Source organism: Ranitomeya imitator, chromosome 5, assembly GCF_032444005.1.
Source record: "Ranitomeya imitator isolate aRanImi1 chromosome 5, aRanImi1.pri, whole genome shotgun sequence".
Classification (NCBI taxonomy): Eukaryota; Metazoa; Chordata; class Amphibia; order Anura; family Dendrobatidae; genus Ranitomeya; species Ranitomeya imitator.
In genome coordinates this window covers 89,161,487-90,216,770 of record NC_091286.1, presented here as the reverse complement: position 1 = coordinate 90,216,770, position 1,055,284 = coordinate 89,161,487, and the positions used below count along the sequence as shown (strand labels likewise).

The following is a 1,055,284-nucleotide window of genomic DNA, read 5'->3' as shown; positions in this document are numbered from 1 at the left end:
GGGCAGGTATGGTATTTTTCAACCCTTGACCTTACAAAAGGGTATTGGCAGGTGCCCCTAACAAAGGCAGCTAAGGAAAAAACGGCCTTTGTAACGCCCGAAGGGCTGTTTCAGTACTGTATAAGGTATTACCCTTTGGTTTACATGGTGTGCCGGCGACGTTTCAATGGTTAATGGATATTGTTCTCCGTCCCCACCACCATTATGCCTCAGCCTATCTTGATGATATTGTTTTGTACAGTGCAGACTGGGAAAGTCACATACCCAAGGTACAGGCGGTGATAGATTCCCTCCGACAAGCAGGGCTAACAGCCAATCCAAAGAAGTGTTCCATAGGGTTAGAGGAAGCTCGGTACTTGGGTTATGTCATCGGGAGAGGAGTCCTTAAGCCCCAAATAAACAAGGTGGAGGCAATTCAGAACTGGCCCCGTCCCCTCACAACAAGGCAGGTAAAAGCCTTCTTAGGCTTAGTGGGTTACTACAGGCGATTTGTTCCCAACTTTGCAACTTTGTCCGCGCCTTTAACAAACTGCTGCAAAGGGAGGAAGTCTGTGATGGTCCAATGGAATGATCAGATAGAAGAGGCCTTTGTAAAGTTAAAATCAGTACTGTGTGGTACACCCGTTCTGATTACACCTGATTTCAAAAGAGAGTTCATCGTGCAAATCGATGCCTCTGAGATAGGTCTTGGTGCCGTGTTGTCTCAAGAAATTAATGGAGAAGAGCAGGGGTGTCAAACTACATTCCTCGAGGGCTGCAAACAGGTCATGTTTTCAGGATTTCCCTGTACTGCACAGGTGATAATTTAATCACCTACACATAATGATTGCAGCACCTTGTGCAATGCTAAGGATATCTTGAAAACACACATGGTTTGCGGCCCTCGAGGAATGCAGTTTGACACCCCTGGAGAAGAGCATCCCGTTAGTTTCCTGAGCCGGAAGCTTACCACAGCAGAAAGCAGGTACAGTATTGTGGAGAGAGAGTGCCTGGCCATTAAATGGGCACTTGAGTCTCTTCGCTATTATTTGCTGGGGAGAAAATTTCGCTTGGTGACAGATCATTCCCCTCTTACATGGATGAGTCAAGCTAAGGAGAAAAATGCACGAGTCACCAGGTGGTTTCTGTCCCTGCAAAATTTAAAATTTTCAGTAGAACATCAGGCAGGCAGACTACAGGGGAATGCAGATGCCCTGTCCAGAGTCCCCTGTATGTCATGTGTCCACCCCCATAGGGTTGAACAAAGGGGGGAGGTATGTGGTGCAGTAAAAGGTGTAGTGCTGGACGGAAGATATATTTCTCCCAGCAGGATAAGTTTTGGCCTGTTATTTTCCTAAGGTTGAGGACCTGCAGTGATGTCACGATCACGTGATCAGCCCATGTGATGGGTACCTCACCTGTGGGTGTGGCTATAGGCTATGTAATGGAGTTTATTCTGTTTGGCACATGTTAGTCTGGGTGTGGAGCTAGGCTGGAACGAGCCTGAACTGTTTTCTCCTCCACACATGTCACAAAGGATGGTGACATGACTGTTAGCAACCCTGGGAATGGCACCTGGTGGAAGCCGCTGACCTGGCAGCGGCTTAGTTAAGCCTGTCCCGTGTAAGGGTGAGTCTGAGACCAGTGGTTCTCCAAGCTGGAGTATGTTTGTTTTCTTTTCTCTTACTTTCTGTCTCGGACTGTTTAAAGTGCCAATAAACCACTGAAGTTTGGACTGGAAGCCTGTGTGTTGCCTCATTACTGCGGCCCTACCATTGCTCATCTGAGCTAATCTCCACAGTATGTACCAGAATGACAAGTCCCGCACCACACCATATCATCCTCAGGGAAATAGCACCTGTGAGTGATTCAATTGAACGTTAATTCAAATGTTGAGAACCCTGGAAGAAGATCGGAAAGCCCGTTGACCTGAGAATGTATCAGATTTGGTATGGATATACGATAATCGAGTGCACTGAACCAAGGGTTATACCTCTTATTCTCTCCTATTTGGTCAGACTGGAAAGGGAATTGCCAAGTTAGAATTGGATCCAGAAGAGGACTACCCACGGACAGGTGGGTCCTCCTGGGTTCGAGAACATCGTCATCGCCTGCAGACTTTGCATCGGTTAGTACAGACCAGGCTTCGGGAGTCAGAGCATGCTGAGAGGACCCCACAACGGGCGACAGATCTTCAGGTTGGGGACAGTGTCTTAGTGCAAGAAAAATGTCCTTGAGACAAACTACAAAATCAATGGGAAAAGGGTTAAGCGACGAGTCTGCTCTGAGGGGCCTGTGTATGAGATTCAGCCTGAAAGAGAACAGAGCTCTCCCACTCCGATAGTTCATCGGAACATGCTTCAGCCTTGTCTATCAAAAGACCCAGTAAGAGCAGAGGAAACCCCAGAGACCCCTAAGCAAGTTCCTACAATGGTAGAGAAAGAAGAAGATGAAGAAAGTGAGGAACCAAGACTTGGGCCCTTGAACAATCTGATCCTGAGAATACAGATGCACCAGTGCCCCCTTCTGTACAACCTGATACTACCACTCAAAGGGACTCCACTACTCCTTCCAATTTACGATGCTCCGAACGAGCAACAGCAGGCAAACTCCCCAATCGTTTTGATCAGGAACATTTTATTTGGCAGCAAAATATACCAAAGAGAAGATGGCAATTTGTTTCGCAAGAACCATCGCCCGTGGAATGGCGAGCTAAAGGAGTGGGGGAATGTAGGAAGATGGAGCAGAATAGTGGTCTCTCTTGTGTGTCTGGGCCGGAACTGTCAGGACTGTCATCAGTTTTGCCGGGGGAAGTACTTTCTGACCGGAGTAGACCTTTTCACCTGACTGCTGGGGGCGGGTGGGAACGGCGCATACAGACTGTGCATCTCCAGAGACTACCTCCCCGTTAACCGCCGATCCAAACAGCACTAACCGGTCGGTGCAACGGACATCTGCCGACTCTCTTTGCAACGCTAATCCGGCATTGCACGAGGTTTGCAGCGGTGAGACTGTGGCCTCCACTTCGGGACTTTGTACTTCTTTGGCTGTGCAGCAGATCTTTTCCCATTCTGCACCTTGTTCCAAGTACACAAGACCACGTGTAAGAAGACAAGGATACTTTGCCGCTGTACAGAGACAGTGCTTCACTGTTCTCCAGGACTGGCTCAGAGAAGTCACACGCCACCTACGGCGCCATCGTGGGATTTTCCAGCCACCATCATCCAGGAACCTGAGACTGATAAGTTAACCCGTTATTTAACCCGTTGCAGTTACTTTATTGCTTTATACACATTGTGGGCCTGTATGTTTACACCTCCTTTCTCCCTGCGTAGAGTATTTACTGTCGAGACATTTATATATATAAAACCCGTTAACTCTTGCTCTGCCTCCTGCTCGTTACTGCATCCCACGTTCCTACTAGAACCTTACATATGCACACAAATCACCTATTAGTTGTTTTATTGTATTATGCACACACAATGATCAGTTGTTTTATTAATTCAAGCATAATACATAATGGCAGACTATTCACATACCAAATTGTGACTAAGGCTACTTTCACACTAGCGTCATACTCGGCCCGTCGCAGTGCGTCGGGCCGATGTACCGACGCATACTGTGGAAGCGCCGCACAACGGGGGCAGCGGATGCATTTTTACAACGCATCCGCTGCCCCATTGTGAGTTGTGGGGAGGAGGGGGCGGAGTTCCGGCTTGCGACGTGTGGCAATGTGTCGCAATGCGTCGTTAATGTTAGTCTATGGGGAAAAACGCATCCTGCAGCCAACTTTGCAGGATGCGTTTTTTCCCCAAAACGATGCATTGCGACGTATGCAAAACAACGCTAGTGTGAAAGTAGCCTAATAGAAGGATTTTTTCAGAGAAAACACACACCTAGACAGACGAGTCCCTTATTTTTAATGAGCAAAATTGAAATCAATATATGGGGTGTGTAAGGATATATACTTTGTTAAACTAAATAAAAATAGTTATTCTGTCAAGGTAGCATAACAAGAGGGTAGTCATAAAATAAACATATGTATATACAAGGTATAGTTGCCTGAAGATACAAAGCCCAGGGGGACCCACCACACCAGAAGTGCGTTTCGCGTTTCACCCCTGGACAAAGCATTTCCAAGTGAAATGCATGTCGGGTGTGGTGGTCCCCACAGGCTTTATATCTTCAGGTAATTATTAGTGATGAGTGAGTATGCTCATTACTCAGATTTCTCCGAGCATGCTTGAGTGGTCTCCGAGTATTTTGGCGTGCTTGGAGATTTAGTTTATGCCGACGCAGCTGCATGATTTGCAGTTGCTAGACAGCTTGAATACATGTGGGGATTGCCTATTTGTTAAGCAACCCCCACACGTATTCAAGCTGTCTAGCAGCCGCAAATCATGCAGCTGTGTCGACAAACTAAATCTCCGTGCACGCAGAAATACTCGGCGACCACCCAAGCATGCTCAGAGAAATCTGAGTAATGAGCATACTCGCTCATCACTAGTAACTATACCTTGTATATGTTTATTTTATGACTACCCTCTTGTTAAGCTATCATGACAAAATAACTATTTTTATTTAGTTTAACAAAGTACATATCCTTACACACCCCATACAGTCATGGCCAAAAGTATTGACACCCCTGCAATTCTGATAGTTAATACTCAGTTTCTTCCTGAAAATGATTGCAAACACAAATTCTTTGGAATTATTATCTTAATTTAATTTGTCTTAAATAAAAAAACACAAAAGAGAATGAAGCAAAAAGCAAAACATTGATCATTTCACACAAAACTCCAAAAATGGGCCAGACAAAAGTATTGGCACCCTCAGCCTAATACTTGGTTGCACAACCTTTAGCCAAAATAACTGCGACCAACCGCTTCCGGTAACCATCAATGAGTTTCTTACAATGCTCTGCTGGAATTTTAGACCATTCTTCTTTGGCAAACTGCTCCAGGTCCCTGATATTTGAAGGGTGCCTTCTCCAAGCTGCCATTTTTAGATCTCTCTACAGGTGTTCTATGGGATTCAGGTCTGGACTCATTGTTGGCCACCTTAGAAGTCTCCAGTGCTTTCTCTCAAACCATTTTCTAGTGCTTTTTGAAGTGTGTTTTGGGTCATTGTCCTGCTGGAAGACCCATGACCTCTGAGGGAGACCCAGCTTTCTCACACTGGGCCCTACATTATGCTGCAAAATTTGTTGGTAGTCTTCAGACTTCATAATGCCATGCACACGGTCAAGCAGTCCAGTGCCAGAGGCAGCAAAGCAACCCCAAAACATCAGGGAACCTCTGCCATATTTGACTGTAGGGACCGTGTTCTTTTCTTTGAATGCCTCTTTTTTTCTCCTGTAAACTCTATGTTGATGCCTTTGCCCAAAAAGCTCTACTTTTGTCTTATCTGACCAGAGAACATTCTTCCAAAACATTTTAGGCTTTTTCAGGTAAGTTTTGGCAAACTCCAGCCTGGCTTTTTTATGTCTCGGCGGGGTGAGAAGTGGGGTCTTCCTGGGTCTCCTACCATACAGTCCCTTTTCATTCAGACGCCGACGGATAGTACGGGTTGACACTGTTGTACCCTCGGACTGCAGGGCAGCTTGAACTTGTTTGGATGTTAGTCAAGGTTCTATATCCAACATCCGCACAATCTTGCGTTGAAATCTCTTGTCAATTTTTCTTTTCCGTCCACATCTAGGGAGGCTAGACACAGTGCCATGGGCTTTAAACTTCTTGATGACACTGCGAACGGTAGACACAGGAACATTCAGGTCTTTGGAGATGGACATGTAGCCTTGAGATTGCTCATGCTTCCTCACAATTTGGTTTCTCAAGTCCTCAGACAGTTCTTTGGTCTTCTTTCTTTTCTAAATGCTTAATGTGGTACACACAAGGACACAGCACAGAGGTTGAGTCAACTTTAATCCATGTCAACTGGCTGCAAGTGTGATTTAGTTATTGCCAACACCTGTTAGGTGCCACAGGTAAGTTACAGGTGCTGTTAATTACACAAATTAGAGAAGCATCACATGATTTTTCGAACAGTGTCAATACTTTTGTCCACTCCCTTTTTTATGTTTGGTGTGGAATTATATCCAATTTGGCTTTAGGACAATTCTTTTTGTGTTTTTTTATTTAAGACAAATTAAATGAAGATAATAATACCAAACAATTTGTGTTTGCAATCATTTTCAGGAAGAAACTGAGTATTATCTGACAGAATTGCAGGGGTGTCAATACTTTTGGCCATGACTGTATATTTCAGTTGTGCTCATTAAGAATAAGGAACTCATGTGTGTCTAGGTGTGTGCTTTCTCTGTAAAAAATCATTCTATTAGTCACTATTTGATATGTGAATAATCTGCCATTATGTATTATACTTGGAATAATAGAACAACTGATCATTTTGTGTGCGTAATAGGATAAAACAACTAATAGGTGATTTGTGTGTATACATATCTTGTGTATGGTTGTGAGGATTTTTTACAGTCCTGGACAAACCCACCTTTTTTCCTTGTATCTGTGGCAATTGTCTCACGGTTTTAACATATATTTTTTATGAAGTTCAATAATAAAAATTTCTATTTAATCAATATATGGCTGTGTGTAAAGCCTTTTGCTTTTTGGTGTAATATCATGCTTCTGCTTTATGGCCTCACTGCAGTGGCGTAGGAAGGGGGGTGCGGGGGGGGCGGTCCGCCCCGGGCGGCACAATGCTGGGGGCGGCCGGCGCTGCAGAAGAAGATAAAAAAAAAAAAAAAAAAGACGCCCCTTTAAATCTTCGGGCGGCGCCGTCCGCCGCCACGACCAGGGCCAGCTCCCCCCACCCCCGGGTCCCGCCCCCGCCCCCGCCCCCCGCTCTATACTCACCTCTCCTGGTTCCTGCGGCGCCGGCAGCTGCAGCCTCCTCTGACTCTGCGACGTCTCAGAGCAGAGGGCGCGATGACGTCACTACTGTGCGCGCCGCTCTGCCTCTCTGTCCTGAGCGTCGCAGAGCCGGAGAGACGCTGACTGCACCGGACCTGCGCTGGGAACGGGAGAGGTGAGGATTTTACTTTTTTTTTTTTTTCTTTATTTCTGACTGTCTGGGGCTGGGGCAATGCTGGAGACCATGGGGCAGAATGCTGGACACACTGGGGCAATAATACAGGAGACCATGGGGCAGATTGCTGGACACACTGGGGCAATACAGGAGACTATGGGGCAGATTGCTGGACACACTGGTGCAATACAGGAGACCATGGGGCAGATTGCTGGACACACTGGGGCAATACTGGAGACCATGGGGCAGATTGCTGGACACACTGGGGCAATACAGGAGACTATGGGGCAGATTGCTGGACACACTGGGGCAATACAGGAGACCATGGGGCAGATTGCTGGACACACTGGGGCAATACAGGAGACCATGGGGCAGATTGCTGGACACACTGGGGCAATACAGGAGACTATGGGGCAGATTGCTGGACACACTGGGGCAATACTGGAGACCATGGGGCAGAATGCTGGACACACTGGGGCAATACTGGAGACCATGGGGCAGAATGCTGGACACACTGGGGCAATACTGGAGACCATGGGGCAGAATGCTGGACACACTGGGGCAATACTGGAGACCATGGGGCAGAATGCTGGACACACTGGGGCAGTACAGGAGACTATGGGGCAGAATGCTGGACACTCTGAATACTGGAGACCATGGGGCAGATCTCAGGACACATTGAGGCAATGCTGGAGACCCTGGGGCAGACTTCTGGACATACTGGGGCAATACTGGAGACCATGGGGCAGATTGCTGGACACACCGGGGCAATACTGGAGACCATGGGGCAGAATGCTGGACACACTGGGGCAATACAGGAGACCATGGGGCAGATTGCTGGACACACTGGGGCAATACTGGAGACCATGGGGCAGAATGCTGGACACACTGGGGCAGTACAGGAGACTATGGGGCAGAATGCTGGACACACTGGGGCAATACTGGAGACCCTGGGGCAGATTGCTGGACACACTGGGGCAATACTGGAGACCCTGGGGCAGATTTCTGGACACATTGAGGCAATGCTGGAGACCCTGGGGCAGACTTCTGGACACACTGGGGCAATGCTGGACACTGGGGCAGATTGCTGGACACACTGGGGGTAATATACTGGACACACTGGGGCAATGCTGGACACTGGGGGTAATATGCTGGACACACTGGGGCAGACTGCTGGACACACTGGGGAAAGGCTGGACACTGGGGCAGATTGCTGGACACACTGAGGGCAGATTGCTGGACACACTGGGGGTAATATGCTGGACACACTGGGGCAGATTGCTGGACAACATGGGGGTAATATGCTGGACACACTGGGGGCAGGACTTGAGGCATGGGCAGAATGTAGATACGGGGCATGATTGGAGACACGGGGCAGGATTGGATCATGGGGCAGGACGGATACGATGGAGGCTGGTGGGGCAGGATGTGGAGATCATATGGGGTAGAATGGATACTCATGAGGGCAGGATACGACAACATATGGCTGGAGCCAGGAATGAGATAAACGGGGCCAGGGTGGGGAATATTATTACCATAGGGGATAATTAAGGGATATTGTTACTGCAGTGATGTATTTATTTTATTTTTTGAGTATACTGTTTTAAATGGGGGGGGCGGTCCTGTTACTGTGCAGAGTGACACTATATCACCTTTTTTTCTTCATGTGGTGTAATGTAGAAGTTGTGAAAAATTAAGTAATGTGTTCTGCAAGCGGAGCTCGAGATAACTGTGTTATTTCCTGCAGAAACGAGTCCTGGCTGGAAGGAATGATGGCGGTCTGTGCTGGATAAAAGATGAAGGACTTCACCTAGAGACGTCACTGGTGAGTCAGTGTTACCTATACACTGACACTATACACTGTATACTATATAGAGGTCCTGTGTATAATGTCACCAGTGATCTCTGTATTACCTCTACACAGACACTGCATACTAAGTACAGATCTCCTGTGAATACTGGCACTTATGGTGATAGTATTGTGGTTTTTTTTTTTATTACTGATCAGTATTGTAGTATTCAGTCACTATGTGGTGGTAATATGTGGTCTGGAAATGGTGCGGTGGTATTTGTCCCTTGTATGTAGTATTATTCGGTCACTATGTGGCCTGGTCATGGTGTGGTGGTATTAAGTCACAGGTGTGGCATGTGGGGGTGACACCATTAGGCCCAGTTTAAGTTCTACAAAACAGGAAAACCATTTTTGGTAACCTTTGTGTGTATTGAGCTGGGGGGGGGGGGGGGGGGGGGGGCGCCAAACTCGGGAACAGCCCCGGGCGGCAAAAGCTCTAGCTACGCCTCTGCCTCACTGTGCAGGATAATAGTCGGTGTATGCGTGAGCGTCCCCCTTACACATGCATGTGGTTAAAGACAACCCACAGGTTCCTGATATGTCCATTTTACATAATATTTGCATTTTATATGAAATTAAACTGCAGGAGAATCATGTCCCTGGTATTCCTCCAGGAAATGCAAGAATAAAGAGACAACTTTGTATTAACATTCCTTTCTTAGTATGTTTCCCTTCTCAATGAATTCTGACTCTGCCCAGTCAGACCTGACAATACCAGATTCTGTAGACACATAGTCCATTGATAAGAGGAATGCTATTGCCTTGTTGTCAATTTATTTATAAATTTCCAGTATGAGCAACACTGGGACAACACAATGTAGGATTTTAGGAAAAGATTCTATAGAATTTTTACTTATTAAATTAATTGTAAGTTTGGATCTTATAAGCTTTTAATTGAATTGGCATATTGTCACGAGGGTGTCAGGTCTCCCTGGAAGACCAAAGTTAGACTGTCATGTCAGGTAGGAATCAAAGGTCTGTAGAGATGGCGTGATTGTGTCCCATAGTAAATGGATTAAGTTTCCTCTGGTGCTGAAGAGGTTAACAACCTTTTCTATACTGGTAAGAAACATACAGTGCAGCTCTATTTCACTGCTTCTTATCTAGTCATTACCTCTTTCTATAATAACTGGTCAGACCTTCTTGTCCCTGCCAGTGAAAAATTCATCTTCCTGTGCTGTGTGCTAAAGCTAAGTGGTTGGAGTAGGGTTGTTGTACTTGTGTTGTGTTTTGTTGTAGTATGTGTGTGTTTATCTCCAGGTCCCTGTTCCCATTTAGTTTATTCCTCCCTGTTCCTATCCTCCTCCTTATTGTTGGTAAGTGCTTTTGTACAATAGAGGTTTTCTGTTATCCCTGTTTTGTCTTTGTGTCTTGTTGTACATTTATGTCCAATGCTTCATGGGGATGGGGAATGGGACAGATCAGGGTTTAACAGGATCATAGTAAGGTTGGAGTTTCAGCCTCTGTAAATCCCCAGGTTCCTGGTTGTCACAGTGGCACTGCTTTCCTCATGGGGAGAGTGATGTCCCTCTTGGAAGCGAGGAAGGATCTTCTTTATCAGTTAAACACAAGCATGCAACATGTTCACACTCCAGGCCAGAAGGGGGAGCTCTGATCCAGCTTGTGGGTGGCTCCCCTATATATACTCTGGTCTGGAGGGAAAGTCAGCCAGTCTGAGAGAGAGTTCCTGTCAGAGAGACAGAGGAGAAAGGAGCAGAGCGGCCGTGCAGCCACGAGAAGTGCTGCAGCTCCTAGGGAAAGAGAAAGACGAATGGATTGTAGAGAGCGTGTTGGAGAAAGGAAGGGCAGGAGAGTGAGAACTGGGAAGAAGAACTGCAACTGGGCTACCTCCCTACAGAGCGGAGACACCAGTAGCCGGAAGACCAAGGTTGTGAGGGACTCCAAGACTCGCAGCAGAAACCGGCAGGACAGCTGGACTACACGTCACCTGTCCACCCTAACACCTGGAGACACAGTGGCGCATAGAACCCTGGTCATGATAGAGACCCTGTAAAAAAGCTCAAGCCACCAGTCATAGGGGTTTGTGTCCCACCTTTAAGGAGGACAGAGAGAACAGTGAGGACCTTGATGGAAGCCACAGGCAGCAAGGGACTACACTACAGTGCTAGTAGGAAGGCTTCTAACTCCACCAGGTAAAGGGGACTCTGAACTCGCTTCCAAGCTGGCCGAATCCTGCCTGTACTTGTGATCTGGTGCCCCGAACTATGGCTGCCTGAAGTTTTCAGTAAACCAGGTAAATAGACTGCAAACCTGTATCCTCTGTTTTTTTCTACACTACCCACCATCTCCATCTACACACCGGGAGTCCTGGGGACCCAGCTTCATCTGTGGGATGTTATACCATCTTAGTTGCCATAACATCACCCCTTTAAGCAGTGTCGGTCACCTCTGACCGAGAACCACAGGTGGTGTCACGAACACAAACTTTATTCCAAACTCCTTTTAGGACATTCCCTTTTACTTGGGCGCCCAGAGCCACGGACCGGGTCGCCACCACCGTGACATCCCCTTTAAGTACCGGACCCGATACCTAGTATCCCAACGGCCCTGTTGGCTTTCCACCTCTCTACCTTTAAGAATACCCCCTGGACAGGCATAGTTAGGGTCCCAGTTCCAGGGACACTTGAGGCTGCCCTTCCTTACCGAAGATCGTCACAGTGTGACACATATTATGTTATATATGTGCTTAGCTATACACGGGCACTATTTTAAAGGGAACCTGTCACCCCCAAAATCAACGATGAGCTAAGCCCACCTGCATCAGGGGCTTATCTACAGAATTACAGAATGCTGCAGATAAGCCCCCGATGTAACCTGAAACATGAGAAAAAGAAGTCAGATTATACTCACCCAGGGGCGGTCCTGCTGCGGTTCGGGTCCGATGGGTGTCGCTTTCGGTCCAGGGCCTCCCATCTTCTTACGATGACGTCCTCTTGTTGCATTCACACTGCGGCTCTGCCGCAGGCGTACTTTGTCTGCCCTGTTGAGGGCAGAGCTTAGTACTGAAGTGCACAGGCGCCGGGAAAGGTCAGAGAGGCCCGGCACCTGCGCACTGCAGTACTTTGCTCTGCCCTCAACAGGGCAGACAAAGTACGCCTGCGGCGGAGCTTGTTATGAAAGGTAATTCAGTACCACAATGGACATAGAGGTCAGCAATAACCCAAAAAACAAGAACGAGCTCTGAGACGTGGGAACTCTGTTGACCGCAATCCCTAATCCTCTCCAACCACACTAAAGGCAGCCGTGGATTGCGCCTAACGCTGCCTATGCAACTCGGCACGGCCTGAGAAACTAGCTAGCCTGAAGATAGAAAATAAGCCTACCTTGCCTCAGAGAAATACCCCAAAGGAAAAGGCAGCCCCCACATATAATGACTGTGAGTTAAGATGAAAAGACAAACGTAGAGATGAAATAGATTTAGCAAAGTGAGGCCCAACTTTCTGAACAGAGCGAGGATAGGAAAGGTAACTTTGCGGTCAACACAAAACCCTACAAAAACCACGCAAAGGGGGCAAAAAGACCCTCCGTACCGAACTAACGGCACGGAGGTACACCCTCTGCGTCCCAGAGCTTCCAGCAAGCAGTAAAAAACAAATTGACAAGCTGGACAGAAAAAAACAGCAAACAAATAGCAAAGAGGAACTTAGCTATGCAGAGCAGCAGGCCACAGGAACGATCCAGGAGGAAACAGGTCCAATACTAGAACATTGACTGGAAGCCAGGATCAAAGCACTAGGTGGAGTTAAATAGAGAAGCACCTAACGACTTCACCACATCACCTGAGGAAGGAAACTCAGAAGCCACAGTACCACTTTCCTCCACCAACGGAAGCTCACAGAGAGAACCAGCCGAAGTACCACTTGTGACCACAGGAGGGAGCTCTGCCACAGAATTCACAACAGGAGCTGCAGCATGAATGCAAGAAGAGGATGTCATCGAAAGAAGATGGGAGGTCCCGGATCGGACTGCGACCCGTACCACAGCGGGACCTCCCCTGGGTGAGTATAATCTAACCTCTTTTTCTCATCTTTCAGGATACATCAGGGGCTTACCTACAGCATTCCAGAAAGCTGTAGATAAGCCCCTGATGCTGGTGGGCTTAGCTCATCGTCGATTTTTTTGGTGACAGGTTCCCTTTAAATATTAGATGCATCAGTTCTTAAAATGTAGATATGAAAAGGCAAGATTGTATTTTGCGCAAATGGAATTTCTCACATTTAACATGCGGACTCATCTATTAGAAGAATTTTATAGAACTGCACCGATTGATACATGGGTTTGTTGCACAACATACATTATAAATTGTAATAGATTCATTGAAGTTCTTTTTTAGCCGGACATCAATTTTTTCTATCTTCCTAGTCAAGTAGGCTGTCTTAATCAGTAATTGACAGCTATCTCTGTATGCACACTTTTACTTGGTAGGTTTTCAATCACTGAGCAGGATGACCGATCTGACTGCTAAATCAAGAATGAGCAGAGATATCAATGAATGAAATAAAATTTATACTGAATCTTTTCCCACAAACCCTTGCCTCAATCCGTTCAGCTCATCTTGCTCTATAATATTAATTACAAATAATTTATAAGCTCACAGGTTTCCTTTACATTTATTGCACACCCTCAGATGCTGGCATTGACAATAAATAGACTCTGGGCAGCCAACTATACTGTAAACTAGAATATGATATGACAAAATATTGAGGATTTATTTTTCCCAAAGTGTCATATAGGGGACGAAGCTGCATAAGGCAGCGATACGCGTGGGGCTATTTTCACACCTTCTTCCCTCTTAGACCAGTCCCCATGGGCGCTCTTTATCAAAGGCTTATTTGATTCAGGCTGCAGCAATCTGAGCCTCATACAGCTTCTTTGACTCTAGGGCACTTTTGATAGCATCATACACTATTTTCTGCTGCTCAAAGACAGGTAGTATATTTCTCTCTGTTATATCGATACCCCGTGCGGGTTTGTAGATACGCTACCGCACAACATACATGCTGTCCTAATATTCTTACTGCCCCTGGGTCTTTTGCTTTGTACCTATATGGGTTTCTGTATCCGAACTTTATACCGATTTTCAGATTGGAGGGTCATTGTTACTTGGGAATTGTGGGCATTTATATATGCACATTCCACAAACCCAGTTGTTGGTACCCCATGGGGCCACATGCATTTCACTTTTGGACTTAGCAGTACATATTCTCGGTATGGGTCATGCTTGGAGGGTGTTCCATCATTGTGACAGATCTTTGCTACTTTGCTACTGTCCTTTTAAATGTTTTTAATGTTTGTAGTGTGTCTTTTTGGTGTTCAAATAAACTTTTTCTACATTTGACAATTTATCAGGTGTGCACACCGTTATTTGTTTTTTTCATTTCTCCTCTTCACATTGTTTCAGCTATCCAAACAAGGTGATGCACCCTATTAATATTCTCATGGTTTTGTTATATGCTTCTTGAATCATTAAGGTGAAAGTGCGCCCTATTTTTCTCTTAGGCTCGTTAAAGGGTTGACATTGACTGTTAGGATTGCTACCTCCAATAGGTGGCACTAGAGTTCTAGTCCTCTTCCTCTCTGAAGAGACAATTGCATATTTCCCAGAGGAGCATTGCGGCTTTAAGTCTCCTCATTTCGACGTGCTTGACATGTCACTCTCCGCAAGGAGAAACGATACTTCTTGGATCCTGGTCAGATGCCTCTCAATCAGCCAAACCAGATCTACACTTTGCACTGACGAGGGGCAGTACCCCGAAACACAGTGTCTGCAAATTAAGATTCTGGTTTGGCTTTTATCCTAAGTCATGTGACAATGCTCGTTAAAGGGTCGACATTGACTGTTAGGATTGCTACTTCCAATAGGTGGCACTAGAGTTCTAGTCCTCTTCCTCTCTGAAGAGACAATATACACATGGGCAATAAAACATATATTTAAACCTCTGCATTAGCTACAAATCCTCCCCTCACAGCAATTTGGGTATTGCTTTACAAGCATTTTCTTTGATATGTTCTTCATGCCTGCTGCAATATTGTACATATCATCATAATTGCAGCAATACCTATTTTGCATAGTTGTTTTTTGTTCCATAAAAGTATTTTTTATTGTTTTTTTATCTTCATTTTTTACTATTTCCACTTCAGTCAGTTTTTTAATGATCATTATTGTTTTTTGTAGCTTTTATGTCCCAGCATTGGATTTGACTATATTTGATTGCTTATATTTTTTCTCCAATCCATTAATTTTTGTAATGATTCTTTTTTTCTGACACAGTGAAGTGTGGCATGTAATTCCCATTATAGCAAATGACTGTTGGAGAACGAAGTAATTCAGACCTAGGAGAATGGCATTTACATTTCTAAACCCTTTTCACTATTAGCAATTATGTTTTAAAAAAGAATGAGAAATAATAGTTTGATTTTGATTTTTTGTTTATTTATGTGTAATACAGTATTGCCATGATTGCTGAAAAATTTACTTTTGTTTAATTCATTCAGTTTGTTTTTAGTGATGAGCGAACGTGCTCGCCACTACTCGTTACTCGCCCGAGTATCGCTATGCTCGGCGTACTCAGTGAGCAGCGAGCATTTCCGGGATTATTCGGGGGTAACTGCAGTCTCCACCCAGCAGTTTTGGTGGACTTTAGAGACCCAATCACCTTGAAGGGATTGTCTGCCAGGCCATGAAACGCCGCAGCCATCTTTGCTGTTGTCGTGCAGTGATTGGCTGGGCCGCACAGCATCATCCCGAGTATAAGAGACCTGGCGCCGCCATGCTCGCCGCATTCTGTTCCTGTTTCAGCGAGAGTAGGGAGAGCTGCTGCCAAGATAGGGTCAGAATCGTGGTTTTAGAGTTAGTGTAGGTCTGCAACTCTTACATCCACAACTCCTCAGAAACCAAAAGTCTTTTTTAGGGCTAATTCGTGGGTCCCAATATTGCAGCGCTAGGCAGGCAGAGCACAGCATATCCACATCAGTGCAAGGGCTGCAGGCACTGTATGTGCGTCCATTGCTCCCACTGCATCCTTCCCAAAGCTCCATAACTGACTGCTGCTACTGCAGCTTATTTACTGTCTATATACCTTTTTTTTCCCAAAAATTCCCCCCCCCCCAAAAAAAAAAAAAATACAGTCTATTCTGTCAGACTGAGGCCTGTTGAAAAATTATAGTTTGTCAGGCATACGTAGCATAGTTGTGTGTGCTCCTCTTGTGCCCCCCCTTTTTTATTTGGTGTTTTAAATTCACCGAAAAGGCCTCATATATCTGCGTCATCCAAGTTTGGTCATTGGGGGCCGCTGTATTTTTTGGGGGGCTGTCTGATAGCCAAATTCTATACAGCACTATTTCACCTAAAAAAAAATTGAAAGGCCACAGATTTGCCAGTGTGGTATTTCTGTTACAGCCGTCATATATCTCAACCAAGTTTGGGCATTGGAGGCTGGTGTACTTATTTTTGGGCTGTGTGAAACTCAAATTCTATACAGCGCTATTCAGCCTAAAAATTTTGAAAGGCCACAGATTTGCCAGTGTGGTATTTCTGTTACAGCCGTCATATATCTCTGCTCCAAGTTTTAGCATTGAAGGCCGGTGTACTTATTTTTGGGCTGTGAGATACTCAAATCCTATACAGCGCTATTTTGCATAAATTAAGAAAAAAAATTGAATACAGTCTGTTAGGTCAGGCTGAAGCCTGCCTAGTGTTTGGGTTTGAAAAATCGTAGATTTGCAGGCATACCGATCACATATTATTTCGCTACTAATAAAGACATTTGTGTTGAGCATTTGAAATAGTGCAGTAGTCCATTTAAAATGGGCAAGGCAAGGGACAAGGGACGGGGAAGTGGAAGGACGAGGCCGTGGGCAAGATGAAAGAGGGCAAAAATAAAGACCCACATCTTCACGCTCGACCTTCCTGTCCCATTTTCTTGGGGACTGCAGCACACCACTATTAAAGCCAGAGCAGTGTGAAACGGTTGTTGGTTGGGTAGCGGATAATGCTTCCAGTCACTTAGCCGCCACCACCACCTTGTCTTCCACAGGGTCAAATCTGAGTAGCCGTGAGTGTGGCCAGGATATTCCTCACCCTGATCCTCCTTTCTCCCACCGTGCCGAGTGCCCTGAGACAACTGATCCCACTCTTGGACACTCTGAAGAGCTGTTCACTTTTCCATTTCAAGATTTAGAAATCTCTGCCGGTCAACTTGAAGTGGGGAAAGATGAGTAGAGCTGCCCAAAGCTTTGAACAGCCCCGGTCACACGAAGGCTATGGTGGGAAAGTGTCACAATAGGTGGACGATGATGAGACACAATTGCCAGAAAGTCAGGAGGAGCAGGGTGTGGATGTGGAAGACGAGCTGGTGGATGACGTAGTGACTGACCCAACCTGACATGCATAGCGAGGACAGCAGCACAAATGGGGAAAGAGGCATATCCCCCCAACAGGCAGGAAGAAGCAGTGTGGTGGCCACAGACAGAAGGCGTGCATCCGATCCCCGTAACACCAACATGAGTGAAATTCCCATTCCACCTGTGAGATTTTCCCGAGTCTGGCTATTTTTTAAAGACTCTACTGATAACCCCAAACAGGCAATTTGCAGCACCTGCCATGCCCGCATCAGCAGAGGTAGCAAAACAACCAGCCTGATCACCACCAGCATGATCAGGCACATGTAAGCAAAGCACCCGACTTTCTGGGCCAAACCCCAGGCTCCAGGACCACTGTCTGCTGGTCACACCACTGCTTCTTCCACTGTTTTGCATAGAAGCCAATCCCTGTACACCATGCATGTGAAGATGCCTCTAGCCCTGCACCTGTTGTGGCCCACAGTCCAGCAGCACGATCAGCTAGCGTGTCCATGTCCTTGTCCCAGCACAGCGTTCAGTTGTCTGTAACCCAGTCTTTGGAACGCAAGCGGAAATACCCAGCCAAAGCCCCACAGGCCACAGTCCTCAATTTTAATATTTCTCTTCTGCTTGCGCTAGAAATGCTGCCTTTTAGGTTTGTTTTTACGGAAGCTTTCCGCAACCTGATGGCGTCGGCCGTCCCAAGGTACTCGGTCCCCAGTCGCCACTATTTCTCCCGGTGTGCCGTACCGGCATTACACCAGCATGTGTCCTACAACATTAGCCATGCCCTCAACAATGCTGTTACCGGGAAAGTCCACCTAGCCACGGACACATGGATAAGTGCTTGTGGGCAGGGACAGTACATCTCAATGACGGCACACTGAGTTAAAATACTGGAAGCCGGGACCCAGTCGGACCTTGGGATGGAACACATTCTCCCCATGCCTAAGATTGCTGGCCCTACGTCAATAAGGGTTATCTCCACAGTCTACAGCTCCTGCACCTCCTCCTCCTCCTCTTCATCCTCCATCTCTGAAATCAACACATCAGTCAGAAGCTGGAAGCACTGCAGCACTGCCTCAGCCAAGCGGCAACAGGCTGTGCTGAAGCTAATCTGCATAGGTGACAAGCCGCACAATGCAGAAGAGTTGTGGACAGCACTGAAAGAGCAGTCAGATGTTTGGATGACACCGCTGAACCTACAGCCAGTCATGGTCGTGTGTGACAATGGCCGTAACCTGGTGGTGGCTCTGAGGCAAGGTGAGCTCACACACGTACCTTGCTTGGCCCATGTGCTTAACCTAGTGGTTCAACATTTTCTGAAAAGCTACCCGAAGCTGGCGGATCTGCTAGTGAAAGTACGCCATCTGTCTGCCCACTTTAGAAAGTCAGCTACAGCTTCAGCCACCCTTGCCGTGCTACAACAGCGGTTTCAGCTTCCAGCTCACCGACTGTTGTGTGATGTCCCCACGCCCTGGAACTGTACAATGCATATGTTGGAAAGGATTTGTGAACAGAAGAGGGCCGTTGTTGACTACCAACATCAACAAGGCCATCGAATTTCAGGTCAGACTCCACACATAAGACCTCAGGAGTGGAAATGGATGTCAGACATATATAACATCCTCCAAAACTTTGAGGACTGCACCAAGATGGTGAGCGGCCATGACGCCATAATTAGCATCACCATCCCGCTTCTCAGCATTCTGAAAACTCTCTGCTCCCAATCAAAGAGGATGCATTGCAGGCAGAGCATGAGGACATGGAGCAAGGAAACATACAGAGGGATTACACACAGCCCAGCCTCTTGTCTTCTCAACATGGATTGGTAGGCAATGAGGAAGAGGAGGAAGAACAGCAGCTACTTTCATGCGCTATAGGCAGTACTACAAACACATCTGTATTAGCTTCTGTTCAGCGGGGATGGCCTGAGGACAGGGAGGAGGAGGAAGAGGACAGCATGGTCGGTCGTCCTTTTGGTGAGGACACAGAAGTCTTGCCTGTTAGCAGTCTGGCAAGCATGGCTGACTTCATGTTGCGCTGCATTTCACGTGACCCTCGGATTATCAAAATTTTGGGTGACACTCATTACTGGTTGGTGACACTTCTAGACCCACGCTACAAGGAGAACTTTCAATCTCTTCTGCCTGAGGCAGAGAGGTGTACAAAAATGTTGCAGTACCACAGGGCCATTGTAGCCGAATTAGTTAGAATATTCCCATGTGAGAACGCTGGCAGCAGATGTCAGAGTTTGTTGTGCAACCAAGGGCTCCAAGCGAGAGAGACAGAAGTACAATCCAGCTCAGGCAGGGGAACAATGGCCAAGTTCTGGGACAGTTTTCTCAGACCCTCCCATCGTGGCGGCACAGAGGCAAGGGGTGCTGTCACAAGAAGTGCAATGTTTGGGAAGATGTGAGGGAGTACCTTGCAGGTGGTACAAACGTCCTCCGTGATTCCTCTGTGCCTTTTAATTATTGGGTATCCAAGCTGGACATGTGGCATGAACTGGCTCTCTACGACTTGGAGGACCTGGCCTATCCTTCTGCTATCGTTCTGTTAGAGAGGGTTTTTAGTGCCGCTGGTGGAATTATAGCAGATAAGCGCATCCGCCTGTCAACTGAACATGCTGACAGACTGAATCTTAAATGAACAAGGTCTGGATTGGGAAAGACTTCTGTACACCACCAAGTGAAAACAGCGAAATATAAACTCAATACATTCTCTCTTTTGGGGAGGTGTATTCTCATGCACCTCTTCACAACCACACATAGGTATACGCATCCAGATTTGGTCTGTTTGTTTTTATCCTCCTTCTTATCCTCATCCTCCTCATCCAGAACCATTATATCACCAGGGTGAACGTTGTCTGTACGGTGCATTTTGGCCACGGGTGCTGTGATGGCACTCTTTTATTTTTTTTTTAAATTACAACACATTGGGGAATTGGGCATGACATTACATTGGGCCCACTTCTTAACTCGGTCTCCTGCAATCTGTCCTGTACCTGCCAGTAGATCACCAGGGTGAACGTGCTCTGTACAGTGCATGTTGGCCAAGAGGCCTGTGATGGCACTCTTCTTTTTTAAAAATAAATTTTACATTGGGAAATTGGGCATGACATTACATTGGGCCGACTTCTTAACTCTATCTCCGGCAATCTGTCCTGTACCTGCCACTAGATCACCAGGGTGAACGTGCTCAGTAATGTTATAGGTCGTTTAAGTTTGGGCTAAGGGCATGCGATGGCACTACTGTATTTTTAAAAAAGGTACCCCCATTGGGAAATTGTTTGGCAGATCACGTACTGCATTAAAATTCTCAGAGACCCACACCACTACATTGGCCATAATTCTTAACTCTGTCTCCTGCAATGTCTCTTCCTTATCTCCGACAGCATGATCAGGGTGCACATGCTCAGTACTGTTATAGGCCGGTGATTTTGGGGCATGGGGGCTGTGAAGGCACTATTTCATTTTGTAAAAACAGGACCCCACATTGGGGAATTGGGCATTACATTACATTGGGCCTACTTCTTAAGTCTATCTCCTGCTATGTGTCCTTTAACTGCCACTAGATGACCAGGGTGAACGTGGTCTGTATGGGGCATTTAGGTGTAGGGGGCTGTGATGGCACTATTTTAATCAGTCCAAAAAGGACCCCACATTGGGGAATTGGGCTTGGCCTTCCATTGGGCCTACTTCTTAACTCAGAGTCCTGCAATGTCTCTTGTTTAACTGCCACTAGATCACCCGGGTGAACGTGCTTTGTACTGTTATAGGCCGGTGAAGTTTGATCAAGGGGGCTGTGATGGCACTAGTCTATTTTTACAAAAGGCACCCCCCATTGATGAAACCACATCCTTGTTGGAAAACACTTCATAAAATTTGTGTACCTTAAAGAGCTCACTTGAAAAGCTCCTTTTTGTGTTGCCTGGTTGCTAACATTGGACACAATACACTTCATATAAATTTGATAAAGCAATGCTGTTACTTTGCCTCAGTAGCTCATTAAAAATATAGCTTTGTCCACTATATGTTTCTCTCCTTGTGAGCCTTAACTTTGTCTGCCTCAAATGTACAAATGGAGAATATACAAATGATGATTTGTAAACAAGATTGAAATACTGTATACCGAATGCATTTAGACAATCACATAGCTACATTTCTTGTAAAACATTTAGAGATGTGACAGACAATGCTCATAGTGACACAATCTTGATAAATGTTTGTTTATTTACTTCACAAACAGTTCTAAGCCTCTATATGTTTGCTGTTTGTCATTATAAAACATTAAGGTTTACTCAAACTATGCTGGTGGTGGTTTGATCTAAATCCTTGTGGCTTTCATTTTCTACGGGTTTATGGCCCCTCGTCTGATGACTCCATGATATCTCAGTTTCATCCAACCTTGAAAAGTGGCCTCTTGAAGGTGTGGGTGAAACTAGAGTTACTACATAGTGTTATTCACTATATACAGTGGGGCAAAAAAGTATTTAGTCAGTCAGCAATAGTGCAAGTTCCACCACTTAAAAAGATGAGAGGCGTCTGTAATTTACATCATAGGTAGACCTCAACTATGGGAGACAAACTGAGAAAAAAAATCCAGAAAATCACATTGTCTGTTTTTTTAACATTTTATTTGCATATTATGGTGGAAAATAAGTATTTGGTCAGAAACAAAATTTCATCTCAATACTTTGCAATATATCCTTTGTTGGCAATGACAGAGGTCAAACGTTTTCTGTAAGTCTTCACAAGGTTGCCACACACTGTTGTTGGTATGTTGGCCCATTACTCCATGCAGATCTCCTCTAGAGCAGTGATGTTTTTGGCTTTTCACTTGGCAACATGGACTTTCAACTCCCTCCAAAGGTTTTCTATAGGGTTGAGATCTGGAGACTGGCTAGGCCACTCCAGGACCTTGAAATGCTTCTTACGAAGCCACTCCTTCGTTGCCATGGCGGTGTGCATTGGATCATTGTCATGTTGAAAGACCCAGCCACGTTTCATCTTCAATGCCCTTGCTGATGGAAGGAGGTTTGCACTCAAAATCTCACGATACATGGCCCCATTCATTCTTTCATGTAACCCGGATCAGTCGTCCTGGCCCCTTTGCAGAGAAACAGCCCCAAAGCATGATGTTTCCACCACCATGCTTTACAGTAGGTATGGTGTTTGATGGATGCAACTCAGTATTCTTTTTCCTCCAAACACGACAAGTTGTGTTTCTACCAAACAGTTCCAGTTTGGTTTCATCAGACCATAGGACATTCTCCCAAAACTCCTCTGGATCATCCAAATGCTCTCTAGCAAACTTCAGATGGGCCCGGACATGTACTGGCTTAAGCAGTGGGACACGTCTGGCACTGCAGGATCTGAGTCCATGGTGGCGTAGTGTGTTACTTATGGTAGGCCTTGTTACATTGGTCCCAGCTCCCTGCAGTTCATTCACTAGGTCGCCCCGCGTGGTTCTGGGATTTTTGCTCACCGTTCTTGTGATCATTCTGACCCCACGGGGTGGGATTTTGCGTGGAGCCCCAGATCGAGGGAGATTATCAGTGGTCTTGTATGTCTTCCATTTTCTAATTATTGCTCCCACTGTTGATTTCTTCACTACAAGCTGGTTGGCTATTGCAGATTCAGTCTTCCCAGCCTGGTGCAGGGCTACAATTTTGTTTCTGGTGTCCTTTGACAGCTCTTTGGTCTTCACCATAGTGGAGTTTGGAGTCAGACTGTTTGAGGGTGTGCACAGGTGTCTTTTTATACTGATAACAAGTTTAAACAGGTGCCATTACTACAGGTAATGAGTGGAGGAAAGAGGAGACTCTTAAAGAAGAAGTTACAGGTCTGTGAGAGCCAGAAATCTTGATTGTTTGTTTCTGACCAAATACTTATTTTCCACCATAATATGCAAATAAAATGTTAAAAAAACAGACAATGTGATTTTCTTGATTTTTTTTCTCAGTTTGTCTCCCATAGTTGAGGTCTACCTATGATGTAAATTACAGACGCCTCTCATCTTTTTAAGTGGTGGAACTTGCACTATTGCTGACTGACTAAATACTTTTTTGCCCCACTGTAAGACCAGAGAAACATGACTAAGACAGGTGCCAAAACTGGGGTACCTGCACATGTACAGTGTGCTGATACCTGCATGATTGGGGATGCCCATGCAGTGTAGGTAATCTCCCAGGGGTTCTCTATCTTGGTGTTGCTTCTCTGATATTCCAGATGGATGATGTTTGAAAGCCTCTTGGTGATGATCTAACTATACTGTATGTAGTTAATCCTCATATATACGTAATCACTATATTTATTTAATCCTTATATGTACCTATTAACCTGTGTAACCTGTGTATGTTAACACATACAAAAAGTGTACGCACTCACACTATTCAATCATATTATTCCTTGAATTTTGTAGTTTGCAATAAAATTGCCTTGTATTGCAAGTATTTGCCTTTTTTAAAGCCGTGTCTGAACCTTAGTGTTAAAAACATGTCAAATAAAATTGCAAAATTCTCCTGTAAATAATTGTGCAAGGAGGGAACCACCATACCATTAAAAATTACGAGTGAATTTTCCAGGGCCCATCCAGTATGTGGGTTCCAAAGCCTAATGGGATGTGTTGTGGATTCTGTTTTTGGGCTCCCTCTGGTGGTTACAGATGGTACTGGGTGACTTGTGTTCTCTGCGGTCTCTGGTGTCCACCTGTTCTATCAGGATATGGGAGTTTCCTATTTAACCTGGCTTTCTTGTCATTTCCTCGCCGGCTATCAATGTAATCAGTGTGTCTTGTTTCCTCTGCTTCCCGCTTCTGTAATCTTCAGGACAAGCTAAGTTTTTGATTTTCCTGTTCCACGTTTTGCTTAATTTTTGTCTTAGTCCAGCTTGCAGATATGTGATTCCTTTTTGCTGGTTGCTCTAGTGGGCTGATATTACTCCTCATGTTCCATGAGTTGGCACATGAGTTCAAGTAATTTCAGGATGGGTTTTTTGTATTGTTTTTCGCTGACCGCGCAGTTCACTTTTGTATCCTCTGCTGTCTAGCTTTAGCGGGCCTCATTTTGCTGAATCTGTTTTCATAACTACGTATGTGCTTTCCTCTCATTTCACCGTCATTACATGTGGGGGGCTGCTATTTCTGTGGGGTGTTTCTCTGGAGGCAAGAGAGGTCTGTGTTTCTTCTAATAGGGAAAGTTAGTCCTTCGGCTGGCGCGAGACGTCTAGGAATCATCGTAGGCACGTTCCCCGGCTACAGCTAGTTGTGTGTTTAGGTTCAGGATCGCGGTCAGCTCAGTTTCCATCACCCTAGAGCTTGTTTTGTTTTTTGTGCTTGTCCTTTTGTGATCCCCTGCCATTGGGATCATGACAGTATAGCCGGCCAAAAAGTGGTAATCGTATTGGCTCAGAGTTTGCTGCCTAGCCTTAATTGCAGCCTGGCTGCGTCTTACCTCCTCTTAATCCTTGAATGGCTCTGACCTCAGCTGTTTATCATGGACGTCCAGAGTTTGGCTTCCAGCCTGAATAATCTTGCTGCTAAGGTTCAAAATATACAAGATTTTGTTGTACATGCTCCTATGTCTGAACCTAGAATTCCTATCCCAGAGTTTTTTTCTGGAGATAGATCTAGTTTTCTGAATTTTAGGAACAATTGCAAGTTGTTTCTTTCTTTGAAATCTCGTTCCTCTGGAGACCCTGCTCAGCAAGTCAAGATTGTTATATCTTCCCTGCGGGGTGACCCTCAGAATTGGGCATTTGCATTGGCACCAGGGGATCCTGCGTTGCTTAATGTGGATGCGTTTTTTCTGGCATTGGGTTTGCTCTATGAGGAACCTAACCTAGAGATTCAGGCTGAAAAAGCTTTATTGGCTCTCTCTCAGGGGCAAGATGAAGCAGAAATATATTGTCAGAAATGGTCGGTGCTTACTCAGTGGAATGAGTGCGCCCTGGCTGCAAGATTCAGAGATGGCCTTTCTGAGGCCATTAAAGATGTCATGGTGGGGTTCCCTGCGCCTACACGTCTGAATGAGTCTATGACTATGGCTATTCAGATTGATCGGCGTTTACGGGAGCGCAAACCTGTGCACCATTTGGCGGTGTCTTCTGAACAGGCACCTGAGACAATGCAATGTGTTAGAATTCAGTCCAGAAGTGAACGGCAAAACTATAGGCGGAAAAATGGGTTGTGTTTTTATTGTGGTGATTCAGCTCATGTTATATCAGCATGCTCTAAACGCACAAAAAAGGTTGATAAGTCTGTTGCCATTAGTACTTTACAGTCTAAGTTCATTCTGTCTGTGACTCTGATTTGTTCATTATCAGCCATTTCCGTCGATGCCTATGTGGATTCAGGCGCTGCCCTGAGTCTTATGGATTGGTCATTTGCCAACCGCTGTGGGTTTAGTCTGGAGCCTCTGGAAGTCCCTATTCGTTTGAAAGGAATTGACTCTACACCTTTGGCTATGAATAAACCTCAGTACTGGACACAAGTGACCATGCGTATGACTCCCGTTCATCAGGAGGTGATTCGCTTCCTGGTACTGTATAATTTACATGATGTCTTAGTGCTTGGTCTGCCATGGTTACAAACTCATAACCCAGTCTTGGACTGGAAAACGATGTCTGTGTTAAGCTGGGGATGTCAGGGGGTTCATGATGATGCACCTCCGATTTCTATCGCTTCATCTACTCCTTCTGAGGTTCCTGTATTTTTGTCTGATTATCGGGATGTTTTTGAGGAGCCTAAGCTCAATTCGCTTCCTCCTCACAGGGATTGCGATTGTGCTATAGATTTGATTCCTGGCAGTAAATTTCCTAAAGGTCGTTTGTTCAATCTGTCAGTGCCAGAGCATACTGCTATGCGGGATTATGTTAAGGAGTCCTTGGAAAAGGGACATATCCGTCCATCTTCGTCCCCTTTGGGAGCAAGTTTTTTTTTCGTGGCCAAAAAAGATGGTTCCTTGAGGCCTTGTATAGATTACCGTCTTTTGAATAAGATTACAGTCAAATATCAGTATCCTTTGCCATTGTTGAGTGATTTGTTCGCTCGCATTAAGGGGGCTAAATGGTTCACTAAGATTGATCTTCGGGGTGCGTATAATCTTGTGCGGATAAAGCAGGGTGATGAGTGGAAAACCGCATTTAATACGCCTGAGGGCCATTTTGAGTATTTGGTGATGCCTTTTGGACTTTCTAATGCTCCTTCTGTCTTCCAGTCCTTTATGCACGATATTTTCCGTGAATATCTGGATAAATTTATGATTGTGTATTTGGATGATGTTTTGGTTTTTTCGGATGACTGGGAGTCCCATGTTCAGCAGGTCAGGAAGGTGTTTCAGGTCCTGCGGGCCAATTCTTTGTTTGTAAAAGGTTCAAAGTGTCTCTTTGGAGTCCAGAAGATTTCTTTTTTGGAGTATATTTTTTCCCCTTCTACTATTGAGATGGATCCCGTCAAGGTTCAGGCTATTTGTGACTGGACGCAGCCTACATCTCTTAAGAGTCTACAGAAGTTCTTGGGCTTTGCTAATTTTTATCGTCGTTTCATAACTAATTTTTCTAGTGTTGTTAAGCCTTTGACGGATTTGACTAAGAAGGGTGCTGATGATGCTGATTGGTCTCCTGCGGCTGTGGAGGCCTTTCAGGAACTTAAGCGCCGGTTTTCTTCTGCTCCTGTGTTGCGTCAGCCAGATGTTTCGCTTCCTTTTCAGGTTGAGGTTGATGCTTCCGAGATTGGAGCGGGGGCGGTTTTGTCACAGAGAAGCTCCAATTGCTCAGTGATGAAGCTGTGTGCGTTCTTTTCTAGAAAGTTTTCGCCCACTGAGCGGAATTATGATGTTGGTAATCGGGAGCTTTTGGCCATGAAGTGGGCATTTGAGGAGTGGCGTCATTGGCTTGAGGGTGCTAGACATCGTGTGGTGGTCTTGACTGATCACAAAAATCTGATTTACCTTGAGTCTGCCAAGCGTCTGAATCCTAGACAGGCTCGTTGGTCACTGTTTTTCTCCCGTTTTGATTTTGTGGTTTCATACCTGCCAGGTTCAAAGAATGTGAAGGCGGATGCTCTTTCTAGGAGTTTTGTGCCTGACTCCCCTGGAAATTCTGAGCCCACTGGTATCCTTAGGGATGGGGTGATTTTGTCGGCTGTCTCCCCAGACTTGTGACGTGCTTTGCAGGAGTTTCAGGCGGATAAACCTGATCGTTGTCCGCCTGAAAGACTGTTTGTTCCGGATAATTGGACCAGTAGAGTCATCTCCGAGGTCCATTCTTCTGCGTTGGCAGGTCATCCTGGAATATTTGGTACTAGAGACTTGGTGGCCAGGTCTTTTTGGTGGCCTTCCTTGTCGAGGGATGTGCGTTCTTTTGTGCAGTCTTGTGAAGTTTGCGCTCGGGCTAAGCCTTGCTGTTCTCGGGCCAGTGGATTGTTGTCACATTTGCCTATCCCGAGGAGGCCTTGGACGCACATTTCCATGGACTTTATTTCGGATCTCCCTGTCTCTCAAAAAATGTCCGTCATCTGGGTTGTGTGTGACCGCTTTTCTAAGATGGTTCATCTGGTACCCTTGCCTAAGTTACCTTCCTCCTCTGAGTTGGTCCCTCTGTTTTTTCAGAACGTGGTTCGTTTGCATGGGATTCCGGAGAACATCGTTTCTGACAGGGGATCCCAGTTTGTGTCTAGATTTTGGCGGACGTTCTGTGCTAAGATGGGCATTGATTTGTCCTTTTCGTCTGCATTCCATCCTCAGACGAATGGCCAGACGGAACGAACTAATCAGACCTTGGAAACTTATTTAAGGTGTTTTGTTTCTGCTGATCAAGATGACTGGGTTACCTTTTTGCCGCTTGCCGAATTTGCCCTTAATAATCGGGCTAGTTCTGCTACCTTGGTTTCTCCTTTCTTTTGTAATTCGGGGTTTCATCCTTGTTTTTCCTCTGGTCAGGTGGAGCCTTCTGATTGTCCTGGAGTGGACATGGTGGTGGATAGGTTGCATCGGATTTGGAGTCATGTGGTGGACAATTTGAAGTTGTCCCAGGAGAGGGCTCAGCAGTTTGCTAATCGCCGTCGCCGCGTGGGTCCTCGACTTCGTGTTGGGGACTTGGTGTGGTTGTCTTCTCGTTTTGTTCCTATGAAGGTCTCTTCTCCTAAGTTCAAGCCTCGGTTCATCGGTCCCTATAGGATCTTGGAAATTCTTAACCCTGTGTCGTTTCGTTTGGATCTCCCGTCATCGTTTGCTATTCATAATGTGTTCCATCGGTCGTTGTTGCGGAAGTATGAGGTACCTGTTGTTCCTTCGCTTGAGCCTCCTGCTCCGGTGCTGGTGGAGGGAGAATTGGAGTATGTTGTGGAGAAGATCTTGGATTCTCGTGTTTCCAGACGGAAACTTCAATATTTGGTCAAGTGGAAGGGTTATGGTCAGGAGGATAATTCTTGGGTGGTTGCCTCTGATGTTCATGCTGCTGATTTGGTCCGTGCATTTCATAGGGCTCATCCTGGTCGCCCTGGTGGTTCTCGTGAGGGTTCGGTGACCCCTCCTCAAGGGGGGGTTGTGGATTCTGTTTTTGGGCTCCCTCTGGTGGTTACAGATGGTACTGGGTGACTTGTGTTCTCTGCGGTCTCTGGTGTCCACCTGTTCTATCAGGATATGGGAGTTTCCTATTTAACCTGGCTTTCTTGTCATTTCCTCGCTGGCTATCAATGTAATCAGTGTGTCTTGTTTCCTCTGCTTCCCGCTTCTGTAATCTTCAGGACAAGCTAAGTTTTTGATTTTCCTGTTCCACGTTTTGCTTAATTTTTGTCTTAGTCCAGCTTGCAGATATGTGATTCCTTTTTGCTGGTTGCTCTAGTGGGCTGATATTACTCCTCATGTTCCATGAGTTGGCACATGAGTTCAAGTAATTTCAGGATGGTTTTTTGTATTGTTTTTCGCTGACCGCGCAGTTCACTTTTGTATCCTCTGCTATCTAGCTTTAGCGGGCCTCATTTTGCTGAATCTGTTTTCATAACTACGTATGTGCTTTCCTCTCATTTCACCGTCATTACATGTGGGGGGCTGCTATTTCTGTGGGGTGTTTCTCTGGAGGCAAGAGAGGTCTGTGTTTCTTCTAATAGGGAAAGTTAGTCCTTCGGCTGGCGCGAGACGTCTAGGAATCATCGTAGGCACGTTCCCCGGCTACAGCTAGTTGTGTGTTTAGGTTCAGGATCGCGGTCAGCTCAGTTTCCATCACCCTAGAGCTTGTTTTGTTTTTTGTGCTTGTCCTTTTGTGATCCCCTGCCATTGGGATCATGACAGGGATGCATATGACTATGCAGCAGGGCTCGCCTTTTTGCAAATGTATAAAACAAAGGAGTATGGAGCACAAAATGCATATTGTGAAATGGATTTTCATGGGCACATCCAGTATGTGGGTTCCAAGGCCTAATGGGGTACATATGACTGACTATGCAGCAGGGCAGGCCTTGCTGACAATGTGTAAAACCAAGGAGTACGGGAGTACAACAAGCATATTGTGAAGTGGATTTTCATGGGCCCATCCACTATGTGGGTTCCAAGGCTTAATGGGATGCATATGACTGACTATGCAGCAGGGCTGGCCTTGCCGCCAATGTATAAAACAATTGAGTATGCAGCACACAATGCATAATGTAAAGTGGATTTTCATGGGCGCATCCACAATGTTGGTTCCAAGGCCTAATGGGATGCATATGACTGACTATGCAGCAGGGCTCGCCTTCCTGCCAATGTATGAAACAAAGGAGTATGTTACACAAAATGCATATTGTGAAGTGGATTTTCCTGGGCCCATCCAGTATGTGGGTTCCAAGGTCTAATGAGATGCATATGACTGACGACTATGCAGCAGGGCTCGCCTTCCTGCCAATGCATAAAACCAAGGAATATGGAGCATAAAATGCATATTGTGAAGTGGATTTTCCTGGGCCCGTCCAGTATGTGGGTTCCAAGGCCTAATGGGGTGCATATGACTGACTATGCAGCAGGGCTTGCCTTCCTGCCAATGTATAAAACTAAGGAGTACGGGGTACAAAATGCATATTGTGAAGTGGATTTTCCTGGGCCCATCCACTATGTGGGTTCAAAAGCTTATAGGGGTGCATATGAATTGGTAGCAGGTCAGGCCTTGAATTCAATGCAACAATTTTTCAGGAGTCCCCCCTAAACATCTTATGACAGAGGTATTGTGGTGCGTCGTAATTCTTGGCAGTCCATCCACTCACAGCATAGGCTGCAACAGCTTAGGAGACCCACTGTTTCATAATGGCCCTTTAAGAAGATTAATTCCGCCTGATGCACCAGTAAAAATAGGCTCTGTGACTTTAAGAGTCCCTCCTTCGTAAATTAAACAAGATGGGTCAGCTTATGTGTCACACACCACATGGCCACCTAGGGTTGTTAAATGTTACAATGACATTTCCCAGTGAATGCATTTGTAGTGGTTGAAAGCAATGTTAAAGTTGAAAAACGCTTCAAAAACGCAGCATCTGAACTAAGCCTAAGTGGGAGAGGAAATTTTCGGTCTGGGGTGAAATATTTGGCCTTACAGGCAAGTCATTAACCTGCAAAGGATGTACCTTCACATACAGTTAGGGCCAGAAATATTTGGACAGTGACACAAGTTTTGTTATTTTAGCTGTTTACAAAAACATGTTCAGAAATACAATTATATATATAATATGGGCTGAAAGTGCACACTCCCAGTTGCAATATGATAGTTTCCACATCCAAATCGGAGAAAGGGTTTAGGAATCATAGCTCTGTAATGCATAGCGTCCTCTTTTTCAAGGGACCAAAAGTAATTGGACAATGGACTCTAAGGGCTGCAATTAACTCTGAAGGCGTCTCCCGCGTTAACCTGTAATCAATGAAGTAGTTAAAAGGTCAGGGGTGGATTCTAGGTGTGTGGTTTTGCATTTGGAAGCTGTTGCTGTGAGCAGACATGCGGTCAAAGGAACTCTCAATTGAGGTGAAGCAGAACATCCTGAGGCTGAAAAAAAAGAAAAAATCCATCAGAGAGATAGCAGACATGCTTGGAGTAGCAAAATCAACAGTTGGGTACATTCTGAGAAAAAAGGAATTGACTGGTGAGCTTGGGAACTCAAAAAGGCCTGGGCGTCAACGGATGACAACAGTGGTGGATGATCGCCGCATACTTAATTTGGTGAAGAAGAACCCGTTCACAACATCAACTGAAGTCCAGAACACTCTTAGTGAAGTAGGTGTATCTGTCTCTAAGTCAACAGTAAAGAGAAGACTCCATGACAGTAAATACAAAGGGTTCACATCTAGATGCAAACCATTCATCAATACCAAAAATAGACAGGCCAGAGTTAAATTTGCAGAAAAACACCTCAAGAAGCCAGCTCAGTTCTGGAAAAGTATTCTATGGACAGATGAGACAAAGATCAACCTGTACCAGAATGATGGGAAGAAAAAAGTTTGGAGAAGAAAGGGAACGGCACATGATCCAAGGCACACCACATCCTCTGTAAAACATGGTGGAGGCAACGTGATGGCATGGGCATGCATGGCTTTCAATGGCACTGGGTCACTTGTGTTTATTGATGACATAAGAACAGACAAGAGTAGCCGGATGAATTCTGAAGTGTACCGGGATATACTTTCAGCCCAGATTCAGCCAAATGCTGCAAAGTTGATTGGACGGCGCTTCATAGTACAGATGGACAATGACCCCAAGCATACAGCCAAAGCTACCCAGGAGTTCATGAGTGCCAAAAAGTGGAACATTCTGCAATGGCCAAGTCAATCTCCAGATCTAAACCCAATTGAGCATGCATTTCACTTGCTCAAATCCAGACTTAAGACGGAAAGACCCACAAACAAGCAAGACCTGAAGGCTGCGGCTGTAAAGGCCTGGCAAAGCATTAAGAAGGAGGAAACCCAGCGTTTGGTGATGTCCATGGGTTCCAGACTTAAGGCAGTGATTGCCTCCAAAGGATTTGCAACAAAATATTGAAAATAAAAATATTTTGTTTGGGTTATGATTATTTGTCCAATTACTTTTGACCTCCTAAAATGTGGAGTGTTTGTAAAGAAATGTGTACAATTCCTACATTTTCTATCAGATATTTTTGTTCAACCCTTCAAATTAAGCGTTACAATCTGCACTTGAATTCTGTTGTAGAGGTTTCATTTCAAATCCAATGTGGTGGCATGCAGAGCCCAACTCGCGAAAATTGTGTCACTGTCCAAATATTTCTGGCCCTAACTGTATTTCCAAGCAAAACCCGTTTTGGTTCCTTTTCATGTGTTTTTTGTGGCATCGGGAAAAATGGCATGAATCTCGGAAAAAAATTAAGATTAAGGCTGTGAACTAGTAGTCAGGAATGCTTCCAGGGGCAATCTCCATGAGGTCCCTGTGTCATTTGAGCAGTGTTTCCCTCATTTTCAGACATTTTTGGAGTATAAAAGGATCCCCGGGGGGATCGCGGTTAAATACTCGGGTCCCGAGTACCCGAGTATTCCAATTTGCTCAACCCGAGCAATGAGCACCCGAGCATTTTAGTGCTCGCCCATCACTATTTGTTTTCACAAATCAAGAGTGTGAATAAAGATAAGAAACTTTTCTAATATAACTTGTAATTATAACTTAGAGAAGCATGCCTCTTTCTCCTCACCAACCAATCATTCACTTTTAATTCACTGGTAAAATGTGTTTTCAGTAAAGACCAATAATGTTTTGAGCAATTTTACATAAATGAGCAAATTGTATATAATTTTTATCCCTTTTGCTCCCCAGAAAAAACATATTTTGTGTTTGAACAGCAAATTAGGGAATTGTGACAGTGCTTAAAAGGAATGTCACATGTTCAGCTTGAATGCCCAATAAATTATAAGGCACAGAGGAATCACAGAGGACTTTGGTACGGTCAGCAAGGTTCTCCCTCAGCATCTTCCAAAACTTTGCACTCCTTGTAAGAGTACCCCGTACCTCAGGGCCAGTACAATGTGAGGGTCTGAGAAAACTCTATCAGAACTTTTCCAGTATTCCCCTGCCTCTACTGGATTAGAGTTGTGTCTCTCTCACCTGTACTCCTTGGTTGTCCAATGAACTGTGGCCTCTGCCGCCAGCGTTTTCAGATGGAATTTTTTAAATAATTCTGCAACAAGGGCCCTCTGGTACTGCCCCATTTTTGCAGACCTGTCTGCCTCTGGGATAAGAGATAGAAAGTTCTTCTTGGATCATGGGTCTACAAGTGTCACCAACCAGTAATGACTGTCACCCAAAATTTTGAGAACGCAAGGGACACTGGAAAGGCAGCGCAACATAAACTCAGCCATGTGTGCCAGACTGCTAACAGACAAGACTTCCGTGTCTTCACCAAGAGGACGACTGACCATGCTCTCCTCCTCCTCCCTGTCCTCAGGCCATCCACGTTGTGAACAGACAGTATGACAGTTGAGCTTGTAGTACCGTCTATAGCGCATGAAAGTAGCTCCTGTTCTTCCTCCTCCTTCTCCTCCTCATTGTCACCCAATCCACATTGGGATGAGATGAGGCTGGGCTGTGTGTAATTGCCCTGTATGGTTCCTTGCTCCATCTCATTGTGATCTGCCTGCAATGCATCATCTTTGATTGTGAGCAGAAAGAGTTTCAGATCACACAGAAGTGGGATGGTGATGCTAATTATGGTGTCATCGCTGCTCACCATCTTGGTGGAGTCCTTAAAGTTTGACTGACATCCATGTCCACTCCTGAGGTCTTATGTGTGGAGTCTGAACTGAATACTGATGGACTTGTTGATGCTGATAGTCAGCAACTGCCCTCTTCTGCTCACAAATCCTTTCCAACATCTGCAGTGTAGAGTTCCAATGTGTAGGGACATCACACAACAGTAGGTGAGCTGGAAGCTGCAAATGCTGCTGAGGCACGGCAAGGGCTGCGGAAACTGTAGCTGACTTTCTAAAGTGGGCACACAGGTGGCACACTTTCACATGCAGATCCAGCAGCTCCGGGTAGGTTTTGAGAAACTGCTGAACCATGAGGTTAAGCACATGGACTAGGCATTGTACATGTGAGCTCGCCTCCCCTCAGAGTTGCCAACGGGTTCTCGCCATTGTCACACACGACCATGAATGGCTGTGGTTTCAGTGGTCAGCCACAGATCTGCCTGCTCTTCTTTCAGAGCTGTCCACAACTCTTCAGCACTGTGCAGTTTGTCACCTAAGCAGATTAGCTTCAGCACAGCCTGTTGCCACTTGGCTGAGGCAGTACTGCAGTGATTCCAGCTTGTTACTGATGTGGTCATTTTGGAGATGGAGCCTGAAGAGGAGGAGTAGGATGATGTGGAGGAGCTGTAGAGTCTGGGGGCCACTCTGATTGACGTAGGGCCCACAATCCTGGAAGGACATGTTCCATTCCAAGGTCCGACTGGGTCCTGGCTTCCATTATGTCAACCCAGTGTGCCGTCAGTGATATGTAGCATCCATGCCCACAAGCACTTGTCCACGTATCCGTGGTTAGGTGGACTTTCCCAGTAACTGCTATGTTGAGGGCACAGTTAATGTTGTGGGACATGTGCTTGTGTAATGTGGGGACGGCACATTCGGAGAAATAGTGGCGGCTGGGGACCGAGTACCGAGGGACTGCCACGGACATCAGGTTGTGGAAAGCTTCCGTCTCCACGAGCCTAAAAGGCAACATTTCGAGCGCAAGCAGTTGCAAAAAGTGTGAATTTAGTAGTGTGGCCTGTGGGGCATTGGCTGCATATTTGCGCTTGCATTCCAAGGACTGGGGTATGGACAACTGAATGCTATGTTGGGACAAGGACATGGACGTGCTTGCTGATGGTGCTAGTTGAGTGTGTGTAACGACAGGCAGGATCGCCATCAGGGCATTACTGCCTGGACTGGTGTACAGGGCCAGATCAGAAGTGGGGGCCTGCATCGGACCCTGTCTCTTCTGCTCTGGGCCCCAGGGGTAGGATTCTGCCAGTGCAGTAACTGAATAGTTAAAGCTGCCAGCCAATCGGAGGCTCGAGGCTGATGTCAGCGTGCACACCACTGGCATATGAAGTCATTGTCAATCGCCGGCGAGTGCGTGCTTGAAACGGCTGGAGGGATCATCACAGCAGGAGCGCGGCAAGGTAAGGAGAAAGTTTTATTTATTTTTATTGAAAGCAGCAAGCTGCAATATGTTTCACCAGCTTGATGGAAACACATGGACCATGGGAGCAGGATTGGAGACACGGGGCAGGATGGAGACACAGGGGCAGAATGGAGACAAGGGGCAGAATGGAGACATGGGGCAGGATACGAGACACGGGGGCTAGGATGGGAGACACAGGGGCAGGATGGGAGACACAGAGGCAGGATGGGAGACAAGGGGCAGAATGGAGACACGGGGCAGGATGCGAGACACGGGCTAGAATGGAAGATACAAGGGGCAGGATGGGAGACACAGGGGCAGGATGGTAGACACGAGGGGCAGGATGTGAGACACGGGGCAGGATGGGAGACATTTGGGCAGAATGGAGACATGAGGTAGAATGGAAACATACGGGCACGATTGGAGACACGGGGCAGGATGGAGACACGGAGGCAGGATGGGAGACACGGAGGCAGAATGGGAGACACAGAGGCAGGATGGGAGGCAGGGGGAAGGATGGAGACATGGGGCAGGATGGAGACATGGTGCAGGATGGAGACATGGTGCAGGATGGAGACATAGTGCAGGATGGAGACATAATGCAGTAGGGAGACAGATGAGGCAGGAATATGGGGCAGGATGGAGACAGATGGTGCAAGATTATGGGGCAGGATGGAGACAGATGGGACAGGAATATGAGGCAGGATGGAGACAGATGGTGCAGAATCATGGGTCGGGATGGAGACACATGGTACAGGATCACGGGGCAGGATGGAGACAGATGGTTCAGGATCATGGGGGAGGATTGATACGATGGGGGCTGATGGGGCAGGATCATGGGACAAATGGGGCAGGATCATGGGACAGATGGGGAAGGATGGGGAGATCATATAGGGCAGGATTGGACATCAAATGGGAGCAGAATGGATACTCATGAGGGCAGGATTGGAGAACATATGGGGCCAGGATGGGAGAACATATGGCTGGAACCAGGAATGAGACACACTGGGGCCAGAATGGGGGATATTATTACCATAGGGGCTAATTAAGGGATGTTATTACTGCAGTGATGTATTTATTTTTTGAGGATTCTGATGTCCTGTTACCGTGCAAGGCGAGACTGTCAACTTTTTTTCTTCATCTGGTGTAGTGTAGCTCTCGATAACTGTGTTGTTTCCTGCAGAGATGAGCCCTAGCTGGAAGAAGTAACAACGGTCTGTGCTGGATGAAGATGAAAAGCAAAGATGAAGGACGTCACCTAGAGACATGACTGGTGAGTCATTGTGTTACCTATACACTGACACTATACACTGTATACTATATACAGCGGTCCTGTGTACAATGTCACCAGAGATCACTGTATTACCTTTACACTATACACTATATACCGAGCTCCTGTGTATAATGTCACCAGTGGTCACTGTATTGCCTGTACACTGACATTATCTACAGAGCTCCTGATGTTAATATGTGGTCTGGTTATGGTGTGGTGGTATTTGTCAGTTGTATGTGATATTATTCCATTACTGTGGTGGTAATATGTGGTCTGGACATGGTGTGGCAGTATTTGTTCCTTGTATGTGGTATTATAGGTCACTGTGTGGTGGTAATATGGTGTCTGGTCATGGTGCGGTGGTATTTGTCCCCTGTATGTGATATTATTGGTGATTTAAAAAAATGAAAAATAAATAAAAATATACCTAAATTGTATTGGATATTTCAACAAATGTTTAATAGGTTAGAGCAGAGTAGGACCAGGACAAAAGAATCTACCTTGCTGTGGTGGCAGCTTAAAAAATCTTTTGGCCAAAACAAAAGCTCCTGGCTATGTGTGTGATCTGGTAATGTGAACTGTTAATGTGTGATTATTGAGAAGTGGAGTTTTTCCAAGAGAGAGCAGTGGGACTGTGGACAGTTCGAGGGGTGGAGGTGGGGCTGAGGTGGAGCCTGAAAATTTTTGCCAGCATGGGGCCCCGAAATTCCTAATGGCAGCCCTCCAGGTGCAGGGCAGGAGGCATCTTTGCAGGCATGATGAACAGGGGATTGTCTTGCATGCACAACAGCGGAAGAAACAGTGGTGTCACCCTCAGCCACTGTTCCTGGACCCTGGAGTTCGGCCCACAAAGTCAGGTGCTTTGCTGCCATGTGCCTTATCAGGCTGGTGGTGGTCAGGCTGGTAGTTTTGCTACCCCTGTTGATGCTGGCCTGGCAGGTGGTGCAAATGGCCTTTTTGAGGTTATTGGCAGAGTCTTTAAGAAACCAGACTCGGGAAGACCTAACAGTTGTACTGTCAACTTCCGTCGTGTTGGTGTTACGGGATCAGTTGCCCGCCTTCTGTCTGCCGCCACCACACTGCCTCTTCCTGCCTTTTGGGATGCTACGCCTCTCTCCCCCTGTGTGCTGCTATCCTTGTTTGGCATATCCTCTTGCCAGATTGGGTCACTTACTCTATCATCCACCACCTCATCCTCCAATTCTGCACCCTGGTCCTCCTCCGGACTTCCTGGCAATTGTATCTCTTCATCGTCCACCTCTTTCCCACTGTCGGCTTTGTGTGGCCATGGCTGCTTAAATATTTGGGCATCGCTACATGTGATCTTCGCTTGCCCCACTTCAAGTGAGAGTGAGATGAGAGGCCCGAATCTATAAATGGAAAAGTGAACAGCTCTTCAGAGTGTCCAAGTGTGGGATCAGTTGTCTCTGGGCACTAGGCATAGTGGGAGGAAGGAGGATCAGGGTGATGAATATGCGGTCCAGACTCACGGCTACTCAGACTTTACCTTGTGGAAGACAGGGTAGTGGCGGCAAAGTGACGGAAAGCATTATCCTCTAGCCAACCAACAACCTTTTGACACTGCTCTGGGTTCAATAGTGGTGTGCTGCGGTCCCCTTGTAATTGGGACACGAAGGTCGGGCGAGAAGATGTGGGTGCTTGTTGTGGCACAATTTCAGCTTGCCCACAGCCTCGACCTCTGCATGCACTATCACCATCATGTCCACTTCCCTGTTCCTTGCCACGCGCCATGCCCATTTTAAATGGAGTACAATATTTTCAACGTTCACTATAAATGGCTGAATTTGGAGAAAAATTATATCCATGTGAGGGGAAAACCCTAGTTTAAAATATCTGGCCTGTAGATAACTATTTTTTTCAGCAAACTGGTGTCAATAATTTGCCTAAGACACTGCAACAAAATTTAAATTGAGGCCTGAAATGGCACAATTTTGACCGCACTGATATGCGATCCGTGTGGTGAACAAACCCCAGTGTAATATATCTGGCCTGTAGGTAACTACTTTTTTTCAGCAAACTGCTGTCAATAACTTGCCTAAGACACTACAACAAAATTTACATTGATGCCTGAAATGGCACAATTTTTACCACACTGATATGTGATCCGTGTTACGGACAAATCCCAGTTTCAAATAGCTGTTTTATTACCGCTGTAATATGGAAGGGATCTGGCTATATTCTGCAGTGCCAACAAGCAAATCAAGCAGAAAAACTCTGGATTGCTTTTAAAACAAATAATCAGGATAAAGATAAAAAAATATATATTCCTGACACCTGATACCTGGGGCTATGTCTATAAATATCTGTGATAGGCAGCAGCAGGAGCAGCAGCAGACAGAACTGGAAAGGAGCCTATTGCTATATGCACTGCAGTCTCCACATACACTGCCTGCCTGCCTAGCACTGATATCTATGCAGCTATTAGTCCTCAGAAGGACTGTTAGTTGAGAGGGATATGTGCATTATATGTGGTATACCAATACCCACACTAACTACGAAGCAAACAAATCTCTCCCTAGCTCAGCAGAGTGTGACGAGCAGGGCAGCGCCAGGTCTGATATAGACCTGATGATGCTGTGCGGCCAGCCAATCACTGTAATGCCACAACCAACATGTCTGTGGTATTACTGTGTGTGGCACACAATCTCTGCATGTTCATTGGCTCTCTAAAGAGCGCCAAACATGCAGGGTGGAGACACAAGCTCCCGCCGAACAAAGCTTCGAGCATCACGCACGATCACCGAGTAGTGGCGAGTATGCTTGCTCATCCCTAGATAAGATACATGGCTCAGAGGACTATATAACCTATCATGGGATTAAATACATGGCTCATCAGACTTACACATTATATACACTCAGTCAGTGTAAAGCCTCATTCAGATGTCTGTGATGCAGGTGTAGAGTTTTGCAGGAACACGGGATGTCACCATGGACAGGAGACAGATCAAGAGTTAAAGTATTTATTAAACAGGGAATGTACTCCATGCAGGGAGTGAGGAATTGTAGAGTGATGGTAAGGAATGGGGCAGAACTGGGAGAGTGGCAGGGTAGGTCAGGGACGAACGAAAGTTCAGTAATAAAGAGGAAAAACTTAGCAGTCTGTAGTCTTCTTGGGTGCAGTTCATCAGGGTTCCAACAGTGACACCGACAACAGCAGCACGTGACGTCTCGATGAGGTCTGTAACAGGCGGGGATCCAACAGTGGCACCGACAACAGCGGCATGGGGCTTTGGCCCAGTCACCTGCTCATCACTGCGCTGCGCGCGCGTTAAAGCCTCTCTCTTCTAAGTTGAGTCACCTCCTGGCGTGACGGGTGGCGGTACGCTGTCAGTCTGTTGTCCACCTCCAGTGGACCTATACAGTATATAAAGGGTCTGTCAAGTATGCGGTCACTTTTGGGCAGCGCATGTGCGGTACTCACTGTCTCATAGTGTACGGCACCAGGCTTAGCTCCGCATGGCTCCACGCAGCTCCGCTCTGCTGGCACGGCTCTGCTGGCTTGGCTAATTCCCCCAGCATTACAGCTCCTATCCTGGACTGCAGCACGGCATGTCACAGACCCAGCCCTCTCAGGTGGGGGAAGCAGAGAGTGCTGCTCACCACTCAGCATGCTGCACTTACTAGGCGCCAACCCCTCCTGCAGCGCGTGCTTTTCCTTCTTATAGTTCTGTGGCTGCGCACTCTTTCTAGGCTCTCCCAGCCCCTCCTGTCAGGAGGAAGTTCAGTCTCTCTCCTCATTCCCTCCTGCAGCAGGGGAAGTTCCGCCTCTCTCAGGCTTCCCCCCGGAAACAGAGGATGCAGCCTTTTTAGTTCCGGACCCGGCATGCAGGTACCCACGGTCCGGTCAACCTCCTTACACAGGGATGTCTGCTTTTTCTGCAAAGTACATCAGAGGAGATGACTTTCCAATGCCCTTTGCAGATGCAGCAATAAATCCTCATTCAGATATCCCTGCATTCCAGATGTCTGCATGACATTGGTATTGTTGACTACCGTGAATAAGTGCCTCCCCAAGGGGTCTCTGACCTCCCTTCCTTCCCAACCTCCGAATAACGACATAAGTCTCAAGTTGGATATAATTGGCAACAGCAGCCTTTATTATAAACAAACAAAACATATAACCGTAACTTGAGCTGGGAAGGGGCCCTTGAAGCTAAAAGTCTGGTGTTAACCATAGTTTAAACAAGTGGACAAGAGACCAACCGTAGATTACTCTCAGCTGTTACCCCACAGGCTTGAGAGCACCAAAATACCCCGAAGGGTTACCATTGTCCACTTCCAACTTAGGAATCTGGCCCACCGTTACCAAGATTCCCCCAAATCACCAGACCCGCAACCAAAACTTATACCAACTGGAGAATCTGTATCCCGACGGACCTCCCAGGCCAATTTAGCACCAACTCCAAGGACCCCTCCCCCCACCACCACGAGGATACTTGACCCCCTTAAGTACCCGAGACCCCACCAACCTTAACCGCTATGGCTCGTTCAATTCCAGATTGCAGCCCCAGGGCCCACAAATCAATGCCCACCGCGTTCAGATGAACACCATCACCCAAAAGAAATTGGTGACCACCACGTTCCAACTCAAAATGACGCACGGCCAAGCCCCCATTCCGCACAACAAAACCAGACACGGCTCGATTCACCTTGATGCGGGCTTTATTAATCTTGTCCCTGACCTAGCGTGCCTCCAAGATTTCTGTGGAACAATCTCCGACTACACAATAGACATTTCCCGAAAGGAAACCCATAACCGTAGCAAGTCATGTTTAATGTCCCAGATCAACTCACGACAAGGACTAACTCCCAAGTCGTTTCCCCCGACGTGTAAAGCCAAAATATCAGGAGGCCTGTCCAATCGAACGCCATTGTGTACTTCCTGCAGGACTCTGTTCCAACCTAAGCCCCGAAACCCCAACCACCTGATGACGGCCACGTCCCTGGAAAAGCCGAGCTGTCTTCCATCCTGTCGGACGTCTGCCCGCCTTGCGCCCCAGTACACGTAAGAGTGGTTGACAATCCATACCAACAGCGAGGATGAACCTGAAAAACATAAACAACTTAGACAAGCGCCAACAACGGGTAAAATGACCGAACAGTCCCCAGCTGCTCAAGGCCTCACATAACTGCGATAACGGCCGGACTCCCACCACCCTATCCTCTGTACCACCGCAGGGTCATTCCGTTCCACGCTGCCTCCGTAGCGGCCCCGATCCGAAAAGAATGCGAGGCGAACCTGGAAGAATCCACCCCGATGGCCTCCAAAGACTGCCAAAAAAACGCTACAAACTGATATTTAGACAGAAAAGACCCGTCCTCATGACGCAACAAAGGCCCATCACCACGCGGGTGAAGCCTATCAAAATCCTGCCAGCAACGGACAGGACACATAAGGGAACCGGGAACGGCGCCCAAAACCACCTTTTCACCCCATCCCGTCTGATCTGCCTTAGACTTCCAAATCCAAAATTGCAGCGACCCCTCGGAAACAAAAAAGTCCCCAGCTTAAAGGCCCCCTTGACGAACCGTAGTAGGAGACACTAGCTCCCCAACCCTAAAAGCTCCATAAAAGGCCAGTGAAAAAGCTAGGAGAAATAGCGCAACCTCGAAGCAGGATATATCACCCAGACATACCCCCAACCGCTCCAACATCTCAAAAGACACCGGGTGCCTGCGATCGCCTCGGCTATCTGATCTTCTCAACCCCTTCGCAGCTTGCTTTACCAAAAAAGACTTCGTCAAATCCTGTAGGCCCCGGAGCCTGAAACCAAAAGCTAAAGCCGCTATAGTCCTATCAACCTTCGCTGCCGACCATCCCTGATCCGCCCCATATCTCATCCATAACAACAACACCCCCACCTGGTCCCGACCAGTACCCGCAACACCACAAGCCGCCAACCAGCTCTCCCAAGTGCTCCATACCGCCTGATAAACAAACCACGTACTCGGCGCCAAGGATGCTTGAATTAAAAGTTCTGCAGCCCGGACACCACGCTCCAAACCTCCGCCGGGCATTCCAGCCCCGTCTCCTCGGTATCCGGCGCCAGTGACCAAAAACGCTCCCACTGGAAACGAGACAGAGAATCGGCAATGCAATTATTAACACCGGGCACATGTGATGCCGTGAAATAAGCATTGAAGGATAAACAAGACAAAACCAACTGCCGAAGAACTCTGATCACAGGGGAAGACGCTGTCGTCAAACTGTTAATGGCACACATGACCACCATATTATCACAATTAAAATAAACCCTTTCATTTCGAAAATCGTCGCCCCGAAGCTGCACCACCACAAAAATTGGAAAAATCTCCAACAAAGTAATGTTCCGTACCAACTCTGTTGCAAACCAGGCTTCCGGCCATCTAGCAGCACACCAACGGCCCCCGAAAAAGGCCCCAAATCCAATACCGCGTGACGCGTCGGTAAACAAATCTAAGTCAGTGTTACCCACTGCTTCCTCCATCAACAAGGAACGCCCGTTGTAACAGGACAAAAAACAGTCCCAAACCTCCAAGTCAGCCTTGTGTTCGGCCGACAAACGAACAAAATGATGTGGGGCGGTAATCCCGGCCGTAGCGCTAGCCAATCTACGTGAAAAAATCCTCCCCATTGGGCTAATTCAGCATGCAAAATTCAATTTCCCCATAAGCGACTGCACTTCTCGCAGCGGCAATTTCTTCAAACGTCTAGCACGGGCCACCTCGTCTCTCAAGCCCAACACCTTGTCAACCGGCAACCTAAACCCCCACTTCACGGAATCGATGACAATACCCAAAAAAGACAGACTCGGTGTTTTGGGCTGTTGGCCCTCGTCCGTGTCTGCGAATTGAGATACTGATTTGGCTTTAATCCTAAGTCATATTGCACGACTCGTTAAAGAGTTGATTGTGACTTGTAGGATCGCTACTTCCAACAGGTGGCGCTATAGAGTTTAAGTCCTCTTTTTCTCAGAAGAGGCAATTTGCATATTTAATTTCCCAGAGGAGCATTGCACGGCGAATAAGCCTCCTTACCTTGACAAGCCAGAGATGGTATGTCACTCTCCACAAGGAGAAACGATAGCCCTTAGACCCCAGTCCAGAGCCTCTCACCTAGCCAAATCAGTTCTCATGCTTCACACTGATGAGGGCCAACAGCCCGAAACACCGTGTCTGCGAATTGAGATACTGATTTGGCTTTAATCCTAAGTCATATTGCACGACTCGTTAAAGAGTTGATTGTGACTTGTAGGATCGCTACTTCCAACAGGTGGCGCTATAGAGTTTAAGTCCTCTTTTTCTCAGAAGAGGCAATTTGCATATTTAATTTCCAGGACGAGCATTGCATGGTGAACAAGCCTCCTTACCTTGACAAGCCAGAGATGGTATGTCACTCTCCACAGGGAGAAACGATACCCCTTAGACCACAGTCCAGAGCCTCTCACCTAGCCAAATCAGTTCTCATGCTTCGCACTGACGAGGGCCAACTGCCCGAAACACCGTGTCTGCGAATTGAGATACTGATTTGGCTTTAATCCTAAGTCATATTGCACGACTCGTTAATGACTTGTAGGATCACTACTTCCAACAGGTGGCGCTATAGAGTTTAAGTCCTCTTTTTCTCAGAAGAGGCAATTTGAACACATGGTGATAAGCATTCAGGTTCTTTTTTTATTAAATTTGCAAAAATTTCTATATTTCTGTTTCTTTCAGTCAAGATGGGGTGCAGAGTGTGCATTAATGTGAAAAAATTAACTTTTTTGAATGTACCAAGTGGCTGCAATGAAACAAAGAGTGAAAAATTTAAAGGGGTCAGAATACTTTCCTACTTTCCATACCCACTATATATATATATATTTATATATATATATATATATATATATATATATATATATATACTGCTCAAAAAATAAAGGGAACACTAAAATCCCACATCCTAGATATCACTGAATGAAATATTCCAGTTGTAAATCTTTATTCATTGCATAGTGGAATGTGCTGAGAACAATAAAGCTTAAAAATTATCAACGTAAATTACAGCTAATATCCTACGGAGGTCTGGAGTTGGAATGATGTTCAAAATCAAAGTGGAAAATGAAGTTACAGGCTGATCCAACTTCAGTGGAAATGCCTCAAGACAAGGAAATGATGCTCAGTAGTGTGTGTGGCCTCCACATGCCTGTATGACCTCCCTACAATGCCTGGGCCTGCTCCTGATGAGGTAGCAGATGGTCTCCTGAGGGATCTCCTCCCAGACCTGGACTAAAGCATCCGCCAACTCCTGGACAGTCTGTGGTGCAATGTCACGTTGCTGGATGGTGTGAGACATGATGTCACAGATGTGTTCAATCGGATTCAGGTCTGGGGAACGGGCTGGCCAGTCCATAGCTTCAATGCCTTCATCTTGCAGGAACTGCTGACACACTCCAGCCACGTGAGGTCTGGCATTGTTCTGCATTAGGAGGAACCCAGGGCCAACCGCACCAGCATATGGTCTCACAAGGGGTCTGAGGATCTCATCTCAGTACCTAATGGCAGTCAGGTTACCTCTGGCGAGCACATGGAGGGCTGTGCGTCCCTCCAAAGAAATGCCACCCTGCACTATTACTGACCCACTGCCAAACTCGTCATGTTGAAGGATGTTGCAAGCAGCCAATCACTCTCTACAGCATCTCCAGACTCTGTCATGTCTGTCACATGTGCTCTGTGTGAACCTGCTTTCATCTGTGAACTGCATAGGAAGCCTGTGGTGAATTTGCCAATCCTGGTGTTCTGAGGCAAATGCCAAGCATTCTGCACGGTGTTGGGCTGTGAGCACAACCCCCATCTGTGGACGTCGGGCACTCAGACCATCCTCATGGAGTTGGTTCCTAACCGTTTGTGTAGACACATGCACATTTGTGGCCTTTTGGATGTCATTTTGCAGGGCTCTGGCAGTGATCCTCTTGTTCCTCCTTGCACAAAGGCTGAGGTAGCAGTCCTGGGTTGTTGCCCTCCTATGGCCCCCTCCACGTCTCCTTGTGTACTGGCCTGTCTCCCGGTAGAGCCTCCAGCCTCTGGACTCTACGCTGACAGACACAGCAAATCTTCTTGCCACAGCTCGCATTGATATGCCATCCTGGATGAGCTACACTACCTGAGCCACTTGTGTGGGTTGTAGAGTCCGTCTCATGGTACCACAAGTGTGAAAGCACAACCAACATTCAAAACTGACCAAAACATCAGCCAGAAAGCATTGGTATTGAGATTCTGTGGTCCCCACTCCCCACCTGCTGAACCACTCCTTTATTGAGTGTGTCTTGATAGTTGCCAATAATTTCCATCTGTTGTCTATTCCATTTGCACAACATTATGTGAAATTGTTTGTCAAACGGTGCTGCTTCCTAAGTGGACAGTTTGATTTCACAGAAGTTTGATTTACTTGGAGTTATATTCTGTTGTTTAAGTGTTCCCTTTATTTTTGTGAGCAGTGTATATATACATATATATATACAGTATATATATACACACATATATATATATATACTGTATATATATATATATATATATATATATTTATATATACACAGAATATATATATATATATATATATGGTATATATATATATATATATATATATATATATATATATATCTATAATATAACGCTGGGAGCGTCACTCTGTCCGAAGCCTTTATAGACTGCGCAGGCGCAAGCGCCGGCGCAGTCTGGCCCCCACAGAGTGACGCTCCCAGGAGATCGCGGTATGCGTAAGCACTGAACGCATACCGCGATCTCCACCGGAGAGTCAGGGACCGTGGACGCGCCAGGAGGGAGGGTAAGTATATTCACCTGTCCTCCGTTCCAGCGCTGCGTGCGGCTCCGTCTCCCGGCTCCTCTGCTGTGACAGAGTCCAGTCACAGGCAGAGGAGCCGGAATGTGTGTTCAAGAAAATGGCGCCGGAAAGCGCGGACTGCGCCGGAATCGGCGCCTGCGCAGTCCGCGCTTTCCGGCGCCATTTTCTTGAAGACACACTCCGGCTCCACTGCAGGTGTGTCTTCAAGATAATGGCACCGGAGAGCGCGGACTGCGCAGGCGCCGATTCCTGCTGCCGGAATCGGCGCCTGCGCAGTCCGCGCTTTCCGGTGCCATTTTCTTCAAGACACACCTGCAGTGGAGCCGGACGATAGGTGAGTATGGTATTTTTTTTTTATATGGCAGCAGCATACGGGGGCATACACACTGGAGCGTCTTATGGGGGGCATATAATACAATAGTGGCGCAGGATGGCAGCAGCACATGACAAAACGGGCGCAGGATGGCAGCAGCGCATGACAGAACGGGCGCAGGATGGCAGCAGCACATGACAGAACGGGTGCAGGATGGCAGCAGCACATGACAGAACGGGCGCAGGATGGCAGCAGCACATGACAGAACGGGCGCAGGATGGCAGCAGCACATGACAGAACGGGCGCAGGATGGCAGCAGCGCATGACATAACGGGCGCAGGATGGCAGCAGGATGGGAGCAGCACATGACAGAATGGGCGCAGGATGGCAGCAGCGCATGACAGAACGGGCGCAGGATGGCAGCAGCACATGACAGAACGGGCGCAGGATGGCAGCAGCACATGACAGAACGGGCGCAGGATGGCAGCAGCACATGACAGAACGGGCGCAGGATGGCAGCAGCACATGACAGAACGGGCGCAGGATGGCAGCAGCGCATGACATAACGGGCGCAGGATGGCAGCAGGATGGGAGCAGCACATGACAGAACGGGCGCAGGATGGCAGCAGCGCATAACAGAACGGGCGCAGGATGGCAGCAGCACATGACAGAACGGGCGCAGGATGGCAGCAGCACATGACAGAACGGGCGCAGGATGGCAGCAGCACATGACAGAACGGGCGCAGGATGGCAGCAGCACATGACAGAACGGGCGCAGGATGGCAGCAGCGCATGACATAACGGGCGCAGGATGGCAGCAGGATGGGAGCAGCACATGACAGAACGGGCGCAGGATGGCAGCAGCGCATGACAGAACGGGGGTGCAGGATGGGAGCAGCACATGACAGAACGGGCGCAGGATGGGAGCAGCACATGACAGAACGGGCGCAGGATGGCAGCAGCGCATGACAGAACGGGCGCAGGATGGCAGCAGCGCATGACAGAACGGGCGCAGGATGGCAGCAGCACATGACAGAACGGGCGCAGGATGGCAGCAGCACATGACAGAACGGGCGCAAGATGGCAGCAGCACATGACGGAGACCATATACCAATATAAATGCTCGCCACCCGGGCGTAGAACGGGTTCAATAGCTAGTATATATATATATATATATATATATATATATATAATACCGAGCCCAGGGTTTAGTAATGAACAGGTGACAGCCAGATCACCTCATGATTCAAAACGATACATAAAGAGCTAAATAAAGACACACACAGTCACAAGCCTATGTAGGAGTATTAGCATAATTAACCTACATATGCTGTAACAAAACAGCAACTGACAGAAATCTACGTGAAATGCAATATCTGTTTATTTTTCAAAAAATGTAACAAAAAAATTGCGTGGGCTCTCGCATCATTTTCATAACCAGCAGAGGGAAAGCCGACGGCTGATGATAATATTCTGGGAAGGTTCCCAGGCTATTAATATCAGATCACAGCTGTTTGCTTAGCTTTTACTGGCTAGATTACAGGGGAACACCAGAAAAAAATTGTCATGGGGTCCCCTTATAAAATCGAACCAGCAAAGGCTAAGTAGACAGCTGCAAGCCAATATTCACACTTGCCCTGTAGCGGTGGCAAGTGGGGATCATATTTGTGGGGTTGATGTCACCTCTGCATTGTCAGGTGACATCAAGCTCACAGGTTAGTAATTACTATCTGTTACTAACCCCATAGGGATATTGTATAAAAAATGCAGACACCCAAAATAAAGTAATTTATTTGAAATAATCACACAGACTCCTTTATTGAATCTAAATTTACCATACTTACCGAACGCCTGATCTCTGACGCCTTCGTCTCCTGCAAACAGTCAAAAAATAATAGACCAGCATATAATACTATCCTGTCCGACGTAGTCCATTTAATACCAAGTGTCCCACGGCGATTTCATATATAGAACAGTCACAACAGTCACATCAGAAAATGTGACTGCTCTACCCGGCCTCCGGCAATAAACTGACAGGAGGCAATCACTCCCACGGTGTATCAGGAAGCTGCCATGTTGAAGAAACTTGGGCAATATATGCGTACAATTGCAGCATGCTGCAATTTCACTCACACGCTGAAGACGCCCGAGAAAAAAAAGCGGTGATAGAGTAGTTGCCCCAAAGATTAAGACTGGTCCGAGTGCTATGCGATGTTTTCTCACATAGCATTCGTCTGTATTCTACGCTAGTGTGACCCAGGACTCATATAACATTTCTAAAGGTAGTAGTGACATTATATTTGTCCTCTAGTTAGAAGAGTAGTGCAACATTTTATTAAATTAATTATCAGATGATCATTATTTCAACACTTGCAACCAAATGAAAAGATTGACCTTGGGCAAATGACATTTTCTTTCATTACTCGGTTACTAGACTGAGAAATGTCCTGTATGTTGCTTAAAAACAAACAGTAGAACAGAGTAATCACATCAATATTACATGTATTTCCATTCAAGTATTTCAGAAGACATTTCTGCATCAAAAATAAGAAAAACTGCATAAAAATGAGCATTTTTGCTGTGTTTTTACATCTGTATTGGATGTGTTTTTTCTCATTCATTAAAATGGGTGAAAATGCAGAAAAAACGCTGAAAGAATTGACATGCTAAAGATAAGACACTGCTTCAAATTTGTAAATAAAAAATAAGCAACATGTGCATGAAATGTCTTTAACTTTGTTGGGATATTAATATGCTGCATTTTTTGTTGCAAAAACAGAAAAAAAAAGAATTCCCTGTCTATAAGGCTAATTTCACACAACATTTCGTGTGCAGTTGGATGGTATGAACTGATCCTTCTGCGTATACAGTAAAGAGACCTATATGCACCTGTATGCCTTTATAGGTGCATAAATCTGCCATAAACTGTAACAAAAAGTACATGTGCTGTTTACACGGAACAGAATGATATGTTGCTGAGTACAGTGGTTTTTAGGCAAGCTTAAAAATCATTTCACAAAACAATCTACCATTTTACTTCTTTGTTGGGTGATTATTGGAAAATTAGTGATTTTAGGACACAATTTCACAATAGTCGGCTAAAGGATAGCACTGTCATCATGACATCACCACTGCAGCCAAAATGACATTGACTAGACAACATTTGGAGTTCACCTTATTAACCCCTTCCCGACCTGTGACGCCACGTAGGCGACATGAAAGTTGGTGCCAATCCGACCTGTGATGCCTATGTGGCTTCATGGCGGGATCGTGTCCCTGCAGGTTGGGTGAACGGGTTAACTGAAATGTCACCTGACCCGACCCCCCGATCGCTCTGGTGACGTTTTTTGTCACCCCTCCAGATCTGATTGGAGCTAGCGTCCATGTGACGCTATCTCTCCAATCAGATGTGGAGGGGCGGAGAAAAGCGTGACAGCCGTTCTCTCCAGCTTCATCCCTGCCGCCGCCATCATCAGGTACTCCCCTCTGCTCCCCCACAGTCCAATTCCACAAAACCTGCCCCGGTGATCACTCCCTGCCCCCCGCGGCTGCCGACTCCGCCTGCATGTCCTGCATCTCCTCAGCCCGCTCCTGCCCCACGCACCTGACAGCCCTTTCCTGCCCCCGGTGATCACCCCGATCACCCCCTGCCCCCCCTGATCCCCCCTGCTCCGCTGATGGCCCCGCTGCCGCAGCAATAACTCCTTGCCCCAGCGATCGCCCCCCTGCCCCCTGATTACCCCCTGCCCCCCTGATCGCCTCCCAGATCACCACCTGCCCCCCTGATCGCCCCCTGCCCCACTAATGGCCCCACTACCCCACTGATCGCCCCTGCCCTGGCTATGGCCCCTCTGCCCCATTGATGGCCCCCTGTGAGGGGTTTCCACTGTTTAGGCACATCAGGGGCTCTCCAAATGCGACATGATGCCCACAGATCATTCCATCAAAGTTTGCATTCCAAAACGTCACTACTTCCCTTCCATGCCCTGACGTGTGCCCAAGCAGTAGTTTTCTCCCACATATGGGGTATCAGCATACTCAGGACAAATTGGACAAATTTTGGGGTCAAAATTCTCCTGTTACCCCTGGGAAAATAAAAAATTAGGGACTAAAAGATCATGTTTGTGGAAAAAAATATGATTTTTTTTATTTTCATGCCCGGGCGTAAACTTTAGTGAAACAGCTGGGGGTTCAAAGTTCTCACTACACATCTAGATAAGTTCCTTCGGGGATCTAGTTTCCAAAATGGGGTCTCTTGTGGGGAGCTCCAATGTTTAGGCACATAGGGGCTCTCCATACGCAACATGGTGCCCACTAACGATTGGAGCTAATTTTCTATTCAAAAGTCAAATGGCGCTCCTTCCCTTTCCGAGCCCTGCTGTGCACCCAAACAGTGGTTTACCCCCACATATGAGGTATTGATGTATTCAGGAGTAATTGCCCAACAAATTTCAGGATCCATTTTATCTTGTTGCCCATGTGAAAATGAAAAAAATTGAGGCTTAAAGAAAATTTTTGTGAAAAAAAGTACTTTTTTATTTCCAAAATGGGGTCATTTGGGGGAAGTTCCAATGTTTAGGCACACAGGGGCTCTCCATACGCGACATGGTGTCCCCTAACAATTGTAGCTAATTTTCCATTCAAAACATCAAATGGCTTTCCTTCCGAGCCCTGCCATGCACCCAAACAGTGGTTTATGACCACATATGAGGAATTGGTGTACTCAGGAGAAATTGCCCAACAATTTTAGGATCCATTTTATCCTGTTGCCCATGTCAAAATGAAAAAATTGAGGCTAAAAGAACATTTTTGTTGGAAAAATTTAAATGTCCATTTTTTATTTCTACGTTGCCTTAGTTCCTGTGAAGCATCTGAAGGGTTAATAATCTTTAATAATAGTTTTGAGTAGCTTGAGGGGTGCAGTTTTTGGAATGGTGTCCCTTTTCGGTGTTTTCTGTATTATAGAACCCTCAAAGGGACTTCAAACGTGATGTGGTCACTAAAAAAATGGTTTTGTAAATTTTGCTGGAAAAATGAGAAATTGCTGATAATCTTTGAACCCTTATAACTTCCTAACAAAAATTTTTTTTTCTCCCAAAATTGTACTGATGTAAAGTAGACATGTGGGAAATGTTATTTATTAACTGTTTTGTGTTACATAACTCTCTGGTTTAACTGAATAAAAATTCAAAATTAGAAAATTGCGAAATTTTAATAATTTTTGCCAAAATTCAGATTTTTTCACAAATAAACACAAAAATTATTGACCTAAATTTACCACTAAAATGAAGCCCAATATGTCAAGAAAAAACAGTCTCAGAATCACTAGGATTCGTTGAAGCGTTCCTGAGTTATTACCTGAGTTATTGTCAGAATTGCAAAAAATGGCCAGGTCATTAGGATCAAAATAGGTTGGGTCATGAAGGGGTTAAGACATTGGTCACATCTCATTTATTGGACCCATTAGGTGTTAGAGGTCAAGTTCCTGCCTCTGCACAGGGGGAATCTCAAGCCATCTCCGCTGCATTTTCCCATTCTTCTCCTGCCGCAGTGGAGCCTGCTCAGCAAAGGCGTCGGTCCCAGCGTCATGCTCGGTCTGACACTGGGTTACTGCTGTCCATCCAGCATCTGCCATTGTAGCCAGTACTGGTCAGCAGCGAGCAGACGTCTTTGGGACTAAGTCCTACTTTTCCCCTTCTGAGCATGCCCAGGGTAAGATCTCTCATTGGAGATCAAGGGTCACATGCTCAGGTACTGCAGCAAATCCTATTGGTCCTCTAGGAAGGTCCTGAAGGTGTTCAACATCTGTGGCAGCTTCTCATTGGTCCTTCTAGGAAGGTCCTGTACTTGCTGCAGCTATAAGAGGGGCGCATGACCGCACGGCCATACGCTAGTATCAATTTATGTATGAGCTCAGTGCCAGTGTGGTCATGTTTGTATGCAGTCAGGGACCTGGCTGAAATAAGCCCCTAGAATGCTGGCACCTCCGGCAAGGAGTTTCATGTTTGCATTTGACTGCATGACCACCATCTGCTCTACTAAGTAGCTGTGTTCCTCTGTGAGCCAAACAGGGCACAGCTTTATCTTTGCTTACAGACTCTGTGAAGTACTATATCGTACCGCCATATCTAGCTGCAGGTGCTTTCCTGCTCGGTGGACCCCGGGTTGCGAACGCACCAACTTCTTCTAATAAATATATATTCGGTGCGTTCCGCCAACCCTAACAATAGGTTTATGAACATTTCAGTATATATTGACGCAATATAAAAGATGAATATTGGATAGCATGCTTTATCTACGCAGTGTAAGTCAATGGGCAACATATGTCGATGTAATGTCATTCACTGCAGCCTTCCATCAGAGGTATATATCAGGAAATACTTCTGGCATATAACTCAGACAAAAGGAAAAATAATTACATGAAAGGAGCCTTAAATACAGAATGAGATCCCAGTTATTTATGTAAAAATATATGCTGCAACCTTTTCATATCCTCTAACAGTTGTTAATTAACTATGATTAATAGTTTTTACACTTCCATTCATAATACACAGGGGACCATTTCAGTTCATTAAGAATTATCCAGTTCCAGTGGTGTAACAAGAGTTTGATGGCCGCAATGCAAAATTTGGACCTAGACCTCCTCCCTCTACATTGGTTAGATGTATTGTAGCGTTCTAAATCCTAAAAGGGCATACATGTTGTCCTCCATGCCTGTACTAATATCCCTCATCCTATATATAGGTCTCCTATCCTGGGACCCATCCCAGCATATATGTCTATCATCCTGGTATATATGACCCTCATCCTGATAAATATGACCCTCATCTTGAGCCCTTCATGGCCACCATCCAGGGCCTATCCTGGTATATATGTCAACCATCCTGGGCCCATCCTGGTATATATGTTTCCCATCTTGCGCCTCTTACTGGTATATACAGCTCTGACAAAAATTAAGAGACCACCACATCAAAACCCTGTCAAGGGCAGCCCAATCTCCAGGTCTGAACCCCATTGAAAACCTCTGGAATGTAATCAAGAGGATGATGGATAGTCACAAGCCATCAAACAAAGAAGAACTGCTTACATTTTTGCTCCAGAAGCAGTGTGAAAGACTCGTGGAAAGCATGCCAAGATGCATGAAAGCTGTGATTAAAAATCATGGTTAGTCCACAAAGTATTTATTTCTGAACTCTTCCTGAGTTAAAACATTGTCAGAAGTTAATAGAATAATTTTTTTTTTACATTTTACTCAAAAACATACCTATAAAGAGAAAAATCAGACTGAACATTTTGCAGTAGTCTTAATTTTAACCAGAGCTGTATGTCCCCCCTACTTGTATATATGTCTCCCGTCATGGTATATATGTCCCTCATCCTGGTATATATGTCTCCATCCTGGTATATGCAGTTATAGTCGAAGTGTTGACACCCTTGAAATTGATCAAGAAAATTAAGTACTTCTTACAGAAAATGATTGCAATTACACATTATTATACACTTGTTTATTGCCTTTGTGTGTATAGGCACAACACAATAAAACTCCCAGAAAAATACGCAAATTGGACATAATTTCATACAAAACCCACAAAATGAGCTGGACAAAACTGTTGGCACCTTTCCAAAAATGTGGGTAAGCAACTTTGTTTCAAGCATGGGATACTCTTTCAAACTCCTATGGCAGGTAACAGGTGACAGCAATATGAAAATCACACCTTAACCCCTTAGTGACAGAGCCAATTTGGTACTTAATGACCAGGCCAATTTTTGCAATTCTGACCACTGTCACTTTATGAGGTTATAACTCTGGAACGCTTCAACGGATCCCGCTGATTCTGAGATTGTTTTTTCGTGACATATTGTACTTCATGTTAGTGGTAACATTTCTTCGATATTACTTGCCATTATTTATGAAAAAAACGGAAATATGGCGAAAATTTTTAAAATTTTGCAGTTTTCAAACTTTGTATTTTTATGCCCTTAAATCAGAGAGATATGTCATAAAAAATAGTTAATAAATAACATTTCCCACATGTCTACTTTACATCAGCACAATTTTGGAAACAAAATTTTTTTTTGTTAGGGAGTTATAAGGGTTAAAAGTTGACCAGCAATTTCTCATTTTTACAACACCATTTTTTTTTAGGGACCACATCACATTTGAAGTCATTTTGAGGGGTCTATATGATAGAAAATAATGAAGTGTGACACCATTCTAAAAACTACACCCATCAAGGTTCTCAAAACCACATTCAAGAAGTTTATTAACCCTTTACGTGCTTCACAGGAACTGAAACAATGTGGAAGGAAAAAATGAACATTTAACTTTTTTTTGCAAACATCTTAATTCAGAACCATTTTTTTTATTTTCACAAGTGTAAAAACAGAAATGTAACCATAAATTTTGTTATGCAATTTCTCCTGAATACGCCAATACCCCATATGTGGGGGTAAACCACTGTTAGGGCGCACCGCAGAACTTAGAAGTGAAGGAGCGCCGTTTGACTTTTTCAATGCAGAATTGGCTGGAATTGAGATCGGACGCCATGTCACGTTTAGAGAGCCCCTGATGTGCCTAAACAGTGGAAACTCCCCACAAGTGACACCATTTTGGAAACTAGACCCCTTAAGGAACTTATCTAGATGTGTGGTGAGCACTTTGAACCCCCAAGTGCTTCACAGAAGTTTATAACGTAGAGCCGTGAAAATAAAAAATCGCTTTTGTTTACACAAAAATGATCTTTTTGCCCACAAATTCTTATTTTCACAAGGGTAACAGGAGAAATTAGACCACAAAAGTTGTTGTGCAATTTCTCCTGAGTACGCTGATACCCAATATGTGGGGGTAAACAACTGTTAGGGCGCACCGCAGAGCTTGGAAGAGAAGGAGTGCCGTTTTACTTTTTCAATGTAGAATTGGCTGGAATTGAGATTGGACGCCATGTCGCGTTTGGAGAGCCCCTGATGTGCCTAAACAGTGGAAACCCCCCACAAGTGACACCATTTTGGAAACTAGACCCCTTAAGGAACTTATCTAGATGTGTGGCGAGCACTTTGAACCCCCATGTGCTTCACAGAAGTTTATAACGTAGAGCCGTGAAAAAAAAAATTGCATTTTTTCTACAAAAATGATCTTTTTGCCCACAAATTTTTATTTTCACAAGAGTAACAGGAGAAATTAGACCACAAAAGTTGTTGTGCAATTTCTCCTGAGTACGTCGATACCCAATATGTGGGGGTAAACCACTGTTTGGGCGCACCGCAGAGCTTGGAAGAGAAAGAGTGCCGTTTTACTTTTTCAATGTAGAATTGGCTGGAATTGAGATCGGACGCCATGTCGCGTTTGGAGAGCTCCTGATGTGCCTAAACAGTAGAAATCCCCCACAAGTGACCCCATTTTGGAAACTAGACCCCCCATGGAACTTATCTAGATGTGTGGTGAGAACCTTGAATGCCCAAGTGCTTCACAGAAGTTTATAATGCAGAGCCGTGAAAATAAAAAATATTTTTTTTTTCCACAAAAAAGATTTTTTAGCCACCAAATTTTTATTTTCACAAGGGTAACAAGAGAAACTGGACCCCAAAAGTTGTTGTCCAATTTGTCCTGAGTATGCTGGTACCCCATATGTGGGGGTAAACCACTGTTTGGGCGCACGGCAGAGCTCGGAAGGAAGGAGCGCTGTTTTGGAATGCAGACTTTGATAGAATGGTCTGCGGGTATTATGTTGCATTTGCAGAGCCCCTGATGTACCTAACCAGTAGAAACCCTCCACAAGTGACCCCATTTTGGAAACTAGACCCCCCAAGGAACTTATCTAGATGTGTGGTGAGAACTTTGAATGCCCAAGTGCTTCACAGAAGTTTAGAATGCAGAGTCGTGAAAATAAAAAATATTTTTTTTTCCACAAAAAAGATATTGTAGCCCCCAAGTTTTTATTTTCACAAGGGTAACAGGAGAAATTGGACTGCAATAGTTGTTGTCCAATTTATCCCGAGTACGCTGATGCGCCATATGTGGCGGTAAACCACTGTTTGGGCGCACGGCAGAGCTCGGAAGGGAAGGAGCGCCTTTTTGGAATGCAGACTTTGATAGAATGGTCTGTGGGCATTATGTTGCGATTGCAGAGCCCCTGATGTACCTAAACTGTAGTAACCCCCCACAAGTGACCCCATTTTGGAAACTAGACCCCCCAAGGAACTTATCTAGATGTGTGGTGAGAACTTTGAATGCCCAAGTGCTTCACAGAAGTTTAGAATGCAGAGTCGTGAAAATAAAAAATATTTTTTTTTCACAAAAAAGATTTTGTAGCCCCCAAGTTTTTATTTTCACAAGGGTAACAAGAGAAATTGGACCCCAGAAGTTGTTGTCCAATTTATCCCGAGTACGCTGATGCCCCATATGTGGGGGTAACCCACTGTTTGGGCGCACGGCAGAGCTCAGAAGGGAGGGAGCACCATTTGACTTTTTGAGCGCAAAATTGGCTGTCGTGTTTGGAGACCCCCTGATGTACCTAAACAGTGGAAACCCCCCAATTCTAGCTCCAACCCTAACCCCAACACACCCCTAACCCTAATCCCAACCTCATCCATAATCCTAATCACTAACCCTAACCATAATCACAACCCTTACCCCAAGTCAACCCTAACCATAACCCTAATCAAAACCCTAAATCCAACACACCCCTAATCCTAATCTCAACCCTAACCTCAAACCTAACCCTAATCCCAATACACCCCTAATCACAACCCTAACCTTAACCCTAATCCCAAACCTAACCCTAATCCCAAGCGTAACCCTAATGCCAACCCTAACCCTAATACGAACCCTAATCCAAACCCTAACCCTAATCCCAGCTCTAACCCTAACTTTAGCCCCAACCCTAGCCCTAACTTTAGCCCCAACCCTAACCCTAGCCCTAGGGCTACTTTCACACTTGCGTCGTTTGGCATTCCGTCGCAATCCGTCGTTTTGGACAAGAAACGGATCCTGCAAATGTGCCCGCAGGATGCGTTTTTTGCCCATAGACTTGTATTGCCGACGGATCGTGACGGATGGCCACACGTCGCGTCCGTCGTGCACTGGATCAGTTGTGTTTTGGCGGAGCGTCGGCACAAAAAACGTTCAATGAAACGTTTTTTTGTACGTCGCATCCGCCATTTCTGACCGCGCATGCGTGGCCGTAACTCCGCCCCCTCCTCCCCAGGACATAGATTGGGCAGCGGATGTGTTGAAAAGCTACAGCTGCTGCCCACGTTGTGCACAATTTTCACAACGTGCGTCGGTATGTCGGGCCGACGCATTGCGACGGCCCCGTACCGACGTAAGTGTGAAAGAAGCCTAACCCTAAGTTTAGCCCCAACCCTAACCCTAAATTTAGCCCCAACCCTAACCCTAAATTTAGCCCCAACCCTAGCCCTACCCCTAACCTAACCCTACCCCTAACCTAACCCTACCCCTAACCCTACCCCTAACCTAACCCTACCCCTAACCCTACCCCTAACCTAACCCTACCCCTAACCCTACCCCTAACCTAACCCTACCCCTAACCCTACCCCTAACCTAACCCTAACCCTACCCCTAACCCTACCCCTAACCCTACCCCTAACCCTACCCTACCCCTAACCCTACCCCTAACCCTACCCTACCCCTAACCCTACCCCTAACCCTACCCCTAACCCTAACCTAACCCTACCCCTAACCCTACCCCTAACCTAACCCTACCCCTAACCCTACCCCTAACCCTACCCCTAACCCTAACCTAACCCTACCCCTAACCCTACCCCTAACCCTACCCCTAACCCTAACCCTACCCCTAATTTTAGCCCCAACTGCTGTTCTCCTGCCGGCCGGCAGATGGAGACAGATGGCGGGCGCACTGGGCATGCGTCCGCCATGTTCTGCTGCCGGCGGCCAGGAGGAGCAGCAAGAGGATCCAGGCACCTAGGTGAGTATGCTAGGGTCCCCGAATCCCCCTATTTCTCTGTCCTCTGATGTGCGATCACATCAGAGGACAGAGAATTACACTTTACTTTTTTTTTTTTTTGCGGTCGCCGGTAAACAGTTAATTACCGGCGATCGCAAAACAGGGGTCGGTAATACCGACCCCGATCGTGCTCTTTGGGGTCTCGGCTACCCCCGGCAGCCGAGACCCCAAAGATTCTCCCGGTGCCGGCCGGCGGGCGCACTGCGCATGCGCCCGCCATTTTGAAGATGGCGGCGCCCACCGGGAGACACGAGGAGCATCGGGGGAGCTAGGTGAGTATTGGGGGGCCACCTGGGACCCCTTTTCTCTGTCCTCCGATGTGCGATCACATCGGAGGACAGAGAAATTAAAAAGAGATCGCTTTTTTTTTTCTTTTTTTTTGCGATCGCCGGTAAACGGTTAATTACCGGCGATCGCAAATGCGGGGTGGGTTAAAAACCCCCCGAATCATGTTCTCTGGGGTCTCGGCTACCCTCGGCAGCCGAGACCCCGGAGAAAATCGGCCTCTGGGGGGCGCTATGGACTTTTTCCACAGCGCCGTTAATTAACGGCGCTGTGGTTTAAGTACCCTTAGCGGCCGCCGTTAAAAGGCGTATCGGCGGTCGCTAAGGGGTTAAACCAAATAAAAAGGGGAGAAGTTGACTCAATCTTTGTATTCTGTGTCTGTGTGTCCCACACCAAGGATGGAAAAAAGAAAGGGAAGAGAAATGTCTGAGGACTTGAGAACCAAATTTGTTGAAAAATATCAACAGTGTCAAGGTTACAAGTCCAGCTCCAGAGAACTTGATGTTCATTTGTCCATGGTGCACAACATAATGAAGAAGTTTACAACCCATGGCACTGTAACTAATCTCCCGAAAAGCAGATGTTACAGAAAAATTAATGAAATGTTGCCTCACTGGGTAATCCGGATGGTAGATAAGAAGCCCCAATTAAATTCCAACAAAATTCAAGCTGTCCTGTAGGCTCAGAGTGCATCAGTGTCAGCGCAAACTATTTGTTGACATTTGAATGAAATGAAACAGTATGGCAGCAGACCCAGAAGAACCCCACTGCTGACACAGATACATAAAAAGCTAGACTGCAGTTTGCTATAATGTACATAAGCAAAAAGTCTTCTGGGAAAGCATCTGGTGGACAGATGAGACTAAGATAAAGCTTTTTGTTTTTTGCTTTATAGCTTTAAAGCTTTTTGCTTTATAGCACATCATACTACTGTTTACCAAAATAGTAATGAGGCCTACAAAGAAATGAACACAGTACCTACAGTCAAATATGATGGAAGTTCAAAAATGTTTTCAGTTTGTTTTACTGCCTCTGTCACTGAGTGCCTTGACTGTGTACAAGGCATCATGAAATCTGACGATTACCAAATTATTTTGGCCAGTGTCAGAAAGCTGTGTTTGCATCCTAGGTCATGGGTCTTCCAGCATGAGAATGACCCCAAGCATACTTCATGAAGCACTCAGAAATGAATGGAAACAAAGTGCTGGAGAGTTCTGAAATGGCCAGCAATGGGTCAGAATCCAAATCCCATTGAACACCTGTGGAGAGATGTTGAAATTGCTGTGACAAGGCGCCCTTCAAATATGAGTGACCTGAAGACGTTTGTAAAAGAATAGTGGTCCAAAATTACAATTAAGAGGTGTATTGTAAATATATTATTGATGATTATAAGGAGCGACTGATTGCAGTTATTATTCCAAATGGTGTGCAACCAAATTTTAAGTTGCGGGTGCCAACAAATTTGTATGGCCCATTTTTGGGGTTTAGTGTGAAATTATGTCCAGTTTACCTTTTTTCTCAGTTTTTTTGTGTTGTTCCAATATACACAAAAGAAATAAGCATGTGTAATTACAATCATTTTCTGAGAGCAATACTTCTTTTTCTGGAACAATTTCAAGAATCCCAACAATTTTGGAAATGACTATCCTGAAATACATGACCCCCCATCCTGGTATATATGTTCCCCACCCTGGTACATATGTCTCCTACCCTTGTATATATGTCTCCCATCCTGATGTATAGGTCAACTATCCTGGGCCCATCCTGGTATACATGTCCCCCATCCTGTTATATATGTCACCTCTTCTGCCACTGTTCTTAAACACATAAAAAATTATTCTGCCTACCTTTCTCCATCCCAATAATGCACAGTGTCCTCAGCATGCAAGCGATGGGCAGTTCATGACGTCACTGCTATGCTCCACCAGTAACGTGCACCATGACATCAACTGCTGGTCTCTGATTGGCTGGTGGTATGGATTGTGGTACAGGGACAATACAGTTCAGCTTAATGTGCATCCAAGGATGAACATGCAACTGAAATATGTGCTGGTGTCAGTGAGCCCCCTCTTGCACAGGTCCGGTAATAGTCGCAATCATTAAGCCCCTGCCTAATTATAAAAGTAGGTACCGTTTCACAGAGCAATTATCAAATAGTGAATGACAAATAATGAATATCATCATTAGTATACACAGAAGAAAGGGGACCACAAAGAAAAAATAAAATGTTCCCTGCCCCATTATTGTGCTAGGCTTTGACAATGTGGACAAAACAGCCTGATGTATATTGCCTCTGAACCACCATTTGACACCAGGGACCAATTCCACATCAAGTTGCTTGCTAACTAGGGGCAGACATACCGCCGATGCAGCTGCATCAGGGTCCATGTATGGTGGCTAATAATGAGCACAATCTGGCCTGTTTCTCCAGCCTCCGGGGGCCCATGGCCAAATTGCTCTCATTCACGGCGGGCAGGTGGCGATTCCTGCAGCTCCACTGCCTACAGGAGAAAATAGCAGTGGAGCGGAGCTGCAGGGATCCATCTTGTTTCCTTGCAGCACTTCTTGTCTAACACAGATGCCCGACTGGATCAGCATTCAGCGCGTACCTGTGTCAGAGAGTGGAAGCTGCCGGTGATGGTGATGTTGCGGCTGCAGGGAAACGTGCAAGGTGAGCGGTGCTGTGTTTCTTTCTCTTAACAATACATTGAGGGGGGTGGAGAGGGCAATGATGGAGGTGGGGGAGAAAGCAATGATGGGATGATGGGGAGAATGCAATGATGAGGGTGGTGGGGAGAAGGAAATGATTGGGGGTGGTTGAGGAGAAGGCAATGATGGGGTGGTGGAGGAGAAGGCAATGATGGGGGTGGTGAAGAGGGCAATGATGGGGGTGGTAGAGAAGGCAATTATGGGGGTCATGGAGAGGGCAATGATGGAGCTCGTGGAGAAGGCAATGATGGGGATGGTGGAGAGGACAATGATGGAGGTGGGGAACAGGACAATGATGAGATGCCGGGATTGGGATGGAAGTAAGGGGGACTTATAATGGACTTATGAACAGGAGGAGGGGGAGGATGATGTTAGATATGGATGTAAAATGAAATGGGTGGTGGAAGAGGGTGCTAAGCCCCTGATGGCATACTTATTATACAAAGAGATGCATCAGTGCACTGAATTGCTAAGGTGATTATTGAACATATGAATTTTACCTTTGTGTTCCCATCTTGACTCCAGGGTCAGATTCTGCTCCCTTCCCATATAGCTACCATCCTGTCCTGTACTCTACATTGGGATTCACTACTTGCGGAGTGGCTCTCTGACATCGTCTTTTGCTTTATGAATGGTTATTTAGAGACTATTCACATTATGCTGCAATCATCTCTGCATTATCTTGTTCTTTCTCCAACTTGTGTCAACTACTCATCAAACCTGCTAGTTAACTCATTGTTTGCTGTAAGAATTAAAAACTGTTATTTAGAGACTCTTCATGTGATGCAGCAATCATCTTTGAATTTTCCTTTGGTTTCCACACCATATATCTTCTGCTGCTCAGATCTGCTGTTTAACCCATCATTTTCTACGGTATACAGTCATAGGAGCTTGCGCCTGTTTACAATTTCTTTATTCTGTTAGAAGGTGCTTGTTGGTTTTTTCTTTTTGCAGTATACAATTGGATGTGGTAACTGTCTCTACATCTGAGTAAGTACTCCTCCTCCCATTAGACCAGGGCTAATTTTAATTAATGCTGGATCCAACCTGTCCTTTAGTCTGGGAGATGCATATTTGATAAATATTAGGTTTAGTGTCCCATCAAAGTAATATACCCTTTGTCATGGCTGGTGGGCTCACATGAATTGGTCAGTTTGTGCAGTAATGAAGTTCACTTTTCATATATTCATTGTTTGCCTTCATCTTAGTTCTTACAGAGTGCGGCACCATTCTATTATTTGTATACTTGCTGGAGGCATTGTGAAATGTTTTGAGAGACTTCACAGTTCTCTTTAACCATCTCTGCTATATTCTCTGACTTTCAGTATGTCTTGAACTGCTTCATGACTAGCTTTCCAGCATAGCTCATTGTCCAGGAACTCACTGCTGTGCCGTAGCGTAACCCTCAGTCTGCGTGTACACCTTGACCTGCGGCTTAGGCTATGTTCACATGTCAGCAACAATACATTGACAAAAAATTGTGCAGACACAACTTATTTACCCGTTTTCAAATACTAATCTCTGCTGGATCCTTTTTTTTAACATTGAAATCAATAGACAACGGATTTGTTTTATTAGCCTTCCGTTGTTATCCCATTTACCCCTTTACGACATGCGCCGAGTACGGCGCATGTCGTGTCTCCCCCTTTGCTGTGGGGTCCGGTGCTGAGCTCACATCAAAGTCGTGACATGTCAGCTATTTCGTACAGCTGACATGTGCGCGCAATAGCGGCAGGTGGAATCGCAATCCACCCGCCGCTATTAACTAGTCAAATGCCGCTGTCAAACGCTGACAGCGGCATTTAACTACCGCTTCCGGCCATTGGGCCGGAAATGCGCGCATCGCGGGGGTCAGCGATGTGTCGGCATGACAACCTGAGGTCTCCTTGAGACCTCTATGGTTGTTGATGATGGCCTGCTGTAAGCGCCACCTTGTGGTCAGCGCTCATAGCAAGCCTGTAATTCAGCTGCATAGGAGTGATCTGATGATCGCTGCTATGTAGCAGAGCCAATTAGGCTATGCCAGTTCCTAGCCTCCCATGGAAGCTATTGAAGCATGGCAAAAGTTAAAAAAATGTTGAAAAAATATGAAAAAAAAATATATAAAAGTTTAAATCACCCCCCTTTCGCCCCATTCAAAATAAAACAATTAAAAAAAACAAACATACACATATTTGGTATTGCCGTGTTCACAATCGCCCGATCTATCAATTAAAAAAGGATTAACCTGATCCCTAAACGGCATGGCGAGAAAAAAATTAAAAACGCAAGAATTACGTATATTTTTTGGCGCCGCGACATTGCATTAAAATGCAATAACGGGAGATCAAAAGAACATTTCTGCACAAAAGTGGTATCATTAAAAATGTCAGCTCAGCATGCAAAAAATAAGCCCTCACCTGACCTGAGATCCCGAAAAATGGAAACGCTACGGGTATCGGAAAATGGTACAATTTTTTTTTTTTAGCAAAGTTTGGAATTTTTTTTCACCACTTAGATAAAAAATGACCTAGACATGTTTGGTGTCTATTAACTCGTAATGACGTGGAGAATCACAATGCCCGGTCAGTTTTAGCATTTACTGAACCTAGCATAAAAGCCAAACAAAAAACAAATGAGGGATTGCACTTTTTTTTGCAATTTCACCACACTTGGAATTTTTTAACCGTTTTCTAGTACAAGACATGGTAAAACCAATGGTGTCGTTCAAAAATACAACTCGTCCCGCAAAAAATAAGCCCTCACATGGCCATATTGACGGAAAAATAAAAAAGTTCTCAATCCATTAGAAATGCAAGACAATTGATGATAATTAATGGATCTGTGATGCCCCAGGGTCCTGGTCATCACAGTGGCATTGCTTTCCTCATGGGGAGAGTGATGCTACGTTTGGAAGCGATGAAGGATATCTGTTATCAAATAATCACCATACACACAACATGTTAACACTCCAGATCACAAGGGGGAGCTTTTGATCCAATGTCTAGGCGACTCCCTTGCATATGCATATATATTGTGGTTTAGAGGGAAGTTAGTCAGATTCTGTCAGAGGACAGAGGAGGGAGCAGTCAGACATGTGTTGGAAGGACTGAAGGAGCTGTGCAGCCAGAGTCGCTACAGCTCCTAAAGAAAGAGAATTAAGAAGGAAAGGACAGCTTGTGGAAAGTGTGCAGGAGAGTGAAGCACAGGAGAGTGATATCAGGGAGACCAGCTGCGAACGAGCTGCCTCTCTCTGAAGTGCAGATAACAGGTAGCCGGAACATTGAGGTTGTAAGGACTCTACGACTTACAGCAGAGACCGGCAGGACAGCTGAACTGCAAGTTACCTGTCCACCACACACACCTGAAGACACAGTAACACATAGAACCCAGGGCGTGATAGAGTCCCTGTAAAAAGGCTCGAGTTACCTGTCATACAGGTATTGTCCTATCCTATATGGGGGACAGAGAGAAGAACTGTGAGGATCTCATCTGAAGCGATAGGCAGTAAGGGACTACAACACCACCGTGCTTTGAGGATGGCTTTTCTCCATCTGGTAAAGAGGACCCTGGATTCGCTCCCAAGCTGGCCGGACCCTGCCTGCCTTGTGATCTGGTGCCCTGGACTGTGGCTGCCTGAAGTCTTCAGTAAACCAGGTAAAGAGACTACACACCTGTGTCCTCATTCCTTACTGCGCCATTCACCATCTTCCATCTACACACCAGGAGCCCCGGGGATATACTTCACATGTGGGAAGTTATACCATCTAGCTGCCATAACATCGCCCCTTAAAGCAGCGTCGGTCCCCACTGACCGATTACCACAGGTGGCGTCACAAACATAAACTTTATTCAATTCCCTTTTTTCATGGGCGCCCAGGGCCACGGACTGGGTCGTCACCATGACATCCCCCTGTGAACACTGGACCCGGTGCCGGGTACCACACGGCCCTGGCGGGCGACTCAGATCCGTTGTCCATAGACTTAAATGTAAAAAAAAGGGATCCAGCAGTTTGTAAAATGGGGTCACTTGTGTGTGTGTGTGTGTGTGGGGGGGGGGGGTTCTGCTGTTCTGGCACCTCAGAGCCTCTTGCAATGGGTCATGGCACCCACAAGACATAAAGTAAAATTTGCACTATCTCTTTCCCTGCTGAGCTTTTCACTGTGCCTGAAAAATAGTTCCGGATTACATGTAGGGTATTGGCGCACTCAGGAGAAATTGCACAACAAACTGAAGTCCATTTTTCCCTATTTGCCCTCAAAAAAATTAAAAACTTGGGGCTAAAACAACATTTTAGTGGTAAAAATTTGATAATTATTTTTTCACCGCCCAGTGGTATAAAATTTTGTGAGTCACACGTGGTATCAACATGCTCACTGCACCCCCAGATGGGGAGTGTAGTTTTTAAAATGAGGTCACTTAAGGGGGGTTCTGCTGTCCTGACACCTCAGGAGCTCTGTTACGGCCGCTACCGCTACTCACAACTCCTTGTCTGGGTCCCGCCGCGCTGTCCCCGCTTCTTCTTCTGCTGTCGCCGCTGCTCCCCTCGGCCGCTCGTCCTCCAGGTCACGGCGCGCTGGTCCGTCTTCCTCCTTTGCTGCTCGTTCCTGCAGCCCGGCTTCCAGTGGGCGGTACGCTCGTCCTCGGCGAGCCCCTCCTCCACGTCTTAGACGTGCTGCTCCTGCGCAGGCGCGCAGGATCCTGCGTTAGGCATTCCTATCCTTCCTGGTTTCCTGATACCGGATGTGAGTCTCCGGTGTGCTGCAGCCAATCCAGGTAGAGTGCCTACTATTTCAGGCCGCCTCCTTTGCTAGGAGGTGCCTGAGTGTCTTTAGCTTTAGCTTTTGCCTCCGGTCACATTGCTGCTGTGTCTCAGTGTCTCGTGCTGGTTTCCCTCCTTTCCCTTCAGCTCCGTCTTTGCTCTCCTTCTGTTCCAGTTCATCGCTCCCATTTTTTGCTCATCATCTCTCCTCTCTCCCTACAGCTCCGTCTCTGGTATTCCACTGTTCCAGCCTGTCATTTCATCCCCGAGTCCTCAGCCTCTGGTCCCGTAGTCCTCGGTTCTGGTTTTCTGTTTTGCCCTCATCCTCTGTTTTCTCCCTTTCCTGAGCCGTCCCTCTTGGTATCTGCTACCGTGGATAGGAGACCTCTGGGCCTGCTCCTGACAGCCCCTGTATAGGGGTTGGTTAACATCTGGTCTACTCGCCCAGGGGTAGGTCTACCACGGTCCAGAGGGTCCACTCTCGTTCTTGCCCCTGAAACGTTATAGTACACTCAGGCCATGGACCCCGCAGGTGCCGCGTTCTCTTCTCAGAAGGAGCTAGCACATCTGCGTGAAAATCAACAGCGCATTATGTCCTTCTTAAAGAACATGGAGTCCCGCCTGACTTCTTTGCAAACTTCCGACCCAGTTATCGCTTCTCAGATTGCAGGCCTGCAGCAAGAGCTTTCTCAGCAGCGAGATACGCAGGCACGTATGCTGTCTTATATGGCTTCCATAGATGACCGCTTATTTAATTTGCAGTCTGTTTCCGCGGCTTCTGCTCAAGGTACGCAAGACTTTAATCTTGCTCCTTCATCCCATCCGTCACCTCATCTTGGCAAACCTCCTAGGTTTGGCGGAGACCCCAAGCTTTGTAGGGGATTTCTTAACCAATGCCGTCTCCACTTTGAACTCCTCCCCTAACAATACCCTACCGATCGGGCCAAGGTGTGCTTCATGGTTTCGCATTTAGAGGGTGAGGCTTTGGCTTGGGTCAATCCCCTGTGGGAGCGGGATGATCCCGTAGTCTCCCAATTAGCCTTTTTCTTGAGACCTTCCGCTGGGTTTTTGATGAGCCCGGGCGCCTAGCCTCCACGACCGAGTCGCTTTTCAACCTGCAACAGGGCTCTCTTACTGTCGCTCAGTACGCCATCCGCTTTCGCACCCTAGCCTCTGAGTTAGGGTGGAACAATGAGGCCCTGGTTGGCGCTTTCTGGCGAGGTCTGTCTAGTCGGATAAAAGATGAGTTGGCAGGACGGGATACTCCAACCTCGTTAGAGGATCTCATATCCCTGTCAAAACGCATTGACCTGCGCTTCCAGGAGCGAACTCGTGAGTCCACTAGAGAGAGGAGGTCTGTTCGTTCTTCACCATCTGTCCGTAGGTCGGGGAGTCCGCGGCCTTTGTTGTCCTCTTCGGTGTTTGTACCAGAACCTATGCAGGTAGATCGGGTCAAGCTGGCTGAGCAGCGTCGTCGGGAGAGACGTTCCCAGGGACTCTGCTTTTATTGTGGTAGTGCTTCCCATCTACTGCGAGCATGCCCCGAGAGACCGGAAAACTCCTCCGCCTAGGACAGGTAAGAGAGGCCTCCCTAGGTGATTCTGATTCCTCTCAACCCTTGTGTCTGTCTGTCCTGTTTGTTCTTGATCAGAGACGATTTTCTGAAGTAGCGTATGTGGATTCGGGCGCAGCAGGCAATTTTATCAGTCTTGAGGCAGTTCGGAGGCTTCGCGTTTCAGTTCTCTCATTGGACTCTCCTCGTCTGATCGCTTCTGTGGATGGAAGACCCTTGCAGGATGCCATTACCTTGGTTATGGAAGAGATTGAATTATGGATCGGGGCCCTACATCGTGAGAAGATCACTTTCTATGTTCTCCCTAACCTCGCTCATGCTTTGCTTCTAGGGTTGCCTTGGCTCCGAATGCATGAACCTACTCTTGACTGGCGGTCTGGTGACGTACTCCGTTGGGGATCTACGTGTCAAAAACAGTGTCTATTGTCTGTTAGTCCTGTGGCTCCACCCTCTGCAGTTTCCGTTCCCTCTGGTTTACCCTCTCCATACTGGTCCTTCATAGACGTTTTTGATAAGAAAGAGGCTGAGACTCTTCCTCCGCATCGTGCCTACGACTGTCCGATCGAACTTCTTTCCGGTTCCACTCCGCCTAGAGGAAGAATTTACCCACTCTCTCCGGCTGAAACTAAAGCCATGTCCGAGTATATCCAAAAAAATTTGTCCAGAGGATTTATCCGAAAGTCATCTTCTCCCGCAGGTGCGGGATTCTTCTTCGTCAAGAAGAAAGACGGGTCACTTCGTCCTTGTATCGACTACAGAGGTCTGAACAACATTACGATCAAGAACAAGTATCCTCTGCCGCTCATTCCGGAACTCTTTGATCGACTTAGAGGAGTGCGAATTTTCACTAAATTAGATCTTGGGGTGCTTACAACCTTGTCCAAATTCGAGCCGGTGATGAATGGAAGACCGCATTTAACACTCGAGACGGTCATTATGAATACCTAGTCATGCCGTTCGGTCTCTGCAACGCTCCTGCAGTCTTCCAAGAATTCGTTAATGACATCTTCCGTGACCTTCTCTACTCCTGTGTTGTGGTGTATCTAGATGACATCCTGGTCTTTTCTGTAGACTTACCGTCCCACAGAAGAAGTGTTCGTTTGGTTTTGCAACGTTTAAGGGAGAATCGCCTTTATGCCAAGTATGAGAAGTGCCTCTTCGAACAAACATCTTTGCCCTTTCTCGGATACATCATTTCGGATGCCGGTCTCAAGATGGATCCTGAAAAGGTGAATGCCATTCTCCATTGGCCACGTCCCTATGGAATAAAAGCCGTTTAACGGTTTCTTGGATTCGCTAACTACTACAGGCAATTCATATCCCATTTCTCCTCCATAATTCGGCCTCTCTCTGCTCTCACCCGCAAAGGTTCCAACCCGAAGACTTGGACCACGGAGGTCGAGAATGCCTTTGTACTCCTGAAGAAGTCCTTTTCTTCCGCTCCAGTACTTCACCATCCAGAGGTTAATAAACCATTCGTTCTCGAGGTGGATGCCTCTTCCACGGGTGCCGGAGCAGTACTCTCCCAAAGGTCTCAAATGGGTCGATTAGTTCCGTGCGGTTTCTTTTCTAAAACGTTCTCTGCTTCTGAATGTAATTATAGCATTGGGGACCGTGAACTTTTGGCCATAAAACTTGCTTTGGAAGAATGGAGGCATCTTTTTGAAGGAGCTGTTCATCCTTTTGTGATTTTCTCTGACCACAAGAATTTGGCTTACCTTCAAACTGCGCACAGACTTAATCCACGGCAAGCTCGATGGTCCCTGTTCTTTGCTCGCTTCGATTTCGAGCTTCGTTTTCGGCCTGGTGACAAGAATGTCAAGGCAGATGCACTGTCCAGACTTTCTCAGCCAGAAGACATTGACGAAGAACCTGCGCATATCCTGGATCCCTGCAAAGTCGTCACGGTGGCTCCTCTTAAGATGATCCGCCCTCCGCCGGGTAAGACACTAGTAACGGAGGATGACAAGATGAGAGTGCTTCGTTGGGGTCATTCCTCTAAATTGGCAGGTCATGCCGGAATAAAGAAGACCTTCCTTCTCATCTCTCGCTACTACTGGTGGCCCTCGCTACGTCAGGATATCAAAGACTTTGTCGCCTCTTGTCCCTCCTGTGCTAAATACAAGGTGCCAAGACAGTTACCTCGTGGGAGTCTGCTTCCCCTTCCCGTACCTTCCTGTCCGTGGCAACATATCGCCATGGACTTCATTACTGATTTACCAAAATCCTCTTCTTGTACTGTCATGCTAACGGTTGTAGATCGGTTTTCTAAAATGGCTCATTTTGTTCCTCTGCATGGAATACCCTCGGCTCCAGAGTTGGTGAAAATTTTTATTTCCAATATTTTCAGACTCCATGGTTTTCCTCAAATCATCGTGTCTGACCGAGGAGTTCAATTTACGTCACATTTTTGGAGGTCGTTATGCAAACTCTTGAAGGTATCGCTGGATTTTTCGTCTGCTTATCACCCACAAACTAACGGTCAAGCGGAACGTACGAATCAGATTGTGGCTTCCTATCTTCGTCATTTCGTCAACGTCCACCAAGATGACTGGGTCAGCCTTTTGCCTTGGGCCGAGTTCGCCTATAATAATCACTCTAATGAGTCCTCTGCTAAATCTCCTTTTTTCATTGTCTTCGGTCAGCATCCGAATATGCCCCTCCCAATTTCTTCCGTGTCTGGAGTTCCGGCAGCAGATTCTTTATCTTCTAAATTGTCTGCTATCTGGGGTGAAGTTGAAGAGGCTCTCAATTTGGCCTCTGCTAAGATGAAGAGACATGCCGACAAGAGGCGTTTAGATTCTTCTCCATTTTCTCCTGGCGATAAGGTCTGGCTTTCCTCGCGTTATATTAGGCTCAAGATTCCATCCTATAAACTTGGTCCCCACTACATCGGTCCTTTTGAGGTTCTGAGTCAAGTCAACGATGTCGCCTACAAGCTGAAGTTGCCTGCCTCGCTCCGTATTCCCAATACTTTCCATGTGTCCCTGCTCAAACCTGTTACTCTTAATCGCTTCCATCCTTCTTCTGGTACCTCTCCTCAGTCTGTCTGCGCCGATAACATTTTTGAGGTGAGGGATATTTTAGCCATGAAGAGGGTTCGTGGGAGAGATTTTTTCCTGGTAGATTGGAGGGGTTTTGGTCCTGAGGAGAGATCGTGGGAGCCTCGGGAGAATATCAATTCTCCTCGTCTTCTTAACAAATTCCTCTCCGGGATTGGGAGAGGGGATTTTAAGGAGGGGGGTACTGTTACGGCCGCTACCGTTACTCACCGCTCCTTGTCTGGGTCCCGCCGCGCTGTCCTCGCTTCTTCTTCTGCTGTCGCCGCTGCTCCCCTCGGCCGCTCGTCCTCCAGGTCACGGTGCGCTGGTCCGTCTTCCTCCTTTGCTGCTCGTTCCTGCAGCCCGGCTTCCGGTGGGCGGTATGCTCGTCCTCGGTGGGCCCCTCCTCCACGTCTTAGACGTGCTGCTCCTGCGCAGGCGCGCAGGATCCTGCGTTAGACATTCCTATCCTTCCTGGTTTCCTGATACCGGATGTGAGTCTCCGGTGTGCTGCAGCCAATCCAGGTAGAGTGCCTACTATTTCAGGCCGCCTCCTTTGCTAGGAGGTGCCTGAGTGTCTTTAGCTTTAGCTTTTGCCTCCGGTCACGTTGCTGCTGTGTCTCAGTGTCTCGTGCTGGTTTCCCTCCTTTCCCTTCAGCTCCGTCTTTGCTCTCCTTCTGTTCCAGTTCATCGCTCCCATTTTTTGCTCATCATCTCTCCTCTCTCCCTACAGCTCCGTCTCTGGTATTGCACTGTTCCAGCCTGTCATTTCATCCCCGAGTCCTCAGCCTCTGGTCCCGTAGTCCTCGGTTCTGGTTTTCTGTTTGGCCCTCATCCTCTGTTTTCTCCCTTTCCTGAGCCGTCCCTCTTGGTATCTGCTACCGTGGATAGGAGACCTCTGGGCCTGCTCCTGACAGCCCCTGTATAGGGGTTGGTTAACATCTGGTCTACTCGCCCAGGGGTAGGTCTACCACGGTCCAGAGGGTCCACTCTCGTTCTTGCCCCTGAAACGTTATAAGCTCTGCCACTGTGACATGTCAACTCAAAAAATACCAGTAAAATCTGAACTCCAATATGGCGCTTCTTCCCTACTGAGCGTTGCACTGTGCCTCAAAAGTAGGGGTACTAAGTAGAAATTGCACAACAAATTTTTAGGCCCGTTTTTTTCCTATCTTGGTGAAAATTAAAAAAATTGGGTCTAATTGGGTCTATATTGATTTAATTCCTGTGAAGCACCTCATAGGTTAATAAACTTCTTGAATGTGGTTTGGAGCATTTTGAGGGGTGCAGTTTTTAGAATGGTGTCACTTTGTATCATATCGGCTCTCTAAAGTCACTTAAAATGTGATGTGGTCCTTAAAAAATGGTTTTGTAAATTTTGTTGGAAAAGTGAGAAATTTGTGATCAACTTTTAACCCTTCTAATTTCCTAACAAAAAAATATGTTAAAAAAAATGATATAGATATAAAGTAGATATGTGGTTAATGTTATTTATTAACTATTTTGTGTGACATAATGCTCTGATTTAAGGGCATAAGAATTAGAAGTTTGAAATTTTCAAAATGTTCCCGCATTCTCGATATTTTCCCAAATAAACAAAAGTCATATCAAAATAATGTTACCACTATCATGAAGTACTATATGTCACTAACCAAGCAAACAATGTCAGACTCACTGGGATCCATTGAAGTGTTCCAGAAGTACATATTGCCACGTAAAGTGACACTGGTTAGAATTGTAACATTTGGCCTGGTCATGAAGGTGAAAGCTGGCTTGGCAGGTTCAGGGGATAAAGCAGTCACTATTTTGAATGTTTAAATAAGACAATCCAAATGATGGATTATCCAAAAACATCAATCAATTCTGAAACGGTACCATGGGTGTAGCACATGTGAACCAATGTAAAGGTCAGTTCTGTGTGGCATTTGTTCAAGAGTTGGCTGACACACGGTAGAGCAAGGAAGAACTATACAAGATCCTTGAATAAAATGATACATCTAGACAAAATTGTCTAGGTTATGTGGTGCTCATTATATATGGGAAACTGGACAATTAGGTTAAAGATCTACTATATAAAGCTGAACGTGTGTGTGTGTGTATGTGTGTGTGTATGTCCGGGATTGGCATCTGCACCGTCGCAGCTACAGCCACAAAGTTTTGCACAGTCACACGTCTGGACCCTGAGAGCGTCATAGGCTACGTTGTAAGGTGAAATTTTAACCCCGCGCTTTCCAATTCACCAAACAATTTTGCCTCTATCTACATAATGGGGAAAAAAGTGAACGGAAAAGTGTTGGAAGCGTCGCAGCTACAGCAACAAAATTTTGCACAGTCACACGTCTGGACCCTGAGAGCGTCATAGGCTACGTTGTGAGGTGAAATTTTAACCCCGCGCTTTCAAATTCACCAAACAAATTTGACCCTATCTACATAATGGGGAAAAAGTGAAATGAAAAGTGTTGGAGGCGTCGCAGCTACAGAAACAACATTTTGCACAGTCACACGTCTGGACCCCGAGAGCGTCATAGGCTGTGTTGTGATGTGAAATTTTAACCCCGCGCTTTCCAATTCACCAAACTATTTTTCCCCTATCTACATAATGGGGAAAAGTGAAAGGAAAAGTGTTGGAGGCAAATTGACAGCTGCCAGATGTGAACAAGGGGGACTTAAAGAGTGAGAGCGATGGCGCCAAAGAGTATATACCGTACAGTTGCTAAGGTGGGGCCCCGACATGGGATACTCACCACACACGGGGATATGAACACACACACAAAATGCGCCACACACTACCACGTGCTTGAACACATATACCACCCTCAGCACACATTTCACCACACATACAGCAACCTCGCCACATAAAAGTCGAAACACAAAAGTCGCCGCTCAAAACTCACCACGCGCAAAACTCGCCACATGCAAAAAAATAGGCTCATGCAAAACTCGCCACAAGAGCAAAACTCACCTCATGGAAAACTCGCCACACGCAAAACTTGCACATGCGAAAAATATGGCCACATGCACAAAATTTGCAACACATGCAAAAGTTGCCTCACACAAAACTTGCACATACTCAAAAGGCACCAGACATAAAACTCACCACGCGCAAAACTCGCCATGCGCAAAACTTGCTGCACACAACTTGCTACACTAACCTGTCACATGCAACTCGACACACAAAAAGTTGCTACACGCATGTTGCCACACAAAACTCATCTCACAAAAGTCGCTACATGCATGTCGCCACACACAACTCAACACACACAACTTGACAAACGAAACTCGCCCTAAAACACACACAAGTCTGGTATTAGCCTTCAAAAATAAAATTCTGATTAATAAGCAGACAAACTACAAGAGCAACAAATGTACCATATAGGAAATACGGCAGCTGTCAGTCACATGACCTGTCTATTATGTGTATGTGTGAGCTAATATATACTGCCAGGGGGAGGGCTTCTTGTTGGCTGGGGATTTATCAGGCTGCCAATTTATCTTACAAATACTGAGGTAAAAATACTGAGCAAATAACGTGTTAACGAGGTCTAATACAGGAGATCACACAGGTATATACTATATACAGGGGAGATGACACACAGATAAATACTATATACAGGAGAGATGACACACCACACAGGAAAATACTATATAAAGGAGGAGATGACATACAGGTACATACTATATACAGGAGGAGATGACATACAGGTATATACTATATACAGGAGGAGAAGACACACAGGTATATACTATATACAGGAGCAGATTACCTACAGGTATATACTATATACAGGAGGAGATGACATACAGGTATATGCTATATATAGAAGATGACATACAGGTATATACTATATACAGGAGGAGATGACACACAGATATATACTATATACAGGGGAGATGACACACAGTTATATCCTATATACAGGAGGAGATGACATACAGGTATATACTATATATAGAAGGAGATGACATACAGGTATATACTATAAATAGGAGGAGATGACATACAGGTATATACTATATATAGGAGGAGATGACATACAGGTATATACTATATATAGAAGGAGATGACATACAGGTATATACTATATACAGGGGAGATGACACACAGCAGGTATATACTATATACAGGGGAGATGACATACAGGTATATACTATATACAGGAGATGACATACAGGTGTATACTATATATAAGGGAGATGACAAACATGTACAGTGGGGCAAAAAAGTATTTAGTCAGTCAGCAATAGTGCAAGTTCCACCACTTAAAAAGATGAGAGGCGTCTGTAATTTACATCATAGGTAGACCTCAACTATGGGAGACAAACTGAGAAAAAAAAATCCAGAAAATCACATTGTCTGTTTTTTTAACATTTTATTTGCATATTAAGGTGGAAAATAAGTATTTGGTCAGAAACAAAATTTCATCTCAATACTTTGTAATATATCCTTTGTTGGCAATGACAGAGGTCAAACGTTTTCTGTAAGTCTTCACAAGGTTGCCACACACTGTTGTTGGTATGTTGGCCCATTCCTCCATGCAGATCTCCTCTAGAGCAGTGATGTTTTTGGCTTTTAGACCTCAACTATGGGAGACAAACTGAGAAAAAAAAATCCAGAAAATCACATTGTCTGTCTTTTTTAACAATTTATTTGCATATTATGGTGGAAAATAAGTCTTGTGAAGACTTACAGAAAACGTTTGACCTCTGTCATTGCCAACAAAGGATATATTACAAAGTATTGAGATGAAATTTTGTTTCTGACCAAATACTTATTTTCCACCTTAATATGCAAATAAAATGTTAAAAAAACAGACAATGTGATTTTCTGGATTTTTTTTTCTCAGTTTGTCTCCCATAGTTGAGGTCTACCTATGATGTAAATTACAGACGCCTCTCATCTTTTTAAGTGGTGGAACTTGCACTATTGCTGACTGACTAAATACTTTTTTGCCCCACTGTATATACTGAGGTGAAAATGAGAGGTGTGAGGTGAAAATGAAAAGGTGTGAGTGCAAAATGAGAGGAGTGAGGGAAAATAGTGTAGTGATCGGAAAATGACAGATGTGAGGTTGAAATGACAAGTGTTAGGGGGGAATGAGAGGAGTGAGGGAGAAAATGAGAGGTGTGAGGGAGAAAATGAGAGATGTGAGGGGGAAAATTAAAGATGTGATTGGGAAAATGAGAGGCGTGATGGGAAAATAAGAGAAGTGATGTGCTATAACTAACCACAGATATTTACTATGCCCAGGCAACGCCGGGCTCCTCAGCTAGTCTACTATATAAAGCTGAATGTGTGTGTGTGTGTGTGTATGTGTGTGTGTATGTGTGTGTGTATGTCCGGGATTGGCATCTGCACCGTCGCAGCTACAGCCACAAAATTTTGCACAGTCACACGTCTGGACCCCGAGAGCGTCATAGGCTATATTGTGAGGCGAAATTTTAACCCCGCATGTTCCAATTCACCAAACAATTTTGCCCCTATCTACATAATGGGGAAAAAAGTGAAAGGAAAAGTGTTGGAAGCGTCGCAGCTACAGCAACAAAATTTTGCACAGTCACACGTCTGGACCCCGAGAGCGTCATAGGCTACGTTGTGAGGTGAAATATTAACCCCGCGCTTTCCAATTCACCAAACAATTTTGCCCCTATCTACATAATGGGGAAAAAAGTGAAAGGAAAAGTGTTGGAGGCGTCGCAGCTACAGAAACAAAATTTTGCACAGTCACACGTCTGGACCCTGAGAGCGTCATAGGCTACGTTGTGAGGTGAAATTTTAACCCAGCGCGTTCCAATTCACCAAACAATTTTGCCCCTATCTACATAATGGGGAAAAAGTGAAAGGAAAAGTGTTGGAGGCATCGCAGCTACAGCCACAACATTTTGCACAGTCACACGTCTGGACCCCGAGAGCGTCATAGGCTATATTGTGGGGCGAAATTTTAACCCCGCGCGTTCCAATTCACCAAACAATTTTGCCCCTATCTACATAATGGGGAAAAAAGTGAAAGGAAAAGTGTTGGAAGTGTCGCAGCTACAGCAACAAAATTTTGCACAGTCACACGTCTGGACCCTGAAAGCGTCATAGGCTATGTTGTGAGGTGAAATATTAACCCCGTGCTTTCCAATTCACCAAACAATCTTGCCCCTATCTACATAATGGGGAAAAAAGTGAAAGGAAAAGTGTTGGAGGCGTCGCAGCTACAGAAACAACATTTTGCACAGTCACACGTCTGGACCCCGAGAGCGTCATAGGCTGTGTTGTGATGTGAAATTTTAACCCCGCGCTTTCCAATTCACCAAACAATTTTGCCCCTATCTACATAATGGGAAAAAATGAAAGGAAAAGTATAGGAGGCAAATTGACAGCTGCCAGATGTGAACAAGGGGGATTAAAGAATGAGAGCGATGGCGCCAAAGAGTATATACCGTACAGTTGCTAAGGTGGGGCCTCGACATGGGATACTCACCACACACGGGGATATGAACACACACAAAATGCGCCACACACTACCACGTGCTTGAACACATATTACCCTCAGCACACATTTCACCACAAATACACCAACCTCGCCACATAAAAGTCAAAACACAAAAGTCGCCACTCAAAACTCGCCACGCGCAGAACTCGCCACATGCAAAAACTAGGCTCTTGCAAAACTCGCCACAAGTGAAAAATTCTCCTCATGAAAAACTCGCCAAACGCAAAACTTGCACACGCGGAAAAATTGCCACATGCACAAAAGTTGCAACACATGCAAAAGTTGCCTCACACAAAACTTGCACATACTCAAAAGGCACCACACATAATACTCGCAACGCGCAAAACTCGCCATGCGCAAAACTTGCTGCACACAACTTGCTACACTAACCTGTCACATGCAACTCGACACACAAAAAGTTGCTACATGCATGTTGCTACACAAAACTCATCTCACAAAAGTCGCTACATGCATGTCGCCACACGCAACTCAACACACACAACTTGACAAACGAAACTCGCCCTAAAACACACACAAGTCTGGTATTATCCTTCAAAAATAAAAATCTGATTAATAAGCAGACAAACTACAACAATTGCACCATATAGGAAATACGGCAGCTGTCAGTCACATGACCTGTCTATTATGTGTATGTGTGAGCTAATATATACTGCCAGGGGGAGGGCTTCCCGTTGGCTGGGGATTTATCAGGCTGCCAATTTATCTTACAAATACTGAGGTAAAAATACTGAGCAAATAACGTGTGAACGAGGTCGAATACAGGAGGAGATGACACACAGGTATATACTATATACAGGGGAGATGACACACAGATATATACTATATACAGGAGAGATGACACACAGGTATATACTATATAGAGGAGGAGATGACATATAGGTACATATATATACAGGAGGAGATGACATACAGGTATATACTATATACAGGAGGAGATGACATACAGGTATATGCTATATATAGAAGATGACATGCAGGTATATACTATATGCAGGAGGAGATGACACTCAGATATATACTATATACAGGGGAGATGACACACAGGTATATACTATATACAGGAGGAGATGACATACAGGTATATGCTATATATAGAAGATGACATGCAGGTATATACTATATGCAGGAGGAGATGACACTCAGATATATACTATATACAGGGGAGATGACACACAGGTATATACTATATACAGGAGGAGATGACATACAGTTATATACTATATATAGAAGGAGATGACATTCAGGTGTATACTATATATAGGGGAGATGACACACAGCAGGTATATACTATATACAGGGGAGATGACATACAGGTATATACTATATACAGGAGATGACATACAGATGTATACTATATATAAGGGAGATGACAAACATGTATATACTGAGGTGATGAGGTGAAAATGAGAGGTGTGAGGTGAAAATGAAAAGGTGTGAGTGCAAAATGAGAGGAGTGAGGAAAAATAGTGGAGTGATCAGAAAATGACAGATGTGAGGTTGAAATGACAAGTGTTAGGGGAGAATGAGAGGAGTGAGGGAGAAAATGAGAGATGTGAGGGGGAAAATGAAAGATGTGATTGGGAAAATGAGAGGCGTGATGGGAAAATAAGAGAAGTGAGGTGCTATAACTAACCACTAGTGTTGAGCATTCCGATACCGCAAGTATCGGGTATCGGCCGATATTTGCGGTATCGGAATTCCGATACTGAATTCCGATACTTCCCGCGTATCGGATACCGGAATCGGAAGTTCCCAGAATTCAAATTGAACGCAGCAGCCAATGAGGAATGAATGAAAGTGTGGGCACATCCTGTTTAGCATGGTGGGCATGTAAGTACTGGCAAGGCTTGGATTGGCTGCTGAAATGATGTCACTCTGCACTATAAAAAAGCGCTGCCGCCATTTTGCGCTCACTCTGCTGTGATTTCAGTTAGGGACAGGACGCTGTGTTCTAACTGAGGGCCAGTTGAGCTTGCTAATTGCTTTATTTTCCTTTCCAAAGGCTAATTTAGCAAAACGCTGTGTGTTCTTCACTGTTCACCTTGCTCTTGCCTTGCAGCGCTGTTTTAACAGCGTTCTGCAAGGTCTCTGTGTGTGTGTGTGTGTGCAGCTCACTCTGTAGTCTGTGTGCAGCCATATACCCGGTTGTATTCAGCTCAGGGGGGGTTCACACTGCCTCACACAGTTGTTCTTTTTTGCTCTTAGTGCAGCCTGCTGCACATTTTTTCTCAAATTTCCTATTAGTGTTTTTCCACCAGTCTCCAGCTCTATTGTGGAAAAACACTACATAGGATAACCTAGAGGGGGGTTTTTGGGCCTTGCAGCGCCGTTTACGGCTGTCTGCACGGTCTCCGTGTGAGCCCAGCTCGCCCTGTAGTCTGTGTGCAGCCATAGCCGGTTGGATTCAGCTCAGGGTTCGTTACTGGCTCATACCTTGAGAAAAATTTTCCTTTTTTTCAAATAGTGCAGCCTGTTTAAAATTTGAAAAAAAAAATTCCTATTAGTGTCTTTCCACTCGTATCCAGCTAAATAGTGGAAAAACACTATATAGGATAACCTAGAGGAGGGTTTTTTGGCCTTGCAGCGCCGTTTACGGCTGTCTGCACGGTCTCCGTGTGAGCCCAGCTCGCCCTGTAGTCTGTGTGCAGCCATAGCCGGTTGGATTCAGCTCAGGGTTCGTTACTGGCTCATACCTTGAGAAAAATTTTCCTTTTTTTCAAATAGTGCAGCCTGTTTAAAATTTGAGAAAAAAAAAAATTCCTATTAGTGTCTTTCCACCAGTCTCCAGCTCAATTGTGGAAAAACACTACATAGGATAACCTAGAGGGTTTTTTTGGGGCCTTGCAGCGCCGTTTACGGCTGTCTGCACGGTCTCTGTGTGAGCGCAGCTCGCCCTGTAGTCTGTGTGCAGCCATAGCCGGTTGGATTCAGCTCAGGGTGCGTTACTGCCTCATACCTTGAAAAACAATTTCCTTTTTTTCAAATAGTGCAGCCAGTTTAAAATTTGAAAAAAAAAATTCCTATTAGTGTCTTTCCACTTGTATCCAGCTAAATAGTGGAAAAACACTATATAGGATAACCTAGAGGAGGGTTTTTTGGCCTTGCAGCGCCGTTTACGGCTGTCTGCACGGTCTCCGTGTGATTTAAACTAGCTCTGTAGCCCGATCTGCACCAAAAAAAAGGTTAAGTTCACCAAACACAACTTAACACTTGTGTAGGCCACATTTGAAAAATAATAAAGTTTAGTCCACAATTTACAACATTAGTGTTTCTTACACCTGTTAGGAGGAGCATTACAGGAATAAGCACACTAAGGCCTTAGTACTTTTCTGCTTATCTTTATCTGTCAACCAAGATGAAGAGGGCAGGGAGTAAGGCACGTGGGCGTGGGCGCGGAGCAGGGAGAGGAGCAGGGAGAGGATGTGGTGATTCTGTGCCTGCTGCGGGCGCCGGTGACTCGTCGTCACTCAGTTTCAGCAGGGAACAGTCCTTCATGCGCAGCTTTGTCGGAGAGCGCCGTGCACCGCTGCTGCGTGAAGACCAAATTGAAGCCGTTGTCGGGTGGATGGCAGCTAACGCCTCGGCATCGACTTCAGTTAGTGCCACATCCTCTCAGGCACAGAGCACTGGAGAGCAGCCATCTGTCTCTTCACCACCTGCCAAATTGGCCAGGCAGTCAGAGAGCCCAGGACAGGAGCCGTCTCTACTTCTGTTCTCTGAATCTCTTGGCTTGGAAACAGGGGGCCAGCCAAGCAGCATTGGAGAAATGGAAGAAGAGGCAGTGTGCAGTGATGCCCAACACCTTTTTCTCTCTGACTCTGAAGAGGCAGGTGGGCCAGTGCCTCCGGTGACCACAGCGCAGTACGCATCTGATGATGAAACTCAGGTGCCGCTTTCTCGTGCGTACTGTGCTGCTGAGACTACCCAGGAGGAGCAGTTGGTGGCAGAGGGTAGTGGAGATGATGAGGTCCTTGACCCATCGTGGCGTGAGGAACAGGAAGGTGGTGGGAGCAGCTCAGAGGAAGAGCTTCCTCTTACGGGCCAAAGAGGGAGAGGGAGGGGGAAGACTGCGGAGCCTGTAGCCTCCACTTTGGCACCCGTTAGGAGCCTGTCTCTTTCCAAAGCCAAAAAGGGCGCTCCCAAGACTTGCAGTGCCTGGTCCTTTTTTGACACAGTTGCAGATGACATTTGTTTTGTCAAATGCAAGCTGTGTCATCATAAAGTAAAAAGAGGGAAAAATGTCAGCAACCTCAATACCACAAATATGTGGAAACATGTGCGGACCAGGCACGCGGTGGAGTTACAGAAACACACTGAAGATGTAGGCCAACCAACAGCGGCAGCTACCACCTCTTCAGCTCGTGTTGCCTCTTCCTCCAGCTCACGCACAGCTGGTTTGGCTTCCTCCCAGAGACCTTGTGTAATTCCACCCACAGCACCACCTTCCCAGTCATCCTCACACTCCCAGTCTACTCTACAGCCATCGGTAGTACAGGCATGGGAGAAAAGGCGGGCATTCTCGGCCAACCACCCCCGAGCACAGGCTCTGAATGCAGGCATTGCCAAACTGTTGTCCCTGGAAATGCTCTCGTTCAGGCTGGTGGAGACTGACAGCTTCCGTGACTTGATGGCATTGGCAGTCCCACAGTACAAGGTGCCCAGCCGCTTTTACTTCAGCAGGCAAGCTGTCCCTGCCCTGCACAGGCATGTTGAGGCAAACATAAAACATGCGCTACTGAACGCCGTCAGTAGCAAGGTCCACCTCACCACCGATGCGTGGACCAGTCAGCATGGACAGGGGCGATATGTTTCCCTCACTGCCCATTGGGTTAATGTTGTTGAGCCAGGTACAGATCGTGCGAGTGGCGCAGGACGTGTCCTGCCCACTCCAAGGATTGCAGGAATCCAGTCTGTACGCATCGACTCCTCCTCTTACACCAGTTCCTCTGATTCCTCTCTGCAGGATCCGTCACAGTCCACCCCCACATGGACCCGTGAACGTTTACCTATGACCGACATGAGCACAGCCGTGGCCAAACGTCAGCAGGCCGTCTTGAAACTAGTTTCATTGGGGCATCGAAGCCACACAGCGCAGGAGCTCTGGAATGCCATAAAGCAGGAGAGCGATGTGTGGTTACTGCCAGCGAATCTCCAGCCAGGCATGGTAGTGTGTGACAATGGCCGAAATCTGGTGGCAGCTTTGGCCCTTGGCAACCTCACTCACATCCCATGTCTGGCACATGTGCTCAATTTGGTTGTGCAGAGTTTTCTGAGGGACTATCCGGATCTTGATGCCCTGCTGCACAAGGTCCGCCTAGAGTGTGCTCACTTGCGGCGTTCCAGCTTGGCCAGATCCCGCATTGCTGCTCTGCAGCGCCGATTCCGCCTTCCGGAACACCGCATCATATGTGACCTACCTACCCGGTGGAATTCCACGTTACATATGTTGGAGCGGTTGTGTGAGCAGCAGCAAGCAGTTATGGAGTACCAGCTGCATCAGGCGCAAAGAAGTCGCAGTCAGCGCCGATCAGACTTCACAACCACAGAGTGGGCCACTATGAAGGACGTCTGCCAGGTTTTGCGTCCTTTTGATTATTCCACGCGGATGGCAAGTGCAGATGATGCACTAGTCAGCATGACTGTCCCCCTTATCTGCCTGCTTCAGCAAACTTTGCAAGGGTTAAGGGATGATGTGGTGGAAGAGGTGGAGGATGAGGAGTCACCTTTTCCATCAGCTTCTGGAGAGTCAGCGCCACGTGGTTCCTCACAAAGGGGTACGCAGGGGCCAATTTGTGAGGAGGATGAGGAGGAGTCAATGGAGGAGGAAGAGCTCCGTCCAGAGGAGGGAGCGACACAATTGTCCAGTGGTCAGTGTGTACAGCGAGGGTGGGGTGATGACGAGCGGGCAGAGATCATGTCTCAAGCAGGGGACAGCGTTTCTGGGCCGGTTGGCACTCTGCAGCACATGGTGGATTTCATGCTGCAGTGCCTGAGAAACGACCGCCGCATCGACCACATTCTCAACATGCCTGATTATTGGGTGTTCACCCTCCTCGATCCTCGCTACCGGGACAACGTCCAAAACCTCATCCCTGCGTTGACCCGGGAGCGTAAATTGCGGGAGTACCACGACACACTGGTGAATTCCATCATCTTCTCCTGTCCAACTGAGAGGAGTGCTGCTAGTGCTTTACAAAGCAGCTCAGTGCGTCGAGGCAGTGGGGGAGGCTCTGCCCAAAGAGGGAGCAGAAGCAGTGCCTCTGCCCAAGGCAAGCCCAGTATGGCACAACTCTGGCACACTTTTGTGTGCCCGCCCCAAATGTCTACACCATCACCGGCGGCTCCAGTCAGCAGGAGGCAACGGTTCCGTCAGATGGTGACAGACTACATGGCTTGCCCTCTTACTGTACTCCCAGACGGCTCTTCCCCGTTCAAGTTTTGGGTCTCTAAGCTGGATACATGGCCAGAGCTAAGCCAGTATGCATTGGAGGTGCTGGCTTGCCCTGCGGCTAGTGTCTTATCGGAACGTGTCTTTAGTGCCGCAGGTGGTGTACTAACAGACCGTCGCATGCGACTATCCTCCGATAACGTTGACCGGCTTACTTTCCTGAAAATGAACCAGGCCTGGATCTCGCAGGAATTTGCCACTCCTCTGCCTGATTAAGTAATTGGGTGTCATCCAGGTCTCCTGCTGTGTTCATCTTTCTACCACCTGAACTGCTATTCCTGGGCTCCAACACCGCCAGTTGCGGCTCAGAAGTGCAGGCTGCACAGTAAAAACATACGACCCAGTGTTATTGGGTTTCAGTAACGTCAGCTGATCCCCAGCTGTGTAGCCGGCAATGTGTCCTGCGACCGCCACGCTGGCACAACAACCTAAATGTAAGGGAACCTGTCCCCCCCCCCCCCGTCGTTTGTTACTGAAAGAGCCATCTTGTGCAGCAGTAATGCTGCACAAGGAAAAGGTAGCTCTTTTTTTTTTTAGCTCTTTGCACACGCAGAACTTAACACTTATAAAATGTGTTCACTGATACCGTTATACCGTCCCGGAGCTGGGACTTTCCTTCGTAATGTGACGCAGCACAGCCGTCATTCCTACCCCCTTGGTGCCATGCGCTGCCTCCTCAGCGTTGTTTTAAGCTGTCACGGAGCCTGCGCTGTTCTGTTATCCCTTGGGCTTGCCCTATTTGTGCTGCCTGTCTTCTGACATAATTTGGTGTCAGGCTGGCTGCGCCTGTGCGGCCGCGGTGCCCGAGATCCCGCCTCGCAGTGTCTTCTGATTGAGTCACACTGCGGGCCTGGGATCCATGGGCATGCGCAGTGCATATCTTCCCCTCGGGCTCTCGCTCATTTCCCTCCGCCTTCTTTAGACTGTGCGCCGTCAGCTGATCCCTAGCATGCCACGGCCGTGACACCGCACAGTCTGAAGAAGAGGGAAGGAGGGGAGTGAGAGTCGAGGTTATGCACTGTGCATGCCCATGGTTCCAAGGCCCGCAGTGGGATTACGTTAGATGAGACTGCGAGGTGGGATCTGGAGCAGCGTGGACGCACAGGCACTGACAGCCTGACACCAAATTATGTCAGAAGACAGGCAGCGCTAATTGGGCATGGCCAAGGGCTAACAGAACAGCGCAGGCTCCGTGACAGCTTAAAACAACGCTGAGGAGGCAGCGCACGGCATCAAGGGGATAGGAATGACAGCTGTGCTGTGTCCCATTACGAAGGAAATTCGCACCTCCCGGAACGGTTTAACGGTATAAAGGGACACATTTTTAGTGTTTACTTCGGTGTTTGCAAGGAGCATAATTAAAAGAGCAACCTTTTCCTTTTGCATCCTTAGTGCTGCACAACATGGCTCTTTCAGCTACAAACGTCTTGGGGGGGGGGGTTAAAGGTTTCCTTTCAACTTGCTCCAATCAGGCTTCGGCCTACACTCTGTTCCTCTGCTCCTCCTGCTGTCCCTGGGCTCTAACACCGCCAGTTGGTGCCTGGAAGTGCTGTGTGCACAGTCAACAGTCGCTCCTCTGTTATTGGGGTTCAGTAACGTCAGCTGATCCCCAGCTGTGTGTGCGGCAATACCTCCAATCTGCTCCTCCTGCTGTCCCTGGGCTCTAACACCGCCAGTTGGTGCCTGGAAGTGCTGTGTGCACAGTCAACAGTCGCTCCTCTGTGATTGGGGTTCAGTAACGTCAGCTGATCCCCAGCTGTGTGTGCGGCAATACCTCCAATCTGCTCCTCCTGCTGTCCCTGGGCTCTAACACCGCCAGTTGGTGCCTGGAAGTGCTGTGTGCACAGTCAACAGTCGCTCCTCTGTTATTGGGGTTCAGTAACGTCAGCTGATCCCCAGCTGTGTATCCGGCAACGTGTCATGCGACCGCCACGCTGGCACAACTAAAATGTAAGGGGACCTGTCCCCCCCCCCCTAGGCGTTTGTTACTGAAAGAGCCACCATGTGCAGCACTAATACTGCACAAGGGAAAGGTCGCTCTTGAAATTATGCTCCTTGCAAACGCTGAACTACACACTCATGTAATGTGTCCCCTCACACCGTCCAACCGTCCCGGAGGTGGGACTTTCCTTTGTAATGTGACGCAGCACAGCCGTCATTGCTACCCCCTTGGCACCGTGCGCTGCCTCCTTAGCGTTGTTTGATTCCGTCATGGACCCTGCGCTGTTATGTTATCCCTTGGCCATGCACAGTTTGCGCTGCCCGTCCTCTGACATCATTTGTTGTCGTCCTGGCTGCGCCTGTGCGTCCACGCTGCCCGAAATCACACCTCGCAGTGTCGTCTAATGTGATCCCACAGTGGGCCTGGTATCCATGGCCATGCGCAGTGCATATACTAGCCTCTCACTCCCCTTCTTCACGCTTCTTCAGACTAGGCGGCGTCAGCTGATCCCTAATAGCATGCCACGGCCGTGACGCCGCACAGTCTGAAGAAGCAGGAAGGAGGTGAGTGAGAGGCGATGATATGCACTGCGCATGACCATGGATCCCTGGCCCGCAGTGGGACTACATTAGATGACACTGCAAGGTTGGATCTCGGGCAGCTTGGACGCACAGGCACTGCCAGCCTGACACCTACATGATGTCAGAAGACGGGCACCGCTAACTGTGCATGGCCAAGGGATAACATTACAGTGCGGGCTCCGTGACAGAACCAAACAACGTTGAGGAGGTGGTGCCCGGCACCAAGGGGGTTGGAATGACGGCTGTGCTGTGTCACATTACAAAGGAAAGTCCCACTTCCGGGATGGTTTGACGGTGTGAGGGGACACATTATATGAGTGTGTACTTCAGCGTTTGCAAGGAGCATAATTTTCGGAGCCACCATTTTCCATGTGCAGTATTACTGCTGTACAAGATGGCTCTTTCAGCAACAAATGCCTGGGGGGGGGGTTAAAGGTTCCCTTTCAACTTGCTCCACTGCAGGCTTCGGCCTACACTCTGCTCCTCTTTGATTCCCTGGGTTTCAACACTGTCAGTTGCCACCTGGAAGTGTTGTCTACACAGAAAAAACACTAGGTGATGTGTCAGTGGGGTTCAGCACCGCCAGCTGTTCCCCTGCTGTGTAGTCGGCAACGTGTCCAGCACAAGCCACGCTGGCACAACAGAACAAAAGCTGCCACCAGTGCAGGCTTCGGCCTACACTCTGCTCCTCTCCTCCTCCTGCTGACCCTGGGCTCAAACACCGCTAGTTTTTGCCCGGAAGTGCTAGCTGCACAGAGAAAAACACCAGCCAATGTGTTAGTGGGGTTCAGCAACGCCAGCTGTTCCCCTGCTGTGTAGCCGGCAACGTGACCTGCAAACGCCATGCAGGCACAGGAACTGAAATTAAAAGGGAACCTGGCCCCACCCCCCCAGGTGTTTCTATGTATAACAGCCACCTAGTACAGCAGTACTGCTGCATTTGTACAAGGTGGCTGACTTTTTCTCCTTGCCCACGTGGAACTCAACACGTACAAAATGTGTCTCATTGAGACCATTCCACTGTCCCTGAGGTGTGACTTTCCTTTGTAATGATACGCAGCACCCCCCTTGGTAGCGTTTCCCGTCTTTTGTCATCATGGTTAGCTGGCTGCGCCTGTGCATCCGCCCTGCTAGAAACAACGCCCCTCGTTGTCATATTTATTTTGTCAGCGAGGGTGTGGTTTATGGGCACGAGCAGTGCATATGTTCGCCTGTCTTAACTCATCTCCTTCCGCCTTCTTCAGACTGTGCGGCCTCCTGGCCGTGGTAGGCGATAAGGGATCAGCTGAGGCCGCCCAGTCTGGAGCAGGTGTAAGGACATGTGTAAGCGGCAAACCTATTTACTGCACAAGGCCACGAATCCCAGCCACGCAGTGTGATTTTTTGAAAACACACTGTGGGTCTGGGATTCATGTCCATCGCTAACCGCAACGGCCGACATGAAATGAGGTCAGAAGACAGGAAGCGCTCACAGCGCATGGCCAAGGGATCACAATAGCGCAGACTCCTGTACAGCAAATAACAACGCTCAGGAATCTGCGCCCAGTACCTAGGTGCAAATTTTGACACCTGTGCTGCGTCTCGTTAAAAAGACAAGTCACGCCTCCACAACTGTTTGACAGTATAATGGGCTAAATAGTGTACGTGTTTTAGTCAGCGTGTGCAAGGAGCAAAACAAATAGAGCAACCTTTTACTTGTGCAGCATTAATGCTGCACAAGGTGTGGCTCTTGTACCTTGCAACACCTGAGGGGGGGTTAAAGGTAACCTTTGAAATTGGTTCAACTAGGCTTCGGCCTACACTCTGCTCCTCTACTCCTCCTGCTGACCCTGGGCTCAAACACCGCTAGTTTTTGCCCGGAAATGCTAGCTGCACAGAGAAAAACACCAGCCAATGTGTTAGTGGTGTTCAGCACCGCCAGCTGTTCCCCCGCTGTGTAGCCGGCATCGTGTCCAGCACAAGCCACGCTGGCACAACCGACCAAAAGCTGCCACCAGTGCAGGCTTCGGCCTACACTTTGCTCCTCTCCTCCTCCTCCTGCTGACCCTGGGCTCTAACACCGCTAGTTTTTGCCCGGACATGCAATCTGCACAGAGAAAAACACCAGTCAATGTGTCAGTGGGGTTCAGCAACGCCAGCTGTTCCCCTGCTGTGTAGCTTGCAACGTGACCTGCAAACGCCACGCAGGCACATGAACTGAAATTGAAGGGAGCCTGCCCCCCACCCACAGGTGTTTCTATGTATATCAGCCACCTTGTACAGCAGTACTGCTGCATTTGTACAAGGTGGCTGACTTTTTCTCCTTGCCCACGTGGAACTCAACACGTACAAAATGTGTCTCATTAGAGACCATTACAATGTCCCTGAGGTGTGACTTTCCTTTGTAATGACACGCAGCACCACCCTTGTTAGCGCTGCCCGTCTTTTGACATCATTGGTTAGCTGGCTGCGCCTGTGCATCTCCCCTGCTCGAAACAACGGCCCTCGGTGTCTTATTTTTTTGGACAGCGAGGGTGTGATTGATGGGCATGTGCAGTGCATATGTTTGCCTGTGTTCACTCATCTCCTTCCGCCTTCTTCAGACTGGGTGTCCTCATGGCCGCGGCAGGCGATAAGGGATCAGATGAGGCCGCCCAGTCTGAAGCAGGTGTAAGGACATGTGTGAGCGGCAAACATATTTAGTGCACCAGGGCACGAATCCCAGCACCGCAGTGTGATTTTTTAAAAACACACTGTGGGTCTGGGATTCATGTCCATCGCTAACCGCAACGGCCAACATGAAATGAGGTCATAAGACAGGAAGCGCTCACAGCGCATGGCCAAAGGATCACAAGAGCGCAGACTCCTGTACAGCAACTAACAACGCTCAGGAAGCTGCGCCCATGCAAAAAGGTGTTGTTTTCGACACCTGTGCTGCTTTTCTTTAAAAAGACAAGTCACGCCTCCACTACTGATTAACAGTATAATGGGCTAAATAGTCTACGTGTTGCATTCAGCTTGTGCAAGTAGAAAAATTAATAGAGCAACCTTTTACTTGTGCAGCATTAATGCTGCAGAAGGAGTGGCTCTTGTACTTTGTAACACCTGAGGGGGGGTTAAAGGTAACCTTTGAAATTGGTTCAACTAGGCTTTGGCCAACACTCTGCTCCTCTACTCCTCCTGCTGACCCTGGGCTCAAACACCGCTAGTTTTTGCCCGGAAATGCTAGCTGCACAGAGAAAAACACCAGCCAATGTGTTAGTGGTGTTCAGCACCGCCAGCTGTTCCCCCGCTGTGTAGCCGGCATCGTGTCCAGCACAAGCCACGCTGGCACAACCGACCAAAAGCTGCCACCAGTGCAGGCTTCGGCCTACACTTTGCTCCTCTCCTCCTCCTGCTGACCCTGGGCTAAAACAACGCCAGTTTCTGCCCGGACATGCTAGCTGCACAGAGAAAAACACCAGCCAATGTGTTAGTGGGGTTCAGCACCGCCAGCTGTTCCTCTGCTGTGTAGTCAGCATCGTGTCCAGCACAAGCCACGCTGGCACAACTGACCAAAAGCTGCCACCAGTGCAGGCTTCGGCCTACACTTTGCTCCTCTCCTCCTCCTGCTGACCCTGGGCTAAAACAACGCCAGTTTCTGCCCGGACATGCTAGCTGCACAGAGAAAAACACCAGCCAATGTGTTAGTGGGGTTCAGCACCGCCAGCTGTTCCCCTGCTGTGTAGCTTGCAACGTTTCCTGCAAACGCCACGCAGGAACATGAACTGAAATTGAAGGGAGCCTGCCCCCCACCCCCCCAGGTGTTTCTATGTATAACAGCCACCTTGTACAGCAGTACTGCTGCATTTGTACAAGGTGGCTGACTTTTTCTCCTTGCACACGTGGAACTCAACAAGTACAAAATGTGTCTCATTACAGACCATTACAATGTCCCTGAGGTGTGACTTTCCTTTTTAATGACACGCAGCACCCCCATTGTTAGCGCTGCCCGTCTCCTGACATCATTGGTTGGCTGGCTGTGCCTGTGCGTCCCCCCTGCCCGACACAACGCCCCCCGTTGTCTCATATATTTTGACTGCGAGGGTGTGATTGATGGGAACGAGCAGTGCATATGTTCCCCTGTTTTCACTCCCCTCCTTCCGCCTTCTTCTGACTGTGCGGCCTCATGGCCGCGGCATGCGATAAGGGATCAGCTGAGGCCGCCCAGTCTGAAGCAGGTGTAAGGACATGTGTGAGCGGCGAACATATTTACTGCACAAGGCCACGAATCCCAGCACCGCAGTGTGACTTTAGGAAAAGCCACTGTGGGTCTGGGATTTATGGCCATCGTTAACCGCACCGGCCAACATGAAATGAGGTCATGAGACGGCCTGCACTAACAGGGTATTGCCAAGGGATAACACAAGAGCGCAGTTTCCTGTACTGCAAATAACAACGGTAAGGAATCAGCGCACAGCACCTAGGTGTAAATTTGTACACCTGTGCTGCGTCTCCTTAAAAAGACTAGTAGTCACGCCTCCACTACTGTTTGACAGTATAATGGGCTAAATAGTGTACGTGTTTAATTCAGCGTGTGCAAGGAGCAAAATTAAATAGAGCAACCTTTGACTTGTGCATCAATAATGCTGTTCAAGGTGTGGCTCTTGTACCTTGCAACACCTGAGGGGGGGTTAAAGGTAACCTTTGAAATTGGTTCAACTAGGCTTTGGCCAACACTCTGCTCCTCTACTCCTCCTGCTGACCCTGGGCTCAAACACCGCTAGTTTTTGCCCGGAAATGCTAGCTGCACAGAGAAAAACACCAGCCAATGTGTTAGTGGGGTTCAGCACCGCCAGCTGTTCCCCTGCTGTGTAGTCGGCAACGTGTCCAGCACAAGCCACGCTGGCACAACAGAACAAAAGCTGCCACCAGTGCAGGCTTCGGCCTACACTTTGCTCCTCTCCTCCTCCTGCTGACCCTGGGCTCAAACACCGCTAGTTTTTGCCCGGAAATGCTAGCTGCACAGAGAAAAACACCAGCCAATGTGTTAGTGGGGTTCAGCAACGCCAGCTGTTCCCCTGCTGTGTAGTCGGCAACGTGTCCAGCACAAGCCACGCTGGCACAAGAGAACAAAAGCTGCCACCAGTGCAGGCTTCGGCCTACACTTTGCTCCTCTCCTACTCCTGCTGACCCTGGGCTCAAACAACGCCAGTTTCTGCCCGGACATGCTAGCTGCACAGAGAAAAACACCAGCCAATGTGTTAGTGGGGTTCAGCACCGCCAGCTGTTCCCCTGCTGTGCAGCTTGCAACGTGACCTGCAAACGCCACGCAGGCACATGAACTGAAATTGAAGGGAGCCTGGCCCCCACCCCCAGGTGTTTATATGTATAACAGCCACCTTGTACAGCAGTACTGCTGCATTTGTACAAGGTGGCTGATGTTTTCTCCTTGCCCACGTGGAACTCAACACGTACAAAATGTGTCTCTTTGAGACCATTCCACTGTCCCTGAGGTGTGACTTTCCTTTCTAATGATACGCAGCACCCCCCTTGGTAGCGCTTCCCGTCTTCTGACATCATTGGTTGGCTACTTGCGCCTGTTCGTCCGCCCTGCCTGAATAAAATGCTCCTCGTTGTCTTAATTATTTTGACTGCGAGGGTGTGATTGATGGGCACGAGCAGTGCATATCTTCGCCTGTCTTAACTCATCTCCTTCCGCCTTCTTCAGACTGTGCAGCCTCATGGCCGCGGCATGCGATAAGGGATCAGCAGAGGCCGCCCAGTCTGAAGCAGGTGTAAGGACGTGTGTGAGCGGCCAAAATATTTACTGCTCAAGGCCACGAATCCCAGCACCGCAGTGTGGCTTTATGAAAAGACACTGTGGGTCTGGGATTTATGGCCATCGTTAACCGCACCGGCCAACATGAAATGATGTCATAAGATGGGCAGCGCTAACAGGGCATTGCCAAGGGATAACACAAGAGCGCAGACTCCTGTACAGCAAATAACAACGCTCAGGAAGCTGCGCCAAGCACCAAGGCGTTATTTTGGACACCTGTGCTGCGTCTCATCAAAAAACCAAGTCACGCATCCACTACAGTTTGACTGTAGAATGGGGTAAATTGTGTATGTCTTTCATTCAGCGTGTGCAAGTAGACAAATTAATAGAGCAACCTTTCACTTGTGCAGCATTAATACTGCACAAGGTGTGTCTCTTGTACTTTATAACACCTGAGGGGGGGGTTAAAGGTTTCCTTTGAAATTGGTTCAACTAGGCTTCGGCCTACACTCTGCTCCTCTCCTCCTCCTCCTGCTTCAACACGGGCTCTAACACCGCTAGTTTTTGCCCGCAAGTGCTAGCTGCACAGAGAAAAACACACGCCATTGTGTTAGTGGGGTTCAGCAACGCCAGCTGTTCCCCCAGTGTGTAGCCGGCAAAGTGTCCTGCAAACGCAACGCAGACACAAAGCTGCCTCCAGTGCAGGCTTCGGCCTACACTCATCTCCCCCTGCTTACCCTTTGCTCCAACACCGCTAGTTGGGGCTCTAGGAAGACAATCTTTAATAGGCAAGGCAACGCATCTGGGTTCCAGCACCGCCAGCTGGTTCTCGGCAGTGTTCTTGTCACAGGTACTCCCTCGTGCCAAGCCTGGTTTCAGCACCGTCAGCTGTTTCCGGGTTGTGTCAACTTCACTGAGACGCCTATGCTTGCCCCGTCGTGGTGCGGTCGAGTTAGCCAACTCCAGGGTGCCTCCAGTTTAGGAGCTTCCTATGTGGGCTGCGTGAACTGGTAGTCAAGGCTGGTTCTGTAGTGCCAGTAGGCCCAGCTCCCCCTGTAGGACTGTTGGGGTTCGGTAACTGCGGCTGCCTCGCGGCCTAGCTGTTCTCTCCTCTCCTGTGGGCCTTCGGGTCCACCACCTGGTTCCAGCACCGTCAGCTGGTTCCGGGCCGAGCCTTTGGCTTAGGTGCCTCCTCCTGGGTATCCGAGTTCCGCCAACGCCAGGCGGTCCTTGGTAGTGCTTTTAAGCGCGGGCACCTACAGCTTAGTAACCGGGTTCCAGCACCGTCAGCTGGTCCTCGGTCGTGCCATTGGCTCTTGCACACTGGGGCAACGCATCCGGGTTCCAGCACCGCCAGCTGGTTCTCGGCAGTGTTCTTGTCACAGGTACTCCCTCGTGCCAAGCCTGGTTTCAGCACCGTCAGCTGTTTCCGGGTTGTGTCAACTTCACTGAGACGCCTATGCTTGCCCCGTCGTGGTGCGGTCGAGTTAGCCAACTCCAGGGTGCCTCCAGTTTAGGAGCTTCCTATGTGGGCTGCGTGAACTGGTAGTCAAGGCTGGTTCTGTAGTGCCAGTAGGCCCAGCTCCCCCTGTAGGACTGTTGGGGTTCGGTAACTGCGGCTGCCTCGCGGCCTAGCTGTTCTCTCCTCTCCTGTGGGCCTTCGGGTCCACCACCTGGTTCCAGCACCGTCAGCTGGTTCTCGGCAGTGTCTTTTGCTCTTGTACCTTCTGCTCCCCATCCTGGTTCCAGTACCGTCAGCTGGTTCCGGGCAGAGCCTTTGGCTTAGGTGCCTCCTTCTGGGTATCCAAGTTCCACCAATGTCAGGTGGTCCTTGGTAGTGCTTTCAGGCACGGGTACCTCCTGCTTAGTAACCGGGTTCCAGTAACGTCAGCTGGTCCTTGGTAGTTCCATTGGCTCTTGGACATTCGGCTACCCATCCGGGTTCCAGTACAGTCAGCTGGTTCTCGGCAGTGTCTTTTGCTCTTGTACCTTCTGCTCCCCATCCTGGTTCCAGTAACGTCAGCTGGTTCCGGGCAGAGCCTTTGGCTTAGGTGCCTCCTTCTGGGTATCCGAGTTCCGCCAACGTCAGGCGGTCCTTGGTAGTGCTTTTTAGCACGGGTACCTCCTGCTTAGTAACCGGGTTCCAGTAACGTCAGCTGGTCCTTGGTAGTTCCATAGGCTCTTGAACCTTCGGGTAGCCATCCGAGTTCCAGTTCCATCAGCTGGTTCTTGGCATTTTCTCAGCCTTCTTGTACCTTCTGCTACATTTCCAAGTTGAAGACCCTAACGTCGACAACCCGGAAGACCACCCCGATGACGACGACCCGGAAGACCACCCCGATGACGACGACGACGACGGCGGAGACGACGACGGCGGAGACGACGACGGCTGAGACGACGACGGCGGAGATGACGACACTGGAGACGACGACCCTGGAGACGACAACATGGAAGACCGAGAAGCAGAAGAACAAGAGGCTGCAGAACAAAGAGCAGAAGAACATTAAGCATAAGACTTAATATCAGAGCAAAAGATATTATCTAAATTATATGCAGAAGAAGACTAAGCAGTGTATGGGGGTGAGTCCGTTCCTCCTCGTGGTGCCCCTGGATAAAGCCTGATGCTGCAGGCCAAACTGAACGCGGACAAATGTAACTTTTGTGACTGGCAGAACGGAAGGTGTAATCTTCCAACTTTTATAGATAACAACTACGGGAATGCCTGTCACAAATGAGAATATGATGAAGAAGTAGAATAGGAAGAATAATAACAGTGGAATAAAAAGAATATGTAGAATAGGAAGAATAATAATAGTTGAAGAAAATGAATATGAAGAATGTAATAAAAAAAAAAAAATAGGTAGAAGATGAAGAAGAAGATGAATAAGGTGAAGAAGTTGATGTCAAAGATGCTGATGATGATGAAGATGAAAGTGTGGGAAAAGAAAAAAAAAAAAGAAAAAAAAGAAGGGGAAGGGCGTGGAATAGTGAAACATCAATATCTGACAAAATAAAAAAAATTTACATAGTCAATTTTTCAATCCGAACGTCTTTAAAAAAAAAACAAAACATGCTATTCTATTTGATTGGACTAATCCTCATTGCCTTTAATGTCTCCGCCACCTCCCCCATACATCCTACATTATTCTTAGTTGTTTTCCTTCATGTAGAATGAACCTACAAGGAAAGAAAGGGTTTATTTTAATTCCGATATTTTGGTCCCATTGACTTGCATTGGGATCGGGTATCGGTATCGGCGATATCCGATATTTTTTGAATATCGGCCGATCCAAACCGATACCGATACTTTCCGATATCGGAAGGTATCGCTCAACACTACTAACCACAGATATTTACTATGCCCAGGCAACGCCGGGCTCTTCAGCTAGTTAATAAATATATTGGTGCTATTGAACTTTGTTGTACAGTGTAGAAAACCATATGGTTCCTGTAGTAACTTTCTGCTCTTTGTGTTTTACTGCACCCTGATGCCAAATGGCTTAGCTCAATGACTTCGCCATTGACAGCTTGTTTAAAAAGAATCAGACTTTGCCTAAACCTAAAGTTCATGACTCCTCCTAACTACTTTCAGTATTTCCATTGTTTGGTATTTCTCTCTTCCAGTTACGAGCTTTGCTATGTCATGTTCTGAACCTCACTTCTGGCTTTGTCCTTTGAATTTATTCCTCCTGGTAACTTCTCTGTTGAATTCTCTGATATCTAATACAATTCTGTTTCTTGTTATGGCTTGGATCATGGGAGGAACCTCTACCTGTGTCTAACCATATTGTGATGTTGACCTTGGCTATCTAGACCTACACATCACTATATTATCCCACATCTCTGTCTGATAGCCTGAGCCTTACATCTTCAAGCAATTGATGACTAAGCGAGGGTAATGCATTATGAACTGATGGGGCAAGTATTTACCTCTGTCTTTGTGGTTTTCTAGAAAACAAGGCTTGCATAGTCTGCTTTTATGTGCTGTGTGCAGAAAAAAAGGACCTAGGTCATATAAAAGAAGATAAATCTTCAGCAAAAGACTTAATGATCCAATCTGGCTTTGTGATTTCACTGATTATTTATTATTCCAATTCCGATTTAGGAATACAGATACATGAATTTGACATTTCGACCAATGAGGTCTGTTTCAAGATTGCAAGTAAATATAGTAATGACGTCAGAATATGATATAAACATATTTTTTATCATATAATTACAAATACATAATATTGCAAGAAATAGTGTCCAATCAATTCATCAGAAGACACAGAAATAACCACGATGTGATCCGACAACAGATAAACGGACAATAACTTTCCTCTATCTCATAAGGTTCTGCAATGCCTGCACATGAGAAAAGAGAATCAGAAAAACTATACTACATTTCTAATTGGAGGTATTTGCTGATATTATTATTATTACACCTTCTATATATTGGGATTAGACTCTGGTGCTACAAGCCATTATTCACTGACTAGCCAGAGAACAAAGGTTTTCTTCCTACATTTTTTTTGTTAACATAAACAGATTGTCCATTTGTAAAAAAACAAACAGATAATGGTAAAAAATGCTAAACCTTACTTACCCTGTAATGCCCCTGCTCCTGTTTATTAAGACATCTATAAACCGCTAAGGATAACAAAATAAAAACATGTTTCCCATCACAAAGTGACAACACAAAGTAAATAGTCCATACAGGGGTGCGGGTTCACCCGCTTGGGTTAGTGTCCAAATCTTCAGTCCTTAGCAAAGATGAGCAGCACAGGAGGTCTCCACACACAAACACTGAATGAGACACTTGGTCTCCTTTTTACCTGCCATGCCACGCCCCACGGGTGGAATATGTGAGCAACCAGTACCACCCATTTCTTTGCTCGTAAACCAGCTCTGATATGCCCTATTAACTATTTCAGCACAACACTGCTTACCACGGCTTACATCACCGAAGTTACAAACTTTTTCAAAAGTTACACACTGGGAACGAAACGTGGCCCTGGCATGATGGGTCAATAAAACACCATATTTTGGATTTCTGGAGTGCTGCCTTCATCTATTCTGGATATGTTTGGTTTTGCCTGGTAGGCTTTGCATTCATTTATAATCTTTTGCCTTGCAGGTGTCTCACCTATATTTTGCTATCTATCTATCTATCCATCTATCTATCTATCTATGGCTGATGGGTACTTAATGGGTAATCTTTGTTGTTAATTTGAAAGAAAAACTAACACATTATATACTACCAACCTGATTTTCTGGGATTTTTAGTGTTATTTTGTTGGCACCATTAAACCTGTGATATCATAACATTTCTTTCAACATCTTTTTTCAAGTCCTAAAAGAAAGTTAATTGTGTCAAGAAATGTGTATTTTGTAGGTAACTTATTGTTTATTATAGTAGACACCCGGCTGTAATTGCTGGGATATATTTTCTCACTGAAGGCTCTTGATGCATGAGGTGGATCATTCTAGAATACATATTTTCCAAAGTAATCCAACCTTATTTTATTAGTAAGTCAATTTTCTATAATTTGAATTATTTAAAATACAAAATATATTACAGCCATTGTTAAGCACATTGACACACCCTTCATCTGTATTAAATCTTCACAATTAAGTAATTTATAATGTTTTAAGCTTTAGCACATTGATTCAATTGCACGTTCTTTATATGTAGAAGATTTAGTGCAAGGCAGCTATGGCCTTATGCCACAGATCTCTTTTTATTATTTATCTTAGCTTCAGGCCTAAGAACTAATGGCAAGTTAAGTAGGCCATTACCTAAATTTGCCCACCACCTATACTGTTACCCCATGACATGAATTTAGTGAATACTACCCTTCTGCATTAACAATAACTGGATTTTAATATTCTGTTTTTTAAACGGTTGTGTACATAAATACTGACAGTGTACAATCATAACATAGTACCAGACTGTGTAGGGACACATCCTATTGACAAGGGAACTAATACGCATTTGCTAATTAGCCTATTGCAATATGGGAGACATTTTGAGGTGCAAACATATAGTAGGTGATGCCAGTGCAGGTGGACTGGTCGCCTGCAGGGTAAGCTTATTGTGGCAATCTAGCTTGTTACTTGGAGACCAAGGCTCCTGGGAGCCCACGGACAGATTACCCCCATGATTTGAAGATGGCAGCTGAGCTGCAGAAAACCATCCTCAATTTCCTGCCAAGCACTTTCTCTATGATGCAACTTAGTGCATGTGATGTGATGAGGTCAGCGTGCCCCTACATCATTTAGAAAGTACCTGATGCTTTGTAATGAATTAGGTGAGATAGTAGACTATATAAAGACCAAGGTCATCCCGGCTGGGAACGGAGCTTCAGTGATGTCACCACTAATCACTGAGGCTGTGCTTGCAGCTGTTCATTCACCAGTGGTTTTCAGCCTGGACGGTCACATCTTGGCACTGTCCAGGTTGAAAACTAATTATCCCCCAGACATGGATTACAGCGTGCGACAGAATTACAGACAGGTATGGTATATTGTTGTTTTTTAATTTTATTTTTATTACAGGAGATTGAGGGCTTCGCTGGAGTTAGGCGATGCAGTAAGTATGGTTTAATTGAGAATATTAGAAGAGTCTGTGTCATTTTTTTCAATTAAAGGATTTTATTCTGGCTGTGTCTTTATTTAACATACATTATAACTATAGGATTAGTAATGGAGAGGTGTCTTATAGAAACCTCTCCATTACTAAGCGGTGGGCTTGATGTCACCTGACAATACAAAGGTGACCTCAACCCCACAAATATAAACCCCACTTGCTACCGCTACAGGGCAAGTGGGAAGAGCCGGGAAAAGCGCAAGAGTTGGCGCATCTAATAGATAATAGATAGATATCTATTTTTGATAACCAGCCAAGCAAAACTCACAATTGCTTTAAATAATTAGGTGCCTCGACTTCTAATCGGGTCAGCTTATACTCGGGTATAAATTGTACAGAGAAAATAAGACACACATTAACTGCCAAATATTTGAGAAGAATCAAACATAAAGCGACCAGGAACCAATTATCTGTCAGTGCTGTCATATTCCAGAACTGCAACCTCCCTTGAGTGCCCCGAAGTACACGATGTTCAGTGCTAAGAGACATGGTCAAGATAAGGAGGGCTGAAATCTGACCACCATTCAACAAGGCACATACAGTAAGTTGAAATGTCAGGACTGGGTCAAGAAATATCTGAAGACAGATATTTCAAAGGTTTTATGGACTGATGAGATAAGAGTGGCTCTTGATGGACCAAATGTATAGGCCCATGGCTAAATCTTTAATGGTCATAGATCTCCCCTTAGAATCAGACATCAGCAAGGTGAAAATGTGGTACTGCTATTGGCTGGTATTATTGGATCTTTCCAGGTTGAAATGGACTCAAAATCATCAACTCCCAAAGCCACTTGCCGTTTTTGGAAAGGCACTTTCTTCAAGCAATTGTACAGGAAAACGTCTGCTTCTCATCTGACCTAAACCCAATTGAGAACTTGTGAGTCCTTCTTAAATGGGAAATTTATAGTGAAAGAAAACAGTCACCTCTCTGAACAGGTCTGGTTGGTGCTGTCCAAAAAGTTGATCGCCAATGGATTAAGAAACTGACAGTCTCCATGGATGGAAGACTTATGATTGTTATTGAAAACAAGGGTGGCTATATTGGTCACTGATATTTTTTTTAAATGTCAGAAATGTATTTTTGTTTATATTTTGGGCTTTTTGGTTATCATTCTCACTTTAACATTCTTACTTTATAATGTCACTCACCCCGGCCATTAAGTCCAGCTTAGGTGTCAAGATGCCTGAGAGTTCAGGTAATTGGCATCCTCCACTAATTCACCATATTATTTTGTTTATTCTTCTTAATAAATCTTATTGACATGTTGTTGAAAATTTATATGCTGATATTTTTCTGCGGTGCTGATTTTAAAATTTTTCATGTTTCCGTTCTGTGTGGGAAATTTTATGTGTATTTCATGCTTTGAAATGGAATGAGGAAAATCTGCAGCAAATTTGCAAAGCATAAATTTATACCAAGTGCGGCTCTATCATTATGTCTAGCAGGTCCAAATGCACAGCGATAACAGAGAACAGAGATCATGCACATAGTGATATCACAGTGCAAGGATAATCAACTCAGTATAGGTACAAGTGAGGAATCTTACAAAGATGTCACAGTGTGTAATAATGTGATCAATAATGATATGATGGTACAGCGATAATGTATGGTGATATTAATGCATAAAACCAGACCAAATAGTAGTGCCCCATTATGGGAACAATAAACAAGGCACTGTTAATGTATATTTCAATACTCCATGTTGAAGTATTTCATGTTCAGTATTCCATTCTTCTCCATCAGCCAAAATTCACACAAATGGTACTTTGCCTTTAAAATGTATCTGTCACCAGATTTCACAATACAAGTTGTAGGATTCCATGCAGAAAGACCCGACACAGACAACGGCAGCCCTGGCACACTATGCAAACACGCTTTCTTCAGCGCTGCTCAAGGTGTGCAGAGCGGCAGTGGAGAAAATCTCTCTTAGCAGAAGACTTCATCCACTATAAGTTCATGCTCAAAACCTATAACTCGGCCCTTTCTCTGGCCAAACAATCCTACTTCACCACCCTCATCACCTCACTATCCAACAACCCAAAACGACTTTTTGAAACCTTAAACTCCCTCCTGAAACCTAAAGTACAGGCCCCCATCTCCAATCTCAGTGGTGAGGATCTGGCCACTTATTTCCTAGAAAAAATCAACCACATCCATCAGGATATCTCAGCCCAATCTCCTCAGTGCCTGGATCCCCTTCCCTGCCGCACCTCAAGCTCACTAGACATCTTTGAGCCTGTTTCAGAAGAAGAAGTTTCCAAGCTCCTTGCTTCTGCTCGGCCTACAACCTGCAATAGTGACCCCATTCCTTCACCTCTCCTGCAGTCTCTCTCACCAGTGGTCACCACTCACCTGACTAAAATATTTAACCTCTCTCTTTCCTCAGGCATCTTTCCCTCCTCATTTAAACATGCCATCATTACCCCTTTACTTAAAAAGCCATCCCTGGACCAGAACTGCACGGCTAACTAAAGACCTGTCTCTAACCTTTCCTTCATCTCTAAACTCCTGGAACGCTTGGTCCACTCCCGTCTTATCCGCTATCTCTCGGATAACTCTCTTCTTGACCCCTTACAATCTGGTTTCCGCTCTTTACACTCCACTGAAACTGCCCTCACTAAAGTCTCTAATGATCTAATAACAGCTAAATCCAAAGGTCATTGCTCTCTGCTGATTCTCCTGGATCTCTCTGCCGCATTTGACACTGTGGATCATCAGCTCCTTCTCACCATGCTCCGCTCCATAGGCCTCAAGGACACAGCCCTCTCCTGGTTCTCCTCCTACCTCTCTGACCTTCACTGTATCTTTCGCCGCCTCCTCTTCCTCTCCTCGTCCCCTTACTATCGGGGTTCCGCAGGGCTCAGTCCTGGGCCCCCTCCTCTTCTCTCTATACACTGCCCCTATTGGACAAACAATCAGCAGATTTGGGTTCCAGTACCATCTCTATGCTGATGACACCCAATTATACACTTCTTCCCCTGACATCACCCCTACCCTAATTCAAAATACCAAGCATTGTCTGTCTGCTGTCTCTAACATCATGTCCTCCCTCTATCTGAAACTAAATCTCTCCAAAACTGAACTACTTGTGTTTCTCCCTTCTACTAACCTCACTCTACCCAACATCGAAATTACCCTGGAGGGTTCAACCATAACTCCCAAGCAGCATGCCCGCTGTCTTGGGGTGATATTTGACACCGAACTTTCCTTTACTCCCTATATCCGATCACTCACTCGCTCCTGTCACCTGCATCTTAAAAACATCTCCAGAATCCGACCTTTTCTCACCTCGGAAACTGCTAAGACTCTTACTGTCGCTCTCATTCATTCCCGTCTAGACTACTGCAACTCTCTTCTGATCGGTCTCCCTTTTTCCAAACTTTCTCCTCTCCAATCCATCTTAAATGCGGCAGCCAGGGTCATATTTCTGTCCAGCCGCTTCACTGATGCCTCCATCTTGTGCCAGTCATTACACTGGCTACCCATTCGCTGCAGGGTCCAGTATAAACTCATCTCTCTCACCCACAAAGCTCTCCACAGTTCTGCACCGCCTTATATCTCCTCTCTCATCTCAGTCTATCGCCCTACACGTGCCCTCCGTTCTACAAATGACCTAAGACTAACATCCCCCATTATCCGAACCTCGCACCTCCGTCTTCAAGACTTATCTCGTGCTGCGCCAGCTCTCTGGAATGCACTTCCCCAGATGATCAGACTGATACCTAGCCCCAACCTATTCAAGCGCGCTTTAAAAACCCATCTCTTCAAACAAGCCTACCAAATCAACTACTCCGTAAACTAACTTTGTCCTGTTCCCTCCTTCCAAATATTATCTGCATGTGAATCTGCACCCTACCATTCATCTGTCTCCACACCCTCCATGCACATGATAACTGCACTTGATGCTTGACTATTGCACTTAAACACACGGGCTGATGACCGGATCATGCAGCTTTATATGAAAATCCCTATTTATTATAATTGCCAGACCTGAAATAACACGCACTTTTCACCTATTGTGTCCACCCAATTCCTTGTAGATTGTAAGCTTGCGAGCAGGGACCTCACCCCTAATGTCACTGTTTAAATTGTCTTAACTTGTACTGAATTTGTCTGTACATGCCCCCGCTTAATTGTAAAGTGCTGCGGAATTTGTTGGCGCTATATAAATAAAAATTATTATTATTATTATTATTATAGGATTACGCTTCCTATGATCTACATGCCCATATAGATGGTTTAAGAGGATTGGTCCTACTGACTGATCCCTTTAAAGGAAATTTAGGGTTTCTTTTTAAATTGCTAAATGAGTAGGATATTTGATACATTATTTGAGAACCTGGCTGAAGATTACTTTTTAACAATCTTGAACTTCCTCATGTATTCTCTGCTGCATGTGTCATCATGAAATGGCTAGTCAACGCCTTCAAAATTACCCATTTGTGTACATGATAATGGATTACTAGAATGCACTCAATTAGGATGTTTTGGACATTCTAGACCATGCCTATATTCTTATCGGCTGTTTCACATGTGTATAGTTGAACAATTAATGTATAATTAAAAGAGGATTTCTTAAAAATAAACATTTTTATTGTCTTTACTTTGTATTATGGTGTGAAAGAGAAACTTCATAAAAAATGCACCATGGTGTTGTCTTCATTCATAGTTCACTTGACTTCTTCATGTCATGGGTCCCGATGGGTATTTGCATCCATTAGGCCTTGTAGTCTCATAATGTTTTAAGTCTTAATGGGCTCCAGAGGTACTGAAGACCCAATGGCATCCATAACATGAAGAAGATTGGCTGCCTATGAATGAAGAATGGACACGAAAGATTATTTTTTTTAACTTTTTTATCCCCTTTCCACCCTTTTTTAATCCATCAAAATGATGACTGATGAGATGAGTCAACTCTGTCAAAGCGCATTAGATAACTCAGAATAATGGAATAACATACTTCCTTTTAGTCAGTTCTAACAATGAATCATTGAACAAACTCAGTTGGACTCTTAAAGAAGATTGTGTAAGATTTCTGGCTCTGAATTAAATCATAATAAAAATGTTGATAAATAGAAGTTGGAAAATGTTATGAACGTATGAGATTATCCAAGCCAGCCCTTACAATCACCCACAGAAGTGCCATCAATCACAAGGAGATTGTGCATGACAGAGACACAATGATGTAAGAAGGTCAAGACATACCAAGGAGGCTAATGAACATGAGGAGATAATGGAGTTTGGAAAATATGACAAAGAAGTTGAAAAAGACAAGAAAAATATTTGCTGGCCTCTTGAGAAAACATATTGTGTATATAAATTGACTACAGAATGTTTTAATCAAGCCCTATCTATAGAATCTGAAGGTTGATTTGATGATTTTTCAAAATAAACATTTAATCTGTTACCATGTACTGCAAATTTTCGCTCCATGCAGAACTGCATTATCAGCCACTGCCCGTAGACAAGAGTGGTGCAGTTTCTTGAATAAAGTAGACATCTATTCAAGCACTAACTAAACTATGTACAGTATACAAGGTAAGGGGCATTGCCTACTCAGTCAAGTCATGAGGCTGTGTAAGTATCTTTTTATGTATAGTGTACATGTAAGGAGGGTAGAAGAAGCAATCATCCCCCCAAAATCACAATAGTTTATGACCAGTATAGAATAGTGTAGTAGGCTATGCTTCTCAATATATTGGTACACTTCAGAGCACCATAGTACTTTAAGTGTGACAGGCAGCATACCTCTCAGGAATCTTTTAATAAGAACTGTTCATTAGCTTTTAGAAATGTGTCCATTAAACCAATACTGAAATAGCCAAAGGGTATCAAAGGATACAATTGACCAAAGTCATACAATGGAAGAATAAAGTCATCTAGTCACTTATACCGCATGAGGAAAGGCATAAAAAAGAAATAGAACCAATTCTTGACCTACTACTGATTTTTTCATTCTGTATCCTAACGATCACAGTAAGGCTTGGCTCATATTTCTCCTGCACGCTACACTGAGCACTTACACAGGGGTTTCCATGTAAATCTTTGAAATACATGATTCAGATGGAACAGCCGGTGAAGATTCCCTAGAATGAGGCAGATGGGGATACTGAATGCCATCTGGCCTAGGATCCGGCGGTATCTGTCTTTTTTGTTGTGCAGAAAAGCGCTGTTGGCCACAGTTTTGTGCACTACTGAAAAGAAGGACAACGTTGATCAGAGGCCAGACTGAGTTCATAGTAAGTCTGCTGCCTCATGGGTTGCTGCTGTGAATGGGTCCCTCGGAGGTTTCATCTGAATCACGTCACTTGGAGATTTAGATGTAAACCCCAAAGTAAGTGCTTAGCATAGAGTGCAGGATAAATGTGATCCCAAACATTATGTAAAATGTTCCCAATAAAAGCTTCAACTCAATCCACAAAAAAAATAGCCACTTAGGTTTATCATCTGTTAATGGAAATATAGGGGGCCTCCATGTTACTGGTAGTACAAAGTATCTGGAAAAGTGAAATGGCTCGTAATTCCACAAAAGAAATTCAGTAAATTCTGCTCTCCCAAATCCAAATGCTACTTCCCTTCTGAGCCCCAGTGTGCCTAAGCCACATTTAGCGTCTGCATGTTTGACATTTCTGTAGCGATGAGAGCCCACCTAATTTATGGGCGCATGTCTCCAGCATGAGCTGGGCACTACCACATAATGGATACTACAACATACTGGTGAGTACAGTATATTGGGCACTACAATTACTGTTTGCAATTTTCACACAGCGGCAATGAGCTGCTTGTTTCTGGAAAACACCCATGAAGTCAAAATTGTCATTACGCCTGTAGATAAATTCCCAAAGGGGTATAATTTCCAAAATGGAGTCACTTGAGGGGGAATTCAGCTATTCTAGCACTTAGGGGCTCTGTATATAGAGTCTTCAAACTATTCAAGGGAAATCTGCACTCCAGGGGGCAAATAGCGCTCCATTCCTCCCAAGTCTTGCTGTATGGGTAAGCAATACTGTATAGCCACATATGTGGTATTTCTACATTCAGCAGAATTTGTGGGACAAATTTTGGTGCCATTTTTACCCATTTGTAAAATATGAGGCTAAAACATAATTTTGGTGGTAAAAATTTATTTTTTCTTCACTGCCCAATGGTATAAAATTCTGTGACATCCCTGTGGTATCAATATGGTCACTTTACCCCTAAATGAATTCATTGAGAGTTCAGAGGTGTAGTTTGTAAAATGGGGTCACTTATGGAAAGTCTGCTGTTCTGGCATTTCAGGGGTTCTGTCAATGTGACATGGCACCCTTAAACCAGTCCAGCAAAATCTGAGCTCCAATATGGCACTCTTTCCCTTCTGAACTGTACACTGTGCTTCAAAAGTAATTTTTGATCACTTATGGGTAACGGTGTGATCAAGAGAAATTGCACAACAAATTTTGAGGTCCATTTTCTACTGATATCCTTGTGAAAATGACAAAATTTGGGGCTAAAACAACATTTTTGTGGGAAAAACAATTTGTTCTCACTTTCACAGATCGACGTTGTAAAATTCTGTGAAGCATCTCTGAGTTCAAGGTGCTCACCACCCATATAAATAAATTCTGTGAGAGATCTAGATTCCAAAATGGGGTCACTTCTGGGGGTTTCCACTGTTTAGACACATCAGGAGATTTTCAAACGCGACATGACACCATCAAAGACTATTCCATTAAAGTCTGCTTTCCAAAATGTCACTACTTGTTTTCTGAGCCCTACCACATGCCCAAACAGTAGTTTTCCTCTACATATGGGGGAAATGTGTACTCAGGAGAAATTGCTCAACAGATTTTGAGTCCATTTTCTCCTGTTACCCTGTGAAAATGCAAAATGTAGGGATAAATTAACATTTTTGTGTGGAAAAATGTGTTTTTTTTTATTTTCACTTCTCAATGTTATAAACTTCTGTGAAGCACCTCGGGGGTCAAGGTGCTCACCATAAATCTAGATAACTACCTTGAGGGGTCTAGTTTCCAAATGGGCTCTCCAAACACAAGATGTAATCCGCTCATTATTTCAGAAAATGTTGCATTCAAAAACCCGTGTAAGTCTTCTTAGCTGGGAGACCTCACACCTCATGCAACACCTCCAATTTTTTTTCTTTTATTCCAGCGACACTTAGATTTCACAAACATCAGTTTCATAGTTTCATAGACTACTGTTGATTAGTGTTGAGCATTCCGATACCGCAAGTATCGGATATCGGCCGATACTTGCGGTATCGGAATTCCGATACCGAGTTCCGATACTTTTGTGGTATCTGGAATCGGTATCGGATCCATATTAATGTGTAAAATAAAGAATTAAAATAAAAAATATTGATATACTCACCTCTCCGGAGGCCCCTGGACATCACCGCTGGTAACCGGCAGCCTTCTTTGTTTAAAATCAGCGCGTTTAGGGACTCTAAACTCCTCATTCTAGGAATTTAGGACCTGAGAATGACGTCGCGGCTTCTGTTTGGTCGCGTGGCGGTCACATGAGCGGCACGCGACCAATCAGAAGCCGCAACGTCATTCTCAGGTCCTAAACGCGCTCATTTTAAGCAAAGAAGGCTGCCGGTTACCAGCGGTGATGTCCAGGGACCTCCGGAGAGGTAATTATATCAATATTTTTTATTTTAATTCTTTATTTTACACATTAATATGGATCCCAGGGCCTGAAGGAGAGTTTCCTCTCCTTCAAACCCTGGGAACCATCAGGATACCTTCCGATACTTGGTGTCCCATTGACTTGTATTGGTATCGGTTATCGGTATCGGCGATATCCGATACTTTTCGGGTATCGGCCGATACTATCCGATACCGATACTTTCAAGTATCGGACGGTATCGCTCAACACTACTGTTGATAGAAAAATGTAAGAACAGTAACACAGGTAGTTGACTGAAAGTAAGTGCAGGCCTTCTTGTCTGGGAGTCCTACTTACACAGGCAATCCATCAGATGGAGAGTGAACTTTGAGTCTCCAAATTTCAAAAAATAATTGTCACACAGCACTAAAGTGGCATCACTCAGTAGAAACAGTATAACAGGCCTCTGAAACACCTTCTACAACAGGTAACCCACCAGATGGACACCCAACTTTGAGTCTCCCATTTCATAAAATTGATTGTAACATCAACAGCAGTAGCAGCAGCAAGCACAGAAGACACCACAAAGATGGCACAGACTTAAATAACACGAGATCAATACATGACACTAAAAACTACACCCTCGCCTAGTCTGTCCAAACTACGACTGGGGTGCAAAAGTCATCGGAGATCCATGACTTCTTCGTTTTTATGAAATTTAGGCTGTCTACACTTTGAGGGGACACCATTAGCAGCACTGAAGACACGTTCTGAGAGAACACTGGCTGCTGTGCATGACAAACCGCCAGGGCATGACAAGTGAGCTGTTGTGTATCCATCACCTTATTCTCCTCAATTTTTTTCCTCGGCTCCTTCATCTTCAGTAACAGTTTGTATGGTTCCATGTGTTAGGTGTTGAGTTCCCGCCAATGCACAGGGGGAATCTCGAACCATGACTGCTGCAGTCTCCCATTCTACATCAGTCGCAGTGGATCCTGCTCAGTGGAGATGTCGGTCCAGCGTCTCGCTTAGTCTAATACTGTGCAAAGGGTTACTGCTACCTTTCCAGGCTCTGCTTTTGTGGCCAGCACTGTTCAGCGGCGAGCAGGCTTTTCTGGGACTAAGTCCTGCTTTGCAGACACTGAGCATGCCCACAGGAGGACCTCTCATTGGAGGTCGGGGGTCACACGCTCAGGCCCTGTAGCAGCTCCCATTGGTTCTCCAGGAAGATCCTGAAGAGCTGCAACTATAAAACGTTTGCATGGCTGCACGACCATGCGCTAGTATTAACCTATGTTATGAGCTTTGTTACCTTGTGGTCATGGCTGTATGTGGTCAGGGTTGGCTGAAATAAGCCCCTAGAATACCGACACCTCCGGTGAGGAGTTTTGTGCGTGTGAATTCAGGGCTGGCGTATAGCCACTAGAATTCCGGCTCCACCAGAGAGGAGTTGTTGTGTGCTATGCTGACTGCATGACCACAGTTTGCTTTCGGCTCTATTAGGTTGCTGTGATCCTCTGTGAGGTTAACAGGGCACAGCGTTTTCCTACCTTGCGATTCTGTGAAGTAACAGACTTCGCTTATACCGCCATATTGTGCTGCCTTTTGTTAGCAGCAGGTTTCTCTCCTGCACGGTGGACCCCGGGTTGCGAACGCATCCATTATTACATATACATATAAATATACATATATATATATATATATATATATATACTCGGTGCGTTCCGTCAACCGTAACACCATGTGCCTCCCTTGATCGTTTTAAGGCACCCTCCCATGGCACCCGCCTGTGCAACAAAATTTAAGATATTGTTATCTCTTCTGCATCGTCCTCTGCTTCCAGCTCTTCCTCTGGTACCATCACCTCCTCACACTGACTATTCAAAGTGTGCTCCAGCATGTAGATGACTGGAACAGTGATGCTGATGAAGTCATCATCAGCGCTAACCATCTTAGTAGCCATTTCAAAATGGTGAAGAAGGGTGCAGAGGTCCTTCATCTGTGCCCACTCTGCAAGTGTGATTTGCGCCACATCCGGACTGCATTGGCCCAGGCTATGCAAAAGGACATACTGCACCAGGGCTCCTCACTTCTGCACAGCTGCTGCTACATGCACAGAGTGGAATTCCACTGTGCCTAAAGACCTCTGTATCGATGCAAGTTGATGACCTAAAGGGTGCGATCATCGTAAGTGAGCACACAGCGACCATGCTTTCTGCAGCAGCGCATCCAGGCTGGAATAGTGGCAGAGATATTGCTGTACCACCAGGTTGAGGTCGTGAGCCATGCAAGGCAAGTGTGTGGGGTTGCCCCCTTGCTTAGTAGAGACAGCCATTGCTCTAACTCAGCCTGAATACCTGTTCACAACTCTTGAGCTGTAGGACTGCGATCTCCAAGGCATATTAATTTAAACACTGCCTGATTGCAGTGAGCCATGGCTGCGAAATATGGAGGTGGGGAGATTCCATCTGCACTGTTGGAACATGTGTCTGATAAAGGGAGAAGTTGAGGGCACAGGTGGGGGCCCTAGAGAAGGTGGAGAAGGCAGAAGCAGTGGAGGAACTGTTAGATACAGAGGTTTGTCCCACAAGCCTTGGGGATTCAAAGACTTGTGGAGCAGCCCCTTGACCACCTGCCCCCACAGCCACCAGAGTCACCCAGTGCCCAGTCAGTGAGATGTAACGCCCCGGCCCATGATTCTCAGTGGTGAAATGCACCCTAGCAGACATAGATTTTTTCGGGGAATGGGTAATGTTGTGCATGACTGCTGAGACTGAGGGGGCTGAGAGGCTGACAATGCAGTGCTTATCATGGTTGTGTCACTTTGAGTCTGTGTGGGAAGCTGCTACGTAACATCCTCATTTTCCTCCTCCTCCATTTCCTCTGCTGAGATACTCAGCTGTGTACCTCTGGGTTCGCACCAAGTAGGATCTACAACCTCATTTTTATCCTCGGTTCTCACACTCCTTACCCTGAGAGTCACCCTCCTCATCTTCCTGCCCTGACACCACAGTACAGCACTGGTATCTGAGTCTCATCAGGATCACCTCCATCCTTGGTGGTTAACGTTTGGTGATGAGGGTGTGGATTTTGCTCGAACCCTACTTCATACATTTTTCATGTTAAGCAGGATACATGGTGTAATAGTGGCTGCAGAGCAGAATAGAACTTTTTTAAGGCCTCATTCACACATCTGTATTTTAACACAGACTTGACAAAAATGGTACCATGTCATTAGTGTTTTGGGCCAGTGTGTCATCAGTTTAGGGGTCAAGTGTTCATTTCCACAATAGGTGTGTAATTAGTGTTTAACAAGGATGGAAAAATAAATCGCAATGCTTCTATTATCCTTCGCAATGTTAAATACGGATAACACATGGATGGTATGAGGATGGCATTCATGTGCTGTACGTTTTTCACAGATATATCTGTGAGTTTTGCACAGAAACACAGTCCGTGATAAAACACAGACATGTGACTACCACCATAGATTATAATGGACACGTGTTTTATTGGTAAAAAAATGGATAACGGGTATGTGCAACACAAACGTTTGAATAAGGCCCAATTTTGCAACTTTGCTGTGGATATATTAGCAATCAAAATAATTGGCACATAATAAATTAACTTTAGTTAAGATCAAGTAGGTGTTGACTGAGGATGTTTACTTCTTCTCTTTGTATGAGTCGCTATCTGATAACACGTTCTTAATTAAAGTGGACTTGATACCTGGCAAATACTTTGATTGTTAATGTCCATGCAATGTAGAGGCAAAATAAAAAACAAAATAGATTTTTCTGCTCTGCAGCCACTATTATATTGTGTAATCAGTTCAACATGGTGAAAGGTCCTCTTTTTTTTTTTAAAGAAAAATATTCTCCCTTTCTCTAAAAAAAAATGGAACAAAAAAATGCAAGAACTCACTACAGTCCCTTGAGACTACCAAGTGCACCCTCTTTGACAGTTTCTAGATTTTTTTAAGTAAAAAAAATATTTGTGCTGGTTTACTGTTGCGTTTTAGTGCATTAATAATGAAGAAAAAATGTGTATTGTATTTTTTTGGACAATAAGACGCACCGGATCATAAGACGCACCCCAAATTTTGGGGAGGAAAATAGGTAAAACAAGACTTTTTATAAGCTGGAGGTCCGTCTTGTAGTGCGAACTTAAAATATGTTACCTGGGGGGTGGCGGCGGTGGAGTGTGGTCACCCAAGGCATGGTCCCTTCCTCAGGAAGCCAGCTCCAGCAGAAGTGGAGCAATGTTGTAGGCCCTGGGGAGGAGAAGTGGGTGTCCCACCGGTGCGATGCTGAGGGCCCAGTGCTGGTGGTGAGGGAGAGTAGAGTGCATTGCTTTCCCAATGGCCGTTGTCCTGAAGCCATGGGCCACTGGAGGATGTGCATGTGCAGACTAGGATCTTGGCCTGCTGTGAGTTTCAGGGAAATGGCCGCCAGAAGCGGCGCTTGCGCGAATTGAGATCGGCTGAGCCAAGATCCCAGTTTGCCCAGCGGCCCACGGCTTCAGGACAATGGCAACTAGGAAAGCAATGCACTGCACTCTGACACTGGGCCTGCACTACTGCACCGCTTTTTACACCACCAGATTCCTGACAAAGGGACCTTGCCTTCTGTGATCCCGCTCTACCACTGCCGCAAATCCTCTACCCCCCTGTAAGCTACATTTGGACTATAAGATGCACCGCCCTTTTCCCCCTCAAATTTGGGGGAATAAGTGCATCTGATAGTGTGAAAAATACGGTAATTCAAATGCAGCAGAAGAAATGTCAGCTACAGCAAATGCCAGCTACAACCTCTCCTATCGCTTTCCCCACTATCAATTACATCTCTGTTTTATTCACAGACTATTACACTCATCCTATTCAGTGCTGCAGTTTTACAACACAACACTGTCTGAGGTCTTTGTCCAAAATAAGTCTATCTCTGCCCATGGTTTTGTATGAATACAAAAAATAATATGATCAAGAAAGATCTCTTATCTTTCTCTGTCCATATCAATTGAATCTCTGGCCAGTATCACTTTATGAGGTAATAACTCTGGAATGCTTCAACATATCCGAGTGATTTTGATAATGTTTTTTCTTGAGATGTTGTGCTTCATGTTAGTGGTAACTTTTTGTCGATATGATTTCAGTTTATTTATGAAAATATCAAAAATGTACCAAAAAATGTAAACATTTGGAAAATTTCAAACTTTGAATTTTTATCTTAAACCAGATAGTAATACCACACACAAAATACTTTGTGGCGGTGGCGGGGACCCTCAGTTGCTCCCTCTCTCCTATATGCTGGGTTTGAGTGCCCTGTACGGTGCCCTGATAGTTTGCCTACATTCCACTGTTTTATTAATGTTAAGTGTACTGTGTGATGTTTACCTCACTTCATGTCTTTGTATTATATTGCACTGTATTGACCATGACTAGTTCAGAAACCGTAAGGATTAACAAAAAGTGGCTGGGTTAGCAGCCTGGAAGAAGCAGCAATTTCCTGCTTCTGCAGCAGAGCTGGGCAGGTTTGCCCGTGGTAAGATGTGGGCAGAATACATTTCTGGAGGGAAGAAAGGACTGCCACCGGAGTACCGGACAGTAGGAACAGGCACTAGGACTGAGGAGGTGCCCTCCAAGAGACTGTTAGCTCCCAGGAGCCGATTGAGAGCTGATGCTTCTGCTGCTGCTGTTGCCGATGGAGCAGCTTCTTTGAATAGGGACAGCTCAGGAATTATCTTCTTTACTTAACCGTTATTAAACAAGTTTGCCACTGTTGGAACCGAAGTGTGACGTGTGGTGCATCCAGAGGATGCCGTTCCCATATGGAGAGCAACCGTGTGACAGAGGTAACCAACTGTGACCTAGGGCTGGGACTAGAACTGTCTTTTCATGTGCAAGGGGCCGGGGTGCTCACTTACTATGACCTAGTGGACTTACCCATAATTACCTCCCCTTGCCACCTTGTTACATTAGCATAATTTGAGATATACTTTTTTTCTTAGAAAGTTAGAAGGGTTAAAATTAAATCAGTAATGTTTCCAACAAAATTTACAAAACCTATTTTTTTAGAGACCTCATCACATTTCAAGTTACTTTGAGCGGCATATAACATTTTACAACTGCACCCCTCAACGTTCTCAAAACCAGATTTAAGAAGTTTATTAACCATTTAGATGCTTTATAGAAACAAGAAATGTAGAAGGAAAAAAATGAAAATCTTAATTTCTCCCACAAAAATGTTGTTTTGCCCCAAATTTTTATTTTTCAGAAGGGTAACAGGAAAAAATAGACCATACAACTTGCTGTGTAATTAATGTCTGTGTCCCATCCCCTGATGATGCCACACATAAGGTGAAACACGTTGGGGGGACTAGTACTTTAATATTGTCTGTCCTATTGTGCCATACAAGTGCTGGCATCCCGGGGTATCATCCTATGAATACTGAGTGAATGATTAATCAAAGGCAGATTAGGGATATTTTAGATATAATCTTAGACAAAATCTAAGGCAGATTAGGGATACATTTTTATACCCGTAGTAGTATTTTAAATGTATACTCATTAAAAGTAAAATTAAAAGTAACATTTTATGGTTTGATAGAGAGGGATTTTTGGGGAGTTCTCCCCAATTTGTTAATAACGAACCCACAGATGTGTCACAGAATTATATAACATTATATAACATTTTGGGTTGAAATTCATGGAGGGAAAAATGGTAACAAAATTCTCATTGGGGTCTGTTACAAACCCCCAAATATAACAGAAAGCATGGAAAGTCTACTTCTAAAGCAGATAGATGAAGCTGCAACCCATAATGAGGTCCTGGTTATGGGGGACTTTAACTACCCGGATATTAACTGGGAAACAGAAACCTGTGAAACCCATAAAGGCAACAGGTTTCTGCTAATAACCAAGAAAAATTATCTTTCACAATTGGTGCAGAATCCAACCAGAGGAGCAGCACTTTTAGACCTAATACTATCTAATAGACCTGACAGAATAACAAATCTGCAGGTGGTCGGGCATCTAGGAAATAGCGACCACAATATTGTACAGTTTCACCTGTCTTTCACTAGGGGGACTTGTCAGGGAGTCACAAAAACATTGAACTTTAGGAAGGCAAAGTTTGAACAGCTTAGAGATGCCCTTAATCTGGTAGACTGGGACAATATCCTCAGAAATGAGAATACAGATAATAAATGGGAAATGTTTAAGAACATCCTAAATAGGCAGTGTAAGCGGTTTATACCTTGTGGGAATAAAAGGACTAGAAATAGGAAAAACCCAATGTGGCTAAACAAAGAAGTAAGACAGGCAATTAACAGTAAAAAGAAAGCATTTGCACTACTAAAGCAGGATGGCACCATTGAAGCTCTAAAAAACTATAGGGAGAAAAATACTTTATCTAAAAAACTAATTAAAGCTGCCAAAAAGGAAACAGAGAAGCACATTGCTAAGGAGAGTAAAACTAATCCCAAACTGTTCTTCAACTATATCAATAGTAAAAGAATAAAAACTGAAAATGTAGGCCCCTTAAAAAATAGTGAGGAAAGAATGGTTGTAGATGACGAGGAAAAAGCTAACATATTAAACACCTTCTTTTCCACGGTATTCACGGTGGAAAATGAAATGCTAGGTGAAATCCCAAGAAACAATGAAAACCCTATATTAAGGGTCACCAATCTAACCCAAGAAGAGGTGCGAAACCGGCTAAATAAGATTAAAATAGATAAATCTCCGGGTCCGGATGGCATACACCCACGAGTACTAAGAGAACTAAGTAATGTAATAGATAAACCATTATTTCTTATTTTTAGTGACTCTATAGCGACAGGGTCTGTTCCGCAGGACTGGCGCATAGCAAATGTGGTGCCAATATTCAAAAAGGGCTCTAAAAGTGAACCTGGAAATTATAGGCCAGTAAGTCTAACCTCTATTGTTGGTAAAATATTTGAAGGGTTTCTGAGGGATGTTATTCTGGATTATCTCAATGAGAATAACTGTTTAACTCCATATCAGCATGGGTTTATGAGAAATCGCTCCTGTCAAACCAATCTAATCAGTTTTTATGAAGAGGTAAGCTATAGACTGGACCACGGTGAGTCATTGGACGTGGTATATCTCGATTTTTCCAAAGCGTTTGATACCGTGCCGCACAAGAGGTTGGTACACAAAATGAGAATGCTTGGTCTGGGGGAAAATGTGTGTAAATGGGTTAGTAACTGGCTTAGTGATAGAAAGCAGAGGGTGGTTATAAATGGTATAGTCTCTAACTGGGTCGCTGTGACCAGTGGGGTACCGCAGGGGTCAGTATTGGGACCTGTTCTCTTCAACATATTCATTAATGATCTGGTAGAAGGTTTACACAGTAAAATATCGATATTTGCAGATGATACAAAACTATGTAAAGCAGTTAATACAAGAGAAGATAGTATTCTGCTACAGATGGATCTGGATAAGTTGGAAACTTGGGCTGAAAGGTGGCAGATGAGGTTTAACAATGATAAATGTAAGGTTATACACATGGGAAGAGGGAATCAATATCACCATTACACACTGAACGGGAAACCACTGGGTAAATCTGACAGGGAGAAGGACTTGGGGATCCTAGTTAATGATAAACTTACCTGGAGCAGCCAGTGCCAGGCAGCAGCTGCCAAGGCAAACAGGATCATGGGGTGCATTAAAAGAGGTCTGGATACACATGATGAGAGCATTATACTGCCTCTGTACAAATCCCTAGTTAGACCGCACATGGAGTACTGTGTCCAGTTTTGGGCACCGGTGCTCAGGAAGGATATAATGGAACTAGAGAGAGTACAAAGGAGGGCAACAAAATTAATAAAGGGGATGGGAGAACTACAATACCCAGATAGATTAGCAAAATTAGGATTATTTAGTCTAGAAAAAAGACGACTGAGGGGCGATCTAATAACCATGTATAAGTATATAAGGGGACAATACAAATATCTCGCTGAGGATCTGTTTATACCAAGGAAGGTGACGGGCACAAGGGGGCATTCTTTGCGTCTGGAGGAGAGAAGGTTTTTCCACCAACATAGAAGAGGATTCTTTACTGTTAGGGCAGTGAGAATCTGGAATTGCTTGCCTGAGGAGGTGGTGATGGCGAACTCAGTCGAGGGGTTCAAGAGAGGCCTGGATGTCTTCCTGGAGCAGAACAATATTGTATCATACAATTATTAGGTTCTGTAGAAGGACATAGATCTGGGTATTTATTATGATGGAATATAGGCTGAACTGGATGGACAAATGTCTTTTTTCGGCCTTACTAACTATGTTACTATGTTACTATGTTACTATTGAGCTGTGAAAATGAAAAGATATATTTTTCCTGCAAAACTGTTGCTTTAGCCCCAATTTTTTCTTTTTCGCAAGGGTAACAGGAGAAAACTGACTTCAGTCTGTGTTGTGCATTTTTCCTGAGTACACCAATGCTCTTTATGAGGTGGAAAACTACTGTTTGGGAACACAGCAGGGCTCGGAAGGGAAGGAGCAGAAATTGAATTCTGGAGCTCAGTTTTGGCTGGAATAGATATCGGATGACATGTCACATTTGAAGAGTCACTGACATGTTAAAATAGCAGAGGCCCCCACAAGTGACTCCACAGAAGAAACAACACCTCTTGGTGAATTAATCTAGGGGTGTAATAGGCACTTTTAACCCTCAAACGATTCACAGAATTGTATCACACTGGGCTGACTAAATGGAAAACTACAATTTTTTCCAAAAAAAGTTGCTTTTGCCCTAAGTTTTCTAAATTTCAAAAGGGAAAATAGGAGAAATTACATAACAAATTGTACCATTCATTTTCTCCTGAGTGTGCCAATATCCCATATATGTTTGATAACTATTTTTGAGGCACTGTGCATAGCTCAGAAGTGAAGAAGCCCCATATTGGAAATCAGATTTTGCTGGAATGGTTTGAGGGTGCAATGTCACCTTAGCAGAGCCCCCTTAGGCGCAAAACAGCAGAACCCCTCCATAAGTGACCCCATTTTACAAACTACACCCCCTATGAGTTCATCTAGGGGTGAAGTGAGCATTTTGACACCACATGTGCCTCACAGAATTTCATACTTTTGGGCGGTGAAGAAAGAATAATTACATTTTTACCACTGAAATGTTGTTTTAGCACCAAGTTTTTAATTTTTATAATGGCTAATAAGAAAAAATGGAACTCACAGCTTGTTGTGTAATTTTTCCTGAGTACACCAATACCCTACATGTAATCGGGAACTACTTTTCAGGCACAGTGGAAAGCACAGAAGGGAAAGGAACGCCAGTTTATAGTGCAGATTTTGCATTTATGGTTTACAGGTGTCATGACCCACTGAAAGATTCCCTGAGGTGTCAGAACAGCAGAATCCTAACATAAGTGAACTAGTTTTACAAATTACACCTCTCAATGAATTCATCTAAAGTTGCAGTGATCATATTGACATCATGGGTGTGTCACAGAATTTTGTACCATTGGACAAGGAAGAAAAAGTAATGACATTTTTACTACAAAAATTTTGATTTAGCCCCATATTTTACATTTTCATATGGGTAAGGGTAAATGGGTAAAAATGGCACCAAAATTTGTCACACAAATCCTTTTGAACGTTGCACTACCCCATATGTGGCTGTACAGTACTGCTTAGCCACATGGCGAGACCCAGAAAGGACGGAGCGCTATTTTTTTCTTGGAGAACAAATTATCTTTGCTCAGAAGGGAGGGGGCATTTGAATTTGGGAGTGCGGAATTCGATTAATTTCTTTTGGTGGCCATAGTGCTTTTCCAGAGCCTTTGTGGTACCAGTAAAATGGAAACCCCTATATTTTCACTGACAGCTGACAAACCTGAGTTTACAGAAAATTCTTTCCATTCTCAAAAACAGAGGGTTTTTAATTTTTATTTGATTACTGCTCACTGCCTAGGTTATAGATCACTGTTGCAGTATATCAGACATGGTCTTTCACCAAGTCAAGGAGTGCAATGCTTACAGGTACTTTCATATAGATCTTGTAATCACTGTTCAGAAGCATGCCAGATTACTGGAGAACAATGCTAGATCCTGATCTGGCCAACTTCAGTGTTTCAGTGCTCCTCCAATGCTGAAGAAGCTACCTCTGCTTTAAGCGTTGGTGAACTCATGATGCTCAAGAGCCCATTGTCAATCAATCATGAAGTTTGGTGTCTGGTCACTGGTGTGCTTCCTAGCAAAAAGAGGAACAAATACCCCATTTAAAGGGGTAGATTCAAGGGTTGCTTTACTCCAGAAACAGTTCCACACTAGTCCATGAGTTATGTCTTGACACTATTGATCTGAATGGCGTTGAGCTTCAATACCATAAGAAGCTTATGGACAGGTATGACTATGTTTTGCAAGAAAACAACCATGTTTTTCCAATTCTTGGCAGTCACCGTGATTTATATTCAACCCCCAAAAAATGTATTTTGTATATTGAAATGCTGTTTCATCACAATCTATCGTTATATACCTTTAATTTCATATATAGTAGATTTGATTACACAATGTTATTTGATAATTTAAAAAAATGTTAATCGAGTATTTTATTCATTTATTTTTTATTTATTTAGCATTGTAGAATACATGAAACATGCCTACTGGACTTTCATACACAATTACAAAAACTCATTTTAAAATTTTACATTTTAAAATTCACAAAAATGGAAGATTTATAAATAAAATGTTGTTAGATTAGATGCTGAAGGCAATGCATTAGGAACTGATGGCAATTGATCATCATCCAATCAGTTCCTGATGCAGTATCTACGACATCAAAATAAGAAAAAAACTGATTTGTTACTTCTATATACTGTACATAATAAAATAATGTACAAAAATATTTGGCCCCCATAGAGACAAGACAAGTGATCAGAGTTTCCTTAAATTCCTATTATATTCATCAACCTTGCTAACTTATACCTTGTTTTGTACAATTAGTATGCACCCTCTTCTCATGAACAGACACCCACTGATTTTGTGGGAATTTGTTTCTGAAATCTCTCAGGCCCATGCTACATACTTAAGAGGGTCTGTGTGGTAATTATTATTATTATTATTATTTATTATTTATTGTCATAGCGCCATTTATTCCATGGCGCTTTACATGTAAGGAAGGGTCTACATAATAAAAACAAGTACAATAATGTTAAACAATACAAGTCACAACTGGTACAGGAGGAGAGAGGACCCTGCCCGCGAGGGCTCACAATCTAGAAGAGATGGGTGAGAATACAGCAGGCGAGGATAGAGCTGGTCATGCAGCGGTTTGGTAATGGGGGTATGACACATAGTGCCTCATATGAAATTGAAGGGGACCAAGTTAGGAGCAAAGTTTGGCTAATGTAGACTAAATAAAAAAGGTTTTATTGGAGAAACTTTGGAGCTGCTAAATAGTATGTGGCGAGTCGGTGACAGCCAAAAGATCCATTTGTCTCCCTTACTTGCTTGGGCCCCTAACAGCAGTCCTCCCTAAAAGTTACCCTTTCTGGAAACATGGGCTAAGCTATATCTGTATGAACTGCAACATCTTCTAGGCGCCCCAGTGGGCAACTCTTTGCAGTTCTGTAAGTCGCTGCTCTTCTTCTCTAGTGCAGAGGCACATGCACTTTAGATGGGTATGGGGAATAGCACATACACTTTAGGCTACTCGAGATGCATGGTATAACAGAGGATCCCCTGAAGCTCCAAGTACCAGATGAGATATACTCTCTTTCAAGCAATTCGTGCAGCATACAATAGCTCTATAATATGGTGTCTGATGAACATGCACATTTATTTTCTCTCCTTCTTGAGTGAAACTGTCAAGTTCTTCCCAGCTTTACTGGACTGAAGATGGCTGTTAAGTTTGACATGTCTTTCTCTAGACCTACATATATGCTAGCCACCTTAGGGAGAGACCCAAGTTGGGCTAAATGTAGCGGGACGAAAGAGACCGAAAAACCCTCTACTTAAAGGAAATACATAGTGGATGCTTTCCTGAAACGGAAAGTACTTGCAAGCAGCATAAGGCCGGGGACACATACAACGTATAAAAAAACGGACCGTTTTTGATGGACGAGAATGCACAAATGTTACCAAAACATTGATCCGTGTGCAGTGCGAGGATGCGATTTTCTCGCATCAAATGATCCGTGTGACATCCGTGTGACATCCGTATGGCATCCGTACTGCGTGTTTTTATCGCATTGCACTCGTCCGTATTACGGTCTAGTGTGACCCCGGCCTAATACAAAGAATAGCAGGTTTACCCAGAATCCTTTGCAGTAGGCGGAGCTATGCAAATCATCTCTTTCCACCCCAGTCTAATCCACAGCGCTTAAAGATGATTTGCATAGCTCCGCCTACTGCAAAGGATACTGGGTAAACCTGCTATTCTTTGTATTATGCTGCTTGCAAGTACTTTCCGTTTCAGGAAAGCATCCACTATGTATTTCCTTTAAGTAGAGGGCTTTTCGGTCTCTTTCGTCACGCTACATTTAGCCCAACTTTGGTCTCTCCCTAAGGTGGCTAGCATATATGTATCGCTTGCTCACCGAGCCCCACTCCATACAGCCAACCAATTCCAGCCCTGTGCTGATGAGGGCCTAAAGCCCGAAACACGTGTCCACAGGTAGGAATTGGTTGGCTGTGTAAATTTAGAAACTAATCCGCAGCATTGCACGCTTGGCGGTTCCAAGCGCTGTGGATTAGACTGGGTTGGAAAGAGATGATTTGCATAGCTCCGCCTACTGCAAAGGATTCTGGGTAAACCTGCTATTCTTTGTATTATGCTGCTTGCAAGTACTTTCCATTTCAGGAAAGCATCCACTATGTATTTCTCTAGACCTAGCATTCTCTGATTACACGAGGACATGCCTCAATTGCTGCCCCTTAACCATTCTTTTTTAAGATAACAGAAGATGAATATTTGGCTATTTTTTAAGTTTAGAATTTGTTACTTTCAACCACATTCTTCTTCTTCTCTAGTGCACAGGCACGTGTACTTTAGATAGGTGTAGGGAATAGCTCATACAATTTAGGCTTCTTGTGATAAACCTTATAACAAAGGATCCCCTGCAGCTGCAAGTACTAGGTGAGATATTCTCTCCTCCAAGCAACGCATGCAAAATACAATAGATGTGTGATATCTGTCTGATGAGCACGCACATTTCATTTCTCTTCTGCTTGAGTGAAAGTTGTACCCAACTTTGCTGGACTGAAAGTGGCCATTAAGTTTGGCATTTTTTTCTCTAGACCTAACATTCTCTGATTACATGAGAACATGCCTCAACTGCTGCCCCTTACCCATTCATTTTTAAGATAGCATTAGTTTTTTTTAAGGTTATAGTTTGTTACTTTCAACCACATAAAGTTGCATATTTTAAAACAATAAAAACACGAGCGAAAAACAAGCATGAACCCATTAACATTTCTAAACAAGCCAGCAGATGAATAAACTTGACCAATTACTGCAGGCAGTCATTAATCTGCATACCGTTTAGGCTTTTTACGGCTCCGCAACCTTTGATTGAGGTGATGCTTCAGACCTATTGATCCATAAAAGCCAGGGAACTGCAGTGTTTAGAATAATCCCAGAGACCACTGTGAGATAATTTATTAACTGATCACAGTTGCCAGCTGAGATTAAGCCAATTCACAGCCACTTAGGTTATCCCTGCAAGTGTGTTCTTGTCAGAAGCGTTCCTCTTCTAAATTCCTCCTTTACTCGGGATGGCTCCATTCCACACATGAGAACACCTGGCGACTGAAACCATTTTATATATCAGAAAGATGTTGATAATCCCAAAGGCTACAACATAAAAAAATGCTATTTGTAACTGGACGTACGCTTAATAATAAAGTACTTTTCTATTTTCAACAGGATCATTTTTCTTTCCCTTTGTTATACAAAGCTAAAAGTTACAAAACTAAAAAGAAAACTTTTTTCTTAATTGTAGGGGTAAGTTCACACAGGGCGTTTTTGCTGCGTATTTGGTGCTTTTTTTGGTACTTTTTTTGGTGCGTTTTTTTTTCTTTGTCCATGCTAATGTCCTTGGATTTTCAGCAGCAAAAACGCAGCAAATAATGCGTTTTGTGTTTTTGCTGCATTTTTGCTGCATTTTTTTCAACACCCAAGTCAATGGGTGAAAAAACGCAGCAAAAGCGCTGAAAGAAGAGATTTGCTGTATGTCCAAAAAACACAGCAAAGCACAAAATACTGATAAAAAAAACCAATGTGTGTGCATGAGCTTTCTGAAATCTCATAGGTAGTGTTGAGCATTCCGATACCGCAAGTATCGGGTATCGGCCGATATTTGCGGTATCGGAATTCCGATACTGAATTCCGATACTTCCCGCGTATCGGATACCGGAATCGGAAGTTCCCAGAATTCAAATTGAACGCAGCAGCCAATGAGGAATGAATGAAAGTGTGGGCACATCCTGTTTAGCATGGTGGGCATGTAAGTACTGGCAAGGCTTGGATTGGCTGCTGAAATGATGTCACTCTGCACTATAAAAAAGCGCTGCCGCCATTTTGCGCTCACTCTGCTGTGATTTCAGTTAGGGACAGGACGCTGTGTTCTAACTGAGGGCCAGTTGAGCTAGCTAATTGCTTTATTTTCCTTTCCAAAGGCTAATTTAGCAAAACGCTGTGTGTTCTTCACTGTTCACCTTGCTCTTGCCTTGCAGCGCTGTTTTAACAGCGTTCTGCAAGGTCTCTGTGTGTGTGTGTGTGTGTGTGCAGCTCACTCTGTAGTCTGTGTGCAGCCATATACCCGGTTGTATTCAGCTCAGGGGGGGTTCACACTGCCTCACACAGTTGTTCTTTTTTGCTCTTAGTGCAGCCTGCTGCACATTTTTTCTCAAATTTCCTATTAGTGTTTTTCCACCAGTCTCCAGCTCTATTGTGGAAAAACACTACATAGGATAACCTAGAGGGGGGTTTTTGGGCCTTGCAGCGCCGTTTACGGCTGTCTGCACGGTCTCCGTGTGAGCCCAGCTCGCCCTGTAGTCTGTGTGCAGCCATAGCCGGTTGGATTCAGCTCAGGGTTCGTTACTGGCTCATACCTTGAGAAAAATTTTCCTTTTTTTCAAATAGTGCAGCCTGTTTAAAATTTGAAAAAAAAAAATTCCTATTAGTGTCTTTCCACTCGTATCCAGCTAAATAGTGGAAAAACACTATATAGGATAACCTAGAGGAGGGTTTTTTGGCCTTGCAGCGCCGTTTACGGCTGTCTGCACGGTCTCCGTGTGAGCCCAGCTCGCCCTGTAGTCTGTGTGCAGCCATAGCCGGTTGGATTCAGCTCAGGGTTCGTTACTGGCTCATACCTTGAGAAAAATTTTCCTTTTTTTCAAATAGTGCAGCCTGTTTAAAATTTGAAAAAAAAAAAAATTCCTATTAGTGTCTTTCCACCAGTCTCCAGCTCAATTGTGGAAAAACACTACATAGGATAACCTAGAGTTTTTTTTGGGGGCCTTGCAGCGCCGTTTACGGCTGTCTGCACGGTCTCTGTGTGAGCGCAGCTCGCCCTGTAGTCTGTGTGCAGCCATAGCCGGTTGGATTCAGCTCAGGGTGCGTTACTGCCTCATACCTTGAAAAACAATTTCCTTTTTTTCAAATAGTGCAGCCAGTTTAAAATTTGAAAAAAAAAATTCCTATTAGTGTCTTTCCACTTGTATCCAGCTAAATAGTGGAAAAACACTATATAGGATAACCTAGAGGAGGGTTTCTTGGCCTTGCAGCGCCGTTTACGGCTGTCTGCACGGTCTCCGTGTGATTTAAACTAGCTCTGTAGCCCGATCTGCACCAAAAAAAAGGTTAAGTTCACCAAACACAACTTACACTTGTGTAGGCCACATTTGAAAAATAATAAAGTTTAGTCCACAATTTACAACATTAGTGTTTCTTACACCTGTTAGGAGGAGCATTACAGGAATAAGCACACTAAGGCCTTAGTACTTTTCTGCTTATCTTTATCTGTCAACCAAGATGAAGAGGGCAGGGAGTAAGGCACGTGGGCGTGGGCGCGGAGCAGGGAGAGGAGCAGGGAGAGGACGTGGTGATTCTGTGCCTGCTGCGGGCGCCGGTGACTCGTCGTCACTCAGTTTCAGCAGGGAACAGTCCTTCATGCGCAGCTTTGTCGGAGAGCGCCGTGCACCGCTGCTGCGTGAAGACCAAATTGAAGCCGTTGTCGGGTGGATGGCAGCTAACGCCTCGGCATCGACTTCAGTTAGTGCCACATCCTCTCAGGCACAGAGCACTGGAGAGCAGCCATCTGTCTCTTCACCACCTGCCAAATTGGCCAGGCAGTCAGAGAGCCCAGGACAGGAGCCGTCTCTACTTCTGTTCTCTGAATCTCTTGGCTTGGAAACAGGGGGCCAGCCAAGCAGCATTGGAGAAATGGAAGAAGAGGCAGTGTGCAGTGATGCCCAACACCTTTTTCTCTCTGACTCTGAAGAGGCAGGTGGGCCAGTGCCTCCGGTGACCACAGCGCAGTACGCATCTGATGATGAAACTCAGGTGCCGCTTTCTCGTGCGTACTGTGCTGCTGAGACTACCCAGGAGGAGCAGTTGGTGGCAGAGGGTAGTGGAGATGATGAGGTCCTTGACCCATCGTGGCGTGAGGAACAGGAAGGTGGTGGGAGCAGCTCAGAGGAAGAGCTTCCTCTTACGGGCCAAAGAGGGAGAGGGAGGGGGAAGACTGCGGAGCCTGTAGCCTCCACTTTGGCACCCGTTAGGAGCCTGTCTCTTTCCAAAGCCAAAAAGGGCGCTCCCAAGACTTGCAGTGCCTGGTCCTTTTTTGACACAGTTGCAGATGACATTTGTTTTGTCAAATGCAAGCTGTGTCATCATAAAGTAAAAAGAGGGAAAAATGTCAGCAACCTCAATACCACAAATATGTGGAAACATGTGCGGACCAGGCACGCGGTGGAGTTACAGAAACACACTGAAGATGTAGGCCAACCAACAGCGGCAGCTACCACCTCTTCAGCTCGTGTTGCCTCTTCCTCCAGCTCACGCACAGCTGGTTTGGCTTCCTCCCAGAGACCTTGTGTAATTCCACCCACAGCACCACCTTCCCAGTCATCCTCACACTCCCAGTCTACTCTACAGCCATCGGTAGTACAGGCATGGGAGAAAAGGCGGGCATTCTCGGCCAACCACCCCCGAGCACAGGCTCTGAATGCAGGCATTGCCAAACTGTTGTCCCTGGAAATGCTCTCGTTCAGGCTGGTGGAGACTGACAGCTTCCGTGACTTGATGGCATTGGCAGTCCCACAGTACAAGGTGCCCAGCCGCTTTTACTTCAGCAGGCAGGCTGTCCCTGCCCTGCACAGGCATGTTGAGGCAAACATAAAACATGCGCTACTGAACGCCGTCAGTAGCAAGGTCCACCTCACCACCGATGCGTGGACCAGTCAGCATGGACAGGGGCGATATGTTTCCCTCACTGCCCATTGGGTTAATGTTGTTGAGCCAGGTACAGATCGTGCGAGTGGCGCAGGACGTGTCCTGCCCACTCCAAGGATTGCAGGAATCCAGTCTGTACGCATCGACTCCTCCTCTTACACCAGTTCCTCTGATTCCTCTCTGCAGGATCCGTCACAGTCCACCCCCACATGGACCCGTGAACGTTTACCTATGACCGACATGAGCACAGCCGTGGCCAAACGTCAGCAGGCCGTCTTGAAACTAGTTTCATTGGGGCATCGAAGCCACACAGCGCAGGAGCTCTGGAATGCCATAAAGCAGGAGAGCGATGTGTGGTTACTGCCAGCGAATCTCCAGCCAGGCATGGTAGTGTGTGACAATGGCCGAAATCTGGTGGCAGCTTTGGCCCTTGGCAACCTCACTCACATCCCATGTCTGGCACATGTGCTCAATTTGGTTGTGCAGAGTTTTCTGAGGGACTATCCGGATCTTGATGCCCTGCTGCACAAGGTCCGCCTAGAGTGTGCTCACTTGCGGCGTTCCAGCTTGGCCAGATCCCGCATTGCTGCTCTGCAGCGCCGATTCCGCCTTCCGGAACACCGCATCATATGTGACCTACCTACCCGGTGGAATTCCACGTTACATATGTTGGAGCGGTTGTGTGAGCAGCAGCAAGCAGTTATGGAGTACCAGCTGCATCAGGCGCAAAGAAGTCGCAGTCAGCGCCGATCAGACTTCACAACCACAGAGTGGGCCACTATGAAGGACGTCTGCCAGGTTTTGCGTCCTTTTGATTATTCCACGCGGATGGCAAGTGCAGATGATGCACTAGTCAGCATGACTGTCCCCCTTATCTGCCTGCTTCAGCAAACTTTGCAAGGGTTAAGGGATGATGTGGTGGAAGAGGTGGAGGATGAGGAGTCACCTTTTCCATCAGCTTCTGGAGAGTCAGCGCCACGTGGTTCCTCACAAAGGGGTACGCAGGGGCCAATTTGTGAGGAGGATGAGGAGGAGTCAATGGAGGAGGAAGAGCTCCGTCCAGAGGAGGGAGCGACACAATTGTCCAGTGGTCAGTGTGTACAGCGAGGGTGGGGTGATGACGAGCGGGCAGAGATCATGTCTCAAGCAGGGGACAGCGTTTCTGGGCCGGTTGGCACTCTGCAGCACATGGTGGATTTCATGCTGCAGTGCCTGAGAAACGACCGCCGCATCGACCACATTCTCAACATGCCTGATTATTGGGTGTTCACCCTCCTCGATCCTCGCTACCGGGACAACGTCCAAAACCTCATCCCTGCGTTGACCCGGGAGCGTAAATTGCGGGAGTACCACGACACACTGGTGAATTCCATCATCTTCTCCTGTCCAACTGAGAGGAGTGCTGCTAGTGCTTTACAAAGCAGCTCAGTGCGTCGAGGCAGTGGGGGAGGCTCTGCCCAAAGAGGGAGCAGAAGCAGTGCCTCTGCCCAAGGCAAGCCCAGTATGGCACAACTCTGGCACACTTTTGTGTGCCCGCCCCAAATGTCTACACCATCACCGGCGGCTCCAGTCAGCAGGAGGCAACGGTTCCGTCAGATGGTGACAGACTACATGGCTTGCCCTCTTACTGTACTCCCAGACGGCTCTTCCCCGTTCAAGTTTTGGGTCTCTAAGCTGGATACATGGCCAGAGCTAAGCCAGTATGCATTGGAGGTGCTGGCTTGCCCTGCGGCTAGTGTCTTATCGGAACGTGTCTTTAGTGCCGCAGGTGGTGTACTAACAGACCGTCGCATGCGACTATCCTCCGATAACGTTGACCGGCTTACTTTCCTGAAAATGAACCAGGCCTGGATCTCGCAGGAATTTGCCACTCCTCTGCCTGATTAAGTAATTGGGTGTCATCCAGGTCTCCTGCTGTGTTCATCTTTCTACCACCTGAACTGCTATTCCTGGGCTCCAACACCGCCAGTTGCGGCTCAGAAGTGCAGGCTGCACAGTAAAAACATACGACCCAGTGTTATTGGGTTTCAGTAACGTCAGCTGATCCCCAGCTGTGTAGCCGGCAATGTGTCCTGCGACCGCCACGCTGGCACAACAACCTAAATGTAAGGGAACCTCTCCCCCCCCCCCCCCCGTCGTTTGTTACTGAAAGAGCCATCTTGTGCAGCAGTAATGCTGCGCAAGGAAAAGGTAGCTCTTTTTTTTTAGCTCTTTGCACACGCAGAACTTAACACTTATAAAATGTGTTCACTGATACCGTTATACCGTCCCGGAGCTGGGACTTTCCTTCGTAATGTGACGCAGCACAGCCGTCATTCCTACCCCCTTGGTGCCATGCGCTGCCTCCTCAGCGTTGTTTTAAGCTGTCACGGAGCCTGCGCTGTTCTGTTATCCCTTGGGCATGCCCTATTTGCGCTGCCTGTCTTCTGACATAATTTGGTGTCAGGCTGGCTGCGCCTGTGCGGCCGCGGTGCCCGAGATCCCGCCTCGCAGTGTCTTCTGATTGAGTCACACTGCGGGCCTGGGATCCATGGGCATGCGCAGTGCATATCTTCCCCTCGGGCTCTCGCTCATTTCCCTCCGCCTTCTTTAGACTGTGCGCCGTCAGCTGATCCCTAGCATGCCACGGCCGTGACACCGCACAGTCTGAAGAAGAGGGAAGGAGGGGAGTGAGAGTCGAGGTTATGCACTGTGCATGCCCATGGTTCCAAGGCCCGCAGTGGGATTACGTTAGATGAGACTGCGAGGTGGGATCTGGAGCAGCGTGGACGCACAGGCACTGACAGCCTGACACCAAATTATGTCAGAAGACAGGCAGCGCTAATTGGGCATGGCCAAGGGCTAACAGAACAGCGCAGGCTCCGTGGCAGCTTAAAACAACGCTGAGGAGGCAGCGCACGGCATCAAGGGGATAGGAATGACAGCTGTGCTGTGTCCCATTACGAAGGAAATTCGCACCTCCGGAACGGTTTAACGGTATAAAGGGACACATTTTTAGTGTTTACTTCGGTGTTTGCAAGGAGCATAATTAAAAGAGCAACCTTTTCCTTTTGCATCCTTAGTGCTGCACAACATGGCTCTTTCAGCTACAAACGTCTTGGGGGGGGGGGTTAAAGGTTTCCTTTCAACTTGCTCCAATCAGGCTTCGGCCTACACTCTGTTCCTCTGCTCCTCCTGCTGTCCCTGGGCTCTAACACCGCCAGTTGGTGCCTGGAAGTGCTGTGTGCACAGTCAACAGTCGCTCCTCTGTTATTGGGGTTCAGTAACGTCAGCTGATCCCCAGCTGTGTGTGCGGCAATACCTCCAATCTGCTCCTCCTGCTGTCCCTGGGCTCTAACACCGCCAGTTGGTGCCTGGAAGTGCTGTGTGCACAGTCAACAGTCGCTCCTCTGTTATTGGGGTTCAGTAACGTCAGCTGATCCCCAGCTGTGTATCCGGCAACGTGTCATGCGACCGCCACGCTGGCACAACTAAAATGTAAGGGGACCTGTCCCCCCCCCCCCCTAGGCGTTTGTTACTGAAAGAGCCACCATGTGCAGCACTAATACTGCACAAGGGAAAGGTCGCTCTTGAAATTATGCTCCTTGCAAACGCTGAACTACACACTCATGTAATGTGTCCCCTCACACCGTCCAACCGTCCCGGAGGTGGGACTTTCCTTTGTAATGTGACGCAGCACAGCCGTCATTGCTACCCCCTTGGCACCGTGCGCTGCCTCCTTAGCGTTGTTTGATTCCGTCATGGACCCTGCGCTGTTATGTTATCCCTTGGCCATGCACAGTTTGCGCTGCCCGTCCTCTGACATCATTTGTTGTCGTCCTGGCTGCGCCTGTGCGTCCACGCTGCCCGAAATCACACCTCGCAGTGTCGTCTAATGTGATCCCACAGTGGGCCTGGTATCCATGGCCATGCGCAGTGCATATACTAGCCTCTCACTCCCCTTCTTCACGCTTCTTCAGACTAGGCGGCGTCAGCTGATCCCTAATAGCATGCCACGGCCGTGACGCCGCACAGTCTGAAGAAGCAGGAAGGAGGTGAGTGAGAGGCGATGATATGCACTGCGCATGCCCATGGATCCCTGGCCCGCAGTGGGACTACATTAGATGACACTGCAAGGTTGGATCTCGGGCAGCTTGGACGCACAGGCACTGCCAGCCTGACACCTACATGATGTCAGAAGACGGGCACCGCTAACTGTGCATGGCCAAGGGATAACATTACAGTGCGGGCTCCGTGACAGAACCAAACAACGTTGAGGAGGTGGCGCCCGGCACCAAGGGGGTTGGAATGACGGCTGTGCTGTGTCACATTACAAAGGAAAGTCCCACTTCCGGGATGGTTTGACGGTGTGAGGGGACACATTATATGAGTGTGTACTTCAGCGTTTGCAAGGAGCATAATTTTCGGAGCCACCATTTTCCATGTGCAGTATTACTGCTGTACAAGATGGCTCTTTCAGCAACAAATGCCTGGGGGGGGGGGTTAAAGGTTCCCTTTCAACTTGCTCCACTGCAGGCTTCGGCCTACACTCTGCTCCTCTTTGATTCCCTGGGTTTCAACACTGTCAGTTGCCACCTGGAAGTGTTGTCTACACAGAAAAAAACACTAGGTGATGTGTCAGTGGGGTTCAGCACCGCCAGCTGTTCCCCTGCTGTGTAGTCGGCAACGTGTCCAGCACAAGCCACGCTGGCACAACAGAACAAAAGCTGCCACCAGTGCAGGCTTCGGCCTACACTCTGCTCCTCTCCTCCTCCTGCTGACCCTGGGCTCAAACACCGCTAGTTTTTGCCCGGAAGTGCTAGCTGCACAGAGAAAAACACCAGCCAATGTGTTAGTGGGGTTCAGCAACGCCAGCTGTTCCCCTGCTGTGTAGCCGGCAACGTGACCTGCAAACGCCATGCAGGCACAGGAACTGAAATTAAAAGGGAACCTGGCCCCACCCCCCCAGGTGTTTCTATGTATAACAGCCACCTAGTACAGCAGTACTGCTGCATTTGTACAAGGTGGCTGACTTTTTCTCCTTGCCCACGTGGAACTCAACACGTACAAAATGTGTCTCATTGAGACCATTCCACTGTCCCTGAGGTGTGACTTTCCTTTGTAATGATACGCAGCACCCCCCTTGGTAGCGTTTCCCGTCTTTTGTCATCATGGTTAGCTGGCTGCGCCTGTGCATCCGCCCTGCTAGAAACAACGCCCCTCGTTGTCATATTTATTTTGTCAGCGAGGGTGTGGTTTATGGGCACGAGCAGTGCATATGTTCGCCTGTCTTAACTCATCTCCTTCCGCCTTCTTCAGACTGTGCGGCCTCCTGGCCGTGGTAGGCGATAAGGGATCAGCTGAGGCCGCCCAGTCTGGAGCAGGTGTAAGGACATGTGTAAGCGGCAAACCTATTTACTGCACAAGGCCACGAATCCCAGCCACGCAGTGTGATTTTTTGAAAACACACTGTGGGTCTGGGATTCATGTCCATCGCTAACCGCAACGGCCGACATGAAATGAGGTCAGAAGACAGGAAGCGCTCACAGCGCATGGCCAAGGGATCACAATAGCGCAGACTCCTGTACAGCAAATAACAACGCTCAGGAATCTGCGCCCAGTACCTAGGTGCAAATTTTGACACCTGTGCTGCGTCTCGTTAAAAAGACAAGTCACGCCTCCACAACTGTTTGACAGTATAATGGGCTAAATAGTGTACGTGTTTTAGTCAGCGTGTGCAAGGAGCAAAACAAATAGAGCAACCTTTTACTTGTGCAGCATTAATGATGCACAAGGTGTGGCTCTTGTACCTTGCAACACCTGAGGGGGGGGTTAAAGGTAACCTTTGAAATTGGTTCAACTAGGCTTCGGCCTACACTCTGCTCCTCTACTCCTCCTGCTGACCCTGGGCTCAAACACCGCTAGTTTTTGCCCGGAAATGCTAGCTGCACAGAGAAAAACACCAGCCAATGTGTTAGTGGGGTTCAGCACCGCCAGCTGTTCCCCTGCTGTGTAGTCGGCAACGTGTCCAGCACAAGCCACGCTGGCACAACAGAACAAAAGCTGCCACCAGTGCAGGCTTCGGCCTACACTTTGCTCCTCTCCTCCTCCTGCTGACCCTGGGCTCAAACAACGCCAGTTTCTGCCCGGACATGCTAGCTGCACAGAGAAAAACACCAGCCAATGTGTTAGTGGGGTTCAGCACCGCCAGCTGTTCCCCCGCTGTGTAGCCGGCATCGTGTCCAGCACAAGCCACGCTGGCACAACCGACCAAAAGCTGCCACCAGTGCAGGCTTCGTCCTACACTTTGCTCCTCTCCTCCTCCTCCTGCTGACCCTGGGCTCTAACACCGCTAGTTTTTGCCCGGACATGCAATCTGCACAGAGAAAAACACCAGTCAATGTGTCAGTGGGGTTCAGCAACGCCAGCTGTTCCCCTGCTGTGTAGCTTGCAACGTGACCTGCAAACGCCACGCAGGCACATGAACTGAAATTGAAGGGAGCCTGCCCCCCACCCCCCCAGGTGTTTCTATGTATAACAGCCACCTTGTACAGCAGTACTGCTGCATTTGTACAAGGTGGCTGACTTTTTCTCCTTGCACACGTGGAACTCAACAAGTACAAAATGTGTCTCATTACAGACCATTTCAATGTCCCTGAGGTGTGACTTTCCTTTTTAATGACACGCAGCACCCCCATTGTTAGCGCTGCCCGTCTCCTGACATCATTGGTTGGCTGGCTGTGCCTGTGCGTCCCCCCTGCCCGACACAACGCCCCCCGTTGTCTCATATATTTTGACTGCGAGGGTGTGATTGATGGGCACGAGCAGTGCATATGTTCCCCTGTTTTCACTCCCCTCCTTCCGCCTTCTTCTGACTGTGCGGCCTCATGGCCGCGGCATGCGATAAGGGATCAGCTGAGGCCGCCCAGTCTGAAGCAGGTGTAAGGACATGTGTGAGCGGCGAACATATTTACTGCACAAGGCCATGAATCCCAGCACCGCAGTGTGACTTTAGGAAAAGCCACTGTGGGTCTGGGATTTATGGCCATCGTTAACCGCACCGGCCAACATGAAATGAGGTCATGAGACGGCCTGCACTAACAGGGTATTGCCAAGGGATAACACAAGAGCGCAGTTTCCTGTACTGCAAATAACAACGGTAAGGAATCTGCGCACAGCACCTAGGTGTAAATTTGTACACCTGTGCTGCGTCTCCTTAAAAAGACTAGTAGTCACGCCTCCACTACTGTTTGACAGTATAATGGGCTAAATAGTGTACGTGTTTAATTCAGCGTGTGCAAGGAGCAAAATTAAATAGAGCAACCTTTGACTTGTGCATCATTAATGCTGTTCAAGGTGTGGCTCTTGTACCTTGCAACACCTGAGGGGGGGGTTAAAGGTAACCTTTGAAATTGGTTCAACTAGGCTTCGGCCTACACTCTGCTCCTCTACTCCTCCTGCTGACCCTGGGCTCAAACACCACTAGTTTTTGCCCGGAAATGCTAGCTGCACAGAGAAAAACACCAGCCAATGTGTTAGTGGGGTTCAGCACCGCCAGCTGTTCCCCTGCTGTGTAGTCGGCAACGTGTCCAGCACAAGCCACGCTGGCACAACAGAACAAAAGCTGCCACCAGTGCAGGCTTCGGCCTACACTTTGCTCCTCTCCTCCTCCTGCTGACCCTGGGCTCAAACAACGCCAGTTTCTGCCCGGACATGCTAGCTGCACAGAGAAAAACACCAGCCAATGTGTTAGTGGGGTTCAGCACCGCCAGCTGTTCCCCCGCTGTGTAGCCGGCATCGTGTCCAGCACAAGCCACGCTGGCACAACCGACCAAAAGCTGCCACCAGTGCAGGCTTCGGCCTACACTTTGCTCCTCTCCTCCTCCTGCTGACCCTGGGCTCAAACAACGCCAGTTTCTGCCCGGACATGCTAGCTGCACAGAGAAAAACACCAGCCAATGTGTTAGTGGGGTTCAGCACCGCCAGCTGTTCCCCCGCTGTGTAGCCGGCATCGTGTCCAGCACAAGCCACGCTGGCACAACCGACCAAAAGCTGCCACCAGTGCAGGCTTCGTCCTACACTTTGCTCCTCTCCTCCTCCTCCTGCTGACCCTGGGCTCTAACACCGCTAGTTTTTGCCCGGACATGCAATCTGCACAGAGAAAAACACCAGTCAATGTGTCAGTGGGGTTCAGCAACGCCAGCTGTTCCCCTGCTGTGTAGCTTGCAACGTGACCTGCAAACGCCACGCAGGCACATGAACTGAAATTGAAGGGAGCCTGCCCCCCACCCCCCCAGGTGTTTCTATGTATAACAGCCACCTTGTACAGCAGTACTGCTGCATTTGTACAAGGTGGCTGACTTTTTCTCCTTGCACACGTGGAACTCAACAAGTACAAAATGTGTCTCATTACAGACCATTACAATGTCCCTGAGGTGTGACTTTCCTTTTTAATGACACGCAGCACCCCCATTGTTAGCGCTGCCCGTCTCCTGACATCATTGGTTGGCTGGCTGTGCCTGTGCGTCCCCCCTGCCCGACACAACGCCCCCCGTTGTCTCATATATTTTGACTGCGAGGGTGTGATTGATGGGCACGAGCAGTGCATATGTTCCCCTGTTTTCACTCCCCTCCTTCCGCCTTCTTCTGACTGTGCGGCCTCATGGCCGCGGCATGCGATAAGGGATCAGCTGAGGCCGCCCAGTCTGAAGCAGGTGTAAGGACATGTGTGAGCGGCGAACATATTTACTGCACAAGGCCACGAATCCCAGCACCGCAGTGTGACTTTAGGAAAAGCCACTGTGGGTCTGGGATTTATGGCCATCGTTAACCGCACCGGCCAACATGAAATGAGGTCATGAGACGGCCTGCACTAACAGGGTATTGCCAAGGGATAACACAAGAGCGCAGTTTCCTGTACTGCAAATAACAACGGTAAGGAATCTGCGCACAGCACCTAGGTGTAAATTTGTACACCTGTGCTGCGTCTCCTTAAAAAGACTAGTAGTCACGCCTCCACTACTGTTTGACAGTATAATGGGCTAAATAGTGTACGTGTTTAATTCAGCGTGTGCAAGGAGCAAAATTAAATAGAGCAACCTTTGACTTGTGCATCAATAATGCTGTTCAAGGTGTGGCTCTTGTACCTTGCAACACCTGAGGGGGGGGTTAAAGGTAACCTTTGAAATTGGTTCAACTAGGCTTTGGCCAACACTCTGCTCCTCTACTCCTCCTGCTGACCCTGGGCTCAAACACCGCTAGTTTTTGCCCGGAAATGCTAGCTGCACAGAGAAAAACACCAGCCAATGTGTTAGTGGGGTTCAGCACCGCCAGCTGTTCCCCTGCTGTGTAGTCGGCAACGTGTCCAGCACAAGCCACGCTGGCACAACAGAACAAAAGCTGCCACCAGTGCAGGCTTCGGCCTACACTTTGCTCCTCTCCTCCTCCTGCTGACCCTGGGCTCAAACAACGCCAGTTTCTGCCCGGACATGCTAGCTGCACAGAGAAAAACACCAGCCAATGTGTTAGTGGGGTTCAGCACCGCCAGCTGTTCCCCTGCTGTGCAGCTTGCAAAGTGACCTGCAAACGCCACGCAGGCACATGAACTGAAATTGAAGGGAGCCTGGCCCCCACCCCCAGGTGTTTCTATGTATAACAGCCACCTTGTACAGCAGTACTGCTGCATTTGTACAAGATGGCTGATGTTTTCTCCTTGCCCACGTGGAACTCAACACGTACAAAATGTGTCTCTTTGAGACCATTCCACTGTCCCTGAGGTGTGACTTTCCTTTCTAATGATACGCAGCACCCCCCTTGGTAGCGCTTCCCGTCTTCTGACATCATTGGTTGGCTACTTGTGCCTGTTCGTCCGCCCTGCCTGAATAAAATGCTCCTCGTTGTCTTAATTATTTTGACTGCGAGGGTGTGATTGATGGGCACGAGCAGTGCATATCTTCGCCTGTCTTAACTCATCTCCTTCCGCCTTCTTCAGACTGTGCAGCCTCATGGCCGCGGCATGCGAGAAGGGATCAGCAGAGGCCGCCCAGTCTGAAGCAGGTGTAAGGACGTGTGTGAGCGGCCAAAATATTTACTGCTCAAGGCCACGAATCCCAGCACCGCAGTGTGGCTTTATGAAAAGACACTGTGGGTCTGGGATTTATGGCCATCGTTAACCGCACCGGCCAACATGAAATGAGGTCATAAGATGGGCAGCGCTAACAGGGCATTGCCAAGGGATAACACAAGAGCGCAGACTCCTGTACAGCAAATAACAACGCTCAGGAAGCTGCGCCAAGCACCAAGGCGTTATTTTGGACACCTGTGCTGCGTCTCATCAAAAAACCAAGTCACGCATCCACTACAGTTTGACTGTAGAATGGGGTAAATTGTGTATGTCTTTCATTCAGCGTGTGCAAGTAGACAAATTAATAGAGCAACCTTTCACTTGTGCAGCATTAATACTGCACAAGGTGTGTCTCTTGTACTTTGTAACACCTGAGGGGGGGGTTAAAGGTTTCCTTTGAAATTGGTTCAACTAGGCTTCGGCCTACACTCTGCTCCTCTCCTCCTCCTCCTGCTTCAACACGGGCTCTAACATCGCTAGTTTTTGCCCGCAAGTGCTAGCTGCACAGATAAAAACACACGCCATTGTGTTAGTGGGGTTCAGCAACGCCAGCTGTTCCCCCAGTGTGTAGCCGGCAAAGTGTCCTGCAAACGCAACGCAGACACAAAGCTGCCTCCAGTGCAGGCTTCGGCCTACACTCATCTCCCCCTGCTTACCCTTTGCTCCAACACCGCTAGTTGGGGCTCTAGGAAGACAATCTTTAATAGGCAAGGCAACGCATCCGGGTTCCAGCACCGCCAGCTGGTTCTCGGCAGTGTTCTTGTCACAGGTACTCCCTCGTGCCAAGCCTGGTTTCAGCACCGTCAGCTGTTTCCGGGTTGTGTCAACTTCACTGAGACGCCTATGCTTGCCCCGTCGTGGGGCGGTCGAGTTAGCCAACTCCAGGGTGCCTCCAGTTTAGGAGCTTCCTATGTGGGCTGCGTGAACTGGTAGTCAAGGCTGGTTCTGTAGTGCCAGTAGGCCCAGCTCCCCCTGTAGGACTGTTGGGGTTCGGTAACTGCGGCTGCCTCGCGGCCTAGCTGTTCTCTCCTCTCCTGTGGGCCTTGGGGTCCACCACCTGGTTCCAGCACCGTCAGCTGGTTCCGGGCCGAGCCTTTGGCTTAGGTGCCTCCTCCTGGGTATCCGAGTTCCGCCAACGCCAGGCGGTCCTTGGTAGTGCTTTTAAGCGCGGGCACCTACAGCTTAGTAACCGGGTTCCAGCACCGTCAGCTGGTCCTCGGTCGTGCCATTGGCTCTTGCACACTGGGGCAACGCATCCGGGTTCCAGCACCGCCAGCTGGTTCTCGGCAGTGTTCTTGTCACAGGTACTCCCTCGTGCCAAGCCTGGTTTCAGCACCGTCAGCTGTTTCCGGGTTGTGTCAACTTCACTGAGACGCCTATGCTTGCCCCGTCGTGGGGCGGTCGAGTTAGCCAACTCCAGGGTGCCTCCAGTTTAGGAGCTTCCTATGTGGGCTGCGTGAACTGGTAGTCAAGGCTGGTTCTGTAGTGCCAGTAGGCCCAGCTCCCCCTGTAGGACTGTTGGGGTTCGGTAACTGCGGCTGCCTCGCGGCCTAGCTGTTCTCTCCTCTCCTGTGGGCCTTGGGGTCCACCACCTGGTTCCAGCACCGTCAGCTGGTTCCGGGCTGAGCCTTTGGCTTAGGTGCCTCCTCCTGGGTATCCGAGTTCCGCCAACGCCAGGCGGTCCTTGGTAGTGCTTTTAAGCGCGGGCACCTACAGCTTAGTAACCGGGTTCCAGCACCGTCAGCTGGTCCTCGGTCGTGCCATTGGCTCTTGCACACTGGGGCAACGCATCCGGGTTCCAGCACCGCCAGCTGGTTCTCGGCAGTGTTCTTGTCACAGGTACTCCCTCGTGCCAAGCCTGGTTTCAGCACCGTCAGCTGTTTCCGGGTTGTGTCAACTTCACTGAGACGCCTATGCTTGCCCCGTCGTGGGGCGGTCGAGTTAGCCAACTCCAGGGTGCCTCCAGTTTAGGAGCTTCCTATGTGGGCTGCGTGAACTGGTAGTCAAGGCTGGTTCTGTAGTGCCAGTAGGCCCAGCTCCCCCTGTAGGACTGTTGGGGTTCGGTAACTGCGGCTGCCTCGCGGCCTAGCTGTTCTCTCCTCTCCTGTGGGCCTTGGGGTCCACCACCTGGTTCCAGCACCGTCAGCTGGTTCTGGGCCGAGCCTTTGGCTTAGGTGCCTCCTCCTGGGTATCCGAGTTCCGCCAACGCCAGGCGGTCCTTGGTAGTGCTTTTAAGCGCGGGCACCTACAGCTTAGTAACCGGGTTCCAGCACCGTCAGCTGGTCCTCGGTCGTGCCATTGGCTCTTGCACACTGGGGCAACGCATCCGGGTTCCAGCACCGCCAGCTGGTTCTCGGCAGTGTTCTTGTCACAGGTACTCCCTCGTGCCAAGCCTGGTTTCAGCACCGTCAGCTGTTTCCGGGTTGTGTCAACTTCACTGAGACGCCTATGCTTGCCCCGTCGTGGGGCGGTCGAGTTAGCCAACTCCAGGGTGCCTCCAGTTTAGGAGCTTCCTATGTGGGCTGCGTGAACTGGTAGTCAAGGCTGGTTCTGTAGTGCCAGTAGGCCCAGCTCCCCCTGTAGGACTGTTGGGGTTCGGTAACTGCGGCTGCCTCGCGGCCTAGCTGTTCTCTCCTCTCCTGTGGGCCTTGGGGTCCACCACCTGGTTCCAGCACCGTCAGCTGGTTCCGGGCCGAGCCTTTGGCTTAGGTGCCTCCTCCTGGGTATCCGAGTTCCGCCAACGCCAGGCGGTCCTTGGTAGTGCTTTTAAGTGCGGGCACCTACAGCTTAGTAACCGGGTTCCAGCACCGTCAGCTGGTCCTCGGTCGTGCCATTGGCTCTTGCACACTGGGGCAACGCATCCGGGTTCCAGCACCGCCAGCTGGTTCTCGGCAGTGTTCTTGTCACAGGTACTCCCTCGTGCCAAGCCTGGTTTCAGCACCGTCAGCTGTTTCCGGGTTGTGTCAACTTCACTGAGACGCCTATGCTTGCCCCGTCGTGGGGCGGTCGAGTTAGCCAACTCCAGGGTGCCTCCAGTTTAGGAGCTTCCTATGTGGGCTGCGTGAACTGGTAGTCAAGGCTGGTTCTGTAGTGCCAGTAGGCCCAGCTCCCCCTGTAGGACTGTTGGGGTTCGGTAACTGCGGCTGCCTCGCGGCCTAGCTGTTCTCTCCTCTCCTGTGGGCCTTGGGGTCCACCACCTGGTTCCAGCACCGTCAGCTGGTTCCGGGCCGAGCCTTTGGCTTAGGTGCCTCCTCCTGGGTATCCGAGTTCCGCCAACGCCAGGCGGTCCTTGGTAGTGCTTTTAAGCGCGGGCACCTACAGCTTAGTAACCGGGTTCCAGCACCGTCAGCTGGTCCTCGGTTGTGCCATTGGCTCTTGCACACTGGGGCAACGCATCCGGGTTCCAGCACCGCCAGCTGGTTCTCGGCAGTGTTCTTGTCACAGGTACTCCCTCGTGCCAAGCCTGGTTTCAGCACCGTCAGCTGTTTCCGGGTTGTGTCAACTTCACTGAGACGCCTATGCTTGCCCCGTCGTGGGGCGGTCGAGTTAGCCAACTCCAGGGTGCCTCCAGTTTAGGAGCTTCCTATGTGGGCTGCGTGAACTGGTAGTCAAGGCTGGTTCTGTAGTGCCAGTAGGCCCAGCTCCCCCTGTAGGACTGTTGGGGTTCGGTAACTGCGGCTGCCTCGCGGCCTAGCTGTTCTCTCCTCTCCTGTGGGCCTTGGGGTCCACCACCTGGTTCCAGCACCGTCAGCTGGTTCCGGGCTGAGCCTTTGGCTTAGGTGCCTCCTCCTGGGTATCCGAGTTCCGCCAACGCCAGGCGGTCCTTGGTAGTGCTTTTAAGCGCGGGCACCTACAGCTTAGTAACCGGGTTCCAGCACCGTCAGCTGGTCCTCGGTCGTGCCATTGGCTCTTGCACACTGGGGCAACGCATCCGGGTTCCAGCACCGCCAGCTGGTTCTCGGCAGTGTTCTTGTCACAGGTACTCCCTCGTGCCAAGCCTGGTTTCAGCACCGTCAGCTGTTTCCGGGTTGTGTCAACTTCACTGAGACGCCTATGCTTGCCCCGTCGTGGGGCGGTCGAGTTAGCCAACTCCAGGGTGCCTCCAGTTTAGGAGCTTCCTATGTGGGCTGCGTGAACTGGTAGTCAAGGCTGGTTCTGTAGTGCCAGTAGGCCCAGCTCCCCCTGTAGGACTGTTGGGGTTCGGTAACTGCGGCTGCCTCGCGGCCTAGCTGTTCTCTCCTCTCCTGTGGGCCTTCGGGTCCACCACCTGGTTCCAGCACCGTCAGCTGGTTCTCGGCAGTGTCTTTTGCTCTTGTACCTTCTGCTCCCCATCCTGGTTCCAGTACCGTCAGCTGGTTCCGGGCAGAGCCTTTGGCTTAGGTGCCTCCTTCTGGGTATCCAAGTTCCACCAATGTCAGGTGGTCCTTGGTAGTGCTTTCAGGCACGGGTACCTCCTGCTTAGTAACCGGGTTCCAGTAACGTCAGCTGGTCCTTGGTAGTTCCATTGGCTCTTGGACATTCGGCTACCTATCCGGGTTCCAGTACCGTCAGCTGGTTCTCGGCAGTGTCTTTTGCTCTTGTACCTTCTGCTCCCCATCCTGGTTCCAGTAACGTCATCTGGTTCCGGGCAGAGCCTTTGGCTTAGGTGCCTCCTTCTGGGTATCCGAGTTCCGCCAACGTCAGGCGGTCCTTGGTAGTGCTTTTTAGCACGGGTACCTCCTGCTTAGTAACCGGGTTCCAGTAACGTCAGCTGGTCCTCGGTAGTTCCATAGGCTCTTGAACCTTCGGGTAGCCATCCGAGTTCCAGTTCCATCAGCTGGTTCTTGGCATTTTCTCAGCCTTCTTGTACCTTCTGCTACATTTCCAAGTTGAAGACCCTAACGTCGACAACCCGGAAGACCACCCCGATGACGACGACCCGGAAGACCACCCCGATGACGACGACGACGACGACGGCGGAGACGACGACGGCTGAGACGACGACGGCGGAGATGACGACACTGGAGACGAAGACCCTGGAGACGACAACATGGAAGACCGAGAAGCAGAAGAACAAGAGGCTGCAGAACAAAGAGCAGAAGAACATTAAGCATAAGACTTAATATCAGAGCAAAAGATATTATCTAAATTATATGCAGAAGAAGACTAAGCAGTGTATGGGGGTGAGTCCGTTCCTCCTCGTGGTGCCCCTGGATAAAGCCTGATGCTGCAGGCCAAACTGAACGCGGACAAATGTAACTTTTGTGACTGGCAGAACGGAAGGTGTAATCTTCCAACTTTTATAGATAACAACTACGGGAATGCCTGTCACAAATGAGAATATGATGAAGAAGTAGAATAGGAAGAATAATAACAGTGGAATAAAAAGAATATGTAGAATAGGAAGAATAATAATAGTTGAAGAAAATGAATATGAAGAATGTAATAAAAAAAAAAAATAGGTAGAAGATGAAGAAGAAGATGAATAAGGTGAAGAAGTTGATGTCAAGGATGCTGATGATGATGAAGATGAAAGTGTGGGAAAAGAAAAAAAAAAAAAGAAAAAAAAGAAGGGGAAGGGCGTGGAATAGTGAAACATCAATATCTGACAAAATAAAAAAAATTTACATACTCAATATCTTTTTCAATCCGAACGTCTTTAAAAAAAAAAAAAAAACATGCTATTCTATTTGATTGGACTAATCCTCATTGCCTTTAATGTCTCCGCCACCTCCCCCATACATCCTACATTATTCTTAGTTGTTTTCCTTCAGGTAGAATGAACCTACAAGGAAAGAAAGGGTTTATTTTAATTCCGATATTTTGGTCCCATTGACTTGCATTGGGATCGGGTATCGGTATCGGCGATATCCGATATTTTTTGAATATCGGCCGATCCAAACCGATACCGATACTTTCCGATATCGGAAGGTATCGCTCAACACTACTCATAGGCTTTGCTGGTATTGTAAAAAGCAACTGAAAATTAGCATAAAAAAAGCAGCAAAAAAGCGCAGCAAAAACGCCCTGTGTGAACTTATACGTACATGTGCATGTAGTTATATGTATATGTACTGTATGTATACATAACTGGGTGTATGATAGAAATGTAAGGTAGGTGCTGATATACATAGGTATAATAACTTTTTTCATAAAGTCATAATAAGGCTGCCATAATTGTACATGGGCCTCTACATTACCTCCACATGCCTCAGACTTCATAGTGAGGCATGCAGAGGTGTTTTCTATTGGATACAATGTGAAAATATATGACATGATGCATTCAGCTATCCTCAGCCTTATTCTTCCCTAATTTAGCTTCCAGGGAAAATATCTTGGTGCATAAGGTACATGTGAGGTTATATAGCAGAATGCCTCCAGGTATGCCGGTCTGCCATGTGCAGGAGCCCTAAAGATCTGTACACACACTACTACTGTTCAGTGACCCTTCTGGGATTTCAGTAGGGTTCCCATCACTACGGAAGCGGAGAATTGCATAGGATGCTGCACTGTCATTGCTGTCAAAATGACTGACTTCTAAAGGACCTGATTACAACTAAATAAGGCTGCATCAAGTTGGATGAAACACAGAAGGCAGCACTGTTGGAGTAAATCGCTTCTTCGACAGTGATAACGATAAAGGTCTTTTTATCCACAACGTGTGTCAGCGCCATACCAGTCTCTATATCAAGTCGAAAAAACAAATGACATTGTGAATTAAAAAAAAACTTTCATCATTGTTGAAGAATTGATTTACTCCAGCAGCGCAGCCCATCTTACGTGTTTCATCCAGCTGGATCCAATATCTCCTGGAGAATTAATCCACCCGCCATGGCGCAGCATCAACTGTTTTTCTTCATGCCTACATGAAACACAATCCTGCAGCCAGACTCGATTCATGTTGCCCGTAGATGGGTCAGCAATGCATGCATCAAACGTCAGGTACCCTTCAATTGGATTGGTATAGCACATAAGCTTTTGCTATTTTATACAAGTACTTATACTTACTATGTATATCTTACCGGATTCAGCTTTTTTTTGTCAGGTTTAAACATTGGACAAGTCAGGTATTTTTTTTTTATATAAAACTAGTTCAGTGCAATTAAATAAATATTAAAATGATACATTTACAGTCGTTTATCCACAAAGACTAATAATCTTGCAATTACAGGACAGAACTAAATAGGTTGTCGAGCTCATGTTTTGAATAGTAGGATTTTTCTAGACATTTATGTTCATAAACAAGATTTTGTTTTGGAGTCCCAAGGGACTGCAAGCAGAAAAATCAATAGAGAGAACAAATTACAAATGCTCTGGTGCCATCTAAATCGGCATCACTGTTGAGCATAGTGATTGGCTGCAGCAGTCACGTGATGACGATTTGACAGATCAACAAAGACTGGAGGCAGAAATGTGTAGACAGCACTGGAGCATCAGTGAGTAAGTACAACTATATTAATTTTTATGCATAAGATATTAAATCTTTAAAGTGTACCTATCATTGTTTTTGTAATATATTGTATATTTTACCCCTATTATACATCATGCTCACCCAAAAAAAAACATTTTTCAAAAAGCTTGAAGAAATTACAAGTTTTTTAATAGAACTCAAATAATGTTTTCATGTTTGTGGACTAGTTTTTGTAAATTATGTTTCAAGACTCATGCTAAGGATCATATTGTTCAAGGCCATATTTTAAATTCTTTAGAAATTGTGATGAATTTTTAAGACCTGCCACAACAAGCTTAAATTACAGTGATAAAACAAGCAAATTAAATCACAATGTAATAGAGCTAGCTCAACAATCAAAGAACGACTGAACTCACCAGACTAAGGTCATTCAACTGAGCATGTGTATGCAAGCATATGAATTGTAGCTTCTACAGTATGCAAAAAATGAACTGATTACATATCTGTATTATGCATCCATATTTTCAGGCTCCATTGATTTTTATCCAAGGGCATATTGGATATTGATAAATACCAACTTTGTAATGCTAACAAATGTTCTCAGCCAACATTTTGTAATTAACGCAACAAATTTTATAAACAATCCCATTTGTATTGCAGAAAACTTGAGAATTATACTGAACTAGCACGTGACAGACAGCTGAAATTCGACAAAAGCAAGGACAATTAGGTCATTTTTACCCATTTAAAAAACACAAAAAAAAGGAAAACAAAAAAGGCTACAAAGTAAAAAAAAACAAGGAAGATCACCTGCCAGGCTTACCTGCTTAATTTTAAAAGTCTTCAACGTAGGCTGTAGAAGTAACATGCTTTTGTACTCTACCCACAAAAAATTACAAGGGTATTTCTTTAAAGATCCATGCAACCACAGACAGTGGCATAGCGAGAGTTGACAGGATCTTGGGCAAGGCAAGTACTTTGCCCCCTTGTGAAAACCTGTATAATACTTCCTGAGTCCCTTCTACCAGTCTAGTATTAAACACCTTATTCCATAAATAGATGTATTGGTATTTTAAGAAAATAGAGATGTAATTATAGCTTGCCCTTTAATTCTGAAGTTATTTTCTTCTTTTTGGGAAACCTAACATAAAATTTTAAAACTAAAAGATATGCATTGTTGTATATAGTTTTTACTTATTATTTTTTTATTACATTTGTGTGCTATTAATGTAATTATTTTATAATTATAGCCCTAACCCTAGCACTATATTTTACCCTGTTCCTAACCCTAACTCCAATGCTAATCTTAGTCCTAACTCTAAACCTAGCACAAATGCGAACCCTGGTCCTTTAACTAATGCCAGTCCTAACCCTAACTTTAGAGCTTACCCACTCCTAACCCTAATCTTAGTCCACAAGAGTTAGAAAAAGGTTATTATAATATTAGTGATCTTTTTTTACAGAGGACACTTAAAAATAAATAATACAACAACTCCCCCAGTAGGTCTCTATCTTTCTTTTCACAAAATTACAAGTGATAGGCAAGGTGGGGAGCTGTAGGCCAGCTAAGTTGCAGGAATGCCATCTCATTTGCTGCATCTATAACACGTTGTAAACCAGATATTGTTGAGATGGAGTACGGTGTGGGACAGTATTGCTTATCTTCACTTCGGACAGGTGAGGGATATTTATTATTTTCTGTATTTTACAGGGGACAAGAGCTTCAATGGAATAGGCGTAAGGTGAGTATAACTTTGTTTTTACTTTTAAACAAATGTGTAAAAAATGGTGTTTTGTTTTATTTCAATTAAAGGATTTTATTTTTGCTGTGTGTTTATTTCCAAACTAGCTATGTAGCTAGTACTGGTGGAATCTTCTAAACACCTCTCCATTACTAGCTCCTGGGCTTGATGTCAGCTGACAATACAAAGGTGACATCAAACCCAACCCTATTACACCACTTGCCACTGCAACAGGGCAAGTGAGAAGAGAGAACTAACTACCAGATTTACTGAATCTTATAGGGCAGCTGAGGGCTGATGTTGGTAACCAGGGGGGCAATATCTCTGACCCCTTTCCAGGCCATTATTATCAACCCACATCTGTCTGTTTAGTCTTTGCTGATTTCAATTTATAGGAAGATCCTGCTTAATTATTTTTCTGGGGTCACCCGTAAATTCACCAGAAAAGGCTAAACAAACAACTGTGAGCTGTTATTAATAGCCTGGCAACCTTTTTGAATATTGCCCTTTTATACAGATTATTAACATCAGTTCCCAACTGTGGGCTTTCCTTCTACTGGTCATGAAAATTGTGCAGGAGCCCACACCGTTTTTTTTAATTTAATTCTTTATTTTTAACAGGAGTTACACAGCTGCTGCTGAATACAACTCCTATCTTTTTCGCCTGATCGCACTGTACAGAAATCACCAGGACGTGTGAAGGAGGCCTAAGCCACGTTTTTGTCATTTGCTGTACTTGTGGTTCTCCAGATGAAGAAGTGAGTGCATTTCAAAACACCTTGAGAATAAAACTGCATTATCTGTTCTAATTTCTGGACATCTGTATTTATTGAGAGTCCAGCAGCGCAGCATATCCGCTTCTCCATATCTATTCACTGACCACATATTTGACTTTATCCATGCTTCTATTAAGATAAAGCAGGACACAACATACAAAAGATGGTAATTTTTTAAGCAATTAACCTTTGCTCAGGGAAATAGACATTTTTGTGTGAGGTATAGAGGCACAATAAACCTTTCACATGTCATAAGATTAAAAAATGATCACAAATACACGCTACAGCACATTCACATACCATGATATTTATGCAGCCTTTTTTCTCGTGAAATTTAAACATGTGACACACACTTTTGTTGTGCTTTCAAGGCCCTTTTTTTTCCAAACACAGTAGGCTAAGCGTGTGGCATTTTTTTCAACAGGCTTTTCTAAAGGAAAAATGACTGTTAAAATGTACGAACACAAAAAAATACCATCAAAAATCAGTTGTAAAACCACAAAACATTTAATGCGTTTGACAATCTAAAGGAGCTATAGCAAAGATTTGTCAAGCAAGTCTTCTTACATGTATCTGACATGATCATTCTCTAAATTGAAAAATGGATTAAAGCTGAGGAATGTTGGGAGATGCCACATTTTTGGCATAATTCCTTATGGGCAGATATCCACTTGTCAAATTGAGATAGAAGCCAAGTCAAGCAGACATATACTTGCTGGAAAGCAGTAGAAAGTATGTAATAAGCAATGTATACTGTATTCTAAACCTTAGAGGTGCTATACTCTCTGAAGGTATTTAGCTGTAACCGGCTGGCGTACCCATTAAACTTCAGATATTTCCATCACATTCCATGCTTAAATGTGCTTGGGAGAAGATAAGCAAAATATTTGCTGTGTGATGAACAAGTATGTAAGAAATGCCGAGGATTTAATAACCATTTTGCTTCTGTGCCAGTAGTGAGTACAAAGCTCAAATTGGTTATGTAAAAATATGAGAAAGGGTAGAAAGCGAGACTATTGATGCATCATAAAAAATAAGTACTAGAGATGAGCGCATCTTTTGAAATTTGAATTCACTTGGTTCGCCGAATTTCCCAAGAAATTTTGATTTGTGGCGAATAAATTTGCTTGAATCTCAATACTGGAAAGCTTGTAATTGCTTGCAAAATAGACATGGAGGACAGGAGAGAGAGGACCCAGCTGACCAGAAGAGCTTACATGCTATGCAGTAGAGAGAGAGAGAAGAGCCTGCTTGCTGACCATAACAGCTTACATTCTACAGTAGACAGAGAGGACCCCACTGACCATAAAATCTTACATTCTACATTAGAGAGAGAGGAGCCCGCTGACCATAAAACCCTACATTCTACAGTAGAGAGGACCCCACTGACCATAAGAGCTTACATTCTACAGTAGAGAGGGAGAGGACCCCACTGACCAAAAGAGCTTACATTCTAAAGTAGAGAGAGAGAGAGAGAGAGAGAGAGGACCCCACTGACCATAAGAGCTTACATTCTACAGTAGAGAGGATCCTGCTGACCATAAGATCTTACATTCTGCAGAAGAGAAGGAGAGGAGCCTGCTGACCATAAGAGCCTACATTCTTCAGTAGAGGACCCCACTGACCATAAGAGCTTACATTCTACAATAGAGAGGGAGAGGACCCCACTGACCAAAAGAGCTTACATTCTACAGTAGAGAGGATCCTGCTGACCATAAGATCTTACATTCTACAGTAGAGAGAGAGGACCCCACTGACCAAAAGAGCTTTCATTCAACAGTAGAGAGAGAGGACCCTGCTGACCATAAGATCTTACATTCTACAGTAGAGACAGGAGCCCGCTGACCATAAAACCCTACATTCTACAGTAGAGAGGACCCCACTGACCATAAGAGCTTACATTCTACAGTAGAGAGAGGACCCCACTGACCATAAGAGCTTACATTCTACAGTAGAGAGGGAGAGAGAGGACCCCACTGACCATAAGAGCTTACATTCTACAGTAGAGAGGGGACCCCACTGACCATAAGAGCTTACATTCTACAGTAGAGAGGATCCTGCTGACCATAAGATCTTACATTCTACAGAAGAGAGAGGAGCCTGCTGACCATAAGAGCCTACATTCTTCAATAGAGGACCCCACTGACCATAAGAGCTTACATTCTACAGTAGAGAGGGAGAGGACCCCACTGACCAAAAGAGCTTACATTCTACAGTAGAGAGGATCCTGCTAACCATAAGATCTTGCATTCAACAGAAGAGAGAGAGAGAGAGAGAGAGAGAGAGGACCCCACTGACCAAAAGAGCTTACATTCTACAGTAGAGAGGATCCTGCTGACCATAAGATCTTACATTCAACAGAAGAGAGAGAGGAGCCTGCTGACCATAAGAGCCTACATTCTACAGTAGAGAGAGGACCCCACTGACCATAAGAGCTTACATTCTACAGTAGAGAGAAAGAGAGAACCCTGCTGACCATAAGGGCTTACATTCCACAGTAGAGAGAGAGAACCCCACTGACCATAAGAGCCTGCATTCTACAGTAGAGAGAGAAAGGACCCTGCTGACTGTAAGAGCTTCCATTCTACAGTACAGAGAGAGGACCCCACTGATCATAAAAGCTTACATTCTACAGTAGAGAGGGAGGACCCTGCTGACCATAAGAGCTTACACTTTTTAATAGAGAGCACTCCGCTGACTATAAAAGCTTACACTCTTTAATAGAGAAGACCCTGCTGACCAAAATAGCTTACATTCCTTAATAGAGAGGATCCTGTTGAGCATAAGAGCTTAAATTCTACAACAGAGAGAGAGAAGACCCTGCTGACCAAAATAGCTTACATTCCTTAATAGAGAGGACCCCGCTGACCATAAGAGCCTACATTCTACAGGAGAAGAAGCAGGAACTAGAGCATGGAGGAGGTACATTATTATGACACGCTTAATATGTTGTGCTCATGACAACCAACTTTAAAATTTGGTAGGTATGCGTTAAGTGTAAAGCTGCATTTACACAGCTCAACCATAGCTGTTAAACAACCACCAATCAACTGGCAATCTATGTGCACAGAATAATCTTGAATACAGTTATTCTGTGCACATAAAGTAACACTGTTCTTGGCAGCACATGTCCTGTTTAGGATGAGGATGAGGTGCTGCCAAGAATGATAATTTTTAAGCAAACTTAAAATAATTTCACTTGATGAATGAGCGTTTTCTTGTCCGTCATGCGGTTAACAGCTTGTTTATTCAGACCATTTACTGGGAATCACGTGTGTCTTGGAATACTTGTTCCCGATAAGTGGCTGCACTAAATGCACCCTTAGGGCACAGTCACATGGCCCTATAATTTAGACCAAAATCAGAACACAGTGCAAGGACTTGCTGGAGGTTTACCCGACCTGAGTGTTTTAGCGTTATAGAAATATATGAAGCTGTGACGCTTGGGGCTGGAGAGCCACCAGACAGTCCGTTGATTGTAGTCCAATCTCACTCCGATTTACCTGATTGCACCATTAGTCAAATATACAACCTAATTTAAAGCACCTATTTTGCCAGGAAACTGGAGTAAATTTAACTGTGCCTGACACATGAGCTTACATACCCACCTTTACCATTTACACCAGAGGATACATTCTACAGGGTGGGCCATTTATATCAATACACCTAAATGAAATGGCCCATGGGAAAGGAATGGTTGGTGACCCAGATCGGCGCGCTGAATTTGCAGAATGGGCAAAACAAAAATTGGAACAGGACCCTCAGTTTACACAGAACATTATGTTCAGTGATGAGGCAAACTTTTTTGAGTGGGCCATTTATATGGATACACCTAAAAAAATTGGGAATGGTGACAGTTTTCTTCCATAGGGTGTCTTGCATTGAAATCTGCTGCAATGACCCGGGTACTGCGTTCACCAGACATCAACACAATTTCTATCCGCTCCTCATGTGTTCACCTCTGCGACATGTCAATGGCTGTAAACAAAGAGCAGTGCACGGGGCAGCACGGTGGCGCAGTGGATAGCACAGCAGCCTTGCAGCGCTGGAGTCCTGGGTTCAAACCCCACCAAGGACAACACCTGCAAAGAGTTTGTATGTTCTCTCCGTGTTTGCGTGGGTTTCCTCCGGGTACTCTGGCTTCCTCCCACATTCCAAATACATACTGATAGGGAATTTAGATTGTGAGCCCCAACGGGGACAGTGATGATAATGTGTGCAACCTGTAAAGCACTGCGGAATATGTTAGCGCTATATAAAAATAAAGATTATTAAAAAATAAAGATTATTATTAAAGAGAAACTTTTAAATAACTCATGAAAAAATAAAGTTATGTTAAAACCAAGCACACCATTGTTTTGCTTGTGAAATTCTCAATAAGTGATGGCCCTCTTCACATTGAAAAAAATAAAGTTGGATCCAAAATGGCCAACTTCAAAATGGCCGCCATGGTCACCACCCATCTTGAAAAGTTTCCTCTTTCCATATACTAATATGCCACAAACAGGAAGTTGATATCACCAGCCATACCCTTTTTATTTAGGTGTAGCCATATAAATGGCCCACCCTGTACAATACATGCATACTTACACAGGAAATACTTCCACACTTCAGGTCCAGATATCGAAAAATTTAAATGGTTTAAGTGCCATATACTAACTGCAGTTAAAGAAAAGGATTTCTGATACTTACCAGGCATTTTTAATGTGCACTTGATGGGGTTGTCTAGCATAAATGACTTATGAATCCCCCGACTATGCGCTGTGAGTATTCACCGATTTCTGAGCTGGGAATGGCTGTTACATATGCATTATACATACTCTTAGACAGAGCCAGTCTAGCGGGTGTGACCTCGCTCCACACACTTGTATGGAGAGAGGCTGCGACCTGTCTAGTCACGGGGCCATCGAGTGGGCTTGGCCTTGCTGAATACAAGTGTATGGAGTGAGGCTGCACTCACTGGATGGGCTCTGGCTGGGAGTAGGCATATCACATATATCTCCACCATTCCAGGTGCAGAAACCAGCAAAACAGTGCATGCACTGGGAGGATTCAGTAGTCTGCGCCACACAGATTGACTACAGACTTATCAATTTAGGCTGGACAACCCATTTAATACTTACATGTTTTCCAATCAATAATATGGTTTTCTACATGCACCAGGATTGAGATCTTAGTCTGTAAAAAATGAATCAACATTTTGGGTTAAACTCAATCACTTTAATTTTCCAAGTGTCTTCACTTTTATTGTATATTCATTAAGTTTCTGATCTTTAAAATGTTTTCATATAAACTCAGGCAAAATGAATTAAAATTCAAATTTCAATTACTGCTGCAATTGTGTGAAAACCGAAACCTTCAATTACTCAGTTCATATGCGATAAGTAACTGCACCTTAAATGCTAGAAGTATACAAAGCACAAATGCGACAGGCATTTACGGTAAGTCAAACATTCCTATAATTTTATATCAATTTTTAACATTCCTGCTGAAAGGAAATCTGTCAGTCGGATCAACCTTCCAAAGCTGTCTATATTGGCAAGTAGGTCATAGGAACCGGACTAAAATGAAACCTTGATATCTCTGGAGGTAGATTCTCGTGCAGATAATTGTCCGGCCTATAGCCCTGAACAACGTATTTACATATAAGAAAAACATGGATTTCTTTGGAATAAAACATTGGATTTGAGATAGTGTATAATTTTCAGAAATTTTAAATTAAGGCCACAATTCGTCAAAGTGTTTACAAACCTTGAAGAGTAGCCACAGATAAGCTGCGCCAAATTAATTAAGTGGCATCCGCCTCTTTGTGAATTCATCGTATTTTACTCCTACACGCCCCTCATTACAACTGGCATAAGAAATGCCAGTATTAATGAATCAGGGTTGACTAGCTTCTTCTCTGCAAATGAACTATTACTACCCTTCAACAGGGACACCTTTGAAGCATAGCACATGCCATAGTATTGGCCATCAAAATAATTCCTGGTCACAATGCTGAGACAATATTCCTTGTGCCCTGAATATCCAGAAATAGTGACTAGAAGGACACCTTAATTGTTTGAAATTATAGTTCTCTTGGCGAATGGTGTCCTCGCTAGCTCATCAACACACACTGTGGCACCAATATTAGGCATTCCACACTGTGGTGCTCGAATCAGAATTGTAAAGTCCACTAAGACACGGTTTCCCCAAAAATTAGACCTACTACAAAAATAAGTCCTAGCATGATTTTTCAGGATGTTTGAGTATGTTCAAATTATAAGCCCTACTCCAAAAATAAGCCCTTGTTACAGTTCATCAAAAAGTCAATTTAAATAGTGTCCAGGCAGCTACACGCCTAAAATAGTAAACTCAATTGGCAATAGAATGCCGCAGGACAGATATGCCTTTCACCAAAGAAAGCAGACACCCCTAAATGAATCTCACTCAAAAGACTCTACGAGACCCAAAACAAGCGCCAAGCTCTCACACATAGATCGGGTAGTCTCGCTAGCATCACTCCAGTCCCGAGCACATTATATTAGATCGTTATGGTTGTTTCTGGGTCACCAGGGAGAGACAACCACTACACTTGCCGGCAGTGGAACATGGAAGAGAGTGGCTGGAATGCCAAGGGGCCCAACAGCACATAACTCTCTTATGACAGGAGTGATGCCAGCATGATTACCCGATCTGTGTGAGAGAGCCCAACACTTGCCAACCCTTATTGCTTAAGATCTCATGGGGTCTTTTGAGATAAATTATTTTGGGAGTGCTGATATTGGGGAAGGGTCTATCTACCATTTACTATGGTACATCAAAAGTGTGCAAAATGAAAGAGCTATTCTTTCTAGTACAAGAAAGGAATTGTGGAGGACTCCCACGGCAAAAATCAAACTTCATTTTTCAAAGAAAAGATATTCGATATCCGAACAGTCTGAAAATGTCAGTCAGTCAACAGGTGTACAAGGGAAATGCTAAGAAGCACAAATGTGGATTAGGCCTGCAACCATTATTTCCTGAGGTGGAAGACATAATTTACGACTGGGTTGCTGTCAGGAGAGCAAAGGCTTTTGACATGACTATATTTGAATAAATGTTGAAATTTAAAAAAAATAAAAATAAATGAAGATTGTTATTTATGGAAAAATAAGACATCCTCTGAAAATAAGCCTTAATCCATTTTTGGAGCAAAAATTTATATCTGACCCTGTCTTATTTTCGGGGAAACATGGGTAGTATAAATTTGGCAACCCAGATCAGTGAGTTTAAAATAACTATTCATACATTAGACAATAAAAGCTAAACTCTGGAGAATTCCATCAGAGAAGTCCTTCAATCAGGATTTAAATGAGACATTACATTACAATGTAAGAATCAGGCAAGAAGTCAGTTAATCCATCATAAGGGTTGAAATCAGCAATCACATGGAGAAGGCATGCCAGCCACATGTGGTTACCTGGATATATAATCAGAATGATATACATTGGGAACATGTTACTATCATTAAAAGGCTCTGGAAAGAAATAAGCAAAGTGGTAGCAATTGAAGAAGACATGCAACATACGTATGAATGTATAAGAAACTATGTGTAATGGCATTATTGTTACTCTGGAAACAAATCAGTCTTTCATGACTATCATGTGAACCCTTTCCATTGCAAAGCATTTTTTAAAATCTATTTATGTTATGTAATAAATGAGATTCCGTTATCAAAATTCTTTGGATGTTCAGCTCCTTTTCTTTAGCCACCGCTACAGGGCAAGTGGGAAGAGCCGGGCAAAGTGCCAGAAAAGGCACATCTAATAGATGCACCTTTTCTGGCCAGCTGCAGGCTGCTGTTTTTAGGTTGGTGGGGGACAATATCCATGGCCCCTTACCAGCTTGAGAATGCCAGCCCCCAGCTGTGAGATTTAGCAAGGCTGGTTGTCAAAAATAGGGGGACCCCACGCCTTTTTTTAATTATTTATTTAAATAATAAAAACAGCAGCCACTTAGGGTACTTATTCCCTCAATGCCATTTTCAAACAGCGATCGAGAATAAGGCTGCAGTGCCCCTAAGTTTCGGAAAATCTACTGGCGGTAGCTTAGACCTTTAAGAACATGATCAGGGCCAGATTTTCCAGTGTCCGATCACGTGATCGCCGTTATTTAGTGAATATTCAGACCCTATCACAGTGATCAAAATAAAAAAAATAGTTCATCCATCCCCCTTTATCACCCCTTTAGTCAGATAAAAATCATAAAATATTTTTTATTGTATTTTTTCCAATCTTTGCAGCTGGGCTTAGGGTTGGGGTTAGGGTTAGGGTTGTGTTAGGGTTAGGGGAGTGTTGGGGTTAGGGTTTGGGGTGTGTTAAGGTTAGGGGTGTGCTTTCCAAAATGGGATCACGTGTGGGCGGTTTCCACTGTTGGGCACCTCAGAGGCTCCCCAAATGTGACATGGCGTCTACTAATTATTCCAGCAAATTTTACATTCAAAAGTCAAATGGCGCTCCTTCCTTTCAAGCTCTGCTGTGTGCTCAAACAGTAGATTTTCCCTCATCAATAAGGTATTGGCGCATTCAGGAGAAATTGCACAACAAATGTTGGGGTTTATTTTCATTCTGTGCCCTTGGAAGTGCGATCAGCCTGTCTAAACAAGCCATGAAACAATCAATTTATATGTCTGTAATCGGTAGTCATTTACCAGCTGCAGATTGGCCTTCCGAAAGCATTAATTGCATGACAAAGTGTGTGTGCTTGATTTAACCATCTACAGTATTGTAAATGCAATGTGTATACTCATAGTTTTGGGTTTTCTTAAAATAGTTACATTTATTCTCGATATTTTAAGCAATCAAAGTTTTTATAATCTCCCAGATATGATTAAATTATAGCATAAAATGCATCTACAGCTCATATCCTCTCAGACTGGTATCCTGTGAAAACTGTAGATACAATCCTCATGGCGGAAACTATTGCAATATATAAGGGAATATTTAAAGGAGGCATAACTGTACAATATACAACACACAAATTACTATGACAGGAGGTATATGAAATTGGATTGCATAATTTCATTATAAATTCTGTAAAGTGTTTAATTTCTATATGCGACGTAGATAAACAGCTAACACATGTGTGATTTAATCATGCTCTTCTCTGCAAAGATGGCTATTCACTGGTATGATAATGCCTTGGGAATTGGGCCAAATTGAATTTTGTTACATTTTTATTATATTTTATTAGTTTCTTTTTTACTGGGCAAGATGCCCAGATTCAAAAAATATGGATGATCACAGCTTTACCTGCAGTCAAAGCCAAGGCCGCACAGGCATATTTAGTTTGCTAGTGAAATCTGATATAATCAGTAGATAAAATGTGCAGTTCTTTAAACTTTAATATACTGTATAATCAATAGGGCTAATAAGTTGGTGACTGATAATATCTGTGCTTCTTGGCGATCATTACACTAAGGCTTAGTTAACATCTGCATTGGACGTTCCGTCATAGAATCTATTATAAATGCTGGAAAAAAAAACACTCGAGCAAAAACCTCTATTTTTGTCCCTAACAGCGCTGTTGATGTTCATCATTTCATAAATTCGACACTGCTGTCAATTTCCTTGTTTGCTTTTTAATTTTTCTTTGCCGAAATAGAAAAAATTAAATAACACTCGGAGGTGAGAACCTAGCCTAAAATGAGGTTAATTACACAGAAGTTAACTAAACTCCACTAAGCATTATACATTTATTATAATTGCATACTATTGTTTTCTTAAAGCACCACTCCAGCAATTTTTATTTTTATTTCACTGCTGGAGGGGTGCTTAAAATTCAAGTCCCCTGTCCCCATCTGATACTTACCTTCTGGCCTTTTCATGTTTTTCAACATCGCTTCAGTCCACCTCCTGCAGTTTGTGGCCGACCTGCCAGCTGCTCCAGTGTTTCGTGGAGGAGCTGAAGGTCACTAATCAATGTAAGTCTATGGGAGGCTTGTTCTGACCTTGTTCTGTCTCTCATAGAATGGCATTAGAAGCCTGTGATGTAGCTTCTGAGTTACAGCCAGTCAGTAGCTGTGTTTACTAGATGGCACCACTGGATCGGACTGGCGATGAAAAACTATGAAGATGCTGGAGGGTAAGTATATGATCGGAGCAGAGGACTTACACTTAAAGCACCACTTCAGCAGTGGAAAAAAAACTGCTGGAGTGGTGTTTTAATTATTCCAGGTTCAAGATTCAAGATCAGATTCAATGGAGCAATCAGTTACCCACAATTGCCAGACAGGTAGCTAAACAGCCCATCATTTTTCTATTATAAAACAAGGTTAACAAAATCTTTAACCCCTTAACGACTGCCGATAAGCTTTTTAATGGCTGCAGTTAAGGGACCTTTTTCCTCAGCGCTGCTTTTTAACAGCAGTGAGAAATAAGGGTATAGCACCCCCTAGGGTCAGAAAATCTCTGGGGTCTCAGTTAGCAGGGTAGCTGAGACGCCGGAGAACATGGTTCAGGTCGGATTTACCATCCCCAGTCTTGTGATTGCCGTTATTCACCAAATAACGGCGATTGCAGAAAAAGCCTGATTTCCCATTCATTTCTCTCTCCTATGATATGATCTAGTATACCAGAGGAGAGAGAAATGGGGTCCTCCCCGGTACCCCGGTACCAGTAGGGTTAGAGTCGGGGCTAGGATTGGGGGTAGGGTTAGTGATGGGGTTAGGGCTAGGGTTAGGGTTGGGCTAGGGTTGGGGGTACAGCGAGGGTTAGAGTTGGGGCTAGTGTTAGAGTTGGGGCTAGGGTTAGAGCTAGGGTTGGGGTTACGGTTGTGTTGGGGTTAGGGTTGTGGTGTTGGGATTAGGGTGGTGTTGGGGTTAGGGTGGTGTTGGGGTTAGAGTTATGGTTGTGGTTAGGGTTGGGATTATGGCTAGGGTTGGGATTAGGGTTGGGGTTAGGGTTGTGATAGGATTGGAATTAAAATTGGGAGGTTTCCACTGTTTAGGCACATCAGGGGGTCTCCATCCTGACATGGCACCTGCCATTGATTCCAGGCAATTTTGTGTTCAAAAAGTCAAACAGTGCTCCCTCCCTTCTGAGCCCTGCCATGCGCCCAAACAGTAGATTTCCCCTACATACGGGGCATACTCATGAGAAACTGCACAACAAATTTTGTAGTCCGCACCTTTTGATCCCTCAGCGTCCTCTCTGCTCAGCCTTACTCCATTTGGGGACTCCGTCAGCCATTTCGCACCGGCTCTGAGGGTGCTAGCCCATGCAATAAGCTGCCACATGATGAGCGACCTACCCATACTGCTTAGCCTTCTCTAGCAACTGCAGCCAACTAACACTGCACTGTTAGCTCTGTTGCTGTTGCTTCTTCTGATGAGATCCTGGTCAGGGATGTTAGATGGCTGAGCATTAAACTTCTTCAACATTGTGTGGCACGATGTAGCCCGGGGCTAGCTAGCCCAAGTGAGCTACACGGGTGCCCCGGCCCCAACTGAGATCAGTCAGGAAGTCCCCTCTGCCTTATCCACCTTGCCCCTCCTATGTTAACTAATTACAGTGGTATTTATTTAACTTATGATGTACCCCATCTTGTGGCCAAACTTGAGTACTACATTTTCCCTATGACACTTCTTATACAGAGCAGCAGTAAAATATATGTACAATATGACACATATGATAGCAGTAGACATAGGTAAAACATTATATTATACATAATTATCTACCAGGACAAACAGGAAATGCAAGGACATAGTTTACCCCCTTCCATTTCCCCTTCCTTTTAACATGGTTGCCCGCAACCATAAATTTTTTTTAATATCTACAAACTACTTCACACAGGAAGGAATACAATAAATAAAACAGAGGTACAGTGTTAGACTCAATACGAGCCAAGTCCATGAGTCTCCAATGGAAGTTGGACCCCTTCCTTTAAATGTGGCACTACAGTCCTTAGTTCTGCTTTACAGCAGAAAGGGTGCAACGAGCGCAAAAAAAAAAAGAAGAGTCCATATTTGAACAGAAACGCCTGGCTCACTGTCCTCCAGGTCAACTAAGTTATTTATCCAAGGCATACTTATTTAGATGCATACATTTCTCTCCTGGGAAGTGAAAAGGGCTTCCCCCTGCTATGGATCACGCAGAACAGTCCTTCAGGAAAGGTCTCCATGCAACGAGCACAACCATGTTCACCAGAAAGTTTGTTCAGTTTTTTTTCTTTTTACCTCACTGGCACGTGTCCCGTGGCGCTCTACTGGACCCATCAAGCTCCTGTGAATGGGTTGGAGGGGACTCTGCAGCTGCAGAACCCATAGGCTGCCAAGACGCAGCAGAAGCAGAACCATAGGCAGAGGTGGAGGGAGCATGGGGTACCGCCGGTTTGCATCTCTGGCCTAGTCTCTTTTTTGAGCCGTCATCCTCGGTGCACAAAGCTATGGCCACCGCATAGTAGCCTCGGGGTCATTTTACCTTATTAAAAGAGACTCGGACCCCCCCACATAGGGGTTTCCCAAATTTCACGGAGGCGGCATTGATATACACCTTGTCACGGGTGTCATCCTCCGGTATGAACCCAAATCCCTGATCAGTTGACATTAAGTGCGGCATTCCACTAAGGCACCCTCCCCACCTCCCCATACTGCTGCAGCTGGGCACAGATTTCTTTTTCCCACTGCTTTTTGCCCGCAATCACGTCCGCTATCCAAGCTGACTGCTCAGGTGTGAGAAAAGGCCCTCCTCGGTGGGACAGCAAGATGAGGTGCCCAGCGCTATATTTGCATCGGAGGGGGACCAGGCCTCTCGTCCATGATGGCTACAGGAAAGATGAAAAGGCTCAGTCACGGAAGAGGAAGACCAGTGGTTGGTCTGGCTAGGTGAAATAGAGGGACGCAGCGAAGGGCAACCTTTTGGGGTCACAGGCCACAATGGGCTCACCACGGTGGAACTCGGTAGTCCTGTCGCTTCCATCCCGTGTATGATGTATCCGTCCGCAGATGCTGCGAGACCTTCTAACTCTCGATGATGCAGTTCTGGACAGATCATCTCTTCTGGGTCAGGCTCCGCTGGGGCTGTTGCTGAATCGGGTCCCTGTCAATGCTGCAATGCTGGCACGAGGCACATAGGTTCTGGCTCTCCAAATTGTTCTGGTTGTCTCAGCTCCACGTGCTTTAGTTCTCATCAAATGAGTTCCAGCTCGGCTCGACTTCGCAGCTCTGGTTTTCACAAAAGATGTTCTGGCCCTGGCAGCAGCCAGGGACCTTCTTCCACAGGTACAGTATGCACTTCAGCTGCTTCATCCCACACTCTTCCTCCTGCCGCCACTTCCATTTGATGCAGCCTACTTCCTGGGAATGGAGGATGCAGGAGTGATCCATCGCCACCAGAACTGTGTCTCGTATTGGTGCCGCGCAGCTGCACCCGGAGTTTTCTTCTGGGCCCCACCCGTTCCAGGATGGGGTCGCTTCCAGCCACTCTGCCCATTTTCTTTCAAGCTGTTTCAGGAAGCACGGTGCTCCAACCGGTGGCAGGACGGGGTTGCCTGCCATCTCCATGCTGTCACACCCATGAAGAGAGATGTCATAGTGGTTGTCTTCTCTATTGGTGCCATTCTCCTCCATCTTCATGGCCACCATCTTGGTCACATTCAGGGTGTCAAATTTGTCATACCAGTCACATTTAGAGGGCCAGTCTCTTCAATGTCATCTCTCGCAGCATTCCCTCGCTGCACGGTTTTGGAATCCTGCCAACTATGCCAAGTGTGAGGGTGGGCCAGAGTGGTAGTTTTTGCTGAGAGTAATCCCTGTATAACATCCTGGCCTCTCCCCACAGTACAGTAATACCTTTCCTTCGGCATACCTGTGTTCTGGTTCTTCATGTTATCAGGGTCCACCCTGGACCGCCAGTGGTTCTTTGTAGACGGCAGCTTAACTTTAACAACAACAGCTTTACTTGGTTCTACACACAGCATATCCACATTCTTTCCAGCATCAACATCAGGTTTCACTATGCACAACTTCTCTTCTGCCTCTGTCCTTTTCTCTCTGTCGCTGAGCTCGCTTCCGGGACGGACTGTACCTTTCAATCCCTCAGCATCCTTTCTGCTCAGCCTTACTTCGTTTGGGGACTCACTCAGCTGTTTTGCACCGATTCTGAGGGTGCTAGCCCACGCAATAAGCTGCCACATGATGAGCGACCTGCCCATACTGCTTAGTCTTCTCTAGCAACTGCAGTGCCACTAATACTGCACCCCTAGCTATGTTGTTGTTAGTTCTTCTGATGAGGTTCTGGCCAGGTATGTTAGATGGCTGGGCCTTAAACTTCTTCAACATTGCGTGGCACGATGTAGCCCGGGGCTAGCTAGCCCAAGTGAGCTGCACAGGTGCCCTGGCCTCAACTGAGATCTGTCAGGAAGTCCCTAGTGCCTTATCCACCTTGCCTCTCCTATGTTAACTAATTACAGTGCTATTCTGGAACTTATGATGTACCCCATCTTGTGGCTAAACTTGAGTACAACACTTTCCCTATGACGTTTCTTATACAGAGCGGCAGTAAAAGATATGTACAATATGACACATACAATAGCAGTAGACAAAAGTAAAACATTACATCTAATATATAATTGCCTAGAATACTACTTCCTGCAATTTGTGCCAACTTCCGTGGCTTTGTCCGGAGCTAATGTCTGGAGCTAATGTCCGGAGCTAATGTCCGGAGCTAATGTCCGGAGATAAGTGACGTCAACAGTGTCCAGTGTCTGATTGGTTGCCGCCTGCTGCGAGCGACCAATCAGAAACGTGCCGTACTGTGACACACTCCGCCCGCCATTTTGGTGTGATTTTTGAATTTTTACCTCACAGCAAGTTTCTACTGCGTGGAGGCGGGCCCAGTGACGTTGCTCTTCAAGCTCCTGCCGAATTTCGTCAAAAAAATGATAATACCATTTACCAAAACTATATATATTTAGTTGTGAAGTGGTTCAGTGACATTTTCACACCAATTTTGAACTTTTGTTTGGGGGTTTTCTCCATATACTGCCTATTATTTTTGTTCTTTCTTACTATTATTTATTAATTGTATTATTCTTACATTTGAATAAATAAAGTATATATGGATTCTAGACTCCCGATTCTTTAGAATCGGGCTGCCATCTAGTTATACATAATCATCTAGAGGGACAAACAGAAAATACAAGGACATAGTTTACCCCCTTACAATATTACCAAAAAATAAAGTAGCACTCTGTAGTGCTAGAGCATGAAAACATGAAAAAAAAATTAGAAAAAAAGTCAAACCTATTTATTACTATGTGGATGGAGAAAAAATTGTGGTTCCTCAAAGAACGGAAGGAAAACATGTCGATAAGTAAAGGTTAATATCATCTGAAGTAGAAATAAAAAAAAAATCAAATGTTCTGCAGGCCATGTCACTAACATGTAGATAATGTTTGTCCCCTATGTTGTATTTCCCTTAGGGCTGGAGTCTGTATTTTGGACATGTATGAACAGCAACGTATATTCTTCATGGAGCCGTGACACAGCTGTATGCATGAGCCCTGAGCAGCTGGAGGGTTTTTCTATACTAAAGTCATGGAATAACCTTGTGACCACGGGCTGCTGTTCTATTCCTTGTTTCAATAGATCGACACATGCAGTACCGTTGTTATCTGCTTCTAATCTGGGTTGTCAATGTCATTGTAAAAAATGTCATTTGCATTGCAACAATGTGAACTGTCACTTGTCCTTGAGTGGCTGCCCACAATGGTTGTTAAATAGCATCTGGCACGTGTCTTTTGTAAACCACGGCTAGGGCAAAGACCACCCATAGCTTGGCTACAGTTTCTGTAGCAACAGTTGAGCAGCACGCGCTTCATTATTTCAACAATGCTGCCCCCTCCGCCTCTGCAGGTGTGAGTCATGTTTCTTCAGAAGAGAGGTCATGGGTTTTAACTTGTGCGTGTTCTCGGGTATTTTGGAGAACAGCGGTTTAATACAGATCGAATTATAAAATTCACTTTCAGATTTGTAACTTTGATGCTTCTCCTTTCTTAAAGGAAAAGGAAATTAATTCTCTAAAGTCGTTATAAAGCACACAAGAAATCTAATGATTTTTTCTTACTTTTCTCATCCTTTTTTTTAACGGACATTCAATTTGTGAATTATATTTTATCACTTACAATGCAAGGTTCAGCAAAGGAGACAAAGTTTATTACTTCAAGTGCACTAAGAAAGTTGTATAAATTAAAGGGAGTGCCTCAAGACGACTGTAGAAGGTTTGTTTGGATTAAAGTTGGTTCAGCGTTCATATGATCATCAGGGACCAGCTTCAAAAACTGCTGGGGACATTAAAGCTTCCTCTAGTCTGATATAAAAAACTAGATGGTGGCTCGATTCTAACATTTCGGGTATTCTAGAATATCTATGTATATAGCAGCCACATAGTATATAGCACAGGCCACGACATATTCTTGAATACCCGATGCATAATACAGGCCACGCAGTATATAACAGTGGCCACGCAGTATATAACACAGCCCAAACAGTAAATAACACAGGCCACATAGTATATAGCAGCCATGCAGTATATAACGCAGCCCACACAGTATATAACACTGCCCACATAGTATATAACATTACCCACATAGTCTATAGCAGCCATATAGTATATAACGCAGCCCACACAGTATATAACACTGCCCAAGTAGTATATAGCAGCCATGTAGTATATAACGCAGCCCACACAGCATATAACATTGCCCACATAGCATATAACACTGGCCACATAGTATATAGCAGCCATGTAGTATATAACGCAGCCCACGCAGTATATAACATTGCCCACATAGTATATAACACTGCCAACATAGTACATAGCAGCAGCTATGTAGTATATAACGCAGCCCACGCAGTATGTAACACAGTCCACGTAGTATATAGCAATGTGGGCACTATATGCGTGGTTAAAAAAGACTTAAAATAAAAAATAAACATATACTCACCTTCCGAAGGCCCCTTGTAGTCCTGGCACCTGTGTGCGGTGCACACGGCAGCTTCCGGTCCCAGGGTTGGTATGAGCGCAGGACCTGTGATGACATCGCGGTCACATGACCGTGACATCATGGAAGGTCCTTCTCGCATAGCATCTTTGGAACCGGAACCTGCCGCTTGCACTGCCGAGGACAGCGCCCACGTCGGAGGGTGAGAATAACCTTTTTTTTTTAATTATCATTATTTTTAATATTAGATCATTGTACTATTAATGCTGCATACGCAGCATCAATAGTAAAAAGTTGGTCACACAGGGTTAATAGTTGCGTTAATGGAGTGCGTTACACCGCGGTCCATTAACGCTGCCATTAACCCTGTGTGAGGGCTGACTGGATGACTGGAGGGGAGAATGGAGCGGGCACTGACTGCGGGGAGGAAGGAGCGGCCATTTTGCCGGCAGACTGTGCCCGTTGCTGATTGGTCGTGGCAAATGGTCATGGGCGTTTTGCTACGACCAATCAGCGACTTGGATTTCCATGACAGACAGAGGCCGCGACCAATGAATATCCGTGACAGACAGACAGAAGGACAGACAGAAAGACGGAAGTGACCCTTAGACAATTATATAGTAGATGTTAATATATAGTGCAAAAGTTTTCAACAGATGGGGAACAAATACTGCAAAGTAAGAAAGTTTTCAAAATAGAAGTATTAAGTGTTGGCCACTTCTGGGGTCATGCTACTTATTTTTTTTGTTTGCAATTGATGTACACTACAAATATTGCACCATTTTGCTTTTACAGGTTCTTTGTTTCCTTCACACTCAACTTCTATGTAGTTTGTGGTCATAAATCAGCTGAGAGGAGCTCAGAAAGAGACAGATAATACTTTGTATTTGGTCAGTATTTTACATCAGTATTTTTAAGGTAAAACCAGGAGTGGGTGAAAAATGCAGAAGTGGTGACGTGTTTCTATTACACTTTTCCTCTGATTTTTCCACTCCTGGTTTTGGCTTGCAAATACTAAACGTGTGAACATGTCCTTACAAACTTTCCTGTTAGATGGTCATAACGAACTTACAAATGGATTCTCAGATAAAGGGGTCGGCCATTTTCTCTTGTTCGCGCAACTTTCCTCACAAGCTGGCCAGAACTTCAGTCCATAAAATATTTGATGATGGAGGAGCACGTGACCAGACCTGTCCATCAGCCTCCTGCAATCGTAAAAGCTCCTTACATGGGAAAGCTACTTCTCTATTGGAGGTGGCTGATGGACAAGTCTTGTTGCATGCTCCTCCATCATCAGACATTGTATGGACAGAAGTGCTGGTCAGCTTGTGAGGAAAGTTACACTAACATGAAAAAGTGATCAAGCCACTGTATCTGTCAGTTAGCTCATTCTCCAGCTCTTTAGTGAACAAGCTGTCTTCTGTTACAGCAAAATATTTCACATTTTTCTCATCAGTCCAGAGCACCTTTTGCCATTTTTCTGCACCCCAGTTATTATGGTATCTTGCATATCTGAGTCACTTGGCTTTGTTTCTATATTGAAGATATGGATTTTAGCTACAATAATTTTACAAAGACCACTTCTGGCCAAACCTTTCAGAACAATAGATGGCTGCAGCTGGGTCCCACTTGTTGCTGCCAGTTGTGAGCTGAGGGAACTGCTACACATCTTTCAATTTTGAAGGGGTTAGTATAATGTCATTCATCTACTGCTCTAAAGGTACCTTCACATTAAGCGACGCTGCAGCGATACCGACAACGATCCGGATCGCTGCAGCGTCGCTGTTTGGTCGCTGGAGAGCTGTCACACAGACCGCTCTCCAGCGACCAACGATGCCGGTAACCAGGGTAAACATCGGGTAACTAAGCGCAGGGCCGCGCTTAGTAACCCGATGTTTACCCTGGTTACCATCCTAAAAGTAAAAAAAAACAAACAGTACATACTTACCTACAGCCGTCTGTCCTCCAGCGCTGTGCTCTGCACTCCTCCTGTACTGTCTGTGTGAGCACAGCGGCCGGAAAGCAGAGCGGTGACGTCACCGCTCTGCTTTCCGGCTGACCGACGCTCACAGCCAGTACAGGAGGAGTGCAGAGCACAGCGCTGGAGGACAGACGGCTGTAGGTAAGTATGTACTGTTTGTTTTTTTTTACTTTTAGGATGGTAACCAGGGTAAACATCGGGTTACTAAGCGCGGCCCTGCGCTTAGTTACCCGATGTTTACCCTGGTTACCAGTGAAGACATCGCTGGATCGGTGTCACACACGCCGATCCAGCGATGTCAGCGGGAGAGCCAGCGACGAAATAAAGTTCTGGACTTTATTCAGCGACCAACGATCTCCCAGCAGGGGCCTGATCGTTGGTCGCTGTCACACATAACGATTTCATTAACGATATCGTTGCTACGTCACAAAAAGCAACGATATCGTTAACAATATCGTTATGTGTGAAGGTACCTTTAGTTTCCGTGGCCAATCACTTAACATTGACCATTTTTTGGTATCCTTAAAGCAGAGAAATACAGGCAGATACTTATCCATAGTGCAATACAACCATATAGGCATCTGATTGTCTCCAAATGTATTCTGCAACATGAAAACATACAGCCAATGTCAATAAGAACTATCTTCAGTGTAAATAAGAACAATGAGTACTAGAAGTGATGAAATGGCCCCATCTCATAATCAATGGACCTGAACTCATACTCATCAAGTGTTTGTAGGATTACATAAAAAGGCAGATGGATTTACACAAGTCTACATCTACAAAAGATCTGTGGTTCATTCTTCAAGATGTTTCGAACAACCTCCCTACCGAATTTCTTCAAACACTGTTCATGTACCTATAAGAGTTGATACTTTAATGTTGTTTTGAAGACAAATAGTGGTCACACCAAATATTCATCTCATTTAGATTTTTTTTGTTGATCACTTTGTATTTTTTTAGAGAAACTATTAACACATCTAGTTTTGAAAGCATTCTTTTATTTCAGCATTTTTTCTCCACCTGCCTAAAACTTTTGTACAGTACTGTGCATGTTAGAGATATAGTCAGAATATCTAGTGACCTCCTTATGAATGACTGTGCTGCACTAGCAATAACTGGTTAAATATCTATATCTTTCAAAACTATATGCCAGTGTCTCATGAAGAAGAATTATGAGACTTACCTTCTCCGTTGCCTTCTAATCCTATCTGGTCCTATCAAAATGCTATTAAATAAATCCCTATCCATGGTCCTCTTGTTTGGGTAGATAGTGGGTGTAAAACCCTCACTATCCATGTGCCGTAATAGGGAGGATTGGCAATAGTTGCTCTGACTTTACAGCCTTTTTAAGAAGAGTACATAATAATAATAATAATTTTATTTATAATAATAATTTTATTTATATAGCGCCAACATATTCCGCAGCGCTTTACAAATTATAGAGGGGACTTGTACAGACAATAGACATTACAGCATAACAGAAATCACAGTTCAAAATAGATACCAAGAGGAATGAGGGCCCTGCTCGCAAGCTTACAAACTATGAGGAAAAGGGGAGACACGAGAGGTGGATGATAACAATTGCTTTAGTTATTCGGACCAGTCATAGTGTAAGGCTCAGGTGTTCATGTAAAGCTGCATGAACCAGTTAACTGCCTAAGTATGTAGCAGTACAGACACAGAGGGCTAATAACTGCATAAAGTGTATGAGAACATGTTGCGAGGAACCTGATTGTTTGTTTTTTTGTGTGGTTTTTTTTTTTTGAATAGGCCACACAGGGATAGTTAGGTTAATGCGTTGATTTGTAGGCCAATCTGAACAAATGAGTTTTTAGGGCACGCTTAAAACTGTGGAGATTGGGGATTAATTGTATTAACCTAGGTAGTGCATTCCAAAGAATCGGCGCAGCACGTGTAAAGTCTTGGAGACGGGAATGGGAGGTTCTGATTATTGAGGATGCTAACCTGAGGTCATTAGCGGAGCGGAGGGCATGGGTAGGGTGGTAGACTGAGACCACAGAGGAGATGTAGGGTGGTGCTGAGCCATGGAGTGCTTTGTGGATGAGGGTAGTAGTTTTGTACTGGATTCTTGAGTGGATGGGTAACCAGTGTAATGACTGGCACAAGGTAGAGGCATCGGTGTAACGGTTGGAGAGGAATATGATCCTGGCTGCAGTATTCAGGACAGATTGGAGCGGGGAGAGTTTTGTAAGAGGGAGGCCAATTAGTAGAGAGTTACAATAGTCCAGACGAGAATGAATAAGTGAAACAGTAAGAGTTTTTGCAGAGTCGAAAGTAAGAAAAGGGCGAATTCTAGAAATATTTTTGAGATGCAAATAAGAAGAGCGAGCCAGTGATCGGATGTGGGGGGTGAATGAAAGCTCGGAATCAAGTATGATCCCAAGGCAGCGGGCATGTTGCTTTGGAGTAATGATGGACCTGCACACGGAGATGGCAATGTCAGGCAAAGGTAGGTTAATAGAGGGAGAAAACACGAGGAGTTCAGTTTTTGACAGGTTCAGTTTCAGATAGAGGGAGGACATGATGTTAGAGACAGCGGTAAGACAATCACTGGTGTTTACTAAAAAGGTCGGCGTGATAACAGGAGAAGAAGTGTATAATTGGGTGTCATCAGCATAGAGATGGTACTGGAAACCAAATCTACTGATTGTTTGTCCAATAGGGGCAGTATACAAAGAGAAAAGGAGGGGGCCTAGGACTGATCCTTGAGGAACCCCAACAGTAAGGGGAAGGTGAGAGGAGGAGGAACCAGCAAAAGATACTGTGAAGGATCGGTCAGAGAGATAGAAGGAGAACCATGAGAGAATGGTGTCCTTGAAGCCGATGGAGCGGAGCATAGTGAGGAGGAACTGATAATCCACAGTGTCGAATGCTGCGGAGAGAATCAAGAGAATTAGCATGGAGTAGTGACCATTAAATTTAGCTGTTAGTAGGTCATTAGAGACTTTAGTGAGGGCAGTTTCAGTAGAGTGTAAAGAGTGGAAACCATATTGAAGAGGGTCGAGAAGAGAGTTATCTGAGAGATAGCGGGTAAGACGGGAGTGGACTATGCGTTTGAGGAGTTTAGAGATGAAGGTTAGAGACAGGTCTATAATTAGTGGCACAGTTTTGATCGAGGGATGGTTTTTTACGTAATAGGTGTATGATGGCATGCTTAAATGAGGATGGAAAAATACCGGAAGTGAGAGAAAGGTTGAATATTTTTGTTAGGTGAGAGGTGACAGCCGGGGAAAGGGACTGGAGGAGATGTGACGGAATGGGGTCACTGGTGCAAGTGGTTGGGCGAGAAGATGCAAGGAGCCTGCTTACTTCTTCTTCTGTAACTGGATCAAAGTCAGAGAGTGAACTAGGTGCAGTGGGGGAGGGAGGACAGTGCATGGTATGAAGAGATTGGGAGATGATTTCCTGTCAAATGTGGTCAATTTTTTCTTTGAAGTAATTGGCCAGATCGTCAGCGCGGAGATCTGTGGTTGGGGCCTGCACTCTTGGGTTAAGTAGGGACTGGAAAGTGTCAAAGAGACGTTTAGGGTTATTGGACAGTGAGGTGATGAGGGTGTTGAAATAGGTTTGTTTGGAGAGGTGAAGGGCAGAGTTGTATGTTTTTAGCATGATCTTATAATGGATGAAATCTTCAGGTAGATTAGATTTTCTCCACAGACGTTCGGCGCACCTGGAGCACCGCTGCAGGAAATGTGTTTGCATCGTGTGCCACGATTGTTGCCGTCTGTGCTGAGTTGTTTTATGTATAGGAGGTGCAGCTTCATCCAGAGCACTTTGCAGGGTTTCATCGTAATGCTACATAATAGAATAAAAATTACTATTCTGTTTTAAGAAAGAAGGGGGTGCAAGATCGATTAAAAAGAAGAAAAAATGGTCAATAGGCAATCAACACATTGCAGGGAAGTGGGACAATTTGGCAAACATGGGCAACCCTAAGCCAAAACTGATTAGGAGAAAAATAATATAGGCATGATTAGATCGAAGTTATCCACAAATCCATAACAAACTAAAGAAACTACTATTACAAAAAAGTACAATAATTAAAAAGGCAAAATGTGTTTACACTGAGTATGCTGAAAATACCAGGAGTGATTTGGAATTACCACCAACATAATCTACAAGTCTATTTAATTGTGTTTATCAGCGTCTTCATTAGGGTCAGTTTAAAATCTTGCTCTTTGTCTATGTAAAGCATGGACAATGAGCCAACACACTTTTTCAATTACAGTGAGTACAGAACGTAACATCTTGATTCACCCCCCGCCAGCATCCTTTGTGCAAGTCAGATTCTAGGAGTTAGTCATCAAGGGCGTACTCTGCTTGTAACTGTACTCTAGGTCAGTAAACACTTGGGGGGACGAAAAAGGAGATAATATTTGCAACTATTTACAGAGAAAAGGAAAAAACAATAAAAATGAAGTGCAAGTCATTCATTTAAATTTGTATTGTGCCAATTTTAGAAGTTAATTAATTGAAAAAAGAGAGGGGTCATCACTTTTCATTTACATCGAATAAATAACATTGAAATGAATATCCATATGAGAAAATTATGTCTGCTGGACTAGTCAACCAGATGGCACCAAAAATATTTTGCCATTTTGTTTATAAAAGTTAGCACAGAGCCCAGAAGACCCCTATTAAATTCTGAGGCTTCTCAATAAGGGCTTGAAAAGGCAGATGGAGAGTACTCCTCAATAATACAGCAGACACATTAATCTACTGTATCCATGTTTGTTTACTATTGTGAAAAATGGAACAATTATTATTGAGATATTTGGTCTGATAGTCCGAGGGGTGGTGGAGGGGTCTATCATTACACAAAACTACTTTTAAAAAGGAGATACTATATTGGGTGGGACAAATAAGCTTAAACTTTGATAGCAGTTTTCCTTTTTCCTGACAGAAGGGAAATAAGACACAGAGTGGAGCTAGGGTAGTTTACTGTATGGAAAAGTGCCACCATAATGCCAAGGTGCGTTAGCATCTTGGTGGTGGCTGCCTCCATATTGGTCACACACTCTCCTCCCCTGTCCAAGACTATATAGAATAAAACAAGTTCCTACTTAAATTAGGCCTTTGCCCAAGAGATAGGTAAAGTCTACTGTTTAGAACCCGTATGAGTGAGGTCACTTTGAGGGAGGAGAATCACACAATTTCATCAACATCAAAAATGTGCTGTAATAAATATTAACATCAGTGCAACTGAACATAATACAAAATATTACATTTGCCTATGTCTTGGCTTCTGCTTGACTGTTTTCAAATTACGGTCACATCAGATTTGTACCTGCCCAATTATTTACCTTTGTTAGAAGGTGCTTATTAATTATGCATTTTGCTTCCTTATCCTTTATCTTCTTTATTGATACTGGAAACTTCATGTGGAAAGGGTCACCTAAATGCATTTACAAATATGTCCCATACATATTATTAAATGTAATGGAACTGCCATTATAGGGATTGTGCCATCTTCTTTCTGCATGAGCGCACTGCTCCCCAGCCTTTCGACTTTCTATTTGCCAGGTAGTGATGTGCTCCAGAAGACTGACAGTTCCTATCAGTGGCATGATCTCGCCGCTGGTCAAAACTGAGTGCTCTTCTATGAAGCAAGTTGAGGCATATTTGCCTCTCAATCATGGAAGAAGCTCAGTGACATTGAAGCTGGCAGTGATCCATCCAGCTTCAAGTTTCACTTGTAGGCTCTAAAGCAAAGAGAGTGAAGAGGAATTGAATAAGTCAGTGGAAAAGTTGCTTGCTTTTAGTGAAAATAGTATGGGCAGCACAGTGGCTCAGTGGTTAGATCTGCAGCCTTGAAGTGCTGGGATCCTGGGTTCAAATCCCACCAAGGACAACATCTGCAAGGAGTTTGTTTGGTTTGTTAAGTGTGTTTCCTTCGGGTTCTCCAGTTTCCTCCCACACACCAGTGCCTATAATGTCTGTAAAGTGCTGTGGAATTAATGTTGCTATATAAGTGAATAAAATAAATAAAAATCAACACATAAGCAATGGAGCTTCAGTCATAACATATAACTTGCATGTAGAGGAGCTGCGGAGACACCATCACGTGTTTCTCAACGCAGGCAGTGAATAGCCAGGCCTTTCCCCGGGAAGGAACAACCAAGGGAAGGGCAGCATCCAATAAAGGAAAACATCCAATAAAAGGAAAACCACCTATGCCAAGCATGTGTGACGCCCAGGAGACCGGGATACCCAGCACCGGACCAATGGGGTCTGTCTCTTAAGGGGGATGTCACGGGTGGCTTGATCCGGTGCTGTGGCCTCAGGCGATGCACAGTGTAAGGGGTATCGTGAGGGGACAGACACTTACTTGATCAGCAGCAGGTTCTCCCAGCGGTGACGATCCCGATCCTGGATAGGTGGCTATTGTCCAAATGAAAGACTGAGGCACTGAAACGTTTAACCAGTTTACTTTAACATCAAAGGATTTACAACCAGTCCTGTCACCGGAGTCTGTATGGGAACTCTGAGTTACTTTGACCCTGCCGGGGTCTTCGCCTCTTATTGTGCGCAATTTCTGTGTGGCCCTGCTGCTGTATGTGAACTGGCTGCCGGCCCAATCTGTCCCCTCCGGGTCCTGGTTCGACGGGCAACCCGAGTCCTTTTATCGGCTTACGCCCTCCGGGAGTACCGCTGAACTCTGTGTCTGTTGCTGCGTCCGGCCCTAGTGAAGCTGATATCACCTCGCGTTTTTCCGGTTGCTGTATTATATAAAATGAATACAGCCACGGATCCAGTATCCGTCTTTGTGCCTGTTCTGGGTAGTGATTAATGCTACCCGGTTCTCACAATGTCCCTTTTCTCTATCCCTCTTCTCCTCAGGCCGGTGATTTGGGCCTGGAAACCGTCATAGGGCTGTTAGAAATTCAGCTGCATGACCTCTCACTATCAGCTCCTTAGCCCAACTGCCATTTCTTCTCTCAGACCAGAATGGATCAAGGGGAGTCTCTGGAGCTCCCCCTTCTGGCCGGAGGTGGTAGTGCAGTCTTGCTATTTTAGTATTTGCATTTACTGTCAGTAACTATTTTTGTGGCAAATACCCCTAGGGGTGCCACACATGGTATCCATCCACAAAACAGATGTTTTGGTCTCCACGAGGTCAATCATCTGTGCCTTTATAACATATAACTTCACACACTCATAAAATAATGAAAACTATTTGCCCCAAGTGTTTTGGAAGCTTTATGCAATGCTCTTGGAGTTCTCCTTTAAAATAAAATCAGCAATAAAATATGAAGGCATTAAAATGCATAACTGACTTTTGCAATGCTGTCTTTGTCTGCAGGTGATTTACAAATCTGCATACAGGAAAGATATATATCTTTGCACCATGTTAGCCAGTAGACAGAAAAATACAAGACGCCTGAGTAGTCTCGAAAGCTTGCAATTTGTTACCATCTTTTCAGTTAGCCATTAAAAGGTATCAACCACTGAGGACTCTGAATTCTAAATATTTTTAAATCTGCATAGAAATCTGTTCGTTATATAAGCATAGCAAAAAGCAGATTGCAAAGGAATCTAAAGGCCAAGGATTAGGAATGTCAATTAGCCAGGAGATGTGGGTATGGAGGACTTAGAACTGTTTTAATGATTGTATCTGACACACTATAGTTAATTGAGCTTTTACATATTCAATATGGAATGAAAAAGTTACAGAACGGATTTCTGCCATTTTACAAGAAAGTATATCACTGAATGCTTTCCTGCTGTCTTTTACTGTACCCAGAGGGAGTATAAATAATCTCCTATTTCCTGCATGACGTTCTCCCATTGTTTATTACATGCACACTAGAAGTAGAGATGAGCAGATCTTTTGAAATTCAAATTTGCCAACTTTTCCAAGTTTTTCTCAAAATTTTTATAAATTCATGTGGAACTCAATACTGAAAAGCTTCTAATTACCGTATATACTCGAGTATAAGCCGACCCGAGTATAAGCCGACCCCCCTAATTTTGCCACAAAAAACTGGGAAAACTTATTGACTTGAGTATAAGCCTAGGGTGGAAATGCAGCAGCTACCGGTGAATTTAAATAATAAAAATAGATCATTATTTCCCCATAGCTGTGCCATATAGTGCTCTGCGCCGTTCATTATTGCCCTATAGCTGTGCCCCATATAGTGCTCTGCACCATTCATTATTGCCCTATAGCTCTGCCCCATATAGTGCTCTTGCACCGTTCATTATTGCCTTATAGCTCTGCCCCATATAGTGCTCTTGCACCATTCATATTGCCCCATAGAAAGCTCTGCCCCATATAGTGCTCTTGCACCGTTCATATTGCCCCATAGAAAGCTCTGCCCCATATAGTGCTCTTGCACCGTTCATTATTGCCCTATAGCTCTGCCCCATATAGTGCTCTTGCACCATTCATATTGCCCCATAGAAAGCTCTGCCCCATATAGTGCTCTTGCACCGTTCATATTGCCCCATAGAAAGCTCTGCCCCATATAGTGCTCTTGCACCGTTCATATTGCCCCATAGAAAGCTCTGCCCCATATAGTGCTCTTGCACCGTTCATATTGCCCCATAGAAAGCTCTGCCCCATATAGTGCTCTTGCACCGTTCATATTGCCCCATAGAAAGCTCTGCCCCATATAGTGCTCAAAAATATTTCCCGGATCCGTGCTTTCCTTGACCGCAACACTGCAAAAACGCTAGTGCATGCCCTTATCATCTCCCGCCTCGACTACTGCAACCTCCTACTCTCTGGACTCCCCTCTAGCACTCTGGCACCACTCCAATCCATCCTACACTCTGCTGCCCGACTAATCCACCTGTCCCCCCGCTATTCCCCAGCCTCTCCCCTGTGTCAAGCCCTTCACTGGCTTCCTATCGCCCAGAGACTCCAGTTCAAAACCCTCACACTGACATACAAAGCCGTCCACAACCTGTCTCCTCCATACATCTGTGACATGGTCTCCCGGTACCTACCTACACGCGACCTCCGATCCTCCCAAGACCTCCTTCTCTACTCCCCTCTCATCTCTTCTTCCCATAACCGCATCCAAGACTTCTCCCGTGCTTCCCCCATACTCTGGAACTCTCTACCCCAACACATCAGACTTGCGCCTACCATAGAAACCTTCAAAAAGAACCTGAAGACTCATCTCTTCCGACAAGCCTACAGCCTGCAGTGATCCTCAACCTACTGAACAGCCGCACAGCCAGCTCTTCCCTCTCCTAGTGTATCCTCACCCACCCCCTGCAGACTGTGAGCCCTCGCGGGCAGGGTCCTCCCTCCTTATGTACTCGTGTGCCTTGTTATCTGCTCATGTTTAATGTATTTGTCTATATTTGCCCCGTATTCACATGTAAAGCGCCATGGAATAAATGGCGCTATAAAAATGTATAATAATAATAATAATAATAATAGTGCTCTGCGCCGTTCATATTGCCCCATAGAAAGCTCTGCCATTGTCGCTGCTGCTGCGGCTGCAGTAAAAAAAAAAAAAAAACACACATACTCACCTCTCTTGCTTGCAGCTCCCGGCGTCTCGTCCCGGCGTCTCTCTGCTCTGACTGATCAAGCAGAGGGCGCCGCGCACACTATATGCGTCATCGCGCCCTCTGACCTGAACAGTCAGAGCGCAGACGACGGGAAGATGGAGCGACGCCGGGAAGATGGAGCGGCGCCCGGCGGCTGGAACGCGGACAGGTGAATATTACATACTTACCTGGTCCTGGCGTCCTGCTCCTTCTCCAGACAGCTGTCTTCGGTGCCGCAGCTTCTTCCTCTATCAGCGGTCACCGTTACCGCTGATTAGAGAAATGAATAGGCGGCTCCACCCCTATGGGAGGTGGAGCCTCCTATTCATTTCTCTAATGAGCGGTCCCACGTGACCGCTGATAGAGGAAGAATTGCAGCACCGAAGACCGTGGGACCGCAGGGGGAGCGTCAGGATCGCTGGAAGCAGGTAAGTATGCCTCAGCGCCCTCTCCCCCTCACCCGCCGACCCCACCGCTGACCGTGACTCGAGTATAAGCCGAGAGGGGCACTTTCAGCCCAAAAATTTGGGCTGAAAATCTCGGCTTATACTCGAGTATATACGGTACTTGGAAAATACACATGGGGAGAGGAGAGAGAAATAAAGATAAAAATAATCCAGTTGATCATAAGAGCTTACACTCTACAGGAGAGAGAGAGAGGGAGAGAGGATGCCACTGATCATAAGAGCTTACATTCAACAGGAGTGAGCGACGGAGAGAAGATGCAACTGATCATAAGAGCTTACACTCTACAGGAGAGAGGGAGAGAGGATGCAACTGATCATAAGAGCTTACACTCTACAGGAGAGAGAGGGAGAGAGGATGCAACTGATCATAAAAGCTTACACTCTACAGGAGAGAGGGAGAGAGGATGCCACTGATCATAAGAGCTTACATTCAACAGGAGTGAGCAAGGGAGAGAAGATGCAACTGATCATAAGAGCTTACACTCTACAGGAGAGAGAGGGAGAGAGGATGCTACTGATCATAAAAGCTTACACTCTACAGGAGAGAGGGAGAGAGGATTCCACTGATCATAAGAGCTTACATTCAACAGGAGTGAGCGAGGGAGAGAAGATGCAACTGATCATAAGAGCTTACACTCTACAGGAGAGAGAGGGAGAGAGGATGCTACTGATCATAAAAGCTTACACTCTACAGGAGAGAGGGAGAGAGGATGCCACTGATCATAAGAGCTTACATTCAACAGGAGTGAGCAAGGGAGAGAAGATGCAACTGATCATAAGAGCTTACACTCTACCTGAGAGAGAGGGAGAGAGGATACTACTGATCATAAAAGCTTACACTCTACAGGAGAGAGGGAGAGAGGATGCCACTGATCATAAGAGCTTACATTCAACAGGAGTGAGCGAGGAAGAGAAGATGCAACTGATCATAAGAGCTTACACTCTACCTGAGAGAGAGGGAGAGAGGATGCTACTGATCATAAAAGCTTACACTCTACAGGAGAGAGGGAGAGAGGATGCCACTGATCATAAGAGCTTACATTCAACAGGAGTGAGCGAGGGAGAGAAGATGCAACTGATCATAAGAGCTTACACTCTACAGGAGAGAGGATGCAACTGATCATAAGAGCTTATACTCTACAGGAGAGAGGGAGATAGCTCATATGATCAGTTGCATCCTATCTCCCTCTCTCCTGTAGAGTGTAAGCTCGTATGATCAGTTGCATCCTAACACTCTACAGGAGTGTTAGTTCTTATGATCACACTCTACAGGAGAGAGAGGGGGAGATAGGATGCCACTGATCATAAGAGCTTACACTCTACAGGAGAGAGGGAGAGAGGATGCCACTGATCATAAGAGCTAACACTCTAAAGGAGAGAGGGGACCCAACTTATCATAAGAGTTTACACTCTACAGGAGAGAGGGAGAGAGGATGCCACTGATCATAAGAGCTAACACTCTAAAGGAGAGAGGGGACCCAACTTATCATAAGAGTTTACACTCTACAGGAGAGAGGGAGAGAGGATGCCACTGATCATAAGAGCTAACACTCTAAAGGAGAGAGGGGACCCAACTTATCATAAGAGTTTACACTCTACAGGAGAGAGTGAGGAAGTACACAGATGACCATAAGAGCTTACACTCTATGGGAGTGAGAGAGAACCCTGCTGACCATAAGACCTTACATTTTACAGAATGCAGACGAATGGAAAGATGGATCTGAAATCACGCTGCCAGTCTCCCACCAGACGATAAAAGAACAGTGAAGGGTATTTGGAAACAGTTATTAATTGTTAACGCGTTTTCAAAGCATACAACACTTCTTCATCAGGACAGACCACTGATAGTGTATGCTTCAAAATGCGTTGACAAACAAAAAAGACTTCACTGTTCTTTCACCCTTCACTGTTCTTTCATCGTCTGGTGGGAAATTGGCAGGGTGATTTCATATTTCCATTTGTCTACAATTTATCTGCCTTGTTGGATCCGTAGCAGACTTCTGCTCTTCCAAACCAAGGCTAAGTTCACATTAGCGTTTGAGTCCACAGCGTGGTGCTGCGGACTTCTTTCTTAAGCTCCGCCTACTTCCACATGCATCCTGCGTACCTTTCTTTAACATTGGGTACGCAGGGACATGCGTTGTATGCGGAGGCATCCACGTGCGTCATTTTGACGTACCCACTGAACGCAACATGTTGCATTTTCTTGTGTGGTGTCACAACCCCACAAGGTGAGCATAAACCATTTTTCTGTTTTCTCTCTTTTATACCGGGTAAAGACCTATTTGTGCTTCATTGCCTTCAGAGCCTATTTTTATCTGTGCATTCTACAGAAAAGAGAGAGGACTGTACTGACCACAAGAGCTTACACTTTAAAGGAAAGAGAAAGAGGGTCCTGCTGACCTTAAGAACTTACACTACAGGCCAAAGACAAATCTTAAAACCTTATATTTTGCAGAAGAGAGAGAGATTTACCATTGACTCTGGAGATGGAAAGTAACTGCCTTACAAACTGTGCTCCACTGGGAACCACTGATCCTTGATGGTCCAGGAAGTGACCACCACTGTACAAGGTATGATAATCCATAAGATGTCATAGCTGCAGGGCATTATGGGGAAGCTTGCCTTCAGTGTAAAATTATGTTACCCCTCTGATGGCAAATGGAGCCGGGCAAGTTTTTTTTTTCTGAACCATGAATCGAATCTCAAAATAATTGAATTAGCAAGAAACCACAAATTTCTGGACATTTGACTCAAAGACTACAGATCGATCTGCTCATCTCTAACTGGAAACCATCTTATCATATGTGACCAGCATTATGTGAAAACTATATCTGGTGTAGTATGGAGCTCCTGGAGTCCTGGACTGATATTGCTACAACTGTTTGATGTGTTGTTGAAACTAGTGTGTGTCCATTGCTGCTGGCTTCAATATATACAGCTCGGGACTGCCCCTGGGTGAGTATAATCTAACTTGTTTTTCTCCTCTTTCAGGTTACATCGGGGGGGGGGGGGGGGGCTTATCTACAGCATTACAGAATGCTGTAGATAAGCCCCTGATGACGGTGGCGGCAGTTTATAGGGCCAAAATGAGATGACAGATTCCCTTTAAGGCTTTATTCAAACGTTAGTATTTTTACATCAGTATTTCACGTTATTATCTATAGCATTATTTGCATAAATAAATTGTTATGTTTGTTACATTATGTCACTTCATGACTAACAGAATTTGAAGAAAAAAATATTTTGATAAAAATGGTGTTTGTTATAAAATAGGTGTCTTATCAGAGGTACGGCGGCATTGAGCTGATGCCCTGCTCTACAGAAAACAAATGTTTTTGTCAGGGGAAATCTTGTCTGGCCAGACATTTGCTCTGTAGATGAATGGTAACATATGGACTTTTCAAATTAGAATAGGCAACTGTTTTCTATTTTGGATCTCTATTCTGACACTTGAAGAGAGGTCCCAAAGTGTGGATACCCCTCTATGATGTCCATGAGCCTTAATAGGCCATATCGACAGGGGTTCATTAGCCCCTGTAAGTATTATATTTCTAATATCGCTTTGTTTTATCATATTGACACCAGTATTGTAAATTGTCCATAGATATAACCAGCACATTAAATAAAGTTAGAGAAAAACAGAACACGTCAATAAATTCAAGCCAGCTGTCATTCACATATGGCTTGTGTGAGAACACCCACATTATGTTTAATGATTTGTTACTAGCTAATGTACTAGTGTTGATTTGGCTTGAAACTAGAGAAACTCCCATTGACACATTTTAGTGAATAATTCATTCTAATTGAAATTTGACTCATGCTTCCCATGTTTAATATGGATTAGCACATTGTCCTTCTGATCCTAAACAAGGTTCCTTATGATGCATCTGAAGCACCATTCTGAAATATTTTTTCGCCTAAATGGGCAGTGTTGTTTCTAACTGTCATCGAAGCTCGATTGATGTCCTACAGGGAAAATATTTGGCTGTGATGGAGAATGATAATTAACCCGATCGATGATGGCTAAAAGTCATTTTAACCTGGCTATCCATGGAAAATCTCATAGACATGGTTTATTTTCATCTCATGGTTTAATAAAATGAAAATCCAAATAAAACCATGTCGCCACGATAACTATGATGATCATCATTGACTTTTTGAGCCTCACCAATTCTCAAAGTAAAAAGCTCAAGCTTTATTGTGAGCGCTATTCTGAGAATTCCATACAAAAATCTTAGATGAAAACCCAGAGATATGACATTTTGTTTTAAGAATAAGAGGGGGTTCAATGTCATGGACCTCCATCAGTGTCGAAATCGGATGATTTTAGCTATAAAATATTTCCTGCAATCATCTGATATAAGATAATACAATTTCATTATTGTGCATCCCTAATGTTCTACCTGATTTTCCATTATCCAGAAAATGGTTAATGAAACAAAGTATACAGTAAATTAAATGGTAAAAAGTTGAGCTCAATGTTGCAACTAAAATTATATCTCTTCCAAGTTTCTGATGTAACTTTCACTATTCTCAAAATCAAATAAATCTATTACTGCATTTTCAGGCAATATAATGGTCTAGTTGCTTTCCCCTAAAACTAACAGTCTATTAACTTCAATAGAGCAGCATAGCAGGTCAGCTAGATATTGGGGAACTAACAAAAAAAATGAGATTGTCATATCCAGTCCAAACCTCTATAGAACATTTTTAATGAAGGTCTGTCACCAGATTTCACAAAATAAACTGCATACCTTATTATATAGCACTCCTAGACCTGATGAGACTTGTGTGCCTACTTTGAAAATCCATGTCAGAATGGCTGTATAATCCTTATAATAAAATTGGCAATTTATGAGTTAAGATAATTTTTTTAGAAGGCATATCATGGGTCCAAATGTATTCAACCTCTGCCCACCTAGCCTGACTGCAGCAGCATTGTAATTCCTGTGGGTTTGAACCCTTGAGCCTGTATTGGACTGTCAGCTTCTTTGTCCGCTGATCACTGGAGACACACTTTTTCTTTGGGTGTTTTAGTTCCGTATTTTTGGCTGCATTCTGTTTAGCATAGCACAGGTGGGTTTTTTGTCTGTCCTATCACCATGCAGGAGTGGCTTTATATTTTGCCCCCCTGCTGGCATTTCCTGATGGTGATAGTGTGAGATAGCAGGAATGCGGGATACATTGATGAGCAGGAAGCAGAACAAGAGTTAACAAGTTTATCACAAAGATTACTCCATGCAGGGAGAGAAAGGGTTCAGGGGGAAATAAACGTGGGTTTTGTATCAGGGTATGAACAAACGGTTAGGAAACTGGTAAACTTATCAGTCTCATGGTTTCCAGGCTGTGGAAGCTTGAAATCCCATGGTGGCACCATAGATGATGCGTGAAGTCTCTGGCCTGTTCTTGGAGGAAGGTGAAGCACTGTCTCCCAAGGAAAACGACGTATCCTGGCTCTCTCAGGCAAGGTAGTGGGCTACCAGGACGATGTCCACTATGTGTCGCAGCCTCTGCCTCCACTGGAAGATGTCTCTGAACAATGCTGGTGCCGGGGATGTAGTTATCGGGTTCTCGACAATCCACCCAGTCAGATCTAGGTCGCACACTCACGGCCGGTAGCGGAGTAGTACTGGTCAGAGCTCCGTAATCAGAATGGACGGACACACCACCTCACGTCCCTCATGGTCAGTCAGCACAAGGTCTGAGGTACTGCAGAGTGGGCCTGTGCTGTTGCGTAGCCCTGCAGAGAGTGAGTCAACCTTCTCCTGCTGTGTGCTCTGTCTTCCCTCCAAATGCTCTGCTTTCCTGTGCACCGCCCCTTTTATACCTGGCACGCCCCCTACAGTTAAGTGCAAAGGTCTGTCCAGGTTGGAAAGCTTTCCCCCCCAGCAACAATGGTGACAGTCCCGATAGTTCCAGAACCGGCACGAGAGACACATCACCGGCCTGGTCCATATTCCTAGTCAATGAAATTCCAGCAAAGGTTTTTCTCTTGTTTCTGTGCTTTACTCTGCACCTATCTTTTGTTGGTTTCTAGGAAGTAGGCTGCATATTATCTAACAGTATGTACTTTATACTTTATTTTGTATTTCATTGTTTATTCTACTCACTTTGGAATCTTCCCCTTTTTCAGCCCACTTTTCCTTTTGTAGGTAATTCACACTCTGGTCTGCCCTCCGATTCTTTTGGAGGAACATGAAGCAACTCGAGTTGCCATCTTCTAGTTTGTGGTTTGGGCATCTCTGCTCATGCAGGAACCACTAGGAACTGCGGGGTCAGGATCTTTAGTTTACACACAGGAATCAGAAGGGTCAGCTGCAGCTTTTAGCTTTGCCTATTATCCTGAGTGAGTTGCTACACTAGCATAACAAGCTGGTACTGAGCAATGTGAGCTATCAGCAGCAGGGAGAAGGGATACTGAGGAGCTGTCAAACAGACTACATGAGTGGATGTTGAGTCTAAACTTTCAGTTAAGATTATACAGACTTTATGATATAGATTTAAGTAAGTACACCAGTACTGTAAGTACACCTGTCTCATTAGGTCCAGGATAAGTAAGTACACCAGTGTAAGCAGATCCAGAAAAACTAATGATATATGCCGGTGTTATTGTAATATTTCATGACAGATCAGCTTTAAGTGACTGTTATCTATTCAAAACGTTTACTGGCACAGCTTCTTTAGAATTCATGTCCATTTCATGTCGAGCAAACACAATGGTTTCTAGTTACAAACACAGTGTACCTGGTTATTGCGTCTAACTCACTGGTGACGTTTTCGTTCTCTGTTGAAATGGCTTGCCCCCGCATCATCACAATGAAAAATGCCTGTGATCTAGCTATCTACTGTAAAAGTTTTAATGGCCATAGTATTTTAATGGAGAAATGTATTGTTCCTGGTAAACTAGTGGTATTATGTGCAGTCAGGCACTGGTGATCTAGTAACTTTGATTTTTGCAAAGTGATTTAGTGGTTACCTTTCCAGCTTTCCTTTTTAAACAGTAACATTATTTATCCAGTAATTCAGGGGTTAACATTTAGTGTTCTAATATGTTCTTAGGATCCTGATAATTAGTGTTTTATATGTAGTCCCTGATGTCTAGTGGTTTAATAAACAGTTACCTGAATCATTTGTGAAAATGGTTCTTCAAACCCCTGTTCCTTCTGTTACTAACAGAATTGTTATAATCTAGAGTAAATGATATAAGCATCGCTTGCAGTAATCCAGGGTATAGTATATTTTTCTTCCTAATTATATCAATCGTGGACAGTATATTTTGCTGGCAATATGTATTTTATCTTATTTTCAAGAAATCACCAGAAAAAGTTTGCTTTTCTCTTGATACTTCACAATTTGCTGAGCTTAAAGGCATTCTATGAAATAATAGCTCCCTCTCCTGTTACATTATAAATAGCCCACTAGCTAATGAATAGTGGAAATTATCTAAATACTGTAACTACATTGTGCAAAAAGTAATATTTCCCTCTTGTAACCTTGCAGAAGAAAATATTAGGGTCAAAAATAGATGTTTTAAAGAGAATCTGTCAGCAGGATTTTGCTTCCCTATTTATTTATATACACATGTAGCTCTTTGAATGAGAAGTCCAGCAAAACGTAAAGGCTGTGTGCACACGTTTAGGATTTTTCGCAATATTTTTTTTGCTTTTCTTCACTATAAAAACGGGATAAAACCGCAAGAAAAAGCAATTATTAGGCATCCTATTATTAGAATGCAATCCGTAATTTTTTGTGCACATGTTGTGTTTATTTCCACAGTGGAATCGCATTCTGGAAAAAAAGTAGCATGTTCATTCCTTGTGCGGAATCATGGGGATTCCGCACACATAGGAATGCATTGATCCGCTTACTTTCCGCATGTGGCTATGCCCACCATGTGGGAAGTAAGTGGATCATGTGCGGTTGGTACCCAGGGGGGAGGAGAGGAGACTCTCCTCCAGGCCCTGGGAACCATATAATTGTTAAAAAAAAAGAATTAAAATAATAAATCGTGATATTCTCACCTTCTGGCATCCCTCGCAGCGTTCCAGCTCCTTGCGATGCTTCCGTTCCCAGTGATGCTTTGCGGTAATGACCTGTGATGACGTGGGTCTCGCGAGACCGCTACGTCATCTGAGGTCATTGCCGCTAGGCATTATTGGGAATGGGAGCATCGCATGGAGTGGGAAGAGTGGTGAGAATATCACGATTTATTTATTTATTTTTTTAACATTAGATCTTTTACTATTGATGCTGCATAGGCTGCAGCTGCTACAGATCGCTTGGAAAATGCTAGCATTCTGCAAGCCAATTACGCTTGTAAAACACTTGTGTTTAGCGGGAAAACGCATTCCAATTCCTCTTGCGTTTTACCCATGGCACAGTTGCGGAATTGCCGCGGAAATTTCAGCGGCAATTCCGAACGTGTACACATAGCTTTATACTTTCTGTCCTTTCTTCCATTACTGAGAAATCGGTGTTTGAATCTCTATATGCAAATTGCCTCTTCTGAGAAAAAGAGGACTTAAACTCTATAGCGCCACCTGTTGGAAGTAGCGATCCTGCAAGTCACAATCAACCCTTTAACGAGTCGTGCAATATGACTTAGGATAAAAGCCAAATTGGTATCTCAATTCGCAGACACAGTGTTTTGGGCTGTTGGCCCTCGTCAGTGCGAAGCATGAGAACTGATTTGACTAGGTGAGAGGCTCTGGACTGGGGTCTAAGGGGTATCGTTTCTCCTTATGGAGAGTGACATACCATCTCTGGCTTGTCAAGGTAAGGAGGCTTATTCGCCGTGCAATGCTCCTCTGGGAAATATAATATGCAAATTGCATCTTCTGAGAAAAAGAGGACTTAAACTCTATAGCGCCACCTGTTGGAAGTAGCGATCCTACAAGTCACAATCAACCCTTTAACGAGTCGTGCAATATGACTTAGGATAAAAGCCAAATGAATATCTCAATTCGCAGACACGGTGTTTCGGGCTGTTGGCCCTCGCCAGTGCGAAGCATGAGAACTGATTTGGCTAGGTGAGAGGCTCTGGACTGGGGTTTAAGGGGTATCGTTTCTCCTTATGGAGAGTGACATACCATCTCTGGCTTGTCAAGGTAAGGAGGCCGTATGGCTCTTTACAAGAGAGACACGTTGCCCATATTGCTGTCATATACAGTATGTTTCAGTGAGCACTGCATGAATGGATACATTCAGCCTTACATATAATGATTGAGTCTAATGCAGAATATCCCTGCATCAGATGGAACATAGCATGAATTTTTAAACAGGTCACAGGTGAGGATGTTACCTTTAGTAGCCATTCAAACCCATTTGTGTCAACTTCTGTGCATGTTATCAGGCCAAAATCGCCAGGGTATGTAAACTTTTGATCAGGGTCATTTGGATGTTTTGGGTCGTCATTATGATTTAAAAAGAGAAAACACAGTAGTTTGACAATAAATGGCTTCACCAGATGGGATATGTTACTAATATTACCCTAGATGGAGGAAAGGAAGATTTTCTACAAGACCAATATGGACATTCCTGCAACTTCCGGAGCTCAAGGCTCAATACAGGTACTACAAAGAGTGACTTATCCTCTGGTGTACAGGGAAAGATGGACATGGAACCGTGTGAAGGAAAGGTAGCTGATCCCGGGTGTACTGCGGACTGGACAAGAAATCCCTGTGGCTGACAGGAAGAGTAGATGTAGGGATCGTCCAGGAGAAATGGATAGTAATGCTGAAAACGTACTGTATTAGGCTGCCGTCACACTAGCAATATTTGGTCAGTATTTTACATCAGTATTTGTAGCCAAAACCAGGAGTGGAACAATTAGATGAAAAGTATAATAGAAACATATGCACCACTTCTGCATTTATCACCCACTCCTGGTTTTGGCTACAAATACTGATGTAAAATACTGACCAAATACTGATAGTGTGACGGCAGCCTTAAGAAACAAGGAATAAGAAGTATTGTGCCCAATAATGCATGTAACAATCTGATGAACTTAAAATATCCAGTAAACTTTTGTTTATTGAAATGAACTGAGTGTCCGCTGAGTTATGTGCGGTGGCTTCTGAAAATGGAGGAATGGAGACAGCGTAGGCCTGCGGCTTACAAGTGAGTGTGATGCACCCCACACCTGACAGAACATTGGGACTGGGACACAATTTTCTTGTAAAGTGCCAGGGCGTTATGGTGCAGAAGCTCGACCACTGCTCCTGTCCTCGGTCACTTTACACAAGCCATGGAAATCCAAGATCTGTATATTTTTCATTTTATTTGAAAACATGAGCATGTGGGAAATAAGAATGTTCCTTGTCTAGCTGTGTTAACAGCATCAAAAGGGGCTTTGCTTTGTCATAACAAATTGTGTATCAAAATCAGGGTGAGGGGGCAGGGTGACGCAAGCTTCCACTGGCATAAAAAATTAACAAATGTGGCTTTCCATGCCATCTCTGTACTGATAATATCCAATTATATACTATAAAATTGTGTTTTTCCCACCTTCACTAACCTTATTAAACTTGATATTTGCATTTCTGTGTGTGATACTATTATAACTTAAAGGCGGCATGCTCACTAACTTGGGAATATTTTTGTCGCAGATCTTTCTTTATCTCTCTTTCTTTATTCAATCACTAGCACACTAATGTCACATGAAGTTCAATAACATCTCCAGAATTTAATCTTTTCTTACCCCAGAAGTGTAAAACTCCTACTGTCACACTGATTTATTATTGCCTTGACTACTGCAATTCACGAAAATTGGTCTTTAATCAATCTTGAATGCAGCAATGAGGCTCATATTTATTTCCAGCAACTACGCTGATACCTCCACCACGTGCCAGTCATTGCAGTGGTTGCCCATCTAATATGAGGAGGTGGTGATGGCGAACTCAGTCGGGGGGTTCAAGAGAGGCCTGGATGTCTTCCTGGAGCAGAACAATATTGTATCATACAATTAGGTTCTGTAGAAGGACGTAGATCTGGGGATTTATTATGATGGAATATAGGCTGAACTGGATGGACAAATGTCTTTTTTCGGCCTTACTAACTATGTTACTATGTAACTATGTATGTTACTAATATAAAATACAACTTTAACTTATCACATTCACGCACAATGTTATTCACAGTGCTGCACATCTACATCTTCTCTATCATCTCTGTCTACTACTCAACCCTACCCATCTATGTTTTTCTGATGCTATAAGACTAAATTTCTCTATACTCTGAATCTCCCATTCACATCTCCAGGAGTTTTCCAGTACTAGACCAGCTCTCTGAAATACACTACACCATACAATTTGGTTAACTACCAGAATTTACAGTTTTAAGCATACCTTAAAAATACATCTATTTAGGTAGATCTGGCACACTCACATTCATCTAAATATTCATCAGTGTTTTTGTAGCAGTGGTGGGGACTGATGGTTTGCTCCCTGACACTTCAAGGGTTAAATGTATTTGATGTAATGATACCCATTGGAGATGCAGTTAGCTTAGACAAGATTAATTGTAATGGACAGCCCATTGTGGGATGGGGAACTGAGAGTTAATGTCAAGTTCAGGAAGAGACAGAGTCAGTGAGAGTGCGGAGAGCATTGTATGAAGTATCAGGCCTAAATTAGAGGCTGCTAGGGACAGCGTGGACCTAATACTCGGTGCAGTGGATTACCAAAAATAACCTTCTGTGTGATTCTGTTTAATTGCCTGGGCCAACCTCGAGATGGACGTCGGAGGCGTGGGGCGCATTCAGCCTGTGAAGCTACAGTGAAAGATGGAGTCAGACTACATGGGGTGGAAGGTATTGCAGTCTGAATATACTGCTAGTGGTGAAGAAGATTCCTTAGAGCTAGAAAAGTCAGTGAGAGGGACATTCTACCGATACTGAGAACCAGGGCTGAAGTTGTATCTGGTACCTGTGGGAAAGATTACAACCCATTGGGCCTTATCCTCTACATCTGCCTGTAAATACTGCCATTCACAAAAAGTTTGGCTGTTTTTCTGAATCTCGTGTCTCCTGGATTAATTGCTGCCCTGGTTCCAGAAGAGAGATTCCTGGACAGAGAAGAAGAGGCCTGCAGCCTTAAAGTAAGTGTGATGACACCTCACACATAGCAGCACTCCGGGACTGGGACAAGAGTCTGTAGGATGCCAAAGCGAGTGGGAACAGAAGCTTACCAATGATTACCTCATTTGGGCATCTTACATTCTCATTCTACATTTTCCCTCAAAACCTGATCCCCTTCAACAGTTGCCCTACACTCTGCATTCAGTAGCACATGTACCTAAATAGAAACTATCTGTTGACTGGCTTTACATGAGGGACCTTATTTATTCAGGTCCATGTTTTACAAGACTTTTTACCTATTTGTATCACTCTTATTTCCTCATAGGCTGTTAACTCTTGTGAGCAGGGCTTTCACTGCTTTTGTTAGAATTGTGGAACTATGTGTTACATAGTAACATAGTAACATAGTAACATAGTTAGTAAGGCCGAAAAAAGACATTTGTCCATCCAGTTCAGCCTATATTCCATCATAATAAATCCCCAGATCTACGTCCTTCTACAGAACCTAATAATTGTATGATACAATATTGTTCTGCTCCAGGAAGACATCCAGGCCTCTCTTGAACCCCTCGACTGAGTTCACCATCACCACCTCCTCAGGCAAGCAATTCCAGATTCTCACTGCCCTAACAGTAAAGAATCCTCTTCTATGTTGGTGGAAAAACCTTCTCTCCTCCAGACGCAAAGAATGCCCCCTTGTGCCTGTCACCTTCCTTGGTATAAACAGATCCTTAGCAAGATATTTGTATTGTCCCCTTATATACTTATACATGGTTATTAGATCGCCCCTCAGTCGTCTTTTTTCTAGACTAAATAATCCTAATTTCGCTAATCTATCTGGGTATTGTAGTTCTCCCATCCCCTTTATTAATTTTGTTGCCCTCCTTTGTACTCTCTCTAGTTCCATTATATCCTTCCTGAGCACCGGTGCCCAAAACTGGACACAGTACTCCATGTGCGGTCTAACTAGGGATTTGTACAGAGGCAGTATATTGCTCTCATCATGTGTATCCAGACCTCTTTTAATGCACCCCATGATCTTGTTTGCCTTGGCAGCTGCTGCCTGGCACTGGCTGCTCCAGGTAAGTTTATCATTAACTAGGATCCCCAAGTCCTTCTCCCTGTCAGATTTACCCAGTGGTTTCCCTTTCAGTGTGTAATGGTGATATTGATTCCTTCTTCCCATGTGTATAACCTTACATTTATCATTGTTAAACCTCATCTGCCACCTTTCAGCCCAAGTTTCCAACTTATCCAGATCCATCTGTAGCAGAATACTATCTTCTCTTGTATTAACTGCTTTACATAGTTTTGTATCATCTGCAAATATCGATATTTTACTGTGTAAACCTTCTACCAGATCATTAATGAATATGTTGAAGAGAACAGGCCCCAATACTGACCCCTGCGGTACCCCACTGGTCACAGCGACCCAGTTAGAGACTATACCATTTATAACCACCCTCTGCTTTCTATCACTAAGCCAGTTACTAACCCATTTACACACATTTTCCCCCAGACCAAGCATTCTCATTTTGTGTACCAACCTCTTGTGCGGCACGGTATCAAACGCTTTGGAAAAATCGAGATATACCACGTCCAATGACTCACCGTGGTCCAGCCTATAGCTTACCTCTTCATAAAAACTGATTAGATTGGTTTGACAGGAGCGATTTCTCATAAACCCATGCTGATATGGAGTTAAACAGTTATTCTCATTGAGATAATCCAGAATAACATCCCTCAGAAACCCTTCAAATATTTTACCAACAATAGAGGTTAGACTTACTGGCCTATAATTTCCAGGTTCACTTTTAGGGCCCTTTTTGAATATTGGCACCACATTTGCTATGCGCCAGTCCTGCGGAACAGACCCTGTCGCTATAGAGTCCCTAAAAATAAGAAATAATGGTTTATCTATTACATTACTTAGTTCTCTTAGTACTCGTGGGTGTATGCCATCCGGACCCGGAGATTTATCTATTTTAATCTTATTTAGCCGGTTCCGCACCTCTTCTTGGGTTAGATTGGTGACCCTTAATATAGGGTTTTCATTGTTTCTTGGGATTTCACCTAGCATTTCATTTTCCACCGTGAATACCATGGAGTAGAAGGTGTTTAATATGTTAGCTTTTTCCTCGTCATCTACAACCATTCTTTCCTCACTATTTTTTAAGGGGCCTACATTTTCAGTTTTTATTCTTTTACTATTGATATAGTTGAAGAACAGTTTGGGATTAGTTTTACTCTCCTTAGCAATGTGCTTCTCTGTTTCCTTTTTGGCAGCTTTAATTAGTTTTTTAGATAAAGTATTTTTCTCCCTATAGTTTTTTAGAGCTTCAATGGTGCCATCCTGCTTTAGTAGTGCAAATGCTTTCTTTTTACTGTTAATTGCCTGTCTTACTTCTTTGTTTAGCCACATTGGGTTTTTCCTATTTCTAGTCCTTTTATTCCCACAAGGTATAAACCGCTTACACTGCCTATTTAGGATGTTCTTAAACATTTCCCATTTATTATCTGTATTCTTATTTCTGAGGATATTGTCCCAGTCTACCAGATTAAGGGCATCTCTAAGCTGGTCAAACTTTGCCTTCCTAAAGTTCAGTGTTTTTGTGACTCCCTGACAAGTCCCCCTAGTGAAAGACAGGTGAAACTGTACAATATTGTGGTCGCTATTTCCTAGATGCCCAACCACCTGCAGATTTGTTATTCTGTCAGGTCTATTAGATAGTATTAGGTCTAAAAGTGCTGCTCCTCTGGTTGGATTCTGCACCAATTGTGAAAGATAATTTTTCTTGGTTATTAGCAGAAACCTGTTGCCTTTATGGGTTTCACAGGTTTCTGTTTCCCAGTTAATATCCGGGTAGTTAAAGTCCCCCATAACCAGGACCTCATTATGGGTTGCAGTTTCATCTATCTGCTTTAGAAGTAGACTTTCCATGGTTTCTGTTATATTTGGGGGTTTGTAACAGACCCCAATGAGAATTTTGTTACCATTTTTCCCTCCATGAATTTCGACCCATATGGACTCGACATCCTCATTTCCTTCGCTAATATCCTCCCTTAAAGTGGACTTTAGACAAGACTTTACATAGAGACAAACCCCTCCTCCTCTCCGATTTTTACGATCCTTTCTAAACAGACTGTAACCCTGTAAGTTAACTGCCCAGTCATAGCTTTCATCTAACCATATCTCAGTTATTCCCACTATGTCAAAGTTACCTGTAGATATTTCTGCTTCTAGTTCTTCCATCTTGTTTGTCAGGCTTCTGGCGTTTGCGAGCATGCAGTTTAGAGGATTTTGTTTTGTTCCAATCTCCTCGCTGTGGATTGTTTTAGAAATGTTCTTACCTCTCTTCTGAGTATGTTTTCCTGGGTCTTCTTTGTTCAAGTCTAATGTTTTTCTTCCCGTCCCCTCTTCTTCTAGTTTAACGCCCTCCTGATGAGTGTAGCGAGTCTTCTGGCGAATGTGTGTTTCCCAGGTTTGTTGAGGTGTAATCCGTCTCTGGCGAGGAGTCCATCGCACAAGTAATTCACACCGTGGTCCAGGAATCCGAATCCTTGTTGTCTGCACCATCGTCTTAGCCAGTTGTTTGCATCAAGGATCCTGTTCCATCTCCTGGTGCCATGCCCGTCTACTGGAAGGATAGAAGAAAAAACTACCTGTGCATCCAGTTCCTTTACTTTCTTCCCCAACTCTTCAAAGTCCTTGCAGATTGTCGGTAGGTCCTTCCTTGCCGTGTCATTGGTGCCAACATGTATCATGAGAAATGGGTGGACGTCCTTGGAGCTGAAGAGCTTTGGTATCCTATCGGTCACATCCTTGATCATCGCACCTGGAAGGCAGCATACTTCTCTTGCAGTTATGTCCGGTCTGCAGATGGCTGCTTCTGTGCCTCTCAGTAGTGAGTCTCCCACCACCACCACTCTTCGTTGCTTCTTGGCTGTACTTTTTGCTGTCACTTGTTGCTGTGTGCCCTTTTCTTTTTTGCTTGCTGGTATTGCTTCATCCTTAGGTGTGCCATCTTCATCCTCTACAAAGATTTGATATCGGTTCTTCAGTTGTGTGGTTGGTGATTTCTCCATGGTCTTCTTGCTTCTTTTGGTCACATGCTTCCACATGTTAGGCGGAGGTCACACAGCCGTCAATTATCTTGTGCGAGGGAATCGGGCTTATTATGCTAATGACACTCTGTTAGGGTATGTTTCCACATGCAGGAAACTGTTGTGGACCTGGTGGTTAGGAGCACCCGGAACGACCTGATGGTTAAACTCACACAGAACAAGCTCTGGGAAGTGGGAGCTCTGCCGACCGCAACCCCTAATCCTATCACACAACTAGAAATAGCCGTGGAGCGTACCTAACACGACCTAGACGCCTCTTCACAGCCTAAGAGCTAACTAGCCCTAAAGATAGAAAATAAAGCCTACCTTGCCTCAGAGAAATTCCCCAAAGGAAAAGGCAGCCCCCCACATATATTGACTGTGAGTAAAGATGAAAGTCACAAACACAGAAATGAAACAGGTTTTAGCAAAGGGAGGCCAGACTTACTAAACAGACTGAGGATAGGAAAGGTATCTTTGCGGTCAGCACAAAACCCTACAAAAAGACCACGCAGAGTGTGCAAAAAGACCTCCGCACCGACTCACGGTGCGGAGGTGCCACTCTGCATCCCAGAGCTTCCAGCTAGCAGGGCAAGATCATGATAGCCAGCTGGACAAGGAAACAATGAACAAATAAATAACTAGCAGGGACTTAGCTTCTGCTGGAGTAGACAGGTCACCAGAAAGATCCAAGAGCGAACTGAACCAGTACAAGAACATTGACAGCTGGCATGGAGTAACGATCTGAGTGGAGTTAAATAGAACAGCCAGCCAAAGAATAAACTACGTCACCTGTGGAAGGAACCTCAGAAGCAGCAGCTCCACTCACAGCCACCAGAGGGAGTCCATGGACAGAACTCGCCGAAGTACCATTCATGACCACAGGAGGGAGTTCGATAACAGAATTCACAACAGGAAATGCTGCGTGTCTGACGCTGCATAGAGCCGCAGCGTCAGACACGCAGCGTCCAGATGTTACAGCATAGTGGAGGGGATTGAATGAAATCCCGTCTCCACTATGCGTGGCAACACGCACGCGGCGGCCCTGCGACTCCGGACATGCTGCGCGTCTTTTCAGATCGCAGCATGTCCGTATATCTTGCGTCGCCGCTGCGTCGCCGCAAGATATAGCACAGGGCCCTTTGCGATGGGTGCGATGATGCCAGATGTGTGCTATGAACACATCCGGCATCATCGCGTCCCAGAAGGGGGCGGGGCTTACCGCAGAGCGGCAAAGCCGCTCCGACGATACCGCCTGCCATCCTGAAAGTGGACACATACCCTCAGAGTCTGAGCTAAGTATCATATTACTGTGATCCGATTCTCTAGCATGTTAGAGTATTACCACAGAAAAACAGGCAAAGGTGCTTACCTGTCTAGGCCTCAAATCAAATGCACTCTCATGGTGCAGTGGGCCCAAGTAAAGATGGTGACTACACAGGTGTGATAATACCAAATAAGACAGCCAGCCTACAATCAGGGAATGGCTGCTTGGCACACCAGTGCAAATAAATAATCTGCAGCAGTGTTCACACAGAGTATGCACAGCAACTGGATCCTAGCCTATTAGTAACGCCATGTGGCGGGCTGACCGGCGCTAACTGTAATGTGTCCCGTGGGTTGCCAGCTTATGTATTGTGGCCATAATATTAACTAATACCTTACATATTTTGATATGTTCTTGTGCACTTTTTTTACTTTTACTTTTTGAGGTGCAGTTGGGCTCTGATGGCTTTGTTAGTTGTGGCCTCTGTTCACATGGGACGCATTACAGTTAGCGCTGGTCAGCCCGCCACATGGCGTTACTAATAGGCTAGGATCCAGTTGCTGTGCATACTCTGTGTGAACACTGTTGCAGATTATTTATTTGCACTGGTGTGCCAAGCAGCCATTCCCTGATTGTAGGCTGGCTGTCTTATTTGGTATTATCACACCTATGTAGTCGCCATCTTTACTTGGGCCCACTGCACCATGAGAGTGCATTTGATTTGAGGCCTAGACAGGTAAGCACCTTTGCCTGTTTTTCTGTGGTGTTTTTTCTAGAATAGTGGAGGTTTTTTCCTCCTTTTTTTCCTCCTGTTGTAGTTTTTGCTGTTAGACTAGGACTGGCAAGCGTGAGGACCCGTGACGTGGGTCGCCAGCTTATGTATTGTGGCCATAATATTAACTAATACCTTACATATTTTGATATGTTCTTGTGCACTTTTTTTACTTTTACTTTTTGAGGTGCAGTTGGGCTCTGATGGCTTTGTAAGTTGTGGCCTCTGTTCACACGGGACGCATTACAGTTAGCGCTGGTCAGCCCGCCACATGGCGTTACTAATAGGCTAGGATCCAGTTGCTGTGCATACTCTGTGTGAACACTGCTGCAGATTATTTATTTGCACTGGTGTGCCAAGCAGCCATTCCCTGATTGTAGGCTGGCTGTCTTATCTGGTATTATCACACCTGTGTAGTCGCCATCTTTACTTGGGCACACTGCACCATGAGAGTGCATTTGATTTGAGGCCTACACAGGTAAGCACCTTTGCCTGTTTTTCTGTGGTGTTTTTTCTAGAATAGTGGAGGTTTTTTCCTCCTTTTTTTCCTCCTGTTGTAGTTTTTGATGTTAGAGTATTAGTAGTAGTAGTAGTTTTGCCCAAAAGCATGTTAAGCAGGTCCATTACATTCACTAATCAAAATTTTCAAAGTTGCTCTCATTCTACATTTTTGCTCAGAACTTACTCCCCAATTCTGCATTAAAGGGGGTTGTCATGTTTATCAATGGTTAAATTTGCAAAGTGCTTGGAAAACCAAGCAACTTTGCAACTTACTTAAAAATCCTCTATTTTATCAAGAGCAGAGGAATTGTTAGTTTTATATTTGACTGCTTGTTGCCTAGGTTATATGCCACTCTAACCCCTTGACGCCACAGCCCTTTTTCCTTTTTTTCGTTTCTGTTTTTTGCTCCCCTTCTTCCCTGAGCCATAACTTTATTTTTCCATCAATATGGCCATGTAAAGGCTTGTTTTTTGCAGGATGAGTTGCACTTTTCTATAACACTATTGGTTTTACCATGTCGTGTACTCGAAAATGGGAAAAAATGTCTAAGTGTGGTGAAATAGCAAAAAAGTGCAATTCCACACCTGTTTTTTGGATTTTTTTGACCAAATGCTAAATCTGACCAGCTACTATGATTCTCCAGGTCATTACGAGTTTGTAGATACCAAACATGTATAGATTGTTTTTTACTTAAATGGTCAAGAATTTGTTAAAAAAAAGGTTGCCTTTTTACGAGACCCGTAGCGTCTCCATCAATCGAGATCTAGGGCTGGGTGAGGGCTTATTTTTTGCATGCTGAGCTGACATTTTTATTGATATAATTTTGGTGTGCATTTGATTTCTTGATTGCCCATTATTGCATTTCAATGGAATATTGTGGCGACCAAAAAAATGTAATTCTGGTGTTTTGACTTTTTTTCGCTACGCCGTTTACTGATCGGATTAATCCTTTTTATTGCTTGATAGAATGGCGATTCTGAATGGGCAATATCAAATATGTGTATATTTAATTTTTTTAAATTATTTTATTTTGAATGGGGTGAATGGGGGGTGATTTGAACTTATATATATATATATTTTTAGATATTTTTATAAAAAATTTTTTTTACTTTTTCCATGGGAGACTAGAAGCTGCAGTTGTCCGATCGCCTCTGCTACACACAGGCGATGATCAGATAGCCTGTATGTAGCAGAAATACTCACTTGCTATGAGCACCAACCACGGGCGACGCTCATAGCAATCTGGCTGTGACGACGATTGAGTTCTGCTGGAGACCTTTGGTTGTCATGACGACCCATCAGTGACCCACGATCATAGAGACGCACTTTTGTCGCGATCACATTAAATGACGCTGTCAGAGATTAACAGCAGCATTGAAAGGGTTAACAGCCGTGGGTGAATCGCAATTTCACCCACGGCTGTCGCGGGCACATGTCAGCTGTTCAAAACATTTTTTTCTCATTAATGTACACTCTGCACCCCAGCTTGACTAAAAAAAAAATGTAGAATTTTTTGAAAATTTATTAAAAAAGAAAAACTGAAATATCACATGGTCATAAGTATTCAGACCCCTTGCTGAGACACTCATATTTAAGTCACATGCTGTCCATTTCCTTGAGATGGTTCTACTCCTTCATTGGGGTCCAGCTGTGTTTAATTAAACTGATAGGACTTGATTTGGAAAGACACACAGTGCACACCTATCTATATAAGACCTCACAGCTCATAGTGCATGTCAGTCCAAATGAGAATCAAGAGTAGAGTTGAGCGACCTTGACCTTTTTAGAGTCGAGCCGGGTTTTGCGAAACCCGACTATGTCCAAAGTCGGGTCGAGTGAAATCGGCCGATTATGACGTAAAGTCGGGATCGACCGAAACACGAAACCCAATGCAAGTCAATGGGGCAGCATAGTCGGCAGTGAGTGGGGGCCAGGAAAACACCTAGAGTGCCCATTTTAATGTCAAAACCATCCATTCTTCTTAATGAAGCTTGTCAAGCGTAATTTACCTTAAAATAATTGGAAGGCATTTGAAATTGGGGGTCATTTGGCTAAAGTTGTGGGGGGTAGGGCTGGTTCAAGTAATTAGTGGGCCCAGTAAATCTGGACCACGTCACGGCAGTGGAGCAGGGAGAGGTAAGTATTTCAACTTTGCAAGTGCTGTGATCCTGAGCAAGCAGGGGGGGCCCACTCGTTGGCATTGGCACTGGCACAGGGCCCCTCAAAGTACAGCGGTGTGTTTGCACGGCGGGGGCGCCTCCCACCGGCAGCAACACTTTTGCGTACTATGAGAGGCCCTGTGCCAGTGACGTCGCCAACTAGTATTCCTCCCCCCACCTGATGAAGGAACCTGCACTTTCATCTGCACCTTCCTCTTTGTCCCCGTGTAAGGTGGTATGGTATGCGGGAAGAGCAACCTGACTTTCAGCAGGGTCACAATGTTGTTGTGTAGCGTGCACGGGGAATGTTGCGTTATGGGTCAATGTACCAGCAGACTCATCTATCACTGGCTGGGCAATGGGCACGATGAAGTGGAAACACAGATATAGGCCCAAAGAATAAAGTGGGCTAAATGCAGTTCAAAATTGGTAACACAGGAATAACCAGGGGGCATTGCAGTGGAGGACAACTGGAATGAGAGGCTGACACAGAGAGTAGGGCCAAATCAGTAAGTAGTCGAAATGCAGTTCAAAATTGGCAACCGTAGTAAACAGGCGGCACAGCTTTGTTCAGTGGAGGAGAACAGCAAGGAGTGGCAGACACCGATAGTAGGCCCCAACCCAACTAGTAGGCCAAATGCAGTCTAACATTAACAACTACTTAACGAGAGGCTGAAAATGGAATTTCAGGACAGGAAACCAGGAGAACAGCAAGGAGTGGCAGACACCGATAGTAGGCCCCAAACCAACTAGTACGCCAAATGCAGTTGTTCCATTCAACCACAATTTAATGAGAGCCTGAAGATAGAAGCTCAGGAAAGGCAACCTGGGGAACACCTTGGAGTGTAACACACCATCTCTCTCCACCCCATACCCATTTTGTAGGCCTAATGCTGTGTACTTTTCTACAACTACTAAACGAGAGTCGGAAGACCGAAGCAATGGCAAGGAAACCTGGGGAACACCTTGGAGTGTAACACACCATCTCTCTCCACCCGATACCCATTTTGTAGGCCTAATGCAGTGTAGTTTTCTACAACTACTAAACGAGAGTCGGAAGATCGAAGCAATGGCGAGGAAACCTGGAGAACACCTTGGAGTGTAACACACCATCTCTCTCCACCCCATTCCCCATTTTTTAGGCCTAATGCAGCCTACTTTCCGACACCTACTAAACGAGAGCATGAAGATCGAAGCTCAGGAAAGGCAACCTGGGGAACACCTTGGAGTGTAACAACAACCTCTCTCTACACCACGGAAGGGCTGATTCTTAGGAAGGAAGGCTGTTGTAAATAAGCATTGCGCGTCCGAGGGTGATTATATTCTTATTCGGTATCTACTCACCCTCGGACGCGCCATGCTTCTTGATTTGTAATTAATGTTTATTTGCAATGTGCTTTTGACTTACTCAATTATTTTTTTAATTATTGATTTTATTAAATTAATAGTTTAACATCTTATTGGAAATAATTTAAAGGAGACGCGACAGGACAACACTCGGTGGATGCCATATCTGTGTTAACAACTCCAAAAAACTTTCAGTTAACTTCTTGCAGGAGAAAGAAATTGTAGCTGTTGGACCTTTGTAGTACAGTTCCAGATATTTGTTGTGTGTTTGTTTTGATTGTTAAAATGTCTGCATTTGAGATCTCAACACGATCTTATTTTTTATAATCAAATTAATTTTTTAAATATTTTATTAGGTTGGTTCAAGGGGTACACGGGCCGCAGTAGACAGGTCAGTGGAGGCCTAGTGGAAGGAGGGACCGCAGATGCGCCACTGTTTCACCCATACACAATTAGTAGGCCTAATGCAGCGTAGTTTCCAACAGCTACTAAACGAGAGCCGGAAGATCGAAGCTCAGGAAAGGCAACCTGGGGAACACCTTGGAGTGTAACAACAACCTCTCTCTACACCACGGAAGGGCTGATTCTTAGGAAGGAAGGCTGTTGTAAATAAGCATTGCGCGCCCGAGGGTGATTATATTCTTATTCGGTATCTACTCACCCTCGGACGCGCCATGCTTCTTGATTTGTAATTAATGTTTATTTGCAATGTGCTTTTGACTTACTCAATTATTTTTTTAATTATTGATTTTATTAAATTAATAGTTTAACATCTTATTGGAAATAATTTAAAGGAGACGCGACAGGACAACACTCGGTGGATGCCATATCTGTGTTAACAACTCCAAAAAACTTTCAGTTAACTTCTTGCAGGAGAAAGAAATTGTAGCTGTTGGACCTTTGTAGTACAGTTCCAGATATTTGTTGTGTGTTTGTTTTGATTGTTAAAATGTCTGCATTTGAGATCTCAACACGATCTTATTTTTTATAATCAAATTAATTTTTTAAATATTTTATTAGGTTGGTTCAAGGGGTACACGGGCCGCAGTAGACAGGTCAGTGGAGGCCTAGTGGAAGGAGGGACCGCAGATGCGCCACTGTTTCACCCATACACAATTAGTAGGCCTAATGCAGCGTAGTTTCCAACAGCTACTAAACGAGAGCCGGAAGATCGAAGCTCAGGAAAGGCAACCTGGGGAACACCTTGGAGTGTAACAACAACCTCTCTCTACACCACGGAAGGGCTGATTCTTAGGAAGGAAGGCTGTTGTAAATAAGCATTGCGCGCCCGAGGGTGATTATATTCTTATTCGGTATCTACTCACCCTCGGACGCGCCATGCTTCTTGATTTGTAATTAATGTTTATTTGCAATGTGCTTTTGACTTACTCAATTATTTTTTTAATTATTGATTTTATTAAATTAATAGTTTAACATCTTATTGGAAATAATTTAAAGGAGACGCGACAGGACAACACTCGGTGGATGCCATATCTGTGTTAACAACTCCAAAAAACTTTCAGTTAACTTCTTGCAGGAGAAAGAAATTGTAGCTGTTGGACCTTTGTAGTACAGTTCCAGATATTTGTTGTGTGTTTGTTTTGATTGTTAAAATGTCTGCATTTGAGATCTCAACACGATCTTATTTTTTATAATCAAATTAATTTTTTAAATATTTTATTAGGTTGGTTCAAGGGGTACACGGGCCGCAGTAGACAGGTCAGTGGAGGCCTAGTGGAAGGAGTGACCGCAGACAGGCATCGAAGGCCTAAAATAATCACACATGGCTGTAGGCAATTTTAAATTGGTTCCAGGGGTACACGGGCAGCAGTGGTGTGGTCAGTGGAGGCCTAGTGGAAGGAGTGACCACAGACAGGCATCGAAGGCCTAAAATATTAACACATGGCTGTAGGCAATTTTAAATTGGTTCCAGGGGTACTTGGGCAGCAGTGCCCTGGTCAGTGTAGTAGTAGTTGAAAGAATGGACCGCAGACAGGCATCGAAGGCCTAAAATAAAAAAATTGGGCTGGCTGTAGGCAATTTTAAATTGGTTCCAGGGGTACACGGGCAGCAGTGGTGTGGTCAGTGGAGGCCTAGTGGAAGGAGTGACCGCAGACAGGCATCGAAGGCCTAAAATAATAACACATGGCTGTAGGCAATTTTAAATTGGTTCCAGGGTTACACGGGCAGCAGTGGTGTGGTCAGTGGAGGCCTAGTGGAAGGAGTGACCGCAGACAGGCATCGAAGGCCTAAAATAATCACACATGGCTGTAGGCAATTTTAAATTGGTTCCAGGGGTACACGGGCAGCAGTGGTCTGGTCAGTGGAAGTCTAGTGGAAGGAGTGACCGCAGACAGGCTTCGAAGGCCTAACATAACAAAAATGTCAAAACAATGGTATTGTCAGTGCCAGGCATTGAAGGATGTCAGCGCCTAGACTACACATTGGTGAAGCTGTGAGAGATAATTTTGCTAGTGGTAGAGCACTGTTTGAGCTGGGGGGGGGGAACTGGCTTGTGGCCGGCGGTACAGGCACAGGGCCCCTCATATTACAACGGTGAGTCTGACGTTGGGTGCGCACCACCACCGCCAGAGACACTTTATTGTACTATGAGGGACCCAGTGGCAGTGCCGTCGACCAAAAGCGGCCACACCCACCTCTTCAGACAAACAGCACTCTCAAGGGTCCAAGCGCAAAGTGGCGATAGCACGACCCCGTGTGGGGAGTTTGGCCATTTCGTGAGGTGGAAACATGTCGTATGCTGGACAATCAGGTGAAGAAAATTACGAGATTGGAAAAGTCATTCAGAATAGTCCACAGGCAAGACCTTTTCATAGGAAAGCTAGGTGTCAGCCGGGCAGGGTGGGGCAAAAGATTTTGAAATCCAGTTGTGGTTCATTTTAATGAAGGTTAGATCATCTACATTTTGGGTAGCCAGACGAGTCCTTTTTTCTGTTAGTATTGAACCTGCAGCACTGAATACTCTTTCTGATAGGACACTAGCTGCCGGGCAAGCAAGCTCCTGCAATGCATATTCTGCCAATTCTGGCCAGGTGTCTAATTTGGATGCCCAGTAATCAAATGGGAATGACGGTTGAGGGAGAACGTCGATAAGGGATGAAAAATAGTTTGTAACCATACTGGACAAATGTTGTCTCCTGTCACTTTGAATTGATGCTGCAGTACCTGTCCTGTCTGCGGTCATAGAAAAATCACTCCACAACCTGGTCAGAAAACCCCTCTGGCCAACGCCACTTCTGATTTCTGCCCCTCTAACACCTCTGGTCTGCTGGCCCCTGGAGCTCGTGTGAGAACGATCACGGGCGCTGTGTGCAGGGAATGCCAGAAGCAAACGGTCAACAAGAGTTGATTGTTTTGTTGCTAATATTAGTTCCAAGTTCTCATGTGGCATAATATTTTGCAATTTGCCTTTATAGCGAGGATCAAGGAGGCAGGCCAACCAGTAATCGTCATCGTTCATCATTTTTGTAATGCGTGTGTCCCTTTTGAGGATACGCAAGGCATAATCCGCCATGTGGGCCAAAGTTCCCATTGTCAAATCTGCGGTTGTGCTTGGTTGAGGGGCAGTTGCAGGCAAATCTACGTCACTTGTGTCCCTCAAAAAACCAGAACCCGGCCTTGCCACGCCACCAATTTCCCGTGCCCCCGGGAAAGCTTCCTCATTAAAAATATACTCATCCCCATCATCCTCCTCATCCTCCACCTCCTCTTCGCCCGGTACCTCGTCATGTACACTGCCCTGACCAGACAATCGCTGACTGTCATCAAGGCTTTCCTCTTCCTCTGGTGCAGACGCCTGATCCTTTATGTGCGTCAAACTTTGCATCAGCAGACGCATTAGGGGGATGCTCATGCTTATTATGGCGTTGTCTGCACTAACCAGCCGTGTGCATTCCTCAAAACACTGAAGGACTTGACACATGTCTTGAATCTTCGACCACTGCACACCTGACAACTCCATGTCTGCCATCCTACTGCCTGCCCGTGTATGTGTATCCTCCCACAAAAACATAACAGCCCGCCTCTGTTCGCACAGTCTCTGAAGCATGTGCAGTGTTGAGTTCCACCTTGTTGCAACGTCTATGATTAGGCGATGCTGGGGAAGGTTCAAAGAACGCTGATAGGTCTGCATACGGCTGGAGTGTACAGGCGAACGGCGGATATGTGCGCAAAGTCCACGCACTTTGAGGAGCAGGTCGGATAACCCCGGATAACTTTTCAGGAAGCACTGCACCACCAGGTTTAAGGTGTGAGCCAGGCAAGGAATGTGTTTCAGTTGGGAAAGGGAGATGGCAGCCATGAAATTCCTTCCGTTATCACTCACTACCTTGCCTGCCTCAAGATCTACAGTGCCCAGCCACGACTGCGTTTCTTGCTGCAAGAACTCGGACAGAACTTCCGCGGTGTGTCTATTGTCGCCCAAACACTTCATAGCCAATACAGCCTGCTGACGTATGCCAGTAGCTGCCCCATAATGGGAGACCTGGTGTGCAACAGTGGCAGGTGCGGATGGAGTGTTTGTGCGACTGCGGTCTGTGGACGAGCTCTTGCTTCTGCAGGAGGACGAGGAGGAGGAGGAGGAGGAGGGGGTGCGAACGGCTACAGACAACTGTTTACTAGACCGTGGGCTAGGCAGAACTGTCCCAAACTTGCTGTCCCCTGTGGACCCTGAATCCACCACATTTACCCAGTGTGCCGTGATGGACACGTAACGTCCCTGGCCATGCCTACTGGTCCATGCATCTGTTGTCAGGTGCACCTTTGTGCTCACAGATTGCCTGAGTGCATGGACGATGCGCTCTTTAACATGCTGGTGGAGGGCTGGGATGGCTTTTCTGGAAAAAAAGTGTCGACTGGGTAGCTCGTAGCGTGGTACAGCGTAGTCCATCAGGTCTTTGAAAGCTTCGCTTTCAACTAACCGGTAGGGCATCATCTCTAACGAGATTAGTCTAGCTATGTGGGCGTTCAAACCCTGTGTACGCGGATGCGAGGCTAAGTACTTCCTTTTTCTAACCATAGTCTCATGTAGGGTGAGCTGGACTGGAGAGATGGAGATCGTGGAACTAGCGGGGGTGCCGGTGGACATGGCAGACTGAGAGACGGTGGGAGATGGTATTGTTGCCGCCGGTGCCCTAGATGCAGTGTTTCCTACTACGAAACTGGTGATTCCCTGACCCTGACTGCTTTGGCCTGGCAAAGATACCTGCACAGATACAGCAGGTGGTGCGCTAAATGGTGGTCCTACACTGCCGGAAGGGATGTTGCGTTGATGACTAGCTTCATTGGCCGAGGGTGCAACAACCTTAAGGGACGTTTGGTAGTTAGTCCAAGCTTTCAAATGCATGGTGGTTAAATGTCTATGCATGCAACTAGTATTGAGACTTTTCAGATTCTGACCTCTGCTTAAGGAAGTAGAACATTTTTGACAGATGACTTTGCGCTGATCAATTGGATGTTGTTTAAAAAAATGCCAGACTGCACTCTTTCTAGCATCGGATACCTTTTCAGGCATTGCAGACTGAGCTTTAACCGGATGGCCACGCTGTCCTCCACCAGGTTTTGGCTTTGCCACGCGTTTTGGGCAAGATACGGGCCCGGCAGATGGAACCTGTGGCGATGTTGATGCCTGCTGCGGCCCCTCCTCCTCCTCTGCTTCAGAACTGCTGCCGCCTGCACCCTGTTCCCCCAATGGCTGCCAATCGGGGTCAAGAACTGGGTCATCTAATAACTCTTCTTGTACCTCCTGCGCAACTTCGTCTGTGTCACCGTGTCGTTCGGTGGTATAGCGTTCGTGATGGGGCAACATAGTCTCATCAGGGTCTGATTCTTGATCAGCACCCTGCGAGGGCAATGTTGTGGTCTGAGTCAAAGGACCAGCATAGTAGTCTGGCTGTGGCTGTGCGTCAGTGCACTCCATGTCAGATTCAATTTGTAATGGGCATGGACTGTTAACTGCTTCACTTTCTAAGCCAGGGACGGTATGTGTAAAGAGCTCCATGGAGTAACCCGTTGTGTCGCCTGCTGCATTCTTCTCTGTTGTTGTTTTTGCTGAAGAGGACAAGGAAGTGACTTGTCCCTGACCGTGAACATCCACTAACGACGCGCTGCTTTTACTTTTACCAGTTTCACGAGAGGAGGCAAAAGAGCTAGAGGCTGAGTCAGCAAGATAAGCCAAAACTTGCTCTTGCTGCTCCGGCTTTAAAAGCGGTTTTCCTAATCCCAGAAAAGGGAGCGTTCGAGGCCTTGTGTAGCCGGACGACGAACCTGGCTCCACAGCTCCAGACTTAGGTGCAATATTTTTTTCCCCACGACCACCTGATGCTCCACCACTACCACTACCCTCATTACCAGCTGACAATGAACGCCCCCGGCCACGACCTCTTCCACTAGACTTCCTCATTGTTTTAAAAACGTAACCAAACTAACGTTATTTGTTGCAGTCACACAACTTACACGGTGAGCTATAACTTCAGTATGATTTAGCTACCCCTTTACAGGTTGGTGAGACCACCGCGAAAATCAGGCACAATGTTACACACTCTTTTTTTGGTGGCTGCAAATTAGAGAGATGCCCCACACGCAGGACTGTCACTGAAGCACAAATGTTAATATTAATGTCACACTATTATTTGTTTTTTATTTTTATTTTTTTCAGGAACACTTTAGAAACCCCCCCCCAAAAAAAAAATTGATTTTTGCAGGGAGAATTTAGAAAACAAATGTAACAAACTATATGCTTTCTATGGGCCACTGAGTGAGAGATGACGCACACAGGAATCAGGAGTGGCACACAAGCCCAGAGGCCAATATTTTTCTACCAATGATTGATGGAGTTATTTTCTCTGGTAGATTTTGGAACCCAAATCAAGGAAAAAAAATATAGGCTTTCTATGGACCACAATTGGAGAGAGAGAGAGATGGCACACCCAGGAGTCAAGACTGGCACACAAGCAGAAAGGCCAATATTAATCTCCCACTGTTTTTTTTTTTTTTTTTTTTTTTCAGGGAGACTTTAGAAAAAAAAATAATAAAAAAAATATGATTTTATCAGGAAGAATTTAGAAACCAAATAAAATAAAATGATTTTTTCAGGGAGAATTTAGAAAACAAATAAAACCAAAAATAGGCGTTCTATGGCCCACTGACTGAGAGATGACGCACACAGGAATCAGGAGTGGCACACAAGCCCAGAGGCCAATATTTTTCTACCAATGATTGATGGAGTTATTTTCTCTGGTAGATTTTGGAACCCAAATCAAGGAAAAAAAATATAGGCTTTCTATGGACCACAATTGGAGAGAGAGAGAGAGAGAGAGAGATGGCACACCCAGGAGTCAAGACTGGCACACAAGCAGAAAGGCCAATATTAATCTCCCACTGTTTTTTTTTTTTTTTTTTTTTTTTCAGGGAGACTTTAGAAAAAAAAATAATAAAAAAAATATGATTTTATCAGGAAGAATTTAGAAACCAAATAAAATAAAATGATTTTTTCAGGGAGAATTTAGAAAACAAATAAAACCAAAAATAGGCGTTCTATGGCCCACTGACTGAGAGATGACGCACACAGGAATCAGGAGTGGCACACAAGCCCAGAGGCCAATATTTTTCTACCAATGATTGATGGAGTTATTTTCTCTGGTAGATTTTGGAACCCAAATCAAGGAAAAAAAATATAGGCTTTCTATGGACCACAATTGGAGAGAGAGAGAGAGAGAGAGAGAGAGAGAGATGGCACACCCAGGAGTCAAGACTGGCACACAAGCAGAAAGGCCAATATTAATCTCCCACTGTTTTTTTTTTTTTTTTTTTTTTTTCAGGGAGACTTTAGAAAAAAAAATAATAAAAAAGATATGATTTTATCAGGAAGAATTTAGAAACCAAATAAAATAAAATGATTTTTTCAGGGAGAATTTAGAAAACAAATAAAACCAAAAATAGGCGTTCTATGGCCCACTGACTGAGAGATGACGCACACAGGAATCAGGAGTGGCACACAAGCCCAGAGGCCAATATTTTTCTACCAATGATTGATGGAGTTATTTTCTCTGGTAGATTTTGGAACCCAAATCAAGGAAAAAAAATATAGGCTTTCTATGGACCACAATTGGAGAGAGAGAGAGAGAGAGAGAGAGAGAGAGAGATGGCACACCCAGGAGTCAAGACTGGCACACAAGCAGAAAGGCCAATATTAATCTCCCACTGTTTTTTTTTTTTTTTTTTTCAGGGAGACTTTAGAAAAAAAAAAAATAAAAAAAAATATGATTTTATCAGGAAGAATTTAGAAACCAAATAAAATAAAATGATTTTTTCAGGGAGAATTTAGAAAACAAATAAAACCAAAAATAGGCGTTCTATGGCCCACTGACTAAGAGAGAGAGAGAGAGATGGAACGCTTAGTACTGGCACACAAGCCCAAAGGGCAATATTAATCTCCCTTTTTTTTTCCAGGGAGAATTTCTAAAACCCCCCCCCAAAAAAAAATAGGCTTTCTATGGCCCACTATTTGTGAGAGAGATGGGATGCTCAGGACTGGCACAGATGGCACGCTCAGGACTGGCACAGAAGCCCAGAGGCCAATATTAATCTCCCTTTTTTTCTGGGAGAATTTATAAAACCAAAAAAATATTTAAATAGGCTTTCTATGGCCCACTATTTGTGAGAGAGATGGCACGCTCAGGACTGGCACAGATGGCACGCTCACAACTGGCACACAAGCCCAGAGGCCAATATTAATCTCCCTTTTTTCAGGGAAAATTTATAAAACCAAAAAAAAAATTAAATAGGCTTTCTATGGCCCACTATTTGTGAGAGAGATGGCACGCTCAGGACTGGCACAGATGGCACGCTCACAACTGGCACACAAGCCCAGAGGCCAATATTAATCTCCCTTTTTTCAGGGAAAATTTATAAAACCAAAAAAATATTTAAATAGGCTTTCTATGGCCCACTATTTGTGAGAGAGATGGCACGCTCAGGACTGGCACAGATGGCACGCTCACAACTGGCACACAAGCCCAGAGGCCAATATTAATCTCCCTTTTTTCAGGGAAAATTTATAAAACCAAAAAAAAAATTAAATAGGCTTTCTATGGCCCACTATTTGTGAGAGAGATGGCACGCTCAGGACTGGCACAGATGGCACGCTCACAACTGGCACACAAGCCCAGAGGCCAATATTAATCTCCCTTTTTTCAGGGAAAATTTATAAAACCAAAAAAAAAATTAAATAGGCTTTCTATGGCCCACTATTTGTGAGAGAGATGGGACGCTCAGGACTGGCACAGATGGCACGCTCAGGACTGGCACAGAAGCCCAGAGGCCAATATTAATCTCCCTTTTTTTCTGGGAGAATTTATAAAACCAAAAAAATATTTAAATAGGCTTTCTATGGCCCACTATTTGTGAGAGAGATGGCACGCTCAGGACTGGCACAGATGGCACGCTCACAACTGGCACACAAGCCCAGAGGCCAATATTAATCTCCCTTTTTTCAGGGAAAATTTATAAAACCAAAAAAAAAATTAAATAGGCTTTCTATGGCCCACTATTTGTGAGAGAGATGGCACGCTCAGGACTGGCACAGATGGCACGCTCACAACTGGCACACAAGCCCAGAGGCCAATATTAATCTCCCTTTTTTCAGGGAAAATTTATAAAACCAAAAAAATATTTAAATAGGCTTTCTATGGCCCACTATTTGTGAGAGAGATGGCACGCTCAGGACTGGCACAGATGGCACGCTCACAACTGGCACACAAGCCCAGAGGCCAATATTAATCTCCCTTTTTTCAGGGAAAATTTATAAAACCAAAAAAAAAATTAAATAGGCTTTCTATGGCCCACTATTTGTGAGAGAGATGGCACGCTCAGGACTGGCACAGATGGCACGCTCACAACTGGCACACAAGCCCAGAGGCCAATATTAATCTCCCTTTTTTCAGGGAAAATTTATAAAACCAAAAAAAAAATTAAATAGGCTTTCTATGGCCCACTATTTGTGAGAGAGATGGCACGCTCAGGACTGGCACAGATGGCACGCTCACAACTGGCACACAAGCCCAGAGGCCAATATTAATCTCCCTTTTTTTCAGGGAGAATTTATAAAACCCAAAAAAAAATAAAATAGGCTTTCTATGGCCCACTATTTGTGAGAGAGATGGCACACTCAGGACTGGCACACAAGCCCAAAGGCCAATATTAATCTCCCACTGTATTTTTATCAGGGAGAATTTATACACCCCACAAAAAAAAATACAGAAAAATGAAAAGGCTTTCTATGGCCCACTATGTGAGAGAGATGGCACACACAGGGATGGCACTCTAGCAGAAATGCCAAATTGCCAATCTTAATCTCCCACCAAAAAAAAAACAAAAAAAAAAACAGGGAATGTCCTACAATTACTATCTCCCTGCCTGCAGTAATCTCAGCCAGGTATGGCAGGCAGCTACTATCTCCCTGCCTGCAGTAATCTCAGCCAGGTATGGCAGGCAGCAATAAGGAGTGGACTGATGCACAAATGAAATAAAAAGTGTGGACAAACAAAAAAGATAGCTGTGCAGAAAGGAAGGAACAAGAGGATTTGTGCTTTGAAAAAAGCAGTTGGTTTGCACAGCGGCGTACACACAGCAATGCAGCTATCAGGGAGCCTTCTAGGGCAGCCCAATGAGCTACAGCGCTGAGGGGAAAAAAAAAACAAAAAAACTTCCACTGTCCCTGCACACCGAGGGTGGTGTTGGACAGTGCAAATCGCTGCAGCACAAGCGGTTTTGTGGTTAATGGACCCTGCCTAACGCTATCCCTGCTTCTGACAAAGCGGCAGCAACCTCTCCCTAAGCTCAGATCAGCAGCAGTAAGATGGCGGTCGGCGGGAACGCCTCTTTATAGCCCCTGTGACGTTGCAGACAGCAAGCCAATCACTGCAATGCCCTTCTCTAAGATGGTGGGGACCAGGACCTATGTCATCACGCTGCCCACACTCTGCGTTTACCTTCATTGGCTGAGAAATGGCGCTTTTCGCGTCATTGAAACGCGACTTTGGCGCGAAAGTCGCGTACCGCATGGCCGACCCCGCACAGGGGTCGGATCGGGTTTCATGAAACCCTGACTTAGCCAAAAGTCGGCGACTTTTGAAAATGTTCGACCCGTTTCGCTCAACCCTAATCAAGAGGTCAAAGGAACTGGCCAATGAGTTCAGAGAGAATTGTGGAAAGGCACAGATCTGGCCAAGGTTACAAAAGAATTTCTGCAGTACTACAGGTTCCTAAGAGCACAGTGGCCTCCATAATCCTTAAATGGAAAAAGTTTGGGACCGCCAGAAGTCTTCTTAGACCTGGCCGCACAGCCAAAATGAGCAATCGTGGGAGAAGAGACTTGGTGAGAGGTAAAGAAGAACCCCAAGATCACTGTGACTGAGTTCCAGAGATGCAGTAGGGAGATGGGAGAAAGTTCCACAAAGTCAACTGTCACTACTACAGCCCTCCACCAGTCGGGGCCTTTATGGCAGAGTGGCCCAATGGAAGCCTCTCCTCAGTGCAAGACATATGAAAACCTGCATAGAGTTTGCTAAAAAACACATGAAGGACTCACAGACTATGAGAAATAAGATTCTCTGGTCTGATGAGATAAAGATAGACTTTTTTGGTGATAATTCTAAGTGGTATGTGTGGAGCATCATGCTATGGGGGTGTTTTTCAGCTGCAGGGACATGACGACTGGTTGTCATTGAATTAAACATGAATGCAGCCAAGTACAGAGATATCCTGGATGAAAACCTCTTCCAGAGTGCTCTGGACCTCACACTTGGCCAGAAGTTCACCTTCCATCAAGATAACGACCCTAAGCACACAGCTAAAATAACAAAGGAGTGGCTTCAGAACAACTCTGTGACCATTCTTGACTGGCCCAGCCAGAGCCTCGACCTAAACCCAATTGAGCATCTCTGGAGAGACCTGAATATGGCTGTCCACCAATGTTCACCATCCAACCTGGTAGAGATGGAGAGGATCTGCAAGGAAGAAGTCAGAGGATCCCCAAATACAGGTGTGAAAAACTTGTTGCATCATTCCCAAGAAGACTCATGGCTGTACTAGCTCAAAAGGGTGCTTCTGCTCAATACTGAGCAAAAGGTCTGAATACTTATGACCATGTGATATTTCAGTTTTTCTTTTTTAATAAATTTGCAAAAATTTCTACATTTCTGTTTTTTTCAGTCTAGATGGGGTGAAGAGTGATCAGTAATGAGAAAAAAATGAACTTTTTTTAAATTTACCAAATGGCTGCAATGAAACAAAGAGTGAAAAATTTCAATGGGTCTGAATACGTTCAGTACCCCTGTATATGGTTTCATCCATTCATTTAGGAGGAAAAATACATTTGTCAAATAGAGTAAATAAGATGACCATTTTCTCAGCTTTTTTGTAAGGTTTCAGAGTGACTAACATTTTATGCAGGTACAACCATTTGCAGCGACAGTCACTCTGACTCCTTGCTTTAAAAGCCTACTTGACCTCCCTAGAGTAATCATAGGTGACAGTATATTTGTTAGCACAGAAAGCATATTATAACTCTAAAGTTAAAGTAGCCCTCACAAGAAAACTTTTATTTCCTTTAAAATGTGTATAGTGTAGGTGTATAAAATATTTATTGATCACTGTATTTTTCAGATTCCAGCACCACTCTGATCCTCATCTGTTTCATGTGACTTCAAACCTGACTCATGGATCACACAGGAGTTTATGTGTAAACTTAGAAGTCAGAATTGAAGTAATTTGAGTCACAAGAATCCGAAAAGGACAGGAGTGGTGTTGGAAACCAGTTAAGAGGACAATTAAAAAATATTTGAATGCACCTACACTGCACCACAACACACACAAATGTAGGCCTCTTTCACGTGTCCTGATAACTATCTTTGTCCATGTATACTTGCGTGGCATCAGTGTGCCATATCAGTGTCACACGAACTGGAACAGAATGCAGAATAGAAATGACAGATGTTTCCCACTTACAAAGAATGGACATGGTAATGAGGTTGGACTGTGATTGATTCAGTGTGTGGACAGGTGTCTTTTATACAGGTAATGAGTTCAAACAGGTGCAGTTAATACAGGTAATGTGCAAAGTAGCAGGCTTCTTAAAGAAAAACTAACAGGTCTGTGAGAGGTAGAATTCTTGCTGGTTGGTAGGTGATCAAATACTTAATTCAATAAATGCATTTTAGTTATTTCAAAATCATACAATGTGATTTTCTATTTAACTTTTTTTTAAAGACTGTGTCTCTCAGAGTTGAAGCGTACTTACAATAAAAATTACAGACCTGTCCTTTTCCTACTCTCTTCTTTGTAGGTAGGGAAACTTGCAAACTCAGCAGTATATAAAAGACGAATTTTCTCTGTAGTGCATAAAGATGAGTATTATGGTTGTTTATTATTTTCTGCTTTTTACAGGTGACATGGGCTTCAGTGGATTAGGTGTAACGGTGCTTTTTTGTTTTTATTTAAAATAAAAATACACAAAGACAAATCAGACAGTAAAAACACAAGTGGCTTCCTTAGAAAGTAGCCATGTACAAAATAGTATTAGTCATAGGCGTAAATCATTAATATGATCCTCAACTTACCCATAGTGTATGGAGATGGAACGCCCCACACTGCCCTGACATGAGTTTCAAATTCTCAAGGGGAGGTGCTTGGAGTATTGAGAAAATCTGAGTAGCTTGTAGTTTTTATTTACATAGGCACACCTATGATCACTACCCCTGATCTTTCCTTTACTCTCCTGATCTCTTATGTGAATCACAAATTCCATGTGCTTTTTACTCATGAACTTCTAGTCATCTACAATTGTCACCTATTATCTATGTATGTCATTTCAGTACTTGGTAATTCATGCTCCCATGGTATTTTTGAAGGTCAGGAACACCCCTTTTCTTATTGTTCCTCCTTTGCTATAAGACCTATTTTGTAATGCTATTTGATTTTTTTATTATGTTCTGCTAAATAAACTTTGTCTTTTTTTAAAATTTTGATGGTTATTCCATTTGCCCGTTTTTGTTTGCAACACCTCAAAATTGTCCAAAGTTGTTTTTTTGAATTCCTAGAAAGGTGGCAGCTTTTGGAGGAAAACCATAACTGGCCATTGGACCCAGGGCCGGCGTCAGCACCCGGCACAGCGGGCAAATGCCGGGGCCCTGGGGAGAGAGGGGGGCCCACTTAGCTGTCATAGATACAGCTGGGAGAGCAGAGCAGGAGATAACATGCTCTCTCCCCCCACAAAGTCACTGCTGGCTGCGTTCTCTTAACCCCTATGTGCCAGCTCTGACACAAGCATCTTCTCACTCAGTCAGTGCAGCCAGGCAGGCACACATAGGGGTTAACAGAAGGCAGCCAGTGTGACATTGTGGGCGGAGAGAGCACCTTCTCTGCTCTCCCCCCTGGCTGGCTGCAGACAGTGCTGAAGTTTATCAGGCAGATTCCAAGGAGCTCCGTCCTACTAGTGCCTGAGTGCAAAGGTATCTTGCAGTTGTGGCTCAGTCTGCTGCTGTCTGTCTCCGCTGCCTAAAAATGTGGGTGATGTCTGGAGGAGAAGCTGGTGGGGTGCAGCCTGTAGCCGCCCAGCTCACCCAGAATACATGCATGCTGCACCAAACCTGCACCAGTGGGGTAGGAAGAAGCTTAACCCCTTCCCATCTGTATGAAGGTTATTGCTGAACCTTAAAGATAACAATCCGACCTGCATAAATGGGGTTAACCAGATGCCAGGAGGGAGGGGAGCTGCTGCCATGGATAAATCTGAGCTGTGGGCTGTAGGTTGGGGCCCCGTTGCCCCAGGCTGGTGACTGGAGGGACTCTGCCCAGTGCTGGCATGTGGGTGATTTCTGCTCCGGAGTCTCAGCTTCTCTCCTCCAGGTCACACTGTGCAGTCACAGCAACATTGGTTGTCTCTGTCCAGGTCCCAGCAGCTGCCACTGCTCCCACCACGGACATGGCATCACTTAACCCTTCCCCTGCAGCCACCGGCAACAAATCCACATTATTCCTTGATTAAATCAGGTTCCAACCCAATAGAGGAGCAGACATTTCCTGCTGCCATTAGGGTCCGGGAAGGGGTGACCTGTGACATTGGTGTCCTGCTACTCTGTAGTGGGGGGTGAAAAGTGTAACATGGGGTAACGATGACGGAGAAATGCACAGGATAATAGTGAGCGCGACAGAGGGCAGTGTATGGTATGGAGCAGTCAGGGGGTGGGCTGCAGGATCCCCCCATACTGTACATGACTGCTCGGGACAGGGAGGCGTTTAATGAGCTTCTAATGAGAGGGCACTAATTGGGTCATTAGGGTTTGTGGAAAGGATTCAGCATCAGGTCCCTCATTAATGCCCGAGCCGCCTGTTACTTTGTAGCACAGATCTGTTGGGGCCGCAAAACCAAACAACGTTGTTTATGTAGAAAAGTCTTTGTTTCATAGAAAAACTCAAAACAGAAATGCACCTCTCCTGTATATATACACTGCACAGCACCTTTCCTCCTGTATATATATACACTGCACAGCACCTCTCCTGTATATATACACTGCACAGCACCTTTCCTCCTGTATATATACACTGCACAGCACCTCTCCTGTATATATACACTGCACAGCACCTCCTCCTGTATATATACACTGCAGAATCTACAATAGCTGTCACTCATGTAAGAAGTGAAATCTGGCATTGTATTATACATTTCTCTGCCATATCTGTGCATCATAAATCAGGGTATGTGTTAAAGGGGGGGCCCACTGAGACTCTTTCGCCCGGGGCCCTCGAAAACCTGGAGCCGGCCCTGATTGGACCCAAAAGAATAGCACTCAGCTGAGTCACCAGCAACACACTCTCCACCTCCAGTGCCAGCCACCCAGAAGACACAACCACCTTCTCCAGTGCCAGCCACCTGGAAGCCACCACCACCTCCTCCAATGCCAGCCACCCAGCAGCCATCACCACCTCCTACAGTCCAACGATCTTGGCACCCAACAACCCCCTCAACACAGTGTCTCAGATGAAGAATATGGTGATGTATTATTTTTTTTATTCATACACTAATAACTAGGAAAAATAGGGTCATGAGTATTTATTTAAAATAAAGAACTTTGTGTGTTTCTTTGAAATAAAGGACTTTATTCTGTGTGTTTATTTATTACATTTTACTATGGGGCTAGTATTGGGGGTGTTTTATAGAATCCTCTCCATTACTAACTCAAGGGCTTGATGTCAGCTAGCAATGCAAAGCTGACATCAAGCCCAATACTATAACGCCACTTGTCACCACACGAGGGCAAGTGGGTAGATGGATAGTAAAGTAGACAGCTGTGAGCTGATTTTAATAGCCTGGGAAGCTCCATGTTTATTATCCCCTTCCCAAGCTATAAACATCAGCCTCCAGCTGTCAGCTTTCCCTAAGCTGGTTATTAAAAATGAATGGGACCCCACACCATTTTTTTCATTTACGTTTACATTTTTAATTGTGAGATAAATACATGTACAGTAAGCTGCATTGCAATGATTATATATCTCAGTTACATCTATCTATATTTGTTTCTAATATTGTTTTATTAGTTACTAAACTAGCTTGAAATGACAGAATTCATATACTGTATGTAGAAGCGGATTGCATACGCATGTCATACGGATGCTAGGTCAGCATTGTTCTTGCATCACGCTCATCCCACTTTTTAGGAACAACTTCAGACCGATTTTTTTTTAAAGCTGATGAGTGTAAGCCCTTAGAGCTGAAAAATGTTGTATGCTTTTGGCATGGAATAAACCTTTCCACCTTTTTGGTCAAGCTACAGAATCTGGCCTCTAATTCTTACATATGAACATAAATGTATACAAGCGTATAATCCAAGTAGGTCATATACATATTATATATATACTGTATATATATTTATATATATATATATATATATATATATATATATATGTAATGCTTTTTCCATATGTGCTTCTTGTGTACAATTTCTTACGTGATCTTACATATTACATATGTATACAGTATACACACATATACAATGAACTGACTGTTTAGAATTATAATAAGAAATAAATAATCTTCTCAAATTAGTGGTTAAAAAAAGAAAAGTTTGCAAGAAGCTAAGGAACAAAAAAAGGCAACTATGCAAAACAATCAATAATTTAAAACATATTTATGTATGTTGGCTTTACTTATCATCTTGTTAAAAAAAAAAACATTATAGCACTAAATGTATCCAGGTGCAGTTACAGGTGCTGCAAATCTAAAAGAAAATTATCTATCTATCTACAGTATATATTATCTATCTGTTATCTATCTACCTACCTATATATTATCTATCTATCTATCCTCACAGGGCAGGTTATAAAAATTACAAAGGCCATTTAAAGTGCACGTTTCTGTAGTCAGAATAACATTTTCTTCTCCGCACTTGTTACTAAATTTGCTTTACAGTCTTGTTGTGTTACCACTTCATTAGACAAGGCTGACAAAACAATTGTTAAAAGAAAAAGCCGTACGATACCTTTTGTTGCTATTTTCCCATTTTCTGCCACTATTCAGGGATGTGTCTAGAATTTCATTTGGACACCGACACTTGGATCAGATGATAAGTGCTGCATGCATAAAACATATCTGGAAATGAAAGGCAGAATCTTTCAAGTTTAGTATGTGAAATCAACTGCCAGGCTATACTTTGTTATTCAATTGGAAGACAGAGTCTTTTTGACAGTCCTAACATTCTAAGCCGTGGCCCTGCTGGGCACAGCAGGAGTCAAACGCTGAGTACCATCTGTCAGAGATTTAGACTTTTTTTTGCAACCACACCTTTACTACAAGCTGTAAAAAAGACACTCAAAGAAACCAACGCTTTCTAGTTTAATAGTTGATCAGAGCGATACAATATTATATTGATTGTGTAAAACCTCTGCTGTGAATGTGGACGTCAGGTTATGAATTACGGTACTATCAACTGTGTGCGTGTCACCGAGTGTTACCGCAAAGCACAAATGAGCTCATGATAAATGGTTTCCTTACATCATTTCTTTTAATTATGATAATAAAATGTATTTTTTAACCCATTCCTTAGTTTTAGTTTGTTTTTCATCTTTGTTTTCCAAAAACCATAAGATTTTTTTCTTCTTTTTTTTGATGGACAAAGATTGGAAAACACCAAAAAAATTATTTGTGGATTGCAATTGTATAAAAACTACAATTTCCCGATTGTATTTTGTGTTTAGTTTTTATGATGCTCCCTGTGTAGCAAAAATAGTGTGATAACTTTATTCGAAGTGTGGTGATAGCAATATTCTTAAGGTACCTTCACACTGAGCGACTTAACAACGATATCGCTAGCGATCCGTGACGTTGCAGCGTCCTGGATAGCGATATCGTTGTGTTTGACACGCAGCAGCGATCTGGATCCTGCTGTGACATCGTTGGTAGGAGCAGAAAGGCCAGAACTTTATTTCGTCGCTGGATCTCCCGCAGACATCGCTGAATCGGCGTCTGTGACGCCAATTCAGCGATGTCTTCACTGGTAACCAAGGTAAACATCGGGTTACTAAGCGCAGGGCCGCGCTTAGTAACCCAATATTTACCCTGGTTACCAGTGTAAATGTAAAAAAAAACAAACACTACATACTTACATTCCGGTGTCTGTCGCGTCCCCCGGCGTTCTGCTTCCCTGCACTGTCAGCGCCGGCCGGCCGTAAAGCACAGCGGTGATGTCACCGCTCTGCTTTACGGCTGGCGCTTAGACAGTGCAGGGAAGTTGACGGCGAGGGACGCGACAGACACCGGAATGTAAGTATGTAGTGTTTGTTTTTTTTACATTTACACTGGTAATCAGGGTAAACATCGGGTTACTAAGCGTGGCCCTGCGCTTAGTAACCCGATGTTTATCCTGGTTACCCGGGTACTTCGCATAGTTGGTCGCTGCAGCGATCGGCATCGTTGTCTAGATCGTTGTCTAGATCGCTGCAGCATCGCTTAATGTGACGGTACCATTAGGCTATGTTCACATTTGCGTTGTGCGGTGCAGCGTCGGCGATGCAACGCACAACTCAAATGTGAACGCATGCCCAACGCAGCATTTTGTGATGCATGCGTCCACTTTTGCATGGTTTTTGGCTCAGAAAAAACTGCCCTGACGCATGCGCCACAGTGACGCATGCGTCACAAAATGCAAGTGCAACGCATGTCCATGCACCCCCGTGTTAAATATAGGGGCGCATGATGCATGCGTCGCCGCGGCTGTGCCCGATGCAACGCTAATGTGAACGTAGCCTTACAGACATTTTGAGTATTAGCACCTTTGAAGTAGAAAAAATGTTAAAATAAAAATGTAGTTTGTGCCGCTAAACTCACTTTTTTATTTTTCTAACACTAGGGCTTTATGAAGACTATTTTTTGTGATTTGTGGCTTTTATTGGCATTATTTTGGGATGTACAAAATTTTTTGGTAATTTATTATTCTATTTATTAGGAAACAAAGAGTAATCTCATCCAAAAAAGTAAAATGCAATTCAGGCATTTGTATTATTTGTTTCACCGTATGTGATCAATGATGTGATATATTATATCAGTTCACAATGTTTTGGATACGCCACTAACAAATAAGAGTAAATATATATTACTAGATGGTGGCCCGATTCTAACGGGTATTCTAGAATATGTAGGTAGTATATAGCACAGGCTACATACTATATTGCACAGTGGTATAGTATATAACACAACCGAAGTAGTATATAACAGAGTTACATAGTATGTAACACAGCATACGTAGTATATAGCAGAGCTACGTAGTATATAACACAGTCTCGTAGTATATAACATAGCCACGTAGTGTATTGCACAGGCACGTAGTATATTGGTCAGCCACGTAGTATATAGCAGAGCCACGTAGTATATAACATAGCCACGTCGCATATCGTAGTATATTGCACTGCCACGTAGTATATAACAGAGCCACGTAGTATATTGCACAGTCAACGTAGTATATAACAGAACCAACACAGCCACATAGTATATTGCACAGCTACGTAGTATATAGCACAGAACACGTAGTATATTGGATAGTCACGCTGTATATTGCACAGTCACGTTGTATATTGACCAGCGACATAGTATATAGCATAGAGATGTAGAAAGAAGTAGCGGACAAAAATAATAAATCAGATAAGTGAAATAGGGCAAAAATGAAAAAACAAAAAAACTGAAAAAATATATATATATGTCCAAGTGAGACAAAAACCACTACTTAATGGATGAATGGCAGACCATTCGGTAAATTAATACAGTATAGAACCCTATGTATGGAAACCAATACCAATATACAAAATGAAAAGAAAAAAATATATATAATAAAAATATATAATATATATATATATAAATAAAATAAAAAATAAAAAATAAATAATATATATATAGAGATGGAGAAAAATATATATTATAAAAAATATATGGAGACCAAAAATATAATATGATAAAATGCCTTTATTCAAATATATATATAATGGGCAATAAATGGTAACAACAATATGTGCCTGTAGCTGGAGGAACACATATACAAAAATTATACCAGCAAAAAATAGCAATAAAAAATGGACGTACAAGTAGGGTAAGTAAATACAGGATTAAAATGCCATACAATGATTGGAGATAGAAACGCTCTGCATAGGTTATACGGAATACGACAAAAAGTTCATATAGGTCATGTATGTATAATAAATATATATGTGAAAAGGTGTAAAAATATATATATACAAAAAAATGGACATGTGCTGTATATATACAAAAACTAAATATATGTGTAAAAATTAATATGTGTAAAATAAGTGATAAAATAAGTGTGCAACCTAATATGTGAGAACTGAGCTAAAATAACTCGTTAATATAAGGTGGGCTGTGCAAAAATAAAACCAAAATGAGCTGTGCAAAATTTGTGCAAAAAAATATATACAGCTCCTAAGAACCAATGTGAAATACACTGTCCATGTAAAAATTAAAAGGAAAATATATATATATATATTTACATATATGAATGCAGTAATAAAATATGAGCGTAGTAGCAAAATATATTGCACAGCTAACTATATGTAACCAAAGATGTGGGACCGGCACACAAGTGTAAAGTGTGCAGTGTGCACAGTCCAGATCCATTTTGATTCTAGTCTTGCCAGTGGTATACTTATTCTCCCACCCCTGGAGGTGGGTTTAATGGCATCAATACCAATGACTCATAGCAGGGAAGCATCTGATGCATGGTGTATCCTAAAATGCTTCAGAAGGGTCTTGAGCGTGGATAGATCTTCAATGTCCTTGGCAGCGGTGATGCCAAGAACGTGTTCTCGAACTCTGATTTTAAGTTGGCGGGTAGTTAAACCGATATAAATCAGAGAGCACGGGCAGGTGGCATAATAGATCACCGCCTTAGTAGTGCACGTTATAGAGGACCCAATTTTGAAGGTATTTTGACCATCAGAGCTAGTGAAATTCTGATCCCTCCCCACATTTGGGCATGCTACGCACTTTCCGCATGGACGACAGCCTGTTAATGGTTTAAAATCAGATAGAAAGGAATGAGATTCATTGATATAGTGGCTTTTGACCAATTTGTCGCCGAGATTAGTGGCCCTTCTAAAGGTGATACTGGGTTTAGGCCCAATATATTGAGATAAAATAGGGTCTGTTTGTAAAATAGGCCATGATTTTTCCAAATATTTCCTCATCAGCTCCGTCTGTCCGTTATACTGCGTAATAAATCTGACTGTTTGGTTTGGTGTGATGGATCTAGGGGAGTATAGTGCCTGATGACTGGTGGTATTTTTGGCACGGTTATAAGCTCTCTTGATTGAGCGATGGCTGTAGCCTCTTTCCAAAAACCTCATTTAAAGATCCTCAGCCTGTTTGTCAAAGTCTTCATTGGTAGAACAAATCCTGCGAGGCCGGTTCCTCCTGTACATCACCCCCTGACGAAGGACACAGTCCGAAACGCGCGTCGGGGTGCTCTGTACCTGGAGGACTGGACTTTTTTAGGAGGAGGTAATCATTTATACTTTTGTATGGAACTCTGCATTTGGCCCCATTGTCTCTGGCTTATGCTGTATCACTAATGGTCGCCATTGACCTGATATATATGCACACTGCACACTTTACACTTGTGTGCCGGTCCCACACCTTTGGTTACATATAGTTAGCTGTGCAATATATTTTGCTACTACGCTCATATTTTATTACTGCATTCATATATGTAAATATATATATATATATTTTCCTTTTAATTTTTACATGGACAGTGTATTTCACATTGGTTCTTAGGAGCTGTATATATTTTTTTGCACAAATTTTGCACAGCTCATTTTGGTTTTATTTTTGCACAGCCCACCTTATATTAACGGGTTATTTTAGCTCAGTTCTCACATATTAGGTTGCACACTTATTTTATCACTCATTTTACACATATTAATTTTTACACATATATTTAGTTTTTGTATATATACAGCACATGTCCATTTTTTTGTATATATATATATATATTTTTGTATATATATATTTTACACCTTTTCACATATATATTTATTATACATACATGACCTATATGAACTTTTTGTCGTATTCCGTATAACCTATGCAGAGCGTTTCTATCTCCAATCATTGTATGGCATTTTAATCCTGTATTTACTTACCCTCCTTGTACGTCCATTTTTTATTGCTATTTTTTGCTGATATAATTTTTGTATATGTGTTCCTCCAGCTACAGCTATTTTTTATAATATATATTTTTCTCCATCTCTATATATATATTATTTATTTTTTATTTTATTTATATATATATATATATATATATATATATATATATATATATATATATATATATATATATATATATTATATATTTTTATTATATATATTTTTTTCCTTTCATTTTGTATATTGGTATTGGTTTCCATACATAGGGTTCTATACTGTATTAGCATAGAGATGTAGTATATAACAGAGCCCATGCAATATGTAACACAGCCCACATAGTATATAGCAATGTGGGCACTATATGCGTGGTTAAAAAAGACTTAAAATAAAAAATAAACATATACTCACCTTCCGAGGGCCCCTTGTAGTCCTGGCACCTGTGTGCGGTGCACGCGGTAGCTTCCGGTCCCAGGGTTGGTATGAGCGCAGGACCTGTGATGACGTCGCGGTCATATGACCGTGACGTCATGGCAGGTCCTTCTCGCATAGCATCCTTGGCACTGGAACCTGCCGCTTGCACCGCCGAGGACAGCGCGTGACCTCGGAGGGTGAGAATAACCTTTTTTTTATTATTCTTATTTTTAACATTAGATCGTTTTACTATTAATGCTGCATACGCAGCATCAATAGTAAAAAGTTGGTCACACAGGGTTAATAGCTGCGTCAATGGAGTGCGTTACACCGCGGTCCGTTAACACTGGCATTAACCCTGTGTGAGCGCTCAGCGCTGACTGCAGGGCAGTAAAGCAGCGGCCATTTTGCTGCCAGACTATGGCCGTTGCTGATTGGTCGTGGCAATGGTCGTGGGCGTTTTGCCACGACCAATCAGCGACTTGGATTTCCATGACAGACAGAGGCCGCGACCAATGAATATCCGTGACAGACAGACAGACGGAAGTGACCCTTAGACAATTATATAGTAGATTTTTTCATTATGTAATCAATGTGAAAAGATGGTGATGTATATTTTTAGATTTTGTGCTTTCTAGTAATTTTTTTTAAGTTTTCAAACTTGTTTTAACATCTTTAAAGAGATTGTGTCAACAGAAAATGACTTATTGCTTAAATGAGTTTTTCGTGATCAACAAATTTTTTGTCAATGTTTTTTTTACCATATCACAATCTATATTAAATGTAAAAATAGAAAAATATTGCCATTATCACAATGGCTACTTGGGCATTTTTTTTAGACTCATTTTTTTTTTCAGGACATGAACATGTAGTTTAGCAGCAATAGACTGACTCATACCCCATGTGTTTGTATGGAAGCATCTAACGAGCATGTGCAAAGGTCCTTGTGAAGTCAGGGGGAGCAGAGACAGCTGTGACATTGCCTGTTGTGATTGGTGGATCCTTATTTTTATTGGCAGTGTATAGAGGTGTTACCTCTAACAGCTCTTGCTGAAAACTCTTCCTGAAAGAACAGGAAGTAGGAGTTAAATAGTCCCAATGCACAGTGTGAGAATTGATTAGTAATGCATTTTTAATACAGATGGTTAGATGAAAAAAAAATATTGTCAAAGACATTTTAAAAATACGTGCAACTCCAAAAAATCAGATTTAGACAATAGGCAATTTTCTGATTGCACGTCACCTTAATGTTTCACTACGGGACATAAACCTCTGGTTAGTCGCAGGTACAATACATACTTCCGTATTGCAGTGTAATGTGTCTTTGGCACGACCTGACGAGGGCTGCAATAAGCTCCTGTGTAGCATTATTATCTAATCCATGCTGTCTATGAAATCTCTCCATGACAGATATACCTCAATTTAACAACAATACCTTAAAAAGAATTTATGATGTTGATGAACTGATTATTGTTGATCTGGTTTGTGATCACCTGAAAACACTCATTAGGGGTGTGTAGGGTACCTACAGTCGTGATGTAGAATTACAAAATGTCTGTCTATTATGGACATTGACAATCCTGAACGCTAACAAAAGAATTGTGCTAGGTATTAACCTGACTTTAAGGATATTTCTCTTGCTACATCAGCTTATTTATTGTGAACTCTGCCTTTTTCAGTCTTCAAAATTCTCACAATTCTCTCCATAGAGTTTTTAGACTGTAATTTGAGCCCTCAGAGAAAACAAATATGAGCATTTTTTTGTTAGAGGGAATGATCAGAGCAGAAAGAGTGGGGTGCTGGGGTGAGAAGTGACTGATAAGTGGAGAAAGTGGCATTTCTCTGCATTAAGATATACTAGTAGTTTTTTTTCTTTTTTTTGACTTATGTTGCTGTTGCATCACAGGATGTTCTAGAATAAGGCTAGGTTCACATTGCGTTAGTGCACTCCGTTCAACGCATATGTTAAACGGACTGCGCTAATGCAAGTGCCGACTTTTGCACAGCGCTAGCGCAGATGGAGCTTCTGCTAGCTCCATCTGCGCTAGCGGTGACGGACCCGGAAATACTGCAGCCCGCGCCTCGGGTCCGTCACTCAAATGACGGCACATCGCTAGCACACGCCCATTGTGGGCATGTGCAAGCGATGTGTCCGACATTGAAGTCTATGGCGGCGTTAATGGACTACGTTACACCGCGTTATGCCGCGGTGTAACGTAGTCCATTAAACGTTGAGCCATAACGCAATGTGAACCTAGCCTAACTAGTTTGCTCCTGCCTCAAGCTCAGAGACAGGAAGCCACACTATGTGGCTGGGGAGACTTTTTAGCCTAAAATTAGGTCAAAACAAAAAGTTTGGGCAGGGGGTAAATGTTACATTTTCTTAATTACATATATTTGTAAAATATCAAAATGACCAAGAATGCCCTGAGGGCTCATGCAAACCGGCCTGAGCATGGACCTCAATGCAATGACAAGCTACATCTCTTCAGACCTGAGGACCACAGCCTCACAGACATATATGAAGCTGTGACTCTTGTTTCAGGAGACCTACAGACATTGCAGACCCATTGGGGCCTATAAGTGTGGAGAACGGTGAATATTCATTACCTTAATGAGCAGGGGACACATGATCGCTTGGTCAGAAGAACTGCTGGCACCGGAACGAGATGTAGAAAGGGCGCGCAGGGAAGGTAAGTAGGATGTGTGCTGGAAGCCGGAGGCTGCGGCTGTAACTGTGCACGCTATAAGAGAAATGAAGATTCACTGTCAGCGCAGTGAATATTCATTTCTCTTTAGCAGCAGGCACAGGCTTTAACCGCAGCTGCTGGCTCCTGCCTCTGTGACCCGCCACTCCCCCTCCCCCGCCGTCTTTCTGGTACAATGACTTGTGTATAAGCCGAGGGGGCGTTTTCAGCACAAATAAACGAGTATATGCGGGACCCTCTATGTACTCAGGTGTGATTGCTACCTTGGTACACTATTGTTATATCATTCTGGGCCGCAGATGTAATAACTGGTTCTCTAGCAGTTTTCCTGAACCAAACCTAGGACGCCGCGGCAGTAGTATTACAGCTGTGTGTAAACCAGCGTAAATATGTTGTTCGTGCTGTAATCAGTGCATTAATGAACATGTGCCAATGTTCTTCAATTTACGCATTGCCAACATTTTTTTCACAGCACTTTTTTTTACATTCTGGAAATTAAAGTCACTAACTGATTTGTTATAAAATTTGGAGTTCAACTAACACTATGTGAAATCTTGTCAGGTCACATAACTTTTTGGGTCCTTGTGTTGTTTTAGTTAGTGTTTTGAAGAATGACAAATTCTTTTTCAGTGTGTCCCAATGATCATTGCAAGGCCTAATAAACCTTACTATCGGTGCCACTGTAGATGACAAGCTAAAGCACCTGTTCGCTGCTGTTCCACCTGCCATTGGCTGCTAACTGCTGTTACTGAGGTCTCTGGAGGCGTCTATTTGCCATGTAATGGAATAAAAAAAAAAGCTGAGAGTGTGGCAGTTGATGTAATTCTGCAGATGTTCACTTTCACAGCAGTGGTCCTTCAATTTAGCAGAGCTTTAGTTATTGTCAGGTTCTTGCAGCCTTCTATAGATCAGATATTAACAGAAAACTGCAAGCTTGCAATACATGTATGACACAGGCTGGGAAACTTCCTCACTAATGAACTATATGAACTTTGGGTTCAATTTACCTGTCAACGATCGTTTCATTAAATAAGTATTTTACAGGCTCTATAAAAGCTACAGCTAAAGTTCTCTTGGTTTACACTTTTACATAAAAGTGCTGCTCATAGTTCTATGTAAAACGTGGAGAAAAAGATTTGTTGGAAAAGTCTAAACCTACATAAACATATTAAACATATACACATATGGCAAAACTATTCTCCACTTGTACAGTATGTATAAAGTCTACGTGTTAGGTTAAAATTTTGGAAAATAGATTATTTTGCAGTTGTAGTTAATTAAAATAAAGGTTGCTTTTGAAAAAGATATATATGAAACATATCAAAACATATGTTTCATATAGTATTTTTTGGGGGGAGTGGGGTGCTGCCTTATACACAGGATCTGCCTATTGGGGGGGGGTGCTGCCTTATATACAGGATCTGCCTATTGGGGGGGTGCTGCCTTATATATAGGATCTGCCTATGGGGGGGTGCTGCCTTATATACAGGATCTGCCTATGGGGGTGCTGCCTTATAAATAGGATCTGCCTATGGGGGGTGCTGCCTTATATACAGGATCTGCCTATGGGGGTGCCGCCTTATGTAAAGGATCTGCCTATGGGGGGTGCTGCCTTATATACAGGATCTGCCTATGGTGGGGCTGACATATACTACAGGATCTGCCTATGGGAGGGTGCTGCCTTATACTACAGGATCTGCCTATGGGGGTGGTGCTTAATACTACAGGGTCTGCCTATGGAGGTACTGTCTTATACTACAGGGTCTTCCTATGGGGTGCTGCCTTATACTGCAGGGCCTGCCTATCGGGTGCTGCCTTATACTACAGGGTCTGCCTAAGAGGTACTGTCTTATACTACAGGGTCTGTCGATAGGGGTGCTGTCTTATACTACAGGGTCTGCCTATAGAGTGCTGCCTTATACTACAGGGTCTGCCTATGGGGTACTGTCTTATACTACAGGGTCTGCCAATAGGGGTGCTGTCTTATACTACAGGGTCTGCCAATGGGGGTGCTGATTTATACTACAGGGTCTGCCTATAGGGGTACTGTCTTATACTACAGGGTCTGCCTATGGGGGTGTTGCCTTGTACTATATTGAGGACTATCTGGCACAATATACTATATGGAGGTTATATATGTGGCCAACATACAGTGTGGGGATTACAGTGAAGGGGCATCATACAGTATGGGGATTACAGTGAGAGGGCTATCATACAGTGTTGAAGCCATCAAACAGTTTGGAGGCTAATAATGGGTCAGTATACTGTGTGGGTGGTACTATACAGTTAGGGGGCATTATACTGTGTATAGGGGAGCTGTACAGGGGGGAGACTCAGGATATTATTAAATGTAAAGTGGGCACTTATTGTTATAGGGGAACTCAGGTTGCTGTGACTAAAGGGGCACACAGGGCAATATTACTTTCTAGGGGGCAACATGTGGGCACTGTTTTCTAGGGCACTTGCACCTGGCATTACTTTAGAGGGTACAGAGAACCACACAGCAGATGCAGTAATAGGGACACATACGGCAGCAGCGGCTCAGTATTGGGGTAGCAGTTGCAGTAATAGGACACATGGCAGTAGTGGCTCAGTATTGGGGTATCAGGTGCAGTAATAGGGACACATACGGCAGCAGCGGCTCAGTATTGGGGTACAAGGGGCAGTAATAGGGACACATATGGCAGCAGCAGCTCAGTATTGGGGTATCAGGGGCAGTAATAGGGACACATACGGCAGCAGCGGTTCAGTATTGGGGTATCAGGTGCAGTAATAGGGACACATACAGCAGCAGCGGTTCAGTATTGGGGTATCAGGGGCAGTAATAGGGACACATACGGCAACAGCGGCTCAGTATTGGGGTACAAGAGGCAGTAATAGGGACACATACGGCAGCAGCGGCTCAGTATTGGGGTATCAGGGACAGTAATAGGGACACATACGGCAGCAGTGGCTCAGTATTGGGGTATCTGGTGCAGTAATAGGGACACATACGGCAGCAGTGGCTCAGTATTGGGGTATCAGGGGCAGTAATAGGGACACATACGGCAGCAGTGGCTCAGTATTGGAGTATCCGCAGGATAAGGAGTTTGTGTAGGTTGGGAATAGATGGTGATGGGGCTGGAATATTAGAAGTGAAACGTGTCTTTGTTGTAATCTCTGCAGACGAGTCCTGGCTGGAAGAAGTTGTCATGTCGGTCTGGGCCAGATGGAAAAGATGTGAAAAGTGAACGATTCCATCATAAAGGACATCAGCGGTAAGTCATTATCTGTAACTGTGCTTTGATCTCTTACATGTTCTGCAGGGTTGGTATCTACCACTGACCATATGGCAGTAATATCCATGTTGGTCTTTATATAGAGATTATCTTCAGTAACAGCGCGGTCATCTGCTGAGGTTCTCCTCCACTATTAGAGTGCGTCACCCAGTTATAATCAAGGTTACCTGGTTAGGGGCCCACTCAGAAGCTTCGCCCCCCTTTCCCCCCTGAACTAAAACCCTAGCTACGCCTCTGCCTATATATATACAATTGTCTTGTTACTCTTTGATTTAAAGAGCTTTTTTTACCCTAAAATAATAAAAAAAAAAGAAAAAGAATAAACACTTGACAGGTTTTTGAGTTGTTCTCTTCTCGATTATTAGAGCAACGTGGTCACTGATCTAATGACCTACACTGACAGCATCACGGAATGACACTGTCAGCTCAGGTCATTAGACCTGCAATCGCGCCAGCACTCGCAGAAATGTGTCCATAACACACTCGTCTGAAAATGGCCAAATGGTTTAACTCAGCTATTTTAGTTTCTTGAATTGTAAATTTGCCAACTAATGTAGCCAATTACGGGGTCAATAACTGTAACTCAAAAGGATTGAGAATTTGAAAGATGTAACCTGACAATGGAGCTAAATGTCATATCTCTTAAATATTATCTCCACATTTTTATTCCATAAATCAACAATATAAGTGAAAATGAGAAACTTTATGATGTATATATGTATCCTTCACACATCCGTATGAAGCAAATACTGTATGTAAAAAATCGGTACTGGTGTCATCAGTGTTTTCGATCAGTGTGTCATCGGTGTGACATCAGTGTTTGGTCTTTTTGTGTGTGTCGGAAAAATGAACATGTCTCTGTGTGTTTTCCATGTACACATAGTTTATTTAAATACAGACATGTGAACAGCAGCTTAGCTTATAATGGGTACATATGGTATCTGTGAAAAAATATATACTACATGTAGTGGAAGCACAGATGTGTGAAGGGGTCTCAGAGAATTAGGTCTCTTAACTAGTGTTGAGTAATACATTCCGGTATTTGAAAGTATCGGTATCGGATGGTATCGGCCGATACCGGCAAAATATCGGATCTCGCCGATACCGATACTCGATACCAATGCAACTCAATGGGACACAAATATCGGAATGTATCCTGGATGGTTCCCAGGGTCTGAAGGAGAGGAAACTCTCCTTCAGGCCCTGGGATCCATATTAATGTAATAAATAAAGAATAAAAATAATAAATATGGATATACTCACCCCTCCAAAGGACCCTGGCTGTCACCGCTGCAAGCGTCTGCCTCTGTTCCTGAGAATTGCAGAGAGTGAAGGACCTTCTATGACGTCGTGGTCACGTGAGCGGTCACCTGACCGGTCACCTGACTGCGACATCATCGAAGGTCCTTCATTTTCTGATGAGTGGGGAGTTGTTGTACTGGGTCACGAAAATAAGGGAGGAGTTGGTAGAGCAGTTGGTAGTGCCGGGTCCATATAGACGGAAGGTGTTAGACATGGCCCATTCACACATCTTGGGTGGACACCTAGGGGTGGAAAAAACACAGGAATGGGTTGTGCAGAGATTCTATTGGCCTGGGTGTCACCGGGAAATAGTGAACTATTGCAGGTCCTGCCCTACATGTCAGCTAACTGCTCCCACTCCTCATTTCCAGAACCCCCTTCCATTGCCCATTATTGAGGTGCCGTTTGAGAGAATTGCCATGGACTTGCTCAGTGCCTTAGTTAAATCAGCCCAGGGCCATCAGTATATATTAGTCATCATGGACTATGCCACACGCTATCCTGAGGCAATTCCCTTGAGAAATTCTTCCTCGAAGAGTATAGCCCGCGAGTTGGTCCATGTGTTTTCCTGGACGGGTCTGCCGAAGGAGATCCTGACTGACCAGGGTGTTGTGAATTCTGCTCTTGGGTTCCCTCCGGTGGTTGAAGGTGGGAATGCAGTTGTCTCTGAGTCACAGTCCTGGCCAGGTGTATTTGATAATTACAATTCGGACTGGGATATTTAGGTGTGCAGGATCCTTTAGCCCTTGCCAGTTGTCAATGTTACTTGTGAAGTGATGGATCACTTTCTGGCTTCTCCTGCCTGCTGCCAAATTCAGCAAAGATAAGTGTTTGGTTCTTTCTATTTGTTGCACACTGCTGTGTGCTTGTTTCAGTTTTATTCCTGCTCTGATTGTAGGATTCACTGGAGTTGCAGATTTACGCTCCTACATCTATTAGTTAGATGTAGGAAGTTTTTGTAATTTCTGTCGTGGATGTTTTTGAAGGGTTTTATACTGACCGCACAGAACTCTGTCCTATCCTGTCCTATTTAGCTAGAGTGGCCTCCTGTGCTAAATTCTATTTTCTGCCTGTGTATGTTTTTTCCTCTCCGACTCACCGCCAATATTTGTGGGGGGCTGTCTATCCTTTGGGGATTTTCTCTGAGGCAAGATAGTATTCCTCTTTCCATCTTTAGGGGTAATTAGTCCTCCGGCTGTGACGAGGTGTCTAGGTGTGTTAGGTACACTCCACGGCTACTTCTAATTGCAGTGTTAAGTTCAGGATTGCGGTCAGTACAGTGGCCACCATCTCCAGTGAAAGTTATCATGCAGCTTCAAAGTCACCAGTTCATAACACCAGGGGACACCTTTTATGAGCAAGGTGATGAGGGAGTTATGCAAAGTCCTGAAAATCTCCCAGTTGAGGACCTCGGTGTACCATCCCCAGTCAGATGGCCTTGTTGAGAGATTTAACAAGACACTGAAGAGCATGCTGAGAAAAGCTATAGAGAAAGACGGTAGAGACTGGGATTGTCTCTTACCATATCTGATGTTTTCCATTCATGAAGTTCCACAGGGTTCTCACCGTTTGAGCTGCTATATGGCCGACATCCGCGAGGACTCCTGGATATAGCCAAGGATACTTGGGAGGACGAAGTCACACCCCACAGAAGCGTCATTGAGCATGTGGCCCTGATGCAGCAGAGGATTGCAAAGGTGATGCCTGTCGTGAAAGAACGCCTCCTCCAGTCACAATAAGCTCAGGCCAGGGTCTACAACCGGTCTGCAAGAGTTAGGCAGTTCAATCCGGGAGACCGAGTTCTTGTGCTAATTCTGACGGTGGAAAGCAAGTTCTTGGCCAAATGGCAAGGGCCATATGAGGTCGTCGAGAAACTTGATGAGGTAAATTATAAAATTCACCAACCAGGAAGACGGAAACCATTCCAAGTTTACCATGTCAACCTCATGAAGCCGTGGCAAGATAGAGAGCAGGCAGTAATTCCATCTTTGTTAAGCAACCCAGAAGGTGAGGTTGGAGCAGTTACTATAGTGGAGACGCTATCGAAGACCCAGAAACATCAGTGCCAGGAGTTACTCCAGAAAAACAAGGACCTGTTTTCAGCGTTGCCAGGATACACGAAGGTCATAGAGCACGAGGTCCTAACAGAGCCACATGTGTGGGTGAACGTGAAGCCCTATCGTATCCCTGAGGCTCGTCAAGAAGTAATCTCTAAGGAGGTGGAGTGTATGTTGAAGCTTGGAGTCATTGAGGAATCCAAAAGCGGTTGGTCGAGTCCAATTGTCCTGGTCCCAAAACCTGATGGAGAGTGGAGGTTTTGCAATGATTATCGGAAGTTGAATGAGGTCTCCAAGTTCAACACTTATCCCATGCCCCGTGTTGATGAGCTTATTGAAAGGCTTGGGCACTCCAGATATATAACCACCTTGGATTTGACGAAGGGGTATTGGCAGATCCCCATGGCACAGGAAGCCAAGGAGAAGACGGCGTTTTCTACACCAGATGGATGCTTCCAGTATGTCTGGATGCCGTTTGGCCTACAGGGAGCTCCGGCAACCTTCCAGAGGGCTATGGATAGAGTCCTTGCACCCCATAAGCCATACGCTGTTGCGTACCTGGATGATATCATCATCATTAGCCCGGACTGGGAGAGTCATCTGGAAAAAGTCCAAGCGGTGTTTAATGCTTTAAGAGAGGCGGGGTTTACAATAAACCCAAAGAAATGTGCCTTGGGTAAGGAAGAAGCTAAGTACCTACGCTATATAGTGGGTCGTGGAGAAATAAAGCCTCAAATCAGGAAAGTGGAGGCAATCCAAACATGGCCAAAACCACTCTCCAAAAAGCAAGTTAAAGCCTTTCTGGGAATCGTGGGATATTACAGGAGGTTCATCCCGAACTTCGCTACAGTGGCTGCGCCTCTGACCGATCTGCTAAAGGGGACAAAATCAGTGATGGTTAAATGGTCCGAAGAGACAGAATCAGCCTTCCAAGAATTGAAAGGGGCTCTATGTAAGCAACCCGTTCTGATGGCCCCAGATTTCAAGAAAGAATTTGTTCTTCAGACAGATGCCTCAGATGTTGGGGTAGGAGCAGTCCTTTCCCAAGAGCTACATGGGGAGGAACATCCTATTCTCTATCTGAGTAGAAAGCGGTCTTCATCTGAGAAGAACTACTCAGTTGTAGAAAAAGAGTGTTTGGCCATAAAGTGGGCGGTGGACACGTTACGGTAGTATCTGCTGGGACGTAAATTCAGACTAATATCAGACCATGTCCCACTTAAGTGGATGAGGGAAACAAAAGGTAGAAATGCTAGGGTCACCAGTTGGTTCTTAGCCCTTCAGGACTTCAGTTTCCATGTGGAACATAGGGCCGGAAAGCTGCACGGTAATGCGGATACCCTATCAAGAATCCCTTGTTTAGTGGTGGAAAGTGCCAAACCCTACGGCTTTAGGCAGAGGGGGGAGGTATGCAGCATGGCTAAAGGGTGTGTAGTCGACGGGAGGTATGTGTCACATAGGTGGCTTGTCGCTGTGATGTAGCCCAGAGTGTTTTCTTTATTTCACATAACTATGTATATATATGTATGTGTTGCAGGACCTGTGGTGATGTCAGACCACATGTCTAATCATGTGATGGGTTCCTGGGTGTGGTTAGCTCTATATAAGACAGGCTAATGCTTTACACAGCAGATATGTGTGGAGGTGAAACCCTCCAGAGTGTGTTAAGGCTCCAGGACTGAGCCTGAAGAACTGGACACTTGTTTTTCTTTCCTGAGCAAAAGGCTATTTGTTTTCTGTTATTCTTGCCATGTGGTTTATGAGGCAATAAACCCTGTGAACTTTTAAAGGAACGTGCCTCCTGAGTATCCGCCGTCGCACCTGAGTGAGTGAAATCCCTACAATACACTTATCACTTCATTCTAACAAGTCACCTATAACTGCTGTTACACTTTAGTTTCTAAATGTAAAGAAGTCTACCTAATAAAGAAAATATAATTTTAAAGTTATTTTATACTAGCTGAAGAGCCCGGCATTGCCCGGGCATAGTAACTAACTGTGGTTAGTTATAGCACCTCACTTCTCTCATCTTCCATCACGCCTCTCATTTTCCCACTCACATCTCTCATTTTCCCCCTCACTCCTTTCATTTTCCCCCTCACACCTCTCATTTCCCCCTCACACCTCTTATTTTCCCCCTCAACACCTGTCATTTTGACCTTACACCTGTCATTTTCCAATCACTCCACAATTTTTCCCTCACTCCTCTCCTTTTGCACTCACACCTCTCATTTTCACCTCACATCTCTCATTTTCCCCTCAGTATATACCTGTGTGTCATCTCCCCTGTGTACAATATATACCTGTGTCATCTCCCCTGTATATAGTATATGCCTGTATGTCATCTCCTCCTGTATATAGTATATACCTGTATGTCATCTCCTCCAGTATATAGTATATACCTGTATGTCATATCCTCCTGTATATGGTATATACCAGTGTGTCATCTGCTCCTGTATATAGTGCATACCTGTATGTCATCTCCCCTGTATATAGTATGCACCTGTATGTCATCTCCTCCTGTATATTGTATATACCTGTATGTCATCTCCTCCTGTATATAGTATATACCTGTATATCATCTCCCTGTACATAGTATATACCTGTATGTCATCTCCTGTATATAGTATGTACCTATATGTCATCTCCTCCTGTATAGTATGTACCTGTATGTCATCTCCTACTGTATATAGTATATACCTGTGAATCATCTCCTCCTGTATTAGGCCATGTTCACACATTATTTGGTCAGTATTTTTAACTCAATTTGTAAGCTAAAACTTGGAGTAAAACAATCAGAGGAAAAGTACATTAGAAACACGTCACTACTTCTGTATTTTTCTCCCACTCGTTGTTTTGACTTATAAATACTGAGGTAAAATACTGACCAAATACTGAATGTGTGAATGTGGTCTGATACACAGCCTCCACCTGAGTGTCACACTCTTCTCTATACACAGCCTCATAGTGCAGCAGCACCACACTTCTCCCATTTTCCCCATGACATCTCTTATTTTCCCCGCCACATCTCTATCCATGAGGCTCCTCCCTTTCCATTGACTTCATACCTCACAGAAGTAACTCCATTCTAGACATGACAGAGCTAGATGTGGCATGTGCCTCCTTTGCGGAGTGGGCGTGGCTATGTGGAGTAGTCGTTTCTCGATACATACACACACAAAGATACACTCAACTTTATATATATAGATTAAGGTACTTGGAAAATAAAAGAAATAAACCATAGTCAATCCTTTTAGACTGTTTTATTTCATACATAGGCCCCAATTCATTAAGATTAGCATTTCACGTGCCAGTCTTTATGGTGGACGTGAAGGAATATGAGGTGCCAAATTCATAAAGAGGCACATGCCATTTAATGAATTTGCCATATATTATCAGTAACATGCACCTCCATTTCGCTGCCTGTTTAAAAACAATGTTTTACCTCACAGAAAAAAAATGTTTTATCTCCCTGAAAATATAATCTGTGGGCCTGTGCTGTAATATCTGTATACTCTTTTGCTTCCTCCACTGCCCAGTAGCTGTGGTATTATCAGACCATGTTCCTGCACAGTCAGTCAGACACGGCCATTACACAGTACACAGCAGGGGCGCATTTATAAGATTATTTCAGCACAGGAACATGTTTTTTTTTAAACACTTACAATTGTGGACCTTATTTTTAATCCGAAATCTATTGATTCAAATCCATTTCGCTTGTGGGAAAACCCCTTGAATAGACGGTCACGTAGCACATATCCAAGCTTAGGTCTTTTCTGCTATGGCTATAAAGAAGAGGGGGTTTGATGTTTTAATAATGCATATGGGAAGAGGTATACCTATAATTCATAAAAGTAGTTCCTTTAATTTACTTTTCTATAATCGACATTAGCCTCTTTTCATGACTAGTTTCCGTTTCTGCATTTTTGTTTTTTCTTCTCCTTCTAAGTTTTAACTTTTTTTTATTTTTCTGTTTATATTGCCGTATGAGGGCTTTTATTAACAGTGTTCACTAGGTGTTAAAAATTACCTCACAATATGATTCTCCAGGTCCGTACAACTGCGGAGATACGGAATATGCATAGGTTTTTTTTTTCTTTTTTTTTAAGCTTAAGTGGTGATTGACGGTGGCAGTGAACAGGTTTACAGCTCCTCTCCATGTACACCTGTTGGAGGCAGACCATAGCTGGATATTACAGCCATAATTTGCCGGCAAAGAAACGGCCTCAGATCCTGAGCCGGCATCAAAGTCAGAAAATCGGCATGTGACTTAATTATATGTGGGTAAGGGGTTAATGAAACTAAAACTCCTAATATAATTTTTTCCATAAATGACTAAAACTTGCTTTAATGATTCATTTATTCTAATTTGTCATAATTTGTCATTGTTCCTGTTAATCAAGATTTTTCATAAAATGCTAGATTGACTTCCATCGTACATGTTCTTGAATCAATCTTTTTTTCTTGTGTCATTGAGTTTATTCATAGTATTATTCATCTTCCTTGGCAAGATGTGAAATATGCATTGGATAATGATACATTCCCGTGATGAAAATTTTATAGCAATTAAGAAGTGAAATCCTTGCCAAAAAGCAGCACCTTTTGACCAGTTAGTGGAACAGACGCGCTGATAATTCTGCAGCCTGTGGGATTTTAATGGGCCAATAATTTAATTTATAATCTATTCCTATAATATATTTCTTATTACTAAAACTGCTCAAAGGTTGCGTAAGGTGGCGGCAAGCCAGAAGGATTTGACTGTGCAAAAATCTGAATCCCATGAATGAATTCATAGATACAACACTGGGTATATTCTGCTGATCCTAAAACTCATTTCATTATAATGATTGGGAAAACAGGAAAGGATATGTTAATTCCAAGTCTAATATTATTTACAATGCATATAATTCTGCGCATAATGAAGGTTTCAACCTCTTGAATTCTGGGGCATTTTTTAATCTTGAGCTTTTCTTTTTTTTCCTCCTTTTTTTCCGAAGGGTCCTTCTTTTTTACATTTTTCCATCAACATAGCCAGCAGTGAGGGCTTGTTTATTGCTACAAATATTGTAGTTAAATACGCTATTAATTTACCATGTAATATACTGAAAAAGTTGGATGAAATTGTAAAGAAAAAAAGACATCAATTCCTATGTGTTTTTGTTTACACGCTGTTCACCTTTTGGTAAAAATATGACCTGGGTACCTTTTTCTGTCTACGGTAATACCAAAGTTACATAGATTTTTTGCTTTGTTTTAGTACTTAAAAAATAAAAAAACATGCCGAAAGGACTTCAGTTAAGATATTCTTAGAGACATAACTTTTTAATTTTTCAATCAATAAAGTTGTATTACGAAGGAGTAATTTAATGGTAACATTTTGGGTACATCTGAATTTTTGATATCTTTAGATTCTTTTGATTGGGCGGTGACATAAATAAACTATAGCAATTCTGCCACTTTCTAATGTTGGTGTTCACCTTATGCATTGTCACCAAGATTTTTAAGGCAGATCACTCTAGGAGCAACATGAAAGAATGCTAAAATATTCTTAGACCTGCTCTGTTCTATCTGTAGTGTAGGGCATGTCAAGCAAAAAGATTGTGTAAGCAATAATTTATCAGGTTTTTTTTCTATTAATGTATGTGTATAGGGCAGAGATTCCCTTTAAAGGCTCATCCTCATGGTGTTTTTTTCATATGCGAGAAAACAAATATTAGTTGCATGAGAGTTTTATGAGGGCTTGGTCTGAGTTCGGCAGGTGTTTCATCAATTTTTTTTACTAACTTTTCTGCAATATTTTTTTTAGGTGGCTTTTTTCTTCAAATTTAATGTTTTTCATGCATGTTTATTCCCGTAGAGGAGCATATCTGAATTTGCACTTAAAAAATGCCATACCTAGCGTATGCTACATAGAGCATGCTTTTTGGAGAAAACACGGAAGACCGCAAAATGCTTCAATCATTGAAGTTGTCAGTTGACTAAAGACAAAGATGAATAGTAAAGTGTTTTCTTTATTCTTATCTTCCTTTTGGATCTACCTTTGCTTTTGGCTACTTTAGTTTGTGTTAAAAATGACCAAAATAAGAAGAAGCAATCCATAATTTTTGCAGGCTGCTTCATGTTCTTCCATTGACTTCCAGCATTTGGTAACTGTATTCTTAGGGACAAAAAATGTCCAAAATGTCACCACTACAAACCCTACAGAAAACTAACCTACGTATATAAATTTAAGATAAAAGTGTATCTCTGGTTTTCACCATCTTCTGACGAGTTATTGAGACTCATCAGAAGATGACACTGACATTAGTTGGCATTCATACAAGATTGTGGTAGTCCAGACTGTTAGCTAACCGATGTAGTCTGATCATCCACATAAATAAACTCCACCTCTAAATTTGATATCAAGTGCCTATTTGAAATAAAAGAAAAAAGTATAATGATAATGAACAATTTCTCTTTCGGATATTTTGACATCATGTAAAGCTGGTCATGTCTTAATGCCATGTCAGAAAACGTGCAGCATGACCTGAACTACCACGAACATGGCCATTGTAAACCTTGTTCCAAAATTATGGATAATAAATAAAGCGATTGATTTACATTACTAATAAAATACAAATTTTCATTTGAAAAGAAATTAAAATTAATTTTAATTATAAATGACAAGCATACGCAAATAAAGTAATAAAACTAATACCATGATGGACAATAGACATGAGAAAAAATATACATCTTTCAATATATAGAATAGTTATTCATACGCACATGTTTTTCCTTCCAGTTTCTTCTCTGTGGTCCGTCTGGTGTAAAGTAAAATCATGGACTGTGTCTTCTGTGGAAATCCAAGCGGTAAATGAAGAGAGAATAGTAAAACTAAACATAGAAAGTTGGTTAATAACAACCCTCCAACTGACCCGCCCATTACCCTCTAAGGCAGCAATCCTTTATCAGAGTCTGATTATTGATTTCATTCCCCTGGTTGTCCCTTGATAATTAACCATTCATATTATCTGCATTTGATTATAGCCTCTTGAAGAGTTGTCACATTTTGTATGACCTTTTAGATATTAACGCCTGACTAGCTCCAGTCCATCTAGACATTTATATATTTTATGTTATCTATTACACATGCAGACTTTTTACTACCAATTATTAGGTCCGAGTACTTGTCATACTTGTTATTATGCATTGTTTCTCTCACACATATTTATTGTCCTGTTTTTTTTTTAATTTATAGCAATTATAGGACTTTGAAGCATTTTTATAAACATGACGGAAGGTCTTTTCTTTCAGTTTTACATGAATTTTAAGATTTCTAATGTACAATAAAAAAATTATATTGTGGTGTCGTGCTAGTCAGAAGAATTGATTTAAATACTTTTATGCCCAAAAATGACAAAAGTATTCTTAGCTAACCAGAAAAATTACCGTATTTTGCAGTATATAAAACACACCCCAAATTTTGAGAAAAATAGGAAAAAAACCTGTTTTTAATAAAATGGTGGTGCTTCTTACAATCCATGCATCTTATTGCTTACCGAGGGGTTGTGGCTACAGTGAAGCAGGGTCCCAGGGTCACTGCTGGCAGAGGCAGGTATGGGGCGATGCTGTGAACCCAACAGTGGGAGTGTTAGGTGTCGAGTTCCTGCCTCTGCACAGGGGGAATATCAAACCATCTCCGCTGCGGTCTCCCATTCTTCTCCAGCCGTAGTGGAGTCTGCTCAGAGGAGATGTTGGTCCCAGCATCTAGCTGAGGCTGATACTGGATGACTGGTTGCTACTGCCCTTCCAGGCTCTGTTCTTGTAGCCAGCAATGTTCAGCAGTGAGCAGGTCTTTCTGGGACTAAGTCCTGCTTTTCCCCTTCTGAGCATGCCCAAAGAAAGACCTCTCACTCTCAGTGGAGGTCTGGGGTCACATGCTCAGGTACTGCAGTAGCTCCTATTGGTCCTCTAGGAAGGTCCAGAAGTTGCTCAGTTACTGTAGCAGTTCTCATTGGTCCTCTATGAAGGTCCTGAACTTGCTGCAGCTATAAAAGGTCCGCATGGCTGCACGGCCATGCGCTAGTATACATTTGAAAACGTGTGTGTTGATGAGTGCAAGTTGTTTTTTAATCATCCCCTCCCTTGTGTATGACTGCTCGCGTAAGGTGGATGTCTGCTATCTAGCGCCCGCCTGAACTATCAGCAATTAACACACGAAACAGCGTCTAATTGCTGTGCCCGCCAGTGCGGCGCGGAGCGCTATTAGAACGCTTTCCAATCCCAAGTCTGGGTGGTTAGTGGCGTCCGCCAAAGCGGCACAGCACGCACTCTTGTGCATTTAAGTTAGATTTTCTGTTTCTCTTGATACCCCAGTTGCGGTGTCGAGCTCAAGTGGTCTGAACGTACTCTAATCCTGTGTCTTGGGATAGAGTCCTGAGACTCCATGCTTGCACTCTTGATGCGGTACCGTGGCCCTGTGACGCAACAAGGTTTGCTTCCTTCACACAGGGTGAAGTTAACCTGTGTGTGTATCCACATTGTACCGCCATATAGTCTGTCATTACTCAGCAGCAGGTTCCATCTCTGCACGGTGGACCTTGGGCTGCGAACGCACCTTACACCATCTCTCTTAGAATTTGGTGCGTTCCGCTAGCCCTAACAGGGTGTTCCTGCGGGTGTTCCGTAGTGTGGGGGCTCTGCCACGTTGCTGCAGGCCACAGGCTGGGATGAGGGGGTGTTTTGGAGGTGTGACACTACAGGTGTTCTGTGGTGTGGGGGCCCCACTGACATTTTTTGAAAGTCTAGAGCCCCTGTACTTCCATGGTTTACTTTGCGGTGGACTCCGGGAAAATTGCTGCTGGGGGCGGAGCATGCACAGATCTTGGTGCCTGTGATCTAATCTCCCGAGATCTTGGTGCCGAGATCTCCATCTGTGCATTGTTTGCCCCTGCAGCCATTTTCCCGGACTCCACCGCATAGTAAACCATGTAACTGCGGGGGCTCTGGGCTTTCACAAAATGTCGGTGAGGCCCCCCACACCACAGAACACCCGCAGTGTTGCACCTCCAAACACCCCCTCATCCTAGCCTGTGGCCTGCAGAAATGTGCCACTCTTGCCTCCTCAAGCAGCGAACCTGGGACCCTGCTCCACCGTGGCCGGTAAGGTATATTCAAATTATTAGACACACCCTCATTTTCCCCCCAAATTTTGGAGAAAACGTGCGTCTTATAATCTGAAATATATAGTATATTTTCAAACTTTCAGAGCACAGAGGCTCCATCTTCAAGTAATATCATTTTTCTGGTTAGCCAATAAAGGTATCACTCATTCTGAGCATAAAAATATATAAATCAAAAAGACTTTTAAGGAAACTTATGGAAAAAGGCATGGAAAACTCCATATTTGACCAATGCATGTAAAAAGGTGAAATAAAAATATCAGAAAAAAAACTGCACTGTTTGTTGTGATCTTGACATTTACCTATTGCCTTTAAGCTAAACATCTGGCTGGAAGAATTTTTGTAAAAAAAATAAAAATTGGAAAAGCCCAGTTTACTTTGGACTTCAGGGCTGAAGTAACATTTTTCAAATCTGAAATGTGTTATTTTTTGTGGAAGTTTGGGTTCACATGAGTGTGAAAAAAATGGTCACAGTTTTATTCAGAAAACTTGGATGATTATTTTCTCAATCATCATTGTGCAATCCATCTGCACTCAGTATGCAATACAATTTTTTTACATTTTTAAATTTTTTACAGCAGCAGTTAATCATTTACAAGACCATTAACAGTTTTCTATGTTACAGAATGGCAATGTAACCATAAAAATCGGATGCTGTATGTAAGGAATTCAATTTTTTTCGGCACACAGACTTGAATGGAGGAGTCTCATACCACATATGGAAGAAACTAGTCCATGCTGAGTTTTTTTTCACATGCACATTCGGTCAGTGAAAAAAATCGCTCATCTGCACTGTCCCATTGAATAACATTGGTTTGAGTGCTGTCTGTTTTTTTCTTGGTCACCACTTGGACCAAAATTTTGCTCTCGTGAGCCTATCCTTAGTACATTATTTGAGTAATAGTTTGCAATTTTCTACCATTCTGCAGCTATTACATCATGTTACCAAATCAACATGTACATTTTGCAGTGGGACAGAAATCCAAAAATCATACCGGGGGCCTCTACACACACACACACACACACATATATATATATATACACACACAGTGGATTGCAAAAGTATTCACCCCTTGGCATTTTTTTTGTGTTTTTCTACTTCACAACATGTGGAATTTTAATGGATTTTTTTTAGGTTTACATCAGTTCATGTAAAAAACATGATACAACTATGAACAATTCTTTTTCTTTTTTATTGAGAAGCAAACAAAAAAATAGGACAAAATAACTGAAAACTTCAGTGTGGATAACTAGTCACCCCTTCATTTTGTGGCAATTACAGCTGCAAGTCGCTTTGGATAAATCTCTATGACCTTTCCACATCTTGCCACTTGGATTTTTGCCCATCCCTCAAGGCAAAACTGCTCCGGCTCCTTCAAGTTAGATGGTTTTCTGTGGTAAACAACAATCTTCAAATGTGACCACAGATTCTCGATTGGGTTAAGGTGTGGACTTTGACTAGGCCACTCTAAAACATTTACACATTTTGTCTTAAACCACACCAGCTTTGCTTTAGCAGTATGCTTTGGGTCTTTGTCTTGTTAGAAGGTGAACATTAGTGCCAATCTCAAATCAGTGACAAACTGAAACTGGTTTTGCTCAAGAATATCCTTATATTTTGCACCATGCATCTTCCCCTGGACTCAGACCATTTCTGTGTCCCTGCTGCCAAATAACATTCCCATAGCATGCTGCTGCCACCGCCAAGTTTCACTGTGAGGATGGTGTCCTTGGGGTCAGGAGCTGTGTTGGCTTGGCACCAGACATATCATTTACCTTGGTGGCCAAAAAGTTCAATTTTGGGCTCATCTGAGCACAGCACCTTACTCCATACATTTCGGGAGTCTCCCACATGTCTTTTGGCAAACTCAAAACAAGCCTTACATTTTTTGTGTGTAAGTAAAGGCATTTTCTCTGCCCACTCTTCCATAAAAGCCACGTCTATAGAGTGTATGGCTTTTTGTAGTCAAATGGAAAGATACTCCAGTTTCTGCTTTGGAACTCTGCAGCTCCTTCAGGGTTGTCTTTGGTTTCTGTGCTGCTTGAGAGTTTTGGTGGGTAGCCCTCTATTTGCAGGTTTGTTGGGGTACTGTGTTTTTCTCATTTGATGATAATGGATTTGATGGTGCTTTGGATGATCATCAGAGATTGGGATTTCTTTTTTGTATAACCCAACCCTGACTTGTACTTCTAAACAACCTTTTCCCTGATTTGCTTGGTGATCTCATTGGCCTTCATGGTGTTGTTTGGTTTGTGGTGCCTCTTACTTATTGTTATTATTATTGGTGGTGTTGCCACTTCTGTGGCCTTTCAGAAAAGGTGTGTATATATTGACAGATCATGTGACACTTAGGCCGGGATCACACACAGCGAGATACGGTCAAGTCTCGCAGGTTAAAAACAAGCTCTGGTTCCGGCACTCCAGAGCGGAGCGTGCAGCCGCATAACAATACATGGAGCTGCATGCTGCGCTCCGGAGTGCCGGTGCCAGAGCTTGTTTTTAACCTGCGAGACTCCGCCGTATCTCGCTGGAGTGTTACTCCAGCCTTAGATTGCACACAGGTGGACTTCTTTTCACTAAGCATGTGACTTATGAAGGGAATTGCTTGCATCAGAAAGTTTTAGGGGCTTCATAGCAAAAGAGTGAATACCTATGAGCATGCCAATTTTTAGTTACTTGATCCCATAAATTAAATTTATGCCTATATTTTTCTAACATCATAACTTCAGCAACTTAGATTATTTAGTGCTGATGCATCACACACAAATCAGATTACAAAAAGTATTTAAAAACATGTTGTAATGTAATAAAATAGTTAAAAAGCCAAGGGGGTGAATACTTTAGCAAGCTACTGTATATAAATAATTATATATATTATCATTTAAATTTTTAATAAAGGCAATACTGTTACATATAAGTTATTACTTGCAGTGTAGAGGTGAGCGGATCTGACATAATTTGAATTTGCCAAATCGTGTGGAATTTCCCTGGAAATTCGATTCATTGAGAAGTTATTCTAAATGACTTAAATGTCCTTTAATAGGTTCTGGGGTCTCACCAAAGCCCAAAGCATAATAAATGTAAGATCTACAAAGAAAACCTCATACTCTCCTCACTGCTCACCAGTCCAGGCCCTCTGTTGCTCCCTGACCGTTGTCTGGTTCTCTTCACTTTGTAGTGCAGTATCTCCAGCCCAGAGTTTAGTATAGGATGGGACTTCTGACAATGTGCTGACACCAGGCATGTGCAATGATCTTCTGTGGCATGTTTGCAACCAGAGGTAGACACCAAGCCAGAACTTCAGACCCCAGGCCTAGAGTGAATATGAAGCTATGGCTTCAGGGCTTTGGCCTGGGAGGTTGCTGTGCATGTGCAGTGTACTCTGGGGCCTGTTCATGGCTGGAAGTTCATGCTCCAAATGATCACCGCTCCAGAGAAGCAGCATGATAAAGGTGCAGAAAAATGGACACTGAGCAGGGAACATCGGTGGTGACTGGAGAGATGAGTGATGAGGGAAGTATATTGGTTTTTTTTTTACCCTTTTGCTGATTACATAAAAACCCTATTCTCCAGAATGCAGATTTTTATACAATTTGAGCAGAATTCACTTCCACTAAAATAAATTTGCTCATTGATATTGAAAGGGTTTCAAGTCCAAAAATGTCGATGCCCTTTATCCTCCTTAAAAAGAATGCAGATCAGTTTCCAAGACCGCTAAATTAATTCAGACCCCAGAAAATAACACAGAATAATATCAAACTTTAGACCAGATCCAAACATTAATACAAGACAAGACCAGACTCCTAAATAAAGCCCTCAGAATAGGCTCCAACATTAATTTAGACGCCCGAAAATAATTCAACCCCAAATTAGATCCAGAAAAGATACAAACATAAATCAGATGCTTGACCAGATACTAAAATGAAAGGACTGGGTCACTCTTGGACAATCCCTATTTAAATGCAAAATGCCCCAGATAAAAGCAAAAAAACATAAAAATGACCATCCGGACTGTCACCACTCCCTACAATGTCGGTTCTGTCTTCTCACATGACAGTTAATCTAGACCTCTTAATAAGGTTAAGCGTGGATAACTTTTACTCAAGTTGTCCGGATGAGATGCAACAATTGCTTTACTTTGTTTTCAATGCAATTATAAAGCCTCAGAGAGAATTGGGTCATTTTCCAGAAAGACTCTTAAGGTACCGTCACACATAACGATATCGTTAACGATATCGTTGCAACGTCATGCTTTTGGTGACGTAGAAACGATCCCGCTAACGATCTCGTTATGTGTGACAGCGACCAATGATCAGGCCCCTGCTGGGAGATCGTTGGTCGTTGGGGAATGATCAGGACCATTTTTTGGTCGCTGATCACCCGCTGTCATTGCTGGATCGGCGTGTGTGACGCCGATCCAGCGATGTGTTCACTTGTAACCAGAGTAAATATCGGGTTACTAAGCGCAGGGCTGCGCTTAGTAACCCGATATTTACCCTGGTTACCATTGTAAAAGTAAAAAAAAAACAGTACATACTCACATTCTGATGTCTGTCACGTCCCCCCGTTGTCCACAGGGTTAAAACTGCTTTCGGCAGGAGCGCTGCTAATGTGTCAGCGCCGGCCGTAAAGCAGAGCACAGCAGTGACGTCACTGCTGTTACTGCCGGCGCTGACAAGTCAGTGCAGGGAAGCTCTCGGCAGCAGCTCGTGCATTAGCAGCGCTCTTGTCGAAAGCAGTTTTAACCCTGTGGACGCCGGCGGGGGACGTGACAGACATCAGAATGTGAGCATGTAGTGTTTTTTTTTTAACTTTTACAATGGTAACCATGGTAAATATCGGGTTGCTAAGCGCGGCCCTGCACTTAGTAACCCGATGTTTACCCTGGTTACCCAGGTGCTGCAGGGGGACTTCGGCATCATTGAAGACAGTTTCAACGATGCCGAAGTCTTTCCCCTGATCGTTGGTCGCTGGAGAGAACTGTCTGTGTGACAGCTCCCCAGCGACCACACAACGACTTACCAACGATCACGGCCAGGTCGTATCGCTGGTCGTGATCGTTGGTAAGTCGTTTAGTGTGACTAAAGCTTTAGACAACATGGTAAACAATTTTGTAATCCAACATGATCATAAGTTACTTTTATGCACTAAGTAATGCATTTAAAAAACTGTAATACAATTCTTTGTAGAGTGAAATGAATAAAAATAAAAACCTGTAACTAAACTCTGCAATTTTGTGGATTTTTTTTCATTAGGATGTGTATTGTTTAGATAAAAATATTATCCTGGGGATCAGATTATGTTGATGCTAATGCTTCGTTATTTAGTAGACATTTTTTTAATTTAGTTTTTGTCATCATAGTCTTTATATTATAGTAATAAATAAAATGTACATACAACACAAACAAAAGAAATACCTGTAATTAGATTCACGTTTAGTATTAAGATGACTAATTATAACATTTTACATATGGAAATTGAATTGAATGCAGGGAAATAGTTATTAGTCCACATTAAATTTGATTATGGAAAGCAAAATTCTAAAGTATTAAAAAAATGTGACTTTCCTAGTCCTCATACCTTTACACAGAACGTTTGAAGAGATCATTGACCAAACACGCACTTTTCTTTATCTTCAGCAGATGGTGATTTCCCTCAGGTTCTCAGCACATGCATTTTGTGTGTTTTATAACAATATCCAAGGACCTTTTAAGGGAAAGATAGAAGGGTGAAACTCATTTGCTGCTGTCAGATGAATGATTAATGAAATAATTGTGTTAAGAATATATATATATATATATATATATATATATATATATATATATATATATATATATATATATATACACACAGTATATATGCACATAATTATACAGTTATAATATATTCCACATTTAAAAATGAAATGTAACATCCACAAAAGTAAATAGGATTATGTTTACGTATAAAATATTATTATCACCATATTCAGGGATCATATAATATTCACAAATATGTGATACGTAAGAGACTAGTTCACATGATAAACTAGAATTTTTATATTAAAAACAATCTATAATTAATATTTATTCAGTTTTGATCCCATATCACCTAAACTAGTTTTTAACTATATTATTGGGAATTATTCATTTATTTTATCCCCATGTTTTTGGGCCAAAATACATTTTAGAATTGATTATGGGGTACAAGGCTTTAGACTTTTTTTTTACAGTATTCACCTTGCAGGATAAGTATTGTGATCACTCTGTAGTCCAGGTCATTTCCGATGCTTTGATGCCAATTATGTATAATTTTTTTACATTTTTGCACAATACAATTTTAATAGTAAAAATTAGGGATGAGCAAACATGCTCGGTGTTACTCAGTTATCACTCGAGTATCATGGTTTTTGGATGTTCTCGTCACTGGGTCGTGCACTATGTAAAACTCAAATCCCCGCCCCGCATCTTTGGCGCCTGTTACACTTTGCCTGCGCGTCACTGTAATGCCGTAGCAATCTTGGTTGTGGCATTACTGTGATTGGTCGACCATATGACATCATCATTGGTTATAAAAGAACAGCACAATAACATCATTGCACAGCTCTGTGCACTTTGCATTAGAGGGAGAGAGTGCTTATCTAGGCCTGTGTGTGCACAGTATAAGGAATCAGAGGCCTTTTTGTGTTGATACTGGTGCTGAAGCTGAGCCATCATACTAACAGCCATTCTAAGTGCTAATCATTTGCTTTGCTGTTTGTATCACATACAATCTACATTTAGTGTAGGAAAGAAGAGAGTCACAGGAGCAGGGACAGTGGAAGAATACAGTCTGTATACATGGATTAGGACAGTGCATTTGCTTGCAAAATACCAAAATATATAGCTACAGCTTTTTTTCTGGGGGGAGGGGGGAATTGAACGTACACTGCTCCAAAAAATAATGGAACATTAAAATACAACATCCTAGATATCACTGAATGAAATATTCCATTTTCAAATCTTTATACATTACATAGTGGAATGCACTGAGAAAAATAGAACATAGAAATGATCAATGTAAGTCAAAACTAATATCCCATGGAAGTCTGTTTTTGAAATGTTACTCAAAATGAAAGTGGTATATCAAATTACAGACTGATCCAACTTTAGTGGAACTGCCTCAAGATAAGAAAATGATGCTCAGAACTGTCTGTGGCCTCCATGTGCCTGTATGACAGTTCTAGAATGCCAAGGAATGCTTTTTATGAGGTGGTGGAGGTTCTTCTGAAGGATCTCCTCCCAGGCCTAGATCAAAGCATCGGTCAACTCCTGGACAATCTGTGGTGCATCGTGGTGTTGGTGGTTTGAGCTAGACATGATGTCCGAGATGTGCTTGACTTGATACAGATCCGGGGAATGGACAGGCCACTCCATAGCATCAATGCCTTCATCATGCAAGAACTGCTGATACACTTCATCCACAGGAGGCCTAGCATTGTCATACATTAGAATCAACCCACAGCCCAGTGCACCTGCATATGGTCTCACAATTGAGCTGAGGGTCTCATCCTGGTATGTAATGACAGGGTCTCTCTGGCTAGCACATGGAGGGCTTCATCTTGCAGGAACTGCTGACACACTCCAGCCACATGAGGTCTGGCATTGCCCTGCATTAGGTGGAACCCAGGGCCAACCGCACCAGCATATGGTCTCACAAGGTGTCTGAGGATCTCATCTCGGTATCTAATGGCAGTCAGGCTACCTCTGGCAAGCACAAAGAGGGCTGTGTGGCCATCCAAATAAATGCCTCCCCACTCCATTACTGACCCACTGCCAAACTGGTCATGCTGGAGGACGTTGCAGGCAGCAGAATGTTCTCCACGATGTCTCCAGACTCTGGCATGTCAATATTGCATAAGCCAATCTTGGTGTTCTCTGTCAAATGCCAATTGCCCTGCACGGTGTTGGGCTGTGAGCATAACACTCACTTGTGGATGTTGAGCCCTCATACCACCATTATGGAGTCTGTTTCTGACAGTTTGAACAGATATATGGATGTTAGTGGTCTACTGGAAGTTATTTTTCAGGGCTCTGGCACTGCTCTTGCTGTTCCTCCTTGCACAAAGGAGGAGGTACCGGTTCTTCTGCTGGTTTGTTGCCCTCCTATGGCCCCCTCCACATCTCTTGGTGTACTGGCCTGTCTTCAAGTATCTGCTTCATGCTTTGGACACTGTGCTGACTGACACATCCACCCTTCTAGCCACAGCTCGTAAAGTTGTGCCATCCTGAATTAGAGGCACTAACTGAGCAACTTCTGTGGGTTGTAGACACCACCTCATACTACTGTACATACATCTAGGCGTGAAAGCAATGAAAAAACACAAAAGTGACCAAAACAACATTCAAAAAGGATAATAACAAGGAAATGGTCTGTGCAAAACCACTGCTTTAAAGGGGATGTCTGGCAAATTGCCTATAATTTCTACCTGTTGTCTGTTCCATTTGCACAACAGCAGGAAAAAGTGATTCACAATCAGTGTTGCTTCATAACTGGACAGTTTGATTCCACAGAAGTGTGATTGACTTGGAGTCATATTGTGTTAAGTGTTCCCTTTATTTTTTTTTTAATGGTGTAATTTGATCCTTTATTTTTTTACTTTTTTGTGTTATACAACACTCCAAAAAAATTGTTGAAAATTTTTCCTAAGTTAAATTTCTTACTCATACACTATTCTGTGTTCTGGGCTAATTTCTTTTTATAAAACACTCCACAAATAGCATTTAAAAATTTGTCAGGCTTAAATTTCTCACTAATATACTATTCTGTGGTGTGAGGTACATTTCTGTGATATCTAACACTCCAAAAAAGAAGCATTAAACAAATTTGCTGGATTACATTTCTCACCCATGCACTATTCAGTGGTCTGGGGTACATTTCTGTGATCTATAAAACTGAAAAAAGCATTAAAAAGTTCTTCAGTGTTAAATTTCTGTCATACAGTATTACGTACACCACTTCTGAAGCCAGAGCAGTGTGAACAGGTGGTGGGTTGGATAGCAGATAATACTTCCAGCAGGCTTGGCAGCACCACTAAGTCTTCCACACGGTCTAGTCTCACCAGCCTTAAGTCTGGATCACTTAACCTTCACCCTGATTCTCCTTCCTCCCACCATGTTGAGTCCCAGGTAACTAGTAATCCCACACTAGGACACTTCACGAAGCTGCTTACCATAACATTTCATGATTGTGACATCTGAAACTGCGTGCTCCAAGAGGAACAGGATGGCATGTTGCTTAATGAACCACAAAAATTAGAGCAGCCACAGCCACAAGAACATGTTGGCGGGGAATGGCAATTTTGGGATAAGGTGAAAGATGATGATGAGACACAGTTACCGCTGTATTGTTATTTTTAACTCACAAAGTCAGGAGGACCAAGATGCGGTTGTGGAAGACGAGGTGGTGAATGATGAAGCCACCGACCCAACCTGTGAAGCTGGCATGCAGAGGGAGGCCAGCAGTGCTGAGGGGGAGAGATTAGCATCAGCAAAAAGACAGGAAGAGGCAGTGGGGTGACCAGAGGGAGAAGGTGAGCAACTGTTCTGCAGAGCACTGACACTTCTGAATTTCTCTATCAAATAGTTCTGGGACTTTTTAAACATAGTTCTGAATTAAACAAAATGCCATTTGCAACCTGTGCCATGCAAAGATGAGCAGGGGCCTGACCACTAAGAACCTAACCACCACCATCAAGATCAGCCACATTTCATCTAAGCATCTGACTTGGGGGGCAGAACTATTGGGTCCATGAGTGGTGCCATTGGCTGACACCACTGCCTCTTCCCCTGTGCTAGGTGCTTCACAATCCCCTCTCCACAATACTGACCCAAATGCTAGGTCAAGTGTCCCCTGCAGCCAATCGCAGTTTGCTTCACTCTCCTCTCCTTCAGACATAACTGACATCTGGAGAAAGTGAGAACTGCAACTGCTCTCTCACTTCTTCCAGATGTTTCATTTATCTGAAGGAGAGGAGAGTGGAACAAGCACTGACTGACCGCAGGTATTGCATGGTACAAAAATGTCACTCGCGCCCCAGGAGAGCCAGTGCAGACACCGCAGGAATAGCTCAAGCGCCGGAGGTGAGTATATGTGTTATTACAGGTGTGTCTCACAAAATTAGAATATTATCAAAAAGTTAATTTATTTCAGTTCTTCAGTGAAACTCATATATTATATAGAGTCATTACAAACAGAGTGATCTATTTTAAGTGTTTATTTCTGTTAATGTTGATGATTATGTTTTACATCCAATGAAAACCCCAAAATCATTATCTCAGTAAATTAGAATACTTTATAACACCAGCTTGAAAATTGATTGTAAATCCAAAATGCTGGCCTACTTAAATGTATGTTCATTAAACGCACTCAATACTTGGCCGGGGCTCCTTTTGCATCAATTACTGCATCAATGCGGCGTGGAATGGAGGGGATCAGCCTGTGGCACTGCTGAGGTGTTATGGAAGCCCAGGTTGCTTTGATAATAGCCTTCAGTTTGTCTGCATTGTGGGGTCTGGTGTCTCTAATCTTCTTCTTGACAATATCCCATAGATTCTCTATAGGATTAAGGTCAGGCGAGTTTGCTGGCCAATTAAGCACAGTGATACTGTTGTTTTTAAACCAGGTATTGGTACTTTTGTCAGTGTGGACAGGTGCCAAGTTCTGCAGGAGACTGAAATTTTCATCTCCTAAAAGCTTGTCAGCAGAGGGAAACATGAAGTGCTCTAAAATTTCCTGGTAGATGGTTGTGCTGACTTTAGTCTTGATAAAACACAGTGGACCTACACCAGCAGATGACATGGCTCCCCAAACCATCACCGATTTTGGGTGGGAACTTCACACTAGACCTCAAGCAGCTTGGAGTGTGTGCCTCTCCACTCTTCCTCCTGACACCGGGACCTTGATTTCCAAATGAAATGCAAAATTGACTTTCATCTGAAAACAACTCCTTGGACCACTAAGCAACAGTCCAGTTCTTTTTCTCCTTGGCCCAGGTAAGATGCTTCTGGCATGGTCTATTGGTCAAGAGTGGCTTGAAACAAGGAATGCGACACTTGTAGCCCATGTCCTGCATACTTGAAGCAATGACTCCAGGAGCAGTCCACTCCTTGTGAATTTCCCCCAAATTTTTGAATGGTCTTTTCTTAACAATCCTTTCAAGGCTGCGGTTATCCCGGTTGCTTGTGCACCTTTTTCTTCCACACCTTTTCCTTCCACTCAACTTTCCACTAATATGCTTGGATACCAAAGCAGTGAGCAACCCTTTTTAAAAAAGGACCAATCATCTTTTCAACATGTCATATTTTTAGCTAATATTTGAATTCTTCAAGAAATATCAATTCTACAGTGTAATGTTCTCTGTTTTTCTTCTTAGAAGTTTCCTGAATAAATTATAGTTGTATATTGTGGTGGTCTAATCAACATATAAAATGCAGTGTTTCCCTAATCCCGTCCTCACAGCCCCCAACAGATCATGTTTTCAGGATTTTCTTAGTATTGCACAGGTTCTCTCACCTATATGAATGGTGGTAATACTGAAATCCAGCTTCCTCAAGTGTTAAAAAAGTTGCCCATTTGCATTTATTTTTAAAAAATCCGTTGGTTTCCCATTTATGAAAATACAGCTGTAATTCCCCACTGATTTTCCAGCCCTGGCTGTCCACTGCTGTTTCTGGTCATGACTCTGGACAGGATGTCTCCGCCTCCATCCTGGTCAGCTCAGGGTTAATTCAGTCCACCTCTCTTTGGTTTTGGGGCGGTTATTTAATGTTCGCAGTACCTGCATTTAGTGTTGTTGATACTTCCGTATACTGGATTAGTGGTTGCTGACCCAGGTAACTCATCTTAAACGTGTGCGTCTGTGCTTGTGTGCCTTGCTCTGTATGATTTGGTTTGTCCCCTGACTTCTGCCTCTGTATCTTGCTTTTGTACTGCTCTGTCTCTTCTGGTTATCTGACCCCCTTGACTTGTCCCCGTTTACTCTTTGTCTTGTCCCTTGGTACTGCGCGTTTGTCTGGTTTCTGACTCTCAGCTCTTCTTGACCACGTTTACTGTCTTTGCCCTGTGCTCTGCATGCTCAGTGTACTTCCCTGCACTCACGTGTGGTGGCTTCGCCCCCCCTGGTCACGTTATCGCTCAGTGCCAGGTCCTGTGCTCACTACTCATACAATTTTTCAGGGTGTTTTTTGTGTGTGTTTTCAATGGAACTGCTGTGTGCTCTGTCAGATAAGGTATCTAACCTAACCAAGATGATGCAGAACCTATCTGTTGAGCAAAGAGCGCTGGTTTCTTCTCACAAATAGGTACAGAGGGAATTGGCGAATAGCATTGATGCTGTTCGGGGTGCCTCTTCCGCATCTGGCAGTGGGGAGGGTATCATGTCTGATCCATATCTGGTCCTTATCCTCTCCGGAACCCTCTGTCAAACTTCCGGATACTTTTTCTGAGGATAAGAAAAAATTCTGGGTATTTAAAGAGAGTTTTAAATTACTTTTTTCTCTGCATCCTCAGTCCTCGGGTCATGAGAGCCAAAGGGTGTTATTTCCCTGTTATGTGAGGAGCCGCAATCCTGGGCTTTCTCCCTATCTCCTACCTCTCCTGAAAGAATCTCTGTGGAGCGGTTCTTCGAGGCCTTGGGTCTTATATACAATAAACCTGATCAGGTGAGATTGGCAGAGGACACGATGCATCTTACCCAGGGAAAGCGCTCAGCTGAGTGGTACTGTTTCAAGTACAGGCGATGGGCACCCGAAGTTTCCTAGAACAACTCGGAACTCAGGGGGATATTCCGACAGGGTCTCTCCGAGCATCTAAAGGATGCCTTGGCCCTGCACCCACCGCTCGACTCTCTGGAGGAGCCTATGACCCAGGCCGTCTGTATGGACTGCAGTTTTAGAGAAAGAGGTGTTGTGCAATGAGATGCTCCTCTGTTGCTAGTGAAGTCAGAGTCTTTGGCGTCGGTTGAGCCCATGGAGGTAAGGGCTGTCTCCATGAAGGAAAAGGAGAGGAGATGTCGCAGAGAGAAAAAACTCTGCTTCTATTGTGGAGAGTCGGGTCATTGGATAAAGGACTGTCCCTCCTGCCCCCCGGATTCCAAGGTCTTGGGAAACGACTAGGTCTGGCTAACTGCCGAGGAGGTTATCCAGACCCACATGTACTTTTTCCTCAGTCTTCAAACTATTGTTAAAAGTGGAAGTTGGTGTGAACAATTGTTTTTTTTTCCTCTTCTGCTTTTGAGGATTGCGGGTCTTCAGTGAACTTGATTGACCCGAGGTTGGTGGCCCACTGTGAGATAGAGACAGTCAGCTTGGACCAACCCATGAGTTTGGTGGCTATTGACTCAACCCTGTTCACCAAGGATGTGATCCACTCTGTTACTAAAGAATTCATCCTTAAGGTGGGGTCTGTTTATTTGGAGCAGATAGCCTGTTTCGATCTGGAAAACCTCCCTGCTAGTTTCGTCTTGGGATTTCCTTGGTTGCAATGTCATAATCCAGTCATTGACTGGGAGGCCTGGGAAATTGTTACATGGTAGTCTGTTATGACCTGGTGGTTAGGAGCACCCGACCTGATAGTTAAACTCATACAGGACAAGCTCTGGGATGTGGGAGCTCTGCTGACCGCAAGCCCTAATCCTATCGCACACACTAAAAATAGCCGTGGAGCGCTCCTGACGCTCCCTAGGCACCTCGTCACAGCCTAAGGACTAGCTAGCCCTAGAGATAGAAAATAAAGCCTACCTTGCCTCAGAGAAATTCCCCAAAGGAATAGGCAGCCCCCCACATATAATGACTGTGAGTAAAGATGAAAGTCACAAACGCAGAAATGAAACAGGTTTCAGCAAAGGGAGGCCAGACTTACTAAATAGACAGAGGATAGGAAAGGTAGCTTTGCGATCAGCACAAAAACCTACAAAAGACCACGCAGAGTGTGCAAAAAAGACATCCGGTGCGGAGATGCCACTCTGCATCCCAGAGCTTCCAGCTAGCAAGGCAAAATCATGATAACCAGCTGGACAAGAAAACAGAGAACAAATAATGACTATCAGGAACTTAGCTTCTGCAGGAGAAGGCAGGTCACCAGAGAGATCCAGGAGCGAACTGAACCAATGCAAAGACATTGACAGCTGGCATGGAGTAACGATCTGAGAGGAGTTAAATAGAGCAGCCAACCAAAGGATAAACCACGTCACCTGTGCAAGGAACCTCAGAAGCAGCAGCTCCACTCACAGCCACCAGAGGGAGCCCATAGACAGAACTCGACGAAGTACCATTCACGACCACAGGAGGGAGTTCGACAACAGAATTCACAACAGTACCCCCCCCCCCTTGAGGAGGGGTCACCGAACCCTCACCAGAGCCCCCAGGCCGATCAGGACGAGCCAAATGAAAGGCACGAACAAGATCGGCAGCATGAACATCAGAGGCAAAAACCCAGGAATTATCTTCCTGACCATAACCCTTCCACTTGACCAGGTACTGGAGTTTCCGTCTCGAAACACGAGAATCCAAAATCTTCTCCACCACATACTCCAACTCCCCCTCGACCAACACCGGGGCAGGAGGATCAACGGAGGGAACCATAGGCGCCACGTATCTCTGCAACAACGACCTATGGAACACATTATGGATGGCAAAAGAAGCTGGAAGGTCCAAACAAAATGACACAGGATTAAGAACTTCAGAAATCTTATATGGCCCAATGAAACGAGGCTTAAACTTAGGAGAGGAAACCTTCATAGGAACGTGACGAGATGACAACCAAACCAAATCCCCAACACGAAGTCGGGGACCAACACAATGCCGGTGGTTAGCAAAACGTTGAGCCTTCTCCTGGGACAATGTCAAATTGTCCACCACATGAGTCCAAATCTGCTGCAACCTGTCCACCACCGCATCCACACCAGGACAGTCCGAAGACTCATCCTGCCCTGAAGAGAAACGAGGATGGAAACCAGAATTACAGAAAAAAGGAGAAACTAAAGTAGCCGAGCTGGCCCGATTATTAAGGGCGAACTCAGCCAAAGGCAAGAAGGACACCCAATCATCCTGATCAGCAGAAGCAAAGCATCTCAGATATGTCTCCAAAGTCTGATTAGTTCGTTCGGTTTGGCCATTAGTCTGAGGATGGAAACCCGAAGAAAAAGACAAATCAATGCCCATCTTAGCGCAAAAGGACCGCCAAAACCTCGAAACAAACTGGGAACCTCTGTCCAAGACGATGTTCTCTGGAATGCCATGCAAACGAACCACATGCTGCTGGAAAAACAATGTCACCAAATCAGAGGAGGAAGGCAATTTAGATAAGGGTACCAAATGGACCATCTTAGAGAAGCGATCACAAACCACCCAAATGACCTACATCTTTTGAGAAACAGGGAGATCAGAAATAAAATCCATGGAAATATGCGTCCAGGGCCTCTTCGGGATCGGCAAGGGCAAAAGCAACCCACTGGCACGAGAACAGCAGGGCTTAGCCCGAGCACAAGTCCCACAGGACTGCACAAAAGAACGCACATCCCGTGACAAAGAAGGCCACCAAATGGATCTAGCCACCAAATCTCTGGTACCAAAAATTCCAGGATGACCAGCCAACACTGAACAATGAATCTGAGAGATAACTCTACTAGTCCATCTATCAGGGACAAACAGTTTCTCCGTAGGACAACGGTCAGGTCTATCAGCCTGAAACTTTTGCAGCACACGCCGCAAATCGGGGGAAATGGCAGACAAAATTACCCCTTCTTTAGAATAACCACCGGCTCCGGAACACCCGGAGAGTCAGGCACAAAACTCCTTGACAGGGCGTCAGCCTTCACATTCTTTGATCCCGGAAGGTATGAAACCACAAAATCAAAACGGGAGAAAAAGAGCGACCATCGAGCCTGTCTAGGATTCAACCGTTTGGCAGACTCGAGATAAGTCAAATTCTTGTGATCCGTCAAGACCACCACGCGATGTTTAGCTCCCTCAAGCCAATGTCGCCACTCCTCGAATGCCCACTTCATGGCCAACAACTCCCGATTGCCCACATCATAATTGCGCTCAGCAGGCGAGAATTTTCTAGATAAGAAGGCACAGGGTTTCATCACTGAGCCATCAGAACTTCTTTGCGACAACACAGCCCCTGCTCCAATTTCAGAAGCATCAACCTCAACCTGAAAAGGGAGCGAAACATCTGGCTGGCACAACACAGGGGCAGAAGCAAAACGATCCTTCAACTCCTGAAAAGCCTCTACAGCCGCAGAGGACCAATTGACCACATCAGCACCTTTCTTAGTCAAATCAGTCAACGGTTTAGCAATACTGGAAAAATTAGCGATGAAGCGACGATAAAAATTAGCAAAGCCCAGAAACTTCTGCAAGCTCTTCACAGATGTCGGTTGAGTCCAATCGTAAATGGCCTGAACTTTAACAGGGTCCATCTCGATAGTAGAATGGGAAAAAATGAAACCCAAAAATGAAACCTTCTGAACTCCAAAGAGAGACTTTGACCCCTTCACAAACAAGGAATTCGCACAAAGGACCTTGGAACACCATTCTGACCTGCTTCACATGAGACTCCCAATCATCTGAAAAGACCAAAATGTCATCCAAATATACAATCATGAATCTATCCAGGTACTCTCGGAAGATGTCATGCATAAAGGACTGAAACACAGATGGAGCATTAGAAAACCCGAATGGCATAACCAGGTACTCAAAATGGCCCTCGGGCGTATTAAATGCTGTTTTCCATTCATCACCCTGTTTAATTCGCACAAGATTGTATGCACCACGAAGATCTATCTTGGTGAACCAACTAGCCCCCTTAATCCGAGCAATCAAATCAGACAGCAGCGCCAAAGGATACTGAAATTTGACTGTGATCTTATTACGAAGGCGGTAATCAATACAAGGTCTCAAAGAACCATCCTTCTTGGCCACAAAAAAGAACCCTGCTCCCAATGGTGACGACGACGGACGAATATGACCCTTCTCCAAGGATTCCTTTATATAACTCCGCATAGCGGCGTGCTCTGGCACAGATAAATTAAACAGACGGCCCTTAGGAAACTTACTACCAGGAATCAAATTAATAGCACAGTCGCAATCCCTATGAGGAGGTAGGGCACCAGATTTGGGCTCTTCAAATACATCCCGGTAATCTGATAAAAACTCAGGGACTTCAGAAGGAGTGGAAGGCAAAATTGACAGCAATGGAACATCACCATGTACCCCCTGACAACCCCAGCTGGACACAGACATAGATTTCCAATCCAACACTGGATTATGGCAACCCCAAAACGACCACATCATGCAGATTATGCAACACCAAAAAGCGAATATCCTTCTGATGTGCAGGAGCCATGCACATGGTCAATTGAGTCCAGTACTGAGGCTTATTCTTGGAAAAAGGCGTAGCATCAATTCCTCTCAATGGAATAGGATACTGCAAGGGCTCCAAGAAAAAACCACAGCGCCTGGCAAACTCCAAGTCCATCAAAATTCAGGGCAGCGCCTGAATCCACTAATGCCATTACAGAATAGGACGACAGAGAGCAAATCAGAGTAACGGACAAAAGAAATTTAGACTGTACCGTACCAATGGTGGCAGACCTAGTGAACCGCTTAGTGCGCTTAGGACAATCGGAGATAGCATGAGTGGATTCACCACAGTAAAAACACAGCCCATTCCGACGTCTGTGTTCTTGCCGTTCAGCTCTGGTCAAAGTCCTATCACACTGCATAGGCTCAGGCCTATGCTCAGAGAATACCGCCAGATGGTGCACAGCTTTGCGCTCACGCATGCGCCGATCGATCTGAATGGCCAAGGACATAGACTCATTCAGACCAGCAGGCATGGGAAATCCCACCATGACATCCTTAAGGGTCTCAGAAAGACCCTTTCTGAAAATTGCCGCCAGGGCACATTCATTCCACTGTGTTCTGCCCATTCTAGCGAAGGTCAGGGTTCGTATCTAGCTTTAAAAAGGTTTAATACCATAGTTTTGGTTTTGCTGTGTTATAGCACCACCCAGTGGTGGTTAAATTTATTACCTGTGTTTTTCAGTAACTATTAGAGTGTTGCATTCTGGGATTCACCAAGGTATCATGGGAAGGGGAAACTCCATTTTCTCTCTGTGTATTTCCCTGGACACACGTGTTAATCTGCTGTGTTGAACTACCTCACTTACTTGCCATTCCGGTTAAGATTATCCGGTAAGACCATTATCCCTGTTCTTGCTATGTAATGTTGTACAGAGTGTGATTAACTGTATAGCAGCCAGTACACAGGAAATGTGATTTCAGTTACCTGCTGTATGTAGTTATTATAGAAGTTGCATCATCCTGTATGCTTTCCTTGTTAGTTGCAGTCATGTTACTATTTGCACAATACTTATACAAATCATTTGTATTCTTATAGTTTTACCGCGCTCATGTTTACCAATAAACAAGTTAGACTACAGAGAACAGTCTGCTTATTTGGGAGACAGAAGTGGTTTATGCCGTATGTCGGATCACACACCGTATCAACGTGTATGAAGACAGAACAGTAAAACAGATGCTATACCCCAGTGGAGGCCAGTAAACGCAGGCTAGATACCAGAACAGTAAAACGGATTCTTGATGCCAGCTTGGCCAGTAAAACGGATTCTAGATACCAGCGGAGGCCAGTAAAACGCAGGCTAGATACCAGCAAGCAGTAAAACTGAAGCTAAATACCAGCGGAGGCTAGCAAAACCAGGCTAGATGCCAGCAATAACAAGACCACTTACACAGCCGCTTGTACCTCACCGCCCAGCCTGCAGATACCGCAGCGGCCGCCATATTGCCCACCAAGCGCTACACGTCTCAGTCTACGCTGAAGTCATTCCTACCCGCTCTGAGACGTCCTACAGCCTGCAAACGGACACACGATGTCTGCAAGTCGAGCATCCTCAGTCAGGACGAGGTCTCAAACAAGCCGCTCTAGCAAGTCTTCCTCGAAAAGGTCTGTCACCCTCGCCCGAGCAGAAGCTGAGGCGGCGAAGGTAAGATCCTCCTTCGCTGCACAAGAGATGCAGTTAAAGTTAAGACAAGCAGAGCAAGAAGCAGAAAGAGCCCGCCTGCAAGCAGATAGAGAAGCAGAAAGAGCCTGCCAAGAAGCAGAAAGAGCCCGGCTGCAAGCCGAGCAAGAAGCAGAAAGAGCCCGCCTACAAGCCGATAGAGACGCAGATACAGCACGCCTGCGAGCGACCTTGGAAAGGCTTTCCGCCGAAAAAGAAGCAGCAGCCGCAATAGCCAAAGCTGAGTTCTTAGAAGCCGTGGAGTTTCCCGAATCTGAGCGTGACAGCGATGTACGTGGACCAGACCTTGATCGTCAGGACCCTGCTCAACGCGTCTCAGAATATGTCCACCAACATCCCGAAATTGAAGACAACTCTGATCCGTTACACCAACCAGCCTATACAGATTACCAGAGATCCTTCCCCCAAACACCATACTGGAAGCAGGAAGGTATACTGCGAAACGACGTCGACCACCACTATCGTCTTACAGAACAGAAGGTACGGCCTCCTCCCAGACTGACAGGGACACCCTTCGCTTCAGAACGGTTTTATACAGACTTTCCTAAGCCAGAAGCTCCTACCAGGTATGAGGATGCACCACACACACTGCATGACAACAGCACACCAGCTCATGTTGAGACTGACTCAGCCACTATGAACTTTGCAAGGTTCTTTACCCGCCGGGAGCTGGTGACCAAGGGACTTGTAAAGTTCACCGATCGAGCTGAAAGCTACAGAGCATGGCGAGCCTCCTTCCAGAATGCCATCAGAGACTTGCGTCTTTCCAGTAGTGAAGAGTTAGATCTACTGGTTAAGTGGCTTGGGAACGAGTCAGCTGAACACGCCAAAAGAATCAGGAACATTAACATAAAGTACCCACACACAGGACTTCGCATGGTGTGGGAGAGACTCGAAGAATGTTATGGGTCAATAGAAGCTATAGAAAATGCTTTGTATAAAAGAATTGAGGATTTCCCCAAGATAGCAAATAAGGGTTATCAAAAGCTCAGGGAACTGAGCGACTTGTTAATGGAGGTACATGCTGCTCAGGCAAAAGGTGACCTACCAGGGTTGGCATTCCTGGACACTGCCAGAGGTGTCAACCCGATTGTCCAAAAGCTCCCTTACAATTTACAAAAAAAGCGGGTCAGTCACGGGTCCCGTTACAAACAGGCTCATAAGGTGCCATTTCCTCCTTTCAGGGTGTTTGTAGACTTTGTTGCTCAGCAGGCTAAAGTTAGAAATGACCCCAGTTTCGATTTCACTATGTCATGTACCACTGCCTCCGGTGTAAAACCCAGTAAAACACCAGTGGCAGTACACAAAACTAATGTTACCTCCACAGGTTTTCCTTACAGGGCAAGTAAGTCCTCTCCAGAGGACAAACCTCAGGATCTCAGCAAACACTGCCCCCTACACAAGAAACCTCATCCTCTACTAAAATGTAGAGCCTTCAGGGAGAAGCCTCTAGAAGACCGTAAGAGCTTCCTAAGGGAAAACAAGATATGCTTCAGATGCTGCGCGACTACCTCACACTTCGCCAAGAACTGTGAAACCAGTGTGAAATGCGCAGAATGCAGTAGTGTGGAGCACAACACGGCTTTACACCCTGGACCACCCTCAGGGGTATCGTCACGAGTAGAAGAGTCTGCCGAAAAACAGACGGACACTGACATTGACACCCCAGTGGTCACTTCTCAGTGTACAGAGATCTGCAAGGAATTTGTAGCAGGGAGATCCTGCTCGAAGATCTGTCTTGTCAAAGTATTCCCAGTAAGCCAACGGGAAAAGGCAATCAAGGTATATGCAATATTGGACGATCAGAGCAACAGGTCTCTAGCTAAGTCCTTTTTCTTCAACACCTTCAACATTGCTGGTCCCGGCTCTCCGTACTCCTTGAAGACATGTGCAGGTACTGTCGAGACGGCGGGGAGAAAGGCGACCGGATTCAAAGTAGAGTCTATAGACGGTCAAACCTGCTTATCCTTGCCATCGATACTGGAGTGCAATCAAATTCCCGACAACAGGTCGGAGATACCTACACCAGAGGTAGCAGCTCATCATACCCACTTGAAATGTATAGCTCACCTGATACCGGAGCTTGACCAAGGAGCTCCTATCGTCTTACTCCTCGGAAGAGACATTTTACAGGTCCACAAGGCTAGAGGACAGATCAACGGCCCACAAAACGCCCCATATACTCAGAGACTTGACCTAGGATGGGTCATTTTGGGAGACGTCTGTTTGGGTGGAGCACACAGGCCGACATCAGTCAACAGCATGCTCACCAATACCCTCGAGAATGGATGCCCGTCTCTCTTCCAGCCATGCGAGAGCAGTTTCCTGATTAAAGAATTGCCACACAACACCCCTCCATCTTGTCCGTTAGCTGATCCCTCCTGTGAAGACCATGCATGCGACGGTGAGCAAGATCATATAGGGTGCACAGTTTTCCACAGGAAAAGAGAAGACAACCAGGTAGCAACGTCCATAGAGGACAGACTGTTCTTGGACATCATGGAGCGAGAGATAGTAAGAGATGAATCAAAGAGTTGGGTCGCACCTTTACCATTCAAACCACAGAGGCAACGCTTACCCAACAACAGAGAACTTGTGTACAGTCGATTTGTCTCCCTTACACGCAAACTGCAGAAGTCACCAGAGACAAAAGAACACTTCTTTACCTTCATGGAGAGAATATTCCAGAGTGGCCACGCGGAAATTGCACCTGTACTTCAAGATTCCGAGGAATGTTGGTACTTACCTATTTTCGGCGTGTATCATCCGAAGAAACCTGGTCAGATAAGAGTGGTATTTGACTCAAGTGCCAGATATGAAGGTGTTTCTTTAAACGACGTCTTTCTATCTTTTCCAGACCTCAACAACAGACTTCTGGGAGTACTTCTTCGTTTCCGCAAAGATGCAGTAGCATTTATGGCCGACATACATCAGATGTTTCGCTGCTTCCTTGTTAAAGAAGAACACAGAAACTACTTGAGGTTTTTCTGGTACCGCGATAATGACCCCTACAAGGACATCGTGGAATATCGTATGAAGGTACACATCTTCGGGAACAGCCCTTCCCCTGCTGTCGCTATCTATGGGCTTAGACATTCAGCCAGAGAGGGTGAAGCAAAGTACGGATCGGATGTAAGATCTTTTGTGGAAAAGGATTTCTACGTAGATGACTGCCTGAAATCCACACCCACAGATGAGTCGGCAGTCAGTCTCCTGAAAAGGGCGCAAGAAATGCTCGCTTCATCCAATTTGAGGTTGCACAAAATTGCTTCCAACAGCCAAAAACTAATGGCAGCCTTTCCCTCTCAAGATTACTCAACCGATTTAAAAGACTTGGATTTAAGCACGGACTCCCTCCCTATGCAGCGGAGCCTGGGTTTACTTTGGGATTTGAAAAGGGATGCATTCACCTTCCAGATCAGCGAAGAAGAGAAACCTTTCACGCGTAGAGGCGTCCTGTCCGTTGTGAACAGCTTGTACGATCCTCTGGGATTTGTAACTCCTGTAACTATCCAAGGTAAAATGATGTTGAGAGACTTCACCCAAGAGACGTCCGATTGGGATGATCCGCTTCCCAGTGAGAAAAGAGACTTGTGGGTAAAATGGAAGAACTCGTTAGAAGCCCTGTCAAGTCTCTACGTTGCACGACCATATGCTTCTGTGCCATCAACAGAAATCAAGATGCAAAGGCTTTGTATCTTCTGCGATGCCTCAACCAAAGCAATTGCAGCAGTGGCGTATTTGAAAACTATTGACATCAACGAACAATGCTACGTGAGGCTTGTTATGAGCCGGACAAAACTGGCCCCGCTCCGTGAACACACAGTACCCAGACTGGAACTCTGTGCAGCTGTGTTAGCAGTAGAGTTAGCTGAGCTTATCTCAACAGAAATGGACCTGGAGGTCAAAGAAATCGAGTTCTACACTGACAGCAAGGTAGTGTTGGGGTACATTTGCAATGAAACTCGTCGTTTCTATGTCTACGTCAGCAATCGGGTGCTAAGGATCAGGAGATCCACCGACCCTAAACAGTGGCATTATGTGTCCACAAACCACAACCCTGCGAACCACGCAACCAGATCCATTGAAGCAAGACACCTTAAGGACACAACCTGGTTTACTGGCCCAACATTCTTATACCGTTCGACGCCATACACGGACGAGTCAAACATCTTTGAGCTGGTAGATCCGGAGGCAGATAAAGAAATCCGCCCTCAGGTATCCGTCCTACGTACGGTGACTAAAGACAATCACCTCAAATCCCACCGTTTCAATAGGTACTCAACTTGGAACTCGCTTGTTCGTGCCCTCGCTTGTTTAATTCATGCGGCTCGATCCTACAAGTCAACGTCACCCGCCATCCAGGAACCTTGCAAAGGTTGGCACCACTGCAAGCTTGCCTTTACCGTTCCAAACATGGAAAATGCCAAGAACGTTATAATTCGTACCATACAACGTGAATGTTACGCCAAAGAAATAGATAACCTCAATAAAAACCAACCTGTCTCTAGAGACAGTGTCTTGAAGAAGCTTGATCCAATCATCGACCAAGATGGGCTGTTAAGAATTGGAGGTCGTCTTCAAGAAGCTGAAGTGGAATTTGGGGAGAAACACCCTATAATAATTCCTGGACATCATCATGTCACGACCCTGCTTGTGCAACACAACATGGCACGCAGAATCCTTGACTCCATCTTCTTGCAAGCAGGTAGCGCAAGACTCACACATGAAAGTTTGACCACATTCCTGGCAGAAGTTTCGGCCATTATTAATGCTAGACCATTGACTTCACTTTCTAGTGACTCTGAGGATCCGACCATTCTCACTCCTGCCATGTTACTTACTCAGAAAGCCAGCGTTCTCAGCGCTCCACCTGGAGAATTTAGCAACAAGGACCTCTACAGACGACAATGGAGACAAGTCCAAAGTCTCTCCAATACCTTCTGGGACAGATGGAGGAAGCAGTACCTCTCTACCTTACAACCCAGGAAGAAGTGGCAGACCGACAAACCAAACATCAAAACCGGTGATGTCGTTCTCATGAAAGACAGCCAGTCTCACCGTAATGAGTGACCACTACGCCTCATCACTTAGATACTCCCAAGCAAAGATGGGAAGGTGCGTAAGGTCGAGGTCAAAGTAGGCAAGTCCGGGGAGAGTAAACTATTCCTCAGACCAGTTGCGGAACTTGTCTTACTGTTTTCGCCAAAAGAACCTGTGGGTGGCATCGGTTGATGCCAAGCGGGGAGTGTTCTGCCGATTCTAGTGAAGGTCAGGTTTCGTATCTAGCTTTAAAAAGGTTTAATACCATAGTTTTGGTTTTGCTGTGTTATAGCACCACCCAGTGGTGGTTAAATTTATTACCTGTGTTTTTCAGTAACTATTAGAGTGTTGCATTCTGGGATTCACCAAGGTATCATGGGAAGGGGAAACTCCATTTTCTCTCTGTGTATTTCCCTGGACACACGTGTTAATCTGCTGTGTTGAACTACCTCACTTACTTGCCATTCCGGTTAAGATTATCCGGTAAGACCATTATCCCTGTTCTTGCTATGTAATGTTGTACAGAGTGTGATTAACTGTATAGCAGCCAGTACACAGGAAATGTGATTTCAGTTACCTGCTGTATGTAGTTATTATAGAAGTTGCATCATCCTGTATGCTTTCCTTGTTAGTTGCAGTCATGTTACTATTTGCACAATACTTATACAAATCATTTGTATTCTTATAGTTTTACCGCGCTCATGTTTACCAATAAACAAGTTAGACTACAGAGAACAGTCTGCTTATTTGGGAGACAGAAGTGGTTTATGCCGTATGTCGGATCACACACCGTATCAACGTGTATGAAGACAGAACACACTGAGTAAGGACAGACCACTTTCTAAACTTCTGACAGTACACCTCCGCTTCTTCCTGACCCTGATACAAAGCCAGCAAGATTTTCTCTGCCTGATCCACTGAATTTGGTTCATCATAAAGCAATCCAAGCGCCAGAAAAAACGCATCAGCATCACGCAATGCAGGATCTCCTGGCGCAAGGGAAAATGCCCAGTCTTGAGGGTCACCACGCAACAAAGAAATCATTATTTTTACTTGTTGAACGGGGTCACCAGAGGAGCGGGGTTTCAAAGCTAGAAACAGTTTACAATTATTTTTGAAATTCAAGAACCTAGATCTATCCCCAGAAAATAAATCAGGAATAGGAATTCTAGGCTCTAACATAGGATTCTGAACCACAAAATCTTGAATGTTTTGTACCCTTGCAGTGAGATGATCCACACAAGAGGACAGACCTTGAATGTCCATATCTACACCTGTGTCCTGAACCACCCAAAGGTCTAGGGGAAAAGAAAGACAAAACACAGTGCAAAGAAAAAAAATGGTCTCAGAAGTTCTCTTATCCCTCTATTGAGATGCATTAATACTTTGGGCCAGCTGTACTGTTATGACCTGGTGGTTAGGAGCACCCAACCTGATAGTTAAACTCATACAGGACAAGCTCTGGGATGTGGGAGCTCTGCTGACCGCAAGCCCTAATCCTATCGCACACACTAAAAATAGCCGTGGAGTGCTCCTGACGCTCCCTAGGCGCCTCGTCACAGCCTAAGGACTAGCTAGCCCTAGAGATAGAAAATAAAGCCTACCTTGCCTCAGAGAAATTCCCCAAAGGAATAGGCAGTCCCCACATATAATGACTGTGAGTAAAGATGAAAGTCACAAACGCAGAAATGAAACAGGTTTCAGCAAAGGGAGGCCAGACTTACTAAATAGACAGAGGATAGGAAAGGTAGCTTTGTGATCAGCACAAAAACCAACAAAAGACCACGCAGAGTGTGCAAAAAAGACCTCCGCACCGACTAACGGTGCGGAGATGCCACTCTGCATCCCAGAGCTTCCAGCTAGCAAGGCAAAATCATGATAACCAGCTGGACAAGAAAACAGAGAACAAATAATGACTATCAGGAACTTAGCTTTTGCAGGAGAAGGCAGGTCACCAGAGAGATCCAGGAGCGAACTGAACCAATGTAAAAACATTGACAGCTGGCATGGAGTAATGATCTGAGAGGAGTTAAATAGAGCAGCCAACCAAAGGATAAACCACGTCACCTGCGCAAGGAACCTCAGAAGCAGCAGCTCCACTCACAGCCACCAGAGGGAGCCCATAGACAGAACTCACCGAAGTACCATTCACGACCACAGGAGGGAGTTCGACAACAGAATTCACAACAGTAGTCCAACTGTGAAAACAAATGTCTGAATTCTGTGTCTGTATCGTTCGTCGGTCTGGAGGGTATTCCAGAGTACCTGAAGGTCTTTGAGGACGTGCTCTCCGAAAGTCAGGCCAAGGGGTTACCATCGCAACGCCCTTTTGATTGTGCCATTGACCTGATTCCTGGGGCTAAATTGCCAAAAGTCTGATTGTTTAACCTTTATGGTCCCGTGCAGTCGCCATAAAGGAGTACATATCTGAGAGTCTCCGCAAGGGGCATATCCGCCCTTCCGTGTCTCCTGTTGCTGCAGGGTTTTTTAAATAAAAGACGGTGGTCTCCGCCCATGCCTTGACTTGTGGGAACTAAATAAAATTACTGTAACAAACACATATCCCCTCCCTCTCATTTCCGATTTGTGTAACCAATTGTCCGGGGCCAAATGGTTTTAACATTAGATTTGCGGGGGGCATACAACCTCATCCGAGTGCGGGAGGGGGATGAGTGGAAATCTGCGTTTCTCACTTCAGAAGGGCTGTTTGAAAATTTAGTTATGCTGTTTGGTCTGACCAATGCCCCTGCGGTTTTCCAAAACTTCATCAATCATGTGTTTTTTATTTTATTGGGAAGTTTGTGGTTATATACTTGGATGACATTCTGGTTTATTCACTTGATAAGCAATCACATATTGGTCACCTTCAGGCAGTTCTTCAGAGACTCAGGGAGAACCAACTTTTTGCCAAGCTAGAGAAAAGCTCATTTTTCACACAGAACTGCCTTTATTGGGGTTCATTATCGCTAGTGAGGACTAGTCTGATGCCTTACCTTTAGCAGATTTTGAGTTTAATAACTGTGTTAACCACTCCACAGGTAACTCCCTTTTATTCTGTAACTATGGGTTTAATCCACACTTTGGGGAGTATTCTCGCCTGGACTACAGTTGCCCGGGGGGCTGATATTGCTGTACAGCAGTCACAGAATTTATGGCGGGAGGTCCAAAAGAATATTTATTGCGGAGGCTCAGAGGAAATTTAAGCTTTTTGCAGACAGGAGACAAACTGTGGGACCCACCCTTCAGGTTGGGGATAAAGTGTGGCTGTCCACCAGGAACATTAAACTTAAGGTTCCTTCGGCTAAATTGGGGCCTAAGTTTATTGGCCCTTATGAGATCACGGAAGTGGTTAATCCAGAGGCGTTTCGTTTGCATCTTCCAGTGTCTTTTAAGATACCCAATCTATTCCATAGGGCCCTGCTGAAACCATTGGGGGTTGTAGAAGAAGCGTCATTGGGTCCCTCACCACCTTTGTTGGTGGATAGTCAGGAGGAGTTAGAGGTGGAGCGCATCGTGGGGTCCCGGGTGGTCCCCTGTTCCCTCCAGGATCTTGTGCACTGGAAGGGGTATGGTCCTGAGGACCGATCCTGGGTTCCTGCCCGATCAGTTCATGCCGATCGTCTGGTGCGCTCCTTTCATGCCCGCTTTCCTGGGAAACCTGGGGGTCCGGTGGCCCCCCTGTAGAGAGGGGGGTACTGTCATGACTCTGGACAGGAAGGTTCTGCCTCCATGCTGATCAGGTCAGGGTTAATTCAGTCTGGCTCTCTTTGGTTTTGGGGCAGCTATTTAATGTTGGCAGTACCTGCATTTAGTGTTGGTGATACTTCCGTATACCCGGTTAGTGGTTGCTGACCCAGGTGGCTCATCCTTAAATGTGTGCCTCTGTGCTTGTGCCTTGCTGTGTATGATTCGGTTTGTCCCCTGACTTCTGCCTCTGTTTCCTGCTTTTGTACTGCTCTGTCTCTCCTGGTTATCTGACCCCCTTGGCTTGTCCCCGTTTACTCTTTGTCTTGTACCTAGGTACTGCACATTTGTCTGGCTTCTGACTCTCGGCTGTCCTTGATCACGTTTACTGTCTTTGCCCTGTGCTTTGCATGCTCAGTGTACTTCCCTGCACTCACGTACGGGGGTCCGCCCCCCATGGTCATGTGATCACTCAGTGCCAGGTCCTGTACTCACTACACTAGTCTAAGGTCCTTGTGCACTGCATGTCTTCTGCCTGCACTCCCTGCACTCATTCACACGCCCCCTGAAAGTGCCACCTGGGCTGCACCAGTGACACCTTAGGTGTCATTACATAAGATGTTTAAAGCTTTGAGATGTGACATTTATAAAAAGATTTCCACATAATCACAAATATTTGTCACCCTTCCAGTATCATCTTGAATTGGCTTGCACTGTAGAAGGAATATGATGACATATGGTTGACAATTTTGTCACCACTGCCAACATCATTTAGCCAACTTAATAACTTAGAAGTTTTATTAACATGGATGACATTTCGCTATGCCGGCTACGTGGAGACTGGTTGCAGATCAGTAAGTAATTGCCATGGTTGGTGACTATATGGAAAGGTTCATTATCTTTATACTTTAAAGAACATCCCTCATCAAGAAAACCCCGGTCTAGCTACCCTATTAGGGCACATAAACATCACAGAGGTGGATTCTTCATTTTGGAATCCCTTGAGGAGCCAAACTGTAGAGCCATTCTGTGACATCGCCTTCATACACACTTTTGTTTATGCCGTTTGAAATTAATGTAAAAACTGTAATGCGTGTTGCAGATTTTTGACAGACTATTTTTACAATTTTTTTAAGTTTTATTCAGATTTTTCTATAATTACTTATATGTGTAGTACCTTTAAATGGATACTGTATTGGGGTATTGTTTGAGCACTACATGGCAATTTTATTGCATATGGTAAAATTCTCAAATATAACTTTTAACATAAATAGTAGAATATTTATTATATCAGTACGGTAGAATAAATAATATAAAATAATATTTTAATCAGTATAATAGTTACCAGCTTAAGTATAAAGCATGTTAAGGTTCCTAGGGAAACTATATTCTGTCGCTTTTTCTCCGTTTTTAAAAGTTATGCCACTTCAAGGTTAAACTTCATCCTCTACAAAGAACTTATATGTGGCAATGGTTGCATTTACTCATGATTAGTCACTTGCACCTGTGCAAATGCCACTCACTTATGGACATGTATCCTGCCAGGAATTATTCAACGTCCCTTATGCCTAAACACCACTAAAAATATTTGTGTGAATGGTTTGCGGCTAGTAAAAATGTCAAAAAATGTTAGAGCTTGGAAACATATACAATACTCTATGTTTGCTGTTTAAGAAAGTCCATAATTCAAATACATTTGAAGAGGGAAGTCTTTTAACCCCTTTACCCCTGAGGGTGGTTTGCATGTTAATGACAGGGTGAATTTTTACAATTCTGACCACTGTCCCTTTATGAGGTAATAATTCTGAAACACTTCCATGAATCCCGGTGATTCTGAGAATGTTTTTTCATGACATATTGTACTTCATGATAGTGGTAAAAAAAAAATTGATATGACTTGCGTTTATTTGTGAAAAAAAACGGAAATTTGGCAATTTCCCAATTTTCTAACTTTGAATTTTCATGCCCTCAAGTCACAAAGATATGTCACACAAAATAGTTAATAAGTAACATTTCCCACATGTCTACTTTACATCAGCACAATTTTGGAACCCACATTTTTTTTGTTAGGAAGTTATAAGGGTTAAAATGTGACCAGCGATTTATCATTTTTACAATATTTTTTTAGGGCCCACATCACATGTGAAGTAACTTTGAGGGATGTATTTGATAGAAAATAACCAAAAATGACACCATTTTAAAAACTGCACCCCTGAAGGTGCTCAAAACCACATTCAAGAAGTTTATTAACCCTTCAGGTGCTTCACAGGAATTTTTGGAATGTGTTTTAAAAAAATGAACATTTAACTTTTTTTTTTTTACAAAAAATTTACTTCAGATCCAATTTTTTTTATTCTCATAAGGATAACAGGAGAAATTGGAACCTGAAAGTTGTTGTGCAATTTGTCCTGAGTATGCTGGTACCCCATACAGTGAGGAAATAAGTATTTGATCTCTTGCTGATTTTGTAAGTTTGCCCACTATCAAAGACATGAACAGTCTATAATTTTAAGGATAAGTTAATTTTAACATTAAGAGATAGAATATCAAAAATAAAATCCAGAAAATCACATTGTATCAATTATATACATTTATTTGCATTTTGCAGTGAGGAATAAGTATTTGATCCCCTACCAACCATTAACAGTTCTAGCTCCTAAAGAACAGTTATGCTCTCCTAATCAACTCATTACCTGCATTAACGACAGCTGTAAACCACTGTTTGAGCCCATGGCAGAGCTCGGAAGGGAAGGAGCACTGTTTGACTTTTTCAATGCAAAATTGGCTGGAATTGAGATCAGATGTCATGTGGCATTTGGAGAGCCCCTAATGTGCCTAAACAGTGGAAACCCCCCATAAGTAACTCCATTTTGGAAACTAGACCCCCAAATAACTTATCTAGATGTGTGGTGAGCACTTTGATCCCCCAAGTGCTTCACAGAAGTTTATAATGTAGAGCCGTGAAGTTAAAAAATCATATTTTTTCCACTAAAATGATCTTTTCATCCCCAATTTTTATTTTACCAAGGGTAATAGGAGTTGTTGTGCAATTTGTCCTGACTCCTGAGTATGCAGATACCCATATGTGGGAGTAAAGCACTGGGCGCACAGTTCTAGCTCCTAAAGAACAGTTTTACTCTCCTTTCTTTCAATGTTCTTTTTATTGAAAATTTTAAGCATAACAAACAAATTCAACAGAAGTGACTATAACATAGTTCAAAGATTTAAAAGTATAACTGGTACATGTAGCTCTAAATGTTTCAATTATCATAAGTACTGTTGATGTCAGAGTTATACAGTCACCTTACAACAATTAAAGAATTAAAGAAGTATCTTCTCAAGATTTATATTGAAAGGAAAAGGAAAAGAGAAAGGGATAGGAGAGTCTAAGTGTTAGGCTACTTTCACACTAGCGTCATGCACTGCACGTCGCAATGCGTCGATTAGGAGAAAAAACGCATCCTGCAAAATTGCTTGCAGGATGCGTTTTTTCTCCATTGACTAACATTAGTGACGCATTGCGACGCTTTGCCACACGTCGCAACCGTCGTGCGACAGTTGCATCGTGTTGTGGCAGACCGTCGGCAGCAAAAAATGTTACATGTAATGTATTTTGCTGCATTGTGTTCGCCATTTCCGACCGCGTATGTGCGGCCGGAACTCCACCCCCACCTCCCTACAACTCACAATGTGGCAGCGAATGCGCTGGAAAAATGCATCCGCTGCCCCCGTTGTGCGGCGCTTGCACAGTATGCGTCGGTGCGCCGGGCCGACGCAGCGCGACGGCCCCGTACCAACGCTAGTGTGAAAGTAGCCTTAGGGGAGAGAAGGATGAGATGGGGGAATTAAAAAGGGGAAGGTTATCACGGCATTATTGCCGTGTAGAATGTATGCAGTGTCCTATATTGGGTCCAGGACTTCCAGATATGATTGAAGTTATCAATATTGAAATTGACTCTTGCAGCTAATTCCTCAATGTGATATAATTGTTCTATTTTGATATGTAGTTGGTTAGCAGTCGGTATTGTCTTGGAGTTCCAGTTTATCGGGATCAAGGATTTCCCCGCTGCTATAATGAATTGAGCTAATTTGTTAGCAAACCTATCATTTGACCAGATTGGAACATTTAAAAATACATTTTCTGGTTTCAAGGTAATACGTTTATTTACTATCTTATGTATGGTAGAATTAACCTCGCTCCAGAAGGGAGCGAGCATCGGGCAGGACCACCATAAATGTATGTGGCTACCTTCTCCGGTTCCATATCTCCAGCAGTTAAGGGATGTAGCGTGATGCCATCTTTGGACTTGTTTGGGCGTAATGTACCATCTAGTGATAATTTTAAAATAATTTTCTAGGCTCCGCACACACTTTGAGGGACCGTGTGAGTATCTGTAAATATGTTTAATTTGTGAAACTGTAAGGGAGTAGCCTAAGTCTTTTTCCCATCTGGTCAAATAAGCTCACTTCAGTGTCGTGTCTATTTTAAGTAAAGATTGATATATAGATGATAGAATTCTTGTAGGAGACTCTAACCTTGCGCATAAGGTTTCATAAGAGGTTAATGGTCTATTAAAATCGACCGGGTTGTTTCTGTTGGTATAGGATGTGGGAGAGTTTTCTGTGCTGTAGAAATGTTAGGTCTGAGAGACCAGGGATTTTGTGTAGTTCTTTCAGTGAAATAAGTGCTCCATCCTCAAATATAAGCTCTAATGGAATTTATGCAGCTCGGATAGGAAGTGAATCTAGTAAGTCCATGACTTTAGTCAATGGGGATAGAGGGGGGGGGGGACTAAACTTTGGCAACATTTTTTCCATATTTCAATTGTGGCTATAGTGTGAATATTTTTTATTTTAGCCAAGATTGGATCAACATTTTGTCCAAGTAATATGGAGCATAGAGGGAGAGGTGACATTTCTTCTTCTATATTTAACCATTGTTTGTCTTTGGAGTTTCTGATCCAATTAATTGTTCTTGAGATGTGTGCTGCTTGATAATATTTTACTATATCTGGAGCACCCATCCCCCCCATATCTTTTGGTAAAGTAAGGGTTTTAGAGTTGATACGCGGTTTATTCTTTTGCCAAATTTAATTGAAAAATAGAGAATGTATCTTAGTCAGGAAGGAGGAAGGCAGTTGAATTGGGAGCATGTTAAAAATGTAGAGGAATTTTGGTAGGATTAAGCTTTTTAGGGTATTTTTCCTTCCCATCCATGACAGATATGTATCCTTCCAGGAGTGAAGGGATTCAGTTGCGCTTCTTAATAATAGGTTAAAATTTAGTGCAAATAGGTCCTTGTCAGACACACACAACTGAATGCCCAGATATTTTAAGGCTACTTTCACACTAGCGTCGGAATCTCCCCGTCGCAATGCGTCGGGCAGAGATTCCGACGCTAGCGTTTAACGCACTGCACAATGGAGGCAGCGGATGCATTTCTCCGGCGCATCCGCTGCCCCAATGTGAGGTGCGGGGAGGTGGGGGCGGAGTTCCAGCCGCGCATGCGCGGTCGGAAAAAGCGGTCCGTCAGGAGCAAAAAACGTTACATGTAGCGTTTTTTGCTCCCGACGGTCCGCCAAAGCACGACGCATCCGTCGCACGACAGATGCGACATGTGGCAATCCGTCGCAATGCGTCGTCAATACAAGTCTATGGGGAAAAAACGCATCCTGCAACCACTTTTGCAGGATGCGTTTTTTCTGCAAAACGACGCATTGTGATGGATTGCAGTTAACGCTAGTGTGAAAGTAGCCTAAGCTTTTCGACTGCCAGGAGAATGAAAATGTAGATTTGAGCTTATTTACTGTATGTATTGGCAGGCCAAGATTTAATAGTTCGGATTTTGTTTCATTTACCTTGAAATTAGAGACTTGCTACATTTTTCCAGGATGTATAGTATGGCTGGAATGCTCTTTAGGGGCTTAGATATTACAAGCAGAAGATCATCTGCAAATGCTGCTGTCTTTTAGTGGGCATCCTGGATCTGCAGACCTGTAATGTCCGTACTTTGCTGAATAGCTTGTAAAAGTGGCTCAAGAGTTAAAACAAATAACAGCTGAGATAAGGGGCAACCTTGTCCTGTACCGTTATAAATTTGAAATGTGTCCGTCAAAGATCCATTGAGTTTAATTCTAGCTGAGGGTCTTGAGTACATTCCCATGATAGTAGATATTGCTGATGGGGGAAAGCCAAATTGTGACAATGTTTCTTGTAGGAAAATCCAGTCAACCATATTGAATGCCTTCTCAGCATCTATACTGATCAGTGCTATTGGGATTTTTCTTAGTTTAGCATACTGCATTAGATGTAGAATTTCATATGTATTGTCTTTCCCCTCCCTTCCTTTCACAAATCCAGATTGATTTAAGGAGATTCATTGAGGTAGCACAGCTGCAACTCTGTTCGCCATCATTCTCGCATATAGTTTTAGATCCGAAATCAACAATAATATAGGTCTGTAACTGCCACATTGTTCCGGGTCTTTTCCTTCTTTATAGATCAGTGAGATTCTGGCTTCCAGAAATTGCCGGGGAGCTACACCACCTCCCTGAAGAGTATTACACATGTTGAGAAGTTGGGGGAGTAAGAGCTCGGAGTTAGCGCTATAGTAATAGGCTGAGAAACCATCCAGGCCTGGGGCTTTCCCCTTGGGGCACTTCAACAGAGCCGACAGGAGTTCCATTAGAGTAAATGGCTAAATCAATTGTGTAGTTATACTCTCCTAATCAACTCATTACCTGCATTAACAAAAGCTGTAAACCACTGTTTGGGCGCATGGCAGAGCTCAGAAGGGAAGGAGCGCCATTTGACTTTTTCAATGCAAAATTGGCTGGAATTGAGATCGGACGCCTTGTCGCGTTTGGATGGCCCCTGATGCACCTAAACAGTGGAACCCTCCACAAGTGAAACCATTTTGGAAACGAGACTCCCCAAGGAACTTATCTGGATGTGTGATGAGCACTTTGACCTCCCAGGTGCTTCACAGAAGTGTATAACGTAGAGCCGTGAAAATAATAAAATCATATTTTCCTCACAAAAATGTTATTTTAGCTCCAAATTTTGCATTTTCATAAGGATAACAAGAGAAATTGCACCATACAATTTGTTGTGCAATTTCTCTTGAGTATGCCGATACCCCATATGTAGAGAAATACTACTTTTGAGGCACAGTGCAAAGCTTAGAAGGGAAGAAGCATCATATTGGAGTTCAGATTTTGCTGGAATGGTTTGAGGGTGCCTTGTCACATTGGCAGAGCCACTGAGGTGCCAGAACAACAGACACCCCATATATGTGAACTAATTTTACAACCTACACTCCCCAATGAATTTATCTAGGGGTGCAGTGATCATATTGACACCACATGTGCCTCACAGAATTTTATACCACTGAGCGGTGAAGAAAGAACAAATTACATTTTTACAACTAAAATGTTGTTTTAGCCCCAAGTTTTTAATTTTTCTAAGGGCTAATAAGACTTATTTTTTTTTACAACAAACTGAGGTCCATTTTTTCTTGAGTGCTCCAATGCCTTACATGTAATTTGGAATTATTTTTCTGGCATAGTGTAAAAGCTCAGAAGGCTTTGACCCCATTTTACAAACTACATCTTTCAATAAATTCATCTTGGGGTGTAGTGATCATAACTATTTAGAAGGGAGGACCGAGCTGTCAGGGCTGCTGAAGCGCTGGGTCCGGAACTGCTGAGGCCGCACCTCCTGTTCCTTGGGGGAACGAGATTGCAGACGGAGCCAGGGTAAAGGGGATGTAGGCAGGCAAAATGAGGTAAAAGGGGTTGCGCGGGAACTGAGCAGGGCTTCCTGCCAGAATGCTGAGTAGGAGCGGACCACAGCTGCAGCGAGGAGAGGGGTAGGCCTCAGCGTGTAGAGACAGGACGGCTGCGTGAGAGACTCACCCATATCAGCGGGTGCGCAGGGGAGCACATGTGAGACATGTCGCATCCTAAGGACAAACAGTCCTTAGTTGGATACATGCTGGCGTGAGCAGGGGGACCATGCTTGACATGCAGGATTTTAATCCATGATTGCATAGTGTGTTACTAACGGTAATGTTTGAGACTCTGGTCCCAGCTCTCATCAGGTCATTGACCAAGTCACTGACCTGTGTAGTTCTGGGTCTTTTGCCACCATATTTTGCCTTCTCATGAAGCTGGTTGCCTATTGTCGTGTAGGCCATCCCAGCTTTGTGCAGGTCTACAATTTTGTCTCTGGTGTTCTTAGACAGCTCTTTGGTGTTGGTCATGGTGGAGAGGTTGGAGTGTGATTGATTGAGTGTGTGGACAGGTGTCTTTTATGCAAGTAATAAGTTCAAACAGGTGTGGAGCGCCCGCTAGAACTGTGGGATACTTGGTACCGGGTCGGCATAGTTCTTAAAGGGGTGATCACAGCAGAAGTGACACGGTCCGTGGCCCTGGGCGTCCAATTAAAGAGGACAAAGTGTAGTGGCAAATAAAGTATAATGTAGTAATGTTCGTGACACCACCTGTGGTGCTCGGCAAGGGATGGTCGATGCTACTTAAAGGGATCTGCTGGGGCCGATGGTAATGCAGCTTAGATGGTTTTGCTCCCCACAGGTGGAGCGGATGCCCCTGGGCTACCAGGACAGTCTATGAGGTATTGTAGATGTTGGGGTGCAGGAAATAATTGGAGGACACATGATTTGCAGTCTCTTTAGCTTTTACTGGTGAAATTGCAGTCCAGGGCACAGATTACAGGTGATCATTGAAATCCAGGCAGCCTGGAAGCGGTTCGGAATCCCCCTTGCCAGGTGGAGTTGGAAGCCTTCCTTTCTGCACTGAATTCTGGGTTCTTGATGCTTTAGCTCAAGTACCTCTCTCAATCTATAGCTCAGGTGGAACACTACTCCTATGGCAGGCAGCTCGAGCCTTTTTGCAGGTGTCCCTCTCTCGTTTTGACTCCGGGTTCTATTTTGCTGCTTTGCCTTTGGGTGTCAGTTGTGGCCAGGAGACCTGCAATCTCCTGACCTCCAGTTTCTGCTGTGGGGAGTACAGTTCCCACAAACCCTCGGACCCTAATGTACAGTTTTTAGCGCTTAATCCTGGGAGTGAGCTCAATCGCAGTATCACTCCCAGTTTCTCTCTCCTCACATGCTTCCTCTCACTTCACTGTCTCACAAAAGACTGCCCTCTAACTTCAGACCAGAACTTATAGAGAAGCTACCCTGAAACCGGCTTTAGTGTTCCCCCTTCTGTCCTGGAGTCAGGAAAGTGTTGTATGCTAGTGTTACCTGCTAAGGGGACTCCTTCTCGCTTCCAGGCAAGGCATCACCCTCCCCGGGAGGCCGGCATTACCACTGTGGCATTCAGATTCCTGAGGTCCACAGGTACAATTAAAACGGGTAATGAGTGTAGAGTAGGAGAGCTTCTTAAAAAAACAAATAGATCTGTGAGAGACAAAATTCTTGCTGGTTTGTAGATGATTAAATACTTGTTTCATATAATAAGATGCAATTTCATTATTTGAAAATCATACCATGTTGTTTTCTGGTTTTTATTTTTCAATTTTGTCTCTCATGGTTGAAGTGTACCTACGATAAAAATGACAGACCTCTCCATTCTTTGTAGGTGGGAAAACTTGCAAAACCTGCAGCCGGAGCTATGCTATGTAACTGTATTGGCGTGCACAGCAACGCCTCACCAACGCTGGAGCTCCTGCAACCCCCAACCTACTGTCTCCTTCCCCATAATTCTGTAGAATGTAAGCCCGCAATGGCAGGGTCCTCGCCCCTCTGTATCAGTCCATCACTGTTAGTTTGTTTACTGTAAGTGATCTCTGTAACTTGTATGTAACCCCTTCTCATGTACAGCACCATGGAATCAATGGTGCTATAGAAATAAATAATAATAATAATAATAATAATAATAATGTTGGTCTGGGCCAGATGGAAAAGACCGGAAAACTGGACAACTCCATCAGAAGGAACGTCAGAGGTAAGTCACCATCTGTAACTGTGCTGTGATCTCTCCTCCACTATGCGTCACCCAGTTGTAATCAAGGTTACAAGGTTAGCGGCCCACTCAGAAGCTTCGCCCCCCCTGAACCAAAACCCTAGCTACTAGGGCTGAGCGACTTTTAATTTTTTAGGGTCGAGTCAGGTTTCGCGAAACCCGACTATCTCTGAAGTCGAGTCGAGTGAAATCGGCCGATTATGGCGAAAAGTCGGGGATCGACCGAAACACGAAACCCAATGCAAAGTCAATGGGATTTTTTTTTTTTTCTCTCTCTCTCTCTCCTCCGTCCCTGAACAGAAAAGCTGGTGTTACACATTTCAAATCGCTACAGCGCACAAGCGACAAGATGACGATAGGCGTCCACGCCCCTAAGACCTATGTCATCACTCTGCCCACGCTCCTTCATTGGCTGAAAAAATGGCTCCAAGCGTGTCATATGAAACGCGACTTTGGCGCAAAAGTCGCGTACCGCATGGCCGACCCCACACAGGGATCGGGTCGGGTTTCATGAAACCCGACTTTGCCAAAAGTCGGCGACTTTTGAAAATGAACGATCCGTTTCGCTCAACCCTACTAGCTACGCCTCTGCTCCATTGAATGCAACTAACAGTGGTTTTACTACAGAAATGAAAATATTTAGCAAGGACTGTGGTTTTAACAGTGCAGCAGCAGTATACAAGTACTGCAATAGCAATATTAAACCCAGGCCGGAATGTCTCTATTCTGAGACTTTCTTTCCTCTGAACGCAGGTAACAGTGGTTTTGCTACAGAAAGGAAAATATTTAGCCCTGAAAAGGACTGTTGTTTTAATGCTGCAGCAGTGGTATACAAGTACTGGAATAGCATTACTGAACCCTGACAATATCCCTGTTCTAAACTATGCTCTCCCTCCAATAACAACTCTCCCTGAACTGCTTTCTCAACACAAAACCCTGGATGGAACCACTAACTTATGAGGCAGATGGAGTCACTTTGGAATGGTGTCTAATACAGTATTGTCACTTTTTTTTAGGTGTCTTTTTAGTACACAAGTGTGGGTTACCACGGATCTGTGCACATCTAAAAAGATGCAAGCCATCGGAGCAGACGCCAAACGGAGTATGAAGTGTCTCCATTTGCCTCATTATGGTAGATGGTTCCGTTGCGGTTTTGTCTGAATTGTATTTTTGTGAGATTTACATGGAAACCCTGACATAAGTGCTCAAAGTAGAAAACAAGAATGTGATCCCAGCCTTATTCTGGAAGTAATCAAAAATTATTATGTAGCCCAAAATGTTACCAATAAAAACCCTAATTTATCCCACACAAAACCAGCCCCACTCAGGTCAAAACTATAGGGGGTTCCAGCATTATTGGTAAAACAAATACTCTGGAAAAGCAACATGGTGTCCTTTTCTCTTATTATTATCCATTGTGAAAATTACAAATTTGGGGCTAAAACAACATTTTTGTGAAAAAAATGAAAATTTCCAATATGACGACCTAATGTTATCAAATGCTGTGTAGTACCTGTGAGTTCTAAATGCTCACTATACCTCTGGATATAATCCTTGAATCCTTGAGGGGTGTAGTTATCACAATGGGGTCACTTGTGTATTTTTTCACTGTTTAGGCACATCAGGGGCACTCCAAATGTGACATGACGCCAACGGACCATTCCATCAAAGTCTGCATTCCTAAATGTCATCCCTTGCTTTCCGAGCCCTGCCGTGCACCTGAACAGTGGTTTTCCTACCACTAGGTGACTCCCCACATATATATGGTAGCTTTGGAGGGAAAGGAAAGAACAATTCTTGCCAGGAAACAGACTGGAGCAGTCTGAGGCAGAAGAGGGTTTACGGAGCTGTGTAGCCACAGTGCTGCAGCTCCTGGAAAGAGACTTACAGAAAGCCGAATATATTGCAGGATTCCAGTGGGAGGCTAGCCATGAGCAGGCTGCCTCCTTCTGAGGCGCAGAGACCGGTAGCCAGAACACCGAGTTGTAAGTGCCTCTATGACTTACATCAGAGACCGGCAGGACAGCTGAACTTCAAGTTACTTGTCTGCCTTAATACCCAGGAGACACGGTGACACCTTTAGAGCCCGGGGTGCGTTAGAGTCCCTATAAACAGACTCAAGTCACCAGTCATATGGGTTATGTCCTCTCCTATACGGGGGACAGAGAGAGAGAGAACATCTGTGAGGACCTTATCTGAAGCCATAGGCAGTAAGAGACTACAACACCACGGCGCTAGAGGAAGGCTTTGATTTCCTCCTGGATAAGGGGACTCCTAACTTGCCTCCAAGCCGGCCGGACCCTGCCTGCCCTGTGATCTGGTGCCCTGGATTGTGGCTGCCTGAAATCTTCAGTAAACAAGGTAAAAAGACTGCAAACCTGTGTCCTCATTCTTTACTGTGTCATTCACCATCTTCCATCTACACACCGGAAGCCCTGGGAATATACTTTACCTGTGGGAAATTATACCATCTAGCTGCCATAACATCACCCCAGAGGACCCCTTAAAGCAGCGTCAGTCCCCACTGACCGAATACCACAGGTGGCTTCACGAACATAAACTTTGTTCCCTTTAACATGGGCGACCAGGGCCACAGACCGGGTCGCCACCGTGACATCCCCCTGTGAAACACCGGACCCGATACCGAGTACCCCACGGCCTTGGTGGGGCGACTCATGCCCAAACAGGGGATTTCCCTGACATATGGGGGATCGGCATGCTCAGGAGAGACTGCACAACAAATATAATGGTTCATTTTCTCTTGTCACCCTTGTGAAAATAGCAAATTTGGAGAGAAAGTAAAATTTTTGTGAAAAACGATAAAACGTTCATTTTTTTTCTTTCACATTGCTTTAGTTCCTGTGAAGCATCTGAAGGGTTAATAAACTTCTTGAATATGGTATTGAGTACTTTAAGGGGTGCAGTTTTTAGAATGGTGTCACTTTTGGGTATTTTCTGCCATATAGGCCCCTCAAAGTCACTTCAAATGTAATGTGGGCCCTAAATAAATGTTTTTGTACATTTTGTTGGAAAAATGAGAATTTGCTGATCAACTTTGAACCCTTATAACTTCCTAACAAAAAATATGTTTAAAAAATTATGCAGATCAAAGTAGACATGTGGGAAATGTTATTTATTAACTATTTTGTGTGACATAAACTTCTTATTTAAGGGCATAAGAGTTAAAAAATTTTAAATTTTCAACATTTTCGCCAATTTCCTATATTTTCAGAAATCAAACAAATGTTACCACTAATATGATGTACAATATGTCGCAAAAAAAAAACCTCTCTCAGAATCAGTGGGATCCGTTGAAGCGTTCGTAAGTTATTACCACAAAGTGACACTGGTCAGATTAAAAAAAAATTCACCTGGTCATTAAGGTCAAAATTGGCTCGGTCATTAAGGGGTTAAAGGCAAGTAAAACACTTCTATAAACAATGAAATGAGCATAGGTGTACATGTATAGTCATGGTCAGAAAGGGCAGTGGCCCACATATAAAGCAACATGGTGTTTAAAGCTTGCAAAAAAGCAGTCACCCCAAAGCCCTGATATTTGCAGGGTCCAAAGGCTCCACTGCCATATGAGAAGATACCAGTATTATAAAAGGCGTATGGTGGGTTGGGACCTGTAACAGATTCAGAATTTGGTCATTTTGCTGCTTCAGAGTGTCTTTAAGTCCTTTATTTAGCTGTGTGCTCTGCGAAAATGTTATGAATCCATCAGAACTCTTGATCATTTCCAATCACTCTCTCTGCTCCCCCTTTCCTTCTTTTAGTGTTAGTGATAGCAGCAGGGAAGGGGAGAGAGTTTTTAATAATCTCCACAATGTGGACAGGAAAGAAAGTATCTACATTCTCTGGGACAGCAGAGAAAGCAGGCAGTAGAAAAAAGCTGTACAAATGTAGGATCTAATGAAGACATCAGTAAGGAATGCTAATATGCAATACAACCTAAGGAAGGCAACAGCAGCATAGAAGCTATATTGATACATGACTTCATGAAAACAACATTACTCTGCTCACCGCCCTCACATCCAGCATTTAATAAATGGGAGAAAAACCCCAACAATGGAAAAATCTTGGATGAGGCTGAAAGCTCCATATCGAGGGGTCAGGAATGCAGATTGCAGACTGAAAGGTGCAATTTTAACCCCTTCACGACATGTGCCGTACTAGTACTGCGCATGCCGTGTCACCCCCTTTGATGTGGGCTCCGGCGGTGAGCCCACATCAAAGTCGCGACATGTCAGCTGTTTTGTACAGCTGACATGTGCGCGCAATAGCGGCGGGTGAAATCGCTATTCACCCGCCGCTATTAACCTGTTAAATGCCGCTGTCAAACGCAGACAGCGGCATTTAACCGGCGCTTCCGGCCGGGCGGCCGGAAATGATGTCATCGCCGACCCCCGTCACATGATCAGGGGTCGGCGATGCATCAGGAAGGTAACCATAGAGGTCCTTGAGACCTCTATGGTTACTGATGCAGGTCTGCTGTGAGCGCCCCCCTGTGGTCGGCGCTCACAGCACACCTGCATTTCAGCTACATAGCAGCGATCTGATGATCGCTGCTATGTAGCAGAGCCGATCAGGCTATGCCAGCTTCTAGCCTCCCATGGAGGCTATTGAAGCATGGCACAAGTAAAAAAAAAATGTTTTTAAAAATATGAAAAAAATATAAAAAATATAAAAGTTTAAAATCACCCCCCTTTCGCCCCATCCTAAATAGAACAATTAAAAAAATAAAAACCTACACATATTTGGTATCACCGCGTTCAGAATCCCCCATTCTATCAATCAAAAAAAAAGCATTAACCTGATCGCTAAACAGCGTAGCGAGAAAAAAATCCGAAACGCCAGAATTACGTTTTTTTGGTCACCGTGACATTGCATTAAAATGCAATAACGGGCGATCAAAAGAACATACAGTGGGGCAAAAAAGTATTTAGTCAGTCAGCAATAGTGCAAGTTCCACCACTTAAAAAGATGAGAGGCGTCTGTAATTTACATCATAGGTAGACCTCCACTATGGGAGACAAACTGAGAAATAAAAATCCAGAAAATCACATTGTCTGTTTTTTTAACATTTTATTTGCATATTATGGTGGAAAATAAGTATTTGGTCAGAAACAAAATTTCATCTCAATACTTTGTAATATATCCTTTGTTGGCAATGACAGAGGTCAAACGTTTTCTGTAAGTCTTCACAAGGTTGCCACACACTGTTGTTGGTATGTTGGCCCATTCCTCCATGCAGATCTCCTCTAGAGCAGTGATGTTTTTGGCTTTTCGCTTGGCAACACGGACTTTCAACTCCCTCCAAAGGTTTTCTATAGGGTTGAAATCTGGAGACTGGCTAGGCCACTCCAGGACCTTGAAATGCTTCTTACGAAGCCACTCCTTCGTTGCCCTGGCGGTGTGCTTTGGATCATTGTCATGTTGAAAGACCCAGCCACGTTTCATCTTCAATGCCTTTGCTGATGGAAGGAGGTTTGCACTCAAAATCTCACAATACATGGCCCCATTCATTCTTTCATGTACCCGGATCAGTCGTCCTGGCCCCTTTGCAGAGAAACAGCCCCAAAGCATGATGTTTCCACCACCATGCTTTATAGTAGGTATGGTGTTTGATGTATGCAACTCAGTATTCTTTTTCCTCCAAACACGACAAGTTGTGTTTCTACCAAACAGTTCCAGTTTGGTTTCATCAGACCGTAGGACATTCTCCCAAAACTCCTCTGGATCATCCAAATGCTCTCTAGCAAACTTCAGACGGGTCCGGACATGTACTGGCTTAAGCATTGGGACACGTCTGGCACTGCAGGATCTGAGTCCACGGTGGCGTAGTGTGTTACTTATGGTAGGCCTTGTTACATTGGTCCCAGCTCTCTGCAGTTCATTCACTAGGTCCCCCCGCGTGGTTCTTGGATTTTTGCTCACCGTTCTTGTGATCATTCTGACCCCACGGGGTGGGATTTTGCGTGGAGCCCCAGATCGAGGGAGATTATCAGTGGTCTTGTATGTCTTCCATTTTCTAATTATTGCTCCCACTGTTGATTTCTTCACTCCAAGCTGGTTGGCTATTGCAGATTCAGTCTTCCCAGCCTGGTGCAGGGCTACAATTTTGTTTCTGGTGTCCTTTGACAGCTCTTTGGTCTTCACCATAGTGGAGTTTGGAGTCAGACTGTTTGAGGGTGTGCCCAGGTGTCTTTTTATACTGATAACAAGTTTAAACAGGTGCCATTACTACAGGTAATGAGTGGAGGAAAGAGGAGACTCTTAAAGAAGAAGTTACATGTCTGTGAGAGCCAGAAATCTTGATTGTTTGTTTCTGACCAAATACTTATTTTCCACCTTAATATGCAAATAAATTGTTAAAAAAACAGACAATGTGATTTTCTGGATTTTTATTTCTCAGTTTGTCTCCCATAGTTGAGGTCTACCTATGATGTAAATTACAGACGCCTCTCATCTTTTTAAGTGGTGGAACTTGCACTATTGCTGACTGACTAAATACTTTTTTGCCCCACTGTATCTGCACCGAAATGGTATAATTAAAATCGTCAGCTCCGCACGCAAAAGATAAGCCCTCACCCGACCCTAGATCACGAAACATGGAGACGCTTCGGGTATTGGAAAATGGCACTTTTTTTTTTTTTTTTTAAGCAAAGTTTTGAATTTTTTTTCACCACTTGGATAAAAAATAACCTAGACATGTTAGATGTGTATGAACTCGTAATGACCTAGAGAATCATAATGGCAGCTCAGTTTTAGCATTTAGTGAACCTAGCAAAAAAGCCAAGCAAAAAACAAGTGTGGGATTGCACTTTCTTTGCAATTTCACCGCACTTGGAATTTTTTTCCCGTTTTCTAGTAAAAGACATGGTAAAACCAATGGCCTCGTTCAAAAGTACAACTCGTCCCGCAAAAAATAAGCCCTCACATGGCCATATTGACGGAAAAATAAAAAAGTTATGGCTCTGGGAAGGAGGGAAGTGAAAAATGAAAACGCAAAAAATGAAAAATGTCCGCGACTTGAAGGGGTTAATAAAGGGTTTTTCCGAGAGATCACACATTTTTGCAGTCACTCTGTGACTCAGATATGTGAATCCTGACCGTGTGCCATGTGCACACTCTCAGAACATCCTCCTGTTATCAGGTACAGCAGTCATCGCTTGACTACAAGTTTGCGATTTGCATGATAAGATTTGGATATTTGCAGTCACATAAAATCACTCATTCTCTTTCCTTGTTAAAAGTGTCAAAGTCTTTCAAGTTACACCTCTATTATTTATGTGTAAAAAATTGACAACAGAGAATTACAGTGCTTCCTTCAGCCTGTGACCTCATTGGCCTTGGAGACTTGTAAATTCGGGAACTGTCCGCAATCATCAAATACATCTGCATATGATATTCCATAATTGTTTATGCAGTTTTACCCACCCATAACTGCTGTACTATAGTTTGTGTGGTATGTATATACATTTATGTACTTATCGTCTATCAATGCTGTTGTGTCATACTATTGTTAATCTTTTGAGACATACTGCTTCCACATTATTCTTTAGTTACTCACTCATGCGTAAAAAATATATCTCATTACTGCCACCTGGCATACTTTATTAGTATTGCACTTAAAACTTGCAAACAAAAGAGTACGAAAATTTCCCATGACACAATGATTAATGCTGCAAAAACACCCTACCTGAAAACTATTAACTTTGTCAAACAATACCACTGTTTATTTTATGATGGATACATTAATTCTTCTTTAGCAACTAGATGTCAATTTAATTTAAGCAAGGTATTATCCCAATAGCCATGGGATCTTCTTAGCGACACAGACCGCGATTACAAAGCTCGCTATTTGCAAACACTCCCTCATCATTCTGTCTGTAAGATTGACCTATTTTCTTCCAATTAAGCATGAGCATGATGTGCTTATTATTACTAAACCAGCTTATGTACGGTTTACTTTTCACATTTTGGACGGAGCTAATTATTTTGGAGATCATGTCTATTTTTATCTAGTAATTAGGGATAGCAAAAATAAAAAAAAGTTTGCATAATATGTAAAAAGTTGGTAATGATTATTATCTTGCAGAACATTTTAAATCACCACTCCAGAGTTCTTTTTTTTAAGTTTAGCGTTGAAGTGGTATCTCTAATCTATGTTCCCTGCCCCTAGCAATACAATTAGCAGCCACTGTCTTCAGTTGTTCTGGGCGCCGCTTCGGTCCAGATCCGCTACCTTGTGATCTAACTGATCGGAAGACAAAGGTAACCGTCACAAACTCTCAATGTAAGTCTGAGATCCTCAGTCTTGCGGTCATAGGCCTACACTGAGAAGTGACTTTCAGGTCACCCAGAAAACACTGAAACGATCCAACAGGTCACAAACTGCAGGAGATCAACCGGAGCGGTGATCATAACAGAAGAAAGCAGCAGGTAAGCGCAGCAGTGTGAAAAAGTGTTTGCCCCTTCCTGATTTCCTATTCCTTTACATATTTGTCGTACTTAAATATTTCAGATCACAAAACAAATGTAAATAATAGACAAAAATAACACAAGTAATCAAAAAATGCGGTTTTTAAATGAAGGTCTTTATTATTAAGGGAAAAAGAAATCCAAACCTACAGGGCCACGCGTGAGAAAGTGATTGCCCCCTAAACCTACAGTTTTACTACTTACAGTTTCTTTCATTGCAGCCATTTGGTAAATTCCAAAAAGTTCATTTTTTCTCATTAATGTACACTCTGCACCCCATCTTAACTGAGAAAATACATAAATGTAGTAGTTTTTGCAAGCACACAGTTAAAATAAAAAAGCAGTGGCTTCAAAACAACTCTGTGACCATTCTTGACTGGCCCAGCCAGAGACCTGACCTAAACCCAATTGAGCAACTCTGGAGAGACCAGAAAATGGCTGTCCACCAACGTTCACCATCCAACCTGACGGAACTGGCGAGAATCTGCAAGGAAAAATGGCAGAGGATCCCCAAATCCAGGTGTAAAATACTTCTTGCATCATTCCCAAGAAGACTCATGGCTAAACTAGCTTAAGAGGGTGCTTCTACTCAATACTGAGCAAAGGGTCTGAATACTTATGACCATGTGATATTTCAGTTTTTCCTTTTTTAATAAATTTGCAAAGATTTCTACATTTCATTTTTCCATTATGGAAACAGAAACACATGGGCTACTTGCACAGTGAACAAGTTTCATTTTTTCCAGTCAAGAAGGTGTGCAGAGTGTACATTAACCCCTTCACGACATGCGCCGTACATCTACTGCGCATGCCGTGAATCCCCCTTTGATGTGGGCTCCGGCGGTGAGCCCACATCAAAGTCGCGACATGTCAGCTGTTTTGTACAGCTGACATGTGCACGCAATAGCGGCGGGTGAAATCGCTATTCACCCGCCGCTATTAACCTGTTAAATGCCGCTGTCAAACACAGACAGCGGCATTTAACTACCGCATCCGGCCGGGCGGCCGGATATGACGTCATCGCCGACCCCCGTCACATGATCGGGGGTCGGCGATGCATCAGGAAGGTAACCATAGAGGTCCTTGAGACCTCTATGGTTACTAATGCAGGTCTGCTGTGAGCGCCCCCCTGTGGTCGGCGCTCACAGCACACCTGCATTTCTGCTACATAGCAGCGATCTGATGATCGCTGCTATGTAGCAGAGCCGATCAGGCTATGCCAGCTTCTAGCCTCCCATGGAGGCTATTGAAGCATGGCACAAGTAAAAAAAAAATGTTTTTAAAAATATGAAAAAAATATAAAAAATATAAAAGTTTAAATCACCCCCCTTTCGCCCCATCCTAAATAAAACAATAAAAAAAAAACCAAACCTACACGTATTTGGTATCGCCGTGTTCAGGATCGCCCGATCTATCAATTAAAAAAAAGCATTAACCTGATCGCTAAACGGCGTAGCGAGAAAAAAATCCGAAACGCCAGAATTACGTTTTTTTGGTCGCCGCAACATTGCATTAAAATGCAATAACGGGCAATCAAAAGAACGTATCTGCGCAAAAATGGTATCATTAAAAACATCAGTTCGGCACGCAAAAAATAAGCCCTCACCCGACCCCAGATCACGAAAAATAGAGACGCTACGGGTATCGGAAAATGGCACTTTTTTTTTTTTTTTTTTTTAGCAAAGTTTGGAATTTTTTTTCACCACTTAGATAAAAAATAACCTAGACATGTTAGGTGTCTATGAACTCGTAATGACCTAGAGAATCATAATGGCAGGTTAGTTTTAGCATTTAGTGAACCTAGCAAAAAAGCCAAACAAAAAACAAGTGTGGGTTTGCACTTTTTTTGCAATTTCACCGCACTTGGAATTTTTTTCCCGTTTTCTAGTAAAAGACATGATAAAACCAATGGTGTCGTTCAAAAGTACAACTTGTCCTGCAAAAAATAAGCCCTCACATGACCATATTGACGGAAAAATAAAAAAGTTATGGCTCTGGGAAGGAGGGAAGCGAAAAACGAACACGCAAAAATGAAAAAGGGCCGCGACTTGAAGGGGTTAATGATAAAAAAATAATTTTTTTTGAATTTACCAAATGGCTGCAATGAAACAAAGAGTGACAAATTTAAAGGGGTCTGAATATATTCCGTACCCACTGTATAAATCTGTATGAGCTTGAATTAGTGACCAATATAGCCACCTTTCTTTATGAAGACACTCAACAGCCTTCCATCTATAGATTCTGTCAGTTGCTTGATCTGTTTACGATCAACATTGCGTGCAGCAGCCACTAGTGTTGAGCATTCCGATACCGCAAGTATCGGGTATCGGCCGATACTTGCGGTATCGGAATTCCGATACCGAGATCCGATACTTTTGTGGTATCGGGTATCGGTATCGGATCCATAGTGAGGTGTAAAATAAAGAATTAAAATAAAAAATATTGATATATTCACCTCTCCGGCGGCCCCTGGACATCACCGCGGGTAACCGGCAGGCTTCTTTGTTTAAAATGAGTGCGTTTAGGACCTGAGGAATGACGTCGCGGCTTCTGATTGGTCGCGTGCCGCCCATGTGACCGCGACGCGACCAATCAGAAGCCGCGACGTCATTCTCAGGCACTAAACTCCTCATTCTAGGAATTTAGGACCTGAGGAATGACGTCGCGGCTTCTGATTGGTCGCGTCGCGGTCACATGGGCGGCACGCGACCAATCAGAAGCCGCGACGTCATTCCTCAGGTCCTAAACGCGCTCATTTTAAACAAAGAAGCCTGCCGGTTACCCGCGGTGATGTCCAGGGGCCGCCGGAGAGGTGAATATATCAATATTTTTTATTTTAATTCTTTATTTTACACATTAATATGGATCCCAGGGCCTGAAGGAGAGTTTCCTCTCCTTCAGACCCTGGGAACCATCAGAATACCTTCCGATACTTGGTGTCCCATTGACTTGTATTGGTATCGGATATCGGTATCGGCGATATCCGATACTTTTCGGGTATCGGACGATACTATTTGATACCGATACTTTCAAGTATCGGACGGTATCGCTCAACACTAGCAGCCACCACAGCCTCCAGGACACTGTTCCGAGAGGTGGACTGTTTTCCCTCCCTGTAGATCTCACATTTTATGAAGGACCACAGGTTCTCTATGGGGTTCAGATCAGGTGAACAAGGGGGACATGTCATTATTTTGTCTTCTTTGAGACCTTTACTGGCCAGCCACGCTGTGGAGTAGTTGGAGGCATGTGATGGAGCATTGTCCTGCATGAGAATCATGTTTTTCTTGAACGATACCGACTTCTTCCTGTACCACTGTTTGAAGAAGTTGTCTTCCAGAAACTGGCGGTAGGTATAGGAGTTGAGCTTCACTCCATCCTCAACCTGAAAAGGTCCCACAAGTTCATCTTTGATGACACCAGCCCATACCAGTACCCCACCTCCACCTTGCTGGCATCTGAGTCGGAGTGGAGCGCTCTGCCCCTTACTGATCCAGCCTCTGGCTCATCCATCTGGCCCATCAAGAGTCACTCTCATTTCATCAGTCCTTAGAACCTTTGAAAAGTCAGTCTTAAGATATTTCTTGGTCCAGTCTTGACGTTTTATCTTATGTTTCTTTTTCAAAGGTGGTCGTTTTTCAGCCTTCCTTACCTTGGCCATGTCCCTGAGTATCGCACAGCTTGTGCTTTTTGTTACTCCAGTAACGTTGTAGCTCTGAAATATGGCAAAACTGGTGGCAAATGGCATCTTGTCAGCTTCACGCTTGATTTTCCTCAATTCGTGGGCAGTTATTTTGCGCCTTTTTTGCCCAACACGCTTCTTGAGACCCTGTTGGCTATTTGCCATGAAACGCTTGATTGTTCGGTGATCACGCTTCAAAAGTTTGGCAATTTCGAAGTCTGCTTTCCTCCCTCTGCAAGACATCTCACAATTTTGGACTTTTCAGAGCCCGTTAAATCTCTCTTCTGACCCATTTTGACAAAGGAAAGGAAGTTGCCTAATAATTAAGCACACTTTATATAGGGTTTTGATGTCATTAGACAAAACCCTTCCTCATTACAGAGATGCACATCACCTGATTTACTTAATTGGTAGTTGAACAGCTTGGAGTAGGACAACATGTATAAAAAGTATCATGTGATCAAAATACAGCTTGCCTAATAATTCTGCACACAGTGTATTTGCATTTCAAGCTGCATTACAGCCATTTTTTTCATAGTTGCTCTATTTTTCTTTCATCTGAAATTGACAATAATAACTTATGATGTGAGCTCATGTTGTGTGCAGTAATCACTATTTTGGGCTATGTGGAGTCACAAAGCAAATTAACAGTTTTGTGAGACCGTATATAAAGTGTTCGAGAAGCAGAGCTGTAAATGAAGCAATAATCGTACTTCCCTGATCTCATTTCCATTCCAGCCCACCAGCATTCATATTAGTAATGATAATAATACACTATGCTGGAATTGTCTGTATCGCAGGAGATCAAACTGGCAAGTACTTTTGCAATAACATGAAGTTAAAAATCTGCTGTTCATCAGGATCTCCTCACTTAATGTCACTTTGCCAAGATGGTTGGTAATCAGTCACTTACTGCTCAGTGCTTTGACCAACATGCATTAGCCAAGTACTTAAGAGAAACCCTGAGGCACAACAGACATCAACTCCATTAACATGAGAACATCAGTCACTGACCTATGGGGGGATATGTTATTAGACCACTTTGCAAGCATGACCTTACTTCTTAATATTTAATATCTAGAGAAACATTTGCAGGAGTGGAAGCTATTCTATTGTTCGATAATACAGATGATGCATCAAGGTGCCATAAAGTTGTTGAAAGTCATGCAGTATACATACCTCAGTTCTTTTCATCCTTGTACAACATATATAATATATTCAATACCACCTCAAATAATCAAACTTTGCCCTGATTTATGGGATCATGATCAAATTTTGGTTATCGTCTTTCGACTTTGTGCGGTTTATTTTGAGGCGCAGTTACCTTTCATTATTATATTTCTTTTTCTGGATCGTTATAATATGTGCAGCGGTGAAAATAATAAATGGAGTTTGTAAAAATGAAAATAATGCCCATACAAGTTGTGGCCAAGAGTTTTAAAACTGACACTAATTTTGTTGTTCACAATGTTTGCTGCATCATTGTTTTTAGATCGTTTCATCAGATATTTTTACGAAGTACAATTCTAAACATTTCATAAGTTTTAAAACTTTTATCGACAAATACATCAAGTTTATGCAAAGACTCAATATTTACAATGCTTACCCTTATTTTTCAAGACTTCTGTCCTTCCTGACATTATCAGCTTTTGGGTCAAATCTTGACTGACAGCAACTCAGCAACTTTGCAACGAGAATGACAACGATCCGTGACGTTGCAGCATCCTGGATAGCGATCTCGTTGTGTTTGACATGCAGCAGCGATCTGGATCCCGCTGTGCCATTGCTGGTCGGAGCTAGAAGTCCAGAACTTTATTTGGTCGTCAGGTCGGCGTGTATCGTCATGTTTGACATCAAAAGCAACGATGCCAGCAACGTTTTACATGGAGCTAACAACCAGCGAGAACGATAAGTGAGTCGCCGTTACGTCACTGGATCGCTCCTGCATCGTTCTGGAGTTGCTGTGTTTGACGTCTCTACAGTGACCTAAACAGCGACGCTCCAGCGATCGGCTCGTTGTCTATATCGCTGCAGCGTCGCTGAGTGTGACGGTACCTTCAGAGTATGTTCCCATGGTCAGTAAACGCTGCAGGTTGGACACTCCACAATGTCAAACCCACAATGACCAGAAGTTACAGCATAGTGTAGAAATAGTAAGAAATAGTAAGAAATCCCATCTCCACTATGCGTGCAAGGATGCGGAGACGGACATGCGGCACGTCTTTCCAGACTGCAGCATGTCTATTTATCTTGCAGAGACGCTCAGTTTCTGCAAGATAAATATCACCAGTGCAATGTATTGGGCGTGGTGATTTCATACGGTTCAATGAACACATGCGGAATTACCTACGTTCAAAAGTCGGAAGCAATTTTGACAGAACGAACATGTGCTGCGTCCAAAGCACTGCCGGTTACTGACCGTGGGAACATAGCCTTATTCTTTTCTAATTAGTTGTCACAGGGTTACTGCGACAGTGTGGAGCCAGAAGACCGCAAGAAACTGATTGCTCCTACTCTGGCACTGAGAAGAAGCCCTTCTCCATCATTTTAAATGTGTTTAATTCCTTCTGGCAGAACATGGGTTAATCAGCCATATTGGAAATCCCTGTGCTTACAGCTCTGCTTGGTTAGCCTCTCCTTTCCCCTGTATAATCTGGGCTCTTATACAAATCCTTGTCAGAGCTAGCTTTATTGCTGCATGGCTATCTGAGGGAAAGGAGTTCTTATGACAAGGAGAGTTGGAGGAGTTATTAGTGACAGTTTCTTGGTTTGTATCCATGGTTATTACCTTATCCTTCTCTATTTTGGTTTATTCCCCTACCTTCACACTCCGGTGCATTCCTCTGTTATATGTGAGAGAATAATTTGAATGCCTGGAGTTTTCTGTTGACCCTTGTTTGTGTTGCCTTGTTTGATGGGTTGGTGTACTACGGTGCACAGTAGCGCCCATCTTCCCTGGGTGGGGGAAGACAGCAGACGGAGGGCTAACTCCGGAGATAAGGCAAGGGTGGAGGCCCTGGCATCTTCACCTTCGGAAGTATCTCGGAGTAGTGCGAGCTAGGGCGCCCCCTAGTGTTAGAGACAGGGAAGGAGCCCGTGGTCAAGGATCACCCGACAGCTGTGTTGTGACATTAGTGCTTGGAGTTTATCACAATTTATATATTCTTGTTTGTCTACCCCCTTTTTAAAGATTGACCATAGACTCTCAATGGGATTGAGTTTTGGAGAGTTTCCTGCCCTTGGACTTAAAATGTCAATGTTTTGTTCACTGAGCCCTTAGTTATCACTTTTGATTTGTGACATGGTTCTCCATCATGCTTTTAAAGGCACTGTTCATTACAAAATTGTTCCTGAATCTTTGGGAAAAGTTACTTTTAGAAGATGTTTAGTTACCATTCTTTATTCATGACAGTGTTCTTAGGTAAAATTGTGAGTGAGCCCCTTCCCTTGGATGAAAAGCAACCCCACATATAAGTGGTCTCAGGATACATTACTCCTGGCAAAAAACAAGACTAATGGTAGCGTTCACCTTTTCTTACAGATAAAGGCGGCTTCATCAGGGAAAATTCCTTTCCCCTTTCCCCTGCAGTCGAATCCCTGTACTTGCTGCAAAATGTCAGTCTGTCCTGTATGTTTTTCTTCAAGATAAGTGGCTTTTTTGGTGCCCTTCTCGATATCAGGAAAGCCTCCAGAAAGCTTTGCCTCACTGTGTGTACAGATGCACTGACACTTGCCAGCTGCCATTCATCATCAAGGTCTACACTTGAGTTAAACTGATTCCATAGCTGAATTCTGGTTATGAAACATCCTAGCACTTACTGAAGTTTCATGGGCGCTCTGAAGGATTCTTCTCAACAATTGAACTACTCTTTTAGAAGTGATTGATAATCCAATAAATGGCTGATTTACGGGCATTCTTAAGGTACCTTCACACATAACGATATCGTTAACGATATCGTTGCTTTTTGTGACGCAGCAACGATATCGTTAAGGAAATCGTTATGTGTGACAGTGACCAACGATCAGGCCCCTGCTGGGAGATCGTTGGTCGCTGAGGAAAGTCCAGAACTTTATTTCGTCACTGGCTCTCCCACTGACATCGCTGGATCGGCGTGTGTGACGCCGATCCAGCGATGTCTTCACTGGTAAGCAGGGTAAACATCGGGTTACTAAGCGCAGGGCCGTGCTTAGTAACCCGATGTTTACCCTGGTTACCAGCGTAAACGTTGAAAAAAAAAACACTACATACTTACCTTCAGCTGTCTGTCCCCGGCGCTCTGCTTCTCTGCACTCCTCCTGCATCCTGTGTCAGCGCCGGCCAGCCGGAAAGCACAGCGTTGACGTCACCGCTCTGCTTTCCGGCTGACCGGCGCTGACAGTGCAGAGGAAAGCAGAGCGCCGGAGGACAGACAGCGGAAGGTAAGTATGTAGTGTTTGTTTTTTTAACGTTTATGCTGGTAACCATGGTAAACATCAGGTTACTAAGCGCGGCCCTGCGCTTAGTAACCCGATGTTTACCCTGGTTACCGGGGACCTCGGGATCGTTGGTCGCTGGAGAGCGGTCTGTGTGACAGCTCTCCAGCGACCAAACAGCGACGCTGCAGCGATCGACATCGTTGTCGGTATCACTACAGCATCGCTTAGTGTGACGGTACCATTACAAGCAACAATGTTATTGCATGTAAAGCCTTTTAGATGCCAAGCAATGATGATTGTGCATGTTTCCTTGGAAAAAAGCATGGTTAAGAGAAGAAGTCAATGGTTTCAGAAACCAGTCTCTTTTTGAAGCAGTCTGCTCTTAAAATGCAGAGTGAAAACAGATGCGTTGTCCTCCTTAACACTTTCTCCTGAGCTGACAAGAAGATTATGGAAATAATGTACGCAGGTCAATTTGTAGCAGGGCTGAAAATCAGTGGAACTAGGTTTTGTTGGATTTTAGCTTTCATGGAAAGGAATGACTGAAAGTTTTAGCAATTCACTTGAATATTCTTCTGTAAGATGGCCACCAGATAGATCCTCGAGGGGAGATATGTATCATCGCCATGGGTAGTTTCAGTGATATAAGCTCGGGAAAGCATGCTCAAGCACATATAGTGCTGATAGAGTTAGTAGGACGTATCAGGGCTGGGTTTTACAAGCAGTCACTGGAGATGGATTTGGAATGATTGCTCACATATCCCCACCCCGTGGGCGTGATTTGGCAGGTAAAATATAGACCAAGTGTCTCATGCAGTGTCTGTGATTGGAGGTGTGGAGGCCTCCAGTGTGTTTCCTGAAGGACACTGACCTGACCTGAGCGCTCTATTTTCTTTTTTTTTTTCAATTTGTGCCAGAAAAGGCTTTTTTTTGTTCGCTTATGCTGAGCGTGGTTCATGCAGTTCTAATAAACCTATCTGGACATTTTAATGAAACTGCTTCCTCTGCCTACCTCAACCACAGCTGACTGAGTACAAAGCCTTGCATTTCATAATAAACTAGAGTTATTTAAAACAAATTGCTGCTTTAAAAATTAAATCAGGAACCTTTGTGAAAAAAACAAATTTTTGCCTGTCTTGAAACTTTTCGTCATGACTGTTTTTTAATGGATACAAAGGATTGTGATGAATAAGAAATGCTCACACAAGAACTGAGTAGACTAAATTGAATTTACTTAATAAATACATGTGTGGCAAAACAAGCATTATTCATACACTAGATGGTGTCTCGATTCTAACGCATCGGGTATTCTACAATATGTATTTATCTATGTATATAGCAGCCACATAGTATATAGCACAGGCCACGTAGTATATAGGAGCCATGTAGTATATAGCAGACAAATACTACATGGCCTGTGCTATATACTATGTGGCTGCTATATACATACATATTGTAGAATACCCGATGCATTAATACAGGCCACGCAATATATAACAGTGGTCACGCAGTATATAACACAGCCACGTACTATATAACACTGCCCACGCAGTATATAGCAGCCAGGTAGTATATAACACTGCCCACGCAGTATATAACAGTGGCAACGTAATATCTAGCACAGCCCACGCAGTATATAGCACAGCCCACGGAGTATACAGCACAGCCCACGCAGTATATAAGACTGCCTATATAGTATATAGCAGCCACGCGGTATCTAACACAGCCCACGTAGTATACAGCAGTGTGGGCACCATATCCCTGTTAAAAATATAATTTAAATAAAAAATAGTTATATACTCACCCCCTAGGATCCACCGAAGCTTCGGCGATACGTGCACGGCTGCAGCCATCTTCCATTCCCAGGATGCATTGCAAAATTACCCAGATGACTTAGCGGTCTCACGAGACCGCTAAGTCTTTTGAGTAATTTCGCAATGCATTGCCGGGAACGGAAGATGGCGGCCGGCTCAAGTGGCTCGGCGGACTACGGAGGGTGAGTATAGCAGGTTTTTTGTTTTTTTTTCTTATTTTTAACATTACATTTTTTTACTATTGATGCCGCATAGGCAGCATCAATAGTACAAAGTTGGGGACACACAGGGTTAATAGCGGCGGTTACGGAGTGCGTTACCCGCGGCATAATGCGGTCCGTTACCGCCGGCATTAAGCCTGTGTTAGCGGTGACCGGAGGGGAGTATGCGGGCGCCGGGCACTGACTGCGGGGAGTAAGGAGTGGCCATTTTCTTCCAGACTGTGCCGGTCGCTGATTGGTCGTGGCTGTTTTGCCGCGACCAATCAGAGACTTGGATTTCCATGTCAGACACAGGCCGCGACCAATAAATATCCATGACAGAAAGACAGACAGACAGAAAGACAGACAGACAGAAAGATGGAAGTGACCCTTAGACAATTATATAGTAGATTACATTATTATGGTAGAAGTCCATCAGGCTGTCTCTGTCTCTGCATGTCACATCTCCAATCTCTGCTGTGTGTGTCTATGATCATCAAGGAAGCAAGAACCAGACCAAAGCACATCCTAGTATATTTATGTGTCCAGCTAAAAGACAATTCACATCAGGACTACAAGATACCAGGTACTTTCAGCTGCATCACTTCTAATGTGGTGTACCTAATTATTTGTACTAAATGACCATCTGGGGGTCTGTATGTGGCGGAGACAGGGCAAAAACTGAGGACAAGGATGAATTCTCACCGCCATACAATAAGAGAAAAAAGAATGGATCTACCTGTGGCAATACATTTCTGTCTCCCGAATCATAACATTATGGACATGAAATTACATGTTTTAAAAGGTAACTTCAAATCTCAAAGAGACAGAAGAATATGGGAATATAAACTGATGATGACCTTTGACAGTCTTAGTACAGAAAAGAATGTGTCGCATGGATTTATGTCTTTTTACATCAACTAAGGAACTAAGAAATTTGGCCTTCAGACCATGTAGGGTCATCACAACAGAACCAGACCCCAATCAGAGGACAATAAAACATTCCCTATCTAAGAACTGCTCCAATATTTATGGACATAACTGTTTATCACCCATGGTAATTCTGCTTCATGTCACCTGTCTTATCCATTTTTTTTTTTCCGTGATGTTTTATGCATAAATATGTGATTCTCCAGAATTTCTTTTAGTCTATGCCGATGAAGAGGCCTGAGTAGTCTTGAAAGCTTGCAATGTGTTATTATCTTTTCAGTTAGCCATTAAAAGGTATCAACCACTGAGGACTCTCAATTCTAAATATTTTTCCAGCTAAAAGAGGTGTGTCCAGCCCACGTGTGGGGAATGATGTCACATGTCTATTGTCCACCGGCTAATGGTACATCCCCTCAGTCCTGAATGAAACCTGTTTTACCAGCACATGGCAGAATACAGCAAGCTGGAGGAGGGGGCCTCATGTGGAACACATGTTGGGGAATTATATATATATATATATATATATATATATATATATATATATATATATTTATCTTGAGTGAAACCATATCAATAATTAGTAAAATACTTAGAGTGTTGAAACCATTAAAAAATAACTCTTACTATACAACGACTAAACTGTATGTATAAAGGCATTTATATTAAAAAATAGTCCCTCACAAAAAAAGACAAGGAAAGCTTTGTGTGCTCTGATCAGTATACCCTCTGCCTCCATTCCACGGAAGAGACGTCGACTCACTCATTGTTGTGACCCCACACTTCTTCCTTCCTCTCCTGCTGCTGATGTTTGGGGCATGTGCACAGCACACAGATCCCTAGACACTGTGCTTAGGGTGCGCACATGCCATCCTTCTTAAAGGGGCTGCACATGTACCATCCTAAAATGTCACCAGCCAAAGGCTGGGAGACAAGTACTATTTAAGGCACCTCCACCTTCATGGAGGTGCCTATACAATCTAGTTTGTTTCTAATACACTTGCTAGTTCTCTGGTTCCAGTGCTCATATCCCAGTATACATGCCCTGTACGTCAACCCACCTCTCTATCAGCCATGCCGGTCTGCACCCGCTTGCCAGGATATCAGTCATGCCCGTCAGTACCAGCCTGCCTGTGTGTCTATCATGCCAGTTACTATAACAGCCATGCCACCAGTACTTGCTAAATTTAACATTTCTGTCTGTTCCTGCCCCCTGTCCTTTGAAGGTCAGCTGCCATCTACCAGAGGTCAGTCCGGGTGTAGCACCTGGTTCCTTCTGTCTCCCTCGTCCCTCCTCAGATTGCAATATCACCAGTTGACATGTATTTGAGGTAGGACTTGGTTAGGCACCTAGTCACGCCCCTCTAGGCTCTCCTCAGATCATGGCACAGTTCAGTAATGGACATGGCATTCAACTTACCGAAATGGTAGTATTCTTTAAAGCATATCTTACATTTCAGGAAACTTTTAAGACTAAGCTATCATAAGTTTGTACATGAGGAATATCACGTATCGTATTTGTGGCTATTGTATGCCATATATATCCTGCATTTTTCACCAGTTTTCTCCTCTGCATTCCATAGATCTAACTTTTAGTTCTCTCTGATCTGAACTTGTTTTATGGGAAACATCAATTCATAGCATCTAATTTCCACACAAGTCCTCAGAAATAGAAGAATGCCACAGAAACTGCAAATACATGGAGGACATTATACAGCAGTACTGACCTATGTGACTGTGAATCCAGTACTGTTGAGAGGTAAAAAGGTTGCTTAAAGCTCCCTATTGATCAATGTGCTGAGTGCTTCTCATTATGCCTCCCCATTTCCTCTCTACAGTGTATAATAGGAGATCTAACCTGACACCTCACTAACTTGTGATAATTTTTTGCATTCAAAAAGATGGATGTCAGCTATTTTTATGAGTGGATGGTGAGATCAAGATGTGGAGAAGTGGCTCACAGGTGGAGTAATATGCATATTTTTCTGCTAAATAAATTACAAAGTTTCTTATAGTTGCTTGTATTATTGATTTATGCAATGTTTGGTGAAATAACAGTGACTGTGAAGACACAAGGGTTAGAGGGTGCTCTCTTCCGCTGGCCCAACCGTCTTCAGAAAGACCGCACAGGCCGCGGCTCATCCCACTGAATGCCCATACTCCTTCTTCATGGGCAAAACACTACGTAGACAACACAGGGTGAGGGTAACGCATTATAGCAAGACTTTATTGGGTTACCAACAGTTCTAAGCATGTATTACATTCCGATCAAGGACACAAAATGCTGCAAATGACAGAGTATCACCCTTCTGCTGGCTCGCTGGGGATTAGAAGCACCGTGACTATGGAGCATCCAGCACCAACTACCCCAACCAGCAGCACCTTACTTTTGGTGGGCACCCACTGAGAGTGAGTAGTGGCAGGCTTAGGAAGTTGACCAAGAACAGCGATATATGTGGCCAAGTGACCTGATTGTCCCAACCGGAGTTATCCAAATGACTTTGTGTGCTCAGTGTGTTGGCAGTGAAGCAGATCCGTATTCCACCAGCTGGAACCATGGTCCCTGGGCTAGCGATCTAAAATCACACTGGTCATTGAAGCAGGGCACTTTTATAACCCTCAGCACCAATTTCAGGGCATTGTCCCACAGGATTGGGGTGAGGTAGTCATGGCTGTTTTTCCCTTAAAAATTTTCCTCCAAGTGGTGCAGACTACTACACTGCAAGGGGTTGATGCAATCCATAATCAGCAGGCATTCCACCAATTAGCATGCAAAAGGCGTTGTCGTACAGTCTCACATTAAACAATGGTTCATGTCCCTTGACTTACTGAACAAAGAATAGAACATCTGCCATAATCAAAAATAATTCACCCCCGCACAAGTGGACAGATTGATACCCTAAGCCACCAGGAAAGCAAGCATTAATAGGTCTTCTATCCTAGACCACCAATAAATCATTCAGGGGTTTCTTCACTACCCTAGACAAGTGATGAGCGAGTATACTCGTTACTCAAGATTTCCCGCGCATGCTCGGGTGGTCTCCGAGTATTTCGCGTGCTCGGAGATTTAGTTTAAGTTGACGCAGCTGTATGATTTGCGGCTGCTAGGCAGCTTGAATGCATGTGGGGATTGCTTGTTTGTTAGGAAATCCCCACATGTATTCAAGCTGTCTAGCAGCCGCAAATCATGCAGCTGCATTGACAAACTAAATCTCAGAGCAGGCCGAAATACTTGGAAACCACCCGAGCATGCTCGGGAAATCTCGAGTAACAAGTATACTCGCTTATCATTACCCTAGACCACTAAAGACACAAGCATGAACCCCTTCCCTCCACTATTTGACACTTTTGAAATTGCAAAGAAATTGGTTCGTGATAGCAGAACTATCAAAAGTTTTGCTGCAAAGTCAACAGGGCTGCAAAAAATATGCTTAGGAAAAGAGATGCACATTAAGGCCAGTTTCACATGTCCATTTATTTCCGGTACCAGAGATATCCATGCCCATGTGTTGTAACTGTAATACTTGCAGCACACAGGTGGCAACCGTGTGCCGCTCGTGTGCCGCATCAGTACCACATGGATTGCCACTGGGGAAGAAGTACTACAGTAAGTGCTGTTCCCCGGCGGCAGGTGCTGAATATTGCTTTTATCATTCTCATCTACTCTGCCGGCGATCAGCATGAGCAGAGCAGAATGATAAGAGTTATAGTAAAGTCTGAACGATGACAGCAGGTGGGGCATTTTGGGACTATTACTCCCATCTTCCGACATCTGCTGCCACTAATAGCAGTGACAACAGGAACGGATGATCGGGGGATATTCCTCAGCCGCCTCCTGCGATCTAACGAAATAAATGAATGAAAAACCGACGTGGGTTCCCCCTGTTTCCTTGAACCAACAAGGCAAAACTCACAGCTGGTGAGTGCAACCCTCAGCTGTCAGCTTCAGCAAGGTTGGTTATCAAGAATAGAGGGGTCCCCATGCCATTTTTTAAATTATTTAAATAGATAATTAAAAAACGGCATGGGGTCCTCCCCATTTTTGACAATCAGCCTTGCTAAAGCTCATAGCTGGGGGCTGGTATTCTCAGGCTGGTAAGGGGCCATTGATATAGCCTCCCAGCTTAAAAACAGCAGCCCACAGCTGCCCAGGAAAGGTGCATCTATTAGGTGTGCCAATTCTGGCACTTTGCCTGGCTCGTCCCACTTGCCCTGTAGCGGTGGAAAGTGGGGTTAATATTTGAGGGGTTGATGTCACCTTGTATTGTCAGGTGACATCAAGCCCATGGCTTAGTAATGGAGAGGTGACTATAAGACACCTATCTATTACTATTCCTATAGTGATATGTTAAATAAAGACACAGCCAGAATAAAATCCGTTAATTGAAAAAATTACACAGACTCCTTTATTAATCTGCAGTTGCTACAGTTTCTTGCATCTTCGCCCTTTGAAAATGTCCTGAATTTATGGTGATGGATGCTGTGGGAGAGGTGAGTGCAGCGCTGGCAATCTTCTTCTATATCCACCATATCTTCTAACTGTGAAACAAGACGTTGTCAGGCAGTGGAGATAGAAATAAAAATTGATACAAATTGCGCAATAATTGTGCACACAGTGTATAAACACATGTTTTGGTTAGGAGACAACCTCATCCAAGAAAAGAATGATTTGTAAAATCAAATGTGTAAAATCAGTTTTAAGATGGCCAATGCTGATTAGTTTTTTGATTGGTATCAATTTAGTTTAACTTGGCAAAGAAAAAGAGGGAGAACGAATATTTTTAGCACTGCTCAATGAAGGCAGTTTCTCGATCAACTTACCCAAAATCCTATAATGATATTCTTCAATTATTTTATACATCGTTTGAAAGAACATTTTTCTACAAATTTCCTCTTTAGAGAAAACTTAACAGAGTAACTAAGCATTTTGCCATAAGAAAAAAAATCCAGCCCCTGGTGTGTTTGGTAATTAATTTTAGACACTTTTAAGGGAAAAACTGATAGACTGCTGAAACTGTTTAATGATTTCAGGAAGGGCAACAGATGGTAATCTTCAGGAGAAATGGCTTATGTTAAAATTATACTTAAGAAGGGCAAGCAACCTGTCACCTGGGTCACATAGCCCAATTACCTTGATAAATCAAGATCGGAAATCTTTCATATCAATTCTAGCAGACAAGTTGCCATGCAGAATTCTTTTAGCAAATAGAAGAATATGATTTATTATTAATAGCACATAATCTTTATTTTAATCTGGCCTCACGATTTGGAAAGTCACAAACAAGTAAAATGTCAACTATTCAAAATGAATGAGTGATTAAACAAAAGCAAAGAAATCCCTCCCAATGGGAATTTAGTGATAAGAGATAAGAGAAATTGCACAGAAGACAGATGATGCAAATTTTGGCAACAGAATTAGGGTACCGTCAGACTATACGATTTACCAACGATCGCGGCCAGCGATACGACCTGGCCATGATCGTTGGTAAGTCGTTGTGTGGTCGCCGGAGAGCTGTCACACAGACAGCTCTCCAGCGACCAACAATGCCGAGGTCCCCAGGTAACCAGGGTAAACATTGGGTTACTAAGCGCAGGGCCGCGCTTAGTAACCCGATGTTTACCCTGGTTACCAGCGTAAAAAAAAACAAACACTACATACTTACATTCCGGTGTCCGTCAGGTCCCTTGCCGTCTGCTTCCCGCACTCACTGACTGCCAGCCGTAAAGTGAAAGCACCAGCACAGCGGTGACTCACCGCTGTGCTCTGCTTTCACTTTACGGCCGGCAGTCAGTGAGTGCGGGAAGCAGACGGCAAGGGACCTGACGGACACCGGAATGTAAGTATGTAGTGTTTGTTTTTTTTTACGCTGGTAACCAGGGTAAACATCGGGTTACTAAGCGCGGCCCTGCGCTTAGTAACCCAATGTTTACCCTGGTTACAAGCGAACGCATCGCTCGATCGGTGTCACACACATCGATCCAGCGATGACAGCGGGAGATCCAGTGACAAAAGAATGTTCCAAACGATCTGCTACGACGTACGATTCTCAGCAGGGTCCCTGATCGCTGCTGCGTGTCAGACACAGCGATATTGTAATGATATCGCTGGAACGTCACGGATCGTACCGTCGTAGCGACAAAAGTGCAACTGTGTGACGGTACCCTAAGTCCCCTGTTTTAGCAACAGGAATATGACTATAGCTTCATTCAGATGTCTATTTTTTCGCAAGTGTGAAAAAAGACATATTTTCAATAGTATTTTGTGTCAGATTTTCATCAGTGTAGAGTTAATGTGGAAGGTTTTCATTCAGTGTTTCATCAGTAATTATCTTGTATGCTCCCCAAAAAATTGCAAAAGTTTTCCTACCCATTGCTATGTTAAAATGGACGGTGCACAGATTGCACATGGATGGCATCCGTGGACTGTTTCTGATTGTCAGAGACCCATAGATTTGAACGTGTGCAACTAATCCATGACTAGAATCAAAATCAGACATGCCTTCGTGAATTTTTTTGCAAAGACATGGTCGCAAAAAAAACGGACATGTGAACACCCTCATAGGCTATAATTGGTAAATGTTCTATTTGTGAAGTGTGTAATTGTAATTCAAATACAGCAGAACAGATAACAACTACAATATTTAATTGGTCAATCACGCTGAGTTTGCTTGCACCTCATCTGTTTATCTTATTCTTATTGGAATGTGCACATTGTAGATTCAGACTGAAGACGGCAAAACCATAAAAGACACTTATGGAACAAAGGGGCAAATAAATCGTTGAAAGAAGCCAGCATACAGTATGTGTTGAACTTTAAATTTCCCATTTTATTCTGATGACAAATTTACACATCCTCGACGTTCTCTCAAGCAACTTTATCGGTAGACAACTGTAAGGGTATGTGCACACGTCAGGATTTTTTCCTGACAAAATCCTGAGAATTCTGCCAGAAATCCGCGTGCTTTTATCGCGCAGATTTCTCGCGGAGTTTGCACGTTTTTTGTGCGTTTTTTGCGCTGATTTTTTGCGGAATTTTTGCATTTTTTTTTTTCCGGAATGTCCTTTTTGATAGGAAATCCGCAAAAAATCCTGAAAAAGATATAGCATGTCCGGATTTTTTGCAGTATGCGTTTTTTTTGCGGAAAAAAACGCTAACATCTGCACAAAAAATGCAGAATGGATTCTAAAACATAGGATGCATAATGTTAGCGTTTTTTGACCGGATTTATAGTGTTTTTATAGTGAAATTCCGCAAAAAAAACGCTAAAAATCCTGACGTGTGCACATACCCTAATGGCTTTCCAACAGTCTTGAAGAAGTTCCCAGAGATTATGAGCACTTGTTGGATGCTTTGCCATCATTCTGTGGTCTAACTCATCCCAAACCATCTCAATTGAGTTGAGGCCATGTGAGTGTCTAGGCCATGTCATCTGATGTAGGACTCAGTCCTTCTTAATCAGCTTGCAACTCCGTCTGACATCACTATTACATCAGACAGATCACGTAATGCGATCTCCCCACTTTCACCAACGTGATGTTCTGCATCTCTTGGGGACACGTAAAGTCAGCTTGATACAGTTTTACAAAGATGCCCCCTGTCCACACGGGCCCAGGGAGGCACGGGGAGTGAGAGGATGTGACCCACACAGTCACAGACAACACTCTTGCTCACAACCCTGACAGAGTGAGAGGCCCCTTTCACTAGCACCAGTGACACAGAGAGCTGCCAAGCAGTAGTACTGCCTCCAGTTCCTCGTTAGATAAACGCCAGGTCTGTTAATAGGATTATATTTGGAAATAAACAAGCACTGATAGCAAGCAAAGTTAAACTGAGAAATGGTTATGTGGATTTGTGGATTGAGATTAAAGAGTAGCCTAAGGCTAAATTATATATTTAATCGCCTTAAGCTGAGTGATTCAGGGAGAAGCCACCTGGGTTTTCAAACTACACCTGGATGATGTCGTGTGTCATGTAGCCAGGCTCTGATTGATGCTGCCCACAGTTTGAGGAGCATGAATAAGTGACAGGTTTCCTTTAAAGGGGTTATCTTAGTAAATATTTTTATAACAAACTTAAAGCTGTTATTAACTGTTTCAGAGTAATTTGCAGCTTTTCTAGCATAGTAAAAAATAACCTTTTCTATGTAAAAAAAATACAAATACTCATTTGTAGAAAATCTATTGTGCACTGCAGGGATATATTTGGGACAGTATTGGCCTCCTGCTATGCCATCCTACTGCACACTCTGTTCTTCCCATGCATTTAATACATATTAAATGGAAAGGGGGGGGCATATCTAAAGAAAAATATAATGCTGTTTGCGGGAAATGCAGGGCAAGTATTAGAAGAGCTAAAGCCAGTAATGAAGCGAGGCTTGCAAAAAAGCAAAAGAAAAGTCAAAGATGCTTATAGGATTTTTACAGGATGGAAAGGGTGAAATAGTCAAAAGTGATGTTGAGAAGGCCGAACTTTCAAATTCATATTTTGCATCTGTGTTCTCTAAGAAAGCAATTGTAATGTCAATTGATCTTTTCGATGCTATTGACAGAATAAAATAATCTACAATCTTCAAAACAGGAAAGAAGATGGAGCCAGGAAATTACAGGCCAGTGAACCTTACTTCAATATGAAGAAATATCTTTGAACAATTATTAAACAGCATGTATGTAAGTACTTGGATAATAATACAGTAATTAACCAGAGCCAGCATGGGTTTGTAGCAAACAAGTCATGCCAGACTAATCTAATTTCCTTCTATGATGGAATCACTGACTGGGTGGATCAGGGAAATTCTCTATTATAGCCTGACTTCAGCAAAGCATTTTATAAAGTATCTCACACTATCCTTATTGAAAAAATTACCAAGTGTGGGATTGACAAGGCTACGGTTAGGTGGATTCATAACTAACTGTTTCAGTGATCGTGGTTGCACATCTAATTGGAAGAGTGTTTCAAGTGGGCTCTGTCCTGGCCCCAGTGTTGTTCAATAATTTTATAAATGATCTAGAAAAGGGAACTGAAGATAAATGAAATTTGCAGACGATGTAAAGTTAGGAAGGATAGCTAACACTAGAGAAGACAAAGAAAGGATTCAGAAGGATCTAGATAAGCTTGCACAATGGATAGCAACTAACAGAATGGCATTTAAAAGGGAGAAATGCAAGATTCTACATCTGGGCAAGAAAAACAAAAATTAGATCTAAAGAATGGGAGGAATAGAACTAAGCAACAATATGTGTGAAAAATGCTTGGGTATACTAATAGATCACAGACTGCACATGAGTCAACAGTCTTATGCAGCAGCAAAAAGGCAAACACATTGAGTCTAGATCACGTGAAGTAATTATCCCCTTCTACTCCTCCTTGGCCAGACCTTATCTGGAATACTGTGTTCAATTCTGGGTACCACATTTTAAAAAAAAGACATTGAAAAACTGGAGCAAGTTCAGAGAAGAGCTACCAGGATGGTGAGCGGACTACAAAGTATGTCCTACAAGGAATGGTTAAAGGATCTTGTTATGTTTAGTTTGCAAAAAAAAAAGGCTAAAAGGAGATTTAATAACTGTCTGCACATATCTGAAAGGATTTCACAGTGTAGAGGTATCATCCATATTCTTATTTGCACATGGAAACACGAGAAGCAATGGAATGAAACTGAAAGGGAGAAGATATAGATTAAAAAAAACATTTTGACAGTGAGGGTGATCAATGAGAGGAACAGGCTGCCACAAGAGATGGTGAATTCTCTTTCAATGGAAGTCTTCAAACAGAGGCTGGACAGGCATCTGTTCGAGATGGTTTAGTGAATCCTGCAATGAGCAGGGGGTTGGACACAATGACCTCTATGCTGAGAATTGCTTATGGTAAAAGTGAATGATCTTGCAAGTCCACCAGCACGCAACCTACCAGACTGACCTGGACTCTGGTATATACTGTATGTGCTACCGAACAGGTGCAATAACAGTTATGTCACACAGATGGCACCAAGAGCATTTGATAAGGAAGGATGTCTGTTGTAATACATTACTAATCAGTAGAAAAAGCAAAAAAGCAAATGGTGTAGGTAAAATTTATAATTACAGTGGTATGTAAAGGTTTTGGCACCCCTGGTCAAAACTACTGTTGTGAGCAGTTAAAGGGAACCTATCACCAGGTTTGGCCGATATGAGATACCGCAAAGTGCTGCAGTACGCAGGGGCAGGGAAAGGTCAAAGAGCCCCAGCGCATGCCCTCAAAAGGAAAGAGAAGAACTCCTGCGCAGCAGTGTAATGCCGTGGAGACTGTCTGGATGATGCAGGGATGTGTCATCTACATGAAGCAAGAAGGAGGGAGGTGCCGGCCCAAGAACAGCGACACCCCTCAGACTGGACAGCCCTGCAGGTTGCAGGTGAGTATAATAAAAGTTATTGTGGGAGCTGAAATGGGAGAGGGGAACAGGGCACTGGTGGGTGAATGTGAGACCATGGGGTTATTGTGGGGGCTGATGTGGAGGTGGGTGAGCGGTGGAAGGGTGATGGGGGGCTGACTTTTATACTGTCTTGTTATGAGATTATATGTACTCCATCATATGTAATAATTGCTGTTTGGGGAGGCTGGAGATGGGGAGATAAGGGGCCTTTTAAACTTACCAGCTGGGTCTTTTACAAGTATTAGTACAACAAGATCCCATACAGTAAGCGTGATCTGCATTTAAAGCACCACTCCAGCATTTCACCACTTGGTGCCCAAACTCCAAGTCCCTTGCCCCCTGTCTGGTACTCACCTTCCAGCATTTTTATCTGTTTTCCCCGCCGCTCCATCTCCTGCAGTTTGTGACCTGTCCGCTGCTCCAGTGTTTCATGGACGTCTCTAATCATTGTAAGTCTATGAGAGCCTCACTCTGGCCTCTTTCTGGCCCTGTCCTAGCCTCACTCTTGCTCTCATAGACTTGCATTCAGAGCTTGTGACATAGCTTTTAACTTCTGGAAGTCAGAAACTGTGTTCACAAGATGGAGCCATGGGACTGGAGCGATGCCAAAAAATGGTGAATAAGCTGATTGATGAGTATATGACTGGGGCAAGGGACTTGCACTTAAAGCACCACTCCATTGGTGAAACCCCCCACCGGAGTGCTGCTTTAATAACTTAATAATAAGTAATTTATTATTATAAACATTTATAAAGGCTTGGAATATATGTCTGCAGTCACTTTATGTGACTGCAGACTGCCAAATCCTGACAGGGAGAGTCTGCTGTCATGAGTTCCCAATATCACTGGCATTATCAAGCGGTCATGCAACCACACGTTTGCTATGCGTATGTGTTGACTAGAAAAGGTTGGCTTCTCTCGAAAGAAGAGAATAGAGAGAAGCCATAAGAGTCGTTACATGACCGCCTGCTCGAATCTGTGATACTTGGGCCATTATTACTGCACATGGGGGACTAGGAAGACATTATTACATGTTAAGTGGGCACTTAAGAAGCATTTTTATTTATAGGGCACCAGTAGTGCAGCTACCTGGTGGTAGAGGCTGCTGAGCCGGCTGTCAGTCAGTGCCGGGGCACGGTTACAGCTGCTGCTCTCTATGCACAGAGCGGTGACTGAACCCATGCCAGTGTCGCCCCTATGACTGGAAAAGCGAGGCTGCCAGGAGGAATAAAGTTAATTTTCTTCTGGCACAGAGGCTCTCAGTGCGGGTGCCGCAGTGTGTCAGAACGTTATTAACTATTATACTGTGTTTTGGGGGAGCAGTGGGGACATCATTCTATGTATAGTGGAACTGGTTATCAACAAGAGCTGTGTGCCCATCCTGCTGTGTATAAAGGAGCTGTGGGCCCACCATACTGTGCATAGGGGAACTGTGAAGGCATTATAATGTGCATAGGGGAACTGTTGGCCCATTCTACTGTATATAAGGGAGTTCTGGGGGTCATTATACTTTCTATAGTGGAGCTCTGTCAGCATTATACTGTGTAAAGGAGAGCTGTGAGCTTATCATACTGTATTTAGGGGAACAGTGGAAACATCATATGGTGTATAGAGGAGCTGTGGGATCATCACACTGTGTAGAGGGGAGCTGTGGGCTCATCATACTGTGTATAGGGGACCTGTGGGCCTATCATACTGTGTATAGGGGTGCTGTGGGCGCATCCTAATGTGTATACGGGAGCTGCGGGTTCATCATACTGTGTATAGGGGAGCATTGGGGACATCATATGATGTATAGGGGAAATGTGGGATCATCATACTGTGTATAGGGGAGCTTTGGGCCCATCATACTGTGAATACTGGAGTTGTGGGCCTATCATACTGTGTAGAGGGGAGCTGTGGGCTTATATTACTGTGAATAGGGGAGCAGTATGGACATCACACGGTGTATAGAAAAGTTGTGGGATCATCATACTGTGCATAGGGGAGTTGTGGGGGCAATATACTATGTATAGAGAAGCTGTGAGCCCACCATACTGTGTATAGTGAAGCTGTACAAGGGATAACTTAGGATACATTATTAATTGTTAAGTGGGCACTTAAAAATGATTGTTACAGGGGCACTCAGAGTATTGTGACCATCAAAGTTGCATATGGGGTATTGCTACTTTCTAGGGACAATATGTGGAGGGCACTAGTGCAGGGCATTAATATTTACTAGGGGGCAATTTTACTATCTCGAGAACACAACAGAGTAATTATTACTATGGAAGGAGCACAGTGGTGGCATTACTATGTGGGGGGTGAAGAGGAGCCATAATTGTACCACACAGTAGGTGCAGTAATAGAGACACATATGGCAGCAGCGGCTCAGTATTGGGTATCAGCAGGATGAGGAGTTTGTGCAGGTTGGGAATAGATGGAGACGGGGCTGGAAATGTGAGAAGTCAAATGTGTCTGTGCTGTAATCTCTGCAGCAAAGTTCTGGCTGGAGAAATTGTCATGTCAGTCTGGGCCAGATGGAAAAGATGGCAAAAATGAACAATTTCATAAGAAAGAACATCAGCTGTATGTCACTGTCTATAACTGTATGATAATCTTATATGGCCACCATATGGTGGTAATATCGGTGCTCGCCTTTGTATATAGATTTATTTTCAATAACTGAGCGGTCATTTAACTGACCCTAGACTCACAGTTAGGTGACACCACCGTAACTGAAACAGAAATTGCAAAAAAAGTGCAATTCCACAATCTTTTTTTTTTTATTTACCATGTTCATTATAGGAGTACACAGATCCCAAACATGTGTACTTTTCTTTATTTTACTGTTTTTTTGGTTATGTTGCTGTTTGGGGACTTATTTTGTTGCGCACTGAGCTGAAAATGTTTTTTCTGGTACCATTTTGGCACCAAAACATTTTGATCGACTCTTATTGCCTTTTATTGCAATGTTGCGGCTGCCAAAAAAACGTAATTCTGGTGTTTTAACCTTATACCTTATTACGCTGTTTACCGATCACATTAATTGTTTTTATATTTTGATAGATCGGACTTTTCTGATACCAGATATGTGTTTTTTAATTTGTTTGTAATTGCTTTATTTTCAGTGTGGCCAAAAGTGTGTGATTTCAATTTTTGTGTTTTTTTGTTTTTTTTTTCAGAATTTTTTCTTTTACTTTTGTTTTCACACTTCTTACTTGCTTCAATAGTCCCCTTAGGAAACTTGAAGCAGAAATTGTCCAATTGCCTATGCTACACGTAACAGTGCATCAGCCATATTATAGCAACCTCTATGGCTGTAGTAATGATAGTTAACCTCCTAAATCTGGTTGAAAAATTCATTAATTTATAAAATGAATGCATGAACATTAAAAAGCATCCAATGAACAAACTGATATACATGTTGTCTGTAATCTCTCTTCCAGTTCCAGACATCATTTTACAGAGGAAATCCAGCAACCCAATGGCTTAATACTATCAGAATAAAGCAGGTAAAACCATGATGGACCTATCTAGGCTTGCACAAGAGCGATTTTCCTATAGAGCGTTCATCTATCAAGTGGCCATTGCTATTTGTGGGTTGTTGTTTTTTTTAAGTCTTGTGGTTTTTCTTGCCACTTATATTGCCAAATTCTTCTAAATGACACCCGCGGGTTCATGACTTTTGAGCAAAATAAAAATGCTCATTGTTTTTGTATTTTAATTTTGCATTTTTTATACCCTTTTAGTGAAAAACGTCACATGATCTGTTAAAATGTCATACTCAACTAACATTTTTGCATACATTTCTGCCATACAAAAAAAAATCACCCCAGTCCATTTGTGCAAACATTTAGTGACTTTTTAAAATGTTGCAAATAATAAATTCGTGTCACATTGATGGTTGTTGAACCACTGTGCCACGGACCAGGGAGAGCCTGGAGGGGCATAACTAAGTGACCACTTAGTTCTTTGCTAGAGTTCTTGATGGTGTGGTTAGGCTTGAGCCGCAGGTGGATGCCAGGTACCACTACAGTGTGAGGGCAGCCAGGGCCATAGTTGTGGCTGAGAATATCTGCTTATCCGCACCCTGGCCTCCTGCCACATGAAAACAGTATCCCTTTTCTTGCATACCTTCTGCTTCACCCTCTGCACCATCAGTGTCCCATCGGGGTTGCTGAAGTTCTGCTACTGGCTGTGTTTCGCATATAGAGACAGAGTCAAATTCAAACTTTAATTGTAGAACTTTACTTGGTTTTAATCGTAGCACATCCACATCACTTACAGCAGCGACATAGAGTTCACATCCTTTACTTTCCCTGTGCTCTCTTCTATGTCTTTCACTTTGTACCCGGTCCGTCCCGCCCTGACTGGTACTGCAGCGTCCTCCCTGTTCAGCTTGTCTACTCTTAGAAGTTCCCTTGTCTGTTTCACAACAGACAGGAGGGCATCAGCACATGTAAAAAGCTGCCACATCTTGGAGTGATCTGCATCCTTATCCTGCTGCAATCCTTTTGCTGTAACCTTCTAGCCCACTGACACTGGACGGATGGGCCCTTTTCTTAAATGTTGCGGAGCTGCTGTGCTGTTCCAGGCTCTAAAGCCCCACAGGACACCTGGGGCTCCTTGGCCCCTCTGAGCTCTTCCAGCTCCCTGGCTTCACTGAACTCAAATCAGGAAATCTTCCTATCTTACCCTCAACAGGCTCCTCCTATTAGTTAACTATTTACTATACTGGGGTACCCGATCTAGTGTCGTAATTGAGGCACTGCACTTTTCCTAAGTCATTATATGTATAAAGACAGTATACTGTATATATACAGTACAGACCAAAAGGTTGGACACGCCTTCTCATTTAAAGATTTTTCTGTATTTTCATGACTATGAAAATTGTGCATTCACACTGAAGGCATCAAAACTATGAATTAACACATGTGGAATTATATACTTAACAAAAAAGTGTGAAACAACTGAAAATATGTCTTATATTCTCGGTTCTTCAAAGTAGCCACCTTTTGCTTTGATGACTGCTTTGCACACCTTGGCATTCTCTTGATGAGCTTCAAGAGATAGTCACCGGAAATGGTTTACACTTCACAGGTGTGCCCTGTCAGGTTTAATAAGTGGGATTTCTTGCCTTATAAATGGGGTTGGGACCATCAGTTTTGTTGAGCAGAAGTCTGGTAGATACACAGCTGATAGTCCTACTGAATTGACTGTTAGCATTTGTATTATGGTAAGAAAAAAGCAGCTATGTAAAGAAAAATGAGTGGCCATAATTACTTTAAGATGGTCAGTCAGTCCGAAAAATTGGGCAAACTTTGAAAGTGCAGTGGCAAAAACCATCAAGCGCTACAAAGAAACTGGCTCACATGAGGAGCGCCCCAGGAAAGGAAGACCAAGAGTCCCCTCTGCTACTGAGGATAAGTTTATCCAAGTCACCAGCCTCAGAAATCGCAGGTTAACAGCAGCTCAGATTAGAGACCAGGTCAATGCCACACAGAGCTCTAGCAGCAGACACATCTCTACAACAACTGTTAAGGGGAGACTTTGTGCAGCAGGCCTTCGTGGTAAAATAGCTGCTAGGAAACCACTGCTAAGGACAGGCAACAAGCAGAAGAGACTTGTTTGGGCTAAAGAACACAAGGAATGAACTTTAGACCAGTGGAAATCTGTGCTTTGGTCTGATGAGTCCAAACCTGATCTTTGGTTCCAACCACCGTGTCTTTGTGCGATGTAGAAAAGGTGAACGGATGGACTCTACATGCCTGGTTCCCACCGTGAAACATGGAGGAGGAGGTGAGATGGTGTGGGGGTGCTTTGCTGGTGACACTGTTGGGGATTTATTCAAAATTGAAGGCATACTGAACCAGCATGGCTACCACAGCATCTTGGAGCAGCATGCTATTCCATTCGGTTTGCATTTAGTTGGACCATCATTTATTTTTCAACAGGACAATGATCCCAAACACACCTCCAGGCTGTGTAAGGGCTATTTGACCAAGAAGGAGAGTGATGGGGTGCTACGCCAGATGACCTGGCCTCCACAGTCCCCAGACCTCAACCCAATCGAGATGGTTTGGGGTGAGCTGGACCGCAGAGTGAAGGCAAAAGGGCCAACAAGTGCTAAGCATCTCTGGGAACTCCTTCAAGATTGTTGGAAGACCATTTCCGGTGACCACCTCTTGAAGCTCATCAAGAGAATGCCAAGAGTGTGCAAAGCAGTCATCAAAACAAAAGGTGGCTACTTTGAAGAACCTGGAATATAAGACTTATTTTCAGTTGCTTCACACTTTTCTCTTAAGTATATAATTCCACATGTGTTAATTCATAGTTTTGATGCCTTCAGCGTGAATTTACAATTTTCATAGTCATAAAAATACAGAAAAATCTTTAAATGAGAAGCTGTGTCCAAACTTTTGGTCTGTACTGCATATATATATATATATATATATATATATATATATATATATACAGTTAGGTCCATATATATTTGGACAGAGACAACATTTTTCTAATTTTGGTTATAGACATTACCACAATGAATTTTAAACAAAACAATTCAGATGCAGTTGAAGATCAGACTTTCAGCTTTCATTTGAGGGTATCCACATTAAAATTGGATGAAGGGTTTAGGAGTTTCAGCTCCTTAACATGTGCCACCCTGTTTTTAAAGGGACCAAAAGTAATTGGACAATTGACTCCAAGGCTATTTCATGGACAGGTGTGGGCAATCCCTTCGCTATGTCATTCTCAATTAAGCAGATAAAAGGCCTGGAGTTGATTTGAGGTGTGGTGCTTGCATTTGGAAGGTTTTGCTGTGAAGTAAACATGCGGTCAAAAGAGCTCTCCATGCAGGTGAAATAAGCCATCCTTATGCTGCGAAAGCAGAAAAAACCCTTCCGAGAAATTGCTACAATATTAGGAGTGGCAAAATCTACAGTTTGGTACATCCTGAGACAGAAAGAAAGCACTGGTAAACTCATCAATGCAAAAAGACTTGGGCGCCCACGGAAGACAACAGTGGTGGATGATCGCAGAATAATCTCCAGGGTGAAGAGAAACCCCTTCACAACAATCAACCAAGTGAACAACACTCTCCAGGAGGTCGGCGTATCAATATCCAAATCTACCATAAAGAGAAGACTGCATGAAAGTAAATACAGAGGGTTCACTGCACGGTGCAAGCAACTCATAAGCATCAAGAATAAGAAGGCTAGACTGGACTTTGCTAAAAAGCATCTAAAAAAGCCAGCACAGTTCTGGAAGAACATTCTTTGGACAGATGAAGCCAAGATCAACCTCTACCAGAATGATGGAAAGAGAAAAGTATGGCTAAGGCGTGGTACAACTCATGATCCAAAGCATACCACCTCATCTGTAAAACACGGCGGAGGCAGTGTGATGGCGCGGGCATGCATGGCTGCCAGTGGCACTGGGTCACTAGTGTTTATTGATGATGTGACACAGGACAGAAGCAGGTGAATGAATTCTGAGGTATTCAGAGCCACACTGTGTGCTCAGATCCAGCCAAATTCAGCCAAACTGATTGGTCGTCGTTTCATACTACAGATGGACAATGACCCAAAACATAAAGCCAAAGCAACCCAGGAGTTTATTAAAGCAAAGAAGTGGAATATTCTTGAATGGCCAAGTCAGTCACCTGATATCAACCCAATTGAGCATGCATTTCACTTGTTAAAGACTAAACTTTAGACAGAAAGGCCCACAAACAAACAGCAACTGAAAACCACCGCAGTGAAGGCCTGGCATAGCATCAAAAAGGAGGAAACACAGCGTCTGGTGATGTCCATGAGTTCAAGACTTCAGGCAGTCATTGCCAACAAAGGGTATTCAACCAAGTACTAAAAATGAATATTTTATTTAAAATTATTGAATCTGTCCAATTACTTTTGGTCCCTTTTAAAACAGGGCGGCACATGTTAAGGAGCTGAAACTCCTAAACCCTTCATCCAATTTTAATGTGGATACCCTCAAATGAAAGCTGAAAGTCTGAACTTCAACTGCATCTGAATTGTTTTGTTTAAAATTCATTGTGGTAATGTCTATAACCAAAATTAGAAAAATGTTGTCTCTGTCCAAATATATATGGACCTAACTGTATATATATATATATATATATATATATATATATATATATATATATATATAGATATATATACACAGCAGCACTTGACATGGCATATTAATACAACAATACTTACACAGTTAACTGGGACATGTTTAAAGAGATGGGGGCATAAACCATTCGCTGTCACCCCTTACAACAAGACAGGCCTAGGAGCCGCAGCAACTCACCCCAAAGGGGCAAAGGGGCAGAGATGAACTCGGAGAGTCAGACCAGCTAGAAACTGGTTCACAGAATAGATGGATGAGGAATGGCTGGTTGACAGGATGGATATCGGAACTGGTACAGGCAGGGCAGGTTCAAGAACACAGAACAGACTCAGGTACAGGATCTCAAGTGCTAGTTCAGACTGGACAGGAGAAGAAAAAGGTAAAGATGGGGACAAAGAGGATCAGGATTAGGTACAGGCAGGACAGGTTTAAAGGGAACCTGTCACCTGAATTTGGCGGGACTGGTTTTGGGTCATATGGGCGGAGTTTTCGGGTGTTTGATTCACCCTTTCCTTACCCGCTGGCTGCATGCTGGCTGCAACCTCAGGCGTGTACTATGGAGAACAGAGAATTAACTTCAATCCAATATTGCAGCCAGCATGCAGCCAGCGGGTAAGGAAAGGGTGAATCAAACACCCAAAAACTCCACCCATATGACCCAAAACCAGTCCCGCCAAATTCTGGTGACAGAGTCCCTTTAAGGTCAGGTTCAGACAGGATGGACTGGATCAAATTTAGGTAGGATGGATACAGAGACCATACAAGTAGGTAAGAAGTGTACACACTAAACACTAACACTGCTCACTCATCTTCCTACAGGGGATGGTGCCTTAAGTATTGATGTCTCCCAGCTATTGCCTGGGAAACATTTTCTGAAATGCACGCGCTGCCCCTTTTTTCAAAATATATCTTGAAAAAAATCCCCTTCTGCAGACAGGCGCCTGCACTGCAGCGTGATCGTATATATAATGTGTATGTAATCCTTTTCTTTCATGTTATCCATATGCTTCTAGAATAAAAAAAAAATCAGTTAGAAAATGGCGCCAGCCTCGACGGTGCAGTAGCAGCTATCGACGATCCAATAGCTTCTACTGTGCAGGTGGCACCATCTTGCTAGAGAAAAAAGTTCCTCTTCCAAGAATTTCCTCCACCAAGGATCGCAGATAGTTGCTACTGCGCAGGTGCCAGCGGTGCCATATTAGTGGAGACAATTTTTTTTGCATATATGATATTCATTATATAAACTATGGTGCAGGTCAGTGAGAGATCAGTGACCTGTCAGCAGTCTGCATTATGAATAGTTAAGCAGAGCACCACATAAAGCCCCGCCAACAGGCCGCCCCGGCCCCTGACTATATCATTAACTCAAAACTGAAAATAAAGATTAAACAGCAACCACAAGATGGATTTCATCAACCAAGGTATCATTTTAATCAGTATAACGGCGCCAACCTGATACTGTCTGTAGGTTACTTTGCACAATCCTGCTGACAGTTTCCCTTTAAAGCCTTTTTTTATCCCTTTGTTAGGGATAACATATGCAAATGCATGTAATTACATATTCACCATTCAGCATCTTTATCTGTTTTCAGTTCCATTCCAGTCCTCCAACACTATGTAAAGGCTTTTGTAAGCTGTCGGATGCATGCGTGTTCCACAAGTCACTTTTCTCAATATAAGCCTATTGGACTCAGAATGAGGTTACAGAGCCTAGTTCTGAATTCCCATAGACTTGCATTATGAAGATTTTAAAAAGTGACTTTTGCTTCACACAGAAACCACTGTGTTATTTGGCAGGTTCCAACTGCAGTCGTGTGGTGCTGGAACGGGGTTGAAAATTCACATACAGTGCATGATACCTAACAAAGGGATTAAAAATATATATATGAAAAAAAAAGAGTAGCATTTTAAAACAGGAAAAAATAGACAACAAATTAGTACAATTGCAATTATAAATTGAGCCCATTCTATTTATTTTTTTTGTACAAAAGAATTCCTACAGCCACAAGTATTATGAAAATCAATAAAGAAATATTAAAAGTAGCATAAATCCTTTAGGTATAATGTTTTCTCACCCATATAGCGCTATTATTTTTTTCATGTTTCAATACGTCTTTGTGTGTTTTGTGTTTTTTGAGGGGGTGTTTTTGTTCTAATATTTAAATTAAAATTCATGTGATTTTAAGAGGAATCTTGGTAATCAATGGCATAAAAATCTCATGACTTTTAGGGTATGTGCACACGTTGCGGATTTTGCTGCGGATCCACAGTGGATTGGTCGCTGCAGATTCGCAGTAGTTTTCCATGAGTTTACACTACTATGTAAACCTATGGAAAACAAAATCCGCAGTGCACATGCTGCGGAAAAAAAAGCGTGAAAACAGTGTTGCTTATTCTGCAGCATGTCAATTCTTTGTGTGGTTTACACCTGCTCCATAATAGGAATCCGCAGGTGCAAAACTGCAGGTGGAATCCGCACAAAATCCACAAAAAATTGCGGTAAATCCGTGGTAATTTCACAGGAAATCCGCAGTGTGGTTTCCTGCGGATTTACCGCTTATTACAGTAATGAATATGCGGCTCCACCCCTATGGGAGGTGGAGCCGCATATTAATCACTGTAATGTGCGGCACCACGTGACTGCTCATACAGGACAAGCAGCGACGCTGAAAGGATGTAAGCGGCGAGGGAGCTGGGTAAGTATTTCAATGCCAGCCGGGGGGGGGGGGGGGGGCAGATTACCGGCTACTTTATTTTAAAAACAAAAATAAGTAAAAAAAAAAGATTATTCATTCCTTCTTTCCAGCAAACGCTGCTGGAGAGAAGAAATGAATGGGGCTTCAGCACCACACGTGGGGGGGACAGCACTTACAGTAGCACTGTCTCCTGCACGGCACACGGACTGCACACGGACAACTTCCGTATGCGGTACGTGTTTTACACAGACCCATTGACTTTAATGGGTCCGTGTGATTCGTGCGCTCCCACGAACACTGACATGCCTCCGTGTTTTCCAAACGGACACACGGTCCGTGAAAACACGCTGACATGTGCAGAGACACATTGATTTTAATGTGTCTACGTGAGTCAGTGTCTCTGGTACGTGAGAAAACTGTCACCTCACGTACCGGAGCCACTGACGTGTGAAACCGGCCTCACAGTGATGAATATGCGTATATTCATCACTGTAATGAGCGGTACCATGTGACCGCTCACACAGGACCTGCTGCCGGCGCTGAGAGCATACATCGCAGGAGCTGAGTTAGTATAACCTTGATTTTTCATTCCTTCTCTCCAGCGAACGCTGCTGGGGAGAAGGAATGAATGCCGACTTCAGCACCACAAGCAGGGGACAGCGCTTAACTGTAGCGCTGTCTCCTGCATGGTCCATGTGGTCCTCAGTCGGCACACGGGCAGCACACGGCTGCTGCCCGTGTGCCACACTGATGTGCTGCGTGAGCACATGGACACACGGACACGGATAACTCCGGTACTGATTTCTCCGGTACCAGAATTATGTGGACGTGTGAAAGAGGCCTTAAAGGGTTGATTGTGACTTGTAGGATCGCTACTTCCAACAGGTGGCGCTATAGAGTTTAAGTCCTCTTTTTCTCAGAAGAGGCAATTTGCATAGTGATTTTTTGACACTGCTTCATTTTGCTGCATCAAAAAAATCAGCATCTTTGGCTATGTTGTCATGATGGGTTTTTGGTGAGTTTTTTACGCTGCATATTTTTGAAAAAATGTAAGTAACCTATTTTACTTATGGAGTGCAGAAAATCTACAATGTCAAATACTCATCAAAAGCTCATCATGGGAACGTAATCTTACAGTTCCAGAAATCTCAGGCCCACTGTGATTTTTATTTACTCATTGTAAACTGACCTGCAGTGCTTGTTTCAAATTTGCAAATCTGGAGTTTTGTGAGCAGATTTTTCCCCATAGAACTTCACTAGATGCAGAATATCCGCAGGTAAAAAACAATGTCATCAGTACATGACTGCATCAATAGAGGGTAGTCAAAGCCCAATACCAGGAAGTATCAAAACAAAGCAGCTTTATGTAAAACTAGATGGTGGCCCGATTCTAATGCATTGGGTATTCTAGAACAGGGGTCCCCAACTCCAGTCCTCAAGGCCCACCAACATGTCATGTTTTCAGGATTTCCTTAGTCTTGCCCAGGTAATAATTGCATCAGCTGTGCAATGCAAAGGAAATCCTGAAAACATGACCTGTTGGTGGGCCTTGAGGACTGGAGTTGGGGACCCCTGTTCTAGAATATGTATGTCCATGTAGTATATTGCCCAACCACATAGTATATTGCCCAGCCACGTAGTGTACTGCCCAGTCACGTAGTATATTGCTCAGGCATGTAGTATATTGCCCAGTTACGTAGTATATTGCCCAGTCATGTAGTATATTGCCCAGCCACATAGTATATTGCCCAGTCACGTAGTATATTACACAGCCACTTAGTATATTGCCCAGTCACGTAGTATATTGCCCAGTCATGTAGTATATTGCCCAGCCACGTAGTATATTGCCCAGCCACATAGTATATTGCCCAGCCACGTAGTATATTACACAGCCACGTAGTATATTGCCCAGTCACGTAGTATATTGCCCAGTCACGTAGTACATTGCCCAGTGACGTAGTATATTGCCCAGTCACGTAGTATATTGCCCAGTCATGTAGTATATTGCCCAGCCACGTAGTATATTGCCCAGTCACGTAGTATATTGCCCAGCCACGTAGTATACAGCACAGAGCCATGTAGTATATTGCCCAGTCACGTAGTATAATGCCAAGCGATGTAGTATATTGCCCAGCGACGTAGTATATTGCCCAGTGACGTAGTATATTGCCCAGCCACATAGTATATTGCCCAGCTACGTAGTATATTGCCCAGCCACGTAGTATATTGCCCAGTCACATAGTATACAGCACAGAGTCCCATGTATACAGCACAGAGCCACGTAGAATACTGCCCAGTCACGTAGTATATTGGGCAGTCACGTAGTATATTGCCCAGTCACGTAGTATATTGGCCAGTCATGTAGTATATTGCCCAGTCACGTAGTATATTGCCCAGTCACGTAGTATATTGCCCAGTGAGGTAGTGTATTGCCCAGTCACGTAGTATATTGCCCAGCCACGTAGTATACAGCACAGAGCCATGTAGTATATTGCCCAGTCACGTAGTATAATGCCAAGCGACGTAGTATATTGCCCAGCGACGTAGTATATTGCCCAGTGACGTAGTATATTGCCCAGCCACATAGTATATTGCCCAGCCACGTAGTATATTGCCCAGTCACATAGTATACAGCACAAAGTCCCATGTATACAGCACAGAGCCACGTAGAATACTGCCCAGTCACGTAGTATATTGGGCAGTCACGTAGTATGCACCATATCCCTGTTAAAAAAAGAATTAAAATAAAAAATAGTTACATACTCACCCTCCGGATCGAAGCGGCCGGTTACGGATGCTCGTCGCTCGCTTCGGTCTGAAGCTTGCATTGCGGTCTCACGAGATGATGACGTAGCGGTCTCGCGAGACCGCATGTCATCATCATCTCGCGAGACCGCAATGCATGCAGCGGTCACCAGGGCGTCGCGAGGAGCATCCGTAACCGACCACTTCGATCCGGGGTCCACCCGGAGGGTGAATATGTAGCTATTTTTTTTTTTATTATTATTTTTAACATTAGATATTTTGACTATTCATGCTGCATAGGCAGCATGAATAGTAAAAAGTTTGTCACACAGGGTTAATAGCAGCATTAACCGAGTGCATTACACTGCGGTCAACGCTGCCATTAACCCTGTGTGAGCGCTGACCGGAGGGGAGTATGCGGACGCCGGGCACTGACTGCGGGGAGGAAGGAGCGGCCATTTTCTTCCGGACGGTGCCCGTCGCTGATTGTCGTGGCTGTTTTGCCATGACCAATCAGCGACTTGGATTTCCATGACTGACAGAGGACGCGACCAATGAATATCCGTGACGTACAGAACGACAGACAGACAGACGGAAGTGAAGTGACAATTATATTTATAGATATGACATACCAACAAGAAAAAAAAACGTGATAACGAATGTAAATAAACACAGTCAAAAATATAAGGAAATAATTAAGTAACCTAATTTACATAGTAGGTGCAGAAATGGCCACAATGAGTTTTTGGTGCGTTTTTGATGCTGCGTATCTTCACTACTTCAGAAGCAAAGATTCCTTCAGTTCCAACAGAGTGTTTGGGATTTACAGAAATCTCATGCCCGCTGTGTTCTTATTTATTATTTTTTACTCATCATAAATTGACCTGCGGTGCGTGTTTCACATCCGTGGCATGTCAATCTATCTTCCGGGTATGCCGAGTTTTCTGTGCAGATTTTTCCCTTAGAATTGCAGTAGATGCTGAAAATCCATAGGTAATAATTCTCATGTGTTTTTAGTGCGTTTCGGCCGTCGAAATGTATCAAAAATGCTTGCAATCCGCATATGACTGTATCAATAAAGTTTTTTCAAAGCTAAATACCAGGAAACCAGGAGAGGGTGAAAAATGAAGAAGTGGTGCATATATTTCTACTAGGGTATGTTTCCACGGGACATTTTGGCAGCGCTTTGGATGCAGCGGATACCCCACTCCGCCCAAAGCTCTGCCCCCTTTCGTACACGCGGTGATTCCGCATGTGTTAATTGAGCCATGTGGAATCACCGCATCCTGTACATAGACTGTGTTATTTATCTTGATGGAGATGGAGTGTCTCTGCAAGATAAATAGACGTGCTGCGGTCTATAAAGACGTGCCACATGTCCGGTTACACAAGGTCGCCTGTTGTGAATTCTGTGGCTGAATTCACTCCTGTGGTCACAAGTGGTATTGCAGCCTCTGGGCTTCCTCCCTCAGGTGTTTTGGTGAGCTCGTTGGCTGCCTTGCTATTTAACTCCACCTGAGTCTGTCTTCCTTGCTCCTTGTCAATGTTCCAGTGTTGGATCTGAGCTACTGCATCTTTCCTGTGGCCTGCTGCTCTGCTAGATAAGTGTTACTTTGTTTTTGTTTCCGTTTTTTCTGTCCAGCTGTGCTATTCTCTTTTGCTGGAAGCTCTGAGACGCAAAGGGTGCACCGCCGTGCCGTTAGTTCGGCACGGTGGGTCTTTTTGCTCCCCTTTGCGTGGTTCTGCTTTAGGGTTTTTTGTAGACTGCATAGTTCTCTTTGCTATCCTCGCTCTGTCTAGAATATCGGGCCTCACTTTGCTGAATCTATTTCATTCCTACGTTTTGTCTTTTCATCTTGCTAACAGTCATTATATGTGGGGGGCTGCCTATTCCTTTGGGGTATTTCTCTGAGGCAAGTCAGGCTTGTATTTCTATCTTCAGGCTAGTCAGCTCCTCAGGCAGTGCCGAGTTGCATAGGTAGTGTTAGGCGCAATCCACTGCTGCTTTTAGTTGTGTGAGGATAGGTTCAGGTATTGCAGTCTGCAGAGATTCCACGTCTCAGAGCTTGTTCTATTGTTTTTTGGGTTATTGCCATATCACTGTATGTGCGCTGATTACTGCACACTGTGTTGCCTGATAGCACAGCATAACAGTACAAGGAGCCAAACCAATGATTCTCAATAGAGGGAAAAAAGAAGTCCTGACATCATTTTTTTTTCCTCAGCTCTGTCTTCAGTTTTTTTTTGTTTTTTTTCCCCTAGACATTAGAGTGCTTCAGGACACAGCTGTGGACATGGATATTCAGGCTCTGTGCTCCTCAATGGATAATCTCGTTATAAATGTACAAAAGATTCAAGATACAATTGATCAGAAATCTATGCTAGAACCAAGAATTCCTATTCCTGATTTGTTTTTTGGTGACAGAACTAAGTTCCTGAGCTTCAAAAATAATTGTAAGCTATTTCTGGCCTTGAAACCTCATTCTTCTGGTAATCCTATTCAACAGGTTTTGATTATTATTTCTTTTTTGCGCGGCGACCCACAGGACTGGGCGTTTTCTCTTGCGCCAGGAGACCCTGCATTGAGTAATGTTGATGCATTTTTCCAGGCGCTTGGATTGCTTTACGATGAGCCTAATTCAGTGGATCAGGCTGAGAAAAATTTGCTGGCTTTATGCCAGGGTCAGGATGATGTAGAAGTATATTGTCAGAAATTTAGGAAGTGGTCAGTACTCACTCTGTGGAATGAATCTGCACTGGTGGCTTGGTTCAGAAAGGGTCTCTCTGAAGCTCTTAAGGATGTCATGGTGGGATTTCCTATGCCTGCTGGTTTGAATGAGTCTATGTCCTTGGCCATTCAGATCGGTCGTCGCTTGCGCGAGCGTAAATCTGTTCACCATCTGGCGGTATTGTCTGAGAGTAAACCTGAGCCTATGCAGTGCGACAGGACTATGACTAAAGTTGAACGGCAAGAACACAGACGTCTGAACAGGCTGTGTTTCTACTGTGGTGATTCCACTCATGCTATTTCTAATTGTCCTAAGCGCACTAGGCGGTTCGATAGCTCTGCCGTCATTGGTACTGTACAGTCCAAATTCCTTCTGTCCATTACCTTGATATGCTCTTTGTCATCGTATTCTGTCATGGCGTTTGTGGATTCAGGCGCTGCCCTGAATCTGATGGATTTGGATTATGCTAAACGTTGTGGATTTTTCTTGGAGCCTTTGCGGTGTCCTATTCCGTTGAGAGGAATTGATGCTACACCTTTGGCCAAGAATAAGCCTCAGTACTGGGCCCAGCTGACCATGTGCATGGCTCCTGCACATCAGGAAGTTATTCGCTTTCTGGTACTGCATAATCTGCATGATGTGGTCATGTTGGGGTTGCCATGGCTACAAACCCATAATCCAGTATTAGATTGGAACTCTATGTCGGTAACCAGCTGGGGTTGTCAGGGAGTACATGGTGATGTTCCATTTTTGTCTATTTCGTCATCCATTCCTTCTGACATCCCAGAGTTCTTGTCTGACTTTCAGGATGTATTTGAAGAGCCCAAGTCTGATGCCCTACCTCCGCATAGGAATTGTGATTGTGCTATCAATTTGATTCCTGGTAGTAAATTCCCTAAGGGTCGTTTATTTAATTTGTCCGTGCCTGAACACACCGCTATGCGCAGTTATGTGAAAGAATCCCTGGAGAAGGGACATATTCGCCCATCGTCATCACCATTGGGAGCAGGGTTCTTTTTTGTAGCCAAAAAGGATGGTTCGCTAAGACCGTGTATTGATTACCGCCTTCTTAATAAGATCACTGTTAAGTTTCAGTATCCCTTGCCATTGATATCTGACTTGTTTGCTCGGATTAAGGGGGCTAGTTGGTTTACTAAGATTGATCTTCGTGGTGCGTATAATCTGGTGAGAATCAGGCAGGGAGATGAATGGAAAACGGCATTTAATACGCCCGAGGGTCATTTTGAGTATCTGGTGATGCCGTTCGGACTTGCCAATGCTCCATCTGTTTTTCAGTCTTTTATGCATGACATTTTCCGTGAGTATCTGGATAAATTCCTGATTGTTTACTTGGATGACATTTTGATCTTCTCAGATGATTGGGAGTCTCATGTGAAGCAAGTCAGAATGGTTTTCCAGGTACTGCGTGCTAATTCCTTGTTCGTGAAGGGATCGAAGTGTCTCTTCGGTGTGCAGAAAGTTTCATTTTTGGGGTTCATCTTTTCCCCTTCTACTATCGAGATGGATCCGGTTAAGGTCCAGGCCATCATTGATTGGACTCAGCCGACATCTCTGAAAAGTCTGCAGAAATTCCTGGGCTTTGCTAATTTTTATCGTCGCTTCATCTGTAATTTTTCTAGCATTGCCAGACCATTGACCGATTTGACCAAGAAGGGTGCTGATTTGGTTAATTGGTCTTCTGCTGCCGTGGAAGCCTTTCAGGAGTTGAAGCGTCGTTTTTGCTGTGCCCCTGTGTTGTGTCAACCAGATGTTTCTCTTCCGTTCCAGGTCGAGGTTGATGCTTCTGAGATTGGAGCAGGGGCGGTTTTGTCACAGAGAGGTTCTGGTTGCTCAGTGTTGAAACCATGTGCTTTCTTTTCCAGGAAATTTTCTGCTGCTGAGCGTAATTATGATGTGGGCAACCGAGAGTTGCTGGCCATGAAGTGGGCATTCGAGGAGTGGCGTCATTGGCTTGAGGGAGCTAAGCATCGCGTGGTGGTATTGACTGATCATAAGAATCTTACTTATCTCGAGTCTGCCAAGCGCTTGAATCCTAGACAGGCCCGTTGGTCGTTATTTTTTGCTCGTTTTGATTTTGTGATTTCGTACCTTCCGGGCTCTAAAAATGTGAAGGCGGATGCTCTGTCTAGGAGTTTTGTGCCCGACTCTCCGGGGTTATCGGAGTCGGCGAGTATCCTCAAGGAAGGAGTCATTGTGTCTGCCATCTCTCCTGATTTGCGGAGAGTGTTACAGAAATTTCAGGCTAATAAACCTGATCGTTGTCCGGCCGAGAAACTGTTCGTCCCTGATAGGTGGACTAGTAAAGTTATCTCTGAACTTCATTGTTCGGTGCTGGCTGGTCATCCAGGAATCTTTGGTACCAGAGAGTTAGTGGCTAGATCCTTCTGGTGGCCATCTCTGTCACGGGATGTGCGTGCTTTTGTGCAGTCCTGTGAGATTTGTGCTAGGGCTAAGCCCTGCTGTTCACGTGCCAGTGGGTTGCTTTTGCCCTTGCCGGTCCCGAAGAGGCCTTGGACACATATTTCGATGGATTTCATTTCTGACCTTCCCGTTTCTCAAAAGATGTCGGTCATTTGGGTGGTCTGTGATCGCTTTTCTAAAATGGTCCATCTGGTGCCCTTGGTTAAATTGCCTTCCTCCTCTGATTTGGTTCCTTTGTTCTTCCAGCATGTGGTTCGTTTGCATGGCATTCCTGAGAATATTGTTTCTGACAGAGGTTCCCAGTTTGTCTCGAGGTTCTGGCGAGCCTTTTGTGGTAGGATGGGCATTGACCTATCCTTTTCCTCGGCCTTCCATCCTCAGACTAATGGCCAGACCGAACGAACCAATCAGACCTTGGAAACATATCTGAGATGTTTTGTTTCTGCTGACCAGGATGATTGGGTGTCATTTTTGCCGTTGGCTGAGTTCGCCCTTAATAATCGGGCCAGCTCGGCTACCTTGGTCTCTCCATTTTTCTGCAATTCTGGGTTCCATCCTCGTTTCTCTTCAGGACAGGTTGAGTCTTCGGACTGTCCTGGTGTGGATTCTGTGGTGGACAGGTTGCAGCAGATCTGGACTCAGGTAGTGGACAATTTGACCTTGTCCCAGGAGAAGGCTCAGCTTTTCGCTAATCGTAGACGCCGTGTGGGTCCCCGACTTCGTGTTGGGGATCTGGTTTGGTTATCTTCTCGTCATATTCCTATGAAGGTTTCCTCTCCTAAATTTAAACCTCGTTTTATTGGTCCGTATAGGATTTCTGAGATTCTCAATCCGGTGTCTTTTCGTCTGACCCTCCCAGACTCCTTTTCCATACATAATGTATTCCATAGGTCGTTGTTGAGAAGATACGTGGCACCTATGGTTCCATCTGTGGAGCCTCCTGCCCCTGTTTTGGTGGAGGGGGAATTGGAGTATATTGTGGAGAAAATTTTGGATTCTCGTGTCTCTAGACGGAAACTCCAGTATCTGGTCAAATGGAAGGGTTATGCTCAGGAGGATAATTCCTGGGTTTTTGCCTCTGATGTCCATGCCCCAGATCTTGTTCGTGCCTTTCATGTGGCTCATCCTGGTCGGCCTGGGGGGTTCTGGTGAGGGTTCAGTGACCCCTCCTCAAGGGGGGGGTACTGTTGTGAATTCTGTGGCTGAATTCACTCCTGTGGTCACAAGTGGTATTGCAGCCTCTGGGCTTCCTCCCTCAGGTGTTTTGGTGAGCTCGTTGGCTGCCTTGCTATTTAACTCCACCTGAGTCTGTCTTCCTTGCTCCTTGTCAATGTTCCAGTGTTGGATCTGAGCTACTGCATCTTTCCTGTGGCCTGCTGCTCTGCTAGATAAGTGTTACTTTGTTTTTGTTTCCGTTTTTTCTGTCCAGCTGTGCTATTCTCTTTTGCTGGAAGCTCTGAGACGCAAAGGGTGCACCGCCGTGCCGTTAGTTCGGCACGGTGGGTCTTTTTGCTCCCCTTTGCGTGGTTCTGCTTTAGGGTTTTTTGTAGACTGCATAGTTCTCTTTGCTATCCTCGCTCTGTCTAGAATATCGGGCCTCACTTTGCTGAATCTATTTCATTCCTACGTTTTGTCTTTTCATCTTGCTAACAGTCATTATATGTGGGGGGCTGCCTATTCCTTTGGGGTATTTCTCTGAGGCAAGTCAGGCTTGTATTTCTATCTTCAGGCTAGTCAGCTCCTCAGGCAGTGCCGAGTTGCATAGGTAGTGTTAGGGGCAATCCACTGCTGCTTTTAGTTGTGTGAGGATAGGTTCAGGTATTGCAGTCTGCAGAGATTCCACGTCTCAGAGCTTGTTCTATTGTTTTTTGGGTTATTGCCATATCACTGTATGTGCGCTGATTACTGCACACTGTGTTGCCTGATAGCACAGCATAACAGTCGCCGGATGCGTGTTTACATGTGTAGTGGAGACGGAATTTCATAAAATCCTCTCCACTATGCTGTAAAGTGTAGCAAAAAAAAATTTAAGAAATTGCAACAAAAGCATAAAATATAAAAGAAAAAATGCAAGCCTTTTTAAATTTGCTTCTTAGGCCAGAAAAAGGCTGCCAAAAGTGTGTGTGAAGATAGCCCTAACGTAAATATTTCTGTGTTGCATACTGTATATGGGACAGAATTGAAAAAAAAAAAATGTTTTTCTTCTTTATTTCAATGATGAAGTAAGTTTAGACAAACACATTTCTACATAAATGTACAGTTTATTGTACAGCTGTAATATCTAAGTAACCAGTTGTGTGTTAGTTTACATTTTAGCTATTTGTAAGCATTGTATTTATCACCTTTAGTGACAATTTACAGAATATTTCATCTGTCATTTCCATATGATCGGGGTGACAAATTATTGGATTTTATGCCAGAACACAAAGCGATTTGTCACTGGACGTTCATACAGAATATGTCCTGGCTGACCACTGCAAATGGAACATATTTCTACAGCTAGTTATCATAAAGGGGTTTACTTAAATTACAATGATTTTCTTAAAATTACGAAAAAAAACCCTGAGAATCTCCAGAAATTATTTATGTTCAAATAAAAATAATGCTTCAACATCGAATAATATCTACAAAATAATAGCTTGCTTTTCAATAACGCTAGAAAAAAATTGATTTATCCAAATGTGATAAAAACATCATCTAAACAAAAACACACAAAACAATAACAAAAGCAAAGCAATTATGTTTTTTTTAAGAAACTGGCAAAAGACAATTTGGAAAATATGAATTGCCAAATTCTTATCGATTGTAACAAATCCAAGCACCTGATGTCCTTACCAGTTAATAAAGGGCAGCTTAACATTTTTTTTATTGTTTATCCGCATTATTTTATACATCCGTGTTCTAAAGTTTCAACGATCCATTTTTCTTATGACTACTGGATCGACATTGATGCCTCTAAACACATGAAGTACAAAGGCCGAATATGACATTCCTTTTGATCTTCAATTTCAGCAGTACAATCTGATACCGGTGTATACAGCACATGCATAAAAGAGTTAGATAATAAAGAAAAATAAAATAAAGAAAAATTAAAAATACCTTAATCCTTTTGTGTGGCGTGAAATGTAACTATATTCCGTGGGCTTGTCTTGATGATTGCCTCTCCTTTGTAGAATTCCATGCTGTCGTTTATCGAATCCTGTTGATTGACTGGTTTTCCATGAACTATCCCTTGTACATCCAAGGCCTCTGAAATCAGGGTGGAGGTCGCTCCAGGAGAACACTCAGTGACCGCAGACCGTGCATCATCTCGTTACGAACTGTTTCTTAGTTTTAATGGAGCTTCCATAATTTAGAACCAGGGAAAACGCTGAGCCACCATATAATCTGAGATTATTGTAAGGTTTCCTCCTGGTATTAGCAGTGTTGTACGAAAGGGAAATAATCTGACCGGTGAAATAATGACTGCAGTCCATCTTACCCCGATACCTCTCTGCTTCTCGCTCTTTCTGTACGAGGCCCCAGCTGATTCAGCCTGCATTCGTCCATACATAAATCATTCCCCTTATTCTATTGGTTACATGGTACATGGCAAGTATTGATTTTTTTTTCCCTTGCAGGAAAACCTATGATTTTTTTTTTTTTTTTTTTACCCTAAGGAAACAAGTCGAATTTCTATGAAGAAATGGTTTTGTTAGATCTATACTAATGACATTAAAAATACATTTTCTTTCCTAACCCTGCTGTTTACCGAGGCTTTGGTACACGCCGATATAAATATACCATCAAAGAATTAGTAATAAAACTGTATATTTGGAAACATTTCTATTAACATTGCTAAGAAGCAAAAACCGTTGATTAAAAACTGGGGTTTTGCAATATGGTATTTTGGCATGTATCCCGTAACTTAATACTGTTATATTCATGATTTCACTTTATATTTTAAGTACTGTGCACAAGCAAGTGCAGATAATCCTCTCCATGTGCCTTAGACTTCATGTACAAAGCCATATTTCAGCTTTGCAGAATATCTGAGTTATTATTATTATTATTATTTATTGTTATAGCGCCATTTATTCCATGGCGCTTTACATGTAAGGAGGGGGAGAGTTATATGGAGTTGCATTATGGCACCCAACACAATTTTTGCCATCATCATATCAGATGCATAAATGCATATAAAGCAAAGTTCATAAGTGACCATGATGTGACGGTTTAGCTACATGATTTTTTTAGGACAGGTAACATCTCCTGACATGTCTGTGCTAGTAAATGCTTGTATTCTTCATGATGCAACAATGCTAAGTCATAGGTTATTCTTTTTTTTCGTTCTTCTGTTATCCCTCCTACAAATTTATTAATACATTTACAGCCCAGTTGGTGTTTTTTCCCTACTTCGCATCCCTTTGACTAAATAAATGTTAAAGGGAATCTGTCACCTCATTTCAGCTACTGTATCTGAAGTGAGTATGATGTAGGGGAAGAGACACTGATTCCAGCGATGTGTCACTTACCGGTCTACTTGCTGTCATTTTGATAAAATCATTGTTTTATCTGCTGCAGATCTACCAGTTCTGTGAATGCTGAGCTCTGCATAACCCCGCCCACATCAGTGATTGGCAGCTTTCTGCCCATGGACAGTGTAAGCTGCCAATCAGTTGTGGGGGCGGGGTTATACAGAGCTCATGAATGCGCTTGACTACCTGGCAGCACGTTTACCAGTCCTCTAGTGATAATCGTCAGCTGATACTTTATCATTATATTCCAAAGACATACTGATAGGGATTTTAGACTGTGAGCCCCATCGGGGACAGCGATGATAATGTGTGCAAATTGTAAAGCGCTGCGGAATATGTTAGCGCTATATAAAATAAAGAATATTATTATATTCACTACAAACTAGATATTTTACATTGTACTCGTCTCTACACTCTGAGCAGAATTTGATCATAGTGTGATCTGATTCTTTCGGATAAGGAGATGATGGAGAATCAATATTTCTCCATCTTCTCCATTCTGTCAGTCTTTGGAAATCGGACTGCACTCAGATGTCATCCGAGCGCAGTCTGAGGGTTTCCACAGACTGACTTAATTACATGGCCGAGTGCAATCCGAATATTGGATCAAACTCCACCATGAAACGACTTTTTCCTCTAACCGTCTTGGTGGGAGGAATAAAATATGACATGCATGACCTCATAGAGTAAGGCTGGTCTTAGTGCGATCTGATCTTTTGTCGGATCACGCTGAACATACATATATGTGCATGAGCCCCGATGGAAAAATCTGTCTGCCACGAATACAAATTTTACCTATTAAAGATGAATCCAGAGGAGAATGAAGCTATTTTTTTCTGATAAGATTTACTATAAAGTTGCTTATTTTTTATATGTATTAAATAAAAATTAAAACAACAGTCACTCTAAGGCCTCTTTCACACGTTCAGATAATTCCGGTACCGGAGAAATCGGTACTGGAATTATCCGTGTCTGTGTGCTCATGTAGCACATCAGTGTGGCACACGAGCGGCAGCCGCGTGCCGCCCGTGTGCCGACTGAGGACCACACGGACCGTGCAGGAGACAGCGCTACAGTTAAGCGCTGTCCCCTGCGTGCGGTGCTGAAGCCGGTATTCATCCCTTCTTCCCAGCAGCGTTCACTGGAGAGAAGGAATGAAAATTCTTTTTTTTTACTTTTCCCTTAAAAATAAAGTTTGTGCGTCCCCTCCCGCCTCCCATGCCCTGTGCGCCCCTCCCCCCCCTGCTTGCCAGGAAATACTCACCGACACCCAGCTCCAGCAATGTCTCCTCTCAGCACCGGCAGCAGGCCCTGTGTGAGCGGTCACGTGGTCCCACTCATTACAGTGAGGAATATGCGCATATTCCCTTTCTAGCAGCCGTAAATCATGCAGCTGCAGCGACGAAAAGTAAATCTCCACGCACTAACAAATACTCAGAGACCAACCTGAGCAACGAGTATAGTCGCTCATCATTAGTCCCTACTAGTGATGAGCGAATATATTCGTTACTTGAGATTTCTCGATCATGCTCGGGGGTCCTCCGAGTATTTTTTAGTGCTCGGAGATTTAGTTTTTCTTGCTGCAGCTGAATGATTTACATCTGTTAGCCAGCTTGAATACATGTGGGGATTCTCTAGCAACCAGGCAACCCCCACATGTACTTATGCTGGCTAACAGATGTAAATCATTCAGCTGCGGCAAGAAAAACTAAATCTCCGAGCACTAAAAAATACTCGGAGGACACCCGAGCGTGTAATATACTTGAGTAACGAGTATATTCGCTCATCACTAGTCCCTACACCTCCACAAAAAATGGAATAAAAAGAGATAACACAAGTCCTACTTATTCCAAAATAGGCACTAAAAAGCCAACAGCTTGCTCCCCAAATAAGAAGCATGTACCATATTTTTTGGATTATAAGACGTACTTTTATGGCCCCTAAAATTAGAGGGAAAATGAGGGGGTGTCTTATAAACCAAACACTGTTGTGACCGAGGGGTCAATGCTGAGGGCCTGGAGCTGGGGGTGTTGTGGTGGTGTGGTGGCCCTGCGGAGTGCGGTGGTGGTACAGTGGCGAGCGGTGGTCCTGCGGTGGTTGTACGGCATCAAGCAGTAGTGGTACTGCAGCGAGCAGTAGCCCTGCGGTGTCATATGGTGGCCACCATTCTTCTTTCAGGGTCCAATGTCCATCTTCTAAATCGGCACAGACGCCGATGAAGAAAAGCCGAGATCTACGCGATGTCTCCAAGAAAATGACACCAAAATCTCCATCTGTGCATGCGTCGCCCCGGCAGCCATTTTCTCGGAGTCCACCACATAGTAAACAGTGTGGGGGCACTGGGCTTTCACAAAATGTCAATAGAGCCCCGCACCACCGTACACCCGCAGCGCTACTCTTGCCTCCTCCAGCAGCAACCTGGGACCCTGCTCCACTGCGGCCTGCACCACTGAACAACAGCAGTGACGCTGAGACCCCAGTTCACTGCAGCCACCACCCTCAGTAAGCAATAAGATGCCTGGATTGTAAGAAGCGCCACCATTTTATTAAACAAAAGTTTTGTTCCTATTTTTCTCCTCAAAATTTGGGGTGTGTGTTATAATCCGCAAAATACGGTACTTGTGTTTTCCCCAACTCCACTCTTCAAAGAATGTATTCATGTTTGTAGTGCATTATATGATAAATTAAATCTACAACTTGTCATATAAAAAAAAACAAGCCTTCATACTTCTATATCACTCGAAAAATAAAAAAAAGTTACTGCTATCAAAGGAAAGGGAGGAAAAAACAAAATTGAAAAAAATGGCTGCTGTGGGAAAGGACTAATGGAGCTGTAGAGGAAAGATGAGACAATAATAATAAAATAATCTTTATTCATATAGCGCTATATTCTGCAGCACTTTACAACTCAGAGGGTATATGTACAAAAAGTATCAGACAGTAACACATTGTCCAACAATTCAAATAGGAGGAGATACCAACTTGCATGAGGATATAGTGGCGAAACATAAAGTTAAAAAGGTTTGTTAGGTCCAGAGTCACCTTTAGGCTATGTGCACACGTTGCGGATTTGTGTGCTGATTTTTCCACATTTTTTTGCAAAATCCGCAAGTAAAACGCACTGCGTTTTTCCTGCGGATTTACCGCGGATTTCCTGCGGTTTTTGTGCAGATTTCACCTGCATTTTTACACCTGCGGATTCCTATTGAGGAACAGGTGTAAAACACTGCGGAATCCGCACAAAGAATTGACATGCTGTGGAAAATACAATGCAGCATTTCCGCGTGGGATTTTCTGCACCATGGGCACTGCAGATTTGGTTTTCCATAGGTTTACATGGTACTGTAAACTGCATGGAAAACTGCTGCGAATTCGCAGCGTCAAATCTGCAACGTGTGCACATACCCTGAATAATAAATAAGGTTAAACTGTACATGCTAAAAATGAAAAAGAGGGAGGCAGGCATATTGTTTGGATGCCACTGCATCTTTTGTAGCTTTTGGCGAACATACTCGACCCTCCCTGACAAGAAACAAAACAATAGCAGCAGTTCAACATGGCTTATGAACAGATGTTGTTTTGCCCAACAGTGGTTCATGGATCCACTATGACACAGTCCCAGGTCTGCCTAGGAAGGGGCGTAGCTAAGCGACTACTTGGTGTTCACTTGATCTCCTGATGGTGACAGGCTTGGCTGCAGGTCGTCACCAGATACTACTCTTAGGCAGAACCTGGTACTTCAGTTACTGATCCCAGGGGTCAGGTTCGCTGACACTGTTTAAGGACTAGGGCTCTGTTCAGACTAATAAGTTCTGGCTCCTCTACAGAATGGTTACTGACATGGATTCGGGCTATGTTCAGACTGAGCTGAGAGAACTGGCTGCACATGAACCAGGTGAGCAGTTTCAGGCCCTGTCCAGGGGAGCAGGTTCAGACCACAACCGCACATGAACCAGGGGAACAGGTTCAAGCACTGGCCACACATGGACCAGGCGAGAAGGTTCAGGCTCTGGCCGCACATGGACCAGGTGACCTCACAGGTCACTAGTAGGAGAAACAACACACCCATAAATATTATTGCTTTGGTGACTCTCTAAAGGGAAAGGAGTTTTTCATACAAGATGCCTCCCAGCTATTGAGTGCAAAACACCTTACAGGTGTAATCTGATACTAAATGCCTCTCAGCTATTGGCTGGGGGCATTTGACCTTGTGCATGCTGCCCCATTAAGAAGGAGGAAGTGCACTCGTATGAAATATAGGAGCGCTGTCAGGAAGTGCAGTGTGCACAAGCAGGAGATATGCCAGCAGTTGAGGACCACACTCCGTGGCCAGAGCTGTGAGTATGCCAGTGTTCCTGCATGTAGGGGAAGGGGAACCATGTAGGGGTACTGGCAAAAGGGTAACAGATGTCCATTCTCAGATGCACCTGGGCTTGTAGGTCCCTCAGACACTTGTTGCATTCACTAGACTTGTCAGTCACTCACTGACAGTATCAAAGTCTTGTTGCTTAATACTCTAGGTATCATAGCTCTGTTGTCGGGTGTCACAAGACCAGGAGCACTTCTGATGGTGAAGATGCCGGGGCCACGTACCTTGCCTTAGTTCCTAAATCCGACCTCAGTCTGTACCCTTCCCTCACCCAAGGAAGAGGAGAGTAGTAGTGTACCGTAATACACCAACCACACTAACAAGGTAATACAAACAGGGATAAAGCAAAATACCAATCATACAAATATACACAAATAAAGAATAGCAACAGTCTCAGATAAATCCACCAAACGTCTTCTCCGATAACAACCACTAACAACCTCTCTGTCAATGAGTGCTAGCTAGGATAAAGGTTTATATAGGAGATTGTTAACAATGCACAGCTGAGAGTCTCAAGATAGGATAGCTTCCAGGAGCTCCCAACAGAGCAGATTAACCCCTGCACTGCTAAAATAAATTTACACCATTTAATATGAAGGCGAAATGCTTATAATCAGTGCAGGAGTAGGATAAATCAACCATTGTTGTCTTCTATCTCCACTCTGTCTTGGTAAACCAGTGACACTATGCCACTCTGTGATGCTCACACTCACACTAGTACTTTTTACCCTTTCACTCCAAATCTCGATTTTATCTCTGCCTCTACAGTTCACACTTTCATACTTACAGTGCCAGTTTGGCAACATTTCAGAGCTTGAACTTTGTAAAAACATCTAAACAGCCTACTTCCACTCCATGATCAGTTGTGTGCCTGGGCTTGCACCACCACCTGTTTTCTGCCTCACCCTGTCACAGCTCTCATCACTGGTCTTTGTGAAGCTCAAGCTCACATCTGTTACTTCTCGACAGGCTCACATACAACTTGGGTCTTCTCTTTCTGCTAACATCTCCCAAACAGTTTCAAAGGGCTTTTGTTCACCACTCATGTGGTCTCGAGACTTCTATCTCTTACCAGTCTGAGGCTACAACTGTCATCTTGCAAAATAGTCTTTAGTCTGGAAGTAAAAGACATCTGAGTGTTTGAAACTATATCAGAGTCCTATTTACAGATAGTCGATCTCCTATGACTGGGACAGCAACAGAGGCAATCTCCCCTCTGTCACTGCACAATTCTATATTTATCCACTACTCATGTATTAGACACATCTTCAGTACCTCTGCTTCACTTCCCATTCTCCCGACAACTATGTGGAAACAAGACCTCTTTCTGTCACCCACACTCTCTACCTTACTTCTCTGGTCTCCAGAACAACATACTCTAAACTGATTCAAAATCAGAGGTTTTTGGAATAACATTTTAAGAGAAATGTGACCATGGCTATATTATGCATGTCAGGACTTCCTCAGGACTAGGATCTGTGGAGTGGATGGCACTGGCACCCATGATATGCCACTGGTGGGTGATAAATGTTACTCATTCACCATCCCCTCTAATTCTAGGACATGATCAGTTACATCTAATCTTTATGATTAAGTCAGTTTATTGGCCAGATTCCCACATTTGTCGATTCCAGAACATGTTAAATAAATAAGGCAGCACACTGCAGCGCTAGAACATACAAACTTGAAATACGAAATTTGAACTGCATTACTGCACTAGAAATATGAAAAATGAGAGCGTTTAGCGCATAAAAATGGCCAATTTTATGTGTACCTGGTACAGGTTCCAGAACATGGACCCCCAAAGGTGTATGGACCCCCTAAGGTGTTGTATAAATTAAAACAAAATTTAATTTTCATATAAAGTTGTCTGCAAAACTATCAACCTGCTCTTATTAGGCTGCAGTTGCAGCCTACTGAATCTCAATATTTGATCCAGTCATAGGAAAGAAATATTGCTCCCCAAACCCCTGAATCATGCGCATTTTAGTGCCAATTTTTAAGTATTCCTTTCAAAACCCAAAATAAATGCTTGCCAAAATAAGTTGAGCTTATTGTGCACACCTCCTTGCAAATTAGCCAAGCAATCTGAGTCCCAAGTCATGCAGCAGTCTCTTCTGTTTTTCATGACTATGCTGACTGGCATTCCATGAACCATTCACTTGGCCCTGCGGCAGAAGTGGAAGAGACTGAGTGCACTGTTGCCCAACCACTTGTTATGTTGGAGGATGAGTTATGTGTGAATGCTAGTGTACACGGTCAGTGGACCACCGCAGCACATCTCAGAGATGACGAAACACAGGTGCCAACTGCTACGTCTTTATGCAGTGTATAGACTGGCAAGAAGGGCAGAGTTGAGGGTTGGATGAAAGGTGATGCGAGGATGATGAGGTTCAAGACCCCAAATGTATCGAAGGCCATCCTAGTGATATGCACGATTTGGAGGAAAAGGAGGTGGTCACACTGCCCTAGAAGCATAGCAAAAGAGGGAGAAGGGTGCAAAAGTATCGTGTGCGGCCTCTAGCCAGAAAGCTGGCTGCTACTGCCCACTGCACTGAGGAAATGAGCAAACCAAAGCCAGCTCAAAGGAGCCTCCTGGCATGGCATTTCTTCAGCCAATGAGCTGACGGCAAGACACTGGTGGTTTGCACGCTGTTACATCAGAGCCTGAAGCAAGCATAAGTATTCTGAACCTGAGCACCAGCTGCATGACAAGGCATCTGAAATCTGTGCACGAGGTTCAGTGGAGTAAAAACCTTAAAAAGCCTCCTCCTGCTCCCTCTTCTGCTATGGTCTCGTCCTCTTCCTCCTGCTCACAAACAACAGGGCAACCTTTGGCAACACCACCAACACCAGCAGTGTCACTGAGCATCTCCAAACCATCCCATAGAAGTATTCAGCTCTCCACCTTCAAAATCCTCATGAGAGAGAGGAAATCCCCCCTTCCCACCCACGAGCCATGGCCCTGAATGACAGCATTTCCAAATTCCTGGTGTTTTGAAATGTTACCATTCCAATTGTTGGAGATGGACAGTTTTAAAAAAATTGATGGTGATGGTTGTCCCGTAGTATGTTGTTCCCAGCTGCCACTACTTTTCCCGGCCAGCCATCTCTGCCGTGCACACACATGTTGTGGACCAAATCAGGTGAGCACTGCACAATGCCATTAGTGGCAAGGTCCACATAACCACTGATACATGGACCGTTAAGCATGGTCAGGGACATTACATCTCCCTAACTGCCCACTGATAAATATTGTGGAGGCTGGGATAGAGACAGAAGGTATTCTAGCACATGTCCTACCACAACCGAGGATTGCTGGATGTTTTTCTGTCCAGGTTGCCTCCTTCTAACACTCCACTTCCCCTACCACCTCCTCATTCAGGGAGGTAATAACAGGTCCAGGAGGAAATGACAGCAGGCTGTCATGAAACTACTCTGTTGGGGACAAATCCCACACCACGCAGGAACTGTGGAAGGGGATCAAACAGCAGATAGATGAGTCATTGGTGCCGGTGAACCGCAAGCCAGTGGTGTGCAATAACGGATGAAATCTTGTAGCAGCTCTTGGCATAGTTGGTTTAATGCACATCCCTTGCCTGGTTTATGTGCTAATTTTTGTGGTGCAGAGCTTCCATAAAATTATCTACATATGTCAGAATTGTTGATTAAAGTGCCCGCAGTGTTTGCTCACTTTTGACATTCTCATCCTGCTGCTGGTTGCCCACTGCCTCATGTACAACGTGCCAACAAGATGTAACTCCACCTTGCATATGCTGGAGAGACTGTGTGAGCAGCAGCAGGCGATAGTGGAGCATCAGCTACAGTACGCACGGGTGAGTCGCTCTGTGGAACAACACCACTTCACTACCAATGATATGCCTTATTGCGGTGCTTCTAATACTCCACCAACATGGCAGCGCTGATCACACCATCATGAGAGTTACTATACCACTCATGTCATGTGCCTGCTGGAAAAAACACTCGAGGCGATGATGATGAGGTGGTGGCACAGTAGGAAGAGAAGCAGGAGAAACAGTGCCAACCGTTATCAGGCCTGACATCCACACATGGCTCGGAGGGTGTGTTCCTATACCAACAGCTGTCAGGTGCACAACTGTCCAGTCAGGGGACAGTTTTAGAGGAGGAACCAAGTTCAAAGGAGGTTGGCACTCAAAGCAGCTCACGGGCATCACTGGAGCATGGCTGGGGGGATACAGAGGACACAGACCATATACCTCCTGTCTAGGACAGCTTATCATTGCCTCTGGGCAACCTCGGACACATGAGCCAAAACAGGCTACTGTACCTGCGCAACGATCACCGAGTTGTCCGGATTGTTACCACTGCTGGTTACTGGGTTGCCACCCAGCTGGATCCACACGACAAGGACAGCATACCATCGTTACTTCCATCACTGGAGTGTGATCGCAAAATGTGTGAATACAAGCGCACGCTGGTAGTGGCACTACTGATGGCATTCCCACCTGACATTGGGGGCTCAGTGGAAAAGCAAGGCAGAGGAGGAGGAAATAACCAACGCAGCTGGGGCACCGCCGCCACCTTGGAAGGCAGGTTTGGCATGGCAAAAATGTGGCAAAACTTTCTCAGCACGCCACAGCATCCAGCTCCACTATCTGAAATGGTCCTTATTAGCAGGAGGCAGCATTACAGGAACATAGTGGAAGAGTATGCATCCATATGTTTCTCCGTACTAACTGATGGGTCTGCCATATTTAACTTCTGGGTCTAGAAAATTGGGCACATGGCCTCAGCTTGCACTTTATGCCTTGGAGGTTTCTGGCCTGCGCTGCTGCAATTGTACTGTCAGAACATGTGTTTAGCATGGCAGGAGGTGTGATCACAGGACTTGTTCATACCTTTTGGCTAAATTTAGAAGTATACCAGCCTCACCCAGCCATTATAATAGTCTATTTGTCATTCTTTTAATTTTGGTGCCTCCCTAACTTAAAACAAAACAAAAACCAAAACTAAAAAAAACAAAAAAAAACACAAGAACAATCTTGGCCACTAGAGTTGAGCGACCTTGACCTTTTTAGAGTCGAGCCGGGTTTCGCGAAACCCGACTATCTCAAAAGTCGGGTCGAGTGAAATCGCCCGATTATGACGTAAAGTCGGGATCGACCGAAACACGAAACCCAATGCAAGTCAATGGGGCAGCATAGTCGGCAGTGAGTGGGGGCCAGGAAAACACCTAGAGTGCCCATTTTAATGTCAAAACCATCCATTCTTCTTAATGAAGCTTGTCAAGCGTAATTTACCTTATAATTATTGGAAGGCATTTGAAATTGGGGGTCATTTGGCTAAAGTTGTGGTGGGTAGGGCTGGTTCAAGTAATTAGTGGGCCCAGGAAATCTGGACCACGTCACGGCAGTGGAGCAGGGAGAGGTAAGTATTTCAACTTTGCAAGTGCTGTGAACCTGAGCAAGCAGGGGGGGCCCACTCGTTGGCATTGGCACTGGCACAGGGCCCCTCAAAGTACAGCGGTGTGTTTGCACGGCGGGGGCGCCTCCCACCGGCAGCAACACTTTTGCGTACCATGAGAGGCCCTGTGCCAGTGACGTCGCCAACTAGTATTCCTCCCCCCACCTGATGAAGGAACCTGCACTTTCATCTGCACCTTCCTGTTTGTCCCCGTGTAAGGTGGTATGGTATGCGGGAAGGGGGACCTGACTTTCAGCAGGGTCACAATCTTGCAGTGTAGCGTGCACGGGAAATGTTGCGTTATGGGTCAATGTACCAGCAGACTCATCTATCACTGGCTGGGCAATGGGCAGGATGGGGAGGAAACACAGATATAGGCCCAAAGAATAAAGTGGGCTAAATGCAGTTCAAAATTGGTAACACAGGACTAATCAGGGGGCATTGCAGTGGAGGACAACTGGAATGAGAGGCTGACACAGAGAGTAGGCCCAAATCAGTAAGTAGTCGAAATGCAGTTCAAAATTGGCAACAGTAGTAAACAGGCGGCACAGCTTTGTTCAGTGGAGGAGAACAGCAAGGAGTGGCAGACACCGATAGTAGGCCCCAACCCAACTAGTAGGCCAAATGCAGTCTAACATTAACAACTACTTAACGAGCGCCTGAAAACGGAATTTCAGGACAGGAAACCAGGAGAACAGCAAGGAGCGGCAGACACCGATAGTAGGCCCCAAACCAACTAGTACGCCAAATGCAGTTGTTCCGTTTAACCACAATTTAATGAGAGCCTGAAGATAGAAGTTCAGGAAAGGCAACCTGGAGAACACCTTGGAGTGGAACACACCATCTCTCTACACCCCATACCCAATTTGTAGGCCTAATGCAGCGTAGTTTCCAACAACTAGTAAACGAGAGCATGATGATCGAAGCATTGGCGAGGAAACCTGGGGAACACCTTGGAGTGGAACACACCATCTCTCTACAGTGGAATACACCATCTCTCTACACCCCATACCCAATTTGTAGGCCTAATGCAGCGTAGTTTCCAACAACTACTAAATGAGAGCCGGAAGATCGAAGCAATGGAGAGGAAACCTGGGGAACACCTTGGAGTGTAACACACCATCTCTCTACACCCCATACCCAATTTGTAGGCCTAATGCAGCGTAGTTTCCAACAACTACTAAACGAGAGCCGGAAGATCGAAGCTCAGGAAAGGCAACCTGGAGAACACCTTGGAGTGGAACACACCATCTCTCTACACCCCATACCCAATTTGTAGGCCCAATGCAGCGTAGTTTCCAACAACCACTAAACGAGAGCCGGAAGATCGAAGCATTGGAGAGGAAACCTGGGGAACACCTTGGAGTGTAACACACCATCTCTCTACACCCCATACCCAATTTGTAGGCCTAATGCAGCGTAGTTTCCAACTACTACTAAACGAGAGCCGGAAGATCGAAGCAATGGAGAGGAAACCTGGGGAACACCTTGGAGTGTAACACACCATCTCTCTACACCCCATACCCAATTTGTAGGCCTAATGCAGCGTAGTTTCCAACAACTACTAAACGAGAGCCGGAAGATCGAAGCAATGGAGAGGAAACCTGGGGAACACCTTGGAGTGGAACACACCATCTCTCTACAGTGGAACACACCATCTCTCTACACCCCATACCCAATTTGTAGGCCTAATGCAGCGTAGTTTCCAACAACTACTAAACGAGAGCCGGAAGATCGAAGCAATGGAGAGGAAACCTGGGGAACACCTTGGAGTGTAACACACCATCTCTCTACACCCCATACCCAATTTGTAGGCCTAATGCAGCGTAGTTTCCAACAACTGCTAAACGAGAGCCGGAAGATCGAAGCTCAGGAAAGGCAACCTGGGGAACACCTTGGAGTGGAACACACCATCTCTCTACACCCCATACCCAATTTGTAGGCCCAATGCAGCGTAGTTTCCAACAACTACTAAACGAGAGCCGGAAGATCGAAGCTCAGGAAAGGCAACCTGGGGAACACCTTGGAGTGTAACAAACCCTCTCTCTACACCACGGAAGGGCTGATTCTTATTATTATTTTGTTAAATAATGATTTTATTATTTTCATTGTTTTGCATCTTCTTGGCAATAATATAAAGAAGACGCGACAGGACAACACTCGGTGGATGCCATATCTGTGTTTAAAATTGAAAAAACCTTTCAGTTAACTACTTGCAGGAGAAAGTTATTGTAGCTGGTGGCCATTTTTAGTACTGTACCAGATTTTTGTTGTATGTGTTTGTTTTTAATGTTAAAATGTCTGCATTTGATATCTCTCCAGTATTTTCTTTTTTATAAGCAAAATACTTATTTTTATATTTTCTGATGTTGGTTCCAGGGGTACACGGGCAGCAGTGGTGTGGTCAGTGGAGGCCTAGTGGAAGGAGTGACCGCAGACAGGCATCGAAGGCCTAAAATAATAACACATGGCTGTAGGCAATTTTAAATTGGTTACAGGGGTACACGGGCAGCAGTGGTGTGGTCAGTGGAGGCCTAGTGGAAGGAGTGACCGCAGACAGGCATCGAAGGCCTAAAATAATAACACATGGCTGTAGGCAATTTTAAATTGGTTCCAGGGGTACACGGGCAGCAGTGGTGTGGTCAGTGGAGGCCTAGTGTAAGGAGTCACCGCAGACAGGCATCGAAGGCCTAAAATAATAACACATGGCTGTAGGCAATTTTAAATTGGTTACAGGGGTACACGGGCAGCAGTGGTGTGGTCAGTGGAGGCCTAGTGGAAGGAGTAACCGCAGACAGGCATCGAAGGCCTAAAATAATAACACATGGCTGTAGGCAATTTTAAATTGGTTCCAGGGGTACACGGGCAGCAGTGGTGTGGTCAGTGGAGGCCTAGTGGAAGGAGTCACCGCAGACAGGCATCGAAGGCCTAAAATAATAACACATGGCTGTAGGCAATTTTAAATTGGTTACAGGGGTACACGGGCAGCAGTGGTGTGGTCAGTGGAGGCCTAGTGGAAGGAGTAACCGCAGACAGGCATCGAAGGCCTAAAATAATAACACATGGCTGTAGGCAATTTTAAATTGGTTCCAGGGGTACACGGGCAGCAGTGGTGTGGTCAGTGGAGGCCTAGTGGAAGGAGTCACCGCAGACAGGCATCGAAGGCCTAAAATAATAACACATGGCTGTAGGCAATTTTAAATTGGTTCCAGGGGTACACGGGCAGCAGTGGTGTGGTCAGTGGAGGCCTAGTGGAAGGAGTCACCGCAGACAGGCATCGAAGGCCTAAAATAATAACACATGGCTGTAGGCAATTTTAAATTGGTTACAGGGGTACACGGGCAGCAGTGGTGTGGTCAGTGGAGGCCTAGTGGAAGGAGTGACCACAGACAGGCATCGAAGGCCTAACATAACAAAAATGTCAATACAATGGTATTGTCAGTGGCAGGCATTGAAGGACGTCAGCGCATAGACTAAACATTGGTGGAGCTGTGAGATAATTTTGCAAGTGGTAGAGCACTGTTTGAGCTGGGGTGGGGGGAAACTGTCTTGTGGCCGGCGGTACAGGCCCAGGGCCCCTCATATTACAACGGTGTGTCTGACGTTGGGTGCGCACCACCACCGCCAGAGACACTTTATTGTACTAGGAGGGACCCAGTGGCAGTGCCGTCGACCAAAAGCGAGCTCACCCACCTCTTCAGACAAACTGCACTCTCACGGGTGCTGTCGCCAAGTGTCGATACCACGGCCCCGTGTGGGGAGTTTGGCCATTTAGTGAGGTGTAAACATGTCGTATGCTGGACAATCAGGTGCAGAAAATTACGAGATTGGAAAAGGCATTCAGAATAGTCCACAGGCAAGACCTTTTCATAGGAAAGCTAGGTGTCAGCCGGGCAAGGTGGGGCAAAAGATTTCGAAATCCAGTTGTGGTTCATTTTAATGAAGGTTAGATCATCTACATTTTGGGTAGCCAGACGAGTCCTTTTTTCTGTTAGTATTGAACCTGCAGCACTGAATACTCTTTCTGATAGGACACTAGCTGCCGGGCAAGCAAGCTCCTGCAATGCATATTCTGCCAATTCTGGCCAGGTGTCTAATTTTGATGCCCAGTAATCAAATGGGAATGACGGTTGAGGGAGAATATCGATAAGGGATGAAAAATAGTTTGTAACCATACTGGACAAATGTTGTCTCCTGTCACTTTGAATTGATGCTGCAGTACCTGTCCTGTCTGCGGTCATAGCAAAATCACTCCACAACCTGGTCAGAAAACCCCTCTGGCCAACGCCACTTCTGATTTCTGCCCCTCTAACTCCTCTGGTCTGCTGGCCCCTGCAGCTCGTGTGAGAACGATCACGGGCGCTGTGTGCAGGGAATGCCAGAAGCAAACGGTCAACAAGAGTTGATTGTTTGGTTGCTAATATTAGTTCCAAGTTCTCATGTGGCATTATATTTTGCAATTTGCCTTTATAGCGAGGATCAAGGAGGCAGGCCAACCAGTAATCGTCATCATTCATCATTTTAGTTATGCGTGTGTCCCTTTTGAGGATACGTAAGGCATAATCCGCCATGTGGGCCAAAGTTCCAGTTCTCAAATCTGCGGTTGTGCTTGGTTGAGGGGCAGTTTCAGGCAAATCCACGTCACTTGTGTCCCTCAAAAAACCAGAACCCGGCCTTGCCGCGCCACCAATTTCCAGTGGCCCCGGAAAAGCTTCCTCATTAAAAATATAATCATCCCCATCATCCTCCTCGTCCTCCTCCTCCTCTTCGCCCGCTACCTCGTCCTGTACACTGCCCTGGCCAGACAATGGCTGACTGTCATCAAGGCTTTCCTCTTCCTCAGCTGCAGACGCCTGATCCTTTATGTGCGTCAAACTTTGCATCAGCAGACGCATTAGGGGGATGCTCATGCTTATTATGGCGTTGTCTGCACTAACCAGCCGTGTGCATTCCTCAAAACAGTGAAGGACTTGACACATGTCTTGAATCTTCGACCACTGCACACCTGACAACTCCATGTCTGCCATCCTACTGCCTGCCCGTGTATGTGTATCCTCCCACAAAAACATAACAGCCCGCCTCTGTTCACACAGTCTCTGAAGCATGTGCAGTGTTGAGTTCCACCTTGTTGCAACGTCTATGATTAGGCGATGCTGGGGAAGGTTCAAAGAACGCTGATAGGTCTGCATACGGCTGGAGTGTACGGGCGAACGGCGGATATGTGAGCAAAGTCCACGCACTTTGAGGAGCAGGTCGGATAACCCCGGATAACTTTTCAGGAAGCACTGCACCACCAGGTTTAAGGTGTGAGCCAGGCAAGGAATGTGTTTCAGTTGGGAAAGGGAGATGGCAGCCATGAAATTCCTTCCGTTATCACTCACTACCTTGCCTGCCTCAAGATCTACAGTGCCCAGCCACGACTGCGTTTCTTTCTGCAAGAACTCGGACAGAACTTCCGCGGTGTGTCTGTTGTCGCCCAAACACTTCATAGCCAATACAGCCTGCTGACGTTTGCCAGTAGCTGCCCCATAATGGGAGACCTGGTGTGCAACAGTGGCAGCTGCGGATGGAGTGGTTGTGCGACTGCGGTCTGTGGACGAGCTCTCGCTTCTGCAGGAGGACGAAGAGGAGGAGGAGGGGGTGCGAACGGCTACAGCCAATTGTTTCCTAGACCATGGGCTAGGCAGAACTGTCCCAAACTTGCTGTCCCCTGTGGACCCTGCATCCACCACATTTACCCAGTGTGCCGTGATGGACACGTAACGTCCCTGGCCATGCCTACTGGTCCATGCATCTGTTGTCAGGTGCACCTTTGTGCTCACAGATTGCCTGAGTGCATGGACGATGCGCTCTTTAACATGCTGGTGGAGGGCTGGGATGGCTTTTCTGGAAAAAAAGTGTCGACTGGGTAGCTCGTAGCGTGGTACAGCGTAGTCCATCAGGGCTTTGAAAGCTTCGCTTTCAACTAACCGGTAGGGCATCATCTCTAACGAGATTAGTCTAGCTATGTGTGCGTTCAAACCCTGTGTACGCGGATGCGAGGCTAAGTACTTCCTTTTTCTAACCATAGTCTCATGTAGGGTGAGCTGGACTGGAGAGCTGGAGATCGTGGAACTAGCGGGGGTGCCGGTGGACATGGCAGACTGAGAGACGGTGGGAGATGGTATTGTTGCCACCGGTGCCCTAGATGCAGTGTTTCCTACTACGAAACTGGTGATTCCCTGACCCTGACGGCTTTGGCCTGGCAAAGAAACCTGCACAGATACTGCAGGTGGTGCGGAAAATGGTGGCCCTACACTGTCGGAAGGGATGTTGCGTTGCTGACTAGCTTCATTGGCCGAGGGTGCTACAACCTTAAGGGACGTTTGGTAGTTAGTCCAGGCTTGCAAATGCATGGTGGTTAAATGTCTATGCATGCAACTTGTATTGAGACTTTTCAGATTCTGTCCTCTGCTTAAGGTAGTTGAACATTTTTGACAGATGACTTTGCGCTGATCAATTGGATGTTGTTTAAAAAAATGCCAGACTGCACTCTTTCTAGCATCGGATACCTTTTCAGGCATTGCAGACTGAGCTTTAACCGGATGGCCACGCTGTCCTCCAACAGGTTTTAGCTTTGCCACGCGTTTTGGGCAAGATACGGGCCCGGCAGATGGAACCTGTTGCGATGTTGATGCCTGCTGCGGCCCCTCCTCCTCCGCTTCAGAACTGCTGCCGCCTGCACCCTGTTCCCCCAATGGCTGCCAATCGGGGTCAAGAACTGGGTCATCTATTACCTCTTCTTGTAGCTCGTGTGCAACTTCGTCTGTGTCACCGTGTCGGTCGGTGGTATAGCGTTCGTGATGGGGCAACATAGTCTCATCAGGGTCTGATTCTTGATCAGCACCCTGCGAGGGCAATGTTGTGGTCTGAGTCAAAGGACCAGCATAGTAGTCTGGCTGTGGCTGTGCATCAGTGCACTCCATGTCAGATTCAACTTGTAATGGGCATGGACTGTTAACTGCTTCACTTTCTAAGCCAGGGACGGTATGTGTAAAGAGCTCCATGGAGTAACCCGTTGTGTCGCCTGCTGCATTCTTCTCTGTTGTTGTTTTTGCTGAAGAGGACAAGGAAGCGACTTGTCCCTGACCGTGAACATCCACTAACGACGCGCTGCTTTGACATTTACCAGTTTCACGAGAGGAGGCAAAAGAGCTAGAGGCTGAGTCAGCAAGATAAGCCAAAACTTGCTCTTGCTGCTCCGGCTTTAAAAGCGGTTTTCCTACTCCCAGAAAAGGGAGCGTTCGAGGCCTTGTGTAGCCAGACGACGAACCTGGCTCCACAGCTCCAGACTTAGGTGCAATATTTTTTTTCCCACGACCAGCTGATGTTCCACCACTACCACTACCCTCATTACCAGCTGACAATGAACGCCCCCGGCCACGACCTCTTCCACCATACTTCCTCATTGTTTTAAAAACGTAAACAAACTAACGGTATTTGTTGCTGTCACACAAATTACACGGTGAGCTATAACTTCAGTATGATTTAGCTACCCCTTTACAGGTGAGTGAGACCACAACGAAAATCAGGCACAATGTTACACACTCTGTTGTTGGTGGCAACAAATGAGAGAGATGCCACACACGCAGGACTGTCACTGAAGCACAAATGTAAATATTAATCTCCCACTGATTTGATTTTTTTTTTTTTTTTCAGGGAGACTTTAGGAAAAAAAAAAAAATAGAATAAAATGATTTTTTCATGAAGAATTTAGAAACCAAAGAAAATAAAATGATTTTTTCAGGGAGAATTTAGAAAACAAATAAAACAAAAAAAGGCTTTCTATGGCCCACTGAGTGAGAGATGACGCACACAGGAGTCAGGAGTGGCACACAAGCCCAGAGGCCAATATTTATCTCCCACTTTTTTTTTTTTGTTCCAGGGAAAATTTATAAACCCAATAAAAAAAATAATAAATAGGCTTTCTATGGCCCACTATCTGAGAGACAGAGAGAGATGGCACGCTTAGGACTGGCACACAAGCCCAAAGGCCAATATTAATCTCCCTTTTTTTTTTAAGGGAGAATTTATAAAACCAAAAAAAATTAAATAAATAGGCTTTCTATGGCCCACTATTTGTGAGAGAGATGGCACGCTCAGGACTGGCACACAAGCCCAAAGGCCAATATTAATCTCCCACTGATTGATGTAGTGATTTTTTCAGGTAGATTTTATAACCCAAATCAAGCAAAAAAATAAATAGGCTTTCTATGGCCCACTGAGTGAGAGATGACACAGACAGGGATGGCACTCTAGCAGAAATGTCAATCTTAATCTCCCACAAAAAAAAAAAAAAAAAACAGGGAGTGTCCTTCAATTACTATCTCCCTGCAGTAATCTCAGCCAGGTATGGCAGGCAGCAATAAGGAGTGGACTGATGCACAAATTAAATAAAAAGTGTGTACAAACCAAAAAGATAGCTGTGCAGAAAGGAAGGAACAAGAGGATTTGTGCTTTGAAAAAAGCAGTTGGTTTGCACAGCGGCGTACACACAGCAATGCAGCTATCAGGGAGCCTTCTAGGGCAGCCCAATGAGCTACAGCGCTGAGGGGGAAAAAAAAAAAAATGTAGCTTCCACTGTCTCTGCACACGGAAGGTGGTGTTGGGCAGTGGAAATCGCTACAGCACAAGCGGTTTGGTGGTTAATGGACCCTGCCTAACGCTATCCCTGCTTCTGACGAAGCGGCAGCAACCTCTCCCTAAGCTCAGATCAGCAGCAGTAACATGGCGGTCGGCGGGAACTCCCATTTATAGCCCCTGTGACGCCGCAGACAGCAAGCCAATCACTGCAATGCCCTTCTCTAAGATGGTGGGGACCAGGACCTATGTCATCACGCTGCCCACGCTCTGTGTTTACCTTCATTGGCTGAGAAATGGCGCTTTTCGCGTCATTGAAACGCGACTTTGGCGCGAAAGTCGCGTACCGCATGGCCGACCCCGCACAGGGGTCGGATCGGGTTTCATGAAACCCGACTTTGCCAAAAGTCGGCGACTTTTGAAAATGAACGACCCGTTTCGCTCAACCCTATTGGCCACCTTTCTCCGCTTCTTCTGCCTACTCCACCTTCTCCTTCACATCCAACTCTATCTTCTCCACTTGGATTTCCATCTCCTGGTCCTAGATTGTTATTTTTTATGTTTTTAAATTCTATGTTCTTTTAAGTCAGTTCCCTAACAAAAACAAAACAAAAAAAACATAAAGATTCTAGATTGTTATGTTTAATTTGTATTCTGTTATTTTAAGTCATTTTCCTATACACATTTGTGTGCAGGACTGCTCTTGCCCCCATTTTGCAGCCCCCTAGCCCTTACTATGACAATTTTACCATCATTTTAAAGCACCAAAGTTCAGGTCCCCAGTGACTTCTACTAGGTTAAGGTTCAGAGTCAGCAGAAGTCATATGGCAAAGCTCATAAAGGGTTGATAATAACTTTTAGGATTGCTACTTCCAAGAGGAGGCACCAGAGTTCGAAGTCAATTTCCTCTTTGAAGAGGCAATTTGCACATGTTAACTAGACTAGCTTATGCTCATTAAGTGTCCACCCAAACCATATCATATGGCTATGTACTGTATATGTTGAAAATGTAAAAGGCTGCTTCTTAAAGAGCAATTTCCGCAAAAAAAATTATACCCCATAAATGGATTGAGGATAACTTTTGGGTCACTAGGGAAACAGACTACTAGGATTCCCAGAGATCCCTAGAAAGGCCCTGAAATCTCAAGAAAGGGGCTCACAAGTCCTATCTTGAATGGGATAATTGTGCACATTCTCAACCTGTGATACACTCATTGCCAAATACACTGTTGGAGAAATCTGATGTCACGAGTATGTCACACCAACCTGGGAGATCTGGGGTTAAAAGGTCATTGCATATTATGAATCGCAGAGCTTCCATTTAGCCAGTGTATTTGGATCCCATATTAAGGGGGACCTTACGTCATTTTTTGGCCGGGTCCTATGTTTTAATAGCCAGTAAAGGCTAAGCATACAGCCATTCCTCAACCAAGAATCTTCAAAAACCCTAGTCCATGCCCTCATCATCTCTTGCCTTGACTACTGCAACCTCCTGCTCTGTGGCCTCCCCTCTAACACTCTCGCGCCCCTCCAATCTATTCTAAACTCTGCTGCCCGACTAATCCACCTGTCCCCCCACTATTCCCCGGCCTCTTTCCTATCTACTGGCTCCGCATTGCCCAGAGACTCCACTACAAAACCCTAACCATGACGTACAAAGCTATCCACAACCTGTGTCCTCCATACATCTGTGACCTCATCTCCTGGTACTTACCTACACACAACCTCCGATCCTCACAAGATCTCTTTCTTCTCTACTCCCCTCTTTTCTCCTCTTCCCACAATCGTATACAAGATTTCTCTCGCGTATCACCCCTACTCTGGAACCCTCTACCACAACACATCAGACTCTTGCCTTCAAAAAGAACCTGAAGACCCACCTCTTCCGACAAGCCTACAACCTGCAGTAATCACTGATCGACCAAACCGCTGCATGACCAGCTCTATCCTCACCTACTGTATCCTCACCCATCCTTGTAGATTGTGAGCCTTCGCGGGCAGGGTCCTCACTCTTCCTGTACCAGTCGTGAGTGACTTGTATTGTTTAAGATTATTGTACTTGTTTTTATTATGTATACCCCTCCTCACATGTAAAGCGCCATGGAATAAATGGCGCTATAACAATAAATAATAATAATAATAGCTATGAGCTGATATTAACAGCCTGATAAGCTAAATGGGTATTACCTCCTTCCCAGGCTGTAAACATCTGCCCCCAGCTGCCAGCTTTCCCTCTGCTGTTTAAGAAAATTAGGCGGGAGCCCACGCCATTTTTTTCAGAAAAATAATCTTTTAATAATTAAATACATGTCCAGTAAGCTGCACACGTACCGTATTAATTATATATATATCACTGACACCTGTTTAACTATCTATTCTATGTGTATATATTGTATGAAATCCATCTATTTTATCCTGATGGGTCCTGCAGTGACTTATATATGTGTTTTGTAGAATATTTCCTTTGAAAACTGTAACTGTTAATAATCTATAATGTCCCATGACGATCTTGATAACTTGATAAGACAGTCTGCTATACACTGACACAGAAGGTAATCGCTCAGTGTATAGCACTGAGCTACGGTGGGAAAGTTCACCGGAGTTTATCAGCTGATGAGCTCTGGTGATCTCCTTATGGCAGCTCTGTGGGAGCGATGATTCCAGTGTATCACTGGCGGCCGGTTAGAGCAGTTACATCTCCCAATGTGACTGTTCTACACATGAGATCACCGTGAGTCACTTACGATTACGTGTACTATGGCAGACAGGTGAGTATATAGTGGTTCATTATTTTTTATTTTTTTTTATAGGCGACATGGACATCGGGGATTGGGCATTAAGGTGATTACATGTTTTTTATTTTACATTTTTTATAGGAGACATGGACATCAGGGATTGGGTGTTAGGTAGGCATGTTTTTTTAATTTTTATTTGAAAATGTATTTAATTAATTTGCATGTTTGGTTTTTTTAACTTGAAGCGCAGGCTCCAGCTGACGAGAGACTACTTCTCCCATCAGCGGCTTCTGCTATCACTTTTATCAGTGACAGCAAACGTAGCCTAATGTTGTAATTAAGCCTAAGCTTTTTACCATAGGTCACTTCATCTCTGAGGGGTCACGGTGACATCTGGCTCAGAAATGCTATGCTGGTGTTTCCCATGCTGTCACACAGGATGGGAAACACCAGTGTTTGTGCTGTGTATGGTGTTCGGCTATATTCAATGATTAAATCGACGATTACATTGGCGAATATTGCAAATTCATGATCTGAACCGAATATTGAAATATTCACTTATCTCTAGTTGGAAGGGGACAGGTTAGGGTGCTTATAGGAGCATACTAAGATCAGAGACTTGGGCCTCTTTACCTTCAAGAATATCCCCGGGATAGGGATAGTTAGGGTCCCAGCTCCTGGGATAGTATGAGGCCCCTCTACCTTACTGAAGACGGTCACAGCATGACATCCAAGTACAGAGGCTAGCTAATTCTTCAATCAAACAGAAATTAAATGAATGAATGGAGTGGAAGCTGAGCATGTGCACCTGCACTCCTTTCCAGATGGTGCTTCCGAGCCTGTTATTGGGATTCCAGAGCCACTTTCTCATGATCGGTGGGGATTCCAGTGGTCAGACCCCTAGCAATCAGCAAATTATCCTCTAAACCATATGAATAAATTGTATTTTTTGGGGGGTGGGAATAACTCTTTAATTACTGTTTCCTACAGAATAATAACTTAAAAAACAGACAAACGTAAACTTAATTTATCATTCATATCTAACAATTTGATGTCAACTGATTTAATGACACTGTCTCATGTAATGAGAAGAGCAAAATCAAATCTTTCATCGCTTGCACAGGACAACTTATCTCAAAATTGCTTAGCAACCAATATTCTGCCTCTCCGTAATTATTTTCTGCAAGTAACCTAGTAACTGACTATGGAAATAAGAACATGGACATGCAGAAATCCATGCACCCATTACCATGAGGATGATGACAGACGCGCACATTATATGACAGATAGCGTCTGCCAACAAATGTCTATATTTTATTTAGCAGCTGAAGGATATTACATTTGTAAGTGTCACATGTAAGAGTTCCAATTAATCCCTGAAGACATCCATAGGATAAATGACTGGAAAGGATAACATACAAACCTCTGATAAATAATAAATAATATAATCTTGTACATAGCTCCTGGAAAATAAGAATATATTGTTCGTTATGACATGCATCATATATCTTTAGCAAAACAATGTTGTTTGTAAACCAGAATTACTTGGGCACTCATTATACAGTGTCACTTTCTTTTTCTGCTTTTTCCTTGAAAGAAAAATAATTGACCAAGGACAGAGAATAAAAAAAAACTAATCTCAACTTCTAGTGTGTGTGCGTGTGTGTATACATACAGTTGAAACCAGAAGTTTACATACACTATATAGAGCTCCAAGAAATATCGTATCAGCGTAAAGACAAGAAGAGGACGTCATCATAAGAAGATGGGAGGCCCCGGACCGGACCGCGATGCCCATCGTACCGGGACCGCCCCTGGGTGAGTATGATCTAACGACTTTTTCTCATCTTTTAGGATATATCGGGGGCCCCTGATGCTGGTGGGCTTAGCTCACATTCGATTTTGGGGGTGACAGGTTCCCTGTAATTGATATATTGTGGTTTCTTATTATAAGGGGTCACTGTACTATTATTCATTGATCATTTTTTGTCTTTATCCCTTATTTTCACCACTTTTTCATCGCTTTGCTCGGCATCCCCTTTATGGCATTTCTGTTTTTGTCCTTACATTGTGGTTTTAAATGGATTAAATAAAAAAATTAAATTATTATTTTATTACCTTGCTGTATCTCTTCTTGTACCCTTATATTTATGCTATATGTGGGATTTGTTGTTTTATAATTAAATATACCGTACATATAAAGTCATCAGTCCACAATATAACAGTTTATCGCAACAAAGTTGTAGCTCCGGAATCACTGCATGCTTCCTCCCTTCCCCAGCTGGGATGACGACTTACTCACCGCTGCAGCCCCCTTCCCGCACTTTCTCCTCCTGCTTCTGCTGCCTGGGGTTAGTGAACTGCTCAAAGATCCATGGGCACTGTGCTTACAGAGCACGCTCCAGCCCTCTTAAAGGGACAGTGTGCAACATTCTAAAGTGTCCCCAGCCAATGGCTGGGAGATGCTTATTATTTAACTAGTGATACCAGGCTGCACCTGCCATGCTCAGCTGTATACTAATCGTACCAGCCTGAATCTGCCATGGCTGCCTGTATACCAGCGGCACCAGCCTGCACATGCCATGCTCACCTGTATACAAGTCTGCACCCTCAGTGCTCTCCTGCATACCAGCCATACCACTCTTGCACCTGCCATGCTCACCTGTATACCAGCTTACACCCGCCAGTACCTACTTGTATACCAGTTGTTATTATTATTATTATACATTTTTATAGCGCCATTTATTCCATGGCGCTTTACATGTGAATACGGGCAAATATAGACAAATACATTAAACATGAGCAAATAACAAGGCACACGGGTACATAAGGAGGGAGGACCCTGCCCGCGAGGGCTCACAATCTACAAGGGATGGGTGAGGATACAGTAGGAGAGGGTAGGGCAGGTTGTGCGGTGGTTCAGTAAGTTCAGGATCACTGCAGGCTGTAGGCTTGTACCAGCATGCACCTGCCAGTGACTGACTGTATACCAGCCGCACCAGACTGCACCTGCCAGTATATGCCTGTATACAAGCCATTCCCACCAGCGGTTCCTGTGTTCCTTGCATGCCTGTACCAGCTGTACTCTCCTTCTGGGCCATTCCAGCTTCCTGCCCCTTGGGGATCAGCTATTGTGTGTCTGTGATCTGCCCCGGTGTAGCACCTGGTGTCCATCTGGAGCCAAGTCTAAGCCCACCATCGTGGGGGTTGGTGAAGAGTCAGATGTTTACCTAGTTATGCCCCTCCAGGCTTTCCTTGGACCACGGTACAGCGGTTCCACCACTCCCATTGCAACAGTCATACTAATTATGACTACACAAGCAATCCCTTCTCAATTGCTATATTCCCTTGTATAATGTAAAAACAGTCTACACTCACCTCCGATTACAGTGCCCTTTCTGTGATGTCAGTGTCGAGTCTCCCAGGGATTGTGTGATTTTTTTTATGTCACATGAGCCCTACAGCCAACCAGTGACTGCTAATGGACTGATTTACTTTCATTTCCCTTGGACAAAACTGACACTCAGAAGTGACAGTTACTGCTTCTCTCTCTCGTTCTCTGAATGTCAGTTACATGTTTTCTCTGGTCACACTTGATCGAGAATATGTTCATCTGAATGAGCCCTTAGGATTTTTAAATTAGTGCTGGATAGGATTGAGCGAAACGGATCGGACAAATTAAAAAATCGCCGACTTTCGGCAAAGTCGGGTTTCATGAAACCCGACCCGATCCTAGTGTGGGATCGGCCATGAGGTCGCCGATCTGTGTGCAAAAGTCACGTTTCGTATGATGCTTTCAGCGCCATTTTTCAGCCAATGAAGGAGGACGCAGAGTGTGGGCAGCGTGATGACATAGGTCTCGGTCTCCACCATCTTAGAGAAGGGCATGACAGTGATTGGCTTGCTTTCTGCAGCGTCACAAGGGCTATAAAGGGGCGTGCACGCCGACAGCAATCTTACTTCTGGCGATCTTAGCATAGGGAGAGGTTGCTGCAGCTTCATCAGAAGAAGGGATATAGTTAGGGAGGGAAGATTAACCCCCGAAAGTGCTTGTGCTGTAGCGATTTCCACTGTCCAACACCACCATTTGTTTGCAGGGACAGTGGAGGCTATATTTTTGTGCATCAGCTCTGTAGCTTATTAGGCTGCCTTATAAGGCTCCCTGATAGCAGCATTGCTGTTTGTACGGTGCTGTGCAAACCAACTGCTTTTTTAAGAGCAAAAATCCTGTTGCTCCTTTCTGCACAGTTATCTAGTTTATTTGTCCACCCTTTTGTGTGCAGCAGTCCTTTTTATGCCATACTTTTCCTGAGATCATTGTAGGGAGATTGAAATTGTACTACACTCCTTGTATTTTTTCATATATCTTCCAGTCACTTTCTGCCACTTTCATTGTGTTGTTTTATACACTGGGCCTGAGTTTGGGTTCAGTCTCCCAAAAAAAGTGAGATTCAAATTCTCACAAAGTGGATATACTTCTGTCCTATTAGTTTGTCGTATATCAGCCAGCCACTTTCCGCCGCTTAAATTGTGTTTTTATATACACTGGGCCTGAGTTTTGGTTCAGTCTCCCCCCATAAAAGTGAGATTCAAATTCTCACAAAGTGGATATACTTCAGTCCTGTTAGTTTGTTGTATATCAGCCAGCCCCTTTCTGCCGCTTAGATTGTGTTGTTATATACACTGGTAGGGTTGAGCAAAACGGATCGGACAAATTGAAAAATCGCCGACTTTCGGCAAAGTCGGGTTTCGTATGATGTTTTCAGCGCCATTTTTCATCCAATGAAGGAGGACGCAGAGTGTGGGCAGCGTGATGACATAGGTCTCGGTCCCCACCATCTTAGAAAAGGGCATGACAGTGATTGGCTTGCTTTCTGCAGGGTCACAGGGGCTATAAATGGGCGTGCACGCCGACCGCCATCTTACTTCTGCCGATCTTAGCATAGGGAGAGGTTGCTGCAGCTTCATCAGAAGAAGGTATATAGTTAGGGAGGGAAGATTAAGCCCCGAAACTGCTTGTGCTGTAGCGATTTCCACTGTCCAACACCACCTTTTCTTTGCAGGGACAGTGGAGTTTATATTTTTGTGCATCAGGCCTGTAGCTTATTAGGCTGCCTTATAAGGCTCCCTGATCGCTGCATTGCTGTTTGCACGCCGCTGTGCAAACCAACTGCTTTTTTAAAAGCAAAAATCATGTTGCTCCTTTCTGCACAGTTATCTTGCTTCTTTGTCCACACTTTTGTGTGCAGCAGTCCTTTCTATTGCTGCCATACTTGTCCTGAGATCATTGTAGGAAGATTGAAATTGTACTACAGTCCTTGTATTTTTTTATATATTTTCCAGCCACGTTCTGCCACTTACATTGTGTAGTGTAATACACTGGGCCTTGAGTTTTGTTGCAGTCTCCCCCCCAAAAAAGGGAGATTTAAATTGGCACAAAGTGGATCTACGTCAGTTCTGTTTGTCGTATATCTTCCAGCCACGTTCTGCCACTTACATTGTGTAGTCTAATACACTGGGCCTGAGTTTTTTTGCAGTCTCCCCCCAAAAAAAGGGTGATTTAAATTGGCACAAAGAGGATCTACGTCAGTTCTGTTTGTTGTATATCTTCCAGCCACGTTCTGCCACTTACATTGTGTAGTGTAATACACTGGGCCTGAGTTTTGGTGCAGTCTCCCCCCAAAAAAGGGAGATTCAAATTCTCACAAAGTGAATATACCTCTGTCCTGTTAGTTTGTCATATATCAGCCAGCCACTTCCTGCCACTTACATTGTGTTGTTTTATGCACAGGGCCTGAGTTTTGGTTCAGTCTCCCCAAAAAAAGGGAGATTTTAATTCTCAACAAGTTTATATACACCTTCTACCTTGTTTTACAGTACCATATAATGGTTGTTATTTTGGTTAGATTTTCCAAAAAATGAGGAAGTCTCGTGGAAGAGGCCGTGGGCGGTGGTTGCCAGCTGGTACTGATGGTGGTGGTGGTGCATCTGGTGGTAGTGGCAAAAGTACAATAGCACCTAAGGCTGGAGGTGTTGAGCCAGCATCATCGTCTGGCTACACAAGGCCTCGAAGGCTCCCTTATCTGGGAGTAGGAAAACAGCTTTTAAAGCCTTAGCAGCAGGAAAAGGTTTTGGCTTTCCTTGATAGCTCAGCCTCTAGTTCTTTCGCCTCCTCTTCAGAAAGTTCCAAATATAAAAGAAGTGAGTCATCAGTGGATGCTCCCGGTCAGGAAGAAGACGTTTCCTTGTGTCCTTCACCCAAACCAAAAGTGAAAGATGCGGCAGGCAACACTACAGGTTACTCCATGGAGCTCTTTACACATACCGTGCCTGGGTTAGAAAGGGAAATTGTTAACTGCCCATTATAAGATGAATCGGACATGGAGTGCACTGATGCACAGCCACAGCTAGATTATTATGCTGCTCCATTGACTCAGATCACTATATTGCCCTCGCAGTGTACGGAGCCAGAATCTGACCCTGATGAGACTATGGTGCCCCGTCCCGAACACTGCAGCACCTTACACGGTGACACAGAGGAAGGTGCACATGACATTGAAGAGGAGGTGATAGATGACCCAGTTGTTTACCCATATTGTCAGCCATTGGGGGAAGAGGGTGCCGCTGCCAGTAGCTCAGAAGTGGAGGAGGATGATCCGCAGCAGCCATCTACATCGCAAAAGCTGTCATCTGGCAGGCCCGTATCAGGCCAAAAACGTTTGTCAAAAACAAAAACAGTTGTAGGACAGCGTGGCAATCCGGTGAAAGTAGCACAGCGTGCAATGCCTGAAAAGGTATTCCATAGTAGGAAGAGTTTAGTGTGGCAATTTTTTAACCAAGATCTGAATGATCAGTCAAAAGTTATCTGTAAGAAATGCTCAAAGACCTTTAGCAGAGGGAAGAATCTTCAAAATTTAAATACAACGTGCATGCTTAGACATTTAACCAGTATGCACTTGCAAGCCTGGACTAACTTCCAAACGTCCCGTACCATTGGTGCACCTGCTCAGAATGAAGATAGTCAGCAACGCTACATTGCTTCCCTAACTGTAAGCCCACCGGTTAGGACACCACCAGCTGCAAATGTGGAGTGTTATGAACTGGTGGTTTAGGAGCAACATGGGACGAGCTCTGAAGGAGGTGGTACCTGTACTGACCGCAGTCCCTAAGCTCAACACAACACTAGAAGTAGCCGTGGGATGCACCTGTCACTCCCTAGGCACCTCATCACAGCCTGAGAATTAACTACCCCTAAAGATAGAAACAGGAAAACTATCTTGCCTCAGAGAAAATCCCCAAAGGATAGATAGCCCCCCACAAGTAATGACTGTGAGTGGAGAGGGAAAAGACATACACAGAATGAAACCAGGATGTAGCACAGGAGGCCAGTCTAGCTAGATAGATAGGACAGGATAGAATACTGTGCGGTCAGTATTAAAAACTACAAAAATCCACACAGAGTTTACAAAAATCTCCACACCTGACTAAAGGTGTGGAGGGTAACTCTGCTTCCCAGAGCTTCCAGCTTAACTGAATTAATCCATACTGACAAGCTGGACAAAACATAGAATGCACGGAACGAATAAGTCCACATCATGTGGACAGAAAAGAGCAAAGCAAGGACTTATCTTTGCTGAACTGGTCAGGATATCAGGGAAATCCAAGCAAAGATGTGAATCCAACCAGGAACCATTGACAAGTGGTACTGGCTGAAGGGAAGAGCCAGGCATAAATAGCCGAGCAGAAAGACAATCAGTGGAAGCAGCTGCAGACTGCTAAATCCAAGGAGCAGCCATTCCACTAAAAACCACCGGAGGGAGCTCAAGAGCGGAATTCACAACAGTACCCCCCCCTTGAGGAGGGGTCACCGAACCCTCACCAGAGCCCCCAGGCCAATCAGGACGAGCCAAGTGAAAAGCACGAACCAAATCGGCGGCATGGACATCGGAGGCAACAACCCAAGAATTATCCTCCTGGCCATAACCCTTCCACTTGACAAGATACTGAAGCCTCCGCCTCGAAAAACGAGAATCCAAAATTTTCTCAACCTCATATTCCAACTCTCCCTCAACCAACACCGGGGCAGGAGGATCAACCGAGGGAACAACAGGCACCACATATCTCCGCAACAAAGATCTATGGAAAACATTATGAATGGCAAAAGAGGCTGGAAGAGCCAAACGAAAAGACACCGGATTGATAATTTCAGAAATCTTATAAGGACCCATAAACCGAGGCTTAAACTTAGGGGAAGAAACCTTCATAGGAACATGACGAGAAGACAACCAAACCAAATCCCCCACACGAAGCCGGGGATCAACACACCGACAGTGGTTAGCAAAACGTTGAGCCTTTTCCTGAGACAACGTCAAATTGTCCACCACATGAGTCCAAATCTGCTGCAGCCTGTCCACCACAGAATCCACACCAGGACAATCAGAAGGCTCAACCTGCCCCGAAGAAAAACGAGGATGAAAACCAAAACTACAAAAGAAAGGTGAAACCAAAGTAGCCGAACTAGCCCTATTATTAAGGGCAAACTCGGCCAACGGCAAGAAAGCCACCCAATCATCCTGATCAGCAGACACAAAGCATCTCAAATAGGTTTCCAAGGTCTGATTAGTTTGCTCAGTTTGGCCATTAGTCTGAGGATGAAACGTCGAAGAAGAAAAAAACAAATCAATGCCCATCCTAGCACAAAAGGCCCCCCAAAACCTAGAGACAAACTGAGAACCTCTGTCAGACACAATATTCTCCGGAATGCCATGCAAACGAACCACATGCTGAAAAAACAATGGAACCAAATCTGAGGAGGAAGGCAACTTAGGCAAAGGTACCAGATGGACCATTTTAGAGAACTGGTTACAAACAACCCAGATAACAGACATCCTCTGGGAAACAGGAAGATCCGAAATAAAATCCATGGAAATATGCGTCCAGGGCCTCTCAGGGACCGGCAAAGGCAAAAGCAACCCACTAGCGCGGGAACAGCAAGGCTTGGCCCGGGCGCAAGTCCCACAGGACTGCACAAAAGAACGCACATCGCGCGACAAGGAAGGCCACCAAAAGGACCTAGCAACCAAATCTCTGGTACCAAAAATCCCAGGATGACCAGCCAACACTGAACAATGAACCTCAGAAATTACCTTACTTGTCCATCTATCAGGAACAAACAGCTTCCCCACTGGACAGCGGTCAGGCTTATCAGCCTGAAATTCCCAAAGCACCCGCCGCAAATCAGGGAAGATGGCAGAAAGAATCACCCCTTCCTTAAGAATGCCAACCGGCTCAAGGACTCCAGGAGAATCAGGCAAAAAACTGCTAGAGAGGGCATCAGCCTTAACATTCTTAGATCCCGGAAGATACGAGACCACAAAATCAAAATGGGAGAAAAACAGGGACCATCGAGCCTGTCTAGGATTCAGCCGCTTGGCCGACTCGAGGTAAATCAGATTCTTATGATCAGTCAAGACCACAACGCGGTGCTTAGCTCCCTCAAGCCAATGTCGCCACTCCTCATACGCCCACTTCATAGCCAACAACTCCCGATTGCCGACATCATAATTGCGTTCCGCAGGCAAAAACTTTCTGGAAAAAAAAGCACACGGTTTCATCAAAGAACCATCAGAATCCCTCTGAGACAAAACGGCCCCTGCCCCAATCTCAGAAGCGTCAACCTCAACCTGAAAAGGAAGAGAAACATCCGGTTGACGCAACACAGGGGCAGAAGTAAATCGGCGTTAAAGCTCCCGAAAGGCCTCAACAGCCGCAGAGGACCAATTCGTCACATCAGCGCCTTTCTTCGTCAAATCAGTAAGGGGCTTAACCACACTGGAAAAGTTGGCAATGAAACGGCGATAGAAATTAGCAAAGCCCAAAAATTTTTGAAGGCTCTTCACAGATGTGGGTTGAATCCAGTCATGAATAGCTTGGACCTTAACAGGATCCATTTCCATAGACGAGGGAGAAAAAATAATACCCAAAAAAGAGACCTTCTGAACTCCGAATAGGCACTTAGACCCCTTCACAAATAAAGCATTTTCACGAAGGATCTGGAATACCATCCTGACCTGCTTCACATGAGACTCCCAATCATCGGAAAAAATCAAAATATCATCCAAACATACAACCATGAATTTATCAAGATAATTGCGGAAAATATCATGCATGAAAGATTGGAACACAGATGGAGCATTAGAGAGCCCGAATGGCATCACGAGGTATTCAAAATGGCCTTCGGGCGTATTAAATGCAGTTTTCCATTCGTCACCCTGTTTAATACGAACAAGATTATATGCCCCTCAAAGGTCAATCTTAGTAAAACACTAGCCCCCTTAATCTGAGCAAACAAATCAGAAAGCAAAGGCAAGGGGTATTGGAATTTGACCGTGATCTTATTAAGAAGACGATAATCTATACAGGGTCTCAAGAAGCCATCCTTCTTAGCAACAAAAAAGAAACCCGCTCCCAATGGTGACGAAGACGGCCGAATATGCCCCCTCTCCAAAGATTCCTTAACATAACTCCGCATGGCGGCATGCTCTGGCACAGACAGATTGTAAAGTCGGCCCTTAGGGAACTTACAACCTGGAATCAAGTTAATAGCACAATCACAGTCCCTATGTGGAGGAAGGGAACTGGACTTGGGCTCATCAAATACATCCTGGAAATCCGACAAAAACTCAGGGACCTCAGAAGAGGGGGAAGAGGAAATTGACATCAAAGGAACGTCACTATGTACCCCTTGACAACCCCAACTAGTCACAGACATAGTTTTCCAATCCAGCACCGGATTATGTTCCTGTAACCATGGAAAACCCAGTACAACAACATCATGCAGGTTATGCAACACCAGAAAACAGCAATCTTCCTGATGTGCTGGAGCCATGTACATGGTCATCTGCGTCCAGTACTGAGGTTTATCCTTGGCCAATGGTGTAGCATCAATGCCCCTCAAAGGAATAGGGCTCTGCAAAGGCTGCAAGGAAAAACCACAGCGCCTAGCGAATTCTAAGTCCATTAAGTTCAGGGCAGCGCCTGAATCCACAAATGCCATGACAGAAAAGGACGACAATGAGCAAATCATGGTCACAGATAAAAGAAATTTAGTCTGTACAGTACTGATGGTAACAGACCTAGCGACCCTCCTAGTACGCTTAGGGCAATCAGAAATAACATGAGCAGAATCACCACAGTAAAAACACAGCTTATTCTGACGTCTGAATTCCTGCCGTTCTGTTCTAGTCAAAATCCTATTACATTGCATAGGCTCAGGACTCTGCTCAGAGGACACTGCCATATGGTGCACAGCTTTGCGCTCGTGCAGACGCTAATCAATCTGAATGGCTAGAGACATAGATTCGCTCAAACCAGCAGGCGTAGGGAAGCCCACCATAACATCTTTAAGGGCTTCAGAAAGACCTTTTCTGAAAATAGCAGCCAGAGCATCCTCATTCCATTTAGTGAGCACAGACCATTTCCTAAATTTCTGGCAGTATAATTCTGCCGCTTCCTGACCTTGACACAAGGCCAACAGGGTTTTTTCTGCATGATCCACAGAATTAGGTTCGTCATACAATAATCCGAGCGCTTGAAAAAATGCGTCTACATTCAGCAATGCCAGATCCCCTGATTCAAGGGAGAATGCCCAGTCCTGAGGGTCACCACGCAGCAAGGATATGATGATTTTAACTTGCTGAATGGGATCACCAGAAGAATGGGGTTTCAAAGCAAAAAACAATTTGCAGTTATTTTTAAAGTTCAAAAACTTGGATCTGTCCCCAAAAAACAAATCAGGAGCAGGAATTCTAGGCTCCAAAGCTGGAGTCTGGACAACATAATCTTGGATACTCTGTACTCTTGCAGCAAGTTGATCCACACGAGAAAACAAACCCTGAACATCCATGCCAGAGCATAAATCCTGAACCACCCAGAGATCAAGAGGAAAAAAAGACAAAACAGAGCACAGAAAAAAAATGGCTCAGAATTGTTTTTTCCTTCTTTTGAGATGCATTTAATTCATTTTTGGCCACTTGTACTGTTATGAACTGGTGGTTTAGGAGCAACATGGGACGAGCTCTGAAGGAGGTGGTACCTGTACTGACCGCAGTCCCTAAGCTCAACACAACACCAGAAGTAGCCGTGGGATGCTCCTGTCACTCCCTAGGCACCTCATCACAGCCTGATAATTAACTACCCCTAAAGATAGAAACAGGAAAACTATCTTGCCTCAGAGAAAATCCCCAAAGGATAGATAGCCCCCCACAAGTAATGACTGTGAGTGGAGAGGGAAAAGACATACACAGAATGAAACCAGGATGTAGCACAGGAGGCCAGTCTAGCTAGATAGATAGGACAGGATAGAATACTGTGCGGTCAGTATTAAAAACTACAAAAATCCACACAGAGTTTACAAAAATCTCCACACCTGACTAAAGGTGTGGAGGGTAACTCTGCTTCACAGAGCTTCCAGCTTAACTGAATTAATCCATACTGACAAGCTGGACAAAACATAGAATGCACAGAATGAATAAGTCCACAACATGTGGACAGAAAAGAGTAAAGCAAGGACTTATCTTTGCTGAACTGGTCAGGATATCAGGAAAATCCAAGCAAAGATGTGAATCCAACCAGGAACCATTGACAAGTGGCACTGGCTGAAAGGAAGAGCCAGGCATAAATAGCTGAGCAGAAAGACAATCAGTGGAAGCAGCTGCAGACTGCTAAATCCAAAGAGCAGCCATTCCACTTAAAACCACCGGAGGGAGCTCAAGAGCAGAACTCACAAAAGTGCCACTTACAACCACCGGAGGGAGCCCAAGAGCGGAATTCACAACAATGGAGGTATCGTCGCAAGGCCAAAGGAGTCAGGGAATCACAAGTTTATTGGTAGGAAACACTGTATGTAGGCCAACATCAAGAATACCATCACCAACCCTCTCTCAATTCGCCATGTCCACCACCCCCGCTAGTTCCACCATATGCACCTCTCCAGTCCAGCTCACCCTACAAGAGACTCTCGTTAGGAAAAGAAAGTACTCATCCTCTCATCCGCGTACACAGGGTTTGAATGCCCACATTGCTCGACTAATCTCGTTAGGGATGATGCCCTACCGGTTGGTTGAAAGCGAAGCTATCAAAGACCTGATGGCCTACGCAGTACCACGCTATGACCTAACCAGTCAGTACTTCTTTGCGAGAAAAGCCATCCCAGCCCTCCACCAGCATGTCAAAGACCGCATTGTCCATGCACTGAGGCAATCAGTCTGTAGAAAGGTGCACCTCACAACAGATGCATGGACCAGTAGGCATGGCCAGGGACGTTACATGTCCATCACGGCACACTGGGTTAATGTGGTGGATGCAGGGTCCACAGGGGACAGCCATAGTGGGACAGTTATGCCTAGCCCACGGTCTAGGAAACATCCCTCCTCCTCCTCCTCCTCCAGAAGCGAAAGCTCGTCCACAGAGTGCAGTCGCACGACCACTCCATCCGCAGCTGCCAGTGTTGCACACGAGGTGTCCCATTATCGAACAGCTAGTGGTAAGCGTCAGCAGGCTGTGTTACAAATGAAGTGTTTGGGTGACAACAGACACACCGCGGAAGTACTGGCCGAGTACTTGCAGCAGCAAACTCAGTCATGGCTGGGCAGTGTACATCTTGAGGCAGGCAAGGTAGTCAGTGATAACGGAAGGAATTTTATGGCTGCCATAGCCCTTTCAGAACTTAAACACATACCTTGCCTTGCCCACACCTTGAACCTGGTGGTGCAGTGCTTCCTCAAAAATTATCCGGAGTTACCAGCCCTGCTCCTGAAGGTGCGAAGACTTTGCTCGCACATCCGCCAGTCACCCGTACACTCCAGCCGTATGCTGAACCATCAGCGATCGCTGAATCTTCCCCAGCACCGCCTAATAATCGACGTTGCAACAAGGTGGAACTTCACACTGCGGTTCAGAGGCTGTGCGAACAGAGGTGTGCTGTAATTAATTTATGGGATATACACACACGGGCAGGCGTTGGATGACAGACATGGAGTTGTCTGGTGTGCAGTGTTCGAAGCTCCAAGACCTCTGTCAAGTCCTTCAGTGTTTTGAGGAATGCACACGGCTGGTAAGTGCAGACGACGCCATCATAAGCATGAGTATCCCACTAATGCGTCTGCTGATGCAAAGTTTGACGCACATTAAGGAGCTGGCATCTGCAGCCGAGGAGGAGGGGAGCCTTGATGACAGTCAGCCATTGTCTGCTCAGGGAACTCTCCTGGACTAGATGGCGGACAAAGAGGAGGAGGAGGATGATGGGGATGAATATTTATGGGAGGATGCTTCTCAGGGGCCAATAGAAACTGGTGGCGTTGCAAGGTCATGTACAGTTTTTTTGCGGGACACAAGTGATGTTGATTTGCAAGAAAGTGCTCCTCAACCCAGCACAAGCAGTGAATTGACACCTGGAACATTGGCTCACATGGCTGAGTATGCCTTGCGTATCCTAAAAAGGGACCCCCGCATTATCAAAATGATGACCGATGACGATTACTGGTTGGCCTGCCTCCTGGATCCACGATATAAAAAATTACAAAATATCATGCCACATGAGAACCTTGAGTAAATATTGGCTACCAAACAAGCAACTCTTGTAGACAGGTTTGGTTCAGGCATTCCCAGCACACAGCGGCGGTGATGTTTCTCACACGAGCTGTAAGGGGCAACATGGCAGAGGTGTTAGATGTGCACAAATCCGAAGTGGCGTTGGACAGAGGAGTTTTATGACCAGGTTGTGGAGTGATTTCGCAATGACTGCTGACACGACAGGTACTGCTGCATCGATTCAACGTGACAGGAGACAGCATTTGTCCAGTATGGTTACGAACTACTTTTCCTCCCTTATCGATGTTCTCCCTCACAGGTCATTCCCCTTTGATTACTGGGCATCTAAAATAGACACCTGGCCTGAATTGGCAGAATATGCATTACAGGAGCTCGCTTGTCCTGCTTCTAGCGTGCTATCAGAAAGAATCTTCAGTGCTGCTGGTTCAATACTGACCAAAAAGAGGACACGTCTGGCTACCCAGAATGTTGATGATCTAACCTTCATTAAAATGAACCAATCATGGATTTCAAATTATTTTGCCCCACCTTCTCCTGCTGACACGTAGCTTGCCTGAAAAATGTCTTGCTTTTGGCCTCCTCTTACTGACTTCTCCAATTCCTCCATTTGCAGCTGCTGAATGTCCATGTCATGCCGTTGCTGCCTCCGGCTCTTCCCACTGCAGCTCGCCGGGTGCGCGCGCGCTGCATTCAGCTCTGCGCGTGCGCACATCTGATTCCTCTGTTGGCGCTCTTTCCTGTCCTCTCTGTCATCCTGGAGGACTGTAACCCGGAAGTAGCTCCCATGCTGCTATGTAAACTGCTTCCTGCTGCTTCTCTGTGCCTGATGTTCATTTGTGTTTACAAGTGCTTCTGGCCACCTGTGGTCTCTGAGCGTTCCTAGCTCTCTGACTTTGGGTCTCCTCCGCCCTCTGCAGTGCCTGCCTGTTTCCTGTGTTCCTGCCTTGTTCCTTCAGTTCCTTTTCCTCTGCAGTACCTGCCCGGCTCCTATATCTTTTCCTTGCTCCCGTCAGCCTCGGTCTCTCCATATTGTCCTGCCAGTCTCCGTGCCTCTGTAGCGTTCCCATCTTCTCCCTTGTCTCAGTATTTCCTTTCTGTTCCCTCTTTCCCTTTGTGCCTGCTGTGTTCCCATCTGTTCTCAGTCGACCCTCCAGCTTCCGTGGCGATAGTCCCTCACGGGCCTGCCCCTAACTCTCCCTGTATAGGGGGCGGTCCACCTGGTCAGCTCGTCCGAGAGGGGTTCGTCATCACGGTCCAGTGGGTCCACTCTCCGTTTGAATATACATGCTCTAATCGGACTGCACTCGGGTGACATCCGAGTGCAGCCAGATTCTTACAGCATCACAGTAACATCAGGCCATGGACCCCGCTGGAGTCTCTGCCACTCAAAAGGAGTTACTCTTTTTGCGTGAAAACCAGACTAGGATCATGTCATTTTTAAAGAATATGGAGTCTCGCCTAGCGGCTTTACAGCCTTCTGATCCTGGTATTGCTCCGCAGTTGGTTGCCCTTCAGCAGGAGCTAGGTCAACAACGGGACACTCGGTCCCATATTTTGAATTTTATGGCCTCCATTAATGATCGGCTTCGCTCCCTCCAGAATGTGGCCTCTGGTTCCACTCCTGTCTCTGCGCCACAACCCTCTCCCCGACTTGCTAGACCTCCTCGGTATGGTGGGGATTCTAAAGCGTGCCGTGGCTTTCTTAATCAATGCCAGTTGCATTTTGAATTGTCTCCGCTACTTTATCCTACCGACCGAGCTAAGGTTGCTTTTATAGTATCCCATTTGGAGGGTGAGGCTTTGGCATGGGTTAATCCCCTCTGGGAGCGTGATGATCCTTTGGTCTCCCAACTCAATCCGTTCCTGGATACCTTCCGTAAGGTTTTTGATGAACCTGGTCGTCTGGTCTCTACCACTGAGTCCCTCTTTAACCTTGACCAGGGTACTCTCTCAGTAGCCCAGTACGCCATCCGTTTCCGGACTCTGTCCTCAGACCTTGGGTGGAATAATGAGGCTTTGGTTGGAGCGTTTTGGCGTGGTTTGTCTTCACGGATTAAGGATGAGTTGGCGGGACAGGACACTCCCACCTCTTTGGATGATCTTATCTCCTTGGCCATACGCATTGATCTGCGCTTTCAGGAGCGCACTCGTGAGCTTGCCAGAGAGAGGAGACCTCTTCGCCAGACCACTGTTGCTCGAGGGACTTCCTTTTCTCAAGCAGCCCCGGTGGCTTCTTCATCTTCTCCTGAACCCATGCAGGTCGATCGCCTTAAGTCTTCTGAGCAACGCCACAAAGAGAGACTCGCACAAGGTCTTTGTTTTTACTGCGGCAGTGCCTCTCATCTCTTACGCGCGTGTCCTCAGAAGTCGGGAAACGCATCCGCCTAGGACAGGTAAGAGAGGCCTTCCTAGGTGGTTATGATTCCTCTCCGCCTCTGGTTTTGTCTGTTATTCTTCATTTAGGTTCCCATCACTTTTCTCTGGAGGCTTATGTTGATTCAGTAGCGGCTGGGAACTTTGTTCAGCTCGAGGTTGTTAACAGGCTTGGGATACCTGTTAGACCCTTGGAGACTCCTAGACAAATAGCTTCTGTCGATGGTCAGCCTTTGCGGGAGACCGTCAACTTGGTTACGGAGGAAGTCGAACTTCAGATTGGAGCACTTCATCGTGAGAAACTGGCCTTTTATGTTTTACCTTCTTTGTCTCATTCTTTCCTTTTGGGTCTTCCTTGGTTGAGAGATCACGAACCCACGCTGGACTGGCGTACTGGAGATGTTCTACGGTGGGGACAGTCTTGTCTGAACAGGTGCCTGCTTCCCGTCAAGCCTGCGTCCTCCTCTTGGTCTGCTTCGGAATCCATGGGAATTCCTCCTGCCTATTGCGCTTTCTCGGACGTCTTTAACAAGAAGGAAGCGGAGATTTTGCCGCCGCACCGTTCTTATGACTGCCCGATAGACCTTGTTCCTGGTTCTACTCCACCTAGGGGTCGTATTTATCCATTGTCTCCTACCGAGACGCAAGCCATGTCCGAATATATTCAAGAGAATCTGGCCAGAGGCTTCATTCGAAAGTCTTCCTCACCTGCAGGAGCTGGGTTCTTCTTCGTTAAAAAGAAGGACGGTTCTCTTCGCCCATGTATAGACTACCGGGGTCTCAACACCATCACGATCAAAAACAAGTACCCACTTCCTCTCATACCAGAACTCTTTGATCGTCTGCGTGGAGCACGAATCTTTACCAAATTGGATCTCAGTGGAGCTTATAATTTGATCCGTATCCGTTCTGGTGACGAGTGGAAGACTGCGTTTAATACCAGAGATGGTCATTATGAATATTTGGTTATGCCCTTCGGTTTATGCAATGCACCCGCAGTCTTCCAGGAGTTCGTAAATGATGTTTTTCGGGATCTACTCTACACCTGTGTTGTAGTGTACTTGGACGATATCCTTGTGTTCTCTCCAGATCTGTCTACTCACAGAAGAGATGTACGGCAAGTACTTCAGCGTTTGAGAGAGAATCGGCTGTATGCAAAACTGGAAAAATGTGTCTTCGAACAGTCATCTCTACCCTTCTTGGGTTTCATCATTTCCGACGCTGGTTTGTGTATGGATCCGGGAAAAGTTTCTGCCGTGCTCAACTGGCCGCGTCCTCTTGGAGTGAAAGCAATTCAGCGATTTCTTGGATTTGCTAACTACTATCGGCAGTTTATACCTCACTTTTCCTCTCTTTCAGCTCCAATCTCCTCCATGATTCGGAAGGGTGCCAATCCTCATCTGTGGTCGTCTGAGGCCGAAGAGGCTTTCCGGTCCATCAAGCAAGCCTTTGCCTCAGCTCCTATTCTTCATCGTCCAGTGGCCAATAAACCCTTCATCCTTGAAGTAGATGCTTCTGCAATTGGAGCTGGAGCTGTGCTCTCGCAGAAATCCTCTTCTGGTCGTCTTGTGCCTTGTGGTTTTTTCTCAAAGATCTTCTCCTCCTCGGAAAAATATTATTCCATCGGTGATAAAGAACTGTTGGCAATCAAGTTGGCATTAGAGGAGTGGCGGTACCTCTTAGAAGGGGCTTTACATCGTTTTATAATCTACAGCGATCACAAGAATCTGGTGTATATTCGTTCTGCGCAAAGACTTAATCCTCGGCAGGCCAGGTGGGCCTTGTTTTTCGCCAGGTTTGACTTCGAACTTCGTTTTTTGCCAGGAAATAAAAACTCCAAAGCCGACGCTCTGTCTAGGTCATTCCAGGTGGTGGATTTGAAGGACGAGCCTGCACACATCATTGATCCTGCCAGAGTCATCACAGTTGCTCCAGTCTCTCTTACTTCGTTGCCTCCGGGTAAGACCTTTGTCGCTGAAGGGAACAGGAGACGTGTCTTACTTTGGGGTCACGCCTCCAAACTGGCTGGACATGTTGGTTTCAAAAAAACCTTTCATTTGATCTCTCGTTTTTACTGGTGGCCAACGTTGTCTAAGGATGTCCAAAGTTTTGTCGCCTCTTGTCCTTCCTGTGCCAAGAATAAGATTCCCAGGCAACTACCTTCTGGGCTTCTACATCCTTTGCCAGTACCTTCCTCTCCGTGGCAACATTTATCTATGGATTTCATCACTGATCTGCCTCATTCTTCTGGTTCCACCGTCATCTTCGTGGTCATGGACCGTTTCTCCAAGATGGCTCATTTCATCGCTCTCCCAGGTTTACCTTCTGCTCCCGAATTGGCAAAGATTTTTGTTCACCATATTTTTCGTCTTCATGGTCTTCCTTTACATATTGTTTCTGACCGAGGTGTTCAATTCACCGCCCGCTTCTGGAGATCCCTCTGCAGATCTATGAACATTTCGCTTGATTTTTCTTCGGCCTACCATCCACAGTCCAATGGCCAGGTGGAACGTACTAATCAGACCTTGGTAACTTATCTCCGCCATTTCTCCAATTCTCATCAGAATGATTGGTCTGACTTACTGCCATGGGCTGAGTTTTCTTACAATAACCATCCCAGCGAAGCTACTAACAAATCTCCATTTTTTATCGTCTACGGTCAACATCCTGGTCTTCCTCTTCCGGTTCCTCCTGTCTCTACTGTACCAGCGGCTGATCTTCTGTCTAGAGAGTTCTCCAGGGTCTGGCAGGAGACCAAGTCCGCCCTTGAGTTGACTCAAGTTAGGATGAAGAGACATGCGGACAAAAGACGTCTTGATTCTCCTATATTCCATCCTGGGGACAAGGTTTGGGTTTCTTCTAAATTTATCCGTCTCAAAATCCCTTCACATAAGCTGGGTCCTCGCTATATTGGTCCATTCGAAGTTTTGTCTCGTATTAATGACGTTTCTTACAAACTTAAGTTGCCTGCCTCTCTGCGTATTTCTAATTCTTTTCATGTGTCTCTCCTTAAACCTGTAGTTTTTAATCAGTTTCATTCTTCTAACCTTTGTTCTCCTTCGCCTGTTTCCGAGGATGATGTCTTTGAGGTTAGGGACATCTTAGCCATGAAAAAACTTAGAGGGAGAACTTTGTTTTTGGTTGACTGGAAGGGTTTTGGTCCTGAGGAGAGGTCCTGGGAGCCTCGAGAGAACATTCGGGCTCCTCGTATTTTGTCCCGGTTTCTTTCTAGTCTTAAAAAGGAGGGGCGTAAAGGTGGGGGTACTGTCATGCCGTTGCTGCCGCCGGCTCTTCCCACTGCAGCTCGCCGGGTGCGCGCGCGCGCCGCATTCAGCTCTGCGCGTGCGCACATCTGATTCCTCTGTTGGCGCTCTTTCCTGTCCTCTCTGTCATCCTGGAGGACTGTAACCCGGAAGTAGCTCCCATGCTGCTATGTAAACTGCTTCCTGCTGCTTCTCTGTGCCTGATGTTCATTTGTGTTTACAAGTGCTTCTGGCCACCTGTGGACTCTGAGCGTTCCTAGCTCTCTGACTTTGGGTCTCCTCCGCCCTCTGCAGTGCCTGCCTGTTTCCTGTGTTCCTGCCTTGTTCCTTCAGTTCCTTTTCCTCTGCAGTACCTGCCCGGCTCCTATATCTTTTCCTTGCTCCCGTCAGCCTCGGTCTCTCCATATTGTCCTGCCAGTCTCCGTGCCTCTGTAGCGTTCCCATCTTCTCCCTTGTCTCAGTATTTCCTTTCTGTTCCCTCTTTCCCTTTGTGCCTGCTGTGTTCCCATCTGTTCTCAGTCGACCCTCCAGCTTCCGTGGCGATAGTCCCTCACGGGCCTGCCCCTAACTCTCCCTGTATAGGGGGCGGTCCACCTGGTCAGCTCGTCCGAGAGGGGTTCGTCATCACGGTCCAGTGGGTCCACTCTCCGTTTGAATATACATGCTCTAATCGGACTGCACTCGGGTGACATCCAAGTGCAGCCAGATTCTTACAGCGTCACAGTCCACCATAGGCCATTTTTTATACCTAAGAATAGCTAGAGCCTGTACACAAACTGGCCCCGTCTCTATCCTTAGGAAAAATACAGGAATTAGCTATGGAGGATATCCACTAGATTAAAACATAACCTTTAATAAATGTTGCTTAAAAACTCGGATCCTAATAAGACACATATAACAGCAAAAACAAAAGGAGTCCTTTTAAGGGTTTACAGGGAAGATAGCTGCGGTGTACCCTTCCCTATCCTTGGCCCTCATTTATCTGGAACCACCACCCTCATGGACTATGAGGGACTGTTTCCATATGTCCGTCTGAATTGGTAAGACCGATCCAATTTTTACTTTGAGCACTGGTTCACCTGAGCACTTTTTGTTTTTGCTGTTATATGTGTCTTATTAGGATCCGAGTTTTTAAGCAACATTTATTAAAGGTTATGTTTTAATCTAGTGGATATCCTCCATAGCTAATTCCTCCATTTTTTATACCTCCCTAAATGGGCTGACTACCCCCACAAGGGCCGTGGTCACCACCTGGCGCAAGCCCCCGTGCGAGTGCCGTTTGCCTGGACAGGTGGGTGCGCCCACTCTTGGGCGACGGCACTGGCACAGGGTCCCTCATAGTACAATGAAGTGTCTCTGACGTTGGTGGTGCACAACCAACGTCAGGCACACCATCATAATATGAGGGGCCCTGTGCCAGTACCGCCGCCCACGAGAGAGTGTTCCCCCCCAGCTCGACCAGTGCTCTACCACTTGCAATACTTACCTCTCCCTGCTCCACCACTGTGTAGTCTGTGCTGTTAAATCCTTCAATGGCACTGCCAATACAAATTTGTTGAAATAATAGATGATAGTTAAAATATACAGGGGCCCTGGCCTCCATTTAGACCAGTTAATACTTTGCGCCTACTACCACTGTCTGCTACTCAGCAGAGGAGCCCACCCCAGTAACTAGCTATGCCACCTGTTTATTTATGAACTATTTTTTGGCAGACATTTAGCCCACTTTATTATTTGGCAGCACACTGCAGCGCCAAAACATGCAAACTTGAAAACACAAAATTTGAACTGCATTACTGCACTGAAAATATGAAAAAATGAGAGCTTTTAGCGCATAAAAATGGCCAATTTTATGTGTACCTCGTAGCCACGATAAGGCATCTCTCTTATACGAGGCCCTACGCTTGACCTACCTCTCTGAGAATAAACGTCTCCATCTGAATGGGTACATGTGAAACCTCTCCTTGGACTCAAATTCTCTCTCACTGTGGAGGGGTATTGGACCTATTATAATTAAAACACCTGAAGCTAGGAGGCGGGGAGTGCACGATCAGAAGGCTAGAGAATACATTTCAAAAAACCTGATCTGCACATCCAAACATAGACACAGTGTGAACAGGTGCTGAACCCAGAGTCGCCAACTCGTATATGTTTAAGTAAATAGGGCAGCACACTGCAGCGCCAAAACATGGGTTCAGCACCTGTTCACACTGTGTCTATGTTTGGATGTGCAGATCAGGTTTTTTGAAATGTATTCTCTAGCCTTCTGATCGTGCACTCCCCGCCTCCTAGCTTCAGGTGTTTTAATTATAATAGGTCCAATACCCCTCCACAGTGAGAGAGAATTTGAGTCCAAGGAGAGGTTTCACATGTACCCATTCAGATGGAGACGTTTATTCTCAGAGAGGTAGGTCAAGCGTAGGGCCTCGTATAAGAGAGATGCCTTATCGTGGCTACGAGGTACACATAAAATTGGCCATTTTTATGCGCTAAAAGCTCTCATTTTTTCATATTTTCAGTGCAGTAATGCAGTTCAAATTTTGTGTTTTCAAGTTTGCATGTTTTGGCGCTGCAGTGTGCTGCCCTATTTACTTAAACATATACGAGTTGGCGACTCTGGGTTCAGCACCTGTTCACACTGTGTCTATGTTTGGATGTGCAGATCAGGTTTTTTGAAATGTATTCTCTAGCCTTCTGATCGTGCACTCCCCGCCTCCTAGCTTCAGGTGTTTTAATTATAATAGGTCCAATACCCCTCCACAGTGAGAGAGAATTTGAGTCCAAGGAGAGGTTTCACATGTACCCATTCAGATGGAGACGTTTATTCTCAGAGAGGTAGGTCAAGCGTAGGGCCTCGTATAAGAGAGATGCCTTATCGTGGCTACGAGGTACACATAAAATTGGCCATTTTTATGCGCTAAAAGCTCTCATTTTTTCATATTTTCAGTGCAGTAATGCAGTTCAAATTTTGTGTTTTCAAGTTTGCATGTTTTGGCGCTGCAGTGTGCTGCCCTATTTACTTAAACATATACGAGTTGGCGACTCTGGGTTCAGCACCTGTTCACACTGTGTCTATGTTTGGATGTGCAGATCAGGTTTTTTGAAATGTACACTTTATTATTTGGGCCTACTAACTGTGTCTGCCACACATTACAGTTGTCCTCCACTGTACAAAGCAATGCCGCCTGTTTAGTGCTGTTATCATTTTTTATCTGCATTTAGCCCACTTTCTCATTTGGGCCTACTAACTGTGTCTGCCACTCATTACAGTTGTCCTCCACTGAACAAAGCACTGCCGCCTGTTTATTCCTGTTACCAATTTTTAACTTCATTTAGCCCACTTTATTACTTGGGCCTACTAACTGTGTCTGTCACTCATTACAGTTGTCCTCCACTGAACAAAGCACTGCCGCCTGTTTATTCCTGTTACCAATTTTTAACTTCATTTAGCCTACTTTATTACTTGGGCCTACTAACTGTGTCTGCCACTCATTACAGTTGTCCTCCACTGCATAATAATAATAATCTTTATTTTTATATAGCGCTAACATATTCCGCAGCGCTTTACAGTTTTCACACATTATTATCGCTGTCCCTGATGGGGCTCACATTCTAAATTCCCTATCAGTATGTCTTTGGAATGTGGGAGGAAACCGGAGTACCCAGAGGAAACCCACGCAAACACGGAGAGGACATACAAACTCTTTGCAGATGTTGTCCTTGGTGGGGTTTGAACCCAAGACTCCAGCACTGCAAGGCTGCAGTGCTAACCACTGCGCCACCGTAACGCCACTGAACAAAGCAATGCCGCCTGTTTAGTCCTGTTACCATTTTTTACCTGCATTTAGCCCACTTTCTCATTTGAGCCTACTAACTGTGTCTACCACTCATTACAGTTGTCCTCCACTGAACAAAGCAATGCCGCCTGTTTAGTCCTGTTACCAATTTTTAACTGCATTTAGCCTACTTTATTACTTGGGCCTACTAACTGTGTCTGCCACTCATTACAGTTGTCCTCCACTGAACAAAGCATTGCCGCCTGTGTAGTCCTGTTTCCAATTTTGAACTGCATTTAGCCTAATTTATCATTTGGGCCTAAATCTGTGTTTCCTCCTCATCCTACCCATTGCCCAGCCACTGCTAGATGAGTCTGCTGGTACATTGACCCAGACCACTACATTCCCCTTGCACTCTACACAGCCTGAATCTGACCCTGCTGAAAGTCAGGTTCCCCTTCCCGCATACTATACCACCTTACATGGGGACAAAGAGGAAGGTGCAGATGAAAGTGCAGGTTCCTTCATCAGGTAGGGGGGCATACTTGTTGGCGACATCACTGGCACAGGGCCCCTCATAGTATGCAAAAGTGTCTCTGGCAGTGGGAGGCGCCACCCGCCGTCAAACACACCGCCGTACTATGAGGGGCCCTGTGCCAGTGCCAATGAGTGGGCCCCCCCTGCTTGCTCAGGATCACAGCACTTGCAATGTTGAAATACTTACCTCTCCCTGCTCCACTGCCGTGACGTACTCCGCATTTCCTGGGCCCACGAAAATCTTGAGACAGCCCTACGCCCCCACAACTTTACCCAAATGACCCCTAGTTTTCAATGCCTAACTATTATTATAAAGTAGATTAACATTGACAAGCTTAAGTAATAAGAATTGATGTTTTTGGCATTAAAATGGGCACTGTAGGTGTTTTCCTGCCCTCCACTCACTGCCGACTTTGATTCCCCATTGACTTGCATTGGGTTTCGTGTTTCAGTCGGCCCCCGACTTTTCGCAATAATCGGCTGATTTCACCCGACCCGACTTTTGACAAAGTTGGGTTTCGCAAAACCCGACTCGATCCGAAAAAGTAAAAGTCGCTCAACTCTAATCTAGATGTGTTGTGGGAACTTTGAACTCCCAAGTGTTTCACTACAGTTTATAACGCAGAGCTGTGAAAATAAAAAATAATTTTTTCCACACAAATTATTTTTTAGCCCCAAGTTTTGTATTTTCCCAAGGGTAAGAGGTGAAATTGGACCCCAAAGTTGTTTTCCAATTTGTCCTGAGTACACTGATACTCCATATGTGGGGTAAACTACTGTTTGGGCGAATGGTAGAGCACGGAAGAGAAGGAGCACTGTTTTACCTTTTCAACACAGAATTAGCTGAAATGGAGATCGGATGCCATGTCACGTTTGGAGAGCCCCTGATGTCCCTAACAGTGGAAACCCCCCAATTCTAACTGAAACCCTAACCCAACACACCCCTAACCCTAATCCCAACCCTAACTATAACCCTTACCACACCCCCTAACCTGAACATGCCTCTAACCCTAATCCCAACCACACTCCTAACCCCAACACACCCCTAACCCCAACACACCCCTAACCATAATCCCAACCCTAACCACACCTGTAACTCCAACACACCCCTAACCCTAATCCCAACCATAACCTTAAGCACACCCATAACCCTAATCCCAACCCTAATCCCAACTGTAAATGTTATCCAAACCCTAACTTTAGCCCAAACCCTAACCCTAACTTTAGCGCCAACCCTAACCCTAACTTTAGCCCTAACCCTAACTTTAGCTCCAACCCCAACTGTAGCCCCAACCCTAACTTTAGCCCCAACCCTAACCCTAACTTTAGCCCCCACCCTAACCCTAACTTTAGCCCCAACCCTAACCCTAACTTTAGCCCCAACCTTAACCATAACTTTAGCCCCAACCCTAACTGTAGCCCTAACCCTAACTTTAGCCCCAACCCTAACCCTAACTTTAGCCCCAACCTAACCCTAACTGCAGCCCCAACCCTAACTGTAGCCCTAACCCTAACTTTAGCCCCAACCCTAACCCTAACTTTAGCCCCAACCCTAACCCTAACTTTAGCCCCCACCCTAACCCTAACTTTAGCCCCAACCCTAACCCTAACTTTAGCCCCAACCTTAACCCTAACTTTAGCCCCAACCCTAACTGTAGCCCTAACCCTAACTTTAGCCCCAACCCTAACCCTAACTTTAGCCCCAACCTAACCCTAACTGTAGCCCCAACCCTAACTGTAGCCTTAACCCTGACTTTAGCCCCAACCCTAACCCAAACTTTATAAAGAAATGTATTTATTGGAACAATATATATTTTTTCTTTATTTAGGATTTTTTTTTACACAGGCTTCTCAGACGCTCCCCAGGTCCCCCGCTTTTCAGCGTTGCCGGAATATACAGGTATCCTTGCCGGCGTTTGGAACAGCCGCACAGAACAACGCTGGAAGGCGGGGGACCTGTGGAGCGTCTGACAAGCGCAGTGCGCATGCCCAGGAATCCCAGCCCCGCACTGTGCATACTGCATAACACAGTGCGGGGCGGGGATTCAGTAACAGGCTGGCCGCACTGACCGCACAGGGGCAGAAAGGAACCCGGCACCAGCGCTCAGACGGATAATGCTCTATGCGCCTGCGCAAGGCAGAAGAGCAGAGCGCAGGCGCCGGAATTCACACAATAACAGCGCTGAGGGGGCGGCGAAAATCTACATAAGAGATGACTGACGGCAGTTGGGCGCTTCTAAGAGGAGGCTTCAGTCCCGCCTCCATGGACAAAGATAGGTATTTCAGCAGAATCATAAATACATTTATTGTGGGAATAACAGTAACAAAAACTAAAAGAGCCACCATTACTGCTGCACAAGGTGGCTCTTTTAGTTTATAACGGCTGGAGGGGGGTGACAGTGGCCCTTTAAGTCCCAGGTCACCTCGACGGGATAGTACGTCATATGGGATTAAGGGGTTAAAGCCCAAAGGACTGCTTTCTATCTACATTTTTTTTCTCTGAGCAATATGACCTACTCTCATTAATCTTCAAAAGACAGACTTTTATTGTCTGAACATGATTAATTAATTTAGCGCATCCCTTCCCAGTCTAAACTGAATGACAGCGTTATCTTGCTGCCCAACAACCTAATGGTATTATAAACCATGACGGCTCAATCATTAGTTCATGGGAATCATTGAGATAGTTGAGTACATCACCAAAGAGGGTCTCCTGTCTTTACAAATCAGAAACAGCACTGAGGCTAGATGGACCTCTGCTGACATTGTGGCGGATTGGCCAAAAATAATACATTTATGTTAGGGTTACATGGCGGCATGTGTCTGGTGACATTTGGATTGTGCATCTTATTGCAACATAAAATCTAATGGTTTGTTATGGCATTGCATTGCAATTTGCAACCTTATACTATTTATTGTATTTATATTATTACTATTGGTATCATCACAATCACAATATTATTATAGTTATCACTAGATGGTGGCCCGATTCTAACGTATTGGGTATTCTTGAATATGTAGGTAGTATACAGCACAGGCTACGTACTATATTGCACAGTGACGTAGTATATAACACAACCGATGTAGTATCTAACATTGCTACGTAGTATATAACAGAGCTAAGTAGTATGTAACACAGCGTACGTAGTAAATAGCAGAGCTTAACACAGCCACTTAGTATGTAATATAGCCACATAGTGTATTGCACAGGTGTGTTGTATATTGGTCAGCCACGTAGTATATAGCAGAGCCACGCTGTATATAACATAGCCAGGTAGAATATTGTAGAGCCACGTAGTATATTGCATAGCTATGTAGTATATTGCACAGCCACGTAATATATAACAGAGCCACGTAGTATATTGCACAGTTGACATAGTATATAACAGAACCGACACAGCCACATAGTATATTGCACAGCTACGTAGTATATAACATAGAGCACGTAGTATATTGCACAGCCACGTTGTATATTGCCCAGCTACAAAGTATATAGCAGAGATGTAGTATACAGGTCCTTCTCAAAAAATTAGCATATAGTGTTAAATTTCATTATTTACCATAATGTAATGATTACAATTAAACTTTCATATATTATAGATTCATTATCCACCAACTGAAATTTGTCAGGTCTTTTATTGTTTTAATACTGATGATTTTGGCATACAACTCCTGATAACCCAAAAAACCTGTCTCAATAAATTAGCATATTTCACCCATCCAATCAAATAAAAGTGTTTTTTAATAACAAACAAAAAAACCAACAAATAATAATGTTCAGTTATGCACTCAATACTTGGTCGGGAATCCTTTGGCAGAAATGACTGCTTCAATGCGGCGTGGCATGGAGGCAATCAGCCTGTGACACTGCTGAGATGTTATGGAGGCCCAGGATGCTTCAATAGCGGCCTTAAGCTCATCCAGAGTGTTGGGTCTTGCGTCTCTCAACTTTCTCTTCACAATATCCCACAGATTCTCTATGGGGTTCAGGTCAGGAGAGTTGGCAGGCCAATTGAGCACAGTAATACCATGGTCAGTAAACCATTTACCAGTGGTTTTGGCACTGTGAGCAGGTGCCAGGTCGTGCTGAAAAATGAAATCTTCATCTCCATAAAGCATTTCAGCCGATGGAAGCATGAGGTGCTCCAAAATCTCCTGATAGCTAGCTGCATTGACCCTGCCCTTGATGAAACACAGTGGACCAACACCAGCAGCTGACATGGCACCCCACACCATCACTGACTGTGGGTACTTGACACTGGACTTCAGGCATTTTGGTATTTCCTTCTCCCCAGTCTTCCTCCAGACTCTGGCACCTTGATTTCCGAATGACATGCAAAATTTGCTTTCATCAGAAAAAAGTACTTGGGACCACTTAGCAACAGTCCAGTGCTGCTTCTCTGTAGCTCAAAAGTGGCTTTACCTGGGGAATGCGGCACCTGTAGCCCATTTCCTGCACACGCCTGTGCACGGTGGCTCTGGATGTTTCCACACCAGACTCAGTCCACTGCTTCCTCAGGTTCCCCAAGGTCTGGAATCGGTCCTTCTCCACAATCTTCCTCAGGGTCCGGTCTCCTCTTCTCGTTGTACAGCGTTTTCTGCCACATTGTTTCCTTCCAACAGACTTACCATTGAGGTGCCTTGATACAGCACTCTGGGAACAGCCTATTTGTTGAGAAATTTCTTTCTGGGTCTTACCCTCTTGCTTGAGGGTGTCAATGATGGCCTTCTTGACATCTGTCAGGTTGCTAGTCTTACCCATGATGGGGGTTTTGAGTAATGAACCAGGCAGGGAGTTTATAAAAGCCTCAGGTATCTTTTGCATGTGTTTAGAGTTAATTAGTTGATTCAGAAGATTAGGGTAATAGGTCGTTTAGAGAACCTTTTCTTGATATGCTAATTTATTGAGACAGGTTTTTTGGGTTATCAGGAGTTGTATGCCAAAATCATCAGTATTAAAACAATAAAAGACCTGACAAATTTCAGTTGGTGGATAATGAATCTATAATATATGAAAGTTTAATTGTAATCATTACATTATGGTAAATAATGAAATTTAACACTATATGCTAATTTTTTGAGAAGGACCTGTATAACAGAGCCCACGCAGTATGTAACACAGCCCACGTAGTATATAGCAATGTGGGCACTATATGCGTGGTTAAAAAAGACTTAAAATAAAAAATATACATATACTCACCCTCCGAAGGCCCCTTGAAGTCCTGGCGCCTGTGTGTGGTGCACGCGGCAGCTTCCGGTCCCAGAGTTGGTATGAGCGCAGGACCTGTGATGACGTCGCGGTCACATGACCATGACGTCACGGCAGGTCCTTCTCGCATAGCATCCTTGGCACCGGAACCTGCCGCTTGCACTGCCGGGGACAGGGCTCCACGTCAGAGGGTGAGAATAACCTTTTTTTTATTATTATCATTTGTAACATTAGATCTGTTTACTATTGATGCTGCATATGCAGCATCAATAGTAAAAAGTTGATCACACAGGGTTAATAGCTGTGCTAATGGAGTGCATTACACCGCGGTCTGTTAACACTGGCATTAAACCTTTGTGAGCGCTCAGCGTTGACTGCAGGGCAGTAAAGCAGCGGCCATTTTGCTGCCAGACTATGGCCGTTGCTGATTGGTCATGGCAATGGTCGTGGGCATTTTGCCACGACCAATCAACGACTTGCATTTCCATGACAGACAGAGGCCGCAACCAATGAATTTCCGTGACAAACAGAAAAACAGACAGAAAGACAGACAGAAAGACAGACAGACAGAAAGACGGAAGTGACCCTTAGACAATTATATAGTAGATTACTATCATTACTCTGTTATTATGAGATCCCTAAAATTAAATCTGTTGATCCAGAAGAAGGTAAAAACCACTTAACAACACATTAAGCCTGTTTGTGTCAAGTGGAAAAATTTCCTTCTTGATGCCAGGCAAAAGCAATCAGTCGTGATACCTTGGATTAATCTTGCTGATGCCTAATAATGTACTATGCTATTACTATACTGTTTCCGATATTACTGGATCGCCCCCAGACACAGGGCCACGAGTTCTCGGTACCGGGCCTCTCTGGTTTGGTTCTGAGGCTGTCACGGTGGCTAGACCCGGTCCGCGACCCTGCTAAGGAGCGTCCAATAAAGGTGGTGCAGTCTGTCAGGGGTTTGTGACGCCAACTGTGGTGTTCGGTTAGGGTGACCGATGCTGCTGTGGGGTCCGCTGGGGTGATGGAATGGCAGCTGGATGGTATACCTTCCCACAGGTGAAGTATGTCCCCAGGGCTTCCCAGTAAGGTGAATGGTGATGGTGTGAGGTGCAGTCAATAACGAGGACACAAGGTTGCAGTCTCTTTACCTCTTTACTGTAGACTTCAGGATCCTCAATCCAGAGCACGTTTAACAGGGCTATCAGAGACCGGCCAGTCCGATGGGCACTTCCAGAGTTTCCCTCGCAGATGGAAATCGTTGCCTACCACTATCGCCTGTGTGTTGTAGTCCTACCCTGCTGAGCATTCGGAATAGTCCTCACAACTGCTGTTCTCGTACGTCGTTCTCTACAGCTCTCTCTCTCTTTAGTTCCAGATGTTGCTAGTTTCTCGTCCCCCAGTATGTTTTGGCTAGGACGCACCCGTATGACGGGAAGGCCTGGAGGTCTTCCGGGACCCTAGAGACGCCCCTCTCCCACTGTTGCCCCCTATGTCTTCTTAGGAAATTTAAGGTAGACAGCCAACCTATAATTAACTGTGCTGCGGAGTTCGAAGTAAGGCCTAGAGTCAGTTACTCCCGCGGTGTTCCGGCCACCGGCTATGCGCCTCAGTAGGATGTTGCCTCGGTCTCACGGCACAACTCCTACTGGCTCTCCTTTGTGCTTGATCTCGTTTACACTGTTCCACAATATCCTTCCCTTCGTGTCTCTTTCTTAGGATACCGCCGCAAGGTAGTGCAGGCGCGGTTCCGTTACGTTCTGTTCTGTTCGCTAGGCACCTGCCAGGTTCCCACGCCTGACAGGGACCCCCTGTGTCTTCTCCCTGCAACACCCCCTGCCACGGGATGTTGCCTGAATCCAACCCAGTCAGCTTCTGACTAACTTCCTTCCCAACCCCTAGTTTTACCAGTGTGAGGAGTGGCCCAATAAATAAAGCCTTTTTCTCCCCCTAGTGGCCGGAGTGTGAAGTGTAATGTGTTCTGGTGATACCTGGTCAGGGTAATTCCTTCAGTGCCATCAGACGTACCATCACTCCCCTTAGTGGCAGAGCGTCATACTGCAACGGCCAGATCTTTGGGGCGCTGCATTACTATACTATTATAATTTATTTACTATTTTATTACTATCATTATTAAAAAAAATACTATTTCTATTCTATTTACTTACTCTTACTAATACTATGATGATTATTGTTACAAATTTTTCTATTACCTCTCTATTTACTATTCATTAGATCCTATTCCTAATGCTGTTAATCTAGAAGATTGGGTTAGTGATCACATATCACTTGCTCTGTATATTATTGTGTTACACTGATTAGTGCTGTGTTCATCACCAAATCTAGTGTTATCTGAATGAATCCAATCTTCTTTGGGTCCATTTATTGTGTCCATATATTTCGGTTCTCCTCCTAGGGTACAGACACACACATGATACAGTACACACACACACACACACACACACGTATGCACACACACTAACATACTCTTAAACACACACTCTTTAAATCATACTCTAGCTAAATTACCGTACTCAAAATTTATACACGTGTAACCTCATATTTGGAAGTTTTTTGGGCACCAATGTGCACATATACCATCTTACCTTATTTTAGTGCGCCACCTAGTGGTATAAATTCAACAGTTCTGAAAAGTGATTTATGTCTTAAAAAGGCTGATCACAAATTAAATTTGTTTTATTAAGAATGGCACATGCAAAGACAAAGTAACAAATACTCTAATCAACAAATGTAAATGTAAAAAAAGTGATAACTTTATATGTGTAAGTTACTTTTTCCACTTTATTAAAGCACACATGCATACACACACATTCATAAACACAATGTGCGAGGTCCACGTCATCCCCCAGATTCATCTTTTGCATGTCTTGTCTTACCGATTTCCGGATGTATAAGTCATCACCTGGGGATGTGGAGCAGACTGCCGACCTCCCATGAACCACCTCTGTGAGGAGCTCCAACTGTCGCGTTAGTGCCTCTTGTTGCTGTCGCTGCTGTTGGAGCTGCTGTTCCAACAGTTTATTTGTTTCCTGTTGTGCCATTTGCTGCTGTTGAGTGGCCAGCTGTTACTGCTGTTGGACCTGGACCAGATGCTTGACAAGCTCGTCCATGCTCCATGTCTCGTGCTGGATGACAGATTTTACCCAGGACATGTCCTTTCTGGAATAACAGAAAAACAAAAGATAAATCACAGCAAGTCCTTATTTCTGATGGGTTCACCCGCTCAGACCACCATATGTTTTCAGCTACTCCTGGAGCCATGTCTGGAGTCTCTCCTCTCCAAACACAGAGAGAAAAAACAGTGGCTGCATATTTAACTCCCCAGCCACTCCTATGAAGTGGCGATATGGTGAGTAGGCATCCCACCCATGTCTCACCTACTCATTGAAAACCCAGCCTCGGATAATGGCTTGTTAACACCTTCAGCACAAAGCATGCTGGAGAGAAACTTCAGGGTTTCAGTACCTGTTGTTTTAGAGGTAAACAAGATATCGATAAATGTACCCCACCTTTAAAAAGTGTTCTCAGCTGTTTACCCTTTACAAAAGTCAATTTCCTTTTATACATTCCTCCTACAGTATTATGGGCACCACATAGTGCTCCATACAGTATTATGGGCAACACATTGTGCTCCATACAGTATAATGTACCCCATATATTGCTCCATTCATTATTTTGAGCCCCTTATATTGCTCCATACAGTATAATGAGCTCCATATATTGCTCCATACAGTATAATGAGCTCCATGTATTGCTCCATACAGTATAATGAGCGCCATATATTGCTCCATACAGTATAATGAGCTCCATATATTGGTCCATACGGTATAATGAGCCCCATATAGTGCTCCATGAAGTATAAAGAGCCCCATATAGTGCTCCATTTAGGATAATGAGCCCTATAAAATGCACCATACAGAATAATGGGCCCCATATAATGCTACATACAGAACAATTGACCCCACATAATATGCCATACAGAAAAATGAGCCTCATATTATATGCCATACAGAATAATGGGCCCCATATATTGTTCCATACAGAATTATGGGCCCCATATATTGCTACATACAGTATATAGGACCTCATATAATGCTCCATACAGAAAAATAGACCTCTTATAATGCTCCATACAGAATAATGGACCCTATATAATGCTTAATACAGAATGGGCCCCAAATAATGCTCCATACAGAATGGGCCCAATATAATGCTTCATACAGAATAGACCCTATATAGTGATCCATAAAAAATGGGCCAGATATAGTGCTCCACACTGAATGGGACCCATATAGTGCTCCATACAGAATGGGCCCCATGTAGTGCTCCATACAAAATGGGCCCCATATAGTGTGTCATACAGAATGGGCACCATATAGTGCTCCAGAGTGGGCCCCTTATAATGCTCCATACATAAAAAAAAATAGACAAATAATTACCTCTCCTTCTTCCCTCGCTGCTGCGGTCTCCTCAGCATCTTCTGACTCCCTGCACTGCTCAGCGCAGAGGGCACATTGTAGTGACGTCATCAAGCCTTCCGTCCTGAGATGTCAGCGAGTCAGAAGACGTGGAAGACATTGGATCTGTGGAGGCACAGTGAGAGGTAAGTATGTGGGGGGCCAGAACTGTACCCCAAGAGCTTTAATTCTGAGGTTAACAAAGAGACATATGCTAAAAATACGTTAAAAATATTATTTTTATTGAAAATATATTTAAGAATACCATAAAAAGCAGGGGAAAACCTGAGCTACCTCACAAGATGTGGAGCAGTACATAAATAAAGCAGTATGGTACAATGCCTTGCGAAAGTATTCGGCCCCCTGGAACTTTTCAACCTTTTCCCACACATCGTGCTTCAAACATAAAGATACCAAATGTAAATTTTTGGTGATGAATCAACAATAAGTGGAACACAATTGTGAAGTTGAATGAAATTTATTCAATTTTAGAGGAAATGCAAAAACTAAAAAGTGGGGCGTGCAATATTTTTTGTCTCCTTTAACTTAATACTTTGTTGCACCACCTTTTGCTGCGATAACAGCTGCAAGTGGCTCGGGGTATGGCTCTATCAGTTTTGTAAGTCGAGAGGCTGAACTTCTTGCCCATTCTTCCTTGGCAAACAGCTCAAGCTCAGTGAGGTTTGGTGGAGATCGTTTGTGAACAGCAGTTTTCAGCTCTTTCCACAGATTGTCGATCGGATTGAGGTCTGGACTTTGACTTGGCCATTCTAACACCTGGATATGTTTCTTTGTGAACCATTCCATTGTAGATTTTGCTTTATGTTTGGGATCATTGTCTTGTTGGAAGACAAATCTCTGTCCCAGTCTCAGGCCTTTTGCAGAGTCCAACAGGTTTTCTTCAAGAATGGTCCTGTATTTGGCTCCATCCATCTTCCCATCAATTTGAACCATCTTCCCTGTCCCTGCTGAAGAAAAGCAGGCCCAAACCATGTTGTTGCCACCACCATGTTCGACAGTGGGGATGGTGTGTTCAGGGTGATGAGCTGTGTTATCTTTAGGCCAAACATATTGTTTGGCATTGTTGCCAAAAAGTTCGATTTGGGGTTCATCTGACCAGAGCACCTTCTTCCACATGTTTGGTGTGTCTCCCAGGTGGCTTGTTGCAAATTTTAAGCAACATTTTTTATGGATATCTTTGAGAAATGGCTTTCTTCTTGCCACTCTTCCATAAAGGCCAGATTTATGCAGTGTACAACTGTTGTCATATGGACAGACTGTCCCACCTCAGCTGTAGATCTCTGCAGTTCATCCAGAGTGATCATGGTCCTCTTGGCTGCATCTCTGATCAGTCTTCTCCTTGCTTGAGATAAAAGTTTAGAGGGATGGCAGGGTCTTGGTAGATTTGCAGTGGTATGATGCTCCTTCTATTTCAATATGATCGCTTGCACAGTGCTCCTTGGGATGTTGGAAATCATTTTGTATCCAAATCCGGCTTTAAACTTCTCCATAACAGTATCACGGACCTGCCTGTTGTTTTCCTTGGTCCTCATGATGCTCTGTGCTTCAAACAGAACCCTGAGACTATCACAGTGCAGGTGCATTTATACGGAGACCTGATTAGACACAGGTGGATTATATTTATCATCATTAGGCATTTAGGACAACTTTGGATCATTCAAAGATCCACAATGAACTTCTGGAATGAGTCTGCTGCACTGAAAGTAAAGGGGCCGAATAATATTGCACTCCCCACTTTTCATTTTTTGAATTTCCACAAAAATGTAAAATAACCAATAAATTCAACTTCACAATTGTGTTCCACTTGTAGTTGATTCTTCACCAAAAATTTACATTTGGTATCTTTATGTTTGAAGCATGATATGTGGGAAAAGAATGAAAAGTTCCAGGGGGCCGTATACTTTCGCAAGGCACAGTAGTTTAAAGGGAATTTGTCACCCCTGGGATGCATTTAAGCTATTACTATGGGCATATTGCTGAGAAATTGAGTTTTAATCTTTAATGTTAATGATTTCTTCTAGGCTTTACAGTGTGCGGTGCTAGTATACTACTATGCAGTCTAGTTGTTTAGAAATTGAGTTTTAATCTTTTATGTTAATGATTTCGTCCAGGTTTCGGGGCGTGTGGTGCCTAGAAGAAATCTTTGTCTCCTGTCTTCATTATTAGACCATCTCCCTCCCATGCACGTCACAATGCCCTGTGACGTGCCGCTGTGGCGCTGCAATCCCCCGAATGTGCTGTGCACTTACACAATTATCTGCACCTTATCTGACTTTGTATGGGCAGTGTCTCCATCCTTCTTCTGACATGCGCATTTGAGTCCCTGTTACTGTGTAGTCACTTGCCGTTGCCTGCACAGAAGAAGGATGAAGACACTGCCCATAGACAGGTGGAAAAGGTATGGGATAATCAATGGTAAAAATGTTCAGCTTCAGAAATTCCATAAAGATTAATTTTTGTTGAAAAATCTTAAAAATAATAACAAAGAGCATAATAGTCACAACTCCAGGACGCGAGAGATCACACTGGCAGACTCGTTTTAGTCATTGCATCCCATAATGACCTACATATCGACCTTATATACTGCTTATTGTCTGAAGCACCTGATGTTTTCTAGTCAATCCTATTAGACTGCAATGCATAAATTAAAAACATACAATTCATGATGAATAAGATATGAAAGCGATATTGGATCATGTGTATTAATTGAGTATAGAGAAAACGAAAAACTTGTGATAACATCATTATTCATAATGGTAGATACTGTAAGATCATGTTTGACATTTATACCTAATAGAGCCCTGGTCTGCAGCAGGTATATCCACCAGGACTACTAATTAAGGCGTTTCCTATGGTGATCACCTCCTCTCGGTGGTTTAATGACTCGCACTATACCTGTAACTCTACATTCTGAATCGTCTCCATCATGATATATATAGAAGTATTTTGAAACTGCTGAGTAGAGTTGAGCGACCTTGACCTTTTTAGAGTCGAGCCGGGTTTCGCGAAACCCGACTATCTCAAAAGTCGGGTCGAGTGAAATCGGCCGATTATGACGTAAAGTCGGGATCGACCGAAACACGAAACCCAATGCAAGTCAATGGGGCAGCATAGTCGGCAGTGAGTGGGGGCCAGGAAAACACCTAGAGTGCCCATTTTAATGTCAAAACCATCCATTCTTCTTAATGAAGCTTGTCAAGCGTAATTTACCTTATAATAATTGGAAGGCATTTGAAATTGGGGGTCATTTGGCTAAAGTTGTGGTGGGTAGGGCTGGTTCAAGTAATTAGTGGGCCCAGGAAATCTGGACCACGTCACGGCAGTGGAGCAGGGAGAGGTAAGTATTTCAACTTTGCAAGTGCTGTGAACCTGAGCAAGCAGGGGGGGCCCACTCGTTGGCATTGGCACTGGCACAGGGCCCCTCAAAGTACAGCGGTGTGTTTGCACGGCGGGGGCGCCTCCCACCGGCAGCAACACTTTTGCGTACCATGAGAGGCCCTGTGCCAGTGACGTCGCCAACTAGTATTCCTCCCCCCACCTGATGAAGGAACCTGCACTTTCATCTGCACCTTCCTGTTTGTCCCCGTGTAAGGTGGTATGGTATGCGGGAAGGGGGACCTGACTTTCAGCAGGGTCACAATCTTGCAGTGTAGCGTGCACGGGAAATGTTGCTTTATGGGTCAATGTACCAGCAGACTCATCTATCACTGGCTGGGCAATGGGCAGGATGAGGAGGAAACACAGATATAGGCCCAAAGAATAAAGTGGGCTAAATGCAGTTCAAAATTGGTAACACAGGACTAATCAGGGGGCATTGCAGTGGAGGACAACTGGAATGAGAGGCTGACACAGAGAGTAGGCCCAAATCAGTAAGTAGTCGAAATGCAGTTCAAAATTGGCAACAGTAGTAAACAGGCGGCACAGCTTTGTTCAGTGGAGGAGAACAGCAAGGAGTGGCAGACACCGATAGTAGGCCCCAACCCAACTAGTATTCCAAATGCAGTCTAACATTAACAACTACTTAACGAGCGCCTGAAAACGGAATTTCAGGACAGCAAACCAGGAGAACAGCAAGGAGCGGCAGACACCGATAGTAGGCCCCAAACCAACTAGTACGCCAAATGCAGTTGTTCCGTTTAACCACAATTTAATGAGAGCCTGAAGATAGAAGTTCAGGAAAGGCAACCTGGAGAACACCTTGGAGTGGAACACACCATCTCTCTACACCCCATACCCAATTTGTAGGTCTAATGCAGCGTAGTTTCCAACAACTACTAAACGAGAGCATGATGATCGAAGCATTGGCGAGGAAACCTGGGGAACACCTTGGAGTGGAACACACCATCTCTCTACACCCCATACCCAATTTGTAGGCCTAATGCAGCGTAGTTTCCAACAACTACTAAACGAGAGCATGATGATCGAAGCATTGGCGAGGAAACCTGGGGAACACCTTGGAGTGGAACACACCATCTCTCTACAGTGGAACACACCATCTCTCTACACCCCATACCCAATTTGTAGGCCTAATGCAGCGTAGTTTCCAACAACTACTAAACGAGAGCCGGAAGATCGAAGCAATGGAGAGGAAACCTGGGGAACACCTTGGAGTGTAACACACCATCTCTCTACACCCCATACCCAATTTGTAGGCCTAATGCAGCGTAGTTTCCAACAACTACTAAACGAGAGCCGGAAGATCGAAGCAATGGAGAGGAAACCTGGGGAACACCTTGGAGTGTAACACACCATCTCTCTACACCCCATACCCAATTTGTAGGCCTAATGCAGCGTAGTTTCCAACAACTACTAAACGAGAGCCGGAAGATCGAAGCATTGGCGAGGAAACCTGGGGAACACCTTGGAGTGGAACACACCATCTCTCTACAGTGGAACACACCATCTCTCTACACCCCATACCCAATTTGTAGGCCTAATGCAGCGTAGTTTCCAACAACTACTAAACGAGAGCCGGAAGATCGAAGCTCAGGAAAGGCAACCTGGAGAACACCTTGGAGTGGAACACACCATCTCTCTACACCCCATACCCAATTTGTAGGCCTAATGCAGCGTAGTTTCCAACAACTACTAAACAAGAGCATGATGATCGAAGCATTGGCGAGGAAACCTGGGGAACACCTTGGAGTGGAACACACCATCTCTCTACAGTGGAACACACCATCTCTCTACACCCCATACCCAATTTGTAGGCCTAATGCAGCGTAGTTTCCAACAACTACTAAACGAGAGCCGGAAGATCGAAGCTCAGGAAAGGCAACCTGGAGAACACCTTGGAGTGGAACACACCATCTCTCTACACCCCATACCCAATTTGTAGGCCCAATGCAGCGTAGTTTCCAACAACTACTAAACGAGAGCCGGAAGATCGAAGCAATGGAGAGGAAACCTGGGGAACACCTTGGAGTGTAACACACCATCTCTCTACACCCCATATCCAATTTGTAGGCCTAATGCAGCGTAGTTTCCAACAACTCCTAAACGAGAGCATGATGATCGAAGCATTGGCGAGGAAACCTGGGGAACACCTTGGAGTGGAACACACCTTCTCTCTACAGTGGAACACACCATCTCTCTACACCCCATACCCAATTTGTAGGCCTAATGCAGCGTAGTTTCCAACAACTACTAAACGAGAGCCGGAAGATCGAAGCTCAGGAAAGGCAACCTGGAGAACACCTTGGAGTGGAACACACCATCTCTCTACACCCCATACCCAATTTGTAGGCCCAATGCAGCGTAGTTTCCAACAACTACTAAACAAGAGCCGGAAGATCGAAGCAATGGAGAGGAAACCTGGGGAACACCTTGGAGTGTAACACACCATCTCTCTACACCCCATACCCAATTTGTAGGCCTAATGCAGCGTAGTTTCCAACAACTACTAAACAAGAGCCGGAAGATCGAAGCTCAGGAAAGGCAACCTGGGGAACACCTTGGAGTGGAACACACCATCTCTCTACACCCCATACCCAATTTGTAGGCCTAATGCAGCGTAGTTTCCAACAACTACTAAACGAGAGCCGGAAGATCGAAGCAATGGAGAGGAAACCTGGGGAACACCTTGGAGTGTAACACACCATCTCTCTACACCCCATACCCAATTTGTAGGCCTAATGCAGCGTAGTTTCCAACAACTACTAAACGAGAGCCGGAAGATCGAAGCAATGGAGAGGAAACCTGGGGAACACCTTGGAGTGTAACACACCATCTCTCTACACCCCATACCCAATTTGTAGGCCTAATGCAGCGTAGTTTCCAACAACTACTAAACGAGAGCATGATGATCGAAGCATTGGCGAGGAAACCTGGGGAACACCTTGGAGTGGAACACACCATCTCTCTACAGTGGAACACACCATCTCTCTACACCCCATACCCAATTTGTAGGCCTAATGCAGCGTAGTTTCCAACAACTACTAAACGAGAGCCGGAAGATCGAAGCTCAGGAAAGGCAACCTGGAGAACACCTTGGAGTGGAACACACCATCTCTCTACACCCCATACCCAATTTGTAGGCCTAATGCAGCGTAGTTTCCAACAACTACTAAACGAGAGCATGATGATCGAAGCATTGGCGAGGAAACCTGGGGAACACCTTGGAGTGGAACACACCATCTCTCTACAGTGGAACACACCATCTCTCTACACCCCATACCCAATTTGTAGGCCTAATGCAGCGTAGTTTCCAACAACTACTAAACGAGAGCCGGAAGATCGAAGCTCAGGAAAGGCAACCTGGAGAACACCTTGGAGTGGAACACACCATCTCTCTACACCCCATACCCAATTTGTAGGCCCAATGCAGCGTAGTTTCCAACAACTACTAAACGAGAGCCGGAAGATCGAAGCAATGGAGAGGAAACCTGGGGAACACCTTGGAGTGGAACACACCATCTCTCTACACCCCATACCCAATTTGTAGGCCTAATGCAGCGTAGTTTCCAACAACTACTAAACGAGAGCCGGAAGATCGAAGCAATGGAGAGGAAACCTGGGGAACACCTTGGAGTGTAACACACCATCTCTCTACACCCCATACCCAATTTGTAGGCCTAATGCAGCGTAGTTTCCAACAACTACTAAACGAGAGCCGGAAGATCGAAGCAATGGAGAGGAAACCTGGGGAACACCTTGGAGTGTAACACACCATCTCTCTACACCCCATACCCAATTTGTAGGCCTAATGCAGCGTAGTTTCCAACAACTACTAAACGAGAGCATGATGATCGAAGCATTGGCGAGGAAACCTGGGGAACACCTTGGAGTGGAACACACCATCTCTCTACAGTGGAACACACCATCTCTCTACACCCCATACCCAATTTGTAGGCCTAATGCAGCGTAGTTTCCAACAACTACTAAACGAGAGCCGGAAGATCGAAGCTCAGGAAAGGCAACCTGGAGAACACCTTGGAGTGGAACACACCATCTCTCTACACCCCATACCCAATTTGTAGGCCTAATGCAGCGTAGTTTCCAACAACTACTAAACGAGAGCATGATGATCGAAGCATTGGCGAGGAAACCTGGGGAACACCTTGGAGTGGAACACACCATCTCTCTACAGTGGAACACACCATCTCTCTACACCCCATACCCAATTTGTAGGCCTAATGCAGCGTAGTTTCCAACAACTACTAAACGAGAGCCGGAAGATCGAAGCTCAGGAAAGGCAACCTGGAGAACACCTTGGAGTGGAACACACCATCTCTCTACACCCCATACCCAATTTGTAGGCCCAATGCAGCGTAGTTTCCAACAACTACTAAACGAGAGCCGGAAGATCGAAGCAATGGAGAGGAAACCTGGGGAACACCTTGGAGTGTAACACACCATCTCTCTACACCCCATATCCAATTTGTAGGCCTAATGCAGCGTAGTTTCCAACAACTCCTAAACGAGAGCATGATGATCGAAGCATTGGCGAGGAAACCTGGGGAACACCTTGGAGTGGAACACACCATCTCTCTACAGTGGAACACACCATCTCTCTACACCCCATACCCAATTTGTAGGCCTAATGCAGTGTAGTTTCCAACAACTACTAAACGAGAGCCGGAAGATCGAAGCTCAGGAAAGGCAACCTGGAGAACACCTTGGAGTGGAACACACCATCTCTCTACACCCCATACCCAATTTGTAGGCCCAATGCAGCGTAGTTTCCAACAACTACTAAACAAGAGCCGGAAGATCGAAGCAATGGAGAGGAAACCTGGGGAACACCTTGGAGTGTAACACACCATCTCTCTACACCCCATACCCAATTTGTAGGCCTAATGCAGCGTAGTTTCCAACAACTACTAAACGAGAGCCGGAAGATCGAAGCTCAGGAAAGGCAACCTGGGGAACACCTTGGAGTGGAACACACCATCTCTCTACACCCCATACCCAATTTGTAGGCCTAATGCAGCGTAGTTTCCAACAACTACTAAACGAGAGCCGGAAGATCGAAGCAATGGAGAGGAAACCTGGGGAACACCTTGGAGTGTAACACACCATCTCTCTACACCCCATACCCAATTTGTAGGCCTAATGCAGCGTAGTTTCCAACAACTACTAAACGAGAGCCGGAAGATCGAAGCAATGGAGAGGAAACCTGGGGAACACCTTGGAGTGTAACACACCATCTCTCTACACCCCATACCCAATTTGTAGGCCTAATGCAGCATAGTTTCCAACAACTACTAAACGAGAGCATGATGATCGAAGCATTGGCGAGGAAACCTGGGGAACACCTTGGAGTGGAACACACCATCTCTCTACAGTGGAACACACCATCTCTCTACACCCCATACCCAATTTGTAGGCCTAATGCAGCGTAGTTTCCAACAACTACTAAACGAGAGCCGGAAGATCGAAGCTCAGGAAAGGCAACCTGGAGAACACCTTGGAGTGGAACACACCATCTCTCTACACCCCATACCCAATTTGTAGGCCCAATGCAGCGTAGTTTCCAACAACTACTAAACAAGAGCCGGAAGATCGAAGCAATGGAGAGGAAACCTGGGGAACACCTTGGAGTGTAACACACCATCTCTCTACACCCCATACCCAATTTGTAGGCCTAATGCAGCGTAGTTTCCAACAACTACTAAACGAGAGCCGGAAGATCGAAGCTCAGGAAAGGCAACCTGGGGAACACCTTGGAGTGGAACACACCATCTCTCTACACCCCATACCCAATTTGTAGGCCTAATGCAGCGTAGTTTCCAACAACTACTAAACGAGAGCCGGAAGATCGAAGCAATGGAGAGGAAACCTGGGGAACACCTTGGAGTGTAACACACCATCTCTCTACACCCCATACCCAATTTGTAGGCCTAATGCAGCGTAGTTTCCAACAACTACTAAACGAGAGCCGGAAGATCGAAGCAATGGAGAGGAAACCTGGGGAACACCTTGGAGTGTAACACACCATCTCTCTACACCCCATACCCAATTTGTAGGCCTAATGCAGCATAGTTTCCAACAACTACTAAACGAGAGCATGATGATCGAAGCATTGGCGAGGAAACCTGGGGAACACCTTGGAGTGGAACACACCATCTCTCTACAGTGGAACACACCATCTCTCTACACCCCATACCCAATTTGTAGGCCTAATGCAGCGTAGTTTCCAACAACTACTAAACGAGAGCCGGAAGATCGAAGCTCAGGAAAGGCAACCTGGGGAACACCTTGGAGTGTAACAAACCCTCTCTCTACACCACGGAAGGGCTGATTCTTAGGAAGGAAGGCTGTCGGAAAGAAGCAGGCCGCGTCCGAGGGTGATTATATTCTTATTAGGTATATACTCACCCTCGGACGCGCCCTGCTTCTTTATTTGTAATGAATGTTTATTTGCAATGTGGTTTTGACTTACTCTATTTTTTTGGTAAATAATGATTTTATTATTTTCATTGTTTTGCATCTTCTTGGCAATAATATAAAGAAGACGCGACAGGACAACACTCGGTGGATGCCATATCTGTGTTTAACCCCTTAGTGACAGAGCCAATTTGGTACTTAATGACCGAGCCAATTTTTGCAATTCTGACCACTGTCACTTTATGAGGTTATAACTCTGGAACGCTTCAACGGATCCCGCTGATTCTGAGATTGTTTTTTCGTGACATATTGTACTTCATGTTAGTGGTAACATTTCTTCGATATTACTTGCGATTATTTATGAAAAAAACGGAAATATGGCGAAAATTTTTAAAATTTTGCAATTTTCAAACTTTGTATTTTTATGCCCTTAAATCAGAGAGATATGTCACGAAAAATAGTTAATAAATAACATTTCCCACATGTCTACTTTACATCAGCACAATTTTGGAAACAAAATTTTTTTTTGTTAGGGAGTTATAAGGGTTAAAAGTTGACCAGCAATTTCTCATTTTTACAACACCATTTTTTTTTAGGGACCACATCACATTTGAAGTCATTTTGAGGGGTCTATATGATAGAAAATAATGAAGTGTGACACCATTCTAAAAACTACACCCCTCAAGGTTCTCAAAACCACATTCAAGAAGTTTATTAACCCTTTACGTGCTTCACAGGAACTGAAACAATGTGGAAGGAAAAAATGAACATTTAACTTTTTTTTGCAAACATCTTAATTCAGAACCATTTTTTTTATTTTCACAAGTGTAAAAACAGAAATGTAACCATAAATTTTGTTATGCAATTTCTCCTGAATACGCCAATACCCCATATGTGGGGGTAAACCACTGTTAGGGCGCACCGCAGAACTTAGAAGTGAAGGAGCGCCGTTTGACTTTTTCAATGCAGAATTGGCTGGAATTGAGATCGGACGCCATGTCACGTTTAGAGAGCCCCTGATGTGCCTAAACAGTGGAAACCCCCCACAAGTGACACCATTTTGGAAACTAGACCCCTTAAGGAACTTATCTAGATGTGTGGCGAGCACTTTGAACCCCCAAGTGCTTCACAGAAGTTTATAACGTAGAGCCGTGAAAATAAAAAAATCGCTTTTGTTTACACAAAAATGATCTTTTTGCCCACAAATTCTTATTTTCACAAGGGTAACAGGAGAAATTAGACCACAAAAGTTGTTGTGCGATTTCTCCTGAATACGTCGATACCCCATATGTGGGGGTAAACCACTGTTTGGGCGCACCGCAGAGCTTGGAAGTGAAGGAGCGCCGTTTTACTTTTTCAATGTAGAATTGGCTGGAATTGAGATTGGACGCCATGTCGCGTTTGGAGAGCCCCTGATGTGCCTAAACAGTGGAAACCCCCCACAAGTGACACCATTTTGGAAACTAGACCCCTTAAGGAACTTATCTAGATGTGTGGCGAGCACTTTGAACCCCCATGTGCTTCACAGAAGTTTATAACGTAGAGCCGTGAAAAAAAAAAAATCGCATTTTTTCTACAAAAATGATCTTTTTGCCCACAAATTTTTATTTTCACAAGGGTAACAGGAGAAATTAGACCACAAAAGTTGTTGTGCAATTTCTCCTGAGTACGCTGATACCCAATATGTGGGGGTAAACCACTGCTAGGGCGCACCGCAGAGCTTGGAAGAGAAGGAGTGCCGTTTTACTTTTTCAATGTAGAATTGGCTGGAATTGAGATCGGACGCCATGTCGCGTTTGGAGAGCCCCTGATGTGCCTAAACAGTAGAAATCCCCCACAAGTGACCCCATTTTGGAAACTAGACCCCCCATGGAACTTATCTAGATGTGTGATGAGAACCTTGAATGCCCAAGTGCTTCACAGAAGTTTATAATGCAGAGCCGTGAAAATAAAAAATATTTTTTTTTCCACAAAAAAGATATTGTAGCCCCCAAGTTTTTATTTTTACAAGGGTAACAAGAGAAATTGGACCCCAAAAGTTGTTGTCCAATTTGTCTTGAGTATGCTGGTACCCCATATGTGGGGGTAAACCACTGTTTGGGCGCACGGCAGAGCTCGGAAGGAAGGAGCGCCGTTTTGGAATGCAGACTTTGATAGAATGGTCTGCGGGTATTATGTTGCATTTGCAGAGCCCCTGATGTACCTAACCAGTAGAAACCCTCCACAAGTGACCCCATTTTGGAAACTAGACCCCCCAAGGAACTTATCTAGATGTGTGGTGAGAACTTTGAATGCCCAAGTGCTTCACAGAAGTTTAGAATGCAGAGTCGTGAAAATAAAAAATATTTTTTTTTTCACAAAAAAGATTTTGTAGCCCCCAAGTTTTTATTTTCACAAGGGTAACAGGAGAAATTGGTCTGCAATAGTTGTTGTCCAATTTATCCCGAGTACGCTGATGTGCCATATGTGGGGGTAAACCACTGTTTGGGCGCACGGCAGAGCTCGGAAGGGAAGGAGCGCCTTTTTGGAATGCAGACTTTGATAGAATGGTCTGTGGGCATTATGTTGCGATTGCAGAGCCCCTGATATACCTAAACTGTAGTAACCCCCCACAAGTGACCCCATTTTGGAAACTAGACCCCCCAAGGAACTTATCTAGATGTGTGGTGAGAACTTTGAATGCCCAAGTGCTTCACAGAAGTTTAGAATGCAGAGTCGTGAAAATAAAAAAATATTTTTTTTTTTCACAAAAAAGATTTTGTAGCCCCCAAGTTTTTATTTTCACAAGGGTAACAAGAGAAATTGGACCCCAGAAGTTGTTGTCCAATTTATCCCGAGTACGCTGATGCCCCATATGTGGGGGTAACCCACTGTTTGGGCGCACGGCAGAGCTCAGAAGGGAGGGAGCACCATTTGACTTTTTGAGCGCAAAATTGGCTGTTGTGTTTGGAGACCCCCTGATGTACCTAAACAGTGGAAACCCCCCAATTCTAGCTCCAACCCCTAACCCTAATCCCAACCTGATCCATAATCCTAATCACTAACCCTAACCATAATCACAACCCTTACCCCAAAACAACCCTAATGTCAACCCTAACCATAACCCTAATCAAAACCCTAAATCCAACACACCCCTAATCCTAATCTCAACCCTAACCCTAATCCCAATACACCCCTAATCACAACCCTAACCTTAACCCTAATCCCAAACCTAACCCTAATCCCAAGCGTAACCCTAATGCCAACCCTAACCCTAATACCAACCCTAATCCAAACCCTAAACCTAATCCCAGCTCTAACCCTAACTTTAGCCCCAACCCTAGCCCTAACTTTAGCCCCAACCCTAACCCTAGCCCTAAGGCTACTTTCACACTTGCGTTGTTTGGCATTCCGTCGCAATCCGTCGTTTTGGACAAGAAACGGATCCTGCAAATGTGCCCGCAGGATGCGTTTTTTGCCCATAGTATTGCCGACGGATCGTGACGGATGGCCACACGTCGCGTCCGTCGTGCACTGGATCAGTTGTGTTTTGGCGGAGCGTCGGCACAAAAAAACGTTCAATGAAACGTTTTTTTGTACGTCGCATCCGCCATTTCTGACCGCGCATGCGTGGCCGTAACTCCGCCCCCTCCTCCCCAGGACATAGATTGGGCAGCGGATGCGTTGAAAAACTACAGCTGCTGCCCACGTTGTGCACAATTTTCACAACGTGCGTCGGTATGTCGGGCCGACGCATTGCGACGGCCCCGTACCGACGTAAGTGTGAAAGAAGCCTAACCCTAAATTTAGCCCCAACCCTAACCCTAAATTTAGCCCCAACCCTAACCCTAAATTTAGCCCCAACCCTACCCCTAACCCTAACCCTACCCCTAACCTAACCCTAGCCGTAACCCTACCCCTAACCCTAACCTAACCCTACCCCTAACCTAACCCTAGCCGTAACCCTACCCCTAACCTAACCCTACCCCTAACCCTACCCCTACCCTAACCCTACCCCTAACCCTACCCCTAACCCTACCCCTACCCCTAACCCTAACCTAACCCTAACCCTACCCCTAACCCTACCCCTAACCCTACCCCTAACCTAACCCTAGCCCTAACCCTACCCCTACCCTAACCCTACCCCTAACCCTACCCCTAACCCTACCCCTAACCCTACCGCTAACCTAACCCTACCCCTAACCCTACCCCTACCCCTACCCCTAACCTAACCCTACCCCTAACCCTACCCCTAACCCTACCCCTAACCCTACCCCTAACCCTACCCCTAACCCTAACCCTAACCCTACCCCTAACCCTACCCCTAACCCTAATTTTAGCCCTAACTGCTGTTCTCCTGCCGGCCGGCAGATGGAGACAGATGGCGGGCGCACTGGGCATGCGTCCGCCATGTTCTTCTGCCGGCGGCCAGGAGGAGCAGCAAGAGGATCCAGGGACCTAGGTGAGTATGCTAGGGTCCCCGAATCCCCCTATTTCTCTGTCCTCTGATGTGCGATCACATCAGAGGACAGAGAATTACACTTTACTTTTTTTTTTTTTTTTTTTTTTTGCGGTCGCCGGTAAACAGTTAATTACCGGCGATCGCAAAACAGGGGTCGCTAAAACCGACCCCCGATCATGCTCTTTGGGGTCTCGGCTACCCCAGGCAGCCGAGACCCCAAAGATTCTCCCGGTGCCGGCCGGCGGGCGCACTGCGCATGCGCCCGCCATTTTGAAGATGGCGGCGCCCACCGGGAGACACGAGGAGCATCGGGGGAGCTAGGTGAGTATTGGGGGGCCACCTGGGACCCCTTTTCTCTGTCCTCCGATGTGCGATCACATCGGAGGACAGAGAAATTAAAAAGAGATCGCTTTTTTTTTTTTTTTTTTTTTTTTGCGATCGCCGGTAAACGGTTAATTACCGGCGATCGCAAATGCGGGGAGGGTTAAAAACCCCCCGAATCATGTTCTCTGGGGTCTCAGCTACCCTCGGCAGCCGAGACCCCGGAGAAAATCGGCCTGTGGGGGGCGCTATACACTTTTTCCACAGCGCCGTTAATTAACGGCGCTGTGGTTTAAGTACCCTTAGCGGCCGCCGTTAAAAGGCGTATCGGCGGTCGCTAAGGGGTTAAAATTGAAAAAACCTTTCAGTTAACTACTTGCAGGAGAAAGTTATTGTAGCTGGTGGCCATTTTTAGTACTGTACCAGATTTTTGTTGTATTTGTTTGTTTTTAATGTTAAAATGTCTGCATTTGATATCTCTCCAGTATTTTCTTTTTTATAAGCAAAATACTTATTTTTATATTTTCTGATGTTGGTTCCAGGGGTACACGGGCAGCAGTGGTGTGGTCAGTGGAGGCCTAGTGGAAGGAGTGACCGCAGACAGGCATCGAAGGCCTAAAATAATAACACATGGCTGTAGGCAATTTTAAATTGGTTCCAGGGGTACACGGGCAGCAGTGGTGTGGTCAGTGGAGGCCTAGTGGAAGGAGTCACCGCAGACAGGCATCGAAGGCCTAAAATAATAACACATGGCTGTAGGCAATTTTAAATTGGTTCCAGGGGTACACGGGCAGCAGTGGTGTGGTCAGTGGAGGCCTAGTGGAAGGAGTCACCACAGACAGGCATCGAAGGCCTAAAATAATAACACATGGCTGTAGGCAATTTTAAATTGGTTCCAGGGGTACACGGGCAGCAGTGGTGTGGTCAGTGCAGGCCTAGTGGAAGGAGTGACCGCAGACAGGCATCGAAGGCCTAAAATAATAACACATGGCTGTAGGCAATTTTAAATTGGTTCCAGGGGTACACGGGCAGCAGTGGTGTGGTCAGTGGAGGCCTAGTGGAAGGAGTCACCGCAGACAGGCATCGAAGGCCTAAAATAATAACACATGGCTGTAGGCAATTTTAAATTGGTTCCAGGGGTACACGGGCAGCAGTGGTGTGGTCAGTGGAGGCCTAGTGGAAGGAGTGACCGCAGACAGGCATCGAAGGCCTAAAATAATAACACATGGCTGTAGGCAATTTTAAATTGGTTCCAGGGGTACACGGGCAGCAGTGGTGTGGTCAGTGGAGGCCTAGTGGAAGGAGTCACCGCAGACAGGCATCGAAGGCCTAAAATAATGACACATGGCTGTAGGCAATTTTAAATTGGTTCCAGGGGTACACGGGCAGCAGTGGTGTGGTCAGTGGAGGCCTAGTGGAAGGAGTGACCGCAGACAGGCATCGAAGGCCTAAAATAATAACACATGGCTGTAGGCAATTTTAAATTGGTTCCAGGGGTACACGGGCAGCAGTGGTGTGGTCAGTGGAGGCCTAGTGGAAGGAGTGACCGCAGACAGGCATCGAAGGCCTAAAATAATAACACATGGCTGTAGGCAATTTTAAATTGGTTCCAGGGGTACACGGACAGCAGTGGTGTGGTCAGTGGAGGCCTAGTGGAAGGAGTGACCGCAGACAGGCATCGAAGGCCTAAAATAATAACACATGGCTGTAGGCAATTTTAAATTGGTTCCAGGGGTACACGGGCAGCAGTGGTGTGGTCAGTGGAGGCCTAGTGGAAGGAGTGACCGCAGACAGGCATCGAAGGCCTAAAATAATAACACATGGCTGTAGGCAATTTTAAATTGGTTCCAGGGGTACACGGGCAGCAGTGGTGTGGTCAGTGGAGGCCTAGTGGAAGGAGTGACCGCAGACAGGCATCGAAGGCCTAAAATAATAACACATGGCTGTAGGCAATTTTAAATTGGTTCCAGGGGTACACGGGCAGCAGTGGTGTGGTCAGTGGAGGCCTAGTGGAAGGAGTGACCGCAGACAGGCATCGAAGGCCTAAAATAATAACACATGGCTGTAGGCAATTTTAAATTGGTTCCAGGGGTACACGGGCAGCAGTGGTGTGGTCAGTGCAGGCCTAGTGGAAGGAGTGACCGCAGACAGGCATCGAAGGCCTAAAATAATAACACATGGCTGTAGGCAATTTTAAATTGGTTCCAGGGGTACACGGGCAGCAGTGGTGTGGTCAGTGGAGGCCTAGTGGAAGGAGTCACCGCAGACAGGCATCGAAGGCCTAAAATAATAACACATGGCTGTAGGCAATTTTAAATTGGTTCCAGGGGTACACGGGCAGCAGTGGTGTGGTCAGTGGAGGCCTAGTGGAAGGAGTCACCGCAGACAGGCATCGAAGGCCTAAAATAATAACACATGGCTGTAGGCAATTTTAAATTGGTTCCAGGGGTACACGGGCAGCAGTGGTGTGGTCAGTGGAGGCCTAGTGGAAGGAGTCACCGCAGACAGGCATCGAAGGCCTAAAATAATAACACATGGCTGTAGGCAATTTTAAATTGGTTCCAGGGGTACACGGGCAGCAGTGGTGTGGTCAGTGGAGGCCTAGTGGAAGGAGTGACCGCAGACAGGCATCGAAGGCCTAAAATAATAACACATGGCTGTAGGCAATTTTAAATTGGTTCCAGGGGTACACGGGCAGCAGTGGTGTGGTCAGTGGAGGCCTAGTGGAAGGAGTCACCGCAGACAGGCATCGAAGGCCTAAAATAATAACACATGGCTGTAGGCAATTTTAAATTGGTTCCAGGGGTACACGGGCAGCAGTGGTGTGGTCAGTGGAGGCCTAGTGGAAGGAGTCACCGCAGACAGGCATCGAAGGCCTAAAATAATAACACATGGCTGTAGGCAATTTTAAATTGGTTCCAGGGGTACACGGGCAGCAGTGGTGTGGTCAGTGGAGGCCTAGTGGAAGGAGTCACCGCAGACAGGCATCGAAGGCCTAAAATAATAACACATGGCTGTAGGCAATTTTAAATTGGTTACAGGGGTACACGGGCAGCAGTGGTGTGGTCAGTGGAGGCCTAGTGGAAGGAGTGACCACAGACAGGCATCGAAGGCCTAACATAACAAAAATGTCAATACAATGGTATTGTCAGTGGCAGGCATTGAAGGATGTCAGCGCATAGACTAAACATTGGTGGAGCTGTGAGATAATTTTGCAAGTGGTAGAGCACTGTTTGAGCTGGGGTGGGGGGAAACTGTCTTGTGGCCGGCGGTACAGGCCCAGGGCCCCTCATATTACAACGTTGTGTCTGACGTTGGGTGCGCACCACCACCGCCAGAGACACTTTATTGTACTAGGAGGGACCCAGTGGCAGTGCCATCGACCAAAAGCGGGCTCACCCACCTCTTCAGACAAACTGCACTCTCACGGGTGCTGTCGCCAAGTGTCGATACCACGGCCCCGTGTGGGGAGTTTGGCCATTTAGTGAGGTGTAAACATGTCGTATGCTGGACAATCAGGTGCAGAAAATTACGAGATTGGAAAAGGCATTCAGAATAGTCCACAGGCAAGACCTTTTCATAGGAAAGCTAGGTGTCAGCCGGGCAAGGTGGGGCAAAAGATTTCAAAATCCAGTTGTGGTTCATTTTAATGAAGGTTAGATCATCTACATTTTGGGTAGCCAGACGAGTCCTTTTTTCTGTTAGTATTGAACCTGCAGCACTGAATACTCTTTCTGATAGGACACTAGCTGCCGGGCAAGCAAGCTCCTGCAATGCATATTCTGCCAATTCTGGCCAGGTGTCTAATTTTGATGCCCAGTAATCAAATGGGAATGACGGTTGAGGGAGAACATCGATAAGGGATGAAAAATAGTTTGTAACCATACTGGACAAATGTTGTCTCCTGTCACTTTGAATTGATGCTGCAGTACCTGTCCTGTCTGCGGTCATAGCAAAATCACTCCACAACCTGGTCAGAAAACCCCTCTGGCCAACGCCACTTCTGATTTCTGCCCCTCTAACTCCTCTGGTCTGCTGGCCCCTGCAGCTCGTGTGAGAACGATCACGGGCGCTGTGTGCAGGGAATGCCAGAAGCAAACGGTCAACAAGAGTTGATTGTTTGGTTGCTAATATTAGTTCCAAGTTCTCATGTGGCATTATATTTTGCAATTTGCCTTTATAGCGAGGATCAAGGAGGCAGGCCAACCAGTAATCGTCATCATTCATCATTTTAGTTATGCGTGTGTCCCTTTTGAGGATACGTAAGGCATAATCCGCCATGTGGGCCAAAGTTCCAGTTCTCAAATCTGCGGTTGTGCTTGGTTGAGGGGCAGTTTCATGCAAATCCACGTCACTTGTGTCCCTCAAAAAACCAGAACCTGGCCTTGCCGCGCCACCAATTTCCAGTGGCCCCGGAAAAGCTTCCTCATTAAAAATATAATCATCCCCATCATCCTCCTCGTCCTCCTCCTCCTCTTCGCCCGCTACCTCGTCCTGTACACTGCCCTGGCCAGACAATGGCTGACTGTCATCAAGGCTTTCCTCTTCCTCAGCTGCAGACGCCTGATCCTTTATGTGCGTCAAACTTTGCATCAGCAGACGCATTAGGGGGATGCTCATGCTTATTATGGCGTTGTCTGCACTAACCAGCCGTGTGCATTCCTCAAAACACTGAAGGACTTGACACATGTCTTGAATCTTCGACCACTGCACACCTGACAACTCCATGTCTGCCATCCTACTGCCTGCCCGTGTATGTGTATCCTCCCACAAAAACATAACAGCCCGCCTCTGTTCACACAGTCTCTGAAGCATGTGCAGTGTTGAGTTCCACCTTGTTGCAACGTCTATGATTAGGCGATGCTGGGGAAGGTTCAAAGAACGCTGATAGGTCTGCATACGGCTGGAGTGTACGGGCGAACGGCGGATATGTGAACAAAGTCCACGCACTTTGAGGAGCTAGTCGGATAACCCCGGATAACTTTTCAGGAAGCACTGCACCACCAGGTTTAAGGTGTGAGCCAGGCAAGGAATGTGTTTCAGTTGGGAAAGGGAGATGGCAGCCATGAAATTCCTTCCGTTATCACTCACTACCTTGCCTGCCTCAAGATCTACAGTGCCCAGCCACGACTGCGTTTCTTTCTGCAAGAACTCGGACAGAACTTCCGCGGTGTGTCTGTTGTCGCCCAAACACTTCATAGCCAATACAGCCTGCTGACGTTTGTCAGTAGCTGCCCCATAATGGGAGACCTGGTGTGCAACAGTGGCAGCTGCGGATGGAGTGGTTGTGCGACTGCGGTCTGTGGACGAGCTCTCGCTTCTGCAGGAGGACGAAGAGGAGGAGGAGGGGGTGCGAACGGCTACAGCCAATTGTTTCCTAGACCGTGGGCTAGGCAGAACTGTCCCAAACTTGCTGTCCCCTGTGGACCCTGCATCCACCACATTTACCCAGTGTGCCGTGATGGACACGTAACGTCCCTGGCCATGCCTACTGGTCCATGCATCTGTTGTCAGGTGCACCTTTGTGCTCACAGATTGCCTGAGTGCATGGACGATGCGCTCTTTAACATGCTGGTGGAGGGCTGGGATGGCTTTTCTGGAAAAAAAGTGTCGACTGGGTAGCTCGTAGCGTGGTACAGCGTAGTCCATCAGGGCTTTGAAAGCTTCGCTTTCAACTAACCGGTAGGGCATCATCTCTAACGAGATTAGTCTAGCTATGTGGGCGTTCAAACCCTGTGTACGCGGATGCGAGGCTAAGTACTTCCTTTTTCTAACCATTGTCTCATGTAGGGTGAGCTGGACTGGAGAGCTGGAGATCGTGGAACTAGCGGGGGTGCCGGTGGACATGGCAGACTGAGAGACGGTGGGAGATGGTATTGTTGCCACCGGTGCCCTAGATGCAGTGCTTCCTACTACGAAACTGGTGATTCCCTGACCCTGACTGCTTTGGCCTGGCAAAGAAACCTGCACAGATACTGCAGGTGGTGCGGAAAATGGTGGCCCTACACTGCCGGAAGGGATGTTGCGTTGCTGACTAGCTTCATTGGCCGAGGGTGCTACAACCTTAAGGGACGTTTGGTAGTTAGTCCAGGCTTGCAAATGCATGGTGGTTAAATGTCTATGCATGCAACTTGTATTGCGACTTTTCAGATTCTGTCCTCTGCTTAAGGTAGTTGAACATTTTTGACAGATGACTTTGCGCTGATCAATTGGATGTTGTTTAAAAAAATGCCAGACTGCACTCTTTCTAGCATCGGATACCTTTTCAGGCATTGCAGACTGAGCTTTAACCGGATGGCCACGCTGTCCTCCAACAGGTTTTGGCTTTGCCACGCGTTTTGGGCAAGATACGGGCCCGGCAGATGGAACCTGTTGCGATGTTGATGCCTGCTGCGGCCCCTCCTCCTCCGCTTCAGAACTGCTGCCGCCTGCACCCTGTTCCCCCAATGGCTGCCAATCGGGGTCAAGAACTGGGTCATCTATTACCTCTTCTTGTAGCTCGTGTGCAACTTCGTCTGTGTCACCGTGTCGGTCGGTGGTATAGCGTTCGTGATGGGGCAACATAGTCTCATCAGGGTCTGATTCTTGATCAGCACCCTGCGAGGGCAATGTTGTGGTCTGAGTCAAAGGACCAGCATAGTAGTCTGGCTGTGGCTGTGCATCAGTGCACTCCATGTCAGATTCAACTTGTAATGGGCATGGACTGTTAACTGCTTCACTTTCTAAGCCAGGGACGGTATGTGTAAAGAGCTCCATGGAGTAACCCGTTGTGTTGCCTGCTGCATTCTTCTCTGTTGTTGTTTTTGCTGAAGAGGACAAGGAAGCGACTTGTCCCTGACCGTGAACATCCACTAACGACGCGCTGCTTTGACATTTACCAGTTTCACGAGAGGAGGCAAAAGAGCTAGAGGCTGAGTCAGCAAGATAAGCCAAAACTTGCTCTTGCTGCTCCGGCTTTAAAAGCGGTTTTCCTACTCCCAGAAAAGGGAGCGTTCGAGGCCTTGTGTAGCCAGACGACGAACCTGGCTCCACAGCTCCAGACTTAGGTGCAATATTTTTTTTCCCACGACCAGCTGATGCTCCACCACTACCACTACCCTCATTACCAGCTGACAATGAACGCCCCCGGCCACGACCTCTTCCACCATACTTCCTCATTGTTTTAAAAACGTAAACAAACTAACGGTATTTGTTGCTGTCACACAAATTACACGGTGAGCTATAACTTCAGTATGATTTAGCTACCCCTTTACAGGTGAGTGAGACCACAACAAAAATCAGGCACAATGTTACACACTCTGTTGTTGGTGGCAACAAATGAGAGAGATGCCACACACGCAGGACTGTCACTGAAGCACAAATGTAAATATTAATCTCCCACTGATTTGATTTTTTTTTTTTTTAAGGGAGACTTTAGGAAAAAAAATAATAGAATAAAATGATTTTTTCAGGAAGAATTTAGAAACCAAATAAAATAAAATGATTTTTTCAGGGAGAATTTAGAAAACAAATAAAACAAAAAAAGGCTTTCTATGGCCCACTGAGTGAGAGATGACGCACACAGGAGTCAGGAGTGGCACACAAGCCCAGAGGCCAATATTTATCTCCCACTGATTGATGTAGTGATTTTTTCAGGTAGATTTTGGAACCCAAATCAAGCTAAAAAAAATAATAGGCATTCTATGGCCCACAATTGGAGAGAGAGAGAGAGATGGCACACCCAGGAGTCAAGACTGGCACACAAGCAGAAAGGGCAATATTAATCTCCCACTGATTTGTTTTTTTTGTTTTTTTTTCAGGGAGACTTTAGGAAAAAAAAAATAGAATAAAATGATTTTTTCAGGAAGAATTTAGAAACCAAATAACATAAAATGATTTTTTCAGGGAGAATTTAGAAAACAAATAAAACAAAAAAAGGCTTTCTATGGCCCACTGAGTGAGAGATGACGCACACAGGAGTCAGGAGTGGCACACAAGCCCAGAGGCCAATATTTATCTCCCACTGATTGATGTAGTGATTTTTTCAGGTAGATTTTGGAACCCAAATCAAGCTAAAAAAAATAATAGGCTTTCTATGGCCCACAATTGGAGAGAGAGAGAGAGATGGCACACCCAGGAGTCAAGACTGGCACACAAGCAGAAAGGGCAATATTAATCTCCCACTGATTTGTTTTTTTTTTTTTTTTTTTCAGGGAGACTTTAGGAAAAAAAAAATAGAATAAAATGATTTTTTCAGGAAGAATTTAGAAACCAATTAACATAAAATGATTTTTTCAGGGAGAATTTAGAAAACAAATAAAACAAAAAAAGGCTTTCTATGGCCCACTGAGTGAGAGATGACGCACACAGGAGTCAGGAGTGGCACACAAGCCCAGAGGCCAATATTTATCTCCCACTGATTGATGTAGTGATTTTTTCAGGTAGATTTTGGAACCCAAATCAAGCTAAAAAAAATAATAGGCTTTCTATGGCCCACAATTGGAGAGAGAGAGAGAGATGGCACACCCAGGAGTCAAGACTGGCACACAAGCAGAAAGGGCAATATTAATCTCCCACTGATTTGTTTTTTTTTTTTTTTTTCAGGGAGATTTTAGGAAAAAAAAATAGAATAAAATGATTTTTTCAGGAAGAATTTAGAAACCAAATAAAATAAAATGATTTTTTCAGGGAGAATTTAGAAAACAAATAAAACAAAAAAAGGCTTTCTATGGCCCACTGAGTGAGAGATGATGCACACAGGAGTCAGGAGTGGCACACAAGCCCAGAGGCCAATATTTATCTCCCACTGATTGATGTAGTGATTTTTTCAGGTAGATTTTGGAACCCAAATCAAGCTAAAAAAATAATAGGCTTTCTATGGCCCACAATTGGAGAGAGAGAGAGAGATGGCACACCCAGGAGTCAAGACTGGCACACAAGCAGAAAGGGCAATATTAATCTCCCACTGATTTGTTTTTTTTGTTTTTTTTTTTCAGGGAGACTTTAGGAAAAAAAAAAAATAGAATAAAATGATTTTTTCAGGAACAATTTAGAAACCAAAGAAAATAAAATGATTTTTTTCAGGGAGAATTTAGAAAACAAATAAAACAAAAAAAGGCTTTCTATGGCCCACTGAGTGAGAGATGACGCACACAGGAGTCAGGAGTGGCACACAAGCCCAGAGGCCAATATTTATCTCCCACTTTTTTTTTTTTGTTCCAGGGAAAATTTATAAACCCAATAAAAAAAATAATAAATAGGCTTTCTATGGCCCACTATCTGAGAGACAGAGAGAGATGGCACGCTTAGGACTGGCACACAAGCCCAAAGGCCAATATTAATCTCCCTTTTTTTTTTAAGGGAGAATTTATAAAACCAAAAAAAAATAAATAAATAGGCTTTCTATGGCCCACTATTTGTGAGAGAGATGGCACGCTCAGGACTGGCACACAAGCCCAAAGGCCAATATTAATCTCCCACTTTTTTTTTTTTTTCCAGGGAAAATTTATAAACCCAATAAAAAAAAAAATAAATAAATAGGCTTTCTATGGCCCACTATCTGAGAGAGAGAGATGGCACGCTTAGGACTGGCACACAAGCCCAAAGGCCAATATTAATCTCCCACTGATTGATTTATTGATTTTTTCAGGTAGAATTTAGAACCCAAATAAAGCAAAAAAAAAAAAAAATGGGCTTTCTATGGCCCACTGAGTGAGTGAGAATGCACACAGTAGTCAGGAGTGGCACACAAGCCCTGAGGCCAATATTTTTCTCCCACTGATTGATGTAGTGATTTTTTCAGGTAGATTTTAGAACCAAAATCAAGCAAAAAAATAAATAGGCTTTCTATGGCCCACTGAGTGAGTGATGATGCACACAGGAGTCAAGAGTGGCACACAAGCCCTGAGGCCAATATTTTTCTCCCACTGATTGATGTAGTGATTTTTTCAGGTAGATTTTATAACCCAAATCAAGCAAAAAAAATAAATAGGCTTTCTATGGCCCACTGAGTGCGAGATGACACAGACAGGGATGGCACTCTAGCAGAAATGTCAATCTTAATCTCCCACAAAAAAAAAAAAAAAAACAGGGAGTGTCCTTCAATTACTATCTCCCTGCAGTAATCTCAGCCAGGTATGGCAGGCAGCAATAAGGAGTGGACTGATGCACAAATTAAATAAAAAGTGTGTACAAACCAAAAAGATAGCTGTGCAGAAAGGAAGGAACAAGAGGATTTGTGCTTTGAAAAAAGCAGTTGGTTTGCACAGCGGCGTACACACAGCAATGCAGCTATCAGGGAGCCTTCTAGGGCAGCCCAATGAGCTACAGCGCTGAGGGGAAAAAAAAAATGTAGCTTCCACTGTCCCTGCACACCGAAGGTGGTGTTGGGCAGTGGAAATCGCTACAGCACAAGCGGTTTGGTGGTTAATGGACCCTGCCTAACGCTATCCCTGCTTCTGACGAAGCGGCAGCAACCTCTCCCTAAGCTCAGATCAGCAGCAGTAACATGGCGGTCGGCGGGAACGCCCCTTTATAGCCCCTGTGACGTCGCAGACAGCAAGCCAATCACTGCAATGCCCTTCTCTAAGATGGTGGGGACCAGGACCTATGTCATCACGCTGCCCACACTCTGCGTTTACCTTCATTGGCTGAGAAATGGCGCTTTTCGCGTCATTGAAACGCGACTTTGGCGCGAAAGTCGCGTACCGCATGGCCGACCCCGCACAGGGGTCGGATCGGGTTTCATGAAACCCGACTTTGCCAAAAGTCGGCGACTTTTGAAAATGAACGACCCGTTTCGCTCAACCCTACTGCTGAGCATTTGAAAATTAATTTATTAGCAGCATCTGACAGGTGGCCTCTAATTCTTATTTTTAACCCCTTAGCGACCGCCGATACGCCTTTTAAAGGCGGCTGCTAAGGGTACTTAAACCACAGCGCCGTTAATTAACGGCGCTGTGGAAAAAGTCCATAGCGCCCCCCAGAGGCGGATTTTCTCCGGGGTCTCGGCTGCCGAGGGTAGCCGAGACCCCAGAGAACATGATTCGGGGGGGTTTTAACCCACCCCGCATTTGCGATCGCCGGTAATTAACCGTTTACCGGCGATCGCAAAAAAAAAAAAAAAAAAAGCGATCTCTTTTTAATTTCTCTGTCCTCCGATGTGATCGCACATCGGAGGACAGAGAAAAGGGGTCCCAGGTGGCCCCCCAATACTCACCTAGCTCCCCCGATGCTCCTCGTGTCTCCCGGTGGGCACCGCCATCTTCAAAATGGCGGGCGAATGCGCAGTGCGCCCGCCGGCCGGCACCGGGAGAATCTTTGGGGTCTCGGCTGCCGGGGGTAGCCGAGACCCCAAAGAGCACGATCGGGGTCGGTATTACCGACCCCTGTTTTGCGATCGCCGGTAATTAACTGTTTACCGGCGACCGCAAAAAAAAAAAAAAAAAAAAAGTAAAGTGTAATTCTCTGTCCTCTGATGTGATCGCACATCAGAGGACAGAGAAATAGGGGGATTCGGGGACCCTAGCATACTCACCTAGGTCCCTGGATCCTCTTGCTGCTCCTCCTGGCCGCCGGCAGCAGAACATGGCGGACGCATGCCCAGTGCGCCCGCCATCTGTCTCCATCTGCCGGCCGGCAGGAGAACAGCAGTTGGGGCTAAAATTAGGGGTAGGGTTAGGGTTAGGGTTAGGGTTAGGTTAGGGTTAGGTTAGGGGTAGGGTTAGGGGTAGCGTTAGGGGTAGGGTTAGGTTAGGGTTAGGGGTAGGGTTAGGTTAGGGTTAGGGGTAGGGTTAGGGTTAGGGTTAGGTTAGGGTTAGGTTAGGGGTAGGGTTAGGGGTAGGGTTAGGTTAGGGTTAGGGTGAGGGGTAGGGTTAGGTTAGGGTTAGGGGTAGGGTTAGGGGTAGGGTTAGGGGTAGGGTTAGGGGTAGGGGTAGGGTTAGGGTTTGGTTAGGGTTAGGTTAGGGGTAGGGTTAGGGGTAGGGTTAGGGGTAGGGTTAGGTTAGGGTTAGGGGTAGGGGTAGGGTTAGGTTAGGGGTAGGGCTAGGGTTGGGGCTAAATTTAGGGTTAGGGTTGGGGCTAAATTTAGGGTTAGGGTTGGGGCTAAACTTAGGGTTAGGCTTCTTTCACACTTGCGTCGGTACGGGGCCGTCGCAATGCGTCGGCCCGACATACCGACGCACGTTGTGAAAATTGTGCACAACGTGGGCAGCAGCTGTAGTTTTTCAACACATCCGTTGCCCAATCTATGTCCTGGGGAGGAGGGGGCGGAGTTACGGCCACGCATGCGCGGTCAGAAATGGCGGATGCGACGTACAAAAAAACGTTTCATTGAACGTTTTTTTGTGCCGACGCTCCGCCAAAACACAACTGATCCAGTGCACGACGGACGCGACGTGTGGCCATCCGTCACGATCCGTCGGCAATACAAGTCTATGGGCAAAAAACGCATCCTGCGGGCACATTTGCAGGATCCGTTTCTTGTCCAAAACGACGGATTGCGACGGAATGCCAAACGACGCAAGTGTGAAAGTAGCCCTAGGGCTAGGGTTAGGGTTGGGGCTAAAGTTAGGGCTAGGGTTGGGGCTAAAGTTAGGGTTAGAGCTGGGATTAGGGTTAGGGTTTGGATTAGGGTTCGTATTAGGGTTAGGGTTGGCATTAGGGTTACGCTTGGGATTAGGGTTAGGTTTGGGATTAGGGTTAAGGTTAGGGTTGTGATTAGGGGTGTATTGGGATTAGGGTTAGGTTTGAGGTTAGGGTTGAGATTAGGATTAGGGGTGTGTTGGATTTAGGGTTTTGATTAGGGTTATGGTTAGGGTTGACATTAGGGTTGTTTTGGGGTAAGGGTTGTGATTATGGTTAGGGTTAGTGATTAGGATTATGGATGAGGTTGGGATTAGGGTTAGGGGTGAGTTGGGGTTAGGGTTGGAGCTAGAATTGGGGGGTTTCCACTGTTTAGGTACATCAGGGGGTCTCCAAACACGACAGCCAATTTTGCGCTCAAAAAGTCAAATGGTGCTCCCTCCCTTCTGAGCTCTGCCGTGCGCCCAAACAGTGGGTTACCCCCACATATGGGGCATCAGCGTACTCGGGATAAATTGGACAACAACTTCTGGGGTCCAATTTCTCTTGTTACCCTTGTGAAAATAAAAACTTGGGGGCTACAAAATCTTTTTTGTGAAAAAAAAAATATTTTTTATTTTCACGACTCTGCATTCTAATCTTCTGTGAAGCACTTGGGCATTCAAAGTTCTCACCACACATCTAGATAAGTTCCTTGGGGGGTCTAGTTTCCAAAATGGGGTCACTTGTGGGGGGTTACTACAGTTTAGGTACATCAGGGGCTCTGCAATCGCAACATAATGCCCACAGACCATTCTATCAAAGTCTGCATTCCAAAAAGGCGCTCCTTCCCTTCCGAGCTCTGCCGTGCGCCCAAACAGTGGTTTACCGCCACATATGGCGCATCAGCGTACTCGGGATAAATTGGACAACAACTTCTGGGGTCCAATTTCTCTTGTTACCCTTGTGAAAATAAAAACTTGGGGGCTACAAAATCTTTTTTGTGAAAAAAAAAATATTTTTTATTTTCACGACTCTGCATTCTAAACTTCTGTAAAGCACTTGGGCATTCAAAGTTCTCACCACACATCTAGATAAGTTCCTTGGGGGGTCTAGTTTCCAAAATGGGGTCACTTGTGGAGGGTTTCTACTGGTTAGGTACATCAGGGGCTCTGCAAACGCAACATAATACCCGCAGACCATTCTATCGAAGTCTGCATTCCAAAACGGCGCTCCTTCCTTCCGAGCTCTGCCGTGCGCCCAAACAGTGGTTTACCCCCACATATGGGGTACCAGCATACTCAGGACAAATTGGACAACAACTTTTGGGGTCCAGTTTCTCTTGTTACCCTTGTGAAAATAAAAATTTGGTGGCTAAAAAATCTTTTTTGTGGAAAAAAAAATTTTTTTTATTTTCACGGCTCTGCATTATAAACTTCTGTGAAGCACCTGGGCATTCAAGGTTCTCACCACACATCTAGATAAGTTCCATGGGGGGTCTAGTTTCCAAAATGGGGTCACTTGTGGGGGATTTCTACTGTTTAGGCACATCAGGGGCTCTCCAAACGCGACATGGCGTCCGATCTCAATTCCAGCCAATTCTACATTGAAAAAGTAAAACGGCACTCTTTCTCTTCCAAGCTCTGCGGTGCGCCCAAACAGTGGTTTACCCCCACATATTGGGTATCGACGTACTCAGGAGAAATTGCACAACAACTTTTGTGGTCTAATTCCTCCTGTTACCCTTGTGAAAATAAAAATTTGTGGGCAAAAAGATCATTTTTGTAGAAAAAATGCAATTTTTTTTTTTCACGGCTCTACGTTATAAACTTCTGTGAAGCACATGGGGGTTCAAAGTGCTCGCCACACATCTAGATAAGTTCCTTAAGGGGTCTAGCTTCCAAAATGGTGTCACTTGTGGGGGGTTTCCACTGTTTAGGCACATCAGGGGCTCTCCAAACGCGACATGGCGTCCAATCTCAATTCCAGCCAATTCTACATTGAAAAAGTAAAACGGCACTCCTTCTCTTCCAAGCTCTGCGGTGCGCCCTAACAGTTGTTTACCCCCACATATTGGGTATCAGCGTACTCAGGAGAAATTGCACAACAACTTTTGTGGTCTAATTTCTCCTGTTACCCTTGTGAAAATAAGAATTTGTGGGCAAAAAGTTCATTTTTGTGTAAACAAAAGCGATTTCTTATTTTCACGGCTCTACGTTATAAACTTCTGTGAAGCACTTGGGGGTTCAAAGTGCTCACCACACATCTAAATAAGTTCCTTAAGGGGTCTAGTTTCCAAAATGGTGTCACTTGTGGGGGGTTTCCACTGTTTAGGTACATCAGGGGCTCTCTAAATGTGACATGGTGTCCGATCTCAATTCCAGCCAATTCTGCATTGAAAAAGTCAAACGGCGCTCCTTCACTTCTAAGTTCTGCGGTGCGCCCTAACAGTGGTTTACCCCCACATATGGGGTATTGGCGTATTCAGGAGAAATTGTATAACAAAATTTATGGTTACATTTCTGTTTTTACACTTGTGAAAATAAAAAAAATGGTTCTGAATTAAGATGTTTGCAAAAAAAAGTTAAATGTTCATTTTTTCCTTCCACATTGTTTCAGTTCCTGTGAAGCACGTAAAGGGTTAATAAACTTCTTGAATGTGGTTTTGAGAACCTTGAGGGGTGTAGTTTTTAGAATGGTGTCACACTTCATTATTTTCTATCATATAGACCCCTCAAAATGACTTCAAATGTGATGTGGTCCCTAAAAAAAAATGGTGTTGTAAAAATGAGAAATTGCTGGTCAACTTTTAACCCTTATAACTCCCTAACAAAAAAAAATTTTGTTTCCAAAATTGTGCTGATGTAAAGTAGACATGTGCGAAATGTTATTTTTTAACTATTTTTTATGACATATCTCTCTGATTTAAGGGCATAAAAATACAAAGTTTGAAAATTGCAAAATTTTAAAAATTTTCGCCATATTTCCGTTTTTTTCATAAATAATCGCAAGTAATATCGAAGAAATGTTACCACTAACATGAAGTACAATATGTCACGAAAAAACAATCTCAGAATCAGCGGGATCCGTTGAAGCGTTCCAGAGTTATAACCTCATAAAGTGACAGTGGTCAGAATTGCAAAAATTGGCCTGGTCATTAAGTACCAAATTGGCTCTGTCACTAAGGGGTTAAAGGACCCGTGGTGTAGCCGACGTACTGGATATTGAAAGACAGACAAGTCAGTAAATATATAATATATGTAGAATTACAGTTAATAGAGTTATTAATTTTATAAAATTGGTTTGTAGTTGAAGATGTAAATTGAGTAGTGTTCTCTATATGTTTACAACAGTATTTTTCGGTTTATCACTCTGATTAAGGTATAAACTTGGAGCTAGTATATTACTGAGTGTAGGGGCATTTTTGGCTATGTATCTTATGGGATTACTAAGAATGTTTTAAGTTTTTTTATTTTAATATAACATAGGAATATATTTTTGCATGATTTTTTAAATCTCTGAAAAGTGCAGACTAACCTGTAAGACAAAGGAAATCTGATAATGGTCCTTAGTAATATAAATGTTTTTTTTATCATATCCTGTTGGTTAATTTGAGCACCACATATATGGCTCAATTCACCATCCATTGTGAGTATCTGAGTTCTCTTAATCTATCATTGACTTAGGGAAACTTCTTGTGTGACATCTGAGGTGGTATTTCTTCTGGTGTGGATAAGTTCACCCAATTTTAATCGTTTGTTTGGGCTGACAGGAGGTGGCAAAAAGTGTTGAATTTGTTGCAGAACTTTTTCTAAAAGGAATAACTTGTACCCCCCGTTGGTGAGTACACTAATGAAATATCCAAAAAATCCATTTTGGTATGAGGGGTATTAAATGTGCATCGTAAATTCATGTAATTATGATTTAGGTAAAGCACAAAATCTGCGGCTGACTCCTCAGTCCCCTCCCATATCTGAAGGAGGTCATCGAAATAACAGCCATACCACCTGATATGGGAGCAGAGGTCGGAGGCAGATTATTAAACTGCTCCTCCCATATAGACATTTATATATTGGCTATAGAACGCTGCCCCCATCGAATCCTCTTGTTTTTGGATAGAAAATGAACCATTAAACAAAAAATAGTTTTCGAGATAACAAACTCTGTTGCCATTAGATTGAATTGCTTGATAAGTGGAGTGTAATTATTGAAATATTGTAAGATACTGGGATATAGACCAATGACAACTCATGACAACCATATGCACTGTATCTAGGGAGGATATAACATGATGTGTCCCGTAGATAGCTGGGAATATTTTTTTACAAACAGTTGTAGATTCAGATCTAACCAGGAGCTGAATTTTTCTCCCAAATCTCTTATGCCCGCAACAGTGGCGGCTTTGCTGCCCCTCTGTAAGTCATTTTCATCGCAGGAAGGATCTGAACCTGATGGGTCTAATCTTCCTTGTTTTAGGGGTTGGGACATGCTGGATAAAGACTCTAATAGTCCAATAAATTATAAAGAATCCATAATTGTCTTTATGGCTATAAGTATTGTGAATTACAATTTCAGAATGTGATGGACACCCAAATAGACCTGTCTATGTTTGATAAAATCCATTAGGCCCCACAAATTCCTAAAAATCATAAATTGACTTTACTGTATAAATATTGGGTCATTTGTCATTGCCCGTATGCTAGTTTTCTGCTTTTAAAAATTCAAATCTATCCAAAAATATGCAGGGTTCAACATAATAAGAAGGTATATATATATATATATATATATATATATATATATATATATATATATATATATATATATATATATATTCATTTTTGTTAGATAGTATTTAAAAGTCAATATAATAAACATACAAAGTAAGACATTAAAAATACTATTGATAGGTTGGCAATGACATCATCCACCCAATTATGAAAAACAATGGATCAAGTAGAAAAAATATTGAAGTTGATAAGTACAGTCTCTACATTGAGGACAGATACTCAAATGAACCGAGCCATAAAATGATATATACCAAGCACACAGTTATTAAAAGTCAAAGAAAAAAAACAATAATGAAGAAGTTGGGTCACATAGTAGTAAAAATGCACTATGGCATTAAAAATTCACTTTAAAGTCGCATTAAAGACAGCTGCTTTACATAGTCACCTTTATAAAAGACTCCTGTCCACAGACTTAATTATTCAGTAAGACTCTAACCTCTACAACATGGGCAAGACCAAAGAGCTTTCTAAGGATGTCTGGGACAAGATCATGGATTTGCACAAAGCTGGAATGGGCTAAAAACCATACATAAGATGCTGGGTGAGAAGGAGACAACTGTTGGTGCAATTGTAAGAAAATGGAAGAAATACAAAATAACTGTCAATCGACATCGATTTGGGGCACCATGCAAAATCTCACCTCGTGGGGTATCCTTGATCATGAGGAAGGTGAAAGATCAGACTAAAACTACACGGGGGAACTTGTTAAAGATCTCAAGGCAGCTGGGACTACAGTCATCAAGAAAAATATTGCTAACACATTATGCTGTAAAGGTTTAAAATCCTGCAGTGCCCGCAAGGTCCCCCTGTTCAAGAAGCCACATGTGGAGTCCTGTCTGAAGTTTGCCAATGAACACTTGGATGATTCTGTGAGTGATTGAGAGAAGGTGTTGTGGTCAAATGAGACAAAAATTGAGCTCTTTGTCATTTAATCAACTCGCCGTGTTTGGAGGAAGAGAAATGCTGTCTATGACCAAAAGAACACTGTCCCCACTGTTAAACATGGAGGTGGACACATTATGTTTTGGGGGTGTGTCTCTGAAAATGGCACAGGACTACTTCACTGCATCTATGGGAGAATGGATGGACCCATGTACCGTAAAATCCCAAGTGACAACCTCCTTCCCTCCGCCAGGACATTAAAAATGGGTAGTGGCTGGGTCTTCCAGCAAGACAATGACTCAAAACATACAGCCATGGCAACAAAGGAGTGGCTCAAAAAGAAGCACATTAACGTCAAGGAGTCACCTAGCCAGTCTCAAGACCTTAATCCCATAGAAAACTTATGGAAGGAGCTGAAGCACCAAGTTGCCAAGCGATAGCCTCAAAATAATAATGATTTAGATATGATGTGCAAAGAGGAGAGGACCAAAATTCCTCCTAACATGTGCGCAAGCCTCATCATCAACTACAAAAAAGTCTGACTGCTGTGCTTGCCAACAAGGGTTTTGCCACCAAGTAGTTAGTCTTGTTTGCCAGAGGGATCAAATACTAATTTCTCACTGCAAAATGCAAACACATTTATATAATTTATACAATGTGATTTTCTGGATTTTATTTTTTATATTCTATCTCTCAATGTTAAAACTAACTTACCTTTAAAATTATAGACTGTTTATGTCTTTGTCAGTGGGAAAACTTACAAAATCAGCAAGGGATCAAATACTTATTTCCCCCTCTGTATACTCTCTTAATATGTTGAGCCCTGCAAATTTTGGCGGAGGTTTTGTTAAATTTATTATTCTTATTGACTCTTTACTTGCCGTTCACAGTACTTATGTAGGTTTGTTTTTGTTTTCAAAAATATTGAAAATTACAGCACACACCATGATTTGCATCTTGCATTTTTCTAAAAGGTGAATGGAGCATAATGAAAGGGGTGTAGCACCCGCACAGCCCCAATTTTAAATAATTTATGCCAGAAAATTAAGTAAATTTTGAACGCAGAGGCAGCAAGGTGTGTGTCTCTTAAAGGGAATCTATCCACAGGTTTTTGCTATATAATCTAATGGAAGCATATTACTAGGCAAGAAAGCCTGATTCCTAGGATTTATCACTTAGTGCATTGCTTGGTGTAGTTTTCATAGACTAGAATTATAACTTCTGCAATTGTATATAACTCAGCTCACACTTCTGACTCGTAGCTTCCTGTGTACACTTTCCAGTGTGAGCAAACTGCTATTCAGTGGTGGTTATGGGGTTACAACATTAGCCTGACTGCTCGGCTTGTGATATGTTGCCAGTAAAGTGTTAGTATCCTGCTGGTAAAATGCTGATTGCATTAAAACTACAGCACACAGTCCAATAAGTGACACATCACTGGATTCAGGTTTTTGTGTCCTACGCTGATTTCAGATTTAATAGCAAAATCCTGCTGACTAGGGTTGAGCGACTTTTCGTTTTTTAGGGTTGAGTCAGGTTTCGCGAAACCCGACTATCTCAAAAGTCGAGTCGAGTGGAATCGGCCGATTATCGCGAAAAGTCAGGGATCGACCGAAACACGAAACCCAATGCAAGTCAATGGGGGAGCATAGTCGGCAGTGAGTGGAGGCCAGGAAAACACCTACAGTGCCCATTTTAATGGCAAAAACATCCATTCTTGTTACTGAAGCTTGTCAATCTTAATTTACCTTATAATAATAGTAAGGCATTGGAAATTGGGGGTCATTTGGCTAAAGTTGTGGGGGGTAGGGCTGGTTCAAGTATTTAGTGGGCCCAGGAAATCTGGACCACGTCATGGCAGTGGAGCAGGGAGAGGTAAGTATTTAAACTTTGCAAGTGCTGTGATCCTGAGCAAGCAGGGGGGACCCACTCATTGGCATTGGCACTGGCACAGGGCCCCTCAAAGTACGGCGGTGTGTTTGCACGGTGGGGGCGCCTCCCACCGGCAGCGACACTTTTGCGTACTATGAGGGGCCCTGTGCCAGTGAAGTCGCCAACGAGTATTCCCCCCCACCTGATGAAGGAACCTGCACTTTCATCTGCACCTTCCTCTTTGTCCCCGTGTAATGTGGTATAGTATGCGGGAAGGGGAACCTGACTTTCAGCAGGGTCACAATCTTGCTGTGTAGCGTGCACGGGGAATGTTGCGTTATGGGTCAATGTACCAGCAGACTCATCTATCACTGGCTGGGCAATGGGCAGGATGAGGAGGAAACACAGATATAGGGCCAAAGAATAAAGTGAGCTAAATGCAGTTCAAAATTGGTAACAGGACTAACCAGGGGGCATTGCTTTGTTCAGTGGAGTGCAACTATAATGAGAGGCTGACACAGTGAGTAGGCCCAAATCAGTAAGTAGGCTAAATGCAGTTCAAAATTGGTAACAGAAGTAAACAGGCGGCACTGGTTTGTTCAGTGTAAAAGAACATCAAGGAGCGGCAGACACCGTTAGTAGGGCCAACAAAACAAGTAGGCCAAATGCATGGTTATATTAAAAACAATTTAACGAGAGCCTGAAGATAGAAGCTAGGGAAAGGCAACCTGGAGAACACCTTGGAGCGGAAGACACCGTTTGTAGAACCCATACCCAACTTGTAGGCATAATGCAGTGTTGTTTCAACAACTACTTAACGAGAGCTTCAAAGATAGAAGCTAGGGAGATGCAACCTGGAGAACACCTTGGAGCAGCAGACACCGTCCGTACAACCCAGACCCAACTTGTAGGCCAAATGCAGTGTTGTTTCAACAACTACTTAACAAGAGCTTGAAGATAGAAGCGAGGGAGAGGCAACAGAACACCTTGGAGCGGAAGACTCAGTTTGTAGACCACAACGAAACTTGTGGCCCCAATGCAGTTTTATAATTCTGACAAGCTGAAAATCAGCCTTTTTTTTTTTTTTTTTTTAGAGGACAGCTGTATTAAGTGGCACAGACAGACACTGCTGGTAGGCCTTACACCACAAAGTAGGCTCACTGCAGGAAGGAAAAAAGTTACATGGGTACACGGTCGGCATTGGTGTGCTCAGCAGAGGACAAATGGAAGGAGGGACCACAGACAGACTTAGTAGGCCTAAAATAAAAAAATTAGGCTCATAGCAGTTTGAATTATCTTGCAGGGGTACACAGGCAGCATTGGTGTGGTCAGCAGAGGACGATTGGAAGGAGTGTCTGACACAGTTAGTACTCCCAAAAAATAAATAGATGTTAATGTCTTGCAAAACAACAAAACCAAAAAACAAAAGGGTGGCATACTTAGGTACAGGGGTGGGCTCCTCTGCTGAGTTTCAGACATAGTAATTTGGCGCTATGTATTTACTGGTATCAATATAGGACACTGACCCTGACTATTTTAACTAGCATCATACATGTCAACAAATTGGTATTGTCAGTGCCAGGCATTGAAGGATGTCAGCGCATAGACTAAACATTGGTGGAGCTGTGAGAGATAATTTTGCAAGTGGTAGAACAGTGTTTGAGCTGGGGGGGGGAACTCTCTTGTGGCCGGCGGTACAGGCCCAGGGCCCCTCATGTTACAACGGTGTGTCTGACGTTGGTTGCGCGCCACCACCGCCAGAGACACTTTATTGTACTATGAGGGACCCAGTGGCAGTGCCATCGACCAAAAATGGGCACACCCACCTCTTAAAACAAACGGCACTCTCACGGGTGCTTGCGCCAAGTGGCGAGACCACGGCCACGTGGGGGGAGTTAGCCCTTTTAGGGAGGTGTAAACATGTCGTATGCTGGACAAACAGCTGCTGCAAATTATGAGATTGGAACAGTCAGTAGGACCAGTCCACAAGCGAGACCTTTTTATAGGAAAGCTAGGTGTCAGGCGGGAAAGGTTGGGCAAAATAATTTGAAATCCATGAGTGGTTCATTTTAATGAAGGTTAGATCATCAACATTTTGGGTAGCTAGACGAGTCCTTTTTTCGGTCAATATTGAACCAGCAGCACTGAATACTCTTTCTGATAGCACACTAGCTGCTGGGCAAGCAAGCTCCTGCAATGCATATTCGGCCAATTCAGGCCAGGTGTCTATTTTGGATGCCCAGTAATCAAATGGGAATGACAGTTGAGGGAGAACATCGATAAGGGATGAAAAATAGTTAGTAACCATACTGGACAAATGTTGTCTCCTGTCACTTTGAATTGATGCTGCAGTACCTGCCCTATCTGCGGTCATTGCGAAATCACTCCACAACCTGGTCAGAAAACCCCTCTGTCCAACACCACTTCTGATTTGTGCACCTCTAACACCTCTGCCCTGTTGCCCACTGCAGCTCGTGTGAGAACCATCACCGGCGCTGTGTGCTGGGAATGCCTGAATCAAACGGTCTACAAGAGTTGCTTGTTTGGTTGCTAACATTTGTTCGAGGTTCTCATGTGGCATGATATTTTGCAATTTGCCTTTATAGCGAGGATCAAGGAGGCAGGCCATCCAGTAATCGTCATCGGTCATCATTTTAATAATGCGTGGGTCCCTTTTGAGGATACATAAGGCATAATCCGCCATGTGGGCCAAAGTTCCAGTTGTCAAATCTGCGGTTGTGCTGGGTTGAGGGGCAGTTTCAGGCAAATCTACGTCACTTGTCTCCCTCAAAAAACCTGAACCCGGCCTTGCAACGCCACCAGTTTCTATTGGCCTCGGAGAAGCTTCCTCATTCAAAAAATACTCATCCCCATCATCCTCCTCGTCCTCCTCCTCTTCGCCTGCTACCTCGTCCTGTAGATTGCCCTGACCAGACAATGGCTGACTGTCATCAAGGCTATCCTCTTCCTCGGCTGCAGACGCCTGCTCCTTTATGTGCGTCAAACTTTGCATCAGCAGACGCATTAGGGGGATGCTCATGCTTATTATGGCATTGTCTGCACTAACCAGCCATGTGCATTCCTCAAAACACTGAAGGACTTGACACAGGTCTTGTACCTTCGACCACTGCACACCTGACAACTCCATGTCTGCCATCCAACTGCCTGCCCGTGTATGTGTATCCTCCCACAAATACATAACAGCACGCCTCTGTTCGCACAGTCTCTGAAGCATGTGCAGTGTGGAGTTCCACCTTGTTGCAATGTCGATGATTAGGCGATGCTGGGGAAGGTTCAAAGACCGCTGATGGTTCTGCATACGGCTGGAGTGTACGGGCGAACGGCGGATATGCGTGCAAAGTCTGCGCACTTTGAGGAGCAGGTCGGGTAACCCCGGATAACTTTCAGGAAGCACTGCACCACCAGGTTTAAGGTGTGAGCCAGGCAAGGAATGTGTTTCAGTTGGGAAAGGGCTATGGCAGCCATAAATTTCCTTCGGTTATCACTCAATACCTTGCCTGCCTCAAGATGTACAGTGCCCAGCCATGACTGAGTTTCTTTCTGCAAGAACTCGGACAGAACTTCCGCGGTGTGTCTGTTGTCGTCCAAACACTTCATTGTCAATACAGCCTGCTGACGCTTGCCACTAGCTGTCCCATAATGGGACACCTCGTGTGCAACAGTGGCAGCTGTGGATGGAGTGGTTGTGCGACTGCGGTCTGTGGACGAGCTCTAGCTTCTGCAGGAGGACGAGGAGGAGGGGGGGCGAACACCTACAGCCAACTGTTTCCTATACCGTGGGCTAGGCAGAACTGTCCCAATATTGCTATCCCCTGTGGACCCTGCATCCACCACATTAACCCAGTGTGCCATGATGGACACGTAACGTCCCTTGCCATGCCTACTGGTCCATGCATCTGTTGTCAGGTGCACCTTTGTACTCACAGATTGCCTGAGTGCATGGACGATGCGGTCTTTTACATGCTGGTGGAGGGCTGGGATGGCTTTTCTCGAAAAGAAGTGTTGACTGGGTAGCTCATAGCGTGGTTCAGCGTAGTCCATCAGGGCTTTGAAAGCTTTGCTTTCAACTAACCGGTAGGGCATAATCTCTAATGAGATTAGTCTAGCAATGTGGGCGTTCAAACCCTGTGTACGCGGATGCGAGCATGAGTACTTCCTTTTCCTAATGAGAGTCTCATGTTGGGTGAGCTGGACTGGAGAGCTTCAGATCGTGGAACTAGCGGGGGTGCCGGTGGACATGGCAGACTGAGAGACGGTTGGAGATGGTATTCTTGCTGGTGCCCTACATGCAGTGTTTCCTACTATGAAACTGGTGATTCCCTGACTGCTTTGGCCTGGCGACGAAATCTGCACATTTGCTGCAGGTGGTGCGGGAAATGGTGGGCTTACAGTGAGGGAAGGGATGTAGAGTTGCTGACTAGCTTCATTGGCCGAGGGTGCTACAACCTTAAGGGACGTTTGGTAGTGAGTCCAGGCTTGCAAATGCATGGTGGTTAAATGTCTACGCATACAACTTGTATTTAGACTTTTAAGATTCTGACCTCTGCTTAAGGTAGTTGAACATTTTTGACAGATGACTTTGCACTGATCATTTGGATGTTGTTTAAAAAAAATGCCAGACTGCACTCTTTTTACTATCGGATACCTTTTCAGGCATTGAAGACTGAGCTTCTTTAACCGGATGTCCACGCTGTCCTACAACTGGTTTTGCCACACATTTTTGGCCAGACACGGGCCTGGCAGATGGAACCTGTTGCGATGTTGATGCCTGCTGCGGCTCCTCCTCCTCCGCTTCAGAGCTACTGCCGCCTGCACCCTGTTCCCCCAATGGCTGCCAATCGGGGTCAACAACTGGGTCATCTATGACCTCCTCTTCTATCTCGTGTGCAACTTTGTCTGTGTCACTGTGTAAGCCGGTGGTATAGCGTTCGTGACGGGCCACCATAGTCTCATCAGGGTCTGATTCTTGATCAGTACACTGCGAGGGCAATGTTCTGGTCTGAGTGAAAGGAACAGCATAGTAATCTGGCTGTGGCTGTGCATCTGTGCACTCCATGTCTGATTCAACTTGTAATGGGCATGGCCTGTTAACTGTTTCACTTTCTAACCCAGGAACGGTATGTGTAAAGAGCTCCATGGAGTAACCCATTGGGTCGCCTGACACATTCTTCTCTGTTGTTCTTGGTGAAGAAGACAAGGAAGCGACTTGTCCCTGACCGTGAACATCCACTAACGATGCGCTGCTTTTATATTTAGCAGTTTCAGAAGAGGAGGCGAAAGAGCTAGAGGCTGAGTCAGCAAGGAAAGCCAAAACTTGTTCTTGCTGCTCCGGCTTTAAAAGTGGTTTTCCTACTACCAGAAAAGGGAGCATTCGAGGCCTTGTGTAGCCAGACGACGAACCTGGCTCAACAACTCGAGACTTAGGTGCTATATTGCTTTTCCCACGACTACCTGATGCTCCACCACCACTACCATCATTACCAGCTGGCAATGACCGCCCACGGCCACGATCTCTTCCACCAGACTTCCTCATTGTTTGAAAAACGTAACCAAACTAACGGTATTTGTTACTGTAAAACCAGTTACAAGGTGAACTCAAACTTCTGTTGGATTTATATATCCCTTTATAGGTTGGTGAGACTGCAGGGAAAATCAGGCCCAATGTATAACAGTACACAGCTTCAGTGGCAGACAGATATGCCACTAACAGGACTGACGCTGATGCATACACTACCAATAAAAATCTCCCCCTTTTTATTTTTTCTGGGAGAATATTGAAGAAATGTGGCCCACTCTTATACAGTATATGTTCTGTGGCACAAAATTAGAGACAGATGCAACACACAGCACTGGCAATGAGGCAGAATTGCCAATCTTAATCTCCCACAAATTTTTTTTTTTCAGGGAGAATTTAAAATAAATCTGGCCCAGTATTACACACTAGGTTTAATGTGGCACAAAATTTGAGACAGATGCCACACACAGCACTGGCACTGAGGCAAAATTGCCAATCTTAATCTCCCACTATTTTTTTTTATTTATGGGAGAATTGGCAAGAAATCAGGCCCACTGTTAGACTGTATGTTTTCTGTGCCAGAAAATGAGACACAGATGCCACACACAGGACTGCCACTGATACAGATTTGCCAATTTTAATCTGCACCCTTTTTTTTTTTTTTTCCTTCAGGGAGACTAGTGAATAAATCTGGGCCACTGTATTAGAGTATATTTTCTGTGGCAGAAAGTGGCTTGCAGAGATATAACGAAACAAAGAAAAAAAAGGGACTGTCCTACAATTACTATCTCCCTGCAGTAATCTCTGCAAAGTATGGCAGGCAGCAATAACAAGGAGTGGACTGCTGCACAAAAAAGTCAAGTGTGGACAAACAAACAAGATAGCTGTGCAGAAAGGAAGGAGCAACAGGATTTGTGCTTTGAAAAAAGCAGTTGGTTTGCACAGCGGTGTACAAACAGCAATGCAGCTATCAGGGAGCCTTCTAGGGCAGCCCAATGAGCTACAGCGCTGAGGAAAAAAATGTAGCCTCCACTGTCCCTGCAAACAAAAGGTGGTGTTGGACAGTGGAAATCGCTACAGCACAAGCGGTTTGGGGGTTAATGGACCCTGCCTAACACTATCCCTGCTTCTGACGAAGCGGCAGCAACCTCTCCCTATGCTCAGATCAGCAGCAGTAAGATGGCGGTCGGCGGGAACGCCCCTTTATAGTCCCTGTGATGCCGCAGAAAGCAAGCCAATCACTGCAATGCCCTTCTCTAAGATGGTGGGGACCAGGACCTATGTCATCACGCTGCCCACACTCTGCGTCCACCTTCATTGGCTGAGAAATGGCGCTTTTTGTGTCATTGAAACGCGACTTTGGCGCAAAAGTCGTGTACCGCATGGCCGACCCCACACAGGGATCTGGTTGGGTTTCATGAAACCCGACTTTGCCAAAAGTCGGCGACTTATGAAAATGACCGACCCGTTTCGCTCAACCCTACTGCTGACAGATTCCCTTTAATAAATTAGGCCCATCTTACTCTAGCGCACGTAGTATTAAGACCTGCGTAAAGAAATCTGGTCTTAATAAATTACCACCATTGTGTCATGTACTTTATTTTAGGTTTAAGCTACAAGTCCAATCTATAGTATACTTCCAACCAAACCTTTTTAAGCAAAATGTTTTCAATTAAACACTCCAAATTAATGAACACATCTATTACAGCTGAAGAGCAATTTGCATTACTTCCATTAACTGGCTATTTGCAAAGATTTCTATCCGTATTAAACAAAGAGTGCAATTATGACTAACACTAGTGAATATAATAGCTTCTTTATCTACTGAAAATACCATTGTATCTTTGGCTCTCCAGTTTTCTATTTTAAATATTGTTTTATAATTTACTAAATAGTTTAATTTCTTTTCACTGCCAAAATGGTATTGGGCGCATCCTACCATTTCACATATGTCCTTTCAATGCTTTATTAACATTTTTACTAGTACTCACATAATAATAATCTAGCACAGCTTGACGTACATATGTTTCAACATCATGAAATGAAGATCTAAAGCTTGTGACCTTATTTGAATATCATTTTATGGTTAATATTAAAAAATAATTTAAGGAAAATTCAGTGATGTAGTAAATGTGGTTCATTACTTATATATATATATATATATATATATATATATATATATATACATATATATATATATATATATATATATATATATATATATATATATATATATATATCTGCGCAGTAGGTTCCAGAGAAGAACAATTAATAAGAGAATTTTCTGCATATACTGTCCATCATAAAATGTATCCACAATTACATAGTTGGGGATTATTAATGCGTTATTAATGCGTTATCTATCATGCATATAAGATGTTGATAATTACCGGGTATATCGCAGTCAAGGTCTCCTGAATAGGTGCACAACGGTAATGTATTCAACCGCTTTACTTCCAAAGAATATGCGAGGAAAGGGTGTAAAAAACCTGTCCCGGCCGGTGACAGTCACCCCCTACCTCACCGATGGTACTTCTGGGTCTTCAGCGTGAGCCCGCGCTCCCACACGCTAGTTGCCGACGAGGTGCAGTGAAGCTGCAGGACCTCGCGTGACGTCACATACACGTGATGTTTCACGTGAACGGCTAACGGAGTGCACACAGTACCAAAAAGGATCTATCCAACGCGTTTCGGAGTCGGCGGACTCCTTCCTCAGGGATGGTCCGGTGCATGTCAGGAATGCTCTTTATATCATATAGCGAGTGGAAGCGCTGGGTCCTATTTGTTAAAAGCAAAGAGTTCAATTTCGCTGTTCAGCCCATTTGGAATCAATGTATTCATTTCGAAAATCCATTTGCTCTCCTCCCTTGACATCTGATGGATGAAGTTACCCTTCCGCCAATTCTTTTTAACTATTTTAATCCCAGTAACTACAATGTCTTTTATAGAGCCCTCATGGTATTCTTCAAAATGTTGTGATAAAGGGTGACCCGCAAATTTTTTATTGATGTTGCGTAGATGTTCCCCTATACGTACACTCATAGGGCGTATAGTACGCCCTATATATAATTTATCACACAGGCATTTAATGCCGTAGATTACTCCTCGGGTGGAACAGGTTATGAAGTCCTTAATCTCTACTTCATTGTCTTTGTAGATAATACTCGATTGCTTTTTTGTATTTAATTTTCTACACGGTAGACATTTTTTGCATGGAAAAAAGCCAGACAGGGTTTGTGGTATAAGCGATAATTTTGGCGACACAGGTTTACGAACAGATGGGGCTATGATGTTACCCAAATTATTCGCCCTCCTGTAGACAAATCTTGGATGTTCTGTTAGTGCATCCCCGATCACCCTATCTTCCTTGAGTAGACTCCAATGTTTATTTACAATTTTTTTTAAAAAAGTGACTATTAGAATTATATGGCGTTATTATCGGTATCCCTTCATTTTCCATGTTATTACTATTTTTCTCTTTTGGATTAAGTAATTTTATATATATATATATATATATATATATATATATATATATATATATATATAAATATATATACATATGATCGTTGGTGTTTTTTTCACTTTACATAGGACATTTTCGGTAGTTATGTCCGTTTATCTGCAGCAGTAGAATTACCAGTACAAATATATATTTTGTGTGCAGCGCCCGTAGTCGCTTTTTCATTGTGGTTCATTACTTACCTTTTACTATTTTTCATTAAAGCTGAACAAACAATCTAGCCTTCTACTAATGAGGTACACTCCATCTGCAAGTTGGCATGAACAGCTTTACAATAATTGTCAATTTCTTAGGGTATGTGTCCACGTTCAGGATTGCATTAGGATTTGGTCAGGATTTTTCATCAGTATTTGTAAGCCAAAACCAGGAGTGGAACAATTAGAGGAAAAGAAAAATATGAACATATGCTCCACTTTTGCATTTACCACCCACTCCTGGTTTTGGCTTACAAATACTGATGAAAAATCCTGACCAAATCCTGATGCAATCCTGAATGTGGACGCATACCCTTATGGTGAACTGCTCAGTTTCTTATGGTGAACTGCGCTGAACTCATTGAGGTCAGTGCTGCACCATGAGACTTTTAGGTCACCGCAGTTCATCACCATGGCTCACAACGAAGTGAGAAAACGCAGCCTCATTAACCTGCGGTAATTTCAATGATGTCACCGGTAGTCACTGATTCTGTGCTGGCAGAAGCTCATTCTCCCATGGTTTACAGCCTGGATGGTCGCATCTTGGCAATGTCCAGGTTGAAAACCACTTATCGCAGATATGGATTATGGTGTAGGACAGTATGTCGGACAGGTGAGGGATATGGTTGTTCTTTTATTTTTATTTTTTTTACAGGAGACCAGGGCTTTTGGAATGGGTGTAAGGTGAGTATTATTTATTGTTGTTTATTATTTTCTGGGGTTTTTTTTTACAAGGGACTAGGGCTTCAGTGGAATTAGTGTAGGGTAAGTATAAATTGCGTTTTTCATTTTTAAACAAAAAAGTAAAATAGTGTGTATTTTTATTTTGAATAAAGGACTATTCTGGCAGTGTGTTTATTTACAATATAACTAAAAGATTAGTAATGGATCGGTGTCTTATAGATTCCTCTCCATTACTAATTTGTGGGCTTGATGTCAACAGGCAATACAAAGGTGACATGAACCCCACAAATATTAACCCCTTCCCGACCTTTGATGCATACGCTGCGTCATGAAAGTCGGTGCCATTCCGACCCATGACGCAGCATATGCGTCATGGAAAGATCGCGTCCCTGCAGGCCGGGTGAAAGGGTTAACTCCCATTTCACCCGATCTGCAGGGACAAGGGGAGTGGTAGTTTAGCCCAGGGGGGGTGGATTCACCCCCTCGTGGCTACGATCGCTCTGATTGGCTGTTGAAAGTGAAACTGCCAATCAGAGCGATTTGTAATATTTCACCTAAAAAAATGGTGAAATATTACAATCCAGCCATGGCCGATGCTGCAATATCATCGGCCATGGCTAGACACACTAATGTGCACCCACCCCTCCAATCGCCCCCCCAGCCCCCCGATCTGTGGTCCGCTCCCCTCGGTCCTGTGCTCCGCTCCCCCGTCCTCCTGCCCGCTCCCCCCGTGCTCCAATCACACCCCCCGTGCTCCAAACAAACCCCCCTGCACTCCGATCCCACCCCCCCGCACAGCGATCCCCCCCCCGCACAGCGATCCCCCCCCGTGCTCCGATCCACCCGCCCGCACAGCGATCCCCCACTCCGTGCTCCAATCCACCCTCCCGTGTTCCGATCCACCCCCCCGTGCTCCGACGGCCCCCCCCGTGCCCTGATCTCCCCCCCTTATACTTACCTGGCCTCCCGGGGACCGTCCGTCTTCTTTCCTGGGCGCCGCCATCTTCCAAAATGGCGGGCGCATGTGCAGTGCGCCCGCCGAATCTGCCGGCCGAATCTGCCGGCCGGCAGATTCGTTCCAGAGTGAATTTTGATCACTGAGATAGGTTATATCTCAGTGATCAAAATAAAAAAAAAAAGTAAATGACCCCCTCACCCCTTTGTCACCCCCATAGGTAGGGACAATAAAAAAAAATATATATTTTTTTTTCCACTAAGGTTGGGGTAAGAACTAGGGTTAGGGTTAGGGTTAGGGGTAGGGTTAGGGTTAGGGGTAGGGTTAGGGGTAGGGTTAGGGTTAGGGGTAGGGTTAGGGGTAGGGTTAGGGGTAGGGTTAGGAATGTGCACACATATTCTGGTCCTCTGCGGATTTTTCCGCTGCGGATTTGATAAATCCGCAGTGCTAAACCGCTGCGGATTTATGGCGGATTTACCATGTTTTTTCTGCGCATTTCAATGCGGTTTTACAACAGCGATTTTCTATTGGAGCAGTTGTAAAACCGCTGCGGAATCCGCAGAAAGAAGTGACATGCTGCGGAATGTAAACCACTATGTTTCCGTGCAGTTTTTCTGCAGCATGTGTACAGCAATTTTTGTTTTCCATAGGTTTGCATTGAACTGTAAACTCATGGGAAACTGCTGCGGATCTGCAGCGTTTTCCGCAGCGTGTGCACATACCTTTAGAATTAGGCTATGTGCACACGGTGCGGATTTGGCTGCGGATCCGCAGCAGTGTTCCATCAGGTTTACAGTACCATGTAAACATATGGAAAGCCAAATCCGCTGTGCCCATGGTGCGGAAAATACCGCGCGGGAACGCTGCGTTGTATTTTCCGCAGCATGTCAATTCTTTGTGCGGATTCCGCAGCGTTTTACACCTGTTCCTCAATAGGAATCCGCAGGTGAAATCCGGACAAAAAACACTGGCAATCCACGGTAAATCCGCAGGTAAAACGCAGTGCCTTTTACCCGCGGATTTTTCAAAAATGGTGCTGAAAAATCTCATACGAATCCGCAACGTTGGCACATAGCCTTAGGGCTAGGGTTGGGTTGGAATTAGGGTTGTGGTTAGGGTTAGGGGTGTGTTGGGGTTACAGGTGTGTTGGGGTTAGGGTTGTGATTAGGGTTACGGCTACAGTTGGGATAAGGGTTAGGGGTGTGTTGGGGTTAGTGTTGGAGTTAGAATTGAGGGGTTACCACTGTTTAGGCACATCAGGGGGTCTCCAAACGCAACATGGCGCCACCATTGATTCCAGCCAATCTTGTATTCAAAAAGTCAAATGGTGCTCCCTCACTTCCGAGCCCCGACGTGCACCCAAACAGTGGTTTACCCCCACATATGGGGTACCAGCATACTCAGGACAAACTGCGCAACAATTACTGGGGTCCAATTTCTCCTGTTACCCTTGTGAAAATAAAGAAATGCTTGCTAAAACATCATTTTTGAGGAAAGAAAAATGATTTTTTATTTTCACGGCTCTGCGTTGTAAACGTCTGTGAAGCACTTGGGGGTTCAAAGTGCTCACCACATATCTAGATCAGTTCCTTGGGGGGTCTAGTTTCTAAAATGGGGTCACTTGTGGGGGGTTTCTACTGTTTAGGCACACCAGGGGCTCTGCAAACGCAATGTGACGCCCGCAGACCATTCCATCAAAGTCTGCATTTCAAAAGTCACTACTTCCCTTCTGAGCCCCGACGTGTGCCCAAACAGTGGTTTACCCCCACACATGGGGTATCAGCGTACTCAGGAGAAACTGGACAACAACTTTTGGGGTCCAATTTCTCCTGTAACCCTTGGGAAAATAAAAAATTCTGGGCTAAATAATTATTTTTGAGGAAAGAAAACGTATTTATTATTTTCATGGCTCTGCATTATAAACTTCTGTGAAGCACTTGGGGTTCAAAGTGCTCACCACACATCTAGATAAGTTCCTTTCGGGGTCTAGTTTCCAAAATGGGGTCACTTGTGGGGGGTTTCTACTGTTAAGCCACATCAGGGGCTCTGCAAACGCAACGTGACGCCCACAGAGCATTCCCTCAAAGTCTGCATTTCAAAACGTCACTACTTCACTTCCGAGCCTCGGCATGTGCCCAAACAGTGGTTTACCCCCACATATGGGGTATAAGCGTACTCAGGAGAAACTGGACAACAACTTTTGGGATCCAATTTCTCCTGTTACCCTTTGTAAAATAAAAAATTGCAGGCTAAAAGATCATTTTTGAGAAAATAATTTTTTATTTTTATTTTCATGGCTCTGCGTTATAAACTTCTGTGAAGCACTTGGGGGTTCAAAGTCCTCACCACACATCTAGATTAGTTCCTTTGGGGGTCTAGTTTCCAAAATGGGGTCATTTCTGGGGGATCTCCAATGTTTAGGCACACAGGGGCTCTCCAAACCTGACATGGTGTCCGCTAATGATTGGAGCTAATTTTCCATTTAAAAAGCCAAATGGCATGCCATCCCTTCCGAGCCCTGCCGTGCGCCCAAACAGTGGTTTACCCCCACATATGGGGTATCAGCGTACTCAGGACAAACTGGACAACAATATTTGGGGTCCAATTTCTCCTATTATCCTTGGCAAAATAGGAAATTCCAGGCTAAAAAATCATTTTTGAGGAAAGAAAAATTATTTTTTATTTTCATGGCTCTGCGTTATAAACTTCTGTGAAGCACCTGGGGGTTTAAAGTGCTCAATATGCATCTAGATAAGTTCCTTGGGGGGTCTAGTTTCCAAAATGGGGTCACTTGTGGGGGAGCTCCAATGCATAGGCACACAGGGGCTCTCCAAACGTGACATGGTGTCCGCTAACAATTGGAGCTAATTTTCCATTCAAAAAGTCAAATGGCGCGCCTTCCCTTCCGAGCCCTGCCGTGTGCCCAAACAGTGGTTTACCCCCACATATGAGGTATCGGCGTACTCGGGAGAAATTGCCCAACAAATTTTATGATCCATTTTATCCTACTGCCCATGTGAAAATGAAAAAATTGAGGCAAAAAGAATTTTTTTGTGAAAAAAAAGTACTTTTTCATTTTTACGGATCAATTTGTGAAGCACCTGGGGGTTTAAAGTGCTCACTAGGCATCTAAATAAGTTCCTTGGGGGGTCTAGTTTCCAAAATGGGGTCACTTGTGGGGGAGCGCCAATGTTTAGGCACACAGGAGCTCTCCAAACGCGACATGGTGTCCGCTAACGATGGAAATAATTTTTCATTCAAAAAGTCAAATGGCGCTCCTTCCCTTCCGAGCCTTACCATGTGCCCAAACAGTGGTTTACCCCCACATATGAGGTATCGGCGTACTCAGGAGAAATTGCCCAACACATTTTAGGATCCATTTTATCCTGTTGCCCATGTGAAAATGAAAAAATTGAGGCTAAAAGAATTTTTTTGTGAAAAAAAAGTACTTTTTCATTTTTACGGATCAATTTGTGAAGCACCTGGGGGTTCAAAGTGCTCACTATGCATCTAGATAAGTTCCTTGGGGCGTCTAGTTTCCAAAATGGGGTCACTTGTGGGGGAGCTCCAATTTTTAGGCACACGGGGGCTCTCCAAACGTGACATGGTGTCCGCTAAAGAGTGCAGCCAATTTTTGATTCAAAAAGTCAAATGGCGCTCCTTCCCTTCCAAGCCCTGCTGTGCGCCCAAACAGTGGTTTACCCCCACATATGAGGTATCAGCGTACTCAGGACAAATTGGACAACAACTTTCGTGGTTCAGTTTCTCCTTTTACCATTGGGAAAATAAAAAAATTGTTGCTAAAAGATAATTTTTGTGACTAAAAAGTTAAATGTTCATTTTTTCCTTCCATGTTGCTTCTGCTGCTGTGAAGCACCTGAAGGGTTAATAAACTTCTTGAATGTGGTTTTGAGTACCTTGAGGGGTGCAGTTTTTAGAATGGTGTCACTTTTGGGTATTTTCAGCCATATAGACCCCTCAAACTGACTTCAAATGTGAGGTGGTCCCTAAAAAAAATGGTTTTGTAAATTTCGTTGTAAAAATGACAAATCGCTGGTCAAATTTTAACCCTTATAACTTCCTAACAAAAAAAAATTTTGTTTCCAAAATTGTGCTGATGTAAAGTAAACATGTGGGAAATGTTATTTATTAACTATTTTGTGTCACATATCTCTCTGGTTTAACAGAATAAAAATTCAAAATGTGAAAATTGCGAAATTTTCAAAATTTTCGCCAAATTTCCGTTTTTATCACAAATAAACGCAGAATTTATTGACCTAAATTTGCCACTTACATGAAGCCCAATATGTCACGAAAAAACAATCTCAGAACCGCTAGGATCCGTTGAAGCGTTCCTGAGTTATTACCTCATAAAGGGACACTGGTCAGAATTGCAAAAAACGGCAAGGTCTTTAAGGTCAAAATAGGCTGGGTCATGAAGGGGTTAACCCCACTTGCCACCACCACAGGGCAAATAGGAATAGCCAGGCAAAGTGCCAGAATTGGTGGAGCAAATAGATGCACCTTTTCTGGGGCAGCTGCGGGCTGCAATTTATAGGCTGCTCTATTGTGCAGATGACAGTGTGGCAAACAATGGATGTTTGGGCTCCCCATTCATCTGAATGGGGTCCGGGTGTTTTTTAGCTCTTCAGTCGAACCCACCGGACCTGAACATCCAGAGGTTCGCCCATCACTAGTCTATTAGTGGAATCTTTGTATTGCAGTATCTATTCTGAAAATGTCTAGTACTTATATCAAATTCATGCTTTTTCTAAAAGTCTTGCTTACTTGCTTTTTGGCTCTTTATTTCTGATCTTGAAACATTCAGACCTTGTGTAAACACTGATCTTTCCTGCAAACCCAGAAAATATAATCCCCTAAGGGTGACAGGTTAACCAAATTAGTCTAAAAAAAATATGATCTTCACAGTCTGATGTATGTGCGCTTTTCAGGATTACTCCTGGAGCATTACAGGAAAAACAGTTTGGAACAACTACTTTTCTTGAGAATAAAGTTTGGCTTTGGCTATTTTTCTAAAGTTGCTTACTTACTGAAATTTTCCAATATTATTTTTTATTTAAATAATTGGATAGCAGTAGGAGGGATTTTATCGGGTGTGTGATGACATAAATTGGCTGATAACCAGCCTTAAAAAGCAAGTGATTTTTTTAGGAAAGTTTACCTACAAATGTGCTTATGGTGGCATGATTTCTCATGCGGACTGCTGAACAGAACAATTTTGCATGATTATGTTTTACTTGTCTTTCAGGATCCTGTCTATCACGCTTATATTTACATGCTACTGTATAAACTGAAAATGCAAAAATGAAATGTACCTGAAAAGACAAGTTGATGTTAGAAATCCAAAGCATTGTGTTCAGAGATAATTATAGTGTAGCAGAGGTAACTTTTGACAACCAAAGTGATATTATCTCTGTTTCTGATGACATTTTTTTTGCCTGGACAAAGATGTTTTTTTGTTTACAAAAATATCCCTGATTAACGTTTCATACTAAATTGCCAAAACCATGGAGTGATCTATTGCCAATAACACAATTCCTACAATACAGACACAGGGAAGCTAGCAACTGTGTCTAAATCCACATATCTAGTATTATCACTATACACCTTCCAATAGGAAGGTCCATCAAAGAAGGTCATATATATGGGATCTTTAAGGGTTCAACCTACCATTATAGTGTATAGGGGCTTTGGGCATTTTTTAGTATTGTGATAGACAAGTCATAAATGTTTTTAAACAATAAATTTTATTGAAATTTGCAAATATGGTACAGAAAAAGAAGGAACAATTATATTTTCATCAATTACATTGCACCATAAAGAAGGGGTAACTGATCTTCATTTATGTTCCGGTAAAATAACAGTAAACTCAACACAAGTAACAACAAAAAAAACACAGGGTGGGAAACGAGGGTCGGGAAGGGAAGGGATGGGAGACCCGAGGAGAGATTATTTTAGATCCTTTCCCAATTGGGTAAGTTAATCAGAAGCCTGAGGACTAGGATTGGACAGCCGAGATACCGGTATGGCAAAGGGGGTATGGCTTGCATAGTCCGCCCATGGAAGCCAAATAAGTTCGAATCTGTCCACTTTGTCGGTAAGTATGGCTGATAGTTTTTCGTTTACCATGTACCATGATAGACGAGATATTTTTAGCAGCTAAACAAACTATAGCTTCGGCTTGGACAAGTCAAAATTTTGACTCTAGGCAATATAAGGAACCACAGTTGCATCCTTACTTTTGTGGCTGTTGTAGACATGTAAAAAAAAAATAAAGAAGTAGAGTCACTTCATTTACTACTACGGTGCTGTGGAGTAAGCACATTGATGGATCTCTGCCAAAACATAGTATTAAGAATTATTATAGAGATACAATGAACGATCTTCCCTACAAAGATTCACAGTTTCTTCAAGTTGACAGCAGCTTATTTCCTTATGTCAGTATTTGAGCACTGTTCCTTTTTGTACACAGGACCTGATGAATCTATTAACTTATTGAAGTAAGCAGACATTTATGCAGACAACCTGTTATCCAAATATATGTAACAAATAAGCGAATCAATTCTGCAGAAATTGGATTGAATTTACCCACGTTTGCAGATTCTAGAAAATCCAAATATTTGGGAGTTCGAGTTGCACAAATTCAGCAAAATGATGGTTACCACAATTCTATCCCTACTTGAAAGACTAGGCGTGGACCTGTAGTATCTAGCAGCGGCCACTGCACAATTGATCAAGCTAAGGAACCTCAGTACAAAAGGAGCGGAACACCACTTTCAATTAACAAGATTGTGTAAATTGATTGACATGTATGTGTTTTACCCTGTGCAGGAATTGAGGAGGTGGTGTATGGCACAGAAAATAAAAAAAATTATCAAAAGTAGAAATCCCTCTCTCAACCACTTTCCTAAACATCATTCATTGCACAAAATTCCTTAAAATGGCTAATCTATTTCTTGAATTTTTCACAAAATCAAAACTACTTTTTATTTTTTACCTTTTAACCTTTTTGCGACTTTTTAGTGCACAAAGTCACGTGCTGTGATAAAGTGTTGTAAAATAAAGTACCGTATATACTTGAGCATAAGCTGAGATTTTCAGCCCAAATTTTTGGGCTGAAAGTGCCCCTCTCGGCTTATAATCGAGTCATGGTCGGCGGTGGGGTCGGCGGGTGAGGGGGAGAGAGCGTGTCGCATACTCACCTATTCCCGACGCTCCTGGCGCTCCCCCTGCCCATCCCACGGTCTTCGGTGCCGCAGCTCTTCCCCTGTTCAGCGGTCACATGGTACCGCTCATTAAAGTTATGAATATGGACTCCACTCCCATAGGATTGGAGCTGCATATTCATTTCTCTAATGAGCGGTAACGGTGACTGCTGGCAGAGGAAGAGGCTGCGACACCCGGAGACCAGCTGTCTGGGGGAAGGAGCCAGGGACGCCGGGAGCAGGTAAGTATCTCATAGTTACCTGTCCGCGTTCCACCTGCCGGGCGCCGCTCCATCTTCACATCCTCTTGCAGTGACTGTTCAGGTCAGAGGGCGCGATGACGTATAGTGTGCGCGCCGCCCTCTGCCTGAACTGTCAGTGCGGAGAGACGCCGAGACAGGACGCTGAGGAGCTACAAGCAAGAGAGGTGAGTATGTTGTTTTTTTTAAATTGCAGCAGCAGCAGCATTATATATTGCACAGATTTATGTGGAGCATCTATGGGGCAATAATCAATAGTGCAGAGCATTGTATATGGCACAGCTTTCTATGGAGCATCTATGGGGCCATACTGAACGGTGCAGAGCATTATATATGGGGCACAGCTTTATGTGGAGCATCTATGAGGCCATACTGAACGTTGCAGAGCATTATATATGGGGCAGCTTTATGTGAAGCATCTATGGGGCCATACGAGGACATGTTGCTTGTCACATGTGATGTGGAGTCCCTCTGCACGAGTATCCGACATTGCGATGGACTTCAGGCCGTCAGACACTATCTTTCTATGACCACGCTATTACAGGATGAAATCACATTTTTGTTACAGTTGTTGGAATTCCTCCTAACTCATAATTTTTTTACTTTCAATGGGTCCCTCTTCCTGCAGCTCCAGGGAACAGCAATGGGGGCGGCATGTGCACCATCTTATGCAAATCTGTTCCTGGGGCTGTGGGAGAGGGACCTGTTCTCCGCAGATCAGTGTTCGTCGATGGACCGGGTCATTCTTTGGACCCGGTACATCAACAACATTTTTCTGATCTGGCGGGGGACACCAGACACTTTGGAAAATTTCTTTAAGGACCTCAATGAAAACGATCAGAACATAAGACTGACATACAAATATCACACCAGTCAGATCGAATTTCTTGACGTTATGATTAAGAAGGATGATTCTGGTTTCTTGCAGACGGACATTTTTCGCAAGGAAACGGCCGTAAATGCCATCCTTCATGCTACCTCCTCTCATCCGCACATGTGGTGAGATCAATCCTTGTCAGCCAATTTTTAAGGATTCAACGAATTCATTCCACGGATGGCAACTTCGAAAGGCAAGCAATTGAAATGAAGAAATGATTTTGTGAACGAGGGTACAGTAAACGCTCTATAAAACATGCGTATAATAGAGCTAGAAATACAAACCGCCATGATTTGCTGTATTCTAAAATGGAAAAACCAAAAATGGACTCTACGAGGATGATAACTCAGTACCACTCCCAATGGCCAAAAATGTATGAAGTTATGAAAAAGCATTGGCCTATTTTACTGGCAGATAGGACCTTGAGGCAATATATACCCCCGGCACCCGCCATTACAGTAAGACGATGTGAGAATCTGCGAGACCACCTGGTGAGAAGTTTCTACACGCCCACCAATCAACCACAGATTTTCACAGGTAAATAAACAATTAAAACCTGGGAGTGCAAGCCATGTGGGAAGTGTATCGTGTGCCCAAACATAGAGGAGGCGAAGGAATTTCTTTCATCTGACAGGAGAAAGTTTGTTATTACCCATGCCATCAATTGTTCAACTCAGACAGTTGTGTAGTATGCAAAGTGCCCTTGCTCACTGGTGTACGTAGGACTCAAAGTTAGAGTGAGGGAACATGTTCATGGGATCCTTGCGGCTACTAATGAAAGTGACTTGGAGCAGTTAAAAACTATTCCAAGCACTTTAAAGAATATCATTCCTGTGATCCGTCAGGCTTAAAAGTTAGGGGAATTGACCACATAAAAACCAACCTTAGAGGTGGCAATCTTGGCCGTAGTCTGGCCCAACAAGAGGCCAAGTGGATTTGGACTCTTCGGACAGTACAACCAGATGGTCTGAACGAAACACTAAGTTTTGCTCCTATTATTAACCCCTTAACGACCGCCGATACGCCTTTTACCGGCGGCCGCTAAGGGTACTTAAACCACAGCACCGTTAATTAACGGCGCTGTGGAAAAAGTAAATAGCGCCCCCCAGAGTCGGATTTTCTCCGGGGTCTCGGCTGACGGGGGTAGCCAAGACCATAGAGAACATGATTGAGGGTTTATTTTTACCGACCCCGCATTTGTGATCGCCGGTAATTAACCGTTTACCGGCGATCGCAAAAAAAAAAAAACGTGATTTCTTTTTAATTTCTCTGTCCTCTGATGTGATCGCACATCAGAGGACAGAGAAATGGGGTCCCAGGTAGCCACCCAATACTTACCTATCTCCCCCGGTGCTCCCCCGGTATCTCCCCTGTTTTGCGATGATCGGGGTCGGTTTTACCGACCCCTGTTTTGCGATCGCCGGTAATTAACTGTTTACCGGCGACCGCAAAAAAAAAAAAAAAAAAAGCAAAGTGTAATTCTCTGTCCTCTGATGTGATCGCACATCAGAGGACAGAGAAATAGGGGGATTCGGGGACCCTATCATACTCACCGGTGTCCCTGGGTCCTCCTGCTGCTCCTCCTGGCTGCCTGGAAAAAGAAAATGGCGGGCGCATGCGCAGTGTGCTCGCCATCTATCGCTATCTGCCGGCCGGCAGGAGAAGAGCAGTTGGGGCCGAAATTAGGGTTAGGGTTAGGGCTAGGGTTAGGGCTAGGGTTAGTATTAGGGTTAGGGCTAGGGTTAGGGCTAGGGTTAGGGCTAAGGCTAGGGCTAGGGTTAGGGCTAGGGTTAGGGCTAGGGTTAGGGTTAGGGTTAGGGCTAGGGTTAGGGTTCGGGCTAAATTTAGGGTTAGGGTTGGGGCTAAATTCAGGGTTAGGGTTGGGGCTAAATTTAGGGTTTGGGTTGGGGCTAAATTTAGGGTTAGGGTTGGGGCTAAATTTAGGGTTAGGCTTCTTTCACACTTATGTCGGTACGGGGCCGTCGCAAAGCGTCGGCCCGACATACCGACGCACGTTGTCAAAATTGTGCACAACGTGGGCAGCGGATGTAGTTTTTCAACGCATCCGCTGCACAATCTATGTCCTGGGGAGGAGGGGGCGGAGTTACGGCCACGCATGCGCGGTCAGAAATGGCGGACGCGACGTACAAAAAAGTTACATTGAACGTTTTTTGTGCCGATGGTCCGCCAAAACACAACTGATCCAGTGCACGATGGACGCGACGTGTGGCCATCCGTCACGATCCGTTGGCAATACAAGTCTATGGGCAAGAAGCGCATCCTGCGGGCACATTTGCAGGATCCGTTTTTTTGTCCAAAACGATGGATTGCGACGGATGCCAAACGACGCAAGTGTGAAAGTAGCCTTAGGGCTAGGGTTAGGGTTGGGGCTAAAGTTAGGGCTAGGGTTGCGGCTAAAGTTAGGGTTAGAGTTGGGATTAGGGTTAAGGTTTGGATTAGGGTTGGTATTAGGGTTAGGGTTGGCATTAGGGTTACGCTTGGGATCAGGGTTAGGTTTGGGATTAGGGTTAAGGTGAGGGTTGTGATTAGGGGTGTATTGGGATTAGGGTTAGGTTTGACGTTAGGGTTGAGATTAGGATTAGGGGTGTGTTGGATTTAGGGTTTTGATTAGGGTTATGGTTAGGGTTGACATTAGGGTTGTTTTGGGGTAAGGGTTGTGATTATCGTTAGGGTTAGTGATTAGGATTATGGATCGATTTGGGATTAGGGTTAAGGGTGTGTTGGGGTTAGGGTTGGAGCTAGAATTGGGGGGTTTCCACTGTTTAGGTACATCAGGGGGTCTCCAAACACGACAGCCAATTTTGCGCTCAAAAAGTCAAATGGTGCTCCCTCCCTTCTGAGCTCTGCCGTGTGCTCAAACAGTGGGTTACCCCCACATATGGGGCATCAGCGTACTCAGGATAAATTGGACAACAACGTTTGGGGTCCAATTTCTCCTGTTACCCTTGTGAAAATAAAAACTTGAGGGCTACAAAAAATTTTTTGTGGAAAAAAAATATTTTTTTATTTTCACGACTCTGCATTCTAAACTTCTGTGAAGCACTTGGGCATTGAAAGTTCTCACCACATATCTAGATAAGTTCCTTGGGGGGTCTAGTTTCCAAAATGGGGTCACTTGTGGGGGGTTACTACTGTTTAGGTACATCAGGGGCTCTGCAATCGCAACATAACGCCCACAGACCATTCTATCAAAGTCTGCATTCCAAAGCGGCGCTCCTTCCCTTCCGAGCTCTGCCGTGCGTCCAAACAGTGGTTTACCCCCACAGATGGCACATCAGTGTACTCGGGATAAATTGGATAACAACTATTGCGGTCCAATTTCTCCTGTTACCCTTGTGAAATAATAAATTGGGGGCTACAATATCTTTTTTGTGGAAAAAAAAAAAATTTTTATTTTCACGACTCTGCATTCTAAACTTCTGTGAATCACTTGGGCATTCAAAGTTCTCACCACACATCTAGATAAGTTCCTTGGGGGGTCTAGTTTCCAAAATGGGGCCACTTGTGGAGGGTTTCTACTGTTTAGGCACATCAGGGGCTTGTGATTGGTCGTGTGACGCCCATGTGACCGCTCACGCGACCAATCACAAGCCGCAACGTCATCGAAGGCCCTTCAGGCACTGATTCTTAGGAAGGAAGGCTGCCGGTGAGAACCAGGGCGCGTCCGAGGGTGAGTATATCAATATTTTTTTATTTTTATTCTTTATTTTACACTTAAATATGAATTCCGATAATGATTCCCGATATCTTAAACATATCGGAACTCGGTATCGGAATTCTGATCCCAGATCAGAAGATCGCCGACCTCATGGCCGACCCCACACAGGGGTCGGGTCGGGTTTCGTGAAACCCGACTTTGCCAAACGTCGGCGACTTCTGAATCTGGCCAACCCATTTCGCTCAACCCTACTCAGGAGAAATTGCACTACAACTTTTGTGGTCTAATTTCTCCTGTTACCCTTGTGAAAATAAAAATTTGGGGGCAAAAAGATCATTTTTGTAGAAAAAATGTGATTTTTTATTTTCACGGCTCAACGTTGTAAACTTCTGTGAAGCAAATGGGGGTTCAAAGTGCTTACCACACATCTAGATAAGTTCCTTAAGGGGTCTAGTTTCCAAAATGGTGTCACTTGTGAGGGGTTTCCACTGTTTAGGCACATCAGGGGCTCTCCAAACGCGACATGGCGTCCGATCTCAATTCCAGACAATTCTACATTGAAAAAGTAAAATGGCACTCCTTCTCTTCCAAGCTCTGCGGTGCACCCAAACAGTGGTTTACCCCCACATATGGGGTATTGGTGTATTCAGGAGAAATCGCACAACAACTTTTGTGGTCTAATTTCTCCTGTTACCCTTGTAAAAATAAGAATTTGTGGGTGAAAATAAAATTTTTGTGTAAACAAATGCGATTTTTTATTTTCACGGCTCTACGTTATAAACTTCTGTGAAGCTCTTGGGGGTTCAAAGTGCTCACCACACATCTAGATAAGTTCCTTAAGGGGTCTAGTTTACAAAACGGTGTCACTTGTGGGGGTTTCCACTGTTTAGGCACACCAGGGGCTCTCTAAACGTGACATGGCGTCCGATCTCTATTCCAGCCAATTCTGCATTGAAAAAGTCAAACGGCGCTCCTTCACTTCCAAGTTCTGTGGTGCGCCCAGTGGTTTACCCCAACATATGGGGTATTGGCGTATTCAGGAGAAATTGCATAACAAAATTTATGGTTACATTTCTGTTTTTACACTTGTGAAAATAAAAAAAATGGTTCTGAATTAAAATGTTTGCAAAAAAAAGTTAAATGTTCATTTTTTCCTTCCACATTGTTTCAGTTCCTGTGAAGCACGTAAAGGGTTAATTAACTTCTTGAATGTGGTTTTGAGCACCTTGAGGGGTGTAGTTTTTAGAATGGTGTCACACTTCGTTATTTTCTATCATATAGACCCCTCAAAATGACTTCAAATGTGATGTGGTCCCTAAAGAAAAAGGTGTTGTAAAAATGAGAAATTGCTGGTCAACTTTTAACCCTTATAACTCCCTAACAAAAAAAAAAATTTGTTTCCAAAAATTGTGCTGATGTAAAGTAGACATGTGGGAAATGTTATTTATTAACTATTTTTCGTGACATATCTCTCTGATTCTAGGGCATAAAAATACAAAGTTTGAAAATTGCAAAATTTTAAAAATTTTCGCCATATTTCCATTTTTTTCATAAATAATCGCAAGTAATATCGAAGAAATGTTACCAATAACATGAAGTACAATATGTCACGAAAAAACAAACTCAGAATCAGCGGGATCCGTTGAAGCGTTCCAGAGTTATAACCTCATAAATTGACAGTGGTCAGAATTGCAAAAATTGGCTCGGTCATTAAGTACCAAATTTGCTCTGTCACTAAGGGGTTAAACTCCCTCTTCGTGCAATGTTTCTGTTTGTTTTTTTCGGTATCATTGTAAATAGCGAGTGTATGATTTTAAATGTCTCTGTTTTTAATTTGATATTAACATCTGTTACCCTTTCATGCTCCTTAGTGTTATGATGATTACCAATGGAGGGTTTAATACATACCTGTCCCGTATCTGGCGGCTTTCTCCTTGTTTCTTTATCCTGGTTGACTTGAAGAGCACCACAGTATGAAGAATGGAGAATTTCTGGAACATGGAAAGTCACATTACTAATCTATTCGGTGGACTTATAAAGAAAAAGACTATGGACTATATCAGTGGGGACATATTTATGTCTGCCCATTTTTTACATATCTATGTCCGCCTATTTTTTATTTGTTTTTTATTCGTTTGATTTATGTGGAGAAGAAATGAAGGAGGTCTTTTCTTCCTTTTAGTGTACTGCACTTTTTTATTTGCACTAAATGATGTTTCAGTAATATACGAGCTTTTGCTTGTTGTTGTTATTTTTTCTTGTATATGTTTAGTAATGCCTTTTGGGCAATACATATTAACTATGCACTTACACTTACATAATCCATATATCAGGGCCTCTTTTAATTGTTGCTGCCCTTTGGGCTTTCTGCACTGTTCACATATTATGGACCTTTGTCCGGTGCTTTCAACTTATATTTTTAATTTGGTCAATTTTTTGACCATTATTTAAATTTCAATAATCATTCTTTTTGTAAGCATGGGTCACTCACACTACATGTAGGTTCATGCACACTTTTTATATACTTACACTATTTATGCTATTTGTTATTGATTACACTTCCTTCCTTCGTTTCCATATAATCTTACAATATATTTATGTAATTGTCCAGTTATGATCGGGTGTGATGTTGTTTTGGTGCCTTTTCTTTGTCTAAACAGGGAGATCTCTGCAATTATTTATAGCACTCTTTGTTTGTATACTTACGGCTGAGATTTTGGTACTGTGTTGTCTTTCATGGCCGGTACGCTTGCGCACTGATGTGCCGGGGGTGAGTCTGGCCGCGGCGCACGTCGTTGGGGTGGGCGGGTTGCTGGGCTGGGTCTCCTTCCGTGTGGGCCGCGCAGTTGGCGGCTTGTGCCCAGCACGTCGCTCGCCTCTGATGACGTGTGGGCGTGCCTTTCCCCTCTATAGGGATTCAGGTGTTGCGTGCGCCGACTCATATGTATACATAGATCCGGGACTACATGTAACGGCATGCAGTTCATCTGAAGCGCATTTCCTGACTATCGGACAATGGGTTATCCCCATTGGCTGATCGCATCTTAAAAGGAGCATGTTGGGAGTATGATGCCACTCCCCCTGACGAAGGCACGGCACTGAAACACGCGTAGGGGCTGTGGCAACATCTCCTGAGCTCTGGTAAGACCCTGTTATTCGGTTATATAATGGTTGCTGCAAGTACAGACGTGTGTTTTCCTGCTGTCTATTATATTTTTGTGTATGACGACTCTGACACGCCATTATGGCTATATACTGTGGCTTTTAGCTGTGGATATTTTGTGGGTTGCTGTGATCCCCCTTGCAGGAGTCCCGTCTCATATAGCAATATAACACATTACTATGGTTCACTAGGTCTTGCCAGATTAGCTGCTCAGTAGTGGTGCCACTTATGTTTTTTGGCTCATCAACCTGTGGGTACTACTTTTAGATATGTGTTTGTCTGTTTTTATTCTAATAAAGATTGTTATACGTTGTTCAAAATACGCTTCAGTTTCTATATGATTCTATGGGGCCATAATGAACGGTGCAGAGCATTATATATGGCACAGCTTTATGTGGAGCATCTATGAGGCCATAATGAACGGTGCAGAGCATTATATATGGGGCACAGCTTTATATGGAGCATCTATGGGGCCATAATGAACGGTGCAGAGCATTATATATGGGGCACAGCTTTATGTGGAGCATCTATGGGGCCATAATGAACGGTGCAGAGCATTATATGTGGGGCACAGCTTTATGTGGAGCATCTATGGGGCCATAATGAACGGTGCAGAGCATTATATATGGGGCACAGCTTTATATGGAGCATCTATGGGGCCATAATGAACGGTGCAGAGCATTATATGTGGCACAGCTTTATATGGAGCATCTATGGGGCCATAATGAACGGTATGGAGCATCTATTTTTATTTTTCAAATTCACCGGTAGCTGCTGCATTTTCCACCCTGGGCTTATACTCGAGTCAATAAGTTTTCCCAGTTTTTTGTGGCAAAATTAGGGGGGTCGGCTTATACTCGGGTCGGCTTATACTCGAGTATATACGGTATGTGCAAAAAATTGATCTATCCACGTTGAGAAACGTTAAGTCTTAGATACCACCAAGAAGCTTTTCATACAATCAAATCAGATCTCATACTTTGCACTGATGAAGGGCAATAACTCAAAACATAGGTCTGTAAATTTAGATTCTGGTTTGGCTTTTACCCTAAGTCATATTGCAAGCCTCGTTAAAGGGTCGATAATACATTTTAGATTACTACTTCCAATAGGTGGCACTAACGTTCAAGTCCTCTTTCTCTATGAAGAGGCAATTTACTTATTTAGTTTCCCAGAGGAGCATTGCATGGCTTATAAGCCTCCTTACACTAGCATGCCAGACTAGGTATGTCACTCTATACACGGAGAAATATCACCCCTTAAACATGCATAAAATCACTCCATGGGGAGACTAAAGTACAAAAATGTAGCAACTTTTTAAAAAGTTGCAGTTGATGAATCAGCCAAAAATAAAAAGAAAACTCCAAAACGTCCACAATGATGAACATAAAAAAACACATAATATAGATACTTAACCCCTTCATGACCTTGGGATTTTTCATTTTTCCGTGTTCGTTTTTCACTCCCCTCCTTCCCAGAACCATAACTTTTTTATTTTTCCATCAATTTGGCCATGTGAGGGCTTATTGTTTGTGGGACGAGTTGTACTTTTGAACGACATCATTGGTTTTAGCATGTCGTGTACTAGAAATTGGGAAAAAAATTCCAAGTGCGGTGAAATTGCAAAAAAAGTGCAATCCCACACTTGTTTTTTGTTTGGCTTTTTTGCTAGCTTCACTAAATGCTAAAACTGACCTGCCATTATGATTCTCCAGGTCAGTACGAGTTCATAGACACCTAACATGACTAGGTTATTTTTTACCTAAGTGGTGAAAAATAATTCCAAACTTTGCTAAAAAAAAAAAAAAATTGCGCCATTTTACGATACTCGTAGCGTCTCCATTTTTCATGATCTGAGGTTGGTTGAGGGCTTATTTTTTGCATGCCGAGATGACGTTTTTAATGATAGCATTTTGGTGCAGATACATTCTTTTGATCGCCCGCTATTGCATTTTAATGCAATGTCGCGGCGACCAAAAAAACATAATTCTGGTGTTTCGAATTTCTTTCTCGCTACGCCGTTTAGCGATCAGGTTAATGCTTTTTTGTAATTGATAGATTGAGCGATTCTGAACACGGCGATACCAAATATGTGTAGATTTGATATTTTTTATTGATTTATTTTAATTGGGGTGAAAGGGGGGTGATTTAAACTTTTATATTTTTTTATTTTTTTCACTTTTTTTTCACTTTTTTTTAACTTTTGCCATGCTTCAATAGCCTCCATGGGAGGCTAGAAGTTAGCACAACACGATCGGCTCTGCTACATAGCAGCGATCTGCTGATCGCTGCTATTTAGCAGAAATGGAGGTGTGCTGTGAGCGCCGACCACAGGGTGGCGCTCACAGCTACCGGCGATCAGTAACCATAGAGGTCTCAAGAACCTCTATGGTTACCATTCTGAAGCATCGCCGACCTCCGATCATGTGACGGGGGTCGGCGATGACGTCATTTCCGGTCGCCCGGACGGATACGGTAGTTAAATGTCGCTGTCTGCGTTTGACAGCGGCCTTTAACTAGTTAATAGGATCGCAATTCTGCCCGCGCCTATTACGGGCACATGTCAGCTGTTCAAAACAGCTGACATGTCCTGGCTTTGATGCGGGCTCACCGCCGGAGCCCACATCAAAGCGGGGCTTCTGACCTCGGACGTACTATCCCGTCCGAGGTCAGAAAGGGGTTAAAAAAGGTGCAATGTAAAAGAAGAATATGGCACAAATGAAAAATTGAAGAAAATCTTCAAAAACGAGGCAAAAAAGTTGCAATTTACTAGTTTACATGAACTCCACACAAATGTTTGAGAATGAACATTTTTACACTATATGCATGCTTCTTGAAAGTAAAAAAAAAACGTAATAGGGGTTTTTCACTGAAAGTAAGACATACTGGGAAAGTAATAGATATATACAGAAAAATTGTTACCGTAATTTTTTAAAGTGTGAATAAAATATCACAAATAATTTTAAAGAAAAATAACTTATACAACTTACAGATATGCCGATATGCTGAAAGAAAACAATGCATAAATTTACTGTTAAAAATGCTTCTGGCACTATCCTGAAATAGTTGTGACCTTATCTAGTTGAAAAACTGAGCAGTAGCATATTGTGAATTTTGCAGTAATCAGTTTCTTTGAAGTGACGAAGGATCAATGCAGACCGCTGAAGATGTCATCTGAGGAAAAGCTGAGATTTACTCTGCAGATGACATTATCATGGAAATATTCTAAAGTGCAAATTTATTCAAGACCAAATCAGTTGATTTTACTGTAGCTCCAAAGCAGATGCAACAAAACACACAATTTTCATTATCCAGAGTGGAAATGTTACTGTTATTACTGTACAGCAGTATTCTCTAACCCATGGCTGAAAACTACAATCATCAGCATGCCCTGACATTTCGTGATAGGAACTGTAGTTTATCAACAACTCTTGTCTTTAGTAATTGCTTGGGTGACAACGTTGTCAAGGAATATACAATTAGCTTTTAAAGGATATTGGCACCATCAGAGGATATTTTTTTTCTTAAACGCGTGTAATTTGGGCTAAAAATAATTTTTGTTAATGGTTTGCTGTTATTTTGCTTATGCCAACATCTAATATATAATTGCCTAGAATACTACTTCCTGCAATTTGTGCCAACTTCCGTGGCTTTGTCCGGAGCTAATGTCCGGAGCTAATGTCCGGAGCTAATGTCCGGAGCTAATGTCCGGAGCTAATGTCCGGAGCTAATGTCCGGAGCTAATGTCCGGAACTAATGTCTGGAGCTAATGTCCGGAGATAAGTGACGTCAACAGTGTCCAGTGTCTGATTGGTTGCCGCCTGCTGCGAGCGACCAATCAGAAACGTGCCGTACTGTGACACACTCAGCCCGCCATTTTGGTGTGATTTTTGAATTTTTACCTCACAGCAAGTTTCTACTGCATGGAGGCGGGCCCAGTGACGTTGCTCTTCAAGCTCCTGCCGAATTTCGTAAAAAAAATGATAATACCATTTACCAAAACTATATATATTTAGTTGTGAAGTGGTTCAGTGACATTTTCACACCAATTTTGAACTTTTGTTTGGTGTTTTCTCCATATACTGCCTATTATTCACTGACTGTTATACTGAGAGACTGCCGTTTATTAACCTCTTCTTTGCCACATTGGGTATATTGCTCTATTATTTGCCACATAAGGACATTGTCCATTATTGCCCAGCAATTTCTCTGCAATATAAACTGCCTATTTATTAATATCTGCATTCCTGCAAAGAACTATTGCCTATTATTAACTGGCTATTTTCCTACTACCTGACACTGCCCACAACACGCAAAGTTGTCGTCTGATGTCTTTCATCCCTCCCCTCATAAGCATGTTCATGGATCCTGTGTAACTGTACCTTAAATAACAAGAATTGTCAAGAGCTGGTGAGTGCAGCCATTTTTTGTTCTTTCTTACTATTATTTATTAATTGTATTATCCTTACATTTGAATAAATAAAGTATATATGGATTCTAGACTCCCGATTCTTTAGAATCGGGCTGCCATCTAGTTCTTAAATAAGGAATTTATAAAAAAAAAAGAATGTCAACTATTTGGCTTTAGTGAGCTCATGTTGATACGGAGATTGTAACAATTTTATCACTTTTTTCACTCCTTTATACTGATTTATAACCAAAGACCCTTGTAATGCGCTAGGGCGTTTTAAGGCATTGTGGCAGCGACATAAGCAGACACAGTCCATATAAAAAAAAGTGTGGGGCTTTATTTTCAGCCAAACAGGTAACAAACAATAAAGAAACAAAACCCAACTAAGACTTGCCCTTCTAGGCGCTAACTAAAATACCATACCGCTACCAGGGATGTATGCAGGCTTGACTTTCCAGCAACTCAGCAATTAACACATAACTGCACTTGATACTTGACTATTGCACTTAAACACACCATGCAGCTTTGTATGAAAATCCCTATTTATTATAATTGCCAGACCTGAAATAACGAGCACTTTTCACCTATTGTGTCCCCCCATTTCCTTGTAGATTGTAAGCTTGCGAGCAGGGACCTCACTCCTAATATCACTGTTTAAATTGTCTTAACGTGTACTGAATTTATTGTCTGTACATGTCCCCGCTTAATTGTAAAGTGCTGCGGAATATGTTGGCGCTATATAAATAAAAATTATTATTATTATTATTTAATCACTGTGCATTTCCTCCTCAAGAAGGCATCATGTCAGTCCAGAGGCTGTGTGTCTCAAGCTTTTCCTTCAGCCTTTTCCGTACCTGTAGTCAGACGATCTCTTTCAGTTGAGCTGGCTAAGCCTCCTGCAAAACCTGTACTGGAGTGGGAGTGGGAGTGATTAGTCCCACCACTAAATCCACCTCATCGCTCCAATAAAATTCACCCCAGAACTTTCATAAATAAGACAACTCAGCATCTAAGCTGCTGCACCAACCAGTACCACCTGGCTTTTAATATCTTGAGGGTATCAGAGACTTTTGAAAAAAAGGTATGTAGCTGCTAACATAGGCAACTACCTGCCTATTGCACCCAGCGACGGTCACTGACCGCTCCTGCCAGAGATTCATCTACTTCTTGTCAACAGAGCAGCAGTTTCTCTTCCAGTTGACAGGGCGGGGGACTACTGGTGTCATGCTGATTGACAGCCTGTACTCCAGCGCCTAATGGAGGGAAGCCAGCTGTCAATCAGCATGATGCCAGTTGTCCCGCCTTGTCAACAGGAAGAGAAACTGCTGATTTGCTGACAGGGAGCAGTTGAAACTCTGGCAGGAGCAGTCAGTGACCGGCACAGGGTGTAACAGGCAGGCCTCTGTTAGCAACTACATGCCTTTTTTATTTTAAAGTGCCAAATCATTCAACATTTCTAATGAAACTAAAATAAAAAAAAACATTATTTTGTGCACAAATACATGAATTTAAAGGAAAAATATAATCAGAAAATGACTACTGTTTAGATCAGGTTTTATGTTAAATACATTTTTTTTTGCAATCTTTTTCCTCCCATATCACAAGGCATATTAAAAAGAATAGTGTTCTTGTGTTTTTCACTCTGGCAAATGTAGCTTCTTTACACTTTAATTTCACTTTTATAAACGAAACAACAGATCTACAATAGATACAATAAACAGTCTCAGTTTCACACATACTGTACATTATTAGCAATACATGCCCTATATTTTGTATTAAAGCAGGAAATGAGCTTGTAAAAGGTCAAAGTGAAGGTAGCAGAGGCTGATATCAGCTGTGTATGCCTGCCATTGTAATCCTGTCCATTTACATGAATGCAGCACCAGAAATGCCATCAGAACATAAAGGCAGCACCAGAACCACCATCAGTACATGAATGCAGCACCAGAGCCACCATCAATCAATCAATCAATGCAGCAAAATAAATACTGTCAGTACATAAATGCAGTGCCAAAAGCACCATCAGAACATGAACACAGCACCCAAACTACTGTCAGCACATGAAGACAGTGAAAGAATCTCAGTACGTGAATGCAGCGCCAAACTTAGTACAGTGATCAATTGTAATGTCAGGTTAGACCCATATACATTTGTATTTGTATTGTATGAACGTAAAGTTCCCAGTATGTCCTTAACAATGGTAAGGAAATGCTGGGAGTTGTTGTTACCAACTATCATCAAACTGCGGACAATACAGGAACCACAACACTGGTGAGTCATACTCAGTATCACTAAAAACATTTACTTCCAGGTACCTGATACCTGACATTTACTCTGATTGGAGACATTCCCATCCATTTTGTTTCCATGCAGCACACACGCTGTGATGAGATTTCATGCCCAGAGCTTCATTCTTCACACTTGAATCTTCTTCGTCTTCAGCAGCAAATCCTGAATACTGCCCTTAAAATAAAAACATTATTATACTACTCAATAAATAAAAATATCTCCCATTATATGCCCAAGAATTGCTAATTTCCTCTCACTGTGCTTCCTGCACAAAATACTCCCCCAAACACTGCCCTTCTCCGAAATATCCCCCCTCACTGCCCTTTTCCAAAATATCCCCCACTCCACTTCCATATTTCCCCAAATTGCCCCTTTTTAAGTCTCCCATCTCCTTTTAGGGATTGTTTTTTACTTTGGGGATTTTAATTTTTCTTATAAAAAATATAAGGTTATTTAAGTCGCCAGATGTCATAGTCTACAAAGCAAAGCAGAAAAGCTACAGAACATTGGGTGGTGAGATTAATACAAGATATTCTGTATTTGGGTAAAAAATACCCCCCCCAAAATATATGCTTAAAATAATCACACAACTTGAAAAGCGAAATAATTAGTTCTTTTTTGATGAATCTTTCCCTCTACAGTCTCTATGTTGTTTGCAGCTTTACTCACTGAAGTGACGATCATTAGATAATGCTGATGGAAATCATTTGCGCACACGTTCAGGTCACTGATTAAACACTACAATCTATCCTCTAGACAATTATTGTTCAAGAGCAGTAATTCATATGAATTATGTTTTTTGAGATATTTTGCAGATGAAAATAATTTTAATGTTTGCAAATCTCTTGTTACATATGTATATTTGACCTCCATTAAGATTAAGCAATGAGAGCGATCATACAGTACCACGGACAGGATATTGACGTAGCGTAAAGCTTAAAAAAATCAATATGTACACAAGACAAAACATGTACATACAGAGGTAGATCCATATTCTGAGTCATTTCTCCATACGATAACTGGATTTCCTGCTTGTGAATGAGGCACAACAGAGATTACATTACTTAATGCAGATAACTAATGCAGATAACTAGATTTTTTTTTCTGATTGGCGCTATTTATTATGAGTATATTGCAAAAATTCCACAAGACTAATAGAGTTTCATAGAGTCCCACAGGTCACCGAGGTGATAACAGCACTGAATCAATTAATTACTTGATTTTTCATGGCAATTAAATGAATCTGAACCGTGACCACATAGACTTACCACTGCATAATGAACTGAGGTTTAGCATTTTACTTAGATAACAAATTATATTTTCATTTTAGTTAGTTATTTTCTGCCTTCGCTAAACATGGGAGGTGTTAAACATGTGAAAATGGCAAAGCTGTGCTTTTGTTGGAGACCTCATGTTATGGCTTTTAAAAACTTAACCTTATACTGACATGTAATGTACAATTACATCATATGCCGGTGTAAGGGGGACGACCAGACCACAGGTATCTGCGTGCCAGGTCCGGAACTGGCTGCATTCCCTGTTCCCTGGGGGAAGCTTGAGGGAGGCGGACATTCCTCCTGACCGACGCGGGGCGGGATGGAATAAAAGGAAAAAGCACGTGCAGCAGCGGAGTTTGGTGCGAACAGAGGGCAGCACGCAGTTAGGCGACCAGCGTGCTCCGCTTCCCCTCCCCATTGAGTACTGGCACTGCAACAGGGCCCCACCGTCTTCAGAGGGACCGCTGCTGGGAAAGAAGCCAGGTGTGCTGCTGCTGCAGTTGAGAGACAGGGACCGCTGTGCTGAGGGAAGCTGGGAGCATCAGCAGCAGCCAGGGAGAGAAGTGCTCCGGCCTGGGAGCATCAGCATTGTGCAGGCCAGCATCCACCATCTCTCGCGAGGGACGTACAGTGTGTGCCTGGTGACTACAGAGAGAGGTGCAGCGTGCCGGTAACTACAGAGAACAAGGTGCCAAACGCTTTGTGTCCGTGAGTATAGTGCACATGCCACATTAGAGGGACTAAATACGGGACTGACACTTGTGTCCTGAGTTTAGCCAGTTTATATTTGCTGAGCCACGTTGGGCCCATACAGTACTGTGGCCCGCACCCTTATCAGCCACTGTAGCATATGGACTAGGCTCAGTGAAAGGTACTGGAGACTGACCGCTGCTGCCAGAAGACGGGGCATTGTTGCCCATAGGACCCTATTGGAAAAGACACCGCGCCAGCCGTTGTCGGCGCTATTCACTTCATGAACTTAGGAACCACTGACTTTCATCCGAACTGCCGTCATCTGAACCGTTGTTCTTCAACTTACAATATCCTTTGCAGTTTGAACTGTTTAATCCCCTGTTTAACCCTTTACCGCCCTGCATGGAGTATTCCCCTATTATTAAACTTGTTAACCCTTGCTATGCTGCTTACACTGGCTCCCTGACTTTGATGCAGGTTCAGGAACCAAGTCCACATGTTTGCCTGCACATGATGCCAGTATTTCTTCAGCTATCATCTGCCTCTAACAGCTGGAGCTAAACTCTGCCGGTTGTTAACCTGTTAAATGCCGCTGTGACAGGGACATTTATAGCGCCTGTCCCAGGGTATGCACTGTTCTAGACACCCAGTGTGATACATGAGTTGTTGTGATAGCGGGAGGTCTGCTGAAGACCCGTTGCCTTTCATGACGGTACTAATGTAAAAGTCAGCCCATGAAAGGAGACCTTGATTTTTTTCTATATACAGCAATAAAAAATACATGGACTAACAAATACAAGAAAAGTTTTAAAACATGTTTTAAAAAATGAAAATAAAAGTGTAACTCACCCTCCATTTCCCCCATTAAAAATTAAAAAATGGATAAAAATACAAAATACCCATGTGGTATTTCCACAATCAAAAAAGTCCAATCTATCAAAATATAAAATGAATTAAACCAAAGGTAAAGTCATAAGAGTCCAAAGTAAAAAGCCAGAGTGCTTGATGAAATACAGCTAATGAAGGAATTCAGCTGTATGGCAAACTAACCCGCAAGATGGAAGCATGAAAAAAGGTTGAGAAGTAGTGGATACATAACCTGTGTGAGCAGGATGAACCCCTTCATTAGGCCAGTTTCACACGTCAGTGGCTCCAGTACGTGAGGTGAAAGTTTCCTCACGTACCGGAGACACTGACACACGTAGACACAATAAAATCAATGCATCTGTGCAGATGTCATTGATTTTTTGCAGACTGTGTCTCTGTGTGCCAAACACGGAGACATGTCAGTGTTCGTGGGAGCGCACGTATTACACGGACCCATTAAAGTCAATGGGTCCGTGTAAAACACATTGTCCGTGTGCAGTCCGTGTGCCGTGCAGGAGACAGCGCTCCAGTAAGCGCTGTCCCCCCCACATGGTGCTGAAGCCACGATTTATATCTTCTGTGCAGCAGCATTTGTTATAAAGAAGATATGAATAATCCATTTTTTAGTGGTTTTTCATGTTTAAAATAAAGCTCCATGTCCCCACCCCCTGTGCGCCCCCCTCCCCCCCCCCCCCCGCTGTTCTGAAAATACTCACCCAGCTCCCTGGTTGGCTGTCGCTGCTTCCTGTCCTGGCCGCACCTTCTACTGTATGCAGTCACGTGGGGCCGCCGATTACAGTCATGGATATGCGGCTCCACCTCCCATAGGGGTGGAGCCGCATATTCATTACTGTAAATGAGCGGAATTATCTGGACGTGTGGGACTGCCCTAAGGTGTATTTCAGCAAGCACTCTGGCTTTCTACTTTGGACTCTTATGAATTTACCTTTATTTATCTGCAGTTGATATTCGTTGGCACATAATTAGCACATTGCTGCAAAGTATGCCATATCATTAAGTGTATTTTATTAAGCACTCTGGCACTTTATGTTGGATTCTTATGTATTTATCTGCAGTTGATATTTGTTGGCACATAATTAGCACATTGGTGCAAAGTATGCTATATTATTAATATCTGCTCACTTGTATATTTACTCAGCACTTGGCACTTTAATTGTGAAATTTTACATATATTTGCACTATTTTGAATGGTCCACACCTTTGATGCAGGAGTTCTAGGTCTAATTAATTATATAAAGTAAGCACATTGGTGCATAAATATTTATCTATTATTTTTTCACCATTGCTATGGCTGATACATTGTGTATGAATCCATTATATTTTGTTAAGAGTCTGAAATGTTGAATGAGTAACGGAATTCACATAGGCGGCACATTATTCTACCATACCGGGTCCTAGTAAAGGGATTATTTCTATATACAGTTAGGGCCAGAAATATTTGGACAGTGACACAATTTTCGCGAGTTGGGCTCTGCATGCCACCACATTGGATTTGAAATGAAACCTCTACAACAGAATTCAAGTGCAGATTGTAACGTTTAATTTGAAGGGTTGAACAAAAATATCTGATAGAAAATGTAGGAATTGTACACATTTCTTCACAAACACTCCACATTTTAGGAGGTCAAAAGTAATTGGACAAATAAACATAACCCAAACAAAATATTTTTATTTTCAATATTTTGTTGCAAATCCTTTGGAGGCAATCACTGCCTTAAGTCTGGAACCCATGGACATCACCAAACGCTGGGTTTCCTCCTTCTTAATGCTTTGCCAGGCCTTTACAGCCGCAGCCTTCAGGTCTTGCTTGTTTGTGGGTCTTTCCGTCTTAAGTCTGGATTTGAGCAAGTGAAATGCATGCTCAATTGGGTTTAGATCTGGAGATTGACTTGGCCATTGCAGAATGTTCCACTTTTTGGCACTCATGAACTCCTGGGTAGCTTTGGCTGTATGCTTGGGGTCATTGTCCATCTGTACTATGAAGCGCCGTCCAATCAACTTTGCAGCATTTGGCTGAATCTGGGCTGAAAGTATATCCCGGTACACTTCAGAATTCATCCGGCTACTCTTGTCTGCTCTTATGTCATCAATAAACACAAGTGACCCAGTGCCATTGAAAGCCATGCATGCCCATGCCATCACGTTGCCTCCACCATGTTTTACAGAGGATGTGGTGTGCCTTGGATCATGTGCCGTTCCCTTTCTTCTCCAAACTTTTTTCTTCCCATCATTCTGGTACAGGTTGATCTTTGTCTCATCTGTCCATAGAATACTTTTCCAGAACTGAGCTGGCTTCTTGAGGTGTTTTTCTGCAAATTTAACTCTGGCCTGTCTATTTTTGGCATTGATGAATGGTTTGCATCTAGATGTGAACCCTTTGTATTTACTGTCATGGAGTCTTCTCTTTACTGTTGACTTAGAGACAGATACACCTACTTCACTGAGAGTGTTCTGGACTTCAGTTGATGTTGTGAACGGGTTCTTCTTCACCAATTAAGTATGCGGCGATCATCCACCACTGTTGTCATCCGTGGACGCCCAGGCCTTTTTGAGTTCCCAAGCTCACCAGTCAATTCCTTTTTTCTCAGAATGTACCCAACTGTTGATTTTGCTACTCAAAGCATGTCTGCTATCTCTCTGATGGATTTTTTCTTTTTTTTCAGCCTCAGGATGTTCTGCTTCACCTCAATTGAGAGTTCCTTTGACCGCATGTTGTCTGCTCACAGCAACAGCTTCCAAATGCAAAACCACACACCTGGAATCCACCCCTGACCTTTTAACTACTTCATTGATTACAGGTTAACGAGGGAGACGCCTTCAGAGTTAATTGCAGCCCTTAGAGTCCATTGTCCAAATACTTTTGGTCCCTTGAAAAAGAGGACGCTATGCATTACAGAGCTATGATTCCTAAACCCTTTCTCCGATTTGGATGTGGAAACTATCATATTGCAGCTGGGAGTGTGCACTTTCAGCCCATATTATATATATAATTGTATTTCTGAACATGTTTTTGTAAACAGCTAAAATAACAAAACTTGTGTCACTGTCCAAATATTTCTGGCCCTAACTGTACATATTAATTCATTGGAATGTTGGAACAACAATGTTATGCAACCCACTTGGAATTGTTAAATTTTAATGCCTATGCTTATCGGTACCTATATTGGTAAAATCTTGACTTTAGCCTCATTGACCCATTTTTTTTGCTTTTTGACACATGTTCTGTGTTTGCATTTTTGTGTCTGTATTCCTTTTATATGTATTGATTTTATGTGTTATGTAATTTGTGGTTGAAATCAAATTTATATAGTTTTCTAAATCAAAAAGCTTCAATTGTATTAGAACAGCTGCACTCGGTAATCTAAGTGGTACATTGTTGGAATAAGTGTCTCTTTGCCTGCATCATGCTGTTCTCAGTTGAGATGATTAACAAAGACTGACATCACGGATATCCTTATAACATCTAGGATTGCATTACGCAATAAGAGTCACTCCTAATGAGAACATAATGCCTACATAGGAGAAAGGAGCTAAAGACTCATATAACTACACAGGGCCAACCACAAATCTGATAAAGTGCAAATTTTATTAAATTCAGCATACACATAAAATTCAAGGACAAAAACACAAAGGCCCAATCTATATACAAAATACAATGGACGAGTGTCTGAAAGGGGATGAAAGAGCAAAAAATAGTATGCACAATGGCTGCAAGAAATCACCACTGAGGAATGGGTCAGGGAAAAGATTTAAACCGCTAGCATATAAACCCTGTACCCGCAACAGAAAACCGCAAGGCCAGAATATACCTGAGTGAAATTTAAGGTCTAGTACAGAGACCTGGATCTCTACAAACATATGGCCACTCGTAAGTAAATGGAGTAGTACTCATACCATCCTACAAAAAGTGCTTGTGCTAAAGTGCAATTGCATAGGACAGCAGCAGTGAGGGGCAAAACTTACCCATGTCAAAGGGCGATAGCGCAGTCACTGTGCATACAACATGCCCCGACGCGCGTTTCGCACTGCCCCCCGAAGAAGCCCGCAACGCGAAACGCGCGTCGGGGCATGTTGTATGCACAGTGACTGTGCTATCGCCCTTTGACATGGGTAAGTTTTGCCCCTCACCGCTGCTGTCCTACGCAATTGCACTTTAGCACAAGCACTTTTTGTAGGATGGTATGAGTCCTACTCCATTTACTTACGAGTGGCCATATGTTTGTATAGATCCAGGTCTCTGTACTAGACCTTAAATTTCACTCAGGTATATTCTGGCCTTGCGGTTTACTGTTGCGGGTACAGGGTTTATATGCTAGTGGTTTAAATCTTTTCCCTGACCCATTCCTCAGTGGTGATTTCTTGCAGCCATTGTGCATACTATTTTTTGCTCTTTCATCCCCTTTCAGACACTCGTCCATTGTATTTTGTATATAGATTGGGCCTTTGTGTTTTTGTCCTTGAATTTTATGTGTATGCTGAATTTAATAAAATTTGCACTTTATCAGATTTGTGGTTGGCCCTGTGTAGTTATATGAGTCTTTAGCTCCATTCTCCTATATAGGCATTATGTTCTCAGTTGAGGTAGCAAAATCACGTTGACGAATTCCCTTTAAAAAGTCTTTCACCATAACCTAGGATAACAAGCCAAGCCAGAAACTCAATTTAAGGACATGATGAGGTGTTTGCCCCTCATCAGTACAAAGCAGGAGAACTAGTTTGGCTGGTTGAGAGTCCCCTATCAGAGTGCAAAGTTGATGAAGAAGAAGGAGAAGAAAATCATTAGACTCAAACAAAGAAGACCCAGGAAAACATACTTAGAAGGGAGGTAAGAACATTTCTAAAACAATCCACAGCGAGGAGATTGGAACAAAACAAAATCCTCTAAACTGCATGCTCGCAAACGCCAGAAGCCTGACAAACAAGATGGAAGAACTAGAAGCAGAAATATCTACAGGTAACTTTGACATAATGGGAATAACCGAGACATGGTTAGATGAAAGCTATGACTGGGCAGTTAACTTACAGGGTTACAGTCTGTTTAGAAAGGATCGTAAAAATCGGAGAGGAGGAGGGGTTTGTCTCTATGTAAAGTCTTGTCTAAAGTCCACTTTAAGGGAGGATGTTAGCGAAGGGAATGAGGATGTCGAGTCCATATGGGTCGAAATTCATGGAGGGAAAAATGGTAACAAAATTCTCATTGGGGTCTGTTACAAACCCCCAAATATAACAGAAACCATGGAAAGTCTACTTCTAAAGCAGATAGATGAAGCTGCAACCCATAATGAGGTCCTGGTTATGGGGGACTTTAACTACCCGGATATTAACTGGGAAACAGAAACCTGTGAAACCCATAAAGGCAACAGGTTTCTGCTAATAACCAAGAAAAATTATCTTTCACAATTGGTGCAGAATCCAACCAGAGGAGCAGCACTTTTAGACCTAATACTATCTAATAGACCTGACAGAATAACAAATCTGCAGGTGGTCGGGCATCTAGGAAATAGCGACCACAATATTGTACAGTTTCACCTGTCTTTCACTAGGGGGACTTGTCAGGGAGTCACAAAAACACTGAACTTTAGGAAGGCAAAGTTTGACCAGCTTAGAGATGCCCTTAATCTGGTAGACTGGGACAATATCCTCAGAAATAAGAATACAGATAATAAATGGGAAATGTTTAAGAACATCCTAAATAGGCAGTGTAAGCGGTTTATACCTTGTGGGATTAAAAGGACTAGAAATAGGAAAAACCCAATGTGGCTAAACAAAGAAGTAAGACAGGCAATTAACAGTAAAAAGAAAGCATTTGCACTACTAAAGCAGGATGGCACCATTGAAGCTCTAAAAAACTATAGGGAGAAAAATACTTTATCTAAAAAACTAATTAAAGCTGCCAAAAAGGAAACAGAGAAGCACATTGCTAAGGAGAGTAAAACTAATCCCAAACTGTTCTTCAACTATATCAATAGTAAAAGAATAAAAACTGAAAATGTAGGCCCCTTAAAAAATAGTGAGGAAAGAATGGTTGTAGATGACGAGGAAAAAGCTAACATATTAAACACCTTCTTCTCTACGGTATTCACGGTGGAAAATGAAATGCTAGGTGAAATCCCAAGAAACAATGAAAACCCTATATTAAGGGTCACAAATCTAACCCAAGAAGAGGTGCGAAACCGGCTAAATAAGATTAAAATAGATAAATCTCAGGGTCCGGATGGCATACACCCACGAGTACTAAGAGAACTAAGTAATGTAATAGATAAACCATTATTTCTTATTTTTAGGGACTCTATAGTGAAGCGGTCTGTTCCGCAGAACTGGCGCATAGCAAATGTGGTGCCAATATTCAAAAAGGGCTCTAAAAGTGAACCTGGAAATTATAGGCCAGTAAGTCTAACCTCTGTTCTTGGTAAAATATTTGAAGGGTTTCTGAGGGATGTTATTCTGGATTATCTCAATGAGAATAACTGTTTAACTCCATATCAGCATGGGTTTATGAGAAATCGCTCCTGTCAAACCAATCTAATCAGTTTTTATGAAGAGGTAAGCTATGGGCTGGACCACGGTGAGTCATTGGACGTGGTATATCTTGATTTTTCCAAAGCGTTTGATACCGTGCCGCACAAGTGGTTGGTACACAAAATGAGAATGCTTGGTCTGGGGGAAAATGTGTGTAAATGGGTTAGTAACTGGCTTAGTGATAGAAAGCAGAGGGTGGTTATAAATGGTATAGTCTCTAACTGGGTCGCTGTGACCAGTGGGGTACCGCAGGGGTCGGTATTGGGACCTGTTCTCTTCAACATATTCATTAATGATCTGGTAGAAGGTTTGTACAGTAAAATATCGAAATTTGCAGATGATATAAAACTATGTAAAGCAGTTAATACAAGAGAAGATAGTATTCTGCTACAGATGGATCTGGATAAGTTGGAAACTTGGGCTGAAAGGTGGCAGATGAGGTTTAACAATGATAAATGTAAGGTTATACACATGGGAAGACGGAATCAATATCACCATTACACACTGAACGGGAAACCACTGGGTAAATCTGACAGGGAGAAGGACTTGGGGATCCTAGTTAATGATAAACTTACCTGGAGCAGCCAGTGCCAGGCAGCAGCTGCCAAGGCAAACAGGATCATGGGGTGCATTAAAAGAGGTCTGGATACACATGATGAGAGCATTATACTGCTTCTGTACAAATCCCTAGTTAGACAGCACATGGAGTACTGTGTCCAGTTTTGGGCACCGGTGCTCAGGAAGGATATAATGGAACTAGAGAGAGTACAAAGGAGGGCAACAAAATTAATAAAGGGGATGGGAGAACTACAATACCCAGATAGATTAGCGAAATTAGGATTATTTAGTCTAGAAAAAAGACGACTGAGGGGCGATCTAATAACCATGTATAAGTATATAAGGGGACAATACAAATATCTCGCTGAGGATCTGTTTATACCAAGGAAGGTGACGGGCACAAGGGGGCATTCTTTGCGTCTGGAGGAGAGAAGGTTTTTCCACCAACGTAGAAGAGGATTCTTTACTGTTCGGGCAGTGAAAATCTGGAATTGCTTGCCTGAGGAGGTGGTGATGGCGAACTCAGTCGAGGGGTTCAAGAGAGGCCTGGATGTCTTCCTGGAGCAGAACAATATTGTATCATACAATTATTAGGTTCTGTAGAAGGACGTAGATCTGGGGATTTATTATGATGGAATATAGGCTGAACTGGATGGACAAATGTCTTTTTTCGGCCTTACTAACTATGTTACTATGTTGCTATGTAAGAAGTATAGGCCAAGAAGAAATTTAAATATGCAAATAGGCTCTTTAGAAAGGAAGACTACAAAAACTCTAGTACCACCAATTGGAAGTAGAAATCCCAACATCAATATTGATCTTTTAAAGGACCTTGTCACGTGACTTTTTATCCTAAGTCATGATTCAGAGGCCTTTAAAGCACTCCAGCATTTTTTTTAAATTTATGTTGGAGAGTCATTTCTAATCAAAGGTCCCTACCCCTGCTTTCATACTAACTTGCCTCCGTCTTTCACTTGTATTGCCACTGCACCCTGCTGGATCACTCTCATGTTTCATGGAGAGAGCCAGGGGTCACAACTCAATACAAGTCTGTGGAGTCTCGTTCTGCCTCTCATAGACTTGCATTGAGAGTTTGTGATGTAGCTTTTGACTTCCAGTCAGTCAGAAGCTGTAGTCACAAGATGGCGCCGTAGCGCCGCGGGACAAGAGCAATGCTGAAAAAAGGTGATGCCAGAAGGTGAGTATAAGACTAGGGTCAGGGTCCTTACAGTAGAAGCACCACTACAGCACTGAAGAAAGAATAAAAAATGCTGGAGTGGTGCTTAGAATAGAGGGTCGATACAGACTTTTACGATTGCTACCTAAAATAGGTGGCACTAGATTCATTCTTCACTTCCTTACTGAAAAGGCTATTTGCACATTTAAATTCCCCGCATTGAGTATGTCATAATATATGCAAAATTAGAGGCTCACTTGAGTGCAGTTAGACCCTATGCAATGCTACACATGCTGAATATATGAATGAATATTTCAAGGAATATATTGCATTAATTCCCTTCAAAGTATGTATCCTCTTTTTTTTACCTCTGCATTTGGGGGAGATTCGAGAGCCACCATATACATGAGATTATTGGCTGATGCAGCCAGGATTTTCAATTATCTTTTATCTCATAAGTAATTAGTCTTAAGGCTCACTTACGCATTAAATAGCTATCGGCTGAATGATTGTCCAACAGCCACCAGATATCTCTCCTGACTCCATCATACACAGGAATGCATGGTTCACCCAAGAGTTTCCTTGCTCTTTATGGGAGAGCATAAAGAAGAAGAGCGTAGTTAGATCCCCATATTCCCACCACTATCGGCGAGTTTGACTGAATTTAGCTTAATGTATATTGGGAATCTCAAAAGTACATCATGTAGATTTTGCACATTCTTCAGAATTTCTTAAATAAAGGAGAACTTTCTCCATTCCAGAACAGAGACAGAGACAGGGATTGGTTTGTGACAGACAGAGATTGGGACCATGATGGAGACCATGGGAGAGATCATAGTAAGGATCACAGACAATAAAGTTATCTCAATGTTTATTATACTTGATTATGAATTATAGTAGAGTAGGAGTAAACTTTACTGCTTTTAATAAACTTTATTAAAACCATATACCAACATATATGGTTTTAATTAGCTACTACAGGTAAAAATACGAGTTATGATTAGCACTAACCCAACATTTATTAGTAGCAGCTGCTCATAATATTTAACCCCTTTTCGACATTGGGCGTAAAATTACGCCGATGTCAGACTCCTTGCCACATCTTTTCCGGCGCATGTCAGCTGTTTTGAACAACGACATGTGCCTCTAACAGCCATGGGTGTATTTGCGATCCATCCGCAGCTATTAACTAGTTAAATGCTACGGTTAAACTCTGACAGCGGCATTTAACACACGCTTCTGGCAAGCATGCCAGAAATCCCACACATCAGCGCCCGAGTCACATGACCGTGGGTCGCCGATGGGTTGGCATGACAACTAGAGGTTTCCAGCAGACTACTATGGTTGTCACTGCCGGATTGATATGAGCGCTGCCCGATGGTCAGCGTTCATAGCAAATGAGCAATTCTGCTACATATAGGCGATCTGATCATCGCCTGTATGTAGCAGAGCCGAATGGACTATGGCAGCTTCTAGTCTATTGAAGCATGCAAAAAGTAAAAAATAAAAGTTTTTAAAAATAAAAAATATATATATATATATAAAATATATATATATATATATATATATATATATATATATATATAAATATACACACACAGTCAAAATTGTTGATACCCCTCATTTAATGACAGAAAAACCCACAATTTTCACAGAAATAACTTGAATCTGATAAAAGTAATAATGAATTTAAACAAAAACAATAAAATGAACAAATGAAAGTCAGACATTGCTTTTCAACTATGCTTACACAGAATTTAAAAAAAAATAAAAGTCATGAAATAGGCCTGGACAGAAAGGATGGTACCCCTGAAAATAATGTGACAAAAGGGACATGTTAAATGAAGGTGTGTCCACTAACTAGCATCACAGGTGCTTACAATCTTGAAATCCGTGAGTGGGCCTGTATATAGGGCTACAGATACTCACTGTGCTGTTTGATGATATGGTGTGTATCACACTCAACATGGACCAGAGGAAGCTTAGGAAAGAGTTGTCTCAGGAGATTAGAAAGAAAATTATAGACAAACATGTTAAAGGCAAAAGTCATAAGACCATCTCCAAGCAGCTTTATGTTCCTGTGACTACAGTTGCACATATTATTCAGAAACTTTAGATCCATGGGACTGTAGCCAACCTCCCTGGACGTGGGCGCAGGAGGAAAATTGGTGACAAATCAAAGAGAAGGATAATATAAATGATAACAAAAGAGCCCAGAAAACTTCTAAACAGATTAAAAGCGAACTTCAAGCTCAAGGAACATCAGTGTCAGATCGCACCATCCATCGTTGTATGAGCCAAAGTGGACTTCATGGGAGATGACCAAGGAGGACACCATTGTTGAAAAAAAAGCCAGACTGGAATTTGCCAACCTACATGTTGACAAGCTACAAAGCTCCTGGGAGAATGTCCTATGGACAGGTGAGACAAAAATGGAACTTTTTAGCAAGGCACATCAGCTCTATTTTCACAGATGGAAAAATGAAGTATATCAAGAAAAGAACACTGTCCCTACTGTGAAACATGGAGGGGGCTCTGTTATGTTCTGGAGCTACTTTGCTGCATCTGGCACAGGGTGTCTAGAATCTGTGCAGGGTACAATGAAATCTCAAGACTATCAAGGGATTCTATGAAGAAATCTGCTGCCCAGTGTCAGAAAGCTTGGTCTCAGTCGCAGGTCATTTGTCTTGCAACAGGATAATGACCCAAAACACACAGCTAAAGACACCCAATAATGGCTAAGAGGAAAACATTGGACTCTTCTGAAGTGGCCTTCTTTTAGCCCAGACTTAAATCCTATTGAGCATCTTTGGAAAGAGCTGAAACATGCCATGTGGAAAAGACAACTTTCAAACACGAGACAACTGGAGCAGTTTGCTCTTGAGGAGTGGGCCAAAATAACTGTCGAGAGGTGCAGAAGTCTCATTGACAGTTACAGGAATAATTTGATTGCAGTGATTGCCTCAAAAGGTTGTGCAACAAAATATTATGTTAAGGGTACCATCATTTCTGTCCAGGCCTATTTCATGAGTTTTATTTTATTTTTTTAATTCTGTGGAAGTATGGTTGAAAAGCAATGTCTGTATCATGCAGCTGCGGTGCAGTACAGTGCAACCTCCACCAGGGGGAGCTTGATATGGAAGCGGGACTGCACACACAGAGCAGCTGAAAAGATGCCCTCTAGTGCCGAGAGCGAGGTCAGGAAAGCCAAGACAGAGCACAAGATAGCACAACAGTACAAAAGGATTTAGACAGAATGCTTAGTCAGGACATAGCAAGGGATCAGTAAGCCAGGACGGGCAAAATATGGTACAATAGGGACAAACTGAAACGGAGTCAAAAGCCAAGCGAGGAGGTCAGAACCAGAGAGTCAAGCAGATCTACAGGCAAACAAAGAGACGCTGGGAAAGGGCAGGCAGGGGGAGATAACCGACAAAGGACAAGTCAGGGTTCCCAGTAGGACAAATCAAGGGCTTCCAGAGTCAGGTTCACACGCCGAAGGCAGAGCTATAGCTGACACCACCCTCAGCATACCTGGGAGCTAAATAGCATACCTGAGCCCAGCATGAGGCAGAGCAAAGTTAACCCTTGACATGATCCACCCAGAGAAAGAGCAGACAGGACTAAACTCCGGGCTGGATCATGACAGTATCCTCCTCTCAAGGGGGAGGTTTTCCAGAATAACATGCATGAAATGCCCAAACCAGTCGATTAGCATGGACAGATCGTGCTGGGACCCAAGATCGATCCTCAGGACCGTAACCCCTCCAATGGACCAGGTACTGAATAGAACTACGAACCATGCAAGAATCCACAATCTGTTCCACTTCATACTCGGTCTGACTATCCACAGAGACAGGAGGCGGAGGGGATGGAGGCCCTGCAGAAGATGGTACAAATGACTTCAGAAGGGACTTATGGAACACATTGGGAATCCGAAGCCACGGAGGAAGTCGTAAGCGAAAGGCAACTGGTTTGACCACCTCAATGATCTCGTAAGGACCAATATACCTGGGACCTAGCTTAGCCAAAGGAACCTTGAGACGAATGTTCCTGGTAGACAACCACACTTTATCTCCTACCAGGAATATAGGTCCCACAGACTGTCGCTTATCTGCAAACAGTTTGTTTGCCCTGAGCCTCTCCGATGTTCTTCTGGACCTCCCTCCACACCTTCCCCAATCATTGCACTGCCGTATCAGCCCCTGGACATCCTGAATCTAGCCTAGAAAATTTGCCAAAATGAGGGTGAAAACCATAGTTACAGAAGAATGGGGAGGTGCCCGTGGACTGTTTAATCCGATTGTTAAATGCAAACTCAGCGACGAGCAACAAAGAACACCAATCATCCTGCCGAGATGTAGCAAGACACCTCAAAATCTGTTCAAGAGACTGATTGTCCTCTCCGTCTGACCGTTAGTCTCAGGATGGTAAGCAGAGGAGAAGGTCAAACAAATACCCAATATTTTACAAAAAGCCCTCTAAAATTTGGACACAAATTGTACCCCTCTATAAGAAACCACATTCAAAGGCACACTATGCAACCATACAATATGCTCAATAAACAGCTCAGATAATGTTTCAGCATTAGGCAAACCTGCCAGAGATACAAAATGTGCCTGTTTACTGAATCTGTCAACCACTATCCAGATTACAGTTTTGCCATTAGAAGAAGGGAGGTCAGTGATAAAAATCCATGGACAAAAGGAGTCCAAGGTCTATCTAGAATTGGCAATGGCACCAATTCCCCGTCCGGCCGGTTATGGGAGCTCTTAGCACGGGCACAGGTATCACAAGCAGACACAAACACAGTGGCATCAGAGGTCATGGAGGACCACCAAAACAGCCTAGCAATGGCTTTCAGGGTGGCAGAGATCCCCGGGTGTCCACTGAGAACAGAATCATGGAACTCCTGGAGAACCCTCAATCGGTATTGAACTGGGACAAAGCTTATTGTCAGGCAAAGAGGGAGGAGCAAGAGACTGAGCCTTTTGAATCTCCTGCACCAATTCAGAGGATATCCCCGCAACAACCACCCCGTGCTGAAGAATGGAGGAAGGAGGTTCTGGGGGTGATATCGGATCAAAACAGCGAGATAAGGCATCAGCCTTGACATTCTTGGAACCAGGCCGAAAAGCGACAGAAAAATGAAAACGAGAGAAAAAAAGCGACCACCTAGCATGTCTAGGAGTTAACCATTTGGCAGTTTCAATATAAGACAAGTTCTTGTGATCAGTAATCACCGTAATCCGATGAACCGCCCTCTCCAAAAAATGCCTCCATTCTTCAAAAGTCAATTTTATGGCCAATATCTCCCTGTTTCCAACATCATAGTTCTTCTCTGCAGAAGAAAACTTCCGGGAGAAAAAGGTACATGGTCTTAAATTGGTCAAAGTAACGGGTTCCTAAGACAACACCGCCCCTACTCCCACCTCTGATGCGTCCACCTCTACAATGAATGATTCAGATGGATCGGGCTGAACTAATACAGGAGCAGTCATAAAACACTTTTTTAATGTAATAAATGCTTCAACTGCCAAGGATGACCAAATTTGAGATCAGCCCCTTTGCTAGTGAGATCAGTGAGAGGCTTGACAACCTGAGAAAACCCAGAAAACGCTGCAACCTCTTGAGGTCTCTGGGTTGCACCCAATCAACAATGGCCTGTACCTTTCCAGGATCCATCCGAAACCCATTCGCAGAAAGGATGATCCCCAACAAAGAAAGGTCCTGGACACAAAACAAACATTTCTCTGGTTTAGCGAACAGAGAATTTCCCTGTAACCTGTGAAGAACAGCACGTAAATGACCAATGTGGGATTCCTTGACAGGCGAGAAAACAAGGATATCATCCAGGTATACAACCATAAAGCGCCTGATAAAATCATAAAATACATCATTCATGAAGTTTTCAAACACCGCAGGCACGTTAGTGAGACCGAATGGCATGACCAAGTTTTCAAACAGACCCTCGGAGGTGATATATGCCGTTTTCCACTCATCCCCCTCCTGAATACGGATAAGGTTATATGCTCCCCTAAGATCCAGTTTCTAAAACCACTTAGCCCCAGACAATTGGTTATAGAGATCAGGAATGAGTGGGAGAGGGTAGGTATTTCTCACCGTAATTTTATTTTGTTCCCGGAAATCAAGGCATGGGCGTAAACCACCATCTTTCTTCTTGAGGAAAAAAAATCCCGCGGCCACAGGTGAGACAGAGGGACGGATGTGACTAGGGTTGCTCGATCCGATCATGTAAAATCGGAATCTTTGCGTAGACTATCAGATATATAGTTTTTCATGGCAGTACGATCTGGCCCAGAAAGATTGTACAAACGGGCTTTGGGCAATTTAGCACCCGGAATAAGATTGATGGTACAATCATAAGGACGATGGGGTGGTAAGACCTCAGCCTCTTTTTCAGAGAACACATCCCCAAAGTCCTTTAGGTACTCCGGAGTACCCTCCAAACTAATGGTGGGCACAAACACAGCAGAAAGACAACCATTGGAACAATTAGGACCCCATTTAACAATATCACGAGATCCCCAGTCTGTAACAGGATTATGCCTCTGCAACCAGGGGAACCCCAACACCAGTCCTGCAGGAAGGTTATTCATAACATAACATGAAATTCGTTCCTGGTGCAAGGAACCCACCTTGAGGAGGAACTCCTCAGAGACAAATTTAAGGACATTTTGAGCCAACGGTGTCTTATCAATGGTAACGATATGGGAGTTTCTAGCCTAACTGTCCCTAACTTTAATTTGGACCCCAGTCTAGAGTCAATGAAGTTCATGGAAGATCCACAGTCCACAAACGCTGAAGTGGATGCAAAACTACCTCCAGAACACAGTTCCACCTCTAACACAACTTTTTGAAATGGCAAAAATGGTACCTGAAAGTCTGGATGACCTCCTAGACCATCACCCAGACTCGGCAGCTTGTTACTCGATGGACAAGAGGGGCAGTCCTTCTTCCAGTGTCCTGGATCTCCACAATAAAAACATAATTTCCCATCACGTCGCCGTTTCCTTTCCTTCTCCTTGAAATTGGTGGCACCAACTTCCATAGTCTCTTTGAATGACATCACCTCAGACTTGGCAGGCAAAACAGGAATCTCACGCTGGATAATTCTTCTCTCCCGTAACCTCCGGTCCATACCAATGGCCTGGGTAATGGCCTTTACCAGGGAACTGGGTGGGATATGATGGGCAGTGCATCTTTGAGATTATCAGAAAGTCCTCTCTAAAACAGGCACCTCAGAGCAGAGTCACCCCAAGACACCTCAATGGACCACCGCCTAAACTCAGAACAATACTGTTTAGCAGTGAGATCATTCTTGGCGAGACTCATGATCATGTCCTCTGCTACCCTAAAAAGGAAGAAAAAAGAATGGACCAAAACAGGCCTGCACAACCATATAACAAGATAACAAAGCATGTTTATTGAACACCACAAAAAACACATAAAAACACTTAAAATACAACCATGTATAAAACACCCCAATGTATCCTGGTAGAAAAGCAGCAATCTATATATAATATATAGCGTCAGACCATCCCAAATATCTAATCACATATGCCGATAGACCTAAATGTACCATAGAAAAAAGAGATCAATACAATAAGATGTCATATATAAACAATGGTACATAGAATATAGACTCCTAAATCAAAATACAGTACCTAAGCCCAGGGATAATAGTCAAATGCATATTTTATATCCACAAAAAATAATAATAACCGGGCTCAAGATACATAAATAACCAAAGAGTGGCCAAGATGGAATAAAGCCTGAATGATTATGGAGATGGCATGCCGCTGAATAAATACTCAGCTGGTTTGTAGCAGATGATGAAAAAATCGAACCAGAGGATCAAAAGATTAGAATGGTGCTGCAGAGCCACATGCCATAAATGGCCAGCCAGTGATCAGGAGGGGGTGTAAAGACCGGACCCCACGCGTATCGCCACCGCAGCGGCTTCGTCAGGGGAAGTGAGGTATGTGGTGTACAACCCACGTATAAATAGAGGCATAATTGCATACCGGTGTGCCGCTCCATAGGAAAGGGAGGAGGGGGCGGAGATGACATGCAGCCGCATGTGAAACAGGAGAAGATATACGGAGGCCTCCGTAGGACAAAAGACGGCGCGTGCGCAGACGCGGCTCCATGATTTGAGCCGCACTGCGCATGCGCCAAGAGAGCAGACGCTCTAATAGAACGGGCAAAGCGCCAGAGTACATGGGAAGATGTATGGTGTGTGGGAGAACCCCCCGGGGGACAGAGAAAAAGGGGAGAAATAATCCCAATAGACCCACCATACCACTGAAGTGGCGCCCCTAGAGAAAACCTGTTAGACAGGAGATAGAGGGCATAAGGAGTGGACAACAGATTGTCCCATATGGAGACCCGTGGACAATGGACCGGACCTAGAAAGAAAAAACATGTAACCAAAAAACACACACATCTTATTATGTTAAACAAAACATTACAAATAAATACTACATGTTGATGAAAAAGAACTCAAAATCTGAGTCCCGATTGTCACTTATGTGGATCCATGAATACAGTTCTTCCCATACGTAACTGTCCATCACCAATGACGTAGAAAGAAAACATCCATGTCCTTTTTCGCTTTCACCTCGCAGATAGTAAGCCCCCAAACACTTCAATGAGGATTCTAGGTATAGTAAGTGTCCCGAAATAACCCCAGGTCATGCACAGGAGAAATCCGATAGATGGAAATGATGAAGATAGCTTGATGCAAATAGATCCGCTCTAGACATCACGTTCCATGTGGAGTGAATCCAATGGCTATGGTCCCCTTTCATAGAGAAGTCTAATATAAGTCCATCCTTGGTCCATGGTAAATGTGCCTCCTAGATCACCCTTACTCCAATATGATGAAAAACAGGGAGGAACAGTGTCCATGTTCACTTCAAAAACCCATAGGGCAGGAACGAACGGATCAGGTCCCGATAGATGGCTAGAGGCAAAAAACAGGCGGAAGTAAATAGAGAGCAACCATATCTTTAAAACACTAGACAAATCCGATGAAATGGAGAAGAAAAAATATATATGTATGGTTAGTCCGACTCTAACTCCATGGATAAACCTACTGTCCCAGGAACCCCGTAAAAAGGAGTTCCTCATTTAAACCCGCAGGGGCCACCGTATGTAACTTGAAGATCCATTTGGACTCAATTTGGAGTAGGAGATTACGTTTATCACCCCCTCTCTCATTGGGGGCAAGTTTCTGCAGACCCACCACCTTCAAATTAGCTGAGGAACCTCCATGTTTGACCAAAAAATGATCGGCCACCGGGGTAAGAGCCCTGCCCTTTTTCTGATCTGATGCTGCCAAATGTATTGTAGAGATGTGTTTCTGGGCCCGCTTCCTAAGTTCTTGGGTGGTCTGCCCAACATAAACCATCCTACAAGGGCAGATAAGGGCATAGATCACATCCCTAGATCTACAATTGATGTAAGACCTAAGGGAGTGTCTAGTGAGAAGGATGGGGTGAATAAAAAGGTCGCGGGTTGAAACCATGTGGGGACAGATGTTACAGTCCCCACATGGGAATGACCCCCTCAGAGTAATACCCCTATTCAGCTTGACCGTCGGTCTTTTGAAATGACTCCGGGTAAGGATGTCCCTAAGATTAGGTGCCCGTCGTGCCGTAAGAAGGGGTCTATCACTGGTGACCTCTGAAGTCTGTATATCTGTCCGAAGGATCTGCCAGTGTTTAGACAAGATGTCACTCACCTGTTTCCAATTGTTATTAAAATCGGTAATGAACCTAGTCTGTCTCTCTTGATTCTGCCTGTTAGAAGATAGAAGCGACCTCTGATCCTGCGCCCTTGCCCTTTGGTAAGCTGTGGAAATAATACGCTTAGGGTAACCCCTATGTCGGAACCGATCCGAAAGTTCGCGGGCCTGAACCGAAAAATCGGTGTCAAGGGTGCAATTACGTCTGGTGCGTAAAAACTGTCCAGTAGGGACACCCACCTTGGTATGCCATGGGTGGAAGCTGGAAAATTCCAAAAGCGAATTCGTTGCCGTGGGCTTTCTGAAAAGGTCGGTAGCCAAATGTTGCTCATGTGAAAATACCCTCAAATCCAGAAAGGTGGTATCACTGGCGGAAATAGAAAACGTAAGAAAAATATTAACAGAATTGATGTTTAACTCGTTAAAAAACATGACACATTCCTTCTCCGTACCCTTCCAGATGATAAAGACGTCGTCTATAAAGCGATACCAGGCGTGGACGTGGGCAGCGAATGATGGGGAGGAATAAACAAAAGTTTCCTCCCACCAGCCCAAAAAGATATTAGCATAGGCTGGTGCACATTTCGCGCCCATCGCCACGCCTGATCGCTGTAAATAATAGACTCTGTCGAAAAGGAAAAAATTATGATGAAGAACAAAGGACATCAAATCGAGGAGAAAGGAATCATGGCCTCTATCCAAGGAAGTCTTCTTGTCGAGGAAATGCGCTAATGCCCCTATCCCGTCCTGATGGCCAATGTTCGAATAAAGTGATTCCACATCACAGGTGACTAACAAAAAATTAGTGGGAAGTACCACCTGGCTACACATGCTGATAAAGTGTGAGGAATCCCGAATGAATGAAGGAAGAGATGAGGCAATAGGCTGCAGAAAAAAGTCTAGGTACTCACCTGCCTTCTCACACATGCTGCCAACGCTTGACACGATGGGTCTGCCGGGGGGTCTAGTACTGTCTTTATGGATTTTCGGCAACATATAAAATGTTGCCGTTACTGGATTCGCCACCCATAAGTATTGTTTCTCTTGCGGAGAGATGATACCATGCTGTAACGCCCTGCAAAGTAGTTGTTCATATTTTAGGAGAAAAATAGAGGTAGGGTCCGAGGGAAGCTTCTGATAGTATTGTGCATTACCCAGCTGTCGTTTGGCCTCAGTTTCATAAAGATGGATTGACCACAAAACCACATTGCCCCCTTTATCTGCCTCCTTGATGGTGAAATCCCCATTATTTTGTAGGGCAGTAAGGGCACGTTTTTCCTCCATATTTAAATTGGATGGTCCACTTACCCGAATAGGCATGGCCATAATATCTCTCTTGACCACCTCAAAGAATATCTTTATGGCTGGCACCAGGGAGAAGGAGGGAGTTTTGAGAGATTTGTTTCTATACGGAAACCTCCTTCTGTTCGAACTTGATTCGTTTTCCTCTAATAGTTCCAATAAATCCTGGAAGGTTTGACGTTCATCACTGGGCATCGTCTGCATAATGTCGGGTCTCCTGTACATGACCTGGAATGTTAACTTTCTGCAAAACAAATATAAATCCTTAATAAGGGTAAATGTGTCCGCGACATGTGTAGGGACAAAAGATAAACCCGTTCTGGTTCATCATAAATCAGTCCCAAAGCCTCAAAGAATCTGTCCACAGACACACGTTCAGGGGCAGAAGCAGGTAAAGAGAAAGCCCATGACGGAGGTCCCTCCCGCAGTAAGAAAATGATTATCCCCACCTGCTGACTCACATCTCCAGACGATCTGGGTCTAAGAGAAAAAAAAAGCTTGCAACTCTCCTTAAAAGTAAAAAATCTCTCCCTCCCCCCAGAGAAGGTATCTAGGAGCGTGACTGTAGGTTCAGGAGAGTGCAAAGAGACATCAACAGTGTCAGAGCACTTACAGTCAGTCTGCAATGATTTAACTGTGTCAAGAAAGCTGCCTTTGCAGGTGGTTATGATACGAGGACAAAGCCCTCTGTTCCTGACTCCTGAAACGGAGTCAAAAGCTAAGCTAGGAGGTCAGAACCAGAGAGTCAAGCAGATCTACAGACAAGCAAAGAGATGTTGGAAAAGGGCAAGCAGGGGGAGATAACAGACAAAGGACAAGTCAGGGTTCACAGTAGGACAAATCAAGGGCTTCCAGAGTCAGGTTTACATGCTGAAGGCAGAGCTATATCTGACACCACCCTCAGGATACCTGGGAGCTAAATAGCAAACCCGAGCCCAGAATGAGGCACACTTGACATGATCCACCCAGAGAAAGAGCAAACAGGACTAAACTTAAACTCCGGAACGGATCATGACAGTCTGACTTTCATTTGTTCATTATCATAGATTTGTTAGCTATTATTACTTTTGTCAGATTCACATTATTTCTGTGACAATAGTGGGTTTTTCTGTTATTAAATGAGGGGTACCAACAATTTTGACCACATGTGTATATAAAAGTTCAAATCACTCCCATTTTGCCCCATTCAAAATAAACAAAAAAAAACTTAACATACACCTATTTGGTATCGCCACATTCAGAATTGCCTGATTTATCAATATAAGAAAAGAATTAACCTGATCGCTGAACAGCGTAACGAGAAAAAAAGTCAAAATGCCAGAATAATATTTTTTGGTCACGGCAACATTGCATTAAAATGCAATAACTGGCAATCAAAAGATCGTATTTGCATCAAAATGGTATACCGTGTATACTCGAGTATAAGCTGACCCGAGTATAAGCCGAGACCCCTAATTTTGCCACAAAAAACTGGGAAAACTTAATGACTTGAGTATAAGCCTAGGGTGGGAAATGCAGCAGCTACTGGTAAATTTCAAAAATAAAAATAGATGCCAATAAAAGTAAAATTAATTGAGACATCAGTAGCTTAAGTGTTTTTGAATATCGAAATTGAATCAGGAGCCCCATAAGAGGCTCCATATTAATATATGTCCCATATAATGCTGCACAAAGGTTAATAATGACCCCATAAGATGCTCCATAGAAATATTTGCCCCATACAATGCTGTATAAAGTTTGATTATAGCCCCATAAGATGCTCCACAGATTATGTCCCATACAATGCTGTGTAAAGGTTGATTATGGCCCCATAAGATGCTCCATAGATTATGCCCCATACAATGCTGTATAAAGGTTGATGGCCCCATAAGGTGCTCCAAAGATTATGCTCCATACAATTCGGCATGAAGGTTGATGGCCCCATAAGATGTGCCATAGATTATGCCCCATAAAATGCTCCATAGATTATGGCACATAAGATGCTCCATAGATTATGCCTCATAAAATGCTCCATAGATTATGCCTCATAAGATGCTTCATAGATTATGCCCCATAAGATGCTCCATAGATTATGACCCATAAGGCAGAGGACGTGGAAGAAGGAGCGGTGCCCGGCGGTGGAACGGGGACAGGTGAACATCGGAATGCTCACCCTCTCCCGTTATACTCACATGCTCCGGACGCGGTCCCTGGCAGCTTCTCACTATCAGATGGTCTCCGGGAGCCGGCCGCTTCTTCCTATGTTCAGCGGTCATGTACCTCTCATTAAAGTAGTGAATATGCGTCCATATTCATTACTTTATTGAGCGGTACCATGTGACTGCTGAACACAGAAAGAGCTGCCGGTGCCCGGAGACCATTGGAGATGCAGGGACCGCACCAGGAGCAGGTGAGTATGTGACAGCCGCTGCTCCCCCTTCCCCCCCGACTCCCTGGGACAACGACTTGAGTATAAGCCGAGAGAGGCACTTTCAGCCTAAAAAAATGGGCTGAAAATCTCGGCTTATTCTCGAGTATGTACGGTAATTAAAATCGTCAGCTTGGCGCACAAAAAATAAGCCCTCACCCAACCCAGTGTCATGAAAAATGGAGACACTATGGGTATCGGAAAATGGAGCAATTTTTTATTTTTTTATTTTTTTAACAAACTTTGGAATTTCTTTTTGCCATTTAGATAAAAAAAGAACCTAGACTTTCCTAGAAATGAGACTGAAAATCTGCCATGGATCCTACCTAACTCCACAAAAGGGTCATAGAATGGGACTGTTCACAACTTCCAAGTGTTTTAAATGTCTCTCCCCAGAGGCCAACCTGTTTCATTGCCTGTGTGCCCATTTTGGGAGAGAGTATGGCAATTTACCACTACACTGCTGTCAAATTTTGCTCCTGACAAACCCCTATGGGCCATATTTGGATATTTAAAGCCAGATACATACTCATGCTCTCCAGGTGCCCGTAAACTACTGTACTTGGTGGTGTGGCACCCCAGGAGTTCGGGTACCACAGTGATATTGCCTTCCTCTCGGGGAGGGTGATGCCATGCCTGGAAGTGAGGAGGATCCCTTTAACAGTTAGAACATACATGCAACATGTTCTGACTCCAGGCCAGAAGGGGGAGCTCTAGACCTGGTTTGAAAGAAACTTCCCTGTATATGTTCTGGCTTGGAGGAGGAGTTAGATTAGTCTGCAGAGAGAGTGTGAAGGAGGAAGCAGCACAGGAGAAGTGAGGAGCTGGAGGGGAGGTGCAACTGGGCTCTCTCCATGCTGAAGTGCAGGAACCGTACACCGGGAGCCCGAAGCTGTGTGGGACTATATGCCCCACAGCAGAAACTGTAGGGCAGGAGATTAAAAGTCACTTGTCCACAACTAGACCTGAAGGCCCAGCAGCATAAAGAGCCTGGATTCACCGCAGTAGGGACACCTGTAAAATGGCTTGCGCAGCCTGCCATGCGAGTACTGTCCTAGGACAGAGAGACAGAGAGAGGACCTTGTGAGAAGCCTCAAGCAGCAAGGGACGCACATTGCAGCGCAGTAAGCAAAGCTCCCAATCCCACCTGGCTAAGGGGATTCCTAATCGTTTCAAGGCTGCCCAGACCTCACCATCACCTGTGATCCGTACCCTGGACTGTGTTTGTATACCACCAGTAAAAGGTAAAGAGACTTCAGCCTTGTGTCCTCTAATTCTTTCTGGCACTACACAGTCTGTCATCCTTACCAACTACACCGGGAGCCTGGGGGATCAAGCTTCACCTGTGGGAAGCCATACCATCCCTGCTGCAGTGCCATCATTCCCAGCGGACTTCTTTAAGCAGCATTGGTCACCCCTGATCGAATGCCACAGGTGGCGTCACAAACATTCTTTATTCCAAACAACCCCTTTAAAGACTTTCCCTTTAACTTGGATGCCCAGGGCCACGGACCAGGTCACTGCCACCGTGACTACCCCTTTAATGACCACTGAACCTGGTACAGAGTACCCCTAGGCTCTACCGGGCGCTCCAGTGGCGGCTAGAAACACTGTCGTTTCTGCTTCAGATGGATTGGATCGAGGCCTGTTTAGATAAGGAGGGAAGGGTACAGACCTTTTTGAAACTTGGGAAAGCTTCATCTCTATGCTTCCACAATGCATTCAGAGTGATATTAAGACTTGTTTTCAGCTGACGGTCTGGTATCAAGAGCAGCTACCACTGGGGGAGACACCTGTACAGTGATGTCCTTGAGTGAGCCACTACGGAGCGACACTTCTAGGTGTTGGGGATGATGTACTTTGGTGCCGGTGGGTCCTGAGCTTAAAGTTGGGCACATATGTTGAATGTCTAATGGGTAAAAACTATACCTGTTCTGACATGCTTTCCTCTCCCCTTCTTTCCCATCTCTTTTCCCTCTCCCCGGTTTTGTGTTTGTTTTCACCTATTGTCCTGTGTGCCAATGCAATCTCCAACATAGCGGTTTTGATATATATGTCTTAAATAATGCCTGCATAGATATATGTATTGAGATGCAGTGACCCCTGTTACAGGTAGGGGGCGCTGCATGGTCTCCCCAGAATACACATGGAGGCATATTGAGGCCATAGGAATGCATGGCAATCGCATGCACAACTGTGGTGATGAGACTAGGTCCGGCATTATTGTGAATTGCCGGTATGTGTGTTGCAGAGGAAGATACTCTGCACTGTCAGCCTGAATAAAATAAACACAACAGTGACAGCCTATGGTATTATATAGAAATTATCAATTCACTCAAAGTTATATATATATAAAAAGGGGTTAGATACCATAGTGCCACCGTGATGTGCAGACAGATAAGTGGAACCCACTCAAAGGATAAAAACTAATCCGTGCTCCAAATTAGATGCAACCAAGGACCATCAAAGCAGAGAGTATATACATTTGGATATAAAGAACACTGCCTCTCATGCCCGTCCTTCATGAAGCACTCGATACCTATTATCGCCCATATCATGCCTCTGGTGGTGCGCATGCACGTTCGGTGCCCTGTCGTTTGGGCCGTGGTGTCCTTGTGCCCTTGGCAATGCTGGGGACTGATCCCCTGCGTCTGGTCACATGGCACGGCGGCTTTCACGTCTGGGTTTCACGGACGGCTCATGCGTCATCTACATCAGAGGTCACTGGTATCGGAGCCCATTTTTAATCTTTTTGTGTATAAAAGCCCACCGATCTTACCTAGAATTACCTCCTGACGAAGGAATCTTTATTCCGAAACGTGTGTCGGGGTGTGCAGTGTCTGGACTTGGCGATATTTAAAGGTATATTCCCCCCTTTTCTAAGCATCATGTACTTGGCACTTTATAATGCTTACTATATAGCACCTTGCTTATGTCACATGCCTGTGCACTTGATTTTTTGAGCCTCTTTTTAGCTTATAAGTGTCCATAGTTGCACATGTTGTACTATCACCTTGATCACTTTTTTATATGAGTATGTTATACACATCTACACATATAACAATTTTTGGTTTATAGATTGAAAAAATCATTTATGTGGATATTTTTATATAATAATCTAATTCTGATACTGTTGTTTTAATACACAGGTGTGATTCACTTTTTGTGCTTACGTATTGGAGGTATAATATGATTACACCGTTATATTATAAAGTTATGATGCTTATAATTCTTAGGGGTGATATAATATAAATGAGATATATATATATATCCTAGTAAATATACCCTATCTGCTGTTAGGGGTCGAGTTCCCACTTCTGCACAGGGGGAATCTCGAGCCACCTCCGCTGCGGTCTCCCATTCTTGTCCAGCCGCGGTGGAGCCTGCTCAGCAAGGACATCGGTCCCAGCGTCTCACTCATTCTCACTCTGTTCTGAGAGTTACTGCTGCTTCTCCAGTCTCTGCTATTAAAGTCAGTGCTGGTCAGCAGCGAGTGGACTTCTCTGGGACCAAGTCCTTGTCTGCACGTACTGAGCATGCCCAGGGTAAGATCTCCCGTTGGAGATCGAGGGTCATGTGCTCAGGCTCTGCAGCACATTCCATTGGTCCTCTTGGCAGGTCTTGGAAGGGCAAAGGTGCTGTGGCCACTTCCTGTGCTGCAGCTATATAAACTGCGCATGACCGCACTGCCATGCGCTAGTATTGTCTTACAATTGCTAATGTGTGTATGTCGTCCTTGGATACCCCTACCCTATTGAATGACTGTTCGCGGAAGGTGTATGGCTGCTACCTAGCGCCCGACTTATCCTACAGCACTAGTGACACATTATAGCGTCCAGTTGCTGTGACCGCCAGTACGGCGCCGTGCACTTCCTCTGTGCTTTCCTTACCCAAGCCTGGGTGGTTAGTGGCGTTCGTCAGTGCGGCACTGCATGCACTCTTGTGCCTTAATATTGCTCTTTAGTTTCCTTACACACCCAGTTGCGGTGTTGTGCCAGCAAGGGTCTAATCGGACTTCAATTCCTGTTGGGGTTGAGTTCACTGACTACTTGCTCGCGCTTTAGGTGCGGTACCGCGGTCCTGTGCCTTAACAGGATTGCTTCTTTCACGCTGGGTGAGGTTAACCCACGCGTGTATACTTTAGTGTACCGCCATATAGTCTGCTAATTGCTAGCAGCAGGTTTTCACCTGCACGGTGGACCCCGGACTGCGAACGCATCTATACCATCTGTCTTGGTGCGTTCCGCCAGTCCTAACAGAATACTAGCGCCAGGGTCTGGCTAGTAAAATGGCGGATGACCAGCGTTTACAGCAGTACATCCAGCAGCTGGAGGGAAGGTTGGCGGCTCTTGAGCGTTCAACCTCAGCTGTGGATGTTACTGCTGTCGCTGTTCAGGCTGCAAGTGTGGCTGCAGCTACCTTGTCCACTGCCGCCCCTGTACCGACGCTATCTCGCCTCCCGCTACCAGAGAAATTTTCTGGTGACAGTAAGTCCTGTAGGGGTTTCGTGAGTCAGTGCTCAATACATCTCGAGCTTCTGGCTTCTTGTTTCCCTACAGAGCGGGCTAAGGTGGGCTTTATAATTTCCTTATTGTCGGACAGGGCATTGCAGTGGGCTACGCCACTGTGGGAGCGTGGCGATCATGTGGTGCAGAGTGCTCCGTTATTCCTGAGCACTCTGAAACAGGTCTTTCTAGGACCTCGTGTCACCCATGACACGGCGCTCCAACTGTTGGCACTGACTCAGGGCTCGTCCTTGGTCAGCCTTTTTGCCGTCCATTTCCGCACTCTAGCATCTGAGCTGGAGTGGTCGGATAAAGCCCTTATCCCTATATTTTGGAGGGGGCTGGCTGACCACGTTAAGGATGCTCTGGCCACTAGGGAGATTCCCGCCACACTGGAAGAGTTAATAACAGTATCTACTCGCATTGACCTCCGTTTTCACGAGCGGAGGTTAGAGCGAACCCAGTGTAGGCAGAGGTTTCGGCTGGCTCCCACCTTCGCCAAACCTTTGGAATCTCCAGTCCAGGCTCCTGAGTTCCTGGAACCTAAGGTGGTGTCACGAGCGGGATCTAAGTCCCAGACCGCTCGTGCACTCCAGGGTTGCCATGTATGCCAACAGTCAGGACATCTTGCCACCAGATGTCATCAGCGGTCGAGGAAACGTCAGCGTCTAGTGGTAGTAGGTGGAGGTGCACTAGACACTGCGACGTTTGCCTCCAAATTGTCCTTTAAGGGGACAATTACCTTTGGCTCATCTTCCCACTCGGTAGACCTCTGCGTGGATTCTGGGGCGGAGGGCAATTTTATGTCTTCTGCTTTCGCCCAACGTCACGCAATTCCCCTGGTTATGCTATCTCAACCAGTAACGGTACGAGTGGTGAATGGGTCGACACTCCCCGCACAGATAACACATCAGACCATCCCTGTTACTCTGTCCATGTCGCCATCCCATCAGGAGATTATTTCTCTGCTCATCATTCCTGAGGGTATTGATGAGGTCCTGTTGGGGATACCTTGGCTACGGTACCACTCTCCTCACATCGAGTGGTCCTCAGGCAGAATTCTGGGATGGGGTGAATCATGTGGGGGTAGGTGTCACCGAGAGTGCGTTCAGGTTGCTACTACTGAGGTACCCGCAGATCTCTCCTCTCTCCCTAAGCAATATTGGTCTTATGCAGACGTGTTCTCCAAAAAGGCAGCGGAGACTCTTCCGCCCCATCGCCCCTATGACTGTCCTATTGATCTCTTGCCTGGTGCTGAGCCTCCCCGGGGTCGAGTCTATCCATTATCTCTCCCGGAAACGGAGGCAATGTCTCAGTACATACAAGAGAATCTGGCAAGAGGGTTCATCAGGAAGTCAGTGTCACCTGCTGGGGCAGGGTTCTTCTTCGTGCAGAAGAAGAATGGAGAACTACGTCCATGCATAGACTACAGGGGTCTTAATGCTATCACAGTTAAGAACAAGTACCCTTTGCCGTTGATATCTGAGCTTTTCGATAGGCTTCGGGGAGCTAGAGTGTTTACTAAACTAGATCTGCGGGGTGCTTTTAACCTGATTCGCATCCGTGAGGGGGACGAGTGGAAAACGGCATTTAACACCAGAGATGGGCACTATGAGTATCTGGTGATGCCCTTCGGGCTCTGTAATGCACCTGCCATTTTTCAAGACTTTGTCAACGACATCTTCCGGGATATGCTTTCCACCTCGGTTGTAGTCTATCTGGATGATATTCTCATCTTTTCTCCAGATATTGACTCCCACCGGAGAGATGTTGGCAGAGTCTTCGACCTCCTACGGGCAAACTCTCTTTACGCAAAGTTGGAGAAGTGTGTGTTTGAGCAGGAGTCCTTACCTTTCCTGGGCTATATCATCTCCGCCCAGGGATTGGCTATGGATCCTGCCAAACTACAGGCTGTGATGGACTGGCAAGAGCCCCATTCTCTTAAAGCGGTGCAGCGCTTTATGGGGTTCATAAACTATTACCGCCAGTTCATTCCCCACTTCTCAACTCTGGTAGCTCCCTTGGTAGCCCTCACCAAGAAGGGAGCGAATCCCAAATTGTGGTCGGAAGAGGTCTCCAAGGCCTTCACTTCTATTAAGTCCCACTTTGCTAGCGCTCCCATCTTACATCGTCCCGATGTGGATAAGCCATTCCTACTGGAGGTGGATGCCTCGTCCGTTGGTGCTGGAGCAGTCCTCTACCAAAAGGATGCTCAAGGTCGGAAGCATCCATGCTTCTTCTTCTCCAAGACCTTCACGCCAGCGGAGAGGAACTACTCCATCGGGGACAGGGAGTTGCTAGCAATGAAGTTGGCCTTTTCGGAGTGGAGACACCTTCTGGAAGGTGCGCGGTTTCCCTTCCAAGTTTACACGGACCACAAAAATTTGGTCTATTTGCAGACAGCTCAGCGGCTAAATTCTCGCCAGGCCAGATGGTCCCTGTTCTTCTCCCGGTTCCACTTTTCCCTTCATTATCTCGCCGGGGAGAAGAATATCCGTGCTGACGCTCTCTCTCGCTCCCTTATGTCAACTGAGGAGGAGGAAGAGGAGCCTCGGCTTATTGTCCCTTCCGAGAGCCTGAGAACCGTGGCGCTGGTTTTGCTAGAGTCTGTGCCTCCGGGCAAGACTTTTGTGCCCATTAATTTGCGACCGGAGGTTCTCTCTTGGGCTCATTCGTCCAGGGTGGGTGGACACTTTGGGACAAAGAGGACATCTGAGCTACTGGCGAGGACGTACTGGTGGCCGCATATGGTCCGGGATGTCAGGGATTATGTTCTGGCGTGTGTCTCCTGCGCCAAAAATAAATCTCCGCGTCAAAGGCCAGCTGGTTTGCTCTATCCCTTGCCGGTGGCAGATAGGCCCTGGGAGATGGTCGGGATGGACTTTGTTGTGGGTTTGCCCAAGTCTCGCGGCTGTACCATCATTTGGGTCATCACCGATCATTTCTCAAAAATGGTGCATTTGGTGCCGCTGCCGCGGTTACCTTCTGCACGGGCCTTGGCAGCGTTGTTCATTGACTACTTGCTCGCGCTTTAGGTGCGGTACCGCGGTCCTGTGCCTTAACAGGATTGCTTCTTTCACGCTGGGTGAGGTTAACCCACGCGTGTATACTTTAGTGTACCGCCATATAGTCTGCTAATTGCTAACAGCAGGTTTTCACCTGCACGGTGGACCCCGGACTGCGAACGCATCTATACCATCTGTCTTGGTGCGTTCCGCCAGTCCTAACAATCTGCCACATGAGAAATTGGTCCTTTTGTATATACAAAAAACTTTTTTAATTATTTTCTATGTTTATTTGGATGAGAGCACATTTACTGTATGCTTTTCTATTGTCTTAATTTAATATATGATAATATAAAAATATATATTTTTATTATTATATACTCTCTGCTTTGATGGTCCTTGGTCGTATCTAATTTGGAGCACGGATTAATTTTTACTGTCAGCCTGAAGTAAGGTTGTTCTGGGACCTGTAGTCCCACAAGTAATTGTGTTGTTTTAGAGGGAGACTGGCAGGGCTAGTTCGAGAGCTGGACGGGTCAAACTAGCCACACACACACACCACCCATCTATGGGAGTGAATAGTCTATGAAGTGGAAAATGTTGAATTTATTTTGCATCCAGACACAGAACTAATGGTTCTTTTCGCTCCAAAACGGACCTTCCTCAGAACAATTCCGTTTATCTAATACAAAGATGTTAATAAAGAGGAAAATTACAAAAAAATGTTTTTTAGTGTCTGTCCGTTATCACATATTACATTATGTAAACAATATTTATAGATTATAGTTTACATATGTCACAATTGAATGGTATATAGGTAGCTAAAGCAGCATTAAACATGTCCAAAGTGTTGTAATCTATAAATATTGTTTACACAACGTAATATGTGATAACGGACAGACACTAAAAAAAATATTTTTGTCATTTTCTCCTTATTAACATCTTTGTATTAGATAAACTGAACTGTTCTGGGGAAGGTCCTTTTTGGACCGAAAGCGTTTAACAACCATTAGTTCTGTGTCTGGACGCAAAATAAATTCAACATTTTCCACTTCATAAACTATTGAGTGCCAAGTTATTGTCAATATTTGTACTTTGGGTTGGATACCCTACTTGAGCACCAACTCCTACATCATCACAGAGTGCCGTGTTCATGCTAATACATCTATGGGAGTGGTTACAGCTTGATAATGTGACCAGGGTGTGGGTCACATGGTTCCTGTGTATGGACCTGAATGGTTCTTGGCTGGAAGGTCCTGTGAGAGGAAAGGCCTGTGTGTTGGGAGTTCTAGAGTGTGGACTGGATCCCTGAAGAGCACCTGGTGAGGCCGTGATCCTGAGTGGCCTCTGTGTTGGGAGGTCCTGTGTGTGGACCAAATCCATGGAAAGCATGAGGTTAGTCCAGGGATCTGCAGAGTCGGTGACAGCTACTGTGTGGGGGGAAGCTACCGTCCTTCAGTGGGTCTGGAACTGACTAATGTGTGCCCATAGGCAGCTTCTTCAGAGGTCAGGCCAGCCAGTGAAAACCTGCAATGCTGACAAGCAGGTAAACCAGACTGTGTGTGTTTGGCTCCAGAGTGAGCCTGAATATTGGACTCTACCAAGAGTGTATGGTCAATGTCCTCATGGAGCAGAGTCATTCTATGAACACTGTTACTTTGTTTTGCCATGCTATGAAGGCTGTTACTTTGTGCCACTGGGGTTTATGGAGTAATAAAACCCAGCAGAACTTTTGAAGAAATACGGTCTTGTTGTGTGTTATATCGCTGCCAAGCAAGTATTCCCCAGCGCATTAGTGAGTGCTATCTCACAGTATGTAAGACAAAATTTTTGTATTCAATAAGAGCAAAGTTTAAAAAAAAGAACCTAGACATGTTTGGCGTCTATGAGCTCATAATGACCTCGAGAATCATAATGGCAGCTTAGTTTTAGCATTTAGTGAACATGGTAAAAAAAAGACTCAAAAACAACTGTGGATTTGCACATTTTTTGCAATTTCACAGCACTTGGAATTTTTTTCCCATTTTCCAGTACACAATATGTTAAAATCAATTATGTCGTTCAAAAGTACAACTCGTCCCACATAAAACAAGCCCTCCCATGGCCATATTGACCAAAAAACAAAAAAAGTTATGGCTCTGGGAAGAAGGAGAGCAAAAGACAAAAACGCAAAAATGAAAATACCTCCGGAGTTAAGGGGTTAATTATACTCTACTGGAAATAAGATTAATATAATATACATGTATAAATATAATAATAATTAATACTAATAATTATTACAATATTTATAAGAACATTAACAATAAGTAATTAATATTGAGCAGGATTATATTCATCCTGTTGGTTCAGCCCGTCGCAACAGTTGCTTGGTCTCACATAGTCCTTTACGAAATTAAATTGCCCATACTTAATCTAATGGAATAACAATATAAAGACAGTGCTGTAAACAAGAATATCATCTATGTCTTCCTACCAGAAAACAGCTAAATGGAAACATTCTTTGTATAATATCACATCACATGTGATCGAAAATTCAGAGCCTTCATCAAATTGCTTGGTTTATTGACATTTTTTGAGACAAATTTCTGATTATCATGTACTTTGCTAAATAAAAAAACATTTTTTATTTAACTTCCAGTCAAAATGATCATTAAGTAGAAGTTATTTATTCTTCAGTGTCATAAAAACACAGAAAAAATGCGTAACAGAAAATTATTACACAGAAGCCTCAACACCTAAATATAGTATCTCATTGTTCAGTATGTCATGTATCCACTCTTCCCTTTTATTACAGCTTCCAATCTTTGAGCTTTTTCAGACCATTCTATGGAGATGCCTTTGTCACTTCTTGTGAACTCCTTCAATGTACAGTCTTACTGGATAATGTTTTTTTTTTTATAATTCCGACAGTCTAAAGCTACGTTCACATTAGCGTTGTGCGGGGCAGCGTCAGACGCAGCCGCAGCGACGCATGCGTCATGCTCCCCTATATTTAACATGGGGGGGCACACAGACATGCGTTGTCTTGCGTTTTGTGATGCATGCATCATTTTGGCGCAACTGTCAGGGCGCAGAGGACACTGCATGATGCAGTTTTTTCTGCGCCAGAAATCATGCAAAAATGAACGCATGCGTCACAAAACGCTGTGTTGTGCATGCCTTTTTGCCAACGATGCCGCGCACAACGCTAATGTGAACGTAGCCTAAACCGTCAATTAATGGTGTTGAGGTCAGGTATCTGAGATGCTGGTCCATTATTCTGAGACCAAAATCGGCTTCTTTGTTGAAATAGTCTGTCTTCGTCATCATGGTTTAGAGCTTGGAATCTGTATACCTAAAGGCTGATAATCGGTTAAATGAGCCTTCATAGAAACACTTGTTCCCGATCAGTGCCCAGTGTAAACACGCGAGCAATGAGCCGACAAACAAGAAAACTCTAATTTGTTGGCTGATTGCATTTTTTATGAAAGCATAAAAATCATTTGTCGACAGCAATTTCTTGCTTCAAACCAGTTATAACTAATGCAAAGAGAATCTGAAAGTAATAGTGCCACACATTGTATGAACTGATATAATTTTAATTACTATAACTGCTAATAATGGTCCTACCTGCTATAGTCTCTCAAACACTATAGTCCACTGTGTCCGTGAAAAACAAAAGAAATCTAATGTGTCCCCTTATTATTCACATCTAATGTGCCCTTTAAAATGAATAAAATTTCATCTCTACGCCCTGAAATGAAAAATAATGACACCCCTGAAATAAATAAAACATTGCCCCCAAAATGAAAAAAAGCCCTTTGAGCTCTTAAAAAATATAGTTTCCCCATAAATAAATAATAAAATAATAAATATAGTAATAACAATAACTTGATTTCTGAATTAGAAAATAATTGTATCTCTGGAAATAAATAATACTGCCACCGTGCACACCATAGTAATTATTAATGGCAAATGAACTCTCTAGTAAAAAGTAACTGACATTTTAGCTACCGTATGTTACCTGCAAATTGTCTCTTCAGAGAGGATGAGGACTAGAACTCTAGTGCCACCTATTGGAAGGTAGCAATCCTAACAGTCAATGTCGACCCTTTAACGAGCCTTGTCACATAACTTAGGATAATAGCCAAACCAGAATCTCAATTTGCAGACACTGTGTTTCAGGGTACTGCCCCTCGTCAGTGCAAAGTGGAGATCTGGTTTGGCTGATTGAGAGGCGTCTGACCGGGATATTATCCTAAGTCATGTGACAAGGCTCATTAAAGGGTCGACATTGACTGTTAGGATTGCTGCTTCCAATAGGTGGCGCTAGAGTTTTAGTTCTCTTCCTCTTTGAAGAGATAATTTGCATATTTCCCAGAGGAGCATTGCGGCTTTAAGTCTTCTTACCTCGACATGCTTATCATGTCACTCTCCGCAAGGAGAAACGATACTTCTTGGATCCCGAGCTATGTTACCTGAAATACATATTGTGTCATGCTGTGACATGGGTACATCCGGCGGATGACAGGACCATACAACTATGACAAGATGTAAAAATGGAAAGGCAGTGCCTAAAGGTAGGGAGCGAGGGATGGGACAGGTCCTGACATCAACCTGTGTCCGCCCTATGTGAGTCCTTCCCCATGCTGCCATCATGTGCCTAGTCCCTGATTGTCTCCTCAATGTACCTTGGCTAGTGCACTGGCCGATAGGGGCGCTAGCCTCACCACTACAGATAGTAAAACACAGGGGAGAGACAAAGAAAAAGGGACAATATACTCAGCTTCAAGGTCTGCTGCCAAACTACACAGCAGCAAAGAAAACTGCACCTGGTATTCTGTACTCCCACAGCTGAAGCAAAACCACTGACACAGGAGAGGTCCTCACTAAGCTGGTCTGCATAGAATAATTCTATTACCGATGATCAGCTGATGGATCATGTGACTATTTAAAGGATGGTTGGAGTGGTTACTGACCATCCTAAAAGCAGCTGTCAGCAACTCTTGCTGGACTAAAAGGTCAAAACAACATTTAAATTACAGCAGAATCAGAGCTGCCGTGAATCCCATAATGAATTGTGACATATTGTCATTGTACTGCTTGACAGAGCTCACCTATTCCAGATCCTGTGCTGCTACAGAAATGTAGCCTGATTTGGACAAGCAAGACTCACTACTGCAGGAGAAGGCATGTGGTGCAATTCCATCATCGCACCACCTTCATCCCAGCTCCATTGCCCATGCTTGATTATTTATTTGAATCTGTGATGCCACTACTCATTACTCACAGACTAGCCTTCAGACAGGGTAGACAGGATGTCCGAGGTCAGATACCAGAAGGGTTCGTAGGGCAATGTAAAGTGTGGTCAAGTAACAGTCTGGGGTCCAATGCCAGGCAGGTACGTCAAGATAAGGGGATAAGACAAATGTCAGTGGTCAGGTATCTGAGGTCATAGAGCATCAAAAGTACAAGGGATAACACACAAAAAGTTACAACAAATCTTAGGTCTGGCAACAAGATCAGGGAATCAGACAGAGCAAAGCAAACACATCACAGAGCAAAGCTACAGATGACAATGGTCTGCTCATTGCAAGCCAGCTAAATAGCTAGCAAATAATCAAGGATGAGAGGCACCTGGGAAGAATGCCCACAGGCTAGGCCAGATTGAGCAGATTGAGCAGCAGGGCTGTCAGTAAAAATGCTGACAGCCCTGCATGCCCCAGCATCAGATTGCATGGCAGGGCTGTCACTCACAATACTGAAAGTCCAGCACACTCCAGATCCTATAAGGCGACTAAGCTGTCACTCACAGCATCTATAGGCCACACAAAATGATAAACCGTGACAGTACTGCCTCTTCTATGGGGACCACCGGACCCCCAGACTTCCCATGAAATCTAGAATAAAAGGCCCTGACCAGTCGATCGGCCTTCACAGATCGGGCAGGAACCCTGGATCTCTCATCCAGTCCATATCACTTCCAATGGATAATGTACTGGAAGAAATTTTGGACCCTCCCAGAATCCACAATTCTCTGCACCTAATACTCAAAACTGTCATCGACAAAAATCGGAGGAGACGAAGACGTAGTCGACACCACTGAAGGGACAAACTTCTTCAAAGGGTATCTATTGAAGATGTTAGGGATGCTGCGAGATGGAGGAAGCATCAACCTAAAGGCCACCTGATTGACCACTCCCAAAACCTCAGTGACCAATGAACTCTGGACCCAACTTCGCTGATGGTACCTTAAGTTTAATGTTTTTGAATGACAGCCAAACCTTATTGCCTACTTTAAAAAAAAAGGAACCGTGGAATGTCTTCTATCAGCTTTCCATTTTTTATGAACTTGGGCAACCCCAATATTCTTCTGAACCTCCTTCCAAGCATCCCAGAGCTTTGGTATGGTGACTTCCACCAAAGGACACTCAGAACATTTCCTGGAAAACTCACCAAAATGAGATGAAAAACCATAATTAAAGAATAACGACAAGGTTCAAGTGGATTGATTGATCCAACTGTTAAAGGCGAACTCTTCCAGATGTTGGAATGATGACCAGTCCTCCTGTTGAGCCATAACAAAACACCTCAAAATTTTCTGCAAAGATTGATTTTTTGTCTCTGACTGTTGCTTTCAGAGTGATAGGCAGAGGAAAACATTAAGTCAATCCATAGTTTCTTACAAAAAGCTCTCTAGAACTTGGAAATAAATTGCACTCTCCCATCGGACACAATGTTAAGATGGATTCCATGCAACCTCACCACATTATTATTAATTATTATTATTATTATTATTATTATTATTATTATTATTATTCTAACACCCATTTATTCCATGACACTTTACATGTTAAAGGGGTATACATAATAAAAAAACAAATAAAATAATCATTAAGAATACAAGTCAGCCAGGATGAAAGTGTAGATGGAGAATGGAAGAGGTCCTATAACTGAACCTTGGGAGACACCAACAGGGAGGGGGTGAGATGAGGAGGCAGTGTGTGAGTGGGAAATGCTGTATGTCCAGTCTGTTAGGGATGAAGAAATAAAAGATAGGTCCAAGTCTGTGATGCCAAGAAATGAGAGAATCTGTAGTAAGGGGGAATGTGTCAAAGGCAGAGGACAGGTCCGCGAGGAGGATGACAGGGTAGTGTTGCTTGGCTTTGGTGGTTAGTAGGTCATTGGTGACTTTAGTTAGGGCAGTATCAGTTGAATGATGCGGTGGGAAGCCTGATTATAATTGGACAGAGAGAGAGAGCAGGAGGATAGGTGGGAGGACTGTTTGAGATAGACAAGCTGTTCCAGTAATTTTGAGGCATAGTGGAGAAATGACATAGAGCGATAGGGGGATACAGCGGATGAGTCAAGAGAGGGCTTTTTGAGGATGGGTGTGATCGAGGTATGTTTAAAGCAAGAGGGGATGACACCAGTTGTTATTGATAGGTTGAAGAGATGGGTTAGAATTGGTATGAAGACTGTGGTGAGGTTTGGGATGAGGTGGGACGGGATTGGGTCAAGTGCACAAGTGGTGAGATGTGATTTGGAGAGTAGGGAGGAAAGTTTATCTTTGCTACTGGTGGAGAAGCTAGTTTTGGAGGAAGAGGAAAGAGTAATGATGAGGAGGGGATGGGGGAACTATAGACCAAAGTTTCCTCTAATGTTGTCAATCTTCTCCTTGAAGAATGAGGCAAAGTCTTCAGCTGAGATGAGAGAAGAGGGAGGAGGTACTGGGGGCCAGAGGACAGAATTGAAAATGTTGAATAGCTATTTAGGTTTGTGAAACAGGAAGGATATGAGAGATGAGAAGTATGTTTGTTTTGCAGCAGTGTGGACTTGAAATTGGTAGGGGCTGTTTGTGTGTAATAAAGTACTCTTTGGAATAGGATGTTTTCCATCTCTACTAAGCAGCCCTGGAAGCCCGCCTCAGGCTGATGTGCCAGGGTTGCCTGCTTATTGGTCAAGCATTGGTATGTATGAGGGGGGCAACCGATTCAAGTGTTGTCACTGTTGTGGTGTTATGTAAAGCGGTGGCAGCACCTGCATCATGTAAGGAACCTATGTCTGGCAGAGGGAGAAGGGACTCAAAAAGCGATTATAAATCAAGATGTTTGAGATTTCTGTAAGGGTGTGCAAGCTTTTGGGGTGGGGAATGTGCACATGGAAAAAAGAGAGAAGAGAATGTGAGTAGGTTGTGATCAGACAGAGGGAGAGGTGAGTTAGACAAGTTAGGGATCAGTTTCGGGTGAAGATGAGGTCCAGTGTGTGGCCATGTTTGTGAGTGGCTGTGGAGGACCAGTGAGTGAGGCCAAAGGAGGAGAAGAGTGCTGAATGGGAAGTGTCAATGGGGATGTTGAAGTCACCCATGATGATAGTGGGCATGTCAGTGGAATGGAAATCAATTAACCTGGTGGTAAAGTAGTTAAAAAAGGTGGTGTTTGGTCAAGGTGGGTGGTAAATGACAGCCAGTTAGAGGTTGAAGCGGTAGTAGATGCAGACCGAGTGCATCTCAAAAGAATGGAGAATAATGCAGAGTGGCAGTGTAATTGGGGTTAAGGAGCAGTTATCTGACAGGGAGAAAACCAACTCCTCCACCATGCTTGCAGCTGAGGCCATAAGAAAACACAACTGGAGAGGCTGAGTCAGAGGGAGTGAGCCAAATTTTGGTGATGTCAAGGAAGGAAAGTTTGTTGGTGATGAAAAGATCATGGATGTAGGAGAGTTTGTTGCAGGCAGAGGGAGCGTTCCATAGAGCTCCTGTTAGAGGAACTGGGGAACTGGGGGCTGCGTAAATGGGCTTAACCCCTTAATGACCGCCAATACGTCTTTTAACTGACCTGAGATATAAGAGAATAGCATCCCCATACAGGTGACAATCCAGCAGCTGTCGGCTGTCCATTATAGCTGACAACTTGCTGCATCAGCCACAATCAGTGTTTGCACCATCCAAATCTGTTTAACCCCTTAGATGCTGCTGTCAATAGTGACTACATCATTATAAATGGTTAACAGAGTGTGGGGGCTTCCTCTTTATCCCAATTGGTGCCCTCACATCATGATTGTGTGGTCCTGATGTTTGCGGTGGCAATTCACGACCAAATAGCGGCCTTGGAGTCTGACGGCTGTTGTAACGTGTTCAGAAGTTAGAGGCATTTAGGTGGTAAAAATGAACATTTTCATTTCTGTCACGTCACTTTGCATTAATTCCTGAAAAGCACCTGAAGGGTTAATAAACTACCTGACAGCAGTTTTCAATATGTCAGGGGGTGCTGTTTTTAAAATGGTATAACTTTTGGGGGTTTCCCAATATATGGGTCCACCAAAGGCACTTTAAAAATGGATAGGTCCCTAAAAACATAAATTTTGTAAATTTCCATGAAAAAATGAAAAATTACTGCTACATTTTTAAACCTCCTAAAATGCTAACAAAATAAAATAACATTTTACAAATGGTGCTGATGTAAAGCCGACATGTGGGAAATGTTATTTATTAATGTTTTGCTGTGGTATGACTATCTGGATTAAAGGGATAATCACCCAAAGTTTGAAAATTGCAAATTTTTTAACATTTTTCTAAAATTTCTGATATTTTTTATAAATAAACACAAAACATATCGACCTAAATTTACCATTATCATAAAATATAATGTGTCACGAAAAAAGAATCTCAAAATCACTGGGATTTGTTGAAGTATTCCAGAGTTATTACCACATAAATTGACACTGGTCAGATTTCAAAAATTTGGCTCCGTCACTAAGGGGTTAAGGTTAGAAAGGTTTTGGAAATTTGTGATGGATTGTGGATGGGAGATAGAAATGAATGTGGAGATGTGATGAGTAGGCCCAAGATTTGGAGAGATATCACCTGGAGTGAGGAGGAGCAAGGAGAGTATTGTAGATGGGAGCAGAAGAAGGCATGAGGTTGCTGTTTGTATTGGGAGCCAAAGGATTTTATGTTGAGGAACAGATATGAGGAGGAAGTGAAATGAATGAGGAGGATGTAGAGAGAAATAAACAGTTCATTATTAGGTGTAGGGATCAGGGAGTTTAGTAGGAAGTTGAGGGCTATAGGGATAATAGTGGAAACAAAGAGAAACATTGTTTACAGTGAATATTAGAGATGAGTGAGAACTAAAATGCTTGGGTGCTTGTTTCTCAAATGAGCAATTCCTAATACTCCAATGCTCATTGAGTGAAGTCAATGGTGAAGAATTCAGGGCAAAAACGTACAGAAAATTGACATGCTGTAGATTATTTTCTGCACCAAATCTGCAAGTCAAAAATACTCAACATGTGCATGGCATGCACCTAATCTGCAATGTGTGCACACAGCCTAAATTTTTGAACAAGTTTTTGAGGCTTTTGATGTGTGTGCACACGTTGAATAACATTTCTGTATTTCTGCACCATTTCTGCATCTCTTGGCAGGAAAATTGAAGCTGCAAAAATATGCATTTTTGGTGTGTTTTTAGAGAGTTTTTGCCTGTGTTTTTACCTGGCATTTTTGATTGATTTGAGTGAACACGTTATATTGTGTGGATGAGCAATATAATACCAACACATTTTTTGATCAGTTTTTGAAGGGTTTTATACCAATGAAATGTACCCAACAAGATGTAATACCTTATAAAATGTGTAATATAATATTAATAAATTTTTAAGCAAGTATTTTAATAGTTATATACCAACAAAATGTGTAATATAATACTGATACATTTTTAAGCAAGTATTTTGATGGTTATATAATGTACTCCAGATCATGGAAGAGTCTGTGGGTGAGCATTATAGCATTATAATACCGACAAAATTTAGAACAAGTTTTTTGAGGCTTATATAGCAACAAAATCTACCCGAGTTTTTTGAGAGCTATATGCAAAGGAAATGTACCCAAGAACACAAAATACTGTATGGATGGGCAATATAATACTGATTAATTTTTGAAAAAGTTTTTAGAGGCTCAGATAGCAACAAAATGCACACAAGAAGACATAATACCCTATGGGTGAGCAATAAAATATCGAAAAACTTGTAGACAGGTCTTTTGAGGGTTATATAGCAATGAAATGTACCCAAGAACACATAATACTGTATCGTAGAGAAATGTACCCAAGCAAAATTTTGGACCTTTTTTTAATGTTATACTGTATATCACAAAAATCTATCCCAAATCACGGAATAATGTATGGGTAAGAAATGTAAACAAACAAGCCAAATTTGTAAACACTTTTTTGAGGTGTTAAATACCCCCAAAAATGTAAGAGAAAGCACGTAATACTCTATAGATGAGTAATTTAATCCTGAAATATTCTTCTACACTTTTTGTAAGTTTTACATAACACCGTAATGCAACAATAACCATGTTAAACTCATAAAGGATTTGCATGGACTCTTGAAAGGCAACAACAGGTCGGCCTCATTCAAATATTTTAAAAGTGTACTTGCTGTACTCTTACACTCATAAATTTTTTGCACAAAGTACAGAGCCAGGAAAAGATTATAAGTATGGATGATCATCCATAGACCCCTGAAAGGCAACAACTGGCAGACCTCATTCACATGTTTTAAAAGTGTACTTGCTGTAATCCTGCACTCATAAAAGCTTGCACAAAGTATAAGCATGGAAAAAATTATAAGCAGGGAAATACATTGATCTTCAGGTGCTTGGTTATTCTTCTCCTTCCTCTTGAAGCTGAGTGTGACTGCCTCCACCTGCTTCCTAGAGCCTGATTCCAAGGTGCCTGGGATGTAACTATGTTACTATACATAGACTATGTTACTATACATAGAAGAGGATTCTTTACTGTTAGGGCAGTGAGAATCTGGAATTGCTTGCCTGAGGAGGTGGTGATGGCGAACTCAGTCGAGGGGTTCAAGAGAGGCCTGGATGTCTTCCTGGAGCAGAACAATATTGTATCATACAATTATTAGGTTCTGTAGAAGGACGTAGATCTGGGTATTTATTATGATGGAATATAGGCTGAACTGGATGGACAAATGTCTTTTTTCGGCCTTACTAACTATGTTACTAACTATGTTACTATGTAAGTGATCCGGTTTCAGGTAGTGCTGGAACTCCCAACATATAGAAATGGGCAACAGCCCCGTGTGTCACCTGCACCAACAGCTGCTCATGCATAGGAGATGGGGAATCTCAAGGACAGTACGATCTCTCGGGGGTGGTAGTAGCCCTGTCTTAAGCCACTTCAAGGGGACTCAACCAGGCCCTTTCATTCCTCAAGAAGGGTTCCTCATTCTTCCTTCCTTCTGGGTTCAAATTCACAGCATACCAGAGATGTTGCCCCTCCAATTCAAGGAATGTGACCCTATTTCCATCCGTCAGCTCTTGCAGCCTTAAAGGCAAGTGTTCCATCTCTACTGTTCGATGGTTGAACGAGATGTAATGATGGGTCACAAACTCTTCAATGGACCCTCTTCTCTGCTAATGGTTGCACATATCTACCATCCCCGGGATGCCAACTCTCAGTACCTTACAGCTTTCGGGCTCAATAACATTTGTCTAGACCTGGTCCTGGCTTACCTCTTTGTCTCTTCTGACTAACCTAGGCCCCATACTCCTTTCACCAGTTCATGAATGCTGGCTCTCCCATCTGCCGTCTGCAGGAAGCCCAGCAGCCTGGGTTCGGGCTTTGGTGTGTCCAGGATATTGGCCGGATCAGGAAAGCAGGTTCCTGCCACCTCTGATGTTGCGCCAGCTTCCTTTGAATTTGATATTCCTCCATTCACACATTTAGAAGTCTAGCATGCTTCTGCCACCTTTGCCTCCCACTAAGAGTGCTATAATTCACAGAAATGCACCCCAGACCATGTAATATTGTATGGCTGAGAAATGTAGCCCTACAAAATTTTTAAACACTTTTCCTCAGTTTTATAGATCATAGGAAATGCACCCCAGACCACAAAATAGTGTATAGGTGAGAAATGCAATCCAGCTAATTGTTTTTAACACTTTTTGAAGTGTTTGATAATATCACATTAGAGTTCTAGTCCTCTTCCTCTCTGAAGAGTCAATTTGCATATTTCCCAGAGGAGCATTGCGGCTTTAAGTCTGCTCATGTTTATCATGTCACTGTCCGCAAGGAGAAATGAAACTTCTTGGATCCCAGATAATATCACACAAGTTTACCCCAGACCATCAAGTAGTGTGGGTTAGAAATATAATGCAGCTAATTTTTTAAAGCTTTTTTGGAGTGTTAGGCTACGTTCAGACTAGCGTTGTGCGCCGCTGCGTCGGCGACGCGACGCACAACGCACCGAAAAACGCGGCAAAATGCACGCAAAAACGCTGCGTTTTGCGACGCGTGCGTCGTTTTTTGCCAAAAATCGGACGCAAGAAAAATGCAACTTGTTGCGTTTTCTTGGTCCGACGCTTGCGGCAAAAAAGACGCATTTGTCGCAAAACGCAAGAAGCAAAAACGCATGCGTCCCCCATGTTAAACATAGGGGCGCATGACGCGTGCGTCGCCGCTGCGTCGCCCGACGCGGCGCCGACGCACACTAGCACAACGCTAGTCTGAACGTACCTTTAGATATCACAGAAATGTACCACAAAACACGTGAAACTGTATGGCTCAAAAAGTTAAGACTGCAACATTTTTTAATGCTTTTTTCGGTTGTGTAGATCCAAGGAAATATACCCCAGACCATGGAATAGTGTACTGTATGGATGAGAACTGTAATACAGCCAAATTTTTTTAATGCTTTCTTGTAGTGTTAGATACTGTAATATAACAATTTTTTCCCCAGACCATGGAATACTGTATGGGTGAGATATATCATGCAGATAATTTTGTATTGCTTTTTAGGAGTGTTATATAATATCACAGAGATGTACCATAGACTACAGAATATTGTGACAAATTTAACCCAGAAAAAAATTTAAATGCTTTTTTGGAGTGTTATACAACCCCTGGCAAAAATTATGGAATCGCCGGCCTTGGAGGATGTTCATTCAGTTGTTTAATTTTGTAGGAAAAAAGCAGATTACAGACACAAAGCTAAAGTCATTTAACCCCTTTACCCCCAAGGGTGGTTTGCATGTTATGGAGCGGGCCAATTTTTACAATTCTGACCACTGTCCCTTTATGAGGTTATAACTCTGGAACGCTTCAACGGATCCCGGTGATTCTGACATTGTTTTCTCATGACATATTGTACTTCATGATAGTGGTAAAATTTCTTTGATATTACCTGCGTTTATTTGTGAAAAAAACGGAAATATGGCGAAAATTTTGAAAATTTCGCAATTTTCCAACTTTGAATTTTTATGCAATTTAATCACAGAGATATGTCACACAAAATACTTAATAAGTAACATTTCCCACATGTCTACTTTACATCAGCACAATTTTGGAACCAAAATTTTTTTTTGTTAGGGAGTTATAAGGGTTAAAAGTTGACCAGCAATTTCTAATTTTTACAACACCATTTTATTTTAGGGACCACATCTCATTTGAAGTCATTTTGAGGGGTCTGTATGATAGAAAATACCCAAGTTTGAAACCATTCTAAAAACTGCACCCCTCAAGGTTCTCAAAACCACATTCAGGAAGTTTATTAACCCTTCAGGTGTTTCACAGGAATTTTTGGAATGTTTAAATAAAAATTAACATTTAACTTTTTTTCACAAAAAATTTACTTCAGCTCCAATTTGTTTTATTTTACCAAGGGTTACAGGAGAAAATGGACCCCAAACCTTGTTGTACAATTTGTCCTGAGTACGCCAATACCCCATAAGTGGAGGTAAACCACTGTTTGGGCGCATGACAGATCTTGGAAGCGAAGGAGCGCCATTTGACTTTTTAATGCAAAATTGACTAGAATTGAGATGGGACGCCATGTTGCGTTTGGAGAGCCCCTGATGTGCCTAAACATTGAAACCCCCCAGAAGTGACACCATTTTGGAAAGTAGACCCCCTAAGGAACTTATCTAGAGGTGTGGTGAGCACTTTGACCCACCAAGTGCTTCACAGAAGTTTGTAATGCAGAACCGTAAAAATAAAATATCATTTTTTTTCACAAAAATTATCTTTTCGCCCCCAATTATTTATTTTCCCAATGGTAAGAGAAGAAATTGGAACCAAAAAGTTGTTGCACAATTTGTCCTGAGTACTCTGATACCCCATATGTGGGGGTAAACCACAGTTTGGGCGCATGGGAGAGCTCGGAAGGGAAGGAGCGCCGTTTGACCTTTCAATGCAAAATTGACAGGAATTGAGATGGGACGCCATGTTGCGTTTGAAGAGCCACTGATGTGCCTAAACATTGAAACCCCCCACAAGTGACACCATTTTGGAAAGTAGACCCCCTAAGGAACTTATCTAGAGGTGTGGTGAGCACTTTGACCCACCAAGTGCTTCACAGAAGTTTATAATGCAGAACCGTAAAAATAAAAAATGATTTTTTTTTACAAAAATTATCTTTTCACCCCCAATTTTTTATTTTCCCAATGGTAAGAGAAGAAATTGGAACCAAAAAGTTGTTGTGCAATTTGTCCTGACTGCGCTGATACCCCATATGTGGGGGGGAACCACCGTTTGGGCGCATGGGAGGGCTCGGAAGGGAAGGAGCGCCATTTGGAATGCAGACTTAGATGGAATGGTCTGCAGGCGTCACATTGCATTTGCAAAGCCCCTAATGTACCTAAACAGTAGAAACCCCCCACAAGTGACCCCATATTGGAAACTAGACCCCCCAAGGAACTTATCTAGATGTGTCGTGAGAACTTTGAGCCCCCAAGTGTTTCACTACAGTTTCTAATGCAGAGCCGTGAAAAAAAAAAAAATTCCCCCCAAAATTATTTTTTAGCCCCCAGTTTTGTATTTTCTCGAGGGTAACAGGAGAAATTGGACCCCAAAAGTTGTTGTCCAATTTGTCCTGAGTGCGCTGATGCCCCATATGTGGGGGGGATCCACCGTTTGGGCGCATGGGAGGGCTCAGAAGGGAAGGAGCGCCATTTGGAATGCAGACTTAGATGGAATGGTCTGCAGGCGTCACATTGCGTTTGCAGAGCCCCTAATGTACCGAAACAGTAGAAACCCCCCACAAGTGACCCCATATTGGAAACTAGACCCCCCCACGAACTTATCTAGATGTGTTGTGAGAACTTTGAGCCCCCAAGTGTTTCACTACAGTTTATAACGCAGATCCGTGAAAATAAAAAATCTTTTTTTTTCCCACAAAAATAATTTTTAGCCCCCAGTTTTGTATTTTCCCAAGGGTAACAGGAGAAATTGGACCCCAAAAGTTGTTGTCCAATTTCTCCTGAGTACGCTGATACCCCATATGTTGGGGTAAACTCCTGTTTGGACACACGGGAGAGCTCGGAAGAGAAGGAGCACTGTTTTACTTTTTCAACGCAGAATTGGCTGGAATTGAGATCGGACGCCATGTCGCGTTTGGAGAGCCCCTGATGTGTCTAAACAGTGGAAACCCCCAAATTATAACTGAAACCCTAATCCAAACACACCCCTAACCCTAATTCCAATGGTAACCCTAACCACACCTCTAACCCAGACACAACACTAACCCTAATCCCAACCCTATTCCCAACCGCAAATGTAATCCAAACCCTAACCCTAACTTTAGCCCCAACCCTAACTGTAGCCTTAACCCTAACTGTAGCCTTAACCCTAGCCCTAACCCTAGCCCTAACCCTAGCCCTAACCCTAACCCTAGCCCTAGCCCTAGCCCTAACCCTAGCCCTAACCCTAGCCCTAACCCTAGCCCTAACCCTAACCCATGCCCTAGCCCTAAGCCTAACCCTAGCCCTAACCCTAATGGGAAAATGGAAATAAATACATTTTTTTAATTTTTTTTTATTTTTCCCTAACTAACGGGGTGATGAAGGGGGGTTTGATTTACTTTTATAGCGGGTTTTTTAGCGGATATTTATGATTGGCAGCCGTCACACACTGAAAGACGCTTTTTATTGCAAAAAATATTTTTTGCATTACCTCATTTTGAGAGCTATAATTTTTCTATATTTGAGTCCACAGAATCATGTGAGGTCTTGTTTTTTGCGGGACGAGTTGACGTTTTTATTGGTAACATTTTCAGGCACGTGACATTTTTTGATCGCTTTTTATTCCGATTTTTGTGAGGCAGAATTACCAAAAACCAGCTATTCATGAATTTCTTTTGGGGGAGGCGTTTATACCGTTCCGCGTTTGGTAAAATTGATAAAGCAGTTTTATTCTTCGGGTCAGTACGATTACAGCGACACCTCATTTATATCATTTTTTTAATGTTTTGGCGCTTTTATACGATAAAAACTATTTTATAGAAAAAATAATTATTTTTGCATCGCTTTATTCTGAGGACTATAACTTTTTTAATTTTTTGCTGATGTTGCTGTATGGCGGCTCGTTTTTTGCGGGACAAGATGACGCTTTCAGCGGTATCATGGTTATTTATATCTGTCTTTTTGATCACGTGTTATTCCACTTTTTGTTCGGCGGTATGATAATAAAGCATTGTTTTTTGTCTCTTTTTTTTTTTTTTTCTTAGGGTGTTTACTGAAGGGGTTAACTAGTGGCACAGTTTTATAGGTCGGGTCGTTACGGACACGGCGATACTAAATATGTGTACTTTTATTGTTTGTTTTTTTTATTTAGATAAAGAAATGTATTTATGGGAATAATATTTTTTTTTTTTTCATTATTTAGGATTTTTTTTTTTTTTACACACTTGAAAAAATTTTTTTTAACTTTTTTACTTTGTCCCAGGGGGGGACAATACAGATCGGTGATCTGCCAGTTTGCACAGCACTCTGACAGATCACCGATCTGTCTGAAGGCAGTGCAGCGTTACCAAGTGCCTGCTCTGAGCAGGCACTTGGTAAGCCACCTCCCTCCCTGCAGGACCCGGATCCGCGGCCATCTTGGATCCGGGACTTTCTGCAGGGAGGAAGATAGGAGACCCCCGGAGCAACGTGATCACATCGCGTTGCTGCGGGGGTCTCAGGGAAGCCCGCAGGGAGCCCCCTCCCTGCGCGATGCTTCCCTGCACCGCCGGCACATCGCGATCATGTTTGATCGCGGTGTGCCGGGGGTTAATGTGTCGGGGGCGGTCCGTGACCGCTCCTGGCACATAGTGCCGGATGTCAGCTGTGATAAGCAGCTGACACCCTGCCGCGATCGGCCGCGCTCCCCCCGTGAGCGCGGCCGATCGCCTATGACGTACTATTCCGTCCGTGGGAAGTAAAGCCCACCCCACATGGACGGAATAGTACGTCTAATGGCAGAAAGGGGTTAAAATGGCAACATTCTGGCTTTAAGAAACACTAAAATAAATCAAGAGCAAAGAATGTGGTAGTCAGTAATGGTTACTTTTTTTAACCAAGCATAGGGGAAAATTATGGAATCACTCAATTCTGAGGAAAAAATTATGGAATCATGAAAAACAAACAAAAAAACTCCAACATATCACTAGTATTTTGTTGCACCACCTCTGGCTTTTATAGCAGCTTGCAGTCTCTGAGGCATGGACTTAATGAGTGTCACACAGGACTCTTCATCAATCTGGCTCCAACTTTCTCTGATTGCTGTTGCCAGATCAGCTTTGCAGGTTGGAGCCTTGTCATGGACCATTTTCTTCAACTTCCATCAAAGATTTTCAATTGGATTGAGATCCGGACTATTTGCAGGCCATAACATTGACCTTATGTGTCTTTTTTAAAGGAATGTTTTCACAGATTTTGCTCTATGGCAGGATGCATTATCATCTTGAAAAATGATTTCATCATCCCCAAACATCCTTTCAATTCATAGGATAAGAAAAGTGTCCAAAATATCAACATAAACTTGTGCATTTATTGAAGATGCAATGACAGCCATCTCCCCAGTGCCTTTACCTGACATGCAGCCCCATATAATCAATGACTGTGGAAATTTGCATGTTCTCTTCAGGCAGTCATCTTTATAAATCTCATTGGAATGGCACCAAACAAAAGTTCCAGCATCATCACCTTGCCCAATGCAGATTCGTGATTCATCACTGAATATGACTTTCATCCAGTCATCCACAGTCCACGATTGCTTTTCCTTAGCCCATTGTAACCTTGTTTTTTTCTATTTAGGTGTTAATGATGGCTTTTATTTAGCTTTTCTGTATATAAATCCCATTTCCTCATTTGTTGTGCATTTCCTGTTTTGGAAACATATTGCTTTAAGTTTCTGGTCTTGACACTTTGATGTCTTCCTTGGTCTACCAATATGTTTGCATTTAACAACCTTCCCATGTTGTTAGTATTTGGTCCAGATTTTAGACACAGCTGACTGTGAACATCCAGCCTCTTCTGCAACATTGCGTGATGATTTACCTTCCTTTAAGAGTTTGATAATCCTCTTCTTTGTTTCAATTGACATCTCTCGTGTTGGAGCCATGATTCATATCAGTACACTTGGTGCAACAGCTCTCCAAGGTGTGATCACTCCTTTTTAGATGCAGAGTAACGAGCAGATCTAATTTGATGCAGGTGTTATTTTTGGGTAAGAAAATTTACAGGGTGATTCCATAATTTTTTCCTCAGAATTGAGTAATTCCATAATTTTTCCCCTATGCTTGGTTAAAAAGTAACCATTACTGACTACCACATTTTTTTGTTCTTGATTTATTTTAGTGTTTCTTAAAACCAGAAAGTTGCCTTTTGAAATTACTTTAGTTTTGTGCCATATCTGTGATCTGCTTTCTTTCAACAAAATTAAGCAACTGAATGAACATCCTCCAAGGCCTGTGATTCCATAATTTTTGCTAGGGGTTGTATATAAAAAAAAATAATCCAGTACACAGAATAATGTATAGATGAGAACTGTAATCCAGCTAATATTTTTAACGCTTTTTGGGAGTGTTAGATAGCATCAAAGAAATTTACCCCAGACCACAGAAAAGTGTATGGGTGAGAAATGTAACCCAGACAATTTTTTGCAATGCTTTTTTGTAGTTTTAGATAATATCACAGAATTTTAACCCCAGACCACGGAATAGTGTACGAGTGTGAAATGTAATGCAGCTAATTTTCTAACACTTTTTTGGAGTGTTAGATATCAAATAAATGTGCCACAGAACACATGAAACTGTATGGCTGAGAAATTTAAGACTGCTACAGATGGATCTGGATAAGTTGGAAACTTGGGCTGAAAGGTGGCAGATGAGGTTTAACAATGATAAATGTAAGGTTATACACATGGGAAGAGGGAATCAATATCACCATTACACACTGAACGGGAAACCACTGGGTAAATCTGACAGGGAGAAGGACTTGGGGATCCTAGTTAATGATAAACTTACCTGGAGCAGCCAGTGCCAGGCAGCAGCTGCCAAGGCAAACAGGATCATGGGGTGCATTAAAAGAGGTCTGGATACACATGATGAGAGCATTATACTGCCTCTGTACAAATCCCTAGTTAGACCGCACATGGAGTACTGTGTCCAGTTTTGGGCACCGGTGCTCAGGAAGGATATAATGGAACTTGAGAGAGTACAAAGGAGGGCAACAAAATTAATAAAGGGGATGGGAGAACTACAATACCCAGATAGATTAGCGAAATTAGGATTATTTAGTCTAGAAAAAAGACGACTGAGGGGCGATCTAATAACCATGTATAAGTATATAAGGGGACAATACAAATATCTCGCTGAGGATCTGTTTATACCAAGGAAGGTGACGGGCACAAGGGGGCATTCTTTGCGTCTGGAGGAGAGAAGATTTTTCCACCAACATAGAAGAGGATTCTTTACTGTTAGGGCAGTGAGAATCTGGAATTGCTTGCCTGAGGAGGTGGTGATGGCGAACTCAGTCGAGGGGTTCAAGAGAGGCCTGGATGTCTTCCTGGAGCAGAACAATATTGTATCATACAATTATTAGGTTCTGTAGAAGGACGTAGATCTGGGTATTTATTATGATGGAATATAGGCTGAACTGGATGGACAAATGTCTTTTTTCGGCCTTACTAACTATGTTACTATGTTACTATGTTACTATGCTACATTTTTTACACTTTTTTTTTCAGATTTATAGATCACAGGAAATGTGCCCCAGGCTATGTAATACTGTATGGGTGAAAAATTTAGCCTTGCAAAATTTTGAAATGCTGTTTTGGAGTGTTATATACAGTATATAACAAAAAATAATACAGAACACAGACTCTCTCCCTTTCGAGGCAGAATGTATGTAATGTAAACAGCAAAGCAAACAATTAGCCCTTAGAAGGGCTGTTAGTATGATGGCTCAGTTTCAGCACCATTATCAACACTACAGACCTCTGATTCATTATACTGTGCACATAGGGCTAGACAAGCACTCTCTCCCTCTAATTCAAAGTGTTACAGAGCTGTGTAGGGGTGTCAGTGTGCAAAGCGGGCAGCACCTGTGTAAGCCCTGATGATGTCACATGGCCAGACAATCACCGTGATGCCGAACCAAGATGGCTACGGCATTGCAGTGATGAATAGGCAATCCTCACATGCGTATTGATTGTGTAACAGGTGCCAAAAATGCGGTGTGCGGATTCAAGTTTTACATAGAGCACTGCCCATTACTCACCAAGTAACAAATACATCCGAGCACCGTGATACTCGAGTGATAGCCAAGTATCACTGAGCACATTTGCTTATCCCTACTATGTATCCAGTTACCTTCAGTTCCTTTCCTTCTGGTTCAATTCTAGTCTAATTAATTGCAGTTTGACTTTTATGCTGCACTTGGATGATGCACTGAGTGTTTCTGCAGTAAGTAACCCTGATAAAGGGATAAAATGAACTTGTTTACTGAATCGGTACACCACCACCCAACTAACAAATTTCCCATCAGACATAGATCATATTGGGTTTGTACCATCATACTTTGTTGGAGGGCTGTGAGGGATCATACTGTGGGGACATCATTCTCTGTTTCATCCCCTGGCGATTTTCCATCTTCCGTTTTTGTTTTTTTTTCCTCCCTTTCTTCCAAGAGTCATAATTTTTTTATTTTTCCATCAATATAGCCGTAGGAGGGTTTGTTTTTTTGCGGGATGGGTTGTAAGTTTGAATGACACCATTGATTTTCCCATATAGCATACTTGAAAATGGAAAAGAAAATTCCAAATGCAGTGATGTTGGAAAAAAGTACAATTTCACAACTGTTTTGGGGGGTTTTCATTTACCATGTTTACTAATTGCTAAATCTGACCTGTCAGTATGATTCTCCAGGTCAGTACAAGTACACCGATACTAAACATGTATAGTGGTAAAAAAAAGCACAAATTTGTAAGGAAATTTTTTTCCTATGTCACCATTTTCCGAGACCCATAGCGTCTCCACTTTTTGTGATCTGGGGCTGGATGAGGGCTTATTTTTTGCAACCCAAGCTGATGGTTTTATTCAAATCATTTTGGGGTAGATATGATGTTTTGATTGCCTGTTATTGCATTTTATTGTAATGTTGAGGCGACCAAAAAACTTAATTCTGATTTCTGGCATTTCGACTATATTTCTGGTTATGCCATTTACTGATCAAATTAATTTAATTTATATTTTGATAGATCAGACATTTCTGAAAGGCAGGGACATGGGGACATGATTGATGACGTACCTATGCATCATCAGTTGTGAAGGGGTTAATGACTGTGGGGACCATCATATAGTGGGCTGTGGCAGCAAGCACACTGTTTGGGTGCTGTGATGGGCACCATAGTGTGTTGAGATGAGGGTGATCATTATGAATATACAGAGCTTTAGGGGATCCTACCGTGTGGGTGTCATCATTCTGTGTGTAGGATTAGACTTTTTGGGAGGCCGTAGGGGCCATCATACTGTGTTGGGGACTGTCAAAGATCATTTTGTGGTTGAAAGATCATACTGTGTGAGGGACTTTGTGAGAAATCAGTCTTTGGGGGGCCATCATACTGTGTGTTGCATCATACTTTTTGGGGTGCTGTGAGGTCCAGTATACCGTTTGGGTTGCTGAGGGACTATCATACTGTGTGTGAAGGATGTGGGGAGGTCATACTGCTTTGGGGTACTTTTGAACATAGTATTCGGCTGGAAAACAGGAGCAGTATGATTTACTGCTTTTTAGAAACTTTATAAAATCAGTAAATTACAGTATATGGTTTTGATCTTCTCAATAATATGCAATAAAATTACTTTTAGTTTAATATAATACAAAATTAATGTTAAAGGGAACCTGTCACCCCCAAAATCGGGGGTGAGGTAAGCCCACCGGCATCAGGGGCTTATCTACAGCATTCTGGAATGCTGTAGATAAGCCCCCGATGTCACCTAAAAGATGAGAAAAAGACGTTATATTATACTCACCCAGGGGCGTTCCTGCTGTTGGTCCGGGTCCGGCGCCTCCCATCTTCATCAGATGACGTCCTCTTCGGGTCGTCACGCCGCAGCTCCGGCGCAGGCGTACTTTGCCTGCCCTGTTGAGGGCAGAGCAAAGTACAGCAGTGCGCAGGCGCTGGGCCTCTCTGACCTTTTCCCGGTGCCTGCGCAATGCAGTACTTTACTCTGCCCTCAACAGGGCAGGCAAAGCACGCCTGCGCCGGAGCTGCGGCGTGAAGACCCGAAGAGGACGTCATCTGATGAAGATGGGAGGCGCCGGACCCGGACCAACAACGGGAACGCCCCTGGGTGAGTATAATATAACGTCTTTTTCTCATGTTTTAGGATACATCGGGGGCTTATCTACAGCATTCCAGAATGCTGTAGATAAGCCCCTGATGCCGGTGAGATTACCTCACCCGCGATTTTGGGGGTGACAGGTTCCCTATAACATTGAAAAGACTGAATTTCAACATATTGGTTTGGCCCTCTGTAGCAGTCAAGGCCTCTTGTGTGGTCCCTTGGGAAAATTAATTGCTTTAGATTAAATCAATTATTTATTTTTTTCCCTGTATTTTGTAAAACACTTAAAACAATTTTACTGCAAAACTTAAATTGAATTGTTTTAAAGTCATCAAACCATGCCACATTTTATGGATAATATTGAATAATAAAATTGTAGTTGAAGATCACATTAAAGAGGGCAACAGTTATTGCCAATATATGCAGCCAAATAAACATTCAATTGTCAGCAGTCATTTGGGACAAGATGGCAAAATATCAAACAATTTTGCTGATAGTTGAAAATGTTGACAGTAAGTTGATTCTTTATGAGGCAGTTTATGCCAACCTTGAAAATCAACATTCCTAAGGTTAGTGAAGGACAGAAAGTAGATGCTACCATATCAAATCTTTGCAAATTGGCTCCTTACTGCAATAAGTTCAAACAGGAACTCAATCTTTAAGCTAATTACAATGTTACTGTAGCAGCGTCCCAGCAGCAGGCTTTATGCATGGCTCGATTCAAACTGCCCTGTCACATTACCTCAGTAACTGGCATTGCTTGATCGTGTCATCAGCAGCAAGCAATTGAAGTCTTACTTAAACTTGTAATGTTTGAGCTCTAGGGATTTCCAGAGTTAATAAAAAAAAGTCCTCAAAAAGCAGGAATAGTAAAAATTACTACTGTACTCACCATGCAATCCTTAGGCATTCTGGCACTTTGTATGTCTAAACAGAAGACTAGCGAGATGACCAGAGATGCAGGTCTAGAACGGCAGGTATAGCCTTTATGGCATTTTTTAAATATATTCTTGACACATTTTAATCTTGTCTAACATTGTCTAACATTGTTTCCTCAGAGTTATCACAGTCTTTATTAACTTCCAGATTCATAACAACACTGACTTCATGTCATTACCTATGGTGTGATGTGAGCCCTGCCGGGCTTTGTGGAATGTTCTCCGGGATGAGTTTATACCCCTACCCACCTTGGACATGTGGATTGGAATTGCGGAAAAATTCTGGAGTGTGTGTGATTTCCCCAACTGTTTGGGAGTGGTGGATGGAAAGCACATCCGCATTATCAAACCAGCCAGAATATTTTTCTGTTGTGCTCATGGCAATAGCCGATGCGGACTGTCGCTTCATCGCCGTGGACATTGGAGCTTTAGGCCGTGGCAATGATTTCCAGACTTTTAAAGGGAACCTGTCACCCCGTTTTTTCAGTATGAGATAAAAATACTGTTAAATAGGGCCTGAGCTGTGCGTTACAATAGTGTATTTTGGGTACCCTGATTCCCCACCTATGCTGCCGAAATACCTTACCAAAGTCGCCGTTTTCGCCTGTCAATCAGGCTGGTCTGGTCAGATGGGCGTGGTGACATCGCTGTTTCTTCCCCCAGATCTTTCATATCTTTCTGTTGGTGGCGTAGTGGCATGCGCATGCCCAACAGGCGAATGCACTGCGTAGCTGAAGGAAAAAAGCGCGATCAGCGCTATTCAGCCATTTATCGGTGGGCGCGGCCATCTTTGTGAGGTCGGACGTGCGCAGATGGTACTGCTCGGCTTCCCGGGGCTTCAGGAAAATGGCCACGGGATGCTGCGCATGCGCAGATGGAGATCGCGGTGGCCATTTTCCTGAAGCCGAGTTCGCATCTCGGCTTCAGGAAAATGGCCGCCGCGATCTCCATCTGCGCATACGCAGCATCCCGTGGCCATTTTCCTGAAGCCCCGGGAAGCCGAGCAGTACCATCTGCGCACGTCCGGCCTCACAAAGATGGCCGCGCCCACCGATAAATGGCTGAATAGCGCTGATCGTGCTCTTTTCCTTCAGCTACGCAGTGGATTCGCCTGTTGGGCATGCGCAAGCCACTACGCCACCAACGGAAAGATATACAAGATCTGGGGGAAGAAACAGCGATGTCACCACGCCCATCTGAGCAGACCAGCCTGATTGACAGACGAAAACAGCGACTTTGGTAAGGTATTTCGGCAGCATAGGTGGGGAATCAGGGTACCCAAAATACACTATTGTAACGCACAGCTCAGGCCCTATTTACAGTATTTTTATTTCATACTGAAAAAACGGGGTGACAGGTTCCCTTTAAGAACTCTGATATGGGCCGCCGTGTGTATGGCAAAAATTTTAATTTTCCACGTCCACGACCTCTCCCCAACACTTAAGGTCCACCAATGCCATTTGTTATAGTAGGTGATGAGGCCTTTCAGATGTGTGAAAACCTACTGAAGCCATATTCCAGTCGGAACTTAAACCACACTAAAAGGATTTTTAACTACAGACTAACCAGGGCCCAAAGAACAGTAGAGTGTACCTTTGGGATTCTAGTCTCCAAATGGCGCATTCTTGCAACAGCCATTAATCTAAATATGGAGACAGTCGACGAGATGGTCAAAGCCTGTGTGGTTCTGCTCAATTACATAATGGCTAAGGAGCGACCCAACATTTAACTGGATGAACCAATTGCAAACCCATTGCCCGATTACCAGCATCACCCGCTGCGGTCAACTGCTGAAGTTGGCCACATGTGGGACCAATTTGCTGCCTTTTTTAATCAGATATTGGACGTGTGTCATGGCAGGACAATGTTGTGTAAATGTTCTGTTGGGATTTTGTCTGAACCAGTTATTTTCTTAAATGTTACTAATATTTGTTGTTAATAAACTTTATTTTTTGGTATCTTGACCGTGTCTCCTATGTATTTCCTTTACAAACCAAGGCTGCCCTCACAGTAGCAGTATTTGTTCAGTATTTTATATCAGTATTTGTAGGCCAAAACCAGGAGTGGGTGATAAATGCAGAAGTGCTAAATATGTTAATATTATACTTTTCCTCTAATTGTTCCTCTCCTGGTTTTGGCTTACAAATACTGATGTAAAATGCTGGCCACATACTGCTAGTGTGACGGCAGCCAGGTTGTTAGTGGTAACGTTGTTGAAGTCATTGCATCCTGATTTTGTTTTGCAGTATCCATTGAATGCAGACTGAAGAGACAATGGCTGTTTAATGCAAAACAGATCTTTACTCATTAAGTCAGGTGTCAGAAGTAATGAATTCATGATACACATATAACAGCCTCATTAATCTACTATTTCTGACACATGTCCAGGTGAGCACATATAAAAACAGGTAGGCAACAGTACATCCATGGAGCTAACAGAAAGGCGTATAATATCAGAGGGAAAAAGGGGGAGAATGTAGGCCATATCATACATTGCAATGTGTATAGTAAGATGGGAATAGAGGCGACAACTATGTGCTCAAATAATCTCAGTTCTCTTCCATTATGACCTAATCAGTATATAGACAAGAAATATATAAATGAGCACACAATCATCCTTAAAATTATAACAGGTAATGCTGATGGATGTAAGTTGAAAGTAATAAACCTGTTATCCATCAAATAATATGCCTAAACGTTGCAATGGAGTCCAGATGCGCTTTTTGCTATGGCTTCCTCAGGGGGCAGTGTGTTCTGTGCTGTGAGTGTCGTTTAATTATCCCTTGACATCCTCTCATAGCCAATAGTGACAGGGAGAGAGAATGTATCTAACCGCATCCAGTAAGCCCATGAGGGCGGCGCTTCCACAGCCAAGACGTCACTTCTGGTATCACAGCAGCATTACATATCAGGAACAAGTGTTCCAGTGACGTCAGTGAAATGCATCGTTCCATGTAGATACCTTCCATACTGAAGGAGGATTGGAAGAGTCGGTATGATACGCTATCCGCAGTAAAGCACCCCATGGTATCATAAGATATCATGTGGGATGAGAGTGGCGGCCATGTTGAGTAAGAGCATAGTGATGGGCAAGACCCAAAGTTCGATAGTTAGATCCAAATCTCCCTATGGAAAAGTTGAACGGTATATAATAAAATAGACCTTTATTGTACAGGGTTCAAGTACTAAGGTTTCTATACATAGTGATAAAGCTAGGTGGAAGGAATATGTTACAATATAACAGTACAGTATTACAATGTGATAAAGATGCATACAATATCCATTTTAAACATAAAAAGAGACTACGGCGTCACCTCTCATGCCCTTAATTTGGTTGACATGCTAATCTAGGAGTCTTCCAAAGGAATATTCTTATGATGGCTAAAATGCCAGAAAATAAAGCTCATAGTCCAATGCTGGGTCGCCTTCCGCTACTAAAATACGTGAAGAACACAAATAGCACACAAATAAAATCAAATATAAAAATATTCCAGAGGTTTAGATTATTCTGAAATTATTGAAACTTAACTTATAAGAAGGATGAGAAGCTCAATTTAACATTAAGTAAAGCAAAGTAGTCATTGTTCCCGGTTTCACTATCCATTGACACTCAAGCTGCGCCAGCCTGGATTTAAGATCACTCCCCTGATACCACCATGGATCCGATTGATTCCACGTATTTCTAGTAGATCAGGATTGCAGGCATGTTGCAGCTTGAAGTGGGGGTCACCTTTAAGGATGCAATGTCATCAACGGAAAGGGATGCCTTAATGTCCCAGACATGCTCACTTGTAAATATCCGCAGCTCCCGTGACGTGAGGTATACATAAACAAAGTTTGTTTCCTATCAGATGAGAAAAAAAGAGCGACTCGTTCAATGTTCTGACATGCCAAACATGACCCACACAGCAAGCAGCCCTAGTGTGGTTTCTCTGTGTAGAATGGAAGGGAGGGTTGAGCCATATAGTGGCTTTTCACCATTAAGTTTTAAACTCCTTAAGCCCCGAGGGTGGTTTGCACGTTGATGACCAGGCCAATTTTTACAATTCTGACCACTGTCCTTTTATGAGGTTATAACTCTGGAACGCTTCAGCGGATCTTGGCGATTCTGACATTGTTTTCTCGTGACATATTGTACTTCATTTTAGTGGTAACATTTATTCGATATAACTTGCGTTTATTTGTGAAAAAATCGGAAATTTGGCGAAAATTTAGAAAATTTCGCAATTTTCCAACTTTAAATTTTTATGCCCTTAAATCACAGAGATATGTCACGCAAAATACTTAATAAGTAACATTTCCCACATGTCTACTTTACATCAGCACAATTTTGGAACCAAAATTTTTTTTTGTTAGGGAGTTATAAGGGTTAAAAGTTGACCAGCAATTTCTCATTTTTACAACACCATTTTTTTTTAGGGACCACTTCTCATTTGAAGTCATTTTGAGGGGTCTATATGATAGAAAATACCCAAGTGTGACACCATTCTAAAAACTGCACCCCTCAAGGTGCTCAAAACCACATTCAAGAAGTTTATTAACCCTTCAGGGGTTTCACAGGAATTTTTGGAATGTTTAAATAAAAATGAATATTTAACTTTTTTTCACACAAAATTTATTTCAGCTCCAATTTGTTTTATTTTACCAACAGGATAAAATGGATGCCATACGTTGTTGTACAATCTGTACTGAGTACGCTGATACCCCATATGTGGGGGTAAACCACTGTTTGGGCGCATGGCAGAGCTCGGAAGGAAAGGAGCGCCATTTGACTTTTCAATGCAAAATTGACAGGAATTGAGATGGGACACCATTTTGGAAAGTAGACACCCTAAGGAACTTATCTAGATGTGTGGTGACCACTTTGACCCACCAATTGCTTCACAGAAGTTTATAATGCAGAGCCATAAATATAAAAAATCATATTTTTTCACAAAAATTATCTTTTCGCCCCCAATTTTTTATTTTCCCAAGAGTACGAGAAGAAATTGGACCTCAAAAATTGTTGTCCAATTTGTCCTGAGTACGCTGATACCCCATATATGGGTGTAAACCATTGTTTGGGCGTATGGCAGAGCTCGGAAGGGAAGTAGCGCCATTTTACTTTTCAATGCAAAATTGACTGGAATTGAGATGGGATGCCATGTTGCGTTTGGAGAGCCCCTGATGTGCCTAAACATTGAAATCCCCACAAGTGACACCATTTTGGAAAGTAGACCCCTTAAGGAACTTATCTAGAGGTGTGGTGAGCACTTTGACCCAACAAGTGCTTCACAGAAGTTTATAATGCAGAGCCGTAAAAATAAAAAATCATATTTTTTCACAAAAATGATCTTTTCGCCACCAATTTTTTATTTTCCCAAGGGTAAGAGAAGAAATTAGACCACAAAAGTTGTTGTGCAATTGGTCCTGAGTGCGACGATACCCCATATGTGGGGGTAAACCACTGTTTGGGCGCATGGCAGAGCTGAGAAGGAAAGGAGCGCCATTTGACTTTTCAATGCAAAATTGACTGGAATTGAGATGGGATGCCATGTTGCGTTTGGAGAGCCCCTGATGTGCCTAAACATTGGAACCCCTCACAAGTGACACCATTTTGAAAAGTAGACCCCTTAAGGAACTTATCTAGACGTGTGGTGAGCACTTTGACCCACCAATTGCTTCACAGAAGTTTATAATGCAGAGCCGTAAAAATAAAAAATCTTATTTTTTCACAAAAATGATCTTTTCGCCCCCAATTTTTTATTTTCCCAAGGGTAAGAGAAGAAATTAGACCACAAAGTTTGTTGTGCAATTTGTCCTGAGTGCGACGATACCCCATATGTGGGGGTAAACCACTTTTTGGGCGCATAGCAGAGCTCGGAAGGGAAGGAGCGCCATTTGACTTTTCAATGCAAAATTGACTGGAATTAAGATGGGACGCCATGTTGGTTTGGAGAGCCCCTGATGTGCCTAAACATTAAACTCCCCCACAAGTGACACCATTTTGGAAACTAGACCCCCTAAGGAACTTATCTAGATGTGTTTTGAGAGCTTTGAACCCCCAAGTGTTTCACTACAGTTTATAACGCAGAGCCGTTAAAATAATTTTTTTCTTTTTCGCAAAAATTATTTTTTAGCCCCTAGTTTTGTATTTTCACAAGGGTAACAGAATAAATTGGACCCCAAAAGTTGTTGTCCAATTTGTCCTGAGTACGCTGATACCCAATATGTGGGGGGAACCACTGTTTTGGGCGCATGGCAGAGCTCGGAAGGGAAGGAGCGCCATTTGGAATGCAGACTTAGATGGATTGGTCTGCAGGAGTCACGTTGCATTTGCAGAGCCCCTGATGTGCCCAAACAGTACAAACCCCCCACAAGTGACCCCATATTAGAAACTAGACCTCCCAAGGAACTTATCTAGATGTGTTGTGAGAACTTTGAACCCCTAAGTGTTTCACTACAGTTTATAACGCAGAGCCGTGAAAATAAAAATTCTTTTTTTTTTTCTTCACAAAAATGATTTTTTAGCCCCCAGCTTTGTATTTTTACAAGGGTAACAGAATAAATTGGACCCCTAAAGTTGTTGTCCAATTTGTCCTGAGTACGCTGATACCCCATATGTGGGGGGGAACCACTGTTTGGGCGCATGGCAGAGCTCGGAAGGGAAGGAGCGCCATTTGGAAAGCAGACTTAGATGGATTGGTCTGCAGGAGTCACGTTGCATTTGCAGAGCCCCTGATGTACTCAAACAGTACAAACCCCCCACAAGTGACCCCATATTAGAAACTAGACCTCCCAAGGAACTTATCTAGATGTGTTGTGAGAACTTTGAACCCCTAAGTGTTTCACTACAGTTTATAACGCAGAGCCGTGAAAATAAAAATTCTTTTTTTTTTTCACAAAAATGATTTTTTAGCCCCCAGCTTTGTATTTTTACAAGGGTAACAGAATAAATTGGACCGCTAAAGTTGTTGTCCAATTTGTCCTGAGTACGCTGATACCCCATATGTGGGGGGGAACCACTGTTTGGGCGCATGGCAGAGCTCGGAAGGGAAGGAGCGCCATTTGGAATGCAGACTTAGATGGATTGGTCTGCAGGAGTCACGTTGCATTTGCAGAGCCCCTGATGTACCCAAACAGTACAAACCCCCCACAAGTGACCCCATATTAGAAACTAGACCTCCCAAGGAACTTATCTAGATGTGTTGTGAGAACTTTGAACCCCTGAGTGTTTCACTACAGTTTATAACGCAGAGCCGTGAAAATAAAAATTCTTTTTTTTTCACAAAAATGATTTTTTAGCCCCCAGCTTTGTATTTTTACAAGGGTAACAGAATAAATTGGACCCCTAAAGTTGTTGTCCAATTTGTCCTGAGTACGCTGATACCCCATATGTGGGGGGGAACCACTGTTTGGGCGCATGGCAGAGCTCGGAAGGGAAGGAGCGCCATTTGGAATGCAGACTTAGATGGATTGGTCTGCAGGAGTCACGTTGCATTTGCAGAGCCCCTGATGTACCCAAACAGTACAAACCCCCCACAAGTGACCCCATATTAGAAACTAGACCTCCCAAGGAACTTATCTAGATGTGTTGTGAGAACTTTGAACCCCTAAGTGTTTCACTACAGTTTATAACGCAGAGCCGTGAAAATAAAAATTCTTTTTTTTTTTCACAAAAATGATTTTTTAGCCCCCAGCTTTGTATTTTTACAAGGGTAACAGAATAAATTGGACCCCTAAAGTTGTTGTCCAATTTGTCCTGAGTACGCTGATACCCCATATGTGGGGGGGAACCACTGTTTGGGCGCATGGCAGAGCTCGGAAGGGAAGGAGCGCCATTTGGATTGCAGACTTAGATGGATTGGTCTGCAGGAGTCACGTTGCATTTGCAGAGCCCCTGATGTACCCAAACAGTACAAACCCCCCACAAGTGACCTCATATTGGAAACTAGACCTCCCACGGAACTTATCTAGATGTGTTGTGAAAACTTTGAACCCCCAAGTGTTTCACTACAGTTTACAACGCAGAGCCGTGAAAATAAAAAATCCTTTTTTTTCCCCACAAAAATGATTTTTAGCCCCCCAAATTTTTATTTTCCCAAGGATAACAAGAGAACTTGGACCCAAAAACTTGTTGTCCAATTTGTCTCGAGTACGATGATACCCCATATGTTGGGGTAAACCCCTGTTTGGGCGCACGGGAGAGCTCGGAAGTGAAGGAGCACTGTTTTACTTTTTCAATGCAGAATTGGCTGGAATTGAGATCGGACGCCATGTCGCGTTTGGAGAGCCCCTGATGTGCCTAAACAGTGGAAACCCCCCAATTATAAATGAAACCCTAATCCAAACGCACCCCTAACCCTAATCCCAACTGTAACCCTAACCACACACCTAACCCTGACACACCCCTAATTCTAATCCCAACCCTAATCCCAACCGTAAATGTAATCCAAACCCTAACCCTAGCCCTAACCCTAGCCCTAACCCTAGCCCTAACCCTAACCCTAGCCCTAACCCTAATTGGAAAATGGAAATAAATACATTTTTTTAAAATTTTATTATTTTTCCCTAAGGCTAGGTTCACATTGCGTTAGGGAAATCCGTTTAGCGTTAGCGGATTGCGCTAATGCAATGTCTTTTTAGGTGTCATGTTTAGTGGTCGCGTTAACGTCCCCGCTCTGGAAGATCGGGGATCGGACCTCGGGCGCACCGCGGACGCTGCAAGCAGCGTCTGAGGCGCGCCACAAAAGAACGGCACCTTGCTAGCGCGAGCCGAAAATGGCACGCTCAAGCGATGCGCTACACCCGAAAATCACATTGCTGTCAATGGGTGTGCTAACGGACCCGTTGCACGGCGTTAATTGTGACATTTTCGCCGTGCAACGCTGTCCGTTAGTGTTAACCCATTAACGCAATATGAACCTAGCCTAACTAGGGGGGTGATGAAGGGGGGTTTTATTTACTTTTATAGCGTTTTTTATATCGGATTTTTATGATTGGCAGCCGTCACACACTAAAAGACGCTTTTTATAGCAAAAAAGTTTTTGCGTCTCCACATTTTGAGACCTATAATTTTTCCATATTTTGGTCCACAGAGTCATGTGAGGTCTTGTGTTTGGGGGACGAGTTGACGTTTTTATCGGTTACATTTTCGGACACGTGACAGTTTTTGATCGCTTTTTATTCCGATTTTTTGTGAGGCAGAATGACCAAAAACCAGCTATTCATTAATTTCTTTTGGGGGAGGCGTTTATACCGTTCCGCGTTTAGTAAAATTGATGAAGCAGTTTTATTCTTCGGGTCAGTACGATTACAGCGATACCTCATTTATATCATTTTTTTTATGTTTTGGCGCTTTTATACGATAAAAGCTATTTTATAGAAAAAATAATTATTTTGGCATCGCTTTATTCTGAGGACTATAACTTTTTTATTTTTTTGGTTATGATGCTATATTGCAGCTCGTTTTTTGCGGGACAAGATGAAGTTTTCAGAGGTACCATGGTTATTTATATCCGTCTTTTTGATCGCGTGTTATTCCACTTTTTGTTCAGCGTTATGATAATAAAGCGTTGTTTTTTGGCTCGTTTTTTTTTTTTTTTTCTTACGGTGTTCACTGAAGGGGTTAACTAGTGGGCCAGTTTTATAGGTCGGGTCGTTACGGACGCGGCGATACTAAATATGTGTACTTTTATTGTTTTTTTTGTTTTTTTTTAGATAAAGAAATGTATTTATGGGAACAATATTTTTTTTTTTCTTCTTTATTTAGGAATTTTTTTTTTTTTTTTACACGTGTGGAAATTTTTTTTTTTACTTTTTCACTTTGTCCCAGGGGGGGACATCACAGATCACCGATCTGACAGTGTGCACAGCACACTGTCAGATCGGTGATCTGACATACAGCCGGGCAGGATTAGAGCTGCAGCTGCAGCCTGATCCTGACCCGGAAGTGCTCCCTGCAGGACCCGGATGCAGCCCGGCGGCCATTTTGGATCTGGGGACTGCAGGGAGAAGACGCTCGGTACACGGTGAGTACATCACCGTGTACCGATCGTCTCAGGGAAGCCCGCAGGGAGCCCCCTCCCTGCGCGATGCTTCCCTGCACCGCCGGCACACCGCGATCATCTTTGATCGCGGTGTGCCGGGGGTTAATGTGCCGGGAGCGGTCCGTGACCGCTCCTGGCACATAGTGCCGGATGTCAGCTGCGATAGGCAGCTGACACCCGGCCGCGATCGGCCGCGCTCCCCCCGTGAGCGCGGCCGATCGCATATGACGTAATATCCCGTCACTGGGAATTAAGTCCCAGGTCACCTGGACGGGATAGTACGTCATATGGGATTAAGGGGTTAAGGTTGCTGCTTCTACCTGCTGTCAATAGGGAATTCTCAAGAAGGGAAGTAATTTTCCAATGTCTGGTTCTGTCCTCAGAATTGGCCAGTGTTTATTAACGATGTTAAGAATAGAACCCCACTGATTATTATATGTGGAGATACACCTAATTTGATGTGGCTCATCTGGTTCTTTGCTGGAGCTGGACAGGAGCTGGCCACAATCAGACGCTTTCGCCTGCTGGTATCCTTGTTTAATACATTGTCTGCTGTACCCCCGTGCACTGAACCTATCCTGAAGGTTCATTGCCTGCCTCTCAAAAGGTTCATCCATGGAGCACAAACGTCTGATTCACAAGAACTGATCTATCGGGATTGCCTGTACAGTGGACTGAGTTTGTGCTGATGAGGCATGCATATCTCTTTGAGCTCTATCAGCATCGGGCACACAAATCTGGATATCTAAAAATTCAATCTGTTTCTTGTGGAACTTATGCGTTAATTTTATATTATAATTATGTTGGATTGCATGAGTGAATTCAAAAAGGTCATCTGCAGAGCCCTGCCAGATGACCAGCAAATCATCAATATAATGGTACCAACATTGTACCTGGGTGGTGGCATGCGCATCATCCCCGAGAACCTCCCTCTCCCAATACCCAAGAATAAGGTTAGCATAGGACAGCGTGCATGCCGCACCCATGGTAGTACCTAGTTTCTGTTGAAAAAAAATCTTTAAATGTGAAAAAATTATGAGTCAAAATAAATTCCAGTAGTTCCAAGATGAAAAACTGTAATGACACATCTAGATTGCTTGTGCCTAGGAAAAATTAAATTGTCCTCAGTCCATGCTCATGTTGAATGCAGGTGACTCGACATACGCCATTACCAGCATCATGTCCCGCTTCAGGATATGGCCATCCTGTCTCCTAAGGATATCAGTAGTGTCTCTGATGTAGATAGGCAGCGTCTCAACCAAAGGGTGTAGATAGTATTCTATAAATTTACAAATTGAGTCGCATAGCCCTCCTATGCCAGAGACAATAGGACAGTTCAGAGGATCCTTATGTATCTTTGGTAAAAGATAAAAAGTTGGTATAACTGGATTTGGATAAGGAGACCCACAAAGACTTTTTTTTAGTAATTATTCCCTGATATAGTGCCCCATCAAGAATCTGGAATATTTCCCTCTGAAATCCTGAAACTGGATTATATGAGAGGGGAGAGTATGCCTCCTGGTCCCTGATCTGTCTAACGACCTCCTGCTTGTACATCCTAACAGGTAAGATCACCACGTTCCCCCCTTTGTCTGCAGATTTAAATACAACCTCCTTGAGAGATCTCAATTCACAAAATGTTCTCCTCTGAACCCCACTTAAATTGTCATGTATCCTACCAATAGGAATTGACTAATTTGCAAAATATATTGACTTAGGGACACAGAGAGAAAGGTGAGAACGTGGTGGATCTGGGAAGGATAGATGTAGGGAAGTTAGCTGTGGAGGTCGCCGAACTTTCCCTTCCTAATTCCTCAAGAATTTGGAGAGCCTCTTCTTCTTCCCTGCTGTTAAGGTCCAGATGAGAGTGGGTCTTTGAGTGCAGTTTTTTCAAAATGATTTTCCTTGAGAAAAGGTATAGGTCCTTCACTGTGGTGAAAATATCAAAGTTGTTATTAGAAATAAATGTTAAACCTAATTGTAAGACCTTACGATGGATATCTGACAGAGTATTTGAGGTCAAGTTGATTACCTCTAAATTGTTGGTTTTTCCATGGATTGGGGTGGAGTTAACCTGCATTTGTTGAATGACTTCCCCTTGTACATACTGGTGGATCTAGCTGGACCAAATCTCTCATTCAAATTAGTGCTGGTACTAGTCCCCAATAATGGTTCCTCGTCCATAGGTGAGGTAGAGAAGATGGAATTTCATCGGCTTTGGGACAGGGGTCTATTATGACTTCTTGTAGCCATATTGCACCATCTGTACACTTTTTGGGCTTTGTAGTTGTTGAGATCCCTCTGATAAGTTAATCTTTTACTTAACAATAACTTTGTGGGATTTATGTACAGTAGGTAGAGGGTACACAACTTTAGGAAAGTTTCCTTCACCATACAGAGCATCTTTAATCACAGTTTCTATTCCTTTCTCTTTATTCGCTTAGGGTATGTGCACATGATGCAGAAAATGCTTCGGATCCGCAGCGTTTCTGCAGCTGCGGATCCGCAGCAGTTTCCCATGAGTTTACATTACAATGTAAACCTATGGGAAACAAAACACGCTGCACACATGCTGCGGAAAAAAACGTGTGGAAACGCAGCGGTTTACATTCTGCAGCATGTCACTTCTTTCTGCGGATTCCGCAGTGGTTTTACAGCTACTCCTATAGAAAACCACAGTTGTAAAACCGCAGTGAAATCCGCAGAAAAAACGCGGTAAATCCGCGATAAATCTGCAGCAAAAATGCAGCGTTTTTGCCCTGCAGATTTATCAAATCCGCTGCAGAAAAATCCGCAGTGGACCAATATACGTATGCACATAGCCTTACTCTCTATCACTGTTTCACTCTACTTCACCACAACCCAGCTCAGTACCACAGTCCAGTTAGCAAGAGTTCTATCCTCAACCCTCAGTTTTGTATCTTCGTTCCCCTCAATGGAATTATGTTGCCAATGTGACTGGTACTTAAATTCTCTGTCAGTCAGTGGAACTCCCACCTGAGACATTCTCGTCACCTCACGTACTATGTCCCATCTTGGCCTGTTATCTCTCGGAGTTATAAACTCTGGGCCGTGCTGCTAAGCATCCTCTCCCTGGAGCCATCTCTGATCGATCACTATGTCTTTTGGTCACTTCTCTCCTTCCTTCCACTAGGATCTCACTATTCTTTGTCATGGTCTCCTCTCACGTGAGGGACACCCATGTCATGCGGCACTGCTCACTGATCAGACCTATTCACATTGGGTCCTAACTGAGATTCGGACAGTAAACTGCCTCTGTCTCTTCATGTGATCCCCTTCCACTCTGGGGCGGGCTAGTCTCAATCTCTAACATTCCCTTCTGTCGAGCAACTCACAACATAACACGATTAACACTTGTCACAGTTCATATTACGCAACACAATAATACACTTGTTCTTCAAGAGGGAATGTGGGCAGTATGTCCATTTCCTTATATCCTCATAGAAGTTACTTTTCAGTATGTGCAGACACATTGGTACTGCCCACGGCCACAAGAAGTTGACAAAATTGACTTGTAAGAAGAATTAACATTCTTGAAAGAAATATTATGATGACATGTTCTGTGTTACCAGATTGTTGATTAAAGTTGTTATTACATTTCAGAATTTCTGAAATGTAGGGTTAGGAAGGATGTAGAAATTATATTTTGGTAAATTCTAGGAAAACCACAGATAAAAATGACAATGTTTTTCATAAATGGAAATGACATGTTATATTCATATTGACAATATACCTGAAAGCGCGTCAGATCTGATGTAACATTAATAGAATTAAAAAGATTTCATTTATTTATTTATACAATAGAATCATACCCTTTCAGTCTTTCAGTTCATTTGGTGATTTTACATTTGCTCTTTTGATTATGTTTTTTAAGACAAAGAGAAGACAGTAAAAGGCTGAAATCTCTAAATAGAGCTTCATCTGAGAGGTTTTGCAGAAGCCACTTCATTCAGCAGTTCCCAGGGAAACCCTTGCCTTAAAGGTAACTTATCAGATCCCCAAATATTTTTAAAGGGAATCTGTTACACCCTGGGACACTTTTCAGCTATTACTATGGGCATGCAGATAATAGAAATGTTAATTATTATTATTATTATTTATTTATATAGCACCATTATTTCCATGGTGCTGTACATGAGAAAGGGTTTACATACAGGGTTATAGATATCGTTTACAGTAAACAGGTTTACAGTGACAGACTGGTACAGGGGGGAGAGGACCCTGTCCTTGCGGACTTACATTCTATGGGATAGTGGGGAAGAGACAGAAGGTAAGGGTGAGGCGGCGGCTCTGGCGGCGGCTCTGGCGGCGGTGAGGCGGCTGCTCTGATGGCGGTGAGGCGGCAGCTCTGGCAGCGGTGAGGCGGCGGCTCTAGCGGCGTTGAGGCGGCGGCTCTGGCGACGGTGAGGCAGCAGCTTGGTTATTGTAGACTGTAGGCTTTCCTGAAGAGATGGGTTTTCATGTTCCGTCTGAAGGATCCGAGGGTGGTGGATAATTGGACATATTGAGGCATGGAATTCCAGAGGATGGGGGATATTCGGGAGAAATCTTGGAGGCGGTTGTGTGAGGAATTAGTTCAGAGATATAGGGAGGGGACAGGTTGTGAATGGCTTTGTAGATCAAAAACGATAATGTTTTGAATCTATCTTCTAGATGTCTGACTGATGACCAACTCTCGGTTTTGTCTCTGGGTTTGAACTTCTTTTTCCAATCAGACTTTTGATTTATTTACTACCCTTCTTGACATCAACAAATTTATTCGCAATCTTACCATCAAAAAACAATTTTTAAATCATGATGATAACAATGAAAATTGTGAACAGAATAATATTAATTTTGCATATGTCAATGAATATCAGGGTATGGACTTTTCAGAACAAGTCTCACTAGTTGCTTTGCAATCTTTGAGTGAGAATGACACTTCCAACCGTATCGGCATTGATCAATCTCACAAGCTTGAACTAAAAAATCCTTACTTCTATCCCATCCAAACTAGGTCCGAATGCATGGATCGTTTTCAAGAAGTAATGGAACGGTAATTGAAGATTTTAAATAATGACATTATTTCCCATAGAATAAAATTCAATAGCAATTTTTCAAGCAAACAGTGGGAGGCCAGTGACCCAGGGGGTGACAGATTCCCTTTAGCCTTTAGAAACTGGCTCAATCTGCAGTCCAATAGTGCTTGAAAGCTGTGCAGTTGCTGCATCAAAAGCCCAGCTACCAAGAGGAAATTAACATTATTCCTTGTGCCAGCCAACTGCTTTTAGTCATGGCGGCATGCCTTCAGTCACCACTCAGTACGAAGAGAGCGGTGGCTGTAACCTAACTGACAACTGGCTCAGCACTTCTGTTGAGCCAGCAATGAGTGCTAGGGAATGGTTACAGCTACTATTGTACACAGTGAGTGATGGTTGTACCTCGCCTACCATAAGTATACAGCGGCATTGACTGACAGCCGGCTTAGCACTAATGAACTGCTGAGCCGCCAGCTGTCAGTCAATGCTGAGACGTGGCTACAGCCACTGCTCATTGTGTACTGAGTGGTGCCTGAAGCTGCACCTCTGCACCTCTATGACTAGAAGCCAGAGGATGCTGGTGGGAATAAGAGTAATATCATCCCGAATGCTAAGCTTTCAGTGCAGTGACCACACAGCTTTAGAATGATATTAACATGCAGACGAACCCCTATATCTGCAAGTAAACAGCATTTTTAAACAATACAGTGCCTACAAGTAGTATTCAACCCCCTGCAGATTTAGCAGGTTTAATAAGATGCAAATAAGTTAGAGCCTTCAAACTTCAAACAAGAGCAGGATTTATTAACAGATGCATAAATCTTACAAACCAAAAAGTTTTGTTGCTCAGTTAAATTTTTATAAATTTTAAATCTAAAAGTGTGGGTCAATTATTATTCAACCCCTAGGTTTAAAGTTTTGTGGAATAACCTTTGTTTGCAATTACAGCTAATAATCGTCTTTTATAAGACCTGATCAGGCCGGCACAGGTCTCTGGAGTTATCTTGGCCCACTCCTCCATGCAGATCTTCTCCAAGTTATCTAGGTTCTTTGGGTGTCTCATGTGGACTTTAATCTTGAGCTCCTTCCACAAGTTTTCAATTGGGTTAAGGTCAGCAGACTGACTAGGCCACTGCAACACCTTGATTTTTTGCCTCTTGAACCAGGCCTTGGTTTTGTTGGCTGTGTGCTTTGGGTCGTTGTCTTGTTGGAAGATGAAATGACGACCCATCTTAAGATCCTTGATGGAGGAGCGGAGGTTCTTGGCCAAAATCTCCAGGTAGGCCGTGCTATCCATCTTCCCATGGATGCGGACCAGATGGCCAGGCCCCTTGGCTGAGAAACAGCCCCACAGCATGATGCTGCCACCACCATGCTTGACTGTAGGGATGGTATTCTTGGGGTCGTATGCAGTGCCATCCAGTCTCCAAACGTCACGTGTGTGGTTGGCACCAAAGATCTCGATCTTGGTCTCATCAGACCAGAGAACCTTGAACCAGTCAGTCTCAGAGTCCTCCAAGTGATCATGAGCAAACTGTAGACGAGCCTTGACATGACGCTTTGAAAGTAAAGGTACCTTACGGGCTCGTCTGGAACGGAGACCATTGCGGTGGAGTACGTTACTTATGGTATTGACTGAAACCAATGTCCCCACTGCCATGAGATCTTCCCGGAGCTCCTTCCTTGTTGTCCTTGGGTTAGCCTTGACTCTTCGGACAAGCCTGGCCTCGGCACGGGAGGAAACTTTCAAAGGCTGTCCAGGCCGTGGAAGGCTAACAGTAGTTCCATAAGCCTTCCACTTCCGGATGATGCTCCCAACAGTGGAGACAGGTAGGCCCAACTCCTTGGAAAGGGTTTTGTACCCCTTGCCAGCCTTGTGACCCTCCACGATCTTGTCTCTGATGGCCTTGGAATGCTCCTTTGTCTTTCCCATGTTGACCATGTATGAGTGCTGTTCACAAGTTTGGGGAGGGTCTTAAATAGTCAGAAAAGGCTGGAAAAAGAGATAATTAATCCAAACATGTGAAGCTCATTGTTCTTTGTGCCTGAACTACTTCTTAATACTTTAGGGGAACCAAACAGAATTCTGGTGGGTTGAGGGGTTGAATAATAAATGACCCTCTGAAAAGACTTTTCACAATTTAAAAAAAAAATAAACAAAGAAATAACATTCTTTTTTGCTGCAGTGCATTTCACACTTCCAGGCTGATCTACAGTCCAAATGTCACAATGCCAAGTTAATTCCAAATGTGTAAACCTGCTAAATCTGCAGGGGGTTGAATACTACTTGTAGGCACTGTAGATTCCATTTAATCTTCCAACCCCTATACAAGGACCTGTCCATTTGCAAAGCTCCCAGTTACATGTCCATGGAGTGTCTGCTGGCCGGTGGAGCGAGGCACCAGAGACAAGAGAGTTCAAGTCAAGTCATATCCAGAAGGTCCAAATCAGGAACAAAATCAAGAAACAGTTGTGCAGTTAAATACAAGTTGAGGTAAAGGACGCAAACACAACAGTAAGAATCACTGCTGGATTATAGGAGTATGAACCAGGCTAAGGGCAACTTACAACTGGCAGCTAGCAGTTCGCTGGTGGGAGTGTTCCTGTCCATGGCACACAGTAGAGAACTGATTACAACAGATTATCAGCACCCTGAGTGAAACACATACTCCATATCTGGGTGAAACCACAAGTTCCAGCCAGACTAATGTAAAATAGGACCATACCTGAATCCCACCATGCAGTCGACAGTGTAAGTACAGCGCAGCCTGGCTACATAACTCATAGAATAAGATTTAGACAGGAGGGTAATTTTGTAGAAAAAAAAATCTACATTAGTTTTTCTTACATTTTTTTAATCCCTTCCCAGTTGTTATCATAAAAGCTATAAAAACAAATTCCTGATTTCACTAAATGTGAAATAATCCTTCTAACTTTCCATGTTGAGCCAAATTCATTGTATTTAAAAGCGAAATGAATAACAGTGGCCAGCAGATGGCGTAGATAAGCCTATATCCGAGACCAGTCTGCACATTTGTCAGCAAAGAAGAAAGGGAAAGGGTCAGCTCACTTGGGCTGTATTATCAGCATCAGCAACAGCAGCCGGAGTGTCTTGTGTCTGCTGCAGGCAATGGAACTCTTTTCCAAGTCAAAAGCACTGCAGCCCAGCGGAGAGCATCCACAGAGCCATGCCGGCAGCTGCATCTGCATGCTCCCATTCATTCTACTGCAGTAAAACCCATAGCCATGAGGACATGAGAGGAGCCTGCACATGCTTTGAAGTAAAGTAATTGATTCCTACAAGCTGCATTTTCTGATCACTATGGTATTTTTATTATAGGTTTTCAATCTAATGTTTTATGGATTTGTTCTTTGCCTACAAAAGAATTGATGGCAAAAAAACAGCCGGTGAATAGAATGGCTTGGAAGAAGATTGACTTTCTAGAGGGGATCCTTTATTTCTTGCAAGACCTAGAAGTCACCAAGGGATCTGCTGGTCTCTGTTGAGAACAATCTTGGGTTCCTCGAGTAGCACACTATTGGGAAATTAAGCCGGGAGTCACAGTTTGGGTTTTATTTAAAAAAAAAGTGGAGAAAAAGTGATAAGCAAAAATGTCAAAGGTTGTTGGGGAAAGTTCAGTGGAAGACCTTGCCAAGGTTTCTGATGAGGAGCTAATGAAGTGGACTAAGGAGGAGCTGATTGTCCGGCTCCGAAGAGCAGAGGCTGACAAGATGAGTGCTATGTTGGATCACAGCAATCTGATCCGGGAGGTGAATAGGAGACTGCAGCTACATCTAGGGGAGATCAGAGGGCTAAAGGTAAGGGGCTGGAGAACAGTGATGTTCTGATATAAATACATAATACCTACATATGTACACCTTGTCTATGGTCCTCTCACTGTACACCACCACAGACTATGTTGGTGCTACTGTGCTTAGTAAACACTGAATGCCATCTTGGATAGAGATGACAAAATTGATTCTCCAGGTTTGAGATTCACAACTAAAAAGCGATGCTGCCCCTTTAAGAAAAATATTAAACATTTAAGTGGTTGATAGCTTTCAGTGGTTAACTGAAAAGATGGTAACAAATACCAAACTAGTAGCCATTAAAAAGTATAAATCACTGAGACTCTCAAATTTTTCTATTTTTTCTATCTCCTGACTAACATGGTACAAATATATGTTTTCCCTGCCTCTTTAAGAATCAGAATAATTTTTTTTTTAATCATTTTCTTATCAGGCTTCATAACTCTAGGTGAATCCGTCCTTCATCTAATTTCACTGCTTTTTCTAGAGAAGCAATTTCATTCCTGAAGCCCCTAAAGAGTTAAAAGGATTCACTTGCAGTCTAAAAATACAGCATCTTAGTGACTCTCACACCTCCAGCCCTGTCTGATCATTACGTAATGTGTCAGGAGCACATTGGTACAGTGTGGCGGAGGGGCAGGATTCATTGGGGGCTTTCTTCTCAAACCCAATGACAGCTAAAAGAATGAAATCAGTTTCTGGTGTGAAGGTGTCTGTGCTGTCAGATAATCCAGAGATAGAATGAATGAGAACAAAAAAAATACAGTTCAAGCTCAGTGCAAAGTGCAATTGTCAGCCCTTATCTCTGTGTTATATATATATATATATATATATATATAACTCAATGTATATCCTTAGGTGCCAGGCTGTCATCGCTAGCATCTGATGTGGACTTACTGTATATCAGTTGAATCAGATTAGTTTCCTGATGGTAACATTAGCCAGGGTTGAGTGGTAGCTTCCTAGCAGCTATTGCAGTGATGTAATGATTCCCAGAGTAACTGTTTCAGTGCTACAGTCTTCTCCAACATCATGTATGAGCAGCCCTGCGATATGCTTCCTCTGATATTAGATCATGTATCTTGATTAGGATCTTTGATGATAAAGTCGCAATTTACGTATACTGCAAAATGTATAAATATTTACATCTGCATTTCTAGAACATTTGAACCAAAGTAATTTTTTTTTTAACTATGAAACAAATATAATTGTATCAGTTAAAAAAAAAATCAAAACCATAGTATTGAGAAAATTAGAGTGCCAATTTACTAATTAAAAAAACAACGTGAAAATGAGCTCTAAAGTTGTGGCTTGATTTCCTCTCCTCAAACATCTCATCTTCCACCCACTAATCTCTGAGGGAACTGCAGAAATCAAGAAGATAAGTATGGGTAAATATTACACCGTGGGCGGCACGGTGGCTCAGTGGTTAGCACGGTAGGTTGGCTCAGTGGTTAGCACTGTTGCTTTGCAGCACTGGGCACATGGATTCAATTCCCATCAAGGACACCGTCTGCAAGGAGTTGGTATGTCCTCCCCGCGTTTGTGTGGGTTTTCACCAGAAACTCTGTTTTCCTCCCACACTCCAAAGACATACTGATTGGGGCTCGCAATCTAGATTCCCTATGTGGACAGTGATAATAATGTCCATGATGGTACAATATAAATAATTATATATCTTATAATGCCCTGGTGATCATTGTTCGTTGGTACCATAAAGTTCACTGAAGATTGTATGCCAAGTAAGTGTTGACACCATTTCTAGGATCAAAGATAAAAGGTTAAATATCATATAATAGTCTCTATTAAATGAATCCAGTAAAGCGCTTTAAAGCCACTTGGGTCTTTCCTATGGGTATTGCACTCTGACTCGAAAGATGTTCTGCCAGTTGCGAGCAGATGAAGAGCAGCAGGTTGCCCACCAGTGCCCGTCATCAGTTCAGACTGGAAGGCAGGTGGAAATAAGTGATATCTGCTCTCCTGCAGTAATTAGAAGAAGGAGGTTCCAAGATTTGATGATCTAGAAGATAAAACCATGGGGGTTGCACACTTTTGTAGGTCATTTATGATAAGCTTCAGCTTAGAGTATTTTTTCTCCATGTTTCTCTGCCAAGTACCCTCATCGAAAATGAATTACATCAAAGCACTCCTTAGGCTATTATTAAACACTGCGTTGCTATTAAAAGCGTAGCAGGAGTACAATGTGAGACATGACATGACCAATATGTTGGCAGCCTAGATTTATTTTTTAACATATTTTGTTGGTGCAAATGAGCCGTAAGTTAAACACAAAATTCGCTGTGGTTTCAAAAGTGTGGTCTGGTCAGTAAACCCGATTTCATATATCCTACTAAGGATTCATGAGTTACGAGAAGGAGATATTAGATGGCTTCCCCCTATTTAGGATATAGCAGTAAGAGCATAGAGTTGCCACTAAAATCATCACTTTCCCTTTTTGAGGATATGGATGACTTGTGCTTTATCAACATCTTACTGCTAATTTCTGAGGGTCCCGGTTGAGGGACAACCTGTCATATCTTTATTTTCTAAGGATCTTTTGGGAAAAAGCCTTCATAGTCAAAGTTCTACCATTAAAGTGGTTGTCTTGCCTTAGGGAACAAGTCTGCAGTCACTCTGTGTCAACAGACTTGTGAGTCCTCACACAGTGTGCACTGCGCTGTAAGGATTATACAGTGCAAGCGCTGTAAGTGTGCGATCATGTGACTGCAAGTATGCAGTTTACATATTTCTTGCCACATTCAGACTAGACTGTGTCTCACTCAATACAATTGCATTAAGCAAGGATGCACCCATCTAGTTGGCACGTGACTGCATGTCTGCAAATCACATACTTGTGGTCAAGCGCACACCTTTCCCGTCACCAGAGAATGCTCACAGCACACAATGTATGCAATGTGAGGATCCACAAGTCTGTACTCACATAGACTGACTGCAGATTTGCACCCTAAGGTCGGGGTCACACTTGCGAGTGCAATGTGAGAAACTCGCGCAAGTCTCTTCCATCAATACCCGGCACTGCTGCCAGAACTCAGGACCGAAGTGTGCGGCTGCATTTGTTTCTATGCAGCTGAATGCTCTGGTCCCGAGTGCCAGCGGCAGTGCCGGGTATTGATGGAAGAGACTTGCGCGGAGACTTGCGTGACTTTCTCAGATTGCACTCGTAAGTATGTCCCGGGCCTTAAGCTGAACAATTCCTTTAAACAAAATAAGGATCTACTGGGGTATAAACACTTTGATATCCTTTGATTTATATGTGTAAGATTGATTTATGATATTCATCTTCAAAGTCTTCCCTACTGGTATTTAAGCCAGGTATATCTTTGGGGAATAACAGCTTCCCAAATACATTTTTAAGTATTCAACCAGTTATTGAAGAGTGACATACCAGCTTTGGCATGCCAAGGTAAGGAGGCTTATTCGCCGTGCAATGCTCCTCTGGGAAATGTAATATGCAAATTGCCTTTCAGAGGGGAAGAGGATTTGAACTTTATAGCGCCACCTGTTGGAAGCAGCGATCCTACAAGTCACTATTGACCCTTGAGCCTCGCACCTAGCCAAATCAGTTCTCACACTTTGTACTGATGAGAGCAATATCTCGAAATACCGTGTCTGCAAGTTGAGATTCTGATTTGGCTTTTGTCCTAAGTCACATTTCAAGGCTCGTTAAAGGGTCAACAGTGGCTTGTAGGATCGCTGCTTCCAACAAATGGCATTATAGAGTTTAAGTCCTCGTCCTCTCTGAATAAACAATTTGCATACCAGTTATTGAAAGCTTTCTTGTGCTTTCATACAGAACTTGCAGAAAAGCATAGGTGGCTCCACTCATTCCGTACAAGTTAAAAATTGGGGAAAAATAATAGTGTATTATGTGAAGACACTCTTCCAATTCTTACAGCCTGCAACTTGCTATGCAATTATTTTGAGTATGCTGTTTCTTTTACTCGGCACTCTGCAGCACTATGGATACATTGCATGCATTGCTTCTTCCATTGTCAAATAACTTTCTGCTGCTCCATGTAAAAGCTAGCCTCTCCATTGGGACTGTATGCAGATGGACTCACAAGAGCAAAGGAGCAAAGAGACAAAGACCCTCCCCCACTTTCTGTAGTCCATCTTTGTGCCTCTGCTGCTAAAGAAGGATTACACTTGACAACAGGCAATGGACAGCAAGTTAGACAGAAAAGAGACACCTCCTTGCTGGCAAAAGACCTTATTTTTAAAGTGATCTACAAATAGTTAATGTAATAAATAAGCAATCAAATGGCATCCAAGGTGTTCAGATAAGTTTCCTAAGTGTCCAAATACAGAATAAATAGACAATTTTTAATATTTATGTTTCCAAAAACATTTTTTGATTTGTAGATTGGATAATAAAAGGCTATTGAGACTTTGGCTAAGATGGGTCTCTTGTTTGCAGAAAGTTATTGATATTTAACATAGAGTTTGGTGTTTTACTTCCCTGCAAGAAATGATGCTTGGGTGGTCAAGTATGACTGGGTGCCATTATGTGGGCGGCGCATGACAAGAGATAGTAATGTGGAGGGCTATTCTCTTGATGCTGGTCCCGCAGGACAGTGACATAAGAACAATGTCCACATGGCCTTATTGACTTATTGAGTGGTCTTGGACTCTTTTTGTGAAAGTTGAAGAATGACCCAGACAAAATGTTTTTTGATCCTTCTGTGTTCTCGCAATTCATTGCCGGCAGGATCTATAGTACAAGGATGAAGACCTTGTTCCCAAGTATGTGCCTGTCTCTGCTCAGCTGTTTTTTTGCTCCGATGTATCAAAGCCAGAAAAACTAGTGTGAAAAAGCTTTGAGAAGTTGCATATGTTTTACACAACTCAGAGTCGAGTTTAGCGACTTTTGTTATTTTAAAGCCAGTTTTGCCTAGCCTGGCCAACATGGGTAGAGCTGGTGAAGGATGGAAGCACGATGGGGGCTTGATGCTACAGCTCGTCTAATTCATGACAAGCTGTGGTGTTCCTTATGCCAGAAATCTTACTCCAGCCAAAAACTGGAGTAAGATTTGTGGCGTGGCACATGGAAGCCCACACCACTTGATGTGCATCTCGTAATGAATCAGGTGCATCTGACTCCACCAGTTCTCTCATCTAGACTGTCGTATGAATGAATTGGGACCATAGTTTTTTTCTGAAGGCCACAAGTTTGTGTCATATAGACATGACATTTATAAAGATATTTACCATGGCTATGTGCACAAAGCCTTATCCTTTATAAATTAAATTACAAAGCCATGAGAACTGGCTGCTTTAGACCCCCGTGAATTTTATGTCGTATTTGCCTGAAATGTTATAAGAGTTGAAAAAGCCTCTTTAACCCCTTACCGGCATCGGACGTACTATACCGTCCGATGCCGGCTCCCCTGCTTTGATGCAGGGCTCCGCGGTGAGCCCGCACCAAAGCCGGGACATGTCAGCTGTTTTGAACAGCTGACATGTGCCCGTAATAGGCGCGGGCAGAATCGCGATCTGCCCGCACCTATTAACTAGTTAAATGCCGCTGTCAAACGCAGACAGCGGCATGTAACTACCGCATCCGGCCGGGCGGCCGGAAATGACGTCATCGCCGACCCCCGTCACATGATCGGGGGTCGGCGATGCTTGTGAATGGTAACCATAGAGGTCCTTGAGACCTCTATGGTTACTGATTGCCCGTCGCTGTGAGCGCCACCCTGTGGTCGGCGCTCACAGCACACGTGCAATTCTGCTACATACAGTTAGGGCCAGAAATATTTGGACAGTGACACAATTTTCGCGAGTTGGGCTCTGCATGCCACCACATTGGATTTGAAATGAAACCTCTACAACAGAATTCAAGTGCAGATTGTAACGTTTAATTTGAAGGGTTGAACAAAAATATCTGATAGAAAATGTAGGAATTGTACACATTTCTTTACAAACACTCCACATTTTAGGAGGTCAAAAGTAATTGGACAAATAAACATAACCCAAACAAAATATTTTTATTTTCAATATTTTGTTGCAAATCCTTTGGAGGCAATCACTGCCTTAAGTCTGGAACCCATGGACATCACCAAACGCTGGGTTTCCTCCTTCTTAATGCTTTGCCAGGCCTTTACAGCCGCAGCCTTCAGGTCTTGCTTGTTTGTGGGTCTTTCCGTCTTAAGTCTGGATTTGAGCAAGTGAAATGCATGCTCAATTGGGTTTAGATCTGGAGATTGACTTGGCCATTGCAGATTGTTCCACTTTTTGGCACTCATGAACTCCTGGGTAGCTTTGGCTGTATGCTTGGGGTCATTGTCCATCTGTACTATGAAGCGCCGTCCAATCAACTTTGCAGCATTTGGCTGAATCTGGGCTGAAAGTATATCCCGGTACACTTCAGAATTCATCCGGCTACTCTTGTCTGCTCTTATGTCATCAATAAACACAAGTGACCCAGTGCCATTGAAAGCCATGCATGCCCATGCCATCATGTTGCCTCCACCATGTTTTACAGAGGATGTGGTGTGCCTTGGATCATGTGCCGTTCCCTTTCTTCTCCAAACTTTTTTCTTCCCATCATTCTGGAATAGGTTGATCTTTGTCTCATCTGTCCATAGAATACTTTTCCAGAACTGAGCTGGCTTCTTGAGGTGTTTTTCTGCAAATTTAACTCTGGCCTGTCTATTTATGGTATTGATGAATGGTTTGCATCTAGATGTGAACCCTTTGTATTTACTGTCATGGAGTTTTCTCTTTACTGTTGACTTAGAGACAGATACACCTACTTCACTGAGAGTGTTCTGGACTTCAGTTGATGTTGTGAACGGGTTCTTCTTCACCAAATTAAGTATGCGGCGATCATCCACCACTGTTGTCATCCGTGGACGCCCAGGCCTTTTTGAGTTCCCAAGCTCACCAGTCAATTCCTTTTTTCTCAGAATGTACCCAACTGTTGATTTTGCTACTCCAAGCATGTCTGCTATCTCTCTGATGGATTTTTTCTTTTTTTTTCAGCCTCAGGATGTTCTGCTTCACCTCAATTGAGAGTTCCTTTGACCGCATGTTGTCTGCTCACAGCAACAGTTTCCAAATGCAAAACCACACACCTGGAATCCACTCCTGACCTTTTAACTACTTCATTGATTACAGGTTAACGAGGGAGACGCCTTCAGAGTTAATTGCAGCCCTTAGAGTCCATTGTCCAATTACTTTTGGTCCCTTGAAAAAGAGGACGCTATGCATTACAGAGCTATGATTCCTAAACCCTTTCTCCGATTTGGATGTGGAAACTATCATATTGCAGCTGGGAGTGTGCACTTTCAGCCCATATTACATATATAATTCTATTTCTGAACATGTTTTTGTAAACAGCTAAAATAACAAAACTTGTGTCACTGTCCAAATATTTCTGGCCCTAACTGTAGCAGCGATCAGCAGATCGTTGCTATGTAGCAGAGCCGATCGTGCTATGCCTGCTTCTAGCCTCTCATGGAGGCTATTGAAGCATGGCAAAAGTTAAAAAAAAGTTTAAAAAAATGTGAAAAAAATAAAAAAAACATAAAAGTTTAAATCACCCCCCTTTCGCCCCAATCAAAATAAATCAATAAAAAAAATATCAAATCTACGCATATTTGGTATCGCCGCGCTCAGAATCGCCCGATCTATCAATTAAAAAAAAGTATTAACCTGATCGCTAAACAGCGTAGCGGGAAAAAAATTCAAAACGCCAGAATTACGTTTTTTTGGTCGCCGCGACATTGCATTAAAATGCAATAACGGGCGATCAAAAGAACGTATCTGCACCGAAATGCTATCATTAAAAACGTCATCTCGGCACGCAAAAAATAAGCCCTCAACCGACCCCAGATGATGAAAAATGGAGACGCTACGAGTATCGGAAAATGGCGCAATTTTTTTTTTTTTTTTTTTAGCAAAGTTTGGAATTTTTTTTCACCACTTAGATAAAAAATAACCTAGTCATGTTTGGTGTCTATGAACTCGTAATGACCTGGAGAATCATAATGACTGGTCAGTTTTAGCATTTAGTGAACCTAGCAAAAAAGCCAAACAAAAACCAATGTGGGATTGCACTTTTTTTTGCAATTTCACCGCACTTGGAATTTTTTTCCCGTTTTCTAGTACATGACATGCTAAAACCAATGATGTCGTTCAAAAGTACAACTAGTCCCGCAAAAAATAAGCCCTCACATGGCCAAATTGACAGAAAAATAAAAAAGTTATGGCTCTGGGAAGGAGGGGAGCGAAAAACGAACACGGAAAAACGAAAAATCCCCCGGTTATGAAGGGGTTAAAAGGGAATTCCCATTTCAGCCAATCATCTCTGAAATACCTGTCTATTTCCAGTGACTGGAGGTGGATGAGACCATGGAAACGGCTGAACCGGCTGTATTGTGCTGTTTCTGTATCTCTATGTGAGTGTTCTATCGCAAGGCTGTGCTTATCATTCTGTCTACCTCCAGCCATCACATATACACAGGGATAGCTATGGTGTTTCCCTAAGTTTACTTTTGCCTTAGGTGGAGGTGGACCAATTTTTTGTAAAAGCCAAGCGGACAATGATATGTTCTTACTGTAACTTTCATAGAAGTCAGTAGAAGTTTTGCTAACAATGCAGAATAGGTTATGTCCATAACGCCATCCAGCTCTGTCTGCCTCATATAGACAGGTATAGCCATGATGTGAGTGTACAATGTCTATAACTAGTGATGATGAACGAATATACTCGTTACTCAAGATTTCTCGAGCATGCTCGGGGTCCTTCGAGTATTTTTTAGTGCTCGGAGATTTACCGTAGTTTTTCTTGCCGCAGCTGAATGTTTTACATCTGTTAGCCAGACTAAGTACATGTGGGGATTCCCTAGCAACCAGGCAACCCCCACATGTACTTATGCTGGCTAACAGATGTAAATAATTCAGCTACGGCAAGAAAAACTAAATCTCCGAGCACTAAAAAATACTCGGAGGACCCCTGAGCGTGCTCGAGAAATCTCGAGTAACAAGTATATTCGCTCATCACTAACTATAACTTGAGAGATACACTGCTTCTGTAAATCCAGTTAAGCTCTATGGGAAGAGGCTAGGGTCCCACGACAGTTTTCTCTCCATCTGACAAAACCGGTCTGATTACGCATCAGCCACTGATCAGAGATTGATCAGAACGAGATCCAACTTTCTTGGGGGTGGGGAGAAAAAAAAAAAGTTTCTAAAAATTCTCCATGACATCAGTGTGTGAAAATCAGATGTTGTCCGCGCGCAGTTGGATTTTTTTTTCACTGACCCAAAGACTTGAAAGGGAGAGTGATATCTGATTCTTGGAGGCAAATTGTGCACTCCGCCATCTTTTTCCTCGAACCACTTGGTCTGACGAAAAAATCAGACATGGGCGCAGGCCCATAGAATAAAATGGGCATGAGTGCTAGCCATCAAAACCATGGATAGCATTGGTCTAATTTATACGGTCATGTGCACGAGCCCAAATACAGGCACAATGTTTTAGTAATCATGTCTACTTCTGGCCACCTCCATATAGACATGGTCATGATATTATATATCAGGCTTACTAGGCTGAAGCATCTTGGTCCCACAGGAAATAGGGGTCAGTCCATTTCTACTAAGGCACTGTTACCTGCCCTGTAGAACTCCAATGGTTAACTTCCTACAGTAGTAGATATGTGACGTAATGTCATTATGGAAGCAACATTACTGAGCCCTAGTGAATACACTGATCCAGTGTGGATCAACATTGTGCGATGTGATAAAAATGGGCGAAAAACTGGATGAAATGAAAATGTTTTTTTTTTATTTATTTTTTCTATGTGATTCAACACTGGACCTGGATCCAAGTGGTCACGTTTCTCCTTGTGGAGAGTGACATGTCAAGCATGCCGAGATGAGGAGACTCTTAAGACGCAATGCTCCTTAGGGAAATATGCAAATTGTCTCTTCAGAGAGGAAGAGCACTAGATCTTTAGTGCAACCAGTAGAAAGTGGTAATCCTAACAGTCAATATCGACCCTTTAGCTCTGTGTTTCGGGGTACTGCCTCTTGTCACACTTTGCACTGATGAGGGGCTGTACCCCGAAACACAGAGCCTGCAAATTGAGATTCTGGTTTTGGCTTTTGTCCTAACTCCTATGACAAGGCTCATTAAAGGGTCGATATTGACTTTTAGGATTGCTACTTCCTATAGGTGGCGCTAGAGTTCTAGGTCTCTTCCTCTCTGAAGAGACAATTTACAGTACTGGACCTAAAACTATTGCTTTTCCTTAACATTATGGTAACATTAATGCAACAATGTTCTATAGAAAACGCCTGCCTCCTTCTTGTACTTTCAGCAGATGGTTGGAAGCTGGGATTTATATCTGCCCTTTGATACAATGCCTTTTTGACAGTTTGATAGAAGTGTCTCTAGTAACCTATCTTAGATCATTTATATCTTCAACTGAAATGGAGTGCCAAGGAAGTATGCAGAGGCTGGACGATTCTCAAAAGATTATTAATTGCAATACAGGTCCTTCTCAAAAAATTAGCATATAGTGTTAAATTTCATTATTTACCATAATGTAATGATTACAATTAAACTTTCATATATTATAGATTCATTATCCACCAACTGAAATTTGTCAGGTCTTTTATTGTTTTAATACTGATGATTTTGGCATACAACTCCTGATAACCCAAAAAACCTGTCTCAATAAATTAGCATATTTCACCTATCCAATCAAATAAAAGTGTTTTTTAATAACAAACAAAAAAACCAACAAATAATAATGTTCAGTTATGCACTCAATACTTGGTCGGGAATCCTTTGGCAGAAATGACTGTTTCAATGCGGCGTGGCATGGAGGCAATCAGCCTGTGACACTGCTGAGATGTTATGGAGGCCCAGGATGCTTCAATAGCGGCCTTAAGCTCATCCAGAGTGTTGGGTCTTGCGTCTCTCAACTTTCTCTTCACAATATCCCACAGATTCTCTATGGGGTTCAGGTCAGGAGAGTTGGCAGGCCAATTGAGCACAGTAATACCATGGTCAGTAAACCATTTACCAGTGGTTTTGGCACTGTGAGCAGGTGCCAGGTCGTGCTGAAAAATGAAATCTTCATCTCCATAAAGCATTTCAGCCGATGGAAGCATGAAGTGCTCCAAAATCTCCTGATAGCTAGCTGCATTTACCCTGCCCTTGATGAAACACAGTGGACCAACACCAGCAGCTGACATGGCACCCCACACCATCACTGACTGTGGGTACTTGACACTGGACTTCAGGCATTTTGGCATTTCCTTCTCCCCAGTCTTCCTCCAGACTCTGGCACCTTGATTTCCGAATGACATGCAAAATTTGCTTTCATCAGAAAAAAGTACTTGGGACCACTTAGCAACAGTCCAGTGCTGCTTCTCTGTAGCCCAGGTCAGGCGCCTCTGCCGCTGTTTATGGTTCAAAAGTGGCTTTACCTGGGGAATGCGGCACCTGTAGCCCATTTCCTGCACACGCCTGTGCACGGTGGCTCTGGATGTTTCCACACCAGACTCAGTCCACTGCTTCCTCAGGTTCCCCAACGTCTGGAATCGGTCCTTCTCCACAATCTTCCTCAGGGTCCGGTCTCCTCTTCTCGTTGTACAGCGTTTTCTGCCACATTGTTTCCTTCCAACAGACTTACCATTGAGGTGCCTTGATACAGCACTCTGGGAACAGCCTATTTGTTGAGAAATTTCTTTCTGGGTCTTACCCTCTTGCTTGAGGGTGTCAATGATGGCCTTCTTGACATCTGTCAGGTCGCTAGTCTTACCCATGATGGGGGTTTTGAGTAATGAACCAGGCAGGGAGTTTATAAAAGCCTCAGGTATCTTTTGCATGTGTTTAGAGTTAATTAGTTGATTCAGAAGATTAGGGTAATAGGTCGTTTAGAGAACCTTTTCTTGATATGCTAATTTATTGAGACAGGTTTTTTGGCTTATCAGGAGTTGTATGCCAAAATCATCAGTATTAAAACAATAAAAGACCTGGCAAATTTCAGTTGGTGGATAATGAATCTATAATATATGAAAGTTTAATTGTAATCATTACATTATGGTAAATAATGAAATTTAACACTATATGCTAATTTTTTGAGAAGGACCTGTATTAATCAAATTTAAAAAACAGAAAAATTGACAACCTTATATTGAGAAGGTTTTCCCAAATATTAACCTTTTAATAAAATATTTGCATAATATTGACTAGGTTAGAACAGTATTTTGTGTCCCATAGCTGCTCCTCCTATGTTGGGCTGAGACAAGAAACTACAATTATTTTCAGTCATATTAGAGGCTACACAGAACTTGGCTTTTATGGGGGACAAAGTGTATGGTTTAAAGTGAAGGCTACTTATGGTCCTTTTTTAAACAATTTTTGGTTTATATATATATTTTTTATTTTGCTACAGTTCACATTTTACACCAAGTAACCTGTTGAATGAATACTCTAGGTTATTTCAGTCTTTTAGATAACTTTTATGTGAATTTTTTTTATTACATAATGGGGTGTTCACGCACCTGTGAGTCTTCGGTGTCTGAAGCAATCTATTTGCAAGCTGAATCCTGTGCTCACGTGGAGGTATGTGAGAGTTGTTTAGTTCCGGTTATCCATTTTCTCTCGCAGTATTGTTGTTTACTTAGACTGAAGGTTTTATCACCTTTTGATTATCATTGTCTGAACTACAGAAGCTTGTGAGCTCTGATCCGACTCCACCCACTTCTGTGATAAGCAGCACACTGTCTATAGCTATGTACATACAGAGCCTAATCTAAAAACTCTGATTGCGTCAGAACTGCTACACTCTGTAAACTAAGTGATACGCCATTGGATTAATGGTCTTTTTGCCTAAATCAGGCTGCAGTCAGATGAGGTAGCAAAAACCTGCTGACAGATTCCCTTTAACCCTTTCACGCCACAGCACTTTTTCATTTTTGTGTTTTCGTTTTTCACACCTTTTCTTCCCAGAACCATAACTTTTTCATTTTTATGTCAATATGGCCATGTGAGGGCTTGCATTTGCAAGATGAGTTGTCCTTTTGAACGACACCATTGGTTTTACCATACTGTACTCGAAAATGGAAAAAAAATTCCAAGTGCGGTGAAATTGCAAAAAAAATTCTGCAACTGTCTTTGGATTTTTTTTTACAGTGTTCAACAAATGCTAAAACTGACCTGCCATTATGATTCTCCAGATCATTACAAGTTCATGGACACCAAACCTGTCTAGATTGTTTTTTTGTTTTTTTATTTAAATGGTGAAAAAATTCCAAAGTTTGTTAAAAATCATTGCGTCATTTTCCGAAACCCGTAGCAACTCCATTTTTCATGATTTTGGTCTGGGTGAAAGCTAACGTTTTTATTGATACCATTTTGGTGTGGATACAATCTTTTGATCACCCATTATTGCATTTTAATGCAGTGCTGTGGCGAACAAAAATGTAGTTCTGGAGTTTTGACTTTTTTTTCGCTACGCCGTTTACCGATCTGATTATTTTTATAGCTTGATAGATCATGGTGAAACCAAATATGTGTATTTATTAATTGTTTTATTTTGAATGGAGCAAATGGGGGGTGATTTGAACTTTTATTTTTTTTCAGTTTTTTAATATTTTTAGCAACATTGTTTTTTACTTTTTGCAGGCTTCAATAGTCTCCATGGGAGACTAGAAGCTGCCGTTGTCTGATTATCTCTGCTACACACAGGCGATGATCAGATCACCTGCTATAAGCACCAGCCGCTGGGTGGTGCTCATAGCAATCCGGCAATGACAACTGCATACCCATACCTCCTGCAGACCCACGGTGAACCGTGGTTATGTGACACGGGCGCCGATGTGCGGGATTAGTGATGCGCTTCCGTTGCGATCACATTAAATGCCGCTGTGAGAGATTGACAGCAATATTTAATGGGTTAACAGCCTCGGGTAGAATGCGATTCCACCCGTGGCTGTTAGAGGCTCATGTCAGCTGTTCAAAAGAGCTGACATGTGCCGTGAAAGATGTGGGCTTAGCTCCAAAGCGCACATCCAAGGGAGGGAGATGACATGCTCAGTACTTCTACGGCGCTTGTCGTGAAGGAGTTAAACAGTTTTCCTGAAACTTGGCCAGGAATTCTACAAACAATAGGTGTAGCTGGGTGTAGTTGGGTCCCACAGGTTGATGCCTGTTCTTTGAGATTGGACATCTTCTGATATTGAAGGGAAATAAGCATGATATTCTTACATATTTTGCAATGTTTCCTTAGCTGACCACTGAATCTATGTCCCTAAACATTGCCTATTACATTGCCCATTGCATTGATGTTATTATCCAACACCCAAGATCTTTCTTCTGGCTCATACATAACCCTTCTAATGTGAAAAGTATTGCAAGCACCCCTTAATAATATCCATTGATTAAGGATTATTTGAACTTCATACTCCAGACTTTCTCTAACCAACACAGGATGAGCAGGAAAATTAGCAAAGTGCATTGGCAATACGTATGTTTAAGAAGGGATTTGTAGAAAACATTGGAAATCTGGAAGGAGGGGAGAAGTTTTAAACAGAAGGCAACTGGATTGGTATCCTGATGTGTCTCATATGGACCAAAGACACCAAAGATATTGCTCGAGTACTTGAATAGGACATTGAGTCTGACCATTGGTCTCTGTGTGATAAGCTGATAAAAAGGGCAATTCATTATCAATCTTATTGCAGAATGCCGAGTTTTAGAAACATACTGAGTTCCTTGATCTGAAACAATATTTTCAGCAATCCTTTGTAGACAGACAATGTGTTTAATAAATGACTTACTATACCTAAGGTTTGAGAGTTAGCAACCTAGAAAGAGAATCAAAATCATACTGTTTGCTAAATCAACCATTACCTACAGTGGCTTTCGAAAGTATTCATCCCATTGGCATTTTTCGTGTTTTGCTAACTTACAACCTGGAATTTCACAGTTTTTTTTGAGGGTTTGCATCAGTAAATAACATGCCTACAGCTGTGTAAATTTGTTTTTCTTTTTATTGTGCAGCAAACAACAAATAGGACAAAATAACTGAAAGTGTGCATAGCTATTGAGCCCCCTAAAGTCAGTACTTTGTAGAGCCGCCTTTTGCAGCAATTACAGCTGCAAGTATCTTCGGATAAGTCTCTATGAGCTTTCCACATCTTGCCACAGAGATTTTTGCCAATTCCCCAAGCCGAAACTTCTCATGCTTCTTCAAGTTAGATGGATAGATGGTTTCCTCTGGTGAACATCAATCTTCAGGTCTGACCACAAATTCTCAATTGGATTAAGGTCTGGGCTTTGACTAGGCCACTCCAAAACATTTGCACATTTCCCCTTAAATCACTTGAGTGCTGCTTTAGCGCTGTGCGTTGGGTTATTGTCTTGTTAGAAGTTGAATCTCAATCCCAGTCTTAAGTCCCTGACAAACTGAAACAGGTTTTGCCCAAGAATATCCCTTTATTTCACATAATCCATCTTCCTTTCAGCTCGGACCATTTTCCCAGTCTCTGCTGATGAAAAACATGGTGTTCTTGAGGTGATAAGTAGTGTTGGTTTGGTCCCAGACATAACGTTTACCTTCGTGTCTAAAAAGTTCAATTTTGGTTTCATCTGACCACAGCACCTTGCTCCATTCATTTAGGGAGTCTCCCACATGTCTTTTGGCAAACTCAAAGCGAGCCTTACAATTATTGTGTGCAAGTAAAGGTTTTTTTCAGCCCACTTTTCCATAAAGTTCACCTCTTTGGAGTGTATGGCTTATTGAGGTCATATAGACAGATACTCCAGAATTCTGCAGTTCCTTCAGGGTTACCTTTGGTCTATGTGCCTCCTCTATGAGTAATGCCCACTTGCCAGGGCTGAGTTATGGTAGGCAGCTCACTCTTGGCAGGGTTGTTGTTTTACTGTGTTCTTTTCATTTGATGATAATGGATTTGATGGTGCCCCGAGGGATCATCTGAGATTAGGATATTTTTTTAAAAAAATTGTCCCTGACTTGTTTGGAGATCTCCTTGGTCTTCATAGTGTGGTTTGGTTAGTGGTGGCCCTTGTTTAATGGTGTTGCAGCCTCGGTGGCCTTTCGGAAAAGGTAATATATGTATATACTGACAGATCATGTGACATTTATATTGCACACAGGGCGACTTACTTTCACTAAGGGTGGTTTCACACTTGCGTTTTTGTCTGCAGCGTTTTTTTTCAAAAAAACGCATGCGTTTTTTCCCTATATTTAACATTGAAAATGCATGAGTTTTTGTTTGTACGCGTTTGGTCGCGTTTTGAAACGCATGCGTTTTTTTTCTGCATGCGTTCATGTTCAGAAATGCAACTTGTAGTATTTTTGAGAGGCATTTTTTGGACCAAAAAAAACGCATGCGTTTTCATGCGGTTTTTTTGGGTCAAAAAATACATTGGAGTCAATGGGGACACATGCGTTTTTTTGTGCATGCGTTTTTTTGCGTTAAAAACGTATGCGTTTTTTATTAAAAAACCAGAAAACACACTGATATGCCACCCCCCAACATAAAGGTGATAAAGGGATCCTAACCCTAACCCTAACCCTACCCCTAACCCTAAGGGATCCTAACCCTAACCCTACCCCTAACCCTAAGGGATCCTAACCCTAACCCTACCCCTAACCCTAACCCTACCCCTAACCCTAACCCTAAGGGATCCTAACCCCAACCCTACCCCTAACCCTAACCCTAAGGGATCCTAACCCTAACCCTACCCCCTAACCCTAACCCTACCCCTAACCCTACCCCTACCCCTAACCCTAACCCTAACTATTTCTGTTTATAGTGTTTTTTTTACTTTATTTTGATGATTGGCAGCTGTCACACATTTCTCAGCATGCGTTTAAAAAACGCAAACGCATGTAAACGCGTCAAAACGCCGCGTTTTTTCACCACATACAAAAACCCACGCGTCAAAAAAACGCAGCGTTTGCACGTGTTTACATGCGTTTTTTCACCATGCGTTTTTTTGCGTTTTTTACCGCAAAAACGCACCCAAAAAAACGCAAATGTGAAACCAGCCTAAGCATTTGACTTATGAAGTTAATTGCTTGCATCAGAAATTTTTAGGGGCTTCATAGCAAAAGGGGTGAATATATATGTGCATGCCAATAATTAGTTATTTGATCCCATAAATATAATTTTGCCTATATTTTTCTCACTTCACTTCACCAACTGCATCACACAGATCGGATTTCAAAAATATTTAAACACAAGTTGTAATGTAACAAAATAGGTAAAAATCAAAGAGGGGTGAATACTTTCCCAAGCCACTTTAAATAACAGTGTTCACTTTGGTGAATGGGATTTCAGTAATGAAGTCTATGGAGAGGTTGGTCCAAGGACTTTTTGGAGTGGGTAAGGTTGGATTTAGGATGTTTTTGCTTTGGCACAGATTTCTGTCATGGTTAGGACAAAATTAATGTCCTGTTCTCTCAGGGTTAATGTTGTTAGCCTCTCTTTCAAGATGAGAGGGCTATTTATGCTCGCTACTAACCTGGCATCTTTGTCAGCTATAGGTTTTCTGCAGTCTGTATGCTTGACCTCTGAAGTGTGTGCTGGCTTGCATAGTGTCTTGCTGTCACTTGCTTTATTCGTTTTCCTGGATTACTACTTCTGGCTTCGCTTCTGACTATTCCCTGAATCTCCCTGCTGGTATCTTGTAATCTCCTGGCTATGACCTCTGCTTGTTTCACTATTCTTTTATGCTTATCCCTTCTCTGTTTCCTGGTGTCTGGCTCCGCCCCCTAATCACCTCCCACTCTGTCACATGGTCTAAGGTCCTGCTGCTTTACCTAATCGCTCTGTCACATGTGTAAAGTTGGTGATCAGGTTAGTACTCGGCGTCTAGTCCAGCTCCGTTGCTGCTGGGTGCAGTTTCCCCTGCAGCATTAATACCCAGGTATCGTGACATTTCACAAGCAATAGTATGTTCCTTGCAATCCTGAACAATGGCCACCAACAACCTTGTTTCATGTCAGATAGTTTTGTTAATTCCACGGTGACCTGCAAAGACAGAATCATGAGACTTGTAGAGTAAGGCCTCATGCACACATTCAGTATTTAGTGAGCTCCAGAAATGGAGCGGTCAGAGGAAAAGCATAATAGAAACATTTACACCCCTTCTGCATTTATCTCCCACTCCTGGTTTTGGCTTACAAATACTGGGATAAAAAACTCACCAAATACTGAATGTGTGCATGAGGCCTTATCATAGACATACCTAGGGAAGAACAAATTATTTTTTGGGAAAGATTATTGTCAGGTCCAAACTCTTGAGATATACAGATGTCTTTAACAGATGCAAAGAAACCTAGAACATAACTATGCCCTCCGCAAGAATGAGCACTAGTTCAGAGTTCTCGGTTTGAGACAGACAGAAACTATGGGAAAGCATCTTAACAAAAGCCAGTGTTATAGTGATAAATAATGAAGCTGCAAACAGGCAGGGAAAACTGTAATAATATACTTATCACTGCTGGAACAGCAATGATCAGTCTTCTCAAAAAGTTCAGGGATGTGCTTGAAAGCCACGCATATAATAGCACTTGTTGGTCTTTTTCTTCAGTAAGCAGTGAGTTATCATGGGATCTCACTATTTAGGGAGGAAAGAGAAACCAGGAAGTATTCCCATAAGTACGGCTCCCGGTGACAACGCTGAACTCTTAGACCAACCACTGCCGCTCCCGCAGCGGTGAGTATATTAAAGTTGTCCATTCCTGCCAGCATCTTCTCTGTCCATCATTATCACGCTGGTCTTTGCTCTGATCAAAGCATTTTCACTCCAATCAGAGTACAGATGAGTGTAGCGATGGTAGATAGTGAAGCTGCAGACAGGCATAGATAAGTCTTCTAATAAAGCAGCAATGTGTCCCCGGGAGCTGCACACACTCCCTCCACAACACTGTAGATGGTATCTGCTCTGAGCAGTGAGAGCATGCTACTACCAGCAGATACATCACATCCATGCTGTGGAGTGGTGTAGCACTGCTCGATACAGTATAAATAACATGTGTAACTTAATTGACACTGTTTTGCTAAAAAAAAAAGCATAAAAGCCATCCCAGTGTGACAAACTGTACCCAATCAGGACGGTCCTACTCTGCTCCCGTATATTGAGGCCTACTAGCACATAGAGAAGTTTAATACTAGAGATAGGACCATCCTGATTGGGTACACCTTGCCACGGTAGGATGGCTTTTATGCTTTTTTTTAATCAAAACAGTGTCAACTAAATATCCTATGTTATGTATATACTGTATACTGTTTCTGTTTACTTTCAGCATGGCATTTGCTCATTTTGTTTGTATCGTAAGTTATAACTGTATTGGAGGCAGGGACTGCAGTAGTACCCATGCCCGGGTGCCTATGGGGCTCAATTGATTAATTTGGCTGTATGGAAAAACCAATATTACTAAAATCCTGAAAAAAAATTTGCATTGGGACAAATGAGCTTTAAGTTATGCCACTGTCCACATTGAATCCTGACTAAGATTTTTTTGGACAATTTGTAGATTCAGACATTTCATCTTTAACGTTAATATAGTAATTTCTGCCAAAATCCTCATGAAATGTCAAACCCTACAGTTCTTAGTCTTGAAAATAACATTTCTTACCTGATAAATGTATCAAGCCAACCTTTAACTCAGTCATCGTGACATTTTCTAGATATCCATAAATCTGGTGGACCTGACTCAAACTGCTGTTAGCACCAGGACTGTAAAACCTTCAATAATGCACAGTGAATGGTGAAATTATAGAAAATCATCTTTGGAACAGGCTGTACCCTTCGACTGGCAATCTCACAAACAGTAAAACAAAAAACTAACATAAAACTAAAAAGAGTGCTATTTCCAGGGCGTCGTAAAATAGAAGCGTTTGTTCTATTGCTGTTCGGCTTGTACCTGTACTGATAAATTCATTTAGCAATTTAGAATATCACAAGGCATTAATGCTGCTGAATAATTCATAATGAGAGTTTGAATAACATTATAGTTCCCTCTCAAAACAATATTTTGTACGAAAATGCTTTCTTAATGTAGCCAAATTTTAAATAGAACCTCCAGGGCATCTGAACGCTTCTACATAAGCAAATGGTCATATTGTCTAAATAGGCTGGTGTTATAAATGCAGGTGAATTGGTAGAAGCAATCATAGAACATTATTCAGATTTACTATACAATGCAGCTTCTGGAGAACAGTCATTCCAGCATAGAAAAAAGAGCAAATAATTTTCAGCAGCCTTTATGCTCTTGTCTATATTAGATTGAAAGGGTTTAAATATTAGAATTTCTTTTCTAATGGAGCATACCTGAGTGTTTTCTCCTTTTTACTGCACCTCTTCAATCACTCCACGGCATGTCTTCTTATGTCACATAAATGAGAGGCTGCAAATACGAGGAGACACATTAAATGGCTTGGTTGTTTTGTTTGGTGGATGCTTATTTAAATTCCTCTCTGGTGCTTTGGAAGGTTTACTGAACATCACCTAAATAAATCAAGTGTGAAAACTTTGAAAAGTCTATGGATTGATCATTAATGGTATTGCATAGCAATTCTGCAGCCGAAGAATAAAGCCCTGGTAGGTCGCATGCATATCAAATGGGCAGCACAGTGGCTGAGTGGTTAGCATTTGAGCGCTGGGGTTCTGGGTTCAAATCCACCAAGGACAACATCGGCAAAGAGTTTGTATGTTCTCCCCAAGTTTGCGTTGGTTTCCTTCCACACTCCAAAGACATACTGATATGGAATTTAGATTGTGAGCCCCGTTGGGGACAGTCATGATAATGTATGTAAAGTGCTGCGGAATATGATAGCGCTATATAAGTAATGCATAATAATAAATAAAATAAATCTTATACTATCTTGTCGTTTAAAAAAATTAGGTGGATGGCATGTAAAACATCAAAAGTTCACACGGTGTCCAATTCTTCACTAACTCCTTATTAATTGATGCCACGTAAGATTTTTTTCCATGATGACAAAATTCTAGGTGCACACCTAAATGCATATTATACTAGCCATCAGGGAGTGTGTAAGGCTGTGTGCACACGTTCAGGATTTTTCGCAGTTTTTCCACGGTTTTCCACTATAAAAGCGCAATAAAACCGCAAAAAAATGCATACATTAAGCATCCTGTTATTAGAATGCAATCGCACTTTTTGTGCACATGATGCATTTTTTTCCGCGGCCGAATCGCATTCCGGAAAAAAACGCAGCATGTTCATTGTTTGTGCGGAATCGCGGGGATTCCGCACACAGGAATGCATTGATCCGCTTACTTTCCGCATGTGGCTATGCCCACCATGCGGGAAGTAAGTGGATCATGTCCGGTTGGTACCCAGGGTCGAAGAGAGAAGACTCTCCTCCTGGCCCTGGGAACCATATAATTAGTAAAAAAAAGAATTAAAGGTGATATTCTCACCTTCCGGTGTCCCCCACAGCCTTCCCGATCCTCGCGATGCTCCTGTTCCCAGGGATGCTTTGCGGCAATGACCTGTGATGACGTAGCAGTCTCGCATGATGCTACATCATCGGGGGTCATTGCTGCGAGGCATTATTGGGAACGGGAGCATCTCGAGGAGCGGGAAGGCTGCCGGGGCCGCCAGAAGGTGAGAATATCACGATTTTTTTATTTTTTTATTTTTTTAATTATTTTTAACATTAGATCTTTTACTATTGATGCTGCATAGGCAGCATCAATAGTAAAAAGTTGGTCACACTTGTCAAACACTATAGTTCGACAAGTGTGACCAACCTGTAAATCAGTTTTCCAAGCGATGCTACAGCATTACGCTTGTAAAACACTAGTGTTTAGCGGGAAAACGCATGCCAACTCTGCATGCATTTTACCCGTGGCACAGTTGTAGAATTGAAGCAGAAATTGAATTGAATTGAAGCAGACATGTGCCTTAGAGTCACACCAGCTAATGGCCTTGGTCTAGACTTAGGAGTATATCACCTGTCAACAAGGATTTCAAGTCTTGGCAAAACACTAAAATAGGAGCCTATGAAAAGACAATTTTACCATTTTGGCAGAAAATAAGCCCTGAGGCCTTTCATCAAAATCAATTTGTACCTGCTAAGAGGTCTACTGGTAGATTATGACCAACATATAATAGATTGATCAGTGCCTTTGTCTTTGACAGCGCAGGTCCTTTTTGCACAGGATCATGTGCTGCTGAGAATGATGATCATTTGGGCAAACCAAAAGATCATTTCACCCAACAAAAGGGAGTATTGATCTTTGTTGGGTGATCGGTAGTCTTTTTAGAAGGCATAATCATTGTGCATTCCTGAGATCCCTTACTCATATTTATCTCGCAGCGTAAATGGATCTGTACTGAAGTGCATGCTGAAATAAGATTCACGTCATTTGCACCAAAAAAACTGTCTTTTATAACTTGAATCATATTTATTTTGTGTTTCAGACATTTATATTTTCCTTAAACTAAGATAGAAGCAAAATGAGCATATACCCTGCTGTAAGTAAGTAACTAAATAGTAACAGTGCATGTAAATAACATATGGCACTCAGGAAACACTGTTTTTGATCAAAAAAAGTGTCAAAACAGTTCCACCACGACCAGGTGTACCCCACTTGGGAAGGTCCTAGGCTCCTAGCCTATAGTATTAATATAAAACTTGTCTTTTATGGTTTGCACCATATTTATCTTACATTTCAGAGAAGGGGGAGTAGTTTACCAGAAAGGTGCGTGGCCTAATGTGTGACTTCATGTCTCAAAAGTTTGGTGTAACTTTTTGTCAGAAAGTAAGCCGACTAATAACTGGTTTAAAATTAGACCAGACTGTCTTAAAATATGCCATATTTATCAAACCGGAACCACTTTGATAAATTTAACCCATTTTATGCTGTCTAGTCTAAGTTTGCATTAGACAGTATTGTGTTAACTCTTATCTATTTTCTATTTTTCCTGCAAAAACCTGGTAAATTCAAAGACAAGCGTCGCGACAGTTGATAATCTACCCCTTCTGATATTTTCATTCTTCGCTGTAATGCATTGATAATAAGCATGTACTTTGTGGTTAACATGGCAGTAAAAGCTTAGGATTGTCCCAGCAGTGGAACAGTCTGCAATCAGCTTTACCCTAGAGGGTCACAAAAGGGGTTGCCCATATGAGATAATCTTTTTAAGACCCAATATTAAAGCTTTATAAGATTACTCTGTACATCTACATACATAATATTGTGTACAATAAATCTAACAAGAAGAATAACCGTGTAGAGCCTTACTTTTCACATTGAGAGCTACATGTACCTTACTGATGGGTGGATAAGTTAGCTGGTACACATGCCAGATTCTGATAATTGTTCAAAACTGAAATTTGACCCTTTCTGCATCCTGTCTATATATTCAGTTCAAGGTTATGATCAGGAACTGCTGTGGGTTTGATGCTGCGTATTTATGCATCGTCAAACCCACAGTGGCCAAATGTGACAGCATAGTGGAAGGGATTTCTAGAAACCCCATGTCCACTATGCCTGCGGATCATCCGTGGACACTGACATGCAGCGCATCTTTCAAGACCACAGCATATCAATGTCTCTTGCAGAGTCGCTAGTCTCCGCAACAGAAATTACATCAATAGAAATCTGTTGAATGGTGTAAATCCACTCGGTCCAGTGAACACATGCGGATTTACCTAAGTTCCATAGAAGGCAGCACTTTGTACGCAGCAGCAAACATATGCTGTGTCCAAAGCGCTGCTAGTTCCAGATCTTGAGAACCTGGCCCAGCACACAATAGAGATGCTAGTAAATAGACACAAGTAAATAGATAGCTGTGTATATTCATGTCAAATGCTACATAGAGGACATGGGCACGTTCCCAAATACAGTTCTTTCTCTACCATTAAAAGACTGATTAAAGGGAACCTGTCACCCCGTTTTTTCAATATGAGCCGTTTTCGCCTGTCAATCACGCTGGTCAAATGGGCATGGTTAAATCCCTGTTTCACTCCTCGGCACAGATCGTGCTCTTTTTTGAAGTTACGAAGTGCATTTGGCTCTTGCGCCTAAGCAGTATGCTTTGCCCAACTGCGGGCAAAGCCAAAAACCGTTAGTGCGCATGCGCCGGGGCACTATGTCCCAGAAGTATTTTGTTGTTCCGGGACATAGTGCTCCGGCGCATGAGCACTAATGGTTTTCGGCTTTGCCCGCAGTCGGGAAAAGCATACTGCGCAGACGCAAGAGCCGAATGCACTGCGTAACTTCAAAAAAAGAGCACGATCTGTGCGTTTCACAGATCGACTTACGTCAGACACGCCGAGGAGCAAAACAGGGATTTAACCACGCCCATTTGACCAGCATGATTGACAGGCAAAAACGGCGACTTTAGTAAGGTATTTCGGCAGCAAAGGTGGGGATTCTGCGGACAATAAAGGCACTATTGTAACGCACAGCTCAGGCCCTATTTAACCCTATTTTTAGCTCATATTGAAAAAACGGGGTGACTGGCTCCCTTTAAGGGGGCCTGTCACTAGATCAAAAGTGGCAAGGTATTGCTATTCTTTTATTCCCAGTGCTCTTCTGCGTATTCAATATTTTTGTTTGTTTTCTTAAATCTCATACTCGGTTCCAAAGATGTCGGCCATGGGGGAGTTGTTCCAAGGGTAGTAATATAAAGAAGCGAAAAAACATGCCCCTGAAGAATCCCGTGAGCAATGCCTCCTTGTTAAAACAATAAAAAATGAGTTCTAAACAAAATGGCCAATTTCACTGAAATATTGGATTTAAAAAAAAATACTCAGGGCTCAGGAGAGCAGTGGCAATAAAATAAAAGCAATAACTGGTCATTTATGACCTGGTGACAGGTCCTCTTTAACTTCCTTAGACTTCATTCAGACATCCTTTTTTCCTGAATGTGCTGGATCGGATATTCAGCAGTGAGTGATCAGTGTTTTCATTTTCTACCATCAGTGATTGACAAGCATACACAGCCAGGGACAGATCCCACCCGCTGTTATCTTCTTGGCAAGGTTACACAGCTGGAGGGGTGAATTCCCGCAGAGCCACCTGCTGTTACCTTTTTGTCAGGGAATGCAACTCCGCTGCCTCCTATCATCAGGGCAATTATACGATTGTCTGATAAGTGATGGACGAGACTGCGACTGCTTACACTACTAGTCAGTTAATGGGGAAATTGCAGTGAGGATATGGTATATATTGTACAATGCTGATTCCAACGCATGAACTATATGTATATACCCCAGTACAGTCACTGCCAACTTCACAATAACCAAGGAAACTAATCGCTGCCACCACCAATCATTTATACAGGCCAATTGGACACCTGTTACAGGTAGCATATAGCTTTAGGGGTGCGGTTTACAGAGCAAGAAGAACAGAGCTACTACATTTCATATTTAACCCAGAAAGATAGGCAGTGTTTATTAAAAAAAAGAAAAACAAGATTTTATAAAAGGGACAAAGCAATACAGCATATACAATTACATAAAATAAAAAGGAATGATAGAAAGTCACTAAACCTAATATCACGGAAATAGCTCAGATTTATGGAGGGAAGCACGCCGGCAAAATTGTCAGGTGAAAATGTGGGTCATTCCTACACAGCAATGAATCTTCCTGGCTTTGAACAAGGATCATAATTGGCATTGGCTTATTATTAGCACATGTTACACCCACATGCCTCCCCTATGGTGACTCATAACAGGGCTGGACTTCAGAGAACTATAGGATGTGTCTTAGTTATAAAAAAATATGAGATTCTCAGATTTTATGATATTTTTGCTCCTTAAGGTCTCAGATGAAAAACATTACCATAATCTTTCCTATCATAATTTCATCTGTTCACACATAGGAGACATGGCATAGATATCTGTCATCTATCTGGCTGATATTGATTTGGTGGCATGCCAGCCCTTGTCCAGCAATCTGAAACCATGCTTTGCGTTCGTCATTTCATCACGTTTCCGAAAATATGACTTTCCTATCTATTATATCAAAGCAGTTCATGAAAAGCTAATTTCATGATTTCTACAAAGCAGAAAAAAGGGATTTTACATTTTTTCTCTAGCTTATCTCTATCGGTCGTAAATCTGCCCGTCTCCACATTCCTGTGCATACTTGTGGGTCCAGCTAAGCCTTGCCTCACATTTGCTAACCATTAGGATTTTCCTTAATTGCCTGTTTCCAAAGCTGCTAAAATGGGTTATGTGAAGGTGACTTGTTAAATTGCAAACTATGTCTCACTTTCCTGGAGATGTTTGTAAGGATTTTAATTTTTTGTCTATGACAGAAAAATATTTAAAATTGAGAGTCCTCAGTGGTTGTCTATGACAGTGATTTTATCACATGACCCTCCCCCCAAAAAATTTAAAAGTTTTCTCCTATCCATTAGACTTCTATGGGGAATTTTGATTAGTCACTATGATCAAAAATAAATACATCTGTCTAATTACCATATTTTGTGGACATACAATATGCAGAAAGCAGTCATTTGAACAGCATCATAGAGTTTTCTGCAGAGATAATAAAAGATCAAACAATGAAGGAATTCCAAAAAAGCATCACTGATATTCCATGTTACAGTAAAAATGTAACAAGGAAGCAGGAGCCTCTGAGCACGCCAACATTTTTCAGTAATTAATAGTGATGAGCGAACGTGCTCACCACTACTTGTTACTCGCCCGAGTATCACTATGCTCGGTGAGCACCGACCTTTTCCGGGATTATTCAGCGGTAACTGGTGTCTCCACCCAGCATTTTTGGTGGACTTTAGAGACCCAATCACAGTGCAGGGATCATAGGAGTCGAGTTTCCTCTGCTGCACAGGGGGAATCTTGATCCGTGTCTGCTGCGGTCTCCCATTCTGCTTCAGCCGCAGTGGGCTCTGCTCAGCGAAGGCGTCGCTCCCAGCGTCTTGCTGGGACTGATTCTGTGCAAAGGGTTACTGCTGCCTTTTCTGGCTCTCCTGTTGTACCCTGCACTGATCTGCGGCGAGCGGGCTTCTCTGGGACTAAGTCCTTATTTGCACACACTGAGCATGCCCAGGGCAAGATCTCCCGTTGGAGATCGAGGGTCACATGCTCAGGTACTGCAGCACATCCCATTGGTCCTTTTGGCAGGTCCTGAAAGGGCAAAACTTCTGTAGCTGTTTCCTGTGCTGCAGCTATATAAACTGCGCATGACCGCACGGCCATGCGCTAGTATTGTCTTGATAATGTGTGTGTGTAGATGGATGTATGTCGATGGATGAAAGCTCCTAAGTATCCCTCCCTGGAGTTGTTGACTGCTCGCGGATGATGGTAGCTATCTAGCGCCCGACTAGCCATCTGCACGTAACACACATCACAGCGTCCTGTTGCTGTGCCCGTCAGTACGGCGCCGTGCACTTCCTCTGCGCTTTCCTTACCCAAGCCTGGGTGGTTAGTGGTGTCCGTCAGTGCAGCACCGCACGCACTCTCGTGCCTATAGATTCTATTTTATAAGTTTCCTTACACACCCAGTTGCGGTGTTGTGCCAGCAAGTGTCTAATCGGACTTCAATCCTGTGTTGGGGTTGAGTTCGCTGACTTCTTGCTCGCGCTCTATGTGCGGTACTGCGGTCCTGTGACGCAACAGGATCGCTTCCTTCATGCAGGGTGAAGTTAACCCATGTGTGTATACTTAGTACCGCCATATAGTCCGTCTTACTAGCAGCAGGGTCTTTTACCTGCACGGTGGACCTCGGACTGCGAACGCACCTAGTTTCATATCATCTATACTTGGTGCGTTCCGCCGGTCCTTAACAAGGGATTGTCTGACAGGCCATGAAACGCCGCAGCCATCTTTGTTGTGGTCGTGCAGTGATTGGCTGGGCCGTACATCATCATCCCAAGTATAAGAGACCTGGCGCCGCCCTGCTCGCCGCATTCCGCTCCAGATTCAGCGAGAGTAGGGAGAGCTGGTGTCGAGATAGGGTCAGAATCGTGGTTTTTAGAGTTAGTGTAGGTCTGCAACTCTTAAATCCACAACTCCTCAGAAACCAAAAGCCCTTTTTAGGGCTAATTCGTGGGTCTCGATATTGCAGCACTAGGTAGGCAGGGCACAGCATATCCACATCAGTACAAGGCCTGCAGGCACTGTATGTGCGTCCATTGCTCCCACTGAATCCCTCCCAAAGCTCCATAACTGTCTGCTTCTGCTGCAGCTTCTTTACTATATACCTAGTTGCATTTTGTTTTTCCAAAAATTCCCCCCAAGAAAACAATAATATACAGTCTGTTCTGTCAGACTGAGGCCTGTTGAATAATCATAGTTTGTCAGGCATACGTAGCATAGTTGTGTGTGCTAGCCTTGTGCCACTTTTCTTTTTTTGTGTGTTTTAAATTCACCGAAAAAGGCCTCATATATATTTGCGTGCTCCAACTTTGGGCATTGTAGGCCCGTGGACCACTTTTTTTGCTGCATGATACTCTAATTCTGTACAGCGCTATTTTGCATTTAAGAAAAAACAGGCCACATTTTTGCCAGCGTGGTATAACCATGATAGCCCTCATATCTGCGTGCTCCAAGTTTGGACATTGTAGGCCAGTGGACCCTTTTTTTGCTGTTTGATACTCTAATTCTATACAGCACTATTTAGCTTCCAAAGTTATAAAAAGGCCACAAATTTGCCAGTGTGGTATTTCCATGACAGCCCTCATATATCTGCGTGCTCCAAGTCTGGTCATTGTAGGTCAGTGGACCCCTTTTTTTTTGCTGTCTGTTACTCTAATTATATACAGCACTATTTTGCATTTAAAAAAAAACAGGCCACATTTTTCCCAGTTTGGTATATCCATGACAGCCCTCATATATTTGCGCGCTCCAAGTTTGATCAATGTAGGCCGGTGGACCCCTTTTTTGCTGTTTGATATTCTAATTCTACAAGGCACTTGTTAGCTTCCAAAATTATAAAATGGTCACATATTTGCCAGTGTGGTATTTCCGTTACAGCCCTCATATATCTGCGTGCTCCAAGCTTGGTTATTGTAGGCCGGTGTACCCCATTAATTCTATACAGCACTATTTAGCTTCCAAAATTATAAAAAGGCCACATATTTGCCAGTGTGGTATTTCCGTGACAGACCTCATATATCTGCGTGCTCCAAGTTTGGTCATTGTAGGCCGATGGACCCCTTTTTTTGCTTTCTGTTACTTTAATTATATACAGCGCTATTTTGCATTTAAAAAAAAAACAGGCCACATTTTTGCCAGTGTGGTACATCCATGACAGCTCTCAAATATCTGCGTGCTCCAAGTTTGGTCATTGTAGGCCGGAGTACCACTCTTTTTGCTGATTGCTACTCTAATTATATACAGCACTATTTTGCATTAAAAAAAAACAGACCACATAATTGCCAGTGTGGTATTTCCATGTGGGCCGGTGGACCCCTTTTTTGCTGTCTGATACTCTAATTCTATATAGCACTATTTAGCTTCCAAAATTATAAAAATGCCACATATTTGCCAGTGTGGTATTTCTGTGACAGCCCGCTTGCATCTACTTGCTCCAAGTTGGTCATTGTAGGTCGGTGGACCCCTTTTTTTTGCTGTCTGATATTCTAATTATTTACAGCACTCTTTTGCATTTAAAAAAAAAACAGGCCACATTTTTGCCAGTGTGGTATTTCCGTGACAGCACTCATATATCTGCGTACTCCAAGTTTGGTCATTGTAGGCCGGAGTACCACTTTTTTTTGCTGTCAGGTACTCTAATTATATATGCAACTCCCCAGGGTCCTGGTCGTTGCAGTAATGTCATTCTCCACTAGGGGGAGTGATGTTATGTTTGGAGACAATAAAGGAGATCTCACTAACAGGTAACACCAACAAACAACACACTTCATACTCGAGTCCACCAGGGGGAGCTATGCTCCTATTTATTAGGGCACTCTTCACAATTAGGTAAAACTGGTGGTCTGGATAGAAAGTTAGGGAGATACTAGCTGGGCTTCGGCTCAGGATCCCGGTAGCCGGAACACCGAGGGAGCAACAGTCCTGTATGCCTTGCTCCAGAGACCGGCAGGACAGCTAATTTCACGTTACCTGCCCGCCCTATACCCAGGAGGCACGGTGGCAACTTGTGGAGGCTGGGGCGTGCTAGAGTCCCTGTAAAAAGTCTCAGGCCACCAGTCATACGGGTTTATCCTATCTATCTGGGGGCCAGAGAGAGACACAACTTCTAGAACATCTACAACAGTTGTGAGGACCTTATGGGAAGCTCAGCAGTAAGGTACCACAACACCCAGGTGCTAGAGGAAGGCTACTGATTTCCACCTGGATAAGGGGACTCTGTATTTGCCTCCAAACCGGCCGGACTCTGCCTGCCCTGTGATCTGGTGCTCTGGACTGTGGATGCTGAAGCCTTCAGTAAAAAGGTAAAGAGACTGCAACCTTGTGTCCTCGTTTTTCACTGCGCCTCACACCATCCCCATCTACACACTGGGAAGCCCTGGGGATACACTTACACCTGTGGGAAGGTATACCATGTAGCTACCATAACATCACTCCAGTGGATCCCTAAGCAGTATCGGACACCCTGACCGAATACCACAGGTGGCGTCACGAACATTTCCCCATTAAAGACCTTTGCCTCCATTTACAACGGACCTCCCGATGGCCACGGATCGGGTCAGCCACCATGACATCCCCCACTGAGAACTGAAGGACCCGGTACCGAGTACCCCACAGCCGAACGGGGGCGATCCATATACAGCACTATTTTGCATTTTAAAAAAAAGTTTACATTTTTGCCAGTGTGGCATTTCCGTGACAGCCCTCATGTATCTGCGTGCTCCAAGTTTGGTCATTGTAGGCCGGTGGACGCCATTTTTTTGCTGTCTGATACTCTAATTCTATACAGCACTATTTAGCTTCCAAAAATATAAAAAGGCCACATATTTGCCAGTGTGGTATTTACTTGACAGCCCTCATATATCTGTGTGCTCCAAGTTTGGTCATTGTAGGCCGGTGGACCCCTTTTTTTGCTGTCTGAAGCTCTAGTTCTATACAGCACTATTTAGCTTCAAAAAATATAAAAAGGCCACATATTTCCCAGTGTGGTATTTCCGTGACAGCCCTCATATATCTGCGTGCTCCAAATTTGGTCATTGTAGGCCGGTGGACCCCTTTTTTTTCTGTCTGATACTGTAATTTTAAACAGCACTATTTCACTTCAAAAAATACAAAAAGGCCACATATTTGCCAGTGTGGTATATCCGTGACAGCCCTCATATATCTGCGTGCTCCAAGTTTTGGCATTTTAGACCGTTTTGCCACTGTTTCTGGTATCTGTTACTCTAATTATATACAGCACTATTTGGCATTTAAAAAAAAACCAGGCCACATATCTGCCAGTGTGGCATTTCCGTGACAGCCCGCACATATCTGCGTGCTTCATGTTTGGTAATTGTAGGCCGGTGGACCCCTTTTTTTTGCTGTCTGATACTCTAATTCTATACAGCACTATTTTGCATGAATTTACTTCACAAAAAAGCCCCCCAAAATTGAATACAGTCTGTTATATCATATCATACATACCCCCTGACGAAGCAACAGTGCGTCTGAAATGCGCGTCGGAGTGCACCATATCAATCAGCAGTCCTTATAACGAATCCCATATATTGTAAGTAAGTGACTCTGCATGCTATCTGTGCATAGCACCTTATAGATTGCAGATTTTTTGCACTACATGCACTTTTTAGTGTTTTTTTTACACCTGATTAATTGTTGATGTATGCACAGTGTATGCCCTTTTTATATAATATAAAAAAGCAGTCTTTTGCTTTTTGTTCACAGCACTTTTTTTTACTCATATGCTATATAGAGTGCTGGCTAGGACAAATATATACAGTCCTTACGGGTATTATATACTGTATAATATGCCAGCCATGTGATATAAGTTGATATGTGCACAAACAGTTTTTTTTTAGTATATACATACTAATATTATCTTGATTTTACATGTTTTTATATTAATGGTTTGATATTTTGCCACTAAATAAATAAATATTAATGCACTTGCAATATTCTCTGTTGTGATCGTCTTTGGTACGACTGTGTTGGGAGCATGATTCTTTTAGCTTTTTGTGGTGCTCTCACCACACTATTGGCACATTTAGTGATTTTCGGGTACTGCAATATAATCTATCAATAATTCTATATATCAGTAATTTTTTATGATGCCTTGGTATCACTAGTGTGTTTTATTAATCATTTATATCAGGCTGAGGCCTGCCTGGTGTTTGGGTTTTAAAAATCGTTGATTTCCAGGCATACTGATCTGATATTATAAATATATTTGTTTTAAGCAATTTTATAATAGTGCAGTAGTCCATTTAAAATGGGCAAGGCAAGGGGCCAGGGATGGGGAATTGGACGTGATGATGATGGTGCATGCAGAGGACGAGGCCGTGGCCAAGGTTAAAGTGGGGAACAACAGAGACCCACATCTTCTCGCTCGACCTTCCTGTTCCAGTTTCTATGTGACCGCAGCACACCACTATTGAAGCCAGAGCAGTGTGAAATGGTTGTTGATTGGATAGCCGATAATGCTTCCAGTCACTTAGCCACCACCACCACCATGTCTTCCACATGGTCAAGTCTGAGTAGCCATGAGTGTGGCCCGGATATTCCTCACCCTGATCCTCCTTCCTCCCACCATGCCGAGTGCCCTGAGACAATTGATCCCACACTTGGACACACTGAAGAGCTGTTCAGTTTTCCATTTCAAGATTCTGAACTCTTGGCCGGTCAACTTGAACTGGGGACAGATGAGATCGCATGTACAAATGCCCAAAGCTTTGACCAGCCCCGGTCACAGAAAGGCGATGGTGGGAAAGTGTCAGAAGAGGTGGACAATGATGAGACACACTTGCCAGAAAGTCGGGAGCTGGGTGTGGATGTGGAAGACGAGGTGGTGGATGACATAGTGATGGACCCAACCTGGCAGGAGGACATACAGAGCGAGGGCAGCAGCACACATGGGGAAGGAGGCATATCACAACAGGCAGGAAGAAGCAGTGTGGTGGCCGCAGACAGAAGGCATGCATCCATTCCCCGTAACACCAATCTGAGTGAAGTAGCCATTCCAACTGTGAGATCTTCCCAAGTCGGGTTATTTTTTAAAGACTCTGCCGATATCCCAAACTGGCCATTTGCAGCACCTGCCATGCGTGCATCAGCAGGAGTAGCAAAACAACCAGCCTGACCACCGCCAGCATGATCAGGCACATGGCAGCAAAGCACCCGACTTGTTGGCCAACCCCAGGCTCTAGGACCACTGCCAGCAGGTCACACCAATGTTTCTTTGACTGTTTTGCGGAGAAGCCAATCCCCAGTACACTGTGCATGTAAAGATGCCTCTAGCCCTGCACCTGTTGTGGCCCACAGGCAAGCAGCACCATCATCCAGCCCATCCACATCCTTGTCCCAGCACAGCCTTCAGTTGTCTATAACCCAGTCTTTGGAACGCAAGCAGAAATACCCCACCAATGCCCCACAGGCCACAGTCCTAAATTCTAATATTTCTCTTCTGCTAGCGCTAGAAATGCTGCCTCTTAGGCTCGTTGAGATGGAGCTTTCCACAACCTGATGGCGACGGCCATCCCAAAGTACTCAGTCCCCAGTTGCCACTCTTTCTCCCGGTGTACAGTACCGGCATTACAGCAGCATCTGTCCCACAACATTACCTGTGCCCACAACAATGCTGTTACAGGGAAAGTCCACCTAATTATGAACGTGTGGACAAGTGCTTGTGGGCAGGGGCGGTACATCTCACTGACGACACATTGGGTTAACATAGTGGAAGCCGGGACACAGTCGGACTTGGGATGCAACACATCCTCTCCACGCGCGAGGATAGCTGGCCCTACATCAACCAGGGTTGGCCCCACAGTCTACTGCTCCTGCACCTCCTACTCCTCTTCATCCTCCATCTCTGAAATCAACACATCAGTCAGAAGCTAGAAGCACTGCAGCACTGCCTCAGCCAAGCGGCAACAGGCTGTGCTGAAGCTAATGTGCATAGGTGCCAAACCGCACAATGCAGAAGAGTTGTGGACAGCGCTGAAAGCAGTCAGATGTTTGGATGACACCGCTGAACCTACAGCCAGGCATGGTCATGTGTGACAATGGCTGTAACCTGGTGGTGGCTCTGAGGCAAGGTCAGCTCACACACGTACCTTGCTTGGCCCATGTGCTTAACCTCGTGGTTCAACGTTTTCTGAAAAGCTAGCCGGAGCTGCCAGATCTGCTAGTGAAAGTACGCCATCTGTCTGTCCATTTTCGAAAGTCAGCTACAGCTTCAGCCGCCCTTGCCATGCTTCAGCAGCATTTGCAGCTTCCAGCTCACCGGCTGATGCGTGATGTCCCCACGCACTGGAACTCTATGCTGCTTATGTTGGAAAGGCTTTGTGAGCAGAAGAGGGCAGTTGTTGACCACCAACATCAACAAGGCCGTTGATATTCAGTTCAGACTCCACACATAAGACCTCAGGAGTGGACATGGATGTCCGACAAATGTACCATCCTCCAAAACTTTGAGGACTGCACAAAGATGGTGAGCGGCGATGACGCCATAATTAGCGTCACCATCCTGTTTCTCAGCATTCTGAAAACTTCTCTGCTCACAATTAAAGAGGATGCATTGCAGGCAGAGCATGAGGACATGGAGCAAGGAACCATACAGGGGGATTACACCAGCCCAGCCTCATGTCTTCTCATTGTGGATTGATAGTCAATGAGGAAGGAGGAAGAACAGGAGCTACTTTCATGCGCTATAGACGGTACTACAAACACAGCTGTCTTACCGTCTGTTCAGCGGGGAAGGCCTGAGGACAGGGAGGAGGAGGATGAGGATGAGGAGGAAGAGTACAGCAGGGTCAGTCGTCCTGTTGATGAGGACATGGAAGTCTTGCCTGTTAGCAGACTGGCACGCATGGCTGACTTTATGTTGCACTGCATTATATGTGACCCTCACATTATGAAAATTTTGGGTGACACTCATTACTGGTTGGTGACACTTCTAGACCCACGCTACAAGGAGAGCTTTCAATCTCTTCTACCAGAGGCAGAGAGGTGTGCTAAAATGTTGCAGTACCAGAGGGCCCTTGTAGCGGAATTACTTAGAAAATTCCCATGTGAGAATGCCTGCAGCACACGTCAGAGTATGTTGTACAACCAAGGAGTCCAAGGAATTGAGCATTACATTACATTGGGCCTACTTCTTAAAGGGAACCTGTCACCCCCAAAATGGAAGTTGAGCTAAGCCCACAGCCATCAGGGGCTTATCTACAGCATTCTGGATGAGTATAATCTAACCTCTTTTTCTCATCTTTCAGGGTACATCGGGGGCTTATCTACAGCATTCAAGACTGCTGTAGATAAGCTCCTGATGCCGGTGGGTTTAGGTTAACTTCCATTTTGGGGGTGACGGATTCCCTTTAACTCTGTCTCCTGCAATGTCTCTTCTTTAACTGCCACTAGATCACCAGGGTGAACGTGCTTTGTACTGTTATAGGCCGGTGAAGTTTAGGCAAGGGCCCTGCCATGACACTAGTCTATTTTTAAAAAAGGTACCCCCATTGGGGAATTGTTTAACAGCTCATGCACTGCAAGTCTCAGAGACACACACCACTACATTGTGCCTACTTCTTAACTCTGTCTCCTGCAATGTCTCTTCTTTAACTGCCACTAGATCAACAGGGTGAACATGCTCTGCATGATGAATTTTGGGCACAGGGGCTTTGATGGCACAAGTTTATTTAGTAAAGAAAGGACCCCACATTGGGGAATTTGGCATTACACTAAATTGGGCCTACTTCTTAAGTCCGTCTCCTGCAATGTCTCTTCTTTAACTGTAACTAGATCATCAGGGTGAATGTGCTCTGTACTGTTATAGGCCGGTGAAGTTTGGGCAAGGGGCCTGCGATGGCACTAGAATATATTTAAAAAAGGTACCCCCATTGGGGAATTGTTTGGCAGCTCATGCACTCCATTTTAAGTCTCAGTGACCCACACCACTACATTGGGCTTACTTCTTAACTCTGTCTCTTGCAATGTCTCTTCTTTAACTGCCACTAGATCACCAGGGTAAACGTGCTTTGTACTGTTATAGGCCAGTGAATGTTGTTTAAGGGCCCAGCGATGGCACTAATATATTTTTAAAAAAGGTACCCCACATTGATTAAACCACATCCTTGTTGTTAAAGACTTGATAACATTTGTGTACCTTAAAAAGCTCCTATTTGTGTTGCCTGGTTGCTCACATTGGACACAATACACTTCATATAAATTTGATAAAGTAATGCTGTTAGTTTGGCTCAGTAGTTCATTACAAATATTTCTTTGTCAACTATATTAGTTTCTCTCCTTGAGAGCCATAACTTTGGCTGCCTCAAATGTACAAATGCAAATATACAAATGGCGATTTGTAAACAAGATTAAAATACAGTATACCGAATGCATTCAGACAATCACATAGCTGCATTTCTTGTAAATCATTTACAGATATGACAGACAATGCTCATAGTGACAGAATCTTGATAATTTTTTGTTTATTCACTTCACAAACCGTTCTAAGCCTCTATATGCTTGCTGTTTGTCATTGTAAAACATTAAAGTTTACTGAAACTATGCCTGTGGTGGTTTGATCTAAATCCTTGCGGCTTTTATTTTCTAGGAGTTTATGGCCCCTCGTCTGATGAGTCCATGATATCTCAGTTTCATCCAACCTTGAAAAGTGGTCACTTGAAGGTCTGGGTGAAACTAGAGTTACTATTAGTGTTGAGCATTCCGATACCGCAAGTATCGGGTATCGGCCGATACTTGCGGTATCGGAATTCCGATACCGAGATCCGATACTTTTGTGGTATCGGGTATCGGTATCGGATCCATAGGGATGTGTAAAATAAAGAATTAAAATAAAAAATATTGATATATTCACCTCTCCGGCGGCCCCTGGACATCACGCTGGTAACCGGCCGGCTTCTTTGTTTAAAATGAGCGCCTTTAGGACCTGAGAATGACGTCGCGGCTTCTGATTGGTCGCGTGCCGCCCATGTGACCGCCACGCGACCAATCAGAAGCCGCGACGTCATTCTCATTCACTAAACTCCTAATTCTAGGAATTGAGGACCTGCAAATGACGTTGCGGCTTCTGATTGGTCGCGTGGCGGTCACATGAGCGGCACGCGACCAATCAGAAGCCGCGACGTCATTCGCAGGTCCTAAAGGCGCTCATTTTAAACAAAGAAGCCGGCCGGTTACCAGCGTGATGTCCAGGGGCCGCCGGAGAGGTGAATATATCAATATTTTTTATTTTAATTCTTTATTTTACACCTCACTATGGATCCCAGGGCCTGAAGGAGAGTTTCCTCTCCTTCAGACCCTGAGAACCATCAGGATACATTCCGATACTTGATGTCCCATTGACTTGTATTGGTATCGGATATCGGTATCGGCGATATCCGATATTTTTCGGGTATCGACCGATACTATCCGATACCGATACTTTCAAGTATCGGACGGTATCGCTCAACACTAGTTACTATATAGTGTAAATCACTTTATAAGGCCAGAGAAACATGACTAAGACAGATGCCAAAACTGGGGTACCTGTACACGTACAGTGTGCTCATCTATATATATAATTGTCTAAGGGTTTTTCCGTCTGTCTGTCTTTCTGTCTGTCTGTCTGTCTGTCTGTCCTGGAAATCCCGCGACGGGCACAGTATCGACGTAGAAACCCGCGTCTCTGATTGGTCGAGGTCGCCAGGCCTCGACCAATCAGCGACAGGCACAGCGACGATGATGTCATAAAGGACGTAGACATCCCGCGTCTGATTGGTCGAGGCCGCCAGGCCTGGACCAATCAGCAACGGGCACAGTATCGACGTAGATGTCATAATGGTTGCCATGGCGACGATGATGTCATAAAGGTTGCCTCGACTAATCAGCGATGGGCACAGTTCCATATACTATGGGGACATGCATATTCTAGAATACCCGATGCGTTAGAATCGGGCCACAATCTAGTACCTGCATAATTGGGGATGCCCATGCAGTGTAGGTATTCTCCCAGGGGTTCTCTGTCTTTGTGTTGCTTCTCTGATATTCCAGACGGATGATGTTTAACCCCTTCATGACCCAGCCTATTTTGACCTTAAAGACCTTGCCGTTTTTTGCAATTCTGACCAGTGTCCCTTTATGAGGTAATAACTCAGGAACGCTTCAACGGATCCTAGCGGTTCTGAGATTGTTTTTTCGTGACATATTGGGCTTCATGTTAGTGGTAAATTTAGGTCAATAAATTCTGTGTTTATTTGTGATAAAAACGGAAATTTGGCGAAAATTTAGAAAATTTCGCAATTTTCACATTTTGAATTTTTATTCTGTTAAACCAGAGAGATATGTGACACAAAATAGTTAATAAATAACATTTCCCACATGTTTACTTTACATCAGCACAATTTTGGAAACAAAATTTTTTTTTGTTAGGAAGTTATAAGGGTTAAAATTTCACCAGCGATTTGTCATTTTTACAACGAAATTTACAAAACCATTTTTTTTAGGGACCACCTCACATTTGAAGTCAGTTTGAGGGGTCTGTATGGCTGAAAATACCCAAAAGTGACACCATTCTAAAAACTGCACCCCTCAAGGTACTCAAAACCACATTCAAGAAGTTTATTAACCCTTCAGGTGCTTCACAGCAGCAGAAGCAACATGGAAGGAAAAAATGAACATTTTACTTTTTAGTCACAAAAATTATCTTTTAGCAACAATTTTTTTATTTTCCCAATGGTAAAAGGAGAAACTGAACCACGAAAGTTGTTGTCCAATTTCTCCTGAGTACGCTGATACCTCATATGTGGTGGTAAACCACTGTTTGGGTGCACGGCAGGGCTTGGAAGGGAAGGAGCGCCATTTGACTTTTTGAATCAAAAATTGGCTCCACTCTTTAGCGGACACCATGTCACGTTTGGAGAGCCCCCGTGTGCCTAAAAATTGGAGCTCCCCCACAAGTGACCCCATTCTGGAAACTAGACGCCCCAAGGAACTTATATAGATGCATAGTGAGCACTTTGAACCCCCAGGTGCTTCACAAATTGATCCGTAAAAATGAAAAAGTACTTTTTTTTCACAAAAAAATTATTTTAGCCTCAATTTTTTCATTTTCACATGGGCAACAGGATAAAATGGATCCTAAAATGTGTTGGGCAATTTCTCCTGAGTACACCAATACCTCACATGTGGGGGTAAACCACTGTTTGGGCACATGGTAAGGCTCGGAAGGGAAGGAGCGCCATTTGACTTTTTGAATGAAAAATTATTTCCATTGTTAGCGGACACCATGTCGCGTTTGGATAGCTCCTGTGTGCCTAAACATTGGCGCTCCCCCACAAGTGACCCCATTTTGGAAACTAGACCCCCCAAGGAACTTATTTAGATGCCTAGTGAGCACTTTAAACCCTCAGGTGCTTCACAAATTGATCTGTAAAAATGAAAAAGTACTTTTTTTTCACAAAAAAATTCTTTTCACCTCAATTTTTTCATTTTCACATGGGCAGTAGGATAAAATGGATCATAAAATTTGTTGGGCAATTTCTCCCGAGTATGTCGATACCTCATATGTGGGGGTAAACCACTGTTTGGGCACTCGGCAGGGCTCGGAAGGGAAGGCGCGCCATTTGACTTTTTGAATGGAAAATTAGCTCCAATTGTTAGCGGACACCATGTCGCGTTTGGAGAGCCCCTGTGTGCCTAAACATTGGAGCTCCCCCACAAGTGACCCCATTTTGGAAACTAGACCCCCCAAGGAACTTATCTAGATGCATATTGAGCACTTTAAACCCCCAGGTGCTTCACAGAAGTTTATAACGCAGAGCCATGAAAATAAAAAATAATTTTTCTTTCCTCAAAAATGATTTTTTAGCCTGGAATTTCCTATTTTGCCAAGGATAATAGGAGAAATTGGACCCCAAATATTGTTGTCCAATTTGTCCTGAGTACGCTGATACCCCATATGTGGGGGTAAACCACTGTTTGGGCGCACGGCAGGGCTCGGAAGGGATGGCACGCCATTTGGCTTTTTAAATGGAAAATTAGCTCCAATCATTAGCGGACACCATGTCACGTTTGGAGAGCCCCTGTGTGCCTAAACATTGGAGATCCCCCAGAAATGACACCATTTTGGAAACTAGACCCCCAAAGGAACTAATCTAGATGTGTGGTGAGGACTTTGAACCCCCAAGTGCTTCACAGAAGTTTATAACGCAGAGCCATGAAAATAAAAAAAAAAATTATTTTCTCAAAAATGATCTTTTAGCCTGCAATTTTTTATTTTCCCAAGGGTAACAGGAGAAATTTGACCCCAAAAGTTGTTGTCCAGTTTCTCCTGAGTACGCTGATACCCCATATGTGGGGGTAAATCACTGTTTGGGCACATGCCGGGGCTCGGAAGTGAAGTAGTGACGTTTTGAAATGCAGACTTTGATGGAATGCTCTGTGGGCGTCACGTTGCGTTTGCAGAGCCCCTGATGTGGCTTAACAGTGGAAACCCCCCACAAGTGACCCCATTTTGGAAACTAGACCCCCAAAGGAACTTATCTAGATGTGTGGTGAGCACTTTGAACCCCCAAGTGCTTCATAGAAGTTTATAATGCAGAGCCGTGAAAATAATAAATACGTTTTCTTTCCTCAAAAATAATTATTTAGCCCAGAATTTTTTATTTTCCCAAGGGTTACAGAAGAAATTGGACCCCAAAAGTTGTTGTCCAGTTTCTCCTGAGTACGCTGATACCCCATATGTGGGGGTAAACCACTGTTTGGGCACATGCCGAGGCTCGGAAGTGAAGTAGTGATGTTTTGAAATGCAGACTTTGATGGAATGCTCTGTGGGCGTCACGTTGCGTTTGCAGAGCCCCTGATGTGGCTTAACAGTAGAAACCCCCCACAAGTGACCCCATTTTGGAAACTAGACCCCGAAAGGAACTTATCTAGATGTGTGGTGAGCACTTTGAACCCCCAAGCGCTTCATAGAAGTTTATAATGCAGAGCCGTGAAAATAATAAATACGTTTTCTTTCCTCAAAAATAATTATTTAGCCCAGAATTTTTTAATTTTCCCAAGGGTAACAGGAGAAATTTGACCCCAATATTTGTTGTCCAGTTTCTCCTGAGTACGCTGATACCCCATATGTGGGGGTAAACCACTGTTTGGGCACATGCCGAGGCTCGGAAGTGAAGTAGTGATGTTTTGAAATGCAGACTTTGATGGAATGCTCTGTGGGCGTCACGTTGCGTTTGCAGAGCCCCTGATGTGCCTAAACAGTAGAAACCCCCCACAAGTGACCCCATTTTGGAAACTAGACCCCGAAAGGAACTTATCTAGATGTGTGGTGAGCACTTTGAACCCCCAAGTGCTTCATAGAAGTTTATAATGCAGAGCCGTGAAAATAATAAATACGTTTTCTTTCCTCAAAAATAATTATTTAGCCCAGAATTTTTTATTTTCCCAAGGGTTACAGGAGAAATTGGACCCCAAAAGTTGTTGTCCAGTTTCTCCTGAGTACGCTGATACCCCATGAGTGGGGGTAAACCACTGTTTGGGCACACGTCGGGGCTCAGAAGGGAAGTAGTGACTTTTGAAATGCAGACTTTGATGGAATGGTCTGCGGGTGTCACGTTGCGTTTGCAGAGCCCCTGGTGTGCCTAAACAGTAGAAACCCCCACAAGTGACCCCATTTTAGAAACTAGATCCCCAAGGAACTTATCTAGATATGTGGTGAGCACTTTGAACCCCCAAGTGCTTCACAGACGTTTACAACGCAGAGCCGTGAAAATAAAAAATCATTTTTCTTTCCTCAAAAATTATGTTTTAGCAAGCATTTTTTTAGATTCACAAGGGTAACAGGAGAAATTGGACCCCAGTAATTGTTGCGCAGTTTGTCCTGAGTATGCTGGTACCCCATATGTGGGGGTAAACCACTGTTTGGGCACACGTCAGGGCTCGGAAGTGAGGGAGCACCATTTGACTTTTTGAATACGAGATTGGCTGGAATCAATGGTGGCGCCATGTTGCGTTTGGAGACCCCTGATGTGCCTAAACAGTGGTAACCCCTCAATTCTAACTCCAACACTAAACCCCCCCACACCCCTAACCCTAATCCCAACTGTAGCCATAACCCTAATCACAACCCTAACCACAACCCTAATTCCAAACCTAACCCTAAGGCTATGTGCCCACGTTGCGGATTCGTATGAGATATTTCCGCACCATTTTTGAAAAATCCGCGGGTAAAAGGCACTGCGTTTTACCTGCGGATTTTCCGCGGATTTCCAGTGTTTTTTGTGCGGATTTCACCTGCGGATTCCTATTGAGGAACAGGTGTAAAACGCTGCGGAATCCGCACAAAGAATTGACATGCTGCGGAAAATACAACGCAGCGTTTCCGCGCGGTATTTTCCGCACCATGGGCACAGAGGATTTGGTTTTTCATATGTTTACATGGTACTGTAAACCTGATGGAACACTGCTGCGAATCCGCAGCGGCCAATCCGCAGCCAAATCCGCACCGTGTGCACATAGCCTAATTCTAAAGGTATGTGCACACGCTGCGGAAAACGCTGCGGATCCGCAGCAGTTTCCCATGAGTTTACAGTTCAATGTAAACCTACGGGAAACAAAAATCGCTGTACACATGCTGGGGAAAAACTGCACGGAAACGCAGCGGTTTACATTCCGCAGCATGTCAATTCTCGCAGTTGTAAAACCGCAGTGAAATGCGCAGAAAAAAACGCGGTAAATCCGCCATAAATCCGCAGCGGTTTAGCACTGCGGATTTATCAAATCCGCAGCGGAAAAATCCGCAGAGGACCAGAATACGTGTGCACATACCGAAACCCTAACCCTAGCCCTAACCCTACCCCTAACCCTACCCCTAGCCCTAGCCCTAACCCTACCCCTAACCCTACCCCTAACCCTACCCCTAACCCTAGCCCTACCCCTAACCCTACCCCTAACCCTAACCCTATTCTAACATTAGTGGAAAAAAAAAAATTCTTTATTTTTTTATTGTCCCTACCTATGGGGGTGACAAAGGGGGGGGGGTCATTTATTATTTTTTTTATTTTGATCACTGAGATATAATCTATCTCAGTGATCAAAATGCACTTTGGAACGAATCTGCCGGCCGGCAGATTCGGCGGGCGCACTGCGCATGCGCCCGCCATTTTGGAAGATGGCGGCACCCAGGGAGAAGACGGACGGGACCCCGGCTGGATCGGTAAGTATGATGGGGTGGGTGGGGACCACGGGGGGGGGATCGGAGCACGGGGGGGGGGAATCGGAGCGCGGGAGGGGTGGAACGGAGCACGGGGGGCGTGGAACGGAGCACGGGGGGCTGGAATGGAGCACGGGGGGGTGGAATGGAGCACCGGGGGGGTGGATCGGAGTGCAGGGGGGGTGATTGGAGCACGGGGGGGTGATTGGAGCACGGGGGGAGCGGACAAGAGCACGGGGGGGAGCGGAGCACTGGACGGAGGGGAGCCGGAGCAGTGTACTGGCCAGATCGGGGGGCTGGGGGGGCGATCGGTGGGGTGGGGTGGGGGCACATTAGTATTTCCAGCCATGGCCGATGATATTTCAGCATCGGCCATGGCTGGATTGTAATATTTCACCAGTTATAATAGGTGAAATATTACAAATCGCTCTGATTGGCAGTTCCACTTTCAACAGCCAATCAGAGCGATCGTAGCCACGAGGGGGTGAAGCCACCCCCCCTGGGCTAAACTACCACTCTCCCTGTCCCTGCAGATCGGGTGAAATGGGAGTTAACCCTTTCACCCGATCTGCAGGGACGCGATCTTTCCATGACGCCACATAGGCGTCATGGGTCGGATTGGCACCGACTTTCATGACGCCTACGTGGCGTCATGGGTCGGGAAGGGGTTAAAAGCCTCTTGGTGATGATCTAAGTATAATTTATGTTGTTAATCTTCATACATATGTAATCACTATATTTATTTAATCCTTATATGTACTTATTAACCTTTGTATGTTAACATATACAACAGTGTACGCACTCACACTATTCAATCATACTATTCCTTGAATTTTGTAGTTTGCAATAAAATTGCATTGTATTGCAAGTATTTGCCTTTTTTAAAGCTGTATCTGAACCTTAGTGTTAAAAACAATGCAAATAAAATTGCCAAATTCTCCTGTAAATAATTCTGCAAAGAGGGAAGCATCATACCGTTAAAAAATATGAGTGGATTTTCATGGGCCCATCAAGTATGTGGGTTAAAAAGCAAAATGGAGTGCATATGACTGACTATGTAGCAGGGCTGGCCTTGCTGCCAATGTGTAAAACAAAGGAGTACGGGAGTACAAAATGCATATTGTGAAGTGGATTTTCCTGGGCCCATCCAATATGTGGAGGCGTAATGGGGTGCATATGACTATGCAGCAGGGCTGGCCTTGCTGCCAATGTGTAAAACAAAGGAGTAAGGGAGTACAAAATGCATATTGTGAAGTGGATTTTCCTGGGACCATCCAGTATGTGGGTTCAAAGGCGTAATGGGGTGCATATGAATTGCTAGCAGGGCAGGCATTGAATTCAATGCAACACTTTTTCAGGAGTCCCCCCTGGACAGCTTATGAAAGGAGTATTGTGGTGCATCATAATTCTTGGCAGTCCATCCACTCACAGCATAGGCTGCAATAGCTTAGGAGACCCACAGTTTAATAATGGCCCTTTAAGAAGATTAATGCCGCCTGATGCATCAGTAAAAATAGGCTCTGTGACTTTAAGAGTCTCTCCTTCATAAATGAAACAAGATGGATCTGCGTATGTGTCACACACCACATGGTCAGCTAGGGCTGTTAAATGTTACAATGACATTTCCCAGTGAATGCATTTGTAGTGGTTGAAAGCAATGCTAAAGTTGAAAAACGCTTCAAAAACGCTGTATCTGAACTAAGTCTAAGTGGGGGAGGACATTTTCGGTCTGGGGTTAAATATTTGGCCTTACAGGCAAGTCATTTACCTGCAAAGGATGTACCTTGACATATTTCCCAGCAAAACCCATTTTGGTTTCGTTTTAATGTGTTTTTTTGGCATCGGGAAAAATGGCATGAATCTTGGAAAAAAGTGATTAAAGTTGTGAACTAGGAGTCAGGAATGCTCCCAGGGGCGATCCACATGATGTCCCTGTGTCATTTGAGCAGTGTTTCCATCATTTTCATATGTTTTAAGACCTTAAAAGGACCCCCGGGGGGGAGGGCATCGTGGTAAAAATACTTGTGTCTCCCATAGACTTACATTGGGCTTGTTTTTCTGGCCGAGTACCCGAGTATACCAATCTGCTCGATCCAAGCAACGAGCACCCGAGCATTTTAGTGCTCGCTCATCGCTAGTAAACCTTAGTGATGGCTGAGTGCAAACTCCTAGACTCCTTCATACCCTTTTATAATATTGTTATAAATAAAAAAATAACTTAAACATGTTTGCTGTCTAGGAACTCATAATGACCTGGAGAATCATATTGCCAGGTAAGTTTTAGTATTTAGTGAACATGGTAAAAAGCAAACAAAAACAACTGTAGGATTGTACTTGTTTGCAATTCACTGCACTTGGAATTTTTTTCCCATTTTTCAGTACAAAATATTTTAAAACCAATGAAGTAGTTCAAAAGTATAACTCGTTCCACAAAAAACAAGCCCTTACATGGCCATTTTGACCAAAAAGTAAAAAAGTTATGGCTCTGGGAAGAATGGGAGCAAAAAATGAAAATGCGAGAACAAAAATACCTCTGGTCATTAACCCCTTAATCCCATTGGATGTACTATCCTGTCGAGGTGGACTTAATTCCCAGTGACGGGATAGTCTGTCCAGCGCGATCAGCCATGCTCACGGGGGGAGCGTGGCCAATCGCCGCTGGGTGTCAGCTGATTATTACAGCTGACATCCGGCACTATGTGCCAGGAGCGGTCACGAACTGCTCCCAGCACATTAACCCCAGAACACTGTAATCAATCCTGATCCCAGCGCCACAGGGAAGCATCGTGCAGGGAGGGGGCTCCCCTGAGACCCTCGGAGCAACGCGATGTTATCGCATTGCTCCTAGGGTCTCCTACCTCCTCCTTCCTGCAGGCCCCAGATCCAAAATGGCCACGGGGGGGCCTTCCGGGTCCTGCAGGGAGGTGGCTTTCAAGCACCTCCTCAGAGCAGGTGCCAGGAAGGCTCCCTGCAGTGCCTGTCAGATCGCTAATCTGACACACTGCTTTGCAAAGTGTCAGATCAGCAATCTGACACTATAGTATGATCCCCCCCTGGGACAAAGTAAAAAAAAAAATTACATGTGTAAAAAAAAATTATTCCTAAATAAAGACAAAAAATATATATATTGTTCTAATAAATAAATTTCTTTATCTAAATAAAAAAACAATAAAAGTACACATATTTAGTTTTGCCACGTCTGAAATGACCCGACCTATAAAACTGTCCCACCAGTTAACCCCCCTTCAGTGAACACCGTAAAAAAAAACGAGGCAAAAAGCAACGCTTTATTATCACACCGCAAAACAAAAAGTGGAATAACACGTGATCAAAAAGACAGATATAAATAATCATGGTGCCGCTGAAAACTTCATCTTGTCCCGCAAAAAACGAGCCACCATACAGCATCATCAGCGAAAACATAAAAAAGTTATAGTACTCAGAATAAAGCGATGCAAAAATAAATATTTTTTATATAAAATAGTTCTTATCGTATAAAAGCGCCAAAACAAAAAAAAATGATATAAGTGAGGTATCGCTGTAATCGTACTGACCCGAGGAATAAAACTGCTTTATCAATTTTAGCAGATGTGGAATGGTATAATTGCCAACCACCCCCCCCCCCCCAAAAGGAATTCATGAATAGCTGGTTTTTGGTCATTCTGCCTCATAGACTCTGTGGACCAACATATGGAAAAATTATAGCTCTCAAAATGTGGAGACGCAAAAACTATTTTTTGCAATAAAAAATGTCTTTTAGTGTGTGACAGCTGCCAATCATAAAAATCCGCTAAAAAACCCATTATAAAAGTAAATCAAACCCCCCCTTCATCACCCCCTTAGTCAGGGAAAAATAATAAAATTAAAAAAAATATATTTATTTCCATTTTCCCATTAGGGTTAGGGTTAGGGTTGAGGCTAAAGTTAGGGTTAGGGCTAAAGTTAGGGTTGGGGCTATAGTTAGGGTTAGGTTTGGGGCTAACGTTAGGGTTGGGGCTAAAGTAAGGGTTAGGGCTACAGTTAAAGTTGGGGCTACTGTTAGAGTTGGGGCTAAAGTTAGGGTTAGGGTTGGGGCTACAGTTAGGGTTAGGGTTGGGGCTAAAGTTAGGGTTTGGATTACATTTATGGTTGGAATTAGGGTTGGGGTTAGGGTTAGGGTTGGGCTAAGATTAAGGTTAGGGTTGGGGCTAAAGTTAGGGTTAGGGTTGGGACTAAAGATAGGCTTAGAGTTAGGGTTGGGGCTAAAGTTAGGGTTAGAGTTGGGGCTAAAGTTAGGGTTTGGATTACATTTATGGTTGGAATTAGGGTTGGGATTAGGGTTAGGGATGTGGTTAGGATTATGGTTAGGATTAGGGTTAAGGGTGTGTTGGAGTTAGGGGTGTGGTTAGTGTTGGGATAGGGTTAGGGGGTGTGTTGGAGTTAGGGGTGTGTTGGGGTTAGGGGTGTGGTTGCGATTAGGGCTAGGGGCATGTTCGGGTTAGGGGTGTGGTTAGAATTATGGTTAAGGTTGGGATTAGGGTTAGGGGTGTGTTTAGGTTAGGGTTTCAGTTAAAATTCAGAGGTTTCCACTGTTCAGGCACATCAGGGGCTCTCCAAACGCGACATGGCATCCAATCTCAATTCCAGCCAATTCTGCATTGAAAAAGTAAAACAGTGCTCCTTCCCTTCCAAGCTCTCCCGTGCGCCCAAACAGGGGTTTACCCCATCATATGGGGTATCAGAGTACTCAGAACAAACTGGACAACAACTTTTGGGGTCCAATTTCTCCTTTTACCCTTGGGAAAAAACAAAACCGGGGGCTAAAAAATAATTTTTGTGGAAAAAAAAAGATTTTTTATTTCCACGGCTCTGCGTTATAAACTGTAGTGAAACACTTGAGGGTTAAAAGTTCTCACAACACATCTAGATAAGTTCCTTGGGGGGGGTCTAGTTTCCAATATGGGGTCACATGTGGGGGGTTTCTACTGTTTAGGTACATCAGGAGCTCTGCAAATGCAACGTGATGCCTGGCGACCTATCAATGTAAGTCTGAATTCCAAACGGCGCTCCTTCCCTTCCGAGCTCTGCCATGTGCTCAAACGGTAGTTCCCCCAACAAATGGGGTATCAGCGAACTCAGGACAAATTGGACAACAACTTTTGTGGTCCAATTTATCCTGTTACCCTTGGGAAAATACAAAACTGGGGGCTAAAAAATCATTTTTGTGGAAATAAAAGATTTTTTATTTTCACGGCTCTTCATTATAAACTGTAGTGAAACACTTGGGGGTTCACAGTTCTCACAACACATCTAGATAAGTTCCTTAGGGGGTCTACTTTCGAAAATGATGTCACTTGTGGGGGGTTTCAATGTTTAGGCACATCAGTGGCTTTCCAAACGCAACATGGCGTCCCATCTTAATTCCAGTCAATTTTGCATTGAAAAGTCAAATGGCGCTCCTTTCCAGCATCCGGACTCTAAAAGAAGTTCATGAAAAACAGAAAAAGGTAGATGTTGCGATATGTCACCAACTTGTTCACTCCATCCCTAGAAGACTTTGTGTAGTCTTTAAAATTCACGGAGTCCATGCAAAATACTAGCTGCAGCAATTTTTATGTGAGGTTTATATATTTTTACATCAACCAATTTTAGTACAAATGAATTGTTGCTGGAATAGAGAAAATGGTGAGGCGACAAGGATATTCTGCTTGTAAAAGGACACCTGGGTCCAGGGTAGGTCCGGTGCAACTGTAATTGCAGCCCACAATCCAAAGCGCAGGTGCGCCGGACCTACCCTGGACCCAGATGTCCTTTTACAAGCAGAATATCCTTTATACCGTCCAGTGAACCTTGCCAACAGCGACTATATGAATAAGACCCTATGAGGGTCAAAACGTTATGTTCTTATTGCCTCACCATTTTCTCTGTCCCTGCACCAATTCCTTATTCATGAATTGTGTTATTGCTGCATCTATAACTTGCGTCGATGAACTCATTGAGAGGCTTGGACCTGTGGGGTACATTACCACCTTTGATCTGACAAAGGGCTACTGGCAAATCCCCATGTCCCAGAGTGCCAACGAGAATATGGCCTTCTCAACACCTGATGGGTGCTTTCAATATGCCAGAATACCTTTCAGACTATAGGGTACCCCAGACACCTGCCAGAGGGTCATGGATCGGATCCTAGCTCCCCATAAGAAGTATGCCACAGCTAACCTCAATGACAGTGATCTTCAGCCCAGACTAGGATAGTCATCTACCAAATGTACAGGCGATTCTGGTTGCTATGAGGAAGGCGGGATTTACCATTAATCCAAAAATGTGCCAACGGGAAGGTAGAGGCCAAGTGCTTAGGATACATTGTCGTGAGAGACAAAGTCAAGCCACAAGTAAACATGGTCAAGACGATCTAGAAGTAGCCTCAATCACTTCCCAAGAAGCAGGTGAGAGCTTTTCTTGGAATTATGGGATATTACCAGCAATTTAGCCCAAATTTTGCCATGATTGCTGCGCCACTAACAGATGTCCCTAAAGGCATCAAATCAATGAAGGCCAAATGGACTGCTGAAACAGAAGTGGCATTCCAAGAACTGGTCTTATGTATACAGCCGGATCTGGTCATACCGGACTTCAGTAGAAATTTTGTGGTCCAGACGGAAGCTTTAGAAGTCGGGTTGGGAGTCATGCTGTCTCAAGAGAAAAATGGTGAAAAGCATCCCACCTGTATCTGAGTAGGAAGCTCCCTTCCTTTGAAAAAAATTATGCCATTGTCAAGAACGAGTGCTTAGCCATCAAATGGGCCATTGATACACTGAAGTAAAACCTACTAGGTCATTGGTTTAAGCTAGTATCGTACCATTTACCTCTGAGATGGTTAAGAGAAAAGAAGGGTAAGAATGCCCGGGTGACTAGATAATTCTTAGGCCTCCACGACTTTAATTACCATGCAAAACATAAACCCAGGAAGTTGCATAGTAATGGTGATGCCCTCTCCAATGTCACCTAGTAACACACAAGAGCAAGCGTATTCATCACAATAGGGATCACCACAATATATTAATTAATAGAAAACAGTCTTTATTCAAAAGGACAACGTGTACAAAAACATTTAAAAACATTTAAAAACAAATACACTACATTATTGGGTCCTCCAAAATAACACAATAAGTATTGACAAAGATTGTGCAACCCACACAGCTAGTACAAATATTAAATCTCTATAGAGTATAAGTTACCATAAGTACCGATACCGCACCCAATGCCCGTGTACACCTAATAACTATAAAGGTCTCTCAAGGTACTGGGCAAGAGCATAATCCTAAATGGGACACAGGCGAGCGTAGTACCCTAACATGAATCTCTACCTAATTGGAATCTACCTCCAGACATACATAAGGCACAATAGTTACCCCACTACGTCCTCCTGAGGGTCCACAGTGGTATATCACCCAGTCCCAGTGCCAGCAAACCTAAAGGCAGTGTAGAGCTAACAGGCCCATCAGGTCGGATCAGTCAAGCTGTGTGGGTGCTAAGACCCACGCGTATCGACGCTCAAGGCGTCTTTCTCAAGGTCCTGTTTGGTGTTGGAAGGTGCCAAAACCCCCAATTTGGACAAAGGTTGAGGGATATGTGAAAGAGTCACTGGCAATGTCAGTGAGAGGATATATGTACCATGAAGGTTGCTTTGCCAGAAAGGCCATGATTATATTGTTGAACCCTGCAGTGGTTTATGCCATGATTTAGATAAACTATCAGAAGAAACATTCAATGATGTGGTTCAAAATTACAACTTATTCAACAAAAATACAAATCTAGTACAGTCAATGGGAAAATAAAAAATATAGTTCTTGGAAAAAGGGGAAGAAAAAAAAAAGTTCATAAAAACCCACCCATTCAGGAAGAATTATTTTTTTTTATTCAAGACCAAGATAAGTTGGACACCCATCACCCCCATATTCAGTTGGAATAAACATTGACGGTGGCTGGAAGTAAGCAATGTATGGAGTGGAAAGCTGCAGCTCGATGGCCAATGCTAAATACTGCTGTTTATCTTCTTGTACATCCAGCTGCTGCTGGAGTAGATTTCAGTTGATCATTGGGGTGTTTCCGACCAATCCCATATTGATGTATAGATCATCTATTGTTTAGTCTCAGGCAACTTGTCTAGGAATTCCACTCTCAAGGACCACAGACTTCTAACCATGCAAAATATAAGTGGCATCTCCTTAGAATGAATCACACATCACGCTGTGTAGATTCCTGTAAAATAAGGTCTAGCATTTGTTTGAATCCAATTTAGTATGCTGAGAATACTGTGCATCCAATTTTCAAAGAACTCTTTAAAGTGCTATACTCTCATCAGCTCCCATGTGTAAACACGATTTCCATAGTCAAAGGCATTTAGGAGTTGGTGTTTAAATTCAGTAGTTTCACTTTTGTGTTTTACATAAATAAGAATAAATAACAATTAACATATATTCAATTCAAATTGAATGAGCGCTGATTGTAGATAAAAGAAAACATATATTATGCTGTGAGGTCTCCTAACCCCAAAACATTATAAATAGGGGGATCGAGAAGGAGTTAAAGAACAATAAAATATCATTCTCATATTACATCTCTCTTGTCTCAGCCTAAATTACCTTTCCATCAGGTCTCTGCCAGCTTTCCAATGCATCTGCTCCCATTTTCTCTTCACTTTTCTCCTGTGCCTTCTGCACCAAGTATGCTTTGATGGATGTTCTGAAGCCATGATGTGTGTCACTTCTTGTGGTCAAATTACCCCATAGACCACTTGAGGTGATGAATGTTATATGTCAAGATATCATAATCTATGTCAATGCCTAGCTGACACGCAAAGTATCATCAAAGATTGAGGAGAAGAGCCAAGTCGGAATGGGTGCCATTTTAAGTTAGCAGAGGACCGTTGGGGAGCTGCAGCAACAGAGACAGGTTGCGAGTAAATACAATATTTTATTATTTTTAACTTCCTCCTGGCCCATATAAATTCAGCAAAGTGTGGCCACCATTTTTCTAGATTTATGCAAATCAGATTCCCCCAAAGAATCTCATTCAGAGTCCACGATTTTAGGATATTTATTAGAGTCAATTAGCTCATCCTTAGGACATGCACAATGTCCAACAAATTTTAGGCATGCAGTGGATTTTCATATCCGCATCATGCTCAATTTGTCACCGTAAGGCTAAGGTCACATGACAGTATTTTCTTTCATTCAAAAAAATTGGACTGATTATTCTAATGACACTCTGATCAAATTCTGATCAGAGTTTGATCACCATGTGATTCGATTTTCTCAGATGAGGAAAGGTGTGAAAAAAATATTTTCCATTCTGTTAGTCATCCAATGTTTTCCAGGCTCAATGACTTGCATGGCCGAGTGCGATCTGATAATCGGATCCAACTCGGACATGCTGCAATTTTTTTCTTCGACCATGTGCACAACCCCATAGAATAACTTTGGTCTGAGTGTGATTCGTTGTTTTGCCGGATTGCATTCTGACCAGAAATATGGTCAAGTGCACAAGCCCTATTGCTGCTGATTTTCTCCCCAAGTTTCATTCATTTGCTGTGAATTAAGCAAAATCTTTACTAAAACTGCCTAAAACACTGTAACAGATTTCAAATGACCCTTATTTGTCACTATAAAGGGGCTGAAGATCTTAGTGAAACATTTTTTTTTCTACACAATTTTGCCGTGATATGGGCTTTTTAGATCTAGTGCACCCAATCTGCCAATTTCGCCAACAGCTAGGGGGTAGAAGCAGAGATTCTTATTGGTACGCATTTACTTATTCCTCTATATGATACTGCACAATCATATGAAAGCAACTTCATAGAGGTGTAAAAAAAAGTCCACAGAGAAGGTCAAAAACAGGTTTGTAGCATGATCTGATCTGGTGAGATTTAATTTATGAAGATCACTACATGAGTAGTGTTTGTCACATAAAATGCTCTAGATCTACTACAGGGATCCGGGAATAAGAAGATTGGATTTATTCATCACCAACCTGTTGTAGGTCCAGCTGCTCCTTCAATAATTTTCATGGCTCTGGAACCCTCAAATTGCAGCTTTCCTCTTCTGGCTCTGCAATGACAGGATGCATGATTAAATGAAATACATACAGTTTTAGCAAATCATTCTGAAAGTGCCTCTTTTTGATCTTTTCTATGGGCATTTACTTTTTTCTACTCTATGAAGTTGCCTTCATATAATTATGCAGCGTCATAGAGGAGAAAAAGTAAATGCCCCAGAACCCCCTTCCCCCCTGTTATTTTCACATTGATTGAAAAGGTAATCTGCATATTGGGGACCATGAATGAAGCAAGTCATATATGAGATAGGTCTTAGAGAACCGCTATTTCTCTTGACTCCATCATACACATATAGACTTGGCTGTTTGGACATTTTTATTTCTGTCAGTGGTTCATTTCCCTTGAGAACAAAGGATCAGGCTTATTTGAATTTGATGTTCAAATCTACTGTTGGCGAATTCTGCTAAAATCACATGACATAGTTTGGCCAAGTGCAAATTTTCTGTGTATTGTTAGCGTAAACAGGCTGTCCTACAAAACAAAGTACACTTGAATCCATAAATTTTGGAATAACAAAAATTTCCACAACTGAGATAATCTTATAACTGTGCTCCTGCTGTGTGCTTGTGTGCTGTTTAATGGCTGTGTCTTACCATGCAGGAACATGGTGTGATCATGCTTCAGCTCCTGGGTATGGGAGAAAGCAAAACAAGAGCATACAAACAGTACAACATGGGATCACATCTGCTGCTTTTTGTGAGGTAAAACATTTCCCTGCCTGTTTAAAAACTTGTTTTTTCTCACAGAAAGATTCAGTTATTATCCGCCACTGTAATGCCTGTACACACTTATGCTTCCTCTCTTACCCAGAAGATGTGGTACTTTCAGACCATGTTCATGCACAGTCAGATACATCCTTTACACAGTACACATCCTAAGTAGGGATGAGTGAACTAGAATGGTAAAGTTCGAGGTCCATACCAAACACCTAGTGTCCATGCATGGACCCTGAACTTGTACTTCTCCCTGAAGTCCATGTGACAATTCATTTTCAGAAGCCATAACATCCAGTGAATCCCATACTGTCATCTGTGTGACAGAACAAGAAACACCGGCTCTGATAGGCGGAAAGTTCATTAAAAAGATTACCGCCAGTCATGGGAGTCGGATGATGAACTCTAGTTACCTTTTGACGTCAGCACTTGGCACTGAAGCAGAGTTCTTGGGCTCAGCTCCATGTCTCCTGGATTCACGGCTGAATGATAGCATCATGCCAACGCCCAGCCATGCAATCCAGATGAAGCAGAGATGGCCTCTTTATGGGACAAATGGGTTGTCGTCAGACAGGTGAGGAATATGGTGTTTTATTATTTTTAATTTTACATTAATAAATGGGTAAAAGAGGGTGGGGAGTGTTTCTTTCAAATAAGAGTCTGTTTTTATTTGAAATAAAGGACTTTTCTTTGTGTCTGTGTTATTATTTCATTTGACTACGGGGTTAGTAATGGTGGTGTCTTATATACGCTTCTCCATTACTAACCTTTGGGCTTGATGTCAGCTGACATTATAAAGCTGACATCAACCACAGAAATATTACCCCAGTTGCCATTGCACTAGTCTGAGAAACCATCCCCCAGCTGTCTACTTCAGCTTGGCTGGTTGTCAAAAATTGGCAGAAGATCACGCTTTTTTTTAATGATTTATTTAAATAATTTTAAAAAACAGCATGGGGATACCTACATTTCTGATAACCAGCCAACATAATGCTGACAGCTGAGGGCTGCAGCTGTTGGTTTTGCCTGCACTGGATAGAAAAAATAGAGGGGACTAAACATAATTTTTTTATTTTATTTATTGCACAGGCTCCGGCTGATGAATTCTCTCATCATCGTACGCCTGCTCTCGCTCCTATTGGTGACACCGGGCATATGATGATAAGAATAGTACTCTCATCAGTGAATGCCTTCTGACCAGTGGTAACCTTTTTATAACCAGTAACAGCTGCTGGCTGACACACTTTCATCTGTATGATAGCATGGGAACCAAAGCGCTCAGACTGTCTGTAATGAACTTACCGCTGTCTGTAATGAACTTACTGCCACTAAGAGCCTGTGTTTCTCGCACTGTCACACACATGACAGTGTGGGAAACATCGGATGTTTGGCCCCCCATCCATTTGAATGTTGTTTGGATTCCGGTTTGAGTTTGGATACCATTCTCGTACTCAAACCACACTTTTTTTTAAATGTTCGGCCGAACCTGACAGACCCGAACATCCACTGGTCAACAATCCAAAGATCTAATAATTAAAATGTACTTTGTTCTTGGGACAACCCCTTTTAAAAGGATTGTATCAAGAAGAGCATTCCTGTTCATACGCCCTGATACGGATGACATAGGATGGACAAGTCTCTTTTAGCTTGAATGGAGAATTTCTAATGTCTGCTATGAAATTAACAACTCTATAGATGTTTTCCGTATAGGCAAATATGGCAGTTAAAAGATCTCTGTAACATAGGAAGGTGGCTATTTTGCATCCAAGAATCTATAAGTAAGATTATTAAGGGTTTCAAAGTTAATAATGATCCAAGAAGTATCGTTTCTCCTTGCGGAGAGTGACATGATAAGCATTTCGAGGTGAGGAGACTTAAAGCTGCAATGCTCAAGGTTAATAATTGTAACTAATGGAAACAGAGGCACAGATGAAGAAGTTCACATTCGTATTTATTAAGGTTTGATGTGGAACCACTAGACCACAGTCCGGGGGGCTCCGAAGGGGGCGTTACTGCGTGAGCCCCAGACACCCGTAGTAAGTCCCCTCGAACAGGGACAGAATGGAATGCCTGGAGGACACGGGGGCTACCTTCAGTTAGACCTCGTACTCGTGGCGGCTGTCCCAGCGGAATAGACGGGCCAGCAAGGTTAGCGGGTATTGCAGAGTTCACTGGAGGATACCGGGTGTAGAAGCTGGTGCCCGTGGTACTGGCATGGTCCGGAAGTGAGGCTGGTGGACTGGCAGGACTAGACGGGTCCAGATTAGCCGGGTAACTGGTAGCAGAAGATCTGTGTAAACAGACAGAATAAGCGGAGTTCCTTGCAGATACTTCAGAAACAGAAGCGCAGAATAACAGGAACCGGAAGTTAGCAACAGTAGACACTTGTTGCTCCGGCGCCCTCCCTATGGTGGAAGGGCTAGAAATAATAGACAAACACACGCCATTGGTTAGGGGCAACATTTGGAATATGCACACTGTCTCTCTAAGACACCCTGCTAAGACCTAAGAACCCTGCTAGGGAACCTGCTGGCCACACGCCAGGAAGCAGGAGAGGAATGAGGAGTGGGGGCTGGGTCCAGACAGCGTGAAGCCGGAACAGAGCAAGAGTCCTGACGGAGACCCCCTGGAGGGACAGTAAACAGACCGGGTGTAACAATAATGAGCAAGGTTAATAATGATGATTTATTTTCAATTCTATTGAAAATGGTAATTTAAAAAGAAAAAAAGTGATTGATCTATATTATTGTCAGTCCTTACTTTCAATGTGATAATTGCCTAGACATTGCATTTTCCCTGCATATGTATCTACGGGTATATTAGACTTTTATAGATATAGTTGGCTCATGTCAGTTCTCATGTCTAAGGCTTCTAAAGCCGTTGGGATTTCACTGGCAAAGGTTCATCAGCTTCTTATCGATCTAAAAGAGGTTCTTGTAAACAAGAAATTAACTGGTGTCTGATACTAGGATGAAACTAAATTGCATGGATGATGATCAGGGATTTCCTGTTGGAGAGAATGCTGTATGAGTAGATGCCTAAGAAATGAATGAAAAGCACTAAGCAAAAGTGAACAGGAAAATGAATGATGGGTTCATATTTGTTCATTCTAAAGTTGGCATTAGAACAACAACCTATCTATCTATCTATCTATCTATCCATCTATTTATCTATCTATCTACCTATCTATCTATCTATCTACATTTGTGCTCAAAAGTTTACATACCCCGGCAGAATTTTTGGTTTCTTGGCCTTTTTTCAGAGAATATGAATGATAACACCAAAACTTTTTCTCCACTCATGGTTAGTGGTTGGGTGGCACCATTTATTGTCAGACTACTGCATTTTCTCTTTTTAAATCATAGTGACAACCCAAAACATCGAAATGACCCTGATCAAAAGTTCACATACCCCATTTCTTAATACCGTGTATTGCCCCCTCTAAAACATTAGTCACAGCTTGAAGTCTTTTGTGGTAGTTGTGGATGAGTTTCTTTATTTTCTCAGATGATAAAGCTGCCCACTCTTTTTGGCAAAAAGCCTCCAGTTCTTGTAAATTCCTGGGCTGTCTAGCAAGAACTGCATGCTTGAGCTCTCCCCAGAGTGGCTCAATGATATTGAGTTTAGGAGACTGAGATGGCCTCTCCAGAACCTTGTGTTTTGTTTAGTTGTCATGTTGGAGCATCCAAGTACGTCCCGGGCTCATGAGTGCAAATTTATCTCCAGTATTTGCTGATAACGTGCTGCATTCATCTTTCCCTCAACTTTGACCAAGTTTCCTGTGCCATTGTAGCTCACATATCCCCAAAACATCAGCTATCCACCTCTGTGCTTTACAGTAGGAATGGTGTTCCTTTCATCATAGGCCTTGTTGACCTCTTTCCAAATGTAACGTTTATGGTTGTGGCCAAAAAGTTCAATTTTTGTCTCACCACTCCAAATTACCTTGTTCCAGAAGTTTTGAGGCTTGTCTTTGTCTCTATACTGTTTTGCGTATTGTAGGCGAGATACTTTCAGGAATTTGTGCAGTAATGGCTTTCTTCTGGCGACTTGACCATGCAGCCCATGTTTCTTCCAGTGCCTCCTTATTGTGCATCTTGAAACAGCCACAATGCTAGTTTTCAGAGTCCTGTATTACATCTGATGTTATTTATGGGATTTTCTTTGCATCCTGAACAATTTTCCTGGCAGTTGTGGACGACATTTTTGTTGGTCTACCTGATCGTGGTTTTGTTTTTACAGTGCCCCTGATTTTCCATTTGTTAATCACAGTTTGAACGCTGCTGACTGGCATTATCAATTCCTTGGATAACTTTTTGTATCCCTTTCCTGTTTTATATAGTTTAACTACCTTTTCCTGTAGAGCTGTTGACAATTCTTTTGCTTTCCCGATGACTCACAATCCATATATGTCAGTGGCTGGATGAAAGAAGCGCGAGTCTGTCTGGATCCCAGAAACTCACTCAGTTTTTATGCACACACACTGATTACAAGCAAACAGGTCACATGTGAGGATGTTACCTTTAGTAGCCATTCATTTGTGTCAACTTCTGTGCACGTTATCAGGCCAAAATCACCAGGGTATGTGAACTTTTGATCAGGGTAAGTTGGATGTTTTGGGTTGTCATTATGATTTAAAAAGAGAAAACACCGTAATTTGACAATAAATGGCTTCACTAAACCACTAACCATGAGTGGAGAAAAGGTTTTGGTGTTATCATTCATATTGTCTGAAAAAAAGGCCAAGAAAGCAAAAATTCTGTCGGGGATGTAAACTTTTGAGCACAAACTCTATCTATCTATCTATCTATCTATCTATCTATCTATCTATCTATCTATCTATCTATCTATCTATCTACCTATCTGTCTATCTATCTATCCTGTAGACATATCTGGAATAAGGTCACTGGATGCTGACCATTTTTATCCTTAGTATGATAAAAATGGAATATAGAGAAAAAAATACTAGAATATACTGTAGTTGCAGAATATGGTCCCTTACTTAATCACAATTTCCATTTTAAGACAAATAAAGTATGTGAACACTACAAAAACACTGTACATCTATACAAACTGTATATGAATATACAAATTTACTAAATGTAAAATATGCTCTTACTAATCCACTATTTCACACGATACAGTACTCTCCAATTGTTCAACATAAATTAGTGTATGTTACATCATGGTTGAAACCGTCCTTTGAGACATTCAAAAACAAACAAGTATAGCGCCCTTTTAGAAAACCTCTCCACCTCAGGAAGGAAAGATGAATGTAATGCGAGAGTCCCGAGAAAGACATAAAGTTGACCATATGTGCCCAGCTCCATACAGCCGACACTTCCCTGTCTCCACCATGATGATGACTCTCCATCTCCTCCTCCCTTACTTCCTCTCATTCCCATCCTCAGTCCATCCATATAGGAGAGACGGGACTAAGGTTGTGTGGCTAATAGCCTTTGTTGCGCTATGCATTAGCTGCTGTTCCTCCTCTTCCTCCTCCTCAGTGATCTCATTGATACCCAATCCATGCTGAGCAGATGAGATGAGTCTGGACTGCCTACAATCTCTCTGTGTTTTGTGTTCCTACATCCTGAAAAGAAGTAAGCTTTTAAAATTTAACTGCCCATGACAGTTATATAATATTGTCACATCTCTTCCGGACCTGTTTCTGTAATGTTTGCTTGTGTGCAGCGAATGCAAGGATACTTGGATGGCTGGGGCCTTTAGATGTGTCTGTTCTGGAAGTATGGGTGCGTGCTGTTCAGCATTAGTTACCAGTTCCCTGTCTTGGTCAGGTGTCCACAGAAAGAATAACTTTATAAAGATGATGTTGTGCAAAGCCTAAAAAGCCTAAAAAGCCAACGTGAACAGATAGGTCTGGTGAGACAGGACATGTACAGCATAGCTGGGTTGGGCATAAATCTTAATGGTTATACACTTTGATGTAGATACCTGCCAGTTATAGCAAATTAGCACAGATGCAATGCGCTTACACAGAAGTTCACAGAAGCTCAACAAAAAAATTCTCATCCCACAGTAGACTCTATCAAGTCTTAGTCTGTAGCTGCAATTGATTGTGTTAATTAATTTTCACCCATCATTGACACCTCTGCAGTGAATGTATGCAACAACTTAGGCTACGTTCACATTAGCGTTGTGCGGGGCAGCGTCGGCAACGCAACGCACAACGCATGCAAAAATGCATGCACAACACGGCTTTCTGTGACGCATGCTTTCACTTTTGCATGACAGTTGCGCCACAGTGACGCATGCGTCACAAAACGCAAGAGCAACGCATGTCCATGCGCCCCCCATGCATCGCCGCAGCTGCCCCCGACGCAACGCTAATGTGAACGTAGCCTTAGACAGTATACTGTACAGGGTGCTGAATGAGTGATGATAAGTAATTACTGGCTGGCCCCAAAAACTCATAGGATAAAAAGGGACTCTTTCTTTTTAAAGACAAATGCTGTAAGGCCCAAGAAATTTTCACGGGTCACTCTTGTCACCAACTAACATGTTATCTCAGTCTAGACATGATAACAGAATTTTGTAAATCAAAACATGTTAATGGCATACCTCATACTATACAATAGCAATTCAACATTGACATGTAACACACTATCATAAGAGCAATGCCATAACAACTTTCAGCAAAATATTACTGGTATATTCACTTCAAGTGCCCCTTAGTGTATACTGTTATGGCAAGGCTATCATATATTCTCATTTAGTCATATTAGGTATTTCCTTTTCTTTATATTTTATATGTTTTGCTCATAAATACAGCAAGGAAGGGTATTATCTTACAGGAAACTCTTGCAAGGCTTTGAAATGCCATATAGGCATTGGAGAGACAAAGCATTGTATCCTAATTAACCAGCTGACTATTTTTAGCAAGCCTGAAAGAATAGGCTGTTATAGATATGTTGACTTTTGAATGTAAGCATTTCTTTCTGGCTGGTCAAAAAAACAGACTTTTGTTTGTGTAAGCCTGTAATATTGATTTGTAAGCTGATATTTCATATAACATATTGTGCTCTTATCCTTGATGACTAGTGATGTTTTCTGATATGTTAATTATGCATTGTTTTATCCAGCCAGTTTGTTGACTTTGAAAACAGAGGAGGAAAAACTGTGTAAATATATAAAATTATCAAGTAATGCTACTTGATCTCATGTCCATTCATATCTTTATGCAAATACTTTATGAAGGACCCTTGTTAAGTATAAAAATAGGTTACATGCCTATGTATACTCTAACGGAAACAGAGAGAGAGAGACAGCCAGAGATTCTACAAAGACATCGAAATATCCAGGGGACCCTACAGGACTGCTGCCAATACATTATGGCTCAATCACGAGGAACACGGATCTATCATCCTACAGTAAGCAACCTAGGTGAACTCGGCCCCAGTTGGAGGAAGAATACAGATCTGCTCCATTGACCATTGCTGAACCATGGATACGTTTGGAGAAAGCCAGGATTGGGACCCGCTGATTGTCTGGCTACATGGAGTTGTTTGGAGAAGCCAGGTTGTGACCCTGGGGTCAACTGGCCTTGTACTTGAATGGACTGTCATCTTCCTACACTTGTTGTTACCTCCTCTCTGTGTGCATGCCACAGGTGGGGTAGTCGACCCTGGGAGCTCTGAAGTAACAGCTGCCAATATCCCGGCAAGTAAGTGAAAGGGTGAGGCTCTGTAATGTGCACTATCTTGGGGTATTTTGCTGGGACTGTTCTACATCTTATCTGCCTGTTTTGTGGTTCAATAAAGCATTGCCACACTGTTTTACCATCACCCAGCGTTGTCTGAGTAGCGTTACGCCCACGTTAAAAGGAGAGTGGGCATTCGGCTGGATGATCCCTGGTCCATGCAGTTCCAGCTAGAGGACTTGGGTGCCCGCCAATGCCCCATGTCCATATACAACTCTTTTTCTCCAGACACACCCGGCCGCATCATGTGCTATCCTGCTCCCACCTTCTAACGCTCTGTCTGATACTCCTCATCTCTGGTGATGTATCCCCAAATCCCAGCCCTCCTCCCTTATTTCTGCTGAAGACTTTGCCTCTTTCTTTAAACAGAAGATCGATACAATCAGAGAAAGCTTTGGCCCACAGAACCCAACACCCATCTTAGCTGCTCAACGCTGTTCCTCAAAAACCAGCTTTTCCACAATGGAAGAAGATCAGCTCTCCACCCTTCTGTCAAGATCACACCTCACCACCTGCACGCTTGACCCGCTCCTATCCCACTTCATCTCTAACCTTCCCACAGTCTTCACCACAACTCTAACACACCTCTTCAACCTCTCACTCACAACAGGTGTCTTCCCCTCATCCTTCAAACATGCCAAGATCACACCCATCCTCAAAAAGCCGTCCCTCGACCCATCCTCTGTGTCTAGCTATTGCCCGATATCTCTTCTCCCTTATGCCTCAAAATTACTGGAACAACACGTCCATCTTGAACTGTCCACTTGCCTCTCCTCATGTTCCCTCTTTGATCGGTTACAATCTGGCTTCTGACCACATCACTCAGCTGAAACTGCCCTAACTAAAGTCACCAATGACCTACTAACTGCCAAGAGCAAGCGACACTACTCTGTCCTCCTTCTCCTGGACCGGTCTTCTGCCTTTGACACTGTGGACCACTGCCTTCTCTCATCTCTTGGCATCACAGCCTTGGACCTATCCTGGATCTTGTCATATCTGTCAGACCGAACATTCAGTGTCTCCCTCCCCACGCCACCTCCTCACTTTGCCCCTTGTCTGTCGGTGTTCCTCAAGGCTCTGTTCTAGGACCCCTACTCTTCTCCATCTACACCAGTGTTTCCCAAACTCCTGTCCTCACGGACCCCCAAAGGTCTTATTATCAGGATCTCATTAGTATGGCAAAGGCACGAGAACTTGTGATCATTTCTGATGCCTTGATAATAATTCCATCACCTGTGCGATACTAAGGAAATCTTGAAAACATAATCTGTTGGGGACTGTGAGGATTGGAGTTTGGGAAACTCTGATCTACACCTTCGGCCAGGGACAGCTCATAGAATCCCACGGTATGCAGTATCATCTTTACGCCGATGACACGCAGATCTACCTATCCGGACCTGACCTCACCTCCTTACTTACAAAAATCCCACACTGTCTGTCTGCTATCTCAGCCTTCTTTTCTGCTCGCTTTCTAAAACTGAACATGAACAAAACAGAATTCATCATCTTTCCCCATCTCACTCTACCCTTCCACCAGACCTATCATCAATGTCAATGGCTGCTTACTTTCCCCAGTCCCACACACTAGGTGCCTCGGGGTGATCCTTGACTCTGCCCTCTCTTTCAAGCCACATATCCAAGTCCTTGCCTCCTCCTGCCATCTCAAACTCAAAAATATTTCCCGGATCCGCGCATTCCTTGACCGTGACACCACAAAAACACTAGTGCCTCAAAATTACTGGAACAACACGTCCCTCTTGACTCCCGCATCTCCCGCCTTGACTACTGCAACCACCTATTCTCTGGCCTCCCCTCTAGCACTCTGGAACCCCTCCAATCCTCCTACACTCTGCTGCCGGATTAATCTACCTGTCTCCCTGCTATTCCCCAGCCTCTCCCCTACGCCAAGCCCTTTACTGGCTTCCTATCACCCAGAGACTCCAGTTCAAAACCCTTACAATGACATACAAAGCCATCCACAACCTGTCTCCTCCATACATCTGCGACATGGTATCCCGGTACTTACTGTTCCTACATGCAACCTCCGATCCTCTCAAGATCTCCTTCTCTACTCCCCTCTCATCTCTTCTTCACACAACCGCATCCAAGACTTCTCCCGTGCTTCCCCCATACTCTGGAACTCTCTACCCCAACACATAAGACTCTCACCTACTATAGAAACCTTCAAAAAGAACATGAACACTCACCTCTTCTGACAAGCCTACAGCCTGCAGTGATTCTCCACCTACTGAACCTCCGCACAACCAGCTCTACCCTCTCCTAGTGTATCCCCACCCATCCCCTGCAGACTGTGAGCCCTCATGGGCAGGGTCCTCCCTCCTTATGTTCCTATGTCCCTTGTTTTTTGCTCATATTTAATGTATTTGTCTATATTAGCCCCCTTTTTCACATGTAAAGCGCCATGGAATAAATGGCACTATAAAAATGTATAATAATGATGTCTCCACAAGCAGAAATTATTTACTTGTTTTTGCTAAGCAAGAACTTTCTCCTTCCTCTTTTAGGCAATGATGTAATATTTCCACTTTCATAGCTACTTAATAAAATTCTCTGTCTCTGGAAGAAAGACAAGCTTAGTACACTGACACTGTGTGAATTTCTTGTCTTCGATGCATCGTTCCTTAATTCATTGATGGCAGACCAAGATACTCCTTGTGTCTCCCCCTAAAGCTCTTCCAGAAAGGGGTTTCTGCCACAATACGCATTGTCAAATTTGTTACACCCTCTTACTTAGGTGATCATCTATTATACGAACAGCACTTCACATATCAAAAAAACGGAGAAACATCAGTTAGAGACTTTTGGCAGTGCCTGTATCTATGTGTAATCTTTACCTTTTATAATTGGTTGCATAATAATAATAATAATAATAATAATCTTTATTTATATAGCGCCAACATATTCCGCAGCGCTTTACAGTTTAACAGTTTCAAACACAACAGTCATAAGTAACAACGTTAACAATACAATAAAGCAAAATAAGACGACCCTGCTCGTGAGAGCTTACAATCTACAATGAGGTGGGGGAGATACAAAGCACAGGTGTGTATTTGTATTAGGTGTGCATAGAATATTAGTACCCTGCTTTTCATACAGGAGTAAAGGTAAATGGAACCTGTCACCCTGAAAATCGCGGGTGAAGTAAGCCCACCGGCATCAGGGGCTTATCTACAGCATTCTGTAATGCTGTAGATAAGCCCCTGATGTTACCCGAAAGAGGTGAAAAAGACGTTAGATTATACTCACCCAGGGGCGGTCCTGCTGCTGGTCCGGTCGGATGGGTGTCTCTGGTCCGCTGCGGCGCCTCCCATCTTCATTCCAAGACGTCCTCTTCTGATCTTCAGCCACGGCTCCAGCGCAGGCGTACTTTGTCTGCCCTGTTGAGGGCAGAACAAAGTACTGCAGTGCGCAGGAGCTGGAAAGGTCAGAGAGGCCCGGCACCTGTGCACTGCAGTACTTTGTTCTGCCCTCAACAGGGCAGACAAAGTACGCCTGCGCTGGAGCCGTGGCTGAAGATCAGAAGAGGATGTCTTGGAATGAAGATGGGAGGCGCCGCAGTGGACCAGAGACACCCATCCGACCGGACCAGCAGCGGGACCGCCCCTGGGTGAGTATAATCTAACGTCTTTTTCACCTCTTTCGGGTAACATCGGGGGCTTATCTACAGCATTACAGAATGCTGTAGATAAGCCCCTGATGCCGGTGGGCTTACCTCACCCGCGATTTTCGGGGTGACATGTTTCCTTTAAGGCGTATTATTATATTTAATATAATTATTGTTATCTCTCTATGTCACACAAGCCTATTATTTGCAAACAAGTTATTTTTGTTTCTTAGTAACCATATGAGTAATATTTCTCCAGAATGTCCTGTATCTTATGTGGATCTTTCTGAGTGGCTCATTCTGTTATTTATGTGCTAGCTTTCATCCATTCTGTTGCTAGTCATTCTTTCCCTCTTTTGCTTTGCTCATTGAACTCTGTCATCACGTAAAATCTCCAAATTGTAACTTAAATATGGTCATTTAAACATAAGATAATATTCCAATTAAAGACATATGTCATTTGCACAAGAAGTGCCATATTTGACCAATAAGTGCTAGTACCACTCTAGTGTGCTCTGCAATTTTTAAAATTCCCATACGAGAAAAGGCATGAGATAGAGCCTTATTCTCAAGAGGTGGGAACTACCTTTATTGAACATTTATGATACAGTATATCTTGAGGATAAGTTACAAATGTCCAAAATGGGAAAAACTCCTTAAAATGTAAGAATAGATTGGATTTCGTCAACAACCCACTTGCATGTTATTCTTTCTCAGTAAAGGTCTTTAGCATCAAGGCACAAAATACATCAGACCCTCTTCCCATTCCGCTTAATCATTACACAGATTTTACACTCCCTAAGGAGATAGTGAAATTATCTCAGCCTAATATGTTCTGATCTTTGTTTTGTAGAAGATTAATTATAATTTTAAGTCGTCTTCTTTTATATTTCTAGTTTTCCCCTATAAATTTATGTGATTTCTCAGTTACAGTTGAAAAATTACAGTTGAGTAATCGTATCCAGTAGTGAGAAAATGAAGACTTCAAGCACTTATGACATCTTTTGTAGTGTGGTCGAGATATTAATATTAAAGTAACATGTTTCAGTGCTAAACTAGAATTTAAATCACACAATTAAATGACTGATATTATCAACTATCCTGGATGGCAGCAATTATGTTTATTCTCCATTTTCTGGATTACTAGTCAGTAGTCACTTTTCAAGTGGTGGTGATAAACAGCATCAACCGGTCAGGAGAAACTGCATCTCTCAGGAGAAACTATACTTTCATGAATACATTGGATTACTAAAAAATTATTTATTTTCAGATAAGTGGCATAACAAATCAGTTTGCCTGTCCCTTCTAGGTGTTATCCTCCTACAGGATACTATACAGTAAATATGATGATAGTTTCCTTTCAAACACTGGCCAAAAGATGCACAAATATTGCTCGGACAGGGCAAAGTGTTGATCATTTATGACATATTTATTATTAGTCAATAAAAAGATTTATTTGGAGTCAGTATTCTTGTACTTCATTTAGAGCATTATTTTTTTTATTTATTGCAGCTGAGGATGGACAAAATAACCAAATTTATACCATGAGCACTCTATCCAAGTATGGAATCTGTTGTTAAATATTTTTTTTTAAAAGGCCAACAGATCTGATGGATTTTTAACATTTTTAACATTTTTGCACATCACTCAGCTATAAAAAAAAGATTTAGACACTCTGCAGCAGCAAAATGGTAGAAATGTTTTAGTAAAGACTATTTAGAAAGTTTGCAAATATATAGCACTCAAATATTATGTGCAAACTACTTAAAGGTGTCATCTAGTCAAAAATACAGTATTAAAGCAGTCCACTTTTTACCCTCTATCAGTTAGCTAATCAGTTAAGAGCAGCTATAAAGGGAATCTCTCTCTGGAGGTCCCACAAAAAAACAAAAGACTGGCCATCACTTCCAAACCAAAGACGTGTGTGCAGGTGCAAACTAAGTGAAGCCAAATAACCAACAAATAAAGTAGCACTCTGTAGAACTTTAACATGAAAGCATGAAATATGAATTGCATTACTACTGTAGAAAATAGGAAAAATTGATAGTACTTAGCTAATAAATTGGCCAATTCATGTGTACCCGGCATCCTCGATAAGGTGATTATCATTGCTGGGAACCTACCTAATGTGAATCCTCTCCTAGGCTGATGCCTGCATTTATGTGGGCAAAGAGGCTGATGGGTGGAGTGCTCAGTCAGAGAACCAATGTATATAAATAACAAAATACTGACTGTCACTCCCAAACAGAAGACAGGTGTGTACAGGTGCAAACTAAGAAAAGCCATCTCCTTATACAGTAAAACCAACAAATAAAATTGCACTCTATAGCGTTATAGTATGTAATCATGAAATATGAATTGCATTGCTGCAAAATAGAAAAAGTTGAGAATATTTAGCGCATAAATTAGCCAATTCATGTATACCTCTCTCTTGAGGTCCTGACATACTTGTGCCCAATGTAGAATGCCCAATGACTTTAACTCCTTTACCCCCAAGGGTGGTTTGCACGTTATTGACCGGGACAATTTTTACAATTCTGACCACTGTCCATTTATGAGGTTATAACTCTGAAACGCTTCAACGGATCCCGGTGATTCTGACAAGGTTTTCTCGTGACATTGTACTTCACGATACTGGTAAAATTTATTTGATATTACCTGCTTTTTTGTGAAAAAAACGGAAATTTGGCAAAAAATTTTGAAAATTTAGCAATTTTCCAACTTTGAATTTTTATGCAATTAAATCACAAAGATATGTCACACAAAATGCTTAATAAGTAACATTTCCCACATGTCTACTTTACATCAGCACAATTTTGGAACCAACATTTTTTTTTTTATAGGGAGTTATAAAGGTTAAAAGTTGACCAGCAATTTCTCATTTTTACAACACCATTTTTTTTAGGGACAACATCTCATTTGAAGTCATTTTGAGGGGTTTATATGATAGAAAATAACCAAGTGTGACTGCATTCTAAAAATTGCACCCCTCAAGGTTCTCAAAACCACATTCAAGAAGTTTATTAACCCTTCAGGGGTTTCACAGGAATTTTTGGAATGTTTAAATAAAAATGAACATTTAACTTTTTTTCACAAAAAATTTAATTCGGCTCCAATTTGTTTTATTTTACCAAGGGTAACAGGAGAAAATGGACCTCAAAAGTTGTTGATCAATTTGTCCTGAGTACGCTGATACCCCATATGTGGGGGAAAAACCACTGTTTGGGCACATGGCAGAGCTCGGAAGTGAAGGAGCGCCATTTGACTTTTCAATGCAAAATTGACTGGAATTGAGATGGGACGGCATGTTGCAATTGGAGAGCCCCTGATGTGCCTAAACATTGAAACCCCCACAAGTGACATCATTTTGGAAAGTACACCCCCTAAGGAACTTATCTAGATGTGTCGTGAGCACTTTGACCAATTAAGTGATTCACAGAAGTTTATAATGCAGAGTCGTAAAAATAAAAAATCATATTTTTTCACAAAAATGATCTTTTCGCCCCCAATTTTTTATTTTCCCAAGGGTAAGAGAAGAAATTGGACCCTAAAAGTTGTTGTCCAATTTGTCCTGAGTAGCTGATATGTGGGGGGAACCACCGTTTGGGCGCATGGGAGAGCTCGGAAGGGAAGGAGCACCATTTGGAATGCAGACTTAGATGGAATGGTCTACAGGCGTCACATTGCATTTGCAGAGCCCCTAATGTACCTAAACAGTAGAAAACCCCCACAAGTGACCCCATATTGGAAACTAGACCCCCCAAGGAACTTATCTAGATGTGTTGTGAGAACTTTGAACGCCCAAGTGTTTCACTACAGTTTATAATGCAGAGCCATGAAAATAAAAAATCCATTTTTTCCACAAAAATTATTTTTTAGCCCCCAGTTTTGTATTTTCCCAAGGGTAACAGGAGAAATTGGACCCTAAAAGTTGTTGTCCAATGTGTCCTGAGTACGCTGATGCCCCAGATGTTGGGGTAAACCCCTGTTTGGGCGCATGGAAGAGCACGGAAGGGAAGGAGCACAGTTTTACTTTTTCAACGCAGAATTGGCTGGAATTGAGATCGGACGCCATGTCGCGTTTGGAGAGTCCCTGATGTGCCTAAACAGTGGAAACCCCCCAATTCTAACTGAAACCCTAATCCAAAAACACCCCTAACCCTAATCTCAATGGTAACCCTAACCATACCCCTAACCCTGACACACCCCTAACCCTAATCCCAACCCTATTCCCAACCGTAAATGTAATCCAAACTCTAACCCTAACTTTAGCCCCAACCCTAACCCTAACTTTAGCCCCAACCCTAACTGTAGCCCTAACCCTAGCCCAAACCCTAACCCTAACATTAGCCCCAACCCTAACTGTAGCCCTAACCCTAGCCCCAAACCTAACCCTAGCCCTAACTCTAACTCTAGCCCTAACCCTAGCCCTAACCCTAGCCCTAGCCCTAACCCTAGCCCTAACCCTAGCCCTAACCCTAGCCCCAACCCTAACCCTAGCCATAACCCTAACCCTAACCCTAGCCCTAACCCTAATGGGAAAATGGAAATAAATACATTTTTTTATTTTTTAATTTTTCCCTAACTAAGGGGGTGATGAAGGGGGTTTGATTTACTACTTATAGCGGGATTTTAGCGGATATTTATGATTAGCAGTCGTCATACACTAAAAGACGCTTTATATTGCAAAAAATATTTTTTGCGTTACCACATTTTGAGAGCTATAATTTTTCCATATTATGGTCAACAGAGTCATGTGAGGTCTTGTTTTTTTGCGGGACAAGTTGATGTTTTTATTGGTAACTTTTTCGGGCACATGACACTTTTTCATCGCTTTTTATTCCGCTGTTTGTGAGGTGGAATGACCAAAAACCAGCTATTCATGAATTTCTTTTGGGGGAGGCGTTTATACCGTTCTGCGTTTGGTAAAATGGATAAACCAGTTTTATTCTTCGGGTCAGTACGATTACAGCGATACGTCATTTATATCATTTTTTATGTTTTGGCGCTTTTATACGATAAAAACTATTGTATAGAAAAAATAATTATTTTTGCATCGCTTTATTCTGAGGACTATAACTTTTTTATTTTTTCGCTGATGATGCTATATGGTGGCTCGTTTTTTGTGGGACAAGATGACGTTTTCAGCAGTACCATGGTTGTTCATATCCGTTTTTTTGATCGCGTGTTATTCCACTTTTTGTTCGGTGGTATGATAATAAAGCGTTGTTTTTGCCTTGTTTTTTTTTTACTGTGTTCACTGAAGGGGTTAACTAATGGGACAGTTTTATAAGTCGGGTCGCTACGGACGCGGCGATACTAAATATGTGCACTTTTTTTTTATTTAGATAAAGGAATGTATTTATTGAAACAATAATTTTTTTTATTATTTATTTAGGAATTTTTTTTTCACACATGTAATTTTTTTTTTTACTTTCTTACTTTGCCCCAGGGGGGGACATCACAGTAAAGTGACAGATCGCTGATCTGACACTTTGCTGTGCACTGTGTCAGATCAGCGATCTGACATGCACAGCAGGGAGGCTTCCCGGCGCCTGCTCTGAGCAGGCGCTGGTAAGCCACTTCCCTGCCGGACTCGGATGCAGCCCCACGGCCATTTTGGATCTGGGCCTGCAGGGAGGAGGAGGTAAGAGACCCCCGGAGCAACGCGATCACATCGCGTTTCTCCGAGGGTCTCAGGGAAGCATGCAGGGAGCCCCCTCCCTGCACAATGCTTTCCTATACTGCCGGAACACTGCGATCATGTTTGATCACAGTATGACGGGGGTTAATGTGCCGGGGGTGGTCCGTGACCGCTCCTGGCACATAGTGCTGATGTCAGCTGCGATAGTCAGCTGACACCCGGCTGCGATCACCGGTTGATCGCTCTGGGCATACTATTCGGCCTTTGGAAGTATGGCCCACCCCACATGGATGTAATAGTACGTCCAATGGTAGAAAGGGGTTAAAGAGTACTATGTAATGCAAAATTCTCCCTGTGGTGGTGGCGCCACTGTGTTCCCAGCAGAATACAGTTCATTGTTATGGCCACAGCATAGGAACAACATGTGAACATTTAATTTTTTAGGTACCTTTCTGTCAAAATTTATTACACTTTGTAATTTTGTCATTCATTACTGAACAGTCATCATAATAGAACTTAAAAGAAAAAGTAATTTGCAAAGATATAATAACTCCCAGTTACAATTATACACCCTATGATATCTACTCATGCATTGACTCATTATAAATGAGTGATAACTTGAATCCCATTTGGTAATTATTCACTTTTTGTGAACAGAGCTGATAGTTACGTAAGTTTTAAAAGATAATTATTTGCCATAGATATTTTAAAATGTGAACATTTTAATCCAGAAAATTCATTTGAGCTGGTAAATGTGCTTTCATTTGTTATCAAGTCAATAAGAATATAAAGATAAAAATAAAATATTATTCACACTGAAGAGTTTAATATAAATCTGTCTATGCCTGAATGTATAGTATTACCCTTTCAACTAAATTTATATTCTCTTTTTTTTGTGTCTTTCTGTGTTGGAAGTTTTCCATCAGTATTATTAAAGCCCTTAAGTCTTTTATAATACAGCTCATTCACTTCTGAAAAATATTCTCCAACTGTTTTTTTATTATTTGCAATAAATTTGTGCAAAGCAATACTTATCTTAGTATTTTTCTTTACCCTGTGATCCATTGAGGCTGAGCATATTGCAGTAGGCTGTTTTACTGAGGTTATGTATTAATATCACATTCAAGTTACAGTTTGATATAATTAGCTGTTAGAATCTAGATGTTAATATTTTGGCATCCCAAGAAATATGCACTAATGAATGTAAAAAAAAGTACCATGCTTGAAGATCTCTCTCCTATTCCAAGTTTAAAGGTGAAACCAACTGATAAAAATATTTATAAAAGGTGTAAGAAGGCCACAGGTCCATGTGGGGAGATATGTATCAATGAGGTTGGTACCTTCGTTGATGTAAACCTGGGAAGGATTTTACAAGCAGTGAAAGAGGTGGGTGGGACTGACTGCTCACATATCCCCACCATGGGGGTGTGGCATGGCAGATAAAATGAAGACCAGTTGTCTCATTCAGTTGCTGGGTATGGAGATGTGTAGATCTCCAGTGCGCTGGTCTTTGCTAAGGACTTAAGAACTGGACAGTAGGGTTGAGCGAAACGGGTCGAACATTTTCAAAAGTCGGCGACTTTTGGCGAAGTCGAGTTTCATGAAACCCGATCCGACCCCTGTGCGTGGTCGGCCATGCGGTACGCGACTTTCGCGCCAAAGTCGCGTTTCAATGACGCGAAAAACGCCATTTCTCAGCCAATGAAGGTAAACGCAGAGTGTGGGCAGCGTGATGACATAGGTCCTGGTCCCCACCATCTTAGAGAAGGGCATTGCAGTGATTGGCTTGCTGTCTGCGGCGTCACAGGGGCTATAAAGGGGAGTTCCCGCCGACCGCCATGTTACTGCTGCTGATCTGAGCTTAGGGAGAGGTTGCTGCCGCTTCGTCAGAAGCAGGGATAGCGTTAGGCAGGGTCCATTAACCACAAAACCGCTTGTGCTGTAGCGATTTCCACTGCCCAACACCACCTTCGGTGTGCAGGGACAGTGGAAGCTCCTTTTTTTTTTTTTTTCCTCAGCGCTGTAGCTCATTGGGCTGCCCTAGAAGGCTCCCTGATAGCTGCATTGCTGTGTGTACGCCGCTGTGCAAACCAACTGCTTTTTTCAAAGCACAAATCCTCTTGTTCCTTCCTTTCTGCACAGCTATCTTGTTTGTTTGTCCACACTTTTTATTTAATTTGTGCATCAGTCCACTCCTTATTGCTGCCTGCCATACCTGGCTGAGATTACTGCAGGGAGATAGTAATTGAAGGACAGTTCCTTTTTTTTTTTTTTTTTTTTTTTTTGTGGGAGATTAAGATTGACATTTCTGCTAGAGTGCCATCTCTGTCTGTGTCATCTCTCACTCAGTGGGCCATAGAAAGCCTATTTATTTTTTTGCTTGATTTGGGTTCCAAAATCTACCAGAAAAAATCACAACATCAATCAGTGGGAGAAAAATATTGGCCTCAGGGCTTGTGTGCCACTCCTTACTCCTGTGTGTGCCATCTCTCACTCAGTGGGCCATAGAAAGCCTATTAATTTTTTTGCTTGATTTGGGTTCTAAATTCTACCTGAAAAAATCAATAAATCAATCAGTGGGAGATTAATATTGGCCTTTGGGCTTGTGTGCCAGTCCTACGCGTGCCATCTCTCTCTCTCTCAGATAGTGGGCCATAGAAAGCCTATTTTTTTATTATTTTATTGGGTTTATAAATTTTCCCTGGAAAAAAAAAAAAGTGGGAGATTAATATTGGCCTCTGGGCTTGTGTGCCAGTCCTGAGCGTGCCATCTCTCTCACAAATAGTGGGCCATAGAAAGCCTATTTATTTTTTTGGTTGATTTGGGTTCATAATTCTACCTGAAAAAATCAATCAATCAATCAGTGGGAGATTAATATTGGCCTTTGGGCTTGTGTGCCAGTCCTAAGCGTGCCATCTCTCTCTCTCAGATAGTGGGCCATAGAAAGCCTATTTATTATTATTTTTTTTATTGGGTTTATAAATTTTCCCTGGAAAAAAAAAATGGGAGATTAATATTGGCCTCTGGGCTTGTGTGCCAGTCCTGAGCGTGCCATCTCTCTCACAAATAGTGGGCCATAGAAAGCCTATTAATTTTTTTGCTTGATTTGGGTTCCAAAATCTACCAAAAAAAATCACTAAATCAATCAGTGGGAGATTAATATTGGCCTCTGGGCTTGTGTGCCACTCCTGACTCCTGTGAGCGTCATCTGTCACTCAGTGGGCCCTAGAAAGCCTATTTTTTGTTTTATTTGTTTTCTAAATTCTCCCTGAAACAATCATTTTATTTTCTTTGGTTTCTAAATTATTCCTGAAAAAAATCATTTTTTTGTATTTTTTTTTCTCTAAAGTCTCCCTGAAAAAAAAAAAAAAAATCTGTGGGAGATTCATATTGCCACTTCTGCTTGTGTGCCAGTCTTGACTCCTGGGTGTGCCATCTCTCTCTCTCTCCCCAATTGTGGGCCATAGAAAGCCTATTAATTTTTTTGCTTGATTTGGGTTCCAAAATCTACCAAAAAAAATAACTAAATCAATCAGTGGGAGATTAATATTGGCCTCTGGGCTTGTGTGCCACTCCTGACTCCTGTGTGCGTCATCTGTCACTCAGTGGGCCCTAGAAAGCCTATTTTTTGTTTTATTTGTTTTCTAAATTCTCCCTGAAACAATCATTTTATTTTCTTTGGTTTCTAAATTATTCCTGAAAAAAATCATTTTTTTTGTATTTTTTTTTCTCTCAAGTCTCCCTGAAAAAAAAAAAAAAAAAAAAACTGTGGGAGATTCATATTGCCCCTTCTGCTTGTGTGCCAGTCTTGACTCCTGGGTGTGCCATCTCTCTCTCTCTCCCCAATTGTGGGCCATAGAAAGCCTATTAATTTTTTTGCTTGATTTGGGTTCCAAAATCTACCAAAAAAAATAACTAAATCAATCGGTGGGAGATTAATATTGGCCTCTGGGCTTGTGTGCCACTCCTGACTCCTGTGTGCGTCCTCTCTCACTCAGTGGGCCCTACAAAGCCTTTTTTTTTTTTTTTTTTCCTAAATTCTCCCTGAAAAAATAATTTTATTTTATCTGGTTTCTAAATTCTTCCTGAAAAAATCATTTTATTCTATTATTTTTTTTTTCCTAAAGTCTCCCTTAAAAGAAAAAAAAAATCAAATCAGTGGGAGATTAATATTTACATTTGTGCTTCAGTGACAGTCCTGCGTGTGTGGCATCTCTCTCATTTGTTGCCACCAACAACAGAGTGTGTAACATTGTGCCTGATTTTCGTTGTGGTCTCACTCACCTGTAAAGGGGTAGCTAAATCATACTGAAGTTATAGCTCACCGTGTAATTTGTGTGACAGCAACAAATACCGTTAGTTTGTTTACGTTTTTAAAACAATGAGGAAGTATGGTGGAAGAGGTCGTGGCCGGGGGCATTCATTGTCAGCTGGTAATGAGGGTAGTGGTAGTGGTGGAGCATCAGCTGGTCGTGGGAAAAAAAATATTGCACCTAAGTCTGGAGCTGTGGAGCCAGGTTCGTCGTCTGGCTACACAAGGCCTCGAACGCTCCCTTTTCTGGGAGTAGGAAAACCGCTTTTAAAGCCGGAGCAGCAAGAGCAAGTTTTGGCTTATCTTGCTGACTCAGCCTCTAGCTCTTTTGCCTCCTCTCGTGAAACTGGTAAATGTCAAAGCAGCGCGTCGTTAGTGGATGTTCACGGTCAGGGACAAGTCGCTTCCTTGTCCTCTTCAGCAAAAACAACAACAGAGAAGAATGCAGCAGGCGACACAACGGGTTACTCCATGGAGCTCTTTACACATACCGTCCCTGGCTTAGAAAGTGAAGCAGTTAACAGTCCATGCCCATTACAAGTTGAATCTGACATGGAGTGCACTGATGCACAGCCACAGCCAGACTACTATGCTGGTCCTTTGACTCAGACCACAACATTGCCCTCGCAGGGTGCTGATCAAGAATCAGACCCTGATGAGACTATGTTGCCCCATCACGAACGCTATACCACCGACCGCCACGGTGACACAGACGAAGTTGCACACGAGCTACAAGAAGAGGTAATAGATGACCCAGTTCTTGACCCCGATTGGCAGCCATTGGGGGAACAGGGTGCAGGCGGCAGCAGTCCTGAAGCGGAGGAGGAGGGGCCGCAGCAGGCATCAACATCGCAACAGGTTCCATCTGCCGGGCCCGTATCTTGCCCAAAACGCGTGGCAAAGCCAAAACCTGTTGGAGGACAGCGTGGCCATCCGGTTAAAGCTCAGTCTGCAATGCCTGAAAAGGTATCCGATGCTAGAAAGAGTGCAGTCTGGCATTTTTTTAAACAACATCCAATTGATCAGCGCAAAGTCATCTGTCAAAAATGTTCAACTACCTTAAGCAGAGGACAGAATCTGAAAAGTCTCAATACAAGTTGCATGCATAGACATTTAACCACCATGCATTTGCAAGCCTGGACTAACTACCAAACGTCCCTTAAGGTTGTAGCACCCTCGGCCAATGAAGCTAGTCAGCAACGCAACATCCCTTCCGGCAGTATAGGGCCACCATTTTCCGCACCACCTGCAGTATCTGTGCAGGTTTCTTTGCCAGGCCAAAGCAGTCAGGGTCAGGGAATCACCAGTTTCGTAGTAGGAAACACTGCATCTAGGGCACCGGTGGCAACAATACCATCTCCCACCGTCTCTCAGTCTGCCATGTCCACCGGCACCCCCGCTAGTTCCACGATCTCCAGCTCTCCAGTCCAGCTCACCCTACATGAGACTATGGTCGGAAAAAGGAAGTACTTAGCCTCGCATCCGCGTACACAGGGTTTGAACGCACACATAGCTAGACTAATCTCATTAGAGATGATGCCCTACCGGTTAGTTGAAAGCGAAGCTTTCAAAGCCCTGATGGACTACGCTGTACCACGCTACGAGCTACCCAGTCGACACTTTTTTTCCAGAAAAGCCATCCCAGCCCTCCACCAGCATGTTAAAGAGCGCATCGTCCATGCACTCAGGCAATCTGTGAGCACAAAGGTGCACCTGACAACAGATGCATGGACCAGTAGGCATGGCCAGGGACGTTACGTGTCCATCACGGCACACTGGGTAAATGTGGTGGATGCAGGGTCCACAGGGGACAGCAAGTTTGGGACAGTTCTGCCTAGCCCACGGTCTAGGAAACAATTGGCTGTAGCCGTTCGCACCCCCTCCTCCTCCTCTTCGTCCTCCTGCAGAAGCGAGAGCTCGTCCACAGACCGCAGTCGCACAACCACTCCATCCGCAGCTGCCACTGTTGCACACCAGGTCTCCCATTATGGGGCAGCTACTGGCAAACGTCAGCAGGCTGTATTGGCTATGAAGTGTTTGGGCGACAACAGACACACCGCGGAAGTTCTGTCCGAGTTCTTGCAGAAAGGAACGCAGTCGTGGCTGGGCACTGTAGATCTTGAGGCAGGCAAGGTAGTGAGTGATAACGGAAGGAATTTCATGGCTGCCATCTCCCTTTCCCAACTGAAACACATTCCTTGCCTGGCTCACACCTTAAACCTGGTGGTGCAGTGCTTCCTGAAAAGTTATCTGGGGTTATCCGACCTGCTCCTCAAAGTGCGTGGACTTTGCTCACATATCCGCCGTTCGCCCATACACTCCAGCCGTATGCAGACCTATCAGCGTTCTTTGAACCTTCCCCAGCATCGCCTAATCATAGACGTTGCAACAAGGTGGAACTCAACACTGCACATGCTTCAGAGACTGTGTGAACAGAGGCGGGCTGTTATGTTTTTGTGGGAGGATACACATACACGGGCAGGCAGTAGGATGGCAGACATGGAGTTGTCAGGTGTGCAGTGGTCGAAGATTCAAGACATGTGCCAAGTCCTTCAGTGTTTTGAGGAATGCACACGGCTGGTTAGTGCAGACAACGCCATAATAAGCATGAGCATCCCCCTAATGCGTCTGCTGATGCAAAGTTTGACGCACATAAAGGATCAGGCGTCTGCAGCTGAGGAAGAGGAAAGCCTTGATGACAGTCAGCCATTGTCTGGCCAGGGCAGTGTACAGGACGAGGTAGCGGGCGAAGAGGAGGAGGAGGACGAGGAGGATGATGGGGATGATTATATTTTTAATGAGGAAGCTTTTCCGGGGCCACTGGAAATTGGTGGTGCGGCAAGGCCGGGTTCTGGTTTTTTGAGGGACACAAGTGACGTGGATTTGCCTGAAACTGCCCCTCAACCAAGCACAACCGCAGATTTGAGAACTGGAACTTTGGCCCACATGGCGGATTATGCCTTACGTATCCTCAAAAGGGACACACGCATAACTAAAATGATGAATGATGACGATTACTGGTTGGCCTGCCTCCTTGATCCTCGCTATAAAGGCAAATTGCAAAATATAATGCCACATGAGAACTTGGAACTAATATTAGCAACCAAACAATCAACTCTTGTTGACCGTTTGCTTCTGGCATTCCCTGCACACATCGCCCGTGATCGTTCTCACACGAGCTGCAGGGGCCAGCAGACCAGAGGAGTTAGAGGGGCAGAAATCAGAAGTGGCGTTGGCCAGAGGGGTTTTCTGACCAGGTTGTGGAGTGATTTTGCTATGACCGCAGACAGGACAGGTACTGCAGCATCAATTCAAAGTGACAGGAGACAACATTTGTCCAGTATGGTTACAAACTATTTTTCATCCCTTATTGATGTTCTCCCTCAACCGTCATTCCCATTTGATTACTGGGCATCAAAATTAGACACCTGGCCAGAATTGGCAGAACATGCATTGCAGGAGCTTGCTTGCACGGCAGCTAGTGTCCTATCAGAAAGAGTATTCAGTGCTGCAGGTTCAATACTAGCAGAAAAAAGGACTCGTCTGGCTACCCAAAATGTAGATGATCTAACCTTCATTAAAATGAACCACAACTGGATTTCGAAATCTTTTGCCCCACCTTGCCCGGCTGACACCTAGCTTTCCTATGAAAAGGTCTTGCCTGTGGACTATTCTGAATGCCTTTTCCAATCTCGTAATTTTCTGCACCTGATTGTCCAGCATACGACATGTTTACACCTCACTAAATGGCCAAACTCCCCACACGCGGCCGTGGTATCGACACTTGGCGACAGCACCCGTGAGAGTGCAGTTTGTCTGAAGAGGTGGGTGAGCCCGCTTTTGGTCGACGGCACTGCCACTGGGTCCCTCCTAGTACAATAAAGTGTCTCTGGCGGTGGTGGTGCGCACCCAACATCAGACACACCGTTGTAATATGAGGGGCCCTGGGCCTGTACCGCCGGCCACAAGACAGTTTCCCCCCACCCCAGCTCAAACAGTGCTCTACCACTTGCAAAATTATCTCACAGCTCCACCAATGTTTAGTCTAAGCGCTGACATCCTTCAATGCCTGCCACTGACAATACCATTGTATTGACATTTTTTTTATGTTAGGCCTTCGATGCCTGTCTGCGGTCACTCCTTCCACTAGGCCTCCACTGACCACACCACTGCTGCCCGTGTACCCCTGGAACCAATTTAAAATTGCCTACAGCCATGTGTTATTATTTTAGGCCTTCGATGCCTGTCTGCGGTCACTCCTTCCACTAGGCCTCCACTGACCACACCACTGCTGCCCATGTACCCCTGGAACCAACATCAGAAAATATAAAAATAAGTATTTTGCTTATAAAAAAGAAAATACTGGAGAGATATCAAATGCAGACATTTTAACATTAAAAACAAACACATACAACAAAAATCTGGTACAGTACTAAAAATGGCCACCAGCTACAATAACTTTCTCCTGCAAGTAGTTAACTGAAAGGTTTTTTCAATTTTAAACACAGATATGGCATCCACCGAGTGTTGTCCTGTCGCGTCTTCTTTATATTATTGCCAAGAAGATGCAAAACAATGAAAATAATAAAATCATTATTTACCAAAAAAATAGAGTAAGTCAAAACCACATTGCAAATAAACATTCATTACAAATAAAGAAGCAGGGCGCGTCCGAGGGTGAGTATATACCTAATAAGAATATAATCACCCTCGGACGCGCCCTGCTTCTTTCCGACAGCCTTCCTTCCTAAGAATCAGCCCTTCCGTGGTGTAGAGAGAGGGTTTGTTACACTCCAAGGTGTTCCCCAGGTTGCCTTTCCTGAGCTTCGATCTTCCGGCTCTCGTTTAGTAGTTGTTGGAAACTACGCTGCATTAGGCCTACAAATTGGGTATGGGGTGTAGAGAGATGGTGTGTTACACTCCAAGGTGTTCCCCAGGTTTCCTCTCCATTGCTTCGATCTTCCGGCTCTCGTTTAGTAGTTGTTGGAAACTACGCTGCATTAGGCCTACAAATTGGGTATGGGGTGTAGAGAGATGGTGTGTTCCACTCCAAGGTGTTCCCCAGGTTTCCTCTCCATTGCTTCGATCTTCCGGCTCTCGTTTAGTAGTTGTTGGAAACTACGCTGCATTAGGCCTACAAATTGGGTATGGGGTGTAGAGAGATGGTGTGTTCCACTGTAGAGAGATGGTGTGTTCCACTCCAAGGTGTTCCCCAGGTTTCCTCACCAATGCTTCGATCATCATGCTCTCGTTTAGTAGTTGTTGGAAACTACGCTGCATTAGGCCTACAAATTGGGTATGGGGTGTAGAGAGATGGTGTGTTACACTCCAAGGTGTTCCCCAGGTTTCCTCTCCATTGCTTCGATCTTCCGGCTCTCGTTTAGTAGTTGTTGGAAACTACGCTGCATTAGGCCTACAAATTGGGTATGGGGTGTAGAGAGATGGTGTGTTACACTCCAAGGTGTTCCCCAGGTTTCCTCTCCATTGCTTCGATCTTCCGGCTCTCGTTTAGTAGTTGTTGGAAACTACGCTGCATTAGGCCTACAAATTGGGTATGGGGTGTAGAGAGATGGTGTGTTACACTCCAAGGTGTTCCCCAGGTTTCCTCTCCATTGCTTCGATCTTCCGGCTCTCGTTTAGTAGTTGTTGGAAACTACGCTGCATAAGGCCTACAAATTGGGTATGGGGTGTAGAGAGATGGTGTGTTACACTCCAAGGTGTTCCCCAGGTTTCCTCTCCATTGCTTCGATCTTCCGGCTCTCGTTTAGTAGTTGTTGGAAACTACGCTGCATTGGGCCTACAAATTGGGTATGGGGTGTAGAGAGATGGTGTGTTCCACTCCAAGGTGTTCTCCAGGTTGCCTTTCCTGAGCTTCGATCTTCCGGCTCTCGTTTAGTAGTTGTTGGAAACTACGCTGCATTAGGCCTACAAATTGGGTATGGGGTGTAGAGAGATGGTGTGTTCCACTGTAGAGAGATGGTGTGTTCCACTCCAAGGTGTTCCCCAGGTTTCCTCGCCAATGCTTCGATCATCATGCTCTCGTTTAGTAGTTGTTGGAAACTACGCTGCATTAGGCCTACAAATTGGGTATGGGGTGTAGAGAGATGGTGTGTTCCACTCCAAGGTGTTCCCCAGGTTTCCTCGCCAATGCTTCGATCATCATGCTCTCGTTTAGTAGTTGTTGGAAACTACGCTGCATTAGACCTACAAATTGGGTATGGGGTGTAGAGAGATGGTGTGTTCCACTCCAAGGTGTTCTCCAGGTTGCCTTTCCTGAACTTCTATCTTCAGGCTCTCATTAAATTGTGGTTAAACGGAACAACTGCATTTGGCGTACTAGTTGGTTTGGGGCCTACTATCGGTGTCTGCCGCTCCTTGCTGTTCTCCTGGTTTCCTGTCCTGAAATTCCGTTTTCAGGCGCTCGTTAAGTAGTTGTTAATGTTAGACTGCATTTGGCCTACTAGTTGGGTTGGGGCCTACTATCGGTGTCTGCCACTCCTTGCTGTTCTCCTCCACTGAACAAAGCTGTGCCGCCTGTTTACTACTGTTGCCAATTTTGAACTGCATTTCGACTACTTACTGATTTGGGCCTACTCTCTGTGTCAGCCTCTCATTCCAGTTGTCCTCCACTGCAATGCCCCCTGATTAGTCCTGTGTTACCAATTTTGAACTGCATTTAGCCCACTTTATTCTTTGGGCCTATATCTGTGTTTCCTCCTCATCCTGCCCATTGCCCAGCCAGTGATAGATGAGTCTGCTGGTACATTGACCCATAACGCAACATTTCCCGTGCACGCTACACTGCAAGATTGTGACCCTGCTGAAAGTCAGGTCCCCCTTCCCGCATACCATACCACCTTACACGGGGACAAACAGGAAGGTGCAGATGAAAGTGCAGGTTCCTTCATCAGGTGGGGGGAGGAATACTAGTTGGCGACGTCACTGGCACAGGGCCTCTCATGGTACGCAAAAGTGTTGCTGCCGGTGGGAGGCGCCCCCGCCGTGCAAACACACCGCTGTACTTTGAGGGGCCCTGTGCCAGTGCCAATGCCAACGAGTGGGCCCCCCCTGCTTGCTCAGGTTCACAGCACTTGCAAAGTTGAAATACTTACCTCTCCCTGCTCCACTGCCGTGACGTGGTCCAGATTTCCTGGGCCCATTAATTACTTGAACCAGCCCTACCCACCACAACTTTAGCCAAATGACCCCCAATTTCAAATGCCTTCCAATTATTATAAGGTAAATTACGCTTGACAAGCTTCATTAAGAAGAATGGATGGTTTTGACATTAAAATGGGCACTCTAGGTGTTTTCCTGGCCCCCACTCACTGCCGACTATGCTGCCCCATTGACTTGCATTGGGTTTCGTGTTTCGGTCGATCCCGACTTTACGTCATAATCGGCCGATTTCACTCGACCCGACTTTTGAGATAGTCGGGTTTCGCGAAACCCGGCTCGACTCTAAAAAGGTCAAGGTCGCTCAACTCTACTGGACAGTAATCCAAGCAGGCAAAACCGCAATACTGTTTGCACAATTAACTATGTTTTTTTCATTCTATTTCACTCTTTTGTTTACTTATGCTGAGCGGTTTATAAAGTTTGTAATAAACCAGCCTGGACATTTTGATCAAACTGCTTCCTGTGCCTACTTCAACCACAGCTGAGTGAATGGAAACCCTACAAGTGGTTTCATTTTTCTCAGTGGGAGAAACAAAATATTATATATATTTATATCTGTATTTTGCAGATTATAAGACGCACCGGATTATAGAATGCACCCCAAATTATGAGGAGAAAAATAGGAAAAAAAACTTTTTTTAATACAATGGTGATGCTTCTTATAATCTATGCATCTTATTGCTTACTGGGGGTGGTGGCTGCAGTGAAGCGAGGTCCCAGGGTCACAGCTGGAAGAGGCAAGAGTGGAGTGTCGCTGCAGGCCGCAGACTGGGATGAGGGGGTGCTCGGATGTGCGCCGCTGTGGTTGTTCGGTGGTGCCAGAGCTCTGCCAACATTTTGTGGAAGCCCAAATCCCCTGCAATTACATGGTTTACTATGTGGTGCACTCCGGCAAAATGGCTGCGGGGGGGCAGCGCATGCACAGAGGGAGATCTACATATTTTCAAAAGTTGCCAGATTCTTTAATGAAATAATTAATGTTTTGACCTCTTGAAATCAAATCCAACAATGAAAATTTTTAGTTTACTCTGGTTTATATAGTATCAAAAAGTTTTCTCTTTACTGCTACGTATAATTAATGAATAAAAGCTTGAGTACTTTAAAACAATATTTTTTCAAATATAAAATGTAGAACATTTTGTTACGACAATTTTCTGATATTTGCAACATGCACCATTTATATATGGCACTGCTGGAGCTGCGTTCCCGCAAACTGAGGTATATATATGGCGCCATCATAGCACGGGCTCATATTGAGTGCTGCCGCGATTGAGTGCAGGTGTCAGCTCTGTTTGAGAGCTGACACCTTGCAGCAATGCTCACAATTAGTGCTAGCAGCGATCATGTGCATTTAACCAATGTGATGCCACTGTCAATAGTAACAGCAACATCGTGGGGCATCACAGAGGGAGGGAGCTCCCTCTGTACTCCCATCGGCACAACGCTATGCAATCGTATTATGCCGATGGTCTCAATGGTGACCCCAGGCTAAAAGATGGCCATAGATAATGGACTGTCAGCTCATACTCAGAGCAGGAGCTGAAATGTCTCCTCCCTGCATGTCAGATGCTGCCCTAATGCTCTGCAGTACAGAAGCATTGCAGACTATTAAAACTGTGATCTGTCAGTTTGAAGTTGATGGGACAATGTACAAAATTAAAAAAAGTTAATAAATTTTTTTTAAATATATAAATGTGAATATTTTTCTGCTCAATGATGACAGTAGTACTCTAGGAGTGATACCTTTATTGGCTAACCAGAAAATATTATGTTTGTAAGCTTTCAGAGCACAGAGGCTCCTTCTTCAGGCAAGATTACAAATAGTATCTATTTGTAATCTTGCCTAAAGAAGGAGCCTCTGTGCTCTCAAAGCTTGCAAACATGTTATTTTCTGGTTAGCCAATAAAGGTACCACTCCTAGAATACTTCTGTCATCATTGGGAAGAAAAATATTCACATCGATTTTTCTTGCTAACACGCTACCACGATACAATTTGTTATTTTACATCATTAAAATAAATAAAAAAATCACAATATAAAGAACGAAAAAAAATGTAATAAGAAAAAATATTAATCAAATAAATACATTTATTTATGCAAAGCAAATAAATAAAAAAGTAAACATATTTGATAAAGCCACATCGGAAATGACCCGACCTATAAGACTGTCCCATGAGTTAACCCCTTCATGGTACACCGTTAAAAAAATACATAAAAAAAGAAGCAAAAACTATGCTTTATTATCATACTGCCGAACAAAAAGTGGAATAAAACGAGACCAAAAAGACCAATCTAATTAAAACTGTATCTCTGAAAACTTCATCTTGTCCCACAAAAACCAAAATGCCATACAGCTCCATCAGAAGAAAAATAAAAGTTATAGCTCTCAGAATAAAGCCATGCAAAAATAATAATTTTTTTAATAAAAGTTTTTATTGTGCAAAAGCGCAAAGACATAAAATAACTATATAAATGTGGTGTCACTGTAATCATCCTAACCCGATGAATAAAGTTGCCTTACCAATTTTACCACACACGGAACAGCACAAAAAACCCCTAAAAAATTATTAGTGAATTACTTGTTTTTGTTCATTCTACCTCCCAAAAATTGGAATAGAAAGCAATCAAAAAATGTCATGTGCCCAAAAATGGTACCAATAAAAACGTCAACTCTTCCCGCAAAAAAAACAAAACAAAAAAAGTTCTTGCATGACTATGTCAGCCGAAATACGGAAAATTATAGCTATCAATATATGGCGCTGAAAAGCTAGTTTTTGCAATAAAAAGCATGTTTTAGTGCGTGACTACAGCCAGTCATTAAAAAGAGAGGAATTTGTCATCGCTGTAATTGCACCAACCCGAAGAATAAAGTAATTTAATCGCTTATACCACATGAAGAATTGCGTTAAAAATAAATAAAAACAATTCTTCACCTTCGCAGTAAGGCTCAGTTCACATTTATCCTGCCATCAACTTTGAACGCTTACTCCGAGGTTTAAGTGTAAATCGCTGAAAAATGTAATTCAGACGGAATCCTGGTGGAAGATTCCCTGTGATCCGGCTGTGACCGTCTTTTTAGGCGTGCATAAAAGTGCAGTCGACCACAGTTTTGTGCAACTCTGAAAGGGTTTAGATGTCAGATGGAGTTCAGAGAAGCTCTGCTGCTGCATTATAGTGAATGGATGCCTCTGGGGTCCCATTTGAATCACGTCACTTGGAGATTTAGATGTAAACCCAGTGGCGTAACTACAAAGTGAGGGGCCCCGATGCGAACTTTCAAATGGGGCCCCCCCGCGCCAAAATATTTCCCACCGAAATTCACATTTTCCCTATTCATTTCGCACACTATAGTCGTGTTGCAATGTTGTGTAGTCTGACCTAATACTGCCCTGTACTCGCTGAGAAAAATGATTTTATAACTAACATGTCCCTATAGTAATATGTCCTCCCTCGCTCTAATTCCAAGCGCACTCCCGGCGTTTGAACTCTGTGTGCTGTTTCTTCCTGGTATGACGCTGCAGTGCGTCATTTCCAGACCTGTGCAGTGTGGGGGTGTATTGGGTGTACTGGTTGGCTCTGGAGCATACGCACTGCACATTCTGACACTGGCAAGTACACGCAATACTCCCCCACAGTGCACATGCTGGGCTCAGCCCACAGCCGTGTACAGCCCGTACACACACGGCTTCGCTCCGAGAACCCGTACACACACGGCTCCGCTCCAAACACCTTGTACACACACGGCTCCGCTCCGTACACCTTGTACACACACGGCTCCGATCCCTACACCTTGTACACATGCGGCTGCGCTCTTTACACCTTGTACACACGCGGCTCCGATCCCTACACCTTGTACACACGCGACTCTGCACCGTACACCTTGTACACACGCGGCTCCACTCCTTACACCTTGTACACACGCGGCTCCGATCCCTACACCTTGAACACACGGCTTCGCTCCGAGAACTCCGTACACCTTGTACACACGCGGCTCCGCTCCCTACACCTTGTACACACGTGGCTCCGCTCCCTACACCTTGTACACACGCGGCTCCGCTCCCTACACCTTGTACACATGCGGCTGCGCTCTTTACACCTTGTACACACGCGGCTCTGCACCGTACACCTTGTACACACGCGGCTCCACTCCTTACACCTTGTACACACGCGGCTCCGCTCCATACACCTTTTACACACGCAGCACCACTCCATACACCCCATACATACACGAATCCGCTCACCTCTTTCACCCACGGCTCAGCTTTGTACACACCTGACTCCGCTCCGTACACCTTGCTCCACTACATACATACACGGCTCCGCTCTGAACACCTTGTACACACACGGCTCTGTTACATAAACATCCCCTCATTCAGCACCATGACAATCAAGCACAGCAGAGTCCTGCATAGTGCATACACTGAGGCCACTGATCATGTGACCCCTGACTCCTCCCCTCCTGTGACCTCATCACAGGTCTTGTGCGCATAGAACAGGTAGGTGTGTGTGTGTGTGTGTGTGTGTGTCAGGTGTAAGCAGCACATCACTCACCAGCTAATGCCTGCCATCTCTCCAGCTTCAGTCAGTGACACGCACAGCCCTTCTGCTAGGTCACATGTCCTTCACGGACACGCCCACTCGCCGCACACTGCTGAAAGTCTGGGGAAGCTGTGGGCGTGGCCAGCAGGATGCGTGCGTGACTTGTCTCCTTCCCCTGCTACTTGTTTGCTGGACTGGGCGGGCCCTGAAAACACTGTGGGCCCCGTCGCAGTCGCGACCCCTGCGACCGCAGTTGTTACGCCCCTGTGTAAACCCCAATGTAAGTGCTCAGCGTAGAGCGCAGGATAAATGTGATCTCAAATGTTATGTAAAATATTCCCTACAAAAGCTATAAATCAATCTACAAAAAAGTTCCAGCTCAGCTCCATCATCTTTTAACAGGAATATAAGGGGCTTCCACGTTAGTGGTAATACCAAGGCTCTGGAAAAGCGTAATAACTCCTCACCCCCCGAAAAAATTCAACAAATTCTGCAGTCCCAAATCCAAATGCCCCCTTGCTTCTGATCACCCCAGTGTGTCGAATCCGCATTTAATATCCACATGTTTGGCATTTCTGTAGTGTTGACAACCTGCCTAATTTACAAGTGCCTGTCTCCAGAAGCATGAGCTGAGCACTACCACTGGTGACTAGTAGTACCTAATAGGTACTAGTAATACCTAATAGGAATATACTCACCCTCGGAAGCGCCCTGCTTCCTTCCGACAGCCTTCCTTCCTAAGAATCAGCCCTTCCAGGACCTTCGGTGACGTCGCGGGTGACGTCGCGGCTTGTGATTGGCCGCGCGAGCGGTCACATGGGCGGCCGCGCGGCCAATCACAAGCCGCGACGTCACCCGCGACGTCACCGAAGGTCCTGGAAGGCTGATTCTAAGGAAGGAAGGTTCCCGGTTAGTACCAGGGCGCGTCAGAGGGTAAGTATAAGGATATTTTTTATTTTAATTCTATATTTTACACTTAAATATGGATCCCAGGGCCTGAAGGAGAGTTTCCGCTCCTTCAGACCCTGGGAACCATGGAAACCCAATGCACTGCATTGGGTTTCGAGTTTTGGCCGACCCCGACCCCGACTTTTTTATAGGATCGGCCGATTTCACTCGACCCGACTTTTCCAAAAGTCGGGTTTCGTGAAACCCGACCCGATCCTATAAAAGTGAAGGTCGCTCAACCCTAGTGACTACCATATTGTCACGACTTTGTTGTTAGGTGTTCAAGGACCAGGGGCTCCTTCCCTGTCCCTAACGCTATGGGCACCCTAGCTCGCTCTGCTCTCTGGATTCCTTCTGATGGTGAAGATGCTGGGGCCATGTACCATGCCTTAGCTAGTGAATCCGCCCACAATCTGTACCCTTCCCCCACTCAGGGAAGAGGGTAGTAGTAATGTACCATAGTACACCAACCAGACTAACACGGCAATACGTACAGGGGTAATAAAAAATATGAAACATATATAACAATGGAATGCATCGGGAAGTTGAGCATGGGGTTAAACCAAAGTAGGAGAAGAAAGGGAATTATCACACACTTAAAACCTAGTAACAGTCACAGATAAATTCATCAAACACCTTCTCAAATGATAACCAACAACAAACTAGAGCCATTCAGCATAAGTTAACTCTGACAATGAGTGCTAGCCAGGATTCAGTTTATATAGGAGATGGGAGTGACTAACAGTGCACAGCTCCAGGAGCACTCAACTGAGCAGATTAACCTCTGCAGTGGCAAAATAAATTTACACAGTTTATTATGAAGGTGAAATGCTTCTAACCAGTGCAGGAGTAGGAGGAATCAGCTGCCGTCTTCTGGTACCCACATCCTCTCTTCAGGACCATATCCCGACCAGTGTACCAGATACTGATCAACGAACTAAGCAAGTATCAATGATCTTGGCTATGTGAAATTCCAAATTTCCATCCACAATGACTGAAGATGGCAGTAGCTGTGATGGTGCAGAGGACGCAACTTATTTTTTGAGTAGAGATAGATAAAACACATTATGGATCCTAAAAGTGATTGGCAAAGCAGTTCAGAATGCTACCGGATTGATGATGGCCACAATCAAGGACTGATGATTCTGGGAGCCAGTTTCCAAGAGAGAGCATTCAAACTAATGTTCCTTCCAAGTCACCAACACACAGGTTTGAACCCAGCAAATGTCTCCGATCAGCCAAACTCTAATGTTTTGACCCCATCTTCCTCAAATTATCAATAACCCCTTGCCACACAGATGTAATTGATGATGAAAATCATTCTTCAGGAATTCCAGAAGAACGATTCCTATTAAATGAGCTGAACTGAGGATGAAATCTGTATGCCCCATAAACAGAGATACCAGTAGACTTGGGACAACGATTATTTACCTCAAATTCAGCTAGAGGTAAGTTGGTAACCCAATTCTCCTGATTCTCAGACACAAAACACCTGAGATAAGTCTCAAGATTCTGGTTAACCCATTAAGTTTGCCCATTAGACTGCGGATGAAATGCTGAAGAGAACAACAGATGGATCCCCAAACGAGTGCAAAACGCCCTCCAAAATTTGGAAATAAACTGCACCCCTCGGTCAGACACAATATCGGTAGGGATCCCATATAATCTTACAATCTCACTGATGAAAATTTGCGCCGAGGTCTTCGTGTTAGGTAAAGCGGATAGCGCAATATAATGTGACATTTTACTGAATTTGTACACCAACACCAAAATTTCAGCATTACCTGTCAGCACAGGTAGATTAGTGATAAAATCGACCAATAAATGACTCCAAGGTTTACTGGTAATGGCCCAGAGGGATGAGTATGATGGGTTTTAGAATGCGCACAGACACTGCAGGCAGCTACATACTCCCAGACATCCTGATGTAGCCCTGACCACCAAAATCGCTGAGTAAAAAGATCTGTGTTGGCTTTGTTACCGGGATGCCTGACCAAGACCGAATCATGATTTTCACTAAGAACTCTCACATGAACATTCCCAGGCATAACCAGTTTACCTAATGGACATGCAGCAGGTGTGTCTTCCTGAGCATTAACAACCTTTTTTTTAAAAAATGGAGGAGAGGCCAGAGCTCACCTGTAACACTTTGAAGGTGCCCAATAGGCTGCGTTCTTTCATAAAGCGTTTTCATTTTCAGCACTGCAATTGGTGTCCTGATGAACAAGCGCATCAGTCTGTCCCATAAAAGTGTAGACCGCCTAACTTTTATCAAAATGAGCAAGTCATGGATCTCAGATAACTTTTGCACCCCAGTCACACCCCAGTTGCAGACTGGGCAAACTAGGCGATGGTGTAGTTTTTAGTATGCTGTATTGATCTCGTGTTATTGCAGTCTGTGACATCTTTGTCATGGCTTCTGTGCCTATTGTTGCTATAATTATTTGAAATGTCGAGGCTCTAAGTTGGGTGTCCATCTGGTGGGTTGCCTGTAGTTAATGGGGTGTTGCAATATACTGTTTCTACTCTTGGGAAATTGATGCTACTTTAGTGGTTTGTAAATATTTTTTTTAAATGTTTGGACTTCAATTTGGGTCTCTTTCATGCGTGTTGCTTGTAGCATTAGGGCTCCTAGACCGGCAGGCTACCCGTTTTACTATCCATACCTTTTTCTAATAATAGTAGTCTACGAAGCGGATATTTGTACCACCTTAGTGTGGCTGAGCAGAAAATCAGCTTGAGCTGTTACATGAGGTATCAGGGCACCCTACACAGCAGCCCTGCACTAGTCTTTCACCCACCTTGTCTGCTGACTAAGACCCTGATACCTCATGCATGGCCCATGACTGACTGCTGCTGTGCAATTGTCAAATTTCTACTGTGGGACAATTGATGCCACTTTTCCTGGCGTCTGACCCTAATCTTAGGAAATGTTTGGACTTCAAATCGGGTCTCTTTTATATCTGTTGCCTGAATTTGGAAGGGTTCTCATCACCAGGCCTACATCTGTCACTAATCCACCTGTTACTGATCAATGTTTAAACTAGAAATGCTGCTCCAAGACCAGTCCCATGCATCCATGCTGCGCAATTATACTATTTGTACTCTGCATCAATTGATGCCACTTTTCCTCATGTCTGCCTCTAATTTTAGCTGTTTTGGCAGGTTTTTGGCCCCCCTGAAGGTGTTGGGACATTCACCGTACAGAATCAAACCTCGAAAGCTTTACTCATTTCTATTCAACTGCCACCATCTGCGCTATTAATAAATAAATATAAAAAATTATGCAGGGTTCCCCTGTATTTTTGATAACCAGCCAGGACAAACTAAGAGCTGAGGGCTCCAGCCCTCAGCAGTCAGCTTTAGCAAGGCTGGTTATTATGATCAGAGGGGTCCCCACACCATATTTTTTAAATCTTTAATTAAATAATTAAGCCAAATATGAGGTCTCCCCCACAGTCAAGCTAAAGCAGAAAGCTGGGGACTGGTATTCTCAGACTGGTAACGGGCCATGGATATTGGCCCCTCAGCCTAAATATAGCAGCCTGAAGCCGCCTCAGAAAAGGCTCTCCTATTATGTCAGTGTGAGCACTGTGGGAAAGTTGTAAAGGTGCTCACGCTGAGCATTGGCTGTGAATTCCCAAGACATTTCTGGCAGCACTGCGTGCGTGAGATTTTTCTTATAGACACCTCTCCATTACTAACCTCTGGGTTTGTTTTCAGCTGACTATACAAAGGTGACATTAACCCCATAAATAGAAACCCCACTTGCCACCAGCACAGCGCAAGTGGGATGAGCCAGGAAAGTGCCATTAAATAATAAAAAAAAGCATGGGGACCCCTCTATTCTTGATAACCAGCCATGCTAACACTGACAATTGAGGGTTGCAGCCCTCAGCTGTCAGTTTTGCTTGGCTGGTTATCAAAAATATAGGGGAACACAAGTCAACTTTTTTTAAATTATTTATAGCGCAACTGATGAGCCAATTGATGACACTTTTTCTGGTGTCTGCTTCTAATTTAAGCTGTTTTGGCAGCTTTTGGGCACCCCTGAAGTTGTCTATGTGTTTGGTTTTACCCCCCATTGATTTCAATGGTTTTCGGCTAGGTTCGGCGAACTGCTCGGCAAACTGTTCGGTGAACATCGGGAAGTTCGGCGAACATAGCTTAAGTCATCTAGTTTCCAAAATGGTGTCACTTGTGAGTGGTTTCCACTATTTGGGCACATCAGGCGCTCTCCAAACACGACATGGCGTCCGATAATTATTCCAGCAAATTTTATATTCAAAAAGTCAAATAGTGCTCCTTCCCTTCCAAATTCTGCTGTGTGCCTATTCAGTGATTTTCCCCCACATTTGGGGTATCAGCACAAAAAATTATGGGGGTCATTTTTTCCTTTTACCCTTGTGAAACTAAAAAAATGGGGTCTAATGGGGTGGAAGGCAAGAGAAGTATGCTGCCTTCCAGGTGCGATGATCAAGGATGTGACCGATAGGATACCAAAGCTCTTCAGCTCCAAGGACGTCCACCCATTTCTTCTGATACATGTTGGCACCAATGACACGGCAAGGAAGGACCTACCGACAATCTGCAAAGACTTTGAAGAGTTGGGGAAGAAAGTAAAGGAACTGGATGCACAGGTAGTTTTTTCTTCTATCCTTCCAGTAGACGGGCATGGCACCAGGAGATGGAACAGGATCCTTGATGCAAACAACTGGCTAAGACGATGGTGCAGACAACAAGGATTCGGATTCCTGGACCACGGTGTGAATTACTTGTACGATGGACTCCTCGCCAAAGACGGACTACACCTCAACAAACCTGGGAAACACACATTCGCCAGAAGACTCGCTACACTCATCAGGAGGGCGTTAAACTAGAAGAAGAGGGGACGGGAAGAAAAACATTAGACTTGAACAAAGAAGACCCAGGAAAACATACTCAGAAGGGAGGTAAGAACATTTCTAAAACAATCCACAGCGAGGAGATTGGAACAAAACAAAATCCTCTAAACTGCATGCTCGCAAACGCCAGAAGCCTGACAAACAAGATGGAAGAACTAGAAGCAGAAATATCTACAGGTAACTTTGACATAGTGGGAATAACCGAGACATGGTTAGATGAAAGCTATGACTGGGCAGTTAACTTACAGGGTTACAGTCTGTTTAGAAAGGATCGTAAAAATCGGAGAGGAGGAGGGGTTTGTCTCTATGTAAAGTCTTGTCTAAAGTCCACTTTAAGGGAGGATATTAGCGAAGGAAATGAGGATGTCGAGTCCATATGGGTCGAAATTCATGGAGGGAGAAATGGTAACAAAATTCTCATTGGGGTCTGTTACAAACCCCCAAATATAACAGAAACCATGGAAAGTCTACTTCTAAAGCAGATAGATGAAGCTGCAACCCATAATGAGGTCCTGTGTTATGGCTGGCAATCAGGCAACACAGCGTGCAGTAATCAGCGCACATACAGAGATCTGGCAATAACCAAAAACAATAGGACGAGCTCTGAGACGTGGAATCTCTGTAGACTGCAGTACCTGATCTATCCTCACACAACTAATAGCAGCAGTGGATTGCGCCTATCAACTACCTATGCAACTCGGCACTGCCTGAGGAGCTGACTAGCCTGAAGATAGAAATACAAGCCTGACTTACCTCAGAGAAATACCCCAAAGGAATAGGCAGCCCCCCACATATAATGACTGTTAGCAAGATGAAAAGACAAACGTAGGAATGAAATAGATTCAGCAAAGTGAGGCCCGATATTCTAGACAGAGCGAGGATAGCAAAGAGAACTATGCAGTCTACAAAAAACCCTAAAACGAAAACCACGCAAAGGGGCAAAAAAGACCCACCGTGCCGAACTAACAGCACGGCGGTGCACCCCTTTGCTTCTCAGAGCTTCCAGCAAAAGTTAATAGCAAGCTGGACAGGAAAAACAGTAAACAAACTAGAAGCACTTATCTAGCAGAGCAGCAGGCCCAAGGAAAGATGCAGTAGCTCAGATCCAACACTGGAACATTGACAAGGAGCAAGGAAGACAGACTCAGGTGGAGCTAAATAGCAAGGCAGCCAACGAGCTCACCAAAACACCTGAGGGAGGAAGCCCAGAGACTGCAATACCACTTGTGACCACAGAAGTGAACTCAGCCACAGAATTCACAACAGTACCCCACCCTTGAGGAGGGGTCACCGAACCCTCACCAGAACCCCCAGGCCGACCAGGATGAGCCACATGAAAGGCACGAACAAGATCTGGGGCATGGACATCAGAGGCAAAAACCCAGGAATTATCTTCCTGAGCATAACCCTTCCATTTGACCAGATACTGGAGTTTCCGTCTAGAGACACGAGAATCCAAAATCTTCTCCACAATATACTCCAATTCCCCCTCCACCAAAACAGGGGCAGGAGGCTCCACAGATGGAACCATAGGTGCCACGTATCTCCTCAACAACGACCTATGGAATACATTATGTATGGAAAAGGAGTCTGGGAGGGTCAGACGAAAAGACACCGGATTGAGAATCTCAGAAATCCTATACGGACCAATAAAACGAGGTTTAAATTTAGGAGAGGAAACCTTCATAGGAATATGACGAGAAGATAACCAAACCAGATCCCCAACACGAAGTCGGGGTCCCACACGGCGTCTGCGATTAGCGAAAAGCTGAGCCTTCTCCTGGGACAAGGTCAAATTGTCCACTACCTGAGTCCAGATCTGCTGCAACCTGTCCACCACATAATCCACACCAGAACAGTCCGAAGACTCAACCTGTCCTGAAGAGAAACGAGGATGGAACCCAGAATTGCAGAAAAATGGAGAGACCAAGGTAGCCGAGCTGGCCCGATTATTAAGGGCGAACTCAGCCAACGGCAAAAATGACACCCAATCATCCTGGTCAGCGGAAACAAAACATCTCAGATATGTTTCCAAGGTCTGATTGGTTCGTTCGGTCTGGCCATTAGTCTGAGGATGGAAGGCCGAGGAAAAAGATAGGTCAATGCCCATCCTACCACAAAAGGCTCGCCAGAACCTCGAGACAAACTGGGAACCTCTGTCAGAAACAATATTCTCAGGAATGCCATGTAAACGAACCACATGTTGGAAGAACAAAGGCACCAAATCAGAGGAGGAAGGCAATTTAACCAAGGGCACCAGATGGACCATTTTAGAAAAGCGATCACAGACCACCCAAATGACCGACATTTTTTGAGAAACGGGAAGGTCAGAAATGAAATCCATCGAAATATGTGTCCAAGGCCTCTTCGGGACCGGCAAGGGCAAAAGCAACCCACTGGCACGTGAACAGCAGGGCTTAGCCCTAGCACAAATTCCACAGGACTGCACAAAAGCACGCACATCCCGTGACAGAGATGGCCACCAGAAGGATCTAGCAACCAACTCCCTGGTACCAAAGATTCCTGGATGACCGGCCAGCACCGAACAATGAAGTTCAGAGATAACTTTACTAGTCCACCTATCAGGGACGAACAGTTTCTCGGCCGGACAACGATCAGGTTTATTAGCCTGAAATTTCTGCAACACTCTCCGCAAATCAGGGGAGATGGCAGACACAATGACTCCTTCCTTGAGGATACTCGCCGGCTCAGATAACCCCGGAGAGTCGGGCACAAAACTCCTAGACAGAGCATCCGCCTTCACATTTTTAGAGCCCGGAAGGTATGAAATCACAAAATCAAAACGAGCAAAAAATAACGACCAACGGGCCTGTCTAGGATTCAAGCGCTTGGCAGACTCAAGATAAGTAAGGTTCTTATGATCAGTCAAAACCACCACGCGATGCTTAGCACCCTCAAGCCAATGACGCCACTCCTCGAATGCCCACTTCATGGCCAGCAACTCTCGGTTGCCCACATCATAATTACGCTCAGCAGCAGAAAATTTCCTGGAAAAGAAAGCACATGGTTTGAACACTGAGCAACCAGAACCTCTCTGTGACAAAACCGCCCCTGCACCAATCTCAGAAGCATCAACCTCGACCTGGAACGGAAGAGAAACATCAGGTTGACACAACACAGGGGCACAGCAAAAACGACGCTTCAACTCCTGAAAAGCTTCCACGGCAGCAGAAGACCAATTAACCAAATCAGCACCCTTCTTGGTCAAATCGGTCAATGGTCTGGCAATGCTAGAAAAATTACAGATGAAGCGACGATAAAAATTAGCAAAGCCCAGGAATTTCTGCAGACTTTTTAGAGATGTCGGCTGAGTCCAATCCTGGATGGCCTGAACCTTAACCGGATCCATCTCGATAGTAGAAGGGGAAAAGATGAACCCCAAAAATGAAACTTTCTGCACACCGAAGAGACACTTTGATCCCTTCACGAACAAGGAATTAGCACGCAGTACCTGGAAAACCATTCTGACTTGCTTCACATGAGACTCCCAATCATCTGAGAAGATCAAAATGTCATCCAAGTAAACAATCAAGAATTTATCCAGATACTCACGGAAAATGTCATGCATAAAAGACTGAAAAACAGATGGAGCATTGGCAAGTCCGAACGGCATCACCAGATACTCAAAATGACCCTCGGGCGTATTAAATGCCGTTTTCCATTCATCTCCCTGCCTGATTCTCACCAGATTATACGCACCACGAAGATCAATCTTAGTAAACCAACTAGCCCCCTTAATCCGAGCAAACAAGTCAGAAATCAATGGCAAGGGATACTGAAACTTAACAGTGATCTTATTAAGAAGGCGGTAATCAATACACGGTCTTAGCGAACCATCCTTCTTGGCTACAAAAAAGAACCCTGCTCCCAATGGTGACGACGATGGGCGAATATGTCCCTTCTCCAGGGACTCCTTCACATAACTGCGCATAGCGGTGTGTTCAGGTACGGACAAATTAAATAAACGACCCTTAGGGAATTTACTACCAGGAATCAAATCGATAGCACAATCACAATTCCTATGCGGAGGTAGGGCATCAGACTTGGACTCTTCAAATACATCCTGAAAGTCCGACAAGAACTCTGGGATGTCAGAAGGAATGGATGACGAAATAGACAAAAATGGAACATCACCATGTACTCCCTGACAACCCCAGCTGGTTACCGACATAGAGTTCCAATCCAATACTGGATTATGGGTTTGTAGCCATGGCAACCCCAACACGACCACATCATGCAAATTATGCAGTACCAAAAAGCGAATAACTTCCTGATGTGCAGGAGCCATGCACATGGTCAGCTGGGCCCAGTACTGAGGCTTATTCTTGGCCAAAGGTGTAGCATCAATTCCTCTCAACGGAATAGGACACCGCAAAGGCTCCAAGAAAAATCCACAACGTTTAGCATAATCCAAATCCATCAGATTCAGGGCAGCGCCTGAATCCACAAACGCCATGACAGAATATGATGACAAAGAGCACATTAAGGTAATGGACAAAAGGAATTTGGACTGTACAGTACCAATAACGGCAGAGCTATCGAACCGCCTAGTGCGTTTAGGACAATTAGAAATAGCATGAGAAGAATCACCACAATAGAAACACAGTCTGTTCAGACGTCTGTGTTCGTGCCGTTCTACTTTAGTCATAGTCCTGTCGCACTGCATAGGCTCAGGCTTACTCTCAGACAATACCGCCAGATGGTGCACAGATTTACGCTCGCGCAAGCGACGACCGATCTGAATGGCCAAGGACATAGACTCATTCAAACCAGCAGGCATAGGAAATCCCACCATTACATCCTTAAGAGCTTCAGAGAGACCCTTTCTGAACAAAGCCGCTAGTGCAGATTCATTCCACAGAGTGAGTACTGACCATTTCCTAAATTTCTGACAATATACTTCTACATCATCCTGACCCTGGCATAAAGCCAGCAGATTTTTCTCAGCTTGATCCACTGAATTAGGCTCATCGTAAAGCAATCCCAGCGCCTGGAAAAATGCATCAACATTACTCAATGCAGAATCTCCTGGTGCAAGAGAAAACGCCCAGTCCTGTGGGTCGCCGCGCAAAAAAGAAATAATAATCAAAACCTGTTGAATAGGATTACCAGAAGAATGAGGTTTCAAGGCCAAAAATAGCTTACAATTATTTCTGAAGCTCAGGAACTTAGTTCTGTCACCAAAAAACAAATCAGGAATCGGAATTCTTGGTTCTAGCATCGATTTCTGATCAATAGTATCTTGAATCTTTTGTACATTTACAACGAGATTATCCATTGAGGAGCACAGGGCCTGAATATCCATGTCCACAGCTGTGTCCTGAAGCACTCTAATGTCTAGGGGAAAAAAAAGACTGAAGACAGAGCTAAGAAAAAAAAATGATGTCAGGATTTCTTTTTTCCCTCTATTGGAAATCATTGGATGGCTCCTTGTACTGTTATGGCTGGCAATCAGGCAACACAGCGTGCAGTAATCAGCGCACATACAGAGATCTGGCAATAACCAAAAACAATAGGACGAGCTCTGAGACGTGGAATCTCTGTAGACTGCAGTACCTGATCTATCCTCACACAACTAATAGCAGCAGTGGATTGCGCCTATCAACTACCTATGCAACTCGGCACTGCCTGAGGAGCTGACTAGCCTGAAGATAGAAATACAAGCCTGACTTACCTCAGAGAAATACCCCAAAGGAATAGGCAGCCCCCCACATATAATGACTGTTAGCAAGATGAAAAGACAAACGTAGGAATGAAATAGATTCAGCAAAGTGAGGCCCGATATTCTAGACAGAGCGAGGATAGCAAAGAGAACTATGCAGTCTACAAAAAACCCTAAAACGAAAACCACGCAAAGGGGCAAAAAAGACCCACCGTGCCGAACTAACAGCACGGCGGTGCACCCCTTTGCTTCTCAGAGCTTCCAGCAAAAGTTAATAGCAAGCTGGACAGGAAAAACAGTAAACAAACTAGAAGCACTTATCTAGCAGAGCAGCAGGCCCAAGGAAAGATGCAGTAGCTCAGATCCAACACTGGAACATTGACAAGGAGCAAGGAAGACAGACTCAGGTGGAGCTAAATAGCAAGGCAGCCAACGAGCTCACCAAAACACCTGAGGGAGGAAGCCCAGAGACTGCAATACCACTTGTGACCACAGAAGTGAACTCAGCCACAGAATTCACAACAGTCCTGGTTATGGGGGACTTTAACTACCCGGATATTAACTGGGAAACAGAAACCTGTGAAACCCATAAAGGCAACAGGTCTCTGCTAATAACCAAGAAAAATTATCTTTCACAATTGGTGCAGAATCCAACCAGAGGAGCAGCACTTTTAGACCTAATACTATCTAATAGACCTGACAGAATAACAAATCTGCAGGTGGTTGGGCATCTAGGAAATAGCGACCACAATATTGTACAGTTTCACCTGTCTTTCACTAGGGGGATTTGTCAGGGAGTCACAAAAACACTGAACTTTAGGAAGGCAAAGTTTGACCAGCTTAGAGATGCCCTTAATCTGGTAGACTGGGACAATATCCTCAGAAATAAGAATACAGATAATAAATGGGAAATGTTTAAGAACATCCTAAATAGGCAGTGTAAGCGGTTTATACCTTGTGGGAATAAAAGGACTAGAAATAGGAAAAACCCAATGTGGCTAAGCAAAGAAGTAAGACAGGCAATTAACAGTAAAAAGAAAGCATTTGCACTACTAAAGCAGGATGGCACCATTGAAGCTCTAAAAAACTATAGGGAGAAAAATACTTTATCTAAAAAACTAATTAAAGCTGCCAAAAAGGAAACAGAGAAGCACATTGCTAAGGAGAGTAAAACTAATCCCAAACTGTTCTTCAACTATATCAATAGTAAAAGAATAAAAACTGAAAATGTAGGCCCCTTAAAAAATAGTGAGGAAAGAATGGTTGTAGATGACGAGGAAAAAGCTAACATATTAAACACCTTCTTCTCCACGGTATTCACGGTGGAAAATGAAATGCTAGGTGAAATCCCAAGAAACAATGAAAACCCTATATTAAGGGTCACCAATCTAACCCAAGAAGAGGTGCGAAACCGGCTAAATAAGATTAAAATAGATAAATCTCTGGGTCCGGATGGCATACACCCACGAGTACTAAGAGAACTAAGTAATGTAATAGATAAACCATTATTTCTTATTTTTAGGGACTCTATAGCGACAGGGTCTGTTCCGCAGGACTGGCGCATAGCAAATGTGGTGCCAATATTCAAAAAGGGCTCTAAAAGTGAACCTGAAAATTATAGGCCAGTAAGTCTAACCTCTATTGTTGGTAAAATATTTGAAGGGTTTCTGAGGGATGTTATTCTGGATTATCTCAATGAGAATAACTGTTTAACTCCATATCAGCATGGGTTTATGAGAAATCGCTCCTGTCAAACCAATCTAATCAGTTTTTATGAAGAGGTAAGCTATAGGCTGGACCACGGTGAGTCATTGGACGTGGTATATCTCGATTTTTCCAAAGCGTTTGATACCGTGCCGCTCAAGAGGTTGGTACACAAAATGAGAAGGCTTGGTCTGGGGGAAAATGTGTGTAAATGGGTTAGTAACTGGCTTAGTGATAGAAAGCAGAGGGTGGTTATAAATGGTATAGTCTCTAACTGGGTCGCTGTGACCAGTGGAGTACCGCAGGGGTCGGTATTGGGACCTGTTCTCTTCAACATATTCATTAATGATCTGGTAGAAGGTTTACACAGTAAAATATCGATATTTGCAGATGATACAAAACTATGTAAAGCAGTTAATACAAGAGAAGATAGTATTCTGCTACAGATGGATCTGGATAAGTTGGAAACTTGGGCTGAAAGGTGGCAGATGAGGTTTAACAATGATAAATGTAAGGTTATACACATGGGAAGAAGGAATCAATATCACCATTACACACTGAATGGGAAACCACTGGGTAAATCTGACAGTTAGAAGGACTTGGGGATCCTAGTTAATGATAAACTTACCTGGAGCAGCCAGTGCCAGGCAGCAGCTGCCAAGGCAAACAGGATCATGGGGTGCATTAAAAGAGGTCTGGATACACATGATGAGAGCATTATACTGCCTCTGTACAAATTCCTAGTTAGACCGCACATGGAGTACTGTGTCCAGTTTTGGGCACCGGTGCTCAGGAAGGATATAATGGAACTAGAGAGAGTACAAAGGAGGGCAACAAAATTAATAAAGGGGATGGGAGAACTACAATACCCAGATAGATTAGCGAAATTAGGATTATTTAGTCTAGAAAAAAGACGACTGAGGGGTGATCTAATAACCATGTATAAGTATATAAGGGGACAATACAAATATCTCGCTGAGGATCTGTTTATACCAAGGAAGGTGACGGGCACAAGGGGGCATTCTTTGCGTCTGGAGGAGAGAAGGTTTTTCCACCAACATAGAAGAGGATTCTTTACTGTTAGGGCAGTGAGAATCTGGAATTGCTTGCCCGAGGAGGTGGTGATGGCGAACTCAGTCGAGGGGTTCAAGAGAGGCCTGGATGTCTTCCTGGAGCAGAACAATATTGTATCATACAATTATTAGGTTCTGTAGAAGGACGTAGATCTGGGGATTTATTATGATGGAATATAGGCTAAACTGGATGGACAAATGTCTTTTTTCGGCCTTACTAACTATGTTACTATGTTACTATGTTACTAAATTAACTTTTTTGTGAAAAAGTTAAATGCTATTTTTTTCCTTCCAAGAAAGATATATATCTCTGTACCGTGTTAGCCAGTAGATAGAAAATAATTAAGATTTAAGAGTTTTCAGTGGTTGATACCTTTTAATGGACAACTGAAAATAATTTGCAAACTTTTGAGACTACTATGGTCATCATCAGGCATAGAATAGCAAAACTCGTCAGATTGTGCCTGACGGCAAAAACCTGATATGTGAAAGCAGCCAGATATATGGATAGATACATCTATGTATCTATAGATATATCTATCTATAAAAATATCTATAGATAGATATATCCATAGATATATAATAGAAAGGCCGATGTTTCTAAGGCTAATTTCACACTTGCGTTTTTAGCAATCCGTCGTTTTGGGAAAAAAAAGGATCCTGCAAATGTGCTCGCAGGATGCGTTTTTTACCCATAGGCCGGCATCACACTGGCATTTTAAACGGCCGAGTGCAATGCGATAAAAAAGCGCATTGCACTCGGACCAATGTTAAGCTATGGGGCAGCTCCCAGCAGCCGACTTTTTGTCGGCCATGTTCCTCGGTCCGAGACTATCGCAGCATGCTGCGATTGTCTCGGACCGAGGAAAACTCTCGGCTCACTCCCACCGATATAAGCCTAAGGGGGCGAGTGAGACAGCGCACACCACTCGTATATCATCCGAGTGATGTGCGTTATAAGCGGACCCCAGCAATGGAGGAGATGGAGAAATTCATTTCTCCGCCTCCTCCGCAGCTGTGATCCGATCCTCCCTGTGCAAGAGAATCAGAGCACAGACGCATGACACTCGGCTCCTGCTCTGCTGCGAGCAGGAGCCGAGTGTCATTAGCATATCACATCCGATGATCTCGTATCGGATGCAATACGCCAGTATGTCGCCGGCCTTAGACTTGTATTAGCGACAGATTGCGACGGATGGCCACACGTCGCATCCATCGTGCAACGGATCTGTCGTGTTTTGGCGGACCGTCGGCACGAAAAAAAATTCAAGTGAACGTTACTTTGTCTGCCTCGTCTGCCATTTTCTACCGTGCATGCGTGGCCGAAACTCCATCCCATCCTCCCTGGACTTCAGAATGGGCAGCGGATGCGTTGAAAAACTGCATCCGCTGCCCACGTCGTGCACAAATTTCACAACGTGCGTCGGTATGTCGGCCCGACGCATAGCAAGTGTGAAAGAGGCCTTAATGAGCGTTTAATTTAAACAAAAAAAAAGGAAAAAAACGGCGTGGGTTCAGGCGCAATTTTCTGCGCCAGACGGGGAAAGCCGACGGCCGGGGCCAATATTTGTAGCCTGCTATGAATATCAGCCCGCAGCTGTCTACGTAGCCTTCACTGGCTATTAAAATAGGGGGACTCCAAGAAAAAATGATGTGGGGTCCCCCCAAATTTTATAGCCAGAAAGGCTACGCAGACAGCTGCGGGCTGATTTTCATAGCCTAGAGAGTGGCCATGGATATTGGCCCCCCCGGCTACAAATACCAGTCCGCAGCCGCCCCAGAAATGGCGCATCTGTAAGATGCGCCAATTCCGGCACTTAGCCCCTCTCTTCCCACTCCCGTGTAGCGGTGGGATATGGGGTAATAAGGGTTAATGTCACCTTGCTATTGTAAGCATAGAAAGGTAGGAGACAAAAAAAGCGCAAATAGGGTCTTATCCCCAGGATTGTTTCCAATCAGTTATGAGAGAACTGCTCACCTGGTGGTACACAGTAAAGGCATGTAGTTATCAGCTGCTGCAGATCCACAGGTCGGCGTTGCAAACTCTCAGAAGAAAGATATATCTTTCTGTGGAAACTTCCTGAAGAAGCCATGAGCTTCGAAACGCGTTGAATAAACCACCCGAACATCTTATAACTATATCTGGATCCATCATTTGTTGCAGCAGCGCGGATTTTATCCACATTCATCTTTTATAACCTTGCTATTGTAAGGTGACATTAAGCCGGGTTAATAACGGAGAGGTGTCAATAAGACGTCTTTCCATTATTAATCCAATAGTAATAAAGGGTTAATAAAACACGCACACGTTAGGAAAAAGTATTTTAACATTCTTCATTTAAAGCTACTTACCATACTTCAGCGCCTGCAAAAAACGTAAAATAATAAACCGTATACTACCTGTCCACCGTAGTCCAATTAATAACGAATGTCCCACGACAATCTCCCCTATAGAACAGTGAAATCGGGTGATGTCACTGCTCTATAGGACCCTCAGTGACACACTGACACCTCAGTGACACACTGACAGAAGACAATGGCTCCTGCAGTGCATCACTGAGGTTACTATAGTTCAAAGTCTCACTTTATGGCAATTGCTGCGTGGGAAAATTTCTCACACAGCAAAGCCAAAAGTGAGACTAGGGACTATTTTTTACAAGCAGCAGAGGAATACAGTGTGGAAGGATACTTTCCTCCCATCATTGTGTTTCTGAAGCCCCTGGAAAGCGGTCGCATCAGCTGATGCTGCCGTTCTCCACGGGAGATCATCATGGGACACTGGTGGATTTCTGCGTACAGGGAGTATATTGGTTGTTTATTATTTTAATATTTTTTACAGGTGACACTGGCTTTGGGGATCAAAATGACAAGTAATGGTGAGTATGTACTCTATGTTTAATGTACTGTATGTCTATATGTATGTAATGTATGTATTGTATGTATTATGTATGTAGTATGTGTGTAGTATGTATGTAGTATGTATGTTTGCTTTTTTTTCTTTTCATTCAACACATTAGCCGGATGATGGGACTACTACTGTCCCATCATTGGCTAATGTGTCAATCACTGTCACTGTAACAGGCATCGTCTGATGGGACTTGTAGTACCCGCACAGAGCCCTGTCAGGCCCCCACTGAGCCCCGGCAGGCCCGCACAGAGCCCCGTCAGGCCCACACAGAGCCCCGGCAGGCCCGTACAGACCCCCGGCAGGCCCGTGCAGACCCCCGGCAGCCCGCACAGAGCCCCAGCAGGCCCGCACAGAGCTCCGGCAGGCCCGTACAGATCCCCAGCAGCCCGCACAGAGCGCCAGCAGCCCGCACAGCCCTGGTCACCTGCACAGAGCTCCGGCAGGCCCGTACAGACCCCCAGCAGCCCTCACAGAACCCTGTCAGGCCTGCACAGAGCCCCGGCAGGCCCGTACAGACCCCCGGCCATTGACTTGCATTGGTATCGGGTATCACATCGGCGATATCCAATATTTTTTGGATATCGGCCGATCCAATCCGATACCGATACTTCTGGATATCGGAAGGTATCGCTCAACACTACTCTTCAGATTTTGCATTATTTTTACCCTCCCGCATAGTTTATGTTAGACGTTGCCTGCACAACATGCATGGTAGTACTATGTTACTAATGGTTTGGAGAAGGTAGGATTAAGCTGGCTACATTTTATATACCGTATTTTTCGGATTGTAAGATGCACTTTTGTTCCCGCAAATTTTGGGGAAAGTGGGGGGTGCGTCTTATAATCCGAATCTGCATGCTGTGCTGTGGAGGAGGGGGGCGGCTCTGGAATGGTGTCAGGGGGCTGGAGTAGGCTGACTGCCGGCTGCAGAGACAGCAGGAGGTCCTGTGCTCCAGCTCATTAGCCTCATGTAATAGTCACTGCACCTGCTGTCCATCACCTCGGTGCTGAACCTGTGCCAAGTTGATTCACAGGGGAGCAGTGAATATTACCTGTGCCTGCATCTCCCTCCTCTCCCATCATGGATATGGCCCCCTGGTTACTCTTATATGCCCCCTGTGCTGCTGGCAAGCACATGCTCCCCCCCGTGCTACTAGCAGGCACCATATAAAATAACATTTGATGATGGCTCCGTGCTCACAGCTCCTCGGTTGCGCTTCCTGTGTCTGTGCTGACATCCGATCATGTGATCAGCACAGCACAGTGATGACATAACTGTGTGCCAAGGTCACATGATCCGATGTGAAGCTGTGAGCATGGAGCCATCATCAGAAAGTGTTTGTTATTTTATCATGTGCCTGCCAGCAGGACGGGGGGGAATCATGTGTCTGCCAGCAGCACAGGGGGGAAGCATGTGTCTATCATGTGTCTGCCAGCAGTACAGGAGGGGGCATGTGTCTGCCAGCAGCACGGGGGGCATGTGTCTGCGAGCAGCACAGGTGGGTGGCATGTGCCTGCCAGCAGCACAGGGGGGCATGTGCCTGCCAGCAGCACAGGGGGGACACGTGTCTGCCAGCAGCACAAGGGGGCATGTGTCTGCCAGCAGCACAGGGAGGGGTATGTGCTTGCCAGCAGCACTGGGGGACATATAGTGACCGGGGGGCTGTACCTGTCAGCAGCACAGGGGGGCATGTCCCTGCCAGCTCAGGGAGCATATTGTGACCAGGGGAACATGTGCCTGCCAGCACAGGGGGGCATATAGTGACCCAGGGGGGCATATAGTGACCCAAGGGGATGTGTCTGCCAGCACAAGGGGGCATATAGTGACCCAGGTGGGCATATTGTGATGGGGGGCTTGTGCATGCCAGCATAGGGGGCATATAGTGACCCAGGGGGCATGTGCCTGCCAGCACAGGGGGCCTGTAGTGATCCAGGGGGCATGTGTCAGCCAGCACAGGGGGGCTCATGTTATTTTTTTTAGTTATTTATTTAAATAATTAAAAAATACGGCATGGGGACACCTCTATTCTGCAACCCTCAGCTGTGAGTTTTGCCTGGCTGGCTAACAAAATTAGAGGGGAACCCACACAGGTTCTTTTTAAATTATTTATTTACAGCGCAGGAGCGGCTGATGAATACTCCCATCTGCTGCTCCTGCTCTCGCTGTTATTAGCAGCAGCAGGTGTTGGATGATGGGATCAGTAGTCCTATCAGATGACACCAGTGACTGGAGGTAAACTTTATACCTCCGATCACAGCTGAGCGCTCACGCAGTCTTTTGACAGCGTGGGAACCGCGGCTCTCTGACCAGCGGGATGATTCCACCGCCGATCAGAAGCGGTGTTTGCCACGCTGTCTTGCACATTACAGCGCAGAAAACACTGGATGTTAAGGCCCCCACATTCATGTGAATGGGGTCCAGGATTGGGTCTGGGTACTGTTCTGGTACTTGAACCTGAACTTTTTGCAACTGTTCAGCGGAACCCATCTCACCTGAACATCCAGGTGTCCGCCCATCTCTAAAAACAATTCCATGTTGATAGCTGCTCTACTGGACTAGTCCTGGCTAATTAGCATATCACGAATGGTAAAACAAAAATCTACTAGCCATTCATAGCACCAGAGTTTTATCATGCCACACACTTGAATAAATCAGGTGGTTAGGGTGCTTTATGGCACTAGTTTTAGTTTGGGGAACTTGGGGAACCTAATGATTACGTTTTTTAATTTGTCATTGTACAATTCAATAGAATCTTGTGTCATTCAGTAAACATCTTATATATGGGGAAGCCATTAATTCTTACACCACAGTCACAAACGAGCTAATGCAACATGTTCAAGCTTACAGGTGACAGATAGATGATGGATGGTTTCGGTATTGCCATCCAAACAATCCTGTATATACAATACCACTCATAGCAGCAAAATTTTGTCATTCCACTGGGGCTTTGGAAAACCTGAATGGTTCTCTTTAATGCATTTTTCAAGAAAATGTTGGAAATATTTAATACTTTTGATAATGGGTTGTCAGACACATCCTGGTATACAAGATAGATCACATGAGAAGAATGTGGGGGGGGTGCTTTTCACCTGTCTGCGTTTTATGAGATTGTGGCTGAACATTCAGGATTTTTGGGTGGATTCAGACAAAAACAGACACATATCATTAATCTGGACAAAAACAACAAGCTGTCCTTGGTAATTTCTGGGAATTATTGACCACTGCTATTTGGAATGTCCGGGAAATCGTGCTAAAAGAGACTCAGATGATAACATTGCACAATACTTGTTTTTCTGTAATTTTTCTGATATTAAAAAGATGAAGATTAACCATTTTTTTTAACAATTCTGTTATTGCAATAAGCATAAACTGACCTTACTGTATACCACCTTATCAGTGTGGATCATGTTCTATTCTTCATGCACACCAATAACTTTTTTTGAATTGTGGACAAAATAAAGGTGGAATTATGTATACGATTTTCACATCACATTCTGGAGACCTTCTGTTCTATATATTTTTTTTTATTAAATGAATGATTTCCATTATTGCCACCTCCCTTGAGAAGAGGTCCTACCCTCTCATTTATTAAAAAAAAAAAGAAGAGCGAGCCAATCTTCTGAATGTGATGTGAAAGCAGCATTACATCGCAGAAGGATGTGTTAACCTTTCATAGATTATTTTAACTTGTTATAGGCATATAAAAATATTGGTTCAGTTTAAAAATTCTGATTTCCTAAAGACCAAGTTACAGAATGTTATATCTTATCAATTGTATTACAAATAAATTAAAGGGAATCTGTCACTTCATTTTTCGCATATAAGATGCGACCACCGCCACTAGGGGCTTATATACAGCATTCTATAATGCTGTAAATAAGCCCCCAATGTAACCTGAAAAATAAGTAAAACAAGTTAGCTTTTGCTCACTCAGGGGTGGTCCGGTGCGGTCCGGGTCCGATGGGCGCCCCAGGTCCAGGTCCAGCGCCTCCCATTTTCATGCGATAATGTCCTCTTCCTTGTTTTGGTCGCGGCTCCTGTGCAGGCATAATTTTTTGACCTGTTGAGGGTACAGCAAAGTACTGCAGTGCGCAGGCACATGGAAAGGTCAGAGAGGCCCTGCGCCTGCGCACTGCAGTACTTTATGCTGCCCTCAACAGAGCAAATCAGTATACCTGTGCAGGAGCCATGACAGAAGCAAGGAAGAGGACCTCATGGCATGAACATGGGAGGCACCGGACTCAGACCCGCGATGCCCATTGGACCCGAACCGAACCATGACCGCCCCTGGGTGAGTATAATCTAACTTGTTTTTCTTATCTTTCAAGTTACATCGGGGGCTTATCTACAGCATTACTGAAGGCTGTAGACAAGCCCCTAATGGTGGTGGCCACAGCTTATATGCGAAAAATGAGGTGACTGATTCCCTTTAAAGAAATTACATAGATGATGGTAAATTGCATTTCTTTCAGGTGTAAGAATAAACTGTCCAATTTCAGATTTGGACTGATTAGTTTGCAGGAAATAAGATGTATAAGATTCCTAAAGTGTTCATTTACTAATACAAAATATTTTTCTATTTAAGGATGTAAATCAGAAGCTGCAAGAAGACAACCAAGAACTTAGAGACCTATGTTGCTTCTTGGATGATGACCGACAAAAGGGTAAACGGATTTCAAGAGAATGGCAGAGACTGGGAAGATTTACTTCTGGAATAATGCAAAAAGAAGTTACTTTATATTTGCAAAAACTAAAGGAGCTTGAAGTTAAACAAGAAGAAGTGGTAAAAGAAAACCTTGAACTGAAAGAACTTTGTTTTTTGCTAGATGATGATAAAATTGGAGTTGCTGGTAGTCGTTGTTCCATCGACAGTCAAAATAGCCTCTGTCAGTTGAATACAACAACCAGTACTTTCCTACGAGATGTTGGTGATGGAAGTAGCACATCTAGTGCAGGTAGCACAGATAGTCCAGATCATCATAAACCAAATTCTACTAACAGTCCTGAACACCTTCAAAAAAGCAAAAGTGAAGGAAGTCCAGAGCATCAGAAACGAGGAAGTGGCAGCCCGGAACATCTTCAAAAGCCTAGGAGTACAGCAAGCCCTGACCATCAGAAACATCTGAAAAGTGCCAGTCCAGAGCATCATAAAAGTGTGGGTAAAAGTAGTCCTGAGCCACAAAGGCATTCTTGTAGTAGTCCAGAAAATCTACAAAAACAAATATTAAGTAGTAGTCCTGAACATTTTAAAAAGCATAGGTCTGGTGGTAGTCCAGAGTACCAAAAGCTGAGCAGTGGCAGCCCAGATCATCTCCAAAAACATATATTAAGTGGAAACTCAGAACATCTTCAAAAAGCAAGGGGCAGTAGCCCTGAGCATCTCAGACATTTTGGAGGTAGCCCAGAACACCTCAAACTTTTGAGTGGGAGCAGCAGGGAAGGCACCTTAAGGAGACAAGTAGCAGATGAAATGTCATCTCATCACAGAAGTGTGTACAATGGAATGAATGGTGGGTGGATAAGCCTACTGAAATCCCCATTTTCTTAAATGGAGTTTTCTGCATGTGTTAACAATCAGAATATACATAAAACATACATGTGAACATTTAATTAATGCATGTCTTAGCCTAAATTAAATGGTATACTAATAATGGCCAGTCATTATCAGTATTGGGCATGTAATGCCTATTGTGCCTTAAAAAAGTGATCAAATTTTAAAGAAAAAAATACAGAAGGAAGGTATGGTTAAAAATAATAAATTAATGTAAAGTTACCAACTGTGACTCTAGCACAGGCTTCTCCTGCTGTTTCTGGTAGGACAAAAAATGATGAGGTCCCATTCAGATCCAACTCTGAAGACATCCCAATCTAGTCTGCTGATTACTACAGCCAATCAAAAGCCCTAGCGGTCAGGTGGCTGAGGAACCGGACCTTGTTGCTTTCTGCCCTACCGGAGACCACAAGTATGGCCTTCACTTGAACCACTTACATCGGGCAATCATGCATTTTTTAACATTCCTTTCCTTCTGTATTTTTTTTTAAATATTCAAAGTATTATCTGAATCCTTTCTAGAATTCGGTAACTTGCACTACAATTCTGAACATGTCTGGCCAAAAGTAACATCTTAACATAAAAATTTCTCAAAATTATTGGTTTTGATACAAAGATTAATGTTTAGCATAACTAATTAAGCCACTTATTGCAATATCTTAAAACTGTCTTGCCAATGAACTTTGACGTATGACATGCTATTGCTTTCTTTGTTTTTGAGAATATGTTGTGTTTCTATGTGGTTATACACATATGGTAATAGTTTATATTAAGTATTACAGTAGAGAAGTGGAGAAAATTATCACATTTTCTGTGGCTTTATATTTGATGAGACATGATTGATTAACATGTACTGCATAGTTCTGAATATTTTAGATTATATTTTATTTTTTGCTTATTTTTTTTAAGTGAGACTGCTAATGTTGTCTGTATGTCATAAATTGTACCAGATGATGTTGTTTGCGGTAAGATTAGAGCTGGCATCTACTATTGTATTGATCAAAGGCTTAGCAGGTGCCTTTTACAGAGATTATTTGTATCATGAATCATCTCAGATTCTCATGGCATAGAGCTGTTTATTGACAGTGAGCATTACTGTATTTAAAGATATTTCCGCACAAAATAAAAAAAATCTATAAATATAAGAGAAAACCTGTGCATAGAGCCATTGTGAGGAACAATATTCCAGGTTTGATATTGACGAGCCATACAAATACTATGTGCTACCACATTGTGTGTACAACAATATATTCTCCACTAGAATTAATATTTTTAGAGGAAAATATCATCATAGTTTTATCTTTGCAAAAAATGGGAACCACAAGGAGATACTACAATGATTCAGAAAATTTCTATTATGAAACTGCAATGTGTCCATAAGGTTCTAGTGCTTGACTTCTGCTCTTCTATCAACATGTTAATAATTCTGTGCTGTAAATCCATCCAATTATGTTATGGCAAGTTGCCCATCCCAGTATGACTACATCACTGATCAGGATAGAGTTAAAGAAAGCTTGGTCATATAACACCCAGGAGTTGGATAAGGCGTCATTCACTATTTATGAATTGTAGGTGGAAATAACATTAATATATAAGTAGATATTAAAATAAGTTTTATCACCTTGACAGTTAAGGTCATGTCAAGGACTTATATTAAGTGATGATTTGATTTCATGTGGAAATACTGTTTATGGACATTACAAATCAATCTATCTTACTCTAAATTATTGTTGTCAACAGAACAATAATGGTCATTATATCAGTAAAGACTTTATTCAGTATTAAAAGAACAAGCTAGATTTCTTCTAGAAGCTTTGAATCAGTAATGTCTCTCCTTGTGGAGAGTGATATGCCTGACATTCCACTGTAAGGAGACTTATAGGCAGTGCAATGCACCTCTGGGAAGTTAAATATGGAAATTGTCTCTTCAGAGAGCGATAGGACTTGCTTTGCACTGAGGAGGAGCAACACTTCATAACCCAGCAAATTAAGATTCTAGTTTGGCTTTATCCCAATCATATGACAAGGCTCGTTAAAGGGTCAATGTTGACTTTTAGGATAGCTACTTCCAATAAGTTGCATTAGAGTTCAAGTCCCTTCCTCTCTTAAGAGACAACATGCATATTCTAGAAACTTCACCACACCTGTCCATTATTTGTTTTGCGGTTGTGGTTTTGCAAGTTGAGCTGCAATACCAGACTCAACCCCTGGACAGATGTGACTGTGTTTTGGAAGTGAAAAAAGCAGCCCTATTATAATAAAAATGGCTGGGTAAAAGATGTTAAAATGATGTGATTTGAGAAAATGCTTACTATGAAAATGTTGTGTAATTTTGTAGACATGCTAATCGGTAGTGGAGCAGAATTTGGTTAATCTACTTCAGTACAGGTACTTGTGTTTGAACATAGGTTGGTGCTGAAAAATGTGTGGCTGCCATTGAGTTCCATGGCATCCAGAGATAAAGACCGTCATTAGACCTTTTTTTGCAAACCCCTTATTATTTCTGTGAAGAACCAAACTAATGCAGTGATCCACAACTTGAGGGAACATGAGGAGCATCATGAGGATTCCCAATTCATATCTCTAGACAGCATCGGTTAGGGGTTAGCATAGACTATTCCTAATTCTTTTAGTTTGGCCAGGCCTTGCCCATGCCATGCATTTTAGGCTATGTGCACACTTTGCGGATTCCACTGCAGATTTTTCCGCAGCGGAATTCCAAAATACACAGGGAAAACCCGTTGTGGTTTTTACTGTGGATTTATCACAGTTTTTACTGCGAATTCTTATGCGGACTTTCATCTGCATTTTCCTATTGGAGCAGGTGAAAATCCGCAGAAAAGAAGTGACATGCTACATTCTACTTTTTACACACCAGCTTCAAGAACTGATTGTTATCTTGTAGCCAAATAGGTTCTACACCTTGATAGGAAGCACCATAATGATGTTATGTTGTCAGATTCTTCTGTGAGTGGTTTAAATGTGAGGCTAATCATAGAGACGTAAGCATGCTATCCAGTGCATCTTTTATTCTGCCATTTCTGCCATTTCATGGTTTAGCTCACACATCTAAAGAAAGTCTCATTAATGGCACTAAGGGCTGTCTCTGTGAACTGTGTGGCAGCAACACTGGATGACATGAGGACATTTTCTATACTTGGATGACCATCTTCCACTGATGATGACTGTGGAAGAGCTGAACAGCTGATATTCATTTTAGTTATGGGGTTTAGACGAGCGTATGAAAAATAGTCACATTTCTCTGCAGATTGTCATCTGTACTCCATCCATATGCCAATGTTTTTATACATCAACATTTAAAAATATTGCAAGACAAAATATAGTTTCCTTTTTTAATAATTACAATGTATTCATAATTGGAACCCATATTTTTGCCGAGCTAAAGACCTTATTGGGTGAGTTATCTGAACACTCAAATTCAATAAAATTGTTCTTTGGGCTGTCTGAGTGCTATCACTACTAACACGGACAGATCACCTGAATGAGAATTTAAAGATAGTGAACGTCTTCTCCTGTTGGACTTTATTTTATCATTGGATAGAGTTGTATAATTTGGGTCTCATATAACATTTACTTCAGTCCGCGTTGCTTTATGTTGCAGTGTATGTCTCTAGCTCTAATACATTTTTTTACACTTTAGTAATTTTCAAGAATTTCATAAGATTTAATTGATATTAGCATTTTGCATGTGTGAATTAAGCACAATCATCTGCATTGCCACCTACTTTTTACACCTTCTTTGGCTTTCTCTTACAATTATCAGGTGGAATCTGCAGTTTGATATTTTCTGCCTGTCCTGAGGTATTTCAAAGTGTTATGTTCTTTTACTGCTGATATACTTTTGTTTAGTTGTAATGGTACTTGGCTGATGCTGAAGTGTAATCATTAACTGTTAACAGTTCCAATTAACACTAAGAGTGAAGCTCATTGGTAAATAATAGACAAATGTAATTTACAGTGGTGAAAATAAGGGTACCGTCACACAGTGGCATTTTGATCGCTACGACGGCACGATCCGTGACGCTCCAGCATCGTAACAATATCGCTCCAGCGTCGTAGACTGCTGTCACACTTTGCAATGTACGACGCTGGAGCGATAATTTCATGACGTATGTGCGATGTATAAGCCGTTGGTTACTATGCGCACATCGTATACAATATCGTGCACACCTTTGTTACACCATGCGATCATGCCGCCACAGCGGGACACTAGACGACGAAAGAAAGTTTCAAACGATCTGCTACGACGTACGATTCTCAGCGGGGTCCCTGATCGCAGTAGCGTGTCAGACACAGCGAGATTGCTGGAAAGTCACGGATATATCGCTGGAACGTCACGAATCGTGCCGTCCTAGCGATCAAAATGCCACTGTGTGACGGTACTCTAAGTATTTGATACACTGCCGATTTTGCAACTTTTCCCACCTATAAAGAATGGAGATGTCTGTAGTTTTTAGCGTATGTACACTTCAACTGTGAGGGACAGAATCTAAAAATAAAAACCAGAAAATCATATTTTTAAATAATTAATTTGCATTTTATTCCATTAAATAAGTATTTGGTGACCTACCAACCAGCAAGAATTCTGGCTCTCACAGATCTGTTAGCCCTCCTACTCATTACCTGTATTAATTGCACCTGTTTGAACTCATTACCTGTATTAAAGACACCTGTCTACATGTTCAATCAATCACACTCCAAACTCACTATGGCTAAGATCAAAGAGCTGTCTATGGAGATTACGGACAAAACTGTAGACCTGCACAAGGCTGGGATGGGCTACAGGACAATAGGCAAGCAGTTGGTGAGAAGGCAACAACTGTTGGCACAATTATTCAAAAATGGTAGAAACACAAGATAACGGTCAATCTTCCTCTTTCTGGGGATCCTTGCAAAATCTTGCCCCTCGTGAAGTAAGGATGATCCTGAGAATGGTCAGGAATCAGCCCAGAATTACATGGGAGGACCTGGTCAATGGCCTGAGGAGAACTGGGACCACCGTCTCAAGCATTACCATTAGTAACACAATACAGCGTAATGGATTAAAACCCTGCAGGGCATAAAAGGTCCCCTTGCTCACGCCAGCACATGTCCAGGCCCATTTGAAGTTTGCCAAAGAGCATCGGGATGATCCAGATACAACTTTTTGGTATAAACTCCACTATCCGTGTTTTGAAGAAGAAGAAGAATGAGTACAACTCTACTGTTCTAACCGTGAACACTGTCCTAACTGTGAAGCATGGTGGGGAAACATTATACTTTGAGGGTGCTTTTCTGCAAAGGGGACAGGACAACTTCACCGTGTTGTATTCAGGATGGATGGGGTCATGTATCGTGAGATTTTGGCCAACAGCCTCCTTCCCTGTGTGAGATCATTGAAGATGGGTCGTGGCTGGGTCTTCCAGCATGGCAATGAACCAAAGCACACAGCCAGGGCAACTAAGGAATGGCTCCGTAAGAAGCACTTCAAGGTCCTGGAGTTGCCTAGCCAGTCTCCAGACCTAAATAGTAAATCTTTGGAGGGAACTGAAACTCAATGTAGCCCAGCGACAGGCCCAAATCCCTGTTACAGTGAAAAATTGGTCAAGAACTACAGGAAATGTCTGACCTCTGTAATTTCAAACAAAGGCTTCTGTACCAAATATTAAGCTCTGTTTTTCTGCTGTATCAAATGTTTATTTTATGCAATATTAATTATGTAAAAATAATAAAATGTGATTTTTCTGGATTTTTTAAAGATTATGTCTCCCGCAGTTGAAGTGTACCTGCGATGAAGACCTCTCCAGTTTTTGTAGGTGGCAAAATTGGCAGTGTATCAAATAATTACTGTCCTCACTGTATATTAAACGTGATGACGTACTATCAAACTGGCTGTCCTGTTTTTGTCATGTCACATTAACAGAAACTAAATAGAACTTTTTAAATCCACCATACAGGTTCAGTGATATCAACTTTTTTATTTAGTAGTGATTTTCATGATTTTTATCAAGTGGGCATTGCTCAAAGGGACTTTTCTGATGGCGGGTATCTGCATTATTATCCGTTAAGCAATACTCTTTTGGTAAAAAATATAAAAAATAAAACTACACAAACAGGCCCATATGTCAGAAACCGAGTGGCAGATATTTAACAAAGACAAAAATAGAATTCTCAGAGAAAAAGATAATATATGATAAGAGCAAAAACTAGCAGTTTATGACCTGATGGCATATCATCTTTAGCCAACATATCATGATTTGTTTGGCAAGACTCTCCTAGTGGAGAAATGATGGTCCACAGTGATATTTGGTGTCAAAGACCTTGCTCTATCTTGGATCTCCTCATACCTTACCAACCGCACATTTAGCGCTTCCTACTCCCATACTACCTCTTCATCTTGCCCCCTCTCTGTTGGTGTCCCTCAAGGCTCTGTCATAGGGCCCTTACTCTTCTCATTCTATACACAACTCATAAGGTCCTATGGCTTCCAGTACCATCTATATGCTGTTGACACTCAGATCTACCTCTCTGGCCCAGATGTCACCTCTCTGCTCTCCAGAATCCCAGTGTGTATATCAGCCATATCCTCCTTCTTCTCCTCTCACTTCCTCAAGCTCAATGTGGACAAATCTGAACTAATTATCTTTCCTCCATCTCAAATATCTTCCCTAACTGATCTATCTATCAAAATAAATGAAATCACACTTTCCCCTGTCCCCAAAATCCACTGCCTCGGAGTAACCCTTGACTCGGCCCTGTCCTTCAAGCCGCCCATCCAAGCTCTCGCCACCTCCTGTCACCTCCAGCTCAAAAATATTTCCAGAATCCGTCCTTTCCCGCAACCCTCACTGTACCAAAATGCTTGTGCATGCACTAATCATCTCCTGCCTCAACTACTGCAACATCCTACTATGTGGCCTACCTTCTAACACTCTTGCACCCCTCCAGTCCATCCTTAACTCGACTGCTGCTGCTCGACTAATTAATCTCTCTCCTCGCTGCACTCCTGCTTCCCCTTTTTTGCAAATTCCTTCACTGGCTCCCAATTTCCCAGTTTATCCAGTTTAAACTACTAACACTGACCTACAAAGCCATCTATAATCTTTCTCCTCCGTATATTTCTGAACTAATCTCCCGATATCTTCCCCCACATAATCTCCAGTCCTCCAAAGACCTCGTTCTCTCCTCCATGCTTATTTGCTGCTCACCCAATCGCCTCCAAGACTTCTCTCGAATCTCCCCCATCCTCTGGAATTCTGTGCCCCAACATGTCCGGTTACCCACCACATTTGGATCCTTCAAACGGAACCTGAAAACCCACCTCTTCAAAGAAGCTTACAATCTGTAATGACCACACGGCCACCTCAACACCATCTGAGCTACTGCAACCCCCGACCTACTGTCTCCTTCCCCATAATCCTGTAGAATGTAAGCCCGCAAGGGCAGGGTCCTCTTCCCTCTGTACCAGTCAGTCATTGTTTGCTTGTTTACTGTAAGTGATATGTGTATTTTGATGTAACCCCCTTCTCATGTACAGCACAATGGAATTAATGGTGCTATATAAATAAATAATAATAATAATAATATTGGCTTTATAAGGTTTAAACAGATATGTCATCAGATTCAACAATACTAACTGGATACATTATTATATAGATATTTTAGACCTAGTGAAGCTGGTTTCTTACTTTGAAAATACATGCTAGAATGGTTGCAAAATATTTTTTACAGGCCTTTTTAGAAAAACCTCATACAATGCTTACTTCAATTACACTGGACAACTTTCAAAGAGGCTTATATAGTAAGAACAGCAACCCTCACTAATATTAATGAAAAAATCTTGAACAGAAGCATTGTAGCAAATTTTAACCCATTTATAATATATTATTATACAATGATATAAAAATTCTACCTACCTCTGTCAAAATGCTAGGTTTTTGTCATGTAAAAAAAATCATGCCAAGTAGAATAAGAAAAATGATTTCAAATCCATTGAGAAGCAAACTGAATTTATTTTGTGGGAGCAGATAAAAACAGTAACACTAAAATAATATGCACAAGTGTGAACACTCCCTTATAAATGAGGATGTGGTTGTGTTCAGAATTAGCCAGTCACATTTAAATTGATGTTAAATAGTAATCACTAGGGTTGAGCGAAACGGGTCGGCCACTTTCAGAAGTCGCCGACTTTTGGCAAAGTCGGGTTTCATGAAACCCGACCCCTGTGTGGCGTCGGCCATGAAGTCGGCGATCTTCTGAATGTGTTATCGGAATTCCGATCCCGATTTCCGATATGTTTGCAATATCGGAAATCGGTATCGGAATCCATATTTAATGTAAAATAAAGAATTAAAATAAAAAATATCGCTATACTTACCCTCTGACGCGCCCTGGTACTTACCGGGAACCTTCCTTCCTTCGAATCAGCGCTTGCAGGACCTTGCGTTGACGTCGTGGTGACGTCGCGGCTTGTGATTGGTCGCGCGGCCGCCCATGTGACCGCTCGCGCGACCAATCACAAGCCGCGACGTCACGCAAGGTCCTGCAAGCGCTGATTCTTAGGAAGGAAGGCTGCCGGAAAGAAGCAGGGCGCGTCCGAGGGTGAGTATATACCTAATAGGAATATATTCACCCTCGGACTGTTGTGAATTCTGTTGTCAAGCTCCCTCCTGTGGTCATGAATGGTACTTCGGCTGGTTCTGTCCATGGGCTTCCTCTGGTGGTTGTGAGTGGGGCTGCGGCTTCTGAGTTTCCTTCCACAGGTGACGAGGTTAATTCGTTAGCTGGCTGCTCTATTTAACTCCACTTAGATCATTGCTCCATGCCACCTGTCAATGTTCCAGTATTGGTCTAGTTCGCTCCTGGTTCGTTCTTGTGACCTGTCTTCCCAGCAGAAGCTAAGTTCCAGCTTGTTTTTCTCTTGTTTGCTATTTTTCTGTCCAGCTTGCTATTTTGATTTTTGTCTTGCTTGCTGGAAGCTCTGGGACGCAGAGGGAGCGCCTCCGCACCGTGAGTTGGTGCGGAGGGTTTTTTTACGCCCTCTGCGTGGTCTTTTTGTAGTTTTTGTGCTGACCGCAAAGTTACCTTTCCTATCCTCTGTCTGTTCAGTAAGTCGGGCCTCACTTTGCTAAATCTATTTCATCTCTGTGTTTGTAATTTCCTCTTAACTCACAGTCATTATATGTGGGGGGCTGCCTTTTCCTTTGGGGAATTTCTCTGAGGCAAGGTAGGCTTTATTTTTCTATCTTTAGGGCTAGCTAGTTCCTTAGGCTGTGACGAGTTGCATAGGTAGATTGTTAGGAGCAATCCACGGCTATTTCTAGTGTGTGTGATAGGATTAGGGATTGCGATCAGCAGAGTTCCCATGTCTCAGAGCTTGTTCTGTATTATTAGTAACTATCAGGTCATTCCGTGTGCTCTTAACCACCAGGTCCATTATTGTCCTAACCACCAGGTCATAACACGGACGCGCCCTGCTTCTTTCCGGCAGCCTTCCTTCCTGAGAATCAGCGCTTGCAGGACCTTGCCTGACGTCGCGGTGACGTCGCGGCTTGTGATTGGTCGCGCGAGCGGTCACATGGGCGGCCGCGCAACCAATCACAAGCCGCGACGTCACCGCGACATCACCGCAAGGTCCTGGAAGCGCTGATTCGAAGGAAGGAAGGTTCCCGGTTAGTACCAGGGCGCGTCAGAGGGTAAGAATAGCGATATTTTTTATTTTAATTCTTTATTTTACACTTAAATATGGATCCCAGGGCCTGAAGGATAGTTTCCGCTCCTTCAGACCCTGGGGACCATTGGAAACCCAATGCACTGCATTGGGTTTCGAGTTTCGGCCGACCCCGACCCCGACTTTTTTATAGGATCGGCCGATTTCACTCGACCCGACTTTTGAAAAGGTCGGGTTTCGTGAAACCCGACCCGATCCTATAAAAGTAAAGGTCACTCAACCCTAGTAGTCACTAGTCAGTACACAGCTTACAAAACAGCTTACAGGGATCAGAGTGTTGAAAGCTATAGTCAGGAGAAGGGAACAAAAACTTTACAAGGCATGAAATATTCCATGGACCACCGTGAAGATGGTGATCAAGAAATTGTTTAAATTTGGCACAACAGTGACATTACATAGAAGTGGACAATCAATAAATTATGAAAATGTAAGAAAAAAAAATGGTTTGGGAGCCTGCCCAGAGGATTACAGCAACATTAAAGGAGCTGCCAAAATTTCTGGCAAGTTGTTGTGTATTGCATGTGACAACAATCTCCCGTATTCATATATCTGGCCTGTGGGGTAGCCTTTTTTAACAAAGAAAAACATGCAAACGCGGTTGTATTTAGCCAAAACCTACAACATGTCTGTAAAAACATGTCTGTAAAAATCATGTGGCAATACATGATATGGTCTGATAAGGCCAAGGTTGAACTTTTTGGCCATAATTCCAAAGGGTAAGCTAACACAGAACATAACTAAAAGAATACCATACATGCAATGAAGCATGGTGGAGATAGTATTAGCCTTGGGGGCTGTTTTTTGGCAGATGGAATTTGGGCTTTAATATAAGTGTAGAGAATTATGAGTAGTTTGAAATTTCAGTCAATTTTGCAACAAAACATTCAGACCTCTGTTAAAAAGCTGAAGCTGAAGAGTAGTTTTTTTCTAGAATGAGAAAGACATTAAGCATACCTCTAGATCAATAAAATAATGTATTTACTAAAAGAAGATCACAGTTTTGTAATGTCTCAGACAGAGGCAAGACCTAAGTAAAATTGAAAATCTGATGGTTTATAATGATTCCACCCCTCAGTGCTGAGCAGTCAGTGCAGTGATTGACAGCACAGTTGTCCAGTCTGGTGTAGGGGCATGATGAAGTGTCAGCGCAATAATTGACAACTCAGTTGTACAGTTTATTGCAGTAACTTGCTGACCTGACACAATTATGAGTGAATTGTGTCCATCTGCCACTGTTGGTATCTATCAATGTTGGATCAGGCACTACATACAAGAAACTATGATGAAGATTTGAATAGAATGAGAATGCAAAAGCTCATTCCCACTGGCGATGAAATCGAAAGAAGATGTGTTCATCAGCACTTTTTATGGGATCAGACTGGAAAAAACTTGCAGCATGCTGCAATTGTAATTGGAAATTGGATCGTATCCGGCAGTAGAAGTCAATGGGTGCGGGGAAAAAATCTCTCAGTACTCGGACCATGCAAGCGCTGTTCGATTTTTTTCACACCAATCTCCTTGGAAAAGCCAGCAATTCATGTGCAACATACAGTAAAATCACAGAGTGACAGGTTAAAATAGAATAGATAGAATAGATATATACGCATAGGATAGGTAGATATATAGGTGTCAGTGAAAAACACAAATGTATATACAGTATATATATATATATAATACATAGATAGAAGAAAATCTGGCAATTCAGCAGCCATGTACTGTAAAATGACCGCAGGAACCAACAGGAAAGGGAAAGCCGATCGCTGTAGGCAGATGTTTATAGCCTAGGAGTGGGGTAATACCCATTGAGGTTCCCAGCTCACAGCTGTATACTTTTCTTGTTATTAAAATGGGGACCCCCCAAAAAATGAGGTTGGGTCCCCCTATAATTTATAACCAGCAAAGGCTATGTAGATATCTGTGGGCTGATATTAATAGCCTAGGAAGGGGCTGTGGATACTGCCCCCAGGCTAAAAGCATCAGCTCTCAGCCAGCCCAGAAAAGGCACATTTATAAGATGCACCAATTCTGGCACTTAGCCTAGCTCTTCCCACTTGCCCTGTAGCGGTGGCAAGTGGGGTGTTAGTTGGGAGGGTTGATGTAACCTTTATATTTTCAGTTGACATAAATCCCAGAGGTTAGTAATGGAGATGCGTCAATAAGATGCCCCCATTACTAACCCAATAGTCACAGTGTATCAAAACACACAAAAAAAGTTGTTTAATTGAAAAAATGACACAGACTATTGCGATGTGATTGCGTTATTCTCATGGTCTCCATGGAGACCCCCTGATCCAAAATGGCCACGGGGGTCCTTCTGGGTCCTTCAGTGAGGTGGCCTGCGAGCACCTGCTGAGAGCAGGCATCGGCAAGCCTCCTGCACTGCCTGTCAGATCGCTGAAATGACACAGTGCAGTGTCAGATCAGTGATCTGATGTAATGTAGTGATGTCCCAACATGGGACAATGTTATAAAGTTAAGAAAAAAATAGAATGTATAAAAATATTTAAAAAAAAAAAATCTCCAAAGAAAGAAAAAAAAAATATTTTCCAATAAATACATTTCTTTATTTGGACAACAATTTTTACGGTCCAATTTCTCCTGTTGCTCTTGTGAAAATAAAAATTTGGGGGCTAAATATCATTTTTGAGGGACAAAAATGATTTTTTATTTTCACGGCTCTGTGTTATAAACTTAATTGAAACACTTGGGGTTCAAAGTTCTCACAACACATCTAGTTAAGTTCAATAAGGAGTCTCGTTTCCAATATGGAGTCACTTGTGGGGGGTTTCTAATGTTTAGGTTCATCAGAGGCTCTGCATACGCAACGTGACGCCCGCAGACCATTCAATCAAAGTCTGTATTTCAAAATGGTGCTCCTTCCCTTCCGAGATCTGCCATGCGCCCAAACAGTGGTTTACCCCCACATGTGGGGTATTAGCTTACTCAGGACTAATTGCACAACAACGATTGGGGTCCAATTTCTCCTGTTACCCTTGGTAAAATAAAACAAATTGGATCTGAATATTTTTTTGTGAAAAAAAGTAAAATGTTCATTTTATTTTTAAACATTCCAAAAATTCCTGTGAAGCACCTGAAGGGTTAATACACTTCTTGAATGTGGTTTTGAATACCTTGAGGGATGCAGTTTTAGAATAGTGTCACTTTTGGGTATTTTCTATCATATAGGCCCCTCACGGTCACTTCAAATGTGATGTGGTCTCTAAAAAAATTGGTTTCGTAAAACTTGTTGAAAAAATGAGAAATCGCTGGTCAACTTTTAACTCTTATAACTTGGTTCCAAAATTGTGCTGATGCAAAGTAGACACATGGGAAATCTTTTATTTATTAACTGTTTTGTGCGATATAACTCTCTGATTTAAAAGCATAAAAATTAAAAGTTGGAAAATTGAAAACTTTTCTAAATTTTTGCCAAATTTCCATCTTTTTCACAAAAAACGCAAGTCATATTGAGGAAATTTTACCGCTATCATAAAGAACAATATGTCTTGATAAAACAGTCTTAGAATCAGTGGGATCCGTTGAAGCATTCCAGAGAGTGACAGTGGTCAGAAGTGGAAAAATTGGCAGGGCCAGAAAAGTGAAAACAGGCTGGGTCTTGAAGGAGTTAAACCATACTAATAGTATCGCTCATTCCTCTCTCGCCTTTCAATTAAAGGACTTTTTAGTGGGTGCGTGTTTTTATGCAATATGACTATAGGGCTTATAATGCGTCTTTTTGACGCCTCTCTAATACTAACCTCTGAGCTTGAGGTCACCTGAAAATACATCTACTGCCATCTGTCAGCTTTCCCTCTGCTGGTTAAGAAAATTACTTGGGAGGCCACACCATTTTCTTCAGAAAAATAAATAAAAGTACAGTAAGCTGCACACACTGTGCTAGTTGTATGTGTCGCTGACATCTATATACTTATCTATTCTATGTGTGTTTACTGTATGTAATCTATTTTTTCGATCCTGTTGTCTCCTGCTGTATTTTGCTGTACACGGTTCGCTCATCTCTAATTTCAACAACTGCCTACACATAGGAACTAACTTCTTATGCCACTTAACCCCTCCCACCATGGGCTGTCCCAACAGTTAACCCTGTCTGCAAGCTAACTATCTATTGCAGGCCACAAGGTTGACAAAATAAACATATAAAACAGGACAATACATCATAATAATATAAGTTGTTCAGAAAAGGTGTTGACAGCATTTTCACTCCTTTACACTAGTTTAGCATGAAGACAACAGTATGCTAATCAGGCACCGATATTTATAGCTTTAGCATGCAGATGTTTACGGGACATGAAGATTACAACAGCAACAGCATCTCCATTTGTATATTTAACATGATGCGATCTATGTGTTTAGGGGTCAGCTTTATATATTTTATGAATATATGTGCCTTTAATGTTTGAATGTAGTGTTTTTCAACTTAATAGCAATTGTTAGATAATATGGAAAGGCGTTCGGTTCCTTATGACTATTAATTAAGTCGGCAATTTTAAATATTAAAACTGCTAAGGATTACATTCTGAAAATATACAGATGTTATCGTACTTTCATTTTCCCCAGTGTGATGTGTGTGACAGCCGTGTCAGATAACCGAGTAGCTTTACACCTTGCTGTGTTGCAGAGCTGTGTTTTATCCAAGTGGTTTATTATAAATCATGTGTTTTCATGGTAAGCTTTGATATCTCTGTCATAGTGTGATATCAAAGTGTTTTAGATCAGCTTGTCATCCCCAGCTGGAGTTATTAAATGGAAAAACAAAAATTGATGACTATAATATCTGCCAGGTAGCATGAAGCACATGTGAACGTACAGTTAATGCATTTATTGGTAGCATATGTGAAATAAAAAGTGTTTGCATTAACTTCTCACACATTTTTTGTAGGGTAATAGAATATAGGTAAACTTATTTGTATACTGAAAGGTTTTTTGGGGGCTCATTCAATTCTCCAAAATCTACCTCTGTGCCGAAAATACAACCCCTGGCAAAAATTATAGAATCACCGACCTTGGAGGATGTTCATTCAGTTGTTTAATTTTGTAGAAAAAAAGCAGATCACAGACATGTCACAAAACTAAAGTCATTTCAAATGGCAACTTTCTGGCTTTAAGAAACACTAAAAGAAATAAAGAACACAAAATGTGGTAGTCAGTAATGGTTACTTTTCTTAACCAAGCATAGGGGAAAAATTATGGAATCACTCAATTCTGAGGAAAAAATTATGGAATCATGAAAAACAAACAACCAAAAAAACATATAAATTGTAACTGAAAGCTGTAGTGGTGCTAGGTGGGGTAGGTGGTGGTGGTTGTGGGCTACTGGGGCAGATGATGGGTGACAGGGGCTAGTGCAGCAAACTGTAGTTTATCATCCTGGTGAAGAGAAAACTTGCTTGGCTCTGCAAAAAGGTTTGTTCAAGGCTGATATATTAATTTCTCATCAATAACTGATCAGGGGCGGTCCAACACTCAGCATCTCCACTGATCAGTTAATACTTGGTGTTATGACCACCGGAAGTACAAAGTATGCTGAGCAGAAAAATCACTGCTGTATTGACTGTCTTGTGACTGTAGTTCAGCTCCCATTGAAGTTAATAGTACTCTATGCTGCTTTCCGTACTGCTATATAGTAGTGGACAAGGAAATTGAGACTGACACAAATTTTGTTTTTTTTCCAAGGTTTTCTGCTTCAATGCTTTTACATCTTTTAATAAGATGTTTTTACTACTGACCAATAATTATAAGGATTTCATAAGTTTTTAACCCCTTCATGACAGAAGCTTTGCTTTGGTTTTGCATTTTAGTTTTTCGATCCCCTCCTTCCCAGAGCCATAACTTTTTTATTTTTCCATCAATATGGCAATGTGAGGGCTTATTTTTTGCAGGACGAGTTGTACTTTTGAAAGGTAACTTTGGTTTTAACATGCAAACAGGGAGATGAAAAGGGAAAAATTCAGCTCACCAATCTCAGCAGGAATCCAACCATATAAGATGTTTTACAAAGGCGTAAGTCCTGGTAGAGTGTAGAGGTAAAACATGCACGGAGGTGCCTTGATCTGAGGCGTTGTCCTCAACGAGGAAAAAAGGGAGGAGGAAGAGTAATCTCCAGCGTGAAGACCTGGATTAAAAGTCCAGTTTATTAAAAAAAATATATATTTAAAAATCAAAGTTTATAGTGATACAACACATAGTGGTAGAACCAACGCATTTCAACCTGTTAAGATCTTAATCATGGTTCAAAACAGCTGACATGTCCAAGGAAAGATATGGGCTCACCGCCGGAGCCCACATCAAAGAGAAGGTATCCGGCATTGGCGTACTATTACGCCCGATGTCAGAAAAAGGTTAAACGTTTATAGATAAATATATCAATTTTATGCCAAGACTCACTGTTTACAGAGTTGAACCTTATTTTTCAAGACTTCTGCAGTTCACCCTGGCAGCTGGATATCAGCATCTAGGCTAAATCCAGATGGTATTTTCACTGAATGAGGACTTACACAGCTCAAAAGAATCCACTGTATTATAACACTATCACCGATCAGGTGGACTACAATAATAAAACATAACCTTTATTTCTATTTATAAAAATTCAACCACAAGGCCACCGTGCTCTATCTATCCACTATCTCATATCATGGATCAATAAATGGATCAAGGGTCACACGTATATCTTTTTACCTTCCATATACTCATGTCCTTGGTATCTCTACCCTCCTAATCTACCAGTATCCCAGTAGACTAAACTGACATACAGGAAATATTGGTTATTAGGAAAGATTGCACTTTCCCCTGATATTAGAATGCCACTTTCCAATAGCATTCATACAAACAAAGGTGCTAGTGCATTAAGTTCGTCCTCAAAAAGACCTCAATTAATCTGACAAAACTGGTATTATGATGCATTTGTACACCTAACCTATCTCATTCAGTGACATATGTATAATTTACCATAATATAGAACTGCCATTACTATATAGCTCGTCAGGACATGTTTCACCCCCACAATTTATTAGGTAGGCACATCAAGAGGCTGAATTATACTTTCACCATATGTTGACATTAGATTGTCGGCACAGGAGTGTTTGATGTTGACATTAGATTGTCGGCACAGGAGTGTTTTAATCCCTGGGGCCCAGTGAGCAGAAGCATAAGAGGGGGAACCTGGACTGCGCTTGGCCCCCCAGTCTTTCCTTCTAGACATCGGGTCCCCCTCTTTCCTTCTATTCACCGGGCACCATACAGCAGTAAGGGCAGTAATGCCCTGATAGCGGCCCTGATGAGGACAGCAGTACAGATTTATGTTGTGTTTACATGCTGCAGACGGCTGCCATCTCCAACTCACACAGTGGAATTATCCAGCTCAGAGGCAGAAAATCTCACACTTTTGTCAAGATTGTGACATAGTGGAGAGCCAGACATCAGCTTACTTCATTTTCCTGTCTTAAAGAGCCAAAGCTTGAATTAATAAAGTAGAGCAGAATTTTTTACTTTTCCTAATCATATATAAAGGTTTGAAAAATGGTTATTGTAATGATATTATGAATGTTCTCATATTCAAAGGTACCTTCCTAGAATTTTCCATTGCTTTACCAGAATATACATGCTTCCCTTCCCCCATTAGGTCTGTGTAAAGAGCACAAAGTAGCTCTTTTCACTGCCAGCTCCTCCCTCACCCCTGCATTCAGCTGTAACATGAGTTTCTTTCCCCCTCCCTCAAGAATGTGAGCAGGTCTACTCAGCCATGTGCAAAAGAAGCACATGGTCGGGGACAATTCTTTTGTTCTTTTAAACTGGTATATAATCGTGCAGATTAGGTCTGGAAGCAGGACGAATAGATATTTGACCTCTGCATCTACTGAGCCATCACACAGTTCATTTTCTAAGCTTCAACAAAAGCAGAATTTGAGAAACACATTACTGCTTATTCGAGTCACATAGCCAAATCATGTTTGGACTCAAATGAACACCAATGTCATGCTGAGAAAAATGATAATTTTGTCGTCCATCTATGAGCCTCACAGACCGAGTTAGGATGGCTATGAGCTATTGGAAGGTTTTTCATACCTTTCCAAGGGGGGTGTATCCAGCCCCTCATTGATGTCAGTAACAGAGGGTATAAAATATAGGACCTCATTTTAGGACTAGCTTTTTGCCCAGGAGGTCAGCTAACAGAAACTCTGCAATCTGCCTGATGCATTGAGGCATGTGCTCCTCCTCCACCCTGCCGCATGGCTTACCATGGAATGACATAAGACAAATTTAAGTTTATTTTCATCTTTAATCACTTTTATTTTGTAATTTTTCTGTACATACTATAATTGTCTCATCTTGTAATATTGTTTTTATACCTTTTGTAAACACTGCCTATCTCATTTTGGAGTAAAAGTTATAATATTTACTAGCTTCATTTTCCTTGCTCTAAAATGTACCTCCAATGTCCTCTGAAGTAAATTATGCTACTGATTGGGTTGGATCCTGACCCGCTATTAATCATAGTAATAGGAGCTGGTGGCAGTAGAGCGTACTGAGCTTGTTGGGTATAGCTGGCAGTGGCGGAATGGCATTTATAAGAGTATTGCCTGGCTGCGGTGAGGAATAGGTATATCACCTTCATGGCAGCATGTGCAATAGCTAGTACACAACTGGGCAGCCTTTCTGGTGACTAATTATCCTAGGTGCAGTTCTCCGACTGACCAGAGGGTAAGGGGGCGCCAGAGAACTGCAAGTTCCAAACCGGAACTGGGAAGTGGGATATAAATAAATCCCTGAAGAAAGAACTGGGGCAACCAAACACAACCAAACACATGACAGTTATATTTTAGTTTTCTTCTACAGCAGAAAGTTTCACAAGCAGGTGATTGCTCCTATTTAAGAGGTGTTTAAAAGTTTTTCAAGCAGCATTTTTTGAGAGTCTGATCCTGATATGTTTTTTAAGCTTTTTGATTTTAATGTGCCTAGCTTGGAAGATTTTCCATAGGGAGACGCTTCAAAGAGTGACATGAACGTTCTTTTCTACCACCAGACACTTTTAAAAACCTGAAGAAAAACACTCAGAAAACTGAACATATTAACAGCACAGGGGTTTTACTATATAAAGGAATAGGAAGAGTCTTTCAATTATATTTTTGAGTTATTTTTTTAGGCGTCTTTTGTAATGCAACGGCTCCAAAAGATTCCGAAACAAACAGTGTGCACATACCTTTAGACTCCAGCCCCATTACTTATATAATGCAAGTCATAACATAGTCTTGAAACTGTCATACATCTGATGCTAATGGTGGCCTCTGACTGATGAATCTCATATTGTCTGATATTGAGTTCTGCTGTGTAAGAAGATAGCTATGATGAGTGACTTTAGCATAGCTGTTTATTAGTTTAAAGGTGTTTCCCACCTAGGACAACCCCTTCTCATTCTGAGTGTTTGCCCCATTAAAATAAAAATATCTATACTCAATTCACGTGTCAGCGTCCTTCCAGGAATGTTGGCACTGGCTCTACAGTAGCTCATGTGATGTTATTGCGTCATGTGAATCCCAATCAGTGTCAGCTTCACTGTCCCCACTTTCCTATAACTAAGTAATCAAGAAGTGAGAGAGAAACTGAGCTCTGACTTCCTCTTCATTACTTATACGTCCAAATCTTTTAAAAAGAAGAGACAAGCCAAAGAAATTTGAATTAATTTTCTGGGTCATCTATGGCTACAGCTGTTGCTCACTTCTTATTGTGAATTTACCCTTTGGCACTTTTGGCTCAAACTGCCTTTTACGTGTCAGCCTAAGCTCAACCCTTGTTACCAGTGAGTCAGTTCAGTCAGACGTATAGTAGAATATGCTTAAATAAAAATAGACTACCAGGCATTTGTCATAGATAAAAATGGTTCTTTTATTACCTTTTCTTCTTCCACATTTCCTGAAATTTGATGTGCGATTATCAGTTTTTAAAAAACATCCTAATTTCATGATGCTTTGTCACAAAAAGTTATGTGGTCACCCCTTGGTTGTGATGTGAATATCATCCTCTTAATTTTGTGAAAAATTTGAGTCCTTCAACCAATTCCAATCAGCTCTACTATGTGATTATTATCCATTTACTCAATGCTTACTACAAATGAGAACATCTAGGAAAACAATATTTTGTAAATTTTTTTATATAAACTGAAATTTCTCTGATCATTATTAAGTTTTGTGATCTGAAATATTTGTGGCGTTAAAAAAAATAAAAACAAAATACATTATGGTCACCTATCTTAGGCACTCACCGAACTCCTTACACTACCTCCACTGCTGCAGCTCCCTGATCCCTCACAAAGGTCTTCAGTTCTTCCGGCTCTGAGGCCCATTAGGTCACAAGGGCGAAAAAGGGCAATGCATGTCAAATAGATGCATCATCTCCCACTTGACCACAAAGGTCTCAGCACCAGTTGGTTTTAGAACAGGTGAATATAATGTGTTTTTATATTTTATGCCTTCCTGGAGTACAAAAGGATCTAGCGAAAAGGCAGCTTGTTTGCTGCCATTTTGTTGAATTTGTGGGAAATGTGTAACAAATTTGATTTTTTATAGATCAATATGCTTACGTTTTTTAGTGCTTTCATAGCTGATATCTGCTGCTTACACCACTGATAATCCAATCATTCACACATCACATAACCTTTCAATAGGTTTGCACACATTTTATTTAAATTTGCCTATTTTTGTTGTTTTGGACCACCTTTGAGAAGTATGATGTCTATAAAAATAGCAATGAGAAAATAGAATAAGTCAGTCATTTTATCCACTTAGTGCTTATTCCCTGGATATAATGATGCATGCACTGTAGACATAAACAGGAACATGCTTGACACTTTTTTAAGCTGCCTTGTATTTTCTTACAGCGGAAAGATCAAGCTTTATTTTGAAAGTGATTTCTATTTAAAGGCCAACACTTTCCTGACCTTTCCATTTTTATCATTTGTATTCATTTTACTTTTCACCCAGTCACTGTTCTCCAGTGCAGTTGCTTTTATGTGACAAAAGTGCTACAACAGAACATTTTATTGCTATTCTAGCTGAATATGAAACCTTAACATTGCAGGCTTGTCCTTAAAGACAAGTCACTTCAAATCTGAAACTTCCTGAATACATACCCTTGGATTATCATAAAAGGTCATAGAGTATTTCATTGCTTCATTATTTGTACTTAACATGTAACATTTACATTTTTTAACACCATTTCTTTAGAGAGTTTAGGGAAATTCCGATGATTGCACCAATTGAATTTAATTTTAGTTTTAGTTTTAAATAGGAAAATGATAGCAATTTTTCAATAATTTCTTAGGTTTTTTTTTTATGCATTTTTATTGGCTCATAGACGTGAATGATTCCTCATGGGTGGCATGACACAATTTAATTTACTTTTTTTGTTTCATATGAACACATAATGAAAGCCCTAAAGACATCTAAATCAGATAAGAGGTGCTGCATCCATAATAGATGCATCTGGTTATACTCTTTTGCTTGAATTAAAATTTTATTGCTGTTTTGCATTTTTATCTTAGGTTAGTTTTCCTATAAGCTATTAACCATATAGTAAGAGTTACAGGATAATTAAAACCTCACAAGTGGTTACTGTCATTATCAGGGATGAGCTAGTCTAACTGGGTGCAAATAAAGGTTATACTATTTATATACAGTGGGTACGGAAAGTATTCTTACCCCTTTAAATTTTTCACTCTTGCTTCATTGCAGTCATTTGGTAAATTCAAAAAAGCTTATTTTTTTCTCATTAATGTACACTCTGCACCCCATCTTGACTGAAAAAAACAGAAATGTAGTAATTTTTGCAAATTTATTTAAAAAGAAAAACTGAAATATCACATGGTCATTAAGTATTCAGATCCTTTGCTCAGACACTCATATTTAAGTCACATGCTGTCCATTTCCTTGTGATCCTTCTTGAGATGATTCTACTCCTTCATTGCAGTCCAGCTGTGTCTATTTAAACTGATAGGACTTGATTTGGAAAGGCATACACCCGTCTAGATAAGACCTAAAAAAATCCTAAAATAATGTTGTTGCATAAATGTGAACAATGGCTTAACCCCTTAGTGACAGAGCCAATTTGGTACTTAATGACCAGGCCAATTTTTGCAATTCTGACCACTGTCACTTTATGAGGTTATAACTCTGGAACGCTTCAACGGATCCCGCTGATTCTGAGATTGTTTTTTCGTGACATATTGTACTTCATGTTAGTGGTAACATTTCTTCGATATTACTTGCGATTATTTATGAAAAAAACGGAAATATGGCGAAAATTTTTAAAATTTTGCAATTTTCAAACTTTGTATTTTTATGCCCTTAAATCAGAGAGATATGTCATGAAAAATAGTTAATAAATAACATTGCCCACATGTCTACTTTACATCAGCACAATTTTGGAAACAAAATTTTTTTTTGTTAGGGAGTTATAAGGGTTAAAAATTGACCAGCAATTTCTCATTTTTACAACACCATTTTTTTTAGGGACCACATCACATTTGAAGTCATTTTGAGGGGTCTATATGATAGAAAATAATGAAGTGTGACACCATTCTAAAAACTACACCCCTGAAGGTTCTCAAAACCACACTCAAGAAGTTTATTAACCCTTTACGTGCTTCACAGGAACTGAAACAATGTGTAAGGAAAAAATGAACATTTAACTTTTTTTTGCAAACATCTTAATTCAGAACCATTTTTTTTATTTTCACAAGTGTAAAAACAGAAATGTAACCATAAATTTTGTTATGCAATTTCTCCTGAATACGCCAATACCCCATATGTGGGGGTAAACCACTGTTAGGGCGCACCGCAGAACTTAGAAGTGAAGGAGCGCCGTTTGACTTTTTCAATGCAGAATTGGCTGGAATTGAGATCGGACACCATGTCACATTTAGAGAGCCCCTGATGTGCCTAAACAGTGGAAACTCCCCACAAGTGACACCATTTTGGAAACTAGACCCCTTAAGGAACTTATCTAGATGTGTGGTGAGCACTTTGAACCCCCAAGTGCTTCACAGAAGTTTATAACGTAGAGCCGTGAAAATAAAAAATCGCTTTTGTTTACACAAAAATGATCTTTTCGCCCACAAATTCTTATTTTCACAAGGGTAACAGGAGAAATTAGACCACAAAAGTTGTTGTGCAATTTCTCCTGAGTACGCTGATACCCAATATGTGGGGGTAAACAACTGTTAGGGCGCACCGCAGAGCTTGGAAGAGAAGGAGTGCTGTTTTACTTTTTCAATGTAGAATTGGCTGGAATTGAGATTGGACGCCATGTCGCGTTTGGAGAGCCCCTGATGTGCCTAAACAGTGGAAACCCCCCACAAGTGACACCATTTTGGAAACTAGACCCCTTAAGGAACTTATCTAGATGTGTGGCGAGCACTTTGAACCCCCATGTGCTTCACAGAAGTTTATAACGTAGAGCCGTGAAAAAAAAAATTGCATTTTTTCTACAAAAATGATCTTTTTGCCCACAAATTTTTATTTTCACAAGGGTAACAGGAGAAATTAGACCACTAAAGTTGTTGTGCAATTTCTCCTGAGTACGTCGATACCCAATATGTGGGGGTAAACCACTGTTTGGGCGCACCGCAGAGCTTGGAAGAGAAAGAGTGCCGTTTTACTTTTTCAATGTAGAATTGACTGGAATTGAGATCGGACGCCATGTCGCGTTTGGAGAGCCCCTGATGTGCCTAAACAGTAGAAATCCCCCACAAGTGACCCCATTTTGGAAACTAGACCCCCCATGTAACTTATCTAGATGTGTGGTGAGAACCTTGAATGCCCAAGTGCTTCACAGAAGTTTATAGTGCAGAGCCGTGAAAATAAAAAATATTTTTTTTTTCACAAAAAAGATATTGTAGCCCCCAAGTTTTTATTTTCACAAGGGTAACAAGAGAAATTGGACCCCAGAAGTTGTTGTCCAATTTATCCCGAGTACGCTGATGCCCCATATGTGGGGGTAACCCACTGTTTGGGCGCACGGCAGAGCTCAGAAGGGAGGGAGCACCATTTGACTTTTTGAGCGCAAAATTGGATGTCGTGTTTGGAGACCCCCTGATGTACCTAAACAGTGGAAACCCCCCAATTCTAGCTCCAACCCTAACCCCAACACACCCCTAACCCTAATCCCAACCTGATCCATAATCCTAATCACTAACCCTAACCATAATCACAACCCTTACCCCAAAACAACCCTAATGTCAACCCTAACCATAACCCTAATCAAAACCCTAAATCCAACACACCCCTAATCCTAATCTCAACCCTAACCTCAAACCTAACCCTAATCCCAATACACCCCTAATCACAACCCTAACCTTAACCCTAATCCCAAACCTAACCCTAATCCCAAGCGTAACCCTAATGCCAACCCTAACCCTAATACCAACCCTAATCCAAACCCTAACCCTAATCCCAGCTCTAACCCTAACTTTAGCCCCAACCCTAGGCCTAACTTTAGCCCCAACCCTAAGGCTACTTTCACACTTGCGTCGTTTGGCATTCCGTCGCAATCCGTCGTTTTGGATAAGAAACGGATCCTGCAAATGTGCCCGCAGGATGCGTTTTTTGCCCATAGACTTGTATTGCCGACGGATCGTGACGGATGGCCACACGTCGCGTCCGTCGTGCACTGGATCAGTTGTGTTTTGGCGGAGCGTCGGCACAAAAAAACGTTCAATGAAACGTTTTTTGTACGTCGCATCCGCCATTTCTGACCGCGCATGCGTGGCCGTAACTCTGCCCCCTCCTCCCCAGGACATAGATTGGGCAGCGGATGTGTTGAAAAACTACAGCTGCTGCCCACGTTGTGCACAATTTTCACAACGTGCGTCGGTATGTCGGGCCGACGCATTGCGACGGCCCCGTACCGACGTAAGTGTGAAAGAAGCCTAACCCTAAGTTTAGCCCCAACCCTAACCCTAAATTTAGCCCCAACCCTAAATTTAGCCCCAACCCTAGCCCTAACCCTACCCCTAACCCTAACCCTACCCCTACCCCTACCCCTAACCCTACTCCTATCCTTTCCCCTAACCCTACCCCTAACCCTACCCCTAACCCTAACCCTAACCCTAACCCTACCCCTAACCCTAACCCTACCCCTAACCCTACCCCTAACCCTACCCCACCCCTACCCCTAACCCTAACCCTACCCCTAACCCTACCCCTAACCCTACCCCTAACCCTACCCCTAACCCTACCCCTAACCCTAACCCTAACCCTACCCCTAACCCTACCCCTAACCCTACCCCTAACCCTAACCCTACCCCTAACCCTACCCCTAACCCTACCCCTAACCCTACCCCTAATTTTAGCCCCAACTGCTGTTCTCCTGCCGGCCGGCAGATGGAGACAGATGGCGGGCGCACAGGGCATGCGTCCGCCATGTTCTGCTGCCGGCGGCCAGGAGGAGCAGCAAGAGGATCCAGGGACCTAGGTGAGTATGCTAGGGTCCCCGAATCCCTCTATTTCTCTGTCCTCTGATGTGCGATCACATCAGAGGACAGAGAATTACACTTTACTTTTTTTTTTTTTTGCGGTCGCCGGTAAACAGTTAATTACCGGCGATCGCAAAGCAGGGGTCGGTAATACCGACCCCGATCGTGCTCTTTGGGGTCTCGGCTACCCCCGGCAGCCGAGACCCCAAAGATTCTCCCGGTGCCGGCCGGCGGGCGCACTGCGCATGCGCCCGCCATTTTGAAGATGGCGGCGCCCACCGGGAGACACGAGGAGCATCGGGGGAGCTAGGTGAGTATTGGGGGGCCACCTGGGACCCCTTTTCTCTGTCCTCCGATGTGCGATCACATCGGAGGACAGAGAAATTAAAAAGAGATCGCTTTTTTTTTTTTGCGATCGCCGGTAAACGGTTAATTACGATCGCAAATGCGGGGTGGGTTAAAAACCTCCCGAATCATGTTCTCTGGGGTCTCGGCTACCCTCGGCAGCCGAGACCCCGGAGAAAATCGGCCTCTGGGGGGCGCTATGGACTTTTTCCACAGCGCCGTTAATTAACGGCGCTGTGGTTTAAGTACCCTTAGCGGCCGCCGTAAAAAGGCGTATCGGCGGTCGCTAAGGGGTTAAACCTTATTTGCATAGCTATCCATGTTCATTTTCCTACTTAAAAGAGGCTAGAGTGACACACAGGTACTTCTCAAAAAATTACAATATAATCAAAAACTTAATTTATTTCAGTTCTTCAATGCAAAAAGTGAAACTCACATGTTATATAGAGTCATTACTAGTGTTGAGCATTCCGATACCGCAAGTATCGGGTATCGGCAGATACTTGCGGTATCGGAATTCCGATACCGAGATCCGATTCTTTTGTGATATCGGGTATCGGTATCGGATCAATAGGGATGTGTAAAATAAAGAATTAAAATAAAAAATATTGATATGCTCACCTCTCCCGCGGCCCCTTGACATCATGCTGCTAACCGGGAGGCTTCTTTGTTTAAAATGCGCGCCTTTAGGACCTGGGAATGACGTCCCGGGTTCTGATTGGTCGCGTGCCGCCCATGTGGATCCCACATGGATCCCATGTGGTTTCCTCTCCTTCAGACCCTGGGAACCATGAGAATACCTTCCGATACTTGATGTCCCATTGACTTGTATTGGTATCGGATATCGGTATCGGCGATATCCGATATTTTTCGGGTATCGGCCGATACTATCCGATACCGATACTTTCAAGTATCGGACGGTATCGCTCAACACTAGTCATTACAAAATGATCTATTTCAAGTGTTTATTTCTGTTAATGTTGATGATTATGGGTTACAGCCAATGAAAACCCAAAAGTCATTCTCTCTGTAAATTAGAATCTAATATATAATTGCCTAGAATACTACTTCCTGCAATTTGTGCCAACTTCCTGTCCGGAGCTAATGTCCGGAGCTAATGTCCGGAGCTAATGTCCGGAGATAAGTGACGTCAACAGTGTCCAGTGTCTGATTGGTTGCCGCCTGCTGCGAGCGACCAATCAGAAACGTGCCGTACTGTGACACACTCCGCCCGCCATTTTGGTGTGATTTTTGAATTTTTACCTCACAGCAAGTTTCTACTGCGTGGAGGCGGGCCCAGTGACGTTGCTCTTCAAGCTCCTGCCGAATTTCGTCAAAAAAATGATAATACCATTTACCAAAACTATATATATTTAGTTGTGAAGTGGTTCAGTGACATTTTCACACCAATTTTGAACTTTTGTTTGGTGTTTTCTCCATATACTGCCTATTATTCACTGACTGTTATACTGAGAGACTGCCGTTTATTAACCTCTTCTTTGCCACATTGGGTATATTGCTCTATTATTTGCCACATAAGGACATTGTCCATTATTGCCCAGCAATTTCTCTGCAATATAAACTGCCTATTTATTAATATCTGCATTCCTGCAAAGAACTATTGCCTATTATTAACTGGGTATTTTCCTACTACCTGACACTGCCCACAACACGCAAAGTTGTCGTCTGATGTCTTTCATCCCTCCCCTCATAAGCATGTTCATGGATCCTGTGTAACTGTACCTTAAATAACAAGAATTGTCAAGAGCTGGTGAGTGCAGCCATTTTTTGTTCTTTCTTACTATTATTTATTAATTGTATTATTCTTACATTTGAATAAATAAAGTATATATGGATTCTAGACTCCCGATTCTTTAGAATCGGGCTGCCATCTAGTTCTTTATAATAACACAAGCTTGAAAAATGATTTTAAAATCCAAAATGCTGGCCTACTGAAATGTATGTTCAGTATATGCAGTCAATACTTGGTCGGGGCTCCTTTTGCATCAATTACTGTATCAATGTATCAATGCGGCGTGGCATGGAGGCGATCAGCCTGTGATACTGATGAGGTGTTATGGCGGACCAGGTAAATGAACATATTGTTTAAAACAGAGCATAGCAAAATGTACAACTTTTTGACATTAAATAATGTTATAAACGCTTTGATAAATTCCCTCAAGGGTATCGACCAACTAACTGCAACAAATCCATCAACTCAAAGCAGCCTTCTACTGTCACATTTGTCATCAGTCACCGCATTAGAAGGGTCTAAGAAAATCACTTGTTTTTGCTTTTTAACTCTTTTACAGAGATTTGGCCTTGCTCCAGGGCCCCCTGGGTTGCATTTGCGGAGTAGCTGCTGCATGAGTCTACTGTTTGTTCAGTTGACCGACTTGTATGATTGACCAGACACAAACACCGAAGAAAACATCCTTCACACAGGGCCAATAAAATCCATATATACTTTATTAATAGATGATTTAAAAATGGTAAGCAGTAACAGGTAAAAAACCACAGCACAGGTAAAGAGGTGGGCCAACCAGGGAAACAAACTCCAAATATAGTGGCAACTTATATCATAATGCAAAACATAACATATAATTGTGCCAGCCAAGTGACCATGTACAAACATGCAAATAAACCATCAAAGTAAATACAGGTGTATATAGTAATAAATAATTACCTAAGGAGCGCTCCTGGAGACCCACCACACCCGACGCGCGTTTCGCAAATGAAATGCTTCGTCCCCTGGATTTCATCTGCGAAACGCGCGTCGGGTGTGGTGGGTCTCCAGGAGCGCTCCTTAGGTAATTATTTATTACTATATACACCTGTATTTACTTTGATGGTTTATTTGCATGTTTGTACATGGTCACTTGGCACAATTATATGTTATGTTTTGCATTATGATATACAGTAAGTTGTCACTATATTTGGAGTTTGTTTCCCTGGTTAGCCCACCTCTTTACCTGTGCTGTGGTTTTTTACCTGTTACTGCTTACCATTTTTAAATCATTTATTAATAAAGTATATATGGATTTTATTGGCCCTGTGTGAAGGATGTTTTCTTCAGTGTTTGTAGCTGTTTATTCCCTTCATGGTATATATATAGGATACATATAGGTGTTGATTGACCAGACAGCCTGACCACCTAATAGACCCAAACCACTGTCTGGTGTGCAAGCTGAGTGGCACTTTTGTCACTGGTAATGGAATGGGTGTCCCTTCTTGAGACAATGCCATTCTGCTGATTAACATTTTCCAGAAATCTTTTTTTATTAAAATAGTAAAAGAAACAAAATTCTACAAGGTATTTTGCAGAATTATAGCCAATAATACTTGATGATAGAACTTCACGTTAAGAAGCAATGTGTGGTTAAAACACCAAAAGGAAGCATAATTATACATTTAAACATATCAAAGCAATCTTTATTAGACAAAGCTTTGATTTGGCATTCTTTATTTTAAACCATAATGTTCTATTTATTTCTGAAGTGAATTATTTAAATGAGGCAGCTCTATTCCTTGTGGCTAAAGTCGTGCAGTCCTGTTTTTTCCTTGTTCTAAGTATTCTGTCTCCTAGGTGACGCTAATCCTTTCAGTACCATTTCACAGTCACACCAGTTGGCAACCTATGTTGTCCTAGATTTTGTATCAGTGCATCCCTAAAGGCTGCTATGGAGGCATACGATGCATAACCTAGTGAGACATAACCTAGAGAGACAGTTTTATCTGACATGTTTTATACTAATAATATCTGCCAAAGACATTAAATCCACAATTTGAATAAAAATACTTTACTGCTTTGAAGTGAATTAAAATGTGTTTAACTACTTCACAACCGGGAAGTTTTCCATACTCTATATGTATATAATCTTCACCTTATTTTAGGTAATAAAGAAATATTGATACAGCAGATAATATTATTATTATTATTATTATTATTGATAACAACAGATTCCAGTGATGTGTCACCTACTGGACTTTATGATATAGTTTTGATAGAATCATGTTTTCTGTGCTGCATGTGTAGCAGTGGTTCTTAAAAGGCAAATAATATTACAAAAAGTGATCATCACTAGAGTTGAGCGACCTTGACCTTTTTAGAGTCGAGCCGGGTTTCGCGAAACCCGACTATCTCAAAAGTCGGGTCGAGTGAAATCGGCCGATTTTGACGTAAAGTCGGGATCGACCGAAACACGAAACCCAATGCAAGTCAATGGGGCAGCATAGTCGGCAGTGAGTGGGGGCCAGGAAAACACCTAGAGTGCCCATTTTAATGTCAAAACCATCCATTCTTCTTAATGAAGCTTGTCAAGCATAATTTACCTTATAATAATTGGAAGGCATTTGAAATTGGGGGTCATTTGGCTAAAGTTGTGGTAGGTAGGGCTGGTTCAAGTAATTAGTGGGCCCAGGAAATCTGGACCACGTCACGGCAGTGGAGCAGGGAGAGGTAAGTATTTCAACTTTGCAAGTGCTGTGAACCTGAGCAAGCAGGGGGGGCCCACTCGTTGGCATTGGCACTGGCACAGGGCCCCTCAAAGTACAGCAGTGTGTTTGCACGGCGGGGGCGCCTCCCACCGGCAGAAACACTTTTGCGTACTATGAGAGGCCCTGTGCCAGTGACGTCGCCAACTAGTATTCCTCCCCCCACCTGATGAAGGAACCTGCACTTTCATCTGCACCTTCCTCTTTGTCCCCGTGTAAGGTGGTATGGTATGCGGGAAGAGCAACCTGACTTTCAGCAGGGTCACAATGTTGTTGTGTAGCGTGCACGGGGAATGTTGCGTTATGGGTCAATGTACCAGCAGACTCATCTATCACTGGCTGGGCAATGGGCAGAATGAGGAGGAAACACAGATATAGGCCCAAAGAATAAAGTTGGCTAAATGCAGTTCAAAATTGGTAACACAGGAATAACCAGGGGGCATTGCAGTGGAGGACAACTGGAATGAGAGGCTGACACAGAGAGTAGGCCCAAATCAGTAAGTAGTCGAAATGCAGTTCAAAATTGGCAACCGTAGTAAACAGGCGGCACAGCTTTGTTCAGTGGAGGAGAACAGCAAGGAGTGGCAGACACCGATAGTAGGCCCCAACCCAACTAGTAGGCCAAATGCAGTCTAACATTAACAACTACTTAACGAGCGCCTGAAAACGGAATTTCAGGACAGGAAACCAGGAGAACAGCAAGGAGCGGCAGACACTGTTAGTAGGCCCCAAACCAACTAGTACGCCAAATGCAGTTGTTCCATTTAACCACTATTTAACGAGAGCCTGAAGATAGAAGCTCAGGAAAGGCAACCTGGAGAACACCTTGGAGTGGAACACACCATCTCTCTCCACCCCATACCCATTTTGTAGGCCTAATGCAGTGTAGTTTTCTACAACTACTAAACGAGAGTCGGAAGACCGAAGCAATGGCAAGGAAACCTGGGGAACACCTTGGAGTGTAACACACCATCTCTCTCCACCCGATACCCATTTTGTAGGCCTAATGCAGTGTAGTTTTCTACAACTACTAAACGAGAGTCGGAAGATCGAAGCAATGGCGAGGAAACCTGGAGAACACCTTGGAGTGTAACACACCATCTCTCTCCACCCCATAGCCAATTTGGAAGCCTAATGCAGTGTAGTTTCCAACAACTACTAAACGAGAGCATTAAGATCGAAGCTCTGGAAAGGCAACCTGGAGAACACCTTGGAGTGTAACACACCATCTCTCTCCACCCGATACCCATTTTGTAGGCCTAATGCAGTGTAGTTTTCTACAACTACTAAACGAGAGTCTGAAGACCGAAGCAATGGCAAGGAAACCTGGGGAACACCTTGGAGTGTAACACACCATCTCTCTCCACCCGATACCCATTTTGTAGGCCTAATGCAGTGTAGTTTTCTACAACTACTAAACGAGAGTCTGAAGACCGAAGCAATGGCAAGGAAACCTGGGGAACACCTTGGAGTGTAACACACCATCTCTCTCCACCCCATACCCAATTTGTAGGCCTAATGCAGCCTACTTTCCGACAACTACTAAACGAGAGCATGAAGATCGAAGCTCAGGAAAGGCAACCTGGGGAACACCTTGGAGTGTAACACACCCTCTCTCTACACCACGGAAGGGCTGATTCTTAGGAAGGAAGGCTGTCGGAAAGAAGCAGGGCACGTCCGAGGGTGATTATATTCTTATTAGGTATATACTCACCCTCGGACGCGCCCTGCTTCTTTATTTGTAATGAATGTTTATTTGCAATGTGGTTTTGACTTACTCTATTTTTTTGGTAAATAATGATTTTATTATTTTCATTGTTTTGCATCTTCTTGGCAATAATATAAAGAAGACGCGACAGGACAACACTCGGTGGATGCCATATCTGTGTTTTAAATTGAAAAAAACTTTCAGTTAACTACTTGCAGGAGAAAGTTATTGTAGCTGGTGGCCATTTTTAGTACTGTACCAGATTTTTGTTGTATGTGTTTGTTTTTAATGTTAAAATGTCTGCATTTGATATCTCTCCAGTATTTTCTTTTTTATAAGCAAAATACTTATTTTTATATTTTCTGATGTTGGTTCAAGGGGTACACGGGCAGCAGTAGACAGGTCAGTGGAGGCCTAGTGGAAGGAGGGACCGCAGACAGGCTTCGAAGGCCTAACATAATAAATTGGGCTGGCTGTAGGCAATTTAAAATTTGTTCCAGGGGAACACGGGCAGCAGTGGCCTGGTCTGTGTAGTAGTAGTGGAAAGAACGGGCCGCAGACAGGCTTCGAAGGCCTAACATAAGAAAAATTGGGATGTAGGCAATTTACAATTGGTTCCAGGGGAACACGGACAGCAGTAGACAGGTCAGTGGAGGCCTAGTGGAAGGAGGGACCGCAGACAGGCTTCGAAGGCCTAACATAATAAATTGGGCTTGCTGTCGGCAATTTTAAATTGGTTCCAGGGGAACACAGGCGGCAGTAGCCAGGTCAGTGTAGTAGTAGTGGAAAGAACGGGCCGCAGACAGGCTTCGAAGGCCTAACATAACAAAAATTGGGCTGTAGGCAATTTAAAATTGGTTCCAGGGGAACACGGGCAGCAGTAGACAGGTCAGTGGAGGCCTAGTGGAAGGAGGGACCGCAGACAGGCTTCGAAGCCCTAACATAATAAATTGGGCTTGCTGTCGGCAATTTTAAATTGGTTCCAGGGGAACACGGGCGGCAGTAGCCAGGTCAGTGTAGTAGTAGTGGAAAGAACGGGCCGCAGACAGGCTTCGAAGGCCTAACATAACAAAAATTGGGCTGTAGGCAATTTAAAATTGGTTCCAGGGGAACACGGGCAGCAGTAGACAGGTCAGTGGAGGCCTAGTGGAAGGAGGGACCGCAGACAGGCTTCGAAGCCCTAACATAATAAATTGGGCTGGCTGTAGGCAATTTAAAATTGGTTCCAGGGGAACACGGGCAGCAGTAGACAGGTCAGTGGAGGCCTAGTGGAAGGAGAGACCGCAGACAGGCTTCGAAGGCCTAACATAATAAATTGGGCTGGCTGTAGGCAATTTAAAATTGGTTCCAGGGGAACACGGGCAGCAGTGGCCTGGTCAGTGTAGTAGTAGTGGAAAGAACGGGCAGCAGACAGGCTTCGAATGCCTAACATAACAAAAATTGGGCTGTAGGCAATTTAAAATTGGTTCCAGGGGAACACGGGCCGCAGTAGACAGGTCAGTGGAGGCCTAGTGGAAGGAGTGACCGCAGACAGGCTTCGAAGGCCTAACATAAGAAAAATGTCAATACAATGGTATTGACAGTGCCAGGCATTGAAGGATGTCAGCGCATAGACTAAACATTGGTGGAGCTGTGAGAGAAAATTTTGCAAGTGGTAGAGCACTGTTTGAGCTGGGGGGGGGACTGTCTTGTGGCCGGCGGTACAGGCCCAGGGCCCCCCATATTACAACGGTGTGTCTGACGTTGGGTGCGCACCACCACCGCCAGACACTTTATTGTACTATGAGGGACCTAGTGGCAGTGCCGTCGACCAAAAGCGGGCACACCCACCTCCTCAGACAAACAGTACTCTCACGGGTGCTGGCGCCAAGTGGCGATACCACGGCCCCATGTGGGGACTTTGGCCATTTAGGGAGGTGTTAACATGTCGGATGCTGGACAATCAGGTGCTGCAAATTACGAGATTGGAAAAGTCGTTCAGAATAGTCCACAGGCAAGACCTTTAAATAGGAAAGCTAGGTGTCAGCCGGGCAAGGTGGGGCAAAAGATTTCGAAATCCAGTTGTGGTTCATTTTAATGAAGGTTAGATCATCTACATTTTGGGTAGCCAGACGAGTCCTTTTTTCTGTTAATATTGAACCTGCAGCACTGAATACTCTTTCTGATAGGACACTAGCTGCCGGGCAAGCAAGCTCCTGCAATGCATATTCTGCCAATTCTGGCCAGGTGTCTAATTTTGATGCCCAGTAATCAAATGGGAATGACGGTTGAGGGAGAACGTCGATAAGGGATGAAAAATAGTTAGTAACCATACTGGACAAATGTTGTCTCCTGTCACTTTGAATTGATGCTGCAGTACCTGTCCTGTCTGCGGTCATAGCAAAATCACTCCACAACCTGGTCAGAAAACCCCTCTGGCCAACGCCACTTCTGATTTCTGCCCCTCTAACACCTCTGGTCTGCTGGCCCCTGCAGCTCGTGTTAGAACGATCACGGGCGCTGTGTGCAGGGAATGCCAGAAGCAAACGGTCAACAAGAGTTGATTGTTTGGTTGCTAATATTAGTTCCAAGTTCTCATGTGGCATTATATTTTGAAATTTGCCTTTATAGCGAGGATCAAGGAGGCAGGCCAACCAGTAATCGTCATCGTTCATCATTTTAGTAATGCGTGTGTCCCTTTTGAGGATACGTAAGGCATAATCCGCCATGTGGCCCAAAGTTCCAGTTCTCAAATCTGTGGTTGTGCTTGGTTGAGGGGCAGTTTCAGGCAAATCCACGTCACTTGTGTCCCTCCAAAAACCAGAACCCGGCCTTGCCGCGCCAACAATTTCCACTGGCCCCGGGAAAGCTTCCTCATTAAAAATATAATCATCCCCATCATCCTCCTCGTCCTCCTCCTCCTGTTCGCCCGCTACCTCGTCCTGTACACTGCCCTGGCCAGACAATGGCTGACTGTCATCAAGGCTTTCCTCTTCCTCAGCTGCAGACGCCTGATCCTTTATGTGCGTCAAACTTTGCATCAGCAGACGCATTAGGGGGATGCTCATGCTTATTATGGCGTTGTCTGCACTAACCAGCCGTGTGCATTCCTCAAAACACTGAAGGACTTGACACATGTCTTGAATCTTCGACCACTGCACACCTGACAACTCCATGTCTGCCATCCTACTGCCTGCCCGTGTATGTGTATCCTCCCACAAAAACATAACAGCCCGCCTCTGTTCACACAGTCTCTGAAGCATGTGCAGTGTTGAGTTCCACCTTGTTGCAACGTCTATGATTAGGCGATGCTGGGGAAGGTTCAAAGAACGCTGATAGGTCTGCATACGGCTGGAGTGTACGGGCGAACGGCGGATATGTGAGCAAAGTCCACGCACTTTGAGGAGCAGGTCGGATAACCCCAGATAACTTTTCAGGAAGCACTGCACCACCAGGTTTAAGGTGTGAGCCAGGCAAGGAATGTGTTTCAGTTGGTAAAGGGAGATGGCAGCCATGAAATTCCTTCCGTTATCACTCACTACCTTGCCTGCCTCAAGATCTACAGTGCCCAGCCACGACTGCGTTTCTTTCTGCAAGAACTCGGACAGAACTTCAGCGGTGTGTCTGTTGTCGCCCAAACACTTCATAGCCAATACAGCCTGCTGACGTTTGCCAGCAGCTGCCCCATAATGGGAGACCTGGTGTGCAACAGTGGCAGCTGCGGATGGAGTGGTTGTGCGACTGCGGTCTGTGGACGAGGTCTCGCTTCTGCAGGAGGACGAGGAGGAGGGGGTGCGAACGGCTACAGCCAACTGTTTCCTAGACTGTGGGCTAGGCAGAACTGTCCCAAACTTGCTGTCCCCTGTGGACCCTGCATCCACCACATTTACCCAGTGTGCCGTGATGGACACGTAACATCCCTGGCCAAGCCTACTGGTCCATGCATCTGTTGTCAGGTGCACCTTTGTGCTCACAGATTGCCTGAGTGCATGGACGATGCGCTCTTTAACATGCTGGTGGAGGGCTGGGATGGCTTTTCTGGAAAAAAGTGTCGACTAGGTAGCTCGTAGCGTGGTACAGCGTAGTCCATCAGGGCTTTGAAAGCTTCGCTTTCAACTAACCGGTAGGGCATCATCTCTAACGAGATTAGTCTAGCTATGTGGGCGTTCAAACCCTATGTACGCGGATGCGAGGCTAAGTACTTCCTTTTTCTAACCATAGTCTCATGTAGGGTGAGCTGGACTGGAGAGCTGGAGATCGTGGAACTAGCGGGGGTGCCGGTGGACATGGCAGACTGAAAGACGGTGGGAGATGGTATTGTTGCCGCCGGTGCCCTAGATGCAGTGTTTCCTACTACGAAACTGGTGATTCCCTGACCCTGACTGCTTTGGCCTGGCAAAGAAACCTGCACAGATACTGCAGGTGGTGCAGAAAATGGTGGCCCTACACTGCCGGAAGGGATGTTGCGTTGATGACTAGCTTCATTGGCCGAGGGTGCTACAACCTTAAGGGACGTTTGGTAGTTAGTCCAAGCTTGCAAATGCATGGTGGTTAAATGTCTATGCATGCAACTTGTATTGAGACTTTTCAGATTCTGCCCTCTGCTTAAGGTAGTTGAACATTTTTGACAGATGACTTTGCGCTGATCAATTGGATGTTGTTTAAAAAAAATGCCAGACTGCACTCTTTCTAGCATCGGATACCTTTTCAGGCATTGCAGACTGAGCTTTAACCGGATGGGCACGCTGTCCTCCAACAGGTTTTGACTTTGCCACGCGTTTTGGGCAAGATACGGGCCCGGCAGATGGAACCTGTTGCGATGTTGATGCCTGCTGCGGCCCCTCCTCCTCCGCTTCAGAACTGCTGCCGCCTGCACCCTGTTCCCCCAATGGCTGCAAATCGGGGTCAAGAACTGGGTCATCTATTACCTCTTCTTGTAGCTCGTGTGCAACTTCGTCTGTGTCACCGTGTCGGTCGGTGGTATAGCGTTCATGATGGGGCAACATAGTCTCATCAGGGTCTGATTCTTGATCAGCACCCTGCGAGGGCAATGTTGTGGTCTGAGTCAAAGGACCAGCATAGTAGTCTGGCTGTGGCTGTGCATCAGTGCACTCCATGTCAGATTCAACTTGTAATGGGCATGGACTGTTAACTGCTTCACTTTCTAAGCCAGGGACGGTATGTGTAAAGAGCTCCATGGAGTAACCCGTTGTGTCGCCTGCTGCATTCTTCTCTGTTGTTGTTTTTGCTGAAGAGGACAAGGAAGCGACTTGTCCCTGACCGTGAACATCCACTAACGACGCGCTGCTTTTACTTTTACCAGTTTCACGAGAGGAGGCAAAAGAGCTAGAGGCTGAGTCAGCAAGATAAGCCAAAACTTGCTCTTGCTGCTCCGGCTTTAAAAGCGGTTTTCCTACTCCCAGAAAAGGGAGCGTTCGAGGCCTTGTGTAGCCAGACGACGAACCTGGCTCCACAGCTCCAGACTTAGGTGCTATTTTTTTTTTCCCACGACCACCTGATGCTCCACCACTACCACTACCCTCATTACCAGCTGACAATGAACGCCCCCAGCCACGACCTCTTCCACCAGACTTCCTCATTGTTTTAAAAACGTTACCAAACTAGCGGTATTTGTTGCTGTCACACAACTTACACGGTGAGCTATAACTTCAGTATGATTTAGCTACCCCTTTACAGGTGGGTGAGACCACAACGAAAATCAGGCACAATGTTACACACTCTGTTGTTGGTGGCAACAAATGAGAGAGATGCCACACACGCAGGACTGTCACTTAAGCGCAAATGTAAATATTAATCTCCCACTGATTTGTTTTTTTTTTTTTAAAAGGGAGACTTTAGAAAAAAAAAATAATAAAAAAAATGATTTTTTAAGGAAGAATTTATAAACCAAATAAAATGAAATGATTGTTTCAGGGAGAATTTAGAAAACAAATTAAAAAAAATAGGCCTTCTATGGCCCACTGAGTGAGAGAGGACGCACACAGGAGTCAGGAGTGGCACACAAGCCCAGAGGCCAAAATTTATCTCCCACTGATTGATTTAGTGATTTTTTCAGGTAGATTTTGGAACCCAAATCAAGCAAAAAAATAAATAGGCTTTCTATGGCCCACAATTGGAGAGAGAGAGAGAGATGGCACACCCAGGAGTCAAGACTGGCACACAAGCAGAAAGGGCAATATTAATCTCCCACTGATTTGATTTTTTTTTTTTTTTCAGGGAGACTTTAGAAAAAAAAATACAAAAAAAATGATTTTTTCAGGAATAATTTAGAAACCAAATAAAATAAAATGATTTTTTCAGGGAAAATTTAGAAAACAAATAAAACAAAAAATAGGCTTTCTAGGGCCCACTGAGTGAGAGATGACGCACACAGGAGTCAGGAGTGGCACACAAGCCCAGAGGCCAATATTTATCTCCCACTGATTGATTTAGTGATTTTTTCAGGTAGATTTTGGAACCCAAATCAAGCAAAAAAATAAATAGGCTTTCTATGGCCCACAATTGGAGAGAGAGAGAGAGATGGCACACCCAGGAGTCAAGACTGGCACACAAGCAGAAAGGGCAATATTAATCTCCCACTGATTTGATTTTTTTTTTTTTTTCAGGGAGACTTTAGAAAAAAAAAATACAAAAAAATGAATTTTTCAGGAAGAATTTAGAAACCAAATAAAATGAAATGATTGTTTCAGGGAGAATTTAGAAAACAAATAAAAAAAAAATAGGCTTTCTATGGCCCACTGAGTGAGAGAGGACGCACACAGGAGTCAGGAGTGGCACACAAGCCCAGAGGCCAATATTTATCTCCCACTGATTGATTTAGTGATTTTTTCAGGTAGATTTTGGAACCCAAATCAAGCAAAAAAATTAATAGGCTTTCTATGGCCCACAATTGGAGAGAGAGAGATGGCACACCCAGGAGTCAAGACTGGCACACAAGCAGAAAGGGCAATATTAATCTCCCACTGATTTGATTTTTTTTCTTTTTTTTCAGGGAGACTTTAGAAAAAAAAATACAAAAAAATGAATTTTTCAGGAAGAATTTAGAAACAAAATAAAATAAAATGATTGTTTCAGGGAGAATTTAGAAAACAAATTAAAAAAAAATAGGCTTTGTAGGGCCCACTGAGTGAGAGAGGACGCACACAGGAGTCAGGAGTGGCACACAAGCCCAGAGGCCAATATTTATCTCCCACTGATTGATTTAGTGATTTTTTCAGGTAGAATTTAGAACCCAAATCAACCAAAAAAATAAATAGGCTTTCTATGGCCCACTATTTGTGAGAGAGATGGCACGCTCAGGACTGGCACACAAGCCCAGAGGCCAATATTAATCTCCCACTTTTTTTTTTTTTTCCAGGGAAAATTTATAAACCCAATAAAAAAAATAATAAATAGGCTTTCTATGGCCCACTATCTGAGAGAGAGAGATGGCACGCTTAGGACTGGCACACAAGCCCAAAGGCCAATATTAATCTCCCACTGATTGATTTATTGATTTTTTCAGGTAGAATTTAGAACCCAAATCAACCAAAAAAATAAATAGGCTTTCTATGGCCCACTATTTGTGAGAGAGATGGCACGCTCAGGACTGGCACACAAGCCCAGAGGCCAATATTAATCTCCCACTTTTTTTTTTTTTTCCAGGGAAAATTTATAAACCCAATAAAAAAAATAATAAATAGGCTTTCTATGGCCCACTATCTGAGAGAGAGAGATGGCACGCTTAGGACTGGCACACAAGCCCAAAGGCCAATATTAATCTCCCACTGATTGATTTATTGATTTTTTCAGGTAGAATTTAGAACCCAAATCAAGCAAAAAAATTAATAGGCTTTCTATGGCCCACTGAGTGAGAGATGGCACACACAGGAGTCAGGAGTGGCACACAAGCCCTGAGGCCAATATTTTTCTCCCACTGATTGATGTTGTGATTTTTTCAGGTAGATTTTGGAACCCAAATCAAGCAAAAAAATAAATAGGCTTTCTATGGCCCACTGAGTGAGAGATGGCACACACAGGAGTAAGGAGTGGCACAAAAGCCCTGAGGCCAATATTTTTCTCCCACTGATTGATGTAGTGATTTTTTCAGGTAGATTTTAGAACCCAAATCAAGCAAAAAAATAAATAGGCTTTCTATGGCCCACTGAGTGAGAGATGACACAGACAGGGATGGCACTCTAGCAGAAATGCCAATCTTAACCCCTTTACCCCCAAGGGTGGTTTGCACGTTAATGACCAGGCCAATTTTTACAATTCTGACCACTGTCCCTTTATGAGGTTATAACTCCGAAACGCTTCAACGGATCCTGGTGATTCTGACATTGTTTTCTCGTGACATATTGTACTTCATGATAGTGGTAAAATTTCTTTGATAGTACCTGCGTTTATTTGTGAAAAAAACGGAAATTTGGCGAAAATTTTGAAAATTTCGCAATTTTCAAACTTTGAATTTTTATGCAATTAAATCACAGAGATATGTCACACAAAATACTTAATAAGTAACATTTCCCACATGTCTCCTTTACATCAGCATAATTTTGGAACCAATTTTTTTTTTTGTTAGGGAGTTATAAGGGTTAAAAGTTGACCAGCAATTTCTCATTTTTACAACACCATTTTTTTTTAGGGACCACGTCTCATTTGAAGTCATTTTGAGGGGTCTATATGATAGAAAATGCCCAAGTATGACACCATTCTAAAAACTGCACCCCTCAAGGTGCTCAAAACCACATTCAAGAAGTTTATTAACCCTTCAGGTGTTTAATAGGAATTTTTGGAATGTTTAAATAAAAATGAACATTTAACTTTTTTACACAAAAAATTTATTCAGCTCCAATTTGTTTTATTTTACCAAGGGTAACAGGAGAAATTGGACCCAAAAAGTTGTTGTCCAATTTGTCCTGAGTACGCTGATACCCCATATGTGGCAGTAAACCACTGTTTGGGCGCATGGGAGAGCTCGGAAGGGAAGGAGCGCCGTTTGACTTTTCAATGCAAAATTGACAGGAATTGAGATGGGACGCCATGTTGCGTTTGGAGAGCCACTGATGTGCCTAAACATTGAAAACCCCCACAAGTGACACCATTTTGGAAAGTAGACCCCCTAAGGAACTTATCTGGATGTGTGGTGAGCACTTTGACCCACCAAGGGCTTCACAGAAGTTTATAATGCAGAGCCATAAAAATAAAACAAAATTTTTTTCCCACAAAAATGATTTTTTAGCCCCCAGTTTTGTATTTTCCCTAGGGTAACAGGAGAAATTGGACCACAAAAGTTGTTGTCCAATTTGTCCTGAGTACGCTGATACCCCATATGTGGGGGGGAACCACCGTTTGGGCGCATGGGAGGGTTCGGAAGGGAAGGAGCGCCATTTGGAATGCAGACTTAGATGGAATGGTCTGCAGGCGTCACATTGCGTTTGCAGAGCCCCTAATGTACCTAAACAGTAGAAACCCCCCACAAGTGACACCATTTTGGAAAGTAGACCCCCTAAGGAACTCATCTTGATGTGTTGTGAGAGCTTTGAACCCCCAAGTATTTCACTACAGTTTATAACGCAGAGCCATGCAAATAAAAATATTTTTTTTTCCACAAAAATTATATTTTAGCCCCCAGTTTTGTATTTTTCCAAGGTTAGCAGGAGAAATTGGACCCTAAATGTTGTTGTCCAATTTGTCCTGAGTACGCTGATACCCGATATGTGGGGGGGAACCACCGTTTGGGCGCATGGGAGGGCTCGGAAGGGAAGGAGCATCATTTGGAATGCAGACTTAGATGGATTGGTCTGCAGGCGTCACATTGCGTTTGCAGAGCCCCTAATGTACCTAAACAGTAGAAACCCCCCACAAGTGACCCCATATTGGAAACTAGACCCCTCAATGAACTTATCTAGATGTGTTGTGAGAACTTTGAACCCCCAAGTGTTTCACTACAGTTTATAACGCAGAGCCGTGAAAATAAAAAATCTTTTTGTTTTCCCACAAAAATTATTTTTTAGCCCCCAGTTTTGTATTTTCCCAAGGGTAACAGGAGAAATTGGTCCACAAAAGTTGTTGTCCAATTTGTCCTGAGTACGCTGATACCCCATATGTTGGGGTAAACCCCTGTTTGGGCACACAGGAGAGCTCGGAAGGGAAGGAGCACTGTTTTACTTTTTCAACGCAGAATTGGCTGGAATTGAGATCGGACGCCATGTCGTGTTTGGAGAGCCCCTGATGTGCCGAAACAGTGGAAACCCCCCAATTATAACAGAAACCCTAATCTAAACACACCCCTAACCCTAATTCCAACGGTAACCCTAACCACACCTCTAACCCTGACACACCCCTAACCCTAATCCCAACCCTATTCCCAACTGTAAATGTAATCTAAACCCTAACCCTAACTTTAGCCCCAACCCTAACTGTAGCCCCAACCCTAACCCTAACCCTAATCCTAGCCCTAACCCTAGCCCTAACCCTAACCCTAGCCCTAACCCTAGCCCTAACCCTAACCCTAGCCCTAACAATAGCCCTAACCCTAGCCCTAGCCCTAGCCCTAACCCTAGCCCTAACCCTAACCCTTGCCCTAGCCCTAACCCTAGCCCCAACCCTAGCCCTAACCCTAACCCTAGCCCTAACCCTAGCCCTAGCCCTAACCCTAGCCCTAACCCTAGCCCTAGCCCTAACCCTAGCCCTATCCCTAGCCCTAATGGGAAAATGGAAATAAATACATTTTTTTTTATTTTTCCCTAACTAAGGGGGTGATGAAGGGGGGTTTGATTTACTTTTATAGCAAGTTTTTTAGCGGATTTTTATGATTGGCAGCCGTCACACACTGAAAGACCCTTTTTATTGCAAAAAATATTTTTTGCAATACCACATTTTGAGAGCTATAATTTTTCCATATTTTGGTCCACAGAGTCATGTGAGGTCTTGTTTTTTGCGGGACGAGTTGACGTTTTTATTGAAAACATTTTTGGGCACGTGACATTTTTTTATCGCTTTTTATTCCGATTTTTGTGAGGAAGAATGACCAAAAGCCAGCTATTCATGAATTTCTATTGGGGGAGGCGTTTATACCGTTCCGCGTTTGGTAAAATTGATAAATCAGTTTTATTCTTCGGGTCAGTACGATTACAGCGATACCTCATTTATATCATTTTTTTATGGTTTGGTGCTTTTATACGATAAAAACTATTTTACAGAAAAAATAATTATTTTTGCATCGCTTTATTCTCAGGACTATAACTTTTTTATTTTTTTGCTGATGATGCTGTATGGCGGCTCTTTTTTTGCGGGACAATATGACGCTTTCAGCGGTACCATGGTTATTTATATCTGTCCTTTTGATCGCGTGTTATTCCACTTTTTGTTCGGCGGTATGATAATAAAGCGTTATTTTTTGCCTCGTTTTTTTTTTTTTTTCTTACGGTGTTTACTGAAGGGGTTAACTAGTGGGCCAGTTTTATAGGTCGGGCAGTTACGGACGCGGCGATACTAAATATGTGTACTTTTATTGGTTTTTTTTTATTATTTAGATGAAGAAATGTATTTATGGGAATAATATATTTTTTTTTTTTTCATTATTTTGGAATATTTTTTCTTATTTTTTTTTACACATTTGGAAATTTTTTTTTTAACTTTTTTACTTTGTCCCAGGGGGGGACATCACAGATCAGTGATCTGACAGTTTGCACAGCACTCTGTCAGATCACTGATCTGATAGGAGTGCAGGCTGCTTCACAGTGCCTGCTCTGAGCAGGCTCTGTGAAGCCACCTCCCTCCCTGCAGGACCCGGATCCGCGGCCATCTTGGATCCGGGGCTCGAGCAGGGAGGGAGGTGAGGAGACCCTCGCAGCAACGCGATCACATCGCGTTGCTGCGGGGGGCTCAGGGAAGCCCGCAGGGAGCCCCCTCCCTGCGCGGTGCTTCCCTGCACCGCCGGCACATCGCGATCATCTTTGATCGCGGTGTGCCAGGGGTTAATGTGCCGGGGGCGGTCCGTGACCGCTCCTGGCACATAGTGCCGGATTTCAGCTGCGATAAGCAGCTGACACCCGGCCGCGATCGGCCGCGCTCCCCCCGTGAGCGCGGCCGATCGGCTATGACGTACTATCCCGTCCAGGGTCAGATAAGCCCAGGGCACCTCGACGGGATAGTACGTCTAAGGTCACAGAGGGGTTAATCTCCCACAAAAAAAAAAAAAAAAAGGAACTGTCCTTCAATTACTATCTCCCTGCAGTAATCTCAGCCAGGTATGGCAGGCAGCAATAAGGAGTGGACTGATGCACAAATTAAATAAAAAGTGTGGACAAACAAACAAGATAGCTGTGCAGAAAGGAAGGAACAAGAGGATTTGTGCTTTGAAAAAAGCAGTTGGTTTGCACAGCGGCGTACACACAGCAATGCAGCTATCAGGGAGCCTTCTAGGGCAGCCCAATGAGCTACAGCGCTGAGGAAAAAAAAAAAAAATGTAGCTTCCACTGTCCCTGCACACCGAAGGTGGTGTTGGGCTGTGGAAATCGCTACAGCACAAGCGGTTTGGTGGTTAATGGACCCTGCCTAACGCTATCCCTGCTTCTGACGAAGCGGCAGCAACCTCTCCCTATGCTCAGATCAGCAGCAGTAACATGGCGGTCGGCGGGAACGCCCCTTTATAGCCCCTGTGACGCCGCGGACAGCAAGCCAATCACTGCAATGCCCTTCTCTAAGATGGTGGGGACCAGGACCTATGTCATCACGCTGCCCACACTCTGCATTTACCTTCATTGGCTGAGAAATGGCGCTTTTCGTGTCATTGAAACGCGACTTTGGCGCGAAAGTCGCGTACCGCATGGCCGACCCCGCACAGGGGTCGGATCGGGTTTCATGAAACCCGACTTTGCCAAAAGTCGGCGACTTTTGAAAATGAACGACCCGTTTCGCTCAACCCTAATCATCACCATAACAAAGTGCAAGGTGCATAAGACAAACAACACTAGACAATATGCGGATTGCGCTTGGACTCAGTATGAAAACTTAAATGCACTCTCAAACATACTGGTCTATTGTTAGATCTATTTATATGTAGCTTCTCCAAATCTTTGGCTACATGTAACCAACACCAAATCAATATTCATTTTGTGGTTATTCTCGTTTTGCGCCAACCACGGAGGAGATAATAAATACTCACATACTGGGCTGTACAGACCCAACTGTCATAACTCCTCTCAGATCCATATATTAAATCAGCCCTAATGAGTGTAATTACTCTTTGTGACAGATCTTACAATAACAAATCCGTCCATTACAACAATAGGAGTTTACCTTAGGCCAAAAGTCCTATAAGACCAATATGCCGTCTATTTAAGGGTTAACAGTGTCAATGAATGAATCCCGAGGCAACACCTACATTTATGTGCCATACACATTCCTTGGTGCATCTTAGGGATATGCCATATACATACTATTCGTCATACCAAAAAGAGATTCATCCCCCCAAAAAAACCTTGACTGGCATGCATATATTTGAAAGGATCTCAGCCACCTGGATGCCGTTTTATAATGCGGTCTCTGCTCCAATGATCGCGGTGGATCCTTTCCCCATTCCTGGTCCCGACGTGTTTCATTTACCTCATCAGGGGATACCGTTGAGGTTATTATATCTCTGCCGTCCAACAGATGCTGTTATCCTTGTGCGTGGTCAGCCCAGTGTTAGTCGGCCTTTTAAATTTGCCCTGCCATACACTTCCGGTCTTAGTGACGCACAGGTGCCGATCACCTGACAGCGTGTGTATACCGGATATGCGCTCATTGGAATGCAGGTGCCGACCGGAAGTTCGGCAGACTGCATCCCTGGCTTACAATGGAACGAAAACATCTTTCTTGCGCATGCGCTTGTCTTCTGATGCTCTTTTGTCATGTACCTCGGGTGCGCTACTGCCCTGCCATTACCGAGGATACATCACCCATTGCGCATCCTGTTCCAGGAGATATAAGCCTAATTTTAACATCCAAATAAGAGAGTCTAAATTAGAGTCTCCTTCAATATTCCACTTATTATGTGTGGATTTCAAAATCAAACAAGACTCCATAGGAGTATCATTAGCCATACAAGGGCTTAGGGTTGTGCAGATCAGGTGCACCCACCTTGGAATGGGTACATGATTCCATGAAATTACTGATATTAGAAAACAAATAGCAATTCTTATCGTATACATGCGCGTGAAACGACCAGTCACTTTTCAGGAGATCAGGAACATGCATGGAAATTATAGATGCAGATTGGAAAGATAGGAGAGAGGTGACAGCCTACGATATACCTAGGGTACCCTGTACTATCTCATCACTACCTCACGCGGAGGTTGGCACCCTAGGACCTACGCAGTGGCACCCCCACTCAACGGCAGCGGTCCCTTGCTGCTCACCCTATCGCACCCTGCATTACAAAGAGGAAGCAAAGGAGAGGTGGTAATTTAGACCTTTGGGATGAATCGTCTGTAACCAGAAAATTCACTTACACTCCGTTTGGAGTATCATCTGGTTCCAGTTACCCCCTCTAATTTGGGGTTTAATTTTGTCAATCCCTATAAAGGAGATTCTCTTGGTGTTCCCTTGGTGATATCTATTCATGTGGTTGGCTATAGAGGTATCTCTTTTTTTCACAATATCACGGATATGTTCTCCTATCCTCCTACAAAACTCTCTTTTTGTTTTCCCTATATATTCCAATCCGCATTCACAAGTCGCTTTATACACCACACCTTTCGTTTGACAGTTAATAAATTGTCTAATGTGGTATGTTCTGCCCGTGTTGTTGCCAATAAATGTTTTGCTGGTCTGTATTGAGCCACATGCTTTGCATCTACCGCATTTGTAACATCCCATAGGTTGCGTACCTAGCGAGGACTGATCTCTTGGACTGTGGTAATGGCTATGAACTAGCCTGTCTTTAAGGGATTTTCCTTTTCAGAAAGTAATCTGGGGTGTGAGCAGTGACCGCATTATAAAACGGCATCCAGGCGGGTGAGATCGTTTCAAATATATGCATGCCAGTCAAGGTTTTTTTGGGGATGAATCTCCGTTTGGTATGAGGAATAGTATGTATATGGCATATCCCTAAGATGCACCAAGGAATGTATATGGTGCATAAATGTAGGTGTTACCTGGGGATTCATTCATTGACACTGTTAACCCTTAAATAGACGGCATTTTGGTTTTATAGGACATTTGGCCTAGGGTAAACTCCTATTGTGGTAACGGACGGATTTGTTATTGTAAGATCTGTCACAAAGAGTAATTACACTCATTAGGGCTGATTCTGATTTAATATATGGATCTGAGAGGAGTTATGACAGTTGGGTCTGTACAGCGCAGTATATGAGTGCTTATTATCTCCTTCGTGGTTTGCGCAAAATGAGAATAACCACACACTGAATATTGATCGGGTGTTGGTTACATGTAGCCAAAGATTTGGAGAAGCTACATGTAAATATATCTATCAATAGACCAGTATGTTTGAGTGTGGATTTAAGTTTTCATACTGAGTCCAAGCGCAATCCACATATTGTTTAGTGCTCTTTGTCTTATGCACCTTGCACTTTATTATGGTGATCACTTTTTGTAGTATTATTTGTCTTTTAAGTATCATAGTAAACTTTATGTTTTAATCCTAGACGCTTATACAAATAACTAGACTGTGGCCCGATTCTAATGCATCGGGTATTCTAGAATATGCATGTCCCTGTAATATATGGACAATGATGATTCCAGAATTCGCGGCAGACTGTGCCCGTCGCTGATTGATCGAGGCAACCTTTATGACATCATCATCGCCATGGCAACCATTATGACATCATCGTCGCTGTGCCCGTTGCTGATTGGTTGAGGCCACCAGGCCTCGACCAATCAGAGACGTGGGATGTCTACGTCCTTTATGACATCATCGTCGCTGTGCCCGTTGCTGATTGGTCGAGGCCGCCAGGCCTCGACCAATCAGAGATGCGGGATGTCTACGTCCTTTATGACATCATCGTCGCTGTGCCCGTTGCTGATTGGTCGAGGCCTGGCGGCCTCGACCAATCAGAGACGCGGGATTTCTACGTCGATGCTGTGCCGGTCTCTGATTGGTCGAGGCCTGGCGGCCTCGACCTATCAGAGAGGCGGGATTTCCAGGACAGACAGACAGAAAGACAGACAGACAGAAAGACGGAAAAACCCTTAGACAATTATATATATAGATTAGTTGGATTATACCACAGGCTGAGTACATGTGTAGCAGTGGACAGATTTCTGAGCTGTGTATAACCCCTCCAACAACACTGATTGGCAGCTTCCTGTGTACACACTGCACTGTCCGCAAGCTGCCAATCAGCGGGGGAGGCGGGGTTACAGATTAGCTTTGCATGGGACACCTAGTCCTGCACTGATAATATTCTTCTAATAAAACACAGATTTAATTGAAACTACAGCACAGAGCCTATTAATTGACAATATTATTCTGCTCTCGGATTACATAGCAATATCTTGCTGACATTTATCACTTTAATCAAAATAATGATAATAATTATTATTTTATTTATATTGCATAAACATTTTCCACAGCACTTTACAATTAAGCGTGGACAGGTACAGACAATAAAGACATAACAAAATAACACATAGTTTACCATTTACAGGATACCTGAAGATCCTGCTCTCAAGCTTACAATCTACAAGGAAATAGTGGTAAACTTGTCCAAGAAGATGACATGCTTTTAAAAGTGGCTGCATTACTTTAAAAAAAAAGTGGAAAATTTAACGAAAATTTAAAAAATGTTGCAATTTTTAAACTTTTAATTTTCATGCCTTTAAAACAGAGTTATGTCACACAAAATAGTTAATAAACAACATTTGTCTACGTTATGTTATAAAAGTTAAAAGTTGACAAGCGATTTCTCATTTTTCCAACAAAATTTACAAAACCATCTGTTCTAGAGACCACATCACTTTTGAAGTGATTTTGAGGGGCCTTTATGACAGAAAATACCACCAGATTGACAACATTCAAAAAACTAAAAGGTGCTCAAAACCACATTCAAGAAGTTTATTAACCCTTCAGGTGCTTTACAGGAATTTTTGCAATGTTGAAGGAAAAAATTTACATTTAAGTTTTTTTCTCAAAAACATTACTTTAGACACAAATTTCTTTATTTTCACAAGGATAACAGGAGAAAATGAATGTTGAGCAATTTCTCCTGAGCAAGCCGATTTCTCAAATGTGGGGGGGAAAACTTCTATTTGGGCACACAACATGTCTCAGAAGGGAAGGAGCACCATTTGACTTTGTAAATGCAAAATTGGCTGGAATCATTATAATGTTGAGCTATGAAAATCAAAATAACAAATTTTTCCCACAAAAATGTTATCCTAGCGCAATTTTTTTATTTTGGATAACAGGAGAAATTGTATCATACAATTTGTTGTGAAATTTCTCCTGAGTGCGCCAATACCCGATTTATGTGGAAAAACTACTGTTTGGGCACATAGCAGGGCTCAGAGGGAAAAGAGCACAGTTTGACTTTTTGAATGCAAAATTAGCTGGAATCCTTAGAAGGACCCATGTAACGTTTGGAGAGTCATTGATGTGCCTAAACAGTTGAAATTGCCCACAAGTTACCCCATTTTGTAAACTAGACCCCTTAAGGAATGAATCTAGATGTGTGGCGAGCACCTTGAACCCCCAGGTGTTGCACATAAGTGTACAACTTTTCCCCACAAAAATGTTATTTTAGCCCCAATTTTTTTATTTTCACAAGCGTAACAGGAGAAAATGGAAACCAAATTATATTGTGCAATTTCTCCTGAGCATGAAGATAACCCATATGTGTGAGAAAACCTGCCATTTGGGTGCACAGCATGGCTCAGAAAGGAAGGAATGACAAATTGAAATGCAGACTTTGATGGAATGGTCTGCGGGTCTCATGTCATGCTTGGAGAGCCCTTGATGTGCCTAAACAGTGGACACCCACCACTAGTGACCCCATTTTGGAGACTAGAACCCTCAAGGAATTTATCTAGACATGTCGTGAGTACCTTGAATACACAGGTGCTTAGCATAATTTTTCAGCGTGATCTGTGAAAATGAAAAAAATATATAGTTTCCCCACAAAGTATTAGCTTTTTCAATTTTCAATTTCACAAGGATTACAAAATGTATTTGTGCCATTTCTCCTGAGTATCGAAATACCTAATATGTGGTGGAAAAATACTTTTGAGGCACAGTGCAAAGCTCAGAAGCTAGAGTTTCTGGAGACACGCACCGCTAAATTAGGTGGGCTCTCATCGCTACAGAAATTCCAAACATGTGGACGTTAAATGTGGTTAAGGCACACTAGGATTCAGAATGGAGGTGGGATTTGGATTTGGGAGCGCAGATTTGCTGAATTTCTTTTTGGAGGCAAGGAGACATTTCCAGAGCCTTTGTGTTACCAGTAACGTGGAAACCCACTATATTTCTACTGATAGATGACAGACCTAAGTGGGGACTTACTTTTTTTGTGATTTTACATAACATTTGGTATCACATTTATCCCGCACACTATGCAGAGTACTTACATAGGGGTTTCCAATTAAATCTCCAAGTGACGTGATTCAGATGAAACCCCCTAAGGATCCATTCACTGGACTCTGGACTCTGTATGGCCTCTGTTCAGTGGTTTCCTTCTTTTCATAGGTGCACAAAACTGTGGCCGATGGCACTTTTTTTCAAGTCCAAAAAGATGGACACCGCCAGATCACAAGTCACACGACATTCACAGGGCCTCCATCTGGTTCATTATAGGGAATCTTTTGCTGTGGGATCCATCTGAATCACATAGTTCAGAGATTTACATAGAAACCCCGGTGTAAGTGCTCAGCACAGAGCACAGGATAAATGTGAGCTGAGTCTTACTGTGATTTATTTCCTGGTGTACTACAACTGATTAGACAACTTTACTCTTTGGGGGCAGGAGCATTGCTAACTATCAGTGCTGCTCCATTCACTTATATGGGACTGATGACACAGCTATGTCTGATGGACCCATACAACTAAAGTAAGTGGTGGTTGAGCATGTGCACGACTGCTCAAATCACATGCGTCATTGAGGACCAGTCCTGACAGGCTTGACCTGGCCATCTGCCCCGTCGGGCACATGCCTTCTGGGCTGCAGCATGCCACTACATTGTGGGCCACCGGCCCTAAATTTATGGCTGTTGGCCCTTTACTTTCTCTTCATGGACACAGTGTGTGCGTACACAGTCTTTAGTACACTGCATTGACGTACAACCTGCCAGACCAAGTGCCATGCAGATTTAGGAGAATGATCTTGGTGAGTGGAGTTACTGCAGTCTACAATCTAGGCTCCGTTACTTTTATTATCTTCTGCAGGATGCAGGTAAAAACAAGGACATAAAGTAGAAAGAAATGCGGCACTCACCCTTGTGTGCTTGTGGAATCGTGCTCTTTTTATTGGACCGACATGAAAAAGTTGTTACATGTCCATGTAATACATCAGGCGTACAGAAGGATGCGGGGATAGAAGATAGACCTTCTATACCCGCACCCTCCTGTACGCCTGATGTATTACATGGACATGTAACAACTTTTTCATGTCGGTCCAATAAAAAGAGCACGATTCCACAAGCACACAAGGGTGAGTGCCGCATTTCTTTCTACTTTTTGTTCACTAAGCAATATGCTATAAATGCTGAGCACCTCTAACCCTGGGATTTTGTGCAGGCTGCTAAATTGGACTCACCTGTATCCAAGTCCTGATCGTGTACTCCTCTGGTGCCATTCATTCTATATACCTTCTCTTTTTTGGTCTGCAAAAACAAGGACATGTTCAGAGCAGCATAGATTTTAATACTGACATGTGGCTTCCGTGAAAAAAATGGATTCCACATGTACTGCAAACACGGACATGTGAAGGAGGACTAAGAGAGTGGTGAGGGCCATGACCAAGGAAAGGAAAATTTACTAGGGTGATGGGTGTAATAATAAGTGAACTGGTTGGGTTTGTGTGCCAGAGCTGCTTTTTTGTCCCAGTCAAGCCCTGAGCCCTGTACATTTATGATCTATTTTGTGTAAAAGTGTATTTTGCCTGGTAAATGAAACTCAAATGCATTTTTCACTTATCCACTAAACTGCAGCAAGGAGTAGAATGAATAAAGCAGCAGACTTATAGTATATGTGACCTGTTGCTCCATTCAAAGTCTGTGGCATTAACAGAAACTGCCAAACACTCTGCTCATGTTTGGAAGCTCTACAGATGTTTACTGAGTAACATTCAAAGTCTGAAAGTGTTATAGACTTTAAATAGATACGGCTCATGGTCAACTACACATATATTCAATCTACTCTCAGGTTGAGGTAACAGAGCATGGGAGTCACATCTTCTGATGACGATTGGGAGTCCCAGTCATCAAAACCAGGGATTCCGTATTTATGACCTAATTGATGGATGGATGGTAAATGTTCCTAACTGGAATACCCTTTTCATGTGCTGTTTATGGTCACAGAACGGCAGCACTTGAAAGTGAATCATTGTGTGGAATGACAAACAAATTTTTGTTACATTTGTTACATCTTTTAACTGATTGCTATGAAAAAAATTTCAGGACTGAAATTTTTGTTAACCCTTACTTTTTGATTCATGTACTTTGTGTATAAAATAAATAACATACCTTTTCTAATACTGCCTCTGCCTCAATCACTGCCTCTGATTGGCGTTGAAATCATTACTGCCAGTCAGAAAGCCATGGTTCCCACGCTGTCAAATGACAGAGTGAACCTGCAGCTGTGATCGGAGGTAAAAAGTTTACCTCCAGTTACTGGCATCGGCTGATGGAACTCCTACTCCCATCAGCCTATGTCTGCTGCCACTAATAACAGCAGGAGTAGGTGCGGCTGATGGGAGTATTCATCAGCTGGCATCTGCGCTCTAAATAAATATATATATATATATATATTTTAAACGGCATGGGTTCACCTGTATTTTTGATAACCAGACAAGTAAAACTGACACCTGCAGGCTGCAACTGTCAGCTTTAGAAAGGTTGGTTATCATAAATAGATGGGTCCCCATGCTGTTTTTTTTAATTATTTAAATAAATACTTTTTTTTTTAAATTGACAACCAGCCAAGCTAAAGCAGACAGCTGGGGGCTGGTATTATCAAGCTGGTAAGGGTCCAATCAGCTTTGCCCAGCTCTTCACATTTGCCCTATGCAGGCATGAGACTTCGAGCACTGTGTGTATAACATAGAGTTATCATTCACTTGCATCCAGATAGAGGAGATTGAGTTTGAAGGGACCGGGGCGGCGCTGATCGTCTGGATTTGCTCATTGAACCAGAGGACACATCTTATATACAGCACGGTACATGTATAAAAAACACTGTTTTACAGGTATACAGGGGTACCTACCCGATGAGGATGTAAAGGAGTTGTAGGAACACCATCCACATTATTTTAAAGCTAATAAGAAGGCACAGCATCGCTCTCCAAACCCATAGGGGCTGTGGTGTATTTTTTGCAAAGAATTCTTCATATTCCATCTGCTTCTGTTCTAAATGAGAACCAGTACCCGAAAAAGATGCATTTAAGATATCTCACCCAGCCGATCAGTACTTTAACCCCTTAATGACCGCCAATACGTCTTTTAACTGACCTGAGATATAAGAGAATAGCCTCCCCATACAGATGACAATCCAGCATCTGTTGGTTGTACACTATAGCTGACAACTTGCTGTATCAGCCACGATCAGTATTTGCACCTTCTAAATCTGTTTAACCCCTTAGATGCTGCTGTCAATAGTGACTACATCATTATAAATGGTTAACAGACTGTGGGGGCTTCTTCTTTATCCCAATTGGTGCCCTCAGATCATGATTTTGTTGTCCTGATGTTTGCGATGGCAATTCATGACCAAATAGCAGCCTTAGAGTCTGACGGCTGTAGTAATCTGTTTAGAAGTTAGCAACATTTAGGTGGTAAAAATACACATTTTCATTTCTGTCATGTCACTTTGCATTAATTCCTGTAAAGCACCTGAATGGTTAATAAACTACCTGACTGCAGTTTTCAATATGTTTAGGGGTGCTGTTTTTAAAATGGCATCACGTTTGGGGGTTTCCCAATATATGGGACCCCTAAAGTCACTTCAAACATGGATAAGTCCCTAAAAAAACAAATGTGGTAAATTTCTTTGAAAAAATGAAAAATTGCTGCTACATTTTTAAACCTCCTAAAATGCTAACAAAATAAAATAACATTTTACAAATGGTGCTGATGTAAAGCAGACATGTGGGAAATGTTATTTATTAATGGTTTGCTGTTGTATGACTATCTGGATTAAAGGGATAATCATTCAAATTTAGAAAATTGCTAATTTTTTAACATTTTTCTCAAATTTTTTATATTTTTTATAAATAAACACAAAAAATGTTGAACTAAATTTACCATTATCATAAAGTATAATGTGTCACGAAAAAAACAATCTCAAAATCACTGGGATTTGTTGAAGCGTTGCAGAGTTATTACCACATAAAGTGACACTGGTCAGATTTCAAATATTTGGCTCGGTCACTAAGGGGTTAATCTTTACTGATGAGGGAAAAGAACCTTGAAATAACTGACTAACTGACTACAGAGGTGCCTCTCTTCTTTTCTATAAAGCCTTTGGTATGAGATATTTTGCATACTTTTTTCTACAGACCATTGCATACCAATAAGTCTCTGTACACCAACAGTACCCTGGTGAGAAACCGTATTGCAATGAGTTGCGTCTACAGCCAGCTAGAAATCCGGAAACAGATGTCTATTAGTGTTGAGTGATACCGTCCGTTATTTGAAAGGATCGGTATCGGATGGTATCGGCCGATATCCGAAAAATATCGGATATCGCCGATACCGATATCCGATACCAATACAAGTCAATGGGACACAAATATCAGAAGGTATCCTCTATGGTTCCCAGGGTCTGAAGGAGAGTAAACTCTCCTTCAGGCCCTGGGATCCATATTCATGTGTAAAATAAAGAATAAAAATAAAAAATATTGATATACTTACCCTCGGACGCGCCCTGGTTGTTACCGCTGCAACCGCCATGCTTCCGTTCCTAAGAATGAGCGCGTTAATGACCTTCGATGACGTCGTGGCTTGTGATTGGTCGCGTGAGCGGTCACATGACGCTACCATGACCAATCACAAGTCGTGACGTCATCGAAGGTCCTTAACACGCTCATTCTTAGGAACGGAAGCATGGCGGTTGCAGCGGTGACAACCAGGACGCGTCCGAGGGTAAGTATATCAATATTTTTTATTTTTATTCTTTATTTTACACATGAATCTTAATCCCGATACCGATTCCCGATATCACAAAAATATCGGAACTCGGTATCGGAATTCCGATACCGCAAATATCGGCCGATACCCCATACTTGCGGTATCGGAATGCTCAACACTAGAGTTGAGCGACCTTGACCTTTTTAGAGTCGAGCCGGGTTTCGCGAAACCCGACTATCTCAAAAGTCGGGTCGAGTGAAATCGGCCGATTATGACGTAAAGTCGGGATCGACCGAAACACGAAACCCAATGCAAGTCAATGGGGCAGCATAGTCGGCAGTGAGTGGGGGCCAGGAAAACACCTAGAGTGCCCATTTTAATGTCAAAACCATCCATTCTTCTTAATGAAGCTTGTCAAGCGTAATTTACCTTATAATAATTGGAAGGCATTTGAAATTGGGGGTCATTTGGCTAAAGTTGTGGTGGGTAGGGCTGGTTCAAGTAATTAGTGGGCCCAGGAAATCTGGACCACGTCACGGCAGTGGAGCAGGGAGAGGTAAGTATTTCAACTTTGCAAGTGCTGTGAACCTGAGCAAGCAGGGGGGGCCCACTCGTTGGCATTGGCACTGGCACAGGGCCCCTCAAAGTACAGCGGTGTGTTTGCACGGCGGGGGCGCCTCCCACCGGCAGCAACACTTTTGCGTACTATGAGAGGCCCTGTGCCAGTGACGTCGCCAACTAGTATTCCTCCCCCCACCTGATGAAGGAACCTGCACTTTCATCTGCACCTTCCTGTTTGTCCCCGTGTAAGGTGGTATGGTATGCGGGAAGGGGGACCTGACTTTCAGCAGGGTCACAATCTTGCAGTGTAGCGTGCACGGGAAATGTTGCGTTATGGGTCAATGTACCAGCAGACTCATCTATCACTGGCTGGGCAATGGGCAAGATGAGGAGGAAACACAGATATAGGCCCAAAGAATAAAGTGGGCTAAATGCAGTTCAAAATTGGTAACACAGGACTAATCAGGGGGCATTGCAGTGGAGGACAACTGGAATGAGAGGCTGACACAGAGAGTAGGCCCAAATCAGTAAGTAGTCGAAATGCAGTTCAAAATTGGCAACAGTAGTAAACAGGCGGCACAGCTTTGTTCAGTGGAGGAGAACAGCAAGGAGTGGCAGACACCGATAGTAGGCCCCAACCCAACTAGTAGGCCAAATGCAGTCTAACATTAACAACTACTTAACGAGCGCCTGAAAACGGAATTTCAGGACAGGAAACCAGGAGAACAGCAAGGAGCGGCAGACACCGATAGTAGGCCCCAAACCAACTAGTACGCCAAATGCAGTTGTTCCGTTTAACCACAATTTAATGAGAGCCTGAAGATAGAAGTTCAGGAAAGGCAACCTGGAGAACACCTTGGAGTGGAACACACCATCTCTCTACACCCCATACCCAATTTGTAGGCCTAATGCAGCGTAGTTTCCAACAACTACTAAACGAGAGCCGGAAGATCGAAGCAATAGAGAGGAAACCTGGGGAACACCTTGGAGTGTAACACACCATCTCTCTACACCCCATACCCAATTTGTAGGCCTAATGCAGCGTAGTTTCCAACAACTACTAAACGAGAGCCGGAAGATCGAAGCAATGGAGAGGAAACCTGGGGAACACCTTGGAGTGGAACACACCATCTCTCTACAGTGGAACACACCATCTCTCTACACCCCATACCCAATTTGTAGGCCTAATGCAGCGTAGTTTCCAACAACTACTAAACGAGAGCCGGAAGATCGAAGCTCAGGAAAGGCAACCTGGGGAACACCTTGGAGTGGAACACACCATCTCTCTACACCCCATACCCAATTTGTAGGCCCAATGCAGCGTAGTTTCCAACAACTACTAAATGAGAGCCGGAAGATCAAAGCTCAGGAAAGCAACCTGGGGAACACCTTGGAGTGTAACAAACCCTCTCTCTACACCACGGAAGGGCTGATTCTTAGGAAGGAAGGCTGTCGGAAAGAAGCAGGGCGCGTCCGAGGGTGATTATATTCTTATTAGGTATATACTCACCCTCGGACGCGCCCTGCTTCTTTATTTGTAATGAATGTTTATTTGCAATGTGGTTTTGACTTACTCTATTTTTTTGGTAAATAATGATTTTATTATTTTCATTGTTTTGCATCTTCTTGGCAATAATATAAAGAAGACGCGACAGGACAACACTCGGTGGATGCCATATCTGTGTTTAAAATTGAAAAAACCTTTCAGTTAACTACTTGCAGGAGAAAGTTATTGTAGCTGGTGGCCATTTTTAGTACTGTACCAGATTTTTGTTGTATGTGTTTGTTTTTAATGTTAAAATGTCTGCATTTGATATCTCTCCAGTATTTTCTTTTTTATAAGCAAAATACTTATTTTTATATTTTCTGATGTTGGTTCCAGGGGTACACGGGCAGCAGTGGTGTGGTCAGTGGAGGCCTAGTGGAAGGAGTCACCGCAGACAGGCATCGAAGGCCTAAAATAATAACACATGGCTGTAGGCAATTTTAAATTGGTTACAGGGGTACACGGGCAGCAGTGGTGTGGTCAGTGGAGGCCTAGTGGAAGGAGTGACCGCAGACAGGCATCGAAGGCCTAAAATAATAACACATGGCTGTAGGCAATTTTAAATTGGTTCCAGGGGTACACGGGCAGCAGTGGTGTGGTCAGTGGAGGCCTAGTGGAAGGAGTCACCGCAGACAGGCATCGAAGGCCTAAAATAATAACACATGGCTGTAGGCAATTTTAAATTGGTTCCAGGGGTACACGGGCAGCAGTGGTGTGGTCAGTGGAGGCCTAGTGGAAGGAGTGACCGCAGACAGGCATCGAAGGCCTAAAATAATAACACATGGCTGTAGGCAATTTTAAATTGGTTCCAGGGGTACACGGGCAGCAGTGGTGTGGTCAGTGGAGGCCTAGTGGAAGGAGTCACCGCAGACAGGCATCGAAGGCCTAAAATAATAACACATGGCTGTAGGCAATTTTAAATTGGTTCCAGGGGTACACGGGCAGCAGTGGTGTGGTCAGTGGAGGCCTAGTGGAAGGAGTCACCGCAGACAGGCATCGAAGGCCTAAAATAATAACACATGGCTGTAGGCAATTTTAAATTGGTTCCAGGGGTACACGGGCAGCAGTGGTGTGGTCAGTGGAGGCCTAGTGGAAGGAGTCACCGCAGACAGGCATCGAAGGCCTAAAATAATAACACATGGCTGTAGGCAATTTTAAATTGGTTACAGGGGTACACGGGCAGCAGTGGTGTGGTCAGTGGAGGCCTAGTGGAAGGAGTGACCACAGACAGGCATCGAAGGCCTAACATAACAAAAATGTCAATACAATGGTATTGTCAGTGGCAGGCATTGAAGGATGTCAGCGCATAGACTAAACATTGGTGGAGCTGTGAGATAATTTTGCAAGTGGTAGAGCACTGTTTGAGCTGGGGTGGGGGGAAACTGTCTTGTGGCCGGCGGTACAGGCCCAGGGCCCCTCATATTACAACGGTGTGTCTGACGTTGGGTGCGCACCACCACCGCCAGAGACACTTTATTGTACTAGGAGGGACCCAGTGGCAGTGTCGTCGACCAAAAGCGGGCTCACCCACCTCTTCAGACAAACTGCACTCTCACGGGTGCTGTCGCCAAGTGTCGATACCACGGCCCCGTGTGGGGAGTTTGGCCATTTAGTGAGGTGTAAACATGTCGTATGCTGGACAATCAGGTGCAGAAAATTACGAGATTGGAAAAGGCATTCAGAATAGTCCACAGGCAAGACCTTTTCATAGGAAAGCTAGGTGTCAGCCGGGCAAGGTGGGGCAAAAGATTTCGAAATCCAGTTGTGGTTCATTTTAATGAAGGTTAGATCATCTACATTTTGGGTAGCCAGACGAGTCCTTTTTTCTGTTAGTATTGAACCTGCAGCACTGAATACTCTTTCTGATAGGACACTAGCTGCCGGGCAAGCAAGCTCCTGCAATGCATATTCTGCCAATTCTGGCCAGGTGTCTAATTTTGATGCCCAGTAATCAAATGGGAATGACGGTTGAGGGAGAACATCGATAAGGGATGAAAAATAGTTTGTAACCATACTGGACAAATGTTGTCTCCTGTCACTTTGAATTGATGCTGCAGTACCTGTCCTGTCTGCGGTCATAGCAAAATCACTCCACAACCTGGTCAGAAAACCCCTCTGGCCAACGCCACTTCTGATTTCTGCCCCTCTAACTCCTCTGGTCTGCTGGCCCCTGCAGCTCGTGTGAGAACGATCACGGGCGCTGTGTGCAGGGAATGCCAGAAGCAAACGGTCAACAAGAGTTGATTGTTTGGTTGCTAATATTAGTTCCAAGTTCTCATGTGGCATTATATTTTGCAATTTGCCTTTATAGCGAGGATCAAGGAGGCAGGCCAACCAGTAATCGTCATCATTCATCATTTTAGTTATGCGTGTGTCCCTTTTGAGGATACGTAAGGCATAATCCGCCATGTGGGCCAAAGTTCCAGTTCTCAAATCTGCGGTTGTGCTTGGTTGAGGGGCAGTTTCAGGCAAATCCACGTCACTTGTGTCCCTCAAAAAACCAGAACCCGGCCTTGCCGCGCCACCAATTTCCAGTGGCCCCGGAAAAGCTTCCTCATTAAAAATATAATCATCCCCATCATCCTCCTCGTCCTCCTCCTCCTCTTCGCCCGCTACCTCGTCCTGTACACTGCCCTGGCCAGACAATGGCTGACTGTCATCAAGGCTTTCCTCTTCCTCAGCTGCAGACGCCTGATCCTTTATGTGCGTCAAACTTTGCATCAGCAGACGCATTAGGGGGATGCTCATGCTTATTATGGCGTTGTCTGCACTAACCAGCCGTGTGCATTCCTCAAAACACTGAAGGACTTGACACATGTCTTGAATCTTCGACCACTGCACACCTGACAACTCCATGTCTGCCATCCTACTGCCTGCCCGTGTATGTGTATCCTCCCACAAAAACATAACAGCCCGCCTCTGTTCACACAGTCTCTGAAGCATGTGCAGTGTTGAGTTCCACCTTGTTGCAACGTCTATGATTAGGCGATGCTGGGGAAGGTTCAAAGAACGCTGATAGGTCTGCATACGGCTGGAGTGTACGGGCGAACGGCGGATATGTGAGCAAAGTCCACGCACTTTGAGGAGCAGGTCGGATAACCCCGGATAACTTTTCAGGAAGCACTGCACCACCAGGTTTAAGGTGTGAGCCAGGCAAGGAATGTGTTTCAGTTGGGAAAGGGAGATGGCAGCCATGAAATTCCTTCCGTTATCACTCACTACCTTGCCTGCCTCAAGATCTACAGTGCCCAGCCACGACTGCGTTTCTTTCTGCAAGAACTCAGACAGAACTTCCGCGGTGTGTCTGTTGTCGCCCATACACTTCATAGCCAATACAGCCTGCTGACGTTTGCCAGTAGCTGCCCCATAATGGGAGACCTGGTGTGCAACAGTGGCAGCTGCGGATGGAGTGGTTGTGCGACTGCGGTCTGTGGACGAGCTCTCGCTTCTGCAGGAGGACGAAGAGGAGGAGGAGGGGGTGCGAACGGCTACAGCCAATTGTTTCCTAGACCGTGGGCTAGGCAGAACTGTCCCAAACTTGCTGTCCCCTGTGGACCCTGCATCCACCACATTTACCCAGTGTGCCGTGATGGACACGTAACGTCCCTGTCCATGCCTACTGGTCCATGCATCTGTTGTCAGGTGCACCTTTGTGCTCACAGATTGCCTGAGTGCATGGACGATGCGCTCTTTAACATGCTGGTGGAGGGCTGGGATGGCTTTTCTGGAAAAAAAGTGTCGACTGGGTAGCTCGTAGCGTGGTACAGCGTAGTCCATCAGGGCTTTGAAAGCTTCGCTTTCAACTAACCGGTAGGGCATCATCTCTAACGAGATTAGTCTAGCTATGTGTGCGTTCAAACCCTGTGTACGCAGATGCGAGGCTAAGTACTTCCTTTTTCTAACCATAGTCTCATGTAGGGTGAGCTGGACTGGAGAGCTGGAGATCGTGGAACTAGCGGGGGTGCCGGTGGACATGGCAGACTGAGAGACGGTGGGAGATGGTATTGTTGCCACCGGTGCCCTAGATGCAGTGTTTCCTACTACGAAACTGGTGATTCCCTGACCCTGACGGCTTTGGCCTGGCAAAGAAACCTGCACAGATACTGCAGGTGGTGCGGAAAATGGTGGCCCTACACTGCCGGAAGGGATGTTGCGTTGCTGACTAGCTTCATTGGCCGAGGGTGCTACAACCTTAAGGGACGTTTGGTAGTTAGTCCAGGCTTGCAAATGCATGGTGGTTAAATGTCTATGCATGCAACTTGTATTGAGACTTTTCAGATTCTGTCCTCTGCTTAAGGTAGTTGAACATTTTTGACAGATGACTTTGCGCTGATCAATTGGATGTTGTTTAAAAAAATGCCAGACTGCACTCTTTCTAGCATCGGATACCTTTTCAGGCATTGCAGACTGAGCTTTAACCGGATGGCCACGCTGTCCTCCAACAGATTTTAGCTTTGCCACGCGTTTTGGGCAAGATACGGGCCCGGCAGATGGAACCTGTTGCGATGTTGATGCCTGCTGCGGCCCCTCCTCCTCCGCTTCAGAACTGCTGCCGCCTGCACCCTGTTCCCCCAATGGCTGCCAATCGGGGTCAAGAACTGGGTCATCTATTACCTCTTCTTGTAGCTCGTGTGCAACTTCGTCTGTGTCACCGTGTCGGTCGGTGGTATAGCGTTCGTGATGGGGCAACATAGTCTCATCAGGGTCTGATTCTTGATCAGCACCCTGCGAGGGCAATGTTGTGGTCTGAGTCAAAGGACCAGCATAGTAGTCTGGCTGTGGCTGTGCATCAGTGCACTCCATGTCAGATTCAACTTGTAATGGGCATGGACTGTTAACTGCTTCACTTTCTAAGCCAGGGACGGTATGTGTAAAGAGCTCCATGGAGTAACCCGTTGTGTCGCCTGCTGCATTCTTCTCTGTTGTTGTTTTTGCTGAAGAGGACAAGGAAGCGACTTGTCCCTGACCGTGAACATCCACTAACGACGCGCTGCTTTGACATTTACCAGTTTCACGAGAGGAGGCAAAAGAGCTAGAGGCTGAGTCAGCAAGATAAGCCAAAACTTGCTCTTGCTGCTCCGGCTTTAAAAGCGGTTTTCCTACTCCCAGAAAAGGGAGCGTTCGAGGCCTTGTGTAGCCAGACGACGAACCTGGCTCCACAGCTCCAGACTTAGGTGCAATATTTTTTTTCCCACGACCAGCTGATGCTCCACCACTACCACTACCCTCATTACCAGCTGACAATGAACGCCCCCGGCCACGACCTCTTCCACCATACTTCCTCATTGTTTTAAAAACGTAAACAAACTAACGGTATTTGTTGCTGTCACACAAATTACACGGTGAGCTATAACTTCAGTATGATTTAGCTACCCCTTTACAGGTGAGTGAGACCACAACGAAAATCAGGCACAATGTTACACACTCTGTTGTTGGTGGCAACAAATGAGAGAGATGCCACACACGCAGGACTGTCACTGAAGCACAAATGTAAATATTAATCTCCCACTGATTTGATTTTTTTTTTTTTTTCAGGGAGACTTTAGAAAAAAAAAATAGAATAAAATGATTTTTTCAGGAAGAATTTAGAAACCAAATAAAATAAAATGATTTTTTCAGGGAGAATTTAGAAAACAAATAAAACAAAAAAAGGCTTTCTATGGCCCACTGAGTGAGAGATGACGCACGCAGGAGTCAGGAGTGGCACACAAGCCCAGAGTCCAATATTTATCTCCCACTGATTGATGTAGTGATTTTTTCAGGTAGATTTTGGAACCCAAATCAAGCTAAAAAAAATAATAGGCTTTCTATGGCCCACAATTGGAGAGAGAGAGAGAGATGGCACACCCAGGAGTCAAGACTGGCACACAAGCAGAAATGGCAATATTAATCTCCCACTGATTTTTTTTTTTTTTTTTCAGGGAGACTTTAGGAAAAAAAAAATAGAATAAAATGATTTTTTCAGGAAGAATTTAGAAACCAAATAAAATAAAATGATTTTTTCAGGGAGAATTTAGAAAACAAATAAAACAAAAAAAGGCTTTCTATGGCCCACTGAGTGAGAGATGACGCACACAGAAGTCAGGAGTGGCACACAAGCCCAGAGGCCAATATTTATCTCCCACTGATTGATGTAGTGATTTTTTCAGGTAGATTTTGGAACCCAAATCAAGCTAAAAAAATAATAGGCTTTCTATGGCCCACAGTTGGAGAGAGAGAGAGAGATGGCACACCCAGGAGTCAAGACTGGCACACAAGCAGAAAGGGCAATATTAATCTCCCGCTGATTTGTTTCTTTTTTGTTTTTTTCAGGGAGACTTTAGGAAAAAAAAATAGAATAAAATGATTTTTTCAGGAAGAATTTAGAAACCAAATAAAATAAAATGATTTTTTCAGGGAGAATTTAGAAAACAAATAAAACAAAAAAAGGCTTTCTATGGCCCACTGAGTGAGAGATGACGCACACAGGAGTCAGGAGTGGCACACAAGCCCAGAGGCTAATATTTATCTCCCACTTTTTTTTTTTTTTCCAGGGAAAATTTATAAACCCAATAAAAAAAAAAATAAATAAATAGGCTTTCTATGGCCCACTATCTGAGAGAGAGAGATGGCACGCAAAGGCCAATATTAATCTCCCACTGATTAATTTATTGATTTTTTCAGGTAGAATTTAGAACCCAAATAAAGCAAAAAAAAAAAAAAATGGGCTTTCTATGGCCCACTGAGTGAGTGATGATGCACACAGGAGTCAGGAGTGGCACACAAGCCCTGAGGCCAATATTTTTCTCCCACTGATTGATGTAGTGATTTTTTCAGGTAGATTTTATAACCCAAATCAAGCAAAAAAATAAATAGGCTTTCTATGGCCCACTGAGTGAGAGATGACACAGACAGGGATGGCACTCTAGCAGAAATGTCAATCTTAATCTCCCACAAAAAAAAAAAAAACAGGGAGTGTCCTTCAATTACTATCTCCCTGCAGTAAACTCAGCCAGGTATGGCAGGCAGCAATAAGGAGTGGACTGATGCACAAATTAAATAAAAAGTGTGTACAAACCAAAAAGATAGCTGTGCAGAAAGAAAGGAACAAGAGGATTTGTGCTTTGAAAAAAGCAGTTGGTTTGCACAGCGGCGTACACACAGCAATGCAGCTATCAGGGAGCCTTCTAGGGCAGCCCAATGAGCTACAGCGCTGAGGGGGAAAAAAAAAAAAAAATGTAGCTTCCACTGTCCCTGCACACCGAAGGTGGTGTTGGGCAGTGGAAATTGCTACAGCACAAGCGGTTTGGTGGTTAATGGACCCTGCCTAACGCTATCCCTGCTTCTGACGAAGCGGCAGCAACCTCTCCCTAAGCTCAGATCAGCAGCAGTAACATGGCGGTCGGCGGGAACTCCCCTTTATAGCCCCTGTGACGCCGCAGACAGCAAGCCAATCACTGCAATGCCCTTCTCTAAGATGGTGGGGACCAGGACCTATGTCATCACGCTGCCCACACTCTGCGTTTACCTTCATTGGCTGAGAAATGGCGCTTTTCGCGTCATTGAAACGCGACTTTGGCGCGAAAGTCGCGTACCGCATGGCCGACCCCGCACAGGGGTCGGATCGGGTTTCATGAAACCCGACTTTGCCAAAAGTCGGCGACTTTTGAAAATGAACGACCCGTTTCGCTCAACCCTACTCAACACTAATGTCTATAGATGGTCTTTCTTTCTTTTGGATCAGGGCTAATTTGCATAGCTTTTCCAATGATCCAGTAAACTCTTATCCATAATCTGACTTCATCCATTCTGTATAAAAACTAGCCCCCCCCCTTGAAATGTTAAATCTGAGGCATCATGATGAATGAAAACCATTCGTGCCTTCTCCTTAAAGTATCTGTCCGCTGTTAACCTATTGTAATGGAATACAACAGAATAATAGTAGTAAACTAAAATTTATCTTTAAAGGTATATTTCTATTATATACCCCATTGTGTGTCTTATGTTTTAATGAGAACCATTTAAATGTTCCCCATTCTAATGATCACAGCTGGTGCTAAAAGGCTTTCTTCGCTGGCAGATGCTAGATTTCCTAATCTGATATGAAATAATACTAGTATAAATTCTTTTTATGTTAAGCCACTAAATTTCATATTGCCTTGATATTATATAGCATAGTTTCTGCTCAGACTGGCATAATGAAAATGTTCTAGCCAACTAAGCTGGGCATTAGTCTACATTTACATAAATAACAGGACTAAAGTGGACCTCTGTTGGAAGCATATTCAGCAAGAATCACAATTAATTATGCTTAAAACTAGCAGCTCATGCTATATTTCATTGTCTGGAGAGCTTGGTACTTTCGGTGCTGTGGTGATAAATTGTTCTCTCCATGCATTTTCTGTTCAAATATTTCATTTTATAAGGATTTGGAGGATTTAAAAATAATTAATTGTTGAATACCCAAGTTGACGCCCTTCCCATCTGTCTTTATAATAAACTATTATAAAGCTTTTCTTATAAAACCAGACTGTAAGCCAAAATTAAAAACAAAATTTAAATATTTTATATCCGCTGGACATTATCAATAAACTAATGATTGCACATCATCACGCAGTATTAATTGGAGATCTGAAACTGAAAATGTTGTCATCTCATTGAATTGTTTAGTTTATAATTAAACCGGCTGTTTGGGTATCACTGGTTAGTGCTAATATATCTTCTGTAGAGAAAAGTAGGTTACTGTGTCACAATATATGTGAACGGATCCTTCTCCACAATACTTAGTACTTAAAGGGGATCTGTCTGTAGGTTTTTGCTATGTAACCTGAAGACTGCAGGAGATAGAGGCTGAAATACAGAATTCGGGGATGTGTCACTTGTCAAAGTGCATGCTGTTGTTTACTAACTGTGAAGGATTTATCACTAAGAGATTAACATTGTCGGACCAGCCCGGTAATGCCCTTCACCTTGTGATAAGCAGCTCACTGTCTACAGGCTATGTACACAGAGAGCCTGGTGTGGGCGCGGGTTAGCTTTCTCACTTCTCCTACATTCTAAAACTAAAAGTTTGGATTGTTTTAGAATTGCTGCACCCAGTAAACTAAGTGATGCATCTTTGGATTCAGCTTCTTTTTACCTACATTAGTCTGCTCACAGATTAGGTAGCAAAAAAACGCTGCCAGATTCTCTTTAATTATGATATGTTTTGCAAGAAAGAATACTAACGCCAGCAATTTAAAGGGCAGATGCACACAACTATTTAAATTGGTCAAAACCACGGATAGCCATCATACCCATATTATTCTATGGGCACATATCTGATTTGTTGCTCGGATCACTCAATGACATTCAAGTTCGGTCCGATTTTCATGGACTTACATTATGGAGAAGGTGGAAGAAATTTTGTCTTTCCACCCCTGGGAAAATCGGATCCTACTCTGATCATAGTCTGATTAGAATGATAGGACTGATTTTCACTAATTTTGGGGGGTTTTGTTTTTGCATGTCAGAAATGTTTATTTCTAAATTTTGTGCAGTGATATTGGTTTACCTGGTGAAAATAAACAAGTGAGATGGGAATATATTTGGTTTTTATTAAGTTGCCTAATAATTCTGCACAGTAATAGTTACCTGCACAAACAGATATCCTCCTAAAATAGCCAAATCTAAAGAAAACCCACTCCAACTTCCAAAAATATTAAGCTTTGGTATTTATGAGTCTTTTGGGTTGATTGAGAACATAGTTGTTGATCAATAATAAAAATAATCCTCTAAAATACAACTTCCCTAATAATTCTGCACACAGTGTAGTATTGGCACCTTAACATAGCCATATCTCTAGGTAATACCACGTTACGCATAGTTCTCTAAGTCACATATTTGTTTGGGTCCTATTGTAGCACTGAATTCTCTATGTGGGCATCAAATTGTTAGAATGATCTTATGTTTATAGCTCTGTGTTAGGTCACAATATTATGAATATTTCTTGTGGGCATGGAGGTACGGAAATGTCTGTTTATGTAATGCAATATTACCAATGTCAATTATGGTTAATCTGTTAGCAGGATTTTTGCGTAATCCAAGAGCAGCATGATGTAGGGACAGAGTTACTGATTCAGTGATGTCACTTACTGGACTCTTGATGCAGTTTTAATAAAATCCCTGTTTTCTCTGCTGTAAATGTATCAGAGTGCTGAGGTGTGTATAACTCCGCCCATTACCACTGATTGGCACATTCTGGAGTACACTGTACATTGTTACAAACGTCCAATCAGCAGTGGGGGTGGGCTTATACAGATGACTTAGACTACCTAGCATGCAACACCTAGTCCTGCAATGATAATCTCCTGCTGATAAAACACTGACTGCATTAAAACAACAGCAAGCTACTGAGCAAATGACACATCCCTGAAATCAGGCTCTCGGCCTCTACATGATGCTGCTCTCGGATTAGATAGCAAAGATTTGCTGACAGAATCCCTTTAACCCATGCAAAGTGAATGGAGAAAAGCTGCAATAGTACGTACTGCGGTTATGAAAAATACAACATACTGTATGAAAGTACAAAACCAATGAAATACCTGATGGACGCAAGGAACAGGCCGCTGCAATCACTGGAGCACTAATGATCCTTTATCCATTCATTAGCAGGAAGATTTGATATTTAGATCAACACTGATTTATTATCAATGGCATGTACTAGACCCTGGATAGCACATTTCTTTTCATTTTAACAGGGTATGTGAAAGTTTGGAAGTCAGTAAGCTGATTACTGGGGGTCCCATCCCATGTGATCAGAGGAGAGGTCAATCATATGCATTGCCACTTATTCTTAAAGTGCAGAGATTACTGAGCGCTACATCCAGCTGGTCGTCGGCGTTTCCATTAGAATGAATGAAGCACATGATAACTGCTCTTCTAACACAGGGGTCTACAGAGCCTTGGTTATTGGGATTGCGGAGGCCCCAGCACTCAGGGATAAGTTATACTATAAGTTCCAAACTTGAGACTACTGCTTTAACTTCTCTCTACCATCAACCAAAAAATAATTGATTCATGAGTAATGAGGAACTAACTACATATTTAGAAATGTTGTTTTATACAATGTTATATGTTATATACAATGGAGTGCAATCTTTACAACAAGTTAAATAAATAGCTATACTGTGATCACCTGCGCTAAACTGAGGTTTTTTGGAGACGCAAAAAGCACACAGTAAATGCCATATATAGAGAAGCGCAGCAATCTGGCACTACTCAATTATCATACAATGTTATTGTACTTGTACTTATTGTAGAGAGTGTACTGGGCTGACAAGATCAATGAAATATGGACGCTGGTGGTCAATTATCAAGTAGCGCTGTTTATGTGCTAAAATAAATGACTCAATGTTATTTGATACTGAGGCTTTGAAGTAGCGTGCATAGAAATAACATGCATGTATATAATTGAATGTGGTTGAATTTTACTTACTGGTACTGACACTGATGATACAACTTGCATGCAGACACCCTGTGCTTAGTGTGGGGGATCTAGGAATCTAGTATATATATACTGTATATATATATATATATATATATGAGTCAGAATTCAAAACAACCAGAGGCGCTGCACATTCCTCGGTCACCCTCCTGCAGCAAATACACAGACACCACTACAAAAGTGTCAAATGCCAGGTGTGCGAACACAAGGACTATATATATGTATGTGATCGCGCTGGAGGTGCCGATACAACAAGAAAAGCTTTCTTTTTAGAAAAACATTCACACTATGCTTAATTACCTACTTAGCATTTGGCGTCTGTTTCCCACATATAAGCAGTTGCCAGGTTTTCCTGTTAATTCTAGAGGTCTTCCCAGATATGAACGGTTACCATATTTTCCTATTGATTCTGATGATCTTCACGGATAAATATGAAGTGCTGTGCTTAAAAATATATATGCGAGGGAGTGGGTATAAAACTGTCCCGGCCGGTGACAGTTACCCGTTACCTCACATGCGGTGTGTTCCAGACCTTCAGCGGTGAAGTCGCGCTTAGAAAATGGAATTGCCGGCGAGGTGCAGGACCTCGCGTGACGTCACATGCACGTGGTACTCCACGTGATCAGCTAACGGAATGCACCTAGGACCAAAAAGTCTCTCCAACGCGTTTCGAAGTCGGCAGACTTCTTCCTCAGGGATGGTCCGGTGCAGAATAAAGGTGCTTTTATATCTGGCCATGAGTGGAAGCGCTGAGTCTATTGGTTGAAGGCAAAAAGCTCAATCTCGCTATTTAACCCATTCGGCATTAGTGTGTTCAATTCAAAAATCCACCTGCTTTCTTCCCTCGACATCTGGTGGATAAAATTGCCTCTTCGCCAGTTCTTTTTTACTATTTTTATCCCGGTGACCACTACATCTTCAACTAAACCCGCATGAAATTTCTCAAAATGTTGAGATAGGGGGTGACCCACAAATTTTTTATTAATATTACGCAAATGTTCCCCAATGCGTATGCTCATAGGTCGTATAGTGCGGCCTATATATAATTTCCCGCACGGGCATTTAATGCCATAAATTATTCCTCGGGTGGAACAGGTAATAAAATCTTTGATTTCTACTTCATTGTCTTTATAGGTAATACTCAGTTGTTTTTTCGTGTTCAGTTTTTTGCATGGTAGACATCTTCCACATGGAAAAAAGCCCGATCGAGTCTTTAATGTAAGTGGCATCATAGGAGGTACAGGTTTCCGCACAGTTGGGGCTATAATATTACCCAAGTTATTCGCCCTCCTAAAAACGAACCTGGGATATTCGGCTATTGTGTCCCCAATCACTTTATCCTCTTTTAATATATTCCAATATTTCTTGACAATTCTCCTCAAGAGATAACTATTAGAATTATACGAGGTTATGATTGGTATCATTTCCTTCTCCATGTTGTTCGTTTTTTTAGATTTAGGTTTTAGAAGTTTTTTTCTAGATTGTTTACCTACTTGTTCCTTCACCTGTATCAGAGTTTCTTTGTCATATCCTTTTTGACTAAACCTTTCTATGAGGATATCTGTCTCTTTCCTGAAGTCCTCTAATTTGGAGCAATTTCTATGAGCTCTAATGAATTGGCCTTTGGGGACATTTAAAAGCCAACTTGGTAAGTGGCAACTATTTAATGCAATATAATTATTCGAGTCGGTGGGTTTGTGGTACAAGCTAGTCTGAATCTCATTGTCCTCCACAAAAATCTTCAAATCTAAAAAATTAATTGCTTTATTGCTTGTGTTTACTGTAAAATTTAAAAAATAATCATTTTTATTCAGTTCATTGATAAAATCTAATAATAAAACCGGTCCCCCTGACCAAATAAAAACTATATCGTCTATAAAACGCTGCCATAGGACCAGGTTCGCCCTCAGGAGTCCATTCGCATAGATATGGTCCTCCTCCCACCTGCCAACATACAGGTTGGCATAGCTGGGGGCGAACCTGGTACCCATGGCAGTGCCCCACTGCTGGGAGTAGTAGTCCCTCCCAAAGCAAAAATAATTGTGGGTAAGAATAAAATTTATACAATCAATAATAAAAGAAATTTGGTCACTAGGCAAATTTCCATCCTTAGATAAAAAATATTGAGCGGCCTCACAGCCTTTCTGATGCTGGATCACTGTATATAAGGAAGTAATATCGAGTGTGCCTATTATATAGTGGTCCTCCCACCGAACGGTCTGTAATATACGTAATATATGAGCACTATCCTTTAGGTAGGAAGGAAGTGAATGACAAAGTTTCTGAAGATGGCAATCGACATATCTTGACATATTGGTAGTGAGGCCTCCTATAGCTGAAATAATAGGCCTACCCGGCGGACGTGACAGATCTTTATGGATCTTGGGTAAATAGTAAAAACATGGGACTCTGGGATGTATTATATTAATAAAATCATATTCCCCTTTGTTTAAAAAACCTTTTTGTAATCCTATTTTAATTAAGTTTTGCATTTCGAGGATATAACTATCAGTTGGATCTGCCTTAAGTATTTTATATGTACACTCATCTCCCAATAAGCGTAAGGATTCTTTATTGTAGTCCGCAGTGTTTAAAATAACTATTCCCCCCCCTTTGTCTGCTGGCCTTATCGTGATGTTTTTATTGTCTTGGAGTTGTCTAATTGCTGTCCGTTCACGGTAAGACAAATTATACTTATATTTAGAGCAGTTTTTATTTGATATATTCCTAATATCATTAATGACGTTCCTCTGAAATGCATTAAAGGCCTCGGAATATTCCTGGATAGGGTGGAAGTTAGATTTATTCTTTAGGGAGGTGTGCTGATACGGATCGAATATCGCTATAGTGCCATCTGCTTCGTGATTAGTAAGTTTTTTCTTTACATAATATTTTTTGATGGCCAGTTTCCTCATAAACAATTTGATACCTACAAAGGCCTCAAATTTATTAAATTTTGTGCTTGGGGCGTATTTTAAACCCTTATCTAGTAACGTTACCTCACTCTTGTCTAATTTATAGTCACTAAGATTAAATATCTTTTGTTCTAGTGTTATCGGTTCACTCTTTTGTTGTAATTGTTGTTGCTGGTGGTTGTTCTTTTTTTTGGTAAATTTCCCGGCCCTACACCCCCTTTTTCGTGATTTTTTCGGACCACCTGAAAAAAAGGAAGATGACTCTGTTTAGTTTTCTGCTGTTTTGTTTTTCTCTGTTCTAGGGCTCGGATTGATGTTTTGCTAGTTGTTGGTAGTTGCGAATTATATTCCTTTTGGTTAGAAGAGTTCACCGTATTCTCAAGTGGAGAGAACCTATTTTGAGTTGTGACTATAGGAGTGGAAATATCGGGTACAATATTTTGAATATTATCCTCCATATTTATATCCGAATTTAAATTGCTGTCAATAATCTCGTTGGAAAGATTCTCCACATCTGAAGTAACATGAATGGAGAATCTTTCACTTATAGAGAGGGTGGAACCCTCACCACCCTGTATTTCATCTAATGTCACTAATGGGCAATTTCCTCTCATGGAATAATCATCCTCATAATTTAGAGTGTTTCCCTTTGTTGGTTGATGTTCACCCCTTTGATTTATTTCGTTTAACTGAAGGGTACCTCTATTTTCCAATCTTAAATCCCTACCAAATTTTCTCTGTTTTTTTTCCATAATTTCCCTTTCTTTTATTTTTATTCTCCTCCTTATACTCTTAGATAGGTGTATGATCTCCTTGGAAGATTCAAATGGTTTAATCTCCTCAAATAGATTGGAGATCTCATTACGGATCTTAATTAGCTCCTCTTTCCTTTTCTTAATAATAAATAGTACCACATTTCTAGAGAAATCATTAAACATCGCGTCCCATTCAGCCATAGTGTCCAAATCCCCAATATCACCAGATAGGGTTTTGTATACCACCAAGCCCTTAGGTATACAGTTCAAAGACAGATACCTTTCCAACGTAGCTATTTCCCAAAGATCTCTCATCTCTTTAATTAAAAGTTGTTCTAAAGTCCTTAATGATTCAATGGTTTTACTCAAATCTTGCTTACTTGAATCCATATATATTTCCTGGAGATCGGTTTGAAAAAACTTCTGGATCTTATAGATCCTTTCTCTCCTATCATCCCAAAGTTCACTCATGTTGAAAAATCTATACGTGCTGCAGCCGCTTGGTAATAGTAGTTATTGCTATTTTATACAAATATATAAAATATAAGAGTCAGAATTCAAAACAACCAGAGGCGCTGCACATTCCTCGGTCACCCTCCTGCAGCAAATACACAGACACCACTACAAAAGTGTCAAATGCCAGGTGTGCGAACACAAGGACTATATATATGTATGTGATCGCGCTGGAGGTGCCGATACAACAAGAAAAGCTTTCTTTTTAGAAAAACATTCACACTATGCTTAATTACCTGCTTAGCATTTGGCGTCTGTTTCCCACATATAAGCAGTTGCCAGGTTTTCCTGTTAATTCTAGAGGTCTTCCCAGATATGAACGGTTACCGTATTTTCCTATTGATTCTGATGATCTTCACGGATAAATATGAAGTGCTGTGCTTAAAAATATATATGCGAGGGAGTGGGTATAAAACTGTCCCGGCCGGTGACAGTTACCCGTTACCTCACATGCGGTGTGTTCCAGACCTTCAGCGGTGAAGTCGCGCTTAGAAAATGGAATTGCCGGCGAGGTGCAGGACCTCGCGTGACGTCACATGCACGTGGTACTCCACGTGATCAGCTAACGGAATGCACCTAGGACCAAAAAGTCTCTCCAACGCGTTTCGAAGTCGGCAGACTTCTTCCTCAGGGATGGTCCGGTGCAGAATAAAGGTGCTTTTATATCTGGCCATGAGTGGAAGCGCTGAGTCTATTGGTTGAAGGCAAAAAGCTCAATCTCGCTATTTAACCCATTCGGCATTAGTGTGTTCAATTCAAAAATCCACCTGCTTTCTTCCCTCGACATCTGGTGGATAAAATTGCCTCTTCGCCAGTTCTTTTTTACTATTTTTATCCCGGTGACCACTACATCTTCAACTAAACCCGCATGAAATTTCTCAAAATGTTGAGATAGGGGGTGACCCACAAATTTTTTATTAATATTACGCAAATGTTCCCCAATGCGTATGCTCATAGGTCGTATAGTGCGGCCTATATATAATTTCCCGCACGGGCATTTAATGCCATAAATTATTCCTCGGGTGGAACAGGTAATAAAATCTTTGATTTCTACTTCATTGTCTTTATAGGTAATACTCAGTTGTTTTTTCGTGTTCAGTTTTTTGCATGGTAGACATCTTCCACATGGAAAAAAGCCCGATCGAGTCTTTAATGTAAGTGGCATCATAGGAGGTACAGGTTTCCGCACAGTTGGGGCTATAATATTACCCAAGTTATTCGCCCTCCTAAAAACGAACCTGGGATATTCGGCTATTGTGTCCCCAATCACTTTATCCTCTTTTAATATATTCCAATATTTCTTGACAATTCTCCTCAAGAGATAACTATTAGAATTATACGAGGTTATGATTGGTATCATTTCCTTCTCCATGTTGTTCGTTTTTTTAGATTTAGGTTTTAGAAGTTTTTTTCTAGATTGTTTACCTACTTGTTCCTTCACCTGTATCAGAGTTTCTTTGTCATATCCTTTTTGACTAAACCTTTCTATGAGGATATCTGTCTCTTTCCTGAAGTCCTCTAATTTGGAGCAATTTCTATGAGCTCTAATGAATTGGCCTTTGGGGACATTTAAAAGCCAACTTGGTAAGTGGCAACTATTTAATGCAATATAATTATTCGAGTCGGTGGGTTTGTGGTACAAGCTAGTCTGAATCTCATTGTCCTCCACAAAAATCTTCAAATCTAAAAAATTAATTGCTTTATTGCTTGTGTTTACTGTAAAATTTAAAAAATAATCATTTTTATTCAGTTCATTGATAAAATCTAATAATAAAACCGGTCCCCCTGACCAAATAAAAACTATATCGTCTATAAAACGCTGCCATAGGACCAGGTTCGCCCTCAGGAGTCCATTCGCATAGATATGGTCCTCCTCCCACCTGCCAACATACAGGTTGGCATAGCTGGGGGCGAACCTGGTACCCATGGCAGTGCCCCACTGCTGGGAGTAGTAGTCCCTCCCAAAGCAAAAATAATTGTGGGTAAGAATAAAATTTATACAATCAATAATAAAAGAAATTTGGTCACTAGGCAAATTTCCATCCTTAGATAAAAAATATTGAGCGGCCTCACAGCCTTTCTGATGCTGGATCACTGTATATAAGGAAGTAATATCGAGTGTGCCTATTATATAGTGGTCCTCCCACCGAACGGTCTGTAATATACGTAATATATGAGCACTATCCTTTAGGTAGGAAGGAAGTGAATGACAAAGTTTCTGAAGATGGCAATCGACATATCTTGACATATTGGTAGTGAGGCCTCCTATAGCTGAAATAATAGGCCTACCCGGCGGACGTGACAGATCTTTATGGATCTTGGGTAAATAGTAAAAACATGGGACTCTGGGATGTATTATATTAATAAAATCATATTCCCCTTTGTTTAAAAAACCTTTTTGTAATCCTATTTTAATTAAGTTTTGCATTTCGAGGATATAACTATCAGTTGGATCTGCCTTAAGTATTTTATATGTACACTCATCTCCCAATAAGCGTAAGGATTCTTTATTGTAGTCCGCAGTGTTTAAAATAACTATTCCCCCCCCTTTGTCTGCTGGCCTTATCGTGATGTTTTTATTGTCTTGGAGTTGTCTAATTGCTGTCCGTTCACGGTAAGACAAATTATACTTATATTTAGTGGATGCTTTCCTGAAACGGAAAGTACTTGCAAGCAGCATAATACAAAGAATAGCAGGTTTACCCAGAATCCTTTGCAGTAGGCGGAGCTATGCAAATCATCCACAGGTAGGAATTGGTTGGCTGTGTAAATTTAGAAACTAATCCGCAGCATTGCACGCTTGGCGGTTCCAAGCGCTGTGGATTAGACAGGGGTGGAAAGAGATGATTTGCATAGCTCCGCCTACTGCAAAGGATTCTGGGTAAACCTGCTATTCTTTGTATTATGCTGCTTGCAAGTACTTTCCGTTTCAGGAAAGCATCCACTATGTATTTCCTTTAAGTAGAGGGCTTTTCGGTCTCTTTCGTCCCGCTACATTTAGCCCAACTTGGGTCTCTCCCTAAGGTGGCTAGCATGTATGTATCGCTTGCTCACCGAGCCCCACTCCATACAGCCAACCAATTCCAGCCCTGTGCTGATGAGGGCCTAAAGCCCGAAACACGTGTCCACAGGTAGGAATTGGTTGGCTGTGTAAATTTAGAAACTAATCCGCAGCATTGCACGCTTGGCGGTTCCAAGCGCTGTGGATTAGACAGGGGTGGAAAGAGATGATTTGCATAGCTCCGCCTACTGCAAAGGATTCTGGGTAAACCTGCTATTCTTTGTATTATGCTGCTTGCAAGTACTTTCCGTTTCAGGAAAGCATCCACTATGTATTTCCTTTAAGTAGAGGGCTTTTCGGTCTCTTTCGTCCCGCTACATTTAGCCCAACTTGGGTCTCTCCCTAAGGTGGCTAGCATGTATGTATCGCTTGCTCACCGAGCCCCACTCCATACAGCCAACCAATTCCAGCCCTGTGCTGATGAGGGCCTAAAGCCCGAAACACGTGTCCACAGGTAGGAATTGGTTGGCTGTGTAAATTTAGAAACTAATCCGCAGCATTGCACGCTTGGCGGTTCCAAGCGCTGTGGATTAGACAGGGGTGGAAAGAGATGATTTGCATAGCTCCGCCTACTGCAAAGGATTCTGGGTAAACCTGCTATTCTTTGTATTATGCTGCTTGCAAGTACTTTCCGTTTCAGGAAAGCATCCACTATGTATTTCCTTTAAGTAGAGGGCTTTTCGGTCTCTTTCGTCCCGCTACATTTAGCCCAACTTGGGTCTCTCCCTAAGGTGGCTAGCATGTATGTATCGCTTGCTCACCGAGCCCCACTCCATACAGCCAACCAATTCCAGCCCTGTGCTGATGAGGGCCTAAAGCCCGAAACACGTGTCCACAGGTAGGAATTGGTTGGCTGTGTAAATTTAGAAACTAATCCGCAGCATTGCACGCTTGGCGGTTCCAAGCGCTGTGGATTAGACAGGGGTGGAAAGAGATGATTTGCATAGCTCCGCCTACTGCAAAGGATTCTGGGTAAACCTGCTATTCTTTGTATTATGCTGCTTGCAAGTACTTTCCGTTTCAGGAAAGCATCCACTATGTATTTCCTTTAAGTAGAGGGCTTTTCGGTCTCTTTCGTCCCGCTACATTTAGCCCAACTTGGGTCTCTCCCTAAGGTGGCTAGCATGTATGTATCGCTTGCTCACCGAGCCCCACTCCATACAGCCAACCAATTCCAGCCCTGTGCTGATGAGGGCCTAAAGCCCGAAACACGTGTCCACAGGTAGGAATTGGTTGGCTGTGTAAATTTAGAAACTAATCCGCAGCATTGCACGCTTGGCGGTTCCAAGCGCTGTGGATTAGACAGGGGTGGAAAGAGATGATTTGCATAGCTCCGCCTACTGCAAAGGATTCTGGGTAAACCTGCTATTCTTTGTATTATGCTGCTTGCAAGTACTTTCCGTTTCAGGAAAGCATCCACTATGTATTTCCTTTAAGTAGAGGGCTTTTCGGTCTCTTTCGTCCCGCTACATTTAGCCCAACTTGGGTCTCTCCCTAAGGTGGCTAGCATGTATGTATCGCTTGCTCACCGAGCCCCACTCCATACAGCCAACCAATTCCAGCCCTGTGCTGATGAGGGCCTAAAGCCCGAAACACGTGTCCACAGGTAGGAATTGGTTGGCTGTGTAAATTTAGAAACTAATCCGCAGCATTGCACGCTTGGCGGTTCCAAGCGCTGTGGATTAGACAGGGGTGGAAAGAGATGATTTGCATAGCTCCGCCTACTGCAAAGGATTCTGGGTAAACCTGCTATTCTTTGTATTATGCTGCTTGCAAGTACTTTCCGTTTCAGGAAAGCATCCACTATGTATTTCCTTTAAGTAGAGGGCTTTTCGGTCTCTTTCGTCCCGCTACATTTAGCCCAACTTGGGTCTCTCCCTAAGGTGGCTAGCATGTATGTATCGCTTGCTCACCGAGCCCCACTCCATACAGCCAACCAATTCCAGCCCTGTGCTGATGAGGGCCTAAAGCCCGAAACACGTGTCCACAGGTAGGAATTGGTTGGCTGTGTAAATTTAGAAACTAATCCGCAGCATTGCACGCTTGGCGGTTCCAAGCGCTGTGGATTAGACAGGGGTGGAAAGAGATGATTTGCATAGCTCCGCCTACTGCAAAGGATTCTGGGTAAACCTGCTATTCTTTGTATTATGCTGCTTGCAAGTACTTTCCGTTTCAGGAAAGCATCCACTATGTATTTCCTTTAAGTAGAGGGCTTTTCGGTCTCTTTCGTCCCGCTACATTTAGCCCAACTTGGGTCTCTCCCTAAGGTGGCTAGCATGTATGTATCACTTATATTTAGAGCAGTTTTTATTTGATATATTCCTAATATCATTAATGACGTTCCTCTGAAATGCATTAAAGGCCTCGGAATATTCCTGGATAGGGTGGAAGTTAGATTTATTCTTTAGGGAGGTGTGCTGATACGGATCGAATATCGCTATAGTGCCATCTGCTTCGTGATTAGTAAGTTTTTTCTTTACATAATATTTTTTGATGGCCAGTTTCCTCATAAACAATTTGATACCTACAAAGGCCTCAAATTTATTAAATTTTGTGCTTGGGGCGTATTTTAAACCCTTATCTAGTAACGTTACCTCACTCTTGTCTAATTTATAGTCACTAAGATTAAATATCTTTTGTTCTAGTGTTATCGGTTCACTCTTTTGTTGTAATTGTTGTTGCTGGTGGTTGTTCTTTTTTTTGGTAAATTTCCCGGCCCTACACCCCCTTTTTCGTGATTTTTTCGGACCACCTGAAAAAAAGGAAGATGACTCTGTTTAGTTTTCTGCTGTTTTGTTTTTCTCTGTTCTAGGGCTCGGATTGATGTTTTGCTAGTTGTTGGTAGTTGCGAATTATATTCCTTTTGGTTAGAAGAGTTCACCGTATTCTCAAGTGGAGAGAACCTATTTTGAGTTGTGACTATAGGAGTGGAAATATCGGGTACAATATTTTGAATATTATCCTCCATATTTATATCCGAATTTAAATTGCTGTCAATAATCTCGTTGGAAAGATTCTCCACATCTGAAGTAACATGAATGGAGAATCTTTCACTTATAGAGAGGGTGGAACCCTCACCACCCTGTATTTCATCTAATGTCACTAATGGGCAATTTTATCCACCAGATGTCGAGGGAAGAAAGCAGGTGGATTTTTGAATTGAACACACTAATGCCGAATGGGTTAAATAGCGAGATTGAGCTTTTTGCCTTCAACCAATAGACTCAGCGCTTCCACTCATGGCCAGATATAAAAGCACCTTTATTCTGCACCGGACCATACCTGAGGAAGAAGTCTGCCGACTTCGAAACGCGTTGGAGAGACTTTTTGGTCCTAGGTGCATTCCGTTAGCTGATCACGTGGAGTACCACGTGCATGTGACGTCACGCGAGGTCCTGCACCTCGCCGGCAATTCCATTTTCTAAGCGCGACTTCACCGCTGAAGGTCTGGAACACACCGCATGTGAGGTAACGGGTAACTGTCACCGGCCGGGACAGTTTTATACCCACTCCCTCGCATATATATTTTTAAGCACAGCACTTCATATTTATCCGTGAAGATCATCAGAATCAATAGGAAAATATGGTAACCGTTCATATCTGGGAAGACCTCTAGAATTAACAGGAAAACCTGGCAACTGCTTATATGTGGGAAACAGACGCCAAATGCTAAGTAGGTAATTAAGCATAGTGTGAATGTTTTTCTAAAAAGAAAGCTTTTCTTGTTGTATCGGCACCTCCAGCGCGATCACATACATATATATATATATATATATAACCTGTAACATTATACTTTTCAAGAAAGGTATCCAGTCCCCTCTTAAATTTAAGTAATGAATCACTCATTACAACATCATACGGCAGAGAGTTCCATAGTCTCACTGCTCTTACAATAAAGAATCCGCATCTGTTATTATGCTTAAATCTTCTTTCCTCCAGATTTTGAGGATGCCCCCTTGTTCCTGTCTCAGGTCTATGATTAAAAAGATCATCAGAAAGATGTTTGTACTGTCCCCTCATATATTTACACATTAAAATAAGATCCCCCCTTAGCCTTCATTTTTCCAAACTAAATAGCCCCAAGTGTAATAACCTATCTTGGTATTGCAGACCCCCCAGTCCTCTAATAACCTTGGTCGCTCTTCTCTGCACCCGCTCTAGTTCAGCTATGTCTTTCTTATACACCGGAGACCAGAACTGTGCACAGTATTCTAAGTGTGGCCGAACTAGTGACTTGTATAGAGGTAAAATTATGTTCTCCTCATGAGCATCTATGCCTCTTTTAATGCATCCCATTATTTTATTTGCCTTTGTAGCAGCTGCCTGACACTGGCCACTGAACATGAGTTTGTCATCCACCCATATTTCCAGGTATTTTTCATTGACGGTTTTGCCCAGAGTTTTAGAATTAAGCACATAGTTATTCATCTTATTACTTCTACCCAAGTGCATGACCTTACATTTATCCCCATTAAAGCTCATTTGCCATTTATCAGCCCAAGCTTCTAGTTTACATAAATCATCCTGTAATATAAAATTGTCCTCCTCTGTATTGATTACCCTGCAGAGTTTAGTGTCATCTGCAAATATTGAAATTCTACTCTGAATGCCCCCTACAAGGTCATTAATAAATATGTTAAAAAGAAGAGGGCCCAATACTGTGGTACCCCACTGCTAACCGCGACCCAGTCCGAGTGTGTTCCATTAATAACCACCCTTTGTTTCCTATCCCTGAGCCAGCTCTTAACCCAGTTACACATATTTTACCCTATCCCCATTATTCTCATCTTATGTATCAACCTTTTGTGTGGCACCGTATCAAAAGCTTTTGAAAAGTCCATATACACTACATCCACTGGGTTCCCTTGGTCCAGTCCGTAACTTACCTCTTCATAGAAACTGATCCGATTAGTCTGACATGAACGGTCCCTAGTAAACCCGTGCTGATACTGGGTCATGAGGTTATTCCTCTTCAGATACTCCAGTATAGCATCCCTTAGAATGCCCTCCAGGATTTTACCCACAGTAGAGGTTAAGCTTACTGGCCTATAATTTCCGAGTTCAGTTTTTGTCCCATTTTTGAATATTGGCACCACATTTACTATACGCCAGTCCTGTGGTACAGACCCTGTTATTATGGACTCTTTAAAGATTAAAAATAATGGTCTATCAATGACTGTACTTAATTCCTGCAGTACTCGGGGGTGTATCCCATTCGGGCCCGGAGATTTGTCAATTTTAGTGATTTTTAGACGCCGCCGCACTTCCTGCTGGGTTAAGCAGGTGACATTTAATGGGGAATTTTTGTTATCACTGATCATATTGTCTGCTATGGAATTTTCTTGTGGAAATACTGATGAAAAAAAGTCATTTAGCATATTGGCTTTTTCCTCATCCTCATCCACCATTTCACCCAGACTATTTTTAAGGGTGCCAAAACTATCATTTTTAGTTTCTTACTATTTACGTAGTTAAAGAATATTTGGGGATTATTTTTACTCTCGCTGGCAATGAGTCTCTCTGTCTCAATCTTAGCTGCCTTAATTTGCTTTTTACAGAATTTATTTAATTTTCTGTATTTATTTAATGCCTCATCACTACCTACTTCCTTTAATTCTCTAAATGCTTTCTTTTTGTCACTTATTGCGCCACCTAACAGCTCTATTTAGCCATATTGGTTTCCTCCTATTTCTAGCATGTTTATTCCCATACGGTATATACTGTGCACAGGTCCTATCCAGGATGCTAATAAACGTCTCCTATTTTCTTTGTGTATTTTTATTTCTCAGGATATCGTCCCAGTTTATTGCACCAAGATCATCTCTCATCTGTTGGAAATTTGCCCTCCTGAAGTTTATTGTCCGTGTAACCCCTCTACTATACATCTTATTAAAGGATACATGAAAACTTATTATTTTGTGATCACTATTCCCCAAGTGACCCCCAACCCTTATATTTGCTATGCGGTCTGGCCTGTTGGTTAATATTAGGTCTAGCAGTGCCCCCCTTCTTGTTGGGTCCTGAACCAGTTGTAAAAGGTAATTATCTCTCATAGTTGTCAAAAACCAATTACCTTTGCTGGAACTGCAGATTTCCGTTCCCCAATCTATTTCAGGGTAGTTGAAGTCCCCCATAATAATGACTTCTCCTTGAGTCGCAGCTTCATCTATTTGCTTTATGAGGATTTTCTCCGTTGCTTCCATTATTTTTGGAGACTTATAACAAACTTCTTTCAGTAATTTATTATTTGTTCCCCCTCCCCTTATCTCCTCCCACAGGGACTCTACATTTTCATTAGATTCACCTATATTATCATGCAGGATGGGTTTTAAGGATGATTTTACATATAGACACACCATTCGATCATTTCTGAACAGACTATAACTAACCCTGCAAGTTAACAGCCCAGTCATGGCTCTCATCCAGCCATGTTTCAGATATTCCCACCATGTCATAATTATGCTCCAACAACATTAATTCTAATTCGTCCATTTTGTTGTCGAGGCTTCTGGCATTAGTATACACACATTTTATGTATCTCTCTGCACCTCTATTCTTTTTTAAATTATTAAATGTTCTAACCCCACCCCCCATGCCACCGCCACCCCCTACTTCCTAATTTGTGCCCAGGTCTCTATCTGCACTATCTTCCCCTAATATAATATGAATTCCCTCCCCCCATCCCCTAATTTAAACAATCCTCCAACCTTCTAGCCATTCTCCCCCCCCAGCACAGCTGCACCTTCCCCATTGAGGTGCAGCCCGTCCCTAGCGTAGAACCTGTATCCAACCGAGAAGTCAGCCCAGTTCTGCAGGAACCCAAACCCCTCCTTCCTACACCAATTCTTGAGCCACTTATTAACCTCCCTAATCTCCTGTTGCCTCTCTGGCGTGGCACGTGGTACAGGCAGTTTTTCAGAAAATACCACGTTGGAGGTCCTTGCTTTAAGCTTGCAGCCTAATTCCCTGAAATTGTTTTTAAGGACCTTCCACCTACCTCTAACTTTGTCATTTGTGCCAATGTGCACCATGACCGCTGGGTCCTCACCAGCCCCTCCCAGTAATCTGTCCACCCGATCAGCGATGTGTCGAACTCGAGCGCCAGGTAGGCAGCACGCCGTTTGACGATCTCTTCTCTATATATTGCATTTACTGTGTGCTTTTTACGTCTCCAAATAAGTTTAGCGCAGGTGATCACTGTATAGCTATATAGTTTGCCATTTTTTGCAACCAACGGGTACACACAGAGCCTGTTAAGATCACTAGCTGCTTCTGGGCAATCCTTGCCATATCCTCCCTTGGTGTAAAGTGCCAGTGTAACCTCTTCTAAGTTAAAATAAACCTCCTATGGCAATCTTTAAAGAGTAACTACAGTTTAAAATAACTTTTCAGGATAAACTGTCTTGTGCCTATACATGAAGCATAACAGTATTTCCAGACATTATATAGATGGTATCCTGCAATTTGTTCTCTGTTTTCCCTTCTGTATATAGCAATAAATCCAGTGTGTACTAGGCAAGTTATGAAAAACTTCTCTCCAATAAATTAGGACATCAGGCAAGGAATCTGTAACCAGGTTTTTGCTGCCCCATCTGAGAGAAGTAAAATGTAGTAGCAGAGACGCTCATCCCAGGAAAGTGTCACTTACTAGACTTCATATTGCAGTTTTGATAAATGGAAAGATAAAGCATGGCACCTCTGGTAAGTTGGTGCACAAGTAGTATCCCATCCCATTAATCAGTATTTATAAACTTGGCTCTCAAATGTCATTCTAAAGGGTGATTTTCTAATTATCAGTTTTTTCTTAGCTTAGTTCCAGAGGGGATGGAGTGTTTCTTTGCTTCACTCTAGAAGCTCATCATCTCTCTCCCCTCTTTCAGTATATGGGCATCAGCATGTGACTTGATCCCAATGTGTACTGATTTTTGTGCATGAATTTTATGAGAAATTCCAGAGTTGTCCACACAGGACCCTTGGACGAGAGGAGAGGAAATGTTTTTTCAAGTTTAGAAACAGGCCTTACAAAGATGTGAATACTTGATCCCTGATCATAATTCCGTCTAGATAAACCATTTGTGTCATGGTTACACCTAGATATTTCAGATAGGAACCTTAGACTGAACAAAGCTTGGAAACTCAACCCTTATTTTTATCAAAGCAGCAAGCAAGATTTTGTTGATGGTCTTATCTGTGAACCTCAACTCTAGAGATTTTCTATACAGCAAACACCTAAACATATATAAGAATGCATATTAAGAACTGATTTCTTACGGAGTGGGAAGAATCACATCAGTATACTAGATATGTTGAAGTTCTGTTGCCAAAAGATGTCATGTTTAAAGGGGATATCCAGGACTGTAAAATGAAAATGTGCCTAAGCACTAACGGGCATGTAGTTTTTTAACAGTTGCTAACATCGGTCCTTGACCACTTCTGCCGGAGATTTAGCTGATCCCTGTAAACAGAATAGCAGTTTCTCTTCATGTTTACAGGGCAGGACTACTAGTGTCATGCTGATTGACAGCTGGTATCCTCCAATTAGCTCTGCTGTCAATCAGCATGACTCGAGTAGTCCCGCCCTGTCAACAGGAAGAGAAACCGCTGCTCTGTTCATGTGACATCAGCAGAAGTCTATTACCATTCTGTGCTGGCGGAGAATAGCGTCGGGCACAGCAGGCAGATAGAAAGCGACTATCTGCCTCTTTTATTTTTTTAAAGTCCCTGATATCTCCTTTATTGCAATCCTACATGAAACAAATAAAAAAAAATTAGAATATTTCAAGACTCTGTCAACACAGTATGCGTGTTCAAACCAATTACAGGCAACTAGTGCACCTTTTCTTTGAGCAAATATTTAAGTGCACCTTCCCACCTATATGTTTTCCTTTTATCTCTCCCCCCTACTTTGATTGACAGCTCTGGCATTAAAGAGCCAAAGAAGGTTTGAGATGTTGGAAAAGTGGATTTAAATGTTTCGCCATGCCAAAGGTGCAGTTGTAAGGAGGGGGACCAGGCTGCAGATACCTGTACTAAGCGGCGTCTGGAACTGTTGAGGCTGCGCCCCATATTGCCTGGGGGAAGAGATAGGGGACCGGACAAGCTCCATGACCTAGGACGAGGGGGCATGTTCAACCTGGAAACAGAGCCAAAAGCGCGCAAAGTGGCAGTTAGTTTCCCCATTTCCCACCATCTGGGAGAGTGCAGGAGGGTGAGCAGCACGCTCGGCACCCTGAGCATCCGTGCTGCGATGTACGGCAGCCGACATCTCTTGGTCACTCCAGCGAGACACTGAGTGTAGAGAGCGACATGCGCCCAGTTACAAGTAGGACAACGCATGTGCAAAGAAGCGTGAGCGGACTACGGGACACTAGGTTGAGGTCACGCTTGATTCTGAGATTTCTGCAGCTCTCTTTGCTTTAGCTGCACAGGCTCATGGACTAGGGGCTCAGTGGGTGACCAGAGGTTGGTCCATTATTTGTGGGACCCCCATCTGAGAACATTCCACTGGCCATTGCTAGTACTACAACCCCCAACAGATCATCTGCTGCTGAGGACCCTAAGCACACGATAAGTTTAATAACTGGACTGCTGTTACTTTGCAAATTCTCTTTTCAACTTTTCATCTCCCTCTATTGTTTCAATTAAACTGTTATACTGTCAACCCTTGCTCTGCCTCCCTTGCGTCACTGCACCCCGCAACCTGCTTACATAGTGAGCTCCTGTGCTTGGTTTGAACATTCTGTGCTGACAGGCTTCTTTTAAGTTCATAAACTAAATTTATAGGTCATTGCTTTAAAACAGAATTTACGAACATGTTTTGTATCACAGTTACAAATTTGCATACATATATTGTGTTAAACTGTGAAATCCGTTTTAATTTTAATTTATTCAGAAACATAAAATGTAGCGATAAGGACAGATATAGTGGTGGTTTACATTTATTACTAATCGTGGGTTTACTGTTGATGTTTAGGTGAAGGAAAAGTCAGATCAGGCTGGAAGCTAATGAGATCTGAAATGTGCTGGAGACAGAATAATAACAATGTGAAAGGTTCAATTTAAACAAGATACCGAAAAAAAATCCTCTGCAGTTATGTCAAAGGCAATTAAGATTTAGAAATGTATTTACTGCACATTTTATTACAAACCATGTAGCTTAGAAAATATTGTTATATCTTTCTCAACTAAGTATAGATTTCCAAAGATACAGTGCCTTGCGAAAGTATTCGGCCCCCTGGAACTTTTCAACCTTTTCCCACATATAATGTTTCAAACATAAAAATGTAAATTTTTGGAGAAGAACCAACAAGTGGAACACAATTGTGAAGTTGAATAAAATTTATTGGTTATTTTAAATTTTTGTGTAAATTCAAAAACTGAAAAGTGGGGCGTGCAATATTATTCGGCCCTTTTACTTTCAGTGCAGCATACTCACTCCAGAAGTTCATTGTGGATCTCTGAATTATCCAATCTAAATGCCTAATAATGATGAATATAATCCACCTGTGTGTAATCAAGTCTCCGAATAAATGCACCTGCTCTGTGATAGTCTCAGGGTTCTGTTTGAAGCACAGAGAGCATCATGAAGACCAAGGAACACAACAGGCAGGTCCGTGATACTGTTGTGGAGAAGTTTAAAGCTGGATTTGGATACAAAATGGTTTCCAAAACTTTAAACATCCCAAGGAGCACTGTGCAAGTGATCATATTGAAATGGAAGGAGTATCATACCACTGCAAATCTACTAAGACCCGGCCGTCCCTCTAAACTTTCATCTCAAACAAGGACAAGACTGATCAGAGATGAAGCCAAGAGCCCCATAATCACTCTGGAAGAACTGCAGAGATCTACAGCTCAGGTGGGACAGTCTGTCCATAAAACAACAATCAGTCGTACACTGCACAAATCTGGTCTTTATGGAAGAGTGGCAAGAAAGCCATTTCTCAAAGATATCCATAAAAAGTGTTGTTTAAAGTTTGCATCAAGCCACTGGGGAGACACACCAAACATGCGGAAGAAGGTGCTCTGCTCAGAATAAACCAAAATCGAACTTTTTGGCAACAATGCCAAACAATATGTTTGGCATAAAGGCAACACAGCTCATCACACTGAACAAACCATCCCCACTGTCAAACATGGTGGTGGCAGCATCATGGTTTGGGCCTGCTTTTCTTCAGCAGGGACAGGGAAGATGGTTAAAATTGATGGGAAGATGAATGGAGCCAAATACAGGACCATTCTTGAAGAAAACCTGTTGGAGTCTGCAAAAGACTTGAGACTGGGACGGAGATTTGTCTTCCAACAAGACTATGATCCCAAAGATAAAGCAAAATCTACAAGTGAATGGTTCACAAATAAACATATCCAGGTGTTAGAATGGCCAAGTCAAAGTCCATTCCTCAATCCAATCAACAATCTGTGGAAAGAGCTGAAAACTGCTGTTCACCAACGATCTCCATCAAACCTCACTGAACTCGAGCTGTTTGCCAAGGAAGAATGGGCAAGAATTTCAGTCTCTCAATGTACAAAACTGATAGAGACATACCCCAAGCGACCTGCAGCTGTAATTGCAGCAAAAGGTGGTGCAACAAAGTATTAAGTCAAAGGGGCCGAATAATATTGCACGCCCCACTTTTCAGTGTTTGAATTTCCACAAAAATTTAAAATAACCAATACATTTCATTCAGCTTCACAATTGTGTTCCACTTGTTGATTCTTCACCAAAAATTTACATTTTGTGTCTTTATGCTTGAAACATGGTATGTGGGAAAAGGTTGAAAAGTTCCAGGGGCCAAATACTTTCGCAAGGCACTGCACTAGAATAATGATAGACGACAGACAGTTTCTTGAAAAAGCACGCCATAGACTTATCCATATTTTTTCATGTTACACCCACAAACTTTAATTTATTTTATTTGGATTTTATGTTATATACTAACACAAAGAAGCAAGTGTTTGTGAACGCGGGCGGGCACCACTTTAATTTTTTTTTTTTCTATCTGAATAACATCAACCACATTTATTATTGGGACAATAACATGTGATTAAGCCACGGCTGGCACCTGCCTGTGGAAGGATTTTTTTTCTTCAGTATGTACAGATATTCATTATGCAAAGTAGGGGGCAGATCAGTGAGGGATCAGTGACCTGTCAGCAGTTTGCATTATGAATACCTAATCAGAGCACCACGTCATTAACTCAAAACTGAAAATAAAGATTAAACAACATCCACAAGAAAGATTTTATAAACCAAGGTATCATTTTAATCAGTATAACGTCACCGACCTGACACTGTCTGTAGGTTACTGCAGGGCCGTATTTAGAGTTTCTGCTGCCCTAGGCACTTTTAATGCTGCCTCCCCTTCGGTGAGTATGACACTATTGGCAGTGACTTTGTCAAAAATCACTGACGTGAAAGTAGCCTTTTGCAATAGATCTGGCAGTTTTTTCGCATCTGCCGCGTAATGGATCACTTATGGCAACACTGCGTTCGGCCTCATTCATTCCCTATGGGACTTGCGGACATTTGCGGCACTTGCCGTGATCTGGCAAATGCGGTATCATACCTCCCAACTTTTGAAGAAGGGAAAAAGGGACAAAGTTTGCAAATTTTAGGCCATGCCTCCGACCACACCCATTTCACAACTAGTCACACCCATATCCACGCCCCAACCACATCCATTTAGTACTGCTGATCACACTGTTTCATAAACAATAATTATAAACAAAAAAATATGGCCACACAGTGCTCCATACTGTATAACGACTAGTGTTGAGCGATACCTTCCGATATTTGAAAGTATCGGTATCGGATGGTATCGGCCGATACCGGCAAAATATCAGATCTCGCCGATACCGATACCTGATACCAATACAAGTCAATGGGACACAAATATCGGAATGTATTCTCCATGGTTCCCAGGGTCTGAAGGAGAGGAAACTCTCCTTCAGGCCCTGGGATCCATATTAATGTAAAAAATAAAGAATAAAAATAAAAAATATGGCTATACTCACCCCTCGGACGAACCCTGGCTGTCACCGCTGCAAGTGTCCGCCTCCGTTCCTGAGAATTGCAAAGAGTGAAGGACCTTCGATGACGTCGCGGTCGGTCACCTGAACGCTCACGTTACGGCTCACCTGACCGCGACGTCATCGAAGGTCCTTCACTTGCTACATTCGCCGGAACAGAGGCAGACGCTTGCAGCGGTGACAGCCAGGGTTCGCCGGAGTGGTGAGTATAGCCATATTTTTTATTTTTAATCTTTATTTTTTACATTAATATGGATCCCAGGGCCTGAAGGAGAGTTTCTTCTCCTCCAGACCCTTGGAACCATACGCACCGCACACTCCGATTCCGATTTCCGATATCACAAAAATATCGGAACTCGGTATCGGATTTCCGATACAGCAAATATCGGCCGATACCCGATACTTGCAGTATCGGAATGCTCAACACTAATAACGACCCCACATGATGCTCAATACTGTATAATGGCCCCACATGATGCTGCATACAGTATGATGGCCACACAGTGCTCTATACTGTATAATGGCCCACATGATTCTAAATACTCTATAATGGCCCCACATGATGCTCCATACTGAATAATGGCCACACATGATGCTCCATACTGTATAATGGCCACACATGATGCTCCATACTGAATTATGGCCACACATGATGCTCCATACTGTATAATGGCCACACAGTGCTATATACTGTATAATGGCCACACATGATGCTCCATACTGTATAATGGCCACACATGATGCTCCATACTGAATAATGGCCACACATGATGCTCCATACTGTATAATGGCCACACAGTGCTATATACTGTATAATGGCCACACATGATGCTCCATACTGTATAATGACCACACAGTGCTCTATACTGTATAATGGCCACACATGATGCTCCATAATGTATAATGGCCACACAGTGCACCATACTGTATAATGACCACACAGTGTTCCATACTGTACAATGACCACACAGTGCTCAATACTGTATAATGGCCACACATGATGCTCCATACTGTATAATGGCCACACAGTGCTCTAGTCTGTATAATGGCCACATATGATGCTCAATACTGTATAATGGCCACACAGTGCTCTATTCTGTATAATGGCCACACATGATGCTCAATACTGTACAATGGTCACACAGTGCTCTATACTGTATAATGGCCACACATGATGCTCCATACTGTATAATGGCCACACAGTGCTCTATTCTGTATAATGGCCACACATGATGCTCAATACTATATAATGGCGCTACATAATGCTGCATGCTGTATAATGACCACAGGGTGCTCAATACTGTATAAAGGCCACACATGATGCTCCATACTGTATAATGGCCACACAGTGCACCATGCTGTATAATGACCACACAGTGCGCCATACTGTATATTTACAACACCGTGCTCTATAATGTATAATGGCCACACATGATGCTCCATACTGTATAATGGCCACACAGTGCTCAATACTGTATAATGGCCAAAACATGATGCTCAATACTGTATAATGGCCACACATGATGCTCCATATTGCATAATAGCCAGACAGTGTTCCATACTATATAATGACCACACAGTGCTCAATGCTGTATAATGGCCACACATGATGCTCCATACTGTATAATGGCCACACAGTGCTCTATACTGTATAATGGCCACACATGATGCTCAATACTGTATAATGGCCCTACATGATGCTCCATACTGTGTAATGACCACACAGTGCTCAATACTGTATAATAGCAACACATGATGCTCCATACTGTATAATGGCCACACAGTGCTCTTTACTGTATAATGGCAACACATGATGCTCAATACTGTATAATGGCCACACAGTGCTCTATACTGTATAATGGCCACACATGATACTCCATGCTGTATAATGACCCCACAAGATGCTCAATACTGTATAATGGCCACACATGATGCTCCATACTGTATGATGACCCTACATTATGCTCAGTACTGTATAAGGGCCACACATGATGCTCCATACTGTATAATGCCCCCTCCCATTCTGTATGAATGGCTCATCTCATCCTCCTCTCCCATCCTGTATGCATGGCTCTTCTCACCCACTCCAATCCTGTATGCATGGCTCATCTCCCCCCTCCTCCCATCCTGTATGCATGACTCATCTCCCCCCTCCCATCCTGTATGCATGGCTCATCTCCCCCCTCCCATCCTGTATGCATGGCTCATCTCACCCCCCTCCCATCCTGTATGCATGGTTCATCTCCCCCCTCCCATTCTGTCCGCATGGCTCATCTTCCCCCCTCCCATGCTGTATGCATGGCTCATCTCACCCCCTTCCGTATGCATGGCTCATCTCCCCTCCCCTCCTGTATGCATGGTTCGGCTCCCCAATCCCATCTTGCATAGCTCGGCTCCCCACTCCCATCTTGCATGGCTCGGCTCCCTGTCCTCCTACATCCTCCCCCCATCCTCCCTGACTGTCATACTCACCTTTCCCACACCGCGCCGAACATCCCTCAATCTCTGTCTTGGCGCAGTACCTTCTTCCTACATGAGTGGTCATGTGGTACTGCTCATTAAGGTGATGAATGTGTCCATATTCATCACCTTAATGAGCGGTACCACGTGACCGCTCACACAGGACGAGCTGCCAGCGCTGAGACCAGACATCGCTGGAGTGGGGTGAGTATGACATCTTCAAGGAGGCAAGGAGGCAGGGAAGCAGGCAGGTGGGTGGGGAAGGTAGTGGGACGGTCAGTTTGGAGGTGACCCCGGACTGTAATTTTAAAAAAAACTGAAAAAAAACTTGCTCAGGTGCTGCCCCCCGCATCGTCCCGCCCTAGGCATGTGCCCTCAAGTGCCCAGTGGCAAATACGGCCCTGGGTTACTGTGTACTATCCTGCTGACAGGTTCCCTTTAGCAAAGAAGTAAGATGTGCTATGACTTTATCATGAGTATCAACTATTGCATGGCTTAGGCCTCTTTCACACATCAGTTTTTTTTAGAATTAGTCACAATCCGTCAAAGTATTGAAAAAAGTGATGCACTGGATCAATTTTTTGACGGATCCGTCGAAGCAGCTGCCGCAGGAATTTAAAGGAACAGAATTCTGGAGAGAGAGAGAGAGAGATTCCCTGAATGGAAAAACGGGTTAAATTAAAGGAATATAAATTCTTCCAGGCATGTTCAGTTTCAAAAACAGAATCCGTTGCTGGATTCCGTCTTTTGACGGACAGCGACGGATCCTGCGCTCGTAGGCTTACGTTATAGCCAACGATGGACGACGCAGGATCCGTCGCTGTCCGGCTTTTCAACGTACACAAAAACCGTTACTTTGTCTGTTGTCTCCGGCCGACGGACAAAGACTTTATGATGGATCTGTCAAACGGCGGATGAAACGGAAGGCCATCCATCACAATCCATCAACATTTGCTGGAGCTGTTTTTTTCTAAAAAAGACGGATTGTGACTGGTGGCAAAAAACTGATGTGTGAAAGAGGCCTTAGAGTATGGACACTTGTGGCTACCAGTAAGTGGCAACCAAATGCACTAGCGACAGAAGACAGAACTGGAAAAAACTCAGACAGAGCCAGGCATTTATCTAATCAAACTACTTCCAGTCATATTGTCCAGAGAGCAAGGCAGGAGCAAAGTCAGGATCTAGATGCAGAGCTACCAGTATCAACAGAAAGTGATGTGGAATTAATGGCGCTATGTAAGTAAATAAAATAATACATAAAATCCAAAGGGGTTAGTATGCAGGCATATACATACACTATGCGCACTATGCGTCAGCACATTGTGACTAATAAACACATGTTCTCGGCTATTGCTGTAAACATTACAAATATAGAGAACTTAGCATTTTTTTGATCAAAGAGCACAAAGTCATCCAACAACATCAAGGTATACCTAAATATGACTGGTCCCTATCACTGATGTCCTACCTTTTCATCTGCCAAACCAGGCCTCACCTGAATGGGGAAAGGAAAGAAAATCAGGCAAAGCTCACAATTAAAATCTTGTTTGAGAAAGATGCATTTATAAGGCTGCTAAATAGAGAAGTCTTCCAAATACCTCTTCTCTGAAGACTTTTATAATTTTATTATGTGGATCTGCTGATGTAAGTAACATAGTCTTGTGATTTTATGTGGACTAGTCCCCTGCTTGGAGCAATTTTCCTAAGTGTCTCTTACAGAAGAGGCCTTTTCTCCTAACTAAGTGGACCACAATAAAGCTATTTACATATGCGCATATATATTCAGATGGAAGATGGTACAGGTATGTTCTGAAACTGAAATGGAAGGGTCTTGTTGGGCTGAGTCTTGAATAATCAGAAACTCCATCTTGAATGGAATGCCGATCTGTCTAACGCAGGGCTTCCATTAGTCCTTAGCAATAGAAACTCCATCTTAAAGCTCTTAGGGAATGATGATCTCTCCAACACAGGGTTTCCCTAAGTCTTTAGAGATAAAGCCTCATGTGGCCTAGCCCAAGATGCTGTATACTTGGTTGCCCTCACCGAGTCGGCTCATGTCAAGCTGAACAACGAATCCCAGAGTCGTCAATAATGGCCATATCATATATTACATCACAAATCTCCAACAATACAGTAAACTGTGATTAACCCTTACATGATGTCCATCTAACGCTCCACCATGTTTTTCACCCATGCTTCTTCAGATAGCATAGCCTAAAAGGTGCCACAGAGAATCCTGTGACCCATGCCCCTTTAATGAAGACCATTCAAATAAATAGGCCCAAATCTCTGGAACCATTCCAGCAATGTCAGTGCTGCAATTTCCAGTGGGTCACATAATCTCTGGCACCGTTCAGAAGCCACTGATTGGCTGCAGCAGTCATGTGACACAACAATGTCACTTGACCAGTTAGGAATAACAGCGCTGGAATGACACCACTGTGGGAGTTGAGTAGGAGCACAATGAGCACTGTTTGAAACACTAAGAACAGCATTAGAGCCAGGGCTTAATATGTATACACATTTGCAAAATATTACAAATTTGAGGACTGCATTGTTAGTAGCATTGTATTATTTTACCATTTCTATTGGTTCTTTGGGCAAAGGACCTTTAAGATATTAAATGTCTTTAAGTGAATTGAATATGCATTAAGAAACTAAGAAATCAATGCACTCAATAGTGTTATCTGTCCAAGAGAGGAAGAAAAAAATGCCAATAGCATGACATATCACCACTTTTTAATGATCCATGTGGCTAAATATAGCTAACTTAAAAATAATACCTCTAAAATCCTATATAATTTTAGTATAATGTTAAAATACCATTCTAGTCATTCCAGTACTGTGTAAAACTAATCAATGAAGCATTAAAGTTAGCTTTTGTTTTTATTTTAACTTTAAAATAAAAAAAAGTTAATACGGGTAGTCTTAATAATAATGATAATATATGAAATAAAATAAAAGATGAAATTACAATAATGCTGCATCAATTTCATTAGTTTGGGAATAAGAGTGAATTTTCATGCAAACTTATTACGGATTTCAGAAATTTCTGATGAAAATCACAGGTCTGTTTCCAATATAGATTTCTTTTCTGCAGCATACGGGTAAAATTTGATAAAATTGTGTCCATTTTGCTGCCACGGTAATATACTATGAATTTGACACCCAGAAATATCGAGTGAAAATTCTTAACAGCAAGAACTACTGTACTAATGGTAACATTGACTTGTCTTGATCAGAGCTGCATTCTGACAAGGGGCCTGTATGAATCAGACTAAATCACTTGAATGTTAAAAAAAACATCTTACATAATAGACGACGAGAAATATTTAAGATGACACATTGACAATGTCCTTATTACTGTGATTTTAGCAGGGAATTTAACTTTGATATTTTGCAATTCATTATGTTTTGTAATTCTTTTCTACTTTGTAATTAATTATCATTTTATCCATTGTTCAAAGTGACATTTATAAAGGACAGTTCTGAGTTCAGTAGCTCTAAACATTGACAGCAAGCCTACAGCAATGTGGTGGCAGACTGTCAGGGAAAAGAGTACCCTTCAACTACAGAGTAAAATATTGGTTATATTAATGCAAACAATATGAAATGTAGTCATTCTGGCAGACAATGTCCGAAAGTCAAAATCATTTTAAGAAGTAGTGACACATCAGGAAAGACTAATCAAACCTTCAGCACAATTTCATCATTCTCTATCAGAAAATCCAAAAAAAATAGTGAAGGTCATTTATAAAATTGAAAGCAATGTTTTCAAAAGATGTGAGTTTGCTATTTTTTTTTTTTTTTGAACGGGAAACCACTGGGTAAATCTGACAGGGAGAAGGACTTGGGGATCCTAGTTAATGATAAACTTACCTGGAGCAGTCAGTGCCAGGCAGCAGCTGCCAAGGCAAACAGGATCATGGGGTGCATTAAGAGAGGTCTGGATACACATGATGAGAGCATTATACTGCCTCTGTGCAAATCCCTAGTTAGACCGCACATGGAGTACTGTGTCCAGTTTTGGGCACCGGTGCTCAGGAAGGATATAATGGAACTAGAGAGAGTACAAAGGAGGGCAACAAAATTAGATTAGCCAAATTAGGATTATTTAGTCTAGAAAAAAGACGACTGAGGGGCGATCTAATAACCATGTATAAGTATATAAGGGGACAATACAAATATCTCGCTGAGGATCTGTTTATACCAAGGAAGGTGACGGGCACAAGGGGGCATTCTTTGCGTCTGGAGGAGAGAAGGTTTTTCCACCAACATAGAAGAGGATTCTTTACTATCAGAGCAGTGAGAATCTGGAATTGCTTGCCTGAGGAGGTGGTGATGGCGAACTCAGTCGAGGGGTTCAAGAGAGGCCTGGATGTCTTCCTGGAGCAGAACAATATTGCAACATACAATTATTAGGTTCTGTAGAAGGACGTAGATCTGGGGATTTATTATGATGGAATATAGGCTGAACTGGATGGACAAATGTCTTTTTTCGGCCTTACTAACTATGTTACTATGTTACTATGTTAATTTGACACAAAAGCCCAATACTGCCAATTTTGCAGTTCTGCTTGTTGTTGCATTGAAATTACCAAATTTTACAGTCAAGGTCAGGCAGCAGAAATTTTTGCACCAAAAACGCGTCTCTTGGCAGCAAAAATGCGTAATTTTTATGTATTTTTGGATGTTTTAAGCGTTTCCCTGTTCATTTAGAGGGATGATGAAAAACACTGCAAAAACACTGAAAGAATTGACATGCTGCAGATTTGAAACTCCTTCAAATGTTCCAGAAAAATTAAGCAACATGTGTATGAGTTTTTAGAAACCAGATTTATTTTACAGGTACTGTCAACTGCAGAGTTTTGGTGTAGAGATTTCCTTAAAGTGTTATTTTTAAGTTACCTCTTGAGCAGATCACAATTCTGGAGTCTCTCCCAACTTCCTAGTTTCTGGCTGGGCAGGCTCTCCTTCTTGATTGACAGTTTCATTGAGTAGCAAAACTGTAGTATTAGTTGAACTATAAAGCTTAGCATAGGTTCTACTGTAAAACATTTAGTCATCATTTGTTTGTTCAGGAGTCTACTTCTGTCACTCTCTGTACACACTGAGCTAAAAGTGCATTTGTATAAGGAGAAGGGCTCAGGAAAGAGAGAGCCGTCATTAGAAGATCTGCTCTGGAAGAAGCTTTTTGTGGGAACTGGTGACTTAAGATTTATAACAGCATCTTGTCAGGAGCTGAGAAGAAGGGTGAGAAATATGAACAGCTAACTTTTGTATAGAAATCAATGTACTGGAGAGAGGAGGCTGGAATATTAAGAGTTAATGCATCTCCTTGAAAGAAACTGCTGCTGTGCATACTTGGACAGTGGCTCAATAGACAGTAACAGTCAAGCTCCATGGAAACTAGTGGGTCACTATGCAAGATAAAAGCTCTGATTAAATGAATAACAGCAGAAAGAAAAAGCTAGTCTACTGTAAACTTGCTTATTTTTATGCTGTCTAAAGCAATATAACTCAAGAATACCTTTTTAAAAACTGTAGAAGGTAAAAAAAAATATTTTGGAAATATGTATTCATGTTTTCTTAACATTGAGAATAGCAATGAAATGTAAAATATAAATGATGCATTCTTGACTGGAAAAGTGGCATCTGGGATTCTCAATGATTCTGAAAATGTAGTGCCACAACTTATTTTCGTAGCAATGTATCTATTGAAGGTTTAGCTAGCCAGCTGTAATAAACTATTGCATTTGTGATAATACAGTTAGGGCCAGAAATATTTGGACAGTGACACAAGTTTTGTTATTTTAGCTGTTTACAAAAACATGTTCAGAAATACAATTATATATATAATATTGGCTGAAAGTGCACACTCCCAGCTGCAATATGATAGTTTCCACATTCAAATCGGAGAAAGGGTTTAGGAATCATAGCTCTGTAATGCATAGCGTCCTCTTTTTCAAGGGACCAAAAGTAATTGGACAATGGACTCTAAGGGCTGCAATTAACTCTGAAGGCGTCTCCCTCGTTAACCTGTAATCAATGAAGTAGTTAAAAGGTCAGGGGTGGATTCCAGGTGTGTGGTTTTGCATTTGGAAGCTGTTGCTGTGAGCAGACAACATGCGGTCAAAGGAACTCTCAATTGAGGTGAAGCAGAACATCCTGAGGCTGAAAAAAAAGAAAAAATCCATCAGAGAGATAGCAGACATGCTTGGAGTAGCAAAATCAACAGTTGGGTACATTCTGAGAAAAAAGGAATTGACTGGTGAGCTTGGGAACTCAAAAAGGCCTGGGCGTCCACGGATGACAACAGTGGTGGATGATCGCCGCATACTTAATTTGGTGAAGAAGAACCCGTTCACAACATCAACTGAAGTCCAGAACACTCTCAGTGAAGTAGGTGTATCTGTCTCTAAGTCAACAGTAAAGAGAAGACTCCATGACAGTAAATACAAAGGGTTCACATCTAGATGCAAACCATTCATCAATACCAAAAATAGACAGGCCAGAGTCAAATTTGCAGAAAAACACCTCAAGAAGCCAGCTCAGTTCTGGAAAAGTATTCTATGGACAGATGAGACAAAGATCAACCTGTACCAGAATGATGGGAAGAAAAAAGTTTGGAGAAGAAAGGGAACGGCACATGATCCAAGGCACACCACATCCTCTGTAAAACATGGTGGAGGCAACGTGATGGCATGGGCATGCATGGCTTTCAATGGCACTGGGTCACTTGTGTTTATTGATGACATAAGAGCAGACAAGAGTAGCCGGATGAATTCTGAAGTGTAACGGGATATACTTTCAGCTCAGATTCAGCCAAATGCTGCAAAGTTGATTGGATGGCGCTTCATAGTACAGATGGACAATGACCCCAAGCATACATCCAAAGCTACCCAGGAGTTCATGAGTGCCAAAAAGTGGAACATTCTGCAATGGCCAAGTCAATCTCCAGATCTAAACCCAATTGAGCATGCATTTCACTTGCTCAAATCCAGACTTAAGACGGAAAGACCCACAAACAAGCAAGACCTGAAGGCTGCGGCTTTAAAGGCCTGGCAAAGCATTAAGAAGGAGGAAACCCAGCGTTTGGTGATGTCCATGGGTTCCAGACTTAAGGTAGTGATTGCCTCCAAAGGATTTGCAACAAAATATTGAAAATAAAAATATTTTGTTTGGGTTATGTTTATTTGTCCAATTACTTTTGACCTCCTAAAATGTGGAGTGTTTGTAAAGAAATGTGTACAATTCCTACATTTTCTATCAGATATTTTTGTTCAACCCTTCAAATTAAACGTTACAATCTGCACTTGAATTCTGTTGTAGAGGTTTCATTTCAAATCCAATGTGGTGGCATGCAGAGCCCAACTCGCGAAAATTGTGTCACTGTCCAAATATTTCTGGCCCTAACTGTATATTGAATTTGTTGTATAAGAAATTAGAGCCCTCTATTAAAAAGTGGACACATCTATATATATATAATTGTCTAAAGGGGTATTTCCGTCTGTCTGTCTCGGAAATCCCGCATCGCTGATTGGTCTTGCCAGCTGCCTGTCATGGCTGCCACGACCAATCAGCGACGGGCACAGTCCGATTAGTCCCTCCCTTCCATCCTGCAGTCAGTGCCCGGCGCCTGCATACTCCCTTCCACTCACCGCTCACACAGGGTTAATGCCAGCGGTAATGGGCCGCGGGTAATGCACTCTGTTAACACTGCTATTAACCCTGTGTGTCCCCAAATTTTTACTATTGATGCTACCTATGCAGCATCAATAGTAAAAAGATGTAATGTTAAAAATAATAAAAAACAAAAAACCTGCTATGCTCAGCTTCCGTAGTCCGACAATGCGCTCGTGGCTGCCGCCAGCTTCCATTCCCAGAGATGCTTTGCAAAATTACCCAGAAGACTTAGCGGTCTCGCGAGACCGCTAAGTCATCTGGGTAATTTCGCAATGCATCCTGGGAACGAAAGATGGCGGCAGGCGCGCATAGGGACAGCTTTGCTGGATCCCGGCGGGTGAGTATATAACTATTTTTTATTTTAATTATCTTTTTTTAACACGGATATGTGCCCACACTGCTGTATACTACGTGGGCTGTGTTATATAGCGTGTTAGCTGCGTTATAAACAGCATGGCTGTTATATACTACGTGGCCAGTGTTATATACTACATGGGCAGTGTTATATACCGCGTGGGCTGCATTATATACCGTGTGGGCTGTGTTATATACCACGTGGCTGCTATATACTACGTGGCCAGTGTTGTATACTATGTGGGCAGTGTTATATCCCGCCTGGGCAGTGTTATATACCACGTGGGCTGCGTTATATACTGCGTGGCTGCTATGTACTATGTGGCCAGTGTTAGATACTATGTGGGCTGTGTTATGTACTGCGTGGCCTGTGCTATACTGTATATTACGTGGCCACTGTTATATACTACATGGCCTGTGTTATATACTACGTTGCCTGTGTTTTATACTGCGTGGCTGCTATATACTGCGTGGGCTGTGTTATATACTATTTGGCCTGTGTTATATACTGTGTGGCCACTGTTATATATTGTGTGGCCTGTATTAACGCATCGTATATTCTATAATATGAACAGTACAGACCAAAAGATTGGACACACTTTCTCATTTTAAGATTTTTCTGTATTTTCATGACTATGAAAATTGTACATTCACACTGAAGGCATCAAAACTATGAATTAACACATGTGGAATTATATACTTAACAAAAAAGTGTGAAACAACTGAAATTATGTCTTATATTCTAGGTTCTTCAAAGTAGCCACCTTTTGCTTTGATGACTGCTTTGCACACTCTTGGCATTCTCTTGATGAGCTTCAAGAGGTAGTCACCGGGAATGGTTTTCACTTCACAGGTGTGCCTTTTCAGGTTTAATAAGTGGGATTTCTTGCCTTATAAATGGGGTTGGGGCCATCAGTTGTGTTGTGCAGAAGTCTGGTGGATACACAGCTGATGGTCCTACTGAATAGACTGTTAGACTTTGTATTATGGTAAGAAAAAAGCAGCTAAGTAAAGAAAACTGAGTGGCCATTATCATTTTAAGAAATGAAGGTCAGTCAGTCCAAAAAATTGGGAAAACTTTGAAAGTGTCCCAAGTGCAGTGGCAAAAACCATCAAGCGCTACAAAGAAACTGGCTCACATGAGGACTGCCCCAGGAAAGGAAGACCAAGAGTCACCTCTGCTTCTGAGGATAAGTTTATCCGAGTCACAAGCCTCAGAAATCGCAGGTTAACAGCAGCTCAGATTAGATACCAGGTCAATGCCACACAGAGTTCTAGCAACAGACACATCTCTACAACAACTGTTAAGAGGAGACTTTGTGCAACAGGCCTTCATGGTAAAATATCTGCTAGGAAACAACTGTTAAGGACAGGCAACAAGCAGAAGAGACTTGTTTGTGCTAAAGAACACAAGGAGTGGACATTAGACCAGTGGAAATCTGTGCTTTGGTCTGATGAGTTCAAATTTGAGATCTTTGGTTCCAACCACCGTGTCTTTGTGCGACGCAGAAAAGGTGAACGGATGGACTCTACACGCCTGGTTCCCACCATGAAGCATGGAGGAGGAGGTGTGATGGTGTGGGGGTGCTTTGCTGGTGACACTGTTGGGGATTTATTCAAAATTGAAGGCACACTGGACCAGCAGGGCTACCACAGCATCTTGCAGCAGCATGCTATTCCATCCAGTTTGTGTTTAGTTGGACCATCATTTATTTTTCAACAGGACAATGACCGCAAACACACCTCCAGGCTGAGAAGGGCTATTTGACCAAGAAGGAGAGTGATGAGGTGCTACTCCAGATGACCTGGCCTCCAGAGTCATCAGACCTGAACCCAATCGAGACTTTGGGGTGAGCTGGACCGCGGAGTGAAGGTAAAAGCACCAACAAGTGCTAAGCATCTCTGGGAACTCCTTCAAGATTGTTGGAAGACCATTCCCAGTGACTACCTCTTGAAGCTCATCAAGAGAATGCCCAGAGTGTGCAAAGCAGTCATCAAAGCAAAAGGTGGCTACTTTGAAGAACCTAGAATATAAGACAAAATTTCAGTTGCTTCACACTTTTTTGTTAAGTATATAATTCCACATGTGTTAATTCATAGTTTTGATGCCTTCAGTGTGAATGTACAATTTTCATAGTCATGAAAATACAGAAAAATCTTTAAATGAGAAGGTGTGTCCAAACTTTTGGTCTGTACTGTATGTATGTATGTATGTATAAAGCAGCCACATAGCATATAGCACAGGCCACGTAGTATTTGTCTGCTATATACTACATGGCTCCTATATACTACGTGGCCTGTGCTATATACTATGTGGCTGCTAAATACATACATACATACATACATATTCTAGAATACCCGATGCGTTAGAATCGGGCCACCATCTAGTATGTAAATAATAAAATACTATCCTACTGGCTGATGTATAGATGTAATGCGATCATTAAAGAAATCACTGCTAGATAGTGAGTCGCAAATAGTCAGCCTGCCTGCAGTGTCAAGGGATTTTATCAAGGGACTATAGGGCCCTATGGTTACAGTACTCCTGTCAGTTTAAATCTGACAGATCTAAAACACTGCAGTATATTAGACCAGCAATAATACCATTAAAACTCCCAGAGTGGGACTAAGTAAAAAAAGTTTTAAAAAAGTTCAGTAATTTTTGTAAAAATGTAAAAAAAAAAAAGAACAAAACAAAAACTCCACAAAAAAATAACAGAAAAATGTGTTGCCACAAAAATTCTGTTTGTTGTAAAAACAAAGAATCCTGAGGCTTGAGTAATAAAATATCAATTCGTCCTCTTCTTACATGTTTCACTGCTTAACCCCTTAATGACCGTCAATACGTCTTTTAACTGACCTGAGATATAAGAGAATAGCCTCCCCATGCAGAGGACAAACCCAACAGCTGTCAGCTGTCCACTATAGCTGACAACTTGCGGCATCAGCCTCGCTCAGTATTGTCACTGTTCATATCTGTTTAACCCCTTAGATGCTGCTGTCAATAGTGACTACATCATATAAATGGTTAATAGAGTGTGGATTCTCCCTCTTTATCCCCATTGGCACTCTGAGATCATGATTGTCTTGTCCTGATGTTTAGCATGGCTATTCACAACCAAATAGCGGCTTTAGAGTCTGCCGGCTACAGCGACCTGTTCAAAAGTCAGTGACATTTAGGTGGTAAAAATCAACTTTTACATTCCTGTCATGTCACTTTGCATTAATTCCTGAAAAGCACCTGAAGGGTTAATAAACTATCCGACAGCAGTTTTCAATATGTCAGGGGGTGCTGTTTTAAAAATGGTATCAATTTTGGGGGTTTCCAATATATAGGACACCTAAAGTCACTTCAAACATGGATAGGTCCCTCAAAAAAATAAGTTTGTAAATTTCCATGAAAAAAATGAAAAATTACTGCTACATTTTCAAACTTCCTAAAATGCTAACAAAATAAAAGAACATTTTACAAATGGTGCTAATGTAAAGCAGGCATGTGGTAAATGTTATTTATTAATGTTTTGCTGTGGTATGACTATCTGAATTAAAGGGATAATCATTCAAAGTTGGAAAATTTGACACTGACACTGGTCAGATTTTCAAAATAAGGCTCTGTCACTAAGGGGTTAATCTACCTTCATTAGGGGCAATGGAGCAAATTACACAAAGGGGGCAAAAGCTATAGATCCTGTTTTTCAACAGATCACCACAAAAAAAATGGAATAGAAGTAGCAAAATATCCAAGTAAAAAATAATGGTATCTCTGAAAACTTCAACCAATCCCTCAAAAAATAATCTCTCATGCACTTAGGGTATGTTCACACGTTCCTGATTTCCATCCTTTTTTTTTCAGGACTGTTTTTAAAAAAACTGCAGCTCTTGGCAGAAAACGCAGGTCCTTTTTTTGGTCCTTTTTTTGTCCTTTTTTGATCCTTTTTTTGATCCTTTTTTTGATCCTTTTTTTGATCCTTTTTTTTATGCAGTTAAAATGGCTGAAAATACCCTAACCCTAACCCTACCCCTACCCCTAACCCTACCCCTAACCGTACCCCTAACCCTACCCCTAACCCTACCCCTAACCCTACCCCTAACCCTACCCCTAACCCTAACCCTACCCCTAACCCTACCCCTAACCCTACCCCTAACCCTAACCCTACCCCTAACCCTACCCCTAACCCTAACCCTACCCCTAACCCTACCCCTAACCCTATTCTAACCTTAGTGGAAAAAAAAATGTAATTTTTTTTTATTGTCCCTACCTATGGGGGTGACAAAGGGGGGGGGGGTCATTTACTATTTTTTTTTATTTTGATCACTTAGATATAACCTATCTCAGTGATCAAAATGCACTTTGGAACAAATCTGCCGGCCGGCAGATTCGGCGGGCGCACTGCGCATGCGCCCGCCATTTTGCAAGATGGCGGCGCCCAGGGAGAAGACGGCCGGACGGACACCGGGACGCCGGGTAAGTATAAGGGGGGGAGATTAAGGCACGGGGGGGCATCGGAGCACTGGGGGGGGGCATCGGAGCACGGGGCGGTGGGATTGGAGCACGGGGGGGCGGGATCGGAGCACGGGGGGGCAGCCACACTCCGCCCATGCACTTCCACCCGCTTCCCCGCACTTCCTGCTGCAGCGGTTCGGCACCACAAACCGCAGTAAAACCCGCAGATATTTTTTTCATCTGCGGGTTTTACTGCGGGTTTGACCTCACAATGGAGGTCAATGGGTGCAGAACCGCTGCGGCTCCGAAAAAAGAAGTGACATGGTACTTCTTTTTTACCGCGGCTATTCAGCGCGGCTTTTTTTCCTGATTCCCGCATCATGTGCACAGTGGTTCCTGTTTTCCATAGGGTACAGTACACTGTACCCTGCATGGAAAACAGCTGCGGAACCGCAGCGGCAAAAACGATGCGGTTCCGCAGAAAAAAACGCACTGTGTGAACATGGCCTTAAAGTTTTTAGAATATGACAATGCAAAATCAAATTGTTTTGTAACATCGTTCTTAGTGTGCAAAAGTACTAAAACATACAAAAACCCATGTGAATCTGGTATTGCTGCAGTTATCTTATCACTTTATTACATGATGAAGGGCATAAAAAATATGTAGAACCAATTTCTGAATCGCAGTCTATTTGTTCACTGCATTCTAAAAATTAGAATAGAAAGCTATTGAAAAAGAATATATAGCCAAAATTGTACCCACAAAAACTCCACCTCATCCTTTAAAAAGCAAGCCCTCCTACAGCTCAGTCACCTGCCAATAAAAAATAGAGAATTTCCTTTTATTGGTAAATCAAAAGCTCTGGAAAACTACCTTATTGTTTGGACTATAAGACACACCAGATCATTAAACACAGTTTTAGAGGAGGAAAATATCAAAAAAATTGAAGCAAAAAAATGTGGTCATAATGCACTGTTATAGGTGGTGGGGGTGATCTACTGCTGACACTGGTCAGGGGTAATGTCTCCAATTCTGCACTAATATCAGCCATCCTGGGATATATATTTTCCCATTCTGGTATACAGTATATGCCGCCATCCTGATGTACAGTCGGGCAAAAAAGTATTTAGTCAGTCAGCAATAGTGCAAGTTCCACCACTTAAAAAGATGAGAGGCATCTGTAATTTACATCATAGGTAGACCTCAACTATGGGAGACAAACTGAGAAAAAAAAATCCAGAAAATCACATTGTCTGTTTTTTTATCATTTTATTTGCATATTATGGTGGAAAATAAGTATTTGGTCAGAAACAAAATTTCATCTCAATACTTTGTAATATATCCTTTGTTGGCAATGACAGAGGTCAAACGTTTTCTGTAAGTCTTCACAAGGTTGCCACACACTGTTGTTGGTATGTTGGCCCATTCCTCCATGCAGATCTCCTCTAGAGCAGTGATGTTTTTGGCTTTTCGCTTGGCAACACGGACTTTCAACTCCCTCCAAAGGTTTTCTATAGGGTTGAGATCTGGAGACTGGCTAGGCCACTCCAGGACCTTGAAATGCTTTTTACGAAGCCACTCCTTTGTTGCCCTGGAGGTGTGCTTTGGATCATTGTCATGTTGAAAGACCCAGCCACGTTTCATCTTCAATGCCCTTTCTGATGGAAGGAGGTTTGCACTCAAAATCTCACGATACATGGCCCCATTCATTCTTTCATGTACCTGGATCAGTCGTCCTGGCCCCTTTGCAGAGAAACAGCCCCAAAGCATGATGTTTCCACCACCATGCTTTACAGTAGGTATGGTGTTTGATGGATGCAACTCAGTATTCTTTTTCCTCCAAACACGACAAGTTGTGTTTCTACCAAACAGTTCCAGTTTGGTTTCATCAGACCATAGGACATTCTCCCAAAACTCCTCTGGATCATCCAAATGCTCTCTAGCAAACTTCAGACGGGCCCGGACATGTACTGGCTTAAGCAGTGGGACACGTCTGGCACTGCAGGATCTGAGTCCATGGTGGCGTAGTGTGTTACTTATGGTTCTTGTGATCATTCTTACCCCACGGGGTGGGATTTTGCGTGGAGCCCCAGATCGAGGGAAATTATCAGTGGTCTTGTATGTCTTCCATTTTCTAATTATTGCTCCCACTGTTGATTTCTTCACTCCAAGCTGGTTGGCTATTGCAGATTCAGTCTTCCCAGCCTGGTGCAGGGCTACAATTTTGTTTCTGGTGTCCTTTGACAGCTCTTTGGTCTTCACCATAGTGGAGTTTGGAGTCAGACTGTTTGAGGGTGTGCACAGGTGTCTTTTTATACTGATAACAAGTTTAAACAGGTGCCATTACTACAGGTAATGAGTGGAGGAAAGAGGAGACTCTTAAAGAAGAAGTTACAGGTCTGTGAGAGCCAGAAATCTTGATTGTTTGTTTCTGACCAAATACTTATTTTCCACCATAATATGCAAATAAAATGATAAAAAAACAGACAATGTGATTTTCTGGATTTTTTTTTCTCAGTTTGTCTCCCATAGTTGAGGTCTACCTATGATGTAAATTACAGACGCCTCTCATCTTTTTAAGTGGTGGAACTTGCACTATTGCTGACTGACTAAATACTTTTTTGCCCCACTGTATGTCTCCATTCAGGTATATATGATCCCCATCCTGATATATATATGATCACCATCCTGGTATATATGTCCCCATCCAGGTATATATGGTGCCCAATCCAGGTATACATGGCCCCCAATACAGGCATATATGGCCCCCATACAGGTATAGATGGCCCCTCATCATGGTATACATGGCACCCCATCCTGGTATATACGGCTCCCCATCCCAATCCTGTTATACATGGCTCCCATACCCATTCAGGTATACATTGCCCACTCATCCAGGTATACATGGCCCCCTTTCCTGCTATACATGGCACCCCATCCTGGTATACATGGCCCCCCATCCCGATCATGGTATTCATGGCCACCATTCACATCCTGGTATACATGGCCCCATCTCCATTCTGGTATACATGGCCCCCCAGCCCTAGCCTGGTATGCATGGCCCTCTCAATCCCATTTTGCTATACATGAACCCTTTATGAACCCAAAACACACACTGAGAGACACCTGTCACTCAAGAGGAGTGGGCAGGGAGAAGCCGCCGGCGACCGGCCTTTCTAACTAGTCTCCTGTGCGGCTCAGTTCCTGTTTGCTTTTAAAGTATGTTTGTTTCTGGAACACTGCAGCATTTCAGAGTCAAACATACACGGCTGAAATCATGCAGACAGTGCCTGAAACATGAGTCCTGTGGATCAGCCAGCAAGTATCACCTGACACGCTCCATTAAGGCCTCTTTCACACTTCAGTTATTTGGCGTCAGTCTAAAACCGCCATTTTCCTCAAATAACGGATCCATCATTTTTTTTTACGGATCCGTTATTTTCCCATAGACTTGCATTAGTGACGGATTGTGACGGATGGTCGTCCGTTCCATCCGCCATGCGACGGATCCGTCGAAATTTGGCGGACGTTTTCTGAAAATAGACGGACATTGGAACGTTTTTTGTCAACGCCGAAATGGCGGATCGCGACGGATCCGTCGCGTCTGCCATTCCATAGAATGGGCGCCTATGGGCAACGGATCCGCCGCAACCGTTTTTTCGGCGGATCCGTCGCCCCAATCCGTTTTTTCAATTGCGCGTGCTCCAAAAAGTAGATACTTCTCCCAGACAACCCCCAAGTAACGGATCCGTCAAAAAAACGGATCCGTTAGAACCGTTTTCGCAACAATTGTGACGGATCCGTCAATCCGTCACTATGTCGGTAGTGACTGACGCCAAAAGACTGAAGTGTGAAAGAGGCCTAAACAGTAATACAAGACGTTTTGTCATGGGGACACAAGCACAAATTCTTAATCACAGGAAGTGATGACTAAGAGGGGTTGTACTGGCTCATGATGTTATTGACCTTTCCTAAGGATAGGTCATAAATAGCAGATAAATGAAGTTGCCAAGTAGCAGCAACTACATTATGAATGGAACTGGGCTGTTAAATGTTTATATCTCGCTGATAACATTTGATCAGAGGCGGTGCCGAGTGCGGACTCTACTGATCTGATATTATTGGTCTATTATAAAGATAGGTCATCAATATTATTTGCCCAGTCAACCTTGCCCTAAAGCTGAGAAGATGCCTTGGGGGTTTTAGTCTACAGCTTCTGGTAGATCATTACTTATATTGGGTCCATTCATTTCCCTTGCCTCTAAAATTGTGATGTGATTGAGTTAATAGCACAAATAAACAGACTTGAACTCGTCAAGTGATTACAATTTTGGAAGACGCAAGGATGTTTAATTATGTTTCTCTGTAGCGAGTTAATTTAATTTATTTGGTGTTTATGAGTTTGTTGACTCAATCAAGTGTATAAGGCCGTATCCATTCTGCTTGAGCTCTGAGCATGCTACTCTACTTTTTATCTCACTGTGAAAATATCTGAATTCTGTACTTATCATTACACACAAGTCTCCAGATACATTATTTCATCAGTAAAACTAATTTGTGTTAGCCAGTCTGCTGCCTTCTCTTCCAGAGGTGTAACTCGAACATTAGGAAGATAACAAGTAGATCATTTACTGTTCGGTAAGCAGCCATATCCCCAGCTAATTTATGTATTTCTCACCTAATGCCTCAGATGAAAAGTAACCTTACCTGAAATGAGTGAAACCTTCACTGATGATTAATATTAACAGTCCTTAGCTGAATGGTTTCCTCTTTCCACTGTAAGTTCCACTGAGAACATCTCTGTCAAGTTACTCATCTTCCCATTAAGGGATTTTATGACGCTTTGCTGACTATATTACCTTTTTATTGCATTGCTATAACTGAACAACTATTATGACTGTGGTTTATATCCCATTCATCTTTTTCTTGAAATGTTCATGTTTATTTATGTCCATCTACAGATATAGCTGTGCCACCTTTAGCTCAAACTTGGCTACATAAAGGGTTAATAATTAGCTTAAAACCTTTAAATTGATCAAAGAGTCATATGCTTGAGCAGCTATGGGTCCATTATAGAGAGTATTTGCCTAAGAAGTACATCAGTGGCCTGGAAAAAAAACCTTCCATAAAATATTATGCTCTGACAAAAATTAAGAGACCACCACATCAAAACCCTGTCATGGGCAGCCCCATCTCCAGACCTGAACCCCATTGAAAACCTCTGGAATGTAATCAAGAGGATGATGGATAGTCATAAGCTATCAAACAAAGAAGAACCGCTTACATTTTTGCATCAGAAGCAGTGTGAAAGACTGGGGGAAAGCATGCCAAGACGCATGAAAGCTGTGATTAAAAATCATGGTTATTCCACAAAATGTTGATTTCCGACCTCTTCCTGAGTTAAAACATTAGTATTGTTGTTTCTAAATGATTATGAACTTGTTTTCTTTGCATTATTTGAGGTCTGAAAGCACTGGGGTTTTTTTTAATTTCGACCATTTCTCCTTTTCAGAAAAAAATACAAAATGTATTGCTTGGAAATTCGGAGACATGTTGTCAGAAGTTTATAGAATAAATGAGCAATTCACATTTTACTCAAAAATATACCTATAAAGAGAAAAATCAGACAAACTGAACATTTTGCAGTGGTCTCTTAATTTTTGCCAGAGCTGTAAACTTACTTCAGCCTTTCTTTAGCTTGGTAATGCCAGGGGCGAAATAGATGACCAGACTACTGTACATCTTGTTCATATGGGATTAGCTGTAGTGTTAGGGCTCGTGCACACAACAGTTTAAATTGGACAAGTGCTATCTGTAGTTTAGTGATAGCTCTGGTGTTATTGTATGGGACTGTGTACATGTCTGATGTTTTCCTCATACTAAGTGGTCTGAGGGAAAAATCATGCACATTTTACTTCCAAGAATCGGATGGCACTCGCCTATTCAAATTCATTGGTCCATGAAAAAAAATCAAACTGGTCTCAGTTGACATCTGAGTGTAGTGTGACAGACTGACATAATAGATGAGATGATGAATTTTTTTTCTATCCACCTCCGAGAAAATCAGATCCCACTGTGATCAAACGCCGATCAGAGTCTGCATATTCCAACAGTTTTTCTCGAATGGAGAGAAAATGATTGCGTGACCCTGATCTCTGAACAACAGTGGACATGACTCTTCCTAATCTTATAGATTAGCTGCATATTTCCATGAATTATTTCTGGTAGATACAGTGGGGGAAAATAAGTATTTGATCCCTTGCTGATTTTGTAAGTTTGCCCACTGACAAAGACATGAACAGTCTATAATTTTAAGGGTAGGTTGGTTTTAACATTGAGAGATAGAATATCAAAAATAAAATCCAGAAAATCACATTTTATAAATTATATAAAAACATCCAAGAAGGGCTAAGAGCAAAGCTGCTACTTTGGACTACTCTGAAGCGGCTTCTTTGAGCCTTGATTGAAAACCTACTGAATATCTTTAGGAGGAGCTGAAACATGCAGTCTGGAGAAGGCACCTGTTAGGGTCGGCAGAACACACTAAATAAGATATAACAATAAAGTGCGTTTGCCACCCGAGGTCCACCGTGCAGAGATGGTATACTGCAGCTAAGAGGACAATGGCGAGACAAGCAGCAAGCGTAACTGACTCGCACTGAGTTAAACGTCACTCAGTGGAGAAGCATGTGGCTGTGCACATCGCACACAGCAACGGAAAAGAAACTCTGTAGTAGAGCTATGTTAATAGGCACACAGCCACAGAGATATAATGGCGCTAAACGGGAACCCTGTTAGTTGCACAGGAGTACAAGGGACAAGGGAACCAGTAGTGGACTCCAAGCACTCACAGAACTCCTCTCTGGAGACGTCGGAATTCTAAAGGCACTTGCACCTGGCCTGAATTCGAAAACACAATCTCCACTCTTGGGAATCCAGAATTCTAAAGGTACTAGGCCTGCCCTGAGCACATACAACAGAGTCCACACTATCGTTAGGTTCTTCACACACACAAAACATAAATGATCTTAGCACACCGATAGGCATGCTAAAGATCTTTTTATAGTTTTTGCCAATCAGACAGGACCTTGCTCATGGGCCAATCCGAAGCCGGACCAGGACCTGAGCATATATAACGGCCGCCCACCAATGAGAAGTCGCCTCATGAACATGCTCAGTCGAGCAAATCCTGGACTTAGTCTCAGGAGGGATCGCTTACTGCTGTCTGTTATTAGTTACCATAGCTGAGCCTGGAGAAACAGCGGTAACCATGCACACAGACTGAGTCTGAGCAAGACAATGCCGTAATTATTATCCAGGCCATTTGCATTAGTTTTTTTTATCTTCTGACGAACCACAATTCAAAAGCAATGTCTGATTTTCATTAGTTGATATTCAGTAAATTTAAATTGAAAATTACTTTCGTTAGTTTCATGCTCATATATATATACAGTGGGGCAAAAAAGTATTTAGTCAGTCAGCAATAGTGCAAGTTCCACCACTTAAAAAGATGAGAGGCGTCTGTAATTTACATCATAGGTAGACCTCAACTATGGGAGACAAACTGAGAAAAAAAAATCCAGAAAATCACATTGTCTGTTCTTTTAACAATTTATTTGCATATTATGGTGGAAAATAAGTATTTGGTCAGAAACAAACAATCAAGATTTCTGGCTCTCACAGACCTGTAACTTCTTCTTTAAGAGTCTCCTCTTTCCTCCACTCATTACCTGTAGTAATGGCACCTGTTTAAACTTGTTATCAGTATAAAAAGACACCTGTGCACACCCTCAAACAGTCTGACTCCAAACTCCACTATGGTGAAGACCAAAGAGCTGTCAAAGGACACCAGAAACAAAATTGTAGCCCTGCACCAGGCTGGGAAGACTGAATCTGCAATAGCCAACCAGCTTGGAGTGAAGAAATCAACAGTGGGAGCAATAATTAGAAAATGGAAGACATACAAGACCACTGATAATCTCCCTCAATCTGGGGCTCCACGCAAAATCCCACCCCGTGGGGTCAGAATGATCACAAGAACGGTGAGCAAAAATCCCAGAACCACGTGGGGGGACCTAGTGAATGAACTGCAGAGAGCTGGGACCAATGTAACAAGGCCTACCATAAGTAAAACACTACGCCACCATGGACTCAGATCCTGCAGTGCCAGACGTGTCCCACTGCTTAAGCCAGTACATGTCCGGGCCCGTCTGAAATTTGCTAGAGAGCATTTGGATGATCCAGAGGAGTTTTGGGAGAATGTCCTATGGTCTGATGAAACCAAACTGGAACTGTTTGGTCGAAACACAACTTGTCGTGTTTGGAGGAAAAAGAATACTGAGTTGCATCCATCAAACACCATACCTACTGTAAAGCATGGTGGTGGAAACATCATGCTTTGGGGCTGTTTCTCTGCAAAGGGGCCAGGACGACTGATCCGGGTACATGAAAGAATGAATGGGGCCATGTATCGTGAGATTTTGAGTGCAAACCTCCTTCCATCAGCAAGGGCATTGAAGATGAAACGTGGCTGGGTCTTTCAACATGACAATGATCCAAAGCACACCACCAGGGCAATGAAGGAGTGGCTTTGTAAGAAGCATTTCGAGGTCCTGGAGTGGCCTAGCCAGTCTCCAGATCTCAACCCTATAGAAAACCTTTGGAGGGAGTTGAAAGTCCGTGTTGCCAAGCGAAAGCCAAAAACATCACTGCTCTAGAGGAGATCTGCATGGAGGAATGGGACAACATACCAACAACAGTGTGTGGCAACCTTGTGAAGACTTACAGAAAACGTTTGACCTCTGTCATTGCCAACAAAGGATATATTACAAAGTATTGAGATGAAATTTTGTTTCTGACCAAATACTTATTTTCCACCATAATATGCAAATAAAATGTTAAAAAAACAGACAATGTGATTTTCTGGATTTTTTTTTCTCAGTTTGTCTCCCATAGTTGAGGTCTACCTATGATGTAAATTACAGACGCCTCTCATCTTTTTAAGTGGTGGAACTTGCACTATTGCTGACTGACTAAATACTTTTTTGCCCCACTGTAATTAAGTTAATTTTTAATAACATAGTTAATGGAGGAAATTAAATTAATATTGTTTAAAATGTAAAATGTAGAACATTGTCCCCCGACTAAGACATATTGAATGGTGAAAGATGTTATGGAGATAGTGCTGCACTGAATTTTAATTACCGTGAAGCTTTTTGGTGCATTTCCAAGGTCTTCAATCTGAGGAGGACTGGGAATAATAATAAGTTATAAACAAGTACACTAACAAACAAGAAATAACCAGTCTCAGAAAGAACTATAGTATTATACTGGGCAATTTTTTTTTTTTAAATAAAGAAATAAATGCCACAGCCTGAATTATTCCTGTGAAGCTAAAAAGAAAATTATAATATATAAATATGAATTAATTTGCATAAGCATGAGAATCAGAAGCATTTACCGTATATATTCGAGTATAAGCTGACCCAAGTATAAGCCGAGGCACCTAATTTTACCACAGAAAAATGGGTATGCTTATTAACTCGAGTATAAGCCTGGGTATGCATTGTCCCCTCATACCTGTCCTGCTATGTGTGGCTCCCCCTTCCTGTCCTGGTATTTGTCTCCCCCTTCCTGTCCTGGTATGTGTGGCTCCCCCTGTCCTGCTATATGTGGCTCCCCCTGTCCTGGTATGTGTGGCTCCCCCTCATCCTACTCACCCTCCTCGCGCCATCAATGCATGTCCATTGTCCTGGCGCTGCAGCTCTCCTGTGCTGAGCGGTCACGGGGGAGAAAAAACGATCGTTGCAAGCTGCAGCCCTCAGCCATAAACGTTATCTTGGCTGGTTATCAAAATTAAAAAAAGTTCCCAAGCCATTTTTTTAATGATTTCAATAAATATGGCCTGAGGTTCCCCTATTTTTGACAACCAGTCAAGCTACAGCAGACAGGTGGGGGCTGATATTCTCAGACTGGTAAAGGGCCATGAATATAGCAGTCTGCAGCCACTCCAAGAAGGTACATCTATCAGATGCACCAATTCTGGCTCCTTACCTGACTTTTTCCATGTACCCCGGTGTGGTGGCAATTGGGTTGATATTTGTGGGGTTGATGTTAGATTTGTAATGTTAACTGACACAGACAAAAAAGTCATTTCATTGGCTATGAACTCCGGTCAACCTTTGACATCAGTTCTCAGCACTGAAGATGAGTTCTCAGGCTCAGCCCAGTGTCTGCTGGATTCACAGCTGAACAGTTGCATCATGCCACTTCTCAGCCATTAAATCCAGATGTAGCAGAGTTGGAGCACGTTATCGAACAGGTGAGGAATATGGTGTTTTAATAATTTTTATTTTACAGTAATAGGTGAAAGTGGGTGGGGAGTGTTTATTTTAAAGAAAGGAGTGTGTATTTTATTTTTTTTCAATTAAAGGAATTTACTCTGTGTATGTTTTAAACCTCTTTCCGACGTTGGGCGTTATAATACTCCCATATCGGAATCCCTCCCTTTGATGTGGGCTTCAGCGCTGAGCCCACATCTTTCCCGACACGTCAGCTGTTTTAAATGCCGCGGGTGGAATCATGATCCTACACGGCTGTTAACCTATTAATTGCCGTCCAATGGTCGGCGCTCATAGCAAGTAAGTGTATCTGCTATGCACAGGTGGTCTGGTCATCGCCTATTCGACTATTGAAGGATGCAAAAAATTAAAAAAAGTTTTAAAAAATAATAAAAAAATAAAAGATGTATAAAAGTTCAAATCACCCTCCTTTCCCCCATTCAAAATAAAACAATAAAAAAATTAATTATACACATATTTGGTATCGCCGCATTCAGAATCAACGAATCTATCAATATAAAAAAATTAACCCAATCGTTAAACGTCGTAGCGAAAAAAAAAAAATTAAAAACGCCAGAATTTACGTTTTTCTGGTCGCCGCTACATTGCAATAAAATGCAATAACAGGCGATCAAAAGATTGTATCTACACCAGTCACAAAAAATGGAGAAACTACAAATCTCGGAACGTGAAACCAATTTTTTTTTTTTTATTAAAGGTTGTATTTTTCTTTTTACCACTTAAATAAAAAAAACTTTAGACATGTTTGGTGTCCCGGAACTCGTAATGACCTGGAAAATCTTAATGGCAGGTCAGTTTCAGCAACTATTGAACATGGCAAAAAAAAAAATAAACAAGTGCGGAATTGCACTTTTTTTGCAATTTCACCGCATTTGGATTTTTCCCATTTTCCAGTACACAATATGTTAAAACCAATGGTGTTGTTCAAAAGTACAACTTGTCCCACAAAAAACAAGCCTTGACATGGCCATTTTGATCGAAAATTGTAAAAGTTATAGCTCTGGGCAAAAGGGGAGCAAAAAACTAAAATACCTCAAGTCATGAAGGGGTTAATATATTTAGTAATGGGGCTGTCTTACTACATACACTTCTTCATAACTAACCTGTGGGTTTGATGTCAGCTGAAATTACAATTGAAGAGAAGTCCTCCAGATGTGCCCTTTCAGGGTGATTGCCTGGCTATTTAGCTTGGACTATTGCAAGTCATAGATTTTGAATGGTGGTGTGTGTGTTTACTGTGTGCTCAGTATTCTCAGAATCTAATCTTTGTTGCCAGACCTCAAATTTAGCCTCTTTGAACTTTTGCTTTGATTGCTCCTTCGCCTTGATGTTCTCTGACCTTTGGTGACTGACCTCCATTTAATTTTGACTATTCCTTGGTTTTGACATTGGACTCTTTGTCCTCCCTGCCTCACAGCTTGTCTGTGAGAAGTTACTCAGAGTCACATGGCTAAGGCGGGATACTATTCAAATTGATGATGCTGTATTGTGGCTCGTTTTTTGCAGGACAAGATGATGTTTTCAGCGGTACCATGGTTGTTTATATATATATAAACAACCATGGTACCGCTGAAAACGTCATACCATGGTTGTTTATATATATAAACAACCATGGTACCTCTGAAAACGTCATCTTGTCCTGCAAAAAACGAGCCACAATACAGCATCATCAGCGAAAAAATAAAAAAGTTATAGTCCTCAGAATAAAGCGATGCAAAAATAATTATTTTTTCTATAAAATAGTTTTTATCGTATAAAAGCACCAAAACATAAAAAAATATAAATGAGGTATCGCTGTAATCGTTCTGACCCAAAGAATAAAGCTACTTTATCCATTTTACCAAACGCCGAACGGCATAAACGCCCCCTCCCCAAAAGAAATTCATGAATAGCTGTTTTTTGGTCATTCTGCCTCACAAAAATCTGAATAAAAAGCGATCAAAAAATGTCAAGTGCCCGAAAATGTTACCAATAAAAACGTCAACTCGTCTCACAAAAAACAGGACCTCACATGACTCTGTGGACCAAAATATGGAAAAATTATGGCTCTCAAAATGTGTTAATGCAAAAAAACATTTTTAAAAAGCGTCTTTTAGTGTGTGATGGCTGTCAGTCATAAAAATCCGCTAAGAAAACTGCTATGAAAGTAAATCAAACCCCCCTCATCACCCCCTTAGTTAGGGAAAAATAAAAAAATTAAAAAAATGTATTTATTTCCATTTTTGCATTAGGGTTAGGGCTAGGGTTAGGGCAAGGATTAGGGTTAAGACTAGGGTTAGGGCTATGGATAGGATTAGGGCTAGGGTTAGGGCTAGGGTGAGGGTTGGAGCTAGTGTTAGGGTTTGGATTACATTTACGGTTGGGATTAGGGTTAGGGGCTGTGTCAAGGTTAGGGGTGTGGTTAGGGCAGTAGCGTAGCTACCAGGGGGGCAGAGGGTGCGGCCGCCCCGGGCCCACCGCTCACAGGGGCCCACCTGGAGCTACACTACACTTAATTATATCAGCGTGCACAGCCCGCTGATATAGTTAATCTCCATGTTCCGTTGTAGAGCTGGGAGACACGATCTCCCTGCACTACTGCGGGCAGTGACCGGGGAGAGCCAGAGGAACTCATGCACGAGGGAGGATAGGTGCCAGCACTGTACCTGTCTGCTGGCTCCAGCATACAGCAGTCACGCCCACATTGCTCCCTGTGTGAGCGTGTCTGCTCTGCTGCAGAGCAGTCAGGAGGAGGACCACGGCACGGCTTCTGTGAGTGTCCAGAGAAGAACGAGACAGACAGTCACAGGACAGTGGTGCTGTAAGTAACAGTACAGACTTCTGCAAGTACTAGCCGGAGATGTCTGCACCGTGCAGTGAGGATGTGGCAGAACAAGGCTCCCCTCCTGATAAGACCCTGCCTTGTGCTGTATATCTGCAGCCTATATCTGAGGCACTGTAGAGAGTGTGTGTGTGTGTGTGTATCTCATATCCTCTGTGGGGGTCCTGCAGCCGGGGTCAAATCTATAAGTGCACATTGCTGATCTGTCTTGTCAGTGTATATATATATATATATATATATATATATATATATATATATACACACTGCATTTACTGATATGAGATCACACAAACACTGGTCTGATAGGACCCTGACCCCGGCTATAGGATATCTATCCATCCATCCTATAGCCAAGGTCAGTATCCTATCAGTACAGTGTCTGCATGATCTCATATCAGTAAATCCAAGGTAGTAAACATGAAAACCCCATTATGAAACCTTGTATTAAAAATAAAAAAGTTGAGGCTGAATATCTATATACATAATTCTCCAAGGGGTACTTCCATCTGTCTGTCTGTCCTTCTGTCACGGTTATTCGTTCGCTGATTGGTCTCGGCAGATGCCTGTCATGGCTGCCGAGACCAATCAGCGACGGGCACAGTCCGATTAGTCCCTCCCCTACTCCCCTGCACTCACTGCCCTGCGCCCGCTCCGTAATCCCCTCCGCTCACCGCTCACACAGGGTTAATGGCAGCGGTAACGGCCCGCGGTATAACGCGCTCCGTTACCGCTGCTATTAACCCTGTGTGTCCCCAACTATTTACTATTGATGCTGCATATGCATCAATAGTAAAAATAATAAAAATGTTAAATGTTAAAAATAATTAAAAAAAACAAAAGACCTGCTATACTCACCATCCGCCGCCTTTCTTGCTCCTCGCCACGCTCCCGGGACCGCTCCATTGCAAGCGGCAGCTTCCGGTCCTGTCCCAGGGCTGGTGTGCGACAAGGACCTGCCGTGACGTCACGGTCATGTGACCCCAACATCATCACAGGTCCTGCTCACACCAGCCCTGGGACTGCAAGCTTCCGCTTGCAATGGAGCGATCCCGGGAGCGTGGAGAGGAACAGGAAAGGCAGCAAAGGGTAAGTATTGCAGGACTTCAACAGGCTATAGGTGAGTATATGTTTATTTTTTTTTAAGTCTCTATACTACGTGGCTCTGTGCTGGCCAATATACTACATGACTGGGCAATATACTACGTGGCTCTGCTATATACTATGTGGCTGGGCAATATACTACGTGACTGGGCAATATACCGTACTATGTGGGCTGTGCTATATACTATGTGGCTGGGCAATACGTGACTGGGAAATATACTACGTGGCTGGGCAATATACTACGTGGCTGGGCAATATACTACGTGGCTGGGCAATATACTACGTGGCTGGGCAATATACTACGTGGCTGGGCAATGTACTACGTGGCTGGGCAATGTACTACGTGGCTGGGCAATATACTACGTGACTGGGCAATATACTATGTGGCTGGGCAATATACTATGTAGCTGGGCAATATACTACGTGGCTGGGCAATATACTACGTGGCTGGGCAATATACTAGGTGGCTGGGCAATATACTATGTGGTTGGGCAATATACTGCGTAGCTGGGCAATATACTATGTGGCTGGGCAATATACTACGGAGCTGGGCAATATACTACGTGGCTGGACAATATACTACGTGGCTGGGCAATATTCTGCATGGCTGGGCAATATACTACGTGGCTGGGCAATATACTACGTGGCTGGGCAATATACTACGTGGCTGGGCAATATACTACGTAGCTGGGCAATATACTACGTGGACATGCATATTCTAGAATACCCGATGCGTTAGAATCGGGCCACCATCTAGTATATGATAAATAGCAAGACAGAAGAAAATAGAAACAGTAAATAGGTGCGTATAGGAGATCATATATCGGTGCAGGACCCTGAACAAATACTCTGTCTAGACAGCAAAACCCCCAAAGGGGGAGAAGGGGAAAAGGAACAGACGAACCAGGGGGTGTACTTCTTTAGATTGGTAATATTCTACCTCCCTCTCTTTCTTCTGGTTGCCTTCCTTTCTATTTCCCTTTTTTGGTTCTTCTCCAGACAAGAGTATTCCTTTGAGGTTACCTGGATACATTCAGGGAGCTATGCCCATATGCTGGACTCTATATGCACTTACTAGCTCTTTCTATTTTCTTCTATTTAGCTCTTTGCCATATATATCAGAGCTGTGCAAGTATCAGCCCACAGAATCCAAGGAGTGGGAGCTATTGCGGGGGTCATTATACAACATGAGAGCTATTGCGGAGTTATTATACAGCGTAAATGATAATGCAGGGGCCATTATACAGTGTGGGAGCTACTGTGGGGGCCTGTAAAGAGTTTGGGGCTACTGTGAAGGCACAAAGGAGACATTTTACTATGTAAGGGCACAGTGGTGGTATTACTATGTGAACCCGTATGAAGAGCATTGCTGTTGTACCACACTGCAGGAGCAGTAATAGGGACACATATGGCAGCGGCTCAGTATTGGGGTGACACAAGGATGAGGAGATTGTGCAGGTTGAGAATAGTCCCATTGGGGACAGTGCTGAAAATGTGAAAAGTGAACTGTGTCTTTGTTGTAATCTCTGCAGCAGTCCTGGGTGGAAGAAGTCATGTCGGTCTAGTCCAGATGGAAAAGACGGGAAAAATGAATGATTCAATCAAAAAGAACGTCAGCTGTAGGTCACCATCTAAAAGTGTACTGTAATCACTTCTATGCTTTGTACGACTGGTATCCACCACTATATGCTCACTGTATGGTGGTAATATCAGTGTTTGTCTTTTTGGAGATCTTTTTTTACCTACAGCAGGATCATCTGCTGACGTTCTACTATACCCAAGATTAGAGTGCACCATCATAGTTGTAATCAGGGGTTAGGGGCCCACTGAGAAGTTTCGCCCCCCCTGAGCTGAACCCCTAGCTACGCCTCTGGGTTAGGGTTATGGTTGGGATTAGAGTTAGGGGTATGTTGGAGTTGGGGTTAGGGGTGTGGTTGGGATTAGGGTTAGGGGTGTGTTTGGGTTAGGGTTTCAGTTAGAATTTGGGGTTTCCACTGTTTAGGCACATCAGGGCTCTCCAAACGCGACATGGTGTCCGATCTCAATTCCAGCCAATTTTGTGTTGAAAAAGTAAAACAGTGCTCCTTCCCTTCCGAGCTCTCCCGTGTGCCCGAACCAGGATTTATCTCAACATATGGGGTATCAGCATACTCAGGACAAATTGGACAACAACTTCTGGGGTCCAATTTTTCTTGTTACTTTTGGAAAAATAATTTTGGGGGGCTAAAAAAACATTTTTGTAGGAAAAAATGATTTTTATTTTCACGGCTCTGCGTTATTAACTGTAGTGAAACACTTGGGGGTTCAAAGTTCTCACAACACATCTAGATAAGTTCCATGGGGGGTCTAGTTTCTAATATGGGGTCACATGTGTACGGTTTCTACTGTTTAGGTACAACAGGGGCTCTGCAAATGCAACTTGATGCCTGCAGACCAATCCATCTAAGTCTGCATTCTAAATGGCGCTCCTTCCCTTCCGAGCTCTGCCATGCACCCAAACAATGCCCCCCCACATATGGGGTATCAGCGTACTAAGGACAAGTTGGACAACAACTTTTGGGGACCAATTTCTCCTGTTACCCTTGGGAAAATACAAAACTGGGTGTTAAAGATAATTTTTGTGGAAAAAAATGATTTTTTATTTTTACAGCTCTGCGTTATTAACTGTAGTGAAACACTTGGGGGTTCAAAGTTCTCACAACACATCTAGATAAGTTCCTTGGGGTCTAGTTTCTAAAGTGGGGTCACTTATGGGGGGTTTCTACTGTTTAAGTACATCAGGGGCTCTGCAAATGCAGCGTGACACCTGCATACCAATCCATCTAAGTCTGCATTCCAAATGGTGCTCCTGCCCTTCCGAGCTCTCTCATGCACCCAAACGGTGGTTCCCCCCACATATGGGGTATCAGCATACTCAGGACAAATTGGACAACAACTTTTGGGGACCAATTTCTCCTTGGGAAAATACAAAACTCGGTGTTAAAGATAATTTTTGTGGAAAAAAAAGATTTTTCATTTTCACGGTTGTGTGTTTTTAACTGTAGTGAAACACTTGGGGGTTCAAAGTTCTCACAACACATCTAGATAAGTTCCTTGGGGGGTCTAGTTTCCAATATGGGTCACTTGTGGGTCACTTGTGGGGGGTTTCTGTTTAGGTACATTAGGGGCACTGCATTCCAAATGGCGCTCTTTCCCTTCTGAGCTCTGCCATGCGCCCAAACGGTGGTTACCCCCCACATATGAGTATCAGCGTACTCAGGACAAATTTTGGGGTCCAATTTCTCCTGTTACCCTTGGGAAAATACAAAACTGGGGGCTAAAATATTATTTTTGTGTGAAAAAAAAAGAATTTTTATTTTCACGGGTTTGAATCATAAACTGTAGTGAAACACTTAGGGGTTCAAAGCTCTCGCAACACATCTAAAAAAGATCCTTAGGGTGTCTACTTTTCAAAATGGTGTCACTTGTGGGGGGTTTCAATGTTTAGGCACATCAGGGGCCCTCCAAACGCAACATGGCGTCTCATCTCAATTCTCGCCAATTTTGCATTGAAAAGTCAAACCGCGAACTTTCCCTTCCGAGCTCTGCCATGCACCCAAACAAAGGTTTACCCCCACATATGGGGTATCAGCATACTCAGGACAAATTGTACAACAACTTTCCACTTTCCATTTTCTTTTGTTACCTTTGGTAAAATAAAACAAATTGGAGCTGAATTAAACTTTTTGTGAAAAAAAAAATTAAATGTTCATATTTTTTTTAAACTTTCCAAAAATTCCTGTGAAGCACCAGAAGGGTTAATAAACTTCTTGAATATGGTTTTGAGCACCTTAAGGGGTGGAGTATTTAGTATGGTGTCACACTTGGTTATTTTCTATCATATAGACCCCTCAAAATGACTTCAAATGTGATGCGGTCCCTAAAAAAAAATGGTGTAAAAATGAGAAATTGCTGGTCAATTTTAACCCTTATAGCTCCATGACAAAAACAATTTTGTTTCCAAAATTGTGCTGATGTATAGTATACATGTGGGAAATGTTACTTATTAAGTATTTTGTGTGACATATCTCTGTGATTTAAGGGCATAAAAATTCAAATTTGGAAAATTGCTAAATTTTCAGAATTTTAGCCAAATTTCCATTTTTTCACAAATAAACGCAGATGATATCCAAGAAATTTTACCACTTTTATGAAGTACAATATGTCTTGAGAAAACAGTGTCAGAATCACCGGGATCCATTGAAGCGTTCCAGAGTTATAACCTCAAAAAGGACAGTGGTCAGAATTGTAAAAATAGCCCGATCATTAACGTGCAAACCACCCTCGGGGCTTAAAGGGTTAATGTAATGTCCTTGTATTTAATGAGTGCCTTTGCTTTTAAGTGAGTAAATGGTGAGCCTCCTGTATTTGTTATGGTAGATGTGTAAAATGTATTTATTCTGATTTTATTGCCATGTCACAAAGCTGAACAGAAAAGGAACAATAGGAATATTGTGGATATCATCATGATTCTTTTTATGCTCTACGATCTTAACAACAATTTGAAGTCTGTGTTGAAAAATTGCTATAATTTTCTGTCTACATTAACATCTATTTTTCTGTTGAGAACTGGTGTAGCATAAAAAGCTGTGAATAGTAACTTCACATGGGAAAAATACCATATATTGACATCAGCCAGAAGTTGTATCTCAAAACATATGTTAGCAAATAAAGTATATCATGGTGCTGGGTTATTTAGCTAAACTTTACATATTGGATTAAATCATACATAGAAATAAAGCCTGACCACCAGGGTTTATATGGAATTTTGTAATTGTGATTTCTGCCTAAAAAGAAAAATAAATATATTTTGCCTCAACACTAAGATTTTATGTCAAGAGCGATCATATGACAGTTAAAGTTACAATTAGATATCTTTTTGGTATTAATCAAATAAAAGTGGCCCACGTATACTATGTGTACAGTTATTAGGCAAGTGAGTTTCTGAGCCATATCATTATTGTTATGTTAATTTTTCCTATTTAAAACTGTATAACGTTATGCTTGTTGGATGAAGCAGATCAGGTGATGGGCATATGTGTAATGAGAGAGGGTGCAGCCTAAAGATATTTACACCACTCATGAAAATGTGCTGAATAATTAGACAAATTATCTTCCTCCTGTAAAATTAGCCAAAAAAATAAATTTAACAGAATCTAAAATGTAAAAAAATTGTAAAAAGTCTTATTGAGGGATGCAGCAGCGATAAAATAGCTAAGGTATTGGGGCATTGGTTAGGTGTCGAGCTCCGGCCGCTGCACAGGGGGAATCTCGAATCATGTTCTCTGCAAGTCTCCCATTCTTCCCCGGCCATAGTGGAGCCTGCTCAGCAGAGATGTTAGTTCCAGCATCTGGCTCAAGCTGATACTGTGTGTCTGGTTACAGCTGCCATCCCAGGTTCAGCCTTTGTAACCAGCATTGATCTGCAGTGAGCAGACGTTCTAGGGACTAAGTCCTGCTTTTCGTCTACTGAGCATGCCCGTGGGACAACCCCTTATTGGAGGTCAGAGGTCACATGCTCAGGTCCTGTAGCGGCTCCGATTGGACCACTAGGAAGGTCCCGAAAAGCTACATCTATACAAGGCTCGCATGGCCGCTCGGCCATGCGCTACTATAAACCTGACTAGGTGTGTGAGTGCTGTGTGTTTGAGACTGGTGAAAGTTCCATAATCCCTTTGGTTGTTGTTTGGGTATTAGGGTGAGTGGAGTAAACCATCTGCGCATTATCTAGGCGGCACACCTGTGTTTATACCACCGGTCAGTGTAGGGTGGGAATTCCTGCTTGGACTCAGCATCTGACCTAGGGCGTCCTCAGGCACGAGCTCAAAAGCCACCGCGGCTCAGAGCGTGTCCAATCACCAGTATCCTGGGGGTGAATCATAGGGATCCCACCAGCGTCTATCAGCTGCACCCTGTGACTGCTAACAGGGCACAACGTTCCTTTGGCAACTTTGTAAAGCAACAGAGTTTGCTTCCATTCACACTGGGTGAAGTCTAACCCATGTGTACACAAGCGCTCATCTGCCATCTTGTTCCGCCATTACTTAGCAGCAGGTTGCATCTCTGCACGGTGGACCCAGGGCTGCGAACGCACCTCATATCTCCCTTTATATTATTTGGTGCGTTCAGCCAGCCCTAACAGTGTGAGCACAGAAACATCAAAAGTTTGGTTGCAAACAGTCAACATGGTCACAAAAATTGTATTGAGAAAGTACAGTAAGATGCACATTACTGAGAAAAATGTGAGAAAAAGCAAACGCGAAGCGAACAAGAAGCCATTATTCTCCAGTGCTGTCATATTTCAAAACTGCAATGCTTTGAGACTTTTCCTAAGTAAGGTAGACTGAAACCCGACCATCATTGAATAAGACACAGAAGTTAAAATGTCAGGACTGGGCAAAGAAATATCTGAAGACAGATTTTTCAAAGGCTTTATAGACTCATGAATTGAGAGTGACTCTTGATGGACCAGTTGGGTTGGGTACTGCCATGGGCTGGTAATATTATTACTATTAGGACTTTTTCAGGTCGAAGATGATCTCAAAATCAAATCCCAAATCTTCTGCTAGTTTTTAGGAGTTACTTTCTTTAAGCAATAGTACAAGAAAAAAATCTGCATCTTTAAAGAAAACTGTTATTTTTATTCGGGACAATGTTCCATTGCATGAATTGAAGTACTACATTGATCGGTGGCCAGAAAAGGACTTCAAGCTGAAATAATAATGACATGGTCTCTTCCTTACCTGACCTAAGCCCAATTGAGAACTTGTGGATCATTCTTAAATAGGAGATTGATGGTGAAGGAAAACATTACACCTCCTTGAACAGTGTCTGTGAGGCTGTGGTTGCTGCTGCACAAAAAGTTGATCAACAGATTAAGAAACTGATAGACTCTGTGGATGGAAGACTTATGATTGTTATTGAAAAGAAGGGTGGTCACTGATTTTTTCTTTAAATGTCACAAATATATTTTTGCACATTTTGAGTTGTTTGGGTATTACTCTCACTTTAACAGGAGAATATAAAGAATTAAGATGTGAACATTTAAGGTTTTTTTCATGCAGTCAATTAATAATTCTGCACGCTAATATTTGCCCAATAATTCTGCACGCCAGAATTATTGCATGTCATTATAAAAAGACAAAACCTCATTTTTTTTTCTTTAATATTCAGGTTTCATGTTTATTAACCTTTTGGTTGACCAACAGCACTTTAGCTGTTGAATAATAAAGTTAATCATCGAAAATACAAATTACATATATACTGTGCACACAGTGCACATATCAAACTAGATGACTGCCATGGTAAGTTAATCATTGTAGCGCTGCATGGCATCCCTTGCATTTGGCATACCATGGTCATATAAAATAATTTTGAATGGGTGAAATTAAGTTTGTTGGTGGCTTCTACATTTATATCTCTATAATGAGGAGGTAACAGATGTAAGAAAATGTGATGCCACTTTGGATCATGATGGTTCCGTTTATTACATTCCGTTTGTACCATTTAAGTATCAATGAATAACTAGAAACCTCCAAAATAAGTAGAGTGAAGCAACTGGAGACTAAATGGCACAATGTTTTTCATGTGACTCCTTGATGAATGCTCATGCCGAAACGTATGCTGGGGCTGGCGCCATTCCATGAGGAGAAACATATGGCTGAATATGATTACATTTTAAATTGAATATTGTTTTTTATTCTGCAGTCTCATTTACTAATTTCAGTCTCACTCTGCTCTCTCATCTCTTTCCCATTGGATATTTCACCTTCATATGTAGTTTACCCACCACCTTGTATTTAACATCATCTCCTCCTGCTGTGTTTTTCACCTTCTAGTGTTTGCTCTATTAAAAAAATCTTGTCTTTTTTATATTATGTCTATTTATTTCAATAAAGTCACATGTTTGACCTTTTTTGGCTGTACATGATTTTTGCAGTTTTTTTTAAATAAGATTCTATGTAGAGCGGAGGGGAAGTAGAAGGCAGGGGCTAGAAGCAAAGCTCATTCTACCTCTCATTTTACAGATAATCTTATCAATGGTAATTGTCATCTCCTAGCTCAGTAATGAAACAATCTGTCTTCACTGAATACAGCATTTACCCATATATTGAGAATTTAGAGAATGAAAGATCAGTCCAGGAGGAGAAAGAAACAACTTTCTCTGACAAAATATATCACAACATTTCTTATTTTCATGTGATTGATTTATGAAATAATAATTATAATGACGGTTATACTTTTAGGTGCTTGGTTAATAGTGTTTTATAAAGCCCACATGCAAGTGCTTCTCAGAAAATTAGAATATCATCAAAAAAATAATGTATTTCAGTTCTTCAATACAAAAAGTGAAACGCATATACACGGTGTGCAGAATTATTAGGCAAGTCGTATTTTGATTATATGATACTTTTTTACATGTTGTCCTACACCAAGGCTGTTCAGGTTTGAGAGCCAACTACGAATTAAGTAAATTAGGTGATGTGCATCTCTGTAATGAGGAGGGGTGTTGTCTAATGACATCAAAACCCTATATATGGTGTGCTTAATTATTAGGCAACTTCCTTTCCTTTGCCAAAATGGGTCAGAAGAGAGATTTGATGGGCTCTGAAAAGTCCAAAATTGTTAGATGTCTTGCAGAGGGATGCAGCAGTCTTGAAACTGCCAAACTTTTGAAGCGTGATCACCGAACAATCAAGCGTTTCATGGCAAATAGCCAACAGGGTCGCAAGAAGTGTGTTGGGCAAAAAAGGCGCAAAATAACTGCCGATGAATTGAGGAAAAACAAGCATGAAGCTGCCAAGATGCCATTTGCCACCAGTTTTGCAATATTTCAGAGCTGCAATGTTACTGAAGTAACAAAAAGCACAAGGTGTGCGATACTCAGAGACATGGCCAAGGTAAGGAAGGCTGAAAAATGACCACCTTTGAACAAGAAACATAAGATAAAATGTCAAGACTGGGCCAAGAAATATCTTAAGACTGACTTTTCAAAGGTTTTATGGACTGTTGAAATGAGAGTGACTCTTGATGGGCCAGATGGATGGGCCAGAGACTGGATCAGTAAAGGGCAGAGAGCTCCACTCCAACTCAGACGCCAGCAAGGTGGAGGTGGGGTACTGGTATGGGCTGGTATCATCAAAGATGAACTTGTGGGACATTTTCGGGTTGAGGATGGAGTGAAGCTCAACTCTCAGACCTACTGCCAGTTTCTGGAAGACAACTTCTTCAAGCAGTAGTACAGGAAGAAATCGGTATCGTTCAAGAAAAACATGATTTTCATGCAGGACAATGCTCCATCACATGCCCCCAACTACTCTGGCCACTGCCCCAGTGTGGCTGGCCAGGAAAGGTCTCAAAGAAAAAAAAAATAATGACATGGCCCCTTGTTCACCTGATCTGAACCCCATAGAGAACCTGTGGTTCCTCATAAAATGAGAGATCTACAGGGAGGGTAAGCAGTACACCTCTCAGAACAGTGTCTGGGAGGCTGTGGTGACTGCGGCACGCAATCTTGATCATAAACAAATCAAGCAACTGACAGAATCTATGGATGGAGGCTGTTGAGTTTCATCATAAAGAAAGGTGGCTATATTAGTCACTAATTTTTTTGGGTTTTGTTTTTTCATGTCAGAAATGTTTATTTCTAAATTTTGTGCGGTTATATTGGTTTACCTGGTGAAAATAAACAAGTGATATGGGAATATATTTGGTTTTTATTAAGTTGTCTAATAATTCTGCACAGTAATAGTTACCTGCACAAACAGATATCCTCCTAAGATAGCCAAATCTAAAAAAAAACCACTCCAACTTCCAAAAATATTAAGCTTTGATATTTATGAGTCTTTTTGGTTGATTGAGAAAATAGTTGTTGATCAATAATAAAAATAATCCTCTAAAATACAATTTGCCTAATAATTCTGCACACATTGAATTATGTAGAGTCATTACAAACACATATTCCAAGTGTTTCTTTATGTTAATGTTGATAATTATGGCTTACAGCCAATGAAAACCCAAAAGTCATTATCTCAGTAAATTAGAATAATTAGCCAAAACACCTGCAAATGCTTCCTAAGCTTCCTTAGTCTGTTTCAGTAGGCTGCACAATCCTGGGGAAGACTGCTGACTTGACAGATGTCCAGAAGTCAGTCATTGACACACTCCACAAGGAGGATAAGCCAAAAAAGGTCATTGATAATGAAGCTGGCTGCTCACAGAGTGCTGTATCCAAGCATATTAATGGAAAGTTGAGTGGAAAGAAAATGTGTAGTAGAAAAAGGTGCACAAGAAACCAGGATTACCGCTGCCTTGAAAGGATTGTTAAGAAAAGGCCATTAAAAAATTGGAGGGAGATTCACAAGGAGTGGACTGCAGCTGCAGTCATTGCTTCAAGAGCCACCACACACAAACGTATCCAGGACTTGGGCTACAAGTGTCACATTCCTTGTGTCAAGCCACTCATGACCAATAGACAATGCCAGAAGCGTCTTACCTGGGCCAAGGAAAAAATAATTGGACTGTTGCTCAGTGGTCCAAGGTGTTGTTTTCAGATGAAAGTACATTTTGCATTTCATTTGGAAATCAAGGTCCCAGAGTCTGGAGGAAGAGTGGAGAGGCACACAATCCAAGCTGCTTGAGATCTAGTTTCAAGTTTCCACAGTCAGTGATGGTTTGGGGAGCCATGCCATCTGCTGGTTTAGGTCCACTGTGTTTATCAAGAATAAAGTCAGCGCAGCCATCTACCAGGAAATTTTAGAGCACTTCATGCTTCCCTCTGCCGACAAGCTTTTTGGAGAGAGAAATTTCATTTTCCAGCAGGACTTGGCCCCTGTCCATACTGCCCGCCTGACCTTAACCCCATAGAGAATCTATGTGGCATTGTCCAGAGGAAGATAAGGAAGATGAGAGACACCAGACCCAACAATGCAGATGATCTGAAAGCTGCTATCAACACCATAACACCTCAGCAGTGCCACAGACTGATCACCTCCATGCCACGCTGCATTGATGCAATTATTGATGCAAAAGGAGTCCCGACCAAGTATTGAGTGCATTAACTCAACATACATTTCAGTAGGCCAACATTTCGTTTTTTAAAATCATTTTTCAAGTTGGCGTTATAAAGTATTCTAATTTACTGAGATAACTTTTGCGTTTTCATTTGCTGTAAGCCATAATCATCAACATTAACAGAAATAAACACTTGAAATACATCACTGTTTGTAATGACTCTATAGAATACATGAGTTTCAATTTTTGCATTGAACATCTGCAATAAATTAACTTTTTGATGATAGTCAAATTTAGTAAGAAGCGCCTGTATTTCAATCCAATTCCCAAATATAATCTTGATATACCGCTCTGGTGACTCTGGATGCTTTTAGGTGCTTTTTGTGGTTTCTATCCATACAGATGACCTAAAAAAGAGGCTCTGAGCAATTTGGCACCCCTTAAATCTTCATTGACAAATAAAATATACAGGCTACTTGGTCCAATCCAAGACTTGACTATCTCAGTTATACTAATGCATGACCCATTTAAAGATAAAAGACATATCAAACTCCGTGATAAGTTTTTATGAGTTTACACTTTAAAAAGGCTTATAATTATGCTTTTATCTCTCTTCAGTCCACTTTTTTATCTGTTCAGTATAAACCAGACAGGACTAAATAGCTCTAATAGAGAATCCAATAAACACAATTCCAGCACTTATCTCTTAATTAAAAGTTCTTTAGAAAAAGTACTCCTGGAATAAAGAAGATGGAAAAGCAGCTGAGCTTAGAAAGAAAATAAAACACAAGCTCCACATAAATACAAGGCATGCTGATAAGTTAACTTTTCTTCCATAAGTATCCCTATTATTCTTTCCAGGCATATATCTCCATATACAAAATTGTCTCCTGAGATTCCTGAATAGTGTTGAGCGATACCGTCCGATACTTGAAAGTATCGGTATCGGATAGTATCGCCGATACCGATATCCGATACCAATACAAGTCAATGGGACATCAAGTATCGGAAGGTATTCTCATGGTTCCCAGGGTCTGAAGGAGAGGAAACTCTCCTTCAGGCCCTGGGATCCATAGGGATGTGTAAAATAAAGAATTAAACCAATCACAAGCCGCTACGTCTTTGAAAGCCATTAACGCGCTTATTTTTAAAAATGAGCGCGTTAATAGCTTGCGGTGACGTCGCGGCTTGTGATTGGTCGTGTGGCGGTCACATGGGCGGCCCGCGACCAATCAGAAGCCGGGACGTGATTCTCAGGTCCTAAAAGCGCTGATTTTGAACAACGAAGCCTGCCGGTTACCCGCGCTGAGTCCAGGGGCCGCCGGAGAGGTAAATATATCAATATTTTTTATTTTAATTCTTTATTTTACACATCTCTATGTATCCGATACCGATACCCGATACCACAAAAGTATCGGATCTTGGTATCGGAATTCCGATACTGCAAGTATCGACCGATACCCGATACTTGCGGTATCGGAATGCTCAACACTATTCCTGAAGAATAAAAGTAACACGTTGACATGCAGCTGATCATTATGACTACATTTTCCACTTTTTACGTTTCCAGTTTCCTTTAACCACTTCATGATGGAGCCCTTTTTCAGTTTTGCGTTTCTGTTTTTCGCTCCCCTTATTCCCAGAGCCATAACTTTTTTATATATTTGTCAATATGGTCATGTGAGGGCTTATTTTTTGCGGGACGAGTTGTACTTTTGGTTTTACCATGTCATGTACTAGAAAACGGGAAAAAACATCCAAGTGCGGTGAAATTGCAAAAACACTGCAATCCCACACTTGTTTTTTGTTTGGCTTTTTTACTACGTTCACTAAATGCTAAAACTCACTGGCCATTATGATTCTTCAGGTCATTACGAATTTATAGACACCAAAAATGTCTAGGTTTCTTTTATTTAGGTGGTGAAAAAAAATCCAAAATTTGTTAAAAAATTGCGCCATTTTCCGAGACCCATAGCGTCTCCATTTTTCATCATCTCGGGTTGGGTGAGGGCTTATTTTTTGTGGGCCAAGCTGAGGTTTTTAAAGATAACATTTTGATGCAGATAGGATCTTTTGCTCACCCGTTATTGCATTTTAATGCAATGTCGCGGCGACCAAAAAAAGGTAATTCTGGCATTTTCACTTTTTTTCTCACTATGCCATTTAGTGATCAGGTTAATGCTTTTTTTATTGATAGATTGGGCGATTCTGAATGTGGCGATAACAAATATGAATATGTTTGAGTTTTTATCGTTTTATTTTGAATGGGGCAAAAGGGGAGTGATTTGGACTTTTGTATTTTTTTATATTTTTATATCTTTGAAAACATTTTTTTTTACTTTTGGCATGCTTCAATAGTCTCAATGGGAGAATAGAAGATGCCAGAACCTGATCGTCTCTGCTACATCCATCAGAGCCCACATCAAAGGGGGGCACGAGATGCGCAGTACTAGTATGGCGCATGTCATGAAGGGGTTACAATATGCACAATATTATAATCAGCTAATGCTGCAATAGATCAGCAATGTCAACCCTCTATTACACTACACTAATTGTGCTTATACTGTATATGGAAGATATGAAGGCATGAAGGAAAACAGCCGCTCGTGCCCTGTGGCGAGTGGATAAATCCTCCAGGAGATATTGGATCGAGTTGGATGAGCACGTAAGGTGGGCTGCGCTGCTGGAGTAAATCAATTCTTCAGAAATGATGTTGAGAATAAGATTTTTTATTCACAATGCATTTCAACACCGTACCTGAGTCCTTATCGTACCGTAAAAAACAAATTTGCTTTTTTTTTTAACTTGAAAAAGATGCCGGTACAGCACTGAAATGCATTGTGAATAAAAAAAATGTATTCTCATTATCATTTCTTAAGAATTGATTTATTCCAGCAGCGCAGCCCACCTACCTGTTCATCCAACTGGAACCTATTTGTTGAAGATGGTAAAGATAAAAAGGATCTTGTGAAAGAGAATTCTGATTGGTTGATATTGGCAGCTGCTACACTTTTTCGCCTCCAGTGGTTTCTATACCGTAGCATTTTTTTAACTGACACACAAGAAAGATATAATGTATAAAGATAAGACTCAACTTTTAATAAAACAAAAGGCAATTGACTTTCCTATTAAATGGAATGTCAACAGGTTTTTGCTACATATTCTCAGAGCAGCGTAATGTATGGGCTAAGAGCCTGATAACAGCAATGTGTCACTTACTAGTTTGTGTGTTGCTGTTTCAATAAAATCAGTTTTTGAAAGCAGGAGAACATCACTCCTGGTTAACTGCTCTGTGTAACCATGTCTCAACCACTCATTAGCAGCATTATGTCAATGTACAATGTACACAGAACAGTTTTCCATTTTTTCCACTTGTAAGGGGTATACCGGGACCGTGTAATACTCCACTCCCTTCTTTAGTGTAAATATTCCCTTTGCGTGTATTTGTATAAATGTATACACTTGTCTTGCTATGAAACAACACATTACCAATAGTGATGAGCGAATATACTCATTACTTGAGATTTCTCGAGCATGCTCAGGGGTCCTCCGAGTATTTTTTAGTCCTCGGAGATTTAGTTTTTTTGCCACAGCAGAATGATTTACATCTGTTAGCCAGAATAAGTACATGTGGGGATTCCCTAGCAACCAGGCAACCCCCACATGTACTTATGCTGGCTAACAGATGTAAATCATTCAGCTGCGGCAAGAAAAACTAAATCTCCAAGCACTAAAAAATACTCCGAGAAATCTCGTGTAACGAGTATATTCGCTCATCACTAGTTACCAATAATAAAGTTCCAATATATCCAGCAGTCCCAAAGATTACCACATAATGTTATTAGAGGGTATAAATATAAATAAATCAAAATCAATTGAAAAGGCATAAGTATCTCAGAGTATAAAGTGGAAACCGCACTACCCCTATTCACATCCATGCGCTGCCAAGAAGTATACAAAAAGCTAATCTATGATCTTACCCATATTGGTGCCACTCAGATGAGTCGGTGAAGCCCCTATGCGCGTTTCGCGTAGGTTTCTTCGGGGGCTATATCCAACGATATGCCAAACAACCTAATATACCCGTGGTTCCAGGTGAAATCCATTACGTGACCTTTTCCATTACGCATGTTTGTTGCGAAAGGAGGTGCTCTCAGCTTTGCTTTCGGCATACCATGTGGCACCGCGGGTAGGAGGAAATCCCCTGTGGCGTCATTGACCCACAAATGTCACATCCTTGGCGCCGTCGGCAACGCTGCAATTCTCATTACATCACAGACATGCGCAGATCACTTTGTATATATTGGCACTTTATTATTGGTAACCTATTTAGCAATATATGAATGTACTTTCTAGTGTATGCTTCCTATATTCACTTTAAATTAAATTGATGTGCTGGTGTTTTTGCCCCTCACACTGTCCATTTTTAATGAGCTTTGGCCCAGAGAGGACAACAGCATTTCTAGAGAGTGTTGATTTATGGCATCTTTGTATAGTAAAGATTTAACTTACATTTTTGGGTTGCATGGTGAACTATGTTCCTTGACAACGATTTCTGAAAGTATTCCTGAGCCTATGGAGCTATTTGCATGACCAAATCATTCCAGCCTTAAATGCCATCTGTCAGCAGGATTTCAATCCCCAAACTATTTATTATGTGCATGTAGCTCTTTCAATGACAAGTCAGCAATAACTTTTCATCTCCAATTTGTTCCTTCATTAAAAAAAAATCCGCATTTGAATTTATATGAAAAATAGGCTGTAGATCTGAAGTCTCTGTCACTCCAGCTCTATTCCCTGCCTATCCCTGCATCCACCTGCTTGACTGTCAGCACCTGACAGTTCTTTACCTCAAGTCATGTAGCAGAAAGGTTGTAGGGAATAGAGCTGGAGGGACAGATGCTGCAGATCTACTGTAGCCATTTCCATATGCATATCAATACAAACACTCATTTCACAATAACAGAGGAATAGACTGGTCATGTAAAGGTATCAAAGGGCAGCACGGTGGCGCAGTGGTTAGCACAGCAGCCTTGCAGCGCTGGGGTCCTGGGTTCTAATCCCACCCAGGACAACATCTGCAAAGAGTTTGTATGTTCTCTCCGTGTTTGCGTGGGTTTCCTCTGGGTTCTCCGGTTTCCTCCCACATTCCAAAGACATACTGATAGGGATTCTAGATTGTGAGCCCCATCGGGGACAGTGATGATAATGTGTGCAAAACTGTAAAGCGCTGCGGAATATGTTAGCGCTATATAAAAATAAAGATTATTATTAAAAAATAAAGATTATCAATGGACTTTTAATTAAAATAGCTACACTACCGCTCCAAAGTTTAGGGTCACTTAGAAAGTTCCTTATTTTTTAAACAAAAGCACAGTTTTTTCCAATGAAGCTAACATTAAATGATTCAGAAATACTCTCTACACATTGTTAACCCCTTCATGACAGAGCCCTTTTTCATTTTTGCGTTTTCATTTTTCGCTCCCCTCCTTCCCAGGCCATATCTTTTATATTTTTTCATCAATATAGCCATGCGAGGGCTTGTTTTTTGCGGGAAGAGTTGTACTTTTAAACGACACCATTGGTTTTACTATGTCTTGTACTAGAAAACGGGAAAAAAATTGTTGTGAAATTGCAAAAAAGTGCAATCCCACACTTGTTTTTTGTTTGGCTTTTTTGCTAGTTTCACTAAATGCTAAAACTAGCCTGCCCTTGTGATTCTCCAGGTCACTTCGAGTTCATAGACACCAAACTAGGGTTGAGCGAAACGGGTCGAACATTTTCAAAAGTCGCCGACTTTTGACAAAGTCGGGTTTCATGAAACCCGATCCGACCCCTGTGCGGGGTCGGCCATGCGGTACGCGACTTTCGCGCCAAAGTCGCGTTTCACTGACGTGAAAAGCGCCATTTCTCAGCCAATGAAGGTAAACGCAGAGTGTGGGCAGCGTGATGACATAGGTCCTGGTCCCCACCATCTTAGAGAAGGGCATTGCAGTGATTGGCTTGCTGTCCGCGGCGTCACAGGGGCTATAAAGGGGCATTCCCGCCGACCGCCATGTTACTGCTGCTGATCTGAGCCTAGGGAGAGGTTGCTGCCGCTTCGTCAGAAGCAGGGATAGCGTTAGGCAGGGTACATTAACCACCAAACCGCTTGTGCTGTAGCGATTTCCACTGCCAAACACCACCTTCGGTGTGCAGGGACAGTGGAAGCTACATTTTTTTTTTCCCCTCAGCGCTGTAGCTCATTGGGCTGCCCTAGAAGGCTCCCTGATAGCTGCATTGCTGTGTGTACGCCGCTGTGCAAACCAACTGCTTTTTTCAAAGCACAAATCCTCTTGTTCCTTCCTTTCTGCACAGCTATCTTTTTGGTTTGTACACACTTTTTATTTAATTTGTGCATCAGTCCACTCCTTATTGCTGCCTGCCATACCTGGCTGAGATTACTGCAGGGAGATAGTAATTGTAGGACAGTTCCTTTTTTTTTTTTTTTTTTTTGTGGGAGATTAAGATTGGCATATCTGCTAGAGTGCCATCCCTGTCTGTGTCATCTCTCACTCAGTGGGCCATAGAAAGCCTATTTATTTTTTTGCTTGATTTGGGTTCTAAAATCTACCTGAAAAAATCACTACATCAATCAGTGGGAGAAAAATATTGGCCTCAGGGCTTGTGTGCCACTCCTTACTCCTGTGTGTGCCATCTCTCAGTGGGCCATAGAAAGCCTATTTATTTTTTTGCTTGATTTGGGTTCCAAAATCTACCTGAAAAAATCAATAAAGCAATCAGTGGGAGATTAATATTGGCCTCTGGGCTTGTGTGCCACTCCTGACTCCTGTGTGCGTCCTCTCTCACTCACTGGGCCCTAGAAAGGCTATTTTATGTATTATTTGTTTTCTAAATTCTCCCTGAAAAAATCATTTCATTTTATTTGGTTTCTAAATTATTCCTGAAAAAAATCATTTTTTTTTTTTCTAAAGTCTCCCTGAAAAAAAAAACAAAAAACAAATCAGTGGGAGATTAATATTGCCCTTTCTGCTTGTGTGCCAGTCTTGACTCCTGGGTGTGCCATCTCTCTCTCTCCAATTGTGGGCCATAGAAAGCCTATTAATTTTTTTGCTTGATTTGGGTTCCAAAATCTACCTGAAAAAATCACTAAATCAATCAGTGGGAGATAAATATTGGCCTCTGGGCTTGTGTGCCACTCCTGACTCCTGTGTGCGTCCTCTCTCACTCAGTGGGCCCTAGAAAGCCTATTTTTTGTTTTATTTGTTTTCTAAATTCTCCCTGAAAAAATCATTTTATTTTATTTGGTTTCTAAATTATTCCTGAAAAACATCATTTTTTTTTTTTTTTTTCTAAAGTCTCCCTGAAAAAAAAAACAAAAACAAATCAGTGGGAGATTAATATTGCCCTTTCTGCTTGTGTGCCAGTCTTGACTCCTGGGTGTGCCATCTCTCTCTCTCCAATTGTGGGCCATAGAAAGCCTATTAATTTTTTTGCTTGATTTGGGTTCCAAAATCTACCTGAAAAAATCACTTAATCAATCAGTGGGAGATAAATATTGGCCTCTGGGCTTGTGTGCCACTCCTGACTCCTGTGTGCGTCCTCTCTCACTCAGTGGGCCCTAGAAAGCCTATTTTTTGTTTTATTTGTTTTCTAAATTCTCCCTGAAAAAATCATTTTATTTTATTTGGTTTCTAAATTATTCCTGAAAAAAATCATTTTTTTTGTATTTTTTTTTTCTAAAGTCTCCCTGAAAAAAAAAAAAAAATCAAATCAGTGGGAGATTAATATTGCCCTTTCTGCTTGTGTGCCAGTCTTGACTCCTGGGTGTGCCATCTCTCTCTCTCCAATTGTGGGCCATAGAAAGCCTATTAATTTTTTTGCTTGATTTGGGTTCCAAAATCTACCTGAAAAAATCACTAAATCAATCAGTGGGAGATAAATATTGGACTCTGGGCTTGTGTGCCACTCCTGACTCCTGTGTGCGTCCTCTCTCACTCAGTGGGCCCTAGAAAGCCTATTTTTTGTTTTATTTGTTTTCTAAATTCTCCCTGAAAAAATCATTTTATTTTATTTGGTTTCTAAATTATTCCTGAAAAAAATCATTTTTTTTGTATTTTTTTTTTCTAAAGTCTCCCTGAAAAAAACAAAAAAAAAACAAATCAGTGGGAGATTAATATTGCCCTTTCTGCTTGTGTGCCAGTCTTGACTCCTGGGTGTGCCATCTCTCTCTCTCCAATTGTGGGCCATAGAAAGCCTATTAATTTTTTTGCTTGATTTGGGTTCCAAAATCTACCTGAAAAAATCACTTAATCAATCAGTGGGAGATAAATATTGGCCTCTGGGCTTGTGTGCCACTCCTGACTCCTGTGTGCGTCCTCTCTCACTCACTGAGCCCTAGAAAGGCTATTTTATGTATTATTTGTTTTCTAAATTCTCCCTGAAAAAATCATTTCATTTTATTTGGTTTATAAATTCTTCCTTAAAAAATCATTTTTTTTTTTCTAAAGTCTCCTTTTTAAAAAAAAAAACACAAATCAGTGGGAGATTAATATTTACATTTGCGCTTCAGTGACAGTCCTGCGTGTGTGGCATCTCTCTCATTTGTTGCCACCAACAACAGAGTGTGTAACATTGTGCCTGATTTTCGTTGTGGTCTCACTCACCTGTAAAGGGGTAGCTAAATCATACTGAAGTTATAGCTCACCGTGTAAGTTGTGTGACTGCAACAAATACCATTAGTTTGGTAACGTTTTTAAAACAATGAGGAAGTCTGGTGGAAGAGGTCGTGGCCGGGGGCGTTCATTGTCAGCTGGTAATGAGGGTAGTGGTAGTGGTGGAGCATCAGGTGGTCGTGGGAAAAAAAATATTGCACCTAAGTCTGGAGCTGTGGAGCCAGGTTCGTCGTCTGGCTACACAAGGCCTCGAACGCTCCCTTTTCTGGGAGTAGGAAAACCGCTTTTAAAGCCGGAGCAGCAAGAGCAAGTTTTGGCTTATCTTGCTGACTCAGCCTCTAGCTCTTTTGCCTCCTCTCGTGAAACTGGTAAAAGTAAAAGCAGCGCGTCGTTAGTGGATGTTCACGGTCAGGGACAAGTCGCTTCCTTGTCCTCTTCAGCAAAAACAACAACAGAGAAGAATGCAGCAGGCGACACAACGGGTTACTCCATGGAGCTCTTTACACATACCGTCCCTGGCTTAGAAAGTGAAGCAGTTAACAGTCCATGCCCATTACAAGTTGAATCTGACATGGAGTGCACTGATGCACAGCCACAGCCAGACTACTATGCTGGTCCTTTGACTCAGACCACAACATTGCCCTCGCAGGGTGCTGATCAAGAATCAGACCCTGATGAGACTATGTTGCCCCATCACGAACGCTATACCACCGACCGACAAGGTGACACAGACGAAGTTGCACACGAGCTACAAGAAGAGGTAATAGATGACCCAGTTCTTGACCCCGATTGGCAGCCATTGGGGGAACAGGGTGCAGGCGGCAGCAGTTCTGAAGCGGAGGAGGAGGGGCCGCAGCAGGCATCAACATCGCAACAGGTTCCATCTGCCGGGCCCGTATCTTGCCCAAAACGCGTGGCAAAGTCAAAACCTGTTGGAGGACAGCATGGCCATCCGGTTAAAGCTCAGTCTGCAATGCCTGAAAAGGTATCCGATGCTAGAAAGAGTGCAGTCTGGCATTTTTTTAAACAACATCCAATTGATCAGCGCAAAGTCATCTGTCAAAAATGTTCAACTACCTTAAGCAGAGGGCAGAATCTAAAAAGTCTCAATTGCATGCATAGACATTTAACCACCATGCATTTGCAAGCTTGGACTAACTACCAAACGTCCCTTAAGGTTGTAGCACCCTCGGCCAATGAAGCTAGTCATCAACGCAACATCCCTTCCGGCAGTGTAGGGCCACCATTTTCCGCACCACCTGCAGTATCTGTGCAGGTTTCTTTGCCAGGCCAAAGCCGTCAGGGTCAGGGAATCACCAGTTTCGTAGTAGGAAACACTGCATCTAGGGCACCGGCGGCAACAATACCATCTCCCACCGTCTCTCAGTCTGCCATGTCCACCGGCACCCCCGCTAGTTCCACGATCTCCAGCTCTCCAGTCCAGCTCACCCTACATGAGACTATGGTTAGAAAAAGGAAGTACTTAGCCTCGCATCCGCGTACACAGGGTTTGAACGCCCACATAGCTAGACTAATCTCGTTAGAGATGATGCCCTACCGGTTAGTTGAAAGCGAAGCTTTCAAAGCCCTGATGGACTACGCTGTACCACGCTACGAGCTACCCAGTCGACACTTTTTTTCCAGAAAAGCCATCCCAGCCCTCCACCAGCATGTTAAAGAGCGCATCGTCCATGCACTCAGGCAATCTGTGAGCACAAAGGTGCACCTGAAAACAGATGCATGGACCAGTAGGCATGGCCAGGGACGTTACGTGTCCATCACGGCACACTGGGTAAATGTGGTGGATGCAGGGTCCACAGGGGACAGCAAGTTTGGGACAGTTCTGCCTAGCCCACGGTCTAGGAAACAGTTGGCTGTAGCCATTCGCACCCCCTCCTCCTCCTCCTCGTCCTCCTGCAGAAGCGAGACCTCGTCCACAGACCGCAGTCGCACAACCACTCCATCCGCAGCTGCCACTGTTGCACACCAGGTCTCCCATTATGGGGCAGCTACTGGCAAACGTCAGCAGGCTGTATTGGCTATGAAATGTTTGGGCGACAACAGACACACCGCTGAAGTTCTGTCCGAGTTCTTGCAGAAAGAAACGCAGTCGTGGCTGGGCACTGTAGATCTTGAGGCAGGCAAGGTAGTGAGTGATAACGGAAGGAATTTCATGGCTGCCATCTCCATTTCCCAACTGAAACACATTCCTTGCCTGGCTCACACCTTAAACCTGGTGGTGCAGTGCTTCCTGAAAAGTTATCCGGGGTTATCCGACCTGCTCCTCAAAGTGCGTGGACTTTGCTCACATATCCGCCGTTCGCCCATACACTCCAGCCGTATGCAGACCTATCAGCGTTCTTTGAACCTTCCCCAGCATCGCCTAATCATAGACGTTGCAACAAGGTGGAACTCAACACTGCACATGCTTCAGAGACTGTGTGAACAGAGGCGGGCTGTTATGTTTTTGTGGGAGGATACACATACACGGGCAGGCAGTAGGATGGCAGACATGGAGTTGTCAGGTGTGCAGTGGTCGAAGATTCAAGACATGTGTCAAGTCCTTCAGTGTTTTGAGGAATGCACACGGCTGGTTAGTGCAGACAACGCCATAATAAGCATGAGCATCCCCCTAATGCGTCTGCTGATGCAAAGTTTGACGCACATAAAGGATCAGGCGTCTGCAGCTGAGGAAGAGGAAAGCCTTGATGACAGTCAGCCATTGTCTGGCCAGGGCAGTGTACAGGACGAGGTAGCGGGCGAAGAGGAGGAGGAGGGCGAGGAGGATGATGGGGATGATTATATTTTTAATGAGGAAGCTTTTCCGGGGCCCGTGGAAATTGTTGGCGCGGCAAGGCCGGGTTCTGGTTTTTGGAGGGACACAAGTGACGTGGATTTGCCTGAAACTGCCCCTCAACCAAGCACAACCACAGATTTGAGAACTGGAACTTTGGCCCACATGGCGGATTATGCCTTACGTATCCTCAAAAGGGACACACGCATAACAAAAATGATGAACGATGACGATTACTGGTTGGCCTGCCTCCTTGATCCTCGCTATAAAGGCAAATTGCAAAATATAATGCCACATGAGAACTTGGAACTAATATTAGCAACCAAACAATCAACTCTTGTTGACCGTTTGCTTCTGGCATTCCCTGCACACAGCGCCCGTGATCGTTCTAACACGAGCTGCAGGGGCCAGCAGACCAGAGGTGTTAGAGGGGCAGAAATCAGAAGTGTCGTTGGCCAGAGGGGTTTTCTGACCAGGTTGTGGAGTGATTTTGCTATGACCGCAGACAGGACAGGTACTGCAGCATCAATTCAAAGTGACAGGAGACAACATTTGTCCAGTATGGTTACTAACTATTTTTCATCCCTTATCGACGTTCTCCCTCAACCGTCATTCCCATTTGATTACTGGGCATCAAAATTAGACACCTGGCCAGAATTGGCAGAATATGCATTGCAGGAGCTTGCTTGCCCGGCAGCTAGTGTCCTATCAGAAAGAGTATTCAGTGCTGCAGGTTCAATACTAACAGAAAAAAGGACTCGTCTGGCTACCCAAAATGTAGATGATCTAACCTTCATTAAAATGAACCACAACTGGATTTCGAAATCTTTTGCCCCACCTTGCCCGGCTGACACCTAGCTTTCCTATGTAAAGGTCTTGCCTGTGGACTATTCTGAACGACTTTTCCAATCTCATAATTTGCAGCACCTGATTGTCCAGCATCCGACATGTTAACACCTCCCTAAATGGCCAAAGTCCCCACACGGGGCCGTGGTATCGCCACTTGGCACAGCACCCGTGAGAGTACTGTTTGTCTGAAGAGGTGGGTGTGCCCGCTTTTGGTCGACGGCACTGCCACTAGGTCCCTCATAGTACAATAAAGTGTCTGGCGGTGGTGGTGCGCACCCAACGTCAGACACACCGTTGTAATATGAGGGGCCCTGGGCCTGTACCGCCGGCCACAAGACAGTCCCCCCCCAGGTCAAACAGTGCTCTACCACTTGCAAAATTTTCTCTCACAGCTCCACCAATGTTTAGTCTATGCGCTGACATCCTTCAATGCCTGGCACTGTCAATACCATTGTATTGACATTTTTCTTATGTTAGGCCTTCGAAGCCTGTCTGCGGTCACTCCTTCCACTAGGCCTCCACTGACCTGTATACTGCTGCCCGGGTTCCCCTGGAACCAAATTTAAATTGCCTACAGCCAGCCCAATTTATTATGTTAGGGCTTCGAAGCCTGTCTGCGGTCCCTCCTTCCACTAGGCCTCCACTGACCTGTCTACTGCCGCCCGTGTTCCCCTGGAACCAATTGTAAATTGCCTACAGCCAGGCCAATTTATTATGTTAGGGCTTCGAAGCCTGTCTGCGGTCCCTCCTTCCACTAGGCCTCCACTGACCTGTCTACTGCTGCCCGGGTTCACCTGGAACCAATTTTAAATTGCCTACAGCCAGCCCAATTTATTATGTTAGGGCTTCGAAGCCTGTCTGCGGTCCCTCCTTCCACTAGGCCTCCACTGACCTGTCTACTGCTGCCCGGGTTCCCCTGGAACCAATTGTAAATTGCCTACAGCCAGCCCAATTTATTATGTTAGGGCTTCGAAGCCTGTCTGCGGTCCCTCCTTCCACTAGGCCTCCACTGACCTGTCTACTGCTGCCCGGGTTCCCCTGGAACCAATTTTAAATTGCCTACAGCCAGCCCAATTTATTATGTTAGGGCTTCGAAGCCTGTCTGCGGTCCCTCCTTCCACTAGGCCTCCACTGACCTGTCTACTGCTGCCCGTGTACCCCTGGAACCAACATCAGAAAATATAAAAATAAGTATTTTGCTTATAAAAAAGAAAATACTGGAGAGATATCAAATGCAGACATTTTAACATTAAAAACAAACACATACAACATAAATCTGGTACAGTACTAAAAATGGCCACCAGCTACAATAACTTTCTCCTGCAAGTAGTTAACTGAAAGTTTTTTTCAATTTAAAACACAGATATGGCATCCACCGAGTGTTGTCCTGTCGCGTCTTCTTTATATTATTGCCAAGAAGATGCAAAACAATGAAAATAATAAAATCATTATTTACCAAAAAAATAGAGTAAGTCAAAACCACATTGCAAATAAACATTCATTACAAATAAAGAAGCAGGGCGCGTCCGAGGGTGAGTATATACCTAATAAGAATATAATCACCCTCGGACGCGCCCTGCTTCTTTCCGACAGCCTTCCTTCCTAAGAATCAGCCCTTCCGTGGTGTAGAGAGAGGGTGTGTTACACTCCAAGGTGTTCCCCAGGTTGCCTTTCCTGAGCTTCGATCTTCATGCTCTCGTTTAGTAGTTGTCGGAAAGTAGGCTGCATTAGGCCTACAAAATGGGTATGGGGTGGAGAGAGATGGTGTGTTACACTCCAAGGTGTTTCGCGAAACCCGGCTCGACTCTAAAAAGGTCAAGGTCGCTCAACTCTACACCAAACATGTCTATGTTATTTTTTATCTAAGTGGTAAAAAAAATTCCAAACTTTGCTAAAAAAAAAACAAAATTGCGCAATTTTCCAATACCCGTAGCATTACCATTTCTGGGGATCTCGGGTCGCAGGAGGGCTTATTTTTTGCGCTCAAGCTGACGCTTTTAATGATACCATTTTGGTGTAGATACGTTCTTTTGATTGCCCGTTATTGCATTTTAATGCAATGTCGCAGTGACCCAAAAAAGGTAATTCTGGCGTTTTGAATTTTTTTCTGACAACGCCGTTTAACGATCAGGTTAATCCTTTCTTTTATTGATAGATCGGGCAATTCTGAACACGGCGATACCAAATATGTGTATGTTTGATTTTTTTTATTGTATTATTTTGAATGTGGCAAAAGGGGGGTGATTTAAACTTTTATATATTTTTTTTCATATTTTTAAAAAGATTTTTTTTACTTTTGCCATGATTCAATAGCCTCCATGAGAGGCTAGAAGCTGGCACAACTCTGCTACATAAAATTGATGCTCAGATCGCTCCTATGTAGTAGAATTGCAGCATTGCTATGAGCGCTGACCACAGGGTGGCTCTCACGGCAATCCGGCTTCAACAACCATAGAGGTCTCAATGAGACCTCTGGTTGTCATGAAGAAACAGCTGACATGTCGCAGCTTTGATGTGGGCTTAGCGCCAGAGCCCACATCAAAGGGGGAGTCACGACATGCGCAGTACTAGTACGGCACATGTCGTGAAGGGGTTAATGTGGTAAATGACTATTCTAGCTACAAACGTCCACTTTGTAATGCAACATAGAGACTAATTTCCAACAACCATCACTCCAGTGTTCTTATGGTACTTTGTGTTTGCTAACTGTGTAAGAAGGCTAATGTTTGGTTAGATTACCCTTGAAAACCCTTGTGCAAATATGTTAGCACAGCTGAAAACAGTTTGGCTGATTAGAGAACCTATAAACCTGACCTTCCTTTGAGCTAGTTGAGAATCTGGAGCATTACATTTGTTGATTCCATTAAACTTTCAAAATGGCCAGAAAAAAAGAACTTTCATGAGAAACTTGACAGGCTATTCTTGTTCTGAGAAATGAAGGCTATTCAATGTGAGAAATTGCAAAAAAACTGAAGATTACCTACAATGGTGTGTATTACTTCCTTCAGAGGAGAGCACAAACAGGCTCTAACCAGAGTAGAAAGAGAAGTGGTGGGACCCGCTGCACAACTGAACAACAAGACAAGTACATTAGAATTTGGAAATCCACACCTCATAGGTCCTCAACTGGCAACTTCATTAAATAGTACACACAAAACGCCAGTATCAACATCTACAGTGAAGAGGTGACTCCGGGATGCTGGTGTTCAGGGCAGAGTGGCAAAGAAAAAGCCATATCTGAGACTGGCTAATAAAAGGAAAAGATTAATATGGGCAAAAGAACACAGACATTGGATAGAGGAGGATTGGAAAAAAGGATATGGACAGACAAATCCAAGTTTGAGGTGTTTGGATTACACAGAAGAACATTTGTGAGATGGAGAACAACTGAAAAGCTGCTGTAAGAGTGTCTGATGCCATCTGTCAAGCATGGTGGAGGTGATGTGATGGTCTGGGGTTGCTTTGGTGCTGGTAAAGTGGGAGATTTGTACAATGTTAAAGAGGATTTTGAATAAGGAAGGCTATCACTCCATTTTGCAATGCCATGCCATACCGTTTGGACAGTGCTTGATTGGAGCCAATTTCATCCTACAACAGGACAATGACCCAAAACACACCTCCAAAGTATACAAGACCTATTTAGGGAAGAAGCAGGCAGCTTGTATTCTATCTGTAATGGAGTGGCCAGCGCAGTCACCAGATCTCAACCATTGAACTGTTGTTGGAGCAGCTTGACCGTATGGTAAGAAAAAAGTGCCCATCAAGCCAAACCAACTTGTAAGAGGGGTTTCTGGAAGCATGGGGTGAAATTTCTCCAGATTACCTCAGCAAATTAACTGCTAGATTGCCAAAGTTCAGCAATGCTGTAATTGCTGCAAAGGGAACATTCTTTGACGAAAGCAAAATTTGAAGGAGAAAACTATTATTTCAAATAAAAATCTTTTTTTAACCTTGTCAATGTCTGGACTAGATTGCCAATTCATTTGGCAACTCATTTGATTAATAAAAATATCAGTTTTCATGGAAAACACAAAATTGTCTGGGTGACCCTAAACGTTGGAACCGTAGTGTACATGCTCATATAAATAGTTTGAGGTGTGAAATCCTGCTGGCAAATTTCTTTTAACGCAGTGCAACCTGAGAGCACAAAGATCAAGAGCATCCATAATTAACAGTTTTTCCTGTTTCTTCTGGTCATAGATGTCTCCAGAACCTTATTTATTATTTTTTATTTATGCAGATGGAAATTTAATCGGTCTTTACATTTTACACAGTGACCCAACTTTTTAGAATCAGGGTTGTATATACAGTACAGACCAAAAGTTTGGACACACCTTCTCATTTAAAGATTTTTCTGTATTTTCATGACTATGAAAATTGTACATTCACACTGAAGGCATCAAAACTATGAATAAACACATGTGGAATTATATATTTAACAAAAAAGTATGAAACAACTGAAATTACGTCTTATATACTAGGTTCTTCAAAGTAGCAACCTTTTGCTTTGATGACTGCTTTGCACACTCTTGGCATTCTCTTGATGAGCTTCAAGAGGTAGTCACCGGGAATGGTTTTCACTTCACTTGTGTGTCCTGTCAGGTTTAATAAATGGGATTTCTTGCCTTATAAATAGTGTTGGGAGTCGGGATCATCAATTGTGTTGTGCAGAAGTCTGGTGGATACACAGCTGATAGTCCTACTGAATAGACTGTTAGAAATTGTAGCAAAGCAGCTAAGTAAAGAAAAACGAGTGGCCATCATTACTTTAAGAAATGAAGGCTGCAACTATAAAAGGATCACATGGCCTCATGGCCATGCGCTAGTATAAACTGAAATCGTGTGCGTGTGTGTATGTGTGTATGTTAGTAGCAGTATATCCAAGTTGTGAAGCGAGTCTGTTTCTGGTGAATGCTCCTAATGATCCCCTTCCCTCTGGTTGTGTATGTGTAAAGGGTGATTGGCGTCAGAAGCAGCTCCTACTAGTCGCATTCCCAGTACGCCACTGTGCATTCAGTCTGCACTCCACAGTAGCCAGCGTCTGTTAGTGGCGTTCGCCCCTGCGATGCTGTGCGCAATCAGTGGGCTAGAATCCCTAGTCAGGGTGGTTGGTGGCGTTTGCTAGTGTGACGCTGCGTGCACTCAGTGGCTAAATCTATTAGTCAGGTTTTGTCCAGGCACCAAAGGTGCTATGCCATGCACTTGGTGGGTCTAGAGAGGCTCTTACCCCGCATCTTTGGGGTTGAGTCTTGTGACCAAACACTAGAGCTGTTTCAGCTATGCCCTGTTACAGTTAACAGGGTATGGCATCTGAGCTCTGCGGTTCCACGGCTGTGAGGTAACAGAGTTTGCCACAGGTACACACCGGGTGGTGTTTAACCCATGTGTGTCCAGTGCGATAACGCCATTTTGTGTCCGTCATTACCAAGCAGCAGTTAACATCTCTGCATGGTGGACCCCGGGCTGCGAACGCACATTATTTCTATCCTTATATTATTTGGGGCATTCCACCAGCTCTAACACCATTTTTTTCATACTGATTTCTGACCACTTTTTGTAATTTTTTTATTTGTATATATACTGTAATGAAATATTTTGGCATGTTTTTATTTTTTGTGGCAAAATATTTTCCCCTTCTTTACTTGAAAAAAAAATGGCTGCTACACTTTTAATCTTTCCAACATCCTAACGAAAAAAGGGCATTTGAAAAATGATACTGACGTAAAGTAATAGGGAAATTATTATTATTATTTATCATAGCGCCATTTATTCCATGGCGCTTTACATGTGAGGAGGGGTATGTATAATAAAAACAAGTACAGTAATGTACTTTCCTCTGCCCTCAACATGGCAGAGAAATACTACTGCACAGGAGCGGGATGTTGGGGAGCCATGAAGCAAGCAGGAGGATGGCGATCATAAGAAGATGGGAGGTGCTGGACCAGGACCTGTCACACCCATCGGACCGGACTGCCCCCAGGTGAGTATAATAAAACTATTTTTCTTATCTTTCAGGTTGGATTGGGGGCTTATCTACAGCATTATACAATGGCGGTGGCCGTATCTTATCTGGTGGCAGGTTTGCTTTAACTAATTCTGGACTGCCTATGGACTTTAAATGTCCGGGTCATCCTCGCTTATTTCTGCACTGTAATTCAAAAATCAGGAATACAGTCTTTTCAACTTTCCCAAGATTGTAAAACTGTGGGTGAGGGAAGCTGCTGTCACACTCAGACAGACTTCCCAGACAGAAGATAAACATTTATTATTACCATGTTTACCTTCTCGATCTCTGTATACACAGCTCTGAACTAGCGATATACAGATTAGGAAGCACTTAAGGAGCCATCACACTAAGCGACGCTGCAGCGATACCGACAACGATGTCGATCGCTGCAGCGTCGCTGTTTGGTCGCTGGAGAGCTGTCACACAGACAGCTCTCCAGCGACCAACGATCCTGAAGTCCCCGGGTAACCAGGGTAAACATCGGGTTACTAAGCGCAGGGCCGCGCTTAGTAACCCGATGTTTACCCTGGTTACCATTGTAAATGTAAAAAAAAACAAACAAACAGTACATACTTACATTCCCGGTGTCTGGTCAGGTCCCTCGCCAGCACTGACTGAGCGCCGGCCATAAAGTACAGCGGTGACGTGTGCTCTGCTTTACGGCTGGCCGGCACTCACCAGTCAGTGCAGGAAGCTGAAGGCGAGGGACGTGACCAGACACCGGGAATGTAAGTATGTAGTGTTTGTTTTTTTACATTTACAATGGTAACTAGGGTAAACATCGAGTTACTAAGCGCGGCCCTGTGCTTAGTAACCCGATGTTTACCCTGGTTACCAGTGATGACATCGCTGAATCGGCGTCACACACGCCGATTCAGCGATGTCAGCGGGAGATCCAGCGACAAAATAAAGTGCTGGACTTTCCCCAGCGACCAACGATCTGCCAGCAGGGGCCTGATCGTTGGTCGCTGTCACACATAACGATTTAGTTAACGATAATGTTGCTATGTCACAAAAAGCAATGATATCGTTAACGATATCGTTATGTGTGATGGTACCCTTACCCTGCTTTCATCTCCCAACATAGTGAATATGTGATCACTTGGTGAAAAGAGGGAGCAGGAACCAATATGTCCTAGGAAACCCAGACAGATCTGCTATGCACTCAGGAGGCTGAAATTTCACTGCAGCTGGGGCTAAAATACCAGCTCCAGACACATGAGAAATCATTAAAAAAATGAATCGATCCATTAAAACTTCTCCCTAACAAAAGTCTTTTAAGATCTCATAGGGGCATAGTGTTTGAAATAAATAAGAAATAGATAAATGAATGTTGAAAAAATAGAATAGAAAAAAAGCAGAAGTAAAAAAAAGAGAAACTCTCAGTCTACATTGCTGTTTCTAGCCCTACTCCCATCAAAAAAATATGTACAATATATAAATATAATCACTGTTGAAAGGGGAACACAATTTAAAATTTTTTAATGGTTCTTTGTGGTAGTAAATAAAAACTAAAAGATAAGAAAATTAAAAATAGACAGTTTTTTTTCTATACATTTTACCCCATGTACAGCTTAAAAGCTGTAAAAAACAGCAAAAATACTAAGCCCTTTGTGACGCAAAAAAAGGCAAAAACTATTTTGAATAGTCAAACAAAAATAAAATTATAGAACAATTAGAAGCTCATGTTCGATAAAAACTCGAAAATTGTTCCTGGGCGGGAAAGTGGATAATGGCCAAGTCATGAACTGGTTAAAGGGAACCTGTGATGTGTACATGCAGTCCTGTCTGTAAGTAGCACGATTTCTTACTGTACAAATTGTATCACCGTATACATTCTAACATTTACATTAAGTCATGATATTTGAATTTAAAAATGTTTAAAAAATTAAGTTTTATTGCATAAAATAATTATATACATTGTTTGTATAATTAATTATTAAGGATCTTTAAATCCTTTTTTTACAAAGTAAATGAGCTATTTTACTTATTTCAGATTTAGTTGCTACCCAGCTCTATAATTAAGCAAGTTATGTAGGTCACCTAATTGATATCAACACGCAAAAACTTCAGACAGTATTTTTTTATTTCATCTGGGAAGAAAATCTGATAACTAAAATCAAAAACGTTCTAGACTTATTGAAAGCTGCAGCAGAATGTGCATCATCCTTAATTAGTTATCATCCGCATGTTTTCTAACAATACAAATAAATCTTATTTTAAGAAATGCATCCCGTTCCGTGAATCTCACTTGAATTGAAGTTTCTTTGTAGTCTTGAACAAACATGGGCGCTATATGTTTTGCCAAATAAATGGAAAGATAGATGAGTAAATCAATTTTTGCTAAATAAACAACCTTAAATGATAAATTGTGAACCATTGACCATTGCCCTTTCATACAGTTCACACTGTAAATAAACCATATGGTTTCCATGGCAACTACTGTCTATTTTCCCTGTGACACACATTTTTGCACATCAGTAAATATTTGTCAGGTTTCTTATTTATTTTCTCTTAGTTATTTGTCAGATGTCATGTTCAGCCTAAAGTATTAATTCCAGCGAAAAATGATTACAGAGCTCGTAGACTCTTATATACAGCATACCGTACTTTTTGCTTTGTAAGACGCACTTTTTTCCCCCCAAACTTGAGGGGAAAATTGTGGTGCATCTTAGAAAGCGAACATGCCTTACCAGGGGAGTGTCTGGGTGTCTCCGGGTGCCCGGCGGTTTCTGGCCGCTGCTGCAGCTGAAATCTCATCTCTCGAGATTTTGATCCCGAGATCACCATCAGCGCATGCGCTGCCCCTGGCGGTGGCCATATTCCTGGAGACCAGCACACATGGAGCCCTGGAAGCAGGGCTGGCGTCAGCAACCGGCGCACCTGGGCAAGTGTCGGGGCCCTGGTGAGACGGGGGCCCACTCACGCTGTTTGGGATACTGCGCATACACACTGCTCAGCAGGGCCGACGTCAGGGCATTACTGCCCTGACTGGTGTATGGGGCCCGATGAACAGAGGGGACCCGCATCGGGCCCCGTCTATTCAGGTCACATCCTGACCCCATGGACCCACCATAAACTTCTCCCTCCTCACGATTCCGCTCAGCGGGGGGAGCGCACTCAGCGCAGGGAATGAGAGCATGGTGTGGCAGGGGAGCGGGGAAGGGACAGCAACAGCCCCTGGGAGAGAGGAGTGCTGGGCAAGGAATCGGTGGCTGTGTCCGCAGCTAGATCTGGGATGTTCCTCATCCAACAGTGACCAGTCTGTGGATGCCCAGCCGTGCACTATGGTGGTGGCTGTGGAAGTCACCGGGAGCAGAAGATGCAAAGGTAGCAGCAACACCTCCAGCACCGGCAAGGAGAGGATGAGGCGCATCTTCCAGACCTGTGATGGGGACAGCGACGGCTATATCAGCAGGTATGGGGGCGCGACTTTCCACCTTACTCCTGAACAGTGGGCTGCAGGGGGCACTTATTCCCCTGTGAGTGCAGGAGGCCTGCCTGAGATCCCTTTTGCCCACTGCTGATGCCACCCTCCTGGTCCTGAGGGCACAGGGGCGCCACCCATTCTGCCCTGGTACAGCACATGTCCCCCCTGCCCCGGTGCTGCCAACCTTTCCTGGGTACAGCAGGGGGAATCTGCTGGCAGGGTCAGTCCTCAGGGCACTGCTCCCATTGCCCTGAGAAGAGGAGTTATTTCTAGCAATTCCTGACATTTGTACCCATGTACTTAGAACAGTTTATGAAGGGCAGCACTGGCACATGAGACATCCTGGGATGTGACATTCGGGCCCAGTCTTACAGGATTTATGGGAGATATGACACATCTTAGTGTCATGTTCACACTGTGGTGTAAGTGCACTAGAATCTGAAGAAAAAAAATCTGTGGCTGACCCTGTGGTGCTCGCTGTGGGGTCTGCGTGTGGAATATCCCATCCCATTGTGTACAGCCACCCACTACAGTGTCCAGGAAGATAGTTCACTAGGTGACATGTCACAGGTTAAAAAAAAATCCACCGGAATGACCAGTAGCACAGATTACCCACTGGAGATTATGGGGGCAATTTGTGGGTAGTTCATATGGAAATCTGCTCTGTGGAGACTAACTCTAAGGTCGGCTCATACTGAGGTGTTTTTTCTCAGTTTTTGCAGTAGAGCATCTTAAAAAAACACCAGTTTTAGAGTTTGTGTAGTAAAACACTGCCAAAAACCCTCTGTGTGAACATGTCCTACAAGAGGAAAAACAATCTGTTTTTCAAGAAGAAAACTCTTCAGAAATCATTACTTTTCTCTTGTGTTGTCCAAACCTAAAACCTCCTTTATATTAGTAGTTTCTGGACTTTACCTGAGCTCTTTTTAAACACTTTATTCTCGCTGGACTTTTTTCTTTGAGGGGGGAGCTTCTTACTGACATTTGATGGACTTTAAAAAAAATCTTTACAACGAATAAGAAAACAGTAGTTTTTTTTTTTTTTTTAAAGCCGTTACTCAAACCACTGTGTTCTATATTACAAGCATAGTGGATGAGATTTATAGAAATCCCATGTCGACTGTGCTTCTATTTACCGCTGCGTAAACTCACCCGTGGCATGGGTTTACGAGCCGCAGCATGTTGATTATCTGCAGCGGAGACGCTAGTCTGCATAGTCTCACCCATAGCCATTAATTTGATGCAGTAAATCCGAATGGTTCACTGAACACATGCGGATTTACCTGCATGATTAGAACACAGCGGAAGCAGCGAAAATACTCTGTGTCCAAAACATTGCTATATCCTGATCGTGGGGACATAGCCTAACCTGTGGATTAACCCATATCTGCCTACTAATAGCATTTGGGGACTTGACAAGTTCCCTCTATTGAGTGCATCATGAATCGTGGTATGTGTTAAAGGGGGGGCCCACTGAGATTATTTTGCACGGGGCCCTCAAAAACCTGGAGCCGGCCCTGCCTGGAAGTGCCAGCGCTCTGGTCTGTCGCAAAATGTCGGCAGAGCTCCGGGCAGCACCGGACACCCATGCAACACCGCTGGGCACCGGAGACACACACAGCAACGGCCAGCAACCACCGGTCACCCGGAGACACCAAGCAGCAACACATGCACCCCGCAGCAGCACAAGATCCTCGCAGCAGCGCGCCACACATCAGAGCCCCCACTCATCCCTGCCTGCGGCCTGGAGTATCACCTCACTCCTGCCTCCTCCAGCAGCATCCCTGGGACCTCACTTCAATGCAGCCACCACCTCCGGTAAGCAATATGATGCAAGGATTATAAGAAGCACCATCAATTTATAAAAAAAAAAATTCTTAGTTTTCTTCTCAAAATTTGGGGTGTGTCTTATAATTTGGAGCTTCTTATAATCCAAAAAATACTGTACTTACTTGAAATGAGCAAATATATATATAAAGGAAATTGAATTTGCCTCACATTTTCCTCAAGATTTGTATTCATCGAAATCCATGCCTCTCCATGCCGCGGTGTAACGTAGTCCGTTAAACGGGTTCACACAACGCAGTGTGAACCTAGCCTAAGCTTGAATAGGTTTTTTGATGTGCACACTTTTTGTTGTGTTTTGTGACCTCCATACCATGCAATTCTAAATTCAGTTTACTGACATCTAACCCATTATTGCAGAGGATGACTGGGTCACATTCTGGACATGAATAGGTCGGGTTTGATGTTTGGTCATGGTTGCTTGGATTTATTAGTTATGAATTATTCTCACAAACTATTGTAATTTATTGATTTGTGATTCTGTCATAACTTATTATTAATTGCCAGTTGGGTACTGTTGATTCAACACACGGTTATGAAAACTGAAGGGTGTCACCATTTAACATTGAGGGGTGCGGGTTGACCGCCATGCTGCATATTTGTTTTTGTTTGTATTGTTTGTGGATTTGTGCATCCTAACATCCAAATAAAGCTATATATTTTATTATTGTTATCGTGATCTGAGTATTGAAACAGGTGTGCATATCCATTTGTGTCTGGTCTTTTTTGCTTTGATTTGGGCTTATTTGTCTCTCTATCCTTTCATTACAATGTATAATAGAATAGAATATATTGTATCTGCAGTCTGAGTCAGCAAAGTTCATGCACCACATTCCCTCAAAGAAAACAGAATTTGAAGGATGGTCTACAGTGTGTCACAGTTTTTCCATTTACAGTATAAATGTTACCTAATGCATGTGGGAAAACACCATAAGTAGTTTCTATGGCAAAAGTTTACTAAGATTATCTAAATTGGGATACCCTCATACTGTAGAAATACATTTCCTCCAGTTGTGTACCCACTATGCACAGAATATGAGGCTTTATTCAGGGCAATGAAGATTTTGGAAGTTATGCAACATAAAACTTTACTAAAATAGGAATAAAAACAACCTAAATTAAAATATTAGAAAATATGCAAAAATAGGGGACTAACCTAAAACATAATGTCAACCCCAATTTATGAACCATTATTGAATGAAGCACATATGGGTAACATTTTTGCATTATGCTAAATGTCTTGAAAATGTTACAATCCCAGCTCAGAAAAGACTTTCTCCGTATGTTTTTCCTATAGTCAATGTCTACAATAGCAAATTATATTTTGGTACCATGTCAGCCAAAAAAAATTGATATAAATACTGTTCTGCCCAACGGTGACAAAAGTTTTCAGAGCATATGTAATCCTGCCTGAAGAAGGAGCCTCTGCGCTCTGAAAGCTTGCAATCATATATTTTTCTGGTTCCGAGAATACTTTTATCATCGTTGTGCATAAAAGTATTTACATTCTATATTCGATAGTGGCTATAAAACTGTCACGTATGAAGGTGTATTGCCGGTAGAAAATAGTCTGCAATATATTTAGCATTGGATAATTTTTTCCTTGTATTGAGATACAAATTTTACTTTTGTATTGCAAATATGTCACATATTTAAAATTTAATTTTGACAAACTGATACTAGTCAGGAAAATGAGATGACAGCTCTGAAATATTGCTTCTCTTCAGGCAAGACAAATGTTAATGTTTTCAGTGGATGACATAACAAAAAATGATAAGAGCAATGCGGCTTTTACATTCAGTTTTGACAATTTTTCTTAACTGGATACTGAACATTATATGTATTTTTTATGAATATGTTAGCATACTAAAAAAGTAAGAGAAATGTTATACCAATTCTTTAGCTAATTTTCTTCAAATCAATTACGGGTTACCCTAACTGAGGGGACTTAATAGATTTAGCGCAAATCGGATCTCAGGACCCTATACATAAACCATGTCAGTAATCTATGGCCGGTGGATGGGAACCTTGAGAACCGCCTGTTACCGAGCGGCAAGTATCTAAGGTAGGTCTTGAAAGAAACCAGTCAGCAACATCATATTTGTCCTTACCACTGGCAGTACGGTCATAAATAATACAATATTTTAGCACCTTAGAGTAAGCTTCTCATTACAGGGTTTTTCCAATATTAATTTCTTATATTCTATGGGCTGTTGGTTAAAAAATGGCAAAATTAGCGATGACTGCTGCAGTAATATCTCTCCACTGCTGCCTTGGTCTTTGTTGACAGGCTGCAGTGGTGATGTCATGATCAGTGCAGCCAATCACTGGTCATGTAGATATAGACAGCACAAGCTAAATCTTAAACTCATGATCGACTGCAGTGGTAGCATGTGCCATAGTCGTGACATGCATGAGGAGAAAAGATCCAGCTGCCGATCCAAGGTTATATCTAAAATATACATCCCTTTATTTTCAAACATGTAAAATAGACAAGCAAGAAACACACACTGACAATTTGGAGATGTGGGGAACATGGGGATTTAATAGTAATAACCAGACATGTTTCGAATGCTACATGTGCTCTTAAAATTGGTTTGAATAGGTAATGAGAAAAGGAGGACTATTAAATGTTCACATTGTTATTTAGACTGCATGTGTGTAAAACCAAACCTAGGAAAATAAAGGTCACAAAATCGGATGTGAGAGAAATAATATACAATGGATTTGTAAAGCAACGCAAAAAATAAAAATACAATTAAAAACAATTCACAAAAAACATAGTGACGTCAATTGCGAGCTTCCACTCTGATTGAACAGATTGGAGGGTAAACTGGTATTTTTCTTTTTACTTACATAATTGTGACATGACTGGTGCAGTCTGTCATTAAAACAAAGACTAGTTCAGAGGAGGAGAAGCAAAGATGGCTAAGTATAGTTAATTTTGTCATTTTTAACTTCCCCAAGCCTATAGCAAAATAAAATCTAATTATGTAAAACTATTTAACAATAGGATATGGACAATGGTATTTGATGATGAAAGGTTTTTCTAGGTAGGATTCCGTCTAGCTTCCACTGCCTGGCTTACTATTATTGGAAGATCTCACCCAATACAAAGCTCAAATGTCTCCTGAATTTGCCTTACTAGTTTGCCAAGGAATTTGTATTAAAGATTAGAAATGAGCTAACCCATGGATGTTTGGGTTCACCAAGTTGACTTCAAACTCAATAGAAGTCAATGGGGACCCAAATTTCGGTGCTTTAAAATGGCTGTAAAATGGTCATAGTCAGGGCTGAGGGTATGCAAAAGGAAGCTAAATGGGGGTAAGAGCAGGACAATTGCCCTGCAAAGAAATGTGAATAGGGAAATTACTTAAAGAGGTTCTGTCACAAATCATGGTAAAATAGAAAGTAAATGAATAGCACAAAAATTTTAACAGTGCCCTCACAAAGACTGAGGCTAACTACTTTGAGTCCAGTTAAAGATTTCACCCCAAGAGCATGGGGCAGAGTACCCCCTCAGAAGCAGCTTACAAATTTTACCCACAGAGCATGTGCACAGTACCCCTCCATTAGCAACTTAAAAATTTCACCAACAGAGCATGAGGCAGAATACCAATACATTAGCAGCTTACATATTTCACCCACAGAGCATGGCGCAGAGTACTCCCTTAGAAGCAACTAACAAATTTCACCCACAGAGCATGAGGGAGGGAACCCATACATTAGCAGCTTACAAATTCACCCACAGAACAAGGGGTTGAGTACCCTTACATTATCAGCTTTGAAATTTCTCCCACAGAGCATGGGGCACAGTACCCCTACATTGCAGCTGACAAATATCACCACTCAGCCAATCTTTTATTTTCACTAGCAGACAGTAGAGCAGCCACAGATGAAAAGCTTGTAGTTTGATTCTGTATACAGATAGTGGTTTGCCGTAAGGCTTGCTACCACCAGTCTTAGCTACTTTTCCTTGGGACACTTCCCCAATGCTGTTGCCTTAGGTTGCCGATGGCCTTTAGTGTTTCCTTTGAAAAAAGTATTGTTCAAAACAGGCAACCACACATGAATACTTCAGCTAGGGATAGGCTTAGGTTAATAAGCTTTAGGCCCGGCCACAAGGGTGGAGTAAAATTATTTTTTTGGCACACTACTCGTACAGAGTACACAGAGGCTTTTGGGCACCCCCGCAGAAGCTAGTAACAAATTTCACCAACAGAGCATGTTTCCACATTTATCCCACAGAAGCTGTTAACAAATGTCACCTAAAGAGCATGTTTCCACATTTATACCACAGAACCTGGAAACAAATTTCACCCACAGAGCTTGTGGCACAGTACCCTCACAGCTCCAAAATATCTGATCCAGTAGCATACATTCCCAATGCCACCGATGAAAAGCTTGGTCGAGCTGGCAATCCATAGCTAGGCTTGCCACCGACAATCCAGTTAAACATTTTGCCCACAGAGAATATTTCTACATTTCCCCCACAGAAGCTGAAAACAAATTTCACACCTTGACAATGGTTCACAGTACCCCAACAGGCAGGGTTGCAGAGTACATGCAGCAATTTAAAAGACAGTACTTCCACATGCAGGAGGGTGCAGAGTACACACAGAGGCTTAAATGGCAGTACTCGCACACACAGTGGGTGCAGAGCACAGACAGTGGTTTAAAGGACAGTACTCACACAAGCATGGGATTGCAGTGTACGCACATTGGCTTTAAGGACAGTACTTCCACAAGCAGGGGTGTGCCGAGAACACACAGCTGCTTAACTCCTTCCTGACATTGGAAATATCCATATATCATGGTCATCTGATACTTACCAACCTTTGACATATGGATATGTGATGGCGATCTCTCATGCACAAGAGCTGTGCACACACAATCGCTGTCTAGTGTCAGCTGATTGTGTCAGCCGAAATATAGAAAAACTGTAGCTCTCAAAATATGGTGATGTGTCTTTTAGTATGTGACAGCAGCGAAGCATGAAAAAACCCAATATAAATTACATATCTCTGTACTCGCACAGACCCAAATAATAAAGTTGTCTAATCACTTATACTGCACGATGAATGGTGTAAAAAATAAATAAAACCTGCTGTTGATTTGTTCATTCTACCTCCCAAAGATTACAGTATGGCTCGGCGCATGCTTTCCTGTGCTCTGCACTGAGCACTTGCATCGTTTCCATGTAAATCTCTGAATTACATGATTCAGATGGATTCCCTGACATATGATTTCCTGTAATGAGGCAGATGGAGGCACTGTGGACGCCATCTGGCCTGTGATCCAGCGGTGTCCGTCTTTTAAGCTGTGCATAAAAACACAGTCTGCCACAGTTTTGTGAAGCTCTGAAAATAAGGACATCGCTGAACAGAGGCCAGGCACAGTCCAGAGTAATTCTGCTGCCTAATTATAGTGAATGTATCCTTTGGGGTTTCATATGGATCACGTCACTCTGAGATTTAGATGGAATCCCCAATTAAGTGCTCAAAGTAGAGCAGAGGATAAAAAATGGTCTCTGTGGGATCTGAAAACTCGCTACCACAAGCCTGTGGGAATCGAACAATAAAAGTTCAGATTTATCTTTATTAAGTAAAAATCCTGATAAGTCTCTTTTTTTCAAAAGATATTAGAAATTAAAGCACTTGGCACCTAGTAACTTAATAACTAAAGTTTTGTTAAGTTCAAGTGGGTATTATCAGATAGTAACTCCTACAAAGAGAAGAAATTCATGCCGTAAGTGAGAGGTATCTAATACGACCCACTTGGACTTAACTAAAGTTAACTTATTAGGTACCAGATTTTTCAGGGATACCAATTACTTTTACATTATTGCAGTTGTTATGATTTCCCTTAGCTTCAACTCTATCCTCCATTCGTTTTTTTAGACTTAACCAGCATTGCACATGTTTTTTTCCAGTTTAGCAATTCTGTTTTCACTACTGATAACTCTTTATCCCACAGTTCCAAATCTGCCCCTAGGTTCAGATAAGTCATATGTGACCCCAAGAGAGATTCAAGAACACTGATTACTTGAGAGGACAGATCTGAAATACAAGCTGAACATTGTTTAACTGAATAAAAAATCTCAGATAAGAAGAGCACAGAATTTTTATTAGAAACCTGATTGACTACCATAGGGTTGGATTTTAATTCATGTCTTAACTCTTCATTGATGTCCTCCACTTCCATCCCCTCTGAATCTGAAAAAGTAATCAGGATGTAGATGTAAGGGTGGCTCCTATAACATCACATTCATTCACATGACCTTGCTGCCGAACTTGGGCCATGCCGAAATTCTAGCAAGTCTTGTACCTGACGTCAATGCTGAAATTATAGCTACACAACTCAGTACTGCTTTGCAATTTCCTCCATGGTGTTGTTACTTTTCTCTGTGTGCTAAAAAAGGAATGACAAGCGGGAAATGATATCTGTGTGCTGACCTTTATATGGCAAAGATTACAGCAGCTAGTCTCCTCCTACTAGCTCAGAGTGGATTGGAAATTAGAGATAAAGCTTTCATAGGGAAAAACCGGTGTAAATGCACACTACAACTTACATAATGGCCAGAAATGTTGCTATTTCTCCTGTACACCTGAAAAGTTACTTGAAAATAGTTACCTTTTACGGCTCTACATCCCAATGTAATATTAAAAAGAACATGTCTTCAGGTTTATGCTGCCCAAACCACAGGCAGCATTTACTCTGATATACTGCATCATTTTAAAGAAAGCATACTTTGAACAATCGTCCAGAGACGTCCATGCATCTCACATGGTTAGTCTGAGGTTGGTTCCTGGTGGATTCTCCCCACTGTAATCCTCTAGACTGACAAGTCTCTCTCTATACACAGGTAAAGACATGTCAGTCTATAAGACTATAAGAATGGGAGCAGACACTGGTAACTGACCTTTAGGACTAGTCGACTAGACATTCAGGACGCATTGTCCCTGGCTGGCTATTCACAATGTGTTCTGAAATGCTGCAACATACACAACTGCAATAACTCAGTCAGTGTTTGGTCTATGAGGCCTGTGGTTTTGAAAGCATGAATCTCATAATACCCTCTAAAGGCTTGTTCTTCAACCTTAGTTTTAACTAATACTAGCTACTGTAAGTAAATCATGGATATCTTAAAAATCTGGTATCTTTTGTTATGCCTTGGAAAATTACCACTCCAGGTGATATAATATTTATAGCCAAAATAGTAAAGAAGAAAAGAAAAACCAGCACCGCTGTGATGCACTTACCCCTCGTGTGTGGAAATTATCCAAATAGCTGAGACTCCGTCCTCTCTTACGGTTGGCTCTTTTGAGGGTGCTGCGTCCAGAGATTAGAACTGTTGCAATTCACGGAATAAGAAAAGTAGCGCACTGATGTGATTAGGACCTGTAGAAGCGCCTCTAGCGCGAAACAGCTGTAGTCCTTCACCTCCCAACACGTTTTCTCCCGCCCGCTTTTCTTCGTAAGATGTTCCAATAAAGTTTAAAATTTATGTTTGGACCGAGGAGTGCGCTACTTTTCTTCTTCCGTGAATTGCAACAGATATAATATTTATATTGAAATTTATTTGTCTGGCTTAGCAATACAGATACACCAGTTGATGTTGTTAGTTTATGAGCAGTAATAATTTGTTTGCAGTGATAACTAGTGTTGAGCATTCCGATACCGCAAGTATCGGGTATCGGCCGATATTTGCGGTATCGGAATTCCGATACCGAGTTCCGATATTTTTGCGATATCGGGAATCAGCATCGGGAAGAAGAATCATGTGTAAAATAAAGAATAAAAATAAAAAATATTGATATACTCACCCTCAAACACGCCCTGGTTGTAACAGCTGCAACCGCCATGCTTCCCTTCCTAAGAATGAGCGTGTGAAGGACCTGCGATGACGTCACGGCTTGTGATTGGTCGTGTGAGCGGTCACATGAGCGGTCATGCGACCAATCACAAGCCGCGACGTCATCGAAGGTCCTTCACGCACTCATTCTTAGGAAGGGAAGCATGGCGGTTGCAGCGGTTACAACCAGGGCGCGTCCGAGGGTGAGCATATCAATATTTTTTATTTTTATTCTTTATTTTACACATGAATATGGATCCCAGGGCCTGAAGGAGAGTTTCCTCTCCTTCAGACCCTGGGAACCATTACAGGATACATTCCGATATTTGTGTCCCATTGACTTGTATTGGTATCGGATATCGGTATCGGCGATATCCGATATTTTTCGGATATCGGCCGATACATTCCGATACTGATACTTTCAAATATTGGAAGGTATCGCTCAACACTAGTGATAACTTTTGCTTATGTCTTATTTACACTTTATTAATATCAATCATAAATTGGTACTTATCTACTCCTTAGTTAAAATTGTCAGGTCAAACTTCTGCTAAGATTCAAAGGTTCTTTACCACTTCACGTGTGCATTCTAATACAATGATAATGACGTTTGCACAACTGCCTTAGAAGTGAGCAGCACCATAAAACTTGTTTAAGTGTAATCTCTTATTAGCGTACATGCACCCAGTCAGTAAACGCTGCTGGCTGAATTCTGCGTTCATCCAGCAGCATCCAGATGTTACGGCACAGTGGATGGAATTTCAAGAAATCCCATGTCCACTATGCGTGCACTGAGTCCCGCAGCTTTCCTGCAGAGTCGGACATGTGGTATGTCTTTCCAGACCGCAGGATGTCTATTTATCTTGTGGAGACCCTCATCCATACAATGTATTGTTGCGATGATTCCGCAAGGTTCAATGAACACATGTGGAATCACCTCCGTTCAAAAGCCGGCAACACTTTGGACGCAGCGGACATGTGCTGCGTCCAAAGTGTTACCTACTACATTATGTCTGCACATACTCTTAAAGAATTGCTGTCTGTCTTATCATTAGTCATTCTGATGGTCATATGTAAGAAATGGTGCTAGGCATTCATAAAATCACAGAGTTTATAAGCATAGTGTTAGGGGTCGAGATCCCACCTCTGCACAGGGGATATCTTGAGCCATCTCCGCTGTGGTCTCCTATTCTTCTCCTGCCACAGTGGAGCCTGCTCGGTGGAGGAATCGGTCCCAGCATCTTGCTCAGTCTGACACTCAGTCGGTGCGTTCCGCTAGCCCTAACACATAGAAGTTCTTTTTTTACTGTAACATATCATGGTCTATGGTATGTTCTGGTACCTGAACCAAACTTTTTTTAAATGTTCAGCCATACACGAACATCCATGGGTTCGCCTATCTCTATCACACTTAAGAAACAGGGGAGATTTATAAAAATGAGATAAGGAAAAAAGTGAATAATTTGGTAAATTAGAATGCTTCTGCAATCCTACTGGTTAATATAAACAAGTCCTTTGGTTTTATTTGTCCTAGTTTTGTTAAATCTCCCATGGGGCTAGATTTTGGGACTAATGTTAAAAATCATAAAGTATTTTTACAATGACAAAAGAGAAAAGTATTGTTCTAGACATCAGCTAAGGCTCAATGTAAAATATATTCCTCTAAAAGGCATTTATTTTCACAAGGACATAAAAGTCAAAATGAATTAGTGAACACTGAAAGGAAGCCACCAATTGTAAAAGAACAGGATTGAATTTTACAAATAGGTCATGCAGGACTTACTGAGATGGTCAACACAGCTTGACAAAGTCTAAAGAAACAGTAAACAATCGACCGATCAAGGGCAAATGCTGAAAAGCGGAACAAATTGACTTTGATCATAGTCTTATTTTCTCAGTCTCTAGTTAAGAGGATTTTTTAAAAGTCGTCTACTTTTATGTGAGTGTTAAATCATTGCTGTGATTGCGTTTGGAAATTACAGTTAAAGTACAAATTTATATATACTTGCACAAAGTTATGGCACATCTACTGTCAAGTAATGAGCAGTATTAAAGTGCTGATGCTGGCTGAGTATTAAATTGTGACAATTTATATCTCTAGTAATTATAAACAGGATACATGTTTACTGTATTTTTGGACTATAAGATGCAATTTTTAACAAAATATAATTGTGCTAAAAAAATGTGTGTCACTGTCCACTGACTATGTGGATCTGACTTTTTATGATCAATGAGTGTCCTTCCTGATCACTGAGAGAACTGTGTGCAGCAGCACAGTTCTCTCTCATCCAGCCCAACTCTGATCACGGTAGGAAAGAAAACTACCAGGACTAGTGATGGGTGAATCCGTGGATGATCAGTAGGTTTGGATGAATATCTAAATTAAGTTCAGTTCTGGTATCAGAACAGTACCCAAACCCAGACCCAGACCCAAACATCCGTTGTTTGCCACGCTATCATCTGCATTATAGCACTGCAAAAATAGGCTCTGATCAGCAGTAAGATTATTACCCCGTCAGAGAACAGCAGTTCCCATGCTGTCAGATGACAGCATGAGCCAGCATGTGATCAGCGGTAAAAAGGTTACCCCCGGTCACAGGTATCGGCTGATGAGAGAGTTCCACTCTCATCAGTGTTCACCTACTCTCACTGATAACAGCGAGAGCAGGCACAGCTGATGGGAATATTCATCAGTCGGCACCTGTGCTATAAATAAATAATAATTAAAAATGATGTGGCATCTCTTCTATTTTTGATAACCAGCACCGGCAAAACCAATAGCTGCGGCTGTAACCCTCAGTTGTCAGCTTTATCATAGCCGGTTATCTAGAATGGAGAGGTTCTACATCATTTTTTTAATTATCTGAATAAACAATTTAACCCCTTCAAGATGCAGCCATTTTTCGTTTTTGCGTTTTCTTTTTCGCTCCCCTCCATCCCAGAGCAATAACTTTTTTACTTTTCCGTCAATATGGCCATGTGAGGGCTTATTTTTTGAGGGACAAGTTGTACTTTTGAACAACACCATTGGTTTTACCATGTCTTGTACTAGAAAATGGGAAACAAATTCCAAGTGTGGTGAAATTGCAAAAAAAGTGCAATCCCACACTTGCTTTTTGCTTAGCTTTTTTTGCTAGGTTCGCTAAATGCTAAAACTGACCTGCCATTGCGATTCTCCAGGTCATTACAAGTTCATTGACCCCAAACATGTCTAGGTTATTTTTTATCTAAGTGGTGAAATGAAAAAATAAACTTTGATGAAAAAAAAATTGCGCTATTTTCTGATACCCTTAGCGTTTTCATTTTTCATGATCTCGGGATGGGTGAGGGCTTACTTTTTGTGTGCGAGCTGATGTTTCTAATGATACCACATTTGTGCAGATACGTTCTTTTGATCGCCCATTATTGCATTTTAATGCAATGTCGTGGCGACCAAAAAACGTAATTGTGACATTTTTAATTTTTTTCTCTCTACGCCATTTAGCGGTCAGGTTAATCCTTTTATTTTTGATAGATTGGGTGAGTCTGAATGCGGCGATACCAAATATGTGTAGGTTTGATTTTTTTAAAATTATTTTTCTTATATTTTTTAAAACTTTTCTTTTTTACTTTTGCCATGCTTCAATAGCCTGACCGGCTCTGTTACATAGGAGCGATCCGCAGATCGTCCCTATGTAGTAGAATTACAGGCTTGTTATGAACGCCGACCACAGGGTGGCACTCACAGCAAACCGGCACCAACAACCATACAGTAGAGGTCTCAAGGAGACCTCTGGTTGTTATGCCTATGCATCATTGACCCCCGATCATGTGACAGGGGTTGGCGATGCCCTCATTTCCGGCCCAATGGCCGAGAGCGGTAGTTAAATGCCACTGTCTGCGTTTGACAGCGCATTTAACTAGTTAATAGCGGCAGGTGGATAGCGATTCCACCTGCCACTTTTGCGCGCACATGTCAGCTGTACAAAACAGCTGACATGTCGCAACTTTGATGTGGGCTCAGTGCCGGAGCCCACATCAAAGGGGGAGACACGACATGTGCAGTACTAGTATGGCGTATGTCGTGAAGGGGTGAAAAAACTGCATGGGGTCCCCTCCAATCCATATCTGTCCCATGAAGATCTGGTCATTTGAATAGTGGTCACATCATTAATGTGACCACTATACATGCCATCAGGCTCATGCTGAGACAGGAATGTAATCATGCTCCTGCAATGTGTAGTGGGGAGCTGCTGTGAGAAAGGTCACTGAAGTTTATAGCTGATCTTCACGAGACAGATATGGATTATCTTCACTTTGGACAGGTAAAGTATATGGTTGTGAATATGGATATGGAATAAAAAGTGGACTGAACAGTATCCAAATATTCCATCTGCAAAGGCCCAGCATCACATACAGAAGAACTGTCAATTCCAAAAGAACCAGAAACATTTTCAGTCAAGTTAAGAGAAGAAGAGAGCACTTGGTGTCATGAAGCATATTCCTCTCACGACCCAAATTTTCTGTCAGCAACCTCAACTTTATAACGCAAAGTGAACTGAACAATATTGTTAGAGATTTGAATCTGCCGAAGAGTGAGGCTGAGCTCTAAGGTTCCAGGCTACAGCAGTGGAATCCCAAAGCAAGTGATGTTCGGATTTATTTGTTCCACAACCGTGATAAAGATCTTGTCCAATACTTCTTCATGAAGGGCGATCTTGTGGCATGATCGTCAGATTTGAATTCAGGAGGTCAAAATCATTAAGAAATAGCACATTTCATAACTGAACTTGACAGCTTTTCAAACTATGTAGAACAGTGTATTCACAGATTTCTTAATATTCCCAAAGCCGAGTTATAACGTTGTTGTAACTGTTTATATTTTTTCAATTTGACAAAATGATTTCTCATTTCTAAATTACTTACGATTACGCTGCATCTAAAGTGAAATGTCCTATCGGTAATTGGCAGGGGAATGATTTCTCTATGATGTAGCTGCTAAAGAAAATTCATATTATATAACAGTTTGTCATTATTGTTATTGTAGGAAGATTAAAAAAAGTTGTTGACTTAGCAATATAGTGTTAAACTGTTCCCATGTTGCTGTCTCTCCTCGTTGGGTCAATACATTTTTCTCAGATGGAAACTTCATGTTTTGATTAAATGTCATGGAGAAAAGATGAACATTCTGCTAAGCCTTAAATAATCTCTCTAGGTACTTAATCCATTCAGTGTTGAGCTGAAGATATAGCATTGTATATTGGAAGGGAAAATATCCACATCTGTCTTTGCTGTGCATTAACAGAAGTGCAGATCTCACTACTTTAACATATGCTTTACCAAGGTCACTGCAGATAAAACACTTATCACTAGCACTTTCTGTATGTAATTGCAACTAGCTCTATTAATAGATGTGCTTGCTTTGATTGCTACTTCATAGTAATAATTTATTTATTAAATGAAAATAAAGCAGTTGCCAATTAGATGGTAGCTAATTTATAAAAATAGATTTTAAACGAGAATATGATCAGAATTTTAGATATTTAGTTTGGAAAAAATAAGACTGTATGTACAAATATATGAATCATAGATTCAAATGGAGTTATTTCGGCACCAGAATGTTAGGTGTCAAGTTCCCGCCTCTGCACAGGGAGAATCTCATACCACCTCCGCTGCGGTCTCCCATTCTTCTCCAGCCGCAAAGGAGCCTGCTCAGCGGAGACATCGGTCCCAGCGTCTGGCTCTGGCTGACTGGTTACTACTGTTCTTCCAGGCTCTGCCTTTGTAGCCAGTACTGATCAGCGACGAGCAGACGTCTCTGGGACTATGTCCTGCTTTTCCCCTTCTGAGCATGCCCAGGGTAAGACCTCTCATTGGAGGTTGGGGGTCATATGCTCAGATTCTGCAGCAGCTCCCATTAGTCCTCTAGGAAGATCCTGAAGTTGCTCAGGTACTGTAGCAGCTCCCATTGGTTCTCTAGGAAGGTCCTGAAGTTGCTGCAGCTATAAAAGGTTCATATGGCCGCACGGCCATGCGCTAGTATCAAACCAATGTCTATGAGCTCAGGGCCAGTGTGGTCATGTCTGGATGTGGTTAGGATTTGGCTGAAATAAGCCCCTAGAATACCGGCACCTCCGGTGAGGAGTTTGTATGTTAGGAGTCGAGTTTCCTCTGCTGCACAGGGGGAATCTCGATCCGTGTCTGCTGCGGTCTCCCATTCTGCATCGGCCGCAGTGGAGCCTGCTCAGCAAAGACGTCGCTCCCAGCGTCTCGCTGAGACTGGTACGGTGCAAAGGGTTACTACTGCCTCTCCAGGCTCAGCTATTGTACCCTGCACTGATCTGCAGCGAGCAGGCTTTTCTGGGTCTAAGTCCTGCTTTGCACACACTGAGCATGCCCAGGGCAAGATCTCTCAGTGAAGATCTAGGGTCACATGCTCAGGAAGGTCCCGAAGGTGCTAGGACTAAATCCTGCTTTGCTCACACTGAGCATGCCCAGGGCAAGATCTCTCAATGGAGATCCGGGGTCACATGCTCAGGTGCTGCTGCAAATCCATTGGTCCTTCTTTGAAGGGTCCTGAACGTGCTGCAGCTATATAAGCTTCGCATGACCGCACGGCCATGCGCTATTATACAATTTTTATCGTGTGTGTGTTGATGAGTGCAAGTCATTCCTTAAAAAACCCATCCCTTGTGTATGACTGTTCGCGTAAGGTGTATGGCTGTAATCTAGCGCCCGGCTGAACTCACAGCTTTAACACACGAAGCAGCGTCTACTGCTGTAACCGCCAGTGCAGCGCCGTGCGCTATTAGAGCGCTTACCTTTCCCAAGTCTGGGTGGTTAGTGGCGTCCGCTAGTGTGGCACAGCATGCACTTCTGTGCATAATAGTTACCGCTGATACCCTAATTGTGGTGTTGATCGCAAGAGGTCTACACTAACTCTAATCCTGTGTCAAGGGAAAGAGTTCTGTGGTTCTTTGCTTGCGCTCTCTGTGCGGTACCGCGACCCTGTGACTTAACAGGGATCGCTTCCTTCACACAGGGTGAAGTTAACCGTGTGTGAAATCTCATTGTACCGCCATATAGTGCCGCCATTCACTTAGCAGCAGGTTCTTTCTTGCATGGTGGATCCCGGGTGGCGAACGCACCAATCTTACCTAATAAATATATTCGGTGTGTTCCGCCAACCCTAACATTGTATGAGTGTATTCAGGGCCTTGGCTGAAATAAGCCGCTAGAATAGCGGAGGAGTTGTTTGTCTGTTTTCTCTGACTGCATGACCACAGTTTGCCCTGGTTGGTAGCTGTGTACATCTGTGAGGTTAACAGGGCACAGCATCTTGTTCCTAGCGACTCTGTGGGGTTAACAGAGTTTGATTATACCACCATAGAGCGCCACCATTTGCCAGCAGCAGGTTCCTCTTCTGCACGGTGGACCCCGGGTTGCGAACGCACCTAATAATACATACAGTACAGACCAAAAGTTTGGACACACCTTCTCATTTAAAGGGACACTGTCACCTGAATTTGGAGGGAACAATCTTCAGCCATGGAGGCGGGGTTTGGGGGTTTTTGATTCACCCTTTCCTTACCCGCTGGCTGCATGCTGGCTGCAATATTGGATTGAAGTTCATTCTCTGTCCGCCGTAGTACATGCCTGCACAAGGTAATCTTGCCTTGCACAGGCGTGTACTATGGAGGACAGAGAATGAACTTCAATCCAATATTGCAGCCAGCATGCAGCCAGCGGGTAAGGAAAGGGTGAATCAAAAACCCCAAAACCCCGCCTCCATGGCTGAAGATTGTTCCCTCCAAATTCAGGTGACAGTGTCCCTTCAAAAAGTTTTCTGTATTATCATGACTATGAAAATTGTGCATTCACACTGAAGGCATCAAAACTATGAATTAACACATGTGGAATTATATACATAACAAAAAAGTGTGAAACAACTGAAATTATGTCTTATATTCTAGGTTCTTCAAAGTAGCCACTTTTTGCTTCGATGACTGCTTTGCACACTCTTGGCATTCTCTTGATGAGCTTCAAGAGGTAGTCACCGGGAATGGTCTTCCAACAATCTTGAAGGAGTTCAAAGAGATGCTTAGCACTTGTTGGCCCTTTTGCCTTCACTCTGCGGTCCAGCTCACCCCAAACCATCTCGATTGGGTTCAGGTCTGGCGTAGCACCCTATCACTCTCCTTCTTGGTGAACTAGCCTTTACACAGCCTGGAAGTGTGTTTAGAGTCATTGTCCTGTTGAAAAATAAATGATGGTCCAACTAAACGCAAATCGGATGGAATAGCATGCCCCTGCAAGATGCTGTGGTAGCCATACTGGTACAGTATGCCTTCAATTTTGAATAAATCCCAAACAGTGTCACCAGCAAAGCACCCCCACACCATCACACCTCGTCCTCCATGCTTCACGGTGGGAACCAGGCATGTAGAGTCCATCCGTTCACCTTTTCTGCATTGCACAAAGACATGGTGGTTGGAACCAAAGATCTCACATTTGGACTCAACAGACCAAAGCACAGATTTCCACTGGTCTAATGTCCGTTCCTTGTGTTTTTTAGCCCAAACAAGTCTCTTCTGCTTGTTACCTGTCCTTAGCAGTGGTTTCTTAGCAGCTATTTTACTATGAAGGCCTGCTGCACAAAGTGTCCTCTTAACAGTTGTTGTAGAGATGTGTCTGCTGCTAGAACTCTGTGTGGCATTGACCTGGTCTCTAATCTGAGCTGCTGATAACCTGCGATTTCTGAGGCTGGTTACTTGGATAAACTTATACTCAGAAGCAGAGGTGACTCTTGGTCTTCCTTTCCTGGGGCTGTCCTCATGTGAGCTAGTTTCTTTGTAGCGCTTCATGGTTTTTGCCACTGCACTTGGGGACACTTTCAAAGTTTTCCCAACTTTTCGGACTGACTGACCTTCATTTCTTAATGTAATGATGGACACTTGTTTTTCTTTACTTAGCTGCTTTTTTCTTGCCATAATTCAAATTCTAACAGTCTATTCAGTAGGACTATCAGCTGTGCATCCACCAGACTTCTGCACAACCCAACTGATTGTCCCAACCCCATTGATAAGACAAGAAATCCCACTTATTAAACCTGACAGGGCACACCTGTGAAGTGAAAACCATTCCCTGTGACTACCTCTTGAAGCTCACCAAGAGAATGCCAAGAGTGTGCAAAGCAGTCATCAACGCAAAAGGTGGCTACTTTGAAGAACCTAGAATATAAGACATAATTTCAGTTGTTTCACACTTCTTTGCTAAGTATATAATTCCACATGTGTTAATTCATAGTTTTGATTCCTTCAGTGTGAATGTACAATTTTCATAGTCATGAAAATACAGAAAAATCTTTAAATGAGAAGGTGTGTCCTAACTTTTGGTCTGTATTATTATTATTATTATTATTATACATTTTTATAGTGCCATTTATTCCATGGCGCTTTACATGTGAATACGGGGCAAATATAGACAAATACATTAAACATGAGCAGATAACAAGGCACACGAGTACATAAGGAGGGAGGACCCTGCCCGCGAGGGCTCACAGTCTGCAGGGGGTGGGTGAGGATACACTAGGAGAGGGAAGAGCTGGCTGTGCGGCTGTTCAGTAGGTTGAGGATCACTGTAGGCTGTAGGCTTGTCGGAAGAGATGACAAGAGTCTGTACTGTACAGAGTCTGTACTGTATATACTCTGTGCGTTCCGCCAACCCTAACATAATACTAGCGCCAGGGTCTTGCTAGTAAATGGTGGATAAACAGCAATCCTTGTGGTACATCCAGCAGCTGGCATCTCTCGAGTGCACAACCTCAGCTGTGGATGTTACTGTGGTTGCTGTTCAGGCTGCTAGCGTGGCTGCAGCAACCTTGTCCATGGCCACCCCTGTTCCGACTCTATCTCGCCTCCTGCTGCCAGAAATTTTTTTCTGGTGATGGTAAATCTTGTTGGGGTTTTGTGAGCCAGTGCTCTATACATCTCGAGCTCTTGGCGGCACTTTTCCCCACAGAGCGGGAAAAGGTGGGATTTATTGTGTCTCTCCTGTCGGACAGGGCGTTGGAGTAGGCTACGCCGCAGTGGAAGCGTGGTGATAATGTGGTGAAGAGTGCTTTGCTGTTCTTGAGCACTCTGAAACAGGTCTTTATAGGGCCTCGAGTCACCCATGATACGGCGCTCCAATTGTTGGCATTGACTCAGGGCTCGTCCTTGGTCAGCCATTTTGCCATTCACTTCCGCACCCTAGCATCTGATCTGGAGTGGCAGGAAAAAGCCCTTATCCCTATATTTTGCAGGGGGCTGGCTGACCATGTGAAGGACGCTCTGGCCACAAGGGAGATTCCCGCCACACTGGAGGAGTTAATAGCTGTGTCTACCCGTATTGACATCTGTTTTCAGGAGCGGAGGTTAGAGCGGGTCCAGTGTAGGCAGAGGTTTCAGCTGGCTCCCACCTTCGCCAAACCTTTGGAATCTCCAGTCCTGGTCCCTGAGTCACATGAGGCCATTGAAGTTTCACGAGCGGGATCTAAGTCCTGGACCGCTCATGCACCCATGTTTGCCAGCAGTCAGGACATCTTGCCACCAGATATTCACAGCGGTCAAGGAAACGTCAGCGTCTAAAGGTTGTAGGTGGAGGTACACTAGACACAGCGACGTTTGCCTCCAAATTGTCCTCTAAGGGGACAATTGCAATAGGCTCATTCACTCACTCAGTAGAGCTGTGCGTGGATTCAGGGGTGGAGGGAAATAGTCTTCTGCCTTCGCCCAATGTCACGCAATACCCTTGGTAATGCTAGCTCAACCAGTAACTGTACGAGTGGTGAATGGGTCGACACTGCCCACACAGATTACACACCAGACCATCCCTTTCACTTTGTCCTTGTTGTCATCTCATCAGGAGATTATATCTCTGCTCATCATTCCTGAGGGAATTGATAAGGTCCTGTTAGGGATGCCTTGGCTACGGTATCACTCTCCTCATATCGAGTGGTCCACAGGCAGAATTTTGGGATGGGGTGATTCTTGTGGGGGTAGATGTCAGAGGGAGAGTGTTCAGGTTGCTACAACTGAGGTACCTGCAGATCTATCCTTTCTGCCCAAGCAATATTGGCCCTATTCAGACATGTTCTCCAAAAGGGCTGTGGAGACCCTTCCGCCTCACAGCCCCTATGACTGTCCTATTGACCTCTTGCCTGGTGCTGAGCCTCCCTGGGGTCGAGTCTATCCGTTATCTCTCCTGGAAATGGAGGCAATGTCTCAGTACATCCAGGAAAATCTAGCAAGAGGATTCATTAGAAAGTCAGTGTCACCAACAGGGGCTGGGTTCTTCTTCGTGCAGAAGAAGAACGGGGAACTACGTCCAGCATAGACTACAGTGGTCTTAACGCCAACCCTAACACAGTCCTTCTTGATAATGGCATCAATTATTTCCACACATGGAGCAGTTTGCCCTATGCAGAAACTACTGGTGGTGCTCTCATTAGCAATAATTCAATGTCATCCAAGAAAAAGTGAAAAGCGGCACTCACTAGGTTCTGTGGTAAAATCCTTTATTCTGTCAATGTAGCTAAAAGAATGGTAGTAAGAGAGTGAGCAGGAGACTGTGAAGGATGACAGACGTTCCACGCTGTGGTTGGACCAGTAGAAGAACCTTTTTCTTTGGGAGACTGAACCAAAACTCAGGCCCAGTGTATATAACAATGCAATCTAAGTGGCGGAAAGTGGCTGGCTGACATATGACAAACTAACAGGACAGAAGTATATCCACTTTGTGAGAATTAGAATCTCCCTTTTTCTTTGGGAGACTGAACCAAAACTCAGGCCCAGTGTATATAACAACGCAATCTAAGTAGCAGAAAGTGGCTGGCTGACATACGACAAACTAACAAGACTGAAGTATATCCACTTTGTGAGAATTTGAATCTCACTTTTTTGGGGGGAGAGTGAACCAAAACTCAGGCCCAGTGTATGAAACAACACAATGTAAGTGGCAGTAAGTGGCTGGAAGATATATGAAAAAATACAAGGACTGTAGTATAATTTCAATCTCCCTACAAAGATCTCAGGAAAAGTATGGCAGCAATAAAAAGGACTGCTGCACACAAAAGTGTGGACAAATAAACAAGATAACTGTGCAGAAAGGAGCAACAGGATTTTTGCTTTTAAAAAAGCAGTTGGTTTGCACAGCAGCATGCAAACAGCAATGCAGCTATCATGGAGCCTTATAAGGCAGCCTAATAAGCTACAGAGATGATGCACAAAAATATAGCCTCCACTGTCCCTGCAAAAACATGGTGGTGTTTGACAGTGGAAATCGCTACAGCACAAGCAGTTTGGGGGTTAATATTCCCGCCCTAACTATATCCCTTCTTCTGATGAAGCTGCAGCAACCTCTTCCTATGCTAAGATCGGCAGAAGTAAGATGGCGGCCGGCGTGCATGCCCCTTTATAACCCCTGTGACATCGCAGAAAGCAAGCCAATCACTGTCATGCCCTTCTCTAAGATGGTGGGGACCGAGACCTATGTCATCACGTTGCCCACACTCTGCGTCCTCCTTCATTGGCTGAAAAATGGCGCTGAAATCGCCATATAAAATGCGACTTTTGCGAGCAGATCGCCGACCTCATGGCCGATCCCACACTAGGATCGGGTCGGGTTTCATGAAACCAGACTTTGCCGAAAGTTGGCAATTTTTTAATTTGTCCGATCCGTTTCGCTCAACCCTACTCCTGAACATAAAAATTGTACACACTTATGTAGCAATCTAAAGTAATCAAAGGGCAATACTGTAGTCACACAATTGAATGCATATGTTCACACCAGCTATAAACCAGGAGCAAAAAATTTTGGACAGCTTGCTAGGAGAGTTGGAATAAATGAAGTAGGTAAGAATAGCTCACTGTTAAGCACCTGTTTTGGATCCGGACTTTGGTTCCCTCACCCTGGTCCGCTAAACTCTGTCGTGCTCCATGCCAGGCTTTGCAGATGTTCCAGCGTAATCTCATGTGATCATCTTCCTGAGCCTATATAAGTCTCACCAAGACAATAAGACAAGCACCTGTGCCTTGGTATTAAGGTTTTAGTGTTCCTGAGTCCTGTCCACGGTCTCCAAGACATCTCCTGACTACTTGTCGTTTCTAGTCCCTAAGCCTCCTTTCTGCATATGGCCTTCAGTATCTCTGCAACTTGCCTGCAGTCTCCAAGACATCTCCTGGATGTTTGCGGCTTCCAGTCCCTCAGTCTCCTGTCTGCCTGCAGCCTTAAGTATTTCTGCAACATGTCTATGGTCTCCAGAATGTCCAATGACTACCTGCAGCTTCTAGTCCCTCAATCTCCTATCCATCTGATGTCTCCAGCACATCTGCCATCGGTCTCCCATGTGAGTCACCTGCCTGCTGCACTGACACCCAGAGCTCATCTGCCCACCTAGACCTTGGGCTTGGAGGATCCATCTCCCCAGATGATCCTAACACCAACATATTCTGCCATAAAATGTGGCTTCCTCATTAGTTTCTCACCTCTTTCTTGACTTGTTGGTGTCTCACTTGAGCAATAATATACTTTGTATATGACTTTGCAGCCTATTTTCTTTTATGTTCACTGCTACTATAGAGTACCTATTAGCAACATACTCAATCTCTTTGTTCTTTTATTGTTTGATACATGGCTGTGCTCTCACTGGTCTATTTTTGGTTCATTGTACTGCAAATATTTTTTGTCAGTTCTAAAGATGCTGCATGTTTAATAACTGTCAATTGTCTAACGATTGCATTGATGTATAGATATGTATGTAGATTTTGTTTGTGACGTGTTGTTTGAATTACAGTATGCAACTGAACAGGTTGAAAGTAGTTCCACAAAATGCATGGTAAAGCTATATTCACACTATGCTCACAGAGTGCACATTCAAGGTAGCTGCCTAGAATGGAGCTATTCATGGCACAAAACGCTAAATGGTGTACATTTTTTTTATTGATGTGCAGGTATATATGCACAAAGGTTTGTGGAGGTTTTGTTGATATTTTGATGACTAACTTAGCATTGCATACAGAAAAAGTTGCCATTAACTTTTGATACAGACCATTAACCCCTTAACAACCGTTGATATGCCTTTTAATGGCGGCAGTTAAGGATACTTATTCCTCAGCACCACTTTTTAATGGTGCTGTGGAATAAGGTTATAGCGCCCCCAGGATTCGGGTCGGATTTTACCATCCCCAGTGTTGCGATAACAGTCATTCACGAAAAAATTCAGATTTCCTATTTCTTTCTCTCTCCTCTGATATGATCTAGCACATCAGAGGAGAGAGAAATGGGGTCCCTTGAGCCCCCCAGGTACCTCCACTGTCCCCCGGTCCTTCCGGCTCTGTCACCTGGCACTCGGCATCTTCTTCCAGAAAGAACATGGCGGGCGCATGCGCTGTGCACCTGTTGAAATCTGCCAGCTGGCACTCGGTACAATAGGAGATTTTTCCTATTGGTTCACTTTGATCACTGTGATAGACCCTATCACAGTAATCAAAATAAAAAATAGTAAATCAAACCCCCTTTATCATCCCCTTAGTTAGGTAAAAATAATAAAATAAGAAAAATGTATTTATTTCCATTTTTTCATTAGGGTTAATGTTGGGTCTAGGGTTACAGTTAGGGTTAGAGCTAGGGTTAGGGTTGGGGCTAGGGTTAGCGTTGGGGTTAGAACTAGGGTTAGGGCTGGACAAGGGTTAAGGTTGGGGCTAGGGTTAGAACTAAGGTTAGGGTTGGGCTGGGGTTAGGGTTGGGGCTAGGGTTAGAACTAAGGTTAGGGTTGGGCTAGGGTTAGGGTTGGGATGGGGTCATGGTTGGGTTTAGAGCTAGAGATAGGGTTGGGCTAGGATTAGGGTTGGGGCTAGAGTTATAGCTAGGGTTAGGATTGAGCTAGGGCTATGGTTAGGGTTAGGGCTAGGGTTAGAGTTGGGGCTAGGGTTAGATTTAGGGTTGTGTTGTGGTTAGGGTTGTGTTGGGGTTAGACTTGTGGTGTTGGGTTAAGGTTGTGGCTAGGGTTATGGTTATGGTTGGGATTAGGGTTCGGTGTGAGTTGGGGTTAGGGCTATTTTAGGGTTGGAGTTAGAATTGGGGGATTTCCACTGTTTAGGTACATCAGGAGGTCTCCAAAAGCGACATGTCACCTACCATTGAATCCAGCAAATTCTGTGTTCAAAAAGTCAAATGGTGCTCTCTCCCTTCCGAGCCCTACCATACACGCAAACAGTGGCTTTTCTTCATATACGGGGTATCTGCATACTCAGGAGAAATTGCACAACAAAGATGGTGGTCCATTTTCTCGTGATACCCTTGTGAAAATAAAAAAGTTTGGCTCCAAAGTAATTTTTTTGTGAAAAACGTAATATGTTCATTTTTTCCTTCCACATTGTTTTAGTTCCTGTGAAGCACCTGAAGAGTTAAAAAACTTCTTGAATGTGGTTTTGTGCATTTTGAGGGGTGCAGTTTTTAGAATGGTGTATTATGGGGTATTTTCTGCTATATTGACCCCCCAAACTCACTTCAAATGTGAGGTGGTCCCAAAAAAAATGGTTGTGTAAATTTTGTTGGAAAAATGAGAAATCGCTGGTCAAATTTTAACCCTTATAAGGTCCCAACAAAAAAAATTATGCTTCCAAAATTGGGCTGATATAAAGTAGACATTTTGGAAATGTAATTTATTAATTATTAATTATTTGTGATGCGACTCTCTGATTTAAGGGCACAAAAGCTAAAAGTTTGAAAATTGCTAAATTTTCAAAATTTTTGCCAAATTTCCGCTTTTTTCATAAATAAACACATGTAAATTGGAAGAAATTGTCTCAGAAACAGTGGATCTATTGAAGCATTCCAGACCTATAACCTCATAAAGGGACAATGGTCAGAATTGTAAAAATTGGCTGGGTCATTAAGCACAAAATTGGCTCTGTCACTAGGGGGTTAATGCCAACATAAACAGAGCCTCATATTAAAATTGCTCAATCTGATTTAGCTTGTGAATTTGTTAAAGGGGTGGCTTTGCTATTTAAATATTGTTTTAAGTCCATTGTTAATTTCTGAAAAACAGTTTCCGGGGTTAAGTGGTCTTTTAAAATGAATGAAATGAATTTAATAAGGCTAACGAAGCTTTGTCTCAAAATACAGTGCTGTGGATGAGAAAATATAATAACACATGGAACAGCATCAGTCAGATATCTTTGTTTGAAATGTTAATTGGAATTGCATAGCAGATGCTTTGGGAAGCACCCATTATGTCACAGGATTTCCCTGCATTGCAGAGCCAACATGAGTTATTTGCAGCTTTAAGCAGTCCCGGTTGATCATTAGTTATGTGTGTATTAAAAAAAAGCACAGCTAAGATGACAAGATCATAGACTCGTAGGCGCAGTACAAATTACTTTACTTCTCAATTAATGAGAAACGATTTAAAATGTAGAATAATTAGCATAATATATGAGAATATATGCAAAAATTGAGTAGAAAAATGTACTTGGCTACACCAATGTGAGGTCAAAATGCTGAAGTATACTAAACATTTAAAAGTTTATAAGATATTCACTTTTGGATGTCGTTTCATAATTTATGTGTAGATAGTACTTGTGGTCACCATTATTGCCAACCAGGATTTTAATTGATGACATTAGCATTTGCACAGTTCCTTTTTTTGTTCCTTTTTTTATGACAAACACACCAGCTGGGTCTAAAAACCATAGATATTCCTCTGCCTCTTTTCTACACTGTTGCCCAGGTCTTCCACCGATCTCCAAGCCTTCTTTGCTCCACTAACATCATGGCCTCTGCAATCAATCAGTGGCCTCAGCTGTGATCTTTTCGTCATTGTTGCAGTCAGTGATTGGCTGCAGCAGTTACATGTCTATATGATCAGAATAGGATCTATCTGTACATTATAGTCTAGTAAAATGAACATGTTAAGAACTTACCAAAGCATTGTGTCAAGGATATGGTGGAAATAGCAAAAACAATGTCCGAAATCTGCAAAAGCATGTTTGAAATGGGGAAAAGAAGCCACATTTAACATATATTTATTTATTATGCTTACTTATATAGCAGAGGGACGCCGAGGCATTCACCCCACACATACCATCAGGTAATTTATCTATACTTACCTCTACAGGCTGTTAATTCTGTCATAGCCATTTATGTTTGGGAGCGCTACTACCCCTGGGCTACTTTCCCTTTGGGACTGCTTATACATTCTCTATTATAGTGAGGTTAGCTGTAGTCCCTTACATTTTGGCATACATCTACTTACCCATAGTGGCTTTTGTAGTTGGTTATCACCGATATAGGTGACAGTATTCATGTGGGTTTTTGTATTTGCCTATGGCATTTATGTCCCTCTCTTTGTGGATTTACTGCACTTTTCTTGATTTGTAGTTATGTGTCTTATATATGTTTTTAATATGATCTAAATAAATTGTAATTTTTATCTGGTAACATAGTGTGGATTTATCTATACCTTTGTTCACACCATATGTGAGAGATATTGTGCTATTGGGTACTGTACCTTCCGTTTGGGAGGAATGCATGTCAGATTTTGAGAGCAATCATTGTGAATATATTACTTATATAGCACCATCATAATCCATAGAGCTCTACAGGTATGTTATGAACTGGTGATTCAGAGACACAATGGACCAGGTGGTTAAGAGCACACAAGTGACCTGATAGTTACTAATAACATAGGACAAGCTCTGAGACGTGGGAACTCTGCTGACCGCAATCCCTAATCCTATCACACCACACTAGAGGTAGCCGTGGAGCGCTCCTGACCAGACCTAGGCGCCTCGGGCACAGCCTGAGAAACTAGCTAGCCCTGAAGATAGAAAAATAAGCCTACCTTGCCTCAGAGAAATTCCCCAAAGGAAAAGGCAGCCCCCCACATATAATGACTGTGAGTAAAGATGAAAATACAAACACAGAGATGAAATAGGTTTTAGCAAAGTGAGGCCCGACTTACTGAATAGACCGAGGATAGGAAAGATAGCTTTGCGGTCAGCACAAAAACCTACAAACAACCACGCAGAGGGCGCAAAAAGACCCTCCGTACCGACTAACGGCACGGAGGTGCTCCCTCTGCGTCCCAGAGCTTCCAGCAAGCAAGAAAAACCAATATAGCAAGCTGGACAGAAAAAATAGCAAACAAAAGTAACACAAGCAGAACTTAGCTTATGCAGTGAAGACAGGCCACAAGAACGATCCAGGAGAGAGCAAGACCAATACTGGAACATTGACTGGAGGCCAGGAACAAAGAACTAGGTGGAGTTAAATAGAGCAGCACCTAACGACTTAACCTCGTCACCTGAAGAAGGAAACTCAGAAGCCGCAGCCCCACTCACATCCACCAGAGGAAGCTCATAGACAGAACCAGCCGAAGTACCACTCATGACCACAGGAGGGAGCTTGACCACAGAATTCACAACACAGGTATTGTCATTGGAGTTCACAATCTAAATTCCCTATGAGTATGTCTTTGGAGTACGGGAGGCAACCGGAGATCCTGGAGGAAACCCACGCAAACACGGAGAGAACATGCAAACTCCTTTCAGATGCTCTCTTAATGGGATATGAACCTGGGATTCCAATGCTGCAAGGCTACAGCACCAACCTCTAACCACCTTGCTGTCCTGAACTTAAGAACTTGAGTCTGAGTTACTCATAAATGGAGTGATGGTTTCAATTCATACCAAATGTCACTCACTTAATAAATAATAAGCAAAGGCTAAAGAGGACCAAACTACTGAAAGGACTGCATAAACTGAACCTTATTCACCTCCTATGTAAATAGTGTTTACAAGTATAGATTTTGGCTCAGTATTTTATCCACTGTCAAAAGTATGAACTACCAATCTATCAAACACAAGAAACCTATTAGCCTCCTAATAGGCTCCTCCTGGCTTTGAAAAAAATACTGTTTGTATTAGCAACTGCAAGTATCTTCATCAGTCATGGTTTAACACAGAGTCACATTCCTCCTGGTAATATGTAAAACCATGGCTGATGAAGAGACTTAAAAAGGTATTCTTATGTTATTAAATTGCTATAGTTAGCATGGAAAAAGCAAGTTTGCAATCTGCTTTGATCTTCCTGAATGGGGAATGCTTATCTTACATTTAGTACAGCTTGATTCAAAGGAGATCCGCCACCATAAACTTGCCAAGTATGTGAATTTTAGGCTCTGGAGTTAACTCCTATGATCCCAGTCAACTCTCTCCAGACCATTGATTTCAATATAACAGTTAGCAGCTCACCTCCTTCTCTCTCATAGTCAGTTCCTGACCAAGATGCTCTTTTCGGTCCTGCATATTCACAATTCACATATTCACAATTCCCTGCCCCTAGCATCTGCAATTTACAGAGCAGTGCTGCTAATGATGGTTGTCTCTTTCCTGAGCCAGATGCTTGTTCAAAGGCAATATTATCTCTATATGCAAATGTAGAAAAACAGTGTAGACTTCAGAACAATAACAGTATAAGCCTGAAATTGGCCAGAACTGTCAGTCAGGGACAAGTTCCCACTCAACCAGCAACCAGGAAGTATGGAGACTACAAAGCTGTTTGCTAATTTCAAGAGACAACTTGAAAATTCACATTTAAGTAGTAATTACTTGTATTATTGTATTCACAGCTTGTATTCACCGATTGAACTTGCAGCAAGACAAGTAGAAGGCACATACATGTTATCCAAAACTCTTTCTGCACCCCTAAATCACTGTCAGAATGCTTCAGCATTTTGTAATACTTATTTTAGGGTAGTGCTATTTATGCTCTTAATGTGGCACCCCTAGGGGTATTTGCCACAAAAACAGTTACTGACACTGGATACAAATACTAAAATAGCAAGACTGCACTACCACCTCCGGCCAGAAGGGGGAGCTCCAGAGACTCCCCTTGATCTATTCTGGTCTGAGAGAAGAACTGGCAGTTGGGCCAAGGAGCTGATAGTGAGAGGTCATACAGTTGAATCTCTAACAGCCCTGTGACTGTTACCAGGCCTAAATCACCGGCCTGAGGAGAAGAGGGATAGAGAAAAAGGACATTGTGAGAACCGGGTAGCATTAATCACTACCCAGAACAGGCGCAAAGACGGATACCGGATCCGTGGCTGTATTCATTATATATAATACAGCAACCGGAAAAACGTGAGGTCATATCAGCTTCACTAGGGCCGGACGCAGCAACAGACACAGAGTTCAGCGGTACTCCCAGAGGGGGTAAACCGATAAAAGGACTCGGGTTGCCCGTCGAACCAGGACTCGGAGGGGACAGATTGGGCCGGCAGCCAGTTCACATACAGCAGCAGGGCCACACAGAAATTGCGCACAATAAGAGGCGAAGACCCCGGCAGGGTCAAAGTAACTCAGAGTTCCCATACAGACTCCGGTGACAGGACTGGTTGTAAATCCTTTTATGTTAAAGTAAACTGGTTAAACGTTTCAGTGCCTCAGTCTTTCATTTGGACAATAGCCATCTATCCAGGATCGGGATCGTCACCGCTGGGAGAACCTGCTGCTGATCAAGTAAGTGCCTGTCCCCTCATGATACCCCTTACACTGTGCATTGCCTGAGGCCACAGCACCGGGTCAAGCCACCCGTGACATCCCCCTCAAGAGACAGACTCTATTGGTCCGGTGCTGGGTATCCCGGTCTCCTGGGCGTCACAATTGGCGTCACGAACAGGATCTAGCCAGCCCGTATACCGGGTATTGTGTGCCGTGATTGGAGCCCAAAACTGTGAAAACTGGGATGAAAAATCTTGAAAATTGACTTTATTAACGAAAAATCCATTCCCCATTGAAAACTATTGAAAGTGACTTTTCCCCATTGGTTATAATGGAGTAAAGATGGCCGCCATCCCCTGAGGTAATCACTTCATAACCGTTAGGCACGAGACTGTTAATTGAGCTACGCCATTACCTGAGCCCCAGTCTAACTGAAAAACTTCAGAATCCGCCATTACTGAGCGCGCGGCGGGCGGGAGCAGCAGGGGGCGTGTCATTGTGGGCGGCACCAAGCTGAGCGCTCTGACATCAGAGCAAGGGGAAAATCGATCCTGCTGCACAGCGGAACGAATCTACACTATCCCGACGGAAGCGGAGGACCGGAAGGGTCCGGATTAACTAAGGGGGCACAGTATGTCGCAGCACGGAGACGCCGCAGCACCCGGCAACGCTAATGCAGCTGAAAGACAGAGTGTCAATAGAGAGTCCGGTAGCGCAGCGGTGCAAGGAGTGGCGCCCATCATGCCGGTGCTGATGCCATATACCCCGGGTGGCCCATGGCTTCCAATGTATGAAGGTGAGCCTAATACCCTTGACGATTTCAGAGAAAAGATGCTGGCCCATTTTGACATGTTCCCTGTGGGTGAAGTTCAGCGTGTTAGTCTCCTGATGATGCAGTTAAGTGGCCATGCTAAGCGAGAAGTCACAGCATGGGCAGCTGATCTAAAAGGCACTGTTGAACGCATATTTGCTGGATTAAAAGCTACATTTGAAACCACGGCCAGCAGCAAAGCTAAAATACGATTCTTTAATTGCAAACAAAAAGCTAATGAGGGCGTGAGAGACTTTGCCTTAAACCTGCAGGAAGCCCTTAAATCACTTACACTGGCTGAACCCATTTTTAACACCGGAGCGGATAAACTACTAAGAGATCAATTTATTGAGGGACTCTACACCCCTTCTCACCGGGGGCATGTGAGCATGCTTGTTTTTAAGAACCCTGAATTGACATTTGCCCAATTAAAGGAGAGCGCTATACGTCTCCAGCTGGCAGAGGCACCTCGGGATCAGGATCCTGCGCAACCCATGGCAGAGGCACCTCAACAACAGGGAGTGCCAGTGACATCAGCTATGTCTGGGGCCATTGCTAAGCCCCTGGGGCCCAGAACTAATGAGGCTCTTCAACAAAAGCTTGACTCTTTAGCTGATGTTGTTGCTTCAATGGCTAAAACCATGCAGGAGATGAGAGGACACAAGATGGAGTTGGCAAACTGTAGAGAGGATGTTCCATGGATGAGACCCCGGAGATACCCGACATGGAGAGGACGACCCCGCGACCGCTACCAACAGGATGGACAGCCCATTTGCCGCCGTTGCCAGCAGCCGGGCCACTTTGCACGAGATTGTGATTTAAACGGGAATCCCCTGGGAATGCGGGCCGCTTCGCAGGAATGAACTTTCAAGGCCCAACACCCTGGCACGACAGGTACATCGGAGGACGACCCATTATCCCTATCGTGCTGGACGGAATTCCCCTCAACGCTTTGCTGGACACAGGTTCCCAGATTTCATCTATACCGTATATCCTTTATAAGAGGTACTGGGCTGATGCAGATATTGATAAAGGGCCCTCTGATGTTGAACTAGATATATGGGCCAGTAATGGTAAGTTGGTACCGAAACTAGGATTCAGGGAGATGACCATAAAGATTGGTAAAGTAGAACTGAAGAAACAGGGTATAATTGTTGTTGATGTTGACCGGCGGAACTGTGAACCAACTGTATTGATAGGAATGAATGTGTTAGAGAACTGCTTTTCCGAAGTCATTTCTGTCTTACAGCAAATTGCTGAAACTGCCCAATCCTGCCAGCAGAGAGTTCTCCGGAGGGAAATAAAAGTATTGATGTTAAGGCAACAGGTAGAAGTTGCAGGTGGAGAAATCGGCAGTGTGAGGGTAAGTGATCCAACGTCTATTGTAATCCCACCAAAAACAGAAATGCTGGTATGGTGTAGAGCAGCCATTGGTACTAAGGGACGAGATTATCAAGCCTTAATAGAACCAGTGTACACCGACAGCAGGCCCACTATACTCACAGCACGAGGGATAGTCGAGGTACACCGGGGACGAGTGCCGGTACGACTTTTGAACTGTGGAGAGGAAGAGGTCACTTTGCCAAGGTATGCTACAATGGCAAAGCTATATACTGTTGACAACAATGCCATCACAACCATTGAGCCCTTAGAACCAACCTGTCAGGTGGAAGGCAATGGCTCAGATGGAGAAATGGAGGATTGGTGCCAACAGCTACACGTGGGCATAAATTCAACACCTACCCATCAAAAACAAGGGGTGTATAGGCTAGTGACGGAATATGAACAAGTCTTCAGTAAACACCCATTGGACTTCGGACGGATAGAAGGGGTAGAACACACAATCCACACAGGTGACCATCCCCCAATAAAAGAAAGATATAGACCCATACCGCCCGCTCACTATCAATGTGCAAAAGATATGCTGAGGGAAATGAAACAGGCCGGGGTAATAAGAGACAGCTGTAGCCCCTGGGCGGCCCCTCTAGTGATTGTCAAAAAAAAGGACGGAACCATGAGAATGTGCGTAGACTACCGGAAGATTAATAACATCACCCATAAAGACGCCTACCCCTTGCCTAGGATAGAAGAGTCCTTAACTGCTTTGAAATCTGCTAATTATTTTTCCACCTTAGACTTAACAAGCGAGTATTGGCAAGTCCCTGTGGCTGAGAGAGATAAGGAAAAGACGGCATTCACCACACCAATGGGTGTATGTGAATTTAATCGCATGCCGTTCGGACTCTGCAACGCATCCGGTACCTTCCAGCGGCTGATGGAATGCTGCCTCGGACACAAGAACTTCGAGACCGTCCTCCTGTACCTAGATGATGTGATCGTCTACTCGAAGACTTACGAACAACACTTAATAGACCTGGCAGAAGTGTTCGAAGCCTTATCCAGGTATGGCATGAAAGTCAAGCCATCCAAATGTCACCTTCTCAAGCCAAAGGTACAGTACCTGGGACACATCGTGAGTTCGGAGGGAGTAGCACCAGATCCCAAGAAAATAAGCGCCATAAGGGATTGGCCAAGACCTACCAGCGCAAAAGAAGTGAGACAATTCCTGGGATTGGTGGGTTACTATCGCAGATTTATAAAAGGATTTACCAAGTTGGCAGCACCCTTGCAAGACACCTTGGTAGGGCAGACGAAGAAACCTTCGAACTGAAACCCTCCTTTTCAGTGGAACGACGAAAGGGAAGACTCCTTTGAACAACTAAAGAAGGCACTAACCGGAGAAGAGGTTCTGGCATACCCAGATTACCATCAACCTTTCATCCTCTACACCGATGCCAGTAATGTGGGACTAGGAGCGGTGCTGTCACAAAAGCAAGAAGGTCGGGAGAAAGTCATCGCCTTTGCAAGTAGAAAGCTCCGGCCTACTGAAAGAAATTCAGAAAATTACAGCTCCTTCAAATTGGAACTACTGGCAGTAGTTTGGGCTGTGACGGAGCGTTTCAAACACTATCTGGCCGCTGCAGAATTTATTGTCTATACTGACAACAATCCGTTGACCCACCTGGACACAGCCAAATTAGGTGCGTTAGAACAGCGATGGATAGCCCGGTTATCTAATTACAACTTCATAATCAAGTATCGAGCAGGTTGCAAGAATGGAAATGCCGATGCCCTATCCCGGATGCCACACTTGAGAGATGTAGAAGAGGAAACGGGGGAGCTTGAAGAAATTGAACTACCAGCCTTCCATCGTCCCAAGGCGAAACATCATCAGTCAAGTACCTATCAGAAACAACAAGAGGTGAATATTAATCCGTTAGCACACCATAGATGGGCTGACACCCAAGACAGCAATCCGGCTGTGAAGTTGGTGAAGGAACTGTTGACTGAGCAAAGTGCATATCCCGATGAGGATGCCCCAGAAGAGACACATCAACTCTGGAAAGAGAGAGGCAAAATGTTCCTGTATCAAGGGAAGCTCTGTAGAAGATACACCAATCCGAAAACACATGAATTGGTTTGGCAGATTATTGTGCCTAAACAAGATGTGAAGATGGTCCTCGAAGCTTACCATAATGGTGCTGGTCACTTCGGTTGGAAAAAGTTAGAAGTACTTCTAAGAGAAAGATTTTATTGGGTCGGGATGAGAAAATCAATCGAACAGTGGTGCAGAAATTGTGGCCCGTGCAACCTCAGAAGAAACGATCAAAAGAACCAAAGAGCACCACTGCAGCCCATAATCACCAAACAACCACTTGAACTTGTAGCCATGGACCACGTGAAGTTGACACCAAGCCGGTCCGGCTATGTCTATGCCTTGACCATCGTGGACCATTATTCACGTTTCTTGGTAGTAGTACCCGTAAAAGATCTGACAGCAAAAACAGCAGCCAAAGCGTTCCAAACGTACTTTTGTAGACCCCATGGATATCCGGAACAGGTTCTCACCGACCAAGGTACAGCCTTTGAATCAGAGATCTTCAGAGAATTCTGTAATATGTATGGTTGCAAAAAGATCCGGACGACGGCCTATCATCCACAAACAAACGGCTTATGCGAGAAGATGAACCATATTGTAATAGACCTACTAAAGACTTTACCTGAGACAGAAAGGAATCAATGGCCAGAGAAATTGCCTGACTTGGTGGATCTGTATAATCATGTCCCGGTGAGCTCCACCAACTGCACCCCAGCTTACCTTATGCGTGCAAGACCCGGCCAATTACCAATCGATCTAGAAATGGGAATTCTGAAACCAGACGCAGAAGTTCAAGACTCCAATTGGGATATCATACGGCAAAAGCAGTATCGCCAAGTGCAAGAGAGTGTGGAAAGAAGCCTTTAGCAAACTAGAGAAAGACAAGAGCGAACTTTCAACCAGAATGCTCTAGCGACCCCATTAAGACCGGGTGACCAAGTGCTCAAGAGAAATCGTCGAACCAATAAACTGGACAATCAGTGGGAAGCCGTACCCTACACAGTTTTACCAACAAGAGTGGATAATCCTAAAATGTGTCTCATTAGCAAAAATGGAGGCTTAACATCTGTACTAGTGTCAAGAGACAATCTTAAATTATGTCCGGAAGCATTGAAAGAGCCAGAAGTTGTCCAGCCAGAACCAGAAGTTATTCAACCCATACAGGTTCAACCAGTAAAGGAAAAAGAAGAGGAAGTGTATCACACCTGTATAGGAGACTTTCCCCAAACCCTACTAACATACCATGGTGCAGTAGTGGTTCCCATGGTGGCCTTTTACCCAACACCGAACCCAATACCAGAAGTCCCAAGACAGGAAGAGGCTGACCCCGTACTACAGGAGGTTCCAGGCCAGGAAGAACAGATTCCTGGTCAGAGTAATCCCATTCACGGTGGACTTGCCAACTCCATAGTCGTGGAATTATCTTTAGCAGAGCGGGCAGATACTACATCCGCAGTAGACAGTAGTACACCACATGAAGAGACACCGCTATTACGTAGATCACAGCGTAGTACCCAGGGTCAATTACCGGCCAGGTATGCAGATTACCAACTATAAAGCTCATAATGTGAATTGTATATATGTTATGCCGTATATAGTTAAACAGAAAATGTAGTATAGTCATTGCTATCATTCTGCAACGTTTAAGCCCAGTACCTACAGAGACTTGTCTGTATGAACTTCTTGCATATTCTTGAACTTTTTATCAGCCCGGAGGCACTAAATCAAAGCTCCGGAAAGACTGCTTTTTGAACTTTGCTTTTTGCTCTTTTTGAACTTTCTTTAGACTTTATATTGGTAACTCCGTTGGAAAAATGGAACTAAATTCTTGGACACAAAGTGCAGTGCCTTTCCTAGTACCTTCAAGGATAGAACTGTATTCATGGACGCTATTTGAAGTGACTTTTTACAGAACTCTATTTTTGTTTCCTTGAGTGGTTTTTGTAACTTTTCATTTTTAAGACTCTGTACATATTAATTGTTATTTCAAAATGTTATCGTCCCACAGTCCCGGAGTACTGTTCTTAACTAAGGGGGAATGTGGCACCCCTAGGGGTATTTGCCACAAAAACAGTTACTGACACTGGATACAAATACTAAAATAGCAAGACTGCACTACCACCTCCGGCCAGAAGGGGGAGCTCCAGAGACTCCCCTTGATCTATTCTGGTCTGAGAGAAGAACTGGCAGTTGGGCCAAGGAGCTGATAGTGAGAGGTCATACAGTTGAATCTCTAACAGCCCTGTGACTGTTACCAGGCCTAAATCACCGGCCTGAGGAGAAGAGGGATAGAGAAAAAGGACATTGTGAGAACCGGGTAGCATTAATCACTACCCAGAACAGGCGCAAAGACGGATACCGGATCCGTGGCTGTATTCATTATATATAATACAGCAACCGGAAAAACGTGAGGTCATATCAGCTTCACTAGGGCCGGACGCAGCAACAGACACAGAGTTCAGCGGTACTCCCAGAGGGGGTAAACCGATAAAAGGACTCGGGTTGCCCGTCGAACCAGGACTCGGAGGGGACAGATTGGGCCGGCAGCCAGTTCACATACAGCAGCAGGGCCACACAGAAATTGCGCACAATAAGAGGCGAAGACCCCGGCAGGGTCAAAGTAACTCAGAGTTCCCATACAGACTCCGGTGACAGGACTGGTTGTAAATCCTTTTATGTTAAAGTAAACTGGTTAAACGTTTCAGTGCCTCAGTCTTTCATTTGGACAATAGCCATCTATCCAGGATCGGGATCGTCACCGCTGGGAGAACCTGCTGCTGATCAAGTAAGTGCCTGTCCCCTCATGATACCCCTTACACTGTGCATTGCCTGAGGCCACAGCACCGGGTCAAGCCACCCGTGACATCCCCCTCAAGAGACAGACTCTATTGGTCCGGTGCTGGGTATCCCGGTCTCCTGGGCGTCACAATAATATTCACAAGATGTTCCAACTCAGTTCTTTATTTAGAAATATTGTAATGAGTCGATGTTTAAAGAGTAAAGGTACCTTCACACATAACGATTTTGTTAACGATATCGTTGCTTTTTGTGATGTAGCAACGATATCGTTAACTAAATCGTTATGCGTGACAGCGACCAACGATCAGGCCCCTGCTGGGAGATCGTTGGTCGAATGATCAGGACCTTTATTTGGTCACTGATCACCCGCTGACATCACTGAATCGACGTGTGTGACGCCAATCCAGCGATGTGTTCACTGGTAACCAGGGTAAACATCGGGTTACTAAGCACAGGGCCGCACTTAGTAACCCGATGTTTACCCTGGTTACCATTGTAAAAGTAAAAAAACAAACAAACACTACATACTTACATTCCGGTGTCTGTCCCCCGCCTTCAGCTTCCCTGCACTGTGTCAGCGCCGGCCGTAAAGCAGAGCACAGTGGTGACACAGTGCAGGGAAGGTGACGCCGAGGGACAGACACCGGAATGTAAGTATGTAGTGCTTGTTTTTTTTAACTTTTACAATGGTTACCCAGGGACTTCGGCATCGTTGGTCGCTGGAGAGCTGTCTGTGTGACAGCTCTCCAGCGACTACACAACGACCTAAACAGCGACGCTGCAGCGATCGGCATCGTTGTCTATATCGCTGCAGCATCGCTAAATGTGACGGTACCTTTAATTAGAATCTGGGATCTGACTCCTGGCAAGCAGTTATAAGCAATACCAAATTAATATGCAGTTTTTAATGAACCAAAGGAAGGCGAGTTCACATAAACAACTTATAGTAATTCAGAATGTAAATGAGAAAATCTAATAACTTATTAATATATAAGCACTAGGCTAATGAAATGACATATCGAGCAGGACATAATTCCAATTCATGAAAATATTAACGGAATAAAATATTAAGTGAGCCTTAGGGTAAGTCAAACTTAGTATAACAGAAAGTACTTTCTTGCAAATTCAAACGCACGGAAATTGCATTGTTTAACAATTACAAAGTGAGTTTTATGATTTCGCCTGCGGTAACACTTACATGTTAAAAATATATATGATTTTCACACTTAACCTTTTCCTGGAATGGTTTCATATTGCAAATTCTAAAAAGATAACAGTTCTTTCTTTTTTTTAAGCTGTATAGAGTTTATAACTTGTGAAACAAAAACAATTATATTAAATCTTATTGTTGACTCTTAAGTATAGTAACCACAATCAGCACACCCGGGATTGGAGCGACACAGTCTATAGGTGCTCCAGGAAGTCACTCGATGCAAATAACTATAAGTGAAGACAGCACTCGTCAACCTCTTCCCATTTTCAGTGATTGATAGTCATTCATTTGCAAGCATGTAGCATACTGTACATAAAAGACACCATTGCTGACTATGAGCAGGGAAAATGGCAGGTGGATAAGTCCAGCAGATCAAGGTATCACAAGGCAATGCTGTGTGGTGTCCTAGGTTTCCTATAAAAAAAAAAGTACATATTTGAGTTCTTTTACTAATTTCTACATCCTACAGATCAGTATTTCTTGAGGTAAGTAATATCATTGCTCAGGCCAAATCTAGTCTATATTATGTGTGTTTGGTGAGTTATCAAGGAACAGTCCAGCTTTCACTATACACATTAGATTCCTGTCAAATATAGAGGGATTAGCTAACTTAAATCTCACATCTATTTCCATCTTAAAGAGTTATTTCAAAGATAGTAAGTTATCCCATTTACAAAAAGCTGTGCTGTGTATTTCATTCTCCTGCATTGCTGGAGAATGTAGGAGAAAAACTAATGTACAATGAATGGAGCAGAGGTTCAGCATTTGCACCTCCAGTCTTTTGAAGACGTGGCTCTGCAAAAGTTCTTCCAAATTTCTGGAGCCCTGTTCTGGGGATTGATAGAGGTCTGACTGCTAGATAAAGGATAACTTACTATCTTTGGAGTAACCTTTCACATTGTAACTCCAGTTATACAGTTGACTGCATCATCTAGAGGAAAATATAGTTGTGGCTTGCAAAATTGACAAATTGAAACGGGGAATCGATGATCTTTTTTCAACCCATCGTGAGTTCATTGAATCCTATAGACAAAATTTACTTTTCTTTGAGATAGTTGAGATACAAATTCTTAGTATTTAGTTTCCTAACATTATGTACCTTGTGGGTCGCATTTAACTTTGAATGATGGTTTGGAGCTTCATTTAACGCTGAAGTAGATGAGAAAAATAAAAAAATACCACTAAAGTTCAAACATTTTTGGATACATATATTAGAAAACTCATTAGCATTGTATCATTAAGATTGCCAATTTTCAGGAATCAATACAACTCTACAATTTTTCACTTTTCTTTGGCCTCTAAATTGCCAAACAGCATCTCTGTCAAACAGCCATTTTCATTCCATGATTCTATCCTATAAGTGTTATTTAAGTTGTTAGTTATTGATTACAATGGAAAATTAATTTCATCAAATGAAATCAATTTATGTCAATAGCTTGCAAATTATGTCAGCATTTATCCAAAGTAGAGAGCATGATTTGATTAAGAGTTCACTCACACTGTTGTATAGCACGGTCAAGTGCTATCCGATGTATTATCAGATAGCACTCGGCCCATTGTCTACTATATAGTTGTCTAAGGGTCACTTCCATCTGTCTGTCTGTCTTTCTGTCTCCCTGTCACGGATATTCATTGGTCACGGCCTGTGTCTGTCATGGAAATCCAAGTTGCTGATTGGTCGTGGCAAAATGCTCACGACCATTGTCACGACCAATCAGCGATGGCCATAGTCTGGCAGCGAAATGGCTGCTGCTTTACTGCTATGCGAGAAGGACCTGCCATGACGTCACGGTCATGTGACCGCGACGTTATCACAGGTCCTGCGCTCATACCAACCCTGGGACCGGAAACTGCCGCGTGCACCGCACTCAGGCGCCAGGACTTCAAGGGGCCTTCAGAAGGTGAGTATATGTTTATTTTTTATTTTAAGTCTTTTTTTACCACGCATATAGTGCCCACATTGCTAAATACTACGTGGGCTGTGTTACAAACTGCGTGGGCTCTGTTATATACTTCATCTCTGCTATATACTATGTAGCTGGGCAATATACAACGTGACTGTGCAATATACAATGATATGCCCACTTTTCTATAAACTACGTGGGCTGTGTTACACACTGCATGGGCTCTGTTATATACTCCATCTCTGCTATATACTATGTAGCTGGGCAATATACAACGTGACTGCAACATACAACGTGGCTGTGCAATATACTACGTGCTCTGTGTTATATATTACGTAGCTGTGCAATATACTATGTGGCTGTGTCGGTTCTGTTATATACTATGTCGACTGTGCAATATACTACGTGGCTCTGTTATATACTACGTGGCTGTGCAACATACTACGTAGCTATGCATTATACTACGTGCCTCTACAATATACTACGTGTCTAAGTTATATACTACATCTCTCTGCTATATACTACGTCCCTGACCAATATACTACATAGCTGTGCTATATACTACGTAGCTGTGCAATATGCTACGTGCCTGTGCAATATACTTCGTGGCTCTACAATATACTATGTGGCTATGTTATATACTGCATGGCTCTGCTATATACTACGTCGCTGACCAATATACTACATAGCTGTGCTATATACTATGTAGCTGTGCAATATGCTACGTGCCTGTGCAATATACTACGTGGTTCTACAATATACTACGTGGCTATGTTATATTGTACGTGGCTCTGCTGTATACTATGTGGCTGACCAATATACTACATACACTACATGGCTATGTTATATACTGCGTGGCTGTGTTATATACTACGTAGTTCTGCTATATACTACGTACGTTGTGTTACATACTACGTAGCGCTGTTATATACTACGTAGCTATGTTAGATACTACGTCGGTTGTGTTATATACTATGTCACTCTGCAATATAGTACGTGGCCTGTGCTGTATACTACCTACATATTGTAGAATACCCGATACGTTAGAATCGGGCCACCATCTAGTTATACTATAAGCAGTGTAGATCTGTGATTATTTTTTCATGCCGCTTTGGCATGAGAAAGCAATCACAGCATGCTGCGAGTGACTCCGATATGCAGATCATACTCACTCATACAAGTCTATGGGTGCATATCAAACATCAGACTGCGCTAGGATGACATACATGTGCAGTTTGATGTATGCTCACAAAGACAATGGAGAAGATGGGGAAATTAAGTTCTACATGTTCTCCATACCAGTGCTGAAAATCGGATCATGCTCAGATGAAACTCGGATTAATTACTGACAGAGTTTGATCAGAGTGTCATTAGCATAATCGGCCTAATTCTCTTGCATGAGAGAATCTAAGCCTGCATAAGTGTACCTGTAATATGGCGTGGGGTGGTAGCAGTGGGTGAGATACTCATCGCTTGCACCCCAGCACATTACATGAAGGTGGGTGTCCTGACTAGGTGTGTGGGCTTGTACTGTGAGGACACTATGCCTGTGCAATCCGCATATAATTGATGTTGCAAGTTTGCCAAGACCAAATGTTAACCAACTCATGATAGGAGACCACCATTTAAAAATAAACTTTGTTTTATTGAAGAACAAATTTATATGAACTGTGTACAGCAGATACTAGACATATTTCTTCAAGGACGTTTCTTTAACAACAAGCGACATCAACACACACATCTCCTTCTTCCCTGGAAAAACACTCTTTCTTCTTCGCTTACTTCCTCTACTCTTTGCACAGCCCAGCACATTATCTTGGGAGCCTCCATTTTGCTCTGTGGGGACCGCATGGGCCGAGGTGTAACGTTGCGGCCAGTCACAGTTATTCTCAGTTTCCAGTCCACAAGAGTAATAGTCTTGATCCTGTAGCAATGCGTCCTGTAATTTCTCCATAGGAGAGAAAGTGTTGCAGTCCTGGTCGTTGCAGTAATGTCGTTCTTCCACCAGGGGGAGCGATGTTACGTCTGATGGCACCAAAGGAGTTCATCCTGCCAGGTATCACAGCCACACACACACTTCACACGCCGGTCCACCAGGGGGAGCGAAGGGTTCTGTTCACTAGGCCACTCCTCACATAGAGTAAAACTGGTGGGTTGGTCAGAAAGTCAGACAGAGTCAGGAGTCAGAAGGAGAAGGAGAGGGATAGAAGCAGACTGGGCTTGGCCCAGGGAATACCTGTTGGGCAGACAGAGGAAAAAGGAAAGAACATCAGCGGCTCAGTAAGAAAGAAGGACACGGAGCTGCGCCTGCAGCCCATGCGGCAGCCTCATAAGAAAGGACACGAAAGGAAGTGTGCCGTAGTGAGTGAGCACAGAAGTCATAGCAACAGGAGTGAAACATCAGTGGGAGACAAGCTAGAAGCAGGCTGCCTCCATCTGAAGCGCAGATTCGGTGGCCGGAACACCGAAGGAGTAATAGACTCTATGCTTTACTTCAGAGACCGGCAGGGCAGTCGATTCCAAGTTGGCTGTCTGACCTAAACACCTAAGCAGACAAGGTGGCAATGCAGAGGAGGGGCGACACTAGGGTCGCTATAAAATAGCCTCAGGCCACCACCGTCATACGGGTATGCCCTATCCATCTGGGGGACAGAGAGAGAGAGAAGTAAAAAGAGTGAGGACCTTATGGTAGCTAATGCAAGTAGGGACCTACTACGTTACTGTGCGCAAGGGGAAGGCTACTGATTTCCACCTGGATAAGGGGACTCTGGAATTGCCATCAGACCGGCCGGACTCTGACTACCCTGTCATCTGGCACTCTGGACTGTGGATGCTGAAGCCTTAAGTAAAGTTAAAGAGACTGTACCCATTGTGTCCTCGTTATTCACCACGCCTTGCACCATCCACCATCACCATCTACACTTTTGGGAAGCCCTGGGGATATACTTCACCTGTGGGAAGGTATACCATCTAGCTGCCATTCCATCACCCCAGTGGACCCCTAAGCAGCGTCGGTCACCCTGACCGAATACCACAGGTGGCGTCATGAACACTACCATTATCTACGAACTCTGCCTTTTATTGGGCGCCCCTCATAGGGCCACGGTCCGGGTCGGGCCACCGTGACATCCTCGCTGAGGGAACTGAAGGACCCAATACCGAGTACCCCATTGCCCTTACGTGGGGGTGAATCAGTGTCCCAATATGGCAACTACTTGACTATCTTTACTATAGACGCTTAGTAGCTACAATAAAATACATATTCTCTTGCGTTCCTTTACTTTTGCCTTCACTTAACTCTTTAACAGAAGGATCCGTACCGTCCTGATAGGCTTCCTGACCCAGGCCCCAATATTTTACCTTTCACATTCTCTGTCCCAATTCCAGACTGCTACCCACTTCTCTTCTCTGATATCTCTTCTCTTCCAGGCACTTACTATCTGCTCTGGTAGTTCCTCTCTTGCCACAGTCACATCCACTGCATAAAGCACTGCTCCCACCAAACCTGAGGTCTTTTCACTCCACACTCTGTTTTTTTTTTACTGACTACCAGGAAACTCTCTCTCGTCCCTTCAGATTGACCCTTTCCACTATGGGCTAGTCCTAGCTATTCTGGTTTTCAATGTGCCCTAATTGTTGCTGGACAGACTATAATAATGTTACTGCCATCTTGTGGCCAAAATACTTAACATCACATTACATTACGTATCAAACTGTACACACTACACATTACACTGTACATGAAGTACATGAAGGTTTATCAAGGGGCCCCTTACATACTCTTAGTCTCACTTATGAATAAAGTAGCTGATGCCAACTGTGGGGCACTAATATGCCCCCCTGAAAAAAATTTTTTTTTAGTAACCATTTTAATTATCAAAACCATGATGGGCTAGCACTGCAGATTTCAGTTGTTGTAACTCTTCATCTCTTTCTTGATACATATTTAATTAGGGAAAAATTCTCTCATTTGAAAGTGAGCATACATAAAGCTTCAAGCTTTCATACTCTTCTAAAAATATCTATAAGAAAAAATGTGGTTTTCAGGCAAAGCATATGATTTATTCAAACATTGATATTTGAATGCAGACAAGCATGTGGAACTTGTAATAGCAGAGGCAAATATATTGTATGAAATGAATTGTCATGACAGAGTACACGTCTCTGAAAGCTGAATACAAATATAGGTTAGCAATGACAGCTATATTCCTACTGATGCTTTGCATGTGTCAAGCAGTCGGAAAGTTTTAACTATATCTATGTTACTCTGGAGATTAAAATATTCCTGTGGGACATACTGTCACTTGAAATTTGTATTTTCCTGTTCGTCTTTACTTGACATTGTATATTTCTAGCAAATATGTACTGGGACCTATTCCTAATTTTGCCCCTGGTCTTTTAGTGACAAGACTAATTTAAATTTGACTGAGCACTGTTCATTCTTTTAAAGAACGTTACAAATGATTTTCTATTATTGAGCTAAAAGATAAAGCTTTCTTTTGCTTAAAACAAAAAACTAATGCCATTGTACAGAAACAAAATGTAACATATCATATGAGATAAGAGGTTGTTTTCAGATAACGTTTTAACAGTCTATTCCCCTAAAGTCAAATTGATCACAGGTAGACCACTGCTAAATCTCCTGTTATCAATAATAATGCATTAAGGTACCGTTACACTAAACGACTTACCAACGATCACAACCAGCGATACGATCTGGCCGTGATCGTTGGTAAGTCGTTGTGTGGTCGCTGGGGAGCTGTCACACAGACAGCTCTCTCCAGCGACCAACGATCAGGGGAACGACTTCGGCATCGTTGAAACTGTCATAAACGATGCCGAAGTCCCCGGGTAACCAGGGTAAACATCGGGTTACTAAGTGCAGGGCCGCGCTTAGTAACCCGATATTTACCATGGTTACCATTGCAAAAGTGACAGACATCAGAATGTGAGTATGTATTGGTTTTTTTTTTTTACTTTTACAATGGTAACCAGGGTAAATATCGGGTTTCTAAGCGCGGCCCTGCGCTTAGTAACCCGATGTTTACCCTGGTTACAAGTGAACACATCGCTGGATCGGCGTCACACACGCCAATCCAGCGATGACAGTGGGTGATCAGCGACCAAAAAAAAGTCCTGATCATTCCCCACAACCAACGATCTCCCAGCAGGGGCCTGATCGTTGGTCGCTGTCAAACATAAAGAGATCATTAGCGGGATCGTTGTAACGTCACAAAAAGCATGACGTTGCAATGATATCATTAGCGATATCGTTATGTGTGAAGGTACCTTTACTCTTCTTAATTTGCTGTGAGTGCCATTAAAGAGAAAGATAAATATTAGGCAATAAATGGCACCTACTGAACTCATCTGGGATTAGAGATAAGCAAAAATTTTGATTCTCAGACTTTGCTGAATTTTCCCCCAAAATTTGATTTGCAGTGAAGAAATATGCTCAAATCTCAATTTTGGAAATTGTACAGTACATAGGGAAGACGAGACAGAGAGATAACCCATTTGACAATAAGCACTTACACTCTGTAGAAGAGAGAGGACCCAGCTGGCTATAAGAGCTTATACTCTACGAGAGAGAGGCAGGACCCTGGTGACTATAAGAGCTTATACTCTACAAGAGAGAGAGAGAGGAGCCTGCTGACCATAAGAGCCTACAATTTACAGTAGAGTGGAGAGGAGCCCGCTGACCATAAGAGCCTACATTCTACAGTAGAGAGATAGGACCCTGCTAACCATAAGAGCCTTCATTTTACAGTAGAGAGAGAGAGGAGCCTGATGATCATAAGAGCCTACATTCTACAGTAGAGATAGGACCCCGCTGACCATAAGAGCCTTCATTTTACAGTAGAGAGAAAGGAGTCTGATGATCATAGGAGCCTACATTCTACAGTAGAGAGATAGGAAGAAATCCTTTACAAAATGGGCATTACATTATGGAGTTGGCATTTGCCACAAAAGAGCCAGGTGTTTGCTGTCCATTTTACTGACTTGACATGGATCTTGGGACAGTTGCCGATCAAGTGTTTTGCCAGCATGTAGTTCCACTAGAAAGGGAAATGTCCATTAACACAGGCCAATTTGGGCAATAGATGACCACTGATCAGCTAATTATTCATTGGTGGTCATTTAATAGCCTTTTTACATAGACCAACCAGGCTTCAGTTACACACTAACTGATCTTTACTACCCAGGACAATTCAGTCAATTCCCAATTACTACAATTTTAAGCGTGCGCTAAAAAAGCACTTCTTTAGACTGCCCTATTGTCTCACCTCACATATGTAACTATTCCAGTTTTGCCCTTCCAAAATTTTCTTCCAAATATGGTTTCTCGTAGCATCTGTTTACATATCCTTCATACACTTACCAGCACTCTATACCCATACTTGACAGATACTGGCCTGTGACCAGTTCACATAGTGTTATTTGAATATTTATTATAATATTTATTATATAGAGTCCTGGACTGTACAATACAAGCGCTTTTTACCATTTATCTTTCACTAGATAGTGGCCCGATTCTAACGCATCGGGTACTCTACAATATGCATGTCCACGTAGTATATAGCACAGCCACGTAGTACATTGCCCAGCCACGTAGTATATTGCCCAGCCACATATTATATTGCCCAGCCATGTAGTATATTGCCCAGTCACGTAGTATATTGCACAGCCACGTAGTATATTGCCCAGCCACGTAGTATATTGCACAGCACATGTAGTATATTGCCCAGCCACGTAGTATATTGCACAGCCACATAGTATATTGCCCAGCCACAAACTATATTGCACAGCCCACGTAGTATATTGCCCAGTGACGTAGTCTATTGCCCAGCCACGTAGTATATTGCCCAGTGACGTAGTATATTGCCCACCCACGTAGTATATTGCACAGTGACGTAGTATATTGCACAGCAACGTAGTATATTGCACAGTGACATAGTATACAGCACAGAGCCATGTAGTATATTGCCCAGCAAAAAAAAACGCAACACGAAGGTGTGAGTGTATAATGCCCATCATCCTTCTGGATAGACTGCTGGGACTTGTAGTTCCTAAATGTAGAACTATGGGCTGGAATATAGGACAGTAAGGTGCAAGACACAGTAGTAAGGAAGAAGCAGCCTCCAGCCCCGGTGCCTCCTCCTCCGGCCAGTGCTTCCCTCCTCCCTGCTCCTCAGCAAAGTAACAGCAATGTCAGCCAATCACCGGGCGCCTCTCATGCTCCGGATCTCCGCCACAGCCGCCGCTGCAGGAGAGCCCGAGACACCGGCTCCGGTACCGGGAGGTCACCATGTCCCCATACCGCCCCGGGAGCCTGCGGCCGGGCTGCCCGCATACGTACAGGTGAGCTTACAGCGTGTGCGGTGCCTGCGGGGAGTGACGTCATCACTGGTGACACCATCACTGGCGATGACATTATGGGGAAAACCACGCAGTGATCGTTGATTACCGGTGATCAGACAGCTCCGGGGATGATGCGGGGTATGTACGGCGGCTGCGGAGGGTGAGATTGACTGCGAGCTTGGGCACTGACTGCAGGGGGTAAGGGAGGGACTAATCGGACTGAGGCCGTCACTGATTGGTCGCGGCAGCCATGACAGTCAGCTGCCGAGACCAATCAGCGAATGAATATCCATGACAGAAAGAAAGAAGGACAGACGCATGTGACCCTTAGACAATTATATAGTAGATATCTCCCCTTTGTCCTCATACATTTTAAGCTTATGAGTCGGGTCCTCTCTCCTCTTGGTATGTGTTTACTCTGTTATGTCTTTATTGTCTGTACGAATACAATCTGAAATGTAAAGTGCTGCTGAATATATTGGAGATATAGAAATAAAAATTATTATTATTAATATAACTTATGTTTCACTTTTAACATGATGTAAGTGTGATATTAGATGCATTAAATTCAATTGGTAATCTTTGTCTTTCAAAGCTAAAGCTGGCCATAAACATGAGATGGCTGTCGGTCAAACAAAAATATCTCTTCAAACCTTCCAATAAACATGAATACTCAGCCAAGCATTCATGTATAATCAAATGAGAGAGAGGAACAAGATGTTGGTAGATAATTAGGGTAGCAAGTTATCTTTCCTGAAAACAAAAGGATCAGGCATTTAAATTACATTTGCTTGATATGACTCTTCCCCTACACAATATGTCGATGGTTCCTTCGAAATTGGCAAATTTGGCCAACTTTAATGTGTATGGGGCAATGAGAGCCTGGTGATGCTCAACTATGCATATGAATAGGACTTGTCTAAAAAAAATAATTTGTCTAAAAAAATAATTAAGTCAGTAAAACGATCCTTCAGTTCCCAGTAAAAAAAAATCATAGTAAATATATAATTCACAGATAAAATATCTGCCACACTTTCTGACACGATTCCTTCAAACCCTAGTCCTGTCTTTATTTCTGCAGAATTGGTGCGATATTCTAAGACTGATCTATTGGCCCATCTTGTTGATGCCTCTTGGTCTACGCTGGTAAATCCAGAACATTGAGGGGGTGGTAAGTCCTCAGACTACCAAATCACAATGCACATGAGCCTGACATATACCCCATCCTGCAAAGTTTATTCTCATAAGCTTGAAGTCATTTTACAGGAATAAAAAGATGACTGAGACTTGGGGAAAACATTTCAGAAAGATTAAAACTGTACTTTAACTCTATGCCACATGTGTTCATTATACAATTTTTATAGTGAGCAATAAGGTGACTTTAATCCTGTTAGTTAAAATGACATTCTAGCTATAAAGGACTTTTCTACCATTTATTTTAATAAGGATGTAAGCCCTTTATTTAGCTTTGTTCTGTCCAGTGATGTTTGTTTTGTTCTTTTAGGTTGCTTTTAGGGTACCGTCACACTATACGATTTACCTACGATCACGACCAGCGATATGACCTGGCCGTGATCGTAGGTAAATCGTAGTGTGGTCGCTGGGGAGCTGTCACACAGACAGCTCTCCAGCGACCAACGATGCCGAGGTCCCTGGGTAACCAGGGTAAACATCGGGTAACTAAGCGCAGGACCGCCCTTAGTTACCTGATGTTTACCCTGGTTACAAGGGTTAAACTAAAAAAAAAACAAACAGCACATACTTACATCTGGTGTCCGTCACGTCCCTTGCCGTCTCTGCTTCCCGCACTGTGACTGCCGGCCGTAAAGTGAAAGTGAAAGCACAGCCGCTGTGCTCTGCTTTCACTTTACGGCCGGCAGTCACAGTGCGGGAAGCAGACGGCAAGGGACCTGACGGACACCAGAATGTAAGTATGTGCTGTTTGTTTTTTTTTAGTTTAACGCTTGTAACCAGGGTAAACATCGGGTAACTAAGCGCGGTCCTGCACTTAGTTACCCAATGTTTACCCTAGTTACAAGCGAACGCATCGCTGGATCGCATCGCTAGATCGCTAGATCGGTGTCACACACACCGATCTAGCGATGACAGCGGGAGATCCAGCGATGAAAGAAAGTTCCATACGATCTGCTACGACGTACGATTCTCAGCAGGATCCCTGATCGCTGCTGCGTGTCAGACACAGCGATATCGTAACGATATCGCTGGAACGTCACGAATCGTACCGTCGTAGCGATCGAAATGTTATAGTGTGACGGTACCCTTAGAATTTAGCTGTCTGGGATTGTGCTGCCTTTGATAAGCCAATATCAATATAGAAGACAATTCATCCACCACTAGTGTTGAGCATTCCGATACCGCAAGTATCGGGTATCGGCCGATACTTGCGGTATCGGAATTCCGATACCGAGATCCGATATTTTTGTGATATCGGGTATCGGTATCGGAAGTGTAAAATAAAGAATTAAAATAAAAAATATTGTTATATTCACCTCTCCGGCGGCCCCTGGACATCAGCGGGAGGATCCGGCGTCCGGCACGGCTTCTTTCTTCAAAATGCGCGCCTTCAGGACCTGTGGAATGACGTCCCGGCTTCTGATTGGTCGCGTGCCGCCCATGTGACCGCCACGCGACCAATCAGAAGCCGCGACGTCATTCCTCAGCTAAAGTCCTAGAATGAGCGCCTTCTAGGACCTGAGGAATGACGTCGCGGCTTCTGATTGGTCGCGTGGCGGTCACATGGGCGGCACGCGACCAATCAGAAGCCGGGACGTCATTCCACAGGTCCTGAAGGCGCGCATTTTGAAGAAAGAAGCCGTGCCGGACGCCGGATCCTCCCGCTGATGTCCAGGGGCCGCCGGAGAGGTGAATATAACAATATTTTTTATTTTAATTCTTTATTTTACACTTTAATATGGATCCCAGGGCCTGAAGGAGAGTTTCCTCTCCTTCAGACCCTGGGAACCATGAGAATACCTTCCGATACTTGATGTCCCATTGACTTGTATTGGTATCGGATATCGGTATCGGCGATATCCGATATTTTTCGGGTATCGGCCGATACTATCCGATACCGATACTTTCAAGTATCGGACGGTATCGCTCAACACTATCCACCACTATGTAATAAAATAATAAAATACACTTCATTGTAACATCATAATGTAATAACTATACCTCACCTAAAATTGGTACATTTGCTGTCTATAAAAAGTGAACCAAAACATATAACACAATATAAAAATAATCAAAACATAAACATTAATAGTGAATAAAATAATCAAAATATCAAAATTGACCACTTTTCATACCCCACATTAGGGCACATGGATATAATAGCATGGATATAATTATTCGGCCACGTTCAGTATTTGGTCAATATTTTCCATTGGTTTTTGTAAGCCAAAACCAGGAGTGGGTGATAAATATAGAAGTGGTGACGTGTTTCTATTATACTTTTCTTCTGTTCCACTCCTGGTTTTGGCTTACTGATGTAAAATGCTGACCAAACACTGAAAGTCTGAACATGGCATTAGAACATAAATACATGGTCAAATGAGTGGTCAGTCATTCATTTGAAAGCCCCCAGCAATAACAGATGATCACTGGGGGTTGCTCAACTTGGGTCCAAACCATTTACAAGCACAATTAATTCATATAGAGAAATAAATAGCATGTTCTACTTTATGGTATGGTAATGTGTCAGCTACATTATACATTGGGATTGGGTAGAGAAAATCCTTATTAACTGTAGTGTCTAGAATAAAAAATTATGTTACTTTCTTAAAGGTTTGATAATCAGAAAAATGTACCTCTATTAATAAAGAGGGAACACCATGTGCAGTACTTCTTGGGAATGACTGATTTATTACTTTAGGAACAATTTGATTGTCTAGAAAATCATTAAAACAACTTTATACAAAAGATTTTACTTTGTCAAAACGTTACAGCGGGAGATCTGTGCCGAAAACTATTTGACTTTCTTTGGAAAGATTTTTTCTCCACACAATCAACTCTAACAGCTAGATATTCATAGCTAGATCATAGTTTTTAAATGACCTAGCTGTGAAAAGAGTTGAGATGAAGGACATTTTGTCTAAATATGAGATGCGAAAAGACTGTTTGAACCAGAGTTTTTACGAATACAAAACTCAAAAGAATTATTGTACACTGCGTGCAGAATTATTAGGCAAGTTGTATTTTAGAGGATTATTTTTATTATTGGTCAACAACTATGTTCTCAATCAACCCAAAAGACTCATAAATACCAAAGCTTAATATTTTTGGAAATTGGAGTGGGGTTATTTTAGATTTAGCTATCTTAAGTGGATATCTGTTTGTGCAGGTAACTATTATTGTGCAGAATTATTAGGCAACTTAATAAAAAAACAAATATATTGCCATCTCACTTGTTTATTTTCACCACGTAAACCAATATAACTGCACAAAACTTAGAAATAAACATTTCTGACATGCAAAAACCCCCAAACATTAGTGACCAATGTAGCCACCTTTCCTCATGATGACACTCAACAGCCTTCCATCCATAGATTCTGTCAGTTTTTTTATTAAACTCAAATGTTTTTATTAAATATAAGAGTACAATAAAACATTTCACATTAAGGTATACATTTCCATTTTTCCCACTCTTAACCCTCCCTTACCCATCCCGCCCCCAATAGATTCTGTCAGTTGCTTGATCTGTTTACGATCAACATTGTGTTCAGCAGCCACCACAGCCTCCCAGACACTATTCCGAGAGGTGTACTGTTTTCCTTCCCTGTAGATCTCACATTTTATGAGGGACCACAGGTTCTCTATGGGGTTCAGATCAGGTGAACAAGGGGGCCATGTCATTAAATTTTCTTCTTTGAGACCTTTACTGGCCAGCCACGCTGTGGAGTAGTTGGAGGCATGTTGTCTTCCAGGAACTGGCAGTAGGTCTGGGAGTTGAGCTTCACTCCATCCTCAACCCGAAAAGGTCCCACAAGTTCATCTTTGATGATACCCGCCCATACCAGTACCCCACCTCCACCTTGCTGGCATCTGAGTCGGAGTGGAGCTCTCTGCCCTTTACTGATCCAGCCTCTGGCCCATCCATCTGGCCCATCAAGAGTCACTCTCATTTCATCAGTCCATAAAACCTTTGAAAAGTAAGTCTTAAGATATTTCTTGGCCCAGTCTTGGCATGGCATTTTATCTTATGTTTCTTGTTCAAAGGTGGTCATTTTTCAGCCTTCCTTACCTTGGCCATGTCCCTGAGTATCACACACCTTGTACTTTTTGTTACTCCAGTAACATTGCAGCTCTGAAATATGGCAAAACTGGTGGCAAATGGCATCTTGGCAGCTTCACGCTTGATTTTCCTCAATTCATGGGCAGTTAGTTTGCGCCTTTTTTGCGCTACACGCTTCTTGCGACCCTGTTTGCTAATTGCCATGAAACGCTTGATTATTCGGTGATCACGCTTCAAAAGTTTGGCAATTTCAAAACTGCTGCATCCCTCTGCAAGACATCTCACAATTTTGGACTTTAAAGAGCCCGTCAAATCTCTCTTCTGACCCAATTTCCAAAGGAAAGGAAGTTGCCTAATAATTAAGCACACCTTATATAGGGTTTTGATGTCATTATACAGCACACCTCCTCATTACAAAGATGCACATCACCTGATTTACTTAATTGGTAGTTGGCTCTCAAGCCTGAACAGCTTAGAGTAGGACAACATGTATAAAAAGTATCATGTGATCAAAGTACAACTTGCCTAATAATTCTGCACACAGTGTATGTCAACCTCCATTTGGAATTTTCATCAATTGGCGTATGATAATTCTACGTACTCACATTTGGAAAAAAGAAAAAAAAAGCATATTTCATAAGCATGTATCAGGGTAAACTGATCTAGAGACACTTTTAGTATACACCTGTATTCAGCAATAAGGTACTATAATTATTATTATTAATGACCACCTTTAGGATATTGATGAAGAATGATATAAAAGTGACTGTAAATAATGACTCTATATATTATATGAGTTTCACTTTTCGTATTGAAGAACTGAAATAAATGAACTTTTTGATGATATTCTAATTTTGTGAGAAGCACCTGTATATATCTATAGCTAGGAGTATGCTTTTCTTATTTGATAACATTGTGGCATGCTCCTGAAAACAATAAGGGGACAATGCATCCTGCTAGAATATCATAGGTGTTTCTGGTGCCAACATTAAAAATGTTTATTTTCTTACCGAGAGGCACACAGCTTAGTGTTTGTGACGTCTTTATCCCCTTCATCCCCAGGCCATTTTCCATTTTTCTTTTTTTGCTCACCTTCTTCCTAGAGCCATAACTTTGTTATTTTGTTATTTTTGCATCAATATGGCCATTTGAGGGCTTGTATTTGCAGGACGAGTTGTACTTTTGAACAACACCATTGATTTGACAAAATAGTTATAGGAAAATGGGGAAAAAATTCCAAGTGTTATAAAATTGAAAAAACAAGTGCAATTCCACAATTTTTGGGCTTTTATTTTTACCATGTTCACTAAATACTAAAACTGACATGGAATTATGATTCTACAGGTCGCTATGATTTTGCAGATACCAAACATGCATAGGTTCTTTTTTTTTATACAAGTAGTGAAAAAAAAAATTTTTTTTTGAAAAAAATAAGGTGCCATTTTCTGAGACCCGTGGCATCTCCATTTTTTGGGTTCTGAGGCTGGATGAGGGAATATTTTTGTGCGCCGAGTTGATATTTTTATGGATACCATTTTGGGGAAGATTTGATGCTTTGATCGCCTGTTACTACATTTTATTGCAATGTTGTTGAACTTTTATATACTTTTAATTTTTTTATATTTTTTAAAACTTTTTTTACACTTTTTACTTGCTTCAATAGTTTCCAACCACTTGCACTACACACATAGCAGGGCTCCTGCAGACCCCAGGTTTTCATGCCAATCCATCTGCACCCCGTGGTCATGTGACAGGAGTGCCAATGGGTGGAGCTAGTGATACACTTCTGGCGCAGTCATGTTAAATGCTGCTGCCAGAGATTGAAGTATAACACTTGGTGAGAACTCTTACTATGGTTGTGACATCTTTTGCAGTTTTTAGGTTATGGTCTGTTGATCCAGCTGTATCTGTGATGGCTCCTGGCCCTTTCCCAACGTAATATGAGCCAAAAGGTGAAGACTTCGTAGCATCTTCTTCCTTCTCTGATGTCTCAATATTTGAGACAGATTTGAGATCTGAGAGTTGGATATCCAGACCTTTTTGCTTACATTATTATTAAAAAACAGAACCCTTAGCTCCCTTGGAACTTTTGGTGTATCTCTCATTTATTCTAGTTTTAATCCTCCTTAGGCTGCTGTCACATAAAATGTAAGTCCAGTATGTCTATTAGCAAATCCCATTTTGCTATAATTTTGAAATACACAATTATTTGAACATAGTGTGTACATGTTTAGCAAGACAGCATCCTGCCAATTATTAGCTGTTCTAATAATATGGTCATTCCTTCCCCCCCCCCCATCTTCCGGTAGATGTTCAGCTTGTGCCCTCTTGAAGTGCGTCCACTCAGTGTAAGAGTACTAGACTATATAAAATGCACAAAGGTTTTCTTTGAAGTAAGAATTCAATTAAATCTCTCATTTATGTAAAGTAACCCAATAAATAAGAAAGCGGGAAATAAATTGAGTATGAGCGATGTGTATGAAATTTCCTTAGAGAATAATTAGTTGCTTTGTGTGTTCCGTATAAATGCACCTGTCATCACTTGGAAATAGATACGATGACAGATATTGTGAATGCATGTTCTGTATTTAAACAGTTTAAAGAAGAATTTAGAATGTACCTTGTAAATGACTAATTTCTTTTTCTGAAATACATTTTTTATCTTTTTAGCTAGAACTGAATAGAACAGATACAGGTCTATTGCATAATGGTTCACTTATATGTAAGTTTTTTTTTCATATGAGAAATAAGTATAACTGCTAAACCTTTTTGAGAAACCCACCAAAAATTGCATAAAAATATATTTTTTTAGAAGAAGGATCTAAAAACTGAATAATTCTCTAACAGAAACTTTAACCTGAAAAAAGAGGTGATGTTTGACAGTGCATGGCTTTTAATATGATTATGGCCATACAAATGATTTTTATGCCGCCTCTACCGTATGTACTGTATTTCCTAGATTTCCAAAAATGATATTTTTGAAAAAGGACACCCAATTATATGAAACAAGAAATTCACATGCTCCTTTGAACAATCACTCTATTTGTTCAAATATCCCCTTCCTGCTGTACCCAGTTTTCACCTTCTTGACCAGACCAGAGCTTTCAAATTTGACACATATCATTTTCACTTTATTTGAAAGTAACTCTGGAATGACTCTCACATATCTTAGTGATTCTTAGACTCTTTTTTTTCATGTCACATTATTGTGAAGTTGACAAGTTATTTCTCATGGAACAACCAAGCCATGAGGCAGGGAAGTCAAGGAGTCCCAGGTCAAATGCCAGAAGAGTATGTCAGAGACAAAGGGAAAAGATAAATGAAAAGGCAAAGGTCTGTGATCAGTAAACAAAGGTCAGAGTACATCAAAAGCAGGGGCAATACTAGCGAATAGTCAATGAGGCAAAACCCAAGGTCAGGCAACGAAGATCAAGATAACAGAACAAAGATCTCAAAGCACGCACACCACATAACAAAGCTACGACAAGCAATGTTTTGACTATTGTGAGTCAAGTAAATAACCAGGCAATAACTCTGAAAGGGTGACCCCTAAAGGAAACACAGCAGGCCCAATCAGATTGAGCTGCTGGGCAATCCTATAACAATACTAACAGCCCAGCATACCATAGGGTGGCTGAACTGTCAATCACTGCTGTTATGGACCTGGTGGTTAGGAGCACCCGGCACGACCTGATAGTTAAACTTACGCAGGACAAGCTCTGGAATGTGGGAGCTCTGCTGACCGCAGGCCCTAATCCTATCACAACAACTAGAAATAGCTGTGGAGCGTTCCTGACTCTCCCTAGATGCCTCTTTACAGCCTAAGAGTTAGCTAGCCCTAGAGATAGAAAATAAAGCCTACCTTGCCTCAGAGAAATTCCCCAAAGGAAAAGGCAGCCCCCCACATATATTGACTGTGAGTAAAGATGAAAGTCACAAACGCAGAAATGAAACAGGTTTCAGCAAAGGGAGGCCAGACTTACTAAACAGACAGAGGATAGGTAAGGTATCTTTGCGGTCAGCACAAAAACTACAAAAGACCACGCAGAGTGTGCAAAAAGACCTCCGCACCGACTCACGGTGCGGAGGTGCCACTCTGCATCCCAGAGCTTCCAGCTAGCAAGACAAAATCATGATAACCAGCTGGACAAGGAAACAATGAACAAATAATAACTATCAGGAACTTAGCTTCTGCTGGAGAAGACAGGTCACCAGAAAGATCCAAGAGCGAACTGAACCAATGCAGGAACATTGACAACTGGCCTGGAGTAACGATCAGAGTGGAGTTAAAAAGAGCAGCCAACCAAAGGATAAACCACGTCACCTGTGTAAGGAACCTCAGAAGCAGCAGCTTCATTCACAGCCACCAGAGGGAGCCCATAGACAGAACTCGCCGAAGTACCATTGACGACCACAGGAGGGAGTTCGACAACAGAACTCACAACAGTACTCCCCCTTGAGGAGGGGTCACCGAACCCTCAACAGAGCCCCCAGGCCGATCAGGATGAGCCAAATGAAAAGCACGAACAAGATCGGCAGCATGAACATCAGAGGCAAAAACCCAGGAATTATCTTCCTGACCATAACCCTTCCACTTGACCAGGTACTGGAGTTTCCGTCTCGAAACACAAGAATCCAAAATCTTCTCCACCACATACTCCAACTCCCCCTCAACCAACACCGGGGCAGGAGGATCAACGGAGGGAACCATAGGCGCCACATATCTCCGCAACAACGACCTATGGAACACATTATGGATGGCAAAAGAAGCTGGAAGGTCCAAACGAAATGACACAGGATTAAGAACTTCAGAAATCTTATATGGCCCAATGAAACGAGGCTTAAACTTAGGAGAGGAAACCTTCATAGGAACATGAGGAGATGACAACCAAACCAAATCCCCAACACGAAGTCGGGGACCAACACAGCGCCGGCCATGTCATGTCCACCACATGAGTCCAAATCTGCTGCAACCTGTCCACCACCGTATCCACACCAGGACAGTCCGAAGGCTCAACCTGCCCTGAAGAGAAACGATGATGGAAACCAGAATTACAGAAAAAAGGAGAAACTAAAGTAGCCGAGCTGGCCCGATAATTAAGGGCAAACTCAGCCAAAGGCAAGAAGGACACCCAATCATCCTGATCAGCAGAAACAAAGCATCTCAGATATGTTTCCAAAGTCTGATTAGTTCGTTCGGTTTGGCCATTAGTCTGAGGATGGAAAGCCGAAGAAAAAGACAAATCAAAGCCCATCTTAGCACAAAAGGACCGCCAAAACCTTGAAACAAACTGGGAACCTCTGTCCGAGACGATGTTCTCTGGAATGCCATGCAAACGAACCACATGCTGGAAAAACAATGGCACCAAATCAGAGGAGGAAGGCAATTTAGACAAGGGTACCAAATGGACCATCTTAGAGAAGCAATCACAAACCACCCAAATGACCGACATCCTTTGAGAAACAGGGAGATCAGAAATAAAATCCATGGAAATATGCGTCCAGGGCCTCTTCGGGACCGGCAAGGGCAAAAGCAACCCACTGGCATGAGAACAGCAGGGCTTAGCCCGAGCACAAGTCCCACAGGACTGCACAAAAGAACGCACATCCCGTGACAAAGAAGGCCACCAAAAGGATCTAGCCACCAAATCTCTGGTACCAAAGATTCCAGGATGACCAGCCAACACCGAACAATGAACCTCAGAGATAACTCTACTAGTCCATCTATCAGGGACAAACAGTTTCTCCGTAGGACAACGGTCAGGTCTATCAGCCTGAAACTTCTGCAGCACGCGCCACAAATCAGGGGAAATGGCAGACAAAATTACCCCCTCTTTAAGAATACCCGCTGGCTCCGGAACACCCGGAGAGACAGGCACAAAACTCCTTGACAGGGCATCAGCCTTCACATTCTTAGATCCCGGAAGGTATGAAACCACAAAATGAAAACGGGAGAAAAAAAGCGACCATCGAGCCTGTCTAGGATTCAACCGTTTGGCAGACTCGAGATAAGTCAAATTCTTGTGATCCGTCAAGACCACCACGCGATGTTTAGCTCCTTCAAGCCAATGTCGCCACTCCTCGAATGCCCACTTCATGGCCAACAACTCTCGATTGCCAACATCATAATTGCGCTCAGCAGGCGAGAATTTTCTAGAAAAGAAGGCACAGGGTTTCATCACTGAGCCATCAGAACTTCTTTGCGACAAAACAGCCCCTGCTCCAATCTCAGAAGCATCAACCTCAACCTGAAACGGGAGCGAAACATCTGGCTGGCACAACACACGGGCAGAAGAAAAACGATGCTTCAACTCCTGAAAAGCCTCTACAGCCGGAGAGGACCAATTGACCACATCAGCACCTTTCTTGGTCAAATCAGTCAACGGTTTAGCAATACTAGAAAAATTAGCGATGAAGCGACGGTAAAAATTAGAAAACCCCAGGAACTTCTACAGGCTCTTCACAGATGTCGGCTGAGTCCAATCGTAAATGGCCTGAACTTTAACAGGGTCCATCTCGATAGTAGAAGGGGAAAAAATGAAACCCAAAAATGAAACCTTCTGAACTCCAAAGAGACACTTTGACCTCTTCACAAACAAGGAATTTGTGTGTAAGGAACCTCAGAAGCAGCAGCTTCACTCACAGCCACCAGAGGGAGCCCATAGACAGAACTCGCCGAATTACCATTCACGACCACAGGAGGGAGTTCGACAACAGAATTCACAACACACTGCATCCCTAGGACAAAGTAAGTGGCGGTATTGTGACAATTGTACTTTATGTTAGTGGTAAATTTAGGTTGATATGATTTGTGCTTATGAAAATATCTGATTTTTCACAAAAAAATTGGAACATTTTTAAATTAGATTTTTAATGCTATTTAAACAGATAGTCATAGCACACAAAAAGTTAACCAACATTTACCATAGGAATACTTTGCCAGCTATATTTTAGTAGAATCCTTTTATTTTGTTTTGATGTTAGAAGGATTAAAAAAATAGCAGCAATGTTTAATTTTATGAACACATTTTACAATTTTTAGGCACCACATCACTTTTGAAGTTACTTTGAAGGGCTGAAATGTCAGAAAACTCCCAAACAAGTCCCCATATTAAAAACTGTAGTCTGCAATAAATTCAAAACCGCAAAACCGAGTTCATTCACTTTTCAGGTTCTTCAAAGGAATCAACACAATGTGGAATAAAAAATGAAAAATTGCTTTTGCTTCCTAAAAAAAACTCTTGCTGTTTTGAAGATAAGGAGCAGCAAGGAGAGGAACGTTGAGAAAAACTATTATATTTTGGGCCTTTCCTTCCATCTCCTGCTTTTTGCAAAAGTTAATTTTCTCTCTATTACTGTGCTGGTTAGACAGACTCATTCTGGTGTAGAGACAGAGAACTTTGCAATGTGTTATGCTGAATCAAATATCTCCATTATGTCCCTTCCCTTTTCCACTTACAACATTAAAAGGAACCTGTAAGAGCCCGGATATGTATATTTTCCTCTGAAAAGTTCCAGGTTGGAGAAACACAACTAGCCAAGCAAAACTTTTAGTTGGATATTAGCAGCGCTGCTCCAGATGATTGAAAGTTCTCTTCCCTATGTACACACATGAGAGCCACCGGTCAATCACCTAGTGCTTTGTGTAGAAGCTGGCCAAGAGCGGCACCAGACTAGTCTCTTCCATGTAGTCCCTGGACATATCTTGAAACCACATTTTCTCTTACACACTGAAGCATTGAAGGCTATTGTGTATATTGTTGCAACCATACAACTGAGCTCCGATTCTTTGTGCTCGTAATTTAGGCAGCATGAATCACCTAACAGGTTCCTTTTAATCTGAAGCATACTTATCCATCTTCCCCTCCCTCTCTGTGTCAAAATTTAACAAGTTATTCTGTTTATTTTAGGAAACATTAAAGTACCTATGGAAACCCTTGAGTGTCACAATGAATGATAAGTCAGCTTTCCGTTCTAGCAGTATGTCAGAAAGTTTGGGTTATAGAAATCCCTGGTGGGTGCAGAGAGAACACAGATGCAACACTGAACACCTTGAACTCTGTGTCCTAGACAAAGGTTAACAGTCCCCTGCTGATATTCTATTTTGCCATGTCTTTCAATTATTGTCACTCAGTAGTAAGTAGTTTTCTGAGTAAACAAAAAACCTTTACTTGCGCTAGACATTCTTTAAGGACAAGTAAAATAAAGTGTATACTAAAATAAAAATAAGGAAAATAGTTTTAGGCAACATTTCATAGTGTAAAACCACACAAAATATTGAGTAACTTGAGAACATTTTCCTGCATTTGCAGTGTGTAATGTAACTTCTGCCACAGTAGCTTAACTAAAACCTTGTGGGGCCCAGTGCAAAATCTCCAATGTGGTCTCCAGCTACAGAGGGTCTTCAACAGTGATGAGCGAGTGTGCTCGTTACTCAAGTTTTCTGAGCATGCCCGGGTGTTCTCCGAGTATCCTATATTATGCTTGAGCACATGTGGGAATTCTCTAACAAACAGGCAATCCCTGCATGTGTCCAGGTTGTCTAACAGCCACAAATAATGCAGCTGTGGGGACACAAACATAGTCTGCGAGCACACCCAAAACACTTGGAGAACACCCAAGCATGCTCAGAAAATTCGAGTAACGAGCATACTCGCTCATCATTAGTCTTCAATATTATTGGTCTTCTCATATTATCCAAAGAAACCATTTGTGTTGGCTTAAACTTTGTAGCTTGTGTGTGTTAGGAGTCGAGTTTCCTCTGCTGCACTGGGGGAATCTCGATCCGTCTCCGCTGCGGTCTCCCATTCTTCTCCAGCCGCGGTGGAGTCTGCTCAGCAGGGACGTCGATCCCAGCGGATCGCTCAGTCTGACTCTATGCGAAGAGTTACTGCTGCTTTTCCTGCTTCTGCTATTGAAGCCAGTGCTGGGCAGCGGCGAGTGGACGTTTCTGGATCTAAGTCCTGCTTTTCTCTGTCTGAGCACATGCTCTTGGTCCTCTTGGCAGGTCCTGGAAGGGCAAAACTTCTGGAGCTGCTTCCTGTGCTGCTACTATATAAACAGCGCATGACCGCACGGCCATGCGCTAGTATTGTCTTGTAAATATGTGTGTGTGTTGTGAGTGAAAGTCACTCTTTAAATAACCCTCCCTATTGAATGTCTGTTCGCGAAAGGTGTATGTTTGCTATCTAGCGCCCGACTTATCCAACAGCACGAAACACACATTTCAGCTACCAGTTGCTGTGTCCGCCAGTACGGCGCCGTGCGCTTGCTCTGCGCTTTCCTGACCCAAGCCTGGGTGGTTAGTGGCATCCGTCAGTGCGGCACCGCATGCACTCTTGTGCCTTTATATTATTATTTATATTCCTCTGACACACCCAGTTGCGGTGCTGTGCCAGCAAGTGTCTAATCGGACTTCAATCCTGTGTAGGGGTTGAGTCCGCTGACTTCTTGCTCGCGCTTTATGTGCGGTACTGCGGTCCTGTGACGCAACAGGATCGCTTCCTTCACGCAGGGTGAAGTTAACCCATGTGTGTATACTTAGTACCGGCATATAGTCCTTCTTACTAGCAGCAGGGTCTTTTACCTGCACGGTGGACCTCGGACTGCGAACGCACCTAGTTTCTTATTATCTATACTTGGTGCGTTCCGCCGGTCCTTAACATAATACTAGCGCCAAGGTCTGGCTAGTAAATGATGGACGATCAGCGTTCACAGCGGTACATCCAGCAGCTGGAGGGAAGGTTGGCGGCTCTTGAGCATTCAACCTCAGCTGTGGATGTCACTGCTGTCGCTGTTCAGGCTGCTAGTGTTGCTGCAGCCACCTTGTCCACTGCCGCTCCTGTCCCGACTCTAACTCGCCTCCCGCTTCCAGAGAAATTCTCTGGTGACAGTAAGTCTTGTAGGGGTTTCGTGAGTCAGTTCTCTATCCATCTCGAGCTTCTGGCCTCTCGTTTCCCTACAGAGCGGGCTAAGGTGGGATTTATAGTGTCTCTTCTATCGGACAGGGCGTTGCAGTGGGCTACGCCGCTATGGGAGCGTAATGATCATGTGGTACAGAGTGCTCCGTTGTTTCTGAGCACTCTGAAACAGGTCTTTTTAGGACCTCGTGTCACCCATGATATGGCGCTCCAATTGTTGGCATTGACTCAGGGCTCGTCCTTGGTCAGTCATTTTACCGTCCACTTCCGCACCTTAGCATCCGAGCTGGAGTGGTCGGATAAAGCTCTCATCCCAATATTTTGGAGGGGGCTGGCTGACCACGTTAAGGACGCCCTGGCCACTAGGGAGATTCCCGCCACACTGGAGGAATTAATAACTCTATCCACTCGTATTGATCTCCGTTTTAACGAGCGGAGGTTAGAACGAGCCCAGTGTAGGCAGAGGTTTCGGCTGGCTCCCACCTTCGCCAAACCTTTGGAATCTCCAGACCAGGCTCCTGAGCGCCATGAGCCTGTGGTAGAGTCACGAGCGGGATCTAAGTCCCGGACCGCTCGTGCACTCCAGATTTGTCATCTTGGCCAACAGTCAGGACATCTTGCCTCCAGATGTCTTCAGCGGTCGAGTAAACGTCAGCGTCTAGTGGTAGTTGGTGGAGGTGCACTAGACACGGCGACGTTTGCCTCCAAATTGTCCTTTAAGGGGACAATAACATTGGGCTCATCCTCTCACTCGGTAGAACTCTGCGTGGATTCTGGGGCGGAGGGCAATTTTATGTCTTCAGCCTTCGCCCAACGTCACGCAATTCCTCTGGTCATGTTATCTCAACCAGTAAGGGTACGAGTGGTGAATGGGTCGACACTGCCCGCACAGATTACACATCAAACTATCCCTTTTACTCTGTCCATGTCACCATCTCATCAGGAGGTTATATCTCTACTCGTCATTCCTGAGGGAATTGATGAGGTTCTCTTAGGGATACCTTGGTTACGGTACCACTCTCCTCACATCGAGTGGTCCTCAGGCAGAATTCTGGGATGGGGTGAATATTGTGGGAACAGGTGTCATCGAGAGTGCGTTCAGGTTGCTACTACAGAGGTACCCGCAGATCTTTCCTCTCTCCCCAAGCAATATTGGTCTTATGCAGACGTGTTCTCCAAAAAGGCAGCGGAGACCCTTCCGCCCCATCGCCCCTATGACTGTCCTATTGATCTCTTGCCTGGTGCTGAGCCTCCCCGGGGTCGAGTCTATCCATTATCTCTCCCGGAAACGGAGGCAATGTCTCAGTACATTCAAGAGAATTTGGCAAGAGGGTTCATCAGGAAGTCAGTGTCACCTGCTGGGGCAGGGTTCTTTTTCGTGCAGAAAAAGAGTGGAGAACTACGTCCATGCATAGACTACAGGGGTCTTAATGCTATCACAGTTAAGAACAAGTACCCTTTGCCTTTGATATCTGGGCTTTTCGATAGGCTTCGGGGAGCTAGAGTGTTTACTAAACTAGATCTGCGGGGTGCTTATAACCTGATTCGCATCCGTGAGGGGGACGAATGGAAAACGGCGTTTAACACCAGAGATGGGCACTATGAGTATCTGGTGATGCCCTTCGGGCTCTGTAATGCACCTGCCGTTTTCCAAGACTTTGTCAACGACATCTTCCGGGATATGCTTTCCACCTCGGTTGTAGTCTATCTGGATGATATCCTCATCTTTTCTCCAGATATTGACTCCCACCGGAGAGATGTTGGCAGAGTCTTCGACCTCCTATGGGCAAACTCTCTTTATGCGAAGTTGGAGAAGTGTGTGTTTGAGCAGGAGTCCTTACCTTTCCTGGGCTATATCATCTCCGCCCAGGGATTGGCTATGGATCCTGCCAAGCTACAGGCTGTGGTGGACTGACAAGAGCCCCATTCTCTTAAAGCGGTGCAGCGCTTTATGGGGTTCATAAACTATTGCCGCCAGTTCATTCCCCACTTCTCAACTCTGGTAGCTCCCTTGGTGTCCCTCACCAAGAAGGGAGCGAATCCCAAATTGTGGTCGGAAAAGGTCTCCAAGGCCTTCACTTCTATTAAGTCCCACTTTGCTAGTGCTCCCATCTCACATCGTCCCGACGTGGATAAGCCATTCCTAATGGAGGTGGATGCCTCGTCCGTTGGTGCTGGAGCAGTCCTCTATCAAAAGGATGCTCAAGGTCGGAAGCATCCATGCTTCTTCTTCTCTAAGACCTTCACGCCAGCGGAGAGAAACTACTCCATCGGGGACAGGGAGTTGCTAGCAATGAAGTTGGCCTTTTCGGAGTGGAGACACCTTCTGGAGGGTGCGCGGTTTCCCTTCCAAGTTTACACGGACCACAAAAATTTGGTCTATTTACAAACAGCCCAGCGGCTAAATTCTCGCCAGGCCAGATGGTCCCTGTTCTTCTCTCGGTTCCACTTTTCCCTTCATTATCTCGCCGGGGAGAAGAATATCCGTGCTGACGCTCTCTCTCGCTCCCTCATGTCAACTGAGGAGGAGGAAGAGGAGCCTCGGCTTATTGTCCCTTCCGAGAGCCTGAGAACCGTACGCCGGTTTCGCTAGAGTCTGTGCTTCCGGGCAAGACTTTTGTGCCCATTAATTTGCGACCGGAGGTTCTCTCTTGGGCTCATTCGTCCAGGGTGGATGGACACTTTGGGACAAAGAGGACATCTGAGCTACTGGCGAGGACGTACTGGTGGCCGCATATGGTCCGGGATGTCAGGGATTATATTCTGACGTGTGTCTCCTGCGCCAAAAATAAATCTCCGCATCAAAGGCCAGCTGGGTTGCTCTATCCCTTGCCGGAGGCAGATAGGCCCTGGGAGATGGTCGGGATGGACTTTGTTGTGGGTTTACCCAAGTCTCACGGCTGTACCATCATTTAGGTCATCACCGATCATTTCTCAAAAATGGTGCATTTGGTGCCGCTACCACGGTTACCTTCTGCACGGGCCTTGGCAGCGTTGTTCATCAAACACATCTTCCGCCTACATGGTATGCCTGACAAAATTGTCAGTGACCGGGGTCCCCAGTTTGCGTCTCGGTTCTGGAGAGAGCTTTGTCGTCTTCTCAGTATTGAGTTGAATCTCTCTTCCGCTTATCATCCCGAGACGAATGGGTTGGTAGAGAGGGCCAACCAAACCTTGGTCACATACCTGCGACATTTTGTTTCAGCCAGGCAGGATGACTGAACATCCTTGCTATCATGGGCAGAGTTTGCACTGAACAACGCCATAGCCGACTCCACTGGACAAACCCCATTCCTCCTCAACTATGGTCAGCATCCACGGGTACCTGTGCCTATGCCCGTGTCTTCCGCCGACTCCAGGGTGGCAGACTGGGCTGTGGAGGCACGGGATATTTGGGACCGCACTCAGGATGCCATTCGGGCCTCTAAGGAGAGAATGAGGCCCTCTGCCGATGCTCATCGGCGCCCCGCTCCGACCTTTGCTCCTGGCGACTTGGTGTGGCTCTCCGCCCGTAACATCAGGCTGCAAGTTGAGTCCACTAAATTTGCTCCTCGCTACTTGAGTCCGGTCAAGGTCCTCGAGCAGGTTAATCCTGTGGTCTATTGTTTGGCCCTTCCGCCACGCCTGGGTATCACCGACACCTTTCATGTGTCCCTCTTGAAACCTGTGTATATGTCCCGGTTTTCTGAGTCATCTGCTGGGACATCGGGTTCATCTACGGACGATTATGAGGTGAACGCTATTTTGGGGTGCAAGGTGGTACGTGGCAAAAAATTTTATTTGGTGGACTGGAAGGGTTATGGCCCCGAGGACAGGTCCTGTTGAGCACATTCGGCGCTCCGCAGCTCATTGCTGCCTTCGAACGTGGCGAGGCCAAAGGAGGGGGGGCCTAGGAGGGGGGGTAATGTTAGGAGTCGAGTTTCCTCTGCTGCACAGGGGGAATCTCGATCCGTCTCCGCTGTGGTCTCCCATTCTTCTCCAGCCGCGGTGGAGTCTGCTCAGCAGGGACGTCGATCCCAGCGTCTCGCTCAGTCTGACTCTGTGAGAAGAGTTACTGCTGCTTTCCCTGCTTCTGCTATTGAAGCCAGTGCTGGGCAGCGGCGAGTGGACGTTTCTGGATCTAAGTCCTGCTTTTCTCTGTCTGAGCATGCCCAGGGCAGGATCTCCCGTTGGAGATCGAGGGTCACATGCTCAGGTATTGCAGCACATCCCATTGGTCCTCTTGGCAGGTCCTGGAAGGGCAAAACTTCTGGAGCTGCTTCCTGTGCTGCTACTATATAAACTGCGCATGACCGCACGGCCATGCGCTAGTATTGTCTTGTAAATATGTGTGTGTGTTGGGAGTGAAAGTTGCTCTTTAAATAATCCTCCCTATTGAATGTCTGTTCGCGGAAGGTGTATGTTTGCTATCTAGCGCCCGACTTATCCAACAGCACGAAACACACATTTCAGCTACCAGTTGCTGTGTCCGCCAGTACGGCGCCGTGTGCTTGCTCTGCGCTTTCCTGACCCAAGCCTGGGTGGTTAGTGGCATCCGTCAGTGCGGCACCGCACGCACTCTTGTGCCTTTATATTATTATTTATATTCCTCTGACACACCCAGTTGCGGTGTTGTGCCAGCAAGTGCCTAATCAGACTTCAATCCTGTGTAGGGGTTGAGTCCGCTGACTTCTTGCTCTCGCTTTATGTGCGGTACTGCGGTCCTGTGACGCAACAGGATTGCTTCCTTCACGCAGGGTGAAGTTAACCCATGTGTGTATACTTAGTACCGCCATGTAGTCCGTCTTACTAGCAGCAGGGTCTTTTACCTGCACGGTGGACCTCGGACTGCGAACGCACCTAGTTTCTTATTATCTATACTTGGTGCGTTCCGCCGGTCCTTAACAGTGTGTGACTGCAATTCTTGCATCCGCTATAGTTATACCCATTAGCGTAGCTTGAATCTCATGGGCCCCGATACGAAAGCTCCAACAGGGCTCCCAAATATTTTAAATCTTTAATAGCAATAGTCTTTTTCTATAGGCCAAAGGGACTTTTAGGGCCCCTAGGCTCTAGGGCCTGGATGCAATTGCAACCCCTGCACCTGTTTATAGTTACACCCCTGGTTACACCGCTTCTGGCCCATCCCTATTTTGGTATTGCACATTGTCAGCTACTCTGTTGTGAATTCTGTGGCAGAGTTCACTCCTGTGGTCACAAGTGGTACTTCGGCTGATTCTCTCTGGGAGCTTCCGTTTGTGGAGGAAAGTGGTACTGCAGCTTCTGAGTTTCCTCCCTCAGGTGATCTGGTGAGGTCGTTAGCTGCTTCTCTACTTAACTCCTGATGCTTTGATCCATGCTTCCTGTCAATGTTCCAGTGTTGGACTTGTGTTTCTCTGGATCATTCCTGTGGCCTGCTGCTCTGCATAGCTAAGTGCTTCTTTGCTATTTGTTGCTATTTTTTCTGTCCAGCTTGTCTATTTGTTTTGCTGGAAGCTCTGGGACGCAAAGGGTGTACCTCCGTGCCGTTAGTTCGGTACGGAGGGTCTTTTTGCCCCCTTTGCGTGGTTTTCTTTAGGGTTTTGTGTAGACCGCAAAGTTATCTTTCCTATCCTCGTTCTGTCTAGAATATCGGGCCTCACTTTGCTGAATCTATTTCATCCCTACGTTTGTCTTTTCATCTTACTCACAGTCATTATATGTGGGGGGCTGCCTTTTCCTTTGGGGTGTTTCTCTGAGGCAATGTAGGCTTATTTTTCTATCTTCAGGCTAGTTAGTTTCTCAGGCTGTGCCGAGATGCATAGGGAGCGTTAGGCGCAATCCACAGCTGCCTCTAGTTGTGTTTGGAGAGGATCAGGAATTGCGGTCTACAGAGTTTCCACGTCTCAGAGCTCGTTCTATTATTTTGGGTTATTGTCAGATCACTGTATGTGCTCTGATCGCTATGTACATTGTGTTACTGAATTGCCTATCATAACACTACTCCAACTGTAAGAATCTTGAGAAATGGCTGCGTGAACAAACAAGCTAAACAAGGTGTTGCCCAGACAATGGCACTGAAGGTAAAGCAGTACTGCTCACCTGATGCGGTTTTGTGGCAACCAACTGTAATAGAGTTTCAAAGTAGGGATTTCCAGCTGCTGTAGCTCCACAGGTTGGCAAAGCCAATGTAATATTTATGTATTAGGAAATGCAGGTAACCTGCACTGATTGTTGTGTATCCATAAAAGAATCCAAGAAACAACATAATGGGTTACAATGCGGTTTATGCTTGAAGTGTTTTGAATGGCTTTTTCTTCTTCATTTGGAGAACTACAAAGATCTTTGTGATTCTCCTGATGAAGATGTCAAAGCACTTTGAGATGTGTCTAGAATTAACCACACTGCTACACTTTATGCCAGTTATTGGATTCTTTCGTGGATACTCAGCCAGTAGCAGCGGTTACCTCCTAACACTGTAAGAAACTTGTCAGAGCTTTAAGGATTTGTCTGGTCTAAAAGTAAACGTCTTCAGTCACTCTGACTGAAGACTTTTGAATCCCCCCAGCGCATGCACTGTGCAATGCGAGGAATTAGCGGTTTCTGCACCGGGATTGGCAGTGATGTATGCGATATGCATATTCCCAGGCCACAGCTCATCTAGTCGATGCGGCTTTGCTCCATACAAGCGTCCGTCTAGTGGGTGTAGTTGTCCACTGGGCATGGCCATCTAGTGGGCACAGCCTTGTTCAATACACTTGTATGGAGCGAGGATACACCAATCAGAAGGCTTTTACCATGGAGTATGCATATCTTATACACTACCGCCATTCAGAAACCAGTGAATCCTCAAAGTGCACAATGCCTGCGCTGGGGGGATTAAAAAATCTGCCGTTACACAAAGTGACTACAAACTTTTCATTCTAGAACAGACAACCCTTTTAAGGGAATGCTGGGCTATGTATGTATAGTGTTCACAGCCGATCTTGGGGCTCAGTTCGCCCTATCAGTAGGCTTTGTTGCTCGGCCACGCAAAGTTGCCTGCCATCTAGACAATTGAGTATAAGGTACTTTATAGCAAATCAAGTGTGATGTCCAAAGTGCCACTTATTGTCACTCATTTCCTAGTCTGGTACACTTTTCCTTTGAATTGTTGTTTACAATTTTGATGAATTCAGCCATGCTCTGATTACCCCTTCAGTACTGTGCCTGCTGTGCTATTAATATACTGGTTTAAGGTACCGTTACACTAAACGATTTACCAACGATCACGACCAGCGATACGACCTGGCCGTGATCGTTGGTAAGTCATTGTGTGGTCGCTGGGGAGCTGTCACACAGACAGCTCTCTCCAGCAACCAATGATCAGGGGAAAGACTTCGGCATCGTTGAAACTGTCTTCAATGATGTCGAAGTCCCCCTGCAGCACCCGGGTAACCAGGGTAAACATCGGGTTACTAAGCGCAGGGCCGCGCTTAGTAACCCGATATTTACCCTGGTTACCATTGTAAAAGTAAAAAAAAAAAAAAAAAAACAGTACATACTCACATTCTGATGTCTGTCACGTCCCCTGGCGTCCACAGGGTTAAAACTGCTTTCGGCAAGAGCGCTGCTAATGCACGCACTCCGGCCGAGAGCAATCCCTGCACTGACTGTCAGTGCCGGCCGTAAAGCAGAGCTAAGCTCTGGTTACCCTGGTTACAAGTGAACACATCGCTGGATCGGTGTCACACACGTCGATCCAGCGATGACAGCGGGTGATCAGCGACCAAAAAAAAGGTCCTGATCATTCCCCAGCGACCAACGATCTCCCAGCAGGGGCCTGATCATTGGTCGCTGTCACACATAACGACATCGTTAGCGGGATCGTTGCTACGTCACAAAAAGCGTGACGTTGCAACGATATCTTTAATGATATCGTTATGTGTGAAGGTACCTTTAGACTCCCGGCCATAATTAGTTATCTCCAGAATTCTTACAGACAATGAACAGAGTGGAGGTGCAGATTTGTCACCATCTCTCCAGTCAAACAGGGTACTTCAAGTTTTGTCCATCGATAGGAGCCCCTTCTCTAGAGATAAACATGTTATCAGCTATGGGATAGGTTATAATTTGCCAAATTTGGATTACACTTTAATGGTACATTATGTTTTCTTTTTTGTTCACGTACAAAATTTGGTCATATATCTGATTGCAAAACATAGACAACCTTTTGCCTGTTTCCAAGAAAAACAACAAGTAACATTTAAAAAGCGGATGCTACTATTGATGTAAGTCAAGATATTGCTCTCATTTTTGCAAAATATGTGAAACAAGCAACTTTCAAGGTTGCATAAAAATTTGATTACAAGTGGATACTAGACATTATGCATTAGGTCACATTTCTTCTTCCTTCTAATGTTACATTTGACAAATAAGGTAACAAGCTGTACCAGCATGATTTTTAACTGAATATTTTTTCAGCACAGTTTGAATAAATAGATAAGCTACTGAACAGTAAAAGAACACTGTGTAGTTCTAAAATGAGAATAGTAGCATGTAGCAGTAACATATAAGAATGCCAGAAGAATTTTCTAATTTAAACATCTCAAAAAATGTTAAGCTAACGGCCCATCCATAGTTTAAACAGAGGATGTAGAAATGAAATGTACTCAACTTCTTGTCTCGGTTGATTTGACTATATTAAATACTGTACATTAAATACAAACATTCAAGAAAGGTTTGCTCTACCTGCATCCAGAATAACTGATCATATCTGAAGGGCAATGTTTTTATTTCACTGGTGCTTTTCCCTTGACATACAGTACTCATGTATTTTCCATTATACAATCATATAAGTAGCAAAAAGAAAAACACCATTTCCCTTCATCTGCTGTGATATCATATACAGTCATGGACTCATGGCCATAAGTGTTGGCAACCTTGAAATTGTTCCTGGAAATGAAGTATTTATCCCAGAAAATTATTGCAATTACACATGTTTTGTTATGTACGTGTTGTTTTCCTTTGTGTGAATTGGATCAACACAAAAAAAAAAAACAGAACAAAAAGCAAATGGAACATAAATTCAGACAAATTCCCCAAAATGGGCTGGAAAAAAATTGTTGGCATCTTTCCAAAATTGTGGGTAAACAACTTTGCTTCAAGCATGTGAAGTTAATTTAAACTCACATCTGGCAACTAACAGGTGTGGACAATAAGAAAATCATGCCCAAAACCAGATAAAAAGGGTAGAAGTTGACTCAATGTTTGCATTGTGTGTCTGTGCATGCCACGCTACGCATGGAGAATAGAAAAAGGAGAAGAATACTGTTTGAGAACTTGAGAACCAAAATTGTTCAAAAATATCAACAATCTCAAGGTTACAAGTCCATCTCCAAAGATCTTGATGTTCATTTGTCCATTGTGAGCAACTTAATCTAGGAGTTTACACCCTATGCCACTGTAGCTAATCTACCTAGACATGGATTGCAGAAGAAAATTGATGAAATGTTGCAATGTAAGATACTCCAAATGGTGGATAAGCAGCTGCAGTCAAGGTCTAAAGAAATTCAAGCTGTCCTGCAGGCTCAGTGTGCATCAGTGTCAGTGCAAACTATCTGTTGACATTTGAATGAAATTACATGCTATGGCAGGAGACCCAGCAAGACCCCACCGCTGGCAGAGAGATATAAAAAGGTAGACTGGTGTTTGCCAAAATGTATGTGAGTAAGTTAAAATCCTTCTGGGAAAGTGTGATGTGGACAGATGAGACCAAGATAGAGCTTTTTGGCAAAGCCCATCATTCTACTGCTTGCTGAAAATGAAATGAGGCTTACAAAGAAAATAACACAGTACCTTCAGTCAAATATGGTGGAGGTTCAAAGATGTATTTGGTTTGTCTTGCTGTTTTTGACACTGGGTGCCTTGACTGTGGGCAAGGCATCATAAAATCTGAAGATTACCAAAGTATTTTGGGTCGCACTGTAGTGCTCAGTGTCAGAAAGCTGGGCTTGCGTCCTTGGTCATAGGTCTTACAGCAGTACAATCACCCCCAAAATACTTCAAGAAACACCCAAAAATGGATGGAAACAAAGTGGTGGAGAGTCCTGAAGTGGCCAGCAATGAGTAAATCCCATTGAACACTTGGACAGAGATCTTAAGATGTCTGTTGAAAGGTTTAAGAAGCTTGTTGAAGATTATAGAAAATGATTGATTTCAATTATTTATTAACCAAATATTAAATTGAGAGTGTCAACAATTTTGTCCTGAGAAATTTGAGGTTTTGTATAAAATCATGTCCAATTTGCCTTTTTTTTATTTTTCTTTTAGTGTTCCAAAATACACAAAGGAAATAAAGATGTGTATAAGAAATCATGCGTAATTGCAATAATTTTCTTGGATAAATACTTCATTTTCTGGAACAATTTCAAGGGTGCCAACACTTTAGGCCATGACCGTATGTAGTGGTGAATTGTTTAGTAAACAAATTGCAAGAAATAGATGTAATGGCAAAATGGGACCAAAAAAGAATGGACATGTCACCCTCATATTGAACATTGAATAATAGCTTTATCATAACTTGGAAAGTAAACAACAGCTACCATTCTAAACTATGACCTCCTGCTGTGAACAGGTAATCAAAGTAGTTTATTTAGACACCAAGACTGGGCTCATTGTATACAGGAGGCTGAGAAGTGACACTCTTTTAAAATAAGTTGCATGTCATGAATCTGTCTCACACAACTGGAAAATCTACATTTAAAATCAGAAAACTAAACCATAACTTGAAAAATGGCTCAAATGGTTGGATGACATTTCTATTGGAACCCAATTGCAAAAATGTAATAGGAAAACCAGATAAGGGTACGTTCAGACTAGCGTTGTGCTAGTGTGCGTCGGCGCCGCGTCGGGCGACGCAGCGGCGACGCACGCATCATGCGCCCCTATGTTTAACATGGGGGACGCATGCGTTTTTGCTTGTTGCGTTTTGCGACAAATGCGTCTTTTTTGCCGCAAGCGTCGGACCAAGAAAACGCAACAAGTTGCATTTTTCTTGCGTCCGATTTTCGGCAAAAAACGACGCACGCATCGCAAAACGCAGCGCTTTTGCGTGCGTTTTGCCGCGTTTTTCTGTGCGTTGTGCGTCGCGTCGCCGACGCAGAGGCACACAACGCTAGTCTGAACGTAGCCTAAATGCACAAATAAAGATTACATATTTTACAGCTGTATAAAACCTATTAAAACACTGTGATAAACTACTTGTAGAGGGAAGTCTTGTAAAATTGCCACCCAGAAGGACTGGCAATCAAAGGGTTGTTAAGTATCTGCATAAAAACTGGGAAGGCCAAATTGAAGAACATAGAGAAATACAAATTGAAGTAGGAGGAACCAAAGTCAAACCAGCAGAGCAGTTGCTATAACTAACAACCAGGGACTGAATGAGAAGTTCTACTCCTGGGTCCAGCAGAAATTATTAACTATTGATATCCAAGAATAGAACACATAGTAAACTAATTGGAAAGGGACAAGCACAAATAGGACTAGGACTAATTATATTAACATTGCCCCAAGACCAAGGCCAACGCAATGTAATTGCTGCACTGCCTAGCAATGCATCAAGAGCAGTGGTAGCTAAAGACAATTCTGTCATGGGTGTTACACTACTTTAGGAAAGGTACCATTCAGTATCCACTTAGCATAAATAAATATACTGTATAATAAAGCAATGTAAAATTTGAATAAGAGTTTCATGGAAGGCACAAGTAACAGTATCATACAGTCTTCATCTAACCCAAAAAGCTATTTGAACTAAATGAACAGCCCAAAAAATAGGAGCCATTCTTCTGTTTGTACAAAGTGCAAAAAGAAAGAAAACACAGCCATAAAAAATGAGTCAGAACATATGTTGGCATAATGCAATGCGTAGGTGTACTTTCACACTGTGGCCATTTAACAGACAGGTAGTAAATCCTTCATATTGCATGTCTAATAAACAAGAGCAATAAATGTCAGCAGATTTTCTTTATACTAGAATGATAGATAACATTTGGGAGACTTCCTATTATTGATTATTATTTGCATTTTAATCTTTATAGCAATAAATTGTTTTTTGGCCGTAAGGCTATTAAACTCTTTATACATTAATGTAATATAATTCATTTGTTTTACATAGTAACAGACTCATTGTTGTTAAGAGACGTTATTAAATCACAACCAGTCAAGCATGTTGCTTCTTTGTTATTTATTCAAAATAAGCATTGAAACATCACATGCTATATCTGTAATACTGGCAGGACAGTCCACACAGCAATTTATATTATGCAAAACATTGCACATCTATTATTATAAATTATGGTCATAAATGTTTCTTTATTCGGTCCATTGTGGAATGTACAGATGGCGTTAATATTTCTAAATACTTTATAGACCTCATTGCATCATCTAATCAATTTCCAATTAATTATATTTTCAATGGTTATATTTTAAATCATAGGGGAAAAATTATAAATCATTTGTTTTTCTTTTATAGCGGGAAATTTCCTGACAATAATTTCAGGCGACTGGGGTAATGACCATGTACACGAGGATCCTTGCCTTTGTTTATTTATATTTGTGGAAAAGATTTGACAACTAATCTATTTAATTTATTGCTAGTAGTGATGAGCGAGTGTGCTCGTTACTAAGGTTTCCCGAGCATGCTCGGGTGTTCTCCGATTATTTTGGGCGTGCTCGGAGATTATGTTTGAGTCCCCGCAGCTGCATGATTTGTGGCTGCTAGACAGCCTGAATACATGTGAGGATTCCCTAACAAACAGGCAATCCCTGCATGTGTTCAGGTTGTCTAACAGCCACGAATCATGCAGCTGTGGCGACTCAAACATAATTTCCGAGCTCACCCAAAATACTCGGAGAACACGAGAGGATGCTCGGAAATCTTGAGTAACAAGTACACTCGCTCATCACTAATTGCTAGTTATTTTTCCAGAAGAACTGTCAACAGTTCAAACTTCATTCATTAATACATAGATCTGATCAATCTGGTGTACTTACAATGCAAACCTATGCCAGGATGGTTGGATAAACAGTCTTTTGTCAATTTTAATGAGAATTTTAAGAGTCCACATATTCTAGTAACTTAGGAAAAATCTTTATAAAGGGATTATATAGCCATTTTGAATTGGATTTTCAAAGTGAAATCACCTATTTTGTCGGGTTTAGGATATCTATTTATTAATGTATGCAGTTTGTTTTGTGAAACCTTGTGTCAGATCGTACATAAGAAGTAAAATAAAAACTCTCATACAAGTGGCAATGCCCTTTGTCTCCATAATATGCTGCCTCTGCATGCCACTGAATTTGATTATAGAAGCAATACTTCTAAATGGTGGTATATCTGTATAATGCAATAAGTAACGGAGCATGGGACAATGTTTTTGTGGGCATATTGTGGGCATCTTGTGGGATTATTGATTTATGTTGCAATGAGAAGGAAACCCAGTTCCTCCCACGTCACCAATCTGTGACATAACTATACAGGCACAGCTCTCCGGCGCCCCCTTTGTCTCTCAGGTCAATAAGGGAACTGCACCTAGAGCAAATGACCACCGGTGAGACTGCCCTGTTACCCAAGCTGGGTATTCTAAGATTCGCAATCAGAGTAAAAGGATCAGCCCAAAATTAATTTATGATTTAATTGCCTTAAGGGCACACTAGGTAATTACAAGAAATATACAAACAGTCAAAATATATCAAGAGTTACAGTCAGAGTAAAATATAACAATAATAATACAAGGCTTAAAGGTATAAAGCTGGACATCAATTTACCAGGTTGAAGGTCGCTTGTGGAAGCAGGGGGCTCAGCGTTCCGCAGGTCCAAGACTTAGTTGCCGGGCAGCTCCCCTCTGGCTGGCAAACCCTCTCCCTTAGTTCCTTAGTTAGTCATCTTCCTCTGTTCTGACCCACTCTCCAAGGGTTCCAGCTCTTAACCCTGCTGTGTCCCTCCCCCCTGTACCTGGGCGGGTGTCATGATCCCAATGGCAGGGGATCACAAAAGGACAAGCACAAAAACAAAACAAGCTCTAGGGTGATGGAACCTGAGCTGACCGCGATCCTGAACCTAAACACACAACTAGCAGTAGCCGGGGAACGTGCCTACGATGATTCCTAGACGTCTCGCGCCAGCCGAAGGATTAACTTCCCCTATAAGAAGAAACACAGACCTCACTTGCCTCCAGAGTAACACCCCACAGAAATAGCAGCCCCCCACATGTAAAACGGGGAAATGAGAGGAAAGCACATACGTAGTTATGAAAATAGAATCAGCAAAAATGAGGCCCGCTAAAGCTAGATAGCAGAGGATACAAAAGTGAACTGCGCGGTCAGCGAAAAACCCTTCAAAAAACCATCCTGAAATTACTTGAACTCATGTGCCAACTCATGGAACATGAGGAGTAATTTCAGCCCACAAGAGCAACCAGCAGCAAGGAATCACATATCTGCAAGCAGGACTGAGACAAAAATTAAGCAAAACGTGGAACAGGAAAATCAAACTTAGCTTGTCCTGAAGATTACAGACGCAGGGAGCAAAGGTAAAAAGACACGCTGATTACATTGATAGCCGGCGAGGAAATGACAAAAAAGCCAGGTTAAATAGGAAACTCCCATAACCTGATGGAACAGGTGGACACCAGAGACCGCAGAGAACACAAGTCACCCAGTACCATCAGTAACCACCAGAGGGAGCCCAAAAACAGAACTCACAACAGTACCCCCCCCTTGAGGAGGGGTCACCGAACCCTCACGAGACCCACCAGGGCGACCAGGATGAGCCCTATGAAAAGCACGGACCAAATCGGCAGCATGAACATCAGAGGCAATCACCCAAGAATTATCCTCCTGACCATAACCCTTCCAGTTGACCAAATACTGGAGTTTCCATCTGGAAACACGAGAATCCAAGATCTTCTCCACAACATACTCCAATTCACCCTCCACCAGCACCGGAGCAGGAGGCTCAAGCGAAGGAACGACAGGTACCTCATACTTCCGCAACAACGACCGATGGAACACATTATGAATAGCAAACGATGCCGGGAGATCCAAACGAAACGACACAGGGTTAAGAATTTCCAAGATCCTATAGGGACCGATGAACCGAGGCTTGAACTTAGGAGAAGAGACCTTCATAGGAACAAAATGAGAAGACAACCACACCAAGTCCCCAACAAGAAGTCGAGGACCCACGCGGCGACGGCGATTAGCAAACTGCTGAGCCCTCTCCTGGGACAACTTAAAATTGTCCACCAAATGACTCCAAATCCGATGCAACCTATCCACCACCATGTCCACTCCAGGACAATCAGAAGGCTCCACCTGACCAGAGGAAAAACGAGGATGAAACCCCGAATTACAAAAGAAAGGAGAAACCAAGGTAGCAGAACTAGCCCGATTATTAAGGGCAAACTCGGCAAGCGGCAAAAAGGAAACCCAGTCATCTTGATCAGCAGAAACAAAACACCTTAAATAAGTTTCTAAAGTCTGATTAGTTCGTTCCGTCTGGCCATTCGTCTGGGGATGGAATGCAGACGAAAAGGACAAATCAATGCCCATCTTAGCACAGAACGTCCGCCAAAATCTAGACACAAACTGGGATCCCCTGTCAGAAACGATGTTCTCCGGAATGCCATGCAAACGGACCACGTTTTGAAAAAACAGAGGGACCAACTCAGAGGAGGAAGGTAACTTAGGCAAGGGTACCAGATGAACCATCTTAGAAAAGCGGTCACACACAACCCATATGACGGACATTTTTTGAGAGACAGGAAGATCCAAAATAAAGTCCATGGAAATGTGCGTCCAAGGCCTCTTCGGGATAGGCAAAGGTAACAACAATCCACTGGCTCGAGAACAGCAAGGCTTAGCCCGAGCGCAAACTCCACAAGACTGCACGAAAGAACGCACATCCCTCGACAAGGAAGGCCACCAAAAAGACCTGGCCACCAAGTCTCTAGTACCAAATATTCCAGGATGACCTGCCAACACAGAAGAATGGACCTCGGAGATGACTCTACTGGTCCAATTATCCGGAACAAACAGTCTTTCCGGCGGACAACGATCAGGTTTATCCGCCTGAAACTCTTGCAAAGCACGTCGCAAGTCTGGGGAGACAGCCAACAAAATCACCCCATCCCTAAGGATACCAGTGGGCTCAGAATTTCCAGGGGAGTCAGGCACAAAACTCCTAGAAAGAGTATCCGCCTTCACATTCTTTGAACCTGGCAGGTATGAAACCACAAAATTGAAACGGGAGAAAAACAGTGACCAACGAGCCTGTCTAGGATTCAGACGCTTGGCAGACTCAAGGTACATCAGATTTTTGTGATCAGTCAAGACCACCACACGATGTCTAGCACCCTCAAGCCAATGACGCCACTCCTCAAATGCCCACTTCATGGCCAAAAGCTCCCGATTACCAACATCATAATTCCGTTCAGCGGGCGAAAATTTTCTAGAAAAGAACGCACATGGCTTCATCACTGAGCCATCGGAGCTTCTCTGTGACAAAACCGCCCCCGCTCCGATCTCGGAAGCATCAACCTCAACCTGAAAAGGAAGCGACGTATCTGGCTGACGCAACACAGGAGCAGAAGAAAACCGGCGCTTAAGTTCCTGAAAGGCCTCCACAGCCGCAGGAGACCAATCAGTAACATCAGCACCCTTTTTAGTCAAATCCGTCAAAGGCTTAACAACACTAGAAAAATTAGTTATGAAGCGACGATAAAAATTAGCAAAGCCCAAGAACTTCTGTAGACTCTTAAGAGATGTAGGCTGCGTCCAGTCACAAATAGCCTGAACCTTGACGGGATCCATCTCAATAGTAGAAGGGGAAAAAATATACCCCAAAAAAGAAATCTTCTGGACTCCAAAGAGACATTTAGAACCCTTTACAAACAAAGAATTGGCCCGCAGGACCTGAAACACCTTCCTGACCTGCTGAACATGAGACTCCCAGTCATCAGAAAAAACCAAAACATCATCCAAATACACGATAATAAATTTATCCAGATATTCACAAAAAATATCGTGCATAAAAGACTGGAAGACAGAAGGAGCATTAGAAAGTCCAAAAGGCATCACCAAATACTCGAAATGGCCCTCAGGCGTATTAAATGCGGTTTTCCACTCATCACCCTGCCTTATCCGCACAAGATTATACGCATCCCGAAGATCAATCTTAGTGAACCATTTAGCCCCCTTAATGCGAGCGAACAAATCAGTCAACAATGGCAAAGGATACTGATATTTGACTGTAATCTTATTCAAAAGACGATAATCTATGCAAGGCCTCAAGGAACCATCTTTTTTGCCACAAAAAAAAAACCTGCTCCCAAAGGGGACGAAGATGCACGAATATGTCCCTTTTCCAAGGACTCCTTAACATAATTCCGCATAGCAGTATGCTCTGGCACTGACAGATTGAACAAACGACCTTTAGGGAATTTACTGCCAGGAATCAAATCTATAGCACAATCGCAATCCCTGTGAGGAGGAAGCGAACTGAGCTTAGGCTCCTCAAAAACCTCCCGATAATCAGACAAAAATACCGGAACTTCAGAAGGAGTAGATGAAGCGATAGAAATCGGAGATGCATCATCATGAACCCCCTGACATCCCCAGCTTAACACAGACATTGTTTTCCAGTCCAGGACTGGGTTATGAGTTTGTAACCATGGCAGACCAAGCACTAAGACATCATGTAAATTATACAGTACCAGGAAGGGAATCACCTCCTGATGAACGGGAGTCATACGCATGGTCACTTGTGTCCAGTATTGAGGTTTATTCATAGCCAAAGGTGTAGAGTCAATTCCTTTCAAAGGAATAGGAACTTCCAGAGGTTCCAGACTAAACCCACAGCGATTGGCAAATGACCAATCCATAAGACTCAGGGCAGCGCCTGAATCCACATAGGCATCGACGGAAATGGATGATAATGAACAAATCAGCGTCACAGACAGAATGAACTTAGACTGTAAAGTACCTTTTTTGTGCGTTTAGAGCATGCTGATATAACATGAGCTGAATCACCACAATAAAAACACAATCCATTTTTCCGCCTATAGTTTTGCCGTTCACTTCTGGACTGAATACTATCACATTGCATTATCTCAGGTGCCTGTTCAGAAGACACCGCCAAATGGTGCACAGGTTTGCGCTCCCGTAAACGCCGATCAATCTGAATAGCCATAGTCATGGACTCATTCAGACCTGTAGGCGCCGGGAACCCCACCATAACATCTTTAATGGCCTCAGAAAGGCCATCTCTGAATTTTGCAGCCAGAGCGCACTCATTCCACTGAGTAAGCACCGACCATTTCCAAAATTTCTGACAATATATTTCTGCTTCATCTTGCCCCTGAGAGAGAGCCAATAAAGCTTTTTCAGCCTGAATCTCTAGGTTAGGTTCCTCATAGAGCAAACCCAATGCCAGAAAAAATGCATCCACATTGAGCAATGCAGGATCCCCTGGTGCCAATGCAAATGCCCAATTCTGAGGGTCACCCCGCAGGAAAGATATAACAATCTTGACCTGCTGAGCAGGGTCTCCAGAGGAGCGAGATTTCAAGGAAAGAAACAACTTGCAATTGTTCCTAAAATTCAGAAAACTAGATCTATCTCCAGAAAAAAACTCTGGGACAGGAATTCTAGGTTCAGACATAGGCGTATGTACAACAAAATCTTGTATATTTTGAACCTTAGCAGCAAAATTATTCAGGCTGGAAGCCAAACTCTGGACGTCCATGATAAACAGCTGAGGTCAGAGCCATTCAAGGATTAAGAGGAGGAAAAAAGCAGTCAAGCTGCAATTAAGGCTAGGCAGCAAACACTGAGGAGGGGAAAAAAAAAAAAAAAAAAACTTCCTCAGACTATTTTTCCTCCTACTTCAGCCAAAACGATGACCAATTTTTTTTTGGCCGGCTATACTGTCATGATCCCAATGGCAGGGGATCACAAAAGGACAAGCACAAAAACAAAACAAGCTCTAGGGTGATGGAACCTGAGCTGACCGCGATCCTGAACCTAAACACACAACTAGCAATAGCCGGGGAACGTGCCTACGATGATTCCTAGATGTCTCGCGCCAGCCGAAGGATTAACTTCCCCTATAAGAAGAAACACAGACCTCACTTGCCTCCAGAGAAACACCCCACAGAAATAGCAGCCCCCCACATGTAATAACGGGGAAATGAGAGGAAAGCACATACGTAGTTATGAAAATAGAATCAGCAAAAATGAGGCCCGCTAAAGCTAGATAGCAGAAGATACAAAAGTGAACTGCGCGGTCAGCGAAAAACCCTTCAAAAAACCATCCTGAAATTACTTGAACTCATGTGCCAACTCATGGAACATGAGGAGTAATTTCAGCCCACAAGAGCAACCAGCAGCAAGGAATCACATATCTGCAAGCTGGACTAAGACAAAAATTAAGCAAAACGTGGAACAGGAAAATCAAACTTAGCTTGTCCTGAAGATTACAGACGCAGGGAGCAAAGGTAAAAAGACACGCTGATTACATTGATAGCCGGCGAGGAAATGACAAAAAAGCCAGGTTAAATAGGAAACTCCCATAACCTGATGGAACAGGTGGACACCAGAGACCGCAGAGAACACAAGTCACCCAGTACCATCAGTAACCACCAGAGGGAGCCCAAAAACAGAACTCACAACAGGCGGGCTAAGAATCTCCACCCGCAGCTTCCCTGCAAGATCGGGATCCAATATCTAATAAATGGAATAACTTCTCTCAGGATGATCGGATCAGCACACGGGCGGTACCAGCGCGTGAGGTTTGTTCTGCTGGTCGCCCAGGGACCAAGCCCAGACCCATTCGGTCGCTGTGGGAGGTTTATCTCCATATCTCAGGTACCAGAACTCCCATGGACCCAGGAGTTGCACTGTCAGATGCGCAATTTCTTTAGGGTGAGGGGGATATTTTTATGAGCCTGTACCTCAGACGATGCATCCATAATTCATGATTCCATGTTGGAGACGGTTCAACTGGAAGGCCACAATAGACGTGTATCCTGTGGCCACTTGGCATGCGTGCTTTAATTGAGCCCCCAGACACCTCCTTGTCCTCTGTTGGTGTGGCTTCCTCATTGAGCTTTGAAGTACCTTCTGCCTGCTACACTGAGCTTAATTCCATTACCATGCTAAAAGGAACTTTATTCACGAGAAAAGGTGGGGGCCATCTCTGCAGACCTGTGACCAGGAGACAAAATGGAGTCACGCCAATCTCTGTTAGTATGCCCGTTTCCACGGTTGCCATCATAAATTCACACTGAAGGCATCAAAACTATGAATTAACACATGTGGAATTATATACTCAACAAAAAAGTGTGAAACAACTGAAATTATGTCTTATATTCTAGGTTCTTCAAAGTAGCCACCTTTTGCTTTGATGACTGCTTTGCACACTCTTGGCATTCTCTTGATGAGCTTCAAGAGGTAGTCACTGGGAATAGTTTTCACTTCACAGGTGTGCCCTGTCAGGTTTAATAAGTGGGATTTCTTGCCTTATAAATGGTGTTGGGACCATCAGTTGTGTTGTGCAGAAGTCTGGTGGATACACAGCTGATAGTCCTACTGAATAGACTGTTAAAATTTGTAATTATGGCAAGAAAAAAAAGCTAAGTAAAGAATAATGAGTGACCATCATTACTTTAAGAAATATTTTTCATAGTCATGAAAATCCAGAAAAATCTATAAATGAGAAGGTGTGTCCAAACTTTTGGTCTGTACTGTATGTCTTTATGAAGGGGCATGGAGTAAGTAAAATTTGTCTAATTCAATATTGTGCCTAATGAATTGTGACTCTAGTCACTACTCACAGATGATCCATGTGGCAGGGTAGTCAAATATTCCAGGGACACATACCAAGAGAGTATGTCGTGAACTAAAGAAGAAAGACAAAGGCGTAGTTAGGTTACAGTCTGCGATAAGAATACCAGGAGATAGCGGATCAGCAAAGAACACCTAATGAAAGCTCAGCACCTCCCTGTTTCAGATTGGATGGCTGAGGTGTCTTTTAAAATACTGACAGCTTAGCATGACCTGCATTAGTTGAATGATTGAGATGTCAGTAACTGCGTCCAAAACACACTCAGTGGCAGCAGTATGTCCTTTTCTAGGAGGGGACACCTCCAGGTTTCCCTGGACACTAAAGATGGAAGGCTTTGCCCAAACAATCTACCTTCACAGAATGAACCGAAACTCAAGATCTCTCCTCGGGTCTGTATCCCCTACATTGAATGTGATGTTAGTCACTACTCATGGACAAGCTGTGAGACAAGGTAGTCAAATGATCCTGGGTCAGATACCTAGAAAGCATGTCATAAACTAAAGGGGAAAGTCAAAAGTGTAGTAAGGTTACAGTCCGTGGTCAGAATATCAGGAAGACTGTGTATCAGAGCAAAGAGGCTAGGCAAACGGATAGTAAAAATGAGGTCCAGGGTCAGGCAGCAATAGATCAACAAAGAGAGCACAGGAATACAAGGCAAACAGCACCACCAAGCAAATGTTACAATTAGCAGAGATCTGGGGCTGACAGCTTAGCTAAGTAGATTGGTAATCACTTAGAACCGGGAACACCTGAACTAACCTCAACATCTCCCAGTATCAGATTGGACAGCTGAGCTGTCTTGCAAAATATCGGCAGCTCAGCATACCCCTTTACTAGATTGGATCACTGAGCTGTCACTCACTGCATCCAAGACACACTAAGCAGAGGAATCAAGACAATACTATTTTGTTTTCCCTTTGGGGCTTGATAAAGGTAATTGTGGCCAAAAGAGCTTGCTTCTTACATTTGTATGGATAAAAAAAAGAACATTACTGAGGATTATATTCGGTTCTTTAGAGACTTTTTATTACACACTTTTCCTGGATCTGGGCTTCTCTCCCCTAGCCACGGTCTGCAGAATGCTGTTGTGCTCCACATCAGGCTTTGCAGTGTCCGGTGTGATCACATATGATCATCTACCTTGGCCTATATAAGACCAACCAAGACATGCACCTGTATCTTGGTATTAAGATTTCTAAGTGCTCTGCAGCACCTAGTACCACTGCTACCAGTTCCTGGTCTCCTGTTTACCTAAAGTCTCCAGGACTTATGCTACCTGTGCCTGGTTTCGTGTCCACCTGCAGTCTCCAGGTCCTCTGCTACCTGTCTGCGATCTCCAGGACTTCTGCAACCTGAGCTCAGTCTCCTATCTGTCTGTGGTCTCCAGGACCCCTGCTACCTGTCTACAGTCTCCAAGACCTCTGCAACCTGTCTGCAATCTCCACGACTACTACAACCTGTTCCTGGCCTCCTTTCTGCATGTGATCTTCCGGACTTCTGCTACCTGCTTCCCTGTCTCCTGTCCACATATGGTTTCAAATACCTCTGCTACCTTTTTCTGCTTGCCTCACCTGCCTGCCGCACTGAGGCCCATTGCCCTTGTGCCCACAAGGACCTTGAACTTTGATGCTCTACCTCACCAGGTGAGCCTAACAAAATTTTGTGGACTTTGTTGACAATCCGATGGAGAGATGCAAAGTTAGTAAGGAACTAGGGGAGTGGTGCACAGGAATTCTTTTGATGCAAATTAATTCATTAACAGTGGTATGCCACATAATGAATAAGGCTCATCTTTAAAAGTACCATGCACCTCCATCAGAGATGTACTCCACTCAAGGACCAAAGTAGACTTATGGTAAAATTTATGGCACTAAAGTAGAGTCAATTTTGATGAATCAGACGGGTGGGCTTAGCTACGCTCTGCTCCTATCCAGCTCTGCCCATTTAGAGAAGCTGGATGGGACTAACGTCGAAACATTAAAAGTTGCAATATTTTATAGCAAGTTCACATTGCGCAAGAAACTGGAGCTTTTAAGGGTGTTTTCCATCAGATAACTGGTAGAAACTGGCAAAGCACATTATTGAATTGGGCTCCTAATATTATACACTGTATTTATAAAAGAAACATTTAGCACCTTTAACTGTACTAATTTTCCTGTACATCACTCTGCAATTGATTATAAGCATGTGCAAATCTCCTCATTGAAATGTTAAGGGACACTACTGCTGAAAAAAATTGTTATCATAGTTCTAAAAAAATTAAAGATTTATTCTGTACTAACTTTCTTAATTGCGTCAATCCGGATTCTAGAGGTGTATCCTTGTCTCAAGAGCTCTTTTCTTTGTTTCTACCGGTCATAAAATTATGTGTTAGTTGTTACTCAGTAATCTTTCATAATCAATTCTGCAAGTGAGTCTTGAATCAATTCTGACTGAAGGTAACTCTCAGCAGTGATTAATGATAACTAGCCACCTACTGTTTCAAACTGAAGAACGTGCACAACTGGGAGTTTAGAAAAAAGTGTGTGAAAATGAAATCCTACACGTCTAACAAAAGAAAATAAATGATTGTATGTGAAAAAAATAATCATTTTTTCACAATGGGAATAGACTGTGCACGTGAAAATTTAATGATACTTGTTCTTTTTGTAAATTGTTTCAGGTATATTTTTGAATGATTAATCTGAAAAAAAATAGTTACATGAGTAGTCATAAGTAAAGGTGAGCGAATAAATTTGAAAGAAATTGAATTTCACTCAAATTGTACAAAAACATTTTTGGTTAATGCATATTTTTTTGTATTTGCTTCCACACAGATTCACCTAAATAAAAGCTGCTAGCCACCATCTCTCTGAATCATATTGAAGCAGGTTAAAAAAACTTAAATGTCATTATATTCACCTTACCACTCACCTCTATGGCCCCTCTGCTACTCTCCGGCACCGTCCCGTCCTTGCAACATCTTCTGATCCCCTGCCGCTCATAGTGAAATTCCGGGGTCTATCACATTGAGTCAGTATCACGACCGACAAGGTTAAGTCATTGGCCACAGGCATCATGTGATATAATACTCTGCCGCTTCACTCTCCTCGCTTTTGGACGTATCACATACATCCGGAGAAAGTAAAGAGAGCGGCAACTCTCACTTTCTCTGAAGATATGGGGTACGTCCAAAAGCAAAGAGAGTGAAGACAGCTCTGATTGGCTGCACAGATCGCGTGACATTGCTGCTGCTCTCTCACTTTCTTTGGATGTGTTTGATACATCTGAAGGCAGGGAAAGTGAAACATCCTCTTATTGGCTGCAGGGATTGTGTGACATAACAATGCCATGGGATTCCTGGGAGAGCCAACACAAATGGTACAGGATCCTTCTGAGTATAAAAGCTATTTTATTACAAGGCGGATACATAAGAATTTAGATGAGTTTGTCATAGTAGTGGACAAATCCTTTAACATGAATATACTTAGGAAGATTAGGCACCAATTCTTTCAGCTGATGACTGTGCTTTGTTAAATACAAGTGATTCCTCATACTTCAATATTAAGGACCTCTTCAGGATTAAGGACCCTTTAACATGGCTTCTGTTCACCACTGGAATCCAGGGTTTGAATCCCACCAGTTGCAACATTTGAAAGAAGGCTAAGAGAAGACTTAATAGGTGTTGTAGTGTTTCTCCACTATCTGTGGACAGGGAGTACTCCCTTGGCTGGCCGTTGAGGCAAACGCTGGGACACTCAGGGTTAAAAAATCCATTTGGTTTATTTCAACAGCATAAACCTCTCAGGTACTTGGTAACATGCAGCACCCCTGCACAGTCCGGCAACCATTCGGCTCTACAGTACCCTCAGATCTCGCTAAGCCCTGGTGTGCCTAATACAGTTTAGTGTCCGTTAAATGTCTGTGATGACCGAACATGTTCCTGGATACCTTTTATATCCTCAGACGCATCCTCTCCAGAGGTGTATCACAGGCCTCCTCACTCTGGCTCACACTAGCCAGCACTGCCGCTCATCCACAAACACACAGAATCCATCTTTGGTGTTCAGACACACCCCCTTGGGTGGGGTATATAGGTGACTGGACCCACTCATTTCTCCAAGTCACCTGGAAGCCTTCCCAATGTATAGTAACTCTCAGCAGTAGATCTGCTGAGCAAAACAAGCACAGGCTTCCATCACAGGGCCACCCGCCTCTGTGATACATAGCGCCCATTAACCACATGGCCAGTCACCATACCACAGTGTCTACAAATATCCGAAGGGATGTCACACTGTAGAGGGATCATCATTATTCTCATTTGCACATGGAAACATGAGAAGCAATGGAGTTAAACTGAAAGAGAGAAGATATAGATTAGATATTAGAAAATACTTTTTATCAGTGAAGGTGATCAATGAGTGGAACAAGATGCCACGAGAGGTGGTGAGTTCTCCTTCGATGGAAGTCTTCAAGCAGAGGCTGGACATACATCTGTCTGAGATGGTTTAGCGAATCCTGCATTGAACAGGGGGTTGGACATGATGACCCGAGGTCCCATCCAACTTTAACATTCTTAAGATTCTATGATTCTATAAACATCTGCAGGTTGGTTGCATGTTTCCCAGTGCTTTCACGCTCCAAATACATTCTTATAGGTTAATCAGCCTCCTTCAAAATTGGCTTGTGTGTAACACATTCATATAAGATTGTAAGCCTAGGGGCTGTCAATGAGCGTTGATGTCGATGATGAAACTCTCTCCTAATATAGCAGTACTAATGAGAAACTCATATATTATTAATGTGTATTTGTTGCCAATTTTAACCAGTTCACTAATCACATTTCATAGTGAACCATTGGCTTTTTACTGCTTTAGCCTATATATTGCTATACTCATAGAAATCCCCTTTAAAAATGCATGCCTTCAGGTCAATGGCCTAAATTATTGTTTATTTTAATGTAGCTTTTTCGCGCCATACTTGTGGAAATAAAAAATAAGTATTTTTTTTAAACAATGAAATCACTTTAAATGCCCTACATTTGTGTGTAATTATTTAAGAATATTTTGCACAAATTCTTGTGGTAACATGACTACCTTATCAATGTCAAATTAACCTTTTTGAGGGTAAATGCTTTTGACATCTCAGTATTCTTAGCAACGTTGTAGCCGGAATTAAAGGCGAAAACATAAAACATGTTCTTCAGTTTATCTTTAAATGAAACCTTTGGCATCAGCTCTGTACTCTTAAGATCAATAGGTGTATCAGGGCATCCTTTCCATGTTTCCACTCCTTGAACCTGACTCAATATCTTGACCTACAGCTAGTTCTAAACCCACAACCATAGCTGTGTGAGCATTTTCATTAGACCAATCAACCTCAGAGTGCCGTAATTTTTTTGATCGCTATATGTAGGGTTGTATTTTCTTTTTTGTTTATTTTAAATATTTTTTTTTTACCAAATTTTACTCTTATGGTCTTGCTCCATAACATAAGGAGCTAAAAGCAAATCTCATCTAGTGCACAGTACTAGTTGTCAACTATGTTGTCTAACAGGACGTCATGAATAAGAACTGTGTTCCGGTTCTCATAGTTCATCTATTTTAAAGTAAGCTTTCTATCTTTAATTATTGATAAATCATACATAGATGTCACATACGTTACGATACGTTAAAAAAGTCAGTTATAAAAAGTTTGAATAGGACGGCTGTGTGCAAAAGGACACAGTAACAAAAAAAAAGGATTTCAATATGGGATTAATCATGTTGGAATAGTAACTTGTCTTGAATAATCATCTAATGTCTTGATTTCACCTTTTTATGATTGAGAAAATTCCAGGTACCAAAGATAGTAAAACAACCTGCTGGGTATTTGTAATTTTGTTTCCAGTGTTATCATAATAGATGTTAGAAATGTTGTTGGGCAAGCTCACCATGTTTGGGGAACTGTGCCTACTGCTAAGGGGAGGGCTGTGTCTACAATATATTGATCAATTTTTGTCTGAAAGACAAATAATAAATTGTGTATTGAGGATTGGCCTTTAATGCTATATAAGCCATAATATTTTAGTTTAAGTTCAATTTCTCAAGGTGTAAGAAGGGTTATAAATCTCCACACCTGAGGACAATTTATTTACAAGAATATAAATTTTAACTGTTATAGAATACAGGTTCTTGGCCAAAAGACTACACTTATATGCAAACACATCGCAAATGCAACTATTCTTCCTGCTGTGTCTCATATTATTTTGATCTAGAAACTTTTTGTAGTTCTTCTCTAAAGCAGGTTACGTTACAAAGAGTTCGGCTTGTTTTGTGAACACTGAATATGTTTAAGGATTTCTGTGATTTTAAAGGATTATTGTATGTTAAGCCTAACCCTATGTTGTATGAAAATGTTTTGCTTGGTTTGCCAAGAAATCTGATTTAACATCAGTACCACATATGATATCATCAAGCAGATTGGTGTTCAAATGCCTTTTACAAAAATGTGGGGAAGAAATAAATATGAACTAGAGATGAGTGGATTTGACAACATTCAAATTCAGCAAGACATAAAGATTTATCCTGGGAAATTTGATTGACAATGTATTTATTTACTTCATTTGTTTTACTCACTACTTATATAGCACTATTAATTCCACAGCGCTTTACACACATTATCGGCACTGTCCCTATTGGGGCTCACAATCTAGAGTCCTTATCAGTATGCTTTTTTGGAGTGTGGGAGAAAACCGAGAGTATCTGGACCAATAGTAGTGGGAATAGGTAGTCTGTGAAAGAGATTGAGCCTGGGAGTGGACATGTATTCACAGCTTCTGGTTACAGAGTTACCCAACTACATATGAGATACCAATTCCCAACCATCATGCATTAAAAGTGTTTTTCAGTCATCTAGACAAATACAGTACATACTGTATATCACGGCTACTTAACAATTAATTATAATGGCTGTGGAGTTCTAATTGAGACATAACTACTTCATGTTTAACAATAGGTTCTTTCTTCAAAAACGTGAAGCTGCACTGAGGGTCAATTTTTTCCCTTGTTAAGCAAATCTATATATATCCAGATACTAGGAGTTATTTTATTTTGCAGTCAATTTGTTTTCATCCCATATCAGGTGGTTTGGTCGCTATATAGATGACCTCCTTCTGCTATGGGTTGGTGGCATGGAGGAGGCCAATGAATTCATCTCATGAATATATTAATAATAACAACATGAACTTGAAATTCGCTTCAAACATTAATATTCATAAGATGAGTTTCCTAGATATTACATTGGAAGGACATCTCATGTGAGGTGTACAGATCTCCCCATACACCAAAAATACTGACGCCTTGCGCAGGCGTGTACTGCAGAGGACACAGCATGAACTTAAACCCAATATTGCGGCCAGCATGCAGCCAGCGGGTAAGGAAAGGATGAATCAAACACCCAAAAGCCCCACCCATATGACCAAAAACCTGTCCCGCCAAATTCAGGTGACAGGTTCCCTTTAATGACAACCCAAAACATCCAAATGACCCTGATCAAAGTTCACATACCCCATTTCTTAATATCGTGTATTGCTCCCTCTAACATCAATGACAGCTTGAAGTCTTTTGAGGTAGTTGTGGATGAGGTTCTTTATTTTCTCAGAGAGTAAAGCTTTCCACTCTTCTTGGCAAAAGCATCCAGTTCCTGTAAATTCCTGGGCTGTCTAACATGAACTGAGCATGTGAGACCTCCACAGAGTGGCTCAATGATATTGAGGTCAGGAGACTGAGATGGCCATACCAGGACCATTTTTTTCCGCTGGAGCTATTGACAGGTTGACTTGACCTTGTGTTTTGGATCGCTTTCACATTGGAACGTCCAAGTACTTCCCATGCACAGCTTCTGGGCAGATGAAATTTGGCTACAGTATTTGCTGATAACATGCTGCTTTCATCTTTCCATCAACTTTGACTAAGTTTCCTGTGCCTTTGTAGCTCACACATCCCCAAAACATCAGCAATCCACCTCCGTGCTTTACAGTAGGAATGGTGTTCCTTTCACCATAGGCCATGTTGACCTCTCTCCAAATGTAACGTTTGGCCAAAAAAATAAATTTTGGTCTCATCACTCCAAATTACCTTGTTCCAGAAGTTTTGAGGCTTGTCTCTGTGCTGTTTTGCTTATTGTAGGTGAGATACTTTGTAGCATTTGCGCAGAAATGGCTTTCCTCATGACTCTATCATGCAGATCATTTTTCTTCAAGTACATCTTTATTGTGCATCTTGAAACAGCCACACCACTATTTTTCAGAGAGTCCTGTATTTCAGCTGATGTTATTTGTGGGGTGTTCTTTGCATCTCGAAATTTTTTTCTGGCAGTTGTGGACAACATTTTTGTTAGTCTATCTGACTGTGGTTTTGTTTCTACAGAGCCCCTGATTTTCCATTTGTTATTCACAGTTTGAACGCTGCTGACTGGCATTATCAATTCCTTGGATATCTTTTTGCACCCATTTCCTGTTTTATACAGTTCAACTACCTTTTCCCATAGATCCTTTGACAATTCTTTTGCTTTCCCCATGACTCACAATCTAGAAACATCCGTGGCTGGATGAAAGATGCAAGAGTCTGCCTGGATCTCAGAAACTCACTCAGCTTTTATCCACACACACTAATTACAAGCAAACGGGTCACAGGTGAGGCTATTACCTTTAGTAGCCATTCAAATCCATTTGTGTCAACTTCTGTGCATGTTAACAGGCCAAAATCACTAGGGTATGTGAACTTTCGATCAGGTTATTTGTATGACTTGGATTTTCATTAAGATTTAAAAAGAGAAAACAGTAGTTTGACAATAAATGGCTTCACTCAACCATTAACCATGAGTGGTGAAAAAGTTTTGGTGTTATCATTCATATTCTCTGAAACAAGGCCAAGAGAGCAAAAATTCTGCCGGGATATGTAAACTTTTGAGCACAACTGTAGCTGGTATCCATGTAGCTTTGCTATTAGTGCCTACCCAGTCCCTGGCTAAGAGTCTGTAGTAGTTACATGCTAAGAGATACATTAATAACTAACAGACCAGCCACCTAACTCCAGCCCTTTGACCTCTTCTTAGTACTTATCTGCTCAATACAAACTTAAATGTACTGGCTTCCCTAAATTTCCTCAATGGATTTGATTTGCAGTGAATAGGTTCTCGTGAATCTCAAGACTGAAATCCTTTTAATTGCTCAGAAAATACACATGAGTGAGAGGAGAGAGAGAACCTCGTTGACAATAACAACTTCCAAACTATGAGATAATTTAAATGGAAATCTGTGGATATGATCCACGCTGCTGAATAAGATATTGGTCCAGATGTGTTGAAAATAAAAGATGGTGGTTTATTCTATATTTCTATATATACTAATAAACCACCTTCTCTTATTTTCATCACGTCTGGACCTATATCTTATTCAGCAGCGCGGATCATATCCACAGATTTCTATTTAAATTATCTCTGATATGGTCACCTGGTGACCCGTGGATCTGCTGCAGCTATCTCCACAAGATCTACACACTTTATTAAAAGGGTTTATCAGGTTAGTATAATCTGAATGCATGTTTTAAATACCCATCGGATAAGACCCTATTTGCGCTGATCTCTCCTGCAGTTTTATTGTTAACTTCCAATCTATAAGAGAGAGGAATAAGAGCTTACACACTTGAGAAAAGAAAAAGAAGACTGCGTTGATCAAAACAACTTACACTCTAGGAAAGAGAGACAAAGCCATTACCTCATTGATCATAAGAGCTTATATTGTATGAGAGAGATAACTCTACTGACCATAAGAGCTTACAAGCTACATAAGAGAGAGAATTACCCAGTGACTCTGGAAATGGAAATTAATTCTGCCCTACAAACTCTACTTCACTGGGAATCGCTGACCATCACTGTACAAGGTATGATAATCCCTTAGATGTGATAGCTGCAGTGCATTATGGGAAAGCCCATACAGCCAATACAGCCCCCCCCCCCAAATCCTGATCTCTAATGCTTCAGCAATATGGTGCGTGAGTGTTTTTTTTGCAAACCGCAAATCAAATTTCAAAGTGTTCACATTCACTCGAAATTGCAAATTTCCGAAAATTTGACTCGAACTTGATCCTCCGCGGAAAAATACACTCATCTCTGCTACTCACCTCCCTATTCCTCCCTCTGAGCTTAACTTTCTATCACTTCAGCATAAACTCTATCCCTAACATGGTACCAAGCATCTCATCAGTAATTTTCGAAAGTTCTAATCATGGCTCTCACTTTCCCAAGTTATATGCTTGTTCAAAATCCCTTTTATCTTTATATGTAAATATAGTGGTTCAAAAGAATTACTGACAGACAATTAATGTATAGTACCCAAATAAAAACTTCTCTCTAGAACTGTCACTTAAGGAGGAGAACATGCCCCCAAGAAACCAAGAAGTAAGGAGATTGCATAGCTCTCAGCTGCTTAAGAGAAAACTTGAGTATACCCTTTTAAAATTTTTCTAGTCCACAAGGACTCCAATCATGTGATTTTAAAGCAATGAAACAATCTATAAACATTACAACAACATGCAATGTATACTGCAGTTTATATTTTAGGCATTTCAATGCTTTTATAACAACTGTGATTATTTTTAATTGGATAATAATGTAATAAAATATCACCATACATACATTTTCCTTTGTTCACTTGATGCTATATTTAGTGATCATTTGAGTAGCTGAAAAGAAAAGCTCTAAGCATTATAATGTTGCTGAGTGGGAACAATTCTGTGTCTGAAGGTCACTCTTACATCATGGTCACTGGTGTTCAGACCCAACTAAAAAAATAGTCTTGTCAGTAGCATTTGGATGAAAGTTCGATCAATACTTACACAACATGAAATTGGTTCAAATTGAATGTGATCACACACCAGTGAAGAGCATTTTCAAGAAGCTCCTAGTTAAAGATATTTCCTATAACACAGGATGAGGCAACTGCAGAAAAGCAATCCCGGGGTGACCTATAAAGAAGGGTCAGGAATGCATGATGTCCTTTTCTTGTGTAGGCTAGCTGTTTTCAACCTGAATTTTATGAGATATACCTTTTAATAAAGCATTTTCCCAAAAGGCAGGAAGGCATGGAGTGCAGAATGTAAAATGTAGACTAATGCATCCATCTACTGTATCAATGGTAAACTACATATGTTGCCTTGCACCATCAGGTTCAGGCCTAACGTTTAGAAGCTAGATAGTTTTGTGGAGTATTTTAGCCATTATATTAACCCATGAAATACCATGCTAATTTTAATGTTAAAAAAAATACATTTTTAATTTTATTGATTCATGGGTTGAGATGAGCGAATATGTTCAGAAACGATTGCCAAATCCGAATGTACCATATTGGTGCCCTATTCATGCCAAATTTATGCTTAAATAACAAATTGCCTAAGGCAAATAACCCTAACTAAAGACCTAAAAAAATTGTACTTTATTAAACTATTCAAGGAAAATTTAAAAACTTGCACTAGACAGTGTGGCATAGGGGACACCAATACATAAATCGTTAATTGTGAAACAAACTCACGTCCTATAAGATACTCATTGCCCCCATTAATCTATTCAATAGAAAGCATATGGATTCAGGTGAGAATGCTACCTATATATCACATTCATCGCCATATCAACCTACACTGTTTAGTGTTATATAAAAAATTGCCCTAAGCCTCCCTGACATGTTTCGCTAGAGTGTCCGGCATCATCAGGGGACTAAGGCTATAATGAGCTAAAAAAGAGCATGCAGGACATTAAAAAATCTTGGATCTGGCATCACTAAGGTCAACCAATCACAATCCTTGTACCAAGAACCAATAAGATCTACTGTTGTACCATCACACAAGACAAGTATACAGTGCATTTAAAAGAATAACATAGTAAATATATACTTGGTAGCAACTCACGTTACTTTTAACACAGATCCTATTGAGTGTTTTCTATAAATACTGTTTGCACCTAAAATACCACAAACGTTAGTATGTTATTACTTCCGTTGAGGTACTTACCGCCTATCACAGAACAGCAGAGGGGACATATATCTTTGCTGTACAGACATAAATCCTTCCGAAACAGATACCTCTCGTCAATCTCCGAATATTTCCAGGGAAATCATATCCCTGCACCTGCATATAAAGGTCCTCACATTTAGATTATACAGCACATGTCATGAAGTTTGGTAGAGCAGCTTAGTATACATTTTTTGCAAAAAACGTATCAACCAAATACCCTGTTTTTTACATCTTTTACTAGCACTTGCGGATTACTGTGATTTTTTTCAAACTGAGTGTTTTTGGTTTTACTATTCTCTTTTGTGTCTTCAGGTTTCTTGGTGGTGTGTGAACATGATCCTACAGACTTGTTCACTGTGCAAGTAGCCCATGTGTTCCTGTTTCCATAAATTGTTCTCTTGTGTCTACAAGACTGGGGAGTTATCCACCACTCCTCTTGTGCTATCTGCACAAAAGCTGTTCTACTCTGTATGCACACATGGATTTTTCCTCTCTGAACCCTGTTCACACAGGTAATATACAGATGATCAGGTTTTTAAATACATCAGATAGGGATTGCATCAGAGGCGTAGCTAGAGCTTTTGCCGCCCGGGGCTGTTCACGAGCTTGGCGCCCCCCCCAGCAGGAATAAGACCTCAGATGGAGAAGTTAAATTGTTTCACTGGTGAATGTTACCATCACATAATCGGGACTGCAAATAAAAAAAAGTTCTGCTTACCTGACCGCGCTCCTGCTCTCTCCACGCAGCTGAAACGTGCACTTGCCGGCTACTGACAATGATGTCAGACGCCGGCGACATGCACACTGGGACTGACGTCAGCTGCCAGCCTCAGATTGGCTGGCGGCTGTTAACTATTGACGTGCGGGTGCGTCAATAGCATTAAACAGCTGCAGCGCCGGCCGCGGCCCGGTGACCCACCCCCAGGGCTGGCTCCAGGTTTTTGAGGGCCCCGGGCAAAAGAGTCTCAGAGGGTCCCCCCTTTAACACATACCACGATTCATGATGCCCAGATACGGCAAAGAAATCTAGTTACATATACCCCCAGGCTCATAATGCAATGTGTCCAAGTACCATGTCCTGGACACTATAAATCCTACTCCAAAAAATACTATTATTATTCAAGGAGAACAAAAGGAGCGTTCAAAAAGACAAACGTAAAAAAGTACAAAATTTATTGAAACATATAACAGACAACATATACAAACACATATATGAAATTAAGGACACTAAAACAACCCCAAGCACCCGCACTGTTCATCAGAACTCTATAAATTGTATATGGTATAAGCACAAAGGTAACGCAAGTGGCACAGGATGGATGACCATATCCCTATCCAGCCCCATGAACCCCAGCTTAAATCCCCCTGGTTCCAAAATATAGACCTAGATGGGGCTAGCAGAAAGTACTGCAAAGCTGACAGTCCATAGGACCGGAAACACTCCAGGAGACTGATAGCACTACCGGTCTAATAACGGCATATAGCGTAACAGGCACAGTGACACCAGTATCCAAAAGGTACTTCTTACCCGGGTGCAGGGATCAAAAGAGAAGGGCGACACCCCCGACGCGCGTTTCGCTCCAGCGTTGTTTGCTTTATCAAGGGGAAGTGTCACAAACTCCACCGAAGGAGCCTTATATCCCCCACTTCCGGTTACGTGAGACTCACGTGACCCAGAAGTCAGTACGGCTGCTCGTAAGCGGCGCATGCGTCCATGGCACCCGGCGCCGCAACCACCACGCCCAGCCAGGCTCCCGAGCCAAGTGAGTGGAAACATGGAATAACCATGATAGCCAGTCACAGACCCGGAATGCCGAAAGGCCGGACAGAGGAGGGGCGGAGCCAAGAGCAAACGGGCACATGCGCACTGCAACCGGAACAATAACAAGGCATGTAACCACTAAGGAAAACGATATATGCAATAGACACAGAATTAATCATAATCCATAAGGAAATAATCATAAAATATATACAATTGGCATATAAACCATTATAGCAATAATTCATATACAAGCATATATTGAATCCATCCGGTATTGTAACATGCCAGTCAAGGTCCAAAGATATTTTCAAGGCATACCAGGAACGTCAAGGAAAATATTCGAAAAGTAGCAGGAACATCAAAGAAAAAAGCTATAAAAAACACAAAAAGACAAAATATTAAAACCAAAATTAAAAAGGTGAAGCAGACACCTAATAACGGAGGGGAGCCCAAAGATCTTAAAAAGAGCTACAGGAACGGAGCAAAATTGAGAGATTCGTTAAGGCCACAAGGTCTAACTGTGCCCAGGGTCACAATCCACTTAAGTTCACGTTGGGCAAGGAGTTGTTTGATATTACCCCCTCGTATACCTGTGTGGACAACATCAATTCCCCTTACCAAGAACTGGCTAGGGTCACAGTTGTGGTACTTTTTAAAGTGCCTCGCTATAGTTTTTAATTGAGAGACATCCTCTATCATCCTGGCTGCGCCAATGTCCCGCACATGCTCCCTCACCCTTACTCTTAATTCACGTGATGTTAAGCCTACATAAATGAGATGGCAGCTGCAGGTAGCATAATAGATCACATTTTTGGTACCGCAGGAAATGTAGTGTCTTATATCAAAATTTCTTTTACCGTCTGCCGAGGAGAATGAGGAGCTGCGCAGGACATTGGCGCAGGCAACACAATGTCCACACGTGTAGCAGCCCACGGTGCGACGGACCGAGCCAAAGAGGGGCATCTTAGGTGCCACATAGTGACTCCTAACTAGGAGATCTTTTAAACTCCTAGCTCTCCTGGGAGTCATCAGGGGGCGATCAGACAGGAAGGGGGTCAGGGACGGCTCAGTACTTAGAACCCGCCAATGTTTGTTCAGGATGGTACGTATACTGTCCCACTCATGGTTAATTTCAGATATGAATCTTATCGACTCATCAGTCTTCTGTTGCTTTTTTTAGTATAAAAGCCGATTGCGCGAGGTATTATTAGCCCTGTTATACCCGTATCTCACACACCGATGGCTGTATCCCCGCTGCTCAAAGCGCTGTCTCAGATCACCAGCCTGCTGTTTAAAGGTATGGTCATTCGAGCAGATCCGCCTGACCCGGAGAAACTGTCCGACCGGGACGGCCCTAATTGTGGCTTGACTGTGCCCAGAAGTGGCATGTACCAAAGCATTAACAGCCGTAGTTTTTCTAAAAACCTCTGTCTCTATAAGCTGATCATCTCCTACCCTCAGCAGTATATCCAAAAAATCAATTTCACGAGGGTCAGACTTATAGGTAAGCTTGATGTTAAAGGTGTTAGAATTGAGCACAGTCATAAAATCCCCGAGCTGCTGTTCCGTTCCGCGCCATAAAAACAAAACGTCATCAATATAATGCCACCAGCACAGCACATGGTCGGCGGCCTCCCCCCCTGCACCCCCGAACACCAACCTCTCCCAAAAACCCAAAAAGAGGTTGGCGTAAGCGGGCGCACAGGCCGCCCCCATGGCTGCGCCGCGTTTTTGATGGAAAAAACAATCTTTAAACGTAAAAAATTATGCGTCAGAACGAATTCCAGCAGCTCGAGGATAAGCTCACGTAATGGGCCGTCCAAGTCGGAGGCCTCCAGGAAAAAGCGGACCACTCACAGCCCATCGGTGTGATCGATACAGGTATACAGGGCTTCCACGTCCGCTGTAACCAATAGAACATCCTGGTCCACAGAGACTCCGTCAACCCTTGTCAGGACGTCCGTTGTGTCCTTCACAAATGATGGAAGTGTTTCCACCAATTTTTTGAGATAAAAGTCAACAAATTTGCATATTGGGTCACATAGGCCCTGCATACCCGACACAATAGGACGTCCCGGAGGGCTGACTCGGTCTTTGTGGACTTTAGGAAGAAGATAAAAAGTGGGTACTTTTGGGAACCTGACCGTTAAACCATCCAGAACTTTCTTATTGATAGCCCCCTCTTCGAAGGCCCTAAGAAGAATAGCCTGTAACTGCACCGAGAAGGAGGCGACCGGATTATGGGTGAGCCTGGAGTAAACGTTATCATTGTGTAGTTGTCTAAAAGCCTCTTTCTCATACATCTCCACCGGCCAGACCACGATGTTTCCCCCTTTGTCTGCGGCCTTAAATACCACATCATTGAGGGACTGAAGTTGTTTAATCGCCTCCCTCTCCTTCCAAGTTAGATTGTCATAACGTCTCCTCGTGGAGAGTTCCCTAAAATCCTCCGCTACCAACTTAGTGAACACCTCCACGGCAGGGCACAGAGACAAAGGGGGAAACCTCGTGGACTTGGGGATTATTGCCGGTGGGAACTCACCTTTCTCAGGAGCAGACTGCTCCTCCAGTAACTCCTCCAAAATTCGGAGAGCCTCCCCCTCAGTGCAGTCCAGACCATCCAATCCATGTCCACCTCTGGAGTGTAATTTTTTAAGGATGAGTTTGCGTGAAAATAAATGGAGATCTTTTAAAGCTGTAAAGAAATTAAACCCATTAGTAGGTGCAAAAGATAACCCCTTCCCCAACACACTCAATTGACTCTCAGAGAGGACATGGTCCGACAGAGAAATCTAGGTATAGTACAATGCCAGATTTCACTTCTAACATGAGTGACAGCTAGGGTTGAGTGAAACGGGTCGAACATTTTCAAAAGTCGCCGACTTTTGACAAAGTCGGGTTTCATGAAACCCGATCCGACCCCTGTGCGGGGTCGGCCATGCGGTACGCGACTTTCGCGCCAAAGTCGCGTTTCAATGACGCGAAAAGCGCCATTTCTCAGCCAATGAAGGTAAACGCAGAGTGTGGGCAGTATGATGACATAGGTCCTGGTCCCCACCATCTTAGAGAAGGGCATTGCAGTGATTGGCTTGCTGTCTGCGGCGTCACAGGGGCTATAAAGGGGCGTTCCCGCCGACCGCCATGTTACTGCTGCTGATCTAAGCCTAGGGAGAGGTTGCTGCCGCTTCGTCAGAAGCAGGGATAGCGTTAGGCAGGGTCCATTAACCACCAAACCGCTTGTGCTGTAGCGATTTCCACTGCCCAACACCACCTTCGGTGTGCAGGGACAGTGGAAGCTACATTTTTTTTTTTTCCCCTCAGCGCTGTAGCTCATTGGGCTGCCCTAGAAGGCTCCCTGATAGCTGCATTGCTGTGTGTACACCGCTGTGCAAACCAACTGCTTTTTTCAAAGCACAAATCCTCTTGTTCCTTCCTTTCTGCACAGCTATCTTGTTTGTTTGTCCACACTTTTTATTTAATTTGTGCATCAGTCCACTCCTTATTGCTGCCTGCCATACCTGGCTGAGATTACTGCAGGGAGATAGTAATTGAAGGACAGTTCCTTTTTTTTTTTTTTTTTTTGTGGGAGATTAAGATTGGCATTTCTGCTAGAGTGCCATCCCTGTCTGTGTCATCTCTCACTCAGTGGGCCATAGAAAGCCTATTTATTTTTTTGCTTGATTTGGGTTCTAAAATCTACCAGAAAAAATCACTACATCAATCAGTGGGAGAAAAATATTGGCCTCAGGGCTTGTGTGCCACTCCTTACTCCTGTGTGTGCCATCTCTCAGTGGGCCATAGAAAGCCTATTTATTTTTTTGCTTGATTTGGGTTCCAAAATCTACCTGAAAAAATCAATAAATCAATCAGTGGGAGATTAATATTGGCCTTTGGGCTTGTGTGCCAGTCCTAAGCGTGCCATCTCTCTCTCTCAGATAGTGGGCCATAGAAAGCCTATTTATTATTTTTTTATTGGGTTTATAAATTTTCCCTGGAAAAAAAAAAAAAAAGTGGGAGATTAATATTGGCCTCTGGGCTTGTGTGCCAGTCCTGAGCGTGCCATCTCTCTCACAAATAGTGGGCCATAGAAAGCCTATTTATTTTTTTGGTTGATTTGGGTTCTAAATTCTACCTGAAAAAATCAATAAATCAATCAGTGGGAGATAAATATTGGCCTCTGGGCTTGTGTGCCACTCCTGACTCCTGTGTGCGTCCTCTCTCACTCAGTGGGCCCTAGAAAGACTATTTTTTGTTTTATTTGTTTTCTAAATTCTCCCTGAAAAAAATCATTTTATTTTATTTGGTTTCTAAATTATTCCTGAAAAAAATCATTTTTTTTGTATTTTTTTTTTCTAAAGTCTCCCTGAAAAAAAAAAAAAAACAACAAATCAGTGGGAGATTAATATTGCCCTTTCTGCTTGTGTGCCAGTCTTGACTCCTGGGTGTGCCATCTCTCTCTCTCCAATTGTGGGCCATAGAAAGCCTATTAATTTTTTTGCTTGATTTGGGTTCCAAAATCTACCTGAAAAAATCACTAAATCAATCAGTGGGAGATAAATATTGGCCTCTGGGCTTGTGTGCCACTCCTGACTCCTGTGTGCGTCCTCTCTCACTCAGTGGGCCCTAGAAAGCCTATTTTTTGTTTTATTTGTTTTCTAAATTCTCCCTGAAAAAATCATTTTATTTTATTTGGTTTCTAAATTATTCCTGAAAAACATCATTTTTTTTGTATTTTTTTTTTCTAAAGTCTCCCTGAAAAAAAAAAACAACAACAAATCAGTGGGAGATTTATATTGCCCTTTCTGCTTGTGTGCCAGTCTTGACTCCTGGGTGTGCCATCTCTCTCTCTCCAATTGTGGGCCATAGAAAGCCTATTAATTTTTTTGCTTGATTTGGGTTCCAAAATCTACCTGAAAAAATCACTAAATCAATCAGTGGGAGATAAATATTGGCCTCTGGGCTTGTGTGCCACTCCTGACTCTTCTGTGCGTCCTCTCTCACTCAGTGGGCCCTATAAAGCCTATTTTTTGTTTTATTTGTTTTCTAAATTCTCCCTGAAAAAATCATTTTATTTTATTTGGTTTCTAAATTATTCCTGAAAAACATCATTTTTTTTGTATTTTTTTTTTCTAAAGTCTCCCTGAAAAAACAAAACAAAAACAAATCAGTGGGAGATTAATATTGCCCTTTCTGCTTGTGTGCCAGTCTTGACTCCTTTGTGTGCCATCTCTCTCTCTCCAATTGTGGGCCATAGAAAGCCTATTAATTTTTTTGCTTGATTTGGGTTCCAAAATCTACCTGAAAAAATCACTTAATCAATCAGTGGGAGATAAATATTGGCCTCTGGGCTTGTGTGCCACTCCTGACTCCTGTGTGCGTCCTCTCTCACTCAGTGGGCCCTAGATAGCCTATTTTTTGTTTTATTTGTTTTCTAAATTCTCCCTGAAAAAATCATTTTATTTTATTTGGTTTCTAAATTATTCCTGAAAAAAATCATTTTTTTTGTATTTTTTTTTCTAAAGTCTCCCTGAAAAAAAAAAAAATCAAATCAGTGGAAGATTAATATTGCCCTTTCTGCTTGTGTGCCAGTCTTGACTCCTGGGTGTGCCATCTCTCTCTCTCCAATTGTGGGCCATAGAAAGCCTATTAATTTTTTTGCTTGATTTGGGTTCCAAAATCTACCTGAAAAAATCACTAAATCAATCAGTGGGAGATAAATATTGGCCTCTGGGCTTGTGTGCCACTCCTGACTCCTGTGTGCGTCCTCTCTCACTCAGTGGGCCCTACAAAGCCTATTTTTTTTTATTTGTTTTCTAAATTCTCCCTGAAACAATCATTTTATTTTATTTTGTTTCTAAATTCTTCCTGAAAAATTCATTTTTTTGTATTTTTTTTCTAAAGTCTCCCTGAAAAAAAAAAAAAAATCAAATCAGTGGGAGATTAATATTGCCCTTTCTGCTTGTGTGCCAGTCTTGACTCCTGGGTGTGCCATCTCTCTCTCTCCAATTGTGGGCCATAGAAAGCCTATTAATTTTTTTGCTTGATTTGGGTTCCAAAATCTACCTGAAAAAATCACTAAATCAATCAGTGGGAGATAAATATTGGCCTCTGCGCTTGTGTGCCACTCCTGACTCCTGTGTGCGTCCTCTCTCACTCAGTGGGCCCTACAAAGCCTATTTTTTTTTATTTGTTTTCTAAATTCTCCCTGAAACAATCATTTTATTTTATTTTGTTTCTAAATTCTTCCTGAAAAATTCATTTTTTTGTATTTTTTTTCTAAAGTCTCCCTGAAAAAAAAAAAAAAATCAAATCAGTGGGAGATTAATATTGCCCTTTCTGCTTGTGTGCCAGTCTTGACTCCTGGGTGTGCCATCTCTCTCTCTCCAATTGTGGGCCATAGAAAGCCTATTAATTTTTTTGCTTGATTTGGGTTCCAAAATCTACCTGAAAAAATCACTAAATCAATCAGTGGGAGATAAATATTGGCCTCTGCGCTTGTGTGCCACTCCTGACTCCTGTGTGCGTCCTCTCTCACTCACTGGGCCCTAGAAAGGCTATTTTATGTTTTATTTGTTTTCTAAATTCTCCCTGAAAAAATCATTTCATTTTATTTGGTTTATAAATTCTTCCTTAAAAAATCATTTTTTTTTATTTTTTTTTCTAAAGTCTCCTTTTTTAAAAAAAAAACACAAATCAGTGGGAGATTAATATTTACATTTGCGCTTCAGTGACAGTCCTGCGTGTGTGGCATCTCTCTCATTTGTTGCCACCAACAACAGAGTGTGTAACATTGTGCCTGATTTTCGTTGTGGTCTCACCCACCTGTAAAGGGGTAGCTAAATCATACTGAAGTTATAGCTCACCGTGTAAGTTGTGTGACTGCAACAAATACCGTTAGTTTGGTAACGTTTTTAAAACAATGAGGAAGTCTGGTGGAAGAGGTCGTGGCCGGGGGCGTTCATTGTCAGCTGGTAATGAGGGTAGTGGTAGTGGTGGAGCATCAGGTGGTCGTGGGAAAAAAAATATTGCACCTAAGTCTGGAGCTGTGGAGCCAGGTTCGTCGTCTGGCTACACAAGGCCTCGAACGCTCCCTTTTCTGGGAGTAGGAAAACCGCTTTTAAAGCCGGAGCAGCAAGAGCAAGTTTTGGCTTATCTTGCTGACTCAGCCTCTAGCTCTTTTGCCTCCTCTCGTGAAACTGGTAAAAGTAAAAGCAGCGCGTCGTTAGTGGATGTTCACGGTCAGGGACAAGTCGCTTCCTTGTCCTCTTCAGCAAAAACAACAACAGAGAAGAATGCAGCAGGCGACACAACGGGTTACTCCATGGAGCTCTTTACACATACCGTCCCTGGCTTAGAAAGTGAAGCAGTTAACAGTCCATGCCCATTACAAGTTGAATCTGACATGGAGTGCACTGATGCAGAGCCACAGCCAGACTACTATGCTGGTCCTTTGACTCAGACCACAACATTGCCCTTGCAGGGTGCTGATCAAGAATCAGACCCTGATGAGACTATGTTGCCCCATCACGAACGCTATACCACCGACCGACAAGGTGACACAGACGAAGTTGCACACGAGCTACAAGAAGAGGTAATAGATGACCCAGTTCTTGACCCCGATTGGCAGCCATTGGGGGAACAGGGTGCAGGCGGCAGCAGTTCTGAAGCGGAGGAGGAGGGGCCGCAGCAGGCATCAACATCGCAACAGGTTCCATCTGCCGGGCCCGTATCTTGCCCAAAACGCGTGGCAAAGTCAAAACCTGTTGGAGGACAGCGTGGCCATCCGGTTAAAGCTCAGTCTGCAATGCCTGAAAAGGTATCCGATGCTAGAAAGAGTGCAGTCTGGCATTTTTTTAAACAGCATCCAATTGATCAGCGCAAAGTCATCTGTCAAAAATGTTCAACTACCTTAAGCAGAGGGCAGAATCTGAAAAGTCTCAATACAAGTTGCATGCATAGACATTTAACCACCATGCATTTGCAAGCTTGGACTAACTACCAAACGTCCCTTAAGGTTGTAGCACCCTCGGCCAATGAAGCTAGTCATCAACGCAACATCCCTTCCGGCAGTGTAGGGCCACCATTTTCTGCACCACCTGCAGTATCTGTGCAGGTTTCTTTGCCAGGCCAAAGAAGTCAGGGTCAGGGAATCACCAGTTTCGTAGTAGGAAACACTGCATCTAGGGCACCGGCGGCAACAATACCATCTCCCACCGTCTCTCAGTCTGCCATGTCCACCGGCACCCCCGCTAGTTCCACGATCTCCAGCTCTCCAGTCCAGCTCACCCTACATGAGACTATGGTTAGAAAAAGGAAGTACTTAGCCTCGCATCCGCGTACACAGGGTTTAAACGCCCACATAGCTAGACTAATCTCGTTAGAGATGATGCCCTACCGGTTAGTTGAAAGCGAAGCTTTCAAAGCCCTGATGGACTACGCTGTACCACGCTACGAGCTACCCAGTCGACACTTTTTTTCCAGAAAAGCCATCCCAGCCCTCCACCAGCATGTTAAAGAGCGCATCGTCCATGCACTCAGGCAATCTGTGAGCACAAAGGTGCACCTGACAACAGATGCATGGACCAGTAGGCATGGCCAGGGACGTTACGTGTCCATCACGGCACACTGGGTAAATGTGGTGGATGCAGGGTCCACAGGGGACAGCAAGTTTGGGACAGTTCTGCCTAGCCCACGGTCTAGGAAACAGTTGGCTGTAGCCATTCGCACCCCCTCCTCCTCCTCCTCGTCCTCCTGCAGAAGCGAGACCTCGTCCACAGACCGCAGTCGCACAACCACTCCATCCGCAGCTGCCACTGTTGCACACCAGGTCTCCCATTATGGGGCAGCTACTGGCAAACGTCAGCAGGCTGTATTGGCTATGAAGTGTTTGGGCGACAACAGACACACCGCTGAAGTTCTGTCCGAGTTCTTGCAGAAAGAAACGCAGTCGTGGCTGGGCACTGTAGATCTTGAGGCAGGCAAGGTAGTGAGTGATAACGGAAGGAATTTCATGGCTGCCATCTCCATTTCCCAACTGAAACACATTCCTTGCCTGGCTCACACCTTAAACCTGGTGGTGCAGTGCTTCCTGAAAAGTTATCCGGGGTTATCCGACCTGCTCCTCAAAGTGCGTGGACTTTGCTCACATATCCGCCGTTCGCCCGTACACTCCAGCCGTATGCAGACCTATCAGCGTTCTTTGAACCTTCCCCAGCATCGCCTAATCATAGACGTTGCAACAAGGTGGAACTCAACACTGCACATGCTTCAGAGACTGTGTGAACAGAGGCGGGCTGTTATGTTTTTGTGGGAGGATACGCATACACAGGCAGGCAGTAGGATGGCAGACATGGAGTTGTCAGGTGTGCAGTGGTCAAAGATTCAAGACATGTGTCAAGTCCTTCAGTGTTTTGAGGAATGCACACGGCTGGTTAGTGCAGACAACGCCATAATAAGCATGAGCATCCCCCTAATGCGTCTGCTGATGCAAAGTTTGACGCACATAAAGGATCAGGTGTCTGCAGCTGAGGAAGAGGAAAGCCTTGATGACAGTCAGCCATTGTCTGGCCAGGGCAGTGTACAGGACGAGGTAGTGGGCGAAGAGGAGGAGGAGGACGAGGAGGATGATGGGGATGATTATATTTTTAATGAGGAAGCTTTTCCGGGGCCAGTGGAAATTGTTGGCGTGGCAAGGCCGGGTTCTGGTTTTTGGAGGGACACAAGTGACGTGGATTTGCCTGAAACTGCCCCTCAACCAAGCACAACCACAGATTTGAGAACTGGAACTTTGGCCCACATGGCAGATTATGCCTTACTTATCCTCAAAAGGGACACACGCATAACAAAAATGATGAACGATGACGATTACTGGTTGGCCTGCCTCCTTGATCCTCGCTATAAAGGCAAATTGCAAAATATAATGCCACATGAGAACTTGGAACTAATATTAGCAACCAAACAATCAACTCTTGTTGACCGTTTGCTTCTGGCATTCCCTGCACACAGCGCCCGTGATCGTTCTAACACGAGCTGCAGGGGCCAGCAGACCAGAGGTGTTAGAGGGGCAGAAATCAGAAGTGTCGTTGGCCAGAGGGGTTTTCTGACCAGGTTGTGGAGTGATTTTGCTATGACCGCAGACAGGACAGGTACTGCAGCATCAATTCAAAGTGACAGGAGACAACATTTGTCCAGTATGGTTACTAACTATTTTTCATCCCTTATCGACGTTCTCCCTCAACCGTCATTCCCATTTGATTACTGGGCATCAAAATTAGACACCTGGCCAGAATTGGCAGAATATGCATTGCAGGAGCTTGCTTGCCCGGCAGCTAGTGTCCTATCAGAAAGAGTATTCAGTGCTGCAGGTTCAATACTAACAGAAAAAAGGACTCGTCTGGCTACCCAAAATGTAGATGATCTAACCTTCATTAAAATGAACCACAACTGGATTTCGAAATCTTTTGCCCCACCTTGCCCGGCTGACACCTAGCTTTCCTATGTAAAGGTCTTGCCTGTGGACTATTCTGAACGACTTTTCCAATCTCGTAATTTGCAGCACCTGATTGTCCAGCATCCGACATGTTAACACCTCCCTAAATGGCCAAAGTCCCCACACGGGGCCGTGGTATCGCCACTTGGCGCCAGCACCCGTGAGAGTACTGTTTGTCTGAAGAGGTGGGTGTGCCCGCTTTTGGTCGACGGCACTGCCACTAGGTCCCTCATAGTACAATAAAGTGTCTGGCGGTGGTGGTGCGCACCCAACGTCAGACACACCGTTGTAATATGAGGGGCCCTGGGCCTGTACCGCCGGCCACAAGACAGTCCCCCCCCAGGTCAAACAGTGCTCTACCACTTGCAAAATTTTCTCTCACAGCTCCACCAATGTTTAGTCTATGCGCTGACATCCTTCAATGCCTGGCACTGTCAATACCATTGTATTGACATTTTTCTTATGTTAGGCCTTCGAAGCCTGTCTGCGGTCACTCCTTCCACTAGGCCTCCACTGACCTGTCTACTGCTGCCCGGGTTCCCCTGGAACCAATTTTAAATTGCCTACAGCCAGCCCAATTTATTATGTTAGGGCTTCGAAGCCTGTCTGCGGTCCCTCCTTCCACTAGGCCTCCACTGACCTGTCTACTGCTGCCCGGGTTCCCCTGGAACCAATTTTAAATTGCCTACAGCCCGCCCAATTTATTATGTTAGGGCTTCGAAGCCTGTCTGCGGTCCCTCCTTCCACTAGGCCTCCACTGACCTGTCTACTGCTGCCCGGGTTCCCCTGGAACCAATTTTAAATTGCCTACAGCCAGCCCAATTTATTATGTTAGGGCTTCGAAGCCTGTCTGCGGTCCCTCCTTCCACTAGGCCTCCACTGACCTGTCTACTGCCGCCCGTGTTCCCCTGGAACCAATTGTAAATTGCCTACAGCCAGCCCAATTTATTATGTTAGGGCTTCGAAGCCTGTCTGCGGTCCCTCCTTCCACTAGGCCTCCACTGACCTGTCTACTGCCGCCCGTGTTCCCCTGGAACCAATTGTAAATTGCCTACAGCCAGGCCAATTTATTATGTTAGGGCTTCGAAGCCTGTCTGCGGTCCCTCCTTCCACTAGGCCTCCACTGACCTGTCTACTGCTGCCCGGGTTCCCCTGGAACCAATTTTATATTGCCTACAGCCAGCCCAATTTATTATGTTAGGGCTTCGAAGCCTGTCTGCGGTCCCTCCTTCCACTAGGCCTCCACTGACCTGTCTACTGCTGCCCGGGTTCCCCTGGAACCAATTTTAAATTGCCTACAGCCAGCCCAATTTATTATGTTAGGGCTTCGAAGCCTGTCTGCGGTCCCTCCTTCCACTAGGCCTCCACTGACCTGTCTACTGCCGCCCGTGTTCCCCTGGAACCAATTGTAAATTGCCTACAGCCAGGCCAATTTATTATGTTAGGGCTTCGAAGGCTGTCTGCGGTCCCTCCTTCCACTAGGCCTCCACTGACCTGTCTACTGCTGCCCGTGTTCCCCTGGAACCAATTGTAAATTGCCTACATCCCAATTTTTGTTATGTTAGGCCTTCGAAGCCTGTCTGCGGCCTGTTTTTCCACTACTACTACACTGACCATGCCACTGCTGCCCGTGTTCCCCTGGAACCAATTTTAAATTGCCTACAGCCAGCCCAATTTATTATGTTAGGGCTTCGAAGCCTGTCTGCGGTCCCTCCTTCCACTAGGCCTCCACTGACCTGTCTACTGCTGCCCGGGTTCCCCTGGAACCAATTTTAAATTGCCTACAGCCAGCCCAATTTATTATGTTAGGGCTTCGAAGCCTGTCTGCGGTCCCTCCTTCCACTAGGCCTCCACTGACCTGTCTACTGCCGCCCGTGTTCCCCTGGAACCAATTGTAAATTGCCTACAGCCAGGCCAATTTATTATGTTAGGGCTTCGAAGCCTGTCTGCGGTCCCTCCTTCCACTAGGCCTCCACTGACCTGTCTACTGCTGCCCGGGTTCCCCTGGAACCAATTTTAAATTGCCTACAGCCAGCCCAATTTATTATGTTAGGGCTTCGAAGCCTGTCTGCGGTCCCTCCTTCCACTAGGCCTCCACTGACCTGTCTACTGCTGCCCGGATTCCCCTGGAACCAATTTTAAATTGCCTACAGCCAGCCCAATTTATTATGTTAGGGCTTCGAAGCCTGTCTGCGGTCCCTCCTTCCACTAGGCCTCCACTGACCTGTCTACTGCCGCCCGTGTTCCCCTGGAACCAATTGTAAATTGCCTACAGCCAGGCCAATTTATTATGTTAGGGCTTCGAAGCCTGTCTGTGGTCCCTCCTTCCACTAGGCCTCCACTGACCTGTCTACTGCTGCCCGTGTTCCCCTGGAACCAATTGTAAATTGCCTACATCCCAATTTTTGTTATGTTAGGCCTTCGAAGCCTGTCTGCGGCCCGTTTTTCCACTACTACTACACTGACCAGGCCACTGCTGCCCGTGTTCCCCTGGAACCAATTTTAAATTGCCTACAGCCAGCCCAATTTATTATGTTAGGGCTTCGAAGCCTGTCTGCGGTCCCTCCTTCCACTAGGCCTCCACTGACCTGTCTACTGCTGCCCGGGTTCCCCTGGAACCAATTTTAAATTGCCTACAGCCAGCCCAATTTATTATGTTAGGGCTTCGAAGCCTGTCTGCGGTCCCTCCTTCCACTAGGCCTCCACTGACCTGTCTACTGCTGCCCGGGTTCCCCTGGAACCAATTTTAAATTGCCTACAGCCAGCCCAATTTATTATGTTAGGGCTTCGAAGCCTGTCTGCGGTCCCTCCTTCCACTAGGCCTCCACTGACCTGTCTACTGCTGCCCGGGTTCCCCTGGAACCAATTTTAAATTGCCTACAGCCAGCCCAATTTATTATGTTAGGGCTTCGAAGCCTGTCTGCGGTCCCTCCTTCCACTAGGCCTCCACTGACCTGTCTACTGCCGCCCGTGTTCCCCTGGAACCAATTGTAAATTGCCTACAGCCAGGCCAATTTATTATGTTAGGGCTTCGAAGCCTGTCTGCGGTCCCTCCTTCCACTAGGCCTCCACTGACCTGTCTACTGCTGCCCGTGTTCCCCTGGAACCAATTGTAAATTGCCTACATCCCAATTTTTGTTATGTTAGGCCTTCGAAGCCTGTCTGCGGCCCGTTTTTCCACTACTACTACACTGACCAGGCCACTGCTGCCCGTGTTCCCCTGGAACCAATTTTAAATTGCCTACAGCCAGCCCAATTTATTATGTTAGGGCTTCGAAGCCTGTCTGCGGTCCCTCCTTCCACTAGGCCTCCACTGACCTGTCTACTGCTGCCCGGGTTCCCCAGGAACCAATTTTAAATTGCCTACAGCCAGCCCAATTTATTATGTTAGGGCTTCGAAGCCTGTCTGCGGTCCCTCCTTCCACTAGGCCTCCACTGACCTGTCTACTGCTGCCCGGGTTCCCCTGGAACCAATTTTAAATTGCCCACAGCCAGCCCAATTTATTATGTTAGGGCTTCAAAGCCTGTCTGCGGTCCCTCCTTCCACTAGGCCTCCACTGACCTGTCTACTGCTGCCCGGGTTCCCCTGGAACCAATTTTAAATTGCCTACAGCCAGCCCAATTTATTATGTTAGGGCTTCGAAGCCTGTCTGCGGTCCCTCCTTCCACTAGGCCTCCACTGACCTGTCTACTGCTGCCCGTGTACCCCTTGAACCAACATCAGAAAATATAAAAATAAGTATTTTGCTTATAAAAAAGAAAATACTGGAGAGATATCAAATGCAGACATTTTAACATTAAAAACAAACACATACAACAAAAATCTGGTACAGTACTAAAAATGGCCACCAGCTACAATAACTTTCTCCTGCAAGTAGTTAACTGAAAGTTTTTTTCAATTTAAAACACAGATATGGCATCCACCGAGTGTTGTCCTGTCGCGTCTTCTTTATATTATTGCCAAGAAGATGCAAAACAATGAAAATAATAAAATCATTATTTACCAAAAGAATAGAGTAAGTCAAAACCACATTGCAAATAAACATTCATTACAAATAAAGAAGCAGGGCGCGTCCGAGGGTGAGTATATACCTAATAAGAATATAATCACCCTCGGACGCGCCCTGCTTCTTTCCGACAGCCTTCCTTCCTAAGAATCAGCCCTTCCGTGGTGTAGAGAGAGGGTGTGTTACACTCCAAGGTGTTCCCCAGGTTGCCTTTCCTGAGCTTCGATCTTCATGCTCTCGTTTAGTAGTTGTCGGAAAGTAGGCTGCATTAGGCCTACAAAATGGGTATGGGGTGGAGAGAGATGGTGTGTTACACTCCAAGGTGTTCTCCAGGTTTCCTCGCCATTGCTTCGATCTTCCGACTCTCGTTTAGTAGTTGTAGAAAACTACACTGCATTAGGCCTACAAAATGGGTATCGGGTGGAGAGAGATGGTGTGTTACACTCCAAGGTGTTCCCCAGGTTGCCTTGCCATTGCTTCGGTCTTCCGACTCTCGTTTAGTAGTTGTAGAAAACTACACTGCATTAGGCCTACAAAATGGGTATGGGGTGGAGAGAGATGGTGTGTTACACTCCAAGGTGTTCCCCAGGTTGCCTTGCCATTGCTTCGGTCTTCCGACTCTCGTTTAGTAGTTGTAGAAAACTACACAGCATTAGGCCTACAAAATGGGTATGGGGTGGAGAGAGATGGTGTGTTACACTCTAAGGTGTTTTCCAGGTTTCCTCGCCATTGCTTCGATCTTCCGACTCTCGTTTAGTAGTTGTAGAAAACTACACTGCATTAGGCCTACAAAATGGGTATCGGGTGGAGAGAGATGGTGTGTTACACTCCAAGGTGTTCCCCAGGTTGCCTTGCCATTGCTTCGGTCTTCCGACTCTCGTTTAGTAGTTGTAGAAAACTACACTGCATTAGGCCTACAAAATGGGTATAGGGTGGAGAGAGATGGTGTGTTACACTCCAAGGTGTTCCCCAGGTTGCCTTACCATTGCTTCGGTCTTCCGACTCTCGTTTAGTAGTTGTAGAAAACTACACAGCATTAGGCCTACAAAATGGGTATGGGGTGGAGAGAGATGGTGTGTTACACTCCAAGGTGTTCTCCAGGTTTCCTCGCCATTGCTTCGATCTTCCGACTCTCGTTTAGTAGTTGTAGAAAACTACACTGCATTAGGCCTACAAAATGGGTATCGGGTGGAGAGAGATGGTGTGTTACACTCCAAGGTGTTCCCCAGGTTGCCTTGCCATTGCTTCGGTCTTCCGACTCTCGTTTAGTAGTTGTAGAAAACTACACTGCATTAGGCCTACAAAATGGGTATCGGGTGGAGAGAGATGGTGTGTTGCACTCCAAGGTGTTCCCCAGGTTGCCTTGCCATTGCTTCGGTCTTCCGACTCTCGTTTAGTAGTTGTAGAAAACTACACTGCATTAGGCCTACAAAATGGGTATCGGGTGGAGAGAGATGGTGTGTTACACTCCAAGGTGTTCCCCAGGTTGCCTTGCCATTGCTTCGGTCTTCCGACTCTCGTTTAGTAGTTGTAGAAAACTACACAGCATTAGGCCTACAACATGGGTATGGGGTGGAGAGAGATGGTGTGTTACACTCCAAGGTGTTCTCCAGGTTTCCTCGCCATTGCTTCGATCTTCCGACTCTCGTTTAGTAGTTGAAGAAAACTACACTGTATTAGGCCTACAAAATGGGTATCGGGTGGAGAGAGATGGTGTGTTACACTCCAAGGTGTTCCCCAGGTTGCCTTGCCATTGCTTCGGTCTTCCGACTCTCGTTTAGTAGTTGTAGAAAACTACACAGCATTAGGCCTACAAAATGGGTATCGGGTGGAGAGAGATGGTGTGTTACACTCCAAGGTGTTCCCCAGGTTGCCTTACCATTGCTTCGGTCTTCCGACTCTCGTTTAGTAGTTGTAGAAAACTACACAGCATTAGGCCTACAAAATGGGTATGGGGTGGAGAGAGATGGTGTGTTACACTCCAAGGTGTTCTCCAGGTTTCCTCGCCATTGCTTCGATCTTCCGACTCTCGTTTAGTAGTTGTAGAAAACTACACTGCATTAGGCCTACAAAATGGGTATCGGGTGGAGAGAGATGGTGTGTTACACTCCAAGGTGTTCCCCAGGTTGCCTTGCCATTGCTTCGGTCTTCCGACTCTCGTTTAGTAGTTGTAGAAAACTACACAGCATTAGGCCTACAAAATGGGTATGGGGTGGAGAGAGATGGTGTGTTCCACTCCAAGGTGTTCTCCAGGTTGCCTTTCCTGAGCTTCTATCTTCAGGCTCTCGTTAAATTGTGGTTAAATGGAACAACTGCATTTGGCGTACTAGTTGGTTTGGGGCCTACTAACAGTGTCTGCCGCTCCTTGCTGTTCTCCTGGTTTCCTGTCCTGAAATTCCGTTTTCAGGCGCTCGTTAAGTAGTTGTTAATGTTAGACTGCATTTGGCCTACTAGTTGGGTTGGGGCCTACTATCGGTGTCTGCCACTCCTTGCTGTTCTCCTCCACTGAACAAAGCTGTGCCGCCTGTTTACTACGGTTGCCAATTTTGAACTGCATTTCGACTACTTACTGATTTGGGCCTACTCTCTGTGTCAGCCTCTCATTCCAGTTGTCCTCCACTGCAATGCCCCCTGGCTATTCCTGTGTTACCAATTTTGAACTGCATTTAGCCCACTTTATTATTTGGGCCTATATCTGTGTTTCCTCCTCATCCTGCCCATTGCCCAGCCAGTGATAGATGAGTCTGCTGGTACATTGACCCATAACGCAACATTCCCCGTGCACGCTACACAACAACATTGTGACCCTGCTGAAAGTCAGGTTGCTCTTCCCGCATACCATACCACCTTACACGGGGACAAAGAGGAAGGTGCAGATGAAAGTGCAGGTTCCTTCATCAGGTGGGGGGAGGAATACTAGTTGGCGACGTCACTGGCACAGGGCCTCTCATAGTACGCAAAAGTGTTGCTGCCGGTGGGAGGCGCCCCCGCCGTGCAAACACACCGCTGTACTTTGAGGGGCCCTGTGCCAGTGCCAATGCCAACGAGTGGGCCCCCCCTGCTTGCTCAGGTTCACAGCACTTGCAAAGTTGAAATACTTACCTCTCCCTGCTCCACTGCCGTGACGTGGTCCAGATTTCCTGGGCCCACTAATTACTTGAACCAGCCCTACCCACCACAACTTTAGCCAAATGACCCCCAATTTCAAATGCCTTCCAATTATTATAAGGTAAATTACGCTTGACAAGCTTCATTAAGAAGAATGGATGGTTTTGACATTAAAATGGGCACTCTAGGTGTTTTCCTGGCCCCCACTCACTGCTGACTATGCTGCCCCATTGACTTGCATTGGGTTTCGTGTTTCGGTCGATCCCGACTTTAAGTCATAATCGGCCGATTTCACTCGACCCGACTTTTGAGATAGTCGGGTTTCGCGAAACCCGGCTCGACTCTAAAAAGGTCAAGGTCGCTCAACTCTAGTGACAGCTATTGTAAATTCTACAGTGCATATATACAGGATAGGAGGAGAGGTACTGTGCAGTGTATATATACAGGGGAGTGATGGTACTGTGCAGTGTATATATACAGGGGAGTGATGGTACTGTGCAGTGTATATATACAGGGGAGAGGTACTGTGCGGAGTATATACAGTGGGGCAAAAAAGTATTTAGTCAGTCAGCAATAGTGCAAGTTCCACCACTTAAAAAGATGAGAGGCGTCTGTAATTTACATCTGACCTCAACTATGGGAGACAAACTGAGAAAAAAAAATCCAGAAAATCACATTGTCTGTTTTTTTAACATTTTATTTGCATATTATGGTGGAAAATAAGTATTTGGTCAGAAACAAAATTTCATCCCAATACTTTGTAATATATCCTTTGTTGGCAATGACAGAGGTCAAACGTTTTCTGTAAGTCTTCACAAGGTTGCCACACACTGTTGTTGGTATGTTGGCCCATTCCTCCATGCAGATCTCCTCTAAAGCAGTGATGTTTTTGGCTTTTCGCTTGGCAACACGGACTTTCAACTCCCTCCAAAGGTTTTCTATAGGGTTGAGATCTGGAGACTGGCTAGGCCACTCCAGGACCTTGAAATGCTTCTTACGAAGCCACTCTTTCGTTGCCCTGGCGGTGTGCTTTGGATCATTGTCATGTTGAAAGACCCAGTCACGTTTCATCTTCAATGCCCTTGCTGATGGAAGGAGGTTTGCACTCAAAATCTCACGATACATGGCCCCATTCATTCTTTCATGTACCCGGATCAGTCGTCCTGGCCCCTTTGCAGAGAAACAGCCCCAAAGCATGATGTTTCCACCACCATGCTTTGCAGTAGGTATGGTGTTTGATGGATGCAACTCAGTATTCTTTTTCCTCCAAACACGACAAGTTGTGTTTCTACCAAACAGTTCCAGTTTGGTTTCATCAGACCATAGGACATTCTCCCAAAACTCCTCTGGATCATCCAAATGCTCTCTAGCAAACTTCAGACGGGCCCGGACATGTACTGGCTTAAGCAGTGGGACACGTCTGGCACTGCAGGATCTGAGTCCATGGTGGCGTAGTGTGTTACTTATGGTAGGCCTTGTTACATTGGTCCCAGCTCTCTGCAGTTCATTCACTAGGTCCCCCCTCGTGGTTCTGGGATTTTTGCTCACCGTTCTTGTGATCATTCTGACCCCACAGGGTGGGATTTTGCGTGGAGCCCCAGATCGAGGGAGATTATCAGTGGTCTTGTATGTCTTCCATTTTCTAATTATTGCTCCCACTGTTGATTTCTTCACTCCAAGCTGGTTGGCTTTTGCAGATTCAGTCTTCCCAGCCTGGTGCAGGGCTACAATTTTGTTTCTGGTGTCCTTTGACAGCTCTTTGGTCTTCACCATAGTGGAGTTTGGAGTCAGACTGTTTGAGGGTGTGCACAGGTGTCTTTTTATACTGATAACAAGCTTAAACAGGTGCCATTACTACAGGTAATGAGTGGAGGAAAGAGGAGACTCTTAAAGAAGAAGTTACAGGTCTGTGAGAGCCAGAAATCTTGATTGTTTGTTTCTGACCAAATACTTATTTTCCACCATAATATGCAAAAAAAATGATAAAAAAACAGACAATGTGATTTTCTGGATATTTTTTTCTCAGTTTGTCTCCCATAGTTGAGGTCTACCTATGATGTAAATTACAGACGCCTCTCATCTTTTTAAGTGGTGGAACTTGCACTATTGCTGACTGACTAAATACTTTTTTGCCCCACTGTATAGAGGGGAGTGGTACTGTGCATTGTATATATACAGGGGAGTGATGGTACTGTGCAGTGTATATATACAGGGCAGTGATGGTACTGTGCAGTGTATATATACAGGACAGGAGGAGCAGTACTGTGCAGTGTATATATATACAGGGCAGGAGGAGCGGTACTGTGCAGTGTAAATATACAGGACAGGAGGAGCGGTACTGTGCAGTGTAGATATACAGGACAGGAGGAGCAGTACTGTGCAGTATATATATACAGGGGAGTGATGGTACTGTGCACTGTATATATACAGGACAGGAGGAGCGGTACTGTGCAGTGTGTATATACAGGACAGGAGGAGCGGTACTGTGCAGTGTATATATACAGGACAGGAGGAGCAGTACTGTGCAGTATATATATACAGGACAGGAGGAGTGGTACTGTGCAGTGTGTATATACAGGACAGGAGGAGCAATACTGTGCAGTGTATATATACAGGGCAGGAGGAGCGATACTGTGCAGTGTATACAGTATATACAGGACAGGAGGAGCGGTACTGTGCAGTATATATATACAGGACAGGAGGAGTGGTACTGTGCAGTGTGTATATACAGGACAGGAGGAGTGGTACTGTGCAGTGTATATATACAGGAGGAGTGGTACTGTGCAGTGCATATATACAGGACAGGAGGAGTGGTACTGTGCAGTGTATATATACGGGACAGGAGGAGCAGTACTGTGCAGTATATATATACAGGACAGGAGGAGTGGTACTGTGCAGTGTGTATATACAGGACAGGAGGAGTGGTACTGTGCAGTGAATATATACAGGAGGAGTGGTACTGTGCAGTGTGTATATACAGGACAGGAGGAGCGGTACTGTGCAGTATATATATACAGGACAGGAGGAGTGGTACTGTGCAGTGTATATATACAGGAGGAGTGGTACTGTGCAGTGTGTATATACAGGACAGGAGGAGTGGTACTGTGCAGTGTATATATACAGGAGGAGTGGTACTGTGCAGTGTGTATATACAGGACAGGAGGAGCGGTACTGTGCAGTGTATATATACAGGACAGGAGGAGCGGTACTGTGCAGTGTGTATATACAGGACAGGAGGAGTGGTACTGTGCAGTGTATATATACAGGAGGAGTGGTACTGTGCAGTGTGTATATACAGGACAGAAGGAGTGGTACTGTGCAGTGTATATATACAGGAGGAGTGGTACTGTGCAGTGTATATATACAGGGCAGGAGGAGCGGTACTGTGCAGTTTGTATATACAGGACAGGAGGAGCGGTACTGTGCAGTGTATATATACAGGACAGGAGGAGCGGTACTGTGCAGTGTATATATACAGGGCAGGAGGAGCGGTACTGTGCAGTGTGTATATACAGGACAGGAGGAGCGGTACTGTGCAGTGTATATATACAGGACAGGAGGAGCGGTACTGTGCAGTGTATATATACAGGGCAGTGGTACTGTGCAGTGTATATATACAGGGCAGTGGTCCTGTGCAGTGTATATATACAGGGCAGTGGTACTGTGCAGTGTATATATACAGGGCAGTGGTACTGTGCAGTGTGTATATATACAGGGCAGTGTTACTGTGCAGTGTATATATACAGGGCAGTGGTACTGTGCAGTGTATATATACAGGGCAGTGGTCCTGTGCAGTGTATATATACAGGGCAGTGGTACTGTGCAGTGTATATATACAGGGCAGTGGTACTGTGCAGTGTATATATACAGGGCAGTGGTACTGTGCAGTGTATATATACAGGGCAGTGGTACTGTGCAGTGTATATATACAGGGCAGTGGTCCTGTGCAGTGTATATATACAGGGCAGTGGTACTGTGCAGTGTGTATATATACAGGGCAGTGTTACTGTGCAGTGTATATATACAGGGCAGTGGTACTGTGCAGTGTATATATACAGGGCAGTGGTCCTGTGCAGTGTATATATACAGGGCAGTGGTACTGTGCAGTGTATATATACAGGGCAGTGGTACTGTGCAGTGTATATATACAGGGCAGTGGTACTGTGCAGTGTATATATACAGGGCAGTGGTACTGTGCAGTGTATATATACAGGGCAGTGGTCCTGTGCAGTGTATATATACAGAGCAGTGGTACTGTGCAGTGTATATATACAGGGCAGTGGTCCTGTGCAGTGTATATATACAGGGCAGTGGTACTGTGCAGTGTATATATACAGGGCAGTGGTACTGTGCAGTGTATATATACAGGGCAGTGGTACTGTGCAGTGTATATATACAGGGCAGTGGCACTGTGCAGTGTATATATACAGGGCAGTGGTACTGTGCAGTGTATATACTTCAGCAGCCGCCCAGGCCTCCAGCACCTGTCCTGTATATATATTATATATACTGTCATGCAGGCTGTACAGATACAGTATATACATATACAGGACGGGTTCTGGGGGCCTGGGCGGCTGCTGAAGTATATAATATACAGTATATCAGCTGTGGCCGCCCCAGCTCACCCAGACTGTCAGAATACCTCAGGGCGGCAAGGAGCTCCTCCGGAATCGGCCTGTCCTGATAAGTTCAGCAGCCAGCGAGGGGCGGGCGGGAGAGCAGAGCAGGAGAACTCTCCGCCCACAAACAATGTCACGCTGGCTGCGTTCTTAACCCCGATGTGCCTGCACTGCCTGGCCCTGCACTGACTGAAAAGATGCTTGTGCCAGCAGGGCTAGATGCCCGCCCCCTGCATTGTGCCGCCCAGGGCGGCCCGCCCCCCCCCCCCGCACCCCCCTTCCTACGCCACTGGATTGCATACATTAGTTAGGACTGCTCTGATATGGGTATACCGTGAAGTTTGGTAGAGCAGCTTAGAATACATTTTTTGCAAAAACGTATCAACCAAATACCCTGTTTTTTAAATCTTTTACTAGCACTTGCGGATTACTGCGATTTTTTTCAAACTGAGTGTTTTTGGTTTTACTATTCTCTTTTGTGTCTTTAAATATATACTTGGTAGCAACTCACGTTACTTTTAACACAGATCCTATTGAGTGTTTTCTATAAATACTGTATGCACCTAAAATACCACAAACGTTAGTATGTTATTACTTCCGTTGAGGTACTTACCGCCTATCACAGAACAGCAGAGGGGACATATATCTTTGCTGTACAGACATAAATCCTTCCGGAACAGATACCTCTCGTCAATCTCTGAATATTTCCAGGGAAATGATATCCCTGTGCCTGCATATAAAGGTCCTCACATTTAGATTATACAGCACATGTCCAAAAGAGGTATCTTAGGCTACTTTCACACTAGCGTTTTTTGCAATACGTCGCAATGCGAACTCCGCCCCCACCTCCCCGCACCTCACATTGGGCAGCAGATGCGCCGGAGAAATGCATCCGCTGCACCCGTTGTGCGGCGCATCAAACGCTAGCATCGGAATCTCAGCCCGACGCATTGTGACGGGCAGATTATGACGCTAGTGTGAAAGTAGCCTTACTGTGCAAGTTCACTACCTACCCACACTGCGCATGCTCACATATGGAACATATACCAACATTGACAACACTAGACTAACAGAATTAATAACACAAGTCTTTCTGTCCTAAGCCAGCGTAGGGTAACAACACTAAGAATGTATGTTTGACAATCGTTTCCAACATACTAGCTCATTTCTACTCCCATTGATGCCAATGACATTCGGCTATGTTCTGCATATGTTGCAAAAACAATATTCACCGCTGATCGTAAAAACCTGCCATGTCTACATATGGGTCAAACGGACACAAGGTCCGGATGAATTAATGGATATGTGTACAGCCCCATAGTTTATAATGGGTGGGCGTGGGTATGTGTCTCTGTGAAAACAGGGGCCACAAATACTGGAAAAATGGATGTGTGAAGGGGGAATTATACAGCGCTATCATATTCGGCAGACATCATCATCAATGTCCAGTTGGGGCTCACAATCTAAATTTCCTATCATTACTACTTTGGAATGTGGGAGGAAACCCAGAACCTGGAGAAAACCCATGCAAACACAAGGAGAACAAAAAGATTACTTGCAGATGTTGTCCTTGGTGGGATGTTTTCTATATTTGTATGTACTTTGGTCCTGCACATTTGTTTGTTGGTGCTCACGTAAAGATCATCAATATTATTATTATTTTAGAGTCCATCCACATGGAACTTATCCACATTCATAAACTTTTGCTCTTAATTTAGCAGAGAAAAAAATAGTTTTCTATTTTCAGAAAACCCATGACCCCCCGAAGCAGTTTGATTTAAAAAAAACCCCTAATTGCTCTGTACTCACCCTCCCCTGGTTCAGTCCTGGCTCTCCACCTCTTCTCTCGATTTCTGTTATTCTCTGCAGTACCTGTGTTTAATCGACAGCATTCATGTTAATGTCTGAGCTTAGTGGCTCATGCAGGGCTGCAGAGCTCAGTTATTGACTGCAACACTGTCAACATGTCATCAGCACTGCTGTCAATGGCAGACATCGGGAGAAGTGTCAGAAACTCAGTGCTGGACTTGGGGAGTGCTAGTAAAGCGCAGTTTTTTTTTTTCTCCAACAAACAGCCATGCAGCCTTGGGAGAAGGGTTTTCAGGAAAACCACATAATCCTTTGCATTATATAATCTATACCATAGCACAACTATTACATGACAATTATAACACTAAGGCCGGGATCACACATACGCGAGATACGGCCGAGTCTCGCAGGTGAAAACCAAGCTCTGGTGCCGGCACTCCGGAGCGGAGCGTTTAGCTCCATGTATTGCTGTGCGGCTGCACGCTCCGCTCCGGAGTGCCGGCGTCAGAGCTTGGTTTTCACATGCGAGACTCGACCGTATCTCGCGTATGTGTGATCCCGGACTTAGGGTAAGTTCACACCAGGCATTTTTGCAGTGTTTTTTTTATGCTTTTTTTATGCTGCACCTTACAGTACTAGCAAAGCCTAAGATATTTCAGAAATCTCATGCACACAGCTTGGTATTTTTGTCATCAGAATTTTGTGCTTTCCATGGTTTTTTGGACATAGAGCATGTCACTTCTTTCAGCGTTTTTCACCCATTGAAATGAATAGATGTTGAAAAAATGCGGAAAAACGCACCAGGTAATTCGATAGTTTAGAACACTAAACTTTATCAGAATGCAAAAAAGAGAAATATAGCATGCCAAAACCAAAGCGAAAAAAAGCAAGAAAAGCCAAGGAAAACATGCTTTTTTTCTGCCAAGAGTTCAGGCTTTGATGCAAAATAAAAAAAAATGCTGAAAAAAAACCTTACCCTTATGTTTCCAGAGTGGTCATTTCCAATGGCTATCTCTGCACCCCAATATTTTTTCCTAGCTTGTACCCCATGTCTTCTCAGTCATTATAGCTCTATGAAAAGATTATTCTTCATTATCGAGCCATGTTATATTATATGCTTATATTAAATAAAAAGCACAATAACCCGAGTAACATCTTGTATGTTCATATGGTTGGAAAACCTTTCATGATATTCTAGAAGCAGGCATTAATATTGCTAAAAAGGAACCGTAGGTTTCCGTAGTTATAGATCTATCTTTCTGCACTTAAATTGATTTTCCTCATCTTGGCATAAAGTGTGTCTCTGTCACACAGCCAAGAGATGAGAACTGGCACCAGAGCAGTAGATGCATAAGCAGCAGCTGCTTCAGCATTAAAAATGGAAGTGTCAGTATCTATTCTTCAACATGAGAAAGATATGTTGAAACACTTACACAATGTTGTGCTATAAACAAACCAACTCACATTGACAGGCGGGATTTTTCTTTGCATTTTTTAAAACCTTATAAAATATATATGGACCTCATTTAAAAGAGGACTAAGTAGTACGCGCAGATTTGGGAAAATATTAGTAGGCAGACAAATTGGAAGCATTTTTCTTTTTTAAATAGACTTTCTTTTGTGCGAGCCATTCAGAAATAAAATTACATTTAGAATGAAGACTGAAAGGAAAAAAAGGAAAATGTGTTGTGTGCGAATACGGCACAGAGAATAAGATGCCAGACAATGTTTGGTGAGATTCTGTTTCCTGAAATATCACTGAGAGACATCTGCTTACAAATGCATTATTAAAGGCACAGTTTAGGTCTGTGCTATCTGTACAATATGGGCTCTCGTGAGATGAATTTTCTTTCAAGGATGAATTTTATGTTAAAAGAGACAATTATTTTACACTGACATTTACTGAAATACATAAAGCGACAATACAAATGTGCCCTTTTCTGGCGGGTCACCTTACGTACTAAAGGGCATTAATGGTAGTGATGTATCTAAGGCCGGTTTCACACGTCCAGATAATTCTGGTACCGGAGAAAATGGTACCGGAGTTATCCGTGTCCATGTGCTCACGTGGCACATCAGTGTGGCACACGTGCGGCAGCCGTGTGCCGCCCATGTGCTGCCTGAGGACCACACGGACCGTGCAGGAGAGACAGTGCTACACTAAGCATTGTCCCCTGCTTGTGGTGCTGAAGCCGGCATTCATCCCTTATGTCCTGCTCGGCTGAAAGCAGCGCTTGCAGGATAGAAGGGATGAAAGATCAAGTTTTTTTTTTGTTTAAAATAAAGTTTGGGGGTCACCTCACGCCTCCTATCCTCCGTACGCCCGCACGCTTGCAGAGAAATACTCACCCAGCTCCTGCGATGTCTGCTCTCAGCGCCGGCAGCTTGTCCTGTGTGAGCGATCACGTGGTACCGCTCATTACAGTGATGAATATGCGCATATTCATCACTGTAATGAGCGGTACCATGTGACCGCTCACACAAGACAGGCTGCCGGCGCTGAGAGGAGACATCGCAGGAGCTGGGTGAGTATTTCTCGGCAAGCGGGCAGGCGTACGGGGGATGGGAGGTAGGAGGTGACCCCCAAACTTTATTTTTAACAAAAAAAACTTGATTTTTCATCTCTTCTCTCCTGCAGGAGAGAAGAGATGAATGCCCCCTTCAGCACCACATGCAGGGGGGACAGCACTTACTGTAACGCTGTCTCTCCTACCGCGGTACGTGCACATGGAGGAGAGTGTACACTGTTCTCTGTGTGCACGTGTGCGGGATGCTTTGTGGAACGTGCTGCCAGAGATAAGCAGACATGTCTCCGTGTTTTCAACACGGACACACGGTCCGTGAAAACATGGAGACATGTGCATAGACCCATATATTTGAAAGGGTCTACGTGTGTCAGTGTCTCCGGTACGTGAGAAAACTGTCAGTATATGTACCAGAGACACTGACGTGTGAAAGAGGCTTAATGGAGTCTAGAGGATCATAATACAGATGTAGCAAATGCCACCATGACGGCCAGTGCTCTACAATGCATGGTATGACCAGCAGGGTGGCTCAGTCATTAGCACTGCAGCACTGGGGCCCTGGGTTCAAATCCCACCAAGGACAACGTCTGCAAGGAGTTTATATGTTTTCCCCGTGTTTTTGTGGATTTCCTCCTACACTCCAAAGACATACTGATAGGGACATTAGATTGTGGACAGTGATGATAATGTCTGTAAAGTGCTGTGGAATATGATGGTGCTTTATAAGCAACGAATAATAATAATAATAATAATAATAATATGCCCATTCCTATTAAATTTAATGGGAAATAAATAGCATCCATGTTATCAGCACAACACACTGCAGCTAAAAAGCCGGGATTATTTATGGATGAACTTATAAACAGGAAGACGAAAAGTAAGGGACCAATTTATTGTTGCACTTGTTCCTTTTTTGTGTGTTTTTTTACTGTTTTTCATTTGCGCCTTTAAAGGGAATATGTCAGTAAGATCAACCCTCCTAAGCGTTTATATGGGCAAGTGAGACAAAGAAGGCTGAATACAACAGTTCCATCAGATATCTTATTCCAGAGAAATTCAAGTTTTTCTTATATGTAAATGAGCTGTTAATATTTATGGGATGGACACTGATCTGCATGAGAATCTGGCTACAACTGCCCTAATGTGCATGGCCAACGTTTAATAGTAGGAAGATACCTAGTGGAAGGGACGTTTGAGTTGTTATTTTTGAGGAAATAGAATATAATTTATGAATAAAGTGATTTACAGTTTGCCTGTTTAAGTAGATCAAGTTGTCTGAAAATACAATGATTTAATAATTGAAAACAGTGTGTTAACATCTGTATAATATATCCCATTGTTCATTCGCTGGTTGCCAAGAATAAAGGGGTCCCCACGTTGTTTTTTTTAATTATTTAAACCAAACCTGTCACCAGGTTTGGCCGATATGAGTTACGGCCATCACCTTTCAGCACTGATATACAGCATTCTATAATGCTTTACATAAGCCTCCGATCCGACCTGCATGAGAAGAAGAATATGTTTTATTATACGCACCTGCAGGGCAGTCCATTCCGATTGGTGTCGCAGTTCCTGGTCCGGAGCCGCTACAGGGAAAGGTCAGAGAGGCCCAGCGCCTGCACACTGCAGTACTTTGCTCTTGAGGGAAGATAAGTAGGCCTGTGCAGGAGCGCGATGCTGGGGAGCCATGAATCAAGCAGGAGGGCGGCATTGCAAGAAGATAGGGGGCACCTGACCAGGACCTGCGACACCTACCCGACTGGACCGCCCTGTAGGTGAGTATAATAAAACTTATTTTTCTTCTCCTGCAGGTCAGATCGGAGGCTTTTCTATAGCACTATAGAATTCTGTAGATAAGCCCTGAAATGCGGCGGCCGTAACTCCTATTGGCCAAACCTGGTGACAGGTTCATTTAAATAAATAATTAAAAAGTAGTGTGGGTTGAAGAGAATCACACAACCAGAATAAAGTCCTGCATTTGAAAAGTTGCACTAAAGGTACCTTCACACATAACGATATTGTTAACGATATCGTTGCTTTTTGTGACGTAGCAACGATATCGTTAATGAAATCGTTATGTGTGACAGCGACCAACGATCAGGCCCCTGCTGGGAGATCGTTGGTCGCTGAATAAAGTCCAGAACTTTATTTCGTCGCTGGATCTCCCGCTGACATCGCTGGATCGGCGTGTGTGACACCGATCCAGCGATGTCTTCACTGGTAACCAGGGTAAACATCGGGTAACTAAGCGCAGGGCCGCGCTTAGTAACCCGATGTTTACCCTGGTTACCATCCTAAAAGTAAAAAAAACAAACACTACATACTTACCTACAGCCGTCTGTCCTCCAGCGCTCTGCTCTGCACTCCTCCTGCACTGGCTGTGAGCGTCGGTCAGCCGGAAAGCAGAGCGGTGACGTCACCGCTCTGCTTTCCGGCCGCTGTGCTCACACAGACAGTACAGGAGGAGTGCAGAGCACAGCGCTGGAGGACAGACAGCTGTAGGTAAGTATGTAGTGTTTGTTTTTTTTTTACTTTTAGGATGGTAACCAGGGTAAACATCGGGTTACTAAACGCGGCCCTGCGCTTAGTTACCCGATGTTTACCCTGGTTACCGGCATCGTTGGTCGCTGGAGAGCGGTCTGTGTGACAGCTCTCCAGCGACCAAACAGCGACGCTGCAGCGATCCGGATCGTTGTCGGAATCGCTGCAGCGTCGCTTAATGTGAAGGGGCCTTTAGTCTATCCTACACTGTGCGTGACAGGTGCCTGTTCTCGCTGTTATCAGCAACACCAGGCATAGGCTGATGGCATTAGTGCTCTCCTATCAAGCAACACCTGTAACAGGTTATTTTTTTTACTACCAGTCACAGATGTGGGCTCACACTGTCATCTGACAGCATGGGAGCTGGAGCGCTCTGACCCATGGTAATAATCTTACCAATGATTAGAGCCGCCAGTGTTTCTCATGCTGTCATGCAGATGACAGCGTTGGAAACACCCGATGTTCGTAGTGTCGAAACCCAAATCGGGGTCGTTGCCTGAACAGTAGGTGTTCGGTATGGAGGCTGCCCTTTACTGTTCAGGTTCACCCAACTTTACTCAACAAACCAGCTCTTTAGAAGGTTAAGTTAGTATTAACTGCAGAGCCCGGAGCTGCTTCTCATAAATGCTCAGAAAATATATAGTATCACAACACAGACATTATTTTTAGCTCTTGAATCGCAAAATTATAGTCAACGATTGATTTTTAAAGAGTGATTATGCTCCTGGACTCACGTAGAACAGGAATTGTTTTGGACCAATGGGCCCAGTCATACAATGATTTGCTTCCTGTGTTTGGACAGCTATGAAAATGAAAATTAAGAAAACTCAGATGAGGCTAAATTACAGCTATTATTATTTTCAGTTTTGATGTGATCTACCTTAGTTATTCTTTGAAAAAATGATTTAGTCGTCATAATTCGAAGAAGCATTTTGGAAGAAGCTGATGCAGTGTTATGCCCACAGTGGCACCTGAGGGTCTGTACATGACATAGGGATAAGCTCATGGGTGTTCTTTGCATTCATGTGTCATGTGCTTCACCCTTAGGCGCCTCAATAGATATTTCGCAGGGCATCACTTTTGCTTGAAGTGGGATTTTTTTTTACAATTTATTTTTAGAGCAGTCTGTTTGGAAACAAATGTGCCACATTTCTCTTGCCCTCCAGTGACTTGACAAGCCAAGCACATTTAGGGAAAAACTGATATTAGATAGTTCTGCATCAGTAGGTCTAGGAGCCTGTAGGGTCAAATATAAGGCCACTCAGCCCCATGAAGATAATGGAGCCACACAGTGGATTCCCATCTGCTGCCAATGGAATGAATTCCTTTCTGTTTCAATACAAGCCTTGGAAAGTCAGCTAGCATACAGTGGTTGCAAAGTCTTTTGCATTTGATGTCACTGTATTTACAGAAAGTATATCAGTAGTTTTTGCCCCAAGGTTATATAAATGGATAGATAAATTAGTGTACAGATGTTGCATGTGGCAGGGCAATTATTAGGTGTGCCTACACTATTTGCACAGAGTGCGCCTTTATTTGCTCTTGTATTAAAATACTTGTGCTTCTCAAATACTGTAGAATACTGTAGTACTCAATAGCCACCAACAGATCGTGTTTTCAGGATCGCCTTAGTATTGCATAGGTGATGGAATTATTTTCAGCTGTGCAATAGTAGGAAAATTCTGAAAATATGAACTGTTGGTGCCTTTTTAGGACTAGTGTTCTGGAACACTGATTAAAGGATTAATTATCATTTTAATTTTTATTTCATAAGTGAATAGCGTTCATGAAAATAAGAAACTTCGTAACATATCTTATGAGATAAATCTGTTTCTTTCTCAATCATGACTGATCATTAATTTTCAAAAATTATCAAATCATGAGTAAAATCAGTATTCAGTTAAGACAGATTTTTACATTACTGAGATAAGAGACTCACACATTGTAAGCTTGCGAGCACCTCTTGGTATTTGTTGATTTATGTGTTATGTCTTTACTGTCTGAATAAGTACCCTCTGAAATGTAAATTGCTTTGGAATATGTTGGCATTATGTAAATAAAAACTGTTATGATCATGGTTGCTACTGATGAAATTCTACGGAGAATGGCGGGGGAGCAAAAGAGAGGAGTTAGAGGCAGAACCCTTCTCTTCTCCTACCCCTCTCGTCTATATGAAAACAGGACCAACTGCCATCTCCTATCTCAGTAAAGTAAAAATCTGTATTCGATGAAGACAGATTTTACTCATGATGAACTGAGAATTTCAAAAATTAATGTTCTTACCAGGATGAGAAAGAAGCAGATTTCTCTGATGAGATATATTACAATGTTTCTTATTTTCATGAGTGATATTCATTTATGTAATAAAAAATAAAATGACCGTAACTCCTTAAAGATTTTTTCATCCGTAAACCTATGAGGGGTGATGATCATGAATATTGCTTGACCAAGAAATTTGTGTTTCAATTTCACTAGGGCTGTGACATTGCAAATGCCAGAAGGCGACCACTTCACGTGCAGTCTCCAGGGCAGTCTGCAATGAATGCTCCGGAGATTTTACCTCTGCTCTGAGTGATGGCTCTAACATTTATTCAGGAGGTCACTGGAGTCATCACTGAGAGTAAAAGGAAATATCTGAGGAGCGTTCACTACAAAGAGACATAGGGTTCACAACCAAAACATAGATTCTCATTATGCAGTCTGCACAACTACCACCCCACGTATCTTTACACTGTTTTCCGTCCTCTATGTTGTGCTATCAGCAGTTTTAAAAGGTTAGAATTTCGGTCAAACTTCCTTTATATGGTCATACCAAAAAAGCGGTTGTCCTTTTTCGGAAAATCTTCATCCCAGACTAGTTTTTTAGAAAATAACAATCTGCTCTTTTCTCAACCTTTCTGCGTCCAGCACTGAATTTCTGGCTCAGCTCCTCATGTCTGGCATTGACTGTAGCGCTGATGTTACATCGACACCGCTACGGTCAGTCAGTCACCTCGGTGGTCTGAGCGGGCATTCCGTCTATATGGGCAAAGCCATTGAGCTTGCTGATTGGCCCCTATCCTGTTGATGTAATGTCAGCGAGATACCCGATACCAGACACTTGGAGCAAAACCAGATACTTAGTGCTGGACCCAGGGATGGAGACTAAAGAACGGTGTGTTAATTTATAAAAAACTTCAGAACATTTTATGAAAACGGACAACAGATGCCTATTACATATTACATAATGGATTGTTGTAATTACACTTCATTACAGCATTCTGAGCATCCTATTCATATTAAGCAGTGCTATTATTTCATTTTTCTTTCTCGGGAGCAGGTAAGGAAGCTGATACTGTACATGATTACAGGCATCCAGATGCATTTACATGTACTCAGAGCCGAACATATAGAGCTAACAAAAGCCTTATAATTATAATAGATGTGAAGGTCACAGCCAGCTAGATATGTAGGGTGGCTTATATATGGAAAAGGTCTTCAGAGCTCCAAGTTGTGTATACGCAAATAAACCGCACAGCTGTACGCCACTTTCATCAGCAGAATCTCTTTTTATTAATGTTTCAGTAGGCCTTTCAAAAGCCTTACTGAGGTTTATGTTTGGAGCCGTTTATGCTCACAATAATGTAAGGTTAAGTCAATGGATGATAAATATTCCCAAACATACATCTTCGACTCCCACAAGAGATGATAATTCCAGCATAATGCTGCATATAAAAAAAGAGAAGCCCTATACAGTAAAAGAAAGCCGCTGATGTAATAATCTATGAATCCTATAGGAATAACACTCAATGTATATAAACGTGATGGATGGGTTAACCTGAACAGATACAGTGCTCATGGAGACAGTTAATATTTTTTATGCAAATTATATTCCACATTATTTTTTATTGTATGTTTTACCAAATTGGTGTAAAATTGAGAGGAGATATATATTTCAGTAACATGACAGCTTTATTCCCGCTTTAAATTTTATGATGATATACACTGCCATAAAATTTATACTGCGGCACACTGACTATATTACTTTCCTTGTAACGGTGAGGCTCTGATTTTATACAGTAGTCTTGGAGAGATTTTTTTTTTACACCATTGCAAAAACAGCAGTATTTTAACTGGAGACATCTGCTATAACAATAGGCAGTTGTCACAGTTCACGTCTTAACCTTCCTATTCAAAAACAATGGTGTCAAGGGAGTAGGAAATCTAACATCTAAAGAAAGCTTTTCTTTTTTTTACTATAGGTCCGGCAGTTTTCATATTGAAAAGGAGAAGTCGTATTCCATCTATGAGTGCTGTACTGTAAAAGTGATTGCTTGTATCCAAAGTGTAAAGTATACAGCCCTAATACTTTTTTATTTAAAAAAAAAAAAAAAAGGATTTCTGGGACCACAATATTGATGACATATCTTAATGAAGCACTTCTCCCATCAATATTTTTATCCTCTTAAAGGGAACCTGTCACCAGGTTTGGGCGATGTGAGATAAAACCACCTCTTTGAGGTCTGATATACAGCATTCTATAATGCTGTATGTAAGCTCCCAACCCAACCTGAAAGAGAAGAAAAAGAAGTTATAGTATATTCACATTTTGGAGTAAAAATATATAATATTACTAACTTCGTTTCTCCTTGCTCTATAACGTACTTTCACATCCTCTGAAGTAAATTACGCTACTAATTGGGTTAGCTCCTGATCTGTTATTAATAAAGAAATAGGAGCTGGTGGCAGCGGAAGTGTCCTGCACTGGTGGGTATTGCTGGCAGCGATGGATGGCATTGATAATTATTGCTCCCGCATGTGTGGGAGTAGTTATATCACCCTTGCTGCAGTGTGCCCATTAGCCAGTACATAGCAGGCAGACTTTCTGGAGACTAATTATCCTGCGGGCAAGGAGGGTGCCAGAGAGCTGTGAGTTCCAAACCGGAACTGGGAAGTGGGATATAAATAAATCCCTTTCAGAAAAGAACTAGAGGCAGCCAAACAACCCCGGTTCGTGACATATTGGTGACCCCAGTGGGATAATCAAAAATATTCCTCTTGTGATTGATGACAGTCATCAATATTGTGGTCCCAGAAATCTTATATTAAATAAGTAAATAAGTATTAGGGCTGTACACTGTACACTTTGGACATAAGCAATCATTTTTACAGTACAAAAATCATAGATGGAATACGACTTCATTTTTTCCCAAATGAAAACTGCCAAAGCTATTGGTAAAAGAAAAGCATTCTTTAGATGTTAGATTTTCTCCTCCTTAGAGTAGAGATATTTCTCTTCTCTTTTGTGACAGGTTTATGACATCACATGATTAAAAGTTGACTATCTGAATCCTTCTAAAGGCTATGTAGAAACAGGAAGTCTCTTTTCCATGTATGAGGCATCACTGCAAAGTCCCTGGCAGGAAGGAGGAGGAAGACGCTGGGTCAGGAGGTGAAGAGTGGCAGGATAAATAAAAAGACTAGAGACTTCCTGTTTCTACATAGAGCAAAGAAGAAGAAAGAGAAAAGAGAAGATAGAACTTGGCAGAGAGGCAAAATGAGCAATTGTAAGTACACCATAATATATAATATGATGATTGAAATACAGTGGGGCAAAAAAGTATTTAGTCAGTCAGCAATAGTGCAAGTTCCACCATTTAAAAAGATGAGAGGCGTCTGTAATTTAAATCATAGGTAGACCTCAACTATGGGAGACAAACTGAGAAAAAAAAATCCAGAAAATCACATTGTCTGTTTTTTTAACATTTTATTTGCATATTATGGTGGAAAATAAGTATTTGGTCAGAAACAAACAATCAAGATTTTTGGCTCTCACAGACCTGTAACTTCTTCTTTAAGAGTCTCCTCTTTCCTCCACTCATTACCTGTAGTAATGGCACCTGTTTAAACTTGTTATCAGTATAAAAAGACACCTGTGCACACCCTCAAACAGTCTGACTCCAAACTCCACTATGGTGAAGACCAAAGAGCTGTCAAAGGACACCAGAAACAAAATTGTAGCCCTGCACCAGGCTGGGAAGACTGAATCTGCAATAGCCAACCAGCTTGGAGTGAAGAAATCAACAGTGTGAGCAATAATTAGAAAATGGAAGACATACAAGACCACTGATAATCTCCCTCGATCTGGGGCTCCATGCAAAATCCCACCCCGTGGGGTCAGAATGATCACAAGAACGGTGAGCAAAAATCCCAGAACCACACGGGGGGACCTAGTGAATGAACTGCAGAGAGCTGGGACAAATGTAACAAGGCCTACCATAAGTAACACACTATGCCACCATGGACTCAGATCCTGCAGTGCCAGACGTGTCCCACTGCTTAAGCCAGTACATGTCCGGGCCCGTCTGAAGTTTGCTAGAGAGCATTTGGATGATCCAGAGGAGTTTTGGGAGAATGTCCTATGGTCTGATGAAACCAAACTGGAACTGTTTGGTAGAAACACAACTTGTCATGTTTGGAGGAAAAAGAATACTGAGTTGCATCCATCAAACACCATACCTACTGTAAAGCATGGTGGTTGAAACATCATGCTTTGGGGCTGTTTCTCTGCAAAGGGGCCAGGACGACTGATCCGGTACATGAAAGAATGAATGGGGCCATGTATCGTGAGATTTTGAGTGCAAACCTCCTTCCATCAGCAAGGGCATTGAAGATGAAACGTGGCTGGGTCTTTCAACATGACAATGATCCAAAGCACACCGCCATGGCAACGAAGGAGTGGCTTCGTAAGAAGCATTTCAAGGTCCTGGAGTGGCCTAGCCAGTCTCCAGATCTCAACCCTATAGAAAACCTTTGGAGGGAGTTGAAAGTCCATGTTGCCCAGCCAAAAGCCAAAAACATCTCTGCTCTAGAGGAGATCTGCATGGAGGAATGGGCCAACATACCAACAACAGTGTGTGGCAACCTTGTGAAGACTTACAGAAAACGTTTGACCTCTGTCATTGCCAACAAAGGATATATTACAAAGTATTGAGATGAAATTTTGTTTCTGACCAAATACTTATTTTCCACCATAATATGCAAATAAAATGTTAAAAAAACAGACAATGTGATTTTCTGGATTTTTTTTCTCAGTTTGTCTCCCATAGTTGAGGTCTACCTATGATGTAAATTACAGACGCCTCTCATCTTTTTAAGTGGTGGAACTTGCACTATTGCTGACTGACTAAATACTTTTTTGCCCCACTGTATATATAGAGAATAAAAACTTTGATGGGAGGAGTGCGTTTTTAAAAGAGGGTCTGACATAAGGTCAGATCTGGACAGTTTTTTGCTCTTGTTATTTTGGCTGCTCAGTTGAGTTTTCCACTTTTTGCTCCTTTTAAATCCTCCACATGATTCTAGAGATATGGAAAATATTTAGAATAGAGAGTCCTCAGTGGTTGATACCTTTTAATGGCTAACTGAAAAGATGCTAACAAATTTCAAGCTTTCGAGACTACTCCGGTCCTTTCATCAGGCATATAAATTCTGTCTACGCCTGATGAAGGGATGAGAGTAGTCTCAAAAGCTTGCAATTTGTTGCCATCTTTTCAGTTAGCCATTAAAAGGTATCAACCACTGAGGACTCTCAATTCTAAATATTTTTCTATATACTGGCTAAAACGGTACCAAGATATATATATCTTTCCTGCATTTAGAGATATGGGCCTTTTTCTTCAGTGCTAGATTTTTATGGTCTTTATCAAAATGGTACTGCTCACAGGATACTGTGGGGATGTGTCTTTAGGTTGCTCTCTAGTATTGAAAAAACATCACAGAGAAAAGGCAGCCTTACCAACCACAGGTCACAACACCAATGCACTAACAGGATGGCAGGGGCAGTGCAAAATATTGATGAATCAATCACTCACTAGTGTTGAGCGATACCTTCCGATACCCAGAAGTATCGGTATCGGATTGTATCGGCCGATATCCACAAAATATCGGATCTCGCCGATACCAATACCCGATACCAATGCAAGTCAATGGGACACAAATATCGGAATGTAAATAAGCCCTTTCTGTCCTTCTATATGCTGTTCCGGAGGGGGGAAGAGTGTGGGCTGTACGTGAGTGGACACTGTGAGTGTTTGTGTGTGCGGGCGGGGTTTGTGCGCGCCTGCCGGGGATGTGTACCTGAATACTGGCTCTGTGCAGGCCTAGCGGGGCTCTAAGTGGCATGCTGAGGCTGTATGTGGGCTGCCCGGGCTCTATGGCAGGCCGGGGGTCTGTGCAAGCCTGCCGGGGCTGTATGTGTGCTGCCTGGACTCTCAGCAGCGTGCGGGGTCTATGCGGCATGCCAGGCGTCTGTGCGGGCCTGCCAGGGCTGTATGTGTGCTGCCCGGGCTCTCAGCGGCGTGCGGGGTCTCTGCGGCGTGAATGCCAAGAGTGTGCAAAACAGTCATCAAAGCAAAAGATGGCTACTTTGAAGAACCTAGAATATAAGACATAATTTCAGCCATTTCACACTTTTTTGTTAAGTATATAATTCCACATGTGTTAATTCATAGTTTTGATGCCTTCAGTGTGAATGTACAATTTTCATAGTCATGAAAATAGTCAATGAAAATCTTTAAATGAGAAGGTGTGTCCAAACTATTGGTCTGTACTGTATATATATATATATATATATATATATATATATAATTGTCTAAGGGTTTTTCCGTCTGTCTGTCTGTCTGTCTGTCTGTCCTGGAAATCCCGGCTCTCTGATTGGTCGAGGCCGCCAGGCCTGGCGGCCTCGACCAATCAGCAACGGGCACAGCTACGATGATGTCATAAAGGACGTAGACATCCCGCGTCTCTGATTGGTTGAGGCCGCCAGGCCTCGACCAATCAGCAACAGGCACAGCGACGATGATGTCATAATGGTTGCCATGGCGACGATGATGTCATAAAGGTTGCCTCGACCAATCAGCGACGGGCACAGTCTGCCGCGAATTCTGGAATCATCATTGTCCATATATTACAGGGACATGCATATTCTAGAATACCCGATGCGTTAGAATCGGGCCACAATCTAGTATATATATATATATATATATATATATACATATATTGTAGAGATCAGTACTCGCTCAGCTGCGGTATGCACAGGAAGTGGTATTGCTGAAATTTCCAAGCAAGTTTATTAAAACTGCATGAACTGCTCTGGATAGAAAACCAAACAAACAGCCTTCTCCAGCACAAAGAGAAAGCAAACAGGAATCAAGTAGTCCATATAGTACTGTGGGTCCGCCCGCTCAGGTCTGTGTCTTTAGCAACACATACGGGAGGTCTCCACACCTCCAACCTCAGACACTGAATGAGAGACTCAGCCTCCATTTTACTGCCAAACCATGCCCCTGGGCTGGGATATGTGAGCAGTGATTCCCACCCATCTCTTATGACTGCTCGTAAAATCCAGCACTGAAATGGTCTAATAACTCTCTCAGTTCATTTGGGATATGGTGCTGATAACATGATGCTCTACATCCACAGAATGATCATACTAACAATTGTTCTGTGCACATAGGACTTTGCTCAGCCAGTCTATTGAGACTCCTGATTGCCTTGCATTTAGCCAATTGTCAGTCAGATAACCGCCACGATTGTGTCAGCTATCATAACACTGTAACAATAGTTGAAACATGAATACAGGACATAATAGAAAAAAATTAAGTGTTTTGTATATTAAAGATGGTATAAAAACGATTCAATGAAAAGCACAGAAAGGAAAATTGAAAGTCTATAGGCAAGTCTGGAAGCCAGTGAGAGAGGTTAATCAAGCATGAATAATTTACATCCCTCCAGGACAGGATTAGGACACCTGGATAAATGGTTAGTAGATAAAATCACTACAATACCATATATTTTTATGTGCTGGAGCTTTACCTTCTTTATCCTCAGGAAAGTACTTGCAGATTGTAGTTCATATCATTTATGGGTAAACAGATAAACCAGCAGACTCACAGACAGGCAGATAGATACTTTTCTTCCAAAACTTTGCATATCTATTTTATTAATAATGGATGAAGGTTTACTGTTTATCAACCGTTCAACCAACCAATCTCATATATCTTTATTTTTTTAATTACTTCTAGGTGAGATTCAGTGGCAGACACTTGGACAGGGTCATGGAACTCTCAACAAGAAATAGATTACTTTGACTTTGATAAGTGCTTAATTAGCCCCAAGATGCCGGATGTGCAGAAGTAATTAGAAATGTAATTAAATAAAAGAAAGTTTGTGATCACTGATAAAGCATTGCTTGTCACTGATCGCTTCTTTCTTCTTCAGTGAGAGAACTTTCTGTATTTGCTACTGTGACACTGTAACTAAATATGCATGGATGCTATAGAAGTGATAGCACACTTGAGCACATCCGAGCATACATTACAATCAGAGTCGGACTGGGCCACCGGAAAACCAGAGGATTCTCCGGTGGGCCCAGGCCCTGACACCTGCTGGTATACAGGGCCAGCAGCTGCCTAGGGCCCCCGCTTCTCCAGGGGCCCCCAGCTAGTGGGGTGTCGCTAATAGCAGCACATTATGCAGTTGCTATGGGGCCAGTGGAGCAGCAGCGGGTGACAGGAAGCCTAAGCATGTTCCCGCTGCTAAAGTGAAATGAATATTCATGCTTCCCGATGCCCCCATGGGCATGGAGAGGAGTGAATTAATATCACTATAATAGCAGGCAGTGTTTGCCGCATGCTGCAGCTAGCACTGTCTGCTATCAGGGTCCGCAGACCAGGGCCCCCGCCCCACTCCCTCTCCCTCAGGGGCCCACAGCCCACGTGGCCGATATGGGGCCATAAGCCAGGAGGACCTCTCACCAGCACCGCCCCCCAGCATGCACTAATGGAGGAGAGAGCATCAGATGCCGCTCCCTCTCCCATCATTCCCCTCACCTCTGACACACAGCGGGTGTGCGATGATGTCACTTCATTGCGTACCTGCTGTGTGTGAGGCCGACTGCAGTGCAGCTCCTGACATCGGAGCAGAGCCGCCGAAATCAGTGTGGGAGCGAGAAGGAGAGGTGAGTATTGTGTTTTCTTTTAATATATATCAATAAGTCTTGGGCAGTATTATTCCCTATGATAGGGCAGCATTATACCATATGGGGGAGCTACATTATACCCTATGGGGGGCAGCATTATTCCCTATAGGGCAGCATTATACCCTATGAGGGGGACAACATTATACCCTATGAGGGGGACAACATTATTCCCTATGGGACAGCATTATTCCTTATGGGGCAGCATTATACCCTATGAGGGGGTAGCATTATTCCCTATGAGGGGGGCAGCATTATTCCCTATAAGGGAGATACATTATACCCTATGGGAGCAGCATTATACCCTATGGGGGAGCTGCATTGTACTCTAAGAGGGGGGTAGCCTTATTCCCTATAGGGGAGCAGCATTGTACCCTATGAGGGGGCAGCATTATTTTCAATGGGGGAGCTGCATTATACCCTATAAGGGGGAAAGCATTATTCCATATGGGGGAAGCTGCATTAAACCCTATGGGGGAGCTGCATTATACTCTATGAGGGGGCTGCATTATACCCTATGAGGGACGGTTGCATTATATCCTATGGGGGGAGCTGCATTATACCCTATAAGGGGGGAAGAATGATACTCTGAGTGGGCTGCAATACATTCTGTGGAGGGCTACATTATACCAAATGAGGAGGGCTGCATTATATACCACGGAGGAACTGCCTTATACTCTGAGGGGGCTACATTATATTATGGGGGGCTGTATTATACTATATGAAGGGGGCTGCATTATACTCTATGAGGGGGTTACATTACATTCTATGGGGGACTGCATTATACCTTATGAGGGGGTTATATTATACTCTGAGGCTGGTTACATTATATTCTATGGGGGTACATTATATTCTATGGGGGGCTGCATTATATTCTTTGAGGGGGCTACATTATACTATATGAGGGGGCTACTTTATATACTATAAGGTGGCTAGTTTATATTCTATGAGTTGGCTACTTTATATTCTATAAGGGGGGCTACCCAAACCCCTGCTACATATTTAAGACATCTACTCCCTTATATTATAATCAGGAATTGGAGAACTATGAGTCAACACTAGCCACAAAGTATAGTAAAAAGGTAATATTTTATTAAGTAAATTTGAACAAAAATACAAATAAATCAATAATAATCACTGGTGTCAGGTGCACAGTAACTATATCCTAAGGCACATCTGTGTCAACCAGGTATATAGGACAGGGCCCAGTTAGTAATATTAGAATGGTATATATCATGACAGCTCATCAGAAATAGAGTGCTAGCTATACATGGGCTGTATTGTATAGGGCATGTGGTGATCTTATTACAAGTCTATTAGTGGTATCCGTATACCAAAAGATCAACACATGTACCTAATGTAACAATAGAACAATCAAAAGAGTGAATTACCCATGTGAGCAGAAAGAGTCCTGTCCGGTTCCTGGGTGTAATAAGATCACCACATGCCCTATACAATACAGCCCATGTATAGCTAGCACTCTATTTCTGATGAGCTGTCATGATATATACCATTCTAATATTACTAACTGGGCCCTGTCCTATATACCTGGTTGACACAGATGTGCCTTAGGATATAGTTACTGTGCACCTGACACCAGTGATTATTATTGATTTATTTGTATTTTTGTTCAAATTTACTTAATAAAATATTACCTTTTTACTATACTTTGTGGCTAGTGTTGACTCATAGTTCTCCAATTCCTGATTATCTGATATTGAGTCGCCATATATGTGCATCTTATTGTACTCATTACTGACACTTATTGTCCCTTATATTATACCTTGAAATTATCGTGTTTAACCCCACAATTGGTGGTCTTGTATTTATTTCTATGTAGCTACATAGTGGGCCTCAAGAATTATTTTCTCTGGTGGGCCCAAGGTGCTCCAGTCCGATGCTGATTATAATACTGCTGTTGCTTAGACGAGTCCTAGGACTGTGGATAAAATCTCATTATTTATAGGATATAAACACATTGAGGGGATGTTTTCACTTAATATGTATGTATTTTATGCAGAAAAATATTTTTTCTCTTGCTTTTACTGGCTCCTTCTTTTCATGCTGGCTGCAGAATGAGATAACTGAAATTCTGTCAGTGAGCTCTTCTAGCTGAATGATTGTAACTCTCTTTTTTCAGAAATCTTCATATTTATGACCACATCCAAGATCAGCTCAATTTTTATCTGGTCAGCAGTCTATGAAGGACAGCACAGAGGACTTGAGAAAAAGTTATATAAAAGAGTTACATACTCCCCACCAGAAAAGCTCACTGACATACAGCTCTGGCAAAAATTAAGAGACCACTGCAAAATGTTCAGTTTGTCTGATTTTTCTCTTTATATGTATATTTTTGAGTAAAATGTAAATTGTTCATTTATTCTATAAACTACTGACAACGTCTCCGAATTTCCAAGCAATAAATTTTGTATTTTTTTCTGAAAAGGAGAAATGGTCAAAAAAAACAAAAAAAAACAGTGCTTTCAGACCTCAAATAAAGCAAAGAAAACAAGTTCATAATCATTTAGAAACAACAATACTAATGTTTTAACTCAGGACGAGTTCAGAAATCAATATTTTGTGGAATAACCATGATTTTTAATCCCAGTTTTCATGCATCTTGGCATGCTTTCCACCAGTCTTTCACACAGCTTCTGGTGCAAAAATGTAAGCAGTTCTTTTTTGTTTGATGGCTTGTGACTAGGGTTGAGTGAAACGGATCGGACAATTTCAAAAATCGTCGACTTTCGGCAAAGTCGGGTTTCATGAAACCCGACTAGTGTTGAGCGATACCGTCCGATACTTGAAAGTATCGGTATCGGATAGTATCGGTATCGGATAGTATCGGCCGATACCCGAAAAATATCGGATATCGCCGATACCGATATCCGATACCAATACAAGTCAATGGGACACCAAGTATCGGAAGGTATCCTGATGGTTCCCAGGGTCTGAAGGAGAGGAAACTCTCCTTCAGGCCCTGGGATCCATATTAAGGTGTAAAATAAAGAATTAAAATAAAAAATATTGATATATTCACCTCTCCGGCGGCCCCTGGACATCACGCTGGTAACCGGCAGGCTTCTTTGTTTAAAATGAGCGCCTTTAGGACCTGCGAATGACGTCGCGGGTTCTGATTGGTCGCGTGCCGCTCATGTGACCGCCACGCGACCAACCAGAAGCCGCAACGTCATTCGCAGGTCCTTAATTCCTAGAAGTATCCGATACCGATACCCGATACCACAAAAGTATCGGATCTCGGTATCGGAATTCCGATACCGCAAGTATCGGCCGATACCCGATACTTGCGTTATCGGAATGCTTAACACTAAACCCGACCCGATCCTAGTGTGGGATCGGCCATGAGGTCGGCGATCTTCGTGCCAAAGTCGTGTTTCGTATGACGCTTTCAGCGCCATTTTTCAGCCAATGAAGGAGGACGCAGAGTGTGGGCAGTGTGATGACATAGGTCTCGGTCCCCACCATCTTAGAGAAGGGCATTACAGTGATTGGCTTGCTTTCTGCGGGGTCGCAAGGGCTATAAAGGGGCGTTCCCGCCGACCTCCATCTTACTGCTGCTGATCTGAGCATAGGGAGAGGTTGCTGCAGCTGCATCAGAAGAAGGGATATAGTTAGGGAGGGAAGATTAACCCCCGAAACTGCTTGTGCTGTAGCGATTTCCACTGTCCAACACCACCATTTGTTTGCAGGGACAGTGGAGGCTATATTTTTGTGCATCAGCTCTGTAGCTTATTAGGCTGCCTTATAAGGCTCCCTGATAGCTGCATTGCTGTTTGTACGCCGCTGTGCAAACCAACTGCTTTTTTAAAAGCAAAAATCCTGTTGCTCCTTTCTGCACAGTTATCTTGTTTATTTGTCCACACTTTTGTGTGCAGCAGTCCTTTTTATTGCTGCCATACTTTTCCTGAGATCATTGTAGGGAGATTGAAATTGTACTACAGTCCTTGTATTTTTTCATATATCTTCCAGCCACTTTCTGCCACTGCATCGATTCAAAGTGACAGAAGACAGCATTTGTCCAGTATGGTTACGAACTACTTTTCCTCCCTTATCAATGTTCTCCCTCACAGGTCATTCCCCTTTGAATACTGGGCATCTAAAATAGACACCTGGGCTGAATTGGCAGAATATGCATTACAGGAGCTCGCTTGCCCTGTTTCTAGTGTGCTATCAGAAAGAGTCTTCAGTGCTGCTCGTTCAATACTGACCGAAAAAAGGACACGTCTGGCTACTCAGAATGTTGATGATCTAACCTTCATTAAAATGAACCAATCATGGATTTCAAATTATTTTGCCCCACCTTCTCCTGCTGACACGTAACTTGCCTGAAAAATGTCTTGCTTTTGGCCTCCTCTTACTGCTCCAATTCCGCCATTTGCAGCTGCTGAATGTCCACCATAGGCCATTTTTATACCTCCCTAAATGGGCTGACTCCCCACACAGGGCCGTGGTTACCACCTGGCGCAAGCACCTGTGCGAGTGCCATTTGCCTGGACAGGTGGGTGCGCCCACTCTTGGGCGACGGCACTGGCATAGGGTCCCTCATAGTACAATGAAGTGTCTCTGACAGTGGTGGTGCACAACCAATGTCAGACAAACCGTCGTAAAATGAGGGGCCCTGTGCCAGTACCGCCGCCCACGAGAGAGTGTTCCTTCAATGGCACTGCCAATACAAATTTGTTGAAATGATAGATGATAGGTAAAATATACAGGGTCCCTTGCCTCCATTTAGACCAGTTAATACTTTGCGCCTACTACCACTGTCTGCTACTCAGCAGAGAAGCCCACCCCAGTACCTAGCTATGCCACCTGTTTAGTCCTGTTACCAATTTTGAACTGCTTTTAGCCTACTTTTTTTATTGTGGGCCTTCAAACTGTGTCTGCGCCACTCATTACAGTTGTCCTCCACTGAACAAAGCTATGCCGCCTGTTTAGTCCTGTTACCAATTTTGAACTGCATTTAGCCTACTTTTTTATTGTGGGCCTACAAACTGTTTTTGCGCCACTCATTACAGTTGTCCTCCACTGAACAAAGCAATGCCGCCTGTTTAGTCCTGTTACCAATTTTGAACTGCATTTAGCCTACTTTTTTATTGTGGGCCTACAAACTGTGTCTGCACCAGTCATTACAGTTGTCCTCCACTGAACAAAGCAATGCCGCCTGTTTAGTCCTGTTACCAATTTTGAACTGCTTTTAGCCTACTTTTTTATTGTGGGCCTACAAACTGTGTTTGCGCCACTCATTACAGTTGTCCTCCACTGAGCAAAGCTATGCCACCTGTTTAGTCCTGTTACCAATTTTGAACTGCATTTAGCCTACTTTATTATTTGGGCCTATATCTGTGTTTCCTCCTCATCCTGCCCATTGCCCAGCCACTGCTAGATGAGTATGCTGGCACATTGACCCAGACCACTACATTCCCCTTGCACTCTACACAGCCTGAATCTGACCCTGCTGAATGTCAGGTTCCCCTTCCCGCATACTATTCCACCTTACACGGTGACAAAGAGGAAGGTGCAGATGAAAGTGCAGGTCCCTTCATCAGGTGGGGGGGCATACTCGTTGGCGACATCACTGGCACAGGGGCCCTCATAGTACGTAAAAGTGTCTCTGGCAGTGGGAGGTGCCACCCGCCGTCAAACACACCGCCGTACTATGAGGGGCCCTGTGCCAATGCCAAGTGCCAATGAGTGGGCCCCCTCTGCTTGCTCAGGATCACAGCATTTGCAAAGTTGAAATACTTACCTCTCCCTGCTCCACCGCCGTGACATATTCTGCATTTCCTTGGCCCACGAAAATCTTGAGCCAGCCCTACCCCCCCACAACTTTAGCCAAATGACCCCCTGTTTTCAATGCCTAACTATTATTATAAAGTAAATTAAGATTGACAAGCTTAAGAAATACGAATTGATGTTTTTGGCATTAAAATGGGCACTGTAGGTGTTTTCCTGTCCTCCACTCACTGCCAACTTTGATTCCCCATTGACTTGCATTGGGTTTTGTGTTTCGGTCAGCCTCCGACTTTTCGAAATAATCGGCCGATTTCACCCGACCCGACTTTTGACAAAGTCGGGTTTCGCGAAATCCGACTCGATCCTAAAAAAGTAAAAGTCGCTCAACTCTACTTGTGACTATCCATCATCCTCTTGATTACATTCCGAAGGTTTTCAATGGTCTTAAGGTCTGGAGATTGGGTTGCCCATGACAGGATTTTGATGTGGTGGTCTCTTAATCATTGCCAGAGCTGTATTTTCAGTCTAATCATTCAGGATTCTGGAGCCAGCAATGTGCAGGGAAACAAGCATTCATAAAAGTAAAATGGAGCAAAATGTTTGATGAAAACTTCAAAAATTGATCTTAAGTTCAAAACACTTGAAATTTTTAAAGCAGACCCACAAATAAGCCCATATCTTTTATTAAATGTTTTGTGGCATTTTAAAATGCATGGGTAAATTGGGGGACAGTCTTAGTACCCACTAAGAAAATTTCAGTGAAAACCAACAAGTGAAATGAATAACTCCTCCTGTATTTACATGATATGGATTTACAATTGATTTAGGAGAAAATTGTTTGCATTTATGCAAGTACAGTGCCTTGTGAAAGTATTCGGCTCTCTGGAACTTTTAAACCTTTTCCCATATATCATGCTTCAAACATAAAGATAACAATTGTGAAGTTGAATGAAATTTATTGGTTATTTAAAATTTTTGTGGAAATTCGAAAACTGAAAAGTGAAGCGTGCAATATTATTCAGCCCCTTTAACTTAAAGGGAACCTGTCACCTCAAAATTCGAGAATGAGCTGCGGCCACCGGCATCAGGGGCATATCTACAGCATTCTATAATGCTGTAGATAAGCCCCCAATGTATCCTGAAAGATGAGAAAAACGAGTTAGATTATACTCACCCATCTTCATGCAAAGGGCCTCTCTGACCTTTCCCGGCGCCTGTGCACTGCAGCACTTTGCTCTGCCCTCAACAGGGCAGACAAAGTATGTCTGTGTAGGAGCTGCAGCAGGAAGAAAAGAAGAGGACGTCATCGCATGAAGATGGGAGGCAACGGACCTGGACCGCGACACCCATCGGACCCAAACCGAACCGGGACCACCCCTGGGTGAGTATAATATAACCTGTTTTTCTTATCGTTCAGGGTACATCGGGGGCTTATCAACAGCATTACAGAATGCTGTAGATAAGGCCCTGATGCCGGTGGCTGCAGCTCATACTTGAATTTTGGGGTGACAGGTTTCCTTTAATACTTTGTTGCCCACCTTTTGCTGTGATTACAGCTGAAAATCCCTTGGGGTATGTCTCTATCAGTTTTGTACATCGAGACACTGAAATTTTTGCCCATTCTTACTTGGCAAATAGCTCGAGCTCAGTGAGGTTTGATGGAGATCGTTTGTGAACAGCAGTTTTCAGCTCTTTCCACAGATTCTCGATTGGATTGAGGTCTGGACTTTGACTTGGTTATTCTAACACCAGATTTTGCTTTATGTTTGGGATCATTGTCTTGTTGGAAGACAAATCTCTGTCCCAGTCTAAGGGTCTTTTGCAGACTCCAACAGGTTTTCTTTAAGAATGGTCCCGTATTTGCCTCCATCCATCTTCCCATCAATTTTAACCATCTTTCCTGTCCCTGCTGAAGAAAAGCAGGCCCAAACCAGGATGCTGCTACCACCATGTTGGACAGTGGGGATGGCGTGTTTAGGGTGATGAGCTGTGTTGCCTTTATGCCAAACATAATGTTTGGCATTGTTGCCAAAAAGATTGATTTTGGTTTTATCTGACCAGAGCACCTTCTTCCACATGTTTGGTGTGTCTCCCAGGTGGCTTGTTGCAAACGTTAAACAACACTTTTTATGGATATCCTTGAGAAATGGCTTTCTTCTTGCCACTCTTCCATAAAGGCCAGATTTGAGCAGTGTATGACTGATTGTTGTCCTATGGACAGACTGTCCCACCTCAGCTGTAGATCTCTGAAGTTCATCCAGAGTGATCATGGGCCTCTTGGCTGCATCTCTAAATAGTCTTCTCCTTGTTTGAGATGAAATTTTAGAGGGACAGACGGGTCTTGGTAGATTTGCAGTGCTATGTTACGCCTTCCATTTCAATATGATCGCTTGCACAGTGCTCCTTAAGATGTTTAAAGTTTTGGAAATCATTTTGTATCCAATCCGGTTTTAAACTTCTCCACAATAGTATCACGGACCTGCCTGTTGTGTTCCTTGGTCTTCATGATGCTCTCTGTGCTTCAAACAGAACCCTGAGACTATCACAGAGCAGGTGCATTTATACGGAGACTTGATTACATACAGGTGGATTATATTTATCATCATTAGGCATTTAAGATCATTCAGAGATCCACAATGATCTTCTGGAGTGAGTTTGCCGCACTAAAAGTAAAGGGGCCGAATAATATTGCATGCCCCACTTTTCAGTTTTTGAATTTCAACAAAAATTTAAAATAACCAATAAATTTCATTCAACTTCACACTTGTGTTCCACTTATTGTTAATTCTTCACCAAAAATTTACATTTGGTATCTTTATGTTTGAAGCATGATATGTGGGAAAAGGTTAAAAAGTTCCAGGCAGCCGAATACTTTCGCAAGGCACTGTAGCTCTCCTAGTGTCAAAGGCAGGCATAAAAATAGCATCTTATAACTTAATACAGGAGCGGATGCCAAGGGCTGTTTGGAAATTTATAACATCAATAGCAGGTCATTCAAAATCATCAACTTGAAAATGATCGTGGTATATTTGGTCAAACAATTAACTTGCTCATAATGTGATAACTGAAAGTGCTGGTGAGGCGTGTAATGTTAGGAGGTATGGATGATGTTGACACTCACATATCTGCTTTCCAGGGTTGAATCTGTATGGAGTTGAGTTGACTTTTTTGCAATGAATGACTTGCAGCAGTAAGTTGTTATGAGCACTAATATATACTACACTGGATGTCTTATCACATTTGCAATTACAGCACTACTCAAGTTGCATTTCCAAAACTCAAGCAATGGGAGGTCTGTTGCATACATCACATAGGAGACACAGAGACTGCATTATACATCATATAGGCAATACCAAGGATGCTGTATACATCACATAGAAATCACCAAGACTGCAAAAAATATCACATAAAAGACACCTAGACTGCTGTTTGCATCACAAAAGAGATGCTAAGTGTTGTGAGTTCTGTTTTTGGGCTCCCTCTGGTGGTTACTGATGGTACTGGGTGACTTGTCTTTCCTGGGTTTCTGGGTTCCACCTGTTCCATCAGCATATGGGAGTTTCCTATTTAACCTGGCTTTGCTGGCATTTCCTCGCCGGTTATCAATGTATCCAGTGTGTCTTGTTACCTCTGCTCCCTGCTCCTAGAACCTTCTGGACAAGCTAAGTTTGGATTTTCCTGTTTTGTGTTTTGCTTAATTTGGTTTTTAGTCCAGCCTGCAGATATGTGATTCTCTGCTGCTGGTTGCTCTAGTGGGCTGAAATTGCTTTTCATGTACCATGAGTTGGCACATGAGTTCAAGTAATTTCAGGATGGTTTTTTGAAGGGTTTTTCGCTGACCGCGCAGTTCACTTTTGTATCCTCTGCTATCCAGCTTTAGCGGGCCTCATTTTGCTGAAACTGTTTTCATACTACGTATGTGCTTTCCTCTCATTTCACCGTCATTATATGTGGGGGGCTGCTATTTGCTGTGGGGTATTTCTCTGGAGGCAAGAGAGGTCTGTGTTTCTTCTGATAGGGGAAGTTAGATCTTCGGCTGGAGCGAGACGTCTAGGATCATCGTAGGCACGTTCCCCGGCTACTTTTATTTGTGTGTTAGGTTCAGGGTCGCGGTCAGCTCAGGTTCCATCGCCCTAGAGCTTGTTTGTATCTGTGCTTGTCCTTTTTGTGATCCCCTGCCATTGGGATCATGACAGTATAACCGGCCAACAAAGTGTTAATTGTATTGGCTGAAGTAGGAGGATAAGTAGTCTGAGGAAGTTTTTTTTTTTTTTTTTTTTTTCCCCTCAGAGTTTGCTGCCTAGCCTTATTGCAGCCTGGCTACTTCCTCCTCCTCTTAATCTTTGAATGGCTCTGATCTCAGCTGTTTATCATGGACGTCCAGAGTTTGGCTTCCAGCCTGAATAATCTTGCCACTAAGGTTCAAAATATACAGGATTTTGTTGTACATGCTCCTATGTCTGAACCTAGAATTCCTGTCCCAGAGTTTTTTTCTGGAGATAGATCTCGTTTTCTGAATTTTAGGAACAATTGCAAGTTGTTTCTTTCTTTGAAATCTCGCTCCTCTGGAGACCCTGCTCAGCAAGTCAAGATAATTATATCTTTCCTGCGGGGTGACCCTCAGGATTGGGCATTTGCATTGGCACCAGGGGACCCTGCGTTGCTTAATGCAGATGCGTTTTTTCTGGCATTGGGTTTGCTCTATGAGGAACCTAACCAAGAGATTCAGGCTGAAAAAGCTTTGTTGGCCCTCTTTCAGGGGCAAGATGAAGCAGAAATTTATTGTCAAAAATTTCGGAAGTGGTCGGTACTTACTCAGTGGAATGAGTGCGCTCTGGCTGCAAAGTTTAGAGATGGCCTTTCTGAGGCCATTAAAGATGTTATGGTGGGGTTCCCTGCGCCTGCTGGTCTGAATGAGTCTATGACTATGGCTGTTCAGATTGATCGGCGTTTACGGGAGCGCAAACCTGTGCATCATTTGGCGGTGTCGTCTGAACTGTCACCTGAGATAATGCAATGTGATAGAATTCAGTCCAGAAGTGAACGGCAAAAGTATAGGCGGAAAAAAGGGTTGTGCTTTTATTGTGGTGATTCAGCTCATGTTATATCAGCATGCTCTAAACGCACAAAAAAGGTTGATAAGTCTGTTGCCATTAGTACTTTACAGTCTAAGTTCATTCTGTCTGTGACTCTGATTTGTTCATTATCATCCATTTCCGTCGATGCCTATGTGGATTCAGGCGCTGCCCTGAGTCTTATGGATTGGTCATTTGCCAATCGCTGTGGGTTTAGTCTGGAGCCTCTGGAAGTCCCTATTCCTTTGAAGGGAATTGACTCTACACCTTTGGCTATGAATAAACCTCAGTACTGGACACAAGTGACCATGCGTATGACTCCCGTTCATCAGGAGGTGATTCGCTTCCTGGTACTGTATAATTTGCATGATGTTCTAGTACTTGGTCTGCCATGGTTACAAACTCATAATCCAGTCCTTGACTGGAAATCAGTGTCTGTGTTAAGCTGGGGTTGTCAGGGGGTTCATGATGATGCACCTCCGATTTCTATCGCTTCATCTACTCCTTCTGAGATTCCTGTGTTTTTGTCTGACTATCGGGATGTTTTTGAGGAGCCTAAGCTCAGTTCGCTTCCTCCTCACAGGGATTGCGATTGTGCTATAAATTTAATTCCGGGCAGTAAATTTCCTAAAGGTCGTTTGTTCAATCTGTCAGTGCCAGAGCATACTGCTATGCGGGATTATGTTAAGGAGTCCTTGGAAAAGGGACATATCCGTCCATCTTTGTCCCCTTTGGGAGCAGGTTTTTTTTTCGTGGCCAAGAAAGATGGTTCCTTGAGGCCTTGTATAGATTATCGTCTTTTGAATAAGATTATCGTAAAATATCAGTATCCTTTGCCATTGTTGACTGATTTGTTTGCTCGCATTAAGGGGGCTAAAAGGTTCACTAAGATTGATCTTAGGGGTGCGTATAATCTTATACGAATAAAGCAAGGTGATGAGTGGAAAACCGCATTTAATACGCCTGAGGGCCATTTTGAGTATTTGGTAATGCCTTTTGGACTTTCTAATGCTCCTTCAGTCTTCCAGTCCTTTATGCACGATATTTTCCGTGAATATCTGGATAAATTTATGATTGTGTATTTGGATGATATTTTGTTTTTTTCTGATGACTGGGAGTCTCATGTTCAGCAGGTCAGGAAGGTGTTTCAGGTCCTGCGGGCCAATTCCTTGTTTGTAAAAGGCTCAAAGTGTCTCTTTGGAGTCCAGAAGATTTCTTTCTTGGGGTATATTTTTTCCCCTTCTACTATTGAGATGGATCCCGTCAAGGTTCAGGCTATTTGTGACTGGACGCAGCCTACATCTCTTAAGAGTCTACAGAAGTTCTTGGGCTTTGCTAATTTCTATCGTCGTTTTATAACTAATTTTTCTAGTGTTGTTAAGCCTTTGACGGATTTGACTAAGAAGGGTGCTGATGTTGCTAATTGGTCTCCTGCGGCTGTGGAGGCCTTTCAGGAACTTAAGCGCCGGTTTTCTTCTGCTCCTGTGTTGCGTCAGCCAGATGTTTCGCTCCCTTTTCAGGTTGAGGTTGATGCTTCCGAGATTGGAGCGGGGGCGGTTTTGTCACAGAGAAGCTCCGATGGCTCAGTGATGAAGCCATGCACATTTTTTTCTAGAAAGTTTTCGCCGGCTGAGCGGAATTATGATGTTGGTAATCGGGAACTTTTGGCCATGAAGTGGGCATTTGAGGAGTGGCGTCATTGGCTAGAGGGTGCTAGACATCGTGTGGTGGTCTTGACTGATCACAAAAATTTGATTTACCTTGAGTCTGCCAGGCGTCTGAATCCTAGACAGGCTCGTTGGTCACTGTTTTTCTCTCGTTTCAATTTTGTGGTTTCATACCTGCCAGGTTCAAAGAATGTGAAGGCGGATGCTCTTTCTAGGAGTTTTGTGCCTGACTCCCTTGGAAATTCTGAGCCCTCTGGTATCCTTAGGGATGGGGTGATTTTGTCTGCTGTCTCCCCAGACTTGCGACGTGCTTTGCAGGAGTTTCAGGTGGCTAAACCTGATCGTTGTCCGCCTGAGAGACTGTTTGTTCCGGATAATTGGACCAGTAGAGTCATCTCCGAGGTCCATTCTTCTGCGTTGGCAGGTCATCCTGGAATGAAAGTCGCTCAACTCTACTTGTGACTATCCATCATCCTCTTGATTACATTCCGAAGGTTTTCAATGGTCTTAAGGTCTGGAGATTGGGTTGCCCATGACAGGATTTTGATGTGGTGGTCTCTTAATCATTGCCAGAGCTGTATTTTCAGTCTAATCATTCAGGATTCTGGAGCCAGCAATGTGCAGGGAAACAAGCATTCATAAAAGTAAAATGGAGCAAAATGTTTGATGAAAACTTCAAAAATTGATCTTAAGTTCAAAACACTTGAAATTTTTAAAGCAGACCCACAAATAAGCCCATATCTTTTATTAAATGTTTTGTGGCATTTTAAAATGCATGGGTAAATTGGGGGACAGTCTTAGTACCCACTAAGAAAATTTCAGTGAAAACCAACAAGTGAAATGAATAACTCCTCCTGTATTTACATGATATGGATTTACAATTGATTTAGGAGAAAATTGTTTGCATTTATGCAAGTACAGTGCCTTGTGAAAGTATTCGGCTCTCTGGAACTTTTAAACCTTTTCCCATATATCATGCTTCAAACATAAAGATAACAATTGTGAAGTTGAATGAAATTTATTGGTTATTTAAAATTTTTGTGGAAATTCGAAAACTGAAAAGTGAAGCGTGCAATATTATTCAGCCCCTTTAACTTAAAGGGAACCTGTCACCTCAAAATTCGAGAATGAGCTGCGGCCACCGGCATCAGGGGCATATCTACAGCATTCTATAATGCTGTAGATAAGCCCCCAATGTATCCTGAAAGATGAGAAAAACGAGTTAGATTATACTCACCCATCTTCATGCAAAGGGCCTCTCTGACCTTTCCCGGCGCCTGTGCACTGCAGCACTTTGCTCTGCCCTCAACAGGGCAGACAAAGTATGTCTGTGTAGGAGCTGCAGCAGGAAGAAAAGAAGAGGACGTCATCGCATGAAGATGGGAGGCAACGGACCTGGACCGCGACACCCATCGGACCCAAACCGAACCGGGACCACCCCTGGGTGAGTATAATATAACCTGTTTTTCTTATCGTTCAGGGTACATCGGGGGCTTATCAACAGCATTACAGAATGCTGTAGATAAGGCCCTGATGCCGGTGGCTGCAGCTCATACTTGAATTTTGGGGTGACAGGTTTCCTTTAATACTTTGTTGCCCACCTTTTGCTGTGATTACAGCTGAAAATCCCTTGGGGTATGTCTCTATCAGTTTTGTACATCGAGACACTGAAATTTTTGCCCATTCTTACTTGGCAAATAGCTCGAGCTCAGTGAGGTTTGATGGAGATCGTTTGTGAACAGCAGTTTTCAGCTCTTTCCACAGATTCTCGATTGGATTGAGGTCTGGACTTTGACTTGGTTATTCTAACACCAGATTTTGCTTTATGTTTGGGATCATTGTCTTGTTGGAAGACAAATCTCTGTCCCAGTCTAAGGGTCTTTTGCAGACTCCAACAGGTTTTCTTTAAGAATGGTCCCGTATTTGCCTCCATCCATCTTCCCATCAATTTTAACCATCTTTCCTGTCCCTGCTGAAGAAAAGCAGGCCCAAACCAGGATGCTGCTACCACCATGTTGGACAGTGGGGATGGCGTGTTTAGGGTGATGAGCTGTGTTGCCTTTATGCCAAACATAATGTTTGGCATTGTTGCCAAAAAGATTGATTTTGGTTTTATCTGACCAGAGCACCTTCTTCCACATGTTTGGTGTGTCTCCCAGGTGGCTTGTTGCAAACGTTAAACAACACTTTTTATGGATATCCTTGAGAAATGGCTTTCTTCTTGCCACTCTTCCATAAAGGCCAGATTTGAGCAGTGTATGACTGATTGTTGTCCTATGGACAGACTGTCCCACCTCAGCTGTAGATCTCTGAAGTTCATCCAGAGTGATCATGGGCCTCTTGGCTGCATCTCTAAATAGTCTTCTCCTTGTTTGAGATGAAATTTTAGAGGGACAGACGGGTCTTGGTAGATTTGCAGTGCTATGTTACGCCTTCCATTTCAATATGATCGCTTGCACAGTGCTCCTTAAGATGTTTAAAGTTTTGGAAATCATTTTGTATCCAATCCGGTTTTAAACTTCTCCACAATAGTATCACGGACCTGCCTGTTGTGTTCCTTGGTCTTCATGATGCTCTCTGTGCTTCAAACAGAACCCTGAGACTATCACAGAGCAGGTGCATTTATACGGAGACTTGATTACATACAGGTGGATTATATTTATCATCATTAGGCATTTAAGATCATTCAGAGATCCACAATGATCTTCTGGAGTGAGTTTGCCGCACTAAAAGTAAAGGGGCCGAATAATATTGCATGCCCCACTTTTCAGTTTTTGAATTTCAACAAAAATTTAAAATAACCAATAAATTTCATTCAACTTCACACTTGTGTTCCACTTATTGTTAATTCTTCACCAAAAATTTACATTTGGTATCTTTATGTTTGAAGCATGATATGTGGGAAAAGGTTAAAAAGTTCCAGGCAGCCGAATACTTTCGCAAGGCACTGTAGCTCTCCTAGTGTCAAAGGCAGGCATAAAAATAGCATCTTATAACTTAATACAGGAGCGGATGCCAAGGGCTGTTTGGAAATTTATAACATCAATAGCAGGTCATTCAAAATCATCAACTTGAAAATGATCGTGGTATATTTGGTCAAACAATTAACTTGCTCATAATGTGATAACTGAAAGTGCTGGTGAGGCGTGTAATGTTAGGAGGTATGGATGATGTTGACACTCACATATCTGCTTTCCAGGGTTGAATCTGTATGGAGTTGAGTTGACTTTTTTGCAATGAATGACTTGCAGCAGTAAGTTGTTATGAGCACTAATATATACTACACTGGATGTCTTATCACATTTGCAATTACAGCACTACTCAAGTTGCATTTCCAAAACTCAAGCAATGGGAGGTCTGTTGCATACATCACATAGGAGACACAGAGACTGCATTATACATCATATAGGCAATACCAAGGATGCTGTATACATCACATAGAAATCACCAAGACTGCAAAAAATATCACATAAAAGACACCTAGACTGCTGTTTGCATCACAAAAGAGATGCTAAGTGTTGTGAGTTCTGTTTTTGGGCTCCCTCTGGTGGTTACTGATGGTACTGGGTGACTTGTCTTTCCTGGGTTTCTGGGTTCCACCTGTTCCATCAGCATATGGGAGTTTCCTATTTAACCTGGCTTTGCTGGCATTTCCTCGCCGGTTATCAATGTATCCAGTGTGTCTTGTTACCTCTGCTCCCTGCTCCTAGAACCTTCTGGACAAGCTAAGTTTGGATTTTCCTGTTTTGTGTTTTGCTTAATTTGGTTTTTAGTCCAGCCTGCAGATATGTGATTCTCTGCTGCTGGTTGCTCTAGTGGGCTGAAATTGCTTTTCATGTACCATGAGTTGGCACATGAGTTCAAGTAATTTCAGGATGGTTTTTTGAAGGGTTTTTCGCTGACCGCGCAGTTCACTTTTGTATCCTCTGCTATCCAGCTTTAGCGGGCCTCATTTTGCTGAAACTGTTTTCATACTACGTATGTGCTTTCCTCTCATTTCACCGTCATTATATGTGGGGGGCTGCTATTTGCTGTGGGGTATTTCTCTGGAGGCAAGAGAGGTCTGTGTTTCTTCTGATAGGGGAAGTTAGATCTTCGGCTGGAGCGAGACGTCTAGGATCATCGTAGGCACGTTCCCCGGCTACTTTTATTTGTGTGTTAGGTTCAGGGTCGCGGTCAGCTCAGGTTCCATCGCCCTAGAGCTTGTTTGTATCTGTGCTTGTCCTTTTTGTGATCCCCTGCCATTGGGATCATGACAGTATAACCGGCCAACAAAGTGTTAATTGTATTGGCTGAAGTAGGAGGATAAGTAGTCTGAGGAAGTTTTTTTTTTTTTTTTTTTTTTCCCCTCAGAGTTTGCTGCCTAGCCTTATTGCAGCCTGGCTACTTCCTCCTCCTCTTAATCTTTGAATGGCTCTGATCTCAGCTGTTTATCATGGACGTCCAGAGTTTGGCTTCCAGCCTGAATAATCTTGCCACTAAGGTTCAAAATATACAGGATTTTGTTGTACATGCTCCTATGTCTGAACCTAGAATTCCTGTCCCAGAGTTTTTTTCTGGAGATAGATCTCGTTTTCTGAATTTTAGGAACAATTGCAAGTTGTTTCTTTCTTTGAAATCTCGCTCCTCTGGAGACCCTGCTCAGCAAGTCAAGATAATTATATCTTTCCTGCGGGGTGACCCTCAGGATTGGGCATTTGCATTGGCACCAGGGGACCCTGCGTTGCTTAATGCAGATGCGTTTTTTCTGGCATTGGGTTTGCTCTATGAGGAACCTAACCAAGAGATTCAGGCTGAAAAAGCTTTGTTGGCCCTCTTTCAGGGGCAAGATGAAGCAGAAATTTATTGTCAAAAATTTCGGAAGTGGTCGGTACTTACTCAGTGGAATGAGTGCGCTCTGGCTGCAAAGTTTAGAGATGGCCTTTCTGAGGCCATTAAAGATGTTATGGTGGGGTTCCCTGCGCCTGCTGGTCTGAATGAGTCTATGACTATGGCTGTTCAGATTGATCGGCGTTTACGGGAGCGCAAACCTGTGCATCATTTGGCGGTGTCGTCTGAACTGTCACCTGAGATAATGCAATGTGATAGAATTCAGTCCAGAAGTGAACGGCAAAAGTATAGGCGGAAAAAAGGGTTGTGCTTTTATTGTGGTGATTCAGCTCATGTTATATCAGCATGCTCTAAACGCACAAAAAAGGTTGATAAGTCTGTTGCCATTAGTACTTTACAGTCTAAGTTCATTCTGTCTGTGACTCTGATTTGTTCATTATCATCCATTTCCGTCGATGCCTATGTGGATTCAGGCGCTGCCCTGAGTCTTATGGATTGGTCATTTGCCAATCGCTGTGGGTTTAGTCTGGAGCCTCTGGAAGTCCCTATTCCTTTGAAGGGAATTGACTCTACACCTTTGGCTATGAATAAACCTCAGTACTGGACACAAGTGACCATGCGTATGACTCCCGTTCATCAGGAGGTGATTCGCTTCCTGGTACTGTATAATTTGCATGATGTTCTAGTACTTGGTCTGCCATGGTTACAAACTCATAATCCAGTCCTTGACTGGAAATCAGTGTCTGTGTTAAGCTGGGGTTGTCAGGGGGTTCATGATGATGCACCTCCGATTTCTATCGCTTCATCTACTCCTTCTGAGATTCCTGTGTTTTTGTCTGACTATCGGGATGTTTTTGAGGAGCCTAAGCTCAGTTCGCTTCCTCCTCACAGGGATTGCGATTGTGCTATAAATTTAATTCCGGGCAGTAAATTTCCTAAAGGTCGTTTGTTCAATCTGTCAGTGCCAGAGCATACTGCTATGCGGGATTATGTTAAGGAGTCCTTGGAAAAGGGACATATCCGTCCATCTTTGTCCCCTTTGGGAGCAGGTTTTTTTTTCGTGGCCAAGAAAGATGGTTCCTTGAGGCCTTGTATAGATTATCGTCTTTTGAATAAGATTATCGTAAAATATCAGTATCCTTTGCCATTGTTGACTGATTTGTTTGCTCGCATTAAGGGGGCTAAAAGGTTCACTAAGATTGATCTTAGGGGTGCGTATAATCTTATACGAATAAAGCAAGGTGATGAGTGGAAAACCGCATTTAATACGCCTGAGGGCCATTTTGAGTATTTGGTAATGCCTTTTGGACTTTCTAATGCTCCTTCAGTCTTCCAGTCCTTTATGCACGATATTTTCCGTGAATATCTGGATAAATTTATGATTGTGTATTTGGATGATATTTTGTTTTTTTCTGATGACTGGGAGTCTCATGTTCAGCAGGTCAGGAAGGTGTTTCAGGTCCTGCGGGCCAATTCCTTGTTTGTAAAAGGCTCAAAGTGTCTCTTTGGAGTCCAGAAGATTTCTTTCTTGGGGTATATTTTTTCCCCTTCTACTATTGAGATGGATCCCGTCAAGGTTCAGGCTATTTGTGACTGGACGCAGCCTACATCTCTTAAGAGTCTACAGAAGTTCTTGGGCTTTGCTAATTTCTATCGTCGTTTTATAACTAATTTTTCTAGTGTTGTTAAGCCTTTGACGGATTTGACTAAGAAGGGTGCTGATGTTGCTAATTGGTCTCCTGCGGCTGTGGAGGCCTTTCAGGAACTTAAGCGCCGGTTTTCTTCTGCTCCTGTGTTGCGTCAGCCAGATGTTTCGCTCCCTTTTCAGGTTGAGGTTGATGCTTCCGAGATTGGAGCGGGGGCGGTTTTGTCACAGAGAAGCTCCGATGGCTCAGTGATGAAGCCATGCACATTTTTTTCTAGAAAGTTTTCGCCGGCTGAGCGGAATTATGATGTTGGTAATCGGGAACTTTTGGCCATGAAGTGGGCATTTGAGGAGTGGCGTCATTGGCTAGAGGGTGCTAGACATCGTGTGGTGGTCTTGACTGATCACAAAAATTTGATTTACCTTGAGTCTGCCAGGCGTCTGAATCCTAGACAGGCTCGTTGGTCACTGTTTTTCTCTCGTTTCAATTTTGTGGTTTCATACCTGCCAGGTTCAAAGAATGTGAAGGCGGATGCTCTTTCTAGGAGTTTTGTGCCTGACTCCCTTGGAAATTCTGAGCCCTCTGGTATCCTTAGGGATGGGGTGATTTTGTCTGCTGTCTCCCCAGACTTGCGACGTGCTTTGCAGGAGTTTCAGGTGGCTAAACCTGATCGTTGTCCGCCTGAGAGACTGTTTGTTCCGGATAATTGGACCAGTAGAGTCATCTCCGAGGTCCATTCTTCTGCGTTGGCAGGTCATCCTGGAATATTTGGTACTAGAGACTTGGTGGCCAGGTCTTTTTGGTGGCCTTCCTTGTCAAAGGGATGTGCGTTCTTTTGTGCAGTCTTGTGAGGTTTGTGCTCGGGCTAAGCCTTGCTGTTCTCGGGCCAGTGGATTGTTGTCACCTTTGCCTATCCCGAAGAGGCCTTGGACGCACATTTCCATGGACTTTATTTCGGATCTCCCTGTCTCTCAAAAAATGTCCGTCATCTGGGTTGTGTGTGATCGCTTTTCTAAAATGGTTCATCTGGTACCCTTGCCTAAGTTGCCTTCCTCCTCTGAGTTGGTCCCACTGTTTTTTCAGAATGTGGTTCGTTTGCATGGGATTCCTGAGAACATCGTTTCTGACAGGGGATCCCAGTTTGTGTCTAGATTTTGGCGGACTTTCTGTGCTAAGATGGGCATTGATTTGTCCTTTTCGTCTGCATTCCATCCTCAGACGAATGGCCAGACTGAACGAACTAATCAGACCTTGGAAACTTATTTAAGGTGTTTTGTTTCTGCTGATCAGGATGACTGGGTTACCTTTTTGCCGCTGGCCGAGTTTGCGCTTAATAATCGGGCTAGTTCTGCTACCTTGGTTTCTCCTTTCTTTTGTAATTCGGGGTTTCATCCTCGTTTTTCCTCTGGTCAGGTGGAACCTTCTGATTGTCCTGGAGTGGACATGGTGGTGGATTGGTTGCATCGGATTTGGAGTCATGTGGTGGACAATTTGAAGTTGTCCCAGGAGAAGGCTCAGCAGTTTGCTAATCGCCGTCACCGCGTGGGTCCTCGACTTCTTGTTGGTGACTTGATGTGGTTGTCTTCTCGTTTTGTTCCTATGAAGGTCTCTTCTCCTAAGTTCAAGCCTCGGTTCATCGGTCCCTATAGGATCTTGGAAATTCTTAACCCTGTGTCGTTTCGTTTGGATCTCCCGGCATCGTTTGCTATTCATAATGTGTTTCATCGGTCGTTGTTGCGGAAGTATGAGGTACCTGTTGTTCCTTCTCTTGAGCCTCCTGCTCCAGTGCTGGTGGAGGGAGAATTGGAGTATGTTGTGGAGAAGATCTTGGATTCTCGTGTTTCCAGACGGAAACTCCAGTATTTGGTCAAGTGGAAGGGTTATGGTCAGGAGGATAATTCTTGGGTGGTTGCCTCGGATGTTCATGCTGATGATTTGGTTCGCGCTTTTCATAGGGCTCATCCTGGTCGCCCTGGTGGTTCTCGTGAGGGTTCGGTGACCCCTCCTCAAGGGGGGGTACTGTTGTGAGTTCTGTTTTTGGGCTCCCTCTGGTGGTTACTGATGGTACTGGGTGACTTGTCTTTCCTGGGTTTCTGGGTTCCACCTGTTCCATCAGCATATGGGAGTTTCCTATTTAACCTGGCTTTGCTGGCATTTCCTCGCCGGTTATCAATGTATCCAGTGTGTCTTGTTACCTCTGCTCCCTGCTCCTAGAACCTTCTGGACAAGCTAAGTTTGGATTTTCCTGTTTTGTGTTTTGCTTAATTTGGTTTTTAGTCCAGCCTGCAGATATGTGATTCTCTGCTGCTGGTTGCTCTAGTGGGCTGAAATTGCTTTTCATGTACCATGAGTTGGCACATGAGTTCAAGTAATTTCAGGATGGTTTTTTGAAGGGTTTTTCGCTGACCGCGCAGTTCACTTTTGTATCCTCTGCTATCTAGCTTTAGCGGGCCTCATTTTGCTGAAACTGTTTTCATACTACGTATGTGCTTTCCTCTCATTTCACCGTCATTATATGTGGGGGGCTGCTATTTGCTGTGGGGTATTTCTCTGGAGGCAAGAGAGGTCTGTGTTTCTTCTGATAGGGGAAGTTAGATCTTCGGCTGGAGCGAGACGTCTAGGATCATCGTAGGCACGTTCCCCGGCTACTTTTATTTGTGTGTTAGGTTCAGGGTCGCGGTCAGCTCAGGTTCCATCGCCCTAGAGCTTGTTTGTATCTGTGCTTGTCCTTTTTGTGATCCCCTGCCATTGGGATCATGACAGCTAAGACTGCTGTACACATCCCATAGAAGACACTGAGACTGATATATACATCACATAGTAGACATTGACATTGCTTTATACATAACATAGGACACATGAGACTCCTGTTTATACATCACATAAGAGACTCTGGAACTGCTACATAACATATTTTTCGGACTATGAGAGGCACCGGACCATAAGATGCAACCCAAATTTTCAAAAGGAAAATAGGGAGAAAAAAAATGTGTCAAATGGGGGTCCGTCTTACAGTCAGAATTTAGCTCACGGGGGGTATAGGCACAGGTGCAGGAGTTGTCACAGGGGTTGTTCGGTGGTCCAGGCTGGTGCTGTGGTCTTTGGGAAATCCCATCCCAGGCTAGTGCAGCATGTTTTCCACCAGTCTTTTACACTGTTTTGGGGTGACCTTATACCACTCCTGGAACAAAAATTTAATCAGCTCTTCTTTGTTTAATGGCTTGTAACTATCCATCTTCCTCTTGATTACATTCCAGAGGTTTTCAATGGGGTTCAGGTCTGGAGATTGGTTTGGCCACGACAGGGATTTGATGTGGTGGTCCTTCATCCACACCTTGATTGACCTAGCTGTGTGGCATCAGGTGTTGGGCAAAGATGAAAATTAGATTAATCAGAGAAGATTACCTTATTCCAGTCCTCTATGGTCCAATCCTTATGGTCTTTGGCAAACTTCTGCCTGGCTCTTCTTTGCTTCTCATTGATGAAAGGCTTTTTTCTAGCTTTACATGTCTTGAGTCCTGCCTCTAGGAGCCTGTTATGAACTGTTCTGTCTGTTATGACCTGGTAGTTACTAATAATATAGGACGAGCTCTGAGACGTGGGAACTCTGCTGACCGCAATCCCTAATCCTATCACACACACTAGAAATAGCCGTGGATTGCTCATAACGCTCCCTATGCAACTCGACACAGCCTAAGAAACTAGCTAGCCCTAGAGATAGAAAAATAAGCCTACCTTGCCTCAGAGAAATTCCCCAAAGGAAAAGGCAGCCCCCCACATATAATGACTGTGAGAAAAGATGAAAATTACAAACACAGAGATGAAATAGATTTAGCACAGTGAGGCCCGACTTACTGAACAGACAGAGGATAGGAAAGGTAACTTTGCGGTCAGCACAAAAACCTACAAAAAGACAACGCAGAGGGCGCAAAAAGACCCTCCGCACCGACTCACGGTGCGGAGACGCTCCCTCTGCATCCCAGAGCTTCCAGCAAGCAAGACAAAATCAAAATAGCAAGCTGGACAGAAAAATAGCAAACCAGAGAAAAACAAGCAGAAACTTAGCTTCAGCTGGGAAGACAGGTCACAAGAACGATCCAGGAGAGAGCTAGACCAATACTGGAACATTGACGGGTGGCATGGAGCAAAGATCTAAGTGGAGTTAAATAGAGCAGCCAGCTAACGAATTAACCTCGTCACCTGTAGAAGGAAACTCAGAAGCCGCAGCTCCACTCACAACCACCAGAGGAAGCCATGGACAGAACCAGCCGAAGTACCATTCATGACCACAGGAGGGAGCTTGACAACAGAATTCACAACAGTACCCCCCCTTGAGGAGGGGTCACCGAACCCTCACCAGAGCCCCCAGGCCGACCAGGACAAGCCAAATGAAAGGCACGAACCAGATCGGCAGAATGAACATCGGAGGCAAAGACCCAGGAATTATCTTCCTGACCATAACCCTTCCACTTGACCAGGTACTGGAGTTTCCGTCTCGAAATACGAGAATCCAAAATCTTCTCCACCACATACTCCAACTCCCCCTCAACCAACACCGGGGCAGGAGGATTAACGGATGGAACCACAGGCGCCACGTATCTCCGCAACAATGACCTATGGAATACATTATGGATGGCAAAAGAAGCTGGAAGGGTCAAACGAAACGACACAGGATTGAGAATCTCAGTAATCTTATACGGACCTATGAAACGAGGCTTAAACTTAGGAGAGGAAACCTTCATAGGAACATAACGAGACGACAACCAAACCAAATCCCCAACACGAAGTCGGGGACCCACACAGCGCCGGCAGTTAGCGAAACGTTGAGCCTTCTCCTGGGACAATGTCAAATTGTCCACCACATGAGTCCAAATCTGCTGCAACCCATCCACCACAGTATCTACACCAGGACAGTCCGAAGACTCAACCTGCCCTGAAGAGAAACGAGGATGGAAACCAGAATTGCAGAAAAACGGCGAAACCAAAGTAGCCGAGCTGGCCCGATTATTAAGGGCGAACTCAGCCAAAGGCAAAAAGGACACCCAATCATCCTGATCAGCAGAAACAAAGCATCTCAGATATGTTTCCAAAGTCTGATTAGTTCGTTCGGTTTGGCCATTTGTCTGAGGATGGAAAGCCGAGGAAAAAGACAAATCAATGCCCATCCTAGCACAAAAGGCTCGCCAAAACCTCGAAACAAACTGGGAACCTCTGTCCGAAACGATGTTCTCCGGAATGCCATGTAAACGAGCCACATGCTGGAAAAACAATGGCACCAAATCAGAGGAGGAAGGCAATTTAGACAAGGGTACCAAATGGACCATCTTAGAGAAACGATCACAAACCACCCAAAGGACCGACATCTTTTGAGAGACAGGGAGATCCGAATTAAAATCCATAGAGATATGCGTCCAGGGCCTCTTCGGGACCGGCAAGGGCAAAAGCAACCCACTGGCACGAGAACAGCAGGGCTTAGCCCGAGCACAAGTCCCACGGGACTGCACAAAAGTACGCACATCCCGCGACAAAGACGGCCACCAAAAGGATCTAGCCACCAAATCTCTGGTACCAAAGATTCCAGGATGACCAGCCAACACCGAACAATGAACCTCAGAGATAACTCTACTAGTCCATTTATCAGGGACAAACAGTTTCTCCGCTGGGCAACGGTCAGGTCTATCAGCCTGAAATTTTTGCAGCACCCGCCGCAAATCAGGGGAGATGGCAGACAAAATTACCCCCTCTTTGAGAATACCCGCCGGCTCAGGAACACCCGGAGAGTCGGGCACAAAACTCCTTGACAGGGCATCAGCCTTCACATTCTTAGAGCCTGGAAGGTACGAAATCACATATAATGACTGTGAGTAAAGATGAAAATTACAAACACAGAGATGAAATAGATTTAGCACAGTGAGGCCCGACTTACTGAACAGACAGAGGATAGGAAAGGTAACTTAGCGGTCAGCACAAAAACCTACAAAAAGACCACGCAGAGGGCGCAAAAAGACCCTCCGCACCGACTCACGGTGCGGAGGCGCTCCCTCTGCGTCCCAGAGCTTCCAGCAAGCAAGACAAAATCAAAATAGCAAGCTGGACAGAAAAATAGCAAACCAGAGAAAAACAAGCAGAAACTTAGCTTCAGCTGGGAAGACAGGTCACAAGAACGATCCAGGAGAGAGCTAGACCAATACTGGAACATTGACAGGTGGCATGGAGCAAAGATCTAAGTGGAGTTAAATAGAGCAGCCAGCTAACGAATTAACCTCATCACCTGTAGAAGGAAACTCAGAAGCCGCAGCTCCACTCACAACCACCAGAGGAAGCCCATGGACAGAACCAGCCAAAGTACCATTCATGACCACAGGAGGGAGCTTGACAACAGAATTCACAACATCTGTCTGTGCACTTTACCCCAGCTGCCATTTGCCATTCCTTTTGTAGGTCACTTGATGTCATCCTGCGGTTGCTGAGTGACATTCGAATAAGATGACGTCATCCCGGTCAGTGGAGAGTCAGTTTCGCCCTCTGCCGGTCTGTAGCTTTGTTGTCCCCAATGTCTGCTGCTTGACCTTATTGTAATGGACTGCTGTCTTAGAAATATTTACGATGGAGGCAACATGACACTCACTGTATCCCTCTGCTAGTAAAGCCAGAATTGAGCCCTTTTTTCCTCACTCAACACTTTTCTTTTCAACTCCTTTGGCATAGTTAAAAGTTATTTTTTCATTCCTATTACTTTTGGGATATTACTAGCACTTGTTTTGCCATCCAGCTTGATGTATTGCAAGAGGATTGTGAACACCACAGCAGGGGTTTTAGTACTTTCCTTCATTAAATAAGGTTTGGTTCAGGTGATCGCCTAATCAGAAGCACAATATGTAGAATGAGGTGTACTCTGGTTGGAATTCAACTGACACTGGAATGGAATGGCTGTCAGACATGTAGAGAAGCGGATTTTTATAAAACTGTGCAGTAGTCTCTTAATTTTTGCCAGAGGCTGTATATCACGTAGGAGACATTGAGGCTGGAGCATATACATCATATATGAGTCACTTGGACAGTGCCAAAATGCAACCGTCCAGGCTGAGAACCACTGGTGAAGGAGCTGTTGCGAGTGCAGCCTTAGTCACTGGCGGTGATGTCATCGAGGTTACTTCCAGTCACTGATGCTGTGTTCCCAGCCGGGCTAAACTGCCATGACCTTGGTGAGATCCCCGCTTCTCACGGTGCTAGCGGGGTAAAATACTGGATGTTCAGGCCCCCATTCAAGTGTATGGGGTCCGGGTTTGGGTTTTGGATCCGGGTACTGTTCTGGTACCCGAACCCGAACTTTTTGTAACTGTCCGGCCGAACCTGCTGGACATGAATATCCAGGTGTCCGCACATCTCTAAAGGTGTTCAATACACATCTAGATAAGTTACCCAATGGGTCTATTTTCCAAAATGGTGTCCTTTTTTGGGGTTTCCACTGTTTTAGCACATCAGGGGCTCTCCAAATACAACATTCCAGTAAATTTTACATTCAAATAGTCAAATGTTGCTCCTTCCCTTCCAAGCCCTGCCATGCACCCAAACAGTTGTTTTCTTCCACATATTGGGTATCTGCGCACTCAGGATAAATTTCACAACAAATTTTATGGAGCAATTTCTCTTTTTACCCTTATGAAAATGCAAAAATTGGAGCTAAAAAAGATTTTTGCAGGAAAAATGTGATTGTTTTATTTTCACAACAACAACATTATATACTTCTGTGAAGCATCTGTGGGTTCAAGGTGCTCAATACTCATCTAGATAAGCTCCCTAAGGGGTTTAGACTCCAAAATGGAGTCACTTCTACTGTTTAGGCATATCAGGGGCTCTCAAAACATGACATGGCATCTGCTAATTATGCCAGCAAATTTTGCATTCAAAAAGTGAAATGGCGCACCATCCCTTCCTAGCCCTGCCATGCGCCCAAACAGTAGATTTCCCCCACATATGGGGCATCTGCATGCTCAGAATAAATTCTATTGTCCATTTTCTCCTGTTACTCTTGCGAAAGTCAAAAAATTTATGTCTAAAGGCAAATTTTTGTGAAAGAGAAGTAAATGTTTTCCTTACACATTCCAAAAATTCCTGTAAAGCACCTGAAGGGTTAATAAGCCTCTTGAATGTGGTTTTGAATACCTTGAGGGGTGCAATTTTTAGAATGGTGTCACTTTTGGGTATTTTCTGTCATTTAGGCCCCTGAAAGTCAATGCAAATGTAAGGTGGTTTCTAAAAAAATGTTTTTGCTAATTTTGTTGTAATAGTTAGAGATCGCTGGTCAACTTTTAACTCTTATAACTTCCTAACTAAAAAGAAAAATTATTTTGAAAAATTGTGCTGATGTAAAGTAGACATGTGGAAAATGTTATTTATTAACTAATTTGTACGATATGACTCTCTGATTTAAGGGCATAAAAATTTAAAGTTTGAAAATTGCAAAATTTTCAAAATTTTCGCCAAGTTTCCGTTTTTTTCACAAATAAATGCAAGTCATATCAAAGACATATTGCCACTGTCATGAAATACAATATGTCTTGAGAAAACAGTATCAGAATATATGGGATTCATTGAAGCGTTCAAGAGTTATGCTCTCATAAATTGACAATGGTCAGAATTTTAAAAATTGTCCTGATCAGGAAGGTGAAAACAGACTTTGGAGCAAAGAGGTTTAAAATCCTGCAATTGTTCTTAAAATATTGCATAATTAATGAAAAATCTCTCCTTTATAACAAGCAAACCTGTACATCAGATGTCACCTTAACTACATACTTCCATTTTTTTTTAGACTATAACACGTTAAGGAATATATTTTACAGCAGCACTTAATATAAAAAATCCTTGCAATACATGAAACAAAATCAAGATGCTGAGATATCTTGGGAGCTTATCAGACAATCGTATTGAAAGATATTACAGCCATTATCATGAAAGAAACACCCAATTCCACAAAACAAAACCCTAGTTCTCATTGTCATCTGCCTGACAGTTAAGTACATGTTTGGTTCAAATGGTATTTAAGAAAGTGTTTTGTATATGCTGTTAAAAATGAAAAGAGAAGAAAATGTTCACAGAGAAAGCACCTACTGAGATATGAGTTATGTCAACATGGTTGCACAAAACTTTGTATTTACGTCAGTGGAATAATTTCATAGTTTTTATTCTTTATCCTTGAGCTATCATCAGAAGAATAGACTGTTCTAGTGCTGGTTTTGACCTTTCACAATATATTGTGTACAATTTAGCTCAGCAATGTGCACTGCACATTTGATATTTATTAATGAATGAAAATGTCTTTCTTACTCTTTAAATGTCCAGGAGTAAAATAATATATATCCAAAGGTTATATAGTAAGAAAAAAGCTTTTTAATTGCATTAAACTCATTATTCTCAACTGTAAATCATGTTTTTTATTAAACATCAAGAAATTATGAATTCCATATTAAATAAAATAGTATGACATTTATAAACTGTAGCTATTGTGTTGCTCTTTAAATGCGATCAAGTACACTTTATTTTTTCCCTTTATCACGACAGTGCAAAAATGAGATACTTGAGCAGGCACATTGCTAATACAGTACATTAAAATATTAGAGTGGGCGCATACAGTAGAGGGCCCTTTGCTAGAGTTGGGCTAACCCGAACAGTAATGTTCGGGGTCAGTAGGGAACACCAACTGCTCGGGCTTGGACCCTGAACATGGACTTCTCGAGGAAGTCTGTGTTACTGTTTGGGCTCGGCCCCCTGAACATCGGGTGTTTCCCATGCTGTCATCAGCATGACAGCGTGAGAAACACCGACGGCTCTGATCGGAGGTAATAATCTTAGATCAGAGCACCAACAGCTGTGACCGGTGGTAAAAAGTTTACCTAGAGTCACAGAGGTGTAGGCTTATGTGGGTACTACTCCCATCAGCCTATGCCTGCTGTCGCTAAAAACGGTGAGAGCAGTCACAGCTGATCGGAGTAATCATCAGCCGACACCTGTACAATAAATAAATAACAAAATAGGAGTGTGGTCTGTTCTAATTTTTGATAACCAGCATGGCATCACTCATTAATACCCTTTGTCATCCAATAGCCTTTCATAATACACAATTCCACTTGCCATGAAGGTGAGTGTGGAACACTTTACCTCTTGGGCCCCTGTGCTCCTGCACAGGTTGCACCAATTATGTGTCCACACCTGGGCATAAGCTTCAACTCATGTGTTTGCCAGCCCCCTACAAAAAAGTACTGCACATAGTGTATTCATGCAATAATAATTCCCCATTTGTGCCTCACAGTAATAGTTCCCTCCGTTGTGCCACAATGCAATAATAGTAGACCATTTGTGCATCAATACAGTAATATTGTACTCTTTCTGCTTGACAGTAACAGTGACCCCTTATTTTGCTCCATTTTGCAATTATATTCCCCATGTGTCCCACGCAATAATATTACACCCTATAAACTGTATCAACCATAGTAATACTCTCCCTTTGTGTCCCCATAATGTAATTATGTCACTTTTTTACTCCCATTTTAAAGTATTGTACCTGCAAAGTTTCAATACGCATTAATTGTAATTAATTTCATTGTAATACCAGAATAAAAGTGATGTTCAGCAGACTTCATATTTCATACAATCCCTTTACATTACATTCCTGATCTGCTCTGTTTAACATTAATATGTTGAAAAAAAGATATATTAATGAACTTTTAATGGAATAGTTAAATGGCCTTTACCACATGTTTCCTTGGGTTTAACACTGCTATATTTCTTTGCATATCCATACTAACACACTAATGGCTCTCTCTGAGACCTATATCAATTTCACAGAGCACAAAACAACCCAAACCGAGCAATCAAAACCCACTGAGCCCAGTATCCCAGCATTTATGTTGCCTGCTGATGCATTAGAACATAATAATTCTCTGGTACTGAAATAGTGGCCCCTAATCGCTCCGGAATCGTATAGGTCCCTGTGCTGTCTTGTCAGCCCTAATGTATTTAATGATTTTATTCTATATAGTGCATGAGGGACTGAGCAGCAGTTTATGGAGAAATAAAATTCCTAAGGCAGAAAAGTATCTTTTTTTTTACGTGTTGACACTCAATAAATCTAAAGTTAACTTGCTTCAATCTAGTGCCATCACATAAAAGAATATGCACAAGGAATTCTGTTGATGTAACAGACTTGTGAAAAATTGAAGATTTATTCAATTTTCCTCTAAATTAAGTAACATATTATTTATTATCATTATCAATTACACTTATTACTAATATCATTGAAATCACTAGCATTTACTGTTGTGCTTGATATTCAGTGTATCCTATTTCTGTTTGTTTTTTGTCGTAATAAGTATCTGAGCATGATTTCGAGAGTCGCCATCCAAACCTATAACAACCCTTGCTTATTCATTTTAGTTAGAAAAGTTTCTTGATAACAAGCTGATCATAATGGCCCTGATTCATCAAAACTGGTGTTGTTCACGTTGGTCTTGATGAGTAGACGTGTTGGTGTCAGATGCTCCTGATTTATTAAGAAGCGCGTGGTTCCTAATGAATCAGGGTCATTTGAAAAGTGGTGTGCGCTTGCGTTCCCCTTGCCACTAATCTTACTCCAGTCAGGGCCTGGAGTAATATTTCTGGTGTGAGGTATGCCACAGTTTGTTATGAATTAGACAAGCTGTGGTGTCCAAACTGTATCGCCACATCTCTGACCTTTTTGGAGGAGCCGGGCGTAACTGATGTGAGATTGCTGAAAGTTGCAAAACTTTTGCTATTTATTAGAGTGTTTTATGCATCGAAACTGGCGAAAGTACTTTTGACCCTGATTCACCAATGTGTTCAAAAGCTAGGAGCTGTAATATGCAGAGGAATCCAGTAATTGTGTTCAGCTTTCCTGCAGCTCTCTCACAAAATTCTGTGAAACTTTAGGATTAACAGGTAATATGAAGGTGAAATTAGAGTGTGTTGTTTTCAATCAATGGGATAACAATCAAGAGTGAGTGGGCTACCTGTTTTATTAAAAAGCAAAGATCTATCAAAGATTAATCTTCACAAAACAGGTTTGTGGAAGTGTATTATGGCATGAACAAAGATCATTTTTGAGCACCTCAAATGAACAGATATTGATGCTCATTAGGCTGTACAGTGAAAAATTACAAACCATATTTAAAGAGTTTGAACGCCACCAATCCACAGTCAGCCAAAATTTGGACAAATGGAGAAGATTCAAAACCTATAATTACCCTCCAAAGAACAAAAAAGATCACTCCACGAGCAAGGCATATAATAGTCATGGGGGTCACAAAGGAAGCCCAGGTAAACTCTGAGAAACTAAAGACCTTTCTCAAATTTGCCAATTTTAATGTTTATGATATGAGTACACAATCTGGAGGACATTGAAAAGGAATGGAGTGCATGGCACAATTGCAACGAGAAAACCACTACTGTCAAAAAGAACATAGCTATCTAAAGATTGCTAAAGATCAATGACACACGCCGGAAGGGTATTGCAACTATAATTTGTGGATGCATAAGACCAAATTAGAGCTTTTTTTAACTAAAATGCATTATGTTTGGATAAATAAAAACACTGCATTACAGCCTAAAAAACTTCATGCCATCTGTGAAACATTGTGGTGAAGGTGGTATCATAGTTTGTCTGTTTTGCTACATCTTAACCCCTTAACAACCACCGATACGCCTTTTAAAGGCGGCAGTTAAGGCTACTTATTCCTCAGCGCCGCTCTTTAATGGCGCTGAGAAATAAGTGGATAGCGCCCCCTGCATTGGAAAATCTCTGGGGGGTCAGTTACCGGGGGTTAGCTGAGACTGCAGAGAACATGATTCCGGTCAGTTTTTACCAACCCCGGTCATTTGATCACTGTTATTCACCGAATAACGGTGATCACATGAAAAAAAGTCAGATTGAAAATCCATTTCTCTCTCTTCTGATATGATCTGACATATCAGTGAGGAGAGAAATGGAGTCCCCCGAGCCTCCCAGGGTACATTAGGTATCAGATCTGTAATTGCCCAATCCCCCATCCTTCTCCTTCCTTCTGCAGAAAGAAAATGTCGGGTGCATGTGCAGTGCGCCCGCCAAGATCTGCCTGCCTGCACTCGACAACCAAGGAGAATTTTCTCATGGGCTGCTGGGTTTTGATTACTGTGATAGGCAATCTATTTCAAATAAATATTTCACTTACCACTCATCTCTCTGGCCCCTCTGTTCCCATCACCTGTTGGGTCCTCGTTGCCTCTTTCCACTGTTGTGGCGAGCATTGAAATTCCAGAGTCTCTCACACTAAGCAAGTACTTCTCTTTGATAAGGAATGGGTCAGTTCTTTCACATGCTTGTGCAGAACCCTTGAGGGATTTTAGCACCTGCAGTCGTGATAAGAAGATGCATTGTGGACCTCTCCTGCTGCGCAATGCCTCTGTCAGGATGCCAAAACGCGCATCAGGGTTGGCGCCATTTCAACAGGAGAGCTTATCCAAGGGTATCTGCAATACTTTAATTTCCAATATTATTTCTGATGTGATGTCCTCTCCTGCTGAAGATGTTGCTTTTTAACTGCTATGTTTATTTTTTTTGTCCTTGACCATGTTTTTATTCAATAAAGATTTTGATCCATTTTTCACATTTTTGAAGCTTATTAAAATTCCTTTTTTTGTTATCTGATTTCTTGTTTGTTTTTGGTTACCATTTACTTAGTCCTTTAATCCATTCCCTTATTATCAGTTACTCGTCCTTATATTTTACCATACACACACAAATCATATGTGTATACAATCATAGGGCTTTTCTTAGTGAGATTTTGGATCTATTTTGTTTTTAAAGTACCGATAAACCATTTTGACAAAATTTTCTTCAATTTGTACAAAGTCTAGTATCCAAATATTTAAGACATTTAACAGTATTTAAATGACACATAAAATTATTGTCTCATTGTATAATATGATATAGCGAAGCTTTTCATAAATGCAATGGTTGTTACTCCCCCATTTATGTCAGGAAACACTGAGGCTAAATGTTAAAAAATCATTGAAGTGAATTGATGTTACACATCGATCATGGAAGTAACACTTGAGTGGATAGTGTCTATAACCCGCTAACCCCCTGTGCAGAGAACATCTCTAAGACGTGCTATTTCTTTTCAGCTCTCTATGAGTCCTCGTCATTAAACCACTCACTGATCTTGAAAGCAGGTGTTTTTAGCTGAAAGTCACAATATGTCTGCATTCAGTAAATGTTTTCATCCTTAATAACTGTCTGGTAATGTGTTTGTAATAATGATGTTGTTAACGCTGACAGGTAATTTGTATGGAGTTTCTGTAATTACCAAATAATTGTGCATTAAAATATTATCCAGTAAATGGAGGTGGTTCATTGTAATAATGGGGACACATTAGTTCGACCCATCAACAAACCGATGTATAGAATTCTTTTCACTCGTCTCCTGTTGATTATAAACACTTATAATGTGACTTTTGGAGATAATGTTAAAGAAGCACTCTTCCAGTGTACTGCATCATTGGAGCTGAGTATCGAGATTTGCAAGATTCTGGCCCAGGGACTGTTGTGAATTCTGTGGCCAAGCTCCCTCCTGTGGTCGTGAGTGGTACTTCGGCTGGTTCTGTCTATGAGCTTCCTTTGGTGGATGAGAGTGGTACTGCGGCTTCTGAGTTTCCTTCCTCAGGTGATGAAGTTAAGTCGTTAGGTGCTGCTCTATTTAACTCCACCTAATGCTTTGATCCTGGCCTCCAGTCAATGTTCTAGTATTGGTCTTGATTTCTCCTGGATCGTTCCTGTGGCCTGTCTGTCCTGCATAAGCTAAGTTTTGCTTGTGTTATTTTTGTTTGCTATTTTTTCTGTCCAGCTTGCTATATTGGTTTTTCTTGCTTGCTGGAAGCTCTGGGACGCAGAGGGAGCACCTCCGTACCGTTAGTCGGTGCGGAGGGTCTTTTTGCCCCCTCTGCGTGGTTGTTTGTAGGGTTTTGTGTTGACCGCAAAGCAATCTTTCCTATCTTCGGTCTGTTCAGTAAGTTGGGCCTCACTTTGCTAAATCTATTTCATCTCTGCGTTTGTATTTTCATCTCAACTCACAGTCATTATATGTGGGGGCTGCCTTTTCCTTTGGGGTATTTCTCTGAGGCAAGGTAGGCTTATTTTTCTCTCTTCAGGGCTAGCTAGTTTCTCAGGCTGTGCTCGAGGCGCATAGGACTGGTCAGGAGCGCTCCACGGCTACCTTTAGTGTGGTTGGATAGGATTAGGGATTGCGGTCAGCAGAGTTCCCACGTCTCAGAGCTCGTCCTATGTTTTTGGTAATTGTCAGGACACTTTGTGTGCTCTGAACTTCAAGGTCCATTGTGGTTCTGAATTACCTGTTCATAACAGTACTGGAGGCCCAAAGTACTAATGCTTCTCAATAGAGGGAAAAGAGAAGTTCTGAGACCTTTTTTTTTTCTTTGCACTGTGTTCTGTCTTTCTTTTCCCCTTTACATCAGGGTGGTTCAGAACACAGGTGTGGACATGGACATTCAGGGTCTGTTTTCTTTGATGGATAATCTCGCTATAAATGTACAGAATATTCAAGATTTAGTGGTTCAGAATCCTATGTTAGAACCTAAAATTCCTATTCCTGAGTTATTTTCTGGAGATAGAGCTAAGTTTTTGAATTTTAAAAATAATTGTAAACTGTTTTTGGCTTTGAAACCCCGCTCCTCTGGTGACCCAGTTCAACAAGTTAAGATCATTATTTCTTTATTACGTGGCAACCCTCAAGACTGGGCATTTTCCCTTGCGCCAGGAGATCCTGCATTATGTAATATTGATGCGTTTTTTCTGGCGCTCGGATTGCTGTACGATGAACCTAATTCAGTGGATCAGGCAGAGAAAAATTTGCTGGCTCTGTGTCAGGGTCAGGATGAGATAGAGATTTATTGTCAGAAGTTTAGAAAGTGGTCCGTGCTCACTCAATGGAATGAATGTGCGCTGGCAGCTATTTTCAGAAAGGGTCTCTCTGAAGTCCTTAAGGATGTCATGGTGGGATTTCCTATGCCCGCTGGTCTGAATGAGTCTATGTCTTTGGCCATTCAGATCGGTCGATGCTTGCGTGAGCGTAAATCGGTGCACCATTTGGCGGTATTATCTGAGCATAAACCTGAGCCTATGCAGTGCGATAGGACTTTGACCAGAGCTGAAAGGCAAGAACACAGACGTCAGAATGGGCTGTGTTTCTACTGTGGTGATTCCACTCATGCTATCTCCGATTGTCCTAAGCTCACTAAGCGGTTCGCTAGGTCTGCCACCATTGGTACGGTACAGTCGAAATTTCTTTTGTCCGTTACTTTGATCTGCTCTTTGTCTTCCTATTCTGTAATGGCATTTGTGGATTCAGGCGCTGCCCTGAATTTGATGGACTTGGAGTTTGCTAGGCACTATGGGTTTGTCTTGGAGCCCTTGCAGTGTCCTATTCCATTGAGAGGAATTGATGCTACGCCTTTGGCCAAGAATAAGCCTCAGTATTGGACCCAGCTGACCATGTGCATGGCTCCTGCGCACCAGGAGGATATTCGCTTTCTGGTGTTGCATAATCTGCATGATGTGGTCGTGTTGGGGTTGCCATGGCTACAAGTCCATAACCCAGTATTAGATTGGAAATCTATGTCTGTGTCCAGCTGGGGTTGTCAGGGGGTACATGGTGATGTTCCATTTCTGTCTATCTCATCATCCACCCCTTCTGAGGTCCCAGAGTTCTTGTCTGATTACCGGGATGTATTCGATGAGCCCAAGTCCAATGCCCTACCTCCGCATAGGGATTGTGATTGTGCTATCGATTTGATTCCTGGTAGCAAGTTTCCTAAGGGTCGACTGTTTAATTTATCTGTACCTGAGCACGCCGCTATGCGGAGTTACGTGAAGGAGTCTTTGGAGAAGGATCATATTCGCCCATCATCGTCACCATTGGGAGCGGGGTTCTTTTTTGTGGCCAAGAAGGATGGTTCGCTGAGACCTTGTATTGATTACTGCCTTCTAAATAAAATTACAGTCAAATTTCAGTACCCCTTGCCGCTGCTGTCTGATTTGTTTGCTCGGATTAAGGGGGCTAGTTGGTTCACCAAGATAGATCTTCGCGGTGCATATAATCTTGTGCGTATTAAGCGGGGCGATGAATGGAAAACAGCATTTAATACGCCCGAAGGCCATTTTGAGTACCTGGTTATGCCATTCGGGCTTTCTAATGCTCCATCAGTGTTTCAGTCTTTTATGCATGACATCTTCCGAGAGTACCTGGATAAATTCCTGATTGTATACTTGGATGATATTTTGGTCTTCTCGGATGATTGGGAGTCTCATGTGAAGCAGGTCAGAATGGTGTTCCAGGTCCTGCGTGCTAATTCTTTGTTTGTGAAGGGGTCAAAGTGTCTCTTTGGTGTTCAGAAGGTTTCATTTTTGGGGTTCATTTTTTCTCCTTCTACTATCGAGATGGACCCTGTTAAAGTTCAGGCCATTTATGATTGGACTCAGCCAACATCTCTGAAGAGTCTGCAGAAGTTCCTGGGCTTTGCTAATTTTTATCGTCGCTTCATCAATAATTTTTCTAGTATTGCTAAACCGTTGACTAATTTAACCAAGAAGGGTGCTGATGTGGTCAATTGGTCTTCTGCTGCTGTGGAAGCTTTTCAGGAGTTGAAGCATCGTTTTTCTACTGCCCCTGTGTTGTGCCAACCAGATATTTCGCTTCCGTTCCAGGTCGAGGTTGATGCTTCTGAAATTGGAGCAGGGGCTGTTTTGTCGCAGAGAAGTTCTGATTGCTCGGTGATGAAACCATGCGCCTTCTTTTCCAGGAAATTTTCGCCTGCTGAGCGAAATTATGATGTTGGCAATCGAGAGTTGCTAGCCATGAAGTGGGCATTCGAGGAGTGGCGTCATTGGCTTGAAGGAGCTAAGCATCGCGTGGTGGTCTTGACTGATCACAAGAACTTGACTTTTCTCGAGTCTGCCAAACGGTTGAATCCTAGACAGGCTCGTTGGTCGCTGTTTTTCTCCTGTTTTGACATTGTGGTTTCGTACCTTCCGGGCTCTAAAAATGTGAAGGCGGATGCCCTGTCTAGGAGTTTTGTGCCCGATTCTCCGGGTTTGCCTGAGCCGGCGGGTATTCTCAAAGAGGGGGTAATTTTGTCTGCCATCTCCCCTGATTTGCGGCGGGTGCTGCAAAAATTTCAGGCTAATAAACCTGACCGTTGCCCAGCGGAGAAACTGTTTGTCCCTGATAGGTGGACGAATAAAGTTATCTCTGAGGTTCATTGTTCGGTGTTGGCTGGTCATCCTGGAATCTTTGGTACCAGAGATTTGGTGGCTAGATCCTTTTGGTGGCCGTCTCTGTCGCGGGATGTGCGTTCTTTTGTGCAGTCCTGTGGGATTTGTGCTCGGCTAAGCCCTGCTGTTCCCGTGCCAGTGGGTTGCTTTTGCCCTTGCCGATCCCGAAGAGGCCTTGGACACATATCTCTATGGATTTTATTTCGGATCTCCCCGTCTCTCAAAGAATGTCGGTCATTTGGGTGGTTTGTGATCGCTTCTCTAAGATGGTCCATTTGGTGCCCTTGTCTAAATTGCCTTCCTCCTCTGATTTGGTGCCATTGTTTTTCCAGCATGTGGTTCGTTTACATGGCATTCCAGAGAACATCATTTCTGACAGAGGTTCCCAGTTTGTTTCAAGGTTTTGGCGAGCCTTTTGTGCTAGGATGGGCATTGATTTGTCTTTTTCCTCGGCTTTCCATCCTCAGACAAATGGCCAGACTGAACAAACCAATCAGACCTTGGAAACATATCTGAGATGTTTTGTTTCTGCTGATCAGGATGATTGGGTGTCCTTTTTGCCTTTGGCTGAGTTCTCCCTTAATAATCGGGCCAGCTCGGCTACTTTGGTTTTGCCATTTTTCTGCAATTCTGGTTTCCACCCTCGTTTCTCTTCAGGGCAGGTTGAGTCTTCGGACTGTCCTGGTGTGGATACTGTGGTGGATAGGTTGCAGCAGATTTGGACTCATGTAGTGGACAATTTGACTTTGTCCCAGGAGAAGGCTCAACGTTTCGCTAACCGCAGGCGCTGTGTGGGTCCCCGACTTCGTGTTGGGGATTTGGTTTGGTTGTCATCTCGTTATATTCCTATGAAGGTTTCCTCTCCTAAGTTTAAGCCTCGTTTCATTGGTCCATATAGGATTTCTGAGGTTGTTAATCCTGTGTCTTTTCGTTTGACTCTTCCAGCTTCTTTTTCCATCCATAACGTGTTCCATAGGTCATTGTTGCGGAGATACGTGACACCTGTGGTTCCATCTATTGATCCTCCTGCTCCGGTTTTGGTTGAAGTGGAGTTGGAGTATATAGTGGAGAAGATTTTGGATTCTCGTGTTTCGAGACGGAAACTCCAGTATCTGGTTAAGTGAAAGGGTTATGGTCAGGAAGATAATTCCTGGGTCTTTGCCTCTGATGTCCATGCTGCCGATCTGGTTCGTGCCTTTCATGTGGCTCATCCTGGTCGGCCTAGGGGCTCTGGTGAGGGTTCGGTGACCCCTCCTCAAGGGGGGTACTGTTGTGAATTCTGTGGCCAAGCTCCCTCCTGTGGTCGTGAGTGGTACTTCGGCTGGTTCTGTCTATGAGCTTCCTTTGGTGGATGAGAGTGGTACTGCGGCTTCTGAGTTTCCTTCCTCAGGTGATGAGGTTAAGTCGTTAGGTGCTGCCCTATTTAACTCCACCTAGTGCTTTGATCCTGGCCTCCAGTCAATGTTCTAGTATTGGTCTTGCTTTCTCCTGGATCGTTCTTGTGGCCTGTCTGTCCTGCATAAACTAAGTTTTGCTTGTGTTATTTTTGTTTGCTATTTTTTCTGTCCAGCTTGCTATATTGGTTTTTCTTGCTTGCTGGAAGCTCTGGGACGCAGAGGGAGCACCTCCGTACCGTTAGTCGGTGCGGAGGGTCTTTTTGCCCCCTCTGCGTGGTTGTTTGTAGGGTTTTGTGTTGACCGCAATGCAATCTATCCTATCTTCGGTCTGTTCAGTAAGTTAGGCCTCACTTTGCTAAATCTATTTCATCTCTGCGTTTGTATTTTCATCTCAACTCACAGTTAGAGTTGAGCGACCTTGACCTTTTTAGAGTCGAGCCGGGTTTCGCGAAACCCGACTATCTCAAAAGTCGGGTCGAGTGAAATCGGCCGATTATGACGTAAAGTCGGGATCGACCGAAACACGAAACCCAATGCAAGTCAATGGGGCAGCATAGTCGGCAGTGAGTGGGGGCCAGGAAAACACCTAGAGTGCCCATTTTAATGTCAAAACCATCCATTCTTCTTAATGAAGCTTGTCAAGCGTAATTTACCTTATAATAATTGGAAGGCATTTGAAATTGGGGGTCATTTGGCTAAAGTTGTGGTGGGTAGGGCTGGTTCAAGTAATTAGTGGGCCCAGGAAATCTGGACCACGTCACGGCAGTGGAGCAGGGAGAGGTAAGTATTTCAACTTTGCAAGTGCTGTGAACCTGAGCAAGCAGGGGGGGCCCACTCATTGTCATTGGCACTGGCACAGGACCCCTCAAAGTACAGCGGTGTGTTTGCACGGCGGGGGCGCCTCCCACCGGCAGCAACACTTTTGCGTACTATGAGAGGCCCTGTGCCAGTGACGTCGCCAACTAGTATTCCTCCCCCCACCTGATGAAGGAACCTGCACTTTCATCTGCACCTTCGTCTTTGTCCCCGTGTAAGGTGGTATGGTATGCGGGAAGAGCAACCTGACTTTCAGCAGGGTCACAATGTTGTTGTGTAGCGTGCACGGGGAATGTTGCGTTATGAGTCAATGTACCAGCAGACTCATCTATCACTGGCTGGGCAATGGGTAGGATGAGGAGGAAACACAGATATAGGCCCAAATAATAAAGTTGGCTAAATGCAGTTCAAAATTGGTAACACAGGAATAACCAGGGGGCATTGCAGTGGAGGACAACTGGAATGAGAGGCTGACAGAGAGTAGGTCCAAATCAGTAAGTAGTCGAAATGCAGTTCAAAATTGGCAACCGTAGTAAACAGGCGGCACAGCTTTGTTCAGTGGAGGAGAACAGCAAGGAGTGGCAGACACCGATAGTAGGCCCCAACCCAACTAGTAGGCCAAATGCAGTCTAACATTAACAACTACTTAACGAGCGCCTGAAAACGGAATTTCAGGACAGGAAACCAGGAGAACAGCAAGGAGTGGCAGACACCGATAGTAGGCCCCAAACCAACTAGTACGCCAAATGCAGTTGTTCCGTTTAACCACAATTTAATGAGAGCCTGAAGATAGAAGTTCAGGAAAGGCAACCTGGAGAACACCTTGGAGTGGAACACACCATCTCTCTACACCTCATACCCAATTTGTAGGCCTAATGCAGCGTAGTTTCCAACAACTACTAAACGAGAGCCGGAAGATCGAAGCTCAGGAAAGGCAACCTGGAGAACACCTTGGAGTGGAACACACCATCTCTCTACACCCCATACCCAATTTGTAGGCCTAATGCAGTGTTGTTTCCAAGAACTACTAAACGAGAGCTGGAAGATCGAAGCTCAGGAAAGGCAACCTGGCGAACACCTTGGAGTGGAACAAACCATCTCTCTACACCCCATACCCAATTTGTAGGCCTAATGCAGTGTAGTTTCCAAGAACTACTAAACGAGAGCCGGAAGATCGAAGCTCAGGAAAGGCAACCTGGAGAACACCTTGGAGTGGAACACACCATCTCTCTACACCCCATACCCAATTTGTAGGCCTAATGCAGTGTAGTTTCCAACAACTACTAAACGAGAGCCGGAAGATCGAAGCTCAGGAAAGGCAACCTGGAGAACACCTTGGAGTGGAACACACCATCTCTCTACACCCCATACCCAATTTGTAGGCCTAATGCAGTGTAGTTTCCAAGAACTACTAAACGAGAGCCGGAAGATCGAAGCTCAGGAAAGGCAACCTGGAGAACACCTTGGAGTGGAACACACCATCTCTCTACACCCCATACCCAATTTGTAGGCCTAATGCAGTGTAGTTTCCAAGAACTACTAAACGAGAGCCGGAAGATCGAAGCTCAGGAAAGGCAACCTGGAGAACACCTTGGAGTGGAACACACCATCTCTCTACACCCCATACCCAATTTGTAGGCCTAATGCAGTGTAATTTCCAAGAACTACTAAACGAGAGCCGGAAGATCGAAGCTCAGGAAAGGCAACCTGGAGAACACCTTGGAGTGGAACACACCATCTCTCTACACCCCATACCCAATTTGTAGGCCTAATGCAGTGTAGTTTCCAAGAACTACTAAACGAGAGCCGGAAGATCGAAGCTCAGGAAAGGCAACCTGGGGAACACCTTGGAGTGTAACACACCATCTCTCTCCACCCGATACCCATTTTTTAGGCCTAATGCAGTGTAGTTTTCTACAACTACTAAACGAGAGTCGGAAGACCGAAGCAATGGCAAGGAAACCTGGGGAACACCTTGGAGTGGAACACACCATCTCTCTCCACCCAATACCCAATTTGTAGGCCTAATGCAGCCTAATTTCCGACAACTACTAAACGAGAGCATGAAGATCGAAGCTCAGGAAAGGCAACCTGGGGAACACCTTGGAGTGTAACAAACCCTCTCTCTACACCATGGAAGGGCTGATTCTTAGGAAGGAAGGCTGTCGGAAAGAAGCAGGGCGCGTCCGAGGGTGATTATATTCTTATTAGGTATATACTCACCCTCGGACGCGCCCTGCTTCCTTATTTGTAATGAATGTTTATTTGCAATGTGGTTTTGACTTACTCTATTTTTTTGGTAAATAATGATTTTATTATTTTCATTGTTTTGCATCTTCTTGGCAATAATATAAAGAAGACGCGACAGGACAACACTCGGTGGATGCCATATCTGTGTTTTAAATTGAAAAAAACTTTCAGTTAACTACTTGCAGGAGAAAGTTATTGTAGCTGGTGGCCATTTTTAGTACTGTACCAGATTTTTGTTGTATGTGTTTGTTTTTAATGTTAAAATGTCTGCATTTGATATCTCTCCAGTATTTTCTTTTTTATAAGCAAAATACTTATTTTTATATTTTCTGATGTTGGTTCCAGGGGTACACGGGCAGCAGTGGTGTGGTCAGTGGAGGCCTAGTGGAAGGAGTGACCGCAGACAGGCATCGAAGGCCTAAAATAATAACACATGGCTGTAGGCAATTGTAAATTGGTTCCAGGGGTACACGGGCAGCAGTGGTGTGGTCAGTGGAGGCCTAGTGGAAGGAGTGACCGCAGACAGGCATCGAAGGCCTAAAGTAAAAAATTTGGGCTGGCTGTAGGCAATTTTAAATTGGTTCCAGGGGTACACGGGCAGCAGTGGTGTGGTCAGTGGAGGCCTAGTGGAAGGAGTGACCGCAGACAGGCATCGAAGGCCTAAAATAATAACACATGGCTGTAGGCAATTGTAAATTGGTTCCAGGGGTACACGGGCAGCAGTGGCCTGGTCAGTGTAGTAGTAGTAGAAAGAACGGACCGCAGACAGGCATCGAAGGCCTAAAATAAAAAAATTGGGCTGGCTGTAGGCAATTTTAAATTGGTTCCATGGGTACACGGGCAGCAGTGGTGTGGTCAGTGGAGGCATATTGTAAGGAGTGACCGCAGACAGGCATCGAAGGCCTAAAATAATAACACATGGCTGTAGGCAATTTTAAATTGGTTCCAGGGGTACACGGGCAGCAGTGGCCTGGTCAGTGTAGTAGTAGTGGAAAGAATGGACCGCAGACAGGCATCGAAGGCCTAGAATAAAAAAATTGGGCTGGCTGTAGGCAATTTTAAATTGGTTCCAGGGGTACACGGGCAGCAGTGGTGTGGTCAGTGGAGGCATAGTGGAAGGAGTGACCGCAGACAGGCTTCGAAGGCCTAACATAACAAAAATGTCAATACAATGGTATTGTCAGTGGCAGGCATTGAAGGATGTCAGCGCATAGACTAAACATTGGTGGAGCTGTGAGATAATTTTGCAAGTGGTAGAGCACTGTTTGAGCTGGGGGGGGAACTGTCTTGTGGCCGGCGGTACAGGCCCAGGGCCCCTCATATTACAACGGTGTGTCTGACGTTGGGTGCGCACCACCACCGCCAGAGACACTTTATTGTACTAGGAGGGACCCAGTGGCAGTGCCGTCGACCAAAAGCGGGCACACCCACCTCTTCAGACAAACAGCACTCTCACGGGTGCTGTCGCCAAGTGTCGATACCACGGCCCCGTGTGGGGAGTTTGGCCATTTAGTGAGGTGTAAACATGTCGTATGCTGGACAATCAGGTGCAGAAAATTACGAGATTGGAAAAGGCATTCAGAATAGTCCACAGGCAAGACCTTTTCATAGGAAAGCTAGGTGTCGGCCGGGCAAGGTGGGGCAAAAGATTTCGAAATCCAGTTGTGGTTCATTTTAATGAAGGTTAGATCATCTACATTTTGGGTAGCCAGACGAGTCCTTTTTTCTGTTAGTATTGAACCTGCAGCACTGAATACTCTTTCTGATAGGACACTAGCTGCCGGGCAAGCAAGCTCCTGCAATGCATATTCTGCCAATTCTGGCCAGGTGTCTAATTTTGATGCCCAGTAGTGTTGAGCGATACCGTCCGATACTTGAAAGTATCGGTATCGGATAGTATCGGCCGATACCCGAAAAATATCGGATATCGCCGATACCGATATCCGATACCAATACAAGTCAATGGGACATCAAGTATCGGAATGTATCCTCATGGATCCCAGGGTCTGAAGGAGAGGAAACTCTCCTTCAGGCCCTGGGATCCATATTAAAGTGTAAAATAAAGAATTAAAATAAAAAATATTGTTATATTCACCTCTCCGGCGGCCCCTGGACATCAGCGGGAGGATCCGGCGTCCGGCACGGCTTCTTTCTTCAAAATGCGCGCCTTCAGGACCTGTGGAATGACGTCCCGGCTTCTGATTGATCGCGTGCCGCCCATGTGACCGCCACGCGACCAATCAGAAGCCGCGACGTCATTCCTCAGGTCCTAGAAGGCGCTCATTCTAGGACTTTAGCTGAGGAATGACGTCGCGGCTTCTGATTGGTCGCGTGGCGGTCACATGGGCGGCACGCGACCAATCAGAAGCCGGGACGTCATTCCACAGGTCCTGAAGGCGCGCATTTTGAAGAAAGAAGCCGTGCCGGACGCCGGATCCTCCCGCTGATGTCCAGGGGCCGCCGGAGAGGTGAATATAACAATATTTTTTATTTTAATTCTTTATTTTACACTTCCGATACCGATACCCGATATCACAAAAATATCGGATCTCGGTATCGGAATTCCGATACCGCAAGTATCGGCCGATACCCGATACTTGCAGTATCGGAATGCTCAACACTAATGCCCAGTAATCAAATGGGAATGACGGTTGAGGGAGAACATCGATAAGGGATGAAAAATAGTTTGTAACCATACTGGACAAATGTTGTCTCCTGTCACTTTGAATTGATGCTGCAGTACCTGTCCTGTCTGCGGTCATAGCAAAATCACTCCACAACCTGGTCAGAAAACCCCTCTGGCCAACGCCACTTCTGATTTCTGCCCCTCTAACTCCTCTGGTCTGCTGGCCCCTGCAGCTCGTGTGAGAACGATCACGGGCGCTGTGTGCAGGGAATGCCAGAAGCAAACGGTCAACAAGAGTTGATTGTTTGGTTGCTAATATTAGTTCCAAGTTCTCATGTGGCATTATATTTTGCAATTTGCCTTTATAGCGAGGATCAAGGAGGCAGGCCAACCAGTAATCGTCATCGTTCATCATTTTAGTTATGCGTGTGTCCCTTTTGAGGATACGTAAGGCATAATCCGCCATGTGGGCCAAAGTTCCAGTTCTCAAATCTGCGGTTGTGCTTGGTTGAGGGGCAGTTTCAGGCAAATCCACGTCACTTGTGTCCCTCCAAAAACCAGAACCCGGCCTTGCCGTGCCACCAATTTCCAGTGGCCCCGGAAAAGCTTCCTCATTAAAAATATAATCATCCCCATCATCCTCCTCGTCCTCCTCCTCCTCTTCGCCCGCTAACTCGTCCTGTACACTGCCCTGGCCAGACAATGGCTGACTGTCATCAAGGCTTTCCTCTTCCTCAGCTGCAGACGCCTGATCCTTTATGTGCGTCAAACTTTGCATCAGCAGACGCATTAGGGGGATGCTCATGCTTATTATGGCATTGTCTGCACTAACCAGCCGTGTGCATTCCTCAAAGCACTGAAGGACTTGACACATGTCTTGAATCTTCGACCACTGCACACCTGACAACTCCATGTCTGCCATCCTACTGCCTGCCCGTGTATGTGTATCCTCCCACAAAAACATAACAGCCCGCCTCTGTTCGCACAGTCTCTGAAGCATGTGCAATGTTGAGTTCCACCTTGTTGCAACGTCTATGATTAGGCGATGCTGGGGAAGGTTCAAAGAACGCTGATAGGTCTGCATACGGGTGGAGTGTACGGGCGAACGGCGGATATGTGAGCAAAGTCCACGCACTTTGAGGAGCAGGTCGGATAACCCCGGATAACTTTTCAGGAAGCACTGCACCACCAGGTTTAAGGTGTGAGCCAGGCAAGGAATGTGTTTCAGTTGGGAAAGGGAGATGGCAGCCATGAAATTCCTTCCGTTATCACTCACTACCTTGCCTGCCTCAAGATCTACAGTGCCCAGCCACGATTGCGTTTCTTTCTGCAAGAACTCGGACAGAACTTCCGCGGTGTGTCTGTTGTCACCCAAACACTTCATAGCCAATACAGCCTGCTGACGTTTGCCAGTAGCTGGCCCATAATGGGAGACCTGGTGTGCAACAGTGGCAGCTGCGGATGGAGTGGTTGTGCGACTGCGGTCTGTGGACGAGCTCTCGCTTCTGCAGGAGGACGAAGAGGAGGAGGAGGGGGTGCGAACGGCTACAGCCAACTGTTTCCTAGACCGTGGGCTAGGCAGAACTGTCCCAAACTTGCTGTCCCCTGTGGACCCTGCATCCACAACATTCACCCAGTGTGCCGTGATGGACACGTAACGTCCCTGGCCATGCCTACTGGTCCATGCATCTGTTGTCAGGTGCACCTTTGTGCTCACAGATTGCCTGAGTGCATGGACGATGCGCTCTTTAACATGCTGGTGGAGGGCTGGGATGGCTTTTCTGGAAAAAAGTGTCGACTGGGTAGCTCGTAGCGTGGTACAGCGTAGTCCATCAGGGCTTTGAAAGCTTTGCTTTCAACTAACCGGTAGGGCATCATCTCTAACGAGATTAGTCTAGCTATGTGGGCGTTCAAACCCTGTGTACGCGGATGCGAGGCTAAGTACTTCCTTTTTCTAACCATAGTCTCATGTAGGGTGAGCTGGACTGGAGAGCTGGAGATCGTGGAACTAGCGGGGGTGCCGGTGGACATGGCAGACTGAGAGACGGTGGGAGATGGTATTGTTGCCGCCAGTGCCCTAGATGCAGTGTTTCCTACTACAAAACTGGTGATTCCCTGACCCTGACTGCTTTGGCCTGGCAAAGAAACCTGCACAGATACTGCAGGTGGTGCGGAAAATGGTGGCCCTACACTGCCGGAAGGGATGTTGCGTTGCTGACTAGCTTCATTGGCCGAGGGTGCTACAACCTTAAGGGACGTTTGGTAGTTAGTCTAGGCTTGCAAATGCATGGTGGTTAAATGTCTATGCATGCAACTTGTATTGAGACTTTTCAGATTCTGTCCTCTGCTTAAGCTAGTTGAACATTTTTGACAGATGACTTTGCGCTGATCAATTGGATGTTGTTTAAAAAAATGCCAGACTGCACTCTTTCTAGCATCGGATACCTTTTCAGGCATTGCAGACTGAGCTTTAACCGGATGGCCACGCTGTCCTCCAACAGGTTTTGGCTTTGCCACGCGTTTTGGGCAAGATACGGGCCTGGCAGATGGAACCTGTTGCGATGTTGATGCCTGCTGCGGCCCCTCCTCCTCCGCTTCAGAAGTGCTGCCGCCTGCACCCTGTTCCCCCAATGGCTGCCAATCGGGGTCAAGAACTGGGTCATCTATTACCTCTTCTTGTAGCTCGTGTGCAACTTCGTCTGTGTCACCGTGTCAGTCGGTGGTATAGCGTTCGTGATGGGGCAACATAGTCTCATCAGGGTCTGATTCTTGATCATTACCCTGCGAGGGCAATGTTGTGGTCTGAGTCAAAGGACCAGCATAGTAGTCTGGCTGTGGCTGTGCATCAGTGCACTCCATGTCAGATTCAACTTGTAATGGGCATGGACTGTTAACTGCTTCACTTTCTAAGCCAGGGACGGTATGTGTAAAGAGCTCCATGGAGTAACCCGTTGTGTCGCCTGCTGCATTCTTCTCTGTTGTTGTTTTTGCTGAAGAGGACAAGGAAGCGACTTGTCCCTGACCGTGAACATCCACTAACGACGCGCTGCTTTGACATTTACCAGTTTCACGAGAGGAGGCAAAAGAGCTAGAGGATGAGTCAGCAGGATAAACCAAAACTTGCTCTTGCTGCTCCGGCTTTAAAAGCGGTTTTCCTACTCCCAGAAAAGGGAGCGTTCGAGGCCTTGTGTAGCCAGACGACGAACCTGGCTCCACAGCTCCAGACTTAGGTGCAATATTTTTTTTCCCACGACCAGCTGATGCTCCACCACTAACACTACCCTCATTACCAGCTGACAATGAACGCCCCCGGCCACGACCTCTTCCACCAGACTTCCTCATTGTTTTAAAAACGTAAACAAACTAACGGTATTTGTTGCTGTCACACAAATTACACGGTGAGCTATAACTTCAGTATGATTTAGCTACCCATTACAGGTGAGTGAGACCACAACGAAAATCAGGCACAATGTTACACACTCTGTTGTTGGTGGCAACAAATGAGAGAGATGCCACACACGCAGGACTGTCACTGAAGCACAAATGTAAATATTAATCTCCCACTGTTTTTTTTTTTTTTTTTTTTCAGGGAGACTTTAAGAAAAAAAAATAATAGAATAAAATGATTTTTTCAGGAAGAATTTAGAAACCAAATAAAATAAAACGATTTTTTCAGGGAGAATTTAGAAAACAAATAAAACCAAAAAAGGCTTTCTATGGCCCACTGAGTGAGAGATGACGCACACAGGAGTCAGGAGTGGCACACAAGCCCAGAGGCCAATATTTATCTCCCACTGATTGATGTAGTGATTTTTTCAGGTAGATTTTGGAACCCAAATCAAGCTAAAAAAATAATAGGCTTTCTATGGCCCACAATTGGAGAGAGAGAGAGAGATGGCACACCCAGGAGTCAAGACTGGCACACAAGCAGAAAGGGCAATATTAATCTCCCACTGATTTGTTTTTTTTTTTTTTTTTCAGGGAGACTTTAGGAAAAAAAATAATAGAATAAAATGATTTTTTCAGGAAGAATTTAGAAACCAAATAAAATAAAATGATTTTTTCAGGGAGAATTTAGAAAACAAATAAAACAAAAAAAGGCTTTCTATGGCCCACTGAGTGAGAGATGACGCACACAGGAGTCAGGAGTGGCACACAAGCCCAGAGGCCAATATTTATCTCCCACTGATTGATGTAGTGATTTTTTCAGGTAGATTTTGGAACCCAAATCAAGCTAAAAAAATAATAGGCTTTCTATGGCCCACAATTGGAGAGAGAGAGAGAGATGGCATACCCAGGAGTCAAGACTGGCACACAAGCAGAAAGGGCAATATTAATCTCCCACTGATTTGTTTTTTTTTTTTTTTCAGGGAGACTTTAGGAAAAAAAATAATAGAATAAAATGATTTTTTCAGGAAGAATTTAGAAACCAAATAAAATAAAATGATTTTTTCAGGGAGAATTTAGAAAACAAATAAAACCAAAAAAGGCTTTCTATGGCCCACTGAGTGAGAGATGACGCACACAGGAGTCAGGAGTGGCACACAAGCCCAGAGGCCAATATTTATCTCCCACTGATTGATGTAGTGATTTTTTCAGGTAGATTTTGGAACCCAAATCAAGCTAAAAAAATAATAGGCTTTCTATGGCCCACAATTGGAGAGAGAGAGAGAGATAGCACACCCAGGAGTCAAGACTGGCACACAAGCAGAAAGGGCAATATTAATCTCCCACTGATTTGTTTTTTTTTTTTTTTTTTCAGGGAGACTTTAGGAAAAAAAATAATAGAATAAAATGATTTTTTCAGGAAGAATTTAGAAACCAAATAAAATAAAATGATTTTTTCAGGGAGAATTTAGAAAACAAATAAAACAAAAAAAGGCTTTCTATGGCCCACTGAGTGAGAGATGACGCACACAGGAGTCAGGAGTGGCACACAAGCCCAAAGGCCAATATTTATCTCCCACTGATTGATGTAGTGATTTTTTCAGGTAGATTTTGGAACCCAAATCAAGCTAAAAAAATAATAGGCTTTCTATGGCCCACAATTGGAGAGAGAGAGAGAGATGGCACACCCAGGAGTCAAGACTGGCACACAAGCAGAAAGGGCAATATTAATCTCCCACTGATTGATTTATTGATTTTTTCAGGTAGAATTTAGAACCCAAATAAAGAAAAAAAAAAAAAAAAAGGGCTTTCTATGGCCCACTGAGTGAGTGATGATGCACACAGGAGTCAGGAGTGGCACACAAGTCCTGAGGCCAATATTTTTCTCCCACTGATTGATGTAGTGATTTTTTCAGGTACATTTTAGAAGCCAAATCAAGCAAAAAAATAAATAGGCTTTCTATGGCCCACTATTTGTGAGAGAGATGGCACGCTCAGGACTGGCACACAAGCCCAGAGGCCAATATTAATCTCCCACTTTTTTTTTTTTTTGTTCCAGGGAAAATTTATAAACCCAATAAAAAAAATAATAAATAGGCTTTCTATGGCCCACTATCTGTGAGAGAAAGATGGCACGCTTAGGACTGGCACACAAGCCCAAAGGCCAATATTAATCTCCCACTGATTGATTTATTGATTTTTTCAGGTAGAATTTAGAACCCAAATAAAGCAAAAAAAAAAAAAAAAGGGCTTTCTATGGCCCACTGAGTGAGTGATGATGCACACAGGAGTCAGGAGTGGCACACAAGTCCTGAGGCCAATATTTTTCTCCCACTGATTGATGTAGTGATTTTTTCAGGTAGATTTTAGAACCAAAATCAAGCAAAAAAATAAATAGGCTTTCTATGGCCCACTGACTGAGAGATGGCACACACAGGAGTCAAAAGTGGCACACAAGCCCTGAGGCCAATATTTTTCTCCCACTGATTGATGTAGTGATTTTTTCAGGTAGATTTTATAACCCAAATCAAGCAAAAAAATAAATAGGCTTTCTATGGCCCACTATTTGTGAGAGAGATGGCACGCTCAGGACTGGCACACAAGCCCAGAGGCCAATATTAATCTCCCACTTTTTTTTTTTGTTCCAGGGAAAATTTATAAACCCAATAAAAAAAATAATAAATAGGCTTTCTATGGCCCACTATCTGAGAGAGAGAGATGGCACGCTTAGGACTGGCACACAAGCCCAAAGGCCAATATTAATCTCCCACTGATTGATTTATTGATTTTTTCAGGTAGAATTTAGAACCCAAATAAAGCAAAAAAAAAAAAAAAATGGGCTTTCTATGGCCCACTGAGTGAGTGATGATGCACACAGGAGTCAGGAGTGGCACACAAGCCCTGAGGCCAATATTTTTCTCCCACTGATTGATGTAGTGATTTTTTCAGGTAGATTTTATAACCCAAATCAAGCAAAAAAATTAATAGGCTTTCTATGGCCCACTGACTGAGAGATGGCACACACAGGGATGGCACTCTAGCAGAAATGTCAATCTTAATCTCCCACAAAAAAAAAAAAAAAAAAAAACAGGGAGTGTCCTTCAATTACTATCTCCCTGCAGTAATCTCAGCCAGGTATGGCAGGCAGCAATAAGAAGTGGACTGATGCACAAATTAAATTAAAAGTGTGTACAAACAAAAAAGATAGCTGTGCAGAAAGGAAGGAACAAGAGGATTTGTGCTTTGAAAAAAGCAGTTGGTTTGCACAGCGGCGTACACACAGCAATGCAGCTATCAGGGAGCCTTCTAGGGCAGCCCAATGAGCTACAGCGCTGAGGGGAAAAAAAAAAAATGTAGCTTCCACTGTCCCTGCACACCGAAGGTGGTGATGGGCAGTGGAAATCGCTACAGCACAAGCGGTTTGGTGGTTAATGGACCCTGCCTAACGCTATCCCTGCTTCTGACGAAGCGGCAGCAACCTCTCCCTAAGCTCAGATCAGCAGCAGTAAGATGGCGGTCGGCGGGAACGCCCCTTTATAGCCCCTGTGACGCCGCAGACAGCAAGCCAATCACTGCAATGCCCTTCTCTAAGATGGTGGGGACCAGGACCTATGTCATCACGCTGCCCACACTCTGCGTTTACCTTCATTGGCTGAGAAATGGCGCTTTTCGCGTCATTGAAACGCGACTTTGGCGCGAAAGTCGCGTACCGCATGGCCGACCCCGCACAGGGGTCGGATCGGGTTTCATGAAACCCGACTTTGCCAAAAGTCGGCGACTTTTGAAAATGAACGACCCGTTTCGCTCAACCCTACTCACAGTCATTATATGTGGGGGGCTGCCTTTTCCTTTGGGGTATTTCTCTGAGGCAAGGTAGGCTTATTTTTCTCTCTTCAGGGCTAGCTAGTTTCTCAGGCTGTGCTCGAGGCGCATAGGACTGGTCAGGAGCGCTCCACGGCTACCTTTAGTGTGGTTGGATAGGATTAGGGATTGCGGTCAGCAGAGTTCCCACGTCTCAGAGCTCGTCCTATGTTTTTGGTAATTGTCAGGTCACTTTGTGTGCTCTGAACTTCAAGGTCCATTGTGGTTCTGAATTACCTGTTCATAACAAGGGACCTCATTCTAGTCCGTGGCCACCAGACTAGAGTCCTGCAAAACTCCTCCTATGGTGTTTCTTCTGATTAGTTAACCTGGACAGACATCATGAGTGTGTTGCCCCACATTGAGGATGTCATTGTCACTCCAAACCTACTAGCCAGAAAAGGCACCAAGGATGCCAGCAGATTTGAGGAGATATGTAAAGCTGTGGTCCAGCAGCCATGGACCGTCAACATAGTGGCTAAACCGGGGTCCTGCAAATCTTTTTTCTTAACTTTATGCAGCATAGCTTAGAGTTAAAGAAACATGGAATGCTATGGAAATCAAACTAATTAGATTGTTGGGAAGGATAGTAAACAATTATACACGTACAGTACCTTACTGGTTGGGAACAGATATTCCATCATTCGGAAAATAAACTTTTCTTTAAATGAGGCAGCAAGTCCACCTAGGGCAGACTGGATTTCATGATGATTGAATGTCCAGAAATTCATTTTGGGCAGATTCACTCAATTTGGTATGTGGTATGGAAACTTGATTTTGTCTGAATAAAACTGATCCTAGTCGAGTATTCCATGATTGCTATGAAAAGGAAGTTTATGATGCTTTAAGATCTTTCTAGAACATGAAGCATAATATATGGAGTCATTGAAAAAGTTTTGGAAAAAAAACACATTATACACACCTGTTCTAATCCCTCAATGAAGGGGTAAATTAAGGGGCTAGGACAGGTGAGTGTTATGGATTTTTTTTATTATTCTAACCCCTTCATGAACTTAAAAAAACAGTAAAATTGTGCCTGACTGGCTGCCATTATGCTGGATTTTTGCAAACTGAATACCAAAGATTTCCAATTTGCCAGAATGCAAACTTTTTAGGAAATTCATAAGGTGTTTTAATCATTACGTCTATTTGCTCATCTCTACATGTATCCAATCTTCTGCAATATTTCTCATCTGCAGTGGGCACAAAAAATATTCAGACCCCTTTAAATTTTTCAATCTTGGTTTCATTGCAGCCATTTGATAAATTTAAAAAAGTTTATTGTTTTCACATTAATGTATCTCAACAATGATATCAATAAAAATGTCAGCTCGACACTCAAAAACAAGACCTGGCACAGCTCCACTTAAAAATGAAAACACTTTGGGTGACGCACATTTTTTTACTGAATTTCTGAATTTTATTTCACCCCCGAAATGAAAAAAAAATATATATATATAAGTTTGGTATCACTGTTATCGCACTGTATGAATGCTGTAAAAACAAAAGCCTAAAAACAATTGAGACATTGAATGTTTGCAAAACTGTAAAGCGCTGCGGAATATGTTAGCACTATATAAAAATAAAGATTATTATTATTATTATTAATTTTTACAGCAGTTTTAAATAATAAACTGTACATAATGTTTTATGTTGCTGATATATAGCGGATGTTTACCCAATATCCAATGATTCGTCTCACAGACAATGTACAGAGTGGTGATGGCTAGGGTTGCTCGATCCGATCATGTAAAATCGGAATTATACCGATTTTCACTATGATTGAAATTCCGAATCCCGATTCCAATCTTTGAATGTAATCGGAAATCGGAAGTGCGTTTTTTTTTGCACAATGCTTGTGATTGACACATGAACCACCCAGTGAAAAGCCTGTGAAGTGTGGGCACATCCTGAAACGCTAGTAGGCATTTTAACTACTGGCATGACTGTGATTGGCTGTGATCAGGCACTATAAGGCCATGTTCACACGTTGCGGGTTTTACTGTGGATCCGTGGCGTTTCTGACACTGCGGATCTGCAGCAGTTTTCCGGTGGTCTGTGCGGGCTGCCGGGGGTCTGTTCGGGCCTGTCGGAGGTCTGTGCGGGCCTGTCGGGGGTCAGTGCGGGCCTGTCGGGGGTATGTGCGGGCTGCCGGGGGGTCTGTGTGGGCCTGCTGGGGGTCTGTGCGGGCCGGTCGGGGGTCTGTGTGGGCTGCCAGGGGGTCTGTGTGGACCTGTCGGGGGTCTGTGTGGGCTTGCTGGGGGTCTGTGCGGGCCTGTCGGGGTCTGTGTGGGCTGCCGGGGGTCTGTGCGGACCTGTCGGGGTCTGAGTGGCCTGTCGGGGGTCTGTGCGGGCCTGCCGGGGCTCTGTGCGGGCTGCCGGGGGTCTGTGCAGGCCTGTCGGGGTCTGTGCGGGCCTCTCGGGGGTCTGTGCGGGCCTGTCGGGGGTCTGTGTGGGCCTCTCGGAGATCTTTGTGTGTGTGTGCAGGCATCATCCGATGGGACTACAAGTCCCATCGGGCTATGCCTGCTACAATGACAGTGATTGGCACATTGACAGTAGTAGTCCCATCATCCGGCTAATGTGTTGAATGTAAAAAAAAAAACACAAACATACATACTGCATACAACATACTACATACATACTACATACATAAATACATACATACAACAATCTACATACATACTGCATACATACTACATACTACATACATACTACATACATACCTACTACATATGTACAACATACATACTACATACATACATACAACATACTACATACATACAACATACTACATACATACTATATACATAGAACATACATACAACGTACAAACAACCTACACACGACATACATACAACATACAGTACATACTACATACAACATACATACAACATAGTATACTAGCGAAATATACATACAACATACACGCGCGTTTCGCGTGATCGCTTTCTCATCACTCCCCCTTTGAGAAAGCAATCACGCGAAACACGCATCAGGGGCTGTGGGAAGGCCACACAGGAGTCCAGACTTATTATGGGTGAGTTCACTTTGCCTCATAGATATGTTTGAATATGGGATATATCGGCTTATATGACAATATGGGGCTATGGTCTCTGAGGTCTCATTGCAGGATCTTTGGAAATTCAGGGACTTTTGATACTTACCCAGGTCGTACTGTGGATGTGTGCCCTACCATTAGTGTACTGGTTAGTTTTTCCTCCTCTCCACATGTTGGAATTTTTTATGTATTCTGTCATGTATTTATTTGTTTGTATGTTATGTTTGATATTGAGAATTAACTAAAATATCCATACAGTTTTTATACGCTGTGGTGTCTATGCTCCCTTTTGCGCTAGTATGCTGTGTTCTAAATTAGGAGTGATACACCTCTAGATATATATACTTTTTTCTATTTTTGAGAGAGCCTTAGGTGCTGAACATGCTCTTGGCCTTTTATGCTGCTATGTGCTTATCGATTACTGTATTTGCTTATACATACAACATACTACATACATACTACATTATATACAATACATACAACATAGAGTTCATACTCACCATCACTTGTCACTTTGATCGACGAAGCCAGTGTCACCTGTAAAAAATATTAAAATAACAAACAAAAAATATACTCCCTGATCCGCAGAAATCCACGAGTGTCCCATGACGATCTTCCGTGGAGAACAGCAGCATCAGCTGATGCAACCGCTCTTTAGGGGCTCCTGGAATACAATGACAGGAGGGAGGTATCCTTCCGCATTGTATTCCTCCGCCACTGTAAAAGAAATTAGTACCTAGTCTCACTTTTGGCACTGCTGTGTGAGAAAGTTTCCACGCAGCAATGGCATAAAGTGAGACGAGTGAACTACAGTAACCTCTCAGTGATGCACTGCAGCAGCCATTGTCTCCTGTCAGTGTGTCACTGGAGGTGTTATAGAGCAGTGACATCACCCGATGTCACTGTTCTATAGGGGAGATCGTCGTGGGACACTCGTTATTAATTGGACTGCGTAGGACAGGGAGTATACAGTTTATTATTTTACATTTTTTGCAGGTTCTGAAGTATGGTAAGCATGGTTAAATTAAGAATAATAAAATACTTTTTTTCTGGCTGTGTCTTTATTTTGTTTTTAACTCTTTCACTACTCTAGGATTAATAATGGATATGCATCTTATTGACGCCTCTCCATTATTAACCCAGCTTAATGTCACCTTACAATAGCAATGTGACCTTAACCCCTTATTACACCATATCCCACCACTACTCGGGAGTGGGAAGAGAGGGGCTAAGTGCTGGAATGGGCGCATCTTACAGATGCACCATTTCTGGGGCAGCTGCGGACTGGTATTTGTAGCTGGGGGGGCAATATCCATGGCCCCTCTCTAGGCTATGAATATCAGCCCGCAGCCTTTCTGGCTGGGACTCTACATAATTTTTTTGGGGGGTCCCTCTATTTTAATAGCCAGTAAAGGCCACACAGACAGCTGCGGGCTGATATTCATAGCCTGGGAGGGGCCATGGGTATTACCCCCTTCCCAGGCTACAAATATTGGCCCCGGCCGTCGGCTTTCCCCCTCTAGTGCAGTAAATTGCGCGGGAGCCCATGCCGTCTTTTTCTGTTTTTTGGGGGCATTTTTAGTCACCACAACACCACCACCACAATGTAAAATAGGTGTTTTAGGAATTCTGATTTTTTACCCCCATTGACTTCATTGAGGATCGGAAATCGGAATTCCCGATCACCGATTTTCAAGTGTGATCGGACCGATCCTTTCCCATCTGATTTTTAGGGTGATCGATCAACCCTAGTGGTGGCCATTACTATCCTCAGACAAGACACTTCAAAATGTCATTCTTGAGATCAGTAGAGCACTGGGACCCCCAAAGATCAGAGACTTATTTAAAGAGAATCTGTCACTCCCAAACTCAAGTCTTTACAGCGCTGTCAATCAATAAATGGGAAGAGGCAGAATGACTATTTTGGCCCCGCCAAGAGTGCACCCAGCACTACATTTGCATTTGGCCTAAAGATCATTTTCTGGATAATATAAGCTAAAACAACTGAACAACTAGTATGATTTTTACTGGGGCTAAGTATCTTAAATGACTTTTGATTTAAACTGAGTTTAGGGGGTGACAGGTGGACTGTCAGTTCAGATAGTGCTATTAACATACAGATATGGGGTTAATCTGTAAGTTTTTAGCATTATAAAGATGCCTGGCCACCATACAGAAAGTGCTGCACCCAGTAAAAAAATAACATAATTTCTCTCTGTAACAACTGGCTTTCAGTCATGCAAAAGTACCAGAATGGCTGCAGTCACTGCTCACAGCACCATTCACTATCCTGTGAGCTGCAGCTGTAAGGAATTCCCGTCACATTGTCTGAAAGCCAACCCAGCAGAGCATTAATGCAGAGCTGGCTGTCAGTCAAAGTGTCGAGGCATGCTAACAACCACTGCTAGTACTGTGATTGTAGCAAGTCTTTATGACTGAAAGCCAGTGGCCGGATTATTCTTTCCCAGTTGCCGCACTTTCATTAGGGCAGCAGGGCTCCTTCATAATGCTATTAACCTACAGATTAATCCTATATCTGCAGGTAATTATTGTTATCTGACTTGACAAGTTTCCTTTAAGATATTGTATGATCCTTTAATAGAAGTTAGTAGACAAAATAAGCATCGCGTTTTCTATTTAAGCCATCTATAGTATTTTCTGACTGCCAGTAATTTTATAGGATGAATGCAACAACTTGTAAATTGTTCTCTCCTCCAATGTATAGAGTTAAAAGCAGAGGATGTGCACAGATCAGATGTACACTAATATTTCCCAGGGTAGAAAATGACACCAAATTCGTTATCACAACTTGGGGTTTATTGAAGTTCGCAGAAAGGATGCGGAAGTCGTGCTAAGTGTAATAGAGTGTTATTTTACATCTACAATAATGCTGTGTATGGAAAATCCATCAGGAGCAGCGTGAAGCCTAATACAAAGCCAGTGGCATTGAACCAATAGTCATTGACAGCTGCGGTGATCGTAGCAGACTGTGACCACAGAAATGCTAATGCTTAACACTCCAATAGGAGCAAGTGACATTGTGGTTTAGCTAACAAGAGCTCACTGAAGGACAAGCCACAAACCTACTGATAGGGTCAATAGCCTCATGGAACATTTGCAGACATTGGCAGGATTTATTTCTTCATTCCTGCAGCTTGTAGTGAGTGAAATGTGCCTCTATTAGAACAGGCAAAGTAATATATGCACGTGTAAGAAGGTTCATGCAGAAAGAGGCAACATATGCCCATTGGTGAGCGCCACTTTGTATTTCACACATGGATCAAATCTACATAATGTACCTGTTAATACATTAGTATATTTATTTGCTCATTATGGAATAAGCGACTGCATGGAGCTTGTTATCCAATTCTTCAGGCATCTAAACTAAAATTAGCTATTCCTTGCCGGCTCATTGACAAGGCAGAGCTTGAGTGATGATTTACTTCTAGAAAGCATATTCTTTCCAGCTGGCAATAGTTTCCCACTGAATTATTGCTGGGTCTGTAAACTTACTTGTTGACTGTTTCCAATAAGAACAGGCAAAATAGTAAATCTATAGTCTCACAGTCTATATAACAAAGTATTCAAAAAGTTTCCAAATTTGAATATTTTTAAGGAAGTTAAAGGGATGATTTGAAATACAACTTATTTTTTTATCTTAAATCTTCTATACATTTAATGCCATATTATCAGCTGTTTCTAATATGCTTGAATTAAAAGTTCCCTACCTTTCCCTAACTACATTATCTAACTGCTTTTTTTGTCATACAACTTCATTTTTGAGGATGCTTTGTTTGACAATCCCAGTGCATGCTGGAATACTTAAAGGAAGCATCATCAGGGGCAGAGCGTTGTCAGGGGACAGAGGTTGTGGTCACTGCCACAGCCTCTGCTCCCTACTGGAAACAAAGCGGTATCAGTGATGCTTGTTCCAAGGGCTGAGCTCAGTCCTGCACTATGCAATGTGCACAAAGACAGTGCGCTCTTTCACTGGCTTAGATGAGTAGTAACAATCCAGCACCAGAGTGCACTGTCACTGTGGGTTGTAAGGCTACTTTCACACTTCCGTCTTTAGAAATCCGTCGCAATCCGTCGGTTTGGGAAAAAACGGATCCTGCAAATGTGTTTTTTTCCTATACACTTGAATCAGCGACGGATCGCGACGGATTGCCGCACGTCGCATCAATCGTGCGACGGATGTGTCGTGTTTTGGTGGACCGTCGGCACAAAAAAACGTTCCATGTAACTTTTTTGTGCATGCGCGGCCGAAACTCACCCCCTCCTCTCCGGACTGCAGAATGGGCAGCGGATGCATTGAAACACTGCATCCGCTTCCACATCATGCAGTTATTTCACAACGTCCGTCGGTACGTCGGCCCGACGCATTGCGACGGGCCCGTACCGACAGAAGTGTGAAGGTAGCCTAAGACTACTCAGCGTGCAGAGACGTCGCTTGCAAGGTGTTTTTAGTCATGAGCTTTCCTTCCCTGTCTTTACTCATCAAAAAGGCAGTCAGAGAAGATGGCTGATTCAAATGAATTGAGCAGCGACAGCAGCACACTATGTGAGAAGACAGTGAGATCATGTGATATTTTTCAGATATCTCACTAACACGCTAGTGAAGCTGCTCTGACACTGTCCTCCAACATGAGACAGTGCTGGGGGAAAAGGTTCATGGCTATGTGATACTGTTCACCTGAACAATTTAATTATTCATTTTAATACAGCATTGCCTATTTGCGAATTGGATGTGAAATATAGCGGGTGCCACAATGTAGAAATTAATTCACTCAGGAGGATTCACATGGTCATATCAAAGATCGGCATATAATAAGGTGCCAAAATAATTTTTGGAGGTGAGCACTGTGTCTCAGAATTATGATCTTCTTGTTTTTATTCTAGCAAAAAGTTTTTTGTTTTTTTAATAATTTTGATTTATCAAAGAACCAAAACAATTTGCAGGACCCTGCTCACCATCCACATAGGTACTCTGTGGCAGCCTCTTTTGATTGCTAGGCCCCAATCTCATCAGAGGAGAATTTTCAGTATTCAAGTGCCAGGTGAGAAAGTTCACAGGTCTCTGGCTATCACAGAATACAGACGAAGGTACTAGACCAGTCCTGCACATCTTTTTGCTCAATTCTAGTATTGGGCAGCATGGTGACGCAGTGGTTAGCACTGCAGCCTTGCAGTGCTGGAGTCCTGGGTTCTAATCCAACCCTGGACAACATCTGCAAAGAGTTTGTATGTTCTCTCCATGTTTGCGTGGGTTTCCTCCGGGTACTCCGGTTTCCTCCCACATTCCAAAGACATACTGATAGGGAATTTAGATTGTGAGCCCCATCGGGGACAGCAATGATAATGTGTGCAAATTGTAAAGCGCTGCAGAATATGTTAGCGCTATATAAAAATAAAGATTATTATTATTAAGGTTATTAACTACTCAGATAATCCCTTTTGAATCCCCATGTTTCCCCCAGTAAAATAACAACACTTATACTTACCTCTGATGCCCCTTCCATTTCAATGCTATCGACACTGGCTCTCCAGGGCTCATGTGTAGTGTTGAGCATTCCGATACCGCAAGTATCGGGTATCGGCCGATACTTGCGGTATCGGAATTCCGATACCGAGATCCGATATTTTTGTGATATCGGGTATCGGTATCGGTAGTGTAAAATAAAGAATTAAAATAAAAAATATTGTTATATTCACCTCTCCGGCGGCCCCTGGACATCTGCGCGAGGAACCGGCGTCCGGCACGGCTTCTTTCTTCAAAATGCGCGCCTTTAGGACCTGTGGTATGACGTCCCGGCTTCTGATTGGTCGCGTGCCGCCCATGTGACCGCCACGCGACCAATCAAAAGCCGCGACGTCATTCCTCAGCTAAAGTCCTAGAATGAGCGCCTTTTAGGACCTGAGGAATGACGTCGCGGCTTCTGATTGGTCGCGTGGCGGTCACATGGGCGGCACGCGACCAATCAGAAGCCGGGACGTCATTCCACAGGTCCTAAAGGCGCGCATTTTGAAGAAAGAAGCCGTGCCGGATGCCGGATCCTCCCGCTGATTTCCAGGGGCCGCCGGAGAGGTGAATATAACAATATTTTTTATTTTAATTCTTTATTTTACACTTTAATATGGATCCCAGGGCCTGAAGGAGAGTTTCCTCTCCTTCAGACCCTGGGATCCATGAGGATACATTCCGATACTTGATGTCCCATTGACTTGTATTGGTATCGGATATCGGTATCGGCGATATCCGATATTTTTCGGGTATCGGCCGATACTATCCGATACCGATACTTTCAAGTATCGGACGGTATCGCTCAACACTACTCATGTGACATTTTTATGTCTAGTTATTCCTGTGGCTAATCACAACTGACTTCACTCTTCTCTTCTATGGATGTAATTGGCATCCTAAGGAAGTTAGAGGTCATCAGTAGATCTCACTTCTTCCAGATGTTTTGATTGGTCCAAAAGAGGGGAAAGTGAAGCCAACATTGATTGGCTGCAGGGATCGCATGACAGGACAATATCAGGTGAGCCCCAGAAGAGCAAGTGCCGACACAGCTGAAACGGCACCTGAGGTGAGTATATCTGTTATTATTTTACTGGGTGGAAATTCAGAAGAGGTTGTCCGAGTTGTGGACAACCCTCTAATATATTGTTCTAAGAATATAGTGCCACAAAGAGGTGGTATGTGAAGTAGCATGACATTTAGTATGGTTTCAGCTCAGTGCAAAGTTGTTACAAGTGTGCAAGGATTACCTACTAGTGGAGCTATGAAAACTATTTTTTTCTGTCTGGACACCAAAGTTTTTTCATAACTGTTAAATGTAAAAGCAAACATAGACAGAAAAGGAAATACTTTATAATTTAATATAAGCTCAGACAAATACAATTGTTCGGTATTTTAATATATCGGTATATTAATATATAATAATTTAACATATATCGGTATTTTAATATATAATATCAAGGGGAGTAAAGATGTATTACTGATTAGAGAATTGAATACATTTATATGTGTGGTCTTGGAATCTTTAGAAATGATCAATATTACTGTCTGTTGTTACACTATTGATGGGGATAGGAAACACTAAGCAGTTTTTAGGCAGCTCATTGTCATTCTGTAGATTTTCACTTCTCCAAGCTGCTTTGTCAAACAAAAACAACAGAACATTTCTAAAAGTTTCCTTTTAGCAGCCTTGGCGAAATACTTTTTTGCTGAATCATCATGGAAAAAACAAATATGGCTATAATTGAGCACTGTAGAGCAGCACAGTAGCAGCGGGATTATGCTTGAAAACAGTGGGATATTTTTCTGCATATTGAGATAAAGTTTAGATTACTGTTCTCAGGCGCCTGTCCATCCTAGAAAGTAAAATCAATATGCAAACTCATTGTTTCTTTCAAGGGAACCTCCAGGTCCATTTTACTAATGTCTAGTCTAGGGTTGAGCGACTTTTACTTTTTTAAGGTCGAGTCGGGTTCCGCGAAACCCGACTTTCTCAAAAGTCGAGTCGAGTGAAATCGGCCAATTATCGTGAAAAGTCGGGGTCGGGGATCGACCGAAACAAGAAACCCAATGCAAGTCAATGGGAAATATGTAATCCGTATGGCATCCGTACTGCGAGATTTTCTCGCAGGCTTGCAAAACCGACATACGGACATACAATGGATCCATGTGCTCAAAAAATCATAAAAGCATATGTACTGTCTATATATATATATATATATATATATATATATGTGTCATTGAGACACATATATATATATTTATATTTACTTCAGCGCGATATAGCAGAAAAGCTGGTAATTCAATTGCCGGCTTTTCATTTCTCCTTCCTAAACCCGACATGATGTGAGACATGGTTTACATACAGTAAACCATGTCATATTCCCATTTGTTTTGCATATTCCACACTACTAATGTTAGTAGTGTGTATGTGCAAAACTTGGGCGCTGTAGCTATTAAATTTAAGGGTTAAATCGCGGAATAAATTGGCGTGGGCTCCCACGCAATTTTCTCCGCCAGAGTGGTAAAGCCAGTAACTGAGGGCAGATATTAATAGCCCAGAGAGGGTCCACAGTTATTGGCCTCCCCCTGGCTAAAAACATCTGCCCCCAGCCACCCCAGAAAAGGCACATCTGGAAGATGCTGTGCTGCCCATACATAAATACATATTCTAGAATACCCAATGCGTTAGAATCGGGCCACCATCTAGTGCTGAATAATCATTTATGTCGAGCGTCAGACTAGGGTGCCAAGGGCCTACCAGTAACTTTGACTTTGGGGGGCCCACTTTTAACCTGCATACAAATATTACACCACCCTCATAAACAAATTTACCTGTATCTCTAAATGATATCGAACTAGATAGTTTGGTTAATGAATGATGAGATGCTGCTTTTTTCTGTACAGAGTGAATCAAGTGAATTATGCCAAGTACTGCCCATACAGTGGGGTTGGGGGTTCTGATGTGCACAGGGGCCCACCGGGGGATTCCCCTGTTACCCTATGGGACAGTCCGAGCTTGTTTTTGTCTACATCTCATATGCTTACCTATATGTTTCCATGACAACATATTACAAACACACTCTGTCTCTCTATGTCTGATCTTGAGCCATACTCCTTTCTTCCTTCGTGTGTTTTTTCTTAGGATATGTTCACATGTTGCGTTTTTGCTGCGTATTTGGTGCTTAAAATATGCAGTGTGTTATAGTACCAGCATGATCAAAAAAAATTTCTGAAATCTCATGCACACTGTGTTTTTTCCGCCCATATTTTTAGCTCTGCTGCATTTTTGGCAAGAAGCATCATGTCTCTTCTTTCAGCATTTTTGCAGCGCTTGCAGCTCTTTTCACCAGTCGAGATGAAAAAAAGCTACAAAAAAAGCATGTAAAAATGCAATAAAAATGCTCGTTTTGCAGCATTCTGCCTGAAAGCACTTTGGTTTTTGGTGTAGAAAAAAATACCACAAAAATCCATCTATCTTCAACATTATACATTTGGTTTTTGGCAGATAAGTAATCATTTTTGATCAAGTAGATAGCAATATGACTGCAGGGTAAAATTACAGAGAGTTTCAGGCTGCTACAATGGAAAGACATATTTCTTAAAAGAAGCTGTGAACACAAGACAGTAGGAGATTTTGCATTAAGACTTTTTGTAAAGTTGCCTTTTTTAATTTTTCAGCATTTGAACCAGAGAATAATCTGGCTGCAAACATAGATTTTACCTTAACCCCTTCACAACTGATGAAATAAATTTACATCATCGACCATTTTCCTGCCTTTGATGTGAGCACTGAGCCCACATCTTTCCCTGCACTTGATGGCTGATTTAATCAGCCATCAAGTGCCTGTAACAGTTGCAGGAGAATCTAAGATCTTAACAAGTTAAATGTAGATGTCAATCACTGAAGCTGATGGGTTGTCATGACAGCCGAGGGTCTACAAAAGACCCCCGTGCCTGTCATTATGGTACTCCCTCCTGTGGATGCCGGCCAATTGCAGAACTGAAGCACTGCTATGTATAGCACAGAAGATTGCAGCTTCAAATCTCCTAATGGGTCTATTAAGTGAAGTACAAAGTGAAAAAAAAATATTTAAAAAATGCAAAGGTTTTGCTTCATTAAAAATAAACACATTTAAAAAGTATTTGTTATTGTTGCATTGACAAATGTCCAATATAACAAAATATATAGTAAATTAATCCAATTGGTAAATGGCATAACGAGGAAAAAAATAAAAACAGCAAAATTACGTTTTTTAGGTCTCCACAACATTGCAATAAAATGCAATAACGTGATCAAAACATCGTTTCTACCCCAAAAAGGTAACAATGGAATCATCAGCTCATGGCACAAAAAATCCCTCACCCGGCCCCAGATCATTAAAAATCAGAACATTACAGTTCTCAGAAAATGGTGTCAAACGCAAAAAACGTTTTTCATACAAACTTCTGAGTTTTTTTTCACCACTTAAAAAATAAACTAAACATGTTTTATATTTGCATGCTCTTATTGACCTGGAGAAGAATATTACCAGTCAGTTCTATCATATAGTGAAAATGGTAGATAAAAAAAATAAAAACAATTGTAGCATTGCACGTTTTTTTGCAATTTCATCGCACATTGATTTTTTTTCCGTTTTTCAGTACAGTACAGTACAGTACATTGCTAAACCCAATAGTGACATTCCAAAGTAAACTCATCTCGCAAAAACAAGCCCTCCTACTGTCACAGTGAAGGAAACAATTAAAACAAAAATTCAATGTGATCTAAAATGTTTGAAAAAAAAAAAAGAATATTAAACTAATTATTTTGCTGTAGCAATGTTTTTTTTATTTTCCAGGGTCATGTAAATCAACAACCGTTACATGGAATTTTACATTCACTAGGTTTTGATTTTTTAATGTCATCTAGTTAAAACAAAAAAAAATGAATATTCCATATTTTCACCTTTCACAGCTAATGATTTGTGTTTTGTTCTCTACCATCCAAACACTTCAGTGTCGGCACGATTTCATCTCACTCTGTGTGATGTATAATTTGATGCAGTTACTGGTCTGTGACATTCAGATAATTCGCTTGGTTGATTTGTGATATGCTGTTCTGTGCCTGTTGCATCCAGAAAATGCTAAAAGCCCACTTTGAACTACTGATTGCTCTATGATGTTGCTCTATTGAGTGTGTTATTAATGAAATTCCAAGGGCCTGTAGTGTAAAGACCAATGAAACAAATCTGCAGCAATTCAGACCTATTCTGTAGGCTGAGGCTACTGTATGTGTTGAAAATCTGAGAAAACCACATTTATGCATAAACATATATTATACACTTTTACATTCCACTGTGGAATAAACAGTATGTATAACATATATATATATACACACAGCAGAATGTAAAAGCTAGGGCACCCCTGATGAAAATCACTGTTATTGTGAACAATTAAGCAAGGTGAAGATTAAATTATCCCTAAAAGCACTAAAGTCAAATATGACTCATTTCATTTGTATTTTACATAAAAATTATTATTGTTATTAATTATTATTAATTGTTATAGCGCCATTTATTCCATGGTGCTTTACATGTGAGGAGGGGTATACATAATAAAAACAGGTACAATAATCTTAAACAATACAAGTCATAACTGGTACAGGAGGAGAGAGGACCCTGCCCGCGAGGGCTCACAATCTACAAGGGATGGGTGAGGATACAGTATGTGTAAAAATGTATACATATTGTAATTATTTACATTTTTAAAATGACAAAAAGGAAAGCAGACTAATGCAAAAGTTTGGTTAGAACCTAGCAGCACCACCTTTTGAAAGTATCACAGCTTGTAAATGCTTTTTGTAGCCAGCTATAGAGTCTTTAAATTCTTCTTTGAGGGATTTTCATCCATTCTTCCTCAGAAAATTCTTCCAATTCTGTGAGATCTCTGGGTCGTCTTGCGTGCACTGCTATTTTGAGGTCTAGCCACAGATTTTTAATGATGTTCAGATCAGTGGACTGTAAGGGCCATTGTAAAACTTTCATCTTGTGCCTTTTGAGGTGGTCTATTGTGGATTTTGACGTGTGTTTAGGATCATTATCCTTTTTTAGAAGTCATCTTCTTTTCAGCTTCAGCTTTTTTTTACAGATGGTGTTATGTTTGCATCAAGAAATTATTGAAATTTCATTGAGTTTATTCTTTCCTCTATCTATGAAATGTTCCCTGTGTCATTGGCTGCAGCAAAACCTTAAAGCATGATTGATCCACCCCCATGATTAATGGTTGGCAAGATGTTATTTTCCTGAAAATATGTGCCTCTTTTTCTCTACAAATATCTTTGATCATCGTGGCCAATGAGTTCTATATTGACCTAATTGGTCCACAGGACTTGTTTCCAAAATGCATCAGGCTTCTTTAGATGTTCTTTTGCATTCTTCTGATGCTGAATTATTTAGGAACCATGCAGGAGAGGTCTCCTCCATGAAAGCCATATTTGTGCAAGTGCCTCTGAACAGTGGAACAATGTACCACATGTCCAGAGTCTGCTAGATCTTTTTGAAGATTTTTACAGTAAAGCGGGGTTCTTATTTGCCTCTCTAGCAATCCTATGAACAGATCTCATTGAAACGTTGCTTGGTCTTCCAGACCTTATCTTGACCTGCACTGTTCCTGTTAACTACCATTTCTTGATTACATTTTAAACTGAAGAAAAGGGCAACTTGAAAACACTTTGCTATCTTCTTAAAGCCTTCTTCTGCTTTTTAGACCTCCATCATTTTCATTTTCAGAGCGCTTGGCAGCTGCTTAGAAGACCACATGGCTGCTGTTTTGGCACAAGGTTAGAGGAGGCTCGTTTTTTATACAGCTGGAAAATTTGCATCACCTGGCCTTTCATAGTGAGCAAGCTATAACTCAAGCAGGCTAATTAAGCTTTGAAACCTTGGTCAAAGTTATCTGAGCCCACAAATCTCCAAGGGTGTCCAAACTATTACATGGGCCTATTTTCCTTTATGGAATTCTTAAAATGTAGTAAATGTTTTAAAAAATTAAATATATTTATTTTTGCTGGCTAAAATACAAAGGAAATGTGTCATATTTAAATTTACCCCTTTTTGAGAGCATTTCAACTTCAAATTGCTTAACTGTTCACAATAATAATATTTTTGACAGGGGGTGCCCAAACTTTTACATGAGACTTTATAACTATATATATGTGAGGAGAAGGATGCTGGCGAGACCCCTAAGCATTCAAGCAATTGACTCTGTCCCACTCAGCCAGGAGAAGATGACCCAAGTTTTAGATAATATAAATCTGCGTATAGGGACTCGAAATGAAGAGTCTCTATCATGCTACATCTTGGAGGGTATGCCAATTCAAATCATCTTAGGCCTCCCTTGGTTGAAGAAACAATACCCGGTCATAGATTGACTGTCCAGGGAAGTAGTCAGCTGGGAACAGTCAAGTAATGACTGCTGCCCAGGAGCTATGATCTCTGCCGTCTTTCTCCAACCTACTCCTTCTTCAGCTGACTGATGGTGATAGAGTTTCTCTGAAGTCAAGCTGATGTGTGAGGAACTCTCTGGTGCCAGCATGTATCAGCTGTTTGAGGTCCTATCCAAAGCTGAGTGAAGTTTGGAGTCCGGCTTCAGAGTCATCTGGGGTGTGGAGCTTGGCAGCTGAGTCTGGAAGCTAAGTGTGGTGTTTTTTCCTCGTCCCTTTTGTGTTTGTCACTATCCCCCAAGTGGTACCATCTGCAGTGGTACAGCTAGTGCTCCTTGCCAGCCAGTGCACTAGACAGGGCAGTGTGAGGTGACAACTAGGGATGATGTTCCTGATGATGGTGGGGAAAGGAGAGTGCAGGGAGCGGCTCAGGTTTGAGCAGGAGGTGACCATCCCTTCATTTCCCTATTGATAGGGCCTTCCTCCCCCCTTTTCCATCCTGTTGTGAGTTTGTAGTGCTGTCCACTTACCGACTCCCGTTGGGTTGCAATACATATTGTGACACAAATATTAGGACTTAATATGTAACACACAGAAGTGGTTTTGACATAAGAATATTTTCCCACTCTTTCTCATTCCCAAAATCTCAAAATCTCTGTTTCATTTTTTATTCTAGTAATTCTTGAATACGTATGTTTTTTTCTATAAATGCATCTTGCAATTAGGATATGTAATGCTTGTTCTTTGTTTTTCTCAATAGGTTCGCAAAAAGCTAGAACTTCAAAAATTTGTACTGTATGGTTTCCAATCAATCAGTTGTCAGAATCAAGTTGGCAAAACAAGGGTGGAAAAAATTCTCTAGGTGCTCAAACCAGGGGATTTAGAATGCACATCTCCATTATCAGATCAAAATAATTGTCCTGACATTATTACATTTAAATTGACTGTCCAGTCATAACCTCAAAATTCAAGTTAATATGTAGTGAATATTCAACGGCTATTTATTTTCCTTCACTGCACACTGCTTGTCTGCCTTTAAGTTCAGCTCTATTAGCAAAGAGCTGTGATATATGACTACAACTAAATTACAGTACCTACAAAGATTCTGGGGTAAACTTAGAACCACCCCCTGCTTCATTATTGGTTCATGCTGCTCCTATCTCCTTCGCTCATTGCAGATCTTCTTCTTCAGATTGGTTGCTGTTAGAGATAAGAGGTTGTTTTGAAATTCAAATTTGAAGGGTTCACCGAATTTTCCCCTAAAATTTGAATTGCATCAAATAAGTGTGCCGTGAATACGGAAAAGCCAAAGAGAGCACAAAATGTAGAGATCGAGACCAGACTAGCACTGAGGGGTTTAAATTGTCCTCCCTGTTTCCAGTTTGTGAAGAATACAAATGGCTTTATCTCAGGTCAATCAGTTCACAGTCACTCTGAGTGACTCTCTTTATGTCAATTGAATGTGTGAGTTGTTATTCAGAGATTACCACTCCCATTTTTTTTATTATTTATTTGTATAGCACCACTAATTCCTTGGTGCTGTACATGTGAGAAGGGGTTACATACAGGGTTATAGATATCGTTAACAGTAAACAAATTTACAATGACAGACTGGTACAGAGGGGAGAGGACCCTGTCCTTGCGGACATTCTTCACAATTTTCAAGGTGATTTAGTAATTAAGCAGTACACCACAATCAGATTAGGCCTTTATCTATATCACTAGGTGGAATGATCTGTGCACTCTTACCTCCTATACCGACATATACCGACAAATATGTATTTAAGAATGGGCAGCACGGTGGCGCAGTGGATAGCACTGTAGCCTTGCAGCGCTGGGGTCCTGGGTTCAAATCCCACCAAGGACAACATCTGCAAAGAGTTTGTATGTTCTCTCCGTGTTTGCGTGGGTTTCCTCCGGGTACTCCGGTTTCCTCCCACATTCTAAAGACGTACTGATAGGGAATTTAGATTGTGAACCCCAACGGGGACAGTGATGATGTGTGCAACTTGTAAAGCACTGCGGAATATGTTAGCGCTATATAAAAATAAAGATTATTATTATTATGTATATAGCACAGGCCACGTAGTATATAGGAGCCATGTAGTATATAGCAGACAAATACTACGTGGCCTGTGCTATATACTATGTGGCTGCTATATACATACATATTGTAGAATACCCGATGTGTTAATACAGGCCATGCAATATATAACAGTGGCCACGCAGTATATAACACAGCCATGTACTATATAACACAGCCCACGCAGTAGATAGCAGCCACACAGTATATAACACAGGCGATGTAGTGTATAATACAGGCCATGCAGTATATAACACTGGCCATGTAATATATAGCACAGCCCACGCAGTATATAGCAGCCACATAGTATGTAACACTGCCCACACAGTATATGACAGTGGCCACGTAGTATATAGCACGCAGTATAGAACATAGCCCATGTAGTATATAGCACAGCCACGTAGTATATAACACTGCCCACGTAGTATATAACCCTGCCCACATAGTATATAACACTGCCTATGTAGTATATAGCAGCCACGCAGTATCTAACACAGCCCACATAGTATACAGCAGCGTGGGCACCATATCCCTGTTAAAAAAATAATTAAAACAAAAAATAGTTATATACTCACCCCTGGGATCCAGCGAAGCTCCGGCGATACGCGCACAGCTGCCGCCATCTTCCGTTCACAGGATGCATTGCGAAATTACCCAGATGACGTAGCAGTCTCGCGAGACTGCTAAGTCTTCTGGGTAATTTTGCAATGCATCGCCGGGAACGGAAGATGGCGGCAGGCGCGTGTGGCTCGGTGGACTACGGAGGGTGAGAATAGACAAAAATTGTTAACACTAGAAGGGGCAATAAAATCAAATCCAATATGGAAGAGATATAAAATATAAAAAAAAAAACCAGTGAGAACAAAATAGGGCGAGTGGAAACCACTCATATAAGCAGAGAACAACCAACCACCAGCAAAAGACCTAACCCCAAGAACAGATCACATAGCAGGGTATACGTATTCTAACAATATGTCTTTATTAGTAGTGGTAATATACATAGCAGGTTTTTTGTTTTTTTTAAATTATTTTTAACATTCCTTTTTTTACTATTGATGCCGCATAGGCAGCATCAATAGTAAAAAGTTGGGGACACACAGGTTTAATAGCAGCGGTTACGGAGTGCATTACACCACGGCATAACGTGGTCCATTACCGTCGGCATTAACCCTGTGTGAGCGGTGACTGGAGGGGAGTATGCGGGCTCCGGGCACTGACTGCGGGGAGTAAGGAGCGGCCATTTTCTTCCGGACAGTGCCCTTTGCTAATTGGTCATGACTGTTTTGCCGCGACCAATCAGCGACTTGGATTTCCTTGACAGACAGAGGCCGCGACCAATGAATATTGATGACAGACAGACAGAAGGACAGACGGAAGTGACCCTTAGACAATTATATAGTAGATGCCAAGCATTAATTTGCAAATTATGTAGTGCAATCAATCTCTCAATACAAAGAAAATGAGTAGAAATAATGTTAGCTTAAAATATTGATCTTCTATTATTACTGTTTTCCTTTTAACCAATTAAGAGATCTTAGTGTGTTCATTTATTTTCTTATTTGCCAGCATACTAGTCTATCTATCTATCTATCTATCTATCTATCTATCTATCTATCTATCTATCTATCTATCTATCTATCTATCTATCTATCTCTCTATCTACAGTATCTATCTCAAAATGGTTTAAGGTGAATTGAATTTCCCTTGAATTTTACATAAAAAATCAGATAAATCTGATTATTTTTGGGCCAATCTAGCAGTGAGTCCAGGTTACAAGGAGAGATGGAGGAAAAACATGTGGTTCAGTGCCTAGAAGGACTCCGTTGCAGTCAAATAGACAATATAGAAATAGCCTTACTACTGCTTTGAGATGACATTAGTAAAATCTGTGCAAGGGGCAAGCAATTTGTAGGAAATTGAGATAAAGCAGAATTTCAGAGAGGGTGGCTGAGGTAAAGCTTTGAGAAAATTTTGAAAAGAAGTGATCCCCTTGAGCGATCTGGTCCGATGACTGGGACATGTATCCATAGCCTCCATAGTCATGGAAGTCCCTGATAAACTTGAAGCAACTATATACAATGCTACCTAATACTCAAGGACCTGACCTCTGCCACATCTGGCCTTAAAAGTCATAGCGTGCTGATTAGTGTTGAGCGATACCGTCCGATACTTGAAAGTATCGGTATCGGATAGTATCGGCCGATACCCGAAAAATATCGGATATCGCCGATACCGATATCCGATACCAATACAAGTCAATGGGACATCAAGTATCGGAATGTATCCTCATGGATCCCAGGGTCTGAAGGAGAGGAAACTCTCCTTCAGGCCCTGGGATCCATATTAAAGTGTAAAATAAAGAATTAAAATAAAAAATATTGTTATATTCACCTCTCCGGCGGCCCCTGGACATCAGCGGGAGGATCCGGCGTCCGGCACGGCTTCTTTCTTCAAAATGCGCGCCTTTAGGACCTGTGGAATGACGTCCCGGCTTCTGATTGGTCGCGTGCCGCCCATGTGACCGCCACGCGACCAATCAGAAGCCGCGACGTCATTCCTCAGGTCCTAGAAGGCGCTCATTCTAGGACTTTAGCTGAGGAATGACGTCGCGGCTTCTGATTGGTCGCGTGGCGGTCACATGGGCGGCACGCGACCAATCAGAAGCCGGGACGTCATACCACAGGTCCTAAAGGCGCGCATTTTGAAGAAAGAAGCCGTGCCGGACGCCGGATCCTCCCGCTGATGTCCAGGGGCCGCCGGAGAGGTGAATATAACAATATTTTTTATTTTAATTCTTTATTTTACACTTCCGATACCGATACCCGATATCACAAAAATATCGGATCTCGGTATCGGAATTCCGATACCGCAAGTATCGGCCGATACCCGATACTTGCGGTATCGGAATGCTCAACACTAGTGCTGATCACAGAGAAGTTCGCTAGGTTATCAGCGAAACTAAGAGTGAAATACAGAAAAAAAAGGGAGGGTCCAGGCCTAACGCTTATGTCAGGATGGGTGAGTAACAAGAGAAGATCGAAGGACCAACAGCAATGGCACAAGTATGGGAAGGGAAAAGGAGAGGGGAGGATATGATTTTTTTAAATCTCATTCTAGTCAATTCCATTCACATCAAATTGGTTTGTTCAAGGCAAATTGAATTCCCTCCCCTGAAATAAGCAAATCTGCCCAAATCCAATTAAAGAGGTTGTCCATAACTAGGACAATCCTTTTGTAATCTGAATGTTTGCCCTCATTAAAACAAAAACACCTATACTCACCTCCCAGGCCAGCACTATTCCAGAGGTGTCAGCGCTCAGATTCCCATGACTCACAAGAGTTTGTTATGTCACATGAGCTCTGTACCCAATCAGCGCTGACACCACTGTCCCCCTGCCTTTAGACAAATAAGTAATCAAGAGGAAGTGAGAGCTGCGGCTAGCCGTTCACTTCCTCTTAATTACTTACATGTCCATAGGTGGACAAAGTGATGGCAGTGCTGATTGAGAACAGGGCTCATGTGATGTAACAAGCCATGAGGAATGAAATTCTGGACCTTTACATGCAATCTAATAGGCAACAGGAGGCTACCTTGAAGGTGGCAGTGGGCTAACACAGTTTTTTTGGTTTATTATTATTATTATTATTATTAATAATATGAATAATGTTTGATTGAAAGATATCCAACATTTCGGATTCCAATTGATAGTAATAAGTCCTTATGCTTACGTATAAGGTGAAGGTGATTTTGCACTCATTTAATTGCCTCTTCACTGGTATCCAGGAAGCTGGACTAATAGAGATCAAACATTCATGAGCTATCCTAAGTGAAATCTTTAAAAGTAAAAATTATTTTTAGGGGTTGTCCAAGATTTTTAATTACCTTTTTATATGGCAAAATGAAACAAACTGTCATATCTTTTATATCCTGTATGTTTTGTAATATCCTTTTCAATTCCCATGATCACTTGCATTTTTTATTCACAGCTGTGTGTATTAGTGTGACTTCAAATCACATGATTTTGTTAGCCAATCGAGGTCTCCCTTTGAGCCGTTCAATCCATACTGTCATCACAGCACATTATACAGTTCACAGCGATTATGTGACTTGATGTCACATCATGGTGTAGAGCCGGTAAACAAGGCAGGAATCACTGATGAGGGAATTGTGTGGAATCAATATGTTACTGTAAGTATATTCCAGTTTGTTTTGTTTTCCCAATGGAGGTGCTGTATATTAAAGCTTATTTATAGACAAAGGAAAGTGATGGAAAAAAAGGGAATAAGAAATGCAGTAATGCATTGTAACTGTTATATAAGGACTGATTTAACTTAAATATAATACACTAGATGGTGGCCCGATTCTAACGTATCGGGTATTCTAGAATATGTATGTAGTTTATTTATGAAGTTTTCAGAATAATGCAATTTATACACAGGATTCGGCGCGACCAATTAGCGAAGTGTGGTTCAAATTCTGCGCCAATTCGCGGCCGGACTGCACCTGTCGCTGATTGTTCGTGGTCGGCCGGGCGTGACCAATCGGTGAATCCAGGGCGGCTCCAGGTTTTTGATGGCCCCGGGCAAAAGAGTCTCAGTGGGCCCCCCTCTTTAACACATACCACGATTCATGATGCACAGATACAGCAAAAAATATATACCACAGCCAAGTAGCATATAACACAGCCCACGTAGCATATAGCACAGCCACATAGCATATAGCACAGCCACGTAGTATATAGCACAGGCCATGTAGTATATAACACAGCCCATGTAGCATATAACACAGCCACGTAGCATATAGCACAGCCACGTAGTATATAGCACAGCCCACGTAGTATATAGCACAGCCCATGTAGTATATAGCACAGCCTACGCAGTATATAGCACAGCCCATGCAGTGTATAACACAGCCCACATAGTATATAGCACAGTCCACGCAGTGTATAACACAGCTCATGTAGTATATAGCACAGACCACGTAGTATGTAATACAGCCCACACAGTGTATAACAGCCCACGTAGTATATAGTGCAGCCCACGTAGTATATAACACAGTCCACATAGTATATAACACAGCAACGTAGTATATAGCACAGCTCATGTAGTATACAGCACAGCTCACGCACGCTCATAACACAGCCACGTAGTATATTGCCCAGCCACGTAATATATTGCACAGCTACGTAGTATATAGCACAGAGACGCAGTATGTAACACAGCTCGCGCAGTATATAACACAGCCCACGTAGTATATAGCACAGAGATGTAGTATATAACACAGCCCACGCAGTATATAGCACAGCCCATGTAGTATATAACACAGCGGGCACCATATCCCTGTTAAAAAAAAAGAATTAAAATAAAAAATAGTTATATACTCACCTTCCGGCGGCTCCTGGATCCAGGCGAGGCGTTTAGCAATGCTCCTCGCGACACTCTGGTCCCAAGAATGCATTGCGGTCTCGCGAGATGATGACGTAGCGGTACTGACAGAGAGTGGGAAGGGGCGAATTCGCGGTCGGACTGTGCCATCAGCGATGCGGGATTTCTGTGACAGACAAACAGACAGACGGAAGTGACCCTTAGATGATTATATATATAGATGTTTTATTCAAATTGAGTTTTTCTTCCTTAAATGCGTACGTGGTTATAATACACACTTGGCTTATAATGCTAATCGGTAAATTACTTATTCTAAAGGACTACTAATGCATTTTTTTTTCTCTTGTAAATGAATCATATTGACAGAACTATAAGACATGTTTTTTTGATTCAGGTGCATCACGGGAATTAAAACAAAGTGGGAAAAAAATGAAAATTAAATTTTTTCCCACAAAAATGATGTTTAGCTTCAAATTTTTCTTTTTCACAAGGGTGACAGGAGAAAATGGACAATAAAATGTGTTCTCCAATTTCTCCTGAGTACACCAATACCCCATTTGTGGTGGAAGACTACTGTTTGGGCAAACAGCAGGGCTCGGAAGGGAAGGAGCACCATTTGACTTTTGGAGTGCAAAATTGTCTGGAATAGATAGTGAATACCATATTGTTTTTGCAGAGTCGCAAATGTGCCTAAACAGTGGAACCCCCACAAATGACCCCAGTTTGGAAACTATAAGTCTCAAGGAATTTATCTAGAATTGTGGCAAGCATCTTGAACACACAGGTGCTTCATGGAATTTTGAAACATTGGACCATGAAAATTGTGTTGTAATAAAAAAGTAAACAAACTTAGAAAAAAAAATGGTGCCATTTTACGAGACCCGTAGCGTCTCCATTTTTTGGGATCTAGGGCCGGGGGTAGGCTTATTTTTTGTGTGCTGAGCTGTCGTTTTTATTGATACCATCTTGGAATAGATACAACCTCTTGATTGCCCATTATTGCATTTTATTGCAATGTTGCAGCGACCAAAAAATTGTAATTGCAATTCTAATTATTGCATTTTGATTTTTTTCTTGTTATACAGCTTACCGATCTGATTAATTCTTTTTATATTTTGATAGATCGAGCATTTCTCAATGCATCAATACCAAATAAGTGTATTTTTTTAAATTGTTTTTTAATGGGACAAAATGGGGGTGATTTGAACAAAAATAAAATTTTTAAAACCTTTTTTTTTTTACTTTTTGCATGCATTAACCCCTTCATGACCCCAGCTTTTTTCAGTTTTGCATTTTCGTTTTCCGCTTTCCTCCTTCCCAGATCCATAACTATTTTATTATTTTCGTTCTTTTTTCATCTGAATGCAATGTCGCGGCTACCAAAAAAACGTAATTCAGGCCTTTCAAATGTTTTTCTCGCTACGCCGTTTAGCAATCAGGTTAATCCGTTTTTTATTTGATAGATCGGGCACTTGTGAACGCGGCAATACCAAATATGGGTATGTTTGATTTTTTTATTGTTTTATTTTGAATGGGGCGAAAGGTGGGTCATTTAAACATTTATATATATATTTTTTCATATTTTTTAAAACTTTTTTTTACTTTTGCATTGCTTCAATAGCCTCCATGGGAGGCTAGAAGCTGGCATAGCCTGATCGACTCTGCTACAAAGGAGCAATGCTCAGATAGCTCCTATGTAGTAGAATTGCTGCATTGCTATGAGCGCCGACCACAGGGTGGCGCTCACAGCCATCCGGCATCAACTACTATAGAGGTCTTCAATAGACCTCTTGTTGTCATGCCGATGCATCGCTGACCCCCGATTATGTGACGAGGTCAGCAGTGCGCACATTTTCAGCCCGATGGCCGGAATCGCTAGTTAAATGCCGCTGTCAGCGTTTGACAGCGGCATTTAACTAGAAAGGCTATGTGCCCACATTGCGGATTTGTGTGCGGATATTTCTGCACAGTTTTTGAAAAATCCACAAGTAAAAAGCACTTCATTTTACCTTCGGATTTTCAGCGGATTTCCTGCGTTTTTGTGCGGATTTCACCTACAGATTTACAACTTCGGATTCCTATTGAGGAGCAGGTGTAAAATGCTGCAGAATCCGCACAAAAAAATTGACATGCTGTGGAAAACACAATGCAACGTTTCCGCGCGGTATTTTCCGCACCATGGGCACAGTGGATTTGGTTTTCCATAGGTTTACATGGTACTGTAAACCTGATGGAAAACTGCTGCGAATCCGCAGTGGCCAATCTGCTTTGGATCCGCAGGCAAATCTGCACCATGTGCACATAGCCTTAATAGCGGTGGGTGGATCGCGATTTCACCCACCGCTATTGCGGTCACATGTCAGATGTACAAAACTCTTTGATGCTATTTTTATATTGTATGAGAGTGAAAGCCAGGACCCCATTCTAAGGTTAGACGTGGGCCCCAATGCCCAAAGGTCGGACAAACATCTATCAGATTTTCATGGAATATTTAATTGATATGTCATAAATGTCCCATATAGGACAACTTCTTTAAACTGCTCACAACCAATGGCATATATTTACTTAATCGCCCATGTCTCTGCCTTCGTTGCAGGCTCTGACACTGAGACCAAATCTTTCCCCACACTTGATGGCTGATTTAATCATACAGCTGCTTCATGTATCATAAGAGGATTATTGAATAAAGTAAAAAGTGTTAAATATTGTGACAGGGTCACTGGCACAGTGTATAAGGGGAGATACGTGTCATTGCGCATAATGGCATCAGTGATGTGAAACCAGAAGATGTTTCCTCCAGCACACTACATGTTGAAAGTGTTAAACTAATGTTGCTTAGGCCGGTTTCACATGTCAGTGGCTCCGGTACGTGAGGTGACAGTTTCCTCACGTACCGGAGACACTGACTCACGTAGACACATTAAAATCAATGTGTCTCAGCACATGTCAGCGTGTTTTCACGGACCGTGTGTCCGTTTGGAAAACACGGAGACATGTCAGTGTTCGTGGGAGCGCACGGATCACACGGACCCATTAAAGTCAATGGGTCCGTATAAAACACGTACCGCATACGGATGCTGTCCGTGTGCAGTCCGTGTGCCGTGCAAGAGACAGCACTACAGTAAGCGCTGTCCCCCCAGCTTGTGGTGCTGAAGCCCCATTCATTCTTCTCTCCGGCAGCGTTCGCTGGAAAGAAGGAATGAAAAATCATTGTTTTTTTGTTTTTTTTTGTGTTTAAAATAAAGTTCCCAGTAATCTCTCCTCCCTCCCCTTGTGCACCCGCCCACTGGCATTAAAATTCTTACCCGGCTCCCTCGGTGCTTCCATCCTCTCAGCGTCACAGCTCTTCCTGTATGAGTGGTCACGGTGCGTGTGGTACCCAGTCGGCACACGGACGGCACATGGCTGTCGCACGTGTGCCACACTGATGTGCCAGGTAAGTACACGGACACGGATAACTCCGGTACCGATTTTTCCAGTACCAGAATTATCTGGACGTGTGGGACAGGCCTTGCATGGGCTGGCTTTAGATGGGCTCCCATAGAGGGGGTGGGCAGGTGCTCACCATGTCTCCTGCAGAGCCAACAACACCTTTTGTACTGACAGGACCTGCAATTATGTCATGGTCATGTGATCATCAAATGTTTAGGTTAAATAGCTGGTCATGAGAGTCAGTGTGTGTTGTGTCTTGGGAGAGGAGGAACTTCCACGTGGCTCCAGGAGGAGCTGGGGACTTTATCTGTTACCTGCGGGTGATTCCTGCAGGAAAATAAACCTTTGTGAACTTCATATTTATTTTTTTTCTCATTACACTGGATATGCCACTTTTGCTTTATTCAGCACTGCTATGGTTTTTGTTGTCTTTAAATAAACCAGCAAGTGATGTACCTCAAGACGCGCTCCTGAGTCTACCTGTGCAAGCAGCCAAGTGAAGCAACCCCTCACAATATATAAAAAAATTCAAATTATCTCCCTTTTGCCTCATTAAAAATAAAAGAATTGAAAAAAAATACAAATATATGGTACCGCTGATGACCCCATGCCTGTCATTATGTAGCTTTCTTGAAACCTTTAATGTGGCCGGGCTCCAAAGGAGACTGTGATTTCTGCAGCATGCAGCGATGCTGTGGCATCTCTGTATATAACATAATAATAATAATAATCTTTATTTATATAGCGCCAACATATTCCGCAGCGCTTTACAGTTTAACAGTTTCAAACACAAAAGTCATAAGTAACAACGTTAACAATACAATAATTAAAGCAAAATAAGACGACCCTGCTCGTGAGAGCTTACAATCTACAATGAGGAGGGGGAGATACAAAGTACAGGTGTGTATTTACAATGATGTATTTACTATCATGGTCCAGCCATCTTCAGGGGTTGGGGAATAGATGGGGATAGTGAATGGGCTACACACACACAAACATAACATAACTTTGATTAGTGAACGTGATAGGCCGCTCTGAACAAATTTCTTTTGAGCGAGCGCCTAAAACTATGCAAATTATGGATGGTCCTAATATCTTGGGGTAGAGCATTCCAGAGGATTGGCGCAGCACGGGAGAAGTCTTTGAGTCGGGAGTGGGAGGTACGGATTAGTGCAGAGGTTAATCGAAAGTCATTTGCAGAGCGCAGTGGTCGGTTAGGCTGATAGACAGAAATGAGGGAGGAGATGTAAGGGGGTGCCGCACTGTGGAGAGCTTTGTGGGTGAGAACAAGTACTTTGAATTGTATCCTGTAATGAATGGGTAGCCAGTGTAACGACTGGCGAAGAGTGGACGCGTCCGAGTAACGATTAGCCAGATGGACGACCCTGGCTGCTGCATTAAGGATGGACTGGAGAGGGGAAACTCGAGTGAGGGGGAGGCCAATTAATAGAGCGTTACAGTAGTCCAGGCGGGAGTGGATCAGGGCGACAGTGAGGGTTTTAGCTGTCTCCATGGTGAGAAAAGGGCGGATTCTAGAGATGTTCTTTAGGTGTAAGCGGCACGAGCGGGCAAGAGATTGTATATGGGAGGTGAAGGAGAGATCGGAGTCAAACATAACACCCAGACAGCGCGCCTGCTGCCGAGGTGTTATTATGGTGCCACCCACAGAGAGGGAAATGTCAGATTTAGGGAGGTTAGTAGATGGTGGGAGCAGAAGAAGTTCAGTTTTGGAGAGGTTGAGTTTCAGATAGAGAGCGGACATGATGTTGGAGACTGCGGACAGACAGTCAGTGGCGTTCTGCAGTACAGCGGGGGTAAGGTCAGGGGATGACGTATATAGTTGTGTGTCGTCGGCATAAAGATGGTACTGAAAGCCAAATCTGCTGATGGTCTGTCCAATTGGGGCCGTGTAGAGAGAGAACAGAAGGGGGCCAAGGACTGAGCCCTGAGGTACCCCAACAGTGAGAGGAAGAGGAGATGAAGTGGAACCAGAGAACAGAACACTGAAGGAGCGGTCAGAAAGGTAGGAGGAGAACCAGGAGAGAGCAGTGTCCTTAATGCCTAGTGACTGGAGCCTAGAGAGAAGGAGAGGGTGGTCAACAGTGTCAAAGGCTGCAGAAAGATCGAGAAGAATGAGCAGAGAATGGTCACCATTACGTTTTGCTGTCAGAAGGTCATTGGTCACTTTGATCAGTGCAGTTTCTGTCGAATGTAGGGGGCAGAAACCGGACTGTGAAGGGTCTAGGAGGGAGTGAGTGGAGAGGTAACGGGTAAGGCGGGAGTATATCAGGCGCTCCAAGAGTTTAGAGATGAAGGGGAGATTGGAGACCGGTCTGTAGTTGTTTGTGCAGGATGGGTCGAGGGTGGGTTTCTTTAGTAAAGGAGTAATGATAGAGTGTTTGAAGGAGGAGGGGAAAATGCCAGAGGAGAGGGAGAGATTAAAGATTGTAGTTAGGTGACTTGTGACAACTGGAGAGAGAGACTGGAGGAGATGTGAGGGAATGGGGTCGGTAGTGCATGTAGTCGGACGAGAAGAGGAGAGGAGCTTGGAGACTTCTTCTTCTGTGATGGGATCAAATGTGGAGAGTGAGCCAGGGGCAATGAGGGGAGGGATGGGAGTCACTGAACTTAGTTGTTGGGAGTGGATTTCCTGACGGATATTGTCTATTTTCTCTATAAAGTGGGAGGCCAGGTCACCAGCACAAATATCTGTGATAGGGGCTTGTGCTTTTGGCCTGAGGAGGGAGTAAAAGGTGTCAAAAAGTTTCTTGGGGTTGTTGGATAGTGAGGAGATCAGAGTGGTAAAGTAGGTCTGTTTAGCGAAGTGAAGGGCAAAGTTATAGGTCCTTAACATAAATTTGAAGTGTATGAAGTCTTCTGGTGTGCGTGTTTTCCTCCATAAGCGTTCAGCACACCTAGAGCATCGCTGGAGAAATCGGGTTTGCGATGTAAGCCAGGGCTGTTTTATTCTGTGTTTGGAGGTTCTGAGGGTGAGGGGAGATACTTGGTCAAGGGTGCTTCTAAGAGTGTCATTGAAGTGATGTACAGCCAGATCAGGACAGGAAAAGGAAGAGATTGGGGACAATGATGAGCATAGGGAGTCTGAAAGTGTAAGAGGGTTAATGGCTTGTAGATTTCTGACTGAATGGTGTGTAGGAGGGTGCTGGGGTGAGCGAGGATATGTGAGTGTGAAGGAGAGAATGTTGTGGTCAGAGAGGGGAAGCGGTGAGTTATCTAGGTAGGAGATTGAGCAGAGCCGGGCAAAAGCCAGGTCCAGGGTGTTACCGTCTTTGTGTGTTTCAGAGGTTGAGAGCTGTGATCAGACGATCGCTGTTTCAAGTCTCCTAAGGAGACCAAAAAGAAAAGGGAATGTAAAAAAAAAGCTTTGAAAAATATGAAAAAACCCACATCACCCCATTTTGCCCCCTTGAAAATAAAGATATAAAAAAAATTAAAAAAAATATACATACAGTTAGGGCCAGAAATATTTGGACAGTGACACAAGTTTTGTTATTTTAGCTGTTTACAAAAACATGTTCAGAAATGCAATTATATATATAATATGGGCTGAAAGTGCACACTCCCAGCTGCAATATGATAGTTTCCACATCCAAATCGGAGAAAGGGTTTAGGAATCATAGCTCTGTAATGCATAGCGTCCTCTTTTTCAAGGGACCAAAAGTAATTGGACAATGGACTCTAAGGGCTGCAATTAACTCTGAAGGCGTCTCCCTCGTTAACCTGTAATCAATGAAGTAGTTAAAAGGTCAGGGGTGGATTCCAGGTGTGTGGTTTTGCATTTGGAAGCTGTTGCTGTGAGCAGACAACATGCGGTCAAAGGAACTCTCAATTGAGGTGAAGCAGAACATCCTGAGGCTGAAAAAAAAGAAAAAATCCATCAGAGAGATAGCAGACATGCTTGGAGTAGCAAAATCAACAGTTGGGTACATTCTGAGAAAAAAGGAATTGACTGGTGAGCTTGGGAACTCAAAAAGGCCTGGGCGTCCACGGATGACAACAGTGGTGGATGATCGCCGCATACTTAATTTGGTGAAGAAGAACCCGTTCACAACATCAACTGAAGTCCAGAACACTCTCAGTGAAGTAGGTGTATCTGTCTCTAAGTCAACAGTAAAGAGAAGACTCCATGACAGTAAATACAAAGGGTTCACATCTAGATGCAAACCATTCATCAACACCAAAAATAGACAGGCCAGAGTTAAATTAGCAGAAAAACACCTCAAGAAGCCAGCTCAGTTCTGGAAAAGTATTCTATGGACAGATGAGACAAAGATCAACCTGTACTAGAATGATGGGAAGAAAAAAGTTTGAAGAGGAAAGGGAACGGCACATGATCCAAGGCACACCACATCCTCTGTAAAACATGGTGGAGGCAACGTGATGGCATGGGCATGCATGGCTTTCAATGGCACTGGGTCACTTGTGTTTATTGATGACATAAGAGCAGACAAGAGTAGCCGGATGAATTCTGAAGTGTAACGGGAAATACATTCAGCCCAGATTCAGCCAAATGCTGCAAAGTTGATTGGACGGCGCTTCATAGTACAGATGGACAATGACCCCAAGCATACAGCCAAAGCTACCCAGGAGTTCATGAGTGCCAAAAAGTGGAACATTCTGCAATGGCCAAGTCAATCTCCAGATCTAAACCCAATTGAGCATGCATTTCACTTGCTCAAATCCAGACTTAAGACGGAAAGACCCACAAACAAGCAAGACCTGAAGGCTGCGGCTGTAAAGGCCTGGCAAAACATTAAGAAGGAGGAAACCCAGCGTTTGGTGATGTCCATGGGTTCCAGACTTAAGGCAGTGATTGCCTCCAAAGGATTTGCAACAAAATATTGAAAATAAAAATATTTTGTTTGGGTTATGTTTATTTGTCCAATTACTTTTGACCTCCTAAAATGTGGAGTGTTTGTAAAGAAATGTGTACAATTCCTACATTTTCTATCAGATATTTTTGTTCAACCCTTCAAATTAAACGTTACAATCTGCACTTGAATTCTGTTGTAGAGGTTTCATTTCAAATCCAATGTGGTGGCATGCAGAGCCCAACTCGCGAAAATTGTGTCACTGTCCAAATATTTCTGGCCCTAACTGTATGTGGTATCGCTCTGATCAGAAAGGTCTTGTCTATTAAAATATAGAAACAATTAACTCAATCAGTAAAAAACAAAATTTATTTTTTTGGGTCTTCGGAATTTCACAAAAAATGCTGTAACAAGCAATCAAAAAGTCAAATATATCCAAAAATGTTATTAAAAATTTCATATTGCCCATCAAAAAATAAGCCATCACACAGCTCCATCAGTTAAAAAATAAAAGTGTTACTAGTCTCAGAAAATGGCAACAAAACCCAAAAAGTGTTTTTTCAAACGGCTACATTTTTTTACCACTAAAATAATTAAAAAAGGGGCATCTTGGGTATTGCCGTAATCGTATTGATGAAGAGTATGATATTGAAAGTTCAACTTTACCACAATATTTACATTGTATAAACAACTGAAAAAAAAACAATGTCAGAATTGCATTTGCATGGTAAAATGATTAGTGTCCTTCAAAACTCGTATCACAAAAAAGCAAGGCCTTGTATCTCTATGTGGGCCGAAAAATAAAAGAGTTATGGCTCTGGGAAGAAGGGGAGGAAATAAAGGAAACATAAAAATGGAAATAGCCGCGGTGTGAAGGGGTTAGCCTATAAAATACTGTACAATGCAAATTCATTGCAAGTTTACACAAGTATTATCTTCATTGGAAAACCAATAACCCAGTAATGATTAATGATTTCTGAGTGGCATATTGTCCTACTATGAAAAATTGATCATAAAGTTAGCTATAAAATGTAGTCAACAGTGAAGTACAGTAAGTAAATAGTATGCATTAATAATAAAATTATAAGGCATGAATCTCTTACCTTTCTTGCCTGTCGCTAAGATAAAGGCCAAGAGTCTCTTCTAATTGCCAGATCTATGGCAAAGTTTATTAAAGGTCAATATTTATTAAACACGATGTCAATAGTTGAAAGTGCTGCTGGTTATTTACTGCGCCGCGCAACACTAAATATGGTAATAAATTGTAACCTAAATTGTAGTCTACGATGAACACTAATGAGAAAAACCATCCTATCTTTAGGGAGAAGTGCTGAAAAGACTTTCCTATAATAGAACATGTGTTGCTGATTCTAGAACTTCTAACAGCCCGTATTAAAATTTGTGCAGCTGAGGTACAGTAATGATACTAATGCTTCAAACAAAATAGTGGAAAGTGACAGACCCCAGAGGAATCTGCAAGGATCTATTAATATTAAAATACATATTCATGGAAAAGTTGCCTCTGCTTTTAAAAAAAGTTAGCATTTGTACAAACATGAATATTTTGCTTAAAAAAATCTTCAAAGGTTAAACAGAAAACGGTGTTCAATTTGCAAATAGGTAACAGTCTAAAGATGTACAGTACAAAATTATGTGTTTATATTTCTTTTAATATATCATTGCATCATTTTCATACCTAATTTTCCTTTAGAGCTTCAAATCTCCCATATAGACGAAGAATGTAAAACACAGCCTGCCTCTATAGGGAGCCACTGCATCCCATCTGGATTCCGAGCTTTGTAGTATGCAGTAAGCTACTGAGCTCCCTCTAGTGGTGGCTGTAGTTAGCCTACATGTTATGTTTTAAAGCTTCTGCATATTTCTTCTGCGGATTTAACATTTTGTCCATGGATGGATGTCTGTTAATTATGAAGACGACTCCAGTTTTAGCTACTTATCTTAAATTACATGGCAAGCCTCTTTAAGTTCAAACATTAACTTATAGGGTAGCTATCACCAACAGATGGTGCAATAAAGCAAGCTTTCTTCCTCACATAGGGGAGCTAATTTACATAGTTAAAAAGAGAAAATCCAGAGGAACCAATGGGATTGGCGTTTTTGCACTACACCAGAGGAATTAGAGACTAAGGGACCAAATATATGGGAAAGAGCCCTTAGGAGGTTAAATAATTAATATCAATGTATTCTTCAAAATATGTGTCTCATAGGTCAGAAAATGGTTAATGTTAGGGTCAAAAAATAAATTAGTAGTACATATGACTAAATATGTTACTACAGTATTTGATTTTATTTCGGGCCGAAATAAATATTTTTGCTAACTTTAAGATTGAAAATGAAATATAGAACAGTATAATCTCTCAAACAGTTGGATATTCCCAGTAAGCTAGAGTACGGCGTGCATTAGTCTCTGATGATGATTCAGTATTTGAAAGTCAAAAGCTTTTGCCGTTAACAATACACTGACTTGTATGTGTAGGAGGAAACTCAATGTTGTATAACAAATGTTGTTTGGGAAATCTATGTGTCATGGTTTTTACATTGCAAAAAAAGAAATGTCAGAAATATTGCCAAGAAATTTGTGAATATATGAAATGCTGTATGCGGAAATTCATTTAGTTATATTAAGTTGTATATACTGTCTTTCTAAAATATGAAACCCTCTTTATGAATGTTGAAACGTGTTTCTGTAAATGTCTATAGCACTATTGGTTGTCTTAAAGGGTTTTTTTCATAATCCATCTTTTGGAGCAGCATTCCCCATTTTCACGGCTTTCTATTCATAAGGGTGGATTACTCCTGATTGACTGACAGTTCAAGGAACCAATATGGTTGTGCCATTGGTAGTGTTGAGCGATACCATCCGATACTTGAAAGTATCGGTATCGGATAGTATCGGCCGATACCCGAAAAGTATCGGATATTACTGATACCCGATACCAATACAAGTCAATGGGACACCAAGTATCGGAAGGTATCCTGATGGTTCCCAGGGTCTGAAGGAGAGGAAACTCTCCTTCAGGCCCTGGGATCCATATAAATGTGTAAAATAAAGAATTAAAATAAAAAATATTGATACACTTACCTCTCCGGAGGCCCCTGGACATCACCACTGGTAACCGGCAGCCTTCTTTGCTTAAAATGAGCGCGTTTAGGGCCTTCCATGACATCACGGCTTCTGATTGGTCGCGTGCCGCTCATGTGACCGCCACGCGACCAATCACAAGCCGTGACGTCATTCTCAGGTCCTAAATTCCTAGAATGAGGAGTTTAGGGCCTGAGAATAACGTCGCGGCTTGTGATTGGTCGCGTGGCGGTCACATGAGCGGCACACGACCACTCAGAAGCCGTGACGTCATGGAAGGCTCTAAACGCGCTCATTTTAAGCAAAGAAGGCTGCCGGTTACCAGCGGTGTTGTCCAGGGGCCTCCGGAGAGGTAAGTATATCAATATTTTTTATTTTAATTTTTTATTTTACACATTAATATGGATTCGATATCGATTCCCGATACCACAAAAGTATCGGAACTCGGTATCGGAATTCCGATACCGCAAGTATCGGCCGATACCCGATACTTGCGGTATCGGAATGCTCAACACTAGCCATTGGTCTTGGCTGTGAATAGAGATAGGCGAACCCGAACAGTAAAGTTAGGTGTCCGTACCGAACACCTACTGTTCGGCCATGGACACCGAACATTGACTTCACAATAAAGTCCATGTTACTGTTCAGGTTTGGCTGCCCGAACCACAGGGTGTTTGTCACGCTGTCATGTGCATGGCAGCATGGCAAACATTGCTTCTGATTGGCGGTGAAATCATCCTCGCCGGTCAGAGAGCTGCGGTTCCCATGCTGTCAAAAGACAGCGGGAGCACACAGCTGTGATCAGAGGTATAAAGTTTACCTCTGGTCACTGGTGTCGGCTGATGGGACAACTGCTCCCATTATCTGACACTTGCTGCCGCTAATAACAGCAAGAGCAGGAGCGATGGATGGGAGTAAATAAATAATTTTAAAAAATTATTTTGTTAACCAGCCAGGCAAAACTCACAGCTGGGCGCTGCAACCCTCAGCTCCAAGCTTGAGCAAGGCTAATTTTCAAAAATATAGGGGTCCTCACGCAATATTTTTTAATTATTTAAATAAATATTTTAAAAAATGACGTGGGATCCCCCCTCATTTTTGACAACCAACCTTGTTGAAGCAGACACCTGGGGGCTGATATTCTCAGGCTGGTAAAAGGCCATGGATATTGGCCCCCAGCTTAAAAATAGGAGCCCGTAGCTGTCCAGAAAAGGCACATTTATTTAATGCACCAATTCTGGTACTTTGCCAGACTCTTCCCACTTGCCCTGTAGGACTGATAAGTGAGGTTCATTTTTGTGGGGTTGATATCACCTTTGACTGTCAGGTGACATCAAGCCCACAGCTTAGTAATGGAGAGGCTTCTATAAGACAGCTATCCATTACTAATCCTATAGTTGTATGGTAAATAAACACACAGCCAGAATAAAGTCCTTTAGTTGATAAAATGACCCAGACTCCTTTAATAATCTCAATTAAACCATACTCACGATCTCGACTAATTCCACCGAAGCCCTCAATCTCCTGTAATAAATGAAAAATAATAAAACAGCAATATGCCATACCTGTCCATCGTTGTGTCCCACGCCATAATCCATCTCAGGGGGAGAAATAGTTTCAACCTGGATGGTGCCAAGATGAGACCGTTCAGGCTGAGAACCACTGGGGAATGAACTGCTGTGAGTGCAGCCTCAGTGACTGGAGGTGACATCATCAAGGATATGTACATTCACTGAGGCTTCGTTCCCAGCCGGGCTGAACTATGGTGACTTTGGTGAGATCCACGCTAGCAGTGTGAGAAAAACTGCCAGCCCACGGTTCTGCAGTTGTGGTCATGTAAAAGATTGTTTCCTCCTATGCATGACAAAGCTCAGATGTTGAACTCCACCATCTCCATTCCACGGCCACAGAAATGTTGCCTTTCCGTGTGGTAGATACAGAAGGTTTACGAAAACTGATGGCCGTCGCAGTCCCTCAGTACCAATTACCCAGTCGCTATTACTTTTCTATGAAAGCTGTGCCTGCGCCACACCAGCATGTTGCAAACAACATCATCCATTCATTGACAAATTCTCTGTCTGCCAGGGTGCATTTCACCACAGACACTTGGATAAGTAAGCATGGCCAAGGGCACTACATCTCGCTGACAGGGCACTGGGTGAATCTGATGGCTGTGGGGACAGGCGCTGCTCCACAAGCCTTGGAATCATCAAGGCTTGCAGGACAAACCCCTACATTTAGCAGTGCTTCTGCCTTCTCTATCTCCTCTAGGGCCTCCACCTGCACCCTCAACCTTTGCCTTAATGGGACATACGTTCCAACAGTGCAGAGTGAACCCCCAACACCTCTGTACTGCTCAGCCAGGGCTCACCGCAATCAGGCAGTATTAAAATTGATATGCCTTGGAGATTGCAGTCATACAGCTGAAGAGTTGAGGACAGCTCTCCAGGCTGAGTTTGATCAATGGCTCCGCTGAACCTGCATCCAGGGAAGACCGTATCTGATAACTGTGCAACTTGGTGGCAGGTTCGCACCTGGTGGCGGCCCTGCGGCGAGGCAAACTCACACATGTACCTTACATGGCTCATGTCCTCATCCTGGTGGTACAGGGTTTCCTCAGCCATGATCCTGGCCTTGGCGAGCTGCTCCAGAAAGCACATACGCTGTTTGCTCATTTCTGCTGTTCGCACCCCTCTGCTCATTGACTTGCATCGATACAGAGGTCTTTTTCCATGCCAGTTAACAGGTTGATAAGCAATGTGTTGACACTGTGGAATTCCACTCTGCACATGTTGCTGCGACTGTGGCAGCAGCAAAAAGTCCTGAAGCAGTGTGTCGTGTCGTATAGCCTTGGCCAACGCAGTACGGGCGTGGTGCATATCACATTTACAGAATGGGTACAGATTAATGACCTCTGCACCCTTCTGCACAGTTTTGAAATGGCTACTAAGGTGATTATCGCTGATGATGCCATCATCAGCATCACTATTCAGGTCATCTATATGCTGGAGAAGACATTGAATAGCCTGCGGGAGGAGATGGTGGTCTCAGAAGAGGAGAAAGCAGAGGAGGATGCGGAAGGGATAACATTGTCTCTAAGTTCAAGACTGTCGTCAAACAGGTGCCAAGGGAGGGTGGATTACTGTGATCGAAGGTGGCTGGTGGTAACAGACAAACTGCTATCGAATGTGCAAGATCCGAAGAACAAATGGAGGAGGAAGAGGTGATGGGCGAGCAACTGTCAGATGAAGAGGATAATCCTCCCCTCTCTGTTGTTCGTGGTTGGCAGGAGGGGACGGAGGAATCAGACCTCATTGCTACCCAGCCACCAACCCAGCATAAGTTTTGACCTCATGGTAGAGCCCAACATATGAGTTTCTTCTTGTTGCACTATCTGCAACATGATCCCCGTATAGTTATGATTAGGAATAATGCTGACTACTGGGTTGTCACTTTATTAGATCCATATTATAAAACCAAATTTTAACAGATGATTCCCACCCTAGAAAGGGACCCGCGAATGCTGGAGTATCAAAACATGCTTTTACACAACTTTAAGAGACCTTTTCCCCCAAGACAGCAGTGAAGCACACTGTTCGCATCGCCACTGTAGACTTCTAATCTTCAGCACGTCAATTCTTCAGCTCCAAAACATTAACAGCAACAGTAGCAGTGGTTGACGTGGAAGAAGCAATTTTTATGAGTCCTTTGACACTTTTTTTTGACCAACTTGTGCACCAGCACATCAGAGTCCAAGTCTTATACATGGTGAATGAATGGAGAGGAAAGTGCAGGAGTATCTAGAACTAAATATCAATACCATGAGAGAGGGTTTGGACCCTTTCACATTTTGGTCTTCCAAAATTGATGAGTGGCCTGAGCTTGCCTCACACGCCTTGTAGGTTTTATCTTGCCCGGCAGCCAGCGTTCTCTCAGAACGTGTCTTCAGCACTGCTGGTAGTGTCCAGACAAATAAGCACAGCCAGCTGTCCCGTGAAAGTGTAAACCGCCTAACTTTCATTAAGATGAGCAAGCCATGGATCTCCAAGGACATTTTGCACCCAATTGCAGACTGTACAGATTAGGTGATATTGCATTTTTTAGTGTGATGCATTAATGTCATGTAACTGCACTCTGCGATATCTTTAGTGTGGCTTCTGTGCCCCCTGTGGCTGCTGCTGATGATGTTAACAATCATGGTTGGTCTACATCTGCTGGGTTAGCTGTAGTGTAAGACATGTCTGTTTCAATTATACTATTTATATTCTCGGGACAGTTATTCCACTTCGGTGGTGTCAGGCACTCAGTTTTTAAAATGTGAACACTCCTGGTTGGGTGTTCATCTGCTGTATTGGGTGTAGTGGAAGACCTGTTGGTCCCTATTACACAATTTCTACTGTGGTGAAATCTAAGCCACTTTGGTGGTGTCTGCCAATTATTTTTGGAAATGTGAACACTCCTGGTTGGGTCTCCTTTAAGCGTGTTGCCTGTAGCAGTGTGCCTTCGAGACCGTCAGGCCTCCACTTCCTTGGACTCAACTATTTTTGTTACTATACTTACATTTTTCTGACAATGGTAGTCTAGAAAACTGATACAGTATGTGTGCCAGCTGACTGTGGCTCAGCATGAAAGCAGGTAGAAGTGTTGCATGTGGAATCAGTGCAAAGGGGCCCTACACCAATCCCTCACCCACCTCGTCTTACTGTGATGTTCAATTGAAAGCTGCAAATGCTGTCCCAGACCCTGATACCTCATGCTTGGCTGATTGCTGCAGTGCCATGCTAAAACCTGCACTGTGGGTGCATTAAGGCCACTTTCCTGTTATCTGTCCCTCATTTGATGTGTTTTGGCAGCATTTAGGGCCATTATAAGGTGTTGTACATGTGTTTGTTTTTGCCTCACTTAGACGAACGTAATTCAAACCGAACATTGAAATATTCGTTCATCTCTAATTATCACACGTATAAATGCAATACGTGAAAAACACGGCTAGCATTCATATGTTAAAAAGGCTGCAGTGGCAGGTTATTTTCACTGTGCATTATCATATATGTTTCTGATGATGTGCTGTTTCAGTCACCAGACATTTGCAGTCACCTAAATTATGTACTCCATAGGATAAGTGATAAGTTACTGTTCAGTGGGTGTCTGACTTCTGAACCTTGCACCAATTGTCAGAGCGGGGAATGCCTGACCACTAGGGTTGAGCGACCCTTACTTTTTTAGGGTCGAGTCAGGTTTCGCGAAACCCGACTATCTCTAAAGTCGAGTCGAGTGAAATCGGCCGATTATGGCGAAAAGTCGGGGATCGACCGAAACACGAAACCCAATGCAAAGTCAATGGGAATTTTTTTTTTCTCTCTCTCTCTCTCTCTCTCCCCTCCGTCCCTGAACAGAAAAGCTGGTGTTACACATTTCAAATCGCTACAGCGCACAAGCGACAAGATGACGATAGGCGTCCACGCCCCTAAGACCTATGTCATCACTCTGCCCATGCTCCTTCATTGGCTGAAAAAATGGCGCCAAGTGCGTCATACGAAACGTGACTTTGGCGTGAAAGTCGCGTACCGCATGGCCGACCCCACACAGGGATCGGGTCGGGTTTCATGAAACCCGACTTTGCCAAAAGTCGGCAACTTTAGAAAATGAACGATCCGTTTCGCTCAACCCTACTGACCACTGATCCATTCATTCTTGATGAGGCTGCCAGAAAAAGCTGTGCTCAGAGGTCGGCAGCCCCATAGGAAATGAATGAAGTGCAGGTCGCTTCTGCGCACTGTCGCTTCATTTTATTTGGAAAAAAGTTCCCTATGTTGCTTATCAGCAAGGGTCTCAGTAGTCAGATCCCCACTGATCAATAACTTATCACCTATCTTGTGACTAGATGATAACTTGTTGTCACTGGACAACTCCGTTAAGTTATTTTTTTTACTTAAACGAAACCTGTCACCTCATTTGGCCGTTATAGAAACGGTCATCAACTTTCAGGGCTGATATACAGAATTCTACAGGTCCTTCTCAAAAAATTAGCATATAGTGTTAAATTTCATTATTTACCATAATGTAATGATTACAATTAAACTTTCATATATTATAGATTCATTATCCACCAACTGAAATTTGTCAGGTCTTTTATTGTTTTAATACTGATGATTTTGGCATACAACTCCTGATAACCCAAAAAACCTGTCTCAATAAATTAGCATATCAAGAAAAGGTTCTCTAAACGACCTATTACCCTAATCTTCTGAATCAACTAATTAACTCTAAACACATGCAAAAGATACCTGAGGCTTTTATAAACTCCCTGCCTGGTTCATTACTCAAAACCCCCATCATGGGTAAGACTAGCGACCTGACAGATGTCAAGAAGGCCATCATTGACACCCTCAAGCAAGAGAGTAAGACCCAGAAAGAAATTTCTCAACAAATAGGCTGTTCCCAGAGTGCTGTATCAAGGCACCTCACTGGTAAGTCTGTTGGAAGGAAACAATGTGACAGAAAACGCTGTACAACGAGAAGAGGAGACCGGACCCTGAGGAAGATTGTGGAGAAGGACCGATTCCAGACCTTGGGGAACCTGAGGAAGCAGTGGACTGAGTCTGGTGTGGAAACATCCAGAGCCACCGTGCACAGGCGTGTGCAGGAAATGGGCTACAGGTGCCGCATTCCCCAGGTAAAGCCACTTTTGAACCATAAACAGCGGCAGAGGCGCCTGACCTGGGCTACAGAGAAGCAGCACTGGACTGTTGCTAAGTGATCCCAAGTACTTTTTTCTGATGAAAGCAAATTTTGCATGTCATTCGGAAATCAAGGTGCCAGAGTCTGGAGGAAGACTGGGGAGAAGGGAATGCCAAAATGCCTGAAGTCCAGTGTCAAGTACCCACAGTCAGTGATGGTGTGGGGTGCCATGTCAGCTGCTGGTGTTGGTCCACTGTGTTTCATCAAGGGCAGGGTCAATGCAGCTAGCTATCAGGAGATTTTGGAGCACTTCATGCTTCCATCGGCTGAAATGCTTTATGGAGATGAAGATTTCATTTTTCAGCACGACCTGGCACCTGCTCACAGTGCCAAAACCACTGGTAAATGGTTTACTGACCATGGTATTACTGTGCTCAATTGGCCTGCCAACTCTCCTGACCTGAACCCCATAGAGAATCTGTGGGATATTGTGAAGAGAAAGTTGAGAGACGCAAGACCCAACACTCAGGATGAGCTTAAGGCCGCTATTGAAGCATCCTGGGCCTCCATAACATCTCAGCAGTGTCACAGGCTGATTGCCTCCATGCCACGCCGCATTGAAGCAGTCATTTCTGCCAAAGGATTCCCGACCAAGTATTGAGTGCATAACTGAACATTATTATTTGTTGTTTTTTTTGTTTGTTATTAAAAAACACTTTTATTTGATTGGATGGGTGAAATATGCTAATTTATTGAGACAGGTTTTTGGGTTATCAGGAGTTGTATGCCAAAATCATCAGTATTGAAACAATAAAAGACCTGACAAATTTCAGTTGGTGGATAATGAATCTATAATATATGAAAGTTTAATTGTAATCATTACATTATGGTAAATAATGAAATTTAACACTATATGCTAATTTTTTGAGAAGGACCTGTATAATGCTGTAAATCTGCCTCCAACCTGACCTGCAAGAGAGGAAAAATAACTTTTGTAATACTCACCTGCGGGGTGGTGCAGTCCGAAGGGTGTCCCTTTTCTTGGTCTGGCGCCTCCCTTCATCTTCTTGTGATGCCACCCTCCTGCTTGCTTCATGTGAATGGAGTGTCTCCTTGGCACCGCGCTCATGCAAAGGCTCACTTCTCTTCCCTATTGAGGGCACAGCAAAGTACTGCAGTACGCAGGTGGCGGGAAGGATCAAAGAGCCCTGGCACATGTGCAATTCAGTACTTTGCTCTGCCCTCACAAAACTATGTGGATGATGAAGGGACACAACATACACATGAAGACAGCATGTAGATAGGGATCGTAAGAAGATGGGAGGCGCCAGACCAAGACCAGTGACGCCCATCCTACCGGACCGTCCCACGGCTGAGTATAATAAAAGTTATTTTTCTTTTCTTGCAGGTAGTGTTGGGGGCAAATATACAGAATTATAGAATGCTGTATATAAGCCCCGAAATGTGATGGCCATATCTCTTATAGGCCAAACCTGGTGACACATACCTGGTGGAACTTATAATTGCCAGGTATCAATCATGTGTCTTACTAGACAAGCTATTGGTTAGTGGACATTCTGATAATATACACTTTGTGCAGAACTATTAGGCAAGTTGTTTTTTGGATCACATAATACTTTTTATACATGCTGTGCTACTCCAAGCTGTTCAGGAATGAGAGCTAACTACCAATTAAGTAAATCAGGTGATGTGCATCTCTGTAATGAGGAGGGATGTTGACTAATGACATCAAAACCCTATATAAGGTGTGCTAAAGTATTAGGCAACTTTCTTTCCTTTGGCAAAATGGGTCAGAAAAGAGATTTGACAGGCTCTGAAAAGTCCAAAATTGTGAGATGTCTTGCAGAGGGATGCAGCAGTGTTGAAATTGCCAAACTTTTGAAGCGTGATCACCGAACAATCAAGCATTTCATGGCAAATAGCCAACAGGGTCGCAAGAAGCGTGTTGGGCATAAAAGGTGTAAAATGACTGCCCATGAATTGAGGAAAATCAAGCATGAAGCTGCCAAGATGCCATTTGCCACCAGTTTGGCCATATTTCAGAGCTGTAACATTACTGGAGTAACAAAAAGCACAAGGTGTGCGATACTCAGGGACATGGCCAAGGAAAGGAAGGCTGAAAAACGACCACATTTGTACAAGAAACATAAGATAAAACATTAAGACTGGGCCAAGAAACATCTTAAGACTGACTTTCCAAAGGTTCTATGGACTGATGAAATGAGAGTGACACTTGATGGGCCAGATGGATGGGCCAGAGGCTGGATCAGTAAAGGGCAGAGAGCTCCACTCCGACTCAGACGCCAGCAAGGTGGAAGTGGGGTATTGGTATGGGCTGGTCTCATCAAAGATGAACTTGTGGGACATTTTCGGGTTTAGGATGGAGTGAAGCTCAACTCCCAGACCTACTGCCAGTTTCTGGAAGACAAGTTCTTCAAGCAGTGGTGCAGGAAGAAGTTGGTATCGTTCAAGAAAAACATGATTTTCATGCAGTACAATTCTCCGTCACATGCCTCCAACTACTCCACAGCGTGGCTTGCCAGTAAAGGTCTTAAAGAAGAAAAAATAATGACATGGCCCCCTTGTTCACCTGATCTGAGCCCCATTGAGAACCTGTGGTCCCTCATAAAATGTGAGATCTACAGGGAGGGAAAACAGTCCACCTCTCGGAAGTATCTGGGAGGCTGTGGTGGCTGCTGTACGCAATGTTGATCGTAAACAGATCAAGCAACTGACAGAATCTATGGATGGAAGGATGTTGAGTGTCATCATAAAGAAAGGTGGCTATATTGGTCACTATTTTTTTTTTTCGTTTTGTTTTTGCATGTCAGAAATGTTTATTTCTAAATTTTGTGCAGTTATAGGGGTTTACCTGGTGAAAATAAACAAGTGAGATGGGATTATATTTGTTTTTTATTAAGTTGCCTAATAATTCTGCACAGTAATAGTTACCTGCGCAGATATCCTCCTAAGATAGCTAAATAAAAAAAACCACTCCAACTTACAAAAATATTAAGCTTTAATATTTATGAGTCTTTTGGGTTGATTGAGAACATAGTTGTTGATCAATAATAATAATAATCCTCTAAAATACAACTTGCCTAATAATTCTGCACGCAGTGTAATTCTTTGAGTGCAGAATTTAGGGCCCCACTTTTATTTTTTTCCCAGGGTCCTACTTTGTTTAAAACTGGCCCTGCTTAGTGATCATGGGAGTTTTGGAGATTGAAATGTAATTTTAATAAAAGTTCTTTACACTTTTTTAATCATCAGATGACTCTACGTTTAGTGAAGAGACTGTGACGATTAATGAGTTACGTGTATAGAGAAATGAATTGTAAAACACTAAGGTTAGCATATGGAAGAACATACCATAAAGACAGTCTTTATGGAATATGGTAAGGGGTAGAAGTGTCCAGCTTGACTTTGCCTAATTTTATTTCTTTGGGGGCTTCTTAAACATGTGTAGGCTCCATTGTAACATTATCAAAGATTGGAAAATGCTAGATTTTTCCTCTTTTCTAAATGGAATGGTGAGGGGTAGCTGAAAACCCTATGCCCTCTCAATTGAGATGGCCGAGTTTTGAAAGCAAAAAGGAAAAGAGAGTATCAGTTATATGTTACATGTATATTCATTTTTGATTTTACAGTTCCATGGTTGTCCTATCATTGTCTTATCCTGAGGTTAGAGAAAAAAGCTAAGTATGGTAAACTTTTTTATTTTCATTTTAGTTTGCTAATATACATTTTTTCTTTTCTCTTCCAGGTTGTGTGGAGGAAACTTGGAGATGCTGCCGGTTCATGTCCTGGAATTAGAAATCTTTCTGGCAATCAGTACAAAGGACCAATGTAGAGCGAAATGCATATTGTCCAAAACCTTGCGGAAAAAAATAAAAAATAAAATTATGGTGTTTCTAGTGAAAAATAGTACAAAAGTACTCATAAATGTAAAGCCCCAGGCATATTAATGTCTGAATTTATCACTGTATAGATTTATAACATGGCACAAATTGTCAAAATAATAAGCTGCAAATCTATTCTTTAAAATAAAAAAAAATTCACTTCTTATTAGCACATAAATATCTTCTGATGGCACAGTTGTTGAAAACCAAAAAGAAAAGTAAACCTTTATTTAAAAAATGTTTTATTCCATTGAATTAAATATATTAATAAAACATAAGAAGTTCTACCATGATTATGGTAAAAAAAATATTGTAGCGCAACAAAATGTTTGCATATTCTATATAGTAATGGTAATTGGTAATTTTGATGTAATGAAAATATGACATAAAAGTATTGATTTATTATTTGTACTGTACAATATAAAATACTATTAGCACACCAGGCGCCTGGGGTTCATCTCCTATAGTATTACCTATAATAAAATTTAATATATCACATCCTATTTCATTACAAAAGCTTTCAAAATTGTATTATAAGGAGACTTCCTTTTGTTCCTACCTATATCCTCATTCTAAAAATGGTGCTGCACAATCGTGACGTGGGCATGCCAAAGTGCTCTAGCTTGTATTATTTTTTTCAATACTTATTTAATAATTTTAAGATTTTTTTGTTTACTAATGTGTTTATTTCTTTTTTATCTAGATCTTACTTTATTCATAATTTATGTATTTATATTTCTATTGCTAATTTAAATTTCCTGATTAGTTGTGTAGAGGTGCTAATATCATGCTGATTTCTTTCAGCGAACATGATAAATTAAAGGTATATACAAAAAAATTAATGTAATTATAATGAAAAAAAAAACATTGTTTTTGATATGTTACATAATTTCAGATAACCAATGGGACCACTGTTGACTTTCAGATGTAAATTATTATTTCAAAAGTTAAATTTTAAAATTCTAGATTGTATTGGTAATTTCTATCTTTTTACAGTTTGGGTTTGTTTTTATAAGTTGGAAAAAAAAATGAAAATTGCACTCAAGCTTATCTTGCAAATCATTCATTGAAAGAAAGATTTTCAAATATACAAAGCATGACCTTCCATTATTGAACTGCTAAATGCTTTTAATCAGATTGCCTAAGTATTGACCAAAAGGTGCCATAGATGTGTGTAGTTGAATTTCTTCATATGTTAAAATCATTAGGTTGTGTGTAGTTAAATACTTTGATAGATGTTTGATGTGTTCAAACTGCTATGATAGTTTCTTGTATGAATGTGCAACAGGCTTGTTAAAATATATAGTTGCTTATTTTTTCACTTTAAGTATATAATAGGAATGCAACAATCTTCTATTTTGAAAAATATAATATTAAATATATCAACCTACAGTATTTCAAAAATCCAATTTTATGAAACTAGAACATGAATATTATGTACAAAGAAAATTTGGTATTTTGTAACAAGCTATATATAGCACATAAAGTGCATTTGTCCGTGGAAAGAAACCTGCTTTTTATGAAGTCTTTGATACATTATCACTAGTGTTGAGCATTCCGATACTGCAAGTATCGGGTATCGGCCAACACTTGCTGTATCGGAATTCTGATACCGAGTTCCGATATTTTTGTGATATCGGAAATCGGAGTGTGCGGTGCGTATGGTTCCAAGGGTCTGGAGGAGAGGAAACTCTCCTTCAGGCCCTGGGATCCATAATAATGTAAAAAATAAAGAATTTAAAAATAAAAATATGGCTATACTCACCCCTCCGAAGAACCCTGGCTGTCACCGCTGCAACCGTCCGCCTCCGTTCCTGAGAATGTAGTGAGTGAAGGACCTTCGATGATGCCACGGTCAGGTGAGCGGTCATGTGAGCGGTCAGGTGACCGCGACGTCATCAAAGCTCCTTCACTCTCTGCAATTCTCAGGAACGGAGGCGGATGCTTGCAGCCGTGACAGCCAGGGTTCTTTGGAAGGGTGAGTATAGCCATATTTTTTATTTTTATTCTTTATTTTTTACATTAATATGGATCCCAGGGCCTGAAGGAGAGTTTCCTCTCCTTCAGATCCTGGGAACCATCGAGGATACATTCTGATATTTGTGTCCTATTGACTTGTATTGGTATCGGGTATCGGTATCGGCGAGATCCGATATTTTGCCGGTATCAGCCGATACCATCCGATACCGATACTTTCAAATATCGGAAGGTATCGCTCAACACTACTCAACACTAATTATCACCCAGAAAGCTTAAAAGGGTTGTCCACAACACCTTCTCAATCCGTATGCTTGACCCCAGTAAAATAACAAAACATATACTTATCTCTGGTACCTGCACCTGTGTCAGCACTGTCTCTGTCGTTCACGTAATTTTATTATATTAGGCAATCCCTGAGGCCAATCAGTGGCTGCTTCACTTTCCCCGACTTTGGACAAATCACATACATCTGGAGAAAGTGAGAGAGTGAGCTCTCACTTCTCCTGGATTTATGTGATACATCCAAAGGTGAGGAAAGTGAAGTGATCGCTGGTGACAGGGATCTCGTGACATAATAATGATACGTGAGCCCTGGGAGAAACAGTGCTGACACTGTTGGAACAACCCCAGCACTATTGGTGAATGTGTGTTGCCATTTTACTGGGGGCAAAAATATGGATTGAGAATGTGTAGAGGACATCAATTTTAATGGTTCATAATATTACATAGTATTTTACTACATAGACAGGGCCCTCATTGCAACTAAAACGTGTTAAGAGGACTTATTTGCTTAATATACACAATATTTTAATAATATGGTCATGCAAACTGGTCATCAGTAGTGATTAGCCAGTGTACTTGTTGCTGGGTTTTTTCCGCGCACGCTCGGGTGATCTTCGAGTATTTATGACTGCTCGGAGATTAAGTTTTCATCCCCTCAGCAGCATGATTTACAGCAATTAGCCAGCCTGATTATATGTGGGGATTACCTAGCAACAAGGCAACCCCCACATGTACTCAGCCTGGCTAACAGCTGTAAAAAGTTCAGCTGCCGTGATGAAAAACTAAATCTCCGAACACTAACAAATACTCGGAGGTCACCCGAGTACACTCGCTCATCACTATTCATCAGCCCTCTTCACCTATCTGATTGGCCAAGAAATCTTTTTCTGCTTAATTAGAGGACAGAGTAATAATTCAAGCATCATCTAATAAGTAAGGATGTGTCTTCTGACATACACCCTTTAAGAGTTATCTACTGTCATGTAATGCATTGCCCAAATGTTACAAATTGTCTGAGACTCAAAATAGACTGCAATTTGTCATTTACTCCGTGGTAAAAGATAGAGAAGTTTCCAGACTTAAAGTTCTTTTAGCCAAAACAAAATGCAACCTCCAATTGGCTATATATTTGCCAACAGGCGGTCAATTAATAGCTTGCAATAGAATCAGAAAAATCTGTATGCATAGTCTGCCATTGTTCGAGGCAGCACAGGTCAATAACTGCAGAAAACAATGATCTTTTAAGCTAGCCAAAAGATTATTACAACTGACTAATTAGTGTTTTGCTCATTCATCGGGTGATCATCAGCTTGTTTACACTGCACAGTTATCAGGAAATGAGTGTTCTTCCCAATAATTATTCAGGGTAAATGCACAGCAATTCAGGGGACAAACTACCCAGCTGCATAAGAAAGCTTTAAAGTTGTTCCACAACTTCTTCTATTTGCACAATAATTTAATGATGGTTATCTTTTAATATGTGTATGGAATTTATACTATATTTTCAGTAATAATTAGAAAAGAAAGATTATGCAGAACCTCTGCGCCAAGATCAAGAACAATCATACTGTTTCTCTCCATATATCTTTGATATACATAATATTTAAACTTGTCAATGGATATAATTCAATAAAATGAAGTACAGTTAATCTAAAACATCTAAACATTCCTTGAAAAATGTCAGGTGTTTGTCTTAAATAAATCATATCATGAACTTTCATTTCAGAACTTTTTGAAAATTTAATGTCACCCACAATCTGTACAATTCAAGGGAAAAATAAACTGCAATCTTTTTGGGTGTAAAAAGAAAAATAACTAAGTAAAATAATGTTGATGCACAAATATGCACAAATAATTAACTGTTAAAGTAAACTTTGAATTTATGACAGCATTTAATATTTTATGGTAGGAGTTTGTTAGCATTGCACATCTAGAATTGTACCCACTCTTCCTTGCAGTAACGCTTCAAATCTGTCACATTGCAAGGGCATCTCCTTTGTACAGCCCTCTTTAGGTCACCTTGAGACTTTTAATTGAATTGATTTTAATTGCCATTTTAACAGAAACCTGAAGGTTTGATACCAAATGTACTGATATTTGGCCCGGAGTTCCTCCTGATGGTGCCTTTTCCATTTGTGATCACAGGAAGGTAGGTGAAAAATGGGGAAAGATTCTGACACAACCATCCAGGGATAAAACAGATTCTTTATTCAAACGTAGTTAAAACATTAAAAGGCGAGGCCTCGTGCCTTTTAATTTTTTAACTACGTTTGAATAAAGAATCCGTTTTATTCCTGGATGGTTGTGCCGGAATCTTACCCCATTTTTCGTCCGCAGTTTTATGTAATGTCACTGTTGAAGCCACTTCTTGATGACCATCTTAATCATTTTTTATGGTATATCTGATGCCCTGGAAAAAAATTGTATCCTTCTCCTAGCTGATAACTTTCGACAATGAAATCCCTTTGTTGTGTTATAAATTGTTCATGGACCATGACTTTTTCTGAAAATCCTACTTGAACAGTTAGATGTTGCATGGGATTAATAAGAATTATTGTAAATGATTGAATCTGTGTCCTGGCTAAATGCAACTGGCTTATTCTGAAAACAACCACATCTCCAATTATAAGAGGGTGTTCTTACTTACACAACCACTTTATTCAGTTTTGTTGTTTTGTTTTTCCCCTCAAAGGTATTTCAGTTTGTTCCTCAATGGATTTGTACAGAGTATGGGTGAAAATAAAAGTGAAAAAAGTTCTGAAATTGTTCTTCTTGGTGTAATTTTTTTTACATGACAAGTACCTGTCATTTTAACAATTTTCTTTAGTTCCTTTCTAAAGAAGCACTCCCATGCCCAAAAATATCCTCTAATCATTTTTAGATATGTATGTGATGATGTGTAGATGGATTAATATACTTACAGATTGCTGCCTTCTGCAGTTTTCCTCGCAACTTTGCTCCTCTTCTTGTGATGTGATTTCAAATCAGACTAGCCGCATTGCACAGTGTCTTATGTGTGGAGCAGTAGTTGCTTCTGTAATGTAAGCCTTTGGCTCCATAGGCTGCCAACGGCTAAAATTGATCAAAGTAGCTCCACCAAGCACAGCAGTCCCTGTGTGACCCAGCCAAAATGAGGAATGGTCACGTGACCCGAAAGATGCTTGAAACTGCGGCCACCAGCAGTCATTAAGAATTTTAATGCATCTACACTATATCAAATATTTAGAGAGGATTAGAGGATACAAAATGTATTTCTTCAAAAAAATTGAAGCTAAAACAATAAATGTTGTAAAAAATGTTGCACAATTGAGGTAAGCTCATTTACTTCCTGTGTGAAGACTGCCAGAATACCTGCAAAATCAAGTAACAAAGAAATAAACCAATAAAGAGGATGACCGGCCATACAATATTAATTCACTTTCCTTAGGATAGGTTATCAATATCAGACTAGTGGTAGTCTGACTCTTGGGGCCCCAACATAATTTGTTATTAGATTTGGTGTCTGGATGTAAATATTGAACAGAACTAAACTGCACAGCTTCATTTAATGTGTAGAAGCCACTGCCGAGAGCTGCAGATCATCTTCTATTTATCTGATTAGGAGCTGTTCTGCAGTTCTTTGCAATGAAAACTGAAAATCAATTTGGGCTGTACTGCTTACCTTCATTCAATGTTTAAGAGAACCTAAATTTACTGATAGAGTATTTGACATTTTCTTGTAAGCCAGATCTTTAAGTTATTGGACTCTAACTCATACAAGGTAGAAGGCTATATTAGACTTGTTACTAAGGTGTAAGGCATTAGGTTAAGAAAAACATATTGCTGCTATTTTATATCTTAATTATTACAAAACGGTTCCCGGAAAAATGCCTACAGGAAAATTGCCCACACGGAAAATTCCCCACACGGAAAATTGACCACATGGAAAATTACCCACACGGAAAATTGCCCACACAAAAATTTGCCCACATGGAAAATTGCCAATTGCAGCATCACAAAGTTTCAGATCTATGATATTTGAGGTGAAAGGTGAGGATGTTCACATGATGTGTGATCAACTTGTGATTTACAGCTGACCTAGTGAAAAACTACAAACATGCTGAAGATCTGTGGTTTGTAGCAGTCTGTCATTATCAGCAATAGATAGATCTTGTCTGCTCTCATCTCTCACTGATTCTGCCTTACTTCTCCCACCAGTCCAGAACAGCAGCACATGCAGAACCAGCAGCAGTATGGTCCAGAGGAGCCATCACTGCTATCAGTAACCACAAAAGAATCACTGTATTATCTGTGGAGTTACATGGGACTGCAGGTCAGATCTAATACATTATCATCTCAGTGGGTGCCCACCAAAAGCAGGGTGCTGCTGGCTGAGATAGATGGTCCTGAAAGCCCAGAAGGCACCGCAGAAAGGTGAGATTCTGTCAGAATCTGTCAGAGGAGCGGAAGTGCCATAGCAGCGCCGCTCTCCCATTGACTTCAGTGGCAGTGAATCTGGCGCCTGCACTTCCTTCCATGTCCACTTATGACTACCAAGAGTAAGAGTGAACAGACCCTACCTAGTTATGTATCATACACATATACTGCAGGTGCAGGCAGGCATAGGATGGACGGAAATGCAGAGTGGATTTGAATAAGGGTCTCTAGGCCCAGACACACCACAATGAGAGTGGAATAAGGGTCTCTAGACCCAGACACACCACAATGACAGTGGAATAAGGGTCTGTAGGCCCAGACACACCACAAAGACAGTGGAATAAGGGTCTGTAGGCCCAGACACACCACAATGACAGTGGAATAAGGGTCTCTAGGCCCAGACACACCACAATGACAGTGGAATAAAAGTCTCTAGGCCCAGACACACCACAATGACAGTGGAATAAGGGTCTCTAGGCCCAGACACACTACAATGAGAGTGGAATAAGGGTCTCTAGGCCCATACACACCACAATGAGAGTGGAATAAGGGTCTCCAGGCCAAGACACACCACAATGAGAGTAGAATTATTGTTAGCACAGTGGAATGACAACTCCTAAGAACAGAATCCATACTCTGGAACTAGGGATGAGTGAACCGAACCTGTAGAACCTGGAGAAGTAAACTGGGCCCAGAGACCTTTGCTGAAATCCATTCTGCATTTTCTTTGCTGCCTGTGTTGTGCTGTATTGTATTTCAATGGAGCGAGGAAAAATAAGCCAGCTCACCCGTGATGCATAAGCCAATCTTCGGGAGCACGGACCCGCTGTGTCCAGGCGTGTAGAATCAAAAAAAGAAGAAATGTCCAGCTTCACCGAATCTGTAAAAAAGAATTTTCTTTATTCACAAACTATAAACATGGAGGATACAGACTTCAGCACGAACCATATGGGTGTGAATCTCAACGCGTTTCTGGAGACTAAGCTCCCTTAATCATGACCTGATTAAGGGAGCTTAGTCTCCAGAAATGCGTTGAGATTCACACCCATATGGTTCGTCCTGAAGTCTGTATCCTCCATGTTTATAGTTTGTGAATAAAGAAAATTCTTTTTTAAGGATTCGGTGAAGCTGGACATTTCTTCTTTTTTTATTTCAATGGAGCCCATGGAAGTCAAGGACAATCACCCGGCAGCTAATTATTTGTAGGTGTGCAATGATTGTTTAATAACTTAAGTTATTGTTGTTATTAGAACTCCTTAATAAACTGTTCTTAATAAACTTGTCGGTAGTTTTTTATGTGGGCAATTTTCCCCGACATTCTTCTGTGCTGTAGAGCATCTCACCTATAATTCTATACTATTCTCTGTTCTGCAGAGCATCTCATATATATCTGCATACTATCCCCCTGTCCTGCAGAGCATTTAACCTATAGATCTTTGCTATTTTCTATCCTGCAGAGCAACTCACCTATAATTCTATATTATTCTTCTGCCCTGCAGAGCATCTCATGTATAATTCTATATTATTCTTCTGCCCTTCAGAGCATCTCACCTATAATTCTATATTATTCTTCTGCCCTGCAGAGCATCTCACGTATACCTGCATAATATCCCCCTGTCCTGCAGAGCATTTAACCTATATCTCTTTGCTATTCTCTGTCCTGCAGAGCATCTCACCTATAATTCTATATTATTCTTCTGCCCTGCAGAACATCTCACCTATAATTCTATATTATTCTTCTGCCCTGCAGAGCATTTCACATATACCTGCATAATATCCCCCTGTCCTGCAGAGCATTTAACCTATATCTCTTTGCTATTCTCTGTCCTGCAGAGCATCTAACCTATAATTCTATATTATTCTTCTGCCCTGCAGAGCATCTCACGTATACCTGCATACTATCCCCTTGTCCTGCAGAGCATTTAACCTATAGGTCTTTGCTATTCTCTGTCCTGCAGAGCATCTTACCTATAATTATATATTATTCTTCTGCCCTGCAGAGCATTTTATGTATACATGCATATAATATCCCCCTGTCCTACAGAGCATTTGACCTATAATTCAGCCTGTGGGCAATTTTCTGCGGGTATTCTTCACCTTGCACCTCAAATATCATGGATCAGAAACTTTGTGATGCTGCAATTAGCAATTTTCTGTGTGGGCAATTTCCATGTGGGCAATTTTCTGTGTGGGCAATTTCCATGTGGGCAATTTTCTGTGTGGGCAATTTTCTGTGTGGGCAATTTTCCATGTGGTCAATTTTCCATGTGGGCAAATTTCCGTGTGGGCAAATTTCCATATGGGCAATTTTCCTGTGGGCAATTTTCCTGTGGGCATTTTTCCTGTGGGCATTTTTCCTGTGGGCATTTTTCTGGTCACCGCTAAAGTATGCATCATGAACCAGAGTGCTCAGTTTGCAGATTTCCAATTGCAAAATTTAACGGATTTACTGTAGAAATAGTAGTAGCAGTATCTTAGAATTTGAAATAGTTGACTATGGATAAATGTTTTAACCTCCATTATTTTATATTATATGGAAGAACTATAGAACTATAATACTAAAATTGGCAGTAGGCATATCTTTGGTGAAGCAAGTTTTCTCTTATCTAATATCAATGCAGATGACCCTTTTTTCAAAGGTGTTTGTGTTTGCTAGAGTTTAACCATTTTGTTATTCCATTCATTTCCTTACAGATAAAACATATATATTATTTCCATAAACTGGCAATTCATCCCTACCGTCTTCATACACATCAGCATTAGCTCACAAAGGATATACTGTAATAAATCTTTTTAAAACTGATCAAAAGAATTAATGTATGGCCTCTTTCATATGGCACTACTGATGTGTGAAGTTACAAAGGAACGTATACATGATGGATTCAACTTATCACAGTACAAAAACCTATCGGTTGACATTTGTACAGAGTCAATCTGATCTGCAGACATGGCATGTCACAATTTTTTTGAATTTTGAAATTTGGTTCTGGCATATTTGCTAAATTTGATGTTTATTGAATCTGCTAGGAAGGGATACAAAATTAAATTTTTTTCTTATATGCACGGGATAAAAAAATAATTATATTCACCTCTTCTTGGCCCTACCCAGTACTTTTGCTGCAGCATTTGGTCATCCAATTAGCTACTCCGGCCAAATCTTTACTGGGCCCCACAACATCATATGGGATGCAATACACATCATTGACCCGAGTCATTACCTAAGTGGCGAAGCAGGGTCCAATAAACAGAAGACTAGGCTTAAACAAAAATAAAAGATAGAAGAAGATAGATGAAAGATATGTGACACAGATCGGAGGGCCAACAGTTATGGGACAGGTATAACAAGGGTTGAGGAAAAGCAAATAGAACATTTTCTTTTTAAGCCTGTCCTTGAGTCACCATTTTGCTAGATTCTTCCACAAAAAAAAATCAGACTTGTGTGAATCAGAATTTTTATTAAAATTATAGGTGTATTCAATAGTCCTATGTTTTAAGTTAGAATCGGGTAATTACCGTATTTTTCGCTTTGTAACACGCTCCGGATTATAAGACGCACCCCAAATTTTGAGGAGAAAAATAGGAAAAAACTATTTTTAATAAATTGGGGGGCTTCTTATAATCCATGCGTCTTATTGCTTACCAGGGGTTGTGGCTGCGGTGGATCAGGGTCCCAGGGTCGTTGTTGGAGGCAGGGTGGAGCATTGCTGCAGGCTGGGATGAGGGGGTCTGCAGGGGGGCTCCTGTGCTGCAGGGGGGCTCCTGTGATGCAGGGGGGCTCCGGTGTTGCAGGGGGGCTCCCGTGCTGCAGGGCTGTCTCCGGTGCTGCCGGGGGCTCTGGTGCTGCAGGGCTGTCTCCAGTGCTGCAGGGCTGTCTCCGGTGCTGCAGGGCTGTCTTTAGTGCTGCAGGGGGCTCTGGCGACATTTTGTGAAAGGCCAGAGCCCCCGGCAGTTTGTCCATGCTTTCCTGTGTGGTGGACTTCGGGAAAATGGCCGCCGGGATCTCGAGAGATGAGATCTCAGCCCTGAAATCTCATCTCCTGAGATTCCAGCGGCCATTTTCCCGGAGTCAGTCATACAGGAAAGCATGGACGAACTGCCGGGGGGCTCTGGTCTTTCACAAAATGTCGCCAGAGCCCCCCACAGCACTGGAGCCTCCAGCATCACCCGGGGCAGCAGCAGACAACCGAGGCAGTGGTGGTGGGCGGCAGCGGTCGTGGACAACCGTGGCGGCAGACACCCCCTCATCCCAGCCTGTAACGGTAAGCGGTATATCCGCTTTGTAAGACGTACCCCCATTTCCCCCCAAATTTGGGGGAAATAAAGTGCATCTTACAAAGCGGAAAAATACGGTAGGTAAATTACACTAATATAAAAGTGCACAAAGGAACTCAGTGCAAGGTTTTGGTAACGCAATAGGCAACCGAGCATTTTAAAAAGCATCCACTGGGGTACCAGTAACAACAATTTTTAAGCACAACCCCTCTTCACATTGAAATCTAGCTTTTCGCATCCCTTTCCCATTTCTAGTGTTGCAGTAGACAACTGCTATGAACTATGATTTCCCCTTAAGCTGTATTAATGAATGTAAAATGGAAAGTTTTTAATTTATAGAGGAATGAAAAAATGTAGTCTTTAAAAAAAAATCCCCAAGAATTAATATGTAAATGGAGAATCTAAGTAACAGATATGTCAAGAAAGTTAACAGAACTATTGCCAAGTTAGAGCCTGGGAATTAATCAATTTAGGAACGTTTTGCTGAAACTACTGTAAAAAATCTTTCGAATCATTGTCCTCAAGTAATTAACAAATCTTTTAAATGGGTTGTCCCTTTTCAGAGTTTCTAGGCCCTGTGTGTTATACATAAAACAAATGTCCCTTTATTTGCTTTCTTATTCATTATTATGAGTTTTGTGCATTTTAAGAACTTTAAAAAAAATGGCTAAAAAACCTATCAAAGCTGATAGAATAGCAGTGTATCCTTTAAAAGAGTAGTCTGACCAACACCATTCATGGCATTTCAACAGGGCATGTCATACATTTCTAAAAACTAGGTGTCCTTTCATGCTTTTCAATGTCCTTTATTCATCATAACAACGAAACAGACATGGTAAGGAGAGGCGGCTGGTTGAGGGGAGCCGTCTCTCCTTAACATGTCTCTTTCGTTGTTATGATGAATAAAGGACATTGATTTGCAGCTAACTTGGGTGAGTACCACATCTATTTTTTCTACTTTTGACAATTGTTTATTACTTTTTTGTGGAGCACCACCCGCACGCTGCTGGTCTCATACGTGCTATACGAGTCTTAACAAGGATCCAACGTCTATTATTGAACCGTCTGTTGCGAGATCGCCTAGTGCCGTTCATATTCCTCACTTTGATTACCTTTCATGTTTTTGTCCAAATAAAATGCAGTTTATACATAAAAGGGTATTAATAGTAAAAATATTTATGGTGTAATTATTGGCAATGGATCTGAAATTTCTGACAGCTGAGGTGACCATACCAAAAGGACAAATAGTAGAAGATACAGAGATGGGCCTTCATCCTGCAGTATCATTAAGCAGTAGCTGCCATTTTAATTATTATTTAATAAATCAATTGTACACTTGAAAATAAGAAGCTCTGTAATATGTTTTAGCATAGAAATCTTGTTCTTTTTCCTGCTTGATTGATCTTTCATTATCAATTCATGGGTAAAATCTGTATTCAGTGTAGACAGATGTTCACATTACTGAGCTAAGAGATGACTTTTGGTGTCCATAGGATTTTATAAAGAGAGGAGGAGGAGAATGAAGGCGGATATAGAGGCAATCAAACATTCTGCTGCAAGTTCTCCTGAAACAACACTTACTTTTCTCCATAGAAATTTATGAGCACCGACTGGCATCTTCTAAGTAATGGTAAAATCTGTATTCAATGTAGACAGATGTTCAGATTACTGAGATAAGAGATGACCTTTGGTGTCCATAAGATTTTATAAAAAGAGGAGGGGGACAATGAAGGAAGCAATAGAGGCAAACAATCTGTTGCAAATTCTCCTGAAACGACAATTACAGTTCTCCATAGAAATTTATGAGCATCGACTGGCATCTTCTATCTAAGTAATGGTAAAATCTGTATTCAACGTAGACAGATGTTCAGATTACTGAGATAAGAGATGACCTTTGGTGTCCATAAGATTTTATAAAAAGAGGAGGGGGAGAATGAAGGAAGCAATAGAGGCAAACAAACAATCTGCTGCAAGTTCTCCTGAAACGACAATTACTGTTCTCCATAGAAATTTATGAACACCGACTGGCATCTTCTATCTAAGTAATATGAAAATCTGTATTTACTTCATACAGATTTTACTTGTGAACTGAGGATTTTGAAAATAAAAAATCAATTTTGGAGGGTAAAGAAGCAGATTTCACTAATATGACATATATTACATAACAAACTGAAGAATTGAGAATAAAGGAAAAGGCTTTGGACGTATACACCAAGTATTTACAAATTGAGGAGAACCCCAAATAACCCTCACTCTAAAGTGTTAACATTTTACTTTTATTGATTTATTAGTATATAAAATTGCTTTAGGGTATATAAAATTATGTCTCTAATCTGCCTCGATTTATCAATAATAAAGTCCTCAATGCTGAGTACCTCTAACTTAATGGGTAGCACTCCGGGTTGCTAACACCTATCCGGCAGAATAGGACATATAAATTTAGCACACTTATCCTGCCAACATGTTTCCCCGCTTCTGCTGTGTCATCAACAGATGGGACAATGGCTTGAATGGCCATTTTTTTAAAACCCTAAAGCAATATTATATAATAATAAATCAATAAAAGTTAAATTTCAAGGCTTTATATTGAGGGTTATTTGGGGTTCTCCACAATACATATTACAAAGTTTCTTAATTTCATGTGCACTATTAATTTCTGGAAAAAAATAAAATAAAATGGGTAGTTACAGATTAACTTTCTGAATCATTATTATCTTCATCGTCGAGGTTCTACATCTAGGAGCGTACTACTTAATATAATATATTATTATATAAAAATTGGCCCCAAGATCGAGTTAAAAATAACTAAATATAATAATGTTGGAGTGAACTGTAAATTAAAATGAATAAAATCTTTGAGCATTGGAATGTTTTATTTTTTTCTTGCAAATATAAAAATGAATTATTTTTTTCTTCAAATTAAGCACTTTAAATCTGTGACTGAAGCAATTGTACTTAATTATCTTTCTTATTGACCAGCACAATACACAAACTATAAATCTATTGTACCAGAAAATAAAGCATTTGGATGATGAGTGCCTATTATTAAAATGAAATCAAAAGTAGATATGACTGCTGTAAAATGTTCATCTAGATACCAGCAAATCTGAGTATGGCGCGCTCGCTTTCTGATGTTCTCTAAAATTGTTGCATTCCTATCAAATATCAGTATAAAGGTTTCAATTTCAGGCCTGAAGCACTAATCTGGAGTGCCTAATATACCAGACAGTGGTGTTTAAATTAGAAACAATTATGTACATTTTGATACTGTATTGAGATTATTTTTTTACAGTTCTGCATATAAAATAGCATTGAGTATATGTATCCATTAGAGCAACAATATTAAACTATTTAATCTCATTTTGTCGCTGATGTATTTTGTTCCTTAAAATTATGGCAAAGATAGGATTCTGAATAGCGGTTTTCCAGTCTTAAAATGTGATTGCTAGGGTTTGCAATCATTTCCTTTTCAGTGCGTGCTCTTATAACTGGAAAGACCCCAATAATCTTAGTTAAAGAGGTCCGCCATTTTCTCTTGTTATTGCTCCTTTCTTCCCACACACTTCTGTCCATACATTGGCTGCTGATGGAGGCTCATGTGGCAAGAACTGTCCTTCTGACTCCTGGCCATTCAAATCAATATGAGGCAAATGTGTAGTAAATTGTGTCAGCCACTATCAGAAGACGGCCAGCTCCACAGGTCAGTGTTTATGGCCAGTGGCCACCTCCGCAGACTACAAAATCAGCAGATTGACAAGGGTGCTGGGTGTCGGACCCAGCCGATCAGACATTAATGGTCTATCCTAAGGATAGGTAACCTATGAAAAAGTAGTGGAAAACCTCTTTAATTAAAAAGTTAGTGGGTGCGCTTCTTTAACCCCTTCATGACCCAGCCTATTTTGACCTTAAAGACCTTGCCGTTTTTTGCAATTCTGACCAGTGTCCCATTATGAGGTAATAACTCAGGAACGCTTCAACGGATCTCTGCGGTTCTGAGATTGTTTTTTCGTGACATATTGGGCTTCATGTTAGTGGTAAATTTAGGTCAATAAATTCTGCGTTTATTTGTGATAAAAACGGAAATTTGGCGAAAATTTTGAAAATTTCGCAATTTTCACATTTTGAATTTTAATTCTGTTAAACCAGAGAGTTATGTGACACAAAATAGTTAATAAATAACATTTCCCACATGTATACTTTACATCAGCACAATTTTGGAAACAAAATTTTTTTTGCTAGGAAGTTATAAGGGTTAAAATTTGACCAGCGATTTCTCATTTTTACAACGAAATTTACAAAACCATTTTTTTTAGGGACCACCTCACATTTGAAGTCAGTTTGAGGGGTCTATATGGCTGAAAATACCCAAAAGTGACACCATTCTAAAAACTGCACCCCTCAAGGTGCTCAAAACCACATTCAATCCTTCAGGTGCTTCACAGCAGTAGAAGCAACATGGAAGGAAAAAATGAACATTTAACTTTTTAGTCACAAAAATCCTTTAGCAACAATTTTTTTATTTTCCAAAGGGTAAAAACAGAAACTAGATGTTAAGGACTGGCGGAACGCACCAAGTATAAAATGATATGAAACTAGGTGCGTTCGCAGTCCGAGGTCCACCGTGCAGGTAAAAACCCTGCTGCTAGTAAAGACGGACTATATGGCGGTACTATAAGAATACACACATGGGTTAACTTCACCCTGTGTGAAGGAAGCGACCCTGTTGCGTCACAGGACCGTGGTACCGCACATAGAGCGCAAGCAAGAAGTCTCTAATCTCAAACCCGAGACTGAGGATTTGAGTTCAGAAGACCTCATGCGCTCGACACCGCAACTGGGGTGTCAGAGAAAGATAAATAATAATTTATAAAGGCACAAGAGTGCGTGCGGTGCCGCACTGACGGACGCCACTAACTACCTAGGCTTGGGTCAGGAAAGTGCACGGCGCCGTACAGGCGGTCACAGCAACTAGACGCTGATATGTGTGTAACGTGCTGTTGGATAAGTCGGGCGCTAGATAGCAAACATACACCTTCCGCGAACAGTCATACAATAGGGAGGGTTATTTAAAGAGCGACTTTCACTCACAACACACACACATATTATCAAGACAATACTAGCGCATGGCCGTGCGGTCATGCGCAGTTTATATAGTTGCAGCACAGGAAGCTGCTACCGAAGTTTTGCCCTTTCAGGACCTTCCTGGAGGACCAATGGAATGTGCTGCAGTACCTGAGCATGTGACCCTCGATCTCCAACGGGAGATCTTGCCCTGGGCATGCTCAGTGTGTGAAAATAAGGACTTAGTCCCAGAGAAGCCTGCTCGCCGCAGATCAGTGCAGGGTACAACAGGAGAGCCAGAAAAGGCAGTAGTAACCCTCTGCACAGAATCAGTCCCAGCAAGACGCTGGGAGCGACGCCTCCGCTGAGCAGACCCCACTGCGGCCGATGCAGAATGGGAGACCGCAGCAGACACGGATCGAGATTCCTCCTGTGCAGCAGAGGAAACTCGACTCCTAACATTACCCCCCCTCCTAGGGCCCCCCTCCTTGAGCCTCACTACGCTCAAAAGCTGCAATAAGCAGCGGAGCCCGAATGTGCTCCACAGGCTCCCAGGTTCTATCCTCTGGGCCGTGACCCTTCCAGTCCACCAGATAAAATTTCTTGCCACGTACCACCTTGCACCCCACAATAGCATTCACCTCAAACTCATCCGTGGATGAACCCGATGTCCCAGCAGATGACTCAGATAACCGGGGCAAACGAACGGGCTTTAAGAGGGAAACGTGAAAAGTATCGGTGATACCAAGGCGTGGAGGAATAGCCAAACAGTAGACCACAGGGTTGACCTGTTCCAGAATCTTAAACAGGCCAATGTAGCGAGGAGCAAACTTAGTGGACTCAACTCGCAGCCTGATGTTACGGGCGGAGAGCCACACTAAGTCACCAGGAGCAAACACCGGAGCGGGGCGCCGGTGTGTATCAGCCGAAACCCTCATTCTCTCCTTGGAGGCCCGGATGGCATTCTGTGTGTGGTCCCAGATGTCACGTGCCTCCACCGCCCAGTCTGCCACCCTAGGATCGGTGGATGACACGGGCATGGGCACAGGGACACGCGGATGCTGGCCGTAATTAAGGAGAAAAGGACTCTGACCAGTGGAATCGGCTACGGCATTGTTCAAGGCAAATTCCGCCCAAGGTAGCAAAGATGCCCAGTCGTCCTGCCAAGCAGAGACGAAATGACTCAAATATGTCACCAGAGTCTGGTTGGTTCTCTCCACCAACCCATTCGTCTCGGGATGGTATGCAGAGGAGAGGTTTAACTCTATGCTGAGTAAACGGCAGAGCTCTCTCCAAAACCGAGATGCGAACTGGGGACCCCGATCGCTGACAATCTTATCAGGCATACCATGCAATCGGAAAACGTGCTTAATGAACAACACCGCCAAGGCTCGTGCTGAAGGTAACCGAGGAAGCGGCACCAAATGCACCATCTTAGAGAAATGGTCGGTGACAACCCAAATAATGGAGCAGCCATGCGACTTGGGTAAGCCCACCACAAAGTCCATCCCGACCATCTCCCAGGGCCTATCTGCCACCGGTAGAGGGTAAAGCAACCCAGCAGGCCGTTGCCGAGGAGACCGATTCTGGGCGCAAGAAACGCACGCCTGATTATAGTCCCTGACATCTCGGGCCATATGCGGCCACCAGTATGTTCTCGCCAAAAGCTCAGATGTCCTCTTGGTCCCAAAATGCCCACTCACTCTGGAGGAGTGAGCCCAAGAGAGAACCTCCGGTCGCAAGTTAGCTGGCCCGAAAGTCTTGCCCGGGGGCACAGACTCTAGCGAAACCGGAGCTACAGTTCTCAGGCTCTCAGAAGGGACAATAAGCCAAGGCTCCTCCTCCTCCTCCTCAGATGACACTACGGAGCGGGAGAGAGCGTCGGCACGAACGTTCTTCTCCCCGGAGAGAAAATGGAGAGTAAAATGGAACCAGGAGAAGAACAGGGACCATCTAGCCTGGCAAGAATTCAGCCGCTGGGCCGTTTGCAGATATACCAAGTTCTTGTGGTCAGTGAAGACTTGGAAGGGAAAGCGAGCTCCCTCCAAGAGATGTCTCCACTCTGAAAAAGCCAACTTCATGGCTAGCAACTCCCTGTCCCCAATGGAATAATTCCTCTCCGCTGGTGTGAAGGTCTTGGAGAAGAAGAAGCAAGGATGCTTCCGACCTTGAGCATCCTTTTGGAAAAGGACTGCTCCAGCACCAACGGATGAGGCATCCACCTCCAAGATAAATGGTTTATCAACATCGGGGCGATGTAGGATGGGAGCGCTAGCGAAGTGTGACTTGATCGAGAGAAAGGCTTTGGAGACCTCCTCTGACCACAACTTGGGATTTGCTCCCTTCTTGGTGAGGGCAACCAAGGGAGCTACCAAAGTTGAGAAGTGTGGAATGAACTGGCGATAGTAATTAATGAACCCCATAAAGCGCTGCACCGCTTTAAGAGAATGGGGTTCCTGCCAGTCCATTACAGCCTGTAGCTTGGCAGGATCCATAGCCAAACCCTGGGCAGAGATGATATAACCAAGGAATGGCAAGGACTCCTGCTCAAACACACACTTCTCCAACTTGGCGTAGAGGGAGTTTGCCCGTAAGAGGTCGAAGACTTTGCGAACATCTCTCCGATGGGAGTCAATATCTGGAGAGAAGATGAGAATATCATCCAGATAGACTACGACCGAGGTGGTGAGCATATCTCGGAAGATGTCATTCACAAAGTCTTGGAAAACGGTTGGGGCATTACAGAGCCTGAAGGGCATCACCAGATATTCATAGTGCCCATCCCTGGTGTTAAAAGCCGTCTTCCATTCATCCCCCTCACGGATGCGAATCAGGTGTAAGCACCCCGCAGATCTAACTTTGTAAATACCCTCGCTCCCCGTAGCCTATCAAACAGCTCAGATATCAGGGGTAATGGGTATTTGTTCTTAACGGTGATGGCGTTAAGACCCCTGTAGTCTATGCATGGACGTAAGTCTCCAGTCTTCTTCTGTACGAAGAAGAACCCAGCCCCTGCCAGTGACACTGACTTCCTAATGAATCCTCTTGCCAGATTCTCTTGGATATACTGAGACATTGCCTCCGTCTCCGGGAGAGATAACGGATAGACTCGACCCCGGGGAGGCTCAGCACCAGGCAAGAGGTCAATAGGACAGTCATAGGGGCGGTGAGGCGGAAGGGTCTCCGCAGCTCTTTTGGAGAACACGTCTGCATATGGCCAATAGTGCTTGGGGAGAGAGGAAAGATCTGCGGGTACCTGTGTAGTAGCAACCTGAACGCACTCCCTCTGACATCTACCCTCGCAGGATTTACTCCATCCCAAAATTCTCCCAGAGGACCACTCAATATGAGGAGAATGGTAGCGAAGCCATGGTATCCCCAACAGGACCTCATCAATTCCCTCAGGAATGACTAATAGGGAGATTATCTCCTGATGTGATGGAGACACAGAAAGCATGAAAGGAATGGTTTGGTGGGTAATCTGTGAGGGTAGTGTTGACCCATTTACCACTCGAACGGTTACTGGCTTGGCGAGCATCACCAAGGGTATTGCGTGACGCTGGGCAAAAGCGGAAGACATAAAGTTACCCTCTGCCCCAGAATCCACGCATAGCTCGACCATAAGAGTGGATGGGCCTATGGTAATTGTCCCCTTGAAGGACAACTTTGAGGCAAACATCGCCGTGTCTAGTGTACCTCCTCCAACTGCCACTAGACGCTGACGTTTCCCCGACCGCTGAGGACCCTTGGAGGCAAGATGTCCTGACTGCTGGCAAACATGACGGACCTTATGTGCACGGGCGGACAGAGATTTGGATCCCGCTCGTGTCACCTCTAAGGCCTCATGTGATTTGGATGCCTGGATTGGAGATTCCAAAGGTTTGGCGAAGGTGGGAGCCAGCCGAAACCTCTGCCTACACTGGGCTCGCTCTAACCTCCGCTCATTAAAACGGAGGTCAATACGAGTAGAGACAGTTATTAATTCCTCCAGTGTGGCAGGAATCTCCCTAGTGGCCAGAGCGTCCTTAACGTGATCAGCCAGGCCCCTCCAAAATATGGGGATAAGGGCCTTATCCGACCACTCCAGCTCGGAAGCTAAAGTACGGAAGCGGACGGAAAAATGGCTGACCAAGGACTCACCCTGAGTTAAAGCCAGTAGTTGGAGCGCTGTGTCATGGGTGACTTGAGGTCCTAAAAAGACCTTTTTCAGAGTGCTCAGGAACAACGGAGCAATCTGCACCACATGATCATCACGCTCCCACAGCGGCGTAGCCCACTCCAACGCCCTGTCCGACAAGAGAGAGACAATAAATCCCACCTTAGCCCGCTCTATAGGAAAACGTGCAGCCAGGAGCTCGAGATGGATAGAGCACTGACTCACGAATCCCCTACAAGTTTTGCAATCTCCAGAAAATTTTTCTGGCAACGGGAGGCGGGATAATGTCGGAACTGGGGTGGCAGTGGACAAGGTTGCTGCAGCCATGCTAGCAGCCTGTACAGCAACTGCGGTAACATCCACAGCTGAGGTTGAGCTCTCGAGAGCCGTCAACCTACCCTCCAGCTGCTGGATATACCGCAAAGATTGCAGAATGTCTGCCATTTACTAGCCAGACCTTGGCGCTAGTATTATGTTAAGGACTGGCGGAACGCACCAAGTATAAGATGATATGAAACTAGGTGCGTTCGCAGTCCGAGGTCCACCGTGCAGGTAAAAACCCTGCTGCTAGTAAAGACAGACTATATGGCAGTACTATAAGAATACACACATGGGTTAACTTCACCCTGTGTGAAGGAAGCGACCCTGTTGCGTCACAGGACCGCGGTACCGCACATAGAGCGCAAGCAAGAAGTCTCTAATCTCAAACCCGAGACTGAGGATTTGAGTTCAGAAGACCTCATGCGCTCGACACCGCAACTGGGGTGTCAGAGAAAGATAAATAATAATTTATAAAGGCACAAGAGTGCGTGCGGTGCCGCACTGACGGACGCCACTAACTACCGAGGCTTGGGTCAGGAAAGTGCACGGCGCCGTACAGGCGGTCGCAGCAACTAGACGCTGATATGTGTGTAACGTGCTGTTGGATAAGTCGGGTGCTAGATAGCAAACATACACCTTCCGCGAACAGTCATACAATAGGGAGGGTTATTTAAAGAGCGACTTTCACTCACAACACACACACATATTATCAAGACAATACTAGCGCATGGCCGTGCGGTCATGCGCAGTTTATATAGTTGCAGCACAGGAAGCTGCTACCGAAGTTTTGCCCTTTCAGGACCTTCCTGGAGGACCAATGGAATGTGCTGCAGTACCTGAGCATGTGACCCTCGATCTCCAACGGGAGATCTTGCCCTGGGCATGCTCAGTGTGTTAAAATAAGGACTTAGTCCCAGAGAAGCCTGCTTGCCGCAGATCAGTGCAGGGTACAACAGGAAAGCCAGAAAAGGCAGTAGTAACCCTCTGCACAGAATCAGTCCCAGCAAGATGCAGAATGGGAGACCGCAGCAGACACGGATCGAGATTCGTCCTGTGCAGCAGAGGAAACTCGACTCCTAACACCAGACACCAAAAGTTATTGTAAAATTTGTCCTGAGTACGCCGATACCCTATATGTGGGGGGGGAACCACTGTTTGGGCGCACAACAGGGCAGGGAAGGGAAGGAGCGCCATTTGACTTTTTTAATGAAAATTTGTCTCCAATCTTTAGCGGACACCATTTCGCGTTTGGAGAGCCCCTGTGTGCCTAAACATTGGAGCTCCCCCACAAATGACCCCATTTTGGAAACTAGAACCCCCAAGGAGCTTATCTAGATGCATAGTGAGCACTTTGAACCCCCAGGTGTTTCACAAATTGATCCGTAAAAATGAAAAAGTACTTTTTTTTCACAAAAAAATTCTTTTAGCCTCAATTTTTTAATTTTCACATGGGCAACAGGATAAAATGGATCCTAAAATGTGTTGGGCAATTTCTCCTGAGTACACCAATACCTTATATATGGTCACAAACCACTGTTTGTGCACACGGCAAGGCTCGGATGGAAAGGAGCGCCATTTGACTTTTGAATGAAAAATTAGCTCCAATCATTAGCGGACACCATGCCCCATTTGGAGAGCCCCTGTGTACCTATAGATAGGAGCTCCCCCACAAATGACCCCATTTTAGAAGCTAGACCGCCCAAGGAACTTATCTAGATGCATAGTGAGCACTTTGAACCCCCAGGTGCTTTTACAAATTGATCCGTAAAAATGAAGTACTTTTTTTCTCAAAAAAAATTATTTTAGCCACAATTTGTTCATTTTCACATGGGCAGCAGGATAAAATAGATCCTAAAATTTTCTGTGCAATTTCTCTTGAGTATAATGATACCTCACATGTGGGGTAAACCACTGTTTGGGCACACGGCAGGGCTCGGAAGGGAAGGAGGCCATTTGACTTTTTCAATGAAAAATTAGCTCCAATCGTTAGCGGATACCATGTCGCGTTTAGAGAGCCCCTGTGTGCCTAAACATTAGAGCTCCCCCACATGTGACCCCATTTTGGAAACTAGACCTCACATGGAACTAATCTAGATGTCCGGTGACCACTTTAAACCCCCAAGTGCTTCACAGAAGTTTATAATGCAGAGCCGGGAAAATAAAAAATCATTTTTCTTTCCTCAAAAATTATTTTTTAGCCTGCAATTTTTTTATTTTCACAAGAGTAACAGGAGAAATTGGACCCCAAAAGTTGTTGTCCATTTTGTCTTGAGTATGCTGATACCCCATATGTGGGACGGAACCACTGTTTGGGCACACATCAGGGCTCGGAATGGAAGTAGTGACGTTTTGGAATGCAGACTTTGATGGAATGGTTTGTGGGCATCATGTTACATTTGCAGAGCCCCTGATGTGCCTAAACAGTAGAAACCCCCCACAAGTGACCCCATTTTGGAAACTAGACCCCTATTGGAACTTATCTAGATATGTGGTGAGCACTTAGAACTCCCAAGTGCTTCACAGAAGTTTAAAACGCAGAGCCATTAAAATAAAATAAAAAAATTTCTTTCCTCAAAAATTAGGTTTTAGTAAGCAATTTTTTATTTTCACAAGGGTAACAGGAGAAGTGGACCCCAATATTTGTTGCCCAGTTTGTCCTGTGTACGCTGATATCCCATATGTGGGGGTAAACCACTGTTTGGGCACACGTCGGGGCTCAGAAGGGAAGTAGTGACGTTTTGAAATGCAGACTTTGATGGAATGGTCTGCGGGCATCACGTTGCATTTGCAGAGCCCCTGATGTGCCTAAACAGTAGAAACTCCCCACAAGTGACCCCATTTTGGAAAATAGACCCCCAAGGAACTTATCTAGATGTATGGTGAGCACTTTATACCCCCAAGTGCTTCACAGAAGTCCATAACGCAGAGCCTTGAAAATAAAAAATCATTTTTCTTTCTTCAAAAATTATGTTTCAGCAAGCAATTTTTTTATTTTCTCAAGGGTAACAGGAGAAATTGGACCCCCAAAGTTGTTGTCCATTTTGTCTTGAGTACGCTAATATCCCATATGTGGGGCGGAACCACTGTTTGGGCACACATCGGGGCTCGGAATGGAAGTAGTGACGTTTTGGAATGCAGACTTTGATGGAATGGTTTGCGGGCATCATGTTATGTTTGCAGAGCCCCTGAAGTGCCTAAACAGTAGAAACCCCCCACAAGTGACCACATTTTGGAAACTAGACCCCCCAAGGAACTTATCTAGATATGTGGCAAGCACTTTGAACCCCCAAGTGCTTCACAGAAGTTTAAAACGCAGAGCCGTGAAAATAAAAAATCATTTTTCTTTCCTCAAAAATTAGGTTTTAGTAAGCAATTTTTTATTTTCACAAGGGTAACAGGAGAAGTGGACCCCAATATTCGTTGCCCAGTTTGTCCTGTGTACGCTGATGTCCCATATGTTGGGGTAAACCACTGGGCACATGTCGGGGCTCGGAAGGGAAGTAGTGACGTTTTGAAATGCAGACTTTGATTAAATGGTTTGCGGGCATCATGTTACGTTTGCAGAGCCCCTGATGTGCCTAAACAGTACAAACCCCCCACAAGTGACCACATTTTGGAAACTAGACCCCCCAAGGAACTTATCTAGATATGTGGCAAGCACTTTGAACCCCCAGGTGCTTTACAAATTGATCCGTAAAAAGGAAGTACTTTTTTCTCAAAAAAAATTATTTTAGCCACAATTTGTTCATTTTGACATGGACAGCAGTATAAAATAGATCCTAAAATTTTTTGTGCAATTTCTCTTGAGTACAATGATACCTCACATGTGGGGTAAACCACTGTTTGGGCACACGGCAGGGCTCGGAAGGGAAGGAGGCCATTTGACTTTTTCAATGAAAAATTAGCTCCAATCGTTAGCGGATACCATGTCGCGTTTGGAGAGCCCCTGTGTGCCTAAACATTGGAGCTCCCCCACGTGACCCCATTTTGGAAACTAGACCTCCCATGAAACTAATCTAGATGTCCGGTGACCACTTTAAACCCCCAAGTGCTTCACAGAAGTTTATAACGCAGAGCCGGGAAAATAAAAAATCATTTTTCTTTCCTCAAAAATTATTTTTTAGCCTGCAATTTTTTTATTTTCACAAGAGTAACAGGAGAAATTGGACCCCAAAAGTTGTTGTCCATTTTGTCTTGAGTACGCTGATACCCCATATGTGGGACGGAACCACTGTTTGGGCACACATCGGGGCTTGGAATGGAAGTAGTGACGTTTTGGAATGCAGACTTTGATGGAATGGTCTGTGGGCATCATGTTACGTTTGCAGAGCCCCTGATGTGCCTAAACAGTAGAAACCCCCCACAAGTGACCCCATTTTGGAAACTAGACCCCTATTGGAACTTATCTAGATATGTGGTGAGCACTTAGAACTCCCAAGTGCTTCACAGAAGTTTAAAACGCAGAGCCATTAAAATTTAAAAAAAAAATTCTTTCCTCAAAAATTAGGTTTAAGTAAGCAATTTTTTATTTTCACAAGGGTAACAGGAGAAGTGGACCCCAATATTTGTTGCCCAGTTTGTCCTGTGTACGCTGATATCCCATACATGGGGGTAAACCACTGTTTGGGCACACGTCGGGGCTCGGATGGGAAGTAGTGACGTTTTGAAATGTAGACTTTGATGGAATGGTCTGCGGGCATCACGTTGCATTTGCAGAGCCCCTGATGTGCCTAAACAGTAGAAACTCCCCACAAGTGACCCCATTTTGGAAACTAGACCCCCAAGGAACTTATCTAGATGTATGGTGAGCACTTTATACCCCCAAGTGCTTCACAGAATTCTATAATGCAGAGCCTTGAAAATAAAAAATCATTTTTCTTTCCTCAAAAATTATGTTTCAGCAAGCAATTTTTTTATTTTCTCAAGGGTAACAGGAGAAATTGGACCCCCAAAGTTGTTGTGCATTTTGTCTTGAGTACGCTAATACCCCATATGTGGGGCGGAACCACTGTTTGGGCACACATCGGGGCTCGGAATGGAAGTAGTGACGTTTTTGGAATGCAGACTTTGATGGAATGGTTTGCGGGCATCATGTTACGTTTGCAGAGCCCCTGATGTGCCTAAACAGTAGAAACCCCCCACAAGTGACCACATTTTGGAAACTAGACCTCCCAAGGAACTTATCTAGATATGTGGCAAGCGCTTTGAACCCCCAAGTGCTTCACAGAAGTTTAAAACGCAGAGCTGTGAAAATAAAAAATCATTTTTCTTTCCTCAAAAATTAGGTTTTAGTAAGCAATTTTTTATTTTCACAAGGGTAACAGGAGAAGTGGACCCCAGTATTTGTTGCCCAGTTTGTCCTGTGTACGCTTATGTCCCATATGTGGGGGTAAACCACACGGCACATGTCGGGGCTCGGAAGGGAAGTAGTGACGTTTTGAAATGCAGACTTTGATGGAATGGTTTGCGGGCATCATGTTACGTTTGCAGAGCCCCTGATGTGCCTAAATAGTAGAAACCCCCCACAAGTGACCACATTTTGGAAACTAGACCCCCCAAGGAACTTATCTAGATATGTGGCAAGCACTTTGAACCCCCAGGTGCTTTTACAAATTGATCCGTAAAAATGAAGTACTTTTTTCTCAAAAAAAATTATTTTAGCCACAATTTGTTCATTTTCACATGGGCAGCAGGATAAAATAGATCCTACAGTTTTTTGTGCAAATTCTCTTGAGTACAATGATACCTCACATGTGGGGTAAACCACTGTTTGGGCACACGGCAGGGCTCGAAAGGGAAGGAGGCCATTTGACTTTATCAATGAAAAATTAGCTCCAATCGTTAGCGGATACCATGTCACGTTTGGAGAGCCCCTGTGTGCCTAAACATTGGAGCCCCCCCACATGTGACCCCATTTTGGAAACTACACCTCCCATGGAACTAATCTAGATGTCCGGTTACCACTTTAAACCCCAAGTGCTTCACAGAAGTTTATAACGCAAAGTCGGGAAAAAAAAATCATTTTTCTTTCCTCAAAAATTATTTTTTAGCCTGCAATTTTTTTATTTTCACAAGAGTAACAGGGGAAATTGGACCCCAAAAGTTGTTGTCCATTTTGTCTTGAGTACGCTGATACACCATATGTGGGGCGGAACCACTGTTTGGGCACACATCGGGGCTTGGAATGGAAGTAGTGACGTTTTGGAATGCAGACTTTGATGGAATGGTTTGTGGGCATCATGTTACGTTTGCAGAGCCCCTGATGTGCCTAAACAGTAGAAACCCCCCACAAGTGACCCCATTTTGGAAACTAGACCCCTATTGGAACTTATCTAGATATGTGGTGAGCACTTAGAACTCCCAAGTGCTTCACAGAAGTTTAAAACGCAGAGCCATTAAAATAAAATAAAAAAATTTCTTTCCTCAAAAATTAGGTTTTAGTAAGCAATTTTTTATTTTCACAAGGGTAACAGGAGAAGTGGACCCCAATATTTGTTGCCCAGTTTGTCCTGTGTACGCTGATATCCCATATGTGGGGGTAAACCACTGTTTGGGCACACGTCGGGGCTCAGAAGGGAAGTAGTGACGTTTTGAAATACAGACTTTGATGGAATGGTCTGCGGGCATCACGTTGCATTTGCAGAGCCCCTGATGTGCCTAAACAGTAGAAACTCCCCACAAGTGACCCCATTTTGGAAAATAGACCCCCAAGGAACTTATCTAGATGTATGGTGAGCACTTTATACCCCCAAGTGCTTCACAGAAGTCTATAACGCAGAGCCTTGAAAATAAAAAATCATTTTTCTTTCCTCAAAAATTGTTTCAGCAAGCAATTTTTTTATTTTCGCAAGGGTAACAGGAGAAATTGGACCCCCAAAGTTGTTGTGCATTTTGTCTTGAGTACGCTAATACCCCATATGTGGGGCGGAACCACTGTTTGGGCACACATCAGGGCTCGGAATGGAAGTAGTGACGTTTTGGAATGCAGACTTTGATGGAATGGTTTGCGGGCATCATGTTACGTTTGCAGAGCCCCTGATGTGCCTAAACAGTAGAAACCCCCCACAAGTGACCACATTTTGGAAACTAGACCACCCAATGAACTTATCTAGATATGTGGCAAGCACTTTGAACCCCCAAGTGCTTCACAGAAGTTTAAAACGCAGAGCCGTGAAAATAAAAAATCATTTTTCTTTCCTCAAAAATTAGGTTTTAGTAAGCAATTTTTTATTTTAACAAGGGTAACAGGAGAAGTGGACCCCAATATTTGTTGCCCAGTTTGCCCTGTGTACGCTGATGTCCCATATGTGGGGGTAAACCACTGGGCACATGTCGGGGCTCGGAAGGGAAGTAGTGACGTTTTGAAATGCAGAATTTGATGGAATGGTCTGCGGGCATTTGCAGAGCCCCTGATATGCCTAAACAGTAGAAACTCCCCACAAGTGACCCAATTTTGGAAACTAGACCCCCAACGAACTTATCTAGATGTATGTTGAGCACTTTATACCCCCAAGTGCTTCACAGAAGTCTATAACGCAGAGCCTTGAAAATAAAAAATAATTTTTCTTTCCTCAAAAATTATGTTTCAGCAAGCAATTTTTTATTTTCGCAAGGGTAACAGGAGAAATTGGACCCCAGTAGAGTTGCCCAGTTTGTCCTGAGTACGCTGGTACCCCATATGTGAGGGTAAACGACTGTTTGGGCACGTGTCGGGGCTCGGAAGGGAGGGAGCACAATTTGACTTTTTGAACGCAAGATTGGCTGGAATCAATGGTGGCGCCATGTTGCGTTTGGAGACCCCTGATGTGCCTAAACAGTGGAAACCCCTCAATTCTAACTCTAACACTAACCCCAACACACCCCTAACCCTAATCCAAACTGTAGCCATAACCCTAATCACAACCCTAACCCCAACACACCCCTAACCACAACCCTAACCCCAACACACCCGTAACCCCAATCCCAACCCTAACCCTAATCCTAACCCTAATCCCAACCCTAACCCTAATCCAAACCCTAACCACAACTTTAACCCCAACACACCCCTAACCCTAACCATAACCCTAATCACAAGCCTAATCTTAACCCTATTTTCAACCCTAGTCCTTATTCCAACCCTAACTCTAATTCCAACCCTAACCCTAAGGCTATATGTCCACATTGCGGATTCGTGTGAGATTTTTCCACACGATTTTTGAAAAATCCGCAGGTAAAAGGCACTGCGTTTTACCTGCGGATTTACAGTGGATTTCCAGTGTTATTTTGTGCGGATTTCACCTGCGCATCCCTATTGAGGAACAGGTGTAAAACGCTGCGGAATCCGCACAAAGAATTGACATGCTGCGGAAAATACAACACAGTGTTTCTGCGCTGTATTTTCCGCACCATGTGCACAGCGGATTTGGTTTTCCATAGGTTTACATGGTACTGTCATCCTTGATTCTGACCTTTCATTCACCCCCTACATCCGATCACTGGCTCGCTCTTCTTACCTGCATCTCAAAAACATTTCTAGAATTCGCCCTTTTCTTAATTTCGACTCTGCAAAAACTCTGACTGTTTCACTTATTCATTCTCGTCTGGACTATTGTAACTCTCTACTAATCGGTCTCCCTCTTGCAAAACTCTCCCCGCTCCAATCTGTCCTGAATGCTGCAGCCAGGATCATATTCCTCACCAACCGTTACACCGATGCCTCTACCCTGTGCCAGTCATTACACTGGCTACCCATCCACTCCAGAATCCAGTACAAAACTACTACCCTCATCCACAAAGCACTCCATGGCTCAGCACCACCCTACATCTCCTCCCTGGTATCAGTCTACCACCCTACCCGTGCCCTCCGCTCCGCTAATGACCTCAGGTTAGCATCCTCAATAATCAGAACCTCCCACTCCCGTCTCCAAGACTTTACACGTGCTGCGCCGATTCTTTGGAATGCACTACCTAGGTTAATACGATTAATCCCCAATCCCCACAGTTTCAAGCGTGCCCTAAAAACTCATTTGTTCAGACTGGCCTACCGCCTCAATGCATTAACCTAACGATCCCTGTGTGGCCTATTTATAATAAAAAAAAAAAAAAAAAAAAAAGGTTCCTCGCATCATGTTCTCATACACTTTATGCAGTATTAGCCCTCTGTGTCTGTACTGCTACATACTTAGGCAGATAACTGGTTCATGCAGCTTTACATGAACACCTGAGCCTTACACTATAGCTGGTCCGAATAACTAAAGCAATTGTTACCATCCACCTCTCGTGTCTCCCCTTTTCCCCATAGTTTGTAAGCTTGCGAGCAGGGCCCTCACTCCTCCTGGTATCTGTTTTGAACTGTATTTCTGTTATGCTGTAATGTTTATTGTCTGTACAAGTCCCCTCTATAATTTGTAAAGCGCTGCGGAATATGTTGGCGCTATATAAATAAAATTATTATTATTATATTATTATTACTGTAAACCTGATGGAAAACTGCTACGAATCCGCAGCGGCCAATCCACTGCGAATCCGCAGCCAAATCCGCACCGTGTGCACATATCCTAATTCTAACCCTAATTCTAACCCTAGCCCTAGCCCTAATCCTAGCCCTAACCCTAACCCTAGTTTTAACCCTAACCCTAGCTCTAACCCTAACCCTAGTGGAAAAAAAATATATATAAATTTTTTTTATTTTATTTTTGTCCGTACCTATGGGGGTGATAAAGTGGGGGTTCATTTACTATTTTTTTATTTTGATCACTGTGATAAGTTTAATTAAAGTGATCAAAATGTACCTGGAATGAATCTGCCGGCCGGCAGATTTGGCGGGCGCACTGCGCATGCGCCTGACATTTTGGAAGATGGCAGCGCCCATGGAGAAAACGGACGGACACCGGGAGGCTCGGTAAGTATGAGGGGGGTGATCGGAGCACGAGGGGGGATCAGAGCATGGGGGGTGGGATCGGAGAACGGGGGGAGCGGACAGGAGGACAGGGAAGCAGACAGGAGGACGGGGGAGCAGGCAGGACGACGGAGGGAAGCGGAGCACAGGACGGAGGACTGGGGAGGATATCAGTGGTGGTGGGGGAGCAGATCAGAGTTTCCAGCCATGGCCGATGATATTGCAGCATCGGCCATGGCTGGATTGTAATATTTCACCAGTTTTCATAGGTGAAATATTACAAATCGCTCTAATTGGCAGTTTCACTTTCAACATCCAATCAGAGCGATCTTAGCCACGGGGGGGATGAAGCCACCCCCCTGGGCTGAAGTACCACTCCCCCTGTCCTTGCAGATCGGGTGAAATTGGAGTTAACCCTTTCACCCGATCTGCAGGGACGCGATCCCCCATGATGCCACATAGGCGTCACAGGTCGGATTGGCAACGACTTTCATGAAGCCTACGTGACGTCACAGGTCGGGAAGGGGTTGAGATAACAGTATTGTTACAGGTAGTGACTTACAGATGACGTCTGTTCTGATGGAGTCATTTACTTCTATCTTTTCTATCTAGCCAAGACTACCATTATGCCTTCTCATCTGCAGAGTCTTTAATGAAGACACATTTGACTTTTCCCGCTTCCAGTAGTTGCCACAACTAATTCAAACCTAGACAAACTCTCCATCCTGCTGATACCCCAATCCTGAGCCTGCTGCTGCAGTATTCCATATTATTGGACCTGCTATGTGGCATGGCAACTGTAATATTATACCAGTTAGTGCCCCATATAGGAATGATGGTCACCACTGTGCCCCATACATAGTAAACTACTCCCTTTGCGCCCTTTAGATAGCTAAATTGCCCCAAGAAAATATTATTGCCCTCTGTGAGCACCCTCGAAAATAATAATGCCCACAATGTGCTCCTAAAAAGTAATAATGCCTTCTATGTGCCTCTATAATAAAATGATGCTTCTTAATATTTGATATTGTCCATTAGTGTCTCCTAACAATTTATTACAACCGCAATTCACTTTCGATTGCTAGACATATATCAATGA

The 1,055,284-nt window shown here is 43.5% G+C and overlaps 1 protein-coding gene across 1 annotated transcript; it reads left to right on the top strand.

Moving 5' to 3' along the window:
- Positions 1 to 527,482: 527,482 nt before the first annotated feature.
- CCDC85A (coiled-coil domain containing 85A) lies at positions 527,483 to 1,024,675 on the top strand. The gene is made up of 3 exons (XM_069768914.1): positions 527,483 to 528,229; positions 637,179 to 638,103; positions 1,023,685 to 1,024,675. Exons 1-3 carry the CDS (start codon positions 528,023 to 528,025, stop codon positions 1,023,732 to 1,023,734), a joined length of 1,182 nt encoding a protein of 393 aa, XP_069625015.1. The 5' UTR covers positions 527,483 to 528,022; the 3' UTR covers positions 1,023,735 to 1,024,675.
- The last annotated feature ends 30,609 nt before the right edge of the window (positions 1,024,676 to 1,055,284 follow it).

Coding starts and splice junctions, on each gene's coding strand:
- CCDC85A (XM_069768914.1), top strand. CDS start 528,023: ATGTCAAAGGTTGTTGGGGAAAGTTCAGTGGAAGACCTTGCCAAGGTT. Junction 528,230..637,178: donor GGGAGATCAGAGGGCTAAAG/GTAAGGGGCTGG, acceptor TTTCTATTTAAG/GATGTAAATCAGAAGCTGCA. Junction 638,104..1,023,684: donor TGTGTACAATGGAATGAATG/GTGGGTGGATAA, acceptor TTTCTCTTCCAG/GTTGTGTGGAGGAAACTTGG.